Below are 1,153,433 nucleotides of genomic sequence, written 5' to 3'. Positions count from 1 at the left end.
AGTATATTTGGGAAAGGTCAATAAATAGGAACACTTGTTCATAAATGCATACAATTCAGTATCTGGGTCCCAATCCAGCACAGCACATAAAATTTAATGTTAAGTGCCTGAGTAAACCCAGTGAATAAGGGAATAAGTTCAGTAAAACTACTCATGTGCTTAAAATCTGCTTGACTGCGTACTGGATTGGGTCCTTGTTGAGGTGGGGGAGAAGAAGGAAAAAGCAGGAAGTAAAGGTTGAGGGAAAGAAAAGAGGGGAGAGAGAAGGAATGGGGAAAGAGTAGTGAATAGAGCATGGGTAAAAGGGAAGTAAAGGGTGAAAGGCAGAGGTAGGTGTATACGGGCAGGGGAAGATAGAACAGTAAAACAAAACTAAGTCACTGGCTTAAATAGGCACAATTGCAGTAAAGTAAATGGGAATTGTGCCAGTTTACACGAGAGTTGAATTTAGCCACAGGAGTTTTGCGTGGATTTAGCCTGCAAACACATCTAGCCAAGCAATTCTCTGTTCGCATGCTCTCAGCAGCCAGAGCCTACATGGATCCTGCCCTGGTGGAAGAACTTCTTTACCTCATGCTCTGTCCTATTTCAGGACACAGGTGTAGGATCTGTGAGATAATGGTGGATGTTTCAGCTGCAGTGTTTGAACTGCTGAAGGTACCTCTTGGAAGAGGATACTGACGTGCAAGCTGTGACCCAGCTGATGCTGCTCCTGCCTGTTGTTGCTTTAGCCACAAATCCCCCTATGTAGACTAGTGCTACAGAAGCAGGGCCACAAGCACAGACTGGAGGTATCACATAGTCATGTGGACCTGGGATGACCAACAATGAGTCCAGAACTTTCCCATGAAGAAGCATACATTCCTGGAGGTTTGTGATCAGCTTGCTTTTACCCTCTAGCATCAGGACACCCACATGTCAGTGGCTATGCTGGTGCAGGAGTGGGTCACTATAGGTATCTGGAAGCTGGCTACCCCAGACTGCTACAGGTCCATGGCCAACCAGTTTGGAGTAGGCAAATCAACTGTGGGGTTGCTCTGGCAATCAGCACTGTGGAATATCTAAAGATGGTGGGGATTACAAATGTTTCTGAGATAATTGCTGGCTTTCTAAACTGCATTAGGGCCCTTTATGGGACTCATATGCCTATACTTTTCCCACCACTAGGAGCACATGAGTACATAAACAACAAAGGATACTACTCCATCATTATGCAGGCCCTGGTGGACCATAGAAGTAGATACATGGACCCTAATGAGGGATGCACTGGCAGGGTGCATAATGGCAGATATTCTGAAGGTCAGGACTTTACCTTCATGGACAACTGGCACATTATTCCCACTGAATGATATTGTTATAAATGGAGTCACTGTCCCAGTGTTATTCTAGAGTATCCTGCTTACCACTTATTGCCATAGTTTATGAAACCATACACTGATTTCAGAGGACCTGATAAAAGAAAGTTCAACTATACATTCAGTAGATGTAGGATGGTGATAGAGGGTCTGTTTGGCAGACTGAAATCCCATTGCTGTGGTCTTCAAAACCATTTGGATGCCAGTGGCATTGATGCAGTCTGCATTATTTGTGGCTTGCTGTGTTCTGCACAATATCTGCAAGGACCAGAGAAAACCTTTTCACCAGGAGTGGGTTCAGGACACAGCTGGATATCTGCCCGACAGTGCACCTGTTGTGACTGGTACTGGATCCAGACATGCAATGGAAATCAGGGATGCTTTGTGTACCACATAATGGGTTTGCACAGTCCCATGCATGAGAGGGAATGAAATGGCATTTGAAATTTTTCTGTGTGGGTATGGGCCAGCTATCTGAAGATTTTTGTAAATGTGTTGGTATTGTATATTATGAATTCTGTAAACATTTTCATGAAATGTATGGAGATGTCTTATAAATTTTATCCATACTGGCCATGCACTGCAATTTTCAGTTTATGGATTATTGTAATTACATTTTGTACATTTTTATTATGAAAGTTTGAGTTTGGACATGTGATGACAATCATTAAAGTTTGTATGCAGTGTTTTGTAGCGGCGTCAGTGCCGGGATATTAGAGAGACAAGATGGGTGAGGTAATATCTTTTACTGGACCATCTTCTGTTGGTGGGAAAGTCAGGCTTTTGAGCTTACACTGAACTCCTCTTCAGGTATGGGAAACATACTCAGTGTCACAGTTAAATACAAGGTGGAACAGATTGTTTCATATAAGTAGTTAACACATAGTTAAAGGGACCATTCAAGATGAAGTGGTTCATTAACACCCCTCCAGTAATGGGGGGAATGGAAAAATGGGGGAAGGCAGCTGGGTAGGGTTTGTTAGTGGGTTATAGATTGTTATAATAAGTCAGTGTCTCTATTCAGTCCATGATTTTTTTAATGTGTAGCAAAATTATGAATTTAAGCTCACAGGTTCATCTTTTGTGCAGGTTTCCTTTGAGGTTGAGGACTGATAAGTCAAATATAGAGTGATCACTGTGTGAAAGTGTTCAACCACAGGTAATACTGTGTTTTTGTCTTTTCTAATTTTCTTCTGAGTGTTCATTCAAGAATGTAGTGATTGGTTTCACCCACATAGTTGCTACGGGAGCATTTGATGCACTGGATAAGGGATAGGCATGTTGTGATAGGCATGTGTAGCGCCCATGGATCTTGACAGGTCTGTTGATCATTGTAGCAATTGAGGTCAGGCAGGGTCTGGTGCTGCTTTGATTTGGTGTGTCCTGGTATGTTGGGAGCTTGCTTCTGATAATGAGCTTGGAGGAGTTGTTTGAAGACCAGAAGAGGGAAGACCCATTAAATATGGGTCATAGTTGTTTGATGACACCCTCCCCTATAGGTTCCAGTAGGGGGCGGTAGGTGACAACCAGGGGTGTGCAGTCAGAGGGGAGTTTATTTCTGTACTAAAGGAGATTTTCTTAGGGTATTTGGGTGGCCCATTTCACAACACAATCTACTTCTCTGGTGGAGGGTCCTTGTTTGGTGAAGGCTCAGGTGGGGAGCTGTCTGTAAGCGAGGACTGACCTGCCTCCCAAGGTCTGTGAGAGTGTGGGATCATTTTCCAAGATAGGTTGTAGATCGCTGACGATGTGCTGGAAAGGTTTTAGCTGGGAGCTGTATGTGATGGCCATTGGTGTTCTGTTATTTTCCTTGTTGGGCCTGTCCTATAATAGGTGACTTCTGGGTACCCGTCTCGCTCTGTCATTCTGTTTCCTCACTTCACCAGGTGGGTTTTATATTTTTAAGAATGCCTGATAAAGATTTTGTAGGTGTTTGTCTCTGTCTGAAGGATTGGAGCAAATTCTTTATCTTAGGGCTTGGCTATAGACAATGGATCATGTGATATGTCCTGGATGGAAGCTGGAGGCATGTAAGTAAGTATAGCGGTCAGTAGGTTTCCGGTATAGGGTGGTGTTTATGTGACCATCAGCATAGTTGCTTGGAGCCCCATGATGCTATTGTATTCAGTCTACTCTCTTTGGTGAAATGAAGGGCCTATGGGTAGTTTCTGGGAGTACTCCTCTTTTTTCCTGACCTACTGCAGCTCATAAGAACATAAGAATGGCCATACTGGGCAGGGGTACTGGAACAATTTGTATAGTGGGGGTGCTGAGAGCCATTGAACTAGGAAATCACTTCAAGAGAGGGGGTGTGGGAGCACAGCCAGCACCCCTAGTTCCAGCATGTATGCCACTGGCTCAGACCAAAGGTTCATCTAGCTCAGTATCCTATCCTCTGATAGTGGCCAATGCCAGGTGCTTCAGAGGGAATGAGCAGAACATGTAATCATCAAGTGATCCATCCCCTGTCGCCCTTCACAGCTTCTGGTATACAGAGCTCCTCATCCCCTCAGTGTCTTCAGTACCCTTTTTCAACCTCACCATCTATCCAGTCTTTTGGAGAGTTTGTGAGGCTACCAACATCGCTAGAGGAAAGGAAAAGGACCTCTTGCATATTTCAAGGCTGGTGCTACCACAAAAAAATCTCAGTGGTATTACCTCTTTTTCCCTGCCCCTCCCCCCCCCAAAAAAACCAAAACAAAACAACAACTTTTGGTTGGATGATGAGGTAGATTGTGAAGGGGCATTCTAGATCAGCTGTTCTATGCCAAGAGGTTTTTGAGCCAGCAGATCTGATTGGAACTCATTTTGTTCTCTTTCTCTGGACCCAGTCTTGAGGGCTCTGGTCATAAACTCATAGACCTTAAGGCTAGAAGGGACGATCATGATCATCTAATTTGACCTCCTGTACATTGCAGGCCTATACATCCACTCCTGTAATAGATCCATAAGATCATAAGACCATAATAGATCCAAATCTGGCTGAGTTACTGAAGTCCTCAAATCTTGATTTAAAGACTTCAAGTTACAGAGAATCCACCAATCACACTAGTGTAAACCTGCAAGTGACCCATGCTGCATGCTGCAGAAGAAGGTGAACACCCCCAGGGTCTCTGCCAATCTGACCTGGAGGAAAATTCCTTCCTGACCCTAAATATTGTGATCAGTTGGACCCTGACCGTTTCAGCAAGACCTAGCAGCCAGAAACCAGGAAAGAATTCTTCCCAGTAACTCAGAGCCCTCCCGATCTAGTGTCCCATCACCAGTCATTGAGGGATATTTGCTATTAGCAGTCGCAAATCAGCTATATACTATTGTATAACCATCCATGCAGACTGTTTAAACACCCTCCATTACTAATATTATAGGGATTGATTGAAACCTCACTGAAGCCAATAAAAAGACTCCCACTGGCTCCAAATATGATGTGAATCAGAACCCCTGAGGTGCAGAAACACTAAGTTCAGTAGAGAATATAATAATGAACTGTTCAAAATGAAGATGAGCATTTTTCCCACTTGTTTCTTTAGTAGATTTTGTTCAGTGAGACTGAGTGCTGCCTGTGAGCTCAGTGGCGTGTGACACTGTAATATCTGTATTTGTTGGCTGGAATCAGACCTTGTGCTCTGCATGTTTCTGCTAATTAACATCCAGCTCTCTGCCCACTATGTAGCAGCAAAGGCAGAGAGATGTTTGTTTGTTTGTTAAGTATTTGTTTCCAATAAAGTAGAGTTAGGAAAGGCACCATCTAATTTAATGTTAAAGACCACAGTTCTCTTTCTAATTTGCCCCAGGATTGCTTGGCTAAATTCTGCTAATTTATACCCAGGTAGCTGATCAATAGAATTTGAACCTTATTTACTATTACTCCAAATATACCATAATTGTCCTGATTTTTTTTATTTTTGCATAAAGAATTTTAATTTTTTCATAAACATACAATATACAAACATACAGGAAAGGCAGATTGAAAAAAAAGGTACCATTTTCAAAAGCAATGAAGTGATTTCAGAGTCCCTTTTGAAAATAAGACTTAGGGTCCTAAGTCACATATTTCAGAGTAGCAGCCGTGTTAGTCTGTATCTACAAAAAGAAAAGGAGCACTTGTGGCACCTTAGAGACTAACAAATTTATTTGAGCATAAGCTTTCACTGTAGCTCACCAAAGCTCACCTCCTTTTCTTTTTTCTAAGTCACATAGATGTTTTTGAAAATGTTACTGCAAGTCTATACAACTATAAATCTTTGCTTGATAGAGGAAAACTTCTGAAATGAAAACAAAAAAGTTCAAATTTGTTCCAAGGCATTTGTCAGTATCTGGGGGGAAGGCATCGTGCTGGAAATAGGGTGCTGGGGCTTGAAATAGTAATAACTCCCTGGCTTGAAATAGTAACAACAATCCGAATACTTGGTTTCTGCCTTCAGCCCCCCACTATAATAATTGTTCCAGCACTACCAGAGGGAGGGGCATAAAGTGACTATATAAAAGAGGGAATATTAGTCCACATTATGAAAAAAAATCAAGACCCTTTCGTAGAGGGTTAGATTTGTTTAATTTATTTTTGGTGTTCTTAATGCAACATTTACAAAATTTTAAATAAATGTCCATGCTAAAGAAATATAAATACTAAGTAAAGAACTAAAGCTATTAGAAGAGCACAGCTGCAGTGTAACAAAAAATTAAACATGAGACAGAACTTGCTTCAAGTAATACATTTTTGTTTGCCAAGCTCACAGCTAATATATTTTACAGGTTTATCCTTTACAGTTTCCTCTCCAATATTATTATTTCAATATGCTTTTGCAAATCAAATAGAAAGCAGCAGCATTTATGGAAATATGTGTGATCCACAGATAGTAAAAATGCAGTTTCTCTTCTAGTGGGCCACCAGCCCCACCAATGTTCAGCTTAGATATTTGGTGCCTCTTGCCATAATGGAACCATAAAACCTCTTGCCATAATGGAACCATTTCCTGTAATGTGTAAAATCACCCCTGTATGTTTACGCTGAGCTTTTACAAGGCAACAAATCATCTCCCTCAAACTAGCCTAACAAGGGAGAACAAATGTTAGCACTGACAACACCTACAAGCCAATTGCATATACATAATTTGAAACTGCTCAAAGCATATGTATTTCTGATCTAGGATTTTCAATTTCTTAGGTAAGAGTTTGAATATCAGTTTATTTAGACTTATTCATGGACTCTGTGTATTTGTGGGTAGCTGAGGGTGATAATAAGAATACTTGTCAATTAGGTATATTCTTATATTGGGAACAGCAAGGCATATGGCACAGTGATGAGAAGCTTGAACCATTGCTCTGAGATACTCAGATGGGTTTCAGTCACCTCACAAAAAAAGGGCGCTATATATCCAATGCCATAGAGATGACTGAGCAGGTGGAGATCCGGAGTTCCAGTGAAAGGCAGACACCAAGAGGTCCTTCCCAAAGGGAGAAGACATCTGATATGTTGCCGCCTGCATTCTGTATGGTATGTTGAATTTTTAGTCATTTTTAACATGCTGATCAACATGATTTTAAGTTCTAGTAGAGACAGGACACAAGTTTACAGCTGTAGCTAAGGTTAAACATGACTGGGAAAAATGGTGGGTCCAGGAACAAACCTTTATGTAGTGTATACAGTACTACTCACAATCATGTTAGTTAGCATGTATAAAATCACAACTAAAAATTCAAGTGCAGATATACCCTATGAGTTAAGTTCACCCCTATGCAGAGAGCCCATACACAGCTTATGCCTTGTTTTGGGGACTTAGATTGTAAAGTTGCAACTTCAGTGGGGGAGGTTTAGGTTGGATATTAGGAAAAACTTTTTCACTAGGAGGGTGGTGAAACACTGGAATGCGTTACCTAGGGAGGTGGTGGAATCTCCTTCCTTAGAAGTTTTTAAGGTCAGGCTTGACAAGTGATATGGCTGGGATGATTTAGTTAGGGATTGGTCCTGCTTTGAGCAGGGGGTTGGACTAGATGACCTCCTGAAGTCCCTACCAATCCTGATATTCTATGATTCTATCTGCCACAAGACGATGAAACCTACCAAATAAAGTTGATCCTTTTGGATAGGATTTTTGTGGTGAGTAGTCAATCAAGAGTGCACCAGGAAGGGGAGCTCTCATGAAATCAGTAAAGGAGGAACAGGAGCTGTGACAGATCTCTGCTAAAGGTGTCGATATTCCATTTGTCCCACTGCCCCTTGTGTAGTATAGTGCCCTGCACCTTCTCTCGTACGGGCATACCACACCTATTCCAATTAGTGTTCCAGACTTCCCATTATAGTGGGCCCGAGAAGGTTGAGTCCAGGTTATCTAGTACACTGCAGGGTGGGTAAGCCAGGGAACAGGGAGGTCCCTTCTGCTTTCAGCAGAGGAGGGAGATCTGTGCTTCCAGAAACTGTCCCCACATCCCTGCTTGTGGTTTAAAATCTGTATTCCCTCTGCAGGTATTTGAGGCCCACAAGTCTTGGAGCCTGGCAAGACAAAAAGGGTTATCTGTTAACTAGTTATGAAGGGAAACTTGCCTTAAGCAATCACTCAGTGAACTTACAAAAGTGGTTTCTTAACAGAGGTAGTTATTTGCTGATGATTTTTTAAAGCAAGAGAGTGCACTCAAAGGATGATCTCATTGTCTGCTACTCACATGAGAAGAGAGAAGAATGTGTTCAATTATAGCATATTCTAAAGAAGATGCTCAGATATATGAAACTTGCTGTCCTAATCTAAAAAGAGATCCGATCCATCCGATCTCAGAAACATCCAGAGAGGAAATAATGAGGAGACTAGAATAGCCCAGTCTTTTATTACTTGGAGGCACCCAGCCAGGTTCTTCAGTAACTTCTTGGCAGCATGAAACCCATGTGATAGCTCTTGTGCTATGCAGGCACTCAAATAACTGGTAATGAATGTGATATGAGAGAGAGATGAAAAACCCAAGTTCACAACTGACCTTAGGGAGACCTCAAACCTGGGTGTATACCCTTGCATCTTCCTACCTTAAAATATCAGGTGTTTCCATACAATGCAATGAAAATTAAGTAATTTAACTATACACAAAAACAGGCTGGTTCCACTATAATCCACTATGTCCTTTCAACCAGTGGTCTGTTTGGGACAGAATAGCTCTACAGTTGCCAGCATCCACTGCAATTTGTAAAGATTATTGGCTGTAGATGAAATGGACAAAAGCAAGGTAAGGAGCATTGCTAGCAAATACAGATGGAGTCAATTGCTTTCAGTAAAATTGGCAATCTAGACACTTTCAAGAATCCTGATTTGAATATTTTTCACTACTGTTGGCTTGTCAGAAATCCAAGGCAATGAGGAAACTAAGAAAATCAATTCAGTTGTTGAAGCGTTACATAGGAGACTGGCATACCTACAAGATTCCCAGTAGTTGACTGATATGTGCTTGTCAAATAACAATGATATCCCTTCTGGGAACTTCATTTGGTTGCTCACAGCATGACCCCTCAGACCTGAAATTTTCAAAGCATTCTAAAGATAGATACAAAGTGCTTAAATGACACAATTATTTAGCTGTTAGTGGCAGGTTTTTTTGCTTGGTACCATGAAAATATCATACCTGCCTGAAATATCTGTGGATGTACCTTTCCTCTCCTTTTCACATATTCTAATACATATGAAGTAGATGTACATTGTACATCATTGACAAAAATCAAGCACTTTTACTACCTTCTATCAGAATTTACTGAAAATGTTCTGACTGTTTTATCCTGCTCAGGTTCTCACCATTGCAACTCCTTGTCCAATTGCACTTCCTCAAATTCTGCCGTTTTGTCACCCCACTAGATTCCCTCTTCCTGAGCTTTGCTATCTTAATTCATGTCATCTAGCTATAACAGAACCTAAATTCCTCTTGGCAGGGGTCTTGTATATTTAGAAAGCACTATATATATATATATATATATCTTTATTTATTATCATTATAGATTTAGCAAAGTATCATAGAGAAAGTAACTTATTATTCCTGACTTCACAGAGAGGCATATATATATTTTACTCTAATTATTTATTACCTTCTGTTAGGGGCTTATTCCTTCACCTGCTTACTTCCCTTTCTCGGGAGGTGACAGGCATGATCAGGACAGGATTGTATTCCTAACAGCCCAATAGCACCTTCTTTTAATGTGACTAGTTTGGAATGTGAGGATGTGACCGTTCGCTTCCCAGCTTATGGCTGCCTCTGCTGCTTAGCCAAAGGCCTTAGCCTAAGCACAGGGCCTCAGACTGTCACAGTAAGAGAAGGCCCTTACACCGGCAGACAGTGATTTTGATTCTTTCTTTTATACCTCTATAATTAGCTAAGTGATAAGAATACACCTAAATTCTTAGAGTATAGGCCTTTTAGAGACTGGCCTGAATATCTATATCCTAACACTCCACCCTTTTTTTTCTCCTGCCCAGGTATCCCTGGAAAAGCATAGGACATATGGTGACACATTTCCTGATAGGGCCAGGCATCAAGGTGGAAGGTGTTGATATTCCATTTGTCCCACTGCCCCTTGTGTAGTATAGTGTCCTGCACCTTCTCTCATACGGGCATACCACACCTATTCCAATTAGTGTTCCAGACTTCCCATTATAATGGGCCCGAGAAGGTTGAGTCCGGGTTGTCTAGTACACTGCAGGGTGGGTAGGGCTTACTACATTACTTATAGGTTGTCTCCATATGCAACGTAACACAAGTACAATTAACAATACAAAATCCACAGCAACACCGAGTCCTGATCACTGCAGTATGGTCCAACATTCGAGCCATCACCAAAACACTGCCTCTCCTCCTTTGACAGGGTCAAGATCTTATGTGTCCAGTTGCTGGCAGTTGCAACAAGCTGCCCCTGCAGGTTTTGTGTGCTTTTGTCCATATCATAAGTCCATTGGATGTTCACAGAGAAATGGGATATTGTCCAAACCAGCTTAACCACTTGGTATGGAATCAGGGAGTATGCCCTGGTTTGATTATTTACAGCAATAAGATTCACAGATCCATTTGTGCACCACAGTCCAGATATAAGCATGTAGATGGGTGTAGTTTGGTTATGGGCTGGTGTAATTGTGCCCCCAGTAATATGTACATTCCCAGCAAAACACCTTACATACAGAACACCCAATTGTCCACCCCTTGCATAAGCCATTGATCCTGCTCCTCCATAGTCATAGGAGAGGGGTACATCCAAACATCTTCTCTTGATTTACACCATTTTGCATACCCCTCCATTGATTCCCAGTGAGCTCCTCCCCTTCTCATTATTTCCATAGGGCTTGTGGGGACCACCTTAGTTGCTGTTCCATTTCCAGGTACCATGGTAGCTATTACACAGGTGCTTGCCTCCTAGTAGAGCATTTTGCATTCCCATACACATCTCCCCACCAAGGACAGCCTTTTGAAGCCATCCCCCACCCACATCATGAGGTTTTTTGTTTATTGAAACACAACAATGTTAGCAACAAGACAAACACCACAGACAAACAACACAAAACATAGATCCATGGTATTCTGGGTTATTTTTCCTCTAGCGCCAGCTTGCTTGTAGAGTGTCTGAAAAACAAAAGAAACACTTCCAGCACCCCCTAGTGGGGACAGATTATTGCTTAATAATAATACCACTTTCTTTTACAAATTTCCATGCTAATTGCAGGAAAAACAGAAGAATTACCTCCAGGCTGTCCCTATTTTGTTCTATAGTCAGGCTAGTGAATTACCCCACTCACTGGTCATTTATGAAATTCATGAGGTGGTATACCTCAGTTTCCCCTCTTGTACAACTGACCAGGTTTGCAACAGTTTCTCTGCTGTACCAAGCATTAAGTTTATTCTCAGGTAATAGCTGAGACACAGCTTTAGATTTCTGCACTGTACACACACACACACACACACACTTTAGGGTTAACCTGTTCCCCTTATTTTCAAGCTTGACTTTTTTTTTTCACCTCCCTTTCCTGGAGGGCCATAATCTGAGTCTTTTAGTAACTTGTTTGCTGACCAGATGTATTTATTATTTGCATCAGCTAGGTAATTTGCATTTACACAAGGCTTTCTAGCTTGGTTTTGGATCCAAAGCTATTAGCAGCTCAGAGATCGTCTTAAAAGGGACACAATCCACTTCCACTAGAGTTCTGATTACTTTCCACTTTCACCTTTTGCTCCAAATCACACAAAGATCTGAAAAAGAAAGCACAATTTATTGTGGCCCCTTTTGGAGCCCTAATAGGATTTTATTTAGGTACCATGTTTTGTTTGCATTTCTTTTACCCTTCTCCAATGTACACTGCACACGTCCTGGGAAAATGAACATTCCTTCCATAGTTTAACCTCCATAATTTTATATTAACCATATTAATTTTACACAAGGTGTAACTGCCTCCCCCGTGCCCACAGAGTTTTTATGCACACCCACCAAAGCAACAATCTGATCCCCCAGAGCCATCCCAAGGCTTAGTGTTCCCATCATTCCTCCCCTTTTCCTTTTCTTTTACCTGTGCACACACAAAATTCTCTTTTGCCTAACATTTCTTGCACTGCGATTACTCTTTTACACAACTGTACCTTGATTAACTCCCATCTTGTACAACTAGACACAACCAGGGGCAGCCAAGTTAAGTTCCAATAAAAACCCCTTACATTCCTTTAGTGATTTTGATTACATGACCCAACAGTCAAATAATTTTGATCAGATTTCTCTTTGCCTGTTGCCTGCAGCAGTTCCTTATAGACCATTTCTGTGGGAAAAGGGCCCATTTTCCTCAGAATAGCTGTAAAGTCTTCTGGGGATGGAAGCAAAGTGGTGGTAGTAGCCACTCTACTTGACCCCCCTGGATAATTTAATTACCAAGCTTCCATCCAATGTGACTGCACACAGTTGCACATACAGTTACATTTATATAATTGGGTTTTATCATTAAACAAAAACTTCCTTCTTGTAACACCACAACTGTTACTCTTAACATCTTCACAACAGTTCCCTTTTACCATTTTCACAACTCCCAAATGTTTACTTTCCTACAAACCATGTATTACCAATTTTTGCAAAAGCTATTTGTAACTTTTCACTCACTTCTTTAAATCACTTACTCCTACATTTAGTTGTTTAAGGTAGTGCAATTTGTCTGTAACAACTTAGCCACCAACTACAATTATTGCCACACAGCTGCCTTAACCTGTGCTGTCTTTACCTTGAGACTGTTCAAAGAGGCAGTAAGACATTTGTCTCCATGGATACCCATGGATCTTTTACTTCAAAAATTCCAGTGGAATACAGCAGACCTCCATCATACTTTGTCCAAAAAAACAAAAACATTTCACATAAGTGTCCAAAGTACCCTCCATTAAAACTTCAGAAAAATAAAAGTGTGGAAAGGCAGGGGGAAGAGGTGGAAAGAAACCAATTAAGCCTGTCAGGTCAGTTTAAAGTATCGGCTACCAGCAGCAAATTAAGTAAACCGAGGAAAAGAAGAAAAGGATATAGTTAGCTCTGAGCCAAGAGTAGGCTCCCAGGGTTGCAACAGTTGGGAACCCTTATCCCTGGGTTCTCATCCTGTCTCTGGGAGAAGACTAGGGATTGTTATCTGCTCCTGCAAACCCTGCCATTTTGCACTTTGAAACCTCTTTTTTTTTTTTTTTTTAATTTTCCCTCTCCACTCCCCTAGGACCAACTTCCAGCTCCAGTCTCTAAAGGTAGTCTGTTAACTCTACTTTTGACTTTAAACCCTGTTGTGCAAAATCATCTTTAACCACCCTAACTAATTTACAACACTTCAGCAGCCCTTGCTGAAGCAGCACCAAACTTGAAAGATTACTGGCAGCTTCCCATAATGCTGCCCTTACTTCAAACCTCTCACAAGCAGACAGAAGTGCCTCCTTTCCCTGGAAGGCATTCAGTCCCCATGGGCAGGGACTTTCTTCCACTACCCATATACCAAGGATGGTGGCCTCCTCAGTAACCCCCTATCTCTCTGGGTCCCCTAACACTTCCTCCATTTCCTTTTTATCTTATCCCAGGTTGACCTCTGCACCTGGTATGGGCCCTGGTTCTTCCTTATCCATTTATCCAAAAAAATCCTTTACCCTCGCTTGCCAGAACCCACAACTACCATCATGAGAGTTCGCGATACCCCCTCCAAGCAGCTGCATGGACTGTTGGGGAGGGGGACTTACAGGCTGCCACTCACCTACCCAATGTATCCAAGTCATGGCACCAAGATGTTAGGGGCTTATTCCTTCACCCGCTTACTTCCCTGGTCCTTCTTGCATGAACAGAGAGCAACAATACCCAAAGTCCAAAGGTGCAAACAATTCAATGTTTATTGGGATGAACTTCCAGCAAGCATGATTCCAGTTTCCTTCCTTAGTGTCCCCCTTCCCAGCTCTGACACCACAGAGCCTTACCTGTGTCCCTGTTCCCATCCCCCCCTTAGCAAATCATGATTCCTGTTTCCCCACCCCCATTGCCATTTCCACCACTTACTTCCTGATTGACTGCAGACTATATAGTAAAACTTGAATTCTGCTTAGCTATACCTTAACCAATCATTTTCCTGAAATATAACTAACCAATCCTAACATATTGTAACGTGATTATTTAACCAATTATATCCCACCACCTTAATTAGTTTACACCCAGCAAAATTAATTATACAGCAGACAGAAACAGTCACAGAACCAGACAGAGATTATACAGACAAACAATCGGGAAATGGGTACTACAGTGACAGAACAACAAAGAAATGAGGATTTCACATCCCAGCTATTGATAAGTGAGTTCTTGCCAGACAGGATGCTATCAAACTAAGTTTCCTTTTACATCTTCTAGGCACTTCCCTTTCTCGGGAGGTGACAGGCATGATCAGGACAGGATTGTATTCCTAACAGCCCAATAGCACCTTCTTTCAATGTGACTAGTTTGGAATGTGAGGATGTGACCATTCGCTTCCCAGTTTATGGCTGCCTCTGCTGCTTAGCCAAAGTCCTTAGCCTAAGCACAGAGCCTCAGACTGTCACAGTGAGAGAAGGCCCTTACACCGGCAGACAGTGGTTTTGATTCTTTCTTTCTTTTATACCTCTATAACTAGCTAAGTGATAAGAATACACCTAAATTCTTAGAGTATAGGCCTTTACAGACAGGTCTGAATATCTATATCTTAACACCTTCCTTTGTATAACCAAAATTATTTGATTTCTCTCTGAAAACGAGTTATTAGATACACTAATTGGGATAGAAGCTAGATAGATTTGTATGTACATTATGCTCTCTCTTCTCCTCTTTCAGGTATATAAAAATAGTGTATAATATATAAAAACAGTTTAAAAAAGCAATTCGTTCAATATAAAGAGGTTGATTAATTTTTGTTACATTTATATTGTCATTGGGTGTTTTGAAAAATTTGATCAGGGTAACTGATGGGTCTGGTTATAGATAAGTGTATCTTTAAAAGATTCTGTGGCATGCCCAGAACGCTTGATGGGTACTGTTTTATTTAGCAAAATAAATTAATAAAGACATAGGTGTTTATGAATTGGCTAGCCACTCTCTCTCTCTGTATTTCTTTTTTAAAATGTATAAAGGTTGTGCACTATTTTGCAATACAGCAGTTGCTAACAGGCCAGATTCTGTTCCGACTAACTTATACCAGTGTAAAAAGAAAAGGAGTACTTGTGGCACCTTAGAGACTAACAAATTTATTTGAGCATAAGCTACAGCTCACTTCATCGGATGCACCAGTGTGAATCTCCATTACTTTCAGTGCAGTTATTTTGGATTTTACAAGGCTGTAACTGAGATCAGACGCACCTATGCATTTTTAAAAGGGATTGCAAGTTTTTCGTACATTTGAAAGGCATTATGCATTCATGATAAATTTGCTAGGGAAAACTCTGCAGAATAGCACTCATGCTGATATTATAATGTGGTATTTTCCCCCCTTAAAGTGAGTGAATCAACTGGTGAAACGAGTGAAAAGTTCTATAAAACTTGGGGGAGAAAGTAGTTATGACTGTAGGAGGAGCTATGCTCAGAACTGAATATTCTGACTGTAATTTGCTCCTCTCACCTACCCTGACAAAAACTGCTACATACATTCTCTTGATTTTATTATTGTGATGATTGTTTTAATTTATTTATACAGATGCATAAAAGACAATTTATCTGATTCTCCTCTCTTGCAGAGGTTTAAATCCAGAGTAAATATAATGGAGTTACATGACTGTAAAGCCTGTGTAAAAGAGATCAGAATTAATCCCTGTGTTCCTGTCTGAAGAATTTACCATCCAAATTATGAGTTTATGATGTGAATTACTTTTTTCATTGGTTTGTTAGTTTAATAAATGAGGAATATTTACCGATCAAGACTGGTTCCAGCAAGGATTTTTCCTAAAGAGCTATCCAGACATTCACATGTAGAGAGAATATTTCCTTGAGAACCAGTATAGCTATTCATTTTTACATTTCTTCCACTGAAAACTGATCTACCAATGCCTTCAGGCAACTAATTACACTGAAAATGAATGTTGGAAATGATTGTATTTATTTTCAGAGTGCTAAACTATACAAGTGGTTTTTGGAAGAGTACATTAGCAGAAACATATGGACTCATATCAAACATGCAGTTTAACTGACTGAATAGAAATTAACATTCTTTAGCAGAAAAATACTTCAAGGGGAAAGTGATTTGCATAATATAATAGAAATTATGAAAAAATCAACCTTATAGCTGAGTGACTGGGTACAAAATAATTATGCAGCCCAAACCTTTCCTTCATGCTCATAAATATTTCATAGAATCATAGAATCATAGAATATCAGGGTTGGAAGGGACCCCAGAAGGTCATCTAGTCCAACCCCCTGCTCAAAGCAGGACCAATTCCCAGTTAAATCATCCCAGCCAGGGCTTTGTCAAGCCTGACCTTAAAAACCTCTAAGGAAGGAGATTCTACCACCTCCCTAGGTAACGCATTCCAGTGTTTCACCACCCTCTTAGTGAAAAAGTTTTTCCTAATATCCAATCTAAACCTCCCCCACTGCAACTTGAGACCATTACTCCTCGTTCTGTCATCTGCTACCATTGAGAACAGTCTAGAGCCATCCTCTTTGGAACCCCCTTTCAGGTAGTTGAAAGCTGCTATCAAATCCCCCCTCATTCTTCTCTTCTGCAGGCTAAACAATCCCAGCTCCCTCAGCCTCTCCTCATAAGTCATGTGTTCCAAACCCCTAATCATTTTTGTTGCCCTTCGCTGGACTCTCTCCAATTTATCCACATCCTTCTTGAAGTGTGGGGCCCAAAACTGGACACAGTACTCCAGATGAGGCCTCACCAATGTCGAATAGAGGGGAACGATCACGTCCCTCGATCTGCTCGCTATGCCCCTACTTATACATCCCAAAATGCCATTGGCCTTCTTGGCAACAAGGGCACACTGCTGACTCATATCCAGCTTCTCGTCCACTGTCACCCCTAGGTCCTTTTCCGCAGAACTGCTGCCTAGCCATTCGGTCCCTAGTCTGTAGCTGTGCATTGGGTTCTTCCGTCCTAAGTGCAGGACCCTGCACTTATCCTTATTGAACCTCATCAGATTCCTTTTGGCCCAATCTTCCAATTGGTCTAGGTCCTTCTGCATCCTATCCCTCCCCTCCAGCGTATCTACCACTCCTCCCAGTTTAGTATCATCCGCAAATTTGCTGAGAGTGCAATCCACACCATCCTCCAGATCATTTATGAAGATATTGAATAAAACCGGCCCCAGGACCGACCCTTGGGGCACTCCACTTGATACCGGCTGCCAACTAGACATGGAGCCATTGATCACTACCCGTTGAGCCCGACAATTTAGCCAGCTTTCTACCCACCTTATAGTGCATTCATCCAGCCCATACTTCCTTAACTTGCTGACAAGAATACTATGGGAGACCGTGTCAAAAGCTTTGCTAAAGTCAAGAAACAATACATCCACTGCTTTCCCTTCATCCACAGAACCAGTAATCTCATCATAAAAGGCGATTAGATTAGTCAGGCATGACCTTCCCTTGGTGAATCCATGCTGGCTGTTCCTGATCACTTTCCTCTCATGCAAGTGCTTCAGGATTGATTCTTTGAGGACCTGCTCCATGATTTTTCAAGGGACTGAGGTGAGGCTGACTGGCCTGTAGTTCCCAGGATCTTCCTTCTTCCCTTTTTTAAAGATTGGCACTACATTAGCCTTTTTCCAGTCATCCGGGACTTCCCCGGTTCGCCACGAGTTTTCAAAGATAATGGCCAGTGGCTCTGCAATCACAGCCGCCAATTTCTTCAGCACTCTCGGATGCAACTCGTCCGGCCCCATGGACTTGTGCACGTCCAGCTTTTCTAAATAGTCCCTAACCACCTCTATCTCCACAGAGGGCTGGCCATCTCTTCCGCATTTTGTGATGCCCAGCGCAGCAGTCTGGGAGCTGACCTTGTTAGTGAAAACAGAGGCAAAAAAAGCATTGAGTACATTAGCTTTTTCCACATCCTCTGTCACTAGGTTGCCTCCCTCATTCAGTAAGGGGCCCACACATTCCTTGGCTTTCTTCTTGTTGCCAACATACCTGAAGAAACCCTTCTTGTTACTCTTGACATCTCTGGCTAGCTGCAGCTCCAGGTGCGATTTGGCCCTCCTGTTAACATTCCTACATGCCCGAGCAATATTTTTATACTCTTCCCTGGTCATATGTCCAACCTTCCACTTCTTGTAAGCTTCTTTTTTATGTTTAAGATCTGCTAGGATTTCACCATTAAGCCAAGCTGGTCGCCTGCCATATTTACTATTCTTTCGACTCATCGGGATGATTTGTCCCTGTAACCTCAACAGGGATTCCTTGAAATACAGCCAGCTCTCCTGGACTCCTTTCCCCTTCAAGTTAGTCCCCCAGGGGATCCTGGCCATCCGTTCCCTGAGGGAGTCGAAGTCTGCTTTCCTGAAGTCCAGGGTCCGTATCCTGCTGCTTACCTTTCTTCCCTGCGTCAGGATCCTGAACTCAACCAACTCATGGTCACTGCCTCCCAGATTCCCATCCACTTTTGCTTCCCCCACTAATTCTACCCGGTTTGTGAGCAGCAGGTCAAGAAAAGCGCCCCCCCTAGTTGGCTCCTCTAGCACTTGCACCAGGAAATTGTCCCCTACACTTTCCAAAAACTTCCTGCATTGTCTATGTCTATTTCATCAGACCCATGCTCCCCCACTTACCTGTAATGATTTGGTTTGTGTTCGCTTGTGTAGCTATAACTTTAGGCAGCAGCTACACCTAAGAATCATTCTTACTCAGAGAGAGATTTAGGCAGAACAGACTGTATTTCTCAGTATCAAAGATGAGTTCCACCACATCTAATTGTATTGTTTTCTTGCAGGAGCTATTGCTTAGCATTCAGAGAAACAGAACAAATCAGACTATAATGAATAGACTATGAATAACAATAATAATTAATTAATAAGACTATCTACAATAGGACTGTGTGGTGGCTTGCAGTGAAGTTTAAGGAGTTACATTATCGACTGCTCCAGATACAGGACCATATTTCCTTTGAAGCTGCTCAGTCAACATTCTTTGCTGTGGTAGGACACAAGCTCTTTGCTTCTCCCTGCTTTTTATTTTGCACTCCACGCTGGTGTTTTCTCTGCCTGATTATTGAAGCTGCTGCTCTTGCTTTCTCTGAGTGAGTCAGTTAGGAGTACTTGCTGGGCTCTTTACCATGGCATCTCAGGTGCTCAGAAAGAGGAGAGGCTCCTTGCTGTGAACTCACCAACCTCAGGAAGGGACTCCTCACTTATCAGGAGGGACTTATCAGGAGACAATGCTGCATTTACTGTTACGATTTTCTCTGTGGAATGGGGAGGCTTTGGGAAATTATGTGAAGTCAGACATTGTGGTCTCTAGAAGAAAGTTTTACGCACAGTCTGGATGATTAGTCGGTAATCAAGCCTGGAAATCAGTTCTGGCAATAGTTCTCCTGTGCATGCTTCTACTGTGGCAAGAAAGCAATTCTGTAGTGCCTGGGCCTTGCTCGCAGTGTGTAGTGACAAGGAAAAATTTCAGGAAACTCTTTCCACACCTAGCGAGGATTGCCCTCTGCTCATTCAAGTCATGAATAAAACTTTTTTCTAATTGTATTATGCTGCTGACTATGAATTAATAAGAAATGCTTGATTTATCATTGGAGAGTGCTTCAGATGGCATCTAATTGAATTCCAGTTCTTTCTCTCACCATGATGTTAGATGGCGATATACAGTCATATGGTGTCTTTTGTGGTTTTGGGTGAATTTTGCCATTCAGTACTGTCCATTGAGATACAATGAAAACTGGAAGAATTGTTTGTTTTAAAACATTAACACCATTAACTTAATATTTGTGCTAATGGGTAAATACAAACTTTTGTACACATTTTGTAATACATATTACTGACTAGAAACTTTCTGTTTCATTTTATTTTCCTTTGTATACCAAGCCTTAAACAGTTTTTGCAGCAGACAATGGTTTTATCTTGTATTATATTATTTCCTGAAAATTTCATGACCCCAGAGATATCATCTAATCATTTTTTGTTAAGAAATATACATATATTTCTCTCTTCTTTTTTGTGTCTTTTCATTTACCTTTTACTGTGATCTCTGTCTCTCTCTCTCTCTTTAATCCCAGTTTTTCTCTGGCAGTAGAAAGCACCCAGAAAGCTGCCTGGTCTTGGAATTTTGTAACAAAGGGCACACCGAAGTTCAGCCCCCAGAATAGGGGGCTTCCCTGAATGTAAAAGAATGTTGTTAAAGTGGTTCTATGCCCCAGTAATCCCTGGGTGCTGGTACAGCTCCTTAGGGGTACAGGCAGCTGGATGCAAATTCGAGCAGATTTTACTTATATTCTAGGGACTGGTCCAGAGCAAGGCTGGCACCATGATCAGGGGAACATAAGAAAGACTAAAGTTACCTTTTCTATTGCTCCTCTTCCTCTGGTCTTGCACTGAGACCTTGAGTTTGTGCAAAAATGTGCCTGCAATATTATCTTATGCTATTGGAAAGTAGACAGTTTATAATACACTCATTAATCATATACCTTTTACATCAGTAATCACCTTAATTCATTTTCATAGTGGTTTGTATTTCACAGAATCATAGAAATGTAGGACTGGAAAGGACCATGATAGGTCATCTAATCCAGACCCCTGAACTGTTCTTAAAACCCTCCAGTGATGGAGATTCCACAACCTCCCTAAATAATTTGTTCCAATTCTAAACTACCCTTCCAGTTAGGAAGTTTTCCCTAATGTCTACCCTACATTTCCTTAGCTACAATTTAAGCCCATTACCTCTTGTCTTGTCCTCAGTGGATAAGGAGAACAATTAATCACTCTCTGCTTTATAACAGAGGGCGGGGAGGGAGGAACCACCAAGGACCTTTACACTGCCTTTTATGTGCTTGAAGACTGTTATCATGTCCCTCCTCATTCTTCTCTTCTCCAGACAAAACAAACCCAGTTTTTTCAATCTTCCCTCATAGGTCATGTTTTCATAGGTCTGGACTTTTTCTAATTAGTCCACATCTTTCCTGAAGTGTGGTGCTCAAAATTGGACACAGTATTCCAGTTGAGGCCTTACCAGTGCTGAGTAGAGTGAAAGAAACACTTTTTGTGTCATGCCTACAACGCTCGTGCCCATACATCCCAGAATGATGTTTGCTATTTTTGCTACAATATCACTTTGTTGACACACATTTAGTTTGTGATCCACTATAACCCCCAAATCCTTTTCTGCAGTACTCCTTCCTAGGCAGTCATTTCCCTGTTTGTATTTGTGCAATTGATTACTCTTCCTAAGTGCAGTACTTTGCATTTGTCTTTACTGAATTTCATCATGTTTCTCTCAGAACATTTCTCCAGTTTCTCAAGACTATTTTGAATTCTAATAGTGTCCTCCAAAATACTTGCAACCCCTCCCAGCTTGGTATCATCCACAAACTTTATAAGTATACTCTCTATGCTATTATCCAAATAATTTATGAAGATTTTTGAATACAACTAGACCCAGGACAGATCCCTGTGGGACCCCACTCTATATGCCCTTCCAGCTTGACCGTAAATCATTGATAACTATACTTTAGGTATGATCTTCCAAGCAGTTGTTCCACCCACTTTATAGTAGATTTGCTTATGCTATAATTCCCTAGTTTGCTTATGAGGTCATGCAAAGTATCAAAAGCCTTACTAAAGTCAAGATATATCACATCTAATACTTCCCTCCTATTCACAAGACTTGTTGCTCTGTCAAGGAAGGATATTAGGTTGTTTTGACATGATTTGTTCTTGACAAATCCATGTTGACTGTTACTTACCACCTTATCTTCTAGGTGCTTACAAAATGGTTGTTTGATTGTTTCCTGCATTATCTTTCTGGGTAGTGAAATTAAGCTGACAGCTCTACAATTCCCTGGGTTGTCCTTCTTCCCCTTTTATAGATAGATATTATATTTGCTCTTTTCCTGTCCTCTGGGATCTCTCCTGTCCTCCACAAGTTCTCAAAGATAATAGCTAATGGCTTGGCTCAGAGATCTCTTCAGCCAGTTTCTTAAGTATTCTAGGCTGTATTTTGTCAGGCCCTGATGACTTGAAGATATCTAACTTGTCTAAGTAATTCTTAGCTTGTTCTTTCCCAATTTTAACTTCAAATCCTGCCCCATTTACACTGATAGTCACTATGTTAGTCATCCAATCACTGTTAATTTTTGGGGGGTGAAAACTGAAACAGAAAGGGCATTTGACGCTTCGGTCATTTCTTCACTTTCTGCTATGGTGTTTCCTTCCTCATTGAGTAATGGACCTACTCTGTCCTTGGTCATGTTCTTGCTTATCATGTATTTGTAAAATGTTGTCTTGTTGTCCTTTATGTCTCTAACTAGTTTAATCTTGTTTTGTGCCTCGGCTTTCTAATTTTGTCTCTACATGCTTATGGTATATTCCTATATTTATTCTTCATAATTTAACCTAGTTTCCACTTTTTGTATAATTCTTTTTTTGAGTTTGAGGTCGTTGAAGATCTCCTGGTTAAGCTAGGGACAAGCTGGGTACTAAAGTTAAGCTGACTCGTCTACAATTACCTGGATTGTCCTTATTCCCCTTTTTATAAATAGGTACCATATTTGTTCTTTTCCTGTGCTCTGGGATCTCTCCTATCACGTATCTTTCTGACACAATAGTAGAGTTTGTTTTTATTCCCTTAATAATATTTCTTTGAAAAACTGCCAACTCCCCTGAACTCTTTTTTCCCTTAAATTTGTTTCGCATGGGATCTTACTTACTAATTCCTTGAGTTTGCTGAAGTCTGCCTTCTTGAAGTCCATTGTCTGCTGTTCTGCTGTTTCCCCGTCTACTATTCTTTAGAATCATGAACTCATCATTTCATGATCACTTTCACCCAACTTGCCTTCCACCTTCAAATTCCCACCCAGTTCCTCCCCATTTGTCAGAATCAAATCTAGAATAAACTGTCCACTAGTAGCTTTCTCCACCTTCTGAAATGAAAAAAAAAATGTCTCCAATACATTCCAAGAACTTGTTGGATAAGCTGTGCGTGCTGTACTGTTTTCCCAACAGATGCCTGGGTAGTTGAATTTCCTCCATCACCACCAAGTCCTGTGCTTTGGATAATTTTGTTATCTGTTTAAAAAAAGCCTTATCCACCTCTTCTTCCTGGTTATGTGGTCTACAGTAAACCTCTAGCATGACATTATCTTTGGGATATTTTTTACCCCTCTTATCCTTACCCAGAGACTTTCAACTGGTCTGCCGCCACTTCTATCTCAACCTCAGTGCAAATGTGTACATATTTGATATGCAAGTCAACACTTCCTCCATTTTTCCCTGCCTGTCTTTCCTGAAAAAGTTGTACACTTCTATACTAATATTCCAATCATGTGAATTATCCCACCAAGTCTCTGTGTTATCAATTATGTCATAATTGTGATTATTCACTACTATCTCTAGTGCTTCCCATTTATTCCCCATACTTCTTGCATTAGTGTACAGACATATAAGATATTCATTAGATTTCCCCTATATATTTCCTCTTGTCTGCCTTTTTCCCCACTGTGATTGTCCACCTTCCCCACAGATTCCCACCCTTCACCGGGTCTTCATGTTCTGGACTTACCAACTTACTGCAGTGTCACTTTGTTTCTTCTGAACTTCCACTTAGATCTTGGCTGGAAGGTCTCCCCAGGGCAATTCTTTACCTTTTCCAGTTGAAATGTTCTCTTCTTTTTATGGCTTTGACTTTGGAGGTCATTTGTCTTTATGTCTCCCAAGGTTTAAATCACTAACATGGCATTATCTAAGATTATGTATTCAGACTATTGGCTGATGGACATAGTTTACAGTAAACATCTTTTTATGTTTAATCAAATGATGTCAGATTTTGTCTTTATCATGTAATTTTCAGTTCTATTGCTAAATTTTGAACCCATTATTCTCAAGCGGATTTGAAATTCAGGGATGTTCCTACTTATTTGCAAATGTGTGGTTCCACGAGCATTGAATGTGTGGTAGGCTGTACACAATCAGCACTTCTTTCTTTGACCACTTCTTACCACCTCTTATTGGCTCACATTAACCCATCCCACACACCTTCACAAATTACTTGATGACCTAAAGCGTCTCCTTAAACAAATGCACTAATCAACAGTTCTCAGGGCAATATCATTCTGGTAAATTTCCTAATCATCTCCTATTTAATCCAATGGAAGACTTTCTATCCATTTTAGTGGTCACTAGAGCAGGCCTGAAATCCTCTGAGCTTCCCTTCCCGAGCTGCCAGTGTGTGTCCCTTCACACACTAAGCTGTTTGTGGAAGTCTTTAGAGGCTCTCACACAACTCATTTTGTGCTGGGACCAATAAAGCCTTGGGCTGACTGCACTAAAATTTAATTATATCAATCTCTGCATCTTACAAAACTTCATTCTAGCTATCTTCACTTTCAAAGGTATCACCAAAGTATACTGTCAAAAGTTCTTAAACTTATGGGTTGGTGGGAACACATCCAGGACAGAACATAGGGTCTGAAAATTTATCAGTGGAGGATAAACAGTTTGGAGCTATCACCTTTCTTCTGGCTTTTTCCTTCTTCTTCTTCTTTTTTTTTTTTTTGTTACTGTTATGAGCAACTATGTACATCTCTGCTGCTATAAAATCAATTTTAATCAATTTAAAAATAAAATCATCTCTACAACTTTATTTAACAAATATTCAGAAATTCACGATAATATATAGATATAAATCTCTCTCTCTCTCTCTATAGGGAGATTGCATAAACTATTTGAGAAATATTTCATGAACAGAGTCACGTTTAATTTTTGTAAATAATATTATAAAGAAATATAGAATATATTTTCAAATGAGAGATAATTCTTGAAAAAATATTTAAAATATAAAGAGCCTATCTATTGTTTATCCATTCCCTGAACAATTTTCATCCTTTTGTTTTTAAAAGTATTTATCATACTTTGAGAGCAATTTTCTCAATATTTAACATTATAAACACTTTGTCAAACAACACTTCAACATCTGATATTTATATATTTGTAGTTAATATTTGTATTTACAGTTTTGATTACTTTTTCTAAAATACATATTTGATGATAACTTTGTTGGGGTATGTAAGGGTTAAGTAAAAATATGGGTAACAACTATAGGGAGGAAGGCACAGGCATGCAAATTTCTTTGCTTGATAGATAAAGTTGCCACCGTTTTCCCTCCCCTTCTGCCTGTTAAGGATAGATAAGCGTTGCAGCTACATAAGGAATGTGGTTGTCTGAGGAATACCCTTTGTGTGAAGAAGTGGTATCTCCCCACTCCCTTCCTTTCCCAGCTACATAAACGATCTCGGGGTCATGGCCCCTTCCTCCCTCCTCTGTGAACTGCTGATTAAGGGAACTTGTGGCTTCAATTACTGCAAAGAAATGTATCTTCAAGGTAAAAATGTCTGTATAATATGCTTAATGGTATAAACAGTAAACAGGGGAGGGTATAATTATATTTGGTATATAGCTATTAATATTCATTTTATGGGCATTCATATTACTAAATAAGGGTTTTGTGGGTGGTGTAGTAAATGTGGGTATTTACATATTAACTTAGATAAAAGAGCAAAATGTGATTAAGTCAGTGATTACTCGACAATTGGATTGAGGGGAATAAGTACTGCAATAAATATTCAATCCGCCTCTGGGTCCTCCTATTCCTTCTTTTCATCTCTAACAAACTTGATTTTACTTTACGTACTGCTTGACTGACACATTTTCTCATCTGGTTAAACAATCTGTAGTAAGAATCACTCTACAAAAGGAGAATATTACAGGAGAATGTTTTAGTATTGAACACAAAAATCCATGGATTTGAAACAGACTTCAAACAACCAAAACTTTTGCAAGATTGTGTTATACAATGACATAGTCAAAGAAGACATGAAAAGAGGGAAATGGCTATGCATTACTATATGTTTGGACAGCAATACTATGTAATAATAATAACTGATGTATAGTGTGTTGTTGTGGAGAATTGGATCTTTAGGTCTCACCTCATAACCTCATGGAGCAGTAGAAGTGGAACACAGATGTTTATGCTGGACTCTGTGTACCTTTGCTCTTTGCCAACATTAGAGAAGTTTTGCAAGTGATGACGTCCAAACAATCTGGGGCTTTGGGAGCTGCTAGGTTCCCAGACACTGGAGGGTTTTGTGTAAAATCTGGTGAGTTTTTCACCTATATAATACTTCACAGACATAACTCCTCAACTGTTACAACAGGCCCTCTGTGAGTGTTATAAGTTAGATGCACAAATGAAAGTGGCCTGTTTTTCAGAAAAAAGAAAAGGAGTACTTGTGGCACCTTAGAGACTAAAGAATGTATTTGAGCATAAGCTTTTGTGAGGTACAGCTCACTTCATCAGATGCAGGCAGTGGAAAATACAGTGGGGAGATTTTATATACACAGAGAACATGAAACAATGGTTGTTACCATCCACACTGTAACGAGAGTGATCAGGTAAGGTGAGCTATTACCAGCAGGAGAGAAAAAAAAAACCTTTTGTAGTCATAATCAAGGTGGGCCATTTCCAGCAGTTGACAAGAACATGTGAGGAACAGTAGGGGGAAAAATAAACATGGGGAAATAGTTTTACTTTACAGTATCCCCGATAATGTCACGGCAAACCTGGTGGCTGAACTTTGTGACTTTGTCCTCAACCATAACTATTTCACATTTGGGGACAATGTTTACCTTCAAATTAATGGTACTGATATGGGTACCTTCATGGCCTCACAGTATGCCAACATTTTTATGGCTGACTTAGAACAACGCTTCCTCAGCTCTCATCCCCTAGTGCCCTTACTCTACTTGCGCTACATTGATGACATCTTCATCATCTGGACCCATGGAAAAAGAAGCCCTTGAGGAATTCCACCGTGATTTCAACAATTTCCATCCCACCATCAACCTCAGCCTGGACCAGTCCACACAAGAGATCCACTTCCTGGACACTATAGTGCTAATAAGCGATGGTCACATAAACACCACCCTCTCCCGGAAACCTACTGACCGCTATACTTACCTACATGCCTTCAGCTTTCATCCAGACAACACCACATGATCCATTGTCTACAGCCAAGCTCTATGATACAACTGCATTTGCTCCAACCCCTCAGACAGAGACAAACACTTACAAGATCTCTATCAAGCATTCTTATAACTACAATACCCACCTGCTGAAGTGAAGAAACAGATTGACAGAGCCAGAAGAGTACCCAGAAGTTACCTACTACAGGACAGGCCCAACAAAGAAAATAACAGAATGCCACTAGCCGTCACCTTCAGCCCCCAACTAAAACCTCTCCAACGCATCATCAAGGATCTACAACCTATCCTGAAGGACAACCCATCACTCTCACAGATCTTGGGAGACAGGGCAGTCCTTGCTTACAGACAGCCCCCCAACCTGAAGCAAATACTCACCAGCAACCACACACTACACAACAAAAACACTAACCCAGGAACCTATCCTTGCAACAAAGCCCGTTGCCAACTGTGTCCACATATCTATTCAAGGGACACCATCATAGGGCCTAACCACATCAGCCACACTATCAGAGGCTCGTTCACCTGCACATCTACCAATGTGATATATGCCATCATGTGCCAGCAATGCCCCTCTAACATATACATTGGCCAAACCGGACGGTCTCTACGTAAAAAAAAAAAATGGACACAAATCAGACGTCAAGAATTATAACATTCAAAAACCAATCGGAGAACACTTCATTCTCTCTGCTTTGCATAATGACAGGTTTCAGAGTAGCAGCCATGTTAGTTTGTATTCGCAAAAGGAAAAGGAGTACTTGTGGCACCTTAGAGACTAACAAATTTATTTGAGCATAAGCTTTCGTGAGCTACAGCTCACTTCATCCGATCACTTCATCTGTAGCTCACGAAAGCTTATGCTCAAATAAATTTTAGTCTCTAAGGTGCCACAAGTACTCCTTTTCTTTTTTCAGTCTCTCTGGTCACTCGATTACAGACCTAAAAGTCGCAATATTACAACAAAAAAGCTTCAAAAACAGACTCCAACGAGAGACTGCTGAATTGGAATTAATTTGCAAACTGGACACTATTAAATTAGGCTTGAATAAAGACTGGGTGTAGATGTGTCATTACACAAAGTAAAACTATTTCCCCATGTTTATTTTTCCCCCTAGTGTTCCTCACATGTTTTTGTCAACTTCTGGAAATGGCCCACCTTGATTATCACTACAAAAGATTTTCTTCTCTCTTGCTGGTAATAGCTCACCTTACCTGATCACTCTAGTTACAGTGTGTATGGGAACACCCATTGTTTCATGTTCTCTGTGTATATAAAATCCCCCTACTGTATTTTCCACTGCATGTATCCAATGAGGTGAGCTGTAGCTCATGAAAGCTTATGCTCAAATAAATTTGTTAGTCTCTACGGTGCCACAAGTACTCCTTTTCTTTTTGCGGATACAGACTAATACGGCTGCTACTGTGAAACTTGTTTTTCAGAAAGAAAAGGAGTACTTGTGGCACCTTAGAGACTAACCAATTTATTTGAGCATAAGCTTTTGTGAGCTACAGCTCACTTCATCGGATGCATACTGTGGAAAGTGTAGAAGATCTTTTATACACACAAAGCATGAAAAAATACCTCCCCCCACCCCACTCCTGCTGGCAATAGCTTGGCCCACCTTGATTATCATACACATTGTAAGGAGAGTGGTCACTTTATATAAGCTATTACCAGCAGGAGAGTGGGTTTGTGTGTGTGTGGGGGGGGGTGAGAAAACCTGGATTTGTGCTGGAAATGGCCCAACTTGATTATCATACACATTGTAAGGAGAATGATCACTTTAGATAAGCTATTGCCAGCAGGAGAGTGGGGTGGGGGGAGGTATTTTTTTCATGCTTTGTGTGTATGAAAGATCTTCTACACTTTCCACAGTATGCATCCGATGAAGTGAGCTGTAGCTCACGAAAGCTTATGCTCAAATAAATTGGTTAGTCTCTAAGGTGCCACAAGTACTCCTTTTCTTTTTGCGAATACAGACTAACACGGCTGTTACTCTGAAACTTGTTTTTCAGAGGCACTCCACTTTGATAACGGTGCCTTAAGTGATTTGTCAAGGACCAAAGAGGGAAGCAATGTTGGGCTGCAATCAGTTCCTTATTCTCAGCCCCTCGGGTGGTTCACTAAACCATGCTGCCTCTCATGCTGTCAAACTGCCCCTCCTTGTGTCTTGACCAACGCCACAATAGCTGCTCAGCCAAGGAGGAGAGTTAGCTATAGGTGGTGACTAGTGCCAAATGTGGTAATCTAAGTAGCACTACCATCGTCAACTGTCAATTGACATGGGCTTGTCCCAAAATGAAAGGACCTGTGGATATTTTTTTTTCCATACATGAAAGTTTGAGATTGTGAATATACTACGATCTTTAGGGAAAAAAAGCAGTTGCAAGTTTTCAATCCCAGTGACTGGTTTGGTTTGGTTTACATCAAACTACATTTCCATGCTTGCATGGAAAAGTGTTACAAACTTACTTTAAAATAGCAGTCTGAGATTCTGCTTTATATCTGCATGTCCTTGAAATTAGGATGCCCATGGCTGCACAGACCCACAAAGGTGAGAGCTGAGTTTTGTTCTTATTTGTATATATATATATATAAAAAAAGCAGCTGGAGATCAGAAAGGGGCAGTCAAGTGACAGGCAAAATTCTAAAGGTCTGTGGAATCTGAGATTACAATGATGGGCATATACCAAAATGGGAAAACAAATCAAGGAAGATTTTGGGTATGTAATTGTGCTGTAATTGGATGTAGGTAGCACTGTAATACAAAAGGTTCCAGGATCATGATATTGCCGATACAATAGTATGAGACTTTCAAAGTGCTCCTAAAGAGAGTCATTAGTAGCCTTGGGATTTACAGAGTTCTCTGGGATATTAACTTAAATAAAAACAACCCTGAAAAAGGACATTCTAATGCAATGAAATGGTGGTGTTCAGATTTATGCCATTTGCCAGCATATTGTTATGGCTTTACTTCTTAGTATTTATGGCCTATAGAAAGGATGAACATTAGTGTTATTACTAGTTATCAGGGATTTTCCCTTGATAAAGTGGTAGAGCTACTGGGTTTCCACTTAACATTACAGCAGGGTGGATTTCTCATATAGGACTTGATCCTGGTCCATTGAAGTAAATGGGAGTAGGAGGATGAAGCCTATAGGACTCAACCCTGCAAGGTACTGAGCAAACAGAGACCTGATCCAAAAAAGTACTTAAGTGCATGTTTGTCTTTAAGCCCGTGAGTAGTCTCACTGACTCTAACATTAAAAATCTTAAAGTTAAGCGTGTGCTTAAGTGTTTTGCCCTATCAGGATCTTATTGTTCAGCTTGCAGAATGAAGTCACACCGAACAAACCATTTATTCAGATAATGAGCTTGATAAATCACAAAAGTGGTTCAAGATGGCAAATTATGTTCTTGAGGACCAGCAGTGGGCAGCTAATGTAACTGGGAACTAACACTTATTTAGGTTTATCCAATTGTTGCTTGATTATTGCTGTTGTCCTTTGAGCACTATTTTAATCTGGATATCCTATTGATATAGAGGATTTAGGACTTGATGCACAACCCTTTTAAATAAATGGGACGCTTTCCATTGATTTAGTGGACTTTCAATCATGCCCATAAAAATCAGAATAACTGCACTAGCAAGGTGACTGTTTTGGGGTAATGGAGGTGTGTTTTAAAAGTCAAATAAATTGTTTCTCCAATATTTTTTCTGTGAAAGAAAAAAATATTTACAGATAGAGGTGGACAACATTTGTTTTGAAATTTATTTTAAAAAATAGAAGGTGAAAAAATAGAAATGAAATGTTTTGTTTTGGGATCAACAAAATATTTCATTCGACCAGAAGCAAGTTGTTGTTTTTTGTTTCTTGACTCTTTTGATTCACCAAAATATTTTGTTCATGGGTTAATCCCAGAAGAGGGGGATTTTATTTTTATTTTTTTCAGAATTGCCAGTATAACAGTGGCTCCATGGGTCACCACTGAGAATACCAAATTCAGGACAAACTGCTAAGAAATAGGGCATATACACCCCAAAACTGGCGGTTATTCTCCCTTAAGATATACCAAACCGGTAACAAAAGTAAACTTTTGTTTCACCGCACTGGCCAACAAGAAGTCAGAAAAGCAGATTCCTGAGGCATTCCAGTCCTGGATTCAACACCCAGATACTAGACTTAAAGATGAGTAGTTCTTTAAAACCAGTTTAATCAAACAAACAGTTCTTCTGATCCCAAAGGACCAGTCACACACCCAGGTCAATATACAACTCAGATCTTACTCAGAAATTATGCTGTTGCCAATCCTTTTCTATCTAAAATCTAAAGGTTTATTTATAAAAAGTAAGAAAGAAAGGTGAGAGTTAAAATTGGTGAAAGGAATCAAATACATACAGTAATTGCAAAGATCTTGGTTCAGGCTTGTAGCAGTGATGGAATAAACTGCTGGCTTAAGTCAAGACTCTGGTTGCTTCCAAAAATTATGTTATTTGCCCAGCTCTACTTACAGCTCTTTAAGGATAATTTTTTCTCTGATCATTTCCATGTCTGGATAACCTATTCTCTTTTCTGACTGGCTAATGAACTACTCCTTCTGCCTATTTTCACAGTAATAACTAATAAATAAATTCAACTTTGAAAAAGGACTGTTGAAAACTTGATACATATGTTACTGGCTGCTCTAAAAATTATCTGTTGTTCATAAAATGTTGCCCCCATTCAGTTTGTATGGCTTCAGAAGAGTTTTACTCCACTTTTAATAAAATAACTTAGAGCTAAGTCATTTGCCATAACTGTAACCAAACAGGCCTCCTCCACAGCAGATGAGACTCACATATGGAGAGCATATTTAGACAAGTTTAGGACACTGGTGGCTGCTATGCACTTGGAATCAAGAAGCTTTTCTATGGTAATTATTATTTATTATTGTGGTGGATCACAACCTCAATGTGAGCCAACAATGTGCTGTTGCAAAAAAGCAAATGCAATTTTGGGTTGCATTAACAGAGGCATAACATGCACATCATGGAGGTGATAGTACCACTGTACTCAGTGCTGGTTAGGCCTCAGCTGGATTACTGTGTCCAATTTGGGTCACTGATGTATAGAAAGGATGTAGAAACATAAGCGCCGACTTCCCCTCTGCCCGGTGAGTGCTCAACCCCTCCCCCTGGCCCCCGCCCCTGCCCCATCTCTTCCCACCCCCATTCCACCCCTCCCCAAAAGTCCATATTCCACCCTGCGTTTTCCCACCCCAGCCCCGCCCCCATTCCACCACCTTTCCCCAAATCCCAGTCCCCGCCCTGCCTCTTCTCCGCCTCCTCCCCTGAGTGCACCATGTTCCCGCTCCTCCCCTTCCCTCCCAGAAAGTCCTAAGTGCCGCCAAACAGCTGTTAGGTGGGGGGGATGGGAAGCGCTGGGAAGGAGGGGGAGGAGAGGACGCAGCATGCTCGGGTGGGGGAAGAAGGAGGCGAGGAGTGGGGAGCTTGGCTGCCGGTGGGTGTGGAGCACCCGCTAATTTTTCCCCATGGGTGCTCCAGCCCCGGTGTAGTGCCTATGTGTAGAGAAACTGTCAAGGATGCAGAGGCAAGTGACAAAGACGATCAACGGGATGGAATGCAAGCCATATGGGCAAATGTTGAAGGAACTGAGTATGTTTAGTTTGAAAAAGAAGAGATAATGGGGGACATGATAACAGTCTTCAAAGGCTTGAAATAGGCTTCAAAGACTGCAATAAAAAAAGATGAAGAAAAATTGTTCTTTCTTGCCGCAGATGGCAGGACAAGAGGCAATGGATTCAAACTACAGCATACCAGATATAGATAAATCTCAGGAAAAACTTCCTAACTGTAAGAACAGTAGGACAATGGAACAAACTGCCTAGGGAAATTGTGGAAGCTCCTTCACTGGGGTTTTCAAGAAGAGGCTGGATAGTATAGTCTTTTATTTTATTTAAAGTGAATTTAGTAACATTGTATTATGCCACTGTGGATTCGGCTCTGGTGGCTACAGTTTTAAACTCAGAGTGAAAGTCACCTCTGCTACTTGTTTCAGATTTCGAGCCTCTAGGAACACATGAAGACCAAGGATAGTGACCACACATACATTCACAAGTACAAGGTCTAGTTTGTTTTACAAATTTTATTAAGTTACAATTAAAGTTATGATTACCCATGCATATAGAAATTCTATTCAGACCTATGCACAAGTTACAGATATGGTCATACTCACATCCTTAAATGATATACTTATGGTCTGATGGATGCCTTGCCAATTGATCATCAGTAGAGGGATGGCTGCTGCTGAAATTTTCCCACAGAGAACTCATTTTACCCAATCTGGGAACCTTCTTTTATCTGATTCTGACTATACCTGACACTCTGTGCATGTGCATGAAGGTGTCAACCCTCTTTTTCCTTATTTCTATTGTGCCCCCCAATAATATTGGGTTACCCCATTTTCCACAGGTTGTGAATAGTTCCTTTTATTCTCATGAGCATTAATACACAACCTGTACCCTACAGTTAAGGCACGTGTTTGAAAAAAATGTGTCTTTAGGGTATTTTGTGATCCAAAATTAATCTTGTAGCTAACTTTTCACAATACTACCCATTGGTACATCTTTTCCGGTAATCTTTTGGGATTGGGTTATTATTTAGTCATTTACTTATGTTGAGCATTTGTTAACTCTAAGGCATAGTATGGCTAAGCTAAAATCTTACAGGCCTCAACCTCTAGACCTTGCATTTCAGCCTCATTTAAATACCTAATGCATACTTATCACTTCTATTTACTTATCAATTTTATACTTCTGTAATCCCACAATTTAAATCTATTTAGATTACAATGATTATATATGAAATTACACATTAGTAAATCATAACATCACATAATAAATGAATGATAAAATGAACTAATTGACCACAATAGCCATCTGATATCCATGGTTAAGATACAAGTCCTGTGTCTTGGCAAGGAGTTAAATTAGATGACCCTTGCAGTCCCTTCTAAACCTATGATTCTGTGATTTCTACAGTCCCAGAAGCTTGCACTGTGCTGTTCAGACAAAATTCAAGTCCCTACCCTGAGAAACTTTCTATCTATTGCTTGTTCCTTCCATATACCAAGTGCTTTTTGCAAGGTGTTACATATCCATGGCCCCCAGTGAACCCAGTGGGAACTGAGGGCATTGATCTGACCAATTCCAAATCAAAATAGACTAGGAAAAATATTCACAATCAGTTATCTGTTATTTCCTCACTAGGAGAAAATTCCAAATCCTTCATAATCACTCAAAAAATTCCTTTCAACTAATCAAAATGCTTATGACAAAAAAGAAACCCTAACTGACTGGTCAAAAATGGGTTTCCTCTGTGCTCCTTTGTCAATACTGTAGGAATGTATGTATTCATTTTTATGAATGTTATGTATATATAATATGTAGATTTGGGTGGTTACGATATTGATGACTAAAAGGTAGCTAAGAGGAGATCCTGCAGGAACACATAAACAATGGCTATAGACGGAATTCAATTGCCTGGTTCTGGAAGGGACAATTTCAGGAATCCACTATAAGAAAAGTATTCCTTTGGAGAAATTCATAAACCAGTCTAGTCAGGTTCAGGTGCCTTGATGAAAACCCCAGAGGATCATCATGTGGGAATTCTGCCAAAGGGACTTGGCAATAGATAAACACACTACCTGTGACCTAGGGGTAATCTACCTCACTGAGCCCAGTGTTTGCGGGAATCATAGAATCATAGAATAATAGAGTTGGAAGGGACCTCTGGAGGCCATCTAGTCCAACCCCCTGCCCAGAGCAGGACCAATCCCAACTAAATCATCCCAGCCAGGGCTTTGTCAAGCCTGACCTTAAAAACTTCTAAGGAAGGGGATTCCACCACTTCCCTAGGTAACGCATTCCAGTGTTTCACCACCCTCCTAGTGAAAAAGTTTTTCCTAATATCAACCTAAACCTCCCCCACTGCAACTTGAGACCATTACTCCTTGTCCTGTCATCTGCTATCACTGAGAATAGTCTAGATCCATCCTCTTTGGATCCACCTTTTAGGTAGTTAAAAGCAGCTATCAAATCCCCCCTCATTCTTCTCTTCTGTAGACTAAACAATCCCAGTTCTCTCAGCCTCTCCTCATAACTCATGTGTTCCAGTCCCCTAATCATTTTTGTTGCCCTTCGCTGGACTCTCTCCAATTTCTCCACATCCTTCTTGTAGTGTGGGGCCCAAAACTGGACACAGTACTCCAGATGAGGCCTCACCAATGTCGAATAGAAGGGAACGATCACGTCCCTCGATCTGCTGGCAATGCCCCTACTTATACATCCCAAAATGCCATTGGCCTTCTTGGCAACAAGGGCACACTGTTGACTCATATCCAGCTTCTCGTCCACTGTCACCCCTAGGTCCTTCTCTGCAGAACTGCTGCCTAGCCATTCGGTCCCTTGTCTGTAGCGGTGCATTGGATTCTTCCGTCCTAAGTGCAGGACTCTGCACTTGTCCTTCTTGAACCTCATCAGATTTCTTTTGGCCCAATCCTCCAATTTGTCTAGGTCCCTCTGTATCCTATCCCTACCCTCCAGCGTATCTACCACTCCTCCCAGTTTAGTGTCATCCGCAAACTTGCTGAGGGTGCAATCCACACCATCCTCCAGATCATTAATGAAGATATTGAACAAAACCGGCCCCAGGACCAACCCTTGGGACACTCCGCTAGATACCGGCTGCCAACTAGACATGGAGCCATTGATTACTACCTGTTGAGCCCGACAATCTAGCCAACTTTCTACCCACCTTGTAGTGCATCCATCCAGCCCATACTTCTTTAACTTGCTGACAAGCTTGGGTTAGATGGAACCTGCTTAAGCTGTCAGTAAATGTTAAGTTTAGAACGACAAGTTGAGTTTAGGCTTTTACTTTTTTAACCCTGTTTCTCTCCTCTTGTTAAATTTCTTGAACCAACACTGTTTGCAGTGTTGTAGCTGGGTTGGTAATACTCACCCACCTTGTCTCTCTATCAAGCAGTACATCATATATGTTTTTGAAGAAGCTCTCCTGGATCACTGCAAGTTCCTACTTGTCACAAGTAACAAGTGACAGTTCAGTAGTAGGACCCAAACTCAGTTAGATTACCTGAGATAAATATGATTGGTAAACAGAGGTTGTTGTAGCCTGGTGAGCCAGTCTGAAGTAGGGTGAACTGAAGGAGAGGTATTTCCAGTAGGGATAAGGAGGTTTTAGTACTGTTATACAAGGCACTGGTGAGACCTCACCTGGAATACTGTGTGCAGTTCTGGTCTCCCATGTTTAAGAAGGAATTCAAACTGGAACAGGTACAGAGAAGGGCTACTAGGATGATGCCCATATTCTTGCTGAAGTGTCCAGAGGAAGAGCTATCTGGGTGGAATGAGTTGTGAGGGTGCCTTGCCTTAATATACATTTTACCTGGTGAGGGTTACCCAGGAATACAACACATATGTATGATGCCAGTACATAGTCAATATTCATAACTTCAGATAGAAAAATGATACATGCATATAAACAGGATCACCATACTTAACAAATCATAACTTTTCCACTGACACCTTACATGCTTAGTACTTTGTACAAGATTTGTTGCAATTGTATAACCGTGGCAATATCAATGATATAGTCATATTCAGTCAACCAGCATCACATCCAGATTCTGGAGTAATATTTTACTCCACAAAGGATTCCACTGACTTAAACTGGAGTAAGTGTATCAGAATCTATGTCCCAGTTAGTTTATTAGTGAACCCACCCTTTGCCAGCAATGAGGGAGTTCTGACCTGATGAAGCTTTGGGTAGTAACTCCTATTTTTGAAGAAGGGATTTTGGAATCTGTTTCTCTTGTCTATTATGAACCCAAACATAGAAATATGCATAGTTTGAAAAGATAGAGAGGAAGACAGCTTGAATCATTATTTTGTTATGATAATCTGACAAAAAGTTCAAGTAACAAAAAACATGTAAATTGTGCGTAATTATTTGTATTTACCTTTTACTTTGACGTAAATTCCCATTGCACTCTTCAAGACAAGTATATTTGTATATAACTGTCTAATGATGGCTGATTTCTGGAGCCCCATATCAATTATGTATACAATTACTGGAAAACAAATCAATAGTCTTTTTTTTTCTTTTAGAATGTCTGCTATCTTCCTGTTTCCAGCAAGATGAGTTGTCGCCTAGTCTAATGCCTTCTATGAAATCAGAGTCATGCTCTAACAATAACGTGATTTTGGTTTATCAGAGAAATGAGGTTTTCTGATCCCCGTAACTACTCAAGCACAACAGTCATTTGAGAACAGGCATTTTGAATTTGTGCTTGAAGAAATGCATGTACTTCTCAAGAATAATTTTTATTAACTGACATTCAGAAAATGACAGCAATATTTTTGTGTATGCTTAAAAAGCAGTTAAATTGCACTGCATTAAATATAGGTATGAAAAACACAGAGAATATGTTGATAGTTTCTGACATACTTACTTTGGTTACAGTGCACACAGGAATCAATTTGACTAGACTAATAAAACAGAGAGCCAAATTCTGCCCTTCATCACCGTCCTGAAAATCCAGAGTAGCTCCAATGTCTTCAATTAAGTTAATTTAGGTTTAAATCACTGTAAATGAGGGCAGATTTGATACAACATCTTCAAAATGAACTGAGAGAAAAACAAAATGCTTTTTGTAGGATTGCTGGCTTTTATGAATATTTCTGCACCTCAAGCTATGTCAAATAGTTCACTACAAAAATGAGAGTGGATTGAGCTAAAGCCAGTAGAATCCTAAAAAATAGAGAGGCTTCAGGATCCTGGAGGGTCAAAGCCTCTTTTTTTAAAAAACAACAACAACCTATATCTCCAGTTCTACAAAGACTGATATAGGTACATGCTTAACTTTATGCATGGAGACTAGTCCCACTGAAGTTAAGTGGAACTACCCACAAAGTGTGAAGTTAAATACACACATAAATCTTTGCAGGATCAGAGTCTTCATTTTTAAATTGATTTTATGTGTTGTAATGAACACTTAATGTGATATGAAAAAGGATTTTATGTGGTACAGTATCTAATAGCATAATAAACTAAGCTTTCATATACATTAGAAGTTAGGATCAAAGCTTTCATCAACATGTTACATTTTAAAAGTGATCTTTTCTTTAAAGAAAACTTTTTCTAGGAGAAAAAATGACTTTTTACAACAGAAAACTAAGGAGGCAACAGATTACTTCCATGGCAAATGACAGCAGAAGTCTTCTGATATAATCCACTTCTGAGATACTCCTTAAAAATAAAAGAGATGGATCCTGCTAGGGTCTGAACACCTTCTAGGAAGTGCTGAATGCCTTCAACTTCAATACAATTTAAGAGCATTCAGCTCTTGAAAATATTTGTTTATGGTAATACCATTCCAGTCGTTCAAGAAGGAGCAGTCACTTCTCTGAATGAGCTCACAGTCTAAGGACAAATTTATACCTAGACAGAGTTTAGAGGAAGGGCAACAACAACAGGCAATCTATATACTCGTCAGCTTGATTCACTGTAGGCAGCACCACAGAAGTAGTTCTTTAAGGGTTAGTCTACACTAGAAGTGCTACAGCGGTGCTGTACATCTGCTGAAGATGCTTTCCTATCGGCATAATAAAATCAGCTCCCCGAGAGGCGGTAGCTATGTTGTGGGAGAAGCTCTCCCATCGACATAGCACTGTCCACACCGGCACTTAGGTTGGTATAACTTACATCACTCAGGAGGCAGGCTTACTCACACCCCTGAGCAATATAAATATACCGACATAAGCTGTAGTGTAGACAAGCCCTAATATAAACTGAGTAAGGGTTTTGCAGGTGAGCTGAGGAAGGATGTGCCATAGCTGGGGATGGGGATTTGGATGAGGAGCCAGCAATGGAGAGTGGTCGGGGGAGACAGGCCCTCCTATCCGCCAATGTGTTGCCCAATGTGTTGACGAGCTGGGTCCCCACCTTACCAGCTGGTGGAATGTCCAGCTGTGGTCTGGCTTCCAGGATTCCCGGGCAACTTTACTTCTTTCATTTCCCTACTTTCAGATGCTTGACTTTGCAAACTTAACTTTTTTATGTAGTTTTTGGTATGTAATATTAACTACAGAACTCGTAGGGCACTGGAGTATCAAGAACTTTATTCATTTCTTATTAATCAAATATGCTCTGGATTCTGTTCCATCTTCAGATAGCTTTTATGAAAGACAAAAACCCAAAATGCCAAGCCAGTAATAAACCATCATTTGACAGTCCTAAGCTGGCTCAATGGATTATTGTTTAATAGGGTCAAATGAATGATTTGGGAAAACATCCAAGCCCAGTTAATCACTTCATGCTTGTGAAATATTAACTGAATTGCATATAACTGATACAATAACATACTGTTTCTTCTAGTTCACTTAATTTGCTTTCCCTCCTCCCATTTTTTAATCTTGCAGGACTTGAGTGTTGCTATTTGTCTTTTGCCTTCTAGTTCCTGACAGCTCTTTCCCCTTGTGATTGATATGACCTTACATTTGTAATAGTGCCTTTCATCCCAAAGTGCTGTACTAACATCTGTGACGTCTTGAAGTCCCCCAACTTAACAGAGCTCTCAGTGATTTCAGCAGTTAGTGCAAGAGTTTCACTATTAGGGCAGACTGGTCAGTCCCTTTCCCAAGATACACTGCCCCACAGCACTTAAACCTGGATTGGCACTTAAACCTGGTTATCAGTTATTTCAGCACAGTGATCCATAACAAAACAAGATTCCCAGTTGAGTCTAATCAGCTCTGTCATTAAACAGTGGAGAACGGAAGGTTCAAATGGTGCCCAGGACTCTTTAGGCAGAAACCACAGCACCAGGTCTCTGCCCACTCTCCTCTCCACTGGGATTTGGCACCTCTAACCCCTGCTTAGCGAGTGCAGTCCAGTTGAGGGTGACTACCCTCCATTAGAGCATGCCAAGCAGAGTTCTACTGCCCCATTCACACAAGGACAACAACCTTTCATCACACTAGCACCATAGTGAATTGCAATCCAACATCAGCCAAAAGTGATCATTAGGGCAAAGCAGCTTCATCATGCTGCGCACCTAGGCAGAGTAGGTATGTCTATGCAAACAAGGTCAGTTTCTGAAGTCTTTCCCCCCCAGTTCATCACTAGATGTCTGGGAGAGTTTGTTCAGACCCTCCTTACATGTATATTGCAAGTAGTTAGTATCAATATAATATTATACAAACACACAAACTAATAGTAGCCGATGTATGTTAGTTAACAAAAGCAGAAACAGAGCTGGAACAAGAGCTTGAACAACAACTGGAAGTCAGGCAAGTACAGCTGTGTGTTTGGTATGCGTCCAGGAGCCACTGATTTGTTGTGAGGGCTAGGCTTCTAAGCAGGGCTGCTAAACTAGCAGCAGATCAGGGGCTGTGGCCACTCTGTCAGTTCCAAGGCAGTACAACTGGGCTCATTGGTTGCCTAGCAGCAAAGGTAGTCAGTGAGCAGGTAGGTAGCTGGTGACAACTAAAAGTTAATGGTTGCTTAGGTACAAGTGATCATGACTTGATCATATGTATAGTGTGCATGCAGAATAAAATCTAGACCAGTAAGATATATACTTAGGGCCAACGGAAAAAAAAAAGGCTGAAAACAATTATGAGACAAATCAGCTGGGAGGAAGAATTTAATCAGAAAGTGTAAATGATAATTGGGAATCATTTAAGAATACCTACCAGATGACCAAAAAGACACAATCCCACAATTGAGGAAGAAGGCTACGCTGATTAAAAAAATAAACCTGGTTTACAGGGGAAGTGAGGGCAGCTGTAAAAAATTTTAAAAATGTATACAAGAAATGGAAGCAAGGGGAAGTTGATAGTAATGAATATAAATCAGAAGTTAGGACTGTTGAAAATTCATAAGAGAAGCCAAGGGACACAAGGAGACGTCTATAGTCAACAGAGTGAAGGACCATAAGGAATTTTTAAAAATATGTTAAGTACAAAAAGAATCCTGACAATGATCTGGTCCATTACTAGATGGCAATGGTTAATAATATTAATAATTATTAATAATATTGCAGAAAAGGCAGAAAAGTTCAATAAATATTTGTTCTATATTTGGGGAAAAACAGATGATGTAGTCTCATCATATGGTGATAATACTCTTTCCATTCCACTAGTATCTCTGGAGGTTATTAAACAGAAGCTACTAAAAGCAGACATTTTTAAATGAGCAGGTCCAGATAACTTATATGAAATAGTTTTAAAAGAGCTGTCTGAAGACCTTGCTGGACCATTAACATTGATTTTCAATGAGTCTCGGAACACTAGGCAAGTTCCAGAAGTCTGGAAGAAAGCTAATGTTGTGCCAATTTTTTTTAAAAATGGTGAACAGAATTATTATAATTATAGGTTTGTCAGCCTCACATAGATCGCAGGCAAAATAATGGATTGGCTGATATGGGACTTGATTAACAAAGAACTAAAGGAGGATAATGTAATTAATGCAAATCAACATGGGTTTATGTAAAATAGATCCTGTCAAACTAACTTGATGTCTTTTTGATGAGATTATAAATTTGCTTGATAAAGGTAATAGTGTTGATGGATTATATTTATACTTCTGTAAGACATTTGACTTGGTACTGCATGATATTTTGATTAAAAATAGATAAAAAATTAACATGGCACTCATTAAATGGATGAAAAAATTACCTAACAGATAGATCTCAAAATGTAACTGTAAATGGGGACGCGTCATCGAGTCGGTTTGTTTCCAGTGAGGTACCACAGGGATTGGTTCTTAGCCCTACACTATTTTAACATTTTTATCAATGACCTGGAAGAAAACATAAAATCATCACTGATAAAGTTTGTGGATGGCATACAAATTGAGGGAGTAGTAAATAATGAAAGGAAGAGGTCACTGGTTCAGATTGACCTAGACCATTTGGAAAATTTACCCCAAGCAAACAAAATGCATTTTAATATGGCTAAATGTAAATATAGACATCTGAGAACAAAGAATGTAGGCTATAAATACAGGATGGGGGACTTTATTCTGGGAAGTAGCAATTCTGAAAAAGACTTGGGGGTCATGGTGGATAATCATCTGAACATGAGCTTCCACTCTGATGCTGTAGCCAAAAGAGTTAATCCAGTCCTGGGAGGCAGAAACAGGGGAATGTCAAGTAGGAGTACAGAGATTATTTTACCTCTATATCTGGCACTGTGTGACTGCTGCTGGGATATTGTATCCAATTCTGGTGCCACAATTCCCTCTGTGGAGATAGAGGTGGTTAGGGACTATTTAGAAAAGCTGGACGTGCACAAGTCCATGGGGCCGGACGAGTTGCATCCGAGAGTGCTGAAGGAATTGGCGGCTGTGATTGCAGAGCCATTGGCCATTATCTTTGAAAACTCGTGGCGAACCGGGGAAGTCCCAGATGACTGGAAAAAGGCTAATGTAGTGCCAATCTTTAAAAAAGGGAAGAAGGAGGATCCTGGGAACTACAGGCCAGTCAGTCTCACCTCAGTCCCTGGAAAAATCATGGAGCAGGTCCTCAAAGAATCAATCCTGAAGCACTTGCATGAGAGGAAAGTGATCAGGAACAGCCAGCATGGATTCACCAAGGGAAGGTCATGCCTGACTAATCTAATCGCCTTTTATGATGAGATTACTGGTTCTGTGGATGAAGGGAAAGCAGTGGATGTATTGTTTCTTGACTTTAGCAAAGCTTTTGACACAGTCTCCCACAGTATTCTTGTCAGCAAGTTAAGGAAGTATGGACTGGATGAATGCACTATAAGGTGGGTAGAAAAAAGCTGGCTAGATTGTCGGGCTCAACGGGTAGTGATCAATGGCTCCATGTCTAGTTGGCAGCCGGTATCAAGTGGAGTGCCCCAAGGGTCGGTCCTGGGGCCGGTTTTGTTCAATATCTTCATAAATGATCTGGAGGATGGTGTGGATTGCACTCTCAGCAAATTTGCGGATGATACTAAACTGGGAGGAGTGGTAGATACGCTGGAGGGGAGGGATAGGATACAGAAGGACCTAGACAAATTGGAGGATTGGGCCAAAAGAAGTCTGATGAGGTTCAATAAGGATAAGTGCAGGGTCTTGCACTTAGGAAGGAAGAACCCAATGCACAGCTACAGACTAGGGACCGAATGGCTAGGCAGCAGTTCTGCGGAAAAGGACCTAGGGGTGACAGTGGACGAGAAGCTGGATATGAGTCAGCAGTGTGCCCTTGTTGCCAAGAAGGCCAATGGCATTTTGGGATGTATAAGTAGGGGCATAGCGAGCAGATCGAGGGACGTGATCGTTCCCCTCTATTCGACATTGGTGAGGCCTCATCTGGAGTACTGTGTCCAGTTTTGGGCCCCACACTACAAGAAGGATATGGATAAATTGGAGAGAGTCCAGAGAAGGGCAACAAAAATGATTAGGGGTCTGGAACACATGACTTATGAGGAGAGGCTGAGGGAGCTGGGATTGTTTAGCCTGCAGAAGAGAAGAATGAGGGGGGATTTGATAGCTGCTTTCAACTACCTGAAAGGGGGTTCCAAAGAGGATGGCTCTAGACTGTTCTCAATGGTAACAGATGACAGAACGAGGAGTAATGGTCTCAAGTTGCAGTGGGGGAGGTTTAGATTGGATATTAGGAAAAACTTTTTCACTAAGAGGGTGGTGAAACACTGGAATGCGTTACCTAGGGAGGTGGTAGATTCTCCTTCCTTAGAGGTTTTTAAGGTCAGGCTTGACAAAGCCCTGGCTGGGATGATTTAACTGGGAATTGGTCCTGCTTCGAGCAGGGGGTTGGACTAGATGACCTTCTGGGGTCCCTTCCAACCCTGATATTCTATGATTCTATGAAATTGGAAAGGATTCAGAGAAGAGCCACAAGAATAATTAAAGGATTAGCAAACATGCTTTATAGTGATAAACTCCAGGAGCTCAAACTATTTAACTTAACTCATAGAAGGTTAAGGGGTGAGTTCACTACAATCTATAAGTACTTGCATGGGAACAAATATCTAATAATGGACTCTTCAATCTAGCAGAGAAAGATAACACAATCCAAATGCTGGAAGTTGAAGCTAGAGAAATTAAGACTGTTAAATTAAGATGTAAATCATTAACTGTCAGAGTAATTAACCATTGGTACAATTTAACAAGTGTCATGGTGGATTCTCCATCACTGATCATTTTAAAATCAAGATTGGATGTTTTTTCTAAAAGACATGCTCTAAGAATTATTTATGCCCTGTGTTATGCATGAGGTCGGACTACATTATCACAATGACTTCTTCTGACCTTGGAATCTATGAATCTGAATGGACAAACTATCTTCCCTCACCACACTATTCATAAGATAACTCGAAGGTCACCAGATCACAGAGTAGAGAACCAAACTGATCATTTCACAATTTGGTGCAAATGGAAAAGAACTTTAGAAGATGTACATAGCAGGAGCTGGGCAGATGTGGGTATGGACTACACATGAGTGGTAGCTAAACTGAAACATAAATTTGTACCACAGCTCCATCCTTTCACCCAACCATTTTAATTTCAGATCATATGATGCTAGCTGATTTTTAAATATTTGCAGGGAAAATAATGGAAACAGTATAAAAATAAGAAAATGGAATATTTTCCATTATACAACAAGAAAGAGAAATACTGTATTAAAAAAAACTGAAAACAATATGCTGTGTGACTATTAATGAGATTGGTTGTCTTGGGAGCAAGAAGATGGCCTGTGTCCTGTTCTTTTTAGCATCCCGAATATCATTCTTTATCCTTTTATTGAACATGCTATAAAGCCTGTGTTAGACCCTTTCCCATTTTGAAACAATAAGAAAAGGAAACTGAACATACAACTGCACAGCAGTTGTGAATTGTTACAGAGGTTGTTCAAATTAATGACATTTTGAAATACGTGGAAAATTTTACAGCAGGATGTTTAATCAATTCAATTTAATAGCAGATGTTAATCCTCTTGCAGTAGTGAATAATAGTCAAAAATGTTTAAAGATCACTGACTTTTTATCACTGTGCTATGTGTTTCACAAGCAGTTAAAAGTGCTCCAGGATGATTTGTAAGAACAGAAATCTGTGTTGCTAAGTAACTAAATGGTTGGTGTTACTATTACCAGTGAAGATCTTTAAATAGGAGGCAAACACATATGGTAAAGTATCAAAATCCTTCTCAAAAGAATATTTCATCAGAAGTGTGGATAAGATGATTTAGTTAAAAAGAAAAAAGAGCAAATCACCATGAAACTGATGTCGAAGCCGCTTCAGTCATGAAAGCAAATTCCTTTTTCCTTAGGAAAGCCTATTTCCTTTTTTGGCAGCTGTAGAATGCCACATTCACAGTCCATCCTTATGAGCTAACAATTCACAAAATAATGTATTAGTCCCATTTGCCACTTTCTGTTTGCAGAATGTTCAAGGTGGTTTACTAAGTTCTTAAATGTATTAAATACTGGACATTTGCAATTTCTTTGTGAATTTTTTTTCTATATGAAGAATGCATTGTTAATATCTGATATGAGCACTTTTGAAGTGTGAACTCTTTTGCTTCAATTCATAGATTCATAGATACTAAGGTCAGAAGGGACCATTATGATCATCTAGTCCGACCTCCTGCACAACGCCACCCACTCCTGCGAAAAACCCTCACCTATGTCTGAGCTATTGAAGTCCTCAAATCGTGATTTAAAGACTTCAAGGAGCAGAGAATCCTCCAGCAAGTGACCCGTGCCCCAGGCTACAGAGGAAGGTGAAAAACCTCCAGGGCCTCTTCCAATCTGCCCTGGAGGAAAATTCCTTCCCGACCCCAAATATGACATAGGTCTCATGGTATAGCTTCTGTTCTCTGCATTGGATGATTTTTGGGATTATTCAAGCATTTTGAACTGAACCCTGGCTCTTTGTACCTATTCATGCCAGTAAAGGTCAGCTATTTGGAGGTGTGTGAAAAGCAAATCTGAAAGGTTCACAAATATGGCTGAGTTGAGATTTATTTTTAAATTCAAATGAATATTCAAGCAGAGTTAAGGAGACAATTTCTGCCCACTTGAAATCCTCTTTGCATTGCCAGAACAATGTAGAGGGGCCTTCCTGTATATAAAAGACTGTCCCAAAGTCTATTTAAATTCCCAGGCGCAATTGACAGAGATTTCCCCTAAGCATAAACAACTGGCTATATCTATATGGCTTCCTTAGACCTCTTTGGTGTAAAACTTCAAAGGGGCTTAGGTACTCTTGTGATGAGGGCCACATAATTATCTAAGAAGATAAGCTGAAACTCTGACAAAAGAAACTATTTCCCCCCATCTATTTTTGCAAGCATTTTCAAGACATGTCAACTAGGGTTGTTACAGGTTTAATCTCGTTCCATCAAATTACTAAAAATTATGTTTCCTTCAGTTTAAGGTTGTCTCACAGATTTATCTTGGTTCAATTATTGTAATTCTAACTTCTGACTGAAACCTTCTCCAAAGGCCTAACTGAAAGCCCAGTCATGTCAATGAAAGGACTCTCGCTGGAATAAATGGTCTTCGGATCAGGCCCTTCAAGCACTGTCATCTTTCACGGAATACCAACCAAAGCACCAATTCAGGAATATATCTGGATTCGTGACAACCCTTAAGCATGTGGTATCCTGGCTGGAGATGGACATAAGCACATACGTAGGTGTTTTTTCTGAATTCGTAGCAAAATGAATAGATAGTAGTATATGGCATTGAGCTACATGAGCTGGAATGCCAATTTTCTTACCCTGATGGCAAATGCTCCAGATTATTTCATACAGTAAAACTATCTGTTCCTAACTTGTTCTCATATACTAGATAAACAGTTAAAATGCTTGGTTGATTTTTTCCTCAAAAAGAGCCAGCATTAGAGATTCAAAGCAAGCAAATACTACCTCCCTGTTTTTATCCAATGTTATTATCTGATATTTGCACATAACTACCACTTGTACAGTAGTCAAACAATGGGGGCTGCTATTGCAGAGTACCAGATTATATATCATTAAATACAAAACTATTCTGAATAAAACCACTGTTGAGACACAAGTTAACAAGAACCAGGAAATGTAAAGTTTGCCCTTATCTCACATCCTTATCACCACATAAGGTATGTAGATGAGCTCTTAATTAGAGCTGATCAGGAGTTTTCCAATACAAAGTGCAGTTTTTACAAAATCATAATTATTCTAAATTTTGATTTTGCACAAAATTTTGGATTTTCCATCATAAAAATCAAAATGAAGTATTTCCTTTTAGGACAGTTCAAACCACATCAGAATATTCTGATTTTTTTTAAACTGACCTGAAACATTTCATTTGAAATGAGTTCAGCAAAACATTAAGTTGCTTTTCCCTGTGGTGTTTTGCCTTATATTCCAGCCCTAATTCTCTTCTGTACTCTTTTTGAAGACTACACCTCCCCTAAACCAATGCACTGATTTACCTCTCATGGAGCTGTGTGGTGCATCATGAGAGCCACATAACTTTGTGTTCATTGTGGGAAATTTAGCCTGGCCTGGGAGTCATAGAATCATAGAATATCAGGATTAGAAGGGACCTCAGGAGGTTATCTAGTCCAACCCCCTGCTCAAAGCAGGACCGATCCCCAATTAAATCATCCCACATCTCACAGTCACATGACTGTATACATTATGGGAGATTTAGCCTGCCCAGGGAGCCAGGCCCATAGAGAAGAATTAGAGTAACAAGTTCCTGAGCTAAAATTCCAATAAGGCAATAGGTGAATACAATTTAATTTTGAAATGACTCAGAATGAAGCATTTCATGTCATTTCATTTCATGTCTGAAGTACCTGGATACTGGGCTAGATAGACTATTGGTCTGACCCAATGTGTTTGTTATATGTTCTTATTTCAACAAACCTGCATGAACCATTTCAATCTTGGGAAGGTCAAAATGTTTAGTTTCTATTGAAACATTTAATTATGACACTTAGAATTTCTATTCCATGGAAAATTTCAGCTTTTCATTCCATTTTGGGACAAAAACAAATGTTGCAATACTGGAATTTTCCACACAATAGAAAGTCAGTTTTTCTCTGCTCTACTTTTAATTTTGACATTCACCACCAAAAGCATTTTTAAAATGACAGAAAAGATATACATAAGAACATAAGAATGGCATCAGACCAAAGGTCCATCTAGCCCAGTATCCTGTTTTCCGACAGTGGCCAATGCCAGGTGCCTCAGAGGAAATTAAGAGAACAGGTTATTGTCAAGTGATGTATCCCCTGTCACCCATTCCCAGCTTCTAGCAAAAAGAGGCTAGCGACACCATCCCTGCCCATCCTGGCTAATAGTTATTGATGGACCTATCCTCCATGAACTTATCTAGTTCTTTTTTGAACCCTGGTATAGTCTTGGCCTCCACAACATCCTCTGGAAAAGAGTTCCACAGGTTGACTATGCATTGTGTGAAGAAATACTTTCTTTTGTTGGTTTTAAACCTGATGCCTATTGATTTCATTTTGTGACTCCTAGTTCTTGTGTTCTGAGAAGGAGTAAATAACACTTCCTTATTTACTTTCTCCACACCAGTCATGATTTTATAGACCTCTAGCATATCCCACCTTATTCGTCTCTTTTCTAAGCTGAAAAGTTCCAATCTTATTAATCTCTCCTCATACGGAAGCTGTTCCATATCCCTGATAATTTTTGTTGCCCTTTTCTGAAACTTTTCCAATTTCAATATGCCTTTTTTGAGATAGGACAACCACATCTGCACACAGTATTCAAGTTGTGGGCATACTATGAATTGATATAGAGGCAATGTGATATTTTCTGTCTTATTATCAGAGATTCATAGATTCATAGATACTAAGATCAGAAGGGACCATTATGATCATCTAGTCCAACCTCCTGCACAACGCAGGCTGCAGAATCTCACCCACCCACTCCTGCGAAAAATCTCTCACCTATGTCTGAGCTATTGAAGTCCTCAAAACTATCTCTTTCTTAATGATTCCCAACATTCTGTTAGCTTTATTGACTGCCACTGCACATTGAGTGAATGTTTTCAGAGAACTATCCATAATGTTCCAAGATCTCTTTCTTGAGTGGTAACAGCTAATTTAGACCTCATCATTTTATATGTATAGTTGGGATTATGTTTCCCAATGTGCATTACTTTGCATTTATCAACATTGACTTTCATCTGTTATTTTGTTGCCCAGTCACCCAGTTTTGTGAGATCGCTTTGTATCTCTTCACAGTCTGCTTTGGGCTTAACTATCTTGAGTAGTTTTGTATCATCTGCAAATATTGCCACCTCATTGTTTACTCCTTTTCAGATAAACTTTGGTTGCCCATCTTTTTACATAATGTAAAGGTAGGGGTTCTATACTTTCCTTGTTTTGCTTCCAGATATTCTTTTATCCTGAACCATTATAACATAGAGATTATTTATCGTGTTCCATTCTATTGGGAAAATAATACTGAGGCAACTTGGAGATGGACATTTGTGGGATAAGGCACATTCGAGGAATAGCTTGCAATGCTGATGCTCATGTTGTGCCTACTGTCTGAATCGAGCATTAATAGAGCTTGCTGTATGCATAGTGAACATTTAACTGACAAATATAAAGCCCTTATTTCTGCTCACAGAGTATCTGTGAATAGTGGTTGACTTTTATTAATGTGGTAGTTATAATTGTTCAATGAAAACTTTATATGAGAACTCAACTCTGCCACAGACTTATTGTGTGAATTTTGGAAAGTCATAGAATCATAGAATCATAGAATATCCGGGTTGGAAGGGACCTCAGGAGGTCATCTAGTCCAACCCCCTGCTCAAAAGCAGGACCCATCCCCAATTAAATCATCCCAGCCAGGGCTTTGTCAAGCCTGACCTTAAAAACTTCTAAGGAAGGAGATTCCACCACCTCCCTAGGCAACACATTCCAGTGTTTCACCACCCTCCTAGTGAAAAAGTTTTCCTAATATCCAACCTAAACCTCCCCCACTGCAACTTGAGACCATTACTCCTTATCCTGTCCTCTTCCACCACTGAGAATAGTCTAGAACCATCCTCTCTGGAACTACCTCTCAGGTAGTTGAAAGCAGCTATCAAATCCCCCCTCATTCTTCTCTTCTGCAGACTAAACAATCCCAGTTCCCTCAGCCTCTCCTCATAAGTCATGTGTTCCAGACCCCTAATCATTTTTGTTGCCCTTCGCTGGACTCTTCCCAATTTATCCACATCCTTCTTGTAGTGTGGGGCCCAAAAAAAGTCATTGAAACCCAGTTGCTAAATACCTTTGTGGATTTGTGCCTTAATCTCTCTGTGCAGCACTACACAATCTATAAAATAGGGATAATATTATTTCCTCTATTCCATTAAGAAAGTGAGAGTGGACATGTCTGGAACATGATATGCTCTGGCAATTCTCCCCTGCCGTTGGAGTTGGACCCTTTGTCAGGTAACAAATGAGATCCACTCCAATATAGGTTTAAATAGGTTCTTGTAGCCTTTATTTTGCATGTTTTAAGTCAAGACAATGCAATTATCACCTATGAATTACACATATATGCTGAAACAGGTAAGGCAAAAAAAGTAATTGATCAAGTTACCTCTCCTAGGTATAGGACCACTTTTTTCAAATCTCTGCTCTCTGCTATGTTCTTCCCCTGTTCTTTTCCATGCTCTTATTGAAAATTACTATCTTTTGTACTCTCTTCCACAACTTTGCACAGACTCAGTTACCTTATCTATGCACCTATCCATTCTAAACCTCCAACTAAAACATTTTAATGCATAAATCACAATAATTAACTTAAACTAATATGTTTTACCTGACTAAAACGTGTCTGCTTCTATGATTAGTCTCTGCTATTAATCCCACTGACTCCATCCATTTATTTTACTGGACTGTTTTTGTGGCCTTGGGTTTTTGCTTGTTAGCTTGCCTTGAGGGGCATCTGAAGTTAGCAATTCCCTGTGACACTCTGTTTCACCTGCTATTTACATAGACTGAAGTTGTACAGAGTAAGAAACACAAGCCAGGTTTCATGGGTTACACAACCCTGAAGCTTGTTTCGCTAAATTCTGGAATCATGCATCAGCAGGGACATATACAAGAGCAAAGATTCCTTTAAATTTTCCTATTTTTTTACATATATAAGTGACTAACACAATTCATTACCCAGTGTTCCAACACTCTAGGAACCACTGCCAGCCCCTATGTGGAATTCTATATTATACTTCATCTTGACAGCTAAAGAGGAACTGATCAGAGAAAATTCGGGTTTGCTTAGGTGCAAGCGATATGGCTTGATTATATTTATGTGCTAACAGAATAAATTCCCAGCCACAAACCTATATATATGCACACACACAAAAATGGATGGTGCTTTAAGTGGGCCTTTTTACAAAGCTGAAAACAATAGCCAAATCAGCTGGAAGAAATAATTCTATTTCATTGTTACTACCACCTACAGAACAATTAAAAAGTTTCTTTGATAGGGTACGGGCCTAAGAATCAAAAATTGTCTCTGGTGTTCACTTAATGAGAGCTTGGTGGGCTCTCCTGCACTCTACTTTGCTCTTGCGAAGTTCTCAGGTTCAGGAAGAAGCATATGATTATTCTGACTATAAATGTAGTAAAATTTCCATTTCTTGAATATCAGTATCTTCTCCCAATTACTCATCATATGCAAGTGTATATTCTTTACATATTGCTCTCTTTTATGATCTTGTATATAAGAAACTCGTGCTGCCCCTGTGAATCTATCCAGTACTCTGAGAAAGTTATATGACTGATGGTGAACAAGACATGTGAATAGCACTTACAATATCAGTGTGACTGAGACTGAATTATGACTTGCTGAAACTAAAGCATCACCAGAGCCAAGATCAATTATTAACAGATACTACAGAGATGAGCTCAATATAAGAACCTAAATAGATAGAAATAGAAATGTGTATCCCAGTGATTCCCAAACTTGTTCTGCCACTTGTGCAGGGAAAGCCTCTGGCGGGCCGGGCCAGTTTGTTTACCTGCCACATCTACAGGTTCGACCGATCGCGGCTCCCAGTGGCCGTGGTTTGCTGCTCCAGGCCAATGGGAACTGCTGGAAGTGGTGCGGGCCGAGGGACATACTGGCTGCCGCTTCCAGCAGTTCCCATTGGCCTGGAGCTGCAAACCATGACCACTGGGAGCCATGATCGGCCGAACCTGCGGACGCAGCAGGTAACCAAACCGGCTCGGCCCGCCAGGGGCTTTCCCTGCACAAGCAGCGGAACAAGTTTGGGAACCACTGGTGTATCCTATTCAGCAGAGTAAGGTTTTTCATGAAGCTAGGGCTAAATCTGTTTTGCAAGCAGTCCTGCTTAAATAATTTGTACTGATATTTTGTGTACATGGAGTAGCCAAGATAACTGGCAAGTGACTGGGAGAAGTTTTCCATCCCTGAAAGTCTTAGGGTAACATTGGATGAGTTTATGGGGCATAGATATGTGTAATTGGATGATGCTGGAAAAGATCAGAAGAAGGGAAACTCTTCTCTTTCTCATTACTAGCTGATTTGCAGACATGCCAAACCTGTGAAAAAACACAGAAATTGGGCTTGTTTTTGTCTTAATTGGCTTGTGAGTTGCTTGTTGGCTAGTTTTTGGCTTGTAGCTTGTTGCTTCTTTTTTTTTTTTTTTTTTTTGATCAGCTCCCGGCAAGCAGGAGCAAGGGGGCTGGCTTCAGATCAGTTTGTGTTTTCCAAAGACAAATTCTTCTTTGTCTCCCCAAAACACACAATTCCATTTGAGGCCTTGTGTTCACTTTAAAATACCTCAATTTGGCAGTCAGGGTAGAGGGGGAGGCTGGTTGGGGCCTCAGGGTGGAACATAGGCGGGGCCACAGCCTGGGTCAGGGAGGCTTAGCCTGCCCTGGACTTTGATATTCACTGCCCATGCTGCACAAATCCTGATTCCTCAATATAGGGCAAGCTGGGGATTGCACCAATTGAGCTAATTAGAGTATAAGTAGTGGTCAGCAGAAGTGCAGTTATTCCATTTTCTAGCCACGACTGCTGAATCAAAGCTATTCCCCAATGTAGAACAGCTGTATAGCCAGAAGGCCTGATTTCCTCAATGCCATCTCCCCTCCAAATACTCAACTTCTGCTGACCATGTCTATGTTACTGATTATGTGATTTGAAAATTGAGAGTGGGTGGAGCTCATTGCATATCCCAGAACCTAGGAACACCTGAGGTCTCATGGAATAACCTGACCTAATGCTTTTGGCTCTGAGAATCTTGGCATGTTTATCAAGGCTCTCTGTTCACCAAAGCCTGTGGGTTTGGTGATTATTTAACAACAACAACAAAGGAAAGGAACTTTGTCAATAAGACCCCTTCCAACTTATTTTAAGACACCTCCCCTCCCCATTTTTCTTCATGCCCTCATTTTTTGGCTCCTCACAAATTGATTATTTATCTGAAAACAGACACAGGAAAATATGCATTGAATTTCAGCTTTTGTTGTCATGAAGTTGCACTTTTTTTTCTGACCGATAGGCTACAAACCTAGCAGACTGTTTTGGAAGCCTATACAGCAGAGATTGGCAAACCTTTGGCATGTGGCCCATCAGGGAAATCCGCTGGCAGGCCAGGACGGTTTGTTTACCTGCAGTGTCTGCAGGTTCGGCCAATCGCACCTCCCACTGGCCACAGTTCGCCGTTCCAAGCCAATGGGGGCTACGGGAAGCAGCAGCCAGCACATCCCTCAGCCCATGCCGCTTCCTGCAGCCCCCACTGGCCTGGAACAGTGAACTGTGGCCAGTGGGAGCTGCGATCGGCTGAACCTGCAGACACTGCAGGTAAACAAACCATCCCAGTCTGCCAACGGCTTTCCCTGATGGGCCGTGTGCCACAGGTTGTTGATCCCTACTATACAGGGTGACTGAAACTTCTTAACACTGTGTGTGCATGAAGTGCCTCCTTGACCACCAAACCTGTTTTATTTTCAGTAATTAGGGCTCCTACCTTGTTCAAAACTTCTTGCACTTTATATCTAACCATGGAATGTCTCCTTTCCTCCCTCAGAGGAGTAATTGCCTCTGGTCTGTTTTAACCTTCCATTCTCTGTCATCTAAATCTCATGAGGCAAACTGATCAAGTTTCAAAGAGCTGCATGTGAACAGTATGGTTAAACCCTATGCTACTCTTAACAGTTTGGGGCATCAGTTAAGTTGTGGGTGCTCAGCTCCCCTCAGGATCAGATAATACATTCAGGGATCACAAAAGAGATTGTAATAAGAGGATGTGTCTACACCACAATTAGACACCCTGTGTGGCCAGCAGATTTGGGATCCTGAGGCTCAGGCTGCAGGGTTGTTTAATTGCAGTGTAGACATTCCAACCTCTGGGACCCTCCCACCTTGGAGTGCCCTAGTAATCTAGAGGTAGCTGAAGAACTATCTGTAGGGGAAGGTAAATAGGCAGCTTTAGAAAACAAAAAGCTTGGATGAGTCTGGACCTTAGACTCCCTTCCTGCTCTAGTTCCTGCTAAACCAGAAATGCATGTCTAGAAGAGGAAAAATAAGGGTAAGAAAGGAGGATCCTATTTCAAACTCATTCTGCCTTTACCAAGGGAGAAATGGTCATTGATTCAGATGTTGATAATATATGGCAGTTTTGGGATTTGAACAAATCCTCACAGATCAGATCTACTTACATATTTTTATTTTCCATAACCATACAAGCAGGTTGTCCCAGATAATGTGTTTTTTACTCCCTTTCTCCCTTATCTGGCAACTGTAAGGGATCAGAAAAGTAAGCAAACAAAAAGCTGGTCATGGGAATGTCAGCCTTGTCATAATTAGTGAAATCTAACCATAAATGTCAGCTAGCTAAATGAATTGTGAAGAGTTTCTAATCTATCTAAATATTGCCTCTCAGACATTGTAGCCCTCAGAATAATATTGCCTCTCATTTAGGGCAGCTACTGTGCCATTGTCGATTGCAGAAGACTCAACAGCACAATAACCGCATTCTGGCATGTGTTTTATTTCAGCATGTACAACAAATATCACTACAGGCAAAAGGCCCTTGTCAAAGATTTCTTTTTTAAAAGGTAATTGCTTTTAAAACTTTTTATTTCCATTTCAAAAGAATGAAAACTTTGATTACAGTAAATTAATATATTCCACATACTGTTTCATTGAGTGATCAGCATTTTCTCACCTGCTCATAAAGAGGAACATACTGAAGCAAGCTGTGTCCTTCAAGTGGTAAGTAGTTCTATAAGCTGGTAAATAAAACATCTTTGGGTCTTATCCTGAAAACACTTATGCACATGTTTATCTTCACTCATATTTGTAGTCTTGTGGAAATTACTCCCTTTTGCACCTATTTTACTGAGTTGAAGTCAGTGGGACTACTGAAGTGAGTAAAGTTTAAAATCAAGTTTGCAGGAGCAGGGTCATAGCCATGCTGGACAAAAGAAAGGTGAAGCTTTCATAGAACCTATGAATCCCTAGAATCTATTAGAAAAAGCAAAAAGAGCACACAAATGAAACAAAAGCTTCTTTCTTAATCTTCTGTAAACTGGTGTTTAGTATCATCATGTACAATCCAACTGGTAGAGGAAATCAAGAGGAAAGACCCATCAGAAGTGGAGAATTTTTATGTTTCTAATAATTTGCATCAACAAATAGTTGTCCAACCCTACAAACATATAGGTATGTGCTCAGCTTTACTCACATGAGTTCAATGAAGCTACTTGCATGAGTAAAATCACACATCTGTGAAAACGATTGCAGGATTGAGCTCAATGGTACAGGATTATTTCTTTCTACTTTCTCTATTTTCAGAGGCTACAGAACGGCAACTGTAGTTCTAAGCAAACAACTGACCTGTCATTTATACCTGTCATGATAATAGGCTTTATTTCAGCTAAATAACTCTGAATCATGGGCTTTAGTTAACCTAAGCACAGTTTACTTTGGTGTTAGGATCTCTTGCTTTGTAAAGGAAATGGGAAACAAAAATGTTTTCCCAGAATGAGTAGAGTTACCCTAGTTCATTCAAACCACTTATCACAATTACAACAGCCAAGTTTTTAATAAATCTAATAGTTTAAGTTTATTGCTGGTAGAAACACTGGCAAAGGGACCTGGTGATGGAGTGACTGTGTTCCCACCCCTCCCATTCTCTGCATCAACCCATAGAATGGGGCTTCAGGTGAGTACTTCAGATGAGTACTCTGTGTTCTGTGTCACTGAACAGCTCCCAGTGCTTCTCCACCAGTAATCAGTTTTGCAACTAGGACAGCTGGTGCATTCCAGTACTCTGACGAATTGGCTCGCCTAAGAGAGACCTCCGGTGGGGAAGCATCTATAGAGCTTTGATAGTAATTAAAGCTGCCCTGATGAGAGGCAGAGATGAGAGGCAGAGATGAAAACTTCCCAGACATACTGAGGTTAGCCAGCAAATGAGAATGTAGTTTACTCCTTCCTGTATAAGCCTTGCTGAATTTGTCTCCATGTACTTAATGGGAATATGATCTAGTGGATAAAGCTAAGGACTGGGAGTCAGGAAGGATCATCCTAGACCTAAACCAACCACTGTGACAATTGGGGTCCAGATACCCATGGGAAGAATGGGGGTCTGAACCCCAATGAATAAATAAGTCAATCAGCTGATTGTATACAATGTTATTGTACTATAATGTGTATCAAGTAAGGTCTTTTATGAAAGCTTGTGATGTTCAGAACTTGCTGGTGATCATGAGATAGGCACACAGCTGTGATTATGAATGTTTGTATTTGTATAGATATAAAATTGCTCATAATTTGTGCTGCAATATTCAGCTCCACCACATAACAGGGCGGTAGGTAGCCAGGCAGGGAGGGGCTGTTGCCTCCCCAACCAGATGAGACTAGCTCCAAAGACCTTTCATTGTACAACCCAGGAAAAGACAAGTGATGGTCCTTTTAAAGTTAATGGGAAAATATTAAAACAACTGAAACGTGAAACTGAAAATTCCAGTCTTGGAAAACTAAGAAAGAATGGAATTTCCCCCACCATGAATCATCATAGTCTGAGAGAGAGAGAAAAGCAATGAAAAAAAAACCCATGCAACTCTTGTTAAAGGGAAAGGGATTTGAAGTGAAGGGTCTCCATAAACTGATAGCCAGCATTTAGATGGGGTGCTGTCCCCTTTATGACAGATGGCCAACTGGCAAACCAAAGGCAATGGGTAACTTATGTGAGAAAAGGGATTTTTATCTCATGTATAAGTGTAAACCTGAGATTGCATCTGTCATAAATATAAAGGGAAGGGTAAACCCCTTTGAAATCCCTCCTGGCCAGGGGAAAGCTCCTCTCACCTGTAAAGGGTTAAGAAGCTAAAGGTAACAACGCTGGCACCTGACCAAAATGACCAATGAGGAGACAAGATACTTTCAAAAGCTGGGAGGAGGGAGAGGAACAAAGGGTCTGTCTGTCTGTCTGTATGCTGGTTTCTGCCGGGGATAGACCAGGAATGGAGTCTTAGAACTTTTAGTAAGTAATCTAGCTAGGTATGTGTTAGATTATAATTTCTTTAAATGGCTGAGAAAAGAACTGTACTGAATAGAATAACTATTTCTGTCTGTGTATCTTTTTTGTAACTTAAGGTTTTGCCTAGAGGGGTTCTCTATGTTTTAAATCTAATTACCCTGTAAGGTATCTACCATCCTGATTTTACAGGGGGGGGTTCTTTATTTCTATTTACTTCTATTTCTATTAAAAGTCTTCTTGTAAGAAAACTGAATGCTTTTTCATTGTTCTCAGATCCAAGGGTTTGGGTCTGTGGTCACCTATGCAAATTGGTGAGGCTTTTTATCCAACATTTCCCAGGAAATGGGGGGGTGCAAGTGTTGGGAGGATTATTCATTGTTCTTAACATCCAAGGGTCTGGGTCTGTAGTCACCTAGGCAAATTGGTGAGGCTTTTTACCAAACCTTGTCCAGAAAGTGGGGTGCAAGGTTTTGGAAAGTATTTTGGGGGGAAAGACGTTTCCAAACAGCTCTTCCCCAGTAACCAGTATCTGTTTGGTGGTGGTAGCAGCCAATCCAAGGACAAAGGGTGGAATATTTTGTACCTTGGGGAAGTTTTGACCTAAGCTGGTAAAGATAAGCTTAGGAGCTTTTTCATGCAGGTCCCCACATCTGTACCCTAGAGTTCAGAGTGGGGGAGGAACCTTGACAGCATCTTTATTTTTATTTTCTGTATAACTGATATGCATCTGCTTTCCCTTACTATTTCACCTTTGAATCTGTATTTTTTTATGTTAAATAAACCTCTTGTTTAGTTGTTTTGTTGTTTACTAATAGGTCTCTGTGAAAACGGTGTAGTGTGTGTCCTAAAGTGAACTGATAATGGGGGCAGGTTTTACTCCTTCTGGGGTGATGATCCAAAGGGGAAAAGTTTGAGTGTCTGGTAGATAAGAATTCAGAGTAGAGAGATTTGGGGAGACTTGGGAAAGGAAGGGATGGTGAAGGCACCCTGAAAGAAGTAACTAGACTGGTGGAAGTCAGAGTGAGACCTTTATGCTTGTGGGCTGGCTACTGGTGTTAAGGCTCTGGGCCATATCTGGGGTGAGATAGCCCCTTATTGGTCTAGGTGATCCCCAAAATGTCACAACAACTCACTCACAGTATGAATTTGGGCAATGACTGAACCTATCTGTTCTTCAGTTTCCATATACAGAAATGGATATAACACTTCCCTACATTTTCAAGGTGTGTGTGTGAGACTCAGTTATTGCTTGTAAAGTACTATGAGATCCTCAGCTAGGAGATACTAGAGAAGTGCAGAATGTTATTAAAATTTGCATAAATAAAAATGAGTTGGAGAGTCTCTTTGGGGAAAACCTCAATTCCAGTGATTGCGGGGAAGGTGAGGGGGCTAAAAAGTGGCATTTCTTAACCTGGTTAATTTACAGTAATGTAACTTTTGAAAACAGAGGTTGTTTTTCCGTGATAATAATAAAACTAGAAGGCAGAATCCTGCTCCCATTGAAGCCAATGATAATCTTGTATGGGTTGGACCTATATTTATGAAGCTTTTGTCCATTGACTGATTCCTGAAATGTTATTTTAAATGGGTGAAATTATTGGTGGTGTGCGGAGCCAACACCATTTGCTCTGCATGAATGAACTCCTGCAAAAGGGTCGTGAGTGGAGTAGCTGTGCAATGGTCCAATGTGCTATATGCACCATGCCATGTGCAAACAATTTCTGCAGCGGTATTTGCATAGGACAGTGTAGAAGGCCACAATGAGGACAGACTAGGGATGGGAACACCTCCATGTTTACTCAGATCCAGTGGCCCTAACACTCTACACAACTAGGGTCTGATCCAAAGCCCATTGGAGTCAATGACAGTCTTTCAACTGACTAAATAGCTACTTCCTGCAACATTTCAAATACAGCAAATGTAAGGAAGGTTTTATTATACAGTATTCAAAATATTTCTACGTAATAAAAATACCTGTTCATCAGAAAATGTATAAATTAAGAACATTAAAGAAAAGTGCCATTAAGAAAAAAGAGCAGTCACCTATTGCACAACGTATCTTCTTCGAAAGATTAAACTGTTCAACCTATTTTCAGCCATAAGGCAAGAAATACAGTATTGTTAGAAGTCATGTTATGAAAAGACTGTGAAACAATACAAATTTTAGAAAATTGGAACCATGCAGGCAATGGGTCAAATTCATTTCTGGTAGAACTCTATTGACTTGAATGGGTTTACAATGTCTATTACAACAATACATTATACAATAATTTAGGCTGAATTGTTTGTGCAGCAACAGTATTTTTAAGAGCATTTGCACTTGAAAACTCAAGAACATTGAGATTTTCATTATTTCCTGGTACCAGTGTTTTCCAGTGTCTGATAGAAACTTAGTTTACACTAAGTTTTAATTTTATCAGACATGAATTCTGTCATTCAAGTGCAACTCTAGTATAGGCAGTGACAAAATCTAATATGATGGAATCTTTTTGTGGGGGCATTAATATTTGGATGTATTTTTTCTAGCAGTTGGGGAATTTTGCCAGTCAGAAGCATGCAAATTAAATTATCTAAAGAACTTTGTAAATCTCTCCATGAAAGTGAAGATTCCAGTTCTGTTCCCCAGGACGCCAGTAGCAAATTCCCACTGACTTCAATGAGATTAGGAATAGGCATTTAAAAGCTGGGGAGTCAGCAAGAAACTGAGGGACTGCAGCTCCCTTTGAAATCAATGGGAAATAAAGACACTCAGGAGCCCTCACAAAGTTTGGACCTTTCCAGAGCATCTCTACATTTTCTCATATCAAAAACTGTAACAGCTTCCTGCTTTAAATAAACAGGGTGTTGAGAAATGTTTCTCTCTCACTCTCTCTCTCTCTCTCCAAAAATTTATTTTTGAGGCTATATGGAGGAGTCTTTTCTTTCCTTGTTGTAAAAAGAGGTGTTCATTCTGGGGGAATCATAATTAAGTCAGAGCAAGCAGTTTCACCCTTGTTAGCTATGTGTCTACTTATATAGCCCTTATCATCAAAGTTTTGAGTTCCTCAGAATTATTAAGGGTTTTTAGGCCTTGTCTACTCTACAGAGTTTTGTTGATGCGTAGGCCAGTGGGCTAGTTTGCCTTTAGTATATTCACATCTTTGCATTATATTCAGCAGTAATGCAAGAAACCTACAGGCATGTAGCCTTTAAAAGATTAGCTTCAGCAAGTTAGCATACGGCTTAGATCATTGGGCTGAACGGGTAGTGATCAATGGCTCCATGTCTAGTTGGCAGCCAGTATCAAGCGGAGTGCCCCAGGGGTCTGTCGTGGGGCCAGTTTTGTTGAACATCTTCATTAATGATCTGGATGATGGGATGGATTGCACCCTCAGCATGTTCACAGATGACACTAAACTGGGGGAGAGGTAGATACACTGGAGGATAGAGATAGGGTCCAGAGTGACCTAGACAAATTGGAGGATTGGGGCAAAATAAATCTGATGACGTTCAACAAGGACAAGTGCAGAATCCTGCACTTAGGACAGAAGAATCCCATGCACTTCTACAGGCTGGGGACTGACTGGCTAAGCAGCAGTTCTGCAGAAAAAGACCTGGGGATTACAGTGGATGAGAAGCTGGATATGAGTCAGAAGTGTGCCTTTGTTGCGAACAAGGAAAATGGCATATTGGGCTGCATTAATAGGAGCATAGCCAGCAGATCGAGGGAAGTGATTATTCCCCTGTATTGGGCAATGGCGCGGCCACATCTTGAGTATGGTGTCCAGTTTGGGGCCCCCCCAGTACAGAAAAGATGTGGACAAATTGGAGAGAGTCCAGCGGAGGGCAACGAAAATGATTAGGGGGCTGGAGAGGACAGGCTGAGGGAACTGGGCTCATTTAGTCTGCAGAAGAGACGAGTGAGGGGGGGTTTAATAGCAGTCTTCAGCTACCTGAAGGGGGGTTCCAAAGAGGATGGAGCTAGGCTGTTCTCAGTGGTGGTAGATGACAGAACAAGAAGCAATGGTCTGAAATTGCAGTGCAGGAGGTCTAGGCTGGATATTAGGAAAAACTATTTCACTAGGAGGGTGGTGAAGCACTGGAATGGGTTACCTAGGGAGGTGGTGGAATCTCCATCCTTAGAGGTTTTTAAGGCCCGGCTTGACAAAGCCCTGGCTGGGATGATTTAGTTGGGGTTGGTCTCTGTTTTGAGCGGGGGGTTGGACTAGATGATCTCCTGAGGTCTCTTCCGACCCTAATCGTCTTCTATGATTCTGTGAAACTGGTACATAGTATAGCAAATATATAATGGAAATTTGCACTTTTTAAAAAAATGGCAGACTTAAAAATTCTCCAGATAAAGGTGCCAACACATTAACATAATTAGAACAAAGAGTAAACAAAGATAACAGTGCTTCAATGATATTTGGTTAAGTGTGTTGGTAATTTTTAGGACAACAAGATTTTATAACTGTAGTATCATGACTGACATTATCTTGGGGGGGGGGGGGGGGTGGAAAAAAGTGGCAGCCCCAAAAAATTGTTGGCCAGCACTAAGGGGTTCTGCAGAAAGTCTATAAAACCACAGTTGCCACATTTCCCCTGTAGAGCACCAGTATCAATATTTCAGCTCCTATGTGCTGAACATTTCCAATAAAAAGACTGAGTCAGATCCTGACCCCTGCTCTGCAACTTTTGTACCACTGCAAGGGCCAGATGTTCAGCTCGTGCAATCACTGCAGTCAGTGGGGGAAACACCAAGTTAGGCTAGCTGAGGATCTGGTTTTATGGCATAAGAGGAGCAGAAGGCTGTTCTAAAAGGGAAAATTGTAATTCCCCTGCCAGAGGGATTTTCGGTTACCTGCTTCAGTGCACTCCCTGGCTGGGATTGGCAGAAGGGAACTCAAGAAACTGTGGCTACTTCTTGTTGCTTAACAACCCCACAGAGTTACCAGCCAATGCAAGTTAAAGAAGGCCAGAGAGCTCTCTAACTTGTGATAGGGGATCAGCTAGACCCCAGATGCCCTCAAAAATAATACTTTCTAAATGCTACAGGACCAAATTTACAACTAACATGGAAAAGTACAACTCCACTGAAGTTGTGAGTTCCCTCACCAGTTGGATATCTGCCCCATGGAGTTTAAATAAAGTATAGTTCTTATAAATTTAACTTCTTCAACCAAGAGGATGGAAAGCAAAGGAAAGACTATCCTCTTAAAGATAAAGACCATTTCCTTACTCTTTGGTAAAATTTCTCCATGTCTTTCTCCCCATATTAGAGGTTGTGAATATAAGAGTAGAGCGGGTAGCCTTCAGGAACACACACAAACAGCACAGCACAAAGATCCAGTGCACTTTCACTTGTATATTTATCATGGTAATACTTAAATAGCATAATGGTTAAAAAAACAAAAAGTCCTTACTCTCAGTAACTATTTTGAATCAATTTTCAGAGAGGTGCAGAAGTAATGCAAATAGCCTTGACTTAAATTATCAATTATTTGTAAAAATAATCGGCAGCTAATCATCATTTTACTGAAAGGTCATTTCCAGAAATAACATATTCATAGAGGTCTTACTGGTAATGTAACCAGCACAGCAGGGGACATGACATAGCATTTTCACCACCTCACTGTTATTTTAGCTACACATAGTAAAAACTTGAAAGATATTAGTATAAATCACAAGTCTGACAATAGGTTATTTAACACTTTGCTTTTCATACCAATCTGAACAAAATTCATGGAGCTGAATTTAGTTATTTTTTCCCCACATACAAGAATAACGTGTAATCTAGTAGCTCAGAAGAAGTCTGATCTCTGCTCGCACAGTATATGCAAATCATTCTTGGTAAAATTATTTTAGTTGTAATTGACAGTTCCCTGTTATTAAAATAATTAAAATAATTCAGCATCTATTTTCTCTATAGAATGTCATCTGGAGTTGGAGCTTCATATGTTCTGGTATGCTGCACTCAATCATTTATAGGTGAACTACTACAGTGTAATTATGTTCACTGTTTTCTCTAAATCGACCACAGTAAACATATTATGAACAAAAAGAAAAGGAGTACTTGTGGCACCTTAGAGACTAACCAATTTATTTGAGCATAAGCTTTCGTGAGCTACAGCTCACTTCATCGGATGCATGCGCATGCGCATCCGATGAAGTGAGCTGTAGCTCACGAAAGCTTATGCTCAAATAAATTGGTTAGTCTCTCTAAGGTGCCACAAGTACTCCTTTTCTTTTTGCGAATACAGACTAACACAGCTGTTACTCTGAAACATATTATGAACAATTATATTACCTAAAGAAACAAATAGATTGATTTCTATTTTTATATAATCTAGAAAGTCTTTTGAAATTCAGAAGTCACATAAATTGTAAGGAAACGGCATGAAATTTCATATTGATTGGGATGATTTTAGTTATGTTCCTTTTTTCAAAATAATGAAAATATTATTATGAGCTAATGTTGATTCAAGTAAATACCACAGAAAGAATCTTGCGCAAATGAAACATAGGAAATTTGAGGCTATTACATAAGGACAATAGTCAAATATTCATTATTTATTGTTATTATTAATAATAATATTTTGTAGGCACTCTAGATATCCTCTTGGGATGTAATAACAATTACAATATGTTATCTACAGTGCGGACTAGATTGTGCCTTTAGGTATATATGTGTGCAAGAAGATTTGCTCAGGCTATACCAATCCCAGAGTAAAATCCTGTCCCCACTGCAGTCAATGTGAGTTTTGTCATTGATTATATTTAGGTAGCATCTAAATTCTCTACAGCCTACCACAAAGTCTTTCTGGAGTCACAATGGAAGGGCTTTGGTACGCTCTTAGCACTTTACTAAATATTGCAGTCAAACTTTATTAGCACATTTAACCCTGTAAAGGGGCTATCAGTTACAACTATTGCCTCAATTTTTAGCCCAGCTGTGCATGAATTTCCCTCTCAATTGCTATGGTAGTGTAAGTTAGCCAGCTGGCTAAATTAGGACTGCTCAGACTCCATTCCTTCTGAGGTAAAATAAGAGAGTTAAACTAAAATCCCAAATGAGCTATGGTTCCAACAAGGCTTTTATCCCCTTTAACCATTGTTTCACTGACACAGAATTCTAAAGAGAGGCATGGATAATCAAATCTTACAGGTTATTTTAAGAAAGACAATATGCAATTTATATATTATTCTAATGTTCTGAACTCAAGGGACAAATGATCTGATCCAGTGTGGCAAATCATTTTTTCAGTTGCAATCATAGCAACAGCCTTCATAGACAGATACCAAAGTTTTGATCATTGTTATCCACGTAAGCAAAGGTATACTGCACCTCTGGTTAGATCTTCTTTCTTTCCAATTAATCCATTCAGGTATCCACGTGGAATTTGTCTCCTCTCAGATGCAAGAAAAAAATCAACATTCCATCATCTCTGATTTTTTTTATCTTATCCATGTCTATGAACAAACCAACCCATTAACAGCAGCAAAGCACACACTAAGCAGCAGCAGTAGCTTCATATTAATCCTAGTATATACCCCAAGGCCTGTACATGGCTATAGTGACACTTCTCAGTTCAATAGGGAAAGTAGGGTTGAAATTTTCCCACAGCTGTGGTATTTGTCCTCCAGGGTCAACTCCTCTGCACTTTTCTTTATGGAGATTAAGCATAACAAGACATCAGGTACCTGAAAGTAGAAACATCCAGTAAAGGGTCAGAGGCAATAAGGAGTTTGATGCCATGTTCATGTTCAATAGCTGCAAGTGGACCATCTTCTCAGTGCTGGAAACTGTAGGATTCATACAAGGTTTATGTGCTTGGCAACATTCAGGGCACACCCGGAGTGTTGTGCTGGACCTGTGCACACACGGCTCCTCTCAAGGGCATCAATCTTGGAATCTCGCCCAGATGACATGAACCGTGGGAAGCCTCCCAGGACTGGGCTCAAGGCCCGAGAGCAAGGAATGCGGTAGATAGAAACTGGTAAGTAAGAATGTTAAACAAAGCCAGTGTATTCCTTTTATCTGTTGGAGAATGTAATGCGCGGGGGGAGAGAAAGAATAAAGGGGAAGGTGGAAAGCTGACAGGCAGAAGCTGGTTAGCAGACCAGCCGCTTGCTTGCTAAAAGCTGCGTTCTGTCTTGTCATTGAACCGCCACAGGAAACTGTCACTTTGATGTCCCCATAGCTTTAGCAATGTTATTTTTGATTGCACAGGTATAGGTATCATTAGCTCCAAAATTGTGCAAAGCAGACACTGCCCTCATTGTTCTTAGAGTAAGCTCATGTTGGAGACCTCAGGTAAGTTGTCTTGTATTTTTTGTAGGTTCAAATCACAACAGGTTAAGGGAACCACTGAGGAGCCTCACGCCACAGGACATTCGTACTGATATTATAATCCATTTGCGCCTCCAGAGTGCTGAAGGCTCCAGTCATATATTCCAGCCCTGCTTCTCAATTCCCTTTGGAAGTGGTGATAGAGCACCTGTAGGTGGCAGCATCGGAGAGCTGTACACCTCTCAGCATTAAGGAGCATTTCCACCAATCACCTGCTCTGCAAATACCACTGTCTTGCCCTTGAATATTTCATCTGGGTCCTTAAGTGGTCCTTGTCACCATTAAACTTTTGTCTCCTTTCTTTTGTGGAGATGCCCAGGTTCTCCCCTGAGCCCCCTATCACATCCTGGCCCCTTTCCAAGCTCCAGTCTGTGGGAGAACCACTGCAGGTATTGATCCATCCATAACTGCACTCTGACTGCATGGCAGAAAGCTCTTTTATTTCCTTGCTCCCTTTCTCAGCACACACTGCTGCTCAGCCAACAATTTCCAGGGTCTTCTGGGAAATATTCCTCCCAGAATTTCTTCATTCTGGGTTCAACTGGTATCAAAGTTGTGCCTGGCCTTTAGCAGCATGCCTTCATATAAACCCACTGTTTTCTGTCAATAGCAGAATAGGAGTTTCCAGTTTAAGAGTAAGAAAATCTTTCTGAAGGTGGAAAATTCTTCTTCTTGTTTATATAAGTAAATTGAATCTATTTCCCCATGTTAAGTATCCTCACACCTTCTTGTCAACTGTCTGAAATGGGCCATCTTGATTATCACTACAAATTTTTTTTCCCTCCTGCTGATAACAGCTCATCTTAATTAATTAGCCTCTTAGAATTGGTGTGGCAACTTCCACCTTTTCATGTTCTCTGTATATAATCTTCTTACTATATGTTCCATTCTATGCATCTGATGAAGTAGGCTGTAGCCCATGAAAACTTATGCTCAAATAAATTTGTTAGTCTCTAAGTTGCCACAAGTATTCCTGTTCTATTTTCAAAGTAAGTCTGTCTTTAAGTTTTTGAGCTTCACTGGAAATATGTTCATTGTCCTGTGGTCTAAAGCCCTAAAGAGAATAGCTTTGTTGGACATTGAAGACGTCAAGGATATGCATTTCCCTGAGTACACTGTGACTTTTCATGGTGTCCTTCAGTGCATTAATTAATAATATTTTAGAAATAGAGTTGAAAAATAAAATGCAATCTGTTCTCTCTTGTACCAGGTTTTCCAGTGTTTCAGGTAGGTACAATTTAAATAATACAATATGTTTGATAGTTTCCCAGGTGATATATATTTCTGACTCTATCTCTATATATTGTAGAGAATGAGATGGTCCTCTGGAATGTTGTCTATCCTGCTATTAGTTCTGATTGCAGTATATCTTTATGCACTTTGTCTTAATTACAAACCTTTAAACAATGGGCATCCTGGTCATTATTGTTCATATGTGGCATGGCAAATAGCTTCTTCTGCTTGAAATAAAGAAGAATCTCTGTTAGCTATGAGTGATATGTAACCCCTTTACTGGCCAGACACAAACATTAGAGCAAGTCCAACATTCCAACCAGTATGAATACATAAGTCTAGCAAAATAATCAATCTTTATTCCTCTCACCTATACAGAATGATCTGTTCTTAAAATAAAAGATATCTGATTTTTAACTCTTAGAATAGTGACACATTTCTGCATTCCAAACTGGTGGTCAAACAAATATAGATATAATAGAGATATAAAGAGATATAATATAGCTTCACTTTCCAAAAAGTAACATATATGGGGTGGGATCATAAAAGGAAGTCTTCTAGATAGAAACATTGTCCTTTTAGTTAAGTTAATTATGGCAATTTCTATTCTAGCTATGAAGAAGAGGAGCTAATGTTGCTATCTGGTGACACTAAGGGGCATTTGCTTGAATAGAACATTGATATTAATTCCTGGGGGAAAGGGAGGAGAAAGGGTGAGGCAGAAAGAGACATAACTAGATGAAGTCAATGGGAACCGAAGTGCTCAGAACTTCTGAAAATCAGGCAACTCCTAAATGGAATTAGGAGACTAATATTAAACAACTAGTTTTGAAAATATTGGTCAATGTCTGTTTCAGATAGTTTTTCTCCTGTTTTTCTCCTGATATATTAACTTTCATTTTTTCTAAATTTAATCTTTTTTGTTATTTTCTGCCCATATTTGTAATTCCTCTAGTTTCAGTTTGATTTCTCTGTCCTTACTATTTTCCTCCCAGAATAGCATCACGTATGTGTCTTTCCAAAGAGATTCTCTAGCTCAGTCAGAAGTTATGAGCTTAATGCAGGAATCTGTGGGTGAAATTCTATGGCCTGTGTTACACAGGAGGTTGGACTAGATTATCATAATGATCTTTTCTGGTTGTTAATGGACAGACATAGCCCCTCTTATATAAGTGGCTCAGTGAAGATTTATACTAGCTGAGGACCTTGCCTTATGAATGACATGTCATTAACATGCTCTTTCCTCCCTTTTCCAATCATTATTGAAGATGTTAAATAAAACAAGCTCTAATGTATTCCTTTAGCATCCCCACTAGATACCATCTCACAATTTGGCACATTAAGGATTCATAATCATTAATTGATAGTGAAACTATGTGTCAACATCACTGTCCAAGCCAATTTGAATTAATTTTCAATTTAGGTTTTGTGAGATACAGTGTCAAATGCTTTACTAAAACCCAGATATCTTACATACATTGCATTCTCCACAACCACTAACTTTTTAAAATTCTATTAAAAAATCTAATATCTCAAATGGGATTTTGAGTAATTTGTGGCAGTCTGGCTTATTGAATTTGCTCCTGTTAATTTTACATCCTGCTAAATGTCCAAATATTATGATTAGGTGCAAGATACGTGGAATGGATCTGTCAGGATTCTGCATTATTATAAGTAACGTATCTTGTCAGGGTATATGATATACTTTTAAGTCAAACTCCTTAACAGAATGCAATGAGCTTAAGGATGAGCTTTATCATCAGGGCAAGAGTTTCTAGTGAAAGACTAAACAGCAAGGAGATAAAGAATATTCCTCTCACGTTCTTTTGCCGAGTTAAAGAAATGTGAAAATACTGTCACTTAGGGGTAGAAAAAGATGCCAGAATGTAAACTTTAAAGAGTTTCATTGTACTATACAAATGTGGGGACCATATTTCAGTCTCATTGATATCTGTTTTATAGCCCTATAACTCCCTTGACTTGAGCATGGTTACTTTTGTGTTACAAAGTCTGGCCCTTTCTTCAAATATCGATCATCTTCCTATATTAAATCATGACTCTGTGTTTAGTGCTTTTTCATTATCAGTAGTAAGTGTACTTTATGCTTCATTGCACCTGCCCTTTGATTGTTTTGATGCATTTTTATATATAGATGTTTGAATAGGTAAAAAACTATTTTCTTGCTATAGCTATGCATGGGTTATGAACCCCCTAAGGTCAAGATTTTTTAAAAAAACAGAGGCTAAAGTCAGACCCCTTAATCTTCTTTTAGGTTCCTAAGTTTTTATTTTTACATAACTACAAAGAGTCCATAACTACAGATAGAAAACAATTTGGCAAGACCTTAACTGAGGTAATGGAAATGAGCAACTGTCAGGGTTCCCTCCCCACTCTGAACTCTGGGGTACAGATGTGGGGACCTGCATGAAAGACCCCCTAAACTTATATTCCACCATCTTAGGTTAAAAATTTCTCCAAGGCACGAATTCCTTTCCTTGTCCTTGGATGGTATTGCTGCCACCACCAACTGATTTTAAACAAACATTCGGGGGGGGGCACTTGGAGCCCTATCCCCCCAAAAATATCCCCCCAAACCTCTTCACCCCCCTTTCCTGGGGAGGCTTGAGAATAATATACCAAACAATAGGTTAAAAGGGACATGAGCAAGTGAACCTACCTATCTGAGATTTTTTTTAACGGTGCACCATATAGGTGTTAGATTTAGTGTATATAGTTTTGTGAAGTCTTCAGATACAATAGGATAACAAAGTGAGCACAGACAAAAATCCCTGGTTTTTAGGGCACTGAAAATTAATTAGGTTCTTAAAAGAAAAAATGTATTTAAAAAAAAAAGTAAAAGATTCAAACCTGCAAAATCAGGATGGTAGATAACTTTAGAGGGTAAATAAAAAGATTTAAAATCCAGGATTCCCTTCTGACTTTGCTTCCTAGTTACAAAACAGGAATAAAATTACCTCTTAGCATAGGGAAAATTCACAAGCTAAAACAAAAGATATTCTAATGCATTTCCTTGCTATTACTTACAATTTCTGTAATTTTAGATGTATCATTTCAGGATCTTTTTAGGAGATGATTTTTCCTGCTCCCATCCCTCTCTCTAACCAAGAGGGCACACACAAAGAGATCCCAAACAAAACCTTGTGATTCTTAGAAACAGGATCTCTAAGAAGGTGAAAAAAAAAGTTTTAGCTTGCTGTGTTCGCAAAGATGACCATATATCTGAAGGTGGCAAGTAATGAGTTACAGTGTAGAAGTTTCTAAATATATTCTGTCATTTAGCAACAAAAGAAAGTGTAGGCCCCCTTTACTAGAAGGGCCTCTGAAATTTATTGTTAGTGTTCCCTTTGGGAAGATCCTTTGTGCTTCAATCTAGCCTTAGAGACCAAAACTCCCATGATGCCTTGAAGAAATAGTGAGAGACTTCCTCTTCCAGGGCGTTCAGGGAGAAGATGACTCCATTTTGGGAGAGGCATGAGATTGCTGCTGTGGAGCTCTGTCCATAATAGGTTTCAGAGTAACAGCCATGTTGGTCCGTATTCACAAAAAGAAAAGGAGGACTTGTAGCACCTTAGAGACTAACAAATTTATTTGAGCATAAGCTTTCGTGAGCTACAGCTCACTTTGAAGTGAACTGTAGCTCACGAAAGCTTATGCTCAAATAAATTTGTTAGTCTCTAAGGTGCCACAAGTTTTCCTTTTCTTTTTGTCCATAACAGGAGCTGCTGCTAGGACACCAGAAGCTGCTGCTGAGAGCTTTGATCGAGCAGAGTGTTTCAGAGGCAGTTAGTGGCTTCACTGGAGCCAGGGAGGAGACAGTTGCTGTGCCTAGAGCTGACTGAGGTGGGCCTACAGTGAAGGAACTGTGAGTAACCTCCACTCTTGTTTGGGAAAGTACTTGCAAGGGAAGGGGCACAGCAGAGAGACTGAGTCTGAGGAGAGGCAGAGTGATTTTCCCATCGAACCAGGACCCAGAGCTGCTGACATTTCGTGGGGCCAGATCCAAACATCAGAGGGGTTGTGCAGCTTGTTGCCTTGGCTGGACTGATACACAGAACCAACAGAGTGCTGCTTCCAGCTGCAGATCTTCCAGCGCGCCCACGCAAGCGTCTAGGACTCTGAAATCCAGGGTGGGGTAAATGTTGGCAGTGTAAATTCCAGTTAGGTAAGTTTCATTTATTACTGTATACTATATTTGTTAATTGATTTTATACAACTGCCCGCTGTGGATTTAAATTAGTGGTGACATTTAATCTTAGTCTGTTATACCCTGTTTCTTTAAATTGGAATGTAAAGGTGTGTTAGCTCTAATTTAAGAGTATGGAGTGTATATTATTTATAATTGCTATTTTTGGTTAGATCCATGCCACAGATTATTATTATTATTATTATTGGAGGTTCCCAAATACAGGGGCCAGCCAGGTGGAGGCACAGGCAATCTTAAAATCCTTTAGGAGAAAAGGAACTGCAGCAGAGGGCTGCATAAAGGATTCTCACTTACCAAAATCATCACTGGGATACTCAGGATCTCCTTTAATGTCAAAAATGTCAGGCTCCCAGGCACACAGGTGAGTGTTGCCTGCAGCCAAGTAACCCAGAGAGGAAATGGGCAGGGGTGTTGACAGGAAGTTTCATGTTTTTACTTTCTGAACTGTCTGATTTTTTTAGTGTCACTTTTATGCTTAATCGAAACAGCACTAGACAGTATGAAATTCCACATGTACATCAACATCCTTTTAAATAATAAACTTTTAATACAAGAGACTATAGGGTTTTATTAGTGTTATTTATTTATTTTTACAGCAATAAGATGGCAAATATACAGAAGAAAATTGTAAGAGAGGGCAAGTGCAAGTTGCACAATATGCAAGAACATGATTGGATATCCCAAAGTCTATTCCAACATTTTAAGCCATTACACTGTTGTACCATGAAGTTTAGTATATTGTTCCATTTTGTACAGAAGCTGATTGGTTTCTGTTTGGTAGTGAAGCCAGCATCCCTAGTGGTTAAAAAAAAAAACTGCACAGCTCAATAACATCAAAGTTGACTCTCTTTTCTAGACCAGGAGAAAGCACTTCTGAACCAGCAAGAGGTAAACATAGATGACTAGTCCTATTTTGAGGGAATAACTTAAGTTTTCCTAGATGACCAATCACAAAAAGGAAAAGTCCATTTAAAATATGTTAAGTAGATAATGAAATATGTTCTGCACAATGTACTTCAGTTGCTGGGTCCACTGAGTGTCTCCTCCTAATCTGCATGAAAATGATTGTGAAGCTCAGTTATAATGTAATTAAGCTGCTCTATTCATCTTTTGGGTATGAACCTTGTGGAGCATATAAATTCAGGTAATGTTTTATGAATTGTTTGTAAGATTTGATTAGAGGAGATAGGGATAAATCTCAGGGTATATAAAAGTTTCCGAAGGGCATTCAGTTTAAGAAGAGAAACTTGTAACAAAAGGGACATGAGCAAGTGAATTTACCTATCTGAGATTTTTTTTTTTAACGGTGCACCATATAGGTGTTAGATTTAGTGTATATAGTTTTGTGAAGTCTTCAGATACAATTATCCCCAATTATTTTATTTGTTGATGGGCTATTTGAAATGGTGAGGTAGATAACTCCTTGCTATCTCAAACCCACATACAGGATTTATGACTTGGGATAGAGTCTCTGTATTCACTCAGCTGAATCTCAGCACCAAGCCTCAAAGTTGTATTGAGATGGAACATACATACACACAGAAACTAAGAAGTGTCAACAGGCATCTGTGCCTTATTCAAAACCATTGTGTGGTTGTTTCATTCACCAACATGGAAGCCAGTGGATGTAAGAGATGTGGATGTAAGATTGATTTTAATGAAAACTGACAATGAAATACATTACATTCTGGTTGAAATAGTCCAGAATAATCCACGTGTCCACACAAAGACAAAATACTGTGAGGATATGTCTACAGTGTACACTCATTATGGCAACACGTAGAGTACATACACTGTATGCCTCCTAGTATGGGTATAAATAGCAGTGTAGATGGTGAGGCACTGCAAAGCCGAGAAGAATACAGACATACCAGAACTGTAACGTATGTACTCATCACAAGTCTCTACATACCCAAACAGTGTCTCCCTGTCTACACTGATATTTTTAGCGGTGTAATATCTTTCTGCCTCCTTGATGCTGGAGCCTTTCCTCACCACAGGGAACTCCTTGCGCCTTTCCCCGCCACTCTTCCCAGCTGGCTCCCCTTCACCTCCCCCCCCCCCCCCCGCCCCTGCAAAAGCCTTTCACTGCCATGTGTAGCTACACATCTCAATGTGGACACAGATGGTTTTTCACTGCGACATGTAGCTACTCACACCGTATAGGCCTCTGCCAGTGGTGTGCAGTGTAGATGTGCCTTCAGTAGCAACTTTCTGGTGATGATTATTTACTTAACAGTAACACCTAAAGGTCCCAGTGGAGATCAGGGCCCCATTTCTCTAGTTGCAGTAAATATACATAGTAAGAGACACACCTTACCCAATAGTCTAAGTAAACAAGACAAAGGAAGTCTTTATCTATATTTTACAGGGAGAGCACTGAGGCACAGAGAGGTTAAATGACTTGCAGAATGTCTCACAGTGAGTTTAGGGCAGTGTGTTAGTTTCAAGGAGCTTCAGTTAGATTGTTGGAATTGCTGCATTCTGCTCTCATTTCATCCCACACCCATTCTGGTGTCTTATACTCATACAAATGCTCCATTGTCTCCTTCTCCCACTTTTGGCTTTGAATCTTCTTCCACACCACCTATGCTTGAGACAGTCTCTCCTCCAGTCTACTAATTTCACTTTCAGATCCCTCCTTCAACCCCACTTCTTTAGTGAAGTCTTCCTACAATGTCTAGGTGGCTTTGCCTTTAGGCTTATTTTTTGATTCTAAGTATACTTACAGAAGGGCCAGAATGGTCAGACTATTCAGTATAAATAATACCCTATGAATTTAGCCCACATGTTGGTTAATAGAATCACACAATGCCAAACCCTGTTTCTCTTTGACTACTTACTATTTGTCATTTGTGTTGATGGTGGATCATGTAAGTCACATCATATTGTTTCTAGTCCTGGGGGGGGCTGATCCAAAATCCATAGAAGTCAATGGACATCAGTAGGCTCTGGATCAGGCTGTGGAATTAGCTGATTGTTTTAATGGAAAAAATAATGAATAAATAGCAAATAACAATCAAACCTCAGTATGTATTTTCAAATGCATAATTAATCATACTAAAATTCAGTTTTATAACTCTCATAACTTGCAAAGTTATCATAGATATTTGGTACTTATCCAAATAATTATGAATAATTAATAATATGACTCTACAGGTAATAAGGAGTGCAACCCAGCATTTTTGTTTGCAATAATAATTGCAAATGAGGTGAGGGGTTTTTTTGCCTGTTCACCTGGGTTACTTATGGGATTTGATAAATAATAATTTATCTGTATAAGTACTGTATGACAAGTAGGAAGGGATTTTTTTTTAAATTGCATCTAATATAATGATCGATCTGGAAACTATTCACTTGGGGAAGTTTTAGTTACATTCATTTTAACACTTGTAATATAGCTTGTATAATTTAGCTTCATTGGGAATTCTCTTGTGACATTACAGAGTCCTACCAGCAAATCCTGTTTCTTTTCCTTTTTTAATAACAGAACAAAAGGAGAAGAAGGGGAGGATGGACAGCAACACCTCTAAATGCAGCTGGGATTGATATGGAATGAAAACATAATGTAATTTTATTTTGAAATGCTGCTAAATTAATCAGATTCATTACACATCACCTGTTGTGATCTTATTTTTGTAGCACTGCAGCAAAGTGACTAACTCTAAGAGCTTGTACAGGACTGAATGACTTGAAAAAGTAATACTAGACGTGCTGAAACAGTACAAGTGGGCTCATGAGACATTATTCAAAGAGACATTATTAATAACACATGAGCAAACTATCCCACTGCACAGGAAAGATAGGAAGTATGGCAAGAGACCACCCTCGCTTAACCAGGAGATCTTCAATGATCTAAAAATAAAAAAAAAAGTCCTACAAAAAGTGGAAACTAGGTCAAATTACAAAGGATTAATATAAACAAATGACACAAGTATGTACGGACAAAATCAGAAAGGTCACGGCACAAAACGAGATCAAAGTAGCTAGAGATATAAATGGTAACAAGAAAACATTCTACAGATACATTAGAAGCAAGAGGAAGACATAGGACAGGGTAGGCCTGTTACTCAATGAGGGGGGGAAATAATAACAGAAAATGTGGAAATGGCAGAAGTGCATTAGTGACTTCTTTGTTTCGTTTTTCACCAAGAATATTGGTGGTGATTGGACATCTAACACAGTGAATGCCGGTGAAAATGATTTAGGATCAGAGGCTAAAATAGGAAAAGGCCAAGTTAAAAATTACATAGACAAATTAGATGTCTTCAAGTCACCAGGGCCTGATGAAATACATCCTAGAATACTCAAGGAGCTGACTGAGGAAACATCTGAACCATCTGAAAGCTTATGCTCAAATAAATTGGTTAGTCTCTAAGGTGCCACAAGTACTCCTTTTCTTTTTGCGAATACAGACTTACATGACTGTTACTCTGAAATCTGAACCATTAGCGATTAGTCATGGAAGTCATGGAAGATGGGAGAGATTCCAGAAGACTGGAAAGGGCAAATATGGTGCCAATCTGTAAAAAGGGAAATAAGGACAACCCGAGGTATTAAAGACCAGTCAGCTTAACTGCTGTACCCGAAAAGATAATGGAGCAAATAATTAAGCAATCAATTTGCAAATATTTAAAAGATAATAAGGTGATAAGTAACAGTCAGTGCGGATTTGTTATGAACAAATCATGTCAAACCAACCTGATACTTTCTTTGACAGGGTAAAAAGCCTTGTGGATAGGGGGAAAGCAGTAGATCTGGTATATCTTGACTTTAGTAAAGCTTTTGATACTGTCTCACATGATCTTCTCATAAACAAACTAGGGAAATGCAATCTAGATGGAGCTACTCTAGGTGGGTGCAAAACTGGGTTGGAAAACCATTCCCAGAGAGTAGTTATCAGTGGTTCACAGTCAAGCTGGAAGGGCATAACGAGTGGGGTCCACAGGGATCAGTTCTGGGTCCAGTTCTGTTCAATACCTTCATCAATGATTTAGATAATGGAATAGAGAGTACATGCTTTGGAGGATAGGATTAAAATTAAAAATCATCTGGACAAACTGGAGAAATGGTCTGACATAAATAGGATGAAATTCAATAAGGACAAATGCAAAGTGCTCCATTTAGGAAGGAACAATCAGTTGCACATATACAAAATGGGGAATGACTGCCTAGGAAGGAGTATTGCAGAAAGGGATCTGGGGGTCATAGTGGACCACAAGCTAAATATGAGTCAACAGTGTAACACCATTGCAAAGAAAGTGAACATCATTCTAGGATGTATTAGCAGGAGTTTTGTAAGCAAGACACGAGAAGTAATTCTTCCACCCTACTCTGTGCTGATTAGGCCTCCACTGGAGTATTGTGTCCAGTTTTGGACATCACATTTCAGGAAGGGTGTGGACAAATTGGAGAAAGTCCAGAGAAGAGCAACAAAATTGATTAAAGGTCTAGAAACCATGACCTATGAAGGAAGATTTAAAAAATTGGTTTTGTTTAATCTGGAAAAGAGAAAACTGAGTGGGGACATGATAACAGTTTTCGAGTACATAAAAGGTTGTTACAAGGAGGAGGGAGAAGAATTGTTCTTCTTAACCTCTGAGGATAGGATCAGAAGCAAAGGGCTTAAACTGCAGCAAGGGAGGTTTAGGTTGGACATTAGGAAAAGCTTCCTAACTGTCAGGGCTGTTAAGCACTGGAATAAATTGACTAGGGAGGTTGTGGAATCTCCATCATTAGAGATTTTTAAGAGTAGGCTGTGGACAAACATCTGTCAGGAATGGTCTAGAACAGTGGTTCTCAAAGCTGGTCCGCCGCTGGTTCAGGAAAACCCCCTGGCGGGCCAGGCCGGTTTGTTTACCTGCCATGTCCACAGGTTTGGCCGATCGCAGCTCCCACTGGCTGCGGTTCGCTGCTCCAGGGCAGTGGGGCTGCTGGAAGGGCGGCCAGCACGTCCCTCGGCCCGTGCCACTTTCTGCAGCCCCCATTGGCCTGGAGCGGCAAACCGCAGCTAGTGGGAACCACGATCGGCCGAACCTGCGGACGCGGCAGGTAAACAAACCGACCTGGCCCGCCAGGGGTTTTCCCTGAACAAGCGGCGGACCAGCTTTGAGAACCTCTGGGCTACATAATACTTAGTCCTGCCATGAGTGCAGGGGACTGGATTACATGACCTTCTGAGGTCCCTTCCAGTCCTATGATTCTATGATTCTGTGACTGCTGGCAGGTGGAGTCAGTTAATTGCACTCAAGATATAAAAGGAGTGAGAGCCTTTTCGGAACAGAGAGACTTAGGGAGTTGAGAGAAAGTGCTTGGGGACATAAGCATAATCTCAGGCTGAAGTTTATCATAAATTATTGATTTATTTTTCATTACTAATGAAGCCAAAGGGATGAGTTTGGATAATGGGTGTGCTTGATCCAAAGTCTGCTGAAGTGAATAGGATTACTTTTGTTAACTTACATGGGCTTTGGATCAGACCCTAGCTCTGGCTGGTCCACATCATCCTCAAAATCTTGAAAGATAGATTAACTATTCTAATAAGGTAAGAACAATCAGTGCTATATTTATAAGGGGTCATATCAAACAAGTACAGACAAAACCTGCACAAAAGCCTCTATCTGGAGATGGAAGTTATAGCATGGACCACTGAGACATGAAATGGAAATAAGTATTTTCATCTCATATCTTCATTACAATTATTTAGTAACAAATTTTTTGATTGGATGGTTTAACAAAAAGCTACAAACAAACCCCAAATCAGAGGAAATGGAAAATAGGTTATGAGAGCATGTGACATTAGAAAAGATTTGCAAGGAATTTTTTCCACTCCACATATTCACAGTGAAGATGGATGTCAATTACAAAGTTAATGCTGTGATATGTAATGTTGAAAGGGTTTTTCTAATACATACTGCTCAAAGCATTATTCTGCAGGAAACAAATTCCTAGGTGCCCATTGTGTAAAACTCAATCAAGCATTTCCTGACAAGGTGCAAAGAAGTGGTATTTTGATGTTTCCGGTGCTGGAATACCCTTTTAAAAGATTTTTTGCCTTTATTTCTCGTCTTTGGGTTTCTTAGGTTTCATGCTTTACCCTTTGTGAAATGTTCCTGGCTCTCTGATTTCTTTTAAATTATATGGTTATCCCATAAGGTCTCAGATATTTTCTTTTAATCCTTCTTCTATTGTCAATCAAACTATGCTGTTTTGAGCTGAAGAATACTCATAAGGCAATGAAAACATGGTGCCAATAACGTCTTCATTGGCCATGTTTTTGTTTTTGTTTTGTTTATGCGTTAAACCCTTTTGAATATTTTTAGAAGTATGTGACTCTCTTTAATTTTTTTCCTTTCTTAACAGTGTTATAAAATCCCACACTAATTCCATTTTTGTTCACTGCTGTGAAGCTTTTGTGACTAAAAATGGAATTCATCAAACACATTTATCTGTCAAAACAACACTAGGTAACAGAATGTATCAGGGGATTTATAATAGAAAGCAAGAGACTTTCAACGCTGGGATACTGCTTCATATTGCAGTAGGTCAGCACTGAACAGATTTTTTACCATCTCAGGACTGTTTTTTATTGCATGAATTGATGGTCTCAGTCCATTTCTTATTCCATCTTAGAGCTGGTATGTGATACCATTGCTCATAGGTTCAGCTGAGAAGATTCATGTTACCACTAATAGAAATAGGAACACATTGTACTGGTTTCTACAGTTAAACAAGTCACTATGAGGCCGCACCTAGGATACTGCATACAATTTTGGACACAAGCCCTAATTAGAGATATACAGATTCCAGGGAAAGTCCACAGGAAAAAAAAACATTAAATCTTTATCAATTAAGTGGAATAGATAAAAGACATGGAAATATCCTGGAAATACATGCCCATCTATTAATAGAAGTTTAAATACATGAAAGATTTTATTCTGTCATAGGATATTTAATAGTGGTAATCCTCTTCCTGTGGAAGTAATAGTAGAATCCACCCTACTAGGATTCAAGAGATGTATATGGATAATTCAGACATCAGTGTAAGGTATCCTGGAGTATCAATGAGGTTATTCCATAACAATTGTAATTTGAAAGCAAGTGGAATTAATGATTGATTAATTGGTGATCCTTAAATTCGAGGATGATCTCTACCATGGATTTACATACGGGTCCTGAGGTGACTCAGGAGTTCGATCCTGGACCCGAAAATCCGCCCGCAGTAGGTACAGACATTTTGTGGCTTCTTTTCAGCTTTGAGGGAAAGGCGCTTCTCCTCGAAGCAGGCCACTGCCCGATGGCGGATATGGCGCTATTGGGATATGGCGCTATTGGAAACAAGCTTGTTCCTCTGAGCTTGTGATATCCACATCAGTTTTCTTATGATATGCTTTCAGTGTGTCTTTGTAGCATTTTCTCTGACCACCACAGGATCTCTGACCATTGGTGAGCTGAGAGTAGAGGAATTGTTTTGGGAGGTGAGAGTCTGGCATCCACACACAATGTCCAGCCCAGCGAAGTTGGTGCATGAGGATCATTGCTTCAATGCTGGGGACATTGGCTTCAATGAGGATGCTTGCATTAGTGCAGCGATTTTGCCACTTGAGGTGAAGGATCTTAGGGAGGCATTGTTGATGATACCTATCCAAAATCTTGAGGTGCTGTCAACAGGTCACCCAGGTTTTGCATACGTAGGAGTGCAGGAACAACAATTTCTTATAAACCTGGATTTTGGTGTCCTGCTGTAGGTCACGGTCCGTGAAAATGCATCTGAGTAATTTCCCAAAGGAAGCACTTGCACACTGGATCCTGTGCTGGATCTCACTGTCAATTTTTGCATTTTGAGAAAGTTGGCTACCAGGTAGCAAAAGTGCTCAACTGTCTCCAAAGTCTGATCCTCAGTGGTGATTTGTGGTGGGTAATGTGCAAGGCCTAAAGCAGGTTGATAGAGCACTTTAGTCTTCTCAGTATTGAGTGAGAATCCTAGGCTTCGGTAAGCTTGTACAAGAAAATACAGTATGGACTGAAGGTCTGGGGGGAGAAAGCAGAAGGAGACTTCGCTGGTTGGAGGGCATGAGATGCGCTGTTCTGAAATGGGGGGTTCCATGACCACCACTCCCAAGAGAAGGAGGCAGCTGGTGGTGGTCGGGGACTCTCTACTCCGGGGGACTGAGTCATCTGTCTGCCACCCTGACCGGGAAAACCGAGAAGTCTGCTGCTTGCCGGGGGCTAAGATTCGCGATGTGACAGAGAGACTGCCGAGACTCATCAAGCCCTCGGATCGCTACCCCTTCCTGCTTCTCCACGTGGGCACCAATAATACTGCCAAGAATGACCTTGAGCGGATCGCTGCAGACTACGTGGCTCTGGGAAGAAGGATAAAGGAGTTTGAGGCGCAAGTGGTGTTCTCATCCATCCTCCCCGTGGAAGGAAAAGGCCTGGGTAGGGATCGTCGAATAGTGGAAGTCAATGAATGGCTACGCAGGTGGTGTCGGAGAGAAGGCTTTGGATTCTTTGACCATGGGATGGTGTTCCATGAAGGAGGAGTGCTGGGCAGAGACGGGCTCCACCTTACGAAGAGAGGGAAGAGCATCTTTGCGAGCAGGCTGGCTAACCTAGTGAGGAGGGCTTTAAACTAGGTTCACCGGGGGAAGGAGACCAAAGCCCTGAGGTAAGTGGGAAAGCAGGATACCGGGAGGAAGCACAGGCAGGAATGTCTGTGAGGGGAGGGCTCCTGCCTCATACTAAGAATGAGGGGCGATCAGCAGGTTATCTCAAGTGCTTATATACGAATGCACAAAGCCTTGGAAACAAGCAGGGAGAACTGGAGGTCCTGGTGATGTCAAGGAATTATGACGTGATTGGAATAACAGAGACTTGGTGGGATAACTCACATGACTGGAGTACTGTCATGGATGGTTATAAACTGTTCAGGAAGGACAGGCAGGGCAGAAAAGGTGGAGGAGTAGCACTGTATGTAAGGGAGCAGTATGACTGCTCAGAGCTCCGGTACGAAACTGCAGAAAAACCTGAGTGTCTCTGGATTAAGTTTAGAAGTGTGAGCAACAAGAGTGATGTAGTGGTGGGGGTTTGCTATAGACCACCGGACCAGGGGGATGAGGTGGATGAGGCTTTCTTTCGGCAGCTCGCGGAAGCTACTAGATCGCATGCCCTGGTTCTCATGGGTGACTTTAATTTTCCTGATATCTGCTGGGAGAGCAATACAGCGGTGCATAGACAATCCAGGAAGTTTTTGGAGGGCATAGGGGACAATTTCCTGGTGCAAGTGCTAGAGGAGCCATCTGGGGGGGGAGCTTTTCTTGACCTGCTGCTCACAAACCGGGAAGAATTAGTGGGGGAAGCAAAAGTGGATGGGAATCTGGGAGGCAGTGACCATGAGTTGGTCGAGTTCAGGATCCTGACACAGGGAAGAAAGGTAAGCAGCAGGATACGGACCCTGGACTTCAGGAAAGCAGACTTCGACTCCCTCAGGGAACGGATGGGTAGGATCCCCTGGGGGACTAACATGAAGGGGAAAGGAGTCCAGGAGAGCTGGCTGTATTTCAAGGAATCCCTGTTGAGGTTACAGGGACAAACCATCCCGATGTGTCGAAAGAATAGTAAATATGGCAGGCGACCAGCTTGGCTTAACGGTGAAATCCTAGCGGATCTTAAACATAAAAAAGAAGTTTACAAGAAGTGGAAGGTTGGACATATGACCAGGGAAGAGTATAAAAATATTGCTCGGGCATGTAGGAATGAAATCAGGAGGGCCAAATCGCACCTGGAGCTGCAGCTAGCGAGAGATGTTAAGAGTAACAAGAAGGGTTTCTTCAGGTATGTTGGCAACAAGAAGAAAGGCAAGGAGAGTGTGGGTCCCTTAATGAATGAGGGAGGCAACCTAGTGACAGAGGATGTGGAAAAAGCTAATGTACTCAATGCTTTTTTTGCCTCTGTCTTCACGAACAAGGTCAGCTCCCAGACTGCTGCGCTGGGCATCACAACATGGGGAATAGATGGCCAGCCCTCTGTGGAGAAAGAGGTGGTTCGGGACTATTTAGAAAAGCTGGACGTGCACAAGTCCATGGGGCCGGACGAGTTGCATCCAAGAGTGCTAAAGGAACTGGCGGCTGTGATTGCAGAGCCATTGGCCATTATCTTTGAAAACTCGTGGCGAACAGGGGAAGTCCCAAATGACTGGAAAAAGGCTAATGTAGTGCCAATCTTTAAAAAAGGGAAGAAGGAGGATCCTGGGAACTACAGGCCAGTGAGCCTCACTTCAGTCCCCGGAAAAATCATGGAGCAGGTCCTCAAAGAATCAATCCTGATGCACTTACATGAGAGGAAAGTGATCAGGAACAGTCAGCATGGATTCACCAAGGGAAGGTCATGCCTGACTAATCTAATCGCCTTCTCTGATGAGATTACTGTTTCTGTGGATGAAGGGAAAGCAGTGGATGTATTGTATCTTGATTTTAGCAAAGCTTTTGACACGGTCTCCCACAGTATTCTTGTCAGCAAGTTAAAGAAGTATGGCTGGATGAATGCACTATAAGGTGGGTAGAAAGTTGGCTAGATTGTCGGGCTCAACGGGTAGTGATCAATGGCTCCATGTCTTGTTGGCAGCTGGTGTCAAGTGGAGTGCCCCAGGGGTCGGTCCTGGGGCCGGTTTTGTTCAATATCTTCATAAATGATCTGGAGGATGGTGTGGATTGCACTCTCAGCAAATTTGCGGATGATACTAAACTGTGAGGAGTGGTAGATACGTTGGAGGGCAGGGATAGGATACAGAGGGACCTAGACAAATTGGAGGATTGGGCCAAAAGAAATCTGATGAGGTTCAACAAGGACAAGTGAAGAGTGCTGCACTTAGGACGGAAGTATCCAATGCACCGCTACAGACAAGGGACCGAATGGCTAGGCAGCAGTTCTGCGGAAAAGGACCTAGGGGTGACAGCGGACGAGAAGCTGGATATGAGTCATCAGTGTGCCCTTGTTGCCAAGAAGGCCAATGGCATTTTGGGATTTATAAGTAGGGGCATAGCGAGCAGATCGAGGGACGTGATCATCCCCCTGTATTCGACATTGGTGAGGCCTCATCTGGAGTACTGTGTCCAGTTTTGGGCCCCACACTACAAGAAGGATATGGATCAATTGGAGAGAGTCCAGCGAAGGGCAACAAAAATGATTAGGGGTCTGGAACACATGAGTTATGAGGAGAGGCTGAGGGAACTGGGATTGTTTAGTCTGCAGAAGAGAAGAATGAGGGGGGATTTGATAGCTGCTTTCAACTACCTGAGAGGTAGTTCCAGAGAGGATGGTTCTAGACTATTCTCAGTGGTGGAAGAGGACAGGACAAGGAGTAATGGTCTCAAGTTGCAGTGGGGGAGGTTTAGGTTGGATATTAGGAAAAACTTTTTCACTAGGAGGGTGGTGAAACACTGGAATGCGTTGCCTAGGGAGGTGGTGGAATCTCCTTCCTTAGAAGTTTTTAAGGTCAGGCTTGACAAAGCCTTGGCTGGGATGATTTAATTGTGGATGGGTCCTGCTTTTGAGCAGGGGCTTGGACTAGATGACCTCCTGAGGTCCCTTCCAACCCTGATATTCTATGATTCTATGATTCATTCTCAGTGTGCATGAGGATGACACAATCATCAGCATATTGAAGACCAGTAATGGACACCCTGAAGACTTTAGATTTTGAGTGAAAAAGTAAAAAATTAAAGAGCTGCCCATCCACTCTATATTGGGGATGTGATCTTTAACGAGGACCAGAATGACTGCTAAACAGATGGAAAATAGGGTTGGGGCAATAGTTCATCCTTGCTCAACTCCAGTTTTGATGGCAAAGGATTCTGTCTCAAGGCCATATCAGAGAACCATGGCAGTCATCTGATCATGGAGAAGCCTTAGGACCTTAATAAATTTTGGAAGGCAGCCAGATCTGGCCAGCACCTTCCATAGGGCTTCACGATTAACAGAGTCAAAGGCCTTTGTCAAATCGATGAAAGCCATGTACAGGTCCTGATTTTGCTCCCATGACTTTTCCTGGTTTTGGCAGGCAACAAAGATCATGTCGGTTGTCCCATGGGATGGTCTGAAACCACTCTGAGGTTCTGACAATATTTCCTCAGCAACGGTTTCAAAGGATACGGGCAAGAATTTTCTCTGCTGTAGATAGCAAGGCAATACCTTGATAGTTTCTACACTCCTACTTATCTCCTTTCTTAAAGATTGTAACAATGTTAGCATTTCTCAAGTCTTCTGGAATCTTCTCGTTATACCAGATATGAAGAAAAAGTGGAGTATCACTCTAATAAAAGAACTCAAGAACAAGAAAATGATTACCCAGTACCTAGAACAAAATATATTACATAACGCAAATACTACCTGCTGTTTGCTGCCACACCATTAGCTCATTCCGTTACTTACTCTATAGCTAAATGAGTCATAAAGATCATCTGTGTATACTGAATGTTGTAAGTTACCAGGGAATTACTCTAGTTCCCTGAAGTTTATCTCATCTTGTTGCCAAACGTCATCACTGTTGGGACACAAGCTCGCAATGTGTTGACACTGCATGAGAGTCACTTTGTGGCATATCAGGACAATACTGTTAAGAAACATGATGTGTGGTAATCATAAGGTATCCCTGACACACCCCAGTATTTCAGTTTAAATGGTCAAATCATAAATATTTTGAAAAAAAGCAATTTAGGCATTTTGTAAATTATTTATTCTCTAATAAAAATAATAAATCCATGTCTGTATCTTCCTTTTCACCTCTCCTCTTGATCTCTGCAGTACAATTATCATGGCAATCCCATGACATTATCTGCAGGTTAGCATATGACAGTGTGCATTAAAATTAAGTTGAAAATCTAGCCCATAAACTCCATATGTGGATAAATTGGAGAGAGTCCAGCGAAGGGCAACAAAAATGATTAGGGGTCTGGAACACATGACTTATGAGGAGAGGCTGAGGGAGCTGGGATTGTTTAGCCTGCAGAAGAGAAGAATGAGGGGGGATTTGATAGCTGCTTTCAACTACCTGAAAGGGGGTTCCAAAGAGGATGGCTCTAGACTGTTCTCAATGGTAGCAGATGACAGAACGAGGAGTAATGGTCTCAAGTTGCAGTGGGGGAGGTTTAGATTGGATATTAGGAAAAACTTTTTCACTAAGAGGGTGGTGAAACACTGGAATGCGTTACCTAGGGAGGTGGTAGAATCTCCTTCCTTAGAGGTTTTTAAGGTCAGGCTTGACAAAGCCCTGGCTGGGATGATTTAACTGGGAATTGGTCCTGCTTCGAGCAGGGGGTTGGACTAGATGACCTTCTGGGGTCCCTTCCAACCCTAATATTCTATGATTCTATGATTCTATGATATCAATGCAGAAAATAATGAGAGGAAGAGTTACATGAACTGCTGCATCATCATCTTACAATATTTAAAATGTTCTTTGGAAGCAAGGGTCACATTGTGAGGGAGCCAAGGCAACAGGGTTCTTGTTGAAATAAATAGGTTGAGTTGCCTTTTTCAAAATATGGTATGATTTGACCCTCTCATGTGAAATCCAGGTGGCTCAGTTAGTGTGCTTAGGGTCCATTGACTTGAACATTGTAGGATCAGTCACTAACTGTGATATATATTTATATCTTGCTTAGATCACAAAAGAAAATGTGTCTTGTACCATGAGCTTATCCTAATTTAGTAATTCAATGTATCCATTACACACATTGTACCAATTTGCACATTTTCTAGTCTCTGCTTGAGGAAGTCATGGGTCTATAACAGTCCTGTTATTCTTGTCAAGAATAAAGTGTTTTGGATGCTTGCATGGTGCATTCCTTATTCAAGTAATTAGTCTCCCACTTCCATGAATACTAAGTCTAAGAAAAAAACAGAAAAATATATAGCATTTCCATATGCATCTGTAGAGTAAATACCAAGGTGTTATTGCTTAACTGGTATTATATCAAGTTTTGTATCTAAATTCGAATTTTATAGGATGATTTCATGAATAGGAATAACCATCCTAGCTTATACCTGTTCCCCATCTGCTCCTGTAGCCTGTCTCTGACAGAGATCAGTAGCAAATGACTCAGAGGAAGGTAGAATAAATCTCACACAAGGCAGATGTGCAATATCCTGTCTCCTAGGTTAGGTCTCATCCTGATCTCTAATAGTTAGAGAATGGCCTAACACTTGAAGCATGAGGTTTACTATATCTTCCAAAATGTATGTGAGCATTAAGTATTTTTCTAGATATTCTTGTTACCCATATAAGTCTCCCGTCCCATTTGGAGTCTTGATAAGCTTTTAGCTTCAACACCGTTCTGTGGGACTGAATTTCACAGTTTATTAGAGCTGGTTGGAATTTTTCCATCCAAAATGTGAATTCGTCAACTATATTCTGATGTTTTTGGAATGGAACATTTTGAAGTACTATTTAAAAATGACTTTTTTGTTATATTTTTAAATTTTTATCTTATAAAACAAATAATTTAAAAACGAAGCTGGAGCGAGACATTTCAGTTTTACTAAAACAGAACATTTGGATCAACCCAAGCAATTTGGGGGCAGGGGGAGAGTGAGGTGGGGACTTTCTTTCTTTCTTTCTTTCTTTTACATGAATTGTTCAATGAGTGTGGTATCTCATTATTTATGGACCTGGAATAAAAGAATTCATGTTTGTTGCAGTCTACATATGTTAGTTTATAAACAATAATCACCTAACAAAGTGTCTTTCATGCAAAAGGATCCCAACGTTTGTTAAACACAATGGGGGAAATCCTGGCTTCAATGACATCAGTGCCAAAACTCCCGTTGATTTCAATTCAGTCAGAATTTCACGCAGTGTATTAATGAACCATGTCAAAGGCACCATTATATAACAATGACTGTAGGAGCAGAAGTACTATCAGTTAATATCTGTATTACATTTGGGTAAGTAGACCATAAGTATTTTAACTGGATTTTAATCCATACCATACTTGGTTAATACCCATGTATTGGAAAACTACCATCAGATTATTAATGACTGCAAGTGGCCAATGCCTTACTTTTACATCTCACCTAAAGTTGACCTCTTTTTCTAATACAATAGTTCATAGCACAATGCTGTGTGCCTAGCAAAGAAGGAAGAATGTCACTTAATGGCTCAACAGCACTTCACATAGCACCTGAGTTTTGATTTGAGGTCTCCAATCTGGGTACTGTCCAGTCACAAATGTGTTGAGCTTTTGAATTCTGGGAGTATCATACACCACTGCAATTATTATCACCAAAATATGGTAATTAGAATTCATATTACTATCCAACATCTTGACAGATGAAAGGAGATGTGACAAAGTCAGTCCATCAATGGTGTTTAGCAATGGCATGGGAAAAGAGCCTGATGCGTGAGTGGCAAACCTTCCCACAGTGGCTACCGGCCCACTCCCCAGATGGTAGTTAAAGCACACTCTACTTCCTGGCTCGCCTGTGGGCCTCAACCTGAGCTCTCTAATGGCTCTCCATGATGACCATACCATTCTTAACTAAGCTTCTCTATACTGACGGGTTGTGGGCAGGATTTTCCCAGTTGTCAGTGGTAATGCTGAATTTCTTGAGGCCTTGCTTGACCTTGTTGCTGTATCGGAGCTTTGGCCTCTGTGTTGCGGGCAGTTCTTAAATTGGCCACAGAGCACAGTCTTCAGTAGACACAGTCTTCAGTAGAGGCATGTGCTCCATGTGTCCCAACCAGCGAAGCCTGTGAGTGTCCAGCATACTCTCCATAGATTGTAGGTTGGTTCGCTCAAGGATCTCATTATTGGTGATCCATTGGTCCCAAGTAACTCCAAGGATTTTTGTGACAGCAGAGGTGGAAAGAAAAGGAGTACTTGTGGCACCTTATAGACTAACCAATTTATTTGACCATGAGCTTTCGTGAGCTACAGCTCACTTCATCGGATGCATACCGTGGAAACTGCAGCAGATATTATATACACACAGAGATCATGAAACAATACCTCCTCCCACCCCACTGTCCTGCTGGTAATAGCTATAATAGCAGGACAGTGGGGTGGAAGGAGGTATTGTTTCATGATCTCTATGTGTATATAATATCTGCTGCAGTTTCCACGGTATGCATCCAATGAAGTGAGCTGTAGCTCACGAAAGCTCATGCTCAAATAAATTGGTTAGTCTCTAAGGTGCCACAAGTACTCCTTTTTCTTTTTGCGAATACAGACTAACACGGCTGTTACTCTGAAACCTGTCAGAGATGGAAACAGTTCAATCTCTGCTCCTGCTTGGAATAAGTCAACCAGCTTTCACAACCATAAAGGAGGGTACTAAGGACACAAGCCTGATAAACAGACACCTTTGTATTCAGAGTTAGCAACTTGTTATTCCAAACATGTAAAGTAAATTTGCCAAAGGTAACAGAAGCTTTGCCGATTCTAGCATCAAGTTCCCTATCTAAGTTAAGTGAGCTGGTAACAATTGAGCCGAGATAGAAGAAGTGATTCACATTGTCCAGAGCTTCATTACTGACATAGCTTTTAGGTGGTCTGTAAGTACATTGTGACATGAGAACTGTTTTCTTGATACTGATTATCATGCTAAACTTTGTGCATGCATCAGAAAATGTGTTCATCATGACCTGCAGTTCATCAGGTGAATTAGAGATGAATGCAGTGTCATCTGCAAAAAACAGATCCCAAATAGTAAGCTGGGTGACATGCCTTCTGCTTCCATCCATCCTCAAATCAATTAGTATGCCAGACTGATCATTTCCAAAGGCGTACTTAAGAAGAATAGAAAAGACGACAAAGCCAATGGGAACTAAAATGCAGTCTTGCTTCATATCAGTATCAATACTAAATTCGGATGATGTTTCATTTTCATACTGGATGGTTGCCTTCATTCCCTCTTAGAACTCCTTGAATAGGGAGAGCACCTTTTGTGGACAGCCAATTTGCAACAGGATCTTATAGATGTCATCCCTACTAGGCCTTTTGTAGGTCAATGACTGCTTCACTCAGAGGTGTCTCTTGTTCACAGCTTTTTTCTTAAAACAAGTGCAATGTGAAGGATATATAATAGTAGTCCACCATATAGCAGCCTACGAGTCTTTGAGAAGTGATCACTACCCACCCTGTTTAAATTGCACTAACAATAAAAGAGTTGTTGTGGAGTGCCCAGCTGTTTGGCTAAGATTGGAGTGCCCAGCTCTGAATCCACACTGGCTCTCAGGATAGACTCTCAGCAAGGACTTGAAATCTTTTCAACAGGAACCTTGCAAGCTGTCAAGGGTTCCTCCCCCACTCTGAACTCTAGGGTACAGATGTGGAGACCTGCATGAAAAACCTCCTAAGCTTATCTTTACCAGCTTAGGTCAAAACTTCCCCAAGGTACAAAATATTACACCCGTTATCCTTGGACTGGCCGCTACCACCACCAAACTAATACTGGTTACTGGGGAAGAGCTGTTTGGACGCGTCCTTCCCCCCAAAATACTTCCCAAAACCTTGCACCCCACTTCCTGGACAAGGTTTGGTAAAAAGCCTCACCAATTTGCCTAGGTGACTACAGACCCAGACCCTTGGATCTTAAGAACAATGAACAATCCTCCCAACACTTGCACCCCCCCTTTCCTGGGAAATGTTGGATAAAAAGCCTCACCAATTTGCATAGGTGACCACAGACCCAAACCCTTGGATCTGAGAACAATGAAAAAGCATTCAGTTTTCTTACAAGAAGACTTTTAATAAAAAATAGAAGTAAATAGAAATAAAGAAATCCCCCCTGTAAAATCAGGATGGTAGATATCTTACAGGGTAATTAGATTCAAAAACATAGAGAACCCCTCTAGGCAAAACCTTAAGTTACAAAAAAGATACACGGACAGAAATAGTTATTCTATTCAGCACAATTCTTTTCTCAGCCATTTAAAGAAGTCATAATCTAACACATACCTAGCTAGATTACTTACTAAAAGTTCTAAGGCTCCATTCCTGGTCTATCCCTGGCAGAAAACAGCATACAGACAGACACAGACCCTTTGTTTCTCTCCCTCCTCCCAGCTTTTGAAAGTATCTTGTCTCCTCATTGGTCATTTTGGTCAGGTGCCAGCGAGGTTACCTTTAGCTTCTTAACCCTTTACAGGTGAGAGGAGCTTTCCCCTGGCCAGGAGGGATTTCAAAGGGGTTTACCCTTCCCTTTATATTTATGACACGCCCCCCAAATCTCAGCTAGGGTGAAACACTGGCTGGGATTTCTTCCTGGAGCTCTAGGAAAACAGAGTTAAGAAGACACATGCATCTCTAAATATACTACCAAGTACATAAAGACTAACAATATTTTCCACATCTCAAGGACGATTTTAACCAGTTGATTCTGGGAAACTTTCACGGGAGAGTGCATCAGCCACTTTGTTAGTAGCTCCTGAGATGTGTTGGATGTCGAAATCAAAATCTTGGAGAGCTAAACTCCACCGAAGAAGTTTTTTGTTAGTTTCCTTGACGGTGTGAAGCCACTTCAGTTCAGCATGGTCGGTTTGCAGGTGGAAACGCCGTCCCCAAACATATGGGTGCAGCTTTTCCAGAGCATAGACAATGGCGTAACATTCTTTTTCAGTGACTGACCAGTTGCTTTCCCTCTCAGACAGTTTTTTGCTGAGAAACACTACAGGGTGGAATTCTTGATCAGGTCCTTTCTGCATTAAAACTGCTCCCACACCACGCTCGGACGCATCTGTGGTTACTAGGAAGGGTTTGTCAAAGTCTGGGGCCCTTAGTACAGGGTCAGACATGAGTGTCGCTTTAAGCTTGTTAAAGGCCTTCTGACACTTTCCGGTCCACTGAACAGCATTTGGCTGTTTCTTTTTGGTTAGGTCTGTCAGTGGGGCAGCGATTTGGCTGTAGTGCGGTACAAATCGTTTGTAGTAACCGGCCAAGCCTAAGAAGGATTGAACCTGTTTCTTTGACTTTGGGACAGGCCACTTTTGGATAGCATCCACTTTGGCCTGTAGGGGGCTGATAGTTCCTTGACCCACCTGGTGTCCAAGGTAAGTCACTCTGTTTAGGCCTATTTGACACTTCTTAGCCTTAACAGTTAGTCCTGCCTCCCTTATGCGCTCAAGGACTTTTTGTAGATGTTCCAGGTGGTCTGCCCAGGAATCCGAAAATATGGCCACATCGTCAAGGTAGGCGACTGCATATTCTCCTAATCCCGCTAGGAGACCATCTACAAGTCTTTGGAAAGTGGCGGGTGCATTTCGCAGCCCGAAAGGGAGTACATTAAATTCATACAGCCAGAGATGTGTGATGAAGGCTGACCTTTCCTTGGCAGATTCATCTAGCGGTATCTGCCAGTACCCCTTGGTTAAGTCCAAGGTAGAGATGAACTGGGCCCGTCCCAGTTTCTCTAATAGTTCATCTGTGCGTGGCATTGGATAGTTGTCTGGGCGAGTTACAGCATTTAGCTTACGGTAGTCCACGCAAAACGTATTTCCCCATCTGGTTTGGGAACTAGAACCACTGGAGATGCCCATGCACTTTCAGAGGGGCGGATTACACCCATCTCTAACATATCCTGGATCTCCCGTTCTATAGCAGTTTTAGCTTGAGGAGACACCCGGTAAGGTTGGATCCTAATTGGGTGAGCATTACCTGTGTCAATGGAGTGGTATGCCCATTCAGTCAGTCCTGGGGTGGCTGAGAACGTTGGCGCGTAGCTAGTGCACAGCTCCTGGATCTGCTGTTGCTGCATACGGCCAAGGGTCATGGAGAGGTTCACCTCTTCCACACCACCAGCACATTTCCCTTCGTAGTAAACACCTTCAGGCCACTCAGCGTCGTCTCCTCCCTGGATTAAACTGACAAACCTTTAATTCTCTGGAATAAAAGGGCTTTAGAGAATTAATATGGTACACCTTAGGCTTTTGGTTGGAGGTGGGGAATGCTATGAGATAATTAACAGCTCCCAGGCGCTCCTGGACCATGAATGGCCCTTCCCACGATGCTTCCATTTTATGGGCCTGGAGCGCCTTTAAGACCATGACCTGGTCCCCTACTTTGAAGGAACGCTCTCTGGCATGTTTATCATACCAGGCTTTTTGCTCTTTTTGAGCATCCTGTAAGTTTTCTTTAGCAAGGGCTAAAGAGGTTCGGAGGGTGTTTTGTAGGTTGGTTACAAAGTCCAGAATATTAGTTCCTGGAGAAGGTGTAAATCCCTCCCATTGCTGCTTCACCAACTGCAATGGCCCCTTAACCTCACGGCCATATACAAGTTCAAAAGGGGAAAACCCTAAACTGGGATGTGGTACAGCTCTGTAGGCAAAGAGCAACTGCTGCAACACTAGGTCCCAATCATTGGAGTGCTCATTTACTAATTTACGTATCATGGCCCCCAAAGTTCCATTAAACTTCTCCACCATGCCATTTGTTTGATGATGGTAAGGAGTGGCAACCAAGTGATTTACCCCATGAGCTTCCCAAAGGTTTTTCACAGTTCCTGCCAGGAAATTAGTCCCTGCATCTGTGAGGATGTCGGAGGGCCAACCTACCCTGGCAAAAATGTCTGCTAGTGCCTGGCACACACTTTTAGCCCTGGTGTTGCTTAGAGCTACTGCTTCCGGCCATCGGGTGGCAAAATCCATGAAAGTCAGTATGTACTGCTTTCCTCTGGGTGTCTTTTTCGGAAAAGGACCCAGAATATCCACAGCTACTCGCTGAAATGGAACTTCAATGATGGGGAGTGGCTGGAGAGGGGCTTTGACCTGGTCTTGGGGTTTTCCCACTCTTTGGCACACCTCACAAGACTGGACATAGGTAGAAACATCCTTGCCCATTCCCTCCCAGTGGAATGACCCCCCCAAGCGGTCTTTGGTCCTGTTCACCCCAGCATGGCCAGTAGGGTGATCATGGGCTAAGCTCAAGAGCTTGGCCCGGTATTTAGTTGGAACTACCAACTGTCTCTGAGGATGCCAGTCTTCCTGGTGTCCCCCAGAAAGAGTTTCCTTGTATAAAAGTCCTCTTTCTACAACAAACCTGGATCGATTAGAAGAGCTGAGAGGCGGTGGGTTGCTCCGTGCCGCCGTCCAAGCTCTCTGGAGGCTTTCATCTGCTTCCTGTTCGGTCTGGAACTGTTCCCTTGATGCTGGAGACATCAGTCCCTCATTGGATTGGGGACCTAGGCTTGGTCCCTCTGGAAGCGATATAGGGGATGGAGCTGTTTCTGTTGGCTGTGAACCGCTCTCCGCTGGTGCACTATGTTGGGATTCAGGCTCCAGCTGAGCCTCTTGTGTAGAGTTATCGGCTGTTGCCAGTTCAGGTTCGGTGGGGCCCTCTGGTGTTGAGGTTGCAAGTACTGGATTCAGTGCTGACACGGGGTCTGGTGTTGGTTGTTCGGCTGGTTCCGGTTCTGGGACTGGTTCCATCTGGGTCTCTGGGACTGGATCCACTACTGCTGTTGCAGACATTGGCCTGGGGTCCGGGTCCATCACCTCTGACCAGGTCCTGATAGAAGTTTCCGGAACAGAGCTAGGCCTCACGGCTTGTTTAGCCTGGCTGCGGGTGACCGTTCCCACCCTCTTGGCCTGCTTCACACGATTGGCCAAGTCTTCCCCCAACAGCATGGGGATGGGATAATCATCATAGACTGCAAAAGTCCACATTCCTGACTAGCTCTTGTACTGGACAGGCAACTTGGCTGTAGGCAAATCAAAAGAGTTGGACTTGAAGGGTTGAATCGTCACTTGGATCTCTGGGTTGATTAAATTGGGGTCCACTAAGGAAGCATGGATAGCTGACACTTGTGCTCCGGTGTCCCTCCACACGGTGACCTTCTTCCCGCCCACACTCACAGTTTCCCTCCGCTCCAAGGGTATCTGGGAGGTATCTGGGCCTGTGGACCTCTGGTGTGATTCCGGTGCAATGAACTGTAATCTGTTGGGGTTCTTGGGGCAGTTGGCCTTTACATGCCCCAGCTCGTTACATTTAAAACATCGTCCAGCTGACGGGTCACTGGGGCGAGGTGGGTTGCTGGAGAACGGGGTGGTGGGACGATAAGGGGTCTGGAGGGTTCTTTGGGAGGTAGGTGGGGCTTTGGGCGGCCCCCGGTAATAGGGTGTGGTCTGGGGTGGTCCCTTCTGGTCTCCGCTCCAACTGCGACCAGTTTTCTTCTTCTCTGCCACCTCCACCCATCTGGCTCCAATCTCTCCTGCCTCGATTACAGTTTTGGGCTTCCCATCTAGGGTGTATCTTTCTATTTCCTCAGGAACACCCTCTAAGAATTGTTCCATTTGCATTAGGAAGGGCAAATTTACTGGAGATTCAACACTTGCTCCTGATATCCAGGCATCCCAATGTTTCACAATGTGGTAGGCATGTCGGGTAAATGACATGTCTGGTTTCCACCTTAGGGCTCTGAACCTCCGACGAGACTGCTCGGGTGTTATCCCCATTCTGACTCTCGCCTTGGATTTAAACAGTTCATACTTGTTCATGTGTTCTTTAGGCATTTCAGCTGCCACCTCAGCTAAGGGTCCACTGAGCTGCGGCCTCAGCTCTACCATGTATTGGTCAGTAGAGATGTTGTACCCAAGGCAGGCCCTTTCGAAGTTTTCTAAGAAGGCCTCAGTATTATCACCTGCCTTGTAGGTGGGGAACTTTCTGGGATGGGAAGTGGTACCTGGAGAAGGATTGCTAGGGTTTGTTGGTATATTCTGCTGGGCCCTTATCCTCTCCACCTCCTCCACATGCTTCCTCTCTTTTTCCTTCTCCTCCTCCACATGCTTCCTCTCTTTTTCCTTCTCCTCCTCCACATGCTTCCTTGCCTCCATTTCCCTCTTGTGGGCAGCCTCCTGTACCTCCTTCTCCAGCCGCATGAGTTCTATCTGTCTTTCATGTTCCCTTTGTTTTTCCTCAGCCTGAAATTTGGCTAATTCCAGCTGTAGTCGAGCTGAGGATTTGGTCATTCTAACCTCTCTGTTTTTAACTAACTTTACACCCGAGGTTTAGAAATAAACAAACAAAACGTGGCTGTAAAATTTTGCTGTGCTGGAATAGAATACCTATTCTCTGATAGTGACTGTCAGCCTACAGAAAAAGACAATTCCCTTGTCTCTGCTCTGGGCCCAAATTAAAGCAAAAAACCTCCAACTACTTGGAAACCTGCTTACCCAGCCCAAAGAAAAAGCAAATGGGTAGAACACACACCCCCTATTTACTTTTAGGAAGAAAAAAAAAAAAAAACCTCTGGGTTGGAAGACTGTGAATTTCCCTGCAGGAGTTAAGTACCCTGCCTCCAGGCAAAGAAAACCTGCAATTCACAAGATAATCCCCTTTTGTCTCTGCTTGGCCACAAAGCAGAGAAAAACAAGCTGCTTTCAGTTTCAAAGCTGCTTTCTGGACTTCCTTTCCACAGGAAAAAAAATTCCTTTTTAAAATCTGTATTTCTAGTTCAAAAAATCTCAACTGGATCTCAAAATGATTTCAGGTTAATCCCACCACTATGCCACCATGTCAAGGTTCCTCCCCCACTCTGAACTCTAGGGTACAGATGTGGGGACCTGCATGAAAAACCTCCTAAGCTTATCTTTACCAGCTTAGGTCAAAACTTCCCCAAGGTACAAAATATTCCACCCGTTGTCCTTGGACTGGCCGCTACCACCACCAAACTAATACTGGTTACTGGGGAAGAGCTGTTTGGACGCGTCCTTCCCCTCAAAATACTTCCCAAAACCTTGCACCCCACTTCCTGGACAAGGTTTGGTAAAAAGCCTCACCAATTTGCCTAGGTGACTACAGACCCAGACCCTTGGATCTTAAGAACAATGAACAATCCTCCCAACACTTGCACCCCCCCTTTCCTGGGAAATGTTGGATAAAAAGCCTCACCAATTTGCATAGGTGACCACAGACCCAAACCCTTGGATCTGAGAAAAATGAAAAAGCATTCAGTTTTTTACAAGAAGACTTTTAATAAAAAATAGAAGTAAATAGAAATAAAGAAATCCCCCCTGTAAAATCAGGATGGTAGATATCTTACAGGGTAATTAGATTCAAAAACATAGAGAACCCCTCTAGGCAAAACCTTAAGTTACAAAAAAGATACATAGACAGAAATAGTTATTCTATTCAGCACAATTCTTTTCTCAGCCATTTAAAGAAATCATAATCTAACACATACCTAGCTAGATTACTTACTAAAAGTTCTAAGACTCCATTCCTGGTCTATCCCCGGTAAAGACCAGCATATAGACAGACACAGACCCTTTGTTTCTCTCCCTCCTCCCAGCTTTTGAAAGTATCTTGTCTCCTCATTGGTCATTTTTGGTCAGGTGCCAGCGAGGTTACCTTTAGCTTCTTAACCCTTTACAGGTGAGAGGAGCTTTCCCCTGGCCAGGAGGGATTTCAAAGGGGTTTACCCTTCCCTTTATATTTATGACACAGCCATTTAAAGAAATCATAATCTAACACATACCTAGCTAGATTACTTACTAAAAGTTCTAAGACTCCATTCCTGGTCTATCCCCGGCAAAGAAAACTACAGACAGACTATAGACAGACACACAGACCCTTTGTTTCTCTCCCTCCTCCCAGCTTTTGAAAGTATCTTGTCTCCTCATTGGTCATTTTGGTCAGGTGCCAGCGAGGTTACCTTTAGCTTCTTAACCCTTTACAGGTGAGAGGAGCTTTCCCCTGGCCAGGAGGGATTTCAAAGGGGTTTACCCTTCCCTTTATATTTATGACACTGTAGGATTCAGAATTATTTTTTAGCATTTGTATTGTGTTATCTAGAGGTTCAGAGCTCCATTATGCTAGATGCTGTACTCACACATAGTGAAAAACTCCTTGCCCCACAGATCTTTGGCTATGTCTACACTGTCCCACAGATAGGACTACAGGAGTATATATAGCAGTGTGCACCAAGTTACTACATGGTAACTCCCCCATGTAGATACTGCAGGCTTGAGCTAAAATGTTGCCAGTTCAGATTAATGTAATCCTGTTTGAAAAGGATTATATTAATGGGAACTAGGAACCTTTTACCTCACTCCCACAGTGTCCAGACAGGGGAGTTACAGCACAACACTTTGGTGCTCACTGCTACTCATATCCCTGTAGTCTGAATTGGGGGGTGGAGGGAGGCAGTGTAGATAAGCCCAAAGAGTCTAAATAGCTTTATGGAACAGTTCCCATTGAAGTAAGCAGTATTTCACTAACAGAACATCAGGGTATTTATTTAGGAACATGAATAAGGACTTTGGAGTCACAATTTAAGTACAAACATTTGAAAATCTTGACAACTGCTTTTTGTTTATCCAGATGCAGCTCATCCACTGTACTCTAGATACCTTTAATGTATTTCATAAGAATGTTTAACTTATGATTGATTCAACCTCTAGAAAAGAATTTACAATCAATGCCTGAGAACCTCTTTGAGTCACACAGACCTGCCAGTCTATAAAATGCGTAGGACACAGCTGGAAGTATATATTTTTTAAAAAAAAAATGAAGGGCAGTGGTTAGTAGTTGATAAGTAGCAAATACACACACACACAAACCATGAGACACTCAAGGATTTTTAATGCTTCAAAATAATGAAGCTTTCCTATCAGGACACCAGGGTTCTAAATGGCACTGTATAAGACATGGGTTTCTGAAAGCCTCTGTTAAAGTATGATCTATGATTAAAGTTTTTAAAGTTTCTTTTGTTGTTGCTGCAATTTAAACAGGGTGGGTCGTGATCACTTCCTAGAGACTTGTAGGCTGCTCTATGGTGCACTACTATGTTTGGAGATAATTGAATCTCTGTGGGCACTTCTGCATCTACCTCCTCTGTAAATTACAGTCATTATACATAACTGAAGAAGTGGCATACTGATACTTCCAATCCCTGGTATGTACTCCCAGTGTGCAGAGTTCAGGAAGCAGACAGGCAGACTCAGAACAATATTATTTAGTTCAGTGATTCTCTTGGTCCCTTTCACAAGAAAAGAAAACTGCAAAACCATTGACGTACTGTTATTGCTAAAGGTTTCGGATCACCATATGCAATGTGACAAACACCGAATTGCTCTTATTGCTAGTGAAAAAAAACTGAACTTAATGAGTTACAGCTCTTCACATTAAATTCTTTTTCTCTTGGAAGTTGATATTTTAGGTCACTAATTGCAATGAAAACATAAATTCTCATTGAGAAAAGGGTGCCAACAATCTCATATATTAAAGTGTTTGTTTATATTTCATAGCAAAAATTAGAATATATGTTAGTTTCCCTCTCTCTCTCTCTCTCTCCTGTTAAAATTGTACGAGTTTTTAAAACTGTAAAGTGTGTGAAATGTATGTTTATATATAATACAAGGAAAACCATATGAACCAAATTCTACACTGAGTTACATTGCATCCATCCCTGCTATTGAAGCCAGTGGGAAAAGAGCAAAATTTGTTTCTAGTAACAGGAGAACATTCTGGAAAGCGAAACATAAAAATAGAACTATGAAATGCATAGTAGTAAGATAATACTTCCCAGTTTTACATATCCCTGAAAGCAGCTACCTATTCCTGACAAATACATGAAAAATAACCACCAACCTTTTTTATTTGCATGAAGAGGCCTAATATTATATCTGTATCAGACACCAGGGCACAACAACTATCTAAATTTGAGCTTCTAAATAAAATGTTCTGGAAATCTTCAAGAAAGAGAGCCAAAATACCCCAAAATACCCCATTGTAACCTCGTTTTATACTGTCCATCTGATTATTTCTGGAACCTGTGTCAGCTGAGGTCTTTTGAGAAACAGGATGATTGGGTAAAATCCTGGCCCCAATGGGTACATCTACACAGGGATAAAAAACCTGTGTCATGGCTATGGCTAGCCTGGGTCAGCTAATTTGGGCTCAGCTAAAAATTGCTATGTAGACTTTACTTTCGGCTCTGGCTGAAGCCCGAGCTCTGGGACCTTACACCCTCACAGGATCCAGAGCTCAGGCTCCAGACTGAGCTCGAATTTCTACATGGCAACTTTTCAGCCCTGGAGCCCAAGCCACATGAGCACGAGTCATCTGACCCAGGCCAGTTGCAGGTTATTTATCCCTGTGTAGACATACCCAGTAGGAAAGACTGCCTGAGTCAATGTGTTAAGAAGGACTTTGATACCCTGGAAGAGGGAACATATGATGACCCGGCTGGAGGGCTGAGTCATGAAGAGGAGCCTGTGATTCTTGCAATGAGAGGGGTCCAGAAGAGACAACGCCAGGGTGAGGGTGCAATGCCTGTCTGGAGCTAATCCCCAGGAAGGCCAGCAGGAGGCATCACCTGTGGTGAGTGAACTCTGTGGGAAGGATATAATGCGATCTAATCTCAGCCTGCTTTTATTTTGTCTTCATGGGAAACTTTTACTATTTTCCCTCTCTAGACTTTCTTAGCAAAATAGAGAAGGGGTTTAACTTTCCCTGTTTCTTGGTTCTTTATAAACCAGCCCAGTCTCTGTTTTGCCAATTTACTCTATATTTCTCACGCTGAAGTAAAATAGTTAACACCATTCAACTGAATGTGAGACTGGTGCCATGGCTCTGCTAGGGTCTGTCCTATTTCTCTTGATTACCATTATCTCTAGTTTAGCACACTCATGCTTTCCTAAAGCCCCCTCTTTCAGTTGTCAGGATTCCAACTGCTTCCCCTGAAAGCACCCACTCAGCACCATCAAACTAGAGGCATACAAGCAAATGCTGAAGGAGAGCAGTGACTGCCCCTGGTGAGTGAGCAAGAGTTGGTGGAGAAACGGTATCTGCTTAGGGAGTAGCAAAACATCATGCAAAATAGGAAGCTGCACTAAGCTTTGCCCAGATATTTGCCATGCAACCTGCTCTTGTAGTTGCTGCTGTGCAAGAAGCTAGAATCCTCCTCTTCTCCTTGCTCTTCCCTCTCCTGGCCTTGCATGAAGCACATGTCACAAGCAGCCTTACACAAACATAACATTTGAAGCCTGTAAACCACATTCTAGCTCTTTCCTACATCAATAGCAGCAGCAAGATGTGTTCCCCCTCTATCACTCTTTTCCTTTATGTAAGCGGGGGAATAGCCCCGCTCTTGTGGGGAACTTTCCTGGCTTCTGCATTACCCCAGTGAAGTGGGTTAGCGAAAGGATCCGAGTCCTCGCTCCCACTTCCTTTATCCAGTGGCCTCCCTGCCCTTGAGGACTCCTCTTCCACTCTCCTGTCTGGCAGAGTCCTCGTAACCCCAACAAGGCTGGGCCCAGGATTCCTGGGGGGCTCGATCCCCAAACCTGCTGTGGTCACCTAGGACAGGGGCTAGGGTGTCCCCACTCCAGGGTACTCTCTCTGCACTGGGCATTTCTCTGACCCACTGACCATTACATACAAGTTAAAGCAAATGCAAGTTATTTAATCAACAATTAAATTTAAAAAGAATAAGGGAAAATGGGAAAGGTTAAAGGAAACACATCAACCTGCTCTGTGGCAGGGAACATCACAAACAGTGTCTCTGGAACGTCAGGGCAGTTCACAGTCTGTTCCTTGTAAGGCCCAGGCCTTCTTCTCAGGCCCTGGCTGTGCTGCAGGGATCCTGTGGGTTGGACGCTTGCTCTGGTGGTGGCCACATGCTCTCAGGCTCTAAGTGGTAGGACTCTTCTTTCCAGTGTCGCCCCCGCCCTGTTGGGGTTATGATCCAAGCCTGGCCTGCAGAGCCTCTTGGCTGAGGTGTCTCCCTGTGCTGGGCCCGCTGTCCAGAGCCCCCTTGCTCTCCCCAGCTGCTCACCGCACCCAGCTCCGGACTGCTCCAGCCCCAGCTCCACCACTCTGTCTCAGCACTGCTGCTGCTGCTCTGCCGCCAGCTCCCTGGGCTGCTTCTTTGGCCCCTCTGCCTTTGGTTGCTGCAGCTCCAATTTCCAAATCCAGGTGAAAGACACTGACCAATCGACTATGAGCCTGAAGCTGGTAGAGAGAGAGATCTGACAGGCCTTAAGCTATGAGTTCAAAAAACTTCTTCCATCACTCTGGTGCCAGATAAGAACAATCTTGTAAATCAAAGATTACAGAAACAAAGTAGTGAGAATTCTTTTATGTGGCTGATACGATATTTGGGCTTACACATTTATCCTAAGTGTAAACTCGGCTGTAAATTGTGAGTGAAAGTTCACAAATTGTCACAATGACTTGACCACATGGTGCTAATTTCTGGTAAATAGAAACACAAATAAGGTGCTCTGCATGTTTTGCTTTTTTGAATGATTTTTTTTTAGATTTGCTCACTACTAAGTCTGCTACTGTGAACAGTGATATTTGTATATTTGTTAATATCACTTTTCATAGCAGATTTACTCATCCCCGGGAAGCTGGGGAACAAATTAAACCCTGGATGGGAAGGTCAGTAAGGAGGCAGGAGGGCCTGGGGTGATATGGGACTGGATGTGGGGGCTGAAGGAGGCAACGGGGGTCAGGGAGATGGGCGTGAGTCAGTGGCTGGAGCCTGGGGTCCTGCTGCACGGCTGGGGCCTGCAGGGGTTGGGGCGATGTGGGGAGGTGGGGAGTCTGGGGCTGGAGCCCAGAGCTCTGCAGCTGGGGGACAGAGCCAGCCACCGCATGTCCAGAGCCTGCTGCCCACCGCCCCAGGGCTGAAGCCCAAAGCCCAAGTCTCAGCGCCCCCAAGAAAGAGGGGAACACACACTGGTTGCCGCCTACAGTGTTTGTAACTCCAGAAGGGGGCAGGAACCAACCCTAGCTGGGGGCCCTGATAGAGGGGTCACTGTTTCCTGTCAGACAATAACAGAAACTGTATAGGCTGAAGCTTGCTGTTATATGGCCTAGAATCCTCATGGTGCACATTTCACATTAGAGAGGTCCATGGGGTAGGGCGCTTGCCTATGACTTGTGAGACACAGGCTGAAGTCCCTGCTCTACCATAGAATTTGTGTGGATTTGGGCAAACCACTGAGCCCCTCTGCACCTCAGTACCCCATATATAAAATGGTAGCAGTAGTAGCTTCCTACCTCAACAGGCTGTCATTAGGTTATAGACAATAAGGACTGTGCTGTGCTCAGATACTATCGTAATGGGAGCCGTACCTTAAATAGATATTAGATGCTGAGGTACAATTTTGAATCAGTACATGATTATTATTTACCATATGTATTGCAATAGCTTCCAAAGGCTGTCATGAGGATCTGTGACCCATTTTGCAAGAAAATACTCAAATATGTACAGCCACAGTCTCAGTCCAAAGGGTTTACAATCTAATTTGGAACATAATGCAATAATGAGTTTTACAGTAAAGCAGGGAAGGGAACAGATTAGGGTAATGATAACTCAAGGTTATATCACTTTGCTGATACCTCTTGCAGTTCCCAACCATCAGAAAAAAATTACAGAAAGTAAATAATTGCATCTATCCCTGATAAGACAGCCTTAATTGGTAAGCTGATCTGATTTGTTTTGTAGACATCATAGCAGAAATAAATTTTGAGGAGGCATTTGAAGAGGGAGAGGGTAGATTCATAGATTTGGAACTCTGTTTTAGCTATGTTGAGCTTGAGCTGATATCTAGAGATCCATGAGGAGATGTCAAAGAGAGAAGTCAAGATTGTAGTTTGAACATATGGAGAGAGATCTGGAGTAGAAAGGTAATTCTGTGAGTTGTCAGCATAGAGATGGTAGTTGCATTTGTATTTGCAGATGTATTTCCCCAGTGTTCCAAGACTTATGGAATATCAGTCATAAAGGGTCCAGAGAGCTCCCCAGCCACCAATTTTAAAACTCTTGGAAGCAAGTTATCCAGACCTGCTGTTTTAAAAATGTCTGGTTTGAGTAGCTGCTGTGAGTAACAGCCTTATGTATTAATTTGGGAGGGCCTTGCATGTACAAGGGGCAGTATGAAACAAAGTGTAGAGAAGCTGACAAACCTTGACACTTCTTTACAGTATAGGCAAGATCGTACCCTGTGTGAAGAGTGGCAAATAGCTGTGCCATACTAGGAGTACCTCAAGAAGAAATTTTGTCCCATTTTCCCTTGCCTTGCTTTTGGAGGGAGTACGTTTTTAGATTCCCTTACCAGTTTCAATAAACTCTCCCCATCATGCTTTGATGCAGCTCCTTTGACCCACTTGTTAGCATGACAGAGTCAATTTCCTCCCCCTCCATGCATATTTTGAAGGAGAAGGAAAAAATATTTCTCCACAAGGTTGATTTAAAAAAAAATAATTGAATTTTAGACCAGAGAGATGGATTAGTAAGTAGGAAACAGATTTGGTGGTTTGAGATGCCTGATAATTTATCACTTGTCTCTGAAATGTATCACATATACATAATCTATATTTGGTATATGGAGAAATCTCTGAGATTGCATGTATGTAGTGTATTAAAAAGTAGACCACAATCCTGTAAACAGTTACACATATTCTTAACTTTACACACGTGAGGCATGGGTCAATGGGACTACTTGCATAATTTAGAGCATTTGTGTGTTTGAAGCATCCTCATTATACATGGGATTATATTTTGTTCCATCTGCAGTGTGAATATATCACATTGTAGATGTCCTTTGATATGTAATATAGCTGTACATTAGGCACATTTAAATGTATATGTCTGAGCTAAGTGAATGAGTGAAGGTAAGGAAAATCCCTGATGACCATTCCAATTCACAAAAATTTGGATATGCAGATGATCTTGCCATGACAATCAAAGCACCAAACCTCCATGACACTGAGAAAGCATTAACTGAGGACTCCAAATTATGGAACAATACTTCTGGAAATGGAGGCTCAAACCGAACCCTGGAAAAACAATAGTAAGTGCATTTCATCTTGATAATAGGAGTGCCAAAAACACATTGAAAGTAGCTTTCTGTGGTAAAAATGTGCAACATGATTAAACGCCAGCATACCTGGCAATGAAACTTGACCACACCCTCACTTTCCATGATTACGTTGAGAAAGTAGCTGCAAAGATAAAAAAAAGAGTCAACATAATTCAGAAAATAGCAGGGACAACCTAGGGTGCATAGGCATCAATGCTCTGAACATCTGTAATGGCACTTGTATGTTCGGTAACTGAATATCATGCACTGGTATAGAGCAAATGCAGCCATCTGTGACTTATTGACACCCAGTGAATACAGTGATGTGGAGGATCACTGGAACCTTTAAGTGAACTCGAACACCATGGCTAGCTGTTCTAACATCGCTCCTCCAATGATACGCCAAATTGCCGTGATACTCTGCAAACTCAGTGAATCAAGGAAAACAGATGTCTTCCTATCCACTAAGACCTCGAAAATGCCCCCAAACCAAAGTCTTAGGTCACACAAGCCTTTCTGGGAACATTCGCTTAGCCTCATACAATCAGGCTATGATCAGAAGGAGGCTTGGAAAGCAGATTGGGCTAAACAAGACTTTAAAAATAAGCACCTTGTGCCAGGTACCACTCAGAAGGTTCCTGGGTTTGACCTTCCACAGACATCTTGGTCAATTCTGAACCAAATTCAAACCAGCCATGATAGATGCAGACATCTAATGCACAATGGAAAATCAAGGACTCCCTACCTTGCGAGTGTGGCTCCCACAACAAACCATCAAACATATCACCACCTCCTGCCCAATGTATAAATATGAAGGAGGCATCACTGCTATAAATTCTTTCACTCCTGATGTAGCTATATGTCTTGATCAACTTAAGGTAACATTGTAGTTGCTGCTCTACAATAGCCATACAAAAGAAGATGGAGCTACAACTTTGTCTTTTTGATGTCCGATTCGAAGGGTAAAATCCTGGATCCATTGAAGATAATGGCAAAATTCAGGCCAAAATTTCTTTCTAGGCATATTTGGTATTCTCAGTCAAAATAGTATAAGGCTTTGTGATTTCTGAATGCATTTACATAGAGCAGCTGTGTTAGAAGAACATTTTTACCAAGGAATTCCATTTGAGTAGTTCAACAGAAACCGGGTAGTTGGAGGATGGATAAAGTTCCGTATATTATGTCTGCCCTTGTTAAAACAAGAGCTTATGAATCATGAATTCTCAACATGGAGAGTGTAATGGATTAGTATAGATCTTTATATATCTATATCAGGCTGAAAACTCTTATTTTGTTTTGTGTGTGCCATTTTGTCTGTAAACTGCTCTGTGCCCTTTGCTTTTGCACTGTAGTCTCCATCTTGAGGCGGGATACCCTCGAGGTTTCAGGAAAAATCCTTATACCCAGAAGAAGAGTAAACAATGGGAAAGCCATCAAGAGTCATCAAACCCGATAGTCCTCCATTCAGATGGGTCCACCCTAAAACAGCAGGCTGGATGCAGTTCCAGGAATTGAGTGTGGAGTTAACTAATCAGTTGACAGGGGTTTTTAATCTTCTCAGGGGGTGTCAACTCACAGAAGAGGGTAAGATGATACTATTTAAATGCAGATCTTCTTGAGCAGAAGGGCTCTCTCATTGGCCATCAACTGGAAGACTGAGGAGGATGGGGATGCAGGAAGGTCCTGAGACCTTAAAAAGACATTCAAAAGGTATTCATAATGGTGAGGACACTGGAGAAGAAGGAGTATTGTTGCAGATGCTTTGTTATTTTTGCCTCGATCGGTAAATCTTAGTGCTTTGTCTATAAGTATAGTGTGTCTGGTTTAAAAGATCATTTGCAAAGTGTGTGTGTTATTTGCTTTAACTGCCAGGAGTCTACATAGGAGATGATATACTGCAAACTAGATTTCTGTGTTGGGGTGTGGAAACCACACTGGGCAAGAAGGGTTTAATGAGAGCCTATGGGTTCAGTCAGTCCTCCTGTGATATACCTGCAGTAGTGTCAAGCATGGAGGGAGGAGCTAAAAAGCCTTGGCCTGGCTCAGTTGGGGGCTGGTTGGGAAGAAAGGCAAATCTCTGTCCCCCACTTGAAGAGAGAAGTCTGATTGGAGCCAGGAAGCAGAATTCGATGGATGGCAGACAGAGCCTCCCTGTTTGCAACCAGGAGTCCAAGGCAGTTGTGTACAAAAGCTGGAGGAAGTGAAGCTGCCAGGATTCTCTGTACTGATGGAGATGTCTGTGGGAGCAGGAAGCCTCCAGCTGAGCCAGGGACTGTCCTGCCAGGGGAGTAGAGAAAACTCTCCTGAAGCAGAACAACTGGGGTGACAGAAAGTGCTAAGAAGCTCTGCAGTGAGCGTGGGTGAGAGGCTGAGAGAGATGCCAATACACAGTGAGCCTGGGAAGAGCCTGTGAGCAGAGCTGTCCCTTAGGTACAGCGAATCAGGGTGACCACTCCAGGCCCCGTGCTTTAGGGAGCCCCGCAGGCCGGTGCAATTGGCTGGCACGGTTGGTCCCGAAAGTGATGGGTTGGATCCGGAAGTGATGGATTTGCCAGTTTCATACAGGGCCCTGCACCTTCCTAGGGATGGCCCTGCCTGTGGTAAAGGCCTAAGACAGCTGAAAGTAGGAATAGGTCCCGGGAAGGGTTCTGCAAGGGTTCTGCATTGACAAGTCTTGGCTGCTTATTAAATGATCCCTGGAGCAGAAACCAGAGTAGAAGGAGGGCCTGAGTTCCCCTACTGGACCACCGAGGAAGGTGATATGGAAATACCCGTGACGCAATGGGGGGAGTCCTGTGTTGGGCCAAAGACGCACCGTGGCATTGGCAGACTATTGCTTATTGGACTCTTATTTTACCCCAAAAGATATTTAACCTAGTTGTAAGACCAAGATGCAAGAAGCAGACAACTGCAGGGCCAGAGTAGCTGTCAGCAGGGGTGCCACAGGAAGAGATCATGCTAACCCACAGCCAGCCACCAGGAAGTGCACTGAACAATGAGTCACTCTTATAACTGCCCATTAAGGTGGAGATCTACGGAGGGTGTGCTTAGTCTATTGGGAAGACTTGTGGAGGGAGAGGGTCAGCACTGATCAGCTGGCACAGGGCAGCTGAACGACAGGGTCCTGCCTCCTGAGAAGGGAGAACTAGATGGTGGGCATGGCAGAGGTCTGTATCCCAGGAGCATGTCAGAAAGGTCGATTTAAAGACAGGGTCTGGACATTGCTCAGACCCAGCAGGTTTACAAGCAAGTGGGATGGAAAGGTTGGATCCTGTACAATAACCTGTTGCCCAGCAATAAGCAGGAGCTTAGCCAGGGCTGAAACAGAGTATTGATGTGGTAAGTCATATTTGAGTTCTGGAAGGACAACTGTGTCTCTGTCACTGACATCCTGTATATTAGAGCAGGGTGAAATATTGTATTAATTAGAAACAATTTAATTTTCAGATTTGGTACACTTTTGTGTTTATGAATTGTCCATAAACTAAACATGATTTTTTATCAGATCACAACCACTCCTGCCTCTTTCCTGACTATTTGGATGCATTATGCACATCCAATAAGGGAACTAGTACTATTACTGTCACCAAGCACAATGAGACAACCTGAATTTCTAACAGAGTGTCATAGAGTAAGTGACAAGAGAAAAATCGCATTAAATAATGACTACAGTAAAGAAATTGTGATGTAGATTAAGCTAATTTAGTATAAGGCCCTGTAGTATTAGTGTAGATGATATACATAGGCCAAAGGTGTTAACATACCTCAGTCGCTGTCCAACATTAAAAAGTGTTGAACAAAATTCGGGGTTTGGTACACAGAGACCTCAGCCTGCTTAGTACCATGGCAAACACATCATTAAAAAGTCTTTTAACCTTTTATTAAAGATACCAAAAAGAAGGAAACAAAGTTAAAACATTTGAAATGTATAGTGTTAAGTACAGCTTTCATTTTAATGACATTGTTTTTTTCCTTTCCCTTTAGCTGAAGAGAGTGTTTGAAGAATCCCCTTGGCTGACAGCCTCTTAGATGGTAATAACTGTCCTTTTGGGGAAAAAAGAAATTAGTTGAACTTGGTTGGAGCCCGCACTGTTGTTGTTATAGTCTGATCCCATTTCTTAGAAGGGAAAACAAGACAGGCACGCAAAAGGGGAGAGTAAAGAACTGCAAAGATAGAAAATGCAGCGTCTGTCTCCGGTATTGACTCTCATTTGCAACCCTCACTGCTGGAAAAACATAGGACCAGCACCTTGTCTTATTAGCCACTCTGAGACCTGGCAAACTTGTATTAGCATCAGGCTGTTTGGGGCATTGCTTTTAGTTGTTTCTTTCTTGTCATTGGCTTCCAGCAGTGTTGCAAAATATCTAGTCTTGGCCAGCTAAGCCAGAATCTTATTAGATATAAGAAAAAAGGAATGGGATAGAAAAGAGAAGGTATAAGATGGGAAAAGAAAAGGGCACATCGTGGGTGGGTCAGGGTCTCAGAAGACAGCGAGAATAGTGGAGTTTGCTGCAGTAGCCAATTTTTTCTCTCACAGTCTCTTTCTTTGAGCACCCAGAGAGGGATTGGTGGATGGAATAGCTCATCCCTCATTATTTTGTCCACCAGTTGGGCCCAGTTTCAGAGACACCAATTTTGGTTCACTTATTTCTGGTTCCATTCTTTTCTTGCCTACCAAGCATGATCTGAACATAGCCCTTGAGTTATATCACTAGGCCTTTTTGGTTGGCCCAATTCACTCTGTCTCCCTTTTGTGCCTTTTCCCATCAACATTTGTTATTGTAGGTAATTGTGACATCTTACAAACTTTTACACTTTTTACAGTTGATAACATCATTAGAAGGTTCAATTATCAGAAGATGTCTTCTTCTGAACTAAAAGTATCTACTCATGGAGTTAATCAGGAATAGTATAAGGAGACAAGCACTTAGTGGGCATTTCACAAATGTACAATTCATATAATTTTTAAAATAAAGTATTCCTTTAGATTCCAAGAACAGAGAGCCGTGGAAGGAATTCTGCTTGGAGAATAGGAGTACTGGCCTGTTTGTGGAGTTCTGAATGTGGCATTACAGTATCTCTATTTTAGCTTTGCTGATTTTTCCCTGAACACCTGCCCCCCCATCCTTGTAAGCCATTATATTCAAATTTTGGTACCCTAAGTTAGGCAGAGAGGGTATGTCTACACTGCAATAAAATACTCACGGTTGACTTGAGCTAACAGGGCTTGGGCTGCAGGGCTATGAAATTGCAGTGTACATCTTTGGGCTCAGGATGGAGCCTAAGCTCTTTGATCCCATAAGAGGGAGGGTCCAGGAACCCGGGGGGAGGGATCCAGAGCTTTGGCACAAGTATTTTTACTATTCAACTCCCATTGAAAATCTATGGAACTTGGGTGCCTAACTGCCATATGTGCCTTTGAACATTCCCTTTGCTTTTATGACTTTTCTCAGTTTAGCTCACCATACCAAGCTGCATTATTAGCTCATTGTGATTTGGACCTCTGTCTTCACTGCAATAATGCTTCCAGTTGTTACTGTTCATTATAGCAGTGCAGGAAATGGAATTTCCATTTCCTGGGAAATTCTTTGATTTTGAAACTAAAGAACAAAATTAAAAGAATTTCAGAATTTCCTGGAAAAGAATAATTAAGGTGAAAAACATTTAGGTTGAAGCTGTTGCGGTTCAAATACAAGACAGCACAAAGCTTTTAGCAAGCAAACAGGCTGGTCTGCCAATGGACTGGTCCTGTCAGCTTTCCACCCTCTCCTTTATTCTTTCTCTCCCCCCGCGCATTACATTCTCCAACAGATAAAAGGAATACACTGGCTTTGTTTAACATTCTTATTTACCAATTTCTATCTACCGCATTCCTTGCTCTCGGGCCTTGAGCCCAGTCCTGAGAGGCTTCCCACGGTTCATGTCATCTGAGCAAGATTCCAAGGTTCACGCCCTTGCGAGGAGCTGTGTGTGCACAGCTCCTACACAACACTCCGGGTGTGCCCTGAATGTTGCCGAGTGCCTGAACCTTGCATGAATGCTACATGAAGCAAAGCATTTTGTTTCATGAAAATATAAATATCTCATTTTGATTTTGACTATTTAAATTTTATTATATTCTTTAATATAAAATTAAAAAATGAAAGTTGTATGGAAATGAAAAATTGAAACATTCTGCTTTTTTATTCAAATTAATTTTTGTCAACATTTACATATTCCCACAAAGTTTTGATTTAGATGCAGTGGTATTTTCTGATAGAGAGATATTCTGTGAGAATGTTTTTGATCTTTATTTTTATTATTACTATTATTTATTTCTATTACCATCGTGCCTGGGAGCCTCTAGCCAAAGAGCAGGATACCATTGTGCATCTAAGAACTTTAAATAAGGAATCTGGGGGAGACGGGAGCTGCTCATGTAATCTCCATGCCTGATTTTAAAGTTCAGGGGAGGAAAATCAAGTAAGAAAGGATACAGCAATGGAGAAAGGACCAACAGAGGGCAGGAGACTGAACATCACGAGGAAAGTCAATAAAATTCAGGTAGGTGATACTGACACTAGGAATCTGGGCAACGAGGAGCAGAAACAACTGAGATGTCTCTTCCAATCCTAATCTTCTATGATTCTATGATTCTTTCAAAGGAACTTGCACATGAAATTGCAAGGCCAATAGCAAAAATTATTAATGAATCTGTAAACTTAGAGGTCATATCCTAAGACTGGAGAATTGCAAATATAGTACCTATATTTCAGAAAAAGGGGGAAAAAAGTACTCCAGGAAACTACAGGCCTGTTGGAACAAATTTGGGAAGAGAGCTTAATTAAATACATAGAGGTTAAAGGTAATTGGGACAAAATAAAACATGGTTTTACAAAAGATAGTTCATGCCAGATCAACCTGATCTCTTTCTTTGAGAAGGTAACTGGTTTTGAGAAGGTAACTAGACAAAGGAAATACAGTAGATCGAATCTACTTGTTTTTCAGTAAAGCATTTGATACAGTTCCATAAGGGAAATTGTAAGTTGATTTGGAGAAGATGGGGATTGATACAAGAACTCAAAGGTGAGTAAGGAACTGGTTAAATGGGAAACTATAATGGGTCATGCTGAAAGGTGATCTATCAGTCTGGAGGGAGGTTATTAAGATAATTCCTCAAAAATCAGTCTTGGGACCAATTTTATTTAACATTTTCATTAATGACTTTGGCAAAAATAGTAGGAATGTGCTAATAAAATTTGAAGATGACCGAAAGTTGGGAGCTATTGCCAATATGGACGAGTATTGGAAAATAATGCAAGAAGATTTGGACGATCTTGAAAATTGGAGTAATAGAAATGGAATAAAATTTAATAGTGAAATTGCAAGGTTCTGAATTTAGGGACTAATAACTGGAATTTTTTCCAGTAATCTGGGGATTTACCAGTTAGAAGTGACTGAGGAGGAGAAAGTTCTGGGTTTATTGGTGAATTATAGGATGACTATGAGTGGCCAATGTGATGTGACCATGAAAAAGGCTAATGCAATCCTAGGATGCATTAGGTGAGGTATTTCCAATTGAATCAGCAAGTTCTATAACGATTTTAAAAGGCACTGGTAAGTTCTTGTCACTGGAATACTGTGTGAAGTTCTGGTCTTCCATATTTAAGAAAGATGAATTCAAACTGGAACAACTGCAGAGAAGGGTTACTAGGATAAGAGGAATGGAGGACCTACCTTATGAGAGGGGACTTAAGGATCTTGGCTTTTTTAACTTAACCAAATGAAGGCTGAGGGGAGATATGATTGCTTTTTAGAAGTACATCAGAAAGGAATTATTTTAGTTAAGGGCCCATGGTGATACAAGAACAAAGGGTTATAAAGGTTTCTAACTATCAAAGGAGTGAAGTTCTAGAACAACCTTCCTAGGGGAGCAGTGGGTGCAAAAAACCTAACTCATTTCACGACTGAGTTTGATAAGTTTATGGAGAAGCTGGTATGATGAGGTTTCCTAGAATGACATATGGCTCATCTGCAACTGCAGTTTGCTGATATCTCCAATAGCTGGTGCTAGGCACTAGATCTAGAGGGCTCTGATTTACTACTGAGAGTTCTTTCTCATCCACATATTCAGGGTCTAACTGATCGCTGTGTTTGGGTTTGGGAAGGGATATTCTCCAATCAGATTAGCAGGGATCCTGTTTGTTTGTTTTGTTTGTTTTGACTTTCTCTGGGCAGAGTTCACATGCTGGTTTGAACTAGAATGAATGGTGGATTCTCTGTAACTTGAAGTATTTAAAACAAGATTTGAGGATGTCAGTAACTCAGCCAACAGGTTATAGGCCTTTTTCAGAAGTACGTGGTTGAGATTCTGTGGACGGCAAAGTGCAAGATATCAAACGAGATGATCACAATGGTCTCTTCGGGCCTTAAAATCTATGAGTCTATGAAGTTTCCCTACCAGATCTGTTCAATAAGTCTACAGATAAATCCCAGTAAGTACCTGCAACTGTAGAATGTCTCCTCAGCAACACAAACTGCTGGGAGCATATCAGACCTGTTGTCTGTTCTCTATGATGGTTTCCCATGGAATCTCGATTCACAGTTCTTGCCATCCCCATGACAATTGACATCCCTGTCAAATTTCAAGTCCCTGCTTCAAGTCAAGGTGGCACTAATGTTTTCAAAGAAAAGGTTGTCAGAAGCTATGTTTGTTTTTTCAGGCTGTCTGAGGATTCTTAATTTCCTTTTAAAGTAGAGGATCATAGAATCATAGAAGATTAGGATTGGAAGAAGTCCTCAGGAGGACATCAACTCCAAACCCTTGCTCAAAGCAGGAACAACACCAACTAAATTATCCCAGCCAGGGCTTTGTCAAGCTGGGCCTTAAAAATCTCTAAGGATGGAGATTCCAAGCCTTTTCCTTCAACAGGGAGGATGGATGAGAACACAACTTGTGCCCCAAACTCCTTTATCTTTCTTCCCAGAGCCACATAGTCTGCAGTGACTCACTCAAGGTCATTTTTGGCAGTATCATTGGTGCCCGCATGGAGAAGTAGGAAGGGGTAGCGGTCCAAAGGCTTCATCAGGCTCGCCAGACACTCCATCACATCCTGAATTCTAGCTCCAGGCAAGCAGCACACATCTCGAGTTTCCCAGTCTGGAGGGCAGATTGATGACTCTGTCCCCCTTAGGAGGGAGTCCCCGACCACCACCACCTGCCTTCTCCTCTTGGGAGTGGTGGTAGTGGAACCCCGTCCCTAGGACAATGCATCCCATTCCTTCCGGTCAATGAGTCTCCTTCTGATCCCTTCCCTCAGATGACTCGTCCAAACCATTTTCCACCGTAGTATCTGTGCAGAGAGACTGAAAATGATTTCTTACCGCTATCTCCATTGGGGATACATGTGTTCTCTTCTTTCATCTTCTGAAGGTCACATGCTGCCAATTTTCTTCCCCATTCTGCACGGCCCTCTCTGATTCTGCAGCATGCTGTGCCTGCAGTACCAAACGCTGACTTCTATCCAGAAAATCTTCATTTTCTCTAATGCAATGCAGGGTTGATAAGTGGGTCTCTAGTCCTTTAACCTTCTCTTCCATTATGGAGACAGCTTGCACTTTGTACAGACAAAGTCACTTCTATCCTCTGGGGCAAAGACAAACATGGCACATCCTGTGCAGGTCACAATAGCTGATCGCTCACTATCCATATTGTATTCCTTCTAAGAGCCTCTTCAGATGTTGTATCTACTGCTCACAGAAGCCTGAAAGGCAAAACCACTGTGGGAATACCCCCAGGTGAACTCCCAAGGAAACTCCCTCTGTTTGCTTCTCCTCTGTTCACAGCTCACTCGATTCAAAAGTTGTTGCTTCTTTATAAGACTGCTGGCTCGAAGCAGTTGCCCCAGCTCAAAGCCTTCCCTCCAATCAACCATGCAAGCCTCACCTGGAACAAAGCACTCCCAATTCATATTTTTCAAACAAACAACCACACAAACACACAATCAAACAGTCCCTGCAACTAGCAGCAGTCAAAGAAATGGTCACAGCAGACAGACACTCCACCAGCTAACAACACGGCCCCCCTAATGCAGCACTCACCATAGCTCCTCTCAGATGGTTCCCAGGCAAACTCCCTCTTTTGGCTTCTCCTCTGTCCACCTAATCTATTTTTCTGCCTGCAAAGGCTTAAGACTTTCTCTTAAAAAGAACAGGTCAGAAATCGTGGCTGTCTGGGATTTTCCCTCAAGAGCAAGGAATGTACTAGATGTTGGGAAAAGGAAACTATGTCAAGACACAAGGAGTGTTTGGGAGACCAAGCCATACTGCTGCTTCAGCATATGGGCAGAGATAAGAACTCCAAGGCTCAAGGCAGGCTGCATTCTTCCTCTTAGCATTTGCGCTTTACATCCTCTTTATTATATTGATCTCCGTTTTACAATAAGGTGTCTAAACCTGCACACAGCAAACACACCAAGTGCAATGTCATCATTGCTGCTGGAGCTTATTTTGAGGGATCTGTCATTATTTTATTACTAGAATGGTAACAAATGAGTTTGAATGAAAGAAAATCAGGGTAGGAATTCTGCACATTTGTCTGAATATCTTGTCATAGTTATCAGAATGTATCTCGCAGTTTCCATTGACCATTGCCATATGTATATAATATTATTTCTTGCGATGAGGGCTAACTAAGGTCAATGTACCACTCAAGCTCTACCTCATACTTATTTTAGAAAGCACCTACTATATTCAAATAAATGGTTAGGTTTTCAGTTTATTAAAATAATATTTGATCAGTCACTAACAGGGCATTTTGGGAAGGGACATGCAAATATCTTTGTCCATGAACTAGATATTTAGTAACAGGATAGATCCCAGATTTGAATCTTCAAGATATGACTTAGCTACATATGAACAACAGGTGAAACTTAATTTCATCCTGCTTTTGAACCTACACGAAAAGGACTAAGCTTTATATATCCACAAGGCAGACATGGACCATCTTCTAAACCAAGCCTTCTGATCCGATGTTTTCTAAACCAAGTCTTCCGGAAAGTCTTGAGAAGTGAGCTACAAACTAAGAATTAAGGATGAAAAAGCCTTTAACTCCTGCTGTTATTTTTTATCTGATCATCTGAGCAATAGAAATATCAGTGGGAGTTGTTGCAAATGGATATATTGTTGCCTTAAATTGTATCGACTGGGCCAAAAGCAGAACACTGACTTCCTACGATAAGATCATAACCAGTCTGGCCTTCTCCAGATTTGGCCTACAATTCTTGGTGACATTAGACTATTTCTTATTTAAGATATATCCAAATCTCTTTGCTAGATTTCAAACATATCAACTTTATCTAGTTATCTGGATGTTCATAAACCAAGTGAGTCTCTGTTTTGCAAGCTGCCTTTCTGTGTTCTACTGTGTTAAGATTGCCACTTTCAACCAATCCCTCTTCAGCTGGTTAAAACTGAAAATCTCCAAACTGGTGCCATTGCTGCTTTTGGGCTCTGTGCTGTATTCCTTGGTTACCACAGTTAATTTTATATTGTTCAGCTATTCCTATTGTGTATCCTCTCACAACTCCACAGATCGTCTATCAACAAATGGCACGATGTCAGACAATGAAATAAAGCTGATGAAGTTCACTTTCCTGATACACAGCATAGGATCTGTTTTCCCCCTTATTGTATTTACTGCTTCATCTGTTCTGTTAATCATATCCCTTTGGAGACACATCAGGAAAATGAACCTTAATTCAGACCTTAATCCAAATTTCAGAAACCCCAGCACGGCTGCCCATGTGCATGCTCTTAAATCTGTGGTGTCCTTTTTCATCATCTACAATATTTATTACGTGGTTTCAACATTACTAATAGGAAACCCATCCTATTGCAAAGAGGAATGGAAATATATGGGGTGTACATTTGTAGTTGCTGCCTACCCTTCTTTACACTCCACTATCTTGATTCTGGGCAACCCCAAATTAAAACTGGCCTCAGCAAAAATTCTGCATTCTGCCAATTCCTGTTTCAGAGAGGTTACTTCATAATATCTATTCCTGTCCTTCCGGACCAAGAATGTTCACTACCTTAGTAAAGCACAGTAGTGGAAAAATATTCTGTTTTCCCCTTCATTTTCATATTCTTCAGTCTCTTATCCATTTGAAATCTTTCTTCTTGCTGTAGTACACACACAGCCATTGACACTTTCCAAGAAGATCATTTGCACATTTCCCACGAATTCCCATTCAAACTCTTCCAATGGACATGAGTCCTTTCCTGCAGCAAAATTGCTATCTTTTTAAGAAAAGACTTCTCATTGGATGAGATCACCAAATTAATTTTCATTGACCATAAAACATGAACAGTTAGGGTTGATAATAGGTACTGTGATACAATATAGTTAAGGGAACATACATGTACATTTATGAGAGGAGAAGGATGGTTCATGATCATTGCCTGGAAAAAAGATTTTTACAGAGGATTAAAAAAATTATTGTCAATACTGGGGATAAGACTTTTAAGACTGTAATTGGCGGATTTTGCAGGGTAGACAGAAATACTGAGTCCTACTGGAAAAGGAGAATCCTCTTTTGAAAGGGACCCAGCACTGGCATCTAGCCCTGGAATAACCTGAGGCAATGAACATTAGAGATGGTTGAAATATGGTGACACTGTTTATGAAAATTTTGAATTAGTTAAAAATTAAAAAACAAAGAGACCAGTCTACTAAATATGTTTTTTTCTGGGCTTGGGACCAGGGTAATTTGGGACATGTGGAACAGTTTGGAGAATATGTCTGTGTCAACTTATTAATTCCTTTCTGTTTTATGGATACCATTATTGTACCTTTCAGTGGATTAGGGCCTCCATATGGTAGCAAGACCCTTGTATACATGCTTGGAAATGTGCAGCAAAGCAATCCTGGCCCCTGATATTGGATAGTTGAAGAATAGTCTTTTTGACAGCAAGGTCTTTAAATAAATTCTCTCTTCACAGAAACCTGTTTGGGGAGATGTGGAATTCTCCGTAGACTGAACACTTGACTGGAAGAGCTGGAGTTTCTCCAGCGGACCACCTCACTAAAGAGGGAGAAAGACAGATTTTAAAAGGTGAGCTTCTGTAAGCCAAAGGAGCCACCAGGAATGGAAATCCCAGATGAAGGAATGGAGGCAAGAGGGAGGTGGTGTACTTCTCGAAGGACACTGACCAAACCCAAAGGATTCTGAGGTGCAATGAGGACTCTGGGGGGGGGGGGGGTTGTATTCAGGACTTTGTTTTGCATAGATCTGTAAATTTCCTGTGCTAAGAGTAAAGTGTGTATTTTAAGAAGTTGCTGTGCAAAGCCTGTGTTCCTTACTTTAGTTGCTATATGTCCCTGAATATTGAACTACACAGCAACCACAGCCAAGTGGGACTTGGCAGGTGGGGAGAGGAAGGACTATGTATCAACTGCTGGGAAGTCTTGGGAGTGTCAGCATTGGTTTCCGAGGATAGGGCAATTGAAGTCTCACTTCCCACACAAAGAGGCCAAACAGGGAGTCTTCACCTGTAATTGTACCTAAGAGGCCATACCTAGAGACAGTATCTGGACCCATCTGGCTAGAAGCACATGGGATCCAAAAGTTGGGTATAATACAACAGACTGGTGTAAGGAACATGAGCCACAATTTATGTCAGGCCTGGAAACATTTAATTGTTCAGTGCTGAATGAAGTGAGTTTAACAAGACATGCTAAAGCAGTTTTATATCTTCAGGTTAAAAGGCACTGGGGTTAGCTATAATCTTGTATCTAGGCTGGGACCCTCAGAGTCATTCCCGTAATGTCTTTCCTAAGTAATTGTCATGGGTTGAATGAGTGTAAATGGGTGAGAGTGTGAATAACTAGCTTACAGTCTTTAATTATATTTCACGGAACAAATGTGGGCCTCATGTCCATTGGCCTTAGACAGAAGTCTGTTACCAAGTTCTACAACATGGGTATGAGACAGTATCTATCTCTGTTGACCCCAGCAGATTTGTCAAGAAAATGATAATTCCTTACTAGAACTTTTGACAATGACCTAACACAGACATTGCCCATTGCCAAATCACTGGACCACTTTGAACTTCATTCACAATGCTGGAGCTCCGTAATTAGACTGTGAAAATACAAAGGTGACCCCTGAGGCAGAGTAAAGGGAACATTGACCCATATAAAAGTTGAAAGCAAGGAGAAGAGAACCTTAAGCTCTCTCTCATGTTTAAATGACATCTGAAGCAAAGTACCCCTCTCTTGTCTGGACAGGCCATCCAGAGGAAAAGGAGGTGAAAGACACTGACCAATTGACTATGACAGCCTGAAGCATCATCAGCTGGTAGAGAGAGAGAGATCTGACAGGCCTTAAGCTATGAGTTCAAAAAACTTCTTCCACCACTCTGGTTCCAGATAAGAACAATCTTGTAAATCAAAGATTACAGAAACAAAGTAGTGAGAATTCTTTTATATGGCTGATATGATAATTGGGCCTACACATTTATCCTAAGTGTAAACTCAGCTGTAAATTGTGAGTGAAAGTTCACAAATTGTCACAATGACTTGTTATATATAATTGTTTAAGAACAGAGAGAAGAAAGAGACAAATTGAATTAATTTAAACAGAAAGGGTTTTATTGATACCACTCAAGGATTATGTTAAGATTATGATAAGTAAACAAGAGGAGAAATAATTAAACAAAATTGGTGTGTTGGAAATTAGGTCTATTGGTGGACAAAATAATGAGAGGATGGACTATTCTGCCCAAAACTCCCTTTTGGGCTTCTGAAAAAGAAAAGAGTTCTTGGAAAAAAATAGTAGAAGCAGCAGTTGTCTCACAACAACCATTGCACCGAGCTTTGTCATCTTGGATTCCATCCCTACCATCCCCTGGGATACTGGACCTTCTTCATCCTAGTCCTGACAGATATCCTGATCAGACCAGGCCAGAGAGAGGACACAGATGACATTGCTGCCTCTTTGATTTCTCTCAGTACTCTGCAGTGAATTGCTTTTTCTTGATCCAGTGGCAGATTTTCTTCCATCTTGGATAATGTTAAGATTATAAATACTTAATTAGCTTTATGAAAAACAAATAAATATGCATATATTTGTATCCATATAGACTCTACTGGGTCATCCTATCCACTCAGAAGGTTTATATCGGTAGTCCCCTGTCCCAGAGAAAAGAAATAATGTTTTTTGAACTCTCGGTCCTGAAAGTTACTATGGGTGAAGCATGTTTGGGTTTCAGGGCAATAACTTTCTCTATTAACTTTTCTTTTTGTGTTCATGAATTGCTCATAAGGCAATCATGTATTTTCATCAAATCACGTGCTACAGTTTTTGTCTCCTGATTGTTTCTGTTTTCTTATGGTATGTGCATAACACATCCAAACAATGGTACTGTTGCCCCTTTTTGAGCAGCTAGTCTGATTTTGGAGCACTGGGAATGTTTCAGTTGTAAGTAGAAATTGATGGAGGATGGTATTTTCTGTGATGCAGTCTTGTTTACTTACAAAGAATGCAGGAGGAACCAAAATCAAAAGGAGCAGGTTTTTTTACCTAACAGCCCAAAATTCCTTTTGCCAACAACCCAAAAGGTTTCTCTAGCTTTTTCCTGGATCACACTATGCTCACATCCTACTGCTTCGCTTTATTCTTTTTTGCCTCTGTCTGTCTGTCTCTCTGCTTTTGTCTGTTCTCAGTTTCTATCTGTTCTCTCACCCCCTCCCCTCATCCATGAACACACACTTGGTCATAATAGCCAGTGGAATCTTCACTCCCACATGGTGCTAATTTCTGGGCTGATTCTATTAGGCTTTGATTTTGCTGCGGGGCTTAAGTGTTTTTTACAACTATTTTAAGTGAAGGGCATGTTCACATATCGTTCTGAATCAGATTTTCACTCAGTCCAAAACAAGGTTTCACCCAACTCTTAACAATATTAAATCAACACATCCTGAATTTCTAATAGCAAACCATGGACCAAATCCATGAAAAAATCGACCAAATAATGAAACAATCAAGAAATATGTGTAATCAGTGTGTGGGTATGCCATGGAAAGAAAAAGCTGTAATACATATAATTTATCATGATGAGTTATTCCCTCCAGGCCTGGTCACACAGAGCAGTAAGAGAGAGTCTGGTTAAAGAAGAAAAACATTGGCCTGTGTTTAGTAACATTCTGAAAGTGGCACTATGGGGGTCCTCACAGCAAATTTTTTGGTGGCCTCAGACTGCAACCACCAACTCTTGCTGGTGGTCACTCTGACAGTTTTTCCTAAAATACTTAATTAGCTTTACAAAAAACAAATAAATATGCATATATACATGTCCAAATCATTGTAATTTATTTATGTAGGGAGTCAATTTTTTTGCAGACTCAACAATAAAAATAGTGTACACCTGTCTCTATTCTTTACTGGACTTAAACAGAATAGAAACACAAATAAGGTGCTCTGCATGTTTTGATATTTTTGGTTGATTTTTTTTTTTTTTTTAGATTTGCTCGCTAGTAAGTCTGCTACTGTGAACAGTGATATTTGTATATTTGTTAATATCACTTTTCATAGCAGATTTACTCATCCCCAGCAAGCTGGGGGACAAATTAAACCCTGGATGGGAAGGTTGATAAGGAGGCAGGAGGGCCAGGGGCAATGGAGGACTGGATGTAGGGTCTGCAGGAGGCAACGGAGGTCGAGTAGATGGGCATGAGTCAGGGGCTGGAGCCTGGGGTCCTGCTGTCCGTCTGGGGGAGGCAGCAGGGGTCAGGGGCAATGTGGGGAGGGCGGGACCCTGGGACCGGAGCCAAAAGCCCTGTGGCTGGGGGACAGAGCCAGCCACCGCATGTCCAGAGCCTGCTGCCCACCACCCCAGGGCTGAAGCCCAAAGCCCAAGTCCCAGTTCCCCCAGGAAAGAGGGAAACACACACTGGTCGCCTGCTCCTACAGTGTTTGTGACTCCAGAAGAGGGAAGGGACCAACCCTGGCTGGGGGCCCCGATGGAGAGGCTGCTGTTTCCTCCCCACTCCCCATCACCACCCAGGAGGCTGTGGCCACAAGAAAAGTCCCTGGTGACCACATGCAGCCACGGTGGCTGCATTTGAGAACAGCTGCCTGTAATATCAATAGGTTTCAGAGTGGTAGCCATGTTAGTCTGTATCAGCAAAAAGAACGAGGAGTACTTGTGGCACCTTAGAGACTAACAAATGTATTTGGGCATAAGCTTTCGTGGGCTAAAACCCACTTCATCAGATGCATGTAATGGAAAATATAGTAGGAAGATATATATATATACACAGAGAACATGAAAAAATGGGTGTTACCATAACAACTATAACGAGACTAATCAATTAAGGTGGGCTATTGTCAGCAGGAGAGAAAAAAACTTTTGTAGTGATAATCAGGATGGCCCATTTCCAACAGTTGACAAGAAGGTGTGAGTAACAACCGCATTTGCTTCAACCCCTCAGACAGAGACAAACACCTACAAGATCTCTATCAAGCATTCTTTCAACTACAATACACACCTGCTGAAGTGAAGAAACAGATTGACAGAGCCAGAAGAGTACCCAGAAGTTACCTACTACAGGACAGGCCCAACAAAGAAAGTAACAGAACGCCACTAGCCGTCACCTTCAGCCCCCAACCAAAACCTCTCCAGCGCATCATCAAGGATCTACAGCCTATCCTGAAGGACGACCCATCACTCTCACAGATCTTGGGAGACAGGCCAGTCCTTGCTTACAGACAGCCCCCCAACCTGAAGCAAATACTCACCAGCAACCACACGCCACACAACAAAAACACTAACCCAGGAACCTATCCTTTCAACAAAGCCCGTTGCCAACTGTGTCCACATATCTATTCAGGGGACACCATCATAGGGCCTAATTACATCAGCCACACTATCAGAGGCTCGTTCACCTGCACATCCACCAATGTGATATATGCCATCATGTGCCAGCAATGCCCCTCTGCCATGTACATTGGCCAAACTGGACAGTCTCTACATAAAAGAATAAATGGACACAAATCAGATGTCTAGAATTTAAACATTTATAAACCAGTCGGAGAACACTTCAATCTCTCTGGTCACTCGATTAGAGACTTAAAAGTGACAATTCTTCAACAAAAAGACTTCAAAAACAGACTCCAAGGAGAGACTGCTGAATTGGAATTAATTTACAAACTGGACACCATTAAATTAGGCTTGAATAAAGACTGGGAGTGGATGTGTCATTACACAAAGTAAAACTATTTCCCCATGTTTATTTTTCCCTCCTACTGTTCCTCACACATTCTTATCAACTGCTGGAAATGGCCCATCTTGATTATCACTACAAAAGGTTTTTTTTTTTTCTCCTGCTGGTAATAGCTCACCTTAACTGATCACTCTCATTATAGTGTGTATGGTAACACCCATTGTTTCATGATTCTCTGTGTATATAAAATCTTCCTATTGTATTTTCCACTGCATGCATCTGATGAAGTGGGTTTAGTCCACAAAAGCTTATGGTTGAATAAATTTGTTAGTCTCTAAGGTGCCACAAGTACTCCTGTTCTTTTTGCGGATACAGACTAAACACAGTTGCTACTCCAAAACCTTCTTATATGGGCCATCCTGGCCCAGATTGGCTGATCCACTGAGCCTTCTCCCTATTGGCTATCTCAATAAACCCTCTTCTAATTGCCTGGGTTCTTCACAGCATCCCCAAGGCTGCTTTAACTCTTCTTCTGCATGTGTGGGGCAGCTGCTCCACCACACACAGCCATTGAAATCTAGATCAAGTGACACAAAGTTCCACATAAACATTGCTGAAGGACAATGACCTCTATTCCAACCACTGCTTAGTTCCTGTGCAAAGACCATTTATTTGGTCTTTGTGCAAGGAGATGCAAATCTCACCTTTATTGAGGATCATGTTCCTGACTGTTCTTTAGGGGATTTGTCTCTTTGACAATGGACCATAAGAACACAGAACAACAGTATCTTCAAGATGCATCTTCACATGTGGTCGAAGAGGGCATCTGTTTCTGGGAACTCAGAATTTCAGCTTTACTTTCCATGATAATTTGCAACAGTAATGTTATTATAAGAATTACTCTGATCCATTTAGAGGACAGAAACAATACCACTTCTGTGACCCATCATAACGCAGCAATGCATTCCAAATGCTTTCTTCTTAGCTCACAGATCCTAGCCATAGCCAAGTCTTATTGTTTTATACATGGCAAGTTACATGCAAAAGGATTTCCTTTTGTAGCTATCTTGATTCTCCTAGGGCAATGTAAGATATTTGAGTCTTATTTTATGGTTTCCTGTGATTCAGGAAATAGACTTTCTAGCAATATTAGTGGGTTAACAAAAAAAATGATTACACTATTTCTAATTAAGGGGCAACGGTTGGCTTGAATAAAAGGGTAAACCGAAGGAAAAAGCCCAGAAATATTTTGGGTGCTCACAGGGTAAAAATTATTTCTTTAGGACAGATGCAAATTTCACATGGACTCTGTTACAACAAGTAACAAAAGCTGCACCTGGATGAAAGACATGAGAAATGAATACAAGAGAGAGGATATTCAGTAGGATTCTGCTATGTTCTGTGGGTATAGTTGCTACAAGACACACTTATCTCAGCCAACCATTTATTATTTTATAATACACAAACACAAAACTTGGTGCTGTTTTTTGACATTTTGTTTGATACTCCTTCATTATCTATTTAATATTTGTCAGATTTACAGAACTCAGGACAGGAGCCTAAAATCAGACTTGTAAACTTAAAACAGAAAAATGAGAGGACTGGACTTCGGGCTGGCTGTAACACTTGGGTGAGGGATAAGTTATTTTGGGGAACTTAAAATGCATGCAGGGGTTACAGGGTTGTGATTTTGACACGTACAGAATAATGAAAATATAGGGCTGGAAGGGACTCATCATGCTTTATTGAGACACAATTAAGAATTACTTTTTGTCCATCTCTTTCTCTGCTTTGCCTATTATATTACTGTAAGCACTTAGGACAAAGAATTTCTTTGTATCTACATCCACAAACTTTGTGCAACACTGATCCTGACTGGGGCACTACTGTGATATAACTATTGATCAGCAATAAGAGTATAGCTGTAACGGGATCTGGCATGGGTCTGTCACAAGGTTGTCTTTATATGGGTGGATGCAAATCACAAAAAGACTTTTGTTAACAAGATTAAATCTGAATGCACCTGGATTGATAAGGACACTGAATGCAGGAGATGATAGATTTGTCAAACATATTCTTCTTCTTCATTAAATTGTCCTTGTGGGTGCTCTATTCTTTTAATTTCTTTTAGTAGTTTTGGGAAACTTGAAGACAGTTATTTTGGGGAGAGGGAGTAGGAGAGGTTTAGATTCCTCACTCACTCACTTCCTGCCCTCCCTCAAGCAAGTGTGTCCTCATGAGAGGAATTATATTTTTGTTATTTTTGCCTAGGGGTATGCCTAGTTCCCTCAATTTTAATTTTTTTTTTCCCTTCAGAGGGCCTATTCCTGTCAATGAGAGCCATGGTAGCTGTCTTTATTGTCTAGAAGAGCCTCACATTGTTGCCAGGTGTAAACTCTGTGGAGTTTGGGAGTAGGTTGAGGAAGATTTGCAAAACCACTCCACCACGGGACCCTTCCCTTCATCTCCTCAAAATGAGGAGTCCTTTGAGAAAGAAGAGTGGATGAAGAAGCAATACCAATTAATATATCTTCCTTCTTGCCTGATGAGGTGATAATACTTCCTCCTTCTTCCTAGGCAAATGACTTCAGGCAGTTTCAAAACCTAATAAAATCAGTGGCGGATATTTGAAAATTCCATTAGAGGAAATACAGGAAATGCAGCAACTGCTAGACATATTCCTTACAACTTCTTCAGGTAGAATAGCTTTATCAGTAAAAAAAAAAGCCTTGCAAAGCCTAGAATCAATACCACCCACATGTAAAAAGGGAAGACAACAAATATTATCTGCCTCTGAAAGGGTCACAGTAGTTATTTACAAACCTGACACAGAATTGAATGGAAATGGATGCTGTAATTGAGCACAGTGAATAACATCATTCCACATAAAAACATCAAGAAAAGGATGAGAAACATCTCGCCTTATTTGGGCAAAATAATTATTCCTCAGCCTCATAGCAATTTAGAGTGGTGAATTAGGAAGGCCTCATTGCCAAATACAATTACATCAACTACAATAAGTTCATATCTCCTATTGAACAATGGCGTCAGGAGCAAAAAGAGTAATTCCAGGCCATTTTTACAGAGGGTCAGCTTACTGATAAAGCTTGATTACAAGCCTTGTGGGATACAGTGGATACACAATCCCATTCAATTGCAAGAGCAATAGAGTGTGACATGTAACCTGGTTGCAAAACTCTGGAATACTAGAATTGCAGAATACTGTCAAAGATCTCCCACTTGGAAGTATGGGGAAAAAAAACTGTTTAGGGACATAATGAATTAATTTCTACATTTTTTAAAAGATTCAAGGGTATTGCTTCATTCACTCAGGATTTACACTGCTTCAGATTAAAAATAAACCCTCAGTAGATGACAGACAGGAAGAGAAGAAAGGATTGGATCATCAAGGAAAACTACTTCTAGGAGACCAGAAGGTATAGGGAAAAAGTGAGAACTGCCAAAGCCAAGTACATTTGATCCCTTGGGAGGCTAACATGAGGGGGAAAGGAGTCCAGGAGATCTGGCTCTATTTTAAAGAAGCCTTATTGGAGGCGCAGGAAGAAACCATGCCAATGTACAAAAATAATTGTAAATATGGCAGGAGACCAGGCTGGCTTAACAGAGAAATCTTCTGTGAGTTTAAAACAAAAAGGAAGCTTACAAGAAGTGTAAACTTGGACAGATGACTAGGGAGGAGTATAAATATGTTGCTCGAGCATACAGGAGTGTAAGCAGAAAGGCCAATGCATAATTAGAGTTTCAGCTAACAAGTGAGGTGAAGGGTGACAAGAAGGGTTTCTACAGGTATGCTAACAAGAAGAAGAAGGTCAGGGAAAGTGTGGGACCCTTACTGAATGGGGGAGGCAACCTAGTGACAGATGATGTGGAAAAAGCTGAAGTACTCAATGCTTTTTTTGCCTCAGTCTTCACAGACAAGATCAGCTCCCAGACTGCTGCACTGGGCAGCACAGTATGGGGAGGAGGTGATCAGGCCTCAGTGGTGAAAGAACAGGTTAAGGATTATTTAGAAAAATTGGACATGCACAAATCCATGAGTCTGGATCTAATACATCTGAAGGTGCTGAGAGAGTTGGCCATTGGCCACTATCTTTGAAAACTCGTGGCGATTGGAGGAGGTCCCGGATGATTGGAAAAATGCAAATATAGTGCCCATCTTTAAAAAAGGAAAGAAGGAGAATCTGGGGAACTACAGACTGGTCAGCCTCACCTCAATCCCTGGAAAAATTATGGAGCAGGTTTTGAAGCACTTGAAGGAGAGGAAGGGATCAGGAATATTCAGCGTGGTTTCACCAAGGGCAAGTCATGCCTCGCCAACCTGATTGCTTTCTATGATGAGATAATTGGCTCTGTGGACATGTGGAAAATGGTGGACGTGATATACCTTGATTTTAGCAAAGCTTTTGATACGATCTCCCACAGTATTCTTGCCAGCAAGTTAAAGAAGTATGGCTTGGGTGAATGGACTATAAGGTGGATACAAATCTGGCTAGATCGTTGAGCTCAACAGGTGGTGATAAACGGCTCGATGTCCAGTTGGCAGCCGGTATCAATCGGAGAGCCCCAGGGGTCAGTCCTGGGGCTGGTTTTGTTCAACATCATCATTAATGATCTGGATGATGGGATGGATTCCACCCTCAGTAAATTCGCGGATGACACTAAACTGGTGGAGAGGTAGATATGTGTGAGAGTAGCATAAGGTCTAGAGTGACCCAGAAAACTGGAGGAGTGGGCCAAAAGAAATCTGATGAGGTTCAACAAGGACAAGTGCAGAGTCCTGCACTTAAGGCGGAAGAATCTCATGCACTGCTACAGGCTGGGGATCGACTGGCTATGCAGAAGTTCTACAGAAAAGGACTTAGGGATTACAGTGTACGAGAAACTGGATATGAGTCAACAGTGTGCCCTTGTTGCCAACAAGGCTAACAACATATTGTGCTGAATTAGTAGGAGCATTACCAGCAGATCGAGGGAAGTGCTGATTATTCCCCTCTATTTGTCACTGGTGAGGCCACATCTGGAATACTGCATCCAGTTTTGGTCCCCCCACTACAGAAAGGATGTGGAAAAATTGGAGAGAGTGCAGCAGAGGGAAACAAAAATGATTAGTCTGCAGCACATGACTTATGAAGAGAGACTGAGGGAACTGGGCTTATTTAATCTGCAGAAAAAGAAGAGTGAGGGGGAATTTGATAGCAGCCTTCAACTACCTGAAGCGGTGTTCCAAAGAGGATGGAGCTAGGCTGTTCTCAGTGGTGGCAGATGACAGAACAAGGAGCAGTGGTCTCAAGTTGCAGTGAGGGAGGTCTAGGTTGGATATTAGGAAAAACTATTTCACTAGGATGGTGGTTAAGCACTGGAATGGGTTACCTAGGGAGGTGGTGGAATCTCCATCCTAAGAGGTTTTTAAAGCCTGGCTTGACAAAGCCCTGGCTGGGATGATTTAGTTGGGGTTGGTCCTGCTTTGAGCAGGGTGTTGAACTAGATGAGCTCCTGAGGTCTCTTCCAATCCTAATCTTCTATGATTCTTTCCAAAGAACTTGCACATGAAATTGCAAGGTCAATAGCAAAAATTATTAATGAATCTATAAACTCAACGGTCATATCCTAAGACTGGTAAATTGCAAATATAGTAAATATATTTCAGAAAAAAGGGGAAAAAGTTATCCAGGAAACTACAATCCTGTTGGAACAAAATTTGAAAGAGAGAATAATTAAAGACAAAGAGGTTAAATGTAATTGGAATAAAAGACAACATGGTTTTACAAAAGATAGTTCATGCAAGATCAACCTGAACTCTTTCTTTGAGAAGGTATCTGATTTTCTAGACAAAGGAAATCTAATTTACCTGTTTTTCAGTAAAGTATTTGATATAGTTACATAAGGGAAATTGTAAGTTGATTTGGAGAAGATGGGGATCAATACAAGAACTCAAAGGTGAGTAAGGAACTGGTTAAATGGGAAACTATAATGGGTCATGCTGAAAGATGATCTATCAGTCTGGGGGGAGGTTATTAAGAGAATTCCTCAAAAATCGGTTTTGGGACCAATTTTATTTAATTTTTTCATTAATGACTTTGGCACAAAAAGTAGGAATGTGCTAATAAAATTTGAAGATGGCAGAAAGTTGGGAGCTATTGCCAATAGGGAGGAGGACTGGAATATCATACAAGAAGAGTTGGACAATCTTGAAAACTGGAGTAATAGAAATGGGATGTAATAGTGAAATTGCAAGGTTATGAATTTAGGGATTAACAACAAGATTTTTCCAGTAATCTGGGGATTTACCAGTTGGAAGTGACTGAGGAGGAGAAAGATCTGGGTTTATTGGTGAATTATAGGATGACTATGAGTGGCGAATATGATGTGGCAATTAAAAAGCTAATGTAATCCTAGGATGCATTAGGTGAGGTATTTCCAATTGAGATCAGCAAGTTCTGTTACGGTTTTACAAGGCACCGTTGTGATTTCCTCATGGGAATACTGTGTAAAGTTCTGGTCTCCCATTTTTAAGAAAGATGAATTCAAACTGGAACAACTGCAGAGAAGGGTTACTAGGATAATCAGAGGAATGGAGAACCTATTTTACGAGAGGAGATTTAAGGCTCTTGGCTTTTTTAATCTAACCAAATGAAGGCTGAGGGGAGATATGATTGCTTTTTATAAGTACATTAGAGAGAGGGAAAGGAGTTATTTTAGTTAAGGGCCCAAGTTGGTATAAGAATAAATGGTTATTAAGGAGTGAAATTCTAGAACAACCTTCCTAGGGGAGCAGTGTGTGCTATAACCTAACTCATTTCACGACTGAGCTTGATAAGTTTATGGAGAAGATGGACTTGACACATATGGCCCATCTACAAATGCAGTTAGCCAATATTTCCAGTAGCTGGTGCAAGGCAATAGATGTAGAGGGCTCTGATTTACTACTGAGAATTCTTTCTCACCCACATAATCTGTGTCTAACTAATCACTATGTTTGGGTTTGGGAAGAAATGTTCTCCAGTCAGATTAGCAGGGATCCTGTTTGTTTTTTTGTTTTGACTTTCTCAGGGGCACAGTTCACATGCTGGCTTGAACTAGAATAAATGGTGGATTCTCTGTAACTCGAAGTATTTAAAACAAGGTTAGAGGACATCAGTAATTCAGCTAGGAGATTATGGGTCTTTTTCAGAAGCATGTGGTTGAGGTTCTGTGGATGGCAATGTGCAGGATATCGAACTAGATGATCACAATGGTCTCTTCTGGCCTTAAAATCTATAAGTCTATCATTTCTATGAAGTTTCCTTACCAGATCTGTTCAATAAATCTATAGCTGAATCCCAAAAGGTGTTGAGTACCTGCAACTGTAGAATGTCTCCTCAGCAACACAAACTGCTAGGAGCACATCAGACCTGTCTTGTTCTCTATTATGGTTTCCCATAGAATCTCAATTCATGGTCCTTGCCATCCCCATGACAATTCAGATCCCTGTCAAATTTCAGGTCCCTGCTTTAAAGCAAGGTGGTACTAGAGTTTTCAAAGAAAAGGGTGCTACAATTTTTTAATATGGGCCCAAGAATTTCTATTTGCCTACCCTTGTTCTTGGAAATGACTGGACCTTTCTATGAGTAGACACCCACAATGGAACATTTCATCCGGAAAAGTTAGAATTTGGTAAAGTTATATGCAACTGGTAACAGGGTCTTATAATGAGAAGTGTTGTGAAACTTTAATAATAGGTGTTACATGAACCCTGCCTATTAGAATAGAATAGCCTTCCCCTTGAATTCAGTGCTCAGTCCAGTCCAGGACTTGACACATAGGTTTTGTTTTTAACTAACACTTAACTACAAGAAATGCTTGCTTCACAGAAGCCTGTTTGGGGAGAATGGAATTATCCATAGACTGAGTACATTATTGGAAGTGCTGTAGTTTCTCCAATGGACCACCTAACTAAAGAGGGAGAGAAATGGATTTTAAAAGGTGGGCTTCTGTAAGCCAAGAGAAGACACCAGAAACAGAAGTCCCAGATGAAGGAATGGAGGCAAGAAGGAGGCAGTATACTTTTCGAAGGACACTGACCAAACCCAAAGAACTCTGAGGTGCAATGAGGACTCTGAAGGGGGATTTTATTCAGGACTTTGTTCTGCATAAATCTGTAAATCTCCTTTGCTAAAATCATGTATTTTAAGAAGTTCCTGCACAAAGCCTGTGTTCCTTACTTTAGTTGCCATATGTCCCTGAATACTTAGAACTATGAACCACAGCAAGCACAGCCAAGTGGAACTTGGTAGGTGGGGAGAGGAAGGAATGTACATAAACAGCTGGGAAGTCTTAGGAGTGTCATCATTCATTTGAGAGGATAAGGCAATTGGACTGTGAAGTCCCACCTCCCATGGAAAGAGGCCAAACAGAGAGTCTGCACCTGGGATTGTGCCTAAGAGGCCATAACTAGAGATAGCATCTGGACCCTTCACAGACCCATCTGCCTGGAAGCACATGGGATCCAAAAGTTGGGTACAATACAAAGACTGGCGTAAGGAACTTTGGCCATATTTCATGTCAGGCCTGGAAATGTTTACTTGTTCGGTGCTGAATGAAGAAATGATAAAACAATTTATATCTTCAGATAAATGGGCACTGAGGTCAGTTCTAATCTGGGAGCCTCAGTGTCACTTCCCTAATGTATTTACTAAATAATTGTCATGGGTTTAATAAGTGTAAGTGAGCAAAAGTGTGAATGAACTGGTTACAATCCTTAATTATATTTGGCAAAACAAATGTGGGCCTCATGACCATTGGCCTTAGACAGAAGTCTGTTACCAAGTTCTCCAATGTGGATCTTTCAGGTTTCCTGTTTATGAGACAATACCTGTCTTTGTTGACCTCAGTGGATTTGTCAAGAAAATGATCATTCCTTACTAGAACTTTTGACAACGATCTACGAGAGACACTGCTTTTTGCCAAATGATTGGACCACATTGAACTACATCCAACATGCTCGTGGTCCGTAACTAGACTGTGAAAAATACAAAGGTGGCCCCTGAGGCAGAGTAAAAGGAAACACTGACCCTTTTAAAAGTTGAGAACAGTTCGCTCTCTCTCGTTACATCAATGACATTTGAAGCAAAGTACTCCACTCTTCCCTTGATAGGCCATCCAGAGCAAGAGGAGGTGAAAGACTCTGACCAATTGACTATGCCAGCCTGAAGCATTGACAACTGAGAGAGAAAACGAGAGAGAGAATTAAGCTATGACCTCAAACCATCTCTTCTATCAATATGCTTTCCCCTAAGAACAATCTTGGAGTCAAACACTGCAGAAACAAAGTAGTGAGAATTCTTTTATATAGCTGCTGTTATAATCGGCCCTACAAATTTATCCCTAAGTGTAAGCTCAGCTGTAAATTGTGAGTGAAAGTTCATAAATTGTCACAATGACCTCTTATATAAAATTGTTGTTATAAAGATGTAATTAGGAGACGGAAGGAATTAATTTAAATGTAAAGGGTTTGACTGATACCACTCAAGGACTATGTTAAGATTATGAGCAGTAAACAAGAGTAGCAAAAGACCTGAAATCAGTAAAACAAAATTAGTGTGTTGGAAATTAGGTCTATTGGTGGATAAAATAATGAAAGGATGGACTATTCTGCCCAAAACTTCCTTTTGGCTTCTTAAAAAGAAAAGAGTTCTGGGAAAAATTAGTAGAAGAAGCAGTTGTCTGACAACAACCATTGCCGCAAGCTTTATCATTATGGCTTTATCACCCCTACCTTCCCATGGGACACTGCACCTTCTTCATCCTAATCCTGAGAGATATCCTGACCAGACCACACCAGAGAGAGGACACAGATGACATTGCTACCTCCATCAGCTTCCAGTTAAATTCTGGATATCACCTGGGAAGTGCCACTTTATATCTTCCTCCATCTCCCACCAGCGTGTGTCCTTTTCTACATATTATTTCTTTTCTTTCCTATCTCTCTCCTTTTGCCTTCTGTTTCATAAGAGTCTGGCATAGCTGGCCAAGACTATGTATGTTGCAACACTGATGTAAAACTGTGAGTGGAAAAAGGCAGCTAAAAGCAATGTTCTAAACAGCCTAATGCTAGTACAAATTTCCCATGTCTCAGAGTGGCTGATAAGACCATGTTCTGTGACTGTGTTTTTGCAAGTGAGATTCAGCATCAGAGATACAAGCTGCATTTTCTCTTTTTATGTAGTCTTGTTTATTTACAAGGAATGAACAAATGAACAAATGCCTTCAGCCCCAAATTTCTTTAGCCAACAGACCCAAAAAGGTTATTCTCTAGCTTTTTTCTGGATCACACTGTGTTCACAGGCTACTACTTGGCTTTCTTTCTTTTTTGACTCTGTCTGTCTGTCTCTCTGCTTTTATCTGTTCTCAGTTTCTGTGTGTTCTCTCCCCACCACCTCCCCTTGCCCATGAGCACAAACCTGGTCATAATACCCAGTGGAACCTTCACATGCACATGGTGCTAATTTCTGGACAGATTCTATTAGGCTTCATTTTTGCTGTGGGGCCCCTTAAGTGTTTCTTACAACTATATTAAGTGAAGGGAATGTTCCCACATTATTCTGAATCAGGCTTTAACTCATTCCACAAGGTTTCACCCAAGTCATAACAATACCAAACCAACACATCCCGAATTTCTAATACCAAGCCATCGAACAAATACATGAATCATAGAATCATAGGACTGGAAGGGACCTTGAGAGGTCATCTAGTCCAGTCCCTGGCACTGATGGCAGGACTAAGTATTATCTAGACCATCCCTGACAGGTGAAAAAATTCCACCAAATAATGGAACAATCAAGAAATGTGTATAGTCAGTGTGTGGATATGCCATGGAAAGAAAAAGCTGTAATTCGTATAATTTATTATGACGAGTTACTCCCTCTGGGGCTGGTCACACAGAACAGTAAGAGGTAGTTTGGCTAAAGAAGAATAACACTGGCCTGTCTTGAGTAACATTCTTAAAGTGGCACTATAATATCAGTATGTTCCCTCTTCTGCTGTTCTTATTCATACTTGTTCAAGTTAATTACAGGAATAATGTGCATATTGTAAAAATAAATATACATGTACTTAATCCTAATATCCTATAAATTATTGATTCATTTCTCCCACAACAAGACAATAACTCACTTCACAACCCTAATCTTTCTTAACGGCTTAAAAAACCAGAATATGTAGTGTTCACGCTGTGGATAAAGAATACTGCATTCCCAACAAAGCATTGCTCTTCTTCTTGGTCATTTCCCCTGGTATCTCCAGGTCTCTGTCAGCTCTAGCTTTGTTTCCCCAATTCTCTCTCTGCTTCCCAAGCCAGAATCTGTTGCATCACTATGAATTAGCTTGAAAACTAATCTCCTGCAGCTATATTTACATTTCTTGTAATAATACTGATGGCTGTGATTTCATTTATTAGATTTATAATGGGCAGGGCTGAGTGAATAATTTGCAGCAAAGAATTTGTTCAACAAACTTCACTTTTTTCTGTTCCAGAATTGTGTGCCAACAGATTAAAATTTTCTTAATCTTTTGGTCATTCAAAGTTATTTTTAAAAAGTGTTTTTATTTATTCCAAATTAAATCATAAAAAGACATGTCTACAAGGCTTTAGGAGCCTGGCCAACAAAACCCCAGCAGAATTAAAATAATTAATAAAAAGGAACTCTGCCAACCTGCTGTCTCAAAAAAAAAATAATAATCCTTTCCACCTTTCCTTCTTGATGGCAGTATAACTTCAGCTTTCTCCAAAAATACTATTAACTAGATGTCTTTTGCAGCATGGTCAGAATATCACCAAATTGGGGCTATTTCAAACCAAAACAGGAAAGGGTAGGAATAGCAAGTTCCAATGTCTTGGAGCCCTCATAGAGAATGGCAAGTCAACTGGAGGGAGACCCAGCGTGGGCGCCTCTGCTGCCTGTATCTCTGTCAGTTAGGCACACGGAGAGAGGCCAACCTTGAAGTAGGCCAGCCCTTGGCCATTCAGGTTGTGTGCTCCAAGCGAGATGCCCCACTCAGTAAGTGAACTGCTACATTCTGCACCAGGTTCAGTCTGCAATTGGTTTTAAGGTGTAGCCTTGTGTAAATCACATTGTGGCAGTCTAATCTTGGGGTAACAGAAACATAGTGGGCAGAAACATAACAGTGGTAATGTCCACATGTGAAAGATAAGGCCACAACCTCCAGCCAGCTGACTGGGTTACTGCTATAACATAATTGTCAAACAGCAGCTGGAGGTCTAAACTATCTCTGAGTTACACATCTAGTAACAAATAGTGGCTGTACTCCGTCAAGCCCCTTTTTTTTTTCTTTTGGGATTAGTTTTGGGTCAGTTCAACCCAAACTGGAATATTTTATTTTGTTGAATGGACATGTAACATTTCATTTCAAATCAGTTTAAGAAATATTGAACTTCATTTTCCTATTGTAGCACATTGCCTTATGGGACTTGTAGTTCTGGCCTCTGGTCCATCTTATAAACCAAGCTTCCTGGAGGAATACATTGATTTACTTATTCTGCCCACTAGCATTGTCCAACAAATAAATTAAAATTGGATTTGGAGCACAGACTGTTTATACTTCATTTTGAAATTCTTCCAGTACAAGTCCCTGACTTGGGCTTCCAGGTGCTAATCTGCTAGCTGCCATCTTGGCCAACATGCTGGGACCTCCAGAACTAAATACATGAGTCTCTTATGGGCTGTAAGAGACTTGCATCCTCTGTGGTTAGGGCACAGAGGGAGACTCATAACACACGTTCACCAGTAGATTACATGCATCTCTGGACAGAGGGAGTCCATCCTGAGCATTGGATGTCTGCATCCTTCTGGATCACACACAGAGCCTGCTGGGTAACGCAATGCTACTATAATAAAAAGGCTACTAAATCAAATCACAATTAACTCTAGAACTGTAAGCAATGAAAATGTTTGTAGCAATGGACTAGTATTCATGCTGATCCATATTACAACATTTTATGGTTGGAAGCTGTGAGTGCTCAGATGCATATTGAGGTGCCTAAAGAAATATGGCTTAGGTGTCTATGTTTGGGCACCCATATTTTAAACTTTTATCCATAAAACACAGGATATATTTTTGATACCTGATTGGATGAACATAAACTCTGGTTTTGGATGCAAATGCTGGCATTTATTAATTAAACTTTCATTTTCTACAATTATTCTCCAATTTTGATTCTTCCTTACTATTTTTGTCAGTTCACTCACTGAGTAAAGCTAAACCAAACATAGATGAAGAGCAAATCCAGGTAAAACACATTGGATTAAAATATGAGAGGAACATCATAGACATTGTACTATTTTCCTAGTTGCACTATTTCTTCTGTTGATATCACACTTACAAGTGAAAGAATTTCCTATGGTAGTTTACTTTGGTTTCCCTAGGTGTACAAAGTAGATTTGGGGTTTATTTTGGAATTCCTGTCATGTGGGAAATTGGTTTTATATCAGCAGTACTGCGTTAACAAGTATATAATTTGACTCTATTTTTTAAATTATCTTCTAGCTCAGAAAGTAGAAGACAATGGAAGAAAAAATGTTCAGAAATACCTCTGTGTCCACAGAGGACAAGTTGTTGTTTTAGAAATTTCAGAGGGATTCTATTTCTGACAGCTAGGGCCCCAAGCTGACATGGCAAAGGAATGCAGCAGAGGAGGTATTTAGTATGTGTCTGCAATGTTCTTGGGGTACAATTGCTACAAAACACAAGCATCTAATGCCAATCTGTTATGTTTTATCCAGCACAAGTATAAAAATTAAGCAAGCCTGCTACCATTTGGGAAAACTTTGTTGGAGTCCCCCTCACTGACCTGTTTAATATTTTTTCAGATTGGTGAAAGCCACTGAAGCAGCCTGTAATCAGTCTGGCAAATTTTGTAATTTGCAAGTGTAGCTGTAATGAGATCTGATTTGGGTCCTGTTTAGAGATTATTTTTATATAGATGAAAATCCAGAGAAATTTTGTTAGCATTATCAGTACCAGACTAATTAGAAAGCACCTGGATTATGAACAAGGCTGATGAATGCAAGAGAGGAAGAATTTGTCAGATGTATTCATACAAGTGTTACCTGTATTATGCTAGTGCCTTGGGGCCCCAGTCATGCTTGATACTGTCCATAAATATATAGAAAGACATGGTTTTCCAGTGCCAGAAAATGTAATCTAGTGAGCTGTTCAGTTTTATTTTACAGTTGGTTAAAAATATTGATTTTTTTCTCTGATACTTTTGATCATATTTAACAAAATAAAAGTTGTAAAATAAAATTTTCTGAGGGCCATATAAAATATTTAAAGCCATATCCAATGAGCTGTGGAACATGTGCAACCCCTTTGAAGTTCAATCTCAGCACATCTCAGGACTTGGCCCATAGGATGTGTTTGTGTCTGTGTTTCTAAACTGTGACATACGTACACCGGTTAATGCTCTAAGGGTTTAATGATGTAAGTTAATTCAGTACCAGGATTGTGCAAGAGTTATTTCTCAGATGAATACACTAGGTATCCACTAAGTATAACCAAAACTATTCAGAAGTATAACAGCTGCCTCAAGCAGCCACCAAATTCTTGATCAAATCCCAAACCTCTTGAAATTTAAATGTCTGTCTCTGCACCTACTAAAAATACACTCAGTTTGTACTAAGAATAGGAGTACTTGTGGCACCTTAGAGACTAACCAATTTATTTGAGCATAAGCTTTCGTGAGCTACAGCTCACTTCATCGGATGCATACTGTGGAAAGTTTAGAAGATCTTATTATATACACACAAAGCATGAAAAAATACCTCCTCCCACCCCACTCTCCTGCTGGTAATAGCTTATCTAAAGTGATCACTCTCCTAACAATGTGTATGATAATCAAGGTGGGCCATTTCCAGCACAAATCCAGGTTTTCTCACCCCGCCCCCCCCCCCCCAAACTCACTCTCCTGCTGGTAATAGCTTATCTAAAGTGACCACTCTCCTTACAATGTGTATGATAATCAAGGTGGGCCATTTTCAACACAAATCCAGGTTTTCTCACCCCCCCCACACACCTGGATTTGTGTTGGAAATGGCCCACCTTGATTATCATACACATTGTAAGGAGAGTGGTCACTTTAGATAAGCTATTACCAGCAGGAGAGTGGGGTGGGAGGAGGTATTTTTTCATGCTTTGTGTGTATATAATAAGATCTTCTAAACTTTCCACAGTATGCATCAGATGAAGTGAGCTGTAGCTCATGAAAGCTTATGCTCAAATAAATAAATAAAAACTGAGTACAGACGGTCATATGATCCATGCATATGGATCACAGCAAGGCCACAAACAGTGTGTTGTCTTTGGAAAACTCTGTCATAAAATGTGGGGAAAATCATTTTGCAAAATGCTGCAGATCCTAAATATTCAGATTAGTATTTTGTCTGAACAAGATTATGAGAGACTGAAAATAAGACCAAAAAAGGGAGCAACAAAGATAAAAGTAACTGTTTATTCTAGAACAACTATATCAATGAAGAGGAGGTGCATTGCTACAATCAACCATAAAAACACCATGTACAGTCTCCCATTCATTGTAATGCCAAAGAAGGTGATGCCAATTTTAGGCCTGTATGCGTCTGAGAAACTCAATCTGGTAAAATGGGTGCTCTCACTACAAGATCATACTGAACCTTGCTATGAGGCACTCTTTCAGGAATATCAATACCTGTTTCAAGGGTTGGGTTGTTTGCAGGGTGAAACACACAATCCAGATGAACAAGCAGTTCCCTCCAGTTATCCATCCATGTAGAGAGGTGCCATTTGCACTCCATGGTAAACTCAAGGCTGAGCTTGCAAGAATGGAAGCAGAGCAAATAAAAAAAAATTGAGAAGCCAACAGATTGGGTGAGCTCCTTCATCATTGTGGAAAAAAGTAACACATTTAGGTCCAAGAGACCTCAAGAAGGCTATTAAAAAAGAACAGTTCAAACTACCAATCAGAGAAGAGATTATGGTTCAAATTGGAAATGCACAATATTTTAGTAAATTGGATGGATCCTCAGGTTTGTGGCAGCTAAAATTAAGTGAAGAAAGCACAAAATTATGCCCCATTTGGAAGATACTGATTCTTATGCTTAATCTTCAGCATAACTTCAGCACCAGAAGTGTACTACAAAACCATACATATGATCTATGAATGGATGACATCATTTGAGGGTCAACAAAAGAGGAGCATGATTGTAGACTTTGGGAAGTTCTGGATGCAACTAGAGCTGAAAACCTCAAACTAAACAGCGAGAAATGTGCTTTCGGGGTTACAGAACTGACTTTTGTTGGGAACATTATTTCCAATGAAGGTGAAAAACCTGATAAGAAGAAGATTTCAGTTATTGAAATGAAGCCATATCCCTCATCAAAGAAAGATGTTCAATGATTCTTGGGGATTGTTAATTATCTTGGAAAATTCATACCTAATCTATCTACCAAAGCAGTGGCTTTGAGAAAACTCCTAGAGAATAAAAATGAATGGTACTGGGGAGCAGAACAGGATGAATCATGAGAAGTTTTAATAAAGCAACAATTGATACAAGAGCCAGTGTTGAAGTTCTATGGACCAGGAAGACCTATTAAAATTTCAGCAGATGCTTCACAGTCTAGGTTAGGTGCAGTTATTTTACAGAAGAATGAGGATTGTTGGCAACTAGTGGCATATGCATCCAAATCACCGACTGAGGCAGAAACCAGATACACACAGATTGAGAAGTAGCTTTTAGGAATATTGTTTGCCTCTGATAGATTCAATCAGTATTTTTATAGCCAGACAGTGGAAGCTGAAATGGAGCATAAGCACCTGATAGTGTTATTTAGCAAACAGCTAATGAGGATTCAAAAAATGATGATAAAACTACAAAAGTATGATTTGGTTGTGACCTACACACCTGGTAAATTAATATGCACTGCAGATGCACTTTCCAAAGCAGTGACCCCCACTATGAAACCAGAGAAGACGTTAGAGAGAGAGATGAAAGCCTATGTAGATCTACTTGTAAAGTCAATTCCGGTAGCTAACAGGAAACTGCAACAAATAAGAGGGGGAAAAGAGAAAGACGAATCATTGGTGATCCTTTAAGAAGTGATAATTAAAGTTTGGCCGAAAGAAATAAGTAGTTGCTGTCCAAGTATAAAAGGCTATTGGAACTGCAGACATGAATTTACTGTGATAGATGAGAGAATTTTCAAGGGCGGTAAGGTTATAATTCCGATGAGCCTCCAAAAAGAAATGCTACAGAAGATCCATGAGGGTCACTTAGGAATTGAGAAATGCAATCAACAAGTACGAGAGGTGCTGTATTGGCCATGGATCAATCACAACATTACTTACGAATCACAACTTACTTACTTTGACAGTGGGGGGTGATTTGTATAAAGCTTTATTGGTTAACCGATGTACACTTCTGGAAAATGGCTTTTCTTTAGCTCAACTGTTAATGGGAAGAAGGATCGGATCTAATTTTCCAAACACTGATAACTTGTTGAAATCTCAGAATAATGAAACCATATGAAAGATGATAGAGAATCAGAAGTGGAAACTGAAATATTATTTTGACAAAAGCCCGTGGTCTCCCATATCTTAACCAAGGTGATAGAGTGTGCCTGAGGAATCACACCTCTAATACTTGGGGCCAAATGGGTACCATTAAAGAACAGCTGCTTCCAAGGTTTTATGTAATCCAGACAGACCAGGGGGATTACATTTGATGTAATTGAAGGAATCTAAAAGTAATCCCAGAAAATTCCAAAACATTGACAGTGGATGCGGACTCTGGTATTTCCCATCTGACTGTTCCTTTATCATCAAAAGACAAAGGAGAAACTGTCAAGGAACAAGAGAACAACTCAGACTTGAAAGAAAAGCTGATACTGAGAAGATCAGAGAGGGAGATTAAACATCATGAAAGACTCAGAGATTTGCTAACCTGCCTGGAGAAGGGGTAGTTGAAGATAGTGAGTGGTAAAGACTGACTCAGGAGTGATGTGCTAGTAACCTCGCCTCTCTAGGTAGTTGATACATTTTCAGAAATCAATGTATTAGATGGGTTGAGAATTTGAATGTATGTGTCATTAGTTAGTTGTTATATACATATATATATATATATAAAAAGAAGCTAACAGCTAACTGTTTTTTTCTTAAGAGGGAAAACGTAGAGATATGTTTGTGGAAGATTATAATTTAGAGATTTTCCCTCCTAATGGACAGTATTATGAACATAGAAGTTTAGAGATGTACCCTGGAAGATGGGGTGGACAACATGGGATAGCTGTGCACAGAAGTTCACATACGCTCCCTAGTTTGTTTTATTAAAAATTGTATTCCTTTCTCATTCACTGGTCTGTTGTTTAATGAACCTCAAAATCATTACAGTAGCATCAGTGGACTATTGCTTATTGTACCCTTGGTTTACCCTACAAGGGATGGGGCTATATTTGACCTGGCAGGAAGTCCAAGATGCAAAAAGCTAATCACTGCAGGGCCAGAGTAGCTGTCAGCAGGGGTCCAAGAAATCCTACTAAACCACAGCCAGCTACAAGGGGAGTGTACTTGCCAATGAGTCACTCTTACAATTGTGCATTAGGGTGGAGATCTGAGGAGGGTGTGCATAGTCTATTGGGAGGACTTGTGGTGGGAGAGTGTCAACACTGATCTTAGGGCACAATGCAGCTGAACTGCAGGGCCCCATTTCCTAAGAAGGGAGAACTAGATGGCGGGGGCAGGGAGGGTGTGTGGCAGAGGTCTGTACCCCAGGAGCATGATCTGGACATTGCTCAGACCTAGCAGGTTTAAAAACGAGAGGGATCCAAAGGTTGAAACCTGTACAATAGCCTGCTGCCCAGCCACAAGTGGGAGCTCAGCCAGGACTATAACAGTATTGATGTGTTAACTAACAGTTATCTTTCCAGTAACCAAATGTGTCTGTCTCAGTGCCATGTCCCGTATATTAGAGCAGGATGAAGTATTGTATTATTTAGAAACAATTTAATTTTCAGATTTGGTACATTTTTTTGTTTGTGAATTGTCCATAAACTAAATATGATTTTTCATCAGATCACAAATACCTATGTCTGTTTCCTGACTATTTAGATACATTATGCACATCCAACAAGGGAACAGAACCAGTACTGTTACTGTCACCAAACACAATGAAACACTCAGCATGAATATTGAATAGAATGTCATAGAGTAAGTGGCAAGAGAAAAATTGCATTAAATAATGACTACAGTAAAGAAAATTGTAATGTAGATTAAGCCAATTTAGAACAAGGCTCTGTTGTTCCAGCACCAGACTGTTTAGGGCAGTGGTTGTCAACTCTGGTCCACCGCTTGTTCAGGGAAAGTCCCTGGTGGGCCAGGACAGTTTGTTTACCTGCCGTGTCTGCAGGTTTGGCTGATTGCAGCTCCCACTGGCCACGGTTCACTATGCCCAGCCAATGGGGGATGCGGGAATGGTGGCCAGTAAATCCCTCGGCCTGTGCCACTTTCTGCAGTCCCCATTGGCCTGGAGCGGTGAACCGTGCATCCGATGAAGTGATCCATCCTGGATCATATTACCATCGAGTCACAGACTGTCCCCTTAGACTCTCCAGTTTATCTTGCCACTCCTGGACAAACTGGACTTAGTGATAAATGGTCACTTACACAAAAAATCAAATATTCAGGTTGCTTACAGTCCAAAGAGAACACTCACATACCCCAGATCAATTGTTACCCTAGATCTTACACCAAAGACAATGCCGTAGCCCATCCTGTAAGAAACTATTTAAAGATTTATTAACTAGGAAAGATAAATAAGATAGTTATTTACAGGTTAAAGCAAGCAAACATACACACACAAATGAGTTGCAATCCAAATCCTAAGAGTGACAGAGTTATAGTAATCTGTTACTTCAAAGTGTCTTTCAGGGTGGACCAGGAGGCAGCCCGTAGGGATCTGAGGCTTCAGTTTGGTGTCTCTGGCCCTGTGAGAGTTCAAACAGCAAAGAGATGGAACATTTTCCAGTGTCTTTGTTTTAGTTTCTTCATTCAGCCTCCAAGTCCATAGGACAAGCTTCCTTGAACGTAGCATTTCCAAGGTGAGATAGGGTCAGTAACCAATCCTTTGATGGCCCATCTGATAGTTTTAGTTCTTCTGGACAGGTGGAGGGAAACACTCTTTCCATTTAAGTTCACAAGTTTAGAAAAAACATTTTCAAAGTTATAAAGCATAACATACATATTTCTTTATAGCATGGAATACAGACAAGTGAGATTAATCCATGAAACAATATACAAGCATTTCATAGACTCTAAACACTAAATACATTCTCATAAGACTAATACCTATTTTGAGCAAAACTAAAATACAGCTGGAGATCAGACCAGTTCAGCTATGAGTTTGTAAGTTCTTAGCTAATGTCTGCATCACATCTTCAACATTTTTTATAGGTTATTGTGACATCTTATGAACTTTTTTAATTGAGATCACAATTAGGGTAAATTTGTAAGCCCGATTATCAAAACAGCACTTTTCTTCTGAAATAAGAATATCCACATATGGAGTTAATCAGGAATAGTTAGTTAAGCATAGCTATTCTGGAATATCTCCTTGTATAGACAAGCCTTTAGTGGGTATTCCACAAATGTACAATTCATATGATTTTTTAAAATAAATTATTCCTTCAGACTCCAACCTCCTTTTCTTGATAATTTTCCCTGTTGGCTCCAAGTCTTTATCTGCTCTGTTTTTGCTACTCCTTTTCTCCCACAGTTTGTCATGCTATAAATCTTCTAAAAGGAAAAATCTCCTGCATTAATATGAACTAACATTAAAATTAATCTCCTGCTGCTAATATTTTAATTCCCTGAAATGTCACAATTGAATGTAATTTCATTTATTAGGCTATATCATTTGTACAGAACGGGTGAATAATTCATAACAAATTTATTTGATTAACTTCAAGATGTTGATTGTTCTTGAATCATGGGCTAGCAGATTATATCTCTCTCAGTTTTTCAGTTATTTAGAATTATTTTCTGAATAATTTCAGTGATTCAATCTGTAGTTTGTCAATGATTTATAGTGACTATTCTGTATTTGTGCTTCAAAATATTATTGGCTAGTTTTTAGTGGGCCCATCAGCAATAATATTCAAATTTTAACATCCAGAGTTAAGCATAGAGGGTATGTCTACACTGCAGTAAAATACCCATAGTTGGCCAGTGTCAGCTGACTCGAGTTCACAGGGCTTGGGCTGCAGGGCTTTAAAACGGCTGGGTACATGTTTGGGCTCAGGCTGGAGCCTGAACTGTGGAACTCTGCAAGCGGGGAGGGTCCAGGAGCCCGGGGGGAGGGTTCAAGAGCCTGGGTGCAAGTGGTTTACCATTCAACTGTCATTGAAAACCTATGGGACTTGGGTGCCTAACTGCCATCTATGCCTTTGAAGGCAATTCTCTTTGCCTTTAAAACTTTTCTCAGTTTAGCCTCACCATACCTAGCTGCATTATTAGCTCACTGAGAGATTGTCCACTATTTCACTGTAGTAATGCTTCCAGCCTTTACTGTTCATTATTGCAGTGCAGGAACCACAATTACCATTTCCTAGGAAATTCTGTGATTTTTTTGAAGCTAAACAACAAATATAAAGGAATTTCAGAATTTCCTGGAAAAGAAAAATTTAGGTAAAAAACATTTCCATTCAATCAACCCATTTTGTTTCACTAATATATAAATCTCATTTTGATTTTGACTATTTAAATTTTATTATATTCTTTAATATAAAATAAAATAATTGAAGTGAAAGTTGTTTTGAAATGAAAAATTGAAACCTGCTTTTTTTCAAATGAATTTTGTCAAAATTTACATTTTCCCACAAAGTTTTGATTTAGATGCAATGGAATTTTCTGCTGTAGACATATTCTGTCAGAATGTTTTTGATCCTTATTATTATTACTATTATTTATTTATATTATCATAGTGCCTGGGAGCCTCTAGTCAAGGACCAGGACATCATTGTGCTAGTTGCTGTAGAGAAAAAGATAGTTACTGCACCAAAGAACTTTAAATTAGGAATTTGGGAGGGACAGTTGGGAGATACTCATGTAATTTCCATGCCAGATTTTAATATTGAACAGGAGCAAAATCAAGTAAGAAAGGATACAGCAATGGAGAAAGGAATAACAGATGGTAGGAGAATGGTCATCAAGAGGAAAGATAGTGCCAATACCTATAATACTAACAGTCAGGTAGCAATATTGGCAGTAGAATGACTATACCTAATCAGGCACGGAATCGGGGTGAAGCCAAGCAGTACACCAATGCAGGAAGCCTGGGTAACAAAATGAAGGAACTAGAACTACTGGTGCAGGAAGTGAAACCAGATATGAAAGTAATAAGAGAAACATGGTGGAATAGGAGTACAGATATTGAAGGGTCTGTGCTGTTTAGGAAAGACAAGCATAAAGGTAAAGGTGGTGGAGTAACATTGTATATTAATGATGAGGTAGACTGCAAATAAATTAGAAGTGATGGAATGGAAAAACAAGATCTATTTTGGTCAAAATCACTTTGGGGATGAAATGTAACAGAGACTCCACTGGGATAGTGCTTGGGGTCCCCTCTAGACCTCCAGGATCCAATTTAGATATGGATAGAGATCTCTTTAGTATTTTAATAACATAAATACTACAGGGATTTGTGAGATTATTGGGGATTTTAACTTCCCAGATATATACTGGAGGAAAAGTGCAACTAATAATGGTAGGACCCAGATTATCCTGGATGTGATAGCCGATAGATTTCTTCACTAAATTGTCACTGAACCAACAAGAAATGATGCCATATTAGATTTAGATTTAGTATAAGTAGTGAGGACATAGAAGAACGGGTTGTAGAGGAAAGACTTGTTTGAGTGATCATGAGCTAGTTCAGTTTAAACTAAATGGAAGGATAAACAAAAATAGGTCTGTAACTAGGGTCCTTTATTTCAAAAGGGAAAACTTTAAGAAAAAATAAGGGAAATAGGAAATTGAACTGGATCAAAGAACTCAAGGATCTGAATGTGGAGTAGGCTTGGCATTACTTTAGGTCAAAGTTGCAGAAGTTGTCTGAAGACTGCATCCCAAGCAAAGGGGGAAAAATTGTAGGAAGGGTCGCAGACCAAACTGGATAAGCAAACATCTCAAATAGGTTTTTAAGAGAAAGCAGAAGGCCAACAAGGAAGGAAGGATGGGAAGGTTCAGCAAGGAAATCTACCTCGTAGAGGCCAGAAAGTACAGGGGAAAAGTGAGAACTGCCAAAAACCAAGCACGTTTGGACCTTGCAAAGGAAAGTATAACCAATAGTAAAATATTCTTTAGCCTAAAAATAAAAACAAAAAAAGGATAGAAGTGGGACCACTAAGTACAGTCAAATTCAATTTGGAATTTGGAAGTCAAATTCAAACAGCTTAATGGGACCAAATTGGTGGGTTTCAAACAAACTCCATCCAAGAATAGTAAAGGAACTGGTACATGAAATTGAAGCCCAATAGCAAGGATTTTTAATGAATCTGTAAACTCGGGGGCTGTTCCCTATGACTGGAGAATTGCTAATATAGTTCCTATTTTAAAAAAAGGTGGAAAAAACTTATCCAGGAAACTACAAATCCATTAGTTTGACCTCAATTGTACTCAAGGCCTTGGAACAAATGGTGAAAGAGGAGTTCCTTAGGGATCAATCTTATTTAACATTTTCATTCATGACCTTGGCACAAAAAGTAGGAGAGTGCTAATAAAATCTTCAGATGACACAACGTTGGGGAGTATCACCAATATGGAGGAGGACCAGAATATCATACAAGAAGATCTGGAGGACCTTGAAAACTGGAGTAATAGAAATGGGATGAAATGTAATAGTGTAAAGTGCAAGGTCGTGCATTTAGGAGCTAACAACAAGAATTTTTGTTATAAGTTGGGGATGTATCAGTTGAAAGCAATAGAGGAGGAGAGAGACCTGGCATATTGGTGAATCATAGGATGACTATGAGCTGCCAATGTGATGCAGCTGTGAAAAAGGCTAATACAAGCCCAGGATACATTGAACAAGGTATTTCCAGTAAGATAGGGAAGTATTATTGCACTAGTGAGACTTTATCTGGAATACTATGTGCAATTCTGGTCTCCCATGTTTAAGAAAGATTAATTCAGACAGGAACAAGAGCAGAGAAGGGCTACGAGGATGATCAGAGGAATGGAAAACCTACCTTGAGGAGATGCAAGGAGCTTGGCTTGTTTAGCCTAACCAAATGAAGGCTGAGAGGAGATAGGATTGCTCTCTATAAAAACATCAGAATGATAAATACCAGGGAGGAAGAGGAGTTACTTAATTTAACCACCAATGTTGATGCAAAAACAAATGTATATAAACTGGCCATCAGCAAGTTAAGGCTTGAAATTAGATGAAGGTTTCTAACCAGCAGAGAAGTGAAATTCTGTAACAGCCTCCCAAGGGGATTAGTGGGGCAAAAATCCTAACTGGCTTGAAGAGTAAGCTTGATGCATTTATGAAGGGGATTGTATGATGATACTGCCTACAAGGGCAAGTGACCCATCTGTGAGTGGTAGTAGGAAATATCTCCAGTGGCTGCAGATGGGCACTAGATGCAGAAGGCTCTGAGTTATTACAGAGAATTCTTTCCCGGGTGTCTGGCTGGTCTGTCTTGCTAACATGCTCAGGGTCCAACTGACTGCCATATTTCGATTTAGGAAGCCCCAGTTCAGATTTTTACCTTCCGCTGCAGCATGGCACACAGGTCAGTTGCTGGTTTAAAATAGAGTAAATGATGGATTCTCTGTAAATTGAAGTCTTATGATGGATTCTCTGTAACTTGAAGTCTTTAAATCATGATTTGAGGACTTTAGTAACTCAGCTAGAGGTTTTGGGTCTATTGCAAGAAGGGGTTGATGAGTTCTGTGGCCTGCAACGTTCAGGAGGTCAGACTAGATAATTATAATGGTCCCTCCTGGAATTAAAGTCTATGAGACTATAAACAGCTGGCAATCTAAGTATAAGTCAAGAGACAACAGATGGATAGGGGAGTACTAACAAACAATGAGACCAAATATTGGTCAGTGTGAAAGGCAGTGGTAGAACAGTACAGGTGGCCTAACCATTGTCAAGTTTATTGCATTACAACAAAGAAAAGTTTTGAGGAGGATTTGAAGGAGGACAATGGCATAGCTTTAGGATGTTTACTGGGAGTTCCTCCCAAATCTGAGGTCAATATACAAGACAGCACACAAAAAATATTTGAAAATTTAACAAGTGGGTGATTTAGGCTGGCATAATTGGTCCAATGTAGGCAGGAATGGACATTTCAATAGTGAATGTGATATGATACGTAGGGTGGGGATATGTGTGTAGGGTCTTGAAAATGAAGACAATCAGCATGATGTCAAGGAGAGGAGATAGCTAGTGAAAAGACGCAAAGAAAGAGTCATTAAATGTTCCCTAGTACACTTTAATATAGCACTACACTGAAGCACACTAGGGAACTTTTAGTGTGCACCAGGGACCAATTAAGATGCAGATATTAGTGCACTTTAGAAATCACCTCTTCTGTTTCTTTTGTCTACCTCTTCATCCACCTAATCCTAAACTGAGATTGTATGCTCCTAGGGGCAGTAGTTGGCCAGTTAAAATATTTTTTCTGTTCATATCAAACTTACATGAAAAAAAAAAACTTTCCCATAGTAGTTCACCCCTGTTCTTCTATATGTACAAAGTACATGTGGATCTTACTGTGTGGTTTTCTATAGTGTTGTTGTAGCCGTGTTGGTCACAGGATATTAGAGAGACAAGGTGGTAAGGTAAAATCTTTTATTGGATCAACTTCTGTTGGTGAGAGAGATTAGCTTTTCAGACTACATAGAGCTCTTCTTCAGACTTATGTGAGCTCAAAAGCTTGTCTTTCTCACCAACAGAAGTTGGTCCAATATTATTTCACCCACCTTGGTCTCTGTGTGTTTTACTGTCTCTTGGGGAAACTGGCTTTATGATAACATTAGTGGATTAACAAATATAAATTCTTGCACTATTTCTGTAATTATGGCTTGGATAAAAGATAAAAAAAAATTCAGGGAGACTACTGTGTTTGTAGGGTATATGTTGTTATTTTAAGATAGATGCAAATTGCAAAGGGATTTTATTATAATCATTCCTGAACGCTACATGTGGATGTAGGACTCGACAACAGAATTCAAAAGGAGATAAGTAATGTGTGTCTGCAATGTTTGTGGGGTACAGCTGATAAAACTTACCCCATGCCTCCAATCTCATGTTTTATCCAGCACAAGCACAAAAAAACCAAATGAACCTGCTACAATTTTTGAAAAAAAATTCTCCTTGCTTACCTTTTAATATTTGTGATATTGGTGAAAACTGTTCAAGGATCCAGCATTCAGTCTTGCAAATTTGGCGCACAGAATATAGCTGTAACAAGATCTGACTTTGGTCTTCCAGCAAATTCTATACAGATGTAAATCTCAGGAGTTTTTTAGCCCAATCAATACTAAACAAATTGCAATGCACCTGGATTGTTAACAAGGCAAATGAATGCATGAGAGGAAGGATTTGTCAAGTGTATTCTTACTACTGTTTGAACTGGAGCCACATTTCAGAGAATGCTGTGAAAACATACAGAAAGGCACAGTCCGTCCCCATGCCAGAGAGCTTCCAGTTTAGGCATGAACTAGCCCAATTGAAGTAAATGGGAGTTTTACTATTGACTTTATTGGGGCCAGGGTTTCACCCAATGTGCTATTAAATTTTTTTCTTGACTTTTTCATTGGAAGAAGTACCTAATTTTCTGGTTTATGTGAGGAAAAAAATTAGATAACATTTTCTGAGCAGCTCTATTAAATATGCACGTACAAATCCTGAGGGGTGTTAAGCACTTGCACATCCCACAGATGTCAATGCTCAGCACATTTTAGGATTACAACAACTACAACAAACCCTAGTGGGCTGAATATTGTACTGTAGATGACGTAATCCAACCATACTAGGATTCTTGCCAAATAGGTGTAAACTAGAAACGGACGTACCTTACAGAAGAGGAAGGATTATCCAATGGTTCGGGGGCTACCCTAGGATTTGGGAGACCTGGATTCAAGTCCTTAGAATCATAGAATATCAGGGTTGGAAGGGACCTCAGGAGGTCATCTAATCCAACCCCCTGCTCAAAGCAGGACCAATCCCCGACTAAATCATCCCAGCCAGGGCTCTGTCAAGCCTGAACTAAAAAACTTCTAGGGAAGGAGATTCCACCACCTCCCTAGGTAACGCATTCCAGTGTTTCACCACCCTCGTCGTGAAAAAGTTTTTCCTAATATCCAACCTAAATCTTCCCCACTGCAACTTGAGGCCATTACTCCTTGTTCTGTCATCTGCTACCACTGAGAACAGTCTAGAGCCATCCTCTTTGGAACCCCCTTTCAGGTAGTTGAAAGCAGTGATCAAATCCCCCCTCATTCTTCTTTTCTGAAGACTAAACATCCCCAGTTCTCTCAGCCTCTCCTCATAACTCATGTGTTCCAGTCCCCTAATCATTTTTGTTGCCCTCCGCTGGACTCTTTCCAATTTTTCCACATCCTTCTTGTAGTGTGGGGCCCAAAACTGGACACAGTACTCCAGATGAGGCCTCACCAATGTTGAATAGAGGGGGATGATCACGTCCCTCGATCTGCTCGCTATGCACCTACTTATACATCCCAAAATGCCATTGGCCTTCTTGGCAACAAGGGCACACTGTTGACTCACATCCAACTTCTCGTCCACTGTAACCCCTAGGTCCTTTTCTGCAGAACTGCTGCCAAGCCATTCGGTCCCTAGTCTGTAGCGGTGCATTGGATACTTCCGTCCTAAGTGCAGCACTCTTCACTTGTCCTTGTTGAACCTCATCAGATTTCTTTTGGCCCAATCCTCCAATTTGTCTAGGTCCCTCTGTATCCTATCCCTATCCTCCAGCGTATCTACCACTCCTCCCAGTTTAGTGTCATCTGCAAACTTGCTGAGGGTGCAATCCACACCATCCTCCAGATCATTTATGAAAATATTGAACAAAACCGGCCCCAGGACCGACCCCTGGGGCACTCCACTTGATACCGGCTGCCAACTAGACATGGAGCCATTGATCACTACCCGTTGAGCCCGACAATCTAGTCAGCTTTCTATCCACCTTATAGTCCATTCATCCAGCCCATACTTCTTTAACTTGCTGGCAAGAATACTGTGGGAGACCGTGTCAAAAGCTTTGCTAAAGTCAAGGAACAACACGTCCACCGCTTTCCCTTCATCCACAGAGCCAGTTATCTTGTCATAGAAGGCAATTAGATTAGTCAGGCATGACTTGCCCTTGGTGAATCCATGCTGACTGTTCCTGATCACTTTCGTCTCCTCCAAGTGCTTCAGAATTGATTCCTTGAGGACCTGCTCCAAGATTTTTCCAGGGACTGAGATGAGGCTGACTGGCCTGTAGTTCCCCGGATCCTCCTTCTTCCCTTTTTTTAAGGATGGGCACTACATTAGCCTTTTTCCAGTCATCCGGGACTTCCCTCATTCGCCACGAGTTTTCAAAGATAATGGCCAATGACTCTGCAATCACAACTGCCAACTCCTTTAGCACTCTCGGACGCAACGCATCCGGCCCCATGGACTTGTGCTCGTCCAGCTTTTCTAAATAGTCCTGAACCACTTCTTTCTCCACAGAGGGCTGGTCACCTCCTCCCCATGCTGTGCTGCCCAGTGCAGTAGTCTGGGAGCTGACCTTGTTTGTGAAGACAGAGGCAAAAAAAGCATTGAGTACATTAGCTTTTTCCACATCCTCTGTCACGAGGTTGCCTCCCTCATTCAGTAAGGGGCCCACACTTTCCTTGACTTTCTTCTTGTTGTTAACATACCTGAAGAAACCCTTCTTGTTACTCTTAACATCTCTTGCTAGCTGCAACTCCAGGTGTGATTTGGCCTTCCTGATTTCACTCCTGCAAGCCCGAGCAATATTTTTATACTCATCCCTGGTCATCTATCCAATCTTCCACTTCTTGTAAGCTTCTTTTTTGTATTTAAGAGCAGCAAGGATTTCACTGTTAAGCTAAGCTGGTCGCCTGCCATATTTACTATTCTTTCTACACATCGGGATGGTTTGTCCCTGTAACCTCAATAAGGATTCTTTAAAATATAGCCAGCTCTCCTGGACTCCTTTCCCCCTCATGTTATTCTCCCAGGGGATCTTGCCCATCAGTTCCCTGAGGGAGTCAAAGTCTGCTTTTCTGAAGTCCAGGGTCTGTATTCTGCTGCTCTCCTTTCTTCCTTGCTCTGTCAGAGACTACCTGTGTGACATCGAGCAAGACACATAGTCTCTCCATGTCTCATTTCTCCATCTGGTCAAGGGGAATAATACTTCCCTATCTCATAGAGGAAGAAAAATACATTAAAGATTGTAAGGTACTACAGTAATAGGAGCCACATAAGATAAATAGTATACCAGTCTCATATGGTAAAGTAATTTTTTGAACTGTCTGAAAAATTTCAGCTTTCATTTTTTAAAAATGGAACTTTTCTAGCCCTCTAATGCAGTGGTGGGCAACCTGCGGCACATGGGCTGCACGTGGCCCGTCAGGGTAATCCACTGGCAGGCCTCAAGTCAGTGTTTACAATGACCATCCGCAGGCACAGCCGGCCACAGGTCCCAGGTCCAAGTGGCCGTGGTTTGCCGTTCCCGGCCAATGGGAGCTGCGGAAAGTGGTGTGAACCGTGCCCATGGGGAGATGTAGGCGACCGTGCCTGTGGACAGTCAATGTAAACACTGTCTCACGGCCCACCAGCGGATTACCCTGACAGGTCGCTTGTGGCCAGCGGGCCACAGGTTGCCCACCACTGCTCTATTATCAAGGTTGAACACTTGTTTCTGAGATTCTTTCCTAAACACCTTGGACAAATCATAGTCCTCAACATAGGTGTACAGGAGTGGCCTTTTTGGTTCATGGTGCCACAGGTGCTACTTTCCCCATTGTTAGGATACACCTGCCTCCCATTACTTTTTATGGAGGCTGCTGAAAATACCAGTGCTGTGGATCATGAGTTCTCTCCAGGATGAAGCTGGAAAAGTTATTCTTCTGACCTGCTGATATGGCCTTTTGCCCCAACTTGTTGGGTCGAGGAAGTGGGAATTCCACTCTGCAGTCGAGTAGCATCAGCTGCATGCAGCTAACAAAACAATCACTGAAATAGCCTCTGCTCCAAATACACAAAGCCACTGCCTAGAAGTCAGAGAGAGAGAGGTAGTCTATAGGGTCCAGTGTAATAGACCAAAGGTCTCACTACTCTCAACAAGAGATGAAAGAATGAATTTGCAGGGAATAGGAAGAACAAAACCTATCTACCATCCCTCTTTTCAAAAGGAAGGGAGTGAGAAGATAGCCATGGAGGAGAACACATATGCTCACTTACTCTGTGATTGGGGGATGCTGAGATACCATGAGGATGAACAACATATAAGATCAGATAGAGAGGAGATATTGTAACTTAATGAAATGATTTAGCCCTTAAAATGTTAAGAATTTTTCTTGTACTGGTGTTATGAATATATATATAAAGGAAAAACAAAGAAACAAGCAAACAAAAACACTGGAAAGTAGTCTCCCAGGTGCTGGAAAAATTCTAGAATAACATGCATTGACAATAGAATACAAGTTGTTCTCCGTATTTTATTATAATGTGATGATTGCCAGATAAGTGACCTCCTGGTTAATTTTCCTACTGTTGAGGAACGTATTGGATAAAGTATATCAAACATGCATTTCTACAGCTTGGCTGGAGATGCTTGTTTGGTCTGACATTCCATTTATTTATATGAATGTTCCATAAGCATAAGTGCTTAGTTCTGCAACCTTGCATATGTGAGTGAGAGTTTGCAGGACAAGACTCTAATTCTGCAAGTTCTGTATTTGCAAACAGTCAAATACTAGAAAGTGCTTATATTGCCATGAGCTTCAAAGTGTGCACTTTGCAGGTTATGGTGGAGTACTGTGATATTTTGGGAGTTTCTACCAATGTTGCTCCAGCAGCTTAGTTTAATTGACTACTGAATGTTCTTGAATGACCCTCATCATATTTTTCAGTGAGATCTTGTATTTAAATATAAAAATAATAGAGATATGGCCAGTAGGGATCCCACAGATCATCCATCTGGAATCTCTATTTTGGTGAAGGTTATGATCGAGAGTGTGGGTTCTCAATCTGGGGATCAAGACCCATTTGAGGCATTGCGAACAGATTTTAGAGGTTTGTGACCAACATCTCTTTCTTCATGGCTTTCTGGCACAGGATTTTGAAACTATTCTCTGCTGTAACATAGAATCACAGTATAGAAAAGGCTGAGAGCACAGATCTAGAATAACCTCCTGTGACTATATAATCTCTTTTTTGTTCCTTTCCATTGGTTTTCTAACTGTTCTTAACGTGGGCAACATGGCACCATCAATTTTTAAACAGAAATCCCCACTAGTATAAATGGGGATTTCTACTAACAATTGATATGGCCTCAAGTCTTTCTTGTCCTTTTCTTGCCTGATCAAACATGAATCTGGTCCTTAAACATCCCTTCCCATCTGGTGGCTACCCTGATCAACTATTCAATCCATTTCATGTCCACCACCCCTACTATTACACCTGTTCTTCCTGCATCTCCCTTACTTCCTAATCCATACTTCTCATGGAACCTTCCTCCGCCTTAACTCTCCTTTCTCCCACAACTCAAAATTCAATCCATTCTTCTGCCTTGGCTGCTTTCCCTGATTCAGGCCTAAGTAGAATAGATGACAAATTCACTTAATTCTTCCTCTTAACACAATTAGCCTGTTATCCAAGTTAAACAGTTACTCCCTAGCCATGAATTAGTTCATGTAACTCTTCCTCATAAATAATTCCTTAGAATTCCTTACTTCTCTTTGTTTATTTTGTACATCCTTTCTCTTTAATTGGTATCCACTGTATAGTAAAGTACCAAGTTTGAACACAGTATTCCAAGTAGGATATTATCAATGCCATTGTCAACTGAGAGATTATTTATTACTTAATTGGGAGAGAGATTGCCTAGGGGTTAGAAAACTGAAGTAAAAATCACTTTAAAAATTATACAGATTTTGGATAATAATCATGCACTATTCTGCATATACTATTTGGAGCATCTCTGAATATATTTTCGAAATTACGCACAGATTTCTGTTGACCTGGGCTGTGAGCATAAAGATCATTTTTATAGATGTGTTTTGTTTCTGAATGAAGATTTGGATAGTACTTTGTACATTCAAATAAATGGCTTGGTTTTCAGTTTATCGGAATAATAATTTGATTACCAGAGGGCATACTGAGCAGGGCCTTGCAAATATTTAAAAAAAAATAGTAACAGAATACTTCCCATATTTTTATCTCCTTGAATTCACCTGGTGATCTTGGAACAACAAATTGAAATAAAGATCTCCAGCCTCTGTGTTAAAATTACTAATTCTGTATCTATAAGCAAGCCATACGCAGACTAGTGCTGTACTAACATCTTCTAAGCCAAATGTTCTAGAAATCCACAAGTACTTTTGGAATTGATAGACAGAAGAAACAATGTCTATTTATCTTCTCTTTTATGACTTAGAGCCTAGGATCTTCTTCCCCATCATCACTTTTATTGCTTCATCCATTTTGTTGAACATACCTTTTCAGAGACACATCAGGGGAATACAACATAGTTTAGAAAGTTTTAGGCATCCCAGTGTGGATGCCTGTTGTGACAAAGCTCTGTCCTTGCTTCTGTGGGTCCTGCATTTCCTGGTGGATTTCGCTAGCCTCAGAGGCTCACTGTGATCCTCCACATAACCCCTCTCTCTCTAGAGACAAGGGTCACAGTCTACAAGCCATTATCATCATAAGCCAGCAAGGGAGGTAAAGAGAAGTTATCCTTCCTTGCACAGTCTCTGTTATCTCCCAGTCTCAGTGATTAATCAGGGGGCAAAGGTGGGGGGGGGAGCCTGGGCCCACCCTCTACTCTGGGCTCCAGCCCAGGGACCCTAATAGTATCAGCTATGGTAGCTGATCTTTTAGAAACATGACATGTACAATTCGCTGGGCCACTTCCCCCAACAGCAGCCCTCACTTCCTCAAGCTCCACTTCACCCTTCCCTCAGGGCCTCCTTCCTTGTGCCTGACATGGTGTGTACTACTCAGTCTTTCCAACAGCACAACTTCCTCCCACAGCTCCTGACATGCACACCCACCTGACTAACTGGGAAGCTTTTAACTAGTTTCAGCCAGCCCCTGATTGGCTTCAGGTGTCCCAATCAACCTAGCCTTCTCCCTGCCCTCTGGAAAGTTCTCAATTGGCCCCAGGTGTCGTAACTGACCTGGAGCAGCTGCCATTTCACTTATCCTGGTACCAGGGATTTGTTTAGCCTCGAGCTAATATATCTATCTCCCACTACTTTTCTATAGCCATCTTGCCTTGCCCCGTCACACTGTGTAGGTGCAATTAAAGCTGTGCTATCCTTTTTCATTCTCTACATTATTATTTGACTTCAGCAAACTTAGGAACACTGTCTTAGAGATCACACAGCAACTGAGAAGTGAAAATTGAACTGTTCTGTACAGTCCATTATCTTGATTCTGGGCAATCCAAAACTAAAACAGGCCTTGTTAGGATATAGATATTCAGGCCTGTCTGTAAAGGCCTATACTATAAGAATTTAGGTGTATTCTTATCACTTGGCTAGTTATAGAGGTATAAAAGAAAGAATCAAAGTCACTGTCTGCTGGTGTAAGAACCTTCTCTTTCTGTGACAGTCTGAGGCCCTGTTCTTAGGCTAAGGCCTTTGGCTAAGCAACGGAGGCAGCCATAAGCTGGGAGGCGAACGTCACATCCTCATGTTCCAAATAGTCACATTGAAATCAGGTTCTATTGGGCTGTTAGGAATACAATCCTGTCCTGATAATACCTATCGCCTCCAGAGAAAGGGAAGTGCCTAAAAGATGTAAAAGAAAACTTAGTTTGATAGCATCCTGTCTGGCAAGAACTCACTTATCAATAGCTGGGATGTGAAATCCTCATTTCTGTGTTTGTTCTAACACTGTAGTCTCCATTTCCCCATTGTTTGTATAATCTCCATCTGGTTCTGTGATGTGTTTCTGTCTGGTGTATAATTAATTTTGCTGGGTGTAAACTAATTAAGGTGGTGGGATATAATTGGTTAAATAATCATGTTACAATATGTTAGGATTGGTTAGTTAAATTTCAGTAAAATGATTGGTTAAGGTATAGCTAAGCAGAACTCAAGTTTTACTATATAGTCTGCAGTCAATCACGAAGTGAGGGGTTGGGTGGGGGAAATGGGAACAGGGAATGGGGGGGGAAATTGGAATAATGTTTTGCTAAAGGGGGAAATGGGAATGGGGTTGGGGAAATTGGAATCATGTTTAGCTAAAGGGGGAAATGGGAACAGGGACACAGGTAAGCCCCTGTGGTGTCAGAGCTGGGAAGGGGGACACTAAGGAAGGAAATTGGAATCATGCTTGCTGGAAGTTCACCCCAATAAACATTGAATTGTTTGCACCTTTGGACTTCGGGTATTGTTGCTCTCTGTTCATGCGAGAAGGACCAGAAAAGTAAGTGGATGAAGGAATAAGCCCCCTAACAGGCCTCACTAAGCATTCTCCATTATTCCAGTCTCTGCTATGGAGGGGAAACTTCATAATATGGATTTCATTCCATCAATCGCAAAAAAAATATGTTACCTTGTCATAAATATAAAGGGAAGTGTAAACACCTTTAAATCCCTCCTGGCCAGAGGAAAAACCCTTTCACCTGTAAAGGGTTAAGAAGCTAGGATAACCTCGCTGGCACCTGACCAAAATGACCAATGAGGAGACAAGATACTTTCAAAGCTGGAGGGTGGGGAGAAACAAAGGTTCCCTCTGTCTGTGTGATGCTTTTGCCGGGAACAAAAAAGGAATGGAGTCTTACAACTTAGTAAGTAATCTAGCTAGATATGCGTTAGATTCTGTTTTGTTTAAATGGCTGATAAAATAAGCTGTGCTGAATGGAATGTATATTCCTGGTTTTGTGTCTTTTTGTAACTTAAGGTTTTGCCCAGAGGGATTCTCTATGTTTTGAATCTGATTACCCTGTAAGGTATTTACCATCCTGATTTTACAGAGGTGATTTTTTTACTTTTTCTTCAATTAAAGTTCTTCTTTTAAGAACCTGATTGCTTTTTCATTGTTCTTAAGATCCAAGGGTTTGGGTCTGTGTTCACCTATGCAAATTGGTGAGGATTTTTATCAAGCCTTCCCCAAGAAAGGGTGTGTATGGTTTGGGGAGGATTTTAGTGGGAAAGACTTTTCCAATGGGCTCTTTCTTTGTTATATATTTGTTAGATGCTTGGTGATGGCAGCAATAAAGTCCAAGGGCAAAAGGTAAAATAGTTTGTACCTTGGTGAAGTTTTAGCCTAAGCTGGTAAAAATAAGCTTAGGGGGTTTTCATGCAGGTCTCCACATCTGTACCCTAGAGTTCAGAGTGGGGAAGGAACCGTGACATACCTTATGAAAGTAGTCATGATAATAAGAAAATATTTTATTTTTTGCTCATTAATCTCTTGTTCTCCATTCTATTTTCCATTTAGCATTTCCTCTAACAGTTCTGATAAAGAAAAACCTGAAAATTTCTATGGAGAATATGTACACACTTTCCCCAGGTACATATACATAACTCTACCAATGCACATCACTATCTGCAACAGTTTTATTATTGTGACACCCAGCCTTTCTTAAGGAGAGACTGTTCATTGTATCAACCAGTGCCGTAGATCTGTGATATGGATATATGACTCATAGATACTAGGACTGGACCAACAAACTAATTTTCACATAATAGCCAGGATTAAACTCAGGTCTCCCCTAGTGAAAGTCACTTCTGCTGAAAGCTCCTGAAATGGATTAAACTATTTAAAGGATGGATTTAAATGGATTTAAAGAATAGAATTTAAAAAAAAAAACATTTACCAGTAGTTTTCATTCCATTTTCCATGAAGCAAATCAATAATAAATAAAGCAGAGGGTATCTATCATAGAAAAATGCAAGACAGTTTCAAGCTGTAGATCAGCAAATATCACAACAAAGAAGTTTCAAGAGCAATTCATGAAACACAATGTTAAAGCTGTGAGAACAAAAGCCACAAAATGTGGGTAGTACGAACACTTCTCAGGAATTAAATTACCAGTATATAAAATCCAAATGTGATATTAGGCACAGACCACAATGCAGTAATTAAAATCACTATTAGCATAAATGGAAAGAGGCAATCTTTAATGTTCTAGTAACACGGGCAGGTGCTGAACAGATACGTTAGGGAAAAGGTGGAGGCATTCTGATGTCTAGCTTGGAAATGATACTTCTGCCCAATGGTAAGTGCCAGACTGAACAGAGAGCTGTGTTAGTGCTAACCAAAACAGAGGATTGTTCTGACATGAGGCATTCCAACCAGATATTCAGAGTGACTAAGAAACCCAAAGTCTGAGGAGATTTCGAATAACAACAAAGAAACTGACACCTGACTAATTGGTGAATTTAAGCCTCCATGGCAGAAAAGGAGTCAATGCATAAAATTGTGTCATGTTTACAGAGGGGTCTATGAATGTGGCATGAAGGAGAAACCAGTCATCGAATGCAGAGTTCAATGGGACAAGACAGAGAAAGTCACTTTCTTTAATTCAAAGAACCACCTGTAAAGGACTTCAGAGAAACCTGGCCCTGAGCAAGCTACATGAGGAGTCCTCTTGCTCATAGTATCAAAAAAGCTATCAAAGACAGGCATTACTGTCTTTCCCATCCCACTGTCTTTCCACCCACTCTGATACAACTCAAATTAACTGAACAAATGGTTTTCACCTATTTTTGAATGGTCAGGGGAGAGGATAATTTACATGATTTATACATTGATAAACCACAAATGTCTTTAACAAGTGTATATATTTTGGTTTTTTTGATTACTTAGGTATATCTAATATGAATGAATGATTTCTTAGTGTGTACCTGAATACTAAAAGAACATGAGACTTAAGCATTGCAGACAGCCACTCAGCTATATAATTGTCTTGTTTCCACGAACATATTCGACACTAGGCACTGAAATACACAAAGTATGTGGTGAAAGTTGCAAAATTAAAGGGACATCTGGACATTATTATTATTAATTTAGTTTTAAATAACTGCTTTGTAGAGGAGAAAAAAAATGCATGAATCAGTAAAATGTGAAGTGTATTAAACAAGTCCATGTAAGATACATAGCATAGGGTGATAGTGAGATGGCAAGTTGTGCACATATAGATGGCCTCACAGAATATCACATCAAGGTCAAGGTCTCATTTCTTATTTTCAAAGCATTTAATAATTTGGGCTTAGGATACCTAAACAATTGTCCCATACTACAGCACTATGACTGTCATCTCTGCTTCTCTACTGCAATGAATTTGGCTACTTCAAGGATGATGCTCACTGGGGTAGGAGCGAAAGAGTCTTCTCAGTGGGCTGGTCCAAGAATTGAGAACTCACTTCCAAAAGAACTATACCCTACCACAAAGCATACTTCTATGCTTCTCTTTCAGAACTAACAACACATAGTATTTCAAAAACAGTCATTCAAACTTTCCTCCTAAGGAGAACACAGGAAAAGAAACCATATGACAGACACTAGCCACAATTTGAGACCTGGTAGACAAGCTCGTATAGAACAGAATGTGTGTGTCTCCTACTAATAAATCTATGGGGGATATGAAATAAATGTGTATGTAAGTAAGCTTTGAAAAACAGCTAAGAAAATGGGCACATACATGAACCTCAGAAAGTTTTTTTCTGGTTCAGATTGACATTCAAGAGCTTTAATACTTATATAGCTCATATAATCTTTAAGGGTTCCAAAAGATGTTCTAAGCCATGCCATTCAGTTCACCCCATCCCTGTATCCTCCCTTCCACCACATCCCAAAAAATTATAGGCTCCCCCTATTTACCTTTCTTAGGATGGTATAGTGGCTTCTTCACCCTGCCTGACTTCTTCAAGCAGTGGTTAGCTGATTTGCCTGCTTCACCCTACTGCCCAATTCTGATATTTTAGGGACTGGCTGTTGGGCCTACATCTTCTGGCACATGAATAGACTGTCCACCCTGCATTTCTGCACCAGTGAGGCCTAACTACTCCCCTGAGACCTGCTGCTGCCATTCCTTTTGTCCCATTAATGCACTCTTTGACTGTGAAATCACAAAGTGTGCTACCACACAGAAATCCACAATCACCTTCAAAAAAAGTGAGTTGGCTCAGAAGATGTGGGAGAGAGGAAGGGAGTAAGCCAGCCAGCTTCCCTTGAAGTTGCCAGTAGTGGAAGATATAAACCCACCAGGTCTTCCTCTCCTGAGCGAACCTAGGCCTGTTGGAGGGCTGGTTGTGTAGCCTATGGGTAAAAAGGATTGTTTATGGGTAATGGAATTATAGGAACTCCCCATCTGGGGTGACAGATTGTGGATATAGTTGTTCATCATAAGTGTTCCACCTACAATTTCTGACTAGTCATAAAGTGGAAGTGGAAAAGACCCAGACCCTTTAAAACCTCAAATAAGGTTCTAATTCAAGTTCATTCTAAAATAAAGTAAAGGCTTTGGGGCATTTTGAGAGAGTCTTATTTTACATATAAGTTTTCCCATCACTGCTATCAACACAGAACCCAAAGTAACTGGGCAGAAGTGTGCTGAAGGGATATAGAGCATACTTATCTACTCCATTACACTGTTTTAATATCAGTATGGTGTTATTACAGTCTCAGAGAGTGGAGAATCAGGCCCAAAGTATTATCATAGAATCATAGAATATCGGGGTTGGAAGGGACCTCAGGAGGTCATCTAGTCCAACCCCCTGCTCAAAAGCAGGACCCATCCCCAATTAAATCATCCCAGCCCGGGCTTTGTCAAGCCTGACCTTAAAAACTTCTAAGGAAGGAGATTCCACCACCTCCCTAGGCAACGCATTCCAGTGTTTCACCACCCTCGTCGTGAAAAAGTTTTTCCTAATATCCAACCTAAACCTCCCCCACTGCAACTTGAGACCATTACTCCTTGTCCTGTCCTCTTCCACCACTGAGAATAGTCTAGAACCATCCTCTCTGGAACCACCTCTCAGGTAGTTGAAAGCAGCTATCAAATCCCCCCTCATTCTTCTCTTCTGCAGACTAAACAATCCCAGTTCCCTCAGCCTCTCCTCATAAATCATGTGTTCCAGACCCCTAATCATTTTTGTTGCCCTTCGCTGGACTCTTTCCAATTTATCCACATCCTTCTTGTAGTGTGGGGCCCAAAACTGGACACAGTATTCCAGATGAGGCCTCACCAATGTCGAATAGAGGGGGACGATCACGTCCCTCGATCTGCTCGCTATGCCCCTACTTATACATCCCAAAATGCCATTGGCCTTCTTGGCAACAAGGGCACACTGCTGACTCATATCCAGCTTCTCGTCCACTGTCACCCCTAGGTCCTTTTCCGCAGAACTGCTGCCTAGCCATTTGGTCCCTAGTCTGTAGCTGTGCATTGGGTTCTTCCGGTTTTTTTTTTGTTTTATTATGTACAGTTTAACACTGAGAAGTCTAGAAAGCTTATCAGAAAGGCAAAATGAGGAATTAAAGTAATAAAAGAGGTATTGTAAAGGAATTAAAGATAAACAATTAGAAGCCATTTAAATACACAAGGAGCAAAGAGCTTTGTAAGGAATCGCTGGGGCCATTAGGGACTGAGTGGGAAGTTAGTGTCAGATGCGGTTGTTGCTGCGGACAGCCTGAAATAATTCTTTGCTTCATTATTCACACAAAGAAGCTGAGGGTCAAGTCCCAGAGATAAGATACAGTGCATTTTCCTGAGAGGCATAGGGAAAAGATAAAATGTTTAAAGGCTCTATGACTGAACTGTCTGCTAAGGCATAAACTACTCTATTAAAAGTGGAGAAGGCATTGAGTCCACATAAATTATATCTCAGAATGTTGAGGGAATTAGCAAGGGATATAGGCAAGGCATCACATAGATTTTTAATAGCTTGTGAGCAACTGGGGAAAGGAATGCATCAGAATTGCTAATATAGTGTCAGATGATCCCTGCCTATACTATTGGTGGGACAGAGAGCGGGAAAAGGGAATAGAGGTATGTCTTCCCCTCTCTTTGCATCTTGTGCAGTAGCCAAAGACAATCACAGAATCTGCTTTTAGTGGAGCAGAGAGACTGCTTCCTGGGTAGGTAGAGAAGCATTCTCCATCATCCAAGCTCTGCTCCACCAATGCTCATTAGAGCTCCAGGACAGATTGTGTCCCCTAGCAAAATCCTTTCTGGAGCTCCCACTGGGGTTGTGCAACTCTGTGGTGACCCCTAGTAAGTGCTAAGGCTAAAAGTCTCAATCTAGTTCATAGTTTTCTTGATGCTACTTTTCCTTCTCTTTTTTTAAAGATCAGTGGGGGAGCCAGGAAACTGAAGTCTTGACATTGGGATAGTCTCCAGGGCAGACTAGGAGAACCTGAAGGGTTCCCTAACTTGGTATCCCTACTACCATAGCCCCAAAATAGCTCACAGCAGAAAACTTGGATACTTATTAAAGAACAAGGCTGCCCTGGCCAAAGCTCTTCTTCCCCTGATCTACCCCCTCGTTCTTTTCATCTACTCCTGCACTGTCAAGTCTGAAGGGATTAGTGCAGATTCCCCACATTACCCATTTATGGCTGCCTCTTTACTCCAGAACAAAGCACAAAGGGGCCATGTCCACAACGCATCTGGCTCTCTGATTAATTTCAGGCAAGAATGAAATATGTACATGAGACATAATGATATAGTATTAATACCCCTTTATACCCAAACAGGTAGCCAAAACTTGGGTCTTGTGGGTTCTTTCTATTAGAAGGAGAGACTGATGATCGAGTCAGGTATTTCTTTGGTGCAACCCTGTTTATTTACAAAGAATTTACATGCAGGCCTGTTTCCCTGAACGTAGTAGCAATCAAGCAGCAGGAGACAATTTCTTTACTCACCGCTTTCCAGATAGCATTTATTTTACTCAAAAGTTCTCTCTCTTTGCTCTTTTCAGGGTCATGCTACAAGTCCTCCTCCGCATGTTCTTGGTTTTCTGCTGCCTTCACTGTCTATTTCTGTGGTGTTTCTCCCTCACAGACACATCGATGCACTACAGTAAGTAACCTGCCCTGCATTTGTTATCAGACCTCTGAGAAACTCCTTGGCCCTCATGACTCAATTCCTATTCCAGTCTTGCCTTGCATGTGGCCTGTGTTTTGGGAGAAGACTCCTATTGTTTCAGCTATTGATTCCAGGAAGGTGCTGAATTACTTTTTACATATTCACTGAATGAAGGGCAACTGTTACGCCTACTAGCTTCAGGTTTCAGAGTGGTAGCCGCGTTAGTCTGTATCAGCAAAAAAAACGAGGAGTACTTGTGGCACCTTAGAGACTAATTTATTTGGGCATAAGCTTTCGCTAAAACCCACTTCATCAGATGCATGCAGTGGAAAATACAGTAGGAAGATCTATATACACAGAGAACATGAAAAAACGGTGTTGCCATACCAAATATAATGAGACTAATCAATTAAGGTGGGCTATTATCAGCAGGTGGGGGAAAAAACGTTGGTAGTGATAATCAGGATGGCCCATTTCAAACAGTTGACAAGAAGGTGTGAGTAACAGTAGGGGAAAAATTAGCATGGGGAAATAGTTTTTACTTTGTGTAATGACCCATCCACTCCCAGTCTTTATTCAAGCCTAATTTAATGGTGTCCAGTTGCAAATTAATTCCAATTCAGAAGTTTCTCGTTGGAGTCTGTTTTTGAAGTTTTTTTGTTGGAGAATTGCGACTTTTAGGTCTGAAACTGAGTGACCAGGGAGGTTGAAGTGTTCTCCGACTGATTTTTGAATGTTATAATTCTTGACGTCTGATTTGTGTCCACTTATTCTTTTGCATAGAGATTGTCTGGTTTGGCCAATGTAAATGGCAGAGGGGCATTGCTGGCACATGATGACATATATCACGTTGGTAGATGTATAGGTGAATGAGCCTCTTATGGTGTGGCTGATGTGATTAGGTCCTATGATGGTGTCCCTTGAATAGATATGTGGACAGAGTTGGCAACGGGCTTTGTTGCAAGGATAGGTTCCTGGGTAAAACTAACGCAGGAATCTATCCTTGCAACAAAGCCCAACGAGAAACTGAAGAATTGGAATTAATTTGCAAACTGGACACCATTAAATTAGGCTTGAATAAAGACTATTTCCCCATGCTAATTTTTCCCCTACTGTTACTCACACCTTCCTGTCAACTGTTTGAAATGGGCCATCCTGATTATCACTACAAAAGTTTTTTTTTCTCCTGCTGATAATAGCCCACCTTAATTGATTAGTCTCATTACAGTTGGTATGGCAACACCCATTTTTTCATGTTCTCTGTGTATATAGATCTTCCTACTATATTTTCCACTGCATGCATCTGATGAAGTGGGTTTTAGCCCACGAAAGCTTATGCCCAATTAAATTTGTTAGTCTCTAAGGTGCCATAAGTACTCCTCATTTTTTTCTACTAGTTTCAGTAAAGTTTTCCCCAACCCCTAGCATAACAGTATTTAGAAATGGTATAATTTTGCTTATTCCTTTCTCTATCCTGCAGTCCTTACTTTGGCAAAACTCCAACTGAAGTCAAAGGAAGTTCCTATTTGAATAAGGATTTCAGAACCAAGCCACTTTTCAAAACTTGCAGCAGCTGAGATCTAACAGTGTACAATAAAAAGCCATCTCTTTTGATGTTTGTCTCTTAGTACAGTGACCGAGTTCAGGTTGCTATGCATTATACCTCAGGCTGCTGGGATTTTTCTACATTAATTCCTTAATCTCTTTCTCGTACAGTATGCACTTTTACTTCTCCATTGCTTTGTTACCGCTCATGCTTTTTTTGCTCCAAGATTTATTATCTTACATAGTTTTCTATTTAACTATATTTTTCAATTATTGGCATTTTGCTGAACTAACCAAAATATTTCTCACAAGATGGCCTCATATTTCATTATTAACTAATGCCAATTTAGCATTATCTGGATACTTTGAAACTATTTCTTTCAGTATCATTAAAATGTATGCATAAAAAAGTTAGGATTAAAAATACGGCCCCAAGCCTGCAAACACTTACACACATGCTTAGGTTTGAACATATGAAAATCCAAATTACTTCTCATGTTGAAAGGTAGACATGTATAAGTGATTGAAGAAATGGAGTTTCATTCTCTGATAAGGCTGGCAAGTCTTCCATTTCTATATCACTCTGTTAAAAATTATTATGTTTTAACCATGTGGGAAATTTCCTACAGCTTTTAAAAATATGTATTTAATAAAGTAATTCAGAATAAAAGTTTCTCTCATTAAAAAAATTATTTAAAATACAGTAGGGACCTTTTTAAGGAATTATCTTACTTACAAAATTGTCTGTGACAGTGCACTTCTGTTGAATTATTTCACACTCCTTGGATTATAAAAGACACTGGGTTTTCAGTTTGATAACACTACCCCAAGCATAAAATAAATGACAATGCACTGTCTGATTCAACTGATTTGTTAACTGAAATAACTTCTTCCCCAAGAATGGGCCCAGCCTCATGTCCTATTGCCACTACGGGTACCAATGCTCTTCTGGGCTCCATTATTGTTACTGTCCACTTAACTGGCCTAGCTGCTTCAGCTCTGTATCAGTTTGCTGACTTTTGTTCGCTTGTGTTCTTGTCCAACTTTCCTCCTTCTTCTAGTTGGTTGTTGATTCAATGGCCAGATAGAAAACAAATCATTTTAGGAGCACATAGTGGAGCAGATCTTCAGCTGATGTAAATCACTGACTTCAATGGAGCTACACTGATTTACACCAATGAAGGATTTGGCCCACTGCATTTAGGATAAGGGCAGATCTCCAGAATGTAAATACTGGTGTGTTAAGCCAAGCGATTCTAAGCTGAATCTCACAAGCTGGTATGTTCCATTCCCCTGGAAATGGCAGACCTGGTAATTTTGTGATTGTTCAGTGGATAAGGGGCTGGACATTGCAGGGAAAACTTTGAGGACTTGGAGGTGCGGAGGGGTGTATCTCTCGCTACCTCTACAGAAAGAGCAAAGCCTGTGAGGGCCTGGAAAGTAATGCTTATGCTTCCAGAGGGTGGCCATTTCAAGAAGCTGGTCCAATGCAAGCACAGACAAGACAGCCTCATGCTAAGGGCAAGTGCTGATGAGGTGTCTCACAACCTTGGGTACCCTGGAGAGCATCACACTGGCAACACTGGAGTCCAAGAGGAAAAAGAGTAATGTGTATTTTTGCAGTGCTGAAGCTATCTGTATTAGTCCAAAGGCTCTGATAATGTAGATATTCATATAAAAATAAAATAAAATTCACCAGAGTGCATATAAAATCCTGAGGTGGCCTTGGACATTCCAGAATTTTACCTGAAAACTGTCACTTGATATTATTTTTTAAAGCTGACAATTTTGTAATCCCCCTCTCATGACACTCTGACCAGTCTTTCCCTTACCCTGGCTCCTTCCTTCCCATAACAACATACTGCAAAAGATAGGAAGGCATTTATATACAGATTTTAGCAGCATTACGGTTTTATATGTACTGCATGGAAATGTACGTGTTTCACACCTTTATACTGGCATAAGGAATTTTATCAGAAAATTGCATTGTTCCCCCAGAAGACTGAAATATTTAAGCAATACACATAGAAAAGCAATGCATGCAATGAAGTGTGTGTTAATCGGATAGTATACACACATCATGGGAGTGTTGAGAGTGAGGAACAGTAGTAATTTCCTAGCAGACAATACATTATGAAGGAGAATTGATTTTGTGTCTTTGGTCTAGATATTTCACAGCACATTTAGGGCCTAATGATATGAATATGCTAGAGTGGGGAAGAGGCCAGTGCTTAATTTGTGCCAGGGCTTGCAAGGGCCGAGCCCCGGCACCTCTAGGCATGGCAGTTCATAGCCCTGGCACATAAGGGCTTGCCATGTCAGTTACAACAGTAAAAAAATTGCCACATGAATCCTCATCAATGCACCTGTGCCAAGGGCAACTGTGTTAGGGCTGCAAGTGTGGGGAGAGTATAAAAGGAGAAGCCAGTCACCACTACTTGTTCTAGTGCTAGGAGATTGAGAACAGCCTGTCTGGGTGTTAATGCAGTGGGCCCTGTCCCTGGAACACAAACCCAAGCAGCTGTAGTTAGCATGACTATAATTGAAATTGGACATCATCCTCCACTTAGGAAGGAACAATCAGTTGCACATATACAAAATGGAAAATGACTGCCTACGAAGGAGTACTGAGGAAAGAGATCTAGGGGTCATAGTGGATCACAAACTAAATATGAGTCAACAGTGTAGCTCGGTTGCAAAAAAAGCAAACATCATTCTGGGATGTATTAGCAGGAGTGTTGCAAGCAAGACACGAGAAGTCATTCTTCCACTCTACTCTGTGCTGATTAGGCCTCAAATGGAATATTGTGTCCAGTTCTGGGCACCACATTTCAGGAAGGATGTGAACAAAATTGAGAAAGTCCAGAGAACAGCAACAAAAATGATTAAAGGTTAGAAAACATGACCTATGAGGGAACACTGAAAAAAACTGGGGTTGTTTAGACTGGAGAAAAGAATACTGAGAGGTGACATGATAATAGTTTTCAAATATATAAAAGGTTGTTACAAGGAGGAGGGAGAAAAAAATGTTCTCTTTTAACCTCGGAGGATGGGACAAGAAGCAATGGGCTTAAATTGCAGCAAGGGCAGTTTAAGTTGAACATTTTGAAAAACTTCCTAACTATCAGGGTGGTTAAGCACTGGAATAAATTGCCTAGGGAGGTTGTGGAATCTCCATCATTGGAGATTTTTAAGAGCAGGTTAGACAATAATACATAATCCTGCCATGAGTGCAGGGGACTGTACTAGATGACCCCTTGATTCTATGATCATGCTCCCTACAGTACTCAGAATGAATTATCACTTCCACAGTCAGTTTGCCTGCCTCTTCACTGCCCCAGAACACAGGGTGCTCTCCTTCCCTAGCACAACACAAAGCAGAACCCCAGAGCCCCAAATCTGGCACATATTCCTCCTGTTCCCAGGGGAAAAGTTGACTAAATTGTGAAGTCCGCCCCCCCGCTCCGCCCCACCCACAACTCTGGTATATAGGGCTTTCCTGGTTGTCACAGAGGTTTGCAACATTATACATTGCATTGCAAATTATAGATCCCTAGACTCCAAGATCAGAAGAGACCATTGTGATCATCTAGTCTGACCTCTTGTGTAACAGGGGCCATAGGACTTCCCTAGAGTATATCCTTTAAAAAAAAATCAAATCAGTTTAACAACTGCCAGTGATGGAGAATCCACCATGACAATTGGTAAATTGTTCCAATGGTTAATTACCCCATGGTTAAAATTGTACATTATTTCCAGTCTGAATGCATGTAGTTTCCACTTCCAGCCATTGGATTGGGTATGCTCCAGCTGGAGATAGGACATAAAAGGCAGCAGAGTAGCTCAGTCTGGACTGATCAGTGGTGAGGAAGGAGGTGTGCTACTGACTCTTGTGGGAAGACTGCCTGCATTCCAGGACACGGAGGCCAGACAGACAGAGACGGACCCCAACACACAGGCTTGGGCCATCACACAGAGGGGAGAGATCGTGGAGATCTGGAGATGGCAAAGTGCAGAAAAACAGATAGGAAGCGAGCCAGGGAAACTTTGTGGGTAAGCAAAAACAACAAGGAGTCCAGTGGCACCTTAAAGACTAACAGATTTTTTTTAGCATAAGCTTTTGTGGGTAAATACCCCACTTCTTCAGATGAATAATTTGAAGAAGTGGGGTTTTTACCCAGGAAAGCTTATCCTCAATAAAATCTGTTAGTCTTTAAGATGCCACCGGACTCCTTGTTGTTTTTGTGGATACAGACTAACACAGCTACCCCCTGATACTTTGTGGGGAAGCAGTTGTAGAACTGGAGGCAAGTTCGGTGTCTGTCGGTAGGATCCCCACTGAGATGGAGGCAGGCAACCCCACCACCGACAGGGTTCTGGGTTGGGATCCGGTGGAGAGGATGTGCCTGGGTTCCTCTGTGCTGGCTGCTGCCCACCCTGGGGTGATGGCCCAGTTCACCAGCACTACTGACTGTGGCCACTGGTCCACACTGCCCGGATAGCAAGGGTCGGGCTGCTGACTCTGGCTGCTGGGCCACATTGCCCCAGTAGCTAGGGCTGGGCTGAAAACTAAGGCCAATGTAGCCTTGAGACTGTGGGACACCCTACAGACTCAACCATGGGGCTGTAATGCACCTCCTCCCCCCAAAGGGCGATGGGGTGTATCAGCCCCACGACAGCTAAACTGAAGAGCCCATTATCATATATTTGTTCCCCATGTAGCTCCTTATATAGGTATTAGGGTATAGCCCAGGGACAGGAACTTAGTTGGACCTCTGCAGGTCTCTGGCTATTTAGGGCTGCAAAAACAGCCCATTGGGTTCTATTAAAGCAGGGCTATGTTAACGTAATCTGGGTTACCATTGTGACTGGTGTAGTCCCGCCTTCTTGGATCTGGAAACTTACTCAACAGCCACCTCCCCAGTTCCTCCCCACCAAGATTCACTCAGAGATTTTAGCACTAATATTCTAACTCTTTATTTGCTTGGGCAGTTGTGTTCCCCTTCTCACAATGTCTTTAAAAATGGTAAATGAACAAACAAGAGCTAATTACACTCTCTGTTATCTATAGGGTTTATTTGATTATCTAGTTTTCATTTCAGTAGACTTCATTTTGCACATTTCAAAGCAGAGAAGAAGCAGAGTGGAAAGTTATAATGGAATTCCAAAGGACTTATATGTCACTGTGGTGATATGTTTAAAATGTTTTCCAACACTGAAGAATTTTGCCAGAAATAGAGAATACTACATTTTGTTCTGAGAACTTGAAATTCCTAGGAAAGAAATCATTCGGAGCCTTAGCTTCTCTGCTTGGATATATAAATGCATAAGGAATAGGTCATGAATTTGAGTCTCAGTTATTCTAAACAGTGAAAAGTAAAATCATTTGGTCTCTGTTTGGATTTAGGGATCTGCCCACAAGGAGCTCATGGCAGAGTAGAACCTTAGTCATTGAAAAATACCAACAAGGATTCGAAGTGTTAGAAGCATATTTGTACATGGGCCTTAATCCAAGATCATCAACTCCATTTCAAGTAGATCCCTGAATAACAATTGGATAATAATTGTGGCAGTAGAGATGTTCTGGGTTAGAGAGCAATAAAAGGGGTTGAACTCCAGTCCTCGGGGGAGAGGTAATTGCTTACTGACAAACAAATGTTGCAAATTAAAACAATGAACATAAGGACATTATACTCAGACACTCAGAAAACTAGACCTGTTTCTCTGGATACTTCCTTTCTCTCTAGGTACTACTTTACTCACGGGACTAATGAACTACAGTGCCATAAGCTACTCTCCTTCTGCATTACTATAATTGAAGCTGGCTGAGGCTTCCCATGACTCTCTTCATTGCTGTCTCCTTATTGTGATGGACTGTAAGTCACTCACTCACAGGTGAACCCTTTCCTCCTAAATGTCTCAATATGAGGGCAAAGCAACCAGCTTCCCATTCAAAGGGGTTATAGCTCCGTTGTGCTGCTGCAGTAGTAGCATGACTTTTCTCCTGAAGGAAACTCTTCCAGAAAAAAAGAAAAGGTCAGTTCTACAGGAAGTTGGGTAGCAGCCTTTAATGTTAAAAGTTAGAATGCTAACCCCAGAATCCTTTCTGGGCTCTTAATAAACCTCTTAACTGTACAACAGGTTCCCCTGAAACAAATATAACCTCCATACAAAATGTCAGTGTTTTTTAAGGAGAATGAGACCATAAGCACAGGATCAGCATTTGAGATACACTTCACATTTTGATAATCCATGCGCCTCACAGTAATACATTGTCAAAGCAATTAGTTTTGATCACCACTGGAGCTAGGCTCAGTCTTACAGTACTGTGGGAAAGGATCTGTGTTCCTCTATTGAGGCTTCCTATAAAAGACAATGCACCACTAGATTGTATGGGTAAAATTTTAAAAAGCCTCTAAATCATGTTGAAAGGGGGATTTAGGCACTTAGGTAATTTAGATGCTTTTGAAAATGTTACCTTATATGTTTTCTGTAGCATCCCTATAGCTCAGTTATGACCACAGGACTATTTGCTGTCAGTCTGGTGCTCTGGTGGAACCATTCTGTCAGAAGACCAGTCAGGAATGTTGGTCGGTGAATAGGGAGAGAGTAGGCCACTGGTTCCCATCCCAGACCTAGTGCAGAAGGACAGGGCCCCTATACCGGTGCTATACATAGCTCCCTTGAGATCTTTGTGGGTGATTGTGGATCCACCAGGTTGTGGCAGATCCTGTGGCTTTTGCCATTAGACTAGAAGAACTGGGACAGTGTTTTAACGCTGTAAGTATACATGCTCTGAGAGGGCAAAGGGAAGGATGCATTCACCACACTGAATTCCTCCCATTTCTTTGTATCCGCCAAAGAAGCATAGAAAAATATATATATATTTTTTGCTTTATATGCATTCATGTGTAAAAACGATAGTTTTACATTATTTAAATGTGATCCTGTGTTTAAAAAAAATAGAGAGAGATTTTGGATAACCAGATCTGTGACGAAATTGTTATTTTTGTTATAAAATGACACGCTTCTGTCTGCAAAAATTGTCATACTTGTTCAAAAAAACCTAGAGAAAACTTGGGGATGGGAAGGAGGTTGCTAAGAAACCTTGTTTTTTTAAGCATGATTTATTTTATTTTTTTTGCTGACACTGATCTTTTCCCATGCTGCCCTGACCTTTTCTCCCCTGGCTCACCATCTGCCCTTCTCTCTCCACTGTATTTACAAGGCAATATATTAATGGACCCAATAGTGAATTCCTTATGCATCCAAAACTCACATTGATTTTCAGTAAGCTCTGTGTGGGTGGACACCTTTGCTCTCATACAGCTTCATTGACTTCACGGCAGGATCTCCTTTAGTATGTTAAGTACGAAAGAAGCATAACCAGTATGCAAAACCCTCCTTGGGCTCCATGCAAATGAGGACAAAATAAATATATTTGGCTCTGAGCATCAGTAACTATAAATAATGTTCCAAAGATTTTATTTTCTGGATCTGTACTAAGTGCATAGGAACACCCCTGTATTTGCACATTCCACACCATTATTTTTTTTTTTTTTGGTCTGAGGATGTTATAATTTAGGATAGGAAAATGAGAGAGTTGCTTTCAGTGCTTTCAGAGTAACAGCCGTGTTAGTCTGCATTCGCAAAAAGAAAAGGAGTACTTGTGGCACCTTAGAGACTAACCAATTTATTTGAGCATAAGCTTTCGTGAGCTGTAGCTCACTTCATCGGATGCATACTGTGGAAACTGCAGAAGACATTATATACACAGAGACCATGAAACAATACCTCCTCCCACCCCCGTCTCCTGCTGGTAATAGCTTATCTAAAGTGATCACTCTCCTTACTATGTGTATGATAATCAAGTAGGGCCATTTCCAGCACAAATCCAGGTTCTCTCACCCTCTGCCCCCCTACCCCCCCACAAACACACAAACTCACTCTCTTCCTGGTAATAGCCCATCCAAAGTGACCACTCTCTTTACAATGTGTATGGTAATCAAGGTGGGCCATTTCTAGCACAAATCCAGGTTTTCTCACCCCCCGCCCCTTTTTCCAAAAACCACACACACAAACTCACTCTCCTGCTGGTAATAGCTTATCCAAAGTGACCACGCTCCCTACAATGTGCATGATAATCAAGGTGGGCCATTTCCAGCACAAAGAGTTTGGGGGGGGGAGGGTGAGAAAACCTGGATTTTTGCTGGAAATGGCCCTACTTGATTATCATACTCATTGTAAGGAGAGTGATCACTTTAGATAAGCTATTACCAGCAGGAGAGTGGGGTGGGAGGAGGTATTGTTTCATGGTCTCTGTGTATATAATGTCTACTGCAGTTTCCACAGTATGCATTCGATGAAGTGAGCTGTAGCTCAGGAAAGCTTATGCTCAAATAAATTGGTTAGTCTCTAAGGTGCCACAAGTACTCCTTTTCTTTCAGTGCTTTGGAGTTTCAAGAACTGCAACAAAAGGAATTCTGTGATGAGTCAGATACCCAGATTCTTCAGAAGAAATGCATCTTCACTGCATTGCAAAGGATAAAATTTTCTATTGTACTAATCTTCTGCCAAAAAACCCAAGCACTCACACATTGATTTGAACTTTTAAAAGCAGAATCACCTTCTTTTGACACTTCAGTCTGATGTAAACAATAAGTTATATCAAAACTAATTTACAAGGCAGCTAGTAGGTACGAAAGTTTCAGACAACACTGGAGCATTCAAAGACAGATAAGGAGGAATTTGACTGTTTCTCAGTGTTGTATTTTTGAGAATTTAATCTAAAAGTCATTTTTAAAGCACATATTAAGCAGCCTGAGATCTTAAGTAAAACATTTTCCAGATAATCCTTAGATTTTTTACTTAAGATCTAGGATTGCTTGATACATGATTTCTGTATGTCCATTTATATATGAAACATACAAAAACATGTTTTTAAGCATCATTTTATTTTTCTGTGTATAATGCTTTTATAATGAACATACAGAAATTGTAATAGGCTACTGCAGAAAGAAAACTACTAATTTTGTAAGATTTCTCGATAAAATATATTTATTATAACCATGTTTTAGACCACTAACTGTGCTTCTGTTTTGTATCATAAACATTTTTTAACAATGAAACCCATAATCAATCTTTTTTTAAAGAGATTGAAAAGAAAACTCTAATCCATATGGATTAACAGCTTTCCGAGTTATAATTAAAAAAGAGTTTTGTTCAACCACTATCTACAGCATATATAATTACAATCTGCAATAGCATTTCAATAGAGCTGAACTACATGAGTTATGTACATTTCAGCGTTATGAACACCTTGGGAATTGAGGTTGTTCAGAACTCTGAGGTTCTACTGTATTGGTCTGTGAGTTTGACTTCTCCTTGAGCATCCTTATTATGTCTTTAGCATGGTAATTAACAAGGTTAAATGCTACTTCTATAGTACAGCAAAATTATTGTTTAAATACACCTCCAGTAAGACTGAATTGAGAGAGATAACAAGCAGTAAAATGTCTTTTATATATACTATGGTCTGCCTGTAATATTATCTTGAATATAATTATACTGGTAAACTTTTCTAGAGATACTTTTGAAATTAAATATATATATATATATATATATATATATATATTTGGATTTTACATATAAAGAAAATTATAATAAAAAGCATATCTTTACATAAGTATATGTGGTTCTCTCCACTCCGTATTTGAAAACTACAGTACAAATTAACTCTACATAAAACTTGAAAAAATACTAAAATTATGACAATTAAACCTTGAGAGAAATCTGCTCTGTCTCACTGTTTGAAGGCACAGCATTACATCTTCAAGTGAGTTCAATGTATTCCTTCTGGGCCAAGTCTTGAATCCCTAGAGCTCAATTATGAACCATCTTGCACACCCATGCAGGGGAATAAGGGGGTGAAGGGCAGGTATCGGTCTGTAAGGAAAGCAGTTTCCACAGGTATCCAACTCCTCATCCACGCATTCTCCATACTACTGGCCTTTCATTTCATTTTCAAATGAGTCAAAAATATGACTGTTCTCCCTCATGATTTCACATTAATACCAGTCATGTTCATTAACTTATATCACAGTAACTGACAGATGACAATTGAATGTAGCTACGCTGTTAGTTCAAAGCTACCAGTGCTTTATTATTTGATACAAAATGGTGAATAAAGTTACACTTGTCTTATCATGGGTAGTTTTATAAATTTGTGCTTGTTGTATAATTTTTTTTGACTTGTGGTGTGGAATCAGGTGAATTTGGTTTGGAGTGCGTGCCTGTCACCAAGGGGAAATAATTTTTCACATGGATTTTCAGTACATTTGTTACCTGTCCTTGGAACCAGCCAAGGAATAAACACAAACAAAGGTCAAACTAGAGCAGCACTGAGGTTCTTTTATTGGCGTGAACCTGAGCTTGTCTAAAACAGCTATATTCACACACACATCACATTCATCCTGGCAGGCTGCAGGCGTAGGCGTAGATTAGTTTTGATTTCGCAGGTGGTTGAGGCTGGCCAGGCAATAGATTGACCGCGAGGCGACAAGAGTTCCCGAAGTCCCTTCAGATCCACGGGAAGGCTCTACTGCTTCTGGCCAGTCCAGAGTTTAGCATGCTGTTATGTTTCCTTGTTGGTACCCCTGACCTGGCCGCCCGACTCGATATTTATACCTTCACCAAGATAATACCATTGTTCCATAAAAGGCGGTATTTGCTTCTTTGCTTTGCCATTGGCTGTCATTCACACTCTCACACTCATTCCTTACATTAATTGATTACATATTCATAAGCATGAATACAACTGATTATACAGAGCAATACAGCTTTCAGCAAGCATCTAACATCATTGGGGACTTTCCGCTGCTTGTGCCTTTGTAACAGCATAACGGCTACAACATTCACTACATTATTTTAGAGAGGTTTTTAAAATCCTTTTGCCTTTTTTATGAGTGCCAAAAACATATTCCATCTCCTCACAGTTGTGGTTACAATCTAGGATTTTTTGTATGTGCCTCTAAACTGTAATTGGGGTCATGGTTCCTATAAAACGATTTGGAAAATAAGACCTATGAGGATAGAGAAATAAATTGGTATATTTATTGTAGAAGGTGAAAAAAAAGACAGTGGAAGAGAAAATAACTGTCCATAAATATATAAAGGGAAGTTATAATGAGGACAATGATCAACTGTGTTCATTAAGGGACAAACTCAGAAATATAAATAGTGAGATTAACTGTAGTCAGGTTTGTTTAAGTTACATACCGGGGGAAAAACTGTGACTACTGGTGAGTTAGGCGAATGGAGCAAGTGGATAGAAGAGAATGTGCATGCAATTTCAATAGGTATTCAAAGCCAGATTAGTCACTCAGCTAATGGACATAATTAGGAATAATTAAGTCAATATCATCAGAATGCAGGGGGATGGATTGATAACAAGCCTTTACCCCAAATCACACCATACTGTCATAGATACAGATTTTGGCCAGCCTCTGTGTTAATGCACAAGGATGGGAAAGATGCAAGGAGGTTTCCTTCTCCTTTTTTACCCCTGAAGTGGACACTGCTTCTCCTGCAGGTGCTAGCTGCCTAAAAGGATACAGAAGGTGCAGTGTGAAGGCAAGATCCTCTGCCATACCTGCTTTCATCCTGCACTTCCATGTCCTTTCTCTTTGTGTTGGGCTAGATAAGTAGATGCAATAGGAATGCTGATGTGTGCTTACTGGGAGCCTTTAGGAGGGTTACTGGAAGAGTCAGCTATAATTCTTCCATGGGAACTCAGGAGCTGCTCATTCCCTCCCAAGCCCTCCAGCACTTCTGACAATGAAAAGGGCAGCAGCTACCTCAAATTTCTGCATACAACATTGCCTATTCTCCCATCAATTCTGGTCATTATTTGTTTAGCGGAGGAGGGGAGTGCAATCTGAAAACCCGTTCTCAGGTTATTGCATGTACTATTGACATGAGTATTCCCATTGAGAAATCAATGGAATTACTTGCATAAGTAAGGTCTACTCTTCTGAGTCGGGGTTGGAAGGACTGAAACCTAGCGGAGGAACATATATTTTAAGTCTGAAATTAAATGAGTTAATGACAGCAATTTGCAAGAATCTAAGTCTTGGTGCAATAAGAAATTAAGAGACAAGACTATTCCAGTAAACCAAACTCATGGAGAAGGAAGAATATTCTACCTAATCTGAAAATCTATTCATTTTTTTAAAAAAATATGGTAATAAAAGTAACATTATTGTTTGAGAGATTTTATATCTCATGGTTGGCCTCTCAAAAATGAAAAATGATTGAATAGTTTGCCATACTTAAAAACTAATTCAGAAATGAAAACCTTTCAAACCTGATAAAACAATCCTGGAAAATACTATAACCAGCAACCCTGGAAACAGTCATTCAGCCTTAAATCCTGGTGCTTTACTTGGGGATGTATATAATATAAAAGAACCTTTGACACATTTACCCATTACAGTTTATGAACAGGACTCGGATGATCTTGCTATACATTGAATTGTAAACAAATGGCAATATCCAGATGCCCAATGTACCCCTCACTGCAGAAATGTCAAATAACCTCCAACACAAAATTGGCTTGATACATACCCTATCTTGGGTTCAGATATGCAGTATATTTGGAGCAAGTTGTAAATGCAATCTGCATTTAAACACTTTTGTCTTGAAAGGTGGTAGGCAAACTGTTATGCAATTCCTGTTGGGCTATCGTTATCATAGGGTACTTGATTATGCTCTGGAGTACAGTTAATTTGATCTTTTTTATCATTTATCCTAAATGAGGTTCCAAAACAGAAAAAAAGATTAATCTGTTTGAGTATTCAGAGTCCCGTGATTTACATTTAAACCCCTCTTTGAAGTAGTAGCTTTTGTAGCTGCGAACAGGAATAAAAAACATTTTGCAACTAACATAACACACCTATGATACACTGTTACTTCTCTTCAGCCAGAAAAAGAAATATGCATTTATTCTTTTAGATAAGAAAGTACCTGTCATTTTAGTGGCAGAACCTGCAAGATTCTGGATGTCACCTGCAAGGTAATAAGTATTCTCATCCACTTGTAGGAGGCATGCCTCATCTGAAATGCTCAGACCCTTTTATTATAGTAAGTTTGTCAGATTTAATCAAAACAAATGGGTTTTCAGGAAGAAGTGAAAGGGTAGAATTTTCTTCTCCCATTGATCAGATTCAGATACTTTTCTATGTTAAATCATGCTTTTTTCTTTCAATCCTTGTTATTATAACTTGTGGTGTTTGCCACACAGTCTCCACATGAATGCTGCAGGTAATTGGAGTGAAACATGGTAAATCATGCAAAAGCAAATTAGGTAAACAAGTGGGAAAATGTGTTTACCTTCATTGTTTGCAGTAGTGGAATACAGCCTGTAAGATTCTCGAATGAAGAACAATTTGATCAATTATATCAGGAGAAGTGAGCAAATTGTATATGTAGCATATGTACTTTTGGCATAAGAAATGCCTGAAGAGCACCACTTAGCTTTGCACTATTTAATCTTTATGCTGTGTTTAAAAAATAGTTCATTTAGGTAAGGCATCTGTTTTCATATGTAGGATATATATTTCCTATCTCTGTTTCAAATTTGTTATGTTTTCCCTTATTTTGGAAGTACATTATTTTAGTTAAAATGTTGAGGTCAACAGTGGCTAGCTACTGCAGTTTAGGAGAAATTAACACATGGAGTTTAGAAGAAAACTCAGCATTGTGTTGTATAAGGTTTTGAAGAATCAACTGTTAACCTCAGCAATAGAACCTTAAAACTGATATAAAAACGTGGTTAAACCTGATAAAAATGTCATTCTTTCTAGTATTGGGGGTAGCCGTGTTAGTCTGTATCCACAAAAACAACAAGGAGTCTGGTGGCACCTTAAAAACTAACAGATTTATTTGGGCATAAGCTTTCGTGCATCTGAAGAAGTGGGGTTTTTACCCACGAAAGCTTATGCCCAGATAAATCTGTTAGTCTTTAAGGTGCCACCAGACTCCTTGTTGTTTTTATTCTTTCTAGTATTTTGTACTTTTTAAAAAATAAGACAGATAGCAGGAAACATCACAGACTTTCCTAGGCATTCTCTTGAGTTATCTGCGGTGTCTTTTTTACCTATTCTTGTAATCTTTATGAAAACAGAATCAAAATTGAAGTATCTCATATGTTCTTTTTTCTTTAATTTAAACAATTAGTTGTACTGTATTGACCCAGAGCTGTCTGTTACCAGGATATTTCCTGTATAGTAGTTCAACTTTTTTTATTAATTACACATAATTAAGACATCATTGCTACAGCATCAGATATGGAATCTGGAAATCCCCTGCAGCTGGTCAGAAGTGCAGAGTTGCTTATACATACACAAACCCCTTTGGGGCAAGCATGAACCAGATACATGAAATCAGATCGCCTTGGCATTGACATTTTTAGTGGGGAGTGTTTGTATTCATTGATTTCTGCTGACACAGTACTTACTCTGCAAATGCACACTGAACTAATCAGAAGGCTAGCAGTAGCCTTGTTAGGCTGACCTGTGGAATTATCTGTCTGTTCTCCTCTATGTAAGACTGATGGGGGAGCTGCTTATCCAGCTATTGGTATGAGTTAAAATGCCAGCTATTAGTACAGTAGAACCTCAGATTTACGAACATCAGAGTTACGAGCTGACCAGTCAACCACAAACCTAATTTGGAACCGGAAATACAGTACAGTACAGTGTTAAATGTAAACTACTAAAATAAAAAAAAGGCAAAGATTTAAAAAGGTAAAGAAAATGTGTTTCTGTGCTTGTTTCCTTTTAAATTAAGATGATTAAAAGCAGCATTTTTCTTCTCCATAGTAAAGTTTCAAAGTTATATTAAGTCCATGTTCAGTTGTAAACTTTTGAAAGAAACATAACGTTTTGTTCAGAGTTATGTACATTTCAGAGTTACGAACACCTTGGGAACTGAGGTTGTTCATAACTCTGAGGTTCTACTGTATTGGTCTGTGGGTTTGACTTCTCCTTCAGCATCCTTATTATGTCCTTCTGTTATTACTTGCTGGGACTGATGAGACAGTTGCAGTATTGGCAACCCTGAGCATTCCAAAATAATAAGTCAGGTCTCCAAAAATCCAGCTTTAAGATGAGTTTTTAAAAACCATAATATATTGATTCTTTTTATTTGCAATCTGGCTTGTGATCCTTCTGTGTTTGCTGGGGTCACATTTTCAAGCTTTTCTCCCCAACTATCAGGGTGAGGAACTTGCATTTTTTTAAAATGAAACCTGAGATTTTCAAGCAATCATCCAACTTCAGTAGCCAGAGCTTCAAGTAAGACACAAAGTATCATGAGACATGATAAAATCATGGTGAGAGATTGTGCCACACACTCTCAAAGAAACTGAGGAACCACCTGATCAACATCCTGTACAGCAAACAGGAAAAGATCAAGACTGGGCTTTCAAAACTGGAGACTCTCATACAAAACCAACCTTCCACACAAACTTCCATGTGGCTGGACTTTACAAAAATGAGACAAGCCATTTACAACACACTCTTTACTTCTCTACAGAGGAAAAAGGACAGTAAACTATCTGAACTCCTACATTTCCAACAATTTCCACCCCACCATCAACCTCAGCCTGGACCAGTCCACACAAGAGATCCACTTCCTGCACACTACAGTGCAAATAAGCGATGGTCACATAAACACAATCCTATAGTGGAAACCTACTGACCGCTATTCTTACCTACGTGCCTCCAGCTTCCATCCAGGATGCATCACATGCTCCATTGTCTACAGTCAAGCCCTAAGAGACAACCAAATTTGCTCCAGTCCCTCAGACAAGATCTTTATCAAGCATTCTTAAAACTACAATACCCACCTGGGGAAGTGAGGAAACAGAATGACAGAATGAGACGGGTACCCATAAGTCACCTACTACAGGACAGGCCCAACAAGGAAAATAACAGAACACCACTGGCCATAGAATCATAGAATCATAGAATCATAGAATATCAGGGTTGGAAGGGACCCCTGAAGGTCATCTAGTCCAACCCCCTGCTCAAAGCAGGACCAATTCCCAGTTAAATCATCCCAGCCAGGCCTTTGTCAAGCCTGACCTTAAAAACCTCTAAGGAAGGAGATTCTACCACCTCCCTAGGTAACGCATTCCAGTGTTTCACCACCCTCTTAGTGAAAAAGTTTTTCCTAATATCCAATCTAAACCTCCCCCACTGCAACTTGAGACCATTACTCCTCGTTCTGTCATCTGCTACCATTGAGAACAGTCTAGAGCCATCCTCTTTGAAACCCCCTTTCAGGTAGTTGAAAGCAGCTATCAAATCCCCCCTCATTCTTCTCTTCTGCAGGCTAAACAATCCCAGCTCCCTCAGCCTCTCCTCATAACTCATGTGTTCCAGTCCCCTAATCATTTTTGTTGCCCTTCGCTGGACTCTCTCCAATTTATCCACATCCTTCTTGAAGTGTGGGGCCCAAAACTGGACACAGTACTCCAGATGAGGCCTCACCAATGTCGAATAGAGAGGAACGATCACGTCCCTCGATCTGCTCGCTATGCCCCTACTTATACATCCCAAAATGCCATTGGCCTTCTTGGCAACAAGGGCACACTGCTGACTCATATCCAGCTTCTCGTCCACTGTCACCTCTAGGTCCTTTTCCGCAGAACTGCTGCCTAGCCATTCAGTCCCTAGTCTGTAGTTGTGCATTGGGTTCTTCCGTCCTAAGTGCAGGACCCTGCACTTATCCTTATTGAACCTCATCAGATTTCTTTTGGCCCAATCCTCCAATTTGTCTAGGTCCTTCTGTATCCTATCCCTCCCCTCCAGCGTATCTACCACTCCTCCCAGTTTAGTATCATCCGCAAATTTGCTGAGAGTGCAATCCACACCATCCTCCAGATCATTTATGAAGATATTGAACAAAACCGGCCCCAGGACTGACCCTTGGGGCACTCCACTTGATACCGGCTGCCAACTAGACAACTAGACCCGTTGAGCCCGACAATCTAGCCAGCTTTCTATCCACCTTATAGTGCATTCATCCAGCCCATACTTCCTTAACTTGCTGACAAGAATACTGCCAAGCCATCACGTACAGCTCCCAGCTAAAACCTCTCCAGCACATCATCAACGATCTACAACTTATCCTGGAAAATGATCCCTCACTCCCACAAACCTTGGGAGGCAGGCCAGACTTCACTTACAGACAGCCCCCAACCTGAAGCAAATACTCACCAGCAACTGCACACCACACCACACCACAGAAACACTAACCCAGGAACAAATCCCTGTAACAAACCCCGTTGCCTACTCTGTCCCCATATCTACTCTAGCAACATCATCAGAGGACCCAACCATATCAGCCACACCATCAGGGACTCATTCACCTGCACATCTACTAATGTGGTATATGCCATCATGTGCCAGAAATGCCCCTCTGCCATGTAGATTGGCCAAACCAGACAGTCTCTACATAAAAGAATAAATGGACACAAATTGGACATCAGGAATGGTAACATACAAAAGCAAGTAGGAGAAAACTTCAATCTCCCTGCACATTTAATAACACATTTAAAAGTAGCCATAATTCAACAAAAAAACCCTTCAAAAACAGACTTCAAAGATAAACTGCAGAGCTACAATTCATTTGCAAAATTTACACCATTAATTTGGGCTTGAATAGGGACTGGGAGTGGCTGGGTCACTACAAAAGCAATTTCACCTCCCTTGGTATTGACGCCTCCTCATCAATTATTGGGAGTGGACCACATCCATTCTGACTGAATTGACCTTGTTAACACCAGTTCTCCACTTGTAAGGTAACTTCCTTCTCTTCATGTGCCAGTATATTTATGGCTGTATCTGTAATTTTTCACTCCATGCATCTGAAGAAGTGGGTTTTTTTACCCACCAAAGCTTTGCCCAAATAAATTAAGGTGCCACTGGACTCCTCATTGTTTTTGTGGTTTCAGACTAATACGGCTACCCCTTTGTTACTTGATAAAAATTATGTGAGTTGCAACATTGTCACAGCATAACAGTGAAGAGGCAATTGGTGGGAAAATGCTATTTCCTTTAACCCAGTGGCTCTCAAACTTTCCAGACTACTGTACCCCATTCAGGAGTCAGATTTGTCTTGTGTACCCTCAAGTTACACCTCACTTAAAAAGTACTTGCTTACAAAATCAAACATAAAAATACAAAAGTGTCACCACACACTACTACTGAAAAAAACTTACTTTCTCATTTTGACCATATAATTATAAATCAATTGGAATATAAATATTGTACTTACATTTCAGTGTATAGTATATAGAGCAATATAAACAAGTCATTCTATGAAATTTTAGTTTGTACTGACTTTGATAGTGCTTTTTATGTAGCCTGTTGTAAAACTAGGCAAATATCTAGATGAGTTGATGTACCGCCTGGAAGACCTCTGTGTACCCCCAGGGATACATATACCTCTGGTTGAGAACCACTGCCTTAACCCATTGTAGAATCAGTTGAGGAAGTGCTTCCAAATGGTGGCAGTGAGCAAGGTGTTTCCCCCAGAGAGGCAAATAAAAGGTTTTTGGACAAGTGGGCTGGGACAGGGACAATATCCAAAATACATTTAATTTGGATAGACTGTGTTGTCAGCAGGGTCCTAGGCAGTGATAAAATCTTGCTGGTGACTCCTAAAGGGTCAGGCCCAACTTCCAGATGCACTACTCTGCCCCTAGTCTGCATAGGCTGCTTGGAGCCTATGTGCCTTGTGGAAGGGTGGATCTGCTCACCACTAGACCAATTAGTCTCTGGCAAAATCTGGGACTCTACACACACAAACTCTTTCAAATAACCAATTGCTTGTGCACACAATTTTTTGTGCATATGTAACCTTTGGGTGGCCTAGAGTTCACTTCATTGCCCTTCTCCAATGCCTAAAAACTCAGTTCCCATAGAAAGTAGCTGGAGACCCAGAGTTCAGTCTCCAAGGATTTTCTGCACAGAGTAAACCTCCCCACATTCAAGTCCTAAAAGGAACTAAAGAAGTGAATTTAATTAAATAAATTTATAAAATAGCCATGTTATACTGTAAAAATTAGATTTTTGGTTTCTTTAACATAAGATGTTATAATCTATAGACATTATCTTCACAGTCATACATAAACACAAATAAAGAAAACAAATTAAAATCTGAACAGTTCAGTCCCACAGAAACATGGTGAGAAGAAACTGAGAGTTTCCAAAAGCTTAGGTTGAGTTCACCTAAGTCTCAGTTAGAGTCTTTGATCACCAAATCTATACAGTATGCTAAGCCTAAAACAACATCTTCCCTCCACTTGCTTGTAGGAATCTTCAGCTGGAATCCATGCAGACACTTCCTCTGCTGAAATCACCATGAGCCAGTCTAACTGATTAACCAATCACTCAGTTAAATGTATAGATTTAAAGAAAACTCTGTTACAAGAAAAATAGAAAACTGAGAATAGCAAAATATAAATGGCCACTCTCCCCATGACTACATTTAAAGAAAAGTTGGTGAATCATACTACTTGAAGGAAGACTTGTGGCACCTTAGAGACTAACAAATTTATTTGAGCATAAGCTTTCGTGAGCTACAGCTCACTTCATCGGATGCATCAAGCTTATGCTCAAATAAATTTGTTCATCTCTAAGGTGCCACAACTACTTCTTTTCTTTTTGCGAATACAGACTAACACGGCTGCTACTCTGAAACCATACTACTTGAGACAATTTAACAAGAACAATTTGGTTAAAATCAAAACAACATTCAAAGCATACAATTAAAATAGAAGTTATTTTTTCCCTCCCAATTTCCCCTGGCTATAAATTAACATTGCCCATACTTCTCTGTTAGAGAATTAACCATGTCACTAACCTGCTGCAAAATGCTTCCGAGTTAGGGACAACAGCCTGCTTTCTGCTCCTGGGTTTAGCTTCTCCCAACTCACAAAGGGCACATGGACCTTTGTAAAGCAGCTGCCCTGACCGCTTGCGCTTGTCCTCATGGAATCTGACCCCAGCAACAGGGAACTTATTGGAGCAGACCCAAAACTACTACACCCAATTTCAGAAGCTTCTGGATGTGGAGTGCTAAATCTGCCTCGCAACAATGACCCAGACACAACTCCCACCTAACTCCCACCAATGGGTCTCTTAAAGAGATTATTAGGCACATGGGTTACACATGGTCACTTTTAGCAGTGGTGTTTTACATGCTTAAATATTATCATATGGAGGTGTACCTTGCACTTATTTGCCTTGCACTAATTGTCCTCATGGGCCCTACTACCATGGATTAGAAGCTCCTGGAGGTGCTTTAATCTTCTCCTGTTTCAAAGCACGATGGATCAAAGCACACTTTGGAAATTTAAGTCCAAAGCAATACGATCCAGATGAACAGTTAGCAGACAGCATGTGAGTGCAAGATAAATTTACACTGTGGTTTGCCATGCGCTGTTTGTTTAGACAGGACCCTAATTATATTTGATATTCAGCCTTACAGTTTTGAGGTTCCATTTGCAGAAAGAGAGTGCAATAAAAGCAAACAAAAAATATATGGTCCCTTCCTCTGAGGGGAGGAGGGGAGAGAAGGAAAAGGGAAACTTCTACCAGCTGAACTCCTGTGTCAGTCAGATAATTGTGTAATGCACTATCTACGATGATGGGTGAAATTCACTCTAGTGAAAGAGGACAGACACAATCTTATATAACACTTAATCCCCATGGTAAGAAGTGCATCCTGTAATTCATAAAATGGAAACAATTTAATGAGATGGCTAACTTTGTAAATACTACACTGTTAATTTGTATGCCAAGGACTTCATTTGTCTTATAGTATTATACATAGAAGAGTCATACATTTGGAGTAAAATAAATTTTTGATCAGTATGGGAGAAATTCATTTAAATGGGAGCTGAAAGGCTGAGTCCATGTGCATTGCTTGGAAAGTATCCCTCACGTTACATACCAATGACCAGCAAAAAGAGTGATTTATCTGCATGAGCCAGCAGTTCATAGAATATCAGGGTTGGAAGGGACCTCAGGAGGTCATGTAGTCCAACCGCCTGCTCAAAGCAGGATCAATCCCCAACTAAATCATCAGTCTGCCACATGTGTGCTTTTGTATGCCTAATAGGGAGATATCTCTTTAAGATCTATTGCGGGGCTAGGGTGGAGCGGTGTTTGGTAAGAATAATGTCTGGGTCATTCTTGCTAGGCAAATGCGCATTTAGCCCTCATCACTCAGACGTTTCTGGAATTGGGTGTGGTAGTTTTGGGTATGCTCAATATGTTCCCTGTTGCTGTACTCAGACTCAGTGAGGGCAAGTAGTCCGGCAGCTGCTTTGCAAAAGGCCATGTGTTCTGCGTGGGTTGGGAGAAGCTGAGCACAGGAGCAGAAAAGAAGGCTGCTTTGTCTAACTCGGAAGCATTTTGCAGCAAGTTAGTGATATTGTTAATCCTCCAACAGGGAAACCGGGGCAGTGTTAATGATAGAAAGGGAAAATTGGGAGGGAAAATTAATTTCTTTCATTTTAATTGTATACTTTGAATGTTTGATTTTAGCAAAGCTGTTTCAGTTAAATTGTCTCAAGTAGTATGATTCACCAACTTGTCTCTTATTTAAATGTGATGATGGGGAAAGTTATTTATTTTGCTATTCTCAGTTTTGTATTTTTCTGGTAACAGGTTTTTTTTAAAAAAAATCTATATACTTAAGTGAGTGGTTAATTAGTTATCTGACTAGCTAACTGAGCAATTTCGGCAGAGGAGAGGAAGAAGAGCCTCAAGGATTCCAGCTGAAAATTTCGACAAGCAAGTGGCGGGAAGACATTGGTTTTGATTCAGCAGACTATATAGATTTGGTGATCGAGATTCTGAGACTCAAGTGAACTCAACCTAAGCTTTTGGGAACTCTTCTCACTGTGTTTCTGTGGGCACTGACCTGTTTAGATTTAATGTGTTTTCTTTATTTGTATATGTATAACTGGGATGATAATGTATGTGGCTTATAATGTAGCCATGTTATGTTGTAAAAATTAAGTCATTATTATTTATTTATTTATCATAAGATTTTACATAGTTGATACTAAAAAATTAAGTTAATTCCTTCTGTTCTTTTGGACTTGATTGTGGGAAAGTTGACCCTGTGCAATCCTTGCTGAAGATATTCAGTGACTGAATTCTGGGTCTCCAGGTGCTTTTCTATGGGAATTGGGATTTTTTTTAGGGACTGGAGAAGGGCAATGAAATAAACTGTAGCCCACCCAAAGGTTACACTTCCATTTAGTTATATTTTTCAACTAGTTTCTCCTGTACCATCTTTAGAGGCAGCACATGTCCACTAGTTTTTGCATTAAAAATTACATGAGAAAAAATTGTTATTGAAATACAGTGGAGATTCAGGAAAATGGAAATGGATATTGGAATGATGAATATTTGTCTCAACAGTCCTGGAGAGTAAAAATGAATGGGTAAATATTTTATCCACAGCATTTGGGTGAATATATGCAACTGACAGTTATATGAGTAACAGATATTGGACAATGGACCTTGAAATTCTTCTGTTTATGTCAGATGCACTCTCCTTGAGACTCAGAATCCTAACACATAGGCAGAGATTATGTTCCACACTATCTCCACCAAGTATTCTTTCCCTACATCTTAATATTTTTAAATGTCATAATCATTTACCTTCATAGTCAAGTATATTTATTGCCCTGCTGCCTCTTATCAAAGCATTCAACATGTATTGCAACTTCATTCTCCTTCCATCAGTTTGAGTAGATTGACAGAGGTGAGCAATTCTTGAGCACAGGGGTTATTCTGGTGCCAAATAGCCTTTCATTTTGACATTACATTTCCTATTTTTCCTCCTTATGAATAGCTCTGTTTTGTTTGCTTGCCCTTTATTACCTAACCCTTGGTCAGTGCTCTTCTTCATTATAAAGTATTCCCTCTGAGATATGCTTGGAGATATATATATTTATATTTATATAATTTAAATAGATAAAATAATGGATATTTATTTTGTATTTATGGTGATAAAATACTTCCAGTGCATCATGAAGACAGTGCTCCCCTGATAATAAGAAATGCAGGTAAAGAGGGCAAGTGTTGCAAATTGTGTGTGTGTATAATGAAATTGGAAGGAAAATCTCTACTGACAGGGATAGAAATATATAGTTAGTGTCAGAGTAAAAACTGAAAAGTGGAATTTAGTAAACTTAAGAGAGGGGAGTATGGGGAGTCCTTTCAAATGGCCTTTCAGGTGTAAATTTCCCCAAAGGGTGAATGTCTGTCTTAGGGTGTTATGCTGTTGCATATCACCATACTATCTAAGAGATTTCCATCAGTACCAATAGCAAAGTCCCTAGTCTTTGCTTCCTAGAGTCTTTGTCTTTACTAGCTTTGTGGGGTAAAATTTCTGCTTGGGGTATGAAATTTGGCTTGTTGAGGGGGTTCTGGGTGCAGGGGCAATGGGACTCTGCCGGGGGTCCAGGTGAAGGGGGTTGGAGCTCAGCGGGGGAGGGGGAGAGAGAGAGAGGTGTCTGAGTGTGTGGAAGTGGGGCATGGCAGGGTGGGGGCTCTGGGTGCAGCTGGTTGGAGCTGTGACACTCTGTACCTCAAATTAGCACCCTGGAACCCCATATTCACCACCATCATATAATTATATGTTTTATCTAAAGTATGCCTTGTGAGGTGTCATTTTAAAAGTCTTGATCTGTTGAACATTAATACCCCATTGGATTGTATGTAGTATCATTGTATATGAAGTATTGCTATATGTGCCACTGAACTATGTTGTGAGGTTGGGAACACCCACAGTCAGCCTTTCAGTTACAGACAATGTTAATTGTCCATCAAGAAAACAATCCACTATCCCAGAGGCTCCTTACAGTAGGCACATATGCAAAGGAGACTTGTTGACTAATGGGGACTGACTGACCCCCACACTACAACAAGGATCTTTCTAGCAGGGGAAAGAAAGTATAAAATAGAGATTGTGATGTCACCACTTAGCCTCTCTCCCCCTATCCCCATCTTAATACTGGGAAGCATGTCTGGAAGACAAAGACTTTGAACAGGGGAAGTTTGGTCCCAGGCTGGAAGGCAGTTCCAGCCTACGTATTGAGGAACTGTCACCTGCTTATACATCTGTCAGGGTGAGACACTACTTGATTCAAATCATGTTTAGTTTGTAGTACTCAGACTGAAAATTTGTTTTTAATTGAGTAAACAACTTTAATCTCTGTCTGCTACTTATAATAACTTAAAGTCTATCTTTCTGTAGTTATTAAACTACAAGTTGCAGTGGGGGAGGTTTAGATTGGATATTAGGAAAAACTTTTTCACTATGAGGGTGGTGAAACACTGGAATGCGTTACCTAGGGAGGTGGTAGAATCTCCTTCCTTAGAGGTTTTTAAGGTCAGGCTTGACAAAGCCCTGGCTGGGATGATTTAACTGGGAATTGGTCCTGCTTCGAGCAGGGGGTTGGACTAGATGACCTTCTGGGGTCCCTTCCTGATATTCTATGATTCTATGAAACCTATTTTATGTTTTATTTAATTTAGTGTGTATTTAGTGTTGAAGTGCTTGGGGCAATCTCAGCTCAGGTTACAAAGGCTGGTGCATGTCCACTTTCCTTTGACAAAATGGTGAAGTAGGTAATGAATTTACACTGGCCAGGCTTCTGACCAGTGAAAGATGGTACAGTTCTGGGGTGCAAAACTGGGGAGCTGAGGACAAATGTCTGAAGCCTCTCTATTGATGGTTCATGAGTCGCTGAGAGATCATTTATGTGACTCAGTTAGGTATGTCCCTGCCTATGGATGGCTGTGTCGGTGCAGTGCCTGTCAGATATCAGCATCAAAGGGTGAGAGGCAGCCCAGGTTGGTGGATTTGGAGGGCTCAGCAGTCTCACAGTCCTAGTTGCACCCCAGGGACCCTCTCACATGGGCTCAGTGGCATGGGTGTCTAGATTCAGGGGTCTCATTGGGGTAGTCCAGGAGCAGGGAGGTGGGGGTCATTGGGATAGGGGTTTCAGTGTGGGAGTCTCAGAAGAGAGTGATGTGGGTGCAGGGGTAGGGGTCTGGATTGCAGGGGATGGAGGTTGTTGGTGGGGTGTGGGTGCAGGGTGGCTCTGGCTGCAGGGGGGGTGAGGCTTGGCAGGGTGGGGAGCCGAGTATGGTGGGTGGTCTCGGGTGCAGGGTTGAGGATCTGGGTGGAGAAATGGGGCTTATCGGGAGTCTGGATGCTGGGGTGTAGGACTCTGTGGGGGGGGGGGTGTCCAGATGTGGGGGAGGGGGTTTTACAGGGTGGATATTCAGGGGTAGGGATGGGGTGGGGTTCTGGGTGTGGGAAGGTGAGGCTTGGCAGCAGTATGAGGGTCCAGATGCACAGGGGTTGGATGGACTGGGGGGAGCAGCACCCCGTACAGTGACCTCTCCCTCTGCAGCTGAGAATGGGGACAGGAAGTGAGGAGGTGGTGTCTGGGAGTGGGTCTGCTCCGGGTGCCCAAAACAATGTGCCTGCCCTGCATGGGAGAGGCACTTGGCCGCTCTTACGGCTTCCCTTTGCTTCCCCATCAAAGTCATTTTTCTACAGAAAGCAAAGAACTTTACGGGGAACATAAATTCTGCCTGCACAGTGGTGCAGAATTCCCCCCGGAGTAACTCCCAGTTTCCCTTAACTGGGAATGCTTTGTCCCAAGTTCTCTCATATTTCATCCTGAGCTTGTTATCTGTGTTGACCCAGAGGAGCACAGCAGTTCATAGAGTGTCATCCTTGGGGCTTGATCCATTAATTGATTTGAAAATTAAAATGAAGCCTTGAACTGGCATTGAAAGCTGTCCAGGGAAGGACTTGAGTACAGGCCTGATGTGTTCATGGTGGTCTAAGCTCTAGTGAAGGTGGGCAGGTGCATTCTGTATCAATGTAGCATATGCATTGTATTCATACTCAACTTCATATACAGTGAGTTACAGTAATGAAGCCTGGTGGTGGTGAATTCATGGATCATTGTGGCTAGATCTCTGTTCAGGACAAAGCTGAGTGGAACGATGGTCCAGTGATTAGCCTAGTGACATCATGGGCCTTCAGAAACCCAGTTCAGTTATCTGCTCCACCATAAATTCCTCTGTGACCCTAGGCAAGTATCTTAGCCTTTCTGTGATCCCAGTCTGTAAAATGGAGGTAATAGAGCTGGATAGAATTTGTGTGTCAGAATGATTTTCTGACAAAAAGTTTCCTCTTTGAAAAACTGAAAAAAAAATGCTTTTCCACTGGGAAAATTGAAATGACAGCTGCCCACCTTGGAAGACTCTGGTAAAGTTTTTAAGTTCTGGTAAAGTTAAGTTAAGTTGAAGTTTTTAAGGTCAGGCTTGACAAAGCCCTGGCTGGGATGATTTAATTGGGGATTGGTCCTGCTTTGAGCAGGGGGTTGGACTAGATGACCTCCTGAGGTCCCTTCCAACCCTGATATTCTATGATTCTATGAAAGTGAGAAAGTGAAATTGACAAAGGCTTTTCAGGAAGGATGCTGAGGTTGAGCACCATGGCTCTCAATCTCCCATTTAATTAAGCAGGTCCAGATAACTCATTTTCAAGAGTTTTAAAGGAGCTGCTTGAGGCGCTCACTGGAAAATTAATATTGATTTTCAAAGAATCTTTAAGTACTGGTGAAGTTCCAGAAGGCTGCAAGAAACCTAACATTATGCCAATTTTTAAACAGGATGACTGGGTAATTATAGGCCTGTCAGTCTTGCATTGATATAGGGCAAGATGGTGGAGCAGCTGATACAGGAATAAAGACCAAAAGGAGGGTAATGTAATTAATGGAAAATAGAACCTGTCAAACTAACTTGATATTTTTTTGACAAGATTACAAGTTTGGTTGATAAAGGTAATAGAGCTGATATAATATACTTAAAACTTCCATGAGACATTTGACTTTGTTAGGATATAGATATTCAGGCCTGTCTGTAAAGGCCTATACTCTAATTTAGGTGTATTCTTATTACTTAGCTAGTTATAGGGGTATAAAAGAAAGAATCAAAATCACTGTCTGCTGATGTAAGGTCCTCCTCTTACTGTGACAGTCTGAGGCCCTGTGCTTAGGCTAAGGCCTTTGGCTAAGCAGCAGAGGCAGCCATAAGCTGGGAAGCGAACGTCACATCCTCACGTTCCAAACTAGTCACATTGAAAGAAGGTGCTATTGGGCTGTTAGGAATACAATCCTATCCTCATCATGCCTATCACCTCCCGAGAAAGGGAAGTGCCTAGAAGATGTAAAAGGAAACTTAGTTTGATAGCATCCTGTCTGGCAAGAACTCACTTATCAATAGCTGGGATGTGAAATCCTCATTTCTGTGTTGTTCTATCATTGTAGTCCCCATTTCCCTATTGTTTGTCTGTATAATCTCTGTCTGGTTCTGTGAGTTGTTTCTGTCTGCTGTATAATTAATTTTGCTGGGTGTAAACTAATTAAGGTGGTGGGATATAATTGGTTAAATAATCATGTTACAGTATGTTAGGATTGTTACATTTCAGGAAATGATTGGTTAAGGTATAGCTAAGCAGAACTCAAGTTTTACTATATAGTCTGCAGTCAATCAGGAAGTGTGGGGGGAATGGAAACAGGGAATGAGGGTGGGGAAATTGGAATCATGTTTTGCTAAGGGGGGGATGGGAACAGGGCCACAGGTGAGGCTCTGTGGTGTCAGAGCTGGGAAGGGGGACACTAAGGAAGGAAACTGGAATCATGCTTGCTGGAAGTTCACCCCAAGAAACATTGAATTATTTGCACCTTTGGACTTCGGGTATTGTTGCTCTCTGTTCATGCGAGAAGGACCAGGGAAGTAAGCGGGTGAAGGAATAAGCCCCCTAACAGACTTGGTACTGCATTATTTTGTGACTAGTAAGCTATAATATCAAATTAACATGGCACACATTAAATAGATTTAAAACTGGCTAACTGATAGGTAAACAGGGATTGTCATTGAGCAGGTCTGATTCCCTAGTGGGGTCCTGCAAGGGTCAGTTTTTGGCCCTTTGCTGTTTAACATTTTTATTAATGACTGAGAAGAAAACATAAAATAATCACTCAAAGTTGGCAGATGACACACAAATTAGGGGGATAGTAAATAATCAAGAATCCAGATCACTGATTCAGAGCAATCCAGATTGCTTGGTAAATTAAGTGCAAGCAAACAATATGTGCTTTAATGCAACTAAATGTAAATGTATACATCTAGGAACAAAGAATTTTAGCCATATTTACAAGATGGAGGACTGTTTCCTGGAATGCAGCGACTCTGAAAAAGATTTGGGGTTGAGGTGGATAATCAGCTGAATGTGAGTTCACAGTCTGATGTTGTGGCCAAAAGAGCTGGTGCAATCCTGGGGTGCATAATTGAGAATCTTGAGTACGAGTAAAGAGGTTATTTTAGGGAATCTCGAATAGGAATAAAGAAGTTATTTTACCTCTCTATTTGGTGACTGCTGCTGAAATACTGTGTCTTGGTCTGGTGCCCACAAGTCAAGAAAGATCTTGGTAAACTGGAGAAGGTTCAGAGAAGCTCCACAAGAATAATTAAAGGATTAGAAAAAATGTCTTACATTGATAAACTCAAGGAGCTCAATCTATTTATCTTAAGAAAAAGAAGGTTAATTGGTGACTTGACTGTAAGTACCTCTATGGGTAACACTTTTAATAATGGGCTCCTCCATCTAGTAGGGAAAGATACTACACAATCAATGCTGGAAATTGAAGCTAGACAAATTCAGATGGTAAAAAAAACCATACATTAATTAACAGTGAGACTAATTAACTGTTGAAACAATTTACAAAGGTTCATGGTGGATTTTCCATCACTGACCATTTTCAAATCAAGGCTGGCTGTTTTTCTAAAAGTCATGCTGTAGGAATTTTGGGGAAGTTCTGTTTGAGTTATACAGGAGGTCAGATTGGATGATCATAATGTGCCCTTCAAATCTTAGAATCTGTGAATTCTAGGGCTGGAGATGAAGACAGCTAGAGGTGGTTGCCCCTAAGCTCCAGGGAGCAGAGGCTTAGCACCCTAGCTCTCTGCCTCTCTAGCAGCAGGTCTGGAAGGATTTTGTCAGTTTCACTTTCTGCCTGACCAGTGTCCAGAAAGCCAAAAAATTCTTTCAATTTTTCACAAAACAGAGTTTTTGAAATCCCTTCCTGAAAAAAAGTCACATTTTTGGTGATTTGGGAAGAGACTTCCATTTTCCAGTGAGCTTTAAGGGATAATAGTGTTTTCCTGCCTCGCAGACATATAATAAGGATAAATCCATTAAAGATTTTGAGGTGCTACAACAATGGAGGCCACATAAATTAACGGAAAAAGAAAAGGAGTACTAGTGGCACCTTAGAGACTAACCAATTTATTTGAGCATAAGCTTTTGTGAGCTACAGCTCACTTCATCGGATGTAGCTCAAGAAAGCTTATGCTCAAATAAATTGGTTATTCTCTAAGGTGCCACTAGTACTCCTTTTCTTTTTGCGAATACAGACGAACACGGCTGCTACTCTGAAACCTGTCATAAATAACGGAGATGCTTTCTTTCACCTAAGCTTGAGAGGAAACTATTTCTAGGTGCTACCTAGTCATTCAGACTCAATGAGGAGTCAAACAGGACCTCAGATAGCTTTGACAAATGGATACAGCATGCCTTCAATAGAAGGGGGAAAGAATATCTTCAAAGTATTTCCTCTTGCCAACCAGCATCACTTCAGTATCACCTGAGTTCAGCTTGTGTCAGCTGCTCTTTGTCATCAGATGTTTGGCTGCATGTGTGTTCTTTCTATGTGCTGCCCCAGCTCTGTGTAGAGAGCTGGCACAGCAGACATTGAGCGAGCCACCCAATGACCACAAGATCTGTTAAGGTTCAAAGGCACTTTGCCAGGTTTATTGTCAACAAAGCATGGTCCTAGCTCCCCGGATCAATGTCTACAGTTATACTAGCACATGTATGCCCATGACAATGGATGCAGCTCAGTGAGTAGCAGAACTTTCCATTCCCCCCTCACCTGGCCAGACACTCCTTCTGAGATACATTTTTATACACCAATACAAACAAGATATGTATTAGGGTGCCACCCGTTTCCTTGTACCTGTAGGTTAGATCAAAACATCTCTATGCATCATGCTACCATCCTGACCTTATCCATGGGTCAGCATGTTCCTGTTATCTTTGGGGAATGTGTGTAGTATCGAGGTGTTCTGGTACCACCTTTCTTGAATGTGTTTGCATATATATTCTTTTGCCTAACACTACTTAGGAATGTGTGATTCTGCAATATCAGCCCTGTTCTTGCCAGATGACTACTTTAGCCCAGGCCTCATACCAAGCCTCTGATACATGGGCTTATGTTTCAGGACTTCTTCCTAATACACTCTGCATACAAAAGCTGATTTCATTTCAGGCTATAACTGTCACACATTTGTGCTAGTCCATGGAGTTGGCTGGACATACCAAGGACAGCATGTTACAAGTATGTATGCTCCCTGGACAGTCCATGTGGTGGTGAGACCCTGTACAACCCCAAACTCAGAGAACTAGTCATAAGGCAAAAAACCTTCAATATTCTAGACTTACCTTAAATACATTCCAACCAAAAAAAGGAATATGCATCATCTATAAAACAAAACACAAACTGCCTTCTCAGGTCATCTGTCCCTCAGCTCACCACCTCCGAAGGAAATAAATGAGTCGTGTAGCCTGCCCTGATAGTCAACAAATTCAGGGTCTGTCACACTGAAAGATGATGAGAAATCTAGTGTTGAGGGGCTTTTATGGAGAAAGAAGCTGGGGAATGTGGTTGGGGCTCCTAATGTCTGGAACAGCAAGGAGACAGCCCTCTTTCCCCAGCCCCTTAACCTTTGTATGACAAGAGGATGCTGCTCAGATAGCAGCTGTGGTTGTCTACACTGCAATAAAACACCCTTGGCTGTCCTGTGTCCACTAACTGGGGCTCAGGCTGCAGGGCTATACCCCTCACAAGGTCCCAGAGCCCAGGATCCAGCCCCAGCCTGAGTCCAAACCTCTACACTACAGTGTTATAACCCCAGAAGCCTGAGTCAGCTGACACAGGTCAGATGCTGGTGTTTTATTGCAACATAGACATACCCTGGAGAATCCAGGATCTAAACTTACCACCCCCCACCTTGCGAATTGAAGTTCTTGCCTTTTGCTCTTTACATAGTGTAGCTAACATGAAGGACAGAGAGGTCTAAAAACAACCATGTTTATTAGCTGTGGACAGCATTTAAAGTCAAGCTACATATATACACAGATGTTCTGGCAAGGTGCTGTTGGCTTCTGGAACATTAAGACAGGCAGGGCCACTAAATACTTACACCTTTAAATAGTTTGTATTACCCAATTATTATTGAAACATACAATCCATGAGTACAAGAGAAAGCACTAACATAACTTCCAATTCTGATTTTTTCCCCAGTCCACCAATATTACATCCATCTTGTCTGAACAGAGCTTCAGCTAACTAGTCTTCAGCCAGACATCAAGCTCTGCCAAGACATAGTGCTATTGCATTCTGATATCCATAAGTACATTATTGACTCTCGTATTTAGTAAATATCATGCAAATCTTCTGATAGTGAAATAGGGCAGAGGGGAAAGGAGGGTAAGGAAACAACTCATTAGCAAAGTGTATCTATAGTCCAGGGTCTCAAGCTGAGAAGTAGCATTGATTTTATTAAGAGCCATTGAAGGTAACCTCCAAAGAAAGATAATTGTGCCATTTGTGAGTTCGTTATGATGTATAAATAGATGCCGGGCATGATATTTCCCTCTCCCCCCAAGAAATATCAGGAATGACAGATTTTGTCTTCCTTGTTTTTGCTTAAGGACTCATTAAGGGAAGGGGAAAGACAGTACTGAATTTTTAAGCAACAATTAAAAGTCAAAGGGACTACTTATGTGTGAAGTTATGCATGTGCATAAAATTTGGCAGGAATGGGACCTAAGGGTGAAATTCTTTCTAGTGCAGAGGAATTGCGTCAGTCTCTGTGTCCCCAATAAGCTGCACTTCGAAGGCTTATGTGTGCTTATGAGATACACACGGCTTGTGCAGGCCTGCTGGTCTGTGTGGTGAATTTCATGCTGGGTAAGGACTATATAAGAGGGCCCTAGCTAACATGCTTCTTTTTAAAGGTATGAAATTATGGATGACTACCCTGCACACTTTTTGAAGGGTTTAAATTCAGGATAGCTGAATTCTGCCAATAGTCCAGTTTGGTTTTTCACCAATTATCCCAAGAAACAACCAAACAAAAAACAAACAAACATACACACACACCAGAGAAATTAACTGATTTGTAGTTATGACTTTTGTATATCACCAGACAATAAAAGCATCAAGAAAATTAAACCTTGTAATTTTGTCTAACCTTCTTGATAATGCATGGGCAATAGCTTAACCAATTTAAATTAATAGTGCAAGCAGTAAAGCAATAAAAGATGTTATTTTTTCCCCAGAATCAATATGTATCCTAATGTATGAAAGCCAAAGCTCTTATAAAAATTGTTTCAACTGTGTGTATAAACAACAAAGATAGGCAGCCATGATAACATCTCCTACCTCTTTATTTTGCTTTTAACTATATTTGTCTTCTGGACTTTTTTTTTTCAATAATATGAGTAATGAATTTAAATAAAGTGAATTATAAAGGGCTTCTTGCAAGCAACAAAGCACTATACATAAAACAAGAAAAACTAATGTCACTTAAGTGGACAAAATAAACTTTTTGAAGCATTGATTTTAACAATCATGTGACACAACAGTAAAGTATAGATTCAGAAATGTAACAGCTATTATAAATGGGATAGGAGAAGGAGGCAGGGAATTGAGATTCTGTCCAGGCGTGTCTAAAAGCTGTTTCAAAAAAAGGTACATAAAGATTTTTCTGTCTGGTGTTTAACTTTTGTTTTAAGTGTATATGAATTTAGTACTTGTGAAAGGCCCTGGATTAGCAGATGTAACTTTAAAATGTCCATAGAGCAAGTACAGCAACAAAGTACAGCAACAATACATCTCCCTCAACAATAGCCTACCAATGTGCCTCATGCCTGATTTGAAGGGGGTCACCTATATTGATGTCAGTGAGTCATGGGCCTACTAGTTGAAGCAAGAGTTCAGCCTACCAATTAAAGCTGAATCCAGATGGGACAGGTCCAAGACTGAAACCAAAGGTCATGGCTGGGAGTCTGAGACCAAAGTCTAAGCAAAAGGGTTAACTGGAGTTGCAGTCAGAAAGCATAGTGGAGGATTGGAGTCAAAGAAGGAAAGAGCTGGGGGCTGGACTAGGTACAGGATAGGGCAGGAGCAGGAGCAAGGTTAGAGACCATGGAGGCAGGGACAGGACCAAGCACAGTTGCAGACGAGAAAGCATTGAGCAGCCACTGGCCAGCTGCTGCTACTGAGCTAAATTATCAGCCTGAAGACTCCTACAACCAGACAGCTTCTACCAGGGCCAGCTGTGCCCATTGGGTTTCCAGGAGACTGGCTTTGCTGCAGGCTGGCCCCTGACAATGCCTTCCATCGACAGGGTGTACCAGGCCCTGAGGCCCCCCTGCTGGAGGCCTCACAGCCCTACTATATCCAGTCCCAGGAAAAGGGCAGTAGAGGTGAGTCCTCCATGCTGCCTAGAGTGGCTGTGGAGAGCGAGCAGCCAGAGTCCAGCAGGCCCATGTAAAAGAAGCTGCCGGTCAGTTGCTGGCTAGAACCAGAGGAGTAAGAGCAGTGCTCCTGGCTGTATAGGTGCTGGAACTAGGGGTGCTGGGGTTGCAGCAGCACCCCTTGGCTTGAAGTGAAATGAGCATGCAGGTATGTTTTTAGGAGATGTTTTTCCTGCCTGGACCCTCTCTCTGTCCGAGAGGAACAAAGAAAGCACAAACACAACGTCCCCTACCCACACCCTGATCTGAAAGTATCTTCTTCTCCCATTGGTCCTTCTGGTCAGGTGCCAACTAGGTTAATTAAACTGATTAACCCCTTACAGGTAAGGGGATTCTGTATCTCTGTCCAGAAGGGATTTTATGTTACTGCAAACATAAGGGTTGTTATCCTTCCCTTTATATTGATAACAGGAGGTCTTGGGGAAACTGGAGCCAGATGAGGGACATCAGATCCCTGTTTGCTGTCCCTTGAATAAAATTTGATGGATGTAAAATGGTAGCGGAGAGAGCTGTGCCTGATTTGGTGTATTCATCTTTGTGGGACAGGGCATCTGTCTTGCCATTTTGTGATCTAGGGCAGGAAGTGACAACAATTTAGTCTGGCAAAGAAAAGAGACCAATGAAGCATAATGCTGATTCTTGTGGTAAGTAAGGATCTGGGTTGGGAACTGAGCTCCTTCTAGAAGGTGTCCCCATTCCTCAAAAACTGTCTTTATCATAAAAAAAACCCTTGTCCCAGATATAAGTTTTCTCAGCAGGGGGTTAGTTTTCATAAATAAAAGACACAGGGATGGAGTTGGTTATGAGAACCACGATGTTGCGACAGAAAACCTCCGAAGACAAAATTTGAAGTATCTCCCCCTATGGTGAAGGATTTGGCAGAATCTGGGTTCATTAGAATAGAAGCTGAGGTAAAATATCTTTCTAGCTAATCAAATGTGAACTGTGCCTCTGGTGACCAGACAAAGTGGACTCCCTTTCAAGGAAGCACAGTTATCGGGGCAACAAGGTGACAGAATTAGGGCTTTCAAGCGATTAAAAAAATAAATTGCTATTAATTGCACTGTTAAACAATAGAACACCATTGATTTAAATATTTGATGTTTTCTACATTTTCAAATATATTGATTTCAATTACAACACAGAATACAAAAAGGGTACAGTTCTCACTTTATATGTATTTTTACTACAAATATTTGCACTAAAAACAATAGTATTTTTCAATTAACCTAATACAAGTACTGTAGTGCAATGTCTTTATTTTGAAAGTTGAACTTACAAATGTAGAATAATGTACAAAGAAACTGCATTCAAAAATAAAACAATGTAAAACTTTAGAGCCTACAAGTCCAATCAGTCCTACTTCTTGTTCAGCCAATCACTCAGACAAACAAGTTTGTTCATATTTGCAGGAGATAATGCTGCCTGCTTCTTATTTACAATGTCACCTGAAAGTAAGAACAGGCGTTTGCATGGCACTGTTGTAGCTGGCATTGTGAGATATTTACATGCCTAATTCGCTAAAGATTCATATGTCCTTTGCTGCTTCAACCACCATTCCAGGTGACATGAGTCCATGCTGATAACGGGTTCTGCTTGATAATGATCCAAAGCAGTGTGGACTGACGCCTATTCATTTTCATCATCTGAGTCAGATGCCACCAGCAGAAGGTTGATTTTCTTTTTTGGTGGTTTGGGTTCTGTAGTTTTGGCACCAGAATATTGCTCTTTTAAGACTTCTGACAGCAAACTCCACACCACATCCCTCTCAGATTTTGGAAGCTAATTCAGATTCCTAAACCTTGGGTCGAGTGATATAGCTATATTTAGAAATTTCACATTGGTATCTTCTTTGCATTTAGTCAAAGAAAGTGTTCTTAAAAACAAACAACGTGTTCTGGGTCATCATCCGAGACTGCTATAACATAAAATATATGGCAGAATGCGGGTAAAACAGAGCAGGAGACATACAATTCTCCAGCAAGGAGTTCAGTCAAATTTAACTTACACATTCTTTTTTTAACGAGTGTCATCAACATAGAAGCATATCCTCTGGAACAATGGCTGAAGTATGAAGAGGCATATGAATCTTTAGCACATCTGGCACAAAGATCTTGCGATGCCAGTTACAACAGTGCCATGTGAATGCCTGTTCTCACTTTCAGGCAACATCGTAATTAAGTAGGCAGCATTATCTCCCAAAAATGTAAACAAATTTGTTTCTCTTAGCAATTGGCTGAGCAAGAAGTAGGGTTGAGTGGACTTGTAGGCTCAAGTTTTACATGGCTTTGTTTTTGAGTGCAGTTATGTAACAAAAAAAAACTAACTACATTTGGAAGTTGCACTGTCATGATAAAGAGATTACATTACAGTACTTGTATGAGGTGAGTTGAAAAATACTATTTCTTATCATTTTTACAGTGTAAATATTTGTAATCAAAAATATAAAGTAGGCACCGTACACTTTGTATTCTGTGTTGTAACTGAAATAGATAATTTGAAAATTTAGAAAAACATCAAAAATATTTAATAAATTTCAATTGGGATTGTATTGTTTAACAGTGCAATTAATCAATCATGATTTTTTTCTGAGTTAATTATGACTAATTGACAGCCCTAGAAATAAATAATCCCTTGATAAAACTGGCAAACTCAAGAAAATGCTGAATGCCTCTTATGACCTTTTGGGAATGCCATCTGGAGATGGCAGATAGTTTCTGTGGGTTCATTTTTATCCCTTTGGGGGAAAATGGTATAACCAAGGTACTTGACTGTTTTTGTCAAACTCACATTTCTCCAGTTTGGCATAAAATCTGGGTTTGGGTTTTGGTGGATCTGTGGAGAACGTTCTGCATACATTGCTCATGCAGTGCCAGGTTTTCCGAAAAAACAAGATTATCCAAATAGAAAATCACATATTGGTCAAATATGTCCTACCAGATATCATTGACTAAATGCTGAAACATTGCCAGAGCATTACATAACCCAAAAGGAGTCACTAAATATTTCAAATGTCCTTATCAGGTGTGGAATGCAGTCTTCCATTCATCACCTTCCCTGATTCGGACCAGGTTATAGGCCTCACAAAGGTCTAACCTGGTAAAAATCTTGGCTGAATGGAGCCTCTCAACGAATTTGTTAGTAAGTGGTGCTAGCAGTTTTAGACCATCACTTTGTTCAGAACTCAGTAGCCAGTATAAAGGTATAAGGAGACATCCTTTTTGTCAAAGATTGGAGGCCCCAGTGGAGAGGTGGAGGGTCAAATGAACCCCTTCTTCAGGTTAGTGTGGAGGTAGTTCCGGAGCACCTGGAATTCAGGTTCTCAGAGGGAGTATATGCAGACAAAGGGTAGCTCCAGGTTGCAGGTCAATTGGACAATTACAATTGTGATGTGACAGCAAAGCATCTGCCCTCTTTTTACTGAGTATATCAGAGTAATCTTGATATTTCTCCAGGATTTCTGAAGCTATCAAGGAGGTTACAGGGGTGGCAGCAGTTACCTTCAGCGTTCCATATTCGGTCTCTGAATTTTCGGGCAGGTGGCAAAGATTGTATGGGGCTTCAGATCCGGAACATGGTTTTGGGAGGCAAAATTGATGGCAGAGTCTTGATGTGAAGCATACCATGCCTAGCCCCCAGCAGGTGTGTGAATCATTGTGGGAATGCCATGGATAACAGGGGAATGAGGTAAAGGAATCAGACCAAACAGTAGAACCTCCCAGTGACCCTAGAGAGTGGTAACCCTCAAGGGTGCTGTTTGAGGAGTAACTGGGCTGGAGGAGAGGAGGGATTCATCAATAGACCACACCAAACTGGGGATGCTCTTGCTCCAAGTTGAAATGTTGTGAACCCAGGCAAAGTCTAAGCCCATGAAATTGCTGAAGAACTCCAAATCCATGACTGGCCTCAGCTCAACAACTGGTACGATAGGATGTTGTAGCCAGAGGGGGATTGGGGTATACTGACAGTGTCCATCCATATCCAGGGTATTGCTAGGCAAGGAGGGGCACAAGGTTTTGGAGTGAGGGGTGGGGGCGGTCTCACAGGCTCAGCCCAGACCCCTTTATCTGTACTGAACTCTAGAGTCTTTTTGGTTGAGACACTGGTTGGTTCTTAACAGGACATCTCATGGTGTAGTATCCAAATTTCTCTCAATAGAGGCATGGGCCCAAAGTAGGGTTGTCAACTTTCTAATTGCAGAAAACTGAACACGCTTGCCCTGCACCCTGTTCCACCCCTTCCACAAGGCCCTGCCCCTGTCCTGCCCCTTCTCTGAGGCCCCACCCCCGGCTCACTCCATCCCCACTCCCTCTGTTTCTCATTCTCCCCCACCCTTGCCCACTCACTCATTTTCATCAGGCTGGGGCGGGGGATTGGAGTGCAGGAGAGGGCTCCTGGGAGCAGCCGGCATGTTCCTCTGGAGGAGGTGCAGCCGGGGGGTCTCTGCGTGCTGTCCCCAGCTGCAGGTGCCTTCCACACAGCCCCCATTGGCTGAGGTTCCTGATCAATGGGAGCTGCAGAGCTGGCGCTCGGGGCGGGGGCAGTGCGCAGAGATCCCATGGCCACCTCTCTGCCTAGGAGCCAGAGAGACATGCTGGCCACTCCTGGGAGCCATGTGGAGCCCAGCAGGGAGCCTGCCAACCCTACTGCACTGGCAGCGCCAACCGGACTTTTAACAGCCTGATCAGTGGTGCTGACCACAGCTGCCATGGTCCTTTTTTTGACCAGGTGTTCTGGTCGAAAACCAGAACCCTGGCAACCCTAGCCCAAAGTACAGCCCCAGCCCTTCTCTGCATCAGAGAAACAAGGCCAAACCTAGCTGATCTGCGTGGGCATCTGTGATGAGAACACAAAACAAGATCGGGAACTCAACTCTTTTGCCAGGCAGCTTCCAGTCAGGCAGTCATCAGTACTGATACACAACTTGACCAAGACTTCCAGCTCAGGCAGCATCTCCACCTGTTTAGTATCATCCGCAAATTTGCTGAGAGTGCAATCCACACCATCCTCCAGATCATTTATGAAGATATTGAACAAAACCGGCCCCAGGACCAACCCCTGGGGCACTCCACTTGACACCAGCTGCCAACTAGACATGGAGCCATTGATCACTACCTGTTGAGCCCGACAATCTAGCCAACTTTCTACCCACCTTATAGTGCATTCATCCAGCCCATACTTCTTTAACTTGCTGACAAGAATACTGTGGGAGACCGTGTCAAAAGCTTTGCTAAAGTCAAGAAACAATACATTCACTGCTTTCCCTTCATCCACAGAACCAGTATTCTCATCATAGAAGGCGATTAGATTAGTCAGGCAGGACCTTCCCTTGATGAATCCATGCTGACTGTTCCTGATCACTTTCCTCTCATGTAAGTGCTTCAGGATTGATTCTTTGAGGACCTGCTCCATGATTTTTTCCGGGGACTGAGGTGAGGCTGACTGGCCTGTAGTTCCTAGGATCCTCGTTCTTCCCTTTTTTAAAGATTGGCACTACATTAGCCTTTTTCCAGTCATCTGGGACTTCCCCCATTTGCCACGAGTTTTCAAAGATAATGGCCAATGGCTCTGCAATCACAGCTGCCAATTCCTTTAGCACTCTCGGATGCAACTCGTCCGGCCCCATGGACTTGTGCACGTCCAGCTTTTCTAAATAGTCCCTAACCACCTCTATCTCCACAGAGGGCTGGCCATCTCTTCCCCATGTTGTGATGCCCAGCGCAGCAGTCTGGGAGCTGACCTTGTTAGTGAACACAGAGGCAAAAAAAGCATTGAGTACATTAGCTTTTTCCACATCCTCTGTCACTAGGTTGCCTCCCTCATTCATTAAGGGGCCCACACTTTCCTTGGCTTTCTTCTTGTTGCCAACATACCTGAAGAAACCCTTCTTGTTACTCCTGACATCTCTCACTAGCTGCAGTTCCAGGTGCGATTTGGCCCTCCTGATTTCATTCCTACATGCCCGAGCAATATTTTTATACTCTTCCCTGGTCATATGTCCAACCTTCCACTTCTTGTAAGCTTCTTTTTTCTGTTTAAGATCCACTAGGATTTCACTGTTAAGCCAAGCTGGTCACCTGCCATATTTACTATTCTTTCGACACATCGGGATGGTTTGTCCCTGTAACCTCAACAGGGATTCCTTGAAATACAGCCAGCTCTCCTGGACTCCTTTCCCCTTCATGTTAGTCCCCAGGGGATCCTACCCATCCATTCCCTGAGGGAGTCGAAGTCTGCTTTCCTGAAGTCCAGCATCCGTATCCTGCTGCTTACCTTTCTTCCTTGTGTCAGGATCCTGAACTCAACCAACTCATGGTCACTGCCTCCCAGATTCCCATCCACTTTTGCTTCCCCCACTAATTCTTCCCGGTTTGTGAGCAGCAGGTCAAGAAAAGCTCCCCCCTAGTTGGCTCCTCTAGCACTTGCACCAGGAAATTGTCCCCTATGCTTTCCAAAAACTTCCTGGATTGTCTATGCACCGCTGTATTGCCCTCCCAGCAGATATCAGGAAAATTAAAGTCACCCATGAGAACCAGGGCATGCAATCTAGTAGCTTCTGCGAGCTGCCGGAAGAAAGCCTCATCCACCTCATCCCCCTGGTCCGGTGGTCTATAGCAGACTCCCACCACTACATCACTCTTGTTGCTCACACTTCTAAACTTAATCCAGAGACACTCAGGTTTTTCTGCAGTTTTGTACCGGAGCTCTGAGCAGTCATACTGCTCCCTTACATACAGTGCTACTCCCCCACCTTTTCTGCCCTGCCTGTCCTTCCTGAACAGTTTATAACCATCCATGACAGTACTCCAGTCATGTGAGTTATCCCACCAAGCCTCTGTTATTCCAATCACATCATAATTCCTTGACATCACCAGGACCTCCAGTTCTCCCTGCTTGTTTCCAAGGCTTTGTGCATTCGTATATAAGCACTTGGGATAACCTGCTGATCACCCCTCATTCTCAGTATGAGGCAGGAACCCTCCCCTCACAGACATTCCTGCCTGTGCTTCCTCCCGGTATCCCTCTTTCCCACTTACCTCAGGGCTTTGGTCTCCTTCCCCCGGTGAACCTAGTTTAAAGCCCTCCTCACTAGGTTAGCCAGCCTGCTCGCAAAGATGCTCTTCCCTCTCTTCGTAAGGTGGAGCTCGTCTCTGCCCAGCACTCCTCCTTCATGGAACACCATCCCATGGTCAAAGAATCCAAAGCCTTCTCTCCGACACCACCTGCGTAGCCATTCGTTGACTTCCACAATTCGACGGTCCCTACCCTGGCCTTTTCCTTCCACGGGGAGGATGGACGAGAACACCACTTGCATCTCAAACTCCTTTATCCTTCTTCCCAGAGCCACGTAGTCCGCAGTGATCCACTCAAGGTCATTCTTGGCAGTATCATTGGTGCCCACGTGGAGAAGCAGGAAGGGGTAGCGATCTGAGGGCTTGATGAGTCTCGGCAGTCTCTCCGTCACATCGTGAATCTTAGCCCCCGGCAAGCAGCTGACTTCTCGGTTTTCCCGGTCAGGGCAGCAGATAGATGACTCAGTCCCCCAGAGGAGAGAGTCCCCGACCACCACCACCCTCCTCCTTCTCTTGGGAGTGGTGGTCGTGGAACCCCCCATCTCAGGACAGTGCATCTCATGCCTTCCAACCAGCGGAGTCTCCTTCTGCTTTCTCCCCATAGACATATCATCTGGTCCACTCTCCGCAATGGTACCTGTGGAGAGAACATGAAAGCGGTTAGTTACCTGTGTCCACGTTGCTGGAACCCGGACATTCCCCCTTCTTCTTCTGGAGGTCACATGTTGCCAAGCTTCTTCACTGGCCTCTTGGCTCTGCTGTGCAACCTACTCTAAATCTTTAGAGCTTTGTGCCCGTAGAAGCATATCCTGACTTTTGTCCAGAAAATCCTCTGTTTCTCGTATGCAACGCAGGGTCGTTATCTGTTGCTCCAGACCTTCAATCTTCTCTTCCAATATGGAGACCAGCTTGCACTTTGTACAGACAAAGTCGCTTCTGTCCTGTTGAAGAAAGACAAACATGGCACATCCAGTGCAGGTCACAACAGCTGAACCCCCCGCCCCATATCACCTTCCTACTATAAGCTTCCTCAGAGAAGTTGGCAAGATGTAAGCCTCACTGGGCTCACTCCAGGCGAACTCCCAGGCAAACTCCTGTTGTGTGCTGCTCTGCTGTTCCCCGCTGCTCAGCTGGTTCGTGAAGCTCTGGCTATTTTTAAACAGCCAGGCTTCCCTGAAACAAACAAACAGACAGCCCCAGTGCCCGCCCCCTGCAGGCTACCAGCCAATCAGGCACTCGCTCAGGCTCTCACACTGCCCTCCCAGCAAACACACATTCGGATACTTACTCAGCAAACACGCACTCAGATACTCACCAATCCCAGGCAAACTCCTGCTGTGTGCTGCTCTGCTGTTCACCGCTGCTCAGCTGGTTCGCCGCCACTCAGCTGGTTCACGAAGCTCTGGCTATTTTTAAACAGCCAGGCTTCCCTGAAACAAACAAACAGACAAGCAAACACAAAAAGACACACTAAATTGTGTTTAGATCAAACACAATTGCCATAGCTTGGATGAACTCTTTGAACTGCCCCAGCAGGGTGCTAGAAGACTCCAGGAACGGAGATGCTCAAGCTAGAGCCTCCCCAGTTACCAGACTAATAATAAGTCCTACTCAGGTCTAGTTAGTGGAGAATGACTGGAGCTGAAGAATGAACAGGAGCTGGCAGGGTTTCATGAAACCCCAGAACTTGTAATGGTCCCCATCAAACTTATCTGGCATTGAAATCTCTGGTTCCCTAGTAGCTGGAGTGGCAGATACAGGCAGGAAAGCCTGCTACTATGCAATATCTTGAGACCTGAGTGAAAGCTTTGACTTTAACTTCATTCTGATTGCCAGTGTGTATTAGCCAATTATTTGGCGCTTCTATCCCATCTGTTTTCCTACTAACTTGATTATTAAGGAGACTCATCCCCAGTGGATTCTCTCTCAGGCTGACCTACCAATGTAAATCTGACTTTGAAGTCAGCAGAAACTTTTACTCTTTGCTCCAGAAGTACTTAAGGGATCCCTGTATTGCATTATATATGCATTTCCTCCAGTACCTGATTCATTTTCTCAAGGAAATACTTACCATAATGTAATTCAGACTGGTAATCTAAAGATTTGTACTCTTAAAGGAAAGACAGTTAGGTCCTCAGTTGGTATAAATTGTGTAATCCCATTGAAAACAGTGGAGTTATGCCAATTTATGTCAGATGAAGATCTGGGTCATAAAATGTGTCACACAAAAGAGAAAACAGTCGTATTTCGAAAACAAGACTTTTTTTGTGCAAAGAAAAGACTTTCACAGGGATTGATAAGGAGTACTTGTGGCACCTTAGAGACTAACAAATTTATTTGAGCATAAGCTTTCGTGAGCTACAGCTCACTTCATCGGATGCATTCAGTGGAAAATACAGTGGGGAGATTTATATACACAGAGAACATGAAACAATGGGTGTTATCATACACACTGTAAGGAGAGTGATCACTTAAGATGAGCTAATACCAGTGGGGGAGGAGGGGGGGAGGGGAAGAAAACCTTTTGTAGAGATATTCAAGGTGGGCCATTTCCAGCAGTTGACAAGAACGTCTGAGGAACAGTGGGGGAGGGGGGGAAATAAACATGGGGAAATAGTTTTACTTTTTGTAATGACATATCCATTCCCAGTCTCTATTCAAGCCTAAGTTAATTGTATCCAGTTTGCAAATTAATTCCAATTCAGCAGTCTCTCGTTGGAGTCTGTTTTTGAAGTCTTTTTGTTGTAATATTGCAACTTTTAGGTCTGTAATCGCGTGACCAGAGAGATTGAAGTGTTCTCCGACTGGTTTATGAATGTTATAATTCTTGACATCTGATTTGTGTCCATTTATTCTTTTACATAGAGACTGTCCAGTTTGACCAATGTACATGGCAGAGGGGCATTGCTGGCACATGATGACATATATCACATTGGTAGATGTGCAGGTGAACAAGCCTCTGATAGTGTGGCTGATGTGATTAGGCTCAAATAAATTTGTTAGTCTCTAAGGTGCCACAAGTACTCCTTTTCTTTTTGCGAATACAGTTGACTGCTGAATTGGAATTAATTTGCAAACTGGATATAATTAACTTAGGCTTGAATAGAGACTGGGAGTGGATGGGTCATTACACAAATTAAAACTATTTCCCCATGTTTATTTCCCCCCCACACAGTTCCTAAGACGTTCTTGTCAACTGCTGGAAATGGCCCACCTTGAGTATCACTAGAAAAGGTTTTCTCCCCACCGCCCGCCCCCATTCTCCTGCTGGTATTAGCTCATCTTAAGTGATCACTCTCCTTACAGTGTGTATGATAACACCCATTGTTTCATGTTCTCTGTGTATATAAATCTCCCCACTGTATTTTCCACTGAATGCATCCGATGAAGTGAGCTGTAGCTCACAAAAGCTTATGCTCAAATATATTTGTTAGTCTCTAAGGTGACACAAGTACTCCTTTTCTTTTTGCGAATACAGACTAACACGGCTACTACTCTGAAACAGGGAATGATGAATGCAAGGCACAGAAGATGTATTTGATATGTCTATTTCTTTTGTGTAATTAGTTGCTCTCTACTGGGGAAATGAGAAAGCTGTTAATGTGGCTACGTTATTTATTGAGCGCCCCAAAGGCATGAGAGATGTTCAACGTATACAAAACTGACTCCCACAAAGAATTTGACAAAACAAATAATTTTTGCCAACATAGTTCATCTATACTTTAGGCTGTATTCCACTATGTCCTGCATTTTCAGAGTCTCATTTTCACATAATTTAAGTGGGAAGGTAATGTGATGTGTTTTAACTCTCCCATCTTAAATTAACCTGTATCATTCCCCCACTTTGAATGTGCTACTGCACAACAGGGAGCAGCAAATCTCTAAGTTTTCAGTCCTTGAGCTTTTTTCTTTGCTCTGAATACTGCACAGGTGTAACTCAGTCAGTATGTATTATGGATCCTTCCCTATGCCCAGTCAGTAAAGGATGTGAATCTATAGAGCCTCTTTGTTTAGCTCAAGCTGTAGAAATTCTTACTTTTAGCTCTGGGAGTGCCGGATTCAATCCTTCATATATTGCCCAATACGGTGGCTGCCACATACATTGGCCATTAAAAGCCAAATCCTGAGGTGCTCAGCACCTTCATCTCCCATAAACTTCAATGGAAATTTGTTTCTAAGTAGTAAAGGATAAATAAGACATATAAATACTGCACAATTTGGCTTCTAGTTAATAAGGACTAGTGGTAACTTGAATTCACATTCAATGGCTTAGAAGGTAGAGGAGAAATTCTATAGGACAGAACAACTGAGAAATCCTACAGGGCAGACAGACTACAAATACTGTGGAGGGGAAAAACACACAAAAAAGAAGCAGCCACTTTGGCTTTACAAGGGGATGCTCAAAGATGTGAGTTTAAAAAAAAAATACTGAAAATGAAGACCGAGTGGGGGATAGGCATGAAAATCAAATAGTTGGTTACAGCATTCAGGGGAAAGACACGAAATCAATGAGGCAAAATAAATGAATGCCCCTAGTCAAACCTCTTCACTGCATTCTCATCTTCTGTTTCAAGTTCTTTAGCCTCATACAGCTGTACATAACTGAAAGCTTGTCTACACATGTGTACTTAATGTAGTGTTGTTTGAAACAGTACTATATTATAGCACACTAGAGAAACTTAGTGCAAGCAGCAGAGTCTACACAAAACAACTGATGCACAAGACATTAGTGCTTTATAAAAGTCATACCCCCAGAGAGCACATTACTGCACTATGCAGACAAGTCCTTATTCTCTTCATACTGCTTGGCACTTGTTTATTTTCGTTCCTCATCCTGACCCCTTCTTACCACCCATGCAACAAAACTAATCATTTCATTCATGACTGCCTTTTGCCCTTTTATAAAAATCTACTGTCTCTTCTCCTGCCAAAACTGCAACCATTCTTAGGTGCCAAAATTCCAAACCAAGTGTCCAAAGCCCCAAATTCCCCTTAACCTGATCCATAAAATAAATAGAGCTTACTATCAAATTAAACAATATAAGTGATCCTATATTGATTTATTTTTCACTTATAAATTAAGTCAATAAAAATCCCTCCATTTACTTGAAACTGACTCAGAAGTCAACAGGCACAAACCATAGGAGCCTCTTTTACTGAACAAAGGTTCATCTTGACCGGGCCTTAATTATAATCTGATTTACACTGGAACTTGACAATATGTATTCAAATGAACATTGCAAGAGTAAAGATGACGCATTAATAAGCAAAATCTAAAAACTAAAAATACCCAGTTGTTTCCTTAGCACTTCACTGTATCACGTTCAGAGAATAATTTTAGGGCCAGATTTTGAGCCCTCTAACCTCCTTGCATAATGATGTAAAAGACTCCTTCAGCACAAGAAACGTTGGAGTCATAGTGCAGTCAACTGTGCTGAAGCCCCCAAGGGGGTTTAGCTTGTGTGGGAGAGCAAGTGCCAGCACCTTGTTCTTCCCACTATCTTTCACACCAGATGGCTTTGCAGGGCCAGTGCTAGGGAGTAAAATGCATGCTATACTATGTTAAAAAATTGGTAATTCCTACACATGTTCCTTCAGTGACCCAGAAAGCATTTTATTGACTGTAACCTCTGCAGACAGGATGCCTCTGGATTGATGTTCCTCTGAATCCCCTCCTGGAATGCAACTGTGGCTCCTTAAAATCCAATATCCTTTCAGGCTAAATGTTAGTCCTACTAGAATCCATGACAATACTCCCACTGACTTCAATGGGACCACTGTTTGGCCCTTACGGCTACATTCTGCTCTCATTTATGTGGCCTAAATCTGTATTTCTTTCACTTACTTTGTGGGAATGAGAGCACAATTTGGGCTTCCAGGTTTAAATTAGTGAAGATATTTAATCAAAGCAAGTACATATTCCCATTATGACATCATATGTTCTTTCAAATTAACTAAGCAATACGAATCTATCCTTCATCTACCTTTTTAGTTACAGTTGCATGAATCTTAATGTTGTGTCTTTAGGAACCTTCTTCAGTACGGATGAAAAAGTGCATGTCATAAAATATTTGAAAAAGGGGTGCAGCCTGTTCTCCAACTGGAGAAAATGCAGAGTGGATGTGCTCTCATTTTGAAAGCTTAACTTTCTATTTTACTGTTGCCTTTGCCAAGATAAACTTTACCAAACTGTTGGCAGACTACAATGAGGAAACTGAGGGGCAAGTCTGAGCAAAAGGCAAAATGCCCCAAAGCAAGAATGTGTCAGATAAGTGACTTTTTCTTCTTTTTGCCTCTGAGGCAATCATATTAGCAACTGCCATGATAGATACACCACTCTGAAGTTAATGATCTGATGTACTGAACTCCTGCATTTTAATGTAAGACTTCACACACTAAAGTCACTAGCCACAATCAGTCCCTTTGATATCTGTCTATGTTCCGATCTCACTCTCATTAGTGTTTTGACAAGTTAGAGTATTGACAGGGAGAGCCCTGGAAGCCTCAAAGATTTTAATTTGTTTGGCTTTGTCTATATGGGAAAGTTGCACTAGTTTATCTTAGTTTAGTTTTTCAAATGATTTAATTAAACAGGTGCATCTCCCCCTCCTCCCCATGTAGACGCTCTTATTTCAGTTTGGGTGGCTTATTTTGCTTTACCTTAAATCTGTTCCCTATTGACTTCAGCTAAACTGAAAAAGCCACTCTTAAACCAAAACAAAAGTGTTAGTGTGGGGATTTGCATGGGTTTATCCAGGTTGGTTTAAATGCACACCTCATGTTAAACCAAGCACCTTCCTAAAGAAATCCAAAGGGCTCATCTCCAGGAGGAAGGCACATGAGACCTGCAAGCCTTACATACATTTTTGGGGGGTTGGTCTTTGTACTCCAATTTTACTGTAAGATCTTTAACTATATACATAATAGCATCGTAAACTATTCCGTAAATCCAGTAATTGACTGAGGTATGGACTGTCATGTGACAAAGGGGAAGAGTCACTTTCTTCTAACACAGAAGAAGGAATTTCATTAAAAGAAGGAAAACGAATGTCATCCCTTCTCTCTTTGCTTCACTAGAGAACTTCAGTCTATAACCATTCCCAGCTTCCTGGCTTCCTATCATGGTTTTAAAGAAACAATGCACATATTCAAAGTGGCTATATTTTAACATTAGTGGTCCAATTCAGCTAAAATTAAATGTTTGCAACCCCATTGAAATCAACACATTTTAAAAAATAAATGTAACATTTTCTAGGATGCTCAGCGCTACTTGGAAAAGGTTGTAGCAACATTGGATAAACTTTCAGTATTCAAAACTCAGCTAAGAGCTACTGATAAGAAGATTCATTCATATAAATAGTCTATCACATGGGGATGTCGCTTTGACAGGATCAGTAAATACTAGTTTCAGCAATGTGTGCCATATATACTGTTCAAAGACATCAGGCACATTGAAATGCTGTGTGATTTGTAAATCATATCCAGATGGCTTGATGGTGTAATAGAAATGTTTTATTTGGGCTGAAATTCTATTGTGTCATCTATAATCCGCTTGGCAGCAGAACAAGTATGAGGCAGTTAATTTGTGTACCGTACATTAAAGATTAGATCAAGCCTCTGTATTTCCCTCAGTTTTCATGACCATGGACCCATTTCATTATTGTCAAATCTTAGTGAGATAATGAAGGGGGGAATCTAATAGTTTCATAGAACTAGTTAAATCAAAATGAAGCTACCATTTCAAACAGATGATTGCATTCCAAGGTGACTGATGCATCAAAAATGCATCAAGGCAGTGTCTATACTGGCGATGTGAAATATTGCCTACCTGCTGCAGACTTTACTTTCATCATTTGCAGTTTGTGTGCACGAGGAGGGGCACAAATCATTTTTCTTCTGATGGAACTTTAATGTCAAAGTTAATTGTTGAAAGTTTTTTTCCCCACTTCTCCAAAGCCGCACATCCCATTATTTCCCCCTACTCTTCCCCTGGGACTTCATGCCCTGTTTTTCTCCCTGAACAGAAACCTCCTGGTCCCAAGTAACCACAGAGACCAAGCAGTGCGGATGTGGAGAAGGACCATCTAAATCTATTATGTGACTGATACTGAACCCCTTACTCCCACTGATGAGCAATTCCTCACATGAGAAGCAACTTCAGTATGACTACCCATGTGCAGAATTGCTTATCAGTGGGAGTAAAGGATTAGGAAATCTCATTAGACCACTTCCCAACCAGAATCATATCTCTCTCATAGTAACTAAGAGATGGAAGAGGTTTGTGTATTACATCAACAAGTATATTCCTGTTCAAGGTAGAATATAGTTCCCATCTAAGGCCTTTCTAAGCATTTATAGAGGGCTCATCACTGCACTATCTAGGCAGATGGTAACCTGATACACACAGGATCTTAGCCAAAACCTGGACAAGACTGGACAAATTAAAGGGAGACTAAAACTAATTTAGTTGTTTAATTTGGGTGGTTCATGCAATAAAATGACCTGATCATTACTTAATACATTTTGTATTCTGAAAAATAAACTAAAATAACTTTAAATCACATTAGCAATACACCACAATTATTTTGTTGTAGGCTTTTATTTGTATTATTAATAATCTAAAAGGGTATATCTTCTTTCATTAATGCACAGGAGAGTAACACATGTGATCTGCACAATTGCTATTAATAGGATACATTTGGGCAAATCCCTTGTGCATCTATACAGAAAACTTTTCTAATTGTGCAAACACTCAAGCACATGCTTAACTTCAGGCATGTGAGTAGACCCATAGATTTCAATGTAGGATCAGGGTATAAATTCCTAACAGATAGTAAAAGACATACTCAGATTAGAGTGCTGGAAGCTAAACTAGAATTAAAGAGTTGAGCAACGATGTTTTTTGTGTTGAGGTCCAAATGGGTTACAGGACCTAGTATAAAAATGTTATCAGTTTGACCTTCCCCTTTAATTTAAGATTCTTCATCTCCCATTGAATTGGTTTATATGAAATATAAAACAAAGATCAGAGTTAAAATAAGAGAGAAATGCTTTCAGTGCTATAAAATACGATATTCATAAAGTAACCTTTTTAGTAATTTGAATTAGTTCATGGTGAACTATGTTACATTTTAGATTAAAGGTTTCCTGTTCAGGATCACTCTCACCCCAAAGCCATGTTTTTATGCTCGGGAAATCTTAACAAGCCAGTCACAGAGGTCTATTTTTAAATGCAGTTTATAATAGTATTTATTGGACTTACTTGATTAAGCATTTCTCTTTAATGCCTTTTGAGAATGCTTTTACAGTTTGGCCATGTTTTTGAAGAAAAGATGAAACCATCCCACACAAAGAAAAAAAATCAATTTGTATCTCACTATGTGGCTACAACTTCACTACTGCCTGAAAAGAAATATACCTTTTCCGTTACTTGTGAAATAGAGCCACAGATATGATAGAACAATTGTTACTTAAAACAAAAAATCAAGTTATGGTATATTGAACTGTCTTGCTTGTATAAATCTCAATGTCACTTGATTTTTATACTGTAAATATCAATGTATAAAGTTTATTGGCTATAATTTTGTTCTCTCCGTTTATATCATCTCAGTTTATATCTGTCTCAGCCACTTAAAATCCACATACCCATCAATATATACTATAGTAGATTTTAAGAACAGCTGAATATTGATTATGTACAGTTTCTGGTTTGTGTGAATAATGGAAACATAGAAGATGGGAACTAAACAGAGGTCCACCAGTGATCATACTCCTAAAATCACAAGAGCTGATTATGTGGCCCCCCTCATCTTAATATATGAACCCTGCTCAGTGTTTATAGAAAGATCAAAAATCCTCTAGAGTTCCTGTCACCTTCTTATTATTTATTTCCTATAGTGTTTAGAGGTCCCAAAGGAGATCAAGATCCAATTATGGTAGGCACTATAAACACCTAGTAAAAGACTGTCCTTGCCTTGAAGAACTTATTATCTAAAGAGACAAGGAGTAGAAGAAAGGAAGTATTATTAGCCTACCAGAATTCCCTTTCATTATGATATAAAAGACATATGAAATCTAGTATTAATTTTTATCACATTGGGCCAAACCATTCCCTCCAGTCATGATAGAAGAATGAAGGCAACAAATTCCTGGCCTCAATTGGTTGGTATAAGCCATCAGTAGATTATTATTTGTGTCAGTCCCAGAGCAATGAGGAAATCACTGGGATCTGTTGACCAAACTAAGCCAAAGCCCCATGATTCTTCATGGCACTGTTGACCAAACTCAACCGAAGTAACAGAACACTTTGTGTACAGGCTATGTGATGGTCTACACCCCACCCGCATCACACAAACAGGGGTTGAGGGCAGAAGAGCACCACCTACAAGACCTCTCCCAGGCTTTCTAGATGACCGGGTCAAGGTCTAAAGTCCAAAATACAGGTGAGGACCCCTAGGGTCAGGGCAGCATGGCCTAGCAGCCAGCATTCAATGGAGTCACCCTTGGGGTGCTGGGCAGCATGGCCTACTGGCCAGAGTTCAATAGGGGGTGGGGTGCCCACCAAGGGGTGTGGCAGCCCCAGCAGGGGAGCCCAGGCCCACCCAACTCCACCAGGTCCCAACCCACGGCCCTAACAATGATGGAACAATTTGCCACTGACTCAGCAGCAGGGGTTCCTACTGAAACACACTAAGGTTTCCCGGGTGGGAGGTACCACTCCATCACCCTCCTTGGGTCACTTTCCACCAGTATCTGCTTTGGGGTCTCCCATGAGGCTTTGGATTCTCCATGGTCAGTTGTGCCGGTCGCCTGTGGCTCCTCCAGTTGCTGGGGTTCAAGCGGGCCTGGTGAGGCTTTGATTCTCGGCACGGGCAGGGGCTGTTTCTGGCCCCCCACAGGAGCTTCCCAGACAGCTCCTTCCCCTGAAGCCTCCAGCCCAGAATGAGCTGGGCTTCCTCCCTTTATACTGCTAGAGTATTTGGAGCATGTCCAATCCGACCAGGGAGGTGGGACTTCTGCTGTCAATAATATGGACTTAACCCTTTCTGGGCTAGTGCGGGGTAAGCAGACCCCGTCACAGGCTAGGAGGAGAAAGGAAGAATACTGACTGAAAAGCTATAAACCTGATGTTGTAATGTTACCATATAAGAAATAGAATTTATTGGAATTTGTTAACTCTGAGCTCTCACAAACAGAGCCAAATGGAATCTATAAAACTGAGCTATCACTAACAAAAATATTAACAAGTAATGTAAATAGCTTTATTTCTAACTACCAGTTTATCTGGATAAACTGTACTGGTAGCAAAGAGTAAGCAAGTAATAACTTCTATTGTATTAGTGTATCTATGCTAAATTGTATACTTGCAAATGTAGTCATAGATAACTTTTTATAAAAATGAGCTTCTGTAAATTGTATAACCAAGGGGAAATATAGAGTGTTGTAATTTCAGGGCTAAGTACAAAGACATAGCAGGCAAACAGATGTATTCAGATCTATTCTGCTTTTATAAGCAATTGTTGTATAAATGTCAAACTGTATTGTAATGTTTGCATGACTCCTGCTCCACATACTGCAGATGAGCGATAGATGCCTCTTTTTGTGAAATATGTATGGAGGTAGATAAAAGCAAGTATGCAAAGTTTATCATATTAGTGACAACAATTGACAATTTTAATGGTGTACACAGTATGCAATATCAAAATGTATATACGTAATATATTGTATGTTTCTGTATAAATATAAGCTCTTTCCAAGATGCTTTTATTTCTGCTAAGTTGTATCAAGAAGCAGATGTCTCTAAACTTTGCTGACTTCTGGAGTGCTATAATCAAAACAAGATCACTACCTGCTGTAATCTCCATCCTGCAGATGTGAGGCTCTTTTCTTTGGGTATGTAAAACCTGTCAAGAAATAAGAGGAATACTTTGATGAGGTCTGCAAACATGTACAAATTATTTTGGACAGATAGATTATCTGTAGCTGGGTCCTTGCATAGATGTTCCTTTTTCTTTGAAAATGTGTCAAAGTAGTGAGATAAGAGATGAGTGGTAGGTATGCAATAAAACAGAGAAATTCTGAAACATTTTTGTCTGTGGTAAACAACATTAATATATATAGGAATGAAGTGGAACTCAAACTCTGAGACAGTCTAACTAGCTGCACTTCTGTCTTCTGGATGGGTTGATAATATATTGAACCTTCCTTTCTATATAATGTTGTATTATAGAATCATAGGACTGGAATCGAGATCCCCTGCACTCATGGCAGGACTAAATATTATCTAAACCATTCCTGACAGGTGTCTATCTAAACTGCTCTTAAAAAGCTCCAATAATGGAGATTCCACAACCTCCATAGGCAATTTATTTCAGTGCTTAACTACCTGGATAGTTAGGAAGTTTTTCCTAATGTCCAGCATAACGCTCCTTTGCTGCAATTTAAGCCCATTGCTTCTTGTCCTATCATTGGAGGTTAAAAGCAACAATTCTTCTCCCTCCTCCATGTAACAACCTTTTATATACTTTAAAACTGTTACCATGTCCTCTCTCAATCTTCTCTTTTCCAGACTAAACAAACCCAAGTTTTTCAGTCTTCCCTCATAGGTCATGTTTTCTAGACCTTTAATTATTTTTGTTGCTCTTCTCTGGACTTCCTCCAATTTGTCGACAACTTTCCTGAAATGTGGCATCCTGAACTGGACGCAATCCTCCAGCTGAGGCCTCATCAGCACAGAGTAGAGTGTAAGAGTGACTTCTCATGTCTTCCTTGCAACACTCCTGCTAATACATCCCAAACGATGTTTGCTTTTTTTGCAACAGTGCTACACTATTGACTCATATTTAGCTTGTAGTCCACTATCACCCCCAGATTCCTTTCCTCAGTATTCCTTCCTAGGCAGTCAGTTCCCATTTTGTATGTGTCATAAATATAAAGGGAAGGGTAAACCCCTTTAAAATCCTTTCTGGCCAGAGGAAAAATCCTCTCACCTGTAAAGGGTTAAGAAGCTAAAGGTAACCTTGCTGGCACCTGACCAAAATGACCAATGAGGAGACAAGATACTTTCAAAAGCTGGGAGGAGGGAGAGAAACAAAGGGTCTGTGTCTGTCTGTAGATGCTTTTGCCGGGGATAGAACAGGAATGGAGTCTTAGAACTTTTAGTAAGTAATCTAGCTAGGTATGTGTTAGATTATGATTTCTTTAAATGGCTGAGAAAAGAACTGTGCTGAATAGAATGACTATTTCTGTCTGTGTGTCTTTTTTGTAACTTAAGGTTTTGCCTAGAGGGATTCTCTGTGTTTTGAATCTAATTACCCTGTAAGGTATCTACCATCCTGATTTTATAGAGGTGATTCCTTTACTTCTATTTACTTCTATTTCTATTAAAAGTCTTCTTGTAAGAAAACTGAATGCTTTTTCATTGTTCTCAGATCCAAGGGTTTGAAGTGGGGTGCAAGGGTTGGGAGGATTTTTGGAGGAAAAACGTGTCCAAACTGCGTTTCCCAGTAAACCCAGTTAGAGTTTGGTGGTGGCAGTGGATATTCCAAGGATAAAGGATAAAATTAATTTGTACCTCGGGGAAGTTGTAACCTAAGCTGGTAAAAGTAAGCTTAGGAGGTTTTCATGCAGGTCCCCACATCTGTACCTTAGAGTTCAGAGTGGGGGAGGAACCTTGACAGTATGTATGCAACTGATCCTTCCTAAACTACGTACTTTGCATTTGTCCTTATTAAATTTCATCCTATTTACTTCAGACCATTTCTCCAGTTTGTCCAGATTATTTTGAATTTTTATCCTATCCTCCAAAGCACTTGCAACCCTTCCCACCTTGGTATCATCCACAAACGTCTGTGCCACTATCTAAAACATTGATGAATATACTAGACCCAGAACTGATCTTTGGGTTTTTTAATTAAGCACCTCTGCCACTTCCATATTTTGTTATTATCCCGCCCCCCGCATTGAGTAATGGGCCTACTCTGTCCTTGGTCTTCCTCTTGCTTCTAATGTATTTGTAGAATGTTTTCTTATTACCCTTTGTGTCTAGCTAGTTTGATTTAGTTTTGTGTTTTGGCCTTTCTAATTTTGTCCTTACAGACTTGTGTTATTTGTTTATATTCATCCTTTGTAATTTGACCTAGTTTCCACTTTTTGTAGAACTCTTTTCATTTTTAGATCATTGAAGATCTCCTGGTTAAGCCAGGGTGGTCTCTTGCCATACTTCCTATCTTTCCCGTGCAGTGGGATAGTTTGCTCTTGTTCCCTTAATAATGTCTCTTTGAAAAACTGCCAGCTGTCTTCAGTTGTTTTTCCCCTTAGACTTGCTTCCCATGGGACCTTACCTACCAACTCCCTGAGTTTGCTAAAGTCTGCCTTCTTGAAATCCATTGTGGGTTTTTTTGCTGGTCTCCCTCCTACCATTCCTTAGAATCATGAGCTCAACTATTTCATGATCACTTTCACCCAAACTGCCTTCCACTTCCAAATTTTCAACCAGTTCCTCCCTATTTGTCAAAATCAAATGTAGAACAGCCTCTCCCCAGTAGCTTTCTCCACCTTCTGAAATAAAAAAAATGTCTCCAATACATTCCAAGAACTTGGCTGATAGTTTTTAATTAATAAAAATTGATTAAGCCTAATTATTTTACATCCCATGTTATTAATTTATGTTAAATAATACCATAACAGGTTTGCCTGAGGCAGACTAGTCCTGGGATGGTGCAGCTCACACGCCACTCTTAGCTTTTGGCTAGACTTAAAATACATTTTAGCCCAGAGTCATTATGTTGTTCTTGTCCATACTCAGATCCCTCTATATCACTTATCACAGCCTGACATATATCCTATCAAAGGAATCCTTTATTAAACCTAAGTAGTGAAGAGAAATGTCATTGATAAAATGAGTGTAGGCTTACAAGAGGTAGATAATGTCCCTTGAAAAGATGTTGCTGTGAAACTCCTGTTGTCAGTGTTCCTCAGATAATCATATCTGGTATGATTACCAAGCCTGGAGCATGACCTGTTTGTGTGACTTGACACCTACAAACAATTGTGGGTAAGATCACTTTTGTTGTGTCCTTGTAAGTACTAATGCAGTATATTACCAAATCAGACTGCAGTTGAGTCCTCATTTGCCAACTGTAGGGCTATATTTTGCTATCAGTTTCACAGGTGTAAATGTGGACTGGTTTCAATGACTTCAGGATTTACACTGGTGTAAGTGGGCATGGAATTCAGCCCTTAGATTTTAAAAGCCTCTCCTTGTCCCTAAACTGTAATCAAACTATAAAATGCACACAGTTGATTTATGCATATAATATTATACATGATGTTCATTACTGCAGTTCAGGTCAAATATAGTTGTAAATACATTTCGGTAAATTATAGACATGGGGTGAGTAGTTCCTAATTAATAAATCTGGTTTATACTAGAAGACCTTCAAGCCCATTCAGTAATATTCAAGGTTATTATTCTCAGTTCAATGTAGTTTCCAGTTACCAGAGTAGCAGCCGTGTTAGTCTGTATTCGCAAAAAGAAAAGGAGTACTTGTGGCACCTTAGAGACTAACACATTTATTTGAGCATAAGCTTTCGTGAGCTACAGCTCACTTCATCGGATGCATTCAGTGGAAAATACAGTGAGGAGATTTATATACACACAGAACATGAAAAAATGGGTGTTTATCATGCACACTGTAAGGAGAGTGATCACTTAAGATGAGCTATTACCAGCAGGAGAGTGGAGGGGGGGAAGAAAACCTTTTGTAGTGATACTCAAGGTGGGCCATTTCCAGCAGTTAACAAGAACGTCTGAGGAACAGTGGGGGGGAGGGAATAAACAAGGGGAAATAGTTTTACTTTGTGTAATGACTCAACCACTCCCAGTCTCTATTCAAGCCTAAGTTAATTATATCCAGTTTGCAAATTAATTCCAATTCAGCAGTCTCTTGTTGGAGTCTGTTGTTGAAGTCCTTTTGTTGAAGAATAGCCACATTTAGGTCAGAAATCGAGTGACCAGAGAGACTGAAGTGTTCTCCGACTGGTTTATGAATGTTATAATTCTTGACATCTGATTTGTGTCCATTTATTCTTTTACGTAGAGACTGTCCAGTTTGGCCAATCTACATGGCAGAGGGGCATTGCTGGCACATGATGGCTTATATCACATTGGTAGATGTGCAGGTGAACAAGCCTCTGATAGTGTGGCTGATGTGATTAGGCCCTTTGATGGTGTCCCCGAATAGATATGTTGGCAACAGGCTTTGTTGCAAGGATAGGTTCCTGGGTTAGTGGTTCTGTTGTGTGGTGTGTGGTTGCTGGTGAGTATTTGCTTCAAGTTGGGGGGCTGTCTGTAGGCAAGGACTGGCCTGTCTCCCAAGATTTGTGAGAGCGATGGGTCATCCTTCAGGATTGGTTGTAGATCCTTGATGATGCGTTGGAGAGGTTTTAGATGGGGGCTGAAGGTTATGGCTAGTGGCGTTCTGTTATTTTCTTTGTTGGGCCTGTCCTGTAGTAGGTGACTTCTGGGTACTCTTCTGGCTCTGTCAATCTGTTTCTTCACTTCAGCAGGTGGGTACTGTAGTTGTAAGAATGCTTGATAGAGATCTTGTAGGTGTTTGTCTCTGTCTGAGGGGTTGGAGCAAATGTGGTTGTATCGTAGAGTTTGGCTGTAGACGATGGATAGTGTGGTGTGGTCTGGGTGAAAGCTGGAGGCATGTAGGTAGGAATAGCGGTCAGTAGGTTTCTGGTATAGGGTGGTGTTTATGTGACCATCGCTTATTAGCACCGTAGTGTCCAGGAAGTGTATCTCTTGTGTGGACTGGTCCAGGCTGAAGTTGATGTTGGGATGGAAATTGTTGAAATCATGGTGGAATTCCTCAAGGGCTTCTTTTCCATGGGTCCAGATGATGAAGATGTCATCAATATAGTGCAAGTAGAGTAGGGGCATTAGGGGATGAGAGCTGAGGAAGTGTTGTTCTAAGTCAGCCATAAAAATGTTGGCATACTGTGGGGCCATGCTCATCTTAAGTGATCACTCTCCTTACAGTGTGCATGATAAACACCCATTTTTTCATGTTCTGTGTGTATATAAATCTCCTCACTGTATTTTCCACTGAGTGCATCCGATGAAGTGAGCTGTAGCTGACGAAAGCTTATGCTGAAATAAATTGGTTAGTCTCTGAGGTGCCACAAGTACTCCTTTTCTTTTTCCATTTACCATATACTTAGATTTTTTTCTTTTTACATTAAAGTAGACGTTTTAAGCAATGAGATTTGAAATCAGCTGGTATTGTCTATTTTTAAAGTTAATAAAACATCAGTAAGGACATATTTTGTATATATTTTTATAATATCAAATATTCTCTCATTGCCTGTAGCTAAAAGATAAATGGCAAGAATTGTACAATTGGGACATTTTTTTCTATTTGCCATTAAAAATAATACTATATGTGGAATTATCTCTTTGCATACCTTGTGATAAATGCAGTGAAGCAAAAGAACATTCTAATCGTGTTAATTACAAATATACATTCTAAAAGTCTATTACCTACTAAGGAAAACACTGGCTGGACTTTAATTACATCAATATACTGTATTCAATAGAGAAAATAAATCTTACATTTCTTGGAGGACACTTGGTAACATTGACACATACTAATGGAAATACTTAGATGATACTTAAAATGTGTATCTCATGGGATTAGCACATTTGTTTTTGACTTCTAGAAAACTGAGTAACAATCACAAGACAAAATGAGTTTGGTTTACTTCATCTGAAGACTTCTACCACTTGTTTCCATTAGCTTCAAATTGATCATGTCCCCAAAGCACCATAATATTTAGTACAATTGATAGTCTATGCTCAAGAGACTCTCAGGCCTGCAATATAGGGGGTATTATAATCTAGGTTTGAAATTAATTGACAGAGCTACATGGAGAAATGTGAATTGGCACTCAGGCAGTGTTCTTGTTTTTAAACTATTCCAAGTAATAAAATTACTTTTTTTTCCCCCACAAGCATGCTAAATGTTTAACATATTTTGTAACGTGACAAAGCTCCAACCTTGTCTCAGTGGGTCCCATGGTTCCAGGGAAATTTACACTTGCCTCAGAGGTTCACTGTGACCCTCCACTTAACCCTTCTCTCTCTAGAGGCAAGGGTCACAGCCTACTGAGCCATTTTCATCATAAGCCAGCAACGGAGGTGGGAAGAAGCAACCCTCCCTTGCACAGTCTCTGTTGTCTCACAGTTTCTGTGATAAATCATGGAGAGTGGGGGATGGGGGGGAGTCCAGGCTCAACCTTTACTCCAGGCTCCAGCCCAGGGACCCTAATAGTAGCAGCTATTGGTAGCTGACTTTTTGAAACAGTACAAGTACAATTCCCTGTGTCACTTCCCCACAGCAGCCCCCACTTCCTCAATATCTACTTCACCCTTACCTCAGGGCCTCCTTCTTTGTGCCTGATAGGGGTTGAACTGCCCAGTTTCTCCAGCAGCACAGCTTCTTCCTACAGCTCCTGACACACACACCTCACTGACTAACTGGGAGTCTTTTAATTAGTTCCAGCCAGCCCTTGATTGGCTTCAGGTGTCCCAATCAACTTGACTATCCCCACTGCTTTCTAGACAGATCTTAATTGTCCCCAGGTGTCTTGATTAACCTGGAGCAACTGCCATTTGGTTACCATGGTACCAGGGATTTGTTTAGCCTGGGGCAAACATATCTGTTCCTCATTACTTTCCTATATCCAAGTGGCCTTGCCTCGTCACAGTAGATAAGTCTTTTTTCTTTGTTTGACCTCTCACATCATAAAATAATGTAGGCAATAGAGTCTTTACAACAGAAAATAAAATAACTTTGATGCTTATATAACACTTTACCTCAGAGGATTGCTGAGATGATTTGTGTTTGTAAAGAAAATATCAAATGGAGACAATAAGGCATAGTGTTTAGATCATTTGATTAAAACTGCAGTGTCAGAGTCAGACACAAAACGAGAGTTCAGGTGATCCTGCCTCCAAATTCTTTGTTTAGTACACTAGACAAGGTTTCTAGCACAATTTTTGGTGGGGTAGGGTTTAGGGGGATACTTTAATTTCCCAGATAAAAATTCTAGGCCAAATGCTACTAATAATGTAGGGCCAATTCTTGGATATGATAGCCAACAGATTTCTTCACCAAATAACAGATTTCAGAGTAGCAGCCGTGTTAGTCTGTATTCACAAAAAGAAAAAGAGTACTTGTGGCACCTTAGAGACTAACCAATTTATTTGAGCATAAGCTCGGATGCATCCGATGAAGTGAGCTGTAGCTCACGAAAGCTTATGTTCAAATAAATTTGTTAGTCACTAAGGTGCCACAAGTCATTATACTAGTCACCATCTAGCCTCCATTCCCTGGGGCGGACTACAGTATAATTGCCACTCATCACCAGCAAGGAGGGTTTGGACCTGTTTGGACCTGCTGCCTCCGCCTACCCTTGGGCTGCCCCCTGCAACCTCAGTACCTATTTAGCCTTGCACTAGGCCTGCAGCCTGTGGGGTTTCCAGGCTGGAGCTCCCCAGCTCCTCCGGCCTTCCCCCAGCCCTGCTCCAGTCAAGGTACCCTACTCAACTAGCAGCAGCCAGGTCCTTCCCTCTCAAAAGGCTAGAGAGAGAGTCTCTATGCTCCTGGCCCACTGCCCTCTTATAAGGGCCAGCTGTGCCTTTCCCCCCAATCAGCCTGGGCTGCTTGTCCCAGCCACAGCCATCCCTGGGCTGTTTTTAAGCCCTTCAGGGCAGGAGCGGGTGATCCTCCCACTACAGGAGGGAGAGGTCAGTCTGCTCGGGCTGCCCAGCTGGCTGGAGCTCTCCCCCTTCCTGGGTTGCTGCTGCTGCTGTTTGGAGCTCCCTCCCTGGGCTGTTGCTGTCGGCTGGAGCTCTCTCCCTCCCTGGAGGGCCACTGCTGGCTGGGGTCCCTTCTGGGAGCCACTGTGTTGCTGCTGTAGGGTGGGGGGGCCTTGCTGGCCTGCCCCCCCCCATCCCCACCTCTCTGGAGGGAGGAGAAGCGAGGACCCCACTACCACCACCACCGTTGTCATCTCTTCTGCCTGGGTCCTCACCTGTCTGGCCGCCTCCCGCTTGCTGCTGCTCCTAAGCTGGCTGCCTCATCGAGGAGGAGGAAGACCGCTGCGAGGAATTGTGGAGGGGGTCGGTTATTGGATTGAGTGACTTTAACAGCTGTGCTCTTGGGGTGATAGTAGCCTTTTGCTGCTGTGGGGGGCCGGGGGAGAAGCATGGAGCCCTCCCCCAGTCCTGTTGCCCCCTGCCACATCTTCCTTCACCACCACCACCACCCTTTTTGCCACCACCCCCTCCACCAATCCGGCTGACCATCAACACCTGCTGCTCGCCCCTCGACGGGGCTGCTTGCTTCTTCACCCACCACCATCTGGGACTGTTTCCAGCAGCGAGCAAGGACTGGAGTGAGTCCCACAAGCGCTCGTGGGTGCACTCCCCCCCTTTTTTTTGGACTTGGCCCCCCTCCCTCAGTTGCAATTGGGTGGGGGGCCTCCCCGTTACCCCCCAGCCCAGTTTTTTCATCTCTTCCTCCCGTAGCTCCCCAGAAGATTTTTCCCTGGTTGTTTGCCTGTCCCACCCTGGCCCCATCCGAGGTTCCTGGGTTTGTTACTTTGCCTGCCCTGCCCTTCCCCAGGAGTTTGGTTCCTCGTGTGCTCTACTTGCCCCGCCCTCAGTTGTTTGCTGTTCCTCCTGACTCCCGCTGACCCCTGTCCCGCCCAACCCACAGTTTGATGTGCCCATGTCCCCTTTTGGAGTGCTTGTGCCCCCCCCCCCTTTTTAAGTTGTTTACCCTGATCACTGCACCTCCCCGATGCGATTGTAGTCCTTCCCCGTCTGAGTGCAGCTGGAGGAGCCGGTGCCCCGCCCTGCGCCCGTGATTGTCCCCCTCTCCTTTGTTGTCCCTGTGTCCTCCTGCTGTTAGCACCCTCCTCCCCTGCCTGCAGCCTAGCGGGGAGGAGTGGTTGCTTCTTCCCTTCCCCCGGAGCCCCCTAAAGTCCCCCCGCCCTCCACGCTGGTACCCTCCTTCCTGCCTACAGTCTAGCAGGGAGGAGTGATTGGCCCTGTCCCATCTTCCCTATTCCCAATACCCTGTTTGCTGGACCCTCCTCCCCTGCCTGTCATCTAGTGGGGAGGAGCAGTTGTCCATTGTCCCACCCTCGATTTAGGGCCTCCTCCTGCCTCTTTCCACTATGGAGGAGGAACCTGCCCCTGGCCCCATCCCTGCCCCTGCTCCTGCCCCGACTGCTCCCATAGTTCTCCCCTTGCCACCACCCTTGCCCACCCCAGCATCTACCCTCTTGGCCACCACTAGCCTAGGCTCTGCCGCTGCCATGGTTGCCCCTTTCACCAGCAAAAAGGGCCAGGGGAATAAAAAGGGCAAAGGCCCCACCCGGAAAACAAAACCACCCGTTGGCGGAGCTGCCCTCCCTGCCACGGCCCCGACATCTGCCATGGCCCCTTCCTCCCCAGCCATTCCTTCCACCAGCTCTGGGGGTGCTCCATCCCTAGCCCCCAGAGCATATGCCCCGGTGGCCATCCTCCGCATGCCGCCATGCCATCTGCCCCGACTGCTGCCTCTGGTAACATTCGTGATGGCCAGGGCCCCTTCCCCTCACTGACCAGGAGGCATGGCATCCGCTGCCTCCTGGTGTCCGCCTTGCCCCACGTTGAAATGTACGTGCGGGCACTGGCGAGGGTGGTAGGGCCCATGGCCATTGTGGCGGCCTCCAAGATGTATAGTAAGGTTGTTTTCTTCCTAGCGTTGGAGGCTGCTGCTCAGGAGGCGGTAGAGACGGGCCTGGTGGTGGGGGGGGGTGTTCGTTCCCCTAAAATCCCTGGAGGACTTGGCATACGGGTGGTATTGATCTCGGTCCCACCCATCCTGCCCAACGTTGCCCTGTTGCCTGTCCTCTCCATCCTGGGGAAACCCATCTCCATCATCAGCCCTCTCCCACTGGGCTGCAAGAACCCCGCCGTCCGCCACGTTCTGTCCTTCCGCTGGCAGGTGCAGATTCAAGTGCCGCCGGTGACGCGTGGCGGGGTGGCACTCGAGGGGTCCTTCTTGGTGCCCTATCAGGGGGCCCATTACTGGATCAATTATTCAACAGGAGAGGCCCGGTGCTTTCTCTGCGGGGTGACGGGGCATGTCTGGAGGGACTGCCCCGGCCCGCCCCGGAGGAGCGTCCAGGACCCCCAAGACCCAGGAGGGGGCTGGCCCTGTCACCAATGATGACCCTGGCAGCCCGGCTGCCACTGCCGCTGCCCCTCCTCCTGCAGAGGAGAGGGTGGCAAGACCTCTGCCAGCTGAGGGAGAGGGCCAGCCCCAGGGGGAGGTTTCCCTTCCTCCCATTGTCCCGCCCTTGCTGCCCCGAACCCCAAAATGATCGCCCTTGACCCTTGGCCCTGCCCCTGCTGACCGACCCTCCACCTCCACTTCGGAGGGCTGGGTGCTCATCTGGGGGAAGCGTGGCACCCGTAAATCGTGGGCTCGATCCCTCCCCTCCGATGAAGAGGGAGAGGAGCCCCCCCACGAAAGATGCTGACTGGGGGCTGATGCTGTTACATCTTCTGCCGTGATGGAACCCAGCAGGTGACGCCGGCCATGGCAGCCATGGCAGCGGACGGAGATGTCACCACATCCCATGTTGAGTCCCCTCCGGAGGAGGCCTCTGTAGGAGTTCCCCCAGCCCCTTTGCCATATGTGCCCCTCGCTGCTGTCGATAGCAGGGCTATTACTGCCCCGGTTACTGGCGGGGAGGACTCTGGGGCTGCAGGGACTGAATTTACTTCCATATTTAAGGAGATTGAGGCCCTGGGTCTGACCCCAGTCACCCAGGGGGAGGACGACCTCCCCCACCAGCCAGCGGGCCTCGATCTGGGTGGCGGTTCAGATCCACCACCCCCTCCTCCTTCTCCCTGCCCCTCACTCCCAGATGTAGCCCCTGCTCTGGTCCTGGGGGCACCCCGGCTCTCCCTATTTGCCCGGCCATGTATGGCACCTCACCTGAGGCCGCTGAGCCCCCAGAGGCAACGGCCAATGCTGAGTGGTCAGGTCCCGAGCCTGTGGGCATGCCCTCTACCACCCGGACGGAGCGGTTGGCTTGCACTATGGAAACTTTAGTGCGGCCCCCTTCCTGAAGCTCCAGAAGCTCCGGAAGGGGGTCCCACTAAAGTTTCCGTAGTGCCTGATGCCGTGGTTGCGGGTGACGTGTTTCTCACAGCTCCCATGCCTGGCGTCAGTGAAGGCACCTCTCTAACCCCGATTCCTTTGTCCCCCACTCCCGGCCGAGAGGAGCCACACCCTGATAGCTTGGCTGCCGGGGACCGTGAACCCATCAGTGTCCCTGCTCCTGTTCCTACTCCTGCTCCCGGCCCCTCTCCTGCCCCAGTCCCAATATTGGCCATTGTCCCTGATCTTGCCCCTTCTTCTGTCCTCGTCCTTGGCCCCTGCCCCACTCCTGCCCCGATCCTATTTCCGTCCCCAATGAATCGCTCACCCCCTTCCCTGCCACCTCCAATGTTATTGCTGCCCCCGAGGTTATCTTGTTTCCTCTGTCTATGGACAATTCTCAGAGGGCAGTTTTCATGTCCCCTCTTCCCAACATCATGGGGGCTGCACTGTTCCCTCCGCCACCCCCTCCTGTGCCAGGGATGGGAATGGGCTGCCCGGTGCAGTCGTGCTGGGGTTCCACTCCATGCTTGCCCGTCTCTGCAGGCCGCAAAGATCTTTTAGGGGCCTCACCGGAGGAGGCAGTGGGTTGGCTGCCGCGTCCCCCTCTGCGCTGAGGGAAGAGCTGCGCCATTTCCTGCTGGACACCCGTGGCTCCAAGGGCAAGGAGCAGCTCACCCTCCAGTGCTGAGGGGACTTCCACCGCATCCTCTGGGCCGTGAAGGGCCTTTTGTGGGAGGGGAGATGGACCAGGAGGCAGGGCCTTGTGGCCTATCGGTGGGCCCATAAGTTTCGTGACTCCCTGATGACCTTTGGGGTCGAACATGGGTTGTTGAGGGGCCCGCTGGACGCCATCAATCCCCCTGCCCATGAGGATTCGCCCCAGCCCTCCCTATGAAGGACACCATCTTTGCTATGCTGAACACCAGGGGCTGTAGCGTGGGTCTCCGCAGGAGCCAGGTGTTCTCCTTCCTTCGGGGTGGGGGGTACTCTGTGATCTTCCTGCAGGAGACCCACACAGCTCCAGCCGTTGAGGCTAGCTGGTGGCTGGAGTCGGGGGACGAGGTTTACTTTAGCCACCTCAGCACCTGTTCGGCTGAGGTGGCCACACTATTCTCCCCGAGCTATGGCCCGAGGTGCTGGGGGTAGCGGAGGTCATGCCGGGTCGCCTGTTGCACGTCCAGCCCTGCGTGGATGGGCCGATATTAAACCTGGTCAACATTTACATCCCGAAGGCAGGCCTGGAACGAGTGTGTTTCTACTGGCAGGCATTGGCCTTCCTCTGCACTCTGGATCCTCACGAGTGCCTGGTCCTGGGTGGGGACTTCAACACCACCCTCAAGGACCGGGACCACTCAGGAGTCAAGACATCCCAGGCAGCCGCGGGCATCCTCAGGGAGATCGTGGATCATCACTCCCTGGTGGACGTCTGGTGCGACTACCACCCAGACGATGATGTTACCTTCACTTATGTCCGGGTGGAGGGGGATCAGTCGTGCCACTCCCGGTTGGACCGCATTTATATTTCGCGTTTCCATCTGGCACGAGCCTACGCCTCCAGCATCCAGCCGGCCCCGTTCTCAGATCACCACTTAGTGACCGTGACAGCCTCTCTCAGTTCAGAGGGGTCAGGGCCAGCCTACTGGCATTTTAATAACAGCTAGCTGGAGGACGTGGGCTTTGTGGCGTCCTTCCAGGAGTTCTGGCTGGCCTGGTGGGGGCAGCGGCATGCCTTTCCCTCAGCAAGGCGGTGGTGGGATGTGGGGAAGGTGCGTGCATGGCTCTTCTGCCGTGACTACACCTAGGGCGCCAACTGGCGGAGGGATGCAGTGATAGCGCAGTTGGAGCGGGAGGTTTTAGAGCTAGAGAGGCTCTGGTTTTAGAGCTATAGAGGCTCTGGCCTCCGGCCCTGAGGATCCACCCCTCCGCGCAGCGTACCGGGAGAAGCAGGAGGAGCTCCGGGCCCTGGAGGACCATCAAGCCCGGGGTGCTTTTGTTCGATCCCGCATCCACCTCCTTCGGGAGATGGATCACAGTTCCCACTTCTTCTGTGCCCTGGAGAAAAGGAGGGGGGCCAAAAAGCACGTCACCTGCCTCCTGGCAGAGGACGGGACCCCCCTCATGGATCCGGAGGAGATGCGTGGAAGGGCCAGGGCCTTCTACACTAATCTTTTCTCCCCAGAGCCGACCAATGCCAATGCCCACAGGGTGCTCTGGACTGAACTCCTGATGGTCAGCATGGGCGACCGAGATCGTCTGGAGCTACCTCTCTCTCTGTCCGAGCTCTCAGAAGCCCTCCGTCGCATACCCACTAACTGTGGAGTTCCACCACGTGTTCTGGGACATCCTCGGCCCTTGTCATCATCTGGGCCGAGTCCTTGCAAAGCAGGGTCCTCCCTCTCTCATGCAGGTGAGCTGTGCTCGCCTTATTGCCGAAGAAGGGGGACCTCCGCGACCTATGGAATTGTCATCCCATCTTGCTCCTCAGAATGGACTAGAAGGTCGTAGCGAAGGCCATCTCGCTGCGGCTGGGGTCCATGCTGGCGGACATGGTCCATCCCGACCAGACCTACACCATCCCGGGCCGGACCATCTTTGACAACTTGTATTTGGTCCGGTACCTCTTGGAGCTGGGGCGTAGGGATGATGTGTCATTCGCCTTCCTGTCCCTGGACCAGGAGAAGGCGTTTGACAGGGTGGACCACGGGTATCGCCTGGGCACCCCGCGGGCGTTCGGCTTTGGGCCCCAGTTTGTGGGCTTTCTCCAGGTGCTGTACGCCGATGCAGAGTGTCTGGTCAGGCTCAACTGGACCCTGACCGAGCCGGTCAGCTTCGGGTGGGGAGTATGGCAGGGGTGCCCCCTCTCGGGCCAGCTGTAGCTCTGGTGATCGAGCCCTTCCTCCGTCTCCTCTGCCAGAGGTTGACGGGGTTGGCGCTTCTGGAGCCGGAGCTGTGGCTGGTCCTGTCGGCGTAGGCCAACGACGTCCTCCTCATGGTCCAGGACCAGACGACCTGGTGTGGGTGGAGGCCTGCCAGGCCATTTACTCGGTGGCCTCCTCCACCCAGGTCAACTGGATCAAGAGCTCAGGCCTGGTGGTCGGAGACGGGTGGCAGGTGAGCTCCCTCCCACCCACGCTTCAAGCCATCCAGTGGAGCACGGGTCTGCTTCTTTATCTTGGCGTTTATCTATCCGCGACACATCCTTCTCCGCTGGAGAACTGGCAGGATTTGGAGGCCAGGGTGGGTGAGTGGTTGTGGAGATGAACAGGACTGTTCCGGTGTCTCTCCCTGCGAATGAGGGCGCTGGTGCTGAACCAACTGGTCCTGTCCATGTTCTGGCACCGACTCAACACCCTGAGCCCAGACCTGAGGATCCTGGCCAGGCTCCAGAGGATGGCTCTGGAGTTCTTCTGGCCGGGGCTGCACTGGGTCTCTGCAAGGGCTCTGAGTCTTCCCCTGGAGGAGGGAGGACAGGGCCTGGTTTGCTTGCGCAGCCAGATCCATGTCTTCTGCCTCCAGGTGGTACAGAGGCTCCTTTACGGTGCGAGTAATCTGGCATGGAGCATGTTGGCGCACACCTTCCTCCGCCACCTCCGAGGGCTCCGATATGACCGGCAGCAATTTTTTCTCCATCCAAGAGGCCTTCTGCGAGACCTCTCCGAGCTGCTGGTCTTCTACCAGGACATCCTCCGGACCTGGAAGCTTTTTCAGTGACCAGGTCATTTGTGGCCACCGAGGGAGCAGACTTCCTCGCGGAGCCCCTGCTACACAACCTCGATCTACGCGTGCAGGTGGCGGAGTCTCCCTCGGTGTGTCGGAGGTTGGTCCTGGCAGAAACCACCAGAGTCGGAGACCTCCTGGACTATGACAGGGGTGATTGGATGGAGCGCCGCATGCTCGGACGACGCATGGGGCTTTCCACCCTTCCAACCCCTAGATGCGTACTCCAGGAGGTGAAGGCTGCCTTGTCACCCAATTCTCTCACTTTCCGGTGGCAAGCCCTGCGAGAGGGCATTCCCTGCCCACCCCTCACCCCTGGCCCTCCGGACATTTTTCTTGGGCTCCTGTTTTGTGAGCCCCCCCAGCCTCCCCACTCCCACGCTCCTAGCCAGCTGCATACCCTGCAGCCAGTTTGGTTTCGAACCGCACCCAGAAATCATCTGTACGTGCTCATGCTCCATATGTTGCATTTCCCCTCACCCCCATGTCCCGCCCCGACACCAAATGGCGGGACTATCTTCCACCTAAAGAGGGTGAGGAGCCCTGGTGGGCCAGCCTTTATTCCACCTTGGTCCCACGGTCTGCTGGGGACATTAGTTGGCGGCTCCTTCATGGAACCGTGAGCACAGGCATGCACCTGGCGCGATTCACCCCTACACCTGAGTTCTGCCCCTTTTGTGGCGTGAGGGAGAACCTGGCACACACCTATCTTGAATGCACCAGGTTGCAGCCCCTATTCCGGCTCCTCCAGAACCTCTTGTTGAGGTTCTGGCTGCACTTCTCCCCACACTTGTTCCTCTTTGCACAACCTATCCATGTCCCCACGAAGTCGCGAGACCTCCTCATCAACCTCCTCCTGGCTCTGGCCAAAGTCTCCATCTATAATACCAGGAGGAGGATATTGGACAAGGGGGTACTTTGCGACTGTGGGGTCTATTTCTGTTCCTTCCTAGTTTCACACGTCTGGGCAGAGTTCCACTGTGCAGTGTCTGCTGGCTCCCTTGACAGCTTTGAGGAGCAGTGGGCGCTGTCCAGGGTTCTCTGCTCGGTGTCCCCATCCGGTATCCTCATTTTGAACCTCTGACCTTCACTCCAGTCCCTGTTTTTCATTAGTTGTCTCCCGCAATCAGTTTGTCCCTGTGTCCAGTGGTTCCTCCTGCTAGGCTGTGGGACGGGCTTTTAGCAGTGGGTGGGCTTGTGCCCACCCACCTCCCAGGTTTTTCCAATACGACCCCGCTACAGATATATAAACAGGGGACTCTTGAGTAGGAGTAGAGCAGTCTGACAGGGCACTATCAGCAGCACCCTGATCACTGACAGGCCCAGCTGGAGGCAGTTAACCTTTCTGTTGGGGATTATGAAAACCTGGGGGTAATCACTGGGATAACAATGTAATTGGGGGATACAAGTGGAAGGAACAGGAAGCAAGGAAGGAGTGCAGAAGGAAAACTCAGAGGATGAGCCTGGGCTGAGGAATGAAGGGTGTGGGGAAGCCTCCTTTTGCTATAAACCTGCTTTACATTGTGCTAATTTGCAAGGAAAAAACACACACCTTGGTGAAAGAATAACCTGGTGTGTGTTTGTGACTGTGAGAGCACACAATCTGGCCAGGCAGTGGTATACACTGGGTAGTGACAGGTGCCCTGTGACAAGAGGTTATTTTACTTCTGTATTTGACACAGGTGTGACCACTGCTAGGATACTGCGTCCAGTTTGGTGTCCACAATTCAAGAAGGATATTGATAAATTGGAGACCGTTCAGAGAAGAGCCATGAGAATGATTGAAAAAATATGCCTTATAGTGATAAACTAAATTGATTGAGCTTCTTGAGTCTAACAAAATAAAAATTAAGGGGTGACTTCATAGTCAAAAAGTGCCTACATGTGGAACAAATATTTAATAGTGGGCTTTTCAATCCAGCAGAGAAAGTATAACACGATCCAAAGGTTGGAAGTTGAAGGTAGACAAATTTTGACTAGAAATAAGACATATTTTTAACTGTGAGAGTAATTAACCTTTGGACTAATATACCGAGTGTCATGGTATAATCCATCACAACAATTTTGCAATCAAGATTAGATGTTTTCTAAATATATGCTCTAGGAATTCTTTTGGGAATGTTCTATGGCCTGTGTAATACAAGAGGTCAGACTAGATGATCACAGTGGTTCCTCCTGGCTTTGGAATCTATGAATCTATGGCTGTCAACTTTGTAAAAGTTAGTTTTCATTCAGATGAAATGATGTCACAAGAGAAACTAAAATAGAAAGTAGGAAAAATCATGTCATGATGGAATCTAGATCTATATGCCTCTTTTCATACAGCCCTTGCCATTTAGGAGCAGGCTAATTTCTTATTTCTTTATTTCAATTTGTAATACAGTTTTTAAAAGTGCCTGTGATGGGCTGCTGGTCCTTTGCCATAATTTAAAAATACATTCAGATACAAAGCACATAAAGCAGCAACTACTTACCAACCCCAAACCAGAAAATTGGCAAGATACTGAGAAAAATCTTTAAATGCATTGCAAAAATGGGCAAAATTATCACAGGAAATTGGGAGTATTTATTATTATTAATTATTATTATGTATTATTTGTATTTCCAGAGGACCTGAAAACCTTGGTTGTGGACAGGACCCAATTGTATCTAGTGCTGCACAAACCCTAAAGAAAATATGGTCCTTGCACAAAACAACCCCTTATGATCTTTGCTTATTTCCACCATGATAGGTGCTACAGTAATAAAAATAAATAAATAGCATAAGAACTAGCAGCCCTGCACAAGGAACAGGAGTCCATTGTGTTAGCCGCTATACAGACACAGAACAAAAAGATGGTCACTGACCCAAGAAGCTTACAATCTAAGCATAAGAGAAGTGACCACCGGTGTGTACAGATGAGGGAACACAAGAAAACAATGAGACAGCATGATAGGATGTGATCTCAGCACAGCTAACCATTGTCAACATTTTTGTGCTAATGTCTAGATCTTTCAGTCTTTATCTGAGTAGGGACTTTAGGATTTCTTCCTGAATACATTAAAAAATGGACACACCCTAACAAGCTTGAAAAGATAAGCAGGGAAAAAAGGGAAATATTACAGATTTTGGCAATCCTAGAGAGTTACTGCTGTGGGGGAAATTGCTGTTAACCTTGCTGTTGAACCTGACCCCAACCCACTCTGTGACGAGATCTATGCAGTATAGGCAAGAGCGGTAACGCAAGAGGCCTACAGGCCTGTATCCTGTAAGACTTAGCTTAAGCTAAGAGCATTTGCATATGCTGGGCCGTGGTATTTTGACCCAGGTAACAAACTAGGCCAACCTCTAGCCTAGCTCAAGTCCCTAGCTGTCTATTATATGCAAACCCCTGTCCCCCCAAACCTGCAATAGCCCTTAGACAAAACGCTGCCACAAGCAAACCGCAGATCTTGATAATAACGAAGTGCATCAGCACAGTGCTAATTATGAAACTGTTTACTTTGGCTCCTTATAAGGCTTTATTAACAATGCTTGAGTGATAAAAAATTAAGGAAATGTATCATTTGACTTGAATGTAAAAAACTATATAAGACTGGTATTACAGGGACAGGACAGAGAGAGACCAGGGTGGCACCTGCATGTGGCCACCTCTGTCTCCTTCTCCCTGCATGCTTGTATTCAAATAAAAGCATCTCAGACTATTTGAACCAAACAGATGGTGTGACTTGTTTTCCACAACACTGCAAAGTACTGTTCTGGAGTACTCAGAAAAAGAGCTTGTCTGGATGCTGTACAATGCTGTGCCTCCCTATAAGGTACCAACATGTTTACTGGAAAGCACTGAACGCTTTTATTAGAACAGGAATATCAAAATATTTACTGTGGATATAGAAGCTGCAAGACAAAACAAAGTAATTGCCTTTTTTCTTTTCCAGTTCTTCCACATTTGCCAGCTATCTGCTTACAAAGAAAATGCCGTTCACAGACCAAGAAGTATTCTTCTATTCCCACTGAGAATTTCAAAGGCAGACTTGCTTTTAAAATGTAAATTTACCACCAGGTTAATATAAAAAAAGGAAAATACCAAAAAATAAAATATAAAAGAGGATATCCTCGTATTAGTCAAGGTTGAAAGGGGATCAGAACATATGCAAATGTGCAATATGCAAATTCTGTAGCTGGTTCTGCTCCTCTGGTGAATGGAAAGATATTCCTGGTATTTCTGAAAACAGTGTGAATCAATAAGATTTCTCAAGTTATGCAAAAATAAATTGTGAAGCTTCTAGAGGTACACAAATAAAATATGCAGTCTATTGCATATGACAATAATCTGGGACTGATACAGGGAAGAAATGTTTACTTAGACCTTAAAAATGATGGTGAACCCTCCAGGTGCATATAGGTTTCAATTTCCAAAAATGATTGAGATTTAGATATAACCACCTACCCTTTAATTTTAATAGCTGTTGTGTATCTAACTTCTATAGGCAGCTTTGGAAATCTCAGCCCTGCATATTTTGCAGGTCATCTCTTCAGATAACCCTAAGCAAGACCTCAGTGGAGATTTTAAAATATGCTAGTCAAAGGATCCCAGGCTGAAACTGCTTTTGTAGTGTTGCCCCTTCCATAAAAGTATTAACAAGCAGTGACACATGACTTCTCAGTAATGGAGCACTGTGGATATTATTATTAATGTGATTAAGTGTTACACAATTTGGCAGCTATAATGGTGGAGACCGTCATGCATAAGGAAATACTAAAGAGGCTGTTATCAAAACTATGGCTGAGCCAGAGCAGGTGTCTGAAAAGAAGGCAGATGAACAAAGGAATGTTGTCACACAGAGGTGGGGAGAACCTGAAAATTAGAAACCTATATAAATGACTAACATCAGCCTTGCTCAAATGTGGTGGTGGTCAAAGGATGTAAATAGAACGTCTGGATCAAGGATACAGTTTGGACCTTTGTAAGACATAAAAGAGGAGTTACTTGAAAAGCGAAACCATGCACAGTGGGGCTAAAGGTACTCAGAAAACAACTTGGGTCACATTTTCAGATTATGTAAATTGGCTTTGTCATAAATATAAAGGGAAGGCTAACCACCTTTAAATCCCTCCTGGCCAGAGGAAAAAACCCTGTAAAGAGTTAAGAAGCTAAAGATAACCTGGCTGGCACCTGACCAAAATTACGAATGAGGAGACAAGATACTTTCAAAGCTGGAAGGGTTCTCTCTGTCTGTGTGTTGCTGTTGCCAGGACCAGAGTAGGAATGCAGGTCAGAACTCCTGTAAAGGGCTAATAAGCAATCTAGTTAGATATGCGTTAGATTCTGTTTTGTTTAAATGGCTGATAAAATAAGTTGTGCTGAATGGAATGTATATTCCTGTTTTTGTGTCTTTTTGTAACTTAAGGTTTTGACTAGAGGGATTCTCTATGTTTTGAATCTGATTACCCTGTAAGGTATTTACCATACTGATTTTACAGAGGTGATTCTTTTACTTTTTCTTCAATTAAATTTCTTCTTTTAAGTACCTGATTGTTTTTTCATTGTTCTTAAGATCCAAGGGTTTGGGTCTGTGTTCACCTATGCAAATTGGTGAGGATTTTTATCAAGCCTTCCCCAGGAAAGGGGGTGTAGGGTTTGGGAGGATTTTGGGGGGAAAGACGTTTCCAAGCAGGCTCTTTCCCTGTTATGTATTTGTTAGATGTTTGGTGGTGGCAGCAATAAAATCCAGGGGCAAAAAGTAAAATAGTTTGTACCTTGGGGAAGTTTTAACCTAAGCTGGTAAAAATAAGTTTAGGGGGTTTTTCATGCAGGTCCCCACATGCGTACCCGAGAGTTCAGAGTGGGGAAGGAACCTTGACAGGCTAGGCTCCATTGAATTCAAATACAGCTGTACCAATTTGCATCAGATAAAGCTCTGGCTCCATGAGTTTTGCATATAGAAATTGAGAGTTTGGATTCCATTATTAGAAAAGAAGGGCAGAGGAATAGGAGGAATTCGATGGGTTAAATCTAACCTAATCTGTCTGCATTTAAGCCATTTAATAAGCACATAAAATCCTACAGACCCTGCAGAGACCAGGCAAAACTGCTCAGCAGTGCAGGGAGAGAGAGGTCAAAAAGGAGGGGATGCTGATACATAATCTTCAGAGGATTTATTTGGATCCTGGCAGTACAGGGTATGTGGTTGCAGGAGATAGGCCACATGGTGAGTGACCCCTGCCATTGTCAAGCCAAGAAACAGTTGTCCACAACTCCCCCAGTCTACCTAGTCACACACCCTACTTCCACAGAGCTTCAAATACACTGTATCCATGGGGAGGGGATTCCACAGTGGTAGAGGGAGAAAGGGTTGATGTTACATTGCCTCACAGTCTCTGATAGACTTTGGGCCACATTAAACAGTTTTTTCCCCCACTGCTTTCATTGTCAAAAAGCAGAGGGGATGATCTGACCAAAAGCCGTTAATTTTACTGAGGATGGAAATAGAGTGAGCTTAAAAGTTTTCTCAAGAGGCTTGTCCGCAAAATAATTGGAGGGTAGATAAAAGGATTATTAACAGATTTGAAGAAGTCTGAATGAGCATCTGAACCTTTGGATGGTCAGGCAAATGAAACCTCAGAACTTTTTGAAGTTTGTCCAGGGCTGCGGAGATGTATAAGGTGGTTTTCAGCACATTCCCTCAGCAGAAATGTTAGAGGCTCCTTGAAATGACAAAGAAGGAACAAAGAAGGCAATAAGGAGAAAATCTGAAGCGTAGTACTGGATAAATCATGTGGGCTATAGCTGAGAAGATAGCAAATGGTCTGTTCAATTGAAGGCTATAAAGTAAAAGAAGTTATGCTTATTGCTGTTAAAAGAGTAACTCAGGTGAAAAATGTACTTATTTTTCTAAACTATAGAAGGTGCTAATGTTTCAGCTGAATTGCTAGTGACAGTAATGCATACTCTAAATACTTCTCTGCTTATTTATTAACACAATGCATAGCAGTGGGAATATGCCAGCAAGTTTCCATGGTTTAAAGTGACTGGGATTTGGAAAGCCATAGTCTCTCAGGGACAAAGACAAGACAAAACAACTCTTCTTTTTATTAGGGTCACTGTAGCAATTCCCAGCATAACTATTTGTCCTTTGAAAACAGTCCCCTAGGAGGAATTATACTGGCAAGAGCAAATTAATGATATGGAGATTTAAAAAATCACACGTTAAATAATCAATTGATTTAAAAATGAAAATTTTTGCTATTTCCCATTCTGTACCAGAGAGCAAAACACTGTTTCATTTTGTTACACAAAACACCCTCATCAACTTTTGTTCTGTTTCACAGAAAAAAAGCAACTTCTTGGAGGTTTTTTCTCCAGACAAACAGCCAGGGATATGATGCTTTAACAACATATTTTTTCATCTAGGTCTCAATCTGACTTCCATTATTGCACGTATAAAACTCTGTCTGGAAATAATTGTGGCTGCATCTTTGAATCCCAGTTCATTATGGGTAAATTCATATTAGCATTTAGAGATCTGATATGCAAGCACAAGCAGTTGGATAGGCAAATATAACCATTTATGCCCATAAATGGAGGCCAGTTATGAAAAATATGGGCATTAATCTTGTTTGAGGGGGTTCCTCTCTTTTAAACTGAAGATTGCTTTTTTGTCTGACTTATCAAAGGACCATTCTTCTGTATCAGTACCACTTTGTGACAATGTCCTCCAGGCAACGATAAGCACTCTATGACCTAGTTTGGAACATTGATTTCAACATGCCATAATATGGAAATACCTCAACTCTAGCTAAATATATGACCCTCAACACCATAGTATATGAGCACCTAAAGCAATACCTAGTATCTTCGCAAAGTGGTATCAGATACAGCCAACAGTGCAGGAGCTTCCATTTACACCAGTTTAGCCAGAGGAACCTGTCCAAAAAAACCACTAAAACTATTTTTAATATAAATAAGACTCACATATAACAGATGCTAGTGGGAAAAAGACAGCTCTAACATGACATGTGCCTCATGCCATGACTCTGTATATTGTGTTGGTATATTGTATCAGTTTCCTCTACCCTTTCTTTACTTTTATTATCTTTCTAGATTGCAGAGTCTTTGAGGCAGTGACTAGTTTCTTGTGTGTTTGTATAGTGGCTAGAGAACCTAATGGGCACCTTACAGTGCTAACACAATATAAATAATAATTATCCCCCCAAATCAGTCAGTATGGGCTACCATGATGGGGGAGGGAGGGATAGCTCAGTGGTTTGAGCATTGGCCTGCTAAACCCAGGGTTGTGAGTTCAATCCTTGATGGGGCCATTTGGGATCTGGGGCAAAAATTGGGGATTGGTCCTGCTTTGAGTAGGGGGTTGGACTAGATGACCTCCTGAGGTCCCTTCCAACCCTGATATTCTATGATAATGGCAGAACACATTCCTTTTCCTATCCTTGCAGGCTGAAAGTAACACATCTGCAAAGCTCTTATTTCCTGCTTGCCAGGGGCACAGAGGACTGAAATTAAGGTGTAAAAATATTCAGATGGGACATAGAGCACAAAATATCCTTCTTCTCCCACAAGTCTGTAGTGGCTCTGCCTCATCTTCACCTCCACACAAGTCTCTGGTGGCTATAAAGTAAAGTAAGTTATCACCCTCTCCTTCATTCCTGATGTGTCTGGCTCTTTTTCACTTCCAGTGTCTTTGTCCACATACCCCACATATGTTTGCAATGGCAAAAGGGGCTGCCTTTGCCTGTTACTTTCATTTGCTTTGCAGATGGCTGCTTCTGCACATCTTGTGGTGTTCTTACATAGGGGAGTTCTATGGGAATTGATGGGATTAGTAGCTGCAAAGGAGCTGTCAGCTACTTTCCACAGTTCTCTGATAGCAGCAGAAGCTGCCAGAAGTGAGGGTGGAGATTTTGAAGCATTACCATCCCCTGCTGATCTTGTCTCTCCCCTGAAGCTCTCACTGTTGCTACTTCCTACCCATCCTTCCCCATTGACTGTGATTTGATGCAGTGAGAAGGCTTGCTGGCTCCTCTCACCTTGAGAGCTGTGCTGGTGGGAGTATAACTGGTAGGGCAACCCATGCCAGACAGTCAAAGGGTAGGAGCTAGATTAATGGCAGTCCACCAGATAAGGGGTTGGGCATGAGCTAATAAGCTGCTGCTGTAAAAAACAAAGCTGTTACGGAAACCTACTCAACTGTTCACCTGAGCAAACTCAACTTAGTTTGACCTAGAAGAGAAATGATGATGCGAAATGGCCAAACCCATAAGGAAGCTACTCCTCTGATGAATTTTCTCCCTCCTAAATTCATAACTAAAATTGGTACATGGAACATGCCGACACCATATGAGCCTGGTAAGATAGCTCAAGTAACAAAAGAAATGGACAGATATAAGCTAGATATATTAGGCCTAAGTGAAATGAGATAGGTAACATTAGGACAAGTAACTTCGTCGACTGGACCCCTACTATATTCTGTGCTATTGAATGCCAGTAATGTACACAGAGATGGCATGGGTCTGATACTATCAAGGAGAGCAGCTAAAAGTCTGATAGAATGGACACCAGTTTGGGAAGAATCATAACAACACATCAAAATTCTAGAAAGTGTCCATTATTCAGTGTTATTCTGTAACAATCCAAGCTAGCCAAGAGGAAAAAGAATTTTTTATGAACAGCTACAAGCATAGTACGCAAAAGGTTGTGTCCCAGAAAAGGTTGCCCTTCTAATAATTGGAGACATGAATGCTAAGGTGAGGAGCAACAATAATGGCAGAGAAATAAATATAGGGCAACAAGACCTTGGTGAAATGAACAAAAATGGTGAAATGTTTGCTGATTTTTGTGGAATGAATGAACTGGTCATTAGAGGAGCTATTTTCCCTCACCATTCTATCCACAAGATAACTTAATGGTGACCAGACCATACAATAAGGAACCAGATTATAATTTGGCTCAAGTGAAGAAGAACTTTAGAGGATGTATGTAGCAGGAAGGGTGCAAATATGGGAATGGACTATGCACTAGTGATAGTTAAATTGAGAATAAAAATAAGAATAAAAACAAGAAGCAGAGGTGCCCTCATTATAATATCATCAAGCTAAAACAGACAATAGTACAGCAAACGAAACCTCAGAACTTTTTGAAGTTTGTCCAGGGCTGCTGAGATGTATAAGATGGTTTTCAGTAAATTCCCTGAGCAGAAATGTTAGATGTTCCTTGAAATGCTAGCAAACAGGTGCTTGGAGATTAATATGATGGAATAGTAGAAGGCAAATGGAAACTTGTAATGGAAACTTAAAAAAACCCCAAAAAAACGGTGAAGAAGGACTGAGATTCAGGAAGAGACCCCACAATGATTGCTTGTTGGAGGATATATTTTAGAGAATAGAAGAAAAGCATAAAATTAATCTGACACTAAATCAGTCAAGTGCAAGAATACAGAAACAATGATTTCTGGGAGGAATATAATGCATAGAATAAAGAGGTCAAAAAGAGTGAAGGAAAGACAAATGATATTTTATATACAAAATAGCAATGGATGCACAGATTGACGAAGCACAAAACGACATGAAGACACTGTACAATATCACTAGTGTGGTAGCTAAGGCCCCAAAATTCTGAGTGGTTACTATTTAAGAATTGTCCAGACGCCAAGGCCTTTTAGAAAAATGAAACAGAGAGCTTAGAGAATAAAAATCCAAGATCTTATGGCTAGACTTCTTCCATTATCTGAGGAAATTTAGACTTGCAGCAGCATTTTGCAAGTCTGTACTGTTCGTGCAGCTAAAGATACTTCCCATTTTTCTCCTCTCTGTGAATCAGTAAATGAATTAAAATCATGTTAAATTAATATCAGACATTTATGATGCCAGATACAGAAGTAAAAGGGGAAAACTGAAGGAATCTAATATTATAATTATAGTACCTATAAAAGAAAAGATAACTGTAAGAGAAACAGCTTTGGACAAAATATTGTAAACTTTAATGACAGGATTTACCTCGTGATTAATCCTGTTAGGAAAGAAAGGGGTTGTGTCCATATTGATTTCTTTTAATTTAAGTGATAAAGTGGGTAAGTAAAGCTAATGTTTGCACTCAACCGTGTTTATATTTTCAAGTTAGTGAAACATACCTACCTGAATGGACAGAGATAGTATTTAAAAGGATCTAAAACCAAATAGTGTGTGTTTGTGTGAAAGGAAACTTGAGCACAAAGTGGAATAATCAGAAATGTAACTAATAATACACAGAGTCTGCTGTGCATGACATACCAAGATCTCATCATTGTTGTCAAAACAAGAGAACAGAAATGAAGATTTATGCAGCTGTTCTGGTGTGCTGGAGAACAACAGTTCATGAAGTGACTTTGCATTGTATAACAGATTGTTAAAACAAGTTTAAAGAACATCAAAGAACATGGAGAGACTTTATATAAATTATATTAACTTTGATCTGGGCATTTCAGCAGCTAGCAGAGTCTTGATGGAGAAGCTATAATTTGAGCAAGTATAACTGCAAAATTGACCTGGGATGTACCACAAAAGAGCCCATGGAAAGTGACTTGTGGAAGTAAGTTGCTGACCAAAGCAAAGCAGCAAGTGTTCAAGGTATATCCCAAGATGGTTGTATCAACAACTATAGCCTACCTCGTCTTACACAAGATGGTGTGACAAGATGTGTTGCACAAAGAGACTGGAAAATTCCAGGCCCAGTTGCAAGTACTTAAAAACTGATTGGATGATGAGAGAGAGCATGACTGTCATTTTATCTAGACATTTTGAATCTCCAGAAGAAGTATGGGTCACTATCTGGTTGATCAATGCCAGTACCTCCACCAAGAGGAACCAAGTTGGACCACTAGCATGTTAAAATGGCCTGTCTCCTTCAGCACATTGCTTTCCAAAAGCTGAAGACACCTGCAAGGGAGAAGAGTGAGGCCCTGAGCTAGCCACCTGAGAGTTCTCCTGGTGACATCAAGTTCCTGTCTTGGATAGGCGCCTTTAACTATCTTTCTATTTTCCAGCAGTTCAGGTTTCCCACTAGCACATTGGAAAAAACACAACAGTTGTGTCTGTCCTTCACTCCACCTGTGTCTGAAATGTCAACTCTTGCTCTGAATGATAATTGAGTTGAAAGCTGACTACTGAGCAAAGATCTGGTGATAAATAACACACAAACTTTCTCTTGGGTGACAACCTAAATCAGTCCATTGACCACTTCCTGAAATTGAGTACCTAATTAGTAAGGAAGTCTAAATGACTGTTTATGTATTTTAAAGATTGTCATATTTACAGTGTGTCTTTGTTTTGTAACACATTCAAATCATGTACAGTAGCTTTAAAACTGAACAAATTAGAGTTCGCTAGGATTATATAATACTGTACATCTGTCTACTTTAATTAATGGTTTCACACTGACTTTCAAGTTCTAGTTGTAACTGAACATAAAATCAGAGCAAGCATGCAAGCTTTTAGAGCTGCACTCAGTCTATACAATATAAGTACTTATTTTAGTGCAGGGATGGGCAAACTACGGCCCACCAACCTTTTTAAGCCGGCCCTCGAGCTTCCGCTGGGGAGCGGGGTCTGGGGCTTCTCCATGTGCTCACAGAAGCAGCAGCATGGCCTCCCTCTGGCTACTACGCACTCCAATGGCCCCCTCCAGTGCTCCAATGGGGCAGTGCCTGTGGACGGGTGTCAAGGTTCCTCCCCCACTCTGAACTCTAGGGTACAGATGTGGGGACCTGCATGAAAAACCTCCTAAGCTTATCTTTACCAGCTTAGGTCAAAACTTCCCCAAGGTACAAAATATTACCCCCGTTATCCTTGGAATGGCCGCTACCACCACCAAACTAATACTGGTTACTGGGGAAGAGCTGTTTGGACGCGTCCTTCCCCCCAAAATACTTCCCAAAACCTTGCACCCCACTTCCTGGACAAGGTTTGGTAAAAAGCCTCACCAATTTGCCTAGGTGACTATAGACCCAGACCCTTGGATCTTAAGAACACTGAACAATCCTCCCAACACTTGCACCCCCCCTTTCCTGGGAAATGTTGGATAAAAAGCCTCACCAATTTGCATAGGTGACCACAGACCCAAACCCTTGGATCTGAGAACAATGAAAAAGCATTCAGTGTTTTACAAGAAGACTTTTAATAAAAAATAGAAGTAAATAGAAATAAAGAAATCCCCCCTGTAAAATCAGGATGGTAGATATCTTACAGGGTAATTAGATTCAAAAACATAGAGAACCCCTCTAGGCAAAACCTTAAGTTACAAAAAAGATACACAGACAGAAATAGTTATTCTATTCAGCACAATTCTTTTCTCAGCCATTTAAAGAAATCATAATCTAACACATACCTAGCTAGATTACTTACTAAAAGTTCTAAGACTCCATTCCTGTTCTGTCCCCGGCCAAGACGACTACAGACAGAGACAGACCCTTTGTTTCTCTCCCTCCTCCCAGCTTTTGAAAGTATCTTGTCTCCTCATTGGTCATTTTGGTCAGGTGCCAGCGAGGTTACCTTTAGCTTCTTAACCCTTTACAGGTGAGAGGAGCTTTCCCCTGGCCAGGAGGGATTTCAAAGGGGTTTACCCTTCCCTTTATATTTATGACAACGGGGCAGTGTGCAGAGCCGCCTTGATGCATTTCCGCATGGAAGCCAGAGAAGGGACATGCCATTGCTTCCAGGAGCTGCTTGAGGTAAGCACCGCCTGGAGCCTGCACTCCTGAGCCTCTCCCCACATCTCAACCCTCTGCCCTAGTCCTGATTCCCCTCCTGCCCTCCAAAACCCTCAATTCCAGCCCAAAGCTCCGTCCTGCACCCCCCCAAACTCCTCATCCCCAGCCACACCCGAGAGTCCGCCTGCACCCCTTCCCGCACCCCAACTCTGTCAACTACTGAACGGTGAGCCTCTGGTCAAACCCTCTGTGTCTGGAGGTCCTTAAGGGAGATTTGAAGAACTCAGTAGACATTTTTACAGGCCTCTTGCAAAAGATGTGTGAGGAAGAAAAAGATAGCAAATGAGTGGGAAAATGGCCATATAGTGAAACTGCCAAAGCAAGATGGCAGTACAAAAACTGGAGGGGGATTTAATTGCTGTCCATCCCTTGTAAAATGCTTCCACACTTTATCCTACACAGTTTAAAGAAAACAGTAGATTCAAGACTACAATGAGAACAGTAGGGTTCAAAGAGGAGAAATTATTCACAGATCAAATAGTAAAGCTAGTTATGATCATGGCAATCACTGCTCAACATGAATTTCTTAGATTTCCGAAATGCCTTTGAAACAGTAGATAGAACAGGCTTATGGAAGTTACTACACCACTATGGAATCCATTGGAGATTTGTAAACATCATTCAAAGCTTGTGTGAAAATACGACATGCTACGCAATACAGAACAGTGACGTGAGTGAGCCATTGCAGGTAACTACTAGCATCAGATAAGAATGTTTTATGACACCCATGACCTTTTTTGCTGGCAACAGACAGAGTAATGAGAAAGACCATAGAACAACCAAATAGCTCAGATGGCCACAAAAAAATATTAAATGAAGAGCTTTAGAGGAGGATGAAAAATACTGATGGGACAGGGCTTTATGGAACCAAAAATGAGATGGCTAGGACACATGTGGAGGGGAGAATAGAAAGACATAAGATAGAAATTGGATTGGAATCCCCAGGGCAAGAGATGGTGAGGTTAAACCAAGGACAACTTGGAAGTGCACAACAAAAGCAGAACTGAGTGTTATCAAAACGGCATGTGAAGAAACTAAGACTGCCGCAATAGATTGCCAAGGATGGAAGGTGGTGGTGAAGACCCTATGCTCCACATGGAATAGCAAGGCATAAATCAAGTCAAAACTCAGGGAAGTCATTCACAGGGAACAGCAGCCCTTGAAACCTAATTATTCTCTTTGAGGCATTAGCTTCTATATGAGGTCCCCTTGACTTTTGAAACACCAAGCACTGCACAGATGATTGACAAGGATTTTATACCCATATTTGAACTTCAGGCCCAGTTCAGAATCCAGGCTCTTGGGTCTACTATATTGTCAAGCCCACAGGGAGTGGGAGCACAGTACTGCCAATAAACTCCATTTTACCAGGAGCTCCTAAGTATTTTTGTAAAAACTGGAGAAAAGGGCAACTTCAGAGCACCTGGGAGATCTGCGATTTCAAAACATCTTTTGCTGTCTACATGGTCCCTCTGGAGCTCCAGCCAAAATTTAATCTGTTCCCTTCTGTTGGGACCAAGAAAGGGGTGATGGCAGCACCTCAGATATCATGATGAAGGGCACAGAATATGAACCTGAATAGACTAGAATGCCACCACCTTCCCTCCACCCGAAATAAATGCCTCTGCTGGCACAGTTGCCCCAGCACAAATAGGGCGTGCAATTTGCACCTTGCACCTTTGCAATTTGCATGGTGAATCAAACCCAGTTTGTGCTAATATTAGTTTTCCAGGCCCTGGGTGAAAATTGTTGAGATTTTCACAAATGTTCTCAAAACTGTAAAACTTTTTGTCATATTTTAAGGAAATTCTGCTAAAATAGGATTTATGTGTTTGTATACCTGTAAATACAAGAGCACTTCCCTAAGTACAGCAGCCACACCAGTGATTGATACTGGTTGGTTATGGCAATGGATGGCATATGGCATTTAGATATGCAATGTCTGTTATTGTCATTGAAAACTGTATATCAAATCCTCACACACTGAATTGAAGGCTAACCTCTGAGAATCCATTGTCTCTCAAGATTAGTTTACAAGGAAATTGACTTTCATACCTGGCATTCACTCACAAAGACCACCGTGGCAAATGTAAACCTGCATTTGATTGCAAATGCATACAAATAATTTGCTTTGTTGTGTTAATTTGCTTTGTTCAGTTCTCCACCTGTACTTTCAGAGGTATTTTTTACTCTGCACTTGTCATAAATATAAAGGGAAGGGTAAACCCCTTTAAAATCCCTCCTGGCCAGAGGAAAAAATCCTCTCTCCTGTAAAGGGTTAAGAAGCTAAAGGTAACCTCACTGGCACCTGACCAAAATGACCAATGAGGAGACAAGATACTTTCAAAAGCTGGGAGGAGGGAGAGAAACAAAGGGTCTGGGTCTGTCTGTAGATGCTTTTTTCGGGGATAGAACAGGAATGGAGTCTTAGAACTTTTAGTAAGTAATCTAGCTAGGTATGTGTTAGATTATGATTTCTTTAAATGGCTGAGAAAGGAACTGTGCTGAATAGAATGACTATTCCTGTCTTTTTTGTAACTTAAGGTTTTGCCTAGAGGGATTCTCTATGTTTTGAATCTAATTACCCTGTAAGGTATCTACCATCCTGATTTTACAGAGGGGATTTCTTTACTTCTCTTAAAAGTCTTCTTGTAAGAAAACTAAATGCGTTTTCATTGTTCTCAGATCCAAGGGTTTGGGTCTGTGGTCACCTATGCAAATTGGTGAGGATTTTTACCAAACTTTTCCCAGGAAGTGGGGTGCAAGGGTTGGGAGGATTTTGGGAGAAAAACGTGTCCAAACTATGTTTCCCAGTAAACCCAGTTAGAGTTTGGTGGTGGCAGTGGAGATCCAGGGACAAAGGATAAAATTAATTTGTACCTTGGGGAAGTTTTAACCTAAGCTGGTAAAAGTAAGCTTAGGAGGTTTTCATGCAGGTCCCCACATCTGTACCCTAGAGTTCAGCGTGGGGGAGGAACCTTGACAGCACTTATGGCTTGCCACTGTATCTAGTGGACTGCCGTTGTCCTCTAACATTCCAGTGGATCTCCCTACTAGCAGTAGGTGCAACAGACAGCATCTGGAATATAATCCCTCCACTATCAGAAAGGCATATATGGGGGGAAGCACAGAGAAGAGCAGCAAAAACTATTAGGGAGTTGAAGGAATTGATCTGATGAGGAAAGCTTTACAAAGATAATATAAATGATGACTAAGGGTGGACATTATAACAGTCAATAAATATTTTAAGGTTGAAACATCTAGGTGACAGTGAGCCATATTTGGCTGTGATGGAAACCTGATCGCTTGGGACATGTAAATCTAGAATGGAGAAAGAGCTACTGAATGTATTTGAAGGACTGTTTCCAGGAGAATGGACTACATCAGTGGCTCCCAGACTTTATTGATTTATGCACCACCATCTTAAAAAAATGTTATTAAATGAATGGAACATCTAGCTCACATACTGCCAGGGAATCCCTCAACTAGATGATTTATCAAGTCTTTTCCATCAGTGATATCTAAGATCCTATGAGAATTCCAGTTTGTAAATCCACAAAGTTTATTGGGATAAGTATGGAAACTTTTGGGTGCTCCTATGTATTGAACCTCCAAACTTTCTGAGGCTCATCCATAACTCATGTATGCTACTAATACAGTATTCACTGTTACTATAAGTTTTCTATAAAGTAATCAATAAATATTGGAGTGGAGGAGTGTTGTCAGGTGTTTAGACCAGCAAACTAGGAATTTGGATTCCTATATTCCAGTCAAGGAATTATGATGTGATTGGAATAACAGAGACTTGGTGGGATAACTCACATGACTGGAGTACTGTCATGGATGGATATAAACTGTTCAGGAAGGACAAGCAGGGCAGAAAAGGTGGGGGAGTTGCACTGTATATAAGGGAGCAGTATGACTGCTCAGAGCTCAAGTATGAAACTGCAGAAAAACCTGAGTGTCTCTGGATTAAGTTTAGAAGTGTGAGCAACAAGGGTGATGTCGTGGTGGGAGTCTGCTATAGACCACCGGACCAGGGAGATGAGGTGGACGAGGCTTTCTTCCGGCAACTCACGGAAGTTACTAGATCACAGGCCCTGGTTCTTATGGGAGACTTCAATCACCTGATATCTGCTGGGAGAGCAATACAGTGGTGCACAGACAATCCAGGAAGTTTTTGGAAAGGGTAGGGGACAATTTCCTGGTGCAAGTGCTGGAGGAACCAATTAGGATCAGAGCTCTTCTTGACCTGCTGCTCACAAACCGGGAAGAATTAGTAGGGGAAGCTAATGTGGATGGGAACCTGGGAGGCAGTGACCATGAGATGGTTGAGTTCAGGATTCTGACACAGGGAAGAAAGAAGAGCAGCAGAATATGGACCCTGGACTTCAGAAAAGCAGACTTTGACTCCCTCAGGGAACTGATAGGCAGGATCCCCTGGGAGAATAACATGAAGGGGAAAGGAGTCCAGGAGAGCTGGCTGTATTTTAAAGAATCTTTATTGAGGTTACAGGGACAAACCATCCCGATGTGTAGAAAGAATAGTAAATATGGCAGGCGACCAGCTTGGCTTAACAGTGAAATCCTTGCTGATCTTGAACACAAAAAAAGAAGCTTACAAGAAGTGGAAGATTGGACAAATGACCAGGGAAGAGTATAAAAATATTGCTCGGGCATTCAGGAGTGAAATCAGGAAGGCCAAATCACACCTGGACTTGCAGCTAGCAAGAGATGTTAAGAGTAACAAGAAGGGTTTCTTCAGGTATGTTAGCAACAAGAAGAAAGTCAAGGAAAGTGTGGGCCCCTTACTGAATGAGGGAGGCAACCTAGTGACAAAAAGAAAAGGAGTACTTGTGGCACCTTAGAGACTAACCAATTTATTTGAGCATGAGCTTTCGTGAGCTACAGCTCACTTCATCGGATGCATGCCGTGGAAACAGTTTCCACGGCATGCATCCGATGAAGTGAGCTGTAGCTCACGAAAGCTCATGCTCAAATAAATTGGTTAGTCTCTAAGGTGCCACAAGTACTCCTTTTCTTTTTGCGAATACAGACTAACACGGCTGTTACTCTGAAACCTAGTGACAGAGGATGTGGAAAAAGCTACTGTACTCAATGCTTTTTTTGCCTCTGTCTTCACGAATAAGGTCAGCTCGTAGACTACTGCACTGGGCAGCACAGCGTGGGGAGGAGGTGACCAGCCCTCTGTGGAGAAAGAAGTGGTTAGGGACTATTTAGAAAAGCTGGACGAGCACAAGTCAATGGGGCCGGATGCGCTGCATCCGAGATTGCTAAAGGAGTTGGTGGATGTGATTGCAGAGCCATTGGCCATTATCTTTGAAAACTCATGGCAATCTGGAGAAGTCCCGGCAACTGGAAAAAGGCTAATGTAGTGCCCATCTTTAAAAAAGGGAAGAAGGAGGATCCGGGGAACTACAGACCAGTCAGCCTCACCTCAGTCCCTGGAAAAATCATGGAGCAGTTCCTCAAGGAATCAATCCTGAAGCACTTACATGAGAGGAAAGTGATCAGGAACATTCAGCATGGATTCACCAAGGGCAAGTCATGCCTGATGAATCCAATTGCCTTCTATGACGAGATAACTGGCTCTGTGGATGAGAGGAAAGCGGTGGACCTGTTGTTCCTTGACTTTAGCAAAGCTTTTGACACGGTCTCCCACAGTATTCTTGCCAGCAAGTTAAAGAAGTATGGGCTGGATGAATGGACTATAAGGTGGATAGAAAGTTGGCTAGATTGTCGGGCTCAACGGGTAGTGATCAATGAATCCATGTCTAGTTGGCAGCCGGTATCAAGTGGAGTGCCCCAAGGGTCGGTCCTCGGGCCGGTTTTGTTCAATATCTTCATAAATGATCTGGAGGATGGTGTGGATTGCACCCTCAGCAAGTTTGCAGATGACACTAAACTGGGAGGAGAGGTAGATACGCTGTGGGGTAGAGATAGGATATAGAGGGACCTAGACAAATTGGAGGATTGGGCCAAAAGAAATCTGATGAGGTTCAACAAGGACAAGTGCAGAGTCCTGCACTTAGGACGGAAGAACCCCATGCACCGCTACAGACTAGGGACCGAATGGCTCAGCAGCTGTTCTGCAGAAAAGGACCTAGGGGTTACAGTGGATGATAAGCTGGATATGAGTCAACAATGTGCCCTTGTTGCCAAGAAGGCCAATGGCATTTTGGGATGTATACGTAGGGGCATTGACAGCAGATCGAGGGACGTGATCGTTCCCCTCTATTTGACATTGGTGAGGCCTCATCTGGAGTACTGTGTCCAGTTTGGGGCCCCACACTACAAGAAGGGTGTGGAAAAATTGGAAAACATCCAGCGGAGGGCAACAAAACTGATTAGGGGACTGGAACACATGACTTATGAGGAGAGGCTGAGGGAACCGGGGATGTTTAGTTTACGGAAGAGAAGAATGAGGGGGGATTTGATAGCTGCTTTCAACTACCTGAGAGGGGGTTCCAAAGAGGATTGGTCTAGACTGTTCTCAGTGGTAGCTGATGACAGAACAAGGAGTAATGGTCTCAAATTGCAGTACGGGAGGTTTAGGTTGGATATTAGGAAAAACTTTTTCACTAGGAGGGTGGTGAAACCCTGGAATGCGTTACCTAGGGAGGTGGTGGAATCTCCTTCCTTAGATATTTTTTTAAGTTCAGGCTTGACAAAGCCCTGGCTGGGATGATTTAATTGGGGATTGGTCCTGCTTTGAGCAGGGGGTTGGACTAGATGACCTCCTGAGGTCCCTTCCAACCCTGATATTCTATGATTCTATGATTAATCCTATATCTGCCACATTTGTGATCACCAATTTGTTCAACCAGATAGTGACCCATACTTCTTCTGGAGACATGGAGCACTGGGATGATGAGCTCGTTCTGCTCTTCCTCCTTATTACAGGACAAATAGTTATGCAGTGGAGTAAATGATCAGCGATATGCTGGATGGAATTTGGACAGAACTTTCAGACACGTAGACAAGGGTTGACTTTGAGGATCAATGACAATTAATTCAGCTCACATGGTACTGATATAAAGAATGTCAGTCTGGTCATCGTATGCCCTAATGTTAACTTTCAGAGTACGAGCCGTGTTAGTCTGTATTCGCAAAAAGAAAAGGAGTATTTGTGGCACCTTAGAGACTAACAAATTTATTTGAGCATAAGCTTTCGTGAGCTACAGCTCACTTCATCGGCTGCATTCAGTGGAAAATACAGTGGGGAGATTTATATACACACACAACATGGAATGGTAACACCCATTTGAACTTATGCTCAAATAAATTTGTTAGTCTCTAAGGTGCCACAAGTACTCCTTTTCTTTTTGCTAATGTTAACTGTCACTTCTGGTGCAGGAGAAACAGCATGGCGTGGTAGGATCAAATTGGTTTGGAAATCCGGGATGACCCGCATTGACTTCAGAACTTCCAAATGAGGAAACAGAATTTCATGGAGCTACATGTGGAGTTTGGACCAAACCTCTGGCACCAGAATACTCAATTTAGGGAAGCTATATCAGTTCAGAAATGGCTGCTATTGCTTTGTGGAATCTGGTTATATCAAACACCCATAGGTCTGTTGCAAACCACTTTGGAGTTGGAAAGTCGATTGCTTGGTTCATAGTTGTTCAGGTTTGTGAGGCAATTAACACTGATTTACCCATAGATGGTTGCCAGAAGGAAAATTCCAGCAATAATAGCTGGATTTCAGAGGATAAGTTCTCTGAACTGTGCAGGGGGCACAACTGGAAACCATATCCCAATAGTTTGCCCAAAAGTAAGCATGTAAAACAAAAATGTTACTATTCAATCATTTTGTGAGTCTTAGTAGATTAGAGAGGCAAATTCCGAAATACAAATGTGGGAAACACTTTCATGAGCCCGCTCCTGCCGTGGCTCCTGAAACTACATACTGACATCAGTGACCTTGGAAAAAATTAACTGAGTTACAAGCTAAGTAGCTGTTGAATGGTGGTGGAGTGCGCATTTGGTAGGCTGAAAGCTCATTGGTGCTGCCGATGCACCCACCTGGATGGCAGTGTGGCAAAGCTGTTCAAATAATCATGGCCTGCTGCGGACTACATAACATGTGTGAGGGTAGTGCTTCCATCCCATGTGGTCTCAGTACATGTCTAGTTTGCAAACGTACAGGCAGCCAGATCCCACCCACATGCACACTAGTCCTGATTCTCAGTGGGCAAGGGAAATCAGGGATTCCAAAAAGAGAGGCAGAGGATGACATCTGTCTGTGCCAAAGAACCCCTTCATATCCTGTACAGCTGCTGGAAATGCACATGAGGGAATATCAATACATACTTGTGAGGCTCCATAGCTTTGTGAGGGTTTTGTTCAATAGTCAAAGGTCTTTAGCTGTTAGTTTGTGTGACATTGCATTAATTAAAGATAATTTTAACAGGGCACCTCCACTGGATCACCACATTTGTTCAGGACTCCTGATTAGAACAGAGGAATTTGTGCTGTGGAGGGTGGTGTCTGAGTTATGTGGTCATTGTGTAATGTATGTGTCTTCAATGTTCACACTTCTTCAGCTCTGTTACTGGGGAGAAGCATTTACATGTTTTTAATGAGCTCACAATGATTTTATTTGGATGGGAAATACTGCACCCACAGTGGTTTTCTGTTTTTTGGGGGTTTTTTTCAGCCTGTTTAATAAAGCCCGTAAGACACTGATCAACCCCTTTTGTGTGTTTTAGACATCTGCTATGTAGATTAATAGTAGTGCTTTTGAAGTACATATCCCCACACATGGCACTTTCCCCATTTCTCCTGTGTCTCTGTGTAGCTTAAGATATTTCTGAGCCTTGGAAGGGGACACTCAAAAATATTTGCATTGTGATGGCATTAGATTTTTACACGCAGCTCTATTACATGAGGAGAGAAGCATTCAGCATATTCAGGAATGTAAAACCCACTTCAGTTCATCATTATTGAGGAGGACACACACACGACTAAACAAAGCATAACTTTAAATAAAAGTGTGATGTCAAAGGTTTAATGGACAGAATTTGAAATCAGAACTGCAACAAACTGTTACCAAAGTAACTGTTCACAATAAAGAACACTACCCACAGTTTAATGTGTTTGCACACTCATCAGAAGGAGTGAACGATGGGGGTGGGAACTAGAGACATCTCCTGCGAGGATTTCAGAGTCGAGTACATGATAAGGTTCTCGCACTCCTGCAGGCTCAGCATGTTCCTCCTGGTTGGTCAGGAGGAGAGGCTATCACTGCAAAAGGATTCACGAATTTGGCAGCACCCTGGGCAGAGGTGAAGATAATGGCTGATGGGTTGGTTCTGAGGCCTTGGAAGCTGGCAGATGCTGCATTCTTTTGGCCACCAGTTCAATGAGCTTCTCTGTTAGGGAATGCTCCCATTCCCTATGGCATTCTCATGTCTATGAAATGTTTCATAAGTATCTTCTCTTGCTGAATGCTCCTCCCATACTCTGGAGAATTCAAATTGCTCCTGGTTTCTCCTGTCCATCCCTATGAGCGGCTCCTCCAGGGTTCTTCTCCTACCTCTGCTGTCTCTGGCATGATGCTCTTGCCCTCTTAGCAGCATTTTTTCACCCTGAAGAACCATAGGCCTTGCCATTCAAAGACAAGGAGAGCATTGCATTTTTGGCTTTTGGAACAGGCCAAGAAATCCCCCCTCCAAACATAAATTTGCTATGAAAGGCTACAATTTTGATAATTTTCAACATGGCAGGAATGTAGCAATCTCATTATCCTTGCTTCAAACAACTTTTGCAGCTCTTCTGGAAGGAACAGAGGCTAAAAATGGTAAGAAAACTGTACTCATGTCTTAAATAATTTAAAATGTTCATGGTGTCTCAGTGGGGGTGGGGGAGAGGGTAATTCCTTCCATGGTCTGTGTTACCAGTTAACAATTTCATGCCTTAAGGCTGGCTAACATTTGGAGAACATAGCAGTTTTCAAGGTATCAGAACAGAAAAGAGAGGTGGTTTTCCAGTCCTGTGGAGGAGATCTGGAAAGCTATTCCAGAGACACGTTTCTGATAATGGTCACCCCTCTACCTATTGCTGAATGGAGGGGCTTGGTCATCCATGAAGGGAGACCAAGAAGATTTGCACCACTGATGAACCTGCAAAACCAGCTAGAGTTTTTGCTGAAACAGAAAATTTCTTGAAATATGCTTACAGGATTGGGAGGCAATTCACTTTGAAATTGACTATATTCTCAGGTAGAATGGAGATTTCATGCAAAATGAGAGACTGAACCACCCGCATCCACCCACCTCTAACTTTCCCTGAAAATCCTGGCCCTGTACCTACCTAAAAATGGTAAAGTTGACAACGAAAGAGGTACACCACAACCTCATTGGGTTTCCTGAAGATTCAGCTCAGCACCACACCCCTTGCCTAAGACAACTGGAAAGGGGCACTACACTATTTATATCTAACTGCAAGAGCAGGTGCTTCCCCGACCCCATCCCCCCTGGCTTGTGCAGCATAGCTCTGTGTGGGGAAAAGGCAGAGCAGATACCAGGGACCAAGACTTTGAAATCTTCCAAGGATGACAGGACTGGGGTAACTAACTTTTCCTTAGAGAACGAACTGTAAAGTTTTCCATAACTATGTTCTGTTCCCTTCTCCAACTGGATTTTTCCAAACTGCACCCCCAACCTGTTTCCACATGGCCCTAGGACCATCTGTGTCTGACTGTTGGCTAAGAAATGCACAGAGGCAGGGGCACCCTGATTTTCCTTCATAAAATGTTTGAAAAAATAGCTTTTGAAGCCAAATGCATAATTGTGGATCACTGGAAATCAACAAAACCATTGATTTAGAACTTCGTCTTGCCTGAGGACTATTTTCAGGTTGGAGCAGAACAGGGCTGAATGGAGAAGGGAAAGGTGGAGGAGTTTGGTAAGGGGATGAGGCATGACAGTGCTTCAACACTGCAGTTCAAACACACAGGCCTGGAGCAATGCCTACCATATTATCCAGGGAACAAAAGTCAGTGCACAGTACTTCAAATGCCCTTGATCTTAAAAATCAGAAGTGTAGCACCAGAGCAAGAGGTGTTATTGATGGGGAGGGTGAGGATGCATTGTAACATACCAACCTCGGAGTTCTGGTTCATGACACAGCTTGGGGTCCTCTTCAGTTTCATCAAGGGGGTCTTTTCTTCAATGTGCTCCTTTGGGCATAGGTGCAGAATCATATGCTCCTCTTCCTCTGTGTCTTCTAGAACATCCTCCATAGTCCCTGCTGCCTCCTTGCCCTGGCCCTCATTGATGTCCTCTCAGACAATGAGACTAGCAAGGGTTAAGGAAGAGATCATGTTTATATTCCTCGTAGAAGGGGCATGTACTATGAGCCTTCCAGGACAGACTGTTGGAGTCTTTGGCCTTCCTGTACAGGAACATCAAGTGCTTCATATGTTCCTGGCACTGGGATGGAGCCTGCTGAATGCTCCCCTGTTCCAACCTCTGTGAAATTTCCCAGTACAGGTAAATGTTCCTGCTGCTCCAGCCAAATTCGTGGAGAATGGTGTATTCCCCCACACATTGATCGGCACCGGGGTATATTCAGCAGGCCAAACAGGTGCTCTCAGAGCTTGATCAATCTTCCCTTGTAAAGAGTGTAGTAGAAAGATCATAGACTCATAGACTTTAAGGCCAGAAGGGACCTCATGGTCATCTTGTCTGAGCTCTTGCATATGTAGGCCACAGAATCCCACCCAGTCCAATAATAGGCCTCTGGCTGCATTACTGAAGTAGTGTTCTACTGTGGTCAGTCAGTGTACCATGCTACTGCCAGTGAACAGAAGGACAAGGACCTATATGATAAAAGGGTCAGGAAGAAAGCGGCTCAGTGCATTATGGGAATGGAGGTGGCAGACTAATTAAACTCAAGACCTGGTATATTCCCCATTAACGCTGCAAACAGGTACAGGGCTCTACCACAGCTTAAGGTGTGTATTTACCCACACCCCTGACATATGCTAGTTTACATGGCGTGTGCTCTCCTTCACACAAGTGTTTCTGGGGTTTTAGTGTGGAGAATAGCAGTATTATGGCACAAGGCCATGCATGGACAAATATACAGTCACTAGTCTAGCCCTACCATAAGAAGTGCAGCACTGAATTTTCAGTCCAGAGGGAGGAGGAATTATGTTGGCTTTAAGGTCCAGAAGCTGGTGGTGCCCCTGGTGTAATGTATGTTACCACAGCCTCCTGTGACTGCCCTATGGGCTACAGTGGTGTCTAGAGTCTCCACAACACTGTGTTCTGCAGCTCTACCACACCCACCCCTTCCCACCTCAGACTTACTCTTAGTTGACCCACACATCAGGGCTTATGGGAGGGATGTCAGGAGGTAGCCTTGTAACAGATGTCTACTGCACCTGTACCCTGGGAATCCTTTTCCTGGATCAGTATAGTTTTTAGGACCTCTTTATGCTGCTCCAGACTTTTTAACCATGGTAAAGGGGCCAGAGTGGTGGCGAGATTCCTGTTTGAACATCTGTTATTCAGATTTACCTATATTTACTATACATATAATGCAAAATAACAAAGTCCCTTAGAATAATAATGAAAATGGAAAACAGTGCAATCTGATGCTTTAATCAATGTTAGGCTCACTGTGGGAGGTTGACAATGTCAATTTCCATTGCCTCTATCGGAGCTGAGCTTGGAGTCTAGCTCAGAGATATCTGAATCAGATCATCAAACAGTAACGTATAGATAGAGTTAAACAAATGCCATGGGAACTGTGGGTCAGATTTATTGTTTGATATTAGATTCTCATGTGAATTTGCATATATTGTATAATACTATTCTTCCCATTTTGGGAGGAAGATGAGCAAATCTAGCGTCAACCATTCCTGACTAGTCCAATTCACATGCCTTATCCTCTATACATCACACTTCCCAAGTGCACACAGACTCCTCACTTCTACAACAAACTTTAAATTTCCAACCTACAAGAGTCCACAGCAGTCATTTCCAATTTCTCAAAATTGTGCACTCACTCACCTCCTTAATTCCAGAAATATTAAGATACCATACTCCTAGACACACTTATTTCAAGTCTAATCTGATATTATTACTCCCATAATTGTGAATTGTGTATGTGAGAGAGATTTACAATCTATGTGGAGACAAGACATGATAAATAGAGCAGTGTTGGATGGGACACTTGATGATCAGCTAGACCTAATATGGTCCTTTATCCCATTAACTGTACAGAAGGGTCTTGACAAGACAACATCAAGCTGAACGTTTTGATCAAATAACATAGCCACACAAGAATAAAAATAACTGGATGCATTATCAAGGGCATTTGCTAGTTTCAACAAATTGCCTATTTCAATTATCAAAGAAATTGCCTTTGCTTCGTAAGTCATGCCTTCCTAGCTACAGCAATACATTTGAACAAATGCACGAAAGCTGCCATTACAACTTGTCTAGGATGCCTTCACCAACATTGTTGAAAATCTCATCACAGCAGAAATATTAATATATGGTGACTTACTACAATCAGTTTTTTCAGGTTAGGCATTTAATGACATGACTAAATAGAAGCTGAGTCAGGCAAGTCCTCCTCTGAAGATCGTATCTTGTTAGCAGCAACTAAACCTGATGCCATAAATTATCTTGAGACACTCTGCCGTTTTATTCCAGCAAAAAGCAATGCTGATATTTTTACAGTATTGTCTGCATTTTAAAACTTGTAGGCAGTTTAAAAAATATATATTAACTTTATCTGAGTAAAATCCACCTCTGTTTTTTTGACAATATTCTTAGCAGTGAACTAAACTCATTAATCCTATTGTTACTGTTTTATGTACTGTTTTAACATAGTGACTATTTTTATTTTTATCATCTTATTTGCACATTTCCTTTTTAAATGAGCATTGTAAGTTTGTTTGTTTGTTTTAGTGGCTCAGAGCTTTACATGTCCTTTAAGAGATTACAAACTTTTCATTGTCTTTGTCCTCTGAATGTAAAGCGGATTTTATTCTGTGCAACTGCAGCTTTCATTAAGTACATATTACAGCCAACTATTTCTCATTACAATATAGCGGTCTACTTATCCCAAAGCTCATCAGATATAGGACCGTGGGCCCCAGGAGTTCAAAATAATTGAATACAAATGTAAGAAAAACAAATATTGAGTTTATTTTGTTTTACTTTTTAGCACATCTTCATCAGATCAGGATAAAAGAACGCAAGAACACACTGAGACATTAGGATGCTGTTCTCATAAAATGAATTAGAATGTAGTCATGTCTCATGTAACGATGCAGGACAGTTAGAATGTTTGGAGCACCATTCATCAAGTTAAGCATGGCGAGGCTTGTATTGGATGTAGAGTACAAAACAAAGCAATTAATTGTGTTGCATTTTAAACAACATGCTATTTTGTGTCGTATATGCTTTACAGCCCATGTTGTCTAAAACTGTTGCTGGCCTACAAGGAGGACTCTGGGCTTTCAGGGGAATTTACACTGAGTTCCACTAAATGTCTGCAAAGCACACTGCAGGGTATAAATGCTTTTAGGCAACATGTTTTATATGTACCTTATGTAGGGCTAGGCTGAGCCTATCATTACTACGTCCATGCAGGGGAAAAGAGGAATAAAGTATTCCAACTTATTTTGCATGATCATGGATTTTGCATGATCATGTTTATATAATATAATATATTTGATATTTAGATAATATATTAGATAATTTATTAGATATAGATATATAGATATCTAAATCTAATAAAGGATATATCTATATAATAAAGGATATCAATATAGATATAGATATCCTTTATTCCCTGCATAGCTATATCAGGGCTAGATTGTGTGCAGCCCTGATATAGCTATGCAGGGAATAAAGGATTCCCCACTATTTTCCAGGTCCATCAGGACTTCCCAGTTCATGGTTCCCAGTATTCTAGGGAACCTAGGAACTCTTCCCCAGATGTTCCTGTAGTGGGTCGAAAGGGTGAAGAATGAGTGGAGAGAGCTAGGTAGTAGGTGGAGGTATGGCTTTGCCTCCCAATCAATGCCAGCAGGACTGGTTGGGGAAAGGAAGACGGGAATTATGCAGCACCCCTTGAAGAGAGGTCTCAAATTATTCTTGCCCAGATCAACAAGGGAGCCCTGGAAGAACTTGTGACTCTGAGGGTTGTCTCCGAGACATACTGTTTATACATGACCAGGTTGCTCATGAATAAGGCTGCGAGTCTTTCACAGAGGTCACGAAAGTCACGGTTTCTGTGACTTTCTGGGACCTCCGTGACTTCCGCAGCAGTTGGTGTGGCTGAGCCCCAGGGCCAGCCACACTGGTTACTGCTTAGGTGGCCCCAGGGCCAGCTGCACCAACTGCTGCTCAGGTGGCCCCAGGCAACTGGTCCCGGCTGCTCCTGCGGAGCAGAGGTCTGGAAGCAGCGGTGGGGCCCCAGGCCGCCCCCCAGTAGGAGCAGCAGCAGCGGTGGGGCCCTAGGCTGCCCTCCCCTCCAGCACCACAGGAGCAGCAGCATCTGTTGGAGCGCCCCCCGCCAGCATCTAAGATTTAGTTAGGGGTACTTATAGTACAAGTCATGGACTGGTCATGGGCTGTGACTTTCTGTTTATTGCCCGTGCCCTGTCCATGATTTTTACTAAAAATACCCGTATCTAAATTATAGCCTTACTTATGCACAACCTAGTCCACAGTGGATAATAATTACAGATTGTACTTACATATTAGAGCTCATTTAATAATAAATTCAGTTTCACATAATCCTGGGAAGATTTTTTTTTATCCTTATTGGTAGGCCTGGGACAGACAGATCCTAGGGTAATATTCAGTACTACAGTTTGAATTATGAAAATAGTACATTAATATAACCAGATTCTAAATCAAGGTAGTTTAATATTATTTTAAAGTTTACCCTGCTTATTTATAGTTACTGGTTTATGAGTAACATAGTGATCTCTTGTCATTTGTACTGCTCCCTTTGCTGAAAACTAAGCTATCATTTCCAGAACTGCTTACAGAACACAATAGTTGTACAAATGGAATTGCAGCATTTAGTGAAGTACAGCATTAACAGATACTTAATAGCACAACTGCCACTGATTAAGGATTTGCTATTCCAGAAGTGCCCACAGCAGAGGGAAAGCAAAATATATTGGATGGCCAGGGTATCACCCCTGCCACAGGTAAGTAAAGATGGTAATGGCAACAATCTCTTCTTTTGGAAAAGTGCAGAATAAAAAGCTTTCTATATAACTTTTTAACCAACCTATAGAATTCCATAGCAGAGACTTAATTATCTATTAAAACAAAACAAAACAGATATAGGATGTTTTAAAAATCTAACTTCTACAAAGTTGTAGAGTTATTTGCCCCATATGCAATCTGTGACACACTGTAACCCTGAGTGCTTCTGTGCTGTTCAGCTTTGACTTAGATCCCCAACACCAGCAGCATGTTCACAGCACAATGACCAAACCCTGCCTTCCACCATTCTATAAACCCATTTAATTTCTATAGAATTTTATTAATTTCATTCCTACTAAATTCTAGAAGGGAGTATACTGAAATCTTAAAATAGCAACCAATATACAAAGAGGAACTTCTATAGGAGACAAGCTTAGCCTCATGACTGCCGTGGACTTGCCAGAATATAGTTCCTTTTGCTCGTCTCTCGGCGTATCTGCTGCATACTACAAAAGTCCTATTTAAAATCTCAACTCTCACTGATGACGGAGGGTTGGGAGACGGATTCTTTAATTGGCTAAGTCTTGTCTAGGCTCTAGCCACCAAATGACAGACAAAACATTCATGATACTTCCACTCATCACTAGAATAGTTTTTTTGCTGTTGAATTTTCTGAAATTGTATATCATAAATTAACAGAGAGTTTGGATATTAGTCTAGCCTGACTCATCGCAATGGTACATGAGCACCTTAAGGTCTGAGTAATTTATGTGTTTCTACATTTTTTGTAACCAAGATACAATTTTCTACTTTAGGTTATTCTAAATATGGTAGAATGATTTTCGTTTGTTAGTTTGTTATCAACTTCTCACTGCTTTATTCTGCTTTTGGTTTTTATTTTACTTTATATTTTATAAATAAGTGAAGGATTCTTTTCAATTTAATTGTAAATGCTTAATGGATTAATTATATTATTGATATGAATATTTTATTCAATTTCACTGTTGTGAGTTGAATGTAAACAGTTCAATGTAAATTAATTATGATATATCAATAAGCCAATGTGCATAAATAACTTATGTTAATATAACAAATTTATTTACTATCATATTTATTTTAAATTTCAGTATTAATATCTCATTGAAGACAAGTCTGTATGAATATATTAGGATCATAAATTGTTTCTTGAATAACTAAATACATTTGTATGACTGGATAATTTAGATCTAGCTAATCAATATCGCATGTTACAACTCAGATTTGGGGAGTCAGACTTCAATGAAGCTTTTCTGGATATTTTCTAAGGATGCTGTTCTTAACTTCAGATTATAGTTACATATTGCTTTAAATTATGGCACTGTTTAAAACCCAAGTTTACTTGTCAGTGGGAAAGACCATCACAAGTCAGTGGAGGAATGGGATGCACACAGAGCCCCCGTCTGGTGTAGAAGGTGAAATGGGGAACTATGGTATGGGGAAAAGGAAGAAACTGGGGGGGGAAGGGGAAGGGAGCACACAGAACTCTTGATATGAGGGGGAGAATGGGAACAATTGTATGTGGGGAAGGGAACACAGGGGAAACGCAGAGTCCCTGGCAGGGAGGCTGTCATAAATATAAAGGGAAGGGTAACAACCTTCCTGTATAAAGTACTATAAAATCCCTCCTGGCCAGAGGCACAAAACCCTTTTACTTGTAAAGGGTTAAAAAGCTCAGGTAACCTGGCTGGCACCTGACCAAAAGGACAAATAAGTGGACAAGATACTTTAAAATCTGTGGCGGGGGGGAAGGTTTTGGTCGGTCTGTTCTGTGTGCTTGCCAGACACAGATCAAGGAAGCAAGCAATTCAACTCCATTAGAATCAGTAAGTACTAGCAAGGGAATGTGTTAGCTTATTTTTGTTGTGGCTTGTGATTTTCGCTGTGCTGAGAGGAAGGTGTATTCCTGGTTTTCTTTTTGTAACTTTAAAGTTTGGCCCAGAGGGAAATCCTCTGTGTTTTTAAATCTGATTGCCCTGTAAGATTATCTTCCATTCTAATTTTACAGAGGTACTTCTTTTACCTTTTTTCTTTCTAATAAAGTTCTGTTTCTTTTAGAATCTGATTGGGGTTTTTATTTAGTGTCCTAAAAATACCCCAAGGTTGGTCTGTGTTAATCTTGTTTATTCTCAAGCCTCCCCAGGAAAGGGGGCATGGGGGGATATTAGAGGGGAGTAGGAAAGCCAAGTGGTCCTTTCCCTGAGTTTGTCTAAATCACTTGGTGGTGGCAGTGTTACCTAATCCAAGGTACAAGGGAGAATTTGTGCCTTGGGGAGTTTTAACCTAAGCTGGTAGAAATAAGTTTAGAGGGTCTTTCATGCGGGTCCCCATGTCTGTACCCTAGAGTTCAGAGTGGGGAGGGAATCCTGACAGAGGCAGAATGGGGGACCATAATATGGAGGGAAGAAGAGGGAGTACACAGAGCCCCTGAGTCAAGGCTAATTCCCCACTCTGGCACTTTAAATGCAGAAGGTGGGGGTCCACAAGGATTCTAAAAGTTAATACTGGCCACTCCAGGCTTGTAGGTTACAGCTTTTCTCTGACCTTGGATTTGTAGATGCTGCCACCATCCAAGTGCAGAACCCCTTTGAGAGCTCAGGAAGGCGCACTTCAGAATTCCTTCCTGTGGGGTACAGACAAGCCCTTTCACACACACACACACACCCGCCCCGAGGCAGAGCTGAGAAAGGGGAAAAAAATAAAGGAAATCAGCTGCTGCCACCAGCTAATTAAACAACATGTGCACAAAACTAAGACACAAAAATCCAATTCTATTCTAAAAAAATGGTAAATTTTATTAATAGAAAAAAGAAAGAAAATACATCTGGGAACTCAGGCTAGATTTTAAAAGAGCAACAGCAAGGAGTAAGCACCACAAATAGCTTTCTTGAGGTCCAGCTTAAAGGCTACAAGCAAAACAAAAGCACCTGGGGTTAGCACAGAGGAATCCACAAGCCATAACAAAATAAAAGGAATAAACCTAATTGCGTCTTCCTAGACATTTCCTGATCTACTTACATATCTGGGGTTTTAAATTAGTAGTTCTAGGTATGATACTGATACTTTTTCATACCTGGCCCAAACTTCTTACCGCATAATTGCTGCCCTGTCTGCCTCTCCCTGGGAGAAGAACAACAGACAGACAAAAGGGGAGTCTTGTTTCAATTTTTAAAAGTTCTAGCCTTCCCATTGGCTCTTTTGGCCAGGTGCTCACTCACTTCCTTTTATCTATGCATGGCAGTGAGACTTTTTAACCTTTTACAGGTAGAGCAATTAGAGAACAGCTACTAAGGGGGATTTTATAGCTACTGGCTGGCTGGGTGTCTATAAAAGGGAGCTACCTCCTTCCCCCTTTAATTTATCACACCCTGCCATGGTGGGGAAGGGGGGGGAAAGGAGAAATGAGGGGGCACATACAACTCCTGGCATGTGGTGGAAGGGAGAATGAGAGACATACACAGTCCCTGGCATGAAGGGGGGCGGGGTGCAGAAAGTCCATGAAATAGATAGAGATGGAGGATAGCCACAGAGAGCTTGTGAGGCATGATGGAGAAATACAGGGAGTTCCTGTTGTATGCAATGAGTTAAGCCTGCAGAAGCTACAAAGTGTAAGACTCCCTAGTTACATATATTTATTATGTATTTTTTTAAGGAACAGATTAAAATCAATGGAAAACTAAGCTAAGAGATCTCAGTGTAGCCCTGATGTGGTGACTATTGATTGGCTGGATATCGATTGCTTCGCTTTGTTAGAGTTGTCTTGGCATTGTTCCAGCCAGGGAAAGCACTTTCCTCTACATCATTCACTAGTGGAAGAAAGTCGACATTTACCCCATTATCTCCCTTGTGAATAAAAACCATGAACATAGAAACATGAGATCTGAAGCAAGCTGTTTGCAACAAATTATTTTCCTCCAGGCTCATAACTTTAGCTCTTATGCTCATGATGAAGGCTGAGCAAAAGTCAAAGCAAAATGCTAGAAAATGTCAAGTTGCTCCAAGCATGGAAGCCAGTGATGTTGCCAATGCTGAAAGGGGAGTACTATATGTGATAACATGCAGTAGCTGTGGAGGATTGGAATTGGTGACATTGCGGGGGGTGGGGTTACCTTCTATGCTCAACTATTGTGATACAGAAGTGAATAGTGCAAAAAAATTCCTACATCACTACTGCATTCAAAGCAGGATTTCTGTTAGGGAGTGTGATGCGAGCTCTACTCCACACTGGTGTATGTCAGCAAAAGAAGAAGAAAGCGAAACACATGCTGTGAGCATCAAAACTCCCAAAATAGCACTTTCAAGTGCCAAAAGACAGAAAGGGTGGGAGGAAGATAACAGGAGAAGTAAGCACAGAAAATATCACACACAGTGCACAGTCAGAGGATAGACCTATACACTGAATTTTAAATTTTAATAGGAAGTGAGGATGAACTTGTACAAAATATCACATTAGTGTCACTAGGTTGGATATACATTGTACATCCATAGGCACTAGCAAGGGTCAATTTGCTGTTAATTGTAGTACTTCCTTTCTTTTTTCCTTTTTAGCTGACCTTATTTTTAAATTCCTCCTGGTTGTGTTCACTTATGTACGTCTTTCCCATGCCTTTCCTCTTCAGTGTCTCTATGAGATGTTCTAGATATGGCAATCTTGTGGAACTAGGGAGATGATGCTGACTTTGGCATCTCTCAAAAGCCAGTAATAAGCAGAACATTACTAGTAGTGTCAGGAAACACAGTGTTATATTTTTCTCTGGCATAATACTTTCATATTTGCTTCTGCTCTTAAATGTACATCACCGAGGCTGATTGGCATTGCAGCAGTAAAAAAATGCTATCTCTTGCTATCTACATCAGCAAGTAACTGTACAGTGTTGTTGTTGTTAGTGTATATTTAGTGATCCAAAAGTGTCCATGGTGTCTCTCTATGTGGCTGTATGTTTTGGAACTGCAGTAGAAGAGATGGAGAAAGTTCTAGGCAGAAGTCTACAGTAAAGCAGAAAATGAGAGAGAGACAGAGTAGCTGAGGTGAAAAACCTGTTTTTCTTGTTTTAATAAAAGTTCCTTGTTCAGTATTGGGTAAACAGTGATTTTTTCTGTGAGTCTTTGACACATGACAAAGTCTGTGCCTAGAAGAGTTTACAATCTATGGACCCAATTCTGTCTCCCATACTCACAATGAGGAGTATTTTAGGCTCTCAGTGATTTCAATGGAACTACTTAAGGGAAAAGGACTACATAGCACAACAAAGTGATTGAATGTTTTTTTCAGAGTAGCAGCCGTGTTAGTCTGTATCTGCAAAAAGACAGCAGTACTTGTGGCACTTTGGAGACTAACAAATTTATTAGAGCATAGGCTTTTGTGGGCTACAGCCCACTTCATCAGGTTCATAGAATGGAACATATAGTAAGAAGATATATATACACATACAGAGAAGGCGGAAGTTGCCATTCAAACTGTAAGAGGCTAATTAATTAAAATGCCAGGGTACATGGTCTATTCCACTGTTAATGGAGCTGCCTCATGGGTATGAAAGGTGATGTATTAATCAATAGTCCCCTGGGCTGCTGTTGGGGACTCAACCCAGGGAGGAAACCCTTAGGGTTCCCTATAGGTAATTGGTTAATTGGTCCTGCCACCCTACCCTGGCTTTTTTGACATTACATGGATGCTACTCCATGAAAAAGGGATCAGAAATCTCACAATAATCCCCCTCACACAAATATGCCACATGTGCTTTATTAGGGGAATCCCATAGGAAACCCTTAACACCTTAAGTCTAACCGCCAATTTGGACCACCCCCAGCTTGGCCCCCCTCCCCTGCTTGTGTTCTGCACCCCATGAGCTGCTTCAGCTGAGCCAAACCTGCAGTTGGCACTTGCCCCACCCCCTGTTTTCCCTTTGTGACCGTCCCCTGGCGCTCTGACAAGAACGGGCCAAATGGGGTCCCAAAGCATATCTCGCATGTGTGCTTGAATCTACAGGTGCTGCAAAAACAAACTCTGTTATTAAATGTCCAGAAAATATTATTATGTGACTCATGCCCCTTCTGAGCTTGTAGTGGAAGGAACAGGCCAGTGTCTGTGTGAACTCCTGGTCTCCATGGAGTCATCCACTCCAATCACAGTATGTGATGCGGTATGTCCCACCGGATCCCAGTTTGTGTTGCTGCCCTTAATCAAAACTGCTTAGAATATCAGGGTTGGAAGGGACCTCAGGAGGTCATCTAGTCCAACCCCCTGCTCAAAGCAGGACCAATCCCCAATTTTTTCCCCAGATCCCTAAATGGTCCCCTCAAGGATTGAACTCCCAACCTTGGGTTTAGCAGGCCAATGCTTAAACCACTGAGCTATCCCTCCCCCATATTATGCTTGTCATAATTAAACTGAGACATGCCCCCAAACATATTATATGCCCACCTGATATGCCCGCCATATACTTAAACAAGGCAGGGCTTCTCTCCGGGTAAGTCTGTGCTATAACACTTGAATAGATAAGGTAGGCAGACTCTCAATTATCCCACATTCTAAGCACCCTTGGTTGCTTGGGCAACTCCCTATTCTGTGTGCTCAGTCCCAGCTTACTCTCTGTCAACACCTCCCTGTGCAAGAGGGATAATATGTCCACATATTCCCCTCTCAAGATTTTAACCTTAGTTGTATTTAGCAGATGAACTCCCATTGCGTCAGCCACCCTGGCGTAACTGTACTTGGGACTGACTGATGGGGCCTCCTCAGTGCCCTTTTCCCTCACAGCCCCACCAGGAAGTTCAACTCTGTTCCAGGAGGTTATACATCTTAATGACTGGTGAGTCAAAAAGTGCCCAGGGGTTTCATCCACAACCATGCCCCCCACAACCCATGCGGGGGGTCTGCCCCAGCTGCCTGTCTCCCAAACTCGTGCTGTTGGATCATATTAAAGAAGTTCTGTATTAAAATCACAAATGAGTTTGATTCCCCACAGTTTAAATTCCAGGGTATTACTAATTAAGAGGTCTCTTGGTTTTTGGTCCTGTTTCTCTCCCTCTATGTGTGAAACTTGCAAGCTGCTAATTGCATTAGTACATTCTAAGACAGAGTCTGTTCTCAAAGCAATTCACACAGAGAGAGATTCAAAGCAATACTCTGTAACAACAGAAACAGCACCCAGAGACTCTCCGCCCTTTTGTTGTATTAACAATTGTGATTAAAATAGAGATAGAGGATGTATGTGGATGGATGCTTGGTGTGGATAATAACTGAATGATCAGGGAGGTGCCAGCCTAAGAATCCAGTCTCCATTGGCTGAAGAAGGCGTCAAGTGGAAATAACCAGAGGAGCCCCGCAGGGCAGACTGGAATCCACCCAACAGCCTCAAGAATGGGAGAACCAAAGAACAAGATAACATCTAGCAGCACGGAGCCGTCAGGAATGTGCTATCTGCTGATTGATTCAGCAACAGCATGATGAAGCAATTCCCATAGACTGGCATAGGAAGAAAGTCCGATAAAAATGGACTCTAGAAAGTGAGAACTTTGGGGTCTGATTCTGCAAACCAACTTCCAGGAGCATCAGATGAGCATCTGACAAGGCCCTGCTCCCTCCTCATGTCCAGGCCACCTGGCCAGTGGCTTGGCATGAGCAACTCTAAGGCTGGTAACTATGATAACAACCTTGCAGAACCTGTGTGTGTGTGTATGAATGTGTGAATAAATATGAAATTGAATGGAATGTTATAGCTATAACTAACTGCTTACCATGATTCTTTCTGTATTCACAATAAATGTGGTATTTTGCCTTTTTCCCTTTAATAAGATCCTGCTGTTTTTTATTTTATTGGAATAACAGTGCCAATACTAGGCCTTCCCTGGAATCCAGGACAGACCCCTGACCACAGATTCCTGAAGTTTTGCAACAACTGCAGATTAGCTTGCAGCAGCTGCCCAACACCATTAGTGTCCTCAGCAGAAGCACACACTCCAGATGGGTCTGCTATGGATTCTGGAACTCTCATTCCTAGTCCCAACCTATTTATACCCCACCAGGCCCACTCCCGTCCCCCTCAAGTAAACGCCGAGTGGGACAATTTAAGCCTGGATCCTGCACCTCCCTGAGGCCTTTGCAACTGCCACCCATTGCCACACCTCAAGGCAGGATATCACCTGTGCCACCTGTTGCCCCAACTTCTGTTGCAGAGCACACTGACCTTTGGAATCAGCCTCACCCCCATCTCCTGGGTTCAGTGTAGAAGAACATCTTGGTTCTGGGAGACCCAGCACACTTTGGAAGCCTTGCAGTGCTGTGAAAACAACCTCAGAAGCAACCTCACTGACTGCTTGCCACAAATGGCTGTTGACTAACCTATTTGCAAATAGCCTGCTCACCTGCATGTGTGGTTGCTTCCCCTGGAGCATCCCCCTCCCCCAGTGCATGAGGCTGCCTTGTGTGATCTAACACACCACAGTGGGCTTCCCCAATCCCTGTCCTGGTAACAGCCCCTTGCCCCTAGTGCGATGAGCCCACCCCTGGGCTACCATTAACCCTTCAACCCCATTAGAACTATCCTATGCAGTGTTTGTTCCTCAACCCCCTGACCTCCCAGTGAAAGTACATTTCTCCCAGTGCTAATCTGGCCACAGCAGGAATGAAGTGAAAGCCGATTGATTCCCCATGCCTCTGGTAACAGCAGGGTTGGGAGGAGAGGGAGCTAAGCTACCTCCCATCCCTCTCCACCTCCCAATGCCTGGCGATCTGATCTGACGCTGAGCAATTGCACTAGCTGACTCACCCGCCCTGTGAGCTGCTTCTACCCTGACTGTGCCTGTCCCACTCTGGAGAAGGGGGAGCTTCCTGCGACCACATGGAGCCATACTACCTAGCGTGGCTGGATCCTCGGCTGCCTGCTGTTGCCTTGCCTACTGCGTGGAGAAAGGGGTTTCCAATACCAGGGCTTGCACCTTTAAAGCCTTCCACCCCTTACATTCCCAGTAGGAGAGTTAGCACTGCAAAGCTGATCACCCCCACCTTTTTCTAGCAGTTTCTGATCTTGTATTTCCGCCCCCCCTCCCCCCCTATAAAGCACTACTGCCTTCCTCTGGCAAGCCTGGACAACATCCCTTCCTGCTTTAGGTGTGGTGTGGTCATTTGCATGCCTGTTGTGCCAATGGCTCTCGACAACGATAACCAATTTTTGAAAGCTATTGTGTCAATGAATGGCAATAAAAGGAGAGCAACAAAATAATTGTGGCATAACATGGCATGACATTATTGCAACTCAGCGTCATTATGTACTATTGATGCAATGCCATGAACATAGTGTCAGTACATCAGTTAGATATTAATTTGTAGTTCTTAGCAACCCTATTTGCCACTTTTATACTCCTACTTTCAGCTCCTTCACCCCTCCTGCTTCCTTCATTATTTATTCTCCCCCTTTCCAGCTCTTTGGAGGCATGGGGAAGAATCTTGGATTCCACGATCTGTTTGCTCAATGATACCTGAGCTGCCTCATGTGTGGCAGGCAGAACTACAGGATGAGCACATTTTTGAATCATATTTGAAACCTATGCAACTGTAGAACCTCAGATTGGGTATCACTGGATTAGACTCTGCTTAGTGTTTTCACAGGTATCTTAAATGATACATCTTAGGCCATTTTCCTTGTTGTAACCTTTACATACCCAGGGTTAGTGTTCTGCCTTTCCCAAAGCTCTTTATGTGAACGCTCAAAATACTGTAAAAAGCCATATGTGAACTGAAAAATGTGAAAATCTTCACATTAGCCTCTGATTGTGAGTAGTTGACACATAACTTGATGTAGGAGCATTGTGATGCAAAATGCATTAGCACCACAGCTTGGGCTGTAGACAAGTCAACAGCAAGGGGTTAAACTTTATGGACCAACTACTACATTCACTATCATGTGAAATTTGTTAGTAATATGGTGAAACTGTTTTACTTATGCTAATGTTTAATTGCTCTCACTGTTACCTACTGCTTTAAACATCTCATGTTGTCATCTATATTGAATTTTGGATTCCACTGAAACTAATTTACTGTTCAATTACAGTGAGTGAAGCATATGGTCCACCCATTAAGCAATTGTTTTTCCTACACCTATTGGTGTTGAATAATTTCCATGCCAACTCATGCAGTAAATTAACAGTGCTAGTGGTGGATAACCTGTTAAGGGCATAATTATCCTCTATGAAGATGATAATAGTATTCTAATGTGGGAGTTATACTCTAATGTGATCTGTGTATTGCAATATAGCACAATTTATATAACTTGGAGAAGGGACACGAATTCAGCTTTCTCTTGAAGGATTAAGAACTAGAATTTAAAAGATTTTTTTTTAATCTGATCAAATTTGTTCATATATTTCATTGTTTTCATACAATATAGTTAAATAATTATTTAAATTCCTGCTTTTTCAACAGTTTGTAGTTTTATTACATAATCTTTAAAAAATAGGCTTAAAAGCCCATATTCAAAGAGATTATCAAAGCTATAGATGCTTCTTTGTAACAATAAAGTCATACACAGAATACCAAAGATAGTGAGAGAGATTTTGTTTTATAGGACCAATCCAGCAAGAGTCTGAGTGCCCTCAACTCCCATTGAAACTGTTATCAGTTCAATTTATAATTTCAGTGGGGGGTTCAGCATGTGGCAGGATTGGACCATATTATCAGTTATAGAGTTGCATGTTAATGCACTCTTTAAAGGTAGCAAACTTGCTGATAAGGAGCATAAGGAGATAGCTTTACATGAATACAAATTATATGAAACAATCTATATCAATTTATGAAACAAAAAAATGTGACAAGTTTTTTCAGAATTGTTACTTGCAGTGCTGCAACCATGAAAAAGGCTCTTCTTACTTGCATCTGTTTACAAGAGCTAACTTTGACAGCATTTATTATAGAAACTGAAGTGTTTCATGCTGCTAAGAGCCATTTGTAGTGCATTCACATGTCCGTTTTAAAGAAAAGTCATCTTCATTTTCCGCTGCAGGGGAACCATATTAATCATGTCATGTAGTAGACTAACATGACAAGAAGGTTAAGAATAAATAAATACATATACCACCATTCCAAAGTCTCTGTTTCAGACATGCCCTTCCCAAATCGTATTAGTTTGAGCAGGAAGAGGGAACTGATACATAATATTTCAGATTTAAAATATTTTGGATTATGTTTGTAGAGCCTATCATGCACTTCTAATCAGAACAGAAAATTAGAACAAAAGCAGTTAACAGGTTTATGCATGTTTGTTTGTTTGTTTAAAATAGGGCATTCATTGACTTTAGAGAACAGCCATGGTAACAGATGTAATAAATATAAAGCAATAAAGTTCAATGATCCCACCTTTGCTATCTGCATAAAGCTTCATAAAAATGGCCTCTGCTCATTACTTAAATTACGACATAAAAGGATTCTGAGCACTAGTAACAATATTTCAGACAAAGATCTCTAAAATAAAACTCTGAAAAAAATTGTTACCTTTTAAAATAATTTCAAAATTATTAAAATATTCTCTCCTGTTGCTCAGACAGAGGCTGGCATTATTGGTGAAGTGAAGGCAGGAGTCAGCCATGCACTGAGACAATAGGCAAAGGCTAAATTGTTGAGGATTTTGACAGTAAGGAAAAGAAGTTTGCATTTGATGTGGTAGAAGATGGGGGACAATGAAGGGATTTGAAAGCAGGATAATGAGCCAACATGCAACAAGTGATGGAGATTTTTGCAGGAGAATTTTGAATGGACTTCAGAAGGACCAAATTTGGAAGCATCAATGCCATGCATAATCAAGATGTGAGATGATCAGAGCTTGGACAGAATTTTGGCAGTGTGAGCAGAGAGGCAACGTCTAATCTTGGGGATATAGTACAGGCAAGATTTAGACAATTGTCTGAGGTATGGTCAAAGGAGTGGGATGAACCTAAAATAAACCCAAGATAACCATCTTGAATGGTTGGTAGGATGGTGGTGACAGAGAAAGCCTTGTGGGAAAGATCAGGAACTCATTATAATCAATGTAAGATTTACTATTGACTTCAATGGAGCAGGACTGAGTTGTTCATAAATAAGAGATTGACTTCTTTATGTTGTTACTACATTGTAATTCTAGTCTGAGGCAATTGTTTGTCTTAGTATGTTGCTTATTACTGAGCACTCACCCTTCTCAAACTGGTTTGAGGACTGTTAAATCTGACTAGACAGCTTCCATCTCACATATTATTTAGCTGTCTCACTTGATCATTGCCTGTTAGGTTCAGACCCTTTGGGGCACCTGGCATTGGCCACTGTCAGCAGATAGGATACTGGGCTGGATGGACCTTTGGTCTGACCCAGTATGGCCATTCTTATGTTCTTATGTATGTAATGAACATGTAATCTGAAATTCCACATTTATAAAATAATGAAAAGGAATATGCAGATTAAACTGTTTGGCCTATACCTCATGGGCCTAGACCAGAGCATCTCTTCGGCAAATCACAAATTATTTGTCCACAAATTATTTGTCTACATTTACTCACACTCTAAATGTGTCTTTGTCTATTTTAAATCCTATATATTTTCAGATATTTACTCTGGAAAACAGCATTTAACAGAAAACCAGGAGTGTACATGTGGAGAGGTTGGGGAGGGTGAAAAAGGGCTTTTCACTATTTATATGTTTTATTGCAAAACAATTTTATTTCCCCCAAAATTAAATATAATAATAAAGTGTGTGAAATCAACTGGCTAAAAATTCCAATTGAAAATTTCACTAAATATTTTTCACCAAGTTTTGCCAATCACAGAGTAGTCTTAGTATAGAAAACTGGCCCTTATTTACAATCAAAAGTTTATGAAACATGTAAAGGTGAAGTAAGAACTAGAAAGCTGTGAAGAAGTTAAAAGGCAGATGTGGCTGGTTTATTTTTTTGTTTCTAGCATTGTTTTTTGTGATGTCCTGTCACTTTAAATGTTCAGAGGGCTCTATGCTCTCCCCATGATCCCCATTGCAAAGCCTCACTTTTGTGTTAGTTACACTTTTGCAGCCAGAACAATAAAGCAAGCACACCAGACAGCTGTGTCTCCATGAGCTACCTCTGTGTCTGTTTTTCTATCTCCTCCTTTGCTGACTCCAGAAATATAACATTAGCTGAGAGGACCTTCTATCCCATGAGTGTCCATTGCTCCCATTGCCTGAACAAGAAGAAGAAAAAGTAAGCAAATAAACTATAATAAAAGGGGACTGAAGCTCACCTAAAGGCACAAGGTGACAGACTGCTGATTTTGCTGCTGGGACAGTGTGAGCCAGCCATGTAGAGAGTGGGAGGTAGGCAAATAAATATAGAACAAAGGAATAGATGGCTGCCTGGAGCTTGTACAAGCAAAGCAGTGAAGTGGAAGCCACCTTTGTTGACCATGTGCAGGCAGGAAGGCAGGCAGCTTTAACCTGGACTGAAGGCCTATAGCCAGCAGAGGGAACCCAAGTTCATCCAAAGGAGTGCATATGCACATAGGCAACAGAGGGTAATCCAGTGCAGATAGTGCACGGTGAAAAGGAAAAGGAAAAATAAAAAGAATTTCCCTGTGGAACAGAAGGTGTCCAGGCGGCCTGAAGTCCAACAGGTCAACAGAGAAATGGCACCTTTTGTGGGCAACGTTAATAAGTTCAACAAAAATTGCAAATCATGGGTGGTATACCTCTGATTTTTTGATTGATCTGTAACCTGCAACACCGTTCCAGAGGGACGAATTTCAACCTTGCTGACAGGGATGGGTCTGAAGGCATACCAACTGCTGCATCACCTATTGTCTCCGACTGTACCTGGAACTGTCATGTGTGCCACAATTACTGCAGCGATGCATGAACGTTTTTCTTCAACCCCATCAACAAAAGCAGCATGATATTGGTTTCATCATTGACATCAAGGAAATCGTCAGAGAAAGAGAAAGCAGTTCTTCAAGCCCCACCACCAGAGAATGTGTCAGAGTTATGTTCATTCTTAGGACTGCTTAACTACTGTGGTAAATTTCTGTCTAATGTGGCAACACTATTGGCATCTTTACATGAATTGGTACATGCAAAGAGAAAATGGAAATGGACTAATGCTTTTGAGTGTGCACTGAAGGAAGGAAAGAAACAGTTGACATCAGCCAGGTTCTTATGCATTTTGATGCTTCACTACCATTGCAATTGGCTTGTGATGCTTCACCATATGGACTGGGTGCAGTTCTTCCCCATGTTTTTCCTAAAGGCATGGAGAAACCAGTTGCAAACACTCAGTATTCCTGAGGAGAACTATAGGCAAATACAGTGAGAAGCTCTCAGCATTCTCTTTGGAATTCAGAATTTGGAATACCTATGTGTATGGTAGAAGTTTTACCATGCAAATGGATCATTGCCCGTTACTTTCAATTTTTGGATCAAAACATGGAATTCCATCATTTGCTGCTTGGATGCTATTTTAAGCTCATTACTATAAAATGTAATTCCATAAAGGGACTCAGCACTGCAATGCTGATGGGCTGTTGTGCCTGCCATGCTCAAGTTCTTATCAACCCAGAGAAACTTCAGACAAAATGTTTTATCTCAATTTGATGGATAGGTTACCCATCACTAGCATAGACATCAACAAAGAAACTGCTAAGGGTGAGGTACTTTCTCTTATGAAGATGATTGCACTATAGAGTACAACATTGGATCATAAGAATCTCTGGTTTACACAATTCATGTCACATCAACAAGAATTATCTGTGAATTATGGTTGCATCTTATGGGGAAAGTGAGTGATCATTCTGAAATCATTTCACTCTCAGGTTTTGGAAGCTTTTCACAAAGGTCATTTTGGCATTGTACAGATGAAGATCATAGCCCAGAGTTATGTCTGGAGGCCGGGCATCAAAAAAGATGTTGAGAGGAAGGTGAAGTGCCGTACTACATGTCAGCAAATTCAGCATGATCCTGGCCCTTGTCGACACCCTGTGTTAGAGCCTGAGACATATTGATACCTTGATACGTGACCTTGATATGTATTCATGTGGAATTCACTGAACTTTAGAAGATTATATGTTTTGGGTTGTAGTCAGCGCCTATTCAAAATAACCAGAAGTTCAGAACGACTTCTGCTTCAGCTACTAAGACCATTGGACATCTTTGTACCTTGTTTAGCCAGTTTGGTTTCCGTTACAATGGTGAGGGACAATGGACCTCAGTTCTGTTCTGAAGACTTTCAAAGGTTCCTAGGTTTAAATGGGATTCAGAACATACACTCAGCTCCTCACCATCCTACTACAAATGGACTAGCAGGATGCTTTTACTTAAACATGCCTTAAAAGCTAATAAGTCTATTCTGAGTCATTAGCAAAAATTGGACAATTTCTTGCTTGCTCACAGGAACACAACACATGCTACTATCCATGAGTCACTTGCAACTCTTTTTTAAAAATGATCTTTGCACACCTATTGTGACATGCTACATCCTGATATTGCCTCACATGTAGCCAAATCCCGAGCTATGCAAATTGATCAATGACATGAAAATCATCATCATTTTTTTCAAGTCGGTGACTAGTGTGGACTTCTAACTGTGGTACTGGAATTAAATGGGTACCTGGAGAGCTTGTAAAATACATGGGACCTGTTTCATTCATGGTGAAACTATTAAATGGTATTTTATGGAAATACCATAAGAACCAGTTGTAGCCTCGACTACTACTGAAGTCCAGGAATGTTCCAGTAGGACTTTCTGTTCCTATAGTCAAACCTCCGTCCATTGTAACTCCTAATTTTGATGATCTGGTGGAAGAAACTTTCACACCAGATTCAGCTGATTCCTTACCACCGACTGTTCCTGTTATTCAAGACACTGCCACAACATCATCACCACATTCTCCCAAGAGAGTGTGAAAATTAGTTGTGCCCCTGGCCTTATAAATTTTGTAGTTAGCAAATTGCTATTCCAGGCAGAATAATCCCTTGTAATTTACCAGTCTGCGGTAGTCCACCCACAACTTTTAGTTAGATTATATTGTGTTTCATGTTAGCCATGCAAATGATAATGTATATGTGTTTGGAAAGTTTTTTAAAGAAGTATGATGGAATGTAATTCTTGTCCCTTTAAATGCTCCTGGGCCTCTGTGCTGTCTCTCCCACCCTTGCAAAGCCTCATTTTTGTGTTAGTTTCAGTTTTGAAGCCAAGGAGCACAGCAGATAGCAGTGTTCCCATCAGCTCCCTCTGCGTCTGTCTGTCTATCTGCTGACTCCAGAAATATAACACTTATTATCTCAGATGGAAAAAATAAAATCACAGCCCACCACAACAGAACATATAGTGAATCTAAAAAGAGCAGCATGTTGTGTTTTTTTTAATCAAGTACTCATTAAAATCTAACAGAGTGAAAAATGAATCTTTGAAACAAACTGTGACAATTGTTCAAGTAGGTTCACAAAAACACCCCTCCTTCATACCGAAACCACTGTTGATGATCACTCACTTTGCTGGCGTCCTGATACAAAGAAACCATGAAAGCAAGTTCATTTCCAGTGGGCACTGCCTGGTGCAAGTTCATTTCCAGTGGGCACTGCCTGGTGCAAAGGTTGCGGATCTCTCGAGGCATCTAGATAAACTTATGTGTAGTGCTGGGGAGTAGCCGATGGTCATGGTACATGTAGGTACCAAAGACATAGGGAAGGGTAGGAGAGATGTCCTCGGGGCCAAATTTAGGCTGCTAGGAAAGAGACTGAAATCCAGGACCTCTATGGTGGCATTCTCAGAAATGCTTCCAATTCCACTCCCAGGGCCAGGTAGTCAGGCAGAGTTTCAGAGTCTCAGTGCGTGGATGAGGCGATGGTGTAGAGAGGAGGGGTTTAGTTTTATTAGGAACTGGGGAAACTTTTGGGGTAGGGGGAGCCTATACAGGAAGGATGGGCTCCACCTAAACCAAAGTGGATCCAGACAGCTGGCACTTAACATTAAAAAAGTTGCAGAGCAGTTTTTAAACTAAGAGATGGGGGAAAGCCGATTGCTGCAGAGGCGCACGTGGATCGGACGGAGACTTCTCCTAGAGGAGAGTCTATTGATAGAGATTCTCTAGGTTTTAGTCAGGAGGAGAGGATGGAAGAGGATAAAGTATGGGCCAGATCAGATGAGAAACATTCACATAAAGCCTGTGACACATCAGAAAAGGGCAGACAAATAAACAGTGGCAAGTTTTTAAAGTGCTTGTACACAAATGCTAGAAGTCTAAATAATAAGATGGGTGAATTAGAGTGCCTCGGTATTAAAGGAGGATATAATAGGCATCACAGAAACCTGGTGGAGTGAAGACAATCAATGGGACACAATCATTCCAGGGTACAAAATATATCGGAAGGACAGAAGAGGTCATGCCGGGGAGTGGCACTATATGTGAAAGAAAATGTAGAATCAAATGAAATACAAATCTTAAATGAATCCGCATGTTCCATAGAATCTCTATGGATAGTAATTCCATGCTCTAATAAGAATATAACAGTAGGGATCTATTATCGATCACCTGACCAGAACAGCGATAGTGACGATGAAATGCTAAGGGAGATTAGAGAGGCTATCAAAATAAAAAACTCAATAATAGTGAGGGATTTCAATTATCCCCATATTGATTGGGTATATGTCACCTCAGAGACAAAATTTCTCAATACTTTAAATGACTGTTTCTTGCAGCAGCTGGTACAGGAACCCACAAGGAGACAGGCAACTCTCGATCTAGTCCTGAGTGAAGCGCAGGATCTGGTCCAAGAGGTAACTATAACAGGACCACTTGGAAATAGTGACCATAATATAATAACATTTAACATTCCTGTGGTGGGAAGAACACCTCAACAGCCCAACACTGTGGCATTTAATTTCAGAAAGGGGAACTATGCAAAAATGAGGAGGTTAGATAAACAGAAATTAAAAAGTACAGTGACTAGAGTGAAATCCCTGCAAGCTGCATAGACACTTGTCAAAGACACCACAATAGAGGCTCAACTTAAATGTATACCCCAAATTAAAAAAACACAGTAAAAGAACTAAAAAAGAGCCACCATGGCTTAACAACCATGTAAAAGAAGCCATGAGAGATAAAAAGGCACCTTTTAAAAAGGGGAAGTCAAATCCTAGTGAGGTAAATAGAAAGGAGCATAAACACATCCAAATTAAATGTAAAAATGTAATAAGAAAAGCCAAAAACGGAGTTTGAAGAACAGCTAGCCAAAACCTCAAAAGGTAATTGTGATGGGCTGGATCACGGAAACCCCCATGGGGCTGCCACCTGATGTGTCAAGACTACTTCTGCCCCTGCCTTCCTTGACAGCTTGGGACTCCAGAACCCTGCCTGGCTGTGCCAGACATACTTGCCAGTCACAAACACAGACCCAGGTCTGAACCACATCCCACAAACTGTAAGCTTAACTGAGAGCAGCTTACAGAAGTGTGCCTGTCTTTAACACTCAGATGTCCAACTCCCAATGGGGTCCAAACCCCAAATAAATCCATTTTACCCTGTGTCACATTATTGACTTGAACTGGGACCATATAGAGCATGGTTGCAACCAAGGTCTGGTAGTGGCAACAAATCTTGTATAAAGGGTGTCAGATAAGGTGTCTAAGACAAGGTTATGGTTTGCTGGTTATGATTATGCGATCTGTATGCATGTATCATTTTTGTATTTAAAGTTATAAGTATTGGCTCTATCCTGTCTGTATTTCAAACTTGTGCTATGCTTCTGGGTGACACCCCAGACAAGTTGGTGTCAGCTCTGCCTAGCCTGGCTTGATGGCCCATTGAGGACCAACAGCTATACAATTGACCCGTTGAGAGAAGGCAGACATGCCTTGGGACTCAGCAGGGTATGCAGGGACATGCCTATGGATAGAACTCTGAGGTTTTTCCAGGTGATGTGATGGACAGCTTGTCTTTGGAACAAAGAAAGAAAGACCACATGGCAAGAGAATATAAAAAGCTGCTGCAGCTCCTCCATCTTGTCTTCAATCCTGCTTCTTACCTCTGGAGGAACTTTGCTACATTGAAGCTTTGAACCAAGGACTGAAAGACTCATCCCAGCTGTGGATGTACTCCAGAGACTTGATTTGAATCTGCAGTTTATTCTATCACTGTTACAAGCCTGAACCAAGAACTTTGACATTACTGTATGTAATTGATTCCATTTAACCAATTCTAGCTCTCATCTATATTTTTTTCCTTTTATGAATAAACCTTTAGATTTTAGATTCTAAGGGATTGGCAACAGCGTGATTTGTGGGTAAGATCTGATTTGTATATTGACCTGTGTCTGAGGCTTGGTCCTTTGGGATCGAGAGAACCTTTTTTTCTTTTACTGGGGTATTGGTTTTCATAACTATCTGTCCCCATAACAAGTGGCACTGGTCGTGATACTGGGAAACTGGAGTGTCTAAGGGAATTGCTTGTGTGATTTGTGGTTAGCCGGTGGGGTAAAACCAAAGTCTTCTCTGGCTGGCTAGTTTGGTTTGCCTTAGAGGTGGAAAAACCGCAGCCGTGGGCTGTAACTGCCCTGCTTTAAGCAATTTGTCCTGAATTGGCACTCTTGGTCCCACCAGAACCAACATCGTTACACCCTGTATAAAGCTTATACAGGGTAAACTCATAAATTGTTCGCCCTCTATGACACTGATAGAGAGATATGCACAGCTGTTTCTCTCCCCCCCCCCCAGGTACTAATACATACTCCAGGTTAATTAATAAGTAAAACGTTATTTTATTAAATACAGAAAGTAGTATTTAAGTGATTCCAAGTAGTAACAGACAGAACAAAGTGAATTACCAAGCAAAATAAAATAAAACATGCAAGTCTAGTAAGTCTAGTACAGTAATCAAAACTGAATACAGATAAAATCTCACCCTCAGAGATGGTTTGATAAATTTCTTTCACAGACTGGACACCTTCCTAGTCTTGGCACAATCCTTTTCCCTGGTACAGCCCTTGTTCCAGCTCAGGTGGCAGCTAGGGGATTTCTCATGATGCCTCCCCCCCCCCTTTGCTCTATTCCACCCACTTATATATCTTTTGCATAAGGCGGGAATCCTTTGTCCCTCTGGGTTCCCACCCCTCTTCTCAATGGAAAAGCACCAGGTTAAAGATGGATTCCAGTTCAGGTGACATGATCACATGCCACTGTAAGACTTCGTTACCCACTTGCCAGCCCACTGGTATACAGGAAGACTTACAAGTAAAACAGAGCCGTCTACAGGTAATTGTCCTGGGTAATGGGAGCCATCAAGATTCCAAACCATCATTAATGGCCCACACTTTGCATAACTACAATAGGATCTCAGAGCCATATTTCATATTTCTAGTTTCAGATACAAGAGTGATACATTTATACAAATAGGATGACCACATTCTGTAGATCATAAGCTTTGTAATGATACCTTACAAGAGACCTTTTTCATGAAGCATATTCCAGTTACATTATATTCACACTCATTAGCATATTTTTATAAAACCATATAGAGTGCAATGTCACAGTAATAACAAAATGTTTTTAAGTACATCAGAAGCAGGAAGCCTGCTGAACAGCCAGTGGGGCCTCTGGACGATTGAGATACAGAAGGAGCACTTAACGACAATAAAGTCATCGCAGAGAAACTAAATGAATTCTTTGCTTCAGTCTTCACAGCTGAGGATATTAGGGAGATTCCCAAACCTGAGCTGTCTTTTGTAGGTGACAAATCTGAGGAATTGTCACAGGTTGAAGTCACATTAGAGGAGGTTTTGGAATTAATTGAGAAACTTAACAGTACAAGTCACCGGGACCAGATGGAGTCACCCAAGAGTTCTGAAAGAACGCAAACGTGAAATTGCGAAACTATTAACTATGGTTTGTAACCTGTCCTTTAAATCAGCTACTGTACCCAATGACTGGAAGATAGCTAATGTAACGCCAATATTTAAGAAGGGCTCTAAATCCTGACAATTACAGACTGGTAAGTCTAACATCAGTACTGGGAAAATTAGTTGAAACAACAGTAAAGAATAAAATTGTCCGATGCATAGAACATAAATTGGTGGGAAAACGTCAACATGGTTTCTGTAAAGGGAAATCATGTCTTACTAATCTATTAGAGTTCTTTGAGGGGGTCAACAAACATGTGGACAAGGGGGATCCAGTGGACACAGTGCACTTAGATTCCCAGAAAGCCTTTGACAAGGTCCCTTACCAAAGGCTCTTATGTAAATTAAGTTGTCATGGGATAAGAGGGAATAGCCTTTCATGGATTGAGAACTGGTTAAAAGACAGGGAAAAAAGGGTAGGAATAAATGGTATATTTTCAGAATGGAGAGGGGTAACTAGTGGTGTTCCCCAAGGGTCAGTCCGAGAACCAATCCTATTCAACTTATTCATAAATGATCTGGAGAAAGGGGTAAACAGTGAGGTGGCAAAGTTTGAAGGTGGCAAAGATATTAAACTGCTCAAGATAGTTAAGAACAAAACAGACTGTGAAGAACTTCAAAAAGATCTCACAAAACTAAGTGATTGGGCAACAAAATGGGAAATGAAATGGCAAGAGAAACTGGATAAATGCATGGAGGTTAAGTCCATTAATGGCTATTAGCCAAGATGGGTAAGGAATGGTGTCCCTACCCTCTGTTTGTCAGAGGGTGGAGATGGATGGCAGGAGAGAGATCACTTGATCATTACCTGTTAGGTTCACACCCTCTGGGGCACCTGACATTGGCCGTTGTCGGTAGACAGGATACTGGGCTGTATGGACCTTTGGTCTGACCGAGTATGGCCATTCTTATGTATGTTCACAGCATCTGTATTGTTTAAAATTCCTTTAAATGAAAAGGTTACCCTTTATATGCTAATTGGCTCAGTTTAAAGAACAACTCAGTGGCTAAAAATTTGATCAAAGTGGAGAGAGGGGAAGGGAAGAATTATGAGAGAGGCGTTGTAATAGGGAATAATAAAGTATGTGGCAATAAAGAAAAGAGAAGTTGCCCAGCCCTCATTAGAAGCCTCTTCTTTCAGCAACTCCTAGCTTCAGGGAGGACAGACAATGGAATAAAACTAGATTACTTTTTGTCACCTCACTGATCATGTCTGACAGACTAGTTTGTCAATACAAAATGTGAAATAGTAAACATATTTTAAGGGCCATAAGCAATTTATAAATGGCTGCTGCAAATAATCTTTTACTCTCTGGGTGAGTCAGGAGGTTAATTTCCTGCAGTTTTTGTATTTCCACTTAATGTATATAAATTGGTTTAAGTATTTTACATTTGCCTACACAATACTTATCATCAGGGCAAATAAATCAGTGCAATTAGTCTTGGCTAACTTTGTTTAAAGTATTTTGAAAATTGTAATTCTTTTTTATGGGACTTGAGATAACATATCCTCTTATATCTACTGGAATGGAATACAACATAGTGAATGCAATCAGACAAAGCGTGGTGCTTTCCAGCTTAGTATTGATTTAAGAAAGACAGGTTTAAGTGCTCTCTCCATTATGTTTTAATCGCATGTATCAGTCTAAACTTGAGACTAAGGGGAGAATCCATGACTGCCACTGGAAAAAATGTCTCATGCCTCTTGCTTATTTACGATTCCAGATCGTCACTGATCATTGGGTAGCACATTCAGGATAAAACAGTCAGGACGCTAGGCAGATTTAGGGCATGCTCTTACTGGGTGCTGAGCATCCATGATTTTAATGGGAGTTGTGGGTGATTGTCACCACTCAGGACAGGGCCCTTTGATTTCAATGGAACAAGGCTGATTCACCCCAGACGAAGATCTGGCCCAGACTTTGGGTATTAGGTTTCTGACTTGTGACCAGGAAAATGGTTTTAAAGAGGATGGGGAAATGGTGATGTCCTTCCTAATTAGAATTCCAGCTGTTTCACTGGAGTGGGTTTGTCACCCTGTGCCTGAACTAAAATTAGGCATATCTTTAAAGCTACTGTGAGTTCCTTTGCCCAGGCAATCAAGAGCACCATCATGCAGCTGGGGAGTGAGAATGGATGTTAACGTGGCAGATTTTATGTATCCATGGTTAAGTATGAGTATATAACATCCTTCCTTGCTGACCCCCATCAGCGGTACCCACTTGTAATGGATGACCAGAATCATTTACTTCATTGTGTATGAACGAGGATTATGGTGAGGAATAGACCTTTTCTGGTCTATTTTAAAAAATGAAGTGTAATGTTGTTAATTTGGGGGTCCCTGTAGGACCTTTCTTTTTGTTAGGAAGAAGCCCAGCTTTTTCCATGAAGTTGCATAGCAGAGCTAGGGTCTGATGCAGGTTGGAGGAGGCAGCAGAGACTACCTGAATATAACTATGGCTGCTGAAGCAGTGGGAAGGACAGCAGGAGAGTTATTGTGGAAGTGGGAGAAGCTACAAGTTCACTCTCTGCAGGCAGACCTGAGCCTCCTCCAAAAGCACTTCCTCTGTGAGTACGTCTACACTGCAATCAAAGGTGTGACTGCAGCATGTGGTTTGATCTAGCTGGCTCAAATAACAATAGCAATGAAGCCATGGCACCATGAGTTGTACAACCCTGCCTGGAACCCTGGTTATATTCTTGAGTAGCTAGCCCATGCTGCCACTCAAGCTCCTGTGGCATCACTGCTATTGTTGTTTGACCTAGCTAGATCATAGCTAGCTCAGGTATGTCTACACATGCTACAGTCACACTTTTGGTTGCAGTATAGGCATGCTTTGTATTGCATGCCCAGGACCATGCTTCCTGCAACCCATCCTAGAGGAGCAGCAATCTTCTACTATGGTTCTCTTATTATGCTTCTTCTGTCACCTCCCCCACACCCCTTTGCTTGCACTTAGCAATGTCTGATGCTTTCTTTTTGTGCAGAGATTCTTGGGAACCCCTACCCTGCAAAGTACATTCTTATGGCAGCTACGGTTGTGTTTGGAAGCAGCAACCATAGACATCTTCAGGTGCTCCCTCCTAGTGACACAGTGACTGCTCTTGCTCATGCTGACTTCATTGGGAGCAGGATTGAGCCCAAAACTGGTTGCCACCTCTTGCAATTTTAATGTGAGTCTCACATTATATGATGCTTTCCATAAAGCCCCAGGTCCTGGAGATAAGTGTTTATATGAGAACCTTTAATTAAATAAAGGGTTTTCTTGCCCTCATGGTTGTGGGGAAACACCTGAAAATGTTTACCCTAAAGGCTCAGCAACCAGAAGGCCAAAAAAACAAAAGTCCTAAAGGTATGATTTATTAAAATCTCATGATTTGGGGGCCTAACTTACGATTTTTGAGTGCTAGGAGTTAGCAATACTGATGCTCAGCAGGAAGCTAAGCCCTTGGGGAGCCCACATAGCATGTGCATTATGTTTAATTGTTAGCTTGTGTTTAAAAGGAAAACGTAGTCTCTCACCAAAAGCAGTCATACAAAGGGAGATCCTCAAAAATACTTTTGATGCATTTCACGCCTGCATCCTCATTGTTATTAAATATATTTGTATTAGGCCCCATTTTGCTTACCACTGTACAAACACATAGTAAGAGGTAGTCCTTCGCCTGGAGAACTTACAGTCTAAACAGACACAGAGCTAAATGGTGGGAGGGGAAATGCAGGCATAGATTGGCAAAGTGCACCTTCCCAAGATCACTCAGCAGGAACCTAAATCCCCGTCCAGCACCTTCTTCCTTGACCATGCTGCCTCACCACATAAATGAAATAATTTCTGCGTAGACATCCAGTGGCCTCTTTGCAATTTACTAAACTCTTTCTTTGGGGATTCAGTACTCCCATTGTGCCTACACCATTATGCACCTGTTTTGTTTAATCCAGTGTCCAGATGAAGTGGGGTGAAGTCCTGGGACATTTCACTCCATCTACTTCTTCTTCTGCTTCATGAGTCAGAGGAGCCAGGAGGTTTATAGTAGAGGGGATGTGGGGAAGCAACAGCTGCAGCACGTGGAATAAACATTGTCCTTTTGAGTCGTCATCTCACTGACAAGGTGTTTTATGCAAAAGGCCTACAACAGGGGTGACATGAGGAGTTTTGCATATTCCTGTTGCAGGATCAGGCCTATAATGGAGAAAGGAGAAGGAGGAATGCCTTTGTCTTAATACAAGTTGTAATGTTGAGTGCAGATAGTGCATTGGGGGCAAACAAATGCATTGAGTTGTCATTGAAAAGATTTCATATATCCAGAGCTGCAAACTTCTTGAATGAAGGAGTTTATTCGTAGGAGTACTATAAATGTGCTATCAAAAAATGTAGCACTACACTTGTAGAGGAAAAGAGGAGCATTCATCATCTTGCCTTAATATTATGTTGATGTAAAACTGCTAGGAGACCATAAATCTCTGAAAGAAAGGAGCCTGTTTTATCAGCTGGGAAATAATAAATGTCAACACATAAAATAACAAGGCAATTATATTTAACAGTCTGTTGACACTGATTGGCAGAAATAGTGACAGAGATTCTTAAGCCATAATGACCTATGGGTTCATTTTGGAAAGCATCATTTCAAAGACTCATATTTGTCTCTTCACATTATAGAGATAGCAATAATGAAGTTCTTATTCCTTGTAATAGAGCTACACTGGGTACATGCTCAATGACTCATAAACATATCTTTCTCCTTGGTGAAAGGTAATTGTGGCTGTGCCCTGAAACCTCTGCTTGATTTCACCCCACCACAAGAAACATTTTCTTTGTATCCTTTTAGAAGGGCCTCTGGCTCTAAGATGATCACTAATAATTCTTTTTTATTTACAAAAAGAAAAGGAGTACTTGTAGCACCTTAGAGACTAACCAATTTATACAGACAGACACAGTATGCATCCGATGAAGTGAGCTGTAGCTCACGAAAGCTCATGCTCAAATAAATTAGTTAGTCTCTAAGGTGCCACAAGTCCTCCTTTTCTTTTTGCAAATACAGACTAACACGGCTGTTACTCTGAAACCTGTCTTTTTTATTTAGTGACTCTTCTGGCTAAATTCATTGCCCATTTATGAGAGGCATTATCTATTATGGTAAGAGCCATGGAGAGGGATGGAATTTGAAAAGCTAAAACATTTAACATTATTTAGTTTGGAGAGAAACATAAAAGATACAACATAAAGATATACAATAAGGAAAGATAAAGGAAAAATTAATGAGGCCAAAGCTCAGGGGTGTTAGATTCTGTGACTTCAGAGTGCTCCATTATATAATAGTTGGCCAGCTATGAAATTCAGATCTGTATCTGTGTTTGGAGATAAAGGGAAGTTCATAATCCAAAGTTTGGAGTATAGAGATCAGGGTTAGGTTTTATTAAATTGTTTTGAGGCATTAGTGAGGGTCTTGGCAGTGGGAGAGGGAAGCATGAATACAATTGTTATTATAAATCAAGTGGGCAAGTACATTTTCACTTTCCTCTGAAACATATAGGTATCCTTTAGCAGTCTTAGATACAGGCTACCATTTATCTGGTGTTGTAAGCAGATTCCTAATTCCTATTCAATATGAAGCAGGCTAAATGAAGACACTGGAATGTACTCCTTCCCCAAACTTGCTAGAGTCTCTAACTTATTTTTTCCAGAGCCTGTTCTGTATGCTTTGTATTCTTTTGCTAAAGCTGATGGGTGATAATGTCAGGGAATTCTGCAGTAAGCAGCTTTGCTTTTATAAGGATGAAAATGTACATATGTTCTTATTCCTCCGAGGCTATAATATTATTCTGGATTGTCTTTCAATAGCAATACACTAGTGTTATAGATACAGCTAGTTGTAAAAAGAGATGTCCCTCCACTCCGGGAAAAGTCTGAGGGGGAAAATATTTTAATCCAAATTTTCTTCTGAAAATTTCGACTGTTCATTGAAAAACTGAAAACTTGAAATTGTTTTGTTTTTCATTTTTCTGACAAAAATAAATAAGTAAATATTTTGAGGAAAGCAGATGCTTTCTGGGTGGGCAGAGGGGTGCAATGTGAGAAACATTTTGGGGAAAAACAGTTTCACCAGAAAACTTTCAACTAGCTCTAACTAAAGTAGTTAATTTTTGTGAAGCAACCCTCCAAAATTAACTTTCTTTTAGATAATGAGCTTTGGAATCATCCATCAAATTGGAAAGACTTGTGGCTAAAGTGCAGAACTGGGAATTAAGAGTTTGTGTGTGGGAGGGTGGAGGGTGAGAAAACCTGGATTTGTGCTGGAAATGGCCCAACTTGATGATCACTTTAGATAAGCTATTACCAGCAGAAGAGTGGGGTGGGAGGAGGTATTGTTTTATGATCTCTGTATGTATATAAAGTCTGCTGCAGTTTCCACGGTATGCATCCGATGAAGTGAGCTGTAGCTCACGAAAGCTCATGCTCAAATAAATTGGTTAGTCTCTAAGGTGCCACAAGTACTCCTTTTCTTTTCACCCAAGAAATGTACACACACTACTACCATGGAAAAACAATTCAAAATGAGATCATATAATTACTGGCAACAAAAGTTAAACAGAAGATTGTGGCAGATCTGAAGTCAGCAAGATATTACTCTGTTATTCTGGACTGCACACCTGACATCAGCCATACAGAACAAATGACTTTAATGGTGCGTTTTGTAACAACAACAGAATTTAGTGAAAATGTCCCTGCAATGGTGACTGTCAGAGAGCATTTTCTAGAATTTATTGACATTGATGATACTACAGGAGCTGGTATGACAAATGTGCTTCTTAAAAAGCTGGAAGATACGGGAATTGTGATAGCTGACATGAGAGGTCAGGGCTACGATAATGGTGCCAACATGAGAGAAAAGAATAGAGAAGTGCAGACATGGATCCAAGAGTTAAACCCTTGAGCTTTTTTTGTCCCATGCAGTTCTCATTCATTGAACTTGGTGGTCAGTGATGCAGCATCAGCTTGTATTGAGGCTGCTGAATTTTTTAATGCAATTCAAAGCATCTATCTATTTTTCTCTGCATCAACTCATTGATGGCAAAATTTGAAGCAACATCTGGGAACATCCCTCTGACACTGAAACCACTGAGTGCCACATGATGGGAAAGTCGAGTGGAGGTGATAAAGCCCATCAAACACCAAACTGGGAAGATAGATGATGCCATAGTTGACCTTATAGAGGATAATGCTATGACAGGAACTGTTTGTGGGAGAACAGTGGCAGAGGGAAATGAAATCACCAGAAACATACATAACTTCAAATTTCTGTGTGGCTTAGTGTTGTGGCATGACATACTGTTTGAAATAAATGTTGTAAGCAAGAGACTCCAAAGTGTTGACCTTGGTATATCTGGAGCAATGGAACAATTGGACAAAGCAAAGTCATAGCTACAGTCTTACCGGTCAGATGAGGGATTTCAAAATGTTCTGAAGAGTGCACAGAAGTTGGCAGAAGAACTTCACATTGAAGCTATTTTCCCACCCATTCAAGAATACAAGAGTCACCAAAGAAGAAGACATTTTGATTACGAGGCATGGGATAATCCCATAAGAGACCCCAAACAACAATTCAAAGTTGAATTCTTTAACCAGGTGCTAGATTGTGCAATCAGTCAACTGAAGAATGTTTCATGCAGCTCAAGGAACACAGCAGTATATTTGGGATGTTGTAGGATATTCCAAAACTCTTCACTATACCTGAAGAAGACCTTCACCAGCAATGCAGGGCACGAGAGACAGTGTTGACACATGATGACATGCATGATATTTATGCGAGTGAATTAGGTGATGAACTGAAAACCCTTTCAAGATACATTTCAGCACGATCAACTCCAAAGGCTGTTCTGGAATATATGTGCACAAATAAGATGACCACCCTCTTTCCAAACGCTTTTGTTGCTCTGCGCATACTTCTAACACTTCCTGTAACAGTTGCCAGTGGAGAACGCAGCTTCTCCAAGCTGAAGTTAATAAAAACACATCTACACTCCACAATGACACATGAGAGACTGGTTGGCCTTGCAACCATCTCAATAGAGCATGAGCTGGCCCAGACTGTGGACCTTCAGCAGGAAGCAGTTCAAATATTTGCAACCAAGAAGGCACAGAAAGCACCACTTTGATTATTAAAACAGATAAAAATGCCAGTGTTTACTATGCAGACAAGAAAAGTTACATTTGCTGTTCAGATGTTTGAAAGTTAAGTATTAAAATTTTTGAACAAGGCATTCTAAGTTGTTAGTTCTCCTTTATTGGGGTAGGTAGCAGAGAAGTACCATGAGAGGAGTAGAACAGGAAGAAGGCAGAATTGAGGCCTTTCAAAGTTTTGGCCCAAGCGAAGGGGCATGGGGGTGGTATTTGAGCTCCATGCCTCAGGTGCCAAAATGTTGTGGGCCGGCCCTGTATATAATAAGATTCCAGGGTTGTCACTCTATCTATCACTCCTAACCCAAGAATGTCTGTTGAGTCAGTGTGAACCAATGGAAACAAACTACAAGCCTGGCTGAGGGCTCTTTTTGTTTAGTATCACCAGGTTGAATCACCACTGAGATTCATGGTCTATTTCCATCCAATTATTAAGACATTTTAACTTTAAGAATTACACCTCTGTAAGAGCATGGGTTTGCAGTTATTAGTATTATATATGTGTGTGTAAATACATGTTTGTAAATATTAGGTAGATATGTTTATATATATAGCCCTTGTCATTCACAGGACTGGAGTACCTCATAATTATTTAATGAATTTCACCCTTATAACACTCATGTGAAGTAGTGAAGCAAAAGAACTAAGGCACAGGTTAGACCTGCCATTGGTCACACAGGAAATCTACAGCTGAGTCAGGAATTGAACACAGATTTTTGTTTATTTATATTACTGTAGTTCCTATGCCTAGAAACCCCACCTGACATCATGGCCCCATTGTGCTAGGCACTTTGTAAATATAGTGACGGTCCCTGATATGAAGAACTTACAGTCTAAATATATAAGACATAAAAAGTTGGGGGTTAGAAACAGAGGCATGGAGGGATGAAGTGGTTTGTCCAGGGTCACATAGTAGGGTAGTGATACAGCTAGGAATTGTACCAGGACTTCCTGACTCATTGTCCAGTGCTCTAGCCACTAGAGTATCTTCTCACCCATTTACATCCCTAAAAGGGAGGACTAGTGACATTACTTGTGCCCAGAGAACACAAAAACTGATTATGGATTGTTCCACCACTGATGCTAACCTGAAACACAATTTCTGTTGTTAGCTGCCACTGAAGGATGCTTCTGCACTGCCCATCTGTGCTGGGACTAAGTCTTATGGACATAAAATAGCCCTTGATTAAGAAAAATAAAAATAAAGACCACCAGATATTACAAGAAGAGTCAACAAGACGCTTTAAGAACATATAATTCCATTGGCATTATCTGTTCCAAATTATATTTCAGCAAGAGATTGCTTTGTAGAGGAAAATTCCTCTCAGTCCCCTCTGCCTTCCCTCCTCCTTCTTTTTATATGAGAGAAACGATATATTTCTTTAGGAGCACTCAGTCCTACAGAGTGTGGAATCAAATAATGCTGCTGCCAAATAAATTTGCTAGATTTCCTTTCTTACCTCGGCTTCTAAGGTTGATTCCTCCCTTTCCCACATATTCATGCTCAAGAGAGCTGTAACAAACATAAGCAACTGACCATCTATTTCCCTTAATGTTTTCAGTTCAAATAATATCTATTTTATTTTTAATTGGTTGAAAGAGAAATTTTGTCAGCAACCTACATCTCATTGGAGAAATCGCTGATAATTACTTTGTCCAAAGACAGTCAAGTGCTCAGATACTACAGAGATGAGCAATATAAAAATACCTATAAAGTCCCATGGAATTAAGCCTGGTTAATCTGTCATGTCTTTGAGATTCCTTCACCATTAGTCTAACTACAACATGAATTGCTAATTTGTAAAGATAGTCTCTGATCTGCCATCTAAGCTAATAAGCAGTTTAATTTTATTTGAGTAAGGGGCAAGGGAGAAATGTCCTGAGCAAGATATTTAGTCCTCTCCAAATACCCCAGGAATCCACAGACACACACAGAGAGACACTACATGCAGACTCCATTCTATTGTGCAGGAATAGAGGTGCATCAGCTGCCTCCTTAGTTGCATTTTCTGCTTTCATAGGTCTTGTAATGGCTCCATGGTTCACAGGAGGCAGGGAAGATTTGGGCAGGGAAATGGCCAGGTTGAAAGAACAGTGAATAGAGTAGGACATGCCCATTGTCCTCCCAGTAACACGATCCAAGTAAACACAGGTCCAAGGATCTGCACTGCTAGGGGACGAAAGAGACAGTTCCAGAGCTGGTGTGGTGATACAGAGACTCTACTATAAATCTTGTGCCTTCCACAGGCACCTCCTGCCTGATTTCCTTCTATATTTTCATGCCTACTTCAGTATTAGCGTGGTAAAGGACTATCATAGGCTCAATGGTCCATTTTCATCTCTCACCTTGGGGTCAAACTTAACATGCTAGTGTCATGTTAATTACATGACATGTCATGTTAATTACATGGTTAATTGTCATGTTAATTACATGGTTAATTACATGTCACCTATTCAACATTGGTGAGGCCTCATCTGGAGTACTGTGTCCAGTTTTGGGCCCCACACTTCAAGAAGGATGTGGATAAATTGGAGAGAGTCCAGCGAAGGGCAACAAAAATGATTAGGGGACTGGAACATATGAGTTATGAGGAGAGGCTGAGGGAGCTGGGATTGTTTAGCCTGCAGAAGAGAAGAATGAGGGGGGATTTGATAGCTGCTTTCAACTACCTGAAAGGGGGTTCCAAAGAGGATGGCTCTAGACTGTTCTCAATGGTAGCAGATGACAGAACGAGGAGTAATGGTCTCAAGTTGCAGTGGGGGAGGTTTAGATTGGATATTAGGAAAAACTTTTTCACTAAGAGGGTGGTGAAACACTGGAATGCGTTACCTAGGGAGGTGGTAGAATCTCCTTCCTTAGAGGTTTTTAAGGTCAGGCTTGACAAAGCCCTGGCTGGGATGATTTAACTGGGAATTGGTCCTGCTTTGAGCAGGGGGTTGGACTAGATGACCTTCTGGGGTCCCTTCCAACCCTGATATTCTATGATTCTAATCAGTTATTGCTTATTGTTTTCTACTATTCAGATTTTCCATAGCCAACTCTCTCATACTCTGGGGTCAAACATAATTCTGAATAGAACACAATATGTTTATTCTATATTTGGGGTCCTGCAAGTTTCTTAAAATCTTGTTTTCATTGTTTCTGCAATCCCTTTGACTTAAATATCTTATCAGAGGGGAATTCAACAAACATGAGACTCAAACTCATGTATGGCACTTTGACTTCACATTTTATACCAGCTGACTCTTCAGTTTTCTCTGGTGTAGTTAAGGGATCATTAATTTCCATTTTTTCAGGCTTAATGTATTGCATTCTGTTTATCATAACACTATCAGTGAGGATAGAAGCTTACTGAAACTAAAACAGCGTATCGGCCTGGATACAATTTTAATACATCATTGTTAAGACATCTTGAATGGCAGATTGGCAAGAAAAAAATACTTTAACTAGGGACAGGAAAACCTGATTCAGGTTTAGTGAAATGTCTAAAACTTTTGAAAGGTTCTGGGATTTTTAAAGTCTTCCTGAGTTTCACTAAACTTTTAATTTCATAATATAAAATTATTTGTTTTTCAAAGGGAACTTTATTCTTTAAACAATTTCTAGTTAAACAAACACGAGCTACACAAATAATAATTATTTATATCTTAACGTAATTCTTGTTCTGTATCAAGAAAAACTAGGGAAGAAAATAAATATTCAGCAGCCTAGAGCTTATACTTTATTGGGGCCAAATGGAATTCAAAGACTTCAAGTTCATCTACCAGGGCTTAATTCTGCAAATATTTAATACCAGGTGTTGTTGAATTAATCAACAGTATGTTCATAACTGAGTGTTTGCAGGAGTAGGTCCTTTATCTAGAGCCCATAACTTTTAAGAGGGATCTAAAGTTTGCAAAATGAGTTTTCTTTCCCAAACATTAAAGTTATTTCAGCTATTTACTAAATATGTCAGGTGGTTCAGCCTTTAGAGTGACTGTGGATGTTAGTAATTGGAGTGCATTAATGCTGAATTGGCAACCTTAAATCAGGGTTTCTTTGATTTTTGTGGGCTTATGTCTCAAACTACCCATTTTTAATAATGTAATTTTAAAATGTTTATAACACCCTGTACAATTGTCTGTCACTGTATCAGATCAGCAATTTAGCACTACAGCATGTGGCATACAGTGAAAAATATTCCAGCAGCCCAGTCCTTATCAAAGGCACTGATTGTTCTTTTAAAAATGTATTCTCTTTTAGTCTGCCAATTGTGATCTAAGTGACATAATCTAAACCATGGAGACTCTTTTGTAACTTCTACCTGTACTGGATAATTCCATTTGTTCCATTAAGGATAGTATATACCAACCAGCTCATGCAAAATATAAAAGCAAAAAATAATACAGCATTTCTCTTTTCTTTCCTCATTCAGCCAGAGAAGCTTTCATCAGCAGCCAGTTCAGGAAAACTCCATGAGGTCTATAGGCAAAGGGCTCATTAATTTAAATTAGGAACATTCTTCACATTCACCTGATTGCACAGAGTACATGCTTTTGTAGTACTGATATGTCTTTGGCATGGTACTGTAAGTTATTATGTATTGGCATGCTGCATATCATAACACAATTGAGAGAAAGGCAGCTTACTTTCTAAGAGAGAAAAATCAGTAATGGGCTGCATAAATTATGCCTAAATAATTAGCGTACATACCCACTGAGCAAACAAAATCACATAATAAAATAATGAGAATGTGTAATAATATTTTACAGTTATAGGACCTGAATTTCAAAACATTGCATTTGCCATTCTTGGGTGATATAGCCACGCCAAACTCATACTGATAAAATGTTATATCACACCATTATATAGTCTCTCTCTCTCTCTCTCTCTTTAAACCGCCTGCCCCACACAAACACACACTCATACACACACAGGGCTAACTTTTCAAATAGTCATGAACCCAGCTTCAGCTTGTTATATACTCAACTTTTCACATGAAAACACCTTGGTGTGTACTTTCCAAACACTAACATCTTAGCAGCACTGTTAATTAGTTTTAGATGTTTAAATTCTACCACCTGCATATGCAGATGTTATAAATCTATCATCATAGAGAGGAAGTCCACATTTTGAAAAATTTGGCCAGTATTTCCTCTTTATTGGCAATGAAAATGAATTTTCTGTGTGAGGCTGAATCTAGGAACCCAATCCTACAAACCTTTCTCACCAAGCATTTCTTAGTCACGCTTACTGAAGGCTAAGTACACAACCAAGAATCTGCATATACAGTAGTATATACCATTTGATTTCATTCAGTGTAGATCCCAAGATATTTGGTGTTGTGTCAATGGGACCACTCATATAAATAAAGGTTGAAGACAACACTCTCTTTTAGATATTCAGAGGTAAAATACCAGATACATTTTTGACAAACTTCTAGTGCCTTTTTCATCATTTTGTCTCACTAGCAGACAAGCACACAACTCCCTCAGCATCTTCTTCTATTTAACCATCCATGAAAAAGTGTATTGGCATAAATAATAACATTTTGAGGGAAGATGACAGAAGATAAATTAGTGTTACTAGCCCAATAATAAACTACACAGAAAAACTCAATTCCTTACTTAATAGTTTTAGTAAGATTTATTTTTATATTATTAAAAGTGATAAATAGTTGTTTAAGACCTCGGTGTAACAAAGCACATTAGCCAGTGCATAGCTTTAATACTTGAGTAATTCCACTGAAGTCCATGGGACTTCTAAAGGGATTAAAGTTATGCACATGCTTAAACTTCTTGCTGGACTGTGGCCTAACAACTTCAACATTGGTTCTATGTCTACAAGGGGGGCACTTTGCTCTGTGTGATTATTGCAGTGAGGTCATAATTGCACAAAAAAACTTAAATCTATCTTTTGGCTATGCCTGTACTTTGTCATTTTCTTTTTCAGCAACTCTTGTTTCATGCCATGAACTTTACTCTTATGGAAATGCTTTTGTTGCATAGTTAATAGGAAAACCACAAAAACAAAAAAAACAGGTGAATGAAATCATTAGCATGCACTAAAGCTGTGCCTACATCCGGCTCTAGAATTATTCTTGTTTATACTCAAATGTTGCAGATCTGTAACTTCAAATAAATTAACCAGAAGACTGCTGTATTGTCCCAGGTGTTTTTCAGTAATTTCATACCATATGCAGCCATTTGTCTATAAACAATATATCTCAAAACCTAAACAGATTGCAGATATCTTGCTGAGGTAAAATGTAATCAATTATTTTTAACTCTTTTCCTCTGAGTTTGGTAGAGGTGGGCACTTTAGAGATGGACAAAACATCTTAGAAATAAAACTTGGAGTACCTGTTATTACCAGAGAGAGAGAGAATTCAGTCTGAACTTTCATAGAAGCTACAAGGCTTTTTCTTAAAATTCTAGTTGTCTGTGTAAATGTCCCAAAATTTAAAAAACAGAAAGGCAAAAAATCATTCTTCACCTCTTTTTATCTCACTTCCCTCACACCCATCCGCTAAGCTTCTATAATCATACAACATGAGCAAAATGAAGAAAAAGATTACTGTTTTCTTTTAATGAAATACACCATGGCACAAGCCCTGCGTAAAGCACATGTAATGGGTTCTTCAAGTTTTCAGCCCAGCTAATTAGGTTTTCTAAAAGGAAAACTTTGTGCAGCAATTTTTTCAAGGGATGGTGTGACTGGGGTCCTAGTGGGGAGCCCACCGAGGTCACTCAATTAGGGTGAACTGCAAAGAATGGGGCAGACAATCCCCAAAACTGGAGGATAATTCAATACTTAGATTTACCAAGCCAGCACTAAACAGCTTCTGTTATACCTTACTGGTTACTCAGAAGTCCAAACAAAACAATTCCCTTGAAGTAACCCAGCCTCAGGCCTCCATCCAGGTACCCACGTCAAATAAGATGAAGATTTCTAAAAATCATATTTCATCGTATAAAAGAAAAGGTTCTACCAATCCCAAAGGAGCAGACAATTACCTCCCAGATATTACCTAAATACATGCATGCAACTAATTTTTATTAACTCAACTAAAATTTATTTAAAAAGAAAAGAGAGAGAGTATGGTTAAAAGATCAATATACATACAGACATGAGTTCAATTCTTGAGGTTCAGATACATAGCAGAGATGGTGAGCTTTGTAGTCACAAAGAGTTCCCTTAGAATTTAGCTCATGGGTTACAGTCCAATGTCCAATATTATTTCAGGGCGGTCCAGTCAGAACTGGAATCTCAGTCCTTTTGGCTTAGGCTTCCCCTACATGAAACTCAAGCAGATCTGCGATAAACAGGATCAGGACCCAAGGGTCTTTTTATACAGTGTTCTAGCATCCACTTGACCATACAATGCTGGGTAAATAATAGGCTTTTGATGTAACCTTCTGTTTTCTAAACACCACCAGTAATTAGTTACACAAATTAACACAGGACAATTTATTCATTAGGCTGTTTATCGCAAACTTCAAAGAGACATACAGACAATGACATTACTTCATCTAACATTCATCTAAATGTTAATATTCCCTTTTCATCTCTGAATCCATAGCTTTAGTGACAGACAGGCACTGTCTGTTTATGTGGCTAGTTGCTAAGATGCAGACAATTAATATCACTTCTAACTTCTAACAATATAGGTTTGCATTTCAAAGTTCTAACCTATTTACCATGAACTGCCCTAATTACCATTCACATACCCTTTTAACATGACTTTAAAGGTGGGCTCTGGATCATTCAGTCTGCACACTGCTTAACGCTTTCTGGTCATGAGTTATATTTTGTATCAGATTCGTTGCAATTATATAACAGTGTTAGCAATAATGATTTGCATGGTTATATTTTAATTAAACATCACAGATGGGTAAGACAGAATCCTCTGTTGAGCCTACAGGCAGCCTATGGGGTAGAACAGTTACCACATCCCCTATTTATACCTTTGAAGTGTGGTGGAGCACACTGTAAGTGCCTAACAAATAATATGAAGGGAGAGCGGAGGGCTCCTGCACAGTTGCTCAGCTTGTGCTTTGTAGTAAAGTTGTCATGATAGGGTTAACTTGATTACTCAGGGTATTATAAAATTGAACTATGTGTCATCCTTCCCTTAGTTCCTGGTTTAGTCAGTAGAAGTTTTCCCCCACTCTGTTGTGATGTAGTTAAATAAAGCAGCAAATTCCCAGTCCTGTGAGTAGACTTATTTTTGTTGCAATAAGCAATCAGTTTACAAAATGTTCTCTCCATCCCCCACCCCCGCTCCAGCTGAGGCTTTAGTGGGCCCTCTTTTCAGGCCTATTTGTATAGAGAGAGAATAGTTTCCAAGAAATGCATGTTTCACGAATTAATGCTATGCTGGAAATGGTCTGTATCTCGGCAGTGTGGAGACATCTGCAGGATCTTAGTAGTAGTCATGGATGTGGTACAGTGAGGTTATTTGCTTCCCACAACAGGAAGTCCTGAGACCTGGCACAGAATGCTATAGGGTGAACTTCAATGAGGGCCCAAATCCCTCTAGTCTTGCCCATGAAAACAGTCTCACCAGTTGGACCTACTCATGTATGAGCCAAACGGAATTTGATCTAAGATAAATCTTCAGTCTTCATCTTCATTCAATATCTCTTATTGGGGTTTTAATTTTGTCTTATTACAGCCTATATGTTTTTATATCTGTACATAACAGAGAGATGGAGTACAGGATATGGAGATCCAGACTGTGCCTTTACACAGGAGGAGCTTTGGGAGGCTCAATGGAGGAACACTAAAAAAGTGTGCTCGCTGCATCACTCCTGAAAGGTGCACCCTGACCTTTCCTGCATTATGGGCTATGTTTGCCAAAATCCTGCCTGCTCTGCCCCCATCCATGTCTCTTTTTAATAGATAGTGTTTATGGGAGCACTAGGATGGAGCAGTCCCTGAACTCAGAGGGTATCACAGAACGTGAAACTGAGCTAAAAGAGGGAGAAAATCAGTAGAGTTGCAATCCACAGTATTCTGCTCAGACTACACTACCTAGTCAACAACCCTGACTACTAAAACACAAAACAAAGTAATGGAGACCAGATACTGTTATAATGTTTGTTTTTCTCTTCCGGGGCACATTTGATCCTTTCCATCCTGCACTCTCTGTTGATTGTTAGTACCAGGCCTAGATTGGTAGGTGATTCAGTTCATTTCTGTTCCGAGCAATCACTATTTTCATTAACTATGTTCATTAGTTGGAATTCTTTAACTAACAGCTTACAACCATATTTAGATACCTCAAAATTCCGTAGCACAACTTATATTGCTTAATATATTGATTAATTATCCAGAAAAGGACTTTGCAGATGGGTGGCAAAGTGTTTAGCATAGCTTGGTCTAGGGGAAACTGGGAGGAATGGCCGTGCTACTGCTGAAGGTTGTGGTCACCCATCTTTTTCCTTCTCGTTGGATTACTGCATCAGTAACAGCGTTTTGGATGGATTGGGCTTGGTTGTGAAACTCCTTTATTTAATATACACAAAATACAGAGGTATGAAGTATCTACTAAGTGCAGTTATTGGGTAAAATCCTGCTCATACAGCAATAGTCCCCAAGTGCTGATCAACCATTCTCAGTATAGGAATCTTATTCCATGTCCTGAGGTTAGAAAAAGTGCAGATGTCTCTAGACAAGGAACTTTTTTATGTTTTAACTTCTTCTCTGCTGCCTCTGCCTTCTCTTCTCTTCACTGCCACTCATACAAAGCCAGTGATTTTGAAAACAACCTCCTAGTGTCTCCCTGCCTCCCAACAACTCCATTTACAAAACCACAAAGCCAGTATATATAGTAGTGGCCAAGAGAGCATGTCCAGAACAAATGAACTTATTTGCACATGAATAGTCTCATCCATATATGAATGCTATTATTTGCATGAATAAAAGCTCTTCCCAAATATCCATTAAAAAAAGGCACAAACATTTTTGAAGAAATGCAAACTAATGAGGTACAAGCATACTCAGACTGAATCACCGATCAGATTTAATAAACATATTAAAGAAAAACTCTTTCCCTATTCACCATGCTGTAACAGCTCCCATAGACATGCACAAAACTCACATTCCTATCAAGATATCAGCAAAGCGGGCAGGATTTTAAGAATGAATTTGGGTAGGAGAAGGATATATCCTATACACAGTTTTATAATATGGATATCCATAATCAAAACTGATAAATTCCAGGTCAGAATCAGAAAGCAGGTATTCAGATCTATCTCACAGGTATGGAAATAAAATCCATCTCCTATGGTAAAACAGGAATAAATAATGATAAGAATGAAAAAGAGAGCACTTTATTTCATCGTTAACCAACACGCAGACTTCAACTGGAGTGATAACATGGAGGAGGGAAATTGTGCTTGCCATATCACATGCAAATTTCAGTGTGCATATATTGAAAATGATATTTTTGTAGGTGTTACTCTGCCTTGAATGCTCATGAACTGTTTTTCTCTGTATTACTGAATGAGGATGTGTGTGAGGTATTTAAGGCTCTATGTGACTAACATTGCTGTATTGTTAGGTTTCAGAATATTCCTTTGACAGGTCTGTTATTCTGAGTAGGAAGGGGAGGGACAAATATTCTTTTTACCTATAATCCTGGAACAGTAAATAGGTAGTTTTTGACAATGTGTGAGCCAAATATATATACAATAGAATTTTATGTATTATTGCTAATTATGATCTTCCTCTCTTGTCCTCTGCAATAATTCAAAATGACAAGCCTAGCAAATGACTTTCATGAAGTTATTACTTAGAATAAGGGATGCCTTTCAGACAACATCTGAGGGGCAGCAGTGCGATTGAGGGGAGGGGACTGTTATTAAAAAGACAGGATCACTCTGTTTCTATGCAATAGAGAAAAAAATCCTGCCTGTTTAAAAAATGAGACTTCCAACAAACATAACTGAGTCAAGAAAGAGCACTTTCTCCTTCTGGTCATGAGGCACTGAACAATATTAAGGGTACATTATAACTACAGTCTTGTAGGTGAGCAGGAGGCAGTATGTGAAGAGGACGCAGGGAGCCTCTTCCTCCCTCACAGCTCCCATACAGTTGTCTGTTTAGGGGAAAAGGTGGCTAGCACTGCCAACAGAAGTTATTGCCTTAGAAGGAAGGAGTCTCAGCAGGCACTGTGGCCGTATCCCTTTCCTCCATTTACTAAGTGATATCAGAATGTTTGTGCTTGTGAGAGAAGCTCTTACATATTTTCTACAGGATCCTTGGTCACCACAGCCTTTCTGGGACTTTTCAAGGCATCATAGAGAGACCAGCAGCTGGAACTGCAGAACTGGAATTAATTTGCAAATTTAACACGATCAAATTAGGCCTGAATGAAGACTGGGAGTGGCTGGGTCAATACAAAAAGTAATTTCCCCTTTGTTGATACTCATACCTTCTTGTCAACTGTTGGGAATGGCCAACCCTGACTGAATGGGCATTGTTAGCACTGACCGCCCCAACTTGGTAAGGCAACTCCCATCTTTTCATGTGCTGTATATTTATACCTGCCTACTGTATTTTTCACTCCATGCATCTGATGAAGTGGGTTATATCCCACGAAAGCTTATGCCCAAATAAATTTGTTAGCCTCTAAGGTGCCACAAGGACCCTTCGTTGTTTTAGCTGAAAAGTGTAATTTGTGAGTGAAAAAGCTTAAAATGTCTGCAAAATTACAAATTGGATGATAGACTACAAATCCCATGCTGGTTATGTTGTTGTGTGGGGTAGTTATGTTGATTTGTGTTTAGGGGGGATTGTACCAGGAGATTTGTGTGTGTGATGAATCAAATGTTTGTACTGCCATGAGGGGCTATGTGTGCTTGGGGTTATAAATCCATGGTACACCCACATCTTGATTACTGAGTGCATATGTGGTTGCCTCATCTCAAAAAAGATATATTGGAATTGAAAAAGGTTCAGAAAAGGGAAACAAAAATGATTAGGGGTGTGGAATGGCTTCCGAATGAGGACAGATTAATAAGACTGGGACTTTTTAGCTTGGAAAAGAGACAACTAAGGGGGGATATGATAGAAGGCTATAAAATCATGACTGGTGTGGAATAAGTAAATAAGGAAGTGTTATTTACTTCTTCTCAGAAGACAAGAACTAGGAGTCACCAAATGCAATTAATAGGCAGCAGATTTAAAACAAACAAAAGGAAGTATTTCTTCACACAATGCACAGTCAACCTGTGGAACTCTTTGCCAGAGGATGTTGTGAAGGCCAAGAGTATAACAGGGTTCAAAAAAGAACTAGATAAATTTATGGAGGATAGGTCATGATGGGCGGGGATCTTGTCCTTAGCCTCTGTTTTGCAGAAGCTGGGTTTGGGTGACAGGGGTTGGATGACTTGATGATTACCTGTTCTGTTCATTCCCTCTGGGGTACCTGGCATTGGTACTGTCGGAACACAGGATACTGGGCTAGACGGACCTTTGGTCTGACCCAGTATGGCCGCTCCTATGTTCCTATTGTGTATGTTGGTTGCGTTGTTGTGTGGGTGACTCTGTTGATTTGTATCTTTGCGGGGGGACAGGTTGTTGGGAGAAATGTTATGCCAGTGGTGAATGAGGATTTGGTGCTGTGGTGAGGTGTTGTGTATGTTTGGAGGTATTGTGTGTGCTGGTTGTGTTGGTTTGTGTGTGGATTGTATTGTGCTGGAAGAGTTCTGTGGATTTGTGCAGGTGATGCATGAATGTGTGCTGCAGTGAGGGGCTATGTGTGTTTGGGGTTATTGTGTATGGCAGTTGTGTTATGTGGGTGGTTTTGTCGGTTTGAGTTGGGGGTGTGCTGGGAGATTTCTGTTGATTTGTGTGGGTGGCAGTTGAGTGCACGGATGTGACAATTGGGCTAAGTAATCCATTATCTGTGTAACCTCCTTCATGCAACCAAGGAAATTGTTGCATGCAAATTAGATGTTGAGTAAGGGTGGTGATTGGTTGCGTTATCTTTGATATCATAATGGTCAAGGGCTTTTCACGTGCCTTACAATAGCTGTATACCGCACGGGTGAAATGTGTAAAGTCAAAATGGCTAAGAATTTAAAAATTGTAACAGGCCACAAAACCCAATGATGACTGTATCTGGTGATGTTCTGAACAAAAAGAGCCTTCATGTGTAGCTGCTTCCATCACTTCACACCGACTCAACAGACATTTTAGGCTTCAGAGTGACACACACACAATTTCATTCCTAGAATAAATTCCTGGATTACAGCCACTGTTTTGATGGGGTACCTCCTCCATGCCATGGTACATTTATGCCCTTATGAGACACAGTTTGGTCTTATATCTGTAGTGAAGCAAAACTATCAATCTCACGTTAGCTAGTAGTGAGAAAGCAGGATTAGGGGTCAGAACTGGAGCAATATACAATAACTCCAGCTGTGACTTTGTTCTCCTCTGGTACAAATAGCAAGCATTTAAAATGAAGACACAAGCAAGCATAGCCCGTGGTATAATAAATTGGAAATGAAAAGGCTCATCTCTTTGGATTTATTTCTAAAGAAGCAAAAGAGAACAACCAAAGTTTATCGCTTTGTTTTACATCCCTTTATTGATTTGGCCATGAAGAACAATAGATGATAAAGCTGGGAAGCTGGGACTGATTAGGTGTGGTGCTGACCACCTTCAGCTTTCACTTACTTCAGTGGGCAATTGAGCATGCTCAGGACCTCCCAGGATCGGACCTGTGGTAAATAAGTCAGTGGTGCATTGCCACTTTTGAACTTAGTCAGGGTAAGGATATTGTATGCAGATCAGGCCTTCACTAATTAACTAAATTAAAATTCTTATTGTGGAAAAGCTTAATTCTACTTTTTAAAATTAATTTATCACACTGAAATAAAAAGCATATTATCAGGAGACTTCTATAGAATGTAGAGCATAAAATAATTTTACAAAGTAATATTCCATTGGGATTGCTAAAGACCAAAAATTAACACAACTGAATGCCTGCTGGTCATTCACCAGGAGCATGGAAGAGGGGGAAATATTGGGAAAGCATTCAGCATGCACACAGGAGCTGATCAAATCCTAATCAACCAAAATCTTATTTTCATTCATGTCCCTTAGAAATTCTTTTCAAATGGGGAAAAGAAACACATACAAATCTAGAATATTTTCCATAATGCAGCAGCTACAGATTGGTTAATAAAGCTGGTTACTAAAAACATAACCAGGCAAATTCAGGGCCAGATTCTGACCTCCACTTCAGTCATTTTTCACGGAACCCCTGCACAAAGAAGTATTAATGTTAGTGGATCATGCTACCTGACAATTTGCCTGCCCTGGGATAAATTTGGCAAAAAAGTGATACACAGCATTTTTAGTTTGTGATATGTCACAGGACAAAAATGCAATTAATTTATTAATTTTATACAAAATATTTGCAATGTTTGTACACCACTGACATATATTTTGAGAGGCAAAACCAAACACACAATCAATCCTTTGTCAATAACTCATTGTAAAAGATCTATTTGAAACACAAATTTATTTTTACCCATTTAATGCCAGTGAGAGTTTGGAAAGTTGTGTAAAGATATGATTTTTTTTAAAAAATGCCTACTCCTCACATTCACATTTTCCATAGACCCAGACATGAAGTATTTACTCAATTAAAAAAAAAATCATAGACCTATTGATTCTAAGGCCAGAAGACACCACTATGATCATCTAGTTTGGTCTCCTGTACAACACAGTCCAGAATTTTCTCCAGAACCTGGATTAAAAATGTCTTTTAGAAAGATATCTAATCATATTATAAAGACGCCACTCAGGGATGCATCCACCAGCATCCCAAGCAAGCTGTTCCAATGATTAATCACTCTGACTGTTAGGAAACTACATCTTATTTCAAGGTTGAATTTGTGTAACTTTAACTTTCAGACACTGGATCTTGTTATGCCTTTGTCTGAAAGACTGAGAAGCCACTACTATCAGCTATTCTTTCCATATGTACATATATTTACACAGTGATCAATTCTTCCATTTACTTCACTAGGACTAAAGGAGGACATCAGAATTGGCCTCCACGTGTCTGATAACTACAGCCCACATTAATTATTATTATTAGTAGTAGTATACATGGTACTGTAATAATGACTAGAAGTCTCACCAGGGATCAGGGCTCCTTTGGGCTAGGCGCTGTACATGAATATAATAAAAATATGGTTCTTGTCCTTACTTATACTGTAAATCCTTAACAAAATGGTTGTTCACAAACACATGTATGTGATTGAGTCATGTAATGTCCCAATATGTGCAAAATCCTCACTGTAGATGTGTAGCTATGTGCACACACAACTTCAGTGTGTATGCACACTTTGGAAGATTTGCAAATCTATGCAGTATGTGCATTCATTTGAAAATTTGGTCCTGTGATTTTACAGTTAGAATTTGTACATATCCTCACAGAACACAAGCTTCAAGTAAACCTTGTATTCTCTCAATCTTTAAATAATTACAACATAATGGAATGAGGGATACACAGAGTAAGCCCGCTAAAAGCAGTTCAAGGCATTGCTAACATGATGATATGCATTGTGTCCATAATATATTATATACCCATTGATCTCATTGACATCTTCATCAATGCCACTAATTAAGTTGTTTCTATATATTGACTTTTTTTCATTGACCCTAGCAAAATGTTAGCAACTCATTTAGAATCCTAGTAGACCATACATTCAATGGCTGAGTAATTGGTTCACACTGTCTGACATTATTGCTTGACATTATTACTCAGTGTATGTACATTACATAACAAGTTATCTATACTCATAACAAATGCTAATCAAATGGTAAAAGGCATTTTTGGCAGTATGCTTTGAATCTTAAAGATTTATGTCAATAAGATGAACTTTATAATTCTTGCTTACATGGTATTTAGATGCTAAGTTGATTAATAGATTTTATTTCTACTGCAGTAGATTTTTTAAGTCCCTTCACAGTGCTTTTTATTTCCCTTTGGCTTTAACTAATTGATGATAATTGTTCCACATATGCCACTCACAGCATTAGAAATAAAAACTCCCAGAGTGGAGGAAAAAGTCCTTAGTTGTTGGAGTTTTGTTTTGATTTTGCTCTACAGCAATATTTGTGACTCTGAACAGTATGGGAGTTTTTCTAAAGTGTTACAAGGTGAAATTTACTGTCAAAATAATAATAAAAAAGTACTTTTGGTTTCCAAAATTTACTGTGCCCACTTAACTGATACACTATCAATCACTGAGAACACTGAATTTGTCAAGATATGTGTGATGCTCAAAGCAGGAGTGTGAGGATATAAGGGATAACATTTCTTTGGGGTTGAAGGGCTGCAGCAGGCTGGCTGGCTCACTAGCTCCGCCCACTGCTCCTGAGACAGAGCTGGAAATTTTTTAACTGACCCTTATGAAAGAGGGCAGCCAGAAATGGAGGTGGGGACTGCAACACTTTCCAGAAAGCTGAGGGACCAGGGTCTATGCTCCCAATAGACTGATGTGGGAGCTACTGCAGAGAGGAATTGTTCCAGGAACCAAACAGACAAAAAGCACGTTGTGTGCAATCTTTAATTGCTGAGGCTTTGAGGTAAGATTCAGGAAATTTTGGTTACTGAAGTCAGTGGTGTAAGGGACATACTTGGGGAAGGTACTACTCAGCTTGCACAGACCTTGGGGGAAGAGTTTATATGTTTATTATTTATTATTTTTGTTTGTTAAGAAGGCTTAAAATAAAACAACCAACCCTGCTGGAAACTGCTTCCCTGAATTGCCTGAGAGAGCACAGATAGTATTAACCAAGGGAGTGAGCTGACACAGCCAGAGCAAAGCCTGGTCTGGGAGGAGGATTGTGCTATAAGGTAGGCCCCAATCATTTTACAAAGGGTTATTACAGACTTCAGTTAGAATGGCTTTCAATATGAAACCATATTGTTTAACAAATTGTAGTTACTTTCTTGATTACTTGGAAGTTCACCACAGTCACACAAACAGATTCTTCAAAAAGACTTATTTTGATACGCTATCCAAATTGATCTTAGTTCTCTGTGTGCTTTATTTATTTATTTACTTTATTTTGAAAACTGCAGTATTTATTGCATCTTAACGTAATGCTGATGACTGGAAAATATAAATAGTAGTACAGCTCTTAGCCACTAACCCACTACCTTTCCAGGCTGCAGTGGCATTAGCACTCATAAGCGAGCTATTACGCCAGGAAAACACAGTAGAAATGGGAATTTGTAAGAAGAAGTGAAAATAAAGAGGGGTCTGCATTGCAGAAAGAGAGATTTTGAAGCAGAGCGTGAGCTTCCAATAGAACAGCAAGTCAAGGAGCAGTGAGAAAGGTAACTAGCAGCACAAAACTAGAGAGCGTGAGAATACACAGAAACAGGGAAGGCTGAAAGGCCACTAACCCATTTCCTCTACAGAGGAAGCCTTGGATGCACCCTCAGTGCCAGCCAGCACAGCAGTGGACACTATATCAAGGATAGGGTTGCCATTACTTTTGCACCCCATGGAGGGAGGGGAAAGTAGTGGTTGAATTGTGACTGTCATAATTTCACAGAATCATAGATTCATAACTTTTAAGGTTAGAAGGGGTTACTGTGATCACTTAATCTGACCAACTTCATTATACAGCCCATAGAACATTACCTAGTAATTCCTGCTTCAAACTCATAACTTCAGTTGGAGCTAGGGCATACCTTTTTAGAAAGATATCCAATCTTGATTTAAAGAATGCTAGTGATGGAGGATCCCTCCAATGAAGTGAGCTGTAGCTCATGAAAGCTTATGCTCAAATAAATTTGTTAGTCTCTAAGGTGCCACAAGTCCTCCTTTTCTTTTTGTGAATACAGACTAACACGGCTGCTACTCTGATCCCTAAGTAAGTTATTCCAGTGGTTAATTACCCTCACGGTTAAAAATCTGTGATTTATTTCTCATCTGAATTTGTCTAGCTTTAGTTTTCAACTACTGGATCTCATTATGCCTTTGTCTGTTAGATTAAAGATCCATTTACTATCAGAAATCTATTCACTATGTAAATATTTATAAGCTGTGGTCAAGTCACCTCCTAACCTTTTCTTGGTTGAACTAAATAGATTAGATTTCTTAAGCCTCTCAACATAAGGCATGCTTTCCAGACCTTGAATCATTTTTGTAGAACTCTTTTGATCCCTTTTCCAGTTTTTCAGCATCCTCCCTACTTGCTATTACCCTGCTTGTACATCCAAGGATCACATTAGCTGTTTTAGCTGTAGCATCACACTTGAAGCTAATGTTCATTGGTTATCTGTCATAGGACCAAAGTCCTTTTCAGAGTCTCTGCATTCCAGGATACAGTTCCCCATATCCACATCTGATCTACTCCTTGAGTAGCTCCCCTATGTGCTACTCCTTACTCAGAGCTATGGTAACTCCACATTCTAGCCCTCAAAAATACAATGCAGCTGCATCCACTTTTCAAGAGAAGACTCTTATACCATTAGTAAGGGGATCCATGAGTCTGGCACACAGGTCTGCTGGCTCCTGCGTGGCTGACATGTCCACAACACCATCTGACAGCCACCTTCCAACAGTCCTGGTAAACTGGGAAAGAGCAGTGAACCCTATGGGTTCGTGCACCACTGGATGTCCCACCAGTGGAGGTCATGTCTGGTGGAGCCTAATGTGTTCCCCGATTGGCCCAGGCATGTTATTTAAGGCATAGGGGAAATACCTTGAGGCTGTCTATGTAACTAGGCAGGTCCCTGGCTTGCTGCTCCAAATAGATCTTGCTGCAGACTCTTAGTCCCATCTGATAACTGGCCTGACTCCTGGTCATGGTTCCTGGTCCCCTGCTCCACTCCTGACACCTCGCCCTACCATGGCTCCACTAACCCTACTTTAGCTGGCTCCTTTGGCTCTGACCTGACAGGGCTTATCGATCTCACTGACCTGATCCTATAGCACTGCACTGGTATTGACTGCTGCTTCTAGCCTTGGCCCTCTAAAATGAACTCAGGCCATGTTCTCAAGTCTCCTCTAACCCAGGCCCTGGCCTCTACCTGTGCCTCCATAGCTGGAGTCCTGACAAGCAGCCAATATCCCTATTACTAGAAGTTTGATTAACAAAGGCAAGAAAATATCTCCTCAATTATCACCAAGTGTTCCTTACTTCCCTCTTGATTTTAAGATCAGAAATAGAAGATCTGGTGATGAGGACCATATAAGTACATGGATAGATAAGAATTCATAGGACTTAAAGTGCTATGAGTGGCTATACTATCCAACTGATATTTCCTCTCAAGTCTTCCCTGCTTCCCCTTCCCCCTGATGTGTGCTGTACACTGTGCTAGTATGATGTGGAAAATCCTCTGCCTCTCAGACAGAAAATGCCTTTCAGTTATAAAATATTTAATGTTATGCAGTAAGAGAAGCTCATGTATCAAGAATGTCGTATCTCTTTAACCTGATCTTCATTTCTCAGGTATTCTATAGGCAGTTGAACCAGACAGACATGTTAAGTGACACAGGGAATTTAAGCAGCATATACTTTGAGTTTCTTTCCTTTTTGCCACCAGCTTCACATTTCACAAGACATAACAAGTTATCCTGTTGAACAGTGTTAACAGAATTGAAATTCTGAAACCTAGAGCAGTACAATTTCAGTTGTGTTACCAGTCCCAGTGGTAACAGAGGAATGTCTGGCTAAGATGATGGTTGTAGTTCATTATGTTAAAAGGGTCAAGCCTAGTATAATATTTTTTTTTCATTTTTAAATAGAAATAGAGTAGAATTATTCAGAATCTCATCTGTACAAAAGAGACAGCACACTAAGCTAGGGTGACCAGACAGCAAGTGTGAAAAATTGGGATGGGGGTGGGGAGTAATAGGTGCCTATAGAAGAAAAATCCCTAAATATCAGGACTGTCCCTATAAAATAGGGACATCTGGTCACCCTATACTAAGCCCTGGCGGGAGGAAGGGCCTGGAGATGTCCTTTTTATCTTGTGGTGCCCCTGCCTGTTGTATCTATCTGTTGTTTTACAGCTGGATTGTAAACATCTTGTCTTTTTGTTAAGTTTGTTTGCACAGCACCTAGTACAGTGGAGCCCTGGTATGTGATTGAGGATCTAGACACTACTGCATTACAAATAATTATTAATAATGAAAGTTTCTCTGCAAAAATATTCTGATTAATCTAGAAGTGCACTGATCTTGCTAAAGAAAGAGCCCTACTCACCGTTCTTCAGTTATAGGGAAGTTGTTAAAATGTGAAGCCTTGGTGAAGGGGGCAGGGGAAAAGATCTTCACTAAGACCTCACCCTATACTCTTTGTGCAGAGGCTTTTCAGGTGTTCAAACACCCTAGGATTTATGTGGTAGAACAGCCCCTAAATAGGCTATATTTAGTATCATATTTGTTTTACATAAACCGTGGACAATTGCAATCATCAAGGAAGTGGATGGGGGAGGAGTCTGTACTGTACAGATGGTTTTATGCTCTGGTTGTTGCTTATGTTGGTTATACTGTGAACATTTCTTCTCATTAGCGGTATTGGAAGAGAAGAGTTTAGCTCTCAATGTAGCCCTGAAACTCTTTTTTTTTTTTTTAAGTTAAGGTTTTGTAATTAGTTTTTTTTTATTCTACCTTCAGAAAAAAACATCCGCACATTACCAATGCTTTTAACTTTCATGTCTGCAGCTCCTTTTTCAATGAGAAGAGGATGGTTTAAAAAAAGGGAAACAAACCAGTATCATATGCGCCATCATAATAAACACAAACAGATATCTTTTGGAAGCCACTTTTTCATTGACCTTTACCTTTATAATATCACTGGAGGAAAAATACCTTTGTATTTCAATGGGATTTGGCAAAAAAAGCTCTAAGGCTCTTGAAAATCCCAATCACACTATGCTAGCCTTGCTAAATACAGACTGTTTATATGTTTCTATAAATGTTCCTCACCCTTCATACAAACTAATCTTTCTGTCAGAGGTGACCTGTATATTCGTAGAAGCTGTCTCTTGTGACAAGATTACAAAATACTTTGAATTTACAAAAGCCTTGCAATTTCCCTACTTCTGGAAGTTGGGAAGATATTTCTGGGAGTGTAACATCATACTTAATTTTGAAAGTTAGAAATAAAAAAGCTTCCTTTATTTGTTGCACTGTCAGGAAAGATTATTGTCCAGTGCCATACAGCTGTGTGATTTATTCTCTACAGATACACCATAACATTTGGTTATTAAGGACAGGTAGACTTTCCGGTGTGAGGGTATTAACTTTGCTCTAACCCCATTTTGTGATCCGTCTTTCTTCTTAAAATTCATTTTCCCATTGAAAAGAACATAAGTAGAACTGAATAGTGTCCATTTCCAGGTTAATTTATTATCAAATTCAGGCATAGATTATTCAGAATTTTATCAAAGCCTCTGATGTGATTGATGGAAATCTGTTGGGTTAACCATTTGAAAACATAACTATGTACCAGTAGCTAGAGTATTTCATGTATGAACATTCATTTTATGAAAGAAGCAGTTTGTGCACTTTATCAAATGACATTAGTAAATATCTTCCTCTGAAAGTGGGATTTACAACTATGGTTCTTGAAAGCCCTTTAAGAATCTCCTTCACTTAAAAATGCATAAATATAAATAATCTTTTTTCCATTAGGCTTGTATGACCTTCCTCTTTGTACATGATAACAAAAGTGAATCATCTAGCAATGACAAGATTACAGCCATTTTATTAGAGCACATCATTAACTAGATATAGCAATTCTGGTAACTGAGAAATCATATTCAGTGACGGGGGGAATTATCATCATTAATGTTGTCCCAAAACATTTTACATTAGTTACTTAGACATGATTCTCCTCTCCCAAGCTATAGGCGAAGGCTCATGGTTCATATTTTTAAAAAACCTATTTTACAAAGCAATCTTCCAAATTTCCACTCTTGATGAGCCATTTTCCATTCTCGCAGCGATATTCTGATAAATCTTCTCATCTATACATGAAAGGACAACTTAGAAGACGCTCTAAACTTAGAGAAAAGACAGTTTAGAGCAGTAAAAAAAAATGAAAAAAATCTTTGGATCTAGATGTAAGCGGAGTCAGGATGCGCTCTACTCTGACATCTGGTGGTGAATTGTGGCAAGTTGTGGAAAAGAACTTCAGGCGCTGATCTTGTTTGCATAGGCACACTCACCCCGCCTAGCATGAGCCCACAACAACCGGAATGGTCACTTTGGCTGCTGTGGGATCCCCAATTTCTCTGTTATTGGGGCAGGAAGAATAAAGTGTTGTTACCCTGATTATGTGAATCAAGGACAGTGGAACTGTTTTATGACGGAGGGACTGGCCATCAACGAAGTAGCACTTGCTAGACAAGGGACATGGGTTCCAAAACCCAGTGAAGGGAGAGAGGTTGGGGACAGGCATTTGTACCTGGTGGTGTGGGCCTCTTTTGAGGGCCTGAAACACCAATTGCACCTCCTCTGTCCACTGTGGAATATCAGAGCTAATTTTGATTCCATTAGCAGTTTAGTTACAGGCTGCTGAGTTGAATTCACTTTGGGCCAATGGTGCACCAACACTGAGGCTCCCCTAGTAGAAGCTGAAATCACTGAGTGCTATGATAAGTAGTGGGGGGGGGGCCCTGAAGATATATTGCTGAGTGGCTGGCGGAACAGAGCAATTTGCGGGACCGCTGGAGCGGCTTGCAGGATGGCTGGCGGAGTGGAGTGGCTCACGGTGAAGGCTGCAACAGAACCCCACGGAGAGGTGGGGCAGTTGGCCTCAGACCACATAAGGTGCCCCTTAATAACCTCCCCCCTATTTCCACCCAGGCTGGGAGGTAAAACTCTGCAGATAAATTTTTGAACTCGGGGGCTGCACTGACCAGGTTCAGAGACTTTTGGGTTGTTGGACTTTTGGGACTTTGGGTGATTTTTGGGTTGCTGGACTCAATAACCAAAGGGAAAGGACACGGCCCAATTTGCTGGGGTGGGTCTTTGCTCATGGTTTGGTTTATGAACCCTAGTTGTGGTGGTTTCCCAATTTAACGCTGATGTCATTTATCTCATGTTATCCCTAGACCTATTTCATGTACCACAGTGCAGTAACTTGGGAAATCGAGCAAAAATCAATGGTTACTAGTGTGTTCTAAATTGAATGGAGTACTTAGTATACCCAAGATTCCTAGCTTCAAATCCTGTGTGGCCTACCCCTAGGTCTTGCTGGTGAGTGACTTACACAACTCTTGCTTATGTTGCCTTGGGGAGTCACACATCCCCTCCAAGTGCAATATCTGTCATTCTTTTCCACCCCAAACCAGGCAATCTCATTAATTCTGGCCCCAAAGACACCTGATGGAGTGGTTGATGAGGCCCCAGTCTGTCCCAGCCCTGGGTCATCTGACCTTGTTCCCCTGTGTACATCAGCTAGAGGTGCCTAGTAGTGCCCTAACCCCTCTTGCCCTGATACTCTCTAGTTCCAAATCATCAGATATCAGGCCTAAGAACTCTTAACAGGCTAAGACAGGAGGAAGGTAAGGGCAAACATCCTCATAAGAAGTAGAAGTCCTCTCCTGAAGGGTTCATGTTTAGCTATTCCACCTGGAAGCAGGCAGGGCACACCCTGACTGTTTTGTAGAAGCAATGCACACATTGCTCTATCCAAGGACAAGGGCTAGATATGAACCATGAGAACTTGATTGTTGGGACAGCAACTGTGGGAAGTTTTCTTAGCCTGGGCTCAAGGCCTGAGAACCAGGATTGTAGTAGATAAAGGATGGTAAATAAGTATATTAATCAACGTCATACATTCCTTTGTGTATCTTTTTGCGGTAGCAGTGTGTAATGCTTAGGGGGGAGAAATATAATAAAAGGAGAAGGTGGAAGGCGGGGGGGCAGAACAGCCCATCTCAGCTGACCAGCCTGCTTGCTTGCATAAAGCTGTGTTCTGTCTCATCATTGAACCGCCACAACTGGCGCCCAAACGTGGGGCCCTCAGCACTCACCTCGCCCGGCAAGGGTTTCAGACGTGTCACTCATCCGCTTCGTGGATCCCGGTGAGTATTTTTCATTGTGGTAAGTATGGGAAGCTCCCTCTCTGCTTTGCAAGTGCAACACCGCAATGAGCTGCAGTATTTGCTGCGTAAGGCTCAGCATGACTGCCCGGCTCGAGCACTTACTCTCCTGTTACAGGAGGTGCGTGCCCAGTGCCCGTGGTATCCTGAAGCCGGAAGCCTTAAGCTAGCGGACTGCGAGCGATTGGGTCAGACATTGCACGAAGAGCCTCGGGCGCCCGTGCAGGCTTTACATGCCTGGCACCTCTGTCACGACGCGATACTGCGTGTCACCTCGGATAGGCCCTCTTTCACGAGGCTGGTGATCTCGCCACGCCCGTCGGCTCCTGTAGCCATCCCCGTTGCAGCTCTCCCCCCTTCTACTGATGCAACCCAGTGTGTCGCTTCGGAAAGACCCTCTCCTGTATCCACAGCCCCCCCTCTCCCTGCTTTGCCCCCAGTGTCTTCATTACCACCGCCTCCCTTGCCTTCCCCACTGGAGCCAGTGTGTGATCACCCTCCGTCCGTGGGGCCCCATCCTCTGGGGCCCCCCGGAGGGTCATCTGTATCTGCTCAGAAGCTTTCGCTGGTGCAACAAATGGTTCACGCAGCGAAAGCTCGATCAGATCTTACAGCGGAGGAGCTGGCTGATCTGGTCTCAGTTTGCCCGGTGACCTGGCAGAATGATGACCAGGGCAACCCTGTGGGCACCTGGACCACTTTGCCATACTTGGTGGTTAGAGAGGTAAAGAAAGCAATTCGTGAATTTGGCCTGACTAGCACCTTTGTGCGTGGTCTCATTGAAGGGATAGGTACTGAGTACTCCCTAATCCCTGAGGATTGGAAAACGCTGCTGCGCATGAAGTTATCACCCAGTCAGTATGTTATTTGGCTTAGTGAGTATCGGCAGATGGCAGAACGCCAAGCTCAGGTACATAGAGAGCACGGTATCATTTATGAGCATTTGGCAGGGGAGGGCCCGTTTGCTACTATTGAGATGCAGTCTCAACTCCCTCAGGCCGTCTTCCCCATTATTTCCACCTGTGCCCAGCATGCTTTCAAGAAGGTCCCGGATTCAGGCAAGCCTACCAAAAGCTTTGTCAGTATCCGTCAGGGTGCCTCAGAGTCCTTTTTGGATTTTACCAACAGATTGCATGAGGCTATCCTCCGACAGGTGGATAACACTGAGGCAGCTCACGAGCTCCTGTTAAAATTGGCAGTTGAAAATGCAAATGAGGATTGCCGCCGTGCTCTCCAGGCAGCACAAGCCTCTGGTATTTTAGAGCTCTCAGACATGCTGCCAGGACATTGGCACACAAGCCCACAAGGCTGGAGTTCTGGCTGCCGCCCTGAGAAAAACTGGGAAGGAGGGGAAGCGTTGTTACCGCTGTGGTAAGGAGGGTCATTTTCAGCGGGAGTGCTGCTCATCTAAGGCACCAGCCCGACTCTCAAAGAAGTGCCCCAAGTGTGGGAAAGGTTATCACTGGGCTAATCAGTGTCATAGCAGGTCGGGAAACCGCGCGACGGGTCCCCCCCAAACCCAGGGCCAAACGGGGGTGTTTCCCACTCAGACAACCGCTCCTCTGCCTTAAAATCCGTAGACTCTATGAGGGCGGCGACTGCTGGAAGTGCAGGGCTTGATTTGATCATGCAGGAGGACACTGACTTTCGGCTGCCAGGGGAGGTCAGTGCCATAACTACACAGGTGACGGGACCTCTCCCTGCCGGCTTTGTAGGTCTTGTTCTCCCTCGCTCACATGCTGGGAAACAGGGTTTTTTTTGTCATTCCAGGGGTCATTGATGCTGATTACATTGGCATTATTAAGGTTCAGGTGTGGACTCATCTTCCACAGTCGCTCCCGCGTGGACGGTCAATTGCACAATTGATTTTAGTCCCCTATCAGGTGCCAGCTGCCGAGGATCGAACTCGGGGCGGAGGCGGCTTTGGATCGACGTTGTCTCACTCGCCGTCTCACAGCGCGTCTTCTCCACTTGTTGCTCTGACAATGTCAGTCCGCCCCTCGAAACCTCAGTTAACACTTCTCTTAAATGATGTTCCTTTTACAGGGCTGGTGGACACTGGAGCTGACGTTACGGTGATTCGTGATCTGGAGTGGCCGGTTAGTTGGCCTACGGTTCCTTCTAAAGAATTGTGGGGGATCGGGGGTAGTAAACCCCGGCGCCACAGTTTGTCTTGGGTCACAGTCTCTAAACCGGGAGGCCGTACCCTTGCTACTATCCGCCCTTTTGTACTCCCTGTCCACCTCAATATTTGGGACCGTGATTTACTTACAAAGTTAGACACCACCCTCGATATTAACATCTGATGGCCCAAAACCCTCCCTCACCCACTGTGCCCTCCGCATTACCGTTGGTATGGCAATCCTTAGAGCCCGTATGGATTGACCAGTGGCCCCTCCCTCTAGAAAAGCTAAAAGCACTTCATTCGCTTGTGCAACAGCATTTGCAAGCACAGCGACTGGAGAGCTCCACTAGTCCCTGGAACATCCCGGTGTTCGTTATTAAGAAAAAATCAGGTGCTTGGCGGCTGTTACATGATTTAAGGGAAATAAATAAATGCATCCAACCTATGGGCCCCTTGCAATTTGGCTTACCAAATCCAAATTTAATTCCTCAAACCGATCAACTTTGTGTGTTAGATTTAAAAGATTGTTTTTTCACCATCCCCCTTTGCCCTCAAGATCGCGAAAAATTTGCATTTACGGTGCCACAATATAATAATCAGCAACCCTCTCAAAGGTATCAGTGGAAGGTCTTGCCCCAGGGAATGCAAAATAGTCCAACCTTGTGTCAGCTTTTTGTGGATCGGGCCCTTGCCCCTTTCCGTGCCCGGTACCCTTCGCTAAAGGTCTACCATTACATGGATGACATTTTGCTAAGTGGTCCCCGGGTCACGGCACAACAGCTTGAATCTTTATCTCAGATTCTCGGCCAAAATGGCCTGTTAGTGGCACCAGAAAAAATCCAACGCTCTTATCCCTACCACTACCTCGGATATAAGGTTTTACAAACCTATGCTGCTCCGGTTCGTCCGGAATTAATTCTACCTCAACCCCTAACCCTTGTTAAATTACAACAGATTTTGGGTCATTTAAATTGGATTCGGCCCTACTTTCGTCTCCCCACTTCAATGCTGCAGCCGTTGTTTGAGCTCCTGCGTGGAGCCCGGGCACTTGGTGCAGTTATTGCCATCACTGAAAAGCATACTGCCTGCATTCGACAAATCAATGCAGCATTGAGTCAGCAGTTTGTGGACAGACTCCCAGAGGTCCGTCCCATACGATTGGTTCTTCTTGCCACCCCTCATACGCCAACTTCGGCTCTGTTTGTACCCCGTACAGACACAGCCGTCTCTATTATAGAATGGCTATACCTTTCATCCACCCCTCCTCGAAATATTTATCCGTATTTAGATGCCCTATCTGATCTTGTTCGTAAAGCCCGCCACCGTGCAGTGCAACTCACTGGCACTGATTTAGTTGCCATTGTGCTCCCCTTGTCCCGTACTGAATTTGACTCTTTGTGCCACACCTCCTTGGCCTGGCAGGTTGCTCTTTGTGATTATGTGGGAGAGATTTCTTACAATCCTCCAAAAGATCCTCGGTTGGTCATTACCCAAAAGGTGCCCCTAGTTGTTCATCGTCTTAGCCGCTCTCAACCCATTGTTTCTGCTGTCACTCTTTTTACTGATGGCTCTCCCCACCGAGGTGTAGTCACTTATCAGTTGGGTGACCCCCCTTGTTGGCATTCTCGTTTTACACTGCCTCAGCGTTCTGCACAGCGTTCAGAATTAGCTGCTGTTATTTTGGCCTTTTAACTTTTTGCTGATTGTCCCTTTAATTTAATTGTGGATACCCATTATGTTTATCAGGTAATTGATCATTTACCCCTTGCCCTCATTACCCCTGAGGTTGATGCAGACCTCCTTCGCCTGTTATTGTCTTTGCAGCATCTTCTTGCCACTCATCATTTCCCTTACTTTGTTGCTCATATTCGCAGTCATACCCCTCTGCCTGGGCCACTCACTGAGGGCAATGCACGCGCCGATCGCGCGTTGCGTGGTCAGGTAAATTCCCTTTTTTCTGACCCCATTGAAAGCCATGCCTTTTTTCATCAGTCTGCCTCTGTTTTGGCCCGGCAGTTTCACATTCCTGCTGATCATGCACGTTCCATTGTTCGTTCCTGCCCCCACTGTGCTGCTGCTGCTCCTACTTTTTCTTATGCCGTTAACCCCCGAGGTACCACAGCAAATCAGCTGTGGCAAATGGATGTTACTCATGTGCCACAATTCCGCCCCTATTCGTTTTTACATGTTTCCGTTGATACTTATTCAGGCTTTCTTTGGGCAACCCCACAACGTGGGGAAGCCACTAACAAAGTTATTCACCATTTGCTGGCCTGCTTTTCTGTTATGGGTCGCCCCTGCCGAATTAAAACAGATAATGCCCCAGCCTACTGCTCTGCAGCCCTCTCCACCTTTTGTGCCCGCTGGGACGTCCGTCTTAAACACGGAATCCCTTATAATTCCACGGGCCAAGCCATTGTTGAACGTGCCAATCGCACACTCAAAACCTTGCTAGATAAACAATTAAAACAAGGGGAGCTGCGTCTCCGAACCTTAGGAGACATTCAACAACAAATGCATATCCTCTTGTTTACTTTAAATAATTTAACACTGAATGCAGATCAGCAGACCCCTGCGGATCGGCATTTTCACAAATCTGAGGTACTGGAAAGACTGCGTGTCTTTTACCGTCAGCTGCCCGATCCACAGTGGCTGGGCCCAGTACCTCTAATCACTTGGGGTCGGGGATATGCTGCTGTGTCTCTCCCTGCAGGACCGTTGTGGGTTCCAGCTCGGTGTGTGCGACCGGCACTTAAACAACATGGCATGGCACCAAGGGCTGTCGAATCCCATACCAGAGTTTCAGCTGACTTTGGAGGAGACCGCGTTGCCACCCGAGTCGACAACGACGGGACGGGACGGAAACGGAGGAGGCGTAGTGTCCCAAACCGGCCCGTAACATGGGGAGCAGTAAAAGCATTGGTCGCCGTGGCCCAATGAAGACTGGCAGCAGATCAACAGCCAGAGAGTCCTGAGACTTTGTCTGTGGCGATTCTCGCCCAAATCACTGCTAATTCTGTGATGATTGTGTGCCTTTTGTGCCTGCTATTTCCTGTAGGGGTTGGCTCGGAAGCGCTTCCCCCGTTACGAGCCCGAATGACATATAACAAATGGGAAAGATTGGCTTCAATAGACAAAAGTGGGTAACATTTGCTATCTAATTCTGTAGCAGCCGGAGATTTGTTAGGTACGTGCCTTATTCCAGTATGTCATCACCCTGAGGAGATGGAGAATAAGACACTGTTCTCTGCTTATGTGAATCTTTCCTCCCAGTACTCTAGCATGGCTAATTGGGGCCCGGCCAACTATACTCTGCCTTGCACGGCTATATCCCTTCACACACCGTACCCGGCCGGGGCTCACAATGTCACCTGTGCACGTGTAGTTAACTGCACTAGTACAAAGGTGCCCTGGGGCTGTCGAAAAATTTCTCAACCCCTTTTAAATTGTTCCCATGCTGTTAATGTTTCATATAATTATGGCCATATCATCCTACCATCAGGATGGTTTTTTACTTGCGGTTCACGCACCTTTAATTATATTCCTGCAAATTTAAGTGATGGCACCCTTTGCTGTCTTAGTAGAATGACACTTATATTGCCTTTTGCTGGTCAAAAACGTAGTAAAAGAAGTGTACCCCTTTCAGATGATTGTATTGCAGATGTTGAGCTTTTTAGTCGTGCTGAGTATACTGCCTTAGCGGCCTCTATTGTTGGGGTCCCCGCGCTTGCTATGTATTCAGCCAGAACTTTAAATAACCTGGCATGCTTTGCAGCAAAGGCAATTAATACAACATCCCAGGCTATTGCCTTACTTAACACAGAACAACACGAATTAAGGGATGCAATTTTGGATAACAGAGCAGCCATTGATTTTCTGCTCCTGAAACACCATCTAGGCTGCTCCACATTTCAGCACATGTGTTGCTTTAATTTAACTGATAATAGTCGCTCCATAGAAACTAGACTGGCTGAATTGGCCAGTCTTACAACACACATATGCCAAGATCTGGGGTTTGAGGGTTTTTGGAATTGGCTTACAGGTTGGCTGCCCTCTCTAGAATGGCTGCGACAGCTTTTTGGTTATTCTGTGTTTGTAATCATTGGGCTTATTTTTTGCTGCGGCTGTGTACAATGTATTCCTTCCTTGTTAAGACTTTGTAAAATTTCGCCCTGGAAAGCTCCCCAGGTTATGTCCTTGTCTGTCTGGGAGTTAAATAGCATGACAAAACAAATTGACGGCTACCATGAGATAGCCAAATATCATTAAATAAAAAACGGGGGGATGAAGGGTTCATGTTTAGCTATTCCACCTGGAAGCAGGCAGGGCACACCCTGACTGTTTTGTAGAAGCAATGCACACATTGCTCTATCCAAGGACAAGGGCTAGATATGAACCATGAGAACTTGATTGTTGGGACAGCAACTATGGGAAGCTTTCTTAGCCTGGGCTCAAGGCCTGAGAACCAGGATTGTAGTAGATAAAGGATGGTAAATAAGTATATTAATCAACGTCATACATTCCTTTGTGTATCTTTTTGCGGTAGCAGTGTGTAATGCTTAGGGGGGAGAAATATAATAAAAGGAGAAGGTGGAAGGCGGGGGGGCAGAACAGCCCATCTCAGCTGACCAGCCTGCTTGCTTGCATAAAGCTGTGTTCTGTCTCATCATTGAACCGCCACACCCTCCTACAGTCTATATGAAGAGGAGTGCTTCCTCTACACCTTGACATCTAGTGAGACTCTGCACCTGGTATGGATATGTCAGGAGCTCATGGGGAGCATGAATGCATATCGCCAGTACCATGGGCCAGAAGCACCCCAAAACTGCAGAAAAGGCAAGACCAACCCCTGAACTAGCAAAGAAGTGATTGGTGACTGCATCAATGGTATCATAGCACAGCAAAAGAGAGACTCGACACTGCTGATGCTCACTGTCCAACCTAAGTCAGCATCTTCCAGTGCACCAAGAAACCCATCCCTCTTCCCATCTGTTACACCTGAGTATGCTATCCCTGGTGAGAGGTCTGTGAATTCTGACCCAGAGTCACCAATCCTCTCAGAGCCAGTAGTCTGTAGGGAGACACCCACACCATCAGTGCACCATTTGCTGCTCACGTCTACCCTTCAAGGTATTGGAAGACATACAGTACCAACAGCTTCACTAATGGAATCTGAGGATTCCTACTGCTCCAGTGAGCTCAAGGCTGGAGACAGTGGCCCCTCTGCACATTCCAAGGCATAATATTAGCCCTGACAGTGGTTTTCTGGGCGCCTTTGGAATCTGAAAAACATACTACCAGGTTCAGGACCAATGGGTCCCTTCTGCATGGACACAGCTTCCTTACCCTTATGACCCCAAATATTGGCTCAATATCGTGGGATATTACTTCAAACAATCTGAGTGGGAGTTCAGACAGAGGTCATCTCATTGAGAAGAGCCTCAGGTCTTCAGCAGTGTTATGAGGAGGAAAATCAATCTGAGCAGACAATCCCACTCAGTCCTCCTGCGGCACTCTCATCCTCTTCTCTGGCCCCATCATTGCCACCGAAATAATACAAATAATTTACAGACTTCCTGAGGAGGATTGAGCAGAAGCTCAATTCTCTTCGAGAAAGTTCAGGACCCCACTCACACATTGTTGCACATCCTCCAGACTGTAGGCCATAACAGGGTGGCATTTCTCACCAATAAAGCCATGTTGCAGCCAGCCAAAACACTCTCGCATACCCTGGCATCAATGACTGGGACATGGGTAATTATGTCACTGGTTAGAGCAGGAGTCGGTAGCCCATGATCAGAGCTGGAGTGAGAGGCCAAATGCCACAGCCAAGTGGCAGAGCTGAAGTCAGAAGTTAGGAATCGGAGCCAAGGGTCAGACCCAGAGTCAGAGACCAGATGCCGGAGCCAAGGGAACTCGTGGGTAGGTTTGGGTGGCAGTGGGGATGAAAGCCATCAGTCTCAAAGAAAGGGCTACGTTTGGTCGAGGTGTGGATTGCATTATTATACATTAATTCAGCATAGCAAAGCAGGGGAGGCCAGTCATCCTGGTGGCAGCTCAAAAGCAGCAAAGATACTGCTTCAAGATTTGATTGACTCTCTCCATTTACCTATTAGTCTGTGGGTGATATGCAGATGAAGTGAGGGGATTGATGCCAAGGAGTAAAAGGAATTCCTGCCAGAATCGGGAGATGGGGCCCCAGTCCAATACAATGTCTGTCAGGGTAACAGGAGACAGTTTTAGGAAGAGCTGAGCTGTCTCTCACTGGTAGAAACAGTACAGCATGGGATGAAGTGTGTCATCTTTGTTAGGAGGTTGACAACAACCAGAATTACTGTGTATCCCTGGAAACATGGCAGTTCTACAATGAAATCCACTGATATGGTAAACCAAGGCTGCAGAGGCATGGGCAGACATTGGAGGATACCTAGGAGTTTTAACAGAGTTCTTGATCTGGGTACAGAGGTTGCAGGACCTTATATAATTCTTGATACAAGTTTGTAGGCTTCACAACCAGAAATTCCTTCAGACCAGACTCCAAGCCTGGTATTGGCCAAAATGGTCATGGCAACAAATTGTGGCATAGTTTCAATACTGGAAGCATAAGGTATCCCTCTCAAACATAAATACAATCCTTCCAATAGAAGAGGTCATTCTGCCGTCAGAACTCGGTGTCAAGTCAGGTACCCACATCATTCAGCGTCTGGTGGATTGATCTGGATTACAAACAATTCATCAGAGAGTGGATGGAGGATGTCAAACTTCTGTCAGTCATGTTGACAAAGTTGGACACCTTGAGCATGGGGGAAGAGGCCTCTTTGCTAGGTTTGAGAGATTCATTTCTGTGAGATAGGGCATCTGCCTTCCTGTTTCTCATCCCTGGGCAATAGGTCACAACATAGTCAAATGAGAGAAGAAGGACCAGTGTATGTGGTGTTTAAAGCATCTAGCAGTCTGTAGTTATTCCAGGTTCTTATGGTCTATCAGAACTTGGACTGGGATTGGGCTCCTTCTCAGAGGTGATGCCACTTTTCAGAAGCCACCTTGACAGGCAGTAACTCCTTGTCCCAAATACTAAATATATTTTTCTGCCAGGGTTAGCTTCTCAGAGTGGAAGACATAGGGTTGGAGTAGATTGTGGGCCTGCATGTTGAAATAATGCTGCGCCTATGGCAAAGTTTGATGTGTCGGCTTCAATCATAAATGGTTTAGTGGGATCTGAGTGAATCAGGATGGGTGTTAAGGTGACAGTCTATCAAAGGCTCACGGAGACTCCATAGACCAGGCAAACTGGGCCCCGTTTGGCAGGAATGTTTAAATGGTTGCAACCAGGCTAAAGAATTCTCTCATAACTTGCCTGTAAAAATTGCCAAACCCCAGGAATTACTGCACCCTGCAGACATCCTTCGGCATGGTTCAGTCAGATACTGCCGCCTTCTTATGCAGATCCATGGTGAGTCCCTCAGGTGAGATAATCTATCCCAAGAATTTCACTGTGTTATCAAACTTGCATTTCTCAAGTTTTGCATAGACCTGGTTTTGACGGAGTCTCTCCAAGACAGTGCATATGTGATGACTGTGGAGGTCCTGCCTTTTGGAGAAAATGAGGATATTGTCCAGGTAAATGATAACAAATTGGACCAGCATGTCTCTAAGGATGTTGTTTTATGAAATACTGCAAGGTCACCATGGAGTTGCAGAACCCAAACAGCATGACCAAATACTCAGTGGCCAAACCTGATATAGAAGACAGTCTTCCATTCATGTCCTTCTCAGATCCTCACCAGGTTATAAGCTCTGCAGAGGCCCAACTTTGTGAAGATCTTGGCAACGCTCAATCTTTTGAACAACTCATAAATAAGCAGTAAGGTACTTGTTTCAGACGGTAATCTTGTTCAGAGCTTGGTAGTTCACACAAGGACAAAGGGAATTGTCATTATTCACCATGAAGAAGATCAGGGATCCCACTGGGGATCTGGAGGGAGGAATGAACCTCTTCTGCAGGTTTTCCTCAAGATAGTTCCAGAGTGCCTGTAGTTTGGATTGGGAGAGGGAGCAAATGCATTGGAAGGGAACCTCTGCTCCCAGCTAGGGGTCAATGGGGCATTTGTAGCTGCGATGGGATGGTAGGTGTTGGCTTTATTTTTTGTCAGACATGTTGGCATAGTGTTGATATCTAACAGGAATCCCAGGAGCCATTGTGTGGGTGGCCATGGTGACCTTTGGATCCTCCCTTATCGTCTCTGAATTCTTTGGAGGACCAAATACACTACAAAGTGTTGCGGGTCCTGGGTTGGCTCTCAGGGAAACAGGATTGTCAGTAAGAAGGAGAGTCAAAGTGTACCATGCTTGACTGCCAGCAGATGCGCAGGTCATGGTGATGAGCCAGGAAATGCCAAGGATAACTGACGAATGCAGTGCATGAATTGGCCCAAACTTGAGGGGGTCCCGGGCCTCAAAGGATCATTACCTCTAAGGGAGCCATCTGGTTGGTGACTGGTCCTGATGAAAGGAGTGTCCTGTCCATGGACTCCACTAACTCAGGGAACATATTGTGGGCTTGGGTTAACTCCAGGTCCATGAAATTGCCTGAGGCACCTAATTCCATTAGGTTTGACTAGAAGGATTTGGAGATGTATTGGATGCTGATTGCCAATCACCAGGTTACTCGCAGACAAGAATTGGCATGGGCTTCTGGGGAAAGAGGAAGGGCATCCACCCAATCTGGACTCTCGGACTGGCACTGAGGCTTAGCATTTCAAGGGTTCACACTGGATACTGGCAGGGCAGCTTGCTTCAGTATGTTCTTGGTCCCCATTGTATAGGCATATGCCCAATGCCAGGCATTGATTCTTCTCCATGTCAGAGGTGGGGACAGACCTGAGCGATTTGCATGGGTTCAGTGACAGAGAAGCGATGTGTGATAGGGGTACCAGAGTCAGCAGGGCTGGTGGGATCCAGTGTTTGGTCAGGCAGTGCTCGACCTTGATGCACAGGTCAACTAGGGATTCCATCTATGCCATTGATCTTTAATATCATTTTAGGCTGAGCTGGAAATGATAATGCTGGGCAGACTTGTTCCATGCAGTGTCTACTACCAAGGGTTGGAATCTGCTTCATATTTACCAACTGGTCACGTCTATGCTGCAATACCTGAAGCCTGGCTTCAGCTGTATGCTTATGACTTGGATCATTGACAAACACTACCATAGCTTGAAGTTCTCAAATGGTCCAAGAAGTGGGCTTAATTTTTCCAGAAATTGAGACCCAAGACATGGCCTCCCAGTAAGCAAGCTGATAATCAATCCTACTCACTCTTGGTCAGTGGGGTACAACTGTAGGTGTAGCAGAAATAAGAGCCATGAAATTTATCGCAATCACCATTGAACTTGTCATGTAGGAGGAGTTTTGGCTAACTGGTAGAAGTGATCAGAACTGAAGGTGGCATGGCTTGAGGTTGTAGGACCATATTCTGCACCTTCAGGGTGGCATCCTGGGTCTACAAGGTCTGTAGGGGTCCCACTATATCTGTCAGAGAGCTATTGGCCTTTGTAGAATCCATGCTTGCCATATCAGCTCTAGTTCTCCTATTGTTTTTGTTGGGGCTGTTCAAAGTGTCAGTGACAGGGATATGGGTGGTCATGCCCAGTGGTTAGAGCCAGAGTCAAGCCTAATGATCAGAGCATGAGTCGGTAGTAACGAATTGGAGTCCAGGATCAGAGCCAGAGTCTGAGGCCAGATTCAAGAGCCAAAGGTCAGACTTTAGGAATCAGAGCTAAGGGTCAGGACTGGGTTACCTGGAGTAGGGCAAGCCTGGGTCCACAGCAGGAGCAGAGCTGGGATAAGACAGGAGCAAGCAAGCACAGGAGCTATTGCAGCTGTGGGCAAATGCTTTGAGCAGCCACTAACCTGCTGCTTCTGCTGGGCTTAACAGCTGGTCTGCTGACTGTTTCAACCAATCAGGCAATCTACTATAGGCCAACTGTGCTTGTGGGGTTACCCAAAGACTGGCTTTGCTGGAGACCCTGCTACCTGACACCAGCCACTTGCACTCCCACGCCTAAGACAAAGGATAAAAAGTGAGCTGTAGCTCACGAAAGCGCATGTTCAAATAAATTGGTTAGTCTCTAAGGTGCCACAAGTACTCCTTTTCTTTATACCATCTAAGGAGGTGGCATATTTTGTTCCCTACCCCAAACTCCCTCATAATTCAGGCTATCTTCAAACATAACAGAGTACACCATTTTAGGTCTGCTACCTTCAACAAGGGTGGCAAAAGACTAGACTTCCTTAGAAGAAAAAGTTTCTCCTCCACCAGCCTACAGTTTCACATTGCAAATTATTAGGCACTGATGTCTAAGTATTCCTGATAGCCATCACTTAGGCAAGAAGGGTGTGTGAGTTGCAGGCCCTAATGACTGAGCCACCTTAAACTCGGCTCTCGGAGGACATGGTAACACTCTGACCACACCCAAAGTTTTTTTTTTTAATCCAAGGAGGTCTCGCAGTTTCATCTGAGTCAGGCGATGTTTTTACTTGTTTTGTTTTTCACTAAGCCACACTTTTCCCCAGAACAGCACATCCATGTTCTGGATCTCAGGTGATGTCTAGCCTTTTATCTAGACAGGACTAAACTGTTTCATTCTTTGCCTTGCCTGTTTGTGCCCTGTGTGGAATGCATGACGGGGCAAGTAGCCTCTGCACAGTTCGTCTCTAGATGGATAACATCCTGTATCAAGACTTGTATGAGATAGCTTTGGTTACAGCTTTTCAGTGGATATGGATGTACTCCACAAAGGGGCAAGCGACATCGATAGCATTCCTCAGTGACATGTCCGTACATTTGCAGGGTGGCCACGTAGTATTCCATACATATGTTTACAGATGATAGTGCTATTACTGCATCACCCAGTGTGGATGCAGGCCTTGGAAGGGCAGTCCTGTGATTCTTATTACAGTAGACTCTGAGCCCTGCATCCAGATTGGGTTACTGCTCGCGAGTCATCTGAGTGAAAAAATGGTTACTTATGGTAACTGTGCTTCTTCAATATGTGATGCAGCCATGTACTCCACAACTCACCCTCTGTCCCCTCTGTATCAAAGTCTCCTCTCAGGGGCTTTCAGTGCGAAGGAACAGAGGGGGGTCAAGTAGGTGCTGCCTCATATACCCAACGGAGGGGCCATGGCCACAAGGCACGAATGCGTCCCCTCTACTGGTACTGCTAGACAAAAGTCTTCAGCTCCAGCACACAGTATGTGCACACATCTAAGTGGAATACATGTCTACATCACATCTGAAAGAACCATAGTTACAGTAGGTGACCATTTCTTCAATATAATGGCTGCTACTTGCATTTTGCCATGGTACTATTGATCAGCAAATTGAGTTTTTAAATACCTCACAAGTTATACCTTGAAAAAACATTACAATAGTGTATAGGCTGTGAACACAGGGGTATATTCCATTAGAGACATAAAATGGTTCAGATCTTGGTTTGGGGAGAGAATCTAAACAATAGTATCTTTATTACCACCACCAGAACATGAACTTTGTGTGTTCACAGTACTGCAGTTTTAGGAGGGGTTTGTGACTAGGCATATGAAGCTCCATAGAGCCGCTCTCCTTTGTATCAGATCCACAGAGATTTTGCATTATAATATAAAGCAGATCCTCTCTGTGTGCTTTAGTTCCCACTCTGCTAATGGGAAGTTTAGGTTCAGATGTTGGTTGGAAGTAAAAGCAACACAGCTCTTCAGGGGGAGTGCTGCCATGCCAGAGCATAGAAACCAGGGAGAATTGGGGAGACCCTGTACCTTTTGCACAAATTAATTAGCCTACTGTGGAAGCTCTGTGCTACACTGGATCCTCCGGGCACCTCCAAGGTAAACTGCAAACCTTGCCCTCACAGCCCAGGTAGAATAATTCTGAGGAATCTCTGTGGCCTGAAGCAGAGAGCATTAATTCTTGAGTTCACTTGGGCTTGGAGAATGTCTTTTTTCCTCAACCTAATCTTTGAGTTGTGCTCAACAGGAATACATTTGCTCCATTTTTTCCTGGGGGAAAAAAAAGATGAATTTTCTATTTTTAATCTAACTAGTATCTTTAAGGTGTCAACAGTTTACTCTTCTTAATTTTCTGTAGATTGCAAGAGCCTATGAATGTGAAAAGACAAAAAACAACAGTTACCTTTTGTGGTAAATGGAAACAAAGATATTATTCTGAAATTCTGAAGCAACAGTCCGTACTTGTAGTCCCTGGAGCACTTGCTGATGGTCTATGGTCTGTTGGAATAGGCTGGTCTCTTATTCTTATTTCCAACCAATAAATTACAGTAGAAGCAGTTAAGGCATATGGAGTGCTTTCCTACTTTTACTTTCCAGTGGAAACAACTGCTGCAATCATGTGATTGTGCATGGAAGGAGTTGGTCACTGCAGTTGTGAATAGGAAGGGAAATAGTTCATGGGGGAGAGGGGAATTTTTGTATTAAAATGTGGTCCCTCCTGAGGAAATATTTAAGAAACCCTGATCTAAGTATTGGAGAAATTCAGAAATTTACAGACACTTAACTTTTTGGTATACAGCCCCCTATGATGGGGTGGACTAGGCCCAGAAGTCCCCTGCTGGAGGCTTCAGGGTCCTGCCATACTTGCAGGAAAAGAGTAGTAGAGGAGTCCTCCAAGCTGCATAGAGGGGTTGTGTAGGACATGGCCAATCAGGAGGAAGTTGCAAGGGGCTAGCCAATCAGAGGATAGCATAAAAGTAGTTGCAGTGCAGACCAGAGTCAGTTGCTGCTTCGAGCCTGAGGTGTGAAGTGGTCCTTCTAGTGAGCTGAAGGACTGTAGCACCATGGGTAGCTCAGTGCTGGCAAGGACAAAGAGAGCAAGAGAACTCCTGGCTGACTGCTGGACATAGAAGAGGCCTGAGGTAAGGGTGAGGCGTTGCTGAAGGTTGGGGCCATGGGGAAGTGGTCCAGGGAACTGAAAGCAGTTTAGTTAAAGGGACATAGTGGAATGTGGCTGCTATTCTTAGGGTTCCTGGACTGGGACCTGGAATAGTGGGCAGGCCTGGGTTCCTCCTATAAGATTGCAGTTGGACAGTGATAAACCTCCAGAAGGAGATCTGAACTGTTAAGAGGCCCATCTGGAGAGCTGGTGCCAGACCAGACTGGGTGAATAATCTCCAGGGAGGAAGCCCTGGGGGCATGCCTACCAGGGCCAGGAGCATTTAAAGATTTTATTGGACTAATACCCCCAGAATGGATCTGTTTGAGTTGTGTTCCATACAGACTGTATGTGACTTGGCCAGAGGGCTGAGTCACTAGAAACCTCCAGAGAAACTGCCAGAAAGGGTCACCACAGACTGAAAGAGGTTCAGACACAAACCCAAACAAGGAGGCACTTTTGAGAGTTGAGTGCCACCCCATTACATCCCCATTAAACTACACAGATAAAAAAAGAGGATTCTTTCTTTTAATTAACAGTTAATTAGTGTTGTAAAATAAAAACACTTGCTCAAATTCATTATAATATTGAAGCCACCTTACATAAAGATGTATTGTTTGTCAGCTGTTGTTCCAGCAAGTGTAAGAAGCTGAGGAGACAGTACTACAGAAGTAACCATTTCTCTGGGGATTGTGTCAGACATGCTTTAGTAAAAAATAAATGGCCAAACTGATCTACTTGTAGTAATATTAGTACTTGCTATAGTGTTTAAATTACTTACCAGCCATATTTGATGGGGCAATTTGATGAGAGAAAAGCTTTTCGATAAGAGAACAAAATAAGTTTTCAAGACTAGTTATAAAGGCAGAAGTCACAATTACAGCTGGCCTAAGGGTGAGAAAATTACTTAGGCTCTGATTCAGCAAAATATTTAAGGATGTGCCTAACTTTAAGTGAGTAAATTCATGGACATGTTTAAGTGACTTGCTGAATCAGGGCCATATCAACAAATTATTTGACCTGTTACATGCAGGATTTTTTTTTTAAAGTATCAGTATCTTTGACAAATTTCATGAAATTAATTAATGTTTTATATGATTAAGTCATTGACATCTTCCTGCAATGCAACCAAGTGTAATCCAGCAAGCATAGTAAAACAAGTCTCATTGTACTGGGAGAGGAGTGATGGGGTGGGGGAGTCTCTATTTTATCTGTCTTCGTTTTCCGAAAATGAAGATGAAACTGCAAGAATCTTTCATTTGTATCCTCGCAATGATTTTTCTTTAGCATACCCAGCATGAGTTATATTCCCCATCAAGGAATATATTTGTCTCCATACTTTTTAATAGAGAAAAATGAAAGAGAAACTGGAAAAAGGAGACCGTGACAGAAGATACTGGGACAACTAAACAGGAATGATCTACTATAGCTGTACATGTATATGCCCTTTAAGGTTATAAAAATCACATCTCTCTGATGCAATATGTATCTGATTAGCAAAAAGGCAGAATTGTTTGTTGGGTTTTTGTATCTCTATCAAATAGCAAGGCTATGTTTTTAACTACTAAGTTAAAAACATAGCCTTGTTATTTGGTAGAGATTGCGTGATCTGAACTGAAATCTAAAACTTGAAATAATGGATTAAGATTAAATAAAGCACGGATTTAATCCTACCAAATGGCTCAAAATAAATCTGAGGGCTCTTCAAAAGAATTCAAAATCCCACATCCCACCACTGAAATCTCTTGATTTGTGTGCTTTTCAGATCAGATTCTGATGCATAGACTTCATATTCAGACTTCAGTGAACACCAAAATTCATATTTTATTTGATCAATCTTTTATTTTTGTTAAACTTCATTACAGTACATTGTGTGAGCTGAGCTTTGTACTGTTCATAATTTTTTTTGTTTTACTTTATTTCTTTTAAATTTGCATTTTACAGAAATGCAGCCTTTCAAGACAAAAACAAGTAATACAATATATGTTCAGATAGATCACATTCCAATTGTTACTTTATTGGTTCTATCTTAGTTGTGACAGTATTTCTATTATCCGCACATCTGATCTGTTATATCAAGAAATATGATCCCTGCCTTTGATCGGTTCTCCCTCTGTAAAAAGATAAGCAAAACAATTGTTCAACAAATCAGCCTAGCCTTTGCTTTACCCGTTTCCAACTTTATAATTTTAATGGACCAATTTTCTCTTTTATCTTCAGTCTAGTGTGAATATATTTGGAGAAACATTTACTATTAACTGAATTGAGGAATGATTTTCAGCTTTCAGTTTTTCTTTCTGCCTCAGATTCTCCCTTTTCCTATTTATCTACTCACTTTCAAAGCAGGCTTTCTCATGCCTACCTAGCAGACTGTATATTTTTACAGCCGTACTTTTATACTTGACGGGAAGGTCAAAAAGCTTTGCTAACCGGAAATTAAGGTTGAAAACACATCTATCTCTTCTACTCTCAGGAGACTCACTGTCATTTTTATTTTATTTTTAACCAAAAACCCCACAAATGCTGGAAAGTTAGGGTTCTACTACACATGCCCCTTTCCCCTCACCTGCATCCATACCACCACCACCACCTATTTATCTTTCTCATCACAGTATTTAAATGCTTCTGAGGTGTTTATACAGAGTAATCTCAGTAAGTGTCCCTGTTTTTCTTCCTTCCAGTTGTAAGAGAAGTAACTTGATTATTTTACAGGAGGAGTTGTTTATGTGAGTGTCAGAGACAAGGTAACTTGTGTATCTATATTTGAGGAAATAAATGAGGAAAAACTAAGTCAAACGATGAATGTTGCACTTAATGTCCTGTGAAAAAGGTGGCATCTGTCATGATTTTATAAGAGTTCCAGCTCCTGTGAAAGTTTTGTCTTCTGCAAATCGTGTTGAGGGCTTCACTTTTTCCAGTGGAATATAGCTGTGTGGTGGAGGAAGAGGTGACTCTCAGGTAGCTAGGGTCTGTTCCATGGAGGGCTTTGAATATCAATACACAGACCTTGAATTGAATTTGCAAACATACCCTGGGGAGCCAGTCACCTTCCATATCCCCTGCTTTATTCCTTTCATACCATCTTCAGCAGCTGTGATATTTTTTGGATCCAAGAGTTTCAATAATAGCTGTCAGAAGTCATCATTCTATAGCAGGGATACCCCACATTTTGAAAATTACTGCAATGGTACAGCCAACATATCACAACTAACTTCCTATCTTTCTGTCACCATTTTTTCCCCATAAGGGCTTTAAAAAGAGTACAGTCACTAGCGACAGATATTTTAAATTTGGGGAAGACTTTGTGCTGTATAGTTTGTATGTGGAGTTTTGGAAAAAATGAACCATAAGGATATTGCTATGTACATGCCTCTAATACAAATTATAATACTTTGCTATCAAGCTAAGCTTTGATGAATCCATGTAATTGCCATAACATTATCATCTTGGCCTAAGGGGTTTGATATATAGAGTCACTGCTCTGAATCCAAAAATGATTCACAAATATCTTAACAGTCACTCTACTGTTATCTGCTAGGTCATATTATTTGTTGTTTGTGACTATTTGATTACTGCTGGTTCATTCATGAAAACGTTCATAAATCCGTAGCATTACAAATCTCAGCATGAATAACGAATCTGTCCAGACTTCATTCAAGTTGTGTGGTGTTTTGCTTTTTGCTGTTCATTATTCTCCTGTTTTTAAAAAAAGTTTGTCATCCAATCAGGGAATAGGGTGACCAGATGTCCCAATTTATAGGGAAAATCCTGATATTTGGGGCTTTTTCTTATATAGCCACTGGTTACCCCCACCTCATCCCGATTTTTCACATTTGCTATCTGGTCACCCTATCAGGGAGTAAAAATAACAGTCTGATTGATGGGACATATCACACCCATGAGCAGTCAGTGAGTCAAAGTAAATATTTGCAAAGAACACATAGTCTGGAATTTTTTGACAAACTAGTCAGTCTGTACTGTGAATAATGAATACATTAGAAGAAACAGGGTACGTTTGCAAATTCTTTGTAAACCAAAATCATTAAATTCGTCCATCAATTCATTCCTAATGAATAAGTTAACAGCTTGTGGTAATGACCCTTGCTTAACTGTTGACATATGGAATCTTTGGAATGAGTTGCCCTCAGTATGCTATTTATCTATTTAGAGCATGTCAAAGAACATTTTTTCTGTGGACTGTGTAGGAAAGCAAATGCAGATAGTTGCTACAACTGCTGTATGTTCAGAGTAATGGATTTGGGCATTTTTCTGGTCACTGATAAGATGCACCCGTTAATGTCTGTGAAGGATGGGTATAGCTGTCTCAGGGTTTTAGGTTCTCTGGTTGGCACAGAAGATTGTTTGAATGATTCTCACTGTGCTTTGCCAGGCATTCTACTTTTTATTTTTTTTCAGGATGTGGAACTTTAACTTTGACTACCCATTTGTTGGATACTCTTTTTGTTGTTGTTTAGAGAACTTTGTAGTTATCTGAACAAGTTTTTGACTGATGTAAATGATGGCTTCTTTGAACTCTAACTCTCCAAGTTAATAGAAAAGGTGTACTTGTGGCACCTTAGACTAACAAATTTATTAGAGCATAACCTTTTGTGAGCTACAGCTCACTTCTTCAGATTCATACAGTGGAAAATATAGTGGGGAGATTTTATATAACACAGAGAACATGAAACAATGGGTGTTATCATACACACTGTAACAAGAATGATCAGGGAAAGTTACACTCCTAGGGAAGTGATTACTCTTGTTTTTCAGTATCTTTTTACTGATTCAGACTAACATGGCTGCTACTCTGAAACCTGTCTCCAAGTTAATGTCCCCCCTACAGCCCACTAGGAATTTCCTTGAGTTTAAAACAAAAAGTTTAAAGAATGTATCTTTCAGAATTGCTCAATGCCAGGAGACCCAAAGGGACCTTCAGGGTGTGCAAGGGTAGACTCTCCCTCCTCTCCCCTTGCAGAGATTCTGAGTTCTTGCAGGAAAGAACTCCCCACTCTGGCTCTCACCCTGACTCTTTCTGTCCCCCCAATGGCTTCCCTATCCCTCATTTTCCCCCTTGCCGAGCACTAGAGCTACTCAGGAGAGATGTTCCTCTGTCTCTTCCTATAGAACATGTGAATTATTTTCACAAACCTTGTCTCCCTTTCTGTAGGACAAACTCCAGTTTCCTCAACCTTCCCGCTCCCCCCCCCCCCAACTTCCCTTCTAGAGTTCCTGAGCTCCAAAGGAGAGAGGCTCCCTCCCATGGCTCACTTGTAAGCGTGCATCAATACAGCATATGCACTTGTCATGCATGTTTTATAATATATAATGTTCTTAGAAAATATGCCTTGGAATTTTTATTTTTCATACAGAGCCCCACCAGAACTTAGACTACAGGATTTCATCCTTAAATTTCCCATACAGCCAGCTTCATGGGCCTCAGATTATCTGCCTTAGAGGAATGAAGGACTGATGCCCAAACTACTGAATTACATCCCTCTAGCTATCACCAGTTATCCTGCCTCATTTTAAGTGGCTCTTTTTGTAGGACTAATTCTAAAATAGCCTCTTTCCGATAAGGCCGATTCACAACTGCACAGGAAACCAAACCAGCACCACTTACAGAATCCTCCTATTTACCTTTATCTTTCCAAAGTTACTTAAATCTGACTTCTTTACCAGGCTGTTACTTGCAGCAGAATTATTATTACTGGTTTAATTTCTCCGAGTGCCCCAGAGGTTACTAGAAGTACCAACAAATAAAACTAATTGACAGTCCTTAATTTCTATCCATCATATCTGTTATTTCAACCAAAATGATGTGTCTCTGCAGAGACTCTGCCATACTTCACTGAATGTGCCATGTCTCCTGCTTGGCATTCCGTCTCGCCAGTAAATTCTGAAGCCTGGTATTTTTAACCCCCCCAATGAATTTCCAGCTCAGTGTGTCAGTCATTCTACTATTAATCTCCCAAACTGCTTACCTTTGAAAACATGAAAAAAGATGAAAGGGAAAGAGAGACATTAGAATTCTTTTTAATATATTATGCTTTGCCACACCAGCATAAGGCTCATAGTTTTACTGGTGCCCTTTGTGATGAAACAAAATCATATTTTCAACTCTCCTTGTTTCATGAAACTTTCCACAGTTATCTGCCTTGGGGATTTTGTTCAATTTTATTAAAAACCTGTTCAGCTTTCATTCATGATTTCCATTTTTCCGAGTTGCACAGTGCCAGCTGCAGAGATGATCCACAATTTTGGAGAGCTCATTGCTGAGATGCTACAATTGTGGGGTTCCCAGTCAATGGTGCTCTGTGGCCTCAGTTCTGCAAATTACTTAAGCGTGTGCCTAATTGGAAGCAAATGAGTAATCCTACTGAAGTCAAAGGGACTACTCAATGCTTGGGGTTAGGCACCTGCATAAAACTCTTGCTGAATATTTGCAAAATGCCTCCACAGTTGGCTTTATACAGAGAAAGATCAACAAATGTCAGTGAAGTAAAGATGTGGGGGTTTTTTCTATAAACAAGGTGGTGGTGTTGCTTTTTTCCTTGGGTAACTTTTTTCACAGACAGAACATAAGCTTCTGTTATTGCTGTGTGACATTGAGAGGTAGGATTAGTGTTTGAAACTGCCCACACTTTTTTGCAGATAATCTGTCATAGACACACACATGCATATTTGAGGCTGATTCATTTTTTTTCTTCACAGACAAACCTTGAAATATTTTCATCACTTTTTCCTTGACGTGCTGTGGAAGAGGTTGCACCTGCACTCATTTGTTCTAGCATCTGTAGAACACACACTTCCAAACTTCTAGCAATCCATATACAGTTACTTCTTAATGTGATTTCTACGGTTTTGGCCAGTAAAATCAATGGCTTGTACCTGTAAACTATACTTTTCCATTCATATTCCTAGTGGCTTTTTAGAAAGACACAATACCTCCATATTGTTTATTATTTGTATTATGGTACTGCCTCATGACCCTCATCAGGAGAAGAGCCCCATACGCTAGGTTCCATACAAATGGAGCCAGATATGATCCTTGCCTTGGGAAGCTTACAATTTAAGGAGACAGTTAAGTGGCCATTGCGATTTTATTCAGTAGACAGTTATGATATGATACTGACTGGCCCTGCACTTTGTGGGGTGATTTGCACCTCCAGAGATAATACCAGTGGCACTTGATCTACAAGTAGGCCAAGTCCCTTTGGTTTTGCCACATGTTGATGATTGTACTTGAAGGTGAACACAGGATATGTCTACACTGCAATCAGAGGTGTGATTACCGCTCAGTGAGGCATACCCGTGATATCTTTAATAATCTAGCAACCCAGCTGTGGGCTAGTAACATGAACATGAACCCAGAGTTTGGGGCAGACTTCTACAGCCCACACTGCAGCCCATGCCACTGTGTCTTCACTCCTATTTTTGACCTGTAAAAGCAAGACTAAAACTAGTGCAGGTATGTCTCCTTGAGCTGGGCTCACATCTCCAGCTGCAGTGTAGACGTATCTCACAGGGGAAATAGAAGTGCAATTGTCCTTAGCCCTTGCAGTAGACATGCAAGTTAGAGAAGGCTCTTTTTTCCCTCCTGCATACCCATAAGCACTCACACAAGTCAATCAATTTCTAAACTTGGGCCATTTAAGATAAATGACAGATTTAGGGCCATTACGGCCATCCCCGAAGTGAATATGCACTGGGGGACAGCAACAATGTACCCACAGCTAATATGCATTGCTCTTTCTAAATGATCAGTGGGTTTTGGTCTGATATCAGGGTGGTTGCCATCAGTGGAAAGTCAATTTCAGCCAAATTGTTATTTCCCAGTTGTGCTTGGTTTGTTTCTTATTTTTAATTTATTTCCATTTATGTCTCCATTTAGATGGAAAACCCTTCAGAGTTGGATCCATGTTTGTATATGTTACATAAATAGCTATGCCTTCTGTTTTATCTATGCATTCCATTGTCAATGCAAAGCAGCTACATTACCTGCAAGGGATCTAGTCTTCAATTTGTATGCTACAGGCAAAATGAACTAGAACACAAGAGCAGTATCAGAAGCTTTTCTTTCTGAATTCTTGATTTTTAAATAACCCTTTATCAAAGTTACAAGTTAAATATTTGTTATGTTCTGGGCAAAAAACCAGAATAATGTTTACTATATTGCAGCTGTATATGACATTAGCAAAGTAGCACTGAAAGTCTTGAAGAAACACAAATCACATCACTGAGACGACACTATTTGTGCTACTATAGTTAAGGGTCTGTCAGCTTTTTCATTATACATGCCATTGTTCAGACATTTATATCCGATGAGAAGCCTTTATAGCTTGTACCTTTGGATACAAGTTGTTGGCCTGTGAAGTTTTTGTTTTGTTTTGTTTTTTTGGGGGGGGGGTTTTGGCTGTGAAATAAATCTTTGTTTTAAAGTTATAAAGCAAAATATTGCCGTGTAGTCACTGACCTTCTTATGCTGTTATAATGGCACTACACCTGTTGTACAATCCAATGAATGAGAAAAAGGCTCTTTGAAAGAAATCAAGAGGCAGTTATAACAAGGAGATTAGTACTTGTGTATCAGCCAAGGGCTAGTTCTGAGGTACTGAGGCTACTATTCTTCATCTTGCTCACTCTGACTGTTTCCGACCCTCTCAATTTTAAAGAGCCAAAGTCCAATGGAGTCCAGTAAAAGAGCCGTATGTGCTTTCCATATAAAAGAGCAAGCACTAACAGGTTATTTTCATTGACTACTTGACTGAGTTATATTACTAGCTTAAAGAGCCCTTCCGTGATATCCTCCTTATCTGTGTATCATTTGGCTGCATCTATTCCGTATCCGCCTTTCACTCAGAAATAACTAGCACTGTGGTAGCTTCATTACTTTTCGCACAGAAGGAAAATCATGATAGGATTCATCCACACATGTGCAACACCTATAATGTATTGTGACAGGTATGGTAACTCCCAGCAGTATCCTGGAAATAAACTTATTTATTACGTTTATGTATTATCAACGGCTGGGATTGTATGTAACCACTCTGGGGGGAGATGTGACCAATGTAAGAACTGAGTCCAAAAGACTATATTGAAAATGTGTCAGGCACGTATGAACTTTGGGACAATGAGTGTTAAGTGGATATCCTGGGGAATCCCTAAGGAGAAGTTAATGCAAATTCCCCAACTCCATTTATGCAAAACCTTGAAGCTACCCCCTGAGTTGAGGGTCACTGTCTGTTGAAGATCAAAAGCGCGAGCTGTATAAAGAAACAGCTGATCTGCCCAGGTTTTTTTCTGGGTCTAAGATGGATATGAACTTGCAACTATGGGGAAAACCCAGTTTTGAAGGATAAAATCCAGGAGGTCAGGGTTGTGCTGCACGGGGGAAGAAGATGCTTTATTCCCCAGAAACAATGTTACGTATGGTGTTTCTGGGCCAACATTTATTTTGGGGGACCTCAGATACCCATGCCAAACACAGCTTATGAAGTTGTACTCTGACATCACCGACCCAAGAAAAAGGGAATTCAGGTATAGCCTGAGTAGCTGCAGAATGGTGGTGGAGTGTGCCTTTGCGCATCTGAAAGATCATTTGTGATGCCTGCAGTACGGACTTATCTGGATGCCAATGTAGCCAATGAGGTTTGCGGTATTGTGGTGTGCTGTGCCTTGCACAATGTAGGTGAGCTAAAGGGGAATACTTCCAGGGCAAGTGAGCACAGGACAGATCTGGTTTCCATAGCCTGAATAAGCAGCAGGATCCCACCCTGTGTTCACTGCTACTAGTTCCCTGTGGGCAAGAGATATCTGTGATGCTCTTTGCTTGCACGCTGTAGCTCAGCATAGAGTAAGAAGGTGACTTTGGCCTGTGCCAAGGGACACTATTGTGATGCTATGGCGCTGCTAGGAAAGCTCAATACAGAACTGCCACATACAGGTGTTTTTATCCCCTGCAGCCAACTTTAATGTATCAATTGAAAGCAGACAATTGGGTGAGGGTCCTTTGGCCATGGTTTTGTGCTGCAGAGAGTGTATATGCACTGTAATGCCATCTTTGAGCAATGTTTTTATTATAGGCTAACAGCTATGTTTCAGGGGGCTTTATGAGGAGTGCTGTGGGGCATATCTCATAGAATCATAGAATATCAGGGTTGGAAGGGACCTCAGGAGGTCATCTAGTCCAACCCCCTGCTCAAAGCAGGACCGATCCCCAATTAAATCATCCCAGCCAGGGCTTTGTCAAGCCTGACCTTAAAAACTTCTAAGGAAGCAGATTCCATCACCTCCCTAGGTAACACATTCCAGTGTTTCACCACCCTCCTAGTGAAAGTTTTCCTAATATCCAACCTAAATCTCCCCCACTGCAACTTGAGACCATTACTCTGTCCTGTCATCCGCTACCACTGAATAGTCTAGATCCATCCTCTTTGGAACCACCTTTCAGGTAGTTGAAAGCAGCTATCAAATCTCCCCTCATTCTTCTCTTCTGTAGACTAAACAATCCCAGTTCCCTCGGCCTCTCCTTGTAAGTCATGCATTCCAGTCCCCTAATAATTTTTGTTGCCCTCCGCTGGACTCTCTCCAATTTTTCCACACCCTTCTTGTAGTGTGGGGCCCAAAACTGGTCACAGTACTCCAGATGAGGCCTCACCAATGTCGAACAGAGGGGAACGATTACATCCCTCGATCTGCTGGCAGTGCTCCTACTTATACATCCCAAAATGCCATTGGCCATCTTGGCTACAAGGGCACACTGTTGACTCATATCCAGCTTCTTGTCCACTGTAACCCCTAGGTCCTTTTCTTTAGAACTGCTGCCTAGCCATTCGGTCCCTAGTCTGTAGCGGTGCATTAGATTCTTCCATCTTAAGTGCAGGACTCTGCACTTGTCCTTGTTGAACCTCATCAGATTTCTTTTGGCCCAATCTCCAATTTTGTGTAGGTCCCTCTGTGTCCTATCCCTACCCTCCAGCATATCTACCACTCCTCCCAGTTTAGTGTCGTCTGCAAACTTGCTGAGGGTACAATCCACACCATCTCCAGATCATTAATGAAGATATTGTACAAAACTGGCCCCAGGACCAACCCTTGGGGCACTCTGCTTGATACTGGCTGCCAACTAGACATAGAGCCATTGATCACTACCCGTTGAGCCCGACAATCTAGCCAATTTTCTACCCACCTTATAGAGCCTTCATCCAGCCCATACTTCCTTAACTTGCTGACAAGAATACTGTGGGAGACCGTGTCAAAAGCTTTGCTAAAGTCAAGGAACAACACATCCACTATCTCATTATAGAAGGCAATTAGATTAGTTAGGCATGACTTGCCCTTGGTGAATCCATGCTGACTGTTCCTGATCACTTTCCTCTCATCTAAGTGCTTCAGAATTGATTCTGTGAGTACCTGCTCCATGATTTTTCCGGGGACTGAGGTGAGGCTGACTGGCCTGTAGTTCCCAGGATCCTCCTTCTTCCCTTTTTTAAAGATGGGCACTACATTAGCCTTTTTCCAATCGTCTGGGACTTCCCCAGATCACCATGAGTTTTCAAAGATAATGGCCAATGGCTCTGCAATCACATCCGCCAACTCCTTTAGCACTCTCGGATGCAACGCATCCGGCCCCATGGACTTGTGCACGTCCAGCTTTTCTAAATAGTCCCGAACCACTTCTTTTTCCACAGAGGGCTGGTCACCTCCTCCCCATGCTGTGCTGCCCAGTGCAGTAGTCTGGGAGCTGACCTTGTTCGTGAAGACGGAGGCAAAAAAAGCATTGAGTACATTAGCTTTTTCCACATCCTCTGTCACTAGGTTGCCTCCCTCATTCAGTAAGGGGCCCACACTTTCCTTCTTGTTGCCAACATACTTTGAGAAACCCGTCTTATTACTCTTAACATCTCTTGCTAGCTGCAACTCCAGGTGTGATTTGGCCTTCCTGATTTCACTCCTGCATGCCCGAGCACTATTTTTATACTCATCCCTGGTCATTTGTCCAATCTTCCACTTCTTGTAAGCTTCTTTTTTGTGTTTAAGATCAGCAAGGATTTCACTGTTAAGCCAAGCTGGCTGCCTGCCATATTTACTATTCTTTCTACTTATTGGGATGGTTTGCCCCTGTAACGTCAATAAGGATTCTTTAAAATGCAGCCAGCTCTCCTTGCCCTTCTCCTCCCCGTCACCCTGACAAGGAAAGAACAGCTGTGAAATACTATGTGGGGAGCAAACGGACATCTTCTGCATCGGGATTGGGGGATGAACACTAGTTAGTCTACAGAGACTGGATCAAGCTCATTGTTCCCCTCCAGCATGCTGGGTGGGGGTCCACTCTAAGGGGTTTCAGGTGCCAGCAGAGCACAAGAAAGCTACTGACGTAAAAATGGGTAAGATACCTGTTAAAATGGTTGCACTGTTTACAGTGCATCAAAGGGCCATTTGTGGTGGCGTTGGGTCCCTTTCAGGGTTTACGTTACTGGTTACTTACTTCTTCTTTGAAGGCTGGCTACCATTTGGGGAACATAAACATGATCAAGGTACTGGAAAAAAGAAATGGTTTTCCATGCCTGTGGAGGACACCCAGCCACCTGTGCCAGAGAAGTTTCTGGTAATGGTCACCTCTCTACATATTGCTAAGTGGAGTTATCTGGTGGCCTGTGAAGGTGAATCAAATACATTTACCCTGCTGTTAAACCCGAAGAACCAGATTCAATTTCTGCTGCACCAAAATTTTATTGAATTATGCTTACAGAACTGAGAGGCAAGTTGAGAGGAAATTGACTGTTTTAAGTTAGCAGATGGAGTTCCCATAGAAGAGGAACAGAGAACCACAGTAAACATCCACCAACCCGCTAACTCCCACTGCACAGGCAGCAAGTCCAGCCCCTGTATCCAGTGAGCAACATTAAAAGGGACAGGGAAACAGCATCACACCACAACTTCCCTGAACTTTTGGATTAACACTCCAAGCCATTTATCCTTCCACTGCTATGAGACACAGCACTGTGTTTGTGGAACTGCTGGAGTGGATGCTTCACCCACCCCCACTTCTCCTGGCTTCCGAAGAGTAGCTCAGCATAGGCAGAGGACAGACACTAGGGCCTGTGAATGGTAATAAACATTTGAAATGGTCACGGAGAATGGAGTGCTATGATATTCCTTGCACCACCAAACAGTTCCCTTTCCCTGGCTGGCCCGAGGAGTACCCACATACAAGTAACTTAGCACCCTCATTCTGCATGGCTCCCACTCATAAACAGAAGGAAAGATGGGGAAGGAGGGGTGGTGTTGGGTCTGTGCACAAACATAAATATCATAAAACTGTTCTTTCCTCACTGGGACCCTTTCAAAACCCACCAAATCACTTTCTCCCTCCCCACCCTCCATTTTGGATGTCCCAGGGAGGATTGCTGTCAGAGTGCTGGCTGAGAAGTGCACAGACACTGCAGCACAGTAACTGCTCATTAATAATCTGTTATAGTTTCTAAATGCTTTTCAGTAAAAATGGGGCAGTTGGATTTTACACACTATTTATTTTTATTATCATTAATTTGTAGAGGAGTAGTGCCCAGGGGCTCAACAATAGGCCAAGACCCCATGGTGCTAGTCACTGTACAAACACAAAACAAAAAGTGCTGAGAAGTTTACGCTCTAAGTAATACAAGTACAAGTAAAGCACAAATATTTCTATTTTTAGGATAATGGAGTAACACTAAGGATTAATTTGGTCAGCTAAGTAATCCATCTTGCCTAAAAAAAATCAAAATCCTGAACGTTTAGATTTAGTTTAAACGGATACATAACTTCCTCCGAATATATCAAAGATTTTGCTATATTTTGAAATGGGTTATCATTTAAAGGCTAGAACCTGCTCTCCCTACTTAGACAAAACAGCCATCCACGCCTGTAGCAAAGAGGCGTGGCCTCCCTCAGAGAGGGCCCATAGCATGCCCCTGGTGGGCAGAATCAGGAGAGCCACGTCCATCCTGTCAGAAGCAGAAGGGCAGGAGAGGAAGTGGAAGTACAAAAGGTGGGCCCTGCAGCTGGAGCCACCAAGACAGACAGATGCACTCCACTAGCTTCTGGAACATGCAGAGGAACTCTGTAGTGCTGAGGACTGGCCAGATTTCCCTGGGCCACCAGCTGACCAACACACCCAGAAGCTACTGGGACTGCTGCCTAAGGACTGGCTGGAGCTCCCCAGGCTACCGGCTGACTAAGACACCAAGGAGCTAATGGGGCTGCCACCTGAGGCCTGGCTGGAGCTCCCCCACAGACGACCCCCACAGTACTGAGGTACCAAACCCCAGTGATGTAGGTAGTAGCCATGGGGGACTAGATGACCGCCTGGTTCAGCATTGGCCTAATACAAGGTCAGTGTGTTGTGGGCAGATCCCCACTAACCCAGTGGCAGACCACTATGCAAGTGTTAGGGCCCTGGCCTGGCCCATGTCACCCTACCCCCTGTCATCCCACCCCTGGAGTGGCATCCTCCCTATATTAGGCCAGGAGGCCTGTGTTAGTTTGCCAGCTGCTGAGCTAGGATGCTAGACAATGCTGGTGCACACTCCTTCCTGGTCCCCTAGACTCTGCTGATACACACCTTTCCCTGAACTCCTAGACTGTTCTGGTGCTTACCCTTTCCTGAGCCTTTAGATTTTGTTGGTGCTCATCCTTACCTTACCTCATAGACTGCTTAGCCACTCTTCCCTGATTGCAGGCCAGAGCCTACTAACTGTGTGTTGCCCAGCACTGACTGAGGGCTCGGGGCTCATAGACTGAAGTAGTGTTCTGCCTGGCCATAGGGCCAGAGCACTAGATACAGCTAATTCCTCCCTTTGAGTTCACCTTTACAGGTATGCAACAGTGATGAGGGGCATGGCCTCCCTCAGAGAGTGACAGGGAGGGATGGCCACATAGCCTACAATGCCAAACTACAGTAGCAGTGATTTTGTTTTTAATTGACATACTACTAGAGTACCTGACTTAAGTATACTTTCTTTCAGCAATAATAATAGTTTTATAGCCAGTACTTTTGCACAGTTGTTACACCTTCAAAATGCAATTTAAATGAAAACCAATCATAAGGAAGTGTCACTCTTTTTGTTGACAAACTACAACACACAGAAATGACTTAGTGTCTTGCCTATACAAGTTGTAATTGAAATGTCCAGAAACCTAATTCTCTCAAATGAAAAGGCACAGAAGCCAAATTTTGTGTTGTTGCTTTCTTTAGTAAAATTTATGCTTTGTCCTTTTTCATTGTTTCAATTATCAGTAGTTAATAAGAATCTATCAACAAAACATTAGTAATTAAATTTTATACTTATTTTTATGATGTACAACAATGAAAGTTTTATGGCAATCAAATTTGCAATTAGTGGTGGAGGGTGTGCTGCCAATTGTTGTTGTTTAAATTAGGACTGTTCCAAGATTGTTCAATACTCTTGAGTGGCTGTTCAGTGCTGTAAATATTGAGTGGATTCTGGTTTAATTAATTAATGCCACTTTTATGTGATTTCTAGTACATTTCTTCCTTACACCAGAATCGGAAGGCATGGCACAACAGATAAGACTAGAAAAATCTCCTCTAAGGCATGATAAGACTTGTGCTTAGCTAGTAATAATAATACTTTGCACATCCATAGTGCCTTTCATCTTAAATAATTTTTGTAGACATTGTTCAATTAAGTCCCCCAGCACACCCACAGGAAGCATGCGGGGGCAACAGCACTTCTTTGATCCCAGAATGGGGACAAACTAGTCACAGAACTCTTAAAAATGGTGGAGAATCAGAGAATTTCTGACTTCTATAAATAGCAAGAGTGCAGTTCTGTAATGCTATCTACTTGAGATTAGTGAGTTAACATCTGTGAAAGTGAATAAAGGGCTGATGATAACTACAATCAACATTGACCAAACTGATTCCAATTTCCTCTGAGCCCAACAGATCTACAGAAGATCTGACCTCTCAGGGATCACTTCTCTGTACATAGCTAAACATGCCTAGAGAGCCACTGAGCTCCATAAGCTTACTTTGGCCCAAGCAGCACTGAAATTGTCAGCATTAATTTTCAGAGTTGACATTCCACTGAGATGAATGGAGAGGTACCCATCTCCATCTCACTGTTTCACGCTTAAGATTAAATGCTTCATTCCAATGGCCGACAATTTGAAGGATACATTTGAAAACAGAAGGGGTAAAAATATAGGTCCTGCTTTTCAATAAGCTTGTAGGTATGCATTTGCATGTGCACAAATACACATCAATTTTATGCATGAACTACTGGATGTGCACATGGAAATCCGCATACATGTACAGACAATCAACTGCCTTGCTGAAGTGTGACATTGTTCTGACACTTGAATTATGGGATCCTGTAGGGAAGACATTGTAAACCATTTTCAAAACTGCTCTCCCGGCTTAAGTGCTTCAGTGTTAATGTCATTTTACTAGGCTAGATTGTGCTTTTGTTTTACCTGGCCAAACAGGGGGAGGGAGGATTACGTTTCCCAGCCCACATTTCCCTGCTGGGCCAACTAAGTCTTGGGTTTGGTTAGTGAGAAGCATAGGCCCTGTAATCCAGGTACACTCCTCTATGACAAGTGGATGTGGAGGATGCAGAGAAGGATAGGGAGTGGGGTGGAGACTTGGGTCTGAATACCCACTCACTCATCTGGTGTGAGGGGGAAAGTGAGCTAGACTTTTTCAAGGTTTCAAACACTTCTCTGAAGAGCTGCAATAGCTTACCTTAGCCCTCAGAGTAAGAGGAGGACTTGAGCCTCAGATGGGGCCCTTCAAAGGCTATGTGGCACAGTGCAGTTTTTGTACCACCATTTGCTCTCGGATGTGTCTATGTGCAGTCTAGCCTGTTGTTTCATATGTAAATGTTGGGGTTCTTTACTGAGTATTGCATTAAGACAGATGCCTTTTTGCTTTACAGTCTGTTACAGCTGCCTCACAGGTAGTTGACTTAGGGGTTTAAGAAATGCCGAACCGTCTGTGCCATGTTGAGCTATAGGGGCCTGCAGCCAACAGGGAATGAACACTTATGGCATGCCAATGTTATGACAGATATGACAACTGCTGTATTTACAAATAGATCTCAACCTGAACAATATAAACAAAATCACTACCATGTGCAACTAGCATCTCTGCTGACATTTATCCCTTCTGAGTACAACAGTAAGTGTAATAGGGACAATTTGCTAATTAACATGAACCATTACCTTTTCAGATATAGCAGAAATTTTCTGAGACTTCTTGAGAAAAATATAACATGTTTTTCGAGCAAAAATATATTAAAACTGCTGTGTCAGAAGATACTAGAATGCAGGTTTCGAAATGGAAATGGAATGTTCTAAGATGCATGTCACTCATGTGTTCTATGGCTGTTGTTTTCTTCTGGCTTCATATAATAAGGACAGGAAGCCAAAGATAAAACTTATTTTAAAATATACTGGGTGTTTAGAGACGAGCAAAAGTTTTATAATGCTGAAGGATCATTGGATAACAAACATTTCCAAGTCTGTTTAATATGTATTGCAGATGTTTACATTAAAAATTGTAATTTCATTGGAATCACTGAAATTCTTCATTCTGGTAAATATAATATCTGCTTTAAAAATATTATTTCCATGGGCCTTTTCTTGTCAGCCATGTGTAGCTTACATTTTAGGGAGATAGATGGGGAAACAAGTTATTTTTCCATCTTTAATTTCTCTGATGCTTCCCTAGAGCTGGTGGGGAAATAGAAACACATTTTGTAAAAATATGTATGATAAATAATCTAAACTGTAAATATTTTGAATAATTTCTGACCAGCTCTCTTCTTAACACTTAACTATGTTGATTTAAAAGGTTGTTATAAGGAGGAGGGAGAAGAATTGTTAACCTCTGAGGATAGGACAAGAAGCAATAGGCTTAAATCGCAGAAAGGGTGGTTTAGGTTGGACATTAGGAAAAACTTCCTAACTGTCAGGGTAGTTAAGCACTGGAATAAATTGCCTAGGGAGGTTGTGGAATCTCCATTATTGGAGATTTTTAAGAGCAGGTTAGACAAACACCTGTCAGGGATGGTCTAGGTAATACTTAATCTTGCCATGAGTGCAGGGGACTGGATTAAATGACCTCTCGAGGTCCCATTTAGTCCTTTGATTCTATGTCTAAACATCACTCCTGTTGGTGATAGTTTGGGGCTCCATTTCTCATACAATGGAAAAATTATTTTGTCAAGAATACTATGACAATGGAAACTGCTACATTATATTGTGTGAAGTATGGAGCTCCCTGCAGTAGCACAGCTTCATCAGACCTAACATCACCCAGCCAGCAATAGCCGGAGCCAGGGAAGTGAGCCCTTGCAGCCTAGCAGCCTCCTGACCTGAGGCTACCTGAATTAATCAGCTGGGAACCATTCTCATCTGAACTTTGTCTGAAAATTCTCTTTTCAACTTACTTTACTTTATTTGATCCTTCTCCATGGTGACTCTTCCCAACCTCACCAAGGTGCTAGCCCACTCTCCTCTGAACTTTCCTTGTCACTTTTTTACCACCTCCATACTCATCTTCTTGATCCATTCTCTTCACCCTCCTCTTCTCTTCTTTCCTCCCTTCCTTTTTCTTTACTCTCACATACTCTGCTTTTCTCCTCCCACCATCTGAGTATAAGCTACAATTTTAATGTATAAACTATCCAGAAAGACAAAATAGAACCATTATGAAGCATGCATCATTAATTAAAGCAACCCCACAATCTAACTGTACTATCCCTTGCTATCATTCTCCCCTCACTCCCTCATATGTTGTCTTCAGTTCTTGTTTTGTGTCTATATATAAGGCATGATCACATTATCATTTAGGTCAATAAGATTTTTGTCATTAACTTTATTTGGCACATGATCAGTCCCTTTGACTGAAAGCTTTTCAGAAAAGAAATCTTGCATTATATTTCTTTATGAAAAGCCCTGCACCCTAGCATGCTACAAGAAAAACAAATTAAACAGTCCAGGTCATGGGAGGTTGAACATCATGCACCTGGAGAAGTAGATGTCTTGGGTGTACCTGATTTGGAATGTCCAAAGAAAGCTTAATTTTTGGCAGGATCAATTCCATTATTGACTAATGCAGCCATTTAATCCATTGTTTTAAACTGAGGTTCTGCAGTAATGGTTGCTGGGGTTTACTGCTGTTGTAAAAGGGTGAAAGACTGGATAAAATAAACTGGAAAGACTGAATAAAATAAACCATAAGATAAGAAAAATACATACTGTACTCCATAAATGTGTCACATTTATAAGAAATGTAATGGTTCAAAGAGACTGTATGGAGGAGACTGTAGTTAAAGTAAAAGGCAAATAAATCAAGTATGGTTAAAAAAGTGTGTACAGAAGCAGCTGCCAATCTTGCCTTTAGGGAATGAGAAAGTGCCAGTCTTAAATTTTGACTAAACAATTAATTTCACCACGTTCAACTACTATATTTTGGCTCACTACATCACAACTAGAGACAAGCTCCAGGAAAATGCAATACTCCTATTTCAGGAGCTACAAATACCCAAACTTGTAGAAACGTCAGGATTTTAATCTGAGTGAATTGAATTGAGTGATAGCAACATCACATTAGACATTTGCACAAAGGGGGTGTAAAATACCATGGCTCTGATTCTCACTTTACACCACTATAGCAGGCCCCTTTATCTCTTTGCCTCGATGTCTTGATTCCTTGTATTTCTGATATTCATTTATTTGAAACAGGGCTGTTTCAGTCACATCTGTGTTTTATTTTTAGAGGTCTAAGAGTTGCTAGGACTCACTCCTCCCTTATTTTGGAGTTGTTGCTTAAGGTTCAAGTGTTCAGCTGTGAACATACCTTAGCCCCTTTGTACTACTAGTGTGGTGTAAAGTGACCTCAATATAAATGAGACTCAGGCCCTAGCTTTCCGATTTGGTAGCATTCTACACCTATTTTGCATAGGTGTGCATGACTACACAAGGTGCAAGGCAGCGGAGAAGCAAACTGCTAATGTTTTGAACCCTGGTCCTGTATGTTTAACTTTAAGTAGAAAAATAGTCCCATTGAAATCAGACTTCATTGGAACTGCTCATGTGAATCGAGTTAAGCATCTGCTTAAGTTATTGCATGATTATAGACACAAAGATTTCAATAACTACAACATATGAAAGATCTATTCAGACCTCCCATCATTTCAAGTACCAAAAGGAGGCTGCAGGTCAGGTTTGGCCCCTCCATAGATGTAGACTGAGGGGAAGATGGGCCAAAATGGCATTAGGCCAAGTTTGAGTGAGGTAGGTCACATCTGCCCTTCTGTCTCCATCTATGGAAGGCAGATGGGCCAAACCTGAGTGGCCTGCAACCCAATGTGCCAGGTCGCAACTGCTCCTTTTGCCCCCCAGGCACCCCTGAATGCAGGAATTTTTCTCCTTTAACTGAGACAAGAGGCTTTGGGGGTCAATGTTGGACAGTCCTGCAAAACGCAGGATGGTTGGGATGCATGCTTAGCCCATATTAGATTAAACTAGCCACAGCTCCCCTTGGAGGCTCCCATTTATGAGAGGGCACTACATGAGATGGTCTAGTTCAGGATCGTGACAAATGGAAGAAAGGAGAGAACCAGAATATGGACCCTGGACTTCAGAAAAACAGACTTTGACTCCCATAGGGAACTGATATGAGGGAGGCTAATCTGAGGGGAAAAGGAGTCCAGGAGAGCTGGCTGTATTTTAAAGAAGCTTTATTGAGGGTGCAGGAGCAAACCATCCCAATGTGGAGAAAGAATAGTAAATATGGCAGACGACCAGCTTGGCTTAACAGAGAAATTTTTGGTGAGCTTAAATACAAAAAGGAAGCTTACAAGAAGTGGAAACTTGGACAGGTGGCTAAGGAGGAGTATAAAACTATTGCTTGAGCATGCACAGGTGTAATTAGGAAGGCCAAAGCACAAATGGAGTTGCAGTTAGCAAGGGATGCAAAGGGTAAAAAGAAGGGTTTCTACAGGTATGTTGGCAACAAGAAGAAAGTCAGGTAAAGTGTGGGACCCTTAGTTAATGGGGGAGTCAACCTACTGACAGATGATGTGGAAAAAGCTGAAGTACTCAGTGTTTTGTTTTTGTTTTGTTTTTTTGGCTCGGTCTTCACAGACAAGGTCAGTTCTCCGACTGCTGCATTAGGCAGCACAGTATGGGGAGGAGATGAGCAGCCTTCAGTGGTGAAAGAACAGGTTAAGGACTATTTAGAAAAGCCGGACGTGCAGAAGTCAATGGGGCCAGAAGCAATGCATCCGAGGGTTCTGAGTGAGTTGGCTGATGTGATTGCAGAGCCATTGGCCATTATCTTTAAAAACTCCTGGCAATTGCGGGAGGTCCTGGGTCATTGGAAAAAGGTAAATATAGTGCCTATCTTTAAAAAAGGGAAGAAGGAAAATCCGGAGAACTACAGACCATCCAGCCTCACCTTAGTCCCTGGAAAAATCATGGAGCAGGTCCTCAAGGAATCCATTTTGAAGCACTTAGAGGAGAGGAAGGTGACCAGGAAAAGTCAACATGGATTCACCAAGGACTAGTCATGCCTGACCAACCTGATTGCCTTCTATGATGAGATAACTGGCTCTGTGGATATGGGGAAAGTAGTGGATGTGATATACCTTGACTTTAGCAAAACTTTTGATATGGTCTCCTACAGTATTCTTGCCAGCAAGTTAAAGAAGTGTGGATTGGATGAACGGACTATAAGGTGGATAGAAAGCTGGCTAGATCGTCTGGCTCAGTGGGTAGTGATCAATGGCCCAATGTCTAGCTGGCAACCGGTATCAAATGGAGTGCCCTAGGGGTCGGTGCTGGGTCCAGTTTTGTTCATCTTCATTAATGATCTGGACAATGGGATGGATTCCACCCTTAGCAATTTGCAGATGACACTAAGCTGGCGGGAGAGGTAGATAGCATCCATAGTGACCTAGAGAAATTGGAGGATTGGGCCAAAAGAAATCTGATACGGTGCAACAAGGACAAGTGCAGAGTCCTGCACTTAGGACGGAAGAATCCCATGCCCTGCTACAGGCTGGGGACTGACTGGCTAAGTGGCAGTTCTGCAGAAAAGGACCTGGGGATTACAGTGGATGAGAAGCTGGATATGATTGCCCTTGTTGCCAAGAAGGTTAATGGCATATTGGGCAGCATTAGTAAGGGCATTGCCAGCAGATTGAGGGAAGTGATTATACCTCTCTGTTCAGCATTGGTGAGGCCATATCTGGAGTATTGCATCCAGTTTTGGGGCCCCCACTACAGAAAGGATGTGGACAAATTGGAGAGAGGGAGGGCAATAAAAATTATTAAGGGGCTGGGGCACATGACTTATGAGGAGAGGCTAAGGGAACTGGGCTTATTTAGTTTGCAGAAAAGAGTGAGGGGGATTTGATAGCAACCTTCAACTACCTGAAGGGGGGTTCCAAAGAGGATGGAGCTAGGCTGTTCTCACTGGTGCAGATGACAGAACAAGGAGCAATGGTCTCAAGTTGCAGTGAGGGAGGTCTAGGTTGGATATTAGGAAAAACTATTTCACTAGGAGGATGGTGAAGCACTGGAATGGGTTACCTAGGGAGGTAGTGGAATCTCCATCCTTAGAGGTTTCTAAGGCCCAGCTTGACAAAGCCCGGGCTGGGATGATTTAGTTGGTGTTGGTCCTGCTTTGATCTGGGGGTTGGACTGGATGACCTGTTGAGTTTTCTTCCAACCCTGATCATCTATGATTCTATGGAAGCTGATAGAACAACAAGCTCTATTACATTTCCAGGCTCTTTCCAGGGCTGGTGGGGAGAGCCCCACCCAATGTAGGGCTACATACTCCCTCTCTCAGTCCACTTATTCCTACTCCCTCCTTGTTGGAGGGCAAAACCACACAGAATGATGCACAACTTTGAAAAGGGGTAAGAGAGGTAGTGCAGGCATAGAGGAATCTGCACACTGAAGAGACTGCATCCAGGCATTCATATTGGCATAATCTGGACACTGGTATTTTGTCCAGAGGTGCAGTTATCTGCACTGTTGAACTGACTGTCTATCTTACACATTTTATGCCTAATTTTCTTCCTAATGTGTCATTTTATTAGTGTTTCCTTTATTTCTCATAATGTCCTTCTCATTTTGCATCTGACCTTTAGACAAGCAATTTGCCATAATCATTCCCCTGTCTTGTTATGCTTATCTAACCACTTGCTAATACACTTATTTTTCCTTGCTGCGTAGTTTTAAGTTCTCCCAGCCAGTTTTGCTTGACTATCACCCATGCAAGGTAGGGAAGGGAATGTGATTTAAACATTCTGTTACATTAGAAAGAGGTGGTGCCCTGTCCACATAATAAGGTAATAATTCTGAAGAACATAGACTAATAGACTCAAAAGTCAGAAGGGACCATCATGATCATCTAGTCCACACTCCTGCACATTGCAGGCCATAGAACTTCACCCACCCACCCCTGTAATAGACCAATAATCTCTGGCTGGGTTACTTAAGTCCTGAAATCATGACTTAAAGACATCAAGTTACAGAAAATCCACCACTTTCACTAGTTTAAACCTGTAAGTGACTCATGCTCCATGTTGTAGAGGAAGGTGAAAAACCTCCAGGGTCCCTGCCAATCTTACTAGGGAGAAAATTCGTTCCCGACCACAAATATGGAGATTAGTTAGACCCTGAGCATGTGGGCAAGACCCAGCAGCCAGACACGTGGGAAAGAATTATCTGTAGTAACTCAGAGCCCTCTCCATCTAGTGTCCCATCACCAGCTGTCATAAATATAAAGGGAAGGATAACCACTTTTCTGTATCCAGTACTATAAAATCCCTCCTGGCCAGAGGCAACGTCCTGTTACCTGTAAAGGGTTAAGAAGCTCTGCTAACCTGGCTGGCACCTGACCCAAAGGACCAATAAGGGGACAAGATACTTTCGAAACTTGGGGAGGGGGGAAGGTTTTTGTTTGTGCTCTTTGTTTACGGGGTTGTTCTTCTTGAGACTGAGAGAGGCCAGACAGAAATCCATCTTCTCCAACCCATCCTAATCCAAGTCTCCAATACTGCAACCAATATAGGTAAGCCAGGCAAGGCGGATTAGTTTATCTTTTGTTTTATGTGAATTTTCCCTGTGTTAAGAGGGAGGTTTATTCCTGTTTTCTGTAACTTTAAGGTTTTGCCCAGAGGGGGATCCTCTGTGTTTTGAATCTGAATACCCTATAAAGTATTTTCCATCCTGATTTTACAGAGATGATTTTTACCTTTTTTTTTTTTTAATAAAATCCTTCTTTTAAGAACCTGACTGATTTTTCCATTGTTCCAAGATCCAGGGGTTTGGGTGTTTGATGATTTTGTAACCAATTGGTTAGGATATTATTCTCAAGCCTCCCCAGGAAAGGGGGTGTGTAGGGCTTGGGGGGGATAATTTAAGGGGGAAGATGTCTCCAAGTGGTCTCTTTCCCTGTTGTTTAAAATGCTTGGTGGTGGCAGCATACTGTTCAAGGACAAGGCAAAGTCTGTACCTTGGAAGTTTTTAACCTAAGCTGGTAAGAATAAGCTTCGGGGGTCTTTCATGCGGGTCCCCACATCTGTACCCTAGAGTTCAGAGTGGGGAAGGAACCCTGACACTAGCCATTGGAGATATTTGCTGCTAGCAATCTAGATCAGCTACATGCCATTATAGACAGTCTCATAACACCATCCCTGCAATAAACTTATCAAGCTCAGTCTAGAAGCCAGATGTTAGTCCCTAAATGTATAATCTTGCACTTTGCACTATTAAATTTTATCCCATTTCTGTTACTCCAGTTTACAAAGGTCATCCAGGTCATCTTATATGTAATTATAATAATGCAGTTTTCGTTCTTCATTTAGAGAAGGATTGTGTTGACATTATTTACCTTATTAACTCATACCCGAGTAGTCCTGTCAGAAACAGTAGGTTCTTCTATACCAGAAACCATTCAAAATGGCAAAATTTGCTAGATATTCTAGTGTTTAACTGTATTTACAAGACCTCCTGGAAATAAAATTTAGTATTTACTAGAGAAATAATTGAAGATGTTTGCAATTTTGGCCTCAGTGATACCTTGTAGTAGTGAGTTCCACAGGTTAATTATGTGATGTGGTTTTTTTTTAAAGTATTCCCTTTTATCAGTTTTAAATGCATAATGAGAATGAGTAAATGGGGCCAGCAGCTTTCCTTCTGTATCCCATTATTTAGTATCAAATTCCCTCTTATTCAGCTGTTATGTTTCAAACTTTCTTTATTCCTTTGTTTCATTTTTGTCACCCATCTCTCGATCCCTTGTGATGCTGCCACACATTTTTTTTGAGGTAGGGTAGTAACAATTACCTGTGTGCCTTATTTTTAGAGAACCAAGAGTCATTAGGACTCTCTCCTTTCATTTCCACATTTTTGCTTCAGGTTCAAGTGTTCAGCTGTGAACTCAAAATCAGTTTAAACATGTGCTGCTGTCACATGGCTTTGTAAAAGAAAATCCCATTGCTGAAAAAAGAGATGCTTGCAAAAATTAAACAAGGCTGTTGACTAAAAGGAGGTGCTGCATAATATTTCACTATAAATAGTGTTAATTACAATGTTTCTTTTCTCGAGAGCCCAGCTGTTGGGCCTGCTTCAGAAATATCTGTCTATGAACTACGAAGCTGAACTAAGTAATACAGTTTTTACTTTTCTGAAAAATCTAAACATACATTTAGAAATTAAAAGAATGTGGTGCTTAAGATGCTGGACTGATTATACTGGAGATAGTCATTTCTCTGATCACAAAACAGACACTTCATTGGCAGTAGCAATTCCTATAAGTATACAAAGTCCTTTGCATCCATTCTTTTAGAATTCCCTCTAGGAATCAGATGATGGTTCAGATTTCATGGCTTATTCAGTATTGGGTCTCCCAAGAGAGACTGCCAACTAATGCCAGCTGTGATGGGTGAGCCTGAGGTGTTCATCTGGACCCTGTGAATATAACACGTGTGCATTAGTAGTCTAATGCCACCTGTCACATAACACATGACTTTGCATTAGCTAAATAAGATAAACAAATATAACTTCTTTAAAAGTTTCCCTGAGGTTCTTCCAGAGCTACATTTAACCTTGCTCTTAGGAGATAATTGTGAGATAACATTAGGAAGAAAGAAGCCATCCCAGTGAATGGAGCCAAACTGGATATACTGTTTGAACATTATATTCTTATACTTCTATTCTCTAAGAAATTCCACTGCTGCTGTTTAGAAAATATTTGTACTAATATGACATGATATCTGTAGCACTATATTTATGGTTATTTCAGCATTTTCATTTAAATCCTTATTATCAGGGGTTCATATTTTCCTTTTCTGAATTAATTCCAGGTTGAAACTTGGCACATAGGGGCAGTACAGTGTCTAAACATTTGTGATCATGTTTCCCTCTAGTGAGATGCTGTATTTTAGTCCCCTCTGCTTGCAGAAATGAAGAGCATCTGGATATAAATTATTGATTACCAACGTGGTTTAATTGTTTTGTTTTGAATCTATACCTTCCTGCAATCCTGATCTTTGGGGCTCTCAGAAGAAAGTAATTAGTGCAAGTAATAATTAGTATAGGAAAACTTCAGACAGAGTGTTTCATATAGAAAACTTTGTAACAATTCTATCTCAAATATATATTTCTACAAGTCAGTGAATACATTCAGTTAAATATGGGATTTCCCAAATAAACGGAAAACAACATTGTTACATGTTACTTATTTTTCATTGCATTCCTCCTGGAATTTACACACATCATAAAAACCTATAAGATCTCCTTAACAGTGTTATTTATTTACATATTTCATATATAAAAGTGAAGGGAGGTTTTCAAAATATTGACCATGATTTTGCCAATACCCTCCAAAATCCAGTTTATCCTCTGTTCCAGAAATGACTCATTCATATGATGTTATCCTTACTGTATGTTAAAAATATATTTCAAAGATGAAATATTCTTGCATTTGCAAAATGTATCTTTTGCATATACAGTTGTTTATATGTGTATATTTTCCAAGTACAGTCTAGGTACTGTGTTTGAAAAGTTGGTCTTTAATACTGAAACAGAGAAATTAGATCAACATATCTGAAATTATTGCATTGCTTTGGAACCAAGTAGAAATGAAATTATGTGAACAACTGTAGGAAATTCTGTATATTTTTAGATAGTGATACCAGATGAATGTGATAATTGTATTAAGGCAAGTACAGCACTTGATAACATTATACTTTCTATTTAATACTTACATGCAGTATGTGAATCACATTGATATAAATGAAAAAAATATTGAAATAACTGTCCTCTGAATACACAAAATGTGCATGTGGAATTAGTATAGCCTGTAATCTTAAATCCATTACTAGTATATTTGTTCAATTTTCTGTGCCAGATATAGCTTAACATTAGGTTCTATTACATATTTCTGTGTTAGAGTAAAACAGCATAAAACATATTACTGAACCTGATGGAGAATTACTTTGCATATGTAGGTTGCAAAATGTATATTTAGAAACAATCACATCCATATAGTTAAAAATCAATTTTTGAACTACAACTCAAGCAAGAACAGGAAATATTTTGACAATGATAAAAATACAAGAGCGGCTATACTGGCCAGACCAATGGTCCATTTAGGCAGGTATCCTGTCTTCTGAAAGTGACCAATGCCAGGTGCATCAGAGGGAATGAACAGAGCAGGCAATCATCAAATGAGCCATCCTCTGTTATTGTCTCTGAGCTTCAGGCAGTCAGAGCCTAGGGATACCCAGAGCATGGGGTTGCATCCCTGACCATCTTGGCTAATAGCCATTGATAGGTAAGTTCATGGAGGATAGATCCAATTTTTTTTTAACCTTGTTATAGTTTTGACTTTCACAACATCCCCCATCAACATATAATTATACAGCAATGTATGAATGATAGAAATGGGAAAAGTATGATACAGACTTAACACTGTTCAGAGCTTTAATTTTCCAGTTAAGCAGTGTGAGATCATTAGCTGAATTAAGAACATTGCCCCTCCAGAGTAAAATAAAATGTGTTTTAAAATTTATGGAGATGTCTAAAGCAGCTAGTCTATATCCCAAATTAAAATATCCTCATCTCGGTTGCCTGAAGTAAATCTCTCAAGCATTTTTAATCCACAGATACATATCAATCACCATTTTTATTTTAATTGCTCATAAGTCAGCTTCAGGAGCGAAGCACTTATATGTATTTATTTAGCTCTACAAGGTTCTGTGCCCTACGCCTCCTCCCCAGCAAAGCACTTTAGTATGTGCTTAAGTTTAATATCATTACTTAGGACCACTCATACTTAAAGTCAAGCACATGCTTAGAAGCTCTGCTACATGGTGACCAGAATACTTTAGAATGGTCAAGGATCAAGCTCTAGCAGTATAATGGAGGTGCAGCTCCTGAACTTCTCAGGTTCAAGCCTAGTCAAGGGCTGAATCTCAAGCTACACTGAGCTCACACTGTGCAACTGAGCAAGGTGGAAGAAGACCATTCTACCACCTCTGGTTCTGGGGCTGCCAGGGCCATTTCAGCCCATATGTAACTCAGAGCAGCCTAAAGTTGGAGCAGCGTGCACGCCATTCCCACCTTGCACACTTCCAGCAACATCACTGATTCTCCTTTTCCACCCTGACATTCTCCTATGAGGTGACATTCTCTCTCTGGTGGGGTGCAGGCTACATAGAGCCCATTATACCCCTTCTCCACCACTGCAAGATTTCCCAATGTCAGGGGATTCCTCAGCTATCCCTTTTGGGCACTTCTTGAGAGACTAGAATAGGGACCTAGGAATGAGCCCACTATCTCCAAGAGCAGCTCCATCGTATGGTATGGAAATTGCACAGCTCCATGTCATCCCCACTTTCTGAAACTTTGTATAACCAACACTAAAATGCATCTGATGAAGTGGGTATTCACCCAGGAAAGCTTATGCTCCAATACCTCTGTTAGACTATAAGGTGCCACAGAACTCTTTGCCGCTTTTACAGATCCAGACTAACATGGCTACCCATCTGATACTTAACTAAAATTCATGTGAATTCTTCTGAGTCATCACCTGATACTCCCTTTGTTATTTTTAACAAATTTGAAATTTCTAAATTTAATTTGTCTTTCTTTCAAAACATACTTGTCTATATAAACATTTCTAAATATTTTTCACCATAGCATCTATTTACTGAACTATTCCTTATCTCCTTAGGAACCCCTTTTAGCTTCATTGCAGTTTGCCTTTTTGCCTCTGTTATTTTATGTCTGAACACTTTGTTGGTTGTCTTCTATCTAATTGCTTCTCCCTTCCCCCATTTCTTACATTATACTTATATTTTGGTACTTCCTGCAACATTTCCTTTGAAAGTATCACACAGAAATTCTATGAGATTTTCTGCAATCCCTATTTGATGTTTGTGTAAAGATTGCAGCTTTGTTTTCCTGTTTTGAAATCAATAGGAATATTCCTCAAAGCCTCTGCCAGACCCCCCTCCCCCAGCCACTGTAAATCCATAGAACTCTATGGATCCTGTCCTCTCCCCAGAGATTGCTTCTTGGACTCAGATTCCAGATCAGACCTTAGATTTCTTTCAGGAAATGTTAGGATATGACTTCTGGCTAACTGATAGTCTCTGGTTAATGGAGCACTCCTCTTGCACATTCTTATGATATATTCTGCCATCTATTGATTGTGACAGATACGACCACATTTTACTTTAGTGAAAACATTTGTCTTGTTAATTAATATATTGTAGTACCTGGGTCAATTTTATTTTAGATAATTGTGCATTCTTAGCATTATTTTATGAAATCTACCTTTTGGATACTGTGTTTTGGATTAACAGGACCTCATTCTGAGATCTGTTACATTGGCTTTGTCATGGTAATACCATTGACTTCAGTGGAGTTATTTCTGATTTCCACCAGTGAACACAAGATCAAATCCGAGCCATTATTCTAATCATAACGTTTTTTTCTAGAAGATAACTTGTTTTCTTGGTGGTATGTTCATAGCTTCTCCCTTTCGTCATAAGTTGAAATATTTTTGTGACAATATGTGATTGTTTTCCTTATCAGTTTGCATTATTTTACATATTCTTGATTTAGATACATCTTTAAATGTGAAAATCTTTAAGAAGCATTTTATTAATATACTGTTGTGTAGAAGGTTTGATGACTATAAGATTGGAAACAGAAGTTTGGACTGAGTTAAAATTGGCTTTATTTTGGTAGCTTGCAGAGGAGACATTGCCACCTCTTATCTTTGAGGGAATAGCACACTCTGTCTTTTTTTAATCCTGTTCTTTCTTGAGATTTGGCCCTGTAGCATTCATGCTGCCAGTTTCTTATGAGACCAACTAAAATTAACCAGTTCACTGACTTGCTTTACACAGCATAGACAATATAAAGAATTTCCATAAGGGTTTATCTTCCTATTAGCTTTTACTTTCCCTAATACCATGGAACAATATGGAACTCCACTTATAACATGGTTTCATCACTGCTGGTGAATCTCCCACTGCATACAATGTTCCTTTCCCCATTTTGACTATTCAACATATATATTGTCCACAGATTGCTTAAACTAAACAGACAGTTACTTTGTTGTTAAGGTTGAACCAAACTGCCAGAACACAAATCTGTATGTCAGATGACTTTTCCTCGCATATATTAGCAAAGGTCCAAGTTTATAATGTGCTTAATTATAAACTTACTATATTCCTTGGTATCCTTATTTTCACTTGTGTTTGCAATACCTCTTAATCTCCTGTCCCTTGAAAATTTAATAAGATATTTACCCCTCTCAGGTCATTAATAAATGTTTGACATCAAGTCTAATGCTGATGCTTATTTATCTCAGGTTTCTGAGTAGCAACCATGTTAGTCTGTATCTGCAAAAAGAAAAGGAGGACTTGTGGCACCTTAGAGACTAACAAATTTATTTGAGCATAAGCTTTCATGAGCTACAGCTCACTTCATCGGATGCATAGAATGGAACATATAGAAAGAAGGGGTGTGTGTGTGTGTGTGTGTGTGTGTGTGTGTATGTATATATATATATATTTATATATATACACACATACATACAGAGAACGTGAAGAGGTGGAGGAAAAAATGTTTGTAGTGATAATCAAGATGGCCCATTTAGACAGTTGACAAGAAGGTGTGAGGATACTTAACATGGGAAAATAGATTCAATATGTGTAATGACCCAGCCACTCCCAGTCTCTATTCAAACCCAAGTTAATGGTATCTAGTTTGCATATTAATTCAAGCTCAGCAGTTTCTCATTGGAGTCTGTTTTTGAAGCTTTTCTGTTGCAAAATTGCCACCTTTAAATTTGTTAATGAGTGGCCAGAGAGGTTGAAGTGTTCTCCTACCGGCTTTTGAATGTTATGATTCCTGATGTCAGATTTGTGTCCATTTATTCTTTTGCATAGAGACTGTCCCGTTTGGCCAATGTACATGGCAGAGGGGCATTGCTGGCACATGATGGCATATATCACATTGGTAGATGTGCAGATGAACAAGCCCCTGATGGCGTGGCTGATGTGATTAGGTCCTATGATGGTGTCCCTTGAATAGATATGTGGACAGAGTTGGCATCGGGCTTTGTTGCAAGGATAGTTTCCTGGGTTAGTGTTTTTGTTGTGTGGTTGCTGGAGAGTATTTGCCTCAGGTTGGGGGGCTGTCTGTAAGTGAGGACTGATCTGTCTCCCAAGATCTGTGAGAGTGAGGGCTCGTTTTTCAGGAAAGGTTGTAGATCTTTCATGATGCATTGGAGAAGATTTATTTGGGGGCTGAAGGTGACAGCTAGTGGCGTTCTGTTATTTTCTTTGTTGGGCCTGTCCACAGTATGCATCCGATGAAGTGAGCTGTAGCTCACGAAAGCTTATGCTCAAATAAATTGGTTAGTCTCTAAGGTGCCACAAGTACTCCTTTTCTTTTTGCGAATACAGACTAACACGGCTGTTACTCTGAAGCCTGGAGTAGGTGACTGCTGGGTACTCTTCTGGCTCTGTCAATCTGTTTCTTCACTTCAGCAGGTGGGTATTGTAGCTTTAAGAATGCTTAATAGAGATCTTGTATGTGTTTGTCTCTGTCTGAGGGATTGGAGCAAATGCTGTTGTATCTTAGAGCTTGGCTGTAGACAATGGATCGTGTGATGTGTCCTGGATGGAAGCTGGAGGAATGTAGGTAAGTATAGCAGTCAGTAGGTTTCTGGTATAGGGTGGTGTTTATGTGACCATCACTTATTAGCACAGTAGTGTCTAGGAAATGGACCGCTTGTGTGGATTTGTCTAGGCTGAGTTTGATGGTGGGATGGAAATTGTTGAAATCATGGTGGAATTCCTCAAGGGCTTCTTTTCCATGGGTCCAGACAATGAAGATGTCATCAGTGTAGTGCAAATAGAGATGGGGCATTAGGGGACAAGAGCTAAGGAAGCGTTGTTCTAAGTCAGCCATAAAAATGTTGGCATACTGTGGGGCCATGCAGGTACCTATAGCAGTGCAGCTGACTTGAAGGTATATATTGTCCCCAAATGTGAAATAGTTGTGGGTGAGGACAAAGTCACAAAGGTCAGCCACCAGGTTTGCTGTGACATTATCAGGGATACTATTCCTGACGGCTTGTAGTCCATCTGTGTGTGGAATGTTGGTATAGAGGGCTTCTACATCCATAGTGGCCAGGATGGTGTTTTCTGGAAGATCAGTATAGGATATGCTTTGGAGGCAGTTCAGGAGCAGCTAGATGGACAAATAAAGTACTATATCAGGAAAGAACAAGACTCCAAACTTTCAAACACGGTGCTGTAAATTGCTCCTATTATTGAGTGATTGCATTGCATATGAAGAGTTTAAGGCCAGAAGGAACCATTATATCATTTGGTCTGATCTCCTGTATAGCACAGTCCATTAAATTTCACTGAGTTACCCATGTATTGAGACCAATGACTGGTGGTTGGCGAAAGCATAACTTGTATTTGGACTAATCAATGTAATACACACATGCTTAAAATTAAGCTCTTGCAAAAATGTTTTCCAGATCAGGATTGTGAGTGAACTGGGAGAACTTGGTGAACAGAGAAGGTAAGAAGAAAAGGAGTACTTGTGGCACCTTAGAGACTAACAAATCTATTTGCGCATAAGCTTTCGTGAGCTACAGCTCACTTCATCGGTGAAGTGAGCTGTAGCTCACGAAAGTTTATGCTCAAATAATTTTGTTAGTCTCTAAGGTGCCACAAGTACTCCTTTTCTTTTTGCGGATACAGACTAACACGGCTGCTACTCTGAAACCAGAGAAGGTAAGAGTACAGGAAAATACTTGAAGAGGATATGAAGAGTTCGGGGAGAGGCTGTAGATTTTTTTTACATGCAGATTGAGTTTGCTGTCATTTTCACATGTGAATTACAATGTACAAACATTTTGCATAAAATTGGTGGCACATGTAAAATTATCGACAAACAATAGATGCATTTTTTAAAAAAAATGTTGGTACAATTGATCCAGAAAGTGTACGTTGAAAAGAGAAATGCTTGCAGTCTGATGTTTTGAATATATTAGCTTTAAAAAAAAAATGGCCAAAACAGAGTGTTGCCCTGATAACAAGAAAGGGATTACTTTCTGTATCTCAACACTGTTTTAAACAGTTCACTCTTCCCCCTCCTCTGCTTATGTGCTCCTTTCACTCAGTTTTTCCCACGGGCCACCTAAATACCTATTTACTTTCACCAGGTCACAAATATAGTCTGGTCACGGAGCAGTGCTAGCTGCATGTGTAGTAAAAATGATCTTTCTTTTCTAATTCATTGTTTCCCTTACTGCTGTTCTTGGCACGGTCTTTGAGGATTTCTTACTTTCTCTTGCTTCATATTTTCTATAAAACTAAAAAAATGCAGGTTCTTCTGAGTGCTGATCTCACCTCATTTTTTTTTCTTATCTTAAAAGTGCTTTCGTATTTTGAACATTGTTAGAGCCTCACCAGTTTTGATTCTGATCCAATGTGACAATGCAGAGCAATAATCTCTGGCATGACACCTCTCCCAGTGTGAATGAAGGCATCTCTTTGTGTAGGTGCTGAGGTTAAAATCAGGCCATTTTTACAGCAATTATGGACTTTCCTTAGAGGGTACCTTATTCTTTGTTCCCTTTTTCTGTTTGTTTGTTTTTTATTTAGTACTACCTTTTAAGAGAGATCATTATAAAACCAGCTGAAATGTTTGCTGATCTCATGTTAAAATTTCTCACACGTGAATGTAATTAAATTTTATTTAATCAAATAGATCTTAATAAAAGTTTCTGTACATAATTTACCCCTTGCCTATTAAAATACAAATTGTGGCAGGATTCACCAGGTGGTGCTGTTACACATAGTTTTAGTAGCTGCTAGCCTGGCTTGATCTTCCGAGAAATAATGCATTGTTGTTAGTTCTGTAATGTAGATTATTTTAGAGGAAGCTAGGACCCAAGGATCAGGAGGGCTTTGGCCTCTGTCTTAATTTTTTTAACTAAAGTCATTTTTGTGGACACAGTTACTCTCTGAGAACCAGGCATTGGTGTTTTGGCTGGGATTCCTGAAAGAAGAGATTCTCTATTCAAAGACTGATGTATTTGTGTAAATACAGAAAATTATAATAAGAAAATAGCCAGACTCCACATCACTGATTTATTCTTATAACAGCAAATTGACATCCAAGGCCCCAAAACTTGCTACCAATTGGCATAGGGGCACCATTATTGATTAGAGAATCACTGGTACATTGTGACACTCGAGCAATGCAGAGCTGCCCTGAACACATCTTAACTGGTCACTAGAGGATCTTCCCTGTATTGGAGGTGGTGTAGAGTCCCATAGCCATTCCTACACCACATCTCTGCTACTGGTGCATGGAGCATGGGAAGGGGAAATGAAGGTATGAGAGAGGCTCCCTGGCTGATCTCTTGGTGATGTAACTCTCCCTGGGCACTGGTGGCAGTAGGCACATAATACAACACAAGATTACAGCTGGAAATAGCGTTGTCTCATGGGTATGGTGCTAGATGCCCCTCATGGATCACAACCTTGATGTGGTGGAGCAGCTTGAGTGTCCCCAAAATCCTGAGAGCCATGCCATTGGGAGTCTCGCACTCCTGCAGGGTGACCTAAGGTGGCAAGGTTGAAGGTGAGGATCCAGAATAACAATGAGCCAAGTCCCTTCCCCATGTCCTCAACAGCAGAGCAGGCAGATGAAGAGACAATTTCTCTCAATGGTGTGAAGGCTGACAAGGGCTGCGACCCTGCAATGAGGGTCTCCAATCATCTTGATTTCCTTGCCATTGGATTATGAGCCTTACCCTGTCAAGCATCCTATGGCACTAGTGTGAAACTGTGTCTCCATGTTAAAAGAATTCACACACAGGCATCTTCCATATTCATGTCCAAGTCCTGTGGTGAGTGGTGATGGGAGCAGGAGAATGATGACCAGAAGCTCCTAGTCACGGCTCAGCATGTAGGCAGCATCTGTGAGATGGTCATTTTTGCATTTGGACAGAGGCAGGAGTGTAATTCAGCACCTGCAACCGTGACTAAGCAGTCCTTTGTAGGACCCACTTTACTCACCCTGCATGAAGAGGGGGCCACAAAAGGTGCCTACACATAATCTACCTCACCTCCCCCCAGCTGGATAACTGCATCCAGAGGGATCACCCTAGTGTGGTCAAAACTGAACAACGATATCTGGGATGTGGAACGTTCAAACCCTGATGGGCAACCCAAAAAATAACAGGCCAGAGCAAAGAACAGTGATCATGGCCAGAGAAATCAGGATATATGATATTGATATTGCTGCATTGAGTGAGATCTTGCATGCAGGAGAAGGACAGCTCAAGGAATAAGGTGGTGGTTATGTTTTTTTTTTTCTGGAAAGGAGCAGCTGATGATGAATGAAGAATCTATGGCGTTAGTTTTACTATCAAAAATGAAATTGTCAACCAACTCTCAGAATTACCAGTTAGCATCAGTGAACGACTCATGACACTTGCCAGGAACCAGCATGCAACACTCATTAGTGCATATGTTCCAACTCTTGATGCTGATGTTGAAACCGAAAAAGGATTCTACACTGACCTTGAACAAATTCTCTCCACCATACCCAAACAGGACAAGCTCACACCCTTAACCAAAAGTTGGACATGACTCAGAACTGTGGAATGGCATGATCAGAAAGGAGGGAGTGAGCAAGAGCAGTTTCAATGGAATTCTTCTCCTGACCAAATGTACGGAACATGATCTAATTATCACAAACACCATGTTCTTCCAAAAGAACAAGTACAAGACATTGTGGGAACACCCATGATCTAAGCATTGGCATCTGAATGACTGTCATTCTCTGTGCTCATGATCATGATGAGGTTTACATCACCAAAGCAGTGATTGGTACTGATGATTCTTGAACAGACCATTGTTATCCACTCCATCACTTTCATCAAACTCACACCAAATTTAAAAATGCAGAAAAAATCAGCCAGATGGGAGATCAAGATCAAGAGCCTGAAGGACCCAACTAAATGTGACTGTTTCCAGCACTGCCTCACTGAGAAATGGATGAATATAAAACCAAGATGGAGAGCGCTGGAGATCACTGGAAAGCACTCAAATCAGCCATTCGTGTTGCAAGTGAGGGAACACTGGGCTTCTCAATCAGGAAGAACTGAGACTGGTTTGATGAGAATTATCAGGAAATCGAAGACTTGACTGGTCGTCTGTGCTTGGCAAAATGACATAAATTCCAAGCAGAATCAATACATCCACCATCAACTCAAAGATGAGGTTTAAAAGAAAACCTGAGAAATAAAGAGCAACTGGTGGGAGAACAAAATGAAGGAGATCCAACAGCTTGCTGACATCCATGACATGCATGGATTCTTCAACACTACCAAATCCCTCTATGTACTGAGAACCCACAGGTTAATCCCCTCAGATCCAGTGATGGAGCTAACCTCGTCACGGACAATGAATTCATCAATGTGTGATGGAAGGAATACTTCAAAGACCTTGTGAATTGTGATTCCAGCGTTGATGAAAGCATCTTTGACTTAGTCCCTCAACATCCTGTCAAGGATGACCTCAGAATGCCACCAACATTCATCAAGGTAAAGAAACCCATCAAACAGATGAAGAACAATAAGGCATCTGTACCAGAAGAAATCCCAGCTGATGCTAGGGATGCCATGATCAATACCATCTTCAAGAAAGACAAATTGGATTGTGGAAACTATTGAAGAATCACCTTGTTGTCCACCTCTGGAAAGATTCTTGCCAGAATTCTCCTCAACTGGCTGCTCCCCTTGGCTGAGGAAATCCTCCCAGAATCGCAATGTGGATTCATACCATTTTGAGGTACCACCAACATGATCTTCACTATCTACCAACTTCAGGAAAAGTTCTGTGGGCAACATCAGCCTGTGTACCTGGCTTTCATCGACCTCATGAAAGCATTTGATTCCATAAATTGTGTGGCTCTGTGGTGAATTCTCCTTACATTTTGATGCTCACCAAAATTTGTTGCCATCCTCCTTTTCCTCTACAGCAACATGTCTGTGATGGCCATCAGCAATGGTTCTGAAATGGACCCCTTCCTAGTCCAGACAGGAGTCAAGCAAGGCTTTATCATTGCTCCAACCCTTTTCTATATCTCCCATCCTGTCATCCTCCTTCTCATTGCTTACAAGCCCCCCTTCCAGACTTGACATCCAATACAAAATGGACAACAAGCTCTTCATCTCAGTCACCTGTGATCCAAGACAAAGACTATAATTAAATCATTCATTGAACTCCAGTATGCGGACCACTGTGTCCTGTGCACCCACTCAAAAGAAGATTGTCAGAACAATAGTCAGTGTTTTCTCTGAAGCCTACAACCAACTTGGCCTCACACTCAACACCAAGAAAGCTAAAGTACTGCACAAACAGGCTGCAAATCACCAGAATTCAATAAATAAACCTTGGAGAACATCAGACACTTCCTTTACCTCGGCAGCTATCTGTTGCAGAAAGCTGACATTGAATAGGAAATGCAACACTGCTTTCAATGCACCAATACAGTTTTCAGATGCTTGAGAAAACGTGTCTTCGAAGAGTATGACATTAAGAATCAAACCAAGCCAGGCCATTATTATCCCTGCTAGCTTGTAAAGTACTAAAACCTGGGTCACGTACGTTAAACGCCTCAAGCTTCTTGAATAATATCATCATGTGAAGGGTTAATGTCTAGCTATTCCACCTGGAAGCAGGCGGGGCACACCCTGACTGTTTCCTAGGAGCAATGCACACATTGCTCTATCCAAGGACAAGGGCTAGATATGAACCCTGAGAACTTGGTTGTTTGGACAGCAACTGTGGGAGGTTTTTTAGCCTGGGCTCAAGGCCTGAGAACCAGGATTGTAGTAGATAGAGGATGGTAACTAAGCATATGAATCAACGTCATACATTCCTTTGTGTAGCAGTGTGTAATGCTTAGGGGGAGAAATATAATAAAAGGAGAAGGTGGAAGGCAGGGGGGGCAGAACAGCCCATCTCCGCTGACCAGCCTGCTTGCTTGCATAAAGCTGTGTTCTGTCTCATCACTGAACCGCAACAACTGGCGCCCAACGTGGGGCCCTCAGCACTCACCTCGCCCGGCAAGGGTTTCAGACGCGTCACTCATCCACTTCATGGATCCCGGTGAGTATTTTTCATTGTGGTAAGTATGGGAAGCTCCCTCTCTGCTTTGCAAGTGCAACACCGTAATGAGCTGCAGTATTTGCTGCGTAAGGCTCAGCATGACTGCCCGGCTCGAGAACTCACTCTCCTGCTACAGGAGGTGCGTGCCAAGTGCCCGTGGTATCCTGAAGCCGGAAGCCTTAAGCTAGCGGACTGGGAGCGATTGGGCCAGACATTGCACAAAGAGCCTCGGGCACCCGTGCAGGCTTTACATGCCTGGCACCTCTGCCGCGACGTGGTACAGCGTGTCGCCTCGGACAGACCCTCCCTCGCGAGGCTGGTGCTCTCGCCGCCCCCGTCCGCCCCTGCAGCCATCCCCCCTCCTGGCGATGCGACACAGCGTGTCGCCTCGGAAAGGCCCTCTCCAGCCCCAACAGAGGAGCTGCCGATCCTGCCACCCCCGTCCGCTCCTGCAGCCATCCCTCCCCCTGCTTCGCCCCCAGTGCCTCTATTACCACCGCCTCCCTGGCCTTCCCCACCGGAGCCGGTGTGTGATCACCCTCCCCCCATGGGGCCCCCTGGAGAGTCATCTGCATCTGCTCAGAAGCTTTCGCTGGTGCAACAAATGGTTCACGCAGCGAAAGCTCGATCAGATCTTACAGCAGAGGAGCTGGCTGATCTGGTCTCCGTTTGCCCGGTGACCTGGCAGAATGATGACCAGGGCAACCCCGTGGGCACCTGGACCACTCTGCCATACTCGGTGGTTAGAGAGGTAAAGAAAGCAATTCGTGAATTTGGCCTGACTAGCACCTTTGTGCGTGGTCTCATTGAAGGGATGGGTGCTGGGTACTCCCTAATCCCTGAGGATTGGAAAACGCTGCTGCGCATGATGTTGTCACCCAGTCAGTATGTTATTTGGCTTAGTGAGTATCGGCAGATGGCAGAACGCCAAGCCCAGGTATATAGAGAGCAAGGTATCATTTATGAGCATTTGGCAGGGGAGGGCCAGTTTGCTACTATTGGGATGCAGTCTCAACTCCCTCAGGCTGTCTTCCCCATTATCTCCACCTGTGCCCAGCATGCTTTCAAGAAGGTCCCGGATTCAGGCAAGCCTATCAAAAGCTTTGTCAGTATTCGTCAGGGTGCCTTAGAGTCCTTTTTGGATTTTACCAACAGATTGCAGGAGGACACTGACTTTCAGCTGCCAGGGGAGGTCTGTGCCATACCTACACAGGTGACGGGACCTCTCCCTGCCGGCTTTGTAGGTCTTGTTCTCCCTCGCTCACATGCTGGGAAACAGGGCTTTTTTGTCATTTCAGGGGTCATTGATGCTGATTACACTGGCATTATTAAGGTTCAGGTGTGGACTCATCTTCCACAGTCGCTCCTGCGTGGACGGTCAATTGCACAATTGATTTTAGTCCCCTATCAGGTGCCAGCTGCCGAGGATCGAACTCGGGGTGGAGGAGGCTTTGGATCTACGTTGTCTCACTCGCCGTCTCACAGCGTTCAGAATTGGCTGCTGTTATTTTGGCCTTTCAATTTTTTGCTGATTGTCCCTTTAATTTAATTGTGGATACCCATTATGTTTATTAGGTAATTGCTTATTTACCCCTTGCCCTCATTACCCCTCAGGTTGATGCAGACCTCCTTCGCCTGTTTTTGTCTTTACAGCACCTTCTTGCCACTTGTTATTTCCCTTACTTTGTTGCTTATATTCGCAGTCATACCCCTCTGCCTGGGCCACTCACTGAGGGCAATGCACGCGCCGATCGCGCGTTGCGTGGTCAGGTAAATTCCCTTTTTTCTGACCCCATTGAAAGCCATGCCTTTTTTCATCAGTCTGCCTCTGTTTTGGCCCGGCAGTTTCACATTCCTGCTGATCATGCACGTTCCATTGTTCGTTCCTGCCCCCACTGTGCTGCTGCTGCTCCTACTTTTTCTTATGCCGTTAACCCCCGAGGTACCGCAGCAAATCAGCTGTGGCAAATGGATGTTACTCATGTACCACAATTCCGCCCCTATTCATTTTTACATGTTTCCGTTGATACTTATTCAGGCTTCCTTTGGGCAACCCCACAATGTGGGGAAGCCACTAACAAAGTTATTCACCATTTGCTGGCCTGCTTTTCTGTTATGGGTCGCCCTTGCCAAGTTAAAACAGATAATGCCCCAGCCTACTGCTCTGCAGCCCTCTCCACCTTTTGTGCCCGCTGGGACGTCCGTCTTAAACACGGAATCCCTTATAATTCCACGGGCCAAGCCATTGTTGAACGTGCCAATCGCACACTCAAAACCTTGCTAGATAAACAATTAAAACAAGGGGAGCTGCGTCTCCGAACCTTAGACATTCAACAACAGATGTATATTCTCTTGTTTACTTTAAATAATTTAACACTGAATGCAGATCAGCAGACCCCTGCGGATCGGCATTTTCACAAATCTGAGGTACTGGAAAGACCGCGTGTCTTTTACCGTCAGCTGCCCGATCCACAGTGGCTGGGCCCAGCACCTCTAGTCACTTGGGGTCGGGGATATGCTGCTGTGTCTCTCCCTGCAGGACCGTTGTGGGTTCCAGCCCGGTGCGTGCGACCAGCACTTAAACAACATGGCATGGCACCCGGGGCTGTCGAATCCCATACCAGAGTTTCAGCTGACCTTGGAGGAGACCGCGTTGCCCCCCGAGTCGACAACGGCGGGACGGAAACGGAGGAGGCGTAACGTCCCAAGCTAGCCCGTGACAGGGGGAGCAGTAAAAGCATTGGTCGCCACGGCTCAACGAAAACTGGCAGCAGATCAGCAGCCAGAAACTCCTAAGACTTTGTTTGTGGCGATTTTCGCCCAAATCACTGCTAATTCTGTGATGATTGTGTGCCTTTTGTGCCTGCTATTTCCTGTAGGGGTTGGCTCGGAAGCGCCTCCCCCGTTACAAGTCCGTAGGAGAATAAGATACTGCTCTTTGCTTATGCTAATCTTTTCTCCCAGTACTCTAGCATGGGTAATTGGGGCCCGGCCAACTATATTCTGCCTCGCACGGCTATATCCCTTCACACACCGTACCCGGCCGGGGCTCACAATGTCACCTGTGCGCGTGTAGTTAACTGCACTAGTACAAAGGTGCCATTGGGCTGTCAAAAAATTTCTCAATCCCTTTTAAATTGTTCCCATGCTGTTAATGTTTCATATAATTATGGCCATATCATCCTACCATCAGGATGGGTTTTTACTTGTGGTTCATGCACCTTTAATTATATTCCTGCAAATTTAAGTGATGGCACCCTTTGCTGTTTTAGTAGAATGATATTTATATTGCCTTTTGCTGGTTATAATTGTAGTAAAAGAAGTGTACCCCTTTTAGATGATTATATTGCAGATGTTAAGCTTTTGGTTATTTTGTGTTTGTAATTATTGGGCTTATTTTTTGTTGTTGCTGTGTACAATGTATTCCTTCCTTGTTAAGACTTTGTAAAATTTTGCCCTGGAAAGCTCCCCAGGTTATGTCCTTGTCTGTCTGGGAGTTAAATAGCATGACAAAACAAATTGGCGGCTACCATGAGATGGCCAACTATCAATAAACAAAAAAGGGGAGATGAAGGGTTAATGTCTAGCTATTCCACCTGGAAGCAGGCGGGGCACACCCTGACTGTTTCCTAGGAGCAATGCACACATTGCTCTATCCAAGGACAAGGGCTAGATATGAACCCTGAGAACTTGGTTGTTTGGACAGCAACTGTGGGAGGTTTTTTTAGCCTGGGCTCAAGGCCTGAGAACCAGGATTGTAGTAGATAGAGGATGGTAACTAAGCATATGAATCAACGTCATACATTCCTTTGTGTAGCAGTGTGTAATGCTTAGGGGGAGAAATATAATAAAAGGAGAAGGTGGAAGGCGGGGGGGCAGAACAGCCCATCTCCGCTGACCAGCCTGCTTGCTTGCATAAAGCTGTGTTCTGTCTCATCACTGAACCGCAACAATCATGGGTGCCTCCACAAGATCTTCCGAATCAAGTTGGATGACCTACACACCACCATCAGTATTCTGTCCCAAGCCAAGACCTCCAGCATTGAAACTATGATCATCTGCTACCAAATCCATTGGGATGGTCATGTTCTCTGAATACCAGAAAAATTGATTCCCAAAGCAGGTCATGTTCTCACAACTGAGCCATAGCCAACGGATGAAGGGCAGGCAAAAAAGCACCTCAAAGACACCCTCAAAACCAACATGAAGAAGTGCAATATTGACATAAATTCATGGGAAACCAAAGCCCTCAACTATCCAAAATAGAAAAGGACATTGTGGCAAGGATCTTAGTATTTCAAGAGACAACCAGAAATGGTGAAATGGAAGAGGAGGAAAGAACATGCCACAGCCTGACTCAACAATTCAGATCTGCTGCTTCCATTGGGAAATGTCTGCGCCAACTGTGACAAGATCTGTGGATCCCAGATGGGTCTCATTAGCCATCTGCGGATCCACCAGTGATAACTGGCTATCATTTTATGGAAGACAATCAACTTTGAACTCTGAGGGATTGCCAACCATAGCAGTGAGCGGCATGTCAGGAAACCTGGGCTCTGTTCCCAGCTCTGCCATTACCCTGATGTGTGACACCAGGCAAGTCACTCTGGATGAAATTTTCAAAAGCATTTATGCCTTGTAAAGTTCAAGAGATTTGTGTTCCTGAGTTACTTAGTACCTGCATGCTTCCAGCTTTCACCCTGACCACACCACACAATCCATTGTCTACAGCCAAGCTCTGCAATACAACCACATTTGCTCCAACCCCTCAGACAGAGACAGACACCTACAAGATCTCTATCAAGCATTCTTACAACTACAATACCCACCTGCTGAAGTGAAGAAACAGATTGATAGAGCCAGAAGAGTTCCCAGAAGTCACCTACTACAGGACAGGCCTAACAAAGAAAATAACAGAACGTCGCTAGCCGTCACCTTCAGCCCCCAACTAAAACCCCTCCAACGTGTTAAGGATCTACAACCTATCCTGAAGGATGACCCAACACTCTCTCAAATCTTGGGAGACAGGCCAGTCCTTGCCTACAGACAGCCCCCCAACCTGAAGCAAATACTCACCAGCAACCACATACCACACCACAGAACCACTAACCCAGGAACCTATCCTTGCAACAAAGCCCGTTGCCAACTGTGCCTACATATCTATTCAGGGGACACCATCACAGGGCCTAATAACATCAGCCACGCTATCAGAGGCTACTCCCTACTCCCCCCCCAGACGTTCTTGTTAAACCCTGGATTTGTGCTGGAGATGGCCCACCTTGATTAGCATACACATTGTAAGGAGAGTGATCACTTTAGATAAGCTATTACCAGCAGGAGAGTGGGGTGGGGGGAGAGAAAACCTTTTGTAGTGGTAAACACCCATTTTTTCATGGTTTGTGTGTATAAAAAGATCTTCCGTACTTTCCACAGTATGCATCGATGAAGTGAGCTGTAGCTCACGAAAGCTTGTGCTCAAATAAATTGATTAGTCTCTAAGGTGCCACAAGTACTCCTTTTCTTTTAGAGGCTTTGGAAATCCTACTCTCCAAAACTTTCCCTTTGTTTCTCTTCTTGCTCTTTGTCTGTTTTATCTATTTAGACTGTAAGCTCTGTAGAGCAGGGACTGTCTCTTTGTACAAACTAGCATGATGGGGCCCTGATGTTGAGTGGAGTTTCTAGGCATCTCCATAATATAAATGACAATGGCAACACTATTCTATTCTCTATTCTCCAGATTACTCCAGTTTATACTGGAGAATGAATCAGCACAAGGTATGGAGGGATGATGTAAAAATGGAACCACTAATTGTGTAATTCATGTATTATATATAAAGCTAATGAACATGGCTTTAATAACCAAACTGTATTAATTAATTTACTATAAATATTTCATCTTGATGGCCCTCTTTACACAGTATTTTAAAAATCAGTGTGTTCAATTTTATGTCTGGGTATTGAACACAGAATTATTTAAGGACATCTACATTATGTCTCTTATGCTTTCATAGCACCTTTCATCCCTAAGGCTTTCAAAGTTCTCTCTCATTTTTATTAATTACTTCACATCCCTGTGAGTGCACTTAGCATGCAATTAGAATGTTACTAAACATTTTGATCCTATAACCCATTCAAACAACTACTTGTACTTTCTCACATTGTATTTTTACTGAAATGGCTTAAGAATGTTCTCTTGTGGCACTATTTACTCTTTAAAATTGGTTTCATTGAAGGTAAAGGATGGTGCAAGTCAAAGGACAAGAGAGCCTTGAAATGGGTATCTCACCAAATGAAACTTCATAGGAGAAATCTTTATTGGTGAAGCTGTCATTAATGCTGGAGTTTGCATGTTTATTTTATTCCTCTTTATAATCAGTGTGTGTGTGTCCCAAGAATCCATTAATGCTTTGGATGCCCTGTGGAAGCCTGGTGGAAAACAGTTTTGTGCCTATTGCAGCTACAGAATTCCTACAAAGCACCAAAGCAGGGCTCCAAAGCTTCAGGAGAAAGGGATCCCTCCTGCACCCCTTAAAAATTCACAGCAGCCCTTTCTCTACTTCTAGGACCTTAAGAGACCCACAGGGCCTGGCCATAGACCTAGTGAATCCTTGGTTTAACTCCTGCACACATTGTGAAACCTACAAGAGTCTTCCCCTCCTTTTGCTGCCCAACCCACCGTGTTTTGTATGCAGCCCTTCTGCCGGATGGAGCCAGCAGCAACCAGGGCCAGGTTCAATATCTAGGGGTTCCTTTTCAACAATACAACACAGAACCAGCTCGAGCCCCCACCCAGTAACCTGGGAAAATTACACACCACCCTTGGGCACCTCTAAGAGGCAATACTTCCACAGTCACAAGCACAGTGTCTGAGTGTAGAAAAGAAACTTTTAATGAAAGGAGGGAAGTCACTCAACATTAATTAGGGAAAATGCCACAAGCAGGATAAATAATCATAAAACTATAAGCAGGACACCCACCCCAGAGTGCATGGGGCAGTGCCTTCTGCCTCATGTTCTTGAGTTCTACAACCAACACTTCCTTTTCTGTGTCCCTCTCTGTTCCCTCACCATTCCCACTCACACTGGTTGTCCTTGGGTCCATGAGGACCCAGGGTTCAGAGGCACATCTGTGTGATTTCATCTCCCACCCGGGGGAAAGGGCACCTTGCTTGCTCCACCATCTGAGCACTTGCTCTGGGTGGCCGCCTCGCCAGCCACAGTTCCTCTCCACTGGCCACCTTGCCAGTCACTCATTTTGCTAGTCACCTCACTGGCCAACTGTCAGTCACCACCTGCTGCTACCTGCCTCTCTGCTGTGACATCTGCGCATCAGTCTCTTAGCAATTTTCAGCTGTTTGCAGACTGGGCAGAAATACTGCCCCACAGCAAGTCATTTCAGCTCTCATTTGAGCATTTTAACATAACAAAAGGCTTCTAATAAAGCCTATTTAGTTCTGTCTTTGAACAGTGGGTAGAAACTGGTTAATTCAGATTAGGGACCCTTGGGGAGAGTCCCTATCTGTCCCCACCCATCTTACTTTCACAGGGGTCTGGCATTTGAGCCCCTGGCTTAGCAAGTTCCTTTTAGATGAGGGTGATCCCTCAATTGGGATAAGCTCAGCACAGTTCTGTTTCCCCTTTATTCATACAATGAAGATAAGAACATTTCACTACCCCTGCATTCAATACCAAAGTGATTTGTAACCCAACACCAGCCGAAGCTGATCACTTGGAGCTACACAACTCCTGTCGGCTAGATACCTATGCAGAGTAGGTGTGTTCATGTAAATACAGTTTGCTCCTGAAGTCTCTCCTCTCCTGAACTAGATGTCAGGGGATAATTCATTCATACCCTGCTTACATGTAAAAAGAAGCATATATACAGACACTGTTCTCACAGCAGTGTAAATTCACAGTAACACAATTAAATCATTTGCTGTTAGAGTGGCATTTGGTCTGTGAGGAATCCGAATTTGAAAACTTTTGAATTAGCACAAAAACCATGCTCTGTATTGAATGTTTCAGACAAAATGCTGCACAATCGAGTAGAGCTGGGTGAATTTCTTCAGCCAAAATTTTTTTTGGTGAAAAATGCAGATTTGAAGCCACTAAAACGTTTTGTGAATTTGGGGTCACTGAATAGTTCATATCAAATAAATAATTAAATAAAAATCTGAAAAAGTCAAAACAAAATTTTTGGTTCAAAATGACTTTTCATTTAGAAACTTTCTTCAGTTTTACAAAAAATACACATAAATATTTGGCCCAAACCATTTTTTAACTCAAAATGAATTTTTTCACTATTTGTGTCACTGAAATTTTCCAAAATTAAGAGGTTTCTTCTCATGTGTAGTAACTATAGTTGGATTCGTAGAGAACCCTTTTCTCAGTCCTGTGCTTTTAAATATGCTTTTTATTGTGCAGTGTCCAGTTAGATTAGCTTCACATTTCACTATATAATAAAAATGAGCAACGCAAAACATCCTATACATGCCCACTCTGTGATTTTATTTTTTTATTATTTTTTTTGAATGATCACAATTTGGTCAATGCATAACCAATTTTTACCAGAATACTCAGAGACACTTTTCCAGAGCAAGAGCTAATTCTGTTACAGGTTTCATCTTTTTACTACAGCAGTTTTGGTAATATTGCTGTTAAAAACAATTGCAAGAATTATTACTTTATTTTGCAATAGAGAAAGCATATTTCATTTGTCTCTTACAGTACTCAAAAAAGTTTAAACATTTCTGTTTACAATTATTTTTAGAAAAACAACAAAACTTTAGAAAGAGATCAAGCCTGAAAAAATTTCCCTGAAAGGTGAAAGCTTTGGAAGGTTATGCTCAAGTTAAAGCAGAGTATTTGCTTTGAGATATTAATGCAACCTAACTATAGCAATCACAGTGGCTCCCTGCAGTGAAAAATTGATCTGAGATAGAGCTGTGTGAAACTTACACTACAAAGTCTGAAAACATGAAAATCCTCTGATTTGGGGAGTTGAATGCAATTTTCAAATCAGCCAGATTTTGTTTAAATGTTTTTGAGCCTGATTGGCTTCCAGCAAATCTAGTGGTAACACATATTGCTGTATTTGGAGAGATGTGAAAATGAAGGGGCAGGATTTTGCAATTTGTTTAGGGTACATTGGGAAATCCATGCATAGTAGGACAGGTATCAGAAATGCTGTGTTTAGCTAAATCTCCGAGTACCACAGGGAAAAAATAAATTTCTTGAAGGTCTTCTCACACAAAAATGCTATATGTGTGATATTGAGGAGTAGGTAGGAAGTGAAGAAACACAGGATGGATTTTTAGTTTGGTTGATTACTTCTGGCAAAAGAATTTACTTTCTAACTCTACCAAACGAGGTAATATTAAATTGATTGTGCAGGGTAGATTATCCCCCTACAGAAGGAGAGACCTAAAATTATTGTTCCTGGCTTCTTCTAATGCTGTCTTTAAGTAGAAAGTATTAGAACTCTTTTTTTGTAGAGCAGAATTTTCTGCTTGTTTGCTCACACAGAGGTTTTGTAACACTGGGGAAATATGCAGAATTATCAGCAATAGTAGAAGCATTGATGACATCATATGAAAAACATAGAATGCATTCCTTTAAGAAGCAGCCTTTTCTTCTTTCCCCTTCCTTCAGAAAGGTCTAGGCTATGCTATTTAGGCATAGCCCATAGGAAACACTAGGAGGCATTCTGCCTTGGGAAGGAACTGCCAGGGTGCAGGGGCTGCATAGCAATTTTTATAAATTTTGGATGTAACTTCCTATCCCCTGTGTTTGGCTCACTGGTAGAAGTCCTAGCAGTGGTCCCATCTCCTCCCTACACATTTTGGTGTGCCATATATAGCCAGATCAGTAAGGGACAGAAAAGTCCCTGATCTCCTCAAAATATAGAGGATTCTGTTTGGCCCTTCATCATGCTATGGGAGCTGGTGGGGACAGAGTCCTGCCTAAGTGCCAGAAGAAATCTGGCCCAAAGTGATTAATCTGCTTTATAAATTCATTGGAATGACAAATCCCAAGTTTTTATTTAAATACAGTACCTGAAAAAAAATCTTACAGTGAAAACTGTGTAGGGTATTTTTTATACATCAATAAACAAACAAAGTGGTTTAAATAGAATTGTATAGAATCATTTATACTAGGGCTGCCAAGCTACAAACCAAGTTTTAATCCTATACAATGTAGTAAACAAGTTATAAACCTCAAAAAGACAGAATTTATTTTTTCCAAATTAATAAACTATTTGAGCAGAAAGAGAGAATATGAAACAAAAAATAGCAATGAATGATCACAAAAAATAGATCTAAATTATTTCACAATGAACTGTAACTATGTCAGCAAAACAGAAAACAATGTATTTTTAAGGGATTATACTGGACTTTGAGGATCATTGTCCCTTAAGATTCTTGTTGGAGCACTTCTGCCTCAAGATGTCAGAGCTCCTGCCTGAGAATTTAAAATGAAAGTAAAGAGCCATATTTCCAGGATCTCTACATTGTGTACCTCAGTTGAGCTCCCAAGATTTTTCACACACACTTCTGGGCACCTGTATATGTCAGAATTTCAGAATTACACAAATCAAGTAGATAGATACCAGATTACCCAATTCTTATGCACAAAAAATTATTTGCAGTCAAGCACAAATTTAGGTACTCAAAATTGCACACATGGAAACCTGGGGCATGCAAGTATAGTGGCCATTTTTGAAAACTTGGCCCCAATCCATAGCAGTTTGACTCTGGCAGATAAGTCTTGTGAATTTTGCAATCACAGCCTGACCTTGTTGGCCTCTGAAGATTGGAGAAGGTGGCAGGAAGATACCAGAACCCCACCCCCACCCCCGCCCAAATAACTGAAGCAGAGGAAATGGCTTCAGGCCACTGATTCTTTATCCCTTTCAGATCACAAAAGGATAAAAGGGATTATTTGAGAAGGAAGGGCAGATCCAAACTCCTGCCTTTAGCTCAAGAACACGTGGAACTTTAATGATTTTAGTTGTTTTGCTTTGAAGTTCCTGGGCTGAGAATGAAGCTGCAACTTAGGCAGTGTAAAATCTTATAAACCAGCTTTAACTAAAATGTTTATTGAAACCAGGAAGTTTCTCACATTTTAATATTAGTTACTGTGGATTTGGTCATCTGGAGTTGAAAAAACAAACCAACCCCACAAGAATGTCAGACAAGTAGGAAATAAACCTGACTGCTTATAATTAAGAGAATTTGTTTCATTACACTGTTTGGAAAAAAAAAACCTGTACGACGTTTTTCCTAGTGTTTATTCAGAACTCTCTATAAAAATAGTCTCTTATGCTGTACCTTGAATTTTTGTTGAGATACATAAGAACTGCCATACTGGGTCAGACCAATGGTCTGTATAGCCCAATATTCTCTCTCTGATAGTTGCCAGTACCAGAACTTCAGGGGGAGTGAACAGAAAAGGGCAGTTGGAATGATCCATCCCTGTCTTCTTCTCATGGCTACTGGTAGTCAGAAATGTAGGGTCACTCTGAGCAAGGGGTTGCACCCCTGACCACCTAGGGTAATAGCCTTTGTTGGGGCTATCCTCCATGAACTTATATAGTTTTGGCCATCACAACATTCTATGGCAATGAGTTCCACAGGTTAATCATGAATTATGTGAAAAAGTACTTCTTGTTTGTATTAAACCTGCTGCCTATTAATTTAATTGGGTGATCCTGGTTTTTATATTGTGAGAAAGGGTAAATAACACTTCTCTATTCACTTTTTCCACACCATTCATGATAGACATCTATCATATCAATCCTTAGTTGTCTCTTTTCTATTATACTACATGTAAGTAGTTATGCTGTTAAGAAAATACAAACCTTGTAAAATCAAAGATGTATTCAGTACTTAATTCTAGTCAGCTTAAATCTAAACTAAAGCATGACATTTTCAGTGTATCAAAACTTTATATAGTATGGCTTAGCAGTGACTAACTATTTACCTGTCAGATTAATTGTGAAACCACTATTTTACATATTTCTAAGTCAAACTTTGTTCCCTTCTGGAAAAGGTTCAAAATACTGACCCAGCAAGGTATTTCTGTGAAACATTATGTATTAGCATACGAATCTTCTAAACTGCTTGGTAAACTTGGATGTTTTAATTATTTCCACTATGTAATGGGATGATCTTATTTCAGTAGTAATTTTTCATGTTGGCAGCTAAACAAATAAATTAGGAAAATCCGAGTGGCGGGAAAAAGTGTTCATGAGTTACTGCATTATATGACGAAATTCCCAAAAGTGCAGATGACTGAATACAGGTAAACATGTAGTATATGCAGATTCTTACTAAATAAATCCAGACTGATACATAATCAATGTTCTGTACCTGTACTGATGTGTAGACAGATAGCTATCTGGAGGATCTAGTTGTTTAGCAGGTCAATGGCATTTTACTTGTTCAAAGTGATCATATCTATTTCATTCAGGCTTGAGTGCTGTAATGTGCTTTATTTGGGGTTTCCCTTGGAGATATTAGAGAAGCTGGTAGCATGACAATTCAAATGCCTTTTTCTATGAGAGTCCATAATGGTCACAACCAAAAAACTGCATTGGATACAAGCATTTTATCATATTGTTATTAGCGTTCAAAGCCTCTGAACAACATAGAACTCGTTTACCTCTACCTTTTACTAGAAGTCACGTAAAATAAGGTTGGCGGGAATGGAAGTGCTGACAGAATTCAGAGACGAGATTATAATGTCAGACTATTGCTCTCCATATTCACAAGAGTAGAATTTATTCAGTGACCTTCACTCTCCTATTCATCAGTTAGTCATAATTGTCACTAATTTGATGAAAGTTTCTTTTCTGAGGAACTGGGTATGCCATGTGTACTCACTATTCTTACCAGTGTGCCTTAGTCATATAGAATTGTTTTGACATTAACAAAAGTGATCAAATTATTTGATTTTCTCAGAGTGAGATTCAAGAGGAGCTAAATTGGCAAGATTAGAGATTTAGGATATTTTAAACCTTTTTCCTTCCTGGACACACAAATGGGACATGCTTACTGTCACTCATATATTGTGGCTGTCTGTAAATTGAAAAGGTTCCTTCATCCGGTAAAACATTTTCCCCAGAAATATATACACAAATACACATACACCTAAGAGGAAATGATATCATGTAACAAGCAGCAGAGCTATGGTAAATGCACCTCTGATTGCCTCAGGTGTCCTTGACCCATTTATCCATAATGTTTGAGACTACTTTTAACATTCCAACACTTTAAACAACTTGAACCAGATGCTGTTTTTATTTTCATAAACTGCAAGAGATGTGTCTCGTATTCTGCTCCCTATGTAGAATTTCCTCCCAAAGTTGCATCTGCCTGAGAGCAGACATAATGTTTGGGGGAACATCTTGACCTAAATCTATTAACTGCCCTTCAGGATTGGAAATAGCTTGATCCCATTCAAAAGGGGAGATTCTCAACTTCTCAAAGGGACCCAAAACACACTAATAGCCACAGAATATCTGTGGCATTAAAAGAAAGCCAACTGTAGGTGATTATCAAAATTTTTATGGCTCCTTCCAAGGCCTAAACAGTTAGTCTTATAGTAACTAAGGTTTATTGACAGATATTTGGAGTCAAAGAGATTGCTCATGAAAATGCTTGCAGGATCAATCCTTAAGATAGCACAGAACTGTAGCCCTATTATCAAAGGTGATACATTCCAACCATTCAGGAGCATTATCCTCTTTTACCATCACTTTCAATTTTTATTTGTAATTTTTTAAATTTTAAACAAAGACGAGACTCCTACTGTAATTCTCTGCTGCAAGCACACTTGTTCATCTCTTCATTGTTTTACCTTCTCTTCTATATGAGGTACTTATATTGCCCCCCTTGCCTCACAGTCCTTAGTGCATTTAACTTTTTAGCACTCCTGTAAGGTAGGGAAGAATCTTTAACTCCATTTTACAGAAGGCACATTCAGGCACAGACACTAAATGACTTGCCCAAAGTCACACAGGAAGTCACCCTACCAGTGGACCATCTTCCCTTCTCTCTCTCTCTCTCTCTCTCTCTCCATCGTTACATGATTTCCCTGTTATTTTCTTCTCCATTCTTGTCTTGTTCCTAAGTCAGGCTTTTTGTATTTGTCCTCTCTTTAATTCAGAAGGTTTTTCTTTGCCTTTTTGTTCATGCTTGCAAATTGCAAAGTTATCTTTACAGCTGGATCGGTAACGGAATTTCAAACCTGTGAAAAAAAATTTAGCTTCCAGAAATATGGTCCTTCAAAATTGGGATGAAAAGCCAAAAACTCAACAACAAAAATTGCAGAGCTGACATTCTACAATATTTCGTATTGGAAATATCAAAATATTCCCACAGCAGGAAATTTTCAGTGTTTCTGAAAGGAGATATGGTCCCTGGTATCCTTAGCTGCCCACCTGGGAGGCTGAGCTCCAGGACTCCCCAGCTGCCTAGTTCTAAGTCTACGCAGATGGGGAGCCTGGTAAGGCAGCTGCCCAAGGAGCACAGGAAGCTGGGAGTCAGGTATTGCACCCGGCTACAAGGTAGGCAGCTGGTTAGACTGGGGGATGGCTATCTGCCTCCCTGAGGATCCTGGGAGTTGAGGAGCTAGAAACACAGAGAGCTGGCCACCTGGGTAGGCTGGGGAGCTGGGAAGACCTCTAGGTGGGCTATGGGGGAAAATGAGGATTCTGGAGAATTAAGTAATCTAGCAGAAAACAAGCCAGGCAACCATCTGGTGTCTGTTAAACATTTTGAAGGAAGTGATACATTCCAGAGGAACGTTTACAGTTTGTCAAAACAGCATTTTCTGACAGAAACCTGTTCCTTTAGGAAAAAAATTACACGCTCTACTTATTTCCACATAATCATGTGAAGTCTTCGAAACCACACGTACATGTTATGTATATCCCCCTAGACAGCAACTCTCTGCCAAGTCCTGAGATCAAGGTTCCACATCATCCCCTTGAGAAGCTAATAGTGAGTTCTGCTTCAAATGACCATGTTATCGTTCATTACAAGGCATACATGAAATCTTGAACTTGATGGGTAAGTATCAGGGGGTAGCCGTGTTAGTCTTTATCCACAAAAACAACAAGGAGTCTGGTGGCACCTTAAAGACTAACAGATTTATTTGGGCATAAACTTTTGTGGGGAAAAAAGAAGTGCATTTGAAGAAGTGTTTTTTTTTTTTTAACCCACAAAAGCATATGCCCAAATAAATCTGTTGGTCTTTAAGGTGCCACCAGACTCCTTGTTGTTTTGATGGGTAAGGACATTTAAATTCTAAATGAAATTTGATCATTGTTTTTCTCATGTGCATGTCTGCGTGAATTAGAACGCTTCATATTACTCTCTTTGGCAAGTGGGTTAAGGGGATCTTTATTTCTCATTTATTTTATTTAAAAATAATTATATATAATATTTAAGTCTCCAAGTATACTTTCCTGAACCATTTAACATCCCAAATTATTTTTAAAGATCTCTGCACTTCACTTTTAAAGAATAAAATAGGTTGCTGGTATAATTGTTCCGAATCTAGGTCCCTATATTTAGAAACTTGTTCTGAGGCAACTGAACTTCACCATTTAAAAGGTACATGGAATGATGTGCAAGATTTTGCAAAACATGTTTTCCTGTACAATCATTTATTGGAATAATAATGCAAGCAAACATACAAATACAAGTTTTTGTTGTTGTTGTTATGATGAGAGAAGACTAAAACAAAATTAGGTCTCAAATTACTGACCTCAAGTGGAATACCAATTGACATTTCAAGGAAGAAATAAGCAAATAATTAAAGGAAGACAGGAGAATGCAGACTAGGGAGAGAATGAAACTAAAATTTCATCAAACTTCATAAAGCAATACTTCACCTTCAAAGCATAAGCAACATTCCATATGAGCACTTGTCATTCTTGAGCAAACACATACTGGAATAAAGGATGACTATATTTCATTATAGTCATTATTTCCTTGATAAACTATCCTTTTATAAAAAGCAGTGTCGATCACTTGTGAAAATATTCTTGAAGAGTGGGCGAGTCATTAGTTTTCCAGTTGCCTATATGCTGCCTGTTCAGATGGTCTATCATCCCCAGTCAAACTGGATTGATTTTTCAGAGTGGTGAGCACCACAGCTCCATTAGACCTCAATAGGAGCTGTGGATGCTCAACAACAGGTCATAAGTGCCTTTTCTTTGAAGATTTTGATCTATTGTACTGGTCACTTATAATAGACATGTACAATCTTTGTGCAGTGTTTGTACCTGTTTTAGGCCTACAGATATTCTGCTTCCCAAATTTATATTATCTAAAATGTTATACAGTTCTTCCTCTTGCTTTCATTCAGAAAAGTTTGAAACAGTCCCATAGAAGAGGTAAGAATAAGTCAATAATAATTATAACAGCATTTGCAGACAAGAAAACACTGATCCATAAATATTATATATTGTTTTAAGGGCCTGATTTTGGTCCCATTGAAGTTAATGACAGAATTCCCATGATTCAATGTGATCAGTAACTGAGGTCTACATAGATTTCACATACAAGTTAAATACTTTTTAAATTACTTTCATCTGGTTAATGGGAACAGTGATGATTCTCACAGGCTATAGGGCTGGTTTTCTCCATTATCTTTAGGTACATCAAGACATTTTGGCCAAAGAAAGTTAAAGCAGCCAAATAGCAATCTTTTATGAACTTACAAAACTTACAAAAAATCCCAAACTTTAAAATTATCATGAGATATGCTGAGACATAAATTTATCTGGATCTTTGCAAATTATTATCTGAAACATTTTAATATACTAGATAGCTAAATTAAAGAGTGTTTTTCTTGAGTAGATTTTTAAGGCTAAGCTTGTCAATTTACATGCTGTGAAGTTGAAGGAGTGGTGGTAGAGGAAAAGCAAACAACAGAAGGATAGATTTAGGTGTAAACTAAACAAGGCCAACTGTTATGTTAAAGTAGGGAGCTGACTAAATCAACTACTACCTAACTTTTATATTTATTCACACTTTTCTCTTAGTTATTTGCCTACCATATGTCATTCTTGCAATCCATTGGTATGTAAATTACACTAGCAATGGACTCCCTTGGACTGAGCTCTGGTCTACACTACAGACTTATATTGGTATAACTACATCGCTATGGAATGTGAAAGATCCACGTAGTTCTACCGACCTAACCACCCAGGTAGACAGCACTATATTGGCAGAAGAGTTAACACAAGTTAGCTAACCCAAATAAATAACACACCTTCTTTTGCAGTTTAGACATACCGTCACCTGGTAGGTCAACTTTAGAAGTGATGTGAGAAAAGAAGCACTAGTAAGTTGAAGTAAGTTTAATGGTTTCCAGCTGAGTATAGCAGCATTTGAGTCTAAGATATTGAATCAAAATTGGTGTAATGGACATGCTGAATGGGCCTGAAGAAGACACAAGTTACATCTGTTAAGACTTCATTAAACTCACTTCTGAATTTGGCCCTTTCAGCCAAAGCAATTATTTTCCATGTAATTATATTATTTGCTGAACATTACTTGACCATTCTTCAGAGATGGCTGAATAATTAAAAAATGATTTTCAAATAAAAGGTGCCAAAATTCATTAGATGAATCATTTGAAATGAATATTCTGAACAGCTCTAGCTTCTCCCTATATCCCAAACCACATACATTTCCCAAAAACTCAGTTTAAAAGAACTTAAAAAATCCTAGACTTTAAAAAAAAAAACACAACACATTTTATTTTTTTGGTACCAGAGCAGATAGGAAGTTTCTGAGCTACTCTAGAAAGATGAGTGAATTAGGGCTATTATGGATGCAATGAACATTTCATTTTATTTCCTATTCTGTTTTACATGGGTTACCATTAAATATAAACTCTCCTGGCATTTTGCAGGCAATAAAAAGAGGCAATAAAATTGTTCCTTTCTGCAAATTGTCCACTTGTACTATTTTTTAACCAAGCATGCCTGCTTCAAATAAGCTTAAACCACTGTGATGCCAAAGAGAGCTGACAATTGGTTCAAATAGATTCAATGTACTAGTGTACCTGTGTGAACAATTCAAGCAATGAATTTAACCCTTCATTGTATTTATGAATTGTCCTCAAATAAATCAAAGGTTTTAAGAATTTGTCTTTCAATATTGAAAATATTTAACATGTTATGAACATACTAGAGCTTTGGATTGTTTTGCAGAAGTATTCTGTTATATACTCAGAGTCAGAATTCTTTGTTCATACTGTTCAATGGTCACCCAAATCACATGGTATTATCTCTGTTTTCTGATTGGAGGTACTCTTATAAACTACCACTGCTTTCAACTAAAAAATAATTTCCTTTTATCATGAAACACATTTTATTTCTTGATTAAATTAATCTTGGTTTACAGAGGTTCATATGAACAAGAGTTTGACCAAATATTTATTTGTGAAGAGTGAATAATAAGGGGACATAGATTAGACATGGGCAAAACTTTTCAGACTAAATTTTTTGCTAAGAAAATGCATATTCAGGTCAACCAAAACATTTTGCGTGGAATGTACCCAATTATGTTGGCCAAATATAAAATACAATTCTGAAAAAGTCAAAACATGCTGTTTTGACATTGTCTGAATAAAATGTTTCAAATTGAAACTACTTTTCATTTCAAATTTGTTTTTTTTATAAAGATAAAACACCCTCAAACAATATGTTCTGTTCAACCTGAAATAATGTTTGATATTTTTGTTTCACAGAAAAATTTAAATGTTTTGGGTGGACCCCAAATTATTTTTTTATTCCAGTCAGTTAACTGAAAAATGAGTTATTCATTCAGCTCTTGTATGAATACACCAAACCCAGTTCTCATTATGTTTTATATTGTTTGATTAACACTACTGGTAAAAGTCAAAGGAATTAACATAAGCTTTGGAAAGAGTGCTGCTTTGGCTATAAATTCAGCCTAGTTATGTTTTTAAAACTGCTGAAGTATGGATAAACGAGAAGTGACTAAGCACTAAGACCATATAAATATAGTTATGAGCTGAATGAATCCTTGTTATCAGTTGAATTAGAACCTTGTTCAAACTCATGTACGCAAGTCTCCCATTTAAGATGTCTGTAAAACACTCTTATGGGGCCATATCTAAAATAAAGTCTAACAGAATCTACCCAGAAACTAGCACCAGGTGAATAAGGTTTGGGTTTTGTGACCAGGTGTGTATAGGTATGGGTGTGTGACAAAACACACAGAAACTGAGAACAGACAAGAACAGAGACAGATGGGGAAAGCAAGAAAGCCAAGCAGAAGCCTGTGAGACCAGTGTGATGCTGGAGAAAGCTAGAGAGAGAGAGCTTTCTGGTCTGTTGCCTAAAGAGGCTTGGGATTCTAATCAAAGAAACTACTCCTTTGTTGTTGGTTCCCTTTGTGTTTGGAGACACAGGACTTCACACATTCCTTGTAAATAAACAAGACTACATTAAAGAAAATATCAGACTCCATCAATTTCTGCTTCCAACTGGAGCATCCCAGAGCCCTAAACTTTGACTAGTAGTTGTTCTGGTCAAAAAGGGGCAACAGTATTGTTAAAAGTTTAAGAAAATATGGTAGGTAAACATACAGTTGATTATTTATAAAATTAAGTCTTAAGTTAAAGGCAACCACTTTATTTAGGAGAGCCTATAGGAAGTAGACAAAAGGCAGGAAGCTATGCTGAAAAACACAACTAACTAATGAGTGAGAAGTGAACCTCACATTGTGAATTATTTTTTAAATATTGTATAAATATTCTTAATCTAAATGCTAAAACCTAGTTAACATGCTCCTGTATAATTAATACATATTATGGTTTATTAAATATATATGACATACTGCAAGGGAGTTAAATTTGCATTTCTTGACTTTTTAAAAAATGTTAACTATAAATTTAATTTTTATTAAATTTTCCTAATTTTATGAAAAACAAACTGAAGAAAATAAGCATATTTGCACCTAAATCACGTAGAGCCTAGGAGTGCCACAAAATTGCAGATCTAAATTCTGGAGCCCCTGAACTCCTGGTCATGGAACACGTCTACAGCTCCAAGCACTAAAATGATTTGACTAAAATGAGCAATAACAAACAACCTTTTTAATATGGGTTGATCAACCAAATGCTCTTTATCTGATTTGGCTACAAAGCCAAAATTATCATGCTGTAAATATTTGGGAAGACTAGGGATACAAAGACTACCAGGATTTCAATCCTGCAGACACTTAAGCTCCTGCCTATCTTTACTCATATGAGTAAAATTCTGTTGTGCTTAAGTAATTCTGTTGATTATGAACAAAAGGGAATTGACTCCATCTCCTCTGGTTGTGTGGGCTCTGCACTTTAAAAGCAGTACAAGGAAGCATGACAGGTCTCATATGCCCACTCCCTTTCTCAAGAATATATATAAAAAAAAAGGCGTGGGTGGAGAGAAGGTTGAGAGATGGCCCTAATTTTGATCCTCAATATACTAATGTACTCCAAGTTGGCCTTTCTCCTGCCACTAAACTGAAGTGTAAGGGTCCATGGTCATCTCTTCCCCATCAGTCTTGGCGGGGGGATGTGGGGCATGCCCCCTCTCAACTGCATGGCTGTCCAACAAAGCTTAAAGGGGAATTAGTGCTTGCAGGGCCAAGCGACAAGCAGTCTGTGAGGCTCTGGGCAGGGCTGAGTGACTAACAGTATATGAAGCTCTGCTCCTTTCTCCCCCCACCACAAGCGGGGCTGAGCCACAGGCAATCTTAAAGGGGGTCTGGCACTCAGAGTAGGGCAGAAAAATTCACAATCTTTTGCCTGGCCTCCTGGCTCAGGCAAACAAATGCAGGCCTCTTGGCCTAAGGTGGGTAGGTGGCCACTCAAGAGGAGGGCAGCTGCAAGGGGATTTCCTATGACCACCTTGCAGTGTGCCTATGTCTCGTGGGGATCCTCCATCTCCCCAAGGTATATGACCAGTGGCAGTCCCAGTAGCAAATCCATGCTCCTGTCAGTTGGCTGACCTGACAATCCTCGGCGCTGCAGAGCTTGTCCTCAGGCATTGGGGCTCAGCAACGGATGGGACACATCTGTGTCCCAACTCCCCTCCAACTGAGCTGCAGGGCCCCCCTTTTACTCTTTCTGTCCCTGTCCTCCCCGCCACCCATCAGTCTCGGCTACATGAGTAAATAGATGGCTGAACAGTACCATTCTCACTAATGCGGGATCCAGTTTCCCTGGACTGCTTATCATTCTTACCTTGTTTTTATTCATGTATACTCAACACACTAGTGTGATTTAGGGAATCAAGCCATTCAAGTGATATTTCTTTATTCCCTGGAGGAATCCACAACGGTCTGCTCTCACATAATGTCACTGATCCTCATCAGCAAAACAAGAGAACTGCCAAAGTAAATGATGTTTTGTTTAAACAAGAGTATTAAAAATAAAATTTAAAGAAAGCAGTTAGATTACATATAAAAGTTTAGAGTTTTGATGACTACTACAGATAATAAGGTATAAAAAAGAAAAATGACATCTAATAAAGTTTCAGTTTATTCTAAGATAACCTGATTTCAATAGCTGCTTGAATGTTTTCGTTTAGACATGGGCACATGTTAGCAGTGTCTGAATGGAGCGAATCAATGTTTCCTGGAAAACCTCATTACTGTCTTGCAGACGCTTTTCTTTAAAAATCCTTTAACCTTGGCATCTATTTGCCTAAGTAAATACATTTTGTATAATTATAGTAGGAGAGATGTTCAGAATCTGTTCTGCCAGTGAAACGTACATGTGTATTTGTGTGCATGGAATTTGGAGTGATAGAGAATATAGACAGACCTGCTACACGGTGCACTCTTTAATCAAGAATCCACTTCCATTTCCATGAATACAGATTTTGTTCAGATATTACACTTCTAAAATTATTTCCTGATTCATTTTCAGTGAAGACAGTGTTACAAGAAAAAGCCTACTAGTGCCATCCTCAAGCATTCAAAATCATGAGATTTTAAAAATAACCAACTTGTGATTCCTTTTACTTACCTTCTGATTTTTGAGCCTTTTTAGGCCATATTCTCAAGGTTTACTATACAACCATGAGGCCCATACATTGGTTTTTTGTTTTTTGTTTTTTAATGAAAGATTAGACTCAGGTATTCACCTGACTCCAGGAGTTGGGGCTTAAAAATACCTAATATAATGAGACTCCACAAAAAATCTCATATTAGCAACACTAATATAGCAATATAACACTACACTCAGTTTCAATATTTTAAATAAGTGTTAACGTGCTTCAGGAGAGTTAAAAAAGAGGACAAATTTGCAGGATCCAAACCACAGTGAGACTGAAAAGAAAAAGAAAAAAAAAAAAGAAAAAAACTCAGCAGAGAAAGGGAGACAGAAAAGTTGTAAAAAAATGAATACAGGATTTTACCTGCAGGTCCCACACTTATGTGAGCCTAAATTTCAGAAGTGGGTGGGGACTGGTTTGCCACATTTGTGATTGCTGGTAACTGTACCCCCAAGGCTCCGCACCACCTCTGCCTCTTCCCCAAAGCCCCACCCTCTACCCCACCTCTTTCCTCAAAGCCCCTGCCCCCCCATTACTCGCTCCTCTTTCCCCCTCCCCACATTGCTTGCTAGATCATCCCAAGGAGCCTGCCTGCAGGTAGGAGGTAGCCCTGCCTGGTGTGGGTTAATGACCCAGTGCCTGTCCCCACCCCGCGGTAACCAAACTTTTGGTCTGGGTGCCATTTAGGTTTGCCAGGTCCCCAAAAACAAGGCACCTTGCAACCCAAACCAGCACCCAAATGTAGAAACCAAAAATCAGACTGCCCGGGTAAAAAACAGACAGGTGGCATCCCCAGACAAGGTGAGACTGTTCTACCCTAATAGGTAGTACAGGTTTCCCTTAGCTAGGAGTTCTTAAAATCAATAGTCTTTTAAAAATAAATAGCTTTGTGGATTCAAACTAATTTTTCAGACCTCCATAATACTTTGGTAGTTTTGTAAACCCTTGAACATTGCACATTTGCTTACCTCTAATTTCTCACTGCACAAATCTTTTATTTCTTCCGATTTTTCCCCCACATCAAATATAACCATCTATTTTCAGCACAGCAATACAGTAGAATATAATTTTGTGAAATTTATCCATCAAATCTGAACACAGTAAATGTCATCAGCTCTTAGCTATTCAAAAAATGTTATGCAATTTTCACTGAATTGTATAAATAATTTAATTAAAATAATGTGGTTAGGAAGATAAGAGTCCTAGGAAAATATATATTGTTGTTGAGTGGCTGATTTATTTAGACTGGCCAATTGACAAAGACATTTTAATTAAAGTAAATGGTATAGACAAATGGAAACATTGGGAAAATTAACTACTGCATATTCTACTTATCTGCTTAAGACATTTTCCATTTCAGCCCCTTATATTATAATGTAATTTAATATGACCTTTATTTTTCTATTTACATTTTACTGGTATTTCCATCTTTTTCCTCTCAGTTCAACCCATTACTTACACAAAATATAGAATAATGAAATAGCATGAAGAGAAAGATGGGAGGGTAGTAAGGAGACTTCAGGTATAGCATGGACACTAGCCATGCCATTAATTCAGGAGGCTCAAAGGGAAATAAGTAAGTGTGACTCCATTTTCGGATAAAAATTTGTAGAAAAGTTTATTATAGGTCCCCATGCTTGATACTTCTGCATCTACAAGGGCCCACAGGAGAGCTTCACTTGTGTGTGCTGTATCCTCCTTCATAGTACAACCAAACTCTGTCCTGTGTACCACAAATGCCTAACTACTTCACCCACTGGCACGTGCCCATCAACTCTGTACATGGGAATTGCCAGGCCCTTCTGCAGAGCCCAGCGGCAACTCAAGATGGCAACAAGCAGCAGCTGATTCCCAGATTTGTTGCCTTCTCAGATTTCCCAGCACTTGGAGCTGCCTGGAGCAGCCAGTGTCCAAAGAGGCTGCCACTCATCTGTGGCTTTTTTGTTGTTGCTTAAATTCCCTTTAGTGTTAAGCAGCAGCATGTCCCCCCTCTGGCTCCTATGCCAAAGCACGGCCAGGCAGCTCTGCATGCTGCCCCATCCACAGGCGCTGCTCCTGCAGCTCCCATTGGCTATGGTTCCCAGACAATGGGAGCTGCAGGGGCAGCACTTGGGGCAGGGCAATGTGCAGACCCCTTGGCTGCCCCTATGCTTCAGAGCTGGAGAGGGGACATTGCTTCCTGGGCACATGTGGAGCTGGGCAAGCCCCAGACCCCACTCCCCAGCGGGAGCTCGAGGGATGGATTAAAACATCTGAAGGGCCAGATGTAGCCCCCAGGCCATAGTGTGCCCACCCTTGTTTTACTTGGATTCCTGCTCTGTTCCTTCTCAACCTCTTTCACTCCCCAGGCCACCAGTACTACTGCCTTATGGCTCCAGCCACCACTTCCTCCTTCTTGCCTCCATGTCCTGGCTTTTTGCCCCCTCTCACACACACTGCAGTTTTCTGGGGGTGACTACCTGGCCTGCACCCAGGTCTTCTACCCTCCCTGGTCACTGTCCCTCCACTCCACAGAGTATGGGTGCTCTTTGGGTTAAGCATTTCCATTTCCCCCGTCCTTTGGGCCAGCCCAGTTTAGGGTTACCACCTTTGAAATAAAGTGTGTGTGTGTGTGTGGGGCGGGGGGGACGGACGACAAAAACAAAAAACCCAGCACAGCACCCTCACAAGGCAAGCCCACAAGTGGCACCACAACTCCAAACACAAGGCAACTCTGCAAACCTGTCCCTTCAACAGCCACTTATAGTATCTAGAAAGATAACACATATAGATAAAATTAAGTAAGAACATGATGCTATCAAACTGTGGAAGTGGGAACACTGCAGCATCAGTAGCTGGACACAGAAACTTTTAATATTAGCTAACCCCGTGTATTGTGATCATACAAATCTTAAGAGCCATGTAATCTGGCAGAGTAAATTTTTTCCTCTGGCAACTGCCAAATCCATTAAAAAAACAAACCCACCCAGGGTGGTCACATACCAGACAGGTGGTAACCCTAGCCCTTTGTGCCCACTTTGAGCAAAGGCGGGGTTGGAGCGTCTCTGTCAAAGGCAGGGACTGGAGGAGACATATCCCATGGAGGACAGTGGTGCAGCTGACAGCCCTCAAGCCACAGGAAGTGTGTGTGTGTGTGTGTGTGTGTGGGGAGGTTAAACGGTGGGGCTGATGCCTGGGTTATTGAGGCCTATTGCCCGCTGATGTAAATTACTCCTGGCAGGAAAGCGGGCGGGAGGAGCGAGAACTCCTCTCCGCCCCGTGCAATGCCGCGAGCTGTCACCGGGGGTGCTGCTGAGCAGCTGCAGCTGGGCTTGGTAAGCAGCGGCTCAGGGAGCCCCGGCTGGCGGGACCCGCTCGAAGCGGCTCCTGGGGCTGCAGAAGAACCCGTCAGAGGCAGCAGCCCCCGCCTTTCCCCCGCCATCAGGGGCCTGATTGAGGCACCTGGGTGCATACAGGGCCGGGGGACACGTTTCCCCCTCATAGTCAAGCATACACGTGCGTAGCCCCCCTCGCCTGGGGGGCCAGGGGGAAAGCTTCCGATGCCGCCAGCCCGGTGCGGCAGGGCTGGGTAGGGAGCCCGAGCCCGGCGGGGAAGCGCTTGCCTGGGGAACCTGCCCTCAGAGGACGGGGAGCAGCGGCGCCTGCAGCCGGCGGAAGGGTGAAGTTAAAGCGGGCGTGTGGACGCCCCGTCCGCGGAGAGCCGAGGGGCGAGCTCCACGCAGGCCAGCCGGGCTGCTCAGCCCGAAGGCGAGCCTAGTTCTCCGGGCGGCGCCCGGCTTCTCCTCCTGCTCTAGGAGCCGCCGCCACCGCCCGCGGAGCTGGGACGCGGCTGCCGGGGGCGGGGCGGGAGTCAATGCCTGGTCCAAGCCCTGCTGCGCTCGCCGTTCAGAGAGGAATACTCCAGCTGCATGGGAGGAAATGAACGTGGCGGGGAAGCAGCCGCCTCCAGCTCCGCTTGAGCGCCCGGCCAGCCTCCTCGTCCCCACCTGGGCAAGTACACGGCGGTCTCTTTCTCCCCTCTCCCTCCTTCGCGCTGCGGGCTCACCCCGCCCAGTCCCGAGAGCAACTCTGGGTCCCCATGTCCCCTGCCTGCCCTTAACCGGGCAGCGGTGAGCGATCCTGTCTCGGGAGCGCCGGTCTGCCCGCCTGTTTCCCCGGCGGCTTCTAGGGGGGCTTTAACTTCTGGGCATGGCAGGACGCGTTTGTGAGAGGCGCGAGGCTAAGAGGGCAGCGAAGCCAGGGGGAGTCGGTGGACGAGACGTAGGAGGGTTTGCCGGCTTCGCTCTGCCTTTGCAGTCGGTGCGTGGAGCTGCAGTGTAAACCGCGGCATCGGGAGCCGGCTGCCCGCTTAGGGTTGTGCAGCTGCGGCAAAGCGCGGCGCGGGGTCGCTTAGGTGCAGAGTGATTGTTGTTCGGTAATCATCATAAAAAGTTCCCGTGGGAAACTGGCCGCTACGCGTTGTGTCTCTTTCAGGTGAGCTGTTCTCTGCTGCTGTGAAAGGTGCGTGTATCTCTCTCATCTGACTATACACGCACAAATACATCTTCCCAAGCGGGAGTTTCACTCTTCATCGGAGCTGCCTTACCTTTAGTTCACTTACAGCTCCTGCTCTCACTGATAGTCGAGGGGGAGTAATTTATACCCTCTCCAAATACAAGAAACTTTCATTGCATTACAGCTACACAAACTAAAGCTGGAATGCTCTTTTTGTTAAATGTTCCTAAAAGGTTGGCTGAGTTTAGTCCTGTTCCTTTACGCTGCACCTTTGGCTTTTGAGGGTTAACTTTAAAGCCAGATATGTGTCTATGTACAAGAATCAGCTGCCAAGCTGCTATTGTATTAAGTACTTTGTTTTCAATAACAGTATGTAGCTGTGTACATATTCTCTATGACCATTGGCTTAAGTTAGAACACAGTGTAAAAAGTTACTTTTTTCACTGCTTCCTTATGAAGTGTTGGAAAGTAGGAAAATCACTAATAGATTTGCCAGGAATGATGGATGCTATATGGTCTGGAAGAACACAGCCTAAATAAATAGCTACTGAATGCTTTGCGGTATGGATCATTGTATCTATATTATCCTTCGTTAGATCAGTTGCTAAACTACATTGCAAGACCACACACTTTAAAGTCCTACCAATATAATATTTCAATAAGACCTAACTTTCCTCAAGAGAATGTCAACTTTTTAAAAATAATTCAGTTGTGTGTTTCATCCTAGTTATAATAATCATTCAAATGCTGCTAATACAGTTGCAATTCCATACTAACAAAAATGGAATCTTCTAATATATTTAACAATAAAGGTGCATTAGGAAGGGTAACTGATTCAGGGAGTTGGAAAAACTTGCCACTTTGACTGCATATTCTAAAAATGATTTTTAAATGATGCCCTCTGATGGTTGTTCATACGTTTCTCTAATTTAATAAATGAAGGCAATCTGATATCATTGACAAGAAAATCTTTGTATTTAATAAACATTTTAATTTATTGACATGCCATTTTTCAGAGGACATAACTGAAATTATGATTGTCATTGTAAGTGTAGTTGCTACATTTTTAATCAACGGTGAGAAATCAATACATAAAACTGGTTATTAGTATTACGTTATATCTCACTTTCCCCTGTTTAAATAATTGGAATTGATTATTTGTATGGCTTATAATGACTTACCAATCTTCACACATCTTTTAAGAAGCTTTTAGAGAAGCTAAAGTTAAATAGTATCAATTTCTTGCCCATACTTTCTCTATAGTATTACTCCCAGGCAACTGGATAAAGGTTGATTAAATTTATTGTCATAGGATAAATAAACACTGATATCTGTTGTGAAATTCTGTAATTTTAAAAAGCGGAAGGAAAATCACAGATATACGTGTGTGTGTGTATACACAATGTGCTTTAGTTATGCTAAGGTTATTAGTGATAGCCAAGTCAAGCTGGTCTAATCTTTGGAAATTTGCTTTAATATTTAACCAGTATATGTGATTCTCTCTGACTTTAGCATTTATATGATGTATAGCTTGTATTCTGTGTGCTTAAAACTTTCTGAATGTGTCTCAATATGTGTGTATTGTATTATAGAATTTACTTTTTCAAAGGGATATACAAGTACATACCCTTATTTTAAACACAGTGTTCAATATAAAAAGGATGGGGGTTGTTGTAATGGTTAATGTGTTAAACATTCACTAGCAAATGATAGTCTTAAATGTAGCAGATTCTGTATTGGGTTTAAGACATGTTATTCCACTGCTTTTAGTTTTAAAGCCCAGTTCTTAAACTGTGAATAATCTGTACCACAATTATCTTAAAACCTTAGCTGCTGTGTAGGTTGAAAACTAATGCACAGTAATTTGGAGTATTTCAGTGTTAAAGGTGAAGGTTGCTCACTACCATTCAATCAAAAGCCACAATTAGTCTTCCCTTGTAGATATATATTATGCCTGAAACAGTAAGGGCTGAAATTTCCCACTGACTTTAGTTGGAGCAGCATTGGTCCCTGGACAGTTGTACAAAAATGTCATCTTTTGTATTGAATATTTATTGCAGGATTTTTTTGTCAATATGAGGGACTAAAAGACTTGCTGCCACATAGAAGGGAAGGGCAAAACATCTGTGGATTTCAGTGGGTTTAAGGATTTGGATCCTAAGCCCCAGAACATTATCATAGATTGAAAGCAAGAATTATATACTTTGACAAGTTGCCTTTATTAAAAAGTATTTTTCTTAAAAATTAAAAGCAGCATTGCAAAATAAGACTTTTTTAAAGATTAACAAAATATGCATTTTAGTAATTTAGACTGAAAAATACCAATGTGGATGCTTGGCATTAGGTATTTACACACCTTCATAAAAGGGACCTGCTTTTCAGAGGTGGAGAGGGGACACAAATTTCACCAATGTCAGTGGGAGCAGTAGGTTTACAGCACCTCTGAAAATCAAGACATGTGAATGCAGATGGAGATGCCTGACTTAATAAACCTTTACAGTAATATGCCTTAATTACAATTAGTAAACATTTGCAAAAATTGGATATGTCTTATATCAGTCTAATGGAAATGTGTTTTAATGAATATGAAGGTGCAGTGTACTGATGGTATAGTTCATGCATAATCTATTAAGAAATAAGGAAATATTAAAGTTACTATTTGACTATTAAATACTGCCAAACACATGGCACCACTTCATTACCAGAATCCAAAGCCCTTTTAGCACAGAAAGAGCATGTGTGTATATTGGTTTTCCACAAAACGACACATCATTGCTCCATGAAATGCAGGGTTCAAAGTTATAATCAAATGTAATTTTGAATGGAGTCTCAATAGCTTCTTGAAGTAATTTCTAATGTTTGTAATCTTTGGTTTGTTATCCAGCTGAGTTTCAATTAGCATATGGTTTTCTGTCATTGTTGTAAACTTACAGAAGCACAATTCTACTTCTGCATATAACTTGCCTTCTGCCTTTCTCTCAAAAGAAAATACATGTATTCAGATGGCCAAACCCATTAGGAATGTTACAATGTATATTCCATGTTTTTTAATGAGTTTTATATGATCAAGCTGTTATTGATTAGTATGTATCAAGCACTTTGTTTTTAATAACAGTATTAGTTCAGTGTGCTTCGCCTGAAGGGAAAAGAAAAATTAATGACTTTTTATTACTGGTATGCTAATTTAAAGTTTAAAAATAAGCAGAGGAATTAAAATGTATGCATCATCTGTATGAATCTCCGTCCCTAGTACAGTATTTTTAGATACATAAGTAACTTTAGAGAGACTAGTTATGTATGTTCTATTTCAGTCCTAGAGTTTTGGTGACTAATGTGCATGGAAGCAATGGAAAATCTCACAACTAACCTCTTACTTTTTAATCCTTTTATCTGAAGTGATGAAAAAAGTCTTAAGGAAAGTAACCAGGGTTGTCATTTTCTCCCCCCCCCCTCCTTTTTTATAAACTTGTTTGTTTTGGCATCTATGATCCGGGAGGAGATTCTATTGTGTAAATGAGAGACCAAAAATGAAAAACAAATTCAGGTGATTAAAATCTTATTTTGACTCAGATTTAGATGAATGTAGATTTTTCAATTGTTCAACTTATTTAGCAGATCTCTGGTGCCCAATTATTAGCTGATGCAAATTGTTAAAACTTCATTGGAGTATTTGGATCTGACACAACTTACACCAAGTGAAGATCATCCAAAATTATAACAGAATCATCCAAAGCACAGGACTTGGTGTGATGGAGGACTCCAACTACGCAGTCATCTTTTGGGAAAATAATAAAACGGCATAGACTATCCAACAAGTTTTTGGGATATAGTGGAGACCACTATTTTTTTTTTTTTATTACAGAAGGGAGAGAAAGCAATTAGGGGAGAGGCTCTTCTGGATTTGGTTCTGACAAACAGGGAGGAACTAGTTGAGAATTTGAAGGTGGCAGGCAGGCTGGGTGAAAATGATCATGAAATGATAAGAGTTCATGATTCTATGGAATGGTAGGAGGGAAAACAGCAGAATAAAGACAATGGACTTCAAGAAGGGAAAGTTTAGCAAATTCAGAGAATCGGTAGGTAAGATTTGTGGGAAGCAAGCCTGAGGGGAAAAAAAGAGTTCAGGAGAATAGGCAGTTTTTTAAAGAGATATTACTAAGGGCACAAGAGCAAAAACATGTAGGGACAAAATTAGAAAGGCTAAGGCAGAAAAAGAGGGTAACCTAGCTAAAGATATAAAGGGTAACAAGAGAAGCAAGAGGAAGACTGGGGACAGGGTAGGCCTATTACTAAATGAGGAGTGAAAGATGACAGAAAATGCAACAATGGCCAAAGTGTCAAATGCCTTTTTTACTTTGTTTTCACCAAAAAAGTTAGCAGTGTTCAGACGCCTAACAGAGTGAACATCAATGGAGTAGGATCTAAAGCTAAACTAGGAAAGTGACATGTTAAGAATTATTTAAACAAGTTAAATGCCTTCTAATCAGCAGGGCCTGATGAAATATGTCCTAGAATATCTAAGCAACTGGCTGAAAAGTTCTCTGAGCCATTAGCAATGTATCTTTGAGAACTCCTGGAAAACAGGAGAGATCCCAGAGGACTGGAAAAGGGCAAATATAGTATCTCTCTGTAAAAAGGGGAATAAGAACAACCCAGAGAATTCTAGACCATTAAGTTTAACTTCAACACCCAGGAAAATAATGGGGAAAAATTAATCAATTAATCAATTTGTAAGCACTTAGAAGATAAGATAATAAAAACAGTCAACATGGATTTGTCAAGAACAAATCATGTCAAACCAACCTATTGTCCATCTTTGACAGAGTAACAAGCCTTGTGGATAGTGGGGAAGCAGTAGATGTGATGTACCTAGACTTTAGTAGGGCTTTTGATACTGTCTCACATGGCCTTCTCATAAACAAACTAGAGAAATATAGCCTAGGTCAGTGGTTTTCAACTTGTGGTCCGTGGACCTCTGGAGTATAAATATGCCTAAGATTTCCAAAGGGGTCATACCTCCATTAGAAATTTTGTTGAAGTCCGTAAATGAAAAATGGTTGAAAACTGCTGGCCTAGACGAACCTACTATAAGGTGGGTGCACAACTGGCTGGAAACCCATATTCTGAGAGTAATTATCAAGGGTTCACAAATAAACTGAAGGGGCATAGCAAGTGGAGTTCTGCAGGGATCTGTCTGGGGTCCAGTTCTATGTAATATCTTCATAAATGATTTGGATAATGGCATAAAGAGTACACTTCTAAAGTTTGAGGATGATACCAAGCTGGGAGGGCTTACAAGCACTTTGGAGGACAGGATTGGAATTCAAAATGATCTGGACAAACTGGAGAAATGTTCTCAAATTAATAGGGTGAAATGGAGTAAGGACAAAACCAAGTACTACACGTAGGAAGGAAAAATTAATTGCACAAACACAAACTAGGAGATGACTTCCTGGAAGGAGTACTTCAGAAATGATTTGGGGGCAGGGTTGCCAACTGTCTAATCCCACAAACCCAAACAGCCTTGCCTGCCTGTTCTCTGAGGTCCTGCCTCCCTCTCACTCAATCCCCCCTCCCTCCATTGCTCACTCTCCCCCACCCTCACTTACTTTCACCAGGCTGGGGCAGGGAGTTGGGGTGGGGCCAAGGGTTTGGAATGAGGGAGGGGGCGCCGGGCTGAGCCTGGAGCAGGGGTTTGAGGTACAGGAGGGGGCTCATGGCTGGGGTACGGGATGCGGGCTTTGGCTGGGCAGTGCTTCAGGTGGTTCCCAGAAACGACAGCATGTCCTGCGGCTCATAGGCAGCTCTGTGCATGCTGCACCTGCCTGCAGGCACTGCCTCCACACCTCCCATTGGCCATAGTTTCCAGCCAATGGGAGCTGCGGAGTCAGCGCTTGGAGTGGGGGCAGCGTGCAGAGACCCCCTGGCCGCCACTATGCCTAGGAGCCAGACATCCCGGCAGCTTCTGGGAGCTGTGCAGAGCCAGGGCAGGTAGGGAGCCTGCCTTAGCCCTGCCGCGCCACCAACCAGACTTTTTTGCCTGTTTAAAATCTTCCGGATTGCTTTCAATAGCAACATGGAGATTGAGGCCGATTCTGGGAGACTCCCGGCCAACCCAGAAAGGTTGGCAACCCTATCTGGAGGGTATAGTGGATCACAAAGTAAATATGTAATACTGTTGCAAAAATAGTGAACATCATTCTAGGATGTATTAGCAGGAATGTTGTAAGCAAGACGTGAAAAGTAATTCTTCCAGCCTACTCGGCACTGGCAATCCCTCAGCTGGAATATTCTATCCAGTTCTAGCCACCATGTTTCAGGAAAAATGTGGACAAACTGGAGAAAGTCCAGAAAAGAGCAACAGAAATGATTTAAAGATCTCAAAAACATGACATATGAGGAAAGATTGAAAAAATTGGGTTTATTTAGTCTTGAGCCCTCAGTGCAGGGGACTGAACTAGATGGCCCATAGAGGTTGCTTCCAATTCTACATTTCTATAATGCTATAAGATCTGGCTGAAGGGTTTTTTCATTGAATTATTAGGCACTCCAGATTATTTGGACCACAAAGAGTGGAAGGAATGCTATATATGTTTTTTTTAAAGATACTCTTCTCCTCTCCCCTATTCTAATGTACCTATGTGATAAAGTACTAAAATAGCTGCAGAACCTTGAGGTGTAAAACTTTTCTCTTTTAAAAAGAAGCTGGCTGGGAAACTGATATTTCAACAAACTTGAATTTCTCCTTCCCATCCATATGGGGACAACATTTACCCCTTCAGTTCTTTTAGAGTACTCTTTTAGAGTAAAACTTGATATTTTACTTCCAAACTTGGCAATAGTCCATGATACTCATTGTTTATTGCATTCAATCTCATTACATGACTCTGTCAATAAGAAACACCCAGTAAGCAATGAAGTTCAAACCTTCCACTTTCCCCATGTCTCTATTAAAATCGATAAGAACTCCATTAACTTAAAAAGTACTAATTTCAGTCGTTTCCAAAATCACATCATCTTCATAGAGGTGCACTATAATGAAATTGCTATGCTCTGTTGTTTTTTTCCAATCTTTCTATTAAAATGTCCTACAGGAAAATCATGTATCAAGTTTATTTTTGTTTGAAGGGGACTGACTATATGTCATCGCAAAACTTTACTTTTATACCTTATATATAAATAAACATAAAAAAACCCTCTCTAACTTATGGTTAAGTATGGGAAAGCGTTTCCTGAAAATCAAGGGAATCGACAATTAAAGCAACATTGACAGGTTTCAGAGTAACAGCCGTGTTAGTCTGTATTCGCAAAAAGAAAAGGAGTACTTGTGGCACCTTAGAGACTAACCAATTTATTTGAGCATGAGCTTTCGTGAGCTACAGCTCACTTCATCGGATGCATGCCGTGGAAAGTTTCCACGGCATGCATCCGATGAAGTGAGCTGTAGCTCACGAAAGCTCATGCTCAAATAAATTGGTTAGTCTCTAAGGTGCCACAAGTACTCCTTTTCTTTTTAAAGCAACATTAACATCCTTACAAACTTTGATTCGCAAGCCTTGTGTCATGCTACCTAATCATGGTCACATTCCTCAGCTCTTCAAAATCATTCCCCAGCTTTTCAGTTATCACATACAAGTACTTGCAATCGTCCTATCAAAATGACACTCAAACATACAACCAAAACTTCAAAATTATTTAGGTAGAGATAACACAAACATCTATCAGTAAGATATCTTAAGCACAGTATTGTGCTGGTTTGAGTCCTGCTCCTTCCCCAACACATGTACACTTTTTCTATCAGTTCCACGTTCTATTCCATATTAAACGTGGTTTTCTTTATTTTTTTTAAATGGTTCAACATATGGGAAATGTCAAGACAATGAGTGTAAAGGAAACACTTTCACTGTGGAATGAGACTGGGCAGTGGGGAAGGTTGGGCAGCAATGCTGGGGAATCAGGCAGGTAAAGTAGGTGGCCCAAAACCACAATTCCTGCCATTCTGGCTCCTCAGAATTTCTACTCAAATATGCTTTTGGCCAACTTTGCATTCAACTTTTTTTTTTATTATTATTTCCATTCTCATGATGACCTGCTAAATTTCACCAGTAGGAGTTCTAGTCTGATGGACCTGTTAAGGGTCATCGGAGCAAGGCTTCTCTCTAGCAAACCATAAGATATTTGCAAGACAGAGAAGTTGTTTCCCTTTTGGAGGTGGAAGCTCTCTGCTCCCCAGGCAACTTTACCTGCAAGTCTCCTCCTCTCACCTGAATGTACTGATGCCCAAAGGCCCTAATCCTGCAAAGACTCACAATACCACTGCTATTTAATATCTATATTGAAACTGACTGCCTTTAATGAGTAGGTCCCATTATGCTAAGCACTGTGCAACCATATAATAAATAACCATCCTACCACAAATAATTTACAATCTGAAATCAATGTCCTTTTTAATGTGGCTGCTCACAATATGTATAGTCAAATCTGTGCAGGATTGGGGCCTTTCACACACCAAGGGTCAAACAAGGCAACAATAAAGAGTTTGGATGTGCATGAGGGTTCAGCCATTATCATCAGTTTTCAAACCAGAAGTTTTGAATGTTGGATAATGTTAATTAATGATTACATGTAACTTTGACAACTCTTGAAGCTGACTTATAAAGTTGAAGACATTGGAAAACTATCAGATCAAATGGACACTGGTGAAATTTTTGACTCCTATGTAATGCAGAGTAATTGGGCTTTATGTGGATGTTCTGCATGGGAAATCCATCCATCTCAACCCAAGAGGAGGACGAGAGGCTGCCACTGTGACTTTCTGAATCCTTTGCCATATGCGGTTCTCCATTGTCCTCTCTGTGGGAGTTTCTGGTCATTAGAGGTAAAATTCTGTTCCTTTTGAAGTCTGTGTGCCTAAATGTGCAGATCTAGTTGTTCTAATACTCTACACTGAGTATTCAGAGCTAGTATACAGACTATCTTCCTAGTATATAGTATGCAGAGGGCCCCCCTAAATGGCAACTCTGTCTATGCCTCATTATGCTTTGGGATTCTGTAGAGTTTCCATAGATTGTTTCTTGAGTCCTTCAACTACACTTTCAGTCTGAAATCATTGTTAAAGAACTCAGTACCCAACAGCTCACATCTAGGGACCCAAATAAGTTGCCCACACTTGAAAATTTGGCCTTGTACAGACGTGCAATAGTGTTATTTATTTCTATGCTGCCTTCTGTGTGTCTCTCTGACATCTTTTTAAAAGCCAGCCACCTAAAGCGACATTCCCTATATGTTAGGTAGTTATAATAATGTCCTTCATTAGTTGCTGTGGAAGCACTGAGAATTCGGGGCTATAGGGTGAACTAGTTCAGATACAATAAAAGGAAACTTGACCCTTTGCTTAAAGTTGAAAATGAACTGGAACTTTTCTGAAGTTAATTAAGCATCTTATCCATCAATTTTTCATTTTCCTGCACTTCCAAGTTCCAGGTGGGACTGGAGGTGGACATAATGAAATTGCATGGGAAAGACTATTTTCCTTGTATGTCTCGCCTGGGTGGAAACAGCTAGTACTAGAGTCTCTTGAGAGACACTATTTTTGAAAGGTTTCCAGACAAGTTTTTCAGGTAACTTATATTAACATCTGAACTCTTGGGTGGTTACACCAACCTTTAAACATTTTAGTTATTTTTGTTGCTATCAGTTTCTTCTCTACAATACTCTTTCCCTCTCAGATGTGTTTTAAAATGCAGATGCATTTGTAATTAAGTCTTCCTATTCATCCTTAGAGACTAACCAATTTATTTGAGCATGAGCTTTCGTGAGCTACAGCTCACTTCATCAGATGTTTACCGTGGAAACTGCAGCAGACTTTATATACACACAGAAATCATGAAACAATACCTCCTCCCACCCCACTGTCCTGCTGGTAATAGCTTATCTAAAGTGATCAACAGGTGGGCCATTTCCAGCACAAATCCAGGTTTTCTCACCCTCCACCCCCCCACACAAATTCACTCTCCTGCTGGTGCTAGCCCATCCAAAGTGACAACTCTTTACATAATCAAGTTGGGCTATTTCCTGCATAGATCAAGGTTTTCTCACATCCCCCCCACCCCCATACACACACAAACTCACTCTCCTGCTGGTAATAGCTCATCTAAACTGACCATTCTCCAGGTTTAAATCCAAGTTAAACCAGAACATCTGGGGGGGGGGGGGTAGGAAAAAACAAGAGGAAACAGGCTACCTTGCATAATGACTTAGCCACTCCCAGTCTCTATTTAAGCCTAAATTAATAGTATCCAATTTGCAAATGAATTCCAATTCAGCAGTTTCTCGCTGGAGTCTGGATTTGAAGTTTCTCTGGTCACGCAATCACAGACATGAAGGTCGCTATCTTAAAACAAAAAAACTTCAAATCCAGACTCCAGCGAGAAACTGCTGAATTGGAATTCATTTGCAAATTGGATACTATTAATTTAGGCTTAAATAGAGACTGGGAGTGGCTAAGTCATTATGCAAGGTAGCCTGTTTCCTCTTGTTTTTTCCTACCCCCCCCCCCCAGATGTTCTGGTTTAACTTGGATTTAAACCTGGAGAATGGTCAGTTTAGATGAGCTATTACCAGCAGGAGAGTGAGTTTGTGTGTGTATGGGGGTGGGGGGGATGTGAGAAAACCTTGATCTATGCAGGAAATAGCCCGACTTGATTATGTAAAGAGTTGTCACTTTGGATGGGCTAGCACCAGCAGGAGAGTGAATTTGTGTGGGGGGGTGGAGGGTGAGAAAACCTGGATTTGTGCTGGAAATGGCCCACCTGTTGATCACTTTAGATAAGCTATTACCAGCAGGACAGTGGGGTGGGAGGAGGTATTGTTTCATGATTTCTGTGTGTATATAAAGTCTGCTGCAGTTTCCACGGTAAACATCTGATGAAGTGAGCTGTAGCTCACGAAAGCTCATGCTCAAATAAATTGGTTAGTCTCTAAGGTGCCACAAGTCCTCCTTTTCTTTTTGCGAATACAGACTAACACGGCTGTTCCTCTGAAACCTATTCATCCTGTCCATGTTGTTGAATCTTAAATGGTTTTACTATTTTTAACAAGAAAATTTGCAGTTCACATTGGAAAAGTTATTGTAAGCTATAAAAACAATAACTCTGGTAGATAATGATACATAGAGCTAGATACCTACATTACAATGTGGCTATCATTGCTTTAGATGTAATTGTTTCAGTCGAGCACAAAGTAGGTACTAAAGTAAATTGAGGATTAAAGACAATATTATTTGTGTGTGTGAAAGATATAGGTGCATAGAAATGCAGGAAAATTTTGTTTATTGTAAAGATGAATATGGTGCATAGGATTTTGTAGCATGTTATTTGCTTGTGGGTTTTTAACTTTCTACATAAATGTTTCCTGAACGTGGTGTAACTTGTTTGCTAGAGGTTCAGTATGAAATCACTTAAACAATTATTTATATTACCACATACTGTCTATTTCTTTTCTAAAAGTTTAGTTAGTAGCTAGTTAAATTGCTGAAAAGTCTAAAACAAAATCTGAGATGGTTTCAGACTTCCAGTCATAATATCTAGTTGTGTACTATTGCAGGCTATTAGCTTTCTCTTCTTTGTATGAATGAACAAAGGGTTTTGCGAAAAATATCATTACCAGTATGCTTGTACCAAATTTTCCAATCTCTAATTTAATGTAAATGTTGTATTTCTAGAAAAAAAGGTTAATTTTGTTCATTTTATTATCAACACATTTTTTCACATAGCAACACACAAGAGGATCTTTGGATCTTTTTAAAAAGAATATATAATATATATCCATCCTAACATAGCACCTCATTAAATCAACCCACAGAGAAGAACACTGAACTGCAAAAGATCTCTTACATTTAAGAATAATGTTAATGTAATTCAGCAGATCAAAAGAATAAACTGCAATTAATTTGCAATACATTCCCATTATAAAACAATGTTCTGATGTTCTGGTCTGCTACATTCACAACATACAAAGTGTTTTCTCTGTAGATAGCACTGGTATCTATGTAGATGGGCCCACATAGCTATAGTATCTGGATGCCTCAAAGACATTAATGTATTTAGCCTCATCACTTTGGTGAGAAAGGAAAGAATTTTCCACATTTTTACAGAAAGGGAATGGAAGCACTGAGAAATTAAATGATTTGCCAAAGAGTGCAGGAAATCTGTGGCAGAGACAGGAATGGAACCTCTGAATCCCAGTCTAGTGCCTTAACCAGAAGAGTAATCTGTCTTTCATGTCACATCCTTCTGTTAATGACATCACAACATTAGTTTGTTAAGGTAGCCATGCTATGCATTTATAAGCTACTTTTATGTGAATAAAAACCAACAAAAGTCCAGTTTCCACCAGTTCAGATGCTGGTTATGGCCAAAATACTTAACCTATGTACATGTAGCAACACATACTATTTATGGGACTTAGTTTGTGTCTCTACAACGGGTACTGTCTGATAGATGGGTAGTGAAATTTTCTGAATTACTGTCTGAGTGAAGTGGTCTATGATGATTGGGGAAAAGGTGCTATATAACTGGTAAGGTGGTGTGTCTGTGTTGTACACCTTCAAAGCTCTGTAAAATATATCAGTTTGGGTGCTAAAGATAGTTCCATATGCCAGTCTGAAGATGTACTATCATATAAGGTTTTTTTACCATTCCATACCTAGCCTACTAATCTGATTTCTAATTTTAACAAGATTTAGTAGAAAAATGATATATTAAAATCAAGCATGTTTATTAACTACTATTCATAGTAAATTTAAACTGAAAGCTCACTTGCAAAACAATTACCTTTATAATAAGGATGCAATTAGTTTAAACAAACCACTTCACTCAGAAACAATTAACAATTTGACATGATTAGATGATGTTGCCACTAAGGTCCTATTCATGAAAGTAAGCTTGCGTTCTCTGTGAGTCATTGTTCCTGATTATCTTGGGTATGCTAACAGTTATGATACAGTTTTCTCATCTGTTGCTTTTTCATCCTGTTACATGCTTTTAAAAATTATGTACATACCTACTTATATATGGCTCTGTTACCATAATATGTGAAATGAATCATTGTTTTAAAAGGACATCAGAAATTCCATGCTTAAGTCTACTGTTAATTAGAATTGCCGTTTATGGTTCAAGATAAAGAGTATCCTATGATTATTTTGTCAGGAAAATTATTAATATTACTTATGATAAATTCATTTCTTCCACATTTATCTTTGAATAAAAGTCCAAATTTAAACACATCATAGAAGATATTTTAGTGTAATTTTGCTAAAATATTCAAAATTATCATTGTAAGTAAATGTTATTCAATGTTACTCAATGTAAACTTCCATTAATGACTGAGATAATATATAAAAATATAATTTGGGTCTTAAAAAAAAGTGAATACTATAGAGCTAGTTCATTGATCCAGTGTGACTAAATTAGTAGAGGAATTTAACCATTTTTTCTCTTTTTGAATAATTCATGAACAGACTTTTGATTTAAAAAAAAGATCCTGATCCAGCAGATGTGCTTTACTTTGATTGGAATCCAAGGATCTCCTCACATGCTTCACAGTGAGCACATGTGTGAATATTTGTATGATCTGGCATTATTTGTGATTTGTAATTGTTTCATTCATGTGAATAAATTTCATCCTGCAGGTTGTTCATGACTGTTCTGTTGTGGAGGGTGAATGGTTAGCTAAGTCACATAGTATTTCTTTCTGATTACTTATTAGATGACTGATTCTTTTTTAAAAAATAGATGGATAGCAGTGAGTACTCAATAACAAATAATGAATAGTGAATGCTGTTTTCCATGCCTGAATACATTTGCTCACTGATGTGTACAGAAAGAGAGAGAAACCAGTTTTCCTAATTCTTCCAGGCTACATTCAACAGAAAAATTATTATTGTGCAGCAGATCACTTGATGAAATGAGGAAACTCGGAAGGAAAAAAACTAAAAAGTAACATAAAGGTTATTTTAGAAAATATTAAAAACGTAAAAGCTTAGATGAAAGGTAGGTGTATTTACCCAATGCAACATTGACATTCTGCATGTCTCCCTTTAATCTGTTTTTGTATGGAGTGTAGATACCTGTCAACTGAGTGCCTTTCATTGCCAGGTAACTAATAAATTGATTTAATACCAAAGTTAGAATAATGATATTGACTGGAAGCAGAACTTTGCAAAAATGATCAAGTGGCTAAGAAAAAATTAGGAAAACTTTGATATGTGGTTCAGACACTTCAGGACCTCCATAATCTTTGGTTTCCAACCCTGTGCCACAGTTTCCCTAATGATGTAATGTGACATCCACCTTAGATGGGAAAGTTTACACCCTGGAGCAATTATCTCGGGAGTTCAAGGCAGGGTGGTGATGGCTACACCCAGTTAACAGAGTTTTATATGAGACAGCCAGTATGGTAACAGGGTGCTGCTGGTTGATATTGCTAGTTGCAGCTGCTCTGTGAGAATATCCAACTCCACTCCATAAGGGTATGTCTTCAAAGCAGAGTTAACCTGAGTGTTTAGCACCTGGGTCAGAGCTCCTGGGTTAGCCTAGCCCTGGCATGAAGGGCATACCGTAAACCCCTACTCAACTTACTGTGTCCTCAGAGGTACTGCACTCCTCCATGTATGTTAGTAGGACTTGTGGGGGCATACCTGATAATTCTTTGCATTGCAGTGATCTGAACTAAGCCACTTTGATTCTTTTCCAGTGAATTGTGGGAGAACTTGTCTTGCCCTTCTAGGCACATAAGGGGAATTGGGAGACTACACTGGAGGACTCTTAGCATTTGAGCATTTTAGCCTGCATCCTTAATGCGAAGTGGATAGGTTACCAGCCTGAGTGAAAGTGGAACCTGGGCTCTAACCACATCCCTAAGCATTCTCACTAGTGTGGGTTGAAAGTGTAACTTAGGATTGTTTGGTGTGGTGCTCTGTTCCTCTCTAGTGGCACTTAGTCTGCCTAGAGATTGATGAGTCTGTAATAGCTTTGGCTAAGAGCCATGTGGCTTTTAGGTCATGCAGTACAGACCCATGCATCTAGTTTCAGAGGTCCCAGGTTTTATCCCATGCACAGATAACTGGGGTCTGTTGGTGTTAGAAAAGTACCTTTAACTCTGGTGAGAGGATTTTTGTGTGTGGACGGGAGGAGTATTAAGGGAAACCCTTGTGTAGCAGTCTGGGCCAACTCGCTACAATGAAGACATACACTTAATGGCTTCTTTATGTATCTTTATGGTGACTAAGGCCTTGCTTTGAAATATGTTTTGCTGGTTGTCTGAAAATAAAACAGCCAGTGTCTCTGAAAAAACTAGTCTCTTTTTTTTGTTCCTTTTAAAGAGTCTCTGCTTGTAAAATTAACTCTTTGGAATTTGACTTTGTTATGGACCTCAATATAGATAGCTTGGCTAAATGGTAGCTGAAGGAGGACATCACTTTCTACAAGTATCTGCAATATGTAAAATGTCAAGTTGGAATTGTTGAGAATTGTCCAAGTTGATGTAGTTAGAGTTAGAGTGAGACTGAGTAAAGGACAAATTAACCAGAATATCAGGAGTAACTTCCTAACGGTATCCTGTGGGGCAAGAGCGGCTATCTTTGAAGTACCTAGCACACCAAACTATTTACAGGATTTGTATAGAAGATAGGCCATCTAGGACCTACCTCATGCAAGTCAATAGTCACTATGTTGGTGCTGAAATCTGCTGTGTGAATCAGAGGGGAAAATATTGCTAATGAGGGATAATGCTCTACAATAACCAAAACATTGTGGTAGGCAGTACATTGCTTTCCAATACCCAACAAGAATGGTAAAACAGGTTTAAATCTAGTTGGATTCCATTTTATGCTAAATAGTGCCTCTTCCTTGTTCTCAAACAGGAACATTAAACAATGCTTTCTTTAAGAACCTACTTCCAAAATCATATACATAACCATTGAAATATTTTGTTCAGTTTAATTACTCTCAATACAAATGGTGAAATCTTGACAAAATTGAAATTTAATGTCAAAACTCACATTAACTTTTCTGGGGCCAGGATTGCACCCAAAATATCCAAGGTTTGCTTGGGCAACTTTCTGACCAGCATATTGAAATAATACACAGCAGTAATAAGATGTTCAGATATGAGGTATCAAACATGTTGACTAAATATCAAAACGCTGCTGTGAATGGTTGTATATCTATCATAGACATCTGTTGTTCTAATGAGAAAATAGTTTTTTTTTCCCATTGATGGAGACTTCCTTCCGGTTTTTCCAATATAAATATTATTGCTTAGCCTCATTAGTAAATTTTACCTCATTCCCCATCCCCTTTTAAACAGAGGAAACCTAATGTCTGTTTCGGTGTTTAGCTTAAGTGATAGTCTTGTACTTTGATTTCCTGATCCAGCAAAACATTTAAGTACATGCTTAACTTTAAGCATGTGTGTAGTCTCATTGAAGTCAATGGACTACACACATACATATAGTTAAACATGTTAAACATTATGCTATATAAATGCCTTAGTGCTGAAAGTCCAAGGTTTAATTCCTGCTGATGACCACAGTATTGTATGAGGCAATGTTTTGTTACATATGCATGTAAGTAAAGTATATAAGAGAGAGGTTTAGGCTGGTGATTGAATTACTTGCATTGCTTGCTGTCTTGATCAAAACCTAGCAGGATCTGAGGTCAGTTCTTTTGAAATTATTTTATTGATCACTTTAGCTACTATGACAGAAATTTGTTAAAATGCATTAAAATGTTTTAAATTTGCCTTGGGAAGATACCTGTTTTGTCCCATGAATATAATAAAATAAATAAAAGGGTTGAAATTAAAATTATGTATGAACTGTAGAGGTCAAATTGAAAGCATGTTCTTTAATCCATACCAAAATATAGACACATTTCAGTCCTTGGTAAGAAGGTTCAACTTCTATTGAAATCAATTGGAGTTGCGTCTACTTACCCCAGGATTGAAGGGAGTTCTATATGCACATGTAAAATTTAATAGAATAGCTGTTTTTTCTTCAGTGAAAATGTGGGGAAGAAGATGGAGAAAAAAATATTCCTATATGATAGCTTTAAGCTTCCACATAAGAGTACCTGATATTTAGGGACTTCTCTGCAAAAATATAAATTGCTTGCTGTTGCCAGGACAGTACCCCAAATTCCCAGTAAATCTCAGTCCTGTTTGCACATTTATGATAGTAATTTTTTGTAATGGCACATGTCCCTGTTCAGGGACTGAGTCAGACCTCACTGAAAGTAATTTTGCACTGGTGTAACTGTTGATATCAAAGGAGCTAGTCTTGATTTACACTGTTAAAGGTAAAAAGAAAAGGAGGACTTGTGGCACCTTAGAGACTAACCAATTTATTAGAGCATAAGCTTTCGTGAGCTACAGCTCACTTCCTCAGATGCATATCGTGGAAACTGCAGCAGGCTTTAAGGTTTCCACGATATGCATCTGAGGAAGTGAGCTGTAGCTCACGAAAGCTTATGCTCTAATAAATTGGTTAGTCTCTAAGGTGCCACAAGTCCTCCTTTTCTTTTTGCGAATACAGACTAACACGGCTGTTACTCTGAAAACTGTTAAAGGTAAAATCAGAAGCAAGTCCTCTGAGTTTCAGTTGCTGACTTGAGCTCCATCATTCAGGCTGGCTGTTTCAAGGTGGAAACACTGAGTTTTTAAAAAGAAAAGGAGTACTTGTGGCACCTTAGAGACTAACCAATTTATCTGAGCATGAGCTTTCGTGAGCTACAGCTCACTTCATCAGATGTTTACCGTGGAAACTGCAGCAGACTTTATATACACACAGAAATCATGAAACAATACCTCCTCCCACCCCACTGTCCTGCTGGTAATAGCTTATCTAAAGTGATCAACAGGTGGGCCATTTCCAGCACAAATCCAGGTTTTCTTACCCTCCACCCCCCCACACAAATTCACTCTCCTGCTGGTGCTAGCCCATCCAAAGTGACAACTCTTTACATAATCAAGTCGGGCTATTTCCTGCATAGATCAAGGTTTTCTCACATCCCCCCCACCCCCATACACACACAAACTCACTCTCCTGCTGGTAATAGCTCATCTAAACTGACCATTCTCCAGGTTTAAATCCAAGTTAAACCAGAACATCTGGGGGCGGGGTAGGAAAAAACAAGAGGAAACAGGCTACCTTGCATAATGACTTAGCCACTCCCAGTCTCTATTTAAGCCTAAATTAATAGTATCCAATTTGCAAATGAATTCCAATTCAGCAGTTTCTCGCTGGAGTCTGGATTTGAAGTTTTTTTGTTTTAAGATAGCGACCTTCATGTCTGTGATTGCGTGACCAGAGAGATTGAAGTGTTCTCCGACTGGTTTATGAATGTTATAATTCTTGACATCTGATTTGTGTCCATTTATTCTTTTACGTAGAGACTGTCCAGTTTGACCAATGTACATGGCAGAGGGGCATTGCTGGCACATGATGGCATAGATCACATTGGTGGATGTGCAGGTGAACGAGCCTCTGATAGTGTGGCTGATGTTATTAGGCCCTGTGATGGTGTCCCCTGAATAGATATGTGGGCACAATTGGCAACGGGCTTTGTTGCAAGGATAAGTTCCTGGGTTAGTGGTTCTGTTGTGTGGTATGTGGTTGTTGGTGAGTATTTGCTTCAGGTTGCGGGGCTGTCTGTAGGCAAGGACTGGCCTGTCTCCCAAGACTTGTGAGAGTGTTGGGTCATCCTTTAGGATAGGTTGTAGATCCTTAATAATGCGTTGGAGGGGTTTTAGTTGGGGGCTGAAGGTGACGGCTAGTGGCGTTCTGTTATTTTCTTTGTTAGGCCTGTCCTGTAGTAGGTAACTTCTGGGAACTCTTCTGGCTCTATCAATCTGTTTCTTTACTTCTGCAGGTGGGTATTGTAGTTGTAAGAAAGCTTGACAGAGATCTTGTAGGTGTTTGTCTCTGTCTGAGGGGTTGGAGCAAATGCGGTTGTATCGCAGAGCTTGGCTGTAGACGATGGATCGTGTGGTGTGGTCAGGGTGAAAGCTGGAGGCATGCAGGTAGGAATAGCGGTCAGTAGGTTTACGGTATAGGGTGGTGTTTATGTGGCCATTGTTTATTAGCACTGTAGTGTCCAGGAAGTGGATCTCTTGTGTGGACTGGACCAGGCTGAGGTTGGTGGTGGGATGGAAATTGTTGAAATCATGGTGGAATTCCTCAAGGGCTTCTTTTCCATGGGTCCAGATGATGAAGATGTCATCAATATAGCGCAAGTAGAGTAGGGGCTTTAGGGGACGAGAGCTGAGGAAGCGTTGTTCTAAATCAGCCATAAAAATGTTGGCATACTGTGGGGCCATGCGGGTACCCATAGCAGTGCCGCTGATCTGAAGGTATACATTGTCCCCAAATGTGAAATAGTTATGGGTAAGGACAAAGTCACAAAGTTCAGCCACCAGGTTAGCCGTGACATTATCGGGGATAGTGTTCTTGACGGATTGTAGTCCATCTTTGTGTGGAATGTTGGTGTAGAGGGCTTCTACATCCATATGGATGTACATACATACATTCTATGGATGTAGAAGCCCTCTACACCAACAACATCAGAAGAGTTCCCAGAAGTTACCTACTACAGGACAGGCCTAACAAAGAAAATAACAGAACGCCACTAGCCGTCACCTTCAGCCCCCAACTAAAACCCCTCCAACGCATTATTAAGGATCTACAACCTATCCTAAAGGATGACCCAACACTCTCACAAGTCTTGGGAGACAGGCCAGTCCTTGCCTACAGACAGCCCCGCAACCTGAAGCAAATACTCACCAACAACCACATACCACACAACAGAACCACTAACCCAGGAACTTATCCTTGCAACAAAGCCCGTTGCCAATTGTGCCCACATATCTATTCAGGGGACACCATCACAGGGCCTAATAACATCAGCCACACTATCAGAGGCTCGTTCACCTGCACATCCACCAATGTGATCTATGCCATCATGTGCCAGCAATGCCCCTCTGCCATGTACATTGGTCAAACTGGACAGTCTCTACGTAAAAGAATAAATGGACACAAATCAGATGTCAAGAATTATAACATTCATAAACCAGTCGGAGAACACTTCAATCTCTCTGGTCACGCAATCACAGACATGAAGGTCGCTATCTTAAAACAAAAAAACTTCAAATCCAGACTCCAGCGAGAAACTGCTGAATTGGAATTCATTTGCAAATTGGATACTATTAATTTAGGCTTAAATAGAGACTGGGAGTGGCTAAGTCATTATGCAAGGTAGCCTGTTTCCTCTTGTTTTTTCCTACCCCCCCCCCCCCCCCCCCCCGATGTTCTGGTTTAACTTGGATTTGAACCTGGAGAATGGTCAGTTTAGATGAGCTATTACCAGCAGGAGAGTGAGTTTGTGTGTGTATGGGGGTGGGGGGGATGTGAGAAAACCTTGATCTATGCAGGAAATAGCCCGACTTGATTATGTAAAGAGTTGTCACTTTGGATGGGCTAGCACCAGCAGGAGAGTGAATTTGTGTGGGGGGGTGGAGGGTGAGAAAACCTGGATTTGTGCTGGAAATGGCCCACCTGTTGATCACTTTAGATAAGCTATTACCAGCAGGACAGTGGGGTGGGAGGAGGTATTGTTTCATGATTTCTGTGTGTATATAAAGTCTGCTGCAGTTTCCACGGTAAACATCTGATGAAGTGAGCTGTAGCTCACGAAAGCTCATGCTCAAATAAATTGGTTAGTCTCTAAGGTGCCACAAGTCCTCCTTTTCTTTTTGCGAATACAGACTAACACGGCTGTTCCTCTGAAAACTGAGTTTTTAGAGAGCCAGCAGGAGTGTCAGTGAACAGCAATGGCCTCTATTAGGAACACTGTCGTTACAAACTGGAAATCTTCTGTGGATGACCTGAAATATTTATATATTATATTTGCATTTACCCTTTATGTATAGTGTTTTTAAATGTTTTGTGTTCATCATTTTGGGTTAAATCATAAGAAAAGCTTAGCACCTCTAGCCTTTGTTGAAAACAATGTGAATCGCAGATACCCCTAACCACCCAAGATTTTGCCCATTTAATTTGGTTTAGATTTAACTTTTGCAGTTGGCTCCTCGCTTACCTTTGGTAAAACTGTTAAATGTCATGAAAATAAAATACACAGCAGCAAAATTTGTTTTCAACATTCATGAACATGCTCATGAAAATAAGAATCATGTGACGGCCCTAAAGGTTCCATGTGTCCAGTCATTTTGTTTATAGACATACAAGAATGGTTTATGCTTATAACAATGTGCATATACATGATAGGTACTCCTATAATCCTGTACACTATATCTTATTGACCATCTCATGATCCAGATCGTTAAACAGCTGTTCTCAGTGATCAGGAGAAAATGAGCTGAAAGCCACAAGAAAAGAGGCCTGAATAGCTCTAGCAAACTGGTGTAGCTGTTTGTTATATGCATAATAGGGTTTTTTGCGTTTTTTAAACTGTAAAAGAATAAGCAGCAATTCTATTATTTATGTATGTATGTATGTATGTATCTCCCAGCAGTACACGTAGGAAGCACTTGCTTTGGAAGGGGAGGAGAAAAGCAACTGACACAATTCGAACTGGAACAGGTACAGAGAAGGGTTACTAGGATGGAATGGAATGGAAAACCTACCTTAGGAGAGGGGACTCAAAGAGCTTGGCTTGTTTAGCCTAACCAAAAGAAAGCTGAGAGGAGATATGATTGCTCTCTATTAATACATCAGAGGGATAAATACCAGGGAGGGAGAAGAATTATTTAAATTAATCGCCAATAAGGACACACTAACGAATGGATATAAACTGGCCATTAACAAGTTTAGGCTGGAAATTACACAAAGGTGTCTAACCATCAGAAGAGTGAAGTTCTGGAACAGTCTTCCATGGGGAGCAGTGGAGGCTAAAAGCCTAACTGGCTTCAAGACTGAGCTTGATAAGTGTATGGAGGGGATAGTATGATAAGACTGCCTACAATGGCATGTAGGCAAACTGCAACTGCTAGTAGCAAAGTTCCTCAAATGTCCGGTGATGGAACACTAGATGGGGAGGGCTCTGAGTTACTACAGAGAATTCTTCCCCGTGAGTCTGGCTGGCTTGTCTTGCCAAAATGCTCAGGGTCCAACTGACTGCCATATTTGGGGTTGGGAAGGAATTTTTCCCTGGCTCAGATTGGCAGAGAGTCTTGGTTTTTTTGATGTTTTTTTCCCATCCTCCTTTCCTTTACTTTGCAGCACGGGATGTGGGTCACTTGCAAGTTTAAACTAGTGTAAATGGTGGATTCTCTGCAACTTGAAGTATTTGTAAATCATGATTTGAGGACTTCAGTAACTCAGCCAGAGGTTAGGGGTCTGTTATAGGCATGGTTGGTTAAGATTCTCTGGACTTCAATATGCAGGCTAGATGATCATGATGGTCCCTTCTGGCCTAAGACTTAAGTTTGAGTTATAATCCTCATATCTGATATAGACCATGAGAAAAGCAGTTCTAGCTTCAGTGGTTGCAAGCGTAGGGTTAAATACTATACTCTTAGATATCAGCAGGTTAACGTGGCAACAGATTTAATTAGTTTTATTGCTGCTATATATTGCCCTCTAAACTGATGTGTCTAATATGTTGTGTGTCTTGCTTCACATGCTCATGAAGGAAAAAATATGAAAACTGCAGGTAACTCATATCTTGATATTCTTAGTGATATTGAAAATGTCAGATGTTGGCTAAACAGGTTTTTTTATTTGTTTATTAATCATGCTATCTATTAATAACAGAATACCATTTATTTAAATATTTTGGATTTTTTTCTACATTTTCAAATATATTTCAATTACATCACAGAATACGAAGTGTACATTGCTCACTTTATATTTATTTTTTGTTACAAATACTCACTGCAAAAAACAAAAGAATTTGTATTTTTCAATTCACCTAATACAAGTACTGTAGTGCAATCTCTTTATCATGGAATTTGAACTTACAAATGTAGAATTATGTACAAAAAAAAACTGCATTCAACAATAAAACAATGTAAAACTTTAGATCCTACAAGTCCACTCAGTCCTACTTCAGCCAATCGCTCAGAATAACAAGTTTGGTTGAAATGTACAGGAGATAATGCTGTGCGCTTCTTGTTTACAATGTCACCTGAAAGTGACATTGTATGACATTCACATGGCACAGCTGTAGCCGTTGTCACAAGATATTTACATGCTAGATGCACTAAAGATTCAGAGGTCCTTTCATGCTTCAACCACCATTCCAGAGGGCACGAGTCCATGCTGACTATGGGTTATGCTCGATAATGATCTGAAGCAGAGTGGACCAAAGCCTGTTCATTTTCATCATCTGAGACAGATACCACCAGCAGAATATTGATTTTCTTTTTTGGTGGTTTGGGTTCTGTAGTTTCCGCATCTGACTGTTAGAATCATAGAATATCAGGGTTGGACGGGACCTCAGGAGGTCATCTAGTCCAACCCCCTGCTCAAAGCAGGACAATCCCCAACTAAATCATCCCAGCCAGGGCTTTTTCAAGCCTGACCTTAAAAACCTCTAAGGAAAGAGATTCTACCACCTCCCAAGTAACCCATTCCAGCGCTTCACCACCCTCCTAGTGAAAAAGATTTTCCTAATATCCAACTTAAACCTCCACCACTGCAACTTGAGACAATTACTCCTTGTTCTGTTGCTCTTTTAAGACTTCTGAAAGCATTCCTACACCTTGTCCCTCTCAGATTTTGGAAGGCACTTGAGATCCTTAAACCTTGGATTGAGTGCTGTAGCTAATTTTAGAAATCTCGCATTAGTACCTTCTTTGCATTTTGTCAAATCTGCTGTGAAAGTGTTCTTAAAACGAACATGTGCTAGGTCATCATCAAAGATTGTTATAACATGAAATATAGGGCAGAATGCGGGTAAAACAGAGCAGGAGACATACATTTGTCACTGAACTCCTTGGGGGAAAACTGTAATTAATGCATTATATTTTTAATGAGCATCATCAGCATGGAAGTATGTACTCTGGAATGGTGGCTGAAGCATGAAGGGGCATACACATATTTAGCATAACTGGCATGTAAATACCTTGTAATGCCGGCTACAGAATTGACATGCGAACGCCTATTCTCACTTTCATGTGACGTAAATAAGAAGCAGGCAGCAGTATCTCCCATAAATGTAAACAAACTTGTTTGTCTTCACCATTGGCTGAACAAGAAGTAGGACTGGGTGGACTTGTAGGCTCTAAAGTTTTACATGGTTTTGTTTTTGAGTGCAGTTATGTAACAAAAAAGTCTACATTTGTAAGTTACACTTTCATGCTATAGAGATTACACTATAGTGTATAGTGCATTACTATATTACACACACACACTATAGTACTTGTATGAGGCGAATTGAAAAATACTATTTCTTTTGTTTTATTTTTACAGTGCAAATATTTATAATAAAAATAATATAAAGTGAGCATTGCACAGTTTGTATTCTGTATTGTAATAGAAATCAATATATTTGAAAATGTAGAAAAACATTCAAAATATTTAATAAATTTCAATTGGTATTCTATTTTTTAATTGTGATTAATTTTTTGAGTTAATCACATGAATTAAATGTGATTAATATACAGCCCTATCTGGAAACAAAGGTCTTTAATATTTGTAAGGCTCAACATTTAAAATCTGTCTCAAAAGTTGTTACTTGATTGGAGATCAAAATCAACTTTTTAAAAAATAGTCTGCACAGCATTAGGCTCCAGAGTAGTTAGCATTCTTAAATGCTTTTATCAAATTCATTCATTTATTTTAACTAGAGGGGGGCTAAACAGAAAAGCTGGCTCTGAACTTTCTCAAACTTCAAGTAAATGCAAGTCTTGTTCAAAATTTCTTGGTGTCTGCCCATTTCTGAGAAATTGGTGTAACTTGAACATGAGATCTGAACTCCCATGATAAACTTTTGGTAAGTTGAGCTCTGGGTTGGTGAGCAGAATCCCCACTGAGTCATCTTCAACATAGTTCTTTTGGTGTTCATCTACTATTTGTGGTGATGAGCTCTGTATAAGCAATTGGATGGATGAATAGATGATATGGAAGAACTTCTAGAAGCCCAGATGGCCTCCTCATAAGACCGGAGGAAGAAATCCATTGCTAACTTTTTAATACACATTTAATAAGATGGGGCCTTATATTTCTCTCTCTATTCACCTACTAGTGAGGGCTGCATAATCGGATCCAAAACCAGTAACATATATATGCAAGATAGTGAAGTTAAGGCTGGTAGTTGGAAATGAAACTTGAATTTCATCGACCTCACACATAGCCTCAACGTTATACTAAAGTTTTGTGTGTGTGTAAGTATGAGTGTGTGAGAGAGAGAGGTAATTATTCCTTTTGACTCAAGCAGTTAGACAAAATTCAGTGTCTGTTGCGTGGTTTCTGTTTGGAGAAAAAATTGATGCTGGAGTCAGGAATTTCTTTGTAATTCTGTTTGTTTACAAAGGATGTACATGAAGTCATGTAGGAATCACACAGGAGATGAGTTTTTTTGCTCGCAGTTTCAAACCTTTTTCCAGCCAACACTTTATCCAAAATATTTTTTTTTTTAAATCAGGGCTTCTCTGGAAGTGTCAAGGGCCTCTTTTGTTCTCTGTGTGCTCCTGTGATGTTTCTAACATGCACCCACAGCCATGCCTACGTACCTACAGTCCCTTCTGTTGCATGTGTTGTCAGAATCTCAAAAAACCCCTTGGCCACATGACTCAACTCTCCTACTCAAGACTTGCAAATGTTCCTTGTTTTGGGCAGTGGCTCCTATTGTTTCAGATATGTATTTCATAAAGAAACTCAATAGCTTTTTACATTTGGCCTGAATGAAGAATGGCTGTTACACCCATCAGCTTCAAAGAGGTTTCACCCAGCCCCCAGTAAAACATGTATATCATAGCATCCAAAAATACTCTATGTATATTTAAATTAAAGCTCCAGTATAACAACACTAGAACACCCATAGTGTTAAAAACAAAAAAGTTGAAGTGTAACTTGCTCTTCAAAATGCTTGTATACCAAGAAAAACAACATCTAACCTTATTTAATATCTTTTTATTATGTGTATTTTGTTGATTCTTAAAAGCCCCAATTGTGGAGGCAGGCCTCATTGTGCTAGGCACTGTGTGTACGCACACACACACACACACACACCCCCCAGATAGAAGGTCCCTGTCCCAAATTGTTTACAATCTAATACCCTGGTCCTGCAAAGACAGTAATAGTCCACTGAAGAAAGAGAGACTGCTTGTCCGTATCGAAAATCACCTACATACATTTTTAATTTAGGCCTTGATATTGTAAACTTTATTCAATAATTAAGCTTCAATTTTTTTTCTGGACATTTTGTTGCCATATTGAAACCAAAAAAAATTGTGATTGATTTCTGATTTAACTGATCCAAAAATAATATATAATAGAAGTCAAGTTAGAAAAAAAATACAGTTAATCCATATCAATATGTCATGGTCAGAGAATGATTTCTTTGATTGGACAAGCTAAATCAGTCAGATATGTGTCAACATAGCTTTTACTGATTAGTAAACTCATATATGGGAATTTTTTAATGAGTATTGCAAGACCAAATTACACAGCAGTATAAGATACATGTATACAATGTGTGTTCAAAATCTGATGGTTGGCAATGGTAATGCCCTTTTTCATTTTTATTTGTTATGAATGACTGCATAACTCAAGGGGGATGTAGCCTAGTATTGGACATGGTTTTCTTTGCTTTGAGCAAAATATGCTGATGTTGACCTCAATCTGAAGCTAACATTCATTTACTTATGAGGAACTGGCTGCATATTAAACTGAAAATAGAATGCTCAGAATCATTGCTTATACCTCATAACCTTTATAGATATAAAAGAAAGAAACTGCAACCTAGAAAGCTAGCAACTGAGATGTAAGAGTTCATTCTGTTCCACAATCATTTGACCAACTTCAGTTATAATTAATCAGAGAAACAATCTAATCACACTTAGGTTATGACTATCTCAGTTAATTGGTGTCATTTTTTTGCTGATCGAAAGATGACAGGCTGATTCTATTGTTTGGACTTCTCTGCATTATAGTTGTTTTGAACTTTCTATCTCAAGAACAGCATGAATCTGCAGTGAAAGCTGTCATGCCGGAATCCCTTTGCCACTCTTTACTCATTTATCTCAGCAGGCAGATTTCTGTAATGAGATTTACTAACTCTCCAAAGGATATAACCTTCAAATGCTGGAGCTCTTTAGCACAATCTAATCAATATTACCTCATTTATCATCTCCTTGTGAGGCTCCAATTGTAGAAGGGACAAAAATGCATTTGTAACATTTAGAGAAAAAAGTTCTGGGCAGGAAAATCAATACAAATCTCAGTCATTTGTACTATATTAAAGAGAGATGCTACAGATGACCCCCTGAATCTGTTTGACAGGTAATGCACTTTGTGTCCAAAATGTGGCCACTTTTCCAGTAATATATACATATGTAGTTCTTTTGGCTGTTGCCTTTTCTACAGATTATATACAGTTTGGGGTCACCAGGTAGATAAAAACCAAGGAAGAATATATATTGTTCCCCTTCATAAATAGACATACCTCGCATAAGGCAATTTGCTACATACTTTTTTTTCTGGATTTATAAAAAATATATATAGCCATTTCTATGCAGCATATTGTTGATGTATTGTAAACATTCAGAAATCCCTACTTCTTAAGGATGTTGCAGGGCTGAAAATATTATCATCCCCATTTAACTGCTCAGGAAACAGGTAGGAAGAAGTTAATTGAGTTGCTCAGGATCACAAAGGAAGACTGTAGAAGAGCTGAGAAAGGACTGAAGTCTCTTGGCACCAGTCCTTGCCTTAACTACATGACTATCCTTTTCCATAGAATATAAAATGGCTGAGTGTATCTGATTATGGTTGCGGGGGGGGAAGGTGCTCTCCAGTTCAGTTGTTTGCTTTTGATGGGGTTCCCTACTTGTTGAGATTATTTTTCAGCGATGGTAATGTGATAAATTGTCATCTGAATTACCGTTTTTCTTTTTCTCACCCTAAATTTCAAAATAGATCTTTCAGAAACACTCCACCTGTTTTCTTCTATGATGAACTAAAGTTCAGCTAGGAACTGGGGGAACTTTTGGGAAAGGGGGAGCCTATACAGGAAGGATGGGCTCCACCTAAAGCAACATGGAACCAGGTTGCTGGCACTTAACATTTTAAAAAAGTCATAGAATAGTTTTTAAACTAAGGGCTGGGGGAAAGCCGACTGGTGTGGAGGAGCATGTGGTTTGGTCAGAGACATCCCTTAGGGGAGGATCTATTAATGGAGATTCTCTATGTCCTAGTAAGGAGGACAGAATGGAAGATGATAAAATACAGGTAGGATCTGATGAGAAACAGTCAAATGAAAAAAAAAAGGCTCATTCAATTACATCATGTAATGGCAGACAGCTAAAAAGTGGCAAGTTTTTAAAGTGCTTATATACCAATGCTAGAAGTCTAAATAATAAGATGAGTGAACTAGAGTGCCTCATATTAAATGAGGATATTGATATAATAGGCATCACAGAAACTTGGTGGAATGAGGATAATCGATGAGACATGGTAATACCAGGGTACAACATATATCTGAAGGACAGAACAGGTTGTGCTGGTGGGGGAGTGGCACTATATGTGAAATAAAGCATAGGAACAAATGAAGTAAAAATCTTAAATGAACCAAACTGAACCACAGAATCTCTATGGGTAGTAATTCCATGCTCTAATTATAAGAATATAGCAGTAGGGATATATTACCGACTACCTGACCAGGATGGTGATAGTGACAGCAAAATGCTCAGGGAGGTTAGAGGGGCTATTAAAATTTAAAAAATTAATAATAATGGGGGATTACAACTATCCCCATATTGATTGGGTACATGCCACCTCAGGATGGGATGCAGAGATAAAGTTTCCTGATACCTTAAATGACTGCTTCTTGGAGCAGCTAGTCCTGGAACCCACAAGAGGAGAGGCAATTCTTGATTTAGTCCTAAGTGGAGCACAGGATCTAGTCCAAGAGGTGAATGTAGCTGGACCGCTTGGTAATAGTGACCATAATATAATTAAATTTAACATCCCTGTGGTGGGGAAAACACCACAGCAGCTCAACACTGTAGCATTGAATTTCAGAAAGAAAAACTACACAAAAATGAGGAGGTTAGTTAAACAGAAATTAAAAGGTACAGCGCCAAAAGGGAAATCCCTGCAAGCTGCATGGAAACTTTTTAAAGACACCATAATAGAGGCTCAACTTAAATGTATACCCCAAATTAAAAAAAAACACAGTAAGAGAACCAAAAAAGAGCCACTGTGGCTAAACAACAAAGTGAAAGAAGCAGTGGGAGGGGAAAAAAAGCATCTTTTAAAAAGTGGAAGTTAAATCCTAGTGAGGAAAATAGAAAGGAGAATAAACTCTGGCAAATGAAGTATAAAAATATAATTAGGAAGTCTGAAAAAGAAATGGAAGAACAGCTAGCCAAAGACTCAAAAAGTAATAGCAAAAAAACTTAAGTACATCAGAAGCAGGAAGCCTGCTAAACAACCAGTGAGGCCCCTGGATGATTGAGATGTTAATGGAGCGCTCAGCCATTGTGGAGAGCCTAAATGAATTCTTTGCATCAGTCGTCATGGCTGAGGATATGAGGGAAATTCCCAAACCTGAGCCATTCTTTTTAGGTGACAAATCTGAGGAACTGTCCTCTAATGACATCTCAATCTGGGAGGTTTTGGAACAAATTGATAAACTAAACAATAATAAGTCACCATGACCAGATGGTATTCATCCAAGAGTTCTGCAATTTCACATTTGTGTTCCTTCAGAATTACTAAGTGTAGTCTGTAACCTATCAATTAAATCCACTTCTGTACCAAATGACTGGAGGATAGCTAATGTGACACCAATTTTTAAAAAGGGCTCTAGAGGTGATCCCAGCAATTACAGGCTGGTAAGCCTGACTTCAGTACTGGACAAACTGGTTGAAACTACAGTAAAGAACAAAATTGTCAGAAACATAGATGAACATAATTTGTTGGGGAAGAGTCAACATGGTTTTTTGTAAAGGGAAATCATGCCTCACCAATCTACTAGATTTCTTTGAGGGCATCAACAATCATGTGGAGAAAGGAGATCGAGTGGATATAGTGTACTTAGAGATTCAGAAAGCCTTTGACAAGGTCCCTCACCAAAGGCTCTTAAGCAAAGTAAGCTGTCATGGGATAAGAGGGAAGGTCCTCTCATGGATTGGTAACTGATTAAAAGATGGGAAACAAAGGATAGGAATAAATGGTTAGTTTTCAGAATGGAGAGAGGTAAATAGTGGTGATCTCCTGGGGTCTGTACTGAGACCAGTCCTTTTCAACATATTCATAAATGATCTGGAAAAGGGGGTGAAGGGTGAGGTGGCAAAATTTTCAGATGATACAAAACTACTCAAGTTAGTTAAGTCCCAGGCAGACTGCGAAGAGCTACAAAAGGATCTCTCAAAGCTGGGTGACTGGGCAACAAAATGGCAGATGAAATTCAGTGTTGATAAATGCAAAGTGTAATGCACATTGGAAAACATAATCCCAACTATACATATAAAATGATGGCGTCTAAATTAGCTGTTATCACTCGAGAAAGAGATCTTGGAATCACTGTGGACACTTCTCTGAAAACATCCACTCAATTTGCAGCAGCAGTCAAAAAAGTGAACTGAATGTTGGGAATCATTAAGAAAGGGATAGATAATAAGGCACAAAATATCATATTGTCTCTATATAAATCCATGGTACACCCACATCTTGATTATGCATGCAGATGTGGTTTCCCCATCTCAAAAAAATGTATATTGCAATTGGAAAAGGTTCAGAGAAGGGCAACAAAAATGATTAGGGTTATGGAACAGCTTCTGTATGAGGAAAGATTAATAAGCATTGGACTTTTCAGCTTGTAAAAGAGTCAACGAAGGGGGGGATATGATAGATGTCTATAAAATCATGACTGGTGTGGAGAAAATAAATAAGGAAGTGCTATGTACTCCTTCTCATAACACAAGAACTAGGGGGTCACCACATGAAATTAATAGGTAGCAGGTTTAAAACAACCACAATGAAGTATTTTTTCACACAACACACACTCAACCTGTGGAACTCTTTGCCAGAGGATTTTGTGAAGTTCAAGACTATAATAGGGTTAAAAAAAGAACTAGATAAATTCAAGGAGGATAGGTCCATCAATGACTGTTAGCCAGGATGGGCAGGGATGGTGTCCCTAGCCTCTGTTTGCCAAAAGCTGGTAATGAGTGACAGGGAATGGATCATTTGATGTTTACCTGTTCTGTTCATTCCCTCTGGGGCACCTGGCAATTGGTCATTGTCAGAAGACAGAATGCTGGGCAAGATGGACATTTGGTCTGACCCAGTATGGCCATTCTTATGTTCTTTGCTAGTGAAAGGCCATGCTTCTCCTTTGTTAGGATATTGGGGTCACACTAGAGGTGTGTGCTTAGTGAGTTACCACAGTGTCACTCTCCTAAACCAGAATGCTGTACTCTAATAATAATTAGTGATGATGGTAAATAGTACTTCACACTTACGCAGTATCTTCCACAAGGCACTTTAGAAACGTTAATGAATCAGATCTTGCAACTTTCCTATGAAGACAGTAAGCATGGTTATTCCCAGTCTACAGCAGAAGAAACTGAGGCACAGAGAGGTTTAACAAAAATGCATATTGAATAAAAGACTTTATTTGTATAGTTAATACAAAGTCAAAGTTATCAGTGGTGTTAGATGCTAGGGGATACAATATATTTGAAGATTAGGCAAAGAATGCTATTCAGCATTATGTTTTTTCTTAGTAACGTTTGATATGATCTCCCCATTCAGAAAGTAAATAAACAAATCTTCTAACTTAACACTATTGAAGATTTCAGAGTATGCTCCTTAAATAAAAATACACATTCCTCCTCTACAGAACACTGAAAAGGGGTATTTTTTCCTGCTGTCCACATCTTGAATAGCAAACTTTTCAGTAACTTAAACATAAAGGAAGGTGTACTTTCTAGATCTGGAGAAATACAGCCACCATGAATATTCATAAATATTGTCTTGCATATTTTAATGAATTTGCTTTAGCTCTGCCTGCATTCTCTTTTAACAGTAGCTTGATGGAGGTTTATGAGCACACAAGTTTGTGAAGACTTAACTTCTTAGATGCATCCACAAAGATGCACAGGTAACTGAAATTTAGATTCCGACACAAATATTTGCACCACATGTGGTTGTGTACATGTGAAATAAAAAACAAAAACAAGTAACACTGTGACTTTCCTGGCTGGTCACAACTAACCAAGTATCCTGCAAGGATACTTACTTGGAGTCAGGGGTCCTGGAACAATTGGAATCGTGTGGGTGCTGAGAGCACAATTGAACCAAATTGTAAAACTTGTATATGATAGAAACCATTCAAGCCAACCCTCACATGCCTAGTTCCAGCACTTTTGCTTGGAGTTATGATGAAATGAGACTATTGACTATATTTTAAAGAGTTAGACACATTTGTTATACATAGCCACACTCAGCTACACTTATATTTAATACTTATTGCATATGTGCGTTTGTGTGTATATAATTATATTTTAGTTTTTAAGTGTGCTAGATGGATTAGAGAAGAAATAGACATAGTTTCTGCTAAAAGAGTTTACTGTCTAATTTTATATTGTATGTCTTTCTCTAATTTGTTTACACTTCCTGATGCCTCATGGAACATTTTTGAATGTTCAGTATTATGGCTATTGAATATTTAGCCCTTGAGTATTTCATGTTACTTAAAACTGAGCAGAAGTGGAATGACATGCAACAATCCATATTTTATGTGCAGATTTATAGGAATACTGGTGTGCTTCAGTAGTCACTCATGGCCTGCTGCTCTTGCAATCTTGTTTTATGCGTGTTACCTATTGATTTTTATACAATGTAATGTGCTGTTCCATTAAATAATGAATAGCTGTTATGAACTGCCAGTATTGTCATTACTTGTATCGCCATGTTCTGTTAATTTTATACGACTATTTACCCTGCTGCTCATTTTAAAAATAAGTAATTACTAAAGCATCTGATACATCATATGGTGCATATGCTGATAAACAAGATACCCATTTTAAAGATACAGACCAAAATGACATTACATATAAACTATTCGACTTTTCAGGGTGCTTTTAAATGATACTGTGTGGAACTAAATCCTACCGCCACCTCCCCCTACACACACATACACGTGTTATACAGGATTTAATGACCTTTACAAAAATATTAGTTTCTTCTAAAGCAAATATTTGTCTTTGCATTGAGTTTCTTTTCCCTTTAAAACATACTGTATTAAAGTTTCTGTAAACAAACAACATACTTTGACCTGTGTTGCAGAATCAGGCCCTAACTAGCAAGCACAGTATTATTGCTATTAGTAGTCCCACTGAAGTTCATGAGGCAAGAAACAGTTATGTATAATTACCATACTGATGACCCTGTATCCTGCATTTAGAGCTCCTCCAAAGATTTCATGTATCCTTTGAGGCTGGTATATTCCTTCAGGTTCCATCCTATACTACTTATAAGGGACCCATGAGCATCAATCAAATTCTGTGGTACAGGTATTCTTTGATTCATTGTCATTCAGTTCCACGTGCTCCTACAGTGCCACTTGGTCATTGAAGCTACAATACAGTTTTAATTGTATCAAAAATCTGCTAAGATATCTAGCATGACCAAAATTGCAAACTGATTCTAGTAGAAAACTATCAAGAGATCATTCATCTGATGAGCATGGTTGCAATCCAGAGGAAGGATAGGGACCTGCCTAGGATGTCATTTGTGTGTCTAGGTGCAAGTAAAAATGAATATTCATCATCCATTTAATCATCTTTCTCAAAAATGAGAGTAGGCTATAAGCACTCCAGTATCAATAGGTGGTTTATTGAGAGGGGGCAGACCTCTACAAGTTTAAGGACACTCATCCCTCTCCTAATGCTAAATGGTCATTGGTGATGATACCATTGTCACAGTTTGATTTAAGCAAACAAGATGGATTAGGTTTGGAGACTAGTGGAGGAGTCTCTGAAAGCCCTGGGACATTCTTTTTGAAAAACCAATCTGAACCCAACAATACAGACTCTTGTCAAGGTTTTTATATACACCCATCCTTGATGTATCTGAGCACTTAGGATCCATGGGATTTATATCTCTTGAAGTCACGAGCTCCAAGAAAAAAACCTGGAGTCTTTGTGGAGAATGCAAGAAATTTATCACAGCAGTCAGTTGAAGAAACTGTCAATGTGGTGAAGCAGTCTAAGTTAATTAGATTCTGCACAACCTAAAAGAGTTTATTTGTTACTTCTTGTCAAACTAAGTAAAGTAATAGTTTCAAAGAGCACTGAGTTTTCCTGTCTTCTGTTACAATAACATGACTAAGATTAGCTATATAGCTAATAAGAACTAACTTTGTAGCAGTTGGAACCATCTGTGAATCCCTAGTTATCCCTTAAAAACAGTCATTCAGAGGTCAAAAGAAAGGAAAGAGCAGGTAATCTTTTCTGGCTCAGAGTCAGGCAATGTCAAAACAGCTGAATTAGATGGTAAAGCTTCTTTTTACTGCCCGATGTTCTTTTTATATAATCTCAAAGTTTTTCTGATTTGTTTCCTTGCACTACAGTCTGACTGCAGTGCAGAATGCTGACTCAGGGAAATAAATGATACAATCCAGGACATCTATTTTCAAGTGATATGTTCAGGTTATACACCCCAAAATGTGAATTGGGTGTGCAAATGTCAGGGTTCTCCATTAGTTGCTACTGTTTTTTTTGTTTTTTGTTTCATGGGTACCCCATCTGTCTCATTCTAGAAAGTGCTAACAAGTGTATTGAGGGGGAAAACTGATTGTTAAAGTGAATAAATATAATCAGAGCAAAGAGTTAAGCTGAAAATGTTCAGACTATTCAAATGAGCACTGAATGTTTTGCCTCTTTCACCGATGGTTGCCGACAAAGATTTTTTTGTTCATAGATTTCAGTAACCATTATGAGAATGTCATGTCTATTGGTTGTAAATTCCACTTGTACATTCATGTATCATATCCACGCTAGTTGTATTTTTTTATATACTTATAAGTGTCTAGTGTCCCATTTTCAGGTGCTAAGCAGTGTCCATTTCATCTAATTTCTATCCAAAAAACCATTTATTGTCATTTAGTTATTCTGTTATACCAATAAAATAAAAACCAGCAGGATCTTATTAAAGGGAAAAAGGCAAATACCACATTTATTGTGAATACAGAAAGAATCATGGTAAGCAGTTAGTTATAGTTATAACATTCCATTCAATCTCATATTTATTCACACATTCATTCATGCAAACACACACACACACACACACACACACACACACACACACACACACAGGTTCTGCAAGGTTGTTATCATCGTTACCAGCCTTACAGTTGCTCATGCCAAGCCACTAGCCAGGTGGCCTGGACATGAGGAGGGAGGAGGGCCATGTCAGATGCTCATCTGATGCTCCTGGAAGTTGGTTTGCAGAATCAGACCCCAAAGTTCTCACTTTCTAGAGTCCATTTTTATAGGAATTTCTTCCTATGCCAGTCTATGGGAATTGCTTCATCATGCTGTTGCTGAATCAATCAGCAGATGGCACATTCCTGACGGCTCCGTGCTGCTAGATGTTATCTTGTTCTTTGGTTCTCCCATTCTTGAGGCTGTTGGGTGGATTCCAGTCTGCCCTGCGGGGGTCCTCTGGTTATTTCCACTTGACACCTTCTTCAGCTGATGGACACTGGATTCTTAGGCTGGCACCTCCCTGATCATTCAGTTATTATCCACACCAAGCATCCATCCACATACATCCTCTATCTCTATTTTAATCACAATTGTTAATACAACAAAAGGGCGGGGAGTCTCTGGGTGCTGTTTCTGTTGTTAGAATGTACTAACACAATTAGCAGCTTGCAAGTTTCACACGTAGAGGGAGAGAAACAGTACCAAAAACCAAGAGACCTCTTAATTAATAATACCCTGGAATTTAAACTATGGGGAATCAAACTCATTTGTGATTTTAATACAGAACTTCTTTAATATGATCCAACAATTCATGACTACAAATGATAGATAGAATTTTGCACCTTATAAAGGAAATGTTGAACTGACAATTTAAAAGTGGACAATGTATGGTGCATAACAAATGCTAAGGGACCAAATGAAAAGATTGCTTGACTTACAGGTTTAAGCAGCTAGTGTTAGTGATATGTACGAATATATACGAATGCACAAAGCCTTGGAAACAAGCAGGGAGAACTGGAGGTCCTGGTGATGTCAAGGAGCTATGACGTGATTGGAATAACAGAGACTTGGTGGGATAACTCACATGACTGGAGTACTGTCATGGATGGATATAAACTGTTCAGGAAGGACAGGCAGGGCAGAAAAGGTGGGGGGAGTAGCACTGTATGTAAGGGAGCAGTATGACTGCTCAGAGCTCCGGTACGAAACTGTAGAAAAACCTGAGTGTCTCTGGATTAAGTTTAGAAGTGTGTGCAACAAGAGTGATGTAGTGGTGGGAGTCTGCTATAGACCACCGGACCAGGGGGATGAGGTAGATGAGGCTTTCTTCCGGCAACTCACGGAAGCTACTAGATTGCATGCCCTGATTCTCATGGGTGACTTTAATTTTCCTGATATCTGCTGGGAGAGCAATACAGCGGTGCATAGACAATCCAGGACGTTTTTGGAAAGCGTAGGGGACAATTTCCTGGTGCAAGTGCTAGAGGAACCAACTAGGGGCAGAGCTCTTCTTGACCTGCTGCTCACAAACCAGGAAGAATTAGTAGGGGAAGCAAAAGTGGATGGGAACCTGGGAGGCAGTGACCATGAGATGGTCGAGTTCAGGATCCTGACACAGGGAAGAAAGGAGAGCAGCAGGATACGGACCCTGAACTTCAGGAAAGCAGACTTCGACTCCCTCAGGGAACGGATGGCCAGGATCCCCTGGGGGACTAACTTGAAGGGGAAAGGAGTCCAGGAGAGCTGGCTGTATTTCAAGGAATCCCTGTTGAGGTTACAGGGACAAACCATCCCGATGAGTCGAAAGAATAGTAAATATGGCAGGCGACCAGCTTGGCTTAATAGTGAAATCCTAGCGGATCTTAAACATAAAAAAGAAGCTTACAAGAAGTGGAAGGTTGGACATATGACCAGGGAAGAGTATAAAAATATTGCTCGGGCATGTAGGAATGAAATCAGGAGGGCCAAATCTCACCTGGAGCTGCAGCTAGCGAGAGATGTCAAGAGTAAAAAGAAGAGTTTCTTCAGGTATGTTGGCAACAAGAAGAAAGCCAAGGAAAGTGTGGGCCCCTTACTGAATGAGGGAGGCAACCTAGTGACAGAGGATGTGGAAAAAGCTAATGTACTCAATGCTTTTTTTGCCTCTGTCTTCACTAACAAGGTCAGCTCCCAGACTGCTGCGCTGGGCATCACAAAATGGGGAAGAGATGGCCAGCCCTCTGTGGAGATAGAGGTGGTTAGGGACTATTTAGAAAAGCTGGATGTGCACAAGTCCATGGGGCCGGACGAGTTGCATCCGAGAGTGCTGAAGGAATTGGCGGCTGTGATTGCAGACCCATTGGCCATTATCTTTGAAAACTCGTGGCGAACCGGGGAAGTCCCGGATGACTGGAAAAAGGCTAATGTAGTGCCAATCTTTAAAAAAGGGAAGGAGGAGGATCCTGGGAACTACAGGCCAGTCAGCCTCACCTCAGTCCCTGAAAAAATCATGGAGCAGGTCCTCAAAGAATCAATCCTGAAGCACTTGCATGAGAGGAAGGTGATCAGGAACAGCCAGCATGGATTCACCAAGGGAAGGTCATGCCTGACTAATCTAATCGCCTTTTATGATGAGACTACTGGTTCTGTGGATGAAGGGAAAGCAGTGGATGTATTGTTTCTTGACTTTAGCAAAGCTTTTGACACGGTCTCCCACAGTATTCTTGTCAGCAAGTTAAGGAAATATGGGCTGGATGAATGCACTATAAGGTGGGTAGAAAGCTGGCTAGATTGTCGGGCTCAACGGGTAGTGATCAATGGCTCCATGTCTAGTTGGCAGCCGGTATCAAGTGGAGTGCCCCAAGGGTCGGTCCTGGGGCCGGTTTTGTTCAATATCTTCATAAATGATCTGGAGGATGGTGTGGATTGCACTCTCAGCAAATTTGCGGATGATACTAAACTGGGAGGAGTGGTAGATACGCTGGAGGGGAGGGATAGGATACAGAAGGACCTAGACAAATTGGAGGATTGGGCCAAAAGAAATCTGATGAGGTTCAATAAGGATAAGTGCAGGGTCCTGCACTTAGGACGGAAGAACCCAATGCACCGCTACAGACTAGGGACCGAATGGCTAGGCAGCAGTTCTGCGGAAAAGGACCTAGGGGTGACAGTGGACGAGAAGCTGGATATGAGTCAGCAGTGTGCCCTTGTTGCCAAGAAGGCCAATGGCGTTTTGGGATGTATAGGTAGGGGCATAGCGAGCAGATCGAGGGACGTGATCGTTCCCCTCTATTCGACATTGGTGAGGCCTCATCTGGAGTACTGTGTCCAGTTTTGGGCCCCACACTACAAGAAGGATGTGGATAAATTGGAGAGAGTCCAGCGAAGGGCAACAAAAATGATTAGGGGTCTAGAACACATGAGTTATGAGGAGAGGCTGAGGGAGCTGGGATTGTTTAGCCTGCAGAAGAGAGGAATGAGGGGGGATTTGATAGCTGCTTTCAACTACCTGAAAGGGGGTTCCAAAGAGGATGGCTCTAGACTGTTCTCAATGGTAGCAGATGACAAAACGAGGAGTAATGGTCTCAAGTTGCAGTGGGGGAGGTTTAGATTGGATATTAGGAAAATCTTTTTCACTAAGAGGGTGGTGAAACACTGGAATGCGTTACCTAGGGAGGTGGTAGAATCTCCTTCCTTAGAGGTTTTTAAGGTCAGGCTTGACAAAGCCCTGGCTGGGATGATTTAACTGGGAATTGGTCCTGCTTCGAGCAGGGGGTTGGACTAGATGACCTTCAGGGGTCCCTTCCAACCCTGATATTCTATGATTCTATGATATTCTCTATGGAAGAATTAGAACACTTCGTAGACACATTTTGAAAATTAACTATAGACCATACACCCTTACAGAAGTCATGACCTAATCAGTACATACTTTAAAAATAAAAATAAATAAATAAACATAAAAGAAAGCAACCAACCTCCTATTGCAGTTAGACACAAAGAATGAAATAAATATACAATAGTTCTATTAATTATTAAAATCCTAGAGACCGTAAACAATTATTTGGTCTTAAATTGTACAAAATGGTTTTAATTATTGTTCAAAAACTTCCTTAACTCTAGCATGTGTGTGTGTATGTATTTTGCTTAGTCAAGTTATTTTATCAGATAAATCTGTACCTTTCTTGTCCTAGAATGTAGAGATTTAGAGTTTGAAAATCTTTTTAATTTAGAGAATGTTTTGAATAAGATCTCTAATGTTCCTTCATTTCCCTTTTTAAATAAAAAAGCAGTATTTCCATGTGATTGACTTGTCTGGTTACATCATCTACTATTTATAATTAAATTTTTCCCTCTGTGGACAGTGCCATTAGCACACAGAACCTCTTCCTACCAGCACCACCACTGAGCACCATCTAACTATTTATTATTGTAAGTGGCTGATAGTAAATATCCAAACATGAATCTATCTTTCAATTAACCTACAAAAAAAAATCCTTCTTATATGTCATTAATAAGTGCAGTAATATGTAGCATTTTTAATAATGTATTTGAAGTTTTATCCTATATAATGTTAAACTATCAATTAAAATAAGACTACCATCAACTTGCTTGATATTTATAGATCAAATATCTTGTGAAATTCATTTCATGTTCTTATGCTGAGTATAAGGTCTTTCAAAAATGAGCTCTGGAATATAACAGCTGGTCCTAATCATTCTAAACTAAAGAACTTTCCAACATATCTATCAGGATTACAGGGTGAACTGTGCTTTAGACCATTTTAGTCCCGCTGAAGTGCCATGTTAACCAAATAGGCCCAACTGTTTGTCATCTGCAAACACTCTTCCTCTGGGAAACTGAGAAACAAAAACAGCTTCTTCAAAACCAAGTTCTGTTTGTTTGCCTAAAGGTACAGAGCAAAGGGGTAAAAATAATAAAGGCCTGCAAGCTCATATTAAAGGTACCATGTGCCTTTTCTGCTCTCAAACAGAATGTGTCAAGATATGTGACATGGAAGGTAAACTATAAGTTCAGGTATGTTGTGCATAAGCAATATTTTGGGGGATAATATTATATTAAGTTTATGTAACATTGTATGCAACTTTGGGGGTAAGGTTACCACAACTTGTCCAGGAATCAAAAGTGTTTGAGGTCCTTAATGCAAAATGACCTAGAGAGAAGGATCACCACCTGTGGAGGCTTGCATATACTAGTTCAAAGTGGATTGTCCAGAGACCATCAAAGAAAGAAATAACTTCTGAATAAAAAGCTGGGTTAACACTGACTCAGGGCTTTTTCTGATCTAGCAAATGGACAGGCTGTCCTGTCCAAGGGACCCAACCCTTAGGGAAGGGTTGGAAGGACTTTGGCCTTCTATGGCCCCATACGACTGATGGGTGACCCTGGTGAGCTTTTAACAAGCTTATAGGAACTCTTTTTCTTTTGTATGTTTTCTCTGGGTTGCTTTTACCTTAAGAATAAATGCAGTTTGCTTTGTGAAGGTTGTTTTGATAACTGGCGTATGATGCTATGGCCCCTGGAGAGAAACCACAGATGCTGGACAAAACATAGTGCGGTGTAGACAGACTGTCCATTGTCTGGAGGGAGAGAAACATGGGTCTTTATTTAAGAGAGATCACTGATGAAGGCCAGAAACCTTAAGAGGGTGCCTTCGAGGAAGATCAGGATGAGGGTCATGGTGCAGTTAACCTTGAAACTGTGACAGAAAGGAAAACGGCAAGTTCAAGCATGCTGTTCATGAGCTGCTAAGAAATACACAGATATCCTGTTATAAAGCATTAATTCTAATTAAACTTATTCCCTGTCTCTTATCTCTTTCTAAAAAGCTATACATTAACATTATATACATAATCTCATACAAGGGGATTATAGTGTTGTAATTCTACTATAGTGGAGAAAGCTAATGTCAACCATTAGAAAAGAAGCAGAAACCATCCATGCTGCATATGTCAGATACGCCCAAATTGATGAGCCATACTGGTGCCAAAATCAGCAAGTCAGCCTGCCATGTGTTGAGGATGTATTTCACTATTGCTAATAAGCATTCTCCGTAATAGTAAAAGTGATTTTTCTTACTCTTTACCCTTTTATGAAAAGAAGACAAAAAAGACATAAGGAGATTAAGAAAGTTCAGCTATCAATAAATTAATCTTACTTGTTTCACTTGCTTGTTTATATCTCATCCTTTGAGATATAAGGATATAAGAAGAGGAACATTGAGAACTGTATGAGGAGGACTTCAGTACTAAGGGTTGAGAAATATTTTCCCCAAGCCCTGCTCTTCTCCCCCAGACATTTTTTTGAGTCTATAGCTTATATGGTTATTAAAACATCAGTAATTCAACCTGATCAAGATTAATTAAGGAAGTCTGCAGTACAGATGTTTAAATGTAAATGTCTGAATGATTTAGACATGCCACTTCGCTCCTTGCTTGAGGAAACTTTCAGGTCTAAATGACTGAAAGAGAGACAGAGGGTGAGGTAATATTTCTTATTGGACCAAATTCTGTTGTTGAGAGAGAGAGAAGTTTTCCAGCATGCACAAAGCTCTTCTTCAGGTCTTCGAACAGAAGTTGGTCCAATAAAAGATAGTACCTTACTAACCTTGTTCCTCTCATATCCTGGGACCAAAACAGCTACAACACAGCATTCACCCTAATAAGGGAAGGTATCACAATAAGTATCTCATAAGGCAAAATAAAAAGATTATACAATTTGTCTAGCTATATTTTATTTTGCTTCATGAACTGTCCTTTTCTTCTGATACTGTACGTTCCCTTCTTAGGGTATAACTATTTAGACCTGTACACCTGGAAACCCTGGAAAGACATAGAAGTGAAGTGGCAGAGATGGGATTAGAACTTTAAACACCCACATCTCTGCAAAGGACTGGTGAACAGGTTAGACTATAGAATAAACTAACAGCTAAGAATATTTCCTTTTCCTAAGATGATGAGAAGCAGGATCATAGAAAATAGTGGTTTTTAATATAGAATTTTTTTTGGAGGTTAAGGAAATATCTTTGCAGTTTGTTTCTACAAGATGTAATAAATTACACTGTACTACAGTAAACCATCAATTAACACCTTAAAAATCTAGCCAGTAGGTCTTGAATCACAATGTGGATAGTAGCAATTCATGGCAGGCAAACTTTCTTAATTAAAGCATTATTTGAGCCAGATCGAACTACAGTTTTAATCCAAAAACAACTTTCTCTGTCTCTAAATAAAATTGTTTAGCTTCGTATAATTAAATATTGTAGGCAAAATCAGTGTGAATTATTTACTGAGACAAGGTTTTCAAAACTCATACTCAACTGGTTCACATAGCAAAACTGGCACAGTGTTTGCAGGTCCTTCAGCGCTTCTCAGTCATAACAGCTCCTGTTAATCCCAGCTGTGTTTCAGAACTGCATCTGTCAGTGCCTTCTAGACCTAATACTAATTAGGGAAAGAGCAGACCTTCCTACCTACATTTGGTGTAACTGGGTACAGATGAGCTTCATCTGGTTCACAGTGTTTTAAAGGGGATCTGGAGGACTTTTTGGGATCCTGACGAGGACAAAAACATTTTCAAACTATCTAGCTATGTTAGAGTTTCTGTAGCATCTGTAATGGTACTATCTGTAGCTAGGATAGGGAACTCTGGAAATATGGTTTTGTTTATGTTTAAAGATTGTTTAGCTGCATTTAAATTGGGGATTGGTCCTGCTTTGAGCGGGGAGGTTGGACTAGATGACCTCCTGAGGTCCCTTCCAACCCTGATATTCTATGATTCTATGATTAAGGGGTGCACAATCAAATTTTCTCCTAGGGTTTGTGAGGTTTATTTCAAGAAAACTGAAAATAGACTCAGAACCTTGGCGAGACTTTTCTTTGTCTCTCTTGGGACCTTTGCTGAGTTTCTGTCAAAGGACATAAATCCTGGCCTGACACAATAACTCTGTAAAGGTCACATTTATAACTACCAGGGGTATATCAAAACTTGACTCAGAAATGCAGTATTTAAACTCCAATGTTAACTTCTTTTCCTGCTGAAAAACTGAATGATTGTCTTGGAGAGAAATATCTCATTTAATAAGAAGTAGAAAAATGAACTAGAAGTAAAATATTACAGAGATAGATAGGGGGAAAAAGTGAAGTGGAAAAAAAGAAAAGGGGAAGGGTAGAAAAATACAAACCAAGGCAAATATAAATTTATTGTATTAGTTCATTGGAAATAAATTTAATTCTATAATTGTGATGGGTTAACCTAAATGTTTCATTCATGGGGTGTGTTTTGTTGTTTGCTTTGTTTCTGTGTTTTTCGTATATTACATCTCTCATATGCAGAAAAGTACTTTGGGGAGGACCATACAAATGTGTGTGAGGTTTTGACCTTTCTTTTGGGTTTAGTGTGCCTTGTCAAAAACATAAGGCTGTCTTCATTTTTGGACTAACAGCAAAATTTTTAATCTAAAAGGGCCAATATTTTCTGGAAGAACATGTTAACCCATCCACTTCAATTCATGGCTTTAATCATACCCAGGAAACTGAATGAAAATAATCAGGTGTCTCCAGCTTCCACTGCTCACATGAAGCTATTTTTTGGTAGCTCTAATCAGGCATTGGAAAAATACATGAGTTTGTGATTTAAAAGAAAATCATATGGGACCGCTGGACTAAGTGGCTTCTGTGTTTGGAAAACATGGCTGTTCCCGTTTTTGTATTCATTTCTGACCACCTCTCCAAAATGTGGGGGTGGCAGAGACCTTGATACCTGGAGAAGTACCAAATTTGAGTCCAATATAATAATAAAATAACTTTTCCGCTTATATTCCGAACATTACCGTGTAAACCTTTGATGATTTCTCATCTCTTTATCATTCTTGTAATGTAATCTAGCCCACCTTGATTGTTAGATTTTACCAGCAGTAACTTTAGAAACATTGGAACAAATTATTTTTAGCTGATTCCTGTGGGGCCTATTAACTTCAGTAAGGCTTGCAGCATAGAAGTCACTATTTTTATTAATGAGTTTCTTCTGCTCAATTGCTCAAAGAAAAGTTACCTTGTTTTATTTTCCTTTGTGCATGTGAACGTGCACTTTCTCTGTCTCGCTGCCTTTTTCTCCTTCTCTGTCTCTCTCATCATATAATAGTTCCGAGGACAAACAGAATCAGATGGTGCTTTATATTGTTAAAGAACTGTAGGGAATAAAGTTAGGGCTTACTTTTCACAGTCTGTTCCAGGCACCATGGTTATTCCTTTCTGATACATGTCAAGACTGAGTGTAAAGACCTCAAAGAAATGTACTGCAATTCCATTAAATATACATATCTAACCAAAGAAGACCAGACCTAACAGTTTAAACTATTTGAAAATAAAGTTCTTTATTAATAACATAGCTGACAAATTCAGACACCCCCCAATTTTCCGGTGAATTCGTATTTTGAAATGCAATGGTATCTTTGCCTATTTGCAATTTCATTTAATAATAATAATAATAATTAATAATAGTCAGTACCTGGTATGTGTCTGGAATATTTCTGGGCAATATTTAATTCAAATTATATTTATGATATTGGATCAACATTACATGTGTTTATATATGCACAATATCTTTAAATATGGCAATTCCACAGGATCATTTGTTAGTGTTCTGCAACGTGCTTCTCTTTGCAAATGTCAGCATAGCCAGAAATTTGAAGTGGCCTTTACTTTTTTTTGGTTTTAGGTTTCAGTTTTGCATTCCCTATTTTTGGTTGCCTATTGCTTTTGGTTACACCTTCTCTCACTTTCATAGCTTTTTCGGCTTCTCTCTGAATAAGGACTTCATCTTTCTCAGTGTAGTTTTTGGCATTCTAATCCTGATCTCAAGTCCATCAGAATTCTGATCTTGATTCACAGAATCATAGAAGATTAGGGTTGGAGGAGACCTCAGGAAATTATCTAGTCCTACCCCCTGCTCAAGCAGGACCAATACCAATTAAATCATCCCAGCCAGGGCTTTGTCAAGCTGGGCCTTAAAAACCTCTAAGGATGGAGATTCCACCACCTCCCTAGGTAACCCATTCCAGTGCTTCACCACCGTCCTACTGAAATAGTGTTTCCTAATATCCAACCTAGACCTCCCACACTGCAACTTGAGACCATTACTCCTTGTTCTGTCATTTGCCACCCTGAGAACAGCCAAGCTCCATCCTCTTTGGAACCCCCCTTCAGGTAGTTGAAGGCTGCTATCAAATCCCCCCTTACTCTTCTCTTCTGCAGACTAAACAAGCCCAGTTCCCTGAGCCTCTTTTCAAAGTCATGTGCCCCAGCCCCCTGATCATTTTCATTGCCCTCCACTGGACTCTCTCCAATTTGCCACATTCTTTCTGTTGTGGGCGTCCCAAAACTGGACACGGTACTCCAGATGTGGTCTCACCAGTGCTGAATAGAGAGGAATAATCACTTCCCTTGATCTGCTGGCAATGCTTCTACTAACGCAGCTCAATATGCTGTTCGCCTTCTTGGCAACAAGGGCACACTGTTGACTCATATCCAGCTTCTCATCCTCTGTAATCCCCAGATCCTTTTCTGCAGAACTGCTGCTTAGCCAGTCAGTCCCCAGCCTGTAGCGGTGCATGGGATTCTTCCGTCCTAAGTGTAGACTCTGCACTTGTCCTTGTTGGACCTCATCAGATTTCTTTTGGCCCAATCCTCCAATTTGTCTAGGTCACTCTGGACTCTAGCCCTACCCTCCAGCTTATCTACCTCTGCCCCCAGACATTCTCTAAGTCTAAACTTTTAAATGGGGCCAACCACAGAATTTTTCTCCCCCCTCTGTCTTGGTTTGAATTCTCTTTGCTATAAAAATAGCAGAATAAACATACATTAATTGATGATACTGGGAGTTCCTTCAGACTCTATGCAACAGGAAATTAATAATAATCCCATTCAAATCAGTGGAAAAACTCCAAAATACTCCCTCATTCTTATAGCCACTAAATAAGATCAAATTGGATCAGAAAAATTAGACCCCCACTTTAAACTTTCAACCATTTCTGTGACCCTAATTTTTAATGTTAGGGGCATACTGGAGAGTCAATATCCTTTCTGGTTTTCATCCCTTACTACAAACAGAAGTTTCAGAAATTTCACAAGCAAATTCTTGCAAAAAGTCCAGCCAAAATATTAGACTCTTTTCTGTTCGAAGAAGCTTCTGGATACTGAATGAACTGAACATAAAACTGTGAATCACTTGAAAATCATCGATGACCAGTCTACATCTACATCTGAAGCTGTTTCTCCCTAGGATCCCTTTATTGCTGCTCAAATACTAGCTTGGGGAGAGAGCTATTTAGAGTTATTACATGAAGTTTTTCCTTCCTTCTGCTGACCTGAACTTGGAACCCTCCATGACTGTGCAATATACTGACACTAGCTTGATGATCCTATCCAATTGATGTCCATATGTCCTTGAAGCTCATTTGCTACCACACAAATTAATTCCATTTATCCCCCTTTGAAAGCAGCTTTTAACAATTCATTCCAGATTGAGTGCATAGTAACTAAATATTTTGAAGTCTTCAAATTAAATATAAACAGCTGTTGACAATTATTTTCTTACATACAGTAAAACAAAGATTTTCAGCTATACAAGGTAAGGGAATACAGCAGAGTTGAGACAGTGATTGCCGTAACGATGCACATTATGAAAATTAGTGATTTTTTGTTTGTTTGTTTCAGTTTATCCTATTTAATCCCCCCCTTTTTGGTTCACTGAATGTAATTCAGATAATGTCATTCCATTTATCACAATTATTTTGTTTTGTCAACCATCCAGAGTTAGTTTTACTGTGTCTTTTCTTCTGCAATATAATTTTTTAGTAATTGGGTTATTGAATGGCTATAACAGATATCAAGAGTGAAGTAATAGATATAGTCAGAGTAATTTCATGCTTTTCAAATGAGATTAGATTATATTTAGGCTAGGTCACAAATGATTCTATGACTTCACCAGTTTTAATTAACTTTAATATCTAAAAAGCAAGAAAATAGCATTGCTAAATTGTCATGCCTTAATAACAATTTTGGTTGTTATCTTACCAGTCAGTTAATAACATTTTCTGTGTAAAAGGTCTTAACTTGATCAAAGAGGAGTTGACACATTTACTTTTCAGTCTCTTCAAAATGTTTCTCTAATATACTAGAGTGACCTTGAGAGCTATGAAAAGATGATCTGATAGCACAAGACTAATTCCTTTACCAACCTGCCAACCATTTTTATTTGTGAGAAATCTTGTGTGAGAGAATCTATCAATTCTCTTTGGTGGGACAAATGCATGTGCAGTTTTGGGTAGCTTTCTCTGTTCACTGTTCCTTTTCAGTTTACAATAGTGATCCATTTCTTCCTCTAGTACTTAAATTCCATATGTTGCCATAGAATAGGCATACCATTAAGTTTAAAAATGTGTTGGTTTTGTTCAAAATATTAACTTCATTACCCATATAATTTGTGGATGATTCTGCCAGGCTCTTCATATACTGTGTGTGTGAGAGAAAGTTTTATATAAAATTTCTTATAATGTATCTTAAATAAGTGTGTCATGCTAAAGTAAATCTCATGCCTGTTAGGTAGGTAGGCAGGTAAGAAACAACCTTACAGTAGGCTTGAACTATGTTTAGAAATTCATTTTAAACACTGGCCCTATCTGTACTGGCAGGCCAAAACCTGTTATGGACTTTTATAAAATAGTTTAGCTAACACAATTAAAAGGGCATTGTAGATGGATCCTTTAGTATAGGTTCAGAAGGAGGCTGAGAATTTAGAAGTTCAATTACTGTATCAGGCTTTATGAAGTGCTCATCCCTTGGAAAGAGAGAAGGTATGTATTTTTTGTGGTGGGAATTGAGTTTCTGCTGGGGCAATAACTAGCTATGGCAGTTTGTCAGCTCTTGATGGTTAAGATGTTGCTTTCTGCCAGAACCCAAATGATAGAAATAGAAAGAATTCACAATAGTAAAAGAAGAAATAAAGGTTTATTGTGAAAGGTTTTGATAAGTTCACTACCAACCTAGAACTTTGTGAGATACAGTGTTACATTAGCACCTCTCTCCCAGTTCACTGTTACCAGCTTAAGAGGATAACCTCGAGTCAAAATATAACAACTGGCTCACAACATAATTTCAACTGGAAGGCACCTCTTTTGGAATTTCTAGAGAGCTCCTCTGCATCATGAGAAGATAGATTTTATTATTTCTGACTGTTCCTGATAGGTGTCATGTCTCTAGCAATGATGAGTCCATAACTTTCCTTATGAGCTTGTTAATTATCTGTTTTTTATAATTTTTTCCTAGTATTGATGCTAATTTTACACTGCTACGTCTTGAAAGATTGGTACTTGGTTCTGTCATCATGGACTAATGAGATTAATCGGTCCTGATTCTCTTTATAACATTCCTTTACTTACTTGGAGAGTTTACAACTCTCTTCATCAATTTTCTTTCTGTAGATTGTGTTACAACCTGTTGTTGTATCAAGGAATATAAAAACAGCACAGTGGGGCAACTTGTTTCTTCTTTCACCAGCATTCCTTTTTTTACATTTCATTTCAAAAGTAGAATTTCACCTGATAGCATAGTAAGAGACCCCTGTACCCCATAAGAAGCCTGACCAAAATTTTTCAGCAAGAAGCCTGGATTCGGTTGTACCCTGGTGCAGCAGGCTAGAAATTCTGTATCCGCTTCAGTTAAATCCCAAAGTAGAGGTTTGAAGGAATTAAATACAGAAATAATACAATAGTTTAATATACTTTGGTTTACTTAATTTGATATTAAACTTATTTTTGCTGTCCTTAAAATTTTCCATCTACAGCAGAATTTTTATTGAAAATCCCTCACTTCATCCTGGAAGTTGTCAGGAGAAATCTGAAGGTTTTAGCAGCCAGTAAGTGGGTAGTTAGAGCTTTTGGCGTCTGGGAACATAGTACAGCGACTTAGAATAGTGGTACAGCACGTTAGCTGGATGTTTCTATTGGAATGATTAGTAGTGAAATAATTAATGATGTTGCAGTAGAATGCCCTCATTACATTTCAAAGTCAACACCCCACTGAGATAAATTGTGCAGTTGTTCCTCCTTTTCAAGCTATTGTTTCAGAGATTGAGGCACCGGTGCATTGATTTGAATTTAGTTCACAATTGGAAGGTTTTCTTCATAACCATAGTGGGTAGAGAGTTTTTAATAATGCCCTAGATTCTGGAGCACAGTACTTCAGCAGAAGGTGGATTCTGTGACTACTGTATTAGCACTGAACGTGGGGGATTGCATAGAAGAGAGATTACATATTCATACAATAACACAGTATTAAGGAGTTCAAAGAACATAACCAGATATTCACCGCTGACTTAGCTTTAAAATAATTAATCATTTTATTCTCTATGGACAAATACTCCAGTCCTTACATTGACTCCTGTGGGAATTGTGCTTGAGTAAGAACTGTTGGTTTTGATGCTTGTATTTGATCGTACAGTTTAAATAGCATTAATTATTAAAAAAATATCTTCAATAAGCAAAATATTGGTAGTGTCTGATAGCCTTCTGGCTTCACTGAGACTTGAATTAGAGTTCAACTGAAATGGCTTTTTACCTCCCTCTTATCAGGTTTAAGAAGTATATTCAAAAACCCAAAATCAAATACCATACAGAAAACTTGCAAGTGGTGTTCCTAAAAGTTTAGAATTTAGCAACATACTTAAATGATGGGGACAAGGGTATCTCATTTTTTCCATAGGGTATCCACTGTATAAGAACTTAGCTCTGTACAATAACATAATTATTGTTAAATAACATTTTATTTGTGATACTGCCTGAAGGCTCAATGAGGTTTGTAGCAAGTGTGCTTATGCAATGAATCTACAGCATTCTGTAGATCCCCACAGATAAATGTCAACAGGCAACTGTCCTTAAGACAATAAAAAAAGGTTTAAGGATTATTGTCCCATCACAGGAAGAAAGACAGGAAATAAAGAATGTGGTTTAACTAGGTTCAGCTATATTAACTTAATACTAAACTATCCAGCAATAACTTGTGCACTGTAAGTCAGTGTTCCTTTGTGATCCATACCACCTTGGAGGTGGGCTGGACCCAGTCCTTTCCCATCTTCCTCCAAGCTTTTAACTTAGGATCCCACTACCCTCCCCCTTCTACAAATATTGAGAGTATGGGGAAAGTGGGTGATATTCACAGAACCAGGCCTTAGGAGCCCCATCCCCTTCCCTCAGTTTCTTTAGGGGATGCTCTCCCATAATCCTGATTCCAAGTGTAGTTTATCAGGGAACCAGAACATGTGTTAAATGAATACCTGCACTGGACATCAGCCACCAGGGGCAATAGCATTTCACTTTGGTCCTTCTCTTAAGTGGATTCCCAGATTAACAATTCCATCGTTTAATGTAGTATAGGAAAATATCTGATCCCAGGTCAGAGAGGTGTACCCCATCCACTGTGATTAACTCAGGTACTGAATATGAAGTTCCATGGTGGATAATCGCCAACCCTCCCTGCTCATGTACAAATTTAGCCTTTTAGCATCTTAATTTACATAGGTTTTGATCCTGTCCACCTGAAAGTCTTGCCAGCTCCCTGCCAGCTATCTTGGTGCACAATGATCAGTTGAGATGGCAGCTCCCTGGTCTCCAAACATCAGCTGACCGTAGAGCATGTCCCTCCTTCAATGCTGTCAAAGTTCCTTCCCCACTCTGAACTCTAGGGTACAGATGTGGGGACCTGCGTGAAAGACCTCCTAAGCCTATTTTTACCAGCTTAGGTTAAAAACTTCCCCAAGGTACAAACTTTGCCTTGTCCTTGAACCATATGCTGCCACCCCTAAGGGTGTTAAACAAAGAACAGGGAAAGAGCCCACTTGAAGACGTCTCCCCCCCCCCCCAAGCCCTACACCCCCTCTCCTGGGGAAGGCTTGGTAAAAATCCTCCCCAATTTGTACAGGTGAACACAGACCCAAACCCTTGGATCTTAAGAACAATGAAAAAGCAATCAGGTTCTTAAAAGAAGAATTTTAATTAAAGGTAAAAGAATCGCCTCTGTAAAATCAGGATGGTAAATACCTTACAGGGTAATCAGATTCAAAACAGAGAGAATCCCTCTAGGCAAAACCTTAAGTTACAAAAAGACACAAAAACAGGAATATACATTCCATCCAACACAGCTTATTTTACCAGCCATTAAACAAAAGGAAATCTAACGCATTTCTAGCTAGATTACTTACTAACTAACAGAAGTTCTGAGACTGCATTCCTGATCTGTTCCTGGCAAAAGCATCACACAGACAGAGGAACCCTTTGTCTCCCTCCCCACCCCCCCGATTTGAAAGAATCTTGTCTCCTCATTGGCCATTTTGGTCAGGTGCCAGCGAGGTTATCTTAGCTTCTTAACCCTTTACAGGTGAAAGGGCTTTTCCTCTAGCCAGGAGGGATTTTATAGCACTGTATACAGAAAGGTGATCACCCTTCCCTTTATTTTTATGACAAATGCCAACACAATCCCCTCGCCACAGAGATTCAACTGCACATCTCCATGGCATTTGGTCACCTACCTGTGGGATCTTAGAGCACAGTACTCTGAAGATCCAGACACAAATTCCTAGAGCCTGCATACCAAATCCTGAAAATGATAACAGTATGGCACATATACACCACTACACTCTCATTCTTCACCGGGGTATCACATATGTCCTGTAAGCCTTTGATCAATAGACTGTATCCCTTGAGCCCCTATTCATAGTGAAGATGTAGCTGTTCCAATTGTAAATGACTGGAATATAGGAACTACCTGCAGAAATGAGAGAAGGGAGTTCGAGAAACTGTGGCAAAAAATGGGATTTAAAAGAAATGCAAAGTAACTCCTCCCCCCTGCATCTGGAGATATTAGGGAGGTAAAGTGGTTGCTGTTAAATAAGAAAAACCTACAAAGGTGTAGTACTTGACTGTAATATAAACTGTAATAAAGAACCTGGTGCTGTTTTGAAATGTTGCTTTTTTAAAAGTGACTGTAAGATACTAAAGACTTGATCCTCTGAGGTGCTGAGTCCCCTCAGTACCCACTGACTTCATTGAAAGTTGAAGGTACTCATTTGTCTTCCAGGAGTTGCCCAGAATCTTACATAATCAGGCCCCTATGAGAGAATGTTATAAAAGCCTTTTTCCAATTATGTTGTATGAGATTTTCTTTCTGTTAAGGAAGGTACGTTTTGGGGACAGTTTGTCAATGTCATTTTAAAATGTCTGTGTCATTTGAAATGTGACTCTCATTTCTTCATTTTGAGTCTTAATTCAGATTACCTGTCGTTTTGGGGATATACACATGAATCTCACTGAAGTCTTTAAAGATTAAAAAAATCATTCTGCAGCTTCAAAGATTTTTTTTTATTAAAAAACTACTTAAACAATTCAGGCTGATTTTTCAAAATGTCCAAGTTCATACCAAGCCTCCTTAAAAATGTGTATGTACGTCACTGCTGTTCAGTATTATAAAAATAGAAGAATCATAAAATATGTCTGCAATATCGGTTTGTGACCGATTTATAATAATTTACAGCATAGTTACAAAACATATCAACACAAAGTGGTAATTCATAGATAACAAGGCCGGAAGGCACCACAGAACTTCCCCAAAATTCCTATAGCATAGCTTTTTAAAAAAAAAAACCCAGCAAATCATGATTTTAAAATTGTCAGTGATGGAGAGTCCATCACAACCCTTTGGTAAACTGTGTCAATGGTTAATACCCTCATTGTCAGAAATTTACATCTTTTCTCCAGTCTGAAATTGTCTAGCTTCAACTTCCAGCCATTGGATTGTGTTACACCTTTCTCTGCTTGATTGAGGAGCCCTTTATTATATATTTGTTCTCCATATAAGTACTTATAGACTGTAATCAAATCAGCCCTCAATCTTCTCTTTGTTAGACTCAAGGAACTGAATCTATTTAGCTTACCAATATAAGGCATGTTTTCAAATCTTTTTTTCATTCTCAAGTCTCTTCTATGAACCCTCTCCAATCAATTCTTCTTGAATTGTGGGCAGCGTAACTGGACACAGCATTCCAGCAGCGGTTGCACCAGTGCCAAATATAAGGGTAAAATAACACCTCTGCTCGTACTCAAGATTCTCTGTTTATGCATCCCAGGATCATATAAGTGCTTTTGGCCACAGCATCACATGCAGCATTCATGTTCAACTAATTATCCACCATGATCCCCAAATCTTTTCATAGAGTCATAGACTTTAAGGTCAGAAGAGACCTTTATGATTGTCTAGTCTGACTCCTGCACAACACAGGCCACAGAATCTCACCCACCCACTCCTGTAATGAATCCCCAACCTATGTCTGAGCTATTGAAGTAATCAAATCATGGTTTAAAGATTTCAAGGTGCAGAGAATCCTCCAGAAATTGACCTGTGCCCCACGCTGCAGAAGAAGGCGAAAAACCCCCAGGGCCTCTGCCAATCTGCCCTGGAGGAAAATTCCTTCCCAAACCCAAATATGGTGATCGGCTAAACCCTGAGCACGTGGGCAAGAATCATAGAATATCAGAGTTGGAAGGGACCTCTGGAGGTCCTCTAGTCCAACCCCCTGCCCAGAGCAGGACCAATCCCCAACTAAAGCAGGCTCACCAGCCAGACACTGAGGAAAGAATTCTCTGTAGTAACTCAGATCCCATCCCATCTAACATCCCATCACAGGCCACTGGGCATATTTACTGCTAATAGTCAAAGATAAATTAATTGCCAAAATTAGTCTATATCATCATACCATCCCCTCCATAAACTTATCAAGCTTAGTCTTGAAGCCAGATATGTCTTTTGCCCCCACTGCTACCCTTAGAAGGCTGTTCCAGAAGTTCACTTCTCTGATGGTTAGAAACCTTCATCTAATTTCAAGTCTCAGCTTCCTGATGGCCAGTTTATATCCATTTGTTCTTGTGTACACATTGGTACTGAGCTTAACTAATTCCTCTCCCTCCCTGGTATTTATCCCTCCGATATATTTACAGACAGCAATCATATCTCCCCTCAGCCTTCTTTTCGTTAGGCTAAACAAGCCAAGCTCCTTGAGTCTCCTTTCATAAGACCGGTTTTCCATTCCTCGGATCATCCTAGTAGCCCTTCTCTGTACCTATTCCAGTTTGAATTCATCCTTCTTAAACATGGGAGACCTGAACTGCACACAATATTCCAGATGAGGTCTCACCAGTGCCTTGCATAATGGTACTAACACCTCCTTATCTCTACTGGAATGCATCTCTACTGGATGCATCCCAAGACCGCATTAGCCTTTTTCACGTCCATATCACATTGGCGGCTCATAGTCCTCCTTTGATCAACTAATACTCCGAGGTCCTTCTCCTTCTCTGTTACTTCCAACTGATGCATCCCCAGTTTATAACAAAAATTCTTATTAATCCCTAAATGCATGACCTTGCACTTTTCACTATTATATTTCATCCTATTACTATTACTCCAATTTACAAGGTCATCCAGATCTTCCTGTATGATATCCCGGTCCTTCTCTGTATTGGAAATACCTCCCAGCTTTGTATCATCTGCAAACTTTTTGTGTCAAGGTCAGTAATAGAAAGATTGGTCACAAAACCTATCCCTGAGGAACTCCACTAGTAACCTCCTTCCAGCCTGACAGTTCACCTTTCAGTGTGACCTGTTGTAGTCTCCCCTTTAACCAGTTCCTTACCCATCTTTCAGTTTTCATATTGATTCCCATCTTTTCCAATTTAACTACTAATTCCGCATGTAGAACTGTATGAAATGCCTTACTGAAATAGAGGTAAATTAGATACACTACATTTCCTTTATCTAAAAAATCTGTTACCTTCTCAAAGAAGGAGATCAGGTTGGTTTGACATGATCTACCTTTTGTAAAACCATGTTGTATTTTGTCCCAATTACCACTGACCTCAATGTCCTTAACCACTTTCTCCTTGTATACTACAGATGTCATGCTAACAGGCCTGTAGTTACCCGGGTAACATTCTTTCTTAAAAATAGGGGGAAAAAAGTTAACTGTGTTTGCAATTCTCCAGTCATATGGTACAACACCTGAATTTATAGATTCATTAAAAATTCTTGCTAATGGGCTTTCAATTTCATGTGCCAGTTCCTTTAATATTCTTGGATGAAGATTATTCGGGCCCCCCGATTTAGTCCCATTAAGCTGTTCGAGTTTGGTTTCTACCTCGGACGTGGTAATATCTACCTCCATATCCTCATTTCCATTTGTCATCCTGCCATTATCCCTAAGCTCTTCATTAGCCTCATTAAAGACTGAGGTAAAGTATTTGTTTAGATATTGGGCCATGCCTAGATTATCCTTAATCTCTACCCCATCCTCCGTGTTTAGCGGTCCCACTTCTTCTTTCTTTGTTTTCTTCTTATTTATATGGCTATAGAACCTTTTACTATTGGTTTTAATTCCCTTTGCAAGGTCCAACTCTCCATGGCTTTTGGCGTTTCTCACTTTATCCTTACATGTTCTGACCTCAATAAGGTAGCTTTCCTTGCTGATCCCTCCCATCTTCCACTCCTTGTAGACTTTCTGCTTTTTCTTAATCACCTCTCTGTGATGCTTGCTCATCCAGCTTGGTCTACAACTCCTGCCTATGAATTTTTTCCCCTTTCTTGGGATGCAGGCTTCTGATAGTTTCTGCAACTTTGACTTCAAGTAATTCCAGGCCTCCTCCACCTTTAGATCCACAAGTTCTTCAGTCCAATCCACTTCCCTAACTAATTTCCTTAATTTTTTAAAGTTAGCCCCTTTGAAATCAAAAACCCTAGTCACAGATCTATTTTTGTTTATCCTTCCATTTAGTTTGAACTGAATTAGCTCATGATCACTCAAACCAAGGTTGTCCATGTCTTCTATAAAGTCTTCATTACTCACCAAAATCAAATCTAAAATGACATCGCCTCTTGTTGGTTTAGCAACTACTTGGTGAAGGAATCCATCAGCTATTGCACCCAGGAAAATCTGAGCCCTATTATTATTATTATTACTATCACTTGTCCTCCAGTCTATAACTGGGAAGTTAGTCTCCCATGGTCACACAATTCCCATTAGTATTTACTTCATTAAAACCGTTAAAGGGGTATCTATCAGAGGTCTCTATCAGAGTGACTGCATCTCAGGAGAGAGTCCCCCATCCTGTATGTATGGCCTACGTTCTCTGTTCCTAGATGTATTCATTTACATTTAGCTCTGTTAATATGCACATTGTTTGCTTATGCCCAGTTTACCAAGTAACTACATTGCTCTGAATCAGTGACCTGTTGTCTTCATTATTTACCACTCTCCCAATTTTTGTGTCATCTGAAACTTTGTAATTGACAATTTTATGTTTTCTTCCAAGTCATGGATAAAAATGTTAAATAGAATAGGGCTAAGAATCAATCCCTGCAAGACCCCCCCGGGAAACACACCCTTTTGACAATTCCTTGTTTATAGTTACATTTTGAGAGTTATCAGTTAGCCAGTTTTTAATCCACTTAACATGTGCCATGTTAATTTTATAGCATTCTAGAGTTTTAATCAAAATGTTGAGTTAATAGCTAGTGAAAGAGAGACAAAGGTTGCCACGTCAAAATCATTTCTCAAAAAAAACCCCCCGTAAACTGAAGCAAGCTTTAACCTTTCTCTGTACTGTTCGTTTTCTGTCTCCAGTGAGTTGATGGGTAATTGCACATGCTGTGGGCTATCTGAAAGAAGCAAGGCAGTTTATAAATGGTCTTTCCCTGGAGCCATTTCCATTTCATGATACGCGTAGCCAAGTATGACTTGATTAAATGAACTAACATGTATATCTAATGACCATCTTGGTTATTTGTGACATGGAATGGCTCCAAGTTCACACGCTGATCTGTAATCATAGCAGTTTGTAAAACATAAGGAAACAAGACAGTCTGAATAAAAATGGCAAGCAATTAATTATTCAAATGTTGCTTAAGTATATTTTATCAGTCTGTTTTCCAAAGTCATGCACATCATTTTTTTTCAATTCACTGGGAGTCGTAATTGTGATGATGAGCGTATTCCTCTTAGGGCGCAGTGCTGCACACCTGATACAGACAAAATGCCACTTAACACTTAAGAAATTATAGCAGTGAATAAACCTCCAAAAGATCTGGAGGTTCTGTTTGTTTTAGGTAGAATCCAAAAGTTTGGAAGCTTATTCAAGCTAGCTAAATCTAAACAAAATGGGTCTGGAAGTATCTCCATTGATCTCATTGCATTTGCAGGCTCACCCAGAAACAAGAAGTGAAATATACTTATTTGAATGTCTTAGGACTTTATTAAATCTTTATCAAAGATTGACTAATAAAATGTATTCAGTGCTCAGCTGTGTTGAAAATGAGGCCTCTTGTTTAAGTTTTTAAATATTGGTTTAGGAGTACTGTCATTTGAAAATCTTGGCATATGTCTTTAGTGCTGGTACAGCATATGTTTGCTGGCAGTTAATCTCACTCTCTCAGATGGAGGACAGAGGCAGGGTGGCCAAGGCTTGGGGAAACTTTATCTTGAATATAAGGAATATGGTTTGTAATTTTGTGTTGAATGTGCAGAATAAAAGAGATTATTAGGGCCCTATCAAATTCACAGCCATGAGAAACACATCAAGGACCATGAAATCTGGTCTTCCCCATGAAGTCTGGTCTTGTATGTGCTTTTACCCTGTATTATACAGATTTCCTGGGGGAGACCAGCGTTTCTCAAACTGGGGGCCCTGACCAAAAAGGGAGTTGCAGGAGGGTCATGGTATTTTCACCCTTCTGCACTGCCTTCAGAACTGGGTGGGCAGAGAGCAGCGGCTGTTGGCCGGGCGCCCAACTCTGAAGGCAGCGCCCCGCCAGCAGCAGTGCAGAAGTAAGGCTTGCAATACCATACCATGGCATTCTTACCTCTGCGCTGCTGCTGGCAGCGGCTCTGTCTTCAGAGCTGGACTCCCAGCCAACAGCTGCTGCTCTCCAGCTGCCCAGGTCTGAAGGAAGCATTGCTGCGAGCAGCAGCACTGAAGTAAGGGCAGCAGTACCACAACGCCCATACAATAACCTTGTGACCTCCTACAGTAACAACACCATGAAATTTCAGGTTTAAATAGCTGAAATTATGAAATTTATGATTTTTAAAATCCTATGATGGTGAAATTGACCAAAATGGACTGTGAATTTGGTAGGGTCCTACCTACAGTGTTCTCTTCGTCTTGAGAAATGCATCAGTCATACCCTTGTCCTTATCCAGCAGAAGTGGCATATGAGCAACCACTCCTGCAGACAACTGGCAATGGCTAGCCATCCCTGCTTCACTGGACCTATAAGCACTTGAAAAACAGGAGAATGCAGAATATTCAAAAAGCTCATTGGTGATTAGGCTGTTGGGAGTGGGCTCAATAAAGGAAGCTCTACTGCTACAAGCAGCTATGCTTGAGTATTTGTCAGAGTCAGGTTGGAGATAAGCTGGACTGCACACTTTTTTCCAACCTTAATCCTCTGCTGTGTTTAAAAATGTTTTTGCATTGGGAATAGCTCAGAAGTGTAATCACAATACTGTAGTTGTAGCACAATGAAACTATGGTAGACTTGTCCCAATAAAATCAATGGCAAAATTCCTATTGAGTTCCATAGGGGCAGGATTTCCCCCTAACTGTCTTAACAGTATGAAAGGAAAGCATTTGAGTTGCTTATCTCTTTTTGTTTTCTGAGCTGTTTTTGCCATCACTGCTGTGCTTTATTTTGTTTGGTACTTGTATCATGGAGAAGTAGCTGAAATAGTCTCAGAATATCTAGCCGGAAATGGAGAAAGTCAGTTGTCAGAAACTCTCCAGTGTTTTCTCCCAAAGTAAATGAACCTGTATACACTGGTACAGTGTATACTGTTCTGAGAATCTTCACTTCTAACTGCAGTCTCTCCAGATATCTCTGTGTATGTGTGTGAGAGAGATTTAACCAAGTATCTTCTTTGACATTCCCTTGTGTCTGCACATAGACACCATTAGCTCTTTGGAGTAGGGACAATGTCTTCCTATGTATTTTTAGGGTCTTTAGCACAATGGGGCTCTGATCCTGACTGGGCCTTTCTATACTATCATATTACAAACAAAAAGAATAATCCCACAGCTAGGGTTTTTCATTCACCAGAGACTGTAACCACAGTCTCCCCCCTGTCCCATTTCAAGGCCCATGATCACTGTAAACTTTCCAAGGTAAAGAATGCACATTCTGTTGATGCAGCTTGTATAGTGTGGTACTCTGTTTTCACTAAAAATTTAGAGGTGAAAAACTGCCTCATGTCTCTGCACTAAATGATGCAAAGCATACGTTAGTTACAGCATTCATTAAGACCCAGGAAACTAAGTGAAAACATTGCTTAAGTGTTTACAATTTTAAACACTGAATGTTTAATCCAGGATATCCTCCCACTCTCTGCTCTAAGTGATGTTTATCATTCAACTTTTTGTTCTGCTGTAAGCAACATGCTTGTATAGAACTGATATAGCATCAACTGAAATATTACGTGAAACACTACATATAGTTTTCTTGGCAAAATTGACCAAGGAAGAGGCATTAATGCCTGTCATTCTATGTTTCTGGAACAATGGTATAGACTGGTGAAAAGTGCCATTAAAAAACCCCACAACCTTGGGAAGGAGCTGCTGGTGATGGTCAAGAGATATGTATGCCGCTCTTCTGGTTCATGTTCTAGTGTGGAACACCTGAAGGTTTTTTTGCTGATGCTCTGCTAGAGATTGGAAGGAACTTCCCTGAATCATAAACATTTTCCTTTCTTGTACTAGGTTTGGTTTCAGTCACAATTTTTCTGACTTCAAGTGCGTAAAAAATTTCAGAAGACGACTTTTTTCCATTTGTTTTGATACAGCAAAAAATCATTCTACTCTGTATGTTTTATAGGCCTATATTTTGTAGCCCACAGTTTGCAGTTTTGACTAAGGATTTTTTGGTAGTGAGAATTCATGGCCAGTCACACAGGCCAGATCCGATAGGATCAATGCTGTAGTTGTGATGAGAGTTTTCTGTACATAGCAAGGCTGAGCAGCAAAGGTCAGTGCTTTTACAAGCATAAATACCAAAACATCTGGGATCAGGTAACTAGCTCATTGGTGGAAGGAGGAGGAGGAGAGAAATGGTATTAATGCATTGGCATTTATCTACAGACACTAAAATACAGTGAACGCTTTGCCACTGACTACTGTTGCTGGAGTGGGAAAAAGAGGCATCAGAACAATTTCTGAAATATACATTGTCCTTCCTAAGACAGGTTGCGCCCAGGGAATAAACTTAATGAAATGTAATAAAGCACTCGGGATGAGTCAGTGTGACCCCAGTGAGAAACCAGACTGGCAAGCGAGTGACTATATGAGTTTACTAAGCATAGTGGGGCAGCAGATGTGCAACAAAGCAGAAACTTCTAGCTTCTCATGTGGCCCCCATTAGCAAAGTGTCTGAGACCCTGAACCTCTACAATATGTGTGATCCAGCTAGAGGGAAGGTGTTAGGCTGTGGTCCAGAAAAAGCACTTAAGCATGTGCTTACCTTTTAGGCATGTGAGTACTCTCATGTTACTTCACTGGGGCTATGCACATGCTTAATTGTTTGCTGGGTTTGGACCTGAGTGCTCTGTCATTATCCAGTATGTGTGTCTTGATCTCAAAATGTCTGACAGAAGCTCGAAGAAGCTAAGGAACTGATAATTTTTTCACACCTTGCATATCACAATCTGGTGTCATTTTATAGATTACCAAGGACTTTCAAACAGACAATTGTTTCTCAGTGAATACAACACATAATCCTGACAAAGTTTCTATGCTTTAAGAAGTCTGTATATGTAATTTACTAAAAAAGAAAAGGAGTACTAGTGGCACCTTAGAGACCAACCAATTTATTTGAGCGTACGCTTTCGTGAGCTACAGCTCACTTCATCGGATGCAGCTCACGAAAGCTTATGCTCAAATAAATTGGTTAGTCTCTAAGGTGCCACTAGTCCTCCTTTTCTTTTTGCGAATACAGACTAACATGGCTGCTACTCTGAAACCTATGTAATTTACTGAGGTTTTTAATATAAATTTTCTGTGGGGAGGAGGGGAGGCAGAGGAGACCCAGTTTCCTTAGCATTTAAATTTTTTTTTTAAATGAAAGTGTAGCAAAAATAAGAAACATCCTGTGGAAACCAATTTATACAGTGTTACCGAGTGAGAAATGGCAATTCTTGGGAGACGAAAAAGTAGTGATAGCGTTTCAAACATACTGTGTGTGTACACCAGAACAAATCAGCTCAGCCACTTTGGGGGGGGGAAATGCTAATGGGTACACTTGTACTCATTAGATTGTCTGTCTGTCAAGCATAGATATAAAGAATTAGAAAGTGACTCTTTGAGCTAATCAATTATGTAAATATTTGATCGTTAATGGGTAATTGATGAACACAAGGGTCTGTTTTATTGTTGGAATCAGGAATGAATCAGATTGTGAAAGTGGAATTTATTGTTCCAGCTTTGACAGTATATGGAAGGTTAATATAGTAAAATACAAGTTTTTTTCAAAGCATTATAATCTTTGGGTTTTGATAATGAAGTAGTGATCAAGATGAGTTCATCATGCATTCAGACCTCAGGTGGAAAGTTTTAATTCTTGTATGTGTGGTAAGCCATGGTGACCTGCTTTTGTGGGTTCTAGTATGATTGCTTACTAGCTGTGCCTCATTCTGTGTGTGGATTTAAAATTTAAAATTTTTGTCTATGTAAACTTTTAATAATGGATGGATGCTGAACTCTGTTTCCTTTGTTCCATTGAAACAATGAAAAGACTATGGCTGTACAAAATATTTAAGTGTTTTATATTAAAATGGCACACTATAAGCAGCTTTGATTCTGAATCTTTCAGTTCATCAATCTTAAATAATGGGTACATCCTTTTGGCTAGCTAGCAGACAATAAACTCGCAAGTATTTTTAATGCCATTCTGCATCTGCTGATGTGACCCTCTTTTACTAAACAATTATTACAGTGGCCTTGAGAGCTGTATAAACAAACAAACAATACTATTGTGGAAAAACATGACAGGGCTATATAACTCATAACTTTGGTAGCAATGATTCAGAAATAGTGTGTGTTAGTGGAACAGAAGCCAAAAACAACTGAACTGGGAAAGTCGCTCAACCAGACTGTACCTCCATTTGCTCATCTGTAAAATGGGAATAATATTTCTCTTCATCAGGAATGATTTGAAAATACTAACTTAATCACAAACCATTGCCAATGATTTTCAGTTGCACACTTCTATTTTCAATTCATGTGTAGTGGTTCATTGCAAAAAGCAAATTTACACCTAAGAATTCCTACTTCTGTACCCTTCAGTTCACCAGTTGAAAAATTATGAGCAATGAAGTTCTCTGACCCTCATTCTTTCTTAGGCTATCCAATTTTCTTTGGTTCTCCTATAATCCTTCCTATTGACTCTTTTGACCTTTCTCTCCAATTCTGCCTGGGAATTCTAAAGAAAAGCTGCTGCATGTATTTATAAACATAATCCATTCTTTTTTAAGTGCTGAATGAATAAAGGCACTAGAATTTATTTCATTTGGCAAGTTATTGTGGATACTGAAACAGATATTCTGTTTTATTTCTGCTAAAATAAGTGGAAAAGCCTCCCATTAGTGAGATTATGAAATTATCAAGTTTCACACCAATCTAAAATATCTTAAATGCTGATTTCCTGAAAACAATATTATTTGCATGTTATGTGAAAATATCCCTTCATCTAAGCGTTCAGCAATTTAATAATGTTCCTTCAAAGATTTTTTTTCTACTTAAAAATCCTTTCATAGAAGAGAATTTACAGACATCTAATTATAAAACTATGCTGGTTAGTTTACATTAACTTGTCTTTTCATTAGAAAGAATCAGGATTACTTCCTTCCATTAAGTTTTAAGGGTTGATTAATTCTAATAAGCTTTCTACTATGAAGGAATAAGTGTGTTTCAAACTCCAGCATTGATCCTAAAATACTGCTTTGTTTTCTGAATGACAGTCAAGAACACATACTCTTTTTCATAAATGGGGACTCTTAAAATAAGGCACTTTGTCTACAGAGCTGGTTTTACATTCTTTTGTTTACAGCTTTCAATAAACAATTCATTAGTAGATGCTTTCTAAATATATACACTATTAGTAGAAGAGAGAAGACAGCACAGTTGTTTCTGATTTTACAGTGGTAGGCTGAAAGTTGCTTAAAGTTCACAGAAGGGAAAAGCAGAACAGTAGGGTAGCTTATTGTCTCCTGCTGCGTGACAAATAGTAAAGACTAAGTAGCTTTTAAAGATTTTTGGAGGGAATGCTTCATTCCCTTGAAAATCTGAAGCTGTTAGCTCGCCTTTCAAAAAATATACTACAAAGAATTATTTATAATTGAAAAATGTCAATACAATTCTGAATTTGCAAACAAAGTCAACTCCTGGTCCTAAGAATTAATTGTTGGTGTAAAATGATTATTATAATTGAATATTAATATTGTACTAGCACTGAGAGGCTCTTATGAGGATCAGAGTCCAGTTTTTGCTAGCCTTTGTACGCTGACAAAAACATAGTTCCTACCTCGCAAAGCATAGAGTCTAAGATCTGATCAATTACGAAGTTTTGAGAGCCAAACCAGTGATGTAAAAAATACTGTTAAGCTACTTTAAAATGAAGTACCATGCAGCTGGTGTCCATGAAGTCTTGTAAAGAGTGCCAAAATTTCTTCAATTCCTTCTGCAAAGTCCATTTCAAATGACCACACAAATCAAATTCTCCTGGTTCTCCTATTTTTAAATGGATTAGCAGCACAAAGGAATTGTCCTTCTAGTCTGAGAATGGCATGTATTATGCTACCTAATGGTTTGGAGTAGTTTTTTTTGGGGGGAGGAGGGGGGCAGAGGGTATCTTCTACACATGCAAACAAGAAACAACTTGTAAGTTCATGTAGGAATGCTCATTGGAAAAATGGCATCTCCAATTCTCAATCCATTGAAATATGTGAAGAGTTTACTTCATGAAACGTGCATGATGCCAACATGGCCACTGTCTCAATAGACAAATGCAGCTGTCCTGCATCCCCTGAGCAGAGTTCTCACCCTCCCAATTTATTCCTACTGAGAGGAAACAGATTGCATAAATAGCAGCTCTCTATGGCTCTTCACAGCTGGAATACAAGGGCATATTAATGCAACTTTGATACTATGTTTGCTTCCAGGTATCTACCAAAATTTGGTTCCTGTATATCAACAGCTTACTGTTTGGGGAGGGTTTGAGCAACATGTGCCTGAACATAGGGATTTAGAATGGAAGTGCCATGTCAACCTTTAAATATTTCCTCTCTGGAGTGATGCGACCATGAGAGATTTATATTTATTTATTTTAAAAAATGGGGAGGGAGAAACTGATGCCATCTTGGGGATTTTTGTATGTCTTGTCAGAACAAGTGAATGAGGTAAAATAACTATAGCCACCAGATTTAATAAAAGAGAAAGCAGGTTGGGGAACTGTCAAAAGTTACGCAGAGTCTGTGCTATCTAGATTTACTTGAAATTGATAGAATTGATTTTCATAAAGGAGAAGCAAGACACTTAGAGTGGAAAGTGCTTTTTACCATTATTGCAACTTTAAACATTTTTCCAATGTGTTACCTGCAGTTAGTCTGTGAAATGTAAGAGAGATAATGCACATCCACTTTTTGATATACCTGAGCAGTATTACACATAGCTGTAGAGGAAACCTAAACATTTTTGTACCCGGTCATTAACCTCATTACTGTAAAGGCATCCTTGCTACCAAAAAGAAAAGGAGGACTTGTGGCACCTTAGAGACTAACCAATTTATTTGAACATAAGCTTTCGTGAGCTACAGCTACAGACTAACTAAATTGGTTAGTCTCTAAGGTGCCACAAGTACTCCTTTTCTTTTTGCGAATACAGACTAACACGGCTGTTACTCTGAAACTTTGCTACCAATAGTTACTTGTTGTTGTAAAGACTATATTGTCCACTTTTATATGTATTAAATACCAGACACAATGTGTAAGTACTCATGGGTCTGAAACTTATGTAAAATAATGATAGTGGTATAGTATTTACATACATTTTTCTGCTCCAAAAGGAAATGAAAGGGTGGTTAGGGTGATAGCCTGGGACTTGGGAGACCTGAATTCAATTCTGTGATCCTCCACAGACTTCCTGTGTGATCTTGTCCAAGTCTTAGTCTCTTTGTCTTAGTTTCCCATCTGTAAAATTGGAATAATAGTACTTCTGTACTCTCAGGGGTGTTGTGTGTAAATACATTACAGATACTGTGGTAAAAGGGGCCATAAATGTACTTTGGATGGATAAATAGAGGAAGTATATTTGAGCACAATTGTTAATGTTGTTAAAATGAAATCACATAGGGAGCCTTGTAGACCATGGTCTTCATTACTGACCTCTTTTATATTTATGACTAACATACAGTATTATTTCTTGTGACAAAGAAAATTAGAAATAACTCAGTATTCCAAGTATGAAAGTCTTAATAAGCTTAAAATATAAATTCATTTTTTGTCAGGTCAGTTTTGCTTTCTCAGGAAGACAAGACTTCAGAGTGCATCAATTTTTGTAATGCTATATTGTAACTGTCACTCAGGCTTTCCTTGCTAATCCAGTGAAAGGTTAATATGTCATGATTACGTACTATATTTCTTGCAATCCTGTAAGTGTATGTTATAACTAAAAATAGACTGTTTGTTAAACAGAGTACCTCAGCAACTACGAACTATTCTATTTAATTTAGTAACAGAAATATTGAAATCTTTGACATAAGGAATGCTTTAAACTAATTGAAATATACAAGAAAATTGGTTTATGTGGAAAAAATGAACATCACATTACTCTTCTGGGAACAGAATTATGTTACGTGAATAACAAAGTCTCACCATGATTTATGACTGAAGAGCTTGGTCTACGTAGTGCCGTATGAAATGTGTGTGTTATCAAACAAACAATGTGGTTATAATTTTACATGTGCAAGTGATAAAATGAGAAAATATCCATCCTTTCATAGATCTAAACATACATTTTTTTTTGTATTGAAAACAATGAACTTTTTTTGAAAAAAAAAAAAAGTATTTTGGGACACAAAGTAACATATCTGGTGGTAACTAAAGGTCCATTAAGAGCTGCATGAGTTAATATATAATTCCTTTCTAAAGGCATACACTTGTGCAATCAGCACTACTGGAATAGCAGTGAATGAGCGGTAGAGGCCATGCCACTGCACTTAGTACCTTATAAGATCATGCTTTGTATACTTAAGACATAACTTACAGGTGCATAAGGCTTTGCAAAGAAAAATAAGTTGTCTAGGTCCATGAGTATCTTGCTGAACCTACTGGTACTAATCTTGCTTCCACTGAAGTCAATATCACTTCCAATTATTCCATTTTATTTTTTTCCCTTTACAACTGTGCCAGTTGCAAAATACTGCACAATTAATGTAACTATATTGATTTTTTTCTGCTTATTTTCTTGTAGGCTTGGGCTCATGGTCTTTCATCTACATAAACACAGGTGTTTGCCACCTGAGCTAAATAGCCTCCTTAGCTATTGTTTACTCTTTATTCTTCATGTGGGCCACCCTCTAGAGAACCACATAGTTTAACTCTGCATCTGTATGCGCTTGCGTGCGCGCACACACACACACAATCAATAAATACAACATCTCTTTGGTGGCAGGAACCATTATAACTGCCTATGGCACTCCTGGAGAGGGAACCAGTGTCCTTATGTTCTTGTCCACTTCTTCTGCTGACCTACCTGACCTGGTTCTTATCTGCTAATTTATTTAGATAACATAAGTGCATGTGTTGTCTGTAGAAACATTTTCCCCCAAACTTTTGAAAACTGACCACATGAGGGAAAATTGCACTTCTACCGCTCTTCCCCATCCTTCCAGGATAGTTCTTTGTCCCTTCCAACCACTGGGAAGCATGTCACACCCACTTTGGGCAGTGTTATTTTAGGCAGTGCTTTGACCCTCTGCGTTGCAAGTGAAAATTGCCAAAAATGGCTGTCAGAGTAAAGTCACGTGATATTTTGTGAGTGAATGCTAAAGTACATTTTGAGCTATATGTGATTCTTCCTGGCTGATGTAACTCTTTGGGGGCGGATTTTTTAGTCCACAAACTCTGACAGGAAACATTTTAAGGATTCAAATATGCAAAGTTAATTGGTGAACATTTCAGTGCCAAGTTTTACAAAATTTTTTACAGATTCCAAACAGTTGCTCTTTTGCTGTGGATTTTCAGAATCTTAGTTTTCACTTTGCATTCTTTTCCACAAATCATAACGTCTTTGTGAGATAACTGTTTTTTTGTTGTAAAAATGATTTGGATGCCACAGACAGTATTTTGACATTTAGGAGACATGTTTTTTTTATCACATGGACCAGTTAGTCCTGGCCAGACTATACCTTTTGTTGGGGGGAAAATCTTATCTTGAAAAATATTCAAGAAAAGTACAGCTAGTTTTTTAGAAATAGATTATATAACTTAAATTCATATCTCTGAACTACAGTTGAGTGAGATTTATTTTGGTTAGAAAAAGTACTGGAAATATCAAAATGAACTGTTTTTGACATTTCTGAATAAAACATTTCAGTTTTGAGGACTAAATTCAGAAGGAGACTACAGCAGCATTCACAAAGCGGAAGAAATTGTGGTGGCGTTGTACCCAATAGCTCAGTGGTTAGGACTCCCCAATTTGAATCCCTTCTCTGGAGCAGGGACTCGACTCCAGTAATCCCACATCCCACATAAATGCTCTAACCCCCAGGTTTTGGGTATTCTGGAGTGTGTGTGTGTCTCACTCTCCTGTTGAAACTGTTGCACTTTGTATAAAATACTTAAATAATCACTGGAACAAAGAGAAAGGGAGAGTGGGGGAAAATAATTAAAGCCTGATGGTTAGGGTACTCGCCTGGGAGACTATTTAACCTGTTTCTCTTATAAAGTGGCATTGTTTTCTTCATTTTTTTTTCAAAATTGTCACCAACCCAAAAGCTCACAGAAAATGTGTAAGGAATGTAGCTTTACCACAATCAATAAATAAATAAATAAAAAATCCCAGACTCTTATATGATTTAATTTGAATTACAAAACTAAACTCAGCAGGAATGGGAGATTGTATTTTAAATTCCAGTCCAGGATGGTACTGTCTATTGTACCAGTTTATATGTCATGTTCTTGCGATATGAACCAAGAATCACTTGTTAGTATTGAACAATGATTTAAGAGCTGCAGCTTTATTCATTAATCTGTGTCACTCCCAATAAATGATATTCTTACAGGAAAGATAAATAAAAAGGTGTTCATGCAAAAGCATTATTTAACTTACTCACATACCGTGCATGACAATTTGACAATGATTAATGAAGTTTGCCTAGCAAATTATTGAATAATTTTCTGAAAAGATGGGTTATGCAGAATAAAATTGTCTATTTCAAAGTTGTATATTGAATTTAAAACCCCGTATTTTTAGATGTATTTGTAAATAGGAAGTACAGCGCTTAAGCAAAAGGAAAAATGAAGTGAAAATGTTATGACTGATTACTTATTTTTCTAATAGTATTTCTTCTTGAATAAAAACACATAGGGTGAAATCCTGGCCCCATTGCTGCAGTCAATGGAAGTTGTGTCATTGTCTTCAAGTGGGGCAAGATTTCACCCAGATTCTTCAGCGAAGTAGTTTCCCTTTTTTTCCAGATGAGGCATTTTCAGTATTGTCAGAGGGGATATCTGTTACATTCTTAGAGCAACTTGTTACTAATGGAGCAAAACAAACTGGGAATTCATTAATTAGCTGCTTACACAAAACAAAACAAAATTAGTATTGGGTTGCCAACGCTCCAGGATTGTCCTAGAGTCTCTAGAAATTAAAGATTAATCTTTAATTAAAGATTATGTCATGTGATAGACCCTTCAGGAATATATCCAACCAAAATTGGCAATCCTACATTAATGTGATCGGATGGTTTATATAACTTCTGAAATTTTTCCACTTCGAAGTTTTGTCATACATATTTGCTAATAATTTTTTTTTATATAACACCATTTGTATGCAGGGTGCTTTTAGAAACATACTAGAAAATAAGGGGGCTGATTCTGCTCACACTGGAGCAAAACAGGAGTAACTCAATTGAAACTGAGGGAGTTACATGGATGTAAAACCAACATAAGTGAGCTCAAATAGGCCTAAGATTTCCATCTTGATCAGCATACAATTCAAATTTATTTAGACACATGTATGGTTTTCATCACCACACTGAGTGCCTTACACAAATAAATGAATTAAGCCTTGCAATATCCCTTGCAAATTACAGCAGTATCATTTTTCATTTGCACAAAATGGGAAAACTGAGACATGGCAAGGCATGTCTAAGGACACACAGCATGGGTGGGGCAGGGCTGGGGTTATTTATATTATTTTTCAGCGCCTGGGAGTTTGCTAGATGCGTCACAGAAAAAGGAAAAGACATGTGGACTGTGTCTCAGAGATAATAAGCATCTGCAACTCCCAGTGACTTCACTGGAAGTTTGGTGGATGTTCAACATCTCTGAAGATCAGGCCAGTGAGCCCTGCCCTGAACCACTTTTAGTATAAGACCCTGATCCTTCAACTGGATCCATGAAGGAAGACCCTTGTGACCACATGGAACCCCATAGGTTGCCTGGATATAGGTTCAGAATCAGGATTGAGGTTTGAATGTAACTCAGTAAGTGAGAAGCACAATCGAAAACGTAGGAGAAGGGGATTTTGAAGGATGGGTACAGTTGATCATCCGGTGGTTTCTCCCTATCTATATTTATATCAGATTGTGTATATGTAAATTTTGTAAATGTGAAATTTTACCTGCATTTAATGTTTTTTATTTTGGATTTCAACCATTAATTCAAATCTTACTCAGTGTTTGATGCAGTTTAAAAGGATATGGCTATCAGTAATGCTATACTATTGTAATGGCCAACTTGAATATAAAAGGAGCTCTTGGACTGCATCCTTCTTGTAAAAGCAATAGAGACTATATTAAATCAATCGAGTTGCTTGAAAACAAAAAAAGGAGGAAGGGGAGAAGTGAGACAGATTTAATAACTGGTTGCTACACAGTAAGGAATGATTTCAGAGTAGCAGCCGTGTTAGTCTGTATCCACAAAAAGAAAATGAATACTTGTGGCACCTTAGAGACTGTCAAGGTTCCTTCCCCACTCTGAACTCTAGGGTACAGATGTAGGGACCTGCATGAAAGACCCCCTAAACTTATTCTTACCATCTTAGGTTAAAACTTCCCCAAGGTACAAACTTTGCCTTGTCCTTGAACCGTATGCTGCCACCACCAAGCGTGGTAAACAAAGAACAGGGAAAGAGCCCACCTGCAGATGTCTTCCCCCCAAGCCCTACACTCCCTTTCCTGGGGAAGGCTTGATGAAAATCCTCACCAATTTGTACAGGTGAACACAGACACAAACCCTTGGATCTTAAGAACAATGAAAAAGCAATCAGGTTCTTAAAAGAAGAATTTTAATTAAAGAAAAGGTAAAAGAATCACCTCTGTAAAATCAGGATGGTAAATACCTTACAGGGTAATCAGATTCAAAACAGAAAGAATTCCTGTAGCCAAAACCTTAAGTTATAAAAAGACACAAAAACAGGAATATACATTCTATTCAGCACAGCGTATTTTACCAGCCATTAAACAAAAGGAAATCTAACGCATTTCTAGCTAGATTACTTACTAACTTAACAGAGTTTCTGAGACTGCATTCCTGATCTGTTCCTGGCAAAAGCATCGCACAGACAGACGAACCCTTTGTTTCTCTCCCCACCCTCAGCTTTGAAAATATCTTGTCTCCTCATTGGTCATTTTGGTCAGGTGCCAAAAGGTTATCTTAGCTTCTTAACCCTTTACAGGTGAAAGGGTTTTGTGTCTGGCCAGGAGGAATTTTATAGCACTGTATACAGAAAGGTGGCTACCCTTCCCTTTATTTTTATGACAGAGATAAACAAATTTATTTGAGCATAAGCTTTCGTGAGCTACAGCTCACTTCATCGGATGCATGCAGTAGAAAATACAGTGGGGAGATTTTATATACACAGAGAACATAAGACAATGAGTGTTTCCATACACACTATAACAAGAGTGATCAGGTAAGGTGAGCTATTACGAGCAGGAGAGGGCGGTTGGGGGAACCTTTTGTAGTGATATTCAAGGTGGGCCATTTGCAGCAGTTGACAATAATGTGTGAGGAACGGGGTGGGGGGAAAATAAATACGGGGAAATAGTTTTACTTTGTGTAATGATACATCAACTTCCAGTCTTTATTCAAGCCTAAGTTAATTGTGTCCAGTTTGTAAATTAATTCCAATTCAGCAGTCACTCATTGGAGTCTGTTTTTGAAATTTTTTTGTTGAAGAATTGCCACTTTTAGGTCTGTAATTGAGTGACCAAAGAGATTGAAGTGTTCTCCAACTGGTTTTTGAACATTATGATTCTTGACGTCTGATTTGTGTCCATTTATTTTTTTACGTAGAGGCTGTCCAGTTTGGCCAATGTACATGGCAGAGAGTCATTGCTGGATGTGCAGGTGAACGAGCCTCTGATAGTGTGGCTGATGTCATTAGGCTCTATGATGGTGTCCCATGAATAGAGATGTGGACACAGTTGGCAACAGGCTTTGTTGCAAGGATAGGTTCCTGGGTTAATGTTTTTGTTGTGTGGTGTGTGGTTGCTGGTGAGTATTTGCTTCAGGTTGAGGGGCTGTCTGTAAGCAAGGACTGACCTGTCTCCCAAGATCTGTGAGAGTGATGGGCCGTCCTTCAGGATAAGTTGTAGATCCTTGATGATGCATTAGAGAGGTTTTAGTTGGGGGCTGAAGGTGACTGCTAGTGGCGTTCTGTTATTTTCTTTGTTGGGCTTGTCCTGTAGTAGGTAACTTCTGGGTACTCTTCTGGCTCTATCAATCTGTTTCTTCCCTTCAGCAGGTGGGTATTGTAGCTCTAAGAATGCTTGATAGAGATCTTGTAGGTGTTTGTCTTTGAGGGGTTGGAGCAAATGCAGTTGTATCGTAGAGCTTTGCTGTAGACAATGGATCGTGTGGTGTGGTCTGGATGAAAGCTGGAGGCATGTAGTGAAGCATAGCAGTCAGTAGCTTTCCAGTATAATGGTGTTTATGTGATCATTGCTTATTAGCACTGTATTGTCCATGAAGTGGACCTCTTGTGTGGACTGGTCCAAGCTGAGGTTGATGGTGGGATGGAAATTGTTGAAATCGTGGTGGAATTCCTCAAGGGCTTCTTTGCCATGGGTCCAGATGATGAAGATGTCATCAGTGTAGCGCAAGTAGAGTAGGGGCATTAGGGGACGAGAGCTGAGGAAGCGTTGTTCAAAGTCAGCCATAAAAGTGTGGGCATACGGTGGGGCCATGCGGTGCCACTGATTTGAAGGTATACATTGTCCCCAAATGTGAAATAGTTATGGGTTAGGACAAAGTCACAAAGTTCAGCCACCAGGTTTGCCGTGACATTATTGGAGATACTGTTCCTGAGGACTTGTAGTCCATCTTTGTGTGGAATGTTGGTGTAGAGGGCTTCTACATCCATAGTGGCTAGGATGGTGTTTTCAGGAAGATCACCAATGGATTGTAGTTTCCTCAGGAAGTCAGTGGTGTCTCGAAGATACCTGGGAGTGCTGGTAGCGTGGGGCCTGAGGAGGGAGTCTACATAGCCAGACAATCCTGCTGTCAGGGTGCCAATGCCTGAGATGATGGGGCGTCCAGGATTTCCAGGTTTACGGATCTTGGGTAGCAGATAGAATACCCCTGGTTGGGGTTCTAGGGGTGTGTCTGTGCTGATCCCACTGAGAGTTAACAAAAGAAACTATACCATCTGTTCAAGAAACTCCCTGAAAAAGCACAAGAACAAATCCGCACAGACACACCCCTAGAACCGCCCCCCCCCGGCCGGTAATAGCTCACCTTACCTGATCACTCTTGTTACAGTGTGTATGGTAAGACCCATTGTTTCATGTTCTCTGTGTATATAAAATCTCCCCACTGTATTTTCTACTGTATGCATCTGATGAAGTGAGCTGTAGCTCACGAAAGCCTATGCTCAAATAGATTTGTTAGTCTCTAAGGTGCCACAAGTACTCCTTTTCTTTTTACAGTAAGGAATATATATCTTGTTGGCTCTGTTTTTAGACATATAATTGTGTGTGTGTGTCCAATAACTAAAATAAAAAACCCTACTTCCCCCATCTGCGCTATAAAAGAAACCAGAACTGAACAACAAACCTCAAACATACCTACAAGGAGGGATCTCACCCATGCAGCTGGTGTACGTTATCATAGCTGTCATTGGAGTCAATCAAGCTGTGATAGTTTACACCACCTGAGGTTCTGATCTCAAATATTGTATCTATTTTCCTTTTGTTTTTTAATACAACTCTGTTATGCTTCCTCACACACTGAGGTGTATTATTGATAATGTAACTCCGAGAAAAATCACTGGGGAGAAGTGGTGAAGAGATGTGCAAAAGAACCATTGCTTGTTCTGTGTACCAACCATGTGCTTGTAATGCAGACCACAGGCACTTCTACACTGCTATGACCATGGAATGTGTGTTTCTGCAAATGTTATTTTATGTCTATCTAGATATTAAATGGCCTCCATCACTATAATATTTTAATACTTCATGCTGTTCATTGTCTGTTTGTTAATATTTAATAAATCCAAGGAGACACTGGAGTGCATTGAGTACTACTTATACTTGAGCAGTATGATTACAAGGGATGCTAAACATCACTTAGAGATCTGACATAGAACTGGACTCATGGCTGTGGCTGTACTGACGGTTAGCCACATTTGGAGAAACAAAGGTATTACCATGAAGTGTAAAATAAAATTGCTACAGTCCCTTGCCTTCAGGATCTTACTGTATGCTTGTGAGACATGGCTGTTAAGGAAACAAGATGGTTGGTGGCTTTTTTTGCCTTTGAATTGAAATGCTACAAGCAAGCACTACAGGTTACCTATACCTCACACATGACTAATGAGAACGTAATTGTCCAAATTTTAATCATAATTGGAGAGATACTGGATACCATCAAGATGATCAGATGTTCTGCGATCTCAAGTTTTTGTCATATGGGTTGGATAACTGGAGGAAGATTGCCAAAGCAAGTTTTGCAGAGACTGGTGACGGGTGCTATGGGAGGAGGGTGCCTGTAGCAAATGTAGTTTGACCATGTGGCTGATTGGATGGGATTGATATGATGTACTTCTCAAGACTGTGTGAAGACCATGACATCTGAAGGAAAATTGCTGCCAATGTCCCCTGTGGGTTTACTGTTCATTGTGATGAGACTCTATTGTGCTCTGCGCTATGAGAATGGTGAACTTTTAATATGTTTCATGATGGTTCAGGTTCACGTAGAGTAATTTTGATGGAAAAAGGTCTGTCTCAACAGATTGCCTTTTTTTATGCTTCATATTCATTTTGATCCATTTCCTCACACAACCTAAACTGGTCCATTTAAGCATCGTTTTATGTATTGAATATTTGAGGATAGTATCAAAACTATTTATTTTTCATAATCTATTATAATAATGCTCACAAAGTGCTAGGCTCTCCTTACATATACAAAAGAAAAAACAGATATGCCTAGAAGATGTTACAATTGCCAGTTTTGAAGTTTAAGTGGTGTCAACTACACAGTATAAACTGTCTTGTAACTACAGAGCAATATAGTCTAGATTAAGTTAACAGAATTTCGAACTATGTACACTTATTGGTTTTTGATTAAACAACTAGAGCTCAGAGCTCAATCCAGCAAATATACCCACGTCCCTCTGAATGGCAATATCTTGGAAGGCAGAAGTCCCTAGCTCTGCAATAGGGAAACTGATCCAGAGAAAAGGGAAGCCTGCTGTGGAAACTTTCCAGAAAGCCTTTTCTTGAGACTAGGTTGAGGAGGAGCTCAAAAAATGGAGAATCCATGCAAATTACTTCCCCTCTTCCATACTGCACTGGGCCCAGTTCTCAGGACATCATCCCTACAGTCCATGTAGCCCACAGGATTTGCTCTTTCCTGCATAAATCCTGGGTTTAGGAATGGCCAGCATGAGACTGGATTGCCTTTTTTTCTCCCCCTCTTCTTCTTTGTTTTATTTAATTTAAAGAAACCCTGATCTTGATGAAGCAACCTTTCCATTCTTGATCAGTGGAGATTCAGGGAGAGACACCTGCTCTGATTTTCATTGCTCTGCTGTCAAGGCCTTTTCTGCCTCCTTTTGAAATGGGAATGAGACTTTAGCCCAATCAACTCATTTTTCTTTTGCTGGCAGCTCATCCATATCCCTCCCCCCCACTCCCCACCCGCTGCCTGGTTCTCTTGCTATGCCCCGAGCTACAAGATAAGGAAGAAACAGAAAAGAAAGAATACCAATGTTTTCTTATTCTTTGGTGTCAGCCTTCACAAATATAACCTTGCATTAACATTGGTTTAACAAAACCCCTAGCCCTAGAATTTTACATATTTTAAGTTAAATTATTTGGGAGCCTTTCCATTCAGTGGGTATTCGATAAGTCCTTTAAGAAAGCATAGACATCTATGGAGATTCGCAAGAAGATTTCTGGACAGCGAGTGAAGAAAAACCTTGACTTGCAAAAGGAGAAGAAATATGGGCTTGTGGCTAATGCATAGGATTGGAGTCAGAAAATGTTGGCTCTATTCTTCTGTAGCATTTCCCTATCCACCTGGTTACCTCTTTTACCGCCAATCTCCTTACAGGTTTTGATGGACTGGCCTGAGCTCTTCTGGATCCTGCCACCCACTCAGCAGGGTGTAACTTCTTTTTTGTCCCATATGAATTTATTTGGTGATGCCTCCATCCCACACCCCACCCCATGCTCCTTCCTGGCAGGGTCACCAGAGCAGCTTGGGAGGAAAATTTTAGTCACAGGGTAACCACCACTTACTTGCCAGATAGTTGGAGACTTCCAACACATAACACAAACACACACACAATATATTTAATACGGTAATTATGTTAAACAGGAGATAAATATATCTCTATTCGCAGGATCACCGGTGTCCATACTGATAATACCTGTGAATTTCCCCAGTCATGTGACCTTAAATAGCAAACATAAAATTAATGTCCCGTTGGTACATGCACTTTGTAGGGGCCCTTGATGACCTGTGGTCACAATATCTTCTGTGCAGCAGTTAGCAATGCAGCTGACTGGGTTCAGTACAGCCCAAAAGACTCTCAAGTGTGATAAGGTTATAAGTCTCTCCGCAGATTTAATAGGACAGCAGGTAATAAAACCTCCAAACCCTTACCCCTTGGCTTGAGGACACAGTTCAGGGAATAAGGGGTCTCCCAAACAATTTTCCTGACTAACTGAAAGATGGTGACTCTCAATTCCGTGACAGATCTTCAGGTTCAGAGATGACTGTGGACTCCTCAGTCACTGCAGAGGACTGATGATCTTTCCTGGCAGGCATCCTCTTTAAGCCGGAGTCAGGCTGCATCTAGTGCCAGGATTTCTCCTCACCGCAAAGGAGAGCAGGGCTCAAGGTGCAGATTACAAAACTATCTTAAAATCCAAATTTTAGGCAGCAGCCTGACCAGAGCTGGCCATGTGGTGACTGACCTTTGCATATCACTGTTAAATGGGGATATTATTACTATCCTATTTCACAGGAACAATGTCAGACTTAATTCATTAATACTTATAATTGCTTTGAGATCTATAAAGGGTCCTATATAAGTGTAATGCATTAGTATGTAATTGAATGTTGCTTGCAAAGGCCCTGTGACTTTATCAAATTCAGACTCTCTAGGTATATGTATTTATTTTTCAGATTATGTTAAATGAGTAACTTCAGTATTCAGTTAAACTACTGATAGGCTCAAATTGTATTTTAAAGTTTATTTTTAAAAATGCCAATTTAGCATGTGTAAAACTCAGCAGAAAATAAAATGCCATCAGCAACACAGTGGCTTTTCAGTGTGGGGGAGAGAGCATGTGGTCCCTGCTTAATTTGTTAAATGATGGAAATATATGCACACAGCAGAAACTCGCTAATTTGCCCTCACTAATCTGCACACCCTGTAATTCCAGGCACAAAAAAATTGTCCTTTTCCTCTTCTCAGTAAAGATTTAACTGCAGAGTAGTGTTGTGAGGTCTGCTGTTACTGAGAATCCATCATTTTGCAAAATATGCTGCATAGAATATGGGTTTGCTATAAAGCATTATTTTAAATGATGAAATCTAAAAGATTCTTGTGAAATAAATAACAAAACAGATTGATTCAATATCCTTGCTTTTTTATGGTCTGTTTACTTACAAAATCTAGTAAATTGAAATGGGTGTTGGGAAATTTCAGCTGTGGGTATGTGTATTTAATAATAGACATATTCTAGAAATTATTTCTAGTGCAAGAAGAAGCTGGCACTGGAGCCTTAATCCCAGCTAACTGTACTAAAGAACTAAAGATTGTGTCTCTCAAGTCTAGAAACCAAACCTTTTAAAAATATCTCTTCTGTGCTTTCTCAAAAACTTTTCCTTATGCATGGAATTTTCTCTCTGAATTAATCTGCAAGGCCATTGTGCCCTCCTCTCCGTGTTCAAATCTTTCATTAAAACCCATCTCTATTGTGAGGCCTGTGAGAAATCAGCCAACTCAGGATGCCTGGATTATTCATTGATCAGGGATTTTAGATATGGTGTCTGTTTTTAAGTGTAAGGTGATTTGGAACCATGCAATAACTGCCTTTGCAACTGTATGACCTTATTATTATTACCCTCATTCTCATTCCCTCAACCTCGTATTCTTATCTCTTTTCATAGGCACTTGTGTGTTTTCCTGGATTAGATTTTCTTAATTTATTTGCAGAGTGGCTAGCTGTGATGGGGGTGTATTCCCTCGCTGGTGACTAAAGTGGCCTGAGAGTTCAGTTAACCTACTGGGTTACATATGGAGGAGCATTAGGCATAATTGGTAATTAAACTGAGCTAGGGACGAGCTGTGCCTTCATAAAGGAAGGAACAAAGAACTGCTGGAGGAGGGGCAGTGAAAAGACCCAGGTAAGAGGTCGATGGGAGCTTTCTCTCTTGGGTAGAGGATGAGAGAAGCCTGGGAGGTTTAGAGCCAGAACGAGAGAGGCCTGAGCCAGGAAAAAGTCTACAAGGCCATGTTCTAAAATAAGAGGAAGAGAGAAATTTCTAGGCATGAAGCAGATATCTGACCTGGAAATCTGACTGGAGACAGGTAGGTTAGGGACTGCCACCTGCCTGAAATCCTGGGTAGAGAGAGAGAAACCCAGGAACTTGAGTCGGATATTGAGATGGTTTGGAGCTGGGGCTAGCCTTCGAAGAAGGAAGCTACCAGTTGAGCCCAGACAGGCTGAAAAGTCAGTTGTTTTGTTATTTGCTGATGGACTTTTAGTGAAAGAGTCTGAGGTCCTACAAAGTGTTGGACTCTGTCACTTGGCTTGGCTGGAGGGCCAGGTCATGCCAATGGCCAAAGTAGGCCAAAGAAGGCATGGGTAAGACTTACACACAACTATCACAACACCACATACAGCCACCAGGGAGTGTGGTATTCTATGTCCAACTATATAATACAGTTAACTCCATAACCATTTCAGTTCTCTGGCCATGAAAACACATCTTGGAGTTGTTAATTAAGCAGCATGGGAAAAGACTTTTGGTTAGGCTTAGTTTGGCTTTGGAACATGAAGATCACTCTCCTATTTGGACCAGAATTTGGAGGTGTGCCATTTTTTCATTAAGTATATGGGAATAGTGTTCACTTTCTAACTGTACTCGTGCTGATCCTATCTTTACTTAAAGTAAGACAGGTAAAGTGTTCCTAAAAATATTTTAAAGCTATGCACAAAACCAAGTATGCAATACTTTATAGATGAAGAAAACTACTCTTAAAGGTGGATTTAATACAGGAATAAATATTATGTTGCTTAAACAATACTTTTAGTGTATCAAAATTATATTTGAAAATTAGGTATCAAAGACTGTCAAATGTACTTAGAGCATCAAACATATAAATCTGTCAAAGAAACGCCCTTGTTTTTTTAAAAAGTGTTTTCAGGATATATCATGAACTGTTTCAGGTGGCTGGGTAAATATGTATGTTGCCCAGGATTTTTAAAAACTTAACTAGCGATTATGGATGTGTCTGTTGTTGGGTGCCCCAGCTTGACATACCCTAAAGGAGCCTGATTACTTGAAAGTGGATGCTTAACATTGTCAGAAGATCAGGTCCCTGTAAGGTGTATGGAGATGTGCACCCCAAATTCTTTGTCATGCATAGAAATCCTTGCCGTTTCCTGTTTCATTTTTCATGTCCTTCTGACTACTGATTCCCATGTCTGTTCCGTTCTGTTTAATTTACCACTCTCTTAAAGTCATATTTTCCATGTTCCCAAAACTGAAATGGGGTCAACTGTATAAAGTGACTGGGTATGTGATGTAAATGCAAATGCACATATTGTCTATTTGTGGTATGCTATATTGCCAAGTTCTCCTTGGCATAAGATAGGTTAGTGGGTATGGCCCCCACCAGAACATGGATTAGAAATAGTTTATATGGGTGAGAAGGAGGATTATTACAAAGGAAATTCCAGGGTATATGGAAATGGGACTTGCAAATTAACAATTTTTAAGCCAATGTAAACATAGATACAGAAAATTAAGTACAGGTTTTGATTGACAGGCTGAAATTGATGAAAGTTCAATCAGTGCTTAGGGAAGTTTTCATTCTCCCTTATTCTGTGACAACTATCTGCTGTATTGATGGCTATGTAAAGAGACTTTACATGCTATAAATCTGATCCCATGGTCCTTGTGCGGGCCAGACACCCACTGAAGCTGATGAGTTGTGCTGTGAGGCACACTGTGGTCCTTTCCTTTGGAATCTTTTATTTTACTGAACTTCGGATTTCAGTTTTCCCTAGGCAAAACAAGTTATCTACATAACCTGAAATTACTTAAATTCTGGCACTGAAACAATTAATTCCTGGATAACTTACATGGGCTGTTTGGACTTGAATGGTGGTCTTAAATTATCCTTTGTATTTTTAATACTTTTCTCCTATGTAAATGTCCACAATGTTTGTTGCTAATGTTATTTATTTGATTAAATTGTTTTTTTTTCATGTTGTCTTTGGTTCTATTAATATTTTTGACTTAAAAATCAATTTGGAAACAAAATTGTCTAAGGCTGAATGTATGTTGGAGCACGAACTGTGAGAACAATGCACAAAAGGGTGAGATCTCCTTGATGATTAGACAGATGCTCATGAGTTGGGACTTTACAATCCTTGGTTGTACAGTACAGGAAAGAAGTCTGCTAATGATGTAGTGCCCTAAGCGCACATTATTAATAGTCACACACTTCTTTATCCTATAATTAAGGACCTACTTAATTTGCAATATTGTGGAAATTGCAGATCCACAATGTTAGGCTTCCATTGCAATTTTGATTTTAATTAGCTTACTTTGAACAGTCCAAAATTTTGCATACATATTGAGGTTTGTGAGAGATTTTTTTCCCATTAGCACACTAGAGCCCCATTATCTGATCTGACAATGACTGGGGCTCAGGCTGTCAGCACCACACATTAATGTCTGGTTATCAAAAAAATTAGCAGGCATAACATAATACTTGAGTGTTTATATTCTATTACATTTTTCTTAAGCAAATAGGTCTTCTCTGGCTTTTTCAAATTATCACAGTTAATAAAGATTCATTATTACTGTTCCATGATTTTCCATGTCTTGTCCGCAATTCAGCCACAATTGTTTGACAATCATCCTGCAATTCAATTAAATATAATAGATTAAGTATTTAAAGTGAACCAATTAGTACAGTCATAGAAAAGGGGGGAAGTGGAGTCTGAGGAAATAAAAGCTGTAGAAAATAAGCGGCTCTCAGGTGTCCTCCTGCACAGGGACCTGATCCAGTGCTCACTGAAGTCAATGGAAAGATTCCCATTAATTCCACTGGGCTTTGGATCAGGTGAAGGATGTAAGAGAGCATGAGTAAGTTTATCTCTTGCCTGGTAGTTGGTTCAATATGAGCTAAAGGATAGCCAAGGAGGCATTTGTTCATTCTGGCAGCATCTTATTCTAAATGTAGGAAGTCTCCTGCTCAAAAACTGCATTTGACCAAATGTGTCCAACTCATGAGGTCTAGGATAATGTAAAAATGGGAATGGTGTTTGGTCACTCTGCTTCACGTTACATTTCCTGAAATGTAGAAAGAAAGTTATTCACACTTGATCTTGGAGTTACTGAGGCTTAATCACTTGAACATCTTCAAAGCCCATGTGGATGACAACTTTTCTAGGTTAGCTCAGGATCTCATGACTGTTTTGGCATTCAGGAGGCTACTGTAGGAGGTTTCTAGTTCAATGACATAAAGCTGGTCAAACTCTGGACCTTCATGATGGGGTAGTGACTTTTCTCAGAAAGGGTGTTTCCATGCATAATGGATGTTATGGAAGAAATCACAGAGTTATTTGTTGGAGATGACTGGCTTGCTGTGCTCGCGTCACTGATGGAACAGTAGGGATAGGAAGGTTCCTAAGCACAGACCCTTATACACATTCTACTTCTGTCTGCTTAGGTAATGTGATTAGGGGATTGAAATGTAGATTAGGGCAAAATCTAGTTCACCTTGCTCGTACAAGTAGTGTCTTACTTTAAAGGCCCTGCTTGAATGAGTAAGGGAAAAACTTCATCTCAGGGGGAGAGAATTTAGGTGTCATCTCTGACTTGCTGTGTCATATGGGCAGGTTCTGAATGGATATAATCCTGAGGTATACAAGAAAACAACCGGCCAGTGACACTATGCATAGTTATGAGGAAAGGATATTCTTTTCTCATTTTAGCATCTGAGTTTGAAAAGCTCTGAGGATTATCTGAGCATTTTCAAAATTTAATGTCAGGAGGACTTTGATAAAAGTATGAGATTGTAGAAAATAAGAGACATTAGTGTCAATAATTAAATGAGATTGCCCAAAGTAATTACTGTGTTCTTAGCTTATGTGATTTTTTAAAAACAATCTTTTTATGTAAAATTCATTCAGTGTCTATATGTGCATGTATTTGATTATCTATCTGTCTCTTTTATCCCTTGAGTGGTATGCCCATGGCATACACAAGTTTATGCCTTTTATTGTCTGTCCAATTGTTTCAATACAGGAATAGACTGTACATTTTATAGCCTGCAGCCATGTACTGGATGACTAGGGTACTCCAAAGGTTAGCCCTTCTTCATAAAAACGTAGGTTTTTGTTTCTCTTCTGAGCCTTAAAGAAATACTAATGGAAGTTGCTTTTTCTGTTATGGGACTCTTGTGTTCATTTACATTTCAGTGCTGAAAATGAAAATAGGTACAGGAAGCTGCAGAAAGGAGGGCCAATTGTTAAATGTGATCACTGTTCTTTGATACTTAAGAATATCCCATCACCTCTGTTATTATTGACCTTGGGCCGGATTCTGCAGCATGCTGAGTGCCACTAGCTGTCACTGACTTCAGTATGAGTGCTGAGTGCTCACCAGACAGTAGTGGATAAGGGAAATCAACATAGTTATTAGTCAATTTAATTTTAAATATTAACATGCTATGAAAATGATGGTAAGATGATATGTTCTCCTTCTACCTTCAGTGATCTGATTCATTTCTGATCAGTTTAGTGAAAATTTTCTTCACTAATAAAACTAAAACTAAAATCATTCAACAACCCACACAACCTGAATAAAACACATTTAAAAATACCCCCCTGCCCGCAAACTCTTGCACTTCAGCGTACAAACACACTGAGTTGCATTTGTACACCAGAAAAATATTAATAATAAAAACAGCATTCTCAGAAATAAACTATTTTAATCGCTCATGAAATAAAGAGAAAATAGTAAGAGAAGAGAAATATAGAAAAGGGTAAGTAAATCATGAATATGAATTTAATTTACATTCTCTGTTGTATTTATGAGTGCTGTGAAATCCTCCAAAATCTCATAAGACTGTTTTAAAATAATCATTCATGCAGTACATTAGCTCTTCAAAAGATACCATTTCACCTAAGAGTTTAAACTAATTTCATGGGAATAGAACTTCCAGTCTATGCAAGAATAACCTTTTTGAAGAACTTAAATAGTACTAGCATAGCTGATATCCCCTTTTGAAATTGGGAAAGATAATTAATTTTGATAAAATTGGCAATTAAAGTACATCAGATTCTCATTAACTGAGAATATGTCTACACTAGAAATGTAAGTAGATCTCTATTACTGGGGCGGTGAATGTCCACACTACCCTCCTTGGGCTGGTGGTGCATGTCCTCACCAGGAGCACTTCCACTGGCCTAAGAAGAGCAGTGTGGGGAGTTGAGAGCTCAGGCTCCCAGCGGGCTGCCTCCCCTCCCCGTTCTCCCCCAGGAGTGGGGGAAACTGCCTGTGGCTTCTCCCCTCCCCATTCCCACCAGGAGCCAGAGGAAGCCATCGGGGCTTCTTGCCCCAGCGCCCAGCTGGGAGCAGATTCCAGCTGCCCAGCTCTCCAGGGAAGCGAGGGACAGCTGGGCTCGAGCTGCCCAGCTTTCTTGTCAATTTCACAGCACATGCTGTAAAATTGACAAGACAGTCAACAGCCCATGTAAGGGCTGCAATGTCTACCCAGACACTGTGTCACCCTAGCTATACCAACCTAAGCCATACCCCTCTCATGGAGGTGAAGATATTATGTCAATGTAGTAGGGCACTTACATCAGCACGAGGAAGGCTATAGTGTAAACACTGACATAATTAAGTCCACATAAGCTGCCTTATGTTGACCTAGCTGTGTAGTATAAACAATCCTGAGGCACCTCAGTGGTCAGCCTATAATATTAATTAGGTGGCTGGCTCATCCTGAAATAAAGTTTGGGATCAGGACCTAGGAGAATAGCCAGTTTAGAAAAAAAAATGTACTTAAGTATAATATTATCCTGGCTAGAAAGATATTCACTGTATCTCACCTTTTATTTGGTCTTAATTTCTTCTTCTTTGAATCTTTATTTGGCACTACTCTATTAAATATCAGATCATGGAATTTTGCCTCTTTTTGAGACCCAGTTATTGAAAAACCAAAACCAAAACAAACAAAAAACCACCCACCTTAAAGTCAATGGTAAATAATAACTCAACATACTGGAAGAATAAAGATTGTCAGCTAAACAAACAATGTCATTAACTCAATAGATAAGGTGACTAATCTTAACACTGTTGACCCTATGGCAATGCAGTCATTTAGGTTACTTAAGAGGATGTCTGAGGCTAAGAAAAAATAAAATAAAATAAAATAAAAATAAAAGAATGTGGCAAGAAAGTAGAAAAATACATGACCGAAAAGATGATAGTGGATAAATAGATATTGTAGAAGATCCCAGGAGACAAATAATTTATCCAGATTACCATTTTGTGCGTCAACAGCAATCTCCATTATAATTGTGATCTATGCTATTCCATTATCCTATGCTTCTCCATTGTGCTTATACATCTATTTACTGAAATAGGGTAGGACTTGTTCTTTCTGGCAGCATGTACATAAGAATGCCCATACTGGGTCAGGTCAATGGTCATTCTAGCACAGTATCCTGTCTTCTAACAGTGGCCAATGCCAGGTGCTTCTGGCAGCTGGAGGGTTAGGGATAATCTTGGTCAATAGTCATTGATGGACCTATCCTCCATTAAATATATCTAATTCTTTTTTTTGAACCCAGTTATACTTTTGCCTTCACAACATCCCCTGGAAATGAGGTACACAGGTTGTCTGTGCATTGTGTGAAAAAGTACTTCCTTTTGTGTGTTTCAAACCTGCTGCCTATTACTTTCATCGGGTGACCCCTTATCCTTATGCAAAGGAGTAAACAAAACCTTTTTATTCACTTTCTCCACACCATTCATGATTTTATACACTTCTATCATATCCCCCCCCCCCTTAGTTGTCCCTTTTCTAAACCTAACATTTCTGTTCTTTTAAAATCTCTTCATGTGGAAGCTGTTCCATTCCCCTAATCATTTTTTTTTGCCCTCTTCTGTCCCTTTGCCATTTCTAATATATATTTTCTGAGATGGGGTGACCAAACCTGCATGCAGAATTCAGGGTGTGGGAGTACCATGGACTACACAGTAGCACTATGATATTTTCTGTTATCTATCCCTTTCCTAATGGTTCCTAATATTCTGGTATGTGCAAGCTCAGGGGAAGAGTTTGAAAAGTCTGTTTATTCAGTAAGGCACAGTAAATGGAATATTAAGTAATCCTCGACCTGATGATAATGGTAGGAAGGGAGTGAAGCATAACAGCATATGGTGGTTGTGTAGCACATTGGGGTAGATGGGAAGTGATACACTGAGAAAGGGAGATTCCATTGTAAAGCATCTATGGTATGAGTAAACAAACATAGTGCTGATTGGTATTTTGAATTACAACAAATGCAGAAAGTTTGCATATCTCTTATTTTAATGGATGTTTCATTTTATTCATTGTGTTTTTCAGTAGGCATCATCTGTTTCATTATTTGTTGTTCTCTAATCCTGAAAACATAATGCCATACCATATGTTGTGGTGTTTGGGTTCAAACAATATGGAGACAAAGAAGATTTTTATACTTTGCCTCAGACTGTGATTTCTGTCCTATTTTGTTTTACTGTAAAAAGCAGAGATTAGTCTATGGAGACTTTATTCTTAAAGTCCAGTCATGATGTGGGAATTTGTAATATAATGCATTTTATGCTGTTATTCAGAACACTTGAGTGGAATGATTAGAGTCTTTTGAACTGAGCATTCCTATTAATGAAGAAATAAATATTTTGTTAGGGCTGACTACATGAAGGTAAAGTGCAAATTCAGAGCCACGTTGAAGGATGATGGAATCTGGTTGTTAGAGAAAAGTGAGTTTATGGACAAACAATACAGGCATGCCAGAAGCAGGCACTAGATGACAGGGGCTGAATAACTCGATAAATTGCCCAATTGCGTTCATTTCCTTTTAAGCATCTGGCACCAGCCACTGTTGGAAGATGGGATACTGGGCTAGACAGACCAATGGTCTGATCCTGTATGCCATTCATATGTTCATGAATGTTTGTAATGAGCTAAATTATCTTGCTTGTCCAAGTATGCACTCGTATCTATGAGAAAGAAATGTCTAATTGGTTAGTATGGTTAGTAATTCTTGTCTACAACCCCTAAAATATATTGTCTGGCTGAAGCAGAGTAAGATGGCTTGGAGTCAGGTTAGGGTAAAATGCTAATGGAAAATGAAAGACCAAAACATTAGTGGAGCTTTAGAAAATGTCCTCTTTCCCGTTGAAAACACCCTGGTGTTTTATTGAATGTGCAAAAGATGTAATAAACTCAAATCTGCAGTTGCTTTTGAAGATTTGATGATGTCATTAATAGGACCAGTTATTTTGAATAAAGCTTTAGAAGCAATTAAAAATATGGTGCACTCTTCCGTAAACAAGTAGAGTATTTTCATTTGAATTTTGTGCTTCCCTTATCTTTGGGACCTTTTCTGACAGTATGAGAGAAATTGTTCACTTTGGTACTTTTAAAATTAATTTTGTTGTCTTAATTGAAATGGTATTTGCATTTTTATAAGATCTAAGCATGATATATTTCCTTAATATGGTGTAATAAGATTTCATACTTTGGGGTGATGTATGATTGCTGCCTCACAGAACATTCTTATAAACAAGATGTTTAATCTCAGTTAACACTTTACATAATTTTTTAATTGTAGTCAAGTAAATAATTTACCTGCCTTACTCCAAAATATTACAATTCCAATCACTATTTCAACTTCTTCCCCCTCTTTCAGATGCATTCTGAAATGGAAAGTTCTTAGCACACCATTTGGCTCTGATACCAACAATAAATGGTAATGAAAATGCTTTATAATGAATGGCTAAGGGACAAGGAATTGATTCTCCTCCCCCCACCACACACACAAATCATACACTTCTATCTTCTTTTAAAAAAATTAAGCTCATTGGATTCAATCCTTCCTGTTCTGAGCTCACCTTGAACACAGTGGAGTGGGAGCAGCAAAGGTGGCTCAGGGGTTCTCACCCTTTTTCTTTCTGAGCCCCTCCCATGCTTTAAAAATCCCATGGCCCAGCATAGGGGAGAGGGGAACCTTGAGGCTCCGGACTTCAGCTGCCAGGTGTGAGGGCCCTCAGACATAGGTGTGTTTTGACTTCTATTTTGGGGGGCCAGGGCCCTGTGGAGTTCAGAACAGCTCTGCACCCCTCCCTCCACACTCACCTCAGCAGGCCATGCTGTCTGGGTTGGGGGTAGGGAGGGCACAACCAAAAATCATAACTCAAAGTGGGAGCTCAGCTCTAAAAGTTCAAAAAATGCTCAGAGTGCAGGAAGGGGGTGGCTTGGGGCTCTGTGCAGCTAAGGGGGTAGCTCAGGGGTAGCTATGGGCTGTGTGGCCCCTCTGTGGTTGCTACTTCCTGAGGGCTTTGCCGGCCCCAGAGCTGGGTCCTGCCCATGCAGCTGTTACTGACCGTGAACAGTGAAGGTGGGCTGTGAGTTGAGGAGCAGCTGCAGTCCTAGGCTCCAGCAGACAGGGAGGGCCACAGCTGCCTGCTCCATGGCACCAGCCAGAGCAGCAGCTGTCTCCGAAAAGACAGAGTATACACACCAGCCTGGTAGTTTAGCTGAAGGAGTCACCCTTCAGTTTAATACACAGTACTGAAATGGCTTTGTAATAAAGTTATTCTTGTTTTATTAACTGTTTAAAACAGACCTTTAAGTGATAAGAACAGAAGACACAGATATGGTTACAAGTAAAGCAAAACACAACATGTATTCTAGTGACTAAAACTTCAGCAAGTTGCAATCTTTTGTCTAAGCAGGTTTCTCACCTATATTCGGTTCCAGCTACTCTTGGTTTTCAGGCCAAAAGGATCTGCTTTTCATGTGTTCAAAGAATGCCACTCCCCTTTGGTCCCCCATAGGATGCCAACATGGCTTTCTGCTTGTATTTCCCAAAGTATATTTTCTCTGTTTCAAGAGCCAGGAAAGCTTCCAGGGGGGTACAGGCGCCAACATTGTGATCATTAAGTGGTCTTCTCCTCTAACTCCCCACTTATTTAGCTTGATGCTTTGTTTTATTGATTAATATTGTTACCTCAATTTCACTAGAGACCTACCCAGGGTTACCCTTACATAGGTTTTATTAAATACCGCTATTGGATCAAACAGAAAAGAGATGGCACTTATTCACGCATGCACACATTCATCACATCCATACCCTCATGCACCCACACACTCTCGCAGGCAGAGTGTTATCAGACACAACAGAGGAAGCCAAGAAGCCAAAGCATAGTAGATCTGGTTTGTCCGCCTGTGGTCACGGATCCGAGCCAGCAACCAAATCAAGAAGAAAAGAGGTTGTGAGCATGCTTTCTTCCTTTTATTGGAACTGGGCAGCTCCTGTCAAGTACACGGAGTTTTCCTTCTGTGCCCATCACCAAGAAACATTCCCAGAGCTCATTCTTTTCACACATACCAGGTTCTTCTTTTCTTAAGGCACCCCAGGATTGCCTTCTCAAGGCAGATTACATCAGACACACCTGTCTTTGGGCTCTCTTCTCCTTGAAGTTTCTCTCTGCCCAGGCCCACACACTCCCTTGTTCACACTCCCTTATCTCCCACACCCACACACTCTCCCTGATCATGTGATGGAATGTTGCAAAGCTCGGAGGTTATAAAAGTAGTAACTGAAAAGGTTACAAAGCTTACAAAAGTTACAAAATGTAAAAGGCTATGCTAACAATGATTAGAAGTTAGAGTTCCCAAAAGGTTACAGAACTTAATGATCATACTAGCAATGACTGAAAAGATACAAATCTTACAATCGCATTGTACTGGAGCGGAGGCTTTACACAACAAATATATGCTGGCTAGCATATGTAAATATCCTATGAATAATAGGTATTATCTGCACCATATATATTAGTATGCATTAAGCACAAATATTATGTTATATAGCCCAAATTCACCTATGATTTTCATATAACTGCTCACTTATGCTAAATATTCCATAAGTTCTTCCGTTCACTGAAGTAAGTTTTGGCTTGAACAAATAAGAACTCTGTCAAGATCAGGATAGATGAATGTTTACCATAGCATCCAAAAGAGAATCACTCTCTCAGGTCTGTAGTGGAATATCCCAAAGGAAGAGAACAAGGTACGATTGTTCAACCCTAATACAGACCTAGAAGGTCCCTTCACACTCTTTGGTACCTGAAATACATGTGTTCAAAACAAAGAATTAAGGAGTACACCATGGTACCAGAAAAGCAAGGTAGGAAGTGGTAAGTCATCTGAAACTTGATTTATCTACAGCACCTTTTACTTTTAAACAGGTTGGGTATGAAAAAGATGGCTCTAGGGGTGTGACTTTGGGATCACAGATTGACCGTATGCAGAAGGTAACACTATACAAGACAGTTTCCAAGAGACTAGCATCATATAGAACCTTTTTCCTGTACTATATTATTACTGGTTTCAGAGTAGCAGCCATGTCAGTCTGTATCCGCAAAAAGAACAGGAGTACTTGTGGCACCTTAGAGACTAACACATTTATTAGAGCATAAGCTTTCGTGAGCTACAGCTCACTTCATCGGATGCGTGCAGTGGAAAATACAGTAGGGGGATTTTATATACACTGAGAACATGAAACAATGGGTGTTACCATACACAGTGTATATAAAATCCCCCTACTGTATTTTCCACTGCACGCATCCGATGAAGTGAGCTGTAGCTCACGAAAGCTTATGCTCAAATAAATTGGTTAGTCTCTAAGGTGCCACAAGTCCTTCTTTTATATTATTACTGGCTTCTAGCAATAAACTTGACTGATTATTTGTTGGTTATTATTTGTTGGTTATTTGGTCTCTTGAATATATTTTATAACAAACCAAAGTGTAGTCAAACAATTGATTAAACAATTTCTCAAAGTTTATCTTATATGTAGGTTTACTTTTCATTGTCCTCTGAGGTGTTACCTAGCTCAACTTATATTGGAGGCACAGAAAAACTGGTGAAACAACATGATGGTCTCATGCATTGTTTGCAAAAAGGTCTTTTAAGAACATATTTCCAGCACAAATCTATAATTCTTTTTACACTGCCCATACATACATCATCAATAATATGAATGACCAGCATCTTACTGGTCTGCATGTAACCTTTTAGATACAGATTATGACAACAGTGTGTTGGGGCAGTGAGTGTATCTGGTCTGGTATGGTGTGCCCTCTGCCATTTGACATTGAGGGACTCCTTAGGTCTCACACACACATGTAACTTTATTGCTTTCAATGAATTTACATAGATGTAAATGAAAAAGGGGAATTGTTCACAGAACTAAAAATAGTGGTTACTTAGGTGCAAGTGATCATGACTTGATTACATGTGTTAGACGTAAAAGTTCCAACTTGTAATATATCTATATGGTGCTTTAAAAAGGGCAATTTCACAAAACTTAAAAGAATTATGAGACAAATCAGCTGGGAGAGAAGAAAACCTAAACAGAAAAAATGAACGATAATTGGGGACTGTTTTAAAGAACATTTGTATTAGATGCCCATATGCCACAATAGAGAGGGATGGCTGTGGTGGTTTAAAAAAATCAGCCCTGCTTAGAGCGGATGTGAAAGCAGAAGGGAAAAAAAGGTGGGAGGGGTTAATAGCACTGGTTATAAATTAAACACTAGGAATTATAGAAAATTGATAAGGAAAACAAAAGGACAAGTTGAAATTTGTGGTCAACAGAGTTACGGACAATAAGAATTTTTTTAAAAGTACATTAGGAAGAAAACAGATCCTAACAATGGTATTGGTCTATTACTAGAGGGAAATGGTAGAGTGGTCAATAATAATGTAGAACAGACCAAAGTATTCAGCAAATATTTCTGCTTTGGGAAAAAGCAAGATGATGTATTCATCTACAATAGGGTCCCATTCCAACTGGATATAAAGAGTATTTAAACATTTTAAAATCAGTGGAGGAAGTTCCTAGAAGATTACATACAAACTAATGTTGGACCAGTATTTAAAAAGGGCAAATGGGATGACCCAGGTAATTACAAGGCTGTCTAACACCAATCCTGGGCAAGATAATGGAATGGCCAGTATGGGCTTATTAATAAATAATGAAAGGAAGGTAATTCACTAAATGAGTCTTTCTTTAAATAAATTTAACCATAAATAAGGCTACGATTTAGTCACAGGTATTTTTAGTAAAAGTGATGGATAGGTCATGGGCAATAAACAAAAACTCATGGCCCCTGTCCTATCCATGACTTTTACTAAAAATATCCCAAACTAAATCTTAGATGTTTTGGGGGCACTCCTGCAGATCCTGCTGCTCTGGGGGAGGGCACTCCTGTGGACGCTGCTGCTCTGGGCAGTCCAAGGCAGTGCCCATGACCGGTTGCCTGAGCAGTGGCCGGTACAGCTGAGCAGCCCCAGGGTCAGCCATACTGACCACTGCAGAAGTCATGGAAATCCTGGAAAGTCACAGAATCTGTGATTTCTGTGCCCTCTGTGAAAGACTCACAGCCTTAACCATAAATAAGGGACAAATTCTGAGGCTCCTTATATACCTGCAGTTGGTCCAGAAGCAGCTTAAAAGCTGTATGTTAGACAGAGAAGGGAAATAGTTATGCAGCCCCTGTGCACTAGAGAAGCACTCTATAATGGTTCTCTACATTTTATTCTAGGGAAATGTGAGGTCAGCTACCCATGAGCCCCCTTGTGCCTAGGGAGGCCTCTGTACTGCTTTGCTAACAATTTCTCCCTCAAAGGGCTACTTAAACTCCACACAAACTTTTCTTATTCATTCACCAGTGTGACACAAGGACCCACTGGTAGTTCATGACTCTGTCAGCAATTCTTGTCGGGCCTGATAATACTTACTTCACCTAATATACTGTTGTCATGTTACCCAAAAGATGGCAAGTAATATCACTAGAAAACTAATAACCCACTGATCATTAATAGTCTTGCACAATGTAGCTACTAGGTGTGTACAAAGAGTTATGTGCTAGAATTATGTTCATAAAATCTGTTTGGCAAGCAGTGTCTAAGCACAGTCTACCATAGATGTGTATTTGCTTGGCTGACCAAGCAAATGAAGATGCGTGGTAAACCAAACTAATCAAACTAATAAGGGGAAGATGTAATGACTCAACTGTCACCAGTGCGGGAGGACCCAGCATGAAGTCCTCATCAGGCAGCATGCCTCTTCCCAGAAACAGTAAAGGAACTTCATCTGAGAATACATTTCAGTGGCTTATTAGACTATAAAGACAGGGGCTCTGAACCAAAGTAATAGAATAAATTAATTTTATACAATATTAGAGTATTCTAAAAGTACATCAATTAAGGTCTTTTATGAAAGCTAATGAGACACTGCTGATTAATATCACTGTAAAATATATGTATTAGCACTATGAGAGGAGTTATAAATACTGACTGATATTATGCTTTAAAGTCTGTGCCCAAACAAAGGGAGAAACAGACTTTGTCCTGGGAGGGAAGACATCTGTCTACCTGTCTCTAATGAAATTAAACAAGGTGTACCCAAAAGCAATGGATGCCCTATTTATATACAAATCAGCAGGGAGATGGGAAGCGCACAGGAAGGGAAGAAGAGCATGAGGTCATCCGGAGTCTGGGAACAAAACAGTGAGTTTGGGAAGATGTAAGGAGAGCGAAGAAGCCACTTCGGGATCCATCAATAGACATACACAAGGGGCCAGAGGACTTGCAAGCTGAGAAAGACGGACATTTCAGCCAAGGGAGCTGAAGTCTCTGGGAATTGAATATAGAGGAGAAACCTGCTTAAGCAAAGATCTTTCACCAAGGAAGACAAGGGAAACCAGCACCTTACAATTCTGTGGAAGAACCTGACAGAAAGAAGAGAGATTGATAAGAAATCTACCTTTAATCACAGCTGCAGTTTAACTTAAGTCTTAGCCACTAGAATGTGTATTTTATTTATATTTGCTTGTAATTGTTTGGCCTTTATCTCTTAAGGGGCAAGCTACCCTGTTACAAGAAGGAATGTGGTTGTACTTAGTAATGTGTTTAGGACTCTGAGCATGGTCATTTGGTCAAATCCACACTTGTACCCCTCTTGGGATAGAAGAAAAGGGGACCCGATGACATCCCCACTTCAAGTCAGGTTACAAGGTCACAGCATAGGGGCAGAGCATTGGGACTCCTATGTTATAGTAAGCTGAAGGCACTGGATTTCCCTGATCCAGCTCTGCATACCACTTGTTTGTGGTCTCTCCATTCCACCACTGGTACTCATACCACAGTTTGAGAACAGAGAGAGTGCAATATTTCAGTAAATCTTTTATCACTTCTTGACAATATGTAATGAGGCACAAAGCAGCAATGTAATGGAAGAAGAAAAAAATAAAATACCTTTCTGTGAACTGTCTTCAGTGTTTAGCATTAGAAAATGTATTATATTTACAGTAATTAGATTGCACACTAAAACTATCTACCTGTCTCCAATTAAATTAAGCAAGGTGCGACCAAAAACAATGGAAGCCCTATTTACATATGAATCAGCAGGGGGATAGGAAGCCGACAGGAAGGGAATAACAGTGTGAGGTCATCCTGAGCCTCTTTTTGTGAATTCCCAAGGAAAGCAATCAAAATTGTTTTAGAAATTTATTTTTGGGGGGTATAGTTCTGCAACTCCTATGGAGAGTAGCACTTATGAGTGCAGTTCTATTAATTTCAGTGGGACTAGCTGTGTGGGTAAATATTGCTCAACAGCAGTGCATTGCAAATCAGGCTCCTCAATTTTTTTTGTAATAGTTGTTGTAATGATGTCAGAAAAGAAATGGTTAAAGTGGACATTAACTTAATTATGTCATCTGCATATAGATTTACATTTGTATTGATTCCAGTGGGTTTGCATTTACAAATGTTTTATACAGTGGGCTAAATTTATTCTACAATTATAATTTTGCTAATTCCGTTTTAAATCAGTGTAACAGAGAATAGTATTTGTCCCCATGTTTCTAAATCAGTAGCTATAGAGTACAGTTCAGGCATTATGATTTATGTCAGAAATGGTGGCATGCCATATCCCAGTAGAGTATTTTAGATACATGAATTCATATAAAATTAACTTTATGTTCATTGCTAATATGGACACTATTTGTGTTCCTGCTCCAAATACCACAGATACTGCTTTAATAAGCATATTTGCCTTTACCAAATAAATTGTTGTTTGCAACTTGTCACATAATTGATGACAGATAACATAAACACTTGTATGATACTGTAAATGAGGGGGGTTTTGGGGGCGGGAAGTGAAATTGTGAAATGAGGTCTATTTGGGAGCAATTTTACATGCATAGCTCAAGAAAACGCACAAATATCAGATAATACTTAGGTTTAATCACAATTCACATATCTTTGTAGGAATTCTATTAAGTTGTACTGAGCCAGAGATTTCATTCATTCTACGAGTTGACATTTTTTGACTTATCAACTCAATCTTTCTTGACAGATATTGGGGAAAATAATATTGTTTTTGACAGAGCTATTTCAATTGTTAAATGTCAGAAATATGTACCAAACTACCACATTTTGGCAGCATGAAATTGTACGTATGACAATTGTCCTTCAACAAATTGCTGTCACACTGAGGAGGGCAAGGATGTCAGGTATGAGAAAAAAAACACAGCACCTGTCCTTCACTTTATATCTGTATCCCTAAAACACAGTGAGTAAAAGGACCACTTGTTAAAGATGGACAGCAAGCTGTTTTCATTAAGTGAAAACATCTGGCATTGGGAAAACACATGCTTCAGCCACAACCTGTGACTAACCAGAATATGCAGTTGTCCTTGCCGTTGCTAAATTGTCCAGCCATGCAAACCCAAATTAATCTTCTGGTTTAGACTGTTAATTTTGCTAAACACAAGGTTGCATATTTGGGAATAATTTCATTTAATGTCCACGTCTTTCCCCTAAGTTTTCTGAATCACAGCCGTATTTATTGTCACCTTTCAATTTGTCTGCTTATGGCAACTTGCTCACTAAAAAAAAGTGCTATATTCAAGTACGTGCAGTTCACTTTTAATAACATAACATATGCAGCAAAAAGAGCTTCTTCTAGAGACAGTTATATTTCATTTTTTCATTCACTTTTTACAAGTACAAATGTGATTATGGTATTATAAATAGATACTGCTGTGATGCTTCCACAATACTCATCAGTGTATAGACTGGGGGTTCTTAATTTGGGGTGCACGCACCCCCTGGGGGTGCGAGATGCCCTTTCTGGGGGTGCGAGACGTGCCAGTTTTTTTTTTAGAAAGTAAATAATTGAAAACACAAATTTAGCACAGGCACATAAGTACAACTACTTTGTTTCATCAAACCTATGTATTTATTAACATTGTACATTTTTTAACGATTACTGTAATACTCAAACAAAAATATCTAGGTTTAAAGAACTGACCTACTTCAACGATCTTTGATAAGGGGTGCGAGAACATATTTTGAGAACCAAAGGGGGTGCAGTTAAGGGGCTTACTTACTGCAGTTAAGAACCACTGGTATAGACAATAGATGTGTTATACTTGCTACCCTACTCTACCTGCTTCTTTGTCTCTCAACATGTCTCTCATAGACTGTCAGCTGTTTGAAACAAGGACTGTCTTTTTTTATATGTGGAGACAGTGTCCAGTATAACAGGACCATGACCCCTAGGCGCAATTGCGCTAAGCATACAATTAAAGTTGGGGCTACTAGCTCTACTTATAGATAAGGTTGCTTACCACTTTCTCCTTCAAAACTCTGTCTTCAGTTCCTTATAATTTTTCCATTTGGTTATAATTTTAACCATGTGAGCTGAAATTTCCCATGACCCCCTCAGAAAATCAAGTCTAAACCTGCCTGCCGCCTTCTCCTCCTCCTTTCTTTTTCCTCTTGTTAAATTTCAGCTGAAATGGTTCAACCATTTCTCAGAATGAGTTTACGGACAACTTTTTTCCCCATGTTAAAAAACATATTTACAACCATTTTGTTGAATTTCTAGTGCCTCCATGCCTTAGAGCAGGGACTTGAAATTTGGCAGGGATGTTGCTTTGAAGTTGGGAATGTGCCTTTTGCCCATCCCCATGTAAATATACACACATTTGGCCTGGTTATAAGCCTCTGAAAAATTTACTTTTCACATGTGCATTACAGGTTTTCAGAGGCTGGAAGATGAGTTTTCTGAAGATTTTGTCTGCACTGTGCATACTCCACCCTACAGACTCTGTGCCTTCCCCACAGAGCAACTGAATATAATCCAATCCAGGATTGCAGGAGCTGAGGAGGCCTTTCTGTGTAATTGCTCCCCCTAGAGCTGAGGAGGGCTTTCTGTGTAATTGCTCCCCCTGTCTGCTGTGGGGCCAAGTGTTGGAAATAGGAGCAAGGAGGCTTTCTTTCCTGTACTCTCAATACTCCTGTGGGAGTCCAGGTGGTCAGGAAGAGGAAGTAGCTTGACTCAAATGCAGAGGAGGGTTGGGACATGGGTAGGCAGGAGCTAAAGGGAAGAGGGTATAGCTGTTGTAGTGGAGCAAAGAGGCAGGAGACCAAATAGATGAAAATACACACAGTTTCCTGGGGAAAACTTAGCTATCCACACACGCACATTCACACAATGGATCCCCTTTCCTCAGAGCTCTATTATAGGGAGTTTCAGAATTACTATATGGAGGAACAGTTATTATAAATGAATTCTTCACATCTTGTCTATTGAATTCTTGAATTCTTCTTTATCCTCTGTATCCTAGTTCTTGGGCCTTTATTTCTAAAGTCACAGTCTGTGGGTATCACCCCCATTAGGAATCTTGAACTATGAATAGAGCCCATGACTGATTGAACTGTAGCATGTATTAGGAAATTTTTTCCTTTGTTTTTCTGTTTTCACTGTGTGGTATGTATGTAAAAATAAAGTTTTTGATTTGCATGAAATGGTTTAATCCCCAATGAATCATTCGTATTTCAACCTACTTTTATTGACTGAAAATGTATTGGAATTAGTATATTAAAATGTTGCTATATTTTCACTGGTATTTGGGAAATATTTGCCCAATGTTAGTTAGACCTCTGGAGACACTGGAATTGTGATTATGTAATCATAATGCATATGTAGCATGTCTATTATAATGGACTTGGAACCCAGATTAAACAAAGTCTTCAACTTTTTAAAAGTTTTATTTGAAGGCTAACTCTTTCTGTTGAAAAAGAACAGAATTAGCACACAGTAATTAGCATTCAATGTAGACCAAGATAGAGAACCCATGGCTTATGTGGTGAACTAAATTCTACTCATATTGCTTCCTACTGAAAACAAGAATCCAAAAAAAGCAGGTTATGATTGTGATGGGTTCGGTCACAGAGACCCCCTTGGGACTGTCACCTGATGTGCTGAAACTACCTCTGAACCCTTTTTTCCTGCCAACTTGGGACTCCAGTACCCTGTTTTGTTGAACCAGACATGCTACTCCACTGCAACACAGACCCAGGGTCTGAACCACACCCGCAAAGCCTCAGACTTTAACCAAAACTGCTTAGCAGGTTTCCTATCTCCAGCACCCAGACAACCAGCTCCCAATGGGATTCAAACCCCAAATAAATCCATTTTACTCTGTATAAAACTTATACAGCGTAAACTCATAAATTGTCCGTCCTCTATAACACTGAGAGAGAGATATGCACAGCTGTTTGCTCCCCCAGATATTAATCTACTCTAGGTTTAATAATAAACAAAAGTGATTTTATTAAGTATAAAAAATAGGATTTAAGTGGTTTCAAGTAATAACAGACAGAACAAAGTTAGTTATCAAGCAAAATAAAACAAAACACTTAAGTCTAAGCCTAATACATTCAGAAACCGAATACAGGTAAAATCTCACCCTCAACGATGTTCCAATAAGCTTTTTTCACAGACTAGACTCCTTCCTCATCTGGGCCTAATCCTTTCCCTTGTACAGTTCTTGTTAGTTCCATATTAGGTGGTAACGAGGGGATTTCTTATGACCGGCAGCTCCCTTTGTTCTATTTCACCCCCCTTTATGGCTTTGACACAAGGCAGGAATCTTTTGTCTCTCTGCATCCCCACCCCTCCTTCTAATTGGAAAAGCACCAGGTTTAAGATGGATTCCAGTACCAGCTGATATGGTCATATGTCCTGTGAGACTCCAAGCCTCCATTGTTTCTGGGGTGACTCTCATGAACACAGGAAGGCTTACAAGTAAACAGAGCCATTTACAACCAATTGTTGTGGTTAATGGGAGCCATCAAGATTCTAAACCACCATTAATGGCCCACACTTTGCATAATTACAATAGGACCTCCAGAGTTAACTTCATATTTCTAGTTTTAGATGAAAGAATGATACATACATACAAATAGGATGATCACACTCAGTAGATTATAAGATTCCTAATGATACATTACAAGATACCTTTTGCATAAAGCATATTCCAGTTACATTTTATTCACATTCCAAGCATATTTTCATAAAGTATATGGAGTGCAACATCACAATGATGCTGAGAATCATCTGTATTTTTTTTATGAATATGCTGCATGCAGAAGTGTGTGTGTGTGTGACAGAGAGAGAGAGAAAGATGGATGGATGGATTGCTGCTGTGGACTAGATCAAAAGGCGGTGTTAAAAGAACCAAACAGGACAGGTAAAACAATGATACAGCTAACATGGCTTGAAGAAACCATGTGGAAGCTGTTTATTGGAGAATACCCCTACTTGGTTTCAGCCAAGCTAAGAAGGATTTATTCTTTCCAAGACCAAACTTAGGATCAAAAGGAAGATACCAAACTATTAGAGGACCTGGGTGACAATTGAAAGAGTGGCCAGTGGCTTTCCAGCAGTGTCTGTGAGAACTGACAAGTAGGCACACATTGGCAGAGAGCATGTTGCAAGCAGGATAGCCTCATTCTTCCAGTCACACATGGGTGCTAGCTGGGCTGAGGGAATTTGCGAGGAAGGATTAAGGATCAGGTAAGAGGAAATATGTATATAGGACACTTTTTGTGTTGAGGTCATGAACTTAGGACTCTGCATTGGTGTTGTGCCAGTGGCCATAACAGGGGTCTAACAGGACGCTCTTTTTGGTGTTGGTGATAGTGAGTGCCAATACTCACTTTCCTTGTCCAATTTGGGTATGGGCTGGGATCAATTTAAGAGGGATGCAGAAAACCATTAAACTATATGTACACCAGTGGCATCAAAATTGGGCCTAATGGGTCTGAGCTACTTGGTTTGGGTCTGACCTACTTCACGTATTTGTGAGCTGCATGGCCTTAGACTTAAGCTAATTTGATATTCAGTGGTATTTTATTAACACAGACATAAGGTTGTGTAGTATTGTCTCATCTGCTTCTAAAAGGAGTGGCTAAACATAGGCATCTGACAGACAGTCAGTAAATGCAGAGTTAAGGAGTCTTCGAGACAACAACCTTAACTCTGCCCTTGTGAATATGGCAGTAGGCATTCTGAATATAGAAGAGATCTGTGCTCCGCCCAACTCCTCTTTGTTACTTCTAATCAGACAGTTGCCCTATCCCTATGTTGCAGCTGGCAGCATTGGTCTGGAAAGTATTTAAAGATTATTAGTATGGATACAGTTGCCTTCAGAGGCTGGTGTTACATCAGGGCTGTCAAGAAGAAAAGGAAACAAGTGTTTCACCCATCAGAACAATCCCTTACATATTCTTGGTGGCCACCAGAACTCAATATCTGCACTGGTATTAGCACTGTCACAATGCCATGGACACTCCCTCTCCTCTGCCGTACTATTGCTCCAGAGAGTACTAGCAGTGTACTGTTACACATCACTTTGCACCCCAAAGTGCAGTAAAGAGTAACTGAAGGTGATATCTCTGTGGGATTCCTTAAGACAGGATGAAAGTGTTTATAATCTACAAAGAATTTGGGAGTTTATAATCTACAAAGAATCTTGACCAAAAATAGTGGTTGAGTTTGGGTTGGATTTAGCTAGTTTATATTAGCCAAGCCAGACTGAAACTGTCTCTTTTTACTAGTCAAGAGGAGGCCAAAGAGTTCCCATATGCTACTTTTCACTCTCCATATTTGCCTCCATATCCTTGTATAGTCTTGCAGATACAGATTGCAGGTATGGGTTCGGGCACTACTCAACGTGTGGCGTGGTGAGATGTAACCTTACCTGTATGTGCTTCCTGGGTTTTAGAGCTTTAGGTTTAGTCACTTTCCATGATCTGGAAGGGCATGAAATTGTGCTAGGCAAGTTTGATTCTACCAAAAATCTTTGTTAATGCAGTGAATTTCCCTGTGTCTGGAGTTGTAGTGTGGTGATATGACAGGCACAAAAGGACTTCCTAGGCACTTACTGCCATGCAGCTACCAGATCCATCCATGGCCTCTTATGACTGTTAGGGTTAAAAGGGGGGGTGGGGGAGGAAAGAAGATGATAGTCAAGGGACTGAGGAGTTACTTGCACCACGCTCTGACACATTTTGTGCAGGCCACTGTCAGAAACAGGATACGAAAGTATATGGGCCACAGTCCTCTGACCCAGTATGGCAACTCCTATGTACCTGTGTAACATTATTGCAGACATAGAATCATTTATTAAGTTCCAAACAGTTATATCAGTAACGTTGGACATGGAAAAAAAGATCTGTAGTTCACACAGTCTTTTTTGCTGGGCTGAGTCTGCAAGCCCAACGAGCTGTCTTGAGTTGCTCAGGGCCCTAAGCAATTGCTTAGGCTGCTTATGCCTAGCAGCGGCACTGCTTGCCAGCATGTGTAGCTCAGTCTCCAGGTAGGTCAGCATTAGTGGAAAGCCCCTCTCTCTTTTTTTTTTCCTCTCCACTAGGGTTAACCAAAGCTTTTTAGCCAGGATCTGAAAGAGTCCATTAGGCTAACACACTCATCTGAATTTGCCCTGCCTGCAAACAAAAAGTTACGAAAGTAATGAATTGCTTGCCATAAACCAGCTTCCAGCATCACTGCCTAGTGTAAAATTGTACTAAATTTCTCAAATGCTGAACAGGCTATTGCCCATCCCAAAGTCATAGCTTTATCAAAATAAAATTGTCCTTCAAAAGAGAAACCAAAAAGGTTAAAGTCAGAGAAATGCACCAACAGCAGTTGAAAATCAGATGATATCACTCTTGGCCATTGGGGCCCCCAGGCCACAAGACCTAAGCATGTGAATAGCCTCATCAGTGGAGGAATAGCTCATGGAACACAAGGCCAGGTCTATTCCATTGTTACTGAGCTACACTGTGGTAAGGACAGGTGGTGAATTAAGTGATATTCACCTGGAACTGTCTTAGGGACCAAGCCTAGAAGAGAAACCCACAAGTTCTGTATAGGTAGATGATTGAATGGCCGTGACACCCTATTATTTAATTCTTGTGTCATCTTTTTCTTTACAATATAACCCATTCCCACTAAGGACTTCAAATTTTTTGTCATATCATATCTTCTTTCCCAGAAATTGGATCCTAAACCCTGCAGTAAACCCATCTCATAAATATGTCCTATCTATCTTGTTAGGGTAATCCCAAAGGTGCACCCTTAACACCTCCAATTTAACCAGGGATGGCACTCTTGTTCAGTCCCCCATGTTCAGGTTGCCCCCCACCTCTCTCTGCACCTTGCCCCTATACCCTGCTCCTGCCCCTATGGGTCTGCGGGCAGCACCTGACTTATCCCCACCCCATATTGTGTTTCCCCGCTGTGGCCTTCCCTGAATGCTGTGGAAATTGTGGGCAGTATGGGCCCAAAACACATTTTGCAAGCATGCCTAAATTTGCAGATGCTTCTAAAACAACCACTTTCATTAAATACCCAGCAAATGTCATTACAAGCCTCAGACCTCTGTTGAACTTGCTGCAGAATTAACAGGCCACTGTCAGTGTGGAACCAGATCTCCATGTTGTCATCCACTCTAACCACAGCATATTATGTGGTATGTCCTACCGGATCCTGGATTGTGTTGCTGCCCTCAATCTATAATGTTCATCATAGTTAAATCGAGCCTTGCCCTAAATGTATTTTATGCCTATCTGATTATAGCCATATATTTGAACAATGTCCAGGTAAGCCTCTGCAATAACATCTGCATAGTTCAGGAAGGCAGCTTTCCAATTTTCCCATGTTCTAGTCTTGACCTCTTGGTCATTTCATTGCCCTGCTTGCTCTGCCCCAGCTTACTCTCTGTCAGCACCTCCCTGTGCAGCAGTGATAGTATATCTACATATTCATCTCTCAAAAATTTAACTTTAGTAGTACTGAGAAGATGAAGTCCCATTGGGTCAGCCACCTTGGCATAACCATACTAGTGACTGACCATTTGGGGCACCCTCAGAGCCCTCTTCTCCCCCACCTGTCTCTGGGGCAGCAATTCCGTCCCACAAATTCACATTCCCTATCAGTGGGTGAGTTGTAGGGTGCTCAAAAGTCACTTCCCCCAAAATTAAGGGCTCCCATTCCTTGGCAATAAGTCTGCCCCATCTGACTATTTTCTCTTCCCCAAACTTGAGCCCATGCTGGGTTTCCATTACCACCACTTCTGGACCCCACACACATCCATGGAAACTCGTAGAGGCTGCAAACTGAAGGTTAGCTTGCAACAGCTGTATAATGCCATTAGCTTCTGTAGAATGTGTGTTTACCACAGACATCCCTGACACAGCTCCTAGGACACCGGATGTCCCCTTCCCCCGTCCCTATTCTATTTGCTAGTTCCACTACCTGGCTAGTTTGGTGTCTTCTGCTGGGTGGAGATGGAGATGAAGAGACCCCACTGAGCTCCCTCTACAGACACTCATTGCAGCATTGGACAGAAGGGACTTACTTTCAAACTCTTCCCCTATAACCTCCACCTGGTGCTGGTCACACTCACCCCTGAGCCACATCTGTCTCCTGTCCAGCAATCCGTTGGTTCAAATGTCCTGGTTCTGGGTGAGCCTCTACAACTTGTAAACCTTGTAGTGATGTGAAAATAATTTCAGAAGCCACTGACCAGACTACTTGAATTAGTTCTCTGTTGGCTCCCCCACTCCCAAATGCCACATTTGCTTCCCTAGGATTCACATTACTTTCTAGTAGAGGGGAATCCATTTGGTAGACAGACCACCGTAGGATCCATCAACCCCAGTTCTGGGTCCAACCCCTTGTCCATGAAGCAAGGATTATCCTGCCTCCCGGTCTTCTGTGGCCCCTTGAACCCTACTTTGAACCCTCTGAGTTAGATTTGTGTTTGCTCTAACACGCCTGCTGTGGCTGGCTGGAAGGGGGGAGGGACACCCCATCTTCTTTCTCACCAGTCTGCTACAGCCCTGCTACTGAAACTCCCTTCACTTCCCCTTCTGCGCCAAAATGCCTGCTTTCTGTCACTGTGGGCTGGAAGGGGAGGCTCTCCCCACCTGCCATTCTCACTGATCTGCTACCATGTGGCACCATGAGAGAGTGAAGTTTGCTGTGCTGCTCCTGGTGCTTTGCCTGGTCCAGTAAAAGACCTGCACATACTTTAATAGAAATAGTCTTCCCTCTATTCTGGTCATCTGAAGGTGGGGATGGGTCAGCATCCCTATGCTGACCAGGTCTGAAGCTGCCTCAGTAAGTCACTCTCTGGTTATTTAGCCCTAAATGTGGCCACACTCCTTTTCTTACAAGCCAGACAATGGCCCCCACCACTTAATGTGTAGTGAGGTCATTTCCAGAGTTCCAGTAGATCAAATGAAGCTTCAAGTTATTTTAGGGAAACAGCAGGGTTGTTGCTCTTTCCGGTCAGTATAAGAGGCTGGCTGAATCCATGTTTGCACAATGCAACAGTGTAATGCAATTCATAGCTTTTTTGCTTCCTGAAAAGTCTATCCTTGGCACACCCAGGTCTCTGTCTAGGAAGCTCTGGTAGAAGAGAACAGTCTTGTCAGCACTGAGGACATCCTGCTGCTGGAACTCATCCAGAATTGGTGGGAGGTTCTCTGCCTTCCATGCAGTAGCTGCCAGAAGATCACAGTCTTATTTCTTGCCACATTCCTTATGTTGAACTACTTTGTGTCAGGCCATTCATTGACTGAGCCAGCTGTCTTAACTTTGAAAAACCAGTCGGAGAACACTTCAATCTCTCTGGTCACTCGATTACGGACCTAAAAGTTGCAATTCTTCAACAAAATACCTTCAAAAACAGACTCCAATGAGAGACTGATGAATTGGAATTAATTTGCAAACTGGACACCATTACATTAGGCTTGAATAAAGACTGGGAGTGGATGTGTCATTCCACAAAGTAAAACTATTTCCCCATGTTTATGTCCCCTCCCCCACACACTGTTCCTCACACGTTCTTGTCAACTGCTGCAAATGGCCCACCTTGATTATCACTACAAAAGTTTTTTTCCTCTCCTGCTGGTAATAGCTCACCTTACCTGATCACTCTTGTTACAGTGTGTATGGTAACACCCATTGTTTCACGTTCTCTATGTATATAAAATCTCCCCACTGTATTTTCCACTGCATGCATCTGATGAAGTGAGCTGTAGCTCACGAAAGCTTATGCTCAAATAAATTTGTTAGTCTCTAAGGTGCCACAAGTACTCCTTTTCTTTATCCTGCTCTGCTGCCAGCTGAGTTGCTTTCTGTTTCAGCATTGACACAGAGAGGCCAACACATTGGCCAAACTTATGCTGAAACCAGAGCAACAAGGCTTCACAAACATTGTCTCCCTGGCCATCACAGTGATGTCTGCACCCTCTGTTTGTGCTGATCTCATACTCCTTCAGAATGTCATCAATATTCTTTAGAATGCTTGAAACAACAGATTAAGACACCAAGCTTTGTAGGTACTCAGTACCAAGCTCACATAGGGCCTTCAGAAATGGACCTTCATCGGTGAGAGCCAAGTCCACGTGGTTGGAAGCTATGACTCAAAGCAGAAGTGCTCAGCTGTCAATGGGTCAAGATCAGTTCTCAGGAAAATGTTGCTAATAACTGAAAGTTGTCTATCAGGATTGCTAATAACCAGCATTCACTATACATGGCAGTAGTCTCAGGACAGCAAGTTAGATGAGTGTTTTATTTATGTAATTTAATGCTTTATTACCCTTGTACTACTGCTTATGCGTCAGGTAATTAGGAGTGTGTAACAGACTGACACTTTGGTGAAACACTCTATCCTCTTAGGAGCAATAGATCTTGCCTGGAAAGTGTTAAGTGGGTATTACTGATTCACTAAGGAAGGTGACTCATCTCACATGAATATAAGAGCAGGTTGAGAGGATCTACTTTGTGGGCTGAGTAGTCCAGAGGGAGAAACCTGAGAAGTAGTCAAACCTGGAGAGAAAGTTTGAGTTTCTTAGTGGTTTGTTGTTGTTTTGTTTTTCAATAAAGCCAAAACCCAAGAAGGGGTGAGTTTTTGTGGTCTGTCAGTAGAGACATCTGAGAGAGGTGCTTGCTCACAGATTGTTACTCTGGAGTAACATTTATGGACTTATAATAAGAAGGGAGGTGGTTATGTGTGGAAGGGCAAGGGACTGCGAGGATTGTTGCTTAAGTAATGTGTTCCCCTAGGCTCAACATTCACTTTGATCTTTTCATAACATCTGTGCAGTGCTAGAATCTATTTAAATTAAATTCTGATTGCAAAATGTGGGGGAGGCGGGAAGTTGTTACAGCTCTGATTTCAGGCACTAAAGTTGCCCTTCAAGTAAAACAAACAAGCAAACATACAAGAATAAAGGGATGCATGTTTGATTCTAAATTGTATTTAAAAACTCATTTTGGACGTTGGGGAAGGGTGTTTTTGGTGGTGAGTAATGTGTGTGCAAAAGAAGAAGGTTCTTGACAAGAAGTTCCCAAGCTAAGGCCCACAGAGAGCAAACAAAACAGAAGATTGGGAGAGTTGAAGGGGAGAGAAAAAGTAATATGATTAGTAGAGTATGATGAGTAGTGAGATTAACTCGCCCTGCCCTCCCCCCCAAAAAAGACAGGAGTTTATTGCAGCAAAGACCTCTAATAATATCTACTAGTATTTTTAATATAAGCAATTGGCAGTGGTTGGAGTGGGGCATCATGTCAGACTGTGCCCTTTGTCAAGCTGTGCCCCTTTTTCTTTCTGACATGCTCACACTTCTCTGAACAGACCTAGTGAGCAAATGTGGAGTTTATGCCTATTTGAGTTAGAGAGCAGAAGTACCCATGTCCTTACCATGTCCTCTACCCTCAGATTCAGTGAGTGTTTCACTTTCTCAAGAATCTGGCCCTAAAAAGGGCACACTTAAGGATTATAGAAGTGTAGGACTGTAAAGACCTCAATAGGTCATCTAGTCCAATCCCCTGTGTTCAAGGCAGGACTAAGTAATAGACCATTCCTGACAGTTCATCCATCAAAATGTGCCTGCTACCCACTTTGTGTTCCTGGCAATGAGGAAAACCTATTTGATGGGTTCCCCGCAAACTGTCAAAATGTGTCCTCCTTGGGTTAATGGGGAAAACAATATAAATAAATTCCTGCTAAAATGTGTCATGTAGCTTGAAATTTTTGTTGGACTTCTTGATTGAAAAAAAAAATAATAAAACTAAACAAACACTTTTAATTCAGTTTTTAAAAATTTCTCTTTGAGGGTTTCCCCAGTACCCCCCATTTTCTCCCTAGAAAAAAGGGAGGGGAAAAACAGAAAATTGAAATTTAAAATACCTTTGGTTTTCAAAAAGTGTGTGGGGGGGGGGCAGTTTAAAAAAAAAATTTGAACTCACCAAAAATTATTTACAAAACTTTGTTTAGTTTGTAAAGATTTATTTTGTGGGGAAAAAAATAACTTCAACCACTCTGTCACAGGGTTCAATCACTGTTGGACGCCTCTTTGTGGCTGGGTCTGGGGATTAGTTCCACTCAGGTCTGACATCCCTCTTCTGATTGCTCCCTCTCAGATTTCTCCCTCTCCATCCCTCCTCATCCTTGAGGACTCACAGTGCTCCTCTTTGGAACCAGGGACCCCATTGTCTAGCAACTATGGTCTGCTTGCTCCCAGATCCTGTTGCTATTTCCCTTCTTTATCTCCTTACCTTCTCTATCATCTGTTCACCCCACTCTGGGTTCACAGGCTCAAACTTCCTTTCTTTGACATCTTGCCAGACTTTGTAGCCACAGACACACTTCCCTTCTCCCAGGGAGTGACTGCAGATTACATTTGGGGACAATGTATACCTTCAGATCAGCGGCACTGCTATGGGTACCCGCATGGCCCCACAGTATGCCAACATTTTTATGGCTGATTTAGAACAACGCTTCCTCAGCTCTCGTCCCCTAAAGCCCCTACTCTACTTGCGCTATATTGATGACATCTTCATCATCTGGACCCATGGAAAAGAAGCCCTTGAGGAATTCCACCATGATTTCAACAATTTCCATCCCACCACCAACCTCAGCCTGGTCCAGTCCACACAAGAGATCCACTTCCTGGACACTACAGTGCTAATAAACAATGGTCACATAAACACCACCCTATACCTGAAACCTACTGACCGCTATTCCTACCTGAATGCCTCCAGCTTTCACCCTGACCACACCACACGATCCATCGTCTACAGCCAAGCTCTGCGATACAACCGCATTTGCTCCAACCCCTCAGACAGAGACAAACACCTACAAGATCTCTGTCAAGCTTTCTTACAACTACAATACCCACCTGCAGAAGTAAAGAAACAGCTTGATAGAGCCAGAAGAGTTCCCAGAAGTTACCTACTACAGGACAGGCCTAACAAAGAAAATAACAGAACGCCACTAGCCGTCACCTTCAGCCCCCAACTAAAACCCCTCCAACGCATTATTAAGGATCTACAACCTATCCTAAAGGATGACCCAACACTCTCACAAATCTTGGGAGACAGGCCAGTCCTTGCCTACAGACAGCCCCGCAACCTGAAGCAAATACTCACCAACAACCACATACCACACAACAGAACCACTAACCCAGGAACTTATCCTTGCAACAAAGCCCGTTGCCAACTGTGCCCACATATCTATTCAGGGGACACCATCACAGGGCCTAATAACATCAGCCACACTATCAGAGGCTCGTTCACCTGCACATCCACCAATGTGATATATGCCATCATGTGCCAGCAATGCCCCTCTGCCATGTACATTGGTCAAACTGGACAGTCTCTACGTAAAAGAATAAATGGACACAAATCAGATGTCAAGAATTAGAACATTCATAAACCAGTCGGAGAACACTTCAATCTCTCTGGTCACGCGATCACAGACATGAAGGTCGCTATCTTAAAACAAAAAAACTTCAAATCCAGACTCCAGCGAGAAACTGCTGAATTGGAATTCATTTGCAAATTGGATACTATTAATTTAGGCTTAAATAGAGACTTGGAGTGGCTAAGTCATTATGCAAGGTAGCCTGTTTCCTCTTGTTTTTTCCTACCCCCCCCAGATGTTCTGGTTTAACTTGGATTTTAACTTGAAGAGTGGTCAGTTTGGATGAGCTATTACCAGCAGGAGAGTGAGTTTGTGTGTGTATGGGGGTGGGGGGGATGTGAGAACCTGGATTTGTGCAGGAAATAGCCCAGCTTGATTGTCATGCACATTGTGTAAAGAGTTGTCACTTTGGATGGGCTATCACCAGCAGGAGAGTGAATTTGTGTGGGGGGGTGGAGGGTGAGAAAACCTGGATTTGTGCTGGAAATCACTTTAGATAAGCTATTACCAGCAGGACAGTGGGGTGGGAATAGGTATTGTTTCATATTCTCTGTGTATATATAAAGCCTGCTGCAGTTTCCACGATATGCATCTGAGGAAGTGAGCTGTAGCTCACGAAAGCTTATGCTCTAATACATTGGTTAGTCTCTAAGGTGCCACAAGTCCTCCTTTTCTTTTTCCTCTGCAGCCGTCTTCTATTCTTAGCTTGATGGCTTTATACAAGCTCAGCCAGCCCCATCCAGCTGGCCTTCATCATCAATTAGCCTTTAGTCCCTGGATCTCCCCTAGGTGCAGTGTATTAGGTAAACTGTCCTAACAGTCTGCTCTGCCTTGTGTAGAGTAGGCCCCCCATTTACACACTCCTTCTCTTTATTATTCATGTGGCAGTAGCGCCAAACTCAGGGATCAGGATCCCACTGTAGGACAAAGGGTTTCTTTTAGATTCCCTTTCCTCATAGAGTTCACAAATCAGATTATGGTAAAATATAGCAGGTGGATAAAGAGACAGATAGGTGGGAGAAAAGTTAGTAGTAAAGATGAATATGTTTGCGTAACTAGTGTCACAGTCAAAGTTGCAACAGGTGGCTGCTAGCCTAAGTGCTCCAATGCTGTGTGGATCCTCAGTGTGGCTGCTTCCTGACCTCCCTCACTCTCATCCTTAACATCCCCCTCCATTGCTGCACAGCCAAAAACTTGCCTGTTGGAATAAGATGGTGAGGTGACGGATTTCTGCCAACCTTTACTCTCTTCTAGATGGGGGGGCGGGGGTTAGTAGGCCCATAGGGTTTGTCTGCACTGCAATTAGACACCCATGCCTGGTCTTTGCAAGCGGACTTGGGCTCAGGCTACAGAGCTATAAAATTGCAGTGTAGACCTTCCTGTGAGGAGGGATAATCCCAGAGCCTCGGTTCTTTTCTGAGCCTGAATGTCCACACCACAGTATTACAGTCCTGTAGCCCAAGCCCACTAACATGGGCCAGCCACGGGCAGTTAATTGCAGACATACTCATAATGTTTAAATTGGAGACTCTCTGAATAAATAGTTTATATGGTTTCTCTTATGAGTTCTTATTATGAATTTAGATTGCCATATATTTTAATAGACGTACCATGTTCTTCTTAAATCCCTTAAAAACAGTCAGTTGAAAATACTGCTTTATTGGTTTCCAGGAGGAAAATAATTCTTCAGAAGTTGTGATGTTTCTTGTGAATACGACAGACAAAATGAAAACTCCCATTTGAAAACTGACTCAGTGTAATGACTGAAGAAATCCTAAACTCTTGTTGATTAATAAGAAATGTATAAATCCCTGGGGGGTTTTCCAGAATAGATCTCTCTGCATTGCCATTAACAAAAGCCAAGGAAAGATATTTTAGTCATTTTCTAATAATGACCAAATCAAGGCATCACTTGGCAAGTCTCAACGAAATACAAATTCACACAGAAAACAGATGCTATGATAGTTTCTTCATATTTAGTTAAAGAGGTTTTTCATATGACTTTTATATTTAAGGACATTTTAGAAACATAAAATCAATGTGTCTTGGTTCAGGGTGAGCTGTATCTTAGGCCCCACCCCCTCCACTACCCCTACCCAGTCTGTCCCTAGGCTCCTCTTTCGAGTGATGGGCCCACATATGCACTTCTCTCAGGGAAGAATCCCAGAAATCACCCTACTCTTAGACTTATTTCCTAGGACACAGTGCCCCTATTAACCAGCCATGTTTCTTCAGCGGGCCCAGCTGGGTCTTGTCCCCTGCTATAGACTTCCATCCAGTAGCTGTGACAAGTATAAAAATGCAGTGTCAGAAAGCAGTGTATTCAGAATAAGGGTTAAAACAATAAGAGCCCTATACACATATTATCTTACTTAATTTTGGCATTAGGTAGGTCACACTAGTCCCAGTACTGGGTGTGGGAAAGGGAATCTGGGCCTCCCTGCCATCCATCTCTGCCTGTGTCTCAGTTTCAGCCTCTGTTAGTGTCTCTCCCTTTGACTTCACAGTCATGTCTTCTATCAATTTCAAAGTTCCTTTGAGTGTCCTGGGATTCCTGAACCTGGTTAGTCTGGTTTATGCATCTTACCAGGGGGGTTGAAGTAAACTTCCAGTAGTGAATTCACTGGTATTGTCCATTAAGCAACAATATTTGAGTTAGTCATTGTCTGCCTTCCTGGGTATATGTAAAACAACCCAGCATTGACTTAACTCTTTATTCCCATATTACAGACAGCATGTTAGCAATCATATAGACAGAGGTACACACAGAATTTATTAAAAGATACAGATATTGCCAGTGTTCTTCACACAATAAAAATCACTTTTAGTGCACAAAGCTTAGTTTACTAAGAATCTGGAATTCAGGCTCCCAAGCAAATATAGATTTTTGACATTTTCAGTGTTTGACTGGAAAGGTTTTGACTTAATAACCACACTAGATCAACAAATCATTCTGACTGATCCTGTAACTGGTATTACTGATCTTTCTAGTCATTGTATAAAGGTATGTAGGAATTCAGAAAACAGTCAAAACTTGAAATATAGTTCTTTCTCAGATGGTAAATACAATAGCTATGCTTCAAAAGTCAGCATTTATCATACTGTAGTATTTAACTTTACTGTGTTTTTTTCTATACTCGGAATGTGTGCTGCAGAAGAATACACAGTATGATATTTTCTGGAATTGCAACTATTACATATGGTTATTTGTTTTGTTTTATTATTAGATCTAAGAAATGAGTTTCCTACTAATATTGTTTTTGAGGATTTGTCCAATAAAGATAACATATGTTAAAGAGTTTAACATGAGAATGACCATACTGGATCAGACCAATAGCACATCTATTGGTAGTGAATGCCAGATGTGTCAGAGGGAATGAACAGAACAGGGCAATCTTCAAATGATCCATCCTTTGAATCTGGCAGTCAAAGCTTAGGGACATCAAGAGCATGGGGTTCCATCCCTGATCATCTTGGTTAATAGCCATGGATGGACCTATCCTCCATAAACTTATCTAATTTGTTTTTGGAACCAGTTATAGTTTTGGCCTTCACAACATCCACTGGCCAAGAGTTCCACAGATTGATGGTGTGTTTTGTGAAGAAGTACTTGCTTATGTTTGTTTTAAAACCATTGCCTATTAATTTCATCGAGTTCTTGTGTTATGGGAAGGGGTAAATAACACTTCCTTATTCATTTTCTCCACACCAGTCATGATTCTATAAAGGTCTGTCATGTCCCCCCATCTCTGTTCTCAGCTGCGTAGTCTATTTTTTAAAATCTCCCTTCATATCAAAGTTGTTCAATACCCCTGATAGTTTTTGTTGCCTTGTTCTGTAGATTTTAGATTGTAGTGATCAATGGCTCCATGTCTAGTTGGCAGCCGGTATCAAGTGGAGTGCCCCAGGGGTCGGTCCTGGGGCCGGTTTTATTCAATATCTTCATAAATGATCTGGAGGATGGTGTGGATTGCACTCTCAGCAAATTTGCGGATGATACTAAACTGGGAGGAGTGGTAGATACGCTGGAGGGGAGGGATAGGATACAGAAGGACCTAGACCAATTGGAAGATTGGGCCAAAAGGAATCTGATGAGGTTCAATAAGGATAAGTGCAGGGTCCTGCACTTAGGACGGAAGAACCCAATGCACAGCTACAGACTAGGGACCGAATGGCTAGGCAGCAGTTCTGCAGAAAAGGACCTAGGGGTGACAGTGGACGAGAAGCTGGATATGAGTCAGCAGTGTGCCCTTGTTGCCAAGAAGGCCAATGGCATTTTGGGATGTATAAGTAGGGGCATAGCGAGCAGATCGAGGGACGTGATCGTTCCCCTCTATTCGACATTGGTGAGGCCTCATCTGGAGTACTGTGTCCAGTTTTGGGCCCCACACTTCAAGAAGGATGTGGATAAATTGGAGAGAGTCCAGCGAAGGGCAACAAAAATGATTAGGGGACTGGAACACATGAGTTATGAGGAGAGGCTGAGGGAGCTGGGATTGTTTAGCCTGCAGAAGAGAAGAATGAGGGGGGATTTGATAGCTGCTTTCAACTACCTGATAGGGGGTTCCAAAGAGGATGGCTCTAGACTGTTCTCAATGGTAGCAGATGACAGAACGAGGAGTAATGGTCTCAAGTTGCAGTGGGGGAGGTTTAGATTGGATATTAGGAAAAACTTTTTCACTAAGAGGGTGGTGAAACACTGGAATGCGTTACCTAGGGAGGTGGTGGAATCTCCTTCCTTAGAGGTTTTTAAGGTCAGGCTTGACAAAGCCCTGGCTGGGATGATTTAACTGGGAATTGGTCCTGCTTTGAGCAGGGGGTTGGACTAGATGACCTTCTGGGGTCCCTTCCAACCCTGATATTCTATGATTCTATGATTCTATGATTTTCCAACTCTCATATATCTTTTTTTGAGATGCGGTGACTGGATCTGCATGCAGTATTCAAGGTGTGGGCATACCATGGATTTAAAAAGTGGCATTATGATATTTTTGTCTTTATCTATCTGTCTATCTAATCTCCTAATATCTTCCTAAAATTATGTTAGCTTTTTTAACTGGTGCTGCACACTGAGTGGCTGTTTTCAGAGAACTATCCACGCTGATGCCAAGATCTTTCTTGAGTGGTAGCAGCTAATTTAGACCCCATTATTTTGTATGTATAGTTGGGATTATGTGTTCCAATGAGCATTGCTTTGCACACTGAATGTCATTTGCCATTTTTTTGTCACTCAGTTTTGTGAGATGCCTTTATAACTCTTTACAGTCAGCTTTGGACTTATAAAATTACTCAGGATAGTTATCTGCAAACTTTGTCACCTCATTGTTTACCCTTTTTTCCAGATCATTTATGAATGTGTTGAACTGCACTGGTCCCAGTACAGATCCCCGGAGGACAACACTATTTACCTCTATCTACTGTGAAAATTGACCATTTATTCCTACAGTTTGTTTCCTATCTTTTAATCAGTTACTGATCCATAGAATAGATTGCTCTTAATAACAACCCAGATATTAGCAATGGTTGGTCAATAGCAACATTTGGCTAGGAACCAATCTGATCCTATTGACTTGAATGTTAAAGGGATTTGGATGTAAGCAATGGTATGCCGTTTATTAACACCATTTGTGGGGACGGGAGGAGAAAAGCCCCACCTACAGGCAGGCTTGCGAGGCTTCAGACAGAGAAGGAAGTTCTGGGATGTGCCTTCCCTTGCTGCAGCCTCCCAAACTTCCCTGTGCATAGGAACCATACAGGAGATAAGGGGCTGCAGGTTGAGAGCAGGGCAGTAAGAGGGAGTGGGGCTGCAGCCCAGATGCCAAAGCTGGATGGTACTGCTCCCAGCACTCTCTGGGCTGCACCCTATTGGGGAACTTCACACAGGGAGCGCTGGGATATGCTGAGCCGCAAACCCTGGAGAAAGCAGGCCGAGCTACTGTGCAGCTGTATGTGTGCCTAGCACCTCTGCTCCCCATAGAAAGCCCCAGCACCCAGGCTGCAGCTCCTGTCCACGCTGCTGTGCTGCCTGCAGGTGGTTTGCAGCACTGCAGACAGGGAAGATAAGTCCCAATGCTTCCTCCTTTGGCTGCAGCCCTGGAAACCTGCATTCCACTTATTAGCAACTGCTGGATAATGGCAACTTTTTTCTGGCACTGAATCTACTTAACAGGAAATGGTGTTAAACCAGTAGTGGGCAACCTGTGGCCCGCAGGCCCTATGCAGCCCATCAGAGTAATCTGATTGCGGGCCGTGAGACATTTTGCTCATGTTGATCCGTCCACAGGCAAGCCCCCTCACCCCCAACCCGCAGCTTCCAGTAGCGCGTTTCAACGTTCCTGGCAAATGGGAGCTGCGGGAAGCGGTGGGCTGCAGAGTTGTGCTGGCTGCAGCTTCCCGCAGCTCCCATTGGCTGGGAATGTCGAACTGCGGCCACTGGGAGCTGCTAGGGAGCCGTGCCTGCAGACGGTCAATGTCAGCAAAATGTCTCGCAGCCTGCAATCAGATTACCCTGATAGGCTGCATGTGGCCCATTGGCTGCAGGTTGCCCACCACTGTGTTAAACTTTAGACGTGGAGGATAAGGAAAAGATTGGATGACCCAAAATGAGATGGATGGATGTCATACAAAAGGATTTGGTTAGTTGCAGAGTTTCCAAGGAACTGTTTCAAGACAGACAGGAATGGAGAAGGACTACTTCAAGTGCTGACCCCATATAAATAGGACCAAACCTGGAAGCTGATGATGATTTGGGCCTCAGCAGGTTGAGATTTTTTTTTTCAGCTACTGTTGTCATAGATTTTGTTTGTAACAAAAAAGCCTGCACTAACATCCTTGCTTTTATCAGTTTAAATAAGACTCCTTATTTGATTTTTTTTTTCCCTTTGAACCAACTGGAATTTTTTTTTATTTAGAATTTACAAGATGTTCATTCAGGCAAAACTTCTATTGACTCAAATGTAAGGATTGCCCAGGGGCTCAGCTGTGCCTTTCAGGCACAGCCATATTCTGGGGCTGCTGAGAACCCATGTTGACCCTGAGGAAACTCATGGCAGAACATTTCCTGAAGAAGTCAGAATTCAGCACAGGGCTCTCCAGCATGAAAAGGGAGTGTACTCTGGCCCCCTACTGCATGCATGCCTTGACAGCTTTGTTGTGCAGTACCTCAGGAGGCATGGCCAGACTGTTTTATGGTTTGTGAGTTACTTAAAATGTTACTTTGCATCCAACACTAGTGTTCTGACCATGTTCTCTTTCATGGTCTCCGGCAATAACTTTTCAACAACCCTACACAATATTAACCTTTTTACTCTATTAAAAGCTTGATGCAAAGTGCACTGGAGTCAATGCAAAAATTCCCAATTACTTCATTGGATTGGGCCCTAAACATGCAGAGAAAAATCACATGTTGCCAACCCATTTTTTCCCTAAACTTTTCCTTAAATGAGGGGAATGTTAATGTCCCAACCAAAACATCCTTAGCTTGCTTTAAAAGCTGCATGTTTTCACAGTTTAAACAACCAAGCTAAGGTAACATGAAAAGAGATGACAGGCAAAAGGGAAAAATGAGGAGAAATAAATACCCATTTTTATGATCAGGTGATACATGGACAGATTCAGCCTGACTGTTTTCTTGGACAGGCAGAATCCCAGGACCATATTGGAAGGCAAGATAGGAAAGGAGGTCTGGTTCTCTCTCTATCTCCAAAATGGGAAGTTTATTAGCAGGACCCAACAAGAAGTCTTATTGGTCCTACAAATTCCTGGAACTATGCTACATGTTCTTGACTACAATATATTAGCCTCTTAGCTATTAGGAAGCTATTTATATAGGTTATAGGCAGCAGAGCTAGCAATGCATTTAGGGCTTGTCTACATGGGGGGGGGGAACCCACAGTAACTGGTAGTAACTCCCTATGTTGATACTCTTACTGCGCACTGAATGCCTTTGTGTGCAATAGCTTAATGTACCTGCTAAACTGCCTGTCGGTAAGAATGTCCACATGAAGAGTTAGTCTGGAGAAGCCAGTGTGCTTTAAATTCATACTGTAGTTTGCTAAGCATTAACTTCCCTGTTTAAACAAACCCTTAGTTAAGGTTGCACAACATTTTCCATTGTAAAACTCTGTTTTCAATTGCTTATAATTTTGCCAAAAAGTTAAATTATTTTGGCCTGAAATTTTTCATTCCAGGTGTCTGCATGAGCCTGAACTGTTTCCAAGAACAAGGTTAGGGGAAAATATATTATTTTGCTCATGTTAAAAAAAAATCTTACAACTGATTAATTGAGAAGCTGTAGTATAACCATGCTTTTAAGGGACTTGAAGTTTGACAGGGAGGTGGCCCCAGTGACAAGGATATGTTCTTATGAAAACACACCCAGATTTGACAAAGTTGTCAGCCTCTGAAAAATTGCCATGCCAAAGGAAAACATGTCAGAGTTTAGCAGCTAAATTCTCCAAAAATTCTGTTTGCATTGAGGATGCTTGTTCTCCCTTATAGCTCCGATATAACAAATGGACTGTGCATGCACCATACCCATGGAGAGACTGAGCATGCTGCATTCCATGGATGCAGGAGCTGAGCAAGACTTTCTGGCACTTGTTCCCCTTGGCTGTCTAGAGGCCACTGTAGTGCTTTGTACAGGAACTAAGGCCTTGTCTACACTATGAAATTAGGTTGAATTTATAGAAGTCAGTTTTGTAGAAAGCATTTTTATACAGTTGATTGTGTGTCCCCCCATACAAATGCTCTAAGTGCCTGTAGTCGGCAGAGTGTGTCCACAGTACCGAGACAACCGTCGACTTCTGGAGCATTGCACTGTGGGTAGCTATCCTACAGTCTCCGCCACCCATTTGAATTCTGGGTAGAAATCCCAGTGCCTGATGGGGCTAAAACATTGTCACACATGGTTCTGGGTACATATCGTCAGGCCCCCCTTCCCTCCCTCCGTGAAAGCAAGGGCAGACAATCGTTTTGCGCCTTTTTTCTTGAGTTACTTGTGCAGACGCCATACCACAGCAAGCATGGAGCCCGCTCAGCTCACTGTCACCGTACGTCTCCTGGGTGCTGGCAGACGCAGTACTGCATTGCTACACAGCAACAGTTTATTGCCTTTTGGCAGCAGACAGTGCAGTATGACTGGTAGCCGTCGTTGACGTAGTCCAGGGTGCTCTTTTAACTGACCTCGATGAGGTCAGGGGCGCCTGGGCAAACATGGGAGTGACTCAGCCAGGTCATTTCCATTTTAAGTTTCGTCTCATGGCGATTGAGTCCTATCGGCAGTGCACTGTCTTTTAATCTGCAGGCAGCAGAAGACGATGGGCAGCAGTCACACTGCACCGTCTTCTGCCGAGCACCCAGGAGATGATGATGGCTAGTGGTCGTACTGCACAGTCTGCTGCCAGCAAGATGTATAAAGGTAGATGAAGTGGATCAAAACAAGAAATAGACCAGATTTGTTTTGTATTCATTTTCTCCTCCCTCCCTCCGTGAAATTAACGGCCTGCTAAACCCACTTTTGAGTTCTATGCTTGAGGTTTTGAGTTCTATCCCTGAGGGGGCCATTCTGTTTCTTGCAAAGCCACCCCCTTTGTTGATTTTAATTCCCTGTAAGCCAACCCTGTAAGCCATGTCGTCAGTCGCCCCTCCCTCCGCCAGAGCAATGGCAAACAATCATTTCATGCCCTTTTCCCTGGATTGCCCGAGCAGGAGCAGACACCACAGCACAGCAAGCATGAAGCCCGTTCAGCTCACCCCATCAGTTATGACCATTGTAAACACCTCGCACGTTATCGTGCAGTGTATGCAGAACCAGCACCTGAAAAACCAGGTGAGGAGGTGTCATAAATATAAAGGGAAGGGTAAACCCCTTTAAAATCCTGGCCAGAAGAAAAATCCTCTCACCTGTAAAGGGTTAAGAAGCTAAAGGTAACCTCGCTGGCACCTGACCAAAATGACCAATGAGGAGACAAGATACTTTCAAAAGCTGGGAGGAGGGAGAGAAACAAAGAGTCTGTGTCTGTCGGTATGCTGGTTTCTGCCGGGGATAGACCAGGAATGGAGTCTTAGAACTTTTAGTAAGTAATCTAGCTAGGTATGTGTTAGATTATGATTTCTTTAAATGGCTGAGAAAAGAATTGTGCTGAACAGAATGACTATTCCTGTCTGTGTGTCTTTTTTGTAACTTAACGTTTTGCCTAGAGGGATTCTCTATGTTTTGAATCTAATTACCCTGTAAGGTAGGTACCATCCTGATTTTACAGAGGTGATTCCTTTACTTCTATTTACTTCTATTTCTATTAAAAGTCTTCTTGTAAGAAAACTGAATGCTTTTTCATTATTCTCAGATCCAAGGGTTTGGGTCTGTGGTCACTTATGCAAATTGGTGAGGATTTTTACCAAACCTTTCCCAGGAAGTGGGGTGCAAGGGTTGGGAGGATTTTGGGAGGAAAAACGTGTCCAAACTACGTTTCCCAGTGAACCCAGTTAGAGTTTGGTGGTGGCAGTGGATATTCCAAGGGCAAAGGATAAAGTTAATTTGTATCTTGGGGAAGTTTTAACTTAAGCTGGTAAAAGTAAGCGTAGGAGGTTTTCATGCAGGTCCCCACATTTGTACCCTAGAGTTCAGAGTGGGGGAGGAACCTTGACAGGAGGTGACGACAGTGTGGAGATGAGGACATGAACACACTTTTCTCTAAAACAGCGTTCCCCCGCACTTTGGAGATCATGATGTTAATGGGGCCCGGGAAACAAGCACAGAGTGGTGGGACCGCATAGTGTTGCAGGTCTGGGATGATTCCCAGTGGCTCCTAAACTTTCGCATGTGTAAGGGTACTTTCATGGAACTTTGTGACTTGCTTTCCCCTGCCCTGAAGCATAAGAATACCAAGATGAGAGCAGCCCTTACAGTTCACAAGCGAGTGGCAATAGCCCTGTGGAAGCTTGCAAAGCCAGACAGCTACCGGTCAGAAGGGAATCAATTTGGAGTGGGCAAATCTACTGTGGAGGTTGCTGTGATGCAAGTGCCAACGCAATCACTGAGCTGCTGCTATCGAAGGTTGTGACTCTGGGAAATGTGCAGGACATACTGGATGGCTTTGCTGCAATGGGATTCCCTAACTGTGGTGGGGCTATAGACAGAACACATATCCCTATCTTGGGACTGGACCACCAGGGCAGCCAGTACATAAACCGCAAGGGGTACTTTTCAATGGTGCTGAAAGCTCTGGTGGATCACAAGGGATGTTTCACCAACATCAATGTGGGATGAGCAGGAAAGGTTCATGACGCTCATGTCTTCAGGAACTCTGGTCTGTTTAAATGGCTGCAGGAAGGGATTTACTTCCCAGACCAGAAAATAACTGTTGGGGATGTTGAAATGCCAATAGTTTTCCTTGGGGACTCACCCTACCCCTAATGCCCTGGCTCATGAAGCCGTACACAGGCACTCTGGACCGTAGTCAGGAGCTGTTCAACTATAGGCTGAGCAAGTTCAGAATGGCGGTAGAGAGTGCATTTGGACGTTTAAAGGGTCGCTGGCGCAGTTTACTGACTCGCACAGACCTCAGCAAAACCAATATTTCCATTGTTATTGCTGCTTGTTGTGTGTTCCACAATCTCTGTGAGAGTAAGGGGGAGACGTTTATGGCAGGATGGGAGGTTGATGCAAATCGCCTGGCAGCTGAATACATGCAGCCAGACACCAGGGCTGTTAGAAGAGCACAGCAGGAAGCAGTGTGCATCAGAAAAGCTTTGAAAACCAGTTTCATGACTGGCCAGGGTACTGTGTGACACTTCTGTTTGTTTCTCCTTGATGAAAACCAGCCCCCTTGGCTGACTCTAATTCCCTGTAAGCCACCCGCCCTCCTGCCTTCGATCACAGCTTGCTTACAAAGGAAATAAAGTCACTATTGTTTAAAAAACATGTATTATTTATTAATTGATTATAAAAATAGGGAGATAACTCACAAGGTAGCCCTGGTGGGGTGTGGGAGGACGGTAGGAGGGAAGGAAAAGGCCACTTTAAAACTTGTTGAATGCCAGCCTTCTGTTGCTTATCCACTGTCTTGGGCTGTCCACTGGGGTGGAGTGGTTGGGTGCCCGGAGCCTCCCACCCCGCGTTCTTGGGTGTCTGGGCGGGGAGGCTATGGAACTTGGGGAGGAGGGAGGGAGGTTAAGCAGGGGCTGCAGCAGCAGTCTGTGATCCTGCTGCCATTCATGAACCTCCACCAGGTGCCGGAGCATGTCCGTTTGATCCCGCAGTATCCCCAGCAGTTCCTCATGCCTCCTCTGATCTTCCTGCTGCCACCTCTCCTCACGTTCATCAGCCACCGTCCTGTACTCTGCTATTGTGTCCCTCCACACAGCTCTGTCAGTGCCGGACAACTGCATGAGCTCAGAGAACATGTTATCACGTGTGCATTTTTTTCGCCGCCTTATTTGAGATAGCCTTTGGGATGGAGTAGGGAGGCTTGAAACATTTGCAGCTGCTGGAGGGAAAATAAGGGAGTGAAGTATTTAAAAAGATACATTTTACAGAACAATGGCTATACTCTTTCACAATGAACAACACTATTCACATTACATAGCACATGAGATATAAGTACAAGGTCTTATTTTGCATCTTATATTGAGTGCCTGCAGCTTTGGCATTAGAGATCACACACGCAGGGCTGGGCAACAGAATTCGGCTTGCAGGCGGCCATGGTAAGCCATAGTCTTTCGGCTTCTGTAACCTTCATAACAGCAGCCCCCTCTTTTCCCATACCATGCAAAGCCCATTGAATTGGCCATTTACTGCTGCAGTTTTCCTATTAACATGCAGCAGCAGAAACCAAGCTAACCCTCTCCCGCCATCCAATTCTCTGGGATGATCGCTTTTCCCCTCCCCCCACCGCGTGGCTGATATCAGGGAAGATCCCTGCTAGCCAAACGCGAAAGCTCAGCGCCAATGCCCCCCCCCTCCCACCACATGGCTAACTGCGAGGAGGATTTCTTTTCAGCCACAGGAAAACAGCCCAGTAGGAACGGGCACCTCTGAATGTCCCCTTAATCAAATTCCCCTATTTCAACCAGGTTACCATGAACCATATCACTCTCCTGAGGATAACACAGAGAGATAAAGAACGGATGTTGCTTGAATGCCAGCAAACCCCGGGACCATACACTGCCAGGCTTTGTCATGCAATGATACCAGATTACTTGCTACTAGCATGGCGTGGTAAAGTGTCTTACCATGGAGGACGGAATAAGGCTGCTCTCCCCAGAAACCTTCTGCAAAGGCTTTTAGAGTACCTCCAGGAGAGCTTCATGGAGATGTCCCTGGAAGATTTCTGCTCCATCCCCAGACACGTTAACAGACTTTTCCGGTAGCAGTACTGGCCAGGAATGCATCCCAAGTCCTCAGGGCTACTTAATCATTAAAAAATGCTTGTTTTTATAACATGTATTATATTTAAAAAGGTACACTCACCAGAGGTCCCTTCTCTGGCTTCATTGAGTTGGGAGGGTATTTCAGTCAGGGTATTGGCCTCCAGGAGCTATCCAACAGTGCACCATTGGACCACTCTGGACAGCACTCTGAACTCGGATGCACTGGCCAGGTGTACAGGAAAAGCCCCAGGAACTTTTGAATCTCATTTCCTGTTTGGCCAGGCGAGCTCATCAGCACAGATGACCATGCAGTCCCAGAATCGAAAAAGACCTTCAGAATGGACCAAATGGGAGGTACTGGATCTGATCACTATATGGGGAGAGGAATCCATGCTATCAGAACTTGTTCCAAAAGACGAAATGTCAAAACATGAGGGACAGAGGCTACATCAGGGACTCAACACAGTGCCGCGTGAAACTTAAGGAGCTCAGACAAGCGTACCAGAAAACTAAAGAATCAAACGGACGCTCCGGGACAGAGCCCCAGACATGCCACTTCTATGCTGAGCTGCATGCAATTCTAGGGGGGGCCGCCACCACTACCCCACCCCCGGCCGTGGACGGGATACTTTCCGCCATGGCTGAGGATTTTGCAGATGAGGAGGAGGACAAGCTTGGGGAGAGCACGCAGCACACCATTTTCCCCGACAGCCAGGATCTTTTTATCACCCTGACTGAAATACCCTCCCAACCCAATGAAGCCGGAGAAGGGACCTCTGGTGAATGTACCCTTTAAAATATAACACATGTTATAAAAGCAAGTGTTTTTTAATGATTAAGTAGCCCTGAGGACTTGGGATGCATTCATGGCCAGTACTGTTACTGGAAAAGTCTGTTAACATGTCTGGGGATGGAGTACCTCCAGGAGAGCTTCATGGAGATGTCCCTGTCAAACTTGTTGTAATTTTTTATGAGATTAGTTTGGACAACAAATGTAATTGTGTTGACATAATATACATAGCCTTCTGTTAGTCATCTGACTTAGTCTCACCTGACATTCTAATAAAAAGTAATTACTATATAAAATCAATGTAGCCCATATTAAATGTATTAAAAACCAGCTAACTGATACCGCACAAAAATAATTATCATCATCCCTGCAGGGCAGGGATAGCTCAGTGGTTTGAGCATTGGCCTGCTAAACCCAGGGTTGTGAGTTCAATCTTTGAGGGGGCCATTTAGGGATCTGGGCCAAAAATTGGGGATTGGTCCTGCTTTGAGCAAGGGGTTGGACTAGATGACCTCCTGAGGTCCCTTCTGATTCTGTGATCTAATGGGAGTGTTTCTAGTCAGATATCATGGGGATCTAATCTTGGTCCAATGCTATTAAATAGCTTTATTGATGATCTGGGAGAAAATACAAAATCATTGCTGGTAAAGTTTGTAGGTGACAGAAAAATTGTGGAGTAGTAAGTAATGGTATTGACAGCTAACGTCTCCAGATCAACCTGGATTGCTTGGTAAGGTGGGCTTATCTGAACAGCGTGTGTTTTACATAGCCAAAAGTGAGGTCACGCAAACAATGTGGTCACATGTATAAGATGGGGAGTGGTCTTTGAAGGTAGTGACCCTGAAAAGAATGTAGGGGTCAGGACAGATAATAAGTTGAACTTGAGCTCTCAGTGCAATGCAATAGCTAAGAGGTGAACAAAATCCTGACACATATAAGCAGTGGAATATCTAGTAAGAGTGGGAGGTGGTATTACCTCTGTATGTGGCATTAATGAGATCATTACTGGAATTTGGAATACTCTGTTCAGTTCTGGTGTCCACGTTTCAAAAAAAGATGTTAAAAAATTTGGTAAGGGTTAAGAGAAGAGCTACAAAAATTATCTGAGGTCTGGAAAATTACCTTATTCTAAGAGACTTACGTTGATTAATCTATTTAGGTTACCCCAAGAGAATGTTCAAAGGTGACTTGATCAGTCTATAAGTACATTCATACAGAAGAGATTTCTAATAGTTGATGGCTCTTTAATCCAGTGGTTGGAAGCTAAAGTTAGACAAACTCAGACAAGAAATAAAGCACACATTTTTGACAGTGAGGGTAATTATCCATTGGAACAATTTATCTAGGAATGTGGTAGACTCTCCATCACTTGTTGGGTTCAAGTCAAGACTGGATATCTTTCTAAAATATGATCTATAACTCAAATAGAAGTTATGGGCTTGATGCAGAAATTACTGCTTGAGGTTCTTTAACCAGTGTTATGCAGAAGGCCTTAAAATCTATAAATCTCTGAAAAATTAGGCCCTAGGCTTCTGCAAGTAGACCCCCCAAATCAGTTGACAATTGAAGCCAAAATTGTCAATCCCCATGCTTTGGTTCCCTAGCTGTAAAATGGGGATGATACCATGTCACCACTCAGAGGTGTTAATGAAAATATCTTCACAACATTTGCAAAGCATTAAGATATTATGATGAGCACACCATAGAGAATCCCATGGGGATATTAATAATTCTGTATTCAGTGCAATGTTTGCATGGTATGAACAGAAGAATGAATTGGGTCACATGGTAAATGACGGGGCTAAAAAGAAATATTAACTAGCTACCCATTCAGTGAGCACCAGCCATCCTTATTTGTGTCATCAGTGGACACATTTTGTGGTCCTCTACATCTCCTTATGAACGTCCTCTCATCACTTCAGTCTAATGGAAATGGCAGCAGACTACTATCTACTGAACAGCAAATGTGCTGAATGCCAAATAAATACAAAAAGGTAGCAGGTGTCGTCTCAGTAAAAGATGTTACACTTCTAATGTCACCTGGCATTCGTTTATACAAATTAGAGAAATATCGCCCAGAGCAGTGGTTCCCAAACTTGTTCCGCCGCTTGTGCTGGGAAAGCCCCTGGTGGGCCAAGCCGGTTTGTTTACCTGCCGCGTCCGCAGGTTCGGCCAATCGCGGCTCCCAGTGGCCGCGGTTCGCTGCTCCAGACCAATGGGAACTGCTGGAAGCGACGGCCAGTATGTCCCTCAGCCCGCACTGCTTGCAGCAGCTCCCATTGGCCTGGAGCAGCGAACCGTGGCCACTCAGAGCCACGATCAGCTGAACCTGCGGACGCGGCAGATAAACAAACTGGCCCAGCCCGCCAGGGGCTTTCCCTGCACAAGCAGCAGAGGAAGTTTGGGAACCACTGGCCTAGGTGAACCTACTATAAGGTAGGTGCACAACTGCTTGGAAAAGCATACTTAGAGTAGTTATCAATGGTTCATAATCAAGCAATCAAGGGCACATCAACCGAGGTCCTTCAGGGATCTGTCCTCTTTTTGGCTTTATTCAATATCTTCACAAATGATTTGGATAATGGCAAAGAGTACACTTATACAGTTTGTGCACTTTGGAGGACAGGATTAAAATTCAAAACAATCTGGAGAAATGGTCTGAGATAAATAGATTGAAATTCAATAAGGACAAATGCAAGTACTATACTTAGGAAGGAATAACAAGTTATACAAATACAAACAAGGAAATGACTGCATAGGAAGGAGTACTGCAGAAAATGATCTGGAGATTATAGCGAATCACAAAATAAATATGAGTCAACAATGTAGCACTGTTTCAAAGAAAGCAAACATCATTCTGGGATCTGTTAGGAGGAGTGTTGTAAGCAAGACACAAGAAGTAATTCTTCCACTCTACTCAGCACCGATAAGGCCTCAGCTGGAGTACTGGGTCCAGTTCTGGGCACCACACTTCAGGAAAGATGTGGTCAAATTGGAGAAAGTCCAGAGGAAAGCAAAAAATTGATAAAAGGTCTGGAAAACATGACCTACGAGGAAAGACTGGAAAAAAATGGGTTTGTTTAGTTTGAAGAAATGAAGACTGAGTGAGGACATAACAGTCTTCACATATGTAAAAGATTGTTATGAAGAGGAGGGTGATAAATTGTTCTTATCCACGGAGGACAGGACAAAAAATAACGTGTTTAGCTTGCAGCAAGGGAGATTTAGATTAGATATTAGGAATAATTTCCTATCTGTAAGGGAAGTTAAGCACTGGAACAAATTACCTAAGGAAGTTGTGGAATCTTTGTCACTGGAAGTTTTTAAGAACAGGTTTTACAAACATCAGTCAGGAATGGTCTAGATAATACTTTAGTTCTACCATGAGTGCAGAGGTCTGGACTAAATGACCTGTGAAAGTCCCTCCCAGTGCTATATTTCTATAATTTTCTGCTAAAAGGGAAAATGTTAATCCTTAGCAACTCATACTTGGTAGTAATTTAGAAATTAAATTGCTTAAACATATTCTGCTCATTGTAAAATCTTGCTTTATTAAGAAAAACCTTTAAGAATTATTTTCTTGAACAGCATGCTTCACTGTGGGAACAAAGCAATGTAGCAACTCCTCATCTGTGATTACTGACAAGTGAAGTAACCATAATTAGTTAAAATGTATGTGCACATGAATACATATATTTCATTATTTATCTTAGCTTTCTTTGTTGAATTGAATTCAAGGAAATAATAAATTGAAATCGATGTTGTTAGATAAGTATACTTGTCTGTCATTTTCCTTTGTACCTGTCTATAAAGGCAAAGAATGTTTGAATGATTCAAGGGTGGAAAGTGTGACTATTTTAAATGATTCAGGGCAATATTATCTTTTGAGGAGCCTCGTCTTTCTTGAAAGCCCAACTCCCACTGAAACAATAAGAATCAGTGTTCCTGCACACTGGATGCAGGAACAGGTCTGAAATAGCCACAGCCCTGTCTTTAGTCATTACCAAAGTTAAGAAGAGTGGAGTAAACTGAGCAATACACTTCTTTAAACAAATGATTTTGAAATATTTAATGGAGCAAACTTCTAGTATTCAACAGACAACTGAAAATCTCACATCAGTTCTAAGTGTATCCAGGCATCCTTTTGGATTCCAAAAAATATCTGGGTGTGTGTGTTTTAGATTAGATCAGATGCATTTTTAGCTTACCTACTTACCTTAATGAAGGCATGGCTTCTATGGCTTTATTTATTTCTTTTTGAGAGCCCAAAATGGAGATTGCTCCTCTACCATCATTATTCATCCTTGTGGGCCTTTTGTGGTTTCTATTCTTGCCCTTCCTGTTCAATATGAACAAAAGGCTATTAAGAGCCTTAGTAAATAAATATGCAGTGTGATATCTTTTGTGTGTGGGTGATACCTACATACTTACATTTTTTCTGACCATGGCCAGTATGGTGAGTGTCTTGCCCACAGTCTAACAGATATGTAATTGAAGGCTAGATGGTTGACAGTCAATCAGAAAAGACAGAGGTGTTTGGAAATAATACCATAAGAATGGATGGTGATAATAAAATCACCTTTGGTTGTGGTAGCTGGAGGTTGGAGATGCAACAAGCAATGAGCATCTACACTGCAGTTTAACAGCCCTGCAGCCCAAGCCCCAAGAGTCTGAGTCAGCTGACATGGGTCAGTCTCTGGTGTTTAATTGCTGTGTAGACATACCCATAGGCTCCTCATACTCACCATACTTCTGGACACCTGTATTCCTTGTAGGCCAGGGTCCTGTGCCTGGAGGCCACTTACCTCTGCATTGCCACCAAGCCATCTCTCTTAGGCCCTGATTTTGGAACCTTGTACACATTGCCTACCCCTGCAACCGCGGTGAGCCCCGTTGACCTCAGTTCGACTCTGCAGTGGTACGTCTACAAATACTAGTTTACTGGATCTTATGCTTAGTGAACATATCTATTACTTATGCTGATTAGAAGAAATAAGCTTTGCAGTGGAATATGTTCCCATTTCTTCACTAAACTGCAGATAAATGGTAAAATTAATGTCATGGCAAATTCTTATTTGGAGTTTCTGACGTTAATGACTAATAATGTATCTGCCATGCCTTCATTTGCAGCCATGACTATATGAATGTCTAATAGGTTACTTTATGGAATAGTATAATCCTAACTTCAGTCAGTAATCATAAAACTCATTTGTATTTGACCAGGTTATCTATTAGCTAATGCTCATTTAATACTTACTAACAAAGCTAATATAATAGTGGCTTTAGCTTCCCTTTTTTCACAGATTCTTTCAAAGTTTCTAAGTCAAAGACAGAGAAATGAAATAAGCTCAATTAATGACAAAGCCACTTATAAAAATGTAAATCTGTCAGATAAATGTTTTAGCTTCTTTTCAGATGAAGTAAAGTCCTCATAAAACTCAGATGCATTGGGCAGAACATGAAATTGTTCACTCTTCATTGCTAACTATCTACAGAACCCATATTTGTTCTCTAGTATGCTGTTGGAGTCATATGGTTGCTTTTACATATAGTTTGTTAAACATATAGCAAAGATTTCCCTGGAACTATATTTCTTTGATACATTAGTGTCAGAGTTGAACACTTTCTAATAGGAGTAGAAGATCATTTTTATGAACGATTGAGCTATTTAGTATTATGAAGTGTGTTTACATGGTTTAAGTCTGTGTAGAACTTGCAAGTTTCTATTTTAACTATCTGATGCTAGGGCATAGGTAAGACAAAGAATCCAGAGTGGCAGTGAGCATGCTTTGTGACAATAATTCCACAAGAGAAGGGTGTCAGTTGCTTACTTACGCTTTCTATGACTTGTCTAAGTCAGAGATCATAGAGATTCCCTCACCTCCAATATAAAACTATATTCTTAATCTCAATAAAGAGAGCTAAAATAATTATTAACTTCTTTCAATTATTTTATCCAAATTAAAACTTTCTTCTAAGTATAAATTTCACTGAACTCCAAAGGGCAACAGGATCCAAAGCCAGATCTGGATTTTTGTGGCAATCTTCAGCCAGTGACTGGGGGATTATCATGCAATTGCAACAGCTAGATTTGTTTTCTATTTAAGCAATGGAATATGAGAGTCTGGGGCAAAACAAAATCAGGATGCAGATCCTTGATATCAGGAAAACAATGCTTCCCATTTAATTTAAAAAAAAAAAAAGCAAAAGCCTTTCACACAAAACACCTTAGTAAATATAAACACTAACACATCGCTTGACAGAACAAGCCATTTTTCTCCTAACTGGGTGGGTGGGTGCTCTGTCCCTTGCACCATAGCTTTATAGAGCTGACAGAAGAAAGATAGCCTTACTTACCGGGCTTAAATTCATCTGGAACTGACTGGAGCAGAGCTCCAGTAAATATTTTCAACCTCCCTGGAGTTTTTATAGCATGTTGGGGTGTGTGGGGGTGGGCAGGCTCTGGGAAATACTCTGAGAATGTAAGCCCTGTTTATTTACAATGAATAATCAAATAAATGTTGCAGGCATCACTTGGGTTGCACAGTGTTGCTGACTTACCGTTCAACTCTATAGGAGCCTTCACCTGTCTGTGTACACAGAGACCAGGTTTTAATTCACTCCAGAGTCCTTTCTAGCTACCTAAATATCATATTGACAATACTCAGAGTTGTGATATTCCCCTGCAAAGCAAACAGATATGCAGTGGGGCAGGTCCTTGAGTTGCGCAAACTCTGTCCTCACCTTGACTTCCAGTGCAAGGGAGGCCTGACAGGTGAAGATGGCAGTCAGGCTTCTCTACATAGACAATGGTGTCTGGGGGCTCCTCTCCTTTCCTCTCTGTTGTCTAGATTCTGCTGTGGGTGAGCAGTACAGGTCAGATGCCACAACAGAGTTGAAGACAGTGGGGAACTTGTTAATTTAACTGGAAGGGATAGTCCACTGGAGACTCTTGTAGACAGTCTGCATGGTTTGATTTGTGTGACCTTTCTGAACTCAACCAATCAATGGTTGCCTGAGCCCAGGGAAAATGAAAAACATTCTTGGCTAATAGTATTCTGATGCTTTCTGTTGATTTGCTTTTTTCCTTGCTTTCCTTTCCTTTAAGATTTCTAAGAAAAAGAAGAGTTTATGGGAAACATAACTTAAATTTTTTTAAAGCACGCTGTAGGCTGAAAAGGTAACTAGTGATGAGGAATAAAGCAGAGCAGGTGCTGTCATTGTGGCTGGTCCCTGTGTGTGTGTGTGTGTGTGCGTCGGGAAGGGACGGGGGGCTTCTTTACCCTATTACTATGTCCAGTAACATGAACTTCCTGAGGCTAATTTGCGTACTGAGCCAGTATACTAACAAGTCACATTTGGAAGTCTTGCTATTTTCACTTGTGACTTAAAGATTAAATTAGTTCTCCACCTAGTACCATTTTCATTTTAAATAAAAAGTTCCATACTGCACAAATATCTAAAATAACTCCATTTGAATATGGATCTAAAGAGGGAGTTTGTTCATTAAAAATCATATGAATGATTTTCTATCCTATACATACACAGATGGGTACACACAAAGCCATGTACAATTATGCACATGGCAATGTGTCAAAATGGCAATGTGCATACTGTGGATGCACAATTGGGCAACTGTGCTCACAAATGAAGCAAGCATTTGTCTGTGTACACTGTAGAAAATAGGCCTTTATATACCCTCCCACTGCCAACCCCCAGATTTATTTGGAAATATGTAATTGGCTGCATAAGAATCTATCCAAAACACATGATTTAAAAATAAGTCTTTCTGTGTTCTGTTTGTTTTTGTTGAAGTCAGTGCTTAGTTCAGACATTTGTTGGTCTCAGGACATTATGTAAGCAAGAGCATCACCGAATGATACTGTTGATAGTCATAAGCTTCTAGAAAATGCACGTATGTATAGCATGGCAGTTTAAAGTAGCTGAAGATCTGCCCTCCAATATCTCCTCAATACTGAGGAGTATAGGGAGCACTGCTCCCAGCATGCATCACTTCTTGCCAGTTTTACCTTTATAAAATGTCAACTTGATGAGAGCATACAGTACCACTTCTTTCTAATACAGCAGCTTGCATGCTCGTGTCAGTTCAATTCCTTGTACTGTAAGTATTTTATGGCTACATTTATTATATGTGTTTTGCATAGTGTACTGTAAGGTAATAAGAAAATAATAATGCATTTTATGCATTACTATGGGTTAATGACTTCATCAATATTCTTTGTGGTAGGCTAACACACACAATATGCAACTTGTCCGTATAAATGTCAGCGAGAATATAATGACTACAAAACGTTTTTATCGTTTGATTGGAACAATGAGGGATGCTTCCAATATCCTCCAGGTTAGGATGTTCAAGGAGGAAAGAAAGCAATGTACTTGAAAGTGCTTTGCCATTTTTCACCTTCTTTATATTTGGTTTTTGAGGAGCTCTCTTAATGAGGGAATAGCTCTGCATGGTTGAACTCCCATGCAGGTATTCTGATCTGGAAAACAGACTAGGAACTACAAACTAAATCACCAGGGTGAAGCATGTTATCTCTAGGTGGAAAAGGTGGAAAGTACAGCCTTATAACACTCTATTTTGGGTTTGTGCTTAAGGCAGAGTGAAAGAGTCACAGGAGAGGGGTGAGATCCAGGACAACAGCTTGCAAACCATTATCTAGAATCTGTCACAAAGTGCTATGAAGATGACAAATTCTATATGAACTATCTTCTACATGGAACTTTCCACTGCTGATTCTGTTCTTTACTGGTGACCAAAGTTTCAACACACTAGACATTTATTTTGGAAAGTTACTAGTACAGAAATGTATCTTTTATCCCTCTGATTATTTGTATAATCTGTTGATAATGATTTGGGGAACATATGCTTCACCAATGAGAGAGACTGAATGGTGGTAGTCCAGTTGCATATATGTTCACTTTCCAAGGCACTTTTTTTCTGTTTAAACTGCTGTCAAATACCTGTAACTGGCTTTTCCAAACCTATGATGAGGTCAGTTTGTTACCACAAGTATTTCTGAGAGTGCAGAGGACAACTTACCAACACTTCTTAATACTTCTGTAGTAGAGAATTTGTGTGCCTATGCCATTTCCCATTATAGCATCCAAAGCCATGCCCAAAATGAAGATTTAGAAACAGTAACTTATCGAGACAGGTGCAAATCAAAACCCCAAGTCCACATAAATCTCTGTAAGAGCTTGGAAAAGATCCAAACTTTTCTGTTGTCTCTTATGAACAAAAACCCTGAATTCAATCACTCCTGAAGTCCAGGAAAGTTCTGATGGGGACCCATCCCATAGCAAGTTGACATCAGCATTTGGTAGCTAAATTCCCATGTGACATTTCCTCACATGTAGGCAGTGTGACTGGATCTACAAACAGTATATTTTCTAATTCTTCATTATGTTGCAGCTTCAGTGGTATGAAAGGTCCATAAAGGTGGTGGAAGAGGCCCCTGAGAAATACTTCTGGCACAAAAATTTCCTTATGCATTGGCAAAGTGGCAAACCCTGGCAATTGCAGCCAAGTGTAAATTAGAACAGCCCTGAAAAAAACGGCAATACAATGGTCCATCTAGAGGTATACCTGAGGTACCGTCATGAGTGCTTAAGTAAAGCTGTTATAATACTTGAGTATGTTGTAGAAAAACTTCTGAGCCAACCAGAAAATTGGACAAGATGGCTCAGTAAGTCTCTCCAGCCCGATCATCTATAATTCCATGATATATTTGTCATAATGGATTTGTATTTAAGACTGGATCGATCCAAAAGCTTTTTATAAAGGCAACATTTTGTGTACATTCATGTCATATCTTCACAAATATCATATCGTTGGCAGACAGAATCGATTAAATAGAGATTAATCTTTCCCATTTGTATGACATTTGCGTTATAATGTTACAACAATATCGTTACCCTACTACAAATTAACTTAACTTTTTTAAGCTGCAACTTTGTGGCTTGTTAAAGATTTTCAGATAGACAGAAAATGCATGAACTTTCATTATACTATTTTGGCAGTTGCCATGTTAGGCAGTGAATCAAGTATCTTTAAAAGGCATTTACAACATAGAAAAACAAAAGAAATCAAAACAATTTTAAAAGTAAGATTAAAATATGTGAGCCAATTGGCTGGGTATAATGGACTTACAGAAGGAGTTAAATGTCCATCAGTGTCTTCTATTTTTATTTTCAGTGCCAGGCAAAACAGTTCAATCTGCAATCAGCATTGTTATTGTTATTTAGTTGATTGCACCTTTCAGGAAATGAAGCTGAGTTTATTGGGTCAGATTCTCCTTGGCCCTTACAGGGATATGTCGTGTGAGGGAGGGTGCAAGGAACCCCACCACTTTGCATAGTCTCCTAGCTTGCATGAGGGCCAGGCAGAACTGGAGTCCCTGTGCTCAGAAGCTTCTGGGCCCAAATTTAGGAAAGCATTCTTATTTGAAAAGGGTGCTTAAGCATGTGCTTAGCTGCTGATCTGAATAAGGATGGGCATAGCTCCTGCTTAAGTGCTGTCTAGAATTGAGGCCAAGAAGTGCTTTGTCCCAGCTTACAGCACAGAGGTGAGGAGAGGAACGTGGTCCCCTCCCCTCCTTGTCCCTCTTGTTCTCCATTTTGTCTACTGGGCAGCATGTTCCTAAAATGTGCTTTCTAGCCCTTTGTGAGCTAGAAGGAGGATATAATCACAAATAAATTAGTTTTACTGCATGAAAATTGTTGCATTTATTTTCATTTAATTATTTGAAAAGTTCCTTTCAGTTTTCTTTCATAGGGTGCTAATTAATAATACACTTGATTAAATTAACTCAAAAGATAAAGTTATGGGGACATTCATATAATCAATATCAGCAAATTTGGTTTCTTCATTTAACTTTCCCATTACCTACGCCAGTAAAATTAGATGTTATTGTCCATGATTAAAGTCATTGGGGAAAACAGGAAACTAAAACATGATAAAATAAGTTGGGATGGAAGGAAATGGATTTGGTTAAACTGTGCACAATGTCATTTAAAATTAGTTTGAGAGTTTGAGACTCAGTTTTTCTTGTCGATTTGGGTATGTCTACATTGCCTCTCAAACTGGTAAGACAGACTCACGTTAGTGACTAGTAGGACTCCAGCTAGCACACAAAAAAAGCAAGGTGGATGATGCAGCTCGTGTTGGAGGTTTTGGCCCTCAAGTTCACCCCTACGCTAGAGATCCTGTGCTGCTGTCTGAGCTGCAATGTTTACACTAAAAAAACGAGGAGTACTTGTGGCACCTTAGAGACTAACAAATTTATTTGGGCATAAGCTTTTGTGGGCTAAAACCCACTTCATCAGATGCATGCAGTGGAAAATACGGTAGGAAAATATATATACACACAGAGAACATGAAAAAATGGGTGTTGCCATACCAACTGTAATGAGACTAATCAATTAAGGTGGGCTATTATCAGCAGGAGGAAAAAAACTTTTGTAGTGATAAGCAGGATGGCCCATTTCAAACAGTTGACAAGAAGGTGTGAGTAACAGTAGGGGGAAAATTAGCATGGGGAAATAGTTTTTACTTTGTGTAATGACCCATCCACTCCCAGTCTTTATTCAAGCCTAATTTAATGGTGTCCAGTTTGCAAATTAATTCCAATTTTGCTGTTTCTCATTGGAGTCTGTTTTTGAAGTTTTTTTGTTACAGAATTGCGACTTTTAGGTCTGAAATTGAGTGACCAGGGAGGTTGAAGTGTTCTCCAACTGGTTTTTGAATGTTATAATTCTTGATGTCTGATTTGTGTCCATTTATTCTTTTACGTAGAGACTGTCTGGTTTGGCCAATATACATGGCAGAGGGGCATTGCTGGCACATGATGACATATATCACAATGGTAAATGTGCAGGTGAATGAGCCTCTTATGGTGTGTCTGATGTGATTAGGTCCTATGATGATGTCCCCTGAATAGATATGTGGACACAGTTGGCAATGGGCTTTGTTGCAAGGATAGGTTCCTGGGTTAGTGTTTTTTTTGTGTGGTGTGTGGTTGCTGGTGAGTATTTGCTTCAGGTTGGGGGGCTGTCTGTAAGCAAGGAATGGCCTGTCTCCCAAGATCTGTGAGAGTGATGGGTCATCCTTCAGGATAGGTTGTAGATCTTTGATGATGCGTTGGAGAGGTTTTAGTTGGGGGCTGAAGGTGATGGCTAGTGGCGTTCTGTTACTTTCTTTGTTGGGCCTGTCCTGGAGTAGGTGACTTCTGGCTCTATCAATCTGTTTCTTCACTTCAGCTGGTGGGTACTGTAGTTGTAAGAATGCTTGATAGAGATCCTGTAGATGTTTGTCTCTGTCTGAGGGGTTGGAGCAAATGCGGTTGTATCTTAGAGCTTGGCTGTAGATTGCTGTTTTTAGCACGGTAATTCAAGCACCACTATCACAAGTCTGTCTGCCTGGGATGGAAGGATTGCTGCCAGCTGCAGTGTAGATGCACCCTTTATGGTTTGGTTGGACTCATTTTCAATGTGTGATTTAATGGAAACAGAAGTGGCTTAATTTGTAAAGTAAATTAATGAGGCCTGAGCAGGACTAGCTCCAGGCACCAGCAAAGTAAGCATGTGATTGAGGTGGCACAATTCCAGGGGTGGCATTCCGGCCACCTTTTTTTTTTGGCTTGGGGAGTTGCGCTCTCGGAGCTTGGGTCGGCAAATTTCTTGGGGAAGTGAAAAACCTAGAGCCGGCCCTGGGCCTGAGCCTGCCATGTTCCACCTTCCTCTTCTTCCTTTGCCAGCTCCCTTGTATCCCACAAAATAAGTCACAAGAAGAAGGATTGCTCTGCAATGTTCTCCTCTCTGTCTGACCCTGGTCATTTGATTGTGGGGTGGCAGGTGTGATTTGTTTTAACCCCCGAACAGGCAAAGGGGTTCAACCCCCTCCTATATCTGCAGGTCCTCAAGATTAGCCAAGATCCTGGATAAGTTTGCATGGTCTGTTCATACAGCCCCTTTGTCTTCTATTCTTGCCACTACTCATGAAATCCCCTTTTGTTCAGAGTTGACTGATTGGAGATCTTACTGAATTTTAGGGATGTATTAATGTTTGGACAGATTTATTGTGCAGTTAGGAAAATGACAGCCTCCCCATTACCCCACCACCAGCTTGCTCCTTTCAAATACATGGATTTCAGAGGTTGGTATTTTGTTCCCTTTGCAGCATATTGTGGGTGTACCATACTCTCACAAAAACTATGAGGAGTCCTTGTGTTACCTTAGAGACTAACAAATTTATTTGGGCATAAGCTTTCATGGGCTAGAACCCACTTCATCAGATGCATGGAGTGGAAAATACAGGAGCAGGTATAAATACATGAAAAGATGGGAGTTGCCTTACTAAGTGTGAGGTCAGTCTAACGAGACAATTCAATTACCAAAGGAGGAAAAATAACTTTCGTAGTGGTAATGAGAGTGGCCCATTTCAAACAGTTGACAAGAAGGTGCGAGTAACAGTAGGGGGAAATTAGGTTTAGGTTTTGTAATGACCTAACCACACCCAGTCTTTATTCAGGCCTAATTTGATGGCATCCAGTTTGTAAATTAATTCCAGTTCTTCAGTTTCACATTGGAGTCTATTTTTGAAGTTTTTTTGTTGAAGAATTGCCACTTTTAGGTCTGTTATTGAGTGACCAGGGAGACTGAAGTGTTGTTCTACTGGTTTTTGAGTGTTATAATTCTTGATGCCAGATTTGTGTCCATTTATTCTTTTGCGTAGAGACTGTCCGGCTTGGCCAATGTACATGGCAGAGGGGCATTGCTGGCACATGATGGCATAGATCACATTGATAGATGTGCAGGTGAACGAGCCTCTCTGATAGTGTGTCTGATGTGATTAGGTACAATGATGGTGTCCCTTGAATAGGTATGTGGACAGATTTGGCACTGGAGTTTGTTGCAGAGTTTGGTTCCTGGGTTGGTGTTTTTGTTGTGTGGTGTATAGTTGCTGGTGAGTATTTGCTTCAGGTTTGGGTATTGTCTGTAAGCGAGGACTGGCCTGTCTCCCAAGGTCTGTGAGAGTGAGGGATCATCCTTCAGGATAGGTTGTCAACTGTTTGAAATGGGCCACTCTAATTACCACTACAAAAGTTATTTTTCTTCCCTTGGTATCCTGCTGTTAATTGAATTGTCTGGTTAGACTGACCTCACACTTGGTAAGGCAACTCCCATCTTTTCATGTATTTATACCTGCTCCTGTATTTTCCACTCCATGCATCTGATGAAGTGGGTTCTAGCCCACAAAAGCTTATGCCCAAATAAATGTGTTCATCTCTAAGGTGCCACAAGGACTCCTCCTTGTTTTTGCTGATACAGACTAACATGGCTACCACTCTGAAACCATACTCTCTCAGTAATTCAAACCATCCAATGTAATTGTACTATTGCTACTCCAAGTGTAACACAGTTCATTCTTATCACTGTACTCAACACTCAGCATTTACTCTCTCTGTCTCTCACACACAAGTATGGATCTTTTTTCCTTTGCTGCATGTACCTTTTATATGCTACTGGTACTTATGCTCCATTGTAGAAAAAAGCAGGCATTACTTCATAAGTATATCCAGTATAAGGATGGGTTCATGAAACTAGGTTATTATTTTCAGCATACTGAGGAAATATTGAATAACTTCCTCATTCCCTGAGCACCATCTGCCCAGAGCATTGAATGAGGCAGAGAAAAAAGAATATATGATTGTGTAATTAAATATGATATCGTAATGTGTATGCAGAAGGGGGCAGAATTAAGATTGCTTAAAAGGAGATGTAGAAGTGGTGATAAAACATAAAATAAATGAATAAAAAGTGAAGGATGGAAAAATTGGGAAGTAAATAACAATGAATATATGTCGCAAGTTATAAAATGTATGTGACCAATAAAGACAGCTACATGAATAATTGAAATATCAATGGCTGCTCTAGTTAAAGACCATAAGAATTTATTCTTAAATATATTCGGAGCAACAACAACAACAAAATACCCTTGGTCTGATGTAAGTCCATTGGTAAGTGCAGATAATAGAATTGTAAGCAGTGATATAGAAGAGTCTGAAGTGTTCAACACATGCTTCTGTTTTGTATTTGGAATGAAACAGGAGGATGTAACCATTACATACAAAGTTGTGGATGGAATAGAAACCTTACCATCTTTAAGAAAGGAGAATATGAAGCAGCATCAGCTAAAACTAGAGAGACAAGGTGGGTGAGGTTGAGGTAATATCTTTTATTGGACCAGCTTCTGTTGTTGAGAGAGAAGCTTTGGAGCCATACAGAACTCTTCTTTAAGTATAGGAGTACTTGTGGCACCTTAGAGACTAACCAATTTATTTGAGCATGAGCTTTCGTGAGCTACAGCTCACTTCATCGGATGCATACTGTGGAAACTGCAGCAGACTTTATATATACACAGAGAATATGAAACAATACCTCCTCCCACCCCACTGTCCTGCTGGTAATAGCTTATCTAAAGTGATCATCAGGTGGGCCATTTCCAGCACAAATCCAGGTTTTCTCACGCTCCACCCCCCCACACAAATTCACTCTCCTGCTGGTGATAGCCCATCCAAAGTGACAACTCTTTACATAATGTGCATGTCTCCCAATCCTTTAGGATGACCCAACACTCTCACAAATCTTGGGAGACAGGCCAGTCCTTGCCTACAGACAGCCCCCCAACCTGAAGCAAATACTCACCAACAACCACATACCACACAACAGAACCACTAACCCAAGAACTTATCCTTGCAACAAAGCCCGTTGCCAATTGTGCCCACATATCTATTCAGGGGACACCATCACAGGGCCTAATAACATCAGCCACACTATCAGAGGCTCGTTCACCTGCACATCCACCAATGTGATATATGCCATCATGTGCCAGCAATGCCCCTCTGCCATGTACATTGGTCAAACTGGACAGTCTCTACGTAAAAGAATAAATGGACACAAATCAGATGTCAAGAATTATAACATTCATAAACCAGTTGTAGAACACTTCAATCTCTCTGGTCACGCAATCACAGACATGAAGGTCGCTATCTTAAAACAAAAAAACTTCAAATCCAGACTCCAGCGAGAAACTGCTGAATTGGAATTCATTTGCAAATTGGATACTATTAATTTAGGCTTAAAAAGAGACTGGGAGTGGCTAAGTCATTATGCAAGGTAGCCTGTTTCCTCTTGTTTTTTCCTACCCCCCCCCCCCCGATGTTCTGGTTTAACTTGGATTTAAACTTGGAGAGTGTTCAGTTTGGATGAGCTATTACCAGCAGGAGAGTGAATTTGTGTGTGTATGGGGGTGGGGGGGATGTGAGAAAACCTGGATTTGTGCAGGAAATAGCCCAACTTGATTGTCAGGCACATTGTGTAAAGAGTTGTCACTTTGGATGGGCTATCACCAGCAGGAGAGTGAATTTGTGTGGGGGGGGTGGAGGGTGAGAAAACCTGGATTTGTGCTGGAAATGGCCCACCTGATGATCACTTTAGATAAGCTATTACCAGCAGGACAGTGGGGTGGGAGGAGGTATTGTTTCATATTCTCTGTGTATATATAAAGTCTGCTGCAGTTTCCACGGTATGCATCCGATGAAGTGAGCTGTAGCTCACGAAAGCTCATGCTCAAATAAATTGGTTAGTCTCTAAGGTGCCACAAGTACTCCTTTTCTTTTTTCGAATACAGACTAACACGGCTGTTACTCTGAAACCTTCTTTAAGTATGAGAAAGATACTCGGAGTCTCACAGCTAAATGAAAGGCTGAATTGATTGTTTAGCATAAGTAGTTAGCTCATATTCGAAGGGACCATTCAAGATAGAGTGGTCCATTAACACCTCTGCAGTCATAGGACAAAAAGAGGGTTTATGGGTTACAGCTTGTTGTAATAAGCCAGAAATCTGGTGTCTCTGATCTCATCTTCTTTTAAATGGGACTAGATGAAAGCACATTAACAAACAGTTAATGCACATCAGCAGGGTCCACACTGACAGTTAGTCCATGACAGACTAGTGCAAGGTAGAGTCACACCCCAGCTTGCTGCAAACTAAATGTTCATGTAGCCCTTATATGCCTGGCTGGTGTGTCTTGTTCTCACACTCAGGGCCTAACTGATCCTCAGATTTGAGTTGGGAAGGCATTTTCCTTTCGGTCACATTGGCAGGGACCTAGTAGGGTGGGGGGTTTCACCTTTCTTTGCAGCATGAAAAATGAATCATCTGCTAGGGTCACCTGGACATATCCCAGCTAACCAATTCCCTGACTTGCAGAGGCCTCAGGTATTGATGGCACCTCAGGCTCCCCTGCTTGCTTTCTCTGGCATACAATATTTTAGTCTCCTGAAGACCGAAATGCTCTGTTCTAAATGAAGTCACTGCGCTCAATATATGGGTATCTTGGTGAAATTTAATGAACTGTGATATTTACAGGAGGTCAGACTAGAGGATCTAGTTGGCAGTCGGTGTCTAGTGGAGTGCCCCAGGGGTTGGTCCTGGGGCCGGTTTTGTTCAATATCTTCATAAATGATCTGGAGGATGGTGTAGATTGCACTCTCACTAAATTTGCGGATGATACTAAACTGGGAGGAGTGGTAGATACGCTGGAGGGCAGGGATAGGATACAGAGGGACCTAGACAAATTGGGGGATTGGGCCAAAAGAAATCTGATGAGGTTCAATAAGGATAAATGCAGGGTCCTGCACTTAGGATGGAAGAACCCAATGCACAGCTACAGACTAGGGACCGAATGGCTAGGCAGCACTCTGTGGAAAAGGACCTAGGGGTGACAGTGGACAAGAAGCTGGATATGAATCAGCAGCGTGCCCTTGTTGCCAAGAAGGCCAATGGCATTTTGGGATGTATAAGTAGGGGCATAGCGAGCAGATAGAGGGACGTGATCGTCCCCCTCTATTCGACATTGGTGAGGCTTCATCTGGAGTACTGTGTCCAGTTTTGGGCCTCACACTACAAGAAGGATGTGGATAAATTGGAAAGAGTCCAGCGAAGGGCAACAAAAATGATTAGGGGTCTGGAACACATGAGTTATGAGGAGAGGCTGAGGGAACTGGGATTGTTTAGTCTGCAGAAGAGAAGAATGAGGGGGGATTTGATAGCTGCTTTCAACTACCTGAGAGGTGGTTCCAGAGAGGATGGTTCTAGACTATTCTCAGTGGTAGAAGAGGACAGGACAAGGAGTAATGGTCTCAAGATGCAGTTGGGGAGGTTTAGGTTGGATATTAGGAAAAACTTTTTCACTAGGAGGGTGGTGAAACACTGGAATGCGTTGCCTAGGAAAGTGGTGGAATCTCCTTCCTTAGAAGTTTTCAAGGTCAGGCTTGATAAAGCCCTGGCTGGGATGATTTAATTGGGGATTGGTCCTGCTTTTGAGCAGGGGGTTGGACTAGATGACCTCCTGAGGTCCCTTCCAACCCTGATATTCTATGATTCTATGATTGATCTAATGGTCCTTTTTGGCCTTAAACTCTGAAATCTCTTAAATTGTTTTTTTTTCCCCCACCTCTCTGAGTAGCGATTAATCAAACTTTTTGCAGGTGTATTTTTGCAGTCAGTTTGTTTCATTAATAAGAAAATAAACAATAAAGAACAAAGGTGATGGTGAGGTCTAACTGATTTAGTGAGTAGGAACAGCATAGAGTCATAGTTATGATTCTAATACTGTCCTCTCCTTCCGTTGTAGGGCTGAAAGTTAGCATTTGTCTGAACTAGAGCTTTTTGGCATTGCTACTGTCTCTGTACCACTACAACCTCTTTGCATGCCTAAACATCACCACTCAATCATTTTGATTGCATTTATTCTATACAAAGTTAAGGACCATTGCATTCATCCTTTTGCAATGTCCATGTCAGAAAAAACAAATATTGTGACACAATGCACCAATTAGCCTTTCCACTTCAACCCCATATTTCCCCCGCTCACCCTTTAATAACTCTGACAGCACAGAGCACTGTCTGTGTCATCTGTCAAGTCACTCCTTTATTGGCTATGTGCAGCTGGCATTTGATTTTTTTTGGTGAGGAGAGGGGGCTCTTTCTATCCACTTTTTGTGTCCCTGGCCCTTTTTCTGGGAAGGCCAGAAGGCAGCTGTAGCAGTACTTGATTGGTCTTACCTCTGCCTGCCCCTTTTCCTCCAAAAGCACCAGCAGCACCCCAAGCTTTGTGACAACAAAGGACAACAAAAATATAATGAAAAAATACATCTTTAAGTTTTTCTAAACTTTGTAGGGCCTTATTCTCTATTGCACCTGGTGTGGCTATTTACGCCTGTGTAAATTGGTTATAAACTGCTGGCAAAACTGAAGGGTAATATTTAAACCCACTTTAGTCTCAATGGCCAGATTCTGAGCTGTGTCCTAGCTCTATGCAGCTCAGGAGGGCAATGATAGATGTCTGCCATCTTGGTGGCAGTAGATTCTACAGTTGGCCAAAGAGTGGTCACGGTTGGGAAATGCTGCTCTGGTACAATGACAACAGGAGCTATGTACCTGAACTTTTATACATTTGGTACAAATGCACATTAGTGCTGAAATGTTTTGTTTCATGCAACATGTTGTTACTGCTAATTTTCTTCCACATAAAACAAAAAGCGAGAAATGACCTTATAGGTTGATAGAGTTAAAATAAAAATGTTTCACTCTGTGTTAGGATGTCTGGAAGCTTTAGACCATTTATATATTATATATAGACCATTTATATTTTATTTTTTCTTGTCAATTGCTGCTTTATTTTTTCAGAAATAAAACCTAAAATTTCCTAATGGCTATTGACTTTAGTGTTGCTGTGGTGTTGCAGGGCACTAAGTGACGCAAATAAGACAAGTATCAGGGGGTAGCCATGTTAGTCTGTATCCACAAAAACAACAAGGATTCTGGTGGCACATCTGAAGAAGTGGGGTTTTTACCCATGAAAGCTTATGCTCAAATAAATCTGTTAGTCTTTAAGTTGCCACTGGACTCCTTGTTCTTTTTGCAAATAAGACAGCTCTTCCCAAAAGAATACAATATAGATTTTATTGTGGAAGGAAATGGTGTAAAACTGGCTGCTGTCCTTTCAAGTCTAGTAGTTACTAAAATGAGATTTTTGACCCTTTAAATGACAGTTTATGCAACAACTGCTCTATTATTTTCCCTTTAGCTTCTTTAGTGGTGCCAGACCTTTAACCCTGTTACTTTCACTGTGAAACTTATACAAAAATAATACAGAATTGATCAATATCAATCAGCTTTATTTGTTTCTGTTTTCATTGTTCCAATACAGTTTGATAATGTCCCCAAATGAGAGAGGAAGATATCTGTTGTGTAAAGAACTTCAATCCTTTTGGTTACTATGAGTACAATTTTGGTCTGATTTGCTCCATCATGTAAGAGTTACTGGCCATACCTAGCACAATGTTTTGGCATTATATACTGAATAATTATAAAGTAGAGAATATCATCCTCTGAATTCTAGTATTTGCGAGATGTTGTGTAACATTTATGAACAAAAATCGTTAGAAGAGAGGCTGTGACCTAGCAGTCACTGTTCTGTATTACATTGTAAGAGAGTTTTCTGATTGACGTCTATGATGCCAGGATTCTATCCCCAGTCTCTAAATTTCTGAGCAGAATACAGAAGTAAAGGACTTTGATCTTGGGAGGAAAGAGTCCCTAATGTCATTCAATAACAAACCTTCTGGTTGACTAGGGAGAGGCATGGACAGAATCCAGTAGGACTGCCATGCTGGATACCTTTAAATGGGTGTTATCTTTTGAAATGTTTACTTTTGGATAATCAGGGGAATCAAGAAATATGATTCACATACTAGCTTTACAAGTCATTTGTTTTGTGAGCTTGCCAAGGTCAATTGATTTTTCTGTCTAATTTTCCTATATGGGATTACAACGGAAACTATGCTTATATGCTTCACTAAGGTGTTGAGATACATGGAAGAAAATTGCTTTATCCATTATTATGATCTCATAATAATGCCATTTCCTTTTGCTTTTGTAGCAATGGAATAGTCATTTCAAGTGCTGCAGAAACAAAGACAATCAATTCTAAACATGATATGCTAGCTTTCCTAAACAGAAGGGATGTTTCTTCTCAATTCACAGCTGTAAGGAGATCACTGTGACATAGTCCCTAGGATAGCAGCTTTAATAGCTAGAGATTAGTCCACAAGTTACTAGAAATTCATCATGCACTGATTTAACTTCAAACACGTGTCTAATAACCTAATGGCTGAAGTCTAATAATGTTTTCTAAGTACTCAAGGGATAGAGGATACAAGTCTTGTAAGAATTGTGCTGGGAATTTTACGATAATATGGAAATAGTATGAACATAGGAATTGTTTAAGGATGACAAGATAACAAACACATAAATCATCCAACAACACTACCAAGGTGGACATGTTCAAAGAGGAAGGAGGAATAACTAAGATTTTGTTTAGAGACAGCATGACCTGGCATCTTCTGTGTTCAGGGTAATGTAGAATCATAGAATCTTAGGACTGGAAGGGACCTTGAGAGGTTAGCCATTCCAGTTCCCTGCACTCATGGCAGGACTAAGTATTGCAAATTACATCCTAAAGTTTCAGGGAGATTCCAATGGGAAATTGAGAGTGTGTTGTTTTGTTTTCTCAGTTAGTTATTAATACATAAATGACCAGTCAACATCTTAATTAGGATCACTCATAAAATGTATTGATTACATTTCTGTGATAGCTCTCTGAGGCATTTTATCTAAATGTGCATTGTTTTTAAATTTGCTAGGTAATTAATTTTTTTCAGAGGTTTAGTTTCCAAAGTGTGTTTAGGTTAGCCTCTGCTTTGCTAAATTGTTCTTAGGGCTTCTGATTTTCAATTTTACAAAAATATATAAGAAAACTTGTGTTTATCTAATAAACACCAGAAAAAAACATCAGAAATGGTAACTTGTATCTAAAAGCAGTGTTTTGGACTATGGTGGTGTGATTTTTAAAGCACCCTAAAGTGTATTATGCATGTAGACCCCACTGGTGTCCACTAAACATTCACTCTTCTTGCTGATTATCCATTCACAGTCTCTGCTGATCAAAGACGCAAAACTGGGTAAAGGAGTGACTCAGATTCATGAGTGTGCTTGTTCTAAGAAAAAGCCATTATGAACTTGTGACCATAGAAAAAACTCTTGGTAGGGTTTGAAGTATTGTTTGACTGCCAGAGCACTAGCTGGAGTTGGATAGGCTTATTAGCATGTGTGTAGGTTCTTTTATTGTTTGTGATGTTTTCTCTGTAATGCTTTCATGTTAAGAATAAAAGTGCTTGCTTAAAAAGAGCTGTGTAATACCTTAACTGTGGTACTAACACTGATTGTGGTCTCTGAGGAGAAGGCAAAACACGCCTGCTTAGGCATTCTGTCTTGCTAGGTGATTCACAATGTTTTGTGCAAGCTGCACAAGGATTTGTGCAGCTTGGAAAAAACCCAGTCAGGAAAGAGAGACATGCGGGTCTCCGCCCAAGAGAAGTGACAACTACAGAGCCAGAAGACTGAAAGTGGATTCCCTTGCTCAGACATGAGGGGGAAATACCAATGCAGTTGCCCTGAACTGTGTCCTACAACAACAATCCTTCATGTGTCTAAATTGACTTTAGAAAGGTCAAAGGCTAATGGATATAAATTAAAATTTACTGTAGCGTAAACCTTCCTATTTATCTTATATTTTGTCATTTGGATATCTGTTATTTATATTATGCCCTTAGTACATTTGAATTATTAACAATTTATTTACACTTATATTTATTTCTTTGCACTTACATAAAGGAGGTGCAGAAAAAAAATGACCTTAGGATTCTGAACTATTTTATGTTTGCGGCAGCAATTACTGTCTCCCATAAAACTAATGATACAGTGTCCACAGTGACTGTTGTTATGAAGATAAATGAGTCATGAGGTGGCCATGGGCTGGGAAAGTTTGTTTGTTTAAGGAGCTAAGCCATGAGATAATTTCAGTATATTCTCAGAGCTAATTACTGTTTTAGCAGTGACATCTTGTTGCATGTATTATTGAGTAGCTAACTTATCTATCATTATTGTATTTTAAATATGTGAAAGAGAGAGTCTGCTCAGTGCTATACCCGAACTTCCCAGTGCTATACCCAAGTCTTTCTTTGCTAGATTTTGTTATATATCCGGTATAGGTTTAAAAAGACATCACTTTAGAATTGGTTGCATAAAATGGAAAGGAGTAACCTAAAAAGAGTGAGGGGGGTGAAGAGTTTGCAGTATTTAAGAATGCCAGTCAAAGTTGTGAGCATATTGGGAAAAGACAGTCCATCAAAAAGTGAAACTCTCACATCCAAACTAGATTTTTATCTTGTGCCTCTCCTTCCCCGGGATGTAATAACACCTGTCTCATCCAAGTTTTCATACTGTGTGAATCACTAATGCATTTTTATGTAAATATACAATATAAGTACTAGATTTCTTAGGGCAATACTTTCTAGTTCTTTGAAGGCTTTGTTGATGCTACCTCTTCTTTCATTAGACTATCTGTTCCTTGGTTTCCACATCTTTTTAATTATACCTCATTTTCAAGTTCTTCGTTACCTGGCACAGGTTTATTACACTAATGGAAAGAAGACTTCCAGCTCAGATCTCAAATGGTTAGAACAGTGATACTCAGACTGACACTCGAAAGCTGCAAATGTCTCTTTAATATGTGTCCTGAGGCTCTTTGAAGCTCATGATATTACAACACTATGTGATTTAATTATTAACCAACCAGGATGCTTTTACTATATTATTAACCAATTGTAGTTGATAAAATAATAATACTTGGTCAGTCATTTTGCTGTGAAAATAATTATAAATAAAATTAAAAAGAGAGAGAGAGAGAATGTGTGTGTGTATATATATATATGTGTGTATATATATATATTAGGAAATGAAAAAAAAATGAATGCACACTACTAAGGCTCTTTTAGGTAATGTTGGTCACTAATTTGGCTCCTGAACTACTGAAGTCTGACTATCACGTTTTGAGCTATGACTGACTTGGGATGTAGCTAAATCTAGTTATCTTCTTTTTAGACCAGGTACCTGGTGCTGATTGCAAAAGTTAAGGTTGCAAAACAGTTTCCATTAGAATGTTCTGTTTTTGTACAAATATAATTTAACAAAATGATGATCTTTGAGGCTGACATTTTTTACGCTTGGTGTCTGTGTGAAGATTTCTTTTTCCTGGAAACTTTGAGTATGATCCTTTTTTTCCATTGTGGTGTTCATAAGTGGTAGGAAAACAAATGTTTCGTCCCTTTAGAAAACAAACTTTCAGGTAAGGTTGCAGTCGGAGGATTTGATCTGTATATATGCTTTTGTCTGGACTGAAAAAAAGGAGATTTTGATTTATCAGAGTTATGAGCACTTGACAACTGCATACAGAGTACGCACAGTAAATTTTCCCCATTAAATCTATAGTGAAAAACTTAAAGGGTCTGTTCCTTGGATCTGGCCAACCTGAAATTAATGCAGGCCCAGAGGAAAAGAGGAGTTATACCACTTTTCTATCCCTCCCCTGCCTCCCTTCCACTCCTTGAGACAGCTAAGTGCTGGTTTCGCTCCCTATCAAACTTAAAATAATCAGTGGGATGCTGTAATTAACACTCGCTAGCAAAGACTCCTAGCAGCTGCTCCACTGGACCAGGATTTCTGAAGTGCACCATATTCTACTATACCCCCTCCTTCCGAAACATGCTTTGGAATATACCGACAGTGAAAAAGGGAGGTGGGGACTGGATGGAGGAAGTGACCAGTGATATCACTCCTTTTTCATTAATTTTCATCTCCTTTCACAAATGTTTCCTTTGCTCTGTCAAGCTGTTCCTTGTGCTTGAAATGATCTCCTCAAACTGGTTTGTCAAGCCAAATGCCTGAAGAGCTCTATGTGGCTTGAAAGCTTTGTCTCTTTCACCAACAGAAATTGTTGCAATAAAAGATATTACCTCACCCACCTTGATTCATTTAAGTCCCTCTGCAAAATTCACTTCTGATTTGTGCAGTCTAGGCTTATGCTAACTTTTATGGGTAATAAAGTCAGTGGATTGGAAGAGGGGGGACAGAAAGATGTATCTCCTTAGGTGCGCAGACTTCTCGCTCCAGTTCACTCAGTCCACACCTACGGTACAGACTCCAGAACACACAGGCAGCTCTGCTGAGCCTATGGGGAACAGTGCACAGAGGTTGAGCTGCCCTCTCCTCCCTTCCCCTCCCCTTCACCCTATCTTCTGGTTGGCAGAAGGCAGATTACCCAAGGAAGACCTCTCCATCAGCAGATGAGGAGGAGGGACCAAAGGAGTTATGATCTAACCCCATGTTAAGTATACAGAAAACAAATTTACTCCCCAAATGGATTACATCTTTTATTGTCATTGGTATTTAACAATATTACTGTAAAATGGAAGAGGAAAATAGAGCAGGAGAAAGGAATAGAGTGTGTCCTATGGAATTTGTGGTGAATCCCACTGATGACTGAAATAATTGATTGATGCATGTGATTCTTTCAGATGTACCTTATTTTTATGTCTTTATTATAAAGGAACACACAGAGCTTAGGTTTATTATCCCGTTTTCTAAGTTAAATTGGAGGGGATGGGCAAAGGAGAGGCTAACAAGCAGAATAAAACAGAAGGTTTTTACAGATCCTGGTGAGGTTGTTTGTTTTTAAACATGTAATTATCCTTTTGATGGTATTTTTAGGTGTTGATTATATAAAGTAGTAGTGTGGGCATTAAATAATTATTTAAAATGCCAAAGGAAAATATAAACAGCCAGGATTTTTTTCATTAATATTACTAAACAATGTTGAATGCCTGGAGCATTTTCTCTCCAAAAGGAAAGGCTAAGTGAATGATGTTCCTTTTTTCAGGCAGGGATTTAATCGAAGCAGGTCTGTTTGTGAGTGAAGTATCCTATATTTGGAAGAAAAATAACAATAATGAACTTCTGGTAATGAGTTATGTTATGACTGCTGATTAACAGGTCAGAAGTATGGAAATTAAAATAATTCTGGCACCCAGCACAAAGCACTGGAATTCAGAGTTTGATCACCTTGTTATGGGAATATGTCACTCTAATAAAAACAAAAATAATCTTTCCTACTGTCTGAAGCTTTCTGAAAATCATGCAAATCCTTCATAATATTAGAATCCTCTGACTTCAAAACAGAGAAGAAAGTGATATATATAAGCCTTTTCTTTCAGAAAATACAAAGATTTGTAATGTTGTTTTATTTTACCCTTTGTGGTTATTTTGCAGTAGTATTTACTTTAGTTTTTTATTCTTTGTTACTGACAGTTTACTGAGCGCTATAGCTTTGCTTTGCAATGCAATGTGCTTATATTTACTAAACTTTAAAAAATTGAATGTTTGGGGAATATTTGCCCACACTATTTTTCCCAAAAAATCTAGATGCAAAGCATTAGATTTTATTTTTTAAATTGCATGTAATAACCCAAATTCTGTTTTTAATGTGTATCAAGATAATTCCTGTGGAAAAAAAATCTTTAAAATCTTCTATATGTTTTCCACATGCTAGCACACTTGGATCTTAATCAAAACAGAACTGTTTCTTTTTAAATCTCTTCCTGATACACAAAAAAAATATTAGGGACTTCTGCTTTATTTATCAATAAGGACAGTGCTTTGATAGGTTCATTCAGTTGGAACCTTAAAAGTAAAATCAAGTTTGATGGTTTAAAGTGCCCATTAATTAATATTTGCATGTTTGTGAGGATGGCAGTTGTGAAATCTGCATATTTATTACCATTTCTCAGAGTATTGAGGGATTTATGCTACTGAGATGACAGATACCTTGTAATCTAGAAATATCCACAGGCTGTAATAAATAGTCCTGGTATTTGTAACCTCGGCAGAGTTTCACTTTGTTTGAACAATTAAACCAACATAAACTGCTGCTTATTGGGGCTGTACTAGCTATATGCATTCCTGAGAAAAATTGGTGACTTGCTGTGTTCATTTGCCTACCAAGCTGTCAATGGATAGAAGGCAGACATCCGTTTTCAGCAGTATTCAACAGTTTTGACCATGAGATACTGCTGTGTTTTATGAGAGAGGTAGCAGGAATCCAGGATAATGTGCTAAACTGGTTAGAGCGCTTCCTTGCCTAACAAATGATGATGAAAAACTCTACCTTCTCTATGAGGCCCCGATACATTTTGGTTTCATAAGAATCTATTTTCTCTCTGGTCCTTTTCAACATCTACTTGCAGCCACTATGTGAACTGGTGAGACAACATGGACTCAAGTGTCAGCAATGTGCAGATGACAGACCACCTATTCTTCACCATGTATTTGCACACCACTTCTATCAAAATGGCCAAATGGTTGGATGGGATCAGGTCATGGATGTAGAACAGTGGTTGAAGGTGAACCGGAGCAGGACAGAGGTGTTGCTGGTGGGCAGAGGAAAGCATTGTGAATAGTTTGCAACCATAGTGCAATCTTCTTTTGTTGAAGGCAGCCACAATTGGTCAGTTCAGTCTGTAGCATGGAACTGCTCTTGGATTCCTCACTGATACTAAGCTCTCACATGTCAGCATCCACAAGTATGGCTTTCTATCATCTCCAGTTGGGAAGAGGATTCTGTCCCATCCTGGCTTCAGTGATTCACGCCACCTTCTTGTCTTGGCTGGACTGTAGCAGTGTGACCTACTTGAGCATCAGTGCTTAGGAAACTCCAGCTAGTACAGAACGCTGCAGGTAGTCTCCTCAGCATCATGGGTGACCACAAACACACAAGACCTATCCTCCAGTCTCTACACTGACTTTCCATAGAATATCCAATACGTTTTAAGATCTCAATCCTTATCTTCACAATGCTCCATGGCCTGGCCCTAGGGTATCTAAAAGATTGCATAAAACTCTGGAATGAAGACAGTAGTTGACAGTTACACTCCTTTGGCAAAATGGTACTGTCCAGGTTCCTCCCCCACTCTGAACTCTAGGGTACAGATGTGGGGACCTGCATGAAAACCTCCTAAGCTTACTTTCACCAGCTTAGGTTAAAACTTCCCCAAGGTACAAATTCATTTTATCCCTTGTCCCTGGATCTCCACTGCCACCACCAAACTCTAACTGGGTTTACTGGGAAACGTAGTTTGGACACGTCTTTCCCCCCAAAATCCTCCCAACCCTTGTACCCCACTTCCTGGGGAACGTTTGGTAAATATCCTCACCAATTTGCATAGGTGACCACAGACCCAAACCCTTGGATCTGAGAACAATGAAAAAGCATTCAGTTTTCTTACAAGAAGACTTTTAAAAGAAGTAAAGAAAGCACCTCTGTAAAATCAGGATGGTAGATACCTTACAGGGTAATTAGATTCAAAACATAGAGAATCCCTCTACGCAAAACGTTAAGTTACAAAAAAGACACACAGACAGGAATAGTCATTCTATTCAGCACAATTCTTTTCTCAGCCATTTAAAGAAATCATAATCTAACACATACCTAGCTAGATTACTTACTAAAAGTTCTAAGACTCCATTCCTGTTCTATCCCCAGCAAAAAGCAGCATACAGACAGACACAGACCCTTTGTTTCTCTCCCTCCTCCCAGCTTTTGAAAGTATCTTGTCTCCTCATTGGTCATTTTGGTCAGGTGCCAGCGAGGTTATCTTTAGCTTCTTAACCCTTTACAGGTGAGAGGATGAAGTGGGTTTTAGCCCACAAACTTATGCTCAAATAAATGCGGTAGTCTCTAAGGTGCCACAAGTACTCCTCATTCTTTCTGGAAAAGAAGAGTAAATCTGAAGAGCAAAGAGGAAGACTTTATCAGAGATAGGAGTGGGTCGAGGGGGACCCCTAAAATATTGGTGTAACCTGGCACTGTGTTGCTTTTAATTTACAAATTGTGATGGGTGGGCATTTCTATTCTGTACATTAGCATTGGTATGGAGGATATTTAGGCAAGCATAACAAATTATTAGCATTTTCATACTAAAGGGGCATTTTCAAATAATTATAACTTAGTCAAATTTCTAACTTTCAGACTGAAATTTTGCATTTTCCCCTTCATATGTAGAGTGAATGTTTTTGGAACATTTGAGCAAAAATAGTATAGTGGTGTGTGTGTAAGAATGTAAAAAGGATAGGAAACAGCCTAGTCCCGTTTTCTCTCTCTCAAAACCCCCCATGCTTTTTTTTTTCTTTTAACATCCCTGGTGCCAGTTCCACTGCCACAGCAATGGGTTGCAGGCCCTAAAACCCATCAGTCTGGTCCATTATATCACACAGCAGTGCAGTTGGCTTGTTTACGTACAGACAGTTTTTACCAATAAGGCATGATCCAGGGGAGCAGTTGAATCATCACATTACCTTCCCATTCAATGAATATACACTGAAGGGTGGAGTGAACCTATTAGCATATGCAGGCTAAGGACTTTCCATTTGCCACAAGTTGGTACTATGCTGTCCAGGGTATTACTAGCCAGTCTCCATAAGGGAATCAGTAACGGCATTGGTATCAACAAGTCAGTGCAACTGGCTCCACAATAGAACATGTGAAAAGGTTAAGGGCTGCCTTCCTGTCATGTGACTCACCAGGGGATTGAAGTAGGGGAGGTGACACACCAACTGCATATCGCCTTTTCTGTGAACCCACTATTACCTCTGTTTCCCACTCCCTCCCCTTCCTGCCCCCCAGATCTCTACCTCTTGCTCGCCCAGCTCTGCCCCTCTCCTGCAGTCCTAACTGGCCCCGCTTTCCCTGTTGCCAGGCCACAATCATTACCAGGCTGTTGCCGGCACCCAGTGCCGAGAGGCAAAACAACAGCAGGGGTTTGTTACCCGGTGTGCTTCACTCAATAATCACAACGGGGTGGAGAAGCAGAAAAGTTTATTTGCAGCTGCAAACAAGGTACAGGGAGAATAGAATCTCAAATCCTGCACACCAGAGCAGATCATTACACACACTTTTATATTCCTTAATGCTACTGCACTACACATCAGCCAATTAAAACTTTGCACAAATACTCTGCCTTCCTTATATGGGTTACAACAATGTTTATTTCCTGCAACCTCTAACAAGCATTCCTAGCAACTTAAACAACCAGCACTTTCTGTCTGGCCTTGTAGCTCTCTCCTATTATCTTTAACTTGGCATCAGCAAACCTTACACTATAAGGCATTATCTGCGGCTGCAACATTGTTTTGAGAGCAAAAGAGCTTACTCAAACCAGCCAGGCCTGAATTCTATTAAGGGGGGTTAAGAAGAAGCCCTTAGGCCTTCACAGGGAGACCTCCTCGACCCTTATGGCCTTCCATCCCCTCGACTTAACTAGTGGCCATTCCCTGGGGTCTCCAACAATTCCCTCCTTTGAGAATACTCATTTCTATTGCCTGAGTCTTCTCATTTTTATTTACTTACTAGCGGGCTATGCATAAAATTAAAATTTTTAAAACTATGCAAAATAAGCATTTTTACACAGGACCACATACAACACAGTAAACATAACATGATTAATACAGGGGGAAAAAATCTTAAATAATAGGCTAAACAACCCACTTAGCCACGGGGAAAGGCCCCAACCAGAAAATAGAGAGCCTAGCCAATCCTCCCCAGTTTGCTGATGAATGCCCTTTACCAGCTGCTTTAGGTGTTGTAAATCAGCTTCTACAGATGGCGCTGCATCAGTTATATTAAAGCAACACATGCCAGCAAACTCCTGGCATAGGTGACCATGGCATAGAAGCAAATAGTTCACAGCCAGCCTGTTCTGTAGCATACCCTGACATACTTTCCCTAACTCATGTGAGAGTTGGGCCAGGACGGTTGAGGTTAAGTTAATGGCCTTTGCCACCGTGCAGGCAAGGTGCTCTACTGCGTGATAATTATGCACCACAAGCCCAGGGATACCAACTAAAGAAAAGGCCAGAACTGCTGCCTCACTCTCTGAGAATAAGGTTACCTCTGACCTACAGGTGGAATCAAGGGGAATAGCATCCCTTTTATGACGGGCAGATAACTGCGGAGGGTATGAAAAAATCAAGGGAGCCACACGATCAAGAGAGCAGGGACCCCCAGAACTATTGGCCGGGACATAGGAATATGCATGTCTGCCACATATAAGGAACCACCCTGCTGGCAATTTCATGTACCCGTAGGCAAAGGAGATTTCCACACTGTTATTACATTTAAGTTCTTTATTGGTGAGGTTTTTCCCAATGTGAGTAGCATTTACAAACCTCATACAAGAGGGGGCAAGGGTTGTATTGGCTAGGTAATAAGAAAACATGGAGGCATCTAACTTATACTGGGCAGATCCAAGGGTATATAAATCAGTATAAGTAAATGTTTTATTTATGGTTTTTAACAGGGAATAATGCTGAACCAGGGTTGGGGCTGCACATACACCAATAAAACAAGTCTCCATGATTGCACCCACTGAAAATGTATGCGGTAAACAAAACAACGTTGCGTTCACTGCACTCTGGGCCAGTGCCAGCCAGGTATTTATGGGTACAATGCCTGAAACAGCAGTACCGGTTAGGCACATGGCCAAGCGGGGGAATAAAATATACCCTTCCATCTATTTTCCTGCCTTCCTGGCGGGCTGCCGTTTAAATAGTAATTTTAGTCCAAGATCCTCAGTGGAGGGGGCTGAATGCATGATCCACCTTTCAATCGGGGGGGTTGATACCGCTTTCAGGCGGGTATAATGAATCCAATTCTTGTGTCCCTTGACCTTTGCTGTCTTGTGGGAGACCAGCAGGATGGTATAGGGTTCCTTCCACTTTTTCTGGAGGGGCTCGTCTTTCCAGGTACGTACGAGCACTGAATCACCAGGCTGCAGGGAGTGGATGGGCGAGTCCAAGGGTAGAGGCTGGGAATCCTTGGTATACCTGTGAAAAGACAAAAGAACAGCAGACAGGGAACACATATACTGAGACAGAAACCCATTCCCCAATTCCCACTCTCCCCCTGACACAACCGGTGTACCATTCATAGGCCATGCCCTTCCAAACATAATTTCAAAGGGACTGAGCCCTAATCTACCCTTTGGAAGAGCACAGATGCGGAGCAGAACTAGGGGCAGGGCATCAGGCCACTGTAGGGAGGCCTCCTGGCATACTTTTGAAAGATGTTGCTTAAGGGTCTGATTGGTCCACTTCACTACCCCACTGGCTTGCGGTCTTCAGGGTGTATGGAGTTTCCAGGGAATCTGTAAGGCGTCTGAGATGCTTTGGACGATTTTTGACATGAAGTGTGTTCCATTGTCAGATTCCATCCACTGGGGAAGTCCAAAGCGAGCAATAATCTCCTTAACAAACTTGAGAGCCACTGTCCTGGCAGTGCAATTACGACATGGAAAGGCTTCCGGCCATCCGCTGAATCTATCCACTATGACAAGGAGATACTTGAACCCTTGGGTCCGGGGAAACTCAGTAAAGTCTATTTGCCACACCCATCCGGAGCCAGGAGTGGGTTCCAGGGCCACTGGTGGTACTGGGTGTCCTGGTCAGGGGTTGTTCTTTTGACAGACTAGGCATTCCGCCTGTACCTGGGCAGCCAGGGGTCTGAGTCTGGAGGTTATGAAGTACTTTCCCATTAGTTGGATAAGTGCCTCCCTGCCAGCATGAGTGGTTTGATGTAATTTCTGTAATACTGGCAGAATTAGGTCCTCTGGTAAGAGGACTTTCCCTTCTGGGGAATGAAGCCATCCCTCCTTTTCCTGGAGACCAAGTTTGTCAGCTAGCTTTTTCTCCTCCCCAGAATTCTGAGGGGTTGGAAGCTTCCCCACTGATGGAATAAGGGCATGCATACAGGTGTTCTCAGTCTGAGGGGACATCAGGGTGGCAGCATGCTTCGCCTCTTTATCTGCCCTGGCATTACACCTGGTTACATCTTGATCCTCCCTCTGATGGGCCTTACAGTGTACCACTGCCACTTTCAAAGGGAGTTGCACTGCCTCTATAAGTCGGAGAATTTGGGGCCCGTACTTGACTGGAGAGCCTTGGGCTGTCAGCATTCCCCTCTGCTTCCACAGACCAACATAAGCATGCAGCACACCAAAAGCATATTTGGAATCAGTGAAAATATTGACCCGTTTTCCTTTGGACAGTTCGAGTGCACAGGTCAGGGCCACTAGCTCAGCCAACTGGGCAGAGGTTCCAGCGGGCAAACTTTCAGCTTCCACGGTGTCATTGAGGGTCACAATAGCATAACCCACCCTTCTTTGCCCATTTATCACCATGCTGCTACCATCAGTGTACCACTCATAATCTGCATTTGGGAGGGGCACATCCTTCAAGTCCGGGCAGCTAGAATATTGGGCATCTATGATCTCCAAACAGTCATGTTCCTGTTCCTCAGTTTCTGGTAAGAGGGTGGCAGGGTTAAGGGATGGACAAGGCTGCAGCGTGACCTCAGGGCTCTCTAAGAGCTTTGCTTGGTATCTTGCTATATGTGCTTGTGTGAGCCAGAGGCCGCCCTTAACATCCAGTAAAGCGCGTACCATGTGTGGTGTAAAAACCTGTATTGTTCCCTGGGGTCTCCAACAAGGCTGCTGACTTCTGCTCGCTGGCTCTAGCCTCTTCCTCTACCCAGCTGCTGCACGAATCCTGCTCCCCATCCCACCGCTTGCTGCTCAGGAGAAGTAAGAGTGGGGGTGAGGTGGGAGGGGAAAACCTCTGGGAAACCCACATAGACCATTCCTGCAACCCACTGGTGGGCAGGGACCCAGTGTTTGGGAAACACTGCTATAGCCAGTTTGAGGATTATTTCATATTTAATTCTTACATTAACATACCATATACCATTACTTATCCTGTGATTGTGAAGACCAAATAATCATTTGTCTAATTTTTTTGGTTTGCTTCAGAAGGCTAGTACCTTAATTGCCTGCTACTCTTGGCACACATGAAGAAATAACTACCACTTTTACTGGCTAAAATCTTGATTTTTAAGAAAAATATTAAGAGCTGATTGTTACATTAAATTTTGGTGTACTGCTGGGAAATTATACCTCCCAGTTTTTGAAATAGGTTTTGAAGGTATCCCCTGAATTCTAAATCAAAATTTGTTATCAAAACATTTGGGAGCAATACTGGCATAGCTGGTTTATAATGATTTTTGCATAAAATCATATTGAACATGTCAGGAAACTAGAATCATAATGCAGTAATTGCTTCTCTGAATTGTATTTGAGAAAAACATGACAGGGAAAAATGAGTCAGCAAGCTTACATTTACCCAAAAAATCAAACCAAATTTCAATATTTTAAGAATTACTTGTGTAAATAAAAATCTTAACATACTACAAGCATGCATACATTTTTATATGGATGTATGAAAAGAGATATAAAATGTAAACTAGGCCTGGCAGATGTAGATCAACCACATTTAATATGCAGAATATAAACTATGTCATCCTTCATATATATGTGGTGTATTAGCAATACATTACATAAATATTCAAGAGCTTTATCATGAAAATTATTCTCTGTAGTTTGGTCATTGTGCTTCATAGTGGTTCCAAAGCTCAACTGTTGTTAAACTGGTATGATTCAAGAGATAAAGGTGCTTGCTGTATCAGACTCTGAAACTTCACAAGATCCACATGAGCACTAAGTTTGTTAACCATGCACATGCACATGCACATGACAGAGGATGTGGCATCTTATGTAATCCTGTCATTGTGAATCAGCTGAACATGTGTGAGAGGAAGATAATGCTGACACGGGAGGGCTTTTCCTGACAACCGGACACTGCTGCAGTATAGTAAAATGCATGGGAAAATAGACTTTTATTCTTATTGTATTGTTATAGTCATGTTAGTCCTAGAATATTAGAGAGACAAGATGTGTAAGATAATATCTTTCATTGGACCATCGTCTTTTGTCTCTTTCACCAGCAAAAGTTGTTCCAATAAAATATATTACCTCACCAACCTTGTCTTTCTGCTTATGACAGAGAACTACTGCATCCTCAAATCATTTCTTGTTTTGGTTTATTGTTTTCAATGTATCATATGGGTTTAAGTGTCACGATAGATACTAATGGTATCTAATATGGTAGATATTAGCAGAACATTCCTTATGTTTTCCCATTCATTCGTAGCTCCTAAAATAAGAATATCCCACAAGTAAAACTAATGTGCATTTTTTTTTCATACTGCAGAAAGGGCATGCATAATCCCACATCTGGCTAATCTTTGGATGGTGCACAATACTTATTGCATAATTAAGGTTTTGAACTCCAATAGGTTTACACTTTTGAAGTCGATGGCAGTAACTTCAGTGTGGCCAGGATTTCACCCCAAGTGTTTAACTTGTTTCAGAGCAAGATTTCTGATAGCAACTTGGTTTAAATCAGAATGGATGTCAGTAGTTTCATTTATATGAATTTTGACAATCCACATGGCTTAACAGGTCTTCTGATTTTCCACTATGATCAGTCTACACACAAACTGTAATTTCATATGCGAAGATTTATCTCAAGGCATGGGGGAACTGATTAACATAAATAAGAACAAAAACTCAAATTTATTTAAACCCAAAACTTTAAGAAGAATCTCTTGTGGTATTTGACTGACCTAATTGAAACTAAGTACTGGGAATCTCACAAGAGTGTCTGCAATCACAAATTTTCCAGCTGAATTTCTTTGCCAAAGAGGTTGAAACAAATTCAGATAAACTCTGGACTAAGCACATGAACTTTTTGCCTGCTAACCAGAAGTGCTAATCTGAACTTTTCGAAGTTCAGTCTAGTTATAAATAAAGATTTAGTGCAGGTATTGAACGTGAGTTCTTATGGGATCTATAGGCATTGGAAGAAGCTAAATCTTTGAAAGTCATCAATAATTGTAATAATAGAATCATACAAGGTTAGGGTTGGAAGAGACCTCAGGAGGTCGTATAGTCCAACCCCCTACTCAAGCAGGATGAACCACAATTAAATCGTCCCAGCCCGGGCTTTGTCAAGCTGGGCCTTAAAAATCTCTAAGGATGGAGATTCCACCACCTCCCTAGGTAACCCATTCCAGTGGTTCACCAGCCTGCTAGTGAAATAGTTTTTCCTAATATCCAATCTAGACCTCCCCCACTGCAACTTGAGACCATTGCTCCTTGTTCTGTCATCTGCTACCACTGAGAACAGCCTAGCTGTATTCTCCTTGGAATTCCCCGCCCACCCACCCATCAGGTGGTTGAAGGCTGCTATCAACTTACCCCCTCGTTCTTCTCTTCTGCATACTAAATAAGTCCAGTTCCCTCACCCTCTCCTCATAAATCATGTGCCCCAACCCTCCATTCATTTTTGTTGCCCTCCACTGGACTCTCTCCAATTTGTTGACATCCTTTCTATAGTGGGGGCCCTTAAACTGGATGGAATTCTCCAGATGTGGCCTCACCAGTGCCAAGTAGAGGGGAATAATCGCTTCCCTCGATCTGCTGGCAATGCTTCTACTAATGTAGCCCAATATGCCGTTAGCCTTCTTGGCAACAAGTTCACATTGCACAGTTGCCAACTTTTGCACAGTAAATAAGCACCCTGACTTTCACAATAAGCCAAAATCAAGCTAATCCCATTTCAAAAGGGGCAAAACAAGGCAATCCCTAAGAACCCCAACACTATGTGACTAGATCCCTCCCCGCGTGCAGTCTGGGACTGTAGTGGGCCCATTGTGCACCCTTGCTTGCCCCTGCTTGCCGGAAGCCAATCAAAAAAAAAAAAAAGAAGCAACAAGCTATAACAAGCTACAAGCCAAACAAGCTACAAGCCAAAAACTAACCAACAAGCAACTCACAAGCCAATTAAGCCAAAAACAAGCCTGATTTCAGTGGTTTTTTTCATGGGTTTGGCATGTCTAGCATATTGTTGACTCATATACAGTGTCTTCTCCACTGTAATCTGTAGGTCCTTTTCTGAAGAACTGCCACTTCGCCAGTCAGTCCCCAGCCTGTAACAGTGCATGGGATTCTTACCCATCCTAAGTGCAGGACTCTGCACTTGTCCTTGTTGAACCTCATCAGATTTCTTTTGGCCCTTTTTGCCTTTTTGCTATCCCTACCCTCCAACATATCTACCTCCCCCTCCAGCTAAGTGTCATCCACAAACTTGCTGAGGGTGCAATCCATCCCATCATCCAGATCATTAATGAAGATGTTGAACAAAACCAGTACCAGGACCAACTCCTGGGGCACTCCACTTGATACCGGCTGCCAACTATACTTCGAACGGTTGATCACTACTTGTTAAGCCTTATAATCTAGGCAGCTTTCTATCCACCTTATAGTCTATTCATCCAATCCATACTTGTTTTTTACTTGCTGGCAAGAATACTGTGGGAGACCATATCAAAAGCTTTGCTGAAATCAAAGTATATCATGTCCACCACTTTCTCCATATCTACAGAACCAGTTACCTCATCATAGAAGGCAATCAGGTTGGCCAGGCATTCCAAATCTGATGTGTCAACATACTTCTTGTTTTTCCTTCTATTTCCTTTTGCATTCTATTTTTTTTCTATTTTCTTAATTATATGAGCTTGGATTTGGATTGTCTCTATTTCCACAGCCTCTTCCCAACACCTGAATTTATTGCTTTTAGGCAGAATAAAGTGACCAACAAGCTCTTGTTTCCAGGAATGCAGATTTTCCCCCACTCTTTCTCCCTCTCATGCACATTATCTTTGCTTCTTTTCTTTTCTCTTTTCCTACTGTTTTTCTTTCTTGCCTCAGTTTTCATAATCTGTTTGTTTGTTTCATCTCTTCCTTCATTTTACTATGTTCCTGTTTTCTGCCACTTTGCTCTGTTGTCTCCCTTTCTCCAGATTGTCCCTTTCCGAGTTCTGCTTGTCTCTCTTGCATTACCTTGGCGAGCATGCCGAATGTTCCATTGAAGGCAACGCCCTCCCAATCATTCAGTTTTATTAGTTCTTTGTGGTCCATAGAAAGTTTCCATGGGGCACACAAAAATGAACAAAATCATCAAATAGAAAGATGTGCTGACCATGCTCCAGTACTTTTAATTTCTGTAGAGGAAATGGCACATCTGAAGCTTTAACGCTGTCCTATGAAAGGCTCTGATCCTGCAACAAGAACAGCTCATTGATCTTTATGCCCAGTGAGCATAAGTAATGTTAGTCTATTGCTTTGTCTATTTTCTAAATGGAAAATTTCGGACAGATTTTAAGAAAATCAGAATTTCAGAGAAAATACTATAATTACAATGTTTATAACAGCTAGAAGATATTACTTTAGTAACTATAGGCTATGTAGTGCTCTCACAAATGTCCTTGTGTCTGCAAATTTGCAAAAGAATATGAAATGCAATGGAATGTATTCTACATTCAGATGCCCCATTTCTGGCCTCTTTTGTTGGAAGAAATGAAGAAGGGGAAAGGGGTAAGGATGTAATTAAATAGGGCATCTAATTAGGAACTATTTTAAACAGATAAACACACGGGGTGGGGGAGAGCTAAGAGAGTTCAGTAGAGCCTATGGTTACTAAAACAGCTTTTAGCATTTATATATAGTGCCTTGTAGCCAGACAGCCAGCCCCCTCCCCCCACCCCCCCTCAGACCAGCATTGCTGGAAACACAGGAGGAAGCCAGAACAGGGCACTTAACATATATTCCAGCACAGCCTTTGAAGCTGTGAAAAGCACAGGTGTGCTGCTACAATGTGCCTCTGGGAACAGATACAAGGATTAAGCTCACAGCAGGCAGAGGCCCTGTGACAGACATGGCTCTTAGCCCCTACTAAATAGCGTGATGCACACACACCAACATCCTAGGTGGGAAAATATTTACCCTGATAAAAGAAATGTCCAGTAGTCGAAACTTATTGTTTCTCTCCCTTGCAAGTGTAAACTACTCTTGCGAAAGCTGGCGTCACCCCGAGAGACCAGCCTCAATTTGGCATAAGAAAGGAGAAAGAGAATAAAGGAGTACAGAGGTATAAGTAGGGGACCTACAGCACCATGATTTTTGAGTGCTTTTCACTATCTATCTGCTGGTCAGATAAGTGACAGCCTCCCAAGGCTTCTGCAGCTAAGAGGGTCCCTAAGCCTTGTCCCTTATTCATCTTTCCGCGGAATTGAGTGACTGATCCTGGCTTGGCACCACTGGAATCGAGAGATGCAAGGAGGGTAAGAAGCACCCACACCTGATCTTTAGTGTACACATATTTTGAAATAGAGCTCTATACTTTGTTTTCTTTCTTTGGGATTGTGGCTTCAGTTTTGTAACTTGTTTGTGTGTGTAACATCTCTACATTTAAATAAGTAGGCACTAGCAATTTTGTAACCACATGATTAGAATCTAGCTTAATAAATTTTGGTAACCATTTGTGCATAAGCCTGACTTGTTTTCTCTGGTTTACTGTAAAGCAGCCAACACAATTAAAGAACCTCAGCCGTTTTGGCTCTAAAGCCTGGCCATTAGGTGAGAGTACTAAGAGCCTAGCGTTGAGTTGTGCCGCCTCCACGGGGCAAACTCTTGGGGCACCTGTCAGTCAATCCTGGCTGCCCGCTGCGAAGGAGCTCTGAGCTCTAGCAGTTAAAGTCACGGGTGTGGAGAGGCTCTTAGTGCTGCCATTGGGGCACCTGTCAGTCAGTATTGACTGCCCGCTGCAAAGGAGCTCTGAGCTCTAGCAGTTAAAGTCACGGGTGGTTAGGACCTTGGGGCATCCGTCAGCCTAGCCCGGGCTGCCCGCCACGAAGGGACAGTGCGTCCTAGCGGTTAAAGTCACGGATGGTATAAACGGGCATAGCTGGCACCTCACCAAACATCCTTGGCCGTTGGCTAACATGCCTATACCTTTTCTGAAAATGGGATTATTCAAATGAAAAAATCTGTCAGAAATTCTACATTTAGAAAAGAGGAAAGAATTGGCTAACTAACATAAGAGTTAGTGAGACAAAGTGGGTGAGATAATACCTTTTTCTCAACCATTTTCTGTTGATGAGAGACAAGCTTTTGAGCTTACATGGAGCTCTTCTTCAGGTCTGGGAAATGTACTTGCAGTGTCACAGCTAAATACAAAGTGGAATATACAAGATTTAGCATAAGTAGTTGATCCATATTTTGAGGGGCCATTCAAGGTGAAGTGTCCCGTTAACACCTCTCCAGTCATAGGGGAAAAGGGGAGGGGAAGAGGATGGGGGGGGCAAGTGGGTTATAGATTGCCGTAATGAGCCATAAATCTCCTCTCTCTGACTCCATGATTTTTAGTATCTAGCAAAGTTATGAATTGAAGCTCAAAGACTCTTCAAGACTACACCTAATAGGAGCTGAATTATCTCTACCCCTAAGGGATTGAAATTCTTCCCCATGACAGAACCTGATAACATGTTGAGAACTAGAAGAATTCTTCTGCTGACTCTGTCTCAAAGAATTCTTTCACAATAATGATCGCACACAACTACCACATCCCGGCTGACAGTCAAAAGAAAAAAGAATCTTCTGACTAGACACCCCACAGGGGATGAAATCACACGCTTGATCATTACATTGATTGCTTCAAGAAGCAAATTGGCTCTGAAATCCATAATGAACACATCACATCCACCACAATCTCTCCACCACCAAGAGGAAAGCTATACAATCTCTAAAATCCAACCACAAATAGTGACCAGATCAGCAGACAAAGCACTGTTGTAGTTCTCAACTATGATAACGACATTAACTAGGCCAACTGACAACTCTGACAGCAATGCACAGACAATCCAGGAATTTTTTGGAGAGTGTTGGGGACAACTTCCTGGTGCAAATGCTGGAGGAACCAACTAGGGGCTTTGCTACTCTTGACCTGCTGCTCACAAACAGGGAAAAATTAGTTGGGGAAGTAGAAGCGGATGGCAACCTGGGAAGCAGTGACCATGAAATGGTCAAGTTCAGGATCCTGACAAAAGGAAGAAAGGAGAGCAGCATGATATGGACCCTGGACTTCAGAAAAACAGACTTTGACTCCCTCAGGGAACTGATGGGCAAGATCCCCTGGGAGGCTAATATGAGGGGGCAAGGAGTCCAGGAGAGCTGGCTGTATTTTGAAGAAGCCTTATTGAGGGTGAAGGAACAAACCATTCTGATGGGCAGAAAGAATAGCAAAATGGCAGTCGACTTGGCTTACCAGTAAAATCTTCAGTGAGCTTAAACACAAAAAGGAAGCTTACAAGAAGTGGAAACTTGGACAGATGACTAGGGAGGAAAATAAAAATATTGCTCCAGCATCCAGGGATGTAATCAGGAAGACCAAAGCACAACTAGTTTCAGCTAGCAAGGGATGTGAAGGGTAACAAGAAGGGTTTCTACAAATATGTTAGCAACAAGAATGTCAGGGACAATGTTGGACCCTTACTGAATGGGGGAGGCAACCTACTGACAGATGATGTGGAAAAAGCTGAAGTACTCAATGCTTTTTTTGCCTCAGTCTTCACAGACAAGATCAGCTCCCAGACTGCTGTACTGGGCAGCACAGTATGGGGAGGAGGTGAGCAGCCCACAGTGGTGAAAGAACAGGTTAAGGACTATTTAGAAAAGCTGGACATGCACAAGTCCATGGGCCGAATCTAATGCATCCAAGGGTGCTGATGTGATTGCAAAGACATTGACAATTATCTTTGAAAACTCGTTGCAATTGGAGGAGGTCCCGGATGATTGGAAAAAGGCAAATATAGTGCCCATCTTTAAAAAGGGGAAGAAGGAGAATCCAGGGAACTATAGACCAGTCAGTCTCACCTCTGTCCCCAGAAAAATCATGGAGCAGGTCCTCAAGGAATCCATTTTGAAGCACTTGGAGGAGAGGACAGTGATCAGGAACAGTCAACATGGATCTACCAAGGACAAGTCATGCCTGACCAACCTGATTGCCTTCTATGATGAGATAACTGGTTCTGTGGATATGGAGAAAGTGGTGATATAGCTGGACTTCAGCAAAGCTTTTGATACGATCTTCCACAGTATTCTTGCCAGCAAGTTAAAGAAGTATGGATTGGATGAATAGACTATAAGGTGGATAGAAAGCTGGCTAGGTTATCAGGCTCAACAGGTAGTGATCAACCATTCGATGTATAGTTGGCAGCCGGTATCAAGTGGAGTGCCCCAAGAGTTGGTCCTGGGGCTGGTTTTGTTCAACATCTTCATTAATGATCTGGATGATGGGATGGATTGCACCCTCAGCAAGTTTGTGGATGACACTTAGCTGGGGGGATAGAAGGTAGATATATTGGAGGGTAGGGATAGCATCCATAGTGACCAAGACAAATTAGAGGATTGGGCCAAAAGAAATCTGATGAGGTTCAACAAGGACAAGTGCAGAGTCCTGCACTTAGGATGGGTAAGAATCCCATGCATTGTTACAGGCTGGGGACTGACTGGCTAGGTGGCAGTTCTTCATAAAAAGACCTGGGGATTACAGTGGATGAGAAGCTGGATATGATTGCCCTTGTTGCCAAGAAGGTTAATGGCATATTGGGCTGCATTAGATCTGCCAGCAGATCGAGGGAAGTGATTATACCTCTCTGTTCAGCATTGGTGAGGCCACATCTGGAGTATTCCATCCAGTTTTGGGCCCCTCACTACAGAAGGGATGTGGAAAAATTGGAGGGAGTTCAGAAGAGGGCAATGAAAATGATTAGGGGGCTGGGGCACATGACTCATGAGGAGAGGCTGAGGGAACTGGGCTTATTTAGTCTTCAGAAGAGAAGAGTGAGGGGCGATTTGATAGCAGCCTTCAACTACCTAAAGGGGGGTTCCAAAGATGATGGAGCTTGGCTGTTCTCAGTGGTAGCAGATGACAGAACAAGGAGCAATGGTCTCAAGTTGCAGTTGTGGAGGTCTAGGTTGGATATCAGGAAAAACTATTTCAGTAGGAGGGTGGTGAATCACTGGAATGGGTTACCTAGGGAGATAGTGGAATCTCCATCCTTAGAGGTTTTTAAGGCCTGGCTTGACAAAGCCCTGTTGGGATGTTTTAATTTGGGTTGGTTCTGCTTTGAGTGGGGGGGTTGGACTGGATGACCTCCTGAGGTCTCTTCCAACCCTAGTCTTCTATTAGTCTATGACAGCACCTATTATAAATAACTCAAGAAGACCCCACACCACAATTTATCATAGTATTTAAGGATATTATCAAATCCTTCCCCCAAACAACTCCAAGAGAAAGAGTAAAACTTCATTCCCCATTAACCCACCACAGGGACCTTCTACAATGTTCCCAACATATACAAGCAAGGGAACCCAGGCAGATCCATCATATCTGGCCACCGCACTCTTACTGAAGGAATATTAGGAATTATAGCCACCATCCTCAAACCACTGACCACACAAAGGACACAACCAGCTTCCTCTAGAAACTCCTTCGGAATACTATCCTTGCCAGCTCCCTATACACCAACATCACTCACATATTTTAGTCACTGTGTGCCAAAAATATTTATAAGATAATTGGCAATTCTCAGATATTCACCCCAAATGCATCATCAAAATCATCCATTTCATCCTCACCCTCACCTTTGGAATAGCTTTGGATACTGGGGTTGCTCCCAATATGCATACATCTTTATGGGCCACATTGAAGAAGAATTTTGGGACAAATGCACCACAAAATCAGTGATCTATCTGATATACATCAATGATATTTTCATCCTCTGGACAGCCAAACTAAACTCCCTCTTAAATTTCCACCACAACTTCAACAACATCTACCCATTCATTAAACTCTCCCTGAAGTACTCCCACACAAGCATCAACTTCCTGGACACTACCATCAGCTTCAGCAATGGAACGCTACAGACCAGTATATACAAGAAGCGCACAGATGACCACAGCTACCTTCACAGATTCAGTGACCACCCAAAAAACATCATGAAATCTGTTATCTATAGCCAGGCACTTAGGTACCACAGAATATGCTCCAAGGAGAAAGTCCAGGATATGCACCTTAACACACTTAAAACCATCTTCACCAGACAAGGACACTCCACAGGAGAAGTAGATTGCATTATGGAATGGACCACTCTATACCTGACCTCTCAGTCCTCATATCAAAGGAAATCTACACACCTACAAATGTCGAGCCTGGGAGCTGAAATTCATAACTTTGCTAGACCCTAAAAATCATGGACTGAACAGACACCAGATTTATGGCTTATTACTACAACTATAACCCACTTCACCCTCTCTCCCCTCCCCCAGCCTTCCCTCCCTTTCCTGCTATGACTGGAGAGGTGTTAACAGGGTATTTCACCTTGAATGGTCCTTTGGAATATGTGTTATGCTAAATAATCTATTACACCTTGTATTTAGTTGTGACACTGAATACATTTTCCAGACCTGAAGGAGCTCTATGTAAGCTCGAAAGTTTGTCTCTCTCACCAACAGACATTGGTCCAATAAAAGATATTACTTCCCTATTCTAGGACCCGGCTACAACTACATTGCATACAATGAGAGTTAGGTCTGGTCTACACAACAAAGTTAGGTTGACACAAGGCAGCTTACTTCAGCCTAACTATGGAATTTAACTACACTTAAATTTAGCTTCCACTGACATAACTGTCCTGTTACACCAACTTAACTCCACCTCTATGAGTGGCACAGAGTCAAAGTTTATGTAGTTAGGTCAATGCAGTGTCAGAGTAGAAACTGTATTTCTTACATCAACTGTTAATGGCTTTCAGGAACCATCCCGCAATGCCCCACACTGATGGTGTAACAGGATCCCTGGGGTACAACCTGGACTGTGGGACTGCTGAGCATTCTAAACCCACCAGCCCGGGCTGCCTCTCACACTGTGGTGTCATTGTTCAGCTATAAGCTTCTGCACTTACACAAGGCACTGCACATACACAGCCATCCACCGGCAGGAACACACCCAACTGAGTTTCTTGACTTTCTGTTTCTTGACTTTAGCAAAGCTTTTGACACGGTCTCCCATAGTATTCTTGTCAGCAAGTTAAGGAAGTATGGGCTGGATGAATGCACTATAAGGTGGGTAGAAAGCTGGCTAGATTGTCGGGCTCAACGGGTAGTGATCAATGGCTCCATGTCTAGTTGGCAGCCGGTATCAAGTGGAGTGCCCCAAGGGTCGGTCCTGGGGCCGGTTTTATTCAATATCTTCATAAATGATCTGGAGGATGGTGTGGATTGCACTCTCAGCAAATTTGCAGATGATACTAAACTGGGAGGAGTGGTAGATACGCTGGAGGGGAGGGATAGGATACAGAAGGACCTAGACCAATTGGAAGATTGGGCCAAAAGGAATCTGATGAGGTTCAATAAGGATAAGTGCAGGGTCCTGCACTTAGGACGGAAGAACCCAATGCACAGCTACAGACTAGGGACCGAATGGCTAGGCAGCAGTTCTGCGGAAAAGGACCTAGGGGTGACAGTGGACGAGAAGCTGGATATGAGTCAGCAGTGTGCCCTTGTTGCCAAGAAGGCCAATGGCATTTTGGGATGTATAAGTAGGGGCATAGCGAGCAGATCGAGGGACGTGATCGTTCCCCTCTATTCGACATTGGTGAGGCCTCATCTGGAGTACTGTGTCCAGTTTTGGGCCCCACACTTCAAGAAGGATGTGGATAAATTGGAGAGAGTCCAGCGAAGGGCAACAAAAATGATTAGGGGACTGGAACACATGAGTTATGAGGAGAGGCTGAGGGAGCTGGGATTGTTTAGCCTGCAGAAGAGAAGAATGAGGGGGGATTTGATAGCTGCTTTCAACTACCTGAAAGGGGGTTCCAAAGAGGATGGCTCTAGACTGTTCTCAATGGTAGCAGATGACAGAACGAGGAGTAATGGTCTCAAGTTGCAGTGGGGGAGGTTTAGATTGGATATTAGGAAAAACTTTTTCACTAAGAGGGTGGTGAAACACTGGAATGCGTTACCTAGGGAGGTGGTAGAATCTCCTTCCTTAGAGGTTTTTAAGGTCAGGCTTGACAAAGCCCTGGCTGGGATGATTTAACTGGGAATTGGTCCTGCTTTGAGCAGGGGGTTGGACTAGATGACCTTCTGGGGTCCCTTCCAACCCTGATATTCTATGATTCTATGATTCTATGAGTTACATGAATGAGACCCCAACCACTTATGGGACATCATTGGACAGACTTCAGCCAGTACCCCGCAGCTCTGGCCCTACACCCTAGAATTGTACCATCTTGCACTGGTCAGAAGCCTGACCAGTATAAGCTCATTATTTAGTTTGCCACTCCCTCAGTGTGGAATGGACATGCACGTGTCTTTGTAATCTGAGCTGAGATTCCCCAAGCACTTTAACCAGAAACACACTGTTTTAGGTAAAATATAAAACAGATTTATTAACTACAGAAGGAGAGAGTTAAAGTGATTATAAGTAGAACACACAGAGATCTAAGTTGATTACCTAAGAAATTAAAAATAAATTTGTAGTCTAAATTCTAACTTTAACAGACTAAGCAAGATTTGAATCAAACAATTTCTCTCTCTAATGGATGTTACAGGCATCTTACAGTTCCTCAGTATTCAAGATGAATTCCCTTCCAACCTGGGACCAGTCTCCTGTGTTCAAAGTCTTTGTCTTCTAGATAATCTTCCAGGTGTTGAGATGGGGAGTGGGGTGGGAGAAGAGAGGCCAAGTGATTACGTCACTCTCTCTTTTTTGCACTTTCAACCGCTAGAAAAATCCTTGGTGTGACATGGGTTAGTCCAAGCACACACACACCCCCCACACACCTCCTGGCGTACATGCCTTCTCTGAGAAGTCTCCGGCATAGTGGGTCCTTCTCTTGATGAGCCATTAACTCCTGTCTGGTGATGGTTGCTCCTTTGTCCCTACTGAAAGGCTGGCTGTAGGTGTTTCCCAGCCTCACAACGTATTTCAGTAACACATATAGCAATGCTTCGTAACTTCACATACAATGATAGTACAAACAATTCAACAGGATATTAAGGTTCAACATATAAAGACTTCTTAAATGATACCTCACAAGGTGTACTTTGTATAAAACATATAATCAGAAGACTGCAGTAAATATGGGGATCCCAGCGTGCTAGTGTGAGGTACAGAATGTCACAGACAGTATAATTGATGCAAGTACTCCTGGTGAGGATGCGCACTGCCAACACAAGGAGCAAATTGTGGACACACACAAGTGATGTAATTACTGTGGCTGCTGTATGTCGACATAAGTTAGGTCAATTTAATTTTGTAGTGTAGATGTGACTTTCGTGGTGTTAAGCAATGATTCATGTTTTGTCTTCAAGATCTTAAAGGGTTTTGAAACTTTTTAAAAATAAGTAACACTTTTCTCAAATGCTTTTGGTAACTGGGTTATATTTTAAAATAGATTCTCTTACTAAAGTAGAAGTCTGACTGAATTGTATTAGTGGGTAGAAAGTTAGTTATTCTGATGTGTAACATTTCAGTAAAGTACTTTGCAGTGTCTGAAACGGATGCCTGTATCAGTTCCTGATATTATATTTTGTTGTAATGGCAGTCAACACAGGAAAGCAGAATCAAGCTTTCTGTTATATTTATTATCTGAAAAGTCCTATAGTTGGATTTTCCCTAACACCTCCCTTATCATTTTTCTTCTTAAAATCAAATGTCCTCAAGTCAAAGAATTGAGTGATAAGATCATATGAGGTAAATCTGAACAGAACAAAGTTCAGCGCGACGGGATTCAAGCTTTATCCATATGGAGCATAAAAATAAATGCTCATGTTATTGCTCTCTAAACATTAGAAAATTAACCATGTTCCCTTTTTTAGCTTTCAAGTGATCTCCAAGGGAACCTGACCCTTCAAAAATGCTGATCCTGCGGAATACTGAATAGCTTTGAATTAGCATTAGTTTCACTTTTTATGTCAGTGAGGCTCTGTGTAGTTGCAGGAGTTCTGCTGCAAGGAGTCACTTGCAGGAAAGTTATTTTGCTTTTCTGTATTGTAGTGGTTTTATTCATATTTTATAATTCTATCAATATCTGTGTGTGTGTGTATATATACACACACATACATACACAGATAGATAGATTGTGTGTGTGTGTAAGGTAGTCAGAATCCCATCAATAACCATGTCTGAGGTCGGTCTACAGACTGTCAACATTTTTCTCTTTTTTTGAGAACTGCAACTTCCTGTCTCCCTGTGGATTTCATTCATATCCCCAACAAAAATTAATCAGAGGTAGTTGTAATACTGTATGCTAGTTATAGCACATCAACCACAGAAGCATACTGGAAATTACCTATGATTAATGATTATTTTACTTGGTTTCACAGGTTTATTTTATACTAGTTGGCTTACAAAATAATTTGTAAAGAGAAACATTACCTAAATCTCATAACCACAGAATAGTGGATGTTTAAAAACAGATAAAACTGTCCAGACCCCTTAAGGCTAGCTCTGTGTCTTAAAGGACATCCATCATAGAATATCAGGTTTGGAAGGGACCTCAGGAGGTCATCTAGTCCAACCCCCTGCTCAAAGCTGGACCAATCCCCAATTTTTGGCCCAGATCCCTAAATGGCCCCCTCAAGGATTGAACTCATAGCCCTGGGTTTAGCCGGCCAATGCTCAAACTACTGAGCTATCCCTCCCCCACACTGAAGTGATGTCATCAGCATATCTAATGTTGGGCTTTTAGATAATCATGCAAGCAAGTGATTCACAATCTTGCTGTAGTGGGTTCCACTCTACATAACAGAGGCATAGATATGTTCTTAACCTTAATGTAGTGTCTATGGTTCCCTAGCAACTGTGCACCACAGGTTAGGAGGTGTTCCCAGCAAATGTGCAGTTGCTAGGAAATTCTCTAGTCAGCAACACTCATATCCCTAATTTTTAAATTGGGAATGGAATAGTGTGACCACAACAAAATACATTCTAGACATGATGTGTAGATGTTCTCAGCAATCACAATTCCAAAGATTTATTCTGTAGCCATCATTTCTATCTCAACCAAGACAGTGGATTCTTTCTTTACCTGATATAATCCTGTGCATCAAGATGTAGTGATCTAATGACCAGTGAGATTTGAGAATATTTTGTTGGCTGTAAATATGAATTTGCCTTTTAGTCTGTTCTTTAAATTGCTGCACTCGGATTAGTTCACTGTCTTACCTATACTTGAAGTAAAATAGAAAGCTGCATTTTAATATTTTTAGATTGTAAACTCTTTGGGTAAGGATTGTCATTCTATGTGCTTGTTAGTACCTAACACACTTTGGTACCTAACACACCACAACAAAATTAGTTTTCAAACAAGCTCAATATTTATGTGTATGTCAATATTAAAAAATGGAGGTTGAAAGACCATTTCCTTATGCAGTTGTCATTTGCAGGGATGTAAGATGTACAAAAATATTTTGGTCTTGCTCATAACCGATACTTTATTTTTACTTTACATTATTGGAGGTAATCTTGAAAAAGACACAGTTAAAGGTCTGGATGTTTGGTGTAGGAATCAGCTTAAATTAAGTACAACCAGCAACAGTAGTGTGGAGGGAACTTCAGAGATATGGAGTCAGAAATACTACCTGTTTCAATATTATTTTCTACCAGTATAACTATCGTACACAGTCACTGTGCCATCAGAACATTTGTTTCCCGTTTTCTAGCTGCCGTTTGCTTTGATCTCCGGATGTTTTCTTTATACTAGGAATAGCAGCTAAATTCTCAGATCACCATTGGGGACTTTTGTAAAGTAAGTAATAAAAATGGTCATTTTTCTATCAAATTACAAGTCACTGTAGGCAGACAGATTTTAATATTTGCAATTTAGTAGCAATCAACAATGGAGAGAGTGTTTAAATTGAGATGGATTTTTTTCTGAGCCCTCAATCCTATAGTAATCTTTTTTTCTTAAGTTCCTTTACTGTCTTCGCTTCCTTTTGTTTTCTTACTCATGCCACAGTCAGTCATGCTGCTCTGGGAGGACTCTAATACTTCTACCACATTCTTTCTGTCTCAATAGCTTTTGAATGTGCTACATGGAAGAAAGAGTCAAATGCTCTCCATGCCCTCACCACAGTGAGAGGTAGGAGATGTGGTTGAAGAGACAAAATAATTTAGGAGATGTCCTTGAGTTTTCTGACAGAATTTCAGTGACTCAAGTATTGTGCCTGTTTTTTTTAAAAGCTCATAAACTCATGTTCTGTATGAAGTATGTCTAAAGTTCCACTGAAGTCAATGGGACTACTCACATGCTTAGCTGGATAAAGGGCATAGGTATCAAGTGTTCTGGGGCAGGAATTGTCTTTTTGGGGTATTTGTACAAGGCCTAGCACAATGAAGCCCTGACATTTTTTCTATGGGCACTACTGTAGTACATGTAAATAATAAGAAGGATAATTCTGCACTTCAGAACACAAGTTAATTATTGTGGGGCCTTTATGTGAAGCATTACACTATTGGGTATGTATGTTATCCATTTATATTACTTTGATTAATTGATCAACATTCATGTGCTAGCAAGTTTTGAAAATATAAAGCTCTTTAAGTGTTAGAGTATCATATACTTGAGGTTTCAGAGTAACAGCCGTGTTAGTCTGTATTCGCAAAAAGAAAAGGAGTACTTGTGGCACCTTAGAGACTAACCAATTTATTAGAGCATAAGCTTTCGTGAGCTACAGCTCACTTCCTCAGATGCATATCGTGGAAACTGCAGCAGGCTTTATATATACACAGAGAATATGAAACAATACCTCCTCCCACCCCACTGTCCTGCTGGTAATAGCTTATCTAAAGTGATCATCAGGTGGGCCATTTCCAGCACAAATCCAGGTTTTCTCACCCTCCACCCCCCCACACAAATTCACTCTCCTGCTGGTGATAGCCCATCCAAAGTGACAACTCTTTACACAATGTGCCTGACAATCAAGTTGGGCTATTTCCTGCACAAATCCAGGTTTTCTCACATCCCCCCCACCCCCATACACACACAAACTCACTCTCCTGCTGGTAATAGCTCATCCAAACTGACCACTCTTCAAGTTTAAATCCAAGTTAAACCAGAACATCTGGGGGGGGGGGGGGGGTAGGAAAAAACAAGAGGAAACAGGCTACCTTGCATAATGACTTAGCCACTCCCAGTCTCTATTTAAGCCTAAATTAATAGTATCCAATTTGCAAATGAATTCCAATTCAGCAGTTTCTCGCTGGAGTCTGGATTTGAAGTTTTTTTGTTTTAAGATAGCGACCTTCATGTCTGTGATTGCGTGACCAGAGAGATTGAAGTGTTCTCCGACTGGTTTATGAATGTTATAATTCTTGACATCTGATTTGTGTCTAAAACCCCTCCAACACATTATTAAGGATCTACAACCTATCCTAAAGGATGACCCAACACTCTCACAAATCTTGGGAGACAGGCCAGTCCTTGCCTACAGACAGCCCCGCAACCTGAAGCAAATACTCACCAACAACCACATACCACACAACAGAACCACTAACCCAGGAACTTATCCTTGCAACAAAGCCCGTTGCCAATTGTGCCCACATATCTATTCAGGGGACACCATCACAGGGCCTAATAACATCAGCCACACTATCAGAGGCTCATTCACCTGCACATCCACCAATGTGATATATGCCATCATGTGCCAGCAATGCCCCTCTGCCATGTACATTGGTCAAACTGGACAGTCTCTACGTAAAAGAATAAATGGACACAAATCAGATGTCAAGAATTATAACATTCATAAACCAGTCGGAGAACACTTCAATCTCTCTGGTCACGCAATCACAGACATGAAGGTCGCTATCTTAAAACAAAAAAACTTCAAATCCAGACTCCAGCGAGAAACTGCTGAATTGGAATTCATTTGCAAATTGGATACTATTAATTTAGGCTTAAATAGAGACTGGGAGTGGCTAAGTCATTATGCAAGGTAGCCTGTTTCCTCTTGTTTTTTCCTACCCCCCCCCAGATGTTCTGGTTTAACTTGGATTTAAACTTGAAGAGTGGTCAGTTTGGATGAGCTATTACCAGCAGGAGAGTGAGTTTGTGTGTGTATGGGGGTGGGGGGGATGTGAGAAAACCTGGATTTGTGCAGGAAATAGCCCAACTTGATTGTCAGGCACATTGTGTAAAGAGTTGTCACTTTGGATGGGCTATCACCAGCAGGAGAGTGAATTTGTGTGGGGGGGGTGGAGGGTGAGAAAACCTGGATTTGTGCTGGAAATGGCCCACCTGATGATCACTTTAGATAAGCTATTACCAGCAGGACAGTGGGGTGGGAGTAGGTATTGTTTCATATTCTCTGTGTATATATAAAGCCTGCTGCAGTTTCCACGATATGCATCTGAGGAAGTGAGCTGTAGCTCACGAAAGCTTATGCTCTAATAAATTGGTTAGTCTCTAAGGTGCCACAAGTACTCCTTTTCTTTTTGCGATATACTTGAGGGTTTTCAATTTTAATCAGATATTGGCTACTTTTGGAGGCAGAATATTGGCCCTGATGGTCTGATGAGTTATGTCAAATCATATATCATAAAGCACCATCTGAGATCCCATTTGTCAATCTTTCCTTTTCTTCTAAGTCCATAAAAGTACTGCTCTGCCTTGCAGCTCTGCAGTTTTTACCCTATTCTATGGTATCAAGTATTTAGTGTGCCCTTTTAGATCTTTTGCAATATTAAAAATCTAAGTTATGCAGTCAGTTAGTGTGCAGATTACGTAGAAGTACATGAATTATATTCCTGCTTATGTTTCAACTTTTTAATTACAATTCATAACTTTATTACTAATATAATAGTCAGGTTCTCTTGAGGTTGGTTTTGTTTTGTTTAATATTTGGGTGCATTTTGTACTTTTGCACTATTTTTCATAGACCTGTCTTGACCCAAGTTTAATGGAGTAACACAATATACAAGCTTCTTCACAAATGCAGTTCTATGTGATCTACAAACCATTCTCATTCTATTCAGGGTTCCCAGGTGTCTGGTTTTTGACCAGAAAGCCCGGTTGTAAAGGGACCCGGTGGCTCTGGTCAGTGCTGCTGACCAGGCTGCCAAAAGTCCAGTTGGCGGGATTGGTAAGCTCCCTACCTGGCTCCGTGTGGCTCCTGGAAGCAGCAACAGCCAGGGGGGCTCCACGCTCTGCCCCCAACGTGAGCAGCAGTTCTGCAGCTCCCACTGGCCAGGAACCACAGCCAATGGGAGCTGCACAGGTGGTGCCTGTGGGCGGAGGCAGCATACACTGTGCAGAGCCTTTGGTCCCCCCTACGCCTAGGAGCCGAGGTACATGTTGCCGCTTCCAGGGAGCCCCTGAGGTAAACACTGCCCGGAGCCTGCTCCCCACACCTCCTCTCGCACCCCAACCCTTGACCCCTGTCCGGAGCCCCTTCCTGCACCCCCTCCTGCACATCTGCCCCAGCCCTGAGCCTGTAATGGAGAGCGAGTGACAGAGGGAGGAGGGGATGGAGTATTTGGGGGATGGGGCCTTGGAGAAGGGGTGGCACAGGGGCAGGGCAAGAGTGTCTGGTTTTGTGCAATTAGAAAGTTGGCAACGCTAGATCTATTGTTTAACTATTGTGCATTTAATCTTTTCTGTTCATTTACTGTAATAACACACACATCATACATGGCTAGATCTATCCACTGCTACCAAAAGGAGGGACCATGCTGAACCTTTCATACACTACTCCAAATGTCTCAGCACATAGTAATCTCTTAAAAAAATATTATTACACTATATATTACACAATGCCCAGAGACCCTAATCAGGAATGCAGTCTGATTGTTCTGAGATACAAAAACAGCTATAGAGACAGTCCCTGCTGTAGACACTGTCATGTCTCTGTACCAGATATGGACTGGCTACAGAGCTTGCTTATACACTCCAGATGTGTTCATTATAAAATCCTTTAATACACTAAAAGGTATAGTTGAGGTTGGTTTAAATAATTTATTTTACACAGTGCCACCTAGTGGCTGAACAGTATAATATGCGTTATCATTCCATAATTTCTAGACATCTTATAGTCTAAATGACACAAGAGCAAATTGGGTTGGAGATGAGCGTATCGCATATCACCAAATGAAAAAAGGTGGCAATTGGCAATTTTGCTAGTTATAAGTTTGCTAAATTACTCACTATAATAAACTTTAAATAAATAAGATGTAAAGGATTAGAATACATATAATGTTGCACAGCTTGTTTATCGTGCTATTTCTATACACATCATAAAGTTAAAAATAATGAACATAAGTTTTTGTCTTTGGAGGAAAGAAAGTTGAAGGAAAGGTCAATAAAGAGTTTAGTTATAATGCTGGTACAGTATCAGTGTCCTTCCTCTTCCACTAATTCATCCACCTGGACTATACTTTGAAGATGATCTCTTGTTTCAGTGTGACCTTTCTTGAGCTTGATCAGCTGCCAAGAGTCTGAAATCAATTAGGATTCTTCTGCATTAGATGCCAAGTCCTGTCCCTTTCCAAGATAAATATTAAGATCCAATCATCCTCATACTGGGATCTTAAGTTATATTGCTGGCATTTTGTTTGTTTGTTTTGCTTTGCTTTGCTAATAAAGCAGAATTGAAAAAGATATACCCAATCTGTATTGGATCTCTTGTCCCCTCTGGCTTTTTCTTATGATTTCTTGTGAGTATGGCAAGCCCCTTTGCCTGAAAAACAAGTTTTAAAATGTCCTCAGAGTTTGCTAGTCCTGCTTAACGATACAAACTACTTACCCTTTCCCTCAGAGGACCAAAAGGCCAATTACTTGGTCTCACCATCACTCCTTACTTTTGTTATACTAATCTAATCAGGTAACATAAGCAATACCATGTGCATAAGGTTACCAGTTATATAGAGGCAATAATGAATTAAAGAATAGTGATTATATCAGTGAACATAGCTGCACAGAACTTTTTAAAAAGACCTTATCTCTTTCCCTTTCAGGGATCTCAGAGTGTGATCGGGACATTAGGTAGAGGTCAATAGAAAGAGACTTTTTTCCATTAAAAGTCTCACAAAGGGGGTTGTTGAGCCTCCTAAAGCTGGGAGGTATAGAGTGGGAACCAAATGAGTTTACTTAGGCTCGAGAGGGGACAAGGATTCTTCAGGCTCACTAGGTGTTTTCTCCTCTTGTAGACTTCAGAAGGTGCACAGAAAAATGGTGAAATGCCTTCCGTCTCGATTTATTCTTCCTGCTCTGACCCATTCCCTAGATACTGGGACTCCTGAGGCCTATATGATGGGAGCCCTGAAGATGCAAACCTTAGGAGATCTGCAGAAGCAAGGGAGATGCAGGCAGCAATGGTGTGAGGGAGAGATAAGGGATAGCAGATGAGGGCTACTTCACTGTCTGGAACCTCAACAAAGGGAGTGAGAAATGGATTCATTATTTTCCTCAACCTCCCCCATGGGAGAGAAGTAGGGAGATTATTTTATTTTGCTTGACTCTAAACTCTGGCCAGTCCCTTTTTGCCAGGCCTTCCTGTGAATCATAGGAGATCCTGGAAGTCAAAAGGAGACTCTAGTGTTTTTTCTGCAGTATCAGACTGTACAGGAGTGTGTGTATATGTGTGTGAGAGAGAGAGAAATCAGTGGCCCATACTCACCCTGACATAACCCCTCTGGTCTGCCATACTGATGACAGCAGCGCTAGCCCTCCTCACTCCCCCTAGCAAATTCAGAGCCCTACTAACCAACTTATGGCTCCCTTCTGCACTGGTGTATCATGGTGAAAGGACTCACCAGCTCATCTCCATTATAGTGCACCCAACCAGGGGTAAGCATAATTTGGTCTGTACAATGTACAGTGCAGACTAGTTAATGTAACTGTTGGGGATTTACCTTTGGCATTGCGGTGACTCATACTGCACAAACTTTAATATTGAATTAACACATTTTGCATATTTTTGTTTGTTTTGTTTTTTACATAAGCAGTGACTTATACGTGTATTATCTGGTGCAGATTCCAGTAGCCCTAAGTTGGCATGGCAAGGCAACACTGATATTTCTTCCTTTCTCTAGGCATCATCTGCAGTAATTCTAAGTTTGTTTACATTAAAAGGAAAACTTCACTCCTCAACTGAACAGAATAGTGCTGGAATAATATGGCAGAACTATATTTCTCTATCCCCATCTACCTTGCAGACTCTAATAAATGTAGGCAGGTGTTACAAAGCAGATCCTGTCTTGCATCCTTCAATTCCCACTTGTCTTCGCCCTTTGCATATGCATCTCTTCCATTTTACTGCATTTTAACTACAAATTAAAATGTAAATACTCCATCTGCATCACAATTTCATCTTCTACACATACAGCGGCATTTTCAGTACTTTTGACAAGTAATACACATTTTTAAAAGCTCATATTGGAAGAGACACTTGTCAAGCTATTCAAAGTTTGACTTATATTAAAATGGCCACCGTCTGGTGGAGAATAGCCTCCACATTCTAAATATACTGCATTCAGAAATCTACCAATCTAGTTTTTGAGAAAGGTAAGACATCCCCCACAATGTGTTGATCCACTGGTGCTGAGCTTGACTGTCAACAGTGAGCAAAAGTTAGCAATTTTTATTCCCAAAGTTGTTTTAATGATGACTGGAAAATGAACAAAACAAAGGTATGTTAGCTCGAGCTCCTGGGGAAGCAGAAGGAGAAAGAGCAAAAGTTGTGGGGGAAAGGTTAATTTGAGGAAAAGATTAATTGATTCCATGAACAATTAATGAAATTAAAACATAAAGATTATAAAGTATTTAATATTGTTCCTTTATTGCAAAATCCCTCTGTGATCAAAGTAGAATTGGTGTGTTTTTCCACCCATAATGATCCTACCCCCCTCCAACGTCTTCAGTGCTTTCACAGACTATCAGCTTCCCTTTTATCATATGTTGGCATATTCTCCTAAGGTCACATCCATGCAGTTCTGCAATCATCTGACAACACTGCAACCATGATGTCTTCTTGAGGGAGGTGAATTGCATTGCCTCTGCAACGTGATCAGTTTCATAATTCTCGTGAAAATATTAATTGTCTTAAATGGAACCACTGCTCATTGTATGCAGTACCTACTCCTGCATTTATCCTTTCTTTAACGTTCTACACAGATTAGGTCTTAAGGGAAAGTGTTCATTTTGCCAGTGTTTACGCAAGTCTTGTTCACTGGTACTGCATACAATGTTGCTCTAAAATGTATGAACTAATTTATCTTAAAAAGCAACTATAAACCCATTCTCAAGACTCAGGGTTGGTTTCTGCTCCCACTTATGCTGGTGTAAGCCTGAAATACCACCAATGAAGGCTTGACAGATGAGTATATGTAACTTCAGAATGAGGCCAACAAATATTCATAAGTTGACAACAAAGAGAAATGTAATAGCCCTGTTCTACTAATGTTAAAAACAGAATGAACTCCATTGAACAAAATATATGCCAGTAGCTTGCTGCTGTTATTCCTCATCATATATGTGTGTATTATTTTTAAACAGCACTGAGCAAATCATTGAAAATAGATAATTTGATATATATGCCTGCTGTGATCGTTCTTGGTGCACCAAGGACTGAGGTAAACTTGTCACTCCCTGGCTCCAGCATGAGGGATTTTTGCCTGGGCATGGCTAGGTGTCAGCTCCCCAACCCCACCAGCCTCTCAGCCATGATAGCACTCTCCTCCATCCTTGTCTTTGTTTTTCAGGTTAACAATGAGTCCCCCTGGATCGTTCTCCAGTCCCTGATACTGATTACTCACTGAAATCTCAGATCCTCTGCCCCCAATGGTGCAATGTACCTCAGGTTACTAGTTTTACCTTAAGCCACTGCTCCTCTAAGCCACACAGCAATTGTGAGCACTTCTAATAAAATGAAAGTAGGTTTATTTAAGAAAAAACAGAGCGTTAGCAAGAAATGAGAGAGAGTGGTAGAATCAAATATAAAAACCATCATAATATGTGAACCTGGGTCTTCACTTATTTATAGTTACCTTTCCTATCTACTAAAGTAAGTCCCTTCCCCAAAGTTCAGTCTATTGCTGAGTTGCCTGGCTTCATAGGAGCCAGGATCCGATTTTTCAGGAGAACATCTCCACTCCTCAAGAAGTGTCCATAGTGAAAGGATACAGTAAGGCCCACTGACAACAATTGCGGGCCCCAGGGGAGAACAGTCAATGGGCCCCCTAGAAAGGGATGGCCGAGGTTTGATTCATGCAGGGCAGGCTAGAGCCGGGCCCCACGCTGCTGCTGGACCATGTGTGGCGGCTGGTGCGCGCATAAGCCGCGCCTGTGCAGATGCGGTCTGCCTGACATGTGGGCGGTACTGTGCCTGCACTGGCTGGTGCCCAGCGAGCTGCCGGCTGCGCTGCTCGGTGTGCTCTTCTGGCATGGCCAGCATAGGAGCTGACTCCCTGGGTGCTTTGGGGCTGGAGCACCCACAGGGAAAAAATGGTGGGTGCTGAGCACCCACCAGCAAACCCCTACCATAAATCCCCCCCCCCAGCACCTCCTGCCCACTGGCAGGCCCTGCCAATCAGCACCTACCACCTGTTGTGGATTAGCTGTTTTGTGGCATCTGGAGGTGCTGTGGTGGGTAGCGGGAGGAGCAAGGGTGCAGAGTGCTCAGGGGAGGGAGGTGGGAATGGGTGGGGAAGAACCGGGGTGGGGCCTTGGGGGAAAGAGTGGCATGGGGAGCCCTGTGGCCCTCCTGGGCGATTTAAAAGGGCCCGGTAACTATCACAGGAGCTGCGGCAGCCAGGGGCACCTGGGCCCTTTTAAATTGCCATGGCCTCTGGACAATTACCTTCTTTGTCCCCACTGCCAGCGGGCCTGGATACAGTGTGCTTTCCCACACCCTTTGTTATACTGAAACAGTCTTTTGTATTTATTCATAGCTAAGATGATTCTCTGTTGGAATGTTTCTTTTCCACCTTCAAGAGGTTTTGTTTGTTTGCAGTTGTCTCTGATGGTTTTCCATTTAACATCTTGGGATTGAGCAGCGCTAAACAGTTGAGCCTACCATTGCGTCACTGGCTAAACAAGGAGGGACAGAGGATGTGGGAAAAGCTAATGTACTCAATGCTTTTTTTGCCTCTGTCTTCACAAACAAGGTCAGCTCTCAGACTGCTGCACTGGGCAGCACAGCATGGGGAGGAGGTGACCAGCCCTCTGTGGAGAAAGAAGTGTTCGGGACTACCTAGAAAAGCTGGAGGAGCACAAGTCCATGGGGCCAGATGCACTGCATTTGAGGGTGCTAAAGGAGTTGGGGGATTTGCCTCTGTTTTCACTAACAAGGTCAGCTCCCAGACTGCTGCGCTGGGCATCACAAAATGCAGAAGAGATGGCCAGCCCTCTGTGGAGATAGAGGCGGTTAGGGACTATTTAGAAAAGCTGGACGTGCACAAGTCCATGGGGCCGGACGAGTTGCATCCGAGAGTGCTGAAGGAATTGGCGGCTGTGATTGCAGAGCCACTGGCCATTATCTTTGAAAACTCGTGGCGAACCGGGGAAGTCCCGGATGACTGGAAAAAGGCTAATGTAGTGCCAATCTTTAAAAAAGGGAAGAAGGAAGATCCTGGGAACTACAGGCCAGTCAGCCTCACCTCAGTCCCTGGAAAAATCATGGAGGAGGTCCTCAAAGAATCAATCCTGAAGCACTTGCATGAGAGGAAAGTGATCAGGAACAGCCAGCATGGATTCACCAAGGGAAGGTCATGCCTGACTAATCTAATTGCCTTTTATGATGAGATTACTGGTTCTGTGGATGAAGGGAAAGCAGTGGATGTATTGTTTCTTGACTTTAGCAAAGCTTTTGACACGGTCTCCCATAGTATTCTTGTCAGCAAGTTAAGGAAGTATGGGCTGGATGAATGCACTATAAGGTGGGTAGAAAGCTGGCTAGATTGTCGGGCTCAACGGGTAGTGATCAATGGCTCCATGTCTAGTTGGCAGCCGGTATCAAGTGGAGTGCCCCAAGGGTCGGTCCTGGGGCCGGTTTTATTCAATATCTTCATAAATGATCTGGAGGATGGTGTGGATTGCACTCTCAGCAAATTTGCGGATGATACTAAACTGGGAGGAGTGGTAGATACGCTGGAGGGGAGGGATAGGATACAGAAGGACCTAGACCAATTGGAAGATTGGGCCAAAAGGAATCTGATGAGGTTCAATAAGGATAAGTGCAGGGTCCTGCACTTAGGACGGAAGAACCCAATGCACAGCTACAGACTAGGGACCGAATGGCTAGGCAGCAGTTCTGCGGAAAAGGACCTAGGGGTGACAGTGGACGAGAAGCTGGATATGAGTCAGCAGTGTGCCCTTGTTGCCAAGAAGGCCAATGGCATTTTGGGATGTATAAGTAGGGGCATAGCGAGCAGATCGAGGGACGTGATCGTTCCCCTCTATTCGACATTGGTGAGGCCTCATCTGGAGTACTGTGTCCAGTTTTGGGCCCCACACTTCAAGAAGGATGTGGATAAATTGGAGAGAGTCCAGCGAAGGGCAACAAAAATGATTAGGGGACTGGAACACATGAGTTATGAGGAGAGGCTGAGGGAGCTGGGATTGTTTAGCCTGCAGAAGAGAAGAATGAGGGGGGATTTGATAGCTGCTTTCAACTACCTGAAAGGGGGTTCCAAAGAGGATGGCTCTAGACTGTTCTCAATGGTAGCAGATGACAGAACGAGGAGTAATGGTCTCAAGTTGCAGTGGGGGAGGTTTAGATTGGATATTAGGAAAAACTTTTTCACTAAGAGGGTGGTGAAACACTGGAATGCGTTACCTAGGGAGGTGGTAGAATCTCCTTCCTTAGAGGTTTTTAAGGTCAGGCTTGACAAAGCCCTGGCTGGGATTATTTAACTGGGAATTGGTCCTGCTTTGAGCAGGGGGTTGGACTAGATGACCTTCTGGGGTCCCTTCCAACCCTGATATTCTATGATTCTATGTGATTGCAGAACCATTGGCCATTATCTTTGAAAACTCACGGTGATCGGGGGAGGTCCCGGAAGACTGGAAAAAGGCTAATGTAGTGCCCATCTTTAAAAAAGGGAAGAAGGAGGATTTGGGGAACTACAGGCCAGTCAGCCTCACCTCAGTCCCTGGAAAAATCATGGAGCCAGGTCCTCAAGGAAGCCATTCTGAAGCACTTAGAGGAGAGGAAAGTGATCAGGAACAATCAGCATGGATTCACCAAGGGCAAGTCATGTCTGACTAACCTAATTGCATTCTGTGATGAGATAACTGGCTCTGTGGATATGGGGAAAGTGGTGAACATGATATAACTTGACTTTAGCAAAGCTTTTGATACGGTCTTCCACAATATTCTTGCCAGCAAGTTAAAGAAGTATGGGCTGGATGAATGGACTATAAGGTGGATAGAAGGCTGGCTAGATTGGCAGGCTCAGTGGGTAGTGATCAATGTCTCCATGTCTCGTTGGCAGCCGCTATCAAGCGGAGTGCCCCAAGGATTCGTCTTGGGGCAGGTTTTGTTCAATATCTTCATTAATGGACTGCACTCTCAGCAAGTTTGCAAATGACACTAAACTAGGAGGAGTGGTAGATACGCTGGAGGGTAGGGATAGGATACAGAGGGACCTAGACAAATTAGAAGATTGGGCCAACAGAAATCTGATGAGGTTCAACAAGAACAAATGCAGAGTCCTGCACTTAGGATGGAAGAATCCCATGCACCGCTACAGACTAGGGACTGAATGGCTAGGTAGCAGTTCTGCAGAAAGGGGCCTAAGGGTTACAGTGGACGAGAAGCTGGATATGAGTCAACTGTGTGCTCTTGTTGCCAAGAAGGCTAACAGCATTTTGGGCTGTATAAGTAGGGGCATTGCCAGCAGATCGAGGGACATGAGCATTCCCCTCTTTTCGACATTGGTGAGGCCTCATCTGGAGGACTGTGTCCAGTTTTGGGCCCCACACTACAAGAAGGATATAAAAAAATTGGAAAGAGTCCAGCGAAGGGCAGCAAAAATGATTAGGGGGCTGGAGCACATGATTTATGAGGAGAGGCTGAGGGAACTGGAATTGTTTAGTCTGCAGAAGAGAAGAATGAGGGGGGATTTGATAGCTTCTTTCAACTACCTGAAGGGGAGTTCCAAAGGGGATGGATCTAGACTGTTCTCAGTGGGACCAGACGACAGAACAAGGAGTGATGGTCTCAAGTTGCAGGGGGGGAGGTTTTGGTTGGATGTTAGGAAAAACTTTTTCACCACTAGGAGGGTGGTGAAGCACTGGAATGGGTTACCTAGGGAGGCGGTGGAATCTCCTTCCTTAGAGGTTTTCAAGGTCAGGCTTGACGAAGCCCTGCCTGGGATGATTTAGTTGGGGATTGGTCCTGCTTTGAGCAGGGGGTTGGACTAGATGACGTCCTGAGGTCCCTTCCAGCCCTGATAGTCTATGATTCTATGAGGGATGACAACTCCCTCCTGCCTGAATGGGCCACGGCCAAGACATAGTATCCCCTGGTGACTAATTTTTACTCCAAGTCCCTAAAAAATAGTTTCAAAATGAACACATTATTCCTTAAATATTACCCATATATACATTACACAATTATTATGAATCTTGACAAGCTACAAGCTTTCTCTAGGTACCTTACTTCTTATGCTTTATACATAAATATCCTGTAAGGCATGTATTTGGTGTAGTGAATTTGTTAGGTCTGAGGTGAGAGCTGTTTGCAAAGAACAGGGAACCCTTTGCCAAGGGTCTGTGTCACATCCACTTTTTCTGTTAACTTGCTGTGAGCAGTTTGACTTTTTACCTCAAACTTTATGACATCATATATCATAACGCAAGATGAAAATATATTTTGTTTAAATATTAAGGGCCATGTCATTTCTTCTAGTATTTCCTTTGGGCCTAAACCTTTTGGAAGGAGAAGGTTTGAGGCAATGCAAAAGCCCTTCAGCATGGACCAAGCAAGGCTTAGCAGGTATGGGTTTGGGAAGACTGCAGCTGGGTAGGGAGAGGGTCAAATTATGGTGAGCCACTCTCCAAAGCAACATTGCCCTGGAAACTGAGGAGTTTCCAAAGTAAGTGAACACTGAAACTATCCCCATTAACAAATCTGTTTTTTTTTAAGTTATTGAATCTTTCATGACAGTGATTTATCTATTTTAATGTGGACAGTAAATTGAAAACTGCGTGATTTCAATTCAATGTTAGAATTTACAAAGCACCAGTAAGTGTTCTTGAAATGCCAGTCTACCTCTAACTAGCTAGGTAATAGATCTCTGAAGCAAACATTTGGTACATTGCTTTCCCAAATCAGAAATACAATTTTATGAGACTATGAAACTGAAAGAAAATAATTGTAGCACCTTAAGCATAAGAGCAATGTTCTATGGAATTGTAATATTAGTAAACCTCCACAGCATGTTTAATCTAAGTCAATTATTCTGTATTAGCTTTTTATATTAATATCAGTTATCATAAAGGCCGCAAAATAATGACCTAGTTCATGTATTCAATGGATAAAATATATGACCAGCACTGCATTAAATGCAGCTAGGCCACGGTCTTGTTAAGATACTAAAAAGACTACTTTGCCATCTAAGGGTATGTCTACACTACGAAATTAGGCCAATTTTATAGAAGTCAATTTTTAGAAATCAGTTTTATACAGTCACTTGCATATGTCCCCACTAAGAGCATTAAGTCGACAGAGTGCGTCCTCACTACCATGCCTAGCATCTACTTACATAGCGGTGCACTGTGGGTAGCTATCCCACAGTTCCCACAGTCTCCGCTGCCCATTGGAATTCTGGGTCAAGCGCCCAATGCCTGATGGGGCAAAAACATTGTCGCGGATGGTTTCAGGTATATGTTGTCAGTCGCCTCTCCCTCCGTGAAAACAACTGCAGACAATTGTTTTGTGACTTTTTTCCTGGGTTACCCATCCAGACACCATACCACGGCAAGAATGAAGCCTGCTCAGCTCACCATCACCGCTGTTGTTGTGAGCATTGTAAACACCTCCTGCATTATCCTGGACTATATTCCGAACCGGGCTAAGAGATGCCAGCACGAGGAGGATTTTGATGAGCACATGGACACAGACGTTCCTGAAAGCACAGGCTGTGGCAATTGGGACATCATGGCGGCAGTGGGGCTGGTTGATACAGTGGAATGCTGATTCTGGGCCAGGCAAACAAGCACAGACTGGTGGGACCGCATAGTATTGCAGGTATGGGATGATTCACTGTGGCTGCAAAACTTTCGCATGTGTAAGACCTCTTTCCTGGAACTCTGTGAGTTGCTTTCCCCCACCCTGAAGCACAGGAATACCAAGATGAGAGCTGCCCTGACAGTTGAGAAGCGAGTGGCGATAGCCCTGTGGAAGCTTGCAACACCTGACTGCTACCGGTCAGCTGGGAATCAATTTGGAGTGGGCAAGCATACTGTGGGGGTTGCTGTGATTCAAGTAGCCAGTGCAGTCATTGAGGTTCTGTTATCAAGGGTAGTGACTCTGGGAAATGTGCAGGTCATAGTGAATGGCTTTGCTGCAATGGGGTTCCCTAACTGTGGTGGAGCAATAGATGGAATGCATATCCCCATCTTGGCACTGGACCACCTTGCCAACCAGTACATAAACCGCAAGGGGTACTTCTCAATGGTGCTGCAAGCACTGGTGGATCACAAGGGACATTTCACCGACATCAGCGTGTGATGGCTGGGAAAGGTACATGATGCTCACACATTTAGGAACTCCGGGCTATTCGAGCAGCTGCAAGAAGGGACTTACTTCCCAGACCACAAAATTACCGTTGGGGATGTTGAAATACCAATAGTTATCCTTGGGGACCCAGTCTGCCCCTTGCTCACATGGCTCATGAAGCCTTACACAGACAGCCTGGACAGTAGTAAGAAGCAGTTCAACTATAGGCTGAGCAAGTGCAGAATAGTGGTAGAATGTGCCTTTGGACGTTTAAAAGCTCGCTGGCACCGTTTGCTGACCAGGTCAGACCCCAGCGCAACCAACATTTCCATTGCTATTGCTGCTTGCTGTGTGCTCCATAATATCTGTGAGAGTAAGGGGGAGATGTTTATGGCAGAGTGGGAAGTTGAGGCAAATCACCCGGCATCCGATTTTGAGCAGCCAGACACCAGGGTGATTAGAAGAGCACAGCTAGGTGTGCTGCGCATCAGAGAGGCTTTGAAAACCAGTTTCATGACTGGCTAGGCTACAGTGTGACAGTTGTGTGTGTTTCTCCTTGATGCAAATCCTCCCCCTTTGTTGATTTTAATTCCCTGTAAGCCAACCACCCTCCCCCCTTCAAAATAAAGTAACTATTGTTTTGACACCATGCATTCTTTCTTTATTAATGAAAAAAATGAGATAATGGACAAGGTAGCTTGGGTAGGGTGGGGGAGGAGGGAAGGACAAGGCCACATTGTTTATTGTAGTCACACTAACAATCAAACTGTTTGAATGACAGCCTTCTGTTGCTTGGGCCATCCTCTGGAGTGGAGTGGCTGGGTGCCCAGAATCTCCCCCCCATCCCCTGCCCCCGTGTTCTTGGGTGTCTGGGTGAGGCGGATGTGGAACTTGGGAACAAGGGCATGCGGTTATACAGTGGGTGCAGCAGGGGGTCTGTGCTCTTGTTGGCTTTCCTGCAGCTCCAACAGATGCTTCATCGTGTCCGTTTGCTCCCCCATTAGCCTCAGCATTGTGTCTTGCCTCTGCTCTTTGAGCTCACTTAATTCTTTCTTGGCCTCTGCCACTGAATACCTCCATGCATTAAGCTGTGCCCTATCGTGCGGGAGGACTGCATGAGCGCGGAAAACATGTCATCGTGAGTGTGGTTTTTTTCGCCTTCTAATCTGTGATAACCTCAGGGATGGAGATGATAGGGGGAGCGTAGAAACATTTGCACCCGAGGGAGATAAAAAGGGAGAGTAAAATTTAAGATGATACATTTCTGAGAACAAAAGGGAGACTCTTTCATGGTGAATCAAGCAATTCACAGCAGACAGCACATGTGCTTTAGGTACAAGGTCACATTTTGTCTTTCATATTGAGCATCTGCTGGTATGGTGACACTTCACACACACACACGGCTGGGCAACAGAATTTGTTTTCCAGTCAACCATGGTAAGCCTTTTGGTACACGGGGTTGGCTTCTTACGCCTTCATAACATGTGGGAATGTTTTCAAACTGCAGCGCCCTCGTTTCCCAGAGCAAGCAATGGGTTGGGTTTCACATTTAAAAGGAGGGGCTGCGGTTTTTGGGTCGATGTGCAGCACACACCTCCCCTCACCCCTCCACAAAGTTATTCTCTGGGATGATCCCTTTTAGCCAAGCACAAACAGCCCAGCATGAACGGGGCCCTTTTACTGTTCCCTTACAAAAATTTCCCTATTTCAACCAGGTGACCATGAATGATATCACTCTACTGAGGCTAACACAGAAAGATATAGACCAAATGTTGCTTGAATGCGACCAAAACCCAGGATGATTCGCTGCCATGCTTTGTGCTGCAGTGATTCCAGAATACTTGCTACTGGCTTGGCATGGTAAAGTGTCCTACCATGGAGGACAAAATAAGGCAGCCCTCCCCAGAAACCCTCTGCAAAGGCTTTCAGAGTACCTCCAGGAGAGCTTCATGGAGATGTCCCTGGAGGATTCCCGCTCCATCTCCAGACATGTGAACAGACTTTTCCAGTAGCCATGAATGCATCCCAGTTCTTTAGGGAAAATCAAGCATTAAACACTATTGCTTTTAAACCCTGTACTGTAGTTACAAATGTGCACTCACCAGAGGTACCTTCTCTGGCTTCAGGGTTGGGGATCCTGCCTTGGGAGGGTATTGGCTCCAGGGTGATGAAAAGGTCCTGGCTGATGGGGAGAATGGATTCACAGCTTGCCTGCTGTGCATTCTCCTCCTCCTCCTCTTCCTCATCCACAAAATCCTCCTCCCTGTTGTGTGAGACTCCCCCCTTGCAGGTGTCCACGGACAGTAGTGCGATAGTGAGAGGGTCGTCCTCCCCTAGAATGCCATGCAGCTGATCATAGAAGCAGCATGTATGGGGCTCTGACCCGGAGCAACCGTTTGCCTCCTTTGTCTTTTGGAAGGCTTGCCTGAGCTTCTTAACTTTCATGCAGCACTGCTATGTGTCCCTGGTGTAGCCTCTCTCCAACATGCCCTGTGAGATTTTGGCATATATGTTGGCATTTCTTCTTTTTGATCGGAGTTCGGCCTGCACCGATGCTTCTCCCCATACAGCAATCAGATCCAGTATCTCCCTTTCGGTCCATGCTGGAGCTCGTTTGCAATTCTGGGGGGACTGCATGTTCACCTGTGCTGCTGAATTTGCCACGCTGACCAAACAGGAAATGAAATTCAAATGTTCCCAGGGCTTTTCCTGTGTACCTGGCTAGTGCATCGGAGTTCAAAGTGCTGTCCAGAGCGGTCACAATGGAGCACTCTGGGATAGCTCCCGGAGGCCAATACCGTCGATTTGTGTCCTCACTACCCCAAATTCGACCCAGCAAGGTCGATTTTAGTGCTACTCCCCTCATTGGGGAGGAGTATAGAAGTCGATTTTAAGAGCCCTTTAGGTCGACGGAACGGGGTTGGTTGTGTGGACAGTCATTTTTAAATCGACCTAACACGGCTAAATTCGACCTAACCCTTTAGTGTAAATCAGGGCTAATTAAAAGTATTTTCCAAAGAAAGCTCTGAATCAGATGTCAAATCCCATGTTGTTTTATCCGAGAAACTGCAGTATTAGTGTTACAATAATAAAAATACCAAAAGAAGGTGCAAAAACAAGATTGTATTTTTGAGGGACTAGAGATATGTTTCCTTCAATATTTTTGAGACCAATAATGTGTTGGTATTTGACTAAACCATATTTTCCAGAAGATATCCTATCTTAATTTGAAGACCTCAACAAGTGGTGAATCCACCACTTCCCTCAGTAGCTTGGTCAAGTGGTTAATCGTTCTCACTGTTTTAAAAAAAAAGTGCCTAATTTCTAATTTGAATTTATGTGATTTTAGCTTCCAGGCATTGGTTATTATTAAGTCTTTCTTGGCTACTTAAAGAGCCCTTTACTACCTAATATTTCCTCCTTCTGACCATTTCCCCCATCCTCTCTCCAACAAAATATGGGTCAGCCTTGCTCACTATGCACTGCAGTGAGACAATATTGCTGCTCTAGGAGATTTCCCTTTTGCTCCCAAAACATGGGCTTGTTTAGAGAACTTCTCTAAAAGGTCAAAGAGGCAACTTAGGGATCATTTCTAAAGAGTGAAGTATTTTAAGGGTTACATGTTATTTCTGTGGCACAGTAGCAGTCATGATTCTCCCTTCAGATTCTCTCATCAGTGATATCCTATTATCTCTGTACATGGACGCCACTCTCCCTTCACCTTATGAAGAAGAATGGGAAAAGGTCAGCGTACACTCAACAACTGAGTCCTGAGAGATTCATTTCTATTCCCTCCCCTTTCCCTTATGAATCTGAGAAAATGGTAAAGAAGGGTAAAAGGAATTAGAAGGCATGAAGAACACTACAGATTCTCACCTCAAAGGTCACTCCTCCACAGAGGAAATTTTGAAGGCTCTAGTTTCTAGTAAAGCAAGGAACAAGAGGTGCAGAAATTCTTTCCTTATAGCCTGGATAGCCAGAAATTTATTGTAAGAGCAAAGAGCTATAACTCTGTGTCATAACACCAGTTTTGGCTAAGGGTATGAAAAGCCAATCCCCAAGTAAGTCAGATACTAGTCAACATGAAATATCCCACGGGACAAGCTTTTTGCTGATTATTTAATTGAAAAATTCTTGACCGGCATTCTTTAAGAAGACATTGTCAGTAGAGCTGATCAGGAATTTTTCAGTTATATGGTTCTTTGTTAGGATAGGGTTCTCAGGTTCAGGATGGAATTTCTGGTGAGTGTGTGAGACTACCTGACCTCAGGATCTCTAATGGTCTACTGGTCAGGGCACTCATCTTGGACATGAGAGACACAGATTCAAGTCCCTGTTCAGCCATTTTCTCACATCTCAGTTGGGCACCCTGGCTATTGCTGTTTTGTTTTTTTTTTTGAAGGGATGGGGGAAGACAAACCGTTTTCAAAGGTCTCAGTGTTGTCCCAATGCAGAATGGGGAAATTTTTGAAATTGCAGTTTTGCAGTACAGGAAAACTGTTTCCCACCCAGCTCTACTTGTTAATGCCTGATAGTTCAAAAAGTAAATACAGATCTTTCTATGGGTCTTGATACTTATTCAGATCTAGCTAAGAATTACAGGAGTGATATCCAACTAGCTGATTTAATATATCAAGAGGCATTATATAGAGAAGATATTTCAGAAAATCCCTCTGCGTCCTTCAAGCAAGCATGATTACAGGCTGACTCAGTCTGATGTGGTTCCCCAAACAGAGGACAAGTGGTAGGAAATTTCAAGTGTTGGATCAATAACATATCAGATGAATACATCTTACATACTTAACCAGCCTGCATTACACCGTCCTTAGATAAGTTACGTTAGTTTTGTAGTTGCATTCAAATCTAAGTTTATTGGTATCCCCTCTTTCTGCAATCAGCTGAAATGTTATAGTATATGAACTTCAATATATATTATCTGCTTCAAAGTGGGGTGATTGAGTTCCTTGGGAACTAGAAGGATTAGGACTCTGCTTCATCCTCTTTCTAGTGCTCAAGTGCTCCAAAGACAAGAGGCTCGGTCTGAAGTTCTTGAACAGATTCCTCTGTTAGCCAAAGTTCAGAATGGAGATACTAAATTCCATTATAGTGGCAATGTATAAAGTGGATTTTTTTGTTGTCAACTGATCTGAAAAATGCCAACTACACATTATTATATAACCTATTATATAACCTCATAGCCATGGAAGCCTCCTGTCTGAAAAATCATATACAACATGCAGGTTTATCACCTGGTCATCTTTCCACTCCTTCAGTAAGCTTCACAAATTAAATGTGTAGGCATTGTCAGAACTCTTTTGCTAGGTATTGTACAAACTAAGTTCCCAGTCAAAAAACATTAGTTGTCCCATTGACGTCAGTAGGACTACTCATGCTTAAAGTTAGGCATGTGCTAAAGTATCTTGCTGAATCAGGGCCATTAGAGAGCCTGATCATTGCTTGTCCAAATAACAAGTCACTTGTTTCATTTTATTCATTGTATGTATTTTTAAGCTAAGGTGTATGCAATTATCTTCGTTTTCTGGATAATATAAAAATAGTTGAACAGTTGTATTATCAAAACAGTGGCAGCCCTGCATTTCAGTCATTTTGGATCTGGGGATACTCAGATTTGAATTAAATAATTTAATTAGCATTTGACAAATTGCTATCAGTATCAATTGATTGCATAATCTGGCACTATAGGATTAGTTTTACATAAAGTTCACAATGTTCTTTTTTAAACATCCTAACGCTATTAGAAACACATATATCTTAATATACCCACTCTTGACATCTATCAAGGGGGTTATAAAAACTAGGATTTTTTTCAGATGCTATTGCTACAAAATTATTTATATTGTGGGAAGTTAATCCATGAACACCAACAATGCTATACTCCAGTGACTCTGCTCTGCAAAGTTCAGATAACCTTGAAACAAATGTACAATGAATCTCCATGTTCCCTTTCCATGGCAGAACTGGGCTTTCTGCCAGCTCCTCATGACCCACCATGTGCTGTAGAAACTTGGAGAGAGGTTTATGAAAGGAATGGGAACAGCAATATGGCAGATCCAGTGGCAAAATAACACTGCATAGGGGGTGCAGATGTGTTTGAATAGTAGCTGAAAAGCTACCTTACACCCTTGGACAGAGTTGGCATGAACGTCATTGCCCCCCTTCCCAAACCCATTCAACTCAATTTTGTGTGGGCAAGGGGATGCAAATTTGATCCAGGGTTTGCACTCTAGCCATCACACTCTGTTCTTTGCCAAACAAAGTAGCAGTAGGCAAACCACTCCATTTAAGCTCATTGCACACATACATGAAAAATTTTATGTTGACTTGCTGAATGCAATATCTATAAATTGAGTATCTACAGGTGTGTTGGTAGGCAAGATGAGATTAAATATGAATAAAAGTTCATAAATGATTATCATCACCTTGATTGATAGGTCCTTCGGTCCTCATATAGATTGCGCCGATCACAACAGGTCTTTCATTCTTCCCTAGCACCTTCCTTCTCCATGTGTGGCTATGCCTTTTCATGATAAAATCTTACCATCTCTTTGGAGGTTGGTTGAGTGGTCATTTCAGTTCCCGTGGGTACCACTCGACGACAGCTGTAGTTCATTGACTGTCAGTGAGCCTAGCAATATGTCCGGCCCATCACATTTTACTGTACCTGCTTTCAACAACAATGTCCTGCACTCCACTCTGCTGTCTGATCGCTTTGCTGGGGGTTCAGTCGCAGATTGAAATGGTTATAATAAATTTAGATAAATACTTTTGTATACAGGAGAGTGTGATTGTTCTAGAGGCTGACATGTAAGCCAGCCCTCTGATCACTTAGGCATCAATTAGCTCCTCTGGAGAAGGCCAACTGGAGGCATTGCAGCTAATTAGCTGACTAGTTTGGGGGCTGATGACCCAGCTAGCCATCAGCTGATGTCTGTAGTAGACAAGACAGGAAGAAAGTGAGAGGAGAGTATTGGGTTAGCTGAACCTACTATGTTCTGAGATCCCAAGGGAGTGAAATTTCTGTTCTTCTCTGGCCCTGTACGAAAAGACAGGAAACCACTGTAAATACTTGACTGTGCAAGACTGTACTTCTGTTGGTGGTGGGAATATAAATAAATAACCTGGAGGTGCCACTCATTGCAGAGCCTGAGAAGTTTCTGGTTATCAGAAGACTGGGATGGAGCACACCCCTGCTACAGGGAGTTGCAGGATAGCATGTAACCAAAGCATAGCCTCAAAGAAAGAAATGTTAAAATGCAAGTAACACGTCTCCTGCAAAAAGAAAAGGAGTACTTGTGGCACCTTAGAGACTAACCAATTTATTTGAGCATGAGCTTTCGTGAGCTACAGCTCACTTCATCCGATGAAGTGAGCTGTAGCTCACGAAAGCTCATACGTCTCCTGCAGTTTATTACTTTTTTTCTACATTTCTACCTATATTCCCAATAGGGGAGGGATAGCAATTTGGATAATATACCTGATCTGCAATTCTCATTTCCTGCCTTCCCCATCCCCAGGTGCAGATCCTTGATCCCACACTGGCTTTACTTGATTCTAGGGACAAGGAGACATTGCCTCCAAAGTTTCACCCAGAAAGTAGAGGATGCATCTCTATGGGGTGAATCGCATTGATAGGTAATCTTTTTTATTGTCTGACATTTTATTGGAACAAGTGAGAAAGGAATTTGTTAATTTTGAAATTAGTACAAAAATGACTCATACTTTGCTACCATCTTTTTTCCCCCCAATTTTTTTTATATCTGATACCAGCATTTTAAGAAATGAATAATATATAAGTGCAGTGACTGTCAGTTAGCAATGAGATAATTTTTTGGAATATCAGATAGCTCACTTGCTTAGGTGGTTACTGTATATAGTGATATTTAATTACAGGAAAAAGAAATGGCCTTTTTTGCTCATCAAAGTGTTCATTGTTTTTGTAATGATAAACTTGTTCTTTTAACTATAGGGATGAATATTAAACAATGAATACTTAAACTCCATACTATAAAGAAGAGGAAGTTCTTTATATTACAGATTAAGGGACTGATTCTGAAGTCAATACTCATATGAAATTCTCTCAAAAACATCAATGGAATTTCTTCTTACAGCAAAGCTATAGAATTGGATTCAGACAGAACAAATAGAATAGATGAATAATAAAAGAAGCCCAGATCTGTTACTATCTTCCTTATGATTTGTGACTGTACAGCTTGCAGATGTTAGTATTTTGTGTTTCTCAGCTGTTGTTGGCTTCCCATTAACTAGGAATGAGGTGTCTTGAATAACGACACAGCTGACAAGTAATTAAGCCAAGCAATCTGTTTAATAAGATCTGCTCTCACTTTAATGTCATCTTGGAAAGAATAACAATACTGTCATCTTAAAATAGAAAATGGGAAAATAGCTCAAATTTAAAGGGCCAAATTCTGCTTTTTAGTTGGCCTCATGCAACCTCACTGAAGTGTAATGAGGACAGAATTTTACACATAGAGAACACTTTTAAATAGTCTTGTAAATTTATATGCTGCTGGCCTTGAGTGTAAGATTTAAGATGTGTTTTGGCAGTAAGAAAATTCATACGCAAAATTCCATTGCTTAAGGGGTCATAATGCAGTGTTCTTGTACATATGTGCATACTGCTTATTGGAATTCCTTTTTCCCATTGAAAAGCTTGTTAGTTACTGGATGAAATTGACTAGTACTACCATAGGTAGGTATATTCTGCCTGCTTTGGGAGTGGTACTGGACCCCAATACACTATTCCGACAAGCAAGTGTGAAGGTTCAAGTGCTTTGAAATAACAAAAATCTCTTCTCTTGCGGGGACTTTCTGCCATTACAGCTCTGTATAAGGGTTTGTTGTTTTATGATACAGGAACTCCTTGCTTAACTTTGTAGTTATGTTCCTGAAAAATGTGACTTTAAGCAAAACGATTTTAAGCGAATCCAATTTCCACATAAGAATTAATGTAAATGAGAGGGTTAGGTTCCCTGGAAAATTTTTTCACCAGACAAAAAACTATATTATATACATACACACACACACAGTATAAGTTTTAAACAGTTTAATGCTGTACACAGCAATGATGATTGTAAGCTTGGTTGAGGTGAGGAAGTTAGAGGGTGGAAGAGGGTGGGATATTTCCCAGGGAATGCATCACTGCTAAATGATGAACTAGCACTCGGCTGAGCCCTCAAGGCTTAACACATTGCAGTTAATGTAGCCTCGCACTCTACAAGCCAGCACCAATGGAGGGAGGGGAGACAGCATGGCAGACAGAGACAGACACACACCCTGTGTGTGTGGGAGAGAGAGAGAGATGTGCATTGCCCCTTTAAGTATGCTGACCTCACTCTTAAGTACATTGCCTTTAAAAAGATCAGGAAGTTGAGACAGCAGCTGCAGCCAGCAAGCTCTCTGTCCTGAGCCCTGTACTGTCCCCATCCTGCTCTATATGGAGAAGGAGTTAGCAGGGGGCAGGAGTGGGGGAGAGAGGGACACCCTGACATTAACTTCCCTCTTTCCCCCCTTGAGACCCCCCTGCCCCAGCAAGCAGGAGGCTCTGGCGAGCAGCTCCAAGGCAGAGGGTAGGAACAGCACATGGCAGTGTGGGAAGGGACAGCTGAACTGCTGCAGTTGGTAGCCTGCTGGGCTGCTGCTGCACAGGGAATTTAAGGGAGTTTGGAGCTGATAGGGGGGCTGTCGGTCCCCCGTGGTTCCAAGTCCCCACCAGCTAGCTCCAACGGGATGCTCTTCCTGCAAGCAGTGTGTAAGGGGACTGTTGCCCCCTTACTAACATTCAGTGCGGGTGTTTTGGTTGGCTAGCTCCCAGTACTAAAAGGGGAAGGGTCTATGGGAAACCAGCACCCTGAGACTGATAGTCCCCAGGAACAATGTGGAGAGGCCAATGCTCCAAGTCAGCCTGAATGACAGGGTGAGCAGCCTAATCAGGGAGTCCGGAGGCGAGGGAGGTCCCGTCCTCCGTGTGAGCTGGATTTGCCTGGGTCAGACAGAGTGGGGCCGAACTAAGGAGAAAGCAGGGGCCCAAGCTGAGCTGGGGGGACAGCTGTGCCAGGTCCAGAGGGACCAGAAAAGCAGCCCAGAGGAGCAGACACTGTCCTGGGAGCAGAGCTGCAGCCCCAAAGCTAGAGGCACAGCCCAGAGAGAGTAGACTTGCCCTGGGAGCAGAGCTGCAGCAACCAGAGCCAGAGGGGCCAGAAAAGCAGCCCAGGAAGCAGCCTGTCACTCCAGGTCAGTGCTGGGACCAGAAAAGCAGCCCAGAGAGAGCAGACACTGTCCTGGGAGCAGAGCTGCAGCCCCAAAGCTAGAGGCACAGCCCAGAGAGAGTAGACTTGCCCTGAGAGCAGAGCTGCAGCAACCAGAGCCAGAGGGGCCAGAAAAGCAGCCCAGGAAGCAGCCTGTCACAGCCAGGTCAGTGCTGGGAGCAGAGTCACAGAAGCAGCCAGCAGAGCAGACCTGTCCTGGGAGCAGAGCTGCAGTAACCAGAGGGGCCAAAGAAGCAGCCCAGGGAGCTGGAGGCAGAGCAGCAGAGACAAAGTGGTGGAGCTGAGGCTGGAGCAGTCCAGAACTGGGTGTGGCGAGCAGCTGGGAAGAGTGAAGGGGACCCTGGGCAGTGGGCCCAGCATAAGGAGACACCTCAGCCAAGAGGCTCTGCAGGCCAGGCTTGGATCATAACCCCAACAGGGCGGGGGCAACACTGGGAAGAAGAGTCCTACCACTTAGAGCCTGAGAGTGTGTGGCCACCACCAGAGCAAGTGTCCAACCCACAGCATCCCTGCAGCACAGCCAGGGCCTGAGGAGGAGGCCTGGGACTTACAAGGAACAGACTGTGAACTGCCCTGACGTTCCAGAGACACTGTTTGTGATGTTCCCTGCCACAGGGCGGGTTGATGTGTTTCCTTTAACCTTTCCCATTTTCCCTTATTCTTTTTAAAATTAATTGTTGATTAAATAACTTGTATTTGCTTTAACTTGTACGTAATGGTCAGTGGGACAGAGAAGTGCCCAATGCAGAGAGAGTACCCCACAGTGGGGACACCCTAGCCCCTGTCCTAGGTGACCACAGCAGGGTTGGGGATCGAGCCCCCCAGGAATCCTGGGCCCAGCCTTGTTGGGGTTACGAGGACTCTGCCAGACAGGAGAGTGGAAGAGGGGTCCTCAAGGGCAGGGAGGCTACTGGGTAAAGGAAGTGGGAACGAGGACTTGGATCCTTTTGCTAGCCCACTTCACCGGGGTAGTACAGAAGCCAGGAAAGTTCCCCATAATAGTGGGACTATTCCCCCGCTTACAAGTGGACAAAGCAGACAGCTGCCAAACAAGGTTATAAGGGAGCATTGCACAACTTTAAAGGAGCATGTTCCCTAATTGATCTGCAACATAAGAACAAAACAATGTTAACTGGGATGACTTTAAGTGAGGAGTTACTGTATACTGAAACTTTCTCCATTCTTTATTTGAAAGAGAAACAAGTAAACCGGAGTAGAGGAGTGTATAAGGTGTTTTGTCTAACACCTTTGTTGGCTACACAGCTTCTCTTTGTCAAGCAATGACTTATCTGCATCCACTAGTTGCGAGTTTTGTTGGTTTTTAACAGGAATTTGTATCCCCCACTCCCTTTAAATGAGACTTTCTCTCAGAAAATTCCTCCCCATCTCAAGCTATATGAGAGCAAAGGCAATGGGGGAGGATCCAATTAAAGGAAGAGTCAAATGAGGAGAAAGCTATACTAAACAAGACCCCAAATAATAAATTTTTCTCTAACAAAAAGAGCTACAAGAGGTAGCTCATGCAGTTAGATTGAGTTTTAAGGCACTGCCAGTACCACAGAGAATGGCACTAATAGTTCAACATTGTAATGAATCATAACACTAAGGGCTTGTGGACATATGCAGGTATGACAGAATAACTAATCTGTCATAATTCCATATATGGACATTGGTATTCTGGAACAGGTGTGTCCCACAAATGGAGTTATTCAGGAATACCTATTCTGCTTTTAATTCACACCCTACCTTAATCCAGAATAACTTTCATGTGTAGACAAATCCTTAGTGTTTACATAGAAATTCCAAAAGCATCATCCCAAACCTAATTAATATGTATAACAGATGTCTGAAATAAGTATTATCTCACATTTCAATAAGGGTGAACTGAAGCAGCCCAAAGTCACAGTCTTATCTTTTGATAAACAACTATGATTCACAGAGACTAGAAAGAGAGGCCCCAGGAAAAGAAGAGCAAACCTATTCTGTTTAAAAGGCCACTGGAATTTTAGAATGAAAAGCCTGGATCACTTAATACTGCTAAAGTAAGGTGCAGGGATTGACAACAGAATGGAGACGTTGCTTCAGAGTGTGTGGGAAGGTTTGGCAGTTGAGGCTCCTGTAAATCTGTGGAAACTGGAGAGGTTGAATTGGGGGTGCTTGTCAAGAGCAATGCTCACTGTTTTTCTCTCTATCCCAACCAAAAAACATCCCCAAAACTGTTCCACTCAAGATGAAAATGTATCACTACAGATATAGAAACACAATTTGAGAGAGTGAACAGAGAAAGTACACCTTCCTGGGAATTAGTTTTCATTTGTGTTAATGGCAAATTGGTGTAATTTCAATAGGGTCACCATATTTTCTTATGCTGAATACGGGACACCGGGTAAAATTACTCATATTCAAGTGAGTTCAATGGCAATCAATCAGAACTATGCAGTACAAATGTTTAAGTTAACACACCCATACCCCTCTTTCACATAGGGAGGGGGGTGACCAACCAACTCGACCCTCCCTGCCCGCCACACTCTGCCCTCCATGCCTGGCTGGGCTTCTGGTACCTGGTGCTGTGTCTTCCTGAGCAACACATGGGGTGGGGGAGAGGAATGTTCCCCCCCCCCTGGTTTCTTCCAGGGTTCACACCAGAACGTGGCCAACAGCAGCCTTTCGGCGCTGTGTGGGAGGGAAGGGACAGGAGCTGCTTCAAAACACAGGGGAGGAGGATTGGGGAGAGGGAAGGGATGACCTGGCCTGTGTCTTTGTAGAGCTCATCTCCTCCTGTCCGCACAGTGTCGAAAGGCAGCTAACACCTCCAGGCTGCTGCTGGCCACTGACATAACCCAGCCGCCTTCTGTCCCCCTGGCTACAGCGCAGACAGGAAGGGGTTAAGCCCTAAGGACGCATTGTGCACCAGGGCCCAGGGAACCTGACTGCAAGGGCTTCAGCGACCATGGAATCTGGCCAGAGAGGTGGCTCAGCGGGGGAGGGTGTTGCAGCTCCGCCCCACCACCAGCCTAGCACATCTACCACCATCCGCAGCCCCTGGGCCCCTCCCCCCACACACTGCTGGGCGGGTGGCTGGCTAGCAAGCAGGGATCCTGACAGCAGCAGGACCCACCCACACTGATGGGGGGACAGGCAGGAAGTATGGGACAATTTGCCCATTTTTAAGAAAAAGTTGGGACATCTGCAGGAGGGCTTAAATACGAGGCTGTCCCTATAAAATTGGGACATTCTGGTCACCCTACTTTTCAGTGAATGTTTTACAAAGATAGAGGAAGGGATAGCACCACTATAAAGTTTCTGTTGGATATTAGATGACTTTCTCTATCTACCTTTATGATCTCATTATTCCTTATCCTGAAAATTGCAAGTCTTTGAAACAAAACTGACAACCACTAACAGTTAAGCTAATTGATGGCAACAAGTGATGGTATGCAGGCCTGTAGTCTATAAATTAACATCAGATTAACTAGGCTTCAAATTCACTAGTACATTTTTCTAAGGCTGTTATTAGGTTATTGTTATTGCTTCTCAGTGATATACAGATGCTTTTCTCTTTTGGAGTGGGAGAGAATAATGACAGCAATCAAACATCATTTACTGCTCATTTTTTTCATGTTGTTGCCTGTCTACTTTCTTGTTGATGCTTTCTTTTAACAAAAATTGTAACCCAGTCTTTATTTTTCTAATTGTCTTCAAGTATAAAACAGAGTAAAGAAAACACATTTTTATGTTTACAGTTAATTCTCTTTGTTTCCAACTATGCTACACATGATGATTAATCCTGGGTTTTGTTCTTGGATTTGTTACTGACTCATTGTGTAACTCAGGGCCATTCACTTAACCTGACTTTATTCACCTAATACCTTAGAAGGATGTTGTGTAGCCTAATTAATTACTATTTGTAAAACCCTGTAAAATTATGAAAAAGAGGGAAATGTGGAAATTGTGTTTTGGATTATATGAACATTAGACTACTTCAAGAAAAAGACTAATCTTCTGTTTTTACAACTGATATGTTAATTCTATTCACCCACTAAACTGAAAGCATGTCTAAAATACCATAAGCATATGTTATACAAGGTCTATTTTCTGTATATTTTACTGGCCTTAAATGTGAATGGAAAAGGATCCATTCATAGTATTCAGCAGATAGCTTTGTGAGTTTGTAATTTGTTGAACTGGTTTCAAGAAACTGTTCTCCTCACTTACCTTTTATATATTTTTGTCAGATTGTAAATTTGTGTGTGCCTAATGATTGCAAGAGTTTGTTATATATTGTGATGCTAAGCCTTGGGGTCTTTACTTGATCTTCACTCATTCCAGATTCTAACTGATGTTTCAAAGGGATATTTTCCTGAAGGAATAAGTGAGCTAATACCTGGGGGATGATCTGCAAGTGGTATAAATTGTCATAGCTCCTTTGACTTTAGTGGAGCTATGACAGTGTGCACCAGCAGAGGCTCTGCTCACTGGCCTCACAACATTTAATGAATTTCGTAAATGTCTAAATCTCTTTTTAACAGTGATGTTTCTTCTCCCTTCTTCCCAGAAAACATTGTGTGGCTTTAAATCAAATAAAAAATACTCATAGTAGCAAGAAGAGGTGAAGGTTAATGCTATTTGCTGCTCGCAGTTTTCATTTCACCCTTGTGATTTGTTGTGTTCAGCCACAACAGGGATCAGTTAAACATATCTAGGGAGAAAAGCGTACCTGGTGAGATTTGTGATTAAGGGCAAGAAAGCACTTGATGGATAGAATTCCACTGAATCAAAGATAATCCTGGCCTCTTTTACCTGTAGATCATTACCTTTCATTTCTTTGAGATTGCCTGTTCATATTCTGAGGGGATCCCCCCAGGGTGCAGCCTAGGACTGTGGGACTGCTATGCCCCCTTAACTCTGTAGCCTGAATGTCTCTCACAATGCCTTGCTAGTGATCAGCAGCAGATCCCTCCAGGTGCTGTTTTCACTCAGCACAACTTCATGTGGAGCCCCACATCCAGCTAGATTGCATGAATGCTCCTAGAGCCACTCATGAATCACATGGAGAAAGGCATCCGAGCCAAATCCTCCCAGCACTGTACCTCAGGAATATACCATCTTGCACTGCTCAAGATGAGCAGTGCAAATTTATTAATTGGTTCACCACTTCAGCAATGGAACGTGGACATATGCCCAGTCTTTGTCAAAACTGAGCAGATTTGCCCCACACTTCATACAAACTCATTGGTAAAGATAAACAGTTAAACAATTTTTGACTATAAAAGGTAGATTTAAGTGATATTAAGTGATAAGCAAAAAGTCAGAGTTAGTTACCAGAAGAAATAAAATATAAGCACTCAGTCTAAACTCTCAACCCTATTAGACTGGGCAACAACTAGATTAAGCAGTTTTTCTCACCCCCCTGGATATTGCAGTCCTTAATATAGAGATTTGTCCCTTAAATCTGGACCAGTCTCTGCTGTTGGAGTCTTGTCTTCTTCTCAGTGTCTTAGTTGCTTGCAGCATAGGTGAGGGCAGGAGAAAATGCCCAGTATGTGTCCACTCTGTCTGTTTTATACCCTCAGCCCATGTGCTTGGAAAACACAAGGCCAGGCATGTCTGGGCGGGCCTTGCTGAGTCTCTAGGCAAGGCTGAGCAATTCCCCTGATGTAGCCTCATGCAGGTGAGTCATTGCATCATAGCTCCCTTTCTGGACAATGGTTGTTGATGGATACTACACCCGGGTGTTGGCTACTTTCCTTGCCCTTGCCTCTGGGGAGCTAATGTTTGGCTTATTCGCCAATTTACAGCATGCTTTAGTGACAACCATGCAACACAATTCTCATACCTTCATATGCATTAATGATATACACATATGGATAGAGAAATGACTTTCAGCAGACTATAACCTTTTCTCTGATGCTCTACAAGGCCTGCTTTATATGTAAGATCACGGTTATATAAAAATGAGGAATAGGGGGTTCCAGGATGGTCCCCCAAGGTATAGAGTGTCACTCATATCATTTCAGCTGTTCAGAAACCATTAGCAGCCTGAGACATAAGATTTGTTAAATATGCTCATAGGGATTTGGGACCCCTGGAAAAATCATGGCCCTGGAGATGGAGGAACTCTCACTCCCTGCCAAGGGCAAAGAGGTTTTCTGGTTTCGGGTCCCCAGGGCTTCAGGAGGGAAGAGGCAGAGTGGAGGCGGAATGGGGTGGGGTCATGGGTGGGGCTGTAATAAGAAGGGACGAAATGTGGGAGGGGCTCTGGACTTCAAGCTCCAGCCAGGGCGAAGAGATCTGCCACTGTCCCAGCCAAGACTGAGAGCTTGACCCTGACTGGGGCTGAGCTTTCAGCCCCACACCCACCCCTCTGGCTCTGATTGGCTCTCAGCCGCTCTGCCATCCTGGCCGGGACCACAGGAGTGGAAGGGGGATGAGTGCAGTGACCGGGGATGGGGTTTTCTTCAGATGAAGCGGGGCAGAGGGCTAGCCTCCCCAAGGGGAAGCTTCATCTGCCACCCATAATAGTACTTCTAGGAAAATGAAAAACTAACATTACAATTTCAATAATATTTTATTTAATTCTGGACTTCATTTTACATGGCAGACATTTGTGCAAATGTGCTCTGTTTTTTTTATTTTTTTTAACTGAAATTGTCTTAAACTCCTCAGCCTACTGCTGCCTACCATCACTCTCATCTTCATTTATACTCACTCGTAGCATGGAGGGCCTGATCCTGCAAGGGAATGAGTCCAGGTAGGCCAGCCACCTTCCACTCCCATTAATTTCAACAGGAGTTGAAGCTGCTGAGCATATATTGGGGGTAGTTAGCATGTTGCAGGATTGAGCTATTAGGTGAAATCTGTTCTTTATAACTGAGTCATTATCTAGTCCCCAACTGATGTCTCCAATTCTGAACCTACCATGCTCATTCGGTCAGCTGCATGCCAATTAGTTAATTTCTTAACTCTGTAGACCACATATGCCTAGCCATTTATGCATTATGCTCATTATTTTGTCTGACAAAGGCCAATGATCTGAATCTCAATAAAAAGAATGACTATATATAATTACACAACATGGTGCCATGTCTGGGGAAAAATACCTTCCCATTACAAACTTGTGATCAGTTTTTGCCACCCAATGTCCAGAAAATAACTCCAGGCTGTTGTATCATGCTGTATATCTTCAGTCATTCACAATAGTCTTAAACAGCCCTGTGAGGTAGATATTATCTCCAGTTTACAAATATGGGAACTGACATGGGAAAGTTGAGTAATTTGCCCCAAATCTAAAGAGAGTTTGTAGCAGTGCAGGAATTCGAATTTTGGAGTTCTTGCTCCGTACAACACAGTTAGCTACAAAGATTCAAAAAGAGATTGTTGTCTGTCCTTCTTTAAAGGATCTTGCAGAAGGGAGTCGCACAAGTTAATTATTCAAATATATATAAAATTCATTTTTAAAAGTTGGAAGGGTTCAGAAAAGAGCTAAAATGATGATTTGAAGTCTGGAAATCATGTGTTGTAGTGACACTTAAGAGGAGCTGTCTGTTTAGTTTATCCATGAGAAGATTCAGAGGTGAATTGATCATGATCTACAAGAACCTATATATAGATGAGATTTCTGATGGGAAACACTCCTTTGGTAGAGCAGGAAAAGGCATAATGAAATCCAGTTGCTGGGAGCTGAAGCAGGAAAAATGCAGACTAGAAATAAATGTGATGGTAATTAACCATTGGCATACCTTACTGAGGGACATGATGATGAAATTTTTTCAATGAAGTCTGAATATGTTTCTAAAATAAATGCTATAGCTCAAACAGAAGTTATGGACATGACACTTGTTGAATTTTTTGGACTGTGTATGCATGAAGTCAGAATATATAATTATAATGGCTACTTTTGGCCTTGAAGTGTGTAATTCCACTATCTCTTCATTTTTAGTAGCCCAATGTAAATTCATTACAGCTCAGTTTTCACACAATATCTAACATAAACCACACCTTTTTCACCTTTCTTTGAGGCACTTCTGTCCTTTGACTTACAGTGGAAAGAGTTGCTACTGCAAATGTCATGGTTGACAGTCATTCATCTCTTCCCAAAATTTAAGTAAAACATTAAGACTGACCCCACTAGTAAATTACATGATTTTTTTCTGAAATTTGGTGATAAACATTGTGTAAGTTGATTTTGTTGCTAAGATCCAGAATTCAGAAAGAAAGCTTTCTATTTAGTTTCTTCACATTAAGGCCCAGATCCTGAAATCACTTAACATCCAAAGTGGCCAGAAGATACTTCAGGACTTTGAGATGGGGGTGGAGTGGGATGGGATGGAGGAGGAATTATTCCTATGTAGACGTTCTCTAATTGCTCATAGACCAGGCTGCAGTAGCCCAATGACCGTCTTCCTCTCTGTGGGGAAGATTGTGGATGATACCAAGCTGGGAGGGGTTGCAAGTGGTTTGGAGGATAGTATTGTGATGTTGCACCCCCTAATGCTTTATAGAGATATGCTTTACAGTGTAAATATGACATAACTGGAAAATGTTTTATGCTAGATATGCCATGTAACATATCTTGGCAAAGGTTATGATCTACTGAATATATTCATCCTATTTGTATGCATGTATCATTTTTATATCTGAAGTTATGAGTGTTGGCTTTATGCTTGTATTTAAAGTGTTTGCTGTAGGAAGCACATAAGACAGATTTGGTCAATATAGTGTGAAGGGGTTATTCAAGTAATTGGGAGTACTCAACTAATTATGGAATTTGGGAGACGTCAATCCACATCTGAGCTTTCCTGGGAAAGTTCAAACTAACATGTAAACAGTGGCATCTGCCTGCAAAAAAGCTGAATCATTCATAGACATGTGACGTGCCCAGGTGACTAGAGACCCCTTCTTGTGGCTGTTGCACAAGAGAGAGAATATAAAATGCCCTGGAAAACCCCCTCCATTTTGTCTTCAGCTGGCTCAGAAGATAGTCTTTCCACTCCAAAGAGATGCCTGAAAGAAACCGGAACAAAGGACAGTAACTATAGGGGTGTGAGTGATTGCTGGACTCAGACTAGGAAGAAGTCTAGTCTGTAAAGAAGCTTTTTGGAACATCTCTGAGGGTGAGATTTACCTGCATTTAGTTTCCTATTTTATTAGGCTTAGACTTGCATGTTTTATTTTATTTTGCTTGGTAACTTACTTCACTCTGTCTGTTGTTACTTGGAACCACTTAAATCCTGTTTTTTTTTATATTTAATAAAATCACTTTTTACTTATTAATTAACACAGAGCAAGTAATTTATACCTGGGGGAGCAAACAGTTGTGCATATCTCTATATCAGTGTTATAGAGGGTGGACAATTTATGAGTTTACCCTGTATAAGCTTTATATAGAGTGAAATGGATTTATTTGGGGTTTGGACCCCATTGGGAACTGGGTATCTGGGTGTTGGAGACAGGAGCACTTCTTAAGCTGTTTTCATTTAAGCCTGCAGCTTTTGGGGGACATGGTTCAGACCTGGGTCTGTGTTTGAAGCAGGCTAGCATGTCTGGCTCAACAAGGCAGGGTACTGAAGTACCCAAAGCTACCAGGGAAAATGGGCTCAGATGTAGTCTCAGCACATCAGGTGGCAGTCCCAAGAGGGTCTCTGAGACCCAACCCATCACAAGGATTAAAATTGAAAGTGATCTGGAGAAACTGGAGAAATGGTCTAAAATAAATAGGATGAAATTCAGTAAGGACAAATTCAAAATACTCCACTTAGGAAGGAGCAATCAGTTGCATACATACAAAATGGGAAATGACTGCCTTGTAAGGAGTATTTTAGAACAGGATCAGGGGGGTCATAGTGGATCAAAAGCTAAATATGAGTCAACAGTGTAACACTGTTGCAAAAAAAGCAAACATAATTCTGGGATGTATTAGCAGTAAAGTTGTAAGCAAGACACGAAAAGTAATTCTTTTGCCCTTCTCCGCGCTGATTAGGCATCAGCTGGAGTATTGTGCCCAGTTCTAGGTGACACATTTCAGGAAAGATGTGGACAAATTGAAGAAAGTCCAGAGAAGAGCAACAAAAATGATTAAAGGCATAGAAAACATGACCTATGAGGGAAGATTGAAACAAATTGTGTTTGTTTAGTCTGAAGAGGAGAAGCCTGCGGGGGACATTACAGTTTTCAAGTAGATAAAAGATTGTTACAAGGAGGAGGGAGAAAAATTGTTCTCCTTAATCTCTGAGGATAGGACAAGAAGCAATGGGCTTAAATTGCAGCAAAGGAGGTTTAGGGTGGACATTAGGAAAAACTTCCTAACTGTCAGGGTGGCGAAGAACTAGAATAAATTGCTACGGAAGTTTTGGAATCTCCATCATTGGAGATTTTAACAGCAGATTAGACAAACAGCTGTCAGAGATGGTCTAGATCAGTGGTGGGCACCTGTGGCCTACAGGCCACACGCGGCCCGTAGGTTGCCCACCACTGGTCTACATAATACTTAGTCCAGCCATGAGTGCAGGGGGCTGGACTACATGATCTCTCAAGGTCCCTTCCAATCCTATGATTCTGTGATTGGCCAGAAGATCCCCACAGTCACATATTTACTACCCCCTACCCAGGCTGCCCTTATCTGAGCTTCCTCCTCTCTTGCACACTTGATCACAAGAAGTATTCTCAGTACAGACCTAGTGCACAGGGAGTATAGAAAGCCTCTCCCAGGGTCCCCATATCCTGATCCTCTGTGGAAGCCATTGTTTCTACATGATCAGAACCTGTCATGGAAGGATTTGATTCTACTAAATTAAAGAAACAGACTTCAAAGGGTTGTAATTCCTTTACTGTCCATTAAGGAATTCGTATATTTGGTACACAGCGATCAGACATAGATTGGGGTTATTTTAGATTAGACTAATAAAAATCTAACAATAAAAGATTTCTTTGCAGGCTTTCATGTTTTAGATTTATTAATTCAATTGCATCATTTCGCTTGATTTATATGTTCAGCTAGAACCATGAATAATAATATAAAACTAAATATTTTTCCTTGAAAGTATCAGAGTATTATACTTGGCCATGTACAAAATCTGCTGTCAATTTCTCATCAATGGCATGTTTCCAGACTCAGATTGTTATTTACATTAATGTTATGTACAAGAATGTAAAACGAATATTTACAGTTTCATTTTATCTGGTCAACACATTACCACACATCTTAACACCCTACTGTATCCCTGTTACTTCTAAATAAAGACATTTGTTATCAATTCTCACTCAAGTGCCAGAACACAAAAACTCCACTGCATTAATTGGTCATGCTTTTCGTGGTCTCAGACAAGCACAGAATTGAATAGGTATAAAGAAATTCAAGTCTGAAAAGACTAGCTGGATAATGTAGTCTCATCCCCTGTGTTTTTAATGGTACTGTACTCAGTACATCATTTTCATGAATGTTTTATCTGCTTGAATGTTTCTTGACTATTCTTGAATATCACCATTGATTTTTTGCCTTGAATATCTCCATGGTAATCAATTGTACCTCTCAATTGTACTTTCTCTTTAAAATGTTTCCATGTTGTCTGACATAACGTTCTTATTTCTTAGTTTAAAATCCATCACTTTTTACATGGTGGTACAAGTCTGAACTTTGTTTTGTGTTGATCTGCTGTTAGTCTTTATGATAAATATTTCAGAATTGCCAGCCCCAGACATTTAAAATTTGAGTCAGGCCCCAAAATCTGAGATCCATTTAAAAATAACAATGAAATGTGGGTTCTTTTTATTTTCCTTCTGGTGTTTTAAGGTTTAGGTTGCATTCGGGTCATGTTTTTAAGCTTTGGTCAAAAGCCATGAGGGATAGAAACTTACTTTTGTTAAAAAAAGGTGAAATTCTTCTCTAGTTCTGGTATTGCGAGACCTGCAATAAAATCATGACAGGTGGCAATGGGTATTTTATAGTCTGGTGGTGTTGCCTTTTACTCTGTGCACAAGGATGCTGGGCACAAGCTGTCACTGAAATTCTCTTCACATCTTATATGAGGGGAAAAAGGGCTTCAGAATTACTTTTCTGATGGGGTCTAAACACATTTGTTAAAACCTGAACAAAGTCTTAGTTCTTTTCCACTAAATCTTCTCGGAGAATTAAAGCAAGCTTAGGTGGTGGTGTGTTAGAGACACTATAGTATTTCCAGTGGTTATGAAGATGACACTTTGAAATGTCAGCATTTGTGACAAAATTGGATTTATTCTGCTTCATTATTTCCCAGATTGAAATCCTGGCTCCACTGAAGGCAAAACTCTCATTGACTTCAATGGGGCCAGGATATTACCACTAGCATTTTGTGGAATGTATCTAAAGTTGTGCCAGAAATTAAAACAAAATAAAAACAACAACAACAATAAAAAAAACTCCCATATGTGCCAAAACTTAGTTTTGTATGTAAGTAAAGGAGGATGCTTATTTAAGATTATTTTCCCCATTGTTTTTATTTATTTTGGCTCATTAAAGCCAACTGGAGTTTATTTGAATATAAAATGAGTAAGGACCTTTGGTAAAAGAATCAGATGTGTCCTTTTGGTACGAGAAACAAAAGAAGAGGAAGGCTAGAGTGAGTCTTCTAACAGGCAGAAAATGAAGAAAAGCTCAGCAAAGGAGGAAGACTGGAGGTTACTCCCTCTTGCCCCTCTTAGCAGGAAACTCACAAAAGAGTTTTCACATAGTTTTTCAAAGGCACAGATCTGCAGTAGAAGTACATGAAAATCGCCAAGTGTGATCCTAGTAGGTGGAAGCAGCAGCCAACCAAGTTGTAGCAGAAAAAAGCATTTTCAGCAAGTCTAAGACTCTCTGAGCTGTTTCTTCTTTTCATAGCCAAATACAATAGAAGAACCTTCTGGTTTATTAGTATAAACGTTCCTCTCACTCAATTTGCTACCATCTGACAGTCTAACGATACTATGTGGTGGGGAATGTTTTTTTTTCTATGCCAAAAAAAAAAAATACTGATCAGAGTACAAGCCATCAGTAATATCTGTCTCCTTCAGAGTTATGTGGGGTTCTAGAATCAACGATCAGCCATAGCAGTGATCCTAAGTCGGCTAGTGCATCTGTGCCACTGGCATCAGTCAGTCAGGAAGAAGTGCAAAGTGGTGCCACACGCACGCATCGTCAAAGGGTTCCTTCTGGTCATTACCAATGGTAGAAACAAGATTATATCTTGGGCAGGGTTCAGTTTGCTCATTAGATTGGTTTTATGGGTTCAAGTAGCATTGTTCTATCTGTGTTTTCCATTGTTTCAGACAGCACTATGAATAACGATGACACTTTTCATTTTCATCACATTTTTAATCTGTTATGTATAGTCTTAGTTTGTATTGCTCACGTGTTTTTTACATAACAACTCTGGTCAGAGTTAATATGGTTCTCCTACGAATTAGTAGACTATGGAGCTTCATCGAAAGATAAGCATGTATGTTATTGTATAACTTTTTATCTACTCTTTCTGTTAATGTGTTTTTAAAAAGCTTTACTTATTTCCCTTGTATTTGTTGTTTTCCCGCCTCCTTTTCATTATGTTATCCATTTCTCTCTTTACTCTCTTTTCCCTTCCTCTCTTCCCTTCCATCCCCTTTTTTCCTTTGTTGTGTTCTATTCCTCTTCCTCCAGTTGTCAATTTCTTATTACTCCTTTCCTCTTGTCCTTGTTCCTACTTCCTTTGTACTTCCCACTTCCTCTTCTCTCACATAGCCTTTCCTGCCAAAAATTATCAAAAGCTCTCCTTCTCCACCTACAAAATCACACTCTCATGTCTTCTACCCCCAAAATCTCTTAAACACACGCACCACTCCCCCAAATCCATCAAATCCATAGACACATGAAGCTGCTTAGAATCTACTAACACACACAGACTTCCCCAACCAACCCATTCAGAAACATACATACATGATTATCAACCCCAGTATATACACAGAATTTCTACTACTCAAGCTGACCCGCTTCCACAGAGTGCATGTATATACATGGATACACTATCTTTCTGCTTTCCGGTCCCAATACATAAGACTTCACTTGAACTGTCTGTTTCTGTCCCTATCTCCCCCTGCCCCACCAACATATTCATTCAGCCTCCTCTCAACTATTACATTCTTCTTCCACTGCTGTCTCCTTACACAGGTTCATTCTCCCCACTCTGCCCCATACAAGGTTATGCCATTTGTAATAAAATCTTTGAAATCTTTAAATACCTATGTAAAAATCAAAGGCTAAATAAAAACAAGAAACACTTTAAACTACAAGGTCAGCACAAAGCTGTATGCCCTTGGAAGCTGTCACATAGATGAGAAATCTATTAGAAAAGGATTATAGAAAAGTCAGGTTTCTAGTATTTCCTAAGAAAGCTAGCAAAGCAAAGACACGATGGATAAGAGATTACAGTATGTCAATACAAAAGTACTCAGCACTATTCAGCAGAAAGACAGCTCATCTATACATATGACAGACTTCATTGATCAAGAGAAGAGCATATTTGCTATAAAAGACCTTATGGGAATTAATGTCCAAAACACACATTCCTTGAAGCAGTTCACAATCAAGATTATTAGATACACTCATTCTGTTGGTGCTGGATAAGCAACAAAAACAAAAGAAAAAAGAAAAAAGAGGGAGGGCATAAAATGAGTTTTCAATGTTTTCCTTACAGCTATGACAGATTATTCACAAACAAAAATAAACTGAAACATTATTTTAGTCCACTCTTTTCCTGAAGTGATCTCTCTCTTCCCTAGGTGAAAATGTAGGTAGGAACAAAATGTTATTTTTGTCCATTTCTTTCCAACTAGTGACTCAATTACAGTTAGCACCAATAAAACCTTTACAGTTTTCCCTTTGGTCTAACTAATATTACTTTGGGCTTCCTGCTGCTTTTCTTTCCACCCTTCCCCACTTTCTCTTGTGCACACACACTCTTATCTCAGAACAATACCCAGCAAAGCCCTCTGCCCGTTGTTCAAATACCAGGGAAAAGTTGCATATGACTTTGTTTCAGGTGGGTGTGTGGCTTAACTGTCTCTTACAGCTATTTTAAATGAAGAGTGGTGGTCACATTTACCAGTTTCAATGACATTTTTCCCAGCCCAGGGATACCAGCTGAAGAAGCAGTCTTTAGAAAGTTACATTGTAAAAAGTAACTCTGCTGATGGTATCACAATGTTTTTGTAGAGCAGAACAGAGAAGATATCACCACTGGGTTGAATTAAAAATGCATCACACAACTAAGTTAACGTTAATTTTAACATAAAAAGTGAAGATAAAAGGCAGCTTTTTCCAAATTGGTGTAGTTCATAAAGTATTTGTGGAGTGTTGTGTGTACTTGATTCAAAAAGGATTTTCTGTGGTGAAACTAAATCAATGACAGGAGTTCCTGTTGAATGTTTGTGCAATGATCAATATGTTTTAATTAATGTTTGCTTTGAAGTTTAAAGTTAGTGCTAATTGATAAAATTCATTCCTGGTGTAAACAGGGACAACTTCAGTGAAGTAAATGGAATTGAGCCTTCCTATACCAGTGCTGAATTTGGCCTAATATATCTAATGAATTCGAGGTTATAATGGTGACACAGAAGATGACGTATGAAAGATAACATTCCAAGATTCATAGATTTCAAGGCTAGAGGGGACTAGTGTGATTATCTAGTCTGATTTTCTGTATAACACAAACCATAATCCCCAGAATAATTCCTTTTGAACTAGAGCATACCTTTAAAAATTTTTCCAATCTCAAATTGAAAAACACCAGTGATGGAGAATCCACTATGAACTTGGGCAAATTGTTCCAGTCGTTCATTATCCTCTGTTAGAAATTTACACCTTGTTTTGTCTGAATTTGTCCAGCTCTATCTTCCACCCGCTGGATCTTGTTATACCTTTCTCTGCTAAATTGAAAAGCCCATTATCAAATATGTGTTCCCTATGTAGGTACTTATAGATTATAATCAAGTCACTCCTTAACTTCCTCTTTGTTAAACTAATAGGGTGAGCTCCTTCAGTCTACTGCTATAAGACATGTTTTCTAATCTTTCAATCATTCAGTCCCTAATTTAATCTTCTCTGTACCCTCTACAAATTATCAGCATCCTTCTTGAATTGTACACAGGAGAGCTGGACACAGTCTTTCACCAAATGTGAGGATAGAATTTGACGATAGATTGGTAGATGCCTGGAGAGAGGTAATACAATACAAAAAACAAGTGGCTCAGTTGTCTGGAAAACAGATGTTAATTTTTCACCTCTTATCAATTTTTTCATTAAGGAGCTCATTAAAATTCTCCCTCCATCTCTCTATAATTATATACTTTTTAGTGAAAATATTTCAATTTTTGTCCTTTATTAGAGTCTATTGAAGTTGATATCCTTTCCTCCAGATCTTGATACTCTTACAGAATGTTCTCACTTTATTAGTACATCTGTTATGTTCCATCGTCTCCACAAGCCAGGACCTGTTGTAGTAGAAGCTATACAAACACAGAGATATGACCCCTATATTGAAAAGTTTACAAAATAAGACAACAGGTGGCAGCAAAGGGCTCAAATGAAATATATATATTCATATTTGTAAATGAAATATTTTGCATTTTAAAAAAATTAAACAGAAAAAAGTGTTACATGGAGGGCTTTTTAAGAACTGCATACAGAAGTAGGCGCAGACATTGGTAAGTGATACAGATTGTTATAAGAATCTTTGTTGTTTTATGAATTGAGAATTTGTCTTGAAAGGGAATGTGACCAGTTTATATGTAGGGCCCTTCTTTTTTTTGAGTCTCGAATCTCTCCGTGCCTGACTGACATCTGCTCTTGAATGTATGGCTCCCAATTCAAACTTAACTTCTCATCTTTCCTAACCCCATCTTTTCTCAGTCACCTCTGCCAGCTCCTCCCCCGCACCCCACCCCCTTTTTTTTTTGGTCCCCCAGCATTGTAATTTTGATAGAAAGCTTCGATTTTTCTCTTTCTCCCCACTTACTACCAGCATATTGCTTTTTCCTCTTTAACATCTCTAAATTCTCCTCTTTCTTCATGGTCTCTCTTGCTATCCTTCTCATCTGTGCCCTTGGTACCTTGTCCACTGTAACCTTCTCCTGACTGCCACAATTGACTCTCAAACATCCCCTTTCATATTGGTCTGAAATACTACTGCTAAAGTCATATTTTTTCCGACCATTTCAGCCAGCCTCGCTCACCCCATTCGTCTCCTCTGTTACATATATAAAGAAAATAAAAAAGCAACTGATCCTAGTGTTGCAGTTGAGCTTCATTGTCAAAACTAGGTGCAGAAGGGGAGGGCAAGAGATGATAAACTTGGAAAAGCCATTAAGCCTTGGATAAACATGGGTTTGAAGTAGCTCCTCATTTTCCAGGCTGCCAGTCAAATAAATGGCTAGAAGGACTTTCAGTTCTAAAATAGGGGTTTATCTGAGCAACTGCCCTCTAAAAACAATAACTATAGATGAAAGTAAAGGTTTTTTTTCTGGATTCTTACTTCAATGCAGAAAACTGTTTTTTTAAATCTCATAATATCCTGTGATTAATCTGTATCTAAACCTCTCCAAAAGTAGAGGAAGAGAGCACATGGTAGGGTCTTCACAATAACAAAACACCAGAATTACAATGACATATCAGAATTCACACTAATGAAATTGTAGCATAAACCTGTGTCACTCACACTGAGGGAGATACTAATATTATTTAGACAGCTCAGAAATTAAGTCATTAGAGACAGCTTTGGCGATCTGGCCTAGGCAGAGCAACCCAGAATCAGATTGAAAGGAAGATGTCTGGTAGAAGCAGCAGGTGCTTGAGCAAGTACGCTAGAATGGTGGAGCAATTAGAATAAATGGAAAGAGTAGTCGGAATTGAACAGACAATAACAAATGAAACAGAGCCCACAGTTTATGGTAGAAACAGTGGACCACAACTTGTCTGGTCATACCTATGTACTCTGGATAGGGAAAACAGACTGGGGCTTTCCCGATTAAGTGCATTCAGCATTGTAAATCTTGGGAAGAAATGTTCTTCATTCACATCTTTGTTTACATATCATAGGTGGGGGAGAAAGAAGTGTGAATCAAAGACCTATCAGTAACAATAACAATAACATTAATAGCAATGGTAAAATGAACTATCAGGGCATTTTTTTAGCCAGGTTTCAAGTGGTCTGCAAAAAAGGATAATCTTGAGGTATTTCAAAATTAAACTTTCATTAGTAGGAAGAAGTCCAAGGTTTCATCTTTCTTGTTCAAATAGTGACAGCATTTATGCAAGAATAAGTGCATCTTTAAATATTTCTTAGAAATAGTGAATCCATTGGCACCCCATTTCCATTGTCCACTTGCTTGGAAAATGGGATATAATCAATAATTAGTGTTGAGTTAAAACAGTCCATAAAAAATTCTAAAATAGTTTTTCTGTGGTGTTCATTAAATTTTAATAAATTCAGCTGCCATGGCATTAATGTATTCAATGATGATTAGAAAGCAAGGCATTTTAATTTTTTAAACCTCTAATTTTTACTCAGAGGCATTCTGAAAGTTCATTCTAAACATGCATTATGGAATTCAAATGTTTGTGTCTGATATCTTGAGAGGCATGTGAGGATGACAATAATCAATCATATCTAATTAGCTGGTGACACACTGCTTCTACAGTAATTAAACAAGACATTACTTCTTACTTTCTAATGATCAAGATCACACAGTTTGAGAGCCGCCTGTTAATCACTGCAGTTGCAAGACTAACCTCATTAACAGAAAATACCAACATTAAACCTCAGGGCTATTTTTAACTAAGGTTTTAGTTGAGAGATGTCATATAATGTGATGTAAGTAATAAAATTGGACATTTAAAATTCTGTATTGTGAACATCTTTTCAAATTATTGTATCATCAGTAGGTGCATAGTCTTATTTATAAATTGTCATAAATCACTTACATAATTTGGTGCGGGGCGGGGGAGGAACTGCTCCTCTCTGGTTGAAAAAGTGTTACAGATATCAATGATTATGTTAAAACCTTCTGAAAGTTAAGAAAGGAAATATAGCATTTGTAATTCTATGTAAATAATATTAAATAAATATTTGATTATCAGTAAATGCACATATTCCAAGAAACAAAAGAACAGATTTCTTAAAACCTAGAACTTTTCAAAGTATGAATTAAGTCTAGTTTCATATGCTATACCTCTTCCCTTCCCCTCTACCAATTTTTTTTTTTGGTTACACAATCACATTTTCCTATTTAAAAAAAAAATCTCTCCTTTCCCTATTGCTTTAAATTTAGCTTTAATGAAAATGTCAGGTATTTACTTAGTATATATCGTAAACTCATATTAAAAATCTGTGGTTCCAGTTATTTAAAAATTGTGGTGAACATTGAAAAATATACTTCATCTTAAGTCTTATTGGACCAAATTTTAGATTCAAACAATCATAGAATCATAGAAGATTAAGGTTGGAAGAGACCTCAGGAGGTCATCCAACCCCCTGCTCAACGCAGGACCAACCCCAACTAAATCATCCCAGCTAGGGCTTTGTCAAGTCTTAAAAACCTCTAAGGATGGAGATTCCACTACCTCCCTAGGTAACCCATTCCAGTGCTTCACCACCCTCCTAGTGAAATAGTATTTCCTAATATTGTTGGATCATATTAAAGAAGTTCTGTATTAAAATCACAAATGAGTTTGATTCCCCACAGTTTAAATTCCCCAGGGTATTACTAATTAAGAGGTCTCTTGGTTTTTGGTACTGTTTCTCTCCCTCTATGTGTGAAACTTGCAAGCTGCTAATTGCATTAGTACATTCTAAGACAGAGTCTGTTCTCAAAGTAATTCACAGAGTCTCAAAGCAATACTCTAACAACAGAAACAGCACCCAGAGACTCTCCGCCCTTTTGTTGTATTAACAACTGATTAAAATAGAGATAGAGGATGTATGTGGATGGATGCTTGGTGTGGATAATAACTGAATGATCAGGGAGGTGCCAGCCTAAGAATCCAGTGTCCATCAGCTGAAGAAGGCGTCAAGTGGAAATAACCAGAGGACCCCCAGAGGGCAGACTGGAATCCACCCAACAGCCTCAAGAAAGGGAGAACCAAAGAACAAGATAACATCTAGCAGCACAGAGCCATTAGGAATGTGCAAAAAGAAAAGGAGGACTTGTGGCACCTTAGAGACTAACCAATTTATTAGAGCATGAGCTTTCGTGAGCTACAGCTCACTTCCTCAGATGCATATCGTGGAAACTGCAGCAGGCTTTATATATACACAGAGAATATGAAATATTCTCTGTGTATATATAAAGCCTGCTGCAGTTTCCACGATATGCATCTGAGGAAGTGAGCTGTAGCTCACGAAAGCTCATGCTCTAATAAATTGGTTAGTCTCTAAGGTGCCACAAGTCCTCCTTTTCTTTTTGCGAATACAGACTAACACGGCTGTTACTCTGAAACCTGTCATTAGGAATGTGCTATCTGCTGATTGATTCAGCAACAGCATGATGAAGCAATTCCCATAGACTGGCATAGGAAGAAATTCCTATAAAAATAGACTCTAAAAAGTGAGAACTTTGGGGTCTGATTCTGCAAACTAACTTCCAGGAGCATCAGATGAGCATCTGACAAGGCCCTGCTCCCTCCTCATGTCCAGGCCACCTGGCCAGTGGCTTGGCATGAGCAACTCTAAGGCTGGTAACTATGATAACAACCTTGCAGAACCTGTGTGTGTGTGTGTGTGTGTGAATGAATGTGTGAATAAATATGAGATTGAATGGAATGTTATAGCTGTAACTAACTGCTTACTATGATTCTTTCTGTATTCACAATAAATGTGGTATTTTGCCTTTTTCCCTTTAATAAGATCCTGCTGGTTTTAAATTTATTGGTATAACAATATCCAACCTAGACCTCCACAACTGCAACTTGAGACCATTACTCCTTGTTCTGTCATCTGCCACCACTGAGAAGAGCCTAGTTCCACCCTCTTTGGAACTCCCCTTCAGGTAGTTAAAGGCTGCTATCAAATCCCCCCTCGCTCTTTTGTTCTGCAGACTAAATAAGCCCAGGTCCCTCAGCCTCTCCTCATAAATCATGTGCCCCAGCCCCCTAATCATTTTCGTTTCCCTCTGCTGGAATCTCTCCAATTTGTTCACTTCCTTTCTGTAGTGGGGAGCCCAAAATTGGACACAGTACTCCAGATGAGGCCTCACCAATGTCGAATAGAGGGGAATAATCACTTCCCTTGATCTGCTGGCAGCACTCCTACTAATACAGCCCAATGTGCTGTTCGCCTTCTTGGCAACAAGGGCACACTGTTGACTCATATCCAGCTTCTCGTCCTCTGTAATCCCCAGGTCCTTTTCTGCAGAACTGCCGCTTAGGCAGTTAGTCTCCAGCCTGTAGCAGTGCATGGGATTCTTCCGTCCTAAGTGCAGGACTCTGCACTTGTCCTTGTTGAACCTCATCAGATTTCTTTTGGCCCAATCCTCCAATTAGTCCAGGACACCCTCCAGCATATCTACCTCTCCCTCCCTCCTCTCCCTCTTAGTGTCATCCACGAACTTGCTGAGGGTGCAATCCATCCCATCATCCAGGTCATTAATGAAGGTGTTGAAGAAAATCAGTCCCCGGACCGACCCCTGGGGCACTCTGCTTGATACCGCCTGCCAGCTAGACATTGAGCCATTAATCACTACCCGCTGAGCCCAACAATCTAGCTAGCTTTCTATCCACCTTATAGTCCATTCATCCAATCCATACTTCTTAAACTTGCTGGCAAGAATACTGTGGGAGACCACATCGAAAGCTTTGCTAAAGTCAAGGTATATCATGTCCACCACTTTTCTCATATCCACAGAGCCAGTTATCTCATCATAGAAGGCAATCAGGTTGGTCAGGCATGACTTGCCCTTCGTGAATCCATGTTGACTGTTCCTGACCACCTTCAAGGATATTTGCCATTGACTTCAATGGGGCCAGGATTTGGCACATTGCCTTTTAAATTGGCTGAAAAGAAGCATCAGACTAAAGTTTTCTCCACCATTGCTGGATGTTTTGGTAGATTTCAGGAAGGGTGCAGTGGGGTATCCAGTTTCTGTCAAGGTTTACAGTTTAAAATCCAATTTGAATCTTCCCAAAAGGGGTAAGAAAAGAGGAGATGAATGAGTCCCTAGGACCACAAGCCTCAGCTGTCTCCTGGTAGCCAACAACAAAGCTGTGCTTAGAAAAAGGGAGGGGGGAAAAAGCAAGTTGCTCTTACTACCATATTTATAATCTTCTTGTATGCCTGAGCGGAGAAGACCATCTGCATACTCCAAATACATATTAGCTAAAGGTCAGACCACTATAATGTCAGTTTGGTTACGTATGCCTCAGGTCTGAAAACTCTGGTTATGTGACATTGAAAATTACCCACCGTCAAAAGTTAAGACTGGCTGTTTTTCATGATTGGACAGAAATTAACTTTGTGTTGCTTTTGCGGTATATTTGTCTGCTTTTTCACCACAAGAGAGTGAAACATTTCTGTCACAGACTATGATTTATAATATTGACCAGGCAGCCACTTACTTTCTTCTAGTTTGAGGGGTTTTTTTTATTGGAATTAAGTGATATGAATCATATCTCACATAATTGCTGTTGCTGTCAGGGTGCTTTGTGATGTTTTGACTGTTTTATGCCCCGGTGCAAAACATACATCATTGCATCACCATTTCTTGGTAGAAAAACATAATGACTGTGTGTGAAAGATTTTGAGAACAAATACAATGTCTTTAAAAATAAGAGCCATATTAATTGTTCTCCCTCTTTTCTTGATCATGTAAAAATCCTCTGAATTAAAGATTAAGGAATATTTTTAATAAGTGACTGTTATAAGGTTAGCTTCATGGTCTGTTTTATTAATTACTTTATATTTACCTTCTCATTAAAGGAGGATGCAGGATTATATTGCAAATAATATTTGTGCAGTCCTGCCTAGGAAATGCTAATATTAAATATTTATTAATTTTGTCCTTGCAACTAATTGGTTGTATATAACACACACTATGAATATAAGGGAGTTTAAGATAAAGCAAGCTATTAAAATCTAAAAGCTAGGCTAAGTAAGGCTAGCATTGCAGCCTTCAAACAGAGTAGTGTTCTATCTTACTGAATTCTCTTGCAACATAGGGATTTTTTAAAAACTATTTAAGTTGGTCAAATAGTATTTGTCAAATTCAACAAATGTTATGGTTTTTCATTGAATCATTTATTCAGTGCATACTTTTTAACAGTATCTGACTGTTCTTAAAATATTTCATGAATCACAAGCCTTTTCCTAGTCATCTGCAATAATATAGTGAACTTTTCTTTGGGCTTGATCCTCCAAAGTGCTGAGAACCAGGGCCAGCAAAGCATTTAAGCACATGCTTAGCTATGTAGTCCCATTAAAGACAATGATGCTTGCTAAATTGTGGCCCTAACCTTTCAAGTTCCAAATCTTTCTGTTATGCAAAACACTTACATGTCTGAGAGCTTAGTATGCAAAAAGGGTAATAATCACATACAGAAAATACATTTTCTACCTAAGAAACATATGTATTTATTCAAGAGCTAGATTCATTGTATTTTCCATTCACACCACTGGTTCTAGCAGAATTTCGTTCTAGTATTCAGCATAATCTACTATTGACCATAATGTTTACAGTTTATAAAAATCTGTCTTCTGAGATATGAGAATCTCACACAGTAAACACCCCCATTCTACATCAGGGAGTTTCATGAGAGTCTGCATTTTTAGAGTTGCTGGGCAATGGATGCTAGCCTCATCTCTGAAATCTGATAACACTGTTAGCCAACAGACATAGTGGCATCTTGTGTAAGATAATTTTTTTCACATAACTCACTTTTAATGGCCACAGTTGCAGTCAAACCTCACAAGGACTTTTTTCAGAGGAGCAGCCGTGTTAGTCTGTATTCGCAAAAAGAAAAGGAGTACTTGTGGCACCTTAGAGACTAACCAATTTATTTGAGCATGAGCTTTCGTGATCTACACTATTACCAGCAGGACAGTGGGGTGGGAGGAGGTATTGTTTCATATTCTCTGTGTGTATATAAAGTCTGCTGCAGTTTCCACGGTATGCATCCGATGAAGTGAGCTGTAGCTCACGAAAGCTCATGCTCAAATAAATTGGTTAGTCTCTAAGGTGCCACAAGTACTCCTTTTCTTTTCACAAGGACTTGTTTCAGATAGTCCAATCAATGCCTTTTGTGCATTGATAGCCTGCCCTGCAGTGACAGTCTTTAAGGTTTCCACAACCTACATTCAGTTTATATATATATTTTCTTTGTCAAATTATAATTAACCCACATAAACTATGCCCCAGCATTTTGGGATATATTTTCATTATGTAATGCCCCAAAGAGAGTAAAAAAATCATGCAGACCCTGATCTCTTCCTCTTATGTTTTTTTTTTTTTTTAAGACTGCTTTTCTATTGAATGAGAGCTCTTAATCCTTAATTTAAAACTTGGCTGAAAACTGGGGAGACGCTCTCTCTTGATGTCATAAAACATTCTACAGAAAGCACACTTTGTCCTTGGCCATGTTTTTAATTGATTTCTGTAGCTTCAATACGGGCAAAAACCTTTCCCTTTGGTTCATCTGATAGAACATGCAACTGAAGTGAAAGCTGCTTCTGTAGTCTTCTGACATTCCTAGCTTTGATGAATACAATGACTGACAGATGCAAGAGGGTTTTTTTTCCCAGACTTCATTTGATTTGATAACCACCTGTATGCGTGTTGGCCATTTTTTTAGTAACTATATTACTTTACATAGCGGTATTTGTTCATTATGAGCAAGTAATCAAACTGCTTTGTTCATAATGTAACTATAATATAATGCTTTTGCTCTGTGCTCATTAATGGGAATTTGTAGTCTGGTTTTGGTGCGACTGCACTGACCATTTATTTTGTTGGACAATGTATTTTTATGTCTAATTTGGTTCTTAGAGCTAATTTAGCTCTAATTCGGTTCTTTTACTCTAGAATATTTTTCCCCATTCTCAGTTTCTCTTTTCCAGGGTGGGGGCAGTGGGCATGGAGGGAGAGGTTGAGGCTGGTATTTTTGATTTTTAATTGAAACATAATGCTCTACCCACCTGGTTGTAGATTTTCTGGCAACTCATAGTATTAGCTGAGATTGTACAGAATGGATGTTTAAAACTAAACTACAGGAATATATAGAATTTAGGTATGAAACAAAGATAGAATCCTTTTAATAAGGGAGTATTGTACTGCCACCTGCCACAATGGAGTTCATCCAAACAGAGGGAGACTTAACCCCCAGGGATCCTGAGCCCAGCCTTATCCTAGTTATGAGGACTCTGCTGCATGAAGGAGAGGAAGAGGAGACCTTGAGGTCAGGCAGAGATCTGGGTAAAGGGAGTTAGGGTGGAGACTTGGATCCTTTCACCATCCAATTCCACCAGGATAGCATAGAAGCCGGGAAAATTCCCCACAGTAGTGGGACCATTCACCTGCTTACAAGGGCATTGGTCTGGGACGTAGGACACTGAGGTTCAATCCCCTCCTCTGCTTAGTCTGGGATGGAAAACTGAATCAGGGTAGAACGGGGACTTGAACCCACATCACAGTCTGGTGAGAGAGAGAGAGAGACAGACACGCATACACTTACTCAATCAATCTATGCTTTTGCAAAAAAATCTTTGAAAGATTTTATTTTCATTCCAACTTGGAATGAAAACAAATTTCAAAACCTTGAAAGTTGCCACAAATGGAATCGTTGTCCTGCAGTAAACTTTAATAATAATAGTAAAGCCCAAGATGTATTGACTTTTGCTCCTGCGTGTGAGAAAATCCAATTCAGAGTTTTAGTCACTCATAATAATCTGCTCTTTGAGGCAGAATAAATAGCTACTGATTATTAAAAGAACTTTGAAGTGACCTTTAAATCCCTTAGTATGAGAGCAATACAGTGCAAGTATGGTGCAAAGTGATTTTTTCCTATACTGAGGAAGCTCATCTGTAAATGTATTTCCAACAACTGTATCATTGAGACAACAAGTATATAAATATTTATTAAGAGTGAAATTCATGGTGCGGAGGAACAGCAAAGGATCTGCACTACAAAAAAGGTTTCAGAGTAGCAGCTGTGTTAGTCTGTGTTCGCAAAAAGAAAAGGAGTACTTGTGGCACCTTAGAGACTAACAAATTTATTTGAGCATAAGCTTTCGTGAGTTACTGATGCTCACGAAATCTCATGCTCAAATAAATTTGTTAAGTCTCTAAGGTGCCACAAGTACTCCTTTTCTTACTACAAAAAAGCACTCACTGGGGTTACGAGGAGCAGCAGCAGCCACACAGAAGTGCCTCATAGCAAAAGCTTGTTGGCATGGGCCACATGAGGGCCCACGGAAAACATATTTACAAAAATCCAGTGGCAATATCACTCCACATAATTGGTGCGAATAGTGGCCATGATGTATAAGAGAGGCTGCAGACTACACCCTGTTCCTAGCCTGGAGTGGATTGTAGATTTCACTTGTAGCCACATCATAGAGCCCAGTTACTCAGGCTTTATCCACTTGGAGTGGATTTCATTCAGTGCAGTAATGTAGTGTTTTTCAACCAGTGGGTCATTACTCTCAATATAAGAACAGACGTACTGGGTCAGACCAAAGGTCCATCTAGCTCAGTATCCTGTCATCTGACAGTGGCTAATGCCAGGTGTCGCAGAGGGTATGAACAGAACAGGTAATCATCAAGTGATCCATCCCCTGTCGCCCATTCCCAGCTTCTGACAAACAGAGGCTAGGGACACCATCCCTGTCCATCCTGGCTAATAGCTATTGATGGACCTATCCTCCATGAACTTATCTAGTTATTTTTTGAACCTTAAAATAGTTTTGGCATTCAAAACATCCTCTGGTAAGGCATTCCACAGGTTGACTGTGTGTTGTGTGAAAATACTTCCTTTTAATTGTTTTAAACCTGCTGCCTATTAGTTTAATTTGGTGACTCCTAGTTTTTGTGTTATGAGGAGTAAATAACACTTCCTTATTTACTTTCTCCACATCTGTCATGATTTTATAGACCTCTATCATATCCCCCCTTAGTCGTCTCTTTTCCAAAAAGTCCCAGTCTTATTAATCTCTCCTCATATGTCAGCCATTCCATACCCCTAATTATTTTTGTTGCCTTTTTCTGACCTTTTCCAATTCCAATATATCTTTTTTTTAATTGAGGCACCACATCTGCATGCAGTATTCAAGATGTGGGTGTACCATGGATTTATATAGAGGCAATATGACATTTTCTGTCTTATTATCTATCCCTTTCTTAATGATACCCAACATTCTGTTCACTTTTTTGACTGCCGCTGCACATTGAGTGGATCTTTTCAGAGTACTATCCACAGTGACTCCAAGATCTCTTTCTTGAGTAGTAACAGCTAATTTAGACCCCATCATTTTATATGTATAGTTGGGATTAGGTTTTCCAAGGTGCCATACTTTGCATTTATCAACACTGAATTTCATTTGCCATTTTGTTGCCCAGTCATCCCATTTTGAGAGATCCTCTGCAGCTCTTTAGATTCTGTCTGGGTCTTAACTACCTCCCAGGACAGGTCATGAAAGGCAGTCAGAGATGCAAGGCATTAAAAAATTTATTACAATCCAAACTAAGAAAAGTCTCACTTCCCTACTCCTCTCACATCTTACCCTTTAGAATTAAGTATTCTCTGTCATGCTCTCGAAACAAACACACAAATAAATTATGTAGGCTTATCATTGTTACCATTGCTGTTCTTTCTTTTACAGTAAATGTAAGGAGGTACAAAAAAAATTGTTTTGAATAAGGGTTCATTTGCCAACCTGAAAAGGTTGAAAAACACCTCCTTAATGTAATGCAATATTTGAGATGTTAAAAATATAGATGTAAGTAAATGCAAATACAAAACTGTAATGTACATGTTTTGTGTTGGAGAGTTTTACTGTTAGGTTTTACTTGGCTAAAATGTTTTAGAAGAAAAATATTTCTGTACTTTCTTTGGTACAGGTCCAGATTTGGGGGGGGGGGGGGGCGCAGGAAGGGGAAGGAGTGTGCTATCATTTGACAGAATCTATTTTTGTAACGGAGGAAAACCAAAGTCAGAATGCAGTGGAATTTGTAGGAGTTGTTGCTAAGTTGTTTCCTAACTACTTGCTCTGAATCTGCTAGAAGGGGCTTATATTTAGACAGGGTAAATAGGTTTTTTTTAAATAGATAAATTTTGGTGGGGAGGGTAAATGAAGGAAGCTTATAGCCTACCTGCATAAGAAAATACACATTGAAAAGGAGCATGAGGGGAGAATCTGAGGAAGATTTTTCATTAAAAAAATCCTACCTTGGCCTGGAAAATTGTAAAACTGCTGACCAAAGACAAGAGCAGTTTGGTCAAAGCTGAAACTTGTAAAAAAGTAGCTGTAGCTCTCTAAATCATGATGGACTGAGGTGGATTTTCTTCACTCCTTTGTAAAGTAAACTCATGGCAGACTGCTAATGGGCAGCCCCTGGGTAGAAAGTTTTATCTTTTCTATTTAAAGAAAAGAGTGAACTATGTTTAAGGTCTGACTGACCAACTTAACCGGGCCAGAAGCAAACATTCAGAAGTGAACATACTCTTTAAACAAAATCAAATAAATCCAGTAATTAGAAGAGATGAGTTTGGGGAATACATATTGGCCACACTTAAAGGCATTAATGGCAGTTAATAGGGCAAGGAGGGTACAACAGGGTGACATGTTTTAGGATACCGCATGTGGGAGTTGTTCCCTTTTTTCTTCTCACTCTGTCAGGGCAGGTAAGACCTATTAGCTCCAATCCCGGTAATTAAAGGGATGGAAGGCTCCCTGAGGCAGAGGGAACTAGTGACAGGGACAGAGTGACCCTAGCCACAGCCAACCTGATAGGACAGTTTGGATTTAGAATCATATTTAGTGCAGGGTTTGTTTACATCCAGAATAAAGGTGTGGGTTGGCCAGAACATCACTAAAGCTAGTGGGTGTAACTGCCTTCATTTAAGATAGCTGTAAAAACTGTTAAGCTTCTTTATTGAAGAGTAGCGGTCTCCACACCATAACACAGGCACATGTCGCCATGATACAGGCAAATATGAGACTGCTCAGGACTTTGAACTATGTGGAAGATGGGGTTGGCTGGTTATTGTTTTCAATTGTGCATGCATGTGTGGGCAGAAGAATGAGAGAGGAAGGAGAAACATTATTCATTCTTGATGGGATCCCATCCCGAAAGAAATATTTCCTGAACTCCCACTTCTCCAACCCCCAAACTTCTCCAAGCTCATCATTACAAGAAGCTCCCCACCGACCAGGACATACCAATTGGGCACCAGACCTTGCCAGAGTAACAGATGCAAAGCCTGCAGACATATCTACACTGCTCAACACACCTTTCATGATTCATGGATCCTACATGTGTCTGTCACAACATGTGGTGTACCTCATCCAGTGCACTAAAAGTCCCAATAACTGTGTGTGGGTGAAATCTGACAATCATAGAATCATAGAATCATAGAATATCAGGGTTGGAAGGGACCCCAGAAGGTCATCTAGTCCAACCCCCTGCTCAAAGCAGGACCAATTCCCAGTTAAATCATCCCAGCCAGGGCTTTGTCAAGCCTGACCTTAAAAACCTCTAAGGAAGGAGATTCTACCACCTCCCTAGGTAACGCATTCCAGTGTTTCACCACCCTCTTAGTGAAAAAGTTTTTCCTAATATCCAATCTAAACCTCCCCCACTGCAACTTGAGACCATTACTCCTCGTTCTGTCATCTGCTACCATTGAGAACAGTCTAGAGCCATCCTCTTTGGAACCTCCTTTCAGGTAGTTGAAAGCAGCTATCAAATCCCCCCTCATTCTTCTCTTCTGCAGGCTAAACAATCCCAGCTCCCTCAGCCTCTCCTCATAACTCATGTGTTCCAGTCCCCTAATCATTTTTGTTGCCCTTCGCTGGACTCTCTCCAATTTATCCACATCCTTCTTGAAGTGTGGGGCCCAAAACTGGACACAGTACTCCAGATGAGGCCTCACCAATGTCGAATAGAGGGGAACGATCACGTCCCTCGATCTGCTCGCTATGCCCCTACTTATACATCCCAAAATGCCATTGGCCTTCTTGGCAACAAGGGCACACTGCTGACTCATATCCAGCTTCTCGTCCACTGTCACCCCTAGGTCCTTTTCCGCAGAACTGCTGCCTAGCCATTCGGTCCCTAGTCTGTAGCTGTGCATTGGGTTCTTCCGTCCTAAGTGCAGGACCCTGCACTTATCCTTATTGAACCTCATCAGATTTCTTTTGGCCCAATCCTCCAATTTGTCTAGGTCCTTCTGTATCCTATCCCTCCCCTCCAGCGTATCTACCACTCCTCCCAGTTTAGTATCATCCGCAAATTTGCTGAGAGTGCAATCCACACCATCCTCCAGATCCTTTATGAAGATATTGAACAAAACCGGCCCCAGGACCGACCCTTGGGGCACTCCACTTGATACCGGCTGCCAACTAGACATGGAGCCATTGATCACTACCCGTTGAGCCCGACAATCTAGCCAGCTTTCTACCCACCTTATAGTGCATTCATCCAGCCCATATTTCCTTAACTTGCTGACAAGAATACTGTGGGAGACCATGTCAAAAGCCTTGCTAAAGTCAAGAAACAATACATCCACTGCTTTCCCTTCATCCACAGAACCAGTAATCTCATCATAAAAGGCGATTAGATTAGTCAGGCATGACCTTCCCTTGGTGAATCCATGCTGGCTGTTCCTGATCACTTTCCTCTCATGCAAGTGCTTCAGGATTGATTCTTTGAGGACCTGCTCCATGATTCAATCACTACACTCTTGAATGAACTCAGAGGAAAATGGTAAAAGACTAAAACAAGGTATCACCTGTGGCTGAATGCTTTTCAGAAAGTGAGCATTCTATATCTTACCTATCAGTCTTCATCCTCCATGGAAACCTGCACAACACTTTCAAAAGATGAGCCTGGGAGCTTAAATTCATTAGTCCACTAGACACTAAAAATCATGGACTGAACAGAGACACTGGATTTATGGTTTATTACAACAATCTGTAACCTACTAGTCGAGCGCTGCCCCCCCTCATCTTTGTCCTATGACTGCAGAGATGTTAACAGGCCAGTCTACCTTGAATAGTCCTTTAGAATACATGCTAACTACTTATGCTAAACAATATGTTCCATTTTGCTGTGATGCTTTCCCAGACCTGAAGAAGAGCTGTGTGTGACACATCAGCTTGTCTCCCTCACCAACAGAAGTTGGTCTGCGCCGCCCCCCCCCCCCAAAAAAAAATCCTTGTGTCTCTAATATCTTGGGATGGACAGAGCTACAACTACACTGTATAGTACAGAAACACACACAGAGAAATAGCAGACAAAGCCAGATCAAGCACTGAGAGCATGGCCTTGAGTAAAACCTAGAAAGAGAGCTTTTCAGCTAAGGGCAAGTCTACATTACAAAATTAAGTAGATCCAAGTTACATCAGTGTACAGTCACTGAAGTAATTAAATTGCTTTTGCATGTCCACACTATGCTCCTTGTGTCAACGGTGCACGTCCTCACCAGGAGTGCTTGAACCAATTTAACTGTCAGAAGCTGTTTGCCAGAAGCTGGGAATGGGCAACAGAAGATTAACTGTTCTGTTCATTCCTTCTGGGGCACCTGGCATTGGCCACTGTTGTAAGGCAGGATACTGGGCTAGATCAACCTTTGGTCTGACCTAGTATAGCCGTTCTTATATTCTTATGTCAGTGTGGGGCATTGTGGGACAGCTTCTGAAAGGCAGCAGCTGTCAATGTAAGCAACACAGTGTCTACACTGATACTGCATCAGCCTAACTACATTGACCTAAGTGCTACACTTCTTGCAGAGGTGGTATTATTAAGTGTTATTAGTGGACTAGTTATATGGATGGGAGTTACATTTTAGTGTAGACACTTACAGAGTTAGTTCGACATAAGCTGCCTTAAGTTAATCTAACTCTGTAATGTAGACAAGGCCTAAGTGCTCGCTGAAAGTGGATTAGAGCTATGAACAAAGAAATTGTCTCCTGTTGTTTGGTTCTTCCTGTATTCAGGAAAATGGCCTTCTATGTTCTTTGTAACTAAACAGGATTGCACCAAAGAAACACCTGACTCTATCATCAATTTGTCCTCCTAATGGAAATAATCCCCAGGGCCCCAAATTTTGACACACCATTTGGGACAAAGGTTTCAATGGAAGTCAGACATTGAGGTATTTTGAAATCCCATTAAGCATCTAGCTGTATCTTTAGACACCTAAATACTTTTGAAAAATCTATCCCATGGTGCCTAATGCATCATTTCAGAGTAGCAGCCATGTTAGTCTGTATCCGCAAAAAGAACAGGAGTACTTGTGGCACCTTAGAGACTAACAAATTTATTAGAGCATAAGCTTTCGTGAGCTACAGCTCACTTAATTGGATGCATAGAATGGAACATATAGTAAGATGTAAGATACATATATATATATACACAGATAAGTTGGAAGTTACCATATAAACTGTGAGGGGCTAATTAGTTAAGGTAAGCTATTATCAGCAGGAGAAGAAAAAAAAAACTTTTGTAGTGATAATCAAGGTGGCCCATTTAGACAGTTGACAAGAAGGTGTGAGGCTATTTAAGGAAATAGATTCAATATGTGTAATGACCCAGCCACTCCCAGTCTCTATTCAAACCCAAGTTAATGGTATCTAGTTTGCATATTAGTTCAGACTGCTGAGCTTGAAAGCTTAGCATAAGCTCACGAAAGCTTATGCTCTAATAAATTTGTTAGTCTCTAAGGTGCCACAAACACTCCTGTTCTTTTAATGCATCGTTGTTATCATTGTTGAGGAGATACATCTCCCTCTGAAGCCTCTCCTTCATAGCCTAGGAGCCTTAGACCTTTCTGGAGCCAGCTGCTGGAGTGGTTGTACTACTCTTAATAGAGACTCATTTTTACACTAAAAATGCAATGAACATTAGGATAGCAATCATGGAGTATACGCCCGTACATGCAAAGACTAAGTCCCTATTAAAGTGAGCTAGTTCGAAAAGGCACTTTGCCCTAACAAGATTCTGACTGGTGCATATAGACTTTTGGCATCTATTAACACACTGAGTGAACAGGTGACTGACTGACCTCTGATACACAACCATTTATAATGATCTAAAAAGGCAAATAAATCTACATTAATCTTATTGATTTGGAAAACAAATAAAATATTGCTGCATGTCACCTTAGATCACATCAAAAGCTGGATGGAGTGTGAGGCGAGTAATGGATCCTAATAGGAAGAGGGGAGCTCCATTCAGAGTTTCATTTGAAACGGTGTGATGGAAAATGCTAAGGAATTCAGTCAGTTACTCCACACGTTCCATTCATTACCAAATAAGCTATTACAAATAGAAGTTAGGGTTAGTTTTACTGGATTACTATAAAACACACGTAGCAATTACTAGCCACCATTATGTGCTGCCTAGAGGTTATGTAGGGTGTTCTGCAGAGTTCTGTTCTCTCATGGTGTCTCTGTGCAAGTAGTAGCAATGATGGGTGATCAGGATGATATATAACGAAAATGGGATATTGTATGAATACAATAGAATTTGAGTAAGGTGATTTTACAAAGGTGTTCTTCCACATTTTAAAAATATCTGCTATTGCATAGCCATCAGTTTTATTTACCAGTAATGCCTGTACAATCACTGACCAAAAAAAAAAAAAAAATCATCTGCTCAGTATCGATAATATCAAGGTACTGAAAACTTTGGAGCGTTAGGCAGTGAAAGAATCATTACATCCTTCTCAGACAGCATTGTGCTTCTTTCAGATCTCTCTAATGGACACTGAGGGCTTGTCTACAATGTAACACTACAGCTGTGCCGTTGTAGTACTTCAGTGTAGACACTATCTATGCTGATGGAAAGGGTTCTCCCATTGGCGGAGATAATCCATCTCCCTGAGAGGTGGTGGCTAGGTTGGTGGAACAATTCTTCTGTTGACCTACCACTGTCTACCCAGGGACTTAGGTTAGGTTAAGTCAGTTTAACTACACCACTCAGGTGTAGTTAAACTGACTTAATTTTCTAGTGTAGGCCAAGCCTAATCCTTTACCAACCACCACCAAAGAGCATCCTCCTTAATGGTATGGAAATTAAGATATTATCAAAGAATTTAAGTCCCAAATTTGATGTATGTTCAGTTTGTTATAAAACTTTTGAGGAATGTGCATTGAATGCCAAGGGCTTATTTCTTTTTAATGTAATATAAAACACAAAAATCAGATTAAAAATGTGAAATTTAACACTCTCTTTTTAAAGGAAATGATCAAATTGGACCACAAATTATTGGGCTTGATATTGTTCATTACATAGCAGGGCACAATAATTTCCTCCACTACAGGAATCATTAAATGAAATGCTATGGTCTGTTTTATGCAAGAGGTCAGACTACATGATTATAGTTGCTCTCATTTGAGTTTAAAATCTACGAACCTCCAATATGATGTTTACAATCTGCTCCTGTAAAGTCAATAGAGCACTAATTAATTAATCTCATTTTCCACAGTTGTGATGGGATCCTTAATTGTGCTAGCACCTAAATCACTCAAAGAAAAAAAATCAAAATTCCAAATCATGGACTTAAAAAGACATGTAAATCAGGGAAAATATGACTCATGGTGTACATGAAAATGTTTTCCCTTCTGAATGGTACAGACATTCTACTGCACCAGCATCTATCAGAAAGTGTGAATATGTGTACATCAACTGTTTGGTATAGTAGGAATAAAAACAAAAACAGCATTTTGATACCACTGGGAAGGGCAAATTAGAAATTTCTAGACTGATAAATGCTGTAACTCAAATACAATCTCACAATCACTAATTTCTGCTTTGAAAATAGATGTTTTGGTTTTTCTCTGCTATATAGAATGCAAATAGATCATTTGTCTAAAGCTCATTATCTTCTGAAAATGTTCTAATCCACTGACATTACCAGCTAGATATTTTGGTCCTAGTTTTGCAAACATTATTAAACCAAATCTCTCACAATGGAGACAAATGGGAGGACCAAAATGTTATTTTTTCTGTTATTAATGTATTTAGACGTTTCAGGTGGCATTATGTCACATTGCTTTTTATCTTATGTAATGTATTCTGCACACAATCATATACAGAAAACTTGGAAACATTCTTTTTTATTCTGGCTCCAGCTATGTTTTGATGGCTTTTAGTAGTTAAACTAGCATCTTTCAATTATTCAGTGTAGCTTACCATTTAATATTCTGATGACAGTGTACTTCCATTCAATGTGATACATAACATTTAAGTCTTTTGTAACTTCAGAAGTAGACATCTAGTTTGACTTTCACAAATTCAAATATATTATGTGTGTGTTTGTGTATATATAAAATTGGGATGTAAAATATTAATCCTCTGGCACAATGGAACTCTGGATAGTAAAGGTAAAGCTCGTCTGTGCCGGAGACCGAACTTTCTTGAGGATCAGTCTGAGACTCTGGAATGAACTCCCCCAGGAATGAAAGACCATCACAAACCTCACCACTATCCACTCCAAGTGCAATGTGCATTTCTTCAAACCTGGTCTTCTCTAATGAAAACACATCGCAGCATGTATATTTAAAGCAAGCAACCAAACAAAATATCCTTCCAAAACAGAACACTCCACTGAACCCACTTCTCCTCCTGGCAGTGGAAAGAGATCTTAAAATGGGAATGAATTACACTTAAACCCACTTTAAGGCTCATTTACGCTGCCAGATAAGTGTAAATAGTCCTTTGTGTGAATGAAGATCAGGCCCTTGAGTAAGCATTTGAATCAATTTAAAACCACAGGAAGCAAGCTGATCTTCCACTTATTGTTTTAATCAATATATATTTTTGTGCAAAAGCTATTGAAATGAAAAGTCCTTTTATTATTTATCAACATAAATTGCTCCTGTACTTAAACTGTTTTATTTGTATTTTTGTACTTCGTTTTCACAGACTAAAACAGGTATTGCATTATTATATGATGAAGGGTCTGAAAATGCCTATGACATCCAACTGAAGCTTACAAAAGAGGTCCTAACAATTCAAAAACAAGATGTCATCTGCATTAGTGGAAGTGATCACAATACAAATGTAAGTACTTCTATATCTATGTGCTTCCAACTATATATGTGTGTATGTTCCCAAATAGTCAAAATTTGAGGTTATCAGAATGTGGGTTATTCTATCAAATAAGACATATGTACAGAATGAAACAATATTTGTGTGTGTCTGCGTGTGTAAAAAATATTTTATTCCGCCATAGGTTCCTTTCCAACTCCACTACTCTAGTAAGGCTTGATCTACATTTGGGGGCAGGGGGAGAATCGATCTAAGTTACACAACTTCAGCTACGTGAATAACGTAGCTGAATTCGACATACTTAGATCTACTTACCGCGGTGTCTTCACTATAGTAGGTCAACTGCTGATGCTCCCCCATCAACTCCGCTTGCACTTCTCGCTCCAGTGGAGTACCAGAGTCGATGGGAGAGCGCTCAGCAGTCAATTTATTGTGTCTTCAGTAGATGCGATAAATCAACCCATGCTGGATCGATCGCTCCAGAGGTAAGGGTAGACATGCCCCAAGTGTAACATTGCAAGGAGAATAGGGACTGGCATATAAATACTGGGAATGCAGCATTTTACCACCAGAGAGATGGTTAGTTAGGTAATTAATTGAATAATGTGTTCTGTTCCCACTGAGAGCACTTTGAAAAGAGAGTAGACTACATCACTCATTTCCCTAGAATCTCTCCTTTATTTGTTCAAGAGCAGGACAGGCTGGGACAGCATTTGAAAGTCACCTTCACGTTAAACTTTTCCAGGCACACCTGGAATCTAAAAACGTGTGCTTGCACATATGCTATACTTTCTTTTCCAAATGCAGTCTGAGTGCTAACGCTCTTAGAACTTTTAGCTCTGTCATGCACTCTGGCCATGCAGAAGTCCTCTTCTGTATCACCAGGTAACATTTTCTTTATGCATAATGGGATGGCTATGCACATGTGCTGTATAAGGAAGAAGTTAGCAAGGTAAGTTAGCAGTGGAATGTGGACAAGTTCCCAAAGTAGTAGATTTGCAAGGAAGGGTAGTTATGTTGTGTTCTTCTGGAAACAAATGTAGGTGTACCACATTTAATGAGCACAAGAAGTTTCTTGTACTGTATTGAGGTTCCTCAAATAAATCATGCATGACACCCTCCTCAGAGACTTAGTCAATAGAGAACTCTCAGGGCTTGTCTTCATTTAAAATGGTACAGTGGCGCTGCTTCAGTGCTTCAGTGTAGACACTAGCTATGCTAATTGGAGGGGATCTCCCATTGGCATTATTCACCTCCCTGAGAGGTGGTAGCACTGTCTACATGGGGACTTAGCTCAACTTAGCAACAGTGCTCAGGAGTGTTGATTTTTCACATCCCTGACCTAAGTAGTTAAACCAACCTAATTTTCTTTTGTAGACCAGGCCTCAATCTACCTCTGGTATTATACATCTTTTCAGCTAAACATAAAATCCTGCACTTGGGGACATTATGTGAGGTTATGATTCCTTGTAGGGTCTCTAAAGCAGGAAATAGATTATACTCCAACAATAACAACACACACACACACATTCTTGTCTCTTTTCCACTCGAATGGCTAGTTGAAGTTCAGGGCACTCAGAATGTTCCAGGTGGGGTATAAATTGACAATGGAGCCTGGTATTTTCATTCATGCAGTCTTATTTATTCACAAGGAATGTACAAGTTCCTGCTTCTCCAAACTGAGGAGGAACCAGAAACAAAATAATGGTTTCTTAGCTTACAGTGCCAGGCATCTTTAGCCAATACCAGACCCCCAAAACTCTAGCCTTTTTCCAGAGCTGTACACCAAGCTCACTGCATGGCTACTGCATGGCTTTCTTGCCTTTTTTGCTCCCACCCCATTCTCTGTTTCTGTTCTGTTCTCCCTCTCTTTCCCTTCACACACACGTTTTACTCAAAACAGCGCTCAGCAAAAGCCCCTCCATCCATCCTAAAACTCCTGGGCAGGTTCACATAACACTTTTATCTTAGGTTGGGGTTTGTGATGAATTTATCCTTACAGTTATGCTTATTGAAGATTGTGTTAACGTCTATCAGACTCACCTGAGGTTTTTTTAACTCCGCCCGTAACAAAGTTTTGGACAGGTAATATTTATGTAATGCCATCCAAGAATAATCCAATACAAATTGCTAATAGCAGTTAGAAATGTTTTCTCTTTTGTAATTGTTCCAGAATATTGTATGTGAATATTCAATATTCACTTGTTTATAAAAATGTGCAAGGTGACATATAGGATACCACTCAGTGAAGTGAAAAGCATGCCACATTGCAATTTGTTTGTTGAGAGATGCCTCTGCCAAAATGATCACTTTTCATTTCACCAAGTGGCATGAAATGCTTCAGTTCTAACTGCAAAATGCCACAGTACCTATTGGTAAGGCACCTAGCACTAATTAGTTATATGCAATTTGTGGTCACAATAAAATATGACATCTAGTTGCAAATGCATGGTATCTTGTCTCCCTAAGCATTTTTAATGTGCCAGTATCAATGGTATCTTGTACATAAATTAGGAAGCCTTACTTCTATCACAAAGTGTATTGAATTAAATTAAGTTCTATTCAAATTCCTCATTTCAGGCTGTTTCTTGACTGAAACTGGCCAATCGTGATTACTTTCTAGAAGGAAATATGGTCAGTCATTATCATGATTGATTACTGGGATAAAACCTGTGCAAAAAGTTGGGTCTTGCATCACTGTCTAAAAGTCTTTAGATTTGGGCTCATCTGGATTTCTGGTGGAATTTAATACCACATTCAGAGGGTCCTCCACTCAGGTTTCTCTGCCTGCAGACCCCATAATTTCATCCAGAGGACCTTCAGCTTCAGTGCCATCTTTCTTCAGAGCTGCCATTGTAGGGTACACACAGAGAAAGACAGGCTTTGATAATATTTGGGACTTAAAGATAAGAACCAGGACTTTGAAACTGATCTGGAAGTGGACAGAAGGTCACTATAAAAGGTGGAGCACAGATGTAAAGTTGGCAACTTTGTGCTGAAGAAGTTGAAATTCCCATAGATTGCCCTAGTTAAATCATAGGTAAACCTGTATGTGTGAAAGGAACTTTGTGTGCATGAGAAAGGAAAAGGCCTCTCCTATCTTGGCAGCAGTTATGTTGTGGTGATACTGTTAGGGAGAAAATGAGGGCAATTTAGGGGCAATCTGATTTTACCTTAGAATCATAGAATATCAGGGTTGGAAGGGACCTCAGGAGGTCATCTAGTCCAACCCCCTGCTCAAAGCAGGACCAATCCCCAATTAAATCATCCCAGCCAGGGCTTTGTCAAGCCTGACCTTAAAAATTTTTAAGGAAGAAGATTCCACCACCTCCCTAGGTAACGCATTCCAGTGTTTCACCACCCTCCTACTGACAAAGTTTTTCCTAATATCCAACCTAAATCTCCCCCACTGCAACTTGAGACCATTACTCCTTGTTCTGTCATCTGCTACCACTGAGCCATCCTCTTTGGAACCCCCTTTCAGGTAGTTGAAAGCAGCTATCAAATCCCCCCTCATTCTTCTCTTCTGTAGACTAAACATCCCCAGTTCCCTCAGCCTCTCCTCATAAAAGTCATGTGTTCCAGTCCCCTAATCATTTTTGTTGCCCTCTGCTGGACTCTTTCCAATTTTTCCACATCCTTCTTGTAGTGTGGGGCCCAAAACTGGACACAGTACTCCAGATGAGGCCTCACCAGTGTCGAATAGAGGGGAATGATCACGTCCCTTGATCTGCTGGCACTGCCCCTACTTATACATCCCAAAATGCCATTGGCCTTCTTGGCAACAAGGGCACACTGTTGACTCATATCCAGCTTCTTGTCTACTGTAACTCCTAGGTCCTTTTCTGCAGAACTGCTGCCTAGCCATTCGGTCCCTAGTCTGTACCGGTGCATTGGATTCTTCCGTCCTAAGTGCAGGACTCTGCACTTGTCCTTGTTGAACTTCATCAGATTTCTTTTCACCCAATCCTCCAATTTGTCTAGGTCCCTCTGTATCCTATCCCTACCCTCCAGTGTATTTACCTCTCCTCCCAGTTTAGTGTCATCTGCAAACTTGCTGAGGGTGCAATCCACACCATCCTCCAGATCATTTATGAAGATATTGAACAAAACTGGCCCCAGGACTGACCCTTGGGGCACTCCACTTGATACCGGCTGCCAACTAGACATGGAGCCATTGATCACTACCCGTTGAGTCCGACAATCTAGCCAGCTTTCTATCCACCTTATAGTCCATTCATCCAGCCCATACTTCTTTAACTTGCTGCCAAGAATACTGTGGGAGACCGTGTCAAAAGCTTTGCTAAAGTCAAGGAACAACATGTCCACCACTTTTCCTTCATCCACAGAGCCAGTTATCTCATCATAGAAGGCAATTAGATTAGTCAGGCATGACTTGCCCTTGGTGAATCCATGCTAACTGTTCCTGATCACTTTCCTCTCCTCTAAGTGATTCAGAATGGCTTCCTTGAGGACCTGCTCCATGATTTTTCCAGAGACTGAGGTGAGGCTGACTGGCCTGTAGTTCCCAGGATCCTCCTTCTTCCCTTTTTTAAAGATGGGCACTACCATTAGCTTTTTTCCAATTGTCCGGGACTTCCCCGGATCGCCATGAGTTTTCAAAGATAATGGCCAATGGCTCTGCAATCACATCCGCCAACTCCTTTAGCAATCTTAGATGCAACGCATCCGGCCCCATGGGCTTGTGCACGTCCAGCTTTTCTAAATAGTCCCGAACTTCTTTCTCCACAGAGGGCTGGTCACCTTCTCCCCATGCTGTGCTGCCCAGTGCAGTAGTCTGGGAGCTGACCTTGTTCGTGAAGACAGAGGCAAAAAAAGCATTGAATACATTAGCTTTTTCCACATCCTCTATCAGGATCCAGATCCTTGTAAATCTCTTTGTGGTTTAAACTCTGCATATCTTAGAGAACACATGTCTTCATACTGCTTTCAGGCAGCTGCGATAAACTGGGAAGCTCAACTGACAATGACAAGATTGAAATATGAGGTGATTCCATGCAAGGAATTTCCAGTGGATGTCCCTCAACTCACTTTCTACTTGGTCTAACAGAGCCATTGTTGTTTTAAAGCTTCTGTACACATTGCAACATCTGTGTGTTTACATGTGTTTTCTATAAGGAATTAGTTGCAGTTGAATCTGGGCCTTTCTTTGATGGGTGAAATTCTTTTTCATGTCATTTCTGCTAATATTATGTTAATTTGACCTTATATTTTAAATATTTTAACATTTGTATATTTTCGGGGGCCTAGCGTGACATGATGGGTACCTTTAGTAAATAAATGAACAGAGTTGTCAATATCCTGTTTGTATTATATTTCATTGCCCATTCCACCATCCCTCCATTTTGCTGATGTTTTGCTGATCAACACACTTTTTCACTTCATAACTTTTTTCACTCACTCACCTGCACACAATCTTGAACAAGTACAAACAAATAAACTGTAATCAAGCTTCTCCTCCCCACCCCCAACCACATGCTGAGTGGGTAGGAAAAAAAGAGTTTATTTCTGTTTTTCAGTACTGGGGAGACATTGTGGTGAAGGTCCACGTGAGTACCTATGTAGAAAAAATATAGCTTAATTATGAGTAAAAACTATACTATATCGAGAGTAAGGTGGAAGAAGAGGAAGGACAAAGGTGACAACAGTAAGATTGTGGTTGATTAGGTCTGTTATGACAGCATCTTTAAGGTTCCAATTTTTTACTATTTTTTTAATTGTGTATGTATATGCATGCTACAGACACAATAATATATACTTCCTTACCAAAATGTTGAAATTTAAACATCTATTTTTCTGAGTTTATCACTTGCTAGCAACATATACAGACAATTACAGTTGCCTATAAGAATTGCCAGAATTTCACCTTGCTTTTTCTGCCTGATTTCAAGTTATCTGTGTTTTTCAGTTCCTATTATATTGATAATTTATACTCCAGGAAAAAGAAACAAAATTCCATCACACATTGTACTTAATTGTTTATTCTTTTAAATGTAATTTTTTTCTACAACTTCTATAAGGTTCTAAGGGAAGAAAGAGCCTAAGGAAACTATATTTGCCCTGCAAACATTGTTAATGCTCTCTCAACTGTGGGATACTACAGCTTTAATCTGCTTTTCTCATTAGAATTTGTTGATTTGCTAAAGTATATAGGGAGAATAGAATCTTAAATGCCACAAACCCATCTAGGTCATAACATGCAATGATACTGTGTGCATGGGCAACACAACAAAGACTTATGGATGGAAGAATGGTCCCTTACAAAGTCCATGCAAATGCTACTGAACTGAATCATTAAACATATCTTTTTGAGGGATCAGACATGGAAAGACACTCTCTCATAGTTAGGCTAGGCCCGTGGAGTGTTCTGAATGAAAGGACAGAGACCTTGAACTGGAATGTATCCAATGGGTCTCACTGTTTGATTTGTTCACAGCACTTGTATTGCTGAGCAGGTGGGCTGTTGTGATTTGTATTATTGGGCAATTTTCAGAGTGAATGGCTTCTTTCTTGGGCATGATGAGTTGCAACTTAGCAGTCAACATGGAGCTCACGAATGTGTGGATCACTGTGCTCATGTCTGTGTCCAATAAGCATAGTGTTCTGGCCAGTTGCAGATGGAAAGTGGGTATCCAATAGTCCAAAGGATCCCAGGCTGTGAACTTATTAACAATCAAAGGGCAGATGCCCTTTCTATGGCATACCCCACTATTGAAAGCAGGTTTTTCAAAGTGCTTCCCTCTCTTACAACCCTCCACCTGATGTTCATCTAGGTGCTGCAGTTAGGCATTGAGAAAGCTGGGAGATGGTGCTATTTGTGTTTGATGTAGAGGAGATATAGAATATGTCGTCTGCATATTGATGGCATTTCAGCCCATGTTGTCTTACTAACTCCTGCAATGGCTTCATCTGGGTGTAGTACAATATGAAGTAGAAGAATGAGCCTCATGGGAGTTCACAGTGGTGGGCTTTATAGGTAAAGGAACAGTTCCCTCTACATTTAGATTATAGGGTCTTATTACAGGTAATGTGGCTATTATATATCTGTAAGGCACTTAGCAGACCTGGGGACAATATAGAAATAAATACAATTTGACCATTTATCTATGGCTACTTCATCTTTGCCTTGTGCTGTTGACAGCTCTTGTTCTTTGTCTACAAGTGTTCCTGTCAAATTTGTCTTCCAAGATGAGACCAACCTTCTTCATGTCCTCTGGAGTCCTGAACCACCTTTTTTGGGGTTTTTCTCATGGTCTTAGTCCCATGACTACCGCATCTTGACAATCTGATCAACATATTTTGTCTCATCGTCTTATATGACATACCCTCTCGGTCAATACTTCCTCAACATTTTCAGGACAGGGGCATCTGCATCATGTCTTATAGCATATCATTGCATAGCCTGTTAGCTCTTGTCTTACCCACCTGAGCATTCTCATTTTGGCAGTGTGCAGTAGGTGTTCTTTCTTCCTCATTGGACAGCATTCCAACCCATACTTCATGGCTGGTCTAATCATGATCTTAAATACTTTTTTATTTGGCATAGTCTTGTCACAGAAAATTCCCATCAACTCCCTCCATTTAGGTTAAGTGTTCTTCATGCAACTTCTAACATCTGCAACTTTTGACAGTCCCATCATGGCTCAGCACTGAACCAAAATATTTAATTGTTGCACAGACATAAACTCTATACCATCTAGTGTTACTGGCTTTCATTGTCTTCTCAGCGAAACATCACACATATTCCATCTTTTCTTGGCTGATCTACAAACCATTTTCTTCCAGTGTTATCTTCCTTCCATTGTTCTAAATCTCTTTCCAATTTGCCTTTATCTTTTCAGCACAATATAATGTTATCAGCGAAAAATGTGCTCCATGGATCCTCTCCCCAATATCCTATGTCAAGGTGTTCATTACAAGCACAAATAGAAATGGATTTAGGATTGGCCTTGATGCAAACCTACCCCCACAGTGAATGGCTTACTGTAGCTGAAGCTGCTTCTCACTATTGTTGTGCTACCCTCGTACGTGTCAATTATAGTCTGAACATATGTCTTCAGAAGATTGTGCAACTACAGGCACAACTATATCAATTCTCTAGGAACTTTGGCCTAAGCCTTCTATCTGTTCAGAAACCCTAAACACAATTGCTTGTATTTCTCCCTGTACTTATCCTGCAATATTTGGGCTGCACACACAGTATCCAGTGTTGACCTTCCTGGCATAAACCCAAATTGGTTGTCACTTACTTGGTGCTCAAGTTTTAGTGATAATTTGATAATTCTTTCCAACAAGTTCATTGTGTGACTCATAAACTTGATGGGGTTGGTCATTACATACTGACACATCTCCTTTATGCTTGAAGACAGAAACAAAGGTGCTCTTCCTCTACTCCTCAGGCATTTTTCCAATTTGGAGGAGTAAGTGAAAGAAATTCATCATCACCATCACTCCCTCATAGCATAATGTTAAATGCCTCAATTGTACCCTGTCTGGTCCCACTGCCTTCCGACGTTTTATTGTCTTTAGCTCAGGCTGAGTATCCACCATAATAATAGGTCTTGTGAGGTTATTGCTTGAACATACTTCCCTCAACAGTTTCCTCAGATTGTCTTAATTGAGCAATTTCTCCTAAAACCAGTGCCATCTCCTAATGATTTTGCCATTTTCCACCTGTACTGTTCTATTTTATCTTTGACACAAATTGTAGCTCCCAAGTCCTCAGTGCTTTTTTGCCTGGTCTTGACTAATCTGTATATTCCTTTATCCCCCTCCTTCATAAATAGTCTGGGATATAAGGCTTTATGTGCTTCTGCAACAGCTGTTTTCATCTTTTTTCTTTGGCAGCTTGTATTTCTTATAATTTTCTGCCATTCTTACTTTCTGCTATTGCTTAAATTTTTACTTCTTTACTGCCTTCTGCACATGGCTGAACCACCACCACGTCTCCTTGCCATGAAATTTCCCTCCTTCTGTTTGGCCACAGACAGTTTTTGTAATTTCTGTAACATGTTTGGATATTTCCCCCCAGGCCTCACTGGTGTCATCATGGTTGGTTTAATCATTGTCCAACCTCTGTAGAACCTCATCCTTAAATCCGATACTAATTTCACTGTCTGTGAAGCTCTACCTTTTTATCCGTTGTTCTACAACTCATCTTTTGTCCCCCATTAGCCTTATAGACTCACAGTTCGTAAGGTCAGAAGGGACCATCGTGACCATATAGTCTGACCTCCTGTACATTGCAGACCACAGAATCTCACCCACCCTCTCCTGAAATAGACCCCTAACCTCTGACTGAGTTACTGAAATCCCCAAATCCTGGTTTAAAAACTTCAAATTACAGAGAATTCACTATTTACATTAGTTTAAACCTGCAAGTGACCCATGCTGCAGAGGAAGGAGAAAAACCTCAAGGGCCTCTGCCAATCTGACTGGGGGAAAATTCCTTCCTGACCCCAAATATGGTGATCAGTTAAACCCCAAGTATGTGGGCAAGACCCACCAGGTAGATACCTAGGAAATAATTCTCTGTAGTATTCTTAGTAACTCAGAGCCCACCCCATATAATGTCCCATCTCAAGGCTTTTCATCCGGAAGTCCATTATAAAAAGAAAAGGAGTACTTCTGGCACCTTAGAGACTAACAAATTTATTTGAGCATAAGCTTTCGTGAGCTACAGCTCACTTCATCAGATACATTCAGTGGAAAATACAGTGGGGAGATTTATATACACAGAGAACATGAAACAATGGGTGTTATCATACACACTGTAAGGAGAGTGATCACTTAAGATGAGCTAATACCAGCAGGAGAGCAGGGGGGAGGGGGAAAACCTTTTGTAGTGATAATCAAGGTAGGCCATTTCCAGTAGTTGACAAGAACGTCTGAGGAACAGTGGGGGGTGGGAGGGAGAGGGGGGCGAATAAACACTGGGGAAATAGTTTTACTTTGTGTAATGACCCATCCACTCCCAGTCTCTATTCAAGCCTAAGTTAATTGTATCCAGTTTGCAAATTAATTCCAATTCAGCAGTCTCTCCTTGGAGTCTGTTTTTGAAGTCTTTTTGTTGAAGAATTGTCACTTTCATGTCTGTAATCGCGTGACCAGAGAGATTGAAGTGTTCTCCGACTGGTTTTTGAATGTTATAATTCTTGACGTCTGATTTGTGTCCATTTATTCTTTTACGTAGAGACTGTCCAGTTTGACCAATCTACATGGCAGAGGGGCATTGCTGGCACATGATGGCATATATCACATTGGTGGATGCGCAGGTGAACGAATCTCTGATAGTGTGGCTGATGTGATTAGGCCCTATGATGGTGTCTCCTGAATAGATATGTGGACACAGTTGGCAACGGGCTTTGTTGCAAGGATAGGTTCCTGGGTTAGTGGTTCTGTTGTGTGGTGTGTGGTTGCTGGTGAGTATTTGCTTCAGGTTGGGGGGCTGCCTGTAAGCAAGGACTGGCCTGTCTCCCAAGATCTGTGAGAATGATGGGTCGTCCTTCAGGATAGGTTGTAGATCCTTGATGATGCATTGGAGAGGATTTAGTTGGGGGCTGAAGGTGATGGCTAGTGGCGTTCAGTTATTTTCTTTGTTGGGCCTGTCCTGTAGTAGGTGACTTCTGGGAACTCTTCTGGCTCTATCAATCTGCTTCTTCACTTCAGCAGGTGGGTATTGTAATTGTAAGAATGCTTGATAGAGATCTTGTAGGTGTTTGTCTCTGTCTGAGGGGTTGGAGCAAATGCAGTTGTATCGTAGAGCTTGGCTATAGACAATGGATCGTGTGGTGTGATCTGGGTGAAAGCTGGAGGCATGTAGGTAGGAATAGTGGTCAGTATGTTTCCGGTATAGGGTGGTATTTATGTGACCATCGCTTATTAGTACCATAATAAGTACCATAGTGTCCAGGAAGTGGATCTCTTGTGTGGACTGGTCCAGGCTGAGGTTGATGGTGGGATGGAAATTGTTGAAATCATGGTGGAATTCCTCAAGGGCTTCTTTGCCATGGGTCCAGATGATGAAGATGTCATCAATTTAGCACAAGTAGAGTAGGGGCATTAGGGGACGAGAGCTAAGGAAGTGTTGTTCAAAGTCAGCCATAAAAGTGTGGGCATACTGTGGGGCCATGCGGGTACCCATAGCAGTGACACTGATTTGAAGGTACACATTGTCCCCAAATGTGAAATAGTTATGAGTTAGGACAAAATCACAAAGTTCAGCCAAAGTTCAGAGCCAGAAGAGTACCCAGAAGTCAGTAACTTTACAGTCTTTAGTGTTTTTTTAAATTTCTTCTTCTTGTCAGGAAGTAGTGAATCTGGGACCTACTAGCACCACTCTTGTATGTAATTAAGTGCTCCTCTCTCTCTACAAATATGTCTTGGCAACAAACAAGCCATTTGCTCTGCCTAAATCTGATATCCGCACCAGCTTCATTTCTGGATTCAAAGCCTCAGCTTCCTTGACAGTTGTCATGTCCATTGAGATCCATTCTGAAAATCAGGCACTCAGATTGTAGTACTTCACATTTCACTTGGTCCAGAGGTATCTGGAATTCCTCCTCATCTGTTGTACAACCAGCTTGCAGCACATATCCATATATAACATTAAATAGTTGGTCTCTGCTAAGTACTACTCCAACCTTTTGTCAGGCAGGTACTCTTCCTTTGGATGTCCACTACTTTATTTTGTAAAGTTTCTGCTACAATGATTCCTACTCCATTTCTCTTTACTACTAAACCATGATACATCATCTTTTAATCCTCCCCAACGTTCATGGATTTTGATCCCTTCCATTTTGTCTCATGTATACAGGTATGTGCACTCTCCTCGATATCTCAGCTACTTTTCTTATCTTCCTATTCATTGTTCCCACATTCAGGGAAGCCAAACATAGTTCTTGGACTCATTTCTTAAGCCACATGTACTCAGAATGCAGTAGCCTTGTTAGGCTTTGCCCATTTTCCACAGCTATCAGATGAAGTGGTTTTGCATTGCTTCCACAGGCCCTAGCATTATACTGAAGATGAAGATCTGTTGAGCCCATTTATATTTGACTGAAATTTAATGCCTTTTTCTAAAGAATTTCTGTTTCTGACTCAGACTAGACTGGCAAATCTAGAATATTTTGACCAGCCCACAAAATAATAATTTATTGTTTTGGGGAGTATGTGTGTGTGTATGTGTCGTGGTGGAGGGTTGTGGAGAAGAGGGGGAAGAATTAAAGCCTTTGTGAGCATGTAGATTCCTAGGAAAACATTTTGAAAATAGAGGTGAAATCTGGTATATTGAAAATGCCCACAATTGTTCTTCAGAAGTACCATTATCAGCCAGGGATAAATCATTGCTGGCTGAATGGTTAGTAGTATCCAGAGAAGGACATGAATTGCACTAGGAGCAGGTAAATGTCTTTCCTAAATTCCCAATTGCTCTTTCAAGTATAAGGGACGTGTGTATAGACATGTCTTATTATGTACCACACACTATTTAGGTGTGATTAGTCAGTTGTTTAACTTAATTTACTATGTCTTTCTATTCTTTCACTCCACATTTTCCTCCCTATCTACATGTCTCATCCCCTCAATGCATGGCTTGGCCTTTCTTTTTTTCCCCATGCATTCTCTTCTCTCCCTCCATCCACTTGTCTTCAGCCCTAATTTCTTGTCCAGAAACTGCTTGCTCCTCCCCACTCCTTCTCATCACATCTCGTATATATCTTTCCCCCAGCAAATCTATCTCTTCTTACTTCTCCCTTACTCACAATTCTTGCTCTCTCTGCCTGCCATCCATTTCAAAACAAGTAATCTTTCCAGTTTCTTTTCACCCCTAATCATCCCTTCCCACACAGCAAAACAGTTTCTGACTTACCTTGGGAATCAGGACAAGGCTGGCAAAGAGATATCAAACACAGGCTTTTGGCTTGGAAGTTGTAAGAGGGTTTACTCCCTGAAAGGCTAGCTGCAGTAAGGTTAGGAAGGTGGTAGCATGATGGGGACATGCAATTCCTGGCTAAGAGATCAGCTAGCTGCCCAGTTTCAGGAGGGAGGCTTGTCCTAACATTACCCGGTGGAAGTGGGGTGCTGTAGCTGTGAGACAAATGGCAAGACAGGCAGGCGGGGCTTAGTCTCACTCATCAGTTGACTTCCCTGGTGATTAAAAAAAACAGCAACAGCCAGCAGAAGGTGTGGTGAGTCTCACTCAGCTGTCAATAAGGGGAGGGACAAGTGTACCTGAGCAAAGCTTTAGAGGGTACACACATACAGGAGAGACAAGAATGAATGGCCTAGTAGCCCAAGTAAGGATCCAGACAAATACCCAGATACCTCTTTGCCTATTCCAAGACTCTTCTGATGTCTCCAGTGAAGTGTTTCTTTTCCAAAGGTTTCAGAGTAACAGCCGTGTTAGTCTGTCTTTGCAAAAAGAAAAGGAGTATTTGTGGCACCTTAGAGACTAACCAATTTATTTGAGCATGAGCTTTCGTGAGCTACAGCTCACTTCATTGGATGCATTCAGTAGAAACTGCAGAAGACATTATATACACAGAGACCATGAAACAATACCTCCTCCCACCCCATTCTCCTGCTGGTAATAGCTTATCTAAAGTGATCACCCTCCTTACAATAAGAAAAGGAGTACTTGTGGCACCTTAGAGACTAACCAATTTATTTGAGCATAAGCTTTCGCGAGCTACAGCTCACTTCATCGGATGCGCATCCGATGAAGTGAGCTGTAGCTCACGAAAGCTCATGCTCAAATGAATTGGTTAGTCTATAAGGTGCCACAAGTACTCCTTTTATTTTCCAAAGAATTTCAAAAGAACACGTAAATAAAGATTCCTTCATGGATATGAAAATATAAAACAGATGATTAAAGGAAGATTCTGCCTTCTGAAACTTAGACATCAGTGTTTGTAAGAGGAAAATAGAGTATTTAACCCTCTGATATTTGTTTTCCGTGCCCTTGAAAAGTTGACCCAGATATTGAGGAAATAGCAATCAAATAATACTGTAGGAAACCCTGTTCACATAATACCACCCTATTTCTGGCACTTTAAGATCATTTTACAAAAGTTAAAGTTTGGACCATGGAATAAATAAGAAATACAACAGACTGATTAGGCTTTAGTTTGTTGTTCAAAATAGGAAAGCTTTCAGTAGCTTATAAGAAAAGACTAATGGATGCCATAGAGTGAGCTGTAGCTCATGAAAGCTTATGCTCAAATAACTTTGTTAGTCTTTAAGATGCCACAAGTCCTCCTTTTCTTTTTATAGAGGAGGAAGATAACATGGACAGTACTGAGCTCCAAACGAAGAATTTTGCACATCAAGAATAGTCAATAGTCTAGCAGAGAACAAGCACAATTATCTACCAGATAATTGGGAAGCAGCACGCTATTAAAGTAGCTAGGCAGTAAACCATTCAGGGGCACATAAATCCTTAATAAAACTGAAACGGATCTTCTGTTCTACACAGAACTGTGGAAGTCTGTCAAGACTGGTAAATTGCAATGATATAATTTAGATTCTGTTGCAAGGCTTGATGCACAATTCTTTAAAGGTTACAGGAAGAACATATGCATACAACAAAAAGATCAGTCCAATTATGGTTGCAGCATATAGAGAATGCCAATGGACTGCAGTCTGTATCATGTTTCATCACCTTTTTACATGCCAATGTGTAACATAAGCAACCAAACATTTACAAGCCAGAAGCTGGGAATGGGAGACAGGGAATGGATCATTTGATGATTACCTGTTCTGTTCATACCCTCTGGGGCGCCTGGCATTGGCCACTGTCGGAAGACAGGATACTGGACTGGGTGGACCTTTGATGTGACCATTCTTGTGTTCTTCTATACAAATGATGCAAATGGGGTACACCTGTGGCTTTTGTGTGTGTCATGCCATGATTAACAGATCATTATAGTTTTTAACTGTAAAACATGTTTTAGGTTGATTTCTCACTGTGTGAACCAGTTTTTAAAAGAGAGCTGGAAAAAAAACATTTTTTATTCATGTGTAGCAATAAGGATCATTAGCAAAGTACAAACCCTGAAACTTTAGATGCCCAGAACAGACCTCTAACACTCGATCAACAAAACGGACCAGCTACTTGAAGTACTTAATCTTTTTTTTTTCCAGTGGATTACAAAACAGTTTGCTTGATACTAGCCCAGTGCTGAAGGTCAGTATTCCTGGGTTCTGTTCTTGGATGTGGGGGAAGAGTATTGTCTAATGTTAGAGCAGTGCTTATAGACAAGATAAGCAAATCCATAGATCTGGCAAGTTAATTTTGATCTATGTGGCTGAGTGAATAAGACTTGAATATTAGAGACTTGATTCAATTCCCAGCTTTGCCTGAAATGATCTTGTGCAATCTCTCATCTAATGTAACTATAAAATGGAGGAATAATACTTCATTGTCATCTTAAGGTAGGATATTATGAGCTCTTGCTCAGTAATAAGGGCTATGGCGGGTACATAGAAATCTTAGAAATGAAGACTGGAAAGTACTTCAATAGATCATCTAATCCAGTCCCCTGTTACTGAGCCAGGACTAAGTCTTATCTAGACCATCCCTGTCTAACTGATTCTTAAAAACCTCTAATGACAAAAATCCCACAACCTGCCTACGTAATTTGTTCCAGTGCTTAACTACCCTTACAGTTAGTAAGTTTTTCCTAATGTCTAACCTAAATCTCCCTTGGTGCAATTTAACCTCATTACTTCTTGTCCTGTCCTCTGTGGATCAGAAGCACAATTTATCACTCTCGTCTTTATTACAACTTTTACTTACTTGAAAACTATTATGTCCCTCCTTAATCTTCTCTTCTACAGATTAAACAAACCCATTTTTAATCAATCTTTCCTTGTAGGTCATGTTATCTAGAACTTTAATCATTTTTGTTGCTGTTCTTTAGACTTTCTCTAATTTGTCCACATCTTTCCCAAAATGTGGTGCCCAGAACTGGACACAGCACTCTAGTTGAGGCCTCTAGTTGAGGAGAGTGGAAGAATTACTTCTAGTATTTTGCTTACAACTTGCTAATACATCCCCAGAATTATGTTCACTTTTTTCCCAACTGTATCCCATTGTTATATTTAGTTTGTAATCCACTATAACTGCAGCGTCTTTTCTGCAGTACTCGTTCCAAGACAATCATTTCCCATTTTGCATTTGTGAAATTGATTATTCCTTCCTCAGTGCAGTACTTTGCACTTGTCTTTATTGAATGTCACCTTATTTATTTCAGAACATTTCTCCAGTTTGTCAAGATCATATTGAATGCTAATCCTGTTCTCAGAAGTTCTTGCAACCCCTCCCAGCCTGGTATTGTCCACAAACTCCATAATCCCTATGCCATTAACCACATCATTTATGAAGATATTAACTAGAACCAGACCTAGAACAGATCCCTGAAGGAACCCAAGCAATATGCCCTCCCAGCTTGACTGTGAACCATTGATAATTACTCTCTGAGTACAGTTTTCCAACCAGTTATGCACCCACCTTATAGTAGTTTCATCTAGGCTATATTTCCCAAGTTTGCTTATGAGAGGGTCACGTGAGACAGTATCAAAAACCTTTCTAAAGTTGAGATATATAATATCTACTTCTTCCCTCCATCTATAAAGCTAGTTACCCTGTCAAAGAAGTATATTAGGTTGGTTTGACATGATTTGTTTTTGACAAATCCATATTTACTGTTACTTATCACCTTATTATCTTCCAGGGGCTTGCAAATTAATTATTGATCATTTGCTCCTTTATCTTTCAGGATACCAAAGTTAAGCTGACTGGTCTATAATTCCATGGGTTGTTCTTATTCCCCTTTTTATAGCAAGATACTATATTTGTCCTTTTCCTGTCCTCTATCCTCCATGAGTTCTCAAGGACAATTGCTAACGATGGCCCAGAGATCTCTTCAGCCAGTTCCTTAAGTAGTCTATGATGCATTCCATCAGGACCTGCCAACTTGAAGACATCTAACTTGTCTAAGTAACTCTTAACTTTTTCTTTCCCTATTTTAGCCTCAGATCCTTCCCCATTTATGCTGATGTTCACTATGTTATTTGTCTGGTGAAAACTGAAACAAAAAAGGCATTTAACATTTTGGCCATTGCTGTGTTTTCTCTTATAAATATAAAGAACAGAACATATGGCTTCCCAACTGTGTATTTTCCCCTCAGCCACAGAGAATTTGAGTTTAAAGTCTCTCTGCCCCATCAGTGGAACTTTGCCAAGGACTTGGTAGAATAGGCAGCCCAATTCAGCTGAAATGTAGAACGATCTTGAAAATGTGGTACATCTTAGAGTGCTGCTATTTATATTCTATGGAGTGAGCAATTATCACAGTATGTAGCTACATATGTATGTAAACAATATCACCTCAAGCTAAATAGTTAAATTTGGTCATAGGGAGGACCACATATACCTAGAGAGGTTGTCTCATGGTTCAGCTCCCAACTCAGTCTTGATCTCATAATCTCTCTGTAGTAACTACAGCAATCATGGACACAAAATGTATCATTTGGCCAGTATTTATCACTATATAAGTGTTTTGTCCTTTTAAAAAAAAAGGTTAATCAAACTAACTTATTTTGTTCTTTAGGTTATTTCCTCCTCTCATCTATATAGTGCTATTTTCCTCTGGCATAACATTCCACTGCTGCTTGGTCTACTTCTCCTCCTCCTTCCCTTCAAACATTTTCTTACTGTTTTATTTACTCCCCTCCCTTCTCCCTTTAATATTTCTTCAGATGGTGTCTGACAGCGCCAGTCTCATTGGTATCTCCAGTCCTTAAGGTTGGCTCTTGTTTCCTCTCTTCCTGTTCCTATATAGTCTGTAGTTGTCATCAATATAAAGGGAAGGGTAAACCCCTTTGAAATCCCTCCTGGCCAGGGGAAAGCTCCTCTCACCTGTAAAGGGTTAAGAAGCTAAAGGTAACCTCGCTGGCACCTGACCAAAATGACCAATGAGGAGACAAGATACTTTCAAAAGCTGGGAGGAGGGAGAGAAACAAAGGGTCTGTGTCTGTCAATATGCTGGTTTCTGCCAGGGATAGACCAGGAATGGAGCCTTAGAACTTTTAGTAAGTAATCTAGCTAGGTATGTGTTAGATTATGATTTCTTTAAATGGCTGAGAAAAGAATTGTGCTGAATAGAATAACTATTTCTGTCTGTGTATCTTTTTTGTAACTTAAGGTTTTGCCTAGAGGGGTTCTCTATGTTTTTGAATCTAATTACCCTGTAAGATATCTACCATCCTGATTTTACAGGGGGGATTTCTTTATTTCTATTTACTTCTATTTTTTATTAAAAGTCTTCTTGTAAAAAACTGAATGCTTTTTCATTGTTCTCAGATCCAAGGGTTTGGGTCTGTGGTCAGCTATGCAAATTGGTGAGGCTTTTTATCCAACATTTCCCAGGAAAGGGGGGGTGCAAGTGTTGGGAGGATTGTTCATTGTTCTTAAGATCCAAGGGTCTGGGTCTCTAGTCACCTGGGCAAATTGGTGAGGCTTTTTACCAAACCTTGTCCAGGAAGTGGGGTGCAAGGTTTTGGGAAGTATTTTGGGGGGAAGGACGCGTCCAAACAGCTCTTCCCCAGTAACCAGTATTAGTTTGGTGGTGGTAGCGGCCAGTCCAAGGACAACAATTTTGTACCTTGGGGAAGTTTTGACCTAAGCTGGTAAAGATAAGCTTAGGAGGTTTTTCATGCAGGTCCCCACATCTGTACCCTAGAGTTCAGAGTGGGGGAGGAACCTTGACAGTAGTAGATCGAGGTAATCGGTTTCCTTTTTATTTCCAGCTTCTTTTTACAGGTCTCCAGGCTGTTCTTTCTCATGAAGAGCTTGTGCATCTGTAGAAGCAGCTGGGAATAAGAAACCAGCACTACATTGTTGCTCCTTGGCCCAAGTTATTAGTCAATACTGGGGGCCTTGTGCACTGTTTCTGTTAGGAGGAACATTGATTAAATGAGTCAGATATTTCTTTGGTGCAATCCTGGCTATTTACAAAGAATGCACACAAAATCCTGTTTCCCTGAACAGAGGAGGAATAATCAACTGGAGGCAGTTTCCTTGCTCTCAGTCTCCAAGCCGGTCTTTCGAGCCAGTCCTCTGCCCCAAGGAGCAATGTCTGTGTTCCCACACATCCGATGAAGTGAGGTGTAGCTCATGAAAGCTTATGCTCAAATAAATTGGTTAGTCTCTAAGGTGCCACTAGTACTTCTTTTCTTTTTGCGAGTACAAACTAACATGGCTGCTACTCTGAAACATACTCAAGACAGTTTCTCTGGATTTCTGTTGGCTCTTTCTTGCTTTCTGGTTGCTTTCTATGACACACAAGATAATAAAATACTCATTAACTGCCGTCCAGTAATATCTGACTAAGGAAATATTCATCACAATAATACTACTATTAACTGCATCTCTCAGCATAATTCTTCCCCAAATCATATATGAAGACACGTTCCTGTCTTGTGAGCTTACAATTTAAGGAGACAAATATATGAGGGGGAAAGAGATGTGTTCATACATATGTCTATATCTATAAAATATATTCTGTACACCCTTCCTCCAAGCCAATTGGCTTATTTCTTTTTAGGAGTTGCAGTAGAGATGGTTTCTGAGGAGAAAATAGTTACCTTGTAGATCATTTTACAGTGCTGTTTGGAAATAATGAATCCATACTGGTGGACTGATAATACAATTTAAGTGTGGCACACACACAAATCTTTTCCCCATCTTACATCCCTCAGTGTGGACTGTCTTACATAGAAAATAGGCAATGTCTGTTTGTTCATTAATGTGTGTTGTTCATTATTAAGCTTCACATAGAATATACTTAGTAACTAAAAGGTTTTTCTTCAATGCTGTGGACTGCTGACACTATGGTGATGGGGCAATGATGGAAATAGGTAGGAATATAGAAAAGCTTTCCTAGGAAAGAGAAAGTATATATCTTGAATGCTGGTAGAGAGAAAGTGGGTAATGCTAAAAGTGTAGTAATTGTATTGGCTGCTGACTCTGTCAGTTAAGCTGCATTTATATCACTTCATATTGGTAGATATGAAGATATAAAAGACTTTTCCAGAGGTAAACTCTTCTGTCAAGCTAACTTAACATCATCCTATCTTTCGAGAATGACCTACTACCTAATCTGTATCAAGAGCTACAGATAAATCTAATAATTTAAAGCATGGATATTTGACCCTACAGTTCTATAAACCATACTAGAAATCCTTAGAAGGAAAGCCTCGATGCTGTGTAAAAGCTGAAATCTTGACTCGAATTTATCAAATATTTCATTCTCACTTAATTGTTTCAGCATCTGAGGCATCACCACCATTTCTAGAGCCTTTGCAGGGAAGGCTAGATAAGATGGGGTGATAATTTTGTAAATTCTTTCTCATCTAGGTGAGATTTCATAGAAACTGGTATTACAGAAGAGAATTTCAAGTCTATTGGAAAATAATTAGTAAAAGATTCCAGTTTTAGGAAGGACTTGAAACTTGGTGTACCATAAGTAGAAGGAATACAAGATTATTGAAGTTTAGTACTAATTCCATTCTCTAATCTGATTTCCCAAGGTACTGTTCTGAGATGAAGACATTTATTATTTATATGGTGCCATTGGTTTCCACACAAAACTTTGCAAGCAGATAAAAAAACAACAAGCTAATTTAAGAGGTGATGTGTAGAGTTAGATTCCGTTACCAAATGGTGTGACCTGTTTTAATTTATGCTATGTTACCCCTTCCTGTTACTTCCTGTTATCCCCCAGCATGTGTGTTTTTACCAATTTAGATTCCCTTACACTCAGACTCAGTGGGCCAAATTTAAAGGTGATGTAAGGTAAAGTACATGTTGGCAATAGTGTGACTCTAAAGGAGTTTAATTAAGTGTATGAATCTAATTCCATGTCACATACATATTGAGGAAGCCAGAAAACAGTTGTAATTACACCAGCATAGGTTCTCTCTACATGCAGAATCACCTTTGATTTTGTCACAAGGTCTCTGAAGCTTAATGATTACAGTCTAGAACAGGAACACAGCAAAGACTCACTTATGTGTTTTTTTCCCTAAATAAAATAGCTTAGGGCTCATTTTTTACTTTGAGACTCGGAGGAGAGAGTACATGAGTGTATCACACAAGTGGGAATGGCTCGAAACAGTTCATCCAGTAGGCTGAAGAGGGACATAATACTTACACTTTGTTAGAGGGACTGTTACAACCTGGTCCAGTATCCATCTAGATTGTCACCAATCTGTTGTAAGTGGAACTGCTTACTGGGTCCCTTGTGCTTCCAAACTAACTGGGTCCAGGTATAGTCTAGTCACAGTTTCCAGCACTGTAACCCTAGAGCACACTTCCAGGGTCAGACTTCTTGGGACATGGGATGCCACCATCCAGCCATCCTAGACCCCAATATCAGTGTCTGAGATTTTCTGAGCACACCCCATCCCCTTATATGTACACCACATGATATGTGAGCACTTTGGGGCTTCTAGATTAATTCCTTCTGTGACAACATGGCAGGGAAGCAAGGAACACAGATTTAGCAAAGGAATTTCTCAACCACAGTTACTGTGACTTTAAAAATACTCAAGAGCTATAGGTTTCAGAGTAGCAGCCGTGTTAGTCTGTATTTGCAAAAAGAAAAGGAGTACTTGTGGCACCTTAGAGACTAACAAATTTATTTGAGCATAAGCTTTCATGAGCTACAGCTCACTTAATTGGATGCATTAGCTCACAAAAGCTTATACTCAAATAAATTTGTTAGTCTCTAAGGTGCCACAAGTACTTCTTTTCTTTTTTCAAGAGCTATAGATCTTTGAACAAAACAAAAAAGTCCAAAGACACACTCTCCCCTAGTCTTATCTCATTCCTTCTGTAAGTCCATGGTTTGTCATCATTTCAGGCTAGGCAGACTTCTCCTGCAAATCCTTCTTATGTGTGATGATAGGTGGCCTTTCTGCACAGAGCAGGACCATGCTTTTAAATAGGGCCACATCTCTGTCCCATAAACCCAGACTAAGATGCTGCAGACCCACCACTTATGCTTACCCCTACCTCTCTGCAAGGCATCTGTGCAGAAAACTCATTGTTTCATGGCAGTGGACCAGCAGTTGAGAGAGAATCAAAGCAGTTGGACCCTGATTGAAGTTTTGATGGCCATTAGGGTTAGTTCTTCAGTGAGATGTCCAAAGTCTGTCCTGGACAGGATGGCTGTTTGGAATGCAATATAATGGGTTGTCTTTGGGTATGATTCAGGCTAGTGCAATCAGAGTCCTACATTTCCACACATTGAACAAGATGAGTCAATAATTTGATTCAGACATACATTGCCTCTGTGACAGAGTGGGGTATGCTTCTCCCAGCACTAGCTTTCAAGTGCTATCCCAGGAGAGAGAATGGAGTTCTGACAGATGGCAAAGGAAGAGTTGATGCAAGTGGCAGAAAGTGGGAAATGGATAAATTTAGTTTTAATCATGCTGAGTTTAGATATCTAGGAAGATGTCAGACAGACAGAGATGCGGAGCTGCACAGAAGGGGAAAAGGTCAAAGCAGAAAGATTGACTTGAAAGTTATTGTACTAGCTGAAGCCAAGACAGTAGATGAGATTGCCTAGGGATAAGTGTTAAGGGATTAAATGGAGCAGAACAGGGACATACTTGTGCAGAACGTCAAAAGAACAGGGAATTGACTATAAAATCTGTGGAAATAATCAATCTCTGGGAATTATTGCCACAATGCATAAAATGCCAAGGTATCAGTGGAGGACTCTTTTATTTTATTTTTCTTTGAGGCAGGTTAATTTACATTAAAAGGCATAAACTCCCAAAGGACTCCAGAAAAATTAAACAATCTTGGATTTATTCATCTTTTATGAGAAGAAAACATTTCCTTTGCTAGTTTCTTCACAACGGAGAAGAGTGCCTATTTCTGTCTCTGCAGCTGCCTGCACATGTGAAATTCAAGTTTGGAGGGTATAAATTTGTCAATTCCTTAAGTGTAGGGTAATTTATTGGTGCAAAGCAACAGAAGAAACCAAAGAAGAAACACACAGACAATATTCAGACATATACACACACATCCTATGCACTACGAGCTCTAGTGAGTAGGCCTAGTATTAGAGAGGCAGTATCTAGGACCTTTTGTAACTCCAACAATATTAGAAGTAAACTCTGGTCTGGATGGAACCTGCCATCTCTACCTTGGATTTATGTCCAGTTGGACTCCCCATCGCCCCTTTGTTTTTCTCATGTTTAGATTACAAACTCACTGATTAATAGATTCTAAGGTCAGGCGGGACCATTGTCATCATCTAGTCTGACCCCCGTATAGCACAGGCCATAGAACTTCCCAAAAATATTTCCTCAAGTATATAGTTTAGCAAAACAGCCAGTTTTAATTTAAAAATTGTTAGTGATGGAGAAACCACTGTGACCCTTGTAAATTGTTCCAGTGGTTAATTACTCTACTATTAAAAATTTATGCCTTATTTCCTGCCTGACTGGAGGGAAGGGACTGTCATTTGCCATATGGCCAAGTACGTTGAAGTCTCTAGACACTACTACAATATAAATCTTTAATAACAATAATTATCTAGCTTTTCTTCTTGTAAATCCCAATATTCTCTAGCATTAAAAAAGTCATAATCCTAGCTGAATGGCTGCAGCAACACAATCTGGGCCTCTCACTAGGAGAATCTTAGAGTATAAATTTGGAGAAAATGTTTAGCTCTGTTTATAAACTCTGGTGGCTAAATATAACAGTACAAAATTTAAAACATCACAAACTTTCTTGGCCTATTCTTAATCCCAGTTAAGTATTCATATATGAAAACACAATTCTAAATAAAATGTTCCACCATTCTGGAGCGAAACAAGCCTGAGGCAAAGTTAAACAGAGCCTCAGAATAAACTGCAGTGTATTCTGTCACAAAACTGCAGGTGATATGAATCGACCAGATTGACTGTGTCACAGACTTTAGCAGTTAAATCTGTCCGTTCTCCTCTGCTGCTGCTATTTTCACTAGTAGCCAACATTACTGCTTCCTAAATGATAGGCGAAGCTAAAAAATCTCAGGGAGGTTGAAGTGTTCTCTGACTGGTCGACTGGTCCTCTTGAAGTTTGTTTACATTGGCAGGAGATAATGCTGCCTGCTTCTCTCTGTCAGGTGATATTGTAAACAAGAACAGGTGTTTGCCTGGCACTGTTCTAGCCAGCGTTGAGAGAGATTTACATGCCAGATGTGCTAAAGATTCATATGTCCCTTTGTGCTTCAACCAAAATTCCAGAGCTCACACAGCTCTAATCTTCTTTGTTCCTGTCTTATAATTAAACTCACCCTGGGCCCCCTTCTCTGGGTCTGCTTCCACCTTCATAATAAAATTTATAAGTGAAATTCACACCAGTACAAAGATCTGTTCAAAGCTCTCTCTATAAATAAAGCTCTATGTTGAGTTATTAAGTGGACTTATGTCATGTTCATAGTCTTGCATCAGCCCTCTGGATGGAGTGAACATCATCCTCTGATATAACAGAAAATTTTCAAAATTAATATAATAGGTAAATAAAACTGTTTAAGTAGCATACATTTGAAATGCATGTCCAGGCATTGTATTTTCACCAAAATTTATTTTTTCTACCCTTTTTTAAAGCACAGAACTGTTACACTTCATAGACAACCAGTTGGTGGCTTGGGCTTAAGTATAAAGGTATGGATAATGTTTTGATTTCATTTCTCTTTTTAAACTTCAGTATGTTTAGTGCATGGTGGTCTCAAATGCGATTTCATTATTTATGCACATCTTTTACAGGGTGGTGCTGAGCACAAAGTGCCCGTCGTCATATCAAAAATATTTAAAGACCAAGCAGGTAAAATATATATCTCTATACTTAAATAGGTTTCTGGTGTTATGCATATGATAGTCTTTTTTGAAAATGAAGTTCACTGTAACTCAGAATTAAGTATATTTATGGATCATTACATCAGCATTACGGTATGTTGGTCTTTCAGCAAATGTTGAATGGCTGTTTATGGACAGTTGTCTCTGATTCTGATTTCAAAAAATCTGTAGTCTTACAAAGTTCTTGGGGAATGGTAGTTAAAATTTTATCTGATAAATGCTCACTTTAGAAATTTTTTTGACAGTAGCACATCCTGATTATAAACACTGCCCTTAAGATTCCTTTGTGGGGAAAAATATTTGACATGAGAAAATTTCTGCATTGCTTAATAACATGGAATAAACAAATATAAGCCAACTAGAATCTTTTCCCAGAAATGTAAATCATCGCCATATGCTATGACTAAACCTGCCTAGATGCAAATAGGCAGCCGTCAACAATGCTGAATAAATATATGAATCAGTATAATAAAACACAATAATTAAAGCATTACACTGACAATCATCCAGTCCAAATAACCTAAACAACACCTTATGTACCAATTAAGCCCTATACTAAGGATGGAATTTATCCCAGCATAGAGGTCACTAAGGTGGACTTCACTCTTAAAAATGCACAGTACAAGCATGGCAAGAAAATAAACAATAATACACTAAAAAGTAGGCAACTAGGAATAAGGAGAATACCATTATTTTATGATTAGAGCAATCATCCTAAATTGAAGTTTTCAATAAAAGAAAGTCATTTAGGGCCATCGTGGACACAACAGGTTCACTCAAAAATTACATTTGTACGTTTAAATTAAATAATTAGACACACAAATTTGTAACAATGTAGGTAATTTTTATAACTTTCATGCACAAACACTGGGCTTTGTGGGAGCACTCGGTGCATGCATGTTTTTTGGGGGGTACCTATTGAACTCAAGATTGAAAATCTGTCCCTAAAAGACGTATGTTGAAAGAAATCCTGCAACTGTATGTCCGAGGAAGGCAGTGAGTAGCATTGAACAGGGGTTAGTGCTACACTATGTTCACACAGTGGGAATACATGCCTCTGCCTACTGTGGAGCAGAGCTGCTGTAGTTACCTGTTTGGGACTGATGAGGGGATACACCATGGGTGGGCCAAGGAAATGGCAGGGTAATGGCCAATTGGCCAGCAAACAGTGTAGAACCACTTACCTAGTAAACAAAGTGTGGGAGGAGCCATACATATGCACTGTCTACTGCAGCTTGGGGCTGAAGATTAGACTCTTCAGTCAGTCCCACAAGCATATGGATAAGTGTACAAACTAGTTATTTTGGCTGTGAACTCCATCCATTTTGAATTATTGCATGTCAACATCACAGAAAATGACATTAATGATTATTACAAGATATGAGTTGCTGATCCAATTAGGGTTCTTTCTTACAGTATATTGATGGATACAAATGCGCAGGGGTACCTCTAATAGCTACATTTTCCTTCCTAAAAATCATGTCCAGCTTCAGTATACAAGTAAAAATTGCATACAAAGAACATGAGAAACTGGAAATCCAGGTGTCCTACACACCATATTATCTTTGGGAGATATAAAATCTCTACATGATAGAAAGGTCCTGCACATAAGATTAAAAACAAATCACCTCTCCCAGTGTGTCAATACATTCAGTTACTAGGATTATATTTAATCAAGGATTTAATACTAATGAGGCTGACAGAACCTATCCAGACGCAACTGTCATTGGTGACCTGGAGGAAGGGTAATTTCCTTTCTCTGAGATATCTTTTCTGTTTGTAGGAGATACAAAAAAGGGCCATCCCTTTTAGTATTCTTTAGGGTACAAACTAGAAATTAAAATTAAAATAAATAAATATATATATATCAGAAATCTGACCTGCCAGTTCTACCAGTTATCATGCAGGGAGCTGTGAGGCGAAAGAATGATAGAGAAAGGCAGACTGATCTCAAGTAAGTCTTCTGAATGAACATTCAGATGTGCTCAATGTGAATAAGAATTTGTGTATCCCAGGTGTTAATAATAATGAAATTGACAGCCTAGCTGGAAATATAGCTCTGAGAAGAGTATTTAGATGGGCTACTACTTGAAGCAAGTAAATTAATTTGAGAAAGAGTGATATCATACAGTGATTTCTGTACTACTGAAAAGCCCTTGCACTATGGCAGCTAATCAGCCCAGCAACGTGAAGCACAGCATAACCAAAAATATCCACAAGCTATAAAATACATTTTGCATATTTTTTTATTTCATTGATAAATATATACAGATTTAAGGACAAGTTGTGATTGATTTAAATGTCACAACTCACTCTCTGCAGCAGTGAAACGCAATGCCAGAATGTTCAAAGTGTAGTGCTGTGTGAGGCTCAAATCTTGGCTAACAGTGCCTGAATAAGCTGCCTTATTACCAGAGCAATTTACCACTCCCAGGAGTCACTTTATAAGTGCATTTCTGTGGTAACCACTGCTTGGTGAGGCCTTGGCAGAATTGTAGCAGTTAAGACTGATCTGCAGGAGTCTTGTGGAGCTGGGAATGGGGCCTGTGCCCTGCACCTCCCTGGTCACCTGGCCTTGGGAGAGGCCCCATGGGTATACACAAGAAGCTGTTAGAGGTGGTTCCACCTCCCAGTTCTTCCTGCTGCTTCTAATTAGCTTTTAATAGCTATTAAAATATACATTGGACAAGGATTTTGTGATTTGTGCCTCACCTGTTTGGCAGCAGGGTCCCAGACCTCAGGCTCCAGCCTGAGTCTGAACATCTACCACTGTTAAACAGCCCCTTAGCCTGAACCCCATGAGACTGAATCAGCTGGCACAGGCCAGACATGGGTTTTAACTGCAGTGTAGACATAGCCCCAGGTGTCTTAAGAGAGCATCTGGATTGAAAAGAGCTGTCTCTAGTTGCACTCCATTCATCAAGATTGCAAGTAGGAAGAGTGGAAAAATCCAATGCCATTAATTTCACCAACATCTGATTAGCAAGATAGTGAGAAATGTCTAGGTCTTATTGGACTCATTACTGCTCTTAAACACTCAAATATCAACAGCAACAAGAAATACATGTCTCCCTCCTTCAACTGACTAGCAGACTCCTCTCAGATGACAGCCTAGCAACTGCGATTGTTCTGTTTGTAACTTCCAGATTAGATTACTGTAACTCACTCAACTGAGAGTTCAGTGTGGGTGTCAAAAAGAAGTTCCTTGTTACCACATGCAGCAGCCCATTTTCTAAGAAGAACAACAGGCTTACTGTTATGACTTCAAATGGTTAAAATATAAGTATAGGTGTTCATCCAGTACTCTAATTAAGTAAGAATTACAGTATAAACAAAAAGAAAAGGAGTACTTGTGGCACCTTAGAGACTAACCAATTTATTTGAGCATGAGCTTTCGTAAGCTACAGCTCACTTCATCGGATGCAAAGTGAGCTGTAGCTGACGAAAGCTCATGCTCAAATAAATTGGTTAGTCTCTAAGGTGCCACAAGTACTCCTTTTCTTTTTGCAAAGACAGACTAACACGGCTGTTACTCTAAAAACTATAGGGTTCATTATCGGTGCCTTTTGGAAAAAAACATAAGTCACCCTTATGGGTTGAAAAGCTATGTCCTATTAGGAGCAAAGTGTTTTACTATGTATGTCTAAAAGAGGGAAGAGTTCTTGGGAAAAGCAATAGTAATGTGATTTCTTTCTTTTGCTTTTTTGGGGCAAAACCCCATTTTTAAAAAAATATTTGGAAAAAAGTTCATATGTTTGTGGATCTTTCTAGACAGATGCAATTAAAGGATTTTGAAGTGGAGAACTGAAAAATATAGATTTCACATGTTATGTGGCAGTGACTGATCTTTACCCACCTAAATTACTTTAGAAGGAATGAAATACATCTCGTTATGATGTGCAGATATTTTAGGAGAGCCACTTAATTACTTGGGTACAATATCTTTAGAACGAAGAAATAATTACAAAGTAAAGAGAAACCTGATGGAAATATTTAATTGTAAGTTTTGTTGCAGGGTCCATATCTTTACATGCTCTGGAAACCACCATATGCACTCCTGGTGCTATAAACAAATTATTATTGATATGAATAGAATTTGTCCAAAATGGTGAATTTGATCCAAAAAGAAAAAAGTGTCAGGGTTTTCTCCCCATCTTTTCTCTTTCTAGGTGTCTTTAGTTTTCTGCAATTTTTTAGAAGCTTTGATTTGATAACAAGGATTTCCAGGTTCCATTCTTCTTTTTTCTGAGATTACTGATTACTTTTTAGTAATATAGATTAATGTAGATTTGTGCTTTTCTTTATGTAAAGGCAAGCTTTTGTGCAGTTTATGTGCAGATGACTGTGTGGCACTTTTAAGTGTTGTTAATACCTTCTATTGTTGTACAACTCCTACATGAATTATGTAATCATAAACATTACTACTACTTTTACTTATGGCACTATATTAATAAAACGTACAATAGGTTTACTTTACAGCCAAATAAAGACATAAAGATTCTTGCTCTCAGTGAATTCACAATTAAAGGCCCCTGTCTTTCAAAGAGTTCAGACCAGGTAGCCGCTAATGTCCATATAGAATCTAATTATTTCTATAAAGGGCAATAAGGATCCATACACGTGAATCTCTTTTCCGAATTACGGTATAAATTATATAATTTGTCTTTGCTTTTATTCTTGATTTCTGCCATCTCCTGCACCCCTTCTTTAATTGTGGACATGATTAAGCTGTCCCCATTAATCTGGGAAATGTGGTGGGAGGCTGTATCTAAAGCTGTCTGTTTTGAAAGTTCTTCAAAAATATTAAAATAATAATTATGCCCATATGAAACTTTTCTTTGCATCAGCACTGGTTTATTTTGTAACTAGAAAAGGAGTACTTGTGGCACCTTACAGACTAACCAATTTATATGTCAAGGTTCCTCCCCCACTCTGAACTCTAGGGTACAGATGTGGGGACCTGCATGAAAAACCTCCTAAGCTTATCTTTACCAGCTTAGGTCAAAACTTCCCCAAGGTACAAAATTGTTGTCCTTGGACTGGCCGCTACCACCACCAAACTAATACTGGTTACTGGGGAAGAGCTGTTTGGACGCGTCCTTCCCCCCAAAATACTTCCCAAAACCTTGCACCCCACTTCCTGGACAAGGTTTGGTAAAAAGCCTCACCAATTTGCCTAGGTGACTACAGACCCAGACCCTTGGATCTTAAGAACAATGAACAATCCTCCCAACACTTGCACCCCCCCTTTCCTGGGAAATGTTGGATAAAAAGCCTCACCAATTTGCATAGGTGACCACAGACCCAAACCCTTGGATCTGAGAACAATGAAAAAGCATTCAGTTCCTTACAAGAAGACTTTTAATAAAAATAGAAGTAAATAGAAATAAAGAAATCCCCCCTGTAAAATCAGGATGGTAGATATCTTACAGGGTAATTAGATTCAAAAACATAGAGAACCCCTCTCGGCAAAACCTTAAGTTACAAAAAAGATACACAGACAGAAATAGTTATTCTATTCAGCACAATTCTTTTCTCAGCCATTTAAAGAAATCATAATCTAACACATACCTAGCTAGATTACTTACTAAAAGTTCTAAGACTCCATTCCTGGTCTATCCCTGGCAGAAACCAGCATATAGACAGACTATAGACAGACACACAGACCCTTTGTTTCTCCCCGTCCTCCCAGCTTTTGAAAGTATCTTGTCTCCTCATTGGTCATTTTGGTCAGGTGCCAGCGAGGTTACCTTTAGCTTCTTAACCCTTTACAGGTGAGAGGAGCTTTCCCCTGGCCAGGAGGGATTTCAAAGGGGTTTACCCTTCCCTTTATATTTATGACATGCCCATATGAAACTTTTCTTTGCATCAGCACTGGTTTATTTTGTAAATAGAAAAGGAGTACTTGTGGCACCTTAGAGACTAACCAATTTATTTGAGATAAGCTTTCGTGAGCTACAGCTCAGCTTATGCTCAAATAAATTGGTTAGTCTCTAAGGTGCCACAAGTACTCCTTTTCTTTTTTGCGAATACAGACTAACACGGCTATTACTCTGAAACCTTTGTAAATAGAGTATATTTCCTATTGCCCAAGCAATACAAACTCTATTTCAAACCATAGAATCATGGGCTTTGCAATTATGTGATGGTTGCCCCAATTTGCCACTCCATTTCTGTGAGAGCTGCGGGACTGTAGTAATTTGACTGTTTACTGCTGTTGTGCTGTGCAGGTATCTGATATAACATGTAGAGTCAGACATGCATCAGCAGTGAAACAGAGTGGTGGATTTAGCTCACCAAAGCATCATCAAAATGGTTAAATAAAATTAAATAAGCCCTGATGGAAGGGGAGAATTTTGGGTTTGCCAGTTCACAACAGGCTTTATACTGAGAGCCAACATTGGTTAAAGATTTAATCTGAAAGCATCCCCCCCACCAATGGAATACTAAAAATGATTTGTACCTCACATTGTGTTCTCCTGGAAAAACTCTTATTTTTTGTGTTTAATCCAGTTCTGAGCAGAGATACCATATACCCTGTAATAATTGGAATGAGCTCAAGAAAGACAGCCATTTAAAAATTCTTGGCTTGAAACCTTGCACTCCACAAACACATTTGATGTTCTTGGCTACATACATTCAGGACCATCTGTTCGGAGGACATTGTGCCTGTTCATCAAGGTGTTGTACCAGTTTCACTAAAGTATAGATGACAAGCAAAGATATTTTTGAGTGGAAAGCCTGCACTCATTATCAGTTCCTCAGGAAGTCTCCTCTGTGGTGGCTCTCATATGATAGCATTGTCTATCATGTTAGAATGGGTCTCATGTTTTTGTATTGTACAGAAACAAATACCCTGAAGACTAAAGCATAGGGTTTAGAAGAAAACTATGCCCTCATTCAGATGGATAATATTTTAACAGGCATTTATCAAACTCATTTAGATCATACAAGACAGCTCTATGGACATGCAGAATTGAATGGTTCTTCACATTTGAATAATGATTCCTAACGTAATTTTTAAAATTTATGAACAATTGGGTTAATATTTATGTGGGTTTTTTAATTGTAGTCTTTACTTTTGCCCATCTTATTTTCCCTTATTATTGAAAAACAAAAGATTGACCAAAAAAGTATGAAATGTATCTTCTCTGAAGGTCCCATGTGCATGGGATTCTCCCTGTTGGGTCTGTGCCTGTAGTCCTTTGTCCAGTTTGATGAGCCATACAGGAGCTTTCCTAGCTCTTTGGTTTTCACTCTTTATGCCCCTTAAGTGACAGGTCAGAATAGGCACTGAATCATGAGACAAGGGGCATCCCTGCAATTTATTCAGGAGCAGTCCAAGGTATGTTGCTAGCGTGCGAGTTCCTTGGACCTATTTTGAGCCCTGATTCAGGAAAACATCCCTATTCAGGATAACATTTAAGCTCATGTTTAAGTCTCATTGAAGTCAGGGATTTAAGCGCAAGCTTAAAGATAAAGCACATGCTAAAGTGATGCCCTCTTTCTGGGACTTGGAGATCCGTCAGGCAATGGGATTGGTTGAGTTTGTGAAATCCTGAAGTATGAAGCAGTAGACTATTACCCTAATTGTAGGGAACTGTAGGGAACTGTGTGTGTCACTGGGACACACTGGCTTAACTTTAATAGGGATGGATTTAAGCACCTACTTCAGTGCTTTGCTGAATTGGGGCCTAGTATGAGAAAGTTCATGATACAGAAAAATGGATTGGATCTCCCATAAGTATATAAATATAGTGAGACTGTATGCAAGACTTTAATATGTCTGTTTGAGTAATCAGTAATCAGGCCCTAAGCATTCAAGGAAAATTAATCATTAATCATAGAAAGGGTGGCTTTTCTCAAATTAATTTTCCTGCCCTGAGAATATCATTAAATACTGTCAATCTATTCAAAAGTAAATTATACAGTATTTTTACTCTGGGAGTTCTGTGCTAGGCCTTTGGGTAATTTCATACTCTATATCTGCCTTGGAAGGCTACCCATAGTAACTTATCAAACCAAAAAGACAGACGTAATTTGGGTTTGTAATATTATTGTTATCATTAGAGTAATATCCCAAAGAGATTATTTAAATTAGTGTCTGATTTTCATACCAAAAATAATTCTTTGATTCACCCAATCACTAAATGTAAGCACAGTATATGAAGAATCCTCAGTGCTTCATTTTGGAGATTTTAAAGTGACACAAAATCATAGGTTCTGAATCTAGATTTAAATACAGCCCCATGATTCCCAGGAATGGTAGAGGGCATTTGCCCCCTCCCCTTCTAAGTCACTAGAGGGCCACCTTAAGACCAATGGGCCCTGAGTTCTTTGTGATCCTTGGGTTGATGGCTGGTCTGCCTCAGTCCTTATCTTGCTTGAACTATATTAGATTTGGAATATGTGGTGGTTCCATCTTGTGGTAGGGTGACTAAATGAGTACCCAGGCCCTATGACCTCGAGGGAGTTAACAGTTTCTGCATTTTAATCAAAACAATGAACAATCAGTTGCAGGAAGAAACGTACATTCTATTAGGGGAAAGGATAGGGCTAAATTTAAAAAGAGGTAGGGATACGAACCTGAGATAAAAAGAAAAATGCAAGAGAATCAAAGGAAACAGATGTACCAGTGAATAAATTATTATAATGTAGGTTAATCAGATCCTTCCGCTCACATGTGATTACATCCCCTATAATGCTTGACTATAACTAGAGTTCCACAAATAGAAAGCAAAAGTAAAATGGTGCACCTGCAGAATCCCTCCACAAATCGGGTGGCTAGTGTACAGTGTGTGTGTGTGTTGGAACTCTGTGGGATTGATTTAAAATAAATAACTTTGCAAAGAATAATCAAATAAATATTGCAGACCTGCTTTTTTGCTTGAGTACAGTGTGGAGCAGGGCCGGTATATCTGTTCAACTTTACTTGTACATAGACACATAGGGTATGTCTACAATACGAAATTAGGTCAAATTTATAGAAGTCGATTTTTTAGAAAGCAATTTTATACAGTTGATTGTGTGTGCCCCCACATTAATGCACTAAGTGCATTAAGTCAGCAGAAAGAAAAGGAGTACTTGTGGCACCTTAGAGACTAACCAATTTATTTGAGCATGAGCTTTCGTGAGCTACAGCTCACCTCATCGGATGCATACTGTGGAAACTGCAGAAGACATTATATACACAGAGACCATGAAACAATACCTCCTCCCACCCCACTCTCCTGCTGGTAATAGCTTATCTAAAGTGATCATCAAGTTGGGCCATTTCCAGCACAAATCCAGGTTTTCTCACCCCCCCACCCCCCTCCAAAAACCACACACACAAACTCACTCTCCTGCTGGTAATAGCTCATCCAAAGCGACCACTCTCCCTACAATGTGCATGATAATCAAGGTGGGCCATTTCCAGCACAAATCCAGGTTTTCTCACCCCCCCGCCCCCCCACACACAAACTCACTCTCCTGCTGGCAATAGCTCATCCAAACTGACCACTCTCCTTACAATGTGCATGATAATCAGGGTGGGCCATTTCCAGCATAAATCCAAGTTTAACCAGAATGTCGGCCGGGGGGCGGGGGGGGAACAAGGGGAAATAGGCTACCTTGCATAATGACTTAGCCACTCCCAGTCTCTATTTAAGCCTAAATTAATAGTATCCAATTTCCAAATGAATTCCAATTCAGCAGTTTCTCGCTGGAGTCTGGATTTGAAGTTTTTTTGTTGTAAGATAGAGACCTTCATGTCTGTGATTGCGTGACCAGAGAGATTGAAGTGTTCTCCGACTGGTTTATGAATGTTATAATTCTTGACATCTGATTTGTGTCCATTTATTCTTTTACGTAGAGATTGTCCAGTTTGACCAATGTACATGGCAGAGGGGCATTGCTGGCACATGATGGCATATATCACATTGGTGGATGTGCAGGTGAACGAGCCTCTGATAGTGTGGCTGATGTTATTAGGCCCTTTGATGGTGTCCCCTGAATAGATATGTGGGCAAAGTTGGCAACGGGCTTTGTTGCAAGGATAGGTTCCTGGGTTAGTGGTTCTGTTGTGTGGTATGTGGTTGTTGGTGAGTATTTGCTTCAGGTTGGGGGGCTGTCTGTAGGCAAGGACTGGCCTGTCTCCCAAGATTTGTGAGAGTGTTGGGTCATCCTTCAGGATAGGTTGTAGATCCTTAATAATGCATTGGAGGGGTTTTAGTCGGGGGGCTGAAGGTGACGGCTAGTGGCGTTCTGTTATTTTCTTTGTTAGGCCTGTCCTGTAGTAGGTGACTTCTGGGAACTCTTCTGGCTCTATCAATCTGTTTCTTCACTTCCGCAGGTGGGTATTGTAGTTGTAAGAATGCTTGACAGAGATCTTGTAGGTGTTTGTCTCTGTCTGAGGGGTTGGAGCAAATGCGGTTGTATCGCAGAGCTTGGCTGTAGATGATGAATCGTGTGGTGTGGTCAGGGTGAAAGCTGGAGGCATGTAGGTAGGAATAGCGGTCAGTAGGTTTCCGGTATAGGGTGGTGTTTATGTGACCATTGTTTATTAGCACTGTAGTGTCCAGGAAGTGGATCTCTTGTGTGGACTGGACCAGGCTGAGGTTGATGGTGGGATGGAAATTGTTGAAATCATGGTGGAATTCCTCAAGGGCTTCTTTTCCATGGGTCCAGATGATGAAGATGCCATCAATATAGCGTAAGTAGAGTAGGGGCGTTAGGGGACGAGAGCTGAGGAAGCGTTCTAAGTCAGCCATAAAAATGTTGGCATACTGTGGGGCCATGCGGGTACCCGTAGCAGTGCCACTGATCTGAAGGTATACATTGTCCCCAAATGTAAAATAGTTATGGGGAAGGACAAAGTCACAAAGTTCAGCCACCAGGTTAGCCGTGACATTATCGGGGATAGTGTTCTTGACGGCTTGTAGTCCATCTTTGTGTGGAATGTTGGTGTAGAGGGCTTCTACATCCATAGTGGCCAAGATGGTGTTATCAGGAAGATCACTGATGGATTGTAGTTTCCTCAGGAAGTCAGTGGTGTCTCGAAGGTAGCTGGGAGTGCTGGTAGCGTAGGGCCTGAGGAGGGAGTCTACATAGCCAGACAATCCTGCTGTCAGGGTGCCAATGCCTGAGATGATGGGGCGCCCAGGATTTCCAGGTTTATGGATCTTGGGTAGTAGATAGAATATCCCAGGTCGGGGTTCCAGGGGTGTGTCTGTGCGGATTTGATCTTGTGCTTTTTCAGGAAGTTTCTTGAGCAAATGCTGTAGTTGCTTTTGGTAACTCTCAGTGGGATCATAGGGTAATGGCTTGTAGAAAGTGGTGTTGGAGAACTGCCGAGCAGTTTGGATGAGCTATTGCCAGCAGGAGAGTGAGTTTGTGTGGGGGGGGGCGGGGTGGGGGGGTGAGAAAACCTGGATTTGTGCTGGAAATGGCCCACCTTGATTATCATGCACATTGTAGGGAGAGTGGTCGCTTTGGATGAGCTATTACCAGCAGGAGAGTGAGTTTGTGTGTGTGGTTTTTGGAGGGGGGTGGGGGGGTGAGAAAACCTGGATTTGTGCTGGAAATGGCCCAACTTGATGATCACTTTAGATAAGCTATTACCAGCAGGAGAGTGGGGTGGGAGGAGGTATTGTTTCATGGTCTCTGTGTATATAATGTCTTCTGCAGTTTCCACAGTATGCATCCGATGAGGTGAGCTGTAGCTCACGAAAGCTCATGCTCAGATAAATTGGTAAGTCTCTAAGGTGCCACAAGTCCTCCTTTTCTTTTTGCGAATACAGACTAACACGGCTGTTACTCTGAAATAAGTCAGCAGAGCGCTTCCACAGTACCAAGGCTAGCGTCGACTTTTGGAGCATTGCACTGCGAGTAGCTAGCCCACAGTTCCTGCAGTCTCTACCGCCCATTGGAATTCTGGGTTAAGCTCCCAATGTCTGATGGGGCAAAAACATTGTCATGTGTGGTTTTGGGTACATGTTGTCAGTTGCCCTTCCCTCCGTGAAAGCAACAGCAGACAATCGTTTCACACCTTTTTTCCGGGCGGGCGCCATACTGCTTTCAGCAGCTGGTGCAGTAGTTCTGCAAACCATCGTCGTCATCCACTGCTTCCACTGGCACTCTGCTCTCCTGGTGCTCTTGCAGGGCCGCTTCCGCTGCAACTCTGCTTGGCTGCTCTTGTCTCGCCATACCACAGCAAGCATGCAACCCACTCAGCTGATGTGTCCTGGCAGCAGACGGTGCAGTAGGTCTGCAAAACTGGTCATCCAACCACTGCTTCCCCTGCAACTCTGCTGTCCTGGAGATGCCATACCACGGCAAGCATGGAGCCCACGCAGATCACCGCAGCAGTTATGAGCATTGTAAACACCTTGCGCATTATCATGAAGTATATGCAGAACCAGAACCTGCAAAGCAGGCGAGGAGGCGATGGCAGCGCGGTGACAAGAGTGATGAGGACATGGACACAGACTTCTCTCAAAGCACAGGCCCCGGGAATTTGGCCATCTTGGTGTTAATGGGTCAGGCTCATGCCGTGGAATGCCGATTCTGGTCCCCTGAAACAAGCACAGACTGGTGGGACCGCATAGTGTTGTAGGTCTGGGATGATTCCCAGTGGCTCCGAAACTTTCGTATGTATAAGGGCACTTCCATGGAACTTTGTGACTTGCTTTCCCCTACCCTGAAGCGCAAGAATACCAAGATAGGAGCAGCCCTCACGGTTCACAAGTGAGTGGCAATAGTCCTCTGTAAGCCTGCAACGCCAGACAGCTACGGTCAGTCGGGAATCAATTTGGAGTGGGCAAATCTACTGTGGGGGGTTGCTGTGATCCAAGTAGCCAATGCAATTACTGAGCTGCTGCTATCAAAAGTAGTGACTCCGGGAAATGTGCAGGTCATAGTGGATGGCTTTGCTGCAATGGGATTTCCTAACTGTGGTGCGGCGATAGATGGAAAACATATCCCTATCTTGGGACCGGACCACCAAGGCAGCCAGTACATAAACCAAAAGGGGTACTTTTCAACGGTGCTGAAAGCACTGGTGGATCACAAGGGATGCTTCACCAACATCAACATGGGATGGCTGGGAAAGGTACATGACGCTCACATCTTCAGGAACTCTGGTCTGTATGAACAGCTGCAACAATGGGCTTACTTTCCAGACCAGAAAATAACTGTTGGGGATGTTGAAATGCCTATAGTTATCCTTGGGGACCAAGGCTACCCCTTAATGCCATGGCTCATGAAGCCATACACAGACATCCTGGACAGTAGTAAGGAGCAGTTCAGCTATCATAGAGTAATAAAATATCAGGATTGGAAGGGGCCGCAGGAGGTCATCTAGTCCAACCCCCTGCTCAAAGCAACTAAATCATCCCAGCGAGAGCTTTGTCAAGCTTGACCTTAAAAACGTCTAAGGAAGGAGATTCCACCACATCCCTAGGTAACGCATTCCAGTATTTCACCACCCTCCTACTGACAAAGTTTTTCCTAATATCCAACCTAAATCTCCCCTGCTGCAACTTGAGACCATTACTCCTTGTTCTGTCATCTGCTACCACTGAGAACAGTCTAGAGCCATCCTCTTTGGAACCCCCTTTCAGGTAGTTGAAAGCAGCGATCAAATCCCCCCTCATTTTTCTCTTCCGAAGACTAAACATCCCCAGTTCCCTCAGCCTCTCCTCATAAGTCATGTGTTCCAGTCCCCTAATAATTTTTGTTGCCCTCTGCTGGAATCTTTCCAATTTTTCCACATCCTTCTTGTAGTGTGGGGCCCAACACTGGACACAGTACTCCAGATGAGGCCTCACCAGTGTCGAATAGAGGGGAATGATCACGTCCCTCGATCTGCTGGCACTGCCCCTACTTATACATCCCAAAATGCCATTGGCCTTCTTGGCAACAAGGGCACACTGTTGACTCATATCCAGCTTCTTGTCTACTGTAATTCCTAGGTCCTTTTCTGCAGAACTGCTGCCTAGCCATTCGGTCCCTAGTCTGTACCGGTGCATTGGATTCTTCCATCCTAAGTGCTGGACTCTGCACTTGTCCTTGTTGAACTTCATCAGATTTCTTTTGGCCCAATCCTCCAATTTGTCTAGGTCCCTCTGTATCCTATCCCTACCCTCCAGCGTATTTACCTCTCCTCCCAGTTTAGTGTCATCTGCAAACTTGCTGAGGGTGCAATCCACACCATCCTCCAGATCATTTATGAAGATATTGAACAAAACCGGCCCCAGGATCAACCCTAGGGGCACTCCACTTGACACTGGCTGCCAACTAGACATGGAGCCATTGATCGCTACCCGTTGAGACCGACAATTTAGCCAGCTTTCTATCCACCTTATAGTCCATTCATCCAGCCCATACCTCTTTAACTTGCTGCCAAGAATACTGTGGGAGACCGTGTCAAAAGCTTTGCTAAAGTCAAGGAACAACATGTCCACCACTTTCCCCTCATCCACAGAGCCAGTTATCTCATCATAGAAGGCAATTAGATTAGTCAGGCATGACTTGCCCTTGGTGAATCCATGCTGACTGTTCCTGATCACTTTTCTCTCCTCTAAGTGCTTCAGAATGGATTCCTTGAGGACCTGCTCCATGATTGTTCCAGGGACTGAGGTGAGGCTGACTGGCCTGTAGTTCCCCGGATCCTCCTCCTTCCCTTTTTTAAAGATGGGCACTACCATTAGCCTTTTTCCAATTGTCCGGGACTTCCCTGGATCGCCATGAGTTTTCAAAGATAATGGCCAATGGCTCTGCAATCACATCTGCCAACTCCTTTAGCACTCTCGGATGCAGCGCATCCGGCCCCATCGACTTGTGCTCGTCCAGCTTTTCTAAATAGTCCCGAACCACTTCTTTCTCCACAGAGGGCTGGTCACCTCCTCCCCATGCTGTGCTGCCAAGTGCAGTAGTCTGGGAGCTGACCTTGTTCGTGAAGACAGAGGCAAAAAAAGCATTGAGTACATTAGCTTTTTCCACATCCTCTGTCACTAGTTTGCCTCCCTCATTCAGAAAGGGGCCCACACTTTCCTTGACTTTCTTCTTGTTGCTAACATACCTGAAGAAACCCTTCTTGTTACTCTTAACATCTCTTGCTAGCTGCAAGTCCAGGTGTGATTTGGCCTTCCTGATTTCACTCCTGCATGCCTGAGCAATATTTTTATACTCTTCCCTGATCATTTGTCCAATCTTCCACTTCTTGTAAGCTTCTTTTTTGTGTTTAAGATCAGCAAGCATTTCACTGTTAAGCCAAGCTGGTCGCCTGCCATATTTACTATTCTTTCTACATATCGGGAGGGTTTGTCCCTGTAACCTCAATAAGGGTTCTTTAAAATACAGCCAGCTCTCCTGGACTCCTTTCCCCTTCATGTTATTCTCCCATGGGATCCTGCCCATCAGTTCCCTGAGGTTGTCAAAGTCTGCTTTTCTGAAGTCCAGGGTCCGTATTCTGCTGCTCTTCTTTCTTCCCTGTGTCAGGATCCTGAACTCAACCATCTCATGGTCACTGCCTCCCAGGTTCCCATCCACTTTTGCTTCCCCTACTAATTCTTCCTGGTTTGTGAGCAGCAGGTCAAGAAGAGCTCTGCCCCTAGTTGGTTCCTCCAGCACTTGAACCAGGAAATTGTAACCTACACTTTCCAAAAACTTCCTGGATTGTCTGTGCACTGCTGTATTGCTCTCCCAGAAGATATCAGGGTGATTGAAGTCTCCCATAAGAACCAGAGCCTGCGATCTAGTAACTTTCATGAGTTGCCAGAAGAAAGCCTCGTCCACCTCATCCCCCTGATCCGGTAGTCTATAGTAGACTCCCACCACGACATCACCCTTGTTGCTTATGCTTCTAAACTTAATCCAGAGACACTCAGATTTTTATGCAGTTTCATACCGGAGCTCTGAGCAGTCATACTGCTCTCTTACATACAATGCAACCTCCCACCTTTTCTGCCCTGCCGGTCCTTCCTGAACAGTTTATATCCATCCATGTCAGTTATCCCACCAAGTCTCTGTTGTTCCAATCACATCATAATTCCTTGACTGTGCCAGGACTTCCAGTTCTCGCTGCTTGTTTCCCAGGCTTCTTGCATTTGCGTATAAGCACTTGAGATAACTTTCTGTTTGTCCTGCTTTCTTAGTATGAGGCAGGAGCCCTCCCCTTTCACATTCTCCTGCTCGTGCTTCCTCCTGGTATCCAAAGTCCCCACTTACCTCAGGGCTTTGATCTCCTTCCCTCGGTGAACCTAGTTTAAAACCCTCCTCACTAGGTTAGCCAGCTTGCTTGTGAAGATGCTCTTCCCTCTCTTTGTTAGGTGGAGCCCGTCTTTGCCTAGCACTCCTCCTTCTTGGAACACCATCCCATGGTCAAAGCATCCAAAGCCTTCTCTCCAACACCACCTGTGTAGCCATTCATTGACTTCCACGATTAGACAGTCTCTACCCAGGCCTTTTCCTTCTATGGGGACGATGGACGAAAACACCACTTGCATCTCAAACTCCTTTATCCTTCTTCCCAGAGCCACATAGTCCGCAGTGATCTGCTCAAGGTCATTCTTGGCAGTATCATTGGTGCCCACATGGAGAAGCAGGAAGGGGTAGCGATCTGAGGGCTTGATGAGTCTTGGCAATCTCTCCGTCACATCATGAATCCTAGCTCCTGGCAAGCAGCAGACTTCTCGGTTTTCCCAGTCAGGGCAGCAGATAGAGGACTCAGTCCCCCTGAGGAGAGAGTCCCCGACCACCGCCACCTGCCTCCTCCTCTTGAGAGTGGTGGTCGTGGAACCTCCATCCCTAGGACAGTGCATCTCATGCCTTCCAATCGGTGGAGTCTCCTTCTGTTCTCTTCCCTCAGATATATCATCTAATCTACTCTCCGCATTAGTACCTGTGGAGAGAACATGAAAATGGTTGCTTACCTGTATCTGCGCTGCTGGTACATGGACGCTCCCCTTTCTTCTTCTGGAGGTCACATGCTGCCAAATTTCTTCATCGTCCTCCTGTCCCCGCTGCAGAGCCTGCTCTGAATCTTCAGAATGTTGTGCCCGTAGAAACATATCCTGATGTCTGTCCAGGAAATCTTCAGTTTCTCTTATGCAACGCAGGGTCGATACTTGTTTTTCCAGACCTTGAACCTTCTCTTCCAATATGGAGACCAGATTGCACTTTGTACAGACAAAGTCGCTTCTGTCCTGTGGAAGAAAGACAAACATGGCACATCCAGTGCAGGTCACAACAGCTAAATGTGCCCCATCCATATTACCTTCCTTCCACAAGCTTCCTCAGGAGTTCTAGTAACTACTCAGAGAAGCCGGCAAGATGTAAGCCTCAGTGGGCTCTCCCTGGGAGAACTCCCAGGCAAACTCCCTCTGTTAGCCTCTCTGCTGTTTGCTGCTCAGCTGGTTCGCAGCTGACTGGCTTTTTATAACAGTCAGGCCCACTCAAGGCTCACCTGGAACTATAGGCTGAGCAAGTGCAGAATGGTGGTAGAATGTGCATTTGGATGTTTAAAAGCATGCTGGCGCAGTTTACTGACTTGGTTAGACCTCAGCAAAACCAATATTCCCATTGTTATTGCTGCTTGCTGTGTGCTCCACCATATTTGTGAGAATAAGGGGAAGACGTTTATGGTAGGGTGGGAAGTTGAGGCAAATTGCCTGGCCACTGGTTACGCACAGCCAGACACCAGAGTGGTCAGAAGAGCACAGCAGGGCGCACTGTGCATCAGAGAAGCTTTGAAAACCAGTTTCCTGGCTGACCAGGCTACAGTGTGACAGTTCTGTTTGTTTCTCCTTGATGAAAACCTGCCCCCATGGTTCACTCTACTTCCCTGTAAGTCAACCGCCCTCCCCGCCCCCACTTCGATCACCACTTGCAGAGGCAATAAAGTCATTGTTGTTTCAAATTCATGCATTCTTTATTAATTCATCACACAAATAGGGGGATAACTGCCAAGGTAGCCCAGGAGGGGTGGTGGAGGAGGGAAGGACAAGGCCACACTGCACTTCAAAACTTATTGAATGCCAGCCTTCTTTTGCTTGGGCAGTCCTCTGGGATGGAGTGGTTGGGTGCCTGGAGGCCCTCCCTTCCCGCGTTCTTGGGTGTCTGGGTGAGGAGGCTATGGAACTTGGGGAGGAGGACGGTTGGTTACACAGGGTCTGCAGTGGCAGTCTGTGCCTTTCCTGCACCTCAACCATATGCCGGAACATATCAGTTTGATCCTCCAGTAGCCTCAGCATTGCATCCTGCCTCCTCTCATCATGCTGCCGCCACCTTTCCTCTTGATCCCACCACCCCTCCTGTTGCTCCCGCCACCTGTCCTCTCGCACGTCCCTCCTGTCCTCGGGTTCATTTTGTGCTTTCCTGTATTCTGCCATTGTCTGCCCCCCCACACATTCTGCTGGGCTCTTTCAGTTTGGGTGGACTGCATGAGCTCAGAGAACATTTCATCGCGAGTGTGTTTTTTCACCTTCTTATCTGTGTTAGCCTCTGGGATGGAGATGCTAGTGGCAGCATTGAAACATTTGAAGCTGCAGGAGGAAAAAAAAGGGAGAGTAAAATTGAAAAAGACAAATTGGCCATTTAAAAGGAGGGGCTGATGTTTTCGGGTTAACATGCAGCACAAACCCAACTAACCCCCCCCCCCAGACACACACACACCCAATTCTCTGAGATGATTGCTTCACCCCTCCCCCCACCGTGTGGCTGACAGCAGGGATAATTTCTTTTCAACCACAGGCAAACAGCCCAGCAGGAATGGCCACCTCTGAATGTCCCCTTAATAAAATTCCCCTATTTTAACCAGGTGACCATGAATGATATCACTCTCCTGAGGGTAACACAGAGAGCTAAAGAATGGATGTTGCTTGAATGCCAGCAAACACTGGGACCACACGCTGACATGCTTTCTTATGCAATGATTCCAGACTACGCGCTACTGGCCTGCCATGGTAAAGGGCAGTAAGGCTGCCCTCCCCAGAAACCCTTTGCAAAGACTTTGGGAGTACCGCCAGGACAACTTCATTGAGATGTCCCTGGAGGATTTCCACTCTATCCCCAGACATGTTAACAGACTTTTCCAGTAGCTGTACTGGCCGCGAACGCATCTCAAGTCTTCAGGCAAATTAATCATTAAACACGCTTGCTTTTAAACCATGTATTATATTTACAAAGGTACACTCACCAGAGGTGTCTTTTCCGCCTTCAAGGTCTGGGAGCGTGGGTTGGGAGGGGGCGGTCTCCAGGGTGATAAACAGTTCCTGGCTGTCAGGGAGAACTGTTTCTCCACTTGCCTGGTGTGCGCTATCTTCAGTCTCCCCCTCATCATCATCTTCCCCTTCCCCAAAATCCTCATCCCTGTTGCGTGAGACTCCCTTGCAGGAGTCCACATACAGGTGTGGGGTAGCTGTAGGGACACCCCCTAGAATTGCATGCAGCTCATCATAGAAGTGGCATGTCTGGGGCTCTGACCCTGAGCAGGCGTTTGTCTCTTGGGTTTTTTGGTAGGCTTGCCTGAGCTCCTTAAGTTACCACACGGCACTGCTGTGGGTCCCTATGATAGCCTCTGTCCTTCATATCCTTGGACATTTTTTCAAATATTTTGGCATTTCGTCTTTTGGAATGGAGTTCTGATAGCATGGATTCGTCTCCCCATACAGTGATCAGATCCAGTACCTCCCATTCGGTCCATACTGCAGCTCTTTTGCCATTCTGGAACTCCATGGTCACCTCTGCTGATGAGATCTGCACGGTCACCTGTGCTGATCAGCTTGCCACGCTGACCAAACAGGAAATGAAATTCAAAAGTTCCCGGGTCTTTTCCTGTCTACCTGGCCAGTGCATCCGAGTTGAGAGTGCTGTCCAGAGTAGTCACAATGGAGCACTGTGGGATAGTTCTCGGAGGCCAATACTGTCAAATTGCATCCACCCTAACTCAAATTCGATCCAGTGATGTCGATTTCAGTGCTAATCCCCACATCAGGGAGGAGTACAGAAATCGATTTAAGAGCCCATTAAGTTGACAAAAATGGCTTCATTGTGTGGATATGTGTAGGGTTAAATCAATCTAACACTGCTAAATTCGATCTAAACTCTAAACAATCTAAACATCTGTAATGTAGACCAGGGCATACACCAGGTCTTAATTCACTCCAGAATTCACTTAATTCACTTTCTTAACTAAGGGTATTATAGGCATTACTCAGTGTTGTGATGTTGCATTGCTACACAGGCTGATCACCCACTGGAGTGGAGTAGGTCCTGTTAGAGAGCAGCATGTGGGGTTGTATCTCTTTGTGCTGTTGGAAGCTGAATTTCGTATCTCCCCCCAAATAATATACTTTTGTGCTAGTCTGGGCTGGATGCAAATAACTTGGCAATCCCAGCCATATGCAGGTAACTGTGTACACACCCTTGAAAACCCAGATCTGTGCTTGAGGATCCACAGTACATTGTAAACCTGGGCTTACAATTGCTATACCTGGGTCTCTCAGTCATGGTAACCCATCCATACTCCAGCTTCTTACTTGGGTCTGCTGCTTGAGCTGCGGCCACACTGAAAAATGACAAAGCTTGGACTGGAATCACATCAGGACAGGGTTCTGACCTATCCCATAGCAGGGTCCTAGGACCTGGGTCCTGAGTGCTTGCTGACCTCAGTCAGACTGATGTGCATTAATGGAAGGGGGTCTTTTGGCTCAAACTTGAGTCAGAGCCTTGGCTTCATCTGCAGTGTAGACATACCCTAGGTGTTAGGCATTCTGGCCAAATAACTCCTTTTCCTCTTCTCTGTCCCAGCCACCACTGCCTATGTGGGTAGCAAGCACACAGGTTAGGCAGGTAGTTTACATTTCATTTTTTGAGCCACTGTCTCTGATGCTGACCATCTTTCTGCTTGTGAGTGCTTCTGAGCACTGCTTCTGTAAAGCGCAAAACATAGCAAGGAAGCTACATACCTGTGTGCCATTTTTATAGATAGGTACAGCATTAGCTATTCCCCAGTCCCGTCTGATATTGTTGATTATTTTAATTATAGTTTACATATTTTTATTAGACTCAGCAATTACTATGTTTTGACAATGAGGGTAATTAATCACTGGAACAACATTAATCTCATAGACAAAAGCAGAAAATGATGCAATGACTGGAAGTTGAAGCTAGACAAATTCAGACGAGAAATAAGGTGCAAATATTTAACAGTGAGGGTGATTAAAGATTGGAACAACTTACACCCAAAGATGTAGTGGATTCTCCATCACTTGAAGTCTTTACATCAGGATTAAACTACAGAAAATCTTTTAGAAAGTTATCTAGACAGAAGCGGTGGGCATGATGCAGAAATTACTGGGTGAGGTTCTGTGGCCTGTATTATGCAGGAGCAGAGACTAGATGATTATAATGTTTTTTCTGCCCTTAAAATCTATGAATTTACAATTAATACTAAATGCTGGTGAATTCCAGTGACTTTGGTCATCCGTTTGTTCCAAGCACTTTAGATATTTCAACCTCTGACTGTGGCTAATTTATGTGACACAGGGATATGTCTCATGTATGAGAATTTTCCCATGTAGATGGATTTGTACCCTGTGCCATTCAGACTGCCTCAGTCAATTAGGTTTCAGAGTAACAGCCGTGTTAGTCTGTATTCGCAAAAAGAAAAGGAGTACTTGTGGCACCTTAGAGACTAAATAAGTCTGCTGCAGTTTCCACGGTATGCATCCGATGAAGTGAGCTGTAGCTCACGAAAGCTCATGCTCAAATAAATTGGTTAGTCTCTAAGGTGCCACAAGTCCTCCTTTTCTTTCAATTAGGTGTGTCTAATACCAGGTAGAATCTTAGTGAAGGCAGTGAGAGTTTGGAACTTGGGGGTTGGATCCTTGCTCTGAGACCAGCATTCTAGGGTGGCAGCTACTACAATAAACTTTCTAAGCTACTAGAAAGAAACTAATTAAGTCTGGAAGCAGATGCATCAGGATGTGTTTGGACAGGAGAATGGTCAGACATGGGACAGCATTTTTGACTGAAGGACAAAATATGGACAGGTGGGGTGGCTTAGAGATGAAGTGCTATGTATCGGTAAAAGATAGCTGATATAATCCTTTGGTAATAGACGTACAACTTCAAAAAGTGCTATTTTTGGTCTTGTACATGTTCTAATTTTTCATTCCTTTTTGAATCAGAGACCTTTTATTCTATTTTAGGATTATATTTCCTATTATATCTCTTCCTTTTTTGTAACTCATTTAATGAACATTTTTCTCCTGTTTCTGATTTCCCTTCAGTTTGTCATCTGTTTCCCAGTTTTCATCCCAAGGTTTTCTTTCCCTTTCTTGCATTCTATTAAGGTAGATAATGGGATCTAATGGAAATCTTTCAAGAGGAAAGATTGAAGATGCCAGACTACCTTCCTTTTATTTCCTTATACAATTTTAAATATTCATAACTTTATTTGATATGGTCTCACATTATTCAGTTCAGTAAGCCTTTGACCTGTGATATTAATCATGTCCATATTGGAGCTAACCCGTGTGTTTTAGAGTATTGCAGTTCTTTGAAGAGACTCATTTTTCCTTTTTTTATGCAAAGTAATGGATTTAGAAACTTAGAGAAATGTGAAGCTTCAGTTCCTCATCTATTTATTAGAAAACCACAGCTGACCATTTCTTTTTACCAATAAAACATTGTAATGGTTTTTAAAGTGTTGTTAGGCTTGGAAAATTTCCTCGGTTTCTATAGAGCGCATATGCAGAAAACGTACAGAGCCTAACCAGCCTATTTCAACATTCCCCCTAGAAAGACTGCATTTTTGTTATTATAACTAAGAGTTACGCTGAGTTTTAATGGAGCATTACTTATTCCTGGCAGGTAGAACTGCTTTTTTGGAGCTGTAGACATAAGCACTCATAAGTGTAATTGTTGCTTTTGCTACTTAATACTTGCTTCTTTTCCTGTTGCAACAGAAAAACAAAAAAAGATGGAACTCACAAGATGTAGTTGTGAAATATATATTTCAAATAATAAATAAAAATATATTGCATTTGTACGCAGTACAGTCTTCAATCTCAAAGGATCCCCAACTGCTGTTAAGATATATTTTTCAAATAATATATAAAAATAATTTAAAAAAATACTACTCTGCTCTCCTCCTGACATGGCACTTCTCTTAAGGTGGAACATGGCGGGTATTTATAAACTGAGAAATAAACACACAGCCATTTCTATCTTAAAATGTTTTCTTGCCCCATAAAGATTAGATCAAATGAAGAGGATATGGTTGTCTGAATTTCTATATTTTCCTTTTTTTATTTTCCTTTCATAACTGATTTCCTGACATCCATGGTGATGAGAGCAGACATTAGGAGGGCATCCTTGCAAACTCAGCTTAGACACTATGTCTAGCTGCTTCTCCATTAGGTTTGCATTGGAGGATTCCATCCCTAGAGGCTGAGACATAAGAACATAAGAATGGCCAAACCGGGTCAGACCAAAGGTCCATCCAGCCCAGTTTCCTGTCTACCGACAGTGGCCAATACCAGGTGCGCCAGTGGGAGTGAACCTAACAGGTAATGATCTAGTGACCTCTCTCATGCCATCCATCTCCACCCTCTGACAAACAGAGGCTAGGGACACCATTTCTTACCCATCCTGGCTAATAGCCATTAATGGACTTAACCTCCATGAATTTATCTTGTTTCTCTTTTAAACCCTGTTATAGTCCTAGCCTTCACATCCTCCTCAGGCAAGGAGTTCCACAGGTTGACTGTGCGCTGAGTGAAGAAGAACTTCCTTTTATTTGTTTTAAACCTGCTACCCATTAATTTCATTTGTTGGCCCCTAGTTCTTGTATTATGAGAACAAGTAAATAACTTTTCCTTATTCACTTTCTCCACACCACTCATAATTTTATATACCTCTATCATATCCCCCCTTCATCTCCTCTTTTCCAAGCTGAAAAGTCCTAGCCTCTTTAATTTCTCCTCATATGGGACCCGTTCCAAACCCCTAATCATTTTAGTTGCCCTTTTCTGAACCTTTTTTAATGCCAGTATATCCTTTTTGAGATGAGGGGACCACATCTGTATGCAGTATTCAAGATGTGGGCGTACCAAGGATTTATATAAGGTCAATAAGATATTCTCCATCTTATTCTCTATCCCTTTTTTAATCATAGAATCATAGAATATCAGGGTTGGAAGGGACCCCAGAAGGTCATCTAGTCCAACCCCCTGCTCAAAGCAGGACCAATTCCCAGTTAAATCATCCCAGCCAGGGCTTTGTCAAGCCTGACCTTAAAAACCTCTAAGGAAGGAGATTCTACCACCTCCCTAGGTAACGCATTCCAGTGTTTCACCACCCTCTTAGTGAAAAAGTTTTTCCTAATATCCAATCTAAACCTCCCCCACTGCAACTTGAGACCATTACTCCTCGTTCTGTCATCTGCTACCATTGAGAACAGTCTAGAGCCATCCTCTTTGGAACCCCCTTTCAGGTAGTTGAAAGCAGCTATCAAATCCCCCCTCATTCTTCTCTTCTGCAGGCTAAACAATCCCAGCTCCCTCAGCCTCTCCTCATAACTCATGTGTTCCAGTCCCCTAATCATTTTTGTTGCCCTTCGCTGGACTCTCTCCAATTTATCCACATCCTTCTTGAAGTGTGGGGCCCAAAACTGGACACAGTACTCCAGATGAGGCCTCACCAATGTCGAATAGAGGGGAACGATCACGTCCCTCGATCTGCTCGCTATGCCCCTACTTATACATCCCAAAATGCCATTGGCCTTCTTGGCAACAAGGGCACACTGCTGACTCATATCCAGCTTCTCGTCCACTGTCACCCCTAGGTCCTTTTCTGCAGAACTGCTGCCTAGCCATTCGGTCCCTAGTCTGTAGCTGTGCATTGGGTTCTTCCGTCCTAAGTGCAGGACCCTGCACTTATCCTTATTGAACCTCATCAGATTCCTTTTGGCCCAATCTTCCAATTGGTCTAGGTCCTTCTGTATCCTATCCCTCCCCTCCAGCGTATCTACCACTCCTCCCAGTTTAGTATCATCCGCAAATTTGCTGAGAGTGCAATCCACACCATCCTCCAGATCATTTATGAAGATATTGAATAAAACCGGCCCCAGGACCGACCCTTGGGGCACTCCACTTGATACCGGCTGCCAACTAGACATGGAGCCATTGATCACTACCCGTTGAGCCCGACAATTTAGCCAGCTTTCTACCCACCTTATAGTGCATTCATCCAGCCCATACTTCCTTAACTTGCTGACAAGAATACTATGGGAGACCGTGTCAAAAGCTTTGCTAAAGTCAAGAAACAATACATCCACTGCTTTCCCTTCATCCACAGAACCAGTAATCTCATCATAAAAGGCGATTAGATTAGTCAGGCATGACCTTCCCTTGGTGAATCCATGCTGGCTGTTCCTGATCACTTTCCTCTCATGCAAGTGCTTCAGGATTGATTCTTTGAGGACCTGCTCCATGATTTTTCCAGGGACTGAGGTGAGGCTGACTGGCCTGTAGTTCCCAGGATCTTCCTTCTTCCCTTTTTTAAAGATTGGCACTACATTAGCCTTTTTCCAGTCATCCGGGACTTCCCCGGTTCGCCACGAGTTTTCAAAGATAATGGCCAGTGGCTCTGCAATCACAGCCGCCAATTCCTTCAGCACTCTCGGATGCAACTCGTCCGGCCCCATGGACTTGTGCACGTCCAGCTTTTCTAAATAGTCCCTAACCGCCTCTATCTCCACAGAGGGCTGGCCATCTCTTCCGCATTTTGTGATGCCCACCGCAGCAGTCTGGGAGCTGACCTTGTTAGTGAAAACAGAGGCAAAAAAAGCATTGAGTACATTAGCTTTTTCCACATCCTCTGTCACTAGGTTGCCTCCCTCATTCAGTAAGGGGCCCACACATTCCTTGGCTTTCTTCTTGTTGCCAACATACCTGAAGAAACCCTTCTTGTTACTCTTGACATCTCTGGCTAGCTGCAGCTCCAGGTGCGATTTGGCCCTCCTGATAACATTCCTACATGCCCGAGCAATATTTTTATACTCTTCCCTGGTCATATGTCCAACCTTCCACTTCTTGTAAGCTTCTTTTTTATGTTTAAGATCCGCTAGGATTTCACCATTAAGCCAAGTTGGTCGCCTGCCATATTTACTATTCTTTCGACTCATCGGGATGGTTTGTCCCTGTAACCTCAACAGGGATTCCTTGAAATACAGCCAGCTCTCCTGGACTCCTTTCCCCTTCAAGTTAGTCCCCCAGGGGATCCTGGCCATCCGTTCCCTGAGGGAGTCGAAGTCTGCTTTCCTGAAGTCCAGGGTCCGTATCCTGCTGCTTACCTTTGTTCCCTGCGTCAGGATCCTGAACTCAACCAACTCATGGTCACTGCCTCCCAGATTCCCATCCACTTTTGCTTCCCCCACTAATTCTACCCGGTTTGTGAGCAGCAGGTCAAGAAAAGCACCCCCCCTAGTTGGCTCCTCTAGCACTTGCGCCAGGAAATTGTCCCCTACGCTTTCCAAAAACTTCCTGGATTGTCTATGCACCGCTGTATTGCTCTCCCAGCAGATATCAGGAAAATTAAAGTCACCCATGAGAATCAGGGCATGCGATCTAGTAGCTTCCGTGAGCTGCCGGAAGAAAACCTCATCCACCTCATCCCCCTGGTCCGGTGGTCTATAGCAGACTCCCACCACTACATCACTCCTGTTGCTCACACTTCTAAACTTAATCCAGAGACACTCAGGTTTTTCTGCAGTTTCGTACCGGAGCTCTGAGCAGTCATACTGCTCCCTTACATACAGTGCTACTCCCCCACCTTTTCTGCCCTGCCTGTCCTTCCTGAACAGTTTATAACCATCCATGACAGTACTCCAGTCATATGAGTTATCCCACCAAGTCTCTGTTATTCCGATCACGTCATAGTTCCTTGACATCACCAGGACCTCCAGTTCTCCCTGCTTGTTTCCAAGGCTTTGTGCATTTGTATATAAGCACTTGAGATAACCTGTTGATCGCCCCTCATTGCCAGTATGAGGCAGGAGCCCTCCCCTCACAGACATTCCTGCCTGTGCTTCCTCCCGGTATCCCGCTTTCCCACTTACCTCAGGGCTTTGGTCTCCTTCCCCCGGTGAACCTAGTTTAAAGCCCTCCTCACTAGGTTAGCCAGCCTGCTGGCAAAGATGCTCTTCCCTCTCTTCGTAAGATGGAGCCCGTCTCTACCCAGCACTCCTCCTTCATGGAACACCATCCCATGGTCAAAGAAACCAAAGCCTTCTCTCCGACACCATCTGCGTAGCCATTCGTTGACTTCCACGATTCGACGCTCCCTACCTAGGCCTTTTCCTTCCACGGGGAGGATGGACGAGAACACCACTTGCGCCTCCAACTCCTTTATTCTTCTTCCTAGAGCCACATAGTCCGCAGTGATCCGCTCAAGGTCATTCTTGGCAGTATCATTGGTGCCCACGTGGAGAAGCAGGAAGGGGTAGCGATCCGAGGGCTTGATGAGTCTCGGCAGTCTCTCCGTCACATCACGAATCTTAGCCCCTGGCAAGCAGCAGACTTCTCGGTTTTCCCGGTCAGGGCGGCAGATAGATGACTCAGTCCCCCGGAGGAGAGAGTCCCCGACCACCACCACCCGCCTTCTCCTCTTGGGGGTGGTGGTTGTGGAACCCCCAACCTCAGGACAGCGCATCTCATGCCTTCCAACCAGCGGAGTCTCCTTCTGCTTTCTCGCCCCAGACATATCATCTGGTCCACTCTCCGCAACGATACCTGTGGAGAGAACATGAAAGCGGTTAGTTACCTGTGTCTGTGTTACTGGAACCCGGACATTCCGCTTACCTCTTCTGGAGGTCACATGTTGCCAAGCTTCTTCACTGGTCTCTTGGCTCCTCTGTGCAACCTGCTGTATATCTGTAGAGCTTTGTGCCCCTAGAAGCCTATCCTGAGTTTCGTCCAGGAAATCCTCAGTTTCCCGTATGCAACGCAGGGTTGTTATCTGTTGCTCCAGACCTTCAATCTTCTCTTCCAATATGGAGACCAGCTTGCACTTTGTACAGACAAAGTCGCTTCTGTCCTGTGGAAGAAAGACAAACATGGCACATCCAGTGCAGGTCACAACAGCTGAACCCCCCCCTTCCATATCACCTTCCTACTATGAGCTTCCTCAGAGCAGTTTGCAAGACGTAAGCCTCACTGGGCTCCCTCCAGGCGAACTCCCAGGCAAACTCCTGCTGTGTGCTGCTCTGCTGTCCCCGCTGCTCAGCTGGTTCTCCGCCGCTCAGCTGGTTCGCGAAGCTCTGGCTATTTTTAAACAGCCAGGCTTCCCTGTCGCAAACAAACAGACACCCTACTGCCCGCCCCCTGCAGGCTAGCAGCCAATCAGACACTCACTCAGGCTCTCACACTGCCCCCCTAGCAAACACACGCTCGGATACTTCCTCAGCAAGCAAACAAACACAGACTCGGATACTTACCAGTCCCAGGCAAACTCCTGCTGTGTGCTGCTCTGCTGTCCCCGCTGCTCAGCTGGTTCTCCGCCGCTCAGCTGGTTCGCGAAGCTCTGGCTATTTTTAATGATTCCTAACATCCCGTTTGCTTTTTTAACTGCTGCTGCACACTGCGTGGACGTCTTCAGAGAACTATCCATGATGACTCCGAGAGCTTTCTCCTGATTAGTTGTAGCTGAATTAGCCACCAACAGATTGCATGTATAATTGGGGTTATTTTTTCCAATGTGCATTACTTTACATTTGTCCACATTAAATTTCACTTCCCATTTTGTTGCCCAATCACTTAGTTTTGTGAGATATTTTTGGAGTTCTTCGCAGTCTGTTTTGGTCTTAAGTATCTTGAGCAGTTTAGTATCATCTGCAAACTTTGCCACCTCGCTGTTTATCCCTTTCTCCAGGTCATTTATGAATAGGTTGAATAGGATTGTTCCTAGGACTGATCCTTGGGGAACACCACTAGTTACCCCTCTCCATTCTGAAAATTTACCATTTATTCCTACCCTTTGTTCCCTGTCTTTTAACCAGTTCTCAATCCATGAAAGGGTCTTCCCTCTTATCCCATGACAACTTAATTTACATAAGAGCCTTTGGTGAGGGAACTTGTCAAAGGCTTACTGGCAATCTAAGTACACTATGTCCACTGGATCCCCCTTTTGTCCACATATTTGTTGACCCCACTCAAAGAACTCTAATAGATTAGTAAAACATGATCTCCCTTTACAGAAACCATGTTGACTTTTGTGCAACAATTTATGTTCTTCTATGTGTCTGACAATTTGATTCTTTACTATTGTTTCAACTAATTTGCCTGGTACTGACGTTAGACTTACCGGTCTGTAATTGCTAGGATCACCTCTAGAGCCCTTCTTAAATACTGGTGTTACATTAGCTATCTTCCAGTCACTGGGTACAGTAGCTGATTTAAAGGACAGGTTACAAACCATAGTTAATAGTTCCACAATTTCACCTTTGAGTTCTTTCAGAACTCTTGAGTGAATGCCATCTAGTCCCGGTCACTTGTTACTGTTAAGTTTCTCAATTAATTCCAAAACTTCCTTTAGTGACACTTCAAACTGTGACAACTCCTCAGATTTGTCACCTACAAAAGACGACTCAGGTTTGGGAATCTCTCTAACATCCTCAGCCGTGAAGACTGAAGCAAATAATTCATTTAGTTTCTCCACAATGACTTTATTGTCGTTAAGTGCTCCTTTTGTATCTCGATCGTCCAGGGGCCCCACTGGTTGTTTAGCAGGCTTCCTGCTTCTGATGTACTTAAAAAACATTTTGATATTACCTTTTGAATTTTTGGCTAGCTATTCTTCAAACTCCTTTTTGGCTTTTCTTATTACATTTTTACATTTAATTTGGATGTGTTTATGCTCCTTTCTATTTACCTCACTAGGATTTGACTTCCACTTTTTATAAGATGCCTTTTTATCTCTCACTGCTTCTTTTACATGGTTGTTAAGCCACGGTGGCTCTTTTTAAATTCTTTTACTGTGGTTTTTTTTTTCTAATTTGGGGTATACATTTAAATTATACCTCTATTATGGTGTCTTTGAAAAGTGTCTTTGCAGCTTGCAGGGATTTCACTCTAGTCATTGTACCTTTTAATTTCTGTTTATCTAACCTCCTCGTTTTTGCATAGTTCCTCTTTCTGAAATTAAATGTTACAGTGTTAGGCTGTTGAGGTGTTCTTCCCACCACAGGGATGTTAAATGTTATTATATTATGGTCACTATTTCCAAGTGGTCCTGTTATAGTTATCTCTTGGACCAGATCCTGCGCTCCAGGTTTCTCTAGGTCCACTTCAGAAACATGGTAGAAGAGTCTCTAGTTTTAGGAACATCCAAATAGCCAGACTGCAAAAAATGGTAAGGCTGAGGATCCTGTTATCTGAATTTCTTTCCTCTCAACTCCCTCACTGTGTATATTAAAGAAATTTAGACTAGTCCCTCTTCCTGCTGTGCCTTCTGGCATGTCTCCCAAACAACATGCCAAACTGCAGTAGAAGCTCATACCACCAGCCTGCCAATATCAGAGAACCTTTTGAATGCCTGTAATAAAAAGTCACTACTTAGGGAAAAAAGTGCTTAAATATGACAATGCTCCACTGGCACTGCAGGCCTATCAACATCCAGTGAATATTAAAGCAAGGGAAAATTCCCTGACCCCAAGGCTCCTACTACCTCTAATAGTCTCCCACTCTTTTGACCTCTGCATTGGTCATTGTCCGAGTCAGGTCACGCCCAGTACTTGTAGAAGTGGTTGAGTTATGCATACCTATAGGCCCTCTGAGAAATAAGGTAATATTGGCCAGAGACCCAGAGGATCATTACAGTACCATCTCTCTTCAGTCCATTCCATCAGGACAGGTAGGAGTTTCTTTCAAATTTCTCAACAGGATTCAGAAATCTTCTTCTAATGAAACCATCCAGGCCAAGAGCTCTGAATAAATTCTAGTTCCTTATATAAGCTTTTATCGTGGGACTTTAAGACGTTTTAAGTAGAATTCTTAAATGTTCACTTCACCTTTTGATCCCAGTTTCCATTTGGACCTTCATGTTTGTCTCATTTTATCTTTTTTGTTTCATAGAGAACTATATTTGTTTACACAAAAACTATATTTACCCTTGTTAATACAGATCCCTGTGAGAATATTAAACATTGCTTATATTCCAGATGTATTAGTTTTCCTTGCAAAATCTTGTTCAGAATTAGCCCTTTGGGGAAAGTAGGCATTTTTTCAGGGAACTCTGATGACAAGCAGTTTGCTGCAAAGATCTGCTCATTTCTTTGCATCATCTGGAAAGGAGAAGTGACCAGCTAAATCAGAGGTAGCAAATATTTGTCTGTGAACCTTTTAATTCACAACAGATCAGCATTTTTTCAGGGAACTCTGATGACAAGCAGTTTGCTGCAAAGATCTGCTCATTTCTTTGCATCATCTGGAAAGGAGAAGTGACCAGCTAAATCAGAGGTAGCAAATATTTGTCTGTGAACCTTTTAATTCACAACAGATCAGCTCCTCTTGAAGCATTTTTTTTTTAATTTGGGGGGCTGGCATGGCATATGCAGAATTTGGAATCTAAGATTTCATTAAAAAAATCTAGCAACCCCATAGTAGTGAAGAACATGCTGAAAACTTTAACCAAGTCAAAATGATGTAGGATTGTCTGCCTGCATCTGTAGACAGCCTGAAATAATAGTTCAGAGATGTATGAACGGCCTTGCATCCAATTAATTTCACTGGAATATTAACTTCAAAGCTTACTGGTGACACTTTGGATGTAGGAATTAACAATATAATTACTGATCATTTTAGTGGATGGAATGTGGAAATAGATAGGACGGCAGGAATGTGGAAATAGATAGGACGGGAGTGAATTTGTGAATTGCTGTATTGGAATGCAGTGGTAAGAAAGACAGACAAATATAAAGGAAGATGAGAAAGGAAGAGTCATTAATAGTGGTGATTCTAGAAGGGAATATGTTTTCCTACTTCAACATGTTAAATGTGCCAATAAAGTTATGAACCAGGACTGGTCTGATTGCTTTTGATGAAATTAGGTTTTCAACTCCCCCGCGCCCCTCCCAGTATCTGCTTTCCATGTCTAATTTTGACTTTTGTGTTGAAATATATTTCTGCTGCAACCTGAAATGTTTTGTCTGAAAATGTGAGTTGTAATGCCTCCTGGGGGTTGTAGTTTGCTTCTCATGTTCCCATCTTCCTCTATGGCTGGGATTCCAAGCTAGTCTACATCTCCTGTTATTCACCACATCCGGCGATTCAATGATACACAAGAGAACAGAATGACACACTAGAACTCCCATTTTCAGCCATTTTTTTAACGTTTTAATAAAAAAAACAAAGTTTTCTATGGCATTTTGGCAAAAATGAATATTTTGTCATTGTTGTGGCAAATTTCTGTGAGGGGGGGAAAATACCATTTTTGGACCAGCTCTAGTCTGAATAAAGATTGATAACTTAAAGTTTAGTTACTACATAATGCTGGTCTCAGAGTAGCAGCCGTGTTAGTCTGTATCCGCAAAAAGAAAAGGAGGACTTGTGGGACTTTTTCTTTTTACATAAATGCTGTAATGCACCCTTGCTCTGTTTGCAGTCCTTCTATTGGCATGAGTAAATTTATACTCCAGTCCACAGGCCATAATTAAAAATAGATTTTGGCCCTCTCCACAGATGGGTTTTCTTTTTACATAAATGCTGTAATGCACCCTTGCTCTGTTTGCAGTCCTTCTATTGGCATGAGTAAATTTATACTCCAGTCCACAGGCCATAATTAAAAATAGATTTTGGCCCTCTCCACAGATGGGTTTGACACCCCTGAACTAAAGGTAGAAAAATAATGTTTCTCTATTGTCCTCAAATGAAAAGGTTGCTGTTTTTCTTTAAAAAAAACCAGTATGTATATATACACATGTTAACAGTAATTTAGGACAGGAAGTGAAGAACACCATCAGCTCTACTTGGAATTCCCAGCGAATTTAAATCAGGAATTTAAGTAATTACTCACATTGGAATTTAGCCAGAACACTGAGAGCTTGCCTACACGGCCCCACAGTTTGAAATACCAGAGTGAGCAGTGAGGGGGTTAATAGCAGTGCACACCAAAGTGCTGCAAGCACCCTCCTGTGGACACCATGGGTGTGAATTAAAAGATTCCTAGTTCACATTAATGTAATCCTCTTCAAACAGGAAACCACTAATGCAGACTCAGAACCTTTTAATTCACAGTATCCACATGGGGGAGTTACAGTGCAACATTTTGATGAACAATGCTATTCATACCCCCATAGTGTGAACTGTGGGGCATTATAGACATATCCTGAGACTAACATCTCTGCCTTTATAAAAAAGGGATAAAGGATTTTCAATCACCACAAGTAGTTGGGAGTAAGGAACTTGGCTTTACATCTATTTTCTCTCCAATAGCACTGTTCGTCCTAGGAACATAGGATAGATCTACACTGCAGTTAAAAACCTACGGCTGGCTACCCATCAGCTACTTGGGCTTGTGGAGCTCGGGTCACCCTGGGACCCACAAGGTGGGGTGGGGTCCCAGATAGGGTGACTAGATAGCAAGTGTGAAAAATCAACCTTTTTTTGGGGTGGCGGGGAGGTGGGGACGGGGTTATAGTTGCCTATGTAAGACAAATATCAGGATTTCTCGTCACCCTAATCCCAGAGATCAGGCTCCAGCCTGAATATATATACCACGATTAAACAGCCTCTTAGCCCAAGTCTCACAAGCCTCAGTCAGGTGATATGGGTCAGCTGCAGGTATTTCATTGCAGTGTAGACATCCCCATAATGACCCCCTAACATCATGTTAGGGCACTAGTTCAGTATTGAATCATGGGAAGAGTTAAACTTACTGAATCAATAACATCACTGTCTATTCACAGTCTACTTTTAAGGGCTTCCCATCCAAGTACTCAGTAGGGCTGATCCTACTTGGTTTGTGAAATCTGATGCAATTACATCCTGAGGTAGTCTGGCTGAAGACTTACTCTACAGGCTTGCTCTAGGAATTTATATATGGTTTATAAGCTTTATTTCATACTAGTGTAAGGTCAGAGATTATTATTGTGTTGTAGGAATTGCTTTCTCCTTTCCATTTCAACAATACTGTGTGAAATAAGGCTCACAGCATTACAAATTCATACAATTCTCCTCTCAATAAGTTTATCTTAGCACTATAGTAATCTTGGGACAGTAAATAAATAAAAGCTATAAAACTATATTTTGAGCTGTGTCAGTGGTGGGAAAAAGTAGTAAGCAAGAATAGATAAACCATAGTTAGAATAAAATAACCAGGTTTGTTCTAAGAGGTTTCCTCTTGCCAAGAAAATCATACTTAGGTAATATATTTATTTCTTTTAAAACTGCTTGGTTTATTCCCCAGGTCCTGCTTTCCTAATTATATTTTTTATAAAATAGTAGGTATTATATTATATCTATCACTGTAATTATGCTGGAGTAAATGCCAGAGTATCTCTTTTAACTAGGTCTATCCTACAAATTTTTGCCTGAATAGCTCTATCAATGAAGTGTGATTTTTGACAGATATGGTTGTGCTGATAAAAGCTAGTGTAGGCATATTATTACCTGAAAAACTGAACGTACTTTTGCAGGTATAGCTTATTTCACCTGGGGTGGTGGGCAAGGAGCAGGAATAAGCCATACAAGCAGTTTTGCCTGTCGATGTAAGATGCATCCACACTAGGAGATCAATGCTGGTATAGCTATACTGGCAAAGCCTTTCATGTGTAGACGTGACCTTAGTGTAGATAAATGTTCTTACATTTAAGAATTTTAAAATTATTTCATAAGTTTCTATCAGGTGAATTCCTAATTAAAGCGAACAGAGAACAAATTTTGAAGTTCTGTAATTGGACTAAATTCCATCAAATGTATTAATTTCCCAAAACCAAACATAATTAAGTATAATGTAACAATTTTTTTCATAGCTGGAATTAACCTTGTTTGTGTCATGAATTCCAGGCCCGAAAATAGAGCAGAAACTATTGTTTATATATTCTGCCCTAAGTGTTGCATCTGTTTTCTACAGAAGCTAGTTATGCCTTGATTATTTCCCTGAGCATTTTTTAAAATTGTATGAGTCTTATTTAAAAAGATTTTATACTTTAATTTTTCTGTTCCTAGTTTGAGTCTATTTCCACATCATCATCCCATTCTAACTCCCTTAAATTATGAATCTCTCCCTTTTTCTTTTAATTACAGTCTTTGACCCATTAGTACACAACAATCACATCTCCTCTTTTTGGCTTCTTCTCCAGATTCTACAGTATATATCCATCTTCTTTAAAACTTTGTCTACAATGCAAGTTTAAACAATGTTACAACCATTTGTAGCTATGTCTCAGACAACCACCCTCTCCCAGAGGAAATTGACAAGAGTCAATGAGCTAAATTTACTAACAGTGTTTCACTATAAAATCAAAAGGAATTATTACATTTTGGGAGAAGAAATTGAAATCAGATATGATGATAGACAGATCCATAACTAAAGTCAATATGCTAGGCAAAAACTGCTCACTTGTGTTTTTTGTTTGTTTTTTCTCATAATAAATATGTTAAAATAATGTTACTTTGCTTGCAAAGAAAAAGACTTGAAAGTTAGGAAATGCCACATGTAGAGGAACTTTACAAAATACAGTTCATCCTTGTGCAAGATCCAAGGGATGATTGGGTGAGCCTGCCCTGGCTTTCTCCTTTCTCCTCTCTCCTCACAGCCAGCCTCTGGGGGTTGGAAGACTGGCTACTTTGGTTGGTGCCCCAAAAGGGAGGTGGGATTTTGTGAGCACCAGGTATCAGGTCTTGGGCTAGTTGAGAGAAGGGAAATCTGGCTTGGTTTTCTTTCCCATTCTTATACACACATACACTGCAGCTACAGCTGTGGAAAGGATTACACACTATATTTCTAAGAGTACATGACACATTCAGGATTGGACTTTTAAAAATATATAGAATGCATTTGTTCATGCAGTCACATATTCAGCTCTGGATAATGTGGCCTTATCTAGCTAGGGCAGATTTTTCTTTACCATGATGGAGAGTTGCTCCATATCATGTAGATGGTGTTTTAATTCCTCTTTAGTATATTAAAAAATGTCAGTCATTAAAAAAAATTTATTCACACTTATTTTACTTAATATTATTCCTTCTGGAAGCTCTAAAATGATGATATGGGAAATGTTTTATGTGCATTTTAGGGGGTGAGTTATCAGCTTTTCATCATACGATGAATAGGAGAAAAGATTTGTATGTAAATAGGAGACAAGAACAAGCCAAGAAAAGCTTGTTGCCAGGAACAGAGATTAAAGACTTGTAAGGGTTGTTTGCTCAGGACAAATGGAGTGAGAATGAACATGATCTGATAATGTTTGGCTTTAATGAACTGTACACTATCAAGGCAGAGTTTTGGCTGAAACAGTGCTACTTTGAATATAATATAAAATAAAGGTGATTAATTGCTCCCCTTTGGATTAAAATAAGCAAACTTCAGCAATTATATTTCTAACCATTCAGGATAAAGATAATGTCCTATTCATAAGCCCCATGGCAATCATACTAAAAAGATCTGTATGTTTCTAAATGTGTTTGCATATCATACCTCCTAAAAATTCAGTTGAGAATGCAGTGGATTTGGATGCTACTATTTCAATGAATGCCCTAACAGTACTTCTATTCTGTTTGCCTATTAGAATTCACTTCCCAAAAATACCACTTAAACATAATAAAATAGGTATATTACAAGAAATGGGGTATCGTGGCAAACCTTTGAAAATATACACACTAACTTATGTGTCAATTCCTGTCTGTGCATGCTAACTCTGTGCATAGAATATGAAGGTAGAAGTCAGGATTTGCATAGGTGTGCTGAAGTTTGTGCTTGTACTATTTAGCATTCACACTGTTGATAATTTGGCCTTCTGCAGTTTATGGCTAGCCCTCTTATACTAACACAAATGCAATATCCACAGTCCTAATGAATGGGAAAAACCAAACAAAACAGAGAGAGAAAAAACAACTGCTAGTTCTTTCAGTCCATCCCTTATCTGATGAAGGCTTGTTTCTCACACTATAATGTTTTGTCTATTTTTAAATTACTGAGTTGAATGGCCTTCTACTACTTGCCTTGGGAGAGAGTTTTTCACGGTCTAATAAACTCTTTCCATTTTGTACCACTACTCCGAGTTAAAACACTTTGGACCACCCTGAAGTTTTCCTCCCAATTTAGTATAATCTATTAATGTAATTAGTATACTGTTTATTCCTCTTTCAGATAATTAATGAAGATGTTGAGTAAGAGGGAGTCTAACACTAATCCCTAAGGCAACCACTAAGCATTCCTGTAAAACATGATACAGTGCTGTTTATCATTACTCTGTGCTTATTTTCTTTCAGAAATTGTTCAGTTCAAGTCAGCCTGAAATACTGTTTTTTCAGGTATAACTATGTAAAATAGTATATCCCCATGCTTTAGTGAAGTTCAGGAACATCACTTTCTTCAGAGAATCAGTAAATGTCATCAGGTTTGTCTGGCATGATGCTGACTGTTCATTGTTCCATTATCTTTTGAATTGCTAGAGATGCTTCTCTCAACTGGTCCATGTTTTATAAGGGATTAAAGCTACACATAACTGATAATTACTAGGTTCAATCTCTTTCTTATTTTGAAGTTCTAGTAGAATATTTGGCTTTGATTTTCTTTCCCCTGGTTGTCTGTTACTATGGGTAAGGCCACATTGTGATAAATCTGCAGCACTGAGTCTTAGAGCCCAGGTCAGCTGACTTGAGCTTGCAGGGCTCAGACTGTAGGGCTAAAAATAGCAGTGTAGACATTCAGGTTCAGGTTGGAGCCAGGGCTATTAGATCCACTTCCCTGGCAAGGGTCTCAGAGCTTCGGGTCCAGCCCAAGTCCAAATGCCTATGCTGCAATTTTATACCCCTGCGGGCCCAAGTCAGTAGAGCTCTGCACAGATAAAAAATTTATATCCATGGGTGCGTATATCCACAGATATAAATCAGCTCCTCCAGCGCAGCTGTACCCCAGCCCTGCCCACTGGCCATACTATTGTGTTCAAGCGACGTGCACGCCCCCACACAGGAAAGGCAGACAGCTGCATGGAAGGGATGGGGGTGGAGCTGGGGGCAGTACAGCCACATCAGAGGAGCTGCTGGCATGGGGTGCGGGCTCCTGGGAGTGGCGGCCCCACGTTCTGCTCCTTTTGTGGCTGTGGTTCCCGGGAAAGCCCTGCGGTTCCACAAATACCGATTTATACCCACGGATATCCGCATCCACAGGTATAAATTTTTATCCATGCAGGGCTCTACAAATCAGCTGACCTGGGCCAGCTGCAGCTATGCCATGGGTCATTTATTTTTGACATATCCTTCCTAACAGCTCTATAGAGACACACAGGAACTGACGTATTGGGGACAGTGTGGAACTGCACCACTGCAGGGAAAGGAATGTTTATGATCTCTGCTTAGCTTATTGGGTAGCACACCTACTACTCCATTCCTTCATTCTGTGAAGAATACACTTGGTGGTACTCTTCCCATGCACAAGATTTGTTCTGCAGATGAAAGTGGGGAAGGAACATGTGTCCAGCACTCCTTTGCCCCTCCCAGTTCCCTTAGAGGAGGTGAGGAGGTGTCTAACACAATGAAAGGCCTATGGTAGCTTGTGATTCCTTCATACCAAGACTTCCCTATTTACTCTCAAGTTCAATTTCACTGTTGGAATGAAGTAAATTCAGGATGGCTTTTGCACTGGTGTCTGCATTTTCTAAATTGTGAAACTATCCTTCACATAGATTAGACTCCTTTTGGTGTGTTTGTTGCCCAAAGATGTCTAGATAGAGTCACACACAAAACCAGTATCCACCAGCTGAAAATGGTTTACTCTTGTAATGGAACAAAAAGAATTATAATCAAAATGTCAATAAAAAATAAAATTTGGTATCCAATTGTCAGCAAGATCTAGAATGTCTAGGAGAAGTAAAACAACATTTTGGACTTTTTCCATAGAATCTTTCCATTGACTTCAATAGGAGCTAGATATTTTATCTCAATTTGTTTTAGCACCTGCATAAGACAGTGTTTGTAGATGGAGTGCTTCTTGTGAAAGCATGGATATGGTAATGCCTTTATAAGTTTAAAATATACCTATTTTGCAGTACTTTCTGCCTTCCAAGTTTATGCATTCATCTACTTTTTGATCCAGGAAAATATATTAACCTGTGTTTCGTCTTCTTGTACATACTTGTAAGTGTCTGTTGTCTGGGTAACTAAATGGTGTGTTGTTTAGAATCTGGTTCATCACTGCCAATCACGTTCTGGAGAAAGCCATCTTCCATTTTAAATTTAAACTTATGAACTGGAGTATAAATTTTAGGCCATTTACTGATCTCGATCCAGAGCAGAACTCTCACCAATGTCACTAGGAAGTTTGCACAAAAATCAAGCATACAGCATGGCTTTTATGTAGAAACTAAAACATTTACTTATTATTGCTAAGTGCCTTATTTTGATGTTCTCTCAGTGGAACTCACTCAGGTCACCTTTCTGACCACTGCAATTAGGAGGTGCATTTGCAGCACATGTAGGCATATCCAAGCTAGCTTTGATTGCCCACACTTGCTAAAAATAGCAAAGTAGCTGTGGTGGTATGGGTGGTGGCACAGGCTAGCCACCTGAGTACAATCCCACCTGGGACCATAAGTAGGTACACAGGGGGCTATCCTGTGTCACCACCTATTCCACCACAGCAACACTGCTATTTTTAGTGAGCTAGCATGATTAGAGGTAGCCTGGGTGTGCCTACTTATACTGTCCCAACTGCAGCATAGACATATCCTGTGTTTCTGTTGTTTGCATTTCCCTTGCTATAGGCTGACTATATATACACCTCTACCCCGATATAACGTGACCCGATATAACACGAATTCGGATATAACGCGGTAAAGCAGTGCTCTGGGGGGCGGGGCTGCATGCTCCGTTGGATCAGCACGTCAGAGTGTCTGGCTCTGACACGCTGCTCTGAGTGATGTGTTAAGGGTGCCAGGCTGGGGCAGAGGGGTTGGATAAGGGGCAGAGGGTCTTGGGGGACGGTCAGGAGACAGAGAGAAGGGGGGGTTGGATGGTTTGGAGGTTCTGGGGGCAGGGCAGTCAGGGGACAGGGAGCAGGGGGCTTGGGTATGGGTGGGGTCCTGGGATGATTAGGGACGGGGGGTCTCTGGAGGGGGCGGTCAGGGGACAAGGAGCAGGGGGGCTTAGATGGGGGTGGGGTCTTGGGAGGAGTGGTTGGGGCGGGGGGTCTCTGGAGGGAGTAGTCAGGGGACAAGGAGCGGGGCGGGGTTGATGTGTCGAGGGTTCTGAGGGGTCAGTCAGGGGGCGGGAAGTGATTATTAATAACGGAAATGCTCGAGGCCAAAGCAAGTTCGATATAACGCGGTTTCACCTATAACAAGGTAAGATTTTTTGGCTCCTGAGGACTGCATTATATCGGGGTAGAGGTGTATATACACATACACACCAGAGATTGCAAGCATGATTATTCTTTTTTAAATACAAGGTAGGTTAGAATCCCCAAAAAACATTTACTTTACATTAATAGTATATACAAGCTGTCATTTGAAATAGATTAATGCAAGAAATAATTAAATGTTGCTAACAAATACTAATAATAAATATTATTTGTAATTATTAATAATACTAATAAATACTAACAAATATCAAGTAAAGTTAGATTAATAAAGTAAAGGTATTTATTTTATCCAACCAAAGTGATGGCACTAAATTCAACCCTGATGTCTTCAGAAACAAAACTATTTTGAATGAAAGCATCATTGTTCATATTGTCAAATCCAATATGGCAGAAGCTGAGAAAGTACTGTTGTTAGGATATAGATATTCACATCTGTCTGTAAAGGCCTATACTCTAAGAATTTAAGTGTATTCTTATCACTTGGCTGGTTATAGAGGTATAAAAGAAAGAATCAAAATCACTGTCTGCTGGTGTAAGGGCCTTCTCTTACTGTGACAGTCTGAGGCCCTGTGCTTAGGCTAAGGCCCTTGGCTAAGCAGCAGAGGCAGCCATAAGCTGGGAAGCGAACGGTCACATCCTCACATTCCAAACTAGTCACATTGAAATCAGGTGCTATTGGGCTGTTAGGAATACAATCCTGTCCTGATAATGCCTATCGCCTCCAGAGAAAGGGAAGTGCTTAGAAAATGTAAAAGGAAACTTACTTTGATAGCATCCTGTCTGGCAAGAACTCACTTATCAATAGCTGGGATGTGAAATCCTCATTTCTTTGTTGTTCTATCACTGTAGTCCCCATTTACCTATTGTTTGTCTGTATAATCTCTGTCTGGTTCTGTGATTGTTTCTGTCTGCTGTATAATTAATTTTGCTGGGTGTAAACTAATTAAGTTGTGGGATATAATTGGTAAAATAATCATGTTACAATATGTTAGGATTGGTTAGTTAAATTTCAGGAAAATGATTGGTTAAGCTAAGCAGAGCTCAAGTTTTACTTTATAGTCTGCAGTCAATCAGGAAGTTTGTGTGTGTGTGTGGTGGGGGAAATGGGAACAGGGAATGGGGCTGGGGAAATTGGAATCATGTTTAGCTAAGGGCAGGAATGGGAACAGGGCCACAGGTAAGGCTCTGTGGTGTCAGAGCTGGGAAGGGGAACACTAAGGAAGGAAACTGGAATCATGCTTGCTGGAAGTTCACCCCAATAAGCATGGAATTGTTTGCACCTTTGGACTTTCGGTATTGTTGCTCTCTGTTCATGCGAGAAGGACCAGGGAAGTAAGTGGGTGAAGGAATAAGCCCCCTAACAACTGTGTGGTCACAGTCTTCCTTCCCTCCATTTCACTTTCCCAAAATATTAAGTTGAGTGTTATATTTTTTAAAATCTTGCAAGTCTCAGGCCCAGATTCTGAAATCACTTACATGTGTGCTTAAATTTCAGCACATGAGTAGTCTCAAAAGAGTTACATAAAAAAAGAGACTACCTGGGTGCTTAAGGTTAACCACATCAGTGTTTGCAGGATCAGAGTGTGAACAGCCGACCCTCTTCTATGAGATGATAAACTCCCTGAATGCACATTGAATACTCATGCCCTCAGAAGTTGGAGAAATTCACCCCCCAAAAGTGACTGTTCACATTTGAAGTAGATTTGTTGTGTGTGCCCTTCCAGGGTGTCATTCCTGTTGATTTCATGATGTAGAAAAATATGCAAATTGGTTGATATAATATGTTGTGTTATTCTCCTGAACAGACCAAATTCAAACTTAATCTTTAATAGTTTTATTAAATTCTAGGCACAGCTTCTTTAATTATACCAGTTCCTGTAAATTTGTTCCAGGCCAAAAAAAAAAAAAGATGCTAAGTAGCTTCTAGAATTTCTGTTTTACTGTCTGAGCAAGACTAATGAAAAATGTGAATCACACTTTCCAGATAATTTAATGAAATCATTCATTAGTGAGAAATGACATTTGTGTTCCATATTAAATAAGTCCTTTGTGCATGGAAAGTAACTCTCTTAATTTGCTTAAAATTGGTACCAATCTATTAGGTTTACTGGATGATTCCTGATCATTATGCCACTGGCATTTTCACAAGAAAATTAGTTTAAAATGTTACACTGTTCCAAACAGTGTGCTTAAACAAGTGCTGAAGCAATATATGTCATTATTTAAGTCTTTCACTTAACATACTGCTTTTGTAACCCCCACAGCTGACCAAACAGGAATGTTATTTATAGGAGATGCACTAATACAGGTCAGTAAATTGTACATTTATTCCATACACATACATGTTTTAAGCAAGTTTTAATGTTTATTTTTATTATGTTATTTATGTGTTACAAATAACTTTCTTTCTATGGTATATTCATTTTTAGGTTAATGGCATAAATGTAGAAAGTGCTACCCATGAAGAAGTGGTAAGTTTTATGTAACTTTTATACTTTAATACCAGATGAAATATTTGAGGTGCATATAAAAATAATGAAAATTATGGCATGTTGTATTCAGTATGGCCCTGCGCTTGTATTTCCTTAAATGGGAACTTTGCCATTGACTTCAATCAGATCTGGATCTCACACTATATCACTACAAAATAGATACTGCACAAAAAACTGCTTAAATCCATAGGAAAGAGATGCTGCAACACAGTTCAGACACCTGACATTATCTTTCTAATAAATGAAAAGTTTCTTTCATATAAACCATTCATAAGGCTACTACTCACGCTTGAAAATGGCTCATAATACATTAAGACATCTGTCAAGGTTCCTTACCCACTCTGAACTCTAGGGTACAGATGTAGGGACCTGCATGAAAGACCCCCTAAGCTTATTCTTACCAGTTTAGGTTAAAAACTTCCCCAAGGTACAAACTTTGCCTTGTCCTTGAACGTATGCTGCCACCACCAAGCATGTTAAACAAAGAACAAGGAAAGAGCTCACTTGGAGACGTCTTCCCCCAAAATATCCCCCCAAGCCCTACACGCCCTTTCCTGGAGAAGGCTTGATAAGAATCCTCACCAATTTGTACAGGTGAACACAGACCCAAACCCTTGGATCTTAAGAACAATGAAAAAGCAATCAGGTTCTTAAAAGAAGAATTTTAATTAAAGAAAAGGTAAAAGAATCACTTCTGTAAAATCAGGATGGTAAATACCTTACAGGGTAATCAGTTTCAAAACATAGAGAATCCCTCTAGGCAAAACCTTAAGTTACAAGAAGACACAAAAACAGGAATATACATTCCATCCAGCACACCTTATTTTACCAGCCATTAAATGAAAAGAAATCTAATGCATTTATAGCTAGATTACCTACTAACTTAACAGGAGTTGTAAGGCTGCATTCCTGATCTGTTCCCAACAAAAGCATCACACAGACAGACAAACCCTTTGTTCCCCCCCCCCTCCAGATTTGAAAGCATCTTGTCCCCTCATTGGTCATTTTTGGTCAGGTGCCAGCGAGGTTATCTGAGGCCATGTCTACACTACCCGCCAGATCGATCTATTGGGGATCGATTTATCGCATCTAGTGTAGACGCGATAAATCGATCCCCGATCGCTCTGCCGTCGACTCTGGAACTCCACCATGGCGAGAGGCAGAAGCGGAGTCGACGGGGGAGTGGTGGCCATCGATCCCGCACCGCGAGGACGTGAAGTAGGTGATTCTAAGTCGATCTAAGATGCGTCGACTTCAGATACGCTATTCTCAAAGCTAAAGTTGCATATCTTAGATCGATTTCTCCCCCTCCCCCAGAGCTTCTTAACCCTTTACAGGTGAAAGGGTTTTGCATCTAGCCAGGAGGGATTTTATAGCACTGTATACAGAAAGGTAGTTACCCTTCCCTTTATATTTATGACAACATCCGTGTGCCTACACAAGAATAAACAGTTTTATTCTTTAAGACCTACTGCTGAAAATATGAAGACTATGCATTGTCAGTTGGTCTATGGTACAGTTGTAAACATCAAAAAGATAATTTCCATATGCATTCACAATCTAGTATGAATACATTGAAAACAATTTGCTATTCCCATATTTGATGGGATACACCATTCATCACTGGGCTGGTGCCACCTTCTGGTACTCTGGGGATTAGCCTGAGGCCAATGCCAATCCCTCCATCTCTGTTGTCCCCCTGAAGCCCCTTTTGCAGCCTCAGGAACCACAGTGTCTATCTGTGTTTCCCCCTTCTGGGTGGATTTAGCTTCTCAATAGTCCCAGGCAGTCTTCTTGCTCATGGCTTCAGTGCCATTCACCAAGTGGCTGATAGGGGAACCCAGGCCTGATTACTTCTCCAGGTTCCAGCCCAGGGACCTTCAGCTCAGCAGTCTGGGCCTTCTCTCTCTCTCTCTGGCCTCACTGCTCTCTCCCTGGGTTGCTTCCTACTGATGGTTCCCCTTTTCTTCCTGGGCCTACCAGTTCCCAGAGTCTCCTCACTTTTCCCAAGGAGCGACTGCAGCTTGCAGTCCCTACTCACTCCTCCCTTCCTCATGGGAGTGTCCACTTTTTTCCAGTAGCCCCTTCTGCTTTCAACTCCTGAGCTTTATAGGAACCATCTATTCCTATTCAGCTGAGCCTCCTTAATTAGTTGCCTAATTGGTTAATTGGCTCATCTGGCCTGCATTAAATCCTGCAGGGTGAGTGTGGGGCAGATACCCATTACATCATATGTAAGAAAAAGGTAGAAAATCTACCTACCATATTAGAGCCCTTCCAGCATTGAGAATATATTGAAATGCCCATCTGATAGGTCTTGCAAAGCTCCCATTGATTTCAGCAGTACAGAATCAGGCACTGAAGTTGGTTCTATAAACAATCGGATTCCTAGCTTTAGGTGCTCACATTTGAAAATTGTGTCCTCCTGTGGGAAAAGGGCTTGATCCTTCACGGTGCTGATCACTCTCCATTTCCACTGACTTCAGCAGGAGTGGAGTAGACTCAAGATTTTGTAGTAGTGCTCAGCACCTTGAAGGATTGAGCCCTGTAAGGGCTGAGGAGTAGAGAATACATTTAAGCAAGTAGATTTTGCTATTTGCAGAATCAAGTAACTTTTCTGCTTAATTCCAAAGAAGCATTATCTTGTTGAAAACATGGGGATATCTCAGCAGCAAATACTAATGTACAGAGTGAACAGTATCATGTGAAGCTGTGACTTGATGATAAGACATTACATGACCTTTCGTAACTTGCAGGCTCTCTGAGGCAGGAACCATTTATGTTGTTGTATGTGTACAGTGCCTAGCACAATCTGTCATGAGGACCTCCAGATATTATCGGAATACAAATAAAAACAACATGTCAATAAACATAATGTGTAATTAATAAGGATTATTCAGTCTTTCCATAAATGCCTTAGCTTGGCTTTTGGATGTAAAGAATACAATATTTGTAGTGGAGGGAATGGGAGGAATAGAGAAAGCATAGCTAATATACAGTAATTTAGAATTTCAGTTCCAGATATAAATCATGTATCAGATGTGCAGAAAGATCATTTGTTTGTTGCCAAATAAAGTATGTAAGGGTTAGTCCAAGGGGGAGAGGATTGTTCCATTTTAGTCCAGCAAGTTTCCTAAGTAAAAGTCAAAGATAGTTTTGAACTGGGAATGTAGAAAATTAAAAAAAAAAAAAGTCTGATACATACATACTTGCTTTTCCTTTGTTTTGCTGACGCGAGCTAATTTTTGGGATGCCCTAATTCCAATGATTTTTGTATCGTTTTTTATGAGCCTTAAAGTGAATGGAACTATGATAGAAGACAGAACAATGTACTACCTCTAGTTAGAACATTTATTTTGATAACATTCATCTGGGGTATTCAAAAAAAGGACCGTCTTCCAGTGACTTAAATTCGGGGGAGAAATACGATTTCTCATAAGTAGATCAGAAAGATTACGTGATATTATTATGCCCATGTATTTGATTGAGCATTTGTTTTACTTAAAAGAAAAATGATCAAAAGAGGTTTTCTTTATTGTTTTATAGAACTGAGATGGCAAGAGCATCTGTCTTATCATAATTGAAGGGAAGTTTCACATTGGGGAAAAACAAATTCTCTTATCTCTGCTTCATTGAAAAGGGTATTCTTTTTTAAATGAATTGTGGTTGCATTCTTTTGAAGAAAACATTATAAAACACGGAATTATCCTTTTACTATAGAACACATTACTCTTTTATGTAATTCCTGTCATATACTTGTCAATGCTTAGATACCATGGTGATAGGCACCTTAGAAATATCTCAGACAGCTGGATAATTGGGCAAATGTCATTAAAGCCATTACCACTGGAAATCACACATTGGAGACTAGAAAAATTATAAGCAAAGAGTTACTACTTTTATGTGCTGTCATAAATATAAAGGGAAGGGTAAACCCCTTTGAAATCCCTCCTGGCCAGGGGAAAGCTCCTCTCACCTGTAAAGGGTTAAGAAGCTAAAGGTAACCTCGCTGGCTCCTGACCAAAATGACCAATGAGGAGACAAGATACTTTCAAAAGCTGGGAGGAGGGAGAGAAACAAAGGGTCTGTGTGTCTGTCTATATGCTGGTCTTTACCGGGGATAGACCAGGAATGGAGTCTTAGAACTTTTAGTAAGTAATCTAGCTAGGTTTGTGTTAGATTATGATTTCTTTAAATGGCTGAGAAAAGAATTGTGCTGAATAGAATAACTATTTCTGTCTGTGTATCTTTTTTGTAACTTAAGGTTTTGCCGAGAAGGGTTCTCTATGTTTTTGAATCTAATTACCCTGTAAGATATCTACCATCCTGATTTTACAGAGGGGATTTCTTTATTTCTATTTACTTCTATTTTTTATTAAAAGTCTTCTTGTAAAAAACTGAATGCTTTTTCATTGTTCTCAGATCCAAGGGTTTGGGTCTGTGGTCACCTATGCAAATTGGTGAGGCTTTTTATCCAACATTTCCCAGGAAAGGGGGGGTGCAAGTGTTGGGAGGATTGTTCATTGTTCTTAATATCCAAGGGCCTGGGTCTGTAGTCACCTAGGCAAATTGGTGAGGCTTTTTACCAAACCTTGTCCAGGAAGTGGGGTGCAAGGTTTTGGGAAGTATTTTGGGGGGAAGGACGCGTCCAAACAGCTCTTCCCCAGTAACCAGTATTAGTTTGGTGGTGGTAGCGGCCAGTCCAAGGACAACGGGTGTAATATTTTGTACCTTGGGGAAGTTTTGACCTAAGCTGGTAAAGATAAGCTTAGGAGGTTTTTCATGCAGGTCCCCACATCTGTACCCTAGTTCAGATGTGTTCAGAGTGGGGAAGGAACTTTGACATGTGCAGAAAACTTTACCATCAAACTTAATAAAGTATTGCCTAAAACAATAAAGTTTAATAGATCCAGACAAGCAGTGGGTAATGATACTACTTGTGCCTTATTTGGCATGTATCATGATTATTGGGCCAAATGCTGAGCACAGGCATTCTCATTGTTATCAGTAAGAATGCAGAACGCTCAGCTCCCCTAAGGATTTGTTCCATTATTATTGCCGTTATTAAATGTGTTTTTAAAGCACACACCACCATAATGTTTACCATCTCTCTAAGCTAATAGTGTTTGCTATAGCACATTTGATTGATCAGCCTGATTGTATGCAAGATTAAATCTGGTTCATTTTCAGACTACATACAGCACTTATCTGGAACCCAACCTAACACGGTAGTGATTAAAAGTGCTCACCAGCTGACAACTGTTCATTGGCTATGTGGAAATGAATAATGGTAGCCTAAACCTAGTTCCTGGTGGACAAGTTTTCACATCTGAAAAAAACACCCCTACAGCTGGCAGTAATGGCACTAACTTTTGATGGTCTCATCAAAAAGGTGAAGGACTGAATGGGCAAAGAGACTGAACTTCCCCTTTCTTATCTAGATATGATCCTAGGTCAGGATTAAAGTACTGTTATGTGACCTCACGGTCTCTTTCCTGGTGGATAAGCCTAGTCAGGCCAAATCCCCAAAACACAGGCACAGTAAGCAACAGAACCACAACCCCAACCATTTATTATTGCTGGAGCTTCTGTTTTGGACATCATCAGCAGGACAAGTTCCCTTTCTCCTGATGCGGGAAGCATACTCTTATCCTGAACTTCTTCACAGAGTCACTTCCCATCAACTGGGAGGAGCCACACTCCTTGGGCTGTTTCAGGAAATGCCAAGAAATATTCATTCAACCAGCCAGCATAGTATCTCGGTTACATTGCATTGGTGAGGAAGGTTGGAGAAATACTACTGCTGTCTGTGGTATATCTAGGAACTCTGTGTAATCAATATGTGTTACCTAATAAGAAACCTAGACAGAACGTACAGAAACAATTCTAAACAATGTAGCCAAAAGCTCCAGAGGAAAAAACAGCTTTCTACTCCTTCTATTGGTAAAAAGATACAAGTGCTGGTATAGAGTTTTATCTGCCTACACAGCACCTTAATAAAGCTGAATCATTAAGCTAGTTTAAGTGGTAGTTCTTTGAGGTGGAACCAGTCAAGGATCTCCCGTGGGACTGGAGATATACCTGCAAATTGGACAACTGTGTCACTGAGGCAAATCATGAGTAGGGTTGGTACATGGGTGATGTGGTGCAGCCATGGGACTCTCAACTATGGGACAGTCTCACCAGTGGGTAGGAAGGGAGTTATGTGGACTACTGCCAAATGGCTGGAAGGGAGTTGTTATGCTGTGTGTGTGTGTGTGTGTGCGCGCACGCACGCGCACATATTTGGTTGCTGTGTTTTCCCACATTTATGAATGTGTTCCCTTCCCTCTAACAAAGATTCACTTGTTTGTAAACAGACTTGGAATGCTTGCAAGTGGGGAAGTTCTGGCTGTTAAGGACACCCAGGATGGGTTTGTTTCTTTTTCCTAGGTTTCTGAGAGGGGTCTTGAGTCAGTTCATATATATGTGAAGAGGAACACTAGATACATTGAACCCAGCCCTCACTGCTGCTCTTAACCACCTGGCAGAAGGTTTACACAATACATTCATAATCTCACTTTTATTCTGATCATTTACTGCCTGCTACAATATTGTATCACGTAACAAGAAGCTAAGCCGCTCAGGGACAATGGCCCCTGAAACACAGCACATGGTGTAGAATCTAATTAGTTGTAAACTTTGAAAATGGTTTGCAAGAGTTCCCTTTGTATCTTTCAGAATGTCAGGGAAACTTTCTAGTCTTTCTAGTCCTAGGGAGACCTTAGATAGTTTTTTCCTTGTTATTAATTTTTACCATTTCAGAATAATTGCTAGTCCAATCACCAGCTAGGGAGGAGCTATGGCCAACTGCAGACTGTTAAATTATCTCTCTTTTTTTAAGCTGAAGGTTTCCTCTATATGTTCATTTGTAGTTTAGTGACAGGTATTCAGTTTGGATAAATGTGTAATTAAACACTAATTTCAGATCTAAGCAAAGGGCCATCAGCACCATCAGTGGGTAAGGAGAACAGGGCCTTTTTGGCCTCTGAAGCACAACTGGAGCCCTTGGGATCCTACCTCAGGATGACTGATGCTGGCAGCACCTCCATAGGTGGCCTCCTGTGTGACCACCAGCACTTCCAGGGGTGGAGTTTAAAAGCTCCCAGCTCCCCTGAAAGCCCAACAGCCAGCTGGAGCTCCCAGCAGCAATGGCAACAAGAATACAGCTTCACAGCAAACAGTCTTTCCTGTCCTTTTCTACTCCTAATAGAAGAGCTTGCCTTTCTCCATATCAACACTCTTAGGGCCTGCCTACACTGTCCCACAGTTGGGACTATAGGGTTCCAGATAGCACTGTGCACCAAAGTGCTGCGCTGTAATTCCCCCACGTGGACACTGTGGGTATGAACTAAAAGATTCCTGTTCTATAGTGCCCTTAGTTGTCTGGTCCCTGGTGCTGGTGTTGATGGTCTTTTCTCTTGTTATCCATTTGTCCTTTGCCACCTGATAACTTGTCATGTCAGTTCTACCTTACCATGCCATCTGTTCTGATTCTTCTGCACCTTAATTCCTCCATTTTTCCTAGTCCTTCTCACCACTCTTCTTGCCATTATCCTTTTCTTCTAGCTTCCCATTCACTGCCACTGTTCCATAGGCATCTCACAACCAGATAAAAGTACCAAAATATGCAGAGGGAATCCTCAGGTTACCAGTAAAGCAGCTTTGTGTTGGTAGACAAAGACAAATTGGCCACAGTGGGGGCCAGGTGTGGCTCTGTATGTTCATTCCTGTCTTAGGCCCTGAGTCAAGCAATCATCCTTAAGCAAGTGCTTCAATCCCATCAAAGTAAATGGGATTTAAGTGTTTTCTTGGATCAAGGCTTTAGAATATATGGAGTTGTCTTATACAGGAATGCACTCTGAGATTTATTTTCACAATTTCTAGAATGTTATGTCTTTAATTATTTTATCTGGATCACATTCATTATAGGTAGCTTAAAATACACTAAACAAAAAAGAAACAATTCCTGGGAAGATTGGAAATTGCATTGTAAACTTGGTGTAATCTGTATGCATTGAGACCATGTATGTTTTCATTTTTACACTATCAGAAGACACAGGTCTGGCTCATCAAATCATGACAGCCTTCAAAACACCATGGATATTGGTAAAAGATTGGATGTATTCCAAGTGAGTTTACAATTGCTGCAGATAAGAAGTTTGAAAACTTCAGTTCAAGAATGTTGATGACCGAAAGAAAAATTGAAAACATGAAGATGAAGACTGATGGAAATGATACTGGTATAATAAATAGTACAAGAGACTCTGAAGTACTGAAAATAATTAAATATCCTTGAAAATAAGCTTATTTTTAGAAATATGATTGATGAGATTCAAAGAGGTGAAGACAGGAAATGGTGATACAGTTTTTGTTTGATTGAGATGGTGAAGGATTATTTTGCCTTTGTAATGGCTTATCAGACTGTCACTTTATATAGTACAAACAGAACACATTTCTTCTGATAAATGGTATTCTAAACCTGGAATATAAATACAATTGTCTCTTTCACAGTTCAAGGCCCTTATTTTACCCTCTCATCAGTCTTTTTCTTCCTTGGCATTGGAAGTCATTTATGTTTATTAAAACAAGGAGTGAATGTGCATTGTTTCCTCCTTTAATACTTTATTTGAAAGCTTAAGTCTGTTACACCTATTTTTTTTCAATGGCAATTTCCTACAAAAAGCAAAATTCAACCTCCTTGAAGCCAATGGAGAGATTCCTATTGACTTCAGTGGCGTGTGGTCAGGCCTTTTGACACCACATAAGTAATGTTTGTCAGTGTCTTACTTTCATCTCAGAGCTCCTGGCCTTGTCAGTCTCTGTCACCTGACAGATTTGAGAGTATGCCACATTCACTATATTGTTTTCTGTAGTACTACACTGGATGAAACTAGAATGTTACAGAGGTCTGGGGAAGGTTGGAAGGCTAGGTTTATATGACATTTTTAAAGGATTGCTTTAACAAGATTCTTATTTGTTTACATTTAGTTTTAGACTATTGACAGATCATTGTTGGCAAGGATCATGTCCATGCAAAGAATTCCATATCTTAGAAAAGTCTGTAGGATGTCAAACTATGCTGTGCCACCACCATTTATCCACAGCCCACATATCGTTGGAATGTAGTCAGAAATTGTATATGTATGGGCATATAGTGATGTGATGTATTTAATATAGATGATCAAATAATTTCTTGTTCATTTTCCCCATTGAATTCATGACTAAATTTCTTCATTATGTGACCAGATCTAATATTAAAGATACCATAATGTGGTAACCGCTGACAGAGGACTCTCTTTAAAAATGCCTTGTAACAGGGTATAATGGCCTTTTAAGATCAGAGGGGAAGTTTCAGGGTGAAGCTAACCCATTTCAGTCATTCTGCAACAGATAAAGACTCAGAGAATGACAGAGGCAGATGCTGTGGTTATGTCTTCACTGCAGACATACTTCGGGCTCTTTCTTGGGTTTTAGCCCAAATCTCCCTACTGTCTACACACAAAAATCTTTTACTCAGGTCTTAGCTAATATCTGGAAAATCTCTAGACAACTCTTCTTTTTAGGTCCTGGGATCAGGGGCTTTGTAGTGTAGGGCAGGGTAGGGCAAGACACTATGTCTCTGCCAAACAGGGCAAGTCCTAGAAATCAGCATGTAATCTCCCTTCTTTGTCATAGGAAGAGAAACACTGGTAAAAAGAAGACTGGCTGCTAACCTCTCCAAGGCCAGGGAGAATGAGACTGAATTTAACTGACTATGCCTCCTAATTCTGGAGTAGCATTGCCAAACTCCCCACCCAAGGAGGAATGCATGGGGAGAAAGGGATGTTTGATTGTGAAGATTTTTGTTTTATGTATTTGAGAGGCTTTGCTGCCCATCCTGGCGGAGCTGAGTGGAGGTAATATAAAGGGCCAGCCTGATGAAGCCAGTAATGACTATTGAGTTGGTGTTATAGAATACTCAGCATTTACTACTCCAGGAACACCTGATAAACATGGTAAGTTTCAGTACTTAAGAGGAGATAGCATGGCATCATAATTGTTGTGGAATTGTAAAATCTGAAATGCTGTGGTGGTCTGTGGAAAATTTCTGCATGTACTCGGAAGGCAACCATTCTCCCTTTGATGTGTGTTTATAATTTTAAGTAGTATTAATTTTTCTAGGGATGTGTTAACTGTGTTGGAAAATATGGGCCTCAAACCTCAGCTTTTCTCTCCAATTAAACTGAAATCTACTTACTGCACAAGCAGTCACAAAACTGGGTGAGCACTTCATGTGTGTTCCTATTAGAGATGATCTAGACCTGGAACCTTGTATCCAATCCCCTTCAAGTGTCTTAAGGTTTTGGTATTTCAGTTAAAAACTTGATCCTGTACCCAGAACACCAGTACTATTGAGTTTTGCAAAACCAAAGCTCAGCTCTCTTGACCCATCTTTAGTCTTTATTCTGTTTGACCGTCTTGAGACCAATCCTGACATCCTTAGTCTGTTTTTTTTTAACTTAGCTCATACATAGGCAAAGTCCCCATTGATACCAGTTTTAGTTGAGAAGAAAAATGAATAAGGGCTCCAGGGTTTGGTATCTTACTTGTATAAGCCAGAAACATCAAGAATTTGAAAAAAAAAATGGGAGGAAGGACATAAGAACAGCCAGACTGGGTCAGACCAAAGGTCCATCCAGCCCAGTATCCTGTCTACCGACAGTGGCCAATACCAGGTGCCCCAGAGGGAGTGAACCTAACAGGTAATGATCTAGTGATCTCTCTCCTGCCATCCATCTCCACCCTCTGACAAACAGAGGCTACGGACACCATTCCTTACTCATCCTGGCTAATAGCCATTAATGGACTTAACCTCCATGAATTTATCCAGTTTCTCTTTTAAACCCTGTTATAGTCCTAGCTTCACAACCTCCTCAGGCAAAGAGTCCCACAGGTTGACTGTGCGCTGAGTGAAGAAGAACTTCCTTTTATTTGTTTTAAACCTGCTACCCATTAATTTCATTTGGTGGCCCCTAGTTCTTATATTATGGGAACAAGTAAATAACTTTTCCTTATTCACTTTCTCCACATCACTCATGATTTTATATACCTCTATCATATCCCCCCTTCGTCTCCTCTTTTCCAAGCTGAAAAGTCCTAGCCTCTTTAATCTCTCCTCATATGGGACCCGTTCCAAACCCCTAATCATTTTAGTTGCCCTTTTCTGAACCTTTTCTAATGCCAGTATATCCTTTTTGAGATGAGGGGACCACATCTGTATGCAGTATTCAAGATGTGGGCATACCATGGATTTATAAAAGGGCAATGAGATATTCTCCATCTTATTTTCTATCTCTTTTTTAATGATTCCTAACATCCCGTTTGCTTTTTTGACTGCTGCTGCACACTGCGTGGACGTCTTCAGAGAACTATCCACGATGACTCCAAGAGCTTTCTCCTGATTAGTTGTAGCTAAATTAGCCTCCCATCAGATTGTATGTATAGGTGGGGTTATTTTTTCCATTACTTTATATTTATCCACATTAAATTTCATTTGCCATTTTGTTGCCCAATTTCTTAGTTTTGTGAGATCTTTTTGAAGTTCTTCACAGTCTGCTTTGATCTTAAGTATCTTGAGCAGTTTAGTATCATCTGCAAACTTTGCCACCTCACTGTTTACCTCTTTCTCCAGATCATTTATGAATAAGTTGAATAGGACACCTGCTATTCCATTATTACTTTATATTAAATGGAAAAGTTATAAACATTTTGTCTTTTCTATGTTTTCAATTTTGGGCATATTATTGTGTTGATGAATGCAGTGCTCCCTTAGGGCTTGTTTTGCTCTGTGCCTATTTTTGATTTTACAGGGTATCCTAAAGTAGAACATGTGAAATCACTCTAGTGTAATTGTGGCATACAAATCTACAGGCATTTTTTTTTTGGTTGGTGTTCATAAGATTTGTCTGTCAATACTGCTTAGGAAATTTGTATCTTTCTCTAGTACTGCAGTAGCTAAAATGAAATGTGACATGTCAAACTTCTGTGAACTAGAGTAGGTTCTGGAATACTATAGTAGTACGGGACAGTGAATGGTAAAAACATTAATCTTACCTTAGCATTAAAATGTGAACTATTTTTGGAAGCCACATGAAAAGTGACAGTTGACTCTGCTGGTCTCAGATAATCTCTGGTTAGCTAAGTGTGACTGCTGGAGCAAATTCAGAATTTCACACTTAAGAGAACTGTTCTGTTGAGCTTACAGAGATCTCTGGTTTTAAAATTAAAAATGACAATCAAAACTGTTACAGGCCTGTATTCCATGCCATAGTGACCTCACTGAAACTCAAATTCAGAGATTTTTATAGAAGTTGCTAATTTGTTCAAACCCAACTAAATTGCGGGGGGGAGCCCCAATCCTGCAAATGCCTATGTACATGCTTAAGTTTTAAGGATGTGAACAGTCCTTTTGAAATCAAATAGCTAAGGTTTATCTTTTGACCAAATTAGGTTAACCTGGTACATAAAAATGCACTCTAATCCCCAAGAGTGATAAACAATATATATGGAAGTAATATAATATGTAACATGTAGAGACTAAACAATTCTATTACATAAAATAGAAAAGACAGGAATGAGCATCTAGGATAGAGAAAGCAGACCAATAGCTGTTCTTATAATAGGCTATTATATACTACACAGAATAACTGTTTTTCCTTTATGTAGTAAGCTAGCCTGTTTTTGAATATACTTTAACTTTTTCATAAATGTAGTAATCTAAGTTAAAATTTGGGGCCCAGATCCTGAAAACACTTATGCATGTTCCTTAACTTCAGGTACAGAAGTAGGCCCATTGAAGTGACTCAATAAAACAGAAATAAGCGTTGACAAGAGTAAGGGCAATAGTCAGTGGAACTAGTCACGGATCTGTAAGGCACCAGCCTTTCAAATACAAAATTGTGAGGCCTATGTTCAAGAAAAAAAACTCTTTATGATGTCGGTCTAGTGAGTTATTTCCCTGTTTCTGATCTTCCATTTGGAGGTAAATTATTGAGAAAATTAAAGCAAGGCAATTCTGGCAATATCTTGAGGCCGCAGATCTTTTTAGACCCTTTCCGTCTGGTTTTGGAACTGGTTATGTATAGAGACCATATATTCACTGATAATCTCATAACGGACAAAGATCAGTGGTGAAATCTTGGCGCTGTTGAAATCAGTTGCAAAATTCCTATTGACTACTGTGGGGCCAGGATTTCACCCCAAGTCTCTATGTTGGTTCTTTCCCATCTGTCAGCTGTCTTTGATCACACTGGTTGTTAAGGTGTTGTTGACGTCTCTCGCAGGGGTGGATGAAGTCCTGTTTGAATGAGGACTGTGACAGAATGCTAGTTGTAGTACTCTGGTCACAGAGGTTGCTGCAACATAGAGAAGTCTGCAGGCTTAATTGGAGCAATCAACCTTTTTCTAGTGGGGATCACTGGTGGTAATTGCTGGGCTAATGAGACAATCAGCTCAGTAACTGGGAGGACATATAATTGGAAGGAACAGGAAGCAGGAGGAAGCTCAGAAGGTGAGCTGGATGGATGAGAGAAGCTGTGTAGAAGGTGCCACCTGTTGTATACCTGTACTGATGTCCTGCCATGGTTGGAACAGAGGATTAAAGATACACATGCTGGAAAAATAACAGATTGTATGTGTTTGGGACTGAGAGTCCAAAAAGAAAAAAAAAGCATCCTTCAAGAAAATGCAACCTGGGATGGAGGACACGTGGAGTGACTGGCTACCTTATCAAACAAGTTGGTAGTGGGGGAAGGAGGTGAGGGTTGCTTTCACAAGCTGTGCCACTTCTACAAGTACAGAGAGAGAGGCTTCCTCGCTACCCATGAGGGGAGACTGATGAGTGAATGTGGATGGATCAGGTACCATGTGCTCAAGTAGGAAGGGTTTTCCAGCCCTGCCATACAATCTGGGTCTCCTTAGGGTATGGGTACTGGTACACTGCAGATAGGAATGCCTCCCAGCCCAGATAGGCAGCCTCGCACTAGCTCTCTTTGAACTAGCTTGCCAAAAATAGCAGTGTGGGTGTTACGGCATGGACTAGCCAAGTATGTTCTAAGGGGGTTGGGCACATTTGCATTTAGGTGAGTAGCCCATGCTGCCACCCAAGTGCCAACATCCACACTGCTTTTATTAGTGTGCTATCTTGAACAGAGCTAGTGTGTGTCCATTTCCCCAGGCTGGAAGGCACATCCCAGCTGCAGTGTACACCGACACTGAGGACCCAAGGGTGAGCAATCAGATGGCCTGATGCAAAGCTGGACTTGATCTTCTGACAGGGACATGCTTGGTCCTTCAGGTATCTTTGACCAAAGATCTGTTCCCCATCACTCTGGCTGAGGGTAAGTGGGGGACAGGAAATGACCAAGGTACACTGAGGTAATGTTATTGTTTCTTAAGAAGAACACTGAGGATGTATCTGAAAAGCACTTTTAAATATAAACAGTTTTAAACATAGAAAAAGTTTTGATTTCCCTAATGAGTGTAAACACTTTATTGCAAAGTATAACTGGAACTATAGCCTATTCTGTGAATACAAATATAAAAAATGTGATACTTTTTGAAAACTTATCACTAAGTTACTATTTTATCTTAATATTCATTTACAGTTCATCATGTCAGGAAGTTATTTCCTGAAACTAGCACATGTTTGAGTAATATAAGTGCAGTAGAGTGGAAATAAGGACTCAGTGTTCATAAAAATGGTAGTGAACTTGTAATAGGAAAAGTGTGTATGTATGTTTTTTCCTGGGGAGCATAAGGAGATATGAAATAGAATAATTAAATAAAGCATACTGTGTTCCAGAGAGAGCACATAGGAGTTCCAAGGAAAAGGGGGGTGAGGTAATATGTTTTATTGGACCAACTTTGGTGAAAGACACAAGCTTTCAAGCTACACAGAGCTCTTCTTCAGGTCTGAGAAAGGTACTCAGTGTCACAGCTAAATACAAGGTGGGAGAAATGGTTTAACTTCTTATGCTAACACACATTCTAAGGGACTATTCAAGCGAAGTGGCCCATTAATGCCTTAGGAGTCCTAGAACAAAAAAGTGAAAGTTAGTAGGTTACAGATTGTTGTAATAAACCATAAATCCAGTGTCATTTTAAGACCATGATTTTTAGTGTCTACCAAATTTAGGAATTTAAGCTCCCAGGCTCATCTTTTGAAGGCATTGTGCAGGGAAAGGCAGTGAGGAAGGAAGAGAGAGAAAATAGAAGAGGGATGAAAATCTGGCCCAGTGTCTCCAATGAAAGTTTTGTCACTAACTTCAGTGAGACAAGGATTTTGCCCCATGTGTCTAAATGCCTATTGAAAAGGATAAGTCAAATTATCATAATGTTAAGAACGGCGCTTTAAATGTGAAATATTCAAGTCTCAGTTTTTCTTAAACATTTTAATGTATTTATCGTTTCAAGAACAACAACTATTTAGGCTCTGAACATTTCATTTTCTTATTATGTTGGTAGTTCTCACTGAGCTATTTTCTGTCCTTTGTTACTGCCTGTGTCAGTCAAGAAAAAGTGCTTTTAGTCTGTGTGTTATGTGAGAAGCACAGATCTGTACTCATCTGTTAACCTAAGTACAGATAGCTAGAGAGAGGCTATGAGCATCTAAGGCCCAAGTAGGAATGGAAAGAAATGAACAAACCCTTTTTACAGTAAGGTTTTATTAGTGGGTTTAGTACAGATCTTTTTCACAGTTAAAGATGTGTGTGGAATACATCCGAGCACCATACTGAGTTCTTGATGTTCATAGCTTTCCTAAATAATAGGTCACATACCTTATTGACTGTTATAGTACTTTTATCATGATGTGGTTGTCACAGTGGGACAACAGCCCTTCCTCATCACTGTTTTGTGTCTTGCTGAGAGCAAATAGATAACAAAATTATAGTTTTTTTTCAGGTGCCTATGTGCCATAGTAGGCATTCTGGGGTTCGGCATATCAGACTACACAACAAATAGCAGACTAGAGTGCCACTTAACAAATAATACCAAATATTGTAGATTGACATCTAAACAATCAATGCCTCTACAGTTTGCTTTGAGCAGTAGTGAAAGCATTCAGAACCTTCAGACCCTCCTTGCCATCCTCCCAAACATTAGCTTATGCCTTTGCTGGGTACAAAAGCTTCCTTTCACTCAGAAATATTACATAATTTCTCTAAATTCTTCATGGAAATAGACCCATTTCCGAGCTCATACCAAGTAGAAGCTGAAGTAGTTCTACAATTCAGTACTTGCCAGGGGGGTCAGTGCGGGGCCTGGGAAGCCACCCCCTCTCTGGTGGCAGTTGCACCGAGTGATAAGTGTCCAATGAGAGGCCACATACTTCAGCAGTGGTGGTGCCTAGTGGTACAAGTATAAAGGGGCCACCTCTCCCAGCAGCAAGGCTGCGCAGCGGCAAGAATCTATGGGGCCACCTCTCCCAGTGGCAGGGTTGCCTAGTGGCAAGAATCTATGAGCCACCTCTCCCGGAGGCTGGGTTGCTCAAATAGCAAGTACAGGAAGGGTAGGGGAACCTGGACCCACTCTACTCCAGTGGGTTCTGACGCAGGGCCCTAGGATAAGCAGATACCCCGGTGTGGCAGGCCTGGCACCTTACCGCCCCTTTGGGGCAGGGGGGAATGGTGTGTTGGAACCTCGTCACTCCCAAGTTAGCATGCTTGCCTCTCTGTGGGCGGCCCAATGTGGCCTGATGGCCTCCTTCCACTCAATCACCCCTTAGTCAGGGTAGTGGGCCCTAGCAGCCAGAGTCCATAAAACTCAATCCCAGTGTCGGAGCGGTGCAGCCCAGTGGCCAGAGTCCATATAAACCCCCCTCGCAGGCAGGGTAGTGTGCAGAGTTCATATAATCACCCCTCACTGGTGGGGTAGTGGGGCCAAGCGGCCAGAGTCCATATGATTTCTGTGCTGAGCCACTGTCGTCCCCCCCCGACCTGGGGGGGGTCAGGTGGCTGGGGAGGTGGTAAAGGGACCCGGGCCCCCATCTCCACTGGGTCCCGAACCAGGGCCCTGATAGTGACAAGTTCCTGAAACATGCCAAACCCCTGCATGGCTCTAACACCATTTTCCTCTAAAGGACCCCTGGGTCACTTCCTACCAGAACCTCCAGGTCCTCCAGTCTGTTCCCCTGCGGCGATGCGTTCCGTCTGGGCGCATCCAAGCTTTGCTGACTTCCAGATCCTGGAGTGCAGGCTGTCCCTCCTCAGGAGCTGGCAGCGGGCCTCCATCCCCTCCAATGGTCAGCCCCAACTGAGCAGCTTCGCAGGCTTTTATACCTGTTCTCCAGTTGAATGGAGCCCAGGTAAACATGCCCAGCAAAGCCTCAGTGGTGGGGCTTCCTCTGCTAGGAAGGAAGGGTTAACACCTGCCATACCACTGCTGGCCACTCTGCCCCATCACACCTGGTTTAGGGTCCAGTCTCAATATGCGCAAATATGGTCCATGGGTCACTCCCTACCATTAGTCCCAATTCTCCTCCATTGGTAGCAACTGGTCATCCCCTCTAGTCTCTGTAGTCATCTGGGCTCCTGCAACATAGTTGGGGAGCTCAGCATCAGCAGTTTGGCGCTCCAGTAGCTTCTTAGCAGAAGCCTGAACAACTGAGCTGGGCTGCTTCCTTTTGTATGCTCCCTCCACTGGGAGCATGTCTAGTAGGGGCAAGAGGGTGTGGCCTCTTGGTGCCAAAGGAGTGGGTTAACCCTTGTGTTGCCAGTGCGGGGTTGATATATATCACAGTACTCTTATTTCACACACATCTATTTTGCAACCATTTAATTCCCTTGATCAGAAGAGAAGCAAGTAGTTTGGTATTACCAGCACTTACAACTTGCCTGCATAATCTTTGAGCACAAAAGCAGAATTACTATAATTAAAACTGATAGACAAATTAACTTCTTTTACTAGAAAATTCTGAAATGTAGGTCTCTTCCCCTAACTTTCAGCCTCTTCAGTAATGAAGTGATGAAAAAACTACAATTGTAATGGAATAGTTTGCTGCTCACATATATCTTTTGGTAGACATATTGCCTGTTTCCCACCAACTGTCCAGCTCCTTGATTATAGAAAGCCCTTCCCTTTTTTGCTCTCCTTCCAGCCAAGGGGCTTAGCATGAGGCAGAATTCCACTCTATGTTGTTAAGAAGGTTGAGTTTCAGAATAGAAAATATTGTACTGGCATGGGCTGATTTGTATGTGTACTCTCATGTGTTGAATCATTCAAGTAAGGAAAATTGGTGCATAGGCTTTTGATGTTAGGCTTATGTTGGTTACAATGGTGGAACTCAATCACTTTACACCCTATACATCCCCTGAATAGGGAGGAAAAAATAAGTTATATAAAGGCTACTTCCACACAAGACAAGCTTAGTAGTGGGGTGCTATATCCTGACAATAGGTGAGATGTACAGCATGAAACTCCCTTTTGGATCATTGTTTTAGAAATAATTCCTGTATGTACTATAGACTATACAAAGGGCCTGCTTCATTTCCGAAGACCATATAGTTTAATGGGAGTTGAGACTAAGCAAGGAGTAATTAACGACTGCAGAATAGGGTTCATAGCTATGGGTAATATTTAGGAAAGCATGTCTTTTCACTAGATGGAGATGGATTTAGGAGCCTGACTCTGCCCTGGTGCCTGCCTGTGGTTGGTAGACACAAAATATACTCATAGAACATAAATTATTTATACACCTGAGACAGCGAACAAGCTGATGAATTGAATCAAAATGATGAAACGGACCAGAAAATCAAATCCAGTTGAATTGCATTCTGGACATTTTTTTATTTACCTGACACAGGTAAATGATTAATGTTGACCTTACCCAGCCATAATCAGCACATCAGAGGAATAGATGATAATTATTGAGAAGAGCGCAATGTGGTGTGTTCTGGGAATCACAAGGGGGGTTCCAAGATAAAGATGCAAGTAGGATTCCATGCATGGTGAACAGATAAAAAGGTGCCAAAGGAAATATTTAACTGACAAAGTAAATAAAATACATCTGCCAGCACATGATGGATAAATCTTGGCCAAGATAGGTACATAACTTCAAGAGATGAAGTTTGGCCGTGAGTCTAGGGTACTAGCCAGGGACTTGGGAGAGTAGGATTCAGTTCCCTCTTCTGTCACAAGCTTCCTGTGTGACCTTGGCCTCTCTGTTCTCCATCTTTAAAATGGGAGAGAACAGTCCTTTCCTACATCATAGGGGTGTTGGGAAGATAAATGCATTTAAGATTGTGAGGTGTTTAGATAGCTCCTATCACAGTAGTATGTTGTACTTTATCCATAGTATAGTCTGGTATATATTTCCATATACTTTAGGAATGCACTCAATATTTTAAAATAAATCCTGTAAACTCACATATTAAGTATTTTTCTTTCTCAATCCAAAGGCTACTAAAGTCAATGGGAGTCTTTCTTTTGTCTTCAATAGTCTTTGGATTCAAGCCCTCTATCTACACTTCAACTGAGTATGTAGATACCAGAAACAGTTGTAATATGTGATTTTTGTGAGTCATATTTTAACAGGTCCCACACCCACATCTCCAACAACCCCTCATGCTATAATAACTTTTTGGTTAAAAGTTAAATAGTTTCCTATATGTCGGTTAGTCATCAGTTTTATCCTCTGGAATTCATGAATCACATGCATGAAAAGCACTAACATCTATGGAAATTTTTGTGAAAAAGAATAGTTCCTTGACTTCACAGCTTTCATATAAAACCCTGCAATACAGCTTTTCTGTACTGTGTTCTTTTTAAAAAGGGAAGTGTAAATACGACACAAGGAGTCTTGCTTGTTCCAGCCGTTATTAGGTGTCAACCCACTCTACTGTGATTCAAATATTCAGCACTATATCCAAGAATTGTAAGATGAAAGGGATGATCCTCTTGAACTCTTTCAGATAAATTATTATTAATTGTTTGCTTTATGTTAACACCGAGAGGTCCTAATCAGGATTGAGGTCCCATTTTTCTAGGCACAGTAGGGATGGAGAAATCAGTAAGTGGATTTACACTGGTATAAAATCAACCATGAGAGAGAGAAAAAAATCAGGCCCAAGGCCTTTAATCTTTCTCGAAGCTGTAATTATAATGTGCAGTAATGGGGTGAGCAGCAACTAAAGTTTTGTCATTAACTATATGCTCAGCAAAAAATTGTATCTATGCAGAAAAAAGTCACTGTTGATAAGATATTCAAGATAGGGCTATGGTTAATGGGTTGCTATATTTTCCCCTCATCTCTATGGATGCTGGATTTTAAAAGTTTTCATTTCATGTTCTCTTATTTCTTACATATTTTGTAAACACTTTTAATTTGAAATTTTAAAAAAGAACAGGAACATAAAGTCAATGTCAACTCCTACAGGGCACGATTTTGCAATAAAATCAATGACATATGAAGGCACTTAGTATCTTGCAAACCCATGATATTTATATCAATGATACCAGTTACTCTGTCTCTAGCTCTCCAGGTGGAAGAACTATGGGTAAGGTTGATATTCTCCTTAGGGGAAAAGACCATGGAGAATTTTTCTGGTCAACTCGTTACTTGGAGATACATGGTCTCTGTAGATATTAACCCCAGGGCCATCCCTACCCATATGCAAAGTATGCAGCTGCGTAGGGCACCAGGAAATTTTGGCACCAAATTTCCTGGTGCCCTGCACAGCTGTGTGCTGTTCCAGCCCTGCCCCGCCTCTTCCCCATGGCCCTGCTCCGCCCCACCCCCACTCCACCCATTCCTCAAAGCCCCCAGCCTGCTCCCACACACCTGTTGCCGGCACCCAGTGCCGAGAGGCTGAACAACAGCTTGAGTGGTTCGTTACCCGGTGTGCTACACCCAATAATCACAACGGGGTGGAGAAGCAGAAAAGTTTATTTGCAGCTGCAAAAAGGTACAGGGAGAATAAAATCTCAAATCCTGCACACCAGAGCAGGAAGTTACACAGGCTTTTATACATCCTTTTTTCCAGCATACTTATCCAATAGCAAGATGCTCCAAGTATCCATATAGCCAGCCAATCCAGTTCCCAGCTAGTTCCCTGATTTTCTGTATCATTTGTTAAACTATACATAAAGCTGCTTTATTCAGCATTGTTCTTCCATATCTCCCCTGTTTGGCCTTGCTTAGTTTCAGGCAGTCTGACTCTGCAACATACTGTTGCAGATTCTCAGCATAACTGCTGTGTGTGCCTCCAGGCGGGGGGGCCAAGGACACTTGGGCCTAGCACGCAGAGCTGCTGCGAGTGCCTCCAGGCAGGAGGGGGAGGGGCAAGGACACAGGGGCCTAGTGCGAGGGGGCTTCATCGACACTCGTGGTCTTCCATCCCCTCGAGTTACCTAGTGGCCATGCCCCAGTGTTCCCAACACACCCGCTCCTCCCCTTCTCCACCCCAGCCCTGGCTCTTCCCGCCCCTGCTCTGCCCCAGCCCCACCCCAACTCCCCTGAGGACTGCAACAGGGCTGGGCCTGCATTAAGTGGTGGGAAGTGCCATGACCCAGACCCAGCCGTGCCACCGGTGAGTGCTGGGGGGCAGTTCCCTCTACCCCTCAAGCCAGCCTCCCCGGCCCCCGCAAAGGCCTGTCTCCCCCCACACCCCTTGCTGGGGGCAGGGGCGGCTCTACCAATTTTGCCGCCCCAAGCAGTCGCCGCCAAATTGCTGCCACCGCAACAGCGATGGAGCTGCTGCCGAAAGCCGCCGCAGCGGGAAGAGCAGTGGAGCTGCCGCTGAATTGCCACCGCGGGGCACGGACGGCCGCCCCATTCTAAATGCCGCCCCAAGCACCTGCTTGGAAAGCTGGTGCCTGGAGCTGGCCGAGGTTGGAGGGCTGCGTAGGACCCCAGAATAGCTAGGGATGGCCCTGACTAACCCCTCCTTGGCCAGGCATGTATTCTGCAGAACAAAAGGTGCAGGACTGGAGAGGTGTATAATGAGGATACTGAAAGGGCCTCCAAAATATCAACAATATCAAATATCAGTATTAAACCAGTAAATGCAACCCAAGAACTGATGCCTCTGATAACATCACAAGCTTCTAGTTTAGTTTAGCATTCAGCAGCACAAGACAACCTGCACTGATTATTGACTATCGTTCAGCCAGAATTGTTTTCATTGTCGTTTCATGCTGTAGCTAATTGAATGAAGGTGAAGGTTTTCAGGCTCTCTCTATTTAGAGACAGTTCTCATCAGATATAATCCTTTCGCTAGCAGTCGGTAGGTGTGTTATGAATACAAACACTCACAAAGAAAATTGGAACAATAATGGCTACAAAAAGATCACATCAAGATCTACATTTAGTCTCTTTAGATCAGTCTAGGTTGATTAGAGTTTGTATTTTCTTTCACACTAACATAGCCATTTAACTATCACTTAGGAAGGTTTCTCATATACCTGAAGAATATGAATAATGTAGTGTCCCTAGCCTCTGTTTGCCAGAAGCTGGTAATGAGTGACAGGGGATGGATCACTTGATCATTACCTGTTCTCTTCATTCCCTCTTGGGCACCTGCCACTGGCCACTGTTGGAAGACAGGATACAGGGCTAGATGGACCTTTGGTCTGACCCAGTAGGGCCATTCTTATGTTCTTATGAACCCTTGGGTACTAGATGCTCCAATTTACATAAACTTAAATAAGCTGAGTTAAGTATCAAATTTTTTTCTTTACAAATTTTTTTTGTTTACAAATGGCCATTCCCCCCCCCCCCAGCAGATAAACACAGAACTCCCATCAACTTCAGTGGGAGCTCTACCTGTGTATCTGAGGGGAGAATGACAATTAGATACTGTTGTTCATGTGTGTTCAAAATAACTAAATATATTAGAAGTTCTCTAGTTAAGAAGTTAGGAAGTTTGCCTTGTTTCCTGGTGATTTGGTCATTATTTACCCAAATAATGGTAATCGTGTGTATTTTTGACATGTCAACTGTCAAGACTGAATCCCCACTCTGTCACTCCAAGTGCAGGAACTAGGGGCCCTCAAGGATTTTAAAAATTAATACTTGCCACTCCAGGCTTATATTACACTCCCAAGGTTACAGCTTTTCTCTGACCTGGGCTTGGTAAACACTGCCACCACCCAAATGCAAAAAATCCCAACCCTTTGAACCCAGGAAGGAGCACTTGGGAATTCTTCCCTGTGGGGTACCCGCAAGCCCACTCACTCACTCACTCACTCACTCACTCACACACACACACACACACACACACACACACACACACACACACACACACACACACACACACACACACACACAGAAGACCTGAGATAGAAAACAAAGGAAATTAGCTGTGGCTACCAGCTAATCAAACAACATGCACAAACCTCTTAGGACACCAAAAATCCAATCCTGTTCTTAAAAAACATAAATTTTATTAAAAACAAAAAGGAAAAGATTATATCTGGAACTTAGTCTTTTGCTAGATTTTAAAAGAGCAATTCCAAAAATCAAGTACCCAAAATAGCTTTCTTGGGGGTTCAGCTTAAATGTTACAAGGAAACAAAAGCATCTAGAGTTAGCACAGAAGAGATCCACGAGCCAAAATAAAAAATAAACCTGATTGTGTCTAACTAGACATTCCCTATCCAAATAATTTCTGCTAAGTATGGAAGATGAATTTTCATACCTGGTTCAAGCCTTACACAGCATTGCTGCTCCATCCCTGCAGCCTAGAGATGAAGGGAAAGTTTCTTTCCCAATCTTAAAAAGTTCTACCTTCCCCTTAGCTCTTTTTGGTCAGGTCCCTTTCTTTTACCTGTGGGCTTGCTCACCCTTTACAGGTAAAGCAAGCAGAGAACAGACCAAGAGGGATTTTACAGCTAACTGACTGGCTGGCTGTCCATCAAAGGGAGCTGCTCCCTCCCACCTTCATGTATCGCATCAACAAATGCTCTTTTTTTACAACTAGTATATTGGAACGTCTAATGGATATAATATATTGCTTAATTCACAAATAACTTCCTATGAGGCTCACTTAAGGCACCACTGATATGAGGTGAAAGTGATCTAACACCTCAGTTTATCCTGCAAACATAAGTCATGCTGGTGTTCTGAAGGCCCTGGAGTTTCTGAAGCATAGCAAAGTTATAATCCCACGGATGGGTGCTTCACGCTACATTTGATAGTTAGCCATGAGCAATTCTTTAAAAAAACTTCCATTGCTTCATAAAGCAACTGAAATTGGCTCAGATTTTATTTGCCTATCCAGCATATATGGATGGTTCTTTCTTCACACACAAATTTGTGCAAGTATAAATTCAGAGTGGAACACAATAATGTGTCAGTTCAACATCAAACTCAGACAGCAGCTTGCAAAGTCACAGAATACCTGTTTGTTCCTTCTGTATGTTGCTCCTGATGGTGAGAACAGTGAAAAGCAGCCTTATTTATTTAAATGAAATAAGTGAGTCTTGTGGCTGAAGAAGGTAAAGTGCACTTTAAAATATTTAAGGGCAGAAATGGAAGGAAAGAGCTATTGAAGAGAATTTAGTTCCTTTAATTTAAAACCGTGAACAATCCAATAAGTTTTTATTTTGATAATGTGGTAGGGGGGATTATTCTAAGTGATAAGTGGCATAAATATATTTATTAGCTATTTCTTGTAGTTCAGCACAGTTTATTTAAATATAGAGATGCATAGATTCTTACTAATCTGGCGGTGATATATGTAGCGATGGCTGATGCAAAGTGGTCCATGCTGGAGCTTGTCTGCCATAGATCCAGGTCAAAAACCTGTTTTGCAAGAACTATTATGAACCAAAGGTGTGCTTACCTTGTTTAGCAAACGTGCTAAATGGGGTTGAACAGGAGGAAAAGTGTCAGGCCATAGGGGGCAGCTGGGTGTATCCAGGCCAGTTACTCCACCTCCCACATCCATACATTGTGTTCTGTGCAGCTAATCTAGTCAAGTCAACAATTTACTCTAGCCTCTGAGCAGGGAGGTAGTCCTGGGGTGAACTGTTTTGGTGAAGACTAGCTGCCTGGGATTTTTCTACAGTGGTTTTTTCTGGATTTGTGTGTCATGTGCAAGAGAATTGGCCACTCCAGCTACCAGCCTGATTTTCCTACTTCCCCCCACACCTCTCTGACATAAGGCTAGGCAGTTGCACATCTGAATTGTGGCCTTATTGATTGATACCACTTATCAGCCTTATACTCCTATAATACTATCCTGCTTAAACCTATGCATCACACATTAACAATTAACCACAACAATAAATCTCTCTATTAAATTATTACATAAAATAATTGGCTACAGGCTGATTCAGAATGCAGAGACCTCCACTTTATTGCACAGCTTACTTGTAGTGATGCAATAATGCAAGTGATATTTTTAGGTAAGGACATTGTATGGAGCCCACAGCACATTACTGAATAGTCTGTATTAGTTCCTACTGAACATGGGGGGGGGGGGGGAAATAACTTCCTGTGTATTCCATTTTGTTAAAAAGATTAAACTAATATAGAAGTTATTTGTTCTCAGTATGGTTTATCTTTCTGCTTTTAAACTGTATAATTGCTGCTAACTCTTCCCATGGTTAGAGTCACACCTTGCTTCTGAGAGTAATTCATTTCCCTTTAGAATCTGTTGTTAATAGCATCTTTACTGAAGTCACAATTCTCTGCTGATTTATAGCCAAAAATAAATGGAACTTTTACATGTCAGATGCTAATCAGCTGATTAATCAGCACTAGAGGACTTTATATTTTAGAAGCTGACTCAGAATGGAGAGATCTTTACCATTACCTAAGGATAATATCAGTAACAGCAGAGTGTTGTATCATTATCTTTTTCTGTCTTGTCTCTTTAGACTGTGAACTCTTTGGGACAGGGACTGCCTATGTTTGCACAGTGCCAGGCATAATAAAGTCTTGGAGGCTATACTAAAATAAATAATAACCGAATACACAATCAAAGTAGGAATTCTAATAGAATCAGTTGAGACAAAAGACCAGCAATAAATAAGTCAGGTCTGAGGCTACCTAGCTTCATTTCATGGAGTGCAGAATGTGTAACTATTTACTTTGTGGAGTGTATGTGCATACTTTGCAAGCAACCTGTGGCCTTCAGAGGCCATGTTACAGCCTGGCATTATTGAAATAAAAGAGCAGAGAGGTAGAATTATTTGTAGAGGCAGAATATAAGGTCCCATATAAGGTTCACATCTATCCCACAAAACTGACTTCCCCGATCTACATCTCATACTAGGAGGAGACCAAGGTAGAACATGGGACACACCTTCTAACAGAGGTAGAGAAGGTTGATCATTCCTTCTACAATAAAAAAGTCCCTCCAAGAGATGCGGGTAACATGTGAAACATAGGTTGTGGTGAAATGGGATTTGATCATTAGAAATATTCATGGATTGATATGTGATGACCACGTGACTTGCCAACTGCTTTTGAAGGTGGTGAATTTCTTGAGATATCTAGACAAATTTCAAAGGATGGAGGCTGTGAACTTGGTACATAGTGATACCAAAGAAGTAGGAGGATGTAAAGCAGAGGTGCTGGAAGCTCAATTGAGATGATTATATAGCGCCTCTGTGGTAGCTTTCTCTGAAATTATTCTGGTTCCACATACAGGACCATTGGGGTCTCAGTGCATGGATGACAAGATGATGTAAAGAGACAGGGAGGTTCAGTCCAATATCTTAATAAATTACTCAACAGGTAAGTAAAATAAAAGGCATTTTAGTTGTTTGCTGGCATATTAAGAGAGATTATTCAGAACAAAAAGACTTATTTGTGTATGGTCAATCTTACAGCATGGAGATATTACTATTTGTTGACTACTACAATATGGAAGAAGTCAGAAAGCAGAAATATTTTCCTAAGCACAAACTGTCTTTTTAAGACATGCCTGACCATTGTGGGGAGTCTACTAACAAAGGTATCAAGTCTAATTATGTTTTTTGTGATGTGACTACCTGACCACTAGGTAATGGGTTGAAACTAACTCATTTCCCTCTGGGTGTCAAGCAACAGTCAGATGATAATACCTTTCTGACATATTTTAATCTAGGACACATTTTAACTGTTAACATCTCTAAAAAGCTCTACATTCCACTGGTGATGGAGGACTGAATAACACAGGCTTCCTAACTGAAACTGCTGACTATATAGATATATAAACAGAATGTCATGCTATACCAGGGATCATACATACTACCAGCAGTTTTCAGCTGTGTTATTCTGCTCATCATGAAAAAGTATATATTTGTCTCCAGCTTAGTCCAGAAGTAAAATTGAAGGTTTGAGGGAGAATGAGAATATATTTGGCCATCAACAGAGAACGTAATAGCCTATACGATGCACATAATCTAGTGGGTTGATCAATAAGACACTAAGATAAATTATAACATTTCTTAGCATACGAGTTGGCCAAACTACATCTGTTGATGGAGCAAAACAAAATCCACCAGCTGAAAGTGTGGAAGCGCAGCAGTGTTTTATAGATATTTAAATTAATGTTGTTATTATTAATAACTACACGCCACTAGCCATCACCTTCAGCCCCCAACTAAAACCTCTCCAATGCATCATCAAGAATCTACAACCTATCCTGAAGGATGACCCATCACTCTCACAGATCTTGGGAGACAGGCCAGTCCTTGCTTACAGACAGCCCCCCAACCTGAAGCAAATACTCACCAGCAACCACACAACAAAACCACTAACCCAGGAACCTATCCTTGCAACAAAGCCTGTTGCCAACTGTGTCCACATATCTATTCAACTGTGTCCACATATCTATTTGGGGGGGGGGGGGGATAGCTCAGTGGTTTGAGCTTTGGCCTGCTAAACCCAGGGTTGTGAGTTCAATCCTTGAGGGGGCCATTTAGGGATCTGGGGCAAAAATTGGGGATTGGTCCTGCTTTGAGCAGGGGGTTGGACTAGATGACCTCCTGAGGTCCCTTCCAACCCTGATATTCTATGATTCTATGACACCATCATAGGGCCTAATCACATCAGCCACACTATCAGAGGCTCATTCACCTGCACATCCACCAATGTGATATATGCCATCATGTGCCAGCAATGCCCCTCTGCCATGTAGATTGGCCAAACTGGACAGTCTCTACGTAAAAGAATAAATGGAAATAAATCAGATGTCAAGAATTATAACATTCAAAAACCAGTTGGAGAACACTTCAATCTCTCTGGTCACTCGATTAGAGACCTAAAAGTGACAATTCTTCAACAAAAAAACTTCAAAAACAGACTCCAAGGAGAGACTGCTGAATTGGAATTAATTTGCAAACTGAAAGCTGCTATACAGGCTCCTACACTAAATCCCACCTTCACTGCCATCATTGGAGGTCTGGCCAGAGGAAAAAGGATATGACCAGGTCTTCTTATGCCCTTGGAATTGTTGGCTTCCATTTCCACTCCTTGCAGCCATTGGCAGCTGATATAACATAGAAAATAATTCAGGCTGCTCTAATTTACACAAGTGCTAGACCAATGCAAAACTAGCTCAGGATCACAGGAGTGTGTAGGGCAGTTTTACCCACCCTTCCACCTCACTCCTACCCTCTAACATGGATTTCATGTTCCATGTGCATAGCCAAGGATCTATTTGCCTAGTGCATTTGATTTACTTAATATTGATAAAATTATTGAATTACCAGTGTGCTTTAATAAATAACGTTTAACAAAAGCTACTTATGCTGCCATTAGTAACCACCCCCAGCCCTTGCTGAGGGTTGTAGAGGTTTTGTATATGTGGATATGGAAATTTGACCAGATTAATAAAAAAAATTAAAGAATTTTTTTCTGTGGGATTGTGGTTTCCCTAGCTCTTCAAGCAAGTGGTTATTTTAATGTGCATTAAGCAGGGCTGATTAGATGACATTTCTTACTTATTATAGTAAAAGCAAATACTTTTATAACATTAGAATTTCAAAGCTGGGCACAAATATTAACAGAGTCTTACAGCAACCCTGTGAGATCCCCTTTATAGAGAAGAGAAATTGAGACACAACAAGATTTTGTGTTGCTCAAAGTCACATGCAAGTGAGTGACACCTTTGACTAAAGCTTCTGGGTTCCCTGCTCTTGCCACCGGACTATGTGGTATGGATCACTCTTGGCTACAGGCAGGAAGAACAGGAGAATGTAAGTTTGGGGGGGGGGGGAATGTGATTGTTATTAAAAAAAAAAAAAAAGCAGGTGGATTTCATCCTGCAAGCCTGTAACTCCATGGCATGGTTCACTGTTTTGGTTAATGTTAGCAATGAAACAAGGGAAGAATCTGAATTTTACCAAAATCGGTCATCAGTTTTGTTTTTGAAAACTCTGCATTATTATTTTCCTCTTTGCAAATATCCAGTGCTCTCTTGTGACAGCTGCAAACTAAAATAATTACCCACTCCCTCTTTCCAAATAATCATTGTTATTTACAGCAGTCTGATCCTGTTTGGGATTCAGCCGAAGCTGGTAGAGGTTATGATGTCATATGGGTCCCTCTCTGTGGCCTGATTTGGTCAGGACAGCCTTCAGGATTGGAGTGATGAAGGTCTGTGGTCCCAGGAGATGGTGGGAGTGGCAGGCATGATGGTGAAGCTTGCTACAGTAACCAATTTTTGTTACCCATGGGGCTTTTAGCAGGGAATGGAGCTGAAGGGATAAAGCCCTGAGTTCTGATGCCCCTCATGAAGCTGAAACAGGGAGCAGAGCCACAGAGCTGAAGCCCTGAGCCCCAGCGCTCCCCCGCAGATCTAAAGCCCTAAGTCCCCCTCCCAGAGCCCTGGTACGCCGAGGGTCAGAAGCCCTTCCCGCACCCCATCCGAAGCCCTGACACCACCCCACCTTGCGGCTGAAGTTCCAACCCCTATGCCTCCAGAACATCATCTTCAGAGTTTCTGAACATTTCAGAGTTATGAATAACCTTCATTTCTGAGGTATCTATAAGTCTGAGGTTCTACTATATATTCCTTTGAGTATACTGTCAACTTTTCTGACCATCCATATTGACAAAGAAATATCAATTCTTGAGCAGGGTGGAGAAGACCTGGACCATCTTGTTATGTCTCAAAATTCTTGCCAGTTTCAGTTGAAGTGTATGATGATTCATAGTGTCATAAGTAGCAGACAGATCAACACAAAAAGCCACTCTCATTTTGCAAGTTTCAAAGCCAACTTTGACGTATTGAGATAGGTTTGCAACTTGACCACAGCATGAAAGCCCTGGGCAGAAACTGGTTTAGTTATCAAACAGCTGGCTTTCCATTGTTGGTGCTGTTCTACTCATTATAATCCTCTTGTATAGCTTGTAGGTTGAGCAGAGTAAGAGTATTGGTCAGTAACTCTTTGAAGAATTAGCCTCTGTACATGGTTGATTGGTGCAACCATGTTAGCCTGTTTCCACAGCCTGGGTATCTGTATTGTCTCCATGCAATAATTCAAAAAATCAAGTAGCCTCTTCTTTGCTGTCATCTCAAAGTACAGTAATAGTTCATTATATCCATTGAGTCAGGCTGTCTTTCCACATTTAAGTATCTTCATGGCTATCGTCAACTCCTTAATGTTGAGGGACTCATTGCGGACTTCATTGTCTCTGAGAAGTGATTGAAGTTCCTGCTTAATCTGTTTCATTTTGTGCTTCGCTTCATGGACTGTTTTACCAAGTAGAATAAATTGGTGTGCTACTTGGTTGGGAGAGACTGTGCTGATATGCATTGATGGTTGTCCTTCAGTGTTCAGCTTGCAAATGATGGGCCATGTTCTTTACTATTATAGCACAAATTTGTTGTTTCAATCAGCTCGCTCCAGTAGTTGCACTGCTCCTTTTGGATCTTTCTTATAAGCATTATCCTGAGCACAATGGTTTCTTCACTGAAGGGATCCAAGTCAAACAATTTGACATATTTTTAATATTGTTCACTTGTTTGTCCTGAAAGTCCGGGCATATATAACATCCAGCATCTCCTAGGATTTGCTGTTGGGCAGTCTTCCACGCCATGGAAAAAAACTCTCCATAGTGCATGTGTGTTACAGTAATCTGACAAATGGATCCATCCAATTCAGCTGTAAAGCCTTCCCAGTCAGCCTTTCTGAAGTTGAATCTCAGCAGGTACTTTGTTTTCTTGGGTTGTACTGCAGCCTCGGTTGTCACTTGCACTGGTCAATGTTATGATTTTTCTGAACTTTCAGAGATGACAAAGACGAAGTCAGGATTGTTCCTCTTGTTCTGTTGTGCACTTTGGAAAGTATATTTATCCTGGAAATCATAGAGCAAACTCAAGTTGTTTGTTGCTGCTTGCTTTTCAACTTTTTCACCATTATTGTCATTGTTGGAGTATACCCAGATGGTGTTGACTTTTGAAGTTGCCTATACTCCAAGATATGTGGAGGGGTGGTAGTGGTGTTTCCTGGCAGGGGAGAGTCAGTTGGCCATGCTAACTCTTTGGGTAGTTTTTAAAGAGAAATCACTGCTATTTGTTTGAGTTCAATAAGTTCCATTGTACCATGGTGTTTCACAACAGTGTTTTTCACCAGTCTTTTGTTGCATACACGAATTGTGCTACTGTAGGTGTTGCTTTTGACATTCACAGCAATATATACGCCAGTTATGTTTGGTGTGGTTGTCTCTCTCTCTGTCTCTCTTGCAGGCACTTTTATGCCAAACAGAATGTCAGACTTCTCTGCAGATATTGAAATGGCAATTTTAGGTGCAGTCTTGGGCTGAGGCCCCGAAAGGGGCCATTTATGTCAATGTTTATGTCTATATCTCCTATTGTGGTCTCAGTCCATATTGTTAGAATTGGTTTCTCCCATGGTTAGTTGCAATACTAGATTAACAGAGTATGACATGAACATATCTGACAAAGAAGAGAAGACGTTATGGATACCTCGCACCGCCACAACTCCCTTACTGACTTTCTGCAGACATGAACTCTTTGTGTGGGTCTGCACTTCCTTCCAAAGAATCTGATTGAATTTGTCTCTTTAATTCTGAGACACACAAGTCATGTCAAAGTCCATATATATGAAAGGAACACTGAGGAATTTCACATATTTCTCTGCTATATAATGACTAAGGGACTAAATTATATCAGTTGGTTTAAAATATTGAAACTTTTTTAATTAGTTACAATATTTTAGAATAATGTAATTGTTTTTAACTTTAAAGACAACCTAATAAGATGTTTCTCCAAATTATACCCTCTTGGTTAATGAGTCAAAATTTCAGACATTCCATCTTTGGAGAGCAGCAGGATCTTGACTTACTCTTTCTAGTTTAGAAATGTATTTTTCAAATTTAAAAGCGTTGGATGTTGGTTTGAAGGCTTCATTAACATGCAGATTAGCATAAATAGCACAAAGTGATTAGTTGATATGAATGACCTCGAAAGAGTACATTTCAAATCCTAATGTGTGTATTAATGGAGTTCAGGAAGCCACATTCATCATCCTGTGACTGATATAAAAAGAAAGTAAATACTGACTCATTTAAATATATACAAGGCTTTACCAACTGTTTCCTCAACCTTTATCATGAGCATTTTTCATCACAGACTGCTTTATGTACTGTGACAAAGTTCCTCCTCTGCCTTGGTTGGTCCTGCACTTATTGGTGGATTTGCTCCCCTCAGAGATTTACGGCAGCCCTCAGTTTGGCCACTTTTACTAGTGGCTCAAACCTGCCATTCACTCAGCTAACCTCATCACTGGCCAGCATGGGGGAAAGCAAGAAGAACAATCCCCTAGTGGGTCAGGGGACAGGCCAAGGACTTTTGCCTCTGGTGGAACCCACAGTCCAGGTCAACTCCTCTTATATTCAATACGGGGAAGGGGGAAGGAGAGAGGGGGAACCCAGGCCCACCCTCTACTCCGGGTTCCAGCCTAGGGCCCTGTGGATCACAGCTGTCTACTGTGTTTCTTGTAACAGCTGTGTGAAAGCTACAACTCCCTGGGCTACTTCCCCATGACCTACTCCCAACACCTTTTTTATTCTCACCACAGGACCTTCCTCCTGATGCCAGATAGTGTTTGTACTCCTCAGACCTCCAGCAGCACACCCTGTCACTCTCAGCTCTTTGCGTGCCCCTCACTAACTGAAGTGAGGTCCTTTTTAAACCAAGTGCCCTGACTAGCCTGCCTGTCTTAATTGATTCTAGCAGCTTCTTAATTGGCTCCAGGTGTCCTAATTAGCCTGCCTGCCTTAATTAGTTCCAGCAAATTCCTGATTGTTCTGGGACCGCCCCTGTTACCTTACTCAGGGAAAAGGGACCTCCTTAATCTGGAGCTAATATATCTGCCTTCTATCACTCTCCTGTAGTCATCTGGCCTGACCCTGTCACAGTACACACTGTTTATGACTGCCCAGTTGCAAAGCTAAAATAGACTGTTGTAACAATGTGAATCGGAGGCTTGAGTAATGGCCTATAAAATGAATCCTGTGCATTTTTTCAGCTGTTATCCAATTTATCAATGATGTTCTTCAAAACAGAACTTGCTAAAATCCCAAATCTTGCTAAAATTAATCATTAATTAAATTATACATATAGTACATTAGGAGGAAAGATGGTCTAGTAAATAGGACACTGAAAGGGGGCCTAGGAGACCTGGATTCAGGTCCCTGATCAATCACAGAGTCCTGGGTGACCTCAGGTAAGTCACTTACTCTACCCTGTGCCTCAGTTTCTGTAAGATGAAGCGTAATACTTACGTACTTCACAGGGCTGTTGTGAGGGTAAAATGCATTAATGACTGTGATGCACATAGATAAGTGATGAAGGCTACATAAGACTCTAGTGTGTAAGACAGGGTTTGTTAAAACTAAAAGCCAAGACATCATTTATTGTAGGTTCCCATGGGTTTCCCACCTCTTCAAACAAAGTAGCTGATCTAACGCTACAAGGCACAATACTAATTTTTCAATGTAAAGTGTTACTTGAGATTGCTCACTTTTCTTTCTGCTCAGACTCTGACTGTGCGGGAAGGATGGATTAATACTGACTTTCCATTTACCGAAGATCTGAGCTGTCCTACTTTTTTTTTTCTTTTGTGACCTGAATGGCAAGTACTTCTTTGCCAGTACTGGATTTAGCTTTCAAAACAATTCTGTACGGACATGGCAGAATGGGTCAGGCACCGAATTGCACAAATTGTACTGTTGGAAAGAGAAAAAATCTTGGTTTTCATAGATTTGCGAAAAGGTCAAAATATGGGCTTTAAGAATTATTAAATCAGTGTTAACTAAAAAATAAATGGTCATCCAGTAACTGAGGAATTTGAAAAATACTAAAAAATAATGTGAAAACTTACCATGAACAAAGATGCCTAACAAATCCAACCTAAATGATCTTATGCGTTCCCAAAGTATGCTTTCTCCACCATCCTTTTTTACTCATTTCAGCTGAAGGTTCAAATTCAGTTATTTATACCAATTGAAGTTTCTAAAATATGTGCAGATATGTAATAGGCTGCACATAAAACAATCAGTTATCTGAACCATTCAGGAATGTGGTATAATACAGTTCATGACTGGCAGAGCTACAACTCAGTCTCAGCTTTTAATGAACAATTTTTATAGAAGTTGGGGTAGAAGAATGATGATGTGGCCTAGGCTCTGCATTGGAATTCAGGATAGCTAGGTTCAGTCCTCCGCCTTTCCACAGACTTTGTGTGTCCTTGAACAAGTCATTTAGCCTGCCAGTGCATAAGTTCTCCATCTTCTGCTTGTCAGTTCTCTCTGTTTTTATTTATATTGTGGTAGCCCATAAAGGCACCAATCAGACAGCATGGTCCTGTGGTGTTAGACACTGTGCAAAGGGGTGAAACAAAGACAGTCCCAAAGAGATACAATAGCTGAACGCACAGGTAAATGGAGGCTGGGGAGGATGTGTGTGAGTTAACAGCTATCAAGGGTAAGTTTGCATATTTCTGTTGAGGATGGGGAGCAAAAGGAGAGGTGTTGCGGTTGATATTACAGGTGGCATCCCCTTTACTGTATGTTGGGGGGCAGGGAAGACCAATATTGCAAACCACCCATCTTCAGATATAAGGAGTTGTACCCCAAAATCATGAGACTGGCTTTGCAATTGTGAGATTTAGAATGAATGACTGAATAGTTCTTTTACTTTTCCATCTGGTTTTTGAGTTTCCAGGGTGCACGCAGGCCATGTTTGCAGCTTTTTCCCCCACACCCAGTAGGGCTTTTTGCTAAATGAAAACTGAGGTTCTCATGTAAGCACTTGGCTTCAGGAGCTGGGCTTTAAATAAAACATCAGATATTGCTGAACTCATGGTACAATTGCAATTATATCAACACTGAGAGAAATACCTTGGGAAAATCATCTAACAATTGTATGCAAAGAGGCCTTATAGTACAAACCTTTTGATTATTTTAACTCAGTATATATTTAAAAGACAATTCTTGTATCCTGTTAACATGGCTGAAGTGCTCTGGGTGGCCAAGGAAAATGAACTCCTGCTACAAGTCTATATCAATCAGGAAACAGAAATGTAAATCTTGCACTACATTTAATTTTTTCATCCTTAATGTACCGCTTACCTGTCATGACAAGTGCATGATATGAAATTGTTTTCAGAGAGCACTGGGTTTTTTTCTGTCTTTACGTAAACACAAATTGTCCTTCAACTTTTAATATTTCTCAGTTTCTTCAGTAACCGTGGGTATACTTGGTTTTATCATTTGATGGGGTGGCTTGACCCACAAGATATTCTTCATTCCAATGATAAACATTATTGTTGTATTTCTGTCAAAACAACAGAGATGGAGGTTTTGTTGCAGACTATTTTGCTTTCTGTGGCTGGTTCTCTTTTGATAAAAAGTAGCTGTGATTTGTCACACTGACAGGTACACCTACTGCGAAATGCTGGCGATGAAGTTACCATCACTGTACAGTACCTCAGGGAAGCTCCATCATTTCTAAAGCTCCCATTAGGTAAGAAGAAATTAATGGGTACAGGTAATTTTTTTCCCTTTGCAATATTTCTCATAATCTCTGTCTGACACTGACAGAAATAGTAATCTTATTTTCAGATGTTTTACTGCAAGAAGGTTTATTCTTTAATGTAGTTTATTATTTAAGGTTCAGTGTGTAAGAATATAGGCCCAGATTTTTAAATATATATAGGCTTTGCTGCGCTCTGTGTTGCAATACCTAAGTCAGTGGTCTCCAACCTTTTTATGCTAAAGATCACTTTTTGAATTTAAGATCAACCCAGGATCTACCCTGCCCCTTCCCCGAGGCAAAGCCCCCTCACTCCATTCCCCCCTCCCTCTGTTGCTCGCTCTCCCCCACCCTCACTCACTTTCACCAGATTGGGGTAGAGGGTTGGGGTGTGGAGGGGGTGCAGGCTCTGGGCTGGGGCTGAGGGGTTCAGAGTGTGGGAGGGGGCTCCAGGCTGAGCCTGGGACAGGAGGTTGGGGTACAGGAGTGAGGGGTGCAAGCACTGGGAGGGAGTTTGGGTGCAGGCGTAATATGGTCACACTGCACCTAGTCTCATAGAATCCACTGGACACTTCATGAGTTTTACTTTTTATTAGTGTCATTTGTGGTTTATAGATCCAAAATCCTTCAGGGATTGTCACAAATCAGTGTAACATTCTCAACTGCTGGGTGTGGATTGGCTGAGCCTGGGGTAGGGGGTTGGGGTGCAGGAGTGAGGGGTGCAGAAGGTGGCTCCAGGCTGGGGCAAGCGATTGAGGTGCAGGAGAGGGTGAGGGGTGTGGGGAGAGTTTGGGTGCAGGAGGAGGCTCTGAACAGGGGCAGAGTGTTGGGGTGTGGGAGGGGGGAGGGGTCTGGGCTCTGGGAGAGAGTTTGGGTGCAGGAGGGGGCTGTGAACTGGGGCAGGGGGTTGGGGTCCAGGATGGGGTGAGCGATGCAGCCTCCGGCTGGGAGGTGCTTACCACAGGTGGCTCCTGGTTGACAGCGCAGCAGGGCTCAGGCAGGCTGCCTGCCTGCCCTGGCCCCACACCGCTCCTGGAAGTGGCTGGCTGCTGGCACATCTCTGTGCCCCCTAAACGGGAGTGGGGCAGTTGGTCTCCACGTGCTTCCCGCTCCCGCAAGTGCTGCCTGCTCAGGGAACTGGTCAATTGGAACTGGCCAATGGAAGCTGTAGGGATGGTGCTGGGGACTGGGACAGTGCGTGGAGCCCTTCAGCAAACTTCCACTGGATTTTAAAGTAATTTTAAATACCTGTTTTTAACAGATTTAAAAGCCTGAAAAAAACTACTAAAAACCCAAACATACCCAGTAGTGTTCAAAACTTGGTAGGGGTTTATTTGGTAACCTTCCCATCGAATGTGGTTTTAGCACATCTGGCTATATAACAAACATTTATGAGACATACAGAGACAGGTGCTCTGGCTGCTTCGAAAAATTAAATAAAGTTGAATCATTTCTTTCTTCTCTAGCTAAAATATGTGCATAAATTGTTATGGAGAAAATGAGCCTTATTGTACAGTTCTATGAATGTATTTCCATTTTTGCTAAGCCCAACAAATGTGCATGGAATAGAAGCATAAAAAAGCATATAGACATAAATGATTGTCATTCTCTGTTATGTGTTATTAAGTTAGAGACTTGATCGGCCTATTAATGAGAAATGATTTAAGAGGAATTTCAAGTGATTGCTGCAGACAGAATAATGAATTTTGGTGATAATGAATGTGGAGCTGTGAGTTTGAGTTTTACATGCATTTTTCAATATATTCAGATTGCCATAGTAAACTAAATGTAAAACATGCATTATTTTAATGTGAAGGTTGCACAATTAAGCATGCAAAGAAACAAAAAATGTAAGAATTAAATCTAAAAGCAAAACCTAAACCCTGTCCTCTTTGGCATTTGTATTGTAATAGTCTTTAATTATGTAATTGCATACTATTTCTAATATAATATATATGTTATTTGTCAGCTAAATAGACATACATATCTCAGATAAGCTGCCATCACCCAATATATTTACAGACAACCTCCAAATGCATACATGCCCGAGGAAGAATTAACTCAAAACTTGGCTTTTGAGCACATAACCATGCAATATTAACATTGCAATCATGTGTTTTTTTGCATTTAATTTCCCAATCAAAATAATGAATATCTCCAATTGTCTAAAATAACAGGCATTCAGCAACAAAAAAAATCAGATCCATTAATAAAGTTTACATGTCCACTTAATAGGCACCATTCAAGCCAAGAGCTAAGATGTATTTACAAACCAGTGCGTGCATATGCCCTTAATGCATGACTAGGGAATTTAGCCATTAATTTTAATGGGAGATGTGTGGCTAAATTCTCCATTCAGTTTTCAAAAACTCAACCTGACTGTAAAAAGGCTTAATCTGACAAACACTTAAACATGTGAGTAATCCGATTGAGCAGTCTATACATAAAGATATCTAACTGCCTTCATCTCTCTCATCCTGTAAAGTACAGCCTATGATCAGATGCATGCTGTTGCTTGTCATGCTAAAAGGCAGTCACGTTTGTTTTTGTATAATATTGTTTGTATTTCACCAATTCTCACATTGTAATCCTTCCTCAGTTGAAATAATAATGGATTGTTTAATATTTTAACATAGTTAAGCACTTATCTATCACCTTCTGATTTTCAGGTTCCCCTGGACCATCCAGTGATCATAGCAGTGGAGCTTCCTCACCTCTCTTTGACAGTGGTTTACATTTGAATGGAAACTCAACTAACACAGTAAGCAAATTGAGTCCAGTTAGTCTGATCATAATCTTTGTTACCACTACCTTCGCAAACCTAATTTCAAATGGTGAATCAAAATGAATCTCTTGTCATTTTCTTCTAAATTATTTAGTTGTCTAGGATATTATCATAAGGCCATTGGCTAACTTCTAAAAGTTGGAAACAATACTTTTTCAAGTGAACTTTCACATGCTTTATTGAATTTCATAGAAATACAGAAGCCAAGATATTCCTGCCATGCCAGGAGGTATTTCAAGATTTAATTAGTTAGAAACCAATTTACATGCTAGGAATGAGAACATGAAAAAGAAAAAAGGAAGGTGGGCGGGGGGGGAGGGAGGGAATAAGAACATTGTATTAACAATATGTCTAAGTTGAACCAAAATGAATGCCAGCTATTTTACAGTTCTACAGCATGTAATTTAGAAATGGGCAGATGTAACACCATGCAATGGTCTGTTGGATCTGCTGTTTGGAGACTTTTTCAAGGCAGGTGATTATTCACCAAAGCTATGGCATGTATGATAGTTTTAGCAGATAGCACTGTTGCTTCTTTAATATGAAGTTTGTGGGTATGCAAAAAAAGACAAAAGACACAAGCAGCCTCTACATCGTCACCCGCACCCTTCTTTTGCTGACTTGTCACAATCCTAATCTTTACACTTGGGTGCCAGCTTTCCCAAAGAGGATGGGAAGGGGAGGAGCAGTGGTGCGGCCATAGCCGTGATAACCTGTTACTTCACCCAACAGAGTGAGGCTAGTGTAGAAACAAGGAAAACACATATTGTACCCAGTAAAAGGGTGCGATAGGAAACTTCTAGCCATGCTTCCCCAGCACTCCCAGAGGCATTGTGCATCAGTCCAGCTCATTGTCTCCAGGAGCTCCGACTGGGATAATGCACATCTGCAGACACTCTCACTGTGGGTCACAGTCTTGCTGTAATAGGTCTGTTGATGCAAAATGCATCAAATTCACGTTTCTTCGCCATATCATCAAGGCTCATCACGCTTATGTATTTTTGATTCATAGTGTCAGTCCCCTCATCCCTTCAGCCCAGGCAGTGTTGTCTGTCTCTACTGCCTGCTTGTCTGCTGCTTTCAGAAACATCATTGTACGTTCTCCCATAGCATCTTCCCTTGATGATGCCCATTCCCAAACTCACCCATAAGGCTAATACTCACTCCACCACTAGGACTTGGTGTCAGATGACAATTTGATTAAAAAAGTAGAGCAATATAAAATTAACATGAAACATATGACATGGATTAAAAGCTGGCTAAAACTGATAGGTCTCAAATTGTAGCTAGATGGGGGAATTATCACCAAGTGGGTATGTTTCTAGTTGGGTTCACAGGGATTGGTTATTGGCCCTTCACTGTTTAACTTTTTTATCAATGACCTAGAAGAAAACCTAAAATCATCAATTATAGTTTTCAGACAACACAAAGATTGGGGAAGTGGTAATTAATGAAGAGGACAGGTCACTGATACAGAGCAGCCTGCATCTCTTGGTAATCTGGGAGCAAGCAAATATGTTTTAATATGGCTAAATGTAAATGTATATGTCTAGGAACAAAGAGTGTAAGCCAGAGTTACAGAACGGGGGACTTTATTCTGGGAAGCAATGACTCTGGACAAGATTGCAGGGTTGTGTTGGTTAATTAGCTGCATGTAAACTCCCAGTGTGACGCTCTGGCCAAAAGGGCCTTCAATGCAATCCTTGGATGCATAGAAAGGGGAATCTTAGTAGGAGTAAAGAGGTTATTGTACCTCTGTCTTTGGCACTGCTTGAATATTATGTTCAGTTCTGGTGTCCATAATTCAAGAAATATTGATAAATTGGAGAGGCTTGAGAGAGGAGCCATAAGAATGATCATAGAAAGACACAGAACCATAGGGTTAAAAGGGACTGTGAGGGTCATCTAGTCTAACCCCATGATAAAGATGATTAGAAAACATGCCATACAGTGATAGACTTAAAAAGTTTAATCTATTTAGCTTAACAAAGAGAAGTTTAAGCGGTGACTTATTTAATACCTATAAGTACCTAAACAGGGAACAAATCTTTGATAATGGGCTCTTCAATCTAGCAGAAACAAGTATAACATGATCCAATGGCTGTAAATTGAAGCTAGACCAGTGGTTCTCAAACTTGTTCCGCTGCTTGTGCAGGGAAAGCCCCTGCTGGGCCGGGCCAGTTTGTTTACTTGCCGCGTCCGCAGGTTCGGCCAATTGCGGCTCCCACTGGCTGCGGTTCGCTGCTCCAGGCCAATGGGAGCTGCTGGAAGCGGTGGCCAGTATGTCCCTTGGCCTGCGCCGCTTCCAGCAGCTCCCATTAGCTGCAATTGGCCGAACCTGTGGACGTGGCAGGTAAACAAACCGGCTCAGCCCGGCAGGGGCTTTTCCAGCACAAGCGGCAGAACAAGTTTGGGAACCACTAAGCTAGACACATTCAGACTGGAAATACATTTTTAATGGTGAGAGTAATTAACCATTGGAACAATTTACTAAGTGTAGTAGATTTTCCATCGCTAACAATTTTTAAACCAAGACAGGATGTTTTTTCTAAAAGATATGCTTTAGGAATTATGCGCTAGGAATTATTTTTGGAAACAAAAAAGACAGTTTACCATCTAACTATAAGGCTACAGACAATAGGTATACACAGACCAGGGAGTACAGGGAAACAATGAGACAGTACTGGTCAGCATGATAGGCAGTGGTCTCAGCACACCAGCTGGCTTATCATTGTAAAGTATTTTATAGGTATCATAGTCCTTGAGAGTTTTAAGGAGGGTTTAAAGAAACAGAATGGAGAAACTTTGCAGATGTTACAAAGAGCTCCTCCTATGGGAGAAAGCACGAAAATGCTGCTTTGAAATAATTATTGTTGGATTTCTATTATTCAAGCTCACATCTAATTTAAGATAGGGTTTAACAGTAAGAAGAAGAAAGATGAGGAAGAGAAAGAAAAGAATAATGAAAAGATGAATCAACAGGGCCAGATATGTAGACAACTCTTTGAGGCAGGGACCATTTATGTTTCTACAATGCCTAACAAAATGAGGACCTGTTCCTGATGGCGGCTATGGGCTAAATAATATTAGATACTAGAAAACTATTGCTAAGGTCTCTTTCAGATACGTGGTACCTCTCCAGATTCTAGACATCTGTAGGCTACTTCCTTCATCCTCCATCTGGGATGGGTGGTTTTTATGCTATGGTTCCCAGATAACATAGTGATGAGCTCCAGTATAAATGACCAGATAGAAAGTCTAGTGCATGGCTGAGGACTAAGTACGTTGGATACTATTTTGCTATATGATTTGCCTTTTTACTGTGCTTTTTGGGAATACTCCCTCCTTTTGGGTGATTACTATGAGATGTATTACTGGTCTTGGGTACCACGTATGCTGATTTTTAGTTATTGTATAAAATTAAAAATAAATGATTGGAGTTATATGGCCCCATAATAAAGAAATCAGAGTTTATGTTGCTGAGATTGAATTCTGAAGATTGTGGGCAAAGCTCAAAATCTTGTAGGGAGAGAGAGAAAGAAAAGAGGGGTGAATATCTAGAAACAGTTTAGCTTTTAAATATCCTTGGACCAGATCCTTCTGAAGTTTTACAGTCTCACAAGAGGAGCCAAGTATGTACACAAGAAACTATGGAAAAAAGATAAAGCAGAGCAAAGTACTTCATGGTATATACCTGGCCCAATAGAAAAGTCATGACATCCTTTCATAGGAAAAAGTTTGAAAAGGTTGCCCATTACTCCATGAAAAAGCAAATGAAAAGGCAAGATTTCAAATGTTCTGAAAAGAAAGTGGTCTTAGCTTCTGAGGTGGCCCACTGAAAGCATAGAAGCAGAGATACTTTATCAAAGTAAACTGTGATCAAAACAGGCCAGCAAAGAGGTCATGAAAATGTCAGTTGCAAATCAAAGGTTTTTCTATTTTTTTAATAAATGTCATCATTTACACAGTAAAAAAAAAACAAAACCAGGATTATTGTTTTTCATGAATTGTTCACTTCTAAAAGTGGCCCAATTTGCTGTCATACTTTGTGATGATTCTCAAAACCCTTTAATGGAACTCCTGGACAGAGGAGATCAGACTGAGCCCAGGCATGCTTGTTATTTTTCTTATTATATTGCAGTAGTATTTAAAGGCCCTGTCTAAGATCAGTTCCCTATTGTGCTTGGCACTATACGAACATACAGATAGTCAGAGAGAACTCCTGCCCCAAAAAGCATGCAATCTAAAAAGACAGAGATTGGAGAGGGGAATTATTATGTCCCTTTTACAAATCTGTCTGTCTATCTTGGGTACTTATATGACGCCCTTCACCATAGTTTCTGATTGCCATCCAGTCTAGTGCCTTACCTGCAAGACCATGCTTTAGAGTGTGCTCACATCAGAAATACACATGCTTGTCAATAAACTGTTTCCTTAGCAATGAGTCCGATTAAATAAAAATATCCACATACTCACCGGAACTATGTGAAAGAAAGAGAAAAGTACCTTTCAGAACTGTTTGTGCCTTTGTTTTACACCTTTTGCACGGTGCTTAGATTCTGTGATGAATGATAGGCTGCTTGGTAATGATTATAGATCTGTGTCTCCCAATATAGTTGGGGTGGTGTATTAGACTATCAGAGGGAAACAGAGAAGCTCCTATGCACTCCCAACACACTCACACGTTGATACAGTCACAAGAACAGTGAATACAAGCCATTAGTCTGAATAGCTTGTTCCATTGTTGGGTAGTTAGACCATCAAAGGGGTATTCCTCTACATGGACTTGCTGGTCCACTAGGAAAACTAGTTTGATGCAAAAGCATGAATTAATATCTTGGCCCTGTAAAAAGGACACCATTGGGCAATATGGTAGTTGATCCCAGACAAATGGTGAGGGTGGGGACTTTCAGAAAACTCAGATTCCTGTGTCCATGCTGGGTCCCAAGAGCCCATTTTTTTTGCTTCCTAAAAGAATGTAACTTGGTTCTGTTCTGTTCTCTTGAAGAGGGAATCCTGTGTAATTTAGCTTGTGGAGAAGCATAAAATGAGATGAGATTAAATATGCTGTGCATTGCTTTAAAGTCCTCTTTTTTTCTCTAATGCTTTATTCCAACTGTCACATAAAAATACTTTGTTTTAAGAAGGCTTTTGATCACTATACCACAGTTCACAGGTTTACAAAAGGAGGAAATGCAGGAGGCCAAAACTCAGTTAGGCCTGAAGGGTGATCAGCGCTTGGTACGCATAGGATACTGTAATTAGCTCCCAGTGGAAGAATTGCATGATTCTACCCCAAGACAGTTAAGAGCAAGAGACCTAAGACCTGAGTTAGGTGCTCTTGGAGACATTAATAAAGGGGCAGAGGTGCAGCTAGCCCTGCAACCATGACAGATACTATAGTGGCAGGTGCTTTAGAAATGTGCTTTAGAAACTATATATTGTAGAGATAGGATAGAAGTGGGATATCCTACTCACTGGTCTGGCTACTTGCAGCCTAAACATTCCCCAGCTAACCCACCTATCTAGATTCCTGGGTGGGTTATCTGGGGAATTTTTAGGTTGCAAGTAGCCAGACCAGTGAGTAGGATATCCCACTTCTATCCTTTCTCTACAATATATAGTTCTGTTTTTGAACATGTAGATATTGACTGTCATTTCGAACTGAACAGACCATTTTTTCTCTTATTGTCTAGTGAACTCTGAAGTTTGAGTTTATCCTGAATATCTGTTTCCTGCAGCTTTTTTCTTTTAATTTTCCTGTGATGTTTCAAGATTTCAGATGAGTGTCCTGGCTATGAAAGTAACACACCTAGTGATATCTGGTAGAATCAACCTCCACTCCACATCTGAAAATCTAGGATTCCATCATCAGGATGAAAACATATGGCTATGAGCTGGATGAATCCTTGTTATAAGATGAGTTAAAACCCCCATTGAGGTTGATAAGTGTGAATTCAGCCTTCAAATAACATAGTTGAGGCCTTTTGCTTACAGTTAAGATAAAATGGTGTGTGTGAACATGCCCAGGAGCTTTTGGCTGAGTATTGTTTTGCATAGAGAAATAGAGGGGTGTGTGTGTGTGTGTGTGTAAAAAGCTAGAATGAAGCTTTTGGATCTGATGTTGGCTAAAGAGCTTTCGGGTTTATAAGCTAAAAAACTGCTCCTTTGCTCAGGGTAATGTACAGGACATCGTACATTACTTGTAAATAAACAAGATTGCAGAAAATACCAGACTTCCTCAATCTCTACTTCCAGCTGGAACATCCTCAGGGCCCTGAACTTTGACTAGCTACTTGGAATGAAAAGGGGCAACACTATTAAGAGTGTATTTCTTGAATCTCTAGTTGATTTCCAATTCATGCTCTTTCATTTAGAAATGTATGAGCATAAAATGTGACAAATACTAAGTATAGCTACCTTGTTTAGGTACTGGTTATGCTCATTACAGTAGTCATCAATATCTCAGTCTTCCATTGGGAATCCTGAGGAGAAAAGGGACAAGTCACAATAGATGAGCACTGTCAGGCACATTTCAATATTTCAGATGACAGCGGCTGCTTCAGCAGTCACAGTTTAAGTGCACTAGGTGTCAAAAGACAAAAAACAGCACTGTGTTGGTTCCCTTTTTCTGTTTTAATGAAATATGAGAGAGGAGAGGAGTCATCTTCTGTATTTTCCTTAGAAAAGCAAAGCACTCTTTTTTAATACTGCTGTGGTAAGGTTGCATTTCTGAGAAAATCACATATGAGAAGTAGGAAAAAACCTATAAAATGACCTTTTCCATTCTTCTACCAGGGTAGATTTCTTCCCTTCACTGTATTTTTAAGTTCTTTATGCAATCTGTTTAAATAACTCAAGTAATGGAGATTTCACTACTGCCTTTGAAAATATTTTATATTCTAGTTATTCTCAGTGTTAGGAAATGTTTTTTATAATGAGTAAAACAGCATATAGAATCTCTATGTTGGGATCTAATTAACTGTGAATTAATGTGAGTTTTACTGTTGACTTTAGTGGGAGCAGATCTAAGCCAATGCTTGGCATGTTTGAAAGTCCTAACCCACTAGTATTTTAATATCTGGCTCACCGTTGCCACTTTTAATACTTCAACCAACCTTGTTTGTGCTCATTTTATTAATTTAGGCCTGATTGAGCAGGTGAGTAATCCCATCTCTATTCTGCAAAGAAATTAAGTGCTCACTTATGTTCCACTGAACTTAAAGTTAAGTACATGTGTCATAAATATAAAGGGAAGGGTAAACCCCTTTGAAATCCCTCCTGGCCAGGGGAAAGCTCCTCTCACCTGTAAAGGGTTAAGAAGCTAAAGGTAACCTCGCTGGCACCTGACCAAAATGACCAATGAGGAGACAAGATACTTTCAAAAGCTGGGAGGAGGGAGAGAAACAAAGGGTCTGTGTCTGTCTGTAGTCTTCTTTGTCGGGGATAGACCAGGAATGGTGTCTTAGAACTTTTAGTAAGTAATCTAGCTAGGTATGTGTTAGATTATGATTTCTTTAAATGGCTGAGAAAAGGATTGTGCTGAATAGAATAACTATTTCTGTCTGTGTATCTTTTTTGTAACTTAAGGTTTTGCCTAGAGGGGTTCTCTATGTTTTTGAATCTAATTACCCTGTAAGATATCTACCATCCTGATTTTACAGGGGGGATTTCTTTATTTCTATTTACTTCTATTTTTTATTAAAAGTCTTCTTGTAAAAAACTGAATGCTTTTTCATTGTTCTCAGATCCAAGGGTTTGGGTCTGTGGTCACCTATGCAAATTGGTGAGGCTTTTTATCCAACATTTCCCAGGAAAGGGGGGGTGCAAGTGTTGGGAGGATTGTTCATTGTTCTTAAGATCCAAGGGTCTGGGTCTGTAGTCACCTAGGCAAATTGGTGAGGCTTTTTACCAAACCTTGTCCAGGAAGTGGGGTGCAAGGTTTTGGGAAGTATTTTGGGGGGAAGGACGCGTCCAAACAGCTCTTCCCCAGTAACCAATATTAGTTTGGTGGTGGTAGCGGCCAGTCCAAGGACAACGGGTGGAATATTTTGTACCTTGGGGAAGTTTTGACCTAAGCTGGTAAAGATAAGCTTAGGAGGTTTTTTCATGCAGGTCCCCACATCTGTACCCTAGAGTTCAGAGTGGGGGAGGAACTTTGACAACATGTGTGTTTTGTTGAATCAGGGCCTTCGATAACAACCTTCTGAAAGTGTAAATAATACTGCAGAGATAAAAGAAACAAAAAAATGTTTAACAAGTGCAACCTGAATGAACATTAACTAGCATTTACTGATCTTGGACGTCTAATTCCAGCCAGAGCAATATTCACTGAAAAATTGAAGATAATATAATGATTCATGATCAGGATGGGAGGCTTCAGTTTTAGAAATAAGAGATGGTTCAACCCCATATTATATTTCATCTGAAAAAAAAAAAAAAGATCAAGAGGGATCAGATAAACTACCTGCTCTGGACAGTAGTATCCAATAAGGGCACCTGCTCTGAGTTAGAAGTGAAGGCCAACAGCTGATCTAGAGGAGGGAAAATTATTCCCCAAACTGTGGTGAAGGTGGAAGAGCTACAACCTCAGAACGATCTGCTATGTGCAAAAGGGTTTCTAAGAAGGGGGTTGGTGTCCCCAAACAAAATCACTACTCTACATCTCCTTTGTCCCAAGGAGATACAGCGAGCCAGTGGGTGTTCAATGAAATATGGTCCACATTTTAGGCCAAACTCTGTAATGCCTGTATCATCTGCAGATTTCCCCCCTGAAATGTACTAACCCTAAATAAAGTCATCACCAGGTTTCACTAGTCCAACAGTTGAAATGATACAACATTGCAGATGCTGGAATAGCTAGTGTGAGACTCATGAATAAAGGTCAACGTTTTGTGGTGAATTCAAGTCTACTGTATTCTGGAGGAACCAGGCATATAAACAGGATAGGACTCATCCTCTAACTACTTTTTAATAAATCACTCAAAACGTCCAACCCTATGTCTGATTGACTGTTATAAACCAGAGGCATTGCAATGGGCTTCTGTCCATCACTGTAGTCTGCACCCCCACTGATGAAGCTACAGATGCTATTAAAGATGAATTCTATCAGCAACTGGCAGCAATGATGCAATCTATTCCGCTGCATATGCAATTTATTATACTTGGAGACATGATGTTGTACCTAGTCATCCCAGAAATCTCTTCAGAGCTATACTCAGGCCATTTTGCTCCAGAGCAATAAATGACAACTCTAAGATTACTGTCCCTTTGTGCTTATCACAACATTACCATTACTGGCAGTTTGTTCGGGTGTTTAGATATCTATCAGGAAACGTCGATATCCAACAATGGCCAGATGAGGAATGAGCTGGACCCTGAATCAGTCCAGAATTGTAGTATAGCAATGTAATACTAGGACTACAGAGGTGCAGAAGCCCCGGCAAACACTAGTCATCATCTTCTTGTGGCTAAAATGGCATTTGCTGCTTGATTTCAACTAAGTTTGAGGCACAACATGTATATAAAAATTCAGCACTTGCTAACACGTCACAGTGAAAAACAAATTTGATGCACCACATACTCTTCTGGTTGATATAGAATTAGCCTAAATGGCCATAAGAACAGGCATTTCAGAAGCCATAGATGCCATCCCATAACCTACAAGCAATGCCCCTGGCTGTGCAATTGAGATATTTCAAATTTTGCAAAAGAAATCTGAAGCCAGACAGTGCTATGATGACACTGAACATAAACATTTACAAAGTATTTTTAAGTGAGATCAAAAGTGGATCATAAAGCTTATTCTGAGAACTTGACAAAAGAGGCAGAAGTGGGAATTAGATCTAATAAATTCCAAACTGTATGCAAAACTATTCAATCACTTTGACCCAAAACTGGACTTTGCATCAGGTCTATGCTCATAAACAAGAAAAAGTTCTGCAAAGGTAAAAAGAATATTATGAGTCTGCACTTAACCATCCTAAAGCAACTCCATGTTCAGATCTGGATGCATTAGCAGTAGATCATAGAATCGTAAGACTGGAAAGGCCCTTGAGAAGTCTTCCAGTCCAGTCCTCTGCACTCAAGGCAGGACTAAGTATTATCTAGACCAGTGTTTCCCAAATTTGGGATGCCGCTTGTGCTGGGAAAGCCCCTGGTGGGCCCAGCCAGTTTGTTTACCTGCCGCGTCCACAGGTTCGGCCGATTGCGGTTCCCACTGGCCGCGGTTTGCTGTGCCCAGCCAAAGGGGGCTGCGGGAAATGGCGCAGGCTGAGGGACATACTGGCTGCTGCTTCCCGCAGCCCCCATTGGCCGGGCACAGCAAACCACGGCCAGTGGGAGCTGTGATTGGCCGAACCTGCGGACGCTGCAGGTAAACAAACCTGGGCCAGGGGCTTTCCCTGAACAAGCGGCGTCCCAAGTTTGGGAAACACTGATCTAGACCATCCCTGAGAGGAGTTTGTTAAAATTAGGTTAGACAATCTGCAATGATGGAGATTCTACAACCTTCCTAGGTAATTTATTCCAGGGCTTAACCACTCTGAAAGGAAGATTTTCTAATGTCCAACCTAAACTGCCCTTGCTGCAATTTCAGCCCATTGCTTCTTGTCCTGCTTTCAGAGTTTAAAGAGAACAATTTTTCCCTCCTCCTTGTAACAACCTTTTATGTACTAGAAAACTGTTATAATTTACTTCCCTCCCCTGCAGTTTTCTCTTTTCTAGATTAAACAAACCCAATTTTTCAACCTTCCCTCATAGGTCAGGTTTTCTAGACCTTTAATCATTTTTGTTGCTCTTCCCTGGGCTTTCTCAAATTATTTCACATCTTTCCTGAAATGTGGCACCCAGAACTGGATACAATACTCCAGTTGAGGCCTAACTAGCATGGAGTACAGAGGAAGAATTACTTATTGTGTCTTGCTTAAAACACTCCTGTTAATGCAGCCCAGAATGATGTCTGTAACAGTAAGAGTGTTACACTGTTGACTCATTTAGCTTGTGATCCACTATCACCCCCAGATCCCTTTCCTCAGTACTCCTTCCTAGGCAGTCATTTCCCATTTTGTATGTTTGCAACTGATTGTATAGCTGCATCTAGTTGGAAGAGGTTCACTCTGCCATAAAGAAACTGTGAAGCAGGCATGCTACTAGAGCCAACAGCATAACACCTGAACTTCTTCAAAAGAGCCATGAGTGTAGTATTTTTCTGGGCCTGGACAACTGGGAAGGTACCGGCAGAGTGGAAGGAAGGGACCATTATCTCACCCTATAAGTGGAAAGGCCCATGCACTGGATATGGTAGCTAAAGACCAATAACTCTGCTTCCTGCCCTTAGAGAAGTCCTCACATATGTCCTACTCACCTGACTCCAGCCTCTCCTTGTGAAACACCATCCCCCAGGACAATCGGATTTCACTGCTGAGCAATCTACACTGGACACTATACTTGCTCTCTCATTTATGTTAGGTCTTGTCTACATTACCCACTGGATTGACGAGCAGCGATCGATCCAGTGGGGGTCAATTTATCACATCTAGACTAGATGCGATAAATTGACTGCCGAACCCTCTTCTGTCGACTCTGGTACTCCACCGGAGCGAGAGGTGCAGGCAGAGTCGACAGGGGAACATCAGCTGTCAACTTATCACAGTGAAGACACCACGGTGAGTAGATCTAAGTACATCGACTTCAGCTACATTATTCATGTAGCTGAAGTTGCGTAACTTAGATCGATCCCCCCGCTCCAAGTGTAGACCAGGCCTCAGATCCATCATGAATTTAACTAGATAGGTCTAATGACAGCATTACAAGTTATTGTTAGAGCTGCATTGTGGAAGGCCATACAAGAGTCATCTGTGTTCCCAACATCCTCCTGAGGCTAATTCTAGATCTACATAATAATTCAGGGGACGCATAGGTCTGAGAGATTTTACACTAGATCTGGGGTAAAGCAGGAATGTGTCTTGGCCCCAGCCCTGTGCACAGTGAATAAGCTCTTTGAACATGTTTCAGCAAATATCGGTATAACTATGGGGTCTTCTTCTTTTACCAACCTGGATTATGCAAATAATGTTGACCTCTTTGGTCAGGAAACAAACAGTTTCAAAGATGCCCTAGAGAGCTTCCAGCACAAAGCAGCTGCCCTTGGGCTAAGGGTTTTATTGGGCAAAAACAAAAATCCAGAAGTTGGTGCAACACATCTGTGCTTCCAGACAAACTGTGTAGGTAGTAGATAACTTCATCTATCTGGGCAGTAAATTGTCATCGAAAGGGCACAGTCAGCCAAATATCCTAAAGAGAATTATTTTAGCAGCCTTAATCATGAAGGACCTAGCATAGGTTCTGGAGCCAAAAGAAGATGGAACTATATATGTTAGGTTCCCTCGACACCTCTTCCACAAAAACTTAATTTGACTCCAAACTCATCACTCAGGTTCCTTTATTTGGCACATTAGTAAAGCTATACTGAGTTGATCAGACTCAAATGCAGATGATGGATGCAGTGTACATCACAGATACAAAGTCATGCAACAAAACGTTTTCTTATATATATTTCTACCAACACTAGTTCCTAACTATACACTTCATGGACGAGCTGGTTACTTTACAGGAACCAATCCCTGTACAGCATACTCTGTCCATGTGCTATTCATGCATAATCTAACCTTTACCTTATCTTATATTTAGGCTTGTTTAATAATACCAGGATGTTCCTGCTGCTCTTAGCTAGCCATCCTGATTCCAGCATACTGCTTGTTATGACAATATAATCTTCCATTCAGCTTTCTACTCAAGGCACTAAGAAATGAGGCAAGTTACTTATGTCAAGCCAAGCCTACAATATACAAAAGGACAGATTTATAAAACCTGCATACTTACAATGCTCTCATATGGATCTGAAACTCGAACGTTGCTTAAACAAGACATCCAACATGGGAGAATTCTATATTTGACATAATCTGACAAAAAAGAGGAACGGATCAAAGAATTAAAAATGAACAGTAACTTAGGTACAAATGATCATGACTTGATCACATTTATAATATGCAAACAGAATAAAGTCTCATCCAGTTTTATATATACTGGGTGCTTTATAAGGGCTAATTTTACAAAGCTGTCCTCTGCTCTCTACACTAGCTTCCCATAGAACACCGAACCAAGTTCAAGATCTCATAGAATAGAACTTTATTGAGGCCCAGTCTGTCACTATGGAATGAACTCCCCCATCAACCAAGGACCGTCACAAACTTCACCACTTCCTTTTCTTTGACCTTTCCTTTTTTTGGCCTTGCCTTTCTAACAAACACATACCTGTGTTGTGTGTGTGTGTGTGTGTGTGTGTGTACACATGGTGCTATGTGCAAATGTGCTATATGTTTTTTTAAAAATTTTTTCACAAAACAAAATACTCTACTGCACAGACTTCTTCCCCTGGGATGAGGATTAGCAAACAAATAACATGTGACAGTAGATACTCATATTGCTTAAAGCACTACTGGAAAGCACTCGGATACTATGTTGATGAGTGTTGTAGAAGAACCTGTATAGAATTTGAGTAAGACTTGCGTTGCTACTTTTTTTCTACTTTCTTCCTAGGGGAACATGCAATGTAAATATTGTATTGGCCTGAAAAATGGAGGAAAGTTTCAGTAGTCAGATGGGGTATATCATCAGAATTAAGTATTAAACTCCCCCAAATATATATTATGTATATTTTACCATAGCAGAAGGGACATATCAGGTCAAAATGGCCTCATAATTGGAATTTGGTAAAACTAAGCTTTAACTAAACCTAAGAACAAATTAAACAGTTCCATTTTTAAAATTCCTTTACAAACAGGTTAAAAATAAAATTTCTGTAGTGCTTGCAAACACACATTGGCATTGTGCTACTACAGAAAAACTGGAAAGTGAAATTAAATACAAACAAATATGAAACACACGACTCTATTATTATTCTATCTGAGAGAAATGCAAAATGTAATCTAACAGCATAAACAGTGAAAAGTAAATAAGATTTTTGAGTCTTTCAGTTTAAGTTATCCAAGGTGGGGGTTTTTAATCTATAATTTGTAACTTGTCCCTTCATAAATAATTTTCATCATGTAAAATTATTTAGTTCCATATAGTTATAAAATATACATATACACTAGTTCATCAATGCAAGTCAGGAACAGTTACAATCAGGTATTATTGAACAAGGTCATCATTTCAATGCATTCTAGCAAAAAACACTCCAACAGTTCATTTTAGCACTAAATTGTGAGGGATATCTGAGAGAAATTGAGTTGAGCATTCAGTTAAAGATATTCTCAGTGAGATGTCTTCTTTTACAAGAATTATTTCACAAGTACATTTTGCAAGGTTAACTATACATGTTTAATGGTAAAATAATTACATATATGATATGCACTTTTCCCCCTTAAAAATATTGTTTTTATGTTTCTGATGTAAATCAGTTCAGCAGAACTTCAGCCAATACAAGGCTTGATCTTATAGCTCATAGCAAGGCAAAACTCCCATGGACTTATGTTATAATATGTGGAAAAATCACAAAAAACACTTAGGACTCAATTCAAGAAAGCAAATTTGTTCTTAAGAACATGCATATAGCTAAGCAAGAATGTAAGTGCTTTCATAAATAAGGAGGGACATAAGAACAGGCTTAAGTGCTTTTTTTAAAATTCAAGGTCTTAAGGAATGCATCAGAAGAATTAACTCAGATTGACTTCCATGAGAGTGGTGGCTAATTAAGTATGGTAGATTTGGATTCCAAATTCCAAACAAATTAAAAAACAGCCAAACAACAACAACAACAAAATAAAATGCCTTCTGAGTCTCTCATGAACACTGATAAATAATTTGCATAGTATCTTTTAAAAATGAAAAATATACTAATTAGTGCTGCATACCCAGTCCCAGCTGCTCCCTTTGCTCGGCACAAGAACTATCCAGAAAATGGAAATTCCTTCCCACAAAAGAAAATTGAGTTTTTGAAAAAATTGTTCAACTCAAATAGAAATGAAATGTCAGAAACACAACATTTTTCATGAGCAGGGTTTCCAAGAAAAATTCCATTTCAGGAGAACCTACATGGAATTTTTTTGCTTCCCAGCTGTTCCCCTGAATGAAATTGACTTGAGAAGCTGTGAAATTGTCAAGTGAGGGAGGCCGAGAGCCAGGGAGGTGGAGAATCATCATCAGCATCCCCCCTGGAAAGCTTTGGTCAATTTTACTAGACCTTTCCTGTCCAGGTGCTGATGAGACAGCGAACCCACCTGCTCAGCCTTTCCCGCATCTCTGGGGCCAGAGCAGAAAGCCCAGGTATTCAGGTCCTAAAACTGGAGGGTAAGCTGAAAGTCTGAGTGCCCAGGATCTCTGCCTCTCCAACCCCAATGCTGGCGGTGAGACAGGGAGGCAGATTCAGGTAGCTGAGCCTCAGAAGCCTTCCAGGAAAGCATTTGTCAATTTATTGAAGGAAAAACATTTTTTTGGCAAGGCTGAAATTTTCTGACAAAATATTTGATGAGCTCCACTATAAATACTCTACCTCCCTTCACAATTACTTACCCCTGTCAGTGGACCAATTTTTCTAAAGGATTTCAATCTGGTTTATAAATTCATTAAATTGCAAAAAGATTTAGAAAGTTTTGAAAATCTGGCCCATAATTTCCAAAAAAATAGAACTTTTAAAGATAAGTTAGTGGGGGTTACATGCTGCTTCTATTAAGTCAATGTCAAAAATCCCATTGACTTTACTGGGGACAGATTGAAAGCAGAATGTTCAAAGATAAAAGTGCACCCTGTCCCCCTACAACAAATCTCTTTAGCTTCATTGGACACTGAAATAATTTAATTTAGAAGATTCAAAGTGGAGGAAATGATTCTATCTTTGTAGATTTCTTTCTTCTCAGCTAGTTTATTTAACAAGACATCCTTTATGAATCAAGCCAAATAGGCCCTGAAAGTTACTGTGCATTTAAGATAACAAAAAGTCACCATGTACTTAACATACCAGAGATTCATTTTAACATGTCATCCATACTCTTAGAATTAGCAGAATCTGGACTCCCTACTGTTCTCACATTCTTGACTTGCAGACTGTTTTCAAAAGATTTTATATTACCATTTTTCCCTTTATTTTATTTAATGGTCTTTCTGACTATGTTCTTATGACCTTCTGAAGTTAGTTGGAGCAATGCAGTTTTACCATTCATGTCAGATAGCTCCAAACTAAGGAAATATTTTATTGATCACAAGAAACAGTATCTTGAAGAGAGTCAAAGATGTCTTTTGAGCATTTCAGTGCTATTTATGGTCAGCATTGAAAGTTTATAGTAATTGAGACATTTAGAGAATTCCAGGAAAGAAGGACCCGAGTCTGTACAATTACCTGTTTTGGGGAAGTCAACTTAGATGGAGAAGTTAGCTGGATTTCTCTGGCTTTCCAGCTGTTTCCAAAGAATAACTCCTCATGAAATTATTTCAGTCAGATAATAAATTTAATATAACATTAAATGTTAGTGGGGAGGGATAGCTCAGTGGTTTGAACATTGGCCTGCTAAACCCAGGGTTGTGAGTTCAATCTTTGAGGGGGCCATTTAGGGATCTGGGGAAAAATTGGGGATTGGTCCTGATTTGAGCAGGGGGTTGGACTAGATGATCTCCTGAGGTCCCTTCCAACCCTGATATTCTATGATTTAACCCATAAATTACAAGGTAATTTAGTACTAAACGGAACAATGTGGGATGAATTTATTAAATTTATTTTTAAAAATTTTGACACCTGGATTCTGGCACTGGACAGGTGGCAGAAGGCTTGGAAATGTCCTATTGAGGAGGTAAGAAGATGACAAGGAACCATGTTCTTGATGAAGTGAGCTGTAGCTCACGGAAAGCTCATGCTCAAATAAATTGGTTAGTCTCTAAGGTGCCACAAGTACTCCATTTCTTTTTGCGAATACAGACTAACACGGCTGTTACTCTGAAACCTGTCTTTAGTATTAGTCTTTCTTCCATTTTCTCTGCTTTGGTTTCTCTATATTTTCTCCTGGAAGTGGAGCTCTATAGTATGGCACAGACAGATTGGAGTGTCTCATGTAAGAATGTTCTTTCTTGAAACACTGATGGTAACAACAACAAATGCTGCTGAAAATGAAATAGAATAGCTATTTACTGAAATGTAACAAGTTATGAAATAATGAGAAAGGGTTAAATTCTGTCCCCATTACTCAGCATAATTATTAGTTGCATGCTTGGAAGATTTGTAGTGCTGTGGGGAAAGGAGAGAACTAATCCCCCCTCCTTGCACTCACTTTAAGCCACTACTCACGACTAAGGCTATATTTTAGTCACAGGTATTTTTAGTAAAAGTCATGGACAGGTCATGAGCCATGAACAAAAATTCACAGGTCCCTGAACTGTCCATGACTTTTACTAAAAATACCCTCCTTGACTGGAACTTGGGGGGGGGGGGGGGGGCTGGAGGTGCTGGGTGAGGTGGCCCGGGACCCCTGCTGGTACTGGGGAGGGGGGGCAGCTGGCAGGGGCTTCCTACCCAGCTCTGCGTCCCTTCACCTCTTACGTGGCGGAGGGGCCAGCGCACATGTTCTGCTGCTCCTGCCCCAAGCTCCAGCTACCGCAGATCCCATTGGCCAGGAACCACAGCCAATGGGAGCTGCAGGGGCAGGGCTTGCAGCCATGGGCAGCGCATGGTGTGGCGACCCTCCCCTGGCCTCTCTGTCACCTAGGAGCTGCAGGGGGCGCATGCCAGTGGGAGCAAGGGAGCCTCCCACCCTGAGGTAAACGCCCACCTCAACCCCCTAGCCCTGAGTCCCCTCCCACACATCCAAATTGCTGATAGTGGCCTCTGCAGAGGTCACAGAAAGTCATGGAATCTGTGATTTCCATGACCTATGTGAGAGACTTGTAGCCTTACCCATGATTGTTACTGCAGCCCAGGACTTCAGCAGGTGTTGCAGCTGGTGCACTCCACCACCATGGGAGAGAAATGGTTGATGGATCCTTCAGTAATGGATCCACTGATGCTACCCCTCCTCCAGTTGCCTCACCATGAAAAATCCCATCTGCAAGGTCCAGGGAACTCCTGTGGAGTTGTGATCTTAGGCATGCATGTATTGTGGATCCCTAATACAATCTTCCCACATCATTTCCCCCACCTCTCAACCTGGCATTGTGAAACCAAGTTGGCTCTTCTTAATCCATGGCCCACTAGGCTGTGGAGATCCACCCTATGTCTTTTATATATAATGAAATAATAGGCCTCATTGTGGAACCCTTTACCTATGTTGGTGAGCTCTTACTAATGCAAGAAGCCTCACTATTGGAACTCTTTATGCTAATAAGTGCTCACTGACATCAGTGTGCTATATTAAGACCCATTGTAGGAATACATACCTTATATAGAGAGCATGCATATACTGATACATAATGTAGCATGTGTGGTAACCAAGAAAATTCTGTTGTAACAAATGGACACACTAATTATCTTTACTTGTTTGCTGATCTCCTTTCTCTCTGCCTTTTTGTTTTGCCTTTCTCAGAACATAAAATCTTTGGCCAGGCACCATTCTGTCTTTGTACAGCACCTAGCACAACACTTGCCAGAAACAACTAATAATCATCAAACTAATTTCAAGCTGATTATATATGGTAATACACATGCTATTAAAAAGTAAATGTAAGAATTTTAGATTGCATCAGGAAATGCAAAATTATTGTTTGATATTTCTATATTTTCACAATTTTTCATTCTTATGGAGAAAGTCTTTCAGTGTTAAAATATATTAACTACTAAAGGACCCAATCCTCAATTCTGCCTTCTTTATACTCCCAAAATACCCACTGAAGTCAAACATGGCCATCTTGAAGTCAGAGTTTATGGTAAGCAAAGAGTGCAGGATCACACCCTTAATATTTGTTTTCCATTTTATGAAAATATAATAAAAATATATAACCCATAACCAAACAAAAGTTTTAAGAGGAAAATCTGATTCCAAACAGGTTTCAGTGTAGCTATATGAATATGACTTTTCAAAAATTAGATCATAACATGTACTTACAATTTTGGCTTAGTTAGCCTATCCTTTCCAGATTCCATTTGATAAAAATAAATATTTGAGATGTTAACCTTGAACACTGTACAATGGCTGTCAAGGGGCAGCCCTAATTGAAGCTGTAAATTACATTACTAGAGAAGATTCAAAATGTTATTTATCTCTCTAGACATAATATTTTCCTTACAGGGGACAATAACAGTTAAAAAAAAAAAGTTGCCCAAGCTCTGCAGATCACTTGTCACAAGAAACTGAAAAGTTGTGAGCTTCCACCAATCTCTTGTTTGTTTTTTTTTCTCCCCATGTTCCCTGTGGAAGCATCAACGTGGAAGCATGTCTGATTAGTTCTGCTACTTATCAGAGAACTTGCTGGTTGACCCCAATGAGTTATTGTAGAATATGTTTCAAAATTTTACAGAAGCTGTCTCCTAAATTCTCCTCACCAGTTGAAGTCTGTCCTGGTGACTAGATGCCTGTTCAGTCCTCTGTCTACAATAAGATTCCTGAATTCAGTGCATTTCCTAAAGGACAGATATTAGAAATAAATTGGCATTAATTGACAGACTCATCAAAAAGAGAAAGACTAAGGTGTGAAATGAATATTGAGTATAAATGATCATCTTATCCCAGAGATGGTCCCCAGAGAGCCAATTTTTTGAAACTCTTGGAGAGGAAGTGTGGAAAGGGTTACAATAATGCTACATGCAGACTTTGATTTTCAGGGGTGTCAAATCAGCATCTTTGATAAGCTGTAAATTCTCAACAATAATAACAAAACTAAAGAATTTTCAAAAGCAATCAGTGTGGCCTAATTGCTCCTGTTGAAGTTGAAAGGCTTTTTACCATTGACTTCAATGGGAATAGGGCTAAGCCAATGCTGAGCACTACAGAAAATCCCAAACTTATAAAAGTAGCTATATAAAATACTTAAAGAAATTATTCTGTATTACATGTATTTTTTTCTCATTTAGAAAAAAATGCTAATAATCAGAAGCTGGTTCTAATAAAATTTGAATATCTGCAAAGCTTTTGAAAGTCTCTCCAATCCAATCACCCACATCACTTTTGCTTTCACTTGCAATTTCCAAAATTCTCCAAATAAAATTGGAGATGAGCCTAGACCAAAACCCTGGTTCTGGTTAAAAACATAAGAACGACCATACTTGGTCAGTCCAATGGTCCATTTAGCCCAGTATCCTGGCTTCCAACTGTGGCCAATCCCAGGTGCTTCAGAGGGAGTGAACAGAACAGGTAATCATGAAGTGATCCATCCACTGTCACCCATTTCCAGCTGCTGGCAAACAGAGTCTAGGGACACATCAGAGCATACTTTTGCATCCCTGCCCATCTTGACTAATAGCCATTGATGGACCTATCCTCCATGAACTTATGTAGTTCTTTTTTTAACCTTGTTATACTCTTGGCAACATCCTCTGGCAAAGAGTCCTACAGCTTAATTCTGTGTGGTATGAAGAAATACTTCCTTTTGCTTGTTTTAAACCTGCTGCCTATTAATTTCATTTGATGACTCCTGGTTCGTGTGATATAAAAAGGAGTAAATAACACTTCCTTATATACTTTCTCCATACCAGTCATGTTTTTATAGACCTCTATTATATCCCCCCTTAATCATCTCTTTTCAAAGCTGAAAAATCCCAGTTTTATTAATCTATTTTCATATGGAAGCTGTTCTGTACCACTAATTATTTTTGCTGCCCTTTTCTGTACCTTTTCCAATTCCAATATATCTTTTTTGAGAGGGGGCAACCACATCTGTACTCAGTATTCAAGATGTGGGCATACCATGGATTTATATAGAGGCAATATGATATTTTCTGTCTTATTATCTATCCCTTTCTTAATGATTCCCAATATTTTGTTACTTTTTTTTTGACTGCACATTGAGTGGGTGTTTTCAGAGAACTATCCACAATGACTCCAAGATCTCTTTCTTGAGTGCTAACAGCTTATTTAGACCCCCTGATTTTGTGTGTATAGTTGGGATTATGTTTTCCAATGTGCATTACTTTGCATTTATCAACATTGAATTTCATCTGTCATCTTGATACCCAGTCACCCAGTTTTATGAGATCCCTTTGTAACTCTTCACAATCTGCTTTGGGCTTAACTATCTTGAATAGTTTTATATCATCTGCAAATTTTGCCACCTCACTGTTTACCCCTTTTTCCAGATCATTAATGAATATGTTGAACAGCAATGGTCCCAGACACACCCCTGGGGCACACTGGTATTTACCTCTCTCCATTCTGAAAACTGTCCATTTATTCCTCCCCTTTGTTTCCTATCTTTTAACCAGTTACCGGTTATGACATGATAGTTATTTCTTATCACATACCAAACCTTTTGCTCCTCTCTCCCTGCTTCCCGAGGGTGCATGGAATGTCACGGAGCCCTTGCAGAGCTGGCAGCAATGTGGATGTAGTAGGTTGTGCACTCCCCCTACATACCAAAGAGCTATGCTATGCAGGGAATATGCCATGGCTATATGCAATGTGCACAATCTAGTGGTAAGTAAATATCTTATTCTTAGTTTTCCAAATTGTGTAAATATCCCAGTGAAGCCATCATAGGCCTTCTAAACACCATGGCATTCTCCATTTCTTTTCTTTTGTTTAACAAGGTAAAATATGCGTGAAGGACTACAATATATATTAGGGGATCTTAATATGTCTGCACTGTTTCCTAAGAAAATTGAATATACTTTCTGAAAAATATAGAGGCATGCTTTCTATCCTCCACTACAATGCGTGTTGGGTTATAAAATGCAGCCTGTTAGTAAACCAACCCATGGAATGGGGACTACTGTGGCTCCTTTGCATTCTCTTTCTAGTTCTATATGCTACAGAGTCTCCACACAGACAGTCCAGTCCAGGAAGCTGCTGTTCTGTTTCATGTGCTCCCCACACGCTCAATGTTTGTAGTTCTTGCTACATGGCAGCCATTCCTGCCTGAGTGGAATGATGTGTGGAGGATGGAGGTGCAGCCACAGGTCAGATTTACAGAACAGCATGGGCCCAGAAGTAACCAGATTTATTATGGGGCAGAGAGAAGCCAAGGCAGCTAAAAGTATAACAAAGGTGTGACACACAGGAATGCTGATTTTCTGGCTTTGGTCATGTGCCATGGTTACAAATGATCATATACCTCAGTCACATGACAGGAGTCTGTATCCACTGACTCCAGTAGTTACTGTTGCATCTTCTTCTCCCAACCCCCACATTTAAAATAATGAAATGCAAATAAATCAGTAATAACCATCATAAGTCTAATACAGGCAGTTAACAAAAGGAATAATTTGTTTCACTGCTGAGGTGGATCCAACAACTGTAGGCTCTGTTTACTGCTCTTGATGTTTTTCATTGTCAATGAGTTGACATCTATTCCTTCTGTCAACACACAAGCTCAGGAGCATCCTGGATGTCCTCATGAAAGAGAGAGCCAATGTTCTCTTTGGTTTTGTTAAGATGTCATCAGTTCTTTTTGGGGTTGTTACAATCTTGGGGTTGTGTAGATGGTCCAACTGTTATCTTGGCAAATCTGCCTTTTTTCACTTTCAGTTTAGAATTTAACACTCTCTCCCATTTGCAATAAGAATAATTGTTTAACATTTTGTTCTTGTATTTCTTCCATTTTAGTTTCTTAACTTAAAGGTTAATTGTCCTTGGCTCAAGTAAAGATCCTATTACAAAGATATCTTTTCTTCCTTCTGTTTGAATTGGTGAACCTCATGAAGCATTGTGAGGTGGCTAGTCTAACAATGAAAAATGTAGATCCTTTGAATCTACCACGGTTTTGCTTAAATCAAGTTATCTACTCTATCAACTGACATCTCTGGGGCATAATAAGGGCTTGATGAGGAATGCCTGACATATTAAAGAAAATTGCCTGAGTGAACCAGTTGTGAGTTCTGATAGTAATTCAGCTGGAATCTCATGGTGAGCAAATTAATTTACGTGTCATCTCAACACTGATGCGTAAACCGAATTAGTGGTCCACAAAGAACTTACCATAAGCATTTCTGTTTAATTCAAATAGCTCTGTTCCAATCTTGTACCAAGGTGATTGGGAATTTCATGTGGTTTCAGTGTTCCTTTTCCAGTCTGTTTCCTATATTTATTTCACATTTTACACTAGGCATGAGTCAGACTTAGCCACAACAGACTTTTACTTTATTCTTACATTTCTCAATATCCAGATGGATACAGTGAATTATAGTTAGCATTTCCAATCTTGGACTGTGATATGTCACACTATCATTTATACAGAATCCCAATGTACGTAGCAATTTCATCCAATGGTCCCAGTACGTTTTTATGCTTTCAAAATGAATAGTTTTTGTATTGGATAGTTATCAAGAATTACTATCTAAAGATAAAAGAAGAGGAGTACTTGTGGCACCTTAGAGACTAACCAATTTATTTGAGCATAAGCTTTTGTGAGCTACAGCTCACTTCATCGGATGCATCCGATGAAGTGAGCTGTAGCTCATGAAAGGTTAGTCTCTAAGGTGCCACAAGTACTCTTTTTCTTTTTCCGAATACAGAGTAACACAGCTGCTACTCTGAAACCTATCTAAAGATAGTAGTAGTAGTATTTTTACTTAATATGCATGCTGTAGTAGCACTTGTGCCAGAACCCAATTATCCTAGGCGCTGTACACGAATAATAAATGATGTTCCTTTCCCCAAGGAGTTTACAGTCTAAAAGCTGCTGTAGGTTGCAGTGTTGTCAACCCAAGCAATTTTATCATTAGTCTCATGGTAATTGGTGTTCTTCTTAAACCCTTATCTCCTAGGGTGCCTGTTATTACATGAGAATACAGCTTAAATTTTTTTTAAAAAAATAAGTGTTCAGCCCTGCTGATTGTAGAGAAAAGCTTGAAAATGTGAAGACTAAAAGCTCAAAAAGCAGACACAAATAAAGAGAACCCAGAGTGTATTACATTTTTAAAGAGTCATGAATTTTAAGGTGTGTTTGTTTTTTGTTATTTAGTTTTTTGGCCATCTGACTAATGAATGCTTAGGGTTGGCAGTGTTCAGGCTGGGTCATTTTGTTTCCTATTGGGTCTTATTTAAGAAATGGATAGTACTCCAGTCACATTGGCATCAAAATCTTCTTCTTGAAGCTCTTTTATAAATAACATGGGATTTGGGAGCTCCAGGTTCAATTCCCTGCTCTGCCACAAATTTTCTATATGGCCTCCTGCAAGTGACTTAATTCCAGCCAGGCCTCATTTTCTCCTCTGTGAAATAGTGCTGCTCTACCCCAGCAGGGTGTGGTGAGGATAAATAAAAAATTGTTAAATATTCAATATTACAGTAATGGGGACCATGTCTCTGAGAGTATGTCTACACTACGGAATTAGGTCGAATTTATAGAAGTCGTTTTTTTAGAAATCGGTTTTATATATTCGAGTGTGTGTGTCCCCACAGAAAATGCTCTAAGTGCATTAAGTGCATTAACTCGGCAGAGTGCTTCCACAGTACCGAGGCAAGCGTCGACTTCCGGAGCATTGCACTGTGGGTGGCTATCCCACAGTTCCTGCAGTCTCCGCTGCCCATTGGAATTCTGGGTTGAGATCCCAATGCCTGATGGGGCTAAAACATTGTCGCGGGTGGTTCTGGGTACATATCGTCAGGCCCCCGTTCCCTCCCTCCCTCCGTGTAAGCAAGGGCAGACAATCGTTTCACACCTTTTTTCCTGAGTTACCTGTGCAGACACCATACCACAGCAAGCATGGAGCCCCGCTCAGGTAACCGTCACCGTATGTCTCCTGGGTGCTGTCAGACGCGGTACTGCATTGCGACACGGTAGCAGCAACCCATTGCCTTCTGGCAGCAGACGGTGCAATATGACTGGTAGCCATCATTGTAATGTCCGAGGTGCTCCTGGCCACGTCGGCCAGGAGCGCCTGGGCAGACATGGGCGCAGGCACTAAATTTGGAGTGACTTGACCAGGTCATTCTCTTTAGTCCTGCAGTCAGTCCTATTGAACCGTCTTATGGTGAGCAGGCAGGCGATACGGATTGCTAGCAGTCGTACTGTACCATCTTCTGCCGGGCAAGCAAGAGATGAGGATGGCTAGCAGTCCTTCTGCACCGTCTGCTGCCAGCAAAAGATGTAAAAGATAGATGGAGTGGATCAAAACAAGAAATAGACCAGATTTGTTTTGTACTCATTTGCTTCCCCCCACTCCCCTGTCTGGGGGACTCATTCCTCTAGGTCACACTGCAGTCACTCACAGAGAAGGTGCAGCGAGGTAAATCTAGCCATGTATCAATCAGAGGCCAGACTAACCTCCTTGTTCCAAAAAGAACAATAACTTAGGTGCACCATTTCTCTGTGAACCCTCTGTGAAGTCCTGCCTGAAATACTCCTTGATGTAAAGCCACCCCCTTTGTTGATTTTAGCTCCCTGAAGCCAACCCTGTAAGCCATATCATCAGTCGCCCCTCCCTCTGTCAGAGCAACAGCAGATAATCGTTCCGCACCTTTTTTCTGAGCGGACGCCATACCAAGGCAAGCATGGAGACCGCTCAGCTCACTTTGGCAACTAGGAGCACATTAAACACCACACGCATTATCCAGCAGTATATGCAGCACCAGAACCTGGCAGAGCGATACGGGGCGAGGAGGCGACGTCAGCGCGGTCACGTGAGTAATCAGGACATGGACACAGATTTCTCTGAAAGCATGGGCCCTGCCCATGTGTAACCCTTCTGCCCGTCAGAGTTGGCAGCAACAAGGGCCGGGTTCAATATCTAGAGGATCCATTCCAATAACACATTGCAAACCGGCTCAAGCCCCCACCCAGTGACCTGGGACAAATATATACCACCCCCCCGGGCGCCTCCAAGAGGCAATACTTCCCCTCTCGCAAGCACATAGTCTGAGTGTAGCAAAAGCCTTTTAATAACAGAGAGAAACAATGTGGCATTATGTTGGGGAAACACCACCAACAGGATTCATAACACAACCCATGAGCAAAAAAACCCCACCCCAAGCAAATTGGGGCATGCCCTTTTCCCTTTGGTTCTTGAGTCCAGCAACCCCAAATCACCCAAAGCCCCAAAAGTCCAATGACCCAAAAGTCTCTGTCCCTGGTCAGGGCAGCCCCAGAGTTCGAAAGTTTATCTGCAGAGCTTTACCTCCCAACCTAGGTGGAGATGGGACGGGGGTAAGAGGCACCTTACATGATCTGAAGTTGACCGCCCCATAGCTCCATAGCTGCGCTCCGCTCCGCCAGCCGCCCCACGAACTCCTTCGCTCAGCTGCGCTCCGCTCCGCCAGACGCCCTAAGAACTCCTTCGCTCAGCTGCGCTCCGCTCCACCAGCCGCCCCACGAACTCCTTCGCTCAGCTCCGCTCCACTCCGCGGCCCACAAGCAGCTCCTGCCATCCACGAACTGCTCCACGTCGAACTGCTTCACCAGCCTGTCCACAAGGCACTCCAGCCGTCCCGCAAACTGCTCCACAATATATCTTCAGGCTCCCCCACTACTTAACACAACGCTCAGTGATTTCAGCTCTTAGGTGAATTCAGCTTGTAGTAGGGGAGCCCCAGTGCTGGTGCACTGTCAGCCCAAAGTGAGCTCAGCAGCCTATAACTAGACTTCTAATGAAATCAAAATTAGCTCTGATATTCCACAGTGGAGAGAGGAGGAAGTGCTATTAGCATGTAAGGCCCTCACCAAGGGGCCCATGCCACCAAGTATTAATACTTGTCCCCAGCCTCTCTCCATTCACCAAGTTTTGGAACCCATGACCCTTGCCTAGCGAGGGCTACTTAGTTGATGGTGAATCCCTCCATCATAACAAAAGGCCACATACAGTTCCAAGCACAGTTCCCATAATCAGGGTAATAACAATTTATTCTTCCTGCCCCAATAACAGAGACACTGGGGATCCCACAGCAGCCAAAGTGACCATTTGGGCAGCTATGGTCTCATTCTAGGAGGGGTAGGTGTGCCTATGCAAATGAGATTGGCCCCTGAAGTTCTTTTCCATAACTTGCCACACATCACCACCAGATGTCAGGGTGGAGCTCATCCTGACACTGCTTACATCCTCCCCCCAGCCGAGAATTTGTCGTCCCGACAAATAACACTCCCTTTATACCAACTCATTGGTTTCCTCCAAAGGGCCTCAGGAAGCCCACTTTAGCTTCCACAAACCTGTGTGCTAAATGTATTGGCTCCTCACTAGTCACCCCAGGTGCATCATAAGTTAACTGTTTCACTGGTCTTATCACCCTGTCTCGTCTATTGAGAGTCTCTGTTGCCGAGGTAGGGTGAACATCCTCTTGAGTGACGGATGGAGAGGCTTCCCTGGAGGGTCCCTCGGCTACTGGCGTAGGCCCCTGCACTCCTAGTTCTAACGCTGGAGGGTCCAAGGTGCCCAGGACATCCTCTACCTGTGTGTCTCCATTGTCCAATAACCTGTGTGTGTCATCACAGGGGGGTCTCATCAGCAGCACTGGGGTGTCAGAAAGGGGTCTAAATAGTTCCGCCATTGGGTTTAGGGCGGAAGAGGGAAAACTCTCGTTTGGTTCAGCTGATCGAGACTGAAATCTTGTCTCCATCCCAGGATACACCAGGGTTGTGTCTTCCTCCTCAGACTCACTCTCAGATGTGCAGAATAGGGGTAAGTTAGCTGCAGGGGGCCCACTGTCTGTGTTGGATGGCGGCTTTGGTCTAGCACCTCTGTTCTGCCCGGCTGCCCTGCTGTGGCCCATCTCATAAGGGGTGCTTACCAATTCCCCCACAGGGAGCAAAAGGTTTCTATGCACCGTCTTTATTTGCCCTGGACCGTCTTCAGGTTTGATCTTGTAGACTGGCAGATCTCCCAGCTTTTCCATCACCAGGTAAGGTGTTGCCTTCCATCTGTCAGCTATCTTGTGTTTGCCAGCAATACCCAAATTTCGCAGCAGGAAATTCGCTCCCCGGCTGGAGCTCCTGCGAACGCACTCTAGCATCATATCGATGTTTGTTGCGGTCTGCGTTCTTCCGAGCTGCAGCGGTAGCTAAGCGATAAGCATCCCGCAGCTTTTCTCTTAGTCAGGATGCATATTGCTGATGAGTTTCATAGCTATCTCCATCCTCTGATACACCAAAGCACAAGTCTATGGGTAATCTTGGTTCTTGCCCAAACATCAAGAGATATGGGGTGACTCCCGTAGCATCGTTCTTTGTGGCATTGTAGGCATGCACCACAAATGCAACATGCTGGCTCCAGGTTGCCTTCTGCTCTGGTCGCAAAGTTCCCAACATATCTAATAGGGTTCAATTGAACCTCTCTGGCTGAGGATCACCTTGGGGGTGATAAGGCGTTGTCATAAATATAAAGGGAAGGGTAAACCCCTTTGAAATCCCTCCTGGCCAGGGGAAAGCTCCTCTCACCTGTAAAGGGTTAAGAAGCTAAAGGTAACCTCGCTGGCACCTGACCAAAATGACCAATGAGGAGACAAGATACTTTCAAAAGCTGGGAGGAGGGAGAGAAACAAAGGGTCTGTGTCTGTCTGTAGTCTTCTTTGTCGGGGATAGACCAGGAATGGAGTCTTAGAACTTTTAGTAAGTAATCTAGCTAGGTATGTGTTAGATTATGATTTCTTTAAATGGCTGAGAAAAGGATTGTGCTGAATAGAATAACTATTTCTGTCTGTGTATCTTTTTTGTAACTTAAGGTTTTGCCTAGAGGGGTTCTCTATGTTTTTGAATCTAATTACCCTGTAAGATATCTACCATCCTGATTTTACAGGGGGGATTTCTTCATTTCTATTTACTTCTATTTTTTATTAAAAGTCTTCTTGTAATAAACTGAATGCTTTTTCATTGTTCTCAGATCCAAGGGTTTGGGTCTGTGGTCACCTATGCAAATTGGTGAGGCTTTTTATCCAACATTTCTCAGGAAAGGGGGGATGCAAGTGTTGGGAGGATTGTGCATTGTTCTTAAGATCCAAGGGTCTGGATCTGTAGTCACCTAGGCAAATTGGTGAGGCTTTTTACCAAACCTTGTCCAGGAAGTGGGGTGCAAGGTTTTGGGAAGTATTTTGGGGGGAAGGACGCGTCCAAACAGCTATTCCCCAGTAACCAGTATTAGTTTGGTGGTGGTAGCGGCCAGTCCAAGGACAACGGGTGGAATATTTTGTACCTTGGGGAAGTTTTGACCTAAGCTGGTATAGATAAGCTTAGGAGGTTGTTCATGCATTCAGTTCCTTACAAGAAGACTTTTAATAAAAATAGAAGTGACTGACCAGTTGCTTTCCCTCTCAGACAGTTTTTTGCTGAGAAACACTACAGGGTGGAATTCTTGATCAGGTCCTTTCTGCATGAAAACTGCTCCCACACCACGCTCGGACGCATCTGTGGTTACTAGGAACGGTTTGTCAAAGTCTGGGGCCCTTAGTACAGGGTCAGACATGAGTGTCGCTTTAAGCTTGTTAAAGGCCTTCTGACACTTTCCGGTCCACTGAACAGCATTTGGCTGTTTCTTTTTGGTTAGGTCTGTCAGTGGGGCAGCGATTTGGCTGTAGAGCGGTACAAATCGTCTGTAATAACCGGCCAAACCTAAGAAGGACTGAACCTGTTTCTTTGACTTTGGGACAGGCCACTTTTGGATAGCATCCACTTTGGCCTGTAGGGGGCTGATAGTTCCTTGACCCACCTGGTGTCCAAGGTAAGTCACTCTGTTTAGGCCTATTTGACACTTCTTAGCCTTAACAGTTAGTCCTGCCTCCCTTATGCGCTCAAGGACTTTTTGTAGATGTTCCAGGTGGTCTGCCCAGGAATCCGAAAATATGGCCACATCGTCAAGGTAGGCGACTGCATATTCTCCTAATCCCGCTAGGAGACCATCTACAAGTCTTTGGAAAGTGGCGGGTGCATTTCGCAGCCCGAAAGGGAGTACATTAAATTCATACAGCCCGAGATGTGTGATGAAGGCTGACCTTTCCTTGGCAGATTCATCTAGCGGTACCTGCCAGTACCCCTTGGTTAAGTCCAAGGTAGAGATGAACTGGGCCCGTCCCAGTTTCTCTAATAGTTCATCTGTGCGTGGCATTGGATAGTTGTCTGGGCGAGTTACAGCATTTAGCTTACGGTAGTCCATGCAAAAACGTATTTCCCCATCTGGTTTGGGAACTAGAACCACTGGAGATGCCCATGCACTTTCAGAGGGGCGGATTACACCCATCTGTAACATATCCTGGATCTCCCGTTCTATAGCAGTTTTAGCTTGAGGAGACACCCGGTAAGGTTAGACCCTAATTGGGTGAGCATTACCTGTGTCAATGGAGTGGTATGCCCGTTCAGTCAGTCCTGGGGTGGCTGAGAACGTTGGCGCGTAGCTAGTGCACAGCTCCTGGATCTGCTGTCGCTGCATACGCCCAAGGGTCATGGAGAGGTTCACCTCTTCCACACCACCAGCACATTTCCCTTCGTAGTAGACACCTTCAGGCCACTCAGCGTCGTCTCCTCCCTGGGCTGTAAACTGACAAACCTTTAATTCTCTGGAATAAAAGGGCTTTAGAGAATTAATATGGTACACCTTAGGCTTTCGGTTGGAGGTGGGGAATGCTATGAGATAATTAACAGCTTCCAGGCGCTCCTGGACCGTGAATGGCCCTTCCCACGATGCTTCCATTTTATGGGCCTGGAGCGCCTTTAAGACCATGACCTGGTCTCCTACTTTGAAGGAACGCTCTCTGGCATGTTTATCATACCAGGCTTTTTGCTCTTTTTGAGCATCCTGTAAGTTTTCTCTAGCAAGGGCTAAAGAGGTTCGGAGGGTGTTTTGTAGGTTGGTTACAAAGTCCAGAATGTTAGTTCCTGGAGAAGGTGTAAATCCCTCCCATTGCTGCTTCACCAACTGCAATGGCCCCTTAACCTCACGGCCATAGACAAGTTCAAATGGGGAAAACCCTAAACTGGGATGTGGTACAGCTCTGTAGGCAAAGAGCAACTGCTGCAACACTAGGTCCCAATCATTGGAGTGCTCATTTACAAATTTACGTATCATGGCCCCCAAAGTTCCATTAAACTTCTCCACCATGCCATTTGTTTGATGATGGTAAGGAGTGGCAACCAAGTGATTTACCCCATGAGCTTCCCAAAGGTTTTTCATAGTTCCTGCCAGGAAATTAGTCCCTGCATCTGTGAGGATGTCGGAGGGCCAACCTACCCTGGCAAAAATGTCTGCTAGTGCCTGGCACACACTTTTAGCCCTGGTGTTGCTTAGAGCTACTGCTTCCGGCCGTCGGGTGGCAAAATCCATGAAAGTCAGTATGTACTGCTTTCCTCTGGGTGTCTTTTTCGGAAAAGGACCCAGAATATCCACAGCTACTCACTGAAATGGAACTTCAATGATGGGGAGTGGCTGGAGAGGGGCTTTGACCTGGTCTTGGGGTTTTCCCACTCTTTGGCACACCTCACAAGACTGGACATAGGTAGAAACATCCTTGCCCATTCCCTCCCAGTGAAATGACCCCCCCAAACGGTCTTTGGTCCTGTTCACCCCAGCATGGCCACTAGGGTGATCATGGGCTAAGCTCAAGAGCTTGGCCCAGTATTTAGTTGGAACTACCAACTGTCTCTGAGGATGCCAGTGTTCCTGGTGTCCCCCAGAAAGAGTTTCCTTGTATAAAAGTCCTCTTTCTACAACAAACCGGGATCAATTAGAAGAGCTGAGAGGCGGTGGGTTGCTCCGTGCCGCCGTCCAAGCTCTCTGGAGGCTTTCATCTGCTTCCTGTTCGGTCTGGAACTGTTCCCTTGATGCTGGAGACATCAGTTACTCATTGGATTGGGGACCTAGGCTTGGTCCCTCTGGAAGCGATATAGGGGATGGAGCTGTTTCTGTTGACTGTGAACCGCTCTCCGCTGGTGCACTATGTTGGGATTCAGGCTCCGGCTGAGCCTCTTGTGTAGGGTTATCGGCTGCTGCCAGTTCAGGTTCGGTGGGGCCCTCTGGTGTTGAGGTTGCAAGTACTGGATTCAGTGCTGGCACGGGGTCTGGTGTTGGTTGTTCAGCTGGTTCCGGTTCTGGGACTGGTTCCATCTGGGTCTCTGGGACTGGATCCACTACTGCTGTTGCAGACATTGGCCTGGGGTCCGGGTCCATCACCTCTGACCGGGTCCTGATAGAAGTTTCCGGAACAGAGCTAGGCCTCACGGCTTGTTTAGCCTGGCTGCGGGTGACCGTTCCCACCCTCTTGGCCTGCTTCACGTGATTGGCCAAGTCTTCCCCCAACAGCATGGGGATGGGATAATCATCATAGACTGCAAAAGTCCACATTCCTGACCAGCCCTTGTACTGGACAGGCAACTTGGCTGTAGGCAAATTGAAAGAGTTGGACTTGAAGGGTTGAATCGTCACTTGGATCTCTGGGTTGATTAAATTGGGGTCCACTAAGGAAGCATGGATAGCTGACACTTGTGCTCTGGTGTTCCTCCACGCGGTGACCTTCTTCCCGCCCACACTCACAGTTTCCCTCCGCTCCAAGGGTATCTGGGAGGTATCTGGGCCTGTGGACCTCTGGTGTGATTCCGGTGCAATGAACTGTAATCTGTTGGGGTTCTTGGGGCAGTTGGCCTTTACATGCCCCAGCTCGTTACATTTAAAACATCGTCCAGCTGACGGGTCACTGGGGCGAGGAGGGTTGCTGGAGAACGGGGTGGCAGGACGATAAGGGGTCTGGAGGGTTCTTTGGGAGGTAGGTGGGGCCTTGGGCGGCCCCCGGTAATAGGGTGTGGTCTGGGGTGGTCCCTTCTGGTCTCCGCTCCAACTGCGACCAGTTTTCTTCTTCTCTGCCACCTCCACCCATCTGGCTCCAATCTCTCCTGCCTCGATTACAGTTTTGGGTTTCCCATCTAGGATGTATCTTTCTATTTCCTCAGGAACACCCTCTAAGAATTGTTCCATTTGCATTAGGAAGGGCAAATTTTCTGGAGATTCAACACTTGCTCCTGATATCCAGGCATCCCAATGTTTCACAATGTGGTAGGCATGTCGGGTAAATGACATGTCTGGTTTCCACCTTAGGGCTCTGAACCTCCGACGAGACTGCTCGGGTGTTATCCCCATTCTGACTCTCGCCTTGGATTTAAACAGTTCATACTTGTTCATGTGTTCTTTAGGCATTTCAACTGCCACCTCAGCTAAGGGTCCACTGAGCTGTGGCCTCAGCTCTACCATGTATTGGTCGGTAGAGATGCTGTACCCAAGGCAGGCCCTTTCGAAGTTTTCTAAGAAGGCCTCAGTATCATCACCTGCCTTGTAGGTGGGGAACTTTCTGGGATGGGAAGTGGTACCTGGAGAAGGATTGCTAGGGTTTGTTGGTATATTCTGCTGGGCCTTTGTCCTCTCCACCTCCTCCACATGCTTCCTCTCTTTTTCCTTCTCCTCCTTCACATGCTTCCTCTCTTCTTCCTTCTCCTCCTTCTTCAGCCGCATGAGTTCTATCTGTCTTTCATGTTCCCTTTGTTTTTCCTCAGCCTGAAATTTGGCTAATTCCAGCTGTAGTCGAGCTGAGGATTTGGTCATTCTAACCTCTCTGTTTTTAACTAACTTTACACCCGAGGTTTAGAAATAAACAAACAAAACTTGGCTGTAAAATTTTGCTGTGCTGGAATACCTATTCTCTGATAGTGATTGTCAGCCTACAGAAAAAGACAATTCCCTTGTCTCTGCTCTGGGCCCAAATTAAAGCAAAAAACCTCCAACTACTTGGAAACCTGCTTACCCAGCCCAAAGAAAAAGCAAATGGGTAGAACACACACCCCCGATGTACTTTTAGGAAGAAAAGAAAAAAAAAAAACCTCTGGGTTGGAAGACTGTGAATTTCCCTGCAGGAGTTAAGTACCCTGCCTCCAGGCAAAGAAAACCTGCAATTCACAAAGATAATCCCCTTTTGTCTCTGCTTGGCCACAAAGCAGAGAAAAAACAAGCTGCTTTCAGTTTCAGCTGCTTTCTGGACTTACTTTCCAAAGGAAAAAAAAAAATTTCCTTTTTAAAATCTGTATTTCTAGTTCAAAAAATCTCAACTGGATCTCAAAATGATTTCAGGTTAATCCCACCACTATGCCACCATGTCAAGGTTCCTCCCCCACTCTGAACTCTAGGGTACAGATGTGGGGACCTGCATGAACAACCTCCTAAGCTTATCTATACCAGCTTAGGTCAAAACTTCCCCAAGGTACAAAATATTCCACCCGTTGTCCTTGGACTGGCCGCTACCACCACCAAACTAATACTGGTTACTGGGGAATAGCTGTTTGGATGCGTCCTTCCCCCCAAAATACTTCCCAAAACCTTGCACCCCACTTCCTGGACAAGGTTTGGTAAAAAGCCTCACCAATTTGCCTAGGTGACTACAGACCCAGACCCTTGGATCTTAAGAACAATGCACAATCCTCCCAACACTTGCACCCCCCCGTTCCTGGGAAATGTTGGATAAAAAGCCTCACCAATTTGCATAGGTGACCACAGACCCAAACCCTTGGATCTGAGAACAATGAAAAAGCATTCAGTTCCTTACAAGAAGACTTTTAATAAAAATAGAAGTAAATAGAAATGAAGAAATCCCCCCCCCCCCGGTAAAATCAGGATGGTAGATATCTTACAGGGTAATTAGATTCAAAAACATAGAGAACCCCTCTAGGCAAAACCTTAAGTTACAAAAAAGATACACAGACAGAAATAGTTATTCTATTCAGCACAATCCTTTTCTCAGCCATTTAAAGAAATCATAATCTAACACATACCTAGCTAGATTACTTACTAAAAGTTCTAAGACTCCATTCCTGGTCTATCCCCAACAAAGAAGACTACAGACAGACACAGACCCTTTGTTTCTCTCCCTCCTCCCAGCTTTTGAAAGTATCTTGTCTCCTCATTGGTCATTTTGGTCAGGTGCCAGCGAGGTTACCTTTAGCTTCTTAACCCTTTACAGGTGAGAGGAGCTTTCCCCTGGCCAGGAGGGATTTCAAAGGGGTTTACCCTTCCCTTTATATTTATGACAGGCGTTGTCCTAGACTTTTTAATTCCTGCTATCTTCAGCACCTCCTTCAGAAGGTGACTCTCAAAATCCCGCCCCTGATCAGAGTGTATCCGATCCAGGAATCCACAGACTGAGAAATATTTGTCCCACAATACTTGAGCAATGGTGGTGGCCCTCTGATCATGTGTGGGATATGCCTGTGCATACCGTGTAAAATGGTCAGTCACTACTAGAATGTTCCCAACATTCCTCTTGTCTACCTCCACAGACAAGAAATCAATGCATACCAACTCCAAAGGTTTGTTGCTGGTGATGTTCGACATTGGTGAGGCCTCATCTGGAGTACTGTGTCCAGTTTTGGGCCCCACACTTCAAGAAGGATGTGGATAAATTGGAGAGAGTCCAGCGAAGGGCAACAAAAATGATTAGGGGACTGGAACACATGAGTTATGAGGAGAGGCTGAGGGAGCTGGGATTGTTTAGCCTGCAGAAGAGAAGAATGAGGGGGGATTTGATAGCTGCTTTCAACTACCTGAAAGGGGGTTCCAAAGAGGATGGCTCCAGACTGTTCTCAATGGTAGCAGATGACAGAACGAGGAGTAATGGTCTCAAGTTGCAGTGGGGGAGGTTTAGATTGGATATTAGGAAAAACTTTTTCACTAAGAGGGTGGTGAAACACTGGAATGCGTTACCTAGGGAGGTGGTTGAATCTCCTTCCTTAGAGGTTTTTAAGGTCAGGCTTGACAAAGCCCTGGCTGCGATGATTTAACTGGGAATTGGTCCTGCTTCGAGCAGGGGGTTGGACTAGATGACCTTCTGGGGTCCCTTTCAACCCTGATATTCTGTGATTCTATGATTCTATGTTCTTGAGATATGCAGCCCTCGTGGGCAGAGTTTTCCTTTGAACACTTCGAGCGCAAGTCTCACATTTTCTGCGAACATCTTCAGCCATTCGGGGCCAATAGAACCTACTACGAATAAGTTCCAGGGTCCTCTCCATCCCTAAATGCCCAAAGTCATCATGCAGGGCCCTCATGGCCAGGGCTCTGTACTTTTTTGGCAGTACTAGTTGTGCTCGGTTTTTTTGTAAAGGTCAGTAGTCATTCGGTGTAGCACTCCCTGAATCAGTTTTAGTTTGGTCCATTCTCTCAATAGTAGTTTACCCTCCGGGTTAGGTGGGACAACTGCAGCTGGACTTCGCCCCTCGCTTTTGGCAAGTAGTGTATCACGAATGTCAATATCTTGCCACTGGGCTTGTTGCTAGTCAGCCGCATTGAGTATGGGCAAAGGAGATTGGTCTAATGCAATATAGTTCACTGAAGCAGAAGGCATGCATTCAGGGGGCAGGCCCAAAGCTTCTGCAACACATCCCTGAAGGCTCTCACGGGCCTCTGGCTCTCGGCGACTCACACTGCAAATAGCTCTCACTCCATCTGTGGGTATCACAGCAACTTCTGGAGCCTGCGGACGCCTGGACAATGCATCTGCATCTACATTGCTTCTCCCTGATCGGTACTGAATGCTGAACTCATAGCTAGCCAAGGCGGCCACCCATCTCTGCCCTGTAGCATCCAGCTTAGCACTTGTTAACACATAAGTCAGTGGATTGTTGTCTGTCCACACCTGGAACTGAGCACCGTACAAGTAGTCTCGAAATTTCTCACTGATGGCCCATTTCAAGGCCAAAAATTCCAGCTTGTGGGTGGGATAGCGAGTTTCACTATCAGACAGTCCTCGGCTGGCAAAGGCTACAGGTTTACATTTGCCTTCCACTTCCTGATACAGGACTGCTCCCAGACCCTCCAAACTGGCATCAGTATGCAGGATAAATGGTTTGCTTGGGTCAGCAAAAACTAGGACTGGAGCATGAGTTAGGCAAGTAATGATTTCTCGAAAAGCCCTTTCACATCTCTCATCCCACCGTGGCCCAAATGGTGCAAAGGGGCCACAGTGTCTCTGCACAGGAGGCTTTGGGGACCTCCCCTTATTCTTGGACTTAGATTTGTTCTTGCTGGACTGATGTCGCCTGGTAAGATCATTCAGAGGCTTTACAATCGTAGCATAGTTTTTCACAAATCTGCGGTAGTAGCCACTAAATCCAAGAAAGGTCTTGAGTTCTCTGTAGTTACTTGGACGTGGCCATGTAGTGAGTGCTTCTATTTTATCAGGATCAGTACTCACACCCTCTTGGGACACAATGTGACCCACATACTTCACTGAGGTTCTGCAGAACTGGCATTTGTCAATTGAAAGCTTCAGACCATAATCCTCCAACCTATCAAGCACTTTAAGAAGTCTTTCTTCATGCTCCTCTAAGGTTCTTCCAAACACAATCAGGTCATCCAAATAAACTAACACTTGCAGTAAATTCATGTCTCCCACAACTTTCTCCATGAGACGTTGAAAGGTGGCAGGTGCTCCAGAAATCCCTTGGGGCATGCGTTCAAACTGATAAAACCCTAATGGGAAGATGAAGGCTGTCTTCTCCTTATCTTCTTCTCCCAGAGGGATCTGGTAGTATCCACTTCGAAGATCCAACACAGAGAACCACTGGCTTCCCAGCAAACAGTCTAAGGCATCTTACACTCGAGGCATAGTGTACTGGTCGACCACAGTACGGCTGTTTAGGGTGCGGTAGTCAATACACATCCGGATTTTCCCATTCTTTTTATGGACTACCACAATGGGTGAGGTGTATGGGCTGCGGGACTCTGTAATGATGCCATTCGCAGCCAGCTCCTGAAGATGATGTTGCACATCTTCCATCTCAGAGAGAGCAATCTTCCTAGATCTCTCCCTGAAAGGTCGAGAGTCATGTAGTCTGATATTGTGCTCTACTCCTTTTGCACATCCCACATCCCACTCATACAGTGAGAACACCTTGGATCTTTCACAAAGTTTCTTCCTCAGGTGATCTTTCCAGTCCTTGGACACTGGTGAATCTCCAAAGTCAAACTTTGCTGGGTCTATTGTCGGAACTTGAGTTTCACACTGGGGTTTTACAATCGACTCAGGCTCAAAGAGGTCTGCTATCTTTTGTCCTTGCTTCACAACAACATCACGACTCGTTTCATTAGCAATCAGTATAGTCACACTTTCCTGGGCTTCAGCAGGTAGGGTTATGACTCCACTGGGGACCAGCACTCCTTCAGGGAGCTCTCCTCCCATCGGCTGCTCTATCATTGCTAACATCCGTTTACTGCCTTTCAGACAGGTGCTCATGACAAGCACTTCTTGCTCCATCCTTGCAGGCACTACTAAGGGGGTCATGCCCGCGTACTTCAGTGCCCTAAGCGGTAGCTCAGATGTGTCCCTTTTAGCGCTCTCAATTTTCCGATAGGCTTCAGCACAAAGCGTATGGATCATCAGGGTATTCAGGTATTGGTCCCCAGCCCGCCTTCTGCAGTAATCCGTGAGTACCTTGAAGAGACTGGAGTTGGTCCCTATCAGCACAGACACATCAGAAGTCCCTTTAGGGTCAGGGCATATTAAGGCAGCTGTGTCTACCTCTTCTCTTACCCCAGCAACCTCCTCTGGGAATTCCAGGTGCACTATGACATACCCTTGATAGGGGTATTCATCCATGCTGAGGCCACACAGGCCAAGGCCAGTCAGTGGCTGTATAGGCAGGTGCCTAAGCATCTGTTGGTAGAATGACTGAAATATAATAGTCACTTGAGATCCAGTGTCAAGCACTGCTTTACACTCCACCCCTTCGATCCTCACCGTGACGTCTGCTTGAGGCCCTATCAGTCCTGCAGGGATCCCAGCTGGACAGTCTTTTCTGGGGGAATCTTCAAATCCTGCAGACCTGGGGGGTCCCCGTCCCCAGACCCTCTGGCAGCTACCGGATCTCTCCCAACTGATCCTTAGCTTTCCATACACTAAGTAGGGGTTTTCTTCATTACGGCACTTGGCATCACTGTGTCCATCCTGACCACATCGGTGGCAGAAGAATTGACCTTTCCCCCTTCGCCTGGGGGGGATGGTGGCTCTAAGTGCGGGCTTCTCAATTGCCACAGTTTGAGGCTTCTTATTCCTGGAAGTCTTAACTCGGTCAACGGTACTTTGCAGCTCAGATATCCATTCCGTCAGGACCTGCATTTGTTGGGCAAGTTCCTCTCTGGTGCTCACCATCAGTACACTGGCCGTTTGCAGTGGGGTTGTGCTGGCTGGCTCCGATGTTTGGGCTTCCCAAAACTCACTGGCAGCCTGCCTTTCTTCCTCCTCTCTGACCTCTTTTATCAGCTGGGAGTAACTTGGGGGATGTTCCCGTCGTTCTCTTAGCTGGAGATGAAGTAGAATCGGGTTCTGATACTGAGTTCCTCTTACAATTTGAGCCAGTCTGGTCTGATCCATCTGCTCAGCAGTCACTGCTCCCCTCATGACATCTCTCTGAAGCAGTCTCTCCAGTCTCTGTATGTAGGCTGAAGCCTTCTCGCCCTTTTGTTGTCGGGAATTAAGGAACTTACAGTAGCTGTCTTCAGGGCCCTCTACGCTCCCAAAGTTGTGTTCAAGGGCCTCTAGGCAGTCCTTCACACTGACCCCAGGGTCAATGAGCTTCAGGGTGTGAATCACATCTAATGCTGGGCCGCCAAGGCTCTCTATAACGCATCTTCGCTTTTCTGCATCTGGTACGGCCCACTCTTGCAGCATTTCAGTGGTATGCTCTAACCAGGGTTCAAACTCCTCCTCCCCAGCAAATAATCTTAACTTACGACAAGAGTCTGACTCAGCATGGGGCAGCACAACCTTTTCCAATGTTTGCCCCAGAGCTTTTGTCCAATCATCAGCCGAGGCTGCAGCCTCTGAGCTAGAAGCTGCTGAGCCAGAAGCTGCTGAGCCAAGGCCCAACAAACCTGACATATTAGTCATTATACAAACAGTAATTTCCTCAAAATATAAGCACAAACAAAAAAAATATAAATTGTTTCCCAATGTAGTGGATCACTCAACAGGTGCTTGCGAGGGGTACTGACCCAGGCAATCCCGGACGAGCCCCCAAAAATGTAACCCTTCTGCCCGTCAGAGTTGGCAGCAACAAGGGTCGGGTTCAATATCTAGGGGATCCATTCCAATAGCACAATGCAAACCGGCTCGAGCCCCCACCCAGTGACCTGGGACAAATATATACCACCCCCTCTGGGCGCCTCCAAGAGGCAATACTTCCCCTCTCGCAAGCACATAGTCTGAGTGTAGCAAAAGCCTTTTAATAACAGAGAGAAACAATGTGGCATTATGTTGGGGAAACACCACCAACCGGATTCATAACACAACCCATGAGCAAAAAAACCCCACCCCAAGCAAATTGGGGCATGCCCTTTTCCCTTTGGTTCTTGAGTCCAGCAACCCCAAATCACCCAAAGTCCCAAAAGTCCAATGACCCAAAAGTCTCTGTCCCTGGTCAGGGCAGCCCCAGAGTTCGAAAGTTTATCTGCGGAGCTTTACCTCCCAACCTGGGTGGAGATGGGACGGGGGTAAGAGGCACCTTACATGATCTGAAGCTGACCGCCCCATAGCTCCATAGCTCCGCTCCGCCAGCCGCCCCACAAACTCCTACGCTCAGCTGCGCTCCGCTCCACCAGCCGCCCCACGAACTCCTTCGCTCAGCTCCGCTCCACTCTGCAGCCCACAAGCAGCTCCTGCCACCTACGAACTGCTCCACGTCGAACTGCTTCACCAGCCTGTCCACAAGGCACTCCAGCTGTCCTGCAAATTACTCCACAATATATCTTAAGGCTCCCCCACTACTTAACACAACACTCAGTGATTTCAGCTCTTAGGTGAATTCAGCTTGTAGTAGGGGAGGCCCAGTGCTGGTTCACTGTTAGCCCAAAGTGAGCTCAGCAGCCTATAACTAGACTTCTAATGAAATCAAAATTAGCTCTGATATTCCACGGTGGAGAGAGGAGGAAGTGCAATTAGCATGTAAGGCCCTCACCAAGGGGCCCATACCAGCAAGTATTAATACTTGTCCCCAGCCTCTCTCCATTCACCGAGTTTTGGAACCCATGACCCTTGCCTAGCGAGGGCTACTTAGTTGATGGTGAATCCCTTCATCATAACAAAAGGCCACATACAGTTCCAAGCACAGTTCCCATAATCAGGGTAATAACAATTTATTCTTCCTGCCCCAATAACAGAGACACTGGGGATCCCACAGCAGCCAAAGTGACCATTTGGGCAGCTATGGTCTCATTCTAGGCGGAGTGGGTGTGCCTATGCAAATGAGATCGGCCCCTGAAGTTCTTTTCCATAATTTGCCACACCTCACCACCAGATGTCAGGGTGGAGCTCATCCTGACGCTGCTTACACATGCATACATCATGGTACTAATGGGGCAGGTTCATGCTGTGGAACGCCGATTCTGGGCTCGGGAAACAAGCACAGACTAGTGGGACCGCATAGTGTTGCAGGTCTGGGACGATTCCCAGTGGCTGCGAAACTTTCGCATGCGTAAGGGCACTTTCATGGAACTTGTGACTTACCTTCCCCTGCCCTGAAGCGCAATAATACCAAGATGAGAGCAGCCCTCACAGTTGAGAAGCGAGTGGCGATAGCCCTGTGGAAGCTTGCAACGCCAGACAGCTACCGGTCAGTTGGGAATCAATTTGGAGTGGGCAAATCTACTGTTGGGGCTGCTGTGATGCAAGTAGCCCACGCAATCAAAGATCTGCTGATATCAAGGGTAGTGACCCTGGGAAATGTGCAGGTCATAGTGGATGGCTTTGCTGCAATGGGATTCCCTAACTGTGGTGGGGCTATAGACGGAACCCATATCCCTATCTTGGCACCGGAGCACCAAGCCGGCGAGTACATAAACCGCAAGGGGTACTTTTCAACAGTGCTGCAAGCTGTGGTGGATCACAAGGGACATTTCACCAACATCAACGTGGGATGGTCGGGAAAGGTACATGACGCTCGCATCTTCAGGAACTCTGGTCTGTTTCAAAAGCTGCAGGAAGGGACTTTATTCCCAGACCAGAAAATAACTGTTGGTGACGTTGAAATGCCTATATGTATCCTTGGGGACCCAACCTACCCCTTAATGCCATGGCTCATGAAGCCGTACACAGGCAGCCTGGACAGTAGTCAGGAGCTGTTCAACTACAGGCTGAGCAAGTGCAGAATGGTGGTAGAATGTGCATTTGGACGTTTAAAGGTGTGCTGGTGCAGTTTACTGACTCGCTTAGACCTCAGCGAAACCAATATTCCCACTGTTATTACTGCTTGCTGTGCGCTCCACAATATCTGTGAGAGTAAGGGGGAGACGTTTATGGCGGGGTGGAAGGTTGAGGCAAATCGCCTGGCTGCTGGTTACGTGCGGCCACACAATAGGGCAGTTAGAAGAGCACAGGAGGGCGCGGTACGCATCAGAGAAGCTTTGAAAACCAGTTTCATGACTGGCCAGGCTACAGTGTGAAAGTTCTGTTTGTTTCTCCTTGATGAAACCGCCCCGCCCCTTGGTTCACTCTACTTCCCTGCAAGCTAACCACCTTCCCCTCCTCCCTTTAATCATTGCTTGCAGAGGCAATAAAGTCATTGTTGCTTCACATTCATGTATTCTTTATTCATTCATCACACAAATAGGGGGACGACTACCAAGGTAGCCCAGGAGGGGTGGTGGAGGAGGGAAGGAAAATGCCACACAGCACTTTAAAAGTTTACAACTTTAAAATTTATTGAATGCCAGCCTTCTTTTTTTGGGGCAATCCTCTGTGGTGGAGTGGCTGGTTGGCCGGTGGCCCCCCACCGAGTTCTTGGGACTTGGGAGTTCTTGGGAGTCTGGATGTGGAGGCTATGGAACTTGGGGAGGAGGGCGGTTGGTTACACAGGGGCTGTAGTAGCAGTTTGTGCTCCAGCTGCCTTTGCTGCAGCTCAGCCATACACTGGAGAATACTGGTTTGGTCCTCCAGCAGCCTCAGCATTGAATCCTGCCTCCTCTCATCACGCTGCCGCCACATTTGAGCTTCAGCCCTGTCTTCAACCCGCCACTTACTCTCTTCAGCCCGCCACCTCTCCTCCCGGTCATTTTGTGCTTTCCTGCACTCTGACATTATTTGCCTCCATGCATTCGTCTGTGCTCTGTCAGTGTGGGAGGACAGCATGAGCTCAGAGAACATTTAATCACGAGTGCATTTTTTTTTCTTTCTAAGCTTCACTAGCCTCTGGGAAGGAGAAGATCCTGTGATCATTGAAACACATGCAGCTGGTGGAGAAAAAAAAAGACACATTTTATAAAACAGTGGCTACAGTCTTTCAGGGTAAACCTTGCTGTTAACATTACATACAAAGCACATGTGCTTTTCGTTACAAGGTCGCATTTTGCCTCTCCCCACCGCTTGGCTACCCCCTCAACCCTCCCCCCTCCCCATGGCTAACAGCGGGGAACATTTCTGTTCAGCCGCAGGCAAACAGCTCAGTAGGAACGGGCTCCTCTGAATGTCCCCTGAAGAAAAGCACTCTATTTCAACCAGGTGACCATGAATTATATCTCACTCTCCTGAGGATAACACAGAGAGATAAAGAACGGATGTTGCTTGAACGCCAGCAAACATACACTGCAATGCTTTGTTGTACAATGATTCCCGAGTACGTGTTACTGGCCTGGAGTGGTAAAGTGTCCTACCATGAAGGACGCAATAAGGCTGCCCTCCCCAGAAACCTTTTGCAAAGGCTTTGGGAGTACATCCAGGAGAGCTGCGAATGCCAGGGCAAATTAATCCTTTCACATGCTTGCTTTCAAACCATGTATAGTATTTTAAAAGGTACACTCACCGGAGGTCCCTTCTCTGCCTGCCGGGTCCAGGAGGCAGCCTTGGGTGGGTTCGGGGGGTACTGGCTCCAGGTCCAGGGTGAGAAACAGTTCCTGGCTGTCCGGAAAACCGGTTTCTCCGCTTGCTTGCTGTGAGCTATCTACAACCTCCTCCTCATCATCATCATCTTCTTTGTCCCCAAAACCTGCTTCCGTGTTGCCTCCATCTCCATTGAAGGAGTCAAACAACACGGCTGCGGTAGTGGTGGCTGAACCCCCTAAAATGGCATGCAGCTCATCATAGAAGCGGCATGTTTGGGGCTCTGACCCGGAGCGGCCGTTCGCCCCTCTGGTTTTCTGGTAGGCTTGCCTCAGCTCCTTAAGTTTCAAGCGGCACTGCTTCGGATCCCTGTTATGGCCTCTGTCCTTCATGCCCTGGGAGATTTTCACAAAGGTTTTGGCATTTCGAAAACTGGAACGGAGTTCTGATAGCACGGATTCCTCTCCCCATACAGCGATCAGATCCCGTACCTCCCGTTCGGTCCATGCTGGAGTTCTTTTGCGATTCTGGGACTCCGTCATGGTTACCTCTGCTGATGAGCTCTGCATGGTCAACTGCAGCTTGCCACGCTGGCCAAACAGGAAATGAGATTCAAAAGTTCGCAGTTCTTTTCCTGTCTACCTGGCCAGTGCATCTGAGTTGAGAGTGCTGTCCAGAGCGGTCACAATGGAGCACTCTGGGATAGCTCCCGGAGGCCAATACCATCGAATTGTGTCCACAGTACTCCAAATTTGACCCGGCAAGGTCGATTTAAGCGCTAATCCACTTGTCACGGGTGGAGTATGGAAATCGATTTTAAGAGCCCTTTAAGTCGAAATAAAGGGCTTCATTGTGTGGACGGGTGCAGGTTTACATCGATTTAACGTTGCTAAATTCGACCTAAAATCCTAGTGTAGACCAGGGCTTAGGTATCTTTCACTGTTTTTACTTGCTTTGTAAGAAGCCCCTTGCTGGTTCTGTATTTCACATTTATTAAGGATGGGTTTTTTTTTCAGTTTTCTTGATCATTTTCTGAAATCTAAGTGATGCTTCAAACAATGGTTTCCAAAAGTTTCTAGTTTGTTTCTGCTTCAACTGATTGCTGTCCATAAGCATATTCATGAAATCACTCACAACCAGCAACAATTACCACCTTTTCTTTCTCAATCTGAGCTCAGTTTTATTGTGTTTTAGTGAGTGCTACAGAAGTACATACCTCAGGGCCATCATTTTATCGAAGAACAGTTCACAATTCATGTTATCTTGTATCGACTGAAATGTTGGGCCTTTTGTTAATCTCGAAGTGTTTCAGTACCTGTGCTTCTGTGACAACTTTTTTAATTCCCCAAAGAATTCTTTTTTAATCATTGCTGTTCCATTCTGTAATATCTTCATGCAGTATTTCAAATGAAGGGTTTCACTGTGATAAATTAGGGATTAGATATATTAACATGCTCATGAGCCTCTGTAAAACCTCCTTTCTTAGGTTTGATTTGAGCTCCTTTGTCATTGAATGTGTGTCCTAAATTATTAATCTAATTCAGTTTTTAGCTCACATTTGCTCCTGTTTAATTTAAGGTTTTCTTTGGCATGCTGGGGTGCTCATCCCAAATCAGTAGATCAACAATAATTTCCACTTTACCCAGATCCTCAAAAATCTGGAACATCTTTGATGCACATCACATGTTGCTGTTATAATGTTGAGGATCCTGCCTTCTGCAGGTATCCCAGGATCCATGTATCCAGTTCTTCAGGGAGAGAAAATGCCCAATGTAATGGTTTTGAACAAAACTCTAAAATTGAAACTCTCAAAGTTTACTAGTCCATATATGGATATTTCCTGCCTTAGGTATAACATGTGATTCAGGATTTTCAAATCTGTGGCTAAATGAAGGCATGGGTAAATGTCACAATGTATCAGTATATGCAAAATTTGTTGCATGATTACAGTAGTCCTTACTTCAATATATTTTATGCACTGTTTTTTCTTGACAATTGTGTATAGATATTTAAGGGAAAGCACAAACACATTCCAAATGAAGTTCTACCCTGGAGTGATCTTACGTTGTAATCAGAAGGAATTTGGATGGAGAAAAATAGGAGATTTACGAGTAAAACACTGACATTAAAATGAGCCTATTTGTACCATCAATTAGAAGTGGCCTTCAAATTTTAATTAAAACATAAATGGATTTAACATCACACAAACAATAAAATCAAAACACAGGCATAGCACCAAGATCTCTGTTTTGTTTTCACATAAATGCTTATTTTAATTTCTCTCCTAAACTCTGTTTCTTAACAATTTATATTACTATGTGTTACTAGCTTTTGAAGAGCGCACAGCTCTAGATGCATTTCAGTGCTTTCTGCACTGTATGAACTGATAGACTGTGCTTACTGATTCTCATTTATTCTCTACAGGCTCCATCATCGCCCTCCTCACCCATAGCTAATGAACCAAAATATGAAAAGCGCTGGCTAGACACCCTATCAGTTCCTCTGTCGATAGCTCGAATCTCAAGATACAAAGCTGGAACAGATAAATTAAGGTTTGTAATTTGAAAGGGAAAGAAGTGGGTTAACTAACTGCACCTCATTTTTATTGTGAAGGTGTTGGCAGCGGAAAAATGCTTTTACTTGAGAGATTAAAATTTTTAGTTCATATTATTATACAAAACCATGCTGCCTATTTTCTCTTGTAATTTATAACATGCATAGGAGGACTGTTGAAGACAAAGAAAAAGTAAAAAAGGGCAATAAAATAAGTAGGTAAGATAGGGTAAGTAAGTAAGATAGGATTCATCACCAGGTCTTTTTAAGAGGTTTCCATACCCCTTTTTTGCCTTATATCCTGTCTGCCGGTTCTCAGTCTGGTCACATACCCTTCTGGTGTGGTCAGCCATCTGGGGGAAAATACGGGTTTTGTTACTTTTTTTTTCCATGGGGAATGTTAGGGATCATTGTGTGCATGTGATTTTATGTGTGAAGAATAGATTTTTAGATAATTCAGAAAAATAAGGCAGGTTCTGAGAAGAGATAAAAAATAAGGTAGGTTATTAAAGAGAGAGAGAGAGAAATAAGGGAGGTTATTACAGACAGAGAGGAAAGAGAGAGAAAAATAAGGGGGTTATTAAAGAAAGAAGAAAATAAAGATTATTAAAGAAAACTGAGGAAAAATAAGGGCTCTTAAAGAAAGAGAGCAAAAAGGTTTATTAAAGAAAGAGAGGAAAAATAAAGTTTATTAAAGAAAAGGGAAGAAAAAATAAGGTCTAGTAGTAATATGTTTGATAGGGTTGATCACCATGTGTTTTTGACAGGTTTGCGCACACCCTTTTTGCATTTGTCCCATCCTCCGAGTCCGTATCCAGTCACGTGCACTTTTAATAGGAGAATCATTGGAGTGGAAGGGACCTGCAGGCATCTTCTAGTTCAGTCCCCTGAACTCCATGCAGGACTAAGTATTATCTAGACCATCCCTGACAGGTGTTTGTCTAACTTGCTTTTAAACATCTCCAAATACAGAGATTTCACAACCTCCCTAGGCATTTTATTTCAATGTTTAACCTAATAGCTAGGAAGTTTTTCCTAATGACCAACCTAAACTTCCCTTGCTGCAATTTAAGCCCATTGTTTCTTGTCCTAATCTCAGAGCTTAATAAGAACAATTGTTTGGCTCATTTAAACAACAACAACAAAAACCACATAACACACCCACCTTTTTTAAAAACAATGTTTTTTAAAGTGTTGCCCAGAGGAAAACTTTTATAATGAAATCTTTAACTTTATACAAAACACACAGACACACACATCCTAACTTAAAAGGAAAAAACAGTTTATGTTAAACAATAGATAAGAACGCTGTTTCTCACCCACTTTTTAAATGCTATCAAAGTTTTAACAGTTTCCTAAAGGGAAAAAAAACTGTTGTAAAGAAGACTTTAGATTTATACAACATTAAAAAAAAACTCGCACAGGGGTTGGCAACCTTCGGCATGTGGCCCATCAAGGTAATCCAAAGGCAGGTCGCGAGACATTGTGTTTACTTTGACCCTGCAGGCATGGCCCCCCGCAGCTCCCAGTGGCCACGGTTTGGCTTGAGGAGGAGACACATTTTAAATCTGTCTCTGAAGAGAGAAAAGCAGTAAAGAAATTTGTACTAAGAGAGATCTAGAACTCAATCCCCAATGAGCCATATGCAGGAGAATTAACTTCTGTCTCTACTTCTGCCACAGACTACCTTCCTGTGTGACGTTAAGCAAGTCATGTTAGCTAAAATTGTGACACCTGGTCACCAAATGTGGTTTCCTCATTTCCTGTGCGCCTGACTTGAGGCATCTGGGGCCTGACACCCTAACTGCAGGTGAAGTCACTGGGAAATGTGAATGCTCAGTACCATTCACATACCAGGGTTGTGAGTTCAATCCTTGAGGGGCCATTTAAGGATCTGGGCCAAAAATTGGGGATTGGTCCTGCTTTGAGCAGGGGGTTGGACTAGATGACCTCCTGAGGTCCCTTCCAACCCTGATATTCTATGAGTCTATGGGCTGTTGGGGCCATGTGCTGGGTCCAGGAGTGTCATGAAGGGAACCCAAAAGGGGAAAGGGATAGCTCAGGGGTTTGAGCACTGGCCTGCTAAACCCAGGGTTGTGAGTTCAATCCTTGAAGGGGCCATTTAGAGATCTGGGGCAAAATTGGGGGCTTGGTCCTGCTTTGAGCAGGGGGTTCAACTAGATGACCTCCTGAGGTCCCTTCCAACCCTGATAGTCTATGATTCTCAGTCAGGAAGTGTAGTCTGGAGGAATGAGCACATGGATGGGAGTCAGGAGACTGAGTTCTAACCTTGACTTTGCCTCTGTTTCATTGCATGACCTTGAGCAAATCACTTAAAACATCTGTAGGGTGGGATAATAATTTATCTCCCAGGCAAATTGTGAAAATACATTCATTAACGTTGGTTACACATGCAGTCACTGTGGGTTTCCAAAAAAAAAAAAAGACGACAAGGAAATGAATAATTTTGTATTCAGGATTTGGATGGCATGCAATACGTAAGGGATCAGATTGGGCCACACATTGAATGACGAGAATGAAAAGAATTTTTGAATTGTTGCCTCCTTCCTTGAGCATCATCATCCCGTGCATTGAATGAGGCATAGGTCCTGATTGTACGTGATCATTTACTTAAAGCTATCTTAAAGCAAAAGGAGACAGAATTCAGGTTGCCTGGGAATTATTTAACTTTCAAGAGCTTGACTTTGCAATCAAAATTATGTTCTTTTAACACCATTGTAATTTTACATTGTAGAAAGGCAGTCCAAGATTAACCTCCAATAGAAAAATATTTTGAAAATACCTGCCAATTGGTGCACACCAAAAGCCAAATATAATACTATGAAGAAATATTTTTATAAGCCAGGGAAGAACAAATAATTGGCCGGCGTTTTCAAAATATTTACCTATAGGAAGTTATAAGATCTTCAGTGCTTAGTAGGCTGTTTAAAAGATTAGCCTTAATTTAATTATGCCTGCTGGTCTGATGCTGTTTTGAAAAGTTTTTTTTAAGATTCTTTACATCTTCTCTCAGGGACGAGAGAAAAATTGCTTTGTACGGCACCAAACACGTTATCTGCACTGAACAAGTAAGAAACTAGTAAGAGGCAATGTAAGAAGTCACATCTTACGTTTCTGAAAAATCTTTCAGATATTCTGTTTCTTGCTCATGAATTTGCTTTGTTATACAAACTGTCATAAACAGGGCAGAAGTCAATCCAGTTATTCTTGCTGTCTGACTGTTATAGCAACTTGAAATGACCTTGCTGATCTTATTTGTTTTGTTTTTTTAACCATGATTGTTGTGAGTAAGGTGTATTTTCAGCTTTTTCTCTTTTTTTCTGTAAATAATCTTTTCTTCAAGCATTTCAGACAGGTATCTGAACAAAACTGAGATTGTCTGTCATAGGGTTTTAAACTATGTGCAACTTTACTCAAGTTTGTCTTTGCTGTTTCTTTTATAATGTCTTACAAAGAATATCATGTCAGTGTGTTGACATTATTGATTATAACTCTGTGCTGACCTTTCTTGACTTCTGTTTGTATCAGACATGTTTTGCACTGGTACCACGAGAGATGCAGTGTTGCATAGTGGATAGTGCACTGGACTAGGACTCAGAAGATTCTATTCCTGGTTGTGGCACTGGCTTCATGAGTGACCTTGGACAATCACTTCACCTCTCTGTGCCTCAGTTTGCCTCTCTTTAATAATGATAATGAGGATAATTACACTTACCTCCTTTGTAGAGCAGTCTGAGAGTTACAGATAAGAAGTGCTGTAAGAGCATTAGGTCTTATTATTATTGCACCATGTCTGTTTATTCTGTCTGCCAAGCTAGATTCTAGTATACTTTTACTGGGATTGGATTAAAAGTCTCATCTTGGTTCTCTTCCAAATCATAAATACCTTAGTATTCACCTTGCTTAGTTTTAACAGGAAAGCTGATCCTTTCAATGCTCATTTGTGTCACCGGATGGCACCTTCCTCTTTGATTGTTAATTACTCTTTTAAAAAATATATATAATTAAAGTGTAGTACTTGAACGGGGGGGTCTCTCACCTCTTGGGAGACTACTATGAACCACTGGGCTAAAAGTTATACGGTGGGCATCACCTCCTCTGGCCAGATTTTGAATGGGAACCAATTTGGTAGGTGGCCTCTGAATATGTCTGCCAGACCAGTACCCGCACATGTGTTAGGCAACCAAAGGCCTATCTTCCCCTGGTTTGTCAATCACTCTGGAACTTAGCTGGAAGACAGGTTTTGGATACGTAGAATTAGATGGCAGTGAGCATACTCTGAGGCAGAAACATAGGGCCCTAGGGAACTTTCTCCTTGAAAACTTAAAGGCCAAGAGGCCTACAGGGCTTTGACAGGAGTTTTGTGCATTGCAGTGGTCCCAAAATTGGGACTAAGGTGCCTAAAACATGGACTTAGGCACCAGCTTCCTTTGTGCATCCAGCCCTGTGGCTTTACTGCATGTTTGCATAGTGCAATAGAGACATTGATCCCTAGCTGGGACACTGAGGTGCTACTGGAACAAATGAATGATATTCATTATTCATAAATGTTTGAATTACTAACCTGTGCCACTATTCTTCTTGAAGCAAGATCATCCATTTATTCACAAATATCTTTGCAAATATGATTTTTCATTATCCAATCAGCTCTAGTTCTAAAACACCTGTTGGGATATTTTCCTTGTTAATCATCCTACGCTTTCCTTTATCTATCCCATTACTTTTAGTAATACCCCTTTGGTGTCCCCAAATGACTTCTCTCAACATTTAACTCAATATGTTGATTTGCCAGAGTTGGCTTTGAATATTTTAACATCTGATCTAGTTTAATTTAAAAGAGATTCATTAGGAATGTGTTACATTTAGTGTACCGGACACTAAATTTCTGCATGAGTGAGGACCCGTTAACAAAATAACATCAGCCAAATCAACATGTAGACTTTTCGGATTAGTGTCACTGCCGTATTCTGTCAACCTAAAGATGAGAAAAAATGGTATCAGCTAAATCACTTGGTGTCAATGTGGTCTCTTTGTTACTCCGTATCAATGTTAGTGTTATATTATTATAAGAAAGCTACAGAATTTGGGAAAGATCGGGGGGTGGGGGTCAGTAAATGGTACCACCCATATAGCTGAGAAAACATTCCCAGTTGATGCACAGTATTTCCCACCCCATGAATATCAGAGTGTTTTCAAATTATCACACTGGCAAAACAATTGGTTGATTTGGATTTGAAATATTAATAGTGTCTGAGGATTTTTCATGCCAATATTATTGTTCTTAACTGATCACAGGCAGTATGGTGTTTTTGTTTTTAAGAGGGAGGAGAATTGTTTCACCTTTTGTTCTGCTTGCTGGCAATACACCAAATTCTAATGCAGTGTACTGCTGTCTCAGACTTCTTAGGGTGTGCTGTTTGCTAGGATAAATATGACTGAGGAAATATGACATCAGTATCCCAGTGCAACACATCATCTGGGAAAACTGAAAAAAAAATGCTTTTAGAATACTGCAGATAAAGACACGGTACACTTTCAGAAAATAAACAGGAACATTTTCAAACCATTTTCTTCAAGGCCTAGTCCATCTTGAGGTGGAACTTAGTTAACTGGAACTTAGTTAAACATTCTGTTGGCAATAAAGAACCCCTGGTGGTGTTGGCCTTTCATTGTTTAATGAAGTTAAAGGGGAAATTACTTTCCTGTAGATATCACTCAGATGGTTCCTACTCCTGGGTCTTGCTCTTGTAGCACAAGCAGAAGGGAAATCCCCTAGCTTTCAAAGGCTGTTAATCCTTTGAGGCACTGTTAGGTTTCATATACAAAGCAACTTGCCAGTGCCACTGTGTCATCTAATATGCTTCACTTCTCTTCATCTAATCTGTTTATCAGGAACAGAAAGCAAAGTGCTCCCTAACCTCCAAAAATCAGTAGTTCAACATGAAGGTCACACTGTGTCCCATAGTGATGCAGTGACTCCCTCAGTTTCCCCTCACCACTGTTCCTGAATTTTCCTCTGAGTTGATAGGACATTTTATATTAGACAGAGATCAATCTCTCTCTTTCTCTCTGTAGAAAGACCCTGAAATAGGTGCAGCCTATTCTCTAGTCTCTTTCTTACTGGGGAGCAGGAGCTATCTTAGATATCCTGCTTCTTCTTCTCAGCAGATCTTATTTTGTAGCCTGCAGTCACATGATCCCTGAAAAAGATAAGTCCCATGATGTCTTGCTGCTTGAATAGGATTGTGAGAAGCCATACATCTTCCTTATGGCACTCAGAATACCCTGTTAAACTGTGCTAGAAATATTTACTTATTTTAATATATGCATACCTGAAAGGCACATACCTCATCCTCTAGGCACTTCTCACATAATTGTATATCGTACAATTCTTACAAAACCAAATAATTCTGTAGCTTATCCTGTCCACACATCAACTGAAAAATTGATTTAACTATTCACCATTCCCTAAAGGGTACAGAAAATCATTTGCAGATCAACAAATTCAGACCTAGTTGCTCTCTGGTGTACGTGGGTGCCAAGTTCTTCCATACTTTATAGGTTAATAAACAATAGCGTGAACAATATCCAGAAATCAATAAGCAGCCAATTCAAATCACACAACACCATTCAATGTGAGTTGTACCTATCCTAGCATATGGATGTCATGGCCGGAAAGTCAGTAATTGAAAACAAATGTTTCATTTCCCAACTCTAATGGGAAGGTTGGAGGATGGAAAACAGCCAAAAACCCTTGAGTAGGACGGGAGATCCCACCTGCCTTGGTGAAGAAGTACTACCGCTAAAAGCAGGAACTCAGCCAATGCAGTATCTTCAGAGAAAACAGTAACACTGTGTTAGGATACATTTCAATATATATCTGGCAATACCTTGCACTGACTGGGAGAGGGACAAAATCACCTAGTGCATTTCTCATCTTTCATTTCAATTATTCTCAGATAGTGTTTACTACTAACACATTTTGGAATCCTAACCTCTGCAGCTAATTTAAATCTGTTAAGATGATGTACAGTAATGAAGAGAATCCTTTTAACTTGCTTAGCTGCATTAGACTCTGCAGTGCTGACAGAAGCAAAATAGACTGAAAAATGACTTTTTTCATAAAAACAAGTTAATCTGAGTCAGGATAAACACAGAGAAGAGGTTTGTTGAATAAGATGCCGCCATTTTATACTGTGACTTTCTCCCCCTCTGGCAGGGTGTGGGGAGAAACTGAATCTGGGTTTCCCACATTCCAGGGATTGCTCTAGCCACTTGGCTAAAAGTTATAAGGTGGGCACCACAATCTCTTCCTCCTGGCTTCTTAAAAAAAATGGCATAGGTTCCTAACTCCAGGAGAGGGTTCACAGCTGAGAATAACAACTAGAGATAGGTATCTCCTTGCAGCCCAGACTTAGGCATCTATCTATTGGCAAGCTTACATGGCTTCCTGCCTAGTGTGCTGGTTTATATGAATCACAACCCTATTTCTCCGCATTTTTTGGATCGGGAACCTTGGCACCTAACTCAGGCTTTGTGAATTGCAGTGATTTTCTGGGCATGTAAAAGTTAGGTGCTGTGATTCTCGGTGTCACAACACCTAACTTCTTTTAGGCATCTAGTCCCTACCTAAAAGATCTTGTAACCTTAGGATAATGATAACATGCAGCTGGTGGATAAAACAAACAAACAAACAGATAAGAGTCAGCGGGAGAAAGAGGTAGGAATAATAAAGCAGTTTTTGATAGACTAGCTGTCTGCATAATCGAACTGGTCACCTGTCTAGCTGTTATCGACTGGCAGTGTTCTGTACTCCTCTCAGCAGAAATGATTATTAAGAGCGGATGTGGCACAGCATAAGGTCGTGGCTTTTTACATTTTTTTCTGGGAGTCTGCATTGTGTACAGGAAAATGCTTGCCAGGTATTGATGAACATGTCTGTGAATTCTAAAAGTCTGAGGAATTTTATCTTGAATGATTCATCTGACAACATGTATCAAAAGTGCAATATTCTCTATTGACGATTCTCTTGTTTTAAAAGTTTCAGTCATCTAGTCAGTGAGTAGAGCCATAACCACGAGGCGTGCATGGCTATTCACTTACACAAAAAGGGTTGTCCAGTGGTTAGAACAATAGCCTGGGACTTGGGAGACCCAAGTGCTGCTCCCTGCTCCAGTACAGGCTGCCTTACAAGACACTTAGTCGCAGATTCTGACAGGGAGTTCAGCTCTTAGCTTTCATTGACATCAGTAGGAGTTAGCACCTAAATACCTTTGAGGATCTGAGCCTTAGTGTCTCTCTGCTTCAGGTCCCCATCTATAAAATGGAGATGGTAATAATAATTTCCTATGTCACCGGGGTGTTAGGAAGATAAATAGCACATCAAAGTTACTGTGCTGCCTGGCAGCATGAGTAGGAGTTTCTTGACACATCCACAGAGAGCGTCTCCACCGTGAGGCTGCACCACAGTCTCAAGAGGTATCTCTGAAAAAAACTGCCATAGGTGGAAAGCAAAGCTGCACCAACAGCAGGAGAGGAGCTTCAGCTGTACCCTCTTCTATGCCCTCTTCCAGTAACAAAAAGCTTTTGTTAAATGTAATTATTCCAGGGACTTTGCATGCCTATGCTAACTCTCCAATAAAGAGATTGTGAGGTTATAGTACAGAAAGTCTGTAAGAGGTTTAGATACCACAGTTACGTATCAACAACATAGCTAGAATCACACATCATGAATAACAACTAATGAATAGTTGAAATGAACAGCCCAGGAGCTGAAAATTGCTTCTCCATGCTATTCAGTGAATGCAACAATGAATATGTTGTAAACAAGGTTCACTTACAAACCAAGAAAAGGATTAAATTTGCAGTTAAAATATTTTCAACAAATGATTCAACCAGCTCGTATCTGGATCTACACATTCCTACCACCATCATCATTTAGGAGTGCACCAAGGACAGCAATGTTTTGGCAGGATCATCCTGAAGAGGCCCTGGTCAGCAGACCTACTCCTTCCCACCATCCTCAGGGAATGCATCAGGATCAGTGACCTCCTGAAGGAGAGGACTAAAAAGGATTTGAGGCCCTGGCAGACCTGCTTGCTTCCTAGTGCAATTACTGTAAATCAGTCATTAAAATATAAAGAGTGAATCTGGAAGAAACTGAATGTTTTAGATTTTAAATCTCTCCTTCACAAAAAAGAAAACTTTATGAATCACATTCTGGGCATTATAGTTGGTCAGTTTGTTCATTAATATGTCTTGTTTTCAGAAGTTTATCATAGAAAAGAAAATCTCTCTGCTTCATATTATGTTAAAAATAACTGTGCTTTAGCACAATAATAATAAACTGTGTAGACAATCTATGCCAGCATTGTCATAATGTCCCTTCAAAAACCCTTGAGTTTGGAAACTTCAAAGCAGAACTATGGAGAGGGATGCAGTAAATCTGTCACGCATTGTCAAACATAGAGGTCTGTTTTTCCCAGACACACATGTTTAAGTCCTATCAGTAGTAATGGGAGTTACTCATGCACGTTATATGGAGAACTGAAAGTCTTTAACCAGTAATCATCTGCCATAATTTAACCACAAAGTACATGGGGCTTACTGTGGCAGTGACAGAGATTAATGCAGTACATTTTTCACAGGTTGTAGAGTGTCCTGCTGCCAAAATGCCTACAGGGCAGGAGATGAAATTGTACCTGAACTGGCACCAAACTGACAGGGCAGGCTGGTAGCTATTATCTAAATCTAGATTTTACGAGCCATTTTATGGGTCAGGGAATATCTAGAGACACACACGTTTTATACCTTGAGACTGAAGAAGTTGACCTACCAAGTCAGCCGTAAAGCCATCATTAAGATAAATGCAGTGTGCCTACAAAGACTTAAATAGAATGGAGCAGGATGGTTTATTACCGAAGGCTTTTACCTCTCCCACACATTACCATTGTGCTTAAGAAGCTATTAAGAAATAGCATGGGATGCCAATCATCCTAATGATTCAGAATAAACTATAAATAAATGCATTGATTTTATAAAATTAATGATTATTTAACTGTACTGACATCTATTTTGCCAATTCATAGAATCATAGAATCATAGAATATCAGGGTTGGAAGGGACCCCAGAAGGTCATCTAGTCCAACCCCCTGCTTGAAGCAGGACCAATTCCCAGTTAAATCATCCCAGCCAGGGCTTTGTCAAGCCTGACCTTAAAAACCTCTAAGGAAGGAGATTCTACCACCTCCCTAGGTAACGCATTCCAGTGTTTCACCACCCTCTTAGTGAAAAAGTTTTTCCTAATATCCAATCTAAACCTCCCCCACTGCAACTTGAGACCATTACTCCTCGTTCTGTCATCTGCTACCATTGAGAACAGTCTAGAGCCATCCTCTTTGGAACCCCCTTTCAGGTAGTTGAAAGCAGCTATCAAATCCCCCCTCATTCTTCTCTTCTGCAGGCTAAACAATCCCAGCTCCCTCAGCCTCTCCTCATAAGTCATGTGTTCTAGACCCCTAATCATTTTTGTTGCCCTTCGCTGGACTCTCTCCAATTTATCCACATCCTTCTTGAAGTGTGGGGCCCAAAACTGGACACAGTACTCCAGATGAGGCCTCACCAATGTCGAATAGAGGGGAACGATCACGTCCCTCGATCTGCTCGCTATGCCCCTACTTATACATCCCAAAATGCCATTGGCCTTCTTGGCAACAAGGGCACACTGCTGACTCATATCCAGCTTCTCGTCCACTGTCACCCCTAGGTCCTTTTCCGCAGAACTGCTGCCTAGCCATTCGGTCCCTAGTCTGTAGCGGTGCATTGGATTCTTCCATTCTAAGTGCAGGACCCTGCACTTATCCTTATTGAACCTCATCAGATTTCTTTTGGCCCAATCCTCCAATTTGTCTAGGTCCTTCTGTATCCTATCCCTCCCCTCCAGCGTATCTACCACTCTTCCCAGTTTAGTATCATCCACAAATTTGCTGAGAGTGCAATCCACACCATCTTCCAGATCATTTATGAAGATATTGAACAAAACCGGCCCCAGGACCGACCCTTGGGGCACTCCACTTGATACTGGCTGCCAACTAGACATGGAGCCATTGATCACTACCCGTTGAGCCCGACAATCTAGCCAGCTTTCTACCCACCTTATAGTGCATTCATCCAGCCCATACTTCCTTAACTTGCTGACAAGAATACTGTGGGAGACCGTGTCAAAAGCTTTGCTAAAGTCAAGAAACAATACATCCACTGCTTTCCCTTCATCCACAGAACAGTAATCTCATCATAAAAGGCGATTAGATTAGTCAGGCATGACCTTCCCTTGGTGAATCCATGCTGGCTGTTCCTGATCACTTTCCTCTCATGCAAGTGCTTCAGGATTGATTCTTTGAGGACCTGCTCCATGATTCACTAAGCTGATTCACTAAGCTGAATGAAACCAAATCCTAGCTGATATTCTGTATATAATTTTTTTTATTTAATTTCAGCAATCATCTTACACTTTCCAAACAAGTATTGACAATTTTGTTTTGACTTATGATCTGATTCTGCAAAGGCTTCTCTGCACATGCTTACGTTTAAATACCTGAACATTTCTACTGAGTTCAGTGGGACTACCCACGTGCTTAAAGTTAAATCTTTGCAGGATTGGGGTGCTAATTTGTATAACTGATAGTTATAGCCAAGTACATTATATTGTTATTACAGAACACACAGAGAAATAAACACACTGTATTCACATGCCACCCACAAAGCTCACTTCTGGTAGACATAGCTGCATCCTACAGAGTGCAGTAGCAATGTGATATACTAAATATGACATCTTTCAGTGTTTGCATTTTCAGGTAGCTCCTGTTCTCAGGGAGAACCACACTGGGACTATGTATTACTTTGATATTTTTTCTATGTAATCTCTCTCGATATTTACACTTTATTCAGCCTGTAGACACCCAACACTTACCACACTTAGATTTAATTGAACAATTTGATTGTAAAAGGATTGAGGATTAATGTCAAACATTCATCAGAAATACACTATCCAAAGTGAGCAACAGGCACATATGTTCTGAAAGCATTTCCATCTTTTATATGCCTTTACTCTTTTATGTACCTGACAAAAAATACTGCCCCACATCACTCACTTAAAAAATGACAATTCATCTTATTTATCAGATGATTGTTCAGTAGATTATAGAAAACTTCTCGTATAGTGGACATAATTAGAAAGCTACCTTTTGCCTTTTAACCAGCAAGTAAAATATTACTAATGATATACCCCCATTATAAGTGAAGGGAATAGGTACTCATGCTGGTAACATCATTGCTCCCAGTACAAAGGAAGATACTTTAATTGTATCCTCTGTATGATGTTTACATGTGGCAATTTGAAATAGTGAGGACAAGGAGGAAGAACATACAAAATGAGTGAATTCAACTGCTGAGTCAATCTTTAACTTTAAAAACAATACTGATGAAAAAAGGGTCATGTCTCACACACTGCATTTTTGTAGGGTTGCCCGGACTGCTCTATTTCAGTTGACTTACTGGTTGTATTTGGAATTCTTCTGAATAAGCCATTTTCGATAATCTCACCCATACTTGAAGACCATAAATAGACCCCCATCAGGTTCCCACTCCTTTGGGTGCTGAGACTAATTTTCCTTACTCTGACAGCTGAAGATTTAGTATGTGTTCCAGGCCACAGTACCATGGCTGTATATTATACCCTGACTTTAGTAACAAAACAAATAATAAAAAAAGACTTCACCTATGAAATATTTACCCAAGCCAATCTGTTACTTAGTGAACTTTTTCTATGACTTTTTACATGTTCAGAGTACTGAAATACAGAGTATAGGAAGTGACCTGCATCTTTGAGTGGTTTTAAACTATTAGCTAGTATTATTAAATGATTTAAAACAATTTTAGTTTAAAATAAAATGTATTTTGCTTGCACTAATGTGACCAATGACTTTTCTATAAAATCCTAGTCATGTTTTGACGCAGTCATGACATATCCGGCATTAGCCATGACAAACAAGCATCCTTGGTCATTACCCAGAATTATGAAGTGATGCAAAATTCAGATTACCAAAAAATTAGTGGATTTTAACTTCCATTTATGGAGAGATGAAGTAATACAGAGGCCCTGAACTTCTCTGGGAACTCCCATTCTAATCCTGTCATAATCCACACTGATGGAAATAAAAATTCACTCAAAAGCTACATACACTAATAGGACCAAATTTCTAGATAATGGTATAAGCAAAGGAGGTACCAAAACACAGCAAAGAAAACTGGCTTGACCACTGAACAGGATCCCAGGTTAATCTAGTCTGTCTGTCTATTTGTAATTCTGCAGTGGGAAACTTTAAATGGAGGAAGGAGCTGCTGTTAGACAAGCACTCAGATTTGTATTAAGGAAACATAATATTAGAGTAAATCAAAAGGACATGACTATTTCAAACACAGCAGGCACAAGCCTTAAAAACCTTCGGATGCCGTCTACTGAGATCCCGGCCCTCAGAAGGGTTGGAATTCAGACCTTTCCCTAACAGCTGGTTTCCCAGTGACTGCTGAATCTGAGTTCAACTGAGCCTTTCTCAGAATATCTTTATGGTTGTTGGTCCTTTAAATCTGGGGAAGACAAGTAGCTGCAGTGAGCATTTTGCATCTAATTAATACAAGCTCAGTTAGGAAACATTCATCTGGTAAATGAATATTCATACCTCTGATTATGTTCTCTCTGGCCTTCTCTTTCTGTAATCTCCAACCTAATAATATTATCCAGTACTTTTATAGAGTTTTCATCTGTAGATCTCAAAGTGTTTTACAAAGGAAGGTAAAGTATCATTATCTCCATTTTACAGATGCAGAAAATAAGACATAGTGTGGTGAAGTTACTGGCCTAGCAGACCAGTGGCAGTCAGGAATAGTACCCACGTCTCCTGAATCCCTGTCCAGTGCTCTGTTCACTAGGCCACACTGCCTCTAAGTGGATCTAATTTTATCAGAATAATTGTACTATACTCAACGGACTCTTGAAGTGTTTTGCAAAATAATTGAAGACCAAAAAACACACTTTTCCCCTCCTACTCACCTTGATTTCTCCTTTGGCTCCTTTTTCCCTCTTCATGTTCTATATTCTTTACTGCTCAACAGTTACTTTGTGTAAGATAAGGGAATTAGTTGGCAAGATGGAAGCTGCAATCATTCCTAACTTAGCAAAAGCATTAGCTTTTAACATTGAAGAAATGCAAAATACCTGGCAGCAATCACTTATTAATTTCACAGTGAGAGTGGATAGCCTTTGGGAGCAGCTTGAGGGTAGAGAACAGCTGGTGGCTACAGTGCAGGGCTCAAACATTACTGTGCAGAAATGCTTGCAGTCATTAGAAAATAAAGTTATGATCTGCGAGAAAATAATGAAGATAATGAAAGTGGTAATAGACACAACAAGATAAGGATAATTGGACTGCCTGAGGGAAGAGAAAGCCAAGATCCTGTGGAGTTCTTTTTCTGGCTACAAATACTTGAAATCCCGGAAAAGGGGACAGATTCAAAATAGAAAGAGCAGACTCTGGTATTTTGGCAAGGATAGCATGTATCTGAGATCAATAACACAGACAGAGAGCTGTAGCAATCAAAATTAAAAATATTAAACACTAAAGGGCAAATATATCCTTCTTCCAAGACTTTTCTCCACATCTGCAACATCTCTGTTTTCCCTGTGCCACCTACAAAACAGAAATATGGTCTTTCACATTCAATTCAACTTTCCCTAAAACACAGACTTAAAAGGTTAGACTCTCTCAACCTGATCCTCCTGACAGACCTAAAGAAGAATTGCTAGTATGCTACAGTGATAGACATATTAGAGATGTGTGAATATGTGGCCTCTCAGAGCCAATGAGTTCTTTGGTGGTAATCATGCAGTACAAATCTTTCAAGATCTGAAGGTCTTCAGCCTCTTCTACTGTGCAGCATAAATTACAGGTCCCTCAATTATATCATTTACGTGTGATGTATTCAGTGATTGTTCCTTTCTGGTCAAGAATACTTTGCCATGCCAAAGTAGGAAAAAATCCGTAAGTTGACTCATCTGTTGAAGTGGAGACTTCTGCGTTACATAGAGGGTTTTGTCTTTAGTTTGAGTCAGAGATGAGTGACATGAGCTTTTGTAGAGTGATTTAAAGTGGGTGTGTAAAGTTCTTATAAGTCTTGGTAATGTCACAGTATCTACTGAGTGTAAAGCAGTGACACACAATCTTTATCAGCCAAATAGCTACTTTGTTTGTGAACACAGTTTTATAGTTAGAGAAGAATGTAACATATTTAGTCTGGTCTACGTTTTTAGTGGTGGCCTCAGTTTTTGGGTGCTCATATTGAGCCCCTTTGAAGAAGTATAAAGTATTTGGATTTTCATACACATTAAATGAGCTCTAAAGAATGATTGCTTGTAATTTTTTTAAACCTACAGCACTTCAAGAAGTTAAAAATAGATGAAGATATTTGCTTTGTGACTCATGTTGTAAGTTTTTAGAGTATCAAACATTTATTTTGGTGGCAAGAGGTTGCACAATTGTTTACTTAGATTTAACTGATGCATCCTTAATAAAATATCTTAAGTTTATTGATTATATACATATAAATTATACAACAGTAAGTGAATAATTAATCAAAACTTACAAACTTTGATAAAGATAAACCATTTACTGTGTCTGTGTTTCCTGATACTGTAGGTTATTATTCCCCTTTTCTGTTGCTTTTCTCTCTGTTTGTAAATTTGAAAAATGAAACTTGTAAAAAGTTCTAAAAATCAGATGAAGATTGAGAACTATTGGATAGTTTATGAAAACTTTGTTATATATATTTCTTTTTACTACAGATCTAATGCATTTGAAGTGCTTGCACTTGATGGAGTTAGCACTGGGATACTTCAGTTTTATACAGCGCAGGAGTGTGCTGACTGGCTGAGAGCATTATCAACTAACATCAGTGATTTGACACTTCAAAATGTACGTTACTTTCTGCATATTTTCCTGCATTTGCTATATTTAAATTATTTTCAATTTCCCAAACATAGTATAATAATTTGTATATAAGGTATAATATGTAAAACAAAAGAGTGAGGGGGAAGAAACAAAATTGTAATAGCATAACACTTTACCTTGAAATCTCCAAGAAAATACAATCTTATTATATAATAGAGAACAACAGAACCTCAGGGTGACTTTATTACTTTCAAAATTTGTGTAGGGCCCAATCGGAAGAGTCTTTTCATTGACTTCATTGAGTTTTGGATAAGGCCTAAATGTATTCTTTTTAAATTCTTGCAGTTAAAGTATGCTTGAAATCTGGTTTCAGAAGTTTGCATCACTTGTTTTGGAAGTATGTGAAGGGAAACTTTGTAACTAAATCAGTGTAATTTAGGGCTGGTCTATATGCAGTTTTTCTACTGCTATAATGAGTTTAGAAACTGATGTAGCTAAAGCATTACAATCCTTTAGTGTGGTCACAGTTGTACCAGTAAAAAGGTGCTTGTATCAGAATTAAGATATTGCTATACATTTAAAAGTAAAGTTTGTAATGTCGGGGCTCACAGCTTCAGCCCAATGGGGCACAACTGCCAGGGCTCAGGGTTTTTGCCCTGTGGTAGGCCTTGAGGCTTCTGCCCCATGAGAGGCACCTGAAGCCCTGAACCACACGACCCTGCCAGAGGGCAGAAACCCCAATCCCAAAACCCCAGAAACCCCACCAATCTGTTAGGCAGAGAAGGGGGGGCATGGTGGGCTCCGGGAGCTGCCCTTTAACTGTAAAAGAGCTGCATGTGGTTTGTGAGCCATGGTGGCCACCCCTGCTATATCCCACAATATTTCATATCTCCACCAATTTTCTGTTACTGATCACCAGAGTAACACAATAGTACATCTTATGTGCATGTACATTCCCATTCCTCGTTGGGAAGGATATGATCAAATTCCCTTAACAGGCTGGGTCAGACGTGCAGTCTGGGGAACATCTCAACAAGCCTGTAAATTAAGCATTGCTCTATTTGGAATATACTTTACCATCCGTACATACAGTGGAGTGAGAGTTCAACCAAAAAGGATCTATTTAGATGCCATACTGATGCCAGGGGACAATATTAATATCGGCCATGCCAGCATAGGTCTTTCATCACAATCAGGAAATTCTGCTCATTGCAAAGCAGTGACCTAATTCACAGAAACATTTTCAGCAAAGTCAGGCTGTCAGGGGACCTGGGGTAGTCATGTTATCTTTGAATACAGAGGAAGTCAGCTGTTGACCAGCCACAGGAGGGTACCTGGAAATGTCAGTGTGTCTACCAAGAGCATGTCTGAATTGTTATGATGCTACTGTGCAGACAGTTACTTCTGAGGAGAAAGATGGAGAGGAGGGGCATGAAAGAGGAACTAAAGGGTCATGGTGGAGAAGAACAGGATATGGAGGAGGAGAACGCATTGACTCTTTCAGCACTACTAAATACTGCATAATCCAAAATGAGCTTCATGCGAAAAGCCTGATAGTAACTATTATATTTACAAACAGAACACATGCTGCAGTTTTCTTGAAGAAGTCCTCTCCGCATCCCATTCCCCAAGTTCTTTTGCTTTTCCTATTATCCTTTCCACCAGTGCAGCACTCTGTGCTACCTCCCCTTCCCTTTTGCCCACACCCTGAATATTTATGTTTGGAAGAAAAAGGAAGCGGAGGAGAAAGATGCACTTCTCTGGTCTCTTTACAGTACTCTGCTTCCCAACACAACCTGTAGCCTCTAAGGGGAGAGAAGGAACAGGAGCCCACAGGCAGGGGAACTGAGACTATGCTGAGCTAGCAGCATAGAAAGGAACCTGACCTGCATCTACTTCTCTCTCAATGTGTATAGTCAAAGTGTCTCCGGTAGGCTGAGTTGACAACACTGTTTAACTGGACAGTTTTTGGGAGGGAGTTCTGTAAAATAGCCCAGAATTAATCATAGGCTCGTAGGACTGGAAGGGACCTCGTAGGACTGGTCCAGTTCCCTGCATTCTCTCCATAGTATACAGTTAGCCATCTATTAAATCACTTGTGATTTTTGTTAACTCTTCTCACAGCTCTTAATTTCTATTATCCTAAACAGAGCATCAGGAGAAGGGTATTATAGGCAGCACACCTGGCAACACCTATAGTTAAGGTTGCCTGTGTGTTTCTACTATAGAGGCCCATTTCAAAGTACTTACACTTTTCTCAAAAATGTACATCTTTTACCTAAAATTAGTATGTTCTCTTTTTTAAAATTAAATAAAAAAATTGCTTTGAAAACCATTGTTTCTGTACCTTTTTATTATACAGCACTAAAGCCTCAATAGAAGATTAAATAAATTTAAAATTTGGCCTCAGAATAGGGACATAATTCCTATATTATGGATGTATCATTCATCTGATCAGTGAACACTGGATTTGAGTTGGATGAATTATACGAGTTTAAAAATTGTCCTTTATGCCTGTATATTGGCTGATAAGTGATAACATTATATAACCCAAAATTCCACTGTAAATTAATATGTATGTGTATATAGACTAAGGTGAAACTCCCATTGAGTAGATAACATCTCATGTTTCCAATATGTGCACAAGTGTCCCAAGCAAAGCACAGTGAAATTTCAGGTGCACTAGACAGAGAATTATGGAATATGATCTGTGAAACTGCATATGATCGGAGACAGGAGCCAAGGAATCTTGCTTTCCTACCCACACTAGGTGGGGTGAATGTGGATTAAGTCAGGTCCTTGAAAAAATCCTGACTACTTCTATAACCCATAAAAATTGCACATGGAATAAGGCAAAGGTTTCTGCCTCATGGATTGCACCTTATGCATTACACAGCGTTCTGTGGCTGTCTAGCAAGTAGTAGCACATGAGAGTAGACAACTAGAGGCTTCCCCACCCGTGCCCCCATTACCGCCAAAAAGTTGAAGGATTGCTTTATACATAAAGGGAACATTTAGTTAGAACAGAAGCTCATTTATCTCATTTTATTAAAGTGGACAAATTTAGTCATACTACTCATTAAAGTGATATTCAGCAGCTATTATTTTATTATATTTTAAGTAGTGCCCCCGCTGAATAAAAATGTGTACATCCCTGTACCACATGATGGAATTTTTTTGCTGCTTCATTTTTTTTTATAAACATGAATTTCATATAGAAAAAACTACATTAAAAATTGAGGTTGCAAAGTCAGAAGTCAGGAAGTGACAAAGATAAGGTTGCATGCGCAACCCATGACCTTCCCCCAGTGTGTACTGCATTACAATACAGTAATTATATGATCACTTATTTGTTTTCTCCAGGTTCCCTGTGTCACTTCACTCTCTGGGTGGTGAACAGGTCTAGGGTCCAAAGAATCCTTCCTTATTCATTGTACTAATTGTATGGTGTGTCGTGAATGAGGCTGTTGTCCATAGTACTGATCTGATCTAATGTATTCTACAAATACATTAGAAGCAAGAGGAAGACCAAGGACAGAGTAGGTCTATTACTCAATGGGGGAGGGGGGGGGAGATAATAACAGAAAATGTGGAAATGGCAGAGGTGCTTAATGACGTCTTTGTTTCGGTTTTCACCAAGAAGGTTGGTGGCGATTGGATGTCTAACATAGTGAATGCCAGTGAAAATGAGGTAGGATCAGAGTCTAAAATAGGGAAAGAACAAGTCAAAAATACTTAGACAAGTTAGATGTCACCAAGGCCTGATAAAATACATCCTAGAATACTCAAGGAGCTAACAGAGGAGATATCTGAGCCATTAGCAATTATCTTTGAAAAGTCATGGAAGATGGGAGACATTCCAGAAGACTGGAAAAGGGCAAAAATGGTGCCTATCTATAAAAAGGGAAATAAGGACAACCGTGGGGAATTACAGACCAGTCAGCTTAACTTGTGTACCCAGAAAGATAATGAAGCAAATAATTAAGCAATTATTTTGCAAACACCTAGAAGATAATAAGGTGATAAATAACAGTCAGCATGGATTTGTCAAGAACAATCACGTCAGACCAACCTGATAGCTTTCTTTGACAGTGTATCAAGCCTTGTGGATAGGGGGAAAGTAGCAGATGTTGTATATCTTGACTTAAGTAAGTCTTTCGATACTGTCTTACATGACCTTCTCATAAACAAACTAGGGAAATGCAACCTAGATGGAGCTACTATAAGATGAGTGCATAACTGGTTGGAAAATCCTTCCCAGAGAGTAATTATCAGTGGTTCACAGTCATGCTGGAAGGGCATAATGAGTGGGGTCCCGTAGGGATTGGGTCTAGTTCTGTTCAATATCTTCATCAGTGATTTAGAAAATGGCATAGAGAATACACTTATAAAGTTTGCGGACGATACTAAGCTGGGCGGGGGGTTGCAAGTGCTTTGGAAGATAGGATTAAAATTCAAAATGACCTGGACAAACTGGAGAAATGGTCTGAAGTAAATAGGATGAAATTCAATAAGGACAAATGCAAAGTACTGCACATAGGAAGGAGCAATCAGTTGCACACATACAAAATGGGAAATGACTGCCTAGGAAGGAGTACTGCGGAAAGGGATCTGGGGGTCATAGTGGATCACAAGCTAAATATGAGTCAATAGTGTAACGCTGTTGCAAAAAAAGCAAACATCATCTGGGATGTATTTGCTGGAGTATTGTGTCCAGTTCTGGGTGCCACATTTGAGGAAAGATGTGGATAAATTGGAGAAAGTCCAGAGAAAAGAAACAAAAATGATTAAAGGTCTAGAAAACATGACCTATGAGGGACCATTGGAAAAAATTGGGTTTGTTTAGTCTGGAGAAGAAAAGACAGAGAGGAGATATAACAGTTTTCAAGTACATAAAAGGTTGTTACAAGAGGAGGGAGAACAATTGTTCTTCTTAACCTCTGAGGATAGGACAAGAAGCAATGGGCTTAAATTGCAGCAAGGGCAGTTTAGATTGGATATTAGGAAAAACTTTCTAATTGTCAGAGTGGTTAACCACTGGAATACATTGCCTAGGGCGGTTATGGAACCTCCATCATTGGGGATTTTTAAGAGCAGGTTGGACAAACACCTGGGTCAGGAATGGTCTAGATAATACTTAGTCCTGCCTTTGAATGCAGGGGACTGGATTAGATGACCTCTCAAGGTTCCTTCCAGTTCTATGATTCTATGGTACACCTTGCCATGAGCACATCCCAACTGCTATAAAATAAAAATTTTAGTAACAATCTTTCTTCCTTCTCAGTCTGTAGGAGAAATAGGTTGATTAGTTTATCGGAGTCTTATGGTTAGGGCAGTGAACTGAGGTCCAGGAGACTAAGTTCTGTCCCTACAACTACTAGTCTACATGTGCAAGACTAGTCACTTAATCTTTCTGTATTTAAGTTCTGTTTCTGCTGTATAGTAGTAATAATATTTCACTTAAAAGGAGTGAAACTTATCAGAAGTGTCAGGGAGACAGAAAAGTCTAAATCAACAGAACTCCATATTTGGTGCAGTCAGTTAAATATTGTGCAGCAAGAGAGATGAGCAGCTTCACATTGAACAATGACCTAAAGAGAAATATTGAACAACTGCCTTCATCTCTGTCCCATTCCAAATTGTGCACAGAGGCAAAACAATTAAGCACATTCTTAACTTCAAAGTGCTTAAACACTTTGTTGAATTGGGGTGCAAGTGAGGAAGGTAATATGTATCTAAAGAATGTATTATAACGCAGCCCCATGAGGGGCAGAGCTAAATTTATATAGGCATTCCTAATTTTGTCAGTTCCTGATTTTCATTTTGCAACCTTGATTTTCTTTTAATGTTGTATTTTTGTATGGAAACATATATAAATGTGTATTAAATATGTCCTTGAAAATGAATTAATATGACAAATGACAACATCAATATAGTCATCACTCTGACTACTCTTTAATCTCCGTTTTTCTGCAGATGAAAATGGCAAATAAATGCTGCTCTCTATCAGACCAGGTAAGATTTTAATTGTATTGTCCATAAATATTTACCATTAATGAAATCTCTTTAAAAATTGCTGGGGGAAAAATCTGCCTCCATGCAGTTGCTGTAGGATGCAAAAAGTTTGGAGCTACATGTAGACAGAACAAACATAATAGTAAAATGTAAGGATACTCCATTACAAATGCACTGTGTTCATTTACGTTGAAAAGTATAGTTTTAGTTTTCCTCCACAATCATAATAGTCTAGCTAATGAATTGCATTCTGTTTTATACAAATAATGAAATCTTACTAATATGGTCTGTCACTGCAGCAGCCTGCTATTCAATCCTTGCTGAGAAATGGAGAGAGGCCACTTTTTTGTTTTTATGAGTTGTTTTATGGGTTTTCAGACTGGTGAAGTGAGAATTAGCCAGGTTATACTTCTAGCATGGAAATGATTTTCATAAACTGAACTGTACTGCAATCAAAGGCTGATTCTAAAATCATACTAAAACCTGTTAGAGTCAAAGGGTATGTCTACACTACGGAATAAGGTCGAATGTATAGAAGTCGGTTTTTTAGAAATCGGTTTTATATATTCGAGTGTGTGTGTCCCCACAGAAAATGCTCTAAGTGCATTAAGTGCATTAACTCGGCAGAGTGCTTCCACAGTACTGAGGCTAGAGTCGACTTCCGGAGCGTTGCACTGTGGGTAGCTATCCCACAGTTCCCGCAGTCTCCGCTGCCCACTGGAATTCTGGGTTGAGATCCCAATGCCTGATGGGGCTAAAACATTGTCGCGGGTGGTTCTGGGTACGTATCGTCAGGCCCCCGTTCCCTCCCTCCCTCCATGAAAGCAAGGGCAGACAATCATTTCACGCCTTTTTTCCTGAGTTACCTGTGCAGACGCCATACCACGGCAAGCATGGAGCCCGCTCAGGTAACCGTCACCCTATGTCTCCTGGGTGCTGGCAGACGCGGTACGGCTTTGCTGCACAGTAGCAGCAACCCCTTGCCTTGTGGCAGCAGACGGTACAGTACAACTGGTAGCCGTCATCGTCGTGTCCGAGGTGCTCCTGGCCACGTCGGCTGGGAGCGCCTGGGCAGACATGGGCGCAGGGACTAAATTTGGAGTGACTTGACCAGGTCATTCTCTTTAGTCCTGCAGTCAGTCCTATTGAACCGTCTTATGGTGAGCGGGCAGGCGATACGGACTGCTAGCAGTCGTACTGTACCATCTTCTGCCAGGCAGGCAAGAGATGAGGATTGCTAACAGTCGTATTGTACCATCTTCTGCCAGGCAGGCAAGAGACGAAGATGGCTAGCAGTCGTACTGTACCATCTTCTGCCGAGCAGCCATGAGATGTGGATGGCATGCAGTCCTTCTGCACCGTCTGCTGCCAGCCAAAGATGTAAAAGATAGATGGAGTGGGTCAGAACAAGAAATAGACCAGATTTGTTTTGTACTCATTTGCCTCCTCCCCTGTCTAGGGGACTCATTCCTCTAGATCACACTGCAGTCACTCACAGAGAAGGTGCAGCGAGGTAAATCTAGCCATGTATCAATCAGAGGCCAGGCTAACCTCCTTGTTCCAATAACAACGATAACTTAGGTGCACCATTTCTTATTGGAACCCTCCGTGCAGTCCTGCCTGAAATACTCCTTGATGTACAGGCACCCCCTTTGTTGATTTTAGCTCCCTGAAGCCAACCCTGTAAGCCGTGTCGTCAGTCGCCCCTCCCTCCGTCAGAGCAACGGCAGACAATCGTTCCGCTCCTTTTTTCTGTGCGGACGCCATACCAAGGCAAGCATGGAGGCCGCTCAGCTCACTTTGGCAATTAGGAGCACATTAAACACCACATGCATTATCCAGCAGTATATGCAGCACCAGAACCTGGCAAAGTGATACCGGGCGAGGAGGCGACGTCAGCGCGGTCCCGTGAGTGATCAGGACATGGACACAGATTTCTCTGAAAGCATGGGCCCTGCCAATGCATGCATCATGGTGCTAATGGGGCAGGTTCATGCTGTGGAACGCCGATTCTGGGCTCGGGAAACAAGCACAGACTGGTGGGACCGCATAGTGTTGCAGGTCTGGGACGATTCCCAGTGGCTGCGAAACTTTTGCATGCGTAAGGGCACTTTCATGGAACTTTGTGACTTGCTTTCCCCTGCCCTGAAGCGCATGAATACCAAGATGAGAGCAGCCCTCACAGTTGAGAAGCGAGTGGCGATAGCCCTGTGGAAGCTTGCAACACCAGACAGCTACCGGTCAGTTGGGAATCAATTTGGAGTGGGCAAATCTACTGTGGGGGCTGCTGTGATGCAAGTAGCCCACGCAATCAAAGATCTGCTGATATCAAGGATAGTGACCCTGGGAAATGTGCAGGTCATAGTGGATAGCTTTGCTGCAATGGGATTCCCTAACTGTGGTGGGGCTATAGACGGAACCCATATCCCTATCTTGGCACCGGAGCACCAAGCTGCCGAGTACATAAACCGCAAGGGGTACTTTTCGATAGTGCTGCAAGCTCTGGTGGATCACAAGGGACGTTTCACCAACATCAACGTGGGATGACCGGGAAAGGTGCATGATGCTCGCATCTTCAGGAACTCTGGTCTGTTTCAAAAGCTGCAGGAAGGGACTTTATTCCCAGACCAGAAAATAACTGTTGGGGATGTTGAAATGCCTATATATCCTTGGGGACCCAGCCTACCCCTTAATGCCATGGCTCATGAAGCCGTACACAGGCAGCCTGGACAGTAGTCAGGAGCTGTTCAACTACAGGCTGAGCAAGTGCAGAATGGTGGTAGAATGTGCATTTGGACGTTTAAAGGCGTGTTGGCGCAGTTTACTGACTCGCTTAGACCTCAGCGAAACCAATATTCCCACTGTTATTACTGCTTGCTGTGTGCTCCACAATATCTGTGAGAGTAAGGGGGAGACGTTTATGGCGGGGTGGGAGGTTGAGGCAAATCGCCTGGCTGCTGGTTACGCGCAGCCAGACACCAGGGCGGTTAGAAGATCACAGAAGGGTGCGGTACGCATCAGAGAAGCTTTGAAAACAAGTTTCATGACTGGCCAGGCTACGGTGTGAAAGTTCTGTTTGTTTCTCCTTGATGAAACCCCCCGCCCCTTGGTTCACTCTACTTCCCTGTAAGCTAACCACCCACCCCTCCTCCCTTCAATCACCGCTTGCAGAGGCAATAAAGTCATTGTTGCTTCACATTCATGCATTCTTTATTCATTCATCACACAAATAAGGGGATGATTACCAAGGTAGCCCAGGAGGGGTGGTGGAGGAGGGAAGGAAAATGCCACACAGCACTTTAAGCACAGCACTTTAAAAGTTTACAACTTTAAAATTTACTGAATGACAGCCTTCTTTTTTTTGGGCAATCCTCTGTGGTGGAGTGGCTGGTTGGCCGGAGGCCCCCCCACCACGTTCTTGGGTGTGTGGGTGTGGAGGCTATGGAACTTGGGGAGGAGGGCGGTTGGTTACAGAGGGGCAGCAGTGGCAGTCTGTGCTTCAGCTGCCTTTGCTGCAGCTCAACCATACACTGGAGCATACTGGTTTGGTCCTCCAGCAGCCTCAGCGTTGAATCCTGCCTCCTCTCATCACGCTGCCGCCACATTTGAGCTTCAGCCCTGTCTTCAGCCCGCCACTTACTCTCTTCAGCCCGCCACCTCTCCTCCCGGTCATTTTGTGCTTTCCTGCACTCTGACATTATTTGCCTCCACGCATTCGTCTGTGCTCTGTCAGTGTGGGAGGACAGCATGAGCTCGGAGAACATTTCATCGCGAGTGCGTTTTTTTTTCTTTCTAAGCTTCAGTAGCCTCTGGGAAGGAGAAGATCCTGTGATCATTGAAACACATGCAGCTGGTGGAGAAAAAAAAAGGGACAGCGGTATTTAAAAAGACACATTTTATAAAACAGTCGCTACACTCTTTCAGGGTAAACCTTGCTGTTAACATTACATACATAGCACATGTGCTTTCGTTACAAGGTCGCATTTTGCCTCCTTCCACCGCGTGACTACCCCCTCAACCTTCCCCCCTCCCTGTGGCTAACAGCGGGGAACATTTCTGTTTAGCCACAGGCAAACAGCCCAGCAGAAATGGGCTCCTCTGAGTGTCCCCTGAAGAAAAGCTCTCTATTTCAACCAGGTGACCATGAATGATATCTCACTCTCCTGAGGATAACACAGAGAGATAAAGAACGGATGTTGTTTGAATGCCAGCAAACATACACTGCAATGCTGTGTTCTACAATGTTTCCCGAGTACGTGTTACTGGCCTGGAGTGGTAAAGTGTCCTACCATGAAGGACGCAATAAGGCTGCCCTCCCCAGAAACCTTTTGCAAAGGCTTTAGGACTACATCTAGGAGAACCACAAATGCCAGGGCAAAGTAATCCTTTCACATGCTTGCTTTTAAACCATGTATAGTATTTTAAAAGGTACACTCACCAGAGGTCCCTTCTCCGCCTGCTGGGTCCAGGAGGCAGCCTTGGGTGGGTTCGGAGGGTACTGGCTCCAGGTCCAGGGTGAGAAACAGTTCCTGGCTGTCGGGAAAACCGGTTTCTCCGCTTACTTGCTGTGAGCTATCTACAACCTCCTCCTCCTCCTCATCTTCTTCGTCCCCAAAACCTGCTTCCGTATTGCCTCCATCTCCATTGAAGGAGTCAAACAACACGGCTGGGGTAGTGGTGGCTGAACCCCCTAAAATGGCATGCAGCTCATCATAGAAGCGTCATGTTTGGGGCTCTGACCCAGAGCGGTTGTTCGCCTCTCTGGTTTTCTGGTAGGCTTGCCTCAGCTCCTTAAGTTTCACGCGGCACTGCTTCGGGTCCCTGTTATGGCCTGCCTCTGTCCTTCATGCCCTGGGAGATTTTCACAAAGGTTTTGGCATTTCGAAAACTGGAACGGAGTTCTGATAGCACGGATTCCTCTCCCCAAACAGCGATCAGATCCCGTACCTCCCGTTCGTTCCATGCTGGAGCTCTTTTGCGATTCTGGGACTCCATCATGGTCACCTGTGCTGATGAGCGCTGCATGGTCACCTGCAGCTTGCCACGCTGGCCAAACAGGAAATGAGATTCAAAAGTTCGCGGTTCTTTTCCTGTCTACCTGGCCAGTGCATCTGAGTTGAGAGTGCTGTCCAGAGCGGTCATAATGGAGCACTCTGGGATAGCTCCCGGAGGCCAATACCATCGAATTGTGTCCACAGTACCCCAAATTTGAGCCGGCAACGTCGATTTAAGCGCTAATCCACTTGTCAGGGGTGGAGTAAGGAAATCGATTTTAAGAGCCCTTTAAGTCGAAATAAAGGGCTTCATTGTGTGGACGGGTGCAGGTTTACATCGATTTAACGCTGCTAAATTCGACCTAAAGTCCTAGTGTAGACCAGGGCAAACATAAGTTTGTTATACAATTAACAACTCATACATTAGTTCATCTCTTACTTTGTTTTGTCATCTTGTTTGTAAAATCTTGTTGGGAGATTTATAGAAACTTTTAGGAGGTTTATTAAATTTCTAACCCAGTAGCAATTTTTGTATCTAGGAAATCACTTCACTTTTCTTATGGGAGAATCAATATTATGCGGAATTAAATAACTCGAGAACTATAAAAGAATTTTAAGTGCATTAGAGAATGAGCCCAAAAGTTACATCAAAAACAAAATGAATGGATGTTCCATTGAAATTTTAGTTTCTCACATAGTTCTTTCTCGTGAAACAGTCTAATGTGGATAAAATATATAATTAAGATTAGCAAAAAAAAAAAATTCATTGAAACTAGGTGTCAGTTTCTAGATTATCTCTCAATTACTGAAATTTAAGCAAATATTTGCAGGGAAGAATATGCATCTTAAGACTCTTTTTTTGAAGTACTGCTATTTATTTAAATTGATATCCAATAAGGATTGATGAAAGATATTCTGAATAATTGTTTTGCCTACCTGTTTGCCTATTGTTTTGTCGTAGTGTATAAATAACAAATACTACTAATAATGTAATTTGTGCTCCCATTGGTACCTAATGCACTTGGGGGAGCACTTTTATGGATCTGTATGGATGCTAAAATCAAGCATAGACTGAATAGCATCTGTTTTATAACTTACTATGTGAAAGGCTGAATAAAAATTTCTGTTTGAAATCAACAGGAGTTTCACTGAAGGAAGGTTTGCAGGATTCGGTGCAAATGCTAGAGCAAGATATTAAAGAGAGAAGGACAATGGGGCAGAGTTAACTATGAGCTTTTCCCCTTAATTCCTGACTTTTGCAAGTGGTTGATTTCTTAATGTTAATGTTGCACCAATATGAATTGAGTACACATAACTTTGTTTTTCAAAAGAAATACTTGTCTCTGCAACATATGATAGAGCAATGCTGTTTCCATTCAAGATGCAAACATATAAGAAACGGATATTAATTTCAGGAACAGCAGAAGCTAAGGTATGCCTATAAATGACTCTGCTGGGGAAGGTACTGTGCAAAAAGGGGAAAGAAAACAAAGATTATATAGAACTTGGCAAGATGAAGTGAATAAAAGGAACAACAATATGACTTTGAAATGCCCTGTGAAATTGTGCCCTAAAGAAATGTTCAACCAAATATGAAACTCTTGTGTACATTTCACCAGGGAATGTGGTTATTTGGACTTTGGAAAGAAAACTTTGCAGTAATAAATGAAAATGGTGGGCAGAAGTGGATTTGAGATGCTTAAGTTTAATGGAGCCTATCAGTGCAAAACTACATAGGTTTGTGAATCTCTACTGTTTCTTAGTACGTCTGACTGTAAAGGGGAATGAAACTTACAGGGTAGGTGGTGAAAAAAAATATTTGAGAAACTGAAGGAGATTTGAAAAGCTACTTTGATGTGAATTTGTGGAAGGATATTTGTGTATTTTAAGGCTTGGAAATTCTTACAAAAATAAGATAGAAGCTTTCTGTGGAGTTTGTTTGTTTGTTTGTTTGTTTGTTTGTTTGTTTGTTTGTTTGTTTTTGAGCATGTATAGTTAGATAGGGTGTATGGCTTTCATTTCTATTTCATTCTGGAACCACAGTTTTCCCCATGAACTTTAAACCCCCAAATTCATTTATCTTATGATTGTCTTCTGAAGACTCTACCTATGCTTGTCCCGTTAGTGTAGGTACTCCACCTTCCCGACAGGTGGTAGCTGTGTCGATGGGAGAAGCCCTCTTGTCAGCATAGAGCTATCTACACCGGGGGGTTAGGTCGGTATGTACTTCATCAAACCTTCATTGTGACCTTCACTTTGCATTGGAACCTGAAATAAGACATTGCATCTGTGCTGAAAACCAACCTAATCTTAATGACATCAGTTTATTCTAGACACTGTGTGCTCATGCTAGGGTGGGAAATGCCTTGGAGAGGACTGTGGTGTTGGGGACTATTCTTTTAGTGTCTGGACTTCCAGAAACGAAGTCTAAGGGGGCATTGTAGAAGCTCATGTTGTTGTTAGCACAGTCAGTTGAAACGGGTACCAGAATAAAGCAGATCACAGATCTTTTTTCTAGCACCTGAAGCACTGAAGGATCATTGAACACCACACAGGACCAGGAGTAAAAAGGAACTAAGAAAATACTAGACTGGGAGAATGGAGCAGTTAAAAGCTCCAGCCGATGAAATGCTCTTAAAACATGGAAGATAACTGGAGAAGCTTTAAAAAGCACTTTATTCTATATCTGCAACAATGGGTGCCAGCAAGAAAGATGACAGTGAGAATGTAGTCTTATTTCTGACAATAGCTAGTTCTGAAGCACTTGGTATGTTTAATAGTTTTCAGTTAACTTAGGCAGGGGCTCACTATGAAATTGCACTGTAAAAATGTGATGAGTACTGCACTTCACATCACAATGAAACATGAGAGAGATTTTTAAACAGGGAGTACAAAAAGAAGGTAAACCATAGAGGAGTTTGTTACTGATCTAAGGCTGAAGAGCCAATCTTGCAATTTGGGGGGCTAACTGAGTCTCTGACAAGAGGCTAGATCGTGGCTGGGATCTGGAATAAAATACTCAGAAACAGACTACTGGAAGAAGAAACCTTTGACAGAGCAATTAAAATTTGCCAAGCAAAGAAAGTTGCAGTCCTTATGGAGGATGGACACTGCTCTGACGCTATAGACATGATAGAGAATCCCAAATGCTACATGAGAAGAATCATGAGGCAGAAAATCATGTGGGCCTCAAACTTGGAATTCAGGAAAAACAGCACATAGATTTACACACACTGTGGCAATCAAGCAGGAGCAGTGATTGAACATTTGCCAACTCCATTGTCTTATAAAAATAATTGGAGTTACTTGGGACCAATGGATCACTAATAATGAGATCCTTGAAAGAACCAGCCTACAGTCTATGCAGACTACACTGGACATTCACAGGCTTCGCTGGCTGGGACACATGGAGCACATGCCTCAAGATCCTCTGCCATACTCTATGCTCAACTTAAGAACTGCCTGTGACACAGAGGAAGGCCAAAGCTCTGATACAGTGTCAAGGTCAAGCAAGGCCTCAAGAAATTTAGCATTCCCACTGGAAACTGGGGAAATCCTGCCCACAATAGCTGAGTTTGGAGAAGCCAGGATAAAGCTGGTAGTCACCAGAGGGAAGAGATCCTGTTATTGGTTAAAAGTGCGTCAAGCGCTTCGTCTCATCAAGAGGATACTCTTTTAGAGGGACGGGGACTACAACAATTTAGAAAGAATTTGAGGGCATCTTCCAAGGGATAGGGAAATTCTCAAGAGAGCACAAAAGAAAACTAAAAGAACCCAACTGCCCAACAATCCATGTGCCTAAGAGAGTTCCCTTTGCCCAAAAGAGAAGGCTAAAAGAGCTCAATAGGCTCATTGCTCTGGGAATCATGGAGCAAGAGAAGAATTGACAGAGTGGGTACATTTGTTGGTCATTGTCGGGAGAAAAAAGATGGAGCCCTTCACTTATATAGAGATCCAGAAGAATTAAAAAAAAAATTAAGGGAACATTTTTGTACTACATGCAAGGGGAGAAATTTTGGGGGTATGACTGATGTTAATTATTTTTCTAGATTTAATGCATCAACATGTTTCTGGCAACTGCTTTTAGAAAAACAAAACATTGGGATATACTGTTTCAGTAAACTAAGGACATAAGAATGGTCACACTGTGTCAGACCACTGGTCCATTTAGCCCAGCATTCTGTCTTCCAGCAATGGCGAGTGCCCAATGCTTCAGAGGGAAAGAAAAGAACAGGGCAATGTGTCGAGTGATTGTCCAGTCCAAACTTCTGGCAGCAAGAGGTTTAAGGACACCCAGAACATGGAGTTGTGTCCCAGAACATCTTGGCTTATAGTATTTGATGGGCCTATCCTCCATGAATTTATAGAATTCTGTTTGACCCAGTTATACTTTTGGCCTTCACTGGCAATGAGTTCCACAGGTTGACTGTGTGTTGTGTGAAGAAGTACTTCCTTTTGTTTGTTTTAAACCTCCTGCTTATTAATTTCATTGGGTGACCGCTGGTGCTTGTGAAGGGAAAAGGACTCTCCCATTCACTTTCACCACACCATTCATGATTTTATAGATCTCTTTCATATCCCCCTGTGATGAGGTGCCCATCCCACATAAGGCCCCGAAGGGTTAAAGTAGCTAGGCAGGCCAATTAACTACCCAGGATGCACCTGAGACAGGGAGCAGGCCACTAATTGGAAATGGGATCAGCTGGGCAGGAACAAGAAGGGCCTGCATAAAGCGCAGGAGCTGTGAGCAGCAACAGGTTGCAAGGAAGTAGTCTATAGGGAGGAGGGGGCTTGGGCTGGCAAACCCAGAAAGGGACTGGGGGGAAGCCAAATAAATAGGAAGAAGCCCAGAGAAACAGCAGAAGCTCAGGGGTAGAACTGTACAGACCTTGGCTTCTTGTTATAGGGTCCCTAGGCTGGAAACCAATGTAGAGGCCAGGCCTGGGTTCCCCTGTCAGCCACTGGGAAGTGGTGCGGGGCATTAGAGACACCCAACAAACAGCTGGTCTCAAAGGACATGCCTGCCAAAACAGATAAGGAAGGAGTACAAAACTTTCCTTGGAATGGTGAATTATGTAAGGAAAGCCAAATCTAACTGCCTAAATCAGCAACTTGAGAAAACCACTGTGCAATGATGCCCAATGGACATGGGATGCAAATCTTAATACAGAGTTTGAGAAACAGAAGGATTTAATTAAAGGGGCCTCAGTCCTGACAGTTAGCATAGACCTAAGCTGTCTGTGTCTCCAGAGAAGGTATTGGTGCAGTCCTCGTACAATAGTTTAGTTAATACTGGAGACCTAGTGGCTTATGCATCATGGGTGCTAACAAAAAATGAGTGTCAATTTGCTCAAAAAGAGAAGGAGACTTTCACCTTTGTCCACGTGTAAAAAGTTTCATGTCTTTATTTATGACAGACCTGTGTAAACTGAAATTGACCATGAACCACTTATTCCCATTGTCAAAGGGGCCCAGCAAATCTGCCTGCCCCTATCCCCTGATGGGGATTTTTTTTTTAGCTACAAGTGTATGATTTGCAATTTGATTAGAAACCTGGGAGGGATTTGGTGGCTGCAGACACACACTCTAGAGCATTTGACAAAAGTACAATAGAGCAAATTTCCGAGCTAGGTTTTGTATGTATTCTGTTTCAGATGAAAAATGGACTGTGCTCGCCAGAGTCATTTGCTCAGGATAAGACCCTGCAGAAAGTAATTAAGGCTACTAGCACAAGTTAGGGAGGTTCCTGGCCCCTATTATCCATGTAAGGGAGAACTCTCAATACTAGATGGGATTTTGTTTAAAAGGATATATGAAAGTCATTTAGGGATTGAGAAATCTAAAAGAATTTTATATGGCCTCAAATGAACAGCAACACTGAGGATGCTATTAAAACTTATCTTACATGCCAAAAATAGAGGCCAAGTAAAAAAAAAAAAAAAACTATGTTGGTGGCACAGGAAAAAATTGCCCGGTGGAATAAAAAAGTGGGCATAATTTCTTTGTTTGCTGGAAAAAAAAACATGTACTTATGCTAGACTGTGAGTCTCACTTCCCTGTGATTCTCACTTGCAAGATAATAGTGCATGTCAAGTCTGTTTTTGCTGGACGTGGTATACCTCACTTAGTAATGTCTGACAATGGGCCACAGTTTAGTGGACTTGAGTTTAAGCACTTCACAGTAAAGTACAAGTTGAGACATGTAGCCATTAGTCCCTATTATCCCAAATCCAATGAAGCTGTGGAAAACAGTGTCAGAATAATAACGCATCTTCTGAAAAAATACTACAGAGTCAGACTCTGATCTGTATTTAGCACTGGTAAATTACAGAAAGGCATACCAGTGATGCCTGGGTTGTTACCTGCTGACATTTTGTTCAATTCGTAAAACAAGAATGCCTGCACTATTACAAACTGATTTCAGGGTCACTGGGGACTTGCAGATGTACAGAGAGCTAAGACAAAACAAAAAAATCAATATGATTTGGAGTCAGGGGAGCTGCCAGCACTTCATGTAAATGACACTGTGCATATCTATGATGGGAAATAATGGTCTCAAACAGCAGCGGTGTCACAAGAGATTGCCCCATAGTCGTATCAGGTTGTCACCCTAATGGACCATACAAAGAAGAAATAGGTGATACCTCCAAATCCCAGTCTGCTGTTTTACCCAGGAGGTCCTCAGACAGGCAACAACCATAGCAGGTTGAGACAATGGAGGCTCGAGACATAAAATGACTGGAACAAATGGACTCACCTCCTTCTGACAGCAGCAGTGCTGATGTTTGAGAGGAGCGCTGCAGATCCAAATGACAGCAAAAGGCACCTCAAAGACAATTTAATATTTTTAGTAAGTTTAGTTACAGATTACATATAAGCATTTGTAATTGTGTGTTATATTAAAGTTGGTTTTTAAAATGATATTGCTAAGTTTTGGTGAGACGGGATGTGCCTTTAAAGGCTGAGCTTCCCAGACAGAGAGTCTGAGTGGGGCACTGCAGAAGCTCATGTTGTTGTTATGCTGCACGGCCAGCTGGAATCCATCACAGAATAAAGCAGATCTCTTTGAAGTACATAGAGCACTGAGTGATCACTGAACACCACAGTGGCTTACAATAAGAGTGCCATCAAGGACCATTGACCATTTTTCACACATCTGTCACTCTCTAGTGCTTTCAGGAGTGAAGTGTCTATTGTTAAGAAATTAATTTGCTAAGTCTGTGTTTCTTGCTTTCCTGCCACGTTGTTCCTGAAAAGTTTAAGAAGGAACCAGGGCTCCCGCAGCTCAGTGTTCTCTGGGAAAATGTGCTTACGCAACTAGGACCTCACAAGGGCTAAGCACTAGTTCCAGGAGTTAAGGCAGCCAAACTATGAGGTCCCACTGGCCAAGAAGGGTATCAGACATGGGGTCTGATTCTGGAGTGTGCTTCAGAGACCCAGAGCTAGGAACAGTAACCTGGCCCCAGGAATTTTTCACATGGTATGCCCCAGAGCTCCCTGCTTCCCCTCTCCCAGCTGGCTCCCCCGTACAGGCACTTATTGCAGCTCCCCATACTTGTAGCAGGTCTTGAGGCTGTTTCTGAGTGAACCCTATGGTTAGAGCAGAGGGGGCATGGGCTGCTGGAAGCAGGGAGAAGCCTGTCAGGCCCCCAGGAGAGGAGCTCTGGTGCTGGAGCTGTCCCCAAGGCAGCAGCAAGAAGGAGCAGTGCTGGCCACCTCACTGCCTACTCAAGTTTGGCCCTATGGACTCTCCATCACAATGAGGCCAAAAATGATTGAGTGGTATTGCAAACTGGTTCTTGGGGGTCACAGCACTGCTTAGATTTGATCCCAAAGTCCTCCCCACCCCGTCATGACAGATGGGCTGCAGAGCAAAGCCTGAGTGGGCAGTGGGTTGGCCAGTGCTCTTTCTCTTTGCCACTGCCATTGGGAGGGTCTGGAAGTGATGACTTGGTGCCCTTGCCAATGCTATATCCCATGTGTAATGTGCATATGACCGTGGACACCACTGCCAGTCACTACCCAGGCCTAGGGGGCTTAGAATTATTTGGGATCCAGTGGTTGGGTCCTTTCACAACTGTTGTATTAATCTCAAGGGCCAAAAGAGTTAAAGGTGTTTATAAACTTTTTCATTGTCCAATGTTAAAACAGTGATATTTCGGTCCATTTTTTTTTCTACAGAGGCTGTGGTTTACTTGCTTCTTGGCAAACACCCAAAAGTGTTCAGTCTAATTTTGAACGTTTATTGATCAAATACAAGAAAGCACAAGAAATTAAAATAAGCATGTATACTGAAACTGAAATACCAGGGAGGGAGAGGAGTTATTTAAGTTATATGCCTATGTTGACACAAGAACAAATGGATATAAACTGGCCATCAACAAGTTTAGGCTTGAAATTAGACAAAGGTTTCTGACCATCAGAGGAGTAGAGTTCTAGAGTAATCGCCTATCAGGAGCAGTCCCCCACAGGGAGCAGTCGCGCATGAAGGGGAAAAAAACCTAACTGGCTTCAAGACGGAGGTTGAAAAGTTTATGGAGGGGATGATATGACAAGACTGCCTACAATGGCATGTAGTCAATCTGAGACTGCTAGCAGCAGAGATCCACAATGGTTGGTGATGGGACACCAGATGTGGAGGGCTCTGAGCTACTCCAGAATATTCTCTCCCAAGTGTCTGTCTGTCGGGACTTGCCCACATGCTCAGAGTTTAACTGACTGCTGTATTTGGTGTCAGGAAGGAAATTCTCCCCAGGTTAGATTGGCAGAGACCCTGGGTTTTTGCCTTCCTCTGGAGCATGGGGCACAGGTTACTTGCTGGTTTAAATTCGATTAAATGGTGGATTCTCTGTAATATGATTTGAGGACTTCAGTGACTCAGCCAAAGGTTATGGATCTATTACAGGAGAGGGTGGGTGAGGTTCTGTGACCTGCAATGTGCAGGAGGTCAGACAAGATGATCATGATGGTCACTTCTGGCTTTAACGTCTATGAAATTGAGTGATTACACAAAATAAACTAAATCAAAACCTGTTAAAGTTTTTCTCCTTTTGGAAGCAAAATATCAGTCTCTTATTTTCATTAACAAATGTTCTTTGATTAAAAGGAAAGGGTTAATTTTATTCTGTCCTGATGTGTGAAGGGTATTCACAAGTCCTGTTTTTAACAGACAAAACAGATGAAAAGTGGAGGAGAGATGAGATAGGATAGAAAAGGAGGTGTGAGGGACTATGGCTTTTTTTGATATTTTTGGAACGCTGAATGGCTGGTCCATTACAAATGGATGCTTTAGCTGGCATGTTGACGTGACACCTGTTGCTTGGCTATTGTTCACTTTCAAGTCAGGGAAATCATTTGGTTGGATCTTTTCTCCTGAGATAGGGCAGGTATCCCACTCATCTTACTGTGCTGATGTAGTTCAGTTGATTTCAAAATTCGATGAAAAGCCAAGACAGTGAGCGATAAGACAAGAGGAAAGAAGAGGAGCAGAAGGTAACACAAAAGAAAGGGAAACAGAATGGGATCTTACATGCATCTGTGGTGCTGGCAATTAGGTATCCTCACTGATGGGCTGGGGACTGGATGTCATGATGATATGATGACTTTCACAACTCTCAGGTGAAAAACAGTTTCTTAAACAAAGCAAGGCCTAATGACCTTCCTCCCAGGAAGAAAATCTTTTACTCCTGTCTGCTTCCTCTGTTTTGGGATTTAGGAAGATGAATGAATTGAGATGAGCTGACATGAGTTGGAAAGATGAGATTTTTTTCAAAGGCTCTTTTTTTTAAGATCCCCAATAAGTGGAAAAGTGGGTGATGTAATTTTGTGCCCTCCTTATTTTGTTCACCAATTAGGCCGGACACCAATGTTGGTCCATTAATTTCTGCACTCTGTATCTTCTGGACCCCATATCTTCTTGTTTATGAAGTCCAATCTGAACACAGTCCTTGAATCATATCAATAGGCCTTTTTTTTGTCTGGACTAATCTAGTCTTCCTGTTTTGTTTTCTTGCACTTGTTCATAATATTTATTATTGAACACAACTTGACCTATTTTCCATAGTTAATTCCCAAGCAGGAAAAAAAATCATAAGTTATTGTGACATCTTATGAACTTAAACATACTTTATACATTTAAGCGTACAATTAGGCTAAAGTTTTAGGCCCAGTAATCACAAGACAACAGACCAGTGCCTGTCCAGGTTGTAACATATACTGTACATAATTTTGTTAGACATGCAGGATATTTACAATGACCATTGTCCAAACATTATCACCTTCTGATTCTGCTTGATATAATTTATCATACTGTTCCACAAACTGGAAAGCGCTTGAGTGTATTATCAGGAGGCAGTAAGATTTGTTACTCAATTTCCAAAAAGACACACATCATTGAATCACTGCATATTTTTTATGAAACATTAAATTAGATACTTTTCTGTACACAGAATCATCTGTAGGGTTTTTTACAGGCTAATAGGAGTTACCGTCCTGCCATCTCATTGAAACTGTAAAAGTATGTGATTTCTTTTCCACATTAATAGAGCAGTATTGATCAAAGGTTAATCCAGTATTTATCATTTTTAGTTTGTGCTGTAAAGCACATTTACAGGGTATTCCCAATAGCTCTATTTGCAATTTGATTTTATTTTCCAGTTTTGAAGATAAGGTAATGTAATCTAAATGGAACTCACTTGTAACCTGTCAGGGCATGACTCACCCCACTGCAGTGATGTTCACAGATCAGGTGTCATGATGCCTTTGCCTTTCTCTCATTTTTCATGAGCCCAGTTGTCCCACCATCCAATGGCTTGTCTAGATAGCAATCTGTACGGATACAGAGATTTAGAACCTGGAGTTGTGGGAATCAGGGTGACCGATGACAGTACCACAGTTGGTATATATTTCAGCTGCCTCAAAAACAGTGGATTCTTATCTGCGGCCATTCCACACATGAAACTCCTATTAACTTATATCAGAATTTCTCATACTAATTGGTTCCATTGGTTAAAATAATATCCTGTCTGCAATGTTAATATGGGTTAGTGTACATTTAAATTACACTATGCTAAACTAAGGAAGTGCTTTCTGAGCCTTCGCTTCTCTTTATCCTGGGGATCCCTGTTTAGAATGATGTATTGTCCTTTTAGGACCTGATCCAAGGTCTATTGGTGTCAATAGTATGACTCTTATTGAAGTCAGTGGGCTCTTTGCATCAGGCCTTTATCATCTCTCATTTGGCAAAAGAATCACAGAGAGAGTCCCTTTCTTCTGATACTGAACGAGGAACTTTAATAGTATTAGCATTAAGGCTTCTCTCTGTAGCTCTTTCACTATAGAGCGACTGCTTAGAAGCTTCCCAAGCCCCTTCCTGCTAGGCTTCCTGCTACAGATTTAAAGAAATAGTGTGCACATCCTCATAGCATTAATCTCTTTTTTCTCATTTTCTTACAATAAACACAAATGATTTCTGAATATATAAAAAGTTGCTAAAATTAGCTTCTTCTAGTTGTTAAATTAGAAAGATTAAGGTTTACTTCAAAATACAGTTCTAGGACTTATGCACTCAGAACATGAAATATTGATATAGAACATGTCTGACACTCAGTTGGGTGTAGAACAGCCATTCAGGGTATTTCTACACTGCAAAAACAAGTCTGCAGCCTGGGTCAATTGATTTGGGCTTGCACTACAGGCTAAAAATAGTGCAGATGTTTGGGCTTGGACTGGAGCCTGGGCTCTGAGACCACTGGATCTGAGAGCCCAGGCTCCAGCCCAAGCTCAAATGTCTACACTGCTATTTTTAGCCTCATAGCATAAGTCCTTCAAGCCGAGTCAGTTGAACCAGGCTCTGAGACTCACTGCCACAAGTCTTTTCTGCAGTGTAGACATAACCTAAGTAGCTGTTCTACACCCACCTGGGCTTCAGCTATGTTCTATATCAATATTTCCCATTCTTAATGCATAAATTCTTGGGGGTTAGACTTAAAATCTGTCTTGATAATTGCCCCTACTTTGTTTATATGAAGGACAGTTTCACAATTCTTTGTGAAATTCTCTTGATCATCTTCACTGATTTTCTGGGAACTCAAGTCTCAGTGAAAATAAAAATGAATTGTAATGACAAATAAGTAACACTTCAAAGCACTAGACAAATATTAGCTCTACTCACTTAGGTATGTTTAATCCTCACAGTACCCCTGTGCAGTAGATAACTATTATTACCCTCATTTTACAGATGAAGAACTGCAAAGCAAAAAGGTTAAGTGACTTGCAAAAATCCACACAACAAATTGGTACATATTTCATAGAATCATAGAATCATAGAATATCAGGGTTGGAAGGGACCTCAGGAGGTCATCTAGTCCAACCCCCTGCTCAAAGCAGGACCAATCCCCAATTAAATCATCCCAGCCAGGGCTTTGTCAAGCCTGACCTTAAAAACTTCTAAGGAAGGAGATTCTACCACCTCCCTAGGTAACGCATTCCAGGGTTTCACCACCCTCCTAGTGAAAAAGTTTTTCCTAATATCCAACCTAAACCTCCCCCACTGCAACTTGAGACCATTACTCCTTGTCCTGTCGTCTTCTACCACTGAGAATAGTCTAGAACCATCCTCTCTGGAACCACCTCTCAGGTAGTTGAAAGCAGCTATCAAATCCCCCCCTCATTCTTCTCTTCTGCAGACTAAACAATCCCAGTTCCCTCAGCCTCTCCTCATAAGTCATGTGTTCCAGACCCCTATCATTTTTGTTGCCCTTCACTGGCCTCTCTCCAATTTATCCACATCCTTCTTGTAGGGTGGGGTCCAAAACTGGACACAGTACTCCAGATGAGGCCTCACCAATGTTGAATAGAGGGGGACGATCACGTCCCTCGATCTGCTCGCTATGCCCCTACTTATACATCCCAAAATGCCGTTGGCCTTCTTGGCAACAAGGGCACACTGCTGACTCATATCCAGCTTCTCGTCCACTGTCACCCCTAGGTCCTTTTCCGCAGAACTGCTGCCTAGCCATTTGGTCCCTAGTCTGTAGCTGTGCATTGGGTTCTTCCGTCCTAAATGCAGGACCTTGCACTTATCCTTATTGAACCTCATCAGATTTTGTGGCGGTTCAATGATGAGACAGAACACAGCTTTATGCAAGCAAGCAGGCTGGTCAGCTGAGATGGGCTGTTCTGCCCCCCCCCCCCCGCCTTCCACCTTCTCCTTTTATTATATTTCTCCCCCCTAAGCATTACACACTGCTACCGCAAAAAGATACACAAAGGAATGTATGACGTTGATTAATATACTTATTTACCATCCTTTATCTACTACAATCCTGGTTCTCAGGCCTTGAGCCCAGGCTAAGAAAGCTTCCCACAGTTGCTGTCCCAACAATCAAGTTCTCATGGTTCATATCTAGCCCTTGTCCTTGGATAGAGCAATGTGTGCATTGCTTCTACAAAACAGTCAGGGTGTGCCCTGCCTGCTTCCAGGTGGAATAGCTAAACATGAACCCTTCAAGATTTCTTTTGGCCCAATCCTCCAATTTGTCTAGGTCCCTCTGTATCCTATCCCTGCCCTCCAGCGTATCTACCACTCCTCCCAGTTTAGTATCATCCGCAAATTTGCTGAGAGTGCAATCCACACCATCCTACAGATCATTTATGAAGATATTGAACAAAACCGACCCCAGGACCGATCCCTGGGGCACTCCACTTGACACCGGCTGCCAACTAGACATGGAGCCATTGATCACTACCCGTTGAGCCCGACAATCTAGCCAACTTTCTACCCACCTTATAGTGCATTCATCCAGCCCATACTTCTTTAACTTGCTGACAAGAATACTGTGGGAGACCGTGCCAAAAGCTTTGCTAAAGTCAAGAAACAATACATCCACTGCTTTCCCTTAATCCACAGAACCAGTAATCTCATCATAGAAGGTGATTAGATTAGTCAGGCATGACCTTCCCTTGGTGAATCTATGCTGACTGTTCCTGATCACTTTCCTCTCATCTAAGTGCTTCAGGATTGATTCTTTGAGGACCTGCTCCATGATTTTTCTGGGGACTGAGGTGAGGCTGACTGGCCTGTATTTCCCAGGATCCTCCTTCTTCCCTTTTTTAAAGATTGGCACTACATTAGCCATTTCCAGTCATCTGGGTCTTCCCCCGTTCACCACGAGTTTTCAAAGATAATGGCCAATGGCTCTGCAATCACAGCCGCCAATTCCTTTAGCACTCTCAGATGCAACTCGTCCAGCCCCATGGACTTGTGCACGTCCAGCTTTTCTAAATAGTCCCTAACCACCTCTTTATCCACAGAGGGCTGGCATCTATTCCCCATGTTGTGATGCCCAGCGCAGCAGTCTGGGAGCTGACCTTGTTAGTGAAGACAGAGGCAAAAAAAGCATTGAGTACATTAGCTTTTTCCACATCCTCTGTCACTAGGTTGCCTCCCTCATTCATTAAGGGGCCCACACTTTCCTTGGCTTTCTTCTTGTTGCCAACATACCTGAAGAAATCCTTCTTGTTACTCTTGACATCTCTCACTAGCTGCAGCTCCAGGTGCGATTTGGCCCTCCTGATTTCATTCCTACATGCCCGAGCAATATTTTTATACTCTTCCCTGGTCATATGTCCAACCTTCCACTGCTTGTAAGCTTCTTTTTTCTGTTTAAGAGCCGCTAGGATTTCACCGTTAAGCCAAGCTGGTCGCCTGCCATATTTACTATTTTTTCGACTCATCGAAATTTGACTCATTCAACTCAGGAAATCTTAGCTTGCAGTTCTGTGATTTCACTAGATCTCACTTTCTTCACTCAGATAAATGAGAGACTACTGAGTTTCAGAAAATACTCTCAAACTTCTAATCATGTGAATTAACATTCCAGAAATCTCCCCTCATATCAGAAAGACTTTGGGGTTTGTGAGTCAGCTGATATTGGCTCACATTTTTGAAGTTGCAAAGCACAACAGCAATAAGCCCCCCCAAAAAAAAATTCCCTGTGGAGAAAAACCCACATTGGAGGCTGGAAACTGGGAGTTCTCCTCACATTTTCTCTGTACTCTTCTGTCATGGGGAGGGAGATTCAGCCTCCAGATGCCTTGGATCATAGAAGAGCTGCTAGATGAGAGAGATGCCTGCACAAAGACTGTTCCTCCACATTGCCTCGGGGACATACTGTCCCTCCACTCAGCTCCATGGCACTGGACTCTTCCCTTGGCATCTTTCCTATCCGAAGCTTCCACAGCCAAAACTGGAGTCAAACAAAATTTAATACTTTTGCACAGCATGCATGTGTGGTCCTTTATATGATCTAAAGGAAGCATGGGTTTTGCTTTCTACTTCAGTGCCTCTCTTGGTCAAGCTGAGGATTGAGGAAATTTTCATTTCCTCCACTGTGGAGGAGGAGGCAATCTGACCCTTTGGTTAGTCAGGAGGAGAACAACTTTTTAGGTTTACTTTATGCTGCTTTTAGTACTGGTTAAATAGATAGAGCTAAGAAAAAGAACATAACCAAGGGCCAATTTTGCCATGCCTACTCAGATTGAATAGTACCTTACTTCACAAGTTGCCTTATTTATTTAAAATAAGTTAGTTACCACTCAACCTTAGTAAGCAGAATCTGGCCTCAAGTAATGTGCAAGACATAGGAAGAACTAAAGATGAGAAATCACAAACAGTTAAATAGATTATGACCACAGACTGCTGAGATACTAACCACAGTCTGGGGGGAGAGAGGGAGCATAAGTGATCAGCATAAACAGAACAGAAATAAACCTAGGTTATATGAAAATAATAAGAATGAACATTTACACTCAATTTGGAAAATTAATTCTGATTTCTGGTAGAAAGTACATCAAAGCATGACTTGCATGAGAATTAAATAACAAACACACAGTGGCTGGGACTGTGAGGTATTAGCAAGGGAAGATGTTAGGGAAAAATACAGAGGGGGGAATAAAACTACAAAGAGATAAAAGGTTGTGACAGTCTTTATCAAAGCAAAGACTATTTATGATTTATTTCAAAAACATTTTCTACAGATTGAACTGAACAGAAAGGGGTTAGAGAGGAGAAACATACTTAGATTCCGACACTCTGAATCTTGTTTTGTTGGTATCCAACATATGTGATCTCCAGAATATGATAGATGAGCTTAACCATGAAAACCGGAGAAAAGGTCTTATCTTTATTGGATGCATAAGGAAATTTTCACTAAACAGTAACAGGAGAAAATAAGCCTTCAAAGTAAAATTTTAACTGCATCAAAAGGCCACAATATTTGTCACACTTGTGTGTTGTACTTACTGGCCCTGAGTTGGAGCCGCACTCTGAATGCTTTTCATTGTCCTCTAGCATAAAGCAACCCTAAACTAATTTGATTCATTCTACATAGGCTCTCCCATGCATAGGTGACTTTTGGGTTTTATAGATGCCACTATAGCTAACCCTATGCTTCCACCTCTCACAGCTATTAGTGCACAAGGTGTGGCTGGGACTCCCTTGCATCCCAGTAATGACCAACGGTCATGAGGCCGGGGGCAACAAGTACAAATTGTTTCTCAAATGTGCATGAAGCCAGCATGAAGTAGAGGAACACCAGGATAAGGAAAGGACTCTTCTGTGCAGCCCTCCCTCCACTGACTACTCCATAGCTGCTGCTGAGGATCTGGCCTTGTATATGCTAAAATTATTGATACAATGATACATGTTCTTAATATTAGAGAAACATATTATGACATGTTTTGGAGAGTGAACAAGTTCTGTATATTATATTTTTATAAATATTGTGTGCACTTTATCTGTGTGATATTATCCTGCCTGAATGCATAGACTTAACTCAAAAGTAGGCTGTAAGCAGAAAACCAACAGGAAACTAAACAATGGCAAAGAGAAGGTGCTGTCCTAGGGAATACCAAGAGTCCTTGGGGAAATCATTAAGTGGGAAATAATCCCCGGTCTGTCACGCGCTAGGTTTGCAAAGTTTACTCTTCCCAGGCTGATTTTAGGATCAAACGGTATATTAAAACCTTAAAGATACTAGCCTAGGCAGGAAGGGGAGGGAGGAGGAGAAGAAAGGTTGCCAGCAGACTGAGGCTGATACACAGGCTGAGTCAACACGGACAGAAGCTGCAGCAAGCAGGCTGCTTCTTGAGCCTAGAGATGAGGGTAACTGGGCTGAATGGAGCTTACCATAGCTTCCAAGGAAAGATTAAATTGTTGGTGAGGGGAAATGTGTGTATAGGCCTATTTTGTTTTACACTTGCGCTCTGCACGCTCTGCACCTGTGGGTGAAAGAATAAATAATGCTTTGTTTTGACGAACCTGTTTTTGAATCACTTTAATCGGCTCGTTGGTCTGACTTATGGAGAAAAGGGGCTTACAGAGGCCAAACTCAGTTGAGCTTGTTAAATTAGCATGGAGGGTAGGGAAAGGGTGCAGCCCAGAGGTTCATTTTAAGAGTGTTAGGGCTGCATGAAGGCAGCCAAACCTGTCTCTAGAAGGGTGCACTCGAAAGCGACTACAAGGAGTCTAAAAGCACAGGTCACTATGAATCTATAAAAGCACAGATAACCAAGACACATGTAATCATGAATGGGTAGTTAACCAATATTACGCTGGATTATAAAAATTAAAAGCAGCATTTATAAATGTTATTTAGTATCTATGCATTTAACCAAGCAAATTTTCAACAGTACAATGAACCCTGTAGCTGCAAAACATGATCTTGACCATTATCATGTCCAAGGATAAGAAATTCCATGCACAATGTAATTAATAGAACAATTTACAAATGTAAAAGTATTAAAAATAGTAGACATGACACTGATGTGCTTTGGTGAACTTGTCAAAAAGATTTATAAAATAGATTCGGCAAAGAATCCTGTGGCACCTTATAGGCTAACAGACGTATTGGAGCATAAGCTTTCGTGGGTGAATACCCACTTAGGGTATTCACCCACGAAAGCTTATGCTCCAATGTGTCTGTTAGTCTATAAGGTGCCACAGGACTCTTTGCTGCTTTTACAGATCCAGATTAACACAGCTACCCCTCTGATACATAAAATAGATTATTTTCTTAATAAGTATTAATTGATCACTAACAAAGGTCCATCAAGTCAGCTATCAACCATCCTTACTTAAACTATGGCTTATACTTGATGCTCTGTGTAAAATGGTTCGCTCCCCACACATCAGCAAGAGAACTGTACATGTAAATCAGTGGCAAATCATCCCTCCCACTGCCCTGTGATAAGCATATTATGTGCTGCAGTCTGATTATATATTGCCTTACCATTATCTTGGATCCTGATTGTGCCTGTTAAGTATATGGGTGGAAAGTATCTCCTGTGCAGCCCAAGTAACTGCCTGTGCTTAGGGCTTAGGGAATTACAATACTGCTCCATTCCTGCACCCCCTTTGGTAATCCACCCCATCCATCATTGCATTCATCACAGTTACAAGGCAAGCTGTGCTTTTAGTTCCTCTCATATGCACACCTCTGACAGGTCTGGCTGTTTTCCTACCACTGTCTGACTGAGACGGTCCTACCACTCTGGGCTGCAGGCTGATGGCGGGGCCTGCCTGCGACTGGGAGTAGCACAGCAGAAGGAGATATCTTGGTCCTGCTTTGAGCAGGGTATTGGACTAGATAACCTCCTGAGGTCCCTTCCACCTCTGATATTCTATGATTCTATGTTCTGCATCTCCTGAATCAGTTAGTGCACTCTCTCTGCATTCCAAGTATCTAAGAGGAATTGTTTTTTTTTTCAGAGTAATTTTTCCCCTAACTCCCACAAAAGCAGGGGAGATATGACCCAACCCCAAATGTGGCTTTGATAATGATAATATTGAGCCCTTAGTTTCCCTAGATACATATGTGGTTAGTAGTCATTGGCTACTACAATTCAGCCACAGGGTTTGGTTAAGTTATTGTGACTGTGTTCAGAGGTTCATTATATGTAGTGTGAAGTAAGCATTTCCCTTTGTGATCTCCCACTTAATTTAATCAAATGTTCCCTTATTTCATATTATGAATTCTCCTTCATAATTTTGAACTTTTCAACTGAAGTCATGTCTTTTCAAATTAAATGTCCCCCTAGTCATTGCAATATCCTGCCAAACTTCTAAGCATCTTCTCTAGACTTCTTCAATCTCTCTTAAAGTTTTTTTAGATAAAGTAACAAATATAAACAGTACAGGGCTGTACAGGGCTACCATTGTCTAGGATCTAGAAGTATGTTCTGTATTTGGCTTTCCACCTGGTCTCTGCCTTCAGCTTCTCTTCCATAGGTACAATCACTGGGGGAAATGGGCGGGACATGTTGCCCTCACAACTTGTCCCTCCACTTCTTTAGGAATGCTCCTTTCAATTCTGCCTACCTATGAGTGGGGACTAAACCAAAAGGCTTCTGCCCTTTCCCACTAAAATATACACATGTGCTGCTGCTTCTCTGTGTGATGCTTTTCTGGACCAAACCATTCCCTCCCACCACACACACACTCCTTGTTGGTGTAACCCTGGGTCCCTGCAACAACTGCAGGGAGAGGAGGAAACAGAGATCTTGCAGGGCTGCTTTATGCTGTTATGCAGCAGACTTCTCTCCTTCACACTGAGGTAAACTACTGAAAGTTTAGGAGTGGCAAGAAGAGAAAGACAAGAGTGGGAGAATCTCCAGGCAGAGAGATTGAGAGTGCCTGTCTGAAGAGCAGGGAAAGGGAGGGAGAGTTTGCAGAGGGGAACAGAAAGAGAGAGGGAAAAGAGTGGCTGGGTGAGTGAGAGTGTGTAATGAGGAGAGAAAAGGAGAGAAGAATAAGTTGTGTGTGAGAGAGTGAAGGGGAGTGGTAGGGAGGGAATGAATAAGTTTTGGGGAGGGGAAGTCAGTAAGAGAAGAAGAAAATGAGATCATAGGTATACAAGGGGCAGTGCTTAATTTGTAAGGAAAGAGTGCCGGAGCTCAGCTTCAGCAAGCCCCCGCACAAATTAAGCACTGGTGGGTGAGCAGAGAGTAGGCTCTGCAGGCTGGGCATTCAGCTCAGCACCACCAGCAGCAGGGCAGGTCATGGCATGGTATGGAGAATGTTGGTGGCTGGCTGGGAGCCCAGAGGTGCTGTGGCTATGAACTGCCAAGCCTAGAGGTGCCAGGGCTCAGCCCCAGCACAAATTAGGCACTGACGAGGAGTGGGGCTGAGGGAGAAAGTGAGAACTAAGGGAGGGCTGTATGAATTGAAGAGGAGTGGTTACGTGTGGATGTGCAGGGTTGCATTAATGCAGAGACTCATTAGGAACATGACTAGTGTCCCATCTCCTGGAGTCATGTGATGTCACAGTCTAAGCTGTCATTTAAAAAAAAATAGATGTTTCTTTTACTCATGTTTGGTAATAGGAAATAAAAAGGACTGGGATAAAATGAGCTTTGGGAGTGAGGACAGGCATTTGCTTGGGGTCAGACCTTGCTAGCAATTCTGCCTCATTCCTGATTTTGTAATTTTCACCTTCCTGATCACCTCCCCCAAGCTGTTATTATTATTATTATTATTATTTATTTATTCATTTATTTATTTATTTTATTTATTATTTAAGAAAAATTCTGGTTGCATTTATCTTTTATTCTTATTTGGCTTCTACATTTCATAGAACCATAGAATCATATGGAAGGGACCTCAGGAGGTCATCTAGTCCAACCCCCTGCTCAAAGCTGGACCAGTCCCCAACTAAATTAGCCCAGCCAGGGTTTTGTCAAGCCTGACCTTAAAAACCTCCAAGGAAAGAGATTCCACCACCTCCCTAAGTAATCCATTCCAGTGCTTCACCACCCTCCTAGTGAAAAAGTTTTTCCTAATATCCAACCTAAACCTCCCCCACTGCAACTTGTTCTGTCATTTGATACCACTGAGAACAGTCTTCACCATAGCCTCCCTCTTGCCTGCTACCTTTGTCAACTTTGCCTTGCTCTGTGATGATCTTTATGTTTTAAATAACCTGACCAATATTGTGCACAAAGCACTCACCTTTCCTTCATCAAAAATAAAAAATTCTGGAAACGCCCATTCAATAAAGATGTAGTGGAAGGGGGACAAGGATTTTTGCACATTGACTCTGCTCTTGACTTTTTGGAGCACGATCCTACAAAGATTTATTGTCAACCATAAGGTAGCAAACAAGATTTCCAAAGGATGCATTTTTAGGACTTATATACTTATGCATTCCTATTCCTGCTTAGCCATAGTAGTTTTTATTCCTGTTTGTTCAAAATTATATACATCTTTCTCCTTTTTAAAATAAATTTTGGTTTGTCTATGGATACTAAGGATTTTAAAAAAATAGTTCCTCTTTATCCTAGTTTGTGATAGTTTTCTTCATAGTTTAAATATCTTCATTTTAAAGGTTCATAGAATTGAGTTACAAGAGTCGTTTGTGAAACTCTGAAAACCAACTATTTATGGTATTAATAAATTGTTTGTCCAATCCATGTGTCAATAGGCAGTTAGACCAGTGTATCTTGAGATAGTTAAAATAACCCATTATATAATTATTTGGGCATAAGCTTCCGTGGGCTAAAACCCACTTCATCGGATGCATGCAGTGGAAAATACAGTAGGAAGATATATATATAGATATATAGATATATATATAGAATCATAGAATCATAGAATATCAGGGTTGGAAGGGACCCCAGAAGGTCATCTAGTCCAACCCCCTGCTCGAAGCAGGACCAATTCCCAGTTAAATCATCCCAGCCAGGGCTTTGTCAAGCCTGACCTTAAAAACCTCTAACGAAGGAGATTCTACCACCTCCCTAGGTAGGTATATACACACAGAGAACATGAACAAATGATATACACACAGAGAACATGAACAAATGGGCGTTGCCATACCATCTGTAATGAGACTAGTCAATTAAGGTGGGCTATTATCAGCAGGAGAAAATGTTTGTTTGTTTGTGCCAGCCATGCCCCTCTGCCATGTACATTGGCCAAACCGGACAATCTCTACGTGAAAGAATAAATGTACACAAATCAGACATCAAGAATTATAACATTCAAAAACAAGTCAGAGAACACTTCAACCTCCCTAGTCACTCAATTTCAGACCTAAAAGTCCAATTCTCCAACAAAAAAGCTTCAAAAACAGACTCCAATGAGAAACTGCAGAATTGGAATTAATTTGCAAACTGGACACCATTAAATTAGGCCTGAATAAAGACTGGGAGTGGATGGGTCATTACACAAATAGTAAAAGCTATTTCCCCATGCTAATTTTTCCCATGCTGTTACTCAGACCTTCTTGTCAACTGTTTGAAATGGGCCATCCTGAATATCCCTACAAAAGTTTTTTTTGTAGTTTTTTTAAGGTGCCACAAGTACTCCTCTTTGTTTGTTTGTTTTTTGCTGACACACACTAACACGGCTACCACTCTGAAACCTGTCACCATTATATAATTATTATTCCAGCATTTACAATGTTGATTTTTTATATATATCAAGTGTTTTAGAAATCTATCTAGCTTTGATTGCCATTTGTTTATTTTCTTGAGACATGCACCATAATAGAGATGCAAAAGCAGCTACTAATTTATTTCCCATAATATCTCTTTTAAAAAAACTGCTGTTGCTAACTGATAATTTGTATTTGAATAAAAAGATCAAACAAAGGACCCGAGATATAATTTTATTTGCCTTCTTAATTTTTATCATAGCAAGATGCCTAACAAAAAATTGTACATCATTTTGCTATACTGTAGCCTCTTCAGTGTGTGTGTGTATATATATATATATATATGTGTGTATACATACACGCACACACACATTAAATCAGCAGTAAAAGTCTGATGAGGGAATTCTTTTGAATGTATGGAACAGTTTATTTTTTGCTCCTTATTCATCACTTCATTAAGAAAATATGGATTCATTATTAACATTTATTGATTTAGGCATCCAATGAATGAATATATTTTATAAATGCCAGGAAATTCTGAATTCTGTTTACTCACAGCTAACAGTCACTGAAGTTAAGTGTCTGATGCTATTTTGATGACAGCCCTCAGTTCAGAAACTTTAAAGTCATTGGTCGTGTTCTAATTTATATAAGGCTTTAACTCACCTCCCAGGTTTACCAGATAAATTTTTGTATTCTTTTATATGAAATGGCATAAGTCTGCAAAGCAATACTTTCACTTCTACTTTACAGCACAAAAAATTACTTTTTTTCCCCCAGGATCTTTTGACAAAGTGAAGTTAAATAATTGCTGCTCTTTTTTTGTTGTTTTGTTTTGTTTTTTACTGAAAATTGAAAGTCACTTAATCATTTTCTGGCATGTCTAGGGAACTATCATCGAGTATGGGAGACAAAACATTTCTTTTTCTTCATTTTCAACTACCTTTTAAGGGTACAATCGCTATTTACTTTTGTAATATTCTTCTATTTGGCTTTCTGCTTGGTGGCTTTTCTTTTGTTTCTTGGAGCTGTAGCTCTACAATATCTGGTTTGTGCATACATTGTTATGCATATAAAACTTAGCTGTCATAACTAATTATTTTTTATCATTTTGAGCTGTTAATTTTGAGGGCTATTTCAATCAAGCAAACTGGGCACTATGGAATATTTTCTGCAGTCCAGTGTGTTTGAAATGTAATTGAGGTATTGCTGTGTGTTTGATTTTCTATAGACTTTGATAGAGTAGAGTCATTAGTCCACCTTGTGATCATCCATCTGTTTGCTTCCATTATAAATTAAATGGATGATATTAGAGTTCAGAAATAATTCAGCTAATAAAAGGACCACATTTTCAAATGGCCTCAGCCTGCCCTCTATGCCCATTCCAGCAAAAACTTCAGCACGTGCATAAATTTAAGTGAGTAGTCCAACTGATGTGTACGTTCAGTTCAAATTTTGAGTGCATATTTGGGTAGCTTTAATTGAATTCAAATGAGTTTTCCCCTGCTTTTTGAACTAAAATGTAACAAAATGGCTTTTAGCAGTGTGCCAACATTCTGAGTGAAAAATCAGTTGTAGATGCAAAATTGTAAGAACATAACGACAAAATTTTGTTATCTACTGATTGGCACTAACAAATCAGGCACAGTGATTAGATTTCTAAAATCTTTTATTGTGTTTACAGCATTATAAACACACCATTATTCTCTGATTCTGCAAAGACTCGTGCAAGCAGAATTTCGCCATTTAAATGATATAAATAAATTGTTTATTAAAAGGAAGGAGAAAATCAGTTTGAGTTAAATAAAAACTGACTTGAATATGTACTGGAAATTTGAATTGAACCAGATCAAAGTCCAGTTAACTACTATTTGAGTAGTTTTTCTTTTCTTAGTACCTATGCACTTCTCTGTGCTGCATATGGAGTTGAAATCAAAGTGACCATCTTACCATGAGACTTCAATCCAAAGTTTGCAGACAATTGAGAGTCTGGGTATGTCATGGAGAAGGATGTATTCAAACCAAATCTTTTGACACTAACCATCACAGTAACATGGAATAATAATACAGGCACCGGTTCAGTAAAAGCACTTAAGCACGTGCCTAAATCATTCCCTCTTCAACAAAGCACAGTGAACGTTAAGCCTGTGCTTAAAATTAAAATATATGCTTAAGTGTTTTGCTAAATAGGAATGGGATTTCTTAAGTGCTCGACTGGAGTCATAATACTTTGCACTTCTATAACATCTTGCATTCAAGGATCTCAGAACACTTTACAAATACTAAAGATGCAGTCCTCACAACTCTGTGATATCCATATACAGAGAGGAAACTGTGGCACATGCCATATCTTCACTGCAAAAAAGGTGTGTTCTTACACTGGGATAGGCAAATTGAGATAACTATCTTGGTATAAAATCCTCCTGGAGATAAGGCACAGGTAGGTTTTAACCTCAGTGCAGCTTGTCAAGGCCAACACTATATTCCCCCACCTGGGATTTATCTTGCCTAGCTACACTGAAGTATAAACTAGTGTCTTGTCACTACTGGGATTTTACATCAAGATAACTTCCTCAATGTAAACATGTTCCTTTTTTTTTTCTTCAGTGAAGACATAGCCATAAAGAGGGTAAGTGTCTTATCCAAGTTCACACATGAACTATGTGGAGGACCAGAAATAGAATATCAGTCTTCTGATTTCCCTGTCCGAACCTTAAACAAAAACAACCTCTTTTCCTCGATCTACTGTTTTAAAGGAACAGGATTGAGATATAGGAGATGTAGCTATAATTTTGTTGGCTCTGCAATATTTGATTTGAAGTATGACCTGAGCATGTTACATTGTCTGACTATGTCCCATTTTCCCTAGCAATTATTATGAAGCTTTGAGATCCTTAGATTTGAAAGGGGGTCATTAGAACTGCAAATTATTATCATTCACAGCACTCTATCTTTGACTCTGTAATAGTATCTAATTTACTTTCCAATAATGACTGGGAAACCCAACGTGGGTTAACAAGGTTAGCAAATTAGCAAAAAATATGATTGTAAAAAATATCAAGGATCTGGCATCACAAAATGTACTTTGTTCCTTTGTTTTGGCTATTGCCCTTTATTTATTATGATAATGACATGCAAGTTTAAGCAATCTGTGCTATTGTTTGTAGGAGAGTCTGAGCAGTACTGTGGTATATTTTGTTAAAGTAATGAAGTGTGTGAGCATTCAGTTATTAAAGCTGTGCTGGTGAGTGGTGAAGCAATATTTTGGTGAGAATTATTGAGTTTACACAATAGCAAAGTGAGAATTGGAAGGTCTACTGTATTTACTGCACTGTTTCCTACAACATTAACATTTTAATGAAAGTTATTGTTCAGTAGAAGAGAGTAGAGAAGCAATAGCACTATGTTGGTATAGAATATTTTTTAAAATAAGTTAACTGATAGCAGAGATAATTATGTATTAAATAACAGAGCTAGACAACAATGTATGAGTCATGCTAAGATAAAAATGTGACCACAGCAATGTGTTTCTGCGTTCAGTCTGTGCTCTTACTGTACATTGTTTCAGCTCCATGCTCTGGTCACATTCAAAAGTTTATCTTAATTTCATAATACAAATGAGTCACTTCTTCTCTTCGAATCTCACTTGGGGATGAATCCTGAAGTTTCTACACATGTTAATGCATCCCTTACTCAGGCTAAATTCCCACTGGTTTCAAGTAAGGTTCTGTGTTGTGTGCGGGCTGAGGGCGAGATTTCAGAAGTGCCGTGGAACTTGTGCTCGTCAGTTACTTAGGTACTTTGGAAATTCCATGCTGAGTACAAAAACTCAGCAAGGGCATCAAGATTGGCCATTTACATTTGAAGATTTGCAGAGCACTATAATTGAAGCCAGATAAATATTTCAAGGCATATTAAAGGCCATATAGTGAGCATGGTGATGTGAAATTAAACATACCAGCTAGTGTACTAGCACTGTGCTAGAATGTGGTTCTTCAGGGTTTATCTAGCTCAGAAAGAGATAATAAAATCTTACTTAAACAACTTTTAAAATAATTGTAAAATAATTACAAATTTATTTGTAATAACTTTAAAGTAAATCAAACATTTGTGAGATGAGCAACAAAAGCCCTTGGAATTTGATTCTACCAGCACAGAAACACCTACAGTTCTCATTTGAAGAAATGTATGCAAGTGTAAACCCCCTGGAAGAAGAGAATGTGATATAATTCTTTTAGTTATGGGCAAACTTCAATATCTAGTGAACCACTTGGTTTCAGATAAGCCTATGGACTTATCCACGTGTCTTTTGTTTAGAAGCAACTCTCATAGAATTACTAGTGCTGCCCGGTTTTCACTGGGCCACAAATACTGTGGGAACAGCCTTCTTGTAATATTTCAATATCGCTATTTCAGATCCTGGCAAAAACCAGAAATTGCAGCAGCGCATAGAGCGTTAAATAAGTGACATTTTTGGAACCACCCTAAATGGCTGGGTTGAAGTGTGGGAAAAGATTTGGACAGCTTTTTTATCAGAATAAGTTTCCCTATCCTTAATATTTATGGGTCCAGTCCCATCCACTTTCCCTCATAGCTGAAGCACACACTCAACACACAGGATATCAATGTGATACTGCTGCACAGGGCAGAAAGGATTCAGAGAGCCTGTGCAATATGGATCACACCTCTAGGGGAGCTCCCTACACACTGGCATGGAGTATAATTTAGGGAGCAGGGCTGAGGAAGGCAAAGGGGAGGATGGGACAACAGGTTTCAAATCTAAGGCCGCTGCCCTCCATTAACTGAGTTGTGTTCTAGGGAGAGGGAGAACTCCTATGTAAAGGGTATATTATGCTGCTGTTGAAGTTTGAGTTCTAATTTTTCAAAGGTTTTACTCTGCAGATTATTCATATGGGCTGGGTGAATGAAAGACTCGAGGGAACTGATTCATCTCAAGTCTACAAATACAAGTTCCTGGCACTGAAGGGTTCATCCTTCTACATTTTCAGCACTCCACCGGTAAGAAATCAATTTATTTTTTGTAAGGTTTCGATTACTGGTGCAATCCTTTTGTAAGCACTGGAAATGAATTCTTTCCTACTAAATAAAGGTTTAGGCTGAGATTTTCAAATAAGCCTAAGAGAGTTAGGCACCCAAATCCTATTGAATTGCAATTTGCCATTCCTGAGGCGCTTTTGATAATCCCAGCCATAAAGTTCTGGGAAAACTGGATTGTTAATGGGACACAGAGCTTTTGTTTTTAAGGCACTGGTTCAAATTCCCCTCAAGTTGGTTGTGACCAAAATTTGCTATCTTACATTTGCTCTGATGCCTACCTGTATGTGAAATGAGCTGGTACTTACTCTAGCTCCTTTAAGAAAGGAGTCCATATCACAGTTAGCACTAACGAGTGTTGATCTTTGCCAAAAGGTGATGTGTTGAACGTTCACAGGGGATGAATTATCCCTACACCGCCTCCTAGGCATGAGACATTCCCCAAAGGTTACAGCATACCGGTGAGGTAGTGTAAGATAACGTGTAGTGGTACTGTCAGAGTTGTACTTTTTCTGTAGATAAAATGGAGGACCTCAGTCTCCGCAGTTGACTAATCCCGTACCTTTCAAGAGTACTAAAATTTCACTGAAAGAAACTGAATAAAAATAAATTAGAGCATTCTAAAAATCTCAAAAGAATCCATACCATACCACATCATAACCTTCCTATTCTTCTGTTTCTTCCACTTATACAATAGAGTGCTGTTGCTCTCAGGAAAAAAAAAATTGTAAAGAACAAAAAGGAACATTAAAAAACAGCTGCAAATAAACTGCCTATTTATGCCCCCACTGAAGTCAACAGTATAACTTCCATTGCTTTCAGGTGAAATAGGAGCAAATCCAGGCACTTTAAATGTAAACCGTCTTACTGGAGTATGGTAAAGTGAGAGATAGGATGATTTATGAACCTTAGACAGTAGCAATCAATAACACAGTCCCTCTTGCGCTATGCTACAGTTCAAGGCCAAATGATCCTATTACATTAGTACCATCAGGGGGTCAAAAATGGCCAAGTACCAATCTTTTGCTTAATTTGGAGTTAACAAAAACTAGATGTGAAGGACTCAATTTAAAATTAAATCCTGATCTCTCAAATGCAAGTAAATTAAAAAACACCTCAGCTCAGAGACTACTATTTAAATCAGTTAACCTATTGTATCTGTTTCTAGTTAAAAGACAATAAAGCAGAAAGAAAACATTAAGCCAATAAATAATACAACACACAATGACAGTCTTTTATGAATCTTAATTATGACTTTCAGACCTATTGTAGAAGGGGAATATTCAATATAGTTAAAACTATTCATCTCAGTGATACAAATTGAAGATAAACTAGTTAATTTATCAAAATTCAGCTCTCTGCTGATATCAAATAAGTGAGAATAAATGTATTGTAGCATTTTCCCCGCATTATCTTGATATATCTACTTCACTGCCATGTTTCTGGAGAGTTTCTGTAGTGGTATTGCTCCCTGTGAAAAAGTAAACAAGATAACTAAGGTGGCATCTTATATTAATGTCATGTTCATGCCCATTGATCAGACACTGTAGTAATGAGTATGATATAAATGACTAAATAGGTAAATTCTAAAGCTCAATGAACAGTTTTTCTGTTTTTTATTCATGTCACAAATGCCATGTTATGTGAGTGGCTCTACCACTCACTCATAGGGCGGTTCTCAGACAATGTTTATTTCTTTAGTCTAAATATCCATTACTTTTTTATTGTTGTATAAGTAATAATAATCATAATTAATAATAAAGTAATAAGCAATTGGAAAGTGGCAGGATCCAACAAACCCGAACACTGGAGGTTCACAATTTCAACCTGGATCCAGATCCAAATTTCACATCTGGCCTCTACATGTATAATGGCCCCAAAATGTGTAACTCTGTGCCACTCCAATTTTGGATTTCCCCTTTGACCCTTTGGCTCAACTCTAATAGCTTTTTTAAAAAAAACCCTCTAATAATATTATTCCTATTGTTTATGGCCTATATAAAGTGAAAATCCTGAGTGTAACATTAAGATAACTCCAACAACAATTAACTGTTGTGCCACAAACAAATGTATTCCTGTGATTGGTTTGCTTAAATTTTAGGAGGGTAGTTATTATGTTCTATTTTAATCACGTTGCCGTTATGCTGTACTGCTATACATCAGCAGGCAAGCACTTTATATTTAAAATTATGTTACAGTGTGTATTTTGATTTAAATATGCAAATTCGGGCTATCTGATAAAATGACTATCTTTAATCTTGAGGATCCTGTTCACAGCTTTATTGCTCATTTATATCAGGCATGTCCACTACAGTTTTTATTCTTGTTCTAGTCCTATCTGTAAATGGAGTGTAAATCGTACTTGGATTTGAACAGAGCTGACATATTTTCATGAAAATAACCCATAGCAGAACTCAGAAGAAATACTTCATAAAGGTTCGGGTCCAGTGATGGTTAGCAATTGAAAGGCTACTCGCTGTGGAGCTCTGCTCTGCTAAAATAGTTTCTGCAAATGACAGATCATCATCTTGGCAAGAATATGTCAAAGGAAATTTTGTTTATGAATATCAGCATGTTTATGAAAGTTGAATTATAGCTACCTTAGTTAAGCATCTACACTGTCTACCTTGATGGATAAAATGTATGAAAGATAAGGTCTTATCTAAATTTCAGGAACTGTGTCCAGACTTGTGAAAAAAAAAATCCATGGAAAGGGAAAATTATATTCCTTGATTAGTTTGGTACCTACACAGCAAAATCTTTAAATAACTGAAAGTTTTGATCAATCTTCTTATATTTGCTTTGCTTATTATTAGGTCTGTCAAGCAATTAAAAAGATTATTTGCGGTTAATTGCACGATTAAAAAAACTAATCGTGTTTCATTGTGCTGTTAATAATAGAATACCATTGATTTAAATTTTTTTGGATGTTTTATACATTTTCAAATATATTGATTTCAATTACAAAACAGAATACAAAGTGTACAGTGCTCACTTTAAATTTATTTTTATTACAAATATTTGCATTGTAAAAAACAAAAGATATAGTATTTTTCAATTCACCTAATACAAATACTGTAGTGCAATCTCTTTATCATGAAAGCTGAACTTACAAATGTAGACTTATGTACAAAAATAACTGCATTCAAAAATAAAACAATGTAAAACATTAGAACTTACAAGTCCAATCAGTCCTACTTCCTGTTCAGCCAATCACTCAGAAAAACAAGTTTGTTTACATTTGCAGAAGATAATGCTGCCTGCTTCTTGTTTACAATGTCACCTGAAAGTCAGAACAGTCATCCACATGGCACTGTTGTAGCTAGTATGGCAAGATATTTACATGCCAGATGCACTAAAGATTCATATGTGCCTTCATATGGGACATGGGACCATTCAACCACCATTCCAGAAGACATGCATCCATGCTGATGATGGGATCTGCTCGATAACAATCCAAAGCAGTGCAGACCGACACATGTTCATTTTCATCATCTGAGTCAGATGCCACCAGAAGACTGTTGATTTTCTTTTTTGGTGGTTCGAGTTCTGTAGTTCCCACATCAGAGTGTTGCTCTTTTAAGACTTCTGAAAGCATACTCCACACCTCATCTCTCTCAGATTTTGGAAGGCACTTCAGATTCATAAATCTTCAGTCAAGTTCTGTAGCTATCTTTAGAAATTTCACTTTGGTATCTTCTTTGCATTTTGTCAAATTTGCAATGAAAGTGTTCTTAAAATGAACAGCATGTGCTAGGTCATCATCCAAGACAGCTATAACATGAAATATATGGCAAAATGTGGGTAAAACAGAGCAGGAGACATGCAATTCTCCCCCTAGGAGTTCAGTCACAAATTTAATTAACACATTATAGCCATCTGGCACGTAAATATCTTGCAATGCTAAGTACAACAGTGCCATGAGAATGCCTGTTCTCACTTTCAGGTGACACTGGAATTATGAAGTGGGCAGCATTGTCTCCAGTAAATATAAACAAACTTGTTTCTCTTAAAAAGAAAAGGAGTACTTGTGGCACCTTAGAGACTAACCAATTTATTTGAGCATGAGCTTTCGTGAGCTACAGCTCACTTCATCAGATGTTTACCGTGGAAACTGCAGCAGACTTTATATACACACAGAAATCATGAAACAATACCTCCTCCCACCCCACTGTCCTGCTGGTAATAGCTTATCTAAAGTGATCAACAGGTGGGCCATTTCCAGCACAAATCCAGGTTTTCTCACCCTCCACCCCCCCACACACAAATTCACTCTCCTGCTGGTGCTAGCCCATCCAAAGTGACAACTCTTTACATAATCAAGTCGGGCTATTTCCTGCATAGATCAAGGTTTTCTCACATCCCCCCCACCCCCATACACACACAAACTCACTCTCCTGCTGGTAATAGCTCATCTAAACTGACCATTCTCCAGGTTTAAATCCAAGTTAAACCAGAACATCTGGGGGGGGGGGTAGGAAAAAACAAGAGGAAACAGGCTACCTTGCATAATGACTTAGCCACTCCCAGTCTCTATTTAAGCCTAAATTAATAGTATCCAATTTGCAAATGAATTCCAATTCAGCAGTTTCTCGCTGGAGTCTGGATTTGAAGTTTTTTTGTTTTAAGATAGCGACCTTCATGTCTGTGATTGCGTGACCAGAGAGATTGAAGTGTTCTCCGACTGGTTTATGAATGTTATAATTCTTGACATCTGATTTGTGTCCATTTATTCTTTTACGTAGAGACTGTCCAGTTTGACCAATGTACATGGCAGAGGGGCATTGCTGGCACATGATGGCATAGATCACATTGGTGGATGTGCAGGTGAACGAGCCTCTGATAGTGTGGCTGATGTTATTAGGCCCTGTGATGGTGTCCCCTGAATAGATATGTGGGCACAATTGGCAACGGGCTTTGTTGCAAGGATAAGTTCCTGGGTTAGTGGTTCTGTTGTGTGGTATGTGGTTGTTGGTGAGTATTTGCTTCAGGTTGCGGGGCTGTCTGTAGGCAAGGACTGGCCTGTCTCCCAAGACTTGTGAGAGTGTTGGGTCATCCTTTAGGATAGGTTGTAGATCCTTAATAATGCGTTGGAGGGGTTTTAGTTGGGGGCTGAAGGTGACGTCACCTTCAGCCCCCAACTAAAACCCCTCCAACGCATTATTAAGGATCTACAACCTATCCTAAAGGATGACCCAACACTCTCACAAGTCTTGGGAGACAGGCCAGTCCTTGCCTACAGACAGCCCCGCAACCTGAAGCAAATACTCACCAACAACCACATACCACACAACAGAACCACTAACCCAGGAACTTATCCTTGCAACAAAGCCCGTTGCCAATTGTGCCCACATATCTATTCAGGGGACACCATCACAGGGCCTAATAACATCAGCCACACTATCAGAGGCTCGTTCACCTGCACATCCACCAATGTGATCTATGCCATCATGTGCCAGCAATGCCCCTCTGCCATGTACATTGGTCAAACTGGACAGTCTCTACGTAAAAGAATAAATGGACACAAATCAGATGTCAAGAATTATAACATTCATAAACCAGTCGGAGAACACTTCAATCTCTCTGGTCACGCAATCACAGACATGAAGGTCGCTATCTTAAAACAAAAAAACTTCAAATCCAGACTCCAGCGAGAAACTGCTGAATTGGAATTCATTTGCAAATTGGATACTATTAATTTAGGCTTAAATAGAGACTGGGAGTGGCTAAGTCATTATGCAAGGTAGCCTGTTTCCTCTTGTTTTTTCCTACCCCCCCCCCCAGATGTTCTGGTTTAACTTGGATTTAAACCTGGAGAATGGTCAGTTTAGATGAGCTATTACCAGCAGGAGAGTGAGTTTGTGTGTGTATGGGGGTGGGGGGGATGTGAGAAAACCTTGATCTATGCAGGAAATAGCCCGACTTGATTATGTAAAGAGTTGTCACTTTGGATGGGCTAGCACCAGCAGGAGAGTGAATTTGTGTGTGGGGGGGTGGAGGGTGAGAAAACCTGGATTTGTGCTGGAAATGGCCCACCTGTTGATCACTTTAGATAAGCTATTACCAGCAGGACAGTGGGGTGGGAGGAGGTATTGTTTCATGATTTCTGTGTGTATATAAAGTCTGCTGCAGTTTCCACGGTAAACATCTGATGAAGTGAGCTGTAGCTCACGAAAGCTCATGCTCAAATAAATTGGTTAGTCTCTAAGGTGCCACAAGTACTCCTTTTCTTTTTGCGAATACAGACTAACACGGCTGTTCCTCTGAAACTTGTTTCTCTTAGCGATTGGCTGAACAAGAAGTAGAACTGAGTGGACTTGTGGGCTCAAAAGTTTTACATTGGTTTGTTTTTGAGTGCAGTTATGTAACAAAAAACCCTACACTTGTAAGTGGCACTTTCATGATAAAGAGATTGCACTACAGTACAGCGGACCCTTGCTAGAGCGTGCATCGCTAGAGCGCAGATTTGCATATAGCACGGTCGTGGCGATAGATCCCAAATTTAAATATTTCAATTGGGATCCATGGTAACACAGCCCCTGTTATAATGTGGTCCCCGCGTTAACGCGGTGCGGCCCATGGATCCCAAACCCCGCGTTCTAGCGAGGGTCCGGTGTATTTGTATAAGGTGAATTGAAAAATAATATTTCTTTTCTTTTTTTATGGTGCAAATGCTTGTAATCAAAAATAAATATAAAGTAAGTACACTTTGCATTCTGTGTTGAAATATAAATCAATATATTTGAAAATGTAGGAAAACATCCAAAAATATTTAATAAATTTCAATTGGTATTCTATTGTTTAACAGTGCAATTAATCGCAATTAATTTTTTTTAGTTAATCTCATGAGTTAACTGCGATTAATCAACAGCCCTATATATTATTCATCCAGGAGTGCTACAGTGTGGCCATGGTAATGTCAATGTGTGTTATCAGATATTGTCCCTACATGGTCAACATAACAGTTTGCAAAAAATGGTCAGGTTTAGACATAAAAATCAATATCTAAAATAAGCAGACTTGCTTACAACAATATCACCAGAGAACAAGTTGTATGCAATAGACTATGAAGTACAGACCTTGGGGATTCTAATTCCTAGAGCATAAACAAAGATTGAGTGATCATCATAGATTTTCCAACATGCATCTTCTGTCTTTGTTCCCTAATACTGCAAGTAGTATTATTGGATTTCTCTGATGCTGGAAAAAATCTCATGAACTTGCACTTGTTTGAGCCTCAGAGCCACATTTTCCAAAAGTGTCTTGCATTTGTTCATGCATACTTTTCTCTTGTGTGTTTCAATCACCATCACCTGTTGCTGCTGGGTTCTTTCTTTTGCACAGGCATGTGATAGAATTTACCAGTACAAAGCCAAACACTTGTCCATAGACGAGACAAAATCAGTCACCTACATATGTTTATTAAAGAGAATACTTAACCATGTGTAAACACAAAGTTGCCTGGGCACAAATGGAGGCCGGATTGAAACCTTTTGAATTTTATTATTAAAATCAAAATGTTTTAGTCTAGGTACCCTGCCATAATTAGGAAATTTACCATAATAATTTAATGTCCTGAAAAGGCATTAGATAGAGGAAAATTGGTTTAAAATCTGATTAATACAGTGGTTGTATTAAAATGTCAACATTTGTCAGAAGATAACACAAATGGGCTTACAATAGAGATGTATTTAGCTTTCAGTGAACTCTCCAATAGATTTTGCTCCTGGGACTAAAATGTCTATATGACTTGATATGCCCGTCAGGTCATTTGAAGGGCTGTTTTATTGGGGTTCAGGACAAAATCTGACAGTTTACAGATAACAAGTTTTATTCTGCCTTTACAAAAAGTAGTTAAAAATATATCTGGTACCATGAATGTTACCAAAGAGGTCTCTCAAGTGTGGGAGGGGAACCTTCAAGGCACTGGAAATTATAAGACTTGACAATTTCTCTGTAGTCATGGTTGGCTCAAGAGAATAATTAAGGGCTAAAAAGTATGGTTTTTTACTATAGCTGATTGACTCTGTCTGAGTTCTTGCTATTTAGACCTTATAATATGTAAATAAAACACCAAAGAAATGTGATTACACAATATGCTCTATGTGCTATTATTAGGTAGTTTCCACTTCTAATTGTTTTTAATTCATTTTAATTTTGTTTACTTTAGAAAAATTTTAAGAGCCCAGTTATAATTAAGGGATGCTGGAAAGGTTCCATTTTTATAAGGCAGTACCCCAGTTCCCAGCTATACAAGATCAAAGGTTGCATGGTACATCCCAGTAATATAAAGATGGGGGACAAAAGCAGAGGACCCCTCCTATTGTTAACATTATTTTGCAAGGAAAGCTTATTTTAATAATAAAATGAATTCACCTCACTTCCTCTTTGTGATGTACTCCCATCTTCCCAATCAGTTTTAAAACAAGATTTCTTTCTATTATGGCACCCACTCCTGCCCCTCTTTATGCTTTGTAGAGATTTTAAAAAGAAAAGAACAAGAAGTGACAATTCAGGGTTCAGGGACAGTAATACAATTCCTTCTCTCTAGCATTCAGTTTGGCCCTATGGTGAAGTATGGGCATCTCAGAACATGTGCATGAGCAGCAATAGACAAAAACGGGCTGAAATCAGTCTGAATTCTGGATTTGCTATGCTACAGAGTGATTCATTAGTTTTTGAGGCATTAAGACAGCCAGGCTGAGAGAGATTTTAGCACATCTGTACTGAAAAGACTGTAAAGATGGAGAGTGAATGGAGTGAATGTGGGGTATAAGGTAATATAACAAAAGTGGTGGTCCACAGGAGAAGCACCACAAGTTGTTGTAGAAGGCAGCAAGTATTTCAAGAGAAAGCCAGGTCTCACATCTAAAAAGGAACTTTAACATAAAATCATAGTCTTGCATACCCAATATCACACCTACTCTGGCTTCTCTAATTGCTTGCAGGTATTTTCGTTATTGGAAGGTAGCCCTGGGGCCAGGCATTTCAGTCCCTGCACATCAGTATCATATAATCTGCTTGTCATCTTTTTTGGCATGAGTTTTGCCACATAATATTATTGATTAATAGTAACTGCCAATGTTATTTCTCATTAAAATATTTAATAACTTTCCTTTCACGTATGCACTTTAATCCAATAGACAGTTTATTATTGATGGATTGTTTTGTAAAGTTTAATGATACAATAGAATATTTTAAAGAAGATAAATGGAGTGATTTTGTATTGAAAATGGAGTCTAGTGGAACTAAAAATTATGTGAATAATATTTAACTCTCTAGCAATTTTGTATTAATCTTTACATTTATCAGCTAGTAACATTACCTTTAAGCTTTTGTATTAGTTTCACCATCAAGGTTCTCTTTTTGAATAGTTCAATATGATATAAATGGTAATTAACTGCAGCAAGCACAACCCATCTGTAACCTGTTGAAACCATTTACTGTGACTGAGAAGCTTAAGAGCACTAAGCAAACAAAATAGGAAGTTTAAACATACTTAATATAAACAAACATATTCTGTTAGTCTATGTTGAAAGAAAATTTTAAAAGGCAAAAATAAGTATCATTCGTATTTAATCCGAATGATAAAATACAACCAGAAAAATAATATGCTGTTCATCATCTACAAATATTGCAACAATTGTGACCTCGTTAGTCTTCCAGATTTCATCCGCATGCACCATACAGGATGAAATCCTGGCCCAATTGAAGTCAGTGACAAAACACTTTCGTGCAACACGGATTTCACCCTCTATATTTAATGATAACCAGTAACTCACCTGTGTAAAGAGAGTGCTGCTAAGGTTCAGGAATATCAAGTTGCCAGTATTGTAACAGAAATAAAGTAATTTTCAGATTTTTAGTTTGTCTTTCATTCAGTGGTGAAGATTCAGGAAAGAGCTGACATTTCAGCTCAACAAGGGCCTTTATCAAGGATAACAGTGGGAATTTATAGTTGTGCTGTAATGTGTTTATCCCAAAAGCTTACATGAAAGAAGCTATTCATTGATTTCTAGTTTACAAAAGAGAGTCCAAATGTCATCAGTGGGGGGAATCTTGTATTCAAAAAGAGTTAAGTAAGGTAAAGTAACCAGCACATAAATTTACAATTGTTAACATTCCGAGCCAAATTCTCCCCTCTCATTTCCACCGATGCAAGTCCATTGAAAACAAAAAAGTATTGAAATCTGTGGATTTTCACTTTTGTAACACATGGGAGAATTTAGCTTATATTATATAAACCCACATGAAAAAATCCCCCAAATCCTTTGCACTGTGATTTTCGACTCTTTGTATTTTGGCATTGAAATTGACAAAATTTTTGAATTTATAGAGGTTGTCGTGGAGACAGTATTAATATGTTGGCAGGTTGGGTGCTCAGGTGCTAGAGAGCTAATATTTGGAGGCTGGTTTCGAATTTGGTGTGAATTAACTTGTGATTTCCTTGCTTTTTATTGTTTGCATTGTAGGAAATTCTCTTGAGCTACCTTAATATAGGGGTTTATATTATTATTTCCTAGTTTTTTTTTTAATGTAGCAGGATAAAAAAAAGACATGGAAATATGGGGGCTGAAAGTTCAGGGCTGGAGAGAGGGGCTAGCTGGCACTGGTGCTGCAGAGCAGCCAAATAATCAAACTCTGCATTCCCAGTACAAACAGCTATAACCAACACCTTAACTTCTTCTGTGTGCTACTCAAAACTTCATGAAAAGCTATGCGAGCTTGGCAGACTAAAAAAGACTTCAGCACTGGGGAAAGAAGCTAGAGCATCAGTTATGAGTATAAGGTTTTAAACTGAGCAAGTATGACTGTTTCCCCATTTCCCTAGTTTCTCTGGCATTACTCCACAACCAGTCTCTCCCAGGACCTTCAACCTACTTTAAGTCTTGGTCAGACACCTTCTGTCTCTCATCTACTGTCCCATTATCACTACCTGTGGTGGGACAGGTTCCCTATGCCCCTTGACAAAGACTATTTACCTTTTTCCTTGTAAGGAACACTGGGGTGAGCATGGATTGTGGGCTGCAGGATTATTCTGTTTGCCTTTTCCTTTCTTTTGGAGCATGGTCACACCCCTGGGAAAGCTGCCTGCCTAAAACTTGTGGGGTGTGGTCTCCTGTCTGCACTCCAAACCTGTGCTACAGTGAAACCTACAGCCAGAGAGGGATGTCTGGGATGAGAGAGGTGCCCAACCTCACCTCAAAGGGCTACCCTAGAGGTACAATCTATGTTGCTGCCCCAGAAGTTTTTTGTTTGTTTGTTTGTTGTTGGGTTTTTTTTTTTTTTGCGAACAATTCATCTAAACTGCCGTGCTTGCAAAATACAGACATAAAACATTTTTATAGTTTACAAGCTGAAATTAGATGGAGTTGTGTAGGTGTATAGGGCAGCAATGGTGAGAGTTGGGGAGGCATTAGATTGTGGGTAATTGGGCAAAAAGGGGCTTTCTAGAGATTCCAGGAAGGCCAAGACAGGATTTTACTCCTAACACCTTAAGCTTTTCACAGGAGGATTATTCTCCTCCAGCAAACTTTAGCACTTCTACAGGAGAGCAGACTCTCTTCTGCAGACTTCCCAAGAACTAGGATACAAACTCTGGGAACTTATAACTCATCTGGTGAAGCCCGAGGTCATACCTGTCAGAGCTGTAGGGCTGTCCTTTTGAAAAAGAATGCCTCCTCTGTCAGTTCTGCCTCAGGTGGCTTGTCCTGCCAAAATACCTTGTTCAACTCATTCTTCATCAAAAGTTACTAACACAAAATAAATTAGATGATGTTATGTTCAGAGTAAAAGTTTACAACAAGTGTACAGTACTCTACTCAAAGTAAGCACTGCAAATTTGAATAGTAAACACTGTTCTGTTTATTTATTTATTTTTTTATTTTGAGAGTGAGAAAGAGAGAGAGCATATAGTTTCATCCCTGTTTCAAGTGTAATTCTTAATGCAACCTTAATTTTGGAGATACATGGCATCTCCATAATTCCGTAATACCTTTACAATATGATTAAGAAAGTAGCACTGAAGTGATTTCTGTAAGACTGTGAGTACCTAACTGGTCTATTTTTTTCATATTTCCTTTAATTGAAAAATAAGTGCAACCTTATTTTTGAAGTAATAGAAACAATTAAACACCAACAGACTGTAATTTATCTGTGTTCCTCCTTGCAAAGAAATTAAAGGGAAAAATTATGCATAATTTAATGAGTGCAGGCACAGTGATTTGAATATGAAAAGCATTATTTAATGCTAAGTATTACTAATTGTAATTATACAAGAACCAAAGTGATGTCCTGAGATTGAAGTCACACTCTATTTTAGGGCACAGTCTTAACCATGAGTGCCTAAACAGACAACTAAATCCTGTGTCTGAATCATAAAGTTAGTTATTAATTTTACTCCATCTCCCTACTAGTGCAAGACTATTGTACATTTTTTAGTATCTGGTTTAGTTTTAAATGTCCCAAGGAGAGCTGTTAATTAATCACAGTTAACTCCTGCAATTAACTCAAAAAAAATTAATCGCCATTAATCACAGGTTTAATTGCACTGTTAAACAATAGAATGCCAATTGAAATTTATGAAATATTTTGGATGTTTTTCTACATTTTCAAATATATTGATTTCAATTACAACAAGGTTACAGTGCTCACTTTATATTTCTTTATTACAAATATTTGCACTGTAAAAATAACATTAAAAAGAAATAGTATTTTTCAGTTAACCTCACACAAGTACTGTAGTGCAATCTCTTTATCATGAAAGTGCAACTTACAAATTTAGACTTTTTGTTACACAACTGCACTCAAAAACAAAACAGTGTAAAACTTTAGAGCCTATAAATCCACTCAGTCCTACTTCTTGTTCAGCCAATCGCTAAGGCCTGGTCTACACTGGGAGGGGTATCGATCTAAGATACGCAACTTCAGCTATGAGAATAGTATAGCTGAAGTCGACGTATCTTAGATAGACTTAGAATCACTTACTTCGCATCCTCGCGGCACGGGATCAATGGCGGCTGCTCCCCTGTCGACTTGGCTTCCGCCTCTCGCTGTGGTGGAGTTCCAGAGTCAACAGCAGAGCGATCCGGGATCGATTTATCACGTCTACACTAGACACGATAAATTGATCCCCGATAGATCGATCACTACCTGCCAATTCAGCGGGTAGTATAGACATGGCCTAAGAGAAACAAGTTTGTTTACATTTATAGGCGATAATGCTGCCCACTTCTTATTCACAATGACACCTGAAAGTGAGAAAAGGCGTTTGCATGGCACTTTTGTAGCCAGCATTGCAAGGTATTTACTTGCCAGATATGCTAAACATTTGTATGCCCCTTCATGCTTCGGCCACCATTGCAGAGGATGTGCATTCATGCTGATGACACTCGTTAAGAAAATAATATCTTAATGAAATTTGTGACTTAACTCCTTTGGGGTGAATTCTATGTCTCCTGCTCTGTTTTACCTGCATTGTGCCATATATTTCATGTTATAGCAGGCTCGGATGGTGATCCAACACACATTGTTCATTTTAAGAACACTTTCACTGCAGATTTAATAAAATGCAAAGAAGGTATCAATGTGAGATTTCTAAAGATAGCTACAGCATTTGACCCAAGGGTTAAGAATCTGAAGTTCCTTCCAACATCTGAGAGGGACGATGTGTGGAGCATGCTTTCAGAAGTCTTATAAGAGCAACACTCTGATGTGGAAACTACAGAACCTGAACCACCAAAAAAAGAAAATCAACCTTCTGCTGGTGGCATCTGACTCATATGATGAAAGCGAACATGTGTCGGTCCACACTGCTTTGGATTTTTATCAAGCACAACCCGTCATCAACTTGGACGTACGTCTTTTGGAATGGTGGTTGAAGCATGAAGGGACATGTGAATCTTGAGTGCATATGGCATGTAAATATCTTTTGAAGCCAACTACAACAGTGCCATGTGAATGCCCGTTCTCACTTTCAGGTGACATTGTAAACAAGAAACAGGCAGCATTATCTCCTGCAAATGTATGCAAACTTGCTCTTCTGAGCGCTTGGCTGAACAAGAAGTAGGATTGAGTGGACTTCTAGGCTCTAAAGTTTTATTTTGTTTTATTTTTGAATGCAGTTATTTTTGTACATAATTCTACATTTGTTAATTCAATTTTCATGATAAAGAGATTGCACTACAGTACTTGCATTAGGTGAATTGAAAAGTACAATTTCTTTTGTTTATTACAGGGCAAATATTTGTAATAAAAATAAATATAAAGTGAGCACTGTGCACTTTGTATTCTGTGTTATAATTGAATTAAATATATTTGAAAATGTACAAAACATCAAAAATATTTAAATGAATGGTATTCTCTTATTGTTTAACGGTGTAATTAAAACTGCGATTAAACACATTTAATTTTTTTAATCGCTTCGCAGCCCTAATTCCAAGTCTCGGGGCTTTTACCATCTCTTTACCACAGGTTAGAACAGCTCACTGCAGGAATATTACTTGATGTAAAGCTATTTTTCCCTTTTAACCAATTACATTTGGTTGAAATGCTAAATAATTCTATCTCTCCTTTCAGCAAAATCCTACACCCATTGAAATCAACTGGATATTATACCATTGACTTCAGTGGGGTCAGGATTTCATCCTTTGTATCTGTATCCTTCATACAATTCCTGATCTCTACTGTACTTCTGCTTAGTTATCACATTAGCAAAGCTTCCGTATAGCATATTACAACCATTTATTCTTTCCTCCTAAATCTGTCCCACAAACTCCCTAATATTTGTTTTTTTTCTGAATACACTCCAGATTGTAAATATTTGTCTGGCAATGAGGGTTTCCAGAACCTGAGCTAAAGGTCACTGAGGTTAATGACTCTTTCCATGTACTTCAGCGGGGTTTGGATTAGGATTAGACTATAATACACTATTGTAGCTGTAGTCCCCTTAATATTTTCTGCATAACTTTTGTTCTGTGACATGATGTTTCTTCATAACTGTTTAATCTTAAGAACCAAAGCAAAAGACATAGGCAAATGCAACTGCCATTCAGCAGCAGCTAGGTAGGAGTCTGGGGAAATAAATGGAAATCCACTAAACCCATAAATAGATTCTCATACTTATTTTTTTCCTCTGACCACTAACAAGAACTAAGGATTCTCCTAGCTCTAATTTTTCAGGAGAAGATTCTTTTCCTTCCAGTGACTTGATAAGAAGTAATGAGTCAACCATTAGTTTATGGTGTAGAGAGCTGTTCTGTGAGAAGCATGAAAGTCACCTAATAAAGCAGTTATTTTAGGCCAAATCCTGTAGTCTTTAGTCACTCCTTATTCAAGCCTCCATCAAAGACAATGGAACTTTCCTATAAATAAGGACTAAGCAAGGAGCGGCAGTATTTGGCTCACTGAAAATATGTTCTGTGTAATATTACCTTCACAATCAGATTCAACAGTAACTTCTAGTCACCGCTGTTCCTGTGTTATTGCTGGCTTCTAACAGTAGTAAAGGAAAAGCTTAAAGTCAATATTTGGTGCATGTGAAAGAAGAGACTTGAAATTGTTTTAAAATTAGGAAAAAGAAAAGGAGTACTAGTGGCACCTTAGAGACTAACCAATTTATTAGAGCATAAGCTTTCGTGAGCTAAAGTGATTCTAAAATAACATGCTTTTTATAAAGGGGCTCAGGGACAGATGTGATATCAAAAATTGCTTTTAATTAATTTTGTTAAAAACTAATTATGCTAGATTTCAAATTGACAAATAAATATTAAGTAATATTCCTTGAGCTTTATTGCTCCTGAAGAACTGCTGATAAAACTGCTACAAAATAATTATGTAAGCAGTGTTTTTTCATGCAGTGTATGGAAGTTATTTTTTATTAATATTTAAATTGTGAAAAGTGTCAAATAGAGAACCCTAGAAGATGAGTCCCTCTACCTACAGAATAGATACAGCATGGACAGGAGCAATACTAGATTCCCTTCCAATGTTCCTTAACCTCAAACCAGAAATCCTCCTATGAGGGATGAAAGTGTAACTCAGTTCTCAGATCGGTTTTGAGACAGTCAACAGTGCTGCTTGTTAGTTCCAATTAAGATGGCCATCTGACAATAATGTCAATTATGCCAAGAACTGGGCCTTAAAAAATCATCAGATTGGGCGTATCGCGTGATTTTTTAAAAAAAAAAGTTGGATTTTTTTATTTGCTTTGTGTTTAAGAACCTTGAAGGTTCTCATTTTTGCCTTCTTGTACATGGACTAGAGGCTTGCTCTCTTTTAAAAAATGAGAGCAGAGGTTCTCATGTAATCATCTGACTCTCAGAGTTGGGGCTTAAAAAAACCCCTCCCAATATCACTGCAAGTTGGCAAATTTTTCTGTCTTACAGTGTCAACAGAACACAGGGTCAAAACCAAAAGACAAAAAACTCCACCTCAGTGTATGTTACTATTACTGGGTAGTATTATTGCATGATTTAGTTGGGGATTGGTCCTGCTTTGAGCAGGGTGTTAGACTAGATGACCTCCTGAGGTCCCTTCCAGCCCTGATATTCTATGATCCTATGATTACCACAGGCTTGTCTACATGGCTTGGCAGCATGCTCTGAAGTACAAACTAAAAGGCAATATAGTGTTTTTTGAAACAGGACTACACTAACACGAATGTGGTACCTTTTAGCTTGTGCTAGCTGGCTCTACATGGGGCAGTTTCAATGGAACACTTTAGTATGTGCTTCAACTCACACTTCCAAATTCTGCACTACAGGGCCATGTAGACACGCCATAAGAAACAATTATATGACTGGATTTCCTTTCAGTTATATCTATTATAAAAACTTAGTTGTTCCTTTCAGTTTCTAACATGCAAATTAAGGCCCTGATTCAGTAAGTTGCTTAAGTACAGGCCTGTCTGTAAGAACTTCACTGGTTCCATTGATGTCAATCAGATTTACTCATGGTAGACCTGTACCTTCATGAATGAGGGCCTGAGACAGTTATTTGGCTAAGCATGCTATAAAATAAACAATACTGATTTGCCTTACAACAGAGATTTTAAGGGGTTTCATTCATGCTAAAGTAAGAATACAACAAATCATTACAATTTTAATTGTAAGAATACTGTGGATACTGCACTAATGAAAGCAGGATGCTATTAGGAGCTCTTTCCTTAATATCGGATACTAGGTTAATACATTAATTGAAACTGGTTGGCATTTGATTAAACCATCCAACATAACAATCATTAGTGAAATCTCTTAAAATGTTTTAAATCCTTGCCATAAAAAAACATGTCCTTTTAATGGTGTGGTATTTTTGTTTTTTGTTTTTGGTATTACAGGTAAGCACACTAGACTGGGTACGAGCTGAAAAAATCTATCACCTCTGTGAGGTTCTATTTAAAGTTCACAAGGTAGGTCTTCTGAGAATTATAGACTACATCATTTAACCAAGGTAGCTTACAATTTCCTAACATTTAACAATATAAATGATAGACTCAGCTTAATTTGATTTAGCAGGGACCAGCCCACAAATAGTTAATCTATTGCTATAAAACCAGTTCTTAATCTGTAACTATTTCCTGCATAAATATTAGATAACTTAGAATTTGGATCATCTCTGTAGTGAGCACATTTCTAAAATATTTCCAATCTGAAGAAATATTAGTATTAGTTCCTGCCATATAAACAATGAATAAAACAACTATCCATAATGAAGTCTGTATCTTATAACTTTTTAGTGGGAGAAAACCATTTTATGAGCCATTTTTTAAAAAGAAATATTTACCTTTAATTAAAACAGTGATGTTAACGTGTAGTTTAGAATGTTAGTCTAATCTGACTGTATTTTGGGTGTAATTTGTGTAGCAATGAATTTAAAATTCAGTTCATTGCTACATATTAGTGGTGCACTAGATTACAAGTAATAAACAGCCATTACAATTCAGAATGTAGTCCTATCTTTACAAAGAGCAATGCAGTTCATGTAACATCTCTTTTCATGTATCATGTAACGTCTCTTTTTTTAATATTATTTATTTAGTTTTGCACTAGGCAAAGTAACTGGGTTGTTGCGTTTTTGTAAAACAATAATTGACTTTTACATGTTTTCCCCCTTTAAAAACTCTTTTGTTAAAAGAGGAGTTGGGTGCATTAGGAATGGCTGGGTAGACAGGCAGATGTTATCCTTACTGTCCAAAGAGAAATCACTGGTATCCAGTATGAATCACTGGTATCCCATATGTGGCCCTCCAAGCTGACTGTGTTAAGAAGAGAATTTATATCTGACTATATGTGTTCCCTGAGCCATACCGTGTGGTTTTTAAATAGAAGTCTCTGAATCAGTCAATATAGGGAGGTAGACAGAGGCATCACTTCTCCTGCAGCCCATGGAGCAGCTCTGATGTGAGCTGCATGTGCTCTGATCAGCTGCTCAGCATTTCCCCAATCCACCACGTGCTGTTGCTTCATTGTCTGCTTACCTGCTGGGGGCAAATCCCCAGGGGCAGGAGGAATCAGATTAGGAGCTCAACTAACTTTGCCTAGTGTAGTGGAGTGCCTAGCAAAGGATGGCTCCTCCTCCCAACACAGTCACTCAAGGAAGCCTAGGAGAGGGGAAAATTCAGATAATCTGAGATCCAACAACCATTTTATCTGTCCCAGGCCAGTTTAGAGCATCATGGAGACTGGTCAAACTTGTACCAGCAGGCTTTATCTCCAATGGCCTGTGTGACAGCTGGGGCTCGCCAAAGAGCATCACGTTCCTCCCACTTACACTCCCTGTCCATGATGCTCCACTCCATCACTTATGTGCCCTCTGTACTGGAGGCTGTGGGCAGGAAGGTATAGCAGCATGCTTCACTAGTTCTGTGCCCACTGGGGACTGCATGTGATGGTGCAACCTGGAGCTGGGGTACCGCTAGGCCCTCTGGCATACCAATCTGGGCCCTCTCTCACCCTTCTGAGACTGGGATAAACTGCAATCCTCCCCAGGTCTTGCTCTCACACAGCCACTCATGAACCAACAATAGAAAGGATTCAGCCAGTTCCCCCCAGCTTTCCAACCTAGGACCCCAGAGCTGTACCATCTTGCCCTGGTCAAAAGCCTGACCCATTTAAATTTATTTATGAAACCGCCCCTCCTTCACTGTGGAGAGGACAATGCACCAGCCCTGGTTCCTGAGGAGATTTCCGTTTGCACTTCAACCAACGCACTGTTTTAAGTAAAAAATATAAAACAGATTTATTAACTACAGAAAGATAGATTTTAAGTAATTGTAAGTAATAGCGTACAGATCAAAATTGGTTACCTAAAAATAAAACAAAATCACAATCTAAGTTCTATACACTAGACAGGATTTTAATCAAGTAGTGTCTCTCTCTGATGGTACAAACAGTCAATCAATCTTCCATACACAGGCTCAAATCTCTTCAGCCTGGGACCATCTCCTCAGTCCAGTCTTTGAGATGTTTTTAGCTGTTCAGTTATGGGGAGAGTGAGGCCAAGTGATAATGTTGCTTCCCCCTTTTATAGCTTCTGCCACTTGGAGGGAACTTCAGTGTTCCAAGTAAAGTGTCCAGCACAGTTAGTGGAAAAGTACAGGCACAAGATGGAATCCACTATTACATGAGCTGGTCACATGCCCTTGCGTGCTTCCATGAATCACAGCCTGGGCCATTACTCATATTCTGGCTAGAATGTTCACATGCATCACAGTGGGGTGTCAACTCCAAGCCCCCACTGCTCTGAAGGGCTCTGCTGATGCCACCCCAAATAAGTACTTTGTGTATCACCAAAGACAGAGTGCTGGAGTCCAAGCCCACCTACCCAAGCAGATACTCTCTAACCTGGTCTGTTGAAGATGGAAAGAGAAGAGCTGCTGCCACTCTTGGTAGGAGGGAGAGCCCCATGCTGCTGCCCTAGCCAGTGTGGGAAGGCGGGAGGGGTTTCCTGTCACTATCACTTCAAGTAGTGAGCAAGGCAACAATTCGGGAGTGGGGTTGGGCAGGGCCTGGAGGAGCACAGCTATGTGGGGGTATGTCTAGGGGCCTGTATTGCTTTAATGCAACTCTGTCTCCATGGTGGGTGGCTTTTGCTGCCTTTGTACCATCTGAACAGCACAGTGGTAGCAAAATAAGGCAGAGAATCTGCCCCAAAGTATTGATTCTGTCTCCTTGTCCTCTTCTCAAACACATTCAGGCTAAAATGTTTGCATGCTTCTGATGTAGATACTCCTGGTGCCTTTTAAAAAGAGGTGTTTTCTTTCTCATCAGACTATTACCATTGCTAATTTGATGCTCAGTCCTTCTTTTACTATTCTGGCAAGGTTAATTTCAAGGATGATCTATCCTTACAGCAAATTCTATGGTTGCTTTTTCATTAAAAAAAAAGTGGGAAATAAACTATCTTAGACTCGACTCTTAATGTTCTTGACATTTTAATAAATGAATGCTTAATTGTCAGTCTTGGTGAATACATTATCTAAAACACAAAAGCTCAACTACAACACTTTAACCTCCTTTCTGTTGACACTTCAGTATAAATGATAATGATAGAAATTTAGAGCAAATTAATTAAAATGGAAAAAACCTTAATTTCTGGAAGAGATTAAAATTTCTCAATTATAGCCTCTAAGACCCAGATTTCACTAGAGAAACTACTGTGTTAGAAAAGATTTTTTTAAAAGATTTCAGAAGCCAGTTGTAATTAGCACAGTTGTGTTGTTGTTGCAGATAGAAAGTAAGTTAGTAAATAGTTTTTAAAGTCCATTCTCAAGACATTGGATGCTTGCCTAACTTTAAATGTCCTATCTAAACCCAGAAGCTAAATGTGCCTTTGGAGACTATTTTTCTACAGGGTATGGATGCTTTTGTGTATATTTTAGTGTACACAGGTGTGGTGTCATTCAATACATACATTTACATACATACAGTCATATCACTTATGTAGTGGTGATAACCATATATTTAAATGAAATAACGTGATTTATTTAATTTAACCCACACATTTCTCTTTCCTGCACTTTTCCTATTACTGAAAATTCATACCACTGAACATCAGCATCAAATAGACATTGGTTAAAATTCAACCCACCCTGAAAATCATAGAATTATAGAAAAGTAGGGCTGGAAGGGACCTCAAGAGGTCATCCAACCTACTCTAGAGGCAGGATTTAGTAAACCTAGACCATCCCTAACAGGTGTTTTTCTAATATGTTAAAAACCTTCAATGATGGGATTCCACAATTTTGTAGATAAATTTTTCCAGTGTTAAAATATCATCATAGTTAGAAACTGTTTGCTAATATCCAACCTATATCTCCCTTACTGCGTGCTAAGCTGATTACTTCTTGCCCAATCCTCAATGGATGTGAAGAACAATTGATCACCGTCCTCATTATAACAGGTTTTTTGCAGGAGTGTTGGGTGAAATTCTGTGGCCTGCGTTGTGCAGGAGGTCAGACTAGATGATCATAATGGTCCCTTCTGACCTAAATATCTATTAAAAACCCTTAACATATTTGAAGACTGTTGTCAGGTCCCATCTCAGCCTTCTCTTTTTTAGACCAAATGTTTCCTTCTATCCCATTAAATGTGCAATTACACCCCCCACACTAATAAAACTTACACTGGCCTAACGCCCATGACAGACAATATTAAGTTCTGCAGCAGTTAGAAGTTTAACACCCAATATCTCATGACTCTGCAGAGCTACAACCAGGGGACCAAATTCTCAGGCACAGAAGGAGAAGACAGAGGCATATTTCTTCTCTACTCCTCTCCCTCTCCCCCAAATTTCCAATCCCGAGGAGCAGCTGGAGGTCAGTTTCAACAGCTTCAGGTCTCTGTTTCAATAGCTAGAATGGCCCCGGGGGCTGTTCCGCTCACAGAATCACTGGAGCTCTGGTTGTGCCTCCCTGTGCCTCTGACAGCCTCCAGAATGTCCACTACTCCAGGGGTTGGCAGCAGCAGGTGGCACAGAATTAACTTATGCCAGTCTTATGCTTGCTAGTGATTCTCCAACGCAAAAGAAAATCCTATCTGCCCTATTAGGGACAGCTGTCTATCCTTTTTGGACTGTAAGAAAAGTACGTAGAGGATGGAGTGCAGTGCTCTTTACTATTGAAAAGGGGAAATTCCTGGTGTCCTATGAGACACACAACATTTGCTTCTATAACTGGAAGGTCCTGAGATTCCAGACTTTAAAGCTTACATTTTTATGTATACTGATGCTATTTTAGGATATTTTGAAGTCTGATCCCAGTTATGGGGTGTGTGTGTGTGTGTGTTGAAGTCTGAGCCCAGTTAGTTTTTCCCCCCTACCCATATATTGCAATTTCACTAACTCATGTAGAGAAGTATCCTGATTTTCACTAGTGTCCTTTAAACCCAAATCTTGCCTTCTTGTTTTAATGTGTCTCTCCCTTTGAATTCTGTACAGTTACTCATAACTAACAAAGCTACCATTACATATGAGGGAATGCAGGTAGTAATAGTCCTGATAAAAAAAATTAAAAATCTCTAAAACATTTATAAAATAGATTTTCTGTAAAATAGGAGAGATGTGAAATGGGACGTGGTTATTATTTCCATTTTGGGACTTCCCCCTGCCCAAAACTTGCTAGAACTTGGGTATTCTCCCCCACCGTAACCTGGAGTCTTGGAGGGAGGCGCAGTGGGAATAAAAAAAAAATATTTCAGCCAAGATCACCTCAGAAAAATGTGATCCTGACTGCAGACACCTGTCTACTCTTCCCATCTTCCATGTCAACAAACAGAAATAAAGAAATAGATGAGAAATCAAGAGCATTAAGATGATCTGAAACTGGTAAAGAAAATGTTTTCAAATGCCATTTGGGGATTTAATTATAGAACGTCCTTATAATTTTTTTTAAAATGAAGATGGGAATTAATAGTAGCCTTCAAACCTAGTTTTGCTTTTCTCTGTATATTTATCAAACAATAATCAACTGAAGTATTTGAAAACTTCTTATAATGAAGTATTTTAGTTCACTAAAATCTTCATTGTAAGGAGATCCTGTTATTCCCTGTATTGATTGCAGGGTATCTCTTCACTCCCTCCAGTTTCAGAACAGCACGTGTTGCTCTGGAGGACCTCTGCCACACCATATTGTCATTTCTAGCATTAGCCTGTAATAAATTACTGCATTCCCATGAGTTTAGCAGAGTGAAACCCAATTATAAAGGAAAGAAACCTTATATAATAAGTGGTGAAACTTCACTATAAAATGAGTGTAAGTCAGCTGACATGCAGTTAAGTAATTCAGGGATTTCTCTCCATTTCACTGAAAACATAGGTGTCTGTGTAGCTGAGTTCATAATAAGCAAATTCCACTGTATATCACCTCTGAGTTCTACATGATTGGACTTAGATTGCAAAATGAAAGAAACTCATTTGATTGTTCTGGGGTTTTTTTAAGCAGTTCTATTTTTCACATCAGGGTGCAGTGTCTGCAAGGCATAATTTAAGTAAGATAGAGTTCATTTAAGTTCCAAAAAGTACTTTTATTTGTAGAGATTTTTTTGTTGTTGGATGGGTTTTTTTTTTCAATTTGTTTTACTTTTAAAACTTTTTAAAATTGTAAGTGTACAAAATGTCTGTAACAGATAAATTGCATCAATTGGTATATAGATTAACTATGTGACTTAAAATAAGAATATAATTAGCTTAAATTTATCCCTGTTAAAAATCCACTAACTTTAATGGATTTATACCAGGTAATTATTTTCAAATCTGACTATTAGCTTAGAGGAATGCTACTATAAAGACATTTGAAAAAAATATTGTATTAAGAACATGCAAAATAAGCTCATAAATAAAAATATTTTGATTAGGTGCTTCAACCAAAAGTCCTCATTGTCTGATTTAGTCAATCAGCTGGGTTCATGTATTTGAAAGAATAATTTTTTGTCTGCAATGCTGAAACCCTTTGCAACAGGAATTGAATCTGAGTCTTTTGGTGCTTGATACAGGAGCTTGTGCTGCCTGAGCTAAAAGAGCCCCTCTCTTAGCAAGCTTATAAATTCCTATTTGACCTAGTCACCACTAGAGCGGGACAGAGTGCCACACCAAGCAGGCATGCCTTACATACTCTGCTCTCCCTTGCAAGGGAAGTGCATTCTGGGCTTCAGAGGTTTCCCCCTTCAGTTCCCTCTATGGGCCACCATGTGTCATGCTGATACTCCAGCTGGGTTGCCAGCAGCAGCAATCAAATCTGGGACCTCTGTATCTTAATGCATGAACTCTATTGTCTGAGCTGAAAGGCTGAGCTCTCTCAGCCATGGCTGTAGCAGATTCATCAATCTCTAGTTGGTCTAGCCACCACTAGAGGAGGACAGAGCACCACACCAAGCAGGCATGGCTTACATGTCAAAAATATATTAACATGGGAGGTTTGTTCACATTGTTAAGGAAAGCATGAATTCAAATGCACCCATATAAAGTAAAAGAATATATAAATACTGTTCCTTTCTAAGCAGATGCCCATGAACATCTGAAAAAAATCTTTATTCCCAACTCACTGATAATAGGTATCTCTGTCTCTCTCCAGCTTGGATTCCAGAGCTTAGATTCACTAAGTAGGATTCTGGAGCTCTCTTTGAGAAACTCGTCCAGAAATCCAGTGGCAGTCACCAGCTCTCTGTGAGAGCCTTAATTTGAAGCTTTTGATCCATTTTCACATCCTAATTCCAGTATCCATGGTACCTCTCCAGAATACTTGCTTGCACCTTCAGGAAGCCTTATGTCTCTCTGCCCAACCCCCTCCATCTCTCCCCCACCTACCTCCACATGAAAATATTAATTAATTTTAAAATATAACTATTTATTGTATTTAATAACGGATTGCATTGCTTACATTGGTATGTTGCAAACTATAGAAATACCTGGATTGGATTAGATTAGATGATAGAAAGAGAAATAGAGGTGACTTCATCTGTTTTGACCTTGTGAATGAGAGGGTCTGAGAGCAGTAGCCTTTACAAACATTAATTGATTCTCATGACACTGCACTGAGAAAGGTAAGTATTAAAATAACAGTCTTACAGATAGATAAACTGAGGCACAAAGCAGTTTAAATTGACAGTGAGTCAGTAACAGAACTGAGAACAGGCATTCTGATTCAAAGTTACTTGCTGAAGACATAAGACAATGCTGCCTTTAATGATTTGTTTAGTGCTAGTTGAAATATCACTTACTCAAACATGTCTTTCAGCTCTGGCTTGCTGATGATTGCTGGCTACAAGCAAACTTGTATTTAGGTATTCATCAGGACTATGAGCTTGAAGACCAGAGGCCATATTGTTTCAGTGTCATGGTTGGACATGGCCAGAGTCATTATTTTAATGTAGAGCTTGGCAGTGAGTTGGCAGCATGGGAAAAATCATTTCAAAGAGCAATTTTCTTGGAAGTTCAAAGAACAGGGGTAAGTAATACATAACTTAATTACTGCAGCCATTTTATTGCTAAAATAAGTGTAACATATAGAAAATTTTAGACATTTTAATATGTTTTTGTGATTTTTTTAAATTCATTTTCAGAAAGAAAAAGGCAACGAAAAGTACAGAAATGCAAATAACTTACAACTTTTGTACTTTTCAAATACTGCATGCTTCACTGGCTCTCCAGTATAATTATGGAACTATGCAATTTTGCAACTTGTCAAAGCAGCAAGACCAGACATACTACATAGACATAACATATTAGGGTGGGGGAACAGTAATCAAATAGGAGAAGATTATACATGAATAGGAGGGGGAGGCAAGGTGAGGACTGGGGCGGGTGAGGGGGAAAGGGAGAGGAGAGGTTAAATGGAATGGAGGTCTGGCATTCTTTAAGCCATCTCAACATGTTTATATAGAAATGGGGTCCAAATTTCTTCAGGTTCATATAATTGCTGTCTACAGCAATAAGCTATTCTTTCTTTGGCTGCTAACTCAGACATAGTGGAATACTACTGCTCTATTCTTGGGCATAAGCCCTACCAATTTCACGGCTATGAAAAACACATCCTGGACCATGAAATAAGCCCTTCCCCATGAAATCTGATGTCCCTTTGTTCGTAGGCGTACCCCAGCAAAGGGGGCTCCCAGCTCCAGCTGGGTTGGGGAGGGACAGGACTTGTCCATCCCCTGCACAGCTGCTCTGGGTGGGGAGGGGAACCAGACTAGAACCAGCAGCTCCAGAGCCCTCCTGCAGCTGGAGGAGGCTTGTGGAGTTGGATCCGATCTTCCCTGTGCTGCTGGGTACACGCCAGCTGGGGGCTCCTAGCTGCTAGTCCAGGCAGGGCTGGGGCAGGACAGGATTTGATCTTTCCCTACAGGGCTGCCCTTGGTCAATTTGGTAGGGCCCTAGGCATAAGCCCACAATTCCATTTTTGTAAAATCATGTACTTGGTGACTATTGCAGCTCTCAAGAACCAAAGTCTTGTGGCAGAGTTAAACCCAGTTTATCGGGCCTCATTTTTGGCTGAGGTTTGACTGTTGAAAACAGGGCAGTCTTTTTAACTCTTGAGTCCATCTCTTTTCACAGCTGCCTAACTATTGGACAGTCCCATAGTATGTGCATCAAGGTTCCTTCTTCTTTGATACAGTGCTAGCTAACATCAGAAGTTAAGGCCTTCATCTTGTGCAACCTCTTTGGCGTCCCAGTAAATTTTGAATAATATCTTTTGTTGTATCAAACATAACCTGAGATCCACAAAGACATTTTTAACATTATGTAATATGCTCTGCCATTTGGATTCTTTTAAGGGCTCTGATAACTTCCCTTCCCATTCTTTCATGAACACCAAATTAATGGGATTCTTTTTCATTAGCAAAGTATACATAGTGGACATGGACCTGGGCTGTTTATGAAGCATTTCTAAGGTTCCCAGTAGTTGTGTGGCCTCTGGCAGTCCTAGGGCATCCGTACCAAACTGATATGTTAGCAAGTATCTTAGTTGTAAGTACTACCACTCCACTGAGGGTGGCAGGTTATAAGGTTGCTTCAGTGTTAGAAAATGGACAAAGCCCTCATCACTGTCTAATTGGGAAAATGACTTGCAAATCTTGGTTACCCTAGGTAGGTGATTTTGCATGATTTCAATGTTGAAATTGAAACCTCTTAGCTAAGATAGGCCAGACCCTTTATACAAATACATCCGACAAAGTGGGTATTCACCCACAAAAGCTTATGCTCCAATACGTCTGTTAGTCTATAAGGTGCCACAGGACTCTGCCGCTTTTACAGACTCTTTAGATAGCCACCGCTGTAAGCACCTTGTTTTTCTCCCTCAGATAAAAAAAGAAATTGAGGAGACCTGCAGGGGGAATATAATTCATTAATACACATTCAGTTTCCACCCATGTGGGTATAAGGGTGCTAGCATGTTGGAATTGGTTTGATATCTGTGACATAATAAAATCATAATTGTGATTTTGTAGGTCTGGGAGCGCAGTGCCTCCATTGGTTACAGGGAGCTGAAGTTTGTTAAGTGATAATTGTGGACGTTGATCAGGGCCCTGCAGGAAGGCTCTAATAATGCTATTAATTTTTTTTAAAATAAGATTTTGGGATAAATACAGGTAGGCTCCTCGAAATCTGAAGTGGCCTAGGCAGAATAGTCATTGTTATTTTGTTAACCCTTCCTCACAGGTTCAGGGAGAGGGGATGCCACCTATTTGTCACTAATGATTTGAGAGAGTATAACATCTCAATTTATCTTCACTAGTTAATATTTCTTGAGATTTTTATACCTAGGTACACAGTTGCATTAGTTTACCTGTGGAAATTCCATGGAGAGAAAGCCCCTCTACATTTCAACTGGTAGATTTGGAGCAGTTCTAATTTTTTCCAATTCAGTTTGTAACCAGATATTGATTCAAATATTTGAATTTGTGATAAGAAGATAGTGATTGTTGCTTGTCACTTGGATATCAATTTTAGATTTTTAATAATCTCATAGTGAATACACTGAATACAGAAGCAAGTCTAATAATCATGTAAACATGGATTTATCTATGAGCACGCTCTCTGACTAGCATGTGTTGTGACAGCTCAGAGAACAGATGTTCCAACAAGAATATTATAATCAAGTTACCCTGATTGTAATAAATGGAAAATCAATACATTATCCTGTGGAGATTCTTTGAATAAACCTGGTTATGAAACTTCTATTCAGAAGGACTAAGTTCATCCTCTTGTTATGCCTAATGTTTTAATTTAAAAAGAGAGCAGCTAGCCAGATTCTGCTCTCATAATACACACTCGTGTGTGTGAATTGGGAGTGACTCTGTTGACATCAAAAGAGTTATGCCAGTGTAAAATGTTGTGAGTGAACCTTGCTGGATTAAATGAAAAATCTTAAACCTCAAAACTAGGAGCTCCCAGATTGTCACCACTATGTGGATGACAAAATCCATCTCAGCCTGAGTCTTTTCTCAGATATAAAGATATATTTCTCTTGAATGGGAGTTACACTGCTGTTCTGGAAGCAGAATTAGTCTCATAGTATTCATTTAATTCAGATAATCTCAGCCCCTGGTGCAAATTAGCATGGCTAATATAATATGTGCTGGTTTCCTAATGGTAGTACCCGAGCACAGTACACTCCATTATTACAAAACACACCATTTCATATCTCCAGCACATCAAAAATATACTATGCTGTGGGAGATGGTGCTGGGGAAAGGGGACGTTGCAGGGCTAAAGACGCCAAAAGAGGAATTCAGTCCTGTAAAAGCTATTGCTTTAACAAGCAAACAAATCCAGAGGTTGCTTGGGAAAAGCAAACTGGTTGCTTGGGAAAAGATGCTTTCTTCAAGCAATCTTTGAGTCTAGTTAGTTTAGATTTTTAAATCTGTACTGCATCATTGTTTTGCCTCTTGGGTTCACTCTGGCATGCAGCTTAGTGCTTGATAACTTTTGATGTAATATAACTGGAGGGCACTCATGCCAAAACTTGACAATTGTATATACAATATGAATATATAGTGATGGGTTATGCAAACATACTGGGTCAGAAGGGGTTAAAAGACAGAACTGGCCCCAGGTAGTCCTGCCCCTCCAGCCCTGCAGAGCATGCTACAACTGGAGAAAGGGTTGAAAAGGGAGCATCCCAGCTCTGAAGGGGGGCGGCTGACTGAGCTACCCTGAAGGCTCCTCACAATGGCACCAGATTAGTCTCCCTGAGGGAACTGGACTCATATGCTGAGCCCAGTCGGGGCTTGTGACTGGAGTCCCAAGGGGAACCAATTGAAGTCACTCAATTAGAGTTAACTGCAAAGAATGAGTCAGACAATCCCCCAAACTGGTGGATATTCCAATACTTACATTTACCAAACCAGCACAAAACAGCTTCTATAATACCTCACTGGTTACCCAGAAGCCGACAACACAGTTCCCTTAAAGTAATCCAGCCTCAGGCCTCCACCCAGATACCTCAAGTATGATGAAGATTACTGAAAATTTTATATAAAAAAGTTCTACTAATCCCAAAGGATCGGACACATTACCTCCCAGGTTAATGAATGTTCCAGATCATACCCAAATACATGTTTACAGCCAATTCTTATTAACAAAACTAAAATTTATTTAAAAAGAAAAGAGAGGGAGCATTGGTTAAAACATCAGTACACATACAGACATGAGTCAATCTTGAGATTCAGATTCATAGGAGAGATGGTGAGCTTTGTAGATGCAAAGAGTTCTTTCAGAAATAGTTCATAGGTTATAGTCCAATGTTTATATTCAGGGTGGCCCAGTCAGGACTGGGATCTCAGTCATTATGGCTTCGGCTTCCCCTGCATGAAGCCTCAAGCAGATCTGAGATAAAAAGGATTGGGACACAAACATCTTTATACAGTTTTAGGCCTTCTTGTGACAGCTTGTAGTTCTTCAGCGAGCAATAGGCACTCATGTGGACTTGGAAGTGGACCCATTTCCTAAGTATCGCCGGTAATTATTCACAGAGACTAACATAAGGCAATTGCCTGTTTTTCTACCATTCGCAGATGATTTGCTATATATTTCAAAGAGAGATGAACACAGTGATATCCTATGTTTACAGTTCATTTAAATGTTAAAATGTCCTTTTGATCTCTGAATTAACAGAATATAGCATAGATAGGGACTGTTTGATTACATTATTGACCTCTACCAATATATATGTAAATATACAAAACCACAAACATTATCTCCCCATATATCTTTAAGGGTTGAATTTGAGTCATTTATCCTGCAGGATGCTTATACTTAACGCTTTCTGGTCATGCGTCACAGGGCTGATACCTGGTTTCCTTTTCATCTTATCTTGTAGCAGAAGCCAAGAGAGAAAAGCAGTGGCAGGAAGTGACTCATGGAGAGTAATTCAGAGGGCACCTTCTGGGGCTAGATATTGTTGACCCTCCTAGTGCCCTGGGTCAGAGCCCAGTGGAGTAGGCAGACCCAGGTTCCCCTACCACTACCCCTACTACAGGAGTGACCCAAAACCCCTGTACACCTCACCACACCTCTGATTAAAAGAGGACTAGGATTGCAAACCCTTCCCTCTGGGAGGTGGCACTAGGTGGTGCTAACCAGTAGGCCACCTCAGGGGTTCTGTAACAATTTTTATAGCAGGGATGCTGAGAGCATTTGACCCAAATTGTATATAAAGGAATCCACTTCAAGCCAGGGGGTGCGGCAGCACCCACAGAACCCCTATTTCTAGCATCTTCGGGCCACCTAATCCACCATGGACTCTATTGCTTATAATAAAGTATATTTAAAATGGTATATACACCATTTATATATACCATAAATATATACAATAGATATTACAGAGTCAATAAAATTAATTACTGAGTCAATAATATTAACAGTTGTTCAAATATTTCATTCTAATAATAGCTTTAGTAGGTAACTCTTTGCACAATTTTTGGCTGGTAATTTTAAGTTACTCACCATTTCTGTGTGTTAATGCTGAAGACATGGTAGATTGCCATTTCCGTTCCAAACAATCTCTTCTGTCATTTTAGGTAAATATGTGTGTGTTACGATATATAAGATTATCAACCGGAAAACTTGTGCATTTGTATTACGTCCTAGACAGTGAGAGAGGGATGTTGATGTGGGAAAATATATTATACTGATAGCCTCACTTGTCCACTGCTGTTGGAAAAAAGACTGACTTACATCAGAGCAATGGGAAATTGTCTTTAAGAAGATTTGTGCTTTGTTTTATATTGAGGATTCAAGTTGATAGTTGACCTCACAGATGGGTGTGACTTAAAGTGAAAAGCTGGATAGAACCAACACTAGTGCTAGGAACAGAAGGAAACTAATGCATTTATTTTAATTTCTTTTTTTTTTTTTTTTACATTTGTATTCACGTTGATTTGTTCCTCAAAGTGTCTTGAGAGCAGGCTTGAAAAATCTTTGGGCTTTTGGGAGATGTTGAGACTACATGTGTTCACACTATAAAGTATTCTTCCCACATAATTTCTTCAAGAAATTATAGATCTTTCTGAGCTACCGCACAGTTGTCCTATCTATCAGCTGTGTGAAAAGCAGATAGTATATAACTAAAGTGGAAAAAAACAAGGAAGAATAAAACAGTTCTGTAGCTATTTTTGTAATGATACACTTCTGCTGTGCTTATTTTTGAGTCTCAAAATCTGTTGTCCTGGAAAATTTTGGAGATCGCTAAGTGAAGGGACAGTTATTCACTTTGTGTGTAACTGTCTCTCCTTTGAATTCAACAGACTGCTAGACAAAAATAGTAGAATGATGATCCTTCACCCATTCATTCTTCAAGCCAGTCTGGAGTCTCCAGCAAAGCAGTTCAATTGGCCCCTCACTGCAAGGCCCAAGATTCAGTGTGGACCCATCCCTAGGTTCCACCCTTTTCTGCATGTACACACAAACTTGCCCTAAGCTAGTATTTCATGCCAATTGGGTCAGGGAATGTGGAGCAATGAGAAATATACAAGCCTTTCAGTCTCCAGAGTTCTCTCTTTTACTTCATAAAGTAAACACCTGTAAGATTAGGTGTTAGCAAGCTCTCGGCTGGGATGGTCCTCTCCTCAAAGGCAGTCACCAGCAGCAAAAATGGAGTCTGAAATTTAGTATTACATAGTAATATCGCTGGCAGTGAAGAAGGGCTGCATATTTCAGTAGCCAGCAAATCTTATGTTGGCAACTACAGGACATATCTTAGCATTAGCTTGTACACATACTTCCCTTTCCAACTTTATAAACATTTTTTTACAACTTTCTGATAGTTTTATACCTCCGATACTGAAGCCCTCTGAAAGCTCCTTCTCAATTTTTGTCAGCCATGGTTCCTCCATAGTCAGCCTAGATGTCGACTTGCCATATGCTTCTACTTGCCCTCTTTTTCATGGACTTATCTGGAGAAATGCACCTTTCAGAACCTTAATTCCCAACACTCTCAGGCTCGGCACAGAAAATGTACAGACTCTTCAGCAAGACTCAGAAGTGTTGTATTATAAACCAGTAAAACAATACTCCAGGTGCCGTTTTGTGCAACCTGATCTTTACAATAAATACATCCATATTTCAGTTATTTTTTGGCAATTGTATTCTCACAGAAATATTTTGAATAAAGCCATGGAAGTCAAAATGGCAGTTTGTGAAAAATTACTTTCTGATCTATTGTGTGTTAACTTTTAAGACAAGCATTCCAAGACATGTTCATGTAGAATTCTGAACCCTTTCAGTCATATTTCTGATTAATTACTTACTCCAGCTGAGCTAATTCATTCCATTAAGCTCCAGGATAGCTTCTTGTTTTAAGAGCAGAACTGTAAAGCGTTTATAATGCCGAGAACAAAGGTTACTGGGAAGCTTCTCTTTTCATTTCACATGAAATATTATGGTGGTGCGGAGGAAATCTTAATGTAAATTGGGATATTTGTAAAATGCTTTGGAAACTGGAGAAGATAACAATATATGCTTCTTAAAAATCTCTTCTGGCAGTGGTAGCCATGCTAAGGATAGCAGGAATACAAGTGGTATGTTGCTAATTTCTTTTTAAAAGACGGACACAAAATTAGACTGTCAGAAGGCCATGTTCAAAAGGTGCATATGACAGCAGAGAGAGGAAGGAGCCAGGCACTGTGGGATCCAGTGAACTCAAAGAAAAACAACCACTGTCCTATAACCATAACTAAGGAGAGGAGGAAACAGCCCTTGGCAAGAGAACATAATTGTACTTTGCTGAAATTGTAAGTATCAATAGTAGAGTGCAGGGTAATTTGGCCAGGTGGGGTATTAGTCCTTTCAGACCTATCTCTCAATAGGGCCATTTTCACCTGGAGTTTCTTGAAATACCTATCACTTGTAATCCAAAGACAAAAAATTTGCTCTTCAGAACTATTTTCAGGAGCCACAGGGGTAAGTCATCCTTGACATAGAAGAATTAACATTATCCAAGCAGAGGGATGGGGTGAACTCCAGTCAGAATTTTAACAAGGGACTCAGTGAACCCTCATGAGTTTCCCTTAAGCACATATCTATGGAATATTCATACATGGAGTTTTGAGTTTGTCAAATCCCTCTCTGATTTAATTACAAGACTGTTAATGAGCAAAGCTCAAATTAATAAATCACAGTGTCTTTATGGTTTCTTTATTGGTCAAGGAAGAGCGATACTGGGCCCATAATGAACACAAAATGTTCAAATTTGGCTTTGTATCTAAATTTGATGCTGTTTCTAGACCTCCTTACTGTTTCTTGATCCTCTAGGATGGAATACCAGCACTCCCTAGTCTCTCTATCTGTACTCCTGTCTTACGTTTTCCCCCCTCCCTCTGCCTTGTTCACAGAGAATTATCTGGTTGTCAGCTGAGTGTAGGATAGGATGACTGAATGTTTTGTGACCTGCACAGAAGTCTTTGAATATCATGACAGAATTGCATCTTTGCATCTCTCTATCTAGTAACATCAAGAGAGAACAGAGGGAGATATATCCATGATATGGGGGGTATGGGAGTGTATCTCAGTGAATGGGTGGAAACCACCAATTTGTGAGACAGTGGCAAGGACAATTCAACCAAAAGGAGGTTGCCCTTGAATTGGAATTGGTTAGGATTATGATTTGCACTTGCTGTTTGATGCTAACAGAAGGATAAAAAAAAGTTCAGAAGTCCATGAATATTGGGGTTCCACAGTGAGGGAGTTATCTTACAGAAAGGATACTTTGAAAGAATGTCTGGGCAAAAGCCTTCTATTAGCATGTACATGAGAATCCCTGAAGTCAGTGTAAGGAATAGGAAGAGAAAATATTCTCTCTCTCAGTTGTCTAGAGGCTTGGTGTTCAACAATTTCAAACACAAAAAATTAGTATTAAATGCCAAATCCAAGTCTTTTACTTCCTGCTTCTAGTTGTGTAGGAAATTCTGCAAGAACCAGTAAGTGTATATGCACATGATGAGAGAAATTATGGAGGAGTAAGGGTGAGAAATTAACTTTTTAGAACTTCAGAAATGTTTGGTTTGTATGCAAGATGAAATGTAGGACTCCAAACATTCTGTTTTATGTAGACACATTCTCCCAGGCTGGCTTCCTCCAAAAAATATCTCGGCTACATCAGCAAATACTTGTTCTGTACTTTTACAATAATGTAATAGAGTTGATTCTTGAAAATACAATATAAATATTATATCCAATAAGAGCTGTAGCAAAAAGTCATGAAGCAAATGAAACTGCTCCCTGCAGTACTTATGCTGTTGGATAACTTCATTTCATAAATTGTTTATATTGTTTGGTCAAAAAATGTTATTTGCTATAAGTTACTACATACTGTAAGTTAGGTCTGATGTTGGGCTCTAGCTGAGAGCATGTAGAAAGCTTGATTAAGGCTGTCACATTTTTAGCCATTCTCTGTTGTATTTTTATTAATGATGATATAGTGTCCAAATGGTAGAAGCTCCAAGACAATTTTTTCTCTTTGATGTTATAGCTCAACAGGTTGGCAGTTGTCACATAATCCTATGAGTCAGAAGATCAGACGAATTAACCTTGCCAGTCAGCCTGAGAATGGTGGTTAATTTGTTGACCTCAGTATTTTTGTGTAGTGTATTAAGTTGAGGGAGGGGAAATATCTCAACTGTAAAAAGCATGTTCCAGCATTTTCCAACATGAAAAAAAAGGAAATTCTTTTCCTATTATTGATATATATTGCAAATTATGAACACAAAGTTTTTCAACAATAGTATATTTAATAATTTGTGGTATTTCACTTAACCTATGTAAATAATGAATAGAGGTGTGCAACTAATAAATAATGAATAATATACAAATATGATGAATTCAACATCTCTTTCTTCTGATGGAATGAATACCTGTTTGCATAACTCTATTTCCTTGTGTGTATTTATCTGTTGTTTATTCAATGAATTTTTGCACACATTTTTAGTCTATGGATTAACAGCAAAGAGTTTTCTGCAGGAGTATTCAATTCTTGACATTCAACATTTGAACCGGATTGGGTAGCTATGATTGGTTACATAAATTACATACTAATTGTGTCTGTTGACAGTGTTGACAGTGACTATGTATTTTATACCCAATGGAACAGCTTGAAAAGGATTGAGAGATACCCACCCCAGAACACTTAGGTTCAAGTCCCTGATTCAAATCAGACAGAGTGGGTATTTGAACCTGCCTCTCCCACATTACACATGAGTGCTCTAACCACTGGGATACTGGGTATAAGACCCTCCTCCTCCTCTTTTGTGTGGATTAGATGTGTTCTGGGAACACAGACTGGCTCAAGCCCAACAGGTAAATGCTTAGTTTATGAATCTCACTGGGATTTAGGTGCTGAACAGCTCTGTGGTGTCAGGATTTAGGCAGCTTTACACATGCCCACTGGCAGAAATTTAGGTACTGAGGGACTTTTGGCAGTAGCTAAGTGTGGTTTTGTGAATGCCAGTGGTGCCTACGGATTAGATTTGAGGATTTAAGTGTCTAACTGCCCCTTTAGTCACCTAAGTCCCCCTTGTGAATCTAGCCCTAAGTGCCTACATGAGAAACAGAAATTTGATAATTGAGGGCTCCTTAATCTAGCCAACAAAGATACAACAATATACAATGGTTGGAAGCAGAAGCCGGAGATTTTACAGTAGAAATAAGGCACACATTTTTAAAAGTTTGTGTTATTAACCATTGGAACTATTTACCAAGTGTTAGTGGATTCTCTATCACTTGCCTTTTTAAAATCAAAATTGGATTATTTTTCTGTAAAATATTCTCTAGTTCAAACAGAAATTAATTCAGGGAAGACCTGTGGCCCATGTCATGCAGGAGGGCTGACTAGATTATCATAGTGGTCCCTTTTGGTTTTACAATCTATGAATCAATTGTAGTCCAATCCTTGTAGGGAAGAAATCAACTAAGAAAATGAGTAAAAATAGGGTTAACAATACTTGATTTACAGATGTATTGTGAAGTTTAATGAATATCTTTAAAATGCAAGTTATGTATAGTTGGACAAAATGTGCTATAAAGTTGCCAAGTATTATCATTATCTTTATATTTGAAGCAGTTTTACATGAAGCAGAATTATGCATAGAACTCCTCTTAGTAACAGGAAGAGCATCGTAAACTACTTTGAAAATTTACTCAATACACTCCATTGAAAAACAAACCAAAAACCTACTATAAATTCAGGTGAGATATTAAATAGCAATTAGATTAGGTTAGATTTATAGGGTCATTAAAAGATAATTATCAGTTTGTTACCAGAAGCACCAGTTTAATTACACAATTAAATTTTAGATTGTTTTCATTATATATAGAAATCTTACAATAATTCCACTTTACCTGGTCATTTTTAGATATTTCATTGAAGCCTGATTCATTTTGAATCTAGTGCAAAGAACAGCAGAAAAACCTTGAAGACCCTATGGATTAATTGTAAATATGTTTGCAAAAACTTTGAATAATTCAGATAGTAATATGCTGTGCTAAATTATAAGCATCAGGTTATGTACCTCTTTACATTGTAAACAGGACTAGAAGATCTTAATATGAAAAGGATATTAAACAAATGATGAAATATTACTAAATGTGATATAATTTAGCTGTGCATATATACATTTTATTCTTTTCATGTAAAATAGAAAACAAGTTGACATTTAACACATTATTCACAATGCAACACACTAATGTGCTGTGGAAGGACAGTAACAGTGCTAATAAAACCAGAATACAATCCTATGAGTATTAGCAAATTATTTAAATCCTAGGTGGTTCAAATCAGAACCATAAATCCAAACACCTCTGAACTTTGGTAATATTTGGCTCGAGATCTGAATCTTTTGGCCTGCACCTATTTTTATTATTATGTTATGGGAGAGTTCTGTAGAATTGACTAGGAATGAAACTAATCAGATTCTAGAAGTTATTCACATTGCATACATAGAGAATTTTATCCCTGCTATAATGTAAAATTCTGTTGTCTGTCTGATTTAAAATCTCTAAAGAAGGTTGTCATTCTGTATTATATTTTCTAGGAATGTTCCATCTGAAAAAGCCAAGCACCTTTGAAGTCTGGTAAAACACAGATTAGAATTCAGTGGCGTGGCTGAGAACCATCTTTTTTAAAGATCTATACTTCCCTTTTCCCCAGAAATTTAGTAAAGGCATCATTCCATATAATGAGCAGATCAGTCTCACACTGATATTTCCCATCTGAATCTTCAGACATTTGCCCTATGCATATTCTCTCAGCTCTGTTTTCTTGCATTCTCTTAGGCAGTGAGAATTACTTGGCTACAAAAATCCAAATAATAGTGATTCAGCTAAATACAGAGCTGGTAAATCCACATGTATGTGTGTTCCGTTTGTTGCAATCATATGGAATGCTGTTGCATTATGTGAGGGCCAGTCTGTCTTTGGGTTGTACCAGAACAAAGTTTTTGAAAGGCCCACATAGTCTGACTTCCTCTCCTGTTAAACTGGCAACTCAGCAGCTGAGGTGAAATCCTGGTACTATTGAAATCAATGCAAAGCTCCCATTGACTTCAGTGGGCCTCGGTTTCACCCTTAATGCTTTCTGCTGTTGCTAATTCCTGGATAAAGACAGGTAAATAATAGTGTGTCTGTCTCACATGCTACTTCATAAAACAGCTGAAAATATCATGATGTGATCCAATCCAGATACATCTAAAACAGGCCAGATCTTCAGCTGGTGTAAATCAATACAGTTCCAATGACTAGAGTGATGTTACACTGATTTGTACCATCTTGGAATGTGCTCCACACAGAGAGGGGAGACCAGGGTTCAAGTCCCTGCTTCAATGAATATTTCATTATTTCATGCAAAATGGAACAAACTTTTAAAAAGCATTTCTTTAATGATATCCAGTCATCCTGAACAGAGGCACCATGGCCAGGACTTTGGAAAAGATATTTTGCACTTCTATGACACTCTGGTACTCAGACTGATGGATTGCCAATTTTTTTAAGTGAAGGTGCTGTATACTTGCATATAGACATAGATTTAATTGACCCTATTGCAAAAATCCTTGATATAGAGGGAGTCCTGGGCCCAATAATCACATCTAAATCAAAATGCTACCCACCTGCAGCAACAGGTGGGCGAAATTGATGGGGCTGGTAGTGAAAGGGGGACAGTCCCAGTAGCAAGGATGGCAGACATTTGCCAAGGGACAATAGTAGCTCCTCCTCTGGGAGACTCTGGCACCCATTGGCCAGCTGGGAGAGAGGGGTGCTGAATGGCCATATTCCCCAGTTCCCAGGGTTTAGCTCAGTGCAGGGGCCATATGGAGCCTCCGCCCACCCTACCCACCTGAACTAGGAATGGGCATCCAGCCTGACAGATGCCACGGGTCTGGCTGATCGCCTGTTTAGGAGGTCAGGAAGAAATTTTTTCTCCAGTGTGCCAACTGGCAGAGAATCAGAGAGCTTTTTGCCTTCCTCACAGCACCTTCAAGCCACAGTGGGTTAAGTAGGAACATGCATAGTACATAACTGGGGTGGTGGTGTTTATTTGTTGCAACTTGTAGCCAGTTTCCAGTGCAGTTAAGAGAAAAAAATGAACATTTCCCAGATTAAAAGACCTGTGATTTGGGGGATGGTCCTTGGGCTAATGTGATAGGGTGAGACCTTGTGGCCTTTGTGGGCCAACGTCAAACCTTGTGTCCATCACAGGTCTAAGTCCCCACCCTATTGTGTTCCCCCCCCCAGCAGGTGGAGGGTACTAGGAAGCTGAGAGCGCTGAGTCCTGAGGGGTAGGCTGACAAGTACCACCTACGTTTATGGGGTGTGTGGTAAGGAGCCCTCTAATCCTGGTGCCAGTTAATAGGTTATGTGGTAAGGAGCCCTGTAACTCCCTCACTAGAACGAATTAAATGCCTGGTATAGGACAGTATGTGTGATGAGTGGGTAGCCTTGTGTTAAAGTTTAATAAAAGTTGTGGCCTGCCATTTAATTCCATGCATGTGTCTGTCCTCACTTTGCCGCTGCATCCACATCAATTACAGGGATATTGAAATCTGAACAACTCCTTTCTGCTATGTGTATTGCACTTTAGAACAAGGTTGCTTTTAATGTATAATGTCTTAAAGCTCATGTATCTTTTAATTTTTCTCTTAACAGCATTTTTCCAGGTTGGACTTAGGCATTGCATGGCATTGAGCATCACAGCATTTAACTTTTAGGCATCTAGAAAAATCACAAGAACAACAGTGCAATTCAAAAAAGCTTAGGCTCCCTATACAATTAATAGGGAGAGAGAGGCGCCTTACAATGTAATCCACAGAAGCCAGCACACTAGGTGGGGACCCACATAAGCTAACAAGTGGGAGATGCCAAGGAGAAGGGGTTGGGGAGTGTTAAGCCCCTCCCCTCTCTGAGATAGCTGCCCTATCTCTGCTAGTGATCCACAAATGGGAAGCAGCCACTGGGAGTCAAGCGGCTTAGATGCCTAAGCTGCTTCTTGAAATGAGTTTGATGCCTGTCTCACTAAACACAAAACAGGGGATGCTCACCTTATAACTTTTAGTCTCGTGCTTAGAGCATGTGCTTGGGGTGTGGGATACCCAAGTTCAATTCCCATCCCCCTTTGGCAGAGAGGGAGAAAGGATTTGAAGAAGGGTCTCCCACCATTCAGGAGAGCGCTCTAACCACTGAGCTGTAGGATAGTCTGATATGGGGCTCTCTCACTCTCTCGTTTAAGCTGTTCAACTGTGGATAAATACTGAAATAGATGTGAGGAGGGGGGTCAGGAAATGAATCTGTTGTCGTGTGGTTAGGGCACCCACCTGGTTTAAGTGGGTTGCATCTGTGGAATGGAGAAAGAAAAGTATATTTATTAATAATGTCCTTAATGTACTGTTCATTAATACCACGTGTTGCCTTTCAATCTAGTTATCCTTTTTAATAGATTTTTTAAAACATTATGTCACATCTATGATTAGCAAGGAGTCAGACTTATTCAAAATGCATTATATGAAAAATAGAAATGTTGACATAAGAAAAATTCCAAAGGATGCATTAAAAGTCAAAAATACATGTATTTTGTATTCTAGCCCTTGTAAGCTTCAAGCTAGAAAAAAAGCATCTCTTTGGGGCTTTTATATGGAAACATATTACTGAGCAAGATTCTACAGTCTCTATAAATCTAAGGCCTTTAGTTCTAGATCCCTCCCACAATATTATACCAAGTGTGCTGTAATATTTCTTTGTCCCTTATATCGAATGTATACTCTTCTCTTCATCTCTGCCTCCTCCTTCTCAGAGTTGTTATATTCTAAGTATGGGGTCTTCAAACACAGTATTGGCCTGTCATAAATATAAAGGGAAGGCTAACCACCTTTAAATCCCTCCTGGTGAGAGGAAAAACCCTTTCACCGTTAAAGGGTTAAGAAGCTAAAGATAACCTCACTGGCACCTGACCAAAATGACCAATGAGGAGACAAGATACTTTCAAACCTGGAGGAGGGGGGGGACAAAGGGTTCTCTCTTTCTGTGTGTTGCTTTAGCCGGGACCAGAGCAGGAATGGAGGTCAGAACTCCTGTAAAGGGTTAATAAGCAGTCTAGTTAGATATTTGGGGGGAGGGATAGCTCAGTGGTTTGAGCATTGGCCTGCTAAACCCAGGGTTGTGAGTTCAATCCTTGAGGGGGCCATTTAGGGATCTGGGGCAAAAATTGGGGATTGGTCCTGCTTTGAGCAGGGGATTGGACTAGACGACCTCCTGAGGTCCCTTCCAACCCTGATAGTCTATGATTCTGTGTGTTAGCTTCTGTTTTGTTTAAATGGCTGATAAAATAAGTTGTGCTGAATGGAATGTATATTCCTGTTTTTGTGTCTTTTTGTAACTTAAGGTTTTACCCAGAGGGATTCTCTATGGGTATGTCTACACTACGGAATAAGGTCGAATTTATAGAAGTCGGTTTTTTAGAAATCGGTTTTATATATTCGAGTGTGTGTGTCCCCACAGAAAATGCTCTAAGTGCATTAAGTGCATTAACTCGGCGGAGCGCTTCCACAGTACCGAGGCAAGCGTCGACTTCTGGAGCGTTGCACTGTGGGTAGCTATCCCACAGTTCCCGCAGTCTCCGCTGCCCATTGGAATTCTGGGTTGAGATCCCAATGCCTGATGGGGCTAAAACATTTTCGCGGGTGGTTCTGGGTACATATCGTCAGGCCCCCGTTCCCTCCCTCCCCCCATGAAAGCAAGGGCAGACAATCATTTCGCGCCTTTTTTCCTGAGTTACCTGTGCAGACGCCATACCACGGCAAGCATGGAGCCAGCTCAGGTAACCGTCACCCTATGTCTCCTGGGTGCTGGCAGACGCGGTACGGCATTGCTACACAGTAGCAGCAACCCCTTGCCTTGTGGCAGCAGACGGTACAGTACGACTGGTAGCCGTCATCGTCATGTCTGAGGTGCTCCTGGTCGCCTCTGTGAGGTCGATCAGGAGCGCCTGGGCAGACATGGGCGCAGGGACTAAATTTGGAGTGACTTGAGCAGGTCATTCTCTTTAGTCCTGCAGTCAGTCCTATTGAACTGTCTTATGGTGAGCGGGCAGGCGATACGGACTGCTAGCAGTCGTACTGTACCATCTTCTGCCGAGCAGCCATGAGATGTGGATGGCATGCAGTCCTTCTGCACCGTCTGCTGCCAGCCAAAGATGTAAAAGATAGATCAAGTGGGTCAGAACAAGAAATAGACCAGATTTGTTTTGTACTCATTTGCTTCCCCCCACCCTGTCTAGGGGACTCATTCTTCTAGATCACACTGCAGTCACTTACAGAGAAGTTGCAGCGAGGTAAATCTAGCCATGTATCAATCAGAGGCCAGGCTAACCTTCTTGTTCCAATAAGGACAATAACTTAGGTGCACCATTTCTTATTGGAACCCTCCGTGAAGTCCTGCCTGAAATACTCCTTGATGTAAAGCCACCCCCTTTGTTGATTTTAGCTCCCTGAAGCCAACCCTGTAAGCGCCCCTCCCAGTGTCAGAGCAATGGCAAACAATCGGGCATCTGAGAGTGCTGTCCAGAGCACTCACAATGGAGCACTCTGATGGGGCTAAAACATTGTCGCGGGTGGTTCTGGGTATGTGTCGTCAGGCCCCCGTTCCCTCCCTCCCTCCGTGAAAGCAAGGGCAGACAATCATTTCGCGCCTTTTTTCATGAGTTACCTGTGCAGACGCCATACCACGGCAAGCATGGAGCCAGCTCAGGTAACCGTCACCCTATGTCTCCTGGGTGCTGGCAGATGCGGTACGGCTTTGCTGCACAGTAGCAGCAACCCATTGCCTTCTGGCAGCAGACGGTGCTATACGATTGGTAGTCGTCCTCGTCGTGTCCGAGGTGCTCCTGGCCACGTCGGCTGGGAGCGCCTGGGCAGACATGGGCGCAGGGACTAAATTTGGAGTGACTTGACCACGTCATTCTCTTTAGTCCTGCAGTCCTATTGAACCGACTTATGGTGAGCGGGCAGGCGATACGGACTGCTAGCAGTCGTACTGTACCATCTTCTGCCAGGCAGGCAAGAGATGAGGATTGCTAGCAGTCGTATTGTACCATCTTATGCCAGGCAGGCAAGAGATGAAGATGGCTAGCAGTCATACTGTACCATCTTCTGCCGAGCAGCCATGAGATGTGGATGGCATGCAGTCCTTCTGCACCGTCTGCTGCCAGCCAAAGATGTAAAAGATAGATCGAGTGGGTCAGAACAAGAAATAGACCAGATTTGTTTTGTACTCATTTGCCTCCTCCCCTGTCTAGATCACACTGCAGTCACTCACAGAGAAGGTGCAGCGAGGTAAATCTAGCCATGTATCAATCAGAGGCCAGGCTAACCTCCTTGTTCCAATAACAACGATAACTTAGGTGCACCATTTCTTATTGGAACCCTCCGTGCAGTCCTGCCTGAAATACTCCTTGATGTACAGGCACACCCTTTGTTGATTTTAGCTCCCTGAAGCCAACCCTGTAAGCCGTGTCGTCAGTCGTCCCTCCCTCCGTCAGAACAACGGCAGACAATCGTTCCGCGCCTTTTTACTGTGCGGACGCCATACCAAGGCAAGCATGGAGGCCGCTGAGCTGATTTTGGCAATTAGGAGCACATTAACCACCACACGCATTATCCAGCAGTATATGCAGCACCAGAACATGGTAACGCGATACCGGGCGAGGAGGCGATGTCAGCGCGGTCCCGTGAGTGATCAGGACATGGACACAGATTTCTCTGAAAGCATGGGCCCTGCCAATGCATGCATCATGGTGCTAATGGGGCAGGTTCATGCTGTGGAACGCCGATTCTGGGCTCGGGAAACAAGCACAGACTGGTGGGACCGCATAGTGTTGCAGGTCTGGGACGATTCCCAGTGGCTGCGAAACTTTCGCATGCGTAGGGGCACTTTCATGGAACTTTGTGACTTGCTTTCCCCTGCCCTGAAGCGCATGAATACCAAGATGAGAGCAGCCCTCACAGTTGAGAAGCGAGTGGCGATAGCCCTGTGGAAGCTTGCAACGCCAGACAGCTACCGGTCAGTTGGGAATCAATTTGGAGTGGGCAAATCTACTGTGGGGGCTGCTGTGATGCAAGTAGCTCACGCAATCAAAGATCTGCTGATATCAAGGGTAGTGACCCTGGGAAATGTGCAGGTCATAGTGGATGGCTTTGCTGCAATGGGATTCCCTAACTGTGGTGGGGCTATAAACGGAACCCATATCCCTATCTTGGCACCGGAGCACCAAGCCGCCGAGTACATAAACCGCAAGGGGTACTTTTCGATAGTGCTGCAAGCTCTGGTGGATCACAAGGGACGTTTCACCAACATCAACGTGGGATGACCGGGAAAGGTGCATGATGCTCGCATCTTCAGGAACTCTGGTCTGTTTCAAAAGCTGGAGGAAGGGACTTTATTCCCAGACCAGAAAATAACTGTTGGGGATGTTGAAATGCCTATATGTATCCTTGGGGACCCAGCCTACCCCTTAATGCCATGGCTCATGAAGCCGTACACAGGCAGCCTGGACAGTAGTCAGGAGCTGTTCAACTACAGGCTGAGCAAGTGCAGAATGGTGGTAGAATGTGCATTTGGATGTTTAAAGGCGCGCTGGCGCAGTTTACTGACTCGGTTAGACCTCAGCGAAACCAATATTCCCACTGTTATTACTGCTTGCTGTGTGCTCCACAATATCTGTGAGAGTAAGGGGGAGACGTTTATGGCGGGGTGGGAGGTTGAGGCAAATCGCCTAGCTGCTGGTTACGCGCAGCCAGACACCAGGGCAGTTAGAAGAGCACAGGAGGGCGCGGTCTGCATCAGAGAAGCTTTGAAAACCAGTTTCATGACTGGCCAGGCTACGGTGTGAAAGTTCTGTTTGTTTCTCCTTGATGAAACCCCCCGCCCCTTGGTTCACTCTACTTCCCTGTAAGCTAGCCACCCTCCCCTCCTCCCTTTAATCATTGCTTGCAGAGGCAATAAAGTCATTGCTGCTTCACAGTCATGCATTCTTTATTCATTCATCACACAAATAGGGAGATGACTACCAAGGTATCCCAGGAGGGGTGGTGGAGGAGGGAAGGAAAATGCCACACAGCACCTTAAGCACAGCACTTTAAAAGTTTACAACTTTAAAATTTATTGAATGACAGCCTTCTTTTTTTTGGGCAAGCCTCTGTGGTGGAGTGGCTGGTTGGCCGGAGGCCCCCCCACCGCGTTCTTGGGCGTGTGGGTGTGGAGGCTATGGAACTTGGGGAGGAGGGCGGTTGGTTACAGAGGGGCAGCAGTGGCAGTCTGTGCTCCAGCTGCCTTTGCTGCAGCTCAACCATACACTGGAGCATACTGGTTTGGTCCTCCAGCAGCCTCAGCATTGAATCCTGCCTCCTCTCATCACGCTGCCGCCACATTTGAGCTTCAGCCCTGTCTTCAGCCCGCCACTTACTCTCTTCAGCCCTCCACCTCTCCTCCCGGTCATTTTGTGCTTTCCTGCACTCTGACATTATTTGCCTCCACGCATTCGTCTGTGCTCTGTCAGTGTGGGAGGACAGCATGAGCTCGGAGAACATTTCATCGCGAGTGCGTTTTTTTTTCTTTCTAAGCTTCACTAGCCTCTGGGAAGGAGAAGATCCTGTGATCATTGAAACACATGCAGCTGGTGGAGAAAAAAAAAGGGACAGCGGTATTTAAAAAGACACATTTTATAAAACAGTCGCTACACTCTTTCAGGGTAAACCTTGCTGTTAACATTACATACATAGCACATGTGCTTTCGTTACAAGGTCGCATTTTGCCTCCTTCCACCGCGTGACTACCCCCTCAACCTTCCCCCCTCCCTGTGGCTAACAGCGGGGAACATTTCTGTTTAGCCACAGGCAAACAGCCCAGCAGGAATGTTTGTCCCCTGAAGTGTCCCCTGAAGAAAAGCACTCTATTTCAACCAGGTGACCATGAATGATATCTCACTCTCCTGAGGATAACCCAGAGAGATAAAGAACGGATTTTGGTTGAATGCCAGCAAACATACACTGCAATGCTTTGTTCTACAGTGATTCCCGAGTACGTGTTACTGGCCTGGAGTGGTAAAGTGTCCTACCATGAAGGACGAAATAAGGCTGCCCTCCCCAGAAACCTTTTGCAAAGGATTTAGGACTACATCTAGGAGAACCGCAAATGCCAGGGCAAAGTAATCCTTTCACATGCTTGCTTTTAAACCATGTATAGCATTTTAAAAGGTACACTCACCAGAGGTCCCTTCTCCGCCTGCTGGGTCCAGGAGGCAGCCTTGGGTGGGTTCGGGGGGTACTGGCTCCAGGTCTAGGGTGAGAAACAGTTCCTGGCTGTCGGGAAAACCGGTTTCTCCGCTTGCTTGCTGTGAGCTATCTACAACCTCCTCCTCCTCATCATCTTCTTCGCCCCCAAAACCTACTTCCGTATTGCCTCCATCTCCATTGAAGGAGTCAAATGACATGGCTGGGGTAGTGGTGGCTGAACCCCCTAAAATGGCATGCAGCTCATCATAGAAGCGGCATGTTTTGTGCTCTGACCCGGAGCGGCTGTTCACCTCTCTGGTTTTCTGGTAGGCTTGCCTCAGCTCCTTCAGTTTCACGCGGCACTGCTTCGGGTCCCTGTTATGGCCTCTGTCCTTCATGCCCTGGGACATTTTGACAAAGGTTTTGGCATTTCGAAAACTGGAACGGAGTTCTGATAGCACGGATTCCTCTCCCCAAACAGCGATCAGATCCCGTACCTCCCGTTCGGTCCATGCTGGAGCTCTTTTGCGATTCTGGGACTCCATCATGGTCACCTGTGCTGATGAGCTCTGCATGGTCACCTGCAGCTTGCCACACTGGCCAAACAGGAAATGAGATTCAAAAGTTCGCGGTTCTTTTCCTGTCTACCTGGCCAGTGCATCTGAGTTGAGAGTGCTGTCCAGAGCGGTCAGAATGGAGCACTCTGGGATAGCTCCCGGAGGCCAATACCATCGAATTGTGTCCACAGTACCCCAAATTCGAGCCGGCAACGTCGATTTAAGCGCTAATCCACTAGTCAGGGGTGGAGTAAGGAAATCGATTTTAAGAGCCCTTTAAGTCGAAATAAAGGGCTTCATTGTGTGGACGGGTGCAGGTTTAAATCGATTTAACGCTGCTAAATTCGACCTAAAGTCCTAGTGTAGACCAGGGCTATGTTTTGAATCTGATTACCCTGTAAGGTATTTATCATCAGTAAATTTACCACCAGAGGTGATTCTTTTACTTTTTCTTCAATTAAATTTCTTCTTTTAAGAACCTGATTGCTTTTTCCTTGTTCTTAAGATCCAATGGTTTGGGTCTGTGTTCACCTATGCAAATTGGTGAGGATTTTTATCAAGCCTTTCCCAGGAAAGGGGGTGTAGGGCTTGGGAGATTTTGGGAGGAAAGACGTTTCCAAGTGGGCTCTTTCCTGGTTATATTTGTTAGATGCTTGGTGGTGGCAGCAATAAAGTCCAAGGACAAAAGGAAAAATAGTTTGTACATTGGGGAAGTTTTAACCTAAGCTGGTACAAATAAGCTTAGGGGGTTTTTCTTGCAGGTCCTCACATCTGTACCCTAGAGTTCAGAGTGGGGAAGAAACCTTGACATGGCCTAACTCTGTTCCTCAGTAAACAGGAGTTTTACTATTGCACTCCCCTCAGCCTTGAATGCAGGGGCTTTTTGTCTGGCCAGTGGGAAGAAAAAGGGTTATCCCTCCTTTAAGCCTCCCCCCATCCTTTTGGATCATCACCTGAGTCAGAGTTGGACTGGCCCATGGTCACCTTGGAAAGGAAAGATAGGGAACACATGTCCAAGTGGGGAGTGAATATATTTATCACTGATGTTTGGGAGGGAATAATTAACTGTTTGAGGGCAGAGAGGAGGCAGCACAAATAATTGCTGCTGTTACCTTGTGGCAGATGTCCAGTACCGGAAGAGAACTTAAGGGAAGGTGGCCCCTAAGAAAGATGACAAAGCGGGGCTGGGGTTCCTACATCTGGTACAACAGAAAGACAGCTCTCCTTTCATGCCCCCCTCTTAGTCCTCATATCAGGGGAGGGTGTTAAGGCCTCCACAAGGGGTAATATCAGGGTGGGGGGCTGATGGCAGCCCTTCCCAGGTAGGTGGAAAAGATTAAGGAAAGAACAGATCTGCACTGTACGATTTATTGGCAGGTATTTCCCAGATGAATTGATAAAGTTGCATTCTAATTTGCCCACATCCTTTGCATCTTGTCTTTCTTCTTGTATGGCTGGGATTATAATTCCAGTGGGAGCAGAGTTTGGTGAGGCCTGAATGCTTTGGAAAACCCTGCCGCGTGTGTATTCTGGCAAACAAATGAACAAAATAAGAAAATAACATTTTTATATGTTCTCTTTATTTAAGTATTTTCAGCTGCAAAAACCTTTCAGTGCCCTATTAGCGATAAGACTCTGTGGCCAAAACCTTCTTCCAGTTCTACCGAATTGGTCCTTACCGTTGGCACAGAACACTCACTTGGCTACTGTACTAGCAATGCTTGTCAGCTCTTCCTCCCATTTTTTCTGTACTTCAGATGAGCTTGCTTTAAAAATAAGAATAATAAAAATAATTTATTAAGTGTGATGTGAAACTGGTATAAATGTCTCACTGATTGGGACATATATAAGTGTCAGTGTTACTCTATACAAATATCCTCTGTTCAAACTGTCGGCCTTGACCTTGTGATTAGATTTGGGATAAGTAATTAATTTCTCTGAAATAAAATTATAATTTATGCAAGTTAAGCGATATTGTTAGTACCCAATCTAGCAGAGAATGGCACACAAGTCGCTTTACACCTGCATGTAGTCCCATTGAGTTCTACCTTATTCCTTACATTCATAAAGTTCTTCACTTGCTCAGTTCTTTGCTGAATTAGGGCCTTTGCTAAATTGTTGTATCTATTTCATTAACTTATTTCACTTCAGCCCTTCCGTTACCTGTACTATTACAGGAAAGTATGCATCTGCTAGGCTTGTATAAGAGATATTTTTCAAGAGAAGGTTCTGAATGTTCCATTTAAAATCTTCAATTCCTCTTTTATTTTAACGTTGCGGATAAAGTCCATTTTGGGGGATTTTTAAGAAGTGCCAGACAAACTGTGCAATGTTTGCCAATGACTTTAATAGCAGTACTTTTTGGCCCTCGGTTAATGTTTGCTCGATGTTTCAGAATTGTAAAGTGCTAAATGTTGTTCTTTGTGGCTTGCAAGACTCACTAATTTTTATAGGACATAAATCACCAGAATAAGTTTATAATGGCCATTTTCCTGTGTACCATTTTTTAATTGAGCAAATAAAAATTGTGTTGTCATGAAGTCTTTGTTTGCTTGTTTTTCAGTGATTGTGCATTTAGTGATTGTCTCGTGAAAAAATACGCTTCATACAAATAATTTTAAGCACAAACAATTGAATTAAAATTAAGATTTTTAGCACTATACATGTCTATTAAAAAGAAAAAAACTAGATTTGTATGCAACATTGCTATTTTTGATAGCAGTGCATCAATTCTTGCTGTTATTTTTCATTAATTGTTATATAGTGCTGTAAATATGTATGGACTTGTGAAAAAGATGAATATACTGAAAATTAGAGCCCAAAAATATTTGTGATGTACAGGCAAAATCCAGTTCAATACAGAAATACAAAAAACTTTGTATAAAGTTGCTTGTGAATTTACAGAGGAAATGCTTCAGAGATGTAAATTCATTTTGTTTTATGAATTATCATATTGTCCACTTTTTAATGGTTATTCTAAAAAGTACATTTACAAAATATGGTTGGTGTAAAATTCGTATTAGTTTAGAATGATGAATGCAGGTACAATATTTTTATGTTGTATTTTGGCTCATCAAAAGCACTAAAAAGTAAGATTCCTGCTGTTGAATTGTACAAAATGAAGCTGTGCCCAGAATGAATAAATATATTACATATGAATCAATGCCACAAAAAATATCAGTGGTAGTCCTCCCCTCTGCCCCGCACACACATGCAAGTATAAGAATTAACCAAACCTGAGCCAGTGTTCATAGAATATCAGCGTTGGAAGGGACCTCAGGAGGTCATCTAGTCCAACCCCCTGCTCAAAGCAGGACCAATCCCCAATTTTTGGCCTAGATCCCCAAATGGCCCCCTCAAAGGATTGAACTCACAACCTTGGGTTTAACAGGCCAATGCTCAAACCACTGAGCTATCCTTCCCCCTGTATTCAGCTGATATGTGGAAATAACATGCTTGATAAGGCATTGGTAACCAGAGCACTAAATAGAGTACTTCAGGTCAACTCTATTAAAATGAATCTATACAATCACACTTTTCTCAATGTATTTTTCATTCTTACATGAGCAGTGTCACTGAATCTCATTTCGTTCATGGGATATTTTATTTTACAAAAGATATGTTAGAGTATGAAATACGGTGAACTCTCTGCTGTCTGGAACTGTTCTTAATAAATTACATTTTCTTCTTCAGTCTAAATCCTGCATGCTCAGCTATTATTCTGCATGTTACCTCCAAACTGGCAAACATCATTAGTAAATATAGATTTTAAATAATATTTTGTAAAACATTCTGGATCTGTAGGTGTTGAGCAGAAGGGGAGCTGAGAAAAACTCCTAATCCTAACAAGAAAAGGAGTACTTGTGGCACCTTAGAGACTAACCAATTTATTTGAGCATAAGCTTTCGTGAGCTACAGCTCACTTCATCGGATGCATACTGTGGAAAGTGTAGAAGATCTTTTTATACACACAAAGCATAAAAAAATACCTCCCCCCACCCCACTCTCCTGCTGGTAATAGCTTATCTAAAGTGATCACTCTCCTTACAATGTGTCTGATAATCAAGTTGGGCCATTTCCAGCACAAATCCAGGTTCTCTCTCCACCCCCTCCCTCTCCCCCCACACAAACCCACTCTCCTGGATTTCCACTCTCCAGGAGAGAGTGGGGAAGCAAAAGTGGATGGGAATCTGGGAGGCAGTGACCATGAGTTGGTTGAGTTCAGGATCCTGACGCAGGGAAGAAAGGTAAGCAGCAGGATACGGACCCTGGACTTCAGGAAAGCAGACTTTGACTCCCTCAGGGAACGGATGGCCAGGATCCCCTGGGGGACTAACTTGAAGGGGAAAGGAGTCCAGGAGAGCTGGCTGTATTTCAAGGAATCCCTGTTGAGGTTACAGGGACAAACCATCCCAATGAGTCGAAAGAATAGTAAATATGTCAGGCAACCAGCTTGGCTTAATGGTGAAATCCTAGCGGATCTTAAACATAAAAAAGAAGCTTACAAGTGGAAGGTTGGACATATGACCAGGGAAGAGTATAAAAATATTGCTCGGGCATGTAGGAATGATATCAGGAGGGCCAAATCGCACCTGGAGCTGCAGCTAGCCAGAGATGTCAAGAGTAACAAGAAGGGTTTCTTCAGGTATGTTGGCAACAAGAAGAAAGCCAAGGAATGTGTGGGCCCCTTAATGAATGAGGGAGGCAACCTAGTGACAGAGGATGTGGAAAAAGCTAATGTACTCAATGCTTTTTTTGCCTCTGTTTTCACTAACAAGGTCAGCTCCCAGACTGCTGTGCTGGGCATCACAACATGGGGAAGAGATGGCCAGCCCTCTGTGGAGATAGAGGTGATTAGGCACTATTTAGAAAAGCTGGACGTGCACAAGTCCATGGGGCCGGACGAGTTGCATCCGAGAGTGCTGAAGGAATTGGCGGCTGTGATTGCAGAGCCATTGGCCATTATCTTTGAAAACTCGTGGCGAACCGGGGAAGTCCCGGATGACTGGAAAAAGGCTAATGTAGTGCCAATCTTTAAAAAAGGGAAGAAGGAGGATCCTGGGAACTACAGGCCAGTCAGCCTCACCTCAGCCCCTGGAAAAATCATGGAGCAGGTCCTCAAAGAATCAATCCTGAAGCACTTGCATGAGAGGAAAGTGATCAGGAACAGCCAGCATGGATTCACCAAGGGAAGGTCATGCCTGACTAATCTAATCGCCTTTTATGATGAGATTACTGGTTCTGTGGATGAAGGGAAAGCAGTGGATGTATTGTTTCTTGACTTTAGCAAAGCTTTTGACACGGTCTCCCACAGTATTCTTGTCAGCAAGTTAAGGAAGTATGGGCTGGATGAATGCACTATAAGGTGGGTAGAAAGCTGGCTAGATTGTCGGTCTCAACAGGTAGTGATCAATGGCTCCATGTCTAGTTGGCAGCCGGAATCAAGTGGAGTACCCCAAGGGTCGGTCCTGGGGCCGGTTTTGTTCAATATCTTCATAAATGATCTGGAGGATGGTGTGGATTGCACTCTCAGCAAATTTGTGGATGATACTAAACTGGGAGGAGTGGTAGATACAGTGGAGGGGAGTGATAGGATACAGAAGGACCTAGACAAATTGGAGGATTGGGCCAAAAGAAATCTGATGAGGTTCAACAAGGATAAGTGCAGGGTCCTGCACTTAGGACGGAAGAACCCAATGCACAGCTACAGACTAGGGACCGAATGGCTAGGCAGCAGTTCTGCGGAAAAGGACCTAGGGGTGACAGTGGACGAGAAGCTGGATATGAGTCAGCAGTGTGCCCTTGTTGCCAAGACGGCCAATGGCATTTTGGGATGTATAAGTAGGGGCATAGCGAGCAGATCGAGGGACGTGATCGTTCCCCTCTATTCGACATTGGTGAGGCCTCATCTGGAGTACTGTGTCCAGTTTTGGGCCCCACACTTCAAGAAGGATGTGGATAAATTGGAGAGAGTCCAGCGAAGGGCAACAAAAATGATTAGGGGACTGGAACACATGAGTTATGAGGAGATGCTGAGGGAGCTGGGATTGTTTAGCCTGCAGAAGAGAAGAATGAGGGGGGATTTGATAGCTGCTTTCAACTACCTGAAAGGGGGTTCCAAAGAGGATGGCTCTAGACTGTTCTCAATGGTAGCAGATGACAGAACGAGGAGTAATGGTCTCAAGTTGCAGTGGGGGAGGTTTAGATTGGATATTAGGAAAAACTTTTTCACCAAGAGGGTGGTGAAACACTGGAATGCGTTACCTAGGAGGTTACCTTCCTTAGAGGTTTTTAAGGTCAGGCTTGACAAAGCCCTGGCTGGGATGATTTAACTGGGAATTGGTCCTGCTTCGAGCAGGGGGTTGGACTAGATGACCTTCTGGGGTCCCTTCCAACCCTGATATTCTATTATATGATTCTATGATATAAAGGGAAGGGTAAACCCCTTTAAAATCCCTCCTGGCCAGAGGAAAACTCCTCTCACCTCTAAAGGGTTAAGAAGCTAAAGGTAACCTTGCTGGCACCTGACCAAAATGACCAATGAGGAGACAAGATACTTTCAAAAGCTGGGAGGAGGGAGAGAAACAAGGGGTCTGCGTGTCTGTCTATATGCTGGTTTCTGCCGGGGATAGACCAGGAATGGAGTCTTAGAACTTTTAGTATGTAATCTAGCTAGGTACGTGTTAGATTATGATTTCTTTAAATGGCTGAGAAAAGAATTGCACTGAATAGAATAACTATTTCTGTTTGTGTATCTTTTTTGTAACTTAAGGTTTTGCCTAGAGGGATTCTCTATGTTTTGAATCTAATTACCCTGTAAGGTATCTACTATCCTGATTTTACAGAGGGGATTTCTTTACTTCTATTTACTCCTATTTCTATTAAAAGTCTTCTTGTAAGAAAACTGAATGCTTTTTCATTGTTCTCAGATCCAAGGGTTTGGGTCTGTGGTCACCTATGCAAATTGGTGAGGCTTTTTATCCAACATTTCCCAGGAAAGGGGGTGGGGGTGCAAGTGTTGGGAGGATTGTTCATTGTTCTTAAGATCCAAGGGTCTGGGTCTGTAGTCACCTAGGCAAATTGGTGAGGCTTTTTACCAAACCTTGTCCAGGAAGTGGGGTGCAAGGTTTTGGGAAGTATTTGGGGGGGAAGACATTTCCAAACAGCTCTTCCCCAGTAACCAGTATTTGTTCGGTGGTGGTAGCAGCCAATCCAAGGACAAAGGGTGGAATATTTTATACCTTGGGGAACTTTTTGACCTAAGCTGGTAAAGATAAGCTTAGGAGGTTTTCATGCAGGTCCCCACATCTGTACCCTAGCGTTCAGAGTTGGGGAGGAACCTTGACAGCTCTGCATTGTTGACAGCATCCCAGACTTCCTGAAACAGCATTAATATGAGTTTTGTTAGTTCAGTTCCCTTCCCTTTTATCCTGCTCTCTATACATATTCACAGTGTGTTTGCCAGCTGGGCTGAGTTTTCTGCAAGTTTCCCTGGAAAAATGTCAAGGGCTCTTTGATCACACTTTCTAATTAAGGCTCAGTTTTGTCCCCCATGATTTTTACATTGAGAAGAGGCAGTCTGGCTGGATGCTATGAAGTGCTGCACTAAGAGTCTGAACCTGCAAGAGAAAAGTATATGTAGAGTCATTAAAATTTAAGGCCAGAAGGGACCACCAGATCATCTAGTCTGACCTCCTATTTATCACAACCCACCACCACCACCCAGCACAGTAAACCCAACTGAAATTAGACTAAAGTATTACAGCCCACAGGAGACTAGACTATTATGTGCCACAGGCAGAGAATAGGGACTGAGGTGCACCAGTGTCTGGAAGCCCCCGCAGTGGCAGGGAAATAATTAAGTGTGATATACTCAGATAATCCTGACAAGTGACTAGCACCCACATGCTGCAAAGGAAAGTGAAAAAAAACCCAAGGTCAAAGCCAATCTGAGCCAGGGAAAAATTTCTTTCCAATGCCCAATATTGTGATCACTTTAGACCCTGAGCATGTGAGCTAGAACCAGCCAGCCAAGTACCGAAGAGAGAGAATGCTCGGTGCCACCTGAGAGCCTTGGCTTCTAGGGCGCAGTGCCATGACAGGACAGGTAGGGACTAGCCTGCCTTATCTCCCCATCATCACCAAACGGAATTTTAATGGCCCAGTCGGCGGTGCCGACCAGAATACAATCCTGTCCTGATAGTGCCTAACAGCCCAATAGCACCTTATTTCAATATGACTAGTTTGGAATGTGAGGATGTGACTGTTTACTTCCTAGCTTATGGCTGCCTCTGCTGCTTAGCCAAAGGCCTTAGCCTAAGAACAGGGCCTCAGACTGTCACAGTAAGAGAAGGCCCTTACACCAACAGACAGTGATCTTGATTCTTCTTTTATACCTCTAGAACTAGCCAAGTGATAAGAATACACCTAAATTCTTAAAGTACAGGCCTTTGCAGACAGGCCTGAATATCTTTATCCTAACAATTTCATTTGGTGACCCCTAGTTCTTGTGTTAAGAGAAATAGTAAACAACAGTCTTGATAAAAATCCTCACCAATTTGCATAGGTGAACACGGACCCAAACCCTTGGATCTTAAGAACAATGAAAAAGTAATCAGGTTCTTAAAAGAAGAATTTTAATTGAAGAAAAAGTAAAAGAATTACCTCTGTAATATCAGGATTGTAAATACCTTACAGGGTAATCAAATTCAAAACATAGAGAATCCCTCTAGGCAAAACCTTAATTTACAAAAAGACACAAAAACAGGAATATACATCCCATTCAGCACAACTTATTTTATCAGCCAGTCAAACAAAACAGAATCTAACGCGTATCTAACTAGATTGCTTACTAACTCTTTACAGGAGTTCTGACCTCCATTCCTGCTCTGGTCCCGGCAAAAACATCACACAGACAGAGAGGACCCTTTGTTCCCCCCCTTCTCCAGGTTTGAAAATATCTTGTCTCCTCATTGGTCATTTTGGTCAGGTGCCAGCCAGGTTATCTTAGCTTCTTAACCCTTTACAGGTGAAAGGGTTTTTCCTCTCGCCAGGAGGGATTTAAAGGTGTTTACCCTTCCCTTTATATTTATGACAGTTGTTAAGCCATTCCATAACCCTAATCATTGTTGTTGTCCTTTTCTGAACCTTTTCCAATTCCAATATCTCTTTTTTGAGATGGGGTGACCACATTTACACACAGTATTCAAGATGTGGGCATACCATGGATTCATATAAAGGCAACATGATATTTTTTGTCCTATTAACTGTCCCTTTCTTAATTATTCCCAGCATTTTCTTCACTTTTTTGACTGCCGCTGCACACTGAGTGGATGTTTTCAGAGAATTATCCACAATGACTCCAAGATCTCTTTCTTGAGTGGTAACAGCTAATTTAGACCCCATCATTTTATACGTATATTTGGAATTATGCTTTCCAATGTGCATTACTTTGCATTTATCAACATTAAATTTCATCTGCCATTTAATTTAAATAGCTCTTCACCCTCCCTGGTATTCACCCGATTAATGTATTTATAGAGAGCAATCTTATCCCCTCTAACCTTTCTTTTTGCTTGACTAAACAAGCCACGCTCTTCTGGTCTCCTCTCATAAGATAGGCCCTCCAGTCCTCTGATTATCCTCGTAGCTCTTCTCTGCACCTGTTCCACTTTACATGTAGACCATTTGTTATCCCTCTTCCTCACCCTTATATCATTTCTCTTTCAAAAGTATCCTCTAATTTTGGGTATCCTAGCACATGATTTTCCAGAGTACTTTTTATGTTCAAAACACAGCTCCCATTGATTTCTGTGGTAGCTTTGAGTGCTCAGTGGAAGTCAGGTCACAGGGCTTGAAGTCAGTCTTCCAGAAAATGAGGAATGCAAAATTAGTGACCACCTGTGAAATGCTGAATTTAAGCAATTTGACTAGCATCACACAGGAATTCTATGGCAGGGATAGAATCCAGTTCTCTAGGGAAGCATTCAAATGCCCTAACCGTGGGACCATCCTTTCTCTTCCTAAATTCTCCTGCGTCCTTTACTACACAACTTCCAACTTCTGCAACAAATGAGGTAGTGGTTCTACAGGTAACAGCTTCCTTACCAACACAACCTGGATTTATTCCCTGAGCAGGTTAATCCTGTGCACTGAATTTTTGGTCCTGTGGGAAAAAATAGTATGTCATTGTAGTGGCTGCAAGGTGTGGCTGCTTATGGAGCACCACTTCATGATGATGGGTTGCTTTTACAGGCACCCTGCCCTTACTATCTCCCTCCCACAGGCCCCTAAAGTAGTCCAGAAAGTCTTTCTTGTGGTTTACAGCATAGGCGCCAACTTCCTCTCTGCTCGATGGGTGTTCAACCTCCACCCCCTGCCCCGGTCCTGCCCTCGCCCCACCCCATTTCACCCCTTTCCCCCAAGTCCCTGCCCCTGCCCTGCCCCTTCGCCACCTCCTCCCCTGAGCGCGCCGCTTCGCCACTTCTTCTCCTCCCTCCTGGAAAGTCGTAAGCGCCATCAAACAGCTGTTAGGCGGCGGGGTGGGGGGGCAGGAAGCCCCGAGAGGGAGGGGGAGGCTGGGGGGGGGAGAAGGAGGGGGGAGGAGTGGGGAGCTTGGATGCCAGTGGGTGCAGAGCACCCGCTAATTTTTCCCCATGGGTGCTCCAGCCTCAGAGCACCCACGGAGTCAGCGCCTATGGCTTACAGCACCATTTCTGAGGATAGTTTAACACTAAAAATAGTCAGATTCCTTCATCACAGAATAATCAAACATAATGTCCAAAATAATAAACTCTACTTGAAACCATCAATTTCCAGTCCTCTGGCCCTGCTTCCATGCTTTTTCTCTGGCCACAACCCTGCAGTTTCCTGCTTTTTTCTCCCCAATATTAAATCACTTGACTCTCTCAGCCCCTCTTGTAGTCAGGGCTGGCTTAGACCCAGGCTCTCCAGCCCACAGGCAAGTCACCCTGATATAGTGAACATGTAATTAAAGACAGCATCATAATGCATATGCACAAGGTGACAGAATTAAGGTTTTGCAGTCAACCTTAATTCTGGCATTTCCTACCATTTGAGTGCTTGATTTTGCAACCTTAATCTTTTAATGTGTTGTATTTGTGAAATATAGACATGAGCCACCTTAACTAGATGTAACTTCAGCATCTTAGTATTTTCATATTAACAGTTTATTGAAAATACATGCTGATGTTCTCTAGCTATTGGAAATAACGACTGTAGCTCCTGTTCATTAGCATTTCAGCGGGTACTTCAAACAGACATACAGAAAAGATTTCATGTGTGTTAATTTTAGCAAGAAGTGTGGCATCAACATGAATAAGGATCATAAAAGGCCAGTTTTAACATAGATTTGTCATCAAGTAGGCATATTTGAAAAGTTGCTTTGAAATGTTTTACATAACCCTGAGTAAGACCTTGTATCAATTCCACAGAAGGTTTGTGTTGAGGAAAACACAATATTAAAATATTCTGGTGTGTCTGAAATTTGTTTTTAATGAAAAATGTTGAAATAATTTACTTTGGGCCAAGAGAAAAATTGCATTAACTTACACATATATGCCCTGAGTTCCATCTAATAGGCAGGTGTCAGAATCCAGTTCCCAAATTTTATTTCATATAAGCAAGGAAGATATTTTAACTATAACCTATGTGTTACAAGGTGGAGCCTTACTGGAGCACCCTCCTAAAGCAGGCTGGGGCATGACAAACAACTACCTTTGCTTCCCTTTGGAATTCACCCATACAAAGGAATATTGTCTCTCGGTGGCAAATTCAAACTCTTTTATTTATAAAGTGCCATAGTCCACAGATCCCTCATAGTAAAAACAGTTTCTTTCAAATCCCCAAAGTAAAACAAGATTATAACACAGCAGCTCTTCAATCCCTTTTAAATGTGACCATTTCTAGATCACCCACCAGAGTCATTGATCGTTCTGTCCCAGTGCCTTGAACAAGATCTCACTCTCCAGGCCATCAAATTGAGAGTTACAAGACCCACTTCTCTCCTGCAAGACTTCTCCCATTGCCCCAAATCAGATGTCCCATTCAGCCAGGCCTCCCTGCCTGTGAGTCCTAACCCTCCTCCTGAGATTCACCATCAGCATTAACCCGCTTCATCCCCTTCTTCATCAGGGCCCCTGCATGAGCTTTCCTTTAACTTGGCAAGGGTTCCCCAGCACTGGCCTGTCCTCATCATTAACCTTTTGCTCTTCCCAGTGGCTCTCTGCACCAGCTGGCTGCTGCTGCTGGTTCTCCTCCTACTTCTCCCCCCTCCCACCCTGGTCTCTCCTTTACCTCCTGAGGCAGCTCTTACCCGACCTTCTCTGTTTCTCTGTCAGTATTTTCAGGCAGCTCTGACTCACCAGGGCTCTCTCCCGTCCAAAAGCCAGGTGCCCTCCTTTAAGTCTAATTGGAGTGAGCTGACAAGTCACAGGTGTACTGGTCTCTTTCCCGTTAAAGGGCCAGTGACACCTGTGATACTATTCTTTTCTCCTATGTCAACAATCTTAATTAGGAGTTCTCAAACTGTGGTCTGTGGAATACTGCTCAGGACCTGCCAAGAGCTGGCTAGAGACATAGGCCCAGATCCACAAAGGTGTTTAGGCTTCTAATTTCTATTGATTTCAGTAAAAGACATTAAAAGACAACTAAAAGTAGACTAAATGGGTGCCTAATATTAAATTTCCATGTCAGTGATTGCTGTAGTCATCCAGAGGGATGTTGTGCAATCACAAACATAAAGGAAGGTTGTTGTCACAGTCATGACTGGACAGGGATGGTAGTCTGTGCTTTGGTGAATGGGAGAGGAGGTGGTCCTCTGGATGATCTCTATTAAAATGTGATCCACATCATGAAAGTGTTTGATAACCTCCAAGCTAAGGCCTTTTAAGATTTTCAGATTCTAAGTCAGTGAGCATTTGCAATATGTCGCCTTTCAGGTTAAACATCAACTTTCTCCCCTAATAGATATAGCTAAACCCAAAGTATTTTTGTTGAAAGATGTTTTCTGGAAAAAGACTGTCATGTCCCTAATGAAGATTGCTCCTGATTAGGTTTATGGTGATGTATTTATCAAACTGAAAATGTTGTCGTTTTGTTTTGTATTTTAGTTTTCAGGTCATTTGCAAACCAGTTCTGTTAGTTGCATAACTATTCAATATTCACCAGATATTTCAGGCTAATTCTTTGTGAACTGCTCACTTTTAGTATTTACTATCTGTGGCCTTGTGATTGGTTAGGTATCTGCTGTTTTTTCAGCTTCCTGATTTAAAAAACATGTCCATAAGGATATGCAAATGTTTAAGTTCTTTGCTGAATCAGGCCCTGGATGACAGAATTTTTTCAGCAAAAACAACGAGGAGTCCTTGTGGCACCTTAAAGACTAGCACATTTATTTGGGCATATGCTTTTGTGGGCTAAAACCCACTTCATCAGATGCATGGAGTGAAAAATACAGTAAGCAGTATATATATTACAGCACATGAAAAGATGGGAGTTGCCTTGCCAAGTGAGGGGTCAGTGCTAATGAAGCCAATTCAATTAAGGTGGAAGTGGCCTATTCTCATCAGTTGACAAGAAGGGGTGAATTCAGTAGAATCTTTTCAGTAGAAGAATAATGTAGAACAAATGGTGAATAACAATTCATGACGTTTTATAATAAATATGTGAAATACTGGAGACTCATAAACATATTAATAATTTAATGGCAGTCACTAATATTCTTGCCAATAGTATGATCCACAAACAGCAGCAAATCAAACTGCTTATTCACAAGTCTTTTTTCCCATTACTCAACCAGTTCTAGTGCTGATAGATAAATTACATCAACTCTGCAACCATTAAAAAATGTAGCTATATAAAATGTCAATGTTGTAACTCAGTTGAAGTTCCTTTTATGTTAGACTATCACTAAGTTTGACAAAAAATTGTATTTTGATCATAACAATAAGATTTTTTAAAATATTAGAATGAGAACCTTCAAAAGCAGTAAATGCTAAAGTTCAAGAATGTCAAAATGTCTATTTTTCAACATCTCAAGCTTTACTACTTTTTTAAATAATACCAAAAGGATCAACTTTCTACTTAGAGTTTTATTAATTTATCAATTTCCTACAAACCATTCATTTGTTAGAACCTCTTTTTTGAGATCTGGAATTTCAAAAAGATTATCCAGACATAAAATTTTAAATAAACAAATCTCTAAAGATGAGATGACATTGCTGCTTATGAGACATTAATATGAGGACAAGGTATTGTTCCCTTGGGAAAACTCAGGCTTTTAGTAAATCAAGAGGCTATATTAAACATTTTGGAAAGTGTTCTGTAAATCAAGGGTGTGGGGATCGTGAGAAGGGGCTCAGTAGCTCAATAAGTGAAGTCAGTGGGATTTTTGCTGTTGATGTCAATGTGAAAACCTTCCAGCCCCTTTTTAAATTTATAGCCAGGAGTGCTGAAGACTGCCTGTCTTTACATTCTGAATCTAGTTTACATGAAGACATAAATATATGTTAAATGTGCACACTGTGTATTTTGGTTAGGAACTGCAATACCGATGCTATTAGAGATGTGGATAGAGGTAAATTTAAATGTTAATAGACTTTTAATTGTAAAGCGCTTTCATAAGTTTAACCGCAAGTTAAGTTTAACCTCAAGTTAAACCATAAGTTTAATCTTTTTAACCTAAAAGAGGTCAAAGAATTAACATTCATATTTCAGCAGCTGACAAGAGAGCAGTGCTAGTTAATTGGTTTAATAATGACCACTGGTACTGTGGTGGTACCTTACTGTAGTTTTACAAGGCTTTAAAGAAATCTTGCAAAATCAGACAGACTATTTGCAAAGGTTAAAGTATACAGAGAGGTGAAGCAGACAGATACTGTTCTCATAGTTAGACAGTCGCCAGTGATTTGATTATGTACACAAAGTTTGTTAGAAACCGAGTGAGAACCAATTATTATATAATCGATTTAGCCTTTTGAGTTAGTTCTAAGTAGTCTTCCAAAATCTCTCTCAGAGGATTTTACAAATGGTTCTTTTTAGTTTGGATTGTTTAGTTTTTTATTTTGTAGTGGACAGTTATAAATCAGATCTGGCCAGGTTCTAAAAAGCTGTTTAAAAAAAAACAACAAAAAAAACAGCCTAAGATCTCTGATACTATGTTGTAAATATATATTATTTTTACAGATTATTTTTTAATCAATAGACTGCTGTAATTCTCTCCTAGTGTAACGGGCTTGGTGCCTTGTCACAAACAGAAAATAAGATGTACTGTTATTGGATAAAAAGAACAATGATAATAAAACTGTATTCTCAACATTAATATTTTTCCAGTCTAAAACATATATGTGCAGCTGGCAAGGAGTAACTCTGTGTTTCACAGTTGACTTTGCCTTGGGATTCACCTGTTTTGACAGTAAAACAAAGGTAAGAGGAAAAGGAGCTAAAAACATAATCTGTTCTATACTGCTGTTAATGAGCTTGGTTTTAATAATATTTTACAGTTACCTAGCACTTTTGATCCCAAAGCACATTACAAAGTCTGTTGATATGGTCCCACACTGAAACGCACCCAGCTGTGAATTGGAAAGGGATAGCCTGCCTGTGCCATAGCATGGAAGGGGGCATTTTGGCCAAGGACACCAAGACAAATGGTTATTTTTACAAGAAACAAACAAAAGAAAAGTCATTGGATATTTAACCCAGACCTCAGTTTCTAAGGTTTCATCCCAAAAAAACCACAAGATGGACGGCGGTTTACTGATCTCGAGAAAATGAAGTGGTGTGTGATTTGAACCTGTGTGTTTAGGAGAACAGTAAACCACTCCTTACCATAAGACAATTAAAAGATTGAATTGGGCTTAGCCCTGTGTGGAATTTCAAGAAGGAAGGAGAGGATGTAAGAAACCTTCCTTTCCCTTCTAGCCTTGCAAGACCCAGCAAAGGTTGGTCCTTGTGCTCTACTGATGCTGGTATTAAATTTCCTAAAGTGAATGGAGAAGGGAAATGGCAGTGGCAGGCCCCTGTCTACTGAAGCTGCAGTAGTGGAGAAGGAGCCATTTTCTACATCTGCAGAGGATGCAAAGCCAGCAAAATGTTCTGCAATTCAAGTAAAATTTAATGTGAATCTTATTGCATTTTGTGAGCAAACCCCTGAGCTTAGATAAATTGGTGTAAGTCCTTTTACTTGAACAGAACTATGCTGATTTACACTAGCTGACGATCTGTGTTTTTAGCAACACAGTAACTCTGGCAATAAATAAATAAATCACTTTTTAACCTTAACACTGGGGGATTACTCTTAGAACAGAACTATATTTTTTTTTAACAGTGTGAAGGAAGTTGATTGAACCGTTTTGGATTTTAGAGAAAAGCAAAAATATGCCCTTCTTTGAAATGTGGACCAAAGTATTTATTTTTTAGAATATGTATCAGTAATTTGAAAGTGGCTTTGTTTAAAGACTTCATGACTAGGATCTGCTCTCATCGGTGCTGGTGTAAATCTGGACTAATGCCATAGCATGTGCAGTATTATTTACTAGGGTATAAAATTTCAAGAACTGTACATTCACATTCTTCTTTCTTTCTTGCAAGAGTGTTGGTATTAATTACATTGCATTTGGCCTTCACAAATACATTCTACATACCTTTTTTATTTCAGCAGTTTTAAGTTGGCTGTGGCTTTTCTGTACACTTCTTATGCTAAATTGTTGTCATAGTGCTGTTAGGTACTTTCAAACAGATTCTGCATTCCACTCCACGGTTGGCTGCATTTCAGTGAGAAACAAAATGATTCCTGTAAATGTAAAGTTTGGAGAACATTTTGGGATCCTTTGGATGAATAATACCAAATAAACAAAATAAATATTTATAGTCTTTTAAAAAGTAATAACCTTAGCCTTTGCTTTTCTGTCCTATATTCTGAAGCGGAACACTAGTGTGAAATGAAAACTAAATGCCTCCCTGAAGAACTCTACCTAGCACATTACAAACAGCAACAAGTCACTTGGGGAAATGGTGACACCTGGCTATATTTTCCTGTTTAGTTTCAATGAGTTTTGGGATGATGGTCTCCTACTTCCACTAACTAAGAGGACAGGGAGCCTTTTTAAAAATTAAAAAAGTAACAACATCTAAAATAACGGTTTATACAGTCAATGGAGAAGTGTCCACAAATTTCAGGCAAGACTTTTAAAAATAGATTAATTTAGAATAGAGAGCTGCAGGTTTGATACAGAAAAATGGCTAACCTAATATAGAATCATAGAAGAGTAGGGTTGGAAGAGATCTCAGGAGATCATCTAGTCTAACCTCGTGCTCAAAGCAGGACCAACACCAACTAAATCATCCCAGCCAGGGCTTTGTCAAGCCGGGCCTTAATAACCTCTAAGGATGGAGACTCCATCACCTCTCTACGTAATGCATTCCAGTGCTTCACCACCATCGTAGTGAAATAGTGTTTCCTAATATCCAACCTAGATCTCCCATACTGCAACTTGAGACCATTGCTCCTTGTACTGTCATCTACCACCACTGAGAACAGTCGAGCTCCATCCTCTTTGGACCTCCCCTTTTAAGTAGTTGAAGGCTTCTATCAAATCCCCCCTCACTCTTCTCTTCTGCAGACTAAATTATCAAATTATCCCATCTGTTTTCAGGAGCAAAAAGGGGAACATTACCTTAATCAGTGTTTAATGGCAGATCAGAGTACCTGATCAATACATCCAGCCCTGACTAATTAAATTTATTAGGGGGAAAATGCTGCAGAAAAATGCTGAACCTCAACAGTAATCTCACATCGACACATTAACAGAAAGTACAAGACTCTTATGAGAGTAAGGGAAACTAGAGGGCCTTGCTGGGAGCATCTTGCTATGTTGTCTGCATACAAATCTGTGCAGAAGGATTCACGATTGGATTCACAATTCTATTTCAACCTTAATAATTGGCCATGAGTGTTCTGTGGAACTGAGCTGAGGCCTTTTGCATAGTCATCCCTCTCCTTCAAAAAATGTACCCTTTCCCCTACATCCTTCATTGCCTTCAGAGAGACTTCTCATCAGCCCAATCCTAGCCCTGAGACCCCCTTCACTGGGGTTGTCAGGTGGTTCTACATGGCCACATCCTCTATCATTTAACTTCAGGAAGATGAAATATGACAGGAAAGGGCCACTGCTCCCCACCCCAATCCATTCCTTTTCTTCAGGCAGAAAATATTGTCTCCCCATAGGACAGTGCAGGAGAGAAAAAGCATTTATTTGCCCACAGTTGCTGATTTTGTGAGGCAGCAATGGACAGCAGCAGCTAATCTGTAATATGATCGCTTCGGAACATATTCAGGTTGTCCAGCTACTTTGTACTGAGGTTTATGAGCTTTCCCTAGTGTATGCTTTAGAGCACTTGATTCTTTAGCTATTGTGTTTGGAAATCTGGGGTACTATGTGCTGCTGGCTCAGCTGAGCTGGGGTGGAGGGGCACAGAAGGAGATAATTAGGATTTTCTGCTTCCTCTCAACACTTTTCTGATTGAGGTCCTTATCTAGTACCCTTCCACTCCCATTCAAAGGATTAGAGACCATTCAGAGCTTTGTGAAAGCCACCAGATCCCCCCACCATATAGATAAGCCAGGTATATGTCCATTGCTAGGAGGAGCTTATCACCCAGTGTGACCAATTCAAACCCCATACCATCCCAAAGCCAAGAACGCAGCTCTATCCTTTTCCTATTCCTCCTTTCCTCTATTAAAAAAATACAGTACATGCAACTAACAAAGCTGTGCTAAGGTTCTTCACCAGGATGATTTGCTTGTGTGTTCTCATTCCCTAACGTGTGTCTGTTTTTTTCTTTGTATGACATGCCTTTTGGGCTTATGTCTCTTTCTATATTTGTACAGTGCCCGGCATTCTGTAGCTCCAATACTGATCGGAGCATTTGGGCACTAAGATAATATAAATATTTCATCATCATCAAGGGAATATGAGGACTCTGATGTAATAATTAACAACATTAAGCAATCATTTCTTTAATTACTTGTTTAAGGGAAGCTGGGACCCTGCTCTCTAATAAGCAAGCATCAATCATCTAAATAACAAATAACTCAAACACTCCTCTTCTTGATTTTACTAACCACATGCATCAGGAGTCCAGTTTGGATGGAGTAGTTCAAAGCTACCCAGTTCATCCATCTTCTGGGTGAGTGAAAATAATCTAACCTCTGTTGAAGAGGACTTGGCATTTCTTCCTGCTCTAATTGAGCTGCAACCACAGAGCAATCCCATCAGTATTATCTTCCAAATATTAAAAAATATTCACAGTCAAAATGTCTGCTGTTTTCAGATGAGACATACTGCTAGTCCACAGGCAGAAAACATCTTTCAAATGTGGATTTTTTTAAAAAAAACAGATTTAAAAAAAAAACCAAAACAAAAAGAAACCAGTAAACTGCTTTTCTGCCATTATTTCATTTTAAAATGGCTTTCAGAGCATTCAACCGGGAATGATTCATGGTTCCTCCACCAGCTCCCAGCTCCCCTCAGTGTGCACAGGCATTTCCTTGGTGATTGGAGGTTACAGAAACATCAGAAGGAAATTGTACTCTGATTGTTTGGCTTCATTTTTTTACGTTTCTAAGTCCAATACTATAATGCATGGAAAACATCTTGAGAAGTGCAGAAAATTACAGTGATTTTAACAATTAATTTCCCAAGACTGATTGCAATAAGTCTCTTTCTGTAATTTTTAAAAATACCCAGGTAAACCCAGTGATTCATGTAGCACAGCTCCATGTATTGCTATGGAAGGGACCCGAGGCTGAGACAGACCTGGGGATTCTTATTTCTTGGCATACGAATGACTGAATACCCCACACAATAGTGTAAATCATAGATCATAGACTATCAGGGTTGGAAGGGACCTCAGGAGGTCATCTAGTCCAACCCCCTGCTCAAAGCAGGACCAATCCCCAATTTTTGCCCTAGATCCCTAAATGGCCCCCTCAAGGATTGAACTCACAACCCTGGGTTTAGCAGGCCAATGCTCAAACCACTGAGCTATCCCTCCCCCCGCTTTGCATTTCTTTGCTTTGCATTTCTGTAGCACATTTCATCTAACCTTAAAATTAAGCTTTGCAATACTGGTGTATGGTGGGGAAGTGTCATTCCCCTCATTGTACAGATGAGCCAAGTGAGGCTTGGGAGATTTAAGGTTTGCAAAACTCCCATTGACTTCAATAGGCACAGGATTTTACCTTGATCTCTGTACACCCTTACATGGGTAGGGAAGTACTAAAAAGTGTATCTTTTTTGCTGCTATGTATGAAGTAGAGCTGATAAATTGTATTTGTTATGCAAACCATCCTCTTGCCCAAACTATATTAATCCATCATTTATTTTACATGACATTTAAATTCTTGATGTCGGATCAAAATCGCTCAATAATGCAAAGTTCTGGGTGTAAGAGTGTAATATCAAAGAGTCCTAATTAACATTATTTTTTTTGCAGAATGTGCTCTGGAGGTTTAAATTCTCTCAGCTCAAGGGGTCTTCAGACGATGGAAAAACAAGAGTAAAGCTGCTTTTTCAGAATCTAGACACCAAACAAATTGAGATGAAGGTAGCTGATATATTCTCTCTCCATTTAGAAAAAAATAATTGAATTTATATTGAAGAAATGAAAGTTTTCATTAAACACTGTGCACGTTTACAATCAACAGTTAAATCATGTATTTTTTTTTCATATTCTCTAGAAGCTGTGCAACTAATAAAAGTCCTGTGGTGTCTGTAGATTTATTACACCATCTATGTGATTCTGTTCCTGAGATGTATTCTGAAAAACTGTGGTGTATTCATTCAGAATGATAATTTCTCTGAAGTGCCTTCTCTTAAGTGTAGTTTTCCATCAATAAATGTAATCTTTTAAAATGGATGTAAAAAAAATAGTAAAAATGTTTTATTTTAAAGCATTTTAATATATTTTTCGAGATGCCACATAGCAAAATTAGAGCTTTAAGCAAAAAAGTAGATTTTTCTGATTTATTAATAAAAAAACTATTATATAACTTTTATTATCTCTTATTAATGCCTACATAAGGGCACAGTCTTGCAAGTGGCAGAGCATTTTAACTCCCATCGAATCCATTGGTTTTGAAGTGAGATGACAGCATGCAGCATTGTGTAGGATCAGGTATTAAATAGTGATAAGATACATAGCATTGATTGTATACTGATTACATAGCAACTGTTGTATGATGCACAATCCTTTTTTCTCTCTAAATAACTTTAAACAAGACCTTTAGCTTCAAAATTCAGATCTTAGGATAAGACCCTAGTGCCGTGATGTTTACATTCAAAGTTCTGGTTTGATGCATAGACCTAGTGCTTGCTATGACATTTGGAACTGGGTCCAGGTTATGGACTTTGATCCTCCCAAAGTTTGAGGGTGTTTCAAGTTGCCTATACAGGCGTTGGCATGGGAGAAAGCTCATGGTGTTGGCATGGGAGAAATGGTGCATTGAGGCTGGAGTCACTAGCAGAGAAGACGAGGTTGGAGAGTAGCAAAGTGAAATACAGAGAGACCTGTGTGAGGTATCTTCTATTGGGCCAACTTCTGTTGGAGAGAGAGACAACCTTTCAAGCCACACAGAACTCTTCTTCAAGTCTGGGAAAGGTTCTCCCAGAGTCAAAGCAAAATGCAAGGTGGAACAGCTTATTTAGCATAAGTAATTAGCACATATTGTAAGGGACCATTCAAGGTAGAGTGGCCTGTTAACACTTCTGCAGTAATAGGACAAAAAGAGAGGGTTAGTGGGTTACAGATCATGGTAATAAGCCATAAATTCAGTGTTTCTGTTCAGTCCATGATTTTTAGTCTAGCAGAGTAATGAATTTAAACTCCCAGGCTCATCTTTTGAAAGTGCAGGTTTCCTCTGAGGATGAGTATTGATAGGTCAGATATAGAGTGATCATGTTGTGAAGAGTAGTCACCCACGGTAGTGAGGTGTTTTGTGTTTTATCATTTTATCATTTTCCTGTGTGAGTTCATTCAAGAGTGTAAATATTATCTCACCCACCTTGTCTGTCAAATATCCTGGGACTGACACAGCTACAATGCATGCAACAGCGAAATACAATCAGATAAGAAGGGAAAGACAGTCATGTATGGCTTTGAAGGCAATGGCAAGAGCTTGCATGTGATGGTATGCAGAAGAGGAAGCCAGTGAAGGAATTTAGGTGGCACAATGGGCAAAATCAGTAAAAACAAGAGTTTTAAACATTCTAAAAATTCCTTCCCCTCTTGTGATGGTCATATTTCAGTTTCTTGTTATTTGTGAGGTTATAATCCAATTTCTATGCCAAAGATTATAAGCAAAACTGTAAATTAGGCAAGACCTGGTCTTTTCAATGTTAAAAACAGTAGCAAGAAGAAAACATTCTGGGCTTCTTCACAAATCATGCCTTACTAATCTACTAGAATTCTTTGAGGGGGGTCAACAAGCATGTGGACAAGGGTGATCCAGTGGATATAATGTACTTGCACATAGGCAGCAGATTTAAAACAAATAAAAGGAATTACTTCTTCACAGTCAACCTGTGAATCTCTTTCCCGGTGGATGTTGTGAAGGCCAAGAATATAACAAAAACTAACTAGATAAATTCATGGAGGATAGGTCCATCTATGGCTATTAGCTAGAATGGGCAGGGATGCAAAACCTTGCTCTGAAGTGATCCTAGTCTCTGTTTGCCAGAAGCTGGGAATGGGCAACAGGGGATGGATCACTTGATAATTATCTGTTCATTCCCTCTGAAGCACCTGTCTACTGTCAGAAGATGGACTGGGCTAGACGGACCATTGGTTTAACCTATTATGGCCGTTCTTATGTTCTTATCATAAATGAGGAAAATAAAGGCCACAAATAAAACGTGTTTTCCTTTGTAGTTCTATACTGTGAATTGGTCCAGTATTTATTGCCTATGCAACCTTATCTGACAAACATTTTTAGGGGTGGTCTAATTTTTTGCAAAGGAAAATTGTTTTTGACCAAATTATTATTAGTATTATTGTCGGTTGGTTGTTGTTGTAAGTGTCTACCTTCCTCAAAAAAAAAAAAAAGATCTTTCATTGGAAAGCCAAAAACCTCTTTGAGTATTTTTGGATGAAAAGGGAACTTTTTTTGTTTTTTGTCTACTTTCACTTGAAAATGTTCTGGGTTTTAGCTGTTTTCACCACAATTTTTTTCAGTTTTTGGTTGCTAAAAAACATTTAAATTTTTTTTAACAAAGTCAAAAATGTTGGAAAGAAAAACAACTATTTTCTAACCAGCATTTTTATTTACTATTGTGCTCACTACCCAGCAAAGTGCTTACTACCATCAGTTGAACTACTCATGTTTAGTAAGCACTACACCCAGTAGTGTTTCCTACTGGATCCTATATATTAATAGAGGCATATGTTAGTAGGGGAGCCAGGAGATTTGGGTTCAGGAAGCTTTCTGCATGCATGAGTCAGTTTACTGTTATGTGCCTCAATATCCCTATTTGTAAAATGGGAATAAAAATACTTCCTTATTTCACAAGTATTTTCATTTATGTTTGTTAAAAATATTTAGCTCTTCAGATTGAAGGTGCTACATAAGTACAAAGTATGTGTGAGCATACACACAAATGTACACCGGACCCTTGCTAGAATGCGGGATTTGGGATCCATGCATGGTACTGCGTTAACACGGGGACTGCATTAAAATGAATTGCAATTAAAGTAATTAAATTTGGGATCCATGGCCGTGACCCCATTATATGTGAATTTGTGCTATATAGACATGTGTTCTAGCAAGGGTCTGGTGTATATGTACAGTACAAATGTTGACAGAACAGAATGAAAGCTCATTGAATGGCATGAGAATAAGGTGAGTAAAGTAAAGGCATGCCTGAACCTTGTGGGTATGTACCCTGAATGGCTCTCTACACATCCAAGCAGTACCTCCTCCATCTATACTCCTATTTTTAGAAGTGCAGTGTCCCACTGTCTCACTGCTATCTGAGCCTTTCCCAAAGACCACAGGGAAAGGCTCTGGCAATGGGAATGCAGTGAGGAAAGGTTCCAGCAGCTCCCTTTCACTAGTGGATGTAGCTACACACCACAGTGTGGATGCAACTTGCTTTTCACAGCTGCGTGTAGCTATGTATACCCTACACACAGCCACCGGGGTGTGCAGTGTAGACATAGCCTTAGGCTTCAGAATTATGGCTTGGACACAAAAGGATACAGCACTGATTCCCCCCTCTACCCTGATGTAGTATTAGTGCAGTATATGAGTTTAAGATAACGAAGGAAGAATTTCAAAGAGGCAGATGGTGCCGAATAGGGAGGTGCAGCCAATAACGAGAAACACAAATGTAATCAAATAATGGAAGTTTCATTTCTCGTGAATAGATGAGCTAGTAGATGTCAAACGAAGCTCAGTATGGATGAGTTATAACATTCACTTGGCAGCAAATGCTATAGTTAATGTTGCAAAAGAGTTTCCTGGATTACCCCTAATTTCATATGCTTGTAGCCTTCTGAAAAACTCTCCTTTGGGAATTAAATTTCCATCCATGGTGTTTGGACAAAGGTTTTCTCTCTCTCTCTCTCTCTGTACAGTTTGAGAAAAATTCCTTGTGTTGTGTTCTTGGATTCTAGATGACTGAAAAAATACACTTCTCCAATAAAACAAAGTTGCCACTTTTCTTCATACAGATAACCAAACAACTCCTAGACAGTCAAATTGCATGTAATTAGTCTCTGATCAAGTGTGGAGGGAAAAAGACTGAATATTAATGAAGTTTGAAGAATGGAAAATTGCATTTCCTTCTTATGCAGCAGAGAATTCTTTTAAGTTGGAGTTTGACTTGTGGAGAGAATTGCATAGACATGCACTCTTTGATATGAGAGGCCTTAACAATATACGCTGTTTTTCGTGCTGGTTTGTGGATATTGGGACAGATCCTGCATGCCTTTCCTATTTATATTTAAATGGGGAAATGCCTGATATCAGGTGGCCAGGTGCAGGAAGCGGTGAGGGCCAAGGGATTGCTGGCCGCCGCTTCCCGCAGCCCTCATTGGCCTGGGATGGCGAACTGCGGCGAATGGGATCCGCAATCAACTGAATTTATGGATGCGGCAGGTAAACAAACAGGCCCGGCCCACCTTGGGGCTTACCCTGGTGGGCCGCGTGCCAAACATTGCCAATCCCTGGATAAGAATAAGACCACAGTATAAAATGAGAAAGTTTGTAAGGAATTTGCTCTTTTCTAAGGTCCGTATACTGCATTTGGTCTCTGTGTAGAATGCTCATTAATGTCACTGAGGGCTGAATATGTGGATTAGAACAGTGTGTCTCTCCAGGGCTTTTAACAGCACACTCAGGGACTGATCCAAAATCTATTAAAGTCAATCAGAGTCTTTCCATTGACTTCAGTGAAGTTTGGATCAAATCCTAAAATCCTTGAAGACAGTATTTGTCTGTTATGTGATGTAGCTTGCAGACATTATAATTCAAGTTTAAAGCTTTTGTTTGGCTGGAGATGGGAACTGTTATATTAAAGGCTATATTATAATACAGAAAAAACATGACCATGCACTTCATTTTAGTTGGATGTGTGGGGGGGGAACAAATAAACAATAAAAGATATAAACAACAATATTTCTTCTCTCTTGGTGTTTATATCCAGTTGAGATACTGATTAATAATTTACATCTACTGTACATAAAATGTGTATTTAGAAAACTTATTTCCATATATGCTCCATATCTGTCAGGCAAGACAGAAAAAATACTTTGTGCTTCTGATATAAAAAAAAAATCAGAATAAGGATTATGTGGGTTTATTTTCTTCAAAGGATTTTAACCAACACTTTACACTTCATTTTTCTTTCACAAGAAGATCTAATTTTGCATGTGAAACTTGAATGAATATTTTAGCAGCTAGCTGTCATTTATCACCAATTACAACAAAGTGAACACTTTAGTTAAGTTCCCAAAGAGTTTTCGTTCTTTCAGGGTAATTTCTGAACTAATATTTCTTCATCTATTGACTAGCCACATGTGAAAGCAGGATCCTGAAAGATTCTTGCCTCTTCCTTTTTAAAAATAACATGAATATTTTTAACCAGCTGTAAATAATTTTTAAAAAACAGCATAGTCAGCCCATCAGCAGTTCCACTGCAATATTAGCTGTACGTATGTGTGTGCTGTACGTATGTGTGTTCATAACTTTACTACTTTTACTATAGGGCAGAAGTGATGTTTGTCTTGGAAATGTTACCTTTTCGTTGCTAATAGCATAGACGAGGAGGCAATTTGAGCTGTTCTTGATATTAGCGGCTACAGAGGAGCTAAATCTTGCTGGGGCTTTCACCTCGCCCACTGTAGGTTGCCAGGCTGCACTGGGGTGAACATAGGCTACACTTGTTCCATATGTATAGCAAGGGATGCCTCTCAGCATGCTCCCCATAGTGCCTCTCAGCATGCTCCCGATTCATGTCCTATAGAGGTATAGTGGCTCCAGACACCATTGCTAAAGGTATGCACCTCTTCCGTCTCCCTATCATAATTCAAACTTTTAAGAAGTACAAATGAGTCCTGAACAACTGATTCTCCAGAGGCCTGATTTTCAAGTGCTCAGCACCCACAGCTGGGTTTAGATCCTTTAAAAGTCTGGTTCTATGTGACTATGTGAAGCATATCCAGACCTCTTTGTTTTAGAAATCAGGCTAGAATCTTACCGAAACAGATTTCTTTGTGAGATATCCTGTACTGCTGTGTGTCAATGAAGTTGGAATTATCATAAAGACTAGCTGTTCCCAAGGTAATTGTATATTCCTGTATTCCTTCCTTGCTGAAACCAAACTGTGCAGACGTACTTCTGCTAGTTGGGAAACAAGTCAAATGTAGAGTTTAAGTAATGTTAAGGATTTGGGGGGGAGGTGTTTGTTTTTACTAAAACATACAGATATCAACATGTAGCTGAATTATCCTCATGATTGACTCATCCTGCAAGGCCTAAAGATTGAAGGAAGTTCTAGAATAATAATATACTGCACTTAATGATATGAGTAAAACAAGGTTTCAGCTTTAACTCTGAATTTCCTGGCATTCATGAGTTTGTTAAACATACTTATTTGTGCTTTAATGGCATTTATGCTTACATCACAGAAGAGGAACCCAGACAGGTTGAAGCAAAAATCCATTCCTTTACAACTTACAATACTGTTAGTTTTTATGAATTACCCATTTGATATAGGCTCTTAATTTAAAGACAGGGACACTGAGTATCATTGAATCTCCCAGACTATAGATCTCAGGATCACACTCTGTATAAGGTTAAGATTTTAATGAATTATAACTTCTGTGATAAGATAAGCAGCTATTTCTCAATATAAATTGTATATTCAACCCATACAAATTTATTTAGAATATTATTTATAGATAGGGCCTGGGCTAGTAAAGCACTTTAATATTTGCTTGTTAAACCTAAGTAGCTTGCTGCTGATCATCTGTGAAAACACCTTCAGAACTTGGCTGTCCTTTTGTTACTTCTATTGTATGTTACTCGTTGCCACCTCATCTTGGAAAGATCAGACCCCAAGTTCGAAGTCAAATCCTAGTGAGAAAAACAGAAAGCAGCAGAAACTCTGGCAAGTCAAGGACAAACATATGATAAGGCAGGACAAGAAAGAATCTGAAGAACAACTAGCTAAGGACACAATTTTTTTTAAAGTACATCAGAAGCAGGAAACCTTCCAAATAGTCTGTGAGGCCACTGGATGATCGAGATACTAAAGGAGCTCTTAAAAATGAGAAGGCCATTGTGGAGAAGCTAAATTAATTTGTTCTATCGGTCTTCACTACAGAGGATATGGGGGAGATCGCCACACTCGAGCCATTCTTTTCAGGTGACAAATCTGAGGAACTGTCCCAGATTGAGGTGTCAGTAGAGAAGGTTTGGGAACAAATTGATAAATTAAAGAGTAATAATTCACCAAGCCCAGATAGAAGATAGAAACAAAGGGTAGGAATAAATGGTCAGTTTTCACTGTGGAGAGAGGTATATAGCGGGGTCCTCCATGGATCTGTACTGGGACCTGTGCTGTTCAATATATTCATAAATTATCTGGAAAAGGGGTGAGCAGTGAGGTGGAAAAAATTGCAGATGATACAAAATTGTTCAAGATTGTTAAATCCAAAGCTGACAGTGAAGAGTTTCAAAAGGATCTCACTAAACGGGGTGACTGGGTGACAAAATGCAGATGAAATGCAGTGTTGATAAATGCAAAGTAGTGCACATTGGAAAACATAATCCTAACTATACATACAAAATAATGGGATCTAAATTAGTTTTCAATAAAGAGATCTTAGAATCATCATGGATAGTTCTCTGAAAACATCTGCCCTATGTGCAGCGACAGTCAAAAAAAGCTAACAGAATGTAGTAACCATTAGGAAAAGGATAGATAATAAAACAGAAAATATCATAATGCCACTGTATAAATCCATGATAGGCCCTCACTTTGAATACTGTATGCAGCTTTGGTCACTTCAGCTCAAAAAATACATATTAGAATTGGAAAAGGAGCAGAGAAGGGCAACGATAAGGGGTATGGAACAGAGATGAAAAAGACTGGGACTGATCAACTTAGAAAAGAGGTGATTAAGGAGGGAAATGATAGAGGTCAGTAAAATTGTGGCAGCTATGGAGAAAGTGAACAGTGAAGTGTTATTTATCCTTTTGCATCACACAAAAACCAGGGGTCACTTGATTAAAGTAATTGGCATCAGGTTTAAAATGAATAAAAGGAAGTATGTCTTCACAAAATGCCCAGTGAACCTGTAGAACTTGTACACATGGGATGTAGTGAAGGCCAAAAGTATAACTGGGTTAAAAAAAGAATTTGATAAATTCATGGAGGATAGGTCCATCAATGGCTATTAGCCAAGATGGTCGGGGTAGCAATCCCATGATCCGGGTGTCCCTAAACCTCCAACTGCCAGAAGTTGGGACAGGATGACAGGGGATGGATCATCCAAAATCGTAATGTTCTGTTCATTCCTTCTGAAGCACTACGATTTGGCCACTGTCATACACAGGATACCAAGCTAAATGGACCATTAGTCTGACCCCGTATGGCTGTTCTAATGTAAAATGGCCTTTTCCTTTCAATAATGATAAATCTGTGGGGGGGCGGGAAATAACTGAGACAAGAAAGCATTCATGCCCTGATCTTATAGAAAGCCTGTTTGTGACCAACTAATTAAGAAATTATTCTAGAACATTTTGGTCATGAAAATACCAATGCTGAAATGCTGAAAGATCACTGAGTCATTAAGTTATCTGTAGAGTATCTCTTTTCCTGCATGTTACCTTCTTTGTCCCCTTTTATGCATGGTCAGCTCTCCCCATCATTGTCACAAGCCCACTGTGAGTTCTACCAGTTTCCTGAAAAGGAGAGTAGCAAGTTGACTTTTATTCTTCAAACTAGGCAAAAATCTGAGCTGCAATACATGAGGCAGAACAGAGCCCAGGACAGCCTTTTCCTCTGTGCACGGTAGAATAAGTAAAAGACAAAGATGAGATTCTATGCTTTCATTGGTTTTATTCAGACACATTATTTGAGGATTGTTGTCAGGGTTACAGATCAAACTGCACTTTAGACCCCTGTCAGTTGCACTCAAGTGCAGCTCTCAGGTGGCTGGCCTCACTTCCTGCACCTCACTGTGGGTGGAGCCACCCGGTCCTGCCACTCCTAGACTGAATCTCTGGGGTGTTTCCCAACCATGTTAACACAAAAGGCCCAACTTGTTTGGCACCAATAAGTCTTTTCCTCTGGGAGCCTGTGACAGTAGGTGATTAAAGTTACTCTAAGACAGCTTCTTCATACAAAAAGAACCATTGTTTTGTCAAAAGGAGAATCTAGGAAAAATGTGTTAAAACAATAAGGAGTCCTATACACATATTTATTTTCCTAAGTTTAGCCCCTCTGTGCATAGCTCAGCTAGGTCCAGTTTATTCCTATCTGGTTTGGGAGAGCCAGCTTGCTTACTGCAGTTCCTGTGTGTCTCTGTCTGCCGGAGTCTCATCACTAGCCACTGTTGCTGCCAGCCCACTCCTTCCCTCCCACTTTCTTCCCTAAGCTAGCATCTTTAAGGTTTTAGCATACCCTTTGATCGCACATTTGGGTCTGGGAAGAATACCAGTGTAGCTGGAGTCAGGTAGGGAGCATTCCCCTGTTGGGATTCCCTTCGAGACCTCTTTCCTCTCGGCTTCCCAAGAACTCAGGTCTGTCTTTTTAGCCTACTGACCTTACTTAGGATTTACTTGTCTTACTATGGGTATGTTTACACTACAAAATTAGGTTGATTTTATAGAAGTCGATTTTTAGAAACCGATTTTATACAGTCGATTCAGTATGTCCACACTAAGCGCATTAAGTCGGCGGAGTGCATCCTCACTTCCATGGCTAGCATCGACTTAAAGAGCGGTGCACTGTGGGTAGCTATCCCACAGTTCTCACAGTCTCTACCGCCCATTGAAATTCTAGGTTAAGTTCCCAATGCCTGATAGGGCAAAAACATTGTTGCGGGTGGTTTTGGGTACATGTCGTCAGGTCCCACTCCCTACCTCCTTCCCTCCATGAAAGCAATGGCAGAAAATCGTTTTGCGCCTTTTGTCCTGGATTACCCGTGCAGACGCCATACCACGGCAAGCATGGAGCCTGCTCAGCTCACCATCACTGTATGTCTCCTGGGTGCTGCTGGCAGATGTGGTACTGCATTGCTACACAGCAGCAGCTCCTTGCTTTTGCGGCAGACAGTGCAGTAGGACGAATAGCCATTGTACGTCTCCTGGGTGCTCCTGGCAGACCTCAGTGAGGTTGATCAGAGGCACATGGACAGACATGGCTAGTCTCCTCTTAGAGCACTGAATGTGATCCAGAGACTCCAAGTCATTCTCTTCTTTAAGTTTCATTTCATGGGGATTCAGTCCTGCCTGGAATATCATGCAAGCTGGAGGCTTCTGCCTCAGGCTGCTCTCCCAGCCAGCAGCACCATGCGGTCACACCTACCCCAGCCTACCCCTTGCTCCCACGGCTCATGAAGCCTGGACAGTAGTAAGGAGCAGTTCAACTATAGGCTGAGCAAGTGCAGAATGGTGGTAGAATGTGCCTTTGGACGTTTAAAAGCTCGCTGGCGCTGTTTGCTGACTAGGTCAGACCTCAGCCCAACCAACATTCCCATTGTTATTGCTGCTTGCTGTGTGCTCCATAATATCTGTGAGAGTAAGGGGGAGACGTTTATGGAGGGGTGAGAGGTTGAGGCAAATTGCCTGGCATCCAATTTTGAGCAGCCAGACACCAGGGCGATTAGAAGAGCACAGCAAGGCATACTGCACATCAGAGAGGCTTTGAAAACCAGTTTCATGACTGGCCAGGCTTTGCTGTGACAGTTTTGTGTGTTTCTCCTTGATGAAAATCCACCCCCTTTGTTGATTTTAATTCCCTGTAAGCCAACCACCCTCCCTGCTTTAAAATAAAGTAACTATTGTTTTGAAACCATGCATTCTTTCTTTATTAATTAAAAAAAAATGAAATAACAGACAAGGTAGCCCAGATGGGGTGGGGGAGGAGGAAGGACAAGGCCACATTGTTCTTTGTAGTCACACTAAAAATCAAACTGTTTGAATGACTGCCTTCTGTTGCTTGGGCTATCCTCTGGAGTGGAGTGGCTGGGTGCCTGGAGTCTCCCTCCACCCCCACGTTCTTAGGCGTCTGGGTGAGGAGGCTATGGAACATGGGGAGGAGGGGAGGCGGTTATACAGTGGATGCAGCAGGAGTCTGTGCTCTTGTTGGCTTTCCTGAAGCTCCAACAGATGCTTCATCATGTCCATTTGCTCCCCCATTAGCCTCAGCATCACGTCCTGGCTCCACTCTTCGTGCTCACTTAATTCTTTCCTGGCCTCTGCCACTGAATGCCTCCATGCATTAAGCTGTGCCCTATCAGTGCGGGAGGACTGCATGAGCTGGGAAAACATATCATCGCGAGTGTGTTTTTTTCGCCTTCTAATCTGCGATAACCTCAGGGATGGGGATGATAGGGGGAGCTTAGAAACATTCTATGCTCTACGATTCTGCGGGGAACTGCATGGTCATCTGTGCTGCTGAGTTCGCCATGCTGACCAAACACGAAATGAAATTCAAAAGTTCCTGGGGCTTTTCCTGTGTACCTGGCTAGTGCATCAGAATTCAAAGTGCTGTCCAGAGTGGTCACAATGGAGCACTCTGGGATAGCTCCTGGAGGCCAATACCGTTGATTTGCATCTGCAGTACCCCAAATTCAACCCAGCAAGGTCGATTTTAGCGCTACTCCCCTTGTTGGGGAGTACAGAAGTAGATTTTAAGAGCCCTTTAGATTGACGGAACAGGGTTGGTTGTGTGAACACAGTCATTTTTAAATCGACCTAACATAGAAAAATTCGACCTAACCCCGTAGGGTAGACCAGGCCTTAGCACAAACACTCTGTTTTCAGCCTAATGATACATTTACCTCCCCAATCCTATCTTCAAAAGAATAAGTTCTCCCCCACCCCCATGTGTTTAATTACTCATGTCAAGACAGGCCTACCTATATCTCCCAGTTAATAGTTTTCCCCTTTGTTTCCTCAGAGACTCTTGCTGCCTTTGCTATTGTTTCATTTCCCGTTAGCTTCCCCCAACAGCCTCTTTTGATTTAATTCTGTGCATTCGGGCAGGAGACTATCACACAGGTAAACTGAGATGCATATGATATTTATAAAAAATAATTAATTTAACTCTCTCATTCTCCATAATTATCCTTTGATTTTTATAGTTATCATGGTTCAAGGTAAGCTATACCAATGATCCCTCTCTCTGTCTTTCCTTGGACACCCCCACTTTTAGACTGGATCTCCATAGTACAGTATCTCTGTTCACCAACACTGTCTCCTCATCAGAGCCAGCTGGGTTTTGGCCTCTGACAGCCCCGCAACCTGAAGCAAATACTCACCAACAACCATATACCACACAACAGAACCACTAACCCAGGAACTTATCCTTGCAACAAAGCCCGTTGCCAATTGTGCCCACATATCTATTCAGGGGACACCATCACAGGGCCTAATAACATCAGCCACACTATCAGAGGCTCGTATACCTGCACATCCACCAATGTGATATATGCCATCATGTGCCAGCAATGCCCCTCTGCCATGTACATTGGTCAAACTGGACAGTCTCTACGTAAAAGAATAAATGGACACAAATCAGATGTCAAGAATTATAACATTCATAAACCAGTCGGAGAACACTTCAATCTCTCTGGTCACGCAATCACAGACATGAAGGTCGCTATCTTAAAACAAAAAAACTTCAAATCCAGACTCCAAGGAGAAACTGCTGAATTGGAATTAATTTGCAAATTGGATACTATTAATTTAGGCTTAAATAGAGACTGGGAGTGGCTAAGTCATTATGCAAGGTAGCCTATTTCCTCTTGTTTTTTCCTACCCCCCCCCCCGATGTTCTGGTTTAACTTGGATTTAAACTTGGAGAGTGGTCAGTTTGGATGAGCTATTACCAGCAGGAGAGTGAGTTTGTGTGTGTATGGGGGTGGGGGGGATGTGAGAAAACCTGGATTTGTGCTGGAAATGGCCCACCTTAATTATGCACATTGTAGGGAGAATGGTCACTTTGGATGAGCTATTACCAGCAGGAGAGTGAGTTTGTGTGTGTGGTTTTTGGGAGGGGGGTGAGGGGGTGAGAGAACCTGGATTTGTGCAGGAAATGGCCCAACTTTATTATCATGCACATTGTGTAAAGAGTTGTCACTTTGGATGGGCTATCACCAGCAGGAGAGTGAATTTGTGTGGGGGGGTGGAGGGTGAGAAAACCTGGATTTGTGCTGGAAATGGCCCACCTGATGATCACTTTAGATAAGCTATTACCAGCAGGACAGTGGGGTGGGAGGAGGTATTTTTTCATATTCTCTGTGTATATATAAAGTCTCCTGCAGTTTCCACGGCATGCATCCGATGAAGTGAGCTGTAGCTCACGAAAGCTCATGCTCAAATAAATTGGTTAGTCTCTAAGGTGCCACAAGTACTCCTTTTCTTTTTGCGAATACAGACTAACACGGCTGTTACTCTGAAATCTGATTCCCTCTGAGTGATGCAGCCACAATGAAAATGCAGTGACAGTGAACAGGTTGTTCAAAGAAAAGTATTACTTAGTTGGCTGCAGAAACACAACAGAGAGGAAAAGGCTTAAACCAACGGTGAAAACCAATTCAAGGTTGTTGTTGGTGTTTATGGAGCAGCTGCAGATGATGGAACACCATTTCTGGGTCCAAGAAACAAGCACTGACTGGTGGGATTGCCTCATAATGCAGTTTTGGGACAACAAGCAGTGGCTGCAGAACTTTTGGGTGTGAAAGACCACATTTCTGGATCTGTGTGCCAAGTTCACCACAGTCCTCCAGCTCAGGGACACCAGAATGAGAGCTGCACTGACTGTGGAGAAGCACACTACGGAAGCTTGCAATGCCAGAATGTTACCATTTGGTGGGAAATCATTTAGGAGTTGGAAAATCCACAGTAAGCATGCGAGTGTGCAGGGCCATTAATTGACTCCTAATACACAGGACTGTGACACTCGTAATGTGCAGAACATAGCGGAGCATGTGCAGAGTGGGGTTCCTGAACTGCGATGGGGCAATGGTTGGTACACATAGCCCTATTTTGGCACCAGACCACCTTGCCACAGAGTACATCATGGTAATGCAAGTGTTGGTGGATCACCGAGGATGCGTCACCAACATCAGTGTGGGCTGGTCAGGGAAGTAGCATGATGCTTGCATCTTAAAGAACATGGGACGGTTCAGAAAGCAATAAGCAGGAACATTTTTTCCCGACAAGTGGACTACCATTGGCTATGTTGGCATGCCACTAGTGATCCTGCATCAGCCCAGCTATATCTTGCTCCCCTGGCTCATGAAGCCGTACACCAGCCACCTTCACAGCACTAGGGAAACATCCACCTACTGGCTCAGCAGGTGAAGAATATGATAGAATATGGTTTTGGTAGATTAAAGGGATGCTGGCACTGTTTACTCACAAGATTGGATCTCTGGGAGAAAAATATCCCAATGGTTACAGCTGCCTGTGGTGTTCAGCATAATGTCTGTGAGGCCAAGAGAAAAAAGTTGCCACTGAGGTGAAGGGGGCGGGTGGAACAGCTGTCTGCTGAGTTCAAACAGCCAGACACTAGGGCTATTAGAAGAACTCGACACGGAGCTATGTGGCTGAGGAAGGCCTTGAAATAATCCTTTAATGGTCAGACAGTGGTGTGGTGGACTGTGCTCTACCTGGCCCTGAAGTTTTGGGGGCTGTTAGGAATCGTGTGGTGCTTGGTGTACATTTATGAATATAACGCTGTCCGTTAATACATCCGTTAATTTTGCGGTTCTTGTATATTTATAATTATTATGCCGTCTATGTCACTGATCCTATGAGTTCTGTCACCGTGTACAATAACAAGTAGTGAATGCTGTCAGTTGCACTAAGCATTCTGAAGCATATGTTGTGAAGCAATAAAGATGAATTATTTACCAGAAAGAGATTTTTATGGCTACCAAAGTCAGTGTAAGAAACAACATGCAATTCATTAAAAAACACATAGAAGGAAAACTTCTGAAATAAATTAATGGAATAGAACTTAACAAGGAGAAAGAACTTTCCTGTCCATTTCAGTTCCTTTTGGCTACACATACAGCAAGCCTGGTTTTCTCAGGTCAGTTAATGTGAAGCTATGATCATCCTTACTGTCCCCCAGGGTGGAGTGCTAGGGTTATGGATGCAGCCCCTGAAGCCACATGGAATGTTTTGGGTGTAGGGAAGTGCTAAAATGGAGTTCTTCATTGACTGCAAAAGAAGACGAGCCCTTCATTGTTGAAGTGTAGGTCAACTAGAGTCTGCAGTATCTGTGTTTGCTGCTGAAGAAGCCAAATTATGTCCTGATGCATCTCTCTCTCCTTTTCCTGCTGGGACTCTTGGGCCTTCTATCTGGTCTTTCCTTCTCCATACTGTCTGAAATATTCACCTTCCTGGCCCTCTGTTCACAGTCCAATGAAGCACTGGCTTTCAGAATCTCACTGAACATATCCTCACATCTGCTTATCTTTCTCCTCTTTATCATGGTCGGGTGTTCCGCAGATGTGGAGGGGATGGCCCGTCAAGGCTGTAACAGCAACAGTTACAGATAAAATACCCAGAGGTATCATTGTCTGTATATTCACCACTGAAAGTGAAAGTTAAGTTTCAGAACTCCCTTCCCTTGCTCCCTGAAAGATTTAAACAAAACATGCTTGTGGACATTTCAGTCCTGTAGAGTGCCTGTGTACAGCACTACTCTCCAGTCCCAGCCATGGTGAGTATTGTCCAGCAGGGTTGAGGGGAACGAGGAGAGAATTGTTTGGTTGCATGAAACAATAAAATTTTGTCCCCTAAGCCCATGGGTTCGAGTGCAGAGCAGTGTCACTGAGCACTGGCACTATTTTTCACAGGCACTTGTGATTTTAGCTGGTATCTCACTTCTGAGGGTAACAAAGGAATAGAGAGGACAGCTGCTACTGACATCTCAAAGCTGCCTGGGTCCACCTGCAGCTAGCCTGTTTACTGAAATGGTGCTTGCTGAATCACGGATTGATGTGGGAAAGTGTCCTACCATGAAAGAAGGAAGAAGGCTGCCATCCCTAGAAATCTTCAGGAGAGGACTGCAGAGTACCTCCATGAAAGTTTCATTGAGATCTCTCAAGAGGATTCAAGTGCCATCCTTGTGTTACATAAACAAACAGCTCCTCTTGGCCTCCTTGGCTAACTCTACATGGGAATGAAAAGCAGATGATAGCTCTACCTCTGTTTATTGTACAACTACCTCTTCCGGTACAAATAAAGTAACAAAAAGTCAATAGCTGTATCCTGTTAAGTTGGGTTGGACACCATCTGTACATTTAAACATTGTAATGGGAAATGCATTCACATGCTTACCCGTGTTCCTTCCCCTGCATCAGGCTTGCCCATGCTCAGCTGCCGGGACTGACTAGACTGTGGTGGAGTCTTGAACACATGCTGGCTCATAGGATGACTGGATCCTCCAGTCATGTCCAGCATCCTTCACCTCCTCTTCCTGCTCCTCTTCCACCTCACTGTTCACTGCAGGGCTCTGTGTCTTTGGCTCCTTGGAGGAACCATGGTGCTCTTCAGGGCGCTGGTGGGGCCTCTGCCAAGCATCGCATGCAGATCATAATAAAAGTCTGCGGTTTGGCTTCATATTGACTGTTGGTTTCCCTGGCCTTGTGGTATACCTGTGGTAGTTTTTTTACTTTCTCACAGCACTGCTGCTGATTCCTGTTGTACCTCTTCACCTGCATCCCCTGTGCAATCTGCTTGTTAATGCCTATGTTTCTACAGCTGGTCCATAGCTGTGCCTGTGCAGCCTTCTCTCCCCACAAGCCCAAGAGATCCAATACCTCTTGTCTACTTCAAGCAGGAGTGCATTTAGAGTGGGGAGTTGGCATGGCTGGTTGGGCAGTTGCACACAAGGGAGAGCTGCAAGGTGTGCTCGCAAAGCTGGGCAATGAGAAAGGAATTTCAAAAGTATGCAAGGTTTTTAAAAGGGATGGGGATGGTTTGCGGTCTCCCTGACCCCTGGGCAGTGGAGTTCACAACTGTGGCCAAAGCAGTCAGTGTCAGGCATTGTGGGACAGCTGCTGGAGGACTATTAGAATCTATAGGTTGCACAATATCCACACTTGCACTGCATCAAACACTGTACTTCAGTCATGGCTCAATGCCGTTTGGGGAGGTGGTGTTACTGTGTTGCCATAATGGGGCACTTATGTCCATGGGAAATAAATTTAAGTATAGACACGTGCAGAAACAAGTCGGCATAAGGCTACTTACCTCAGCCTACCTTTGTAGTATAGACAAGGCCTAAGTTAACTCATGCTAACCACATAGCAGACATATTATAGTAATCATATAGACAGAAATAAATATATTTATAAAAGAAATACAACTATCTCCCCCATTCTATAAACAAATATGCTATACTGTGTAGTGCGTTAGTGTTACAGAGTGTGAGAGGTTTACATGGGCAATTGTGTCTTTATCTTTGGCTGCCAAGGACAATCAAGCTAAGAAGCTCAAGCTAAAAAGTCAATAAAATGGAGCTGCTGAAAAGAAACAAAAAGTCTTAGAATCTGAGCAAAGTTGTTACAAGAGAATTGGAAATACAATAGTTACAGCAAATGGAAAAATCAGACATTATAAGGACAATGAAATATACAGAGAAAAAACCTGATCCCTCTGCATCTAGGAAAAAAACTATGCTGGGAAATATTCCCTTCAAATTCCAATAGTCTTTCATTCTAGTACTTTGTATCTAAAAATAGATGAGATGTAAACCAAGGTTCTGATAAACTGTGTCCACCTGAAGAAGTGGGTTTTCTAGCCACGAAAGCTTATGCACAAATAAACCGATTAGTCTTTAAGGTGCCACCAGACTCCTTGTTGTTTCTATTAAAAATCCTGTATCAGTGTTAATCACGGTAGGATCAACCCTGGTGTCTTAGTCAAATTCCAAGTATTTTCGGCTTATCTACAATGCTCTTTGCAGTTTCAGCTGGATATGCGGTTCTTTGTTCAGTTTTGAGTAGCTGTGTCATGCTGCTGTGCTTCCAGAGTTGGAGAAGCGGTCCTTATATATAAAGTACTGTATGAACAGCATTGGGATGCTTAAAGTCAAAAATTCTGTAAATGTATGATCATTGTCTTTCTCAATGACGTTAATATGAAAATTTATCTTCATTTTCAGAAAGCGCTACTTGGCAAGCTTGGGCCTGATCCTGCAGCCCTTACTCATGTGAGTAATCCTCACTCAAATGAGTATTTCCATTGACCTCAATAGGACTGCTTGGGTGAGTAAGGACTAATTGTGTGAATAAGGGTTGCAGAATCGAATGGCTGGGAATTTAACAATTTTTTTCTTAGTTTGTGAAAACTCTAGAGAAATGCTCTGTCATACAGAGAAACAGCTCCTGCCCAATAAATGTATGTTCTTCAGTGGTGAAGTGCTCTAAGAACTAGTTTTCTTCCAGAACACAGCCTTGAGTTTCAAATATACTATTTGAAGCAATTTGGTTTAGGAGAGATCATAAAATACTATTATGGCAAAAGCAAATGTCCAGTGCTTTGAATTATAGCAGAGTAAAGAATATACTTTGTAACTAAGCATGCTTAGTAAATGTCCTGTTGAAAAGGAATGTTTCCGCTCAAAATGAAAAACATCCCCATGGTTTATTTGCCAGGTTGACACTTTATAGATTACAGTATCCTGTAAATTGACCTATTTTTAAGCTATATTCCTCTACCAGAATATCATCCCTTTACTGGCTGGTAGCAACTGGAGAAAGAAGTGATATAAGGACAAAAAGTAAGGTATGAGTTCCTAAAAGTAGGAGGAAATTTATGAGAGAGGATGAGAAGCAACTCTGACTTACACACAGAGTTAGAGTTTATGTGCCCATCACTTTTTTAAGCAAGCAGTATTAATATACATCTTCCCAAATTTTGTACGCCTATCAAACCACTCTAAAATAGACTGTAATACTTAGGAATTACATAGAAAACATCAGGTGAAGTTCTTTCCAAACTTATACATTGTGAATGTTGTATTCACTGTGAAAATGTCCATCCGTTTATGGTCACCCTCCCCTAACAAATTTGGTCAGATACACACAAATCCACTGTTGCTTTATAAATGCAAACTAAATAGTCTATTTCAGTTGTCATGCTGTGTAAAATGCAAAATAAATAAATAAATTAACAGCATAAAGAATGAAAAGTAAATTGTCATAATTCAAGGGTTGTTAGTAAACCAGGTAAGAGAATTGATCTTTTAAGATTATTATTTTTAACCTTACAGTTCCATTTAAAGTTCCAGATTTTCATGTAAATAACACTGTTATTTGCTAACCTGTCTTTTTCTCACTTTACTTAAAATGATTGGATCCCTAATTATTCACCTCTATTTTGTCTTTTACTTCCTCTTTCAGGAACTTGAATTTCCGGATCTGACAGCAGTTTTACACTGTATTCACTCCTTTATAGCAGCAAAGGTGGCATCACTGGATCCAGCATTTATAGACAGCCAGAGCATTGCAAGAAAATACATGTACAGTAACTGAAATCCAATTCTGTGTTGTGATTATTGCAAATAAAGTATTTTCTTAAAGAAATTAGTTATTTCATGCACAATATTGCAATTCTGTGTGATTTTATAAGGAGCCTATAGTTGTGCTATCAATAAAAATGCTACTTGGTTTCATATGTTGTTCATCATTGTTAAATCTCATGAGTTAACAAACATTAATTCAGCCTGAGTCAGTTTGTTTTCTATAACATTAATCTAAATCCCGGAATGAAAATGTTCATAGCATAATATTCCCAATGTTGTTTTGATTTTTTTCTGAGAAGTTGCATCATGGTGTAAAAATGGGGACCAAGATTTGCCAGCTGTGTGCCTGAAGTTAGGCTCCTAACATTTGGCCTGGTCATCAACTAAGCTAAGCACACAGAAACTTCCATAGACTTCATTATGGAAGAAAAGGGCAAGATTTTCAAAAGTATTTAAGGAAGTTAGGTGCCCAGCACCCCTGGAAGCTAGTGCAATAGGCTTTTAACTTGCTTAGATGCTTTTGAAAATCCCACCCCAAGCTACTTATATAGGTGCCAAAGGGGCTGATTCTTCAAAGTGCTGAGCACTCTTACCTGATGCAGAAAAGTACACACCCACATGCTTAAATCTCAGAATTTGAGTAGACCCAATTAAGTGACAATGTAAAGTTAAGCATGTTTAAGTGCTTTGATGGGTCTGGTGAAGAGTGTTAGCTACTCATGTCAGGCCAGGCCTCAGCTACAGTAGTACCTTGGAAGATTTGAGCCCTAAATTTGGATTTAGGAACCTAACTTCAAGCTCTTATTTTTGAAACCTTGGCCATGGGTTCCTTTGCTGTCCATTGATAAATTTCCTCATTACTCATTCTTCCACTCATTCATGTATAACACTGTGTTCCCCGCCTTTGGTCGTGCTCCTATGTATTACGATTAGCTTCTTGAAAAACTATTTTGTTTGTGTGATGTAAGGTAAGGGGTAGATGTATCTACCCATAAAGATTTTCTCATTATTTTCTAAACACTGCAGGTCAAATTCTGACCTCATAAGCTTGCACGTAAATCCAGCTGACATCAGTGAGGGATGCCTGTGCTTAACAAAGGAAGAATATGGCTTTGCTTGGGATTTGTTCTAACCTACTTCTGCATAGTGCATCCTTTCTGATGAAAACATTTGCCTAAATGCACAGTTAATGCGACCAGCTGTTTCGATTTTTTTTTTTAAGGGATTCCCTTTAGAAAAATCTCAAACATTCCATGCTGCTCTAATAAAAACTACAGCTTTTCTCAAGTTGAGTTGTGAGGCAGCATCAGATACTAAACAAAACAAAACAGGAAGACAGAGACACCTTTAAATACCGTGATAATTATAACTATTTTAAATGGACAGATAACATCAGGGGTAGCACTTGCAATTACAATGTTTGTTATTTGCACAAAGACGTATTAGAAGAGTTATGTCCTCTTGTCAACCAAGCATAGAAGATAAATATTTATTTTTATTTATTGTAAATAAATATTTATAATCAATATGGTCTTCTATTTTTAACAAATGCCATTTTAATTTTATATTAAATATTTTTCCAAAAACATGTTAGTGTCTTTTTGAAAACATGATTTTAACCAAAGTGTTACATATAATTGTTTTAGATGTTTGAGTTTTTAACATTATACATTCACAAACTACTAATAATTGATTTTATAGACTGGTCTCAATTGTTAGTAAAAATAATTTAAAAATATACATGGAGCATGTGAGTAAGAATGATGGGATTGATTCTCTGCTCTGTTATACTCGTTTCATGAAACACATAGTTAAACACTAGCAAAAAACTTGTGCAATGGAGTGGAAAATTAGACAAGTTACTATTAGACTGAAAATACATATTCAAGCCTCCAAGAGTTTTTAATGTTATAACATGAGTATCATATAATAAAACCACCAATACATGCATCTCAAAATATTGAGAATAAAAACAAAGAGTGAGCTTACCTTATTAAAATATTCACTTACTTACCCTCTTATGAAATGTCCACAAATATGTCCCAAAATTCATAAGGAGCTATGCTTAAATAAAATTACAAAGAATCTTGCAAGAAGAATGAAGCAAGGTAGCATCAAACTAACAACTATTAAACGGTAAACGAACAGAGCAAGCAAGTCATTTATTAAATAGCATTCTCTTCCAGACTCTATTCTGAATTAAGTGCTAAAACACAGCTATGAGATTAGCTTTATGGTGTTTTTTTAACACAGATTGGGCCAGTGGAACTCCCAAAACTTAATGATTTGCAAATTCAAGGAAGTAAAATCCAAGAAATCATCATAAAATCATAGGACTGGAAGGGACATTGAGAGTCTTCTAGTCCAGTCTCCTGCACTCAATGCAGGACTCAGTATGATCTAGTTTCAGAGTAACAGCCGTGTTAGTCTGTATTCACAAAAAGAAAAGGAGTACTTGTGGCACCTTAGACACTAAGCAATTTATTTGAGCATGAGCTTTCGTGACCTACAGCTCACTTCATAGGATGCATACTGTGGAAAGTGTAGAAGATCTTATTATATACACACAAAGCATGAACAAATACCTCCTCCCACCCCACTCTCCTGCTGGTAATAGCTTATCTAAAGTGATCACTCTCCTTACAATGTGTATGATAATCAAGTTGGGCCATTTCCAGCACAAATCCAGGTTTTCTCCCCCCCACACACACACACAAACTCACTCTCCTGCTGGTAATAGCTTATCCAAAGTGACCACTCTCCTTACATTGTGTATGATAATCAAGGTGGGCCATTTCCAGCACAAATCCAGGGTTTAACAAGAATGTCTGGGGGGGCGGGTTAGGAAAAAACAAGGGGAAATAGGCTACCTTGCATAATGACTAAGCCACTCCCAGTCTCTATTCAAGCCTAAGTTAATTGTATCCAATTTGCGAATGAATTCCAATTCAGCAATTTCTCGCTGGAGTCTGGATTTGAAGTTTTTTTGTTGTAAAATAGCGACTTTCATGTCTGTAATCACGTGGCCAGAGAGATTGAAGTGTTCTCCGACTGGCTTATGAATGTTATAATTCTTGACATCTGATTTGTGTCCATTTACTCTTTTACATAGAGACTGTCCAGTTTGACCAATGTACATGGCAGAGGGGCATTGCTGGCACATGATGGCATATATCACATTGGTGGATGTGCAGGTGAATGAGCCTCTGATAGTGTGGCTGATGTTATTAGGCCCTGTGATGGTGTCCCCTGAATAGATATGTGGACACAGTTGGCAACAGGCTTTGTTGCAAGGATAGGTTCTTGGGTTAGTGGTTCTGTTGAGTGGTGTGTGGTTGCTGGTGAGTATTTGCTTCAGGTTGGGGGGCTGTCTGTAGGCAAGGACTGGCCTGTCTCCCAAGATTTGTGAGAGTGTTGGGTCATCCTTCAGGATAGGTTGTAGATCCTTAATAATGCGTTGGAGGGGTTTTAGTTGGGGGCTGAAGGTGACGGCTAGTGGCATTCTGTTATTTTCTTTGTTAGGCCTGTCCTGTAGTAGGTGACTTCTGGGAACTCTTCTGGCTCTATCAATCTGTTTCTTCACTTCCGCAGGTGGGTATTGTAGTTGTAAGAATGCTTGATAGAGATCTTGTAGGTGTCTGTCTCTGTCTGAGAGGTTGGAGCAAATGCAGTTGTATTGCAGAGCTTGGCTGTAGACGATGGATCGTGTGGTGTGGTCAGGTGAAAGCTGGAGGCATGTAGGTAGGAAGAGCGGTCAGTAGGTTTCCGGTATAGGGTGGTGTTTATGTGACCATCATTTATTAGCACTGTAGTGTCCAGGAAGTGGATCTCTTGTGTGGACTGGACCAGGCTGAGGTTGATGGTGGGATGGAAATTGTTGAAATCATGGTGGAATTCCTCAAGGGCTTCTTTTCCATGGGTCCAGATGATGAAGATGTCATCAATATAGCGCAAGTAGAGTAGGGGCATTTGGGGATGAGAGCTGAGGAAGCGTTGGTTCTAAATCAGCTATAAAAATGTTACTGTGGGGCCATGCGGGTACCCATAGCAGTGCCGCTGACTTGAAGGTATACATTGTCCCCAAATGTAAAATAGTTATGGGTAAGGACAAAGTCACAAAGTTCAGCCACCAGGTTAGCCGTGACATTATCAGGGATAGTGTTCTTGACGGCTTGTAGTCCATCTTTGTGTGGCATGTTGGTGTAGAGGGCTTCCACATCCATAGTGGCCAGGATGGTGTTATCAGGAAGATCACCGATGGATTGTAGTTTCCTCAGGAAGTCAGTGGTGTCTCGAAGGTAGCTGGGAGTGCTGGTAGCGTAGGGCCTGAGGAGGGAGTCTACATAGCCAGACAATCCTGCTGTCAGCGTGCCAATGCCTGAGGTGATGGGGCGCCCAGGATTTCCAGGTTTATGGATCTTGGGTAGTAGATAGAATATCCCAGGTTGGGGTTCCAGGGGTGTGTCTGTGCGGATTTGATCTTGTGCTTTTTCAGGGAGTTTCTTGAGCAAATGCTGTAGTTGCTTTTGGTAACTCTCAGTGGGATCAGAGGGTAATGGCTTGTAGAAAGTGGTGTTGGAGAGCTGGATTTGTTCTGGAAATGGCCCACCTTGATTATCATACACAATGTAAGGAGAGTGGTCACTTTAGATAAGCTATTACCAGCAGGAGAGTGAGTTTGTGTGTGTGGGGCGGGGGGGTGAGAAAACCTGGATTTGTGCTGGAAATGGCCCAACTTGATTATCATACACATTGTAAGGAGAGTGATCACTTTAGATAAGCTATTACCAGCAAAAGCTTATGCTCAAATAAATTGGTTAGTCTCTAAGGTGCCACAAGTATGATCTAGAACATCCCTGACAGGTGACTGTCTAAACTACTGTTAAAAACCTCCCTAGGCAATTTATTCCAGTGTTTAACCACCCTGAGAATTATGAGGTTTTTCCTAACATTCAACGTAAACCACCCTTGCTGCAATTTAATCCCATTGCTTCTTGTCCTATCCTCAGAGGTTAACAAGAACAATTTTTCTCTCTCCTTCCTTTAATGACCTTTTCTGTAATTGAAAACTGTTATCATATCCCCCTCAGTCTTCTCTTGTCCAGACTAAACAAACCCAGTTTTTTTAATCTTTCTTCATAGATGATGTTTTCTAGACCTTTAATCATTTTTGTTGCTCTCCTCTGGACTTCCTCCAATTTGTCCACATCTTTCCTGAAGTGTGGCACCCAGAACTGGATATGATACTGCAGTTGAGGCCATATCAGCACACAGTAGAGCAGAAGAACTACTTCTCATGTCTTTTTTACAACTTTCTTGTTTACACATCCCACAATGATTGCTTTTTTTTTTTGCAAGTGTGTTACACTGTTGACTCATATTTAGCTTGTGATCTACTCTGACCCCCAAATCCTTTTCTGCAGTACTCCTTCCCAGGCAGTCATTTTCCATTTTGTATGTGTGCAATTGATTGTTCCTTCCAAAGTGGAGTACTCTGCATTTGTCCTTATTGAATTTCATCCTGTTTACTTCAGACCATTTCTCCAGTTTGTCCAGATCATTTTGAATTTTATTCCTATCCTCCAAAGCATTTGCAATCCCTCCCAGCTTGGTATCATCCACAAAGTTAATAAGTCATTACTTAAATAGTTTATAAAGATATTGAACAGAACTGGATCTAGGACTGTTCCCTGATGGACCTCACTTGATATTCCCTTCCAGGTTGACTGTGAACCACTGATAACTACTCTGTGGTAATGGTCTTCCAACCAGTTATTGACCCGCCTTATAGTAGTTCCATCTAGGTTGAATTTCCCTAGTTTGTTTATGAGAAGGTGATACGAGACAGTATCACAAGCCTTACTAAAATCAAAATATATCACCTCCTATCCACAAGGCTTGTTACCCTGTCAATGAAAGTTATTAGGTTGGTTTGACACAATTTGTTCTTGACAAAAATCCATGCTAACCGCTACTTACCACCTTATTATCTTCTATGTGTTTGCAAACTGATTGTTTAATATTTGCTCCATTATCTTTTCTGATACTCAAGTTAAGATGACCGGTCTCTAATTCTGCGGGTTGTCCTTATTCACCTTTTTATAGATTGGCACTATATTTGCCCCTTTCCAGTCCTCTGGAACTCTCCCATCTGCCCTGATTTTTGGAAGATAATCGCTAGTGGCTCAGATATCTGCTCAGTCAGCTCCTTGAGTATTCTAGGATGCATTTCAACCCTAGTGACTTGAAGACATAGAATTTGTCTAAGTAATTTCTAACTTGTTCTTTCCCTATTTTAGCCTCACGTTCTACCTCAATTTTCACTGGTGTTCACTATGTTAGATATCCAATCTCTACTAAACTTTTTGGTGAAAACTGAAACAAGAGAGTCATTTAGCCATTTCCACATTTTCTGTCATCGTTTCCCCCTCATTCAGTAATGGAATATTATAGAATGTTTTCTTGTTACCTTTTTGTCTCTAGCTAGTTTGATCTCCTTTTGTGCCTTGGCTTTCTAATATTATCCCTATGTGCTTGTGCAGTTTATATTCATCCCTTGTAATTTGACCTAGTTTCCATTTTTTGTAGGACTCTTTTCATTTCTAGATCATTGAAGATCTCCTGGTTAAGCCACGGTGGTCTCTTGCCATACTTCTTATCTTTTCCTATGCAGTGGGATAGTTTGCTCTTATGCCCTTAATAATTTCTTCTTTAAAAACTGGCAGCACTCTTGAACTGTTTTTCATCTTAGTCTTGCTTACCATAGGATCTTATCTACAAACTCCCTGTGTTTGTTCAAGTCTGCCTTCTTTAAATCCATTATTGTCATTGCACGGTTTTTCCTTCTTAGAATCATGAACTGTGATCATTTCGTGATCATTTTCACTGAAGCTGCATTCCACTTTCAAATTCTCAACCTGTTCCTCCCTATTTGTCAAAATCGAATCTAAAACAGATTCTCCTCTGGTTGCTTTCTCCTCCATGTATTGGAATGTCTCCAATACATTCCAAGAACTTGTTGGATAATCTCTGCTCTGCTGTGTTATTTTCCCAACAGATGTCCAGATAGTTGAATTCTCCCATCACCATCACATCCTGTGCTTTGGACGATTTTGTTAGTTGTGTATAAAAAGCCTCATCCACGTCTCTTTCCTAGTTAGGTGGTCTGTAGTAGACTTCTATCATAGATTCATAGATTCATAGATATTTAGACCAGAAGGGACCATTATGATCATCTAGTCTGACCTCCTGCACAATGCAGGCCACAGAATTTCACCCACCACTCCTAAAAAAGACCTCACACCTATATCTGTGCTATTGAAGTCCTCAAATTGTAGTTTGAAGACCTCAAGGAGCAGAGAATCCTCCAGCAAGTGACCCGTGCCCCATGCTACAGAGGAAGGCGAAAAACCTCCAGGGCCTTCCAATCTGCCCTGGAGGAAAATTCCTTCCCGACCCCAAATATGGCGATCAGCTAAACCCTGAGCATATGGGCAAGATTCATCAGCCAGATACTACAGAAAATTCTTTCCCGGGTAACTTGGATCTTACCCCATCTAAAAACCCATCACAGGCCATTGGGCCTATTTACCATGAATATTTAATTACCAAAACCATGTTATCCCATCATACCATCTCCTCCATAAACTTATCGAGTTTAATCTTAAAGCAAGATAGATCTTTTGCCCCCACTACTTCCCTCGGAAGGCTATTCCAAAACTTCACTCCTCTGATGGTTAGAAACCTTCGTCTAATTTCTAATCTAAATTTCCTAGTGGCCAGTTTATATCCATTTGTTCTTGTGTCCACATTGGTACTGAGTTTAAATAATTCCTCTCCCTCTCTGGTATTTATCCCTCTGATATATTTATAGAGAGATGACAACCCCCTTGTTTTTTAACCATTTATCCTGACCCAGAGACTTTCAACAAGTCTGTCTCCTATTTCCCTCTCACCCTCAGTCCCATTGTATACATCTTTGATATATAAAGCAACACCTCCTCCTTTTTTCTTTGTCTGTCCTTCCTGAGCAAACTGTACCCTTCTATACCAATATTCTAGTCATTTGTATTATCCCCCCAAGTCTTGGTGATGCCAACTATGCCATACTTGTGTTTATGAACTAGCATTTCTACTTTAATCGTTTAACATTTTGACTTCTTACGTGTTAGAAAAAAGCCAATTTTTCAATTTCCCTCATTTTTCTATTTTCTAGGAGCAACCAAATGGACGAATTATTGGATGATAAAATGGGAATAAGGGAGTAAGTGAAACTACTGTATGTAGTTTAATAAGATTTAGAGACTGAGGAAAGGAATGGGGAGACATAGATTAAGAGAACTATTCAATCTCAAAAGAAAGTAGAACAACCAGCAACCGCCAGAAGCTGGGGGGAAAAAAGTTAGTGCAAAAGAGTTCATGACAAAAGCCCCAATCCCGCAAAACACTTAGGCACACTCATGGCTTTGTTTATGAGTAGTCCCACTGATTTCAATGAGTACAGGTTCATACACATAAGGTGAAGTCTTGGCACTCATTGACTTCAATTGGGCCATTATTTATGGTTTCTTCACTGTGGCCTGGTTTTCTCTGTTTTTTGTGTGGAGGTGGGAGGGGAGGGGTGTTGGCTCGTCATGGAGTTCAATTGCATAATGTTGAGACTGACCACTTCTTCCAAAACTCAAGTTCCTGAAGCTTAGTTTACCTTGATATTCAGAGGCTTCTAACTGACATCCCAAAATGGACAGTAAGTCTTTCACAATAAGTTTTCCTACCTTTGTTCAAGCAGGCCTGAGGCACACAGGTCCAAAACAGTGTACCATATCTGAGCTAGATTAACTCATTCATAAATTCAGAACTGACAGTCATAAAATGTTTCTTATTGGAATGCTGCTCAGCTCAACCATCTTTGTGTACCTTATCTCTGACCTGCTTACTACCATAATTATATCTTGGTGCTCCTCTACATTTTGATTGACTCCCAATGGAAGCCCAATTTCAGCTGGTTTCTGTAGATTAGCTTTGTTCTGAGCAATTTAGATGGTGGAGCTGAATCAAGGCCAAGAGCACAAGACAAAAATTGGAAAAATCCCAGTATAAACAGGACAAAGTCAGTTATACCATGGGTTATGTCACTTTGTCTCCCAGTAACAACATCCTATCCATAGTTTATAATGGAAAATGTACAAAAAAATAGTATGCTTTAAAAATCTACTTTCTTTCCTTTCAAAACTAGTTTAATGGTTTTCTCAAGTCATTTATCATTTCTAATTGCATCAAACTGATTTCACACTGGTTACAATGATTTAATATAGACTAGGAAAGTCACAGTCTTTATTAAGTTGGTAGCATAGGAGCATTTTCAAGTGTGAGGAGGCCATTAATTTCATCTAGGCCCATTCACCTGCATAGCTAGTGAATGTTCTTTTCTCGAAATGCATGTCTGATTTCTGTTTGAACACATTAACAGTTGGCATCTCTGTTGCTATCTTTGGCGGTGCAACTTGCACATTAATTAAATTAATTATAAAGAAATATCCCCATAGCTCCATTAATAAGTCACCTTTTCTTAGCTGTATTTCCCACCTTGCTTGTGTTTTTGAGTAAGGGATACATTTTTGTGGTTAAACTAGGTAAAATAGTAAAACCGACTTTAAATCTTGAATGTAAATTCAAAAATTAGGGGTAAAACCTATGGAAAAAGTGTGTGTGGGGGGGAGATTTTAGAAAAAATAATCCTATAATTTTACTTTGGTTGTCATTTCATAACTCAATGAAAACAGTTTAAACTTCCTATCCAGTGACTAACTGTGCCCAGCAGACTCCTGGCTCCCCCATTTTGAGCCACAAAACAAACTGCTTCAGCAAATATCATTCTGCTGAAATTCTGTGCAGAAACAGGCAAGCTTCTTGAAGTTTACAGTAGTCTTAAAGGGCAAATTCAGTTGCCTGGCTGCATGAGTGAACATAAAGGAAGGCTGAGCTGAACAGGAGGCAAAGGTGATTAACAAATCAGTTGAAGTGAAAAAGGTAAAATGATTCACTCATTTGTGTGGTCTACTAATGTAACTAAAGGAAATAAGATGCTGGGTAGCTGAGGTACAGACAGAGAATCTCAGATGAGAAAGGAAGAGAGAAAACAGTCGCATCTCAAAACTCTGAAAAAAGGCAAGATTTTAAACCATGGCGGGGGGGGGGGGGGGTAGGGTGATTCTTTGTGGGGCGGGAAGTCTCTGATCTGTGTTTTCTTAGGCCCAATATCCAGTGGAGAACATACCCATTTGTTAATAAAACTGGCTTTTCAGGAGAAACACTTGGAAGTTCAGTTCAGTATCATAGAAAATAGTAAGCTAGTTATTCTCTGGATTTCAGACACTGCTGAAAAATAATTCTTTGGATGCTGGGACTTTGAGATTCAAAGATTAACAAGGTACTGCTGATGATTTGCACTAAATTATGTTTAGTGATTGGGATTTAGGTATTGTTTGTTTTTATCACATGGCTGTATTCTGCTTCTTACTGGGTTTCGCAAATGAACTTCTGTAAAAAAGCAGAATAATTCTAAGCGCAAATTCTAAGGTTTAGAGGAAAATTGCATAATAAAACTAGCAAAGTAATCCCATCTGTCATGATTTCCTTTATGAAGTGTATTTGTTGCTGTGTCGGTTCCAGGATATACGAAAGAGACAAGGTAGATGAGGTAATATCTTTTATCGGACAAACTATCTCTGTTTGTGAGAGGGACAATTTTCAAGCCACACAGAGCTCTTCTTCAGGTCGAAGAAAGTTACCCGAAGCGTCACAGCTAAACAATCTGTTGAATCTTGTCACTTTTATTCTGGTACATAAGGTCCCAATACTGCAAAAACAAGTTCTCTACTTTTGTTAAGAACATAAGAATGGCCAGGTCAATGGTCCATCTAGCCCAATAGCTTGCCTTCCAACAGTGACCAATTCCAGGTGCTTCTGGTGGAATGAATAGAACAGTCAATCATCGAGTGATCCATCCCGTCATCCACTCCCAGCTTCTGAGTCTAGGGACACCTAAAGCATAGGTTTGCATCCCCGATCATCTTGGCTAATAGTCATTGATGGACCTATCCTCCATGAATTTATATAGTTCTTTTTTAATACAATTATAGCTTTGGCCTTCTCAACATCCTCTGGCAACGAGTTTTACAGGTTGACCGTGCATTGTGTGAAGAAGTACTTCCTTTTGTTTGTTTTAAACCTGTTGACTAAGGAGTGAATATCACTTCCTTATTCACTTTCTCCACATCAGTCATGATTTTATAGGCCTCTATCATATCCTCCCTTAGTCATATATTTTTCAAACTGAAAAGTCCCAGTCTTTTTAATTTCTCCTCATCTGGTAGCTGTTCTATACTCTTAATGATTTTTGTTGCTCTTCTCTGTACCTTTTCCAATTCTAATATATCTTTTCTGAAACGGAACAACTAGAACAATGCAGTATTCAAGGTGTGGGTGTACCATGGATATATATAGTGGCATTATGATATCTATTGTCTTATTATCGATCCCTTTCCTAACGGTTCCCAACGTTCTGTTTTTTTACTGCCACTGCACATTGGGCAGATATTTTCAGAGAACTATCCACAAACACTCTAAGATCTCTTTTTTGAGCAATAACAGCTAATTTCAATGCCATCATTTTGTATGTATATTTGGAGTTATGTTTTCCAGTGTGCATTATCAACATTGTATTTCATCTGCCATTTTGTTGCCCAGTCACCCAGTTTTGAGAGATCTGTATGTAACTCTTCACAGTTTGCTTTGAACTTCACTATCTTGAGGAGTTTTGTATCATCTGCTAATTTTACCACCTCGGTGTTTATGTCTTTTTCCAGCTCATTTGTGAATATGTTGAATAGCACTGGTCCCAGTACAGATCCCTGGGGGACACCCCTATTTACCTCAATCCATTTTGACCATTTATTCCTTCCCTTTGTTTCCTGACTTTTAACCAGTTACTGACCATGATCCCCTTATCCTAGGAATGCTTACTTTGCTTAAAAGCCTTTGATGTGGGACCTTGTCAAAGGCTTTCTATAAGTCCAAGTACACTATATCCACTTGATCACCTTTGCCCACATTTTGTTCACTCCTTCAAAAAATTCTAATAGTTTTGTGAGGCATGATTCCCTTTACAAAAGCAAAATTGTTTCCATCTATGTGTCTGATAATTCTGTTCTTTACTATAGTTTCAATCAATTTGCCTGGGACTGAAGATAGGCTTACCAGTCTGAAATTGCCAGGAATGCCTCTGGAGCTGTTTTTAAAATATTGGTGTCACATTAGCTATCTTCCAGTCATCTGGTACAGAAGCTGATTTAAATTATAGGCTACATACCACAGTTAGTAGATCTGCAATTTCACAGTTGAGTTCCTTCAAAATTCTTGGGTGAAGACCATCTGGTCCTGGTGACTTATTACTGTTTAATTTATCAATTTGTTCCAAAATTTCCTTTACTGACACCTCAAATTGGGACAGTTCCTCAGATTTGTCACCTAAAAAGAATGGCTCTGGTGTGGGAACCTTCCTCACATCCTCTGCAGTAAAGATGGATGCAACAAATTAATTTAGCTTGTCAATAATGGCCTTGTCTTCCTTGAGTTCTCCTTTACCACCTTGATCATCCATTGGTCCCAGTGATTGTTTGGAAGGCTTCCTGATTATGATGTACTTAAAGAAAAAGTTGCTGTTAGTTTTTGAGTCTTTTGTCTCTTCAAATTTTTTTTGGCCTGCCTAACTATACTTGTACACTTGACTTGCCAGTTTATGTTCCTTTCTATTTTCCTCAGTAAGATTTAACTTCTAATTTTAAAAGGATGCCTTTTTATCTCTAACTGCTTTGTTTACTATATTGCTTAGCCATTGTGGCATTTTTTTTTGGTCCTCTTTCTATGTTTTTTAATTTGGGGTATGCATTTGATTTGCGCTTCTATTAGAGTGTTTTGGGTTTTTAAAAAAGTTTCAATGCTGTTAGCAGGCATTTCACTTTTGCGACTGCTGCTTTCAATTTCCATTTAACTAGCTTCTTCATTTTGTGTAGTTCTCCTTCGTGAAGTTAAATGTTACTGTGGTGGGCTTCTTTGGTGGTTTCCCTCTCATAAGGATGTTACATTTAATTATGTTATGGCCACTTTTACCTAGTTCTATGATTCCAGTGGGACTACTCACCTTAGTATAGTGAAGCATATGTGTAATTTCTTTTGCAGGATCAGGCCAGGGTACACAGGAAAAGGAAGGCTTCTGTGGCACCCTACCACCACCACACAAACCCATCTTTTCCCCAACACACATGGACAAGAACCAGGAACAATCTGGCCCCAAATAAATAAATGTAATGCTTGTGTAATGAATTAAACCACAGAGTAACTGGTCATTCAGTAGTTTGAGATATCTAGTTAAGTACTTGCTCATTCTATAGTGATGTCCAATGTAGCATCTGGCTATTCTGGTTTTGCTGCCGAATTTTCAATCAAAAAGGCTTGTGCTTTTAGTGCAGTGGCCCATAGTATGTCAGCATCATAAAAAAGTGAGATGGAGAGAAATTTATCAAAAGGTTGAAATGATTGAAATTTCAAATAAAAGGTCATTTTCATATTGAAAACATATGAAAACACATTTCTTATTTTTCTTTGCAAAAGCCATCTATGCTCAAAAAGCAGGCTTTCTTTCACTTAGAAACTTCTATTTTTGTTCCAAATTATTGCATACCTTGATGAAATTTTCTACAAAAACTGGATCTTTTGTTAATTCAAAATTAAATAATGTCCCTGAATTTTGAATGGTTTATCATTTCATTTTGAATATTTCACATGTATTTACCTAAGATTCTTGTGATAAAGTGATGTTCACTATAGAATGTTCTTAGAAATTAGATGGTACAAGATCAATATATATGATTACAGTCAAAAAAGATAGCACCTGCTAGAGGAAAATTATATTGTAAATAATAAAATTTTGCACTTACATGGCATTTTTCATCTCTATATCACAAAGCATTTTAAAGAGGAGGGTAAACATCTCCCAGTTTACAGACAGGGTAAGAGGCACATGTTAATTGACTTTCCACTGGCTCCACAGTTTTGAGCAGTGTTGGGAATGGAAACCAGGTCATCTTATTTCATGTTATTCTCTGTCCACAGATGCTTATTACACAGGGCTTCACCAGTGGGGGTGGGGAGAAAGTATAAACTTGAACATTTAATCAGCCTCTGAGATGTAGAGTATGAATTCTGAACAGATCAATGTCCAGTAAAGCAATCAAGTTGCAAAATATTGTACAGTGAGCCAGATTGGAATCAGGCACTTGTGCACACAGCAGGATCCTTAGCTGCGTGTGTCATCTGTATACTAAGGGGCTGCACAGTGAGAGATGCACTCGGGGCACACACAAATGGAAGCTTGGTGAGCAGGAGGGAAGAATGATACAATAACATGCCATGTAGAAGTTTCAGCCTTCTATAGCACCGTTGGATGAACCTTAGAGCTCTCCCTGGCGTGCATGCACCCAGCATTGTGGCAAAGAACTCGAGTATGCTCAGTATAGCTCTCAGAGAAGGATGTTGCCTTGTTTCTCTGTAGCTGCTAATGAACCTCACTGCAAATACACACACTTCGTGTAACTCCTATTGTAGCATGTGACTGCACACTGCTTCGCTGTAGACTAATAAATTCCACTATATGGGGAGTTGTTCCCTGCACTGGATTTGGGGATGACATTCCAGTATCCCTGGGGACTGACCATTGGCATGCACTGCTGGCCTGGAGACCAGTATGTGACAGTCAACTAACCATTTTTCTGCTATTAACTAAATTTTTTCAACCTTCACTATACCTTTCCTTTTTTCATATTTTGTAATGGCATATCCATTTGTCCCATCCTGAACAACATGACTCATCTTGGAGTTCTGCTGTATAGTCAGATGCAGATTTGCTTTCTATTTTCTGCACAACTCTTTGGAGTATTTCAGATTCTTGTGCACTGGGAAGACACTAGTCTAGACGTAGTTGGAACTTTCTGACTAGCTATTAGCCATACCATTCCAGGTCAACAGAGCTCAGTGCTAATTGTTTTCCAATTTTATTTTGACCTGATACCTATAAGAGTATAAGAAACTCTCAAAAATATGATACATTTTGTATTATTGTTTTTACTTAATAAAATTTAAAAATAAAGATTGAATATTTGTTATGGATGTTACACATACAGTGAGTATTATTAAAATAATATAGACTTGGCTATTTTTAAAAGTCTAAGGTAGTTAGATGCCCAATCTCCAATTTCAACTGCAATAGAAACAAGACTGCTAAGAAATGCTGGTAAATCCTATCACAACATGCATAACTCATGATTTCAAAGTCAACGGCATTTAATAGACTCTAGTTTCACCACTTAACTGTAGTAATGTAGACAGAAACCATTGTTGTTCTTTAAAAGGCAGCAAGTAAAAACCACTGAAAATTGAGTGACTTCTGGAAATGAAAAACAAGTAGTCATTACACTTGGCGCCATAAAAATGAGCTTTTAGGGAGGCATGCTATGTACTTTTGCCACAGTACGTGTAATATTCTCTATCTCATGTACTGTAGTAAATTTAACCACTGCAGGTGGCAGATATCCAGTTTGTAACGGTGCCCACTGCACTACAACTGGATTTTTGCTTCATAAAACTATTGTAAACATTTACAATATGTCCTATAGTATTTCATTTCCAGTGTGGCTGAAATATGCAAATGTCTCATGGTTTTATAATCATGCAGCCTTGTTTGCAAAGCAAAAAGCAATTTCCACTTACGGCTAAAACTTGCAAAAGCACATTAGAGGAAGTGGGACGGGATACAGAGGTTTTTCATTAAACTGATGCTTTTTCGCTTCTGTCTGTCTACTTTCTTATAACATTCCTGGTATGAGACATACTATCTGAGTTTTAGTCAGCAGCAAATATAATGATGGATGATAAGGAAGTGTGGCTTCCATGGGTTGTAACTGCTTCAAGTTGTTGAACGTCAAATATGATGTGTACCTTTCAGGTTGTCTCTTCAATGTCTTTTCTTTTTCCTCAGCAAAACCAAAGGGTTAAAAAAGTGTATGTTCATATCCAGTGAGGTCTTTACAGAAAATCTGTTTTAAATCACGTTAGGGACTGATCCTGTAGAAAATCAGGGGATTTCAATGGGATGGAAGACTTAAGTAGGTATTGAGGGCCTCCATAACTGGGTCCTCAATTTTTCTGTCAGCCAGTCAAGCATTGCTTTCTATCTGCCATCCAATTACACTGTCATTTCCTACATGCAAATCTTATTTTTTTAAAAAGTCTTTGAGAAAAAGGAAAAAAGTCATCACCTTTCCCAGCAAAAGACATGGGTTTAGAAAGTAGAATGTTTTTGTTTTTTAAACTGTACAGGTAACTTCAATTTGTCCGTAAAATAATATCAGTGCAGGATTTTCAGGACAAAAGGTTTATACAGTACAAACAATGAAGGTCATTTTATAAAAAGAAACATAACTGCATGAACTTTAAAGTGAAATATTATTTTACTGAAAATAACTTCCTTATTTTATTACTGGTAAATGATTTTATTTACAGACCACTGCCTATAGAGCTAAACCGAGCTGTGTTTAAAATTCTGAACCATCACATTGGGGCAGTTTGACTTCTTTCATCTGGCCATACGGTAATTAACTGACAGTTTTTTAAAAAAGATGTTGATTTATTGCAGGTTTCTTGCCAGTAAAATGGAAGACATCAGAATGTTTCAGGGGCTACTATTAGCTCAAAAAAGAGGCACAATAATTAGAGTGAGGAATTAATCACATGGTCATCTTAGTTTGCTGTTGAGGCAGCTATCTATAGGTAATCATTACACTTATCATTAACTCATAAAATAAAACTAACAAGATTTTTTAGGAGTCCAGTAGATATTCATGTGTCACCTCTAAAATGGCAATGGCAATACAAATTTGTTACTCTTTTTAATGCATTATCGTTGATGTAAGTGTAAACGCATTCCTAAAATGCAGAGTGCTTTTTATGTTTATTGCTTTCCATTTTTGGAAATGCAACTTTTAAACATCTGCATGATCACAATACCTATGTGACTAAAATGACTACGTATGTTTTTCAGTTCAGTTCAGATGATTAAAAGAGGATTTAATAAGCTGTACAGGTGAAAACAGTAAGTCATACAAAGGAAGAGTGTGTATATTTTGCACTTTTAAACAACCTTTTCTAACAAAAAGCTTATTATTGTGCAGTATACTATAGTTCCACTTTCCAGTGGTACTCTTGCTATTGTCACTGTGTTGTCTTTGCATCAGAATATTAACAGATGGTACATGTACACATTGTACTTCAAAGGTGATTTCTATAATGCAGTATCTGCTTCTTGTCACTATTCTTAAAATCCACTAGGAAAAAGAATACCCATCATGAATCAATAAGTATGTGCCAATGATTTTTTTTTTTTTACTTGTGAATGTACAGTGTAAATTAGCAAACCAAATACTGTAGCAATGTACGGGAAGCACTTTGGAAATGTAAAGCTATTTATCTCCATGGACGTTACTTTTGTATAGAGGTTTTTCAATAAATAACTTTCTTTATTATTTGTGTTTATTTCTTTATTTATAAAATAAATGCAAGGGTTCTATTACCAACAGTTTAATGTCTGTATTGTGCCACTGGTGGTTTATGATTCTTGACCATTTTTAAAATAAATTATTGCAGTAGGAGCTGTAAAGCACTCAGTTGACAACCAACAGTCTCCTACATCCTGCTGGGCCTTCACTGTATACATTCTAAGCGCTTAATCCGATGCCCATTAAGTTCTATGGAAGGAGTCACATTGACTCCAGTGGGCATTGAATGTGGCCTTTAAAGAATATTAAGAGACCATGGATGAAATCCAGGACGCACTGAAGTCAATGACAAAACTCCCATTGACATCAATAGGGATGAGATTTCACCCCAAAGATCTAGAGTTATCTGGTATATTTGCTTTTCTATTTTCCCTCTGATAGGGAGAACTTTATGCAGGTGAAAAAACAAATGAACACTCAGTATTGGAATCCTACAAAGCATTGAATCGGAGGATTCATTTGATCATGGAAGGAGGAACCAATGACTTTTAAAACAGGTTCTTTAACCACATATTTTCCACAGACTTTCCAGTGGATCTAGCCTCATAGACAGAAGTCTTTATATCTGCCACAAAATCCTTATAGTTGATATATGAAAAATACTCATAATCAAACTCTGTCATTAATAAAATAGTTATTGAGCTATATGGACAATTCACTGTGAAAGGGAATGCTTCCTAAAGGGGATGAAATTTTTTAAAAGAGAATACAGTTTAAATTTTAAAAAAATGTTACTTCATGAACCTAAACATAAAAGAAACAATCACTAGGTTCTTGCAGTAAGAAAGAGTTGAGTGTTCAGTTGTGGCTGACATTAATGTTATGTGATTAAAGATAATTTTCATTACATTCTATAAATAGTGATAAACTTTTCACATCACTAATGCATCAACTGGTAGAGGCTAACTTCTCTATCCTGAAGCATAGAAGAAGCTAGCCACCTTATGATAGTCCTAAAGAAGAAATTCTACCTATCAAATAGCAATTGGTTCTGGGACTTTATTCTCCAAAACAGATAAAGTCTTTTTTCCTGCGCAAAGGAAGGGTAAATGATACCCTTCAAAATCAATTTAAACTTTAATCTTGCAATGAGCTGTATGTGGATGGACCACTTAGCCTGCCTGCAACCAGAATCTGGCTTTGATCAGAATACTTGTCAGGACATCCCTGCTTTGGGCCCTTTCCACCATAAATTTTGTTCTGGAGCTACAGCACCACAGTAAATATCTGAGCCTTTTGGCTTCACTGCCTTATCCTGACCAGGTGTCTCATCCTCTGCTGTGGCAACCTGAGTTTGGCTTTATGAAGTTTCCTGAGCCCATTCCTTACCTAAGTGTGTAGCTCTAAACATGACAATCTGGCCTCTAACAATGTTTACTGTATCACCTAGAATCCAAGCCCAAAGATTGCCTTTATGTGAATTATCCCTGGGTATCAGTTAGCCAGCCAGACAGGGACAAATCCTTAAACAGACTGGCTGTCTTTGTGGCTTAAAGTTGAACCCATCCTAGCTGAAAAGTGTAGGCCCTTACAAGTGAGTTCTCATTTATATACAGCTTAAATTGTATTTTGCAGAGACATATTTGATTTTTTCTCCTTCCCAGTGGTAGTCAATTGTACTCTTCCAGTCAACAGGAATAATTGCTATGCCAAGAATAAAATTAACTGTTTGAGATGTTTCCATGCTCAGAATTACAGGTCTGAATTATTTCCAACAGATCAAAATTCAAAGGGAAAAGAAAACTCCTACTGATTGGGAAAAAAAGTTTTACATTTTCTACTGTGGCAAGGTGTTTGCATAAGGATTGTTTCTGAAATGATAAAAATGTATTTTCTTATTCTCTTTTATATTGGTTGCTATCATTGTAAACTTTCCTGACATATACCAGAGAAAATACTTAAAAAATGGCACAACTCATCTATAACCAAATGGACTACATTCTGCTGTCATTGCAGTAACTCACGATTGTAAATGAAGAAGAATGTGCAAAGCTGATTTTAAGCTACTTGGAAGGGAAGATGCAACCTCCCTTTTCTTTCAGATACAGCTAACAATATATATGAGTGCACCATGCAAAGAAATTTCTATAAGGATAAAGGTAAAAGCTGTTCTTGCCCCTGCACCATTCAGGTATGTTCCCAAAGCTGAGTCAAATTCCATCCTTATTTATGCCTGTGCAGTCCCATTTAAGCTCACGGAGTTGCATTGGAGCAGATAAGAGAACATTTTGCCTGGAATTGTTAAACAGAGGTGAAATACTTAAGAAATGAGTGTGCAAAAATTCACACCTCCAAAAAACAGGCAGTATCCATAAGAAGGGCCATACTGGTCCAGACCAATGGTCCATCTAGCCTAGTATCCTGTCTTCCAGCAGTGGCCAATGCCAGGAGCTCCAGAGGAAATTAACAGAACAGGTAATCATCAAGTGATCCATCCCCTGTCACCCATTACTAGTTTCTGGCAAATAGAGGCTAGGGACACTTTGCACCCCTGCCCATCCTGGCTAATAGCCATTCATGGACCTATCCTCCATGAACTTATCTAGTTCTTTTTTGAACCCTGTTAGTAGTCTTGGCCTTCACAATATCCTCTGGCAAAGAATTCCACAGGTTGACTGTGCATTGTGTAAAGAAATACTTCCTTTTGCTCATTTTAAACCTGTTGCTTCTTAACTTTGTTTTTTTGTCTTTTCTGTACCTTTTCCAATTCCAATATATCTTTTTTGATATCAGTCCTCTACCACTCCTATGGTAGATCCATGTATGAAACCCACTGCACACAGTGAGAGTTTCTTGTTTAGAGTAGTTGTAGGTTTCTCTATGGAGCAATAGTCAGTGAATGTTTTCTGGGACCCCAGCCTTTAAGTAGACAAACCGCTGCAGGATCAAAGCTGCTACATTTTCATTTCACATACTCCAAGCTGGAATGTTTCCCAGCCAGCAAGCAGTCCAGCTTCTCCTTTCCTCCCCACAGGGAACAACCTGTTTTTTTTCTCCACTCCTCCACCCCACAGACAGATACTAGTCAACAGATAGCACACTATGGCCCTACAGTGCCTTGAAATCCTGCCCCAACTCTGCGACCACCCCATCTCCCTACAGATAGCTAGAAGTATCACCTCTCTACTCTGTACAGCTCAGGAACACCTCCTCTGCTGGGTAGGCCCAATGCGGGAGAGCAGGAGACCAGGGGAGGCCGCAAAGTGACAGGAAAGCAGAGAGTAGGAAATAAGTGAGTAAGGGATAAAAAACTGGAGAAAAGAGATAGCATATGGAGAGAGATGGTGACAAAGGACGGCAAAAGATTGTGATGGGTTCCAATGGTTGGGAACAGAGATCTGAGAGTAGAAATTGAGTAATGTGAGCCCAAAGAAGGGATCGCTTAGGCAATGACAGTGAGGGGCAAAACAGTATGGCAAGATGTCCATGCAGAAGAAGGGGAGCCCAGACACAACAGAGGTGGAAGAAGTTGAGGAGGTATTTGTGCATATGACAAACATTCAGGGTATTAAGATTTTCCCACTTGAGTATGGTTTGATGCTAACCCCAATGATTTAGAGGTTGCTCTGCAGGCACAGAGGTACCTCATGAGTACTACCCAGTCTTGGGGTCATGTGAATGGAAAAAATTAAGTTTGAGGATGTAAAAGATCTCTGGGGAGGATTTAAATGAACTGGGGGCTCTGTAGAGAGCAGAGAAGAAAGTGATGGAAGGTCTGAACAGAGAGCAGGGAAATGGGCAAGGTAAGGAATAGGGAGACTGAGAAATTGGTGAAAGGTGAACAAAAGGAAATGGAAAGGGGGTCTCCTGGGAGAGAGAAATTATTATTAGCTATTTGTATTACAGTGGTGCTCAGAAGGTCCAACTGAGGTCAATATGCCATTGTGCTGGACACTGTTCAAACACATTGGGTCAGAAATGCCTGCCTCATAGAGATTACAGTCTACATAGACAAGATAGACAAAGGATTGGAGAAAAATTGGAGCAGAGAGTGAAGTGACTTGCCTAAGCTCACCCAGCAGCTCAGTGAGAAAACCAAGAGTAGAACCCAGGTCTCCTGATTCATATTCCACTGACTTAACTATTGAGAGTGGAGAAAGGGAGGATATTGAGAAAAGTAGGGAAATATATATGAGAGAAGAGGGTTATCACTGTGCTTCAGTGGACCACAGCTGAGAATGCCAGCTACAGATAACCTGCTGAAAAATAAGCTAGGCTCACCCCAAACAGGTGGTCAGTAGGTTATACCAAGTCAGTAGCAAAAATAAACTTCTGTCTCACCATACTGGTTAACAAGATAATAAAAATGCAGTCTCCTTAGGTATCTAGCCTTTGTCTCACCACCAAGACACTGGACTTTCTGTGATGAGTGGTTACTGAAAACCAATTTAATCAATCCTTTAGTAATTGAAATCTAAAGGTTTATTAATAAAAGAAAAGAAGAAGAAAGTTAAAATGGTTAATAGCCCATATACATATACATACAATAATTGCAATATATGAGATTTGTAGCAGTGATGTTACGACTGCTGGCTTGTAAGGTCTCTCTGGTAACTTCCAGAAGATTGGAATGTCTTCAGTCCATAGTTCAATATGCTCATTTTACTTGTAAATCCACAGTCTAGGGACTCAGGGCAAGAAAGAGGCAAGACAGAGTAATCTCAGTGCTCTTTTACATATTTTGCCATGTGCCTTGAAATATACTGTTTCTAACAAAGCTCACATCCCAGTTTATGGAAAGTTACTGGCACAAGATGGAGTCCAGGATCACATGAGCATATCACATGTCCTTACATGGCTTGATGACTCATAGGGGCAGCCATTGCCCATATCCGTGCTGAGGTGTCCACAGAAAGAGCTATCTGCCGGAATGAGTTTCCTCTATGGCCCATTGTTAGAGTGAAGTGTTCTTAATAGGCCAATCAGCTTGAATAGTCTATTCTCAATGGGCTGGCTAGACTGGATGTAAACTACTTTGTGGCTGTTACCCTGGGAACAAACACATTTGAGATACAGATACATAGCCAATATTCATAACTTCGGATACAGTGATGATAGATGCATTTAAACAGGATAATCTTATTTCAAAAATCATAACTTTTCCATTAACTTACAAGACGTACATTGGACAAGATTTGTTGCAATTGTCTAACAGTGGCAATATCAATTATATAAATGGTCATATTTCAATAATACAGCATCAGAAAGGTGGAGCAAGAGAACAGAATAAGAATAAAAGAAAATGGAACAGAAATGGGAGAAATGGACAAAAATAATACGGAAAAAAGGCAGAGGCAAAGAGGAGATAACACTATTCAGAAGAACACTACACACCACTAAGGGATTATTATTTTTTGCTTCCTAATTTATTTTTCTCATTATTATTTATTCTTTACGTAGAGCCATTGGTGTTTTAGATGCTTTAAAGATGTAAGAAGAAAGCTTACACTCTAGACAGACAATGCTGACAACACTGAGAGTGATGCAGCATTAAAACAAAGTGTATGTAAAGGTGAGCCGGTCTTGCATGTTGTTAATTCCAACGGTTGTGGGATGGTTTTTGCATTTGTTAACATGAGCAAAATTAAAGTAGGTATGAGACTGGGAAGTTACTGATGAGATGCTAGCCTAAAAAGGTGAATTTGCAGGAGGAATTTGAAGGAGAGTAATATGGTTGCTTTGTGTAATGGAGGATGGAGGCTGTTTGGAGCATAAAAAAAGTCTGGTGATGAAAGGTTCTGAGAGTGATCTGAACATTCATAGCTCAGAGTACATTCTAATTAAATTAAGATCTAGAAGTATAAAAAGGGAGAGGGAGGTGAGAACCAAGATCTAGGCGGGGGTGACAGTGTTGAAAATGAGACTAATGAGTTCAAACTTGCTAAGGAATTAGGGAAAGGAAATCTATGGAGGGATTTAAGAATATGATGACATGTTCAGAATGGGAGGGGAACTTTACCTGCATATAGTGAATGGACCAGAGCAGAAGAAAGGCAATAGATGAGTCTAGAGACAATATATTGACTCATAAACAACCCCAGCCTTGGAGAGCGGGAAGTTCATTTGCCCTGTGAATACTTATCCTTGAATCTGCCCCCGAGAGTAGTTGCAGTATAGAAACCAGTGCTTCCATGTCTGGAAAACAGAAAACTTCAGATAACTCATCCAGGGGAGTGTTAACCATAGATTCCTGACTACCTAGAATTCAGTCTCTTTAGTCTGAAGGGGCCCATAGATACCTGGCTTTATCAGTCTGTAATGTTTGTACTTATGTCCACTGACCTGTGTAGTTCTAGCCTTAACTCATCTTTAGCAGAGGTCCTCTCATTGTACATACATATAGGCTGGTGTCAACTTCACCTCTGGAAATTTATGGTACTTGATTCATGAAGGGGGCTGTGCAACATAGCAGAGTGAGCTCTTGAGTGATCTGGGTGATTACAACCTCACCTGTCTCCAGGCTTCCCCTTTTTCTTCCCCACATGCCAAAACACGCACCTTTAACTGTGCTGATTGCCAACTGGCATCTCAACAGCAATGGTGAGCTCCCCTTTGACCTGGAAATCCAGAAGAGAAGAGACGCCCTGCCCCAACCAAGATGGCTGCTGCTGACAATAGTGAAAGTGTGCTGACTGCTCACACAGGTGGCTGCAGACACCCTCACGATAAAGCTCCTTTTACCACTCTCCTAACTACAGTGTCTGCTACTGAATCCTCCTTGCAGCTTCTATGAGGTAGGATGTCAGGAGCAAAGGGATATAATTTTTTTCAGTAAAGGATCAAATACAGGACATTGTTGCCAAAACTGACAAACACCTCAGGGATATAAAATTAATTACATCTGGATTGGCTGATCTGGAAGGCAGATCACACAGAAACAATCTTAGAATCACTGGAGTCCGCGAGGGAAATCTCTGGAATTTAACCCCAGACTTCTAATGGAAATATTGATCTGTCTGAGGATTTTATAGCTGCTATTGAAAGAGCGCACAGGCCTCTTCCTGTGGCTAAATCCAGAGTCCTGGTAATCAGATTCCTCAGGTACACAATCAAATAAACCAATCTATACAAGGCAAGGAGAAAAGAGAGTTTTGCCTGGGCAGTCACCCAGATAAAATGTTGCCTTTTCAAAATTTAGCCAGGGAGTTGTGGAGCAGGGGCTGGCTTTTGGCAGGGTCATGGCAACTGCCAAAGCAGAAGGGACTAAAGTATTACAGGAGGTTTCCTCTACTATCTGGTAAAGTGAGCCATTCATTCCAGAAGTCTCAGGATGTGGAGAGCATCATAAATATCAATTGTAACAGGGTTGGGCCAGATGGCTACAGGAGAGTGATAGAAGGCAGATATATTAGCCCCAGGTTAAGTAGGTCCTTTTCCCCTGGGTAAGGTAACAGGGAAGGTTCCAGAACAATCAGGAACTTTCTGGAAACAATTAAGGCAGACAGGCTGATTAGAACACCTGCAGCCAATCAAGAAGTCGATAGAATCAATTAAGGCAGGCTAATCAGGGCACCTGGGTTTAAAAAGGAGCTCACTTCAGTTTGTGGTGCGTGTGTGAGGAGCTGGGAGCAAGAGGTGTAAGAAGCTGAGAGTGAGAAGGCATACAACTGGAAGACTAAGAAGTACAAGCATTATCAGACATCAGGAGGAAGGTCCTGTGGGGAGAATAAAGAAGGTGTTGGGAAGAGGCCATGGGGAAGTAGCCCAGGGAATTGTAGCTGTCACACAGCTGTTACAGGAGCCACTGTAGACAGCTGCAATCCACAGCACCCTGGGCTGGAACCTGGAGTAGAGGGCAGGCCCGGGTTCCCTCCATCCCCCCAACTCCCTACTTGATACTGGAGGAGTTGACCTGGACTGTGGGTTCCACTAGAGGGGAAGGTCTCTGGCCTGTTCCCTGATCCACTAGGAGGATCAGCAGAGACTGCTGGGATTGTTCTTCTTCCTTTCCCCATGCTGGCCAGTGATGAGGCTAACTGGGTGAACGGCAGATTTGAGCCATGAAACTGGCCAAACTGAGGACTGCCGTGAACCTCTGAGGCGAGAAAATCTGCCAATAAGTGCAGGACCCACAAAGGCAGAGGAGGAACTTTGTCACACAGTATATCATAAATATACTTTTGCAGTGTTTTGTTTCTGATTACTCCAACTGCTAGCACCTTGTTTGCCTTAATAACTGTTTGGATACAGCTACCCCCATTATATTTGGCCTCCGCTTCCATGGCCTAGCCTTTGTCTAAGTATGGTGGAGATGGAGCCCATGCATATACTGGGTTTTCTGTATGTGGGTTTTGAATGACGACAACAATGATACAGTATGGACTGTCTCATTGCTGAATACTTCATGCCAAGGCATTGCACACTGCAGTAGCTGTCATTGCTTTAGTGAGCTTTCTGATGTGAGGGAGAAGCACAATGCTCCCTCACCCAAATCTTGCACTGGTGAGCAACAGCAAATCCAGTTGGAATTGCTTCCTAGCCATCACTGGTATCTCTTAAGGCAGCCCTGCTGGAAATGCTTCCCCGGCTGCAGCAGAAAGGAGTTGTGCAATGCGAGGAAACATGTACAGACTATGGTGAGCAGCAGTGAGTCAGGACCACCTGCACATCATTGGGAACGGAATAGAAGAGGATCCGCTCTGACTTAAACCATGCATTGCCATTACTGGTGGGTACCTGCAGTATGGACCTAGGGATGGTAATAACGGTAGCTACCCGTTGCCTATCTCCTTATGTTGCTGCAGAGACTGCCATGAACACATTTAGCACACAAACTGTGTCTGGAGAGAATGGTTTACCTACATGTACTTAAGGCTGGAGTAATAGGTTTTAGATTAGCTGTTTATTGCTTGGAAATGGTTTGAAATAGGGGCACGGCAATTCTGGTGAAAAATTACCTCCAGATGGGAATTGTGACATAAGGAGCTTCATGTAATCTCAGGCTACAGACGGTCCCATATCCAGTATCTTGCTGAGCCCATGCATCTAAAGTCGCAGAGACTGAAAAAACACTTGAAGGGGGCATGTCACAACATAGAATATAAACCTTACACACCCTCTTTGTTGGTGATGTGTCCCATGAAGCTTGTTATTTGTAACATTCTTTTTTTTTATAGTCTTTGAACAGTTTGGAAGCAGGAAGGCAACACACACATACCAGTCATCACACGGGATTTGCCTAGGCCTGCCCCCCTGGAATTCAAGAGAGTTTTAGTTATAGCTAATTAGAAGTGTTCTTTTCAATGCCTGGTAATGGATGGCATCACTCCCAGGTGGTGCCAAGCACAAGAAGTTAATACATGGTTATAGTTATAATTTGTTCTTTTTCTTTTTGTTATGTTCTACTTAGTATCCCTTCATGTCACCCCACTACTCTTTCTTTCTCCTTCCTTTCACCTGACCTTCATAACTCAGTGAGTGTGTTGGACCTGCTGACACTATGTAGTCCTGATAGATGAGGTGGGCAGTGCATCCCTGTCAGTTCCTCATTTCACCCTTTCTACACTCATCCCATAGCTCCATGGATGTCTGGCTGCTGGTGTGATCTCTGCAAGGTAATCAAATGATCTACATTAAGCATCTTGGACTGCTTGTCCTCCTACTCCCCCCTCCCATGGATTTCCACATGGAGAGTGGTGCACAGGGTGATGGACAGATAACTTAAACTCTCTTTCCAATCTACGTTAAAAACACTAAGGTTCTATTAAAAGAGATCAAGGTCAACACAGCAATATTAATAGAGCTTTGTCCTGGTGTCACACTTCAAAATCTATAGGAGTCTCTGTGCTGTTCCATAGAAACCTAACAGCAAATGTTAGTGATGTTCACTCTGAAAGTCATAATACATATTCACAAATTTGAACTTTTTTCCAATTTCAGGGAAGCTAACCCAATCTGTCTCCAAGTCATCGTATGGCAGTCTCTGATCTTGTACCTGTTACATAGATTGTAAAGTCTTTTGAGGGCAAGGATTGTCTTTTTGTTTCTATGTTTGCAGAGCACCTAGCAAAATCGGGTCCTGGGCCATGCCCTACATCCAAATCAGGAGGGATTTATTAAAGGCTGGCATGGTCCAGATAACTTACCACAGTTAGTAGATAAAATAGCAGTGCAGTGTGATGGCCTGAACCCCCAAGCTCTTCTAGCCTGGGACACAGAAAAGGTCTATGATTGTGTGATCTGGGAATATGCTACATACCTGTCAGAGATTTGGGGCCTGTGTTTAGAGAATGGGATAAGAGAATGGTCACTTATCAGCACAGCATTTGTAGTTTCTGAGGGCAGCCATGATCATGAAGTGAATGATTTTACAGCGGTGGAAAAGTAAATCAATGTGCAGAACAGAACAATAGTATGCTGACCGCTCTGACTAGTGGCCAAAGAAAGGGGATCAGCTACACACATTTGAAGAAATCTGAGCTCCATTTTTTAGAAACAGTGAACTAAGGAACACGCAAGGCTCAGCAGGCAGTACAGATCTCCTTCCCTTTGACTTTCCCCACTTTCTTCCCCTCTCCTTCAGCCTCGTGTGTTGTTCCCCCAGTTAGCTGTAAAGTATTGATTTGTTTGATTTTATAGTTTAATATAAGGGTTGTTAAAAATGTTTTTGCGTATGTATGTTAACACTCAGCTGTATGTTACAAATGGCAAATTTAAGTTTTATTTAAATTTTTTTGTATTGCATTGAAAAGTAAAAGTGAATAAAAAAAACTCAATAAACTGTTTTTTCCCCAGTTTTAATAAGATAAGAACAATGAAACACACAAAACTGTATAATCGTAAAAAAAAAAAAATCTTTCCCACCATAAAAGATAAGTTAGTTCTCCATTTTATATCTTCAGGTATTTCATAATTATATAAATGGTGGCTCGAGTGGAACACTTAAGAGCTTTTTTTGTTGCAACCAAAACATTTATGTATGCATTGAAAACATAAAAATCCCTCTGCCCTGTTTCTTCAATTACTTGATATCCCCAGTTTAAACTTCTACTAAGTGTTGATTCTCATTAATAGTCCTTTAAATATGAGTTTGTTATTAATATTATTTTTTCAATACTCTCATATTCCTTTTAATCCTAATATTGGCCATAGATTGAAAAGCCATAAAACTTTGTTTGTTCAGTATGAGAGCCTCCTAGAAAGCACTTTATACTAGCTAAAGAATACTTCAAACTCAGCAGAGCATTAAAAGTAGCAACTCTGTTTTTGCAGGACCTTGATCTGACGTCAAGTGTCTAAGCTGTTTTTATTACTCTGTCAAAAGGCCCACTGGAATGTTAGATGTTCCAGAGATTAGCTGTAATGTAACCTCTTAATATCCGTGCTTTTGAAGAATGTTGTATTTAACTTTAGCTGATCATTTACTCTCCTGATTTGTGACAATCTAATACAAATTTGGATGCTAATTCAAGAACACACACATTTGTGATTATGAATTTTCATGACTTTAGATCAACAGTGTCTCATTAGATGTGAAATGTGTTTTTTTCAATTAACAAAATGTGTTTATAATGTAGAAGCTTTCAGTGTTTGTTTGAATAGTTTCTCTAATTAATCTCTCAATGTGGCTGCCAGTTTGCATTAGTCCATTTACAGATGTTCATGTTCCACTGGCTTCTTGGTCCCATCCTCTATCTCAGTGGCTCTCAAACTGTGTGTCGGGATCCCAAAGTGTGTTGTGACCCCATTTTAATGGAGCTGCTAGGGCTGGCGTTAGAATTGCTGGGGCACGGGATCAAAGCTGAAGCCCGAGCCCCACCACCTGGGCCGAAGCCCAATGGCTTCAGACCTGTGTGGCAGGCACGGGCTTGGGCTTCAGCTCTGGGTAGCGGGGCTGGAGCCCTTGGGCTTCGGCTTGGCTCCCAGAGTGATGGGGCTCAGGCTTTGGCTTTGAGGGCCCTCCCACGCCCACCAGGGGCTCAGGCAGACTCAGGCTTTGGTCTTGGGATCATGTAGTAATTTTTGTTGTCAGAAGGGGGTCGCAGTGCAATGAAGTTTGAGAACCCCTGCTCTATCTTTTTCTCCAGCACTGCTTGAAAACTGCAGCTATTTCTGATTATTACTCACTATACTAATATCTACTGCCAGTGCTGTAATGTTTAAATTTACAGTACATTTAAATGAACTTGAAAGAATAATTAGTAACACAAAACGACATTTACTAAGATGCTGTTTAAGACAACACACAGCCTAATGATCAATTAATTAAGTCAGAAGAATGGAATACATGTAAATATGTGTAAGAAGGCAGTCATTACTGCACAGTAAGAAACTTTTAAATATATACTTTTCATAATTGTATTACACTGTCATGTATTTTTTTTTCTGTTTTCTTTCCTACCACTTCTAATTACAAAAGGTCAAATCCTCTGGTGCTTAATCAGTTCCTTAATCAGGTTCATTTTTACTAGGAAAGTTTCTGTTACCTTCCCTGATAGGTTTTTTCTGGCTATAGTCCTGGTCCAGCAAAGAAGCAGCTACCATTACCCATAGTTGCTACATTTCTAGCCTGTGCAAAGAGGCCAAGCACTAAATAAGCCGGGGACCTGAACTGCCTTCTTAGCCCTAAATGTGAGCTGGCTGGAAATGGTTGAAGTATGTTAGTAGAGCTGTGAGGAGAAACTTGCACAGCATTGCTCATGCATAACCTGATCTGGAGTCAGTGTGTTACTAAGCGAAAAAGGAGGGATTTTTTTCTTCTTCTAATTTTAAGAGTATGTATTAGATTTTGTGATTGCTGAAAATCCACAATTCTGTGGCTATAACCTTTTCATGTCTTGGATTAATCTCTTTACCCCTAAATCTAAGTTCTCATTTTAAAATCTCTAGCCTTCAAGAATGCAAACAGATACAATATTGTCCTTTGGAGTCTGCAACTAGTCAGAGAACACAGAAGGGAACATTTAGGTGGTGTGTTAACTCAGAGGGCTCATTTAATTTACTATTTAAATACTAACATTATTAACCATATGGTTTCTTCATACTAGAACTTCTGGCATAATTGTTTAGTATGTCTGAAATGTACCTTTGTATTTGTGCTGTTTCAGAGCACTGCACTGTTACAGTTAGGGTGGCAGGGTGACAACCAAGGCAGAACACTGATGCACAAAACAGAAGAAGAAAGGATACTTTCACCAGGACACCTTCTCCAAATATCTACACACAGCTACCTTCTTAAATCCACCTCTTTAGGAAGGCTGTCAGGCTTTGAACCTGTTGACTCATGAAGTCTAAGTATGTATTTTACGAATTATTATCAGGCCCCTAATTTTATCCTTTTAACTTTCCCCTAGTAGCCTCTGGTATAGGAGTCTTTAAAGGAAATGGTAATGCAAAACTTCATCTGTATAAATGGTTCCACAATAATCAATATTTCCTATGGCTTGTAACTAAAACCTAGGGCTGAGTATCAATGGGGAGTTAATATTTCTAAATGAAAACCAGAGGAACAACTATGGACCTGTGTTTAAAATTAGTAAAGAAAAGCAGCACAATCCAGATGTCATATTAAATTCACCAGCAAAGATTAATGGTACATTTATGATCTTTTCAGTTAATAAACATAAAGGGCATACACTTCAGCCTTAAACAGTGAAAGAAGGTTCAGAGTCCTCGAAATGAAAATCATGACATAGGTACATTCTCTTTGAATACTTAGAACTGCCATGAGTGCAGGGGGCTGGACTAGATAATCTCTCTGTCCCTTCCAGTCCCCTGATTCTATGAATTTAGTAGGAATGCTTTGATTTTTACCCATAAGCTTTCTAATATTGGCCTACTGCGTATTGGAGCAGTAAAAGTTCCCCACGCCCTTCTTAGTTGAGCACTATAAGATGAAATACTGGATTTAGAGGAAACAGTAGAGCAACAGTATTATTAAAGGGAAATTGTAGAATCAAAAGTGTGAATTAGTTGCTGCCAAGAGAAGAGGATAAAAAATTAGCTCTCTGGAGGCTGATGGGCCATAGTTCAGAACAAATGAAAGGGAGTGCATTACTGTGGGGAAGTGGTGGTAAAACACATAGTGGTATATGATGCAGAAGGGCAGTCTCCAGTTCAGGTTGCTTGAGAACTTTGAAACAAATCGGAATTCAGCAATGGTTTAAGGGAATGTCAACATTCTTATTTTAGCTGAATGGGTTTGCCCGGCCCTAGTTGACATTGTCTAAAAGACTGACGTCTGAAACATAAAAACAACTACAGACAGGTAGCATTTGGTGTCATTAGCATGATGGAGAGAAGCATTCCGAACACTGAGGTGAACTGCTACATTTGTATAAACAAACTTTGGTCAAAAAGACGTCAAGACCACTTCATTTCTTAATGCTTGAGTGAATATTAGTACATAGAGCCAGTTTATATGTCTGCCTGGTCCCTAGGAAGCACTTCACTTTCACATTTCAGAAGAGTTACTGCCATCGATAAAGTACAAAACTGTAGAAGATAATCTCAACAAAAAAAGGTCAGATTGTAAAACTATAGAGTTCAATTTTCTAGAAGAAATTAATCATTTTAAATGTAAATGATTTTCTAAAATGTAACAAGAGGGGTTGTTGTCAGGTTTCTATGAGCAAGATTGTTTCTCTGAAGTTTCAGAGCTGATTTGTTTATGATTTTTTGGTTTGTGTTTTTAAAGTCCTTCAACTCAGGTCATTGCACCATATTTGAAAAATGGTACCACTAGGGTGTCTTGTAGCAAAGCAAATTTATTTAATACCTGCCACAAAACCAATGCATTGAAATAGAGAATTAGTCCCTTTTGCCTCATGAACATATTTCTGATAGCATGATGACACCTAGCTCTATGGAGAGATTAGATAGAAGTAGTTTCTGTAAGAACCTGATGCATTGCCTAGTGTGGAATGACAAGCACAGCAAAATTACAATCTCAGATTGCATGGAAATCATGTTGTTTGTGTGAGAAATAGAAAATGGGTGGTCAAATATTAATTTTTTTTATTCTATTGCCCCAGGGTCATCTGACTTCTGGGTTAAATGTAGATACTGCTGTAGAAACATATTGTACTGTCAAATAGGAAGTGCATTTGTTTTAACTAGAAGTTTCCCAGGAGGCTTTCAGTAACACCATGAAAGAAAAAGTGAATGAACTAATTATGAGGTTTTTTTAAAAATCTTTGAAGTAATATCCAAATGTGTGACAACATATTTAATGAAAAGAGAACATATATTACTGGGCTTAGGAAATTATCTAGTGTGCATACTGTATATTTCTTCTAGGAGCTGTGATCCCCGTTTTTCACCCACCATAATGTCTTCATTCCTTCAGATGAGAGTGTTCATTTTCTTGGGAGTTTCAGCAACAATGGCCTGCACAGCTCTTTTCTTCTCTTTTGTTCAGAAAGGCAAAGATGTCTTCTTTGGTAAGTAACAAATAAAATGTTCTTTATTTCCTGTTTCAACCTTTGGTTGTACTGTTGGTGAAACTGAAAACACACAGGTAACGCTTGGTAGTTTAGCTTATAATACTCTTTATAGCCAGAAGAGAGACAAAGATAGACATCAGTGAAAGTTTTTCCACAATTGTTTTCCTTTAAAAAAATAAAATTACAGCTTTATAAATTCACCACGGGGAACACCCTTTGCACCTGTGATGGATGTGTCTGATTCATGTACCTTGTGATTAGGAATGTCTGGTTGTACTTTCTTGATTGCATTCACAAGTCACATACAGTATTAACACACAGAACTCTGACTTCCTTCCTAGAATCAGAATCCATAAAGTTAGACACTGTAAGACTTCAGAACTACTATGAACTTCAGAACTTACAGTGAATTCTAAGCCAGTAAGGTCTATTGAACCATGGCTGGAGAAATATTGGAAGTCCCATTGTTTGAGTCATTTTAAAACTGGATTGAACCAAGATTCAGGAATATCGTATGAAGAACACTTCTGCTGTAGTAGAGAGTATACAAGATGAACAAGCAGGGCTTTTTGATATCTGTAGTTTATTATTTTATTCTATAACTTTAGGTGAGATTAAGATGGGAACAATCTTAGAAGCTCTTGCATTTCAAAGTAAGGTATAAACATTTTGTCAAATAAGATTAGATCTGGGATGCAGCGGGGGACATTGCTTTTCATGGGAGATTGTTCTTTTCTAGACCATAACCGCCAAACAGGAGATCAACTTTGATTCCTGTTATGGACTCTCAGTTTGGTGTCACCATGTGAATTGTTAGGGAGGTCTTGGCCTGGAAAGACCTAACAAAAAAGTTGGCTAGTTCATCCAGTGTAGCTGAACAAATTTAGTACTGGTGAAAAGCAGCTATTTCTGGCAAAACAGTGTATGGAAATTAAAACCTGTGCTTATCACTAAAAAGAGGCAGAGGCAGAAATTCAATTACGTCATGTGTTTCAGATCAAAATCTTGTTTGGGACTATGCGATCAACAATGCTCAAAAAAATGAGGCAGGCAGAGTAACAGTTTGGTGGAAAACACCCATAAAAATAATTGAAAATAGTAGTACCAAAGACACACTTCTATGTGGCTTGAGTCAATCTTACTTTTTAATGTAGATATTAAAACCTTTTCAGATACTCTTGCTAGAAGAACAGATGCACAGCAGTACTTCCTCAGTTGATATACATTGATCAAAAAGGTTTCATACGAAGTAGACACCTGAGTGATAACGTTAGATGAATCATAGGAGTAATTCACAATAAGCGGGGGGGGGGGGGGAAATGTCTGCTGCTATCCTTAGATCCTGACATCTCTGATAACATAGAATGGCATTTTCTCAAAACATAGGTGTCAGAGATGGATTCTGGAGGCATTATGAAGACACAGATATTTTAAGATTCTCCATCCACTAGGATAAAAATTAGCAGGGTACGTGCCAAAGAATTTCAACTGCAAAGAGGAGCCAAAGTTGTCCCCTTTACCCCTTGTTGTTTCCCTCTTTATTGAACACCTGGCACTACAAAACAAAGAATAATAATAGCATAACAGCACTTACAATTAATGAAATAGAACATACAATTGCACTGTTTGCAGATGATATTATACTAATGGTACCAATTCAGTACAATCTGACTTCCATTCTGAAAAAAATAATTAATTCAGTGATATATCAGGCTAGAAAATTGACTATAAGAAATCTGAAATATTCAGTATAGGGCTGTAAACTGTAATTAAACAGCTGCAAGATACATATGCGTTTGTATGGTCCAAACAAAAGTACTTAAGAATCAGTATGTCTCCTAACTTCAGTCAGGTAAATTACATTGATTTTTTTCCCCTGGTATTTCAAAACTGATTTGTTGGATTGGAAAAAGACTACATTTGCCTTAGATTGGTTGTAGCGCTTAAAATGAAAATGGATTGGTTGCCAAAGCTTAATTTCCTATTTCAGGCCTTGCCAACATGGGTACCAAAAAAGATCTCCAAAGGTGTGGTGTTTAGATGTTGCTTCTAATTATTAGAATTGGGAGCACTGGCTGTGGGGAGTCTGAAAGGACATATAACAAAAGGCAACCCAAACAAGAATTATTACATTTGTATGGGACAATAAGTAATTTCCATTTGTAAGTAAGAATTCTCTGTATGTACCCACTGTGGATGAGGGATTGGCAGTACCAAATTTATTAAAATATTACTGGGTGGTTCAGTTAATATCACTATCAGCCTGAAACCCTGGTATTCCCAGTAAATATGGGTGGAAATTGAACAACAGGATTCTAAACATATATTTAGCATAGTGTTCTTATTCTTTTTAATCTAGAAGATATAGATCAGTACAAAAGAGAAACAATCCAGGGAATATGCAATGTCACATCATCCTTTCATAAGGACATTTTGGGTATGGAATTTGATAAGCTGTACCCCCTTTCCAACCTCATTTAAACTCATCAGAAACAATCCAGAATTCCAACTGGGTTCATCTAATCCAATATAAAATACATGGGAGGAAAATGGTACACAACCATTGACCACAATGATAAAATGATGACAATTAATGCCATCAAATTATTTATGGGGAATATTAATATGCCAGTTCTGGTTTATTGGCAACTAAAGTAGTATATTAAATCCCAGTCATGCAGCCCAATTTTTAGGAGAGCATGAACAATCATAGAAACAGTAATTATGGGGAAAATCATGTGAAAAGTCCTGCTCTCTGCATGGTATAACCAATTGTTACCAATGGAGCCAGAAAATAGGACCTTTATGGAAAAATACGAAAAAGGTCTAAAACCAGACATCCATTTGCAACAATGAGGAAATATCTGGATCTTGCCTGAATTGAGTTTTAAAATATCTGGAGGAAGGCTGGAACCTTATCATTTGTATAACTCGTATGCACAATTATTACAAAGTACTTTTATCAGTGTTACCTCACTCCATTTAAACTAAGGAAATATATAAAAAGAGAGTCAAATGCAGGAGAGAACATGGCAGAACAGGGATCTTTGTGCATGTATGGTGGAACTGCCCTAAGATAATATTCTGGAGGAAAATAAACAGAATTTTCAAGGTACATAAAATTAGTTTACACACAGACCCCATAGTGCTTATATTAAGTTACAGCCCAAAGGAGGTTACTGACTCAGAGAAGAACCCATTAATAACATAAATACTGCTAGGCAGCTATATGTGATGATAGCTCCTTTTTCTGTAAAATAATAGCTCCCTCAACATTAGCCACATGAGAAAGTTTGGGAAATCCTTTCAGTGGAAAAATTACAGACAGCCTTATATCAATATTAAGTGGATTTTATGAAGGAAAGTATATCAGTAAATATCTCAATGATCAATACTCTTTGGATGATTGTTGCCTCCAATTTAACTTTTAATTTTTTTAATATGTAGAAGAAACTGAAGATACCTACATTACCAGTGCTATCCAGGAGGGGGCTAAAGTGGTGGATGATCCTATATACCATACACTGAAAAGGTAAAAATGGTCTGTGTGTCAGGTTTGCCATTAATTTCAGTGTGACCCCTATTTGGCCATAAGGATATCTGTTTAGGGGCGTACGCAATGTCACATCATCCTTTCACATGTTGTGAACCAATCTAGTTTGTATCATGCCATATGCTGCACACTAGTGCAATATTTTATTCGTTAACTAATAAAGCGTTACTATGTAAAAACCAAAAAATACTCTAGCAAACGAGTGTTTTCTGATTGTTTGAATCCAATGAAAGATGTCAGATGGCATGAATCTTTGAGGCAAACAAGTCTGAGTTTTTACATAACCTCATTTATTTATTAGGCTAAAGTAAAGCTTTAAATAGCAACTATATTTTACCAGCATCTGAATGAGATAGAAACCATGGGTGATGTCGTGGCTCCTTTTAGGGGGCTTATTCCTTTACCCACTCACTTCCCTGGTCCTTCTCACATGAACAGAGAACAACAATACCCGAAGTCCAAAGGTCCAAACAATTCGATGTTTATTGCGGTGAACTTCCAGCAAGCATGATTCCAGTTTCCTTCCTTAGTGTCCCCCTTCCCAGCTCTGACATGACAGAGCCTTACCTGTGGCCCTGTTCCCATTCCTGCCCTAAGCTAAACATGATTCCAATTTCCCCACTCCCATTCCCTGTTCCCATCCCCCCCCACACACACACACTTCCTGATTGACTGCAGACTATATAGTAAAACTTGAGTTCTGCTTAGCTATACCTTAACCAATCATTTTCCTGAAATTTAACTAACCAATCCTAACATATTGTAACATGATTAGCCAACCAATTATATCCCACCACCTTAATTAGTTTACACCCAGCAAAATTAATTATACAGCAGACAGAAACAATCACGGAACCAGACAGAGACCATGCAAATAAACAATAACAAAGTGGGAACTATAATGACAAAACAATACAGAAGTGAGGATTTCACATCCCAGCTATTGATAAGTGAGTTCTTGCCAGATAGGATGCTATCAAACTAAGTTTCCTTTTACATTTTCTAGGCACTTCCCTTTGTCTGGAGGCGATAGGCATTATCAGGACAGGACTGTATTCCTAACAGCCCAATAGCACCTTATTTCAATGTGACTAGTTTGGAATGTGAGGATGTGACCGGTCGCTTTCCAGTTTATGGCTGCCTCTGTTGTTTAGTCAAAGATCTTAGCGTAAGAACAGGGCCTCAGTAAGAGAAGTCACAGTAAGAGAAGGCCCTTACACCGGCAGACAGTGATTTTGATTCTTTCTTTTATACCTCTATAACTAGCTAAGTGATAAGAATACTCCTAAATTCTTAGAGTATAGGCCTTTACAGACAGGCCTGAATATCTATATCCTAACAGCTCCATCAAAGGTAATGGCAAAAATCCCCTTGACTTCAGTGGGGCCACAATTTCACCTAGTGAGTCCATGTTAAACAGGTTCAGTCCCTAACTAATGCCCAATGGAAGAATAGACGTGAGTTGTTAAAAGAGATGGTAGTTAAAACACAAAAATAAAACGAAAAAAATTAGCTTGGTTTTTCACGGTGAAGTTGGAGCCTAGACGGTGTCAGGGGAGAACAGTGATGATAGCAATCCAATCACAATTTGGTCAAAGTGGTCAGCGGGGGGCACTCCATGTACAATGTACCATTATTAGGCATGGGATCAAGTGATTTCTGTGTACAGGTAGCTCTAAATATCTAAATGTATGTGCTACCCCAAATTTGTTTCTCTCCCATGCCCTCCAGCATTTTTACAATTGTTGATGTCCCTGAGGCCATTACGCAAACAGGGTTTATCTGTATATGGTGAAAGTGACTTGAGATTCATAGATCCCAGGAAAGCTTCTTGCAGCTCTTTGAGGAGACTGAGTATAATAGAAGGTCACTTTTGCTTAGTTGTCTCAATATGGATTTTGGGGCCTACAGCTATGCGACCAGATTTTAAAATGTTGGTTTTCACTTATTGATGTCTCAGTTTCTTCATGTATAAAATGGAGCTGATAATATTTACCACTCTGACAGGGATGTTGTGAAGGTTATTTGATTAACATTTGTGTAGTGCCTCACGGATGATAAATGTCAAGTATTATTAGTACTGCCAGTTGTGCTGCTGGTTGTTGCAATCCATTGGAAACTAAATTGCAATCCAGCTAATTTCAAATAGGGCACCATACTGTTTACATTCTTTCAGAATGTTAACAAAATAATAGATATACAAGATAGAAAGTGTTGCAATGTTCAAAGTTCATTTTTAATGTTCTTCTTAATAGAGGCTTCTTAGGGAATTATAATAATGAATAATATAGAAAAGACCAATCAGCAGGTCCTATTTTCTTTACCTATTATACAAAGAACACAATGATTGAAAATCAGATGACAAATTATATCTGATAAAATGAATATTTGATTGACCCGTGGAACCTTCGAAGGCAGGGTGCTATTGGTGGAAAACAGCTTAGAAAGAGTAAAAATGTAGTAAGCATTTTACATGATGGGCTTGATCATGTAAGCCTCTGAGCACTCTGACCATATCCACTAAGCACATGCTTAAGTGTTTTGCTGGATCAGAGTCAGGATGCTCAGTAACTGCAGGCTTCAGTTCTATATGAAGAAAAATAGCATCTGCAGTTACATTAACAAGTGTAAAATAGCAGGGCTGTCAATCTTCATGGTTCAGGGCACAAAATGATCATTAACTGAAGTTCATAAGAAATATGCCCTATCTTATACAATATTACACAATTTGGTGCCTTTAGGCCAATTCAATAGGTCAATGGGTCCCATAGAAGTTAATGGAAGGTTTGCTATTGACTTAATTTGGCCCTGTGAGTGTGTCTTATACCTTCCTCTTAAACATCAGACCCCTGGCCTTTGCAGAAACAGAACACTGGACTGAGAGGGCTGTTGGTCTGTTTGGATAGTCTGCTAAAGCAGCTGTGTCCTTAAATTCTTAAAATATTTCTGTATTTTCAAGTCACTTTAAAGGTATGTGCAATTTAATAAACTAAACTATTTTCTTTATATGTAAAAGAATATGGTGCAGTTGAATTAGGACATTAGTGAGTACAAAGCCTAAAAAATATGAGAAATGAATCTTACTGCATATTTGAACTTCTGGAAGTTATGGAATTCATAGTACTGCGAAAACTCAAATCATCTCGCTTTAGCTCATAAATAACTGAAGAAGGTCACAATACAATACAAATGAGTTCAGCTCTTGAGAATGAAAAACATTTCTAGGATGAAAAGGCAGTTTCCTACTCAGCCTGGGATTGGGAAACTTGACAGCCCCCCAGTCTGAAGCAAATACTCACCAGCAACCACATACCACACAACAGAACCACTAATCCAGGAACCTATCCTTGCAACAAAGCCCGTTGCCAACTGTGCCCACATATCTATTCAGGGGACACCATCACAGGGCCTAATAACATCAGCCACACTATCAGGGGCTTGTTCACCTGCACATCCACCAATGTGATATATGCCATCATGTGCCAGCAATGCTCCTCTGCCATGTACATTGGTCAAACTGGACAGTCTCTACGTAAAAGAATAAATGGACACAAATCAGATGTCAAGAATTATAACATTCATAAACCAGTTGGAGAACACTTCAATCTCTCTGGTCACGCGATTACAGACATGAAAGTCGCTATTTTACAACAAAAAAACCTCAAATCCAGACTCCAGCGAAAAACTGTTGAATTGGAATTCATTTGCAAATTTGATACAATTAACTTAGGCTTGAATAGAGACTGGGAGTGGCTAAGTCATTATGCAAGGTAACCTATTTCCCCTTGTTTTTTCCTGCCCCCCCCCCCCCCCGGACGTTCTTGTTAAACCCTGGATTTGTGCTGGAAATGGCCCACCTTGATTATCATACACATTGTAAGGAGAGTGATCACTTTAGATAAGCTATTACCAGCAGGAGAGTGGGGTGGGAGGAGGTATTTTTTCCATGCTTTATGTGTATATAAAAAGATCTTCTACACTGTCCACAGTATGTATCCGATGAAATGAGCTGTAGCTCACGAAAGCTTATGCTCAAATAAATTGGTTAGTCGCTAAGGTGCCACAAGTACTCCTTTTCTTTTTGCGAATACAGACTAACACAGCTGTTACTCTGAAACCTATTCCAAGTACAACAGTACAAAATTATGTTTGCTGAATTCATGAACTAGGTTTCCAAACTGCAAGCACACTGAGTGAACAACACTAGATTTTATTTATTACTTCAGCTTGAACTTGAACTGTGATCATAATGGACAAATTCATTTCCTCAGGTAGGTATTTAATATCACCATTTGGACTCTTGTATTATTTTAGACCCTCCCCATATACTTATGAATGCTGTAATTATTGAACAGCAACATATTAAAGTCACTGACTACAGCTACCTTCAATGTTGCTAAGTTTTTAAATGTAAACTTGATTAGACCTATAGGGGGCCAGACAGCTTCAGAATTAGAGAGGAAGTGTACACAGGTGTAGGTCACTCCTTCCCATGGGCACTCTGACACCCATTGGCCAGCCACAGGAAGATGGGCACTAATTGGCTCCTTGCTTCCCACGATCATTAATTTAAACCCTTGCTTGGGTTTTTTTGTCTCACCCTCCCTCCCCTGAGTTATAGTATGGAGCCAAATTGGCTGATGCCTTTGTAGTTTTGTTTTTGTTTCTTCATAGCGTCATCATTAAACAGGAATAGGACTTTCAAATTTAAAAACTAGGAATTTATATAAATGTTTAGTTCACCACAACTTGTGGCTGGTGCACAGTGTGGATGAAAGGCCAAAGAGTTAGTTCCTAGAAATAAAGGAGACCTAGGATTTCAAGCTGATGGAGCTTGGGCCTGTGGGGAAAGGGGAGACCTGAAGTCTTCACAGAATAATGTCTCTCTCTGGTACCTTCTGCCCCCTTCACAGTGGGAAGGGGATTCAGCAGAATGTACTGAATCTTAGGAGTAGGCAGTGGAGAGTCTACCCTGCATTATGGACTATATGTAAGAGGCCCTGTATACCCTGCACTGGATTACTAAATACCTGGTAAGAGTAGAGGGGGCAGATAACACCAGGGAGGGGTGCTAAGTTTAATAAAGTTGTGGCCTGCTGCTTAAATCCATCTTTGTGTCTGTCCTCATTCACTTGCATGTCCTGATCAATGAACTGCTAGCAAAATGCAATATTTTTGAAATAGCTTTCCCAGATTTTAATATTATTTAGTGCCTGATCCAACTCTCACTGTTTGTTGTGCAGTTTATAATTGTCTCGTTATTTCTTTGTGCTGCCCAGGCCTGTTTGTTGTACCCACTTGTTGTCTCTCATCATATAATTAGATTGTTGGTTCTTTAAGGCAGGGGTCATTGTTCTGTCTTTGTCATTATCATAATACAAATAATCATCATTATTGTAATGTTCATTACTATTACAATTATCATACTTATTATGATTTATTATTTTTATTATACTTGTATTATAGTAGTGCCTAGGCATCACAATAAGGATTGTAGGCACTGAACATACACAGAGTAAGAAACTGTCCATGCTCTGAAAAGCTTACACTCTAAATAGACAACACAGACAAAGAGTGGGAAAGTACACAGGGAGAAGTGAAGTAACTCACCCAAGGTCACAGAGCAGATAATTGCCAAAGCCAGCAATAGAAGACTCAGAAGCCTATTCTCTAGACCAGGCTGTCTGCCTGTGCTCTCCCTACCTTAGGTCCTGACCAACCAGAGCTCTGTTGGACCCAGGAATCTATCTCCCGGTGCCAGGCAGCAAGGAAACAGACTCAGTATATTCCATGAGAAATCTCTCAAATTAATTTGTACTTTACTGTCAGCAATTATTACAGGGTACTTTTGTTTCCATCCATTTGTTATTGTTCTCTCTGCCTGATGATTTGCTAAATCTAAAGTGTAAAATGATGATAGTCTGGTTGAAGTTAAGCTATCTAAGCCATGTTGGTTGTAACAGAGAACAAGACAATTAGTGATCTAAAGGCTCTCTGCACTTTGACCAAAATGTGATGTTCTCTAGTCAACATGGAAACCTAACAACAATGTAATTCAGCAGTAATTTCTGGCTACATGTCATAAAGGATTCCTGGAGTTCCTTACATTTAAGTCATTGGCTTTAGATGTATATTTCTAGTAATAATTATATGTGCCACTTATTTATACAACTCCTTCATCCAAAAAGCTCAAAGTATTTCAAATCATTAAGTAATCAAGCTGCTCAAAAACTTGTGTCTTAGGTAAACATTATTGTGCCGAATTTACAGGTAGGATAAACTGAAGCATAGTTAGTTTAAGTGACTTTCCAAAGTAAGACATTGGCACAACCAGGCATAGAACTCAAGAATCCAGACTCTCAGAGCCAACTATTAACCACTAAAATACACTAACTACCCAGTGAAAATACAATGGCAGTCACTCAAGATATATTTTTTTTATTTTTTTTAAAAATACACACACACACACATTTTATTAACTTACAATAACATACACTGCAACATAGATTTAAAATGTAATTAATATACATAAATGTCACTGCACTATGGCCCGCAAAGGAAAACCATACAGTTCCAGTGAATCTAATCAAAACATTAGAAATACAAGTTATGGAACAGACTACATCTTTAATTAGAGAGTTCCCAACCCAGTTTCAGGTACATTGGTACAGATTTTTCTATTCCCTTTCATGAGACAGGCATGCTTTCATAGTGGAGGGAGATGTGCAGTTTAACTAAAGGACCACCCAAAGTCAGCAAATGCCAGCTGAGTTGGAAAGCCTCCATGATTCTGAAAAGAAGTTATTAGCTGAGGGGGAAAGAACCTGGACACCCCAAAAGGCTCTGCCCAGGCCCAAAAACCTCTCCAGAGTGGTAAGACATCTGAGGCAGGGAAATGCATATAGGTGTGTTCATTATTTTGTATAGATCTGTGTATTTCTCATGCTGTTAAGTAAAGAACAATGGTGTTTTAGAATCCTCTCTCAAGAATGTCTGTGTATCTGTTTGTTTTCATTGTTATGTCTCTCTGAAGAGGTAAACTGTAAGCCGCAAGGCTCAAACCTTTGGAGAGGCTTTGGAGGAGATAGCACTAGTTTCAAAGTCTAAGCATTTGCCTCTAGGGTCCTCCCTGCCAAGAGAAGTGTAAGACATTAGGTCTTCACCTGGAATATGTGCCGAGAGGCCCAAAGCTAGGCACAGGGCTTAATCTGCCCACCACCAGCAAGCTAAGGGCACATGGGATTCAGAGCTTGGATCCCCTCACAGCAGTCTGGCAAGTATATAGCAGGAGGAGCATAACCAGATCTGTAACATTAACAAAGAACTGGCCCTAAACAAAATGTATCATTTAGAGGTTTTGGATGAAAAGTTCTACTAAAAAGGATCTTTCCTGCAGAAAATTTCAGTTTTGACAAAAATCCATTTTTCCAGAAGAAAAATATTTCATTTGCATTTTTTGACCAACATTACTTATAATATTCCCATCACTCTGATATCTGTCTGCAAAGAGATGCAGTAGCTTGATTCAAAGAGTAAAGTAAGTGGCCTTTGAGAAATGTACAAAGCTGTTAAAAAGTATATTTTGCTGTCAACTGTTCCTGTTACAGAAATGGGATTCTCTCACTTCCCAATACAAATGCTAACTATTCATTTTAATGTGCCAAAGAGTTAAAAACTCTGTCTGTGTTACAAGGAGCTAAGCTTTTCTTTATAATTTTCCTCTCCTGTCCATTGAAAGTCATCTTATCAAGAAATTAGATTCCAGAGATAATCATCAATGAGTTTGCATCAAAATAATCAAGAAAACAACATATGCAGTTTCCATTTAACCAGTGAATACAAAGGCATTTTCAAAAGTTAAGAAAAATAATATGAAGGAAAGTAGAAGGAATGGGTACAGTATATAAAGCGTCCTAAATTTTTGGTGTAATGAGAAACTGCAGATGAGATGTAATGTCTGAAAAGACCTCAATTGAACCCTGTCAGAAATCTTTCAAAAAACTTCTTCCCGTGAGATTTCCAGCCCCATTTGGTATAAACTCAAGATGTTTAATTTGGACAAGCTGTAGACGAGCCCTAAACTCAAAGATTCTTATGTGAACTGAACCTACATGCTAAATATTTTGAGGTAGGCCTAATTCTATTGAAAGTAGATGAGATTTTCTGAACCAGACCAGAGCTAGGAATGACTGAAGTTGGATCTTTCAAGGTGGAGGAATATCTTAAGGAAGCAGAGTATGTTTTATCTGGGGGGGAAAAGACAAATGACATCCCTGGAAGTGTCTGAGTTTTAATGACAGACTAAAGGTGGCTCAGAGTCTTCAGTCAGAAATAAATACTTTTATTTAGTGTGTACTGCACAGGAGCTATCCTGGTTTCATAGTTCTAACCAACAGGGGAAATAACCTCATTTGCAAAGCCTGTTCCAGATGCCACCAGTTCAGATGCCTTGCAAGCTGCTGTCTGCTGCTGGTGCCTCTGTATACCCAGGCAAGTGGACAAAAGGGACGATCTGTATATGCTGGGAAGTGAAAAATCAATTTCTATGCCCCAAATAAGAAACTACTCTTGCAGAAGGTCACTAAACATTACCAGTTATTCACTGACACTCAAGTTCTCAAAGGGGTGTCGAAAAATGAAATGAGTTTCATTTAATATTCTGTAAAACTTCACTGTTCTGGGATATCTCTTGAGGGGTATAAGGTAACTCAGGCTTAAAAGCATGTTAGGAATTTTCAAACACTGCCTTCAATAAATGTTAGTTCAAGGCAAAAGAAAGATACTATATATAAAACTGAAGGAGTATGGCCAATACAGATGAGAAATCTTTTTGAAAATTATCCATATGTATTTAAATATTGCCTCCTGAGAAGGCTAAGGTAATTGAGAACTGATATTTGAGAATTTGAAAAATAAGTGTAATCATAGAATCATAGAATATCAGGGTTGGAAGGGACCACAGGAGGTCATCTAGTCCACCCCCTGCTCAAAGCAGGACCAATCCCCAATTGGTCTCTGCAATTAATCTCTGCAAGTTGCTCATACACTTTAGGATTTAGGCAACTATGCTCACATCTAAACACCTCAGGCCTGAATTTTATCTCTCATACACTGGTTTTTATACTTCCATAATTCCTTTGACTTCAGTGGAGTTGTTTCTGAATTACACAGTCTGTGAGATTTGTTGATTAATTTTACCCTTGTCACTCTCAGGACTAGAACTCGGCAAATAACTGATTTTTCGGTAAGTTGGTAATTTCAAAAAATCAGAGTAAAAATCATTTTGGATCAGACCAAAAATCAAAAAATATTTGAATTTGTTGGCAAATGAAAAAGTTTGAGGGAAAAAAATGTTTTTGGTTGAATACATTTCATTTTGATTTTGAGCATTTTACATGTTTTTTACATGTATAATTTTAAAATTAAATTAAAGGAAATTTCAAAATGAAAAGCCCTTTTGAACCAGAAAAATCAAAATTTATTTTTTACATTGTAAATACAAAACATTTTGATTTTTTTCAGATTTTTTTGGTTGGTTGGTTGCACTGTTTTTTTGTTTTTTCTTTAAACAAACAATTTACAAAACACAGTGGTGTTACCAAATCTAAATTTTTCACCATAAAATTGTGGTCAAAATGTTTTGCCTACCTCTAATCAGGACCCAGTTCCACTATTCTTTCACATGCAGAGCTGAGCTGCAGTGGAGCACAGTGAAGATAAGGCCTGGAAGTCAGTTAATTTCTCTCTATGTCAAACAAAGTGCTGCACATCAGATTTCCATCCAAACTATATGTAAAGCATGAGCCTAGAGAACACATCACCAAACTGAGCTTGGCTTGCTTTGAGGCAAGACTCATTGAAGTCATTGGGAACTTTGCCACTGACTTTAGGTGGTTTTGCAACAAACCCTAAATGGTTAAATATTTGTGAAAACTCCTAGGTATAGCATTTACAGCACTTCGCTGATTGAATATGAGCAGGTGCACAGTGAATGGGAACTCAGCCAGCTACCCATTATGTGGAGCTGGTTTTTTTACTATAGACACTTGTCTGAGGTCTCAAGTTTGATTGAGTGGACTGTTTCTTGATTGAGCACTTAACTGTATATTTTATGCCCTAAGCTGTCTGTGATCTTAAATGTGACATTTAAACCAAACCTACCATTTGGCTTCACTCTTCGGTTAATGCTACATTGTGACTATTGTATTTAGCATCGATTAGTATTTTGTCCACAAGGTATCCCTTCGTATCCTTATGTAATACAAATTTTGCTTCAGGGCATCATCAATTCACAACAAGCATAAAAGGGAAGTGGTTTAGTTCTTCTGGCAAAGTTTATTCCTATTTGCCACTTGAGATATTGAGTGACATTCCTTCTGTCCTCTGTCCAGCAGCATTATTTCTGGTGTAGCCATAGAAATGACAGAACATTACTGCAGTTATTTTCCACTGAATGTCTTTAGCATTTGCTTCAGTCTAATCTGAACCATCCCAAGTGATGGTGTTTCCAGCTAAAATGAAAAAATGAGGCACATATCTGAATGCAATATTTAGAGTGCAGTTTTAACAGAGGGATTACCACCTTCTTGTTACAATTTGATGCCTTAGAAATTTCACAGGCTTGTTTAGTTTCCATATTGCTTTGCAAAGTCATGTCTAATTTGTTGTCCATGAGCAACCTAAAGTCTCTTTTGGCATGATAACTTTCCATGTTACTCCCTTTCATGGAGTAACTGAACAACTAAGTAGATATTCGGAAAACTCCTGTTAGGCTGCAAGGAACCTTAGCTTATATGTTGGTTTTTTTTCCTAAAATATAGTATTTCTAACTCAAATCTTTAACTATTTCCAATATGTGTACACACATTATGATTTGTTATATTGTGATTTCAGACCACGAGTGTTTTCCTTCTCCATCTAGACAGAGCTCTGTATATAATTATTAATAAGTTTCATAAAAAGGGAACACTGAACGGAATGCATTTTCCCTTGTTAACATGGATACAAATATTTTTAACAAATAGCAAAAGATGATAAAAATCTTCCCAGGTTCAATCTTTTCCACTTAAGCCCTAATTACACTTAAATGCATATTTTATCTGTTATAGAAATCTTCAAAGGAGGGGAATAATAGCTCCTGCTCTGCTGCTGGCTTTTTCAAAATTTCCTGAACAAGAAAGTCAAGATATTTCCCAAGCTGCTGAAAGAATGGAAACTTCAACACAAGTGCTGGAAAAAAAAGTTCACCAGAAGCAGAAACGCTCACCGCATCCAAGTGGTAAATACAACACACAGGCAGAAATCCCTGTTGATAGCTTAAGGGTTATCTCCTAGATTGAAAGTGTGTTGACTTCATTTTTATTTTATGCAGGCAGGAGACTATTCATCCCCAAACCTTAGAGTCACAGTGTATGCCGTTCAGATCTTAAAAGCATCTTACAAATAGTTAACCTCTATTGTGTTTTGCTTCTGATTGTACTGCTCTGGTGCTTGAGGATCTAAACAGCAGCATTTCGCCATTAGCATCCTTTGCAATCCCACACATGCACTTGGATTGTCTACAAATCATCTCACAAATATACTGAATGCCCTGTGTGTTTTGTTGAGCTTCTTAGGTCAGAGGCTTTGGTCCTTCTGGAGCCTGAAGTTGGCAGACACAGAAGGGTACTGTTTGTATCTTTTTCCTCTGGGGCACTGAGTTCCTGAAATATGTTTCCTCCAGACATGGAAGGACTTCTTACTTTTCATGGTGCATTGATTTTATGTATTTTATATGCTATTTTACTGTTTTATGTAATGCACTGGAAAGTTCAAAGTTGGAGAGTTGTCTAAGTAATACAACATCATCATTATTACTATAATTATTATTTTAAGATGGGCAAAACCAACCCCCCTGGCATTTGGGATGTTTGAAATTCAGACCTAGATCCAAATATGTCATGACTTAATACCATCTCTATAAATAATAACATTGTAATAATATTTATTTTCTTTCTTAGTATTATAAATGGACTTTTTTTTCTCTGTTCAAGAGATGGAAGACCTAGACTGTTGCAAACAAACATCAAGCACTACAGTTCTCTCTCTTGGGTTTTTTCTTGGGAAATTCATGCCATACACAGAAACTAAGGGCTTGTCCATGCTGTCCCACAGTTCAGACTATGGGGGTGTGAATAGCAGTGCACGCCAAAGTGCTATGCTGTAATTCCCCCTTGTGGATACTGTTGCCTATGCACAAGTCCACCTCCTGACCTGATTGGCTTTGAGAGCCTTAACTAAAGGCCAAATCTCAACATCTGCATTGCTATTTGTGGCATGCTAGCTTGAGTCTGTCTGCCTGGGCTGAGAGGCTGGCTCCTAGCAGACATACTCACACAGGCCCCAAGCAGGAGGGCTGTGAAGTCCCCAGACTTGAAGGCAGAGTTTACAGGTCAGGGAGGACAGGGATAAGAAGCACACAGCCCCAAGAAAGTGAAATTGTGAAACTAAAAGGAGGGTTGGTTAACCTGAATAAAGTGGCCCCAAGAGAGGAGGAATCTTGTTCTTAAAGACTCTGGATGTAGGTGTATTATTCTCAGAACTCAGAGGAAAAACTGAGGCAGGGTCACAAGGTGGCACTCTGGAACAGCACCTACCCACATACTGCCTAATGGTGTCTAGATTCCTGCTTCTCCCCAGCCCCCCACATTCTAATTCATTAATTCTGTCCCCCCACCCCCACCCCATCTGTCCCTTCTCCAGCTCATCAATTAATAATTCACTTTCCTAGCCCCAGTATCAGTTCTACCCATCCAGTCCCACATCTGCCCCTGGCCACCCAGCATCCCCATTGATGCTCCTTCAGTTTCAAGGGTTCTTTACCCCTCTTTCCCTAGCCTGGGGGGTGGACAGCTGCATCAGGGTCCTCTTCACCCCTCTCCCCATTCCCAGGATTGATGTGAGAGGAGAGGGGAGAACAGACTGATCCAGGAGGAAAAGAGGGGACAGGATCAGAGAGCCACTTGAGCTGTTCGACTCTTTCTGCACCCCATCTTCCTCTCTTGTGAAAATGGTGTTGGATGCTTCTACTCTCCCTCCCCTCCCCAAAACCTCTTTTTGGCTCCTGAGGGAAAAGGGATAAAACTCTGCCTGCTTCCTGCAGCAGCAATTATTAGCTGCTTTCCCTTACCCCACCTCTTGCAGAAGAGCAGCCAGTCTCCAGCAGATCTGATATTCATTTGAGGGCTGGAGTTTCTTGCTTTACCCTGAGGTTGGCTCCAAAAGGGGTTGAAATCATGTGACTCACAATGAACACTGATGGCCACTGGGCTCCATCTTTTGCCTGTAGCTTCAGCGCAGAGGAGTGGCTCTTGTTACATACGGATGTTGGTGTGGCTGCAGAGACCACAGGTCATCCTCCACCTCAGAAGGTGAGGCTGTGGGATCAGGGAGTTGCAGGCTGTGGTCACTGTTGTGTTGGAATGGTGTTATATTTCAATAAAAGAATGCAGTTGTTAATGACACGCTTTCCATGCCTTCATAAAGAGAGCACCTGACTCTTAAAGTGCAATGTTAGCTCCTTTCTGTATTTAGGTCAGCGCACCTGTAACTATAATGGCCCTAATTTTTCACTAGCTTTTTGGATTCTTTCCTTTTTGTTTGTCATATGCCCAATTCACTTTAGATATTGTTGTAAGTTTTATGCAGTTTCTCAGATCTCAGAAACTACAGTAATTTTAACTAATTCAATTAATAATTTAATTAGTTCTAATAAAACTGCCCAGATCTAGTACCTAATAAATACTATATACCTTTTTCATCTAGCCAGGGAGCAGAAATAATTCCATGTATCTACATGTCTAGGGAAGATGAATAGCTAAAATGGCCTTATTTATATAAACTACATGGTTAATACTTGTGAATAACAAATACATTAGCAGAAATGACAGGGATAACAGCTGACTAATGTTGACTTTTGTAATGGATTCTACTGTAACAGATACAACATTATTCTTTAACAAATAGAGCAAACAAACGGGTCATGTTGGGTTGGCTGTTTTTTTTTTTTCCAGATCTTTTATCACCTGATCTGCTCAGCATGATTGCCAATATTTCTGGATGTCTGCCTTACATGCTGCCACCAAAATGTCAAAATAATTGCCTAGCCAATAAATACCGCCTCATCACTGGTGCGTGCAATAACAGGTATGTAACTTGCGTTGTTTAGGACACAGTTCTCTTCCTGTTATTCATAAAGGTATGGGTTTTGACCTAGAAGAAAATGAAATGGTTACTTAATTTCATGTTAGATTAAAGAAAACAATGAAGAAAGAAAAACCACTGTAATATCTCCATGAGAAAAGAAAGAAAACAGTGTTTCCACTATTCAGTTTTTCTCATAGCTGTTCCCTAGCAGATAGACATTCAAAGGTACAGTACAGATTTCTTACACGCAAACCACAAAGTGATGTTAAAATGCTTGTGCATCAGAGCCTTGGTTGGCTGAAGGTTTTGGGACACATTCAAAACATTCAGTTGAACATGGTTTTGGATGAGGGGGAGGTGTCTGGTCATTGGGAGGGAGGCTGGGAGGGATAGCTCAGTGGTTTGAGCATTGGTCTGATAAACCCAGGGTTGTGAGCTCAATCCTTGAGGAGGACATTTAGGGATCTGGGGCAAAAATTGGGGATTGGTCCTGCTTTGAGCAGGGGGTTGGACTAGATGACCTCCTGAGATCTCTTCCAACCCTGATATTCTATGATCTTTGTATAATCTGTGCTTTGAGCCTCAGAGCACAGTACAGAGATACCAGCCTGCCCCAGAATGGTTTATCCACAGTGAAAAGTTTCCTACATCTGGCATTCAGTGAAGGGAATGCAGACTGGTCAGCTTTTAAAGGGCCTGGAGCTTTACTGTGTCTGTGGACATAACCAACATTTAGTTAACCAGACTGTTTGGTGAACTGAACTTCAGTTAAATAGTATTGTATCATATTTTAATACTTCGACAAAAAAAAAAGATATATTGACCAGGCCTCTGTGAATTTCAAGAGCATAAACTCTTCAACAACGCATTAAATCCCAGAATTCATATTTGCTAATATCTGGGGCGGCTACAGGGAGACTTTAAAATTGACTTTTCTTCCTGTCAAAGTTTTATTTATAACTACTTCTCCTTAAAGGGCTTATTAACAAGAGCTTGGTTTTTTTATTGATGAGGCCATTAGAAAAATTACGGCTGTGATTAATTTGCAGCTTTCACGATTCGCGTGGCTCAAAAATAAATGTATTATCATTGCTACTGGTCCAGTTTAGCCTCCACAAACACTGACCTGCTCTCATGTCACGACACACTTCCTAACTGCATTTGACTGCTTACTTCTTATGGTAAGAAGAACACAGGTTTTCCAAAGTGCTAACTCAAGTTATCCAGCCAAAAGCTTTTAAATAGCGAGAGAGATTTTTACTTCAGAAGAATCACCCTGATTTGATTTGCAATGAAAGCGGGGGTGGAGGTAGAGGTGGGGTCAGGGGAGGTTCCTTAGCTATCGCTGGGATTTTGGGGGTTTGTGCCAAACTGAAAATTCCAAACAAAGAATTAACCTTGGTTAATAATGCTGTTTATTTTTCTAGCTGAAAGATGTCTTTAACTCCCCTGTATGTGTTGGGGACTGGGAGAATATCTCAGTCACATTTTTATTCTGCTATAATCAATTTGAGTAGATTTTGAACTTTTGAACTTTTCACTCAAGTGTAACTCAAACAGGAAATTCAGAATTTCTGTTTCAAATGTTTAAAAATAGCAGCTATGGAATTGTATTGGCAGCTGATGCATGTGGAGTGAAAGGGCTGGGCATTCCCAAATGCACCATGTGCAAAAAAGATAAAATAATGTGTTTTCTAGCTCTAAAATCTAGTTATTACAGAAATGAGTTGTCCAGCTAGTTAGGTTATTGTCTTTAACCAACAAAGGAATTTCATTATATAATTCTCATTCTTGCATCCTTATGGCCATTTGTTCAAGTGCCTTTCATGTGAAAACTTAAGTGTAATAACAAAGGATCCATGCTTGCAGCTATTTCTTTGTGCATCTCCCGAGTTGTGTCCCTGACATCTCAGAAAGATTTGAAACATAGAGTCCTCCACTACAGTATTATATAGTCATACCACATTAATTCAAATATTTCCTTTCTACATCTTGATACCAAAACCTGGCACACTAAAAAAAAAGGCATTCAAAAGATATAAATCCAGGTAATAAACTGCATCTTAAACCTTCAGGTCCCTTCTAAGGCACAACAAAACAAATTTTGAGCTATCCAAAAATGTGTAATGCCAGTATGAGTGAGTGAAAAATCTCCACTTGACATAGAAGAAATCATATTTGATTACATCATAAGGATCTGTGAAACAGTAACCCTCTATTTCAACTGCCTGGGGATAAATCCTGCTCGCTTAATTCCATGGACTTCAGGGGTGGGGGGATTTGCTTGAATAATATAAACTGGATTCATCTCTGGATCTTTTTCACAGTCTTTTCTTTCTACATTTTGGTCATAAATTGCCTTTTAATGAACTTTTCCAAAGTGCTCAGTTTTGAAACAGCAGATACTATTAAAAATAAGTAGAACTATAATATGTGAATGCAGAGAATAGAGCAGGAATCCATAAATATAGAATCAAGTGTATTTGTTAAACTACACTGGCTTGATACACTGTTTAAGAGGGCATTAATTCCATCTTTACATAATAATAAAAAGCATCTGAAAGGGATTTTACTGCAGTAACATTCTAGTGAGCTGCTAAAATATAAAAGCAATCAGGAGAAAAATCACTGGTTAAGCAGTTAAATTAACATTTCATTATTTTTAATTGAGTGGAATAGCACTACACTATGTGCAGTACTTTATGCAATTTCAATAAAGACAAATCAACTGTAACTAATTTGAATGCTTTATTAAGGCACATTTCAACCTTCCAGTGTGAATTATTCGGGTTAATTAAGTGTATTACTGTCCCATATAGCTTTGCAAATTAAGCCACTTTGGTATGCTGAAGATCAGTGGAGGATTAATAAAATAATTGTTCCCAATTTAGTGTCTCCATAGCATATAGATGTATGTGTAACACCCTGGAGTTCCACTTTCTGTCTCTGAACATTCCTAGTTCTTTGTGGCTCAGCCTTAGAATATTAGAGTAAACCTAATATGCTTTTAATATTTTATCTCTGCTTTTGAATATTGTGTGTATTTAGCAAGTTATGAAATGTACTAGATTGAGCATCCTAGACACCTACTTAAGTACTGCCTTTTGCTACAGAACTGCACCAACTTACCCATAGTGCCCCACCAATGTGCTTCAACCCTACCCTATCCTACCTCTACAGTGACAGGGAAATTCAATTTCAATGCCTATTTAGTCCCTGGCTTTCAGGGGTGCCAGTTGGGCTGGAGCAGTGGTGTTTATGAACCGGATTGAGAGCGCTAAACTAATTTCTCATGGGCCATTACAGCATCATGAGATGGTCTGAAGCTGCAAAACGTGAATCTGAATTTTAAATATCACAGATTGCGGGGGAGAGGAGGGGAAATTAGGGGGTTTTAGTTTAATTCATTGTAAAAATAGGGACTATTTACAGAATTAAGATCCAGAGTCACCAAAAATTCTAAGGATTTGGTTTGGGTCTGTCTGTGCTTCTGACCTGCTTATTTTGAGCTCAGTTGCCAATTTATTGATCCAGACAGTCTCACATCCTTTCTCCAATATAAAGTATTTTGATTTTAAGTGATAGGTAGATTAGATATGTTTATGATGGATGGAGGACTACCTGGGTCCAGTCCAGGCCTCAGTGGGGGTTTTGTCATTGACTTCATTGGAGACAGAATTTCACCTTAGGTTTCTTCACTCCCAGTCATTATCCCTACTCCCTAAGATGATTGCCTCCCTACATCCTCACCAACCCACTGATCATTCCTCTTCCCTCCAGCCCCACTCTTCCCTGCCCTAACACCCAATTCCAAGCTCTAAACAAGAGCACTTGATGAAGGCCAGCAAGAGCTGTAACATTTCTTTCCCTTTTTTTCTAATGAATGAGTACACAGTCTCAAAGTCCTTATGTGGGCAAAGCACCCGTAGATTTTTAAAGGAGAGTAGCCTAAGCTAGGAACATAAGTTCAGGCCCTGAAATTTTTTATTTTAGTAAATAAAGTCTTTTTAGCCCTTCCTTTGGGGCAAATTGGCTTTGGTATGCCTTGGTGTCTTTTCAGAGATCTTTTAAATAAATAGCCCAGTATCTGTAAATACACTTATGTCTGATGAATATTTTAAAATTAAAAATGTTGGAAAAAACATTTTCTAATCTTTTATTTCCCCAGGGAACATCCTAGATGGGGAGCCTCCAACACTGCTCTGGCTAGATGGCTCCCTCCAGTTTATGAAGATGGAATCAGCCAGCCCAAAGGATGGAATCCCAACTTCTTCTTTAATGGATCTCAACTGCCATTGGTTAGAACACCATGAAATCATTTGAAACACTTGATTTGGGCTACATGCATGCCTGGGACTGTACAATCCTTTTTAAATCAATGAAGTCAAACTGCAGTTGAATATGGTTCGTTAGCACTTATGTCGACACAACTTTTCTGAAAAAAACAACCCCCTAAGTGACATAAGATTTGCCAGCATAAGCGCTCGTGTACACAGCGCTATGTTGGTGGGAGACACTCTCCCGCCAACATAGCTACTGCTGGTTGTTGAGCTGGTTTTATTCTGTCGACGGGAGAGCTCTCTCCTATCAGCATAACATAGCTATATGAACAATCTTACAGCTGTGCCACTGTAAGCTTGTAAGTGTAGACATGGCCTAAATTTTGGAGTGGTGTGTTTTAATTAAGCATATATTCAGGAGTCCAACTACCTGAGTCCTCTCTTTATACTCAAACCTTACTTAGGCATGACTTCAGTTGGAGTTTCTTTGAGTAAGGATTTGGGCCATTATTGGATATTTAATTAGTACCTGAAGTATAGGCATGGATTTGACATTTGAGAAAGAAGGCAAAGCCTTTTCAATTAAAACTTTAATACATATTCCAATAACTGCATCACAGTAGTGCATTCAGCGGTTTATATCACCAGCACTTTGTCTGAAAATAGATTGGTAATGGTCTAGATTGAATAACTACTGAATTGAAATTTGCTCTGAGGTACTGCCAAACCAGATTTTTATACAGTGCTTGTTTTATAAAAGTCTGTACTCGAGAACTGTGGAGAGAGTTGGGCCTATAAAGTGGCCAGTGGAAAATCCTACTCTATGTACATTTACAATTGTGTGGTCTTTTTAACGAACTTGGTGGCTGAGGTAAACAGAGAGCCATTTATTCTGCAGTTGTGATACGAACCTTTGAAAAAGAAATCATTAATTCACTATAAGGAGACTATTACATGCACAGTAGTTACTTAAGGCAGCTTCTGGATAACAACACAAATGGGAAATGTACTGCAGGTAAATATATTGTTCATTTTATATACATCAATACAATTTATTTGCACATTAAGATAACACAATTGCACAAATATTACCAATATACCATGATTTCATCTATTATGTAATTCAAACTACTAACGTAAGGAACCACTGCAATATTACTTTTTGGATTTTTGAATTACTTTGGATTTTTGCACAGCATATTGTTATAATACAGCAGAGCTGGCAATAGTGAAAGGTCTGAACCAAAACATTTATGTCTGAAACTGGATGCAAACTTCCCTATGTTCAGTGGAGAGGATTGGATCTGGTGTGTCTGCTTCGGGCCCATCTCAAATTGTCAGATTTAACTCTTACTATATTGACTCAGAAACCACAGTCTTTTGTTGTATTCATTTTACCCTTCACATATTTAATAATGATGGGAGACAAATTTTAGTGTTAATGTCACTTTCAAGTCCTTTCACAAATTAAATGGCATCATAACTTCAAGCAGTACAGTGTGGGGTTTATAGATGAAAAACTGACATTTCAATGAGAAATTTTACAGTGAATGTTATCAATCACACATATTTCCAGGTTCATTAAGTCTTGTGCTAATGGAGTGAAACACATTAAAAAAAAGCTTGTACTATTGCAAGGAATCTGATCATTCAGCATAACACCAACAAGCTTCCCTCCCCTTTTGTTAAACTACACTTTAAAATACCATACAATATACGAATATGAAATTAGTGCTATGTAAAAAAAAATAAGAATTCTATGCTATTTTTCCCTTAGTTGCAGAGTTCAGTTATTTGTGTTCTTTTATCTATTATAAGTTACTCTTTAATAGCAGGTTTCAGAGTAGCAGCTGTGTTAATCTGTATTCGCAAAAAGAAAAGGAGTACTTGTGGCACCTTAGAGACTAACCAATTTATTTGAGCATAAGCTTTCGTGAGCTACAGCTCACTTCATCGGATGCATTCAGTGGAAAATACAGGGAGGAGATTTATATACGCACAGAACATGAAAAAATGTGTGTTATCATACACATTGTAAGGAGAGTGATCACTTAAGATGAGCTATTACCAGCAGGAGAGCAGCGGGGGGAACCTTTTGTAGTGATAATCAAGGTGGGCCATTGCCAGCAGTTAACAGGAACGTCCGAGGAGCAGTAGGGGATGGGTGGGGGAATAATCATGGGGGAATATTTTACTTTGTGTAATGACCCATCCACTCCCAGTCTCTATTCAAGCCTAAGTTAATTGTATCCAGTTTGCCAATTAATTCCAATTCAGCAGTCTCTCCTTGGAGTCTGTTTTTGAAGTCTTTTTGTTGTAATATTGTAACCTTTAGGTCTGTAATTGAGTGACCAGAGAGATTGAAGTGTTCTCCGACTGGTTTATGAATGTTATAATTCTTGACATCTGATTTGTGTCCATTTATTCTTTTACATAGAGACTGTCCAGTTTGACCAATGTACATGGCAGAGGGACATTGCTGGCACATGATGGCATATATCACATTGGTAGATGTGCAGGTGAACGACCCTCTGATAGTGTGGCTGATGTGATTAGGCCCTATGATGATGTCCCCTGAATAGATATGTGGACACAGTTGGCAACGGGCTTTGTTGCAAGGATAGGTTCCTGGGTTAGTGGTTCTGTTGTGTGGTGTGTGTGGTGAGTATTTGCTTCAGGTTGGGGGGCTGTCTGTAGGCAAGGACTGGCCTGTCTCCCAAGATTTGTGAGAGTGATGGGTCTTCCTTCAGGATAGGTTGTAGATCCTTGATGATGTGTTGGAGAGGTTTTAGTTAGGGGCTGAAGGTGATGGCTAGTGGTGTTCTGTTATTATCTTTGTTAGGCCTGTCCTGTAGTAGGTGACTTCTGGGTACTCTTCTGGCTCTGTCAATCTGTTTCTCCACTTCAGCAGGTGGGTACTGTAGTTGTAAGAATGCTTGATAGAGATCTTGTAGGTGTTTGTCTCTGTCTGAGGGTTTGGAGCAAATGCGGTTGTATCGTAGAGCTTGGCTGTAAACGATGGATCATGTGGTGTGGTCTGGGTAAAAGCTGGAGGCATGTAGGTAGGAATAGCGGTCAGTAGGTTTCCGGTATAGGGTGGTGTTTATGTGACCATCGCTTATTAGCACCATAGTGTCCAGGAAGTGGATTTTTTGTGTGGACTGGTCCAGGCTGAGGTTGATGGTGGGATGGAAAGTGTTGAAATCATGGTGGAATTCCTCAAGGGCTTCTTTTCCATGGGTCCAGATGATGAAGATGTCATCAATGTACCACAAGTAGAGTAGGGGCATTAGGGGATGAGAGCTGAGGAAGCGTTGTTCTAAGTCAGCCATAAAAATGTTGGAATACTGTGGGGCCATTCGGGTACCCATAGCAGTGCTGCTGATTTGAAGGTATACATTGTCCCCAAATGTGAAATAGTTGTGGGTGAGGACAAAGTCACAAAGTTCAGCCACCAGGTTTGCCATGACATTATTGGGGATACTGTTCCTGACGGCTTGTAGTCCATCTTTGTGTGGAATGTTGGTGTAGAGGGCTTCTACATCCATAGTGGCCAGGATGGTGTTTTCAGGAAGATCACCGATGGATTGTAGTTTCCTCAGGAAGTCAGTGGTGTCTCGAAGATAGCTGGAAGTGCTGGTAGCGTAGAGCCTGAGGAGGGAGTCTACATAGCAGAACATACAGAGTAAAGGTAAGGGATAAATATTAGAATTACCGTAAGACAGAATATTAGAAGACAGTGTAGCTCAAAGCCATCTCCATGGTCATTTACAGCACATAGTTACAGAGATATGAAAACCTTTGTCAGTAAATTACAGTGAACCACAGATGGCCTCTATACTCCTGTGAGTAAGTTATTCCCATGTGGGAGACTGGAAATGCCACCAATGTGCACTTTCAATGAATTTTCCCCCATTCCTGTGAGTTTCCCATCAAGTTGCAATCCTGCAAAACCGCTTGGGTTTTGGGCCACAGACCCCCTGCCATCTGCACAGAGGGTGTGTACCGCTGTACTGTCTCCTAACCTACTATTTCTGTGCAGTTCTTTCAGCAGTGTGACTCAGCAGGCTGCTGTCCATGAGAGGGTGTTTCACAGCCCCAAAGAGAAATCTGAAAGATAATGTTGTCTCAGTCAGTATTAACTTGTGTTGGTTTGCCCTGATAATTTTGGCTGGGTGAAGAGGCAACTATGCCATGTTGAGTAAGCATCCCCTCATGTAAATCTCTCAGAAGGGTTTCTGCAGAGTTGAGATAAGGAGCATGTTGAGGAGCTGGCTATCCCCACAGACAGATTCACTGGGTCTTGACTTCCTTCTGCCTGGGAATATTGAGTGGAACATTTGGGTCTCTGTTTGGTACCTAAAATGTCGTGTATGTGAATAGCTTGTCTGGCATGGAGCAGTGTGAAGCCCCAGTAACTGCATTAATTGGAGGTTGCCTGCTAACACTGCACCTTTGTTAAAAGAACAGAACAAATAGAATGAAAACTTTTTAGACATTGTAAAAGAAAACATGTGTGATTCAAAAGACTCAGAAAAGAAGCTGATCAGAGTTGTCCTACTCATTTGGTAACTAAACAGGAAAACTCAGCTGAAATATCTTTGAACTCACTTTGTGGTACTGACATCTCAGCTTTTGAACAGGAATATCAGCCTGTCAGTGTCTTTTTAAAACAAGCCATTAGAAGTACTCCACAACATAAAATATCCTGGCAAAAGTGATAGCTTTTATCACTACTTCCTCTGCTTATTTAGTGTTTTATCCGTATGTGAAAGGTAAATAATATTTGGCATCCCAGGTAAATTAGCTCTTTTTTTCCTAGGTTCGTGAAGTGACAAGAAAAATTATTCGTGCATCTAATGTTACGGAAGACAATCTATATTCTGATATCATTATGGCGTGGGGACAATACATAAGTCATGACATTTCATTCACACCTCAGAGCACAAACAGAGCTGCCTTTCTAAGAGGAGTAGAATGCAAGATGACATGTGAAAACCAAAAATCATGTTTTCCAATAAAGGTATGATTTAAAATTTATTTGTTCAAGAAAAGCACTAGTTGGCAAACAGGTTGTCAAGGTTCCTTCCCCACTCTGAACTCTAGGGTACAGATGTGGGGACCTGCATGAAAAACCTCCTAAGCTTATCTTTACCAGCTTAGGTCAAAACTTCCCCAAGGTACAAAATATTCCACCCTTTGTCCTTGGATTGGCCGCTACCACCACCAAACAAATACTGGTTACTGGGGAAGAGCTGTTTGGACACATCTTTCCCCCCAAAATACTTCCCAAAACCTTGCACCCCACTTCCTGGACAAGGTTTGATAAAAAGCCTCACCAATTTGCCTAGGTGACTACAGACCCAGACCCTTGGATCTTAAGAACAATGAACAATCCTCCCAACACTTGCATCCCCCCTTTCCTGGGAAATGTTGGATAAAAAGCCTCACCAATTTGCATAGGTGACTACAGACCCAAACCCTTGGATCTGAGAACAATGAAAAAGCATTCAGTTTTCTTACAAGAAGACTTTTAATAGAGATAGAAGTAAATAGAAGTAAAGAAATCCCCCCTGCAACATCAGGATGGTAGATACCTTACAGGGTAATTAGATTCAAAAGATAGAGAACCCCTCTAGGCAAAACCTTAAGTTATAAAAAGATACACAGATAGAAATAGTTATTCTATTCAGCACAATTCTTTTCTCAGACATTTAAAGAAATCATAATCTAACGCATACCTAGCTAGATTACTTACTAAAAGTTCTAAAGTTTCAGAGTAACAGCCGTGTTAGTCTGTATTCGCTAAAAGAAAAGGAGTACTTGTGGCACCTTAGAGACTAACCAATTTATTTGAGCATGAGTTTTCGTGAGCTACAGCTCACTTCATCGGATGCATACCATGGAAACTGCAGCAGACTTTATATATACACAGAGAATATGAAACAATACCTCCTCCCACCCCACTGTCCTGCTGGTAATAGCTTATCTAAAGTGATCATCAGGTTGGGCCATTTCCCGCACAAATCCAGGTTTTCTCACCCTCCACCCCCCCACACACAAATTCACTCTCCTGCTGGTGATAGCCCATCCAAAGTGACAACTCTTTATACAGTGTGCATGATAATCAAGTTGGGCCATTTCCTGCACAAATCCAGGTTCTCTCACCCCCTCACCCCCCTCCCAAAAACCACACACACAAACTCACTATCCTGCTGGTAATAGCTCATCCAAAGTGACCATTCTCCCTACAATGTGCATGATGTGCACCAGCAGGAGAGTGAATTTGTGTGGGGGGGGGGTGGAGGGTGAGAAAACCTGGATTTGTGCTGGAAATGGCCCACCTGATGATCACTTTAGATAAGCTATTACCAGCAGGACAGTGGGGTGCGAGGAGGTATTGTTTCATATTCTCTGTGTATATATAAAGTCTGCTGCAGTTTCCATGGTATGCATCCGATGAAGTGAGCTGTAGCTCACGAAAACTCATGCTCAAATAAATTGGTTAGTCTCTAAGGTGCCACAAGTACTCCTTTTCTTTTAAAAGTTCTGAGACTCCATTCCTGGTCTGTCCCCGGCAAAGCAGCATATAGACAGACAGACCAGACCCTTTGTTTCTCTCCCTCCTCCCAGCTTTTGAAAGTATCTTGTCTCCTCATTGGTCATTTTGGTCAGGTGCCAGTGAGGTTACCTTTAGCTTCTTAACCCTTTACAGGTGAGAGGATTATTTTTCTCTGGCCAGGAGGGATTTTAAAGGGGTTTACTCTTCCCTTTATATTTATGACACAGGTAAAGTAGATTGTGAGAGAATGGCATTTGGCAGATCATGCAGAAATAACAAAGCAAAAAATAATAGAATATTTGCAGTCTGACATAATTAATTAATGATGCAGGAAGGCAGATATATAAATAGATTTATATAGAGATAATCCTATATTCATCTCCACATATAAATAGGTAGATAAAAGTAGGATATCAAGGATATTTAGTACAAATATAATGATTTTTAGCTGTGGGGTTTATGTTGTAGAGAACTCTTCTATCAGGCAAGAAAAAATGTTGTTACTATTTTCATGTATCAAGGTTTTTGAATTCCAGTGAGGAAAGTAGGAAAATCATCATAAATAATCCTCTTTTTAAACTGTCACTCAGCTAAAGTGCAGTAATTTTACCATGGGAAGGCAAGGATATTTCCATCAGCTAATGCAAACTTTTGAAAGGAGATGTGTTCTCACTATGTGACTAAAATGATCTGCAGAGTTTTGCAACACTTACAACATGGGGTCATTGCTTTTGAGAAGATGGGAAAAGTCGGACTTCAGGAGCTAGTGATTTCCTAGTAGGAAAAGAAATGAGCTGGCATAGATACATGATTCTATACCATGCCTGATGAATTTATAAGTAAGATCATTGTTTCACACAGATGATAGGTGGCAAACTTGAAATACAGCTTGAAACTCACAAATGTACTGTCATGGACCCTTACAATTCCACATGCTGTCCCACAAGGATGTTCCTACTCCCACCCATCCTACATTATGAATAACACTGAGTTGTCCCCCCAGACACACACCAGAGCTTCAATAAAGAATTTCATGTTCAAACCCTAAAACCTGACTTCAATCCTGTGACTGCTTCTACTCTGAAAGCACTACTTCCATTCTTGTACAGAGCTTCCTAGTGATAAACTATGGATTCCCCCAAGGCATAAGACTTGGTTATCTATTGCCCTGCACCTTCTGCAGTTTTTTATGCTATTTCAAAGTAGCCCACTGTGCATTCATCTTCCATTTGAATAAATGACTGTACACGATGTAGGGCAATGGATGATCGGATCTATAGCCTTCTGAGTAGCAGGTGAGGCTGTTGTGGAAATCATGGAGGGAGTTTCAGACTGTTTAGATGTTGAAAATAAATTTTAGATTAATATCCTAACTTTTGGATTATTTTCTTGACTAAGCTAATGTCATCTGAACCTTTAAATCTGTTGAGGTTTGCCCATCTCTATTCTTCATTGTTTCTTTGATGATTCCAAACAAATGACAGTGACATCATTTGAATATTTTACACATTCTATTGACTAGTTAGACCGCTCAATTATGATGTGCTTCTTGTCTGGCAGTTCCTTTCCATTAGCATGAGGTAGATACAGTAGAACAACAATCATCTTAAGCAGAGTCTTCCATCCACCCCCGATTTTCTTTTTTTAATTTTTCAGGTAAGAAGCTCCTAAGAGATGTGTCCTTATCATCTTGAATCTGTTTCTTCTTGTTAATCATACTCCTCAGCTTTACTTGATATTTTTACCTGCCAAGACATATCAAACATGCCATGACACGTCTCCTGGGAAGTTAGAAAACTGTGCGTTTTGAGAGTATCAAATGAAGATGGTTCATTTTTCTAATGGACCCTGTTATGTACAGTGTGTTTATAACCTGAGTTTTACTTTCTTACAAAGTTTTAGAGACTTTGAGGGCAGTAGCTGACATTTCCTTAGAACAAAAAGGTGATTGAATTAAGCAATTTTGAAGCTCTCCTTTTATAACAAATGGTATTGCATCAAATATTTGTTAAATTGTGAAAAATATCCACCCTCTTCAGCGTGTAAGTACATCCATATTCATTAGATTTCTCGGATCTAATACCAGGGCAGATGAAGATGGATGTACTTCTACTTCTGAGTTATATGCCAAGTACTTCACATGCACTTTTGCCAAGGCGATAGGAAATATTACACAAAGCAGTTCTTTACTGTGACCAGATGAAGCATTTTTTTTACTTTGAAAAGGGAGCTAATAAAATTTCCCTCAAGGATGAGCTTTCTCCTGAAAGCTAAAGTAGGTTGGTTTTTTTTCCATTTTGAAACACAAAATAAAAAGAAACAAACAAACAAAAAAACAGGTAACAAATTGTCACATTCTGAGGAACAGTCCAGATCAGTGATGGGTTGTGTCACTGTTTGTCCATAACCTTGGGAGCCTCACAATGCTTTGCCTTTGTAACTCCCAACCTGAGCTGCTCACCACCAGCCTACCAGCATGTCCTCAGTGTCTGTGTATTAGAAATCCCTGGTTCAGCAGCTCTGACCCCAGCAACCTGTCTACAGCCTGACCCAAACAGCCTTTGTTTCTGTGGGCAGGGTGAGCCCAACACACTCCCAATTTCAAAATTTCCCAAAACTATGTACTATGCAATGTCCAGCCCTCTCCTGGACAGTACAGAGAAATAATATGGGTTGTTGGGTTTTTTTTGGTTCCTTTAAAGACACAAAAGCACATCACAGCTTATTAACTTAACGAGGGGTAAATATAACCTTCCCATTAAATATAGCACTGAGTTGGTTTATGGTAAAATTGAACACATTTATTAACAAAGTATAAATAGGATTAAGTGAGTTCAAGCTTAAGTAAAGGTTACAAGTAAAACAAAACAAAATACAGTTCTAAAAGTTAATCTAGCAAGATACAGGCTTTGTTCAAGATGTTTTTCTGATGTTTTCCTTACCGTCATTCTTCTTCCCAGCCTTGGCTGACTTCCCCTCAGTCAGGACTTTCCACAAAAGTACAAGGTTCTCGCTTCCCTTGTCTTCCTAGGTGACATATCTTTGCCTAAGCAAGGTTTTCACCCTCTTGATTGAAGGACCATCTTTCTCAGCTTGCAAGGGCTCTGTTCCCTAGTGATTGATGCCAAAGATGGGCTTTGTCCTCACTTCTATCTTCCATAGTTCAATTAACTTGTCTCAGGAGGCAGGATGGCCTCATGCCGTTCCTCTCTTCTTGTGGGCTGCCCCCCCACCCCCGGTTTGTTTTTTATGTAAATGGGGCTTCCATTGTTTCGATTCCATAATACTTAATTAGAGACAGGTAAGTAGCTATGACATTTGCTCCTGTCTGAGCAGCCTGTACAACCTAATATCAATGAGTATCTGTAATTCCTTACATAATGCTAATACATACAGTTCACAATGATATTTATCACCAGTGTTTCTTTAACTTTCATTAAAGACCTCACTTGATATGTTTTTATACTACAGTAATATTGTATACAATCAGTTGATTCAATTCATATCACTTGATGTTCAACCCCCCATCTTTATAAACCAGTAAACCTTTGCAATTAATTCTTCTGAAAAGTAAAACCCAGACCAAACGTTTCTCTCCTGCTGGGTGCAAATGTCATGCTGTACTCTCTCCCTCGCTAGCATGAGGTTTGCTTCTATCCCCCATCAGCCCGATTAATCTGTTTACTGCCTATACATAAACTGAAGTAAATACACATTCTTATGTTCAGGATAGACCTGTTAAATAACTCTTCCTTATATACCTGGTTCAAACACATTTTAGTTAGTTTTAATTCCAGAATATATTCATAACTCATAACTTATTGTGTACATTAGTTTTCAAGTGATACCTCAAAAAGCATATTTTGTAATGTAAGTAAAGAATTCGTAAATGTTAAGGCCAAAAAGAACCATTACGGTCATCTAGTATGACCTCTTGCATAACTCAGGCCACAGAATTTCATTTGATTCCTGCATCAAGCCCATAACTTCTGGTTGAGCTAGTTCACATCTTTCAGAAAGATATAAAGGGATCACTTCATCCAATACTGGGATGGAGTACCACAGCTGTTTTAACAGAGCATTATAACTCTTTGGGACAGGAAGAGGTGGGAAATATTGTATCCAGAAAGACAGGCTATGCACAGTAATCTCTCCGAGACTTAATAAAATGGAGAAACCTGTCTATAAAAAACAGGAGTTCTCCTTTATATCTTTCACAGTAGAGATGTGCCAGAGTTGTTTAGATTTTTTTCTGAGCCCAGCAGCCTCACGTACAGTTGCTGTCTGTGCCCTTGCTATCCACTAAATGAACTGCAGTAGTCAGAACTATTTATCCTAATCCCAATCTAATTAAAATATATTGAGCCTTTTGTTTTAGAGAGGTACATCTTTAAAGAGGTTTCAGTCTTAATCTTCTAAAATGGTCTCTGTCTCTTTGTCATAGTGATCCTAGCCTTTCTGAGTCCTACCTGGGCTTTGTCTCTAATTTTTTTAAAATTAATCTCTCCTGATTTGAGGGTTAGGTACAGGGAATCTCTTTCAAACCACTCGAATGTTCAAAACAGAAGAAACCTTTTCAATATGACCACTGCAAGCCCTGACTGATTCCTGCATGGGCCCCTTTCAACAATAAATGGCAAAAATCACCAGCATAATTTATATCTTTAAAACAGCATCAGCTGTAAAATAGACCCATAATTAAATGGATGGGGAGACTGAGATGCTTTTTCACCCTGCAGTGGTCACTTCAGGTCAGAGTCAAGGCACAGTAGAGCATTATTAGGGCTTCCATAGTTTACTGTTCTGTCCTGGTTTATTGTTTATTGTATTACAGTAGTTTATAGAGACCCCAACTGATAGCCCCAAAGTCTCATTGTGCTAGACACTGTACAGAGCCATAATAAGAGATAGTTCTGAAAAACTTACAATCTAAATAGACAAGGCACAAAAGGTGAGAAAGGAAACTGAGGCACAGAGAGGTGAGATAACTTGCCCAAGGTTACCCAGCAAGCTAGTGTCAGAGCCGGAAATAGAATTTAGGTCTGTCTTCTGAGCCATGGACTACCCTGCCTCTCAGAATCTCCTGTACAGAAACAGAGGATTTGAGTTTTCCTTGCTATGAATATAGAAAACTTCCACAAGCCCTGAATTCCCTTTAAAAAAACTGCAACAAACACCTCTGATCGTGTTGTCACTTTCCACAGAACCAGCTCACTGTAGTACTTAGAAGACAATGCAGTGCGTTGAAACAGTGTGTGACTTTCATTCTGCTACACTTCACCACCAGCAAGTTCCTTTGTGAATTTATAATATAATTTTAAGTTTATATGCAGCTAACCCAAGAAAGCTACCATAGCCAGGCTGGGTGGTTTTGTTTTTTTTTGTGGGGGGGGGGAGGGAGGGGGGTTGCTTTGTTTTGTTTGCCTCCTTAATTATTCTTTGCAAAGAAATGGATTGATAAGAATATTCTTCATTGATTTTTAGAGAGAAATGCCATTTTATATTCATTTCAATAAAAAAGGACTTTTTTCTAGGTCACGTTTGATGTCATTTGAAAAAATAACATAGAAAATTTTCATTCGCACATTGAACTGCTGGCTGCACACTACTTAGCCCATGAAAAAGAAAAGGACTTCATTATGCAGTTCTGCCAGTCCCTTAATGTTCATTACTGTTGCTTTCCTCCATTGGGGCACAGAATAATCTGAATTAAAATTGCAGAGGCAGTTAACGAAAGAATATTTACTGTGAACTCCACGGACGCTTGGTCTGTTTTGTTGTGGTCCTCTCTGTTTACTAAGTTAAAGACCAAACATACATTTTTCAATTATACCCAAACTCTTCCAACCGTTTCCTGATAATTAGAAGCAAGAGGTAGTCAAATGCACACAGCACTCTGTAGCTGTCAGTCTCAGAAGACACTGTACTTGGAATAGAAACTTAGCCTTTTGCTCACCCTACCAGCTGAAGGGAAGCAGAGACCACCGTAGCAGCAAGAGTCTTAATAATGGGGACAAACTCTAGACAGGATACCCAAGGGAAAATAAATAATTGATTTCAACAACTGAAGGAAGAAACAGCAAAATAAACAAAATATATGTTTACTCACAAAATATAATAACCTACCATTGAAACTATCCTACTTAGCTAATGGGGAAAGAAGTGAGAGGATTTCTTAAGCAGACAGGTTTTAATAAGCTTAGAAAATAAACAAGTATTGCTTTAACATGATAGTAGCACTTCCTACAGTGATGAGCTTTCTGTAGTTAGAAAAATCTATTTAACAAACAAGATAAAAATACCAGCACCATGTAAAGTTGTTAAGCTCCATTCCACAATTCCCTTTAGCCTTTTTTCACCCCTTTTAAATCAGATTTTATTTCCATAACCCCCAAAGAGATTTCTTGCTTCTGTGATCTCCCTTCAGCCCCTCCACACCCCTTTGATCTTTTCACAGGATATTCCAGCTGTCTCAAATTTGTGCCCATGTCAACACTGGTTTTGGAGCCTGCTGAACTAACTTCTTTAAATAACAAAAATCTAAGCAAAACAATGTAGAAATGTGAAAGATAATTATATGACCTTGTAGGATGTCTGCAACATTAATATGTCTGTCCATGCTTCTTTGCTGCTGTAGTATTTGTTTGAAAATTGAACAGCAAAGAAATAGGATGAAAAGAAAAAGCAGATTAGGTCAGGTGTCTCTTCAAAGCAGATGTATTTGACTTTGTCAAATGTCTGCAGATGGTTCTCCTCTGGGGGATATTTCAGCAACTTCAGTAAGTGGTACCTGTACTTGCTTACCAGTGGTAAAAGATCAATGGGTAAGAAAGTATAGATTTTCCCAAAAGTTCATAATTGCATATTCTTTGAAACTCAAAATCATGTTTTTAACAGCAGTTTTCATTGGAGGTGTGTATTTTTAATCTCCTGGGCTTGACACATACTAGTTATGGCTCACCATGTCTCATTACACTGTGCGTGGTGATCGGTTAGAATCTGGAAATGATGGGATTTTCAGAAAACTGCAGTTCATAAAAGCAGCTTTGAATTAAACAGGGCAGATAGACTTCAGACATTCTGAAACATGGTTGTTTTTATTTTAGTGATTAATTTTATTTTCTTGAACAGGATAGCTGACTCAGATTTTCTCTCTTGGGTCTCCTAAAATGTAAAGAGATCCTGTCCTCCTCTGCCTGCTTATTTAAGAAGGCTTACAGGAGAGAAGCTCTGTAACTACTCACCTTAAGAGATTCAGGGGAGAGGCCTCCATGGTGCACACCTCCTAATCAACCCACAAAATGTCCATTTAGAGCATAATCCCAAAATCATTGAAGTAAAAGTGATGTTGATGTCATTTGACATCACAGCTTCTCTATACATCTCATTGATTTCAATGGGCTTTGGATCAGGCCCTAACTGAGGCAAAGTCTCCCTGATCCATGTACACTGTACAAAGACGAGCACTCTGAAGCAAAAGCTTTTGCACAGTCCTGATCTGGACTATGGACACTTCACTATATTTGCGTGTAGGCAGCGAGATTAACTGCACGTGCGCAAGCAGCATGGCTTTCTGAAATGAGAAAACTCATGCAAAATCTATTATAGCACACAATGGTCAATGATTCATAACTTGATCATGTCAAAAACAATTTTTACCAGAACAGTTTCACCAGAACTCACAAGCAATTCTATTCAGTGAGACCTGAAAAGATGAATTCATGATGAATTTCATGAGTTCAATTCAATAGAACTGTTCAGAAAACATAGCAGTAATTTTTTTTTAATGGAGAAAGTATATTTTTTTCACTCTGCCTGTTCTCAAAAATGGCTAGACCATTTTTGCTCAAACTTCAAAAACATAAATAAAGAACACAGCGACAAGCCTAGAAAATTTCAGTCCAGAAAATAGGTGTTTCAAAAAGATTTGAGCAACTGAAAAGTAGGGCTTAGAATGGAAACCTTTATGGAACCCTTAGTGCAGTAGTCATTTCCAGTCCAGCTATGTTATTTTCACTGCAGAAAATGTCTATTTTATTACACAGGTATTTGCCAATGATACACTATCCACAGGAAGAGAGTGCATGCCTTTTTACCGTTCATCTCCTGCATGTGGCACTGGCGATCATAGAATTCTCTTTGGAAATCTATCAACATTGAAACCAAGAGAACAGATCAATGGTTTAACATCTTTCCTTGATGCTTCCACTGTCTATGGCAGCACGCCTGCTGTGGAAAACAAACTGAGGAATTTTACAAGCAAAGAAGGCCTCCTTAGAGTAAATGTGCGATATTATGACAATGATCGGGAATATCTGCCTTTTGTAGACCAGGTCCCATCTCCCTGTACACAAGACCCCAACTCAGATGAAGCTGAAAGGATCGAATGCTTTATGGCTGGGGACAGCAGGTCTAGTGAAGTAATCTCATTGACAGCTATGCACACCTTGTGGCTGCGAGAACACAACCGCCTGGCTAAAGCACTGAGAAAACTGAACAGGCATTGGAGCTCGGAAACGGTTTACCAAGAAGCTCGCAAGATTGTTGGTGCTCTACATCAGGTTGGCTGACTACTTAATTGTCAGTTTATTCCTATGACTCTGCTACAATTTAATTAAGCACAAACTGAAAATGTGTTTTCATGAGCTGAATGGCTTTTTGAGGGCCATGTTCCTTTCCTTGCTGTCTCTATTTTGTACTTCAGATTTTTGGTGTCAGATTTTCATTCTTTTCTCAAACATCTTGATATTTAGATTCTTTCACTTGTTCAGATCCCACCCCTCTCTGCTGTCATTTTTTCTGGCTTCTTTTACTGGACTTTCTAGCTGCATTTCCTCTTTCCTCAGACTTTTCCTTCTATCTGTTTATTCTACTGAAGTCTCTTCACTCTTTCTGGCTCTCTTCTTTATAGCAATTTTGGAAAAGGAAACAAGTAAAAAGTAGGTAAATCTCCCACAGTGCACAAAAGTTTGTCTTTCTAATGCAAAATCTATAAACAAATATTCTCCTTCCATAAAAAGACCATAAGCTTCACGCTACCAAACTAATGCATAAACCCCTTGGGCATAGACTTTGGGCTCTAAAACTTGGGAAGGAGAAATCAATATGGAAAATAACAAAGCAGACAGGAAAGTAGACATACAGAGTTTCATATTAAATCAATGAGTAGAAATCTTCATAATTAAACTGAAATTCTAACATCCACCAAGGTTTCACTTTCAAGAATTATAATCTTCAACATTAAGATACTCTTATGAGATATTTTGTTTTCATTTACTTTAAAATATGTCTCTCCCAATCATTCCATTGGGGTTTGAAAAATCTACCCTTAGATTACAGAGTGTATTTATTGATTCACAGACAAGTAGAGTAAATATTGCATCCAGGTATCCAAATCAAGTAAAAACTCTTTACATTACCAATTCACTCTGAACTGTGAATTTGGACATGAAAATTATATTTAGGTCATAAAAATAACTTTTCTTTAGCAGTTTTCCAGTGGGGAAAATGGTTATTTCTGCTTGTTCACACTGATCCGGTCTCTGTTATAATCCATAGCACTGGATCTGAAATATCAGATTTGGAACACTTTGGAAACAACAGGCCTTTCACCCAGTCTCTAATTGCTAGCAGCTGAAATATTTGTGACACCAGATTGTGGATTTTTCTGAAGAGTAATAGGGAGAAAAACAGACTTCAATGATCATGAAAAAATATTGCTCTCCTTCCACCTGAACTCGCTGTTTGCAGTAAACATAGAATGATTCCTTCAGGAAACCATGTGCAGTCGATGTGAGACTACTGGTTGCACGAAGAAAGAATACTCATAGAAAAATAACTCCTTTTATTTGAAATCAGTACATAATCAGTTTGCTTTAGATAGTCAGGCCATTAGCTTCTCTTCCAGCTCTCCAAAGTCAATTCATCTCTCATAAGTGTTTTTTTGTTTTGTTTTGTTTTGTTTTAAAATCGTTGTATTAACAAACTCGGAATGGTTCTTTGTACTAGTTAGAAGAAAAGAGCAAATCAGAAATCCCAAAACTAGGCTTCTCTGTACTCTTATGTTAGTGGGTAGGAATATGAAACATCATGCCCTTAAACAAAATAGTTTTCACAAGGTATTATTCTGTATGACTCTGGACTACTTATTATCTCTACCAGTGTCACAGAGATATCTACCAGTGTCTAATGAGTGTCTACCAGTATCTAATGAGATCAGCCTGTGGCATATGAGGAATATATTTGAGCTGATCTAGCCCGTTTAGGGACACTCATTCAGTGGATGTAATTGTAGTATCTTTATTAGAGTGTTATAATAACCAGAGCACAGGCAAAAGCTATGGTTGGAGTTATCTAAAACTTCCATTCCAGAATCCTATATTCAGTTGCTATAACTTTCTAAGATTTTCATCTTTTGGGCTGAATATGTCCAGATCTAGTCTCTCCCTGGGAGTGCATATTTATGGAGAGCTTGAATAAAACCAGTTCATCCTTTTTAAAAAAAATTAAGAATAAGATTTTTTTAAAAGCACTATTTCCATTGGATTTTTTTCCAGTGTTGCTTTTTAAACAGCTCTACTGACAAGCAAATAGAAGTAGATACTTGACATTAATACAGCCCTTGGAAGGGAAAAGTGCCTTTCAGGGTTCTGGGGGTTTGATTTGGTTTAGTTATGGAGATTTGGAAAGCATGTTTCACACAAGTGCAGTAGTTTGTTTAAACCATGGCAACACTTTAATTCTTTCACAATATTCTAAATGATGAGGACTGTGCTGTGCAAACATGCACAGTTAATTCCATGTTGTAGTAAAATGTATTGGGCCCTGGATCATTCAGAGTGCAGCCAAGCTCATGCTCAATGATGGAGGCAAGAACGAATGATTTCAATGTTGTGACACATGTGCCAAGATTTATTTTGGGGGTGTTTAGACATCCTTTCTTTTTTTTTCCTGCCACTTGCTCACAAACATCAGTGTAACTCTCCTGATTTGAGTGGGGTTACTTCTCATTTGTCCTGGTGCAAAAATGAGAAGAGAATCAGGACTACTGTCTAGGGAAACAGTGAAAGTACAATTTTTTGTTCCTTTAACGTCATTAAAATTCTAGGAAATTTCATATATTAAAAAAAAAAAAATGAAGAGACTGTTACGGTTGCAAAGTTAAGCACTCAAATGCCAGTAAATGCTACTAGCAACCTTAACTCTGCTCTGATATATTAATATTTTTTTTAAAAACTAAGGATTTAATTTAATGAATTTAGGTCACACACAGAAATAAAAATGTATTTTACATTTGGGTTACTAGATAGTAACTCTAACGTGATTCCAGCTTTCTCTGCCGTTTAAAAATAAATAACTCCCTTCTTCATTCATATAGATGGAAAGCATTTCTTGAAGCCAGTGCTGAGGCTGTACTACAGGTCAACAGACCCTTCCCCTCAGCCTCCCAAAGCCTGCCCTAAATTGCTGTGTGGCGTGGTAAACTGCTTCATCAATCCTGAATGCTGACAGCAGAACCCAGCACTAAGCTTGGCAAATAACTATCTTCCTATTTTGCTGAAAAGATCATGCAATTTCTTGAAGGCTTCTCAAACAGCATGGGTCCGTTCCTCCTATACCATCCAACAACAACCCATTTGTACTGAAGACTATACCCTAATACATTCACAGCAAGGGCTGAATTAAGATTCCACAGGCAGCCTTAAATTTGTCTTTTCCTTAATTGTGAGCCCTTCATTTTGCAACCTTAATACTCTCTTAATGCTTGTCCTGGAGAGTACCAGAATGGGTCTCAAGGAGGCCAAAGAGGAGGGGGTTATAGTAATCAGCAGGTTCTCACCAAGCCATGAACTCGCATTTTAGCACTTGGACAGAAAGGAAGGGTTGAGTTTGTTAAAATGGTTGGAGAAAGAACTGCCAAGATCTGATGACAAGTGATAAGAGTATGTGTGAAAAATGTAAGGCAATTCCTTCTAAATATCTTGAGCTCTGTGCCTTTATATTCATGTCCATGATTTTGATACAGGAGTGAATGTCTAGAGATCTGGAATTTATTTATTGTAGGTTCTTCTGGAGACACACTGTGTGTGATTTTGGGCAAATCATTTAATCTGTGCATCAATTTTTGCCATTTTAAAATGGGAATGACAATACTTCCCTATCTCACAGATATGTTCAGAGGATATATTCATTAATGGGTCACCCTTTACAATAAGAAAAGGAGGACTTGTGGCACCTTAGAGACTAACCAATTTATTAGAGCATAAGCTTTCGTGAGAGCTCACGAAAGCTTATGCTCTAATAAATTGGTTAGTCTCTAAGGTGCCACAAGTCCTCCTTTTCTTTTTGCGAATACAGACTAACACGGCTGTTACTCTGAAACTTTACAATAAGGTTACATTTACAAATTGTTTGTAAAGGGTTAGCAAATATTTAGTAGATGTTATAAGTATGTAATAGACATGTGCTGTACATTATAGCTGTTGTTACTATGATTGGTTATTTTCTATTACTTCCTAAAGAGATCTTTCACAAAGTCAGCAGATTCTACCTACTTGCCTCACAGCCATTTCTATAATTGTAAGGAATTCATGCAGCCTGAGCAGTGCTTATAATTTATCTTGTTTGTAAGGAACTCATGCAACCTATGCAGGGCTTGCAATTAAATTAATATACCTTACTCCCTATTGGTCTTTGCCCACCAGAGGCCACCCATGCCAAATATAGTATATAAGAAGTTAGTGAGTACCAGTCTTTGCTCAGCGCAATGGCTGTCTGTTTCCTTACCCACTAGGGGCTGCATTGTGTTCTCAGACTAAAGCTTGATGCTGTCACCTGGATCTGAATCTATTGTGAGCGTTATCTCGTTCTGTGACAATAATAGGCATTATTCTTCATAGGCAAGTAATTTCTGTTTCAGCCTTATTTTTGTCCTTCTTTTGGATAATCCAGTTCAGTTCACGTCTGCTTTGTAAGGTGATGGTTGTTTGTTCTTCCCTAGCTGGACTGAAGGTCTGTAAGGTGCAATAATAGTCCATTTCTTCCTGCAATGGCAATCTGAATGGGAGCGCTTTTTTTGTGTTTGCACTCAGGATACTGCCTAAAGCCTTGTTGCAAGCCAGACTCTAAGGGCAATGTCCTGAATCTGAGGAGCAAGAAATATGAAAGTGTACCTGCAGCTAAAAATATGCTGCTAAACAGAAATTTATATAAAATTCTTTATGAGTTACACAAATTGAAGGTGTATATCCCGTTTCCCATGTAGAGATCAACTTAAAGCTTCAGGAAAGGATCTACATTTTAAACAGAATAAAAAATAAAATAATCTGTCAATGTTAACAGCAAGACTTTGTATTGCACGTTCTTGGGAAAATTCTCCTGGGGAATTGTGACACAGTAAAATATGGACTCTCCTTGAAATGGAAAACCTCTCACACCAAGTATGTACACAAAGGAAGCACTTTTTAGCACACTCCAAGGTGGAGGCCAGCATCTTTAGCTAGGTTTTCTGAAAATTAACCTGCTCCTGAATAGTAATGGAACATGTAATATGTTAATGTTAATACTCACTCTGTATTCAGACAAAACCATGAATTAAACCCTCTAAGCCACAGACGCCATTTTTCTGGGTGGGTGCTCCACCCCCACTCCACCCCAAGGCCCCGGCCCCACTTTGCCCCCCTCCCCCCAGTGCCCTGCCCTCTCTCCACCTCTTCCCGCCCCTGCTCCGTCCCCTCCCCCCAGTGCCTTCTGCCCACTGCTGAACAGCTGATCAGCCCACTGAACAGCTGATCACCAGGTGGCTGCTGGGTGCTGAGCACCCACTATTTTTTTCCACGGGTGCTCCAGCCCCAGAGCACCTACAGAGTCAGCACCTATGCTCTGAGCAGTCATGTATTGGAAAGCCACTAGCAACTCTTGAAAGCCACTTGTTAGAAATCTGTCCCCTGAATTAAATTAGCTTGTGAATTGCCATCCTGGATCACATCAATGGTCCCTTTAATCCAGTATTTTGTTTCTGATGGGACCAGTAGCAGATACGATTGAGGCTACTCTGCAAGCACCTGCACCTTCTCACCAGATGTGTTACACAGTTATGTAGGGAGGCCTTTGTGAAAATTTTGGCAACGTACCTTGGAGTTTGACCTTGGGAAGAACTGAGGATTGAGTAAATTGTCAGCAAATCAGAACTCTATTTTGTCCCATTAAATCAGGTTAATGAGTATGTTTTAAATAACATTAATTATTCTAATGTCTACTTATACTATTAAGAAGCAATTCAGCTACTAAATTTATGGCACCTGCCATGACACTAATGCCCATATTTTAGGAAGTTGTACACTGTTGCAGCAATGTCACTCTTTAGAAGAAGTAGGTATTGATATCACTGATTATAATATACTTCTTTAGGAGGTTCTTTGTGGAGGTTGGAGTTCATGCTCTGAGGTGCTGAGTGCCTCCTGAGAGGAGCTGAGTTGGCCTCCAATCCCGCTAATGTCTCGGGGATTAGAGGGCACTCAGCATGATCTGACCCTTTGTGCCCTACATTCCAGAAACTATCCATTCAATTGCAAACACACAAACACACACACTCATAAATAGTCTCAAAGTAAATGATACATTCTAGTGCAGTGTAGTACAATAACTCCGGATTTCTTTTTCCTGTAAAGCTACAGCTCTTTGGTGCTGATTGGGTTGAAGTGTTTTTAGGCAAGGATGTTCTGTCACTTACGTAGAAGAGGCTGAATATATAAAGAATTCTGTATTAAAACAAACTATGATGATTGTTGCATGGCAAATATGAAAAGAAACACGAGTCTTTAAAATCACTCACTCTGATTAGGTGGCACACTTTTCTTCTGTGTCACATATACTGCTCTGCATATCAAATGCACTGAAAAATCATTTTGAACCTCTGCAGAGGGCTTAGACTTCTTTTTTAAATTTCAGCAGGAGTGTAAGTCTTTAAATGAATTGTATTGTTTCTCCCCACCCCTTGACACAAGCCCAAGTTAATTAGGTTGTGAGCCTGCTCCGAGGGTTATGCGTCAGAGGTTCTAATATGCAGTTCTTGTAGTTTTATGTCAGCTTCCAGATTTTTTTCTCCAGTATCCTCCTCAGTTTCCCCTTTGATTTTCTGTAAAACACTTCTGCCTAGCACAGCACCACCACCCCTCAAACCCAAACCCTACCAAACTCCTGAATCTTCCAGCACAGGACAACACATACACAAGGCTCATTTACATTTGTTCGCCTTATAATTGTAATGACCTTCGGCAAAATTGGAGCCCCTGTCTTCAGCAGTGCATGGAGAACTTGAATGTGAACTGTCCTCCTCCTTCAGTCCCATGGGTGGAGGTTGAGATCTGGCCTTTAGTGGCCTCCTGGTTGGACCTACCATTGGAATGGGAGAGCAAAGGCAGTCCATGAATTGTTATGTCTATATGGCAGAGATTCCCAATATGCTTGTGCCTGCAGTTGACTTTGTCACATTTACATCATTGTTCTGGTCTACTTTGGCCAGTTTGGGTTGCTTGATAATGAAACAAAGTACTCACTTTCCTTTCTCCTGGCTTCACTCTGGTCCTGGAGATGTGAGTATTAGCTCCTCAGTATCTCCAACCTCTGCTTGCCTCAGAAGGGAGGGTCCAAACTTGAAAAGTCCATACTCCAGCCCTCTATATGATAGCAAAATATGCTACTACTTGGCCACAAAGCTGACTTGAAACCTAAAGTTACAACTGGAGCTAACAATACCTGTGTGTGTGATAAGTGTTGGCAAATATTAAATTTTTAAATGACAACCACACTACTAATTTCCAGCAATTAAAAAAAAACTATTTGACAGACAGCATGCAAGAAAAATCTAATCTAATCAAGCAGCTGTGCAAAGTCTTGAGCTAGCTTCTTTCTTATGTGAATATAACTAATTTAGAAAAGTGAAGAGTGGAAGCTGAAAAAGACTGAGCAACAGCTGCCCATACAGCTCTGTGTAGCATGAATGTTGGCAAATGTGCAGTGTCATATCTTATAGACTTCGTTGAAGCTTGCTTTTCTGTGTGACATACCAAAGACAATGAAACCCAGTATCTGATGAGACTATGTTATTCCTGCTTGATTTTCAATATGCATTATATCAAGCTTCTAATGTATTTGTCTGATTGGTTTACTACATATTCTATCAAACTTAAAATATATTTTGAGTTCACTATACTTCATATTCCTCCCATTAAACTTTAATAAATTCAAATGTAATCTTTAATCTGTAATGCAGTTTCATTTTATTCAGTGCAATATATCATTTCTTCGGGGGGGGAGGAAATTGGTCAGTATTACTAATAAGCTTTTTTATACGCTTCAGTAATTCTATTACATTATAAAAGCACTTGATAGGAGATATTTATGTATTTCCGTTATACAGTCTGATTTGTGGTGATCTTTAAATTGCCTGCTGTTTTGTATCAAATGTCTATCAAAGGATTCTGGGAGTAAACATTTAAACATGTGACTGAAAACAAAATCTGTTCATGGTTTATGCTGGTTTAGTTTAAAGGCTCAGTAGTTTATGCTGTCCCAATACAGTTTTTAGGATTTAAATCAATGCTGGGTATCAGGGAGTTCTCAAACTCATTGACGTCAAAGGGAGCTATTATAGACCACATCAGTAATCTGTCCATACCAGGCTTTGGTCTCATGTTGGTACCAAGGGATTTGGGAGCCTGGATTGCTGGGTCCTATTCCTATCCCTGCCACTGACTCTCTGTATGATCTTGGGCAAGTGATTTAAGTTCTTTGTCCTCATCTGCAAAATGAAGACAATGCTACTTACCTACCTCACAGGGTTGTTGAAAGTGTTAGTTAATTAATGCTTGTAAAGTGCTTAGAGATCACTGGATGAAAAGGCACTATACTAGTGGGAAGCATTATTATATTATGTAAATATTAACTGCGATTTTTTTTCTTTCTTTTAGATTATTACTCTAAGAGACTATATTCCAAAAATCATTGGCCCAGAGGCTTTTAATCAGTATCTTGGTCTGTATAAAGGCTATGATCACAAAATAAATCCCACGGCTTCAAATGTTTTTTGTACAGCTGCTTTTCGATTTGGTCATGCAACAATACACCCAATAATAAAGAGACTTAATGCTCAGTATCAAGATGACCCAGACCTCCCAAATCTTCATATGCATGAAGTTTTTTTTAGTCCCTGGAGGCTCATTAAAGAAGGTATGTTTTTATGTGGATTACATCTTTTCACATTATTGCAGCATTTTTCAAACTTCTTTCTAATTGCATTTCAAAATCTTATAAAATCAAGAACATTCATTTAATTGCATCATTGGTTCAGGTTGTTGAACAGTGCCCAAAGAATTAATGTCAACTGGGAAAATTTATTTTTGTTAACTAGTCTTTTGAAGCATACAAACACTGTTCTTTAGAAACATCTCATCCATCTCATATAATCAGTCTGTTAGCAATGTTTCTGCTGTCTTAAGAAACAGACAGTGCCTCTTAACTGCATTATTGTTTTCTATCATTGTTTTGTTTGAATTTAAAGACATTTAAGGTGAATAATTTTAAAAATATAGAGTGAAAAGTGCATGTAGAAATGTTAAGAAAATTTATAAAGATTTTGTTTTCACATGTACTTTGACACTGCATTGGTTTTATGTTTTAAAGGAGGTTTGGATCCTTTACTAAGAGGTATTCTAGCAAAGTCAGCAAAACTACAGATGCAGGATCAAATGATGAATGAAGAATTAACAGAAAGGCTTGTTGTATTGTCCAATAATGGGTCACTGGACTTAGCATCATTAAATTTACAGCGTGGACGTGATCATGGACTCCCAGGTCTATTACTTTTTTCTAGATTTTCTATGCTAACGATTGAGACATCACTACTTGTATTTGAAGCATACTGGCAATTTACCAATATGGTTATTAAGTGACAGCTATGGCTAGTTAAACAGAGGCGTTACCCCCGTCTCTTTTAGAGTAAACAAACAAGAGTAAAAAGTAGCTATAATGAAGACAAGATATTCACTAGCATTAGACCTGAAAACAATGTCCTTAGTTTGAAAGGGACAAACCATAATACAGGGGGTTACTGTATGTATCTGGAGTGGCTTTTTAGTAACTATGACTTTTATTAGAATTAGTCAACATTTTTCAAATCTCATACTTTTACATTTTATTTTAAAAAAATCACAATTGTAACAATTTTCCCCTATGCTTTTCAATGAGCTCTACTATTAGGTTTTTCTAAAAATGAAGGACAACCATAAACCTTCCGTTTAAATTATTTTTATTTGAGCTTAGGGAGAAAAATATGGAAAAAGCAAAGTAGTCTCTATGGGCTGGGCTACACTGCAGGTGCACAATGTAATTCCCACTTCAGGCGAACATAGAAGCACTAGCTTTGATTGTGCGAGTGCACTAAAAATAGCAGTGTGGCCACAGCAGCATGGGCAGCAACCTGAGCAAGCCACTCGAGTACTGTCCCATCTGATATCCTATGTATGTACTTGGGTTGCTAACGTAAGCTGCTGCCACAGCTGCATTGCTATTTTTACCATCCACGATCAAAGCTAGAGCACGTATGTATAGGTGAGCTGGGTATTACATCACTAAGGACAGTGCAGACATACCCAAAAGGAAATTCATAGTGTGTGTATGTGTTTCTTCTGTCTCTGCAAACAGACAGAGCTCTTAGAAATGGAGAAGTGCAGTGCACAGAAAACAAAGGCCCTGAAGTGTCTAACTCTCAGTGGCTGAAGCAGACATAGGGAAGTCCAGAGCCATGATCAAGTATTGTGTGGGTGGTCTGGTAGCCGGGAGGGCAATCGGTATTAGAGCTATTCCCAAGCAATGGTCGGCATTCTTTCAGGGGGTCAGTAGCTAGGGGATCCAAACCAAGGGGCGAGGTGGCAAGGTAGGATCAGGCAAGGCAGCAGGGCAATGCAGCAAAACAGTTTAGGCAACAACCAGCAGACAATGGCCTGATGCTCAGACAGCTTCCTCTTCCTGTTAGGATCTTTATATAGTCCAGGTATCCCATGGGAATGCTGTCTGTCCTGCCACTCAGGGGCTTCGGGTATGGCTGCTGTGGAGCTGGACACTTAGCACTAAGGTTGCTGGTCAGGGGTGGTGGTTCATCATTATCAGTGTAGCGTGGAGGCTACAAATGCCATCTAAGGACTTCCATGGGCCTGGTTTTGATACCAGTTTCCTGACATTGTCACAGCTACTTATGCTACCAATGTGCTTCCTGAGAAGTATCATTAGATGCCATTGATTCACCAAAATGATTTTACTTGTTTAGTTTTTCCAGACCGAGAAAGAGAAAATGTCATTTTTATATTATTAAGCAATTCTCATCCTCTCTCATTTTCCCTCGTTCTGGTATCAGCATGACACACTATAACCTCTACTGCTTGCACTGACCTGACCCTGTGTGCATCTGAAATTTGTTCTTCATTCACTCATTTCATTAATTCTAAGAGGCAACTTTGAAGCTGCAGGCCAAATGTAGTAAGACTTTCACAGAGCAGTTATTTTGAGGTCTACGTTTCTTTCTTTAATTAAAAATTAGATTCAAGGTACAAATGAATGGGCTAAGACTTTTCATTCTAAGTTGCACTAGCCACAAATTTTTGAATTTTCCTTTTGCTCTATCAAGTCTTCAGAATTTTTAGAAATGGAAATGTTATTTTATGCCTAGTTTTACCTTTACTAACATAATGTAGCTTCAATATATCTAAAAGGCCAGATCTTGCCACCCTTACTCACACTGAGTAGTACCTCACCCTGTGAATAGGCCCATTGATTTCAACCAATTCTACTAGGTCTATTTTCAGAAGAAGATGCTAGTTGGTGTGAGTAAGGGTATCGGAAGCTGGCACCTATAAATGAGTTAATTTGGAGTGCTATGTTAAACAGTCAGATTTCAAGGCTGATCTCTCTATAAATTTAATATGTTTAGGTTACAATGACTGGCGAGAATTCTGCGGTTTACCAAGACTGGAAACTCAAACTGACCTGAATACAGTAATAGCTAATAGGATGGTAGCTGAAAAAATCATGGAATTGTACAGCAATCCAAACAATATTGATGTTTGGCTCGGTGGCCTAGCAGAAAACTTCCTCCCAGGTGCGAGAACTGGCCCACTGTTTGCATGTATAATTGGAAAGCAAATGAAAGCCCTAAGGGAAGGTGACCGGTAAGTGTATTTATACTGTTTATTTGTACGTAGCACCTCAAAGAGTGCTGCACACTTCACAGATATGAGAAGACAGGTCCTTGTCCCTTATAAAAACATTATGACAAAGGAGGGAGGAAAGAGGAAAAAGTACATGCATTTTTAACATATTAATCCCCACCCGCACTTTTTATTGTTCCTTAATCCCTTGTTTACCAGTTTCTCTTTTTTTTTTTTTCCTGAACCTTCTCTCTATTCTTCCTTTTGTTTGTTTTTGGGCATGATTCCTACCAGCAAGGAGACCACTCCTGTGGCATATTACGAATACACTGCAATCCCATGCTGCTGTTCAGCTGGCTAATACCTCCTGCACCGTACCTATATGAGACTTAAATGGTGCAAAAAAATCTTGTGCAAGTGTGAAACTTCATCCTAGGGAAAGAGAGTTTTACCTGTATAAGAACTGCAGGCTCAGGCTCTGAATAAACGCAAGATTCAGTCGTAGTAATATAAAAACAGTCCATTTTAATGGATTTTAGAATATACTGGAATTTTTTATAAATAGATGCTACTTGTAAATGTAAGGAATGTGCAAAAGGGTCCACACAATCAAATACAGCTGGATTCACTCCTACCAGCCCTTAAGGAACTAATCCTGATTTGTCTAAGGAGACCCATTTTATATTATTTTTAGACCTTTAGGGCCAGAGTCGCATTTAGATTAAGTCTCTTACACCCACATTAAAGCCCCTTTATTGTGCTGGAGTGATGTAACATCTCTGTGATGTACATAAAAATCTAGCCCATAGGGTTTAAATGTGGACTTTAAAAAATTTTAATTAACTCAAAGAATGTCACACAAACAATGAAATGTTGTTAAATGTTGTGCCATTTTTATGATCATGACAAACAGCTCACACAGACTTGTTTTAAACACCATTTCAACTCTTCTGAATCATTTAGAATTTTACTAGCATTAGCACTGTATGAGAATGTTAGATATGATAGTTTTTATTGTCCCTTATTTTGAGTATATGAAACATATCTGAGATTAAATAACATATATGCTTAATTCTGCCATCTCTCTGACCTTTCCCCACTGAAGTTGGCTTCTTTACAGATTTAACCTCTAAAAATAGCAGATCAAATGTAGTAGTGGTTTGGCTGCTAATAATAAAAACGCTCACTTCCTTCAAGGAAGTTTGAAAAGCTATGGGACTGTAGAGACAGCGCATAGTTTTGAGGTGGGACTTAGAGTGAATGTTGGTAAGACCGAGGCTATAATAAGTGAGGAGGAGGACTCACCATAAAGGAAATTACAGGCACAGAGCTTAGAAGAGTGAAAGAATTTAAATGCCTAGGATCAGTGGTTGCTGACAAAGGTGCCCTCTTGAGCTTAGTCTGGAGAGGAGAAGAGTGAGGGGGGACATAACCATCTTCAAGTAAGTAAAATGTTGTTATAAAGAGCAGGATGATAAATTGTTCTCCTTAACCACTGAGGGGAGGACGAGAAGTAACAGGCTTACATTGCAGAAAGAGAGATTTAGGCTAAACATTAGGAAAAACTTCCTAACTGTAAGGGTAGTTAAGCACTAGTACAAATTACCTAGGGAAATTTTGGAATCTCTGTCATTTATCTCCATCATGAGAGGTTTTTAAGAACTGCTTAGACAAACACTTGTCATGGATGGTCTAGAGATAACACTTAGTCCTGCTTCAGGGCAGGAGACTGGACTAGATGACCTATCAAGGTCCCTTCCAGTCCTATATTTCTATGCCCGACATTGTACCAACGCTACTTGATGCAAATGGTGTGAGCTGACCCCAGTTCTCTTTGATAAAAAGATGCCAATAAAGTTTGAAGATATAGTCTAAGGGTACCTCTACACTGCAAAAAAAAAAAAAAGATTATCAACAAGATTCAGAGCCAAGTTCAACCGAGTCAGGCTCACAGGTCTCTGGTTGGGGGTTTAAAAATAACAGTATGGACTTTGCTGCTTGGGCTGGAGCTTGGCTCTGAAACCCAGCAAAAGGGGTGAGTCTCAGAGCCCAAGCAGCAGTGTCTGCACTGCTACTTTTAGCCCTGTGGTGCAGGCTGCTGTCAGCAGATCTAGGCTCTGAACTCGCTCCCATGAGGCCTTTTTTATTTTTGTTAGTGTAGACAGACCCTAAAACTGTAATTTGACCCATCCTAATGTATGGAACTGAGATTTTACCAGACACAGGGAAAGAAATCATTATGCTCTCCACCATGGAAATGAAGATGTTGAGATGGTCAAATGTTTGGACACTCCATGATAGGAAATGAAAGGAGGTTGTGAGGGACCTAATGCTGGTTGCCCCAACTGAAGAGAAATATAGGGAAGCTAGGCTATGTTGGTATAGACACGTCCAGTGGAGACCTGAAAGCAATATTTTTTGTAGAGTGGTCCTTGTGATGATTGTGGACAACCAATGGAGAGGCCAAAGATTCATCCATGAACCAAATATCAGCAGACCAATTGCACAACAGCAAGGTGTACAATCATGAGTTCTGGAAGAAGGCTATACAATTTTTTGACCGTGACTAGGAAAGCATCAAGAAAGAAGAAGATTGTATAGACAGACTGTGATAACAAGTTGATTGATAAATACTGAAGAAACATAGATTCATGTAATGTTTTGTTTTGGTTGTCACCCCTCTAGGGGAGTGAAAGGAAAAGTCTATTATTTTTTTAATTTAGTGACTTTGGTTTAGTGATACAGAGCTCAGGTAACCTGATGATTCATATATTGATTGAGATACCAGTTAACAAGCAGTTCAAGATATCAGTTACCAGATATTGATTTAAGATAATAAATCAGAATTGACCAAGATTTCTGACTGGTTGAACTCTATCCTGGTAGGATCAGAATCTCTCAGCTACATGACTAAAATTGAAATTGTTGCCTTTTGAATTGGCCAAAACAAGTCCACACTTTAAATCCAATAGAGTCATTTAGAAAAAAATGTTTCTGCTCCATCTGGAGTTACTCCTTTATCCTTTGCCTCTTCCTATTCAAATGCTTCACCCTGTGGTGGGATTCAGAAAGAGGCAAAAATTCTGCAGCTGATCTTTCGGCTTTCTGGTTGTAGACTATACTATGGCTTGTCACGTCTGAATTCATTGTTACCCCTAAGATGAACAGCTCCCTCTCATGTTCATTTATTTATATATTGGTGACGTGTCCTGTAGCATATGTTTAATAAATTCTGTATTGTGGAGACATGTAAGTTACAAATGCATAGTCTGACTTCTGGTACATGTAACACTGAGCATGAGGGGTACAAGCAATTTACTTTCAATTTCTCTTCTAAGATATAACTTTTATATTTATTATGTTTAATTAATGAAAAGCAATAACCGATTACCAGGTCTGCATATATGAATAGTGATAATCCTTGTGTTGAAAATATCTCCATTCTTTATGGCTTGGAGGGTATTTGATTTCTTGGTGGGTGAAGGTTGATAGTGGAAAGAATTCAAGAGCAGTGTCAAATGGTTCTTCCCCACTCAACCTGTTGAACATACTCTCACCCCTCCACCCCTCCAGTTCATTAGTCTAATAGATAACTTCCTCTCCTGATGTCAGAACCACCTCTTTTAGATTCTCCTCCCCACCCCTCTTACACCTCTTGAAGATTTCACCCTCTTGATCTTGCGAATTTTAAGGGATGGTTCTTAAGGTGCCCCTGTCAGGGAAAAAGGGTTCAGACCTTGGTCCTGCCAAGTGCTGAGCACTCCTGTAAGATACTAAGCACGCTCATCTCCATAGGAGCTGAGGGTGTTTAGCATGTTGCAGGTGAACTGAGCACTTTGCAGGATTGAGCCCTAACAGGTTTTACACTGGGCACATAAATCTTCAACCAATGTAGCTGTTGTTGTATTGCCGTTAGACAGTGCATATTCCTTAACTGTGTTTTGATGAAATGCTTATTTTTTGTCTCGTAATAATAGTGCACTCTGCAAACAGAAATAATTAACACCTGGAATGTAATCTTTTTAACAAGCACCTACCGATCTTTGCAGATTTTGGTGGGAAAACAGTCATGTTTTCACAGAAACTCAAAGGCATGAACTAAGAAAACATTCTTTGTCCCGTATAATCTGCGATAACACAGGCCTCTCAGAAGTGCCACTGGATGCCTTTCAACTTGGGAAGTTTCCTCAAGACTTTGAGTCATGTGACAATATACCAGGAATAAATTTAGAAGCGTGGCAGGAAAGCAATCAGCAAGGTAATGTGAGAATTAAGCATCTTTACTAAACGGGTAGGAAGGATGGTCCAGTGACTAGAGAGTTGCCCAGAACTTGAGAGACATGAGTTCAAGTCCCTACTCTAACATAGATTTTCTGTAACTTTAGGCAAGTCACTTGGTCTCACTATACCTCAGTTCCCCATTTGTACAAAAATAGCACTTCCATACTGCATTGAGATGTTTTGAACATAAATACATTAGTAATTGTGAGGCACTGCAGTAATAAGGGCGATATAAGTACCATAGATAGTTAATATAGGTAATAATTGTACAGTACTCACCATTAAAAAGTCAACAGTTAACAAGAGTCACCACATACTGATATCCTAAATACTGCACTGAGGTCCTTAAAAGCTCCTACTTAACTTGAGGCACATGAGTAGTCCCACTAAAGTCAACATAGAGTAGACATGGAGAGTGATGTGCGAGAGATAAAACTAGTAAAGCTGAAATGTATCTTTAACTCATAATGTGTCCTTTTTATATTTCTAGAGGAAACATGTGGATTCCCAGAGGGAGTAGCAAATGGAAACTTTCTATATTGTTCAGAATTTGGAAAATCCATGGTGATTTACTCATGTCAACATGGGTACGAACTCCAAGGAGAAGAACAATTAACCTGTACAAGCAGAGGATGGAATTTTCAACCACCAGTTTGTATAGGTATCTGTATTCACACATCTGACTCTGTAATGACCAAGACTAATACGATTCACCAAAAATAAAAATTTCTTATTATTTCCTGTTAAAAAATAAACTATTTCAAAACTCCTTTCCCTTCCCATGCTCTGGCAACCACAGAAGCTGTTGCATATGGTGAAAAGATAGCTAACCACCTGAGGTGGTATTGTTGAGACTCCACAGCTTCTTCACACTTCCCTTCCCAGCTGCAGAATCTCAGACTCCTCCAGTCCTGATCCAGCAACTGGGTTTATGCAAATGATACCAAAGCAAACTAACTAGTAAAAATGAACTATCAAACTAGCATGAAGGTCTGTAGCTCCCAGTGGGAATCTCATAAGGGGAAAGAAGTGAGAGATGTACATTCCCTCTTCCTACAGCCAGAATCATAATAACAGCTAGGGACCGTTCCAGGCAGTTTTCTGGTGCTGTTTCAGTGTAAACTCTCCCCTACATGACTAGTACAGAACCAGTAGCCTATCCAGCCAGCCAGTTAGTGAGGCAAGAGCTACAAACATAGGAATTTTGATCTTAAAACAAAAAGGCAAAATGTTTTTGTTTTAATAATAATAAGCCCCCAACAGGTTTACTGAAGTGCTATAAGTATTGAAACTTGAAACATACAGCTGATTGAAAAATGGTAAAGATATTTTTTCTTGTTCATTCAGCAATTTTAATGAATGTTTATTAAAATTTTCAGGGGCAGGCTTTTGTTTATCTACCTTCTTCTTCCCATTTCTCCCCCCCCCCCCTCCACCTTTTTTCTTTGAGGGGAAGGAAATGGGGAGAGAGAGAAAAAAGAGGGAGCATTGCAAACATTGCATTAATGGAATTTCACTATATGTGAGTTTACTTTATGCAGGATTCCACACCCTCTGTGTGCTCATCTTTGTGAGTTTATATAGACTCAAATGGTTCAGACTTCATGAGAACACTCAAGAAAATGAACCCTGAAAAAGGTCATATTTAGGAATACTTAATGGATGGTGGCAAATTCATTTGAATGCAAGTGCTGTAGCTGATCCTCAATAAAGCTGTTTATCAGCATGTCTATGGGAGTGGAATAAAAAGCTTTTTACTTTAAATGTATGCCATATATAGAAAAATCAAATGAAATCTGCAGCTTTCTTCTTTATTCAAATCCTACTTATCCATTGAGTTCCACCCACATAAATACCATATAAAGAAATAAAGCTGTTAAATGAATTATAATAATTCTTTTTCAATAGATTAATGTTCTGGCGGCAAACTGAATGACTAAATTACATGAATGACTCATTTCTTGTCCTAGTTTTTGTTAATATATTAAGTAATGTCAACAAAAGGCTGTATATCTGCTATAGGAAAACAAGCAGTATAATAAACACTGCATTTATTAAAAGAAAACCATCAAAACCCACTTAATGCAGATACTACTTGAGTTTTACAATAGGAAGCTCTTACTTTGTTACATGCCTGTCTGGGCAGTGTGTTTCGAGTCTTTAAATATAGTACTGTAAGTTAAGAATAAATCAAGTAATTAAATCAACAAGGCATTTCTGAAGATGGTTTCAAAATTATACACATTTCTGGGCTAAAAGGGGGGTCTAATGGCAAGAGTATACGACTGATAGCACTGTACCCAGGGGAAGGTTCACAGGAAAATTGAAAGCACCAAGAAGTTTCGTGGTGAATGTGTATGTGTGTGCAAGATCATCTAATGTTATGCATGGTGCTTTCAGAAATTCAATAACTTGCAGTTTATAACTTGGAAAGGTCCATAGCTTAACTTTTAGTAAACCACCACAAATTATTTAATGGCTGCACTAATTACTCTTCTCTCTCTCTTTTTTTTTTTTTTTTGGTCATTTCCAACAGTAAAAAGTTACACATAATTGCTTTGCAATTTTGCCCGCACATAAGAAAGGAGTCAAATTGAATTTATTAATATGTATTTCATTTTTAGTGCACAAATATCCTTCTCTTTGGAATACCTGTTACAGACAGTTGATGTGTACAAGAATGTAGTGAATGAGTCTCTTAGTTTCTGGCTTTCTGTTATCAATGTGTTTCCACTTTATAGACATCAATGAATGTGAAAACCAAATTAATCTATCTTGCCACACATCTGCTAAATGCATTAACACCATAGGCGGCTACCAGTGTCTCTGCATGGATCCTTACGAACTGGCAGAAGATGGAAGAACGTGCTTAGGTAATGTAATGATCCCTCCGTCCATTAAAACTGTTCCAGTGGTCTGAATGTGCAAATTGTAAACAACATGATTTGTTATACAAAATACGTTGTTAACAGATTAAATTTTATATATATACACATACAGAGAGAGAGAGAGAGAATTTAAACAATCAGACTTATAAAGATACAATCAGATTTTCTCAGGCAAAGTCAGAGTATTGAATATATACACACAGCTGTCACCCTTCAAATTTACAATCTAAACCTCAGCATTTGCACTATTCCTTAGTTATGCCCCAAGATAGTATTTGACTACTACCTACCAGGGTCAGATACTAGATAAGGAATACTGATATTAATGAGGTAACACTATCAAGTCATCAAAGTGGAAAGTTTTTAAAAGCAACATGAGCTTTAGAATACACAAACTTCCCTTTAAGAGAAGAGATGCGATAGTAATAATAATTATCCATGGGTTGTAGCAAAATACTTGCATGTAGTTAGTTGTTAAGCCTATGGAAACTTGAATAAATGCCTGTATATTCTAGATTTCTCTTGGTCATTGTTTAGAAAACACACTCACTGTGTTAGATCATTTTCTCTCATTGTTTGAACAAAATTCAGGATGCTAACTCGTTCTTCTAACTTGAGCTGTGGAGCGAGATAAGCAAAGAAAGCTTCAAGCTTTTCACAGAGAGAATACCTCATGCATTGATAGAGAGGTTCAATAGATTCACAGATTTTAACGCCAGAAATGACCATTATGATTAGTCTGATTTCTCGTATAAACAGGCCATACAATAGTCAATCTCCATACAGTCTTTCTAGCCCATTCAATCCTAGCCCTCTATGCTCAGACAAATGACAGGAGTGGTTTATGTGATTTACCCACCTGTGTATTGAACTGAGGCCGTTAAACCACTTCCTGTTGGCCAGTGAGATGGGTTCAATTTAGCCTTGCTGGTGCATAAGAATGTGAATTGCTACCCCTGTTCCAGTGAGGAGGTCTGCATCTCCATCATTGCATTGCCATCTTGCCCTGGAGCTTCTGCTGGGAAAGGTAGATTTAATTTGAAACAGGAGATCCATATAATCTCTGCTGGCAGAGTGTGCTCCAGGGATGCATGGACTTAGCGCATGCTGCTGCACGTGAGTCAGTGCTATTCATTTTTGAAGCTGCACTGGCTGGCCAAGTGCCCCTCACCAGATGACTTGTACTTCCACAACTGCTCCATCCTTCTGGCAGAATCCTGCCATGGTCAAGAGCTGAGGACTACTTAAAAGGGCAGTGTACTTTAAGTGGTGTCAGCGTATTTAAAGGGGCAACACACGTCTCTCTCTGTCACACACACACGGTGTGTGTCTCTGTCTGTCTCTCTCACACACACACACGGTGTGTGTCTCTGTCACACACACACACACTGTCACAGAATCACAGAATCACAGAACACCAGGGTTGGAAGGGACCCCAGGAAGCCATCCAGTCCAACCCCAACTTGAGTGTGTTTCACACTCAGCTCCCAACGCATACTTGTGTTGTTGTTTGTTACTTCTTGATATTTCTTTCAAAGTGTGCTATTTTAGTTTTTTGACTGGACTATGCATTTCATAATTTTTATTTCTCTCTTAGGCTTAAATTTAATTCTTTGAGTAGTGAGCTCTAAAACGCCTAATCTCTCCTGGCTGGAGTAATTATCCCTATGGTAATTTTTAAAAAATATATATTATATCTAGGTTTTTCATTTCTACTAGTGGCACCCATCCACACATTCCCTCGATATAGTGCACATAACAAAATTCATTCTGCACATGGATGGAAAAAAATTAGAGGGAACACTGTGGAGCCCCTGGATTTTTCTTTTTAGAAATGTCTCTTTGTCTAGTTTCGTGGCTTGCCCACCTTTAGAACTCATAGATCACTGTGGAAAGTCAGTCCTTCTGAGGGTGAAAGGAGAAGGACGAGCTCCCCAAAGTGCCAGCACAGCTCCAGGCTGGAGGGATAGGCAGGTGACAGGGCTAATTCACATTTACAAAATGAAACTTAGGAGTTGGTTATCCCAATTCATTGTTGAAAAAAGGGACATTCAGACTCTTTTGGATGTAAACATAATGTGATGTATTCTTCCAAACTCCAGTTTCTCTCTACATTTAGCACTCTATCTGCTTCAAAACACTCTCTTTTTTTAAAGCAATGGTGTATTTTGTAACATTATTGATGGGCTTTGAATCTCATTGAATGTACAGTTTTAGTCTCCCATTTCACTGCAAACCTCAGTTATGGAACCCTGAAGCCAGTGGGACATTACTTTGAACTGCACAATGAGAATGTCAGCTGATAATACCCCAGTAGAGTCATGCCATAGATTGTTTCCTTGCAAACAGCAAACCGCTTATTGATGCTTGTCAAACTGTGGTTTGGGACCATTAATGGTTCTTAGAGCACTTCGAGGTGGTCCATAGAATTGCTTCTTTCATAGTGTTGAAGCATATATCAGTCTGCAAGGAGTAACACATACCGTTGGTTGTGTCATATGCAAGAACTCATACAGGGTTCCCAGATTTTTTTTAACCTACCGAATTGGGAAAAAAGACATCATTCTGTATGCTGTGCAGGTGCTTGTTGTCTGTCTTTGCTGCGTGTTCCTTTAAATTCAGTCATGGGAAAATTTGTGGACTACTCCAGATCCAGAGAGATAAAACTAAATTTCAGATTAACTCAGACAGATTCGATCAGTAGAGTCTGCAGCAACAAAGGGAAGATTTGATGCAAATATATGTGAAGTCCTAGCCCCAGGGAGAAAAAACAAACAGCATAGGTAGAGAAAAGGGAGCGGGGGCATAGTCAGCCAGCCATACTCACTCGAAGTAAGTTTATTTTCATCTTGTATGTGCAACACTGTCATGCTTTACTGTGTAACTACATAGTGTAGCTGTCACAGGTAAGGTATAGGACTGAAAGGATAGAGAAGGGTGGGGGTACACAACAGGATATAGCTTGAGAACCGGGTCTGCAAAATTAAAAAAAGAATCACTGTTCTAACGATCTCCCATTTTTCTAACAATTATACACCTCTTAACCCACCCTTGCTAATGTATTCATCCTAACCACACCTCAGAGTGACACCACTAGACATTTCTCTTTCAAATTCCAACTTAAATATCTTCCATGGAACCATCCAGTGCTGCAGTCCTCACCAGTAACGTTCCCACCCCCTTGCCGTTGAGCTGCTATCCAATGTACATCTTTGTTTAACTGATTGCAACAGCCTTGGGCTTTGCCTTTCATTTGTTTGTAAAGTGCATTATATGTTTATGGTGCCGTTGAACTAGCAGTTTCCAGAAGAGAGAGTGTAGATGTCTCAACCCCGCACAAGGATATGAAAATAATATTTAACTCTGTTCTGGTTTGTTGTATAACCGGATATGAGAGGGTTCAGAAATCCTACCTGCTTTCTAAGAGCAGAGAGTGAACTGCCTCTCCAGAGGTCACCTGGATGCACAACAGTGTGGAGCAATGAAGCAGGGCTGGGGGCTGAAGACCCAGTCAGGAACTCAGAGGGACCCTGAGAAGCTCTATGAAAAGGCCTTGGAGGCAGAGCAATACACTCAAGGCACAGACAGATGAGCCTGTGCAAGAAACTTCCCCGATCTTGCGCTCCCAAAGTAGTGTTTCCTGTGCTCTGGAGAACACAGGGACTGCTTGCTCCTTCTGCCCTCCAGGATTGGGTCACCATGTTGGGACAGAGGACATGACTCCATTCCCTCTCTGTACTGGTCCATGAAACAGGGCTGGCGCATGAGTGGAGAGTAACCTGGGTGGGTGGAACAAATTGCCAACCCCATGCCAATGTGAATGGAGAACTCCTGGCTCCCACCCTGGGGCAGAACAGCTCCATGTTCCTCTATACAGGGATGTGAGATAAATGCTACAATCTAGCTCTCTATATGGGGGGGGAGGTTTGTAATCTGAGCTCTGCCCCTCTATTCCTGATTCTACATTTTTTTTTAAGTCTGATTCTTTTGCTGAGGCTTATGAACAATGAATGTACCAATAATCACTGGAGTCCAGGGATATTGACTACTGTCATGGTTCAAGTTCAAAACTGTAGAATAAAACCTCATTTGATAATAAATTCCCTGGTCAGCAGGCTCATGTCTCTCTCTCATGCCCCATCTTGCTGAATAATGTGAATTTCTTTATAGTATAACTACCATAAATGTTTTTGAGATTGAGTAATACCTCAGATTCACTTTGGCCAATCAAGCAACAGCTGTTTATTTCTGTTTACTATAAATCAACAGAAATTAGCCCATGGATTTAATCTTTATTGACCGACTTTTTAAGAAGAACACAATCTCTCTCCCTAGATCCAAGGATTAAACTGCAGGCATTCCACACTTGGGCTGTGATCTCATCAGATTTCATTAGCTAATTACTGTATGGTCAGGTCAATATCTGAAGAGGAAACCTCCTAGGCTCACACTTCTTTATGAATTTGTGCTAAACCCATGTTCCAGCACTATTTTTGAAGGTACTGTGTTCCTGGAGGTCCAACCTTTTGGCGTCCATGTAAAACTAAGGTATTGATCACTTGCAGTAATTAAAGATTCTTTGGCACTTTCCACAAGGATAATGGGTGGTATCTATAAGGTCTTAGCCAAACTCCTATGTGGATAATTATACTCTGCCTACTTATCGTTGCTCATGCAGTTTGAACTAAGTAAAAGGTGTACAGTATTCCTGTGTACTCTTAAAGAGCTCCCTGATCCCAGAGGTGGGTTAAATTTGTAAAACGCTTTGAGGTCTTTTTGAATAAAATGCAAAAATTTACATTTGAACTATTATCATTAATTGACAATAGATTACTGTCCTCAACAGCCATCTGTGGTCAGAAAAGACACAGTTTTTATCCAATATACAAAATAATAGACTTAACCTGTGATTTTTCTGTATTGCTTTTAAGTATCATCCAGGTTGTTGGTTGTTTTTTTGGTGGTGTTGATTTCATAATTTTTATTAGAATAGCATTTTTTCAAACTCCAAGTTTTCTGATAAATTTGTAATGAGTTTGTGAACCTCTGTGAGAATGCAACCCATCTCCTCTCTAAACCAACATGCTGATTATCATAGATAAGCAGGTGGAATTTGGAAGTGATTGGAATTTGGGCCTTGTGCAGTTTAGAGTGATTTAAAATTGTGAGAGCACTTCAATCTTCTTAAAAATTTGAAGAGCTCTAGTAATGTTAACTATTCTATGCTGTATATTCATATAACACCTTCACTCCCTTTTTATGGGTATGATTCATCATTAGACCCAAGGCTTTCTTTTCTGAAGTTGGAAACATTTCTCACTCAGTCACAAACCTGTACCAGGAAACTTGATTGGGGAAGTTAAGGAGTTAAATTGTTGAAATGTTCAGCCCACATCTCTCCATTCAGAACAATGATAAATACTGTAACACTCATTTGTTGCTAATCTTTGGTTTATGAGTTCTGCTTTCTTCATTGTCATGGCCTCAAATTAAGGAAGTGACTCAGTGGTATTCAGTCATCCTTTACAAAAATGATGACTGGAATAGGAGATAACAGTACAAAAAGGTAGGAAGAAACCCCTTTGAACCAATAAAAGAAGGAATGTTTAGTGGCCCCTGGGTAAGTCATTTACAAGGAGATTTTCAAAGTATTAAAGGGATGTGTGACTCCTAAATCTCCTGGATGCTTTAAATTAAATCTCTCTAAATTGTCAGTGCTACTAGTGAGTGGTATAATGTGGACTACTTTTACAAATATATATTATAATGCCATGAAAACCCCTCTTTCATGAACTCCCCTTGTAAAAATTCATACAATGGAAACTATGGGGGAATATTTTAGAAGGAAAGGAGTGAAATATAATGAAGAGAGTGCCATCTAATGGCAGCAGCATATTGGGATATACAGCAGAATGAGGGGCAGAATTTTGTGCAGGATAAGATTTTGCCTGTTTTTTTCTCTTATCCAAATATCATCTATCTGAATTAGAGATATATCCGAATGGTATATCTTTGATGGACACACAGCTAGACAAGTTACATATTTTTCAGTATTGTGAATGTTTTATGCTGATCTGAAATTGCCAATTTTCCCATGAATTTCTTATTTGAAATTCAGGTGAGTTTTGCTTTCGTTGTGGGATTAAATTCATAATTCCTCTGGGGTCATGAAGAAATCTCACTAGAACATTTCTGTGCCTTATGGGGCTTTATACCTTACTCTTTGATTCTGGGGATAATCAGCTGAATAACAGCTCCCAGCGTGATATGGCCAAAAGAGCTAATGTGATCCTGGGATGCATAACCAGGGGAATCTAAAATGGTAGAGAGTAGAGGGGTTATTTTACCTCTGTATTTGGCATGGGTGTGACTGTTGCTGGACTACTGTGTCTAGTTCTGGTGCCCACAATTTAAGAAGGATGTTGATAAATTGGAGAGGGTTCAGAGAAGAGTCACGAGAATGATTAAAGGATTAGAACACTTGCTTTATAGTGTTAAACTCAAGGAGCTAAAGCTATTTAGCTTAACAAAGAGAAGGTTAAGGGGCTATGTGACAAGGTGTAAAGACCCCCACAAGGATGAGGAATGTGCAAGAGAGGGCCTGGGGGCAGGGATAGTCCCACCCTTCTGGCCCTGTCAATCATGCATACTAAATTAATAATCCAATCGACTAAATCTTTAGTGCAGAGACAGCATGGACACTGGGAGGCCAGGCTTCTAAATAATACTCAAAACTGATAAATCTCAAGTGTGTTCTGAATGGATCACTTCTAGAGCTTCTCAGCCATTGAAATCAGGACTGGCCAGAAAATGTCAATTCTGTTTCACAAAAAATTTTGAGTTTCAAAAATTATTTCCATTTCAATGCTGAATGAAATGAGACTCTTTGAAATTCTTTGTGAAAAAACACAGGAGAGTGAGACACTCACCCCAGAATAGCCAGTCACCTGGTGGTTAGGGCACTCCTCTGGGAATTGGGAAACTCAGATTCAAGTCCCTGCTCCAAATCAGGCCATGCTAGGACTTGAACCCTGGTCTTCCATATGCAAGAGAAGTACCCTGATCACCAGGTGACTGGCTATTCTGGGGTGAGTCTCATTCACTCATATTTTGGTTTCAAAGAACCAGCATTTTGCAATGGAAAAATACTTCACTGAAAAATTTCAACCAGCTCTAACTGAAATTTCTGAGACGGTCAGCAGTAATGGTGTCTTTTAAATATATAGAATCTGAACTGAGTCTGCCAACTTATGCAGTATACTTCTATCCATGTTGGCCCCAGGATAGTAGATAGACAAGGCAGGTGAGGTAATATCTTTTACTGAGCCAACGTCCATTTGTGAGAGAGACAAGCTGTCGAGTCACACAGAGATTTTCTTCAGGTCTCTGTGTGGCATGGAGGTTTGTCTCTCCCACCAACAGAAGCTGGCTCAATAAAAGGTATTACCTCACCTTGTCTCTCTGACAACATATGTCAGGCTAATGAACAGCCCTCGATGGTAATGATTTTGACACTGCAAGGGTGTTGAATTCCTTCCTCAGTGGGAGTTTTACCTAATAGAGCACTGAGTAAAATCTGACCAAGGATTTCAGGATTTGACTCATCTGTTTCTCCACCTTCTCTCTGTCTGCTTTGTGGCGCTTTGAATAGGGAGGGAGTAGTCCTTGTGTTCCACTGAATGCAGGGACTACCATTGTGACTTACCTAGATGTAGGCTATGCAAGAAATGATGGAAAACTCCTTATGCCTTTCCTTCAAACTGTGCACCTGTGTCAGTGTGAGGTGCAGAATCTGGCACTCTATTTGCTATATAAGCCTGATTTCTTATAGACTGGATAATCTATGCATTTCAGTATTACAGTATTATTATTTATTTGTATTGCAGAAGCTCTAGCATCATTATGCAGGCAAGAAACACATAACATGTTCCCTGGCCCCAAAGAATTTACAGTCTAGGTAGAAGATGAGAGACGACAGGTGGAAACAACAGACAAGAGGGGAGGAATCACAAAGGAACAATGGAACAGTTATGATCTGCATGATACACAGCAGTCACATCACACCTGCTGGCTAACCATTATTACGTATGGATTTAAGGCCCGAAGGGACCAATTTGCTGTTTTTTCTGGTGCAAATGAAACATTTTTTTTTTCATGTTTCAGATTCTGGAAGGATTCCTAAAGGCTCTTTAGTCTCTATCATTTTAGGAGTTACTATGGTCAGTGGTTTGGCAGTATTAAGCTGGATAGTAATTTGCCGGTGGTAAGTTTTACTTTTTTTTTTTTCACCTATTTTATTGAGAAAAGCAGTCATATTTTTCTTCCCTCTTGAAACTTTCCTTACTTCAGTCTTTTTCTTTCTATATAGCCAACAGGTGACAGGAAGTTCTCTATCTGTGATCCTCTGTAGTGTGTAATTCTGTCTAATGTAACCACTAGATATTCTAGTCTCTTTATTATATTTTTGTAATGAAAATGTGAATAGGCATTATCCCAACTTTGGGTGCTGCAAAGAACATCAGATGGAATTTCAGTGATACCTAAGATTTTTCAGCTAACTAATTTACTTCAGTTGAAATACTATTTCACTAGAGATAAAAATGCTCTGAAAGATGGGAGGGAATAAAGGGTGTATTTGCAAGTGAAGTACTTTCTAAAAGAAAACCACTTTCACTTCTGCCTGTGAAGGTACTGACTAAGGTTTAAGAGTCTGGTTTAAGAGTTTGGTCTGTAGATGACCTTTTAAGATCCTGGGTTCCTAAACAGAATTCACAAAAAGAAAAGGAGTACTTGTGGCACCTTAGAGACTAACAAATTTATTTGGGCATAAACTTTCGTAAGCTACAGCTCACTTCATCGGCTGCATTCCTAAAGTCCAGCCACAAGGAAGTTTGTGTGGAAGGTTGTTTTGTTATGAGAGTATCCAGTTTTGAGAGCTCATTCTTAATCTTTCCCTGTTTGCTGTAGAGGATGTTGATCAGGTGGTTCCACAGTTTCTTTGAGAGCGTGTGGCACAAGCTGTCAGCATAGTCTGTGTGGTATGTAGATTGTAATGGATTTTTTACCTTCAGTCCTTTTGGTACGATGTCCATCTGTTTGCATTTGGAAAGGAAGATGATGTCTGTCTGTATCTGTACGAGTTTTTTCATGAAGTTGATAGATTTCCACTCCATACGGCTAAATTCAGTGCCTTGCATAATGACAGGTTTCAGAGTAGCAGCCGTGTTAGTCTGTATTTGCAAAAAGAAAAGGAGTACTTGTGGCACCTTAGAGACTAACCAATTTATTTGAGCATAAGCTTTCATGAGCTACAGCTCACTTTACAGAATCCTGCTCTCTGGGGGTATGAGGCTGTTGGGACCTAATGGCAAAGTTCGGAGGAATAAAAGTAGTAACATGCAGCTTTAGGGCCCTGAGCCTGCTGCCGCTGAAATAGTGGTAAAATTCTCCTTGTTTTCAGTGGTGCATGTCACAAACATTGTCTGATTACTCTTTCTAAAACCTCTGTGAAGTACACATTATCATCCACATTTTCCCAATGGGAAACTGAAATACTAAAGGCCTGGTTTTTAAAACTGTCCTCGTTGCATAAAATTGTGCCCACATTTAATTGTAGATTTAAATGCTAGCATTTAGACATACCTCAGTTAGGAACACAATTTATCCTGCCAAAATCCCTTTTTTCAGTTGCCTTCATAAAAGCAGTACTTTTTTTTGCACACTCACTTGCATCCTACTCTGTGTTTATTGTGCATTCTTTGAAAGTATTGAATGGTACACCACTGCTAGAGACTTGTATTTGTCACAGTAAATTTTGCTCACATTTTGGAGCTCAGGCCTAGGACCCTGTGAAAGCCATTCAATATGAAAAAACTATCAGTGGCCACTCATGGCTTTAATTGGCTTTCATTTTTAATCTGGGCTTTAGGGCAAGAACAGACTGCTGCATTTTCTGTAATCTTGTTACCTTTCTGTGTCAAAGGCACAGAGCCTATATAAGACATTTCTTTAAATACTGCTATAAATCAAAGGGAAGAAATAGAATGAACTTTCCTTACTGCACTGCAATAGGTATGATGCTGAAAGCACTGACTAATCACAGCAGGCTCTCCAGTTGGCCAGCAGTCTCAACATTGCACCCTGTAGCAGTAGGAAACCCAGCTGACTGGGGATGACAAGAAGCATGACATTTGACACATTTGTCAAGCCCATGACAAAAATGCTGCCTTTGTTTAAGTTAGCAGTTTTGCCATAGGTGTCATGGGAGCCCTAGACATTGTTATTTTCAGGTTTTGATGAAAAAAAAAAATCCATGACTTTTGACATTTGGGATTTTTCAAGTGGGTGGGTTGATGTGCTTGTAAATAAACAGATGAATTCATTTCACTGAGAAACTTGAGAGTTGCAAGCTAAACTCTGGGCTGCAAAGGAGGCTAAGGAAGAGCATCAAATCAGCAAAAAATATTGGGGTGATACAAAGAATAGTGTACTCTGAGACACCTATTATTCCTTTAAGGCAATGGTTCTCAAACTTTTGTACTGGTGACCCCTTTCACATAGCACGCCTCTGAGTGCGACCCTCCCCGACCCTTATAAATTAAAAACACTTTTTATATATTTAACACCATTATAAATGCTGGAGGCAAAGTGGGGTTTGGGTGGAGGCTGACAGCTTGCAACCCCCCAAGTAATAACTCACCTGAGGACCCCCTGAGGGCTCTCAACCCCCAGTTTGAGAGCCCCTGCTTTAAGGGGTAGGAAGGTTTCTTTCTTACACAACATTAAATCAAAACAAAAGATATACATTCAAACAAGATTGGAGCATTAGATTGTATTTACAAATGTTGTCTATAATATAGGGCAACTACTAAGTTTCTTCGTATTTGTTCACTATCATAAAATTGCAATGGAAAAATAAAATCCACTTGACATTTTATTGTGTTTCCATGACAAATGCCATTTTCACCATGACTACCCTAAGACTTTTCTTTAGAAAAATTCCAAGCGAAAACAAGCCTTGTATGCTTATACATTTAATACTAATCACAAGCCAATGAGAATCAAGGAGCTAAATCATCAATAAAACCACTTTAAACATATCTGTGTGGCTTCTACTGGAAGGCTAAAGGGAAACTGAGACCTGTTTACTGTACTGTTTTTCCGCCCCAATGTACTGGAGATATAAACTCAGCACATTTGGCTTCAGTAGTTTATATTTTTTCAAAACTTACTTTGGTTCTGAACTGGATGGGGGGAGGGGAGGTGCCAACATGACTGTTGAACACCGAAGCTCCCAGTGAACAGCAAGATTCCCAGATTGGACTATTGCCCTTACCATGCATAGGGTCCTGACTGGCAGCAGAAATATCCACATCTGATAGAAGGATGGCTTTCTGCCCGCTCACAAGGTAGCAGGCCCATTTCAGTAGAGTATAAATAGCGGCTGAAGATGTTCTGCTTACATATCACTGCAAGTAAAGAAGGCCTATCTTCTAGGAAAGCATTGTCACGTTACCACCATGTGCCTCTTTACAATGGATCATACCTATACGTGTATCAAAACAGACCCCATAGATAGTGGAGGTGAGAAAGCCACAGGATAGACAGGCACTTGAAGCAGAAAAATAGGTTGTGTTTCAATGGACTCCTGTGAAGCCTATTAACACACGGTGTGACAGAGAATTATTTAAATATAAATGTCAGGTCCATAGACGCATTGTACACAGACAAGCTCAGACATTGCTACTGTTGGGCTAACTTATGCACAAGCAATTCAAGGTAAAGGAGTTCGGATCTGTTACGAATTACACCTTGTAGGACACGCACACAAGTGCTACGAATTACACCTGGTAGGACACACACACAAGTGCTGCGAATTACACCTGGTAGGACACGCACACAAGTACTACGAATTATACCTGATAGGACACGCACACCAATGCTACGAATTACACCTGATAGGTCACGCACAGTTTGAATCTAGGCTGAGGCACAGAAATACAGTCCACAACTGCAGAGTTCCCAAAAGACACTAAGTTTATTATGCTCGAGCGTGGTGCCCCCCTGCTAGCCAGGAGGGGACCCTGAATGCAGATTATACAAAGGTTATATACCTTTTAGCAAAGCATGTTGCCCTCGTGCATCGGAAACCTTAGCCAATAAACAAACCCTTGTCTTATCTACCACCTATCCCCGCTTGGTGCATTCCTCGTGCTATACCAGTATGTGAATTACACAGCATGGTCCTAAAGCCATGCATCAGTAACTTTTATTATCAGGATGGGAGGCCTCACATCAAGGCCAAGAAACAGGGAGTTAGAGACTGACAAAAACCAGATACTGGGAGTCAAGGCAGGCTGGAGACAAGGAGGAGGATTTTCACAGGAATTCAGTATCTAAGGATTACTCCTCCTGGTGTATGATGTGCTGGCATTTAAACAATGGTGGGCCCCAAACCAAAATGGAGTCACATGTGCTAACTTTTTCTTAACAGATCATAAGCACTGCACTTACTCTGAAAAGTCAGCAAATCTGCCTTTTCTCCAGCTTGCTGTTTCACGGTCTGTTAGCGGATGCGATGCAAAAAACGTGATTTTTACACCTTGTGGCTTTGCAGAACAACTTTATCCTGCTGATCGTGGAGTGCATGAAGAAGGGGAGGCACTTAGTGTGCTGCATTTAATCACAGTTATTGTCGTCTTCCTCCCCACCCATTTCCTCCACCTGTTGTTGTCCTATCATAAGAGTAGTCTGCAAGGTCTTTGTGGAAGAGACTGGGTTTTTTTTATTATATGTGTACAGCGTGCCTAACACGATGGGGCCCTGATCCCCAATCAGGGTTTCTCAATTATTAATACTTTATTAGGGTAGTACTAATATTATCACTTTGCTGATAACGATTGATGAATCAGAATTAGGCTGCAAGAAAAAGGGGGGCATTAGCATTTTGGAGACCCTGGAAATATTAGTATTTGTTGGACCTCATCAAGGGAGCATTGAGGATTGCAACTGACCTACAAAGTGAACAATATTGGATGAGGACCACTTTCATCATTATTTCGTACCAGAATTTACCCCTCCTTAGTTTAGAAAAGCACTCTCTCTAAAAGTCTAAGATCTAGATTAATTACTGACTTGAAATGAAAGCAAATTATTTTATTAATTTTTCTCTCTCTTTCTAGGAGCTCATAGAATAATGTACACTGTCATGCTCACTGCGTCAGAACATTAGTCAAGGCAAATAAACTAAGACTGAGGGCACTGTTCATCTGGCCAAGATGTAAAACAAAGGTTCTGACCCTTTGTGCTAATTAAACATCCCATGGCTGCCTGTGTAAATGAGAGACTGAGAGTTACAGCTCAAAGTCTATGTGCACCATGATGCTTTAGGGACTTTTTGACATTTCTCACCAAGATGATAACCACCCCTGGTCAACTAGGAAGTATTGAAATTAAATCAACTTTTTACAACAAAAACAGAATATTACCTTATAAGAATTATTAACTTGTTCACCATTTCCCTTTCTGTGATGAGAATTTTCAGCGTTTAGCCGTCCTGTGTTACTGTCTTTAGACAAAATCCAAATTGCTCAGCTGCTTCAAGGGCATTTTTCAGTGAGAGTAGTTCTGAATGTGTCTTTAGTTTTTTTCTAGCCCAGATAACTGTGTGATTATAATTTTTGTCAGGGCTTGTGATCAGCTGCAAATGCAGCAGCAAAATACTGTATTGATACAAATGTATGAGCTACTGACCCCTTAAAAATTGTGGAAGTGCTTGTAGCCACAGGGGAATTGAGTGCTAAGACATCTTTTAAACCAGCTAAACTGTGCCAGGCTACAGAGGCTGCTCTGACTAATAACCTGAATTAAGTCCTGATACCTACTTCTGTATTTGTCTAAATTCAAATGTAAATCTTAAGTTTAAACTTAAGTTTAAACTACTGGAAATACGTGACAATGGTAAACTAAAATTTGATCAGATTCGTGGTTACATTTTAGAGTTATTCTAGTCACAGTGAGCTTTGACCCATTTAAGACCATTTCGGAGTGAACTGTCCCACTATATCCTTCTCCCATATTATTTAAATAAAAGCAGAACTCATTCAGCAGAGCTACTTAACATGGAATGAGCACTAACACTTTAGTGTGAAATCCTGCCCCATTGACGACAATGACACAACTCCCATTTTGTTCAACAGGGCCAAGACCGTAGCATTTGTGTTGTTGTAGCACTGTTCACTCCGACACATTTTTGAACATGTGACCTGTGATGTATGTAGCTATGACTCTTTATTTTATGGTCGGTGGTACAGTTCTGGGTAACTGCACATTTAACCCCCCCTTCATGGTCTGCTCCAAAAATTCTCACTCAAGTCTCAGGCCTCTAGGGCTGTGTCTATCCTGCAATTAAAAACCCGCGGCTGGTCCATACCAGCTGATTTGGGATCATGGGGCTTGGGGTTGCAGGGCTAATTAATTGTGGAGTAGAGTTTCAGGTTCGGGCTCGGGCTGCTGCCCAGGCTCTAGGACCATGCAAGGTGGGAAGTCCCAGAACATCTACACTGCAATTAAACTGCCCCTTAGCCCAAGTCCTGTGAGCCCGAGTCAGATCTCACAGGCCATCCGTGGGTATCTAATTGCAATGTAAACATACCTCTATTTCTGTCACCGCTCTTCAGGGAGGGACCTGTCTCCCTTCTGACCAGGGTTCAGGCTACAGCTCCCATGCAATTCACTATGTTAATCCCAGCAGGTCTGACTAATGTCCAGCCCCTGTGCTGTTTTTTTCACTCTTCAAGGGCTATGACCAGTGAATGCCAGTGTTTATAAGTAATCACACAGCTCTGTCAAGGCAGAGTACATTTATTTAAGGACAAAAGCATACAGAGAAAACATATAAAACGTAAAACACTTTACCAGTAGCCCCTCCCCCCTCCCACTCCAATCAATCTTATGGAAATGCTGGCAGGTTCTAGGCCTTCCAGCCATTCTGCAGGATTTGCTTCCACTCCCCACTCAAACAAAAGGTCATGTCAGGTTGTTGAATCAAAATGAAGGCCCTCTCTCTGTGTCTCTTTGGGCCTTCTGGTACTGCTTGGAACCAGAATATGCAAACTACCCCAGTGAGGGGTACTTATCTGGAACTGTCTGCAGTCCCAGGTACGGCAGTAATTACCCCCACTGTTTTTAGTTCCTGGAGGAGCTGTGGTAACCCTCCCCCATGGAGTAGAACAAAACAATACGCAGAACATTCATAAGGTTAATACGGTATTCCCCTAAAGATACTGCATGTGGTGGCAATATCTGTCACATGCTGCGCCTTTAAAATTCAGGAGTCCATATATCAGTTTATTAGAGGTAAGGGACATGAGGGGATTCAAGATGGGGGAATCTTACAGAATGAGATCTCATGCTGTGTTTTCTCTCTCATGGAGATTTTATATTTGTTCTTTGCTTTTTTGTTATGGAAAACCCTGTAATCAATTTTCTTTGTCGTCCATTAACCCAAATGGTTACTTTTGTTTTAGATTAACAAAGACAACAACAGAAGATGGAATGAATACACAAGCTCCATAAGAGAAAGTGTAACCTTCACTCTGTAAGATTGTCCATTCTGAAAGTTTCCTAATCCTTTCTCCAGCAGACATACTTCTTACAATTAAAGGCACAGTACATAGAAAACAGAATCTTAGCTACATTCACCATGGGATGTGAGGGGATATGGATGACATGAGACCAAGGCTTTGGCCACTTGTGGTCATAATAGAACTTATGGCAGGGGTGCTGGAACTAGGGGTACTGCGGGGTACAGCAGCACCCCCTGGCTTGAAGTGGTTTCCCTCATATACAGGGTTAACAATTTTATTCAATGGCTTTCAGCACCTCCAGTATAATCGGCCATCCCTCAATATGAAGCTGATGTCTGCCAAGGGGAACAGGCTCTCACTGATGAGACTTAAGATGGCTGAGGAGTCCAATTCGTGCTCTACAGGTTTTTCTACATTTATGATAGGTGGTTGTTTGGAGAGAGCACAACTGCTGGCCAAGATTCTCCTTCCTCTATCATTTCTCAGCCTCTAGAGCAGTGTTTCTCAAACTTTTGTACTGGTGACCCCTTTCACATAGCAAGCCTCTGAGTGCGACCCCCCTTATAAATTAAAAACACTTTTAAATATATTTAATAACATTATAAATGCTAGAGGCAAAGCGGAGTTTGGGATGGAGGCTGACAGCTCCAACCCCCACCCCCAAGTTATAACCTCGTGACCCCCTGAGGAGTCCCGACCCCTAGTTTGAGAACCCCGTCCTATGGTTATTTTCACAAGAAAATGAGTGCTAAGGCAATCCCCTGGGAAAAAAAGGTTGGGTTTGGGGGTACTACATTTACAACTTGCTTATCTATATTCTATTTTTGAGATCCGTTAATTGTTAGTCAATTCCCCTCCTACGAATCCTGCTGTGTAAAACTGAGATGCAGATTGGTTGCTTTATTTCCATCCTCAAGTTGGCTACATTTCAGCAATATGCACATGCAGCCTCTTTAAAATCTATTGGGATAAAATGTGCTGTATAAACAGAAGGTGTTCTGTATATATGATCAGTGGGGAAACCCAAATGGAAAAAGAAGGAGTAAAATAAAAGGAAAAGCAACAGATCATCATGAATGACTAAAGATTACTGAGCCATGAACTATCAAATTAGAAAATATGCTGGAAAGGCCACTTTGCAATTTTACCTTGCAGACATTGAACTTGACCGTATAACAGAAATAATCTTTTTTTCAAAGATAAGCTTTTTTACAATATAAGCCATGTACAATATGCTAGAGCAGTTTTCCTATTTTCTCCTTTTTCCAGAACAAATGTATTTCTTGTGGCTATTTCTCAGAATCTTCCACTCTTTTCATGTTAAACATTCTCTCTCCCTGTTACAATAACAGACTGTAATGCCATACAAGCCCTAGAAGAAACCTCCTCTGAAACTAATCCCTGGATACAGCTAGGACAGGTGGGGAGTTTTATTTAAGATCATTTATTACTAAATCATCTTCTTTACTGCAAAACACAACAGACGCTGACTGGTAATTTATGTAATAAAAGAAATAATAATTATATGTTTACAAAGTAACCCTTCGGGCTTGTCTATATGGCAGAGCAATGAGCGCTAGCAGGGTATGATTTCTAAAGGGCACCAACATGTTACACACTAACTGACCCTTTTAAACCCTGCTGGCATGAACTAAAAGTTCCCTGTTACTACATAGCAATAGGAAATTTTCAGTCGGGTCTAAATGGCCCAGTTAATGTGCAACACATTGGTGTACTTTAGAAATTACACCTCTTTGGTGCACATTCCTGAGCAGTATAGACAAGCCTGTAGAGACAGTGAGCCGGATTCTCATTCACACCAAGGCCCCTTTGCTCTCTGGGATGTAAATATAATTACAGCAACCATTCTAAACTAGCATATCTACACAAGGGATATTTTTGGAAGGGAAGTAAAAAAAAGAAAAAAAAAACTTGTTCAATTGAAACTATGGGAGGCAGGAATTAGACAGGAGAATGTAATCACCCGTGTTGGTATTTAGCCAGAAAAATAGGTTTAACATCTTTCAAATTATCACTGAGAAACAGTTAAGTGGTTCTTGAGAATTTGTAATGAACAAACTGAACATTTAAAAAACATTACTCCCAAGTTATTTCCTCTGGTCTTCCCAGTTCATCACATCTTCGCCACTTGTGTAATTTAGAACAGTAAGGTTTCCAGCGCAAGGTTTGTCTCTTTTTTATATCTTGTATAGTTTAGAGCTTAACTGATACTAATAAAAAGTCAATAGAAGAAAATATTGTGGGCAAGGGAAGTGCATGGAGGAAAGATGGGATGCAGTTATTAGTAGCATGTGAGGTGGGGATCTAGTGATTATATCATATAGCCCCTTACTTTGAACAAACATTGCAGTATTTTATACAGGAATATCTCTTTTAGCGAGGGCCACTAAACAAAGCTAGAGATCTAAAAATGCTTAAAAGTTGAGTTATGTCAAGCCTAGATCTGAATTTGACGGTGGTCCCATAGAAGTCACCTAAATTAAGTCCATGAGAATACTTGTGTGCTTAAAGTTAACCACATATATAGGTCATGAGAAGGATCAGAGCCTAAATTAATCATAATATAGAGATTAATTAAATGTCTTTATTCTGGGGGGTAGAGACTTGTAGACCTTGGAAAAAACAGGATTCAGAAGTGCTCTAAGAAGGAGAAAAGAAAACTCATGTATTTGATAGAAAATAACTGCTTTTAACAGCATTGAAATGCAGTCATAGAGTAAATTCCAAAAGCAATGAGGTGTGGAGGGAGACAATAAGTACTTCAGAAGCATGGAGCACTTTTAAAAAATATTATTTGAAATTATTCCCAAAGCCTTTGATGAAGAATATGACTTTGGTTATTTTTTCCCTACCAAACATGTGAAATGTAAATGAAAGAGAGAATGTTACTGTGTTAGGGAAGGTAGTTTTCACACTAGGAAACTACCTTTGTTCTGGAATATTGCTGTACCCATCATGGGACTGAGACCAAGAACCCCTGGGATACAGTCTCTGGTACTGTTGTTGGCATCCTTTTGTCTGCGAGAGACAGTGGGAATTGTATACTATGATGCAGATGGGTTTGCAATGTCTCAAGTGACTGAATAGTCCAATCCAAGATTTAAAACAAACAAAAGGAAGTATTTTTTCACACAACGCACAATCAACCTATGGAACTCCTTGCCAGAGGATGTTGTTAAAGCCAAGACTATAACAGGGTTAAAAAAAGAACTAGATAAGTTCATGGAGGATAGATCTATCAGTGGCTATTAGCCAGCATGGACAGGGATGGTGTCTCTAGCCTCTGTTTGTCAGAAGCTGGGAATGGGCATCAGGGCATGGATCACTTGATGATTACCTGTTCTGTTCATTCCCTCTGGGGCACCTGGCATTGGCCACTGTCGGAAGACAGGAGACCTGGGCTAGATGGTCCTTTGGTCTGACCCAATATGGCCACTCTTATGTTCTTATTTGCATGATCTTTGGCAGTTATGGCAAATGTACGTATCTTGGTTGGGAGCTGCTTGCTTCCTGTGGGCTCTTTTCTTGCCAAGCTGTAGGAGCCAGCTTCTGTCATGGACTTTGATAACCTGATGGAGATGATGGCACCACTTGTTATGATTACTTGCCAAGATTTGCCATTGGTCAGGATCAATTCCAAATTCCTTCATATCTCACTTGCATGTGTCTTTATAACAAAGTTTGGGACATCCTGTTGTTCTTGTTCCTTCTGATAGATCCCCATGAAGCATGTCCTTGGGTATGCATCCATCTTCCAACCTATTCAGATGGCAATTGCGAAAATGGCAATTGCAACAACGACAGGGGTATCTCGCTACTAAGTGTAGCAGGAAATGCTGTCACAAAAGTCATCTTAGTGTTCCTACAATACCTGACAAATCAGGTGCTGTATGGCTTGGGTAAGTCACTTAGAACATGTTTACACTTGCTTGAATTTCATATGAGTTAGATCTCTGTTTATAAAGGCCGGAGGATAGGGTATTTTCGGGGAGCTGAGCTACAGTGGAGTTTCACAGGAACATATTATCAGCACCCTCCCTGATTATTCTCTAGGGCGATGCGGCTCCACACCATCCCCAATTCAGAGATGTGCTTAAATCCCAAAATTCACTGCCAAGTGTACATGTCTGCTTGGGACTATACATTGTAAGTAATGGCTATTAACTTGGTGGATCAAGAATTGTAAAGGGTTAGTGGTGATGCTTTATAAGATTATCCTCTGTAATGAGGCCAAGCCAAGGTTATTGTCACATGGCTAATTCCCATATCAGGAAGACAGCTGGTTCAATAAGTTAAGACTTATCTAGAGCACCAGATTACTCTTTTCCCCTAGTCCTGAATCAACAGGGTTTGTGCTTGTTTCACCTTTTTGACCTCATTCTCCTGCAGATGTTGTCTAAAGTATCTTTCTCATGTATTGGCTGAATGATTTTAGCACACCAAAGTACTGGACTGAAAATTGGCTTGTATCATTCATGGATAGCTAGTAGTGAATAAAGTTTGATCTCCTACTTTAACTTTCATACAAAACAGAAATATATAAAGTCTCTTTGAACTGTCTGGCTTATACAAATAGAGTAACTATACTGATACTTGATCATTATGATTGAAGCACTTAATTTTAGTTTATTTTCAAAAGTACATAAGTGTTTTAGGAGCCTAAGTCCAAAAGTGATTTAGGCACCTAGGTCCAGATACTCAAAGGTATTTAGGCACCTAACATTGATTTCAAAAGAAGTTAGGTGCCTTATTGCCTTTGATGATCTTGGTGATAGTTCCTAAGTGCCTAAATTTTATCCTTCTCCATTTTAGGGTGGGGGGGTTACCTTTTTCCCCTATAAAAGTAGTAACATAGGCATTAGATGCTGTTATGAAAAACATCTTTTTAAATCAAACATAATAGAAAAAGAGAAAATAAAATATTATTAAATTAACCACGAGGTTATATGCTTTGATAGTGTTAAATCAGGAGCTGATCAAAAAATTGAATTTCCATGTCTCAGGAAATTCCAATATTTTGGAAAAAAAAGTTTGTCTGAATCAGGAGAAAAAAATCAATATTTTTCACAGATCAGAAAGTTGAGAAGAATTTGCAATTAATTTAGAAATCCTAAAATATTTTCTTTTGATATTATCAATTGAAATGAAATGCTTTGATAGTCATGAATTGAAGCATTTAATTTCGGATTGTTGAGCAGAATTTAAATATTTTGTTTTGACGCGGTTTGATATTGAAATGGATCTGCCGACCTGCCACACTGCCTTACAGGAGTTGTAGTTTGGGTTCCTCATGTGCCCATTCTGTTCTATGGGTTGGGCTCCCAGCCAGACTATAGTTCATGTGATGCATTGCAGTCACGGGCTGTGATGTCTCATGGAGGTTCAAGCATAGGGGAACCTGTGATGCATCATGGGAGATGTAACTAGCTGGGGAGAAGAATATGGTCATCTTCTATGTGACATCATGACAGCTCAGGTGGACACAGATTAATTGCAAAATGACAGGAAACAAAATGTTTTGACTCAGTTTGCCAAATCAAAATGTTTCAATTTGGGATGACCCAGCCCAAAACTACATATTTTGTTTAAGTTTTCCCAACTTAAAGATGAAACTTTTGTGCTTAAACTTTTGATTTTTGTGGAAACTATATTTTTCATAGAAAACATTTTGAAGGAAAATTTCCATCCAGCTCTAGTTAAATCATTGCTACATACATCATATTCACTCACCCTAGGACAAATCTTTAGCCGGTTTAAATGAGGGTAGCTCTGCAGAAGTCAGCGAAGATATGCCAGGTCATAGCACCTGAGGATTTGGCCCCCTGTTTGCCGACACTGAATACTGCAATGCCACATGGGGAAGAAGATACACCCTCTCCACATTTCTCCTATGGAAAAGGCAATTTTTCATGTACCATCCAGTCAACAAGAAACGTAAAAATGTTCAGTTTTACTGCAAATACAACAGAAAAGGAGTTTGAATTAAATTGTGCACAGGTTAGGCGTGGTTTTATTTTAAAGAAAGCAAAGCATTGGCTATGTACAGATAGATAACGAATATTTCACGATAAATAGTGTAAAGACTATGCTCAGTAGAGATCTATAACACAGACGGTACGGGCAGGGCCAGGGGGTCTGCAACTAACTGGATTCACTGGCCCACTTCTCCAAAGCTAGGAGAACACAGCAGCTGTCTGGGCTGGCATAGCCCAGAGGCTGCAGTAGCCACCGCAAAAAGAACAAGTGCTGCTGTTGCTCCATAACCCGTAGGAAACGAATTCATTCCATTCGCTCCCCACAGACCTTCCCCAAGCACACTGTGTACTCGGGCTGTGCAAGCTTGACCACCTTCTCTCCCATTTTGTTTGCGCTGCTCTCTTTCTGTTATAAAGAAAGGAGTTGAGCGGAAGAGCTCCAGGGAAATATCAGTGCTCAGAAAGGTTAAGTGGCATTTTGGAAGCAAATTAATTTATTCGTCTTCAGGCAAATTAAAGGCAGTGACCACAACAGTGTAAATGTCCGAAAGAAACAATTTCATCCCGTCTGGGGGGGAATCCATTGCATGAATGACCAGTAATGTCTTCATGTCTTCCCTGCCAGAGAAGAGACGATAAGTCTCTATGGGATCTGTTTTCCCTGTTGATTAGTGTAACTCTTGTTAAAATCACTTGGAGTTACGCTTACGAAAGGGGATTCTGATCCAATACCCATTGACCCTGGATCAGGCCCTCAGAAGAGAAGAGACATTTTTATGTTAACAGACGTATTGGAGCATGAGCTTTCATGGGTGAATACCCACTTCGTCGGATGCCATCCGACAAAGTGGGTATTCACCCACGAAAGCTCATGCTCCAATACCTCTGTTAGTCTACAAGTTGCCGCTTTTACAGATCCAGACTAACATGGCTACCCCTCTGATGCTTGATCTTTATGTTAGACTTTCACGGTTTAGTCCATTCTTTATGGATAAAAAGTGATATTTGCCAAATATATTTCAGAAATGATCTCGATAGCATTAGTCACTGATACCTTTGCCAGGTGTCATTCTCAAACACTAGGTGTTTGGGCCATATAATGCAGTGTGTGAGTGAACGTAGGGCTGGAGGAATGCTCTGTTTAACTCTGTTCCTGTCAAAATATGATGTGAATAGTTCACATAGCACCATTTTCAAATGTATCATTCTATTGTTTTCCCATAAGCCTCCTTTGCCTTCTTATATTCGTCCACCTGTCAGATAATGGGCAATGATGATAAGCGGACACTTCACGGGATTAAATCTTTTGACTGCCCTGTGGATCATATAAAGCATATCTCCATTTGGATGATTCAGAGGAAAGGAACAATGTACCACTTGCACTGTGCTAATTTACATTTGACCCACTTACATTCGCAGCATGCTTAATAGCCAAAATGCAACCGGAAGATTGTACAGGTGATGAATTAGCAATGCTTCATCAGCAGCCTCCAATAGCATTGTTCTAAATCCCAGCTCCAAATGCACGTTTATTGCAGCTGAGTGCTCTTACCAACATCTTTTTCGTAACTTCTCTGTAGCTGCAGATGCCTTTCACACATGTTTACAATATTTACTTGGAAGAAGTCGATTACTTAGGAGGCTGAGAAGGGGTGTCAGATGCTTTCATTTAAGGTCACTAATTTGAACACCAGCACTCTTTTGTAATGAATAAGGCTATCTAGCTGTCACAGCCCTGCCTTTGGTGACATAACACATGACTTTGAAATGTGGCTCATCTGTGAGACATCATCAGATGCTGCGCCTGTGTTTGCTGATGGTTGTCTAGTGACAGGAAATGGAAAAGGTGGATGAAATTGCTCAAAGGTGTTTTTTTCAATGTTTTCTCTGCCATAGTTAATAAATGTTGGAGGAGAAATTATTATGGAGAGTTGCCCCTTGAAGAGTTAGGGCCCAGTCCTGCAAGCTGAGCTGCACAGGTGGTCCCTGCAGCTGTGCAGAAGCCTGTTGAATTCAGTGAGGCACCACAAAAGGGCAGGAATCCTCCTATGCAGGTCAGCGTGCGGGACTGGGGGCTTAATGGATAACATTTGGAGACAAAGTTCAGTTATTGAAGTGTGAAATACTATTTCCTGCTTCAAGTGCAAATCTCAGTTTTGTTCAGTACTGTTGCATCCATTTATGTATTCCAATAGATTAGAATTTAGGAGAAATGCAAAATATGTTTTCCACCCCAAAAAAAGCAGGGGGAACTCAGGTGTGGGTTAAATCCTGCCTTTGCAAAACAGAACCAAACTGGGAGTGGGAGGGAAGCTGGATGTGAATAATGATACCTATCTGCCAGAGAAGCATGTGTGGCAGTCTATATATAGCATGTTGCTCAAGCTTCTTCAAGTTATTAACCCCTTATTCAAAGTCTAAAAATGTCATGACACCTTCACATTCACAATAAGTCAGAGCAAAAATTTATGTTACATCTATTGCCACGACTACTACATTTGATCTGACAGACTTTGAAGGTTTTGGCCATCCCAAAGTTTTTTTGGACATTTTATTATCTGTGCTTTAGAACTGTAATAAAATTGTCAACAGCTTGCAACCCCTGCACCTCAATTGCCTTTTGTGATTCCCTCCTCCCCCACCAGCTAATTAGTTAAATGCTGATTCAGAGAAACATCCCTATTCAGGCAATAAGCACTTAAAAATGTGCCAAAATATAAGCACATGCTTAAGTGCTGTACTGAATCATCAGCATCTTAAAATAGAAATAAAAAGTCCACTTCTTCTCCTTTTTAAAATGTCTTTTATTCTGAAGTTTGGAAGTTGTTATATATTTCTTTGCCCTCACAGGTTTGAGTCAGACTTGAGGTTTGATCTCATAGTTATGAAAAAAATAGTTCCCAATAACTATTTATTGGTTTAGGACATATATTTTGATTTCATGATGAATTGTGGCAGTTTGATAATAACATGTTTGTTTTAAACAGGACGCAGTCTGCTAATGAATCAGCTCAATCAAACATGTTAAAGGATAGAACACATCTATCTGTGGAAACAAATAGCAAAAAACACCATGAAATGAAGACTTCACAGCCCAATATATTAGTTGAACCAGCTGATAAGGTATAATGTGTCTCAAAACAGCAGTGAAATCCTGTCCCATTGACGTTGATGGGAGTGTTCCCACTGAGTTCTATAGGGCCAGTGTTTAATCCCCAAAATGTAATTTTAGGCCAGGTTTTCAGTGGGCCTCCAAAAATACATCTGTAAAACAGAGGGTACTGTTTGGTGGTTTGCTGTTTGACATTTTTATTTGACCAGCTGCTCATATTTAGGCTAAGGGCATGAAAAATGGATGTGCTAGCAAGTTTTGAAGCACATTTTTGGAGGGATGCAGAAAATAGTAAATGCAAATAAATAAGCAAATAAAATGCTTGACTCAGAAATAGGAATGAATAAACAGATACAGATAAAGCAAAATGTATCACCCACCCCTGAAACCAAATATCAACTGAACCTCTTTTCCTTTCCCTGGGAAGAGCCAGAGGAGGAAGAATTTGTTAGATACAGGAGACCCAGAGATATCAGCAGAAAGATAGCATTAGGCTGGAGTAAATCCATGGATCCAGAAATAAATGGGAAGTAGAATTGTTTTCAGATAACGGATGATACATTTTCTTTGTCCATATGAGAAAGCAGGCAGTGTTATTGTATACAAATTGGGTAGCAGGGACTTTAGGCCACCATACAAAAGGGAATTATAATAGTCAAAGCAAGAAGAGCTAGAGGAATGGGTGAGGTTTTCAGCAAAGGTGGAGCAAAGGCATTGCTGTACATGAACAATAAATAGGTGCTTAACCGGCAGTTGGATCCATGAGAGCAAACACCCTACCCATTGCAGATCAGGGCCATCATCTGTAAAGTATGAGAATCACGTTGCAATTTTTGGATGAAAGCAGCAATATACTTGTATCGTTATATCATTAATCAGCCCCCGTCCTCTGAAGAAAGCCACTAGAGTCCCAAATCAGCAGCACATTTTAGCATGAATTTTGCTGAATCATGGCCTAGATTTAGATGTGAAATTAATATTAACTTTTCTTTCTTCTGTTTAGGATCTTGCCAATGGTCCTCAGATACTACTCTGCATGTAATTATTTTACAACATTTTAGAAGATAATGAACAGATACAATGTACTTCTTTGTACTTACATTTTTTTAAAAAGCTAATTAAGAAGCAGATGGAATGATCCAGATATATCTATGCCAGACAGTTCTGCACTTTTGGTACAAAGATCTTCCATAACTATTACAATACTGCATTACACATTTGTTTAGACTCTTGGCAGTACATATCACCATTTAATATCATGTTCCAAATTATGTTTCATTTTATTCTACCCCCTTTCTTGTAGTGTCACTAAAGCAATTAAACCTGGAGATAATATCTGTTGCAAAAGTGCATCACATTTTGCTTTTGAAAATCTGAAAAAGATGCTTTACGTATTTAATTAAAGAAAAAACACAGAGGAACTCAGAAACAGTTATTTTTTTTATTCTAGAATATTATTAAGTGAAATATAAGAATAGAAATACTTCCTCCAGTTTAATTATTCATATTTTATCCCATCTATACATGTTGCATGTTTAGCCATTGGCACATATACTTAAAATATGATCATTTCCTTCCATGGTACTCATCTGAATTAACCGTACTTCTTTTACATGCTAACCTTTAGATATTTTTAAATTTCTTGATTTGGAACTCTCTGTCCTGGAATTAGGAATAGGTAAATAAAATGAATCTATGTGCTATGAAATAAGGATTCAAACATGACAATTGTACTTAGACCAAGATGTTGCAATATTTCTGACTGTCCTTTCTGCTGCTATTCATAATTAGTGATGCCTGCACAAGCTTCATCTTTAAGATACAAGGTCTTAATGCCAGTTATCTATTTATACAATTTTCAAGGTGACTTTGCAGCTTACCGATTTGTACAGCACCTGCAAAAATGTCTCTGAATATTTTTCATATCAATGACAACTCTAACTGCATTTTCAGAAAAAGAGGTCTCATTTGTAGTGCTGTCAGGTGATCTAATTTTAACTATTTCACTATTGCCCTGCAAATCAGACTGTTTCTTCCGTTGCTACTCCTTTCAGATATTCCTCTCCTTTAGACTAATACCAGCCACTCCCAAGAAGATGGATTTTATATATTAATTTCTCATTTGTAAAGGAACACGAGAGAAAAAATACTTTATTTTGAATGTTTTTCATACTAAACATCAGAACAAGAAGAAATACTGAGCAAACAGGTAAATATAGATTATAAAAAAAAACCCATAGCTTCTTCTTATGAATACAGCAGTTAAAAAGGACATAATTGTCAGGGTGCATGGAAAAAATAACTTTCCTAAGGCATAAGAACAAATAGAACCATGAAAGTATGCAGGCAGCAGAAAACAAATGACAACACAGATTCAGCAATGATTGAGAATCACAAAGATATTTCATTGACAAACTATTTGTGTCACTGTCACTGCCAGTGGCTAATGCAAAACTGTTTACAGGTATAACAATGAGATTTTCCAGACTAGGTCTTCAGCTTTTCTTGCTTGCCTTCTCTTTCTTCAACATCACAACATATTTTCAAAGGGATGGGTGAATAATATTACTGCAGTATAAGGCAGAATCACAATATACTATGTTGTAATACAGATTTACTGTAAGGCATTACAAGATAACAGGAAGTTTCTAATGATCTCCATTTATCACTTTGAAATGATAAATTCACCTTCATCAGAGGAAGAAAACTATTAAATATTGCTGTAACTATTGCTAGTCTTAAACTCTAGCTCCAATAGGAAGGAAACTCAACTGCCTGTTTTTTAAGGACTTGTGTGGTTGATCAATTTGCCATAAAGTTGAACTATTGACAGCTATTGCCTACTTTAAGAAGATAGTGGAGTTATAAATCAAGAAATGCTATCGAACTGTTTAAATTATAGGTAAGGCTGGTGACATTGCTTATTATTTAGCTTTCCCAACACTCCCCATTATAAGACCCTGTTTACAGTTCCTTATAACTTTGCCAAACTTTAATCATTTGAGCTGAAATTTTCTATGCCAGGTGTCTGCTTCACGCTGATTTTGAGGGGGGAGGGGCGGGGATTTTACCCAGACCAGTTCAGCCGCTTCAAAGAATGAGGGGCTAGGGACAAATACATTGTTTTGCCCATATTAATAAATTCTGGCAACCTTTACTTTGAAAAGTTCTAGTGCACCCAGGTTTTGAAATTTTGCGGGGGCGGACCTCTGAGTCATGGATGTATTTTTTGCTGTCCCCTGTGCAAATCTACCCAAATTTGGCTAAGTTATAAGCCTTTGGAAAAATCACAATTCAAATATAAGCAGTAAAGACTTGCTAGACCCTCACAGTAATGTAACCATACTATATGTTCAGCTTATGGACTGTAAGACTAGTATAGTTCAAAAGGAAGAGTGATATGCATGCAAAGGTCATGCCAATTGTCATGAAATATTTTACTATGTTTGTCTTGTTGAATAAAAAATTTATTTAACTATTTTTGTTAAAGGTGGAAATTTTTGGATGATAAAGATAGATCTCACAGCACCATAGAATCGTAGAATATCAGGGTTGGAAGGGACCTCGGGAGGTCATCTAGTCCAACCCCCTGCTCAAAGCAGGACCAATTCCCAACTAAATCATCCCAGCCAGGGCTTTGTCAAGCCTGACCTTAAAAATGTCTAAGGAAGGAGATTCCACCACCTTCCTAGGTAACGCATTCCAGTGTTTCACAACCCTACTAGTGAAAAAGATTTTCCTAATATCCAACCTAAACCTCCCCCACTGCAACTTGAGACCATTACTCCTTGTTCTGTCATCAGCTACCACTGAGAACAGTCTAGATCCATCCGCTTTAGAACCTCCTTTCAGGTAGTTGAAAGCAGCTATCAAATCCCCCCTCAGTCTTCTCTTCTGCAGACTAAACAATCCCAGTTCCCTCAGCCTCGCCTCATAAGTCATGTGTTCCAGTCCCCTAATCATTTTTGTTGCCCTCCGCTGGACTCTTTCCAATTTTTGCACATCCTTCTTGTAGTGTGGGGCCCAAAACTGGACATAGTACTCCAGATGAGGCCTCACCAATGTCAAATAGAGGGGAACGATCACATCCCTCGATCTGCTGGCAATGCCCCTACATATACATCCCAAAATGCCATTGGCCTTCTTGGCAACAAGGGCACACTGTTGACTCATATCCAGCTTCTCGTCCACTGTAACCCTTAGGTCCTTTTCTGCAGAACTGCTGCCGAGACATTCAGTCCCTAGTCTGTAGCGGTGCAGGGGATTCTTCTGTCCTAAGTGCAGGACTCTGCATTTGTCCTTGTTGAACCTCATCAGATTTCTTTTGACCCAATCCTCTAATTTGTCTAGGGCCCTCTGTATCCTATCCCTACCCTCCAGCGTATCTACCTCTTCTCCCAGTTTAGTGTCATCTGCAAACTTTATAAGGGTGCAATCCACACCATCCTCCAGATCATTTATGAAGATATTGAACAAAACCGGCCCCAGGACCGACCCCTGGGGCACTCCACTTGATACTGGCTGCCAACTAGACATGGAGCCATTGATCTCTACCCATTGAGCCCGACAATCTAGCCAACTTTCTATCCACCTTATAGTCCGTTCATCCAGCCCATACTTCTTTAACTTGCTGGCAAGAATACTGTGGGAGATCGTGTCAAAAGCTTTGCTAAAGTCAAGGAACAACACGTCCACTGCTTTCCCTTCAACCACAGAACCAGTAATTTCATCATAGAAGGCAATTAGATTAGTCAGGCATGACTTGCCCTTGGTGAATCCATGCTGACTGTTCCTGATCACTTTTCTCTCCTCTAAGTGCTTCAGAATGGATTCCTTGAGGACCTGCTCCATGATTTTTCCAGGGACTGAGGTGAGGCTGACTGGCCTGTAGTTCCCAGGATCCTCCTTCTTCCCTTTTTTAAAGATGGGCACTACCATTTTCCTTTCCTTAACCTTTTTCCAATTGTCCGGGACTTCCCCGGATCGCCATGAGTTTTCAAAGATAATGGCCAATGGCTCAGCAATCACATCTGCCAATTCCTTTGGCACTCTTGGATCCAGCGTATCCAGCCCCATGGACTTGTGCTCGTCCAGCTTTTCTAAATAGTCCAGAACCACTTCTTTCTCCACAGAGGGCTGGTCACCTCCTCCCCATGCTGTGCTGCTAAGTGCAGTAATCTGGGAGCTGACCTTGTTCATGAAGACAGAGGCAAAAAAAGCATTGAGTACATTAGCTTTTTCTACATCCTCTGTCACTAGGTTGCCTCCCTCATTCAGTAAGGGGCCCACGCTTTCTTTGACTTTCTTCTTGTTACTAACATACCTGAAGAAATCCTTCTTGTTACTCTTGACATCTCTTGCTAGCTGCAACTCCAGGTGTGATTTGGCCTTCCTGATTTCACTCCTGCATGCCCGAGCAATATTTTTATACTCTTCCCTGGTCATTTGTCTAATCTTCCACTTCTTGTAAGCTTCTTTTTTGTGTGTTTTTTTTTAAAAAAGCCTCGTCCACCTCATTCCCCTGGCCCAGTGGTCTATAGCAGACTCCCACCATGACATCACCCTCGTTGCTCACACTTCTAAACTTAACCCAGGGACACTCAGGTTTTTCTGCAGTTTCATACCAGAGCTCAGAGCAGTCATACTGCTCCCTTACATACAATGCAACTCCCCCACCTTTTCTGCCCTGCCTGTCCTTCCTGAACAGTTTATATCCATCCATGACAGTACTCCAGTCATGTGAGTTATCCCACCAAGTCTCTGTTATTCCAATCACATCATAATTCCTTGACTGTGCCAGGACTTCCAGTTCTCCCTGCTTGTTTCCCAGGCTTCTTGCATTTGTGTATAGGCACTTGAGATAACTCGCTGATCGTCCCTCTTTCTCAGTATGAAGCAGGAGCCCTGTCCTCTCGTGCGCTCCTGCTCGTGCTTCCTCCCAGTATCCCACTACCCCACTTACCTCAGGGTTTTGGTCTCCTTCCCCCTGGTGAGCCTAGTTTGAAGCCCTCCTCACTAGGTTAGCCAGCCTGCTTGTGAAGATGCTCTTCCTTCTCTTCGTTAGGTGGAGCCCATCTCTGCCTAGCACTTCTCCTTCTTGGAACACCATCCCATGGTCAAAGAATCCAAAGCCTTCTCTCTGACACCACCTGCGTAGCCATTCATTGACTTCCACAATTCGACAGTCTCTACCCAGGCCTTTTCCTTCCATGGGGAGGATGGACGAGAAGATCTCTTGTGCCTCAAACTCCTTTATCCTTCTTCCCAGAGCCACATAGTCCACAGTGATTGGCTCAAGGTCATTCTTGGCGGCATCATTGGTGCCCACGTGGAGAAGCAGGAAGGGGTAGCGATCCGAGGGCTTGATGAGTCTTGGCAGTCTCTCCGTCACATCGTGAATCCTAGCTCCTGGCAAGCAGCAGACTTCTTGGTTTTCCCGGTCGGGGTGGCAGATAGAGGACTCAGTCCTCCTGAGGAGAGAGTCCCCGATCACCACCACCCTCCTCTTTCTCTTGGGAGCGGTGGTCGTGGAACCCCCAACCCTAGGACAGTGCATCTCATGCCTTCCAAATCGGCGAAGTCTCCTTCTGCATGACAAGAGCCATTCAAAATAGCTGAGTTATAAATAAAAACACTTGAAATGTTTCAAGTTTTTTTCCCCACGTTTTGCAGCAGTTCTGTTTTGGAATTTTGTCACCTCCTAACCCCTCTCACACAACCTACATAATTGACAATATTAGCACAGCTTTTGTTGTTGTGTTTTAGTTCAGGACTGTGCATTTGTGACTAGATGGCTCTCCCAGATTTTTTTTTTTTGATTGCTCCTGCCATGGAGTGCTGAGTTCACTGACTTAAGCTGAGTTACTCTAGATTTATACCAGCGAGAGGTGAACCAGACCCATTGTCTGTGTGTGTAATATTGCAGATGCAATATAGTAGTTTCAATTATTTCTACTCCTCATTTATTAGATTAATTTTCATCCTGCACTAAAGCTTCAAAATTGGTGCCAATTTTTACAGCAAATGTAATAAGCTCTTAATAAAATGTAGTTTATTAATATTTTATTGTATGCATTTTATATTGGTTTTGTGCAACATCCTGGGGTGTTTGCATGGCGGATGCTCTCTAAATATTAATGTAATTATTTGTGTTTGCTTAATGAACAAGTATTAAAAAAGAAATAACTCACAAGCAAATTATGCCATTACGCATAACATGGCACCAAGATCGTTGTTCTAACATCAGTGGTAAAAAATACTAAGCATTGGGAGGGAAAATGTGTGTATGAGATCAAGAGGAGGACTGTTATGGTGTTGTGGGGGTGGGGTGAGATAGAACAGAAATGCCTGCAAAGCTATAGGGACAATTCAGGGGAATAGAAGGGTCCAGATTGTCAAAAGCTAGACTGAAATGAAGGAGAATAAGGAGCGGAAAGAGCTTTCATCGGCAGAAATAAGGAGGCTACTGACTACACAGAGGAGCGTGGTTGATATGATGATGGAAAGGTTAAGAGCATTGGAGAAATACATGGACGGGGAGATGAAAAATAAAATATGAGAGGGGCCTGTATTGTCACAAAGTAGGGCAATATGGATTAAAGGAAGGAAGCAGATTCTTTGCATCTCACCAGGAATGGAGGGTGCATTGGAATGCTAACATAGAGAATAAATGGCACACAAAAGGGACTAGGGATTTCCAGCACTTTTGGAAATAAGGGAAGAGTAGAGATTAAACATTTCAGTCAAGAGCCTATTTCTGCAGAGCTTCTGATAAGACTTGCAGATGTCATATGATATGATAATGGTGTAACGTGTGTTGTTTTTTTCTGAGGGGCTGACTTGTGCATTTGAGGGTTTGTACTTGGTGCATATGTCAGAGGGAAGTTGAACAGTAGGAAGCAGTGCAAAGTTTGCTTTTGGCAAGATAGTTAAAGATGACACTGTATAAGTGTGATAGAATATACCCGTGTTCACACCCTACACACTATTGTAATAACATTTGTCTAAGATATGCTTTGTGAGGTATCATTTAAAAACTCATGATTTGCTGATCAGTAATATGGCAAAAATGCATGTGGCAGCATTATATATAAAGTTATAAACAAAATCCTTGACCATCTTTGCTAATAGCCAATGATATTATGACTATAAATGTGTTTTCCAGATAAGTCTGGAGAGTGGCTAAATCCTTTCCTCCTAGACAGAGGGCAAGCTGATGCCTCAGCCAGGTGTAAACAAGGCTGATGGACCATTACCTGCTAAATGTCTATTCTGTGGCAGGAGAGAGGGCAGGGGCAAAAATCTACATTTTAGCAAAGAAACAAGAAGGCCTGTTGCCTTGCTGGAAATGCTTCTGAAAGGGGGAACAGGAGTATAAAAACAAGGGGCAGACAGGCATCTTGTTTTAAAATTGTAACCGGCACAATATATCTGTTACTTTTACATCAGAGTGTTTAGTTGGTTACAGTATCTCTCATGTCAATATTAATCTTCAGAATGTGCAAACTCTGAACATTAGAGAACAAAATTTATATGCCATTTTCCATGTACACAGTGCAATTCCCCCTTGTGTGTCATGGGAGCTGCTCCAATTGAACTGACTGTTAGCGAAAATGTTATTGCATACAACTGAAGTGTAATGTTGTTGAGGTCTCTTTGCAAATAAGACTGCATGTGACAAGCAACAATATGAAGAAATCCCCTAAAGAGAGTTCATGCATTTTCCCCCTGCCCTTTAGGACCTCCAGGATTTTGGTGGAAAATAGTCTATTTCATATTTTCCCATAAATTGTCAGGTGTGTAAGGGAGATTTCCAAGGTAATTTATATACAAATGTATATATATGGTATTTAAATTGGGCTATGAAAAATATAATTTAAAAAAAATCAACCTTAAACTGTTCTGGCTTATTAAATTGCTTGAATATCTTCTCTTCAAGATATTTCTCCCAGGGATATAACCCAATACAATATGCTGTATTCGTACTTGGTTTTAATGCCTCTGTATAATGCTGGCTGATTAATTCTGTTTTAAAAGAAAGCACTCCTAGCATCTGATCATTTGCAGGCTCTACAAAGATTCACATATGCAGAAATAATTTTCAAGAGCTTGTACTCATCCCTTCCAAAACACTAAAAAATAAAAGTGAAAGGTAAATCAATGAGAATGTTTGAATAATTGAAAAGAAAGGGTGATGATGTGGGTGCGATTACTAATTTAGAGTCAGGCTCCGAGTAGTTATATTTTTGGATAGGTTTGCATTTTGATGTATGTTGCAAGAAGTGCATGAATGTGTTGATCTCAGCCCTGCGGCACACATTCATATTTTATCATGGAGTTTACAAGAATAATACACCATTTAAAACTCACAAAACAAAAATGAGTTTTGAAGCCAAATTGTGACTTGAAGCCACTGATTCCCAGTGAGGATGGCGCAGGTCCACAACCTTTCCTGCAGCAACAGCAAGTGCAGAGAATGTGTGTGGAGTCCAGTTACTTAGGTTCCACCAGCCATAGGTGCTGGAACTAGAGGTGTGGGGGTGGGGGGGAGAGGGAGGGGTGCTGCAACACCCCCGACTTGAAGTGGTTTCCATTATATGCAGGGTTTGCAGTGTGGTTCAATCGTTCTCAGCACCCCCACTAAAAGAATTGTTCCAGCACCTCTGCCACCAGCAGCAGGTTCACCAGCCTTGTCTTCATCAAGCTCTGCCATCTGGTCTTTCCTTTAGCACTTCCTGCACGACAGCAGGCAAGCCGTCCCCATTTGGGTTGTGCTTTGAACCATTCAGAGGTGCACCACCTAAGGAGTCTTCCCATGTTATGCCTCCCAGCATGGTGCAGTGTACCAATTCATAAGAACATAAGAGCTGCCATACTGGGTCAGACCACAGTCCATCTTGCCCAGTATCCTGTCTCCAACAGTGGCCTGTACCAGAGCTTCAGAGAGAGTGTACTGAACAGGGCAATTATTGAGTGATCCACCCATCTTCCACTCCACTGAATTAGGGTCACTCCGAGCATAGGGTTGTATCCTTGACCATCTTTGCTAATAGCCAATGATGGACCTATCTTCCATGAATGTATCCAGTTATATGGTTGGCCATCACAACATCCCAGAGCAATAAATTCCACAGATTAGTTTTGTGTTGTGTGAAAAAGAACTTATTTTGTTTATATTAAACCTGCTGCCTATTAATTCCATAAGGTGACCCCCTCCGGTTTTTGTATTGTGGGAAATACATTATCTATTCAGTTTTTCCACACCATTCATTATTTTATAGTCCCACACACATACACACACCAGTCATCTCTTTTCTAAGATGAACAGCCCTAGTCATTTTAGTCTCTCCTCAGATGGCAGCTGTTCCATACCTTGATCATCTTTGTTGCCCTTCTCTGAACTTTTCCTAGTTCCATTATATCCAGCTGGCCGAGCGCGCCTCTCTGTTCCCTGGCAGGACCCCAGTGCGCCTCTGGCTCCAGGCTTGTGAGGCCCCACCTGTCCCTGCTTGTGGCTCAGCCCCGCCTTGTGGGCTGGCCTGTAGTTCCCAGGATCCTCCTTCTTCCCTTTTTTAAAGATTGGCACTACATTAGCCTTTTTCCAGTCATCCAGGACTTCCCCGGTTCGCCATGAGTTTTCAAAGATAATGGCCAATGGCTCTGCAATCACAGCCGCCAATTCCTTCAGCACTCTCGAATGCAACTCGTCCGGCCCCATGGACTTGTGCATGTCCAGCTTTTCTAAATAGTCCCTAACCACCTCTATCTCCACAGAGGGCTGGCCATCTCTTCCCCATTTTGTGATGCCCAGCACAGCAGTCTGGGAGCTGACCTTGTTAGTGAAAACAGAGGCAAAAAAAGCATTGAGTACATTAGCTTTTTCCACATCCTCTGTCACTAGGTTGCCTCCCTCATTCAGTAAGGGGCCCACACATTCCTTGGCTTTCTTCTTGTTGCCAACATACCTGAAGAAACCCTTCTTGTTACTCTTGACATCTCTGGCTAGCTGCAGCTCCAGGTGCGATTTGGCCCTCCTGATATCATTCCTACATGCCCGAGCAATATTTTTACACTCTTCCCTGGTCATAAGTCCAACCTTCCACTTCTTGTAAGCTTCTTTTTTATGTTTAAGATCCGTTAGGATTTCACCATTAAGCCAAGCTGGTCGCCTGCCATATTTACTATTCTTTCGACTCATCGGGATGGTTTGTCCCTGTAACCTCAACAGGGATTCCTTGAAATACACCCAGCTCTCCTGGACTCCTTTCCCCTTCAAGTTAGTCCCCCAGGGGATCCTGGCCATCCGTTCCCTGAAGGAGTCGAAGTCTGCTTTCCTGAAGTCCAGGGTCCGTATCCTGCTGCTTACCTTTCTTCCCTGCGTCAGGATCCTGAACTCAACCAACTCATGGTCACTGCCTCCCAGATTCCCATCCCCTTTTGCTTCCCCCACTAATTCTACCCGGTTTGTGAGCAGCAGGTCAAGAAAAGCACCCCCCCTAGTTGGCTCCTCTAGCACTTGCGCCAGGAAATTGTCCCCTACGCTTTCCAAAAACTTCCTGGATTGTCTATGTACCGCTGTATTGCTCTCCCAGCAGATATCAGGAAAATTAAAGTCACCCATGAGAATCAGGGCATGCGATCTAGTAGCTTCCGTGAGCTGCCGGAAGAAAGCCTCATCTACCTCATCCCCCTGGTCCGGTGGTCTATAGCAGACTCCTACCACTACATCACTCTTGTTGCACACACTTCTAAACTTAATCCAGAGACACTCAGGTTTTTCTGCAGTTTCATACCGGAGCTCTGAGCAGTCATACTGCTCCCTTACATACAGACTTGGGGGAGTAGGTCTCTGGAGAGGGGTGCTGGGCTGTGAGGAAGCGGGGCAGATATGTGTGTTGAGACACTAGGGAGTGGAGGTTCTGTGTGGGGTGCTGGGCAGTTTGGTGGGGCTATGGGCAGGGGAGTGCTGGGCAGTGGTGGTGTTGTGCAGGGTGCTGTGCATTTCTGGGGCAGGTTTGGGGGGGTGATGAGCATAGTGGGTCCAGCGGGTTCTGGTCATAGGGAGTCAGGGGGGTGCTGGGCGGGGGGGCTCTGTGGTGTGGCATGGGCCCACCCAAGAGGGGAAGGGGCACGCTGGCATCACAGGGCCACTGTGGGTCTGGCAACTGGCAGTTTGTAAATAGTGCCCCTGCACTGGGCTGGGCAGAGTAGGGCCGTCCCTGCCATGCCATGCCCCTGGCTGGCCCCTCGGTCTGGGGACTTACCTTCCTGCGCCATGCTTCATTGCCTCCATGGGGGCCCACAAATATGTTTGGCGCCAGGACCACAAAAGGTTAATCCAGCCCTGATGTGGCATGGCCCAGTGGAGAAAGTGTTCAACTGAGACTCAGAAGACCTGGGTTTTATTCCCAGCTCTGCCCCTGGTCTGTTCAGTAACCTTGTTCAAACCACTACACCTCTCTGTGGCTCATTATAAAATAGGGATAGTGATACCGACCTCCTTTTCAAAGTGCTGAGAGACCTTCTTATAAAAAGTGCTATATAAGCGCTCGGTATTATTACAATTCATTATTTTATTATTAATAATATTCTTTCCTAGCCCCTTACTGTTTGTTACACTCACTCTTTGCTTCAAGTATAAATGTAGGGAGCAAGTCAAAGGCCATTAAAGCCAACAGAAGAGCACCAGTTGACTACAATGGCCTTAGGATCCAAACTTTATAATGCCACCTCTTTTTGTTCATTCTATGAGCAATCCATCATTCTTTCAGTGTTAAATAACTAAAAATAAGGAAAGGGTTCTTCAAGGCTGAGCCCAGGTTAGTTCAAAATGTCTATAAATCTTGGTGAACATTTGGCTTTCTGGAATTAATTTTGAGTCTCTAACAAAAAAAACAAACCATATAAGTTCTGCAAAATTTAAATATTACACAGCTGTACTGTGGAAGGACCATGCATGCAATAAGTTTGTACCTTTCAGTTTAGCTGCAATTCTCAGACTTCTTTTTAAAGACACGGCTAAAAAGATAGAAAACAGATCAATGTTATACTGTTAAATAGATAAGGTATCTTACCAGAGTTAGGAACTTCTGTGATTTATTCATGTCTTAATGATCTGCTATTTTGCTAGCCCTTTTAGGATAATGATCTTCATTTGTATTCAAGTGTCCTATAAAGCAAGATATTAATAGCTTTTTTGCTTCAGGTACAGGAAAAGCAAACAAATGAATATACTGTCACTATATCTGAGCACATTGGAGTAATTACATAGTTATATTACTCATATTAAAAAATATAATAGTGGTTTTAGCAAATGCACAATATATATACTAAAGTATATTATTCTTTAAATATTTATTTATTGTTTATTAGTTTTTTGTACTCAAAGAGCCTATATTTTAAGAGGTCAGTCCTCAGCTGGTATAACTTGGGATTGTTTCACTGAAGTCAATGCAGCTATCCTCATTTAGAACAGTTGAGGATCTGGCCCACATCCCAGAAGACAGAATAAACTCAAGATTGGTTTTCTTTAATGTTGTCATTATTAATACAAAAGCAATGTGCATGGGCATTGTGGAAGATGTGCTTTTAGAAGAGATAGGAATTAGTATATGGGGACAGAGCAGTAGGAAAAGAACTGTGAAAGTGATTGAGGGGAAAAGACTTAGAAACTGAGGCTCTGGATAAAATTTCCAAAAGCTCCTAAAAAGAAAAGGAGTACTTGTGGCACCTTAGAGACTAACCAATTTATTTGAGCATGAGCTTTCGTGAGCTACAGCTCACTTCATCGGATGCATACCGTGGAAATTGCAGAAAACAGTATATACACACAGAGACCATGAAACAATACCTCCTCCCACCCCACTGTCCTGCTGGTAATAGCTTATCTAAAGTGATCATCAAGTTGGGCCATTTCCAGCACAAATCCAGGCTTTCTCACTCTCCCCCCCCCCCCCCCCCCCCGGGGAACACACAAACTCACTCTTCTGCTGGCAATAGCTCATCCAAACTGACCACTCTCCAAGTTTAAATCCAAGTTTAACCAGAACATCGGGGGGGGGGGTAGGAAAAAACAAGGGGAAATAGGCTACCTTGCATAATGACTTAGCCACTCCCAGTCTCTATTTAAGCCTAAATTAATAGTATCCAATTTGCAAATGAATTCCAATTCAGCAGTTTCTCGCTGGAGTCTGGATTTGAAGTTTTTTTGTTGTAAGATAGCGACCTTCATGTCTGTGATTGCGTGACCAAAGAGATTGAAGTGTTCTCCGACTGGTTTATGAATGTTATAATTCTTGACATCTGATTTGTGTCCATTTATTCTTTTACGTAGAGACTGTCCAGTTTGACCAATGTAAATGGCAGAGGGGCATTGCTGGCACATGATGGCATATATCACATAGGTGGATGTGCAGGTAAACGAGCCTCTGATAGTGTGGCTGATGTTATTAGGCCCTGTGATGGTGTCCCCTGAATAGATATGTGGGCACAGTTGGAAACGGGCTTTGTTGCAAGGATAGGTTCCTGGGTTAGTAGTTCTGTTGTGTGGTATGTGGTTGTTGGTGAGTATTTGCTTCAGGTTGAGCGGCTGTCTGTAGGCAAGGACTGGCCTGTCTCCCAAGATTTGTGAGAGTGTTGGGTCATCCTTCAGGATAGGTTGTAGATCCTTAATAATGCGTTGGAGGGGTTTTAGTTGGGGGCTGAAGGTGACGGCTAGTGGCGTTCTGTTATTTTCTTTGTTAGGCCTGTCCTGTAGTAGGTGACTTCTGGGAACTCTTCTGGCTCTATCAATCTGTTTCTTCACTTCCGCAGGTGGGTATTGTAGTTGTAAGAAAGCTTGACAGAGATCTTGTAGGTGTTTGTCTCTGTCTGAAGGGTTGGAGCAAATGCGGTTGTATCGCAGAGCTTGGCTGTAGACGATGGATCATGTGGTGTGGTCAGAGTGAAAGCTGGAGGCATGTAGGTAGGAATAGCAGTCAGTAGGTTTCCGGTATAGGGTGGTGTTTATGTGACCATTGTTTATGTGAAGAGAGTGGTCACTTTGGATGGGCTATTACCAGCAGGAGAGTGAGTTTGTGGGGGGGGGAGGGGGAGAAAACCTGGATTTGTGCTGGAAATGGCCCAACTTGATGATCACTTTAGATAAGCTATTACCAGCAGGAGAGTGAGTTTGTGTGTGTATGGGGGTGGGGAGGTGAGAAAACCTGGATTTGTGCTGGTAATGGCCCACCTTGATTATCATGCACATTGTAGGGAGAGTGGTCACTTTGGATAAGCTATTACCAGCAGGAGAGTGAGTTTGTGTGTGTGGTTTTTGGAGGGGGGTGAGGGAGTGAGAGAACCTGGATTTGTGCAGGAAATGGCCCACCTTGATTATCATACACATTGTGAAGAGAGTGGTCACTTTGGATGGGCTATTACCAGCAGGAGAGTGAGTTTGTGTGTGCGGGGGCGGAGGGTGAGAAAACCTGGATTTGTGCTGGAAATGGCCCAACTTGATGATCACTTTAGATAAGCTATTACCAGCAGGACAGTGGGGTGGGAGGAGGTATTGTTTCATGGTCTCTGTGTGTATATAATGTCTTCTGCAGTTTCCACGGTATGCATCCGATGAAGTGAGCTGTAGCTCACGGAAGCTCATGCTCAAATAAATTGGTTAGTCTCTAAGGTGCCACAAGTACTCCTTTTCTTTTTGCAAATACAGACTAACACGGCTGTTACTCTGAAACCTGTCAAAAGCTCCTAAGTGACTTAAGAGTGAAGTCCATTTTCAAAAGTGACTTAGGGTGAGATTTTCAAAGGGTATTTAGGTGCCTAAAGTTGAAGATAGGCATCCAGTAGGGTTTTCAAAAGTACCTAGGCATTTTTGAAATACCGCTAGGTGCCTGTTTTCCTTTTTAGGCACCTTAAAGTCCTTTTAGAAGTCTAGCGCACTGCAAATCATCTTTTTATATCAGTGCAGTGCATCTATAATAGGGGCATTGGGGTAGCTACATTGGAATAACTATAGCAGTGCAAAAAAAAAAAAAGTATATTCAAGCCTGAGAGGACATATAAATGTCTCTTGTGTGTGTGTGTGTGTGTGTGTGTGTGTTTGTGGGTAGTAACAATGGAACAAAATAAGTGACAATTGAGCATAATTCCTTCTAAAGTTAATGGGATTTATGCTTGATGAAAGGGCACCCATTTTAATCCAAACTAATGATTTCACCTTTTTAGTACTGAAAAATGGTGTTGTTATAACTAATACTCACTCATGTTAGTTATTGCATATCGCTTTAGAAAAATTCAGAGCAAAGCCTCTCCAAACAAACAATTAATAAACATAAATCTTTTATAAACAGAAAAAGGGCAAGTAAATTATTCTTTACAAATAGTTTGTGAACAGCTCATTCTTTACCATGAGTTTTTTCCACTGGCGAAAGTGCTTTGTCAGTGACAAATGGTGTTGCCAAATAACTTCAAGGACGTATTATGACTGTCAATTTTTGCTACCTTATAAACCTCCTTAATTAATACTCCTCAGATCAAGTAATCACAACTGAAGTTTCTTATGGAAATTATTTGTCTTTTGTTTACCTCAGATAGTCTCTTCAAATTGTAGATGTCAGGTAACCCTTGGCAGATCATAATCTATGTTCAGCACTAGCTGATAAATCATGGGACAAAATTTGGTCCTGTCCTATGCAGGTGCACTAGAGAAAGGGCACCAAAAGTTAAAGGAGACACAAGATCAGGTTAGAACACAAGTCTTAAGCTTTCTCCTGCTGATAATAGCTCATCTTAACTAATTAGCCTCTCAGTTTGTATGGCAACTTCTAACTTATCTGTATATCTTCCATATGTTCTATATGTTCTATTCTATGCATCCGATGAAGTGAGCTGTAGTCACGAAAGCTTATGCTCTAATAAATTTGTTAGTCTCTAAGGTGCCACAAGTCCTCCTGTTCTTAATATGTGTGGTGGCACCCCATACCCCAAGGTCAGACAGCTTGAGAGTCATGGCCTGTTCCTAATACTACTGCTGTCAGAAGGTGATGGGGGGATGAGGGAAGGTGCATATGTGCTGCTTTCTTGGCTCAGCAGTAAACAGTGATCCTTCCAGATCCCACTCTGAGCCACTGTGTTCTATACAAACCCAATGGCTCAGGATTAGAAACCTTCCACTCAACTGCTACCACACATCTGCCTCCCATGCCACATGTGTCAGAAGATCAAGGGCAAAACTTTTCTCAAAGTGAGTAGCATAACGTCTGTGAAAATCAGAGGGGACAACATGTAAAGCAATAGACCATATATATATGTAAAATAAACATATGATAAATAACAAATTTTATTTCACCAGAGCACACACTCTAATATAAAGTTGCCTGCAGTCCTTAGGTTAGGCAGTATCTTTTCTTTCCCATTTCTATTGATTCCTAAAGAAAGGAAAAAATCTCATTTGTGAAATACCTTACTTGTTGGAAATTGAGCAGAATTATACCCCCTAAAATCTTTAAAGCTGCTAAGTGTTTTAAAACTGCTCTAACACTGTGAATCTATTGCTAATTAACATCACAGAAAATGGGACTTTTGGGTGTGAATATTCATCGCATTCAAATCATCACATTATTGCCTTTGTTTGCTCACTGTGACATAGCTGCTAAATTTTGTGCAGCTCTTTGGGTGCCATTTATCATGGATGGTGGAATGTCATTGATTTCCTTTCCCATGCCCTGCACCAAGCCGTGAGGGAATATCCTCCAGCTGGAAGAGATAGCTTAGTTGGTGGCAACTGATGGCTGCGGGACTGACTGCAGGGAATAGTTGGGGAAGTCGTGCTGGGGGAGGGGCCAGAATTGTGGCATTATCCCCACCAGCTCATTGGCCAATATTGCCTCATGCACCCCCACAATCTGCTGCTTCTTCAGCCTAGTTGTTCGTCCCCAGCTTGAATCCAGCAAAGGGAGAAGCACATGGGGAAGAAGAGAGGATGCCTGTAGAATATACAATGCAGTGGCTCCCAATGGCTGGGGGGACTGCAGTGAAAGAGATTCCAAAGTGCATTACATGAGGTGCATAAAACTTGGCAACTCTTTAAAAGACAGCAACTTCCAATTATTAGTATACCATAAAGGTGACTAGTGAATTACAGGCAAAAGTCCATTCAACTTAAAGATGTGAGTAACCCTGACTTTGAGAGAACCGGTATAGTTGTAGTCATGTTGGCCCCGGGATATTAGAGACAAGATGGCTAAGGTAATATCTTTTATTGGACCAACTTCTGGTGGTGAGAGATACAAGCTTTTGATGCACACCGTGCTCTTCCTCAGGTCAGGAAAAGGTACTCTGAGCATCACAGCTAAATGCAAGGTGGAAGAGGTTGTTTAGCATAAATAGTTAGCACATATTCTAAAAAAAACAACAAGGAATGTGGTGGCACCTTAAAGAGTAACATATTTATTTGGGCACAAGCTTTCATGGGTAAAACACCACTTCTTCAGATGATTCAAATGGATTATTCAAGGTAGAGTGCCTGGGAGCTTAAATTCATAACTCTGCTGACACTAAAAACCATGGACTGAACAGAGACACTAGATTTATGCCTTATTACAACAATCTGTAACCCACTAACCCCTTTTGTTTGTCATATGACTGCAGAGGTGTTAACAGGCCACTCTACCTTGAATAGAGGTGCAAACTGTCTTGCACATCAAAGGTGATTACCCAATCTATGCTCATCCTGGATGTGTCACAGCCATTAACATGGGTACCCCCTCTTCTCTGAACTGAAGATCCAACTGTAGTTACACCATTGCGTTGATAAATGAAAAGTAATGCCCATTGGAAACCATAATCCCATATAAAATGATGGGGTCTAAATTAGCTGTTACTACTCAAGAAAGAGATCTTGGAGTCATTGTGGATAGTTCGCTGACAACATCCATGCAATGTGCAGAGGCAGTCAAAAAAGCAAACAGACTGTTGGGAATCATTAAGAAAGGGATAAATAATAAGACAGAAAATATCATATTGCTGCTATATAAATCCATGGTACACCCACATCTTGAATACTGTGTGAAGAAGCGGTTGCCCCATCTCAAAAAAGATATAGTGGAACTGGAAAAGGTACAGAAAAGAGCAACAAAAATGCCTGGATGTATGGAACAGCTTCCGTATGAGGAGAGATTAACAAGAGTGGGACTTTTCAGTTTGGAAAAGAGACAACTAAGAGGGGATATGATAGAGGTTGTCATAAATATAAAGGGAAGGGTAAACCCCTTTGAAATCCCTCCTGGCCAGGGGAAAGCTCCTCTCACCTGTAAAGGGTTAAGAAGCTAAAGGTAACCTCGCTGGCACCTGACCAAAATGACCAATGAGGAGACAAGATACTTTCAAAAGCTGGGAGGAGGGAGAGAAACAAAGGGTCTGTGTGTCTGTCTATATGCTGGTCTTTACCGGGGATAGACCAGGAATGGAGTCTTAGAACTTTTAGTAAGTAATTTAGCTAGGTATGTGTTAGATTATGATTTCTTTAAATGGCTGAGAAAAGAATTGTGCTGAATAGAATAACTATTTCTGTCTGTGTATCTTTTTTGTAACTTAAGGTTTTGCCTAGAGGGGTTCTCTATGTTTTTGAATCTAATTACCCTGTAAGATATCTACCATCCTGATTTTACAGGGGGATTTCTTTATTTCTATTTACTTCTATTTTTTATTAAAAGTCTTCTTGTAAAAAACTGAATGCTTTTTCATTGTTCTCAGATCCAAGGGTTTGGGTCCGTGGTCACCTATGCAAATTGGTGAGGCTTTTTATCCAACATTTCCCAGGAAAGGGGGGGTGCAAGTGTTGGGAGGATTGTTCATTGTTCTTAAGATCCAAGGGTCTGGGTCTGTAGTCACCTAGGCAAATTGGTGAGGCTTTTTACCAAACCTTGTCCAGGAAGTGGGGTGCAAGGTTTTGGGAAGTATTTTGGGGGGAAGGATGCGTCCAAACAGCTCTTCCCCAGTAACCAGTATTAGTTTGGTGGTGGTAGCGGCCAGTCCAAGGACAACGGGTGGAATATTTTGTACCTTGGGGAAGTTTTGACCTAAGCTGGTAAAGATCAGCTTAGGAGGTTTTTCATGCAGGTCCCCACATCTGTACCCTAGAGTTCAGAGTGGGGGAGCAACCTTGACATGGTGGCATAGTGGTGGGATTAACCTGAAATCATTTTGAGATCCAGTTGAGATTTTTTTGAACTAGAAATACAGATTTTAAAAAGGAATTTTTTTTTCCTGTGGAAAGGAAGTCCAGAAAGCAGCTTTGAAACTGAAAGCAGCTTGTTTTTCTCTGCTTTGTGGCCAAGCAGACACAAAAGGGGATTATCTTTGTGAATTGCAGGTTTTCTTTGCCTGGAGGCAGGGTACTTAACTCCTGCAGAGAAATTCACAGTCTTCCAACCCAGAGGTTTTTTTTTTTCTTTTCTTCCTAAAAGTAAATAGGGGGTGTGTGTTCTACCCATTTGCTTTTTCTTTGGGCTGGGTAAGCAGGTTTCCAAGTAGTTGGAGGTTATTTGCTTTAATTTGGGCCCAGAGCAGAGACAAGGGAATTGTCTTTTTCTGTAGGCTGACAGTCACTATCAGAGAATAGGTATTCTATTCCAGCACAGCAAAATTTTACAGCCACGTTTTGTTTATTTATTTCTAAACCTCGGGTGTAAAGTTAGTTAAAAACAGAGAGGTTAGAATGACCAAATCCTCAGCTCGACTACAGCTGGAATTAGCCAAATTTCAGGCTGAGGAAAAACAAAGGGAACATGAAAGACAGATAGAACTCATGCGGCTGGAGAAGGAGGTACAGGAGGCTGCCCACAAGAGGGAAATGGAGGCGAGGAAGCATATGGAGGAGGAGAAGGAAAAAGAGAGGAAGCATGTGGAGGAGGTGGAGAGGATAAAGGCCCAGCAGAATATACCAACAAACCCTAGCAATCCTTCTCCAGGTACCACTTCCCATCCCAGAAAGTTCCCCACCTACAAGGCAGGTGATGATACTGAGGCCTTCTTAGAAAACTTCGAAAGGGCCTGCCTTGGGTACAACATCTCTACTGACCAATACATGGTAGAGCTGAGGCCACAGCTCAGTGGACCCTTAGCTGAGGTGGCAGCTGAAATGCCTAAAGAACACATGAACAAGTATGAACTGTTTAAATCCAAGGTGAGAGTCAGAATGGGGATAACACCCGAGCAGTCTTGTCGGAGGTTCAGAACCCTAAGGTGGAAACCAGACATGTCATTTACCCGACATGCCTACCACATTGTGAAACATTGGGATGCCTGGATATCAGGAGCAAGTGTTGACTCTCCAGTAAATTTGCCCTTCCTAATGCAAATGGAACAATTCTTAGAGGGTGTTCCTGAGGAAATAGAAAGATACATCCTAGACGGGAAGCCCAAAACTGTAATCGAGGCAGGAGAGATTGGTGCCAGAAGGGTGGAGGTGGCAGAGAAGAAGAAAACTGGTTGCAGTTGGAGCGGAGACCAGAAGGGACCACCCCAGACCACACCCTATTACCGGGGGCCGCCCAAAGCCCCACCTACCTCCCAAAAAGCCCTCCAGACCCCTTATTGTCCCACCACCCCGTTCTCCAGCAACCCACCTCGCCCCAGTGACCCGTCAGCTGGACGATGTTTTAAATGTAACGAGCTGGGGCATGTAAAAGCCAACTGCCCCAAGAACCCCAACAGATTACAGTTCATTGCACCGGAATCACACCAGAGGTCCACAGGACCAGATACCCTTGGAGCGGAGGGAAACTCTGAGTGTGGGCGGGAAGAAGGTCACCGCGTGGAGGGACACCAGAGCACAAGTGTCAGCTATCCATGCTTCCTTAGTGGACCCCAATTTAATCAACCCAGAGATCCAAGTGACGATTCAACCCTTCAAGTCCAACTCTTTCAATTTGCCTACAGCCAAGTTGCCTGTCCAGTACAAGGGCTGGTCAGGAATGTGGACTTTTGCAGTCTATGATGATTATCCCATCCCCATGCTGTTGGGGGAAGACTTGGCCAATCATGTGAAGCAGGCCAAGAGGGTGGGAATGGTCACCCGCAGCCAGGCTAAACAAGCCGTGAGGCCTAGCTCTGTTCCAGAAACTTCTATCAGGACCCAGTCAGAGGTGATGGACCCGGACCCCAGGCCAATGTCTGCAACAGCAGTAGTGGATCCAGTCCCAGAGACCCAGACGGAACCAGTCCCAGAACCGGAACCAGCCAAACAACCAACACCAGACCCCGTGCCAGCACTGAATCCAGTACTTGCAACCTCAACACCAGAGAGCCCCACTGAACCTGAACTGGCAGCAGCCGATAACCCTACACAAGAGGCTCAGCCGGAGCCTGAATCCCAACATAGTGCACCAGCGGAGAGCGGTTCACAGTCAACAGAAACAGCTCCATCCCCTATATCGCTTCCAGAGGGACCAAGCCTAGGTCCCCAATCCAATGAGGGACTGATGTCTCCAGCATCAAGGGAACAGTTCCAGACCGAACAGGAAGCAGATGAAAGCCTCCAGAGAGCTTGGACGGCGGCACGGAGCAACCCACCGCCTCTCAGCTCTTCTAATCGATCCAGGTTTGTTGTAGAAAGAGGACTTTTATACAAGGAAACTCTTTCTGGTGGACACCAGGAAGACTGGCATCCTCAGAGACAGTTGGTAGTTCCAACTAAATACCGGGCCAAGCTCTTGAGCTTAGCCCATGATCACCCTAGTGGCCATGCTGGGGTGAACAGGACCAAAGACCATTTTGGGGGGGGTCATTCCACTGGGAGGGAATGGGCAAGGATGTTTCTACCTATGTCCAGTCTTGTGAGGTGTGCCAAAGAGTGGGAAAACCCCAAGACCAGGTCAAAGCCCCTCTCCAGCCACTCCCCATCATTGAAGTTCCATTTCAGTGAGTAGCTGTGGATATTCTGGGTCCTTTTCCGAAAAAGACACCCAGAGGAAAGCAGTACATACTGACTTTCATGGATTTTGCCACCCGATGGCCAGAAGCAGTAGCTCTAAGCAACACCAGGGCTAAAAGTGTGTGCCAGGCACTAGCAGACATTTTTGCCAGGGTAGGTTGGCCCTCCGACATCCTCACAGATGCAGGGACTAATTTCCTGGCAGGAACTATGAAAAACCTTTGGGAAGCTCATGGGGTAAATCACTTGGTTGCCACTCCTTACCACCATCAAACAAATGGCATGGTGGAGAAGTTTAATGGAACTTTGGGGGCCATGATACGTAAATTTGTAAATGAGCACTCCAATGATTGGGACCTAGTGTTGCAGCAGTTGCTCTTTGCCTACAGAGCTGTACCACATCCCAGTTTAGGGTTTTCCCCATTTGAACTTGTATATGGCCGTGAGGTTAAGGGGCCATTGCAGTTGGTGAAGCAGCAATGGGAGGGATTTACACCTTCTCCAGGAACTAACATTCTGGACTTTGTAACCAACCTACAAAACACCCTCCGAACCTCTTTAGCCCTTGCTAGAGAAAACTTACAGGATGCTCAAAAAGAGCAAAAAGCCAGGTATGATAAACATGCCAGAGAGCGTTCCTTCAAAGTAGGAGACCAGGTCATGGTCTTAAGGGCGCTCCAGGCCCATAAAATGGAAGCATCGTGGGAAGGGTCATTCACGGTCCAGGAGCGCCTGGGAGCTGTTAATTATCACATAGCATTCCCCACCTCCAACCGGAAGCCTAAGGTGTACCATATTAATTCTCTAAAGCCCTTTTATTCCAGAGAATTAAAGGTTTGTCAGTTTACAGCCCAGGGAGGAGACGACGCTGAGTGGCCCAAAGGTGTCTACTACGAAGGGAAATGTGGTGGTGTGGAAGAGGTGAACCTCTCCATGACCCTTGGGCGTATGCAGCGACAGCAGATCCAGGAGCTGTGCACTAGCTACGCGCCAACGTTCTCAGCCACCCCAGGACTGACTGAACGGGCATACCACTCCATTGACACAGGTAATGCTCACCCAATTAGGGTTCAACCTTACCGGGTGTCTCCTCAAGCTAAAACTGCTATAGAACGGGAGATCCAGGATGTGTTACAGATCGGTGTAATCCGCCCCTCTGAAAGTGCATGGGCATCTCCAGTGGTTCTAGTTCCCAAACCAGATGGGGAAATACGTTTTTGCGTGGACTACCGTAAGCTAAATGCTGTAACTCGCCCAGACAACTATCCAATGCCACGCACAGATGAACTATTAGAGAAACTGGGACGGGCCCAGTTCATCTCTACCTTGGACTTAACCAAGGGGTACTGGCAGGTACCGCTAGATGAATCTGCCAAGGAAAGTTCAGCCTTCATCACACATCTCGGGCTGTATGAATTTAATGTACTCCCTTTCGGGCTGCGAAATGCACCCGCCACTTTCCAAAGACTTGTAGATGGTCTCCTAGCGGGATTAGGAGAATATGCAGTCGCCTACCTTGACGATGTGGCCATATTTTCGGATTCCTGGGCAGACCACCTGGAACATCTACAAAAAGTCCTTGAGCACATAAGGGAGGCAGGACTAACTGTTAAGGCTAAGAAGTGTCAAATAGGCCTAAACAGAGTGACTTACCTTGGACACCAGGTGGGTCAAGGAACTATCAGCCCCCTACAGGCCAAAGTGGATGCTATCCAAAAGTGGCCTGTCCCAAAGTCAAAGAAACAGGTTCAGTCCTTCTTAGGCTTGGCCGGTTATTACAGACGATTTGTACCGCACTACAGCCAAATCGCTGCCCCACTGACAGACCTAACCAAAAAGAAACAGCCAAATGCTGTTCAGTGGACCGGAAAGTGTCAGAAGGCCTTTAACAAGCTTAAAGCGACACTCATGTCTGACCCTGTACTAAGGGCCCCAGACTTTGACAAACCGTTCCTAGTAACCACAGATGCGTCCGAGCGTGGTGCGGGAGCAGTTTTAATGCAGAAAGGACCTGATCAAGAATTCCACCCTGTAGTGTTTCTCAGCAAAAATCTGTCTGAGAGGGAAAGCAACTGGTCAGTCACTGAAAAAGAATGTTATGCCATTGTCTATGCTCTGGAAAAGCTAAGCCCATATGTTTGGGGACGGCGTTTCCACCTGCAAACCGACCATGCTGCACTGAAGTGGCTTCACACCGTCAAGGAAACTAACAAAAAACTTCTTCGGTGGAGTTTAGCTCTCCAAGATTTTGATTTCGACATCCAACACATCTCAGGAGCTTCTAACAAAGTGGCTGATGCACTCTCCCGTGAAAGTTTCCCAGAATCAACTGGTTAAAATCGTCCTTGAGATGTGGAAAATATTGTTAGTCTTTATGTACTTGGTAGTATATTTAGAGATGCATGTGTCTTATTAACTCTGTTTTTCCTAGAGCTCCAGGAAGAAATCCCAGCCAGTGTTTCACCCTAGCTGAGATTTGAGGGGCGAGTCATAAATATAAAGGGAAGGGTAAACCCCTTTGAAATCCCTCCTGGCCAGGGGAAAGCTCCTCTCACCTGTAAAGGGTTAAGAAGCTAAAGGTAACCTCGCTGGCACCTGACCAAAATGACCAATGAGGAGACAAGATACTTTCAAAAGCTGGGAGGAGGGAGAGAAACAAAGGGTCTGTGTGTCTGTCTATATGCTGATCTTTACCGGGGATAGACCAGGAATGGAGTCTTAGAACTTTTAGTAAGTAATCTAGCTAGGTATGTGTTAGATTATGATTTCTTTAAATGGCTGAGAAAAGAATTGTGCTGAATAGAATAACTATTTCTGTCTGTGTATCTTTTTTGTAACTTAAGGTTTTGCCTAGAGGGGTTCTCTATGTTTTTGAATCTAATTACCCTGTAAGATATCTACCATCCTGATTTTACAGGGGGGATTTCTTTATTTCTATTTACTTCTATTTTTTATTAAAAGTCTTCTTGTAAAAAACTGAATGCTTTTTCATTGTTCTCAGATCCAAGGGTTTGGGTCTGTGGTCACCTACGCAAATTGGTGAGGCTTTTTATCCAACATTTCCCAGGAAAGGGGGGGTGCAAGTGTTGGGAGGATTGTTCATTGTTCTTAAGATCCAAGGGTCTGGGTCTGTAGTCACCTAAGCAAATTGGTGAGGCTTTTTACCAAACCTTGTCCAGGAAGTGGGGTGCTAGGTTTTGGGAAGTATTTTGGGGGGAAGGACGCGTCCAAACAGCTCTTCCCCAGTAACCAGTATTAGATTGGTGGTGGTAGCGGCCAGTCCAAGGACAACGGGTGGAATATTTTGTACCTTGGGGAAGTTTTGACCTAAGCTGGTAAAGATCAGCTTAGGAGGTTTTTCATGCAGGTCCCCACATCTGTACCCTAGAGTTCAGAGTGGGGGAGGAACCTTGACAGAGGTCTATAAAATCGTAACTGGTGTGGAGAAAGTAAATAAGGAAGTGTTATTTACTCCTTGTCATAACACAAGAACTAGGGGTCACCAAATGACATTAATAGGAAGCAAGTTTCAAACAAACAAACAAAAGGAAGTATTTCTTCACACAACGTACAGTCAGTCAATCTGTGGAACTCTTTGCCAGAGTATGTTGTGAAGGCCAAGATTATAAGAAGGTTCAAAAAGAACTAGATAAATTCCTGGAGGATAGGTCGATCAATGGCTATTAGCCAGGATGGAGAGTTATGGTGTCCCTAGCCTCTGTTTGCCAGAAGCTGGGAATGAGCAACAGAGGATGGATCACTTGATGATTACCTGTTCTGTTCATTCCCTCTGGGGCAACTGGCATTGGCCACTGTCAGAAGACAGGGTACTGGGATAGATGGACCTTTGGTCTTACCCAGTATGGTCATTCTTATGTTCCCCTATCACCACGCAAAAGAAAAAGAAGAAATGGGTTTATCCTGCTCACATGGACTCAGTATGAATTTTGTCACTGACCTTAGTAGGAGCAGGAGCAGGCCTTCTAGTTTTAATTTTGTACTCTTCTGCTGCACTTAGAGAAGTAAATCCAGCATAGTTAACTTGCAAACAACCTTCTGATTACATTGCTTATGCAACATAAACAAAAAGTAAATGGGGGAGTGAGAACAGTGTATTGCACTCCATAAAAATCAGCATTTGCCAATTCAAAAGAGACAAAATTAACGGGTGTTTCAAACTTCTAACTGGGTACTATAAATAATATAGAATAAGAAACCAAAAATTTAAACTCTTAAATTATGAGTACCCTGTGTTCTTTCAAAGCAGATTAGTAGAGTCACAGTCTGCTGTCATTTACTCCAGAAACTCTACTGGAGTCAGTTGGGTAAGTGAGGTCAGAATTTGGCTCGTAGCGTGTAGCAAGCTAAATGATATACTCATTTCTTTTCTGTAGGTACAGTTTATCTTTCAGCTTGGAGCAGAACAATATAACTCACTGTCCTTAGAGACTTCTCTTGAATAAGTATTGCTTGTGCCATATGCACTAAACTTGAGCTTTCCTGCCCCTGCCCTGTATTTGTCTTGTATACAGAATACTAATTCACAGTGATTCCAGTTGAAATAAAGGTCCAGTATAAGACAGATGAGATTGGAAGTGGCTAGGATCTGCTCTCAGAGGAAGTTACCAGACAGAGATCTTCTTATCTTGCCAAGGTCCAGTGCTGAGACCTAAAAACAAGGGACAAAAGATTAATCCATCTAAACAACTAAATGTGATCTCTATTTTTTTTCTAAAGCCACACATGGACTCATTAAAAAATCTCAGCACCTTACTTTTATGGTAAAGATCTCCATTTTGGCTTGCTATCTATTTAGTATATTTTTATTGCCAAATATTGATAAAATAATAATATTTTATGCATGATCATTTATAAACACTTTATAAGTGTCTATGTGGACCCATCACAAAGAGCTGTATATTAATCCTGTATTGCATTCCTCTCTGTTTTGAAAAGTAGTGTAGCTGGTACAATACATACTTTATCGCACAGCACCATCTACTGTGGGAACTGAGAAGTGCAACAGTGTTTTATCACGAAAGCTTATGCTCAAATAAATTGGTTAGTCTCTAAGGTGCCACAAGTACTCCTTTTCTTTTTACGAATACAGACTAACATGGCTGTTACTCTGAAACTTATCAAAGACTGAATCACACTGTTGTGCTTAGATATACTCATCTGTTCGGTAGGGGTGTATGTGGGGTGTATTGTTAATCACAGTAACTTAATTTGCAATGTCTAAGTTTCTCCTTGTCTGGTATAACCTTTATGTTCCTTTTCAAAGTTAATTTTGTTCATGTACACTTTATACAAGTTTTTTTCTCGACTCAGTTTTGAGAATAGTGTAGTTTTGAGGCTCACCTCTCTGGGAAATATTCTTCACAAGCAGGTAACTTGTTGAATCAGTTGTTGTGAATGTAGAAGAGGACTGAGAAATCAATCCCTGGATCTGTTATAGTGATCTGAGAATCAACTATTGTCTTTTTGCTAGCGGATTAATTTTTAACATGTTCAGTTTTCCTTATAAATACCTATCACTTGTTATGGACTCACACAGGCTTGACACACCATACAATCCATTGTCTACAGCCAAGCTCTACGATACAACCACATTTGCTCCAACCCCTCAGACAGAGACAAACACCTACAAGATCTCTATCAAGCATTCTTACAACTACAATACCCACCTGCTGAAGTGAAGAAACATATTGACAGAGCCAGAAGAGTAACCAGAAGTTACCTACTACAGGACAGGCCCAACAAAGAAAATAACAGAACGCCCCTAGCCATCACCTTCAGCCCCCAACTAAAAACTCCGCAACGCATCATCAAGGATCTACAACCTATCCTGAAGGAAGACCCATCACTCTCACAGATCTTGGGAGACAGGCCAGTCCTTGCCTACAGACAGCCCCGCAACCTGAAGCAAATACTCACCAACAACCACATACCACACAACAGAACCACTAACCCAGGAACTTATCCTTGCAACAAAGCCCGTTGCCAATTGTGCCCACATATCTATTCAGGGGACACCATCATAGGACCTAATCACATCAGCCACACTATCAGAGGCTCGTTCACCTGCACATCCACCAATGTGATCTATGCCATCATGTGCCAGCAATGCCCCTCTGCCATGTACATTGGCCAAACTGGACAGTCTCCATGTAAAAGAATAAACGGACACAAATCACATGTCAAGAATTATAACATTCAAAAACCAGTCGGAGAACACTTTAATCTCTTTGGTCACTCGATTACAGACCTAAAAGTGGCAATTCTTCAACAAAAAAACTTCAAAAACAGATTCCAACGAGAGACTGCTGAATTGGAATTAGTTTGCAAACTGGATACAATCAACTTAGGCTTGAATAAAGACTGGGAGTGGATGTGTCATTACACAAAGTAAAACTAGTTCCCCATGTTTATTTTCCCCCACTACTGTTCCTCACACGTTCTTGTCAACTGCAAAAGGTTTCCACCACCACCACCCTACTCTCCTGCTGGTAATAGCTCACCTTACCTGATGACAGGTTTCAGAGGAACAGCCGTGTTAGTCTGTATTCGCAAAAAGAAAAGGAGTACTTGTGGCACCTTAGAGACTAACCAATTTATTTGAGCATGAGCTTTCGTGAGCTACAGCTCACTTCATCAGATGTTTACCGTGGAAACTGCAGCAGACTTTATATACACACAGAAATCATGAAACAATACCTCCTCCCACCCCACTGTCCTGCTGGTAATAGCTTATCTAAAGTGATCAACAGGTGGGCCATTTCCAGCACAAATCCAGGTTTTCTCACCCTCCACCCCCCCACACAAATTCACTCTCCTGCTGGTGCTAGCCCATCCAAAGTGACAACTCTTTACATAATCAAGTCGGGCTATTTCCTGCATAGATCAAGGTTTTCTCACATCCCCCCCACCCCCATACACACACAAACTCACTCTCCTGCTGGTAATAGCTCATCTAAACTGACCATTCTCCAGGTTTAAATCCAAGTTAAACCAGAACATCTGGGGGGGGGGGTAGGAAAAAACAAGAGGAAACAGGCTACCTTGCATAATGACTTAGCCACTCCCAGTCTCTATTTAAGCCTAAATTAATAGTATCCAATTTGCAAATGAATTCCAATTCAGCAGTTTCTCGCTGGAGTCTGGATTTGAAGTTTTTTTGTTTTAAGATAGCGACCTTCATGTCTGTGATTGCGTGACCAGAGAGATTGAAGTGTTCTCCGACTGGTTTATGAATGTTATAATTCTTGACATCTGATTTGTGTCCATTTATTCTTTTACGTAGAGACTGTCCAGTTTGACCAATGTACATGGCAGAGGGGCATTGCTGGCACATGATGGCATAGATCACATTGGTGGATGTGCAGGTGAACGAGCCTCTGATAGTGTGGCTGATGTTATTAGGCCCTGTGATGGTGTCCCCTGAATAGATATGTGGGCACAATTGGCAACGGGCTTTGTTGCAAGGATAAGTTCCTGGGTTAGTGGTTCTGTTGTGTGGTATGTGGTTGTTGGTGAGTATTTGCTTCACGTTGCGGGGCTGTCTGTAGGCAAGGACTGGCCTGTCTCCCAAGACTTGTGAGAGTGTTGGGTCATCCTTTAGGATAGGTTGTAGATCCTTAATAATGCGTTGGAGGGGTTTTAGTTGGGGGCTGAAGGTGACGGCTAGTGGCGTTCTGTTATTTTCTTTGTTAGGCCTGTCCTGTAGTAGGTAACTTCTGGGAACTCTTCTGGCTCTATCAATCTGTTTCTTTACTTCTGCAGGTGGGTATTGTAGTTGTAAGAAAGCTTGACAGAGATCTTGTAGGTGTTTGTCTCTGTCTGAGGGGTTGGAGCAAATGCGGTTGTATCGCAGAGCTTGGCTGTAGACGATGGATCGTGTGGTGTGGTCAGGGTGAAAGCTGGAGGCATGCAGGTAGGAATAGCGGTCAGTAGGTTTACGGTATAGGGTGGTGTTATGTGGCCATTGTTTATTAGCACTGTAGTGTCCAGGAAGTGGATCTCTTGTGTGGACTGGACCAGGCTGAGGTTGGTGGTGGGATGGAAATTGTTGAAATCATGGTGGAATTCCTCAAGGGCTTCTTTTCCATGGGTCCAGATGATGAAGATGTCATCAATATAGCGCAAGTAGAGTAGGGGCTTTAGGGGACGAGAGCTGAGGAAGCGTTGTTCTAAATCAGCCATAAAAATGTTGGCATACTGTGGGGCCATGCGGGTACCCATAGCAGTGCCGCTGATCTGAAGGTATACATTGTCCCCAAATGTGAAATAGTTATGGGTAAGGACAAAGTCACAAAGTTCAGCCACCAGGTTAGCCGTGACATTATCGGGGATAGTGTTCTTGACGGCTTGTAGTCCATCTTTGTGTGGAATGTTGGTGTAGAGGGCTTCTACATCCATAGTAGCCAGGATGGTGTTATCAGGAAGATCACCGATGGATTGAAGTTTCCTCAGGAAGTCAGTGGTGTCTCGAAGGTAGCTGGGAGTGCTGGTAGCGTAGGGCCTGAGGAGGGAGTCTACATAGCCAGACAATCCTGCTGTCAGGGTGCCAATGCCTGAGATGATGGGGCGCCCAGGATATACCGTAAACCTACTGACCGCTATTCCTACCTGCATGCCTCCAGCTTTCACCCTGACCACACCACACGATCCATCGTCTACAGCCAAGCTCTGCGATACAACCGCATTTGCTCCAACCCCTCAGACAGAGACAAACACCTACAAGATCTCTGTCAAGCTTTCTTACAACTACAATACCCACCTGCAGAAGTAAAGAAACAGATTGATAGAGCCAGAAGAGTTCCCAGAAGTTACCTACTACAGGACAGGCCTAACAAAGAAAATAACAGAACGCCACTAGCCGTCACCTTCAGCCCCCAACTAAAACCCCTCCAACGCATTATTAAGGATCTACAACCTATCCTAAAGGATGACCCAACACTCTCACAAGTCTTGGGAGACAGGCCAGTCCTTGCCTACAGACAGCCCCGCAACGTGAAGCAAATACTCACCAACAACCACATACCACACAACAGAACCACTAACCCAGGAACTTATCCTTGCAACAAAGCCCGTTGCCAATTGTGCCCACATATCTATTCAGGGGACACCATCACAGGGCCTAATAACATCAGCCACACTATCAGAGGCTCGTTCACCTGCACATCCACCAATGTGATCTATGCCATCATGTGCCAGCAATGCCCCTCTGCCATGTACATTGGTCAAACTGGACAGTCTCTACGTAAAAGAATAAATGGACACAAATCAGATGTCAAGAATTATAACATTCATAAACCAGTCGGAGAACACTTCAATCTCTCTGGTCACGCAATCACAGACATGAAGGTCGCTATCTTAAAACAAAAAAACTTCAAATCCAGACTCCAGCGAGAAACTGCTGAATTGGAATTCATTTGCAAATTGGATACTATTAATTTAGGCTTAAATAGAGACTGGGAGTGGCTAAGTCATTATGCAAGGTAGCCTGTTTCCTCTTGTTTTTTCCTACCCCCCCCCCCAGATGTTCTGGTTTAACTTGGATTTAAACCTGGAGAATGGTCAGTTTAGATGAGCTATTACCAGCAGGAGAGTGAGTTTGTATGTGTATGGGGGTGGGGGGGATGTGAGAAAACCTTGATCTATGCAGGAAATAGCCCGACTTGATTATGTAAAGAGTTGTCACTTTGGATGGGCTAGCACCAGCAGGAGAGTGAATTTGTGTGGGGGGGTGGAGGGTGAGAAAACCTGGATTTGTGCTGGAAATGGCCCACCTGTTGATCACTTTAGATAAGCTATTACCAGCAGGACAGTGGGGTGGGAGGAGGTATTGTTTCATGATTTCTGTGTGTATATAAAGTCTGCTGCAGTTTCCACGGTAAACATCTGATGAAGTGAGCTGTAGCTCACGAAAGCTCATGCTCAAATAAATTGGTTAGTCTCTAAGGTGCCACAAGTCCTCCTTTTCTTTTCACCTTACCTGATCACTCTTGTTACAGTGTGTATGGTAACACTCATTGTTTCATGTTCTCTGGGTATATAAATCTCCCCACTGTATTTTCCACTGCATGCATCCGATGAAGTGAGCTGTAGCTCACGAAAGCTTATGCTCAAATAAATTTGTTAGTCTCTAAGGTGCCACAAGTACTCCTTTTCTTATTGTAAAGAAAGTGTTTTAGAAAAGACCTGGTTATGTAGAAGAATGTGAGGATGTTCCCTTTTTCAGTGCATTCCTCTTTGGAATGTACTGACTGTTATCTACCAAGCCATAAAGTGAAACTTCACCCAACCCACTGCTCACCCCATAAAGAAAAGGCTCTAGAAAAACACAGAATCAGAAATGTAGGATTGGAAAGTACCTCAATAGCACAGAAGTAGGACTAAGTATTATGTAGATCATCCCTGACAGGTGTTCGTGTAACCTGTTCTTAAAAACCTCCAATTACAGAGATTCCATAACCTCCCTAGGTAATTTGTTCCAGTGTTTAACTACCCTTACAGTTAGGAAGTTTTTCCTAAATTTTTACCCTAAATCTCCCTTGCTTGAATTTAAGCCCATTACTTCTTGTCCTGTCTGATAAGAAGGACAATGTATAACCTTCCTCTTCATAACAGTTTGTATGTACTTGAAGACTGTCATTATGTCCCCTGCTCCATCTTCTCTTCTTCACGATTCTGTGTCATGATGTGTAGTTGGAAGTATATGAAACCTTTTTTTTATTTCTTAAATGTTGAACTGGCAAACCCCTTTGTGAAATGCATACTGGCAAATCTTTAGCTAAATGAAAAATATTCAATGTAATTTTCTAATAACGTTGCTATGTAAAATGCTAAATGCTTTATGTACCAATCTGAAATCTCATGACTAATTACTAAATTACTATTGGATAAGAATCCATTTAAACATGGAATATTTAGATTAATGGGGAATTAAATATATAAGCAACTCCCTCATCCAACTCAGAAAAACGAGAATCATCTCTCCAAAAATTGTTATGAAGAATCAACAACTTCTTGAACAACAATTTAAACTAGAGACTCTCTGAAAATCATTTAATTTTACAAACTTAGACTTGAGAGCTAAAATCTTGTATATAAAGAACACAAAGGTTTGGATTTTCTGAAAATAGAATGGTTTCAGAGTAGCAGCCGTGTTAGTCTGTATTCACAAAAAGAAAAGGAGTACTTGTGGCACCTTAGAGATTAACCAATTTATTTGAGCATAAGCTTTTCGTGAGCTACAGCTGAAGTGGTTAGTCTCTCAGTTGCCACAAGTACTCCTTTTTTTTTTTTTTGAAAATAGAATTTCATTTTCTCTTGAATGCTAATCAAATTGAAGGGTTTCAGAGTAGCAGCCATGTTAGTCCGTATCCACAAAAAGAAAAAGGAGTATTCGTGGCACCTTAGAGGCTAAATAACTTTAAAATTATCTGAGGCTGTCCCACCACAAGAAAACAAAAGTGTGTTGCATATTCATTACGTAGACTTCATATTCAGGAGTGTGTCACCAAAATAAACCCCTGAAGGCACAAAGCCAATGAAAGAATGACAGCAGCCAACTTTTGAATCTGAACAGGCTTAAAATCTGTTTTCCCTATAAATTCATGAAAATAAGAAGATGATATAAAGCTCTGAAGTGAGACCCCTCTCTCTCTCTCTTTCTCCCTTCTCTTTCTGTGCTACACTGCTCCAACACAGCATTCATCGGGTATGTCTACACTACGGAATAAGGTCGAATTTATAGAAGTCGTTTTTTTAGAAATCGGTTTTATATATTCGAGTGTGTGTGTCCCCACAGAAAATGCTCTAAGTGCATTAAGTGCATTAACTCGGCGGAGCGCTTCCACAGTACCGAGGCAAGCGTCGACTTCCGGAGCGTTGCACTGTGGGTAGCTATCCCACAGTTCCCGCAGTCTCCGCTGCCCATTGGAATTCTGGGTTGAGATCCCAATGCCTGATGGGGCTAAAACATTGTCGCGGGTGGTCCTGGGTACATATCGTCAGGCCCCCGTTCCCTCCCTCCCCCCGTGAAAGCAAGGGCAGACAATCATTTCGCGCCTTTTTTCCTGAGTTACCTGTGCAGACGCCATACCACGGCAAGCGTGGAGCCCGCTCAGGTAACCGTCACCCTATGTCTCCTGGGTGCTGGCAGACGCGGTACGGCATTGCTACACAGTAGCAGCAACCCCTTGCCTTGTGGCAGCAGACGGTACAGTACGACTGGTAGCCGTCATCGTCATGTCTGAGGTGCTCCTGGTCGCCTCTATGAGGTCGATCAGGAGCGCCTGGGCAGACATGGGCGCAGGGACTAAATTTGGAGTGACTTGAGCAGGTCATTCTCTTTAGTCCTGCAGTCAGTCCTATTGAACCGTCTTATGGTGAGTGGGCAGGCGATACGGACTGCTAGCAGTCGTACTGTACCATCTTCTGCCGAGCAGCCATGAGATGTGGATGGCATGCAGTCCTTCTGCACCGTCTGCTGCCAGCCAAAGATGTAAAAGATAGATGGAGTGGATCAAAACAAGAAATAGACCAGATTTGTTTTGTACTTATTTGCTTCCCCACCTCCCCTGTCTAGGGGACTCATTCTTCTAGATCACACTGCAGTCACTTACAGAGAAGGTGCAGCGAGGTAAATCTAGCCATGTATCAATCAGAGGCCAGGCTAACCTTCTTGTTCCAATAAGGACAATAACTTAGGTGCACCATTTCTTATTGGAACCCTCCGTGAAGTCCTGCCTGAAATACTCCTTGATGTAAAGCCACCCCCTTTGTTGATTTTAGCTCCCTGAAGCCAACCCTGTAAGCGCCCCTCCCAGCGTCAGAGCAATGGCAAACAATCGGGCATCTGAGAGTGCTGTCCAGAGCACTCACAATGGAGCACTCTGATGGGGCTAAAACATTGTCGCAGGTGGTTCTGGGTACGTGTCATCAGGCCCCCGTTCCCTCCCTCCCTCCGTGAAAGCAAGGGCAGACAATCATTTCGCGCCTTTTTTCATGAGTTACCTGTGCAGACGCCATACCACGGCAAGCATGGAGCCAGCTCAGGTAACCGTCACCCTATGTCTCCTGGGTGCTGGCAGACGCGGTACGGCTTTGCTGCACAGTAGCAGCAACCCATTGCCTTCTGGCAGCAGACGGTGCAATACGATTGGTAGTCGTCCTCGTCGTGTCCGAGGTGCTCCTGGCCACGTCGGCTGGGAGCGCCTGGGCAGACATGGGCGCAGGGACTAAATTTGGAGTGACTTGACCAGGTCATTCTCTTTAGTCCTGCAGTCCTATTGAACCGTCTAATGGTGAGCGGGCAGGCGATACGGACTGCTAGCAGTCATACTGTACCATCTTCTGCCAGGCAGGCAAGAGATGAGGATTGCTAGCAGTCGTATTGTACCATCTTATGCCAGGCAGGCAAGAGATGAAGATGGCTAGCAGTCGTACTGTACCATCTTCTGCCGAGCAGCCACGAGATGTGGATGGCATGCAGTCCTTCTGCACTGTCTGCTGCCACCCAAAGATGTAAAAGCTAGATGGAGTGGGTCAGAACAAGAAATAGACCAGATTTGTTTTGTACTCATTTGCCTCCTCCCCTGTCTAGATCACACTGCAGTCACTCACAGAGAAGGTGCAGCGAGGTAAATCTAGCCATGTATCAATCAGAGGCCAGGCTAACCTCCTTGTTCCAATAACAACGATAACTTAGGTGCACCATTTCTTATTGGAACCCTCCGTGCAGTCCTGCCTGAAATACTCCTTGATGTACAGGCACACCCTTTGTTGATTTTAGCTCCCTGAAGCCAACCCTGTAAGCCGTGTCGTCAGTCGCCCCTCCCTCCGTCAGAGCAACGGCAGACAATCGTTCCGCGCCTTTTTTCTGTGCGGACGCCATACCAAGGCAAGCATGGAGGCCGCTGAGCTGATTTTGGCAATTAGGAGCACATTAACCACCACACGCATTATCCAGCAGTATATGCAGCACCAGAACATGGCAACGCGATACCGGGCGAGGAGGCGACGTCAGCGCGGTCCCGTGAGTGATCAGGACATGGACACAGATTTCTCTGAAAGCATGGGCCCTGCCAATGCATGCATCATGGTGCTAATGGGGTAGGTTCATGCTGTGGAACGCTGATTCTGGGCTCGGGAAACAAGCACAGACTGGTGGGACCGCATAGTGTTGCAGGTCTCGGACGAATCCCAGTGGCTGCGAAACTTTCGCATGCGTAGGGGCACTTTCATGGAACTTTGTGACTTGCTTTCCCCTGCCCTGAAGCACATGAATACCAAGATGAGAGCAGCCCTCACAGTTGAGAAGCGAGTGGCGATAGCCCTGTGGAAGCTTGCAATGCCAGACAGCTACCGGTCAGTTGGGAATCAATTTGGAGTGGGCAAATCTACTGTGGGGGCTGCTGTGATGCAAGTAGCCCACGCAATCAAAGATCTGCTGATATCAAGGGTAGTGACCCTGGGAAATGTGCAGGTCATAGTGGATGGCTTTGCTGCAATGGGATTCCCTAACTGTGGTGGGGCTATAGACGGAACCCATATCCCTATCTTGGCACCGGAGCACCAAGCTGCCGAGTACATAAACCGCAAGGGGTACTTTTCGATAGTGCTGCAAGCTCTGGTGGATCACAAGGGACGTTTCACCAACAGCAACGTGGGATGGTCGGGAAAGGTACATGACGCTCGCATCTTCAGGAACTCTGGTCTGTTTCAAAAGCTGCAGGAAGGGACTTTATTCCCAGACCAGAAAATAACCGTTGGGGATGTTGAAATGCCTATATGTATCCTTGGGGACCCAGCCTACCCCTTAATGCCATGGCTCATGAAGCCGTACACAGGCAGCCTGGACAGTAGTCAGGAGCTGTTCAACTACAGGCTGAGCAAGTGCAGAATGGTGGTAGAATGTGCATTTGGACGTTTAAAGGCGCGTTGGCGCAGTTTACTGACTCGTTTAGACCTCAGCGAAACCAATATTCCCACTGTTATTACTGCTTGCTGTGTGCTCCACAATATCTGTGAGAGTAAGGGGGAGACGTTTATGGCAGGGTGGGAGGTTGAGACAAATCGCCTAGCTGCTGGTTACGCGCAGCCAGACACCAGGGCGGTTAGAAGAGCACAGGAGGGCGCGGTACGCATCAGAGAAGCTTTGAAAACCAGTTTCATGACTGGCCAGGCTACGGTGTGAAAGTTCTGTTTGTTTCTCCTTGATGAAACCCCCCACCCCTTGGTTCACTCTACTTCCCTGTAAGCTAACCACCCTCCCCTCCTCCCTTTAATCATTGCTTGCAGAGGCAATAAAGTCATTGCTGCTTCACAGTCATGCATTCGTTATTCATTCATCACACAAATAGGGAGATGACTACCAAGGTATCCCAGGAGGGGTGGTGGAGGAGGGAAGGAAAATGCCACACAGCACTTTAAGCACAGCACTTTAAAAGTTTACAACTTTAAAATTTATTAAATGCCAGCCTTCTTTTTTTTGGGCAATCCTCTGTGGTGGAGTGGCTGGTTGGCCGGAGGCCCCCCCACCGCGTTCTTGGGCGTGTGGGTGTGGAGGCTATGGAACTTGGGGAGGAGAGCGGTTGGTTACAGAAGGGCAGCAGTGGCAGTCTGTTCTCCAGCTGCCTTTGCTGCAGCTCAACCATACACTGGAGCATACTGGTTTGGTCCTGCAGCAGCCTCAGCATTGAATCCTTCCTCCTCTCATCACGCTGCCGCCACATTTCAGCTTCAGCCCTGTCTTCAGCCCGCCACTTACTCTCTTCAGCCCGCCACTTACTCTCTTCAGCCCGCCACCTCTCCTCCCGGTCATTTTGTGCTTTCCTGCACTCTGACATTATTTGCCTCCACGCATTCATCTGTGCTCTGTCAGTGTGGGAGGACAGCATGAGCTCGGAGAACATTTCATCGCGAGTGCGTTTTTTTTTCTTTCTAAGCTTCACTAGCCTCTGGGAAGGAGAAGATCCTGTGATCATTGAAACACATGCAGCTGGTGGAGGAAAAAAAAAGGGACAGCGGTATTTAAAAAGACACATTTTATAAAACAGTCGCTACACTCTTTCAGGGTAAACCTTGCTGTTAACATTACATACATAGCACATGTGCTTTCGTTACAAGGTCGCATTTTGCCTCCTCCCACCGCGTGACTACCCCCTCAACCTTCCCCCCTCCCTGTCGCTAACAGCGGGGAACATTTCTGTTTAGCCACAGGCAAACAGCCCAGCAGGAATGGGCTCCTCTGAGTGTCCCCTGAAGAAAAGCACTCTATTTCAACCAGGTGACCATGAATGATATCTCACTCTCCTGAGGATAACACAGAGAGATAAAGAATGGATTTTGGTTGAATGCCAGCAAACATACACTGCAATGCTTTGTTCTACAGTGATTCCCGAGTACGTGTTACTGGCCTGGAGTGGTAAAGTGTCCTACCATGAAGGACGAAATAAGGCTGCCCTCCCCAGAAACCTTTTGCAAAGGCTTTAGGACTACATCTAGGAGAACCGCAAATGCCAGGGCAAAGTAATCCTTTCACATGCTTGCTTTTAAACCATGTATAGCATTTTAAAAGGTACACTCACCAGAGGTCCCTTCTACGCCTGCTGGGTCCAGGAGGCAGCCTTGGGTGGGTTCGGGGGGTACTGGCTCCAGGTCTAGGGTGAGAAACAGTTCCTGGCTGTCGGGAAAACCGGTTTCTCCGCTTGCTTGCTGTGAGCTATCTACAACCTCCTCATCATCATCATCTTCTTCGTCCCCAAAACCTGCTTCCGTATTGCCTCCATCTCCATTGAAGGAGTCAAACAACATGGCTGGGGTAGTGGTGGCTGAACCCCCTAAAATGGCATGCAGCTCATCATAGAAGCAGCATGTTTGGGGCTCTGACCCAGAGCGGCTGTTCGCCTCTCTGGTTTTCTGGTAGGCTTGCCTCAGCTCCTTCAGTTTCACGCGGCACTGCTTCGGGTCCCTGTTATGGCCTCTGTCCTTCATGCCCTGGGAGATTTTGACAAAGGTTTTGGCATTTCGAAAACTGGAACGGAGTTCTGATAGCACGGATTCCTCTCCCCAAACAGCGATCAGATCCCGTACCTCCTGTTCGGTCCATGCTGGAGCTCTTTTGCGATTCTGGGACTCCATCATGGTCACCTGTGCTGATGAGCTCTGCATGGTCACCTGCAGCTTGCCACGCTGGCCAAACAGGAAATGAGATTCAAAAGTTCGCGGTTCTTTTCCTGTCTACCTGGCCAGTGCATCTGAGTTGAGAGTGCTGTCCAGAGCGGTCAGAATGGAGCACTCTGGGATAGCTCCCGAAGGCCAATACCATCGAATTGTGTCCACAGTACCCCAAATTTGAGCCGGCAACGTCGATTTAAGCGCTAATCCACTTGTCAGGGGTGGAGTAAGGAAATCGATTTTAAGAGCCCTTTAAGTCGAAATAAAGGGCTTCATTGTGTGGACGGGTGCAGGTTTAAATCGATTTAACGCTGCTAAATTCGACCTAAAGTCCTAGTGTTAGACCAGGGCATCAACATGTCCTGTCCAACAACATAAGCAACCTGCCACAGACAGCTGAGAAGCCAATCCAAAAACAACTTTCACAAGCCTTTCATCACTGAAATCCAGCTAAGATAGAGGCAATGCTCACGGAGAGAACAATTCCAATAATTTTTTGCAAATACAGACTAACACGGCTGCTACTCTGAAACAATTCCAATAATGTGTTAGGTGATTCCTTTTGCCTGTTATTAAATGGCTGTGTTTAACTGGTGTCAAGGAAGTTTGCAATCTGGGTGTCAAATCTCTGCTCAGAAATCTCAGGTGACATCAGTGGTCAGATACATCTTCTTGCCTCTGTGCTTAAACTTTCCATGTTTAAAGTTCAACAGACTAGAAATGCAGGATCAGGCCCGAGGTTTCACTTTTATAGCTGAAGCAGGCTGTCAAGTGTTTGAGCACAGCATGTGACTGAGGATTCTTCTTTGTTAAGCACACACTGACCCACCACTTTGAAGGTAACATTCAATTTCCTATGCCTGCACAGGTAATCTGATTACACTATAAGGCAACAATTGGTCATTCATTATAACAGGGTTAGATAAACTGAAGATAATATTATTAGTTTCCTGCAGTATCTCACATCTTGATCTTAAGGTTAACTGAACACAGTTGCATACATAATTAAAGCAATTAAGACATGGAAAGGACTTAGCATCTAAAAGCTAATTTGGTTATATTGGTAAACTTCTAACAGGTTACAGGTACACAGACAAACACATTTAGCGTCTGTCTTTGATTTCTATTATTACAAATTAATGGGTTAGTGATTGCTGGTCTAGTACATCTCTTTGATAGTCACATACTAGTGAATTGTCCTAATACAATTGAAATGCCTCTTGTAAAGTTAAGGAGTACTTGTGGCACCTTAGAGGGTGTCATAAATATAAAGGGAAGGGTAAACCCCTTTAAAATCCCTCCTGGCCAGAGGAAAAAACTCCTCTCACCTGTAAAGGGTTAAGAAGCTAAAAGTAACCTCGCTGGCACCTGACCAAAATGACCAATGAGGAGACAAGATACTTTCAAAAGCTGGGAGGAGGGAGGAAAAACAAAGGGTCTCAGTCTGTCTATATGCTGTTTCTGCTGGGGATATACCAGGAATGGAGTCTTAGAACTTTTAGTAAGTAATCTAGCTAGGTACGTGTTAGATTATGATTTCTTTAAATGGCTGAGAAAAGAATTGTGCTGAATAGAATAGCTATTTCTGTCTGTGTATCTTTTTTTGTAACTTAGGTTTTTGCCTACAGGGATTCTCTATGTTTTGAATCTAATTACCCTGTAAGGTATCTACCATCCTGATTTTACAGAGGTGATTTCTTTCCTTCTCTTTCTATTAAAAAGTCATCTTGTAAGAAAACTGAATGCTTTTTCATTGTTCTCAGATCCAAGGGTTTGGGTCTGTGGTCACCTATGCAAATTGGTGAGACTTTTTATCCAACATTTCCCAGGAAAGGGGGGTGCAAGTGTTGGGAGGATTGTTCTTAAGATCCAAGGGTCTGGGTCTGTAGTCACCTAGGCAAATTGGTGAGGCTTTTTACCAAATCTTGTCCAGGAAGTGGGGTGCAAGGTTTTGGGAAGTATTTTGGGGGGAAAGATGTTTCCAAACAGCTCTTCCCCAGTAACCAGTATTTGTTTGGTGGTGGTAGCGGCCAATCCAAGGACAAAGGGTGGAATATTTTGTACCTTGGGGAAGTTTTGACCTAAGCTGGTAAAGAGAAGCTTAGGAGGTTTTTCCTGCAGGTCCCCACATCTGTACCCTAGCGTTCAGAGTGGTGAAGGAACCTTGACAGAGGCTAACACATTTATTTGAGCATAAGCTTTTGTGAGCTACAGCTCACTTCATCAGATGTATTCAGTGAGCTGTAGCTCATGAAAGCTTATGCTCAAATAAATGTGTTAGTCTCTAAGGTGCCACAAGTACTCCTTTTCTTTTTGTGAATATAGACTAACACTGCTGCTACTCTGAATCTTGTAAAGTTGTTCGAGGTCATACACAGGTTAGCAGGTTTAGCAGCAGCTGTGATACTGGCAAACAACTAGGTAACCACATTCTGCCCTAGCTGACCCTTCTAAGCAGTAGTCAAGGTTTGACCCATGCACAGCTTCTAAGACAAGTGTTGTTTTCCTTGTAATATTTAATGCAATGTAGCTAATTCATATATTTGCATATATGGTTAATTTGCACTTAAGCATAAACATCCATTTTAAAGCCATTGTGTGGCTTTGTTGCTGACTAAACTGATTCAATAAACACAAAACTTCTCTTGCAGGAAACCGCTGACCAGTGAGATCAGGGATAAGCAAGAACCTAATTCCTTGCCTTCCTTTTAGAAGGGTTGGGGGAGCACTTGAGGGAAGCTAGAGATAACTAGAAGGTTTTGAGAGGGTACCATTGCTGGGTTAAGGGAAACATGGGGCATTGATACAGGGTGGCACTAGCCCCATATCCTGTTCCCCCAATCCACTCCTAAATTATCCCTTGCTCCTCCCAGCAACACCTGCCCTTCCCTTAGCCTCTTGCCCTGGCTCCCCCAACCCACTGAACTCTATACCCTTTCTCAAGTAATAGTTGTCCCTGGTCTCTCCTGTCTTCCCTCAGTATCTCACAATCTCCCATACCTATGGGTTCCTGAGGCTACCAACACCATCCCTTCCCTTTCTGTTGCTCCACATGACTGACAGTAATAGGTGAAATAGAGAGCAACCAGAGAGGGCGATAGAGACGCTGACTGCTTGGAAAATGCCCCAGCAGCTTCTAATGGCAACTATTCTAAACTGCATCCCAAACCCCTCTTCTTGCTCACAGCGCAGCTGAAAGACGTGACATTCAGTCTGGTCTGGGGGGAAGCGTGAGGGGCAGCTTGCATGTGTGAATGAATACATGAGAGGAGAGACCTTTGGGAGGTCCCATGCTGCATGCATTTCAATAATTCATGGCATAGATTATGGTGATAAGATCTGCAGGAGGAAAAAATGGTCAGCCATGTAGCTACAAACAGATGTCAAATGCATCTTCTTACCACTGATGTCACCTGAGACTCCTGAGCTATCAGAGATTTGACCGCCATACTGCAAACCGCCTTGACACTGGTTAAGCATAGCTTTTCAATAACAAGCCAAGGTACCACTTACCGCCATCTTGAAATCATCATCCCTATCACCTTTGCCTCCGTTTTGCCTGGATTGTGCCTTAACTAGCCTGGCCCATTCACATCCAAGTCCCAGTTGTCCACTATGCAATTGGAAATCAAAAGGATCAATTTGGTTTGACAACAATGAAGCATACAGTTATGTGTAGCTGCCTACTGGTGGCATCATAGTCCAAAATATCTCACAATTTCCCTTAGTGAAATTATGCAGCATAAAAATTCTTGCTACCTGTCATAATCAGCCATGTGGGTACTCACTATATCTTTCAAACTCTGACTTTTGAGCATTCATCAGTATAACCCTGAATACTACTGTAGATTTTAGCATTGTAATGTATATATTATGGTTCACTTTAAGTTTTTTCTTCATTCAACAAAGTCTTTTTCAACCCTTTTGAGATATATCCCTTTATTTTTTTATATATATATATATATATATATATATATATATATATATATATATATATATATATATATATAAGGAAAGATTAAAAAGATTGGAACTGTTCATCCTAGAAAAGAGATGACTAAGGAGATATGATAGAGGTCTATAAAATCACGAATGGAGTGGAGAAATTAAATAGGGAAGTGTTATTTACCCTTTCACATAATATAAGAACCAGATGTCACCCAATTAAATGAATAAGTGTCAGGTTTAAAACAAACATAAGACAGTTAGTTCTTCACACAACACAGTCAACCAGTGGAATTCATTGCCAAGGGATGTTATGGTGGCCAAAAGTATAAGGGGGTTCAAAAAAGAAGATAAGTTCATGGAGAATAGATCCATCTATGGCTATTAGCCAGGATTGTCAACAACGCAACTCCATGCTCTGGATTTCCCTAAACCTGACTGCCAGAAGCTGGGACTGTATGACAGGAGATGGATCACTTGATAATTGCCCTGTACTTTTCATTCCCTCTGAAGCATCTGGCACTGGCTACAGTCAGAATTGTCTTTGTTCTAAAAAGTTAGGAAGACCTACAGAGGATTCAATTTCCTGTGTTCGTCTGAGGTACAGGTGCCATGTTAATTCTCTGTTTCTTGAGTGCGGGCTCGAGCTCTGTTGGTGGATAATATGAAAATTTTGGTAAACCCAAATTCCTTTGTTTAGGACAGATGTGTCTTCTTAAACATGTTTTAGTAACATTATACAGAGGGAACTCATAACTTCATGCATAAGGTTAACACATGCATTTTACAATGATATTAATGCCCAGTGTGCTATTAGTTTAAAATGACAACTTACAAGCCATATTTTACATACATCATTACAGTAGTGTGATTGCAGCAGGAGTGTAAATATAGGGATACTTAGGGTGACCCAGGGGCTAGTGCCTCTTTGGACTCCATAGCGCTCTCTCACCACGTAACTCCCACACAGCAAGCAGAGATTAGAGGGGTACTTCAGACTCACCAACAGGTGTTTTCCACCTAGATCCACCTTCCTCTTTTTTCTGTACACTGGGTGGAGCTGGGACCCTAGGCTCTGATTAAAAATTCACCCTTCAGGGTTAACAGGAAAACAGCCCAGACCCCGCAGAGAGAAATTGCTGACATGCTGGTGTTAGGGGTGATCCATGGTCAAATAGTCCATATGCATCTCCCATTGCACTGGTTCCTAAGGGGGATGGGTTAATCAGATTTTGTGTGGATTACAGAAAGCTCAACACCTACACAACATATGACACACCCCCATGCCTCAAACAGACAATTTGGGGAAAGGTCCAATTCCTGACAATAACTGACCTTTCTAAAGGTTATTGGCAGTGTCTTTGGACCCAGATGCCAGGCTCAAATTGACATTTACCACCGCCAAAGGGCACTTTAAGTTTCTTTTCCTATCTTTTGGCCTCAAGACAGTCCTGGCATAAATAGATAGCCTTCCAGAGGCTGGTAATTAGCTGGGATAGGGGAGTTTGCCCTGGCATATATAGATGATATCTGTATCTTCAGCCAGGCTTGGGAAGACACATGACTCAGGTAAGGAGGGTGCTTCACAGCATTCTAACGATAGGCATAAATGTAAAAGTGGAAAAATGAAAGCGTCAACCACATGTACTGGACGCTGCAGGGATATGGCAGTGAAGTTCAGATGGACTTTTTAACTTGACATCACTTAACCTATATCCTTTTGTTAATTCGCTTGTTTTATTTTTAATCTAAACCAGACCAGTGCTGTGTTTCAATGGCAGTGATTAACTTCTGTTGATGTGGCAAGCTGCTGGTTATTGTCTCTCTAAAGGAGAAAACAAACCAGATTATTTCTTTGAGAGGTCCAGGAGAGAGCTGGACACTTCAGGGCAGATGGTTTGGAGAAAATTTGGGACTGGGAGTGTGTTGGGGTCACGTGGCTAGCAGCAAGCAAGGCTGGTGGAGACCAGAATGTGGCTGTGGCGTAACAAGCAGGCTGCTGAAGTCAGAGTTGCTGAACCAGGGCTGCTTAAGGCATGGACACAGTGCATGTTTGTATGCTGACTAGAAAGGTCCAGATAGGAGCCTACAGCAGCAAAGCATTTTGAGACTCATAGGGTTACAGGATGAGCAGGGACAGAACTCCTTAACTGGTCTGGATTGCACCACAAAACATGCCACCTTATTTCTGCTAGAAAATTTCTGCTAGACACCAGATCTTCCCACCCCCGTCAGCCTCCCAATGACGACACATAGCTAGGGCCAGAGTCTCTCTGTCATAAATGGTTTCATCATGTTCACGTATATTTGGTGTTGAGGTGAGCAATTAGATATCTCAATCATATAGTTTACCTTATTGAGCTGTTTTATTATTTTAAATGGCCCTTCCCAAGGATCCTGGAGTTTATTCCACCATACAAGAATGAGCATCATATCTTGGTCCCCTGTATCATATAACAGTGTGCACACAGTGCATCATACCAGACTTTCTGTCTCTTCTGAGCTTTAGGTAGATTCTACCAGGAGGAACTCATGGCCTCTCCCTTAGGAGAGGCTGTACCTTCCCATTCCACCTTCATTTGGGCAGGGACCCCCTACCATCCTCCATAGAGTGCTTCTAAAGAGAAGAGTCCTGTGGATTCCTGGGGAATTTCCTGATAGGCAAGCAGCAGGTGAGGTAGACATTTATCTCGGTCAGCAGGGTGTTAGTCCACAAAAGTTTTCAACATCATTTTAAGGGTTCCATAAAGACTCTCAACCAGCCGCTATTCTGGGGGTGATAGGGAGATAACCAAAGATGTTGAAGCACACATTTTCCCCATAGTCCTTCACATAGGGCAAATTTTCCCCCAATCAGTCAAAATCTCATGGAAAAACCTTAGACATCTGAATATGTCTAGTAAACCTTCAGCCACCTTTTCTGCCTCTATAGAGGACAAGACTACTGCTTCTTGGTCATGGGTAGTGTAATCTACTACTACCAGAATATACTTTTTTCCCCATCTGGGTAATTTTGCTAAGGGACTGATGTGATGTTTTGTGGTTTACCTATGTTACTAAGGGGTTCAGTCAATGTTTGCCTTAACCCTGGGTGTCTTGTGGCTGTTCAGCTTTGGTTCAGAGCTGTGAACCCAACATCTGCCACCAGTACACAAGCCCCACCCTGGCTTTGCCAGACTTGGGTACTCCTTGCAGGCTGGCCTTCATATCCTTCCAGTCCTGAGCTTATCCCCCCAGATTGTCCTATTTGAAGAACCAGTCCCTCTCACTGGACCCTCACAAAAAAGTGTTTGGTTCTGTCTCTGGAAAAAAAGTAAAAACATTCCAGCCTGACATGTTACTAGAAGCACACACTTTATTGAACTTATCCAGCACTGATGATTTATAGTGAAAGCAAAACAAGTTTAACAAAAGAACATGGCTTGAGTGCCACCAAGCAAAAGAAATGAAGGTAAAGGTGGTTACAAGCGAATAAGTTTTAGATGTGTGTTTCACTTTTAATTTAGCAAGATACAAGATGGTTGATCAAGATGGTTTCTCTCTTGTGAATAGTTCTCTGAAAACATCCACTCAATGTACTGTGGCAGTCAAAAAGGCAAACAGATTGCTGGGAATAATTAAGAAAGGGACAGTTAATAGGACAAAAAATATCATGTTGCCTCTATATAAATCCATGGTACGGCTACATCTTGAATACTGTGTGCAAATGTGGTCACCCTATCTCAAAAAAGAGATATTGGGATTGGAAAAGGTTCAGAAAAGGGCAACAAAAATTATTAGGGGTATGGAACAGCTTCTGTATGAGGAGAGACTTAATAAGACTGGGACTTTTCATCTTGGAAAAGAGACGGCTAAGGCGAGATGATTGAGTTTATAAAATCATGACTGGTGTACAGAAAGTAGATAAGGAAGTGTTGTTTACTACTTCTCATAACACAAGAATTAGGAGTCACCAAATGAAATGAATAGGCAGCAGGTTTAAAATAAATAAAAGGAAGTATTTATTCACACAACGCACAGTCAACCTGTGGAACTCCTTGCCAGAGGCTGTTGTGAAGGCCAAGACAATAACAGGGTTCAAAAAAGAACTAGTTAAATTCATGGAGGATAGATCCATCAATGGCTATTAGCCAGGGTGGCTAGGAATGGTGTCCCTAGCCTCTGTTTGCCAGAAACTGGGAATGAGCAACGGGATGGATCACTTGCTGATTACCTGTTCTGTTCATTCCCTCTGGGGCACCTGGCATTGGCCACTGTCGGTAGACAGGATACTGGGCTAGATGGACCTTTGGTCTGACCCAGTAGGGCCAGTCTTATGTTCTCCCACAAGTTCCTTTCCAGCTTTTCACTGGCCAGCCTGGCCAGGACCCATCCCAGAGAGAAAATTGCTCTGTTTCTTTGTTTCCTTAAGGTGAAGGATTATTTAGGGATTTTCTCTCCCTCTCTTTATAGTTCAGTGAACCTCTGAAATGTATTCTTCTGATAAAATGTATTAGTTCATGCTGAGTAAAGAAGCCATGAGGTCTGGCAGCTAAGTTTCCATGCTGCTTCCTCCCCCCGCTGCTATGCAAATTATCTCTGCCTGCTACAACAGCAGACACAAATAAATAGCCCATTGAATTTGGTCACACCTGTCTTGAGGTGTTGGCCTCTTTTTTGTGTCTAGAGAACCTGTTTATCAATTCCCCCTGATATGCCTGGTTAAACATCCTTTAGTCACAGACTTTAAAGCATAATATTAGTGAGTATTCATAATTTTACATACAGCATTGTTACACATATTTTACAACGATATTGTGAAAGTAAAAAGAGGCATAAAGGGGATTTGGATGCAGACATCTTAGTTTTCTTAGGAATAGAGTAAGAGTCAGGCTAACTCTAACTCTAATAACATGAGACTTTAAGGCAGGGCCTGGGCGAGTGGGAAGCGAGTGGGAAAACTGTAAGAGATGGTGTTTTGACCTTTGTTAAATAAGAATGGAAGGCAGACTGTAGCAGGAACTGCTGAGAAAAAGTAAGATATCAGGAAGGAATATGTACAAACAAGATGCAGCATTTGATCATTATTGTGCGTAACAAAAGGTATAAATGCTTGCCCTAACTGTTTATTGTGCGGAGAGCTGCCTAGGAAGGGGGAATCCCTATCCGTGTGCACTATCCCCCTTGCAATGGCTTAAGAATAAACCTGTCTCTGACTTGTTGCAAACAACCTAAGAGTGAAGATTGCATTTTTCTTCCACAATATTATTGACCTGTGTATTATTAGTTTTCAAGTGATATCTCACAAGGCATATATTGTTCAAAAAAAATCATCGGTGCTCAGTAAGTTCAGTAAAATGTGTGAATACAGGGATGCCTCTGGTCACAGACCCACAATGTCCATAGTGACCCTCTGAAAGGGTTCCTCTACAATGGGAAGGGGATCAAGGCAGTCTTATCCTTGCCGTAGCCCTTCCACATCTTTTGGCATGGGTCACAGTACTTACAGTGTTTTTGCACTGCATCAAAACCCCTAGGCCCATAGAAATTCTGAAGTCAGCACTGTTTGTGTTGTATTGCCATGAGCCCCAAGAAGGATATACCATGGGCTAAGCTAAATAGCCTAAGTCAGTACTTTTGTGTTACCACCAACTGTGGGCATATTCTCCATGGCTCAATATTCGTAGATGACATCCACTCTCTCTACAGTAGCCCCGGATCCCAGAGAAACTTTTCCAGCTGTTCTTCTGTCAGGGATCTGTCTGGGGCTGGTTTTGTTCAACATCTTTATCAATTATCTGGATGATGGGATAGATTGCACCCTCAACTAATTTGCAGATGACACCAAGTTGTGGGGAGAGGTAGATATGATGGAGGGTAGGGATAGGGCCCAGATAATTGGGCCAAAAGAAATCTGAGTTTCAACAAGGACAAGTGCAGAACTCTGCACTTAGGAAGGAAGAATCCTGTGCACTGCTACAGGCTGGGGACCGACTGGCTAAGCAGAAGTTCTGCAGAAAAGAACCTGGGGATTACAGTGGATGAGAAGCTGGATATGTGTTGCCAAGAAGGCCAATGGTATATTAGGCTGTATTAATAGGAGCATTATGAGCAGATTGGTGGAAGTGATTATTCCCCTTTATTCGGCACTGGTGAGGCCACACCTGGAGTATTGCGTCCAGTTTTGGTCCCCACACCATAGAAGGGGTGTGGACAAATTGGAGACAAGTCCAGCAGAGGGCAACAAAAATGATTAGGGGACTGGGGCACATAACTTATGAAGAGCGGCTGAGGGAACTGGGGTTATTTAGTCTGCAGAAGAGAAGAGTGAGGGTGGGATTTGATAGCAGCCTTCAATTACCTGAAGTGGGGTTCCAAAGAGGATGGAGCTAGGCTGTTTTCAGTGGTGGCAGATGACAGAACAAGAAGCAATGGTCTCAAGTTGCAGTGGGGGAGGTCTAGTTTGGATATTAGGAAACACTATTTCACTAGGAGGGTGGTGAAATACTGGAATAGGTTACCTAGGGAGGTGGTAGAATCTCTATCTGTAGAGGTTTTTAAGGCCCGGCTTGACAAAGCCTTGGCTGGGATGATTTAGTTGGTGTTGGTCCTGCTTTGAGCAGGGGATTGGACTAGATGACCTCCTGATACCCCTTCCAACCCTGATAGTCTATGATTCTATTCCTATGAGCTTCAGGGATCAGTTTAAACTTCTGCAACAATACTTGTATGACTCCAGGAGCCCCTCAATGCCAACTAGCAGAGGGTTCCCCCCATACTGTAACTGGCAGGGGGCCCCCATATTGTGACACAGTCTTTGCCCCCAACACACTGTTTTCATAATATAGATCCCAAAGGTATCATGTAAGGGATCATATGTAAACTGGTGACACATTGGTCCCACAAATCATTGCTTGACGTATATGCAGGTTGTGAACAAAAAGTTATACATGTGTGCTGGAGATATGTTCTTAAAATGTGTTTGGGAGGCAGAGCATAAAACCAGCCTGCTCCGGACAAAGGAATGTGTATTTATCAGTCTGCCTGGCTTGGCTACAGGCAGCAAACAATGAAAATACAATATACGATTTTTAAAAAGCCATCAAACTAAATGAACGTGGAAAAGACCATTCAACAATTACACCAGGGGACAGAATCAGCTCCCCCCAACCGTCGCCCTGGGACCCTTTCTGGCTCTTGAGGTAAAGACAATGGCCTCTGAGCAATATAAGGGGAGCAAACAAGACATTTGCATTATCCATCACTTAGGGGACAGCACCCTTTGAGCCTATGAAAGCTGGTTCCTCTTCTCCTGAAAGGCAAGAGCTGCTGCAAACTTGATGTAAGTGAGAACCTGCATAGCCAAAGATTGTAACTTGCCAAAATTAAGTTTTAGTCACTAGAAAGTGTGTTTTGTTTATTTGTAACCCTACCTGTCTCATTGATTCTTGCTTAGTATCACTTAAATATCTGTTTTTTATTAATAAACTCATTTGTGTTTTATTACAAAACCATCTCAGTGCTGGGTATTGAGGTTGAGTCCTCAGTTAACCTAACAGGCTGGTGCGTGCGCTCTGTCTCTTCATTGTCAGTGAACTTAATCATTTCTGAGTATCCAGTGAGCGGGCCTGGACGCAGCAGGGAGACATCCCCAGGGAATTGGGGTTCACTGATTGTTACCTGCAAGGCAAGGCTTGGACTAACAGAGTCCTGAAGAGTTAACTGGCAAGGCAGACAGGCTGGTGTGTCAAGAAGCTGACAGTTTAGCAGCAGCAAAGCTCGCTCTTGCTGAGTCAGAGGAGTAACACGGTGGCTCACAGTTCCGGGTTTCCTGAGCAATGTTGCAGCTTGTTCTCATTGCTCATAATCTGTTTAATCTGCTCAGTCATCTGGGTGAAAATGTCTAAAGCCTTTGTCCCTGACAGTAATGGAGCCAGATACTGTACCACGTCCTTCTGTTCTGTCCACTTCCATTCATATCCCATTTCAAAAGATTTTAGAAACACATCCATCTCCTCCCCATCACTAAAGTGAGGAAATAATTGGAGCCTCTGCTGCCCATCAGGACACTTACATGGTGTCTGGTTGCACCTACTGGTTTAGGATTTTGCTGGAGCAGTCTGTCCATCTTGAGCTGATGCTGACAATCTTTGTCCTTCTCTCTCCTTGTGCTAGTATTCCTTCTGTTAGTCTGCGCGCACGCTCTCTCTCTCTCTCTCCAGGTCTACAAGGAGCTGGGCTTCTAGATGCAGCCTGTCCTTCTTGAGATGCAGCTTTTGTTGATGGATCTAGCCAGGGCCTGATTATGACATTCTGAGGCTCTAAGATATGGCAAGTGTAAGAAGCCATAAAAAAAAATGTAGTATTTTCACAGAAAGAACATTGAATATAGAAACACGAAAGCAACTGAAGTTTAGTTAGCTTATGCCTAATCCAGCTCTGATCTAGCCCATAAGTGCCTATTCACTTGAAAGAGGTTTAGATTGTCAAAACCCCTGCTTAGTTGCCACCTAATCCTGTAGGCACCTACGTTTCTGCTGGTGGGCATGTGTAAAGCCATCTAAGTGCTGGCAGGATTCTTAAACTAGGGCTTTCCCATGTATCTTGCTTGCAGGACTTGCTCTGGTAGGCGCTCTCAGAGACCACCAAGGAGCATGCCTATTGAGTCCCACACAAAACACTGTCAAATAGGTGGTACCCTCCTTATGCTCCACCGGCATTTGGTTTACACAGCCTCAAGTCCCCCCTCTGCCTGGTTTGGAACAGGGGCTTGAGCCCAGGTCTCCTAGCTAATAGGTGAGTGCCTTAAACCCTGGGCTATAGGATTTCTGGGGTGGACTGCTCTCAATCATTCCCATTAAAGATATACCACTTTGTATGAACTACTTAAATTGTCATTGGAGCAGGATCTGGAACCCCGGAGAGTGAACTAACCACTACGCTAGTGGCTAACCTAGACTATTCTGAATATCTGAATTTTTAGACACCTAAATACCTTAAAAAATTGGTCATAAGTACTGTTAAAAGTGGGACACAGGAGCCTAAGTCATACAATCATAGGGCTGGAAGGGACCTACAGAGATTATCTAGTCCAGTGTTTCTCAACCTTTTTTATACCAGGGACTAGCTTGCCGCCTTCCTAGACTGTGACAGGGAGATCTCAGGGTCCAGTGCCAGTCCACGGACCAGTCGTTGAGAAACACTCATCTAGTCCATCCCGCAGTGCTGAGGCAGGATCAAGTGTAGCTAAACAATCCCTGACAGGTGTTTGTGTAACCTGTTCTTAAAAACCTCCAGTGATAAGTGTGACAGATGCGAGACCTGGGGAGTGTAAAAAGTTCAAACTACTATATTGAATGTGCCCGATAGCCATGGATCTGGGGATAATATTAAGGTAGTTTTCTGGGGAATCCCTGGGGTGCGGTTAATCTAAATTCAACAACTACAGTTATGCAAAAACCTAGCATTTTGAAGCTATGGCTTGAGTAGAAGGTTCTTGACTAGTGATTACTTGTACCAGATGACTGGAAGGTCCAAGCAGTATAAAGAAACAGCTGAACGGGGACTCAGCCATCTAAGTCACTGGCGCCCAGATTTTCAAAGGTATTGAGGTTCCTAGCTCCCAAATCAACAAGAATTAAGCACCTAACTACCTTTGAGGACCTGGGCACTAGGCCTTGCAACGCAGAGATGAGCAAGACCTCCATACCATTAAAAATCTGAGGCTTAAACGAAAATTGGTATAGGTGGCAACTACTAGTGTGTTCTGCATTTAGGAATAATGTATAAGGTTAACAAAGATACAGGCACTGTACTTAGCCAAAAATCTGAATCTGTCTCCATCCTCCTTGGCCCTTGATTGTTTGCAAGGAAAACTCGACTTCTGTTTAAATATTTTTGAGTTTATTTCACCAACATTTGAGAGAAAACTAAAGTTTCTGTGAATAATCCTTGAAACTAGCTGATATACTTTTCCTAGCCACAGAGTGGCAGTGTTACTATACCTTATGATATTTTGTTTGGAAAATGATTGTAGATTCACTTTTTTTTTCCTGAAGGAAATGCCATGTCATTCACTGCAGATAACTTGAAAAATAAAATGTAATCTCATGTTTATCTTGTGAAATGGATAAAATGGCATATCCAGCTATATTGTCTGGTATTTCCAGTAGCTGTTTGAACAGAACGATAGTTAATGTTATAAAAAGAAAAGGAGGACTTGTGGCACCTTAGAGACTAACCAATTTATTTGAGCATGAGCTTTCGTGGGCTACAGCTCACTTCATCGGATGCATACTGTGGAAACTGACAGTTTCCACAGTATGCATCCGATGAAGTGAGCTGTAGCTCACGAAAGCTCATGCTCAAATAAATTGTGGCACCTTAGAGACTAACCAATTTATTTGAGCATAAGCTTTCGTGAGCTACAGCTCACTTCATCAGAGGCATACTGTGGAAACTGCAGAAGACTTCTGCAGTTTCCACAGTATGCATCCGATGAAGTGAGCTGTAGCTCACGAAAGCTTATGCTCAAATAAATTGGTCAGTCTCTAAGGTGCCACAAGTCCTCCTTTTCTTTTTGCGAATACAGACTAACACGGCTGCTACTCTGAAACCAGCTAATGTTATAGTAATTTTAACCTAAAAACTCAGAAGACTGAACTAAAATGGAATCAATTACTCCATGGGCATATACAGTTCGGGGTATTTTTGTAATAAGCTTGAGAACCAAAGTTCCTGTAGTGACATGCTGAGCTGCTCGTCTACAAGATAGTGACCAATCTCTGAAATACATGGCAGGTTGAGGTGCCCATAACATTTAGGAATGGATACTAGATGCTAGAGGAACTGGATGGCTCAGGGGATGGGTAAGGGAACCCAGAACGTCTCTCATTTCCATAACTGATTTAAATTCAGCTTGCTTCAGTAAATACTAGAAGGTGTGTCCATCTGACAATGTTTGGCTCCCTGAGTGAAACAGGGGGATGATTTCTGTCTGGGGCCTAGCAGACAGATGCCCATGTTACGAAAGCTACTAATACTGGCACTCTTCTTGATGGCTGATCAGAGAGGCCAAGGAAGGAATGAGCATGGAGACTGAAGCATCCTTCCAAACTACTCACAAACCTGTTGGCACATCAGTTGGACAGCATGGGTGAAGCTGTGGATTCTTTTTGCCAGTAGTCAAGAGGGTGCCATTCAGTACTACATTCCCTTAAAAGTATTTTTAAAAAGGGAGACAACTGAATGCCTTTGAGCAGCAGTACCAATGTCTAGTCAATGTTGTTGTTGTTTAACTGCTCAACATAATATTCATTTAACCTTTTGAAACATCTCTGTTTGGAAGTGAGCTTTCTACATTTGAGAGTAGAGGCCTTTTTTCCTCTGACTGCTCTTGTGTTTTATTGGACTGTGTTGCCTTTGGCTTTTTATATGATTCTGCATGGTTTGTTTAGTTACTTTCAGCCACCAAGCAATCATTAGGTCAATGAGGCACCTTGAAAATGTATTATTTATCATCCATATTATAGTATTTCATATATATGTGCAGTGGTTCTCCACCAGGGGTATGTGTACCCCTGTGGGTACACAGAGGTCTCCCTGGGGGTACATCAACTCATCTAGATATTTGCCTAGTTTTACAAGAGGCTACATAAAAAACTCTAGCAAAGTCAGTACAAACTAAAATTCCATAAAGACAATGACTTGTTTATACTCATACAATATTTATATTCCAATTGATTAATTATATGGTCAAAATGAGAAAGTAAGCAATTTTTCAGTACAGTGTGCTGTGACACTTTTGTATTTTTATGTCTCATTTTGTAAGCTAGTAGTTTTTTAAGTGTAACTTGGGGTTACACAAGACAAATCAGACTCCTGAAAGGGTACAGTAATCTGGAAAGGTTGAGAGCCACTGTTATATAGATCTTTTTATCCATAGATCTCAATATGTAGTGTTATCAAATGTGTTATTAGTTTTACCATAACTTGACTGGAGGGAAAGAAAAAATATTTTCTAGGCACAAACATACTGAACTGATAAAATCAGATCTTTCTTTCTCTAAATCAGTGATTTTATACCCAATATCACCACCTGGAAGACAGTATCATTCTTGTGCATTTATTACCCCGATGCACATATAAAGGCACTAGACCTGTTGAAATCTGTTAAAAACCACAAACTTTTAACCATATTTGATTGCATGGAAGTGTCAAATTTAAATTTTTAAACTGTGAATTGCATGCACATACATGAAGGAAGAATTTGGACCTCAGTGGTTTCTTGAGGCAGCCTGGTGATTTGGGAACATTACTGAAATGTCTGCAATCATGTGAGAGAACCACATTTAAAAGCCAACTCAGATAAATTCCTCTTCTATGGGCTGTGAAGGCTAGAGAGTATATCTGGCAGCTAATTTCTGGGATAGCACTGGCTACCTCAGAAGTTACCTGCTTTGACACAGCTTCAGATAGTAGCATGCAAACGTCTGACTAGTTCCAAAGGCTAAAGGTGGGTTCTTCTAACTCCAAGGATCTGCCAATATGGGGGCATCCTTTGTAAAGAGGATCCCTTACATAAAAAAACCTAACTATCCCACCCTCTTTGGTATTTGTCTGAGATCAGGCTTAAGACCATTTATATGAGACAATAGTACTTAGCACTTACACTGTGCTTTTCATCTTCAAAGTACTTTACAACCATTAAGTAATTAATCCTTACAGCCACCATGTGAGGTAAGTATGATTTTCTTACAGAAGAGAAACTATGAGAGAGGTTTCTTTTGTCAGGGAGGGGTGTCTTTGATTTTGAAGGAATGAAGAACACTCCTGATAAAAAGTCTTCTAGAGGGACCAGGAGGAAATGAATTAACCATCTCAGCAGCAGCTACTCAAGATTCCTCAAGCTTCTACAATCAACACAGAAAAATGCAGGCTAACTCTGAGGATTGCAGATGGTTTTCTGGCTAGTAAGTGAGGACATAGGGAAATTGTAGTGAATAGTACATACTCAAATATTAAAACACTGCACTCCCCTTATTGTATGTTCCTCCTGTGGGAGTCAAATGTCATTAGAGCTGTGCAAAATGATTGCAACAAAACCTGACACCCAGAACAACATGAGATTGTTACAAATTCAGAACTCACAGCAGCTTTATCTAGACTCCCTAAATTTCCTGAGCCTGTCCAAGCACCCTGGGACAGTTTATGGTTGTATGTTGAAATTATGCCTAACTCCCAGTTTTGACATGACATCAAATGAAACTCTGTTGTTTCAATGGTAAGCTCTATTCAAAAGAAAAATTAAGGCCCACATTCTCACCCAGTGTAGATCAGCCTCACCCTATTTCCTTCAATAGAGCTATGCTGATTTACAGCAACTAAATATCTGATCCTGTGAGAGTAAAGCCATGTGAATCGAAACAAAGAAAATGCTCAAACGAACAAGGCTATCTGTGCAGTATGGACAGACTATATAGATGCAGACTGGCACCTTGTTAATCCTCCCCATTAACATGGTCCCTATGCTTCATTTAGGGGAGTTTGAAGCCAGTCCAAATCTCATGGGTAATTCCAGTCCTTAAACAAGCAGAAGTACAGAGGCTAAGAGCTAGGAGAGAAGGGTAAGGAAAAGGGAGTGAGAGTAGAATCATGGCATGACAGAGGAGCTGGACAGAGAGCACACTGGGGAGTGGTGACTAATAGGCAGGAATGGTGTCCCAACCTCTGTTTGCCAGAAGCTGGGAATAGGTGACTGGGGATTCATAGATACTAAGGTCAGAAGGGACCATTATGATCATCTAGTCCAACCTCCTGCACAACGCAGGCCACAGAATCTCACCCACCCACTTGATAATTACCTGTTCTGTTCAATCCCTCTGGGGCACCTGGCATTGGTCAGCAGACAGGATACTGGGCTAGATGGACCATTGGTCTGACCCAGTATGGCTGCTTTTATGTTCTTATGTGCTGATTTAATGGGATGGGAGAGGCCAGAAAGCATAGCAAGAGAAGGAAAAGAATGATCAAGAGACAGCGTGGAAGGCAGCACAAGCAAGGATGGGAGTTGGTGAAAATGAAAAATGATAATGGAGGACAAAGAAAGTGCATGGTAGAGATGGAGCTGAGGGTGGTAATAGCAGTGAGGGCTAGAAGGGACTGATTAGATGAGGGAAGGGGAAAATATAAAAGAAACTGGGGATGAGGGAATAGAGGGAAGGGAGGGCTAATATGGAAAATAAGCAGTAAGGAGAGACTAAAGAGGAAAGTGATTTAAAGATTATGGATAGAGAACACATGACAGAAAAAGAAGCAGTGAAAGAAAGGAGTGATATGGAAGGAAAAACTATTACTCATTAGAGGCAGAGCTGCAAATGTCACTGATTGTTAAGGTTGCCCAACCCACTTCCCATTATAAGACCCTGTTTTCAGCTGTTTGTAACTTTGCCAAACTTTATCTGTTTTGGCTAAAATTTTCCATGCTGGTGTCTGCCTCAGGCTATTTTTTTTTTTTTTTTTAAAGTTTCAGCCAAATCAGGTCAGCTGTTTCTGAGAATGAGATCAGGGAAAATGTTGTTTTGCACATGTTAAAAAAATCCTTACAAGTCTTTTGTTGAAAATCTCTAGTGCATCCATGCTTTGGAACAGGAACTTCAAATTTGGCAAAGGAGTCATCCTTGTAAGAGGGATGTGCTCTTTGCTGATGCTGGGAAAAAACACCCAGTTTTGCATTTGGAAATATGTTTGCTCACTGGAGACCTGTTAGGGTTTGGAGGCTCAAGTATCCAAAGATTCTGTCTGCATGAGCAATGCTCTATCCCAGGCATGCAGAGATTGAGCAGGACTTTCCTTGCAGTTACTGCTCAGATCAGAGTGGGCTGGGCACTGAACTGAGAGCAGGGAGATTGTCTTCCCTGGGCTCTCACGGAATCTTCTGCTGGTGCCTGGGTAGAAAATATGTGATGAAAGCCACCTTACTGAAGTACAGCGGAGACAAGAGCTGCTGTGAGTTCTGGTATCAAACAGCTGTAAAACCCACTGATACTATGTGTCTCATCCCCCAATAGTGGATGGCCCATACAGATTTTGATTTGACGTTATTGGATTTACTCCACATAAACACCAATATAAATTTGGCCCCTTTATTTCCTACTCCTTCTGTGCAGTTATTCTGTGTAAAGAAATTCTGCTTGAATTGCTTTTCAGTCTGACTTTCCTTAGTTTATTGTTATATTTGACAGTAGCTGAGATAGCTTTGTAACATCTATATCATCCTCCAGCCTTTGCCGAATGTAGGATTTTTGGTGAAGTCCCATCCTAATCTCATGTTATAAAGATAGCATTTGGACCCCATAGTAAGCTACATAAGGATTTTCCTCCTTTCAGATAATGGAATTCATCAGAGTCCATAGTCTTTATCCAAGAACAATGAATAAAGGTCATCCTAGGAAGTTTTAATAGGCTTGTGGATGGCATGTACCGGATTTATTGCTGAACTGTAAATTCTCACGAGCATTTGATATGCATTGTCTTTAATCAGCAGCAATGAAACAGTTCACAGTGCAGTATAAATACAGCGCGGTCCTTTTGTCTGTGATAGTGGGCAAGAGGGGAAGCGTCCGGAAGGGCTTGTGAGAAACATGAATGAGCAGATTTTGCTGACTCTTCTAGCCACAGGGCTTGACAAAGTGCCTATAAGCACATTTCCCATGCATTTAGCAGGAGTGCGCTAACTTTGTTGTATAAGTGAGTATTTTGGAGCTTGTCAAACTCAGACAAGTGGGAGGAAGGAGTAATTAACATTACTGAAGAATTAAAACTATGATTAATCAAGACCTTTTTTTTTAATCTCACAATTAATTGCAATTAATCGTTTGTCAGCCCTATTTATAATGTTTAATATTAATGTCATAGACCTAGATCAAGGAAGAGAACTGCTAGTGACTGTGGATATTAAACTACCTTCACACTGTTTTGAAGCAATAAAATAAGACAAACTAAGTCCCAGGACATGTCTATTGAGATATAGAGTACAAACTTCAAGAAATTTTTCTGGCCCTGATGAGGCCTCATTTAGAAGAATGTGAAACTCTTCAAATAAGACAACACATGGTTTGCAAAGGTTCAATGGTTTATCAGAGGCAACTCAGAAGTGACTCATGAGCAATGAATCTTGAGAAAAGATTGGTTAGATTTGCCTTTTAGTGATGCTTAGAAGGGAAAAAGGAGACTCACTCATTCCCACAATTTGATCCTTCACTATTAGGCACAACTCTGATGATAGAAAGAACTTGCTCTATCACTTTCAAAAACAACCTTCCAGCAGCTTTCCCTGAGCTATTCTTTTTGTCTTAGATTTTTACACAGAGAGAGAGTAATATAAACTTTAAGGTGGATCATGCACATTCACAGATCCAAGTCAAAAAAATACTTAGCAATGTAACTATATTTTGATTTGTGTATACATTCTGGGCTCGGTCCAAAATGGGATTTAGGTGCCCAACTGCTCTTTAGCTGCATAAGCCCAAAATTTATAGCCTCAAAGCCTCCAGTTATCTGCTACCTAACCTTGTAGATGCCTAAGGTTTGGTCTACACTAGGAACTTATGTTGGATTTTCCGCGCCCCTGAGTGACATAGTTATATTGACCTAACTCCCGGTGTAAACAGCGCTATATAGATGGGGGGGCTTCTCCTGTTGACATAGCTACCACCTCTTGGGGAGGTGGAGTACCTATAGCAATGGGAGAAGCTCTCTGTTGGCATACGCAGTGGCTTCACTAAGCGTAGTAAATGTAGGCCAGATCTTAGTTTCCATCAAAAAGGTCCCCTAAAAATCTACTAGTTAGCATGCCTCAGTCTAGGCACCCAAACCTAATGGTTATTTAATTATTTATACAAAGTGTAACAGCTTCAACAGGAGAGATTGGGCACCACACCTGAAAATATCCTGTAGCCTTGTGGTGAGGGCAGTCTCTAGAGCAGCAGGAGATGTGAATTCAAGTTCCAAATCTGGCTGAGGGAGGATTTGAACATGAGTTTCTTATAGGCTAGGTGAGTGCTCTAACCCCTGGGTTAAAGGTTATGGGAGGGGGCGGGGAGAGAGGTTGTGGGGCTTTCTCCTTGATGCTTTCAGAGAAAGGCATTAGGTGCCTAACTCCAGGAGAAGGTTCATGGCCATGAATCCCAAACTGAGGGAGGCACTTCCCCCTGACCTGGCCTTGGATGCCTAAGTCTTTTTGAGGGGTGGTGCTTAGGCTACACCACTCTCCCCAGCATTTCCCAACTCAGCTTACTGGCTTTTGTGGATCCAATTCATAGGTGCTTAACCTTCTCCACAGAAGTTCCATTCGGCCAGTGGTTCTCAACACTTTTTTAACCAGGGACCCTTAAAGCTCCAATAGACAAACTTGCAGACCCCCAGCCAGAGGTGATGCAGGGGGGCTTGCAGGGTCACATGCCCCGCTCCCCAGATTTCTGCCTTCCATTTGGCCCTGCTCCCTGAAGTGATGATGTATCAGGACCGAGCAATGGTGTGACTTTGAGGCCACCCTGTCTGATACCATGATACCATGCAGTGATGCTGCAATTTTTGGCTGTGCCCCCTCCCCAACTCAGACAGGCTGGGTGGCCCACTGAGGTGAGTTGGGAGGGAGGTGGTGCTCCCTCCCCAAGTCCTGCCACCTGGGGCTGATGCCCAGTCCCTGGCATACTCCCTGAAACTGGGGAGTTGCAGACACCCAGTTGAGAATCAGTGCATTAGGCAGCAGGTCACCTAAAGTTAGGCATTGCAACACTAAGCCTAAGTGCATCTAGCCCTGTGTATCTTAAACTAAGGTTTGTCTATTAATTACATGCAATAGCTATAAATGATCAGCTTCAGGTTAAGCTACGGCATGAGGTAAGACACCATTCAGATGTAAGGTTTTTTTTTGCTTCTGGTATGGTTTTATGTTCTACTTAGATTGGTACTGTCTCATTTGAGGAGCCAGACTGCAGGGGGAACTAAATATGTGTTTTGACTTTTAATTTTGAACTGATCTGCTTGAAAGTGTCAAGGTCCACAAATGTTTCAATCCCAATAGTTAAAGGTATTAAATTACTTTTTATTGGTACAATTTATAAACACAGAATACATAATGGTATCCACACTTAAAGTTGTGATGTGGAATGCACATGGGATAAATTAGCCAGTAAAGGCATGTGTATCCTGCTAGTCCTTAACAGAACAAGGGCACAAGTAGTTCTCCTACAAGAGATAAATTTATTTTTTTCACTTGCTATCAAGCTCATAAAATCAGGGGTTGGACTGGCTTGTACTCAGCTTCCTTCTGTTCTTTATGTAATTCCTGTAGAATCAGCTAAATCCTTCCCTTCAAAGTAGCCAAAAATCTACTGTTACCCAAATGGTCGTTTATATAATTCCCCTGGACCAGCTGCACTAAAGTCAATGGAGTTAAGCCAGCAGCAAATTTTAAATATTTGTTCTTAGATGGAAGAGCAGCATAATCTAGTCTTCATATGCCCCTGCTTACAGTTTTACAAGAAATTAGAAACATGTCCCTAATACACAGGAAATAAAGGCAATTGTGTTGCTAACTTGGATTTCTCTAAGGCATTTGACTTAGTACCATATGACGTTTTGATTTAAAATCTTGCATTATATGGAGCTAGCAGGGCACATGTCACATGGATTAAAAAAACTGGTTTACAGATAGCTCTCAAAATGTAGTTGTTAATGGGTAAATATCAATGAGCAGGGCCTTTTCAGTTCAGGGGTCCTCCAGCAACAGGTTCTTGGGCCAACACTAGTAAATACCTTTATCAACAATCTAGATGATACAAATATTGGTGATAAAGTTTGTAGATTACTACCCATCAATATTTGTATTAACAGTGAGGACAGGTTACTGTTAGTGATCTGAAATGCCTGGTTAAATGGCCAGTGGGACAAATATGGCAATATCCTGGACAAATGTTATTGAATTAAGTTTACGTATTTTAGGAATTCTTTGTATTAAAATACAAGTGTTTATATATTATTGTGGAATTGTATGCAGCTTCTCTAGGGACCAGACTAATATAAACTCTGGAAAGTTTTATGAGCTTCTAAAGGACTATTTGAAACATTGTGCACTTTTAAATTTAAGTGGCTTTCCCAGGCAGTTGGAGGGGGTGTGGGGAGGTATTTGTGCAAATGTGAACTCCTCTAGGTATGCCAAAACTCCATCTTTGAAGCTTCATTGTGAGGAGGGGACCTTTTGCCTCCTGATCACCTATTGCATGAGAACAGATAAAAAAACCAAGACTGTATAAAGAAGTGACTAGGTAGATAAACTTCTATTGGTGAGTGAGACAGGCTGTCAAGCTTACATAGAGTTCTTCTGCAAGTCTGTGAAATATACTCAGTGTCACAGCTAAAAGAAAGCAGAACAGATTGTTTAGCATATGTAGTTAACATATATTTCAAGGGACCAGTTAAGGTGAAGTGGCCTGTTAACACCCCTCCAGTCATAGGGGAGAAATGAAAGGGGGGGTATAAGGCAGCTGGGGGGCGTGTTGTTAGTGGGTTATAGATTGTTGTGTTTAGCTGTGACACTCTGAGGACAGACCTGAAGGAGAATTCTGTGTAAACTCAAAAGCTTGTCTCTCTCACCAACAGAAGTTGGTCCAATAAAAGATATTACCTCACCCACCCTGTCTCTCTCCTATCCTGGGGCCAACACCTGTACAACAACACTTCATAAAGATTTGACTCACTGATTCATCTAGGCATATCTCACCTACTCTGTTCCCTACTATGTCAGGGGCCACAGGGACTGATGGCACCTCAGAGTCTCCTGTTCTCTGCCTGCGACACCTAACAGTTTTGTCTCCTGTGGACTAAAATGCTTCAGTGTAACCCAAGCTATTTGGTTCATTATAGGGATAACAAAGAAATTTAATGGCCTGTGATATAATGAGGTCAGACTAGCTGATCTAATAGTCCTTTCTTGCCTTAAACGCTGTGAAACTATTAAGTCAGTTCCACTTCACAGGAAGTTAGGCTCCTTGATTACTCTGTGGCTTTTTATTTAATAACAACTGGAGAGGTGATTTCAACTATATAAAATTAGATACAAATCCTTGAGCATGCCATTCACTTGAAAAGAAGATGTGGAAACACCAGAAAGTTCAACTCGGCATCTGAATTTGTTTGCAACATGGAGACAAAACCAGCCCCCACATTCTTATTACTCAGCAGTGCATGATTCCTTTTCCAGGGCAAATTTTATTTTCTTTCTTTTCCAAAGTTCTTGAAACTGAATCTCTCCAGAACATACTGTGTGCCGATCATTCTCCTTTATACATACGAACCTAAATAAACTGGGATTTTCATTTTTCCAACTAGGAGGGTGGGCTACACTATCCAAGAGGCCAAAATCAGTAGCAGCACTGCTAATGGGAGGAGTTAGAAAGGCTACCATTACTAAACATTAGGTGGTGGATGCACTATGCCAGTGGTTCTTAACCTTTACTGCAGCCTGCACCCCCTTTGGTTCTCAAAATATGTTCTTGCACCCCTTATCAAAAATCATTGAAGTAGGTCAGTTCTTTAAACCTAGATATATTTTTGTTTGTATATTACAGTAATCGTTAAAAAATGTATAATGTTGTACTTATGTGCCTGTGCTTAATTTGTGTTTTCGATGACTTACCTTCTAAAAAAATCTGGCATATCTCGCACCACCAGAAAGGACATCTCACACTCCCAGGGGGTGCATTCACCCCAGGTTAGGAACCACTGCACTATGGCATAGCAATAGTTTCTGGAAGATCCAGCTATATCCGTGTATATCAGTGGTAATATTCCTAGAATTAGATGATAGAACGGTTGCATGTATCCAGCGCTAGAAGCAATGGTGAAAGGAAGGAATAGGTTTTCCAACTGTTTGCTGAGTGCCATTTGACTCCCTCTTCTGATTTCATGAAGAAGAAACCAAAAGCCAGCACTAAAATAGACAGCAAGCTACTAAATAGAATAGAAATGCACATGCGTATCTTTCTCATTGGATGATATGATCCTGAAATGAATGCAACCTGACTACGGGACAGACAGAAAAAAAAACTTTAAAATTGACTAAATTCCATACCCTCGAAGAACTGAAACTATAGGGAAAGGTGACACTTCCACTTGAATCACTCCCATAAGGTTCAAGTTCAAATGATCAGTTTAAGGGCCCTATTTTGTAACAAGCAAACTCACTTCACAGCTGTAAGTCTCTGGCCAGATGTGCCATGGTCAGGGGTGGAATTCCTTTTCTGCTTTTAGCACTTGGAGCTGGAAAGGGTTTAGGTTTACCTTAACTAACTTACTCTAAAAACACAGTACACACCCTATATAAAGCCCATACTCACCTCTTTCCTAGACTTTAGATTTAATAGCCAAGCAATCAATGAAGTAAATGGTTACCTCAAACTGCAGAATGGTGATTCTGGAATGTCTTACCTTCATTAAAGAGCTTGAGGATGTTTTCTACACATTTGGTGAAAAGCAGTTATCTGATCTGGGCTAGTTCAGCTGGCAATGTAGGAGCAATATCAGACAAGGAAATTAACTGTGAAGCGCCACCATGTTTCCTGGAGGAGTTCCACTTGTTTTTTCTCAATGAGAACTTATCAGTATTTGGAGAGTTGTAGCACATTACTTGTAATGTGAATCCTAGTCCCTAGTCCTTGACTGTAGTCAAGACCAGCAGAGATATTTTGAGACTACAATGGATAAGGATTCTCAATACTTTAGTTTCTAAAGAAAGAGTGCCGGCTACTTTTCAGTAAGCAGTGGCAAACCAACTATTCAGCAAACCACCTTGTCACGAACAGGCTCACCAATTACAATCCCATTCTCTAACTTACTATTTTGGGGGAAGATTATGGAGAAAATGGAGTTCAAACAGCTACAGTCACCATTGGTCCCATAGATGTCTTTGCCCCTTTGCTGTTTGGTTTCAGTCAGAGAGAATGCTGTTGTTTGGGGCTGATAACCTAGACACCAGGGACATACTCTTGCTGGACGTGTGAGATCTATGAGAAGCCCTCAATACTAGTGACCATGGGCTAGATTCACAAAGAGACTTACGCATTGTGACTATAGGTATTTAAGAATGGATCCACAAAAACCAGCATACTAGTCAAGGAGCTGCCTAAGATAGCCAATGGGAGATGGTAATGAGAGAAGCCCTGCCCTTCTCAAGAAGTTTGGTGTCTATTTCTGAATGGGAGTATGAGATATGAACCCTCTCCTAGAGTCAGCAGCAGCAGCACCTTCCATATAAACTTTAGCCCAATTGTTAGGGTCCTCACCTGGGATGCAGGAACTACATGTTCAAGTCTCTCCTCACTCTGATGCAAAGGTATTTGAACAGGGGCCTCTCCTCTCTCAGCAAGTGCCCTAACCACGAATGATGCTGATGGGGCTGGAGGCAGTCTCAATCTCTTGGGTTGAAGCTGTTCCACTTTGGATAAATAATGAAAGAGTCATTAGACCAGAGAACAATAGCACATGAGAATGATGCTATAGCATCAGGTGGGTCAGACACTCACACAGCACTTGGAAGGCTCAGGAACCATTCCCCCTTCTCTGAGAACACCTACTACACTGGAGCTGCAGGCAAGTCTGTGAATTTCACTAGGATGTAGGTAGGAGACAGGTGTCTGGAAGCCTAGAGTAAGGCAGCAGCGGGCATGAAACATATGTGTGTAGGGAGCTTTTACTACAATCAATTAGGCTCCAAATGAGGGTGTGACAGCAGCAAAGTGGGGTTTTTATTAATACTGGTGATTGCTTAAATTTGGGACTTGGTTGCCTAACTGTCATTTTAGACAACTATGTCCCTTTGTGAGTTTTTTTGACTTGCAAGTGGGGGATGATTGAAAGACCCTTTTAACTGGGTTAGTTCCATTCTTCTGGAATGTTCTCTTTTGACATCCTCCTATAGGAAATTCAAGTCTCAGGTTTCAACTCACAACCAAATATGTATGCTTTTCTGTTGCAGGCATGTCATTTCAGAAACATGTAAACACTCAAATTTCATGTGTGATGTTAGTACATGCATTTTGACAAAATTGCAAACAAAACCTTTGCAGGTGCAAAGTCATTTAATGCAGAGAAAAAAAAACATGAGAAATGCTGCCAAATAAAAATTGTATATGCTGCACAACCCTAATCTTTCTAGACAGGCAGCAGTTAGAAATATTAGTCGATCTGAGTGATTTTTGAATAAACAGCCTACTCTAGCTGTGACCCCGATATCTAGACGAGTGAATTACAGTAAATTAGTTTAATTTAACTAGAACTAGTAATAATTTTCTGTATTATATGTTGCAGTTCCCTTTGCATCAGGTCACCCTACTTATCGAATTACTTAGTTAACCAGAGAACCAAACCATCTGCACTCAATTAACACATCATTCTTATTAAAGAGTGAGCATACACTGTTTGCAAAGTTATTCATAAGGTTCTTGTTACTTAGATTATAAGGAAACCTCACGGAGACATAAACAACCTTCCATGCATAAAATCCAGTCATGGGAAAGAGTTCAAATTCACTTCAGATACTGTCGGTTCCTGTTGCAGTGTCAAGAGAGGTCAGGGCCAGGCAATGAATAGTCTGTAAGTAGAGGTAAGGTACTAAGTTGCAATCAGGAGACAAACAGAAGAGTCAGGATTGAGCTGGGTCTGGGTGTCAGAAAGTCAGGGTCAGGCACCAAGTTGTAAGTAGCAGAATGAGGGACAAACCAGGATCAGGAGCCAGCATCTGGGGTTCACAGCAAGGCAAGGGCTGGAGCAGAAGCAAGCAGGCAGTCTGTATCATTCCTCAGACAGCTCTCTGTGATGGCTTCCTGGTCTATATATTGGCACGAGTCAATCAGTAGGCTATGGGAGGCTGCCACTCAGGGCACATTGGGTGGTACTCCTGCAGTGTCTAGCTTCACAGGGTCCCCCAGCAGAAACCTAACCTGAGTTTCTGGTGGTGATATTGAAGTATCTCTGTTCTGCAAGGGAAACTGACCCTCAATTTATTTATTTTAATTTGAACAGAAAATATCTTCCTATTCCAGGTTCTAATTCTTACCCTTAGTTAAATCCCTAAACAATTAAATCATTGCAAAACAAAATGGCAGCAAATACCTACTTATATACAACCACAAGTCAGAAAAAAAAAATCACAGAAAAATCTCCCTGCCCTTCGAATTCACAAAGGAAACAACACATCATAGCTCCCCCAATACATATTCAAAAGGTAAGCTTTATAGCATGCTTGGAAAAACTGAGGATTTGAAAACCAATCAGGTAGCAAGCTTCAAAGTCATGGGGAACATCCTACCAACAGCTTCCTCTGTCATATAGGTTCATAGATTCCAAAGCCAGAAGGAATTATAGTGATCATCTAGTCTGACCTCCTGCATAGCACAGGCCATAGCACTTCCCCCCAAATAATTCCTAAGTCATATCCTTTACAAAAATTTCCAATCTTGACTTTAAAATTGTCAGTCATGGAGAATCCACCATCACCCTGGGTAAACTGTCCCAATGGTTAATTACACCCACGTTTAAAAATGTACACTTTATTTCCAGTCTGAATTCATCTAGCTTCAACTTCCAGCCATTGGATTGGGTTATTCCTGTCCTAGATTGAAGAGCTCATTATTAAATATTTGTTCTCTATGTAGATACTAATTGACTGTAATCAAGTCACCCCTTCACCTTTTCTTTGTTAAACTAAATAGGTTAAACTCCTTGAGTCTATCACTATAAGGCAAGTTTAGTCACTCTTATGCCTCTTCTCTAAACCTCCTCTAATTTATCAACACCCTTTTTGAATTGTAGTCCCCAGAACTGGACACAGTATTCCAGGAGCAGTCACACCAGTGCCAAATACAAAGGTAAAATAACTTCTCTACTTCTACTCAAGATGTCCCTGTTTATGGATCTTGGGGTTGCATTAGCTCTTTTGGCCACACTCAGAGATGTTCAGCTGATTATCCATCAAGACCCCTAAATCTCTTTCAGAATAGAGAATCCCAGAATAGAGCCCCCTGCCCATATGCTTTGTTTCTAGATGTATACATTTACATTTAGCAATATTAAAACACATGTTGTTTGCTTGTTCCCAAGTTACCAAAGGACCCAGATTGCTCTATATCACTGACCTATCCCCTCATTATTTACTAGTTTCCCAATTTTTGTGTTGTCTGCAAAGTTTAGCAGTAACAATTTTGACAAAACAAGTTAAATAATATAGGGCCAAGAACCAATCTTTGAGGGGCCCCACTAAAAACACATTCATCCATTAGTTTACAATTACATTTTGAGACCTATCAGTTAGCCAGCTTTTAATCCATTTGTGTTATGTTAATTTTATATTGTTCTAGTTTTTTTTAATGAAAACGTTGTGGAGTACCAACTGAAACACCTTACAGAAGTCTAAGTATATTCCATCAACATTATTATCTTTATCATCAAACTTGTAATCTCATTACAGAAATCTAATTAGTTTGACAGGATATATTTTCCATAAACTCATGTTAATTTGCATTAATTATATTATCCTTCTTTAATTCTTTATTGAGTCCCATATCAGTTGCTCCATTACGTTGCTTGAGTTCAGTGTCAGACTGACAGGCCTATAATTACTAGGGAATCCTGTTTACCCTTTTAAAATATTGTCACAATATTAGCATTCTTCCAGAACTTCCCCAGTGTTCTAAGACTTACTGAAAATCAATATTAATGGTCCACCAAGCTCCTCCGCCAGCTCTTTTAAAACAGGTAGTGTAAGCTGCCATCCACAACTGTTACATCTCTCCATTCCCTTGGACTAGCTGGATTCCTGGCTCCTGTTAACGTGTGAGCCTTCTCCACTCCCCTTCTCCCCAGTGATGCAGGAAGCAAAACCACTGAGAGAAGCTCCCTGATGGTGGATCTCTCATATACCCAGTGCTAGGTAATAACATGAAAGGACTCCATGTTTCTAAAACTAAACTAAATAGAGAACTATTTACAAAGGTGCTGCACCTGCAGCTAGGATTCTGGTTCATTGTCTCTGAAGGAGTGAAACGTGCCCCTGTCATCAGTCCACTTGGGGACACACACACCACCCACATTGCACAACAGAAACCTGCTTAAGAGAAAAATAAACAAAAAAAATATTTTTAGAAAAATCACAGATTCAAAGATAACAAAGTAAGAAAATGCAAATACATACAAGTTACATAGAAAATAGCTATAAAGACACAATCTCAGGCTTTACACTTCTATACCAGTTAAATTCCCTTCTCTAGTGCCAGTTACCTTTTGCCTCTTAACAGTTTCTCAGTGTGCCCTCTGTCACAGAGGGTATGACACACTCCTGGGGACACCCAGAGCTGTCAGCCAATGGGTTACCTCCCTGCACAGCAAGCATAAGTTATTCTGTTGATTAGACTCTGTGTCAAGTCCCTACCCCACCAGTCTATCTTCTTCACCAGCAAACTCCCCAAGGCTTTCCCAGCCCAAACCTTGCCTAGCAGGTAACTATCAGTGAACTTCAGCCCCCAAGCTTGTCAGAGATGTTTCTCTCTGCAATGCACAGCACCTAACCCTGTACATTAACAGCTGATATTAAGTTTGCTGCTCTGTTAAAGGGTCAGTATATTACAGCTCTGGTCTTAAACATGTTTTAGTAACAGCATACAGAGGGAATTCATAACTTCACATATAACGGTAACACATGAAACTGGCAATGATATGAATAACCAATGTGCTATTAGCATCAATCTGATACCTCACGTATTTTGTAGAAAAATTATTTCAGTAGAGTGTGAATATAGAGGTCCCTTGGGTAGGGCGAATTGAGGCAACTGCTCTGGGCCCCGCGCTTCAACATCACGGTGTCAGATGCAACACTTCACATGCACCAATCAGAGCGTGTGTGTGCGTTGCTCAGGGGGCTCAGGGATTCCAGGGGCCAATCGGGGCTGGGGGATCCCGGGGCACCGGTGGCAATCCGTGGGGGAAGCCTAGTGGTGGTTCTTGGGTTCGCCCTGCAGCAATGGAGGCTGTGGTGATTGTCCCTGTGCGGGCCCCATGGTCGGGTTACCCTGGAGACGGGGGGCTGTGGTGGCAGCGGGATAAGAGGCAGGAGGCAATGCTAGGGAGACAGGGGGTGAGTGTGGGGCTGGGGGGGGGGAACGCAGCTGAGTGGGGGCATCCCATGGGCCAGGATCTCCCAGTCCCATCTCACGGGGGTCTGTGCTGCCCTCCCGGGGTCTCCAGCCCAACCCAACCCGCCAGCAGCAGGATCATGGGAAGGCCCCAGCCCCAGGAGCCTGAGAGGCCCCTTCACAGCTAGTTATTTCTGTGCAGGGCAGGGGCCTGGTCCAGCCCACCAGGACTGGCCCATGAGCTCACTATGGAGGTGCGGAGCGGCTCGGACACTGGCCCCCAGCTAGAGGGTCCAGGCACAGCTCAGTCCTGGGGTGGGGATGCCTAATGGTGAGGGTTTTTTTTAATTATATGAACTTCATTATAATTATACATCAGAACTATAATATAATATAACTATATTATAATTATACAGCTGGGTGCTATCAATATTTAACCTGCAGCCTGCAGCTGCTCTTGAAGTTCACTGTAACCAGGTTCACCTGTATAAAAAATGTTAAGGGGGGGACCCATACAGGCTGATATGTCCCAGGCCCCGCACCCCCTTAGGGAGAGCCCTGACCGGGGGGGAATCCAGCGTTTCATCCCTGATTAGATGCTGGCCCTCCATTTCTTGATAGCCTTCATTTCCACCTCTTCCCTTTAAACAGAGGTTTGCTCGTTTTTTTCCCTTTCTTTCAGACAATAGTAATTCATGATTACATAGAGAGAGGAAAACTCTCTCGTCTTCCTCAGTTTTCCAGTACTGGGATTTACTTTACCGTTTCAATGTCTTGCCATTTACTTTAATGGTCTACCATTGTTTTTCCCTGTGTTATAAGTACAATGCTAGGTGCTTGGAGTTAGTTTTGTGAAAAGATGTCCCGCCCTGCCTGCCTGCTTCCCCACTCTGCTGTGAGGTGATGCTGCAGTTGCATTCTGGTTTCATGAACATTGTTCTACATATGGACACATGCATCCATTCATAACCTGCATACATATCTCCTAATGGCTAATTTCAGAATTCATAAAAGATCTTACTAGACAAAAATTGATACCCAATAACATTGTATATAATAAGTTGAGTCAATTGCTTATTCTTTGAGGTTCAGACCGCCTGTTCTCCCCTTAGGGTATCTGCTCCCTTCTTGTTACATTTTTGTTCAGTTTTGGAACAAAAATTATTTCAAAAGATGGAAATGCTTTACATAACTGATATTCCATTTTTCATGCAGCTCTTGATTTAGTACTGGTAGGTTTTTCTCTGCTTCCAGACCACATTCAGAGCTCCAAGGACTGTTTCTGCTATTAGCCTCCTCCCTGCTCTAAAGATATTGGGCCCTTTCCCCACTAACCTTCTCCCTGATCCTATATACGCTGTCCATGGAAACAAGCCAGCTCCTTTTTCCTAAGAACTGTTGTCAAAAGCAGTTCCCCAAAGGCGCTTAACATAGGCCCTGTCTACGGCTAGAGAAACTATCACTATTGTCCCATGTAGGTAGTCAAGTCCTGTACTGCAGCATCATACTGAGGCACTGCTATTCAGTACCTCACAAGATATTCAGTTCATAGATTTTTAAGGTGACAAGGGACCATTATGATCATTTTGTCTAACCTCCCACATAATACAGGCCATAAATGTTCACCCAGTTATTTCTGTACTGAGTCCAGTGCAGGGTCATATAATTTTGGGGACCTCTCTCTGTTACTATTGACATTTATGTCCCTTTTCTTTGAGCCCATACATTTGCATAATATTTTTGAGGTCTGGGGGGTTTCCAAAATAGGACTTACATGTAATTCTATAAAAATTACTTTGCATTTTCCAAGTATGTGTGATTTAGTGGCGTGAAGTCAACCAGTTACTGAACTGATAAAAACAAGACACGTGTCTGCATCAACACAGCTATATAATCTGAATTATGGAATTCTCTCTACAAAACAAAATGGAAATATTTGAGTAAAGTAAGTCCTGCCCAAACCTTCCTTTGTAAACAAAGGCTGTTTTGTCTTTCACTGTCACAGGTTTGTAATATTTCTATGTCATCTGTTATGGACAGCTAGATTTAAATATATGCTGTGCAAGAGGGATAAATCACTTGCGGATTAATTAGTTATTTCTCACTGCCTGGTGATTTTATGTGCTTAAAAAGTCAAATCATGCTGACACATATAAGATGATAATGTTCCTATAATCATCCATCAGGGAGCACCTGACTGTCAATCAGAGCACACTGTACAGCCACAAGGAAAATTTGGGGTTAAAGGACTGCAATGCAGCAACTTCCATGCAGAGTTATTAGTATCACTTCCTCGCCCACCAGGAGAAGAATATAGTGGGGGAAAGAGAGAGAAACGCTATTGTTTTCTGTATTTGATAAATTATTGAATGTCTCCAGGCAAGCTTCCTTTTGCCTATGTTATCACTCTAAGCTAAGAATGTCTCTGTAGTTCTAATATTACTCTGACTGGGACCTCAGATTAGCTTATTTCTTAGTGAAGGAAAGCTAGCTATAATTTCCTAAGAAAGACATACCTTTCTTTGAAAAAGGGTTACAGTTCTTGATGAAAAAAATCAGTTTTTAATATTAGATGGTGTTGAATCTCCTAGGAGAAGATGTTTTTGCCAGAAATCTTAATTGGTTATTTTGGAAGTAAAGAAAAATCAATTGTCTTCTTTTCCAGTAATATTTGTTGGTGACAAGAGAGGTGGGATACATTACCGATTAATTTTGGGTGATGATCGAGGAGCAATTTTAGGAACTGGTCATACTAAATAACATCTCTTGGAAGGCTATGCATACCCATTTTTGAGCAGTTTTCTTTCTGAGCTTGTGCTCCAAATGGACCATGGGGTTTTAAATAGCACTTTTCATGCCCAGCGTGTCCCAAGACATTTTACAATGAGATAGATAACTGCAGTTAGGTGGCTATGAAACAGATAGTCCTTCTTCCATAGAGATGCTCTCATAAAAGGGTCTTGTGGGTAAGGAGGGGAATCACTGTTATCCTCAGACAGCTTTCCCCAGACCATTCTGTGTGAGGAGCAGGGGAAGGGTTCGCCACACAAATCCCATGGAAGAGGCAGGTGGATAGTTCCTCAGGATATGATTATTTCAGTAAACCAACTAAAGATTTATTAACTAGGAAAAAGAAATGAGAGAGTTATTTACAGGTTAAAGCAGGCAACATATAAACACAAACAAGTTACAATCTTAGGTTCCTAAAGGTGACAGAGATTTAGTAGTAATCTGTCCACTGAATGTCTTTTAGGACTAACCCAGGTTGATTCTAGGGATCTCTACTTTTTTTTCTTAGCTCCAGCCCTTGTGAGAGTCCAAACAGCAAAGAGAGAACCATTTCTTCTTGTGACAATGTTTATATTGCCTTCCCCCAGAGTTCAAACTGATGATTTAAGGGCTCCTGCATGTAACTTCTTCCTAGGTGGATGGGGCAATCAACAAAGTTTTTGTCCTACAATGCTCCATTTAGTCTTGATCATCCTTCTTGATGGCCAGGAAAATCATTCTTCCTACCTAGGTTTACAAGTTCAAAGCAGGCATTTTTACAATTATAAATGGGGATGTCAAGCGATTAAAAAAATGAATTGTGATTAATCGTGCTGTTAAACAATAATAGAATACCATTTATTTAAATATTTTTGGATGTTTTCTACATTTTCAAATATACTGATTTCAATTACAACACAGAATACAAAGTGTACAGTATTCACTTTATATTTATTTTTATTACAAATATTTGCACAGTAAAAAGCAAAAGAAATAATATTTTTCAATTCACCTAATACAAGTATTGTAGTGCAATCTTTCTGTCATGGAAGTTGCTCTTACAAATGTAGAATTATGTACAAAAAAACCTGGCATTCAAAAATTAAACAATGTAAAACTTTAGAGCCTACAAATCCACTCAGTGCTACTTCAGCCAATCGCTCAGATAAACACGTTTGGTTACAATTTGCAGGAGATAATGCTGCCCATTTCTTCTTTACAATGTCACCTGAAAGTGAGAACAGGCATTCACATGGCACTGTTGTAGCCAGAGTCATAAGATATTTATGTGCCAGATGCAATAAAGATTCTTATGTCCCTTCATGCTTCAGCCACCATTCCAGAGGACATGCGTCCATGCTGATGGTGGGTTCTGATTGATAAAGATCCAAAGCAGAGTGGACCAACGCATGTTCATTTTCATCATCTGAGTCAGATGCCACCAGAGAAAGGTTGATTTTGTTTTTTGGTGGTTCAGGTTCTGTAGTATCCGCATCTGAGCGTTGCTCTTTTAAGACTTCTGAAAGCATGCTCCACATCTCGTCCCTCTCAGATTTTGGACTATGCTTCAGATTCTTAAACCTTGGGTCAAATGCTGTAGCTATTTTTAGAAATCTCACATAGTACCTTCTTTGCGTTTTGTCAAATCTGCTGTGAAAGCGTTCTTAAAACAAACATGTGCAGGGTCATCATCCAAGACTGCTATATTTGGCAGAATGCAGGTAAAACAGAACAGGAGACATTGAACTCCTTGGGGGAGAATTGTGTCACAAATTTAATTAATGCATTATTTTTTGAACATGCATCATCAGCATGGAAGCATGTCCTCTGGAATCGTGGCCGAAGCATGAAGGGGCATACAAATGTTTAGCGTATCTGGCATGTAAATATCTTGCAACGCCAGCTACAGCTACAAAAGTGCCATGCAAATACCAGTTCTCACTTTCAGGTGACATGGTAAATAAGAAGCAAGCAGTAGTATCTCCCATAAATGTAAACAAACTTTTTGTTCAGCCAATTGCTAAGACAAACAAGTAGGACTGAGTGGATCTGTAGGCGCTAAAGTTTTACATTGTTTTGTTTTTGAGTGCAGTTGTGTAATAAAGTCTACATTTCTAAATTACACTTTCACAATAAAGAGATTGCACTATAGTACTTGTATGAGGTGAATTAAAAAATGCTATTTCTTTTGTTTATCATTTTTACAGTGCAAATATTTCTAATATAAATAATAATATAAAGTGAGCACTGTACACTTTATATTCTGTGTTGTAATAGAAATCAATATATTTGAAAATGTAGAAAAACATGCAAAAATATTTAATAAATTTTAATTGGTATTCTATTGTTTAACAATGCAATTAATAGCAATTACTTTTTTGAGTTAATTGCGTGAGTTAACTGTGATTAATTGACAACCCTAATTATAAAGCAAAACTTACATACTTCCTTATAGCATGGGATACATACATTACAAGTAAGATTAATGCATGCCACAACTTACATGCATTTTATAAAGTCTAAGCACTAAACACATCTTTACAAGTCTAACACCTATCTTGAACAATATTAACATAAAGGTGAGCTGGTCTGGTTTCCAGCTATGAATTTGTCAGTGCTCAGCTGGAGCCTACAGCCTTGGCAAGAGCTGGCGTCTGTTTTCCCAGTGTCACATATACAAATACACAAGAATAGAAAGACCAATATACCCTCCTTCTACATATATTATTAGGGTGGATACATTAAAATATTAAATAGGGTGTCTTGACCTTGCCAATCTTTGTGCAGTGAGCAGCAGAATGAATGGCTGTTGCGCTCCAGTGCAAGTGTGAGTAAAAACTGTGTGGGCATCAGGAAGATGAAGAAGTGGGTGACTGAAGAGGCAGTGTATAGGGAAGTGGACTAGGACACAGAATTAGACTGGTAAAAAATAAAACCATTGAAAATGAAATAATTTTCATCAAAACGTCTCTAGACTTTTTTGTGTGTTCCCTTTCAAAAACAAAAAAGCTGAGCAGCTTCAAAAATGTTTTGGTTTTCAGCAACTGAAAACTAAAAAGTGTTGGCCAATTGGGCAAAAATGTTGGCTGCTTTTTTGTGGAAAACAGAAATGTTTGTTTTGATTTAAAAAAAAAAAAAAGCTATTTTCCCCCTCAGTTTCAAACAAAAGAAATATCAACTAGTCTTACTCAGGAAAGCTAGGTTCTAGACTTGCCTCTTCCACTAATGGCCTGTGTGACCTCTCAAAACTTTGTTCTCCCCTCTTACCATTTCCCTCTCTTGTCTATTTAGACTGTAAGCTCTTTGGGGCAGATACTGTCTCTCACTATGTGTTTGTACAGCATCTAACACAATGAGACCCCGATCTCACTTGGGGCTTCTAGGTGCTACCGTCATACAAATAAATAAAAATAATAACAATAATCCCCGTAAATACCTATTCCCTTACTCATAGTCTGCAGGTTGAAAAACGGGATGGGAGTGGGAGGTACTGTGGCTTATGGACATGTCTGAGAGACATGCACAAGGCACTTGACTACTGGTTCCCCTCTTCAGCTTATCCCTGCTTCTAGGAAGGAATAGTTTGGAGACCACACAAAACCATTCTCATTAATGCTGACCAGATTCCCTTGGACTCCCTGTCTTTCTCAGTACTTTATCTGGTGCTTATACACACAACCCTACGTAACTTTGCTAGTAAAGATCAAGGCTAATAATCCTGCATTCCTTTCTCTAGCAAATCTTCATTTGGCATTTTGCCTTGTAAGTAATGAACATTCAGGCCTGAGACCCTTCTTTAGAGCCTATTACTTTACATACCTCATCTCAAGCATCTTTGTAATTCAATGCCCCAACTCTTTGGCTCCATTAATTTGTTTTAAAACCACATCTAGACACAATACTGCCCTAACAAAGTTTCTAGAGCCACTGCCTTCTGCTTGATCTCAGATTGCTAGCCTGTGAAAAAGCTTTCTGTAACTAAATATAACTTGGATACATTTTTTTTTTATGAAATTGAGTTGTGCCTAGGGAAAGCTTTGGATTTGTTTATTTCAATTCTTGCCATCTCTTAATTCATTGGTCACCTTGTATCCTAGCGTATAACCAGAAACACTATTAAAATCCCTTTAAAATGTGTTTACAAATATTCGGTCAAGTTAAATATGGAAAAATCGAGGGCATTTGTTTATGACTTTGGCAGACATTGTTGCTGGTTCACCTTAGGCCCTTATGCCAACATTTTCAAATATGACTAGTGATTTTGCTACGGCTGGCCAGAAAACAATTCCATTTTGCCAGAAAAAGTTTGAGGTTTCAACCTGCATTAAGATGAAATCAAAACCTTTCTAAATTCGTCACACACAAAAAAGAGGGAGATGCCCCAACACCAGAACAGACAATATCCCAGTGTTTAGGCCACTCCCCCAGATAGTGAGAGACACAGGTTTAAGTCCCTGCTCTGCCAGCTTTGAAGCTCCCAGCTTAGGGTCCAAACCACTGGGCTATTGGCTATTTAGGAGTTTCTCCCTCACTCCAAAAGTCCATCCTGGACCTGAGAAATCTTCCCAACAAAAGTTTAATTGAAACCAATATATTTCTGCAAAAAAATTCCATTTAGTTGAATCCACATTTTCAAAAAAAAAAAAAGGGTGTTGTTGAAAATTTCCCAACCAACTCTAGATTTTGTGCACCTCCATATTTGCATACCCACTTGAAACACCTTAAAGTGATCTGTTTTTCAGAGGATGGGTCCTCAACACTTTCTGAAAATCAGGCCAATTTAATGTGTCTTAACTTGTGCACCCAAAAACTGGGGCACACAAAATCACATAATTTTTGAAAACGTTGGCCTTAGTGTTTGTATACATCATCAATTCTCACCAATGAAAATAAAATGTTAACTTATATCTTTTCATATTTACTACGATTTAAAAAAGGCTTCCTTACCATACATACTGGGAGATGAGAGCTACAGAGAATTCCCTGCTTAGAGAGTCTGTGGGCTCAGAAACACTGAGGCCTACTCAAGATGATCTCTGTTGTAGATGGATTTTGGAAAACATAGCAGCTTGCTATAGGTTTAACTAACTGTAATTGAATCAATTGTTTGGCATGGCATTTTGCTTTGGATTGAAACTGTTTTATAACAGCTTGTAGAGATAACCCCCCTGCCTGCATTATCAAGGCAACCTGGCCCCTTGGATAAACAATTTCATGAGTCCTACATCACAGAAGAAATGGTGCGCTCAGACTGAAGTGCACAGAACAATAGCACTTAGTAGAAATCCATTCTTGGAACAGTGGGAGACTGTATTTTATATAGTCATGTTGAAAATTTAAAAATATTGCTGAAATGTTTTGTCATGAAGTTGAGAATGCCTCTGAGTAAAGAGGCTGGACTATTCAAAAGTTTCCAGTGACATAGTGGTGAAGGCCTCAGACTGCATGCAGAAAGTGAGCTTTCTGGAACATGTCTAGAATGTGTGATTTCTATTTTATATGAATGAATCCCTGATCTGTGAAGCCTGGCTCTGAGAAATGAGATAAAATATCATTTGTATATTGAAGAAACTTTGATCTACAGAAGTGTTTCTTAAACGGGGGTCCCCGAGGGTACTCCAGGGGGTCTGCTGACCCTGCAGATCAACTCCTCCCACTCCCTCTATCTCCTGGAGGGGAGTCTCCATGCGCCGCCCCTGCCCCCAGAGCAGACTCTGCAGCTCCCACTGGCTGGGAACTTCGGCCAAAGGGAGATGCGGGGCAGTGCCTGCGGGCAGCGGCAGCATTCAGAGACCCTCTGGCCCCAAGAGATGTGCCAGTTGCTTTCCGGAGCAGCCCAAGATAAGCACCGCCCAGCCGGTGCCCATACCCCTCCTGCACCCCAACCCTCTGCCCCAGCCCAGAGACGGCACCCAAACTCCTTCCCAGAGCCTGCACCCCTCACCCCTTCCTGCACCCAAATGACTTCCCAGAGCCTGCACTCCACACCCTCTCCTGCACCAGCCTGGTGAAAGTGAGTGAGGGTGCTGGACAGTGAACGATGGAAGGAGGGGGAATGGAGTGAGTGGGGAGATGGGGCAGGAGTGGGGCCTTGAGGGAAGGGATGGAGTGGGAGCAGGGCCTGGGGTGAAGCAGGGGGGCTGGGGGTCCCCAAAAATGTTAAATCAAAATGGGAGGTCTTCGGGCTGCTAGAGTTTGAGAACTGCTGATCTATAGCGAGGAAAGCTCTAAAGCAGACATTGGACAATGAGGTTATATGCTACACAAATGTAATGTCAGCAAAATTTGTACATATTATATATACCAGATACTACCCATGTACAGTGCATTAGGCAATATGAAAAGAACATGAGTTGTGAATGATAAGATGGACTATGACTGCATAGGTTAGTAAGAGTACTTGCAGTATATGTTTTAATTTCCTAATCATGAGCTTATCCAGACTCCAGATTTTGCCTGGTTTTGATTAGTGGAGTAGTAAGCATGTGTCTAATATGATCTTATCTACTGCACAGTAGATAAGATAGTAAGAAAAGACAGCCACTTCCCATAATTAACAGTGGCTTCTACCAGTGAGAATGACTATGATCAAGAATAAGACTCTTCATTTGTAAAACAAACAAACCTGATTTTTTCCCTAGCTAAATTAAATACTAGATTTCACTAAGGCCAATAAAGTACAATAACCTGTACTTCAAAATCTACAGGATTTCAAAAGGTTTTTTTAAATTATACATCATTATATATATTTAAACAACACATCCTGTATAGCAACTCTGATTTTTCAGTTCAGCCATTTAATTCCTCCATCTGTTATGCTCCAAACTGTAATGGGTGTTGTAGGAATGTCTAGAGCACATTAGATCAACAAACAACAGGGAGCTCTTCAGCTAGCTATTCGGGCAGAGACCGCCCCTTATCTTTGTAATACCCTGTACATTTTGGAACAGCGCGACAAGCCAGTTAAAGGGCTAGTCTACACTGGCCATGCTAAAGCGCTGCTCTGGCCACGCTTTAACGTGGCTTGTGGGGTTGCGGCTCAGCGCTGGGAGAGAGCTGTCCCAGCACTAAAAAAACCCACCTCAACGAGAGGCTGCTGCACTGTTTACACTGGCGCTTTACAGCGCTGTAACTTGCTGCGCTCGGAGGTCGGGGGGGAGGTCACACCCCTGAGCAAGAAAGTTGCAGCGTGTAAATTGCCAGTGTAGACAACTTCACATAGTGCGAGGAAGAGTGGATGGCCTGAGGAAGAGAGGAACAGGACTGGCTCTAGGCACCAGCAAAGCACGCACGTGCTTGCGGGGGCACAATTCCAGGGCACCTCTGGCCACCTTTTTTTTTCTTTTTTTTTCCCCGCTTGGGCAGTTGCGCTTTCGGAGCTTGGGGTGGCAGATTTTTTGCTTGGGGCAGCAAAAACCTAGAGCCGGTTCTGGAGAGGAAAATCTGAGGGTAAAGTGCTTGGCTTTCCCACTGATAAACTGGGAATTACTTAAAAACAACGAGAAGTCTTTGGTGGCACTTTAAAGACTAATAGATTTATTTGGGCATAAGCTTTCATGGTTAAAAAAGCCCACTTCTTCAGATGCATTTATGGACAAAAATCAGATATCAGGAATGGTAACATACAAAAGCCAGTAGGAGAACACTTCAATCTCCCTGGACATTCTATAACCGATGTAAAAGGAGCCATACTTCAACAACAAAAAACTTCAAAAACAGCGTTCAAAGAGAAACTGCAGAGCTACAATTTATTTGCAAATTTAACACCATCAATTTGGGCTTGAATAGGGACTGGGAGTGGCTGGCTCACTACAAAAACCATTTTCCCTCTCTTGGTATTGGTATCAATTATTGGGAGTGGCCCACATCCACTCTGATTGAATTGGCCCTGTCAGCATTGGTTCTCCACTTGTAAGGTAACTCCCTTCTTTTCATGTGTCTGTATATTTATGCCTACATCTGTAATTTCCACTCCATGCATCTGAAGAAGTAGGTTTTTTTACCCACAAAAGCTTATGCCCAAATAAATCTGTTAGTCTTTAAGGTGCCACCGGACTCCTTGTTGTTTCTGTGGATACAGACTAACACGGCTACCACTCTGATACTAGGAATTACATGTATAACTTCTGCTTGCATAAATGAGATGGACAGTTCTGCTGCCTTTAAGTTCACCTGCCTTCACCTGCCCCACATTATAGTTATTTATTAATATTTGCACTGCAGTAACACCCAGATGCTCAAGTCAGGACCAAAGCTTCTTTGTACTAGACTTTACAAACACATAGGGTATGTCTACACTGCAGTCGACTTCTCTATGTCAGACAGCTAAGGACAGGTATCAGTGTTATATATGAAACCCAACAGCAGCCAGCACTCTTGTGTTGCTTCAAACTCAGTTGTCAACCTGACTCATTTTCAGTAGGCTCAAATATAATCCAGGATAGAAGCAATTTGCACAGAAAGCTAAGAGGTCAATTCAGTAGCACTTTGTGTTCGTTGGTTTACTTATGTGTATTCACTGTAGTTACAACAAAAGCAAGGACATTTTACTGAATGCATTTAAAATCCTCCCCACCCACACCATAAACTATGTGAAATGAGATCATCACCCTCAAACGAGGAGACTGTCTCTTGGAAAGTTTATTCAAACCAATTCACAGCCCCCCAGGGTTTATGTGAACCCATCAATTTACAAAAGACTAAGACCCCAAATAACCAAAACCCCTATTTCTCCCTATGACCCAGAAGTTAGAGGAGCATAATGGTCATATCCCACTTCATTATTACACAATAAAAATAATGATGTGGTAATCCTTGTCCACTTTGAAGACAGCCAATGTTGTCCAGGAATTAAGTCACTCTTAACCACAGCATTTTGGTTCTTTTTGTTTGGGATGATGAAGTTAATGGTTCAGAATAACTACAAGGGAACTGTAAACAAAAGTTCTCTCTTATTTTTCAAGTGCACTCCAACTTTAGCCCACAGGAAGGCACTGAACTGCTGTTATCACAAATACTTCTTTGTAATCTGTCATGGTACATTTTGAAAAATAGAAACCTCATTTGACACAGTGAAAATTTCTGTACAGATAAAAATGAAAATTATCACTGTGAAAACAAGGCTAGAAAAGTAAAACAAGGGAAGAAAAATAACTACCATCCTGCCTTAACATGGGGGGGATGGACTCCTGAGGGCCCTTCCAGCCATGTATTTCTATGAATCCAGCTTTATTAATGACGCTATCAGGGTCGGGGGAGAGGTCTCCTGCCTTCCAAAGGGCTGTTACATGGCATAGTCAAAAATCCCTCTTTAAGAATAGGTCTCCCTTGTACCTAAAAATAAAGAAGATAAAAATTATGCTATTGAGCAGAGTGCACACCATCACTTGTGCTATTTCTTCCAGCTCTCCCCACCTTCAAGTTGAGCCCCAGTAAGCAGCAGTAAAAAACAGGCCAGTACCTTTGATGAACCAATCTCTATGAACTCTGGGATACTTTATCCTTCTTTGAGGAAAAAAGTGTAGAGCTAGCTCTAAGTTCAATTTGATGGCCTAGGCTAGGTAAGAGTGAGTGAGCGAGTGTGTGTGTGTGTGTGTAAGCAAAGGGAGGGGTTATGTTGAAAAGACTGCAGGTTACTGTTGAGGTGGAGGTAAAGTGATAAAAAAAAAACCCATCCTTAAGGAAATCTGTACTCCCAAAACAATAAAAAGGAGGTGGGAACCAACTGAAAGTCTAGAAGATATATGTTCATGGTCTCCAATCTTGTGTGGAAGGACTAGATACAAGAAAAATCCTTCCACAGCACCTAAGGATAACAGGGCTTAATCCTGTGGTCATTGAGATTAATGGTGAAACATCTATTGACTTCAGTGGGACAGGATCAAACACTATAATGAAGACTCTGCTTGCAGAAGTGCTATCTAACATCAGTAAGGAGAAATTCTGTGCAGAAGTAATCATTATCTGATGTCAGGGTCAGAGAGAAATTGAAAGCTTGCTTAAGAACATGATGAAGTCCTTTATGGCAGAACTTTGTTTATTGTTTCTCTATGATGGATACAGTATTCTTTTTGCATGGAAAGGCTGTGAGGTCCTACCAGAGCTTCGGGACTATTGTGTCTCTCTGTATGTATGTGGAAGCAACACCCACAGTGCTGGAGGTCTGACACAAGAAGGAAAAAGATGATAGATTTTTCTTTGGGGAGAACAAGCAGAAAATCTGCATTCTATGTGCTCCTAACACCGACAAGGAGCAGTACTAAATATTCACTGAGGAAATGCAGCCAGCTAGCACATTTTAAAATACTGTGTTCCATAACCTGGAGTTGAAGTGCTTTCTTATTTATTATCTTTCCACCTTGTCTTCTCTAACCCTATGCGTACCCTAAAAAATTATGGGTCCAGTCCTACAACTGGTCCCCATATAAGTAAGTGATCTTTCCTCACATGAGTAATCCCATCAAAATCAATAGGAAAACACTCTGCAGGATCAAGCTCCAAATTCCTGGTTCTTTGTGTTTTATTCTATTCCTGTTAATTGTTTTTACAATTTTTTAAAAATAGATAGATACAATAAATGCTTAAAAAATATTATTAAAGGGAGGAGGGAAGAGCATGAGAGAGACCAGGGCTCATACTTTTAGACTGAGGTCTGGTCTACACTATGAGGTGAGGTCAAATTTAGCCGTGTTAGGCCGATTTTATGATGAATGTGTCTACACAACCAACCCTGTTCCACCGACCTAAAGGGCTCTTAAAATCGACTGCTGTACTCCTCCCCGACAAGGGGAGTAGCACTAAAATCGACCTTCCTCGGTCGAATTTGGGGTAGTGTAGATGCATCGCTGTGCAATTCAATGGTATTAGCCTCCAGGAGCTATCGCAGAGTGCTCCAATGTGACAGGTCTGGACAACACTTTCAACTCCTATGCACTTGATAGGTACACAGGAAAAGCACCGGGAACTTTTGAATTTCATTTCCTGTTTGGATAGTGAGTTTGTGTGTGTGGTTTTTGGGAGGGGGGTGAGGGGGTGAGAGAACCTGGATTTGTGCAGGAAATGGCCCAACTTGATTATCATGCACATTGTGTAAAGAGTTGTCACTTTGGATGGGCTATCACCAGCAGGAGAGTGAATTTGTGTGGGGAGGTGGAGGGTGAGAAAACCTGGATTTGTGCTGGAAATGGCCCAACCTGATGATCACTTTAGATAAGCTTCAGAGTAACAGCCGTGTTAGTCTGTATTCGCAAAAAGAAAAGGAGGACTTGTGGCACCTTAGAGACTAACCAATTTATTAGAGCATAAGCTTTCGTGAGCTACAGCTCACTTCCTCAGATGCATCTGAGGAAGTGAGCTGTAGCTCACGAAAGCTTATGCTCTAATAAATTGGTTAGTCTCTAAGGTGCCACAAGTCCTCCTTTTCTTTTTAGATAAGCTATTACCAGCAGGACAGTGGGGTGGGAGGAGGTATTGTTTCATATTCTCTGTGTGTATATAAAGTCTGCTGCAGTTTCCACGGTATGCATCCGATGAAGTGAGCTGTAGCTCACGAAAGCTCATGCTCAAATAAATTGGTTAGTCTCTAAGGTGCCACAAGTACTCCTTTTCTTTTTGTTTGGTCAGCGTGGTGAGCTCAGCAGAACAGGTGACCATGCAGTCCCAGAATCGCAAACAAGCTCCAGCATGGACTGAACGGGAGACACTGGATCTGATTGCTGTATGGGGAGAAGAATCTATGTAGGCAGAACTCTGATCCAGCAGAAGAAATGCTGATATATATGCCAAAATCACACAGGGCATAGTGGACAGAGGCTACACCAAAGAGACACAGCAGTGCTGCGTGAAAATTAAGAAGCTCAGGCAAGCCTATCAAAAGACAAAGGAGGCAAACAGTTGCTCTGGGTCAGAGCCTCCTACATGCCACTTCTATGATCAGCTGCATGTCATTCTAGGGGGGAACCCTACCAGTACTCCACCACTCTCCATGGACACCTGCATGGTGGCAACCTCACACAACATGGATGAGGATTTTGTGGATGAGAAAGAGGAGGAGAATGCGCAGCAGACAACCAGAGGATCCATTCTCCCTAGCAGCCAGGACCTTTTCCTCATCCTGGAGCCAATACCCTCCCAGGATGTATTGTTCCCGGACTCTGAAGGCAGAAAAGGGACCTCTGGTGAGTGCACCTTTGTAATGACACTACAGGGGTTAAAATAAATTGTTTTTAAATGTTTGATTTGCCCTGAACAATTGGGAGGCATTCGTGGCCCTTACAGCTACTGGAAAAGTCTATTAACGTGTCTGGCAATGGAGCGGGAATGCTCCAGGGACATCTCCATGAAGCTCTCCTGGAGGTAAACTGATATCCTTTGCAGAAGGTTTCTGGGGAGGGCTGCCTTATTTCGTCCTCCACGGTAGGACACTTTACCACACCAAGCCAGTAGTCTGGAATCATTGCAGCACAAAGCATGGCCACAAATGGTCCTGGGTTTTGGTCGCATTCATGCAACATTCAGTCTTTATCTTTATGTGTCAGCCTCAGGAGAGTGATATCATTCACGGTCACCTGGTTGAAATAGGGGCATTTTTGTAAGGGACCAGTAATCCCCTCTGTTTGGTGATCCCTGACACATTAGACCCCGGTCATGCTGGGCTGTTTGCGCTCAAATAAAAGGGATCATCCCAGAGAATAGCCACACAGGGGAAGGGAGGGGTGTGCTGCACATCCACCCCAAAACTGCTATCCCTCCTTTTAAACAGCAACCACAGACCCTCCTTTTAAATGGCAAACCCAACTGGCATTGGTTGCTATGGGAAGGAGGGTGCTGCAGTTTGAAACTATTCCCACATGTTATGAATGTGGAAGACACCAACCCCACGTACCCTTTGGCTTACCATGGCTGCCTGGAAACAGAATTCTGTTGTCCAGCCATGTGTGATGTGTCACCATACCGGCAGGTGCTCAATATAAAAGGCAAAATGCGACCTTGTACCTAAAAACACATGTGCTGTCTGCTGTGAATTGCTTGATTCACTGTGAAAGAGTATCCCTTTTGTTCTCAGAAATGTATCTTCTTAAAATCTACTCTCCCTTTTTTTTCCCCGGCAGCTGCAAATGTTTCTATGTTCCCCACATCAACTCCGGTTATCACAGATTAGAAGGTGAAAAAAAAAGCACTCGCGATGACATGCTTTCTGAGCTCATGCAGTCCTCCTGCACTGATAGGGCACAGCTGAATACATGGAGACATTTGGTGGCAGAGGCCAGGAAAGCATACAGTGAGTGTGATGGGAACATGCAGGAGGAGATGCTGAGGCTAATGGGGGAGCAAACGGACATGGTGAGGCATTTGGCAGAGCTGCAGGAAAGGCAACTACAGTACAGATCCCCACTGCATCCATTGTGCAATCACCTGCCCTCCTCGCCAAGTTCCATATCCTCCTCACCCAGAGGCCAAAAAAGGTGGGGGAGGCTCTGGGCACCCTGCCACTCAACTCCAGGGGATGGCCCAAGCAATAGAAGGCTGTCATTCAAGCAGCTTTGATTTGTAATGTGGCCTTATCCTTCCCTCGTCTCTCACTCCACCCTGTTATCAAACCCTTTGTACATCCAGGGTACCTTTTACGAGTCAGCATGTTAAGTGATCTCAAGTTTTTTTTAATAAATAAAGAATGATTGGATTCAGAAAAATAAGGACTTTATTTCCTGTGCCAGCTGTGGTCAAAGAGTGGGAGGGGGATTGGATTACAGGGAAGTACATTCACCAAAGGGGTGGGTGGATTGCATCAAGGACAAACACACACAACTGTCAAACCATAGCCTGGTCTGTTATGAAACTGTTTTTCAAAGCCTCTCTGATGTGCAGCGCACCTCAGTATGCTCTTCTAATTGCCCTGGTGTCTGGCTGTTCAAAATTGGCCGCCAATTGCCTCAACCTCCCACCCCACCATAAACATCTCCCCCTTACTCTCACAGATATTGTGGAGCATGCAGCAAGCAGCAATAACAATGGGAATATTGGTTTCACTGAGGTCTAACCTAGTCAGTAAACTGCACCAGCGAGCTTTTACACATCCAAATGCACATTGTACCACCATTCTGCACTTGCTCAGCCTATAGTTGAACTGCTCCTTACTACTGTCCAGGATGCCTGTGTATGGCTTCTTGAGTCATGGCATTAAGGGGTAGGCTGGGTCTCCAAGAATAACTATAGGCATTTCAACATCCCCAATGGTAATTTTCTGGTCTGGGAAGAAAATTCCTTCCTTCAGCTCTTCAAACAGACCAGAATTCTTGAAGATGCGAGTGTCATGCACCTTTCCCAGCCATCCCATGTTGATGTTGGTGAAATGTCCCTTGTGATCCACCAGTGCTTTCAGCAACACTGAAAAGTACCCCTTGCTGTTTACGTACTGGCTGCGAAGGTGATCTGGTCCCAAGATAGGAATATGCGTTCTGTCTATCGCCCCACCACAGTTAGGGAACCCCATTGCAGCAAAGCCATCCACTATGATCTGAACATTTCCCAGAGTCACTATCCTTGATAGCAGCAGCTCAGTGATTGCATTGGCTACTTGGATCATAGCAGCCCGCACAGTAGATTTACCCACTTCAAATCGATTCCCGACTGACCGGTAGCTATCTGGTGTTGCAAGCTTCAGGCTATCACCACTCACTTGTGAACTGCAAGGGTTGCTCTCATCTTGGTATTCTTGAGCTTCAGGGCAGGGGAAAGCAAGTCACAAAGTTGTATGAAAGTGCCCTTACACATGAGAAAGTTTTGCAGCCACTGCGAATCATCCCAGACCTGCAACACTATGCGGTCTCACCACTCTGTACTTGTTTCCCGGGCCCAGAATTGGCATTCCACAGCAGGAACCTGCCCCATTACTACCATGATCAAATTGCCAGGGCCCATGCTTTCAGAGAAGTCTGTGTCCATGTCCTCATCACTATTGTGATCGCGCTGTCATCGCCTCCTTGCCTGGTTTTGCAGGTTCTGCACATACTGCAGGATAATGCGCAAGGTGTTTACAATGCTCGCAACAGCAGTGGTGAGCTGAGCAGGCACCATGCTTGCCGTGGTATGGCATCTGCAGGAGAGCAGAGTTGCAGCGGAAGCGGGGGATGATGACGGACGCCACAAGAATAGATATTTATACAGAACGATGAGAGGACCTGCGAGGTGGATTCATGGCACCAGGAGAGCAGAGTTGCAGCGGAAGTGGTGGATGATGACAACATGGAGAAATTTGCTATTGTGACTAAGCTCATTTACAAGAGGAGAGCAGAGCTGCAGCAGATGACGATGGTTAGCAGTCCTACTGCACTGTCTGCTGACCGCAGCACCCAGGACACAACAGCAGTGGTGACCGTGAGCTGAGCTAAGCGGGCTCCACACTTGCCGTTGTATGGTGTCTGCATGGAAAAAAGGCGCAAAACAATTGTCTGCCATTGCTTTCATGGAGGGAGGGCCGACTGACGACATGTACCCAAAACCACCCGGGACAATGTTTTTGCCCCATCAGGCATTGGGAGCTTAACCCAGAATTCCAATGGGCAGCAGAGACTGCGGGAACTGTGGGATAGCTACCCACAGTGAAATGCTCTGTAAGTCGATGCTAGCCACGGTAGTGAGGACGCACTTCACTAACTTAATGTGTTTAGTGGGGACATACGCAATCGACTGTATAAAATCATTTTCTAAAAATTGACCTCTATAAAATTGACCTAATTTCGTAGTGTAGACATACCCTTAGAAAAAAGAGCCATAGAATTTTAATGTCCTTGGAGAGCAGATGGAATCACCATTTAAATGCCTCACTAGCCAATCCAAAATGAAAACACAATTTTCAAATGGCCTAATCATTATTCATTAGGTGTAACCAAAAGCTTCTAGCTAGCTACCGATATCTATGCACTGTGCTGGTCATCCTGGTACTTGAGAGCTTTACAACTTTAAAAACATTTTAGATTTTTAATTGTAAAGTAAAAAAAAAATCTGAGCAAACACAAAAAAGCAGCTTTGCAAGGGAAGAACCAACACAAGGCAATATATTCAGTAAAATGTTAAGCCTAAATTCATGTAAACATCCCTTTTACTTTTCACCCAGTAGGTTCATCTCCCACAGAGAGACTACGACACCTTTGGTGTCAACTGGCTCCTGTCTGGGCCTGGCAGAAGCAGTGGGTTAATTCTTAGCTCTTTCTCTTAAGGGTTCTGATCCTGCATCACAGAAGTCAATGGTGCTTTGCATACTGACTTCAGCGAAAGCAGGGTGACACCCCAGAGCAGGCACTGGCAGAGGTTAGTATTTGAAACTGTATGAAACATTTATATGAACTGGGGACAAGAAAGGGAGAAGGACAAAGAAACAACAGCACTTTATTAAACCATTCCATTGGGCAACAAGTAGGATTCTGTATCTGGAAAGCCAAGGGTAAAGATAGAACAGTGTGTTTTGGACCCATCATATAGGCCTTGCCCCTATTTGTCTCACTTTATTAACAAACAAGTGTGCAACTTCCAAAGCAAGTTGGCAAACTTATCAACAGTTAGCAGAGACACCCTGAAGAGAAACTAGGTCAGATCCTCAGCTGGTGTATATCAGTGTAGCTGCACTGATTTCAATGAAACTAAGTGATTTACACCAGCTGAGGTTCTACCCCTAAATTATCCTCTCACAAGGTGAGGCATATTTGGGGCAATGTGGGGAAACTTGTATTGCTACTGCCTCTAATGAATCTTTTCTGTTAGTAGAGGACTTCAGTAACCAGTGTTAACCCTGGCACCATTCAAAAGCATTTACTCAGCAAACATTTTGGCAGCAAATATATTGGATCAGAGTTGTAAGGTATTATCCATAGCAATCCTTCACTGATCCATTTTAAAAAAGTGTTTGCTTGCCAAGCAGTTTCTGCAAACATTCTCCTCTGCAGATCAGCTGGAACACATGTCCTTGTCATTAGGGGTGATGTCTAATTGCCCTAATCCATACAGCCAAGATCATTTTAATGAAAGGAACTTCTAAACTATTGTCACAGTTATGGGACTGAGCCTGATCCCCCTTATATTGCTTTTCACCAGTAACTCCAATGAGTTTAGTGAAGTTACATCTGCTTTCCAACAGTGTGAGAATCAGGCTTTATGCATTTAACTTATAGCTGGACACAACTCCATAATGATTTTGCTATTTGCCCTTCATCAAGGAGTTTTACATTGTCAGAGAAAATGCAGCTCTAAATGAACATTTAGCCCAATTGTAGTTTTAAGACCCCTCTCACCTTGATATCTAAGCAATGACACAGGGTGACAATGAAAGTGAAAAAGCTGCACAGCAGACATTATGTGCTAAATTTAAAATCACAATCCCCATATTTGAATCCAAGGTGTCAAACCCTAGATCAGAGAGGTAGACTGAAGTAGACCAGATGGCCTAGCTTCTGGAAATAAGCAGATATGATTGTTCCCTAGCTAACACTAAAATCTTGCATTATCAGCCGATCTCTGGTGTCAGTTGTTTAATTTTACCATTTTTCACTCTATGTTGCACATAATGTCTCTTTAGAAGCTTTTAAATAAGTTTCCCTTCTCCACGCTGCCCTTTGTTAATGTGCAACAATTGATAAATCCACATTCCCCCAAAGTTTTAACGGAAAGACAATTAAACTTTTTTTTTTTTCCATTTTCATAGTGACTGCTTCCTTGTTGATTAACTATTAACGGTAGTTGAGTGTTGATTTATAACACCCAACAAAAACACATCATTGCACAAATACTGAAATCAGGAGCATCTAGAAATGTCTGGTCAGCATTGATCTGAAGTCAAACGGATTCCTGCTTTATCCTTATGCCAACCCTCGGAGCCCCTGCCAGAACTGAAAGGGCTGATATAACAGATAAGTCTTAGGGTATGTCTTACTACAAGCATTACAGCAGCACAGCTACAATACTGCAGCTATGCCTTTGCAGCGTAGATACTTGCTGCACCGATGGAAGGGAGTTTTCCGTTGCTATAGCAAATCCATCCCATCAAGAGGCAGTGGCGAGGTCAATGAAAGAATCCTTGCTGACCCAGCTACTTGTACAGTGGGGGTTAGGGTCGACCTAACTATGTCAAACAGGGCGTCAAGGTTCCTCCCCCACTCTGAACTCTAGGGTACAGATGTGGGGACCTGCATGAAAACCTCCTAAGCTTACTTTTACCAGCTTAGGTCAAAACTTCCCCAAGGTACAAATTAATTTTATCCTTTGTCCTTGGAATAACCACTGCCACCACCAAACTCTAACTGGGTTTACTGGGAAACGTAGTTTGGACACTTCTTTCCCCCCAAAATCCTCCCAACCCTTGCACCCCACTTCCTGGGAAAGGTTTGGTAAAAATCCTCACCAATTTGCATAGGTGACCACAGACCCAAACCCTTGGATCTGAGAACAATGAAAAAGCATTCCGTTTTCTTACAAGAAGACTTTTAACAGAAATAGAAGTAAATAGGAGTAAAGGAATCACCCCTGTAAAATCAGGATGGTAGGTACCTTACAGGGTAATTAGATTCAAAATACAGAGAATCCGTCTAGGCAAAACCTTAAGTTACAAAAAAGACACACAGACAGAAATAGTCATTCTATTCAACACAATTCTTTTCTCAGTCATTTAAAGAAATCATAATCTAACACATACCTAGCTAGATTACTTACTAAAAGTTCTAAGACTCCATTCCTGGTCTATCCCTGGCAAAGCAGCATACCAACAGACACAGACCCTTTGTTTCTCGCCCTCCTCCCAGCTTTTGAAAGTATCTTGTCTCCTCATTGGTCATTTTGGTCAGGTGCCAGCGAGGTTACCTTTAGCTTCTTAACCCTTTACAGGTGAGAGGATTTTTCCTCTGGCCAGGAGGGATTTTAAAGGGGTTTACCCTTCCCTTTATATTTATGACATAGGGCACAATATTTTTCATTGCCCTGAGCAATGTTGCTAGGTCAACCTAAGTTTTAGCTTTAGACCAAGTCTTACAGGGTGTCTTAACTTGTGTTCTTCAGCTAACTAGCTGCCTTTCCCAAATGTCCAACACTGCAAGACCTACGTAAAAAGTGTATGTTTAAAACTACAAAATCAGACTGAAACAGAGAGGTTTGATAGTTAAAGTATGTGGGCCAGATCCTTAGCTACTCTAAATCATTGCTCCATTGAGACAATTGAAATAAAACTTATTTTGAAACCCTGCACAGACCTCGTCATCTTAGGTTTAACCACTCAAAAATGTAATCTGGTACTGGTAGAGGCAAATTGTTTTTCCAGCTACTCCTTTGTTGGTGAAGTTTAAGCACCACCACTTAAGAACATAAGGTCAACCATATCAGGTCAGACCAATGGTCCACCTAGCCCAATATCCTGTCTTCCAACAGTGGCCAATGCCAAGTGCTTCAGAGGGAATGAACAGAACAGGCAATCATCAAGTGATCCATCCCCTGTTGTCCACTCCCAGCTTCTGGCAAACAGAAGCTCAGGACACCCACAGCATGGGGATGCATTCCTGACCATCCGGGCTAATAGCCATTGATAGACCTATCCTCCATGAACTCATCTAATTCTTTTTTGTACCCGGTTACAGTTTTGGCCTTCACAACATCCCTTGGCAATGAGTTCCACAGATTGACTATGCATGTGAAGGGCTGTGCCTAAAGGCATAATCTAGCGCTAAGTGGTGGGTCTCCAGAGATTTTTATTTCTCTGGTTTGTAAGAAGAGTTTTGCCAGCATGGAATTTTAAAATTAGCTGTTACATAAACTGCTATTTTGTGGATGGGTATCAAGGGACCGGATTCTCCTCCTGCAGGAGATGGGGATTTCCCGTTGACTTCAGAGGGAGATCCCTCACCTCACATCCTGAAGGGGTGAGAACTATGTCTGCTGTTGGTGGGATTTAGATGCGCAACTCCAGTTAACATTACTGGAAGTATTATATAGTATGTTAGCTCACTTAAAGCCCCCGTGTACATGTTGAGAAAGCAGGCACTTTGCATTCTGAATTTGAAAAGAGTTTAAAAGGGTACAATAAAAACCGTAAAATCCAGGAACCAAAATCATCACTGTGTCAGGAATGAGGACCTGCAGCTGCCCACTCCCCCAGCAGACCAATAGCACAGTTGAGCTACAGCAGAGCCACTTGATTGATTGAGGAAGTCAGCAAGCCTGACGTTTAGCTCCACAGTGATAACGGATCTCTGGCTGCTCAATTCACATGTCCACCATTGTGATCTCTTGTGCCTGCCCTGTTCCTGGCTGCTGACTCCAGCTCCAACCAGTTCTGACCACTAGGCAAGTTCCTGGTTTGTGACACAGTGATATCAGTACATCTAATTCAGTGGAGTTACCCCAGGGATGATTACTGGCTTTGCATAATATTAAATAAAATAATAATAATTAATAATACTTAGCTTTTATATAGTGTTTTGAAATAACAACTTTGAAATATATTTATATTCAGAACTTGACTTCACTATTTATATTGACTGCTTCCTTTTTGCATTTCTCTCACCTTGGGCAATATAAGCAATAAATCAGTTTCAGCTCTCCCCTCCTTCCGCCCGCCACCCCCTCCATAATCTGTTTCACTTGCAGGACCCCAGAGCTGCAGTGCTTGCATTAAAAACACTATAAGGGAATCTTTATTTGTTTTAAAACATCTGCTTCCATTTCATTTAAAGAAAAAAAAATCATTGAAACAAAATTTGTTTGTTTTAGATTCTGTAAAAACTTGCTTTTTAGGAAATCTAAATGTTGTGACAAATTTAAGTTGACAGTATGCCCACACAGGGGGTGACTTTGGAAAAGAGAATAATACAAAAAAAAAACATTTCAAAACCATTTTTGGTGTTCAGACTGCTGATTGTACAGCTATTTATGCTTTTTCTTCTCTTTCCTAATACAACTTATCTGTGACCCTGCAGAGAAGTACTTGTTAGCTGACAATCGTGATAATAGTGCAGTCCTGATAGCAGTGCACAACAAATGATTGTGGTGTTATTAATTGAGGACAACTTTGCAAAATGAGGGAGATAAAAAGAGAATATTTAGCAGGGACACCTGTTAAGAATGCGTAGGTTATTGTGACGTGTCAAAAGTGGGACTTGATCGCACATATAAAAACTAATTCTAAAAAATATAGAGGAGTTTTTGCTGATTCAGCCTAACATGGCTACCACTCTGAAATCTAAAAAAAAATGTGATTCTAGAGAAAGTTACCTTGCCCATGGCATAATAAGCAATAGGAGCCTAATCCAAAGTCCACTGAAGTCAATGGAAGGACTTCCATTGACTCTAATGGTAGTACTGGACTGAGTTCTAATAGTCTAGCACTACTTGAAATCCAGCCATTTGAGGTCATAAATCAATCCACCAAGTTAATGCAAATCAATGCAAAATTATTTTTCCAAGAATGTACCCATACTGCACAACCTTCCACCTCTGCTAGTCCAGGAGGAGGAGGAGCTATGTCTAATAATATAATATAAATTTGCTAACATGGAATGTTTCATAAAAATTAGAGATGGAAAAGACCATCTAGTGCTGCCTACAGTAAAGTCAGTAAAAACAAACTGAGAGAAAACACGTCTTTGATAGCTAAAATAGTAAGAGAGATTAATTCAAATACCAGAAATAAAACTGGGTATATGTTCTGTAAGTCTGATGTGTTGGAAAGTTTCCCTCAGTGTGCAAGTTACCCTTTGGCTTAGAATATTTACATGGACAATTAAAACTTCCACACTTTTAGCTCTGGGCCAAGCAAGGCTTTGCTGGATTCTGTCAGCTGCCAGATGAGCAGAGGCCCAGAACCTTCACAAATTTTACTTGCATCCTTTTGCATGAAAAGGCTGCCAAAATTCACTGTCAGACAGTTGTAGTAAATCTCACAGCTGGAAAGGTATTTCCCATTGTTTAATAAGAAAAAGAATATCCAACTGGAGTGTGTGTAGATAGGGAGAGGGGGAGAGAAAAAACAAACTGTTTCGAAGACTAGGCCTTTTTCAGCACTGAACATTTTGAGCCTCTGCACCAAAACACATTTGCAATTAATTAATATGTGAAGGGGAGCAAGCAATTCAGCAGCCATGACAGAGTGAATTACAGTTTACTGTCTGAGACATTCCATGACACAGCCAGTTTTATATATCGAGGGAACAAATCCATTGCATTAATTTCTCCTGGTCTGGATATGAATATATTTTATCATTAGTTTATAGATTCTTCTGTGTGGTTTTATGCTTTTTTCAATATCTAAATAAAATTCCTTTAGGAGCTTTTTTGGCTGACAGGACACCTCTTCCTTTGCACAGAGCACTTCCAAATTGGATTGTTAATGATATTTTCTTATTGCAACATCAAGTGCTAGCTAAAATTAGTCAGAAACACCTGTGATTTTTGCCTTCTTTCAGCATATTGGTATTTACGGTGCAGAAACGGATATATACACTGCAGAAGCAGTAATCCTGTTAGTCCTGTAGAAAAATAAAATGCAACTTTAAACCATGATTTGAGGACTTCAATAGCTCAGACGTAGGTTAGAGGTTTGTTACAGGAATGGGTGGGTGAGATTCTGTAGCCTGCGTTTTGCAGGAGGTCAGATTAGACGATCATAATGGTCTCTTCTGACCTTAAAGTCTATGATTCTACAAATTGCAGAAAAGTCCCTTTTTTGGTCAAGCTAAGAATGTAATTGAAATGGGCAAACTCCTGAGAATAATGCATTCTCCAGTGAGCCAAAAGGAACAGAAAAAGATATTGTCTTTGTCTATACTTACTTTTTTTAGCCTCAATCAATGGATGGGATTTCCACTGCTCCTTCAGCTCAGCAGTCAGTGAGGTTCTTCTTCTTGCCCTTGGCAGAGCAATTCCCCAGGCAAGGCTCTATTTTCTCTCTAAACCTTGATCCAAGTTTCATTTAACATGCCTGTTAATGGTCCAGATTAGAGAATGGCCATGTAATATGAAATTGAGTTCTAGCCTTGGTAATGGATAGCATGAGTGTGCTACCATGGGTTAGTAAAGTCAGATTCTACCTTCATCTGAGCTGCTGAGTGACTGTGGGCAAGCCATTTCACTTCTCAGTACATCAGTTTCTCCTCCCATGCTTTGTCTGTTGACTCAGTGTGTAAGCTCTTCGAGCTAGGGACTGCCCCACACTATGTTTGTGTACAGTGCCTAGCACAATAGGTCAGGCCCTCTGGACATGATTTAATATAAATATAATAAGTAGAACCCATCATCCCACTTCAAATACAGAGAAATTCCAAAATGGCCTGTGTCACAGCTACTGAGCTAACTGCACCTCTGACCTCTCCAGGTCTCAAGCCATCACCTCTGTCATAAATATAAAGGGAAGGGTAACCACCTTTCTGTTTACAGAACTATAAAATCCCTCCTGGCCAGAGGCAAGACCCCTTCACCTCTAAAGGGTTAAGAAGCTAGGATTACCTCGCTGGCGCCTGACCAAAATGACCAACGAGGAGACAAGATACTTTCAAAGCTTGGAGTGGGATGGAAACAAAGGGTCTGACTGTGTGATGCTTTTGCCAGGACCAGGTCAGGAATGTTCTTCAGAACTTCTGTTAAGTTAGTAAGTAATCTAGCTAGAAATGCATTAGATTTCCTTTTGTTAACGGTTGTGCTGAATGGAATGTAGATTCCTGTTTTTGTGTCTTTTTGTAACTTAAGGTTTTGTCCAGAGGGATTCTCTATGTTTTGAATCTGATTACCCTGTAAGGTATTTACCATCCTGATTTTACAGAGGTGATTCTTTTACTTTTTCTTCTATTAAAATTCTTCTAAGATCCTGATTGCTTTTTCGTTGTTCTTAAGATTCAAGGGTTTGGGTCTGTGTTCACCTATGCAAATTGGTGAGGATTTTTATCAAGCCTTCCCCAGGAAAGCGGGTGTTGGGGGGGGGGGGAAGATGTCTCCAAGTGGGCTCTTTCCATGTTCTTTAACACGCTTGGGGGTGGCAGCATAGGGTTCAAGGACAAGGCAAAGTTTGTACCTTGAGGAGCTTTTTAACCTAAGCTGGTAAGAATAAGCTTGGGGGTCTTTCATGCAGGTCCCCACATCTGTATCCTAGAGTTCAGAGTAGGGAAGGAACCTTGACAACCTCTCAGGGTGGAATCATGCAATTCTCCCACTCTCAGACTGGGCCTTGGGTTGTAATTCCCTGGTGCTAACTATGAATTCCTTTGCAGGCCTGACTTAGGTTCAGTACAAGCAGTGACCATTAGCATCCAGTGACCAAACAGTTTTCTTAAGGCAAATGTAAGAAAGATAAGGTTTGTTTTGTGCCCTAAGTAAAAAACTGCCTAGCTGTTTACCACTTTTCTTACATTCTTTTAATTTTGGTTGCTTAACTAAAAAAAAAACTAAATAAATAGTTGAATTTGAATAGTTGAATTGAGAGTTGAATTTAGTTTTATAGTGTTTTATTAAATACCTTTAACAGCAACTAATAATACGGGGTATAAGATGACAAAAATACTATCAGACTATGATTTGGCTAATATAAACTAGGAAATTGGTTAATATAACCGCTGATGTGTCAACAGAAGAGGTTTTAGAAAAAATTGATAAACTAAACTGTAATAAGTCACCAGGACCAGATGGTGTTTATCCAAGAGTTCTGAAGGAACTGTTACCTACAACTGAAATCAGCTTCTGTACCAGGAAGGTAACTAATATAACACAGATTTTTAAAAAGAGCTGCAGAGGAGATCCTGGCAATTGCAGGACACTGAGTCTAACATTAGTACCAGGCAAATTGGTTGAAACTTTAGTGAAGAATAGAATGTAAAACGGATAGATTTCCCCAACAAATCATGTTAGAGTCAACATAGCTTTTGTAAAGGGAAATCATGCATCACCACTCTATTGGAAATCTTTGAGGGAATCAACAAGCTTGTGGATAAGGGTGATGCAGTCAATGTAGTGTATATGGATTTTCAGAAAGCCTTTGACAAGGCTCCCCATCCAAGGCGCTCCAGGAAACTAAGTAGCTAGGATATAAGAGGAAACGTCTTCTCATGGATCAGTAACTGGCTGAAAGATAGAAAACAAAGAGTAGGAATGGTCAATTTTCACAATGGAACAACGGTATCCACCAAGGATCTGTACTGGGACCTGTGCTGTTCAACGTATTAATTAATGATCTAGAAATGAGGGTGAATAATAAAGTAGCAAAGTTTGCAGATGATATAAAATTACTCGAGATAGTTAAGTCAAGAGCAGAATGCTACAGAGGGAGTCAAAAACTGGGTGACTGGGCAACAAAATGGCAGATGAAATTCAGTGTTGAAAAGTACAAAGTAATGCACATTGGAAAAAATAATCCCAACTGTACATATACAATGATGGGTGCTAAATTAGCTGTTACCACCCAAGAAAGATCTTGGAATCACTTGGAGTCTGCTCAATGTACTGTAGCGGTCAAAAAGACTAATAGTATGTTAGGAACTGTTAGGAAAGGGATAGATAATAAGACAGATTTTAGGGGCTTATTCCTTCACCCGCTCACTTCCCTGGTTCTTCTCGCATGAACAGAAAGCAACAATACCCGAAGTCCAAAGATGCAAACAATTCGATGCTTATTGGGGTGAACTTCCAGCAAGAAATGATTCCAATTTCCTTCCTTAGTGTCCCCCTCCCCAGCTCTGACACCACAGAACCTTGGCTGTGTCCCTTTTCCCATTCCACCCCTTAGCAAAACATGATTCCAATTTCCCCACCCCCGTTCCCATTCCCCCCCACAACACACACACACTTCCTGACTGACTGCAGACTATATCGTAAAACTTGAGTTCTGCTTAGCTATACCTTAACCAGTCATTTTCCTGAAATTTAACTAACCAATCCTAACATATTGTAACATGATTAGCCAACCAATTATATCCCACCACCTTAATTAGTTTACACCCAGCAAAATTAATTATACAGCAGACAGGAACAATCACAGAAACAGACAGAGATTATACAGACAAACAATAGGGAAATGGGACTACAGTGATAAAACAACAAAGAAATGAGGATTTCACATCCCAGCTATTGATAAGTGAGCTCTTGGCAGACAGGATGCTATCAAACTAAGTTTCCTTTTACATTTTCTAGGCACTTCTCTTTCTCTGGAGGTGATAGGCATTATCAGGACAGGATTGTATTCCTAACAGCCCAATAGCACCTTATTTCAATGTGACCAGTTTGGAATGTAAGGATGTGGCCATATGCTTCCCAGCTTATGGCTCCCTCTGCTGTTTAGCCAAAGGCCTTAGCCTAAGAGCAAGGCCTTGGACTGTCACAGTAAGAGAAGGCCCTTACACCAGCAGACCGTGATTTTGATTCTCTCTTTTATACCTCTATAACTAGCTAAATGATAAACATATACCTAAATTCTTAAAGTATAGGCCTTTGCAGACAGCCTGAATATCTATATCCTAACAGAAAATATCATAATGCCACTATATAAATGCATGGTGCACCCATGCCTTGAATACTGTGGTCACCCCATCTCAAAAAGGATACAATAAAACTGGAACAGGTTCAGAGAAGGGCAAGAAAGATGATCAAGGGTACAGAATGGCTTCCATATAAAGAGAGACTAAAAAAAAATGGGCTGGTTATCTTAGAAAAGAGACCACTCAGAGGTCTATACATTCATGAATGGTTTGGAAAAAGTGAACAGAGAAGTGTTATTTACTCTTTTCCTCAATACTGAAACCAGTGGTCACCTCATAAAGTTAATAGGCAACAGGTTTCATATAAAGAGGAGGAAATATTTTTCACAGAACATACTACTAACCTGTGGAATTCATTGCCCTGGGATGCTGTGATGGTCAAAAAGTATAACTGGGGTCAAAAAAGAACTGGATAAGTTCACGGACAATAGGTCCATCAATGGCTATTAACCAAGATGGTCAGCAACAGAACCTCAGGCTCAGCATGACTCTAAACCTGACTACCAGAAGCCAGAAGTAGAAGATGGGGTGGATCATTCCATAATTGCCCTGTTCTCTACATTCCCCTCGAAGCTCTGGTACGGGCCACTTCCGAGACAGGATACTGTGTAAGGTGGACCATGGTCTGACCCAGAATGGAGGCTCTTATGTTCTTATTCAGGTTTTTAGAATCAAATCATGCAACCACAATAGAAAACAACACATACTATCTTGGGAAGGTGACATTCTTTAGATTTTTGACTAAGAGTCCAGCATAGGCTCTCACTTGTGGCTATTGGTTATCAACTCCACTGTTGCTCACACAGAGGAAAAACATTCTAAAAATAGATTACAAGACAATTTGGTCAATTACTTATATGCCAATTCACCAAGATCTCCTTCCCAATGGATCTATGGTGGTCAACCCTTCTTACCTATTTCCCAATTAATTATGCTAATCCCAGGATCTAATACTCCTAACTATCTGACAAAATCCTACATTTACAACTGTATAGACTGAGTGCACTTCAGGGAATTTTTCCACTTGCTCTGTTTCTGTCTGTATACACCTAGAACTTGGAAAAATTAAGTATGTATGATGCTCTGTTCAGGGCACCCAGAACTAAGAAATTGTACTATGCTTCTGCCTCAGCAAGTAAGTTATATGTCAGCTCTCTGCCACACCAAACTGTCCACTTCACTAGCAAATTCCCTGAGACTCTGCCAGTCCAAACCTTGCCTTGCAGGTAACATACAGTGAACCCCATTTCCCAAGTTTCCGAGAGATGTATTTCTGTAGAGTCCAGCCTCTCTTACTGGTCACTCATAGAAATTACTAAGTTTGCTGCCTCCAAAGAGACAGTGCCCACACTAGCCTGTTAGTTTACTTGTTTCAGAGTAGCAGCCGTGTTAGTCTGTATCCGCAAAAGGAAAAGGAGTGCTTGTGGCACCTTAGAGACTAACCAATTTATTTGAGCTTAAATAATGCTCAAATAAATTGGTTAGTCTCTAAGGTGCCACAGGTACTCCTTTTCTTTTTGTTTCCTTGATGATTCGCACTTTACTTCAATATAACAGCCTTGGATAATTTATAGTAAGAATAATGTTATTAATAAAGAACAAAGATTTAAGTGATACTTAAGCAAGAGAAAGAGAGACAGGTATGGTTACAAACAAAACAAAAACATGCTTTCTAGTGACAACAACTTAATTTTAGCACCTTACAATCATTGCATCAGCAGTTTTCACCAGTTTATATAGGATGCTTTACATGACACCTTTTAGATATTATTTTACATATTATGACAACAGTGGGTCAGGCTTAATATGAGTTACAATATGGTAGGCCTCCTGCCAGTTGGCACTGAGGAATTCTTAAGGTCACAGTATGGCAGATGAATGCAGAGAGTGTTTTATAAACTTAGTTAACATAAACTGTTCAGTTTCAAATTTATTGTCAGCAGACCAGGTCATAGGTGGTCAGGAGTAGTGGTCAGAGCAGGAGTCAGACCTGTTGGTCGGAGTCTAAATGCCAGAGCCAATGGTCAAGACAGAGTCAGAATCAGGAATCAGAGCCGAGGGTCAAGACCAAATGCCAGAGTCAGTATTGCCAACTTAAAGAGCTCAAAAATCATGAGTCATATCAGAAAAAATCATAAGATTTTAAAAATAGATAATATTGTGTCTTTTAGCTCAGTTTCTTGATTTTTGAACTTCCCCTGCCTATTCCCAGGGTGTGTGCATGTGACAATTAGTGTTGTCCATTCTCCCACATGTACTGGATAAGGGATTTTGGCTCCTGCTGCAGGAGCTCTCACTCCCAGTAGTTAATCCTGTCCACTAGTCCCCCACATCAGTTCTGTTCCCACACAATCCCCCTGAATTCCGCTCTCCTTATTCAGTCACCCAGCCCCATCACCATCATCCCATCAATTCAGACTCCCTACCCCACTGACCTCCACGACCCTCAGTTCACTCTCCCAGTACTCACCCCACCTGCTCAGAACCCACCAATAAAGACCCCCCCACCTTCCTCACTTCAGCCCCCTGGGCCATAGTTCAGCCCTCCCAGACTCACCTCTGCTCCTCTTAGGGTTCTTCAACTTTCCCAGGCCTGGGTTGGGGGCTGCAGTTGGGTCCCCTCTCCCATTTCACAGGCTGGCAGGGGAACCCCAGCCCGCTGGGGCTGACAGCGATTTCTAAGTAAAATTAAGCTTGACACATGATCTGGGTATAGAACTCAAATCCAGACATTTGAAAGTTCCATCCCCAGATCATGAGTCAGGCTTAATTTTACTACAAAAAAATCAAATCTCTCGTGATTAATTTGCGAGAATTGGCATGTCTGCAAAGTGAAGAGTTGAGGCAGAGTCACAATCAGGAGTCAGAGCTGAGGGTCAAAACCAGATTACCAGGAGTCAGGGAAGGCAGGAGATGGGCTGGTTCTGAGGCAGGAGCCAGGGTAGATCAGGATGGGAACAAGACTGGGTCCAGGGCAGGATCTGGGGTGGAGGAGCAAAGCCGGAGAAGGGCTTGTAGAGATAAGTACAGGGAGGCAAAGTTCATGGTGTGCATGTTGAGCAGCGAGCAAGCTACTACTGCTGCTAGGTTTAATTTAAAACAAAACAAAAACAAACCAACAACAACAACAACCCACCCACAAAGGCCTGCTGGTTTCCTTGGCCAATCAGGCAGGGCTGTCCATCAGGGAGCTTAGCTTGTTCATTAGAGCATCAGAAGTACTGAGGGCCTTCCTTCCGATAGCTACTTTACAGCAATCTTAATTGGGACCTGTTACAAAACAAAGACACACACTGTAACTTTGTGACAATCTTAAAAGCACATGCACAAGCATATAGGACTTCCTTACTACTTGGGTACCCAGTTTCAAGGTCAAGTCAATTGACTGATTTGGGTCATCATCCAAGAGAAAAAGTGTGTATGTTTTCCTTAACAACTTTGTGCAGTAGTCAGGTTTCAGCTCAGTTACTGTTCACAGCAGGAGTTGACAATGAATGCAGATGGGGTGAAGGATGGACAGGTCTATATTCCTTTCCCAGTGCACTAGCAGGCACCCAAATTGCAGGTAAATAGAAAGCAACCATTAACAGTGCCTATCCAAGATAGATACTGGATATCTCCAGGAGGACTCCCAGGTGGCCAGCCTAGGACCTTAGTCTTCTCCCTTCCAGGTGTCTTCAGTTTTCAGGAAGTGATGTGCTGAAGGAAATGGGCCCTTTTGTCCCATTTCTGCTGGGTGGTCCAACGTTCTTCTTGGGAAGTGCTGGCTTGGATCAACTGGATGGTGACCCATACTTCTTCTGAAGATTCAAAATGTCAAGCCATAATCTTTGATGGTCTTTAAACTTGTTTTAACAGTCCATTGTACAAAGCAAATTTACGTCTAAAACTGTTGTTCTCTAGCAGGCTGGAGAATTTCTGTTCTCCTTGTTTTAACAACAATGGGACCTTAGTATATATGGCTGTGCATTATTAACCTTTCCCAGAGCTAAACAAGAGCTCTGGGTAGCTTGAAATCTTGTACCTTTCACCAACAGAAGTTGATCATATAAAAGATATCACCTCATCCACCTTCTCTCTCATTATTAACCGAACAGGTACATTTCTGATTATTCCACTTTGTGGTCACCACACTATTTGGTTTTCATTCCTTTTATTGACTGCCTCTTTCAGCAGAGGTGTATGTCATTAATTTGACAGCACAGGCATTCTTGATTCTCTAGGCATGCTTGATTGCCAACATTAGCCTTACTTCTTCACTTGATCACTTAAACTAAAAGAAAATCAGTATGAATGCAACCCCTTTCTTTCCTAACTGGATTGTCCATGAGGTAAACCCTGTTATTTGAATTTACAATATCTTGCCCAAAGTTGTATCACTTTAGTCAACTTCTCTTTACACCTATAGCTTAATTGACTCAACAATTGTTGAGTCAATCTGGTTTCTTATTTTTCCCACTACTGAATTTGGCAACACAAATATTAAAATACTATATTTGATTTTGAGTTAGGACAGAGTGCTGAGAGAATAAAAGCTCAAATTCTATCTTTTCTAAAAAGCCTGGATGCACTCATCATTTGGGGACCTAAACAAAGTATTGTTTATTTAGAAACAAAGCATTTCAAGATTTTAAAACAACAAACATATTATATGCACGTCTAGCTTAGCAGATGTCAAATCATCTTCCACGTGGTGATCCTGTCAGGGTCTGGGGGTCACTCACACACTACAGGTTTCAGAGTGGTAGCCATGTTAGTCTGTATCAGCAAAAAGAACGATGAGTACTTGTGGCACCTTAGAGACTAACTGAAAAAATGGGGGTTGCATTGTCTGGCAACCCCCATTTTTTTCATGTTTTCTGTGTCTATATCTTCCTACTGTATTTTCCACTGCATGCATCTGATGAAGTGGGTTTTAGCCCACGAAAGCTTATGCCCAAATAAATTTTTTAGTCTCTAACGTGCCACAAGTACTCCTCACAAACTACAGTTCACTCTCTTTGAGCATTTAAAGACACACTACTTGAAGCAGTCTTGTGATCAGCCCCCAACCCCCACCATACAAAAGGACTAAGTTGGAGACAGGATGTAGGATCTTCAAAGCCAACTGCTTTCCTATTTTCTTTCCAGCATGTACTAGGATATTCTCATCTTGAAGCTATTGTCTTCTTCCTGGTGATAACCGCTATTGAATTAATGTGATATAGGCATACAGTAAATATTCCACTAACTTAGTCTCTCTCAATAAGTAGGTTTCATACAGCATTAAATTATTACATAACAGCTCCACCTCCACCAGTATCTATTAGCTGCTTTCTTCTTTTTCCTCCCTCCAATGGTTACATTTATTGATTGATTTGTAGAGCCTTTTTTGACATAGTTTTGTAATCATAGTACTTATTACCATGGCATATAATTAACTCATGAATTCTAAGCAATATACCTAGTTAAGATAACATGGTGCTTCATTCTTCCACACTTTTTATTTTCCCCCTTGATAGTAAAATATTCTTCCTCTCAGTTCTTATGAACAATTTCCAAGTTATCAATCTTATTATGTAGCACATTTAAATTACAGAAAGTGTGCGCTCATGCAATCCTTTGTAAAAAAAACAACAGCATTTCGTGTAAATTCACATAAGGCCATATATTACTCTGGATCTTCATTTGCAGCTGCCATTGCTCTTAGTGGGAACTGCAAATGTGGATTCAATATATTTCCTTTTGGGACTAATGGTAATACTTTTATTTAACAACCCCTCTGAGTCATCTCATTTCCTTCAAATCCTGTCCATTTCCTTCAAATCCCGTCACCCTGAGCTAAACACAATAAGCCTGCTCTTCCTTTTTATCTGCACATAATTTCAGCAGAATTTTTCTCTGTTCTGTATGCATGAATTTTACTGTTTCCAGAGCATGGATTTTTCTAATCTTGATGTACTTCATGATGTGTGAAATTCCCTTTTGTTTTACCTGCTCCAGAAAGTGACTGTAGCAGTAGTTAAGATGTAATTGAGGTTAAGAGCTTAGCAGGATTCCAAAAAGGATTGGACATTTATATGAATAATAAAAACATCCAGAGTATGGATTTTTAACAATTACACAGAAGTTTTGTAAGGGATATAAATCCTCTTGCTTCCGGGCATAAACCAACCTCTAACTACTGGAGGCTAGGAAGGAGCTGTCATAAATATAAAGGGAAGGGTAAACACCCTTAAAATCCCTCCTGGACAGAGAAAAACCCGTTCACCTGTAAAGGGTTAAGAAGCTAGGATAACCTCGCTGGCACCTGACCAAAATGACTAATGAGGAGACAAGTTACTTTCAAAGCTGGTGGGGGGAGGGAAACAAAGGGTCTGTCTGTCTGTGTGATGCTTTTGCCGGGAACAGAAAAGGAATGGAGTCTTAGAACTTAGTAAGTAATCTAGCTAGATATGCATTAGATTCTGTTTTGTTTAAATGGCTGATAAAATAGCTGTGCTGAATGGAATGGATATTCCTGGTTTTGTGTCTTTTTGTAACTTAAGGTTTTGCCCAGAGGGATTCTCTATGTTTTGAATCTGATTACCCTGTAAGGTATTTACCATCCTGATTTTACAGAGGTGATTCTTTTACTTTTTCTTCTATTAAAATTCTTCTTTTAAGAACCTGATTGCTTTTTCATTGTTCTTAAGATTCAAGGGTTTGGGTCTGTGTTCACCTATGCAAATTGGTGAGGATTTTTATCAAGCCTTCCCCAGGAAAGGGGGTGTAGGGTTTGGGGAGGATTTTGGGGGGAAAGATGTTTCCAAGCGGGCTCTTTCCTGGTTATATATCTGTTAAACACTTGGTGGTGGCAGCAATAAAGTCCAAGGGAAAAAGGGAAAATAGTTGTACCTTGGGGAAGTTTTAACCTAAGCTGGTAAAAATAAGCTTAGGGGGTTTTCATGCAGGTCCCCACATCTGTACCCTAGAGTTCAGAGTGGGGAAAGAACCTTGACAGGAGCTTTGCTTGGGGGCAAGGTATTCCACAACTGCCTGCTACAGTGTTTCTTGTACCTTCCTCTCAAACAGCTGGTAACAACCGCTGCTGGTGATAGGATACTGAACCAAATGAACCACTGATCTGATCCAGATAGTGATTCCTACATTCCTGTCACTTCCATTCTTATTAATGGCTCAGCGCAAACACAGCAAACATTGACTACAAATATTCACATTTTTAAACATGTTTGCTTTGACTGTGTTCACCCTCTTTTGTGTTCTCTTTCCATAAATCTTCATGCAATTGAATTCTAGAATGGATCCTCAGGAAAATACTTGTGGAAAACAAGTTCATAAGCAATGATGCCAGAAACATGATAATAAGAATTACACTCAGCCAACCAGGGAACACAAACAATTCTGTGTAAGCCATGTAACCAAACACAATTAACCAACAAAATCTGAATTTTAGATTTCTCAATTTGAATAGCAAGTAAAAGAGTGAATGAGGTTTGCGAAAGAAAGTGTTGAATCATTTTTAATATCACCAACATTTATCATGATATCAGACATCATGGGCCCGATGGAGAGCCCCTTACTAACAATTACTGACAATGAACTCAATCAAATCACTTACCATAAGGTAAGTCTCAGCCTGAGCAAGGGTATCATAATCTCATCCTCTTTGATGAGAGCAAGAGGGGGAATTTATCTAGTACACAATGGATAGTTTATTATTTGCTCAGCTCTGCTTCTCAAGAGTGTAGAATGGTTCCTTTTGACAAGAGCTGTGCACTAGGTTTTGTTTCCAATTTCTGTTGCAATTGTTTTGTGTCTCCTCGGAGTGGAATAGTGAGGTCTGTAGCCCTATTTTCTAATGCCCCTTCTGCCCCTCTCTATCTGTTAATTCAGGCTTTAATTTCCTTATATTTTGTTTATGTGCCCAGAATTTTTTCTGAATAAGAACTTTATTGGACCAATTCCAGTCACTAATGGGGTCTCTCAGGAATCTTTCATACTTTGTTCTTACACCATCTACTGAATACAAAACTTAATCCTGATTGTAAAGTGTATGAAAACTTAGGGGCTTTTGAATGAAAAAAAAAATCATATTGTTACCTCTATGAGAAGCAAAGGAAGAGGTGGAAATCTTAGCTTTAGTTATTAAGAAACCCAAAGGAAAATAAGACTTCAAATCCATTCAGCGTAAATACTCAAATTTGTAGGTTCATTCAAAACTTATTGAGAATCCACCAAAGTCCAAAACAATCAAAATTTCCAGTAAGGCTGGAATCCCACTGGATATTTTTCCTCAGAGAGGTCTTACAGAAAAGTAGATTGAACACATGCAAACGATTAACAACAGCGACCTGCCAAGAGTATCCACAGAGCCCTGTTCCAAAAAGGAGAGCAGAGAGGATAGAAAAGCTAGAAAACAGGCTGTGAAAGAAGAGTGAAAGGAAGGCAGAGTGGAGAAGAGAGCCAACAAATTAACTGTCAAGTTGGAGAAACAAAGGTGGAAAAAGAGCAGCTCAGTAGGAGACAAAAACATTCAAAGCTGGCTAAACCTGTCATAATAGAACAGCTAAAAGAAAAGAAGAATCTTTTCCTATAATGGACATTTCCCCACCACTGACCTAATGGGCCTCAATTCATCTCCCTGTGCCTCGTTTCTCTATCTTTAGAAAATTGTGCATAATGACACTTACTAAAATGCTTTACAAAAGAAAATATCTATGGATGAAAAGCATATCAGAGCTAAGTATTATTATTCTTATAAATAGCGATAATACAAAATGCTGCATCTTTTCCTTGAAAATGTTTGAACTAAATTTTTTGTTTGTTTCATTCATAGTTATTCACAGACTTTTTCCCCTCTCACTGATCAGGTATTTTTTTTAAGTGTATAAAAATTAACAGAGGGTTGTTTTTGTTGACAAAATAGAAAATTTTGACCAAAACAAATATTCATATTGAAAAGTCATTTTTCATTAAAAAACGGTTTCCGTGAACTCTCTTGATCAGCTCTATTTATTAATCAGGACCATAGTACTTACTGGACTACTTGCTAACTCTCCAGCTTCTTTGCATCCATTCCATCTCTCCACATGGACTGAGAAAAGGATATTTGGAACCCCAATGAGATTTATTCTATGTCCCTGCAAAACATCCCTGTTTGTACTGTAGCTTAGACTAGTGTGCTTCATATCCAAATGTATATACTATGCCATTGCAGTGCTCTGAGAACCTACCTCAAAGTGACCAGCAAAAGGCCTTGGAAAAATGTGAATGTTGTCACCTACTCTAGTCTAAAGAGATATAAAGGGAGGATTGTGTTAATCTAATTTGAGTGAGTTGGCTTAACCGAAAGAGGGGGGAAAAATGCACCTTCCCTTCCCCCACACCCTAAGTAGACAACCTTAGAAAAAACATTATGATCTAGATCCTCAGTTGGTGTAAACTGATGTAACTCCACTGAAGACAATGGATCTGTGTCAATTTTATACCACCTGAGCATCTGGTCCTATATATTCATATGACTAAAATAAAATTGTTCCAACATAAAACTCCTTTGGGTCTCCCAGTACATCTTTCTTCTATGGCTCTGTAGTGTACAGGATTCTGGTAATATCCCTTTAAACAGTTTGAGTGACTAAGGCTAGATCCTCAAGGGGACTTAGACACTTAACTGTCACTTTAGGTACCTAAATCTAAAATTTAGAGAATCAAAACCCTGCTCAGTTGCTGCCTAACTTTTCAGGTGCCTAAATTTTCACTGGTAAAGTTCCTTAACACCTAAAAATCTACCAGTGACCATGTGCACTGCCTCCCAGGCATCTAAACCCCACCAGAATCTTCAAACTAGACATTGCCCTTACTATTTCTCCTGTGGGGCCTTCTCAGTAACCACTTACCAGGTTGGGCCAGAGGAGGAGGTGATGATTTTCCCTTATAACTTTTTAGCCCAGTAGTAACAGAACTCATCCAGGATGCGAGAGACTCTGTTTCAGTTCCCCCCTCAGCCTGGTGGCAAGACTGGATTTGAACATGGGTCTCTCCCCTCCCAAAAGGGTGTTGGAGAGGGAGTGAGAATGACTAAATAGTCCAGTGCGTATTTATTTATACCAGGTAGAAGAACTTCAGGAGGAAAGATATATCATGACCAGGCTTAGGTGGTCAGGGCTGGTGTCCGAGTTCAAGTGCTGAAACCAGGGGTCAAGACCAGAGTCTGAGTCCAAGCACCACACAATAGGTCAAAAAACAGGGTTGGAGTCCAAGTACTGAAACCAGGGGGTCAGGATCAGAGTTGGGGTTCAAGGACAGAAGCTGGGGGTCTAAGTAAGGGTTGAAGTCTGTGATCAAGCAGAGAGTCCGGCTGGGGAGGTCACCTAGTTGCATGGATACTTCTTGGAACGTCTCTTGGGCTTAAATAGGGTGCCTGGGCCAATCGGGGCCATGAGGGAAGTTTCAATTCTAGCCTTATGAGGTAGTACCTCTTATGGTGATTTTCTATACAGGTCCTATGTGATAACACATATGGCCCTGTCACAGCTGCTGGGTAGCAGCGTGGAGGCATTGGCCACTCTTCAGGCCCAGAGTTCTGTTCTCCACAGAACCTCACAAAGTTGAGAGCAACCTACCCCAGAATATCACATAACTTAATGGTTAGGACATGCTCCTGGGCCAGGGGGACAACCAAATACCAGAAGTGTCAGGCCCATCTTGGGCCTATCATGATCATTGTTCCAGCATTTTGTTTTGGTTTCCTTAGCACCCTCAGTATCATGGGGTTTGGAGGTGGAGTCAGTACTGCTGACATCTCTCTTGCCTGTGGAACTGAGGTCTTGGTGACTAGTGGTCTAGCCAGCCCCATCTTCCATCTGTCCAGCAAGGGTGACTTCAGTACTAGGCCTACAGCTAAATCATTTGGTACCATATATGCTGTAGGTGTCAACAGGGATGACACCAAGGAAATTGGTGCTGAGGGGTTGGGCCTGGATGAAGGCATTCCACAGGTTTAGTGGGTACCCAAGAACATGTTTCACAGTCAGTAATTCCAGGATGTCAGAGAGACCTTTGTCAAACCATTGGCTGTCCTTTGACTTCTGAGCCCAAGATGAGTCAAACACATTCTGACTCGTTTTGTAACTTGGTAGGCACTAAAGACGTTGACCTGTCTCATCTCATCTCTGGTGCTGTGTTCTTGCTACCCCTCTCTAAGATCATAGATGCCAGAACAGAGACAAGTGATTGAAGCCTCTTGGTCAGTGTAGCACAGGAGCGGAGGGTGGAATCTTGGCTCACTGGGGTGCTGATGAAGAGGGACTGACCAGAGGTCAAAGGTCTAGCTATGTCCTTCCTTTCAGGGTCCACAGAGGATTGCATAGAGTGCTCCATGAGGAAGAATTTTAGGTGGGCCTCACTATCTATTTGTTTAGCTCACCCTGATGACAGAGTCTTGGCAGCAGAAGGTACCTTGAAAATGTGGGGCTATTGCCAAATATGGAAGATTGTCCACTCTTGTAGCATTTTTTCCCCATACTGACTATCAACTTCAACCTATTTGCACACGGGGTGTTTATACCACATAACTAGCTACCTAAGTCAGAAACAGAAACAAGCACCATGAATCATTTTGAGAAGGGAAGGGACAATTTCTTTTCTTTTTTAACTCAAAGAGTGCAACTACCAGCTGAAGTTTGCATGCTGCAATACTTATTAACTTGACATATTGTGCCGGCTTGAGAGAAACAAACTCAGGGCTCGTGTACACTTAAAATGTAACTGCACCACTGTAGCATTTCAGTGTAGACACACCTATGCTGACAGAAGGGGTTCTCCCATCGGCACTGGTAATCCAACTCCCCAAGATGTGGTAGCTAGGTTGACAGAAGAATTCTTCTGTTGACCTAGCGCTGTCTATATCGGGGTTAAATTAGATTAACTACATTACTCAGGGGTGTGGAGTTTTCACACAGCTGAACGACATAGCTGGATTGCCCTAGTGTTTTAGTCTAGGCCAGGCCTCAGTAACAGTAAAAACCTGGAGGGTTTATAAGGGACAAGCCACTCTTCTCTGTTTAACATCCATCTAATTAATTTGAAGACAGACATAATGTGCAGAGTTAACTTTTATAAATATAGAAGCCCTCAAGATATTGGGTCAAATTTCAACCCTGGTGTAAATAAGTGCAATCACATGGTCTTGCACCCACAAGTGCTCACACAGTTATTGATTATTCCAACAAATGACAAAATCTCAGATGCATTTGTTAGCAGAGAAAACAGATTACAGATCTGGATTAAGTTCAGACTAGAATTCAGAGTTCAGATTTGAAGCATTAAGGGAGCTGGGATTTGGTTTGGTTGCAGATCCTACAGTATGAACGCTTTGCATGAGAACGCTTTGCATGAGATTTTAAGCAGAAATCTCATGCAATCTCCTGAGAATGACTGTTATGAGATTGTGACTGCATCTCAACAGCAAATGGAAAACAGGCCTTTTTGGTTTGGTATCTGACTGGAAATCAAAAGGCAGCGGGTGAGTTTGAATCAAAGGAATTTGAATCTAACTCTCCCCTCTTAAAGGATCAAATGGAAATGGATTGGAGCTTCTTGTTTTCACCCACCTCTTCTCTCAAAAAGTGATCTCCCTGACTTTTGGATCCCAAATTCATTTAAGTGAGAACCAACTCTCAGAATATTAGACATTACATACATTCTATCATACCATTAATCATCACTTCTCTCCTCCCCACTTAAATACTTATTCATCATATGTTCCTGACTTTATAGAGACAGCTGTTCTCTCATAGATTAACTTTAGATCATTTGGCTGCTAATGCCAGCTGGCAATCCAGTACAGCTGTAACCCTGGCCTGATAACTCTCTAATAAAGCCATGCCACAGTGGTTACTAAAAGGAAAACAAATAGTCTTTGTCCAGCCACTGAATCTGGCAGGGGAGCAGATTCACTTCTGGTTCAATAGCAGTTTCTTTGACTGTGGCCCTCCCTCAGTCACTCCTTTGATTTTTTTCACACTTAGTCAACGTGCCTAAATAGCTGAGGGCAGTAAGTGAACTACGGTCCTGCACACTACAGCTGCACCTTATCTGAAACAAAGGAAAGATTAACAATGAGTGCATAAACTCTGCTAAAAGAATTCTTAGACTATATCCTTAATTTGATTCACTGATTCCTTTTATATGCACATACACATTCAATTTAAAAGCCTGGTACTGCAAGGAATGCCTGGCATTTCTGCCATCAGTGCTCATGTATATTACATGAGTTTATGGCATTTTTAGAAGTCCACCACATCTGAATACAGACGAGTTCTCACCTAACATCACTACCCTAACTGCTCACATAGTCAGGGACATGGGAACTTATCTGATCAAGCACAAGGCTCTTGCTGAGTGCCTAGCTAACTTTCTTCATGGCAATGTTCAAGACACAGGGTTCTTGCTGACACAAAGGGCACCATATATTCTAATCAAGGGACAAAATACATTTTATAA

At 41.2% G+C, this 1,153,433-nt stretch overlaps 5 protein-coding genes across 5 annotated transcripts; all 5 read left to right on the top strand.

Moving 5' to 3' along the window:
• Nucleotides 1-111,488: 111,488 nt before the first annotated feature.
• LOC140908759 (taste receptor type 2 member 7-like) lies at nucleotides 111,489-116,247 on the top strand. The gene is made up of 2 exons (XM_073336632.1): nucleotides 111,489-111,543; nucleotides 115,337-116,247. The coding sequence occupies exons 1-2, from the start codon at nucleotides 111,489-111,491 to the stop codon at nucleotides 116,245-116,247; spliced, it is 966 nt and encodes a 321-aa protein (XP_073192733.1).
• Nucleotides 116,248-316,254: 200,007 nt separating this feature from the next.
• On the top strand, nucleotides 316,255-323,022 carry LOC140908625 (uncharacterized). Its single transcript, XM_073336144.1, has 2 exons — nucleotides 316,255-318,346; nucleotides 321,086-323,022. Exon 1 carries the CDS (start codon nucleotides 316,255-316,257, stop codon nucleotides 317,620-317,622), a length of 1,368 nt encoding a protein of 455 aa, XP_073192245.1. The 3' UTR covers nucleotides 317,623-318,346; nucleotides 321,086-323,022.
• Nucleotides 323,023-369,618: 46,596 nt separating this feature from the next.
• On the top strand, nucleotides 369,619-372,926 carry LOC140908146 (uncharacterized). The gene is made up of 2 exons (XM_073335112.1): nucleotides 369,619-370,831; nucleotides 372,620-372,926. Exons 1-2 carry the CDS (start codon nucleotides 370,106-370,108, stop codon nucleotides 372,791-372,793), a joined length of 900 nt encoding a protein of 299 aa, XP_073191213.1. The 5' UTR covers nucleotides 369,619-370,105; the 3' UTR covers nucleotides 372,794-372,926.
• Nucleotides 372,927-395,935: 23,009 nt separating this feature from the next.
• Nucleotides 395,936-925,781, top strand: SNTG2 (syntrophin gamma 2). Its single transcript, XM_073336143.1, has 17 exons — nucleotides 395,936-396,159; nucleotides 630,796-630,933; nucleotides 655,615-655,671; nucleotides 655,774-655,831; nucleotides 698,691-698,734; nucleotides 698,856-698,897; nucleotides 734,839-734,926; nucleotides 737,605-737,696; nucleotides 784,031-784,158; nucleotides 800,076-800,205; nucleotides 806,158-806,196; nucleotides 838,526-838,642; nucleotides 856,014-856,085; nucleotides 863,907-864,116; nucleotides 900,825-900,917; nucleotides 905,991-906,101; nucleotides 925,650-925,781. The coding sequence occupies exons 1-17, from the start codon at nucleotides 396,088-396,090 to the stop codon at nucleotides 925,779-925,781; spliced, it is 1,623 nt and encodes a 540-aa protein (XP_073192244.1). The 5' UTR covers nucleotides 395,936-396,087.
• Nucleotides 925,782-970,561: 44,780 nt separating this feature from the next.
• Nucleotides 970,562-1,023,039, top strand: TPO (thyroid peroxidase). Its single transcript, XM_073336631.1, has 13 exons — nucleotides 970,562-970,611; nucleotides 973,485-973,654; nucleotides 976,428-976,560; nucleotides 980,729-980,858; nucleotides 985,663-985,863; nucleotides 995,448-995,963; nucleotides 1,004,373-1,004,631; nucleotides 1,005,085-1,005,255; nucleotides 1,007,387-1,007,624; nucleotides 1,011,653-1,011,861; nucleotides 1,012,375-1,012,545; nucleotides 1,014,626-1,014,757; nucleotides 1,022,936-1,023,039. The coding sequence occupies exons 1-13, from the start codon at nucleotides 970,562-970,564 to the stop codon at nucleotides 1,023,037-1,023,039; spliced, it is 2,484 nt and encodes an 827-aa protein (XP_073192732.1).
• Nucleotides 1,023,040-1,153,433: the final 130,394 nt, after the last annotated feature.

The sequence above is a fragment of the Lepidochelys kempii genome, chromosome 3 (genome assembly GCF_965140265.1).
Source record: "Lepidochelys kempii isolate rLepKem1 chromosome 3, rLepKem1.hap2, whole genome shotgun sequence".
Taxonomy (NCBI): Eukaryota; Metazoa; Chordata; order Testudines; family Cheloniidae; genus Lepidochelys; species Lepidochelys kempii.
The sequence above is the reverse complement of the archived record's forward strand: the minus strand, read 5'-3'. Positions and strand labels throughout refer to the sequence as shown.

Excerpts from the sequence above, each read along its gene's own strand:
- LOC140908625 (XM_073336144.1), top strand. The coding sequence starts at position 316,255 with ATGGGAAGCTCCCTCTCTGCTTTGCAAGTGCAACACCGCAATGAGCTG.
- SNTG2 (XM_073336143.1), top strand. The coding sequence starts at position 396,088 with ATGAACGTGGCGGGGAAGCAGCCGCCTCCAGCTCCGCTTGAGCGCCCG. Across the intron at positions 800,206-806,157 it reads GTGATTTGACACTTCAAAAT|ATGAAAATGGCAAATAAATG; the intron begins GTACGTTACTTT and ends GTTTTTCTGCAG. Across the intron at positions 838,643-856,013 it reads ACATTTTCAGCACTCCACCG|GTAAGCACACTAGACTGGGT; the intron begins GTAAGAAATCAA and ends TTGGTATTACAG.
- TPO (XM_073336631.1), top strand. The coding sequence starts at position 970,562 with ATGACTGAAGTTGGATCTTTCAAGGTGGAGGAATATCTTAAGGAAGCA. Across the intron at positions 985,864-995,447 it reads AATCATGTTTTCCAATAAAG|GTATTTGCCAATGATACACT; the intron begins GTATGATTTAAA and ends TTTATTACACAG. Across the intron at positions 1,011,862-1,012,374 it reads GCAGGAAAGCAATCAGCAAG|AGGAAACATGTGGATTCCCA; the intron begins GTAATGTGAGAA and ends TTATATTTCTAG.
- LOC140908759 (XM_073336632.1), top strand. The coding sequence starts at position 111,489 with ATGGACGAGTATTGGAAAATAATGCAAGAAGATTTGGACGATCTTGAA. Across the intron at positions 111,544-115,336 it reads GGACGATCTTGAAAATTGGA|CAATAGAAATATCAGTGGGA; the intron begins GTAATAGAAATG and ends TGATCATCTGAG.
- LOC140908146 (XM_073335112.1), top strand. The coding sequence starts at position 370,106 with ATGGGAAGCTCCCTCTCTGCTTTGCAAGTGCAACACCGTAATGAGCTG. Across the intron at positions 370,832-372,619 it reads CATACTCGGTGGTTAGAGAG|GACCGTTGTGGGTTCCAGCC; the intron begins GTAAAGAAAGCA and ends CTCTCCCTGCAG.